The following is a 1,092,301-nucleotide window of genomic DNA, read 5'->3' on the forward strand; positions in this document are numbered from 1 at the left end:
GAGAACGAGAGAACGAGAGAGAAGACAAAATTTTAGTTGCAAGATGACATACTTCAATTGCCGTTTTCGGTTAATTTCGGTTCATATAGCAAAAAGAATACCGCCACCAGAGAATCCGCCATCTCAACCAGAACTTTCAACTACAGCCTGTAATGAGTGTAGACCTTATCCAGTTTTCAAATTGAATAGATGGGGTGGTAGTTCGGTTTCTTGGCCTTGTAAAAATCTTCCCTGTCTTTGATTTTGTTTGTCATCATTCCAGCCAGAAATGAAAAAAAATGAGAATTCCTCAGTTTACAGCAAGGGGAATTGGGGACAAGACATTAAGGATGATATTCCTGGAAGCTCATGTATCTCGATTGATTCATTCAATAGACAGAGGACACTTTTCTATGAAGGCTTTTCAACATGTTTTCTCACAAAGGGGATTTTCCTTTTGCAATCTATATGACCACTGGCAATTTCAATCTTGGCCATTCCCGCCAGCGTTTGCATTTTCGAGACACGAGACGGGACGAGACATTTCACGAGGCGTCCCGTCTCGTCTCGTCTCGTTTTCGAGACGGGACAAGCAGTCTGTCTCGTCTCGTGTCTCGTCTAAAAGGGTTACGTCTCGTCTCGTGTCTCGTCTCGTTTACGAGACGAGACGAGACGGGACACGAGAAATGTCTCGTCTCGTGGCAACACTAAATGTCAGAACTTAATTAAAGTCAGAAAGTGTGATGTTATCATCATTAGATCGATAATTTTGTGCTGCTTGCATTCATATCTATAATCAGTGGTGTCACTCAAATCATTTAACAAGCGGCTGTGTTGCCAGACCAGTCAGTTGGAAAAGCAGGAGATTCGAAGATAAAAAACAGGAGAAAGCAGTAGACACATAGTAAATCCGGGGGGAGGGGGCAATAACATTTGCCATTATTAAGAGGGCAGTAGTCAAAACAAGCAATCCAGAATTCATTCCCGATGAACTACGTTGAGCAAATGAAAGTGAAAAGTCCCGATTTATATTAATATTATTTGATACAAACATGTGTGAAGTAGAGACCTGCACGGGCCGAATATTTCGGCCCGAGCCCAATCCAGCCCGAACGTACCTAGGCCCGGCCCAGCCCAGCCCGAGCCCGATAAGTTTTGGAGATTTTCGGCCCGAGCCCAGCCCGGCCCGATAAGTTTTCCAAAATTCTTGGCCCAAGCCCGGCCCGGGCCCGTTAAATTTTAAAAGTTTTTGGCCCGACCCCGGCCCGATAAATTAAAAAAAAAATAGCTCGAGCCCCAATCTTCCTCAAAATTTAGTACTAAATTTGACCGAACCCTCAGAAACATTTTCTAAACTTTGGTTCACAACCTGACGCTTGCCTCCCGAATGGTACCATTGCCTCCTAGAACTTTGCCTGTCATCGAGAGAACAAAAACTCCATTCCCTGTAACATAAATTTAACCTTATTGATTTTTAGCATAAAGTGAAGATGGCAATATTGTTTAGCGACAGGCAAAACATTCCCACCCCTTCTTTTTATATTTTGAGTTCAGTGAAGGTCAAGGTCAGAGCTCAATTTACCGCATAATGCCTGCAATCCTCTAGGGTGGAAGTGGAGCCGCTAAGCAACACAAAATGTAAATAGCTATTGCATTCTTTGTAACATTTTTCACGGACACACTTCTTCAACGTTTGACTTTATTCCAATTATCGTTTAACGAAAGTTAATAATTATTAAAGAATTGCAATTGATCGGCCCCAGCCCGGCCCGACCTCAACAGAAATCAGTGTCGGCCAGCCCAAGCCCAGCCCGGCCCAAAGAAATAACAGCGTCGGCCCGCCCAAGAAGTAAAACGTAGTGAAAGAGCAAAGTGGAGTGGGAAAATGTCTTTTCATGCACGTAGCGATAACGTAGCTATATTGTACAGGCACACCTGACCGTGGCGTAAGACGATAACTTGCTGACGTTTGCGGAGAAACGATCTAAGCCACTCTTCCAGCCCAAGTCCCAATTTAAACAACACTTACTTGTAAATCTTACAGAAAGTCGTAAAAACGCTAACCATAATGCATATAGAGAATGACGTACAGTTGTATTCTTTGGATTCATATTATATAGAGTAAAGCTCTATAACTATATGCTCTACAGAGCTTTGTGTATTATAACAGTGAAATTTCGTCTTTTTATGTGAGGACACATTGAAAATTCAATATTAATAATATTTCTTCAACTTCTCGAAATAAGGAAAAAGCAGGAGATTGTTCACTTTTCATTTTCTTTCGCAGTAGATCAGTAGAACGTAGAAAAAGCAAGAGATTGTTCACTTTTCATTTTCTTTCGCAGTAGATCAGTAGAACGTAGAAAAAGCAGGAGATCTCCTGCAAAAACAGTAGATCTAGCAACACTGACAAGAGGTTCTATGATTAGCATAGAAAATTGGCTTACTAGTAATATTATGTCATTATATTACAGTAGAGCGTCGATTATCCGAACGTCGGTCAACCGAACGACCGCTTAACCGAACTGTGTACTCGCTCGCACCTGTTACTCTCCCATCCTACCATCCATCATCCCCCTCACTCCCAAACCAAGTTTCCCACAGTAGTCGCCGCACTGAGCCACCGCTGGCGGAACATTGCTTCTAATGGGGCCTTCATAAGGCGCTGCTGACCGGCCAAGCCGCCAGTCGCTGTATTTCAACAATCAGCACACTTCTGTCGGTTTGGCACTGGCTGTAGAAGTACAGTACAGTACAGTACAGTACAGTTCGATTATCCGAACAAACCAGTTTTCCGAACACCCAAGTCCCCCAATTACTTCGGATAATCGACGCTCTACTGTATTACGTATTTGTATATTATTATTATTACACCAAAACGAGAAAAACATCAGAGGCGTGATTTCAAATCGGTTTGTGAGGGCACGGGGCTCAGTGGTAGAGTGCTTACCTCTGGTACGTGAGGTCCCTGGTTTGATGCCCGGACAAGTAAATGTGTGTTGAACAACATAGCTCCGGTGGGTTTTCTCAGAGTACTACCTTTTCCTCCCACAATCTCATTCCACCAAAACTTCCATCATCATTTACTTGCCTTAATCATCCGTTTCCCTTACCATAAAATGGATAATCCTGAGACGTTAAGGCCGTGTTTAACGTTTTCAGCAGAGATCATCAATCCCTATATAATAATATGGTGAACTTCCTTCCAAAGTATTATGAAAACTATTTGTCTTATGCAGTTCAAATAGTGCTCTCAAACGGGTCGGGTTGACCCGACCCGACCCGTGACCCGACCCGACCCGAGTCGGGTCGGGTCAACTCGGGTCGGGTTACGGGTCGGGTCGGGTCAGGTCAGCTCGGGTCGGGTTGTCGGGTCGGGTCAGTCTGGTCAGCTCGGGTCGGGTTATCGGGTCGGGTCACTCGGGTCGGGTTGTCGGGTCGGGTCAGTCGGGTCAGCTCGGGTCGGGTTATCGGGTCGGGTCACTCGGGTCGGGTTGTCGGGTCGGGTCAGTCGGGTCAGCTCGGGTCGGGTTATCGGGTCGGGTTATTCGGGTCGGGTTGTCGGGTCGGGTCAGTCGGGTCAGGTCGGGTCGGGTTGTCGGGTCGGGTTATTCGGGTCGGGTTGTCGGGTCGGGTCAATCGGGTCAGGTCGGGTCGGGTTGTCGGGTCGGGTTATTCGGGTCGGGTTGTCGGGTCGGGTCAATCGGGTCAACTCGGGTCGGGTTATCGGGTCGGGTCACTCGGGTCGGGTTATCGGGTCGGGTCAGTCGGGTCGGGTTGTCGGGTCAGTCGGGTCGGGTTGTCGGGTCGGGTCAGTCGGGTCAGTTCACTTTGGTCAACTAAGTTTAGGTTGAGCTTAAACTCGGCTGGAGTCGAAAACTGCTGTTTTACACTACCTGCGTAATTAAAAATAGCAATTTTCAATTGATTTTATAGAAGCCATAAATGTATTTTGAACACTTGCAGCTAGTGTTTTTATGGTAAATGCTTATTTTTGTAGTTGTATGTACTTTAATTTTTAAATGTGGAAGATTGATTTTACCAATCGACTGTAATATTAATATCTACGCCAATATGGAGTCTGGATTTAGAACAAAACTAGAAGTTGTTTAAGCAAGGTCAAAAGAAAGATTGGATATGGACGACCAAGCCCAAGCAGGGCCGCGGTAGCTCAGTGGTAGAGAATTCATCTCTGGTGCATGGTGTCCATGGTTCGATCCCAGCTTGTGTTAAGTAGGCTTTGTGGTGGAGAAACGCCGTGTAGTGGGTTTTCTCGGGGTTCTCCTGTTTCCTCCCACTTTCTTCATTCCACCATTTCATTCATTTCTCATGGTCACCATATCCCTTAGCCTCGAAGCAGAATCGAGGGACCTTAAACTCAGGGGTGTAGCTAAGGGGGGGCCATCGGGTCCAGGCCCCCCAAATGGTTTCCTGCCCCCCCCCCAAATGACCAGCTTTAAAAACATCATAGTAAAATTATCTCGCTTCCTTCATTTAAAAGTAACAAAGTTATTGACAATTAATAATATACGGTAAAATAGTATGGAGAAATATTGTTTTTCCATACCGATCGAAAAATAGGATACATTTTTGTGACAGCAGATTACACAATTTACTGCGATTTATATTTGACAGTTTAAAGACAAACATTTTAACAAGATATTATAAATACAGCCATAAAACAAAGGTACTAAACTGATTTGTAAGTCCATTATATTTTTATATGCTTTAACAAGTATTTTAAAAGACAGAGAATGGAAAATTTGGTGAGAAACAATGTTTTTATTCAGTTTGGATTTCATTCGCTCTCTTTTATTTCTACTCAGTGTAATAAAATAATTGTTTTTTTTAGTCACGAATAATAAATAAATATTTTTGTCAGGAAACTATAAAGAAATTAAGTGAAATTTAAAGAAAATCAATCTTGTGTACATAGGTTCTGTATACAAGGTCTTAAATTTAAATAAAAAGGTAACCAAGAAAAGTTTTGTTGCTTTTTCACCCACCACCTTCGAACATCGATACGTCACCTAACCTGGAAGATCAAAAATAGTCCCCATCAACATCGACGACCTTCTGAAAACGTTCCTGAAGGCCATGGAATTCATCGCGGTAGAAGTTGGTGGGCCGTGAAACGAAGAAGGTATCAGGTGCATTTTGGACTTTTACTAGGGATTTGAATTGGCGGCCTCTAAGGTGATTGTCCAAAGAATGGAACAGGTAATAATCGGACGGTGCAATACCCGGGGAATATAGTGGTTGCAATATTGTTTCCCATCCAAGGCGGAGAATGGTGTCCTGAGTCATCCTAGCCACGTGGGACTTAGCGTTGTCCCGTAAACAAGGACCCATTTGCAATTCAGAAGTGATGGCTCCAGAGTTTTGAGTTTTTGTTGAGCACAGCTCAACTGCTGACACTACACAGTTGCATTGATACTCTGACCAGCTGGTAGCAGTTTCCGATGCACGATGCACCAAACACACAGAAGGACCTTCTTCTGGTACAGTGCTGGTTTCGGCTGTTTTGAAATCGGTTCATGGGACGCTAACCAATGATGACGGCGCCGTGGAGCTTCGTATAGGACCCACTTTTTATCACATGTCAACGCCCTGTCCAGAAATGGCTCCGAAACAGTAAATAAACGTTTCGGACTGCCGCGTTGCCTTCTGGCCCGGAGTCAAAACATGTGAGACCCAACTTGTAGTGCTTCCCAACTTGATGGATGTGCTGCCGAATGGTTTCTTCACACACTGAATTGTAGTCCCAGTTCCTCTTTGTACGTGCATGTGTTGGTCTTCTGGCATGTGGTGTTTTCAGGTGTTTGGTCATCGTTCTTAAACTGGTTAAACCATCGCTGCACTGTCCGCGTCGTCACGACACCCTCAACAAAGGCCTGGCATATTTTCTGTCCCGCTACAGCGGCGTTTGACCTCCATTTGAACTCGTTCAGCATACATGCTCTTATGACGCTCTGTGGATGTCCCATGTTCCCTCTGTCTTTACGCAAGTTCACTGTGTATCTGAATTGCCACAACCAGGTAGTATGTTGGATATACCCACACCAACAACTGACGTTCGCCTTATCTCCACTCGCATTCAACTCACGGTGTGAGGTCCAATTGAACACAGACCTCCACGAAAAGGGACAGAACTTTCTGGTTATTTTTATAGTTATGCACAAAAGTATAGCGTTTGGTCCCGGGCAGTAGTTCTTGATTAAGCATAATAAAAACTATCTTGAATATAGACCTAATTTATGGATAATAATAATAATAATAATAATAATAATAATAATAATAATAATAATAATAATAATAATAATAATAATAATAATAATAATAAATAAGATAAAATAGTGTTTTTAGTTTTCCAGAAGGAAACCAAAATTTTCCTTTCTTTTAGGCCTGAAAAACACTAGCAGCAACACATTTTTTGCTTTGTACATTGTAGCCGGCCCCTTCAAAAACGACGGGCCCTTCCTACACGAACCTGCTGGCTACACCCCTCTTAAAGTGAATATTTCATTTTATTTCACCAAGCCCAAGGACATCGATACAAGAACAAGATAAAGATTGGATATGCAAGACGAATTGCATAGTAATCTTGCTCTTGGCCTTGTTTTGGTGATCACCAAGTAGCGATGAGCGTATTTTCTAGCTTTCCGTATAGTATGAAATACCATAATCAAAATCACACTTGGTCTTCATTTGTACCGATGAGGTGAGCATTCTTGGCTCTTGTATAGCATGAAAGATCACCAAGACTACGAAATGCAAGACCAAGACTTGACTGCAAGACAAAGAATAAGACGCAGTATTGATGACCAAGACCTAGGGAGCGAATTGTTTGAATTTCATTTGTTGGGCTGAAAGTGATGAAATAAAATTAGTGCTTTATAATTAAATATCAACCTGTATTTTTAAATTCATATTATGTATCTTCTTACGTGCAACTATATATACTGTAAAATACGTTTTAATTACCGAGAAAGAAAAATCAAAGTGGTACGGGTCCCAAAATCATAAGAACCTATTTTGGAATGAAAGTTGAAGGGTTGGAAAAAACCACAGGTGTTCTCCTGTTTCCTCAACCCTTATCATTGTAGTTAAATGATTTCCTTTTGTCTCCGCCAATAGACTCTTGCTACTGCCTTCCGAGAAGACGACCTGCCGTCCCAGCAGGTGAGAACACTGACCTTGAAGAAAAATTTCGTCACATAGAACTAAAGAAAAAAATAAAATAAAAATAAATAAATAAAATAAAATAAAAATAAAAATAAATTTTACCCACGTCGGACATTGGTATCAGTTATAAAAAGAAATAACCAAACCTCAAAAGTGCCAAATATTCATTAAGATGCATATACAAATCCCCGCTTGATCTAGCTAGTGGTTAACGTGTAAGACTTCGGTACACGTGGTCCGGGTTCAATTCCCAATGGGAGTGCATTTTGGTGTTCACCCAGTGTTGTGACCATAGTGCTCTCAAATGGATCGGGTTGACCCGACCCGACCCGTGACCCGACCCGACCCGACTCGGATCGGGTCATCTCGGGTCGGGTTACGGGTCGGGTCGGGTCAGGTCAACTCGGGTCGGGTTGTCGGGTCGGGTCAGTCGGGTCAGCTCGGGTCGGGTTATCGGGTCGGGTCACTCGGGTCGGGTTATCGGGTCGGGTCAGTCGGGTCAGGTCGGGTCGGGTTGTCGGGTCGGGTTATTCGGGTCGGGTTGTCGGGTCGGGTCAATCGGGTCAGATCGGGTCGGGTTGTCGGGTCGGGTTATTCGGGTCGGGTTATCGGGTCGGGTCAATCGGGTCAACTCGGGTCGGGTTATCGGGTCGGGTCACTCGGGTCGGGTTATCGGGTCGGGTCAGTCGGGTCAGATCGGGTCGGGTTGTCGGGTCGGGTCAATCAGGTCGAATCACGGTTCGGGTCAGTCGGGTCGGGTCGGGTCATCGGGTCGGGTCAGTCAATTCGGGTCACGGGTCGGGTCGGGTCGGTCTTCAACCCGACCCGACCCGACCCGTTGAGAGCACTAAGTTCAAACTAGTGCTCTCAAACGGGTCAACTCGGGTCGGGTTGTCGGGTAGGGTCAGTCGGGTCAGCTCGGGTCGGGTTGTCGGGTCGGGTCAATCGGGTCAGCTCGGGTCGGGTTGGGTCAGTCGGGTCAGTTCACTTTGGTCAACTGAGTTTAGGTTCCGCTTAAACTCGGCTGGAGTCGAAAGCTGCTGTTTTTCACTAGCTGCCTAATTAAAAATAGCAATTTTCAATTAATTTTATAGAAGCCATAAATCTATTTTGAACACTTGCAGCTAGTGTTTTTATGGTAAACGCTTATTTTCGTACTTGTGTGTACTTTAATTTTTAAATGTGGAAGATTGATTTTACCAATTGACTGTTATATTAATATCTACGCCAATATGGAGTCTGGATTTAGAACAAAATTAGAAGTTGTTTAAGCAAGGCCAAAAGAAAGATTGGATATGGACACCAAGCCCAAGCAGGGCTGCGGTAGCTCAGTGGTAGAGAATTCATCTCCGGTGCATGGTTCGATCCCAGCTTGTGCTAAGTGGGCTTTGTGGTGGAGAAACGCCGTGTAGTAGGTTTTCTCGAGGTTCTCCTGTTTCCTCCCACTTTCTTCATTCCACCATTGCATTCATTTCTCATGGTCACCATATCCCTTAGCCTCGGTGCAGAATCGAGGGACCTTAAACTGAATATTTCATTTTATTGCACCAAGCCCAAGAACATCGATACAAGAATAAGATAAAGATTGGATATGCAAGACGAAGTGCATAGTAATCTTGCTCTTGGCCTTGTTTTGGTGATCACCAAGTAGCGATGAGCATATTTTCTTGTTTTACGTATAGTATGAAAGACCATAATCAAAATCTCACTTGGTCTTCATTTGTACCGATGAGGCGAGCATTCTTGGCTCTTGTATAGCATGAAAGACCACCAAGACTACGAAATACAGGACCAAGACTTGACTGCAAGACAAAGAATAAGACGCATTATTGATCAGGGTGCGATTTTTTGAATTTTATTTGTTGGGCTGAAAGTGATGAAATAAAATTAGTACTTTATAATTAATTATCATACTGTATTTTTAAATTTTAAATTCAAAATTCATATTATGTATTTTATGTACGTTTTAATTACCGAGAAAGAAAAATCAAAGTGGCGCGGGTCTCGGAATCATAAGAACCTATTTTGGAATGAAAGTTGAAGGGTTGGAAAACATCACAGGTGTTCTCCCGTTTCCTCAATCCTTATCATTATAGTTAAACGATTTCCTTTTGTCTCCGCCAAGGGACTCTTGCTACTGCCTTCTGAGAAGACCCCCTGCCGTCCGAGCAGGGAGAACAGTGACCTTGAATAAAAATTTCGTCACATAGAACTAAAGCAAGAAAACGATAAATTTCTCCCACGTCGGACACTGGTATCAGTTATAAAAAGAAATAACCAAACCTCAAAAGTGCCAAATATTCATTAAGATGCATATACAAATCCCCCGCTTGATCTAGCTAGTGGGTAACGTGTAAGACTTCGGTACACGTGTCCGGGTTTTTTTAATTCCCAATGGGGGTGCATTTTGGCGTTCACCCAGTGTGTTCACTATAGTGCTCTCAAACGGGTTGGGTTGACCCGACCCGACCCGACTCGACTCGGGTCGAGTTGTCGGGTCGGGTCAATCGGGTCAGCTCGGGTCGGGTCAATCGGATCAGCTCGGGTCGGGTTGTCGGGTCAGGCCAATCGGATCGGGTCGGGTCAGTCAATTTGGGTCACGGGTCGGGTCGGGTCGGTCTTGAACCCGACCCGACCCGACCCGACCCGTTGAGAGCACTAGTTCAAACTCTCTCCAGATGTTAACCTACCCCAATACTACATGTTAGCCTTTTTTATTTTTAAACTAGCTGTTATAGTTCATTAATATTACTTTTTACAAGGAAATGTGACAGCGCTGGAAAGCACATAAGCAGGGTTTCTTTTCCTGTTCGTGGATGTGCCGATACCAGATCCATTCACACCATTTTTCCTCATTGATCTTGAAAACGTTGCTAGGGGAGGGAAACAAGTTACGAAATAAGATAAGATTGTTCATCCAAAAATGCGGAGAATGTATATCTTCGAAGTTATATCATATTAGTTGACAACCTGATCATATGGTCGGAAGAAGAAAGAATTGTGGGAGGTAAAACTAGCTGCTGTCAGAAATGGGACAACCTTATCTACCTACACATCTTTTTACTTGTATTTTATAACAAGCCTTCTTGTCAAACAGGGTGCATTTTCCTTATTTCAACCATTTTTGATCCTAAATCTTGATCCTTGTGCGGTGAAAAAGAAGACTTGTCAGAGGAAAACTAAAAGCATTATCATCAACATTTTGCTTTCCAAAATAAGGAATGTAACTTTAAAAAATAAAACTTTAAAATAAATATCTGGGAAAATGAAAGAACAAATGGATGGTCTCATTCCAAAGTGAACCAACCCCCGAAAACAGCTTTTCGAGAAATCAAGGCTTAAAGTTTTAGTTGTTTCAAAAAATCTACATAACATTTGAAAATATAGCTTTATTTCTATCTTTTGTTACAAATATTGATCTTTTAACTACGACGAATATTAAGTGGGTAACAACAAAATAATAGTGCAAAATACAATAATATTAGTACAAATTGTAACTTAGTTCACTATGGTATAAAACTTTGGTATTTGGTTTGCCATTGATGCGAAGAGAGAACGCTGACAGTATTCTAGTTTGGGCGAGTTATATTTTCAAAAGTTTGTTGTAACTCGCAGAAAGTAGAATACTGTCAGCGTTCCCTCTGTACTAATTAGTGCTCTCAAACGGGTCGAATCGGATCAGGGAAACTCGGGTCACGGATCTGGTCTTTCTAACTCGGATCACGGGTTGGGTCAGAGTAACTCGGGTCACGGGTCGGGTTGGGTCAGATGTACTCGTGTTACGGGTCAGGTCAAGCTTTTAAGCTTCAAGTCGGGTCAAACAGGTACTCGGGTCATAGGTCGGGTTCAGCCTTGTTAGTTCATTTTTTAAAGTTAGTTCACTTTGACATCTGAACAGTTTAACTCGAATTCATAACACAGGATAAGAAACAAAATATTACTCTGTTGATCTAATTTGACCAATAAACAAAATATATCTACCTGTCTCAGACGTTCCCGCATTAGAATCTGGTTTATAGACATCTGAGGATCCACAACTTATGTCAGAATCGTCTTCGTCTGCATAATTAACGCGAACATTTCTCAGCGTTCGTTTTGAACTAACTCCCGGAGAAGCCATCTTGTTTGTGTAGATAGTTCGTTCCAGCGTTGCCAACCTCGGAGAACAAAATTATCGATTTTCGGCCTTAAAATTATCGTATATTACAAAAAATTATCGTATATTCGTCATAGGCGTGATAATTGTATAAACAAGTATAATACTACTAATAATAGCAATAATATATAATAAACTTACCTAGTAATCTTCCGTTTCGAACTCCACATCGGTGTCACTGTCCTTATCATCTTTTTTATCCTTATTTGTACCTCCATATATGTTGGATTTATTCATCGATGAGATCATCAATCCACTGGGTTCAAACTCGACGCAGTTTTGTACACATTGGGCAGCGAGCATTATATCACTAACTGTACTTGACTGCAGTTTGTTCCGTAATGGTGTTTTTATTAAGTTCATTTTTGAAAACACACGCTCACAATCAGCACTAGTATGTGGCAAAGCTAACATGTCCAATACAACCCTTCCCAATTCTAAAAATTCGTGATTTCCATGGGGATCTTTAGCATTTTTGATGAAAGCCCAAAATTTGTCTACTTCCTTAGAACGCAGATCTTCCGGAAACACCGCGTAAGGTAGTGCTCTCCACTGATCGTCTATTAATTGTACAACATTATTATTTTTCGGGGTAACTCTCTGTACCGCTCTCAAGAGTGGAACAAATGTTGGTGGTCTTGTTTCACTTTTTGATAATGCTACTTCAGGTGTTAGCCAATGTAAACTTTGCAAAACAGGATTACCAAAATCATATCGTTTTTTTATTTCACAGCAACAAACTTTAAGAAACTGCTGCACTCTATAGTAGAAATCTGTTATTTTGGATTTGTCTGCAATATTTTCATTTTGACTCATGAAATCCAAAACACCCACACCTAGGTACATTTGAGTGTACGGCAGAAATTGACTCGAGTCCGTAGGGTCTATAAGTGCAAGGTCAGTTCTGTTAACATAATTAGAAAACATGTAGCAGAGCAGTATTTCTTTGTATGTTCTGCACACTTTTTCATGCAGGGCGTAAATCACCAACTTTTCGCTTTGAAAGTAATGATTCAGCTGCACAAATTTTGGCAAAATCCATTCAAGAAATATGAAGTACAAACGCACAAAATTATCATTAAAAGAGTTAGCTAACTGCTCAGCGGCATACAGTCTTTCTTCTTCCCACTTTGAGGTAAAGAATAACCTCAATGCATTCCACTGTTCTAACAATCGTTTAACAACACTTAACAATGACAGCCACCTTGTCTGTGACGGTCGTAATATTTTGTGCGGTTCGATGTCACAGAACTCTTGGAACTCAACAAACTGCGCAATTCTTTTCGAACTATGTTTGAAGAACGTATGAGTGTCCCTTGCTAAATCTTCGCAGATTCTTGGCAATTGTTTACACGCCTCGCTTGCACACAGATGCAACGAATGACATATACATTTTTGTATAAAAATGCCAGGGAAGTCCTTATGTAGCCTACTTGAAACAGAATTATCTTTTCCCATCATTGTGTTGCATCCATCGGATGCGAAACCTATTACATTTTCAAATGGGATATTACTATTTATTAAAGCATTATATAGGAGCTCATACAGACGATTTGAAGTGGCACCTTCATGTGCAGCTTCCACATTTTTATCACAATAAATTTGTAATAGTTGCCAAAATTTTGTTTGTATTTTCGCGCTATTTTCATCGAAATATCTCACACAAACACACATATTTTTTGTAGTCGAAATATCTGTAGACTCATCGATTATTAAACTGAATTTTTGTTTCTGTAAGATATCATTTAATTCCTTCAAATGACATTTACTAATGACATTTTTGATCACACCCGTTGCCTTAGTTCTACCTAATTGAATCTTGCTAGCTATTTTAGAATCAGGGAACGCACTTTTAATTACATCCGTTAAATGATCTGCCGTGTTCATAGAGATATTATGTTCGGCTAAAAAACCACATAGCATTATTTCAGCTCGCTTACCTTCTATATCCAAGGTGTGAGAGGTAGACGTGGATGAGGAAAAATCTAGTTTCTTTTGGGCAAACCCTACACGTTTCACTGCACTTAAATGTTTTTTTCCTTTAGCATGGTTTTTCACTACAGTCAACTCAGCAGTAAACTCGGTTCTACAAACTTTACACCGGGCTTTATACACATTATCACTAACAGGCTCTAACCAGCCTTTGAACACAGAATCACTTAACCAGTCTTTCCGGAATTTTTGCTTTACATGTTTAAGTTTCAACTCACCCCGTGCCTTTAGTTTCTTTTGTGGAGTAGACGGCCCTTCAGGATCACTTTCCATAGCTTTTACGAGTTTACGCGATACTTAATTACGCAAAATAATTACGCGATACGTAATTTCACTTGCCACAGAACGATTCTAATTTCTTTGTGTTTCACATCCAAAAAAAGGCGCTAACATTCACGTGAGCGAATAATAGAGCCATCTATCATGAACAAACAATATTGCCATCTCCACGTAAATGTGATGGATGCAGGGTTACCAATTCTCAAATCGTTATTGATTTATTTTGGCGAGAATGACTTAAAAATGTGTGTTTTATAATTCTTTAATGCACACTTACAATTTATTTACACATTAAAAACTGCTAAAAAGTGTACGTTCTAAAATTATCGTATATTCACCTATTATCGCAAGGGCATTATCGTATATCGTATTAAGGCTTAAATTATCGTAGATCACGATAAATTATCGTATGGTTGGCAACCCTGGTTCGTTCTGTCGCCCTAAACCCAGTGTTGCTAACCTCATGCCAAACAAAAATCCTATCGTAAAAAAAAATATCATTTTACAAAATAGCTTGGTTCATTTTGGCATAAGAAAGACTACATAATTTACAACTTATTCCCATGTTTAACTCAAAAAATAGAAATTTGGAGTTAGTTCACTTTGGCGTGAGACCATCCAAATCATGGTATTTCATGTGTGTGCGTAACAGTAATATACAAAATAAATAAATAAATATTATAATATTTCTGAGGGTCTAGATCATTTGGATTTGGTATTGGTATTCCAAGAATAAGCAAGTGAAATGTTTTCCACTTGACTTTGACTGAAAACCTGATTTACAGAATTATATATTGAAAAAAAAAAAATCCTTAATCTGCCCATCCGAGGGCTTCGCCCCCTCACAGTCTTTATTAGGCCTACGGCCTCGCACATCTTGAACCCACAATTCTATCGTTTCTTTTCCTATTTCAACTATCTAAAAGATAATATTTTGTATCCCAGGAAAACGCCCATTTAAATAACATGGTAATGTCTTCATCCTTTCAATATGAGATTATAGGCTAAAAAGAAAAGGTCCATTTAAATAACATGGAGAATTTCTTCATCCTCCTTTAGACCCCTAAAAATATTAAAATTTGGCAATTTTCCTGTCTTTTAGTCCTTAATCGTGCCAAATTGCATCATTCTAATCATGCCGGAAGTGCCTAAACATTTTGGGGTGTAGAAGACGTCCCATATAAATAACATTGGAAAGATTTTTCAGTTCTCCATAAAACCACTCTACGGTTGTAAATTTTTATTTCCTGGTTATTCACTTAGGTAAAACCAATGAAAATGTACAAGCATACCGAATTTCAAATTTTTATGACAATTCTAAGTACGTAAAACATGAGATTATATGTCCAAAAAAAGACCCATTTAAATAACATGGGGAAATTTTTCATCCAATCTTTAGACTCCCTAAAAATTAAAAATATTCACTTTTGACAATTTTCTTGTCGTTAGTTCCGGAAAGCTCCTACAATCATGCCAAATTTAATTATTGTAGCCCTACAGGAAGTGCTCAATAATTTGTCATCTCATGTAGTTTTATATATAGTTAGGATATATATATATATATATATATATATATATATATATATATATATATATATATATATATATATATGTGTGTGTGTGTGTGTGTGTGTGTTTGAGTTTGTGTTTGTGTGTGTATTATATAGTATTTTGACTCAGTTTTCTTATTAACGTTACGTTACATCTTCTTAGTAACCTACAATTACGTCACTTTTGAACAAAGAGATGTTTGTTCTTGTTTCCCCTACGCAATTCATAACACTTCATAATTTTAGGGAAAAAATATCTGACTACGTATATCACTTCTACTCTCCTGATTCATTTAAAGAACCAATTACAGGTTGGTCGCAAACTGGAATTATTATTTTCGGCTGAGGAATCTTATCAAACTTTCAATCAAATTTGGCCGATACATGAACCTTGTTGAAAATTGGAATGATCACAAATCGCACAGAATCAATAAAAATATATTCGCAGAAAGCTATATTACTCCATATAGGCCTATCCACATTCGTGCATACTTCTATTTTGTAGTTGGCCATCCGTCGCAACAGAGTTAACAGTTGATCTGTTGATGATTTTCGGATGAAAAATCTCAACCAAAATTATCGCGGCCTACAATCTCGCCTGGCTAAAACCTGGATAACGTGTAACTCATGTAACTGAGATACGACACTGAAACGTTTGCTCTATCACCATGATATTGTTCTATATGAACAATGCAATGAACATAAGTATTTAATAATATTATGAAAGGTAATTTACATTTATGCACTAATAATTATAACAAATGTTTTGATTAGTGGTGCATTTAGGAGGCTATCGGGCTCAAGCTCACTCCCGAAATAATTTCATTAATATTTTTTTTCGCATTATACGTATAGCATAAATGCTTCTTATTGGTTCTCAAGCCTCCCCTTCCGAAACAGGATCCTAAATACAACACTGGTTTTGATAACATTTGAATCGATATTATAAGTAGAAATACTTTATAGAAAGTTCAAACCTGAATTATCATAGAAATAAAAACACGCAAGATGTTCGTAACTGTAGACGTATTGTCGAACGAACTTCCAAAGGATTGACCTCTTGAATAAAAATGTAAGAGATACTTTTAATTTGCATTTGAAACTAACATTTCTACAAGCGCTTTGGCAGTTTACACTGGAAAATATTTCACTATGACGTAAGAAAAACAAAAAAACTGGATATTCGTCGATATTCGTGATGTATTTAAATTTTAGCAATTCGAAACGTGTATATATATCCTATTCTGAACGTAGTGTTGTCCATGAGACCAGAAATTTCTAGACTCGTCTTGATTATAATCTCGAAAACGACACGAGAAGTACCTTTAGACGAGACGAGAAAACTTTACGTCTCGTCTCGTCTCGTCTCGTCTCATGGGGAACATTATCTGAACGAAATTAGAGTTCTTGCTTGTAGTGTTTACCTGGCAGATATTGGTGCATTTTTTTTGGGCGTGAATAATAGATTTTATGGCATATCAATCTGCAACCGTATCATCAATCTGTACGCTATTATTGGGGCATTAGCGAAGAACAGAACACTGTAGAATGCATTAGGTTATTATTTTAAAATGAAATGATATCTTTGTGTTTTACGTCCCACGTTTATGCCGGCTAGGCTAAATTAGACGGTGATGATAAGAATGAATGAAATGGCGGAATGAAGAAAGTGAGAGGAAACGAGAGAATCCCGTGAAAACCCACGAATATTATGTTTATCCACCACACAAAGCCCACTTGATGCGATATGGGATCGAACCGGGGACCCCACACACCAGAGATGAGAACTGAGCCACCGCGGTCCCTGTTATTCTTTCTGGCATAATATCTTATGTAAAAGAATTCTTGAAATTTCCATATTCTTAATCTGCACGAAAATGGATTTGATGAATAATATTTTTTCAACTTAGGTTTATTAAACTTTTAAACTATTCTATGCATAAGTATCGAAAGTCTAATAGAACGGCTATGTTCGTCTGTCTGTTAACATGTATCAGACCAAAAGCGGCAAGAGATATCGAGAAGGAATCGATTTAGTGTTCTAATAATAGGTTTCATCTCCTCTGTCAATCTTCAATATAAATCGGAAGTGATAGAGATCGACCACTTACGGGCCATAAATCAAGAACTATAATAGCTAGCGACAAGTGGTTTTAGCGAATTGATTCAATATCTCTAGAAAATATACCATCTCTATTCCTATCTCTCTATTGAAACCCGGAACTGGTAGAAATTTGCTACTATTTCCGGTTTCAATATTGATTTTCAAAGAGCATAAACGATATATCGAAAAACAGTTCTCGGCCGTTTTCTTCTTACACATATATTAACTATTTTGCAGTTCGCTATACATCACAACAGGGTAAATCCTCTTTGATATCTATATAAACTGTAGCGCCGCGGGAACTCGTAAGGGGTTCGAGTTCAAGCGAAACCACCGGTAGGACTTTTCTGATAACGTTCTGATCTTAATAAAGCTACTCCTATCCTTGCGAGAAGACAAAAGCTCGTCACATAGTCGCTTCCTCAATTTCACCAAATATTACGAGGTTCCTGGGACAGTGTCAAAGTAATAAACACGATTAATACCAATAAATAATGGTTCTCTGGATCACACCGATATCAGTGGTCTGGACAGGGAGCGGTGTGATTTATGATATTAAGCCTGAGACGACGGCCTCAGCACGAGAAGGGGTCGTTCAACCCAAGGGTGGCACAATAACTCATTAACCCGGCAGAGGTTATATTACCATATCACAGAAAGATACTTAGTATTTAACTGTCCGTCGTGATGTTTACTTAAACACATTAATAGTTAATGAAATACATAATCATATCTATAATTAAGGTCTGGCCACACAAGTGACTAATAGAATCACTTCCAGGTGTGTACATCAAACAGAGAGAGGGAGGCGCAATAACTCATTAACCCGGCAGAGGTTATATTACAATGTTACAGAAAGATACTTAGTATTGAACTGTCCGCCGTGATGTCTACTTAGACACATTAATAGTTAATAAAATACATAATAATCTCTATAATTTAGGTATGGCCACACAAGTGACTAATAGAAACACTTCTAGGTTTGTACATCAAAAGAGTGAGGGAGGTCAAACACATCCCGATATCAATGATGACATCACGAGGGGCGGACTAAACAATAAAGCAGAAATGCGCCTCGTTAGTATTGACAGGCTTCAAGCAAATGGGCAGTTACAGCAAATAGATTAGTAGAACGACCAAACGATTGGAACCAATGATCATTTTAATTCAATTAAGTAATTTACTAGGGCTTAAGAATATTCATTTATGTACTAAGTGTTAAGCTGATTGAGGAAGCGACTCCCCTTTGGTTAAATGAATTACTACATTACAATTAACATATTGAAAAGCCGCAAGGATGGGAAGTCGGTTCGCTGAGATGAACAAACGAATAAGGAACACATGATTTACACTAAGAGGTACTTTCCTACCAAAGCCCTCTTGCACTATGCACTGGCGACACACAACACTACTGCAAATCAAATTACACAATTTAATCACAGATGACGTAATTAACTCCTTCACTACAGTAATCTCTTGGAGTTGGCAAACTAGTAGCGGTAGTTGATAGCCCGAGCGGATTGGCTGAAAAGATGTTACTCTTACCTGTGGATGGATTCAGAGAGGAGGTCGGCATCTGGCATCTCTGTCGAGACAGGATCTTGACTTACCAGGCCCAATGGTAGTCCCTTAAAAGGGGAAACGGGAGTCCCCAGAACTGACAGAAGTATAATCGAAACTACTTGTAGATTCACTCTTACGACGATCCACCATAAGGCAACTTACCACTTAATCGCAGTGTGTGTTCTTAGCGGAAGCGTCTCTCTGTCGCGAAGAGAGGTTGGGAGTTTGTTGGTCTGTTGTAGTAAGAATAATAAGAAAGAGCTTCTAGTGTGTTGCGATAGATTTATTATCAGAGAGTTCAGTTTACTTACAGACCATAATATCAAACATTTAGAAGGATCACGTTAAAGTTCATTAAGTAAGATTAATTCTTAGGTTCCTACAGATACATGATTTAATTGGATATCGGTGTGGCGTCCAGGAAACAATTCCACGAAATTAGGGCGAAGTAATTAATTTAGTCTACTGAAGAATTCAAGTATTGAGTAAGGGTACGATGGCTCCCGGGGAGAGCTAGTAAAGAAACAGTACTTACTCACAAGACACAATATCAATTCCAAAAAAAAAAAAGGTTGGCGTGGAAACGGTCATCACGCCGGATACTAGACACAGCACTGTTTGGCGTTTTATAACTTCACTAGACATGAATTTCACTATACGGCACTAGGTAAAATATACTACATTACCACTTAGAGATTTTTAACGTCACTCTGCAAGGGGTGCAGAGGACGACGGTTCCCCCCCACGAGGGGAAGAGGAAGCACGGACTATGTGCTCTTCGACTGTTTGGTGGTAATTGAACACTCGAAAGATCATCCTCGAGGTTTTATGTGTCAAGCTAGGATGTCTCAATGTTACGACAGATTGTGCAATCGTTTAGAAAGAATTCTTTAGAATCTGGTTGGATGTAAATGATGTAAGGGTTCGGAACACTTGGTGAATCATCAGTCTGATATTAATGTTACCAAACCCTCTTAGAGTCTTAGTTCTGATATGACTCCGTATTCTATATTTAACGCTGATTTTTACCTTATTGATTATTTCAAGGTAGTGTTGCCAACCCTGCATATAGTTTAATAGTAGTTAACAGTGTTTCCAACTCACAAAAATTTTTTTTTCTATTCCAATCCAAATATGACTCTCTAACGAAATTTTGTTAACTTTACTCCAACAATAAGTACAAAATTTCTTTCCCAAGGGGCGTCGAATGTCGTGGCTAAAATTTCGACCAAACTTTTTGCAAACACCCTGTACTCCACGACAAAGTTCTCCCTTGTATAACCTACGAGAACTTGTGTAAATCAATTGCTATGTGAGTATCACCCAGATCTATTCTCAAACTTCTTCACTTACTAATTTAGAGGAACAACTTTATTTCTTAAAAACTCTTGTAAGCCGATAGGTAATCAGAGATGTCTGTCGCATTCTGCTCCAGACACCCTTCCCAACCAACTACGAGACGATAAGATTATTCTTTTTTTTGTTTCTCTCTCTTTTCCCCTTTTGAAATAACTTCTCTGTTTTCCGGTGAATCATCAGTCTGATATTAATGTTACCAAACCCTCTTAGAGTCTTAGTTCTGATATGACTCCGTATTCTATATTTAACGCTGACTTCATACTCTCGTAGCTGCTAGAATGACCTTTGAACCGAGCACTTGTACGAGGTTTGTGTCACCCTTTTCTTGTATAATGTTGTGTAATTTTAACTGGTTTTAGTTGGAACCCATGTTTGTATTTTTTTTCTTTTTTTGTGAAGGTGTGTGCGTTCTGGAAACTCTATCAGATATCAGAAATGTCGCGCGCCTATCATAAGTAGTATGAGATCACCTCTAGCCAATCAGAATTCACCAAGTGTTCCGAACCATTACATCATTTACATCCAACCAGATTCTAAAGAATTCTTTCTAAACGATTGCACAATCTGTCGTAACATTGAGACATCCTAGCTTGACACATAAAACCTCGAGGATGATCTTTCGAGTGTTCAATTACCACCAAACAGTCGAAGAGCACATAGTCCGTGCTTCCTCTTCCCCTCGTGGGGGGGAACCGTCGTCCTCTGCACCCCTTGCAGAGTGACGTTAAAAATCTCTAAGTGGTAATGTAGTATATTTTACCTAGTGCCGTATAGTGAAATTCATGTCTAGTGAAGTTATAAAACGCCAAACAGTGCTGTGTCTAGTATCCGGCGTGATGACCGTTTCCACGCCAACCTTTTTTTTTTTGGAATTGATATTGTGTCTTGTGAGTAAGTACTGTTTCTTTACTAGCTCTCCCCGGGAGCCATCGTACCCTTACTCAATACTTGAATTCTTCAGTAGACTAAATTAATTACTTCGCCCTAATTTCGTGGAATTGTTTCCTGGACGCCACACCGATATCCAATTAAATCATGTATCTGTAGGAACCTAAGAATTAATCTTACTTAATGAACTTTAACGTGATCCTTCTAAATGTTTGATATTATGGTCTGTAAGTAAACTGAACTCTCTGATAATAAATCTATCGCAACACACTAGAAGCTCTTTCTTATTATTCTTACTACAACAGACCAACAAACTCCCAACCTCTCTTCGCGACAGAGAGACGCTTCCGCTAAGAACACACACTGCGATTAAGTGGTAAGTTGCCTTATGGTGGATCGTCGTAAGAGTGAATCTACAAGTAGTTTCGATTATACTTCTGTCAGTTCTGGGGACTCCCGTTTCCCCTTTTAAGGGACTACCATTGGGCCTGGTAAGTCAAGATCCTGTCTCGACAGAGATGCCAGATGCCGACCTCCTCTCTGAATCCATCCACAGGTAAGAGTAACATCTTTTCAGCCAATCCGCTCGGGCTATCAACTACCGCTACTAGTTTGCCAATTCCAAGAGATTACTGTAGTGAAGGAGTTAATTACGTCATCTGTGATTAAATTGTGTAATTTGATTTGCAGTAGTGTTGTGTGTCGCCAGTGCATAGTGCAAGAGGGCTTTGGTAGGAAAGTACCTCTTAGTGTAAATCATGTGTTCCTTATTCGTTTGTTCATCTCAGCGAACCGACTTCCCATCCTTGCGGCTTTTCAATATGTTAATTGTAATGTAGTAATTCATTTAACCAAAGGGGAGTCGCTTCCTCAATCAGCTTAACACTTAGTACATAAATGAATATTCTTAAGCCCTAGTAAATTACTTAATTGAATTAAAATGATCATTGGTTCCAATCGTTTGGTCGTTCTACTAATCTATTTGCTGTAACTGCCCATTTGCTTGAAGCCTGTCAATACTAACGAGGCGCATTTCTGCTTTATTGTTTAGTCCGCCCCTCGTGATGTCATCATTGATATCGGGATGTGTTTGACCTCCCTCACTCTTTTGATGTACAAACCTAGAAGTGTTTCTATTAGTCACTTGTGTGGCCATACCTAAATTATAGAGATTATTATGTATTTTATTAACTATTAATGTGTCTAAGTAGACATCACGGCGGACAGTTCAATACTAAGTATCTTTCTGTAACATTGTAATATAACATCTGCCGGGTTAATGAGTTATTGCGCCTCCCTCTCTCTGTTTGATGTACACACCTGGAAGTGATTCTATTAGTCACTTGTGTGGCCAGACCTTAATTATAGATATGATTATGTATTTCATTAACTATTAATGTGTTTAAGTAAACATCACGACGGACAGTTAAATACTAAGTATCTTTCTGTGATATGGTAATATAACCTCTGCCGGGTTAATGAGTTATTGTGCCACCCTTGGGTTGAACGACCCCTTCTCGTGCTGAGGCCGTCGTCTCAGGCTTAATATCATAAATCACACCGCTCCCTGTCCAGACCACTGATATCGGTGTGATCCAGAGAACCATTATTTATTGGTATTAATCGTGTTTATTACTTTGACACTGTCCCAGGAACCTCGTAATATTTGGTGAAATTGAGGAAGCGACTATGTGACGAGCTTTTGTCTTCTCGCAAGGATAGGAGTAGCTTTATTAAGATCAGAACGTTATCAGAAAAGTCCTACCGGTGGTTTCGCTTGAACTCGAACCCCTTACGAGTTCCCGCGGCGCTACATAATTGGTGGCAGCGGTGGGATTCGATTATTAGCTCGTCATCTCATAATGTGTTAATTGTTATTGGTTTATATAATCCTATGTTCCTTTGTAAATGACAAAGCAAGAGTTATTTATATTATCACCTTCATTTGTGTTATATTGTTTGCTTAGGGTCACATTTATATTCTAAATGAGTAACGTATAATTTAATGTTTGAATTGTGTTAATTGAAATGACAGGTTTCCTATTAAGTTGCTTGAAAATTAAATCTAAAAGTAAACATTTTGTGTTAATGTGTTGCGTTGGGCAAACGCACCCTTCTACCCTGAAAGTTTAGCTATCAGTTTGCTTGTTCTAGAGAAGTCAAGGAGGGAAGGAAAAAGAAACAGTCCATATATCAAAAGAATAGTTCATTCCTTTTTCTTCAACACAGAGAGAAAACATCTGTTCTCTGTTGGTTTCCCCAGCTGGGCAAAACAAAAAAATATATATATATATATATTGTGAAAAGAAAAAGCGAGAAAAAGGAAATGTGTTGGTTAGCATTCCTCGGTTGTGTACTGCCTTAGTATTCTAAAAACTGTAGGGAAAAATATCAACACAATACCTTGAGAAGGTTTATGGCGCCAAATACGGAACAGATACTTTCTTCTTCACCTATCGAGATGAAAGCTATTCCGTTCTGTATTCAAAGCTTCTCAACGTATTTTGAGTTCGATTCTTGCAATGGATTTTCGCGAGGTTCATTTCAAGAATCATCAGTCGTAAGGCTGGTGTAGGAACTCCAAGTATTCAAATTCTGCTTGTATAATTAATGAACAAGTCAGTCAAAACAAACATCATCGAAATTTTGAAATTTATTTTGAAATTTTCATTCTGTGAGTCCTTATACTCACGCGTTGTTAGTTCTTTGATTGTGGGTAAATTCTTGACCTTTCCCCGACTGGCTTCTCAGCGTTAGTGGTAAATTAAATATTATGTTAGGTGCTAAAGAGATTCCTTACACGAACTATACGAACTAAAGCCTTAATATGTTTCGTTTCTCAGTAAAAGTTCATAATGAGATTCATTATTGTGATTTTGAAGTTTTCAAATTATTTTAAATTTTCTTGGAGGCCAATTTAATTTTATTGTTATGAATGGACGTGCTTTTTGTTAATTATGAGAGAATTAAGTATACCAAGATTGAAAGTTTAAAAGGGCAATAAATTCAGTCTAGTAATTTGTTTTAAGTAGAGACCATTCTTAATAAGTTGTTGTAATATTAAGCCTAACTCGTTATTTTATTATTTTAAGTCGTGTTTTAATAAAGACAACACTAATGTGGGACACCCCTGAATTATAATACCCTGTATTCAAAAACCGCGAGATCCCTTGTATTTTGATTGAATGATAAGAGCGTAAAGTATTAGGATATACGTTATTGCTTTTGAAGTCCATGGCATCAAAGTTTTGTAATTTGAATACAGCTCTTGTAAATTTTAATTGCCAGTGTAAGGCTGTTTTATTAAGGAAGAAATACGTGAACTTAATGTAGTAGAAAGATTAATCCTAACAATTCCGTTTGTGCTTAGCTATTGTTATTAATTAAGGAGACGTTTAAATAATTTATTAGTAGACATTATTAATCAATGAATCTTCTTATTCATTATGTTAGAAGTTGAATTATCTATAAATTTGTCACTTTCCGGTCACGATAAATTCGACCGTAGTCATTGTGTTAATAATTTCATTTGTTCAGGACGTAAAACCGTGCTCTGTAGTATTGTTATTAATTTTACCATTCCTTGCCGAGTGCTAATGCCTCGAGTTGTGTAATTATCTTGTAAATTTTAGCGAGCTATCTATTTTTGGAACGTGTCGTTGGGAGATACACTGTAGGAAAATATTGAGACAGTGAACATACCTCTCCCTTGTTCCAGTAGAAATTCATGGAGTCTAGAATAGGTTAGGATGTGTCAATTCCCTTTCCTAAAAAGAGTACCAATTCCATCAAACGTGATAATTAACTATAATTATCAGCCCCAAAGCGTAAATTGGTCGTTTCAGAGAATTGCCGCTTGTTTCTATCGCTTGTATTAGCTGAGAATCGCGCAATCTCTGATGTTTATACTCCGTTGAATCGATCTTATTGTACCAATTCCATCAAACGTGATAATTAACTATAATTATCAGCCCCAAAGCGTAAATTGGTCGTTTCAGAGAATTGCCACTTGTTTCTATCGCTTGTATTAGCTGAGAATCGCGCAATCTCTGATGTTGATCCTCTGTTATATCGACCTTATTGTATAATGGTGCGTCCGCGTAATTGTGAGGATGTTAAGCCGGATCTTTGAGAAGGTTTACCCCTTAAAGGTACGGGACCCTCCTAGTACATCTCAGGTCGCTATGGACCTCCTAGGTCCCGAAGCTGTTTATTATCGTTCTGTTTACTAACGAACGACCAGAGAATGTTTGGTTCTTTCGGAAGGAAGCCCAGTGTTTCGTTCGAAAGACACCCTATGGTGTTAAAGTTTTAATTATGTGCTTTTCGAGATGGTAATGATATGTATGGAAGCTAATGTTGTATTTAAATGGTCATAAATGTTCTTGCTCGCGAGTGCCTAATCTAATCAAAGGTGCGTTTGTGTAGACCTAATCCTTTTGAGCACTCTTGCTCCCTAATGAGACCCAGCACGAGTCCTTAAAAAAAATCTAAGGTTGTCCGAAGAGATAATTAAATTCGCTTGTCCGATGTATCAAGTATTGTTATTTTTTCTAGCTTCCGAGTAAATTAGTGATGTTATATTATCATGAGTAAAAGAAATGCTTTTGCAAGTCCAGGAATCGAGTTATTTTCTAGAGTAACATCCTTATCGGGCCTAAATGTCAGATACAGCCGCTCTGTTTAGTAAATAAGTGTATTATTGATCATTTTGTAATTGCATATAAACTCTTTCTTGTCTCCTATTTGAAATGATAAATCGTTCTTTTGTGCGTCTAGATATCCCAAAAGGTCTCTAAAATGTAAATACGCGGTTAAATTCCTCAAAGTTAAAGTTATGAATAAATGCGAAGTAGATGTAAGTCCCAGGGTCATATGAGTTAATACTAGAATATAGGCTAAAAGTAATCCTTATTATCCCTCTCTTGCCTCCTGCCGTCCGAGTGCCAACTTAATTTGTATCTAAGAGTCGACATCATGTCTCCTGTAAGGAATTCTCGTTGAATTGTATTAATTGTTCTTAAATGTATTTAAGTAAGTATAGTCTATTCCCGTTCGATTGTATTTCTATAAGGTTGTGGCACATTCTATTTTTATCATTTGGATATATTGATTATTATATTTACTAGGAATAGACATTTTAAGCTGTAATTCTAATAATATTCTAACGTGAATATACATTATAATAAATATGATAATGGCATTTGATATATTACGCGTTATAATGCATATGATAATTGTATTTTGATATCTACTATATGTTATAATTAATATGAATTTTTGGTGAATATCCAGGTTGAAATTAAGACCTACCAATTGAATGATATCAATATTTTACTGTAAAAGGTAGTTGTTATCATAGTAAGGCAACAAGATAATTGCCTGAAGTTATATTTAAATTCATTGTTAATTTCTAAACGTCAGTACTTCAGTTATATTGGTTCCTTTGTTAATAAAATGACGTAAAAGCGAAGTACCTCTGTGCGAATAGTACAATTAAATATATGTTAATTTAAAATTTTATATTGTAACTCTACCTCTCTTATCGATTAATTATTTGTGGTAGTTCATTCTATAAATTGAGATGATTTATTTGATTGATTTTGTTAAGCGTCTGTTCAACTGCGTGACAATAGTCACTAAACAATAATATTGAACTACGCATTAATTGGCATATTGTTAAATGAAAATGTTGAAAGTTTAGACAATAATTGACCTTGTATATTGGTCGTTCGCGTCATATTGTAATCCAGGTATTTTTAGACGTAACTGTAGGAATTGCTATTTAGTTTATGAACACCCTGTATTGAGGCGTGTTCCATATACATGCTATTTAGAAAGGGTTCATTTCGAAACATCCATACGCTGTTCCGTACTGAATTCAAATTGTTTAAAAGGATGAATGTTATAAAGTGTTTAACGAATATATATATGTTCTAGTTTATCCCTTTCGCGCTAAAAGAAATCCGCCTTCATTTTATTCGAAAGCTTGCAGGAAAACATAGAAATTCTTCTTTTGGCCGTTCTCTGTTTAAAGAAAAACCAGACCCTTACCAGACAGGGCTGTAGTATAATTTCTTTTTCTTCACACCACCCTGACCTCAGCGTGGAGTGTAGTAGTAAAAAAAAAGAGAAAACATCTGAGTGTCGATTCCCAACTATCCTCCGGTAGTGAATAACCTTCGACCTCAGGGAGTCCCAGTAACCCAATTTTGGTAAAGACTAGAAGAGCATAAAAACAAACTGGCTCCCTTTCTTATCGTATAATTAATGGTTTGTTTTGACAATTTTGGAGTCTGTGATAATGTGTAAATTTTAATTAAAGTATCCAAAAACAAAACACAGAGAATAAGAAAATTTACATATAATAATAATAAAAAAAATTAATGAATTAAATCCTTCATTAACTAATGTAGTTATATTCTGTATACGGTAGTCTTGCGATTCTGTGTAGTGTTTATAATCTCTAGAATTTTTAGGTAATTGATTCTTGTACTTTTTAATAATATAGAAGTCATTCAAATCTTTTGTTAAATTCAGTAATTCTATATATATATCTAGTGGAAATTTCGTTTAGGAAATGTGCAGTTCCTTGAATGTCTAGAGAGGTCAAGAATACAACTATCGTTAATGATTGTAGATTAGTAAAAAAAAAATGCGTGTAAACATTTATTATCTATATATACTCCATATGTAGTTATAATTGAATTGTATAGCATAATTGCATGTTCTTTGAGTTTAATATCTGATTATATTAATTTAGTATGGGTCATCCATTTTCGTTACATACATGTATATATATATCCTTTGTATAATGGAACTCGTATCATAATAATAATAATTATAAAAACTGTAAAAAAAATATTTTTACATGTGTACTGTACATAATTGAGGTCATTTGTGTCATCCCTCGCTGTAGTGTTTTAATAGGTATAATGTAGTTATATGAAATCATGTTGTATTGGCTTTGTTAATCTTTGTATATCCTTATAGACAAAGCTTAGTTTGTAAATATGTAGGAACAAATCGTACAACTAGGGAATTCCTTGTATTATACGTATATAACCAGTTGTAGAGCCATGTAGTAATTTCTCAAATTTGTGATTCACTCACAATCTAGATTTTATATCTAAAAATTGTCGTAGATAGTAAGTGTATATTATAACCGTACCCGATATTAATCTTGTAAAATTGCTATATTGGTACTATATGATTGAAGTCATTTTTAATATATATAGTTGTCATTTGAGGTAGTCACTAATGATAAATTTTATTGTATATGTGTTTTGTAATTGATGGGTCCAACTACATATATATATATACATATAGTTTAAATTTTAGTTGATATTGATAATATGTGTATCGTAGTGTGATATTACGAGTTTACTCTGACCTTTTATACATCTTTTACCTAGTATAAATTTGTATATATACTTTAGTTTAGACAAGTGTTTTAAAGTTATTCCTATCATCATATCTATCTATGTATTAGTTACGTAAGTGTTTTACTCGAAGTTGTAATCATGATCCTAATCTTATGTAACCTTGTATTTAGCAGTGTTGCAAACCCCTTTCAACAATTTCTTACTATTTTTACCTTATTGATTATTTCAAGGTAGTGTTGCCATTCGAAACTACTTTTTATAAGATAAACACTTCCCTCACTTGAAAGCAACATAGACAAACTTTATGAAACTTTCGTATGTCGTTAGCTCCAATAGGCTTCTACATGTAACTATTCGCGGAAATATTTATGTAGAATCAATGAAATCTTTAAGATCTATGAAGAGAGAGAGAAGACAGACTCTGCTCTTATCTGCTGTCAATCGGCATTCCATCGGTTTCTTTATCTCCGGGGACAACCCAAAGTTCGAGCACGTCACCTAGCGGGAAGCAGAGAATGAAAGAAACCTACCTGGTTAGCTTCCTATCTGCTGTTCTGCGTTGTTGCAAAATGTAGTGCCATATATTGGTATTAAACAGCTTTTAAATGGAAGAAAATTATTTAATTAGCGCGCTTTAATATTACCCTAGCAAGAAAAAGTAAAAGTGAACAATATTAATACTAACAAACATTTGGACGAATTTTGAAATGTATAAAATAAATAGTTTTCATAATATTTTGGAAAGAAATATTCCATGTTATTATATAGGGAAATCCCAACGCATTCCGAGTGTTGGACACAGCCTTAAACTGAAAGACTCAATGTAATTCAATTTTCATTTTAATATCGGTTTGCGTTAGCATAAAGTTAAATTTGAGTTTCTCATGGGAAAATAAACGTATTTTATAGAAACGAACTGCGTCTTCCTACAGTGGCGGATCTAGTGGAAGGGCACTGGAAACAACCGGCCACCCCAAAAGGTACCTTGTTTTCTTGGTTATGCGCTACACAGAGCCATATATTGCCCTTCTAACTAATACTAGTTTAAATTTGTTACCTAGAAATGAAACAAATGTTGACGTGGTTGAAAGATTATAAACTGACATTACGGCTATCATTTTGTACGCTATGCACGGTAGTTGATATAACATTCACGTGCTAGCTACTCAAAGTACACACATTACAATTGTAATAATATATCATATGTAAAAACTACGAAAAGTACAATAAAAAATTAGCCTATATTACTTGTTGAAAATTTATATAATTCTTTATGATATAAAATAGTCCGTTCTTTATAATCATCGCTCAAGAAGCAATCCACCGTCTTCTGCATCCGGTAATGTCCATACACGGCAGAATTATATATTAATTGATGAGAGATGTTGTAGAAAATTAAAACCTCGGTCTTAGCATGTCTAAATTCTTTCTCTAAAAGCTGGAAACGGGACAAAAAATACACTAGATTCTCAAAATAGTACTAAAGAGTTACTTTTTATTGTCGTAAGTACTAGATCCAGAAGTGGAAACAATTTTAACAACAAATTTCGGGGATTCAAGATGAAACGATGCAAACCTGTTGAATGACACCACTGTGTGTAACTGATTTACATTTTTTCCCTTTCTTTTGACAAACATTTCCTCGTTACATTCTCTGTTGGATTCTATTGTTCTTTAAAATTTACTGAATAGCTCAACAGTGGAAGTATACACTGTAAAAAAATGAGGTGTTGAAACAACACAAAATGACTACCACTTTAGCGTGTTACTTGTGTGTTAATTCAGCACCAAGCCTTTTTTTTTTTAATGCTAGCACGAGGCTAGCTACCTCTGACAGGGCTATACCCTATTTCAGGAGAAGATTTGATGGAAAAGTAGGATTACGGTAATGGTGACTGGTCTAAGTGAAGGTAATTTATTTATTTATTTATTTATTTATTTACTTTACTAACTTTATTATAGCATTGTGTAAGCCATTATGATCTTTGCGATCATAATCATTAGGATGTGAGGAGGAAAATTATACATAGATACAACTAAGACATATAAATTACATAGTACAAAATGATAAAACAAAAATATGAATGATAGATAACAAATATATATCGGTTGTTGCAAAATAAGTGTTACAACTCTTGGGGGGTAACTCCTGCCACTGAGACAAGAAAAAAGATTCTCTTGAACTTTCGGCTATCGGACATAGTTTCGGATCTACAAGGTGCCAAAAGCGTGGGAAAATGATTTTCGGACAACAATAGTTCAGAAATTGTCCAACGTAAAGAGGGCGGGTAAAAAATTCACTGAAGAAGTCATACCTTCTGTATTGAATTTTACATGTTTCATAATCCTCCCATGCACGCGCAAGGGATTCCCCAAATGAACGTAGGGAGTCCCGGATAATCTGCCAAATGAGAATTGGTCTAAATGGATATGAATTGATAGGGTTTCTACCAAGTAACAATAATTCGTTTGTATTAAGTCGATTTGTCTAATCGCCAGGTAGGGATGCTGGCCAACAGTGGCGTTGTGAGTATTAAGTGTAGCGAATTTGTACTCAAATGCTATACAAAAACATCTAGAGTTTCGGTAGAGCACAACAGATGAAGCAGGGTGATTCACATGTGTGGAAAAACTTAACGAAAAATGCCAAGAAATGCACTCATACTCAGTAAACGGGAGTTCAAGGCGTCGGAAATGTAAGGAATAGCGTCAAAAACATGGAAGTCATTGTCAATTCACCAACAATATTCCCTCAAATCGATGCAATATGATCTGCATGGTTGCATATCAATAGGGATGCAACAACTGAGGTTAAGTTGATATTACGCAAGGGGACTCACTAAGAAACTGAATAAACTAAATAAATGTCACTAGTGGGATCGCATGATCAATATTGAAATGTGACCAATGTGTGTGTTGATATCGACATAAAGCTAATGGATAAATTTCAACATGTCCCACTACTGCTGGGACACCGTCCCACGTATGAAAAATAGGAAAATAACTACTCGGGTCTTGAATCTGAGGCCGTGGGCTCCCAGTAGGATTGGAAACTGCGACCACGTGAGCGAAAGCGATCGCTCTTGCCCTGACGCTTCGAAGGAGTCTCACTTTCTCTGTATTCATTTCTTCGAGGAATACCCACTTTGTTTGGCAAGTGCTCTTGTACAGCCTCCCGATATACTTATGTGTTTCATTTTGTTACTCCTACTGCACACTTTAAACAATCAGAGCTTTAAGACTGTTTGTGGACTGTATTATTTTGAACACAAAGTTCGTTGCACAATATACTATTTATTATATTGTAAACACACAACTAAATACAATAGTTGCTATGCATAACCAACTACACACTATGCAGTCAAACACGCCACGTTGACACTTATAAAAAAAACTATCAATCATCCAGCGTTGCCTGATACAAAACAAAAGAATAATGAAATGCGGCCGAACATACCGCCCACCTTGAAATATCATTTCAACACTACATATTATTCTACACATTACTCTACAATACACATTCTACATATTATTCTTCATTAAATGGAAGAGGAGAAATTTTTACAATTGGTCGTTTGAAGACACCTTTGCTAGTTTTAATAGTAACAGTTCTAACAATATTATCTACACCAGGATGAACAGCAACTACTCTTGCTAAATTCCAATGTTGAGGAGATGTCTTATCTTCCTTCACTAATACTAAATCATTGACCTTGATATTAGCATGTTTACACCACCACTTTGGCCTTTGTTGCAGCCGAGACAAATATTCTCTTTCCCAACGGTTCCAAAAATGTTGGACCAATCTTTGAGTTAATTGCCAGCGTGACAAATGATTGATTTTTAATTCACACAATTTGGTTCAGGTATTGCTACTAGTGCATCGTGAATTAAGAAATGACCAGGAGTTAATACCTGATAGTCATTAGGATCAGAAGATAGAGCAGTTAATGGTCTAGAATTTAAACATGCTTCAATCTGACACAAAACTGTATACATTTCTTCAATTGTGAGTACAGTGTTACCAACTACACGTCTCAAGTGGTACTTGACAGACTTTACACCAGCTTCCCATATACCTCCAAAGTGAGGTTAGGATGGTGGATTAAAATGCCAATTTATAGATTGCATACTGAGGTAATTACATACAGACTCTTTTGAATCACCATTCGTTACAAGTTTCAGTAAAGATTTTAATTCTCTGTTTGCACCTATGAAATTTGAACCACAATCACTGTAAATATCAGTAGGTTTTCCCTTCTAGCTATAAAACGTTTCAAAGCTGCAATAAATGACTCTGTTGAAGCATCACTTACCAATTCTAAATGGATTGCTTTGACACTAAAACAAATGAAGAGTGCTACGTAACCTTTGAACAATTTTGAATTTCGACTTTTCATATCTTTTAACAATAGTGGACCAGCATAATCTAAACCGCAATGCAAAAATGGACAAGTTGGTGTTACTCTACCAACAGGAAGTTGACCCATTAACTGAGAGGCTGTTACACTTTTTACAATTTTCCTTACAAAGTCACGACCACCAATAATCCAAAACTTTTGTTGCAAAACAGATAAAAGTAACTGTGAACCTGCATGAAGATGCTTTATGTGTTCAGATTTTACAAGAAGTTCTGTAATTCTAGCATGTTTTGGAAGTAAGATGGGATATTTGAAATCATATGTTACACTAGCATTTTGCAAGCGACCTCCAACTCTCATGACATCATTTTCATCAAGAAATGGATTTAAACTCAATAGTTTGCTATTATAAGGCAGAGGTTTTTTCATACGTAAGTACTTTACCTCAAGTGGATATTCAGATTCTTGAGCTTGTTTTATCCAATGCATTAATGCATTTGACAACTCCTTTGTAGTTAATGGTCCACTACATTTTAACTCCTGTTTACTTTTACTATTCCTAATAAATCTTTTACACCAAGCAGTAACACGAACTAACCTAGATAATGATGAAAATTTATCTACTATTGTACAGTCAACCTTAATGTGCATGTTAACAGTTAAAGACGTTTGCTCACATTGAACAGAATCTAGATTTTTGCAATTAATATTTACGATAGGTAACTCTGATTCCATCAACCACTTTGGCCCATTCCACCATAGTGAATAAGACTCTAATTGTGACGGGTTCAAACCACGAGAACTACAATCAGCTGGGTTGTCTTTGCTCAATGTGTGCGCCCATTTAATAAAAATCGATTGCTGAATCTCAGATACTCGGTTAGCCACAAATGTTTTCCATTTACTCGGACATGAAGAAAGCCATGCTAACACAATAGTAGAATCTGTGTAACAGACAACCTGTTCAAACTTGATTAACATTGCCTTAATGACCGTATTGACTAATCTACATAACAATCTAATCTACTGCAGCACACATTTCTAACCTAGGTATTGATATTTGCTTTATAAGGGCAACTTTGGTCTTTGCAGCAATCAGGTATACTTGTACATTTCCAGATGTATCTATACAACGTACATATGCTACTGCAGCATACGCCTCTTCACTAGCATCTGAGAACCCAATTAGATCATATTTCACAATATTTTTAGAAGAAATGCACCTTTTGATCTTAATCTGTCTCAACAATGGCAATTCTTGACAATATACTTCCCACGAGCGAGCAATATCATACGGAAGTACGTCATCCCATTCAATTTTTAATTTCCATAATGATTGTAGCAACAATTTTGCAACAATGGATACTGGAGATAACCAACCAAGCGGATCATAGAATTTTGCAATATCAGATAGTAACATTCGTTTTGTCATTACTGACTTAAAAGTGGGAACAACAATAGAAAATGAAAATGAATCACTTGATGGATTCCACTGTATACCTAAAGCTTTTACATTCTCATCTTCATTTAAACAAATTAACGATTGAGTTTCTCTTAAGTGAGAAGGTATACTATTTAGCACATTCATGTCGTTAGTAGACCATTTTCTTAATTCGAAACCACCTTTGTGTAATAATGCTGTTAATTCTGAGTACAATACCATTGCCTCACTACTATCAGCTGCACCTGAAACTAAATTATCAACAAAGAAATCATTCATGACTAATTCTGCGGCTCTGGGATAACAATGACCTTCATCTACAGCTAACTGTTGCAAACACTTTACAGCCAGATATGGAGCCGAACTGGTTCCATAAGTAACAGTTAATCTAAAATCACTAATAAGTTGGTCAACTGTTTCTCTCCACACTATTCTCTGGTAATCAGAATCAGTTTGATCTACCTTAACTTGCCTGTACATTTTTGCTATATCAGCACATATTGCAATTGGATGAGTTCTGAACCTTAATATTAATGGGATAATATCATCTTGTAATTTTGGACCTACCATTAAGTTGTCATTGAGAGATACTCCACTGCTAGTTTTAGCACTACCATCAAATACAACCCGCAATTTAGTGGTAGAACTACTTTCATTTAAGACACAATGATGCGGCAAATAATAAGATTCAGGTACAAGCTTATCAAGTTTTACATCAGGAATTTTTTCCATGTGACCTAAGTCTAAGTACTCCTTCATGAAATCACAATATTGTTTACATAAATCAGGATCTTTCTGTAACTTACGTTCCATCTGGCATAATCGCTTTACTGCTGTGTCCCGTGATACACCTAGAGGCTCAACATTTTCTTTAAAAGGCCATTTTACAATATATTTGCCATCAACATCACGTTTGTAAGTTTCAGCAAAATACTGCTCACATATTTGCTCTTCAACGGATAAATGTTGAACAGTTGGCAACTCCTCTACTTCCCAGAATCTTTGCAATGTTTTATTGAGATCAGCAGAAACAAAATATGACTGAACACTTGATGTGTTATTCGTTAAGTTAATCTGACCACACAATACCCAACCTAACACCGTTTCAATGGCAGACGGAGCTCCATTCGTACCTACGTGTCTCCCACTGAGCAACAATAATGGGAAAACATCAGCACCTAACAACACATCAATAGGACCGCTTTTATTAAACTGTCGATCTGCTAAGTTTACTTGTTTCACAATTTCCCAATTACCTATATTTTGAATAGTTACTCTGGGTAAGTTACTTGTGATTCTTGGGACTACTATTGCTTTAGTATGAATATTATTATTACTGTACAATGACTGAAAACAGAAATCAACTATTGCATGAGAATTTAAAACGTTAGAACCAGTAACACCTGATATACTCATGTTTATTTTCTCTTTGTTTATGCGTAATTTCTGGACGCAACGTTCAGTTATAAACGACAATTCACTACCACAATCGATAAGAGCACGAAACTGTATCAACTTATTTGCATTATCTTTGATATTTATGACAGCGGTGGACAACAACACCTGATGAATTAGTTTTTGATTTATAGAATGAGAACAATTTACATGATCTACTTTATCCTTTCCTTCAAAATGCAATAAAGTATGATGCTTTTTGTTGCAAGAGTGGCAACCCTCTTCACATTACACTTATTTACGGAACAATTTAAGGTCAAACAATTGAAACAAAGCGAATTCTTTTTCACAAAACTATGCCTATCATTCACTGACATATTTATGAACTCTTGACACTTATATAGCTTGTGGTTATTTTTACACATGGTACACGACACAATTGGACTTGAATGATGCACTAACGTGTTGCCTTTTTTGTTTGTTTTTAAAGCAGACGTGTCTGCCGGTGACCTTGCACTCACTGCAGCTAACGCTTTGGCACGTTGTAATATTAACTCTTTCAGCTGGTCGAAAGTTGGTTGTTCGTTTTTCTTCAATGAAAGCTCCCATTGTTTTCTGGTGTTCTTATCTAGCTTCTCACCCACATGGTAAATTAAAATCACATCCCAATGTTCCACTGGAAGGCCCAAGGATTTAAGTTCACACACACACTGAACACTATTGTCAACCGATCTTCGTAGCTCACATGATGACTCATTCTTCATAGCTGGTTGAGTAATGAACTTGCTCAAAATAGGATTTGTTAGCTCTCTCACATCTTCATATCTTGATTTAAGTAACTCCCATGCTACTTTATAGTTATCATCAGATATAGAAATAGACTGCAACAATACAGCAGGCTCTCCTGATACAGCTGTCTTCAAATACTGCAACTTTTGAGCATTTCCTAACCGATTGTTATTATGAACAGTAGCAAGAAATAAGTCACGAAACGATAGCCAATCCTGCACTCGACCACAAAATGTAGGAAGTTCTAAGTCTGGCAACTTCACATCTCTGCACTGTTTATTAGATGTATTTACCTGCTCAGTATTAGGTGACTGCATATTGTACAAAATTTCTAAGGCAGAGTCCAACTTATTTTGCACTTCATTAAATTCTCCGTCATATGTTGCAAACTCACTTTCGCCACCCACAGAAATGAACTTTGTAATGAGTTCTGTGCAATCGCCATGTAATTGCGTAGCACGTTCAGTGTACAGCTTGATATTGAAGTTAGGCCTGTCTTTATTCTCGTTCACTTTATGTGTCAACCTTGTTATTTCACGTTTCAGGACAGTTTTCTTACCTATGAGCTCTTCCATTGTTATAATTCTGCTCCACTTTGACAATGCACTACAAAATGAAGATACTGCGCCACAAGTTCGCAAACCACGCACATGCACAACTGGAACAAAATCCGGTCGGTAAGGACCAATTTAATGTTTGTGGACTGTATTATTTTGAACACAAAGTTCGTTGCACAATATACTATTTATTATATCGTAAACACACAACTAAATACCGTCAAATGGGGTGAATAGAAACACATTTTTGGGTATATGAGTATATAGGTCTGGTGATGTTAAAGATTTCGGTATCAGATTATTCCAAACAAAAGGTCTTAATATGCTAATGAAGTTCAGTAAACAAAACATTAATTTATCAATTCCACTTTTCTTCACCTTGATTTTTCTTAATGTTTCTATTCATCCCATGGGTAGGGGTGAATAGAAACAATGACTTTATTTCCATTGTTGTTTCTTTTATACTATTGGAAAGGTTAAAAGAAACAGCGTATTTGTTGAAACGAACTATTTATTTAATACCTGCAAGATATAAGTTCAATAAGACCAGTATTATATAAGTTACAAACTTATAAAACAATACAATGCACAATATAGGTACAAACGACCATACAGTTTTGATGATATTTGAATAAGATTTAAACCACTGAAATCACCAGGGAAACTTATCATGAGTTGAGTTGATTTTGAGGTTATCGTCCCGTTCGGCAGCGAGGCTATATGAGACGTGGACCTACTGATTAACGTGGAATCAGAACCACATGAGCTTCCGCCGGGAATCGAACCCGGGTCTCCTACGCCAAAGGTGCGTACGCTAACCGCCTAGCCACGAAGGAGCCCGAAACTAATCATATATTTAAAGCGTGTTGACGAACTCCTAATAAAACCCAACAGTTTCGTAACAATACCCTCAGGTCCTTTTTTCCGTTTCTCAAGAATTTTCCACTCCTCAAGAAGTGTTTCTATTCACCCCACTAATTAAAAATCATTACAATAACCCAGTAAAGTTAAATTTTGATTAGAAATAATTTACAAAAGGAGAACTTTTACTATGAACGTCAGTAAATGAAACAACAAACTACAATATAGGCATATGTTCAAATGCAACAAATATGAAAATGTCATACTTACCAAGAAAGTTTCAGGAGCGCTAAAATACCGTGTAAGATTTCAGTAACACATTTATGCTACTGTCGTCTAGCTCAGTGTTCCCAACTCAGTAAAACATTTTGTCTCTGCCCTGAACACTTTAGCCGTATAAGACTATGTTAAGAAATTTCAGTTTTCTTGATTAATTTATCGTCCAGATAAATCCAAAACTAATCTGGGAGTTTTGTTTCTATTCACCCCCATGTTTCTATTCACCCCATTTGACGGTACAATAATTGCTATGCATAAGCAACTACATGCTATGCAGTCAAACACGCCACGTTGACACTTATAAAAAAGCTATCAATCATCCAGCGTTGCCAGATACAAAATAAAAGAATAATGAAATACGGCCGAACAAAGACGTTTCTTCCTATTTCTCATGTCATTTTATTTTACATGTGTATGGTGTTCCAGCAGTAGTGTTACATGTACCAAATTGGTTCATTTTCGTCTTTGTCTTGGCATTGCGCTGTGTGTAAGATACGGATTTCTGGATGTATTTTCCTATATTTCGAGTGCGTCATATGTCCCAGAATATGTGGGACATGATACAAGTTTGTTATTTTCAAGCTCTATCAGAATTTAAACTATGGATTAAGAAGTTTCTTTTTATACGTGTTAACTGTGAGAGAATGTCCCAAAACAAACAGGACATTGATACAGTCGTGTTCTAGTTTCGTTCTACCAAAAAGTGCACCAGATGTAATAGCAGAATGTACAACGTTATTTTATCAGTTTTTCGCACGTGGGACATGTTGACATATATCCATTTGTTACATGTTGATATGAACACACACATTAGCCTCATTTCAATATCGATCGTGCGATCCTACTATTGACATTCATAGTATACCCATACATTGATTTAGTTTTCCCAGTTTCTTAGTGAGTCCCCTTGCACAATTTCAACTTGACCTCATTTGCTGCATCCTTATTGGTATGCAACCTTGCAGATCATATTGCATAGGATTGATGTAATATTATTAATAAATTGACAATGGCTTTTATGTTCTTGATGCTATTCCTTACATTTCCGAAGCTTTCAAATCACGTTTACTGAGTATGGGTGCATTTCTGGGCATTTTTCGTTAATTGTTTCCACACATGTGAGTCAACCTCCTTCATCTGTTGTTTTCTACCAAAACTCCAGATGTCTTTCTAGAGCATTTGAGTACTAATTCGCTACACTTAATACTCAGAACGTCACTGTTGGTCAGCATCCATACCTGGCGATTATGCATAGTCAGTAAACGTGAGTTCAAAGCGTCGGAAATGTAAGGATTAGCGTCAAGAACATGAAAGACATTGCCATTTCAAAAATAATATGCCCTCAAACCGATGCAATATGATGTGCATGGCTGCATACCAATAGGGATGCAACAACTGAGGCCAAGGTGAAATTGTGCAAGGGGACTCACAAAGAAACTGGATAAACAAAATAAATGTAACTAGTGGGATCGCATGATCGATATTGAAATGTGGCCAATGTATGTGTTGATATCGACGTGTAGCTAATGAACAAATGTCAACATATCCCACTACTGCTGGGACACCGTCCCACGTGCGAAAAATAGGAAAATAACTACTCGGGTCTTGAATATGAGGTCGTGGGCCCCCAGTAAGATTGGAAACTGCACTCATAGTCAGTAAACGTGAGTTCTAAGCGTCGGAAATGTAAGGAATAGCATCAAGAACATGAAAGCCGTTGCCAATTCACAGGGTGTTTACTCAAATTCCAAAATTAAATTTCGTGACTTTTTCGTGACCTTTTCTTTACAAAACCATAAAATTTCATAACATTCTCAAGAGCGAATTTGGGTGCAAATTAGGCCAAAATTTCAAGCATGTGACAGAAGAATGCTTTGCTTGCGATTTAGTAGCGTCTAAAGCCGACCACAGACATTTTTCGTGGTGAATTTCGACGTTTTATAGTACAAAATGTTCCAGCCTGTGCTTATATTTGTACAAATAAAAAAATCGTGACCCAAAAGCTAAATTTCGTGAGTTTTTCTTGATTTTCATGACCGTTTTCTGATTTCGTGATTTTTCATGACTTTCGTGACTTTCGTGGCTTTTCCTATTTTTCGCACGTGGGACGGTGTCCCAGCAGTGGTGGGATATGTTGACATTTGTTCGTTAGCTAGACGTCGATATTAACACACATATTGGCCACATTTCAATATCGATCATGCGATCCCACTAGTTACATTTATTTAGTTTATCCAGTTTCTTTGTGAGTCCCCTTGAACAATTTTAGCTTGGCCTCAGTTGTTGCATCCTTATTGGTATCCAACCGTGCGAATCATATTCCGGGACTCCCTACGTTCCTTTGGAGAATCCCTTGCGCGTGCATGTTAGGATTGTGAAACATGCAAAATTCAATACAGCAGGTATGACTTCTTCAGCGAATTTTTTACCCACCCTCTTTACGTTAAATAGTTTCCGAACTATTGGCTTCCGAAAGTCATTTTCCCACGCTTTTGGCACCTTGTAGATCCGAAACTATGTCCAATAGCCGAAAGTTCAAGAGATTTTTTTTCTTGTCTCAGTGGCAGGAGTTACCTCCCAAGAGTTGTAACACTTATTTTGCAACACCCGATATATATATATATATATATATATATATATATATATATATATATATATATATATATATATATATATATATATATATATATATATGTATGTATGTATATATGTATATAATAGAAATATATTAAGATATCTGTATGGAGATTCAGATATAGATCATGGGTGACAAATGGACAGAGTGGCAGAGAAAAGAACGTGTCTAAGTTTTAAGTGATGTTATGATAAATATTTATATACGTAGGTAGTGATAAAAGAATGAGCGTGAAAGATGAGATGAGGTGCAAGCACAAGACAACACAAGGGAGATGTTAGGAAAACAAATGCAGTTATCTTATGCCTAGGGGCGACGCTAGGCTAATGAAGACAGGAGGAGCCCTGTTAGTTACAAGGGGATTTACTGTGCAATATGTGAAGGAAAAATATGAGGTAGATGAGCATGCAGACGATAATCTTCCAAAAGTGTGAGGTCTAGGTGATCAGGGGGAAGCGAGTAGCAATAAAGTGTAAAATGTAAATGTAACGGTGTGTAATAATATCGGGGTCGGGTGGGATGGAGTGCGAGATGATGCATAGTGGCAAGAAGAAGAGGATGTTGTTGAGTATAACGTGTGGTGATAAATCTTTGACGGAATGTCTCCAGGTGAAATTTGTGAATAAGAAATTTGATGAGTGAATACAGTTCATGAGTAGGACTAGATAGAAATATGCGAAAGGCAAGACGGAAGGCATGCCGTTCGAGAATATCAAGTTGCTTATAATAGGATAGTGGAGCGGAGATCCAAGTGGGAAAACCATACGTGAGGAATTGTCAGAGAAAAACTTTGTAAGTATTAAGGACTATACTGAGAGATAGGCCCCAAGTGGTGCCGGTGAGACGTTTCAATAAATTAAGTCTATTGCATACTTTGGTTGTCACTGATGAGATGTGGGGTCCAAGTCAGACGATGGTCAAAAACTATCCCAAGATACGTTATTGTTTTGGAAGGCCGGAGGGGAACCTGGTTAATGGTAAGGGGGAGTAAAGAAGGATTTCGATGGACTTTGGTGCGTTGGCACGGCGGGATAAAAACTATAGTTTGGGTTTTGGCAAACATTAATCGTCAAATTCCATTTGCGACACCAGGCAATGAAGCAGTTAATAGCTTCCTGAAGACAGATATTGATTTGTTGGATAGTTCGGCAGAGTGCCAGAAAAGCTGTGTCGTCGGCATATTGTAACAGGTGAAAATTGGGAGGTAATTCGGGAAAGTCTGTGACAAACAGAACATACAATAAAGGTGATAAGGCAGATCCTTGTGGTACACCGCACAGTAGAAAGATAGGATGAGATAGTGCACCATTGATAGCAACATAAGACAAACGACAGACAAGAAAATGATAGATGAGGCGGATGATTGTGATAGGAAGCTTGAGGTTAAGTAGTTTGTAGATAAGAGCCAAATGCCAAACCTTATCAAAGGCTTTTTCTAGATCAAAGAGAACCAGATATGACGGTTGAACGGAGTTATAATGATTGGTAATAAGTGTTGAAAGGCGGAGCAATTGATCATTTATGGAATACGAAGGTCGAAATCCAGCCTGATGAGAGGGAATAATGTTTCGATCTGTTAGGTATGGATGTAAGAGTTTAACGAGAATGCGTTAGAAAACCTTGCTGAATGTGGAGGTTAACTGCATCGGTCTGTAGGATGAAATTTCGGAGGGTAGTTTATTCGACTTTGGAAACATAAGGGTTTTTGATACCTTCCAATCTATCGGAAAAAATCCAGTGCGAAGTATGAAGGTGTATATCAGTGATAAAAGCATGGGTAGTGTAATGGGGCTTTCTTTAATATGTTGATAGGTGATACGATCGAATCCAGGAGCTGTGTTGCGTTTTCGTAGGACAACAGAAGTGATTTCTTCGACTGTAATCGGAGTAGTGAGAACATGTTCAGGAAGTCTATGAGTCACAGCATGTTGAAGGGATTTAGATTGAGTATTTACTGCATCAGCTGGATGAGGGTGGAAATTATGATCAGATGGAGATGGTGTAAAGATAGCTTGAAGATGATTGGCAAAAGCGTTTGCTTTATCCTGGTCGGAATGAATGGCTTTATTATCTAGTAGAAGGGGATAGGGTAAGGAGTTTTAGTGATTTTCGTTTTCCACAGAGAGCATTAAAGCGTTTCCATTTTAGCGTGAGATGTGATGTTTCAGCAAGATGATTACAAGTTTTGATCCATTGGCGTTGCTTGTAAGCTGTAATGTAGTTGCGAAGGGTTCTCTGTAGTTGATGAAGACGTAAGGTATCAGGGTTTAGAGTGTGCATGTATTCACGATAACACTGACGAGAACGACGTATCATAGCGAGGTAGTGAGGCAGTAGTTTGGGCCGATAAGGTATTGATTCAGTTTGTGGAATGTATAAAGCAGAAGCTTGGTGAATAGCATCGGTTATGGCGGTGACTTGTGTCGAAAGCTCATCAGGAGTGGTAGGTGAACGATAATGGTCGATGCTAGAGGATATGTAAGTGCGATAATTAGCCCAATCTGCTTTATCATAGATGGTGCTGTTTGTGAAGGGACGAGACTAGTATGATATGTGATTTTAATGAGACCGTGATCACTACCCATTAAATCTAAGACTGCCACAGTACAACGTGTAACTATTGTATTGGAGGTAATTGCATATCTGGTGTGATATTGAAAACTGGACGAGTGGGCGAAGGAAGGTCAAGAAGAATTCCTGAATATGATCTTGAAATTGGGTGCGTTCATGAGGAGAGCGACTATGAAAATTTATGTCGGCGAGGATAATACAATGTTTAAAGTTATTGGAGATATGAGAGAAAAAAATTAATGCTATTGGAGTGCCGGGTCTGACGTAGACTGTAGCGAAAGTAATAGCAATGGATTTAAAATACAATGTAGCTATGAAGTATTCTGGTAAAGCTATTGCAGGGCAGGTATGTTGTCTGAATGCTAGATTGTGGCGAAAGCCTATGGCAACTCCGCCGTTTGCTCTTAACGTTGGTGACAGGTTATCATGGCGAAGCAGATTGTAGTTGGGAAATCTGCATTGTTTGGACTTAGAAAAGTTTCGTTAAGAAGAAAAGCAGTGCAGTGAGGTGTTCTTTTTGGAGGAGTGCTTGGAAAAGAGTTTTGTTCTTGGTGATTGAACGAATATTTAGAAATAGAAAGCTGAAATCCATGACGACCAAGATACTAAACAGATGTTTCGAGTGGTGTAGTATGGAAATGAACGTAATTGTTTGAGTAAGTTGCATACAGAGCTCCATGAAAAGTGACTTTAGCGGCAAGAGTGAGTTGCTGAAGGCAGGGCAGTGCTGGGATACTAATGAGGGCTTGAACAAGTCTACTAAAAGGGCGCCCATACAAACGGGAATATATATATATATATATATATATATATATATATATATATATATATATATATATATATATATATATATATATATATATATATATATATACTTTGAAAGAAAGTATGGATATCTTTCTATATCAAAACCACCACCAAATTTGTTTTAGTATTAACGTAAATAGCTAATTTGTGGAAACCTTGAATCGAAATCCTCTTTACTAGAGAAAAACTTTTTAGTTTCTGTAATAACATTTCTGTCAAATAAAAAGAAGCTATATGTATCAACAACTTAATATAGCTCTATGGCCTATGGACACAGGAGGCTCAGTGCCGCATTTACAAAAGCTCTTCGCTGATTTCCGTCGTTAGCTTACTAGACTCAGTTTCTACTTTATATTTCAATCTCTGCGAGAACCATTTTAAAATTGTCCTCCCATCTGCGCCTCGGTCATACTAATTTTCGTTTTCCCATTTGGATTTCTAGTTAGAACTTCGAAAGCGTTTCTAATTTCTTCCATTCTGGCTACATAACCTGTCCATTTGAGCCTTCTAGATTTGATGACCCTAACAATGTTTTTGTAAACAATATAAAATTATGCAGTTCATCGTTATGGAGTTTCCGCCATTCCCCATTCCCGTTCCTCTTGGAGTTCGAATATTGGTTTAAGAAACTTTTTTCAAATACTATCAGTCTGCGATTTTTCCTCAGAGTCAGTGACAATGTTTCGCAACCATACAGCACAACAGACATGATTATCATTTTATATTTTAAGCTAGAAATTCCTCAACAGAATTCGCGACAACAAAAGATTGTTAACTGAATAATAACACGAAATCCCTGCTTTCAGTTACCAGTTTTTTGTGATTATGGTTTTGGTCTGTTAAGTAATGATTCTAGATATTTGAAAGTATCCATTTTGTCGCAAGAAAATATTATTTGGTATTTTAACACATCCATAAAATGCAGTATTACGATCTCGACAACCTTCCACTTATTTAGTTTTCTCTGCATTTACTTTTAAGCCCATATCTCTGCAATCGTTAAGTAAGATTTCTGCATTCCTTTCTATTAAATTTACATCATAAGCATACGCCATAACCTGGTAAATACAATTCAGCTCTAGGACCTGATTCCTGTCTTTGATTTTCCTTGTAGTGTTCTCCAGAACAAAGTTAAATAATAATGGCGACAACGCATCTCCTTGTTTCAGGCCATTCTCAACGTGAAAGCTCGTGAACAAGAATTTCTCTACTCGAACCTTACTTTGGGATTCATTTAAACATATCTTAATTAATCCACCTTTTTAGGTATTGCAAATTCTGTAAGCATGTTGTACAATGTTTCCCTCCTACCCTAGTCTAAAGTCAATAATTGATGTGGCAGGATATTGTATTCGCATTTCTTTTCAAGTATTCGTTGAATAGTAAATATCTGGTCGATAGTTGATCGATTTTACCTACATCCGCTCTGATAATCTCCAATAATTTCATCTGCGTATGGAATCAATCCTTCTAATAGAATGTGTAAGAAAATTTATTGGATTTTGACAGAAGAGAAATGAATCAATAATTATTAAATCAGTTTTGTTGCTTTTCTTCTAAACTGGAACGATGATTGATTCTTTTCACTCTTGTGGTAATTCCTCCTTATTCCAGATAAGGAGAATGAGTTTGTGTATCTTGCTCTACAATACCCCCCAGCTAAAATTAAGTCAACCAGAATTTCATCTACACCCGGAGATGTGTGTTTCTTGAATTTTTTAAATAGCGATTTCTATTTCTGTCTGGTTAGGTTCTGGAATATACGGTTGTGCTGTATGCATTTCACTTTGTCCACGCACGTTAGTTTTTGGCTATGTGTTAAGCAAATCGGTAAAGAAATCTTTCCATCTATTTGAGATGCTATTCTGATGAGTGAGAACTGTTCCTTTAGCTTTCTTTAATATATAAGCACGAAACTGATAGCCTTTCTTAAGTCCGTTGATGCATTAATACATTTCCGGAATGTTCTTTATTTTTTACTATCTTCAAGTTAATTTTAGCTTTCAAAAATCGCGTTTCTTTGTTCTAAAAGTTTTAGAAGTTTTCCGCCAGATGACAGCGAAATTTTATGTAGTTATTTCGTTCGGATTTTGTAGCCAACGCTGTTTCTTCTGTTTTCTCTTCTCTGCTACTTTAGTGCATTCCTGGTTGAACCATGCTTTGTTCCTACGTATTTCTGCGTGTACCAATATTTCTTTTGCTGAAATCTTAATGTTTTCTCTAATTTCAACCAAGTATGCTGAACACTAGTGCACTCCGAACCTTCTAAACCGAGAATCTATTCGACACTTCAATCTGGCTCTCCTCTCACCTGACTCTCCTCTAATTTCTTTAAATTAAACCGCTCCGTTTTCAGATATTAAATATTTCCTTTATTCAACGATAGTCACTTTCTTGTTATCATAATCAACTCCTCTGAACGACCGAACATCAGTTGTGCTAGACTGTTTTCTTCTATCTACTAAAACGTGATCGATTTGATTATGTGTTTTCCCGTCTGGTGAGGTCCAAGTATATTTATGAACGTCGCGATGTGGGAATTTTGTAATCATCACGATAAGGTTTCTGGATGTTGCAAAGTTCACGAGTCTAACGCCGTTGTCACAATCTTCCTTATGCATTTATTCCCTATAATCGGTTTAAAAATACTCTCTCGTCCTACCTTCGCATTGAAACCGCCTAACAGAATTTTCATATGGTATTGCGGGAGATGATCAAATACCCGTTCTATTTTTTCGTAAAAACTTTTTTTATTGTCATCCTTATTGTACGGGCATGTACGGTACATTTAAAACAATAATACTGTATTACACCACCGACCCTTAAGATAAGCAAAAGAAAATCTATCATTAACAAATTCAACTCATGCAATTGCTGATATTACGTATTCGTTTGTGAACGAAAAGCCCTGATCCTAGTTGGTAATTTTTAATTCATTCCCCGTAAAATAACGTAAAATTTCCCGACTTGACTCCTCCACTTGTTTCTCATCTAACTTCCTTATATCCCACTAGGCCCATCTTATATTTCTAAACTCATTCGTTACACATTTTAACGCGTTTAATTTTATTGGTAATGCCAGTGAATAAAACAAAGTTTTTCAGTAAACTTCTGCAGAAAAAAGTTTTTCAATAACGAAGAATACATTCGTTCCTACTACTACAACACAATGAGTGGAGAAAGACTACACAATTTAGGGGCGATAGCTATTGAAAGAGAGGAAAGTTATTTTTTATGTTACCCTCAGATAGTGGTAAGCAAGTTTGCATCACAAAAAGGAAGTTATTTACAATTTATGTTGCACTAGGCGTATCTTTCAAGTTCAGTTTCATTTCGTGCTTTTCAAGATAATTTGTAATAATGTGTATTTTTATAATCTACTGTATATGTATGCATTAAACTAGCCTATTTTTTTTGGTCCAAGTTTAAAGTAATTTTAAGGGTTTGATTCATAATTAATATTTACTTTTTATATTAATCATACAAGATTATTATTCAAATTATTCAATGGCTTATATGTATATACCCAAAAGTATCAATGAACATTTCCTATTGTCATTAATCAATCAAATGTGTATATATATTCATGAGCGAGGGAGCTGGTCTACCCAAAATTAAAATCCTAAAATCGCCCCTGATTGCGAATGAGTCATCGGTTTCTCCAGTTGAACCTGATTTCTTTAAGTATTTTCAGAAGTTTGCTCATGAATATATAGAAAACAGAAGCACAGAATATATACCAGTTTTTTCCATTGTGTCCCCTTATTTGCGACCTAATTACACCAACTTTTTAAATATTATCTTTAGGTATCTTTTCTCTAGTTAGTTTTGTTCCACTTTCTCACCTTATACAAACGAGATGAACACGAACAAGAAATATCGAACACAGTTTAAAATGCTCATATTTTTCAGTAGGGCTTGAACCAAGAATGGATTTCAGTTCTAACATGCAGCAGAACGCCACAAACAATTCGGCTATAGTCACTGGCTTATTATCTTAATTTACATAAATTTGAATCCTACATATACAAGTCAGGGAAATACTTCTTATTTGCATCTGATATGATAAAATTATGCTAACAATGAATACTAACAAAGCGAGTGGCTAAGGACCATTGAGGTATCATTCCTGCTTCCCCCAACACACACTCACATAGAGATCAAGATTTAATTAAACCAGTCTATCAACCGTTGCAAAGAAAGACTAGTATATTCTATGTGTCACCTATGAAGAGTGTTTTTCGGTACCATAACGCGAGATTGCAATTTCAGTACAATTCTCCGACTACCAACGTAGTTAAGTGATTGTGTGTTACAGATGTAACATGTCAATGTTGGAGACTTCAGCCATCTTTAATATACCGAGGCCTGCTGTTTTCAATGTTAAGGAAGGTGGAAACATGCTGGGATATCCACAAACCAAAACTGATCCAGTCAATGTTACATTTTCACCTCGAATAGCTGTCGAGTGTAGAAGAAATCGACAAACATCCGTCAGCACCGTTCTCGAGAATTCCAACTGCATATCACTTTTAGCACCGTGGTTGTTTGGTGTGAGGTGTTGAAACTTGGTTTCTGTAGCCGAGCAACTGCCCATAAGCTGCACACCATACCTACAAATGCTGAGTGTCTCTTAAAGTGCCGTATGAATCAACACCACTGAAATAATGAAAAGAGAAAAGATGTCGTTTGGAATTATGAACCATAATATACCGATGGAAGAGAGTGGGTTCGGAGGATTGGGGTAAAGACAATTACAGGCCTGTATAGTGTCTTTGGTGTTTGGAGCAAGAGTATTACAGTGTGGTCCTACGTATTTCTTGTGGAGTGCGCTTCTTCTTGCTGTAAATGGCAATGTTAGGGCAGAGGGTTACAAAGACATTCTAACCGTTAGTTTTCTACTTACACCGAGATCAGTTCGGGGTAGATCATTGTTAGTTGGTTTGTTGGAGTTTAACGTCCCTTTTTCGCATCGAGGCTATATAAGACGTGCATCTACAATTTAGGGTAGAATCCGAGCCATCCTTCTACTTTCAAGGATCTCCCACCGGAAAAAATGTCAGAATCTGCACGTTTCGAAAGCGACAGATTAACTTTCCACCTTACTTTTCAGAGACTCATGGAATTGTGTTTTATAACAATGTTAATGATTTATTTAATAGTTTATTTGATGGTTAATGGTTTAAACAACAAAATAACGGAGCCAGCCGAAATATAGTTAAGTTTGTTGGTCTTCTGATAGATAATTTATCCTGGTCTCAACGTATTACAAAATTATCTCATGAATTATCCTCTGTAATTTTCCTAATAAGATCTCTTGTTCCCATTTTAAGTAGAAAAGCAGTACTAACAGCTTACCATGCACTCTTCTACAGCAAAATCAGATATGGAATAGCCTTTTGGGGTTCGTCCACTGAATTTAAGAAAGTTTTTATACTCCAAAAGAAAGTGATAAAAATAATCACTAATACTTCATATTCTGCTTCTTGCTGAACGCTATTCAAAGACCTAAATATTCTTCCACTTCCTTCATTGTATATATACGAAATATTACTTTTGGTCAAGAAACAAGAACTGTACAAAAAGAACTCAGATAAACATGAATATAATACGAGAATGAAGTCACACCTCCAAGATCCTCTTTATAATACCACTTTGTTTTAGAAAACAATTGCATACAAAGGTGCACAACTCTTTAACTCATTGCCTAATCAAATTACGTCTCTTACCAAACTTGGAAGTTTCAAAAAGTCAGTACGCTAAATCACTGCTTTTACAGTGTGGAGGAATACTTGCGAACTGATCTAGGTTCTGCTAAGTCCTAAATGTAATTTTTGTGCATATTATATTTTTCTATTTTGTACAAAAAAAAAAAAAAAAAAAAATCTGTATCTTTTGTATAAAGAAACTCCAATATTTTATCATGTTTTTCTATCATCTAGGAAATATTGTAAAAGTAGTTTGTGTTTTTAGTATAATATGAATATTTATTTGTATAGTCACATCATTGAGATGATTTATACTATATGACAATCAGCCAATGTAAATGGTCATTGAACACAATAAAATTCAATTCAATTCCAGAAGTTTGGCTACGAACACAATCCAGCAGAATGGCAATTGTTCATTGATTCATGTAATTTAAGTTTAAAGGCAATATTACTGCATATTGGTAATGCTTATGCATCCATCCCAGTGGCGTATACTGAAGTGGCGAATCTGTGGAGACTTTAAAATTATTGGAATCAGGGTTCTTACAAATCTGAAAAACTGGGAAAAGTCAGGGAAAATGAAACGAAGAGCAAATGTCAGGGAAAAGACAGGGAGGAAAATTGGACATTTTTCTCAGAAAATGAAACTATTGTCCGTTTTACCTATTTGTTAAGATAAGCCAATAACTCAGTTATTATTTGTTGAAACAGGCAGTATAAATAAATTATTTTCGTTGAGTTTTAGGAGTTTGTAGTATGTAAACTTTTTAAGTAAAGTAGTTACTACTTCATTGTACAGTTGTACACAACATTATTTCTAATATTAAAAATGTAATTTATGAAGATACTTTGATTTGTTACACTTCACGTTACAAAAGGTGGTATTTCTTTCTGTTCGTAACATAATATTGTAGAAGTACTGTTAAGTAAATCAGGGTAATTTGCTACTACTCTATGCTTTTTCACACTGAAATAGACTGTAAACATTTTTTTAAGAATATATGATAAAATTTAAATGCCGATGTCCATTGAAGAAAACTGAGGCCACGATCTAAAAGTTAAAAGTTATCTGAAGGCCCCAAAGAATGTAGATATACGAGGGTGGGTTGATAAGTTCTCAGCCTCACCAAGGAAGCAAGGAGATAGGAAGCGAAGCTTGGTGTCTTTATTCAACATATTCCCCTTGTAATGTAGTGCACTTTTCACATCGCTGCTACAGTGCTTGCAGACCAGACAAATAGAAGTCGGATGAATGCTCTGCAAACCAGGCCTCTGTTTGAGAAATAACGTCATATTTACCATTGAAATGCGTTCCCTTTAAAAACATTTTCAATTTAGGAAAGAGATAAAAGTCTGATGGAGCCAAATCAGGCGAATAAGGTGGATGTTCATGTATTTGAAACCATAGGTCCTCCAATTTCTAGCCTTCACCCGTTCACGCTTCTGATCTGCATTCAAAAGTTTCAGAATCAATTTTGCCGCTACCTTCCTCATACCCAAGTCTTCATGGATAACTTTCCACACCTGTTTATCACTAATGCCCAATTTGTCCTCTATCTGTTTGAACGGGATTCGGCTATTATCGAGAATCATCCGAATGGCGTCAATCATCTCGGGAGAGGTCACTGAAATTGGTCTGCCACACTTTGGATCATCGTTCAGACCAAAGTGCTCACGTTTGAAGTTCGCTGTCCATTTCTTCACAGTGGGATACGATGGTGCTTGTCCCCCAACGTCGTGACAAGGTCGTTGTGGATCTCCTCCGGTGAGAGTCTCTTTAGGAAGAAGTATTTGATGAATGCACGGTGTTCAAATTTACTAATTTCGGGCTGACATCCTTACTTTGGACCTGAAAAAACAATTTAAAATTGATTTAGTCAAACCAAATTTTGCACAGTGGCTTCACAAATTATAAGCCTCATAAACGTATATAACTTTTATATCTAGCTTTGTTTGAACTTGGGTAGGCTGAGAACTTATCAACCTACCCTCGTAGGATTCGGGGAAAAATGTATTATGGAGTTTAAAGATGTCAAGGAAGTAGACAAGTGCAGTTTCTTCAGTGATTGTCAAAATTTTTTGATAGGCATTACTGAAAAAATACTCGAAAAAATGTTCTCTTAGATATCCTCTTACTCGTGCCGTTTCATGCCTTGATCCTGAGGTTATCGTGCATAAACCTAAAATTGCCTGGATAACGATGACGAAGTGCTTGGAAATACTCCATCAGTCGTCTTGTCTCGATGATGTTAAAGCAGAGCAAGTTCAGAAAAGGTTCAAATCTTTTCTTCAGCCTCAGTCTAAAAGTGTGTTGGCGTCTTCATATAATTCAGATGGAAGCAAAACAAATCTTGGTGTTTTATAAATCAGTTAAAAAAAAAAAAAAAAAAAAAAAAAAAAAACTTGTGGAGTTTTGTGAAAATGACATGGATTATTTCACATGGAAATGCATGTGTACAGCCTGTTTTTTCTATTAACTAAAGAGTATTGGTAGAAAATTTGCAAGAGGCTTCTTTAGTAGTCCAACGACGACTGGTAGATTATTATTTGGCCTACATAGTTGGAATCAGATGTCTCAATGCTTCAAATCCAGAACTCTTAACTTCCGTAAAAGGTGCGAGGACAAGATATAATTCGGCTTTGGAAGAAACGAGAAAATGAGAGATCTTATGCAATACTTAAACGGAGGAAAATAACTGAATTCAAAGAACTAGAAAACAAGACAGGTGAACTTACCCGTAAGAAAAATCAACGATTGGAATCAGAGAAAATTGAAAGTGAGATCAAAATTTTAAAGCAAACGATCTAAGTAACTGATGCAAGTAATCATAGCTATCATTGTTAAAAGTTTTTAAGTGATGTTCCTACTTACTTAATATCATTTAAGTTCTTTTTACCCTTTAATATGTTGTACAATGTATATAACATAATGAATTTATGTTCTATTGTAATAAGAATTAGGATCTATTGCAATAACTGAAAAAAAAAAAAAATGGTACAAGAAATGGAGGTTAGGAAATTGACATGGGCAGCTGTAGTATCCGGTCCCCATAACTTTCATTATGTTAAACTTTCAAATATTTTTGCGTTTGAGTTGAAAAAATTCACAATTTCATTCTCACAATCGCATATACATTTACACATTATTTTGAAAAGTTTACCTCATTGTCATTTTCTCATTTAATTGAATTCAAAGAAATATTGAAAGTTCCATTGAAGTATTGTTTTTTCATTTGTTTAATAAATTTTTAGAAGTGTGTCTTATTTTCTTCGAAATTAATAGAAGCAATTTGTTAACATTTTTAAAAATAATTCTTAAGATACAGCTGCTCATTGGGGAGAAGGATGGCCAATTTCTTCTTCTTCTTCTTCTTCTTCTTCTTATTATTATTATTATTATTATTATTATTATTATTATTATTATTATTATTTATTTATTTATTTATTTATTTATTTATTAATTATTTTTTTTAAAAAGTTTAACGTTAATGTGTAATATTGAAGGTGTCTTATAAATTTTCTTTACTAGCTCAAGTAGCAATTCTTTGGTTAGCTTATGCTGCTTTGCTTGTCTACTATTATTAGCATTTTGTATGCCTCTGTGTCCACTGTATAGTGTTGCAAACGGGAAGTAGCTGATCTTTCGCAGCACACAGGTTGAGAATCACTGGCCCAAGCCTTTATTTAGTTCTTACAGGGATTCATCATCAGTACACCATTATCTTATTAAATGTCGCGGGTCAGGGAAAATTATTGGACTTGCACTTGGAAATCAGGGAAAATGATATAAGTAATTTTGTAAGAATCCTGTGGAATGCTTCAGGCATACAACAACGGTACCATACCGAATTTTGTTGCTTTCTATGTGAATGAAACAGCCAAGATAGAGTTAACCATTATGTCCTTGAAATATGGCTATCGCGGAAGGAATGTGTTCCAAGAGTCAAGAACATACCACGTCAACAACCCGTGAACCCTGAAGATGTGTTTCTTCTTCCATTACACATCAAACTAGGTTTAATGAAAATCTTTTTCAAAGCATTAAGTCGAGATCGACCAGCTTTTAAGCATCTGAAGACAAAATTCCCAATCTTGTGACATAAAGATAAACGAAGACGTGTTTATTGCCCCACAAATAAGAGCTGTCATGCAGATAGTAAGTTTGAATGTACATTGTCGGACATAGGAAAGCAGCATGACAAGCATTCAAATTAGTATGTTTTAATTTCCTTGGTAATCATAAAGCACCAAGTTAAGAAGCTATGATTAGTAATATGGCACACTATGTCCAAAACATGGGATGCCACATGTTTCTGAAATTAAAATTTTTGGACTCGAATTTGAACTTCTTTCCACAAAGTTAAGGGTTGTTAGTGATGAACATGAGGAACGATTCCACTAGGACATTTCAACATTTGAAAACCTGTTCAGTGGACATTGAGAGACGATGTAACAGTAGTATGCGTGTTGAATATTATTGGTCTGTCATCAGAAAGATTTCTTCAGTTACATACAAGAAGTGTCTGATTTAGGTTTGATGGGGCCCTAAGCTATTGAAAGGGGCCCTTTATACGTCAATCCTTTTTTTTTCAGCGACAAAATGTCGTCGTTTTTAGGTTTGAATATATGCTATATGCTAATATTTGGATCCATTGAATATCTAAAGGGAAACAAGGGCTAATTACAAGCAGGGCTGGGAAACGGGGGCTCCATTATAAGCGGGGCTGGATAACAGGAACCTCATTACAAGTGCGGCTGAAAAATATAGCCCTATTACTTGCTTCATAAAAGTCTAGTACATAACAATACAAAACACCATTGTTATATGTGCTTTTTATATTATCTGCTTTTTATCTGGACATTACATTACTATCAGTTTTTCTCTTTAAATTTTCTGGGCCCCAAGCGAGTGGGCTTGGTTAGCTTATACGTAAATCTGGTACTGGATACAAGGGGAAAAGATCATATCCGCCATTTTTGTAGAAATTTGTGTAGACTTTTGTTTGTATACTAAAAGTGGCTCTCCTATGTCTGTAACAAAATATCATGTGACTACACAGAATAAATGGTACATGTTAGAAGAAAACGACTTCATACATCGATTTAGCACCTCTAATTTAATTAAAATTACTTGTTTTCAATTAAAGGACAGAACGTGATCTCAAATTTGTTGTACAGTGTAACAGCGACTTACTTATGAAAACTGGATACAATACTAAAAATGTTAATATAAGATCAGGACCACTTTTAGTTTACCCTAAGTCTATAAACGAATATTTCAAGAATTCGCCTATAATAAGAGTGTGTTTCACTTATAATAAACTTTCATATAAATATTATAATAACCTTTCATATAACTACAAAAATTTGGATTTCAGTCTCCCGCCTGACAAATACCTATTATTAGATAAGCAATCATCATGTAAAGATTGTAACTACTTGTTGTATGTTATGTATGCATTTATACGCATAGTTTTCAATCTTCATGTTTTTTTTTTTTTTCCTTTCTTAAAACTTTACTTTCGGTTCTTCTATATTTGAGAACTTTTTAAGTTCTTTTTTTTAACCTGATGGTATGTGGAAATCAATGTAAACCCTCTTTAAATGGAGTGATTTTTCTCTGTTGTGGGTAGAGTTAAGTAAATAAATAAATAAATTTTCTTGAAACTTCTGACGTTCTCTCGGCGTTCTTTTCCAACAGCGCCTGGAGCACACGCCTTGTGTGTTTTCTCTTTAGTTACGATTCTATCTTCTCTGATGGGATGGATCCATTCAGATCTTATAAACATGCCGTGCTTATGTCTGAATACAGGATAAGGAAACTCGTGACACTTTCAAAGATATCAAATAGAAAGGGAACGATTCAGGGAACAGTAGCTAATGATACAATGGCACAGTGAAATCTAACAGACTAAGTCTAAGCTTGTTTATTTTATATTTACGAACTAATAATTATGTTTGATTCGTTAATGAAAGTTAAGAGTCCTACCTGATTATTTTAAAAATTAATGAATATGACATTTCTTGAAATTCAGAAGTTTCATTGTGTTATGAATGACGAACACTTAAAAGATAACTTAGAGTCTGTCATAGGAATACTAAAATTAACCTTTTCACGGACAAATTGACCCATCACCACAATAAGAGGTAATTACAAAGAATTGCTACAGTTATAAATTATGTTCCTTAGTGACAAATCAATTGTAGTTTCTATTAGTGAATCAGCAAATGTGAAATGAATGGCTAAACACATATGGTGCTTCAAGATATAAATTAGCCATCCCTTATCTTTCGTTTCAGGCTCTAATTGACTACTCAAATACCAGATTTTCAACATCATCAGAACAAATATTTTTAATGTAAATTTACAATCTCTTGGTATTATTATAATAAAAATAACAAACTGTCATATCAAGATGTCCAGCAATACCAGAAACTGACACACATACACACACACACACACACTCCTCACAGTATCAAAAAATTAGAACAAAAGTTTATTCTTAGAGAGAATTCGGAACGTATGTAGGTACGCCACTGGTATTAGCTGGCCCAAGCATTATGACGTACGCGCGTACGTCACTGGTACGGAAGGAGTTAATGGACATCTCAATAATACGGACAACAATTATTCTCCACAATTCAAAATTAATCTTCAGTTGATCTCTTCAACTAATCCGGCAGCTACAAGCAAACTTCAATCAGAAATTGGTGTTGCAGGATTACACGGTAGACAAGTATTGTGAACTTTTCTCAAAGAAATTCATAAACCGTTATGATTGATTAGTTCTGTTTACACTTTCAGTATTTAAAAATAATGTTGCATGTTTTTATTGTGTTGTTTTTACTTTTAGTATAGTTAGGAAGTGAATTAAAAGATTTGGGGTATGACTAGTACCTATGAAGAAAATTATCACTCAAGCATTATGCGCATATTTTGCAAGATACGCCCATACAAACATATCCCCAGCAATGTTTTTGTTTCTTTACTAACTGGAATCCCCCCCCCCCCCCAGTACTTCGAATACTGGGCACAGTATTTCGATATTAACTCATATTTACATTTATAATTAACCTATTTACTATACACTGCATACAATTTTGAAATGTACATGAGCTGTGACTATTCTAAATTTGTGTTCTAGCTTTGTGTACTTGTACTACAATAAAGATATTTCAACTATGAAAATCATAGTTCGCTCCAGTAATTACTGATTCTGAAAAAAAAAGAGAAATTTGCTGTTAAATTGCTTTAAAATCTGAAAATGTTTTATATTGATAAGCAACATAGACATTATCGTATCAGAATATATACAAATAATATTGTAAATTTATTTATAAAACAATGTATATTTATAATTTAGAGTAACATATGTACAAATGTAAATTAAATTAATAATATAGATTGTGGTGTACTGAAATAGCAATATAATTTCGATGTGCTCAACGGAGAATATCTTACGTTAAAAAGAAAATAAATAGTGTGCTTAAAACTTTACAAACAGATCGTGGTAAGATAAAATGTCGTGGTAAGATTGCATACAGTAAGTAGCAGACTTTTATACTCATCTTTAAGTCATATTTTATACTTTTAAACAAATTTACTACAAACTTTGTGTTTTGTTACGATTTTTTAAAAATAATTTTAGTACAATATAACAAACGCCAGTACCAGAACTTTCTTGTAACAATTTAAATATTTAAGTATACCACTGAAATACAAGCAATCTCGTACCCATGTCCGTGCCACTTCAGTTACAGTATGTGCTGTAACTATTAAAAAAAAAAAAAAAAAAAAGAATTTGGTACAATTAATCTTTAATACATGCTGCTTGGACTTATATCTGCAGTCATACCGTTACCTCATGGTATAACAAATAGAAATGGAATCTTTGCAAATATGTTGAATAGCTAAATAACGTTGCCCGTATAATAATTTTTATCGTAATGCAACATGTGAAGGGAGCCTGTCTTATTACAATAACAATCCCAATATATTGCTCTATATTTCTGTGAGAGAGTTTGTTTGTGGATTATCTGTTAGATATGATAATTAACATGTTTTAAATTTTGAAGCAGTACGCTGGATATGTTCTCTTTAGACAAGCAACCGGACACATTTCTACATTTTCCTGTCATTAGCTAATAAATGCTATTATAATCTGAAATAACCTTTCTTTACGAAGTATAACATATATTTTAAGATATATGGGAATTGCGTACATATCCTACCTGCTGCTGAAATTGTTTTTGGCGCTATTATACAAATATTTGTAGTTTGATTGCTGATAGTTAAGTACCGATAGTGTAGCTGCATATAAGATAGGTAATGGATACAGGGGTGAATGACAGTCGTGGCATTAGTTGTTCAGGCGGATGTTAATAAATTCCTCTGTGTTGGTGTTGGTATCTGTAATTCCATGAATGCTCATAATTGCTCCATATTTTTACATATACTGATAATCACTTTTGTAGTTGACGTTTCCCGTACCTGTAATAGTAAAGAGCCACGGTCGCATCAGTTCTCAATTACATCTATATCTTTCACTGGGAACTTGAGTAGGATTACGTACGTTCAATAAGCTATGGAAAACTAGGAGACAACTCATTGGTGTTACGTCTATTTTACGATGGGCATTATTTGTATTAGTCCTATGGTTTCCTCTCGAGACTGCTGCAGCCAAAGTGAGCTGAGATGACATTGTACGTCGGAGTTAAGATGATATACTGGACCAAAAATAATCTTGTTCACTTCTCATCCTTGTCCCGAGTTTACAGAGTCGAGAGTAACCAAAGAGAGACACAGCGACAGTGTAACCTCTCTGTAACGGATGCCTCTCATTTACAATCATGTCCCATCAGTATCGTTATTGAGAAAAAACAGCTTCACTGTATTTTCTTTGGTAACAGTTTCCTTTGGCAGATCAAAAAAATTGCAAAAACTCAAGTGATAATTGTCTGCAGTGGTATAATTGAAGATGCGGTTTACTAGTTCATTAATAACAAAACCATTGGATCAAAATTTAGAAATTTTGGAAAAATAGAAGAAGAAACCATTTTCGACACTACTCTTAATTTTTCCATGCTATTTGCATTATTTAAGTGAATGCTTAAGGGATTTGGCAATGATATGAGGTATTCATCAGTCGTTGAAACTTTAAGCAAATCGAACAAATCGTCATGACCTACAAAAACGTGTTCAATAGAAGACAGTTCAATTTCTTCTTTTGCAGAGCTTTTATCATATTAAATTTTCGGAACTTCACAAATAAACGAGAAGGCATCTGCACTTGGTCTACATTTGAATTTTTCAAAGTGTGAAGTTGGATTTCTTGGGTCAGATGAAGCCAAGTTCGACCTATTATTTAAAAAAAATGACGAAGCTGCTCCAGGGATACGTCTTCTAACTAACCATAATGCTTGTCTTCTAGGCGCCGCTCTCACAAAGGAAGCGTTTACCAATGTCCTGTTAAGCAAAATATCGAAGTTAGAATATTTTTTGTCTCGTCTCGCCTCGATTTCTGTCCATGCAGCTTTCTTTCTTCTACGTGCCTCTTTATCGATCCCTCGTTTAAACTACTTCTTAAGATGCTTCCCATCTTGGAATGAGACTCCACTACTGGAAAAATATGATCTTATACTTAAAATGGGTCTGGAGTCAATTTTGAACTGCTCCTTGAGTGACGACTCTTGGATGCAAACATCCTTACCTGTTGGATTAGGAGGTCTTGGTATTCGACGAACCGTTGATATGGCAATTCCTACCTTTTTAGCGTCCTACCACGGATCTCTTCGTTTAATCGAGGCTCTCCTTCCACAAGGTTACCACCTGGACCCTGTAACTTATAGTTACAGTGATTAGAAAAAAAAAATATTTTCATACCCCCCCACTCTTTCCTTTTTACCGTATAGATTTTTTTTGTGCTTTCTTAAGCATCAGCGCTTTACCAAGAAAACAGAAATTTCAGTTAATAATTAATCGTAAAAGATTTGTAGCATCAAATTTTCTTTCTTTGGGACCATAATAGTACAGATTATTATTTACAGAATCCTTTATATTTATTGAATAAATATAGGTTAAATAATTACTAGCAAATGCTAGCGGATATTTTTTTCCTTCGTAACATCTGCCACAGGTGGATAGAAGAAATGTCATTGGTTAGATTTTAGCTGCCAGATTTCTAGAAGCTGAGAGGAAGAGATGTAGAAGCGTCTTTTCTTCATATACCGTGGTGGAATCAACAAACACTTTTTGGATATCAAAATTTTCGTTTTAAAAGGTTTCCGGCATTGAATTTGCGTCAGATGAGTGACTAGGTCTTCAAACTGTAAGTACACCAGATATGTTCGAATAATCAAAATTCACGGATAGACAGACATAGTGTTTTGCGATCGTAAAATTCAGACTTCGTTGAGTGAATAAGGACAGCCATATTTGGAAATTATTGAACATGTCTAAGCGTTGAACTATAAAATTCTTCTTATTTACCTTTACTCTCGCTCACGTTTGATTTATGTATAACTGAAAGCAAATAATTATAATTTTTTATGTGACTCAAGTTCAAAATGGTACGAAGTATTGTTTATGTGAAAATTGAACACGTAGCCATGCGGGGCTAAAGAGGGTGTTGAGTGCCAAACAGGGTGTAATGTAGCTGGCTAAGTTTTCATTTCCTCCTTAGGAACCTTCAGTTCCTAGGTGAGTTTTGTGTTGTTGTTTCCTTAACATCAGAACATTATGAAATAGTAGGACCTTACCTACACTCTCTCTCCCCATTTTTCTAAATTTTTTTTGTTATTTATTCAAACCAATTCAAAGAGGGTTTCGTCATATAATATTTTTTTTAACAATAGCAAGAATTTTAATCCCACCATCCATCAGAGATTCATAATTATTTGGATAATGATATTTTTATGTGTAGTGTATAAGTTTGTAGTGTATATTTATTATTGCTTTGGTTGGGATACACACTAGTGATTATAATGGACTCATAGTTTGTTTCTATATGATTAGCCCGTTAACATGGTCACTTCCGTATTGAAATTTTAGTGCCGGGTTATTCTCGTGTTAGTAACCACTCTGAATTCGTATTTCCATATATATATATTTAGTCTGGTTCGTACTGTGAGTTCTCATGCGTGTTTCTTCGCTGTGCGATGTTTCTTTGTCTCGTGGGGATGGTGATAGACTGCATCATGGATAATTTAGTGATGGCGAAGGGATGAGAACCACTGTAATTTAGTGAGGAAATCCAGGTGTTCGAAAATTTTGATAACGAGTCGTTGTGTGTATATTGAACATTCATTTTCCTTGGACAAAGTGGTATTCGAGAGTGCTTAACGTGTCATTCAAAATTTTATCTGTTATTACGTAAATTTTAACTTTCAATAGTTAACTATTGCAGTAATTAAATCGCTTCGTTGTGCTTGCATAGTTTAGGATCCGTTCGTAGTTGTAGATGTGGCGCTAGCAGCGTCGTATTCAAAGCTGATTGTTGATATACAGAGCAAATTAATAGATAGTAAATACAAGAATATTCAACAGAAGTTATTGATAGAAATAGCAGAATATTTTACCGAATAGTGTGCGTATCGGTTAGTTTTCGCAGTAAATCTGTAATGCTTTGTTTATTGGAAGGTAAGCCTGAAATTTAATTAACTATTTTCGAAGTAGTATGGTAAGAGGTGAAGAGCTGAAAGTAGTAGGAATGATACATAATATTAGTTTAGATAAATGGAACGGGAGTTTTCGTGGAGTATTTATATATATTTTTTTTTATTATATGTATACAATACCCCGGTGGTATTGTGTACATATGATAACCTTTATTACAATACAAATAGTGGCATATATATTTATAAAAGCATATTATAGTATAGGATTATCGAGCCTATGGGCTATTTTGTGAATTGGTTGGTGTTCCGTAGTATTGACTAGAACTTGAGAATATAGATATGTTGATTTGTGATTATGAATATTAAGAATATAATAGGAACCCAACATATAAAAATATAAGCCCAGTAATGAATATACATATGAGAGGCCACTAGATCAAGTGAATGAGTGTGTGAATGCGATCGGAGTCTCCCAGACCTATCGTTGAATATTATTATAATAATTTCGGAAAAGCTAATTCATAAGATTGGGTGGAGTGGAATTTAGTTGCAATTCGGTGTGTAAGTGAAGGGGAATAGTGTAATAATTTCGATTTGATATCTTGCGAAACTTCATAATACGTCCGCATATTATTTAGTAATGTTATTATACTATATTTTTAAAATATTTCCAATAACGAGGAAGATTCGGTAAGGAAAAAGTAATACAGGTTAACACATCCTATAGATTTTTTTTATTTCGGTATTTTCCAGTTTTTTTTTTGTTCCTAGTTTTTTAAATATAAGCATTAAGTACTTTCTTCCTACTTTGTTTTCATGTGAGAAGAAGTTTTCATCTTCTTGTATACTTCATGGCATTTGTCATGGTTCCTTCGGGGCAGAGCGATGTCGTGATGTGGGGGACATGTGTGTGAGCTCACAGTGGGACAGTTTAACATTATTTTACATCACCGATGGACTTGTACTATAACTATCCGATTTATTTTCCAAGCTTTCCTCCGGACATGTAATTTATCTCTTATTGAAGCCGGCTGACATTCTGACTGTTTTGACAATAATGCTAATCTAATGTCAAATGCCGGGATGAAGAATTGATAATGATGATGATTTAGAGAAAAAGAATATATTTACTTAGTTCATCTTTTGATCATATTATTTATTTACTTACATTTTTATTGAACGGGATTTTTTTTTTTTGACAATTTTCCTTTCTATTGTCTCCTTTGCTTTTAACCGACTTTTGGTGGTAACGAAGATTGTTTGTTATATAGAATTTTTTTCTGTAAATTCTAATTCTGAAGGTCGTCTAGCGGAGACGGAATAACTAGGGCGCAAGTACTAAGGGGGAATTTTCTAACGGTAGTCCTCCTTCGTATCTCTGCTTGGTCACAGACTTCTAGCGGGTTTCAGGATAGTATAATCGGTCTGTATTGTGAGGACCGTACGTTTTTGGGGTTTATGTTAAATTGTTTCGGTTTAAGTCAACAAATGGTTGCAAGTTTTATCATCTTCGACGACCTAAAATTGTTCGGTTTTTCATTTGACTTCGGTTCTTTTCCTTGTATCTCTGATCAACGATGACTCCAAGACGTCGATTATTCAAAATCTGAGAAGCTAGCGTTATTTGGAATGGGGAAAGGATAAATTTTAATGTTACTTGATATTTTATCGGCTTGGAGGCATTCGATGTTCGCTCTTTGATTTTTTTTTCTTTCTTATCTCTTTCCTCGAACTAGATTTTTTTTTTGCCATTTGTATATTCCTTGATATAAGTACTTTTTTTTTTTAATATTTATAATAGAGACATCTCTAACAGACATGTTACCAATATATATTTCATTTAAGGGGACTTATAATTGAAGTTCTGGGATTTTGGTTCCGAAATGGGTTCATGATCTTGGAAGTCGTTTCCATATTGCTGAGAAATTAGTCTCCATTGAATATACCTGTAATCCGATATTCATAGTGGTTCCACAGATTATATTTCTGCCAGTTATAGCAAAATAGTATCCTTAACATCAGCTAGGCCTAGCTAATCACCAATAAGGAGGAATATTAATCACCTGCGTACACAATTAACATAATATTTTTTTTAATTTTGTAAATATACCTGGATGAGTTAAAAGAAACTGTTATTGATTTAAAAAAAAAACCTTGAGTTGGAGATTTGTGGAAGTTTTTTTATTTTATGTATTATTTTTAATTTTTAATATTTATCGTCCATACGAGAATACTACTGTATAGATATACAAGCTTCTGTTATTACGAATTTAAAAGCTCTTGCTATAATATTTTTGTAACTAACTTAATATACCCTTTTACTAGACCGAGACTGTATAGCTGTAGGTAGATGTAATTACCAGAAATTTTGTTTTCATATCGTAATACCTATGTTTAAGACTTCTAGTTAATCAAATAAGGAACTTTTTTGTAAATTGCTTGTTCGCACCTCAATCTCAATTTTCTGCGCCGTCTCACTTAATCAGCGATGGGTATACTGACGACATTTTCTGGAATTATCTATGTTACAAAATTTTAACCTCTATTCGAAATCAATTGATGGAAAATTAAAATATTAACATTTATATTCGATGTTGCCATGTAAAGTCAATATTTTTGTATATGATTTCTCTGTATGGGCGAGAGTACCTTCAGGAACTATGAAAATTTTCGTAATCAGTGAGGAATTCGTAATAATCATTCCATCCCAAAAGAAAACTCCAACACCCAAATTGAAAGTTTAATGTACGTCAATTTAGTGCGTTCATCTTTATAGAACAGTGTTTCCCTAGTTATTCATTTGGAGTTGCCATAGTGCGAAATCACATCCAATTTATTCTAGAAGTGCAAATAGTGACAGGTTAACGCAGATATCCCAATATGCCGGAATCAAAATAAAGTTTGGAAATAAATTACTATATTAATTTGGATAGACAGGAATAATGTACTAAGAAGATATATAGATTATGAATCACCTTGAATTTAAGTATGCCCAAATTACAGTGAAACAAGTAGTGGCAAGGAATTAATAATTTACAGGAACCGTGATTTACCAAATTTTATTCATAAATACACCATCTTCTTTGCAAATAGTTGACCTAAAGATATATACATTGTTCTGCAATAACTTTGGAAGAATATGGAAAACTTCAACATATTTAATGCGATGGAACACTTCCCTGAGAATTAAAGTTCAGAAATTTTGTGCTATTTTTTTATGCAAGTTTACTCAATGTTATTTAAAAATTTCATAAAACTTTCTTTGTCTCGTAAAGCCATAAAAGATTTTTTTTTTTGTTTAACCACTAACTGTTTTGAAAATCATTTGATACTGCAAATTTTATGTGAAATACTGCTAAAACCATTTCCCTGTTTACTTCCGTTGTGGACGGAGGTATTTCCATTTTGGAAAATATTAATGTGTTTATTTCGGAGTTTAATAAATTTTTTATTTGAATATGTCAAATTATTAAATGTAAATAAAACTTCCAGCTGGAAAAATGTTTCTTTATTTTCTGTAATTTGTAGACCAATGCATCCTAGCAACTAATGGTAGTTTAGTAACATTTTAATTTATTTGTGTATTTATGTATTTTAGGTTGATGTGATGGTGTGGATTTACTCCGATTTGGTTATAAAGAATATTTCAATAGTGAATGAATATATACATATATATATATATGAGAGTAAAATCAATACCCTATTTAGGCATGCACTGAAAACAGTATCAATCGAAATTATGAAGTAATATATTATTACTCCTCTAAATATGATCTAGATATATACATATATTCAGTGCTGTATAGCACAGAAGAAGATGGAGTAATCGTTGAAACGGTGACTGGTAAAAAAAAAGGGAAATAGTGAAATAATTTAAATTGCAGAGTTACTTTTTTTAATGTTTTCTCTCAGGGTTATTCTTTTATGTGGACAGGTTAGATACTGTTTCTTTCTTCTCTTTTCTTTTTCTTCTTTTCTTCTTCTTTCTTTTCCTTTCTTTCTTTCCTAGTCTAACGGCCATACTCATGTCATCTCATTTTAAAGACATTTCAATTTCTTTGGAATGTTTTTATTTCTCTTTTCTTCGGTGAAGTGCCCGCCTTATTCAACACACGGTTAATATCTCCTATGGGGTTAGAGTTTTGGCGACCGTGACAGGACTTCTTTCCGTCTCGTTCGCTACTGAGTTACTAGAATTCCGGCGACCGTAACTTAAGATTTTGTTGTTATAGTGATGAAAATATCTACTGATTAATAGAAAATGTTGATCATAGTGGCTTGGTAACAGAAAACTTTGGGCGATCGAGTAAAAAAAAAAAATTTCATAAAGGAACAACCCAGAAAGAGAGAAGGCATTTCCTATATCATCGTGTATATAGAGAAAGATAAATTGCTTCATGAGTTTCCATTGAGATTGTATTCAAGTGCATTAAGTAAAAAGTAATAGGGGAAAGAAAAATAAGGAGAGAGTTGTAGAAATAGCAAGCTACATACACCTGAGGCACTCACATGGTAATTGTGATATATATATATAAGTGTTATTAATATTTGTTTGTTTGGTAAAATATTTTTTGTTCTTTTCTTCAAACGTAAATTCTAGGAAATGGCGTCAGTAAACGCATCTATAGCTAATGCAAATGGTAACGACACTAAGTGTGTCCAGTGCAATGACACTCGTGTTAGTCCGCATCGTAAAGTAGAGTGTACCAGTTGCAATTGCTGGTATCATTTCGAATGTGTTAATATTACAGATAATTCTGAGCGGGCCAAAGATTTAGAGGGAAATCCAGAATGGAAATGTCCACGATGTGACACTAAGTATCGAATTCGTTCGGAGGATTCGCAAACTATAAGATCATCCGAACAATTAGAGGAAATTGATCCTCAGAAAATAGTAGCCGAGTCCACTCGAGTAAATTTAGGAATAACAAATGGTGGTGAGGGCGGAGATAAGTCTCCTATTCGCGAAAACAATGGACTTGACGACAATAATGGAAATAAGCAGGAGCCAATGAGTAAAGAATTTAGGCTATTAATGGAGTTGATGACGGAAATGAATGCTAATATGATGGGAATGAAAACGGAAATGAATGCTAATATGATGGAAGTAAGAAATGATATGACGGAACTGGGAGATAGGATTGATAAAAAGGTAGAACACTTAACGGGACAAATCAATAATGTATCCACGCGGGTGGATGAGTTATCGGAGCGTATGCAGAAATTTGAAATTGGGGTGAATGAAAAAATTGATGATCAGATAGAGCAGATAGAGCAAAAGGTTATTCATATTAAGAATGTAACGGATAATAATTATAAAGTGTTAAATGAAAAGGTCATTGTATTAGAGGAGTCAACATGCACAGTCTCAAGCAAGGTAGCCAAGTGTGAACAAGTATTGTTTAGTCATAAAGAATCCATTGACAATTTAGAGGTGAAAATTCAATCTGTGAGTGAGGTTAACGATACTATTAGGCAGCAACTGGTTGAGTTACAAAACCAAAACAAGGAACCATATGTCCTAACTAGCGATAAAATACATTCTTCAAAAATAAAAGATTCTACTTACCGTGTTGAACCACTGGCCGGTATTTCAAAGAAACGACCGTATATGGAAACAATAAGGGTAGAGTCAGTTGAAGATACTATATCGTTTTCTATGCCGGTTTTAGATTCTGTAATTACTACTAGTTTTGTGAATACTTTTCCGAAACTGAACCCGGTTACAACTACTGTGTCAAGTATGGGTGTATCATCTTCAGCTCCACATAGCTATAATATTCCAAATAGTGAACTCAATTCCTCTTGGTTTGGGAATTTGACATCTCGGGTCGGAAGTGCCAATTTCGGAACTAATATTCCTAAATTTAGTGGTAACTTTCCTGTTGGGGAGCCGTGGACTGGTAGACCTATTGTAACTCTTTCTGCTGGATGTCCTATCATGTCACCTGTAGTAACAAATACAGTCGCATTACCGAATAATCAGTTAACCATGGAACCGTATATGTGTTCGAAAGTCAAAATAGATTTTGACAAATTTCCAAAGTTTGAAGGTAACACTTCGTCAGGAATTCCGAAGCATTTTCTGAGAAATCTTGAACATTGCTTGTCTATGTATCCCTTTTCTGATAAAGAACGTTTACACATAGTAGAGCAATCATTAACATCATATGCTTTTGCTTGGTTTCAAGCCAACAAGCACAAAATTAAAACATATAATGATTTTGTAGTATTATTCAAAGAAACATATTGCAGTGATCGTATAGAGCGGGCCCAAATACGCGCACTCCAGTTTATGCGCTATGATAAAAACAAATATTCATCTCTTCTTGATTTCTCGTGGAGAATAATCGAGTTATACTATAGCATTTCCGACAATCCGAATCAAGCTGAAGTTGTGGATCTAGTAACAAATTGTCTTCCACCTGAGGAAGCTAGAGCTATAGCTTCGCATTTGTGTCAAGATATCTCAGAATTGACTTCGCGAATAGCTGCATTAGGATCAGTTAAGCCGAGTTTTGACTCACGTCCTCCTCCTCGGAAGTATTTCGCTAGGCAGGCCAAGGTTTACAAACCAGTGACCACGCAAGTGAACACAAGTTGTCAGACGGACTTTTTGAGCTATAGGCAAGCAGGATATAGATATCCGAGAGAATTTAATTCTGGGAATTTCAATGGTGGGAGAAGATTATATAACAACTATCGATTTAGAGATAGCTATCAACCTTACAACTGACCTAATAGGGAATCGAGCCAGAATGATAATAATAATGATAATAGCAATAATGGCAATAACAGAAATTCTCGAGGTAGTGATAATAGGCGAGGAAACGGACGAAGAGGTCGTGGTAATGCCAACAATGTGAGTAATAGTAACAATAGAGACAGTAACCGGACCGAAACTAATAGAGAAGAAGGTAACCTTAGTATTAGGGTACCGAACTATACTGGCAACGAGACAGCTATAAAAACAACAAACTAGGATCGCAGCTGTCTTGTCAAATGGGGGAAGATGGCTGCGGAACAACAGAACACCCCATTAAAATTATTCTTTCTGATTCAAATACAACAAACGAAAGTGGAACATGTTTTAATCCAAAATCAGTAAGTAATGATCCTAAATTAGATCCGTTTTTGAAATTTAATATTAAATTCGTGGTTGAGGAAGAACCCAATGATCAGGATGGAGATCGTTATTTTTCTACTTCCCCAGTAGTACGAGGAACCATTGGTGGTTTAGAATTAGTAGCTACCATTGATAGTGGCTCAGAATTGTGTCTGATGGATTGGGAAGTGTGGAAACGATTAAAACAACGATTTCCATCTGCGAAATTAAAACCTTATACTGGTCTCACTTTAGGAGCTTTCGCGGGAAAAGAGAAATTTTCGGTCCAAGGGGTGCAAAATTTTTGTCTTAATATACAAGACCACATATTTGAAATTCCTATATTTATAATCAAGTATCTGAGAACGGACTTAATACTGGGCTGTCCCTTTTTATATAAGTTTTGTGGAGTAGTAGATATTGAAAGAAAACAACTTAAATTAAAAGATAGTTCGGGAAATGTAGTATTAGTCTCAACAGATCAACCAAATGTGATGTTCATTAAAATCCCTCCGGATGAGGTTGCGATCAGTATACCGGGGAGACCAGTGGATACCCAGCCTCTATTTGACACCAATGTTTTGTGTAAAGCTGCTAATGCAGTTGCTCCTCTTTCGAGTGAGGTAGTTCAAAGAGTTGATCACATCGAGTTGCTCTCGGATGATGATTGCAATGTCACTGAAGCGGATGTCGATGAATACATTGAAACTCGAAATGACTTACCTGAAAATATCAAACTTGGACTTCGTAAGCTGCTACTTACTTTTCGTACTTTATTTTCTGAAAATCCTCGCAAGGTTAACGCTCCTCCTTACAAATTACAGCTTAGAGATAATGAACCCGTGGTAGGTCCTTGTTATCCTGTACCGCAAGCTCTACAAGCGGATTTCGAGATCGAACTTAAAAGGTGGTTACGCCTTGGCATTGCCAAAGAACAGATGTCACCGTATCGTAATTCCGTTCATGTTGTGAGAAAAGTTTCTGGTGGCGTACGCCCAGTTTTGGATTTAAGAGCTATTAATAGTAAAATTATTACACCGCAAGTGCAAGTAGAACCTATTAATGACCTTTTAAGTAGAATTTCACAGTCCCATTGGTTCTCAACCTTTGATGCGTCTTCTGCTTACTACGGTATAAGTTTACACGAGGATTCTTACCCATGCACGAGTTTCGTATATAAAGGCCGTCAGTATGTACTGACTACGCTTCCTCAGGGACTTAAAGCTTCTCCGTCAATTTTTCAACATGTCATGAATCAGTTCTTTACCGAAGAGACTCGAGACTACATTCTTTTGTACTTGGATGATGTAATGGTGAAAAGTCCAACTCAAAACGATCATCTTAGTCATTTAGAAATAGCCTTCAATATTTTCAAAAAGGCAAACCTTTCATTGAATTTTAAGAAATGTAAATTCTTTTTACCCGAAGTTAAATTTTTAGGCCATGTAGTGAGCGGAGATAGCATAAAAGTTGATCCCCGTTTAAACGAAGCTATCAGATGTTTCCCTGTTCCGAAAACTCGTAAAATGTTACGAAGATATCTTGGACTAATAAATTGGCGGCGGAAATTCGCAAGCAATTTCTCTAGTTTGACAGAAAAGCTCTTTAACCTTCTTAAGAAAGATAGTAAATTTATCTTCGATGAAGAAACACTTCAAGCATTTTATAGAACGCGAGAGATATTAAGCAACCCTCCAGCGTTAGGTTTACCTGACTTTTCTCTACCATATCACATACAGTGTGATGCTTGCATGGGAAATTTAGCGGGTCTGTTAGCGCAATATCCTCTAGGAGAGAGTGAACCGCGTGTGCTAGGATACGCTAGCCGAAGAGTTAAAAGCCATGAGTTGTCATTATCAATTTTTCAACTCGAGTTATTGGCCGTATTGTTCCTTTGCAAACATTTCGAGCAATTTATTATTGGAAGGACCACTTACGTCCATACTGACAATGCTGCAGTCACACATGCATTCACGCTTAAGGGACTAGATCCTCGAACAACGAGAATACTACTGAAATTGCAAAAGTTTGATTTAATTTTTCAGCACTGTCCTGGCGATAAAAATTTCGTAGCCGATACGTTAAGTAGAAATCCGCCTGAGATATTGGCTGAACCAGAGATGCACTACGTAAATTTTCTTAATATGTCCGAGTATGCTAACATAGATTTTTCCAAGATCAAAGAACAGCAAGCCAACGATGAATTTTGTCAAAAATTGAAAGAAAAATATGATAATCAGGGCGAATCAGATAAAGTTACAGAGTACAATGATTTAATATACATGAACCCTGTTACAGTGATGAAGTGGCTCTTGGTAATACCACGTAACTGTATTGATGATGTAATTAAAATTATTCATTCAGTAGGACACTTTGGATTACAAAAATGTTTTAGATTATGTAGATCTCTTTTCTATTGGAAGAATCAAAAGACTAGTATTAAACAGTACATAAATAATTGTACTGACTGTGCTGAAACTAAGTTCGCGACTCGTGTAATAACAAAACAAGTTTGTCACCTTGAGGCGAATGCGGCGCATGAGAGACTGGGGATGGATATTATTGGTAAATTGCCATCAAGTCAAGGCTACTACTATATTCTGTCCATTATAGATATATTTTCTCGGTTTGTCAGCTTTTTTCCTTTAAGAAAGGCTCATACTAAAGAAATCATTACCGTTTTAGAAAGGAGGTATTTTCATCTAGTACCGTATCCACGTGAATTCATCTCCGATCGTGGAGTTCAATTTATGTCCAAAATGTGGAAGGACTATTGTGATAAGCATAGTATCACCCATAAACGTACTTCTAGTTATGCACCAAACTCGAATGGCATAACAGAGAGGAGCCATAAAGAGTTAAATAGACTGTTTCGGTTATGGTGTCACGATGATCAAGCAAATTGGATTCGGTATTTGACGAAAGTTCAGCATCTCCTAAATAATTCCTACTGTACCAGTATTCAATGTGCACCGGCAGAACGTTTCCTGAGCTATTCTGCAACGGAGACGTTTCGCAATTCTTTCCCGTGGCCAAAGAGTTTGGAGAAAATAGACAATAATAAGAGATACATAGTAGTGTCCGGCGGAGATAAGGAAGTTGATAGTAATCAGGAAACAGGTCTCATGCTACATGAAGGAACTTTGGTTATGTTAAAAACCCATCCATTATCATCTATTCTAAAACATGAAACAGCAAAATGGATGAAAGTATATACTGGTCCATTTTTAGTCCATAAGATTTTGAGAAATTGTGCTGTTTTACACACCTTGAAGGGTAATAGTGCTGGAACACATAATTTTCAAAATTTAAAAATATTTAATTGCACGCAGGAAAAGTTCGAACAATTACTTAAGGATTACCCAAAGTAATCATTATAGTGCGTTTCCCAACAAAAGTAGAATAAGTTTAGTGTGTATGTAATGTTATGTAAGATGTTTGATCATTTTTGTGGGTATATTAATAGGGTTATGATATTTATTGTGTAAGAAAAATTTTGCTGTTCGGTAAATCAACATCAAAATTTTTCTTCGGTCAGGCCCGAGAACTGTAACTTATAGTTACAGTGATTAGAAAAAAAATATTTTCATACCCCCCCACTCTTTCCTTTTTACCGTATAGATTTTTTTGTGCTTTCTTAAGCATCAGCGCTTTACCAAGAAAACAGAAATTTCAGTTAATAATTAATCGTAAAAGATTTGTAGCATCAAATTTTCTTTCTTTGGGACCATAATAGTACAGATTATTATTTACAGAATCCTTTATATTTATTGAATAAATATAGGTTAAATAATTACTAGCAAATGCTAGCGGATATTTTTTTCCTTCGTAACATCTGCCACAGGTGGATAGAAGAAATGTCATTGGTTAGATTTTAGCTGCCAGATTTCTAGAAGCTGAGAGGAAGAGATGTAGAAGCGTCTTTTCTTCATATACCGTGGTGGAATCAACAAACACATTTTGGATATCAAAATTTTCGTTTTAAAAGGTTTCCGGCATTGAATTTGCGTCAGATGAGTGACTAGGTCTTCAAACTGTAAGTACACCAGATATGTTCGAATAATCAAAATTCACGGATAGACAGACATAGTGTTTTGCGATCGTAAAATTCAGACTTCGTTGAGTGAATAAGGACAGCCATATTTGGAAATTATTGAACATGTCTAAGCGTTGAACTATAAAATTCTTCTTATTTACCTTTACTCTCGCTCACGTTTGATTTATGTATAACTGAAAGCAAATAATTATAATTTTTTATGTGACTCAAGTTCAAAATGGTACGAAGTATTGTTTATGTGAAAATTGAACACGTAGCCATGCGGGGCTAAAGAGGGTGTTGAGTGCCAAACAGGGTGTAATGTAGCTGGCTAAGTTTTCATTTCCTCCTTAGGAACCTTCAGTTCCTAGGTGAGTTTTGTGTTGTTGTTTCCTTAACATCAGAACATTATGAAATAGTAGGACCTTAACCTACACTCTCTCTCCCCATTTTTCTAAATTTTTTTTGTTATTTATTCAAACCAATTCAAAGAGGGTTTCGTCATATAATATTTTTTTAACAATAGCAAGAATTTTAATCCCACCATCCATCAGAGATTCATAATTATTTGGATAATGATATTTTTATGTGTAGTGTATAAGTTTGTAGTGTATATTTATTATTGCTTTGGTTGGGATACACACTAGTGATTATAATGGACTCATAGTTTGTTTCTATATGATTAGCCCGTTAACATGGTCACTTCCGTATTGAAATTTTAGTGCCGGGTTATTCTCGTGTTAGTAACCACTCTGAATTCGTATTTCCATATATATATATTTAGTCTGGTTCGTACTGTGAGTTCTCATGCGTGTTTCTTCGCTGTGCGATGTTTCTTTGTCTCGTGGGGATGGTGATAGACTGCATCATGGATAATTTAGTGATGGCGAAGGGATGTGAACCACTGTAATTTAGTGAGGAAATCCAGGTGTTCGAAAATTTTGATAACGAGTCGTTGTGTGTATATTGAACATTCATTTTCCTTGGACAAAGTGGTATTCGAGAGTGCTTAACGTGTCATTCAAAATTTTATCTGTTATTACGTAAATTTTAACTTTCAATAGTTAACTATTGCAGTAATTAAATCGCTTCGTTGTGCTTGCATAGTTTAGGATCCGTTCGTAGTTGTAGATGTGGCGCTAGCAGCGTCGTATTCAAAGCTGATTGTTGATATACAGAGCAAATTAATAGATAGTAAATACAAGAATATTCAACAGAAGTTATTGATAGAAATAGCAGAATATTTTACCGAATAGTGTGCGTATCGGTTAGTTTTCGCAGTAAATCTGTAATGCTTTGTTTATTGGAAGGTAAGCCTGAAATTTAATTAACTATTTTCGAAGTAGTATGGTAAGAGGTGAAGAGCTGAAAGTAGTAGGAATGATACATAATATTAGTTTAGATAAATGGAACGGGAGTTTTCGTGGAGTATTTATATATATATTTTTTTATTATATGTATACAATACCCCGGTGGTATTGTGTACATATGATAACCTTTATTACAATACAAATAGTGGCATATATATTTATAAAAGCATATTATAGTATAGGATTATCGAGCCTATGGGCTATTTTGTGAATTGGTTGGTGTTCCGTAGTATTGACTAGTACTTGAGAATATAGATATGTTGATTTGTGATTATGAATATTAAGAATATAATAGGAACCCAACATATAAAAATATAAGCCCAGTAATGAATATACATATGAGAGGCCACTAGATCAAGTGAATGAGTGTGTGAATGCGATCGGAGTCTCCCAGACCTATCGTTGAATATTATTATAATAATTTCGGAAAAGCTAATTCATAAGATTGGGTGGAGTGGAATTTAGTTGCAATTCGGTGTGTAAGTGAAGGGGAATAGTGTAATAATTTCGATTTGATATCTTGCGAAACTTCATAATACGTCCGCATATTATTTAGTAATGTTATTATACTATATTTTTAAAATATTTCCAATAACGAGGAAGATTCGGTAAGGAAAAAGTAATACAGGTTAACACATCCTATAGATTTTTTTTATTTCGGTATTTTCCAGTTTTTTTTGTTCCTAGTTTTTTAAATATAAGCATTAAGTACTTTCTTCCTACTTTGTTTTCATGTGAGAAGAAGTTTTCATCTTCTTGTATACTTCATGGCATTTCTCATGGTTCCTTCGGGGCAGAGCGATGTCGTGATGTGGGGGACATGTGTGTGAGCTCACAGTGGGACAGTTTAACATTATTTTACATCACCGATGGACTTGTACTATAACTATCCGATTTATTTTCCAAGCTTTCCTCCGGACATGTAATTTATCTCTTATTGAAGCCGGCTGACATTCTGACTGTTTTGACAATAATGCTAATCTAATGTCAAATGTCGGGATGAAGAATTGATAATGATGATGATTTAGAGAAAAAGAATATATTTACTTAGTTCATCTTTTGATCATATTATTTATTTACTTACATTTTTATTGAACGGGATTTTTTTTTTTTTTTTGACAATTTTCCTTTCTATTGTCTCCTTTGCTTTTAACCGACTTTTGGTGGTAACGAAGATTGTTTGTTATATAGAATTTTTTTCTGTAAATTCTAATTCTGAAGGTCGTCTAGCGGAGACGGAATAACTAGGGCTCAGGTACTAATGGGGAATTTTCTAACGGTAGTCCTCCTTCGTATCTCTGCTTGGTCACAGACTTCTAGCGGGTTTCAGGATAGTATAATCGGTCTGTATTGTGAGGACCGTACGTTTTTGGGGTTTATGTTAAATTGTTTCGGTTTAAGTCAACAAATGGTTGCAAGTTTTATCATCTTCGACGACCTAAAATTGTTCGGTTTTTCATTTGACTTCGGTTCTTTTCCTTGTATCTCTGATCAACGATGACTCCAAGACGTCGATTATTCAAAATCTGAGAAGCTAGCGTTATTTGGAATGGGGAAAGGATAAATTTTAATGTTACTTGATATTTTATCGGCTTGGAGGCATTCGATGTTCGCTCTTTGATTTTTTTTTCTTTCTTATCTCTTTCCTCGAACTAGATTTTTTTTTTGCCATTTGTATATTCCTTGATATAAGTACTTTTTTTTTTTAATATTTATAATAGAGACATCTCTAACAGACATGTTACCAATATATATTTCATTTAAGGGGACTTATAATTGAAGTTCTGGGATTTTGGTTCCGAAATGGGTTCATGATCTTGGAAGTCGTTTCCATATTGCTGAGAAATTAGTCTCCATTGAATATACCTGTAATCCGATATTCATAGTGGTTCCACAGATTATATTTCTGCCAGTTATAGCAAAATAGTATCCTTAACATCAGCTAGGCCTAGCTAATCACCAATAAGGAGGAATATTAATCACCTGCGTACACAATTAACATAATATTTTTTTTAATTTTGTAAATATACCTGGATGAGTTAAAAGAAACTGTTATTGATTTAAAAAAAAAACCTTGAGTTGGAGATTTGTGGAAGTTTTTTTATTTTATGTATTATTTTTAATTTTTAATATTTATCGTCCATACGAGAATACTACTGTATAGATATACAAGCTTCTGTTATTACGAATTTAAAAGCTCTTGCTATAATATTTTTGTAACTAACTTAATATACCCTTTTACTAGACCGAGACTGTATAGCTGTAGGTAGATGTAATTACCAGAAATTTTGTTTTCATATCGTAATACCTATGTTTAAGACTTCTAGTTAATCAAATAAGGAACTTTTTTGTAAATTGCTTGTTCGCACCTCAATCTCAATTTTCTGCGCCGTCTCACTTAATCAGCGATGGGTATACTGACGACATTTTCTGGAATTATCTATGTTACAAAATTTTAACCTCTATTCGAAATCAATTGATGGAAAATTAAAATATTAACATTTATATTCGATGTTGCCATGTAAAGTCAATATTTTTGTATATGATTTCTCTGTATGGGCGAGAGTACCTTCAGGAACTATGAAAATTTTCGTAATCAGTGAGGAATTCGTAATAATCATTCCATCCCAAAAGAAAACTCCAACACCCAAATTGAAAGTTTAATGTACGTCAATTTAGTGCGTTCATCTTTATAGAACAGTGTTTCCCTAGTTATTCATTTGGAGTTGCCATAGTGCGAAATCACATCCAATTTATTCTAGAAGTGCAAATAGTGACAGGTTAACGCAGATATCCCAATATGCCGGAATCAAAATAAAGTTTGGAAATAAATTACTGTATTAATTTGGATAGACAGGAATAATGTACTAAGAAGATATATAGATTATGAATCACCTTGAATTTAAGTATGCCCAAATTACAGTGAAACAAGTAGTGGCAAGAAATTAATAATTTACAGGAACCGTGATTTACCAAATTTTATTCATAAATACGCCATCTTCTTTGCAAATAGTTGACCTAAAGATATATACATTGTTCTGCAATAACTTTGGAAGAATATGGAAAACTTCAACATATTTAATGCGATGGAACACTTCCCTGAGAATTAAAGTTCAGAAATTTTGTGCTATTTTTTTATGCAAGTTTACTCAATGTTATTTAAAAATTTCATAAAACTTTCTTTGTCTCGTAAAGCCATAAAAGATTTTTTTTTTTTGTTTAACCACTAACTGTTTTGAAAATCATTTGATACTGCAAATTTTATGTGAAATACTGCTAAAACCATTTCCCTGTTTACTTCCGTTGTGGACGGAGGTATTTCCATTTTGGAAAATATTAATGTGTTTATTTCGGAGTTTAATAAATTTTTTATTTGAATATGTCAAATTATTAAATGTAAATAAAACTTCCAGCTGGAAAAATGTTTCTTTATTTTCTGTAATTTGTAGACCAATGCATCCTAGCAACTAATGGTAGTTTAGTAACATTTTAATTTATTTGTGTATTTATGTATTTTAGGTTGATGTGATGGTGTGGATTTACTCCGATTTGGTTATAAAGAATATTTCAATAGTGAATGAATATATACATATATATATATATGAGAGTAAAATCAATACCCAATTTAGGCATGCACTGAAAACAGTATCAATCGAAATTATGAAGTAATATATTATTACTCCTCTAAATATGATCTAGATATATACATATATTCAGTGCTGTATAGCACAGAAGAAGATGGAGTAATCGTTGAAACGGTGACTGGTAAAAAAAAAGGGAAATAGTGAAATAATTTAAATTGCAGAGTTACTTTTTTTAATGTTTTCTCTCAGGGTTATTCTTTTATGTGGACAGGTTAGATACTGTTTCTTTCTTCTCTTTTCTTTTTCTTCTTTTCTTCTTCTTTCTTTTCCTTTCTTTCTTTCCTAGTCTAACGGCCATACTCATGTCATCTCATTTTAAAGACATTTCAATTTCTTTGGAATGTTTTTATTTCTCTTTTCTTCGGTGAAGTGCCCGCCTTATTCAACACACGGTTAATATCTCCTATGGTTTCTTCTGAAATCGTTGCTATGGAGATGACATGAGAGATGGGGTTAGAACCCAGATGAAATAGTTCAAGAAGGCTCAAGTAAATGGATAAATATAACAGATACGGACCTTCCAGAAATCAACAAAAGAGGTTTTCAGGCATCTTGGTACACACCAATAGCAGCACATTTTCATGAACTTCTTCTACAATCCGTTACTGTTCCTGAGGATAAAGCTAGGCTTCTTGCTGCGTCATCCCCCAGTGCTGGGGCATGGTTAAATGCGTTACCTTCCCCCCAATTAGGTCTTCACATGTCTAATGAAAGCTTCCGAATCGCAGTAGCCTTAAGACTAGGTTCAGATGTTTGTGAGCCACATCGCTGTCCAGCTTGCGGGGATCAAGTTACCCAACGCGGCCTGCATGGCCTCTCATGCATGAAGAGCATAGGCAGGAACACCAGACATTCATCTGTTAATGACATCATTTTGCGAGCCCTCACAACGGTAGGAATTCCTTCCATTCTTGAACCGTCAGGCTGTTGTCGTTCTGACGGTAAACGACCTGACGGCATGACATTAATACCTTGGATGAGAGACAAATCACTAGTTTGGGATTTTACATGTTCGGACACATTTGCCCATTCAAGCCTCCCATTGACTGTTATGAATGCTGGAGAAGTTGCTAGACGTAGAGAGGCAGAAAAGGAAAGGAAATATAACAATCTCCTCGACAAATTTATTTTTGCTCGAATATCCATCGAGACCAGTGGGGCATGGGGTTCTAGAAGCCTTGATTTTATCAGAGAAGTAGGCAGACGCATGTCTATCGTTTCTGGAGATGTTCGTTCAGCGTCCTTCTTAGTACAACGTATATCCATTGTGGTCCAACGTGGCAACGTTTCGTCAGTTCTTGGTACGTTGCCGCCTGGAAGGGAACTGGAGGAGATATTTCTTCTCTAGTAGAGTAAAGCGGGGCAAAAGGCCGCACTTAATGTTCAGCATGCTATTGCTGCTGTACCAAAAACAATATTGAGATGATCCATAATTGTTATTTTTTTTCGAAAGTCATGTGAAATGAATCTTTTTATAAAGCATATATAAAAATGATAAATTAATATATTGTTGTGTTTTATGTGAAACTATTTATTCAGTTGCTGGTAATAGTTGATTAAATATTTTAAACAAAAAAAAAAATCGGAAATTATTTCTGGAATTACATGTGTTAAAATTTTCTTCAAAGTATCACCCTACGTTATGTACAAATGATATATGAATGCTAAAAGAAGAAAAGAGTTTCTGAAATTCTAAAATGATACAGCAGAACACGGTATATTTTCTCCGTAAGTATTCTTACGTATTATTATTACTGGTAATAATGTACTGCCAAAAGTTTGTATTCTTGAAACCATTTAGAATTCTAAGATCTTAAAGCACTTGTGAATAGATTTTGTTTTTTCATTATTATCAAAATGAAAAGCAAATCTAGCATGAAGTTGGGGGATTTAAATTTATACTGCTACTGGAAGCAGTTAAGAGTTCTTCTTATTAATCACATACCACTACATATTTATTTTTGTCAATATATTAGAACAAAACTGTCGGAAAGTCGGATCTAATGTATTCTCGAGTATTTTCAGCTTTCGTCGTTAAAATTACAGTTCAGAGCAGAAAGGGAGCACATCTTACAAAGTACACTTCACATTTCATTACAGAATGGTGAAAACGAGACCTTGTTGTTGGGGAAGGAACTAGCTAAAATGTAAAGATAAAATCCTTGTGTAGGGAAAGGACCTCTAGAATACTCTTTTAATTATATATTACCACACAGAAAAACATAGTTTTTAAGCCTATCAAGATAATGTGCGACGCTGCGTGATGACATTGTAACCAATTATGCATATATGCATATGTGCATGAATCAAATGTCCATCTTTATACTGAAAACATTATGTTCCAAAACAAACTTTGAAAGAGTACTCTTGCTGTTATAGGTGATTTGAAAACAGTTGACTTGTTAACCACTTCTACAGACATTATATACTTTTTTCAAACCGTTCGTAATGGCGAAAATACCGTTTCAAAAATTGCTTTTACAGTATAATGTGTTGAAAAAATTAGTAAAAATGTTAAGCATTGATTACTCTAGTCGAACTTCATTCTTATTGAGTTTCTATTATCAAAATTGACTTCAGCTAAACTTTTTTTTTTTTTTTCAACACAAAAGTATAGAAGACAAAACCTACAGTTTGACGTAAAATTTAGCGCTAAATGGGAATTAAATAATAAAAACAAGACACAGTATAAAGAATAGTTGTATACTTTATCCATTCTTAGAATATATGGTAAGATAAACTAAAATACAGAATCCGTGCTCTTGTGCAAATGAGCGCTACTTTAAGAACCATGTAACTCGATCTTATGTTTGTCCACATTACAAATTGAAGGGTCCTGTCGGTGGCTTAATCGTAGTCTATTTCATATACATGACAATGACGTATTAAAATATTAGCTATTTCCAATGTTGGAAGTGGAAAAAAAAGCATAGGCGATATGTTTTATTACGATTTTGACTCGACATACCGACTATCTAAATGCTGAAATGCAATGAAGGTATGTTGCATAAAAGATGCGTTTCTATTTACATAATGACTGAAAACGACTGGAGAGTTTCTCTTTAGTTACGGGGGGGGGCTGGGGCTTTGATCCATCACCAATCACTTTTTGGAAAATTTATAAAAATATCCCCTTATGTTGTATTATAGAGAATTATAGAAGAAAATGCTCAAAAACCGAGTTTTTATATTAACAATTTCCTGCGGGAAAAATCCCGGATCCCCCACTCGAATGAGAGGTATTTCAAACCCCTGTAAGATCCATCCCCACAGCAGACAACCCCTAAATCCGCCCATACTCAAAACACGACATTTATATGAATTATGATAAGAAGACACACCCATATACACATACATACGAAAGAAACAATTCAATGCGGCACATCAAAATATAAACTAGATGAACTTCTTTGAAAACGCCTCATTTTGAAAACAAAAGGTAAAAAAAAGATATAAATGTCGGTGTTGTCAACTTAGAAATTATTTCTACATAAGAAATAAAATTTTTTTACATGCAAAGCTATTCTTCAATTACTGTGTATAAAATGGATTTATTAAAGGTATTTAGCATCTACTTTTCCATGATGGTATGTTTTGATCACTGAAAAACCAGAGGTGATATAGGATACCGTCTCACTTCGACCACTAACTATTTCTTCGGACAGTGTAATGGAATTTAGCTGTTTACATGTTTATAGAATGCTTCAAAAAATATTTGACATAGAAAGTTGAGAAATTAATTATATTCTTGTTTTATTATCGTATTCAACTGCTCACTGCTCTCCAATAAAATATATATTTACAAAAAAATTTCATTATTTCATTCCAGTGTTTAATACATTCTATGCTGACAGAGTTGATAAATTAACTCTTCTTTTTTTCAACACGCATCTGTGCATACACTCTTGATTGTATCAAAATAAGTTAGTAAGCATTTACTAACGAACTATATTTAAAAAATTTTCAGTATTAATATTTTGAAAGCACAAAATGTTTTTGACAGAAATGTATTTTTATTCGTGCAATAATCCAGTGAACTACATTTTCTTGTACCTCGTAGGATACAGTGGTGTACGGCTCTATATCTAGCGAAAACTTTCTCAATGTAAATTCTTGTGTTGTGTTTACTCCAAGTGTGGTTACAGTGGGGCTAACCCGGAATGTTTAGAAATATCAATGCATAATACTCATTTCTTTAGGGGCTATATTTAAGACGGAATATGCAGAGTATATCATTAAAGTATGTGTATGAATTGAACATATAACATAAATATTTGCTTCTCATTACCATCACCAATTGACCAAAATCAAGAAATTTTAGTAAAGATTCAACCGAAAATTTTCAAAATAACTGCAGACTTTAATTAAAAGATATTTTATTTTTAATGGAAAATAAAGAGAACAAACACACATAAAAACTAGGAACTTTATTACTAAAAATGTACAAGGAACAAGATTTGTAATATTCAGTATATTATTTATAACATAATAACAATAGCAATTTGGATCTTGTAACCTTGTTTGGACTAGATTCCATTCTCCTACTGCACTGGAAGACTAAGTGGTACTGAGGACAGAGAAGTTATCATAGTTTGGTGTATATGTCATGAATCAACCAGGAGAAAGTCTCCTTCAATGATCCGTTAAGAAGATAATTATCTTAAAACTTAACCTCAATTATGCAAATGTCAGCAATTTTATCAATTTACTTGATACTTAACTGTATTATGAATATTATTCAACCGATATTATTTATAAAGATTTTGTAAATGTTACAAATAGATCCCATCATTTGAAACACTAGGGAAAACATTTGTATGATTCCTTATTCTTTATATATTTTTGACACTACTAATTAGTTGTTCATAAAATCTTTTCTTAAAAAGTATTTCTACGAGTTTTCAAAAGAGTGATGCTTAAAAATTTAGAAAAAGATATACTTTTAGCTTAAATGATACACTTAAGACTTTAGTCAAAATAAGAATAAAATTCCTTGTAGAAAAAGGAACATTTTTGAGCTGTAATTGTTCATAGTATTATTTAATAAAAAGCAAAACGAATAATATATTAATATCTATAAAACATTTTTATCTGAAAGTAATTTTTCGATAAAATTACCAGCACTTGTATTTCATTATTTGTACATTATTCACTCTTTTTCTATATTTCAATTTTCCATACATTTCTTTGAGTAAATTTCTTTATAACTGAGGAGTGATTTCTTATATTATCTATTCGTTTCCTTATTGAAAATTACTATTGAATAAGAAAACTTTCTGAAAAAATTCTAGTTTATTTCCTAACAGTATATTTTTATTATAAAAGAAAGGGGTTTCATTGTTAAGGTACATAAATGGAAATGTGCTTCATCTTAACATACTCCCTTATAATCTATGTAAGTTGCGTGATGTTTAAGATAAATTGCATGCTTTCAATGAATGAAGTTAGACAGAAACATGCCATATCACCATATACACGCTCCACTTCGAATATTCAAATGATTCAGAAAAAATGAATTTTAAAATTGAAAAAATCAGCTAAAAGTGAATGACTACTTTAGCATTGTGTTAGATAATACAAATAATTACTTTAAATGATGGTTTTTCAAGATATTAATTTATCATACTTTTACTCCAATCCTATATTTGCCTTAATCTATTATAATGAAGTAGAGAACAGAATGATTTCAGCAGAACCAAGTTGCGGGTTGTTTTAAAATGTGTCTAGCATTACAAATAACTGAAATGTACCTTGTTGAGTAATATGTTTAAAAAATTGACTTTTAACCCGATTACAAACACACAAAAAATAATAAAATAAATAAGTAAGAAATATAACACAGTACTCGTACTTGTCTTGCAAGTAAAAACTATTACATCAGATTTAGATCATAAACAATAGTTTCTACTCTAATATTAACAGCAAAAACTTACAAATAATGTCAATTGAGACGTGATAAGTCAGCATTACCAACTGTCTTTCGGATGTGGGATCGTTTTGGTTTCAGGGATCATTTTGGGATACTTCCTCCCTACAAGGATTAACTTACAAAGTGTGGTAGAAAATCTGAGTTATAATACATTTAATAAATAAATGTAGATGGGAAAAAAAGATTTGTACCTAGGCACATACACACCATCTTATATGAATCAAAGAATCGATTCATACGTGATGGAGAATATTAAATAAACTGACTCTGTGTAAGAATTATATGCATCACAGACTTCTTTCTTGTATAATGTGCACTATAAATGTAGAACGTTTCTTTTTTCGTGAAATTTGTTACACTGATGTTGTCATTTGTTCTATGACAGTTATATTTCTCACAGGCCTACGATACGATTGTTGCCAGTTTTGTTGTCGAGCAAACGCAGGACTGGGTAAAAGATGAGGCAAAACATCACTTCCCACTGGCACACCGTGATTGTAATATTGGCGTCGAGGATCGTCGTATTCTCGACGCGCAAGTCCCTCTGGTTCACTAAGACTAACAGTCATGTTCGGCCTAAGAGGTCTTTTTCCTGGAAATCCCGCCGCATCTGACACACAGTTCCCGAAATAGTCATAGTCTATCACGTAATTATCCCCTAAACCTTCCTCTGATATACACCCTAGAAGGTCGGCTGGGGGCTGTTGTTCTGGTGGTAAATCTAACGTTGTAGCGAAAGAGATGCTCTTGGGTAATCTTCCTCTTGTTGGGTTCGGCATAGTATCAACACCAAGTGGAGGATACCCACACATGTCCGCTGATAATTGGCTCTCCACTGTTGTGAAGGACACTGATTGATTTGGTCTGTCCAATGACTGCTTATACCACCTCACGAGAAACAACAAAAACGCACCAAGCATGATGAAAAAGAACGAGAAATAGTATCCGGCTTTTGGGTTGTTCTGGTTAATATAACCTGAAAAAAAATGAAAAAAAAATATTAAAATAAAAGAAAATAATAAACTAACATAAAAATCAATATATTTTACTTTATTTCTAGTCGATAACATTTTCCCAATTGCATCATATCAGATAATACTTACTGCATCTATTTCTTCATATCTATTTGATGATGGGATTATGAATTATAACAATATAATTTTCTTGATCAATGTTGTCTAGGCATGATCGATATCAAACAAGTAACAAATTCTTTAACATTACTATACTAGATTTATATTATATTTCGTAAAAGGTTATACTCATGTCTCCACACTTTTACATTTTTGTAATATTGAAAATAATAAGAAGTTCATAGCTCCACTACTATGGGACCTATCGTAGTCGGGTCAAGACATCACTGAGGAGCTGGTATGTAAACTATCCAAATATCCATCTTTCAGAACCTCCAGTATTTGCACAATCATTTTTAGAGAGGCTGTTTGGGAGTACTTGATTTTATATGCCCATCAAGAATTTACCCTTAAGCATAGCATTTTGTTAAGCTCGATGTAGTCTATCGACCGATTTATGTCCAATCTTTAGATTAATATTTTACCGTAGTAAATGAAAATTTACAATTTAAGAATTAATCATAATTTTCGGCTATATCTCATTAATCATGCTGCGTACTGTCGTCTTGCTAGTATCATAACGAAAAGCTGCATGAGAATGTACTTCAGTATCAGCCATACCTTAATAGGTGACTTGCTTCTCATTTAATATCACTTTTTAATTTTACAAAATAATTAGTTTTCCTCAAATTTATTTCGAGAACTACACAAGAACTTCTACACTGACGCATATTACTTCGTTCTACTCAGTGGGTCTATCAGTAGCTTTATGTCTCATGTTTGGTCTTTTTTTTTTTTTTTTTCGTGAACCGTTATTAATATTGTCAAACTGTAACGTTTCGATATGGTATGAGTGCCTTTGTCATAAATGTCCTTACTTCTGAAAACTTATGAATGTTTCAACTCTTATATATTATTAGGTGATACTTTCACTTCTCCTTTGTTCCACATTCTTCTTTATTTTTTTTTCTGCTCACCTGCTTATCTACCCATAAGCTCTTCTACAGGCGTCCTTATCAGAACATACGCTCACTTACTCTTTTTTCTTGACCTTATCTTTTGCTCTCATTTTTTTCTTGCTTGCTTTTCGGAGCATCCAAGAATTCTTTCATAATCCATGTTTATGCTTAATCCTTTATTGCTCACAGTGCAGACAAGCGCACCTGAAGACAAGAACACCTGCAGAATTGCATATGTCCAGATGAGTAAATTTTAAAAAGAGAAAGAAAAGAAAACGGAACAAAGAAAGACAATGTCTAGGTTTTCTGAAGGACGGAAAAGATGTTTTCGGTAATGAAGCATTACAATAATTATATATTCGTTGTACTGAGAGCCTTCACTCTGTAGAACTTAACAGAGATTTTTTTAAGTGTATAAAGTTCTACTACTAACAAAATGTTATCTAGAGAAATAGATAACGGAAGCTTCCATTTGGGACAGACCGAGATGTCCCACGGGCTTTACATTTTCTTGACTTTAGCACTTGCTTGATGTAATGTAGTGAGGACTACGCCCTAACTGCTTTCACCCCCGAGTTTCCCCAGGTATACTTTTATAAAGGCTAAATTACCCTTTTACAAACAGGGAGTCTTTAGAACCATAAATGCTCGTAGAAACTATAAGATTCCTTGATTTCTGCCATATTTATGGAAAAAAATGAGGTAGAGTTAACATCAGCGAATATTAAATGAAATATCCAGGATATTATTGTAATAAATCTTCCTTGTTTTAGATCCTTTTTGCAGTTTTCCTTAATGGTATGTAGATGATCGCTACATATACCTAATGATTCTTAATAATAAAATAATTTATTATTTTAAATAATCAAAATATCTTCAGCTGTTGACTACAGAGTTTTCAGTAGTTATTATTTAAAGAAAAATCTTGGAAAACTTAATAGTAGGAGCACCAAGTAGTTCTTTACACCACTTTCAGTTAGATGTTGTCCGCTTTCAGTTATGTTTTTTAATTTATCGCTCAGACTCTGACTTTTGTCTATTAATAGTTCGATGTATTTATGAGTACTTATATAATAATGTGTGAGATGGGAGTTTCAGCCCGATATTCTAGAAGCACCTAGCTCTTTACTTTTCTGACTGCATAACGTTAAGTAAAGTGAAAATTGATAAAATTACTGTTGATTACTGAGTTTTATTTGTGGTGAAGGCAAAAAGGAATAAAGTGAAATATAGCAGATTCGTTATTAAAAATTGGTAATTTGCATGAACGTTCCAAAACTACCACTTAGTCCTTCTCTGGAATGAAAATCTCCAGTGGTCCTAGTGTTACAGAATATTTTAACGAAACTCTTAATGAAAGTTAAAAATGATCAAAAATGATTAAGAATAACTAGTAGAAGATAATCGGTAAAGTTAATTTAATCCTTTCACTACGGAACTAAATTTTCGAGTGGTTCCTGAAAAAGGAGCAATTAAGCGGCCAAAAAATGATATTTCCGCGATATATGGTTTAAAGACACCAAAATATCAATTAGAAATACATAAATTGTAAGAACAACTGAACATGTCAAATTCAGTCATTGTATTTTCCAATAAATTATATATATATACAGTGGCGGATCCAGGATATGATCAAGGGAGTTGCTAAACCATAATTTGCCGTTTTATCCAGTGTAAAGCTGAATTGAAGCCCATTTTATCCAGTGTAAACCTAAGCGTCAAGGGGGGGGGGCTATAGCCCCTTTGTCCCCCTTGGATCCGCCCTTGTATATATATATATATATATATATATATATATATATATATATATATATATATATATATAGGGTATTAATGAACTATACCGACAAACTGTAAGAGGTGGTTCCTTTGCATCAAAATAAGAGAAAAAGTTCATATGGATCTGTGAGGAAAAGTCTGAGAGCTATCAAAAATCACGAAAAAGCCAAATTTCAAGAGGCCCAAAAGTAATGGTGAAAAATGAAACCACAGATTCCTGGCACCAAAATAATAATAAAAAAAGGTTTATATGACATAGTCCGGAAGTGGACAGGGGCGGAGCTAGACAAACATTTTGTAAGAAGGAACTGTATCATGAGAGACGCGCCAGCGGCCATAGTAGCAGGAAAGAGAGGAAAAGGGCGAAGGAGACATTTCCTTCCTAATAAGATCACTAGGCGAAATGGGAATTAGAAAAAAAACGGGAATTGGCATTTCACCTAAAATGGCGGATGTGATTTTTATGTGTGGTTGACAGCTGATAAATGTTAGGCAAAATGGGAATTAGACCAAATGACGAGTAAATCGCTAAAGACAAGTAATGACAATGATCAAATTGCACGTTACTGTAATAAATCATATAAATTTTAATGTAATTAGCAATTCATGTATTCTTCTACCAAGTAAAAACAGTGTTGCGATACATATTTGTGGAGCTCTTTTTTCTGAATTTAGCAATAGTCTTGAGGTCATATTTTTGGGAAGTTTATTGTAAAGCATAATTCCTGCGTATTTACATCCATTTTCATTCATGAATTTTCTCGGGGTAGTCCAGATTCCTCCTACATTCTCATTCCCACCAATTTTTCCATCATTAACATGCCTTAATCATCCGTCTCCCTTAGCCTCACGGGCATAATCATGGGACGTTAAACTGAAATATTTCATTTAATTTTTATCCTTTTTCATATAATGCAGTTCTATATTCTATAACAGAACAGTTTAGTTTGTTTCTTGTATTTTGATTATGCTGTTTTCCTACTCGTGTAAGGACAATCTCTAGATGTCTTTTTAGAAATATCAGTAAATTTAAGATACATAAAGAGGGTACTGGATATACGAAATTTTTTAAACATTGGTTTGCAGTGATCTTTTGGCTTAGCAGTTACCATTAATTCTTACTATTCGTCTCTGTATTGTAAATTTTAGCTTTGCAGGAATTTCCTCAAAATATAATATCCTATGTTAAACTAGACTGAAATAATCTAAAGTAAATTGTTTTTAACATGTTTTTAAGTCATTGCGAAATAAACTTTTGCTAAGCTTAGTTATATGTTCATCCCGGGAGAGATTTTCATTTCTCCAAAGTTCTAAGGACTTGATCGATTTCACGTAGTCTATTTGATTTTTTCTATTAAGATATTCACTGGATGCGTATGTTCATTACACAGGTGATAAAAAAGTTGATTGCTTGTGTCTTTTCAATGTTTAATTTAATCTTATTTTCTTGAATCCAGTGGGATAGTTTAGAAAGGTTGTCATTTGCACTACCCTCAACACCTTCATCACATAAACCTATTCTCCTCGTGTGAAAAACAGGCATTACAGCTAGTAAGAAAATATAGCCTAAAATTTTCATAAACCCTTAAATTTTGATTTCCATTTACCTAAATTATTATCTAAAGAAAAATCCATTATATGTACATTAGTCAATAGCCAATAGAGCTTAGCAAAATAACATGCTTGTAGTAGGAAAATTTCCATGCGTACCTTTATAGAAAATAATAATAATAATAATAATAATAATAATAATAATAATAATAATAATAATAATAATAATAATAATAATAATAATAATAATAATAATACAATAAGAAAAGCTTCTGGAGTGCTAAAGAATATGACGTTCTTGCCAAGACTAACTGAAAAATTTTATTTTGCTGGAAGAAATTTTTTGCTCAGTTATATACTCTTGTAGGTATCAAATTACACTGTTAACTGACAGATTGTGTCTATATTTGTTTCTCTTTCCCTAACGATGACATACACGGGCTTCTTTATATACACACACTACTTGTAAGTTTGTCTCAATGATCTATAAGAAACAGACATTCACCAGTTCGTACATTCACAAAAAGTCAGAACATTCTTCTCACGAAAGCCAACTTTTTTCTTTAATGAAAGCGTAAAGATTAAGAGCTTCAAACAATGTTGATATAAAAGTGAAACAACCTATATTTTCAACTTGGATAACGATGATATAATACCAACACATTAAACCAAAATGGTACAAAGTATCTCAAAGGTCTACCAAATCTTTATATATATATATATATATATATATATATATATATATATATATATATATATATATATATATATAAAACTCACAGAATAGACATGGGTCCCTACACTATTTCAAATGCTCGCACACTGACTAAAAAAATAATTATTCAATGATATAACTTCGAACTGAAACATCCAATCAACACAAAGAAAACTTAATTGGTTCTTCAACAAAGAAATAATATTTTTTAATAATATTTTTTTCAACAAAGAAACTTACACTGATATTTATGAAGTTAGATATGAATGTAGCAGTAAATACACATAAAAATGCAACATAAAAACTAGATATAAAGAGCAGATAAGAGGCTCCAAGAAAGAAAAATTCAGCCATGTTAGATTTATCTAAATAGTCATACATGTTTTGCATAAACCAGCGTCACAGATTGAAAGGGACACATTTGAATCGTTTTCATACACGATGGCTATTTTTTTTTTTTTTTTTAAGTAAGCTCCGATTGTCAATAGAAACAAAACTTGTAGAGATAGTGCCATACACTTTTGTTTATTTCCTCTGTACATATTAAGCTATTTTTCTGAATGCTTAGTATATTTCTTTAAACATTTATCATAGCGTTCGACGCGTTTTTGTATGCCCATCTCATAGAAATCACCCGCCTGTGACTCAAGCCAATCTTCAACCGTTCTTTTCACTGCAGCTATTGGCTATGTTTGTTTTTTCTTGTGAAATACGCACGTATACTGTCTCCCAGCATGTCTTGGGCATGAGGCGACACCAGTTGCAGTCGTACCATCAGTGTGTATGGTTCGGTGTGGGCAGTTGAAATGTTTTGTCAAATTCAATATCGCGCCACATGTGAAACAAGGTACGTGATTCGATTTTTGACAGCAAGGAACGTGTCAGCAGTGTAAATTCATCGCTATATCAGGTGTACGGCCCGAATGCAATGAGTGCAAGGTGCGATTGTTCAAGAACGGGCGGGACAATGTTCATGATGAGCCGCGATCAGACCGACCTTCTGTAATCACAGACAAGCTCGTACATGCAATTGATGCAAAAATCCATAAAAATTGGCGTTTCACGATTTCCACGTTCTCAGTGGAATTTCTACACATTTAGCACCGACCGCTGTACACAATCGTTTTTGAAACTGAAGTTCCATGGTAACTATGTGGAACAATAGCTTAATGTGAACAGAGAAAATAATCAAAACTGTATGGCACTATCTTTACTAGTTGTCTCTATTGGCAATCGGAACTTACTTCAAAATAGCCCACGTACATTAGAAATCCAGATGATCTTAAAATAGACAAACGAAACATAAACTACAACTGGGATATGATTATTAATAACCTTATTAAAAGAATAACTTTCCAAGTTTATTATGTCATAAGTTTATTATGGTATGGAATGGTTCTGATTTATATTATTTTATTTATTTACTAGCAGCGTTCACCCCGCTTCGCTGCGGTCACCCCGGAACGCAATAAACTTTGTTACTTAGATAATTTTTACTTTTTCGCTTTCAAGTGATATGATAAAAACCATAGAAGATTGCAGTAAATGTTAACATTATATCGCCTGTCATTTATGTTAACCCGCCCCGCTTCGCTGCGGTCACCCCAACCCGCCCCGCTTCGCTGCGGTCATCCCGGAACGCAATAAACTTTGTTACTTAGATAATTTTTACTTTTTCGCTTTCAAGTGATTTATAGCGCCTGTCAGTTATGTTAACCCGCCGAGTCACAGGGTCATGCGGGTTGCATATAAATACGTTTATTTTTATACCTATGATGAACTAATAACAAAGGATTTGTACGTATGGACACCTGAATGGTCAATTATCTCAAGACACTGGTAATTGAAAATTAAAGTGATATGATAAAAACCATCTAGGGTCCAAATCCTAACAACCCCCCAAAAATGAAAGAAATCGGTTCAGCCGTATTAGCGTGATGAGCGGACAAAGGATTTTGTGCGTTCTCTTTTATATATATAGATTTATTTATTTATTATATTTACTTACTTTATTTTTTTCTTTTTGGCTTACAATGCATATATACAAATAAAGTGGATGAATTTATATCTGTGACGAGATTATTTCAATCACGTAGGATTTGCAATCTAACAATAATCTAGTGAAAATCTTAATACTTTTGAAATTACTAACAGAAACCAACAGGATCTGGAAAACTTCCACACGCCGAGACACTGAATTTAAAAATTGCTATCGTTGGCAACCAACACATGTAAACACAACTATTACTATTATATGTATTTGTAGTCAACATTAGTGTTTAAATGCCTGTATAATAATACATAATTAAATTATAGGTGAGCTTTTCATTGCACTACTGCATCTGTCTACTGCAAACTATCGTATATAATATCAAATACCAGTATATCAATGTATTTAATGATAAGTGCTGATACATTGCTACAGACTTACTTCTTAACAACATATATTTATAATTTTACACTTTAATCTACAATATTATAATAAATACCTTAAAAGTACTAATGCAACCTAATTCTATTTTTATAAATAATACTTTATCTTGCAAATATGTGTTCTCGAGACATCAACCAGGTGAAGTGCTGGTTGTCCAACATTTCGAGAACAGATATTGCTTTCATTTTCAGGGTTAATATGAAGATACTAAGTAGAGGAACTTTGTATATATACTATCTGGAGCGGACAAGGTGGGCTCTGATTGGCCGATGGATTGTCCAATCAGTTTTCGGCCTGAACACTGGCTGTGATTAGTCGGTGGCTGGTACTTTCAGGCGGATTTTTCAGTCAGTTGTTGGCTGTGACTAATTGCTAGCTGATGCTTTTTGATAGGAAAATCCAGGTGTTACTGAGTTGATAGCCAACATCTCTGTTGAGATTGCTGCCTTCTTTCAAAATAGCTGTCGTTTGTTTTATTTTCCTGTCCCAATATCCTATTGAGGTTCGCTGCAAGGAACATTCAAACTATATAAGACGCCTCCAGCAGGCAAATCGGGTCTAGCAGAACACAGTATCTAGGAAAGCTATATTATCTCAGTTTTCGAAACCACCGTACTTTCCAGAAGCTCAGAATATTGAAACAGGAAAATAAAAGAAGCCAAAGCTATTTTGAAAGAAGGCACTAATTTCAACAGAAACGTTGGCTATTAACTTCAAGTTGATTTCACTAATCAGAAAGCATCAGCTAGCAACTAGTCACAGCCAACAACTACTTGGATAATCCACCTGAAAGCACCAGCCACCGACTAATCACAGACAGTCTTCAGGCCGACAACTGATCGGACAATTCATCAGCCAATCAGAGCCCACTTTGCCCACTCCAGATAGTATATATACAAAATTCCTCTGCCTGGTCTCTTCATACTGACCCTGAAGATGAGAACAACGTCTATTATCGAAATGTTGGACAACAAACACTTCACTTGGTTGATATCCCGAGAACATATATTTGCATCACGTCACTTGGAAAGCTTTAGCTCCTATTTCAATACTTTATTTATTTATTTATTTATTTTTTGAGCTCACACATGCATATGAAACGAGAGTTCTTTGTGGTGCAGTCTATTTGATAGTAAGGACACTACAATATACTTACCCCTTTACATGTTGGATATTTTTCATGTTTTTACTGGTTTTTTGTTACGCAACTATAAATTTGCACTTTTATTAACACTTTTCCATAATTAATGGAAGATTATGGCTTGTTTATTATACATTTTTTAAACTATACATTTTACATTTCATTATACATTTTTTAAAACTAATCAACTATATGTTTCACTTAAGTTGAGAATAAGGCACTGATTAACTAGATTTTTTTTAATCTACAGTGTGCACATCCACTGCTATAATCCAAAGAAAAGTATAGGGAATGTATTGGATGGAATCAGACGTTTTTAACACTGGAGAATTTATTACAATGTAACTGATTGGTTATTACAGCATTATGGATTCTTTTGTATTGCAACACTTTACACTAATATAACTGTATTTTGCTCTGGATCTAACTAGAAACAGCAGGGTCTTTTTTGATTATTATTATTTCTGTCTGTGACATCTATTATATTCTAATATCATGAGACTGTTATATTCTATTGTATCATCTTATATGGTAAAGAGCAAGACAAAAGAGTAATCATTCCTTTATTCATGGTTTTCTTCCCCATGGACGGGTTTTCCACAGCAATTACAACGATCATCGTACGTAAGGTTCGTAGTAGCATGGGATTAATTTGCCTTTATATTGTCTATCAGTTAGAACTTCTTCCACGTACTTTTCCTCTAGAAACTGCTTCTTCCAGAGCAACTCTCAATAGACAATTTCTTCTTAACCAATGATCTAACCATTTTTTTTCCTTTTAATTATCATATTTAGTATTCCACTTTTTTTTTTTTTTTTTTTTTTTTCACCGATTGTTTGCAGTACGGTTGTATTTCTAACTTTTTCCTTCCTCGTATCTTCCCCATGTTTCGCCAAACCCACATTTCAAAAACTTCAAGTCATTTTTATTCACTTTTATGCTAAGTCCAGGTTCCGCGCTCTGCTCAAGGCCACTCTCCATACGATACACTAAGCATTTCCTTAACTATTTGTTCAAAGGTCCACAGAAAACACGTTTATTTCTGATAAAAGCTTCTTTGACTACTGTTATTCTCACGTTGGTTTCCATACGCATTTTACATCACTACTTACCAGGCAACGTAAATACCTGAAGTCATTCCCTTTCTCTCTTTCCTCACCTCGAATATTTACATTAATCTGCCTTGATTTTCTCCCAATCATCAGTGCCTTTGTCTTCTTTGAGTTGATCATCATCCCGAACTGCTTACAGCTGATGTTTAATTCCTCAAGTGTAATGTTCAATGTCTCTTCATCTTCTGGTAACAAAGCTATATCATCTGTAAATATTATAAATTTGATTCTTTCTCCTATATATCTACACCTCCCTTACGCTGGAAACAGTTTCTCGAAAGTTCTAAATAAATATTGAACAATGTGGGCGACATACAGCATCTTGGGCAAAGACCTCTTCCAATTCCACATTCTTCTGTTATTTATTCTCCTATTTTTATTTTAACTCCTCATTTCAAGTACAGATTCCTTATGAATCCCTTCTTCGAATTGACACAAATTTTATTCAAGAAATTTCTGTAAATTTCGTCCAATGTACTTTTATCAAAACCTTTCTCTAAATCCACAAGTGCCACGAACGCTTCCGTTTTCTTTATATTTATTTTTTTTTATTTATCTCTTCCCAATTATCTACAGAAAAAAAAATTAACGACGCTCTTCTCTCAAAAAATCGTAAACAAAATTTGAGTGAGCGGCGTCACTTTTTTTTGTTCAAAATTATATAATATTATTAGGAGCAACATATAGTTTTTTCAGGGAACATTTGAAAGTGATGGCAACAGTGTCAAAAAAAATTAACCTGAAAAAACTTGCTTCTTTCCACAATTTTTTGATCATTTTACGACCCTCAATGTCAAAACTTTGAATCAAACTTAATATTTAGAAAGAGTACTTTGAAATGTTGCTTGTAGTTATATATATATATATATATATATATATATATAATATTTATTGGAAAATACTATGACTGTCGTCAATTCAAAATTCAAATTGATTTAAAAAAAACGCAATGCATATTGCAGTATCAGATATGTACATACCTACGTGTATACGTTATATATATATATATATATATATATATATATATATATACCGAACATCGTTTTGCAATTTTTCCCAAGTTTGCCTGTTATTTATAATTTTCTTTTACAAAAGATCAATTTGAATTCTATTTTATACAAAATTGCATTTGTGTTTTTCGAAATTTTGGATGCAATTGAATCTCTCAACTTTAAGAATGAAGCTTTAATGTACAAAAATAAAGTTTGAAAAATAAACAACAAAACACATTTAATTTAACAGAAAAACAGGAGAAAATAACATTTGGATTATAGATATATCAACGTGTTTTCATTTTACATACAGTATATATGTTTAAGTAAACTTATTTGCTATACATATTCATTTATTTTAACATACAAAGCAATAAGGTACACATAAATATTCTCTGATAAGAACAAATCTAAAACCAAACACAATATAATTTGTGACAATTCATTTAATCTTCGTCGCTGTCTTCGTTGATTGTAATATTTTCAACTTTAGATCCTATTTTAAATAAATTAATGACGAAAGAGAATGGAAAAGCGCGAACTGTGGCAAAGAAAAGTTCGAAGTTTTCACCTTGAGGGTCCTAAAATGGTCAAAAAACTGTGGAAAGACAATTTTTTTGATAATGTTGCCACCGCTTTCAGACCCTGAAAAAAATACATGTTGTACCTAAGGGTATTACAACATGTCGAACAAAAAATCAGCGTTCTCTCCAAAACCTTTTTCCACGATTTTTTGAAATTTTCGACAAGAACAAGAAAATACGCATCGATTTTTTTGGAAAAAGAAATGTTCACATTTACACCTATACAGTATCTATAATCCGTGAAACTTTCAAACTATTTGTACCACCCCTACCAGGATTTTAAAAAATATTAAATTTTGAGCAAATATGATACGATAATTCGGTAAGGTGGGGGTTGAAAATTTTTGGGGGTAGTTTTAGGTTAAAAGTAACATTTTGTGTCAATAACTATCCAATTTGGATCAAGGGCCAATTTCACTCTTACTTAGGAAAGACCCTTCGAATATATCTTTCTGCAGATTTTTTGTTATACATTTCATCCCTCCCTAACTATTGTTAAACCTAAGAAATGTAATAATAAACACTTTCTTTCTATAATGTGAATTTCATTTCTTGATTTAAATTGGTCAAGGAGAAATTGTCATTGGTGGTCATTTTGATAGAGAAAGGTCTGCCAAAATAACAAAACAAGTAAAAACAACATAACAAAGGGAACTTCCATATAAAATTGAAAGAGATGACTGTACAAATACATGAAAATACAGGACGTCAATAATCACTACCTAAACATTTCAAAGAGGCCAATGAAATAACTGACCCTTCTTGATTGTTCGATGGAATAATAGCTCTGTGTTGCTCACAATTTATTGCCTTCCAAAATACTAGCAAGGCACGGTGCTGGGACCAATAGTCTAAGTAAGAATTATCCAGTACAGCTATTCAGCTAAATTGTTACAAAAATACATAAGCAATAGGCATGCGCACTTCCAATGTGTTCCAGATAAACGTTATTACTGTTATTTGTTGAAGTTTAGCGTCTCTTCTTAGCATCAACACTATATGGGATGTGGTTCTACAGTTTAATGAGAAATCTGAACCACGTACTGCGTTCAATGCTCCCCACCGAGAATCGAACCCGGGACCACTAGCACCAAAAGTATACAGTCTGGCCACTAGACTAACAGGGATGGCAACAGTTATGATATCAAATCATAAATTTATTTCTTAGTGCCAGCAGATAACGTTAATAGGCACAGTCGATAAGTGCACTTCTATACTCATAGTTTTAAAACTATCGCTTGCAGACAACGTACCTTTTTTATTTGCTTATTTAGCTTAATAAAGTTTCAAATGTAAAGGTTAATGAGTCTCAAAAGCCCTGAAGTGAGTTTCAATATTTACTGACCATAGAAGTGTTGTCAGTGGATAATCCACCGTCTCTTATTTCTCGTTCCTCTTTCGGTTTTCATTTTCTGTCGTTTGAGCTACCGATACAAAACTAATAATGTAACCTGCTTTATTGAATTTAGTGAGATTAGAAACGGGAAATTTCTCAAATCGCAAATGTTATTTCCATAAGAAAATGTAGAATACATGAAATGACCCCCTATTCATTTTGTACTTGAGTATGGTGAGTAATAAAACAAAATCAATAAACGTAGTTTGTATTAACTTAAAAATTCCTACATAATTTCAGTACGGCAGTCAGTATATTCAATACATATTTCTACTCATGTAATTTATCTTTACACATAATTATCTAGTACTAATATTAACTACATGGTTAACGTGCCTGATCATAGGTTCGATTCCTTCTGGGATACGAAGGTTTCGATATTAATCTTGCATGGTATGGAAATCGGAGTCTAGAAATCAACAAATAACTGGCGATGAAAGCCGATATCATCACTTAACATTTGACCCTCCATAGCCATTTTTGGACTGTAAACCAAAAAGTTTAATTTTCTTTAATTACTTAATAATAATAATAATAATAATAATAATAATAATAATAATAATAATAATAATAATAATAATAATAATAATAATAATAATAATAATGTCTATTTGTGTGCCATGAACAGCCTAATGACAAAAGCACATAATTTTATCGCATAAAAATAAACACTTACTGTATATAATGTATCTACAGTATATAGACAATTGAAACAATGAAAATAATAAAAAAATAAAATTATGATACTATCGGATTAAACAATGATTCTTTGTCAAATTAATATCAAATATTTGTAGTCCCAAAGTAGATACGTTGTTAAAAAAAAAAAAAAACTAATAATGTTCGTCAAACTAAAATTTATGCTTGTGTACTAATTTAAAAAAAAAATCTCAAATAAGATTAAAAGAATTGCCCATTCTACTTAAAATTACAGATTTTGAAGTCAAGGGAACTAAAGCTGATCTATTTCTCATATTATATATTGGAACACTTATACCTATGTTCTATAGGTAGTACCCACTATTATATCTATTGTCTACTATTTTCTGAGTAAAATATTTTTCAATAAGCTTTCTGCTGTCACATAAATCTTGTAATCCCCAAAATTGATTCCAGTCTACAACTAGCAATGTTTATTCATTTTACGATATAGTCGCCTAATAAAATATTTTTGGACTGACAGTTTTGCTTCCTAATGATGTACATATGTTATTCCAAATAACTATACCAAACTCTTATCTTGATCTTGCAAGTATCTTATGTACTTATTCATATGAGCTGGCATTTTTAAACTCAGGTCACTGTTTGAAAATGAACCCTATTATTCTTCTAGGCCCTTAAATTATATCATTAATGTGATAACTAAATTTCAGATTTCTGTCAAATACATGCCTAAATATTTAATTTCTTTATCTTTATGCAATGTTACTCTATTAATAACACATTTCCTCGCATAGTATTGCGCTTTGTTAATATGAAATATATTTAGTTTTCTCACAGTTTATTTTAATAAGTTATTTTCACACTATATCTAAGTCTTTTTGTAGTAAATAATTATCATACTCACTCTTTACTATTCTACATAATTTAAATCATCTGCATATAACAAAATATTTGAATGTTTAATTTTTTTAGGCAGATCATTAATAATAATAATAATAATAATAATAATAATAATAATAATAATAATAATAATAATAATAATAATAATAATAATAATAATAATAATAATAATGATAATGTTAATAAGCTTACCAGTTATTGGTATTCCTAATAAAACAGGAATAGCCTTGGCCCCTTGAACAAATCCCCATGTTCGGGTAAAATGACGAGCTCTTACTCGTTCAAATGTATACATCTTTAGCGAATAAAGAAATCCTCCTAAAAATATTCCATATATCCACACGAACAACACGTAACCATGGTAACCTTCCACTGTGCTCAATGCCAGCATTGATACACCTGAAAACAAGATATTATAAGTTACTTTATATATATATATATATATATATATATATATATATATATACGGTATTTATTACAAAAAAAGTTCAATATTTATATTATTTTGGATTTCTACTTGTTAGTTTTTCATTTTTACATTTTTACAAATATTCTAAGCAAAAACAATAAGAAAACTAGCCTTTATATAAGAGACGGAAAACTCGATATATCATTATATTCTAGTTTTATTATTAAAAATAAAAGTTATCTGGATAATTTTGTTCTTCGGTTTTACACTCTAACCAAAGAAATAAAATAAACTAAAGAGAATTATTCTAATATTTAAAAGCTCAGCTTGCACACCTGATGGCTAATACATTATACTTTGCCTGACAACGTAAAGGTTAAATGGATTTGAGTATGGTCAGGTTGACACAATCAAATTATTATGTTTATGTATGTATGCATGTATAAATATATGTATGTATGTATTATCATTTCTTTTTTACAATTTACATTTTGTGAGCAAATTGCGATACAAATTTTGATTTGTAAATTTTGTATCTCATTGACTGTACTATAAAGGTAACGAAGAAAGTTCTGTCGCTTTTTCATCCATCACCATCGAATATCGATATGTCACATAAGATGTCCATGGAAGATCTAAAATAGTCCCCGTCAGCATCGACGACCTTCTACCAACGTTCTGGAAGGCCGTGGATTCTATCGCGGTAGAACTTGGTGGGTCGTGAAGCGAAGAAGGTATCAAGTAAATTTTGCACCTCTACTAGGGATTTGAACTGGCATCCTCTAAGGCGATTGCCCAAAGAATGGAACACGTGATAATCGGAGGATGGAATGTGCGGGGAGTATGGCGGATGCAATCGTGTTTCCCTTCCAAGGTGTAGAATGGTGTCCCGGGGTCATTCTAGCCACGTGGGGCTTAGCATTGTTCTGTAACAGGAGGATCCCTTTGCGATTCAGAAGTGCTGCATCCAGAGTTTTCAGTTGTTCTTGAACACGGCTCAACCGCTGATAGTACACAGTTGAACTGATGCTCTGATCAGTTGGTAGCAGTTCCTGGTGCACGATGCCGCGAGCAGTCCACCAAACACACAGGAGGACCTTCTTCTGGTGCAGTGCTCGTTTCGGCTGTTTTGAAACCGATTCATGCGATGCTAACCAATGATGACGGTGCAGTAGAGCTTTGTACAGGAGCCACTTCTCATCACATATCAACACTCTGTCCAGAAATGGCTTCTTCCTCAGACGAGATAGCAAGGAATAACAGGTGTCTGCTCGCGTTGTCCTCTGGCCCGGAGTCAAATCATGTGGGACCCATCGATCAACTTCTAGTGTTCCCAAGTTGATGGAGGTGCTGCCGAATGGTTTCTCCACTCACACTGAATTGTAGTTCCAGTTTCTCACATGTCTGGCCACTGTTCACCCCAATTGCTGCCTGGAGATCTTCATTTTGTACGTGTCTTGGTCTTCAGCACGTGGTGCGTCTTCGAGTGTTTCATCACCGTCCTTAAACTTGTTAAACCACCGCTGTACTGTCCGCGTAGTCACGACACCCTCACCAAAGGTCTGGCACATCTTTCGCCCCGCAGCAGCGGCGTTTGATCCCAGTTTGAACTCGTACAGTATACACGCCCTTATGACGCTCAGTGGAGGTCCCATGTTCACTCTGTCCTTATGCACGTTCACGGTGTAACTGAACTGCCACAACCAGACAGTATGTTGGATATACCCACACCAAGAATTGACCTTCTCCTTATCTTCATTCGCATTCAACTCACGGTGTGATTGCCAATGGAACACAGACACCCTCAAAAGCGACAGAACTTTCTTAGTTACCTTTATATAATGAGTAATTATAGAATAATTATATATATATACAGAGAGAGTGCCTTTGGTTGCGAAGTTTTTTGAGTTAGGCTCGTGGTGTCTCGCAAGGAGAAATCTTGCAAATACTGTATGTTGGTTTTTACAAGGGCGTAAATGGGCATCTGGTTACTAATAAAACTCCAACTGACCAAAGCAGTATATATATTTTAAGATTACATATTTGTGTTACAGTTTCGGCTATGTAACATAGCCTTCCTCAGACACATTATGAGAGAAATATCAAATTTTGACAGCTTATATACAATCTGGATGCAAGACACGCCCACTTTCTCTTAACAAAATGTAAACTTTGTAATTAAAAATTTACGTTTAATTAAAGGTTTACGTTTACAATTAAATTAAAAGTTTACGTTTACAGTAGTTAAAAATTTACTTTTTAGAGTCAATTAAAATGTTACGTTTTGTAAAGACAAAGTGGGCGTGTCTTGTATCCAGATTGTATATAAGCTGTCAAAATTGGATATTTCTCTCATAATGTGTCTGAGGAAGGCTATGTTACATAGCCGAAACTGTAACATAAATATATAATCTTAAAATATATATACTGCTTTGGTCAGTTGGAGTTTAATTAGTAATCTTGAATTTTCCAAAGCTACAATGAATAATTTACAAGGACATCTGGTATATCAGTCGGTATACCAATACTTTAAATGAAAAGCGAAAAGAAAAGAGACAGAAAGAGGAGTATATTTTTTTATATTTTTGGCGCTGAAGAATGTCGTTACTGTTTCAGTGATCTACTGTACGCACTTCTAGGTTTTACTAACCATATCCAAGCCCCATTCATGCTACACCATATATCGGCTTGGTCTAATATAGATTAAACTTGTTTTTCTGCTCTGCTGCCAATGCGACTTTTCTTCAGAGGATATTTTTTATTTTTTTTATTACGCACTCAGATAAAAGAATAGGATGACCCGAAACTGAGAAGGTCTGGAGGATGACTCACTAGCAACAAACCGACAAAGAAAAGGAAAGACAGAGCGGAAAACTGTTTTGTAATCCAAAGTCAAGGCATTTTTTTCTTGCAGCAACCGACCCTTCAAAGAAAAGTTTCTCGAAACAATAGGAATACTTTTTCAGATTGTTCCTTATTTTAACTTCCGTGGTAATAATGAAAGATACAAAGATGAATCGCAATTTGCAATACATTTTTCCATCTGTATCGCATTTCCATGTTTTTTGCATCGCAAACTGCGATGCGATACCGTTTTTTAAAAAAAAATGTTGGTATGTACGTGTGTGTGTTTGTGTTAGAGAAAGAGGGGAGGTAAAAGACAAAAAAGAAAATTCTTTAGTAGCTAACATTCTGTGATACAGAAATACACTAGAGATCTAAGAGTGCAATTTATGATATTAATATTATTTTGTGATATTATATTAATCTTCGCATAATTATTAAATTTCTTTGTCCAAGTGTGTACAATGTGTGTAAATACAGGGAAGAAAATAAACTTTTCTTTATGAAAGACATTTTTATTTATTTTTTATTTAGCATTTCATATCATTCCAGATCCTTAGGTCTCACCTCACTTGATTTTTACCTTTGGGAACATTTGAAGGCCATGGTGTATCAAGAAAGGATACAAAATATATATATCATGTAAAGAAAAGTATCACCAACACCTTTGCAAGCATAACTCCAGCTGTTCTTCAGCAGTAGAGAATAAGGACCAAAATGTGTTTTCAAAACAATGGTAATCATGTAGAGCATATTATATAAATAAAAATGGTTCACATAAAAATGTTATTTATCCTATGTATGGTAAGTTACGGGGTACCCTGTATATTCTAATAATATATACAAAGTAACATTATATAATATTCCGGGATATCTTTTAACACATTGGATACATGTGAGTTACGTTTAACTCGCGCTGTTCTAGGTCAAAAAGTTGTGAGTTAAAACTATAAACATCGTGGACTGAAATATACCTTTCTTCAGTTGGATGCGCTTCAGTTTCATTATGTAATATAAATGCACCCGCTTTCTATATGGCTTCCTGAGCAAGGGAAAGTACAATGAAAATTATGTATGTTTTAGTTAGAGTTTTTCGGGAATTGATGAATATAGCACACTTTCAAAATAAATCAAAGATAAGAATATGGGGGCTTCACTTTTTTTTTCAGCCTATGCGTACAATTCCACACTTATTTTAAGATCTGATTTCTAGTTAATATTAGAATTAATACTCCATATTTGAAATATAACTACACGAATATTTATACTTTTAAGTATGCATAATATTATGGTATATTACTAAGTGGACTACAAGAATCACCGATTTTCCCGTCATGTTTTTTGATCTTTTGTTACTCAAAACTTGAAGACAACCAAGTTAATCGATATGGTATGGAACTTTCTTCTTTTTCTTTTTTCTCATCTGCTTTTGATTTTTCGTTGCATTGAACTTCTAACAACAATAATTATTTGAGGTGGATGGTATAAATGGAACAATACGTTATTCATTGATGATTTCATAGAAGAGCTTGCGAGATCCCTTCTTAGGTAGAATATTTAGGGAATTAATTTCTTTTTAGCATCTTTAATTCTACACTTTGACAGAGACCCTCGATATATTGAGACATAATAATAAATAAATAGAAGGATCATTTTCTCTATCAGAGACAAAGGTCTGTGATACAAATATCTAAAATTATTATTTGTGACCTTGACATTCTTAGAAAGCTGAAACCAACTCACTAAATGACCAACAACGAAATCAATGATTTGCTATTAAATGATCAACAACGAAACTCAGCATCCATAATATATTCCAGAACATAAGTACTATATTAGAACAATGTAATACGTAATCCTTCAAAATTCTGTATTAGTTTTGTTAGATTTAAAACAATATTTCAATAACAATACTTGTTCACTGCATTACTGTTAGATTACGTCTCTATAGTATGTATCCTTTTGCATCAGTATAGACTACTTGTATATTTACAGTTCATATTTTTACTAATATTTAATTTTATTGTATGCTATTTTCTTTATATTTTACTTTGATATTCTCTTACATAATACTATTCTTTTCTATCTATTTCCTCTATTCCAGAAATGGTACAAGAATTAATACACTAAATTCATTTATCGCACATGTGCTGTTGATAGGTGTCTGTTAATGTGGTTCGTTGACAGTATTATATTTTTCCTTCAGTCTGACAGACGTTCATTAGTAGCAACGTGATATGAAGTATCAAATCAAAACATTCTCAAAATGTATTATACAGGTGAATCAATTAGGCAGCAGAAGTGACATTTCAATGGAAGCTTGGACTACATTATCCCAGGAAACTGTGAGTAGGAAGTCTGAAGCGCAGTTCTTGGTCATTTAAATATGAATAGAATGTCGTTATATCATTCTATAATTAATGCTAGTGTCTTGAAGAAGAGTGCCATTAACTGAGATGCTGTTACATTTTAGATGATACCTATAACTATTTTGTAAATTTGGGATCGTGCTAAGGTGCAGTACGATAAAAGGAAGCTATGTGCTGATATTAGGTACCAAAAGAAAGAAAAATGCAATCGCAAAAGCAAAAACTATTCAACTGAAATGTGTAAAATGAAATACACCCCTCTTCGCAAATGTAGAATTATTCGATCTTCGGCATATGCTATTGGAATGCCAGAAACAACACTATATTTCAAAGAGGGAAAAATGATCAAAAGAGTATCATCAACATTGAAACCTTATTTCCTGGATAAAAAAAAAACGTGCACGTTTACAGTCTATGGTAGAAAGATAAGCAGTACATGAAAACCAACCACTCAATGATACAATTGGCATTATGTATATCTTATTTTGAAATAAATAAGTTGCCGTGCTATTCATATTAACACTATAGGTTGCTTGTGTGCTATATTCTGAAATAAAATACATAATTTCTATAGCATATTTCGAAAAAACATAAATGATCTAATTATACCATATTTTGGAATGGAGGAAGTATATTTAATTATTTTTATGTTTGCTTTACTAATTTTTATATTTTAATTATTTTCATAAATTTTTGAATTTGCTTTTGCATTTTTAAATATTTTTACTTTATTAAATTCATAGATATCTTTTCTTCTTGTTTTTATATAAAAATGTTCATACTAGAAAATACACTCACGTATCTCCACAATCATCAATATTGTACACACTTTCATCCATGGGCGGCGATTAGGGGGGAGGGCAAAGGGGGCAGTTGCCACTCCACTTTTTTGAAATGACCCATTAATGTATATAGTTTCATTTGGAAATGTGAAGTTTTGTAAGTATTATTGGTTCATAGAATAAAAATGGTGCCATAAAATATTTGCTGTTCCGTGAGTACGTTTTGGTTGTCTTTCTGTGGAGTTAAGAAAGCTACAGGAATTGCGTTTTAATTGCCACGAAAAAATGGCCCAAAAGTTAACCTACTGGAGAGTCACAATTCGAGCGTACTTTCATTTCTTCTTACAAGGGCTCGATTTGTTACTCAGCCGCTTTGGAACTTGTTAAAAAAAAAAAAGAAAAGAAAAGAAAATTGTCTCAGTGCGAAGTTTGACTGTCATTTGTTAGTTCTTTTTTTTTTCTTTTTATACGCTGCTAAAGTCGTCTGCTGTGAATTTTACTGGGCGCAGCCATATTGGTTACAAACAACTTGTTGTTAAGGTGGTTGCTAAGGCAGTTTCAATGGCGTTGTATGTGGCAGCTGTGAGTCTTGTGAAAGACGAACTTAAAATTATGAATAAAAGGCTACATTTTCACGAATAGCAGTGAATATATTTACTTTATACGTATAGGAATGCTATATTTATCATAATATGAAACAAAATTACTTTACATTTTAATTCCTTCAATCCCCAATAACTTGCTGGACAACAAGTGAGTGAGAATCCCAAGCATGTGCATGAGCGCCCAGTAATAATAATTTTAGATTGAGTTTAATTAAAATTATTGAAAATTGTTATGCTATATACTTCTGTCATATTGTTTGTTTAGCTTCAGTGAAAATGTTTAATATGGGAGAAACTTGATTTTTATAAAATTAGTGATCAGATATTCGGAACAAAGGAGTACAGCGCTAGAATAACCAATGCATCTTAAAGCATACAATTACGAATACATAGTCTCAGAAACTTAGCATCTTCGTGGAAATAATTTCCTAATTTATTCTTCATACTTTTGTTAGCGGGTGCCCATTCTTTGCTTGGCACTGGTGAAGTTGAAATGCATCACCAGAAATAATTAAATAATTTAAAAGGTATAACTCTCTAACTATCCTATATAATGTCCTAATGTTATCTGAATTATTTTCTTTGCGTCTACCACAAACAACGTACAGATTTGTAACATGCCAGCATATACATGTATTAAAATTCATAAGGAGAACACGTACCAACTTACGCTGGGTGGTCACTTCACGTAACACTACATCTATGATGATTAAGGGCAGCTTGAAGCTCGAGCGAATGTAAGGATGCATCTATAGGGAGCAGGCGGATCAGTGAAGTTACGTAGGCGTGAAGGGAAGAGAGGCACGAAAAGCGTACAATAGCCAGGGTTAGTAATCACTACAAGTGGATTTGCATTTCAATTTCTTAGTAACCATGGTACATTTTTAACGCACAGATTATTTAATAAATAATTTTCTTGCACAGAAGTATTTTCGTAGATTAGACAAATTTTATACATAAATTTTCAAATAATGATCCCGTATTTTTCATGCGTACTTAGCGTAGATCGATTGGATGGAGCAATTATATTTTATGTCAAACGGAATGAGACAAATTAACAAGTCCGGCTTAAACTTTACCATATTGCCTGTACTATACTCTTACCAAAATTTATATTCGGTAAGGTACTGTCTGGTTAACTTTTGATTACTTAAATGCGGTTGTCTTATATATGTGTGTAATGCCGATTTACCAATTTTAAAATCATCCATTGCCTGCAAATCTCAATTGTATCAAAACAAAAGTTTCAAATTTTTACACATATATGTAATCACAGAGGTAAAATTGTTATCGAACTTACGCTGGTGACGATCAGAAAGAGCGGAGGCAGGCAGGCAAGTACTCACTCCATGCTGGGGCAGGCACTGTTCGAAGGTTATAGTATGACTTTAAACGTGTGATTCAATTATCAGTTTACTAAGAAACGATTTTAGTGTTCTGAGTATTAATATATATTAAACAGCGAATTTAGCCTAAAAATGTCACAAACATACAAACAAACAAAGATAGAGCAAGGAAGCTGTGGTAAAAATATATGTATTTTTATTTCTTTCCGGCAGAATATGCAAGGAGAGAGTGTTCTTCAAAAAGATTGAGATATATCTGTTCGCCCAATAAGTAATTAAACATTATATCGCTTTTGTACAATGTGGCTTTGTTTTCGTTTCTCTTTAATATGTTATATAGTACAATATTTCTAATCTCATTCTTGGAAAAAAAATTGCATATACCTCTTAAACTGTTATGGTTATATCCGAAAACGAAACAAATCATTTTCACAGGCGAGTACCATGTAAACTTCTTCATATAACCCGCTCAAAGCTGGTTTGTTTGTAACCAGCTAGCTGAACAGGAAGCGGAAATGACGTTTACTTCACCAGCGTATATGTATTGAGTGTGAAGGTGTCAACGAACCGCAATGTACTCTGGGTACGTGAACTGGCGGTAGTGCTAGAAAGGAGAAATCATCTTTGCTCTTTTTTGTGTGTTGTTAACTCTGAAGTAGTAGTAGAAAAGGAGTGTTATGTTCAACATCATGTATTAAGTAATCTTCAAATGCCTGCAAAATATATTTACATACAGTTCAGATATTAGTTTACTTTCAAATCCTGCATTTGCTTCGTATAGAAAAACGTGCTCTGCCATCAGGTTATGGGCCCAGTAAAAATGCAGGAAGTTCGATTGTCAAAATACTGAAAGTGTGAACTGTGGTAATTAAAAAAAAAATACCAGTACCGGTACGAAGTTTTTTCCTACGTGTCTTGTGACTAGATTGCTGTACGGGACAACGTGTTTCGTGGTGAACAGTAAGTGTCAAACAATTACACAAAGGCGGACTGAGTGGATTGAATTGTCGAAAATGGCGGGACCGGAAATTAAAATTGAAAAGTTGGTTGGGCAATCTAACTGGTGTCAATGGAAGTGGCAGATGAAAATGCATTTTCAACAATATGAACTGATGTCAATAGTTGATGGTTTAAGGATATGTCCAGAAGTATCTGCAGAACAAAAGGCAGAGGAACTGCAGGCGGTACAAGTATGGAAACGGGACAACGCGAAAGCAGCGGCGTTAATTGCTAGTGCACTGAGTACACAGGTGGCGGATTTAGTGTTAATTTACACAAACGCCAAGGACATATGGGACAAACTTGTGAGTGTGTATGAACAGTCAAACATACAAAGGTTAAGTATGCTAATGACAGAGTTTTTAAATTTAAAACGCGATCCAGAAATGGATATGGCTGCTCACGTATCAAAAGCGGAGAAATTGTTCGCGGACATGAACAGTGAATTACGACGAAGAGGATCGCACGACATACCGGTTGAACTCTTACATGGAAGAATACTTGATTCGGTTGGTTCCGAGTATCGGGAGTTTAATAATGTCTGGGAATCAATGAGTGATAATGAACGGACTACGGAAAACTTAACCGAAAAGTTGTGCACCATAGAAAAACGTTTACAAACCGTATCGTTATCAGAAAATACTGCATTTGTTGCTCAAAGATACGCGAAAGGAGAACGAAGCTAAAACCTTACCAGTCGTGTAAGGGAGAATGTGCATGAAAGTGCAAGGGAGAATGTGAATGAAAACAAAACGCGTAAGAAATGTTATTATTGTTCATCGTCATCCCATCTTCAGAAATTCTGTAAAAAGAAGAAGGCAGATAAGAAAAAACGAACTGAAAGTGCAACTTCCTCGGGGGCCTTTTCCAGAGGTGATCAGAGTGGAGCAGCGTTATCTGCGTCTAGTAGTGCAGTGCAAGAAGATACATGGGTTTGTGATTCAGGGGCTACAAATCATATGACTGCGAATAAACATTATTTTGCTTCGTATAAGAAGTTTGCTGTTCCAGTAAGTGTGATATTAGCAAACAAAGAAAAAGTGTTGGTGTACGGAACAGGTCAAGTAAACATTGAACGGTTCGTGAACGGTAAATTGATTCCAGGTTATCTACAAGATGTGTGGTACGTACCGGAAATAGAAAAGAATTTATTTTCTGTGCGCAGCACGTCAAAACATAATATTAGTGCATCGATAGACAGTCACAAAGTTACATTATGTCGCGATAACGAGGTCATTGCGACAGGTGAGTGGAAACAAAACACGTATATCATGCATATTCGAGTGGTTATTCCGAGTGAACCGGCTGAAGTGAACATTGCAACAACCAAAGAAACGTTACAGTTGTGCCACGAGCGTCTTGGGCATCAAGATAAAAGACATGTTAAAAACATTCTTTAGCAGGCAAAGATAGAAGTGAGTGATAAAGATACTCAAAGTTTCTGTGATGGTTGTGTGCTCGGAAAAGCACATAAGAAACCGTTGAGGGTAAGACATAACAGGCCACAAAGGGTGGGTGAATTAATAAATGCAGATGTAAATGGTCCAATGTCAACGGACAGTGTACAAGGGTTTAAGTATTACGTGTGCTTCACGGATGATTATAGTAAATATCGCAGAATATTTTTCATTAAACAAAAGAATGAAGTGGTGAGATGCCTGAAAATATTTCTAAATGAAGTATCGACGGCGGGGCATACTGTTAAACTGTTCCGAAGTGACGGTGGCAAGGAATTCGACTGTGAAGACGTAAAAGCTGTTCTAAGTGAGCGTGGAATAACACCAGTTTTGTCTGCACCGTATACGCCAGAGCAAAATGGAGTTGCAGAACGTGAAAATCGAACCATTGTTGAGCTGGCAAGGTCAATGCTTTCGGTAAGTGGTTTACCTAGGTTCTTATGGCCTCAAGCGTATGAAACGGCAGTGTATGTTTTAAATCACACAGGAAAGACTCCTCAAACAGGAAAGTCACCAAGTGAGCTGTGGAACGGCACCAAAGTGATGGTTTTTGATCATCTTAAAGTCTTTGGTACGCAATGCTACGTGCATATTCCAAAGAAGTTTCGCAGAAAGTTAGACAACAAAAGTATTCATGGGTATATGGTTGGATATCTGAATAAAAAAGATGGATACAAAGTATACATACCTTCAAAGAAACGTGTTGTGTTGTCACATGACGTGTACTTCAAGCCAGAAAATACTTGCACTAATTTCTTAGGAGTGCAGTGGTTCCAGATCAGGAGGAAGGTGCAGAAGTTTGTACCCAAAAGGAAGAATCGATCCCGGAGAATGGTCCGATTCTGAAGGAAGGGATACCGTGCACTGACTCCAACTCTGAAAGCGAGGCAGAAGACGCGGAAGATCAACCCACCAAACAACTAAGAAGAGAAGTAAAGAAACCGGCCTGGATGACTTCTGGTGAGTTCGTTATGGGTTCAACGTATATGGCAACAAGTGAAATAGGGGACCCAATATCACATAAAGAAGCCATGTAGTCAGCCAACAAGGAACAGTGGTCTCAGACTATGAAAGAAGAAATGGAGGCATTAAAGAAGAACCATACGTAGGACTTAGTGATGCTTCCAGATGGTGCTAAAGTGATAACAAACAAATGGGTATACAGAAGAAAACTGAACACTGACGGTTCTGTACAAAAGTACAAAGCGAGGATCGTAGCTAAAGGTTGCGCGCAAAAGGAAGGGATAGACTATGAAGAGACATTTAGCCCTGTAGCAAGGTATGATACAGTAAGAACTGTATTTGCAGTCGCAGCAACGGAAAGACTACATATAAAACAGTTTGATGTGAAAACTGCATTTTTGAATGGGGTACTTCATGAAGAAGTGTACATGAAGCAACCGGAAGGATTCGACGATAAAAGTGGTAGAATGTGCAAGTTGAATAAGAGCCTGTATGACCTGAAGCAGGCACCGAGATGTTGGAACGAAAGACTCGTAAAGTTTATGAAAGAACAAGGAATGAAAGTGAGTGCTGCTGATCCTTGTTTGTTCTTTCGACAACGAAATGAAAAAAAGCTAATTGTCTTGGTGTATGTTGATGATGGATTAGTTGTAGGAAGTGATTCTAATGAAATCGACCATTTCTTAAAGCAGTTGAGTAATACATTTGAAATTACTACTGATGAAGCTAATAGCTTCTTGGGTATGCAGATCCAGCGTAGTGAAAAGGGGATTTTTATAAGTCAGCGAGCATATATCGAAAACATTCTCAAAAGGTTTAACATGAGTGAAGCAAACTCAGTTGCAACACCATCCGATAGGAGTAGTGGCGGTAGTACAAAGCCGATAAAAGAGGGAACTCCATATCGTGAAGCTGTAGGATGCTTAATGTACTTGGCAATGACAACACGTCCTGACATTGCTTTCGCAGTTTCTCAAGCAGCTCGAGCCGTTGAACAGCCAACAGAAGAGGATTGGATCAAGATTAAGAGAATCTTCAAGTACTTGAAAGGTACATTCGACTATGGCCTAATGTATTCATCACACAACACCACGGGTTTAAAAACCTTCAGTGATGCTGATTATGCCGGAGACATCAAAACAAGATGGTCTACTAGTGGCGTAGTTACAGTGTTCGCAGGAAGTGCAGTAACGTGGTCAAGTCGCCTTCAGAAATCAGTGGCTTTGTCAACAACGGAAGCTGAATTCATTGCAGCGAGTGAAAGTGCGAAGGAACTAATGTGGCTAAAGCGATTGTTCAGTGTTTTGGGCGTGGAAATTTGTGAGAAACCTGTATTATTAGTAGATAACGCTAGTGCTGTGAAATTGACAAAAAACCCAGAATTTCACAAAAGGTCAAAGCACATCGAAGTAAGATACTACTTTGTACGGGAGTGCTATCAAAGTAACAAAATTGATGTAAAGCATATTGCGGGTCAAAATCAGGTAGCTGATATATTTACCAAAGCATTAGAAAAGGTAAGGTTTCAAAGTCTGGGTAAAAATATGGGAGTTTGCTCCAGTAATATGGCTGGAAGGTGTCAACGAACCGCAATGTACTCTGGGTACATGAACTGGCGGTAGTGCTAGAAAGGAGAAGTTGTCTCTGCTCTTTTTTGTGTGTTGTTAACTCTGAAGTAATCTTGTTTCGGAGATCTTGTAATGAGTGAATCACTGTTGAGCCTCAGAAGTTTAAATTTTGCACATGTATTTTCCTAAAATTCTAAACTGTGAATAAGGCAGAGTTGAGCGAAATTCGATCTTTTAAAGGTAAGAGAATTTAAAAGGTTTATCAGTATTAATGTTTCTTTTCAAACGGTGGAGTATGGGAACAAAATTTCCTACATGGGGTCTTTCCGATATCCAAAATACAAATATCAGATCAATTTCATGTGAATGAATTTTGGAAATTTCATCCTGAAATACATGCGACGAAAAGAATCTACACTCAAATATACGGAGATTTGTCTTATTTATTTGCAAAAGTTTCAGACAAAATCGTGATCCATTTTATACTGAAACTAAACCAAATAAAAACAATAATAAAATTTTTGAACATGTACAAAAATGTTACCTCACGAATGACTGCATCTTTTGAGTTTCAAACTCTTGTAAATATTAGTAGGATTTTAGATCAATGTGCGGATAAATAAGAAGTTTAGTTCCAACTGATATCTCCAATCGATTTGCCTGCTTTTTGTAGTCTTATCTAATATTCTCGCGTGTTTATTTTGAAGAAAATTAAATCATTCTAAATAGCCATATAGGCGCCTCTACTGGACAAACTTCTATTCCTGTGAAAAGTTATAAGGTAAGTATGTGCAATTTCGCATCATCCCTAATTTCACAATATATCATAAAATAAAATAATACAAACTAATGATAGGTTACGGAAGTACTTTTCATCACTGATAATTGGGAAGAAGTATTCCGCCATACAAAGGATAAGAAACAAGATGAAATAAGTAGTGTGATATTTGTGGCGTGTTAGGACCTGAAGCACACAGCTCTCCATTTCACCAGGAATTTATAGCATAGATTGTAGAAATTATTAAATCCATGTTCGTAAATATAGAAGAGAAATGACAAGGATTGTAAAAGTATACTTAAAATGTCCAATTCAAAGCAAGTAATAGGCTTAATTTCGGTAAGTTTTTCTTTTAGCCTCAGTAGAGGTAAAAACAAAGGCAAATAAGCTCTTTCGCAAGTAGCGTTGTAAAACATAACACGTACAATTGTTGATTCTTTTGTTGTGGAAATATAAACTCTATAAACGCTTGTGAATACTTAACATTAGTAGGACATTAACGCTTGTAAACACTATTAGGACATTACAGTTCTAGTACGTGAAGAATAAAATTTAGTCTGGGAAAGGAAGATAGTGATAATTGAACGTTTACTTTGTGAAAGTTCAAACAATTCTTGGTTTTACGCATAAATTTTACACGTAGATCTATATGAGGTCTATTTATAGTTATAACTATGACATTTGAGGGCTCTGAAGGTATTAGGGAACGATGGGGAAGATGGAGGTTTGCTTATTTTTAATTCGATATTTTTGTAGGTTAGGTGTTGTTTTCGTTAGAACTGCATAGTTTATTTTATTAACAGTGTAAAATTATCTTTTATGCTCTAACGTTCAATATATATTTCATGAAATTTATTTTTGAAAAGTTTTTTCTTGTGTAGATACAGTTTGTTTACACTATCTAATTTAATGACAAGATAAAGTTTATGTTCATTTAATGAAGTATATAAATGTATGATATAGAAAATGTCCGAATGTCCACGTATGTATAAATTCATCATTAAGTGAATTATATTGTAAAATTTTGCTTGTGCAAGTATAGGTAGAGCACATGTAGAGCAAATTACTGTCTGGGATTGTTTTCCTACTACCGGATTTTATTACAAAATTCCACTATAATTAAAAATAAATACAAATTCTCTAACGTTTGGGATTTAAATAGATGTCTCCTCGATCTGAAGGTTTCGGGAAGGAATCCTCACGAAGCAAGCTACGTGAGGAAGTGTAGGACACTCGCTAGTCTACTGCAAGCAGAGAGGGGTTATTCCCGACAAAGCTCCACTGCAAGCTAGGCCGGAGTTGTGATTAGGAATCTCCCTAGGCTCTGCTGCAAGCCAGGAAAGAAAGGAACCGATAGCTTCACTGCAAGCTAAAGGTTTTGGGTTTAGGTGTGGTACTACCTAGGCTCTACTGAAAACCAATAAAGGAAATTTGACCAGCCCAGATTGATGACTGTCTGGGTTATATAGATGCTCCAGGTGAGGCAGTGGCGACATGTGACCAGTGGCGTCACTGTTGTCTCCTTCGTCTACAGCTATAATAATCTACAGTAAAAATATACATGGTTGATGTTGTGGATAGAAGCACACATTGAATGTTTGCAAACACAGCCATACAGGATATTACATATATATATAAAAATACAACATATCTCGCAAAATCAATAACAAAAAGATAATGTAGAAAAATTAGGCCACCCTAATGCGAAATAAAGAAAGACAACTGGGAACAATTGTAGGCTGAACTTCAAGGCAAAATTATTAAATTTCTAAAGAAAGAAAATGACAACATATATGTATCTCTTATTTTAGAATGGATCTATAAAATAATCTTGTCTGTTATTATTTGTTAATTTTCTAATTGATAATATATATCAAAACATAAAATATGTTGCGAAATTGGGCATACTGATTTCCCAGAATGCTCAATTTCTAAATTTCTATTCCATTTTTCACTGTGCCACTCAAGTATCAATTTTAACCATGCCTTATATATATATGATTTCATTCTAATTTCATACTGATTGCTGGAAATTACAATAAAAAATATTGACTAAATATCTTAATGTTTTCCTTACGAACTAGGGATTATTCTACGTAAATGACTTGTTATTTTTCTATGAGCATTATTTGTATTTGGATCTGTGCAAAACGTGTCAAAAGAAATCATAAAACTTAAAAATACACAACATTTCTTCCTTGAAGAAATATTTCTTCGGTATTGTGATTTCTCATCACATACAGGGTGGGACCAAAAAAAAAAGTACCTTTAGTTTGTTCATGTTTATTTCACTATGACATGTTCTACGTATCTCATATGATTGCTGACAAACAAGGGAACACTGTTTAGGGATTATGTCCTCATTCATTGATTGAATGTTCTTATGAAAATCTTCCACAGTTCGTGAAATGAGCACAAAATAGTGTGGCCTTTGTGAGGACTTATCGAGCCTCTCCCAGCCCCCCAAAAAGCATGTTTTATTTGTTTAAGTGACTACTGAGGAGAACATATTTTATTTGTTTACGCGACCACTGAGGAAAACATAATACTCATCAGAAGATTATCAACTATCCATGGAGTTTGGATCCTAATAGAGATTTACTAAAACACCTTTACAGTAGTCTTAATGCACCTATATTTGATTAAGAATAAATACTATTTAAAAATTAACATTAATATAAGAATTGAAGCAAAATAAAAAGCATTTAGGCATTCAAGAAAATAATAACAAATAAATTATTCATATTATTTCATGTTTTCAGTTTCGGTTGCGCTTTTTTAGCCCCACCCTATACTATTTTGACTTCCATCTTGAGAAAAGGAATTAACTGATTATCATTCGATATTTATAAGGTACTTACTTATCACTCAGTCCTATTTAAGTATTAACTGTTTTTACTTCTTTGTCGTGAGAAACTACTCGTTCCGTGGATACGTTAACCGCACTTTACTTTCTCAGGAATAAATCATCTTAAGGAACTGTATGATAGTTAAATTAAGTAAACTAAAATTTATTTAAGATTTTTTTAAAAATATTTTTTAACTGTTAGAATCGATGTCTGCAAACGATTAATATGTATCGCTCCTCCTTTCAATAAATTACAGTTACCAAAGCACACGTTTGTCTTCACTTATACATCATAATTTTCTTTGTAATTCAGCAGTTGCAATACCTTTTTATTTTTTTCTTCTCTTTTACAGTAATACATAAAAATTAATTAGTACGCAAACTATCATTTAATAAAAATTTTGCTTTTCCACTAAAACTCAGCAGGTCTTTGAAACAGAAATGTAATACATATTTATACTGATTACTTACCAGAAATAAGTGAAAACATACCAACACTTTAAAAGTACACTATGAATACTTTCGCTAAATACTTTATCAAATGAAGGAGGAAGAACAGTAGTAAGAGAGAAAAAAAAATGAAAAATAGCTCTGAGTTGAGCATCGTAATTGATTCTACAGTTATGTTTATGTTCTTTCATTCTTCTTCCTTTATCCTTTCTTTCCTTTCTATTCGATGAAGTACTTAGCGAAAGATTTTATTGCGCACTTTTTAATGAGCGCAATACTAAAACGGTTTCACTATTTTCTGGTAATACTTCATTTTCCATGTTTACTTCGGAATTTCTTTGGTCTCGGAGATATGACAAAATTGGTAAAGTTTGCAGTATTGCTTTAAATTATGTTATGCCGACAATCTGTTGTAATTAAAACTACCAAAAACTATTGCTGTAGTGTTCTGGAAACAAATAAAATCAATAATTATTTTTAAAATTTCCCACAAATATGTCATTTTAAGCAGTATAGCAATCTCTGCCCATGTCTTTTGTGTGTGTGTGTGTTTTGGGAAGGATTGAAATAACAAATTGCTGTAAATGTATTGTGATATTTATGTCTATTAAAAACTATCTAAGTGATTTGATGTATACTCACCCAAATAGTTTTTTCGAAAGAAAATTTTTGAAAAAAAGACAATTTGGAATCCCTTGTAACCAACGGCGCCGACTTTCCAAAATTTATGTGGGTGCATATTAATGGTGGGACGTGTTAGCCTATATGTTTTCAGGGAGCTCTCCATATTTGATTATGAATACTGTCATAAAGGGCTGTGCTGTGATCAAGTAAAATATACCGGTACTATAAGGATAAGTTGGGGCCTCCCTAGCTCAGTCGGTAACATGGCTGGCTTAAATGCAAGAGAAATGGGTTTAAACCCAGGTCCAAACTGAAACTCTTGTGGGTGCGCACCCACAAGATTATTTATGTGGGTGCTGGGGCCCTGGAGCACTTACGTAGTCGGCGCGCATTTGTTTTCCTTAATTCAAAATACTTCATGTTATTTTCATATTATTAGATCTTAACGTAACCATGTTTTATACTAATGTACCTAAGAGTGTGCATTACCCCGACTCTCTTACATTATTGTTATTTACGGGCCTCTAAAATTTGGATGTTTGTGGTGCCGTATTAATGTGGTATTGTACGTTTTTGATTTGAGAAATTAGCTTTCACTTTCGCAGAAGACTTTCGATAAATACAGACAGGTTTGAAATATGTAACAATCTACGTAATGCTATTTGAAAAACTATAACTTAATGTTGAATTCGATATTATCGTATCTATAACAATATGATGGCGTTACAGAGTATGTCAAACGATTTACCCACGTTGAGTTTTGCATTGTAGAAAATTTCAGCACTTTTATATATTAATTGGAAAGTTACAAGAGCATTTCAAGATAAATGGTTCATCTTTTATCTTTATTGTTAAGTTACACATCTTCATGCATAAGCAACTGCGTGTTTACTATAAATAAATGCTCCTACCACGAATACGTGTTATTGTAAACATAACAGCAGCTAACGACGGATCGAAGCTAGCAGGAAGACACGAAGAAGTTTCGGAAGGAAAACGAAGACGGCCGATCTCCCCTCAAGGACCGCTCTTTCAAGAGGATGTTTATAAAAGATGATCTCAAGAAGACGGAGTCATCAGTGCCAGTACAGATCACTAACCTAGCTAAACTGTCTCCCGAGACTGTTATGGGTTACGGAGACTTTCTTTAGTTCCCTACTTCTGAAGCTGCGATGAGCAAGGGAATATTCCTTTAATCAACCTACCTCTGAGGCTACGATGAGCGAAAAGGGTAATCCTTAACTACACTATCTTCGGAGGCTGCGATGAGCAAAAGGAGATATCCTTTAATTACCGTCTGACGCCGCTCTGGGCTAAGACCTTCAAATCACAGGCTACCTTGTGTGCCGAAGGTCTTTTCCACACTGGAAATACATTTTATGGACTTGGAAATACTTACAAGAACTGTATATTTCTATATAAGACTTAATTTTGTTAATAAAAGATGTAGGGTTCAAATTCTGGACTTATCATTTAGACTCTACCGCACAAAATATGGGGCATTCACTACACAAGGGATTCAATTGCAATTTTGGTTAATTCGGACTTATTTCATATTTAAGATCTCTACCCGAATCTCCTTTCAGTACTTAAAAAAATATTCATGTCCAGATATTGTAAATAACTCATTTTATGATTCATTTTTCCATGTATTTAGACGGAGAGCACAAATAGGTCTCTTTTTCCCACTACTTTAATAGTTAGACTTAAATTCCTTGCGTTCTGACTGCCATTTAAATATCTGACGAAGCTTATACTAGACAAAGCAGTGGAACAGTTAATAATTAAAAAGAAATTCTATGTAAACTCTTAAACGTTTTGCTTATTGCTGCTTGCTTCTGAAAAGAAGGAAATAATTGAATTGTATGCAATCAATATCATACTCTCTAAGAATGTACACTCATGTCCAAAATTATTGTCGCATATCTATAAATATGTTGTTGTAGGAATATAATTTGATAACGAATTCGTCCAGTATTTCTTACAATGGTAGTATGTATACAATCGGCAAAGATATGTATGTGGCAAATTTCATGTCAAAAGAGCAGTAAATACGAACAATAAAACGAAAATAAAACTTTCTTGTCCACTTAGTAACATTTTGTTTTACTCATTCTAGTTTTGGTATTTATAAGTCATTTCCTATGAAATTTACCAGAAATATACATTTTCCGATTATATACAAAGTATCAGTATTAATAGTACTCTGCAAAATCATTATCAGATTATATTCTTACAAGAAGACAGTTATAGACATGCGACAATAATTTTGGACATGAGTGTACATGTAGTTCGGGTCTCACGTAAAATGTACCATGGAATCTTGATCCTGTAAAGGGATACCTATCTCTAAACAAACAATCAAAAAATACATCATACAACTAACACTAATGCCTATGTTCCATAGAACCTTGATTCTGTAAAGGAATATCAAACTCCGAACAAGCAAACAACCAATAACAACTAATTGTTTTCCATTAATCACGATGAGGAAGTTATCTTTTATATGATATAAAAAATGGAAATTATAAGGGGTAAAAAAAAAAAAAAAAAAAAAAAAAATAGCTCTAACGTAGAAATATGTAAAATCTTACCAACACCAACCATAGCTGCTTGGCAGAGGTATTGTCGGGAAATGAGACACTGGTCACTTGGCTTGACAACAACCAGGCCAAATCCGACTCCACCAAGCGCTGTAGCGAATCCCAGAAACGTCTGGAGTAGTACTAACGCACTGTCTTCAAGACCCTCTTTGTAACCTTGTAAAACCTACGAAGAAAAAGTCACGTTTATGTAGCACTAAAATATACACGTTAAAAATTCTTAAAGTAAGATGTAAGAACTATTGTTTTCTTTTATATAGCTTCTACAATACTATAACTTCGGTTTCTTTCTGTTTTCTCAATGTTCCGCATATGAACTTATATTAATATCTTTGGTTCGGTCAAAAAATATTCCCATACATCTACTATTGTTTCCTGGTACTTCACATATGTCCATTTGTGAATGGATGTGATTTTGGAAATCTTAATTTAAAAGAAGTATCGAAGTAGAAAAACTGATCTGTAGGTAACTGCTTAAAGAATTAAACTACGCAACTTTGATATACGTCAGTGTATATATACTGATAAAGTCCTCAAAATATGATTATAGCCAGATGTGATTAAAATAGCGATAGATGTTTTGAGGAAAATAAATCGTCGCTAATGATTGATGAAAGTCAATCGTCGGAACTCCCACTGAAAATTCCGGTAATGAAATAAATAAATAAATATTCCAACTATACCAAAGTTTAAGTTTTTTTTTGATCTATACAAACGTAACAACGTGATCAAAATCATGAAATAACTTTGTCTGATCGAAGTATGTTAAATGTTAGCAATTAATTCCTTTGTATAGTAACCTCTGGAATATAATTTTGGTAAACGTGCCTTATTAGACAAAATTATTATCAGAATTTTATATTATTAGTGAACGGTATTATAAGGTACAGTACGGTTATGTCTTGAAATGTGTTTGTGTGGATTTTTTTTTTTTTTTTTTTGCCTTTTCTGAGTGTATGTTGCTGTGATTGTTAGAAATCATGGACAGAGGTAAGATCTTAAGTGTAGAGATGTAGAGACACACGCTGGAATCATTGATCTTCATAATGCGGGCTTTTCTATTCGTCAAACAGATTCCAAACTGAAATTGGCTTCATTTACCGTTGGTGATTCCACCAAACATTTCGAACACGAAAGAACGTGGACAAAAATCGAGCTGGAAGACTTTGTATTACGTCACTTGCGGAAGATCGTACTATTGTAGTGTCTAGCAAAAGAAATTGGAAGCTTACTGTACCGGAGCTCTAATCAGAATTTAATCGTAGTCACCCTACAAAAATTTCAGTTATTACTGTGAACAACGTTTGAGAATAGCTGGACTCGGAGTACATAGTGGTGCTCTTGAGTGAAGTTACATCAGCTACAAGCTAAGGGAAGAAAATTTACCTTATCTCCTAATTGTTGTATTCAAGTATTAGAACAATACGCAATTTTTCCTCCTTAACTTGTAGCAATAAGTGTTTAACTTTTACTGATGAGACTTCCCTGAAGAGACGCCACTGAGTTTATTTTCATTATTGAACATAAACTAAAATATAAATATGATAAATTTCTTCTTTCAGTAAAATAACATCAAATTGTTTCCTTATGAGATTACAAACGAACACTACAATAGATAAAAAAAAGTAAAGTTAAACATTACCTGATATTGTTTAATGATTGTCTTATAATTTATTCAGTTACATAGAAACGTATATTTAAATATTATTTTCGTTAAACATAACTTAGTGACGCTTAGAACTAACAAGGTAAGAATGTTTCATTTTTTGTATAGTTATATTTATATTACAAAATATTTATATATTTTCCAGTTATGCTGGCAGCTGAATAAGACCACAAGCACAAATATACATTTGTTATAAGTGCTAATATTGTTATCACAAATTACAATATCATAAATATCGATTAACTTTATACAATGACATTTCAAAACATATCCTCAGTAGACTTTTTGAAACATCTTAAAAACTTTGGGGGGAGGCATGGAAAATTGACCTATTAACCTTCTCCTCCTACAACATGGTAGTGAAACCGATATTTTCTCCGAAATCCGGTGTTGCCAAGAAATTCAAGCTAGCTGACAATTCTCGATCAGAGAAGTGCGCATTCCTCTCTGTCACTTGAGAAAGATTTTGGCGAAAGAGAGAAAAAAAAAAGTAGCGTGGAAACTCTGAATGGTTTGTGTTGTTTTGTTATTTGACACTTTGAGTGGAAAAATCTTCCTTCTTCCTTTGGAGAGGAACAAAATTCGAACTGGACGGCAGCTCTCGGCAAAAGTAGGGGGTGAGCAAAAACTGATCTTCTCCGTCATATGAATATGGAATGGAATGTCTCAAATGTTTTGGCGAAGAAAAAAGTAGTCTGGAAACTCCGAGTGCTCGATGTTGCTTTGTTATTTGACACTTTCAGCCTGCTTTCAACATAATATTTCTTTTTCCATTGAGAAGGAATGATCTATATGTGCAGGAAAATTGGTCAGTGTTTGTTTATTTCCCCCTTCTCTATATAGAAAGAAAGAATTCACATGTGTAAGCCATTAATCACAGTGTAATGGGGACCAAAGCTATGGCAACGTCGTTGAACATAAGTTAAGTTACAATGTCATTAGTAAGAGGATATGATTGTTCGGACAGTTCCGATTACCACCCACTAAGGTTTTTAAGATCCTGCCAGTTCTATACCGGGAGACATTTATAGAACTCACCCACCAGCATTTCTTTAACATTGAATTAAGTACGAAAATTCAAAGGGTGACCCTTAGTTGGAGACTTGCTAACATCTTACAGTTATATCCCTAACAAGAATATAGCTTCATTCAGAAGAAGGTTTGTAACGAAAACTTTGTTTTGAAATAGACTTATATTGAACTATAGTGTAATAGTTATAAAGTATAATAAAACAGCATCTTTATATCAACGGAAAGAACAAAATACGCCTTCTCTTAATCATTTACCTAATAATAGTAATTTTCTTGCCAAAAGCTTCAATAGATATAAATTCTTATTAATTTAACGAAAAATCTGGAGTTAGGAACATGTCAGATGTCTGGGATAACAATGGTCAGGGGGTGACCGCAGCGTTAATCTGTTATTAGTAATATCTTAGAGCGAGCTCTGTACTACGTAAGGAGCAGTAGAACGACAGTGTGCAGTGTACTGAGCAGATAGTGATAGTGTAAAATGGGCGATCTTTCTGATTTCCACGGAAGGCAAACTGTTGGTGTTTGGCTATGGGATACGAGTATAACGAAAATGGCAGATGTATTGGATGCGTCATGAGGAACAGCATCAAGGTGATAACAGTCTACAAAACTCACAGCAAAACCACATCGAAGAAGAGGAATAGTGGTCGGAAGAAAAACCTCAGTAACAGATCCTGCCGAGCATTAAAGCGGATTGTCACTCAGAACCATATCGTCGGTGCAAGTGACACAGCAACTCTAGCAGCATCTCCCATAGTCTGTGTTTACAATCGCATCGCATGTGCGGTCAAGTTGCACGGACAAAACTGCTGATAAGGGACCATAATGCTTTAGCACGACTTCAATGTTGCCGTGGACATGCAACATGCATCATTGATGACTGAAAACGTGTAATACGGTTAGATGAGTCATCATTCACCTTATTCCAAACTACGCGCCGTATTTTTATGTTTGGCAGACAGCCCACAGAAAAATATGATCTGCAGTGTTTTCCTAGCCGTGAAACATGGTAGCGGCTCTTACTCTCGTCATTATGTCATCCTAAGGGCAATGACGCCAATTCCAGGATGATAATGAACCTATGCACACTGCTGGAAGCTTTGTGGCATGGTTTGATAAACATCGGAATGATGAAATTAAACAACTTCCCTGGCCTACCCAATCTCCGGTCCGTTTTGGAGAGATAAATCCGGCGCAGATTCTGCCTCCCTCATCTCTCACGAAACTGAGTGATGCACTGCACGCGGAATGGTGTAATTATTCTACTTGCTACCATTCACAGCCTCTATGGATTCATTTTACGTCACATCACAGTTGTTCTGATGGCGAAAGGTTGTCCACATTAATCTGATAAGTTGCATTTATTGCCAGATGATTCTATTAAATTCATGAATATCTGTACATTTTCAGTTAGCAAACGTCTCAACATTTTTGTGTTGGTCAGACAATTCATCGTATAGTCTTAGACAACTTAAATGGATGTATTTACTATTCCAAAAGTTAGTAATATGAGATGAATTATACTCAGTCATTAAATGAGAAGATGAAAACGGCAGACATATTCAAATATTGTACTTAAACACTTACCTTTAAGCGTGCTAGAATATGAATAAATCTACAAATGGTTTTTACGAACCATAGTCGTCTTCCTTCAATTTAAGGAATCAAGAAGGTGAACAATTTCGCCTATGTAGTGTATCATTTGATCACATTCTGATCTATCATCTGAACAATCTGACGGATTAAGCAGCTTTAGTTTGACGTTTACACTGAAGAAATCGACAGTGGTTTGACAATACCATTTATAACTTTCTACAAATTTTTAATATTTAACTATGTAAAATGAGTCCACTAGCATCTTTAAGCCTTTGTACTACAGTTCAGTTGAATAACAAATTGAAATGTGTTTCCCAAATATTTTGACGATATTACGTCACCATTATTATCATGTATGAATAATCACGAAAATTGCGTTAAAAGAAGTAAGGATTGTATAAAACATCAATGAAATGATTGTTTTATTTTATCTAAGTGTTCTAACCGTAGGGAAGCTATAGCTCATTTATCTAACGTGGCTAGGTAGGATAAATAAACTAATAGAACAGGGAAAGGTAGCCAGTTTCTGCCCTTAAGTTTCAAACGAGTATATGTATCTGGAAATTGCAGAGTAGCAGCACAGTATTTATTGTAATTGTTGTATGTAATTTGTACAATATTGTTTCAAACAAATGCTCTTTTACTTATACGAAGAACTTTTTCTATAATACATACATAAGATAGCAAAATTTTAGGATTCACAGCACATGATTATGTACTTAGTTTATTAGATAAATAACTGTTGTTACATTTACAGGACGTGTCACATAGTAGGGCTTTCATCACTATCTTCAAGATGTATATTTGCAAAATAGAACGGAAACAAGTTTGCTATTAGAAATAAGCTACAACGCTCGGCTTTGAAAGTAAAAAGTGTCAGTTTTTACTGAAATTGTACATTTCAAGTGCTCCAAGTTGATCGTTTTGTTTCATTCTTTTTTTTTTTTTTTTTTTTTTTTGTCCAACACTTGAAAAATAAATTCGAGAACCTATTTGCTCTTGGTTTCCTTCCAATTATTAATTCATGATCGTGAAAAAAGGCTTAGTTAATAAATCGAGGACGTTAAGAAGCTGTTAATGAAGTTGAAATTCTTCGGTTTTACGTCCCACAGTTATCCCATGTATAGACTAAAGGAGACAGGAATGACAATAATGACTGAAATTGTGGAATAAAGAAAATCGGAGGAAACGAGAGAAACGTTTTGTACGATTGTCAGATATGTGGCATATTCAGATGTTACTGTGGTCCGATGTTGGGGTCAATGGATATGTGAAGGCACCAACGGACGACGTGAAAGTTCACAGACCACAACACAGAAGGATCGTCGGATTATGAGTAAAGCATTATGTAACCCTGTGACGTCTGCACCTGCTATGTAGACACAAGTGGTGGACTTTCTACAACACCATGTGTCATCCCGCACAATGTCTCAACGACTAGTATCAGTTGGATTGCGGGTGCACCGTTCCCTGCGTAGACTGCCATTAACACTTTCGCATAAATGACAGCGTGTGAAGTGGTGTCGCATTCGGGAATCCTCATGAATAATAACGGATAAAATTCAGTGATGAGTCTCGATTCTGCATTACAACAGATGACCATCATGTGTGTGTGTGGCGGTGCCAGGAGGAGAGGTCACACCCAACCAATATTATGGAACGGGACACCGACGTTACTCCTGGCATCATGATATGTGAAGCTATCGCGTATGACTTTCGCTTATCCCTAGTAGCAATTCTCGAAACCTTGACGGCACAGCGATACCTGAGGAAGATTCTGCGTTTGCATATATTACCCCTTCTGCGAGATCACACTGATATAAATTTCAACAAGGTAACGCTCGGCCACATATGACACGTGTGTCTATGGACTGTCTACGCCATGTTGAGGTTTTCCCTGATCAGCAAAGTCACGTGAATTATCCCCAATTGAATACATTTGGACCAGCTTGGACGCCAACTCCGTGCCACTGCGAATCTACAAGATCTCGAGGCGCGGTTACAGCAGTTATGGACTGACTTACCGCAAGCAACGATATGACAACTCTACAACTCACTTCCAAGCCGCATCAACGCATATATCCACGCCCGAGAGGGTGCTACAACTTACTGAAATGCAAAACATATTACGCTCATAGAATCAAACTCGTTGTTGAATTGATCTGATATTGTAAAGGCCTTGCAGCCCTCCTTCTGGGTGACTTTTTTCTTGTGTGCATGTAAGTGTGTCAGTGAATGGGTATAGTAGTAAACTATTAAGTATTCAAGTTGGGTAACTATCGTCGTTGAGAATTACTACAGAAAAACATTCGAAAGATGAAACTGGGTACTTGCTAGAAGCATCTCATCTCATGAACTCACGCGCAGGTGTCCAATTTCAGGTAATAAAACGAACTTTACTCCAAACTTTACAGGTGTATCAAATTCAATTCTAATTCTATTTAAAAAAAGGTCTACTAATTAAAATACTAAAAAAACTTCAACAATGTTTATTTGAGATAGGTCATTAGTAACTAGTACCGGTATTGTCTAAATTATTTTACTCTCAGTGGATATTATATAATATAGGCAACGATTTTTCAGGCTATTTTGGGGAAATGGTAACTTCCAGTACTCTGTGGACATACATTATACGTCATATTATAATGAAATTTATATATATTTAACTAACTTCATAAATATTTGGAAAAGTGTTCCTGAGAGTAGCATTGTTACTAGAATTTTCTATTCTAATGAAATTCCTTTAGCTATAAAAATGCTTTTTTTTTTTTCTAGCTAATACAGTTACACAGTTGACAGAAGATAAAGAACTCCTGTGTATACACAGTCACAAGTTACATACAATCATAATTTTAAATGAATGAGTAAACTTGTACGTGAACAAAAATGCTATATCCTTCACGGTAAACAAGTTGTATATATCAATTATATGGAAAATTTTGAGCTAAAATTACAAGTGTAACACAAGAAATGAACAGTACTCATATCACTCATAAAACTTACTTTTTGCGTATTTTACACGCACACACAGGAAATAACCATAACCACATAGGAACTTACTAGATAAAATATTGGAGTATAAAGTCCAACAGCAGCAGTCGCTGATGACACAAGTAGAATTTGTACTGTGCGTATTCTTAATGGTGAAAAGTCGAAAAATGGAGGTTTTTCCACAGTCACATGACCTTTCTTCTCTTTAACTTTCTTCTTTTGGTTCTTGAGATGAAGAATTGCTCTCCGTTGAGGATGATACAATGACGCTGAGCGGTAGAAAATTCCCAAGAAAAAGGATATGAACACAACGCCTGTGACTGCCTGCAGTCCGAGGCGCCATCCGATGTTCCTGAAACAAAAAGTCATAATATAAATTGAAAATATTATATCTGAGTTAAAATATTAGCAAAATATAAGTAAAAAGCTTAATACTCCCCGCAGTCCAATGTATTCTTCTAAGTAGCGCTTTCGGAAATGACGATTTTCATCATCAGCTTAGTAGTTCGAAAAGTAAACATGTATAAAAAAAACAAACATGAATTGGTAAGAAACAAGTTAAAAAGGAATAAAAAATATGAAGTAAAAAACTTCTTGTCACATAGAGGTTAACACATGTTGTTCAAGACTTACTGATCATTGTTCTTGTTTACTGTTTTAATGTTTCTTTCCAACCGGCGGAAATAAGTGATGAAAACATCATTCCAAATTGTATTTATGTCTCCTCTATCTAAACTAAGTACAGACCTCTCTTTATGAATATCTGCTTTGTTTCAAGTTTCTTTTCCATGTTTAATTTTCGAACTACTAAGCTAATAATGGAAATTATCAGTTCAGAAAGCGCTACTGGTCTTGTTGATTTGTGACAAATTCTTTCTAAATAAAATCACAGTTTGATTTTGCCACTGTCAACTCTTCCCACTATATAAAATTAGAAAGAAAAGAGGGTGTATAAATGTATTATTCCCATAGAGGCTAAGAATTAACGGAAAGATAACACTACTTTCTGCTCCAAACCAAAAGAAAATTTAGTAGGATATATACTTAGTTAATTATATTAAATTTTATGCTTGGAGACATATAGATAAGTTTAGAAAATAAGTAAAGTGGGGAAGAAATGAAGACAGGATGAACTATCACCCTTCAATAGTCATATATATATATATATTTAAAATAGAAGGACCTTAGTCACTTTTATGAGGACGAGAAAGAGTGTTACGTTAAACCTAGTTCTACATAGTCTTGAAACAGACAAAGGGCGTACATACTAATCAATGAATCAGAATATTACATAAATGTCGTATTTGTATTCCCATTTATATAAATACACTTATTTCTTTGTTTAATAAAGCTATTATAAGTCACATAATCTTACGTATTTATATAATGTTAAAATTAACGTTATATAATGTTAAGTTACCTTAGTCTGCTCTGTGGACATTTTATACTGTTTCTATGTTTTTTTACGCCATCTTCTGGTTTTCTTATAATATTAAATTATTTTTAAATTAACTAAATTAAAATTTCAGATTAAAAAGAAATTTGAGTACTTATTTTGGTAAATAAGTAATATGAACAATGAAGTTTGTCAAGGTACGATATCAGAAATTTCGTAAATTTAAAACTTACAAAAATTCTTTTTAACATGATTACTATCACTTTTCTAGTATATTAGAAAAGAAACAAAGTTCTTTCAATAAACAACGAAAACAGGAAGCAACTCAAAGAATCATTTTATTTTATTTATTTATTTATTTGTATAGTTTCAGACACAGTATGTTAGCCATTTTATACTGAAATATGTAACAGTAATAATATCAAAGTAAATAACATTATCAAAAACGTTAACAAATATTTACAACTTAATTTTGCATAATACGGTTCAGATAATTCTTCCAGAAGTAAAGATATCTGCGTTTGTCTTTGTCTATATCTGTAAAGATACTGAAGTCTGTTGAATTCAGTAAAAAGCCTGTACATGAGCCTCCTATGGACTACTCAAGTCTGAGTTTCGAAAATATCTAGACAGAAATACTAATTCTGAAACATCTAGATTTGTGAAACTGATTTATCTAATACTGGTCTCTTTTATTGTATGATTGCTATAGACAAATGTTTTATAAAATCCGTAAATCTTTTGAATCTATAATGTGTTACTTATACTTCTTATCACTGTAGTTCTTATATTACGTTTCATCAGGGCAATGTGTGAGCTTTCACGTTCACACTTAATTGCATAAACTCCAGAATAAGAATTTTGATGGATAAAGTATGTTTGATCCTGAAGAAACCTTTTCTGGTCTATAGGTGGTTTCAAGCTTAATTTAAGATTTTAAGCTTAATCATTTTTATTCCAAATTTTTACTTATATATGATAGACATGAATAAAGTGGAAATAAAATACATTTTTGGTCATCGTTAATTTTCAACTGCTTAGAATCAGATGTAAATGCTTCTTAAGCTATTCATTGCAATTTTTTCAACGTACATACGTACATAATACATATTTATAACTATTCTATCAGGCCTTGTTTCCATTTTGTACTAATACACAATAACACTAATACACAATATGGCAGATTAATACATATTTATCTGCCATATTTTAATATTAGATGGACTAGAATAGAATAGAATACATTATTAACCATTAGACAACACAGCTGCAATAGGCTTCATCAAGAATAGTAAAATTACTAAATGAAAGTTAATAACTAGTTAAAACTATTACCAACTAACACTTAAATTAGCACTCTTAAGCAATGCAATTTGCAATTTATGCCTCACATATACATTAATGGCATTAACATATAGCAATAAGCAAAAGCTAATTACTAACATTATTATAGAGGTAAGCCGATTATTACATCTCTCAATTTCGGGTGAAGTTCCGCAGTAGTAATAACAGTAATAATAGTAGTAATAGATTAAGTAAGGATATGCTCAACTTCAACTAGATCAACTTCTTCATTTAAATCTTCTAAGGACATCAATCTTTATTTGCTTGTGTATAAATTGATCTAAACATTCGATTTTATTAAATTAGAATTGCTGAGTTCTTTTATATGTAGAACCATTATTCTGGATAGATCAATTTTAGTTAAACTTTCATTTTATTTACTTATTTATTTACTATGAAGAATCATCTAAATGATTGAACGGATTTTTGCTCTCTGACTTCCTCATTAATCTATTTTTGGAGAAAATTTTATTCAACTTTGAAAGAAGAAATTGTAATTGTTCTTCACGACTACAAATAATTAATGAGTCAACTACGTAACGAAATATTTTATGAACTTTAGTTAAGATTACAGCGGAAGTGTTGAAATCATTAAGCAGAAAAAAACAACTTCAAACGTGGAACATAAGAACATCATGATAAAATTGCCTCCTATATATATATTTCAACTTTCTTTAAAGTCTTTCTGATCTTAGTAATAACAACAGTATTCTTTACTAATTTTATTATGTTGACGAATTACAACAAAATGATTACATCTTTAGACTACTGTTTACATTTTTTTACAATTGTTTTCACTATAATCAAAATACTGGCTTTTAGCTTACTTTTATGTAAGTATACATTACAACTGTTTCTGTCATTTATTTGCCTAATGTTAACAAGATTAAAACATGTAAATTTACAGTTCATTACAACTGAAATCAGCAGAAACGATGCAATGCATAATTGGAATTGGAGCCGATACTACAAGTTTTCAGTTCCGATTCTAGTTCCGCGTTGCATTTTTATAGCTCGTTTTGGTTCTATTGCACTGTAATATGTGATATGGTTTATTTTGATATTACATATCGGTATGTTAGTGAAAGGATCATACACACACACACACACAAACGCAACTCTGCTATTATTATAATAGTGTTATTGTTATTACTATTACCAACTGTTTCCCCCAAGCGTTCGGCTCGTCTACAAATTGCCTGCATGCTAGTGACACATCGGGACGTCAGGTACTAGGTTGGGCAGCTAGTGACAACCATTAGCCTGGCTGTAAACTATTAGAATCGTGACTGATTGACCGAGGTGTGTTATTTGACTATAGAATTATTTGAAACACCTGTGCACTTAAATAGCCGTTTGAGGTTGAGGTATGACTTAGTTATATGGCTGGGAAGTTCCCACAAGATACGGATGTGTTGGAACTCTTGCGTTCATTCACGTTCTATACAGTCTTTCTACAAGATTGCAATTACGGGAAACGTGTATTGTACATGATTAAACTAACTAACTCTACAGCCTATGGAACCGGGAGGTTCAATGTCGCGTTCACAAAAGCTCTCCATTGACTTCTGTCCTTAGCCAACTGGATCCAGTTTCTACTTTGTATTTCTATTTCTGAGATCCATCTTAATATTGTCCTGCAATCTGCGTCTAAGTCTTCCTAATGGTCGTTTTCCGATTGGACTTCCAGCTAAAACTTTGAAAGCGTTCCTACTTTGTTCCATTCTAGATACATGATCTGCCCACCTGAGCCTCCTAGATTCGATGACCCTAACAATGTTTGGAAAACGGTATAAATTATGTAGTTCCTTGTTATGAAGTGTCCGTCATTCCCCATTTTCGTTTCTCTTGGGTCCGAATATTCGTCTCAGGTTTTTGTTCTCAAGTACTTTCAGTCAACGTTCCAGAGTAAGCGACCAAGTTTCGCAACCATACAGCACAACAGAAATGATTATCCTTTTATATATTTTAAGCTTCAAATTCCTCGACAGAATTCGCGACGACAAAAGATTTTGAATTAAATAATGACACGAATTCCCTGCTTTTAGTCGACATTTAATTTCTTCGTGAATATGGTTTTCGTCTGTTAATATTGACCCTAGATATTTGAAAGTATCCACTTTATCGAAAGTATTACCGGTATTTCATATTTTAATGCATCCATAATTTGCAGTATCATGATCTCGACGAACTTCCATGTATTTAGTTTTCTCTAGATTAACTTCTAAACCCATGTTCCTGCAAGCGCTTAATAAGATCTCTGCATTTCTTTCTAATGTTCTTCTATCATCCGCTATTAAATTTACATCATCAGCACACGCCATAAGCTGGTGAATACCATTCAGCTCCAGGCCCTGGTTGCTATCTTTGATTTTCCTTATAGCGTACTCCAGCACAAAGTTGAATAATAATGGCGACAACGCATCTCCTTGTTTCAGACCATTCTCGACGTGAAAGCTTGTAGATAAGAATTTCCCTACCCGGACTTCATTTTGGGATTCACTTAAACATATCTTAATAATCTAACTAGCTTTCTCGGGATTCCAAATTCTGTAAGAATGTTGTACAATGTTTTTTCCTAACCGAGTTATAGGCCTTTCTAAAATCAATAAATAACTGAAGTACGGTGGTATTGTATTCCCATTTCTTTTCGAGTATTTGTCGAATGGTAAATATCTGTTCGATAGTTGATCGATTTCGTCTAAATCCGGACTGATAATCTCCAATAATTTCATCTGCGTGTGAGGTCAATGTTGCTAATAAAATGTTTGAGAGGATTTTATTGAATGTTAATAGAAGAGAAGTGCCTCGATAGTTACTACAATCAGTTTCTTGCGAATTGGAACAATGATTGATTTTGTACATGACTCGAGAAGAAAAAATAACATTTGAAGTGGGTCTACTTTAGTATGTTCTTGTTGATTTTACTTGCAAGCTCTGTCCTTTATAATACTACACGTACAACTCCAAATTTGACACTCACCCTAAAGCTTCTTTATAAAATACGGAAAAAAGCGTAATTCCAATTCCTCCTCCTGCTTGGACCACAATTTCGACGAACTCTCTTCGTCGCTTGAAGTACTGTGCAAGCATCAAATTTGATGTCTCTCGAACCAGGCAAATCCCTACGCCCAATACCATTCCATAACTGAAAGATAAAGAATATAAAGAAATTACAAACCAAACTATTTCAAAATCTTTATTTAAAAAATGATTTGCGGCTTGTGATTGTTCAGTTAATTCTTAGAGACAATCTTCTAAAAGAAACATAAAATGATGTGATCTTTCTAAGTACTCACTTTAATAAATTTATATTGAAAATAAACAGTAATGTAGGACACAGTCTTGTTTCAAAGTCCTGGTTATCTTTCTCTCTTTATAAAACCTTGTACTTTTATCCAGCAGCTTTAACTGTTTACAATCTTTTATTTCAATCCAATGTACTTAATCGTCCTATGTCTACTGTCTACTAAAGATGCAAATAATTACAAATCCACTATAACTTTCGGTTTTAGTATTGATCTGCATGGAGCAAAAGGGATCAGAGAGAGAGAGAATCGTTTCTTTTAAAATTGATTTAGCGTTCTAAGAATATGCAACAAGTATTATATTCTCTCTTTACAGGGTGTCTACTGAAATTCCAAAATGAAATTTCGTGACTTTTTCGTGACCTTTTCTTTACTAAACCATAAAATTTCGTAATATTCTGAAGAGCGAATTTGGGTGCGAATTAGACCGAATTTTCATGCATACGATAGAAGCGTGCTTTGCTTGCAATTTGGTAGCGTCTAAAGGCGACCATAGGTATTGTTAGAGGTGAATTTTGACGTTCTATAGAACTAAATTTTCCAGTCTGTACTTTTATTTGTACAAATAAAAAAAATCGTGACCCAAAAGCTAAATTTCTTGACTTTCATGACCGTTTTCTGATTTCGTGACTTTTCGCGACTTTCGTGACCGATAGACATCATGTCTTAACCCTCTATTCAAACTGGCAGGCAATCAATTAAGAATCTCACGAATATATTTTAGCTACATTCTAATGTCTCTACTAAAACCAGGAGTGGTGAAAATCTACTACCACTTCCGATTTCAATATTGAGAAACTATCACACTATACAAAGAAAATCTTTCACAAGGTGTACACATGACGCTGTTACTTATTCAAACTGACGCCGATTGGCAGAGAGATGAAAGCAAACCCTTAACACCTCATAGCAGAGAAAGCATTAAGTTACTTCCAAATTGAAATTAAGATGAAAAAATCAAAGCTGTTAAATCCATAGCTAGTAACAGAAAGCACATTCAGGTATAAATGAATTTTAAAATTCTCTTATAACAAAATGTCATCATTCTTGTGTGACACGACATTTATTCTTGTTGTGTGTAACGACATTTATTCTTGGCTTTTCGATTCTTTCCTTTTCTTTTAGCTGTTGTTGCCTCACTGTCGCACCATTTCTTTCTAAACTAGTTTCCTGTTAGATATCAAATGTTTGTGTTAATCCAGTTCGCATTGTGATACGAAATTAATTTTATGAGAGTGTATGATAGGCACTCGAAGTGCAAGGAACAATATGGGCTAAGATTTCTGGTATATTTATTTTTATATATAAAATTATTTTACGAATCGTATACAACTAGAATGCTTCGCTTATAAAATAATTATCTTAAATTAACAAAATAAAAAGATAAACATAAAACAAGCAATGACAAACGATGTTTACAATAGTTTGCTCTTGTAAATTACCCAGTAGCGAACTGATCACTTGGAAAACAGACAATATTACTCCATTATTCCCTTCAGTGTTCTACATCATTAAACAAAATGTTTAATTGAAAACTTATATCAACGGCTGACCAGTAGGAAAACAAATGCGTTCATTACCTCTGATATGAACAAGGTTTTCCAAAAGTAGAAGAGGAAGGATTGATAACCAAGAATGAATTCTTAGAAATCAGTCATTCTTTCTCTGACAACCGAATTGATTACACACACACACACACACACACACACACACACACACACACACACACACACACACACACACACACACACACACACACACACACACACACACACACACACACACACACACACACACACACACACATACATACACACACACACATATATATATATATATATAAACAAACTGCTAGCGTTATAATGACGATATCGTCAAGAAAGCGTCACGAATCAGTCTTAAAAGGGTGCCTGAATAGAACGATGTGCAAGCATCTGTCATTTGATTATAGATCTGTGATAGATTTAAATGAAAATGTGTTATTTAATTAATTTCCGGAAATATTCCGCTTATTCGCTTAAGTGTCCCGGTTATTTAAGTGTCCCTGGACAACTTTTACTTTAAAATCTCCTTGTATTGATAACGATAAAACTGTGAAAGTAATGTACAAGGAATGAGTCTTCGATCTCTTTGTTGATATTACGAAGGCATTTGACATTGATATTTACGAACTTTTACTTGAAAAGTTCTTTTCTCATGGCGTGAGAGGAATCGCTAATAAGCAGATAGGATTTTACTTGAAGAGTAGATAACAAGTACTCCAAAGAAATTAATGGAAAATATCAGTTCCATTTCCTCCAAAGGTAAAATACTATCTAGTGTACCATAAGGATCAGAACTTGAGTCATTGTTTTTTTACACACGTTAATATCTGGTACACACTATTTCTTCTGTTAAATATATGTTATTTTATGATGATATTAATATTACTGTTACTTTATCATAAGATATTAAAAATAACCTAATCGCATTCAAACATTAATTGCAATTTAAACTGGAATAAACATATTTCTCATTTTAACAAAAAAAAAAGTTTGATCTTAATTTATTTATGTATTTATTGTCAACACAACAGACTATAGCCCAATTACATAATTACATATTCATAACAGAATTTCTAAATTTTTTATGCTACATATCATATATATATATATATATATATATATATATATATATATATATATATATATATATATATATATATATATAGATGGTGATCAGAAAAATGGAAACACCTGACGAAATTGCAACTTACCAGATTAATATGGTGTCGGGCCACCTTTCGCCTTCAGAGCAGCCTTGATGCGACGTGGGATGGAGGCATAGAGATCGTGAATGGTAGCAAGTGGAATTTTACACCCTTCCTCGTGCAGGGCATCGGCAAGTTCTGTGAGAGAGGATGGAGGTGGAAATCGTCGCCGGAGTCGTGTTTCCAAGACGGACCACAGATGTTCAATTATGTTGAGATCTGGGGATTGGGCGGGCCAAGGGAGGTGTTGAACTTCATCCCGATGTTCCTCAAACCACGCTGCAACAACGCCAGCTGTGTGAATGGGTGCATTATCATCCTGGAAGATGGCGTCATTGTCCGGGAACAATATCCGGACCATAGGATGCAAGTGGTCTCCTAAAATTGCGACATAATCGTTGGCAGTGATTCGTACGCTAAGTGTGACCACAGGACCCAATGAAAACCATGATATTGCGGCCCACAGCATCACCGAGCCGCCACCATGTTTCACAGTTGGGCGGAGACACTTCAGATCATAAGCTTCTTTGGGCGTTCTCCACACATAAACACGGCCCGTGGTTGGGAATAGGGTGAAGGATGACTCATCCGACCATATCACACGTTTCCAGTCCTCAACGGTCCAAGTTGCATGGTCGCGGCACAATTTGCGGCGTGCGAAAGCGTTATGGTCCCTGATGAGCGATTTGGCCCGTACAACACGACCCCATAAGTTCATGTCATGTAATTCGCGGCGGACTGTGATTGTCGAAACAGGGTGGGGGAGGTGCTGATTGAGTTCCTCCGTCACTTGCTCCGTAGTGGCACGACGGTTCTGCGTGACAATGCGCTTTAATACCCGGCGTGACCTATCACTCATGGTTTTCATCCGCCCACTGTTCCGCTTCCCCGATGTGGTTTTCCCGTGTGTTGTGTAGGCCGTCATCACATTCGACACTGTCCCACGTGACATACCTAACACAGTAGCCACTGCCGTCACACTCACTCCATATAACCGCGCACCAACAATTTGCCCTCTTTATAAATCTGAGAGGTCTCCCATTTTACACTACCTCCGTCTGCTGCAGCCACTGGACACTGCTGTTCCACTGAGCCTGACGTAGTATGGAGACCGACCTAACACACCACCACTATCGGTCCGGCGCTGCGGGCGCCACGACACCACTGCCAACCCATACATCTGACGTGTTGCCAACTACAGGTGTTTCCATTTTTCTGATCACCATCTGTATATATATATATATATATATATATCCAATTCATTGTTATTTACATAGATTCTATTATACAAAGCTGTTGTTCTCCAGATTGGTGATTTGATCAATATATTAATTTTTGATTTTTTTTACAGTAATAGAGGCCAGTGTGTTTAATGAAGGAACATGAAAATTCAATGAAGAAACTAAATCACGACAGTCTAAAATATTATGAGTTACTTTCTGAATGAATAATAAATCAATCATAAGACGTCTTTGTTCTAGTGTTGCAAGACGAAAGTTCTCAAGGATGGTTTTATAGTTGTCGTAAGTAGGATAAATGTAATTTTCTTTGTAGGTTAGAAATTTCGAAAATTTTGCCTGTATTCTTTCTAATTGTTACGTTTTTTCTTAAATTGAAACGGATTCCAAATAGAAGACGCATACTCTAACTCCGAATTTTTTTCCTTTTCTAATTACGAATCCTAATAGCTTGAATGCTTCACTTCGTAGACTCAGAGGCAGTGTTACAACACAAGCCTTATTTTCAGTTTACTATACAAACATCCCATCATTAATAAGTAACCATATTATTATCTAGGGATACACTAGTGAAATACATGAACTTTTCGTTTACAAAAGAATACCTTAATTAAATATGTTTGGATTGTCATCTTTCAAGCACAAATATTTCCTCTTCCTTGGCAATATATACAGGGTATTAATGAACAAAACCGACAAACTGTAAGAGGTAATTCCTTACATCAAAATAAGAGAAAAATGTTCATCTGGAGCTGTGGGGGAAAGTTCATAGTAGCAGAGCTAGGGCTGTCCAAAATCGTGACAAAGCCAAGTTTCAGAAGGCCCTATTTCGAGTTCGAGAAACTGTGCATGGTCGTCCTTAACAGCGTGACACATGCATACGTAGTCCAAAAATGCACATTTCATTAATGTTCAATATGTGTACAGAGTATTCCTTGCAGGGTAAAATTCCCAGACATGCCATCAAACGAATTTTGAGATATGCCCTGACTTTAGGATTGGTCCAAAGTAGGCAAAATAAAAGACTTGATAGCAGTGAACACGGAATCCTTTGGCGCGATGTCGGAAGTTATAAGGATCGTCAGCAGAACGGTCTCTCGTACTCGGGAAAACGCATGCTGCAATGTTTTCTTTCACGCTTATAAGCGAAGAAAACGTGAAATATACCATGACAAAATACATCGCATCACACGTTATTCTGAACACTAAAAAACATGGAGCTGCCTGCCTGTTCTTAACACCTCCAACTTCCCTACAAAGCATTGGATGTTCATTGTTGTCAAGGCTTACCTCCTACCTACTTAGACCCTCCTTTAAAACATGATATATCTGAAAACTCTATTGAGAGCATATCTGAGAACTACCCTGCAGGGAATACCTTGTACACTTATTGAAAATTGATAAAAATATGCACTTTGGGATTGTGTATGTGTCATTTAATTTACGCTGATAAGAACCACCATTCACAGTTTCTGGAATTCGAAATAGGGTCTGTTGAAGTTTAGCTTTTCGCGATTTTGGACAGCCCTAGCTCTGAAACTATGCATTTTTCGCCATAGGTCTATATGAACTTTCTCTTATTTTGATGTGAGGAACCACCTTTTACAGTTTGTCGGTATAGTTCATTAACACCATATATATATATATATATATATATATATATATATATATATATATATATATATATATATATATATATATAATTATTCTGGTTACTGTAAATAATAATCACCTATTTATTGAAAACAGTAATGTTCATAATATTCATAACATTAGACGTGTTAATAATTTACGCCATTGTTCAAAATTTCTCACTGTACAAGAGTTTTCAACACGTTACATGATTTTCTAAAGCAACATAAAACATATGGTTTAATAGCAACTCTATAACATTTTAGTAAATAAATGTATTACCCAGTAAATGACCTCCATAAAGACAATACGTAATTTTCTTAATCGTTTTATGAATGAATGTATGTATATACAGTTTATTAAAGTATGGCAATTATTAAGGTATTCGTAAACTTCTGTTCAAATCATGTAAATTTAACAACTTTATACCTACTCGGGAATAATTTCAATCGTATGCGAAACAGACCGATAAATCACAAAACAGATCGATAAATAAATAAATAAATATAATAAATAAATGTTCTCAGTGTAATAAATCCCTTCAACGCAATAAATAAATAAATAAATGCATACTCAAAAAAGAAATCAAAGCTTAATAATAAACTGTATTGTCATTGGAATATTGTTTTGGAGAAAGAAAGGAGCATAATACACTTCTATTCCTCAAATTTCCTTCCACGTAAGCGTGTTAAAATAGGATACAACAGAATACCTGCAAAAATATTATTTAAATGTGTTATAATTTGATTCGTCCGACAACATTACACTATCTGATTCTGATGATATTATAATCTGAAATTTGATGAAATTTATAACAACAAGAATAATAATAACTAGCCAAAGCTAAGCTTCTCAAGGAGTAGCATGGAATTTAGGAGACTCCAAGTTACAAATTTTGAAAAGTACAAAACAGAAAGGAAACAATGATACAAAATCTCAACTGATTATTTAAACAGTTGTTGATAACATATTATCATTAGTTAATTTTGTTAATTGTTAACGGTCAATGCTACTGAATATACTTCGTTATACACTAGTACAAGTATTTTAATTGGTGATCATAGATAAACACAGAGATGTCCATATTTATATAGTATATTGATATTGTTATTATTACTAGTAATCTATTTAACTATTTGCAACAATGTGTTAAGTTGTGTAGTAACACTTTGAGAATGGCAAAGAACAATTAATCTATTCTTTAGTATAAATTTGGCGTTAAAGTTATTTAATATTTGGTAAACTATTTGTATAACAAATTGTTATAGCTTGTTTTCTTCGTTTATATGACATTATTTTTTTAAAATTTTTATTTATTTATTTATTTTTTGTCTGGATAGCTCTGTAGTCAATGATGATGGAAAGATTTTGGATAATACAGAAATTTGAAAATGTTCTCACTACTCAAATTTTTCTGCCATGTGTATAGAAGAAAAAGATGTTTTGCTCTCAGATGTGCATGGATCTTATTCATGATCAAAGTACTACTGTAAGTAAGTAAGTAAGTAAGTAGAAAAAATTACAGTTATAGCTCAAGAACAATAGAATAGCTTTTGCAATAGAACATTATACTAAGGGCAGGCCCGCCAGTTTTTTAACTTTGATTCTAAATTAAATTTTGATTAGCCTGTACTTCAATGTTTACACGGAAGCTTATGGAATTAGATGTTAACTTCTCGCCTTGAAAGAAGACCCATAAAGCTTACAGGTTGATTTTGAGAGTTCTGAAATGAGTGTTCACTCATTCTTACATGAAGAAAGTTTAATATTATCTGGAGAGGAACTGATGTACGGTACTATAAATCCCTTGTTTGTAGTGCGTGAGTTTTTCGGGGTTCTCCCGTTTCCTCCCACTTTCTTCATTCCATCATTTCATTCATTTCTCATCACCATCATCTCCTTGAGCGTGGCCGGCATAAACGTTGGACGTAAAACTTACATATTACATTACATTATTACAAAATATAATTATTGCAATCGTTTTGAAAGATATAAATAACAAACGTCTCCATAATTAAGTTTTATGTCCTTTCTTTTGGCACTTCAATGGTTTCCTTGCAGCACATCGTTTCAAAATGGCTGCCTCATAGTTCATAGTAAATTTTTTGGGCATTCCTTCCCATTGAGGAAAACAGCTACTTTTAAACAGTTCAATGCTTTTGGGCTGCAATATATTGTATCCTTGTATTGTCTTTTATAAACTATATACGTTTTATACGAATTTTTAATTGTTAAATCATGTACGTTTTTTACGAATTGTTAGATTTTTTCTCGACAGTTCCCTTGAATTATAATGAAACACTGCGATGTAACGCCTGCGTAGTTGACATCCCTGATTTAGCACAACATATCATTACAAATTAATTTGAATTCTTACTATGGAGTGCAATGAAGTCAAGAAAACATGCATACACAGTGCAATTAGCTTAATGAGTAAAACTAATACGTTCAAGAAAATTTAAACTATTTGAATGGATGTGCCTACAATGGAGGAATTAGACCTGCTACTAAAGGGATCTCCAATCGAGGACTCTAACCGATCCAGGATCTAAACTAAAGACAATAGATAACTAATATAATGATGTGTAAAGAAATAATGAGGACTGACCTGAGGAAGACCTGATGAATCTGTTGAGCGAACGAGGTGAAGAGATAGGCAAGCGCCATGACGAGGCCACCGAAGACCGCGGTGAGTCGCGTTGACTTCCGACGACAGAATGCAACGACGATTGGAGCAGAGAGCAGCGAGACAGCGAAACACAGTACCCCAATCCACGCTGCAAGAAACGAACAACCTTTTGGTTACTAATAACGGCGGTTCACCATATGACTATACAACTTAAATTCTACGATACAAAGAAGCTACAAATGATCTAAAGAAGTATTAAAAAAGTATAAACTGGATAGGAAATGCTCTAAATTATACATAAAAGTAATAATTGAAGAAGAGGTGGTGATCTTTATGGAATCAAGTCAACAGAACATAGTAATACCATACAAATCTTAGTCATTCTTTCACTTTAAAAATAAATCACCTTTAATGTCTAGAAACAAGAAATTTATAGAAATCTCATTAACATTTCGATGTTATTATATACATATGTTTCCATTAAGGAAAGAAGGATGGGGTTCAATCTCAAGTAAGTTTCTATTTATTATATATTACATGGACAAAAGTTGATTTCGAACAGATAAAAGAACACGTATCGTAACAGTTTCTAGGATTTCCGTTAGAGTCACCACAGAAAGGTCTCGAATAAACCCTTAGTCATTCTCCCACCTGTTGAAGTAATAATTAACTGGCGTTGCCTACCCATATACGCAATCTAAATGCATTTCTAATAACTTAATTTATTGCCTGTTGCAAATCAGTAATACTTTGCAAATTTTGAAAACGAAATCCATTTAGCACATCTAAACACATTTTGACTTTGAAATGAAATACTTCCTAAATATCAGAAGAAAATAAATTATTTGATAACATATCAAAAAATAGTTAAAACAATTCTTTTAGAAAATATGATTTATCTACTTATGAAAACGAGTAAGATCACAGACAATCAGATCTCCGACATTGTTCAATTTTGAACAGATATTCTACCTAGGGTCTAACTGTGGCTAAGACGAATATTTGCGAAATTTGCTCCCTAAAGATGTAGGAAGAGAGTAAATCTTTTCCCGACATTTATTAGTTCTCCGAAATTGGTAAGCGTAGGTAGGTCTATTTAACTCTTAAGGAACGGAGAGTTTAGTTTCTCTGGAGTATGTTTAGCAGAAAGGGTCCAGAAGCACGTAAAAAACACAAAATTTACAGGAGAAATGGATGATACAAGTACTTAGACCTAACATAACGTAACCAAATCTAACCTAAACTAACCTAAACTAACCTAAGCTAACCTAAACTAACCAAATATTAGTAGAAATAAACGAAATTCTACGAGGGCCATCCGGAAAGTGGTACCCGTTTGCGCCGCATGAAGCGCTAACGACTCGGGGAGCCGCTGGAAAAGGTCAGACCGCGTCAGTGTCTTGTCTGCCTGCTCTGTGCGAGGTTGCGTGACACTAGCAGTACCTGTGTTGTGTCTGTGCTCGTTTATAATGATTAAACGAATTGAGAACCCCGCCAGTTGCGAAGTGAGGGCCGTGATTAAATTTCTTAATGCACGAAACGTTCAACCATGTGAAATTAATCGCCAATTAAACTAGGTGTATGGAGACAATGTGATGGACGAGTCGTCTGTTCGGCGCTGGTGTCGCAATTTCAACCTGGGGAGGGGGAGTACACACGACGAGGAGCTTTCAGGGAGACCATCTGTCATTACACGAACTGCTGAGGTCAGTAGACGAATGCGTGAGGAACGATCGGTGCGTCACAATTGATGAACTCTGTGAACATTTTCCTAATGTGTCTCGAACAATTGTTCATGAAATTGTCAAAGACCATCTGCATTATTAAAAAATCTGTGCAAGGTGGGTCCCTCGCATGCTCACAGATGAACAGCACAAAACCAAGCGTATGGCTGCAGCACTGACGTTTCTGGGACGTTATTCCGATGAAGGAGACTCTTTCCTGAATCGCATCATTACAGGGGAACATGGGTTTGTTATGCATCACCGGAGAGTAAACGACAGTCCATGGAGTGGCATCACGGTCATTCACCAACCAAACCAAAAAAAATTCAAGACAGTTTCGTCCACCAGGAAACTCATAGCAATTATATTCTGGGATCGACGAGGTGTACTGCTCATTGATTTTATGGCCCGTGGAGACACAATTAATGCTAATGCGTATTGTGAAACATTAAAGAAATTACGGCGGGCAATAGAAAATCGACGGCGAGATCTGTTGTCTACAGGCGTCATTCTCCTTCATGACAATGCCAGGCCCCATGCAGCTGCGAAAACACAACAACTTCTGCAGCAATTCAAGTGGGAAACCTTCGACCATCCACCGTATAGCCCGGACTTGGCCCCTTCGGATTTTCATCTCTTTACGAAGCTTAAAGACTTCCTGGCGGGAAAAAGATTTGACAGCGATGAAGAACTTAAACGAGGCGTAACTACGTATCTCAATACGCTGGCGGCGGAGGACTATGACGCTGGAATAAAAAAACTCGTCACACTGTATGACAAATACCTCAATTTGCTTGGTGATTATATGGAGAAGTAGTGTAAAGTATGCTCTTTCCAATAAAAATGTGTATATTTGTTGATAGGTACTATTGTGTCTTTTTTGCACAAACGGGTACCACTTTCCGGATGGCCCTCGTATCATTTTCTGGAAAATTATGCTGGACCTCTACACTAACATAATATGACCTAAACTAACTTGGGCTATCGTTTAGCTTTGGGGGGCCAGGTCTTTAACCGACTTTTTTTGCGATATTCTACTCACATTCGGTTAGGTTAGGTTAATAATATTTAATTCAGGCAGTATTGCCGAGCGAGCGTTAGCGAGTGAAGGCGGATTAGAGCCCCGCACGACATGTTGTTTTCTGTCTTCGTTAGTGCTTGCTTCACATTACTAAACAGTTACCCTTACTTAAACTAACCTAACCTGAACTAAACTAACCTAATGTGAATTAAAATAACCAAAATTGTAAATTTTTTTAGAAAAAAGAGCTGGATCCCTTCTGCTAAACATAGACCATTTTTCTTTTTACTATTATTATACATTTCTTTTCGAACCGCTGGATCTAAAATCACAAAATACAGCTTACAAAAATATTTTGAATTTCTAATACATAGAATGTATCAGCTATTGGCCTAATCGAGACAGGGACAAATATCCTTGCTGCTGACGTCTCCATTAAACGCCCTGTATTCTATCAACTATCAACAAAATATAGCACATTTTCTTGATCATAGAATGCGGATACTTTATCCTTCACTTGCATTAATTTAGTAGCTTGTGTCATAGAAGCAGCGGCGCAAATCTGTCTTCAACATGGGGGGGGGGGGGCGACAAGTAAGGCCGTTTCCTTTCTTTTTTCTTTCTTTCTTTTTTTGTTAAGCGATGCTCAAAATATTTGTAAAAATGAAATGAAATGAAATTTTGAGTTTTACGTCCCACGGTTATGCCGGTTAGGCTAAAGGAGACGGTGATAATGAGTAATAAATGAAATGGTGGAATGAAGAAAGTGGGAGGAAACGGGAGAACCCCGAGAAAACCCACGCACACGGTGTTTGTCCACCACAAAGTTCACTTGGCGGGAGCAGGGTTTGAACCCGAGACCCCTAGCACCAGAGGTGAACGCTCTACCACTGAACCACCGCGGCCCCCTCAAAATATTTGTGAAGTTGAAAAACAATCATATGGAGGATCAGGGAGCAGAGTTGTCTTCAACATTGAGAGGCGGGCAGATTTGAGCCTTATTCTGTGGGACATCAATTTCATCTCACTTTCCTTTGTGACAATCGAACACAAATAATCACATTTTTCCCCAAAAAACACATTTCAAATCGGATTATTGGGGGAGACAGTCCCCCTGTGCCAAGATTGGAGGGCACGTGTCCCCCTCACCCCCCCGGGATTTGCGCCAGTGCATACAACCAGTAGAGGCCCACAAAATATTGATAGCCATAGATAAGCCATTTATAAACAGATAAAGAGACGTGGCGAGAAGCTATCTAGCGAGAATGGATCATTATCACGAAAATTTTGATAAAACCCTTGACAGTGTTGCTAATCTGCCTTCTTTAACTGCGGTAAATGGAAATTCTTGTTTTTTCCTTTCAGCGGCGGAAGGAATTAGTAGTATTCCCGTTATCGTTATCTCATGCATGTCATGGCCTAACCCTATAACAACTGTTGTGAATTGATTAGTAGATAATTGTCACTGCAACACTGGTAGAAATTCACAAAACGTCTACACGACTATGACTCATGTGGGGAGACGAATATCTACATGTATGGAACCAAGTCCCCCGAGGATTGGAGAAACTATTTAATGTTCCCTAATTGTATGCATGAGAATATTTCTTTGGCGGATTTATGTAAAGGAATGATGGATGCGAATGACTTATGAGGAGTCATATAATCTGAAGCCTCGTGATATCCGGGATATCCCGACGTACGGTGGGCAAATTACGTCTGGCGCAGCGCGAGCTTTTCTGGAAGCTTTTGAGCAATTAACTGCGTTACTCAAATTGTCTGGTCGGGATAAGTTATTACTCCTCACTCAATTTCTGGTCAAATCTGTTGGAGCATGGATAAGTTCTATTTGCATTTCCAGTTCTATTTACACATAAGAGGATTTCGTCTACTACTTCTGACAACAATATATGTCACTCCTAATGGAAAGAATGCAAAAGAGACAACTGCTTCAGGAAAGATATGATAAAGCGAAATATGGTTCATTAGTCGAATTCGCATGGGATTTAGTAGACCGTTATCAAAGGATAGTCGAGAAGTATGACGAAGAAGAAGCGCTGGATATAGTATTGAACTGTCTCCCTCCAGACGAGGCTAGGCTGTTTGGGGTTGCTCCTTGTGGGACAATAAACGAATTGTTAGTCCGTTTAACTGATCTCCAAAGAGTACATGGTAATATTACAACGAGAAATGTACCGACAACGAGGAATGTTCCGAATATCCATAATGTAGAATGTTCAGCGATAAGTAGACAAATTACAGATTCGTCAGTGCAAGCGGAATGACCGTAATAATAGTTATCGTCGAAGGCGTTTTAATTACGGGAATAACACTAGTAAACGACAAAGACGTTTGTGTCAATGTAAATGTCCTGTGTACGGATAGGTTCAGAATCAGATGGGATTAACAGAGAACGGAAGTAGTGTGATTCCGGTGCCGCATGAAACTACCAGCCCTCATTCGGTAACATCGTCGAGAAACCGATATCGCAGCCACATTCCGGTGGGAAGATAGGCTATGATGGTTATGAGAAAACCTCTAAGACGTCAAATTTATGTTTGTCATATCCAGAACCTCACCTGATTGATACCGTATTATTGCAAAGGAGGAGGACTATTATCAAACTCTAGAAAATTTATTGGAGCAAAATGATAGTCATGATCATTCATATGTGGGACCATATCTATTTATAAAAATGCTTCGGAATTGTGCGGATTCGAAAAATCTTAAAGGACAACCTGTGGATTTGCAGGACTTTAGAAACTTGAAAAATTTAATTCCTCCGATGAATACAAAGCCGAATTAATATCGCAATATGAAGTCAATAATGCTAAATGTAAAGTTAATTGTTTAGCTTAAGTAGGCTGTGACACTAATGTGATTATCCATTTACATTTGCTTATGTTATTAAGTTAATAGTTTGATTTTCAAGAGTTATTGCTGACCTAAAAAATTAAATGTCTTAATTTTTGTTCTAATCGAGCCGGCAAGAAAAATAAACTCTCATCTCTATAAGTATCTCCGTCCCGGAGAAATAAGAAAAATGTTCAATTTAGTATCTTATGTCAGAGATTATTTATGCTAAGAAATATCATAAGATGGCCTTTTCTTTAATGTAAAATTTTAAATATTTGTACTATGCTATATTGTATCTATACGATTTATTAATTATTATAATTGAACGTGTGTAATCCACTGAATGTTCACAAAATACGTCTTATAAAATTTATACCGTCTATTAGAATGAGTTCATATGCACAATATGTTAAATCTGTATTGATTTCGATGGAATGTAAATTGGAAATCTAATTAACGTTAGGAAGAAAAAGTATAAAAAATATCGAATATATCGTCGAATATGTAATTAAAAAAAAAAAAACACATAGTTACGGATTGACGGACACTAAGTGATTTGTTGATAATACAACTACATTGTAAGTTAATTAGAAACCATTAAACATTTTCCTATAACAATTTTGAAGTTGTTGTGAAGGATTTTAAAGTATAATTTTGCAATGTGTACGATAACGGATATGTACGAATAAAACAAGTTCAGGGTCCCCCAATTGTTTCAGTCTCTCCATACAATATGCTGTTATCCATCCCTATATTATTTCTAATCTTCTGAATAATTTATTGATAAAATGCTCGATTGGTAGTCAAATCACCTTATGATGACCTTAAATTCCGTTATGATGACGATGGCTGATATATATTATAGTAATGTTTTGTTCAGAACTGAGTATGGGAAACGTTCTTGAAAAGTCAGCACCTATAGATAACCAGGTCAATTTATAATTATATAATCACGGTGATGCCATGGTAGAAAACCGCCTTGTGGATAAGGAGTTCGAGCGAAGTAAAATGCCGAACCTGTTCTATATAAATATCGGTGCGTTGAGTCCTGCATCGGTAACCACGCCTGTGGTTCTAAGGAGTAGTTGATGCCTGTGTTGTCAGTATTAAATTCTAGATGCTTTAATGTTGTGTGATACTTCTCATATGTTCTGGTATATATTTTATATATAGTCGTCGTCAGTTTTAGGTGAGGTTATTCATTTCTTCAAAGTATATATTTTCACTGAAATGAGGTTAATCACAATAGATTCTATATAAGCGCCAGAAGAAGGAAAGAGAGTACTAAACCAATGATCACCTTCTACATTCAGGAAACCACATCAGGAGGATCTGAAAAGGGACATCCTGAACCTTAAAATAAAATAGTCTACAGTTCCCTCATCGGTTGAAGAAGAGGAAAATGGCGATGTGTGTGTGGCTGTAACAGATACCAACCTGAAACTTTATAAAATCCCATCTTGAGAGGCAGGAATTCCCATTTTGCTCTTCAATTTGCCACGTTTCACTAATTACAAATATTTAAAAACGTATAAAAATATGAAATATAAACCTATGACACTAATTTCCTTAAATATATTGAGTGATTTATCCGTAAGCTTTGATTTCTTGCATTCAAGAAACAAGAATTTTCGTTAATTGAAAGAAAGAATTGAAAATGTTGATGAGAACACATACAATCTATTGTGAGAATTTAGTGTTGCCATCACATATTTATCTCTTCATCTACTCATTGTAATGATAATAGAAAAACTTTATTCTTTACTAGAAAATCTCCCGTCATTTCATGTGAAACGTTTCCGAAGTTGGTTGTTTCTCATTTGGTATTTTACTTTTTTTCCGTTAATCATCTTTTTTTTTTTTTTTTTTTTTTTTTTTTTTAATACCAGAGTACAATTTACGTTTGTTTAAGAATACAAAGTTACTGCGTAAAATTGCTTCTATACTAGCGTTCATCTTTTCGTAACAAAATTCAAAGATTTACACTGATTTCAAGCTTATTGAAGAGTAGGTTTAGTTGTTGCCAACTCAGAATTTTGGTGGAGTTGATGAAATAGCATATATATATATATATATATATATATATATATATATATATATATATATATATATATATATATATATATATATATATATATATATATATATATATATATATATATATATATGAAAAATCCGATATAAGCAGGGGTCGGAAATTCACTTTATTCGTTTTCGAGAATTTAACATAAAATCTCACACAATGGGATTTTTCCCATTGGTTGACATCACTGGTGGTATCTTCTTCAAAAACACTAAAATAATATAATAGAAACAATGAAATAACACACTCTCTTCAAATCAAAGTAGCTTTGTTCGTTTGATTAATCTTTAATTTTTTTTTAATGTCTTTTCAAACTTAATTTATCGTTTCCAGTACTGCGTTGGCTATACTTGTTCTAGCGTTGGCAACGTTGATTTCCTCATTTAAATTTGTATACTTAATGAAGACGTTACAAATATAAGAAAAGGAAATATTCATTTATCTTTTATTATGTTTACAAGCTAATGTAGTCTATATGCTGGTTTTATGCATATTTAAGATCATGAATATAACTATAATGAAGCATGCCCACTGAAATAATTTGCTTTTTTTTATTTTGCATTTATTTTTGTAGGGCACAAATCTGTATTTGAATTGGCTTACATTTATAATAGACAAAAGAGTCTTCTTCTTTCAGAAATGATAATTGAGCAAAATCTTAATGCTGCTGCTGGGCGGAAACTTACTGAGGAATAAATCTTTCTTTGGGAAGAAAAAAAAAAAAAAAAAAAAAACACGTCACTCAGTTTTTAGTTCTTTGTTAGGGTTTAGTTTTTAGCATTCTTCTGTTGCTGGCTACTTAAAATACAATATATTTGACAAATTGCTTCTTAGCTCTTCAATTGCTGTACAAGTGGCGCTGTGTTGATAAATGTGCCCAGTGGAAGAATACATCACGATTCGACCCCTGTTGGGGTGAGGGTTAATTAATCATGTCCATCACTCACTTCAGCTGCAAGCTTTTCTGTCGTCGCGTGAAGGGTCGCTAATAAAGTTATCGTCTACAAATTAGCTGCTTGCTACGAGAAGAAACATGATAAAATAGCTTTTTGCTGAAGCTGAAAAACAGATTATGGAATCTCTAATGGGAAATATATAGCTTCTATAACTTTACAAAAGATTTCCTTATAATTATATACACGGTGCAAAAAACAATGTTTCAATTGTTTCTGTGTAAGTTATTAGTAGACATATAACCAATAACAGTGTAGGCATTATATGTGGCATATGCTGAGAAATATTTCAGAGCTGGAATTGATTTCTACATAACATGTACAAATAATAATAATAATAATAATAATAATAATAATAATAATAATAATAATAATAATAATAATAATGATAATAAAAATTTGTGAAGCTCTCGATCTATCTAAAACAACGAAAAGCTAAGAACAGGCAGTCTTAAAATTACATTTTAGCTTAATGTTTCTGAACGTCATTGTTTAAAAACTATCAGTTACACTGAGAAAAAAATGTAGGTGGCGTACTTAGAAAGATAGGTTACATGCGTAATTCCTGTAGTTTTTGGACTTAACGTACAACAGATGTATAACTGAAAACGTATGTTTTATAATACTTTCAATATAAGTGTTCCATCTATACGTATTTTCCCTATGAAACAATATAGGTTGTCAGGGTCTCACATACAAATGGACGTATATAACATATATCTGACGAAGGTAACATACATATATGTATGTAATATAAGGAAGACTGTTAGATATCAGACATCTTGCAATGGCATGATGTGACAATTAAGAGGAGTGCGTATGTAGCATATAAATAGCGTATGCTCCATACTGATTTCTGTAGTAAGCAAGAGCATTCCGTATATTTATACAATATACCGCTGTTCGGAGAATGGATTTTTCTCAGTGTAGATCTTATAAAATTTTTACTCGCTTAATACAGTAAATCTACGTTTATGTACTTAAAGGATCTGTCGATCTTTATAAAATTTATACTTTGTCATTTTTTCTTCTATTCTAAGACTGTCCAAATTCCAATAATTATTCCCATATTCATAGTTATGGGAATAGTTCATTTTCATCTTAAAACATAGCAGTCGAATAAAACATTTTTTGCACATATTTTATCTTGTTACTGTTTACTTTAGACTTTCCTTTATGAAACAAGCGAAATGCATTAAAATACATTAAAAATATACCGTAATTTAATATTTAAATCTTTAATAAGAATAATAATTACAGACATAATTAATAAAATAAACACAGCAAACTATTCTAATTAATAAAGCTAATAACGCTTATTACCAAGATATGATTTATTTCCCAAACCAATTTCATTAACTTATTACTTACTTCAATAAAAAAAAACTATTAATATATATAGGACTAACATATAAAACTATATATATTTATTCTCACTTTCCTTTGTGGCACAAATCATCACATTTCTTCCTTTAAAAAATTCAGTCCCTCTCGGATTATTGGGGGACAGTCCCCTCAGTTCCAAGTTTGGGGGGACATGTCCCCTCATGGCCCTGGGATTTGCGCCAGTGAATGGGTTGTAGTATTGGATCTCTGAAGCTTAGACGCTCCCAACAAAAATTTCTGGGTGCGCGCCTGTTCTGAGATGATATGTCCACACAAGAAGACAATTTCTGCTTTCTTTTCCGTTTTTACTATGATACCTATCGACAGTCAGATCCATGGACAAACAAACATAGCCATTCTACCAGACTTCCAATAGCTAGAAGTATGTAGCATTGTTTGGAAGTCTAATGTAAAGAGACTCAGAAGACGGATTGAACGTGAGCGTGATTAATGAAATAATTTATTCAAAAGTTTTGTGAATTCATTACAGTAGCCAAGTAAGTTAAAGTAATATTTTACAAGAAGTTTGAAAGGATATGTTATGAATTTTAATATGCCTGTGATCTAATATTAATTAATTTGTGAATAATTAAGATCCATGAATAGGGAGAAAGCAAATAACTGCTCTTTCATAGCATTGAATAATACAATATCACATGGATTCATTATACAACTTGGTCTGCAACAGAAACTAGTTCATTTTTTTAAAAACTAGAAAACTATTTTTAAAAGAAGTACTGGGCTACTATAGTTATTTCAAGTGAATTTATTCACGTCGCCCACTTCACGGGAATTCCATTGATCACAAGCGAAGATTAGCAGAAACAGTGAATAACTTTCGACAAGATGTAATTTTGCTGAGAACAGTTCAACTCTTTAACTTATGATTGATTGCCAACCGAACTACTTTATTTATTTAAATAAACGTTCTTGGGAATTAGTGGACCCATGTATCATTAACTTGATGTATGTGTGTGTGCAACGATTAGATTATCTTGAGTAGGCAGCAGGACGGAGAGAAACACGATAGTATCTACCACACGAAGTATCGCGAGGATCTAATGTTGAATTTGTCCGTTGCATGAGAAAGACAGCTACTTTCTTTATGTAAAGGCAAAAGTTCTAGAATAAGACATGCATGCATTCATTATACAGTAATAAGCACGCACGCTGCTAGAAAGTTTAAACTAATTATATGGTGCATAAGGAACTTTTGTCTTTTATACATTATGATTTCAGACTGTGCTAAATATCTTAATAACGAATGTTAATTTGGTTGTTTCGTGAATGGAAATTATAGAATTACTAATATAGCCTATTGCATATACACGCAAAGATGAAAGTTATTTCAAAAGTTTCTGTTGTTTTGCTTGTCTGCCATTTCGTTTTTAACGATTAACTTGCATGAAAAGCTCCTGTGGCTCTATGCTTAGCGTACGCGTCTTTGGCGTGGGATACCTCGGTTTGATTCCCGTTTACAGTCTTCGAAATAGGGATGCACGCGAGACGCGAGAAGTCTCGTCTCGTCTCGTCTCGCGTCTCGTCTCGCATTGAGACGGGAGTGAAAATTTTATGGGAGAGGCGAACGAGACTAAACAATGCGAGACGAGACGCTAGACGAGACTCGGTTAAGTCTCGCAACATTTATGAATTACTCTTTAATTGTATATTTAGTGATTTTATTTTTATTGAGTTTTCTAAGTTGAGCGTTAATGTCTCCAGGAACAAAAATGTGGTTGGGGCAATAGACATTTTATGAGATTTATTATTATTCAAGGTTGATTTTCAGAATTAAAGCCTTCTTTAGTTTCTAAACATCATTAAAAGAGAAAAGCTTTGTAAATTGGAAATTTATTACAGCATCGATTTAGGACTTTATTTTGCGACACAAACACATACACGCGGGCGCGCACAAATACATGAACTTCTGTTTTTGGTCTGAAAAGCGAATAAGATTCCCTATTGCTGCGAAATGTGATATTACTACTAGCGATTAATGTTGGGGGATGGCGGGGAAAACCCCTCTCGTCAAAGTTTATTTCCGGCCCGGCTCGCAGAAATAACATGAAATTTTTACATGGAATAAGTATTTTCTTTCTATATATTTATCAAAAACATCCCCTCTAGTTCGGAAATTTAATTCAAACACTGGTTTCGTAGGATGGCCCTATATCTGTCAGTAATTTTATTTTCTAGATCTGGCAACACTATATAAGTGAAAGCGAAAGTTGATAAAATGCGATAATGCAACATTGCTACAAGCGCGAACGAACCGAAAGAATTGGGTCGTATTGTGTTGTGAGGAGTTCTTTTGTTGTCTACAAGCGCTTTAGGTGGTATAAAAACATCTTTATAATGGAAAATCACCCTTCAAGGAAACGACCAAAACGTGTAAATGTTGATAGTGGCTACGATATTTTAGAAGAGCCAAATATTGCTGGAGACCTCTAAGCTAAAAAACAATGTTGGATCCAGCAACAATTTATGCTGGTTTTGCTGTAAATTATGCTATTAATTTGATGAAAATTAATGGTCCAGCAATCAAATTCCAGCACAACTTTTCTTTTAATTTGGAGCGGAGGGGACACAAGTTCGGATACCATGTTGAACTCTAGGTTCCGTCTCCTTAGGATGTTATGAACATTCATCCCATGGAAAGCAATGGCAAACCACCATGAATACACCTTGGCAAGGGACTTTTAGGTCAAATACCTGCCTTCGGACAGAATATCACATCATCATTCATTAACAGCCATAGAATAACACATTGCAAAATTTTGACCCAGAATATATGCGAGACTGCGAGACCATGCGAGAAAGTCTCACTCGAGTCGCGAGATGAGACTGAAAATTTTATGCGAGACGCGAGACGAGACCAACATTTGAGGCTGCGAGACGAGACGAAACTTTTAAATTTCTCGTCTCGTCTCGTCTCGCTTGCATCCCTACTTCGAAATGACTTTTCCGTTGAAAGATCACATTAAGTCTACATAGTCTTCTCAGATACCTACTGACGAAAAACCAGGCTTTCACTGTTCAACAATTCCTTGCTTTCGTCCACTCACACTTCAAAATATTCATCCTTTTCATTGTCCTCACATCCTACAAAAGATCTGGCACTCAATACGTGCTATCTTCAATATGATCTTTCATATTACTTACAGTGGGCACAAAATATACTTTCATATTAGTCTTCTTGAAACCGAAGTCTAAATCCATTCTACTCTCCTTACATATTGTCATGGCGTTAACATTTACTTTTGTCAACATTAGGTCTATCACCCAGCATGACTCTTCGCACTCCTCTTACCAGGGGTAAAAGTGGATCTGAAAAGGTAGAGGGAAGCATGACGTCACGCCGTCCCTCGTGCCTATCTTCGCCCATTCGTCGGTCCAATGCCCAAACGGCGAATGTGCAAATTTTGCTATTTTCACCTAAGTGCAGTTTCATGTTATTTGGGCACACAGATTCCATTATCAATGTCCCATTTGTGAAAAATGAGTACGTTAGAAGTTATCGTCAATTCCTAAAACATGTACCGAAGTCTATATACTGATTTTTCGGGGTAAATTGAATATTAAAATGCTTATAGCTCAAAGTCAAATTTAGCATATTCCCGGTTTTGGCATTGGATTGACGCATTGTATTTTTTTTTTTTAATTGGGGGACGCCACAGATATTTTCTGGAAGTGGGGAGTGGGCGTCCCTCGCGTTTCCCCTCACTTTTACCCCTGCATCTTACAAGAGCACCGAACTTAAAATTTTCTTCTTAATAAGACTCACCCAAGACTTCGAAACTCCTGTAAAATATCTGGCTACGCAGTTATACGCAAGGACAACACTATGTCAGGTTGGCGTGCAAACGGCTGAGTTTCTATTATTTTTCCTTTTATATCTAGCCGTTAATAAAAACTTTCACAACTAAATTTTCCAGAATATCTATCATTACACCCTACTTCGAAAACCTCTATATCACGCTTGACCCGGTCATATTATTCCAATAGATTTCGTTTACAGTAGAACAGCTCAACAATAGTAAGAGTTCATCAGCTTTCTTACAAGTCATATCATCGGTACACTTCATCAACTAACAAGCACACTCGACCATCATCTCAAACTTCGCCTGATAGTGTTATAACATCTACCAATCTAATACCTTTCTACACTAGAAATATTAGAAAAAAATGAAATGAAATCTTTGAGTTTTACGTCCCACGATTATGCCGGTTGGGCTAAAGGAGACGGTGATGATGAATAATGAATGAAATGGTGGAATGAAGAAAGTGGGAGGAAACGGGAGAACCCCGAGAAAACCCACGGACACGGTGTTTGTCCACCACCCGGGATCTAATCCGGGACCCCAAGCACTAGAGGTGAACGCTCTACCACTGAGCCACCGCGGCCGTCCGTAGAAATATTAGATCCAATAGGAAGTTCATTTGCAGATAAAGATAAAGCTTATTATCAACCACCTTCAACAATAGTGTCTCCAACAGCAAATGTTTCACACATATATTGCCCAACTACCAACTATAACAAACCAGATTGGATCTGCTATCACGACCCGCTAGGGAGAGTAATACTCCCGGAAGTACTTTTTTCGCGCGCTACCCTAGCCAGCTGTTTTAAGTTTGTGATAAAATGTATATCATGGGGGTCAAGGAAGAACAAAACGAACCCTGCAGAGCTTCTAACCCGTTCTTACTACTACTATTACTTCTCCTCCTCTTACTACTACCATTACTATTACTACTACTACCATTTATCTGCACAAAACTAAGTAAATCACTTTTTTGAGTATTATTTTCATCTTATTTTAATGAATTATGTTTAAGTGAATCCCAAAGTAAAGTCCGGGTAGGAAAATTTTTGTCCACGAGCTTCCACGTCGAAAATGGCCTGAAACAAGGAGATGTGTTGTTGCCATTATTATTTAACTTCGTCCTGGAATACGCTATAAGGAAAATCAAAGATAGCAACCAGGGCCTAGAGTTGAACGGCATTCACCAGGTTATGGCATATGCTGATGATGTAAATTTAATAGGGGATGATAGGAGAACAGTAGAAATACATGCAGAGATCTTATTAAACGCTTGCAGGGACATGGGTTTAGAAGTAATTGCAGAGAAAACTAAATACATGGAAGTGCGTCGGGACCATAATACGGCAAATTATGGAGGCGTTAAAATATTAAATAATGCTTTTGATAAAGTGGATACTTTCAAATATTTAGGATCAATATTAACAGACGAAAATCATATTCACGAAGAAATTAAATGTCGACTAAAAGCAGGGAATTCGTGTTACTATTCGGTTGAAAATCTCTTGTCGTCGCGAATTCTGTCGAGGAATTTGAAGCTTAAAATATATAAAACGATAATCATGCCTGTTGTTCTGTATGGTTGTGAAACATGGTCGCTTACTCTGAGGGAAGAACCATAGACTGAAAGTATTTGAGAACAGGATCCTGAGAAGAATATTCGGACCCAAGAGGAACGAGAATGGGGAATGGCGGAAGCTTCATAACGAGGAACTACATAGTTTATACGGTTTACCCAACATTGTTAGGGTCGTCAAGTCTAGGAGGCTTAGGTGGGCAGGTCATGTAGCTAGAATGGAAGAAAGTAGAAACGCTTTCAAAGTCTTGACTGGTAGACCCATAGGAAAACGACCATTAGGAAGACCTAGGCGCAGATGGGAGGACAATATTAAGATGGATCTCGCAGAGATAGGAATACAAAGTAGAAACTGGATGCAATTAGCTAAGGATAGAAGTCAGTGGAGAGCTTTTGTGAACGCGGCACTGAACCTCCGGGTTCCATAGGCCATAGAGTTAGTTAGTTAGTTAGTTATTTTAATGAAAAAGTGCTATAAAAATTTAAAAAAATAAAGAAATTCCTTGGGGCGGGTTTGAACCCACGCTAAAAGCGATTTTAATTACTAGCCCGTAACACTAGCATGCTCGGCCAGGAGGACCAACAGCAGCAAACGTTTGGTTTCTGCTATATGTATGCTACATGACAAAAAAAAAAAACTGATAACGCCAACCAATCAGAACCAGGGACGTCATTTAGGGGGACAGGGAGGGGCAATTACCCCCACTGAGTTTGAGATTTATATAGATTTTATCAATATAATAGTAGTAAATCAGTGAAAAACGCGAATTTTTACTTATATCAAGGGATCTTGCTCCCCCCCCCCAAGCAAAATCTAAAATGACGCTCCTGATTAGAATCGTGGATTTAGTTCCTACTTCCGGGAGTATTACTCTGCTATCGCACTTATCTAATTGACAAACTTTAATCTGTGAATCTTCTAACCAATACGATAAATCAGGCCTCTAGTACCTACATTCCTACATCCAGTTTGAACTCTCGTAGCCTGAAAGTGCCTCTGCACTGCCTTCCTCTCATTCGTCGATCTCTAGGATGAATAGTTTTGTGAACCTACTAGATGATAACTATATTATTTATTGAGGTAAAACCAGGGATGAAAGTGGATCTGAAAAGGTAGGGGGACGGTAGATAGTGGCATGACGTCACGCCGTCCCCCTGTCTATTATTGCCCATTTATTTTTTTGGAACTGGGAGGGACGCCGTACAGATATTTTCTAGGTGGGGGACGGCGTCCCCCCACGTTTCCCCACACTTTTACCCCTAGGTAAAACTAATACGAAAGCATACCCTCATCTGGTGTTGTCTACGAGACGAGACGAGACGAGAAATAAAATTTTCTCGTCTCTTAAATTTTGCACAAGTTTCGTCTCGATTCTCGAAGAATTTTTGTTGGGAATGAGTCATTCTTAAAGCACTTGTCTCATTTTGTAAGTTTATGTACAAATTCTATGCAATGACTTAAAAGAATGATCTAGAATTTTTCCTTAAAATCCTTCCTCTTCACCAAACGTTTGATAAGACAACATTTAAATAATATTTATTATTGGAGTATATTGTGTTTCTTTACACAATTAATACATGTTCTTCTTCGTGTTTGTATAAGTACTTCATCAATATATATATATATATATATATATATATATATATATATATATATATATATATATATATATGTTGGGAATGAGTCTTGCATGGAATGAGGCTGTTAAGATATGAAATCGTTGTGTTACGCCGAAAGGGCACATTCTTATATTTTGACTATGTGTTGTTAGGAGATAGTCTGTGCGAGCAAGTTAAGATAAATTGTATGTTTAACAAGATAGTTTGGTAATTCGGATTTTATTATATTATTTTATGGATTGGAAGGGATATCTCAAAATTAGGTAATATGTAGGTGTATGTATGAATAAGTCGAATTAGGGCATTTATTCCGAAGTTGGGCGTCCGCTTTCGCCACGTTTTTTTCGCTGTCATCTCGTTTCCACATTTTCTGCAATTTTTTATTAGGTTTATTAATCCGTGCTCTTCACAAACTTTAAAAAGATTTTGCTCGTTATCAACGTATTGCTTCACAAATGTTCAAACTGTTATTTCATTGCCCTTGTACATTCGCCATGTTGATAACATAAATGCTCGTTACTTTCTCACAATGCAACTGTTTAGTTAGCTTGCGCCAAATAGTTCCCTCCGCTCGCGGTATAGTCCCATTTTATAACCGTTTATATATAACAAACAAACAGATTTTATCGAGACCCTTATATATTATCAAGCACACAAACGATCCAATTATCCATATCTTTCTTGTAAATTTTAAAAATTATGCTGGAAACGGACGCCCAACTTTGGAACTTAACCCCGAATTAGTATTGAAATGGTAAATGATTCTACGACATTTGGAGCAAACAGTAATAAAATATATATGGAACAAAATATGTGATTATGTTTGGCTTTATACAGTTTTATCAGGCCTAATAAAGAGTAAAGGTACGTACGTACTCCTGGAGATGTGGACCGACTCTAGCCGACATAACCGTGGGATGGAAAACTGAAATATTTCATTATTCTATTTTGGATTGTAGTAAATGGATATTAGAGGCACAGATGTAGAGTACACGGACTACGAATGCATACATACCCACTCACTTAAATTATATGTAGTCTATATATATTAACATCTTATTTAATAATATAGTTTTTGTATTATGATTCATAAGTTGGAGATTCATAAGTTATGATCTTGTGTTGTTCACAAGAATCGCGAAATTTCTCATCTCGTCCCTATTGTTGTCTGAAAAACAAGACAAATTTTGTCATGTTTCTTCTCATCTTGAATTTAAAAAGTTACTTCCTGTCGAGTGTGCAATAATAATTATGACTGACATTTCAATTCTTGTTTAAGTGTAGCACTGTCAAAAGATGAAAGGTATTATGCCATTACGATTTCTCTGTTTTGATATCGTCCATTAATTGTAGTCTCCTTCGCCCCCTCCTTCTCTTTCCTGCCACCATACCCTCTAGCACATCCCTCATGATACAATTCCTTCTTAGCTAATGTCCCAACGGGTTTCTCATTCTCTTCTCAATACTATTTAACATTGCTTCTTTCTCCCTCATTATTTCTGTCATTCATTTTTCGTTAGACTCAACTAATTTTCTCCATTCTTCTCCATATTCGCATTTCGACAGCCTTCAGTCTTTTTTCTCATATCTACAATACTCTACACGAAGCGTTTTGAGTCTTTTTTGCTTGAGGGTAAATTCTTAAGCGCACTTTTTGAAAAAAATAGGGAAAATACATTTTTAATGGCCTTAAAATTTATGTTTCTCGTTGCGAATGATAGTAATAAAAATAATAATTGGTAGTTTTTATATTCTGCTACCAACAAATTGGTTTAAGCACCAAATATATAAAAATACAATGTTAAGTAGCAGATTGAATCTATTTTTTTATCTATTTTTTCCTATTACTACCACTCAAACTTCTGATAGGCACCCATACACGGGCGCCAATTCTGGGAGCCGAGATTATGGCTCCCGTAATTTTCTTAGGTCTCCCAAGAGTTGGATATATTTACTTGATCTATGGTTGAGTATCTGGCAGCGAAACATACATAAATAAACGACCTCTTCGTAAAGTTATGCAGAAATCGGCGTTACTGCATGCATATAAACTTCTAAGAGAGACAGGCTTACTCCTAACAGTGACGGCACATCGATTGTTCTCTGTAAATGCTTCCAACCTGTCTTCAATAACAATCCTTTGATGTAAACCAAAGTCAGTCTTGTTGTCTGTTTGAATGCTATCTTCCATTTGCTTTTAGTGCTTTAAAGATAGTAATCATGGTTTCTATGTAGTAGAGATGCAAGGGCTCGAAAAAAAAAAACAGCTTTTTTTTTTTTTTAGAAAAAACTCGTTTTTTCTGCTTCGCTTTTTTGCTTGGGAAATTTTGGTCTTTTTTCAAAATTTTGATTTAAATTGATAAAACAGACTTTGTTTCGCTTCTCTACAGCACAAGAAATCATTTGATTAGTGGCTGATGTAGATAATAATAATATAGAACCTCTAAAATAAAATATGAATTTCGAAAAGATTTTTTTTTAATTCTTAACATATTTACATTATGAATTCCAAAGGATTGACCAATATATATATATTATAATTTTTAACTTCTTATACACAAAAATAAGTACTTTAAAAAAAAAGACAAATAACTAGCAAAATTGTATGTAGTATTTTTACTTCAAAATATCGCACTCTCTTTTTGAAGCAAAAAATAAAACATGAGAGAAATACATTTATATGATAATCTTATAAGCTGCACATCAAGAGCTTGGTTTCGGATGGTTCTGTACATTCTTGAAATTTTTAAGTTTTAATTTTCATATACATTGTATGAATATTTCGAACAAATTTTTCATTCATTGATCACATACGTAATAATATTACCACCTATCAGGTGCTTGGAATTTGCAAAATCGGTAAAATTCCGAATTCTATAATGCACTGACTGTTCCTTAAGCTTGTTCAGAATCGGGAAACTTTTCTGTTAATGGATCATATGCGTAATAGACTGTTCATCTGATCGTGCGGTTTCCTAGACTTACAACCACCATCACGGTTTACCCAGTCCTGAAGGTTTCTGAATTTTTAACGACAGGAATTCATCATATCATTACGGAACTTTTTTTTTTTTTTAAAAAAAAGAGAGAAAAACTGGAATACATTTAAGAAGAGTGGAAAGAATCAATCACTGTTCCAATTCACAAGAAAGGCGAAAAACCTTAATGTAATAATTATCGAGGCATTTCTCTTAACATTCTATTAACAAGATTGATTCCTTACGTAGATAAAATTATTGGAGATTATCAGTGCGAATTTAGACGAAATCGATCAACTATTGACCAAATATTTACTATTCGATAAATACTCGAAAAGAAATTGGAATATATTACCCAAAACATCAGCTGTTTATTGGTTTTAAAAAGGCTTACCACTCGGATAGGAGGGAAACATTGTACAACATTCTTACAGAGTTCGGAATACCGAAAAGGCTAGTTAGATTAATTAAAATGTGTTTAAATGAATCCCAAAGTAAAGTCCGAGTAGAAAAATTCTTGTCCATGAGCTTGCATGTCGCGAATGGCCTGAAACAAGGAGATGCGTTATTGCCATTATTGTTCAGTTTTGTTCCGGAGTACGCTATAAGGAAAATTAAAGATAGCAACCAGGCCCTAGAGCTGAATTGTATTCACCAGGTTACGGCGTATGCTAATGATGTAAATTTAATAGGGGATGATAGGAGAACAATAGAAAGAAATGCAGTGTCCTTATTAAACGCTTGCAGCGACATTAGTTTAGAAGTAAATGCAGAGAAAACTAAATACATGGAAGTTAACCGGGATCATAATATGGCAAATTATGGATGCGTTAAAATATCAAATAATACTTTCAACAAAGTGGATACTTTCAAATATCTGGGATCAATATCACCAGACCAAAATCATATCCACAAAGAAATTAAATGTCGATTAAAATCAGGAAATTCGTGTTATTATTCAGTTCAAAGTATTTTGTCGTCGCGAATTCTGTCGAGGAATTTAAAGCTTTTAAAATGAAATGAAATCTTTGAGTTTTACGCCCCACGATTATGCTGGTGAGGCTAAAGGAGATGGTGATGGAAAGTAGGAACGCTGTCAAAGTTTTAACTGGAAATCCAATCGGAAAACATCCATTAGGAAGACTTAGGCGCAGATGGGAGGACAATATTAAAATGGATCTCGCAGAAATAGGAATACAAAGTAAAAACTGGATCCAGTTGGCTAAGGATTGAAGCCAGTGGAGTGCTTTTGTGAAGGCGTCATTGAACCTTTGGATTCCATAGGCCATAGAGAGAGAGAATATATTTAAGTTAAGCACAACTGCACAACAACCATGAGTGAGTGGTTATCTTTTGTGCTTCTATCGGGAAGTCCGGGATTCAACCCCGCATTCGACCATTTTGACAAAAGTTTTTCTTAATTGTATCTGTGAATGTAGAGCTAATCCGTGTACTGTGAGTTCTGGCCGACTTCCTTTCTTATTGATTTTAAATCGGTATTACTAATTACCAGCAGTGACGGATTTGCGAAGGGGGTTAGGGTGGGGATGGTTTACGGGTGAAGCTTCTATCCCGAAATTACAGAATTTCTAAAACAAACGAAATATTTGTTATGTCTTTACTCATAAGCTTCAAGCTCTTCCCAAATAAAAACTAGGAATTTTTAGAAAAACTAAACATTAATAAGAAAAAACCTCCCAAAATACTTTCCTAATCCGCCACTGATTATCAGTATAAAATGGTCTTCAAGGTTATATCCGGAAGGTTATTGCTGAATATACAAACAAAACGAAATATTAGTTATGCTTGTACTCATAAACTCCCAAATAAAAATTAGGAAATTTTAGAAAAAACAAACATTAAGCAGAGAAACACCTCCCAAAATAATTTTCTGAATCCGCTACTGATTATTTGTACAAAATGGTATTCAAGTTTGTATCCGAAAGATTGTTGCTAAATCATTGCACAGCTACAGTATAACAAGAATGTGAAAGTACGCATTGACAGATACTGACAAACGTACGCTCTGACGGAAATATTGAAAAACAAAAGTTTAACTTAATGTGCTAGAAGCTAGAGTAGGCCTATTAATCTCTAGGAAATGAAACACGGATGACTAAAAAGAAATGATGTAGAAAAGGAAAAAAATGTCGATAACTCAGAAGTTAAAATAAAGTTAATTATCTTCGACAGTTGTCCTCTAATATTAGGTACTTTATGTTTACTTTAATTCATAAAACATGTGTTCCATCCATCATGATGGTGAATTTCAGAACGAAATATACCATTTAGGTCATGAAATCTTATTTAACTTTAGAGTATACTATAAGAAAGCTATTTAAATATAAAAATCATGAAAATGAAAAAAGCCAAAATTTCCAAAATTCTCGTTTTTTTCCAAAAAAGCCGGCTTTTTATGTGCAAATAAAACATCGATTCAAAAACATCGATTTGCATCTCTACTATGTAGTATCTATATTACATAAGGTTAGCAGAAAAAGACGTCAAGAAAATACCTAGGCATTGTACGAGGATGGATTGGAAAGTTCGTGGCTTGATATACAAAATTAGAAAATATTTGGATAAGTTATGTTTTGTTTTTCCACGTAATCCCCATCCACTGAGATACATTTACGGCACGTCTCCTGTAATGATTTTATACCACTTTTAAAAAAATGATTCATCGAGCCATGCAAAATATCCCACTACAGCACTTTTCATCTCTGCATCCGAAAAAATTCGCTGACCCACCAAAAACTTTTTCAGATTCCTAAACAAGTGAAAGTCCGAGGGGCCAAATCAGGCGAATAGGCGAGTTTCCACCCACAGTTCGAACCCATAGGAATGAATTTCTGCCATGGATGCAAGGGACATATGAATACACGCATTGTCCTGGTGATTTTCTCCATGTCAAATTTCTGTCATTTCCGCCGACGTAGCGTCTTATAAATTCCTTACCTGAAACAATAGAGAAATGAAATTTTATACAGTGACTATCAACAGATATAGCAACGCAGTTAATGTATACAAACATAAAATAATTGCTTCCTTCCTAGTCAGGCGACAAATTTTCCAATCCCTCTTCGTACTTCCTATGGTTCCTATATTACCTTTACAGGGCCATAACTCCTGAACCCATTGCTAACTGACCCTGGGAATCCATATGCATCAACAGGTTGACTGCCAAGGTGATTTGAGGGTACAGGTCCCAGGAGGCTATAAATTTCTTCTTACCTTTGGCTCGATTATGGATAGTTATATCACATTTTGACGCGATATTTTTTCTCCCGAAAATGTACCAATGGGAGCCGAGCACCATATGTGATGCTCATGGTCTTTCACAGTAATTTGTGACAATGAGGTTAGTAATTTGTGATATCAAACATGAGCATCATATATGGTGCTCATGGCCCCACAGAGAAATAAGGTGAGCACTACATATGATGTTCATGGCAGTCAACCTGTTAATTAGGACGACTCTTTCAGATATATGTCGCACTCTGCCATTGCAGATTCAAGGTATTTGTAAGAGTGATCTACATGTATGTACCATTTGCAAATTTTTCTATTTTCCGAGTTCCTAATTGTGACATGCTGGAATATATTGGTAATATTTTGTTTCAGGAATCCTTAATATTAATTAAATTCATAATGTAATTTAAATTAAAGAGGTACTCCCCAAGTAGTACATCTTTTGTTTATTATTTTGCTTGAAAGATCAGCAGCAAAAGTGATTAATTTTCTTCTCACGTCAAAAACCCACTGAATAAAATGAATGAATACAGACCCAGCGGGAGAATGAAAGGAGGGAAGACACCACCATAAAGCAAACGATATATCATTAAAATGGCGTCATCCAACAACATCTAAAACTTATGATGACAACGACTTCTAATACACAAGCATCTTATGAAAAATAAAATAATAACAAGAGCAGTTAAAAAGTAAGAAAAGAATTATTGCAATCAAATTTTCCCATATTTACTCTTAACTTTGTACCAACAATATGTCATTCACAAGCTCCTAGCTTGCTCTACACACATACCGTTTGTTTCTGTGGCTTTTTGCCATTCTATAGCAGATGCCTGCACTTGTATTTACAACTACATATGCATTATAAATTATGTTTTTGTGGCGAAGACATGCTGAATAACAAGATGGATAACACAATTAATCTTCACACCAGAACAACTTCAGCCAGCGACAGTGCATGGATGATGTGTGTGTGTTCGTAGCAAGTTGTAGCAAATGAGAAAGTAATCACATACGCAAATATTTACTCTGCTTTTGTGCTAGAAAATATTTCTTTCCTTACTTACATATTTTACTTGTCATATTGTTTATGAAAAAAAAAGCTTAGAACAAAGAAAAGATATATCTTTTGTACTTAAATAATTCATGAAAAACATAAGTAATCGAATTGTTCGAGTGCATGCTTTCAATGCGCGTGATTAAGGGTTCAAATCTCTGCACAGATATAGTTTCTTCTTGTTGTTGTTGTTCATGAGACAAGACGCCATATTTCTAGTCTCTTCTCGAATTTAAAGATGTAGTAGATACTCTCAAATTCTAGCATCAATGTTAATAGACCAAAACCATATTCACGAAGAAAATAAATGTCGACTGAAAGCAGGAAATCCGTGTTATTATTCAGTTCAAAATCTTTTGTCGAGAATTCTGACGAGCAATTTAAAACTTAAAACATATAAAACGATAATCATGCCTGTTGTGCTGTATGGTTGCGAAACATGGTCGCTTACTCTGAGAGAAGAACGTAGACTGAAAGTATTTGAGAATAAAATCCTGAGACGAATATTCGGATCCATGATGAAAGGGAATAGGGAATGGCGGAAACTTCATAACGAGGAAATTTACATACCGTCTACCAAACATTGTTAGGGTCGCCAAGTCTAGGAGGCTCAAGTAGTAGGTCATATAACCAGAAAGGAAGAAAGTAGGAATGCTTTCAAAGTTTTAACTGGAAATTCAATCGGAAAACAGCCATTAATAAGATCTAAACGCACACGGGAGGACAATATTAAGATAGATCTCGCGTAAATAAGAATACAAAGTAGAAACTGGATCCAGTGCGCTAAGGACAGAAGTCAATGGAGAGCTTCTGTGAGGGCAGATTGAACCTCCGAGTTTTTGTTTCGCATTATTCAGTCATGTTACGGTATTATTCAATCCGTTTTTCCTTTCTTTCTGTCTTTTTTTTTTTTTTTTTTTTGAAGTATAAAACGATAATTATATCTCTTGTGCTGTGTTGTTGGGAAGAATGCAATGGAAAGTATTTGAAAATAAAATCTTAAGACGAATATTCATTCGACCCAAGAGGGACATCATAGTTCTAGGGTTATTGGGCATTATACAGAGTCGTTTTGACGCGTGATTAGTGCCATACTAAAGAGTTCGACTAACACATGTTTTCTGCAGTAGTCAGGCCTTAAGTATGACGCTAATCATACGCCAAAACGACTCTGCATAAGACCTATTAAGTCTAGGAGGCTCAGGTGAGTAGGTCATGTAACCAGAGTAAAAGAAACTAGGAACTCTTTCAAAATTTTAACTGCAAACCCAATTGGTAAAAAAAGATCATTAGGAAGACCTAGATGTAGATGGTGGGCGAATATTAAGATGGAATTGGCAGAAATAGAAATACAAAGTGGAAACTGGATCTAGTTGGCCAAGGATAGAAAGTCAATAGAGAGCTTTAGTGAAAGCAGCATAGAGTTAGTTTAGTTTTTTCTTTTGTATTGTTTCCGAGAAACAAGACACTAAATTGTTGGCCTATGGATTAAAATTGAAATTAAAATAAATCATAATTCAGTGTTGTTATCACTAGTGGTTGCTTCTTCGCCTTCAGCTTTCTATACGCTATAGGCTAAAATTGTGGTAAATTGAAAGTCATAATTATTTATATTTAGCAAATTTATTTATCTATTTGTTTCTGAGTTTGCTCATGAACCAAGATGCGGTTACGCAATGCTTAGATCTTAATATGATTAGGACCCTATCTAATACTTCTAATATTTCTAATACTTCTTATGTAATATTGAACCTGTCTTATTTTGCTATCTATATTTTTAGGAAAAAAATGATATAACTAGATTATTTTTATAAGAAAAGAAAGAGTACAGATGAGGTGTTAAAACACATCTTTAGCCTACATCAATCACTTCTGTGTTAAATAAGTATAGTTCTGTTTAAGAAAGTCTACAAATGTTAGTCGAGTTACGAAATTTTGGAAAGATCAGAACCCAGTGGACTACCTGTGGCTGCGTCCTTGCCAGCGACTATGACTCAAAATAGTCTTTGGTTACTGATTCAATATGTCGTCTATAGAAGTTTCACTATCTTTCTCTTAACATGACTGATTTATTGTAAATATTATCTCTTCGTTAGAAATACATTGAGAAATTGTGGAAATGTGCTGCCATTTCTTGGCAATCAGGGTGCCTTTACAGTCACCTTAACACAAATGAGTTTCTTCTAACATTTTTAGCTGTGGAGGATCTATTAGTGTATATTATTCATCTTATCTACGTTAACATTTATAAGTACTATGGTGGTCAAAAAATGGTTTTCTTTGAGAATATAGTGGAGATATCGGGTCCTTGAGTTTTTACAAGATTCTCCCGTTTCCTTCCACATTATCATTTCACGAATTATTTCCATAATAGTACACTTTCATTAATCTTCCATGCCTTTTAGATTAAAAGGCATACGCGTGAAATGTTAAATATGAAAATGAAATATTTCACTTTTACGTCCCACTATTATGTCGGCCAGACTAAAGGTGACGGTGATAATGAGGAATGAATGCAATAGTGGACTGAGTAAAGTGGGAGGAAACGGAAGAACTAAGACAAAACCCATGAACACGATGTTTGTCCACCACAAAGCTCGTTTGAGGCGAGTTTACATTGAACTAGGGACCCCACGCACCAGAAGTGAACATTCTAGCACTGAGCCACCATATCTTGGAACGTTAATTTAAAGAACTAATTTCATTTTTTACAACATTATAAATATTTAGATCGACAGTCTTTGCTTGTTTGTTAGAGATTCATCTGGCATACACTTAACTAACCCATCACAACTGCCATTGATATTCAATATCAATTTATGAACAAAAGTCGCGTAACATTTACAGAGCGTTTATAATATTTTAGCGTTGCAGATCATGCGACATTTAGCACCACAAAGGTGTTATAATAATGCGAGTTTAATTTTTATGGATCAAGAGTGCTTGAATGATTTTCTATCGAAATAACTGTCATTAATATTAATCGACAGATTCGATGATAAACTACCGGCGTACTACATCTATGTTTTATTTTATTTTCCTGTGTTTCTGTGAGGGCTGCTAATTATAGGGTTTGACTGGAGTGACGTGATTTAGTGTTTCACTTTTGCTGGAGTTGTGCCCTGTGGCGGGTTTCACTTGCAATATTTTTCTCTCTTTCTATCTCTCTCTTTGTCAATCTCTATCTCTCTTTCACTTTTCTCTTTTGCTTCTCGGAGTTCAATCTCCTGTTAGCTATTGTGTTGCAATGTTTGCATGCATGCAGACAAATATCTACTCCAGTTGAGACAACTTGGAAAAACTTATGCATACTTTATGGTTAAGTTCTGTAATGTGGTAGTAATGTATATGTAGTTTCTTTTTCGTCTTTGAAAACGTCTCCTGTACAAGAACCATATTTGCTTCGACAATACAGGTTGAACCTACTTCCACCGTTGGTCTAAACTATTAGAGCTAAGTAATTAAGATTACACAAACATTAAGGTTCTGAAAAATCTCTACTGTATACTTTCTTTTCTTTTTTTAAAGTAAGACTACTTTCTGCATTGATCTGGAGTGATTTATTCAGTACCTGATCTAAAAGAGGGAACGTGATAACAGCTTCCTTACTATATTACTCTATACATAACAGTCCAGTGATGTCATATTCAGGAATATTTCTTCATTTTTTTTGTTTTAGTCAATTACGTTTTTGAAACTTGAAAGAATGTTCACCCAATATCTATTATACGGTATGTTTATGGACGCCCAATCAACGTCAGAGAAGGTTCATATTTAATAGCCTGGGGATGTCTTGCAGATGTCTATTGGACGTGACGTAAGAGAATCTTCATTACATACTACTGACGCGATACGCCTAAGGTCATGATTGATTGGTTGATTTAGAGTTTAATGTGACTTTACAGCACCAAGCTCTCATCGGAAATCGAACCTAGACCTCCTGCATAGAAGCGGCCTATATTAACCCCATACAGTGCTGGACAAAATTATGAAAACACCTGAAAAATTGCACATTGCCTTTATCAATATCGAGTAGGTCCAGTGGCGTATTTGGTGGGCTACCGGGCCTACCGGCGGTAGCCCTAGAATATTACAAAATAAAGTTATTATAATATAAACTAAATTATATTGATAATTTTATACTTCACTATCTTCTTTCAGCGATACGAGATGCTGAGAACTGTATGAATTTAGAAAGATTAACTTAATTTTTGCACCAGTCTGTCTCACTAACTTAAAGGTCTTCGATTGACTACGCAGCAGTAACCAGTCTAGCTACTACAGCAAGAATTATATCAGTGCATTCCCCTTCGCTCTACCTCCGCCCACAACGTACGAACGGGGTGCCAGGTAACAGCAGTTGCCTCTAGAGAAATCGGTTTCTTGGGTGTGAGCGAAGAGTAAAGGGAAATTATACGAGTAATGACAATGCATTTTGGGGGTCTCTGTGAATTGTCTCGGACATCTTGAGTCTCTTTCCGTATCGGTTTGCATCAACGCAACGAAACAATTTGTATTTTATACTATTTTGCGATAGTTGGCATAGCTGTTTTGAATACTTGTTTCATTGTTTGAATTTCGTCGCCAAGGCTCTTACAGACTGACGTTCCTTCGATAGCTAATCTCCTGTTTCAGTGTTCTTTATTGCTCTGTCAGCTTTGATTCATTCTGGTGACTAGGGTTACCACCTTTACAAAGCAAAATACAGGGATACTTCATGGAATAAATGAAGGTAGAAATGTACGATCGTTTTTCTGTAATACTAATAAGATATGTCTTGCTAGTGAAGAGAAAATTATATTTACCTACTTGATAAAAGGAAAGTATGTTGTAGCGTTTTCTCTTATTTTGAAGACTATATAATAACATGAAACTAAACTCCAATAATAATAATAATAATAATAATAATAATAATAATAATAATAATAATAATAATAATAATAATAATAATAATAATAATAATAATAATAATAATAATGTACAGGTGCTATAATGCTATAAAGGTAAGTGGTAGCCCAAGTATACGCCACTGAGTAGGACCACCTTTGGCACGCAGAACAGCCTGGAGTCGACGACGAATGGAGAAATACCGGTCGCATTTGCTTGTCAAAGGGATGTTGTACCATTCTTCCGCCATAGCAGCTGCGAGTTGTTGTAGAAACGACAGTGGTGGGTATCGGGCTCACACTTTGGTCTCCACATGGGCTTAAGGATATTGAGGTCTGGCGATTGTGGAGACCATGGCAAATGTTAGCTCATCTTCGTGCTAATCAAACCAGTCCTGGACAATGTGAGCTGTATGAACAGGGCCTCAGTTATCTTGAAACACGGCATTACCACAGATGAACAAAGTTTGCACCATGAGCTGGTCACCCCAAATGGTTACGTAGTTCTTGACAATGACATATCCATACAGGGTGATGATGGGTACAGCAGAATACTAGGATATGGCTGCCCAAGTGATCACTGAACCACCACCATGCTTAGCTCTTGGTAACAGACAGTCTGTATCGTACACTTGTGCTAGCGTTCTCTACACATAAACTTGGCCAGCACAAATGTACGTAAAGGAAGATTCATCCGACCAAATAACAGTCATCCACTGCTCCATTGTTTAGTGTTAAAGTCTGTTAATGTTTGCTGTTAATTGTGCTACAGTTTGCGCCTATCCTGTTGTACTAACCTCGATAGTCAACGGCGTGCGACATTTTTAATCAGGTGTAGCTGCCTCACATGCTGAGGGTTGGTGTTAGTTTCACCGTCCTTAAAGAGCGGTTCTACTATACTTAGTGCCCCTTACGTCAGCCCAACTTTGTTTAAAAGTAATGGATGGTCACAATGTTTTGGCCGGTTAGCGTATATTTTAATTTCAGACTCTATTATAAATTTTCTTCATAAAGAATTAAATATGTTTAATAAACACATAACAGAAGAATCCTTTTGGGGATAGAGCCCCCATCCTCCCGTGGTTGTATCACTGAGAATATAGCATTCCAAGACATTTTGTTTCAAGTTTAGTGTCTGGGCCAAGGCTATGGCTCAAGAAAGTACAGTTTAATATGCAATCTGTTTCGAACCACATTTAATTTTCCTGGAAACTGAACCAGACCTTCGGTACCAAAAGAATGAGCGTTAACTAATGAACCACAAAGGATTTCTAAAACTCCGAGGTGCAAAATATATACATGCTGTACATAAGCACTTAATGCCAAATTACAGAATTTATTTTTACATTGCACACTACGCAAGCTAGTCAAACGTCAGAAAAGAATCTCGAGTCTCAATAGAGTTTCGAGTACATTGGACTCAAATAGAAGGAATATGTTCGAAACTAAACATTGTTTCTTTAAATATGCTTAAGTTCTTCTTCTATTAGAGGTGAACAGTGGCGTATTTACGATTTTGTTTCAGGAGGGGGCTTTGCTAACTTTCGGGGGGGATTTGCCTGAAAATGTGAAAATTCTGCAAGATATTTCATACTTTACTATAGTAAGTAAGATTTCGGGGGGCTTAAGCCCGGAAGCCTTCCCTAAATACGCCACTGGAGGTGAACTTAGATGAATTCATATTGAAAATTACATTTTTTTTTTAATTCGACATTTAACAGTGAATCATGCCAAGATTCTATAAAATTTACTTCTGGTCTAATTCCAATAAGCTTTCTGACAGATGTAAGAAGGAAGCAATGGTACTGTGTGAGCACCAAACATACAGACTTCGATTAGCAGGCTATTTATGCCAAGGAAATACGGTGAACGAAAAAAAAGAATGAAACAGAAAGAATGAAAGAGAAAGATAGATGGAATAAATTGATAAAACTACGATAGCAAATTAAGTTTAGAAATTCACAATGGACTACTGAGAACAACAATTATTTATGATCTCAAAACTACGAGCTAGGACATGGCCAGTGGCGTATTTACGATTTTGTTTCAGGGGCTTTACTAACTTTGGTCCTGGAAATGTGAAAATTCTGCAAGATATTTCATTTACTTTATTATAGTAAATAAGATTTCGGGGGGATTAAGCCCGAAAACCCCCCTAAATACGCCACTGAACATGGCCAACTTTCTTCCAAAAATCAATTTCCGTCTTCCATTATTCAAATATTTCCAGTGGAAGTACCTAAAAAAACTGTAAACAAAAATAAGATTAAAACAAAATGAAAGATATCGAATAATTTGGACGAAAAAGTATATGCATTTTCGCATTAAAATCGAATAAACTGAAGAAAAGTTATCGTGTAAAAAGGTCTTGATATCACTTTATGTATATATTTATACTTCCATTTTGGGGTTGATATTACTCCTTATTATCCTTGTTATTCTTCAGAGATTGCAGCCTCAAGCAAAAGACTTTATTTCCTAAACGTCAAACGAGACACGCGGCAAGTTACGTTAAAATCGGATAAATGTTTTACGAAAGTTACTGTGGAAATAATATACAAATGGACACACATACACTAATTTAAGGTGAGCTCCAGTGTGGTTATATAGTTTCAGTTCGATTCCCGGCGGCTACTCACGTGGTTCGGATCCCACGTTAAGGTATAGAACATCTCATATAGCCTCGCTGCTCAAAGGAACACTGAATCTCAACTCAACCAACGAAACAAACTAATTTAAGATGATTTGAATAGTAGAAGCTCACTTCAATAAAATAAAAAATAAAATATGTTGGTCACCGGGAATCAAACTCGGATATCCTATACCAAATACGATAACTCTTGTTTTAGCTACGTAGAAGCTTAATTTCAGATTGTCGAAACATTGAAGGGGAAAAAAAAGAATACCGTAATTTTCTCCAACATATTAGATAGTTATTTTTCAGACTCTTTTTAAAAAGAATATTCGGCTGGAATGTTAGCAATTTCTAATTTTAATTCATTTGAATACCCCGCTTTATTCTCCGTTGTACTCTTGAATGGGAAATGTTTGTTACTAGACCATTGTTTCCTTCTGAACTTAACTAGTAATTTGCATGCCAGATACACCCCTGTTAGGCGTCAGAATAGTCATTAAGAGGACAATAGGTTGAGCAGTAAGCGTCATGGAAACCAGTACTTAATGAATAATCTGGTCCAAGTGTAGGTGTTGGAGGATAAAACAGCCGAGTAACAATATATCTAAGATACAATGCATTCTTTGTACAGTGCAGTGTTATTTAAAATTATTGTTTTTGCATTTCTTTTGTTGTGCCTTGTGTATGTATATTATTCAGACAGCCATGCAGGATTACTAGTGTTGTGTCTGCAATATTTTAAAAATATAACAAATTTTTTTAAAAATAAATTTTGCTATGGATTTATAAGTATGTAAACGTGTATGTAAATACTTGTCAATGTTCGTGGCTTTCTGTAGAATCTCAAAAAAAAAAAAAAAAAAAAAAAAAGACATATTGCAGTACACGCTGTCTTGTAAATCTGAAGGCAAAAGAAACCATTTTTAAGTTTTGTAAGGCATTCCTCAGGGTAAGTGATGTCATTAACATCGTTAATTGCAGATAAGCGTCTGTTTTTAGCACTCAAGTTATAGAAGGCGTAAGATCTACAATTTAAGGTGTAATTCAAACCACCGCAATGTGTTAAAATATTTTCCCAGTTAAAATATGTTCCCAGTTAAAATATTTTCTAACTGGGAATCGAAACCGGGACAATATGCATGAAAGGCTAACGCGCTAGTTACTAGACTACCAGGAAGAGCTGGTGTCGTTAAATGTATTGGAAAATACCCAAATAATTATATTTGTTGGAACCCAGTCAAAGAGATGTATTGCATCTAAAAAGAAAATAATCGACTGCATCAAGATAACGCACAACTTTGTGGGTAAATTTACCCGAAGGTTCAAGGAAAAGACAACTTTTGCAGACTAATGTTGTAGAGAATACCGAAGACGTTAATAGAAGCATAACTTGTAATGCTTTGACATCGGTCACTAAAACCTCCAGGAGAAGGAGTTATTTTTGTCAATGTTTAACCTGGAAGAATATTCCGTGACAGTTCCAGCAGGACGACGCTGCGCCGCATTACAGTAGAGGGAGGTCCTTATATTGCAATCTCCTGTTCATTAGGTTGGTCACGAAGAAAGGGTTGGTTTCTTACGTATATCTAATTGTGTAATTACGAAGAAAATATCAGTTTAACATATTACTCCTACAAGTTATGCAACATCATTAAACTTTCTCGTATGAATGGTTGCGTGTATTTAGGTGTCACCTCGACCTCAGTTCAATGACTATGAGAGACTAGCTGGAATGTTCGTCCTTCACACGAGAATAGCTATGTTTACGGAAAATATTTGAACTTTTTCTCTTTCGAATACATATAAGGGATGAATTTGGACTTCGCGAGTGTCACTATTCATCTCAGCAACTCCGAAAACTATTGGTTGTACGCTAATACACATCTTCTACGATTATTTTTACACGTGAATCCCTTTTCATCCCAAACCATTCACCCCCAATGGGAATAAATTTGGATTTAAACATCGTTGGGAGTGTCACTCCTCATTTCAGCCAGCCCACAATAAGGAGTGTTCATCGAATGTTTTCTTTGTAAGACAAGCTAACTTGGACATTTCAATTTTCTTTAAAAAATCCCAAACCTAAAATTTCTAGCTCTAGTCATTGTCAGATTGAAATTACTCTCAAGCGCAATAGCTACAGTAATTATCTTTCAGTGGCGGCTCTTGAGGGACGTCATATTTTACAGACATGACTTCACAAGAGTCACCATAGGCTATTTTTGGTTGTTAGTGATTAAGAAGAGAAGATAATATGTCAAACAGCCACATTAAAAAAATACGCATAGAACATTCTATCAACTTAAGTGCCATACCATTCGCATTCTTAGAAATGAGAGATCGCAGTGGCTCAGTGGTAGAGAGCTTACCTTTGTCGCGTGGGGTCCCTGGTTCGATTTCTGGCCAAGCAGAGGCGGATCCAGGACCGACTTCTGGGGGGGCGATGGGTTGTCATACTGCTACTTTTAAGAGCTCCAAACTTTGGGATGGATTTTATTTATATATAGAAAATTAGATAGTTTCCTCTTCTGGGGGGCGATCGCCCCCACTGGATCCGCCTCTGTGGCCAAGTAAGTTTGTGTGGAAACATCGTGTGCGTGGAATTTCTCGGAGTACTCCCGTTTCCTCCTACTTTATCATTTTACCAATTTTTTCATCATCATTCATTTGCCTTAATCCTCGTCTCCCTTGGCCTAAAAGGGCATAATCCTGGAACGTTAAATTGAAATATTTCGATTTTCATTCTTAGAAATGTTATGCTGATGTATGTTTTATAACATACATGATAATAAATACCCTGGACAACTTGAAATGTGTCAAATAACGCTTCTTGTAACTGCAAAATATTTTATGTAGGAGAAACATCTATATTTAACTGATTGATCTATTAGCGTAGGTAAGACATAAATATTGTTTGGTTTTTCAGATCAAGTGTGTCATAGGAGTCAGAGTGACTCCATATGGAGAATAAACTCCTATAAATATCGGGAAGAGCACTTAGGGGGCCAACGAAAAATATTAAAGCTTTCTTCATTACTGGAAAGTAAAGTGGAGGCCCTCACAAACAAAAAATTGTCTGGTGAATCATGAAATCTATGGGCGGGTTTGGCATGATTTGGTGGAAAGAGGCTAAGAAAAAAATTCAACATTCAAAAACGTTTAATAAACGTGAACGTCCAAAATCTTAATTTCCATAAATAAATATCGTTACAAATATGATTGTATCCACTTGATTTGATTCTCACGATATCATACGTAGCCAATATCTCAACAAAGTTTCTCTTAGTGTTCTAAACTTGATGTTAACAAACAAACTTTGATAAATCTTAGACATAGAAATCAATCTTCTAACATATTTATTTCTGTTATTTAAACGAGGCTGATGCAATCAGTTTTAGTTGCCTAATATGGTGTCAACCAGAAACTCGTGTGAATCTCAGCGTTTAAACTTAGCTTACCAATGGGCATCGTTTAACTGGCGAGACGCTGGCCATTCGTTGCCTTAGGATCATTAGTCACGCTGCCTATCGATAATATACAATAACCAGTATGCTTTCTACAGGGGGCGTGGTCTTAAAAACAGTTGATAAATTCGCAATGCTCATTCAGCTTACAGTGTGAACCTGTGTTAATTACTAGTGTTTAGTATGATAACTTGCGCGATTTGACTCAGATAAATTGCCTGCAAGGCCAACAAGCTTTAAGCTACAAAGGCATGATTCTTTTGGTTTTCAAGTTTCTTCCATTTTTGACCTTGCTAAAAATGGATGATACAGATGCTATTTAATTGCACGTTATGTGTCTACAACGGGACTCGGCAATGATGGACGAGTTAAGTGTGAGAAAGGAACTTCCATAACCGTAACAAATCACCGAAAGGGCAAGGAATTTTGAGAGGCTGCTGTTGCATTAACATATAGAAATATCTTGTGCATATCTTTGACTGTTAAATATCATATTTTACATTTCAATTCTATACCAAATCTCCTCAAATAGTTAATTTTTGGGACATTGTTTCTCCATTCTCTTTTGGGGGGACATAAGGGCTATATCACCGAGCGAAGTAGCTCAAGTGGTAGAGCCTTGGTTTCGCATTCGGGAGTTCGTGGGTTCGATTCCCGCTACCGACCATCCTGACTGGGATTTTCCAGGGTTTTCCTCAGTCCTTCCAGGCAAATGCCGGGATGGTACCTACTAAACAGGCCCTGGCCGATACCTTCCCAAATCCTTTCCATTGTTATTGTTGTTGTTGGATATCCAGTGTAAAATGGCCTCTTAGCTGTATCTGGTGATTGTTAAATAAATAAATAAATAAAATAAATAAATATATGGTATAGCGCTCATCTCTGCTACGAGGGGTCTCTAATTCAGACTCATGAAATGACGTATTGCAATGAAAAGCATTGTGTCCGTGGGTTTTTTCAAGGTTTCTCCGTTTCTCCTATATTCCCATACCACCGAATAATTTACAATCGTTCACTTTTATTAATTATTCGTATTCTTTAGTTTATAAAGTATATAACTTCGGTTGGTTGAACTTTGGCATCCTTTCTCAGCACCTAGGCTATATGAAACGTAGACCTAAATTTTAAGATGGTATCCAAATTACCGTAATAAGTTATATTTCAAGGTTTTTCCCACCAGCAATTGCACCTGGGACTGCGTGCATCAAAGGTGCACGTTAGCCAACAGACTAGTGGAAAGATTTGGCAGTCTTTTTGTAGATTTTAGAAGACTTAGTTGGAATTCTTTTTATATGACATTCCCTTACCAAAATCTATATGAAGCTTTTGAGCAAGAGCGTATCATCCATGGAAGCCGTACAGGCATACTGCTTTCCCTGAGTAGTCTTCCCCACTGATCTAATGGGTAGCACGCACATCTTTCGTACAGGTGTCCCATGTTCGATTCCCAGTAGGAGACCCTTGAAACATGAACACATTACAGTGGTTCGGATTCCACTTTAAACTGTAGGTCCACGTTTCATACAGCCTCGGTGCTGAGAAGATATGCTGAACTCCAATCCAACCAACTAACCTTGAGTAAACAGAATAATGTATCAAGAATAATTCATCAAAATATTTAATAGCATTTTGCTGAGACTTCCTAGTTCAATCGACCTTAAACAAAATTAATGCGTTCTGTAATGTGATTCTCACAAATATATATATAGGGCCGGATCCAGGATTCTCTGAGAGGGTGCACCAATAACTACCAGTACCTATGAATTAAATCTGAGTTTTTTTAATGCCTTTAGGCATCTGTCATGCGAATGAGGAATTCCTTTGGAATGAGGAATTCCGTGTTTGCTCTCGATGAATTCATTTCCTTCAACCTTCAGAAAGTTGACTTAAACTATTGATTTTGCAAAACTCACTGCTAGTTTCTCACTTTAGGTAATGTATATTTACAACGAAAGGGTGGTGAACGTGCACCTTTGCATCCCCTCCTAAATCCGGCCCTATATATACGTACTAATCTTGAATACGTTTGTTTCCAGGAAGGAATTGTGTAATATGATTCTAACAAAGAAAAACTATATATTGTTCTTGGATAGTTTCTTTTCGACATAAATGAGTAATTCTATTGTAAATGCATAGCCGATTTGTAACATATAAATAACATTGTTGGATAAGTTCTAGAGAAAAATCTTAATTTTCAATTTTGTTGCCTTGTTACGAATTATATTTACATGCGCAAAGATAAAATTTATGGCTACACAAACATCCCCTTCTTTACATTGGGGCTTACATAACATAGACTGTGTACATGTCTTGAATTCTTGAATTTGACCCGTTTTATCTTTCGCAAGAGTTTCTTCTCCCCTATAGACGCTCGAAATTAAACAGTGCAGATCAAGTTGAAAAACAATCTTAATAGAAAAATATAGATATTACATACGATTATCTTAATATTCGAGTTTGTTTTGCACGACGAACAGCAAACTTCTTTCAATAATATTTCTGAGAGTTTGAAATTAAAAAAGTTTTGAAGGGACTCAGTGTCAGCTGATCAATTTCAATAGAACATCAATATAACTTTTTTCTTTTTCAAAAATAGTGGAATTTCGGCTTCTTTCTAGAATGCTTATATTAGATTATATTGGTGTTTGTTTATATTCCAACTTAAATTTCACGCATTTTCATACTAAGTATCCGAAATTTTGTACAAATACGCAAACCCGACAATGCAATACAGTTCCACATATACAAGGTGTTTCAAAACAAGACCGACAAGGGAGTCTCATAGTTTGGGAGGTGATTCCTGATACCAAGATAAGACAAAATCTATAGACCAACTTAGGTCCACAAATGCTTCCTTTCGGAGTCATAGCTGCCGAAAACATGAAAAAATGAACTTTAAGAATGCATAGCTCCAAAACTATGAGACCTATCGTAATCGGGTCAACACTTCACTTAAAAACTAATATGTGCTCTATCCAAAATTACATGTTTCAGAATCCTAAGGCACTCACGCAACAATTTTTATAGAGAGAGTTTGGCTACGGGTATAAAATTTGAAGTACTGTCCAACTATTTCAACCTCTATAAAGATTGTTGTGGAAGTACGACAGGATTCTGAAACTTAGATATTTGGATAGGGCACATACTAGTTTCTAAGTGAAGTCTTGATCCGACTACGGTAGATCCCATAGTTTTGGAGCTATGGACCTTTAAAGTTTATTTTGTCATGTTTTCGGCAGCCTATCACTCCGAAAGGAAGCATTTGTGCACCCAAGGTGGTTTATACTTTTTGTCTTATCTTAGTGTCAGGAATCACCTCCCAATCGTTGTCGGTGTTGTTTTGAAACACCTTTTATATCTTTTATTTCGGTTAATCTATTTATAATACAGACATGTTTCAGTCTGTGATTAACGCTAGTTCTAATAGTTAACAATCGCCGCTCCGCTTCGTTCGCTTGCCTTTATTTGAACATGTGTAGTGAATATCCTGAACGTGAATGTGTTGAACAGTTCATTATTAAGACAAGGGTCGTATTACATGCAAATAAGGTTATAATTACTTATATCAAATTCGCAAGTATTTATTCCATGTCAAGCACAATATAATTTTAGTAACTAAGCAACGTAAACACAATACATAAAGTACAGAGACTTGTTACCGTCTTACCTTTAGAATACTGTAATATTTAACAAGCTTTAACGTCGATTACATGAAGCATACTGCCACTATCAAGTCTTAACAATATTTAGATTTGAGTTTTTAATATTTGTGTAACTACGTGTTAGTTTGACAAACTAAAAGAAAAGTTTATAAACAATGCAAACTTTTAATTGTGCACAATTTTATACCATATAGTAAACTGGGTCAAGGACTTGTGGAAAACAACTAGTATCACTAATTGCTATTCAACATGTGTTGGAAGGGCATGGTGGTGGTTCAGTGGTAGAGTGCTTACCTCTGGAGCGTGGAGTCCCTGGTTCGAGCCCCGGCCAAGTAAGTTTCTGGTGGACGTCATCGTGTCCGTGGGTTTTCTGAAATACGCCCGTTTCCTCCCACATTATCATTCCACCATTTCTTCCATCATTCACTTGCCTTAATCATCCGTCTCCCTTATCCTGAAGGACATAATCGTGGGACGTTAAGCTGAAAGTTTTCATTTTAACAATTGCTATTTGAACAATGAATTTACTCCTATTGTAAGTGAAACCGAAATATCAGAAAAACAATTTTGGTCGCATACATAGAATGGGTTACAATGCTACTTGTTGAAAACACTTCGCAGAACGTAACTTAGAGGATTCTATTAAATAAAGAAAAAAAAAGAAATGAAGTCTTTAAGCTTTACGTCCCACGATTATGCTGGTTAGGCTAAAGGAGACGGTGATGATGAGAGATGAGTGAAAATGGTGGAATGAAGAAAGTGGGAGGAAACGGGAGAACTCCGAGAAAACCCACGAGCACGGTGTTTGTCCACCACAAAGTCCACACGGCGCGAGCTGGGATCGAATCAATGACCCCAAACACCGGAGGTGAACGCTCTACCACTGATCCACCACGCCCTCACTATTGAATTGAGTAAATAATGATAATAATAAATGTTTTCACAAAATGGACTGAAAAGGAGATTTTTCTTTTGGTGGGGTAAAATGAGAATTTATATAACTAAAAACACTGGGCGCAACTTAATGCTTAAATGAGATTTTCTATTATCGACTACCATACGTCTCTAATTGTAGAAATGATAAGATTGTGTCAAGCATGAGGCCTGCTGAATATAATTTGGAATAGGCAATACTGGTTTTAATAATAATAATAATAATAATAATAAAAACAGAAACTGGTTTGTAGAAAAACCGAAAATCGAAAAATTAACATCTGCTTAAAAACCGAAACTGATTTTTTGATAGAAAATGAAACCTGTTTTAAAATCGAAACTGATTTTTTTTAAAAGAAAAGTGAACCTGTTTAAAAACCGAAACTGGCATTTTGATAGAAAACGGAATCTGTTTTAAAACCGAAATGGATTTTTTTGGGTAGAAAACCGAACCTGTTTCAAAATCGAAACTGAGTTTTTAAATAGAAAACTGGACCGGTCTTAAACTGATTTTTTATATATAGAAAACCAAACTTGTTTTAAAACCGAAACTGATTTTTTGGTAGAAACTGAATTGGTTTTAAAATCGAAACTGATTTTTTGATAGAAAACCGAACCTGTTGTAAAACCGAAACTGACATTTTGATAGAAAACGAAATCTTTTTAAAACCAAAATTGATTTTTTTATAGGAAACCAAACCTGTTTTAAAACTGAACTGATTTTTTTAAAATAGAAAACCGAACCTGGTTTAAAACAGAAACTGTTTTTATGATAGAAAATAGAACCTGTTTTAAAATCGAAACTGATTTTTTGATTGGAAACGGAACCTGCTTTAAGAGCAAAACTGAGTTTTTCATAGACAACGGAACCTGCTTTAAAACCAAAACTCATTTCTTTTTATAGAAAGTGGAACCTGTTTCAAAACTGAAACTGATTTCTTGATAGAAAACGGAAATGGTTTTCAGATAACCGAAACCAGTTAAAAACAGCTTTTTGAAACCAAAAATAGATTTTTATGCCCATTACTAATTATAGTGAACTGCCACTTCCCTAATATTCTTAAAAATTTTAGCCACTTAACTTAGGAAGAGCCCCCCAATGGTTTTAGTCTTAATCCCATTTCTTCATTTTATGCCCCTTTCTACCCCCAAAAGTCCTTTATTGCATTTTGAAAAAAGCATTCTTTTAATTTCTTTAAAATGATTAAAGAAATTATCTGAAACATGTTATTAACGGCTATATTATTGGCAAGAGAAATTAAACAACTATTGTATTTAATGCTGTACAACCATATTTTTTTCTGCATATACATCATGGACAATGAGACGCTGGGGAAATTTAGAGAAGCGAAATGTTCTCTGCACATGTACAAAACATGTCATAAGTAATGGATCTTTCTGACCAAGGTAAATCAAAAAGGCTAACTAATTGATGTATTGAACTTAAAGATATACATAAGTAATTATTAATCAATTTTCCAGAGAAGTAAATATTTAAAAAAAAAAAAACTTATTGCTTTTTCGCGAGCGAAGTAAATAAAAAAGACGCAAGTTATTGCTTTTTTTGCAGGCAAAGCAAATAAAAAAGACACAACTCATTGCTTTTTTTGCGAGTAAAGTAAATATAAAAGATATAACTTATTAATTTTTGCAAACAAAGCAAATATAAAAATCACAACTTATTGTTTTTTTTTTGTTTTTGTTTTTGCGAGTAAAGTAAATATAAAATACATAGCCTAATTAATTTAAATTTCTGAGCAGAGTAAGCGTAAAAAGGCATATTCATAAGCGAGCTTTCCGAAAAAATAATTATACAATTCTGTTGAGTTATTAGTGTTGTTTACATTTCAGTAGAAATAGATCTTACCACTGATAGATATGGACTTGATATAAACACAGTACAAAATATTGTGCATCTAATTGGAATGACTGGCGGAACTCATCCATCATATAAGCTCATATAAGCTTAACTACATATCTCAATATGTTTAACAATACCACATCGAATAGCTATTGATCCACAAGTGGGTGCGTGAAAATTAACTTTGAACGGACAAAGAGGTGATGAGGGAGAGAGCCATCATCTAGTTTGTTCAGGTAAACCTAGATTTTCTCCTTTAAAATGCCATTTTATCTAGTGAAAATTTAACACTTTCATTCCTCTGTAGTTCCGGAACGACAAGCTGTAAACTTACGTGAAATCCGGTAAGGAACTACATAGCCATTTAAAATTTAAAATACCAACCGAAACTAATTTTGTATGTTTTTATTTGAGAAAGTAATATTGGCAAATCTGATCTAAGAATGTTTTTCAGTCATTGTAGAAAGAGAACTAAGGACTGTGTATCATTATCATTCACATCACTCAAGCATTATTACTTTGCAAGAAATAGTTATTGTTTGCAATAATTATTTATGTATGTGTTGTACGGAAACTGACATCATCTAGAAGATTGGTACTTTTACTTTCATTTCTGAAAGCTTCAACTGTTTAAAATATAGACTTAGAAAGATATGATTTTTATAAAATAAACCCTTATTTTCTCCAGGACACCGGACTTTGTCAATTTAAATACTCCTAAGATCGAAAGTGTTAACACATACGGAAATGGGAACGATCTCCAAAATCTTGGTCTGGACATGGCCTTGCATTTAGCTACCTTGTAAATTTACTTAATTTGTCATTTTGTAATGGTAGTCATTTTATTATAGAAACTGTATTATGTATAAGCATGGAGAAAGTTTAAATTACTAAACAAAAAAATAAAAAAAAATATGAACTTTCATTCGCAAAGTGGATAAATTTATTTCCAAAATCATCACCATACATAAAAGTACGTGTTTTGAATCACTACAAGGATTTTAAAAGGCCAGCTGAGCTGTGAGTTGCGTAGCTAATTGCAGCCATGACTAATGGGATACTAGTGACAGGATGAAGTGTAGCTGTAACATCATGTTATGATAAATTTCGTTTGTTTGTGTATGTTTGCTGGGTTTTCATTTGTTCAAATAACAGTATATGTAAATTAATTTGCCTTGTCGACCATAGACTCTACTTGAGGAATACATAATGACATTTCTTACTAATATATGAAACCAGAAATATTCAGTTTTATTAAATAAACTTGTTGCTTTCAACTCATTAAGTACGAGATATTATTCCTTGTGATCTGAGGATTTGATATTGTCATTAGATGCTTCTTTTTTGTTTTTTTTTTAAAAAAACTTGATTTCTTTTTTCTCTTTCAAAAAAGCGAAGACAGGTGAAATACACCGAGAGACAAATCTTGCCTGCGTAATTTATAATACTAAATTGTTACAGTAATTTGTCATTGTTCAACACAAGTAACAAAACACTAAGAAGTCTTCTGTTATTTCTTTATTTCAGATGTTATCTTTCAGTTGTTACATATACGATTGTCCTATCACTGTCTGGTTAAAAGTTCGGAGCTAAATTTATTATGTAAAGATTTTATTAACTTTGAGAAAACTATTTTATTTTGTTAAGATATTATTATCTTCGAGAAAGCTTCTATTTTATTATGTAAGTGCTTTTATTAAATTTGAGAAAGCTTTCATTTTATTATGTAAATATTTTCATTAACTTTGAGAAAACTTCTATTTTATTATGTTATATAGTTTCAATAATTTTGAGAAAGCTTCTATTTTATTATATTATGTTATATATTTTCATTAACTTTGAGAAAGCTTCTATTTTATTACGTAAATATTTTCAATAACTTTTCAAAAACTTCTATTTTATTATGTAAGTACTTTTATTAATTTTGAGAAAGTTTCTATGTTATTATATATAAATTTTAATAACATTCAGATAATTTATATTTCATTATGAGAAGATTTTATTAATTTTGAGTTCCTAGTTCGCGCTAAATAAGCTTTTGTGTTGGACAAACATCATGTACGTGAATTTCCCCATTTCCTCCTACTTTCTTTATTACACAATTTCGTTTATTGTCATTGTCGTCCATCTCCCATTCTTTGAACTAAAAAATAAATAACTTCAAGAAAACTTTTGTTCTGTTATGTAAATATGTAATTAATTTTGAGAATACTTCTGTTTTATTATTTAAATATGTTATTAATTTTAAATCACATTCGATTTTATTATATAAAGATTTTATTAGCTTCGAGACAACTTTTATTTTATTATGTACAATCATATCCCAAATTATTGTCGTATATCTATAAATATGTTGTTGTAGGAATATAATTTGATAACGAATTCGCCCGGTATTTCCTACAATGTTAGTATGTATATAATCAGTAAAGAGATGTAGGTGGCAAATTTCATGTCAAAAGAGCAGTAAATAAGAACATTAAAACGAAAATAAAACTTTCGTGTCCATTTAGCAACATTTTGTTTTATTCATTCTAATTTTCGTATTAATAATTCTTTTCCTATGGAATTTACCACAAATATATATTTCCCGATTATACGCATAGTGTCAATATTAAAAGTACCCCGCAAAATCATTACCAAATTATATTCTTACAAGAAGACAGTTATAGATATGCGACAGATGAGTGTACATATTTTGTTAACTTTGAGATTACTCACGTAAAGATATTAATAACTTTGAGAAAATTTCTATTATATTATCCAAAAATTTTATTAATTTTGAGAGAATTTGTATTTTATTATGTAGAGATGTTATTAACTTTGGAGAAACTTCTGTTTTAATAATTTTAATTATATAGCTCTAAGAGAACTTGTTTTAATTTGTTTTATTAATTTGGAGACAGATTTAATCTTTTATGTGAAGTTTCTGTTAACTTTGAAGATGGTTCTATATTATTGTCATTTGAGTAGATTGACTTAAGTAAAGTAGTTTCTGAATATGTTTGATAGATATTTGTATTGCGGTAGAAAGGTTCTGAATTCAGCAAACATAGAAACACGATGTTAACGAATAAATGAAGATAATTTTAATGAAATAAGCAGAAGATAATTGGAAAATTTTCAATAATTTATTTAACGTCTACGTTATATACCGTAGTGTAAAGAGACGGATTTATAATGAAAGCAAATGATAATGAGAAATTGGTGGAATTAAGATGTGAGAGAAAACAGGAAAATCTGAGAAAAACAACGGACACGATGTCTATCACAAAAATCGAATCGTGGACCAAGATCGGAAATGGTAAGCAGTAGAACTCCCATTAACCGAGTTCCAGTCATCCTGGTCGATATTAGCATTAAAAAAAAAAGAAAAGAAAAAGAAAAAGAAACACATTTATAAAAACTTACTGAAATGTGAACTGTATTTATTCGTTCATAAAAATGTAATTTCCTAAAAATTCCTATTTAAATCAATGTTTGCCCATCCTCAATTATTTGCATTTCTGTATATCCATATTAAGTTCAGAACTGATAATTCGGATATTTATAGTTTTATTATACACTGAGTCAAACAGGAGCTCATATGTGAGAAAAGTAACAATGCCCTGTAATGAAGAGAAATTTTGTGTAAGTAAGTCATGAAGTTGCATTTTCCCCTATGAATGGTTTTCAGTTCTTATTTATAAAGTATAGTAGTATATATATATATATATATACACACGTGTATTTAGAATTCAATATGGTAAAGGGGAAACGAAAGATGTGTTGGGGGAAAATACCTTCACACGTTGTGCAGAATGATGAACCCAACCAGTTAGCCAGGGTTCAGTTCACGCATCGTTAATCATTTCTGTGAGGCCCACACTTCACTGGATTGTGTGTGTATTCTCAAGAGATAACGCCCAGGAGAAACAGCGAGAGACGGAGATATAAAATGTAATTAAAAAAGACTGTGGCTTTTCCCATTTGCACAAACCGTAGTAAAGTCATCAATAATAACCGATAACAAAATATATTGTAGGTACGTTATTTATTCCAGAAGCACAAACGAGGGCTTTTGTTTCCATGGCACAGTAGAAATGAAGAAAAGTACGTTGTGGGTTATTCAACAACAGTGCAACTTCGTTTAATCTGTTTTGTTCTCCGTTTTCTATTATCTTCAGCTTCAAGAATTATTTCTTATTTTATTTTATTTAACAAACTACTAAAACCAATGTCGCACTCAATTGGACTACTTTTCATTTTCAATTAGGACTATTGGTATGCATATCAGATAGTCTTGCACATACGAGGGGATACCCAAAATAAACCGAACTTATTTTTTAAACTTATTTATTCACATTTTAAGCACAAACTTTCAATCCCCTTCAAAGTACTCTCCATTTGCACTAATACTCCATTTTCAAAACATTGTTTAAATTCATCTTTTGTGATGCTTGACAGCGTCTCCGTCGTTTCTTTCTTTGTCTCAGTAACATCAGTAAAACGCTTTCCTTTTATGTCTCTTTTCATTTTAGGAAACAAACAAAAAAGTTTGGATCATTTCGGGACTCTTCTTTCAAAGTACAGCATGCTTCCACGCGATCTTGTTTTTGTTCAGCCGTCAGCAGTCATGGCACGAATTTGGCAGCAACCCTTTTCATTCCCAAAGCTTCTGTCAAAATTCACTGCACTGAACTCCAAGCCACTTCCGATAGCTCCATAGTTTCTTCAATTGTCCATCGTCGACCTTCGTTGTTGATTGCAAGAATTTTTCAACATTTTCATGTGTTCGGGCCGTGGAAGAACAACCAGAACAAGGTTTGTCATCAATTGACATTTCACCATCTTGAAACGGGAAAAGCACACAACTCAAAAACACTTGAATTTTCCCCTTAGCATCGTTCTTGTATGCCGTTTTTAACATTTCAAGAGTTTCTGTTTCATTTTGTTCCGAGCAAAAGGCAGAATTTCACTGCCGCATGCTATTCACGAAAATCACTTGAACAAATCTACACTTGAACAAAGGCGAAATGTGACAGATTTGATTTTTCTCCATAAAATAGTACAAAACGAATTTAATTGTACAGATCTCATATCAACATTAAATTTTCATGTCCCAACACTTAAAACTCGTGCTAATAACTCTGGTCTGTTTTATTGCAAAAAAGCAAGGACCAACGTATTATTGAAATCACCAATTTGGAGAATGTGTTCTACTTATAACAAAATATGTATCAAACACAAAGAAATTGACATCTGCAATATGAACTCTATGTTTAAGAAAACTATTGTAAATGTATTATGTAATACACCAACACTATAATTGGGCTTATGCCTGTTGTGTTGATGGCAAATAAATAAATAAAATAAATAAAATCAGCCATTGCAAAAACGACGATAACACAAAACAGTTGCCACTAGTGACTGTGCCGAAATTAGTCCTGACTTTCTTCAGTAACGGCACTTGGTTTACTGACTCAGGAATGCTCTCTCTATACGCTCCTAGCGGCAAAACGTCGTACTACAAAACCTCCGCCCACCAAAAAAAAAAAAAAAATAGTTCGGTTTCTTTTCGGTACCCCCACGTATATGTCACCAAAAATTAAGGTTGCAATCCCCGCTTGAGATCTAAGATTACCATCCGTTGTCACCGAGGTTTAAAGTGCCATCCACTGTCACCAAGAGTTAAGTTTGTTATCTGGTGTCACCTGAAGTTAAGGTTAATATTTACTGTTCCTAAGGGTTAAGGTAGAATCCACTGTCACCGAGAGTTGAGATGACACCGCTGTTACCGAGAGTTAAGGTGACACCGCTGTTACCGAGAGTTAAGGTTGCTATCTGGTGTTACGGAGAGTTAACGTCACAATCCCGGTCATTAAGAGCTAAGGTTGCAATCCACTGTCACCAAGACTTAAGTTTGTTATCTGGTGTCACCTGAAGTTAAGGTTAATATTCACTGTTTCTAAGGGTTAAGGTAGAATTCACTGTCACCGTGAGTTGAGATGACACCGCTGTTACCGAGAGTTAAGGTTGCTATCTGGTGTTACGGAGAGTTAACGTCACAATCCCGGTCATTAAGAATTAAGGTTAAAAACTCTTCTGTCACTGAGAGTTAAGACTGCATTATACTGTCACTAAGAGCTAAGGTTGCAATCCATTGTCACCAAGACTTAAGTTTGTTATCTGGTGTCACCTGAAGTTAAGGTTAATATTCACTGTTCCTAAGGGTTAAGGTAGAATCCACTGTCACCGAGAGTTGAGATGACACCGCTGTCACCAAGACTTAAAGTTACTATCCACTGTTAGCGAGAGTTAAGGTAGAATCCGCTGTCACAGAGAGTTAAAAAATATTCAATAATTTCGGCAACATTTTTTTCATGTGACGAAATTAAAATGTGTTTCATTAATTCATTTATTTTCTTTTATGAGAAAATAAGAATCGCACTCCTTTTTCTCCCTGTTATGGCCGTGTGCACCAATGTAGTTCAACTGTTGAACGAGGGTCATAACCAAGCTCAGTGAAAATGTTTGTTGCACCAACAACGTTCAACGTTAAGTCTCGGTCAAATGGTGGATAAACTTTGTTTTAGCTTGAACAGCCAAATTTGGGGGTTTAAACTTCGTTGATCCCCATCAGTCCGTTTACATTCAATAATGTCTTTGTATTTTTCCACTAATGAAATTACAATACATTTCTCGTGTTCGGAAACATTTTTTGCTCGTGGTTTCACTATTTTTCCATCACAATAACGATCACTGAAAGTAGACTACTCACAATTCTATGCACACAATTTTGAAGGTCGAAAAGACCGGCACGCGTATGCTTTCTTCATTTGTTCCTTTGTTAACGAAGGTTAGAGACAAAAGACAACAACCAATCAGAGTCGATTTTACAAATTGATCGAAGTTTACTTAAACGAGATGTACTGAACTTCGATTTTCAATGGTACAACAAAAATCCTGGAACCACTTGAAAGTTTAAAGTTGAACGCGTTTGAGTGAACGCTAGTTTAAACTTTGCTGGTGCACACGACTGTTACCGATCACCACGAGATCGGGCTCTGGTCGGATAACGAAAAAGTTGGTTAAAACGAAAATCACCATTCCATAGCCCCTAAATTGTGCACCAGCTCTACAATGGTTCAAAAGTGGCTTGCAGTATTATAATTCAATAAATTTTCCTTCCAAAATCATTAGTTTCTACCACAAGCTGCTCCTGTGACATTCATATGAATGAATATTGTAGCTACCACACAATTATTTACGGTATTGAAACAATGTCAAGACAAAAACATAGACTCGTGACGATTAGTTTCTTTATTGTTGTACAGTATATTGCTGTAGAGCATCAAGTGCAGCTAAGAACAGTTGGAATCATCATCATCATCATAGGTATTCTGTCATTATTAGCAGGTCACTTGCCGCAACTGAGAGGCTTCCATACTACATGGTATTTCGCTAACCTCTTCGTCTTTAATGTTTATGTTTTCATATCGTCCATTAATTCTAGCCACCTTCGCCCCCTCCCTCTCCTTCTCGTCACCATACTCTCTAGCATATCCCTCATGAATCATGATACAGTTCCCTCCTAGCCAATGTCCCAACCAGTTTTTTTCTTCTTCTTAATAATAATAATAATATTTAAAATTGTTTTTTTCTCCTCCACCACTTCTAATACCCTCTGATTCGTTTTCCGCTAACAACATTTCGAAAGCTTCAAGTCTTTTCTTCATCATTTTTGCGTAATATCCATGTTTCTGTCCCACGCAAACAATACTCCACATGAAGCATTTTATGAGTCTTTTTTTCAACTCTTTATTCAAGGTCCCACAAACAGATTTTTCTTCTTCCTAAAATCTTTTTTCGCCATTCCTATTCTTGTTTTTATTTCACGTTCACACTTCATGTCATCACTAATAATACTTCCCAGTATATATATCGATATATATCGACAGCTAGTCGACTGTTCTGTTTTCTCCTCCCTTATTTCTATATCTGACACCGGCTGCTTCTTTTCAATCACCATTGCTTTTGTCTTTCTTGCATTTTATTTTCATCCCATATTCTTCACAGCACTTCCTTAAGTTTTCTAATGTCGTATTGATTTTCTTTTCAGATTCCGCCACAAGTGCCGTATCATCTGCAAACCGTATATATTATATACATAATGGTTGGAAAATGGGCGATTAAGCCGACGGACGATTAAAGAGAAAGCGGTTAAGAGAGAGAGTCCACCATATTTCTTTTCAAGGCCTTTTGTATAATGTATACATTTGAATCTCCAACAATTATGCCGTCATAAATTGCGTATCCACATTTTTAGTCTATAAGGAAAGGATTTGTGAAGAGTAATTAGTTTCTTATAATAGAAGTTTGTCGTGGCTCATTTCCTTCGCTTTTGATATCCTTCATTGTATTTATATCTTATTTACTAACATTCAGAAAAAGAAAAAAAAAACTTACAGTGGACTTCATGAAGAGACTCATTAACATAAATGTACAAGTCTCATAGTTGCAAAAGTAATTACATCTTGATACAGTATAGAGGTTATAATACAAAATGTATTTTATCTTTCAATTTAGAGAATATATATATGTATAACAAGAATTTTAGGAAAACTAAAAATGGATCAAAAGATTGCGATCTTGGCCAATAATTAGTTTTTCGATCAGGGGCCACAAAAATTTGAAGGCTTCCAAATCGAGTTTCCCTATTTTCTACGGAATAAGCACACATAGTGAGTTAAGTGATAGTTTGGGTTTTGCTACACTATATGTAGTTCTTCAGATATAAGGCCTACAATTAATTTTTTGTTAAAATATATTTGATCTTTTGGGCCAATTGGATCAGCAGCCACAAAATTTTTGAACGGCCCCTAAATCGAGTTTTCGTATTTTCTACGGAATAAGCACATCATGGTGAGTTAACTGATAGTTTGGGTTTGGCTACAATGTATGTCGTTCTCCAGATATTAGGCTTATATATTGATTCTTTTGATCCAAAAAATGAAAGTGACTATGTTTGTGATTTCATATCTCTTGAACCACCCGACCGATTTCGGGCTCAACACAAATAAGGTTCGCGCCTAGGATGATTTTTATAATTTCACTTTGCCGGTGAATTTAGAGGAGGGGGAGATATTTAAAAATGATCGAAAATGACCGATATTAGCGCCGAATCCATACTTTTCGGGTTCGCTGAAATGAACAGTGACACTTCCCATACCGGTTAAATCCAAATTCAGCCCCGCAACTTGGGGAGGGTATATATATATATATATATATATATATATATATATATATATATATATATATATATATATATATATATATATATATATATATATAGCTATATATATATATATAATAATCGAAAATGACTGACAGTGTCGAATCCATAGTTTTGGGGCTCGCTGAGATGAAGTGACACTTCCGATGCCGTTTAAAACCAAGTTCAGCACTTTATATCCAAAATGAAACGTATTCTCCCTGTGCGAAGAACGGGTATTCTGCTAGTAAATGATAAGTCTAGTTTATTTATAATTATTATTTAGTTCCGTTGCCCTTTATTTTAAAATAATTCTCTGATGCGTCCTGACTTTTCACTTTCTTAAAGAAGATGGCAACCGCACCGAGGATTTCCAGCAGCTTCAGTGGAAAACAACAGTAAACATGCTATAAATCCAAAGGACCAAGTCATACATGACTGCAAATAATTTTCAATTAATATTCTATTCTTGATTTCTAAATAGAAATACACGACAAGCAATGACAAAAAAGATGCAAATATGTAATTGGTGTTTTTTTTACATTGACGTTATGCCATTGTTTTCGCAATACATTTTGCTGTCAACATGTAATAAGTTTCTTATTCTTATTATTTTTTTTTTATTTAAGAACATGAAACAACAACAAGTCATACGGTAATAATTATATCTGTAAAAAAGGGTTAGAGCTTAGACAATACGCAATTAACTGTACTGCGTATGGTATAAGTCTTGTTTCACACAAACCAATTTTGTACTCTCGCAGTTTGATAGTTCTTTTTGAAGATGATCACTTAGTACATGAAAATTAGAGGTTGAAAGCTCTTGTTGTTGTCTTTTAAGAGGTTCAGACTAAAACTTACTTAACTTCATTGTCAATATATATGCACAAATACTCATTTAAACAACTGATCGTTAATAGAATAAATTATATGAACAACTGAACATATAAGAATTACCATGGACTTTGTGGACATAGACAGCCAGAGAATGTTAACTAGTTTCTAGAATTGTTGTTTCTTACAGTGTAGATTACATTAAGAATCCTAAAGGTACAACTATTGGTGAAACAGGATACTCAAAATTGATGAAAATGTTGTTGATGACTTTAATTTTACTATGGGGGGCGCGGTGGCTCAGTGGTAGAGCGTTCACCTCTGGCGCTTGGGGTCCCGGGTTCGATCCCAGCCCCCGCCAAGTGAACTTTGTGGTGGACAAACACCGTGCTCGTGGGTTTTCTCGGGGTTCTCCCGTTTCCTCCCACTTTCTTCATTCCACCATTTCACTCATCTCTCATCATCACCGTCTCCTTTAGCCTAACCGGCATAACCGTGGGACGTAAAACTCAAATATTTCATTTCATTTTTTTTAAATTTTACTATTAGTGTCAAAGACGATTTCCAACATGAGTTAAATGAATATGGATTTGATAATGTTACTGGAGATAGACCCATTGTCTGTACACGAGATGATAAACAAGTTCGCGATGAAGGATGAATTTACTATAGGAACATTTGAACAATTCTTGAACGATCAAAAAGAGGGCAAAGTAGAACCTTATTTCAAATCGGAGGCAAATCTTGATAACAGTGGACCCGTGACTGTTGATGTGGCCACAAACTTTGATGAAGTGGTTATAAGCAACAATAAGGACACATTTTTTAAATTTTGTGCTCCGTGGTGTGATCATTGAAAAAAAAATGTACCTACGTACGAAAAACTGGCTGAGAAACTTCAAAAGGAAGTGGTTGTTGTAGAAATGTACCCTACAGCAAATGATGTTCCGGCTCCATACGACGTTAGAGGCAGTAGCGCCATTTCAGATTTGGCTTGGGGGAGCAAGACCCCTTGATATAAGTAAAAATTTCGCGTTTTTCACTGACTTACTACTATTCTATTGATAAAATCTATATAAATCTCAAACTCGGGGGGAGGGGGGCAAATGCCCCTCCCTGCCAACCTGGTTAGAGGATTCCCCACATTATACTGGGCACCAAGGGATGACAAGGAAGATCTTGTGAGATATGAGGGTGGTCGAGGTCTTCAAAATTTTATAAATTGCATTGCAAAACAGGTAACAAAAGAGCTTAAAGGTTTGGATAGAACTGCCACAGCAAAGTAAAGAAGAACTTCGAATAATTTAGCGATCAGGCTGGAAGGCCGTTTTAAATAAATTGTTTAAACGTTACTCAAACTGTAGTTTTGGTAGAGTATTCGGTATATTGTACGAAATTCGAAAAAAATATTGAAATTTTAACAGTGTTTGTCCTGTAAGTGACTTGCTAATAACGGAGAATATTTACACTAATTTAGGTACCTGATACTAGTTTCAAATATGAAATGAGAATACCGAATACTGATTGTTGAGTAATATCTTTTGATTAATAAAGTATAATTCCTGTCATTCTGTCAGCTTCTGTCTTTCACATTTCCATCGTATTTTCAATATGAAGACAATGTGCACCTTAAAGGGGACATTCCAATACACATGTAGTTTCATTGGTTTCAGAATTGTATGCGGAGAATAAAAAATTAAGACCATTATTAACTTACTAAAGTGGGGACTTAATAGTTCTTTGTTAGAATTCTATGGGGATTCATGTAAAAATCTTAGCAACTAAATGGGAAGGCTGATATAAGATGTTTTCTAAAGAACACAAGATGAAAAGTATTCTCTTTTTTTAACCTTCATTTCTCATATGATAGTAGCAATATAGAAAGAAGGATTTTCTCTCTCTCTCTCTCTCTCGCTCCATAGAAAGAAACATCATAAGAAAGGTTGATTTTAACATCGAATTCATCGTCTTTCCTCCATTACGAATACATATTCATTAGTTTTGTATAATTGAAGCAACAGAAGGTAAGCTTTAATCATTCTGCAGATAATGCATTAGTATATATTACCTATCTGGCGAGTCTTTACGGTTGTTTTGTGGAGTCGCTGTTGTGTGTTTATATCCTGTTATTTGTTGAAATAGTTGTCTGCGGGGGGGGGGGAGGTATCAGTGCTTTTCTGCATTAATTTACAGAGTGACCAGAACATGATACGAGCACTTGATATTCAATATGTGATTTTGTTGTGCAAATATTGTTAAAGTGATTGTTGTGAAGTGGAAAATAGAAACGGAAATCACAATACAAATAATATATTCCGATATTAGAAGGACTAAAACTTTGTAGAAAAGATAGAAAAAGTTGACATATAATTTAATAAAACAACAGAAATAGCTGCCTAGGAAATGTGAGTCCCAGTTGGAGTAACACTCCTTTAGCACTCCTAGGAGGAAGTGGAAGGGATAGACATATAAAAATGATCGAAATTGACTGATTTTAGTATCGAATATTATAGTTTTCGGGGTCGCTTAGATAAATAGAGAGAATCCAGGTACCATTTAAGTTCAAGTTCACCCCTCATTAGAACCTTGCGAAGGAAAGTGAAATGGTGACAGGTAAATAATAATAATAATAATAATAATAATAATAATAATAATAATAATAATAATAATAATAATAATAATAATAATAATAATAAAGTATCTAGGATGCCCGAGGTTACCATGAAATTCATCGGGGTCCATCATCGATTTCTGTTTTCGGGGTTGCTTAGTTGTTGGGTGCCGTTCCCGATGACATTTAAGCCCAAGGTTATGCAAGAAATAGGGATGGCCACATTTTTTCGAAAAATACTTTTTCGAAAAATGGCTTTTTCGAAAACGAAAAACGAAAAATGAAATTTTATTCGAAAAACGAAAATTTTTTCGAAAAACAAAAAACGAAAAACGAAAAACGAAAATTTTTTTGAAAAACGAAAAACGAAAAATTTTTCGAAAAAACGAAATACGAAAAATTTTTCGAAAAACGAAAAACGAAAAATTTTTCGAAAAGAAAAACGAAAAATTTTTCGAAAAAGCAAAAAACGAAAAAACGAAAAATGAAATTTCCGAAAATCGAAAAACAGATTTTTCGAAGAAGGCCATCCCTAGCAAATACATGTATATCAGTTGGCTCAGGAATTTACAGAGTCAACACCGAAGGCGTTGTGTTTCTTTATTTGTTCTACTCAGTTCTCTATTTTCTGACAGGTCAACGCTGAAGTGTTGCTCATACATCTGTGTATTGTGTACCACAACTCTGAAACGCATAGTTCTTTCAATTAAACTTGGTACAGGTATGATTCACAATGTGAGAAAAATTACTGTGGGGTAAGACATTCCTAGCTATATTAGGAATGAGGGTACATAGGAATGACGTAGAATAAGGTCGTCACAGATTATAGAAGGTAGAATAAATATTTTTCGAGGTCAGTGATATGAATACATACACTCCCGATGCCGTTAAGTCCATGTTTAGCTCCCAGAAGTGTGGGTATGACAGCCCTAGCACCTCAGGAATGAGCCGGAATGGGCTGATACGTAAAAGTAATCGAAAACTACCTAAATTAGTATCGAATTCATAGCTGTTAAAGTCGTTAGTATTAATACTGACATCCCCGCTGCTGTTTGAGGCTATGTTCAGTCCCTATCGGGATTGTATATAAGAAAGGGTGAAAAGTAAAATATTTAGATTGACCGAGAAGTATATAGAATCCATAGCTTTTGCGGTCGGGAAAATGGCTGAGTCGTCTCAAATAACTTTTGGAACGTAGTATCTACGTCAAGGTGGGATTTATCACGTCACTTGGATTAAAGTTTGCATTTTATGAGGATAGGATGTTTCAAAATTAATACCAAAATAGAGTATGTTATGGCTTATTATCATCACACTCTCATTGACATGCGTATCCTAAGGGGAAGGGAATTCAAATATTTCCCATATAAGTATTCTCTCCGTGCGAAGAACGGGTATTTAAGCTAATATCATCATAAATTACGACATGGAAGTGGCAATAACTCAATTTCGAAAAAAAAGTGAGATACGTCATTATGTTAGCCAGCTGATAAATTACTACGCTATTAATATAACAAAGATTATTTCGGTATGCAAACCAAACATGATAATTAAATATTATCCTTACTCACTTTATGATAGAGATTCTTGATACCACTGACGATATGATTCCGATCTCACTTTAAATAGTACGTATCCTCTTATATAACGGTGTTTAGAGGAAACATTAATCTCAAACCTAGCATCCAACTAACGGTGACTTTAGCAATGATGTAGTAAGGAGGCCATTGTCTCTGAAATGTCAATACCATTGCGCACAATATACTCTATATAATGATTTTACTATTATTGAAACGGCCATCTTCTTCGTAGTACTAGTTTTTCGTCAGTATAAATGTTTAGCTTTTACTGGTTGGTTGATTTCATTTTAGCATTTCTTTCAGCAACAAGGCTATATGATACGGGATCTGAATCCTGTGAGCTTCCGCCGGATTTGAAGTCGGGTTCCCCAACCGAAGGCGTTGTTTAACTTTAAAGGGCTGCTAAAAGCTATTTGAGCTATAACACTGATTTGTTGACGAAAAAGTAAAATTTGAACTCTCTAGCAGAGATAGGTATTTAATTTTAACTCATGATTAGTTGCACTATACAGGTATGAAGTTGAGGGGAGGATAATTTTTCTTTTAAGGATGAGAATGAATGAGAGTGGAGTCATGTTTGTATTGGAGGGTTGGGGTGAGTGTAGGTGAGGATATGAATATTATTTGATGATGACTAAAAATGAGGGCATCAGTATTCTTTGGTGGTGAGAAAAAAATGAGGGAGAAACATTGATTTGAGAATGAGTGCGAGTGAGAAAATTATTATTATTATTATTATTATTATTATTATTATTATTATTATTATTATTATTATTATTATTATTATTATTATTATTATTATTATTATTATTATAGTTTAAATCGAATCTCTCATTTTCAAATACCATAATTAAAAAAAAGACAGTTTATTTGTTTATAGTGTAGACACTTGGTTAGTTTAGTTTTAACACATTAACTGCCGCGTGACCTAACGGTAGATCACAACAGTTCTGTTCCCCAGACATCATGACTCACTGGTGGGTCATTTTGTCTTTCAAGTTTGTGGCCATATGTACGACCAATGGGTCTTCTCTTTTGCAGTTTTATATAGACTCTAGGGTCTAGTTATATATTTTTCGCATGAGAAACGAGTTTTTCTTAGCATTAAAAGATATGTTGTTTGTTGCAATTAATAATGGCTAGTTTTTATCCTGCAGAAATTATTTATTTATTTATTTATGTAAAGAAAACATACAGTATTAAGTAGCACACTGTATTTTTGTTTTTTTATCTTCTCCCAATGTTGACGCATATACTACGAACAATAACTCACATACTACTAGTAAGCAAGTAAGTACTGTAAGCTTGAGAAATCCCATTGTTTTGGGTGCAATCCTTATAAAAAGAAACAAAGAGAATTGCATGTTTCCAATATCTTTAAGTTTTACGTCCTACGGTTATGCCGGCTAGGTTAAAGAAGACGGTGATGATGAGAAATGATTAAATGATGGAATGAAGAAAGAGGGAGGAAACGGGAAAACATTGAGAACCCCCCCACACAGTGTTTGTCCACCAAAAAGTTCACTTGGCGTGATCTGGGATCGAAGCAAGGACCCCATGCACCAGTAGTGAACGCTCTACCATTGAGCCACCACGATCTTAGTATGGGTCACTGACAAATAAAATGAAATCTTTGAGCTTTAGGTCCCACGATTATGCCGGTTAGGCTAAAGGAGACGGTGATGATGAGAAATGAATGCAACGGTGGAATGAATATTGGAGGAAACGAGGGAACCCCGAAAAAGCCTACGCACACGGTGTTTGTACACCACAGATTCCACTTGCGTGGGCTGGGATAGAACCAGGGGCCCCACGCACCAGAAGTGAACGCTCTACCACTGAGCCACCGTGGTCCCCGCATTTTTCGAATACTTATTTTGAATCGTGACCATGTCCTGCAGTAATAATCAAACATTACAATATGTTTGAAAATGACTTTTAGACTCAGTTAGGACACTACACATTACCGACTTGCTTTGAACACTCCCGGATTACACATATTCACCCAATTTTAGATACTGTTTTTCCAAGTATGTCCCAAATGTGTTTGCAGGATATGACATAACTTTGTTTTCGAAGTGTTTGACGAGAAGCAGTGTTAAAAATATGTCATACTAGACACTGTTTTTAGGAATTAACGATTTTTGGACACGAGAAGCACACTTTTTAAACACTATTTGATTAATTTTCTTCTCATAAACAGTTTTAAAAGAGTTTAAATTATGTTTTATTTTTTTTACAGTGAAAACAAACATTGTACGTAGTTGTTTTTAATTTAATTATTTTGAAAAGAAAGCGTTGTATTTAAATTTTCTTCAAACATAATTACAAATGATTGAAAATAAATATGTGTTTTTAAAATGTCAAAACTTCAGGCTATTTAATTAAGGATAACTTGACAATATATATGTAAAAGGAAAAAAATGCCGAACAATCCATTCTAATATAATAAAAGCAAACGTTCATCGGATGATTTGAGAAACGAAGTTGTATATTTATTTATTATAAAGGACGGTGTAGCAAATATGACATTAGTTAAAAAACCATGAATTTAAAAGTAATTGATTCACATACATACATAAGCTGATATTAAAGAAGATGTACGTAAAATACATATGTCCACACAAAAGTTATTATATTTAAACTACTCCGTTAGTTTGTTTACAATGTAAGAGCAAGAATTTAGTAATTGGATTATTACGAGTATATATATTTATTTTACGATACAAGCTTACTTCTTACATGTCCAAGAGGGAAAAACATATCTCATATAAAAAACAGGAAGATAATTATCATGCAGTGAAAAGCTAATGCAAAGAGCACTTTGCTAAACAAATGTTTTGTCAAAAGTAAAGCATTTCTTTAAAGTTCGCATCCACTAAATCAACGTTAAGTAAAAATTGGAAAATTTTAGTGCGAATCTCATAGAACCAGTTCTTTTTAATATATGATTGATGACACAGGTTATCCATTTGTCATGACGGCCAAGAGAGAGTTCTTGTAATCTTCCCAATTTATGAGCCGACAGCGGCAAAAGCAGTTTTGAAGATGGTGCAGAAGTGTGTGGGCGCCCTTCTGCGAGCATGTAGCTGGTCCAGTCTATTACGTGAAGTTCAAAACAACATGCTAATTACAGGAAAAAAAAAAAAAAAAAACATCTCGGTTGCAGGAGCTGTTTTGCTGAGGTGCTTCCCAACAGCTTTTCTATCACTTGTTCCCAGCACGAAGGCTGGAAAATTAAGAGGGAAGTCTGTCAGAAACAGCACACACATAGGTTGATACCTTACCTGTCTAAACAACGGACACATTCACCCAGAATTGTTGCACTTGGAAAATGTTGGAAGTTACGAAGAAAACTTTCTTTTTATTGCAAAAGTGTTGGGGGGCTGTTATATTTTGTTCTTCTGCTTTGTTTAACTGCTTGAAAGTGTTTTAATTTTAACGATCTTCGTTACCTTCACCCTTACTTTTTTTTTTTTGAATTTTATTAAGTTACAGAAAATGAAGAAAACAAGAAAATTAGAAAGTGAGCCAGATAATATCTACAAAACACTACTAGAAAATTAGAAAGTGATCCAGATAGTAACTAAAAAACATTACCAAAAGATTAGACAATGAGACAGACAGTATCTATAAAACACTACTAGAAAATTAGAAAGTGGAGCAGGAGCAGGTAGTATCTACAAAACACTACCAGAAAATTATAAAAGAGCGAGATGCTATCTACAAAACACTACCAGAAAATCAGAAAGTGACCCAGGTAGTGTCTACAAAACACTACCAAAAAATAGAAAAGAACAAAATAATATCTACAAAACACTACAAGAAAATTAGAAGTGAACCAGATAGTATCTACAAAACACTACCAGAAAATTGTTGAAAAAAGCAAAATTTTTGTCTATAAAACAGTACCAGAAAATTAGAAAGTGATCCAGATAGTATCTACAAAACACTACAAGCAAATTAGAAAAGAGCAAGGTAGTATCCACAAAACACTACCAGAAAATCAGAAAGTGAACCATATAACAAGATAGTATCTACAAAACGCTACCAGAAAATTAGAAAAATGAAAAATAGTATTTACAAAACACTACCAGAAAATTAGCAAGTTAGCTAGATAGTGTCTATAAAACACCGCTAAATTATACAATATTGTTGGAGATGCCATTGAAGTATATAGTAAAATCAGATTTTTGGGTATAAAGAGCACATCAGAAACTGAAACGTATTGCCAATTTGAGACACACATTACTAATGTTATGGCACGAAAACAGTTGTGAGACATCGAACTGGACACCATTCAATACCACGAAAAACATTAAATATTGTTAAGTTTCCGAAACTAGTTTTGAAGCTCAATTCAGCTAAAGTTAAAAAAAAAAAAAAAAACCTGGGAAAATTAATTCTTTTTATATACATATCTCGTATGATCTCCAATCATTACAAACAAAATTTCATCATTAAAACGGTGTCCTACATAATTTACTATGCTTAATCACCTTAATAAATAATAAATATAATAAGAAATTCTCTCGACCTGGAGAAAACATCCGATAGAGTATGGTAAAATAGGTTAATCTGAATTTGTGTCATATAAAAAGCTTACATACATTAATGATAGCCTATCTTACTCAATTCTTCAATTTCAGAAAGTTTTCCAAATTTCAGCTTTATATCCGCTACTGTAGGTCGTATACGTAAGTGGCATATTAACTACGCCATTTGGCGATACTTTTGCCGATGATTATGCTCTTTTTAGCTTATGTTAAATTAATACACAAATAATCAACTCTGAGCCACAATATAAATCAGTTTTTATAATGCTTGGTGTAGTCGTTGGAACTTAATTTGAATAGTTCTAAATGTTGTCCACGAGGAGAAACAGGAAATAAGGTTTTCTCGTTTCGTCTAGTCTCGTAAATTTAGCAAAAGTCTCTTCTCTCCTCGAGCTTCGAATAATTCTTTCTCGTCTTGTCTCGATTCTCGAAAATCATTTTTAGTCTCGTCTTGACATTTTTGTTCCCTCGTTTTGTAAATTTATGTACAAAATTTATAGTCTGATTTTTTAAATAAAATATCTGGAATTTATCAGAATCCTGCCGCGTCATTAAAGGTCAACGAAAAGTGTGGCATAATAACATTTAAGCTACACTTATTATTGGAGTATATTGTGTATTGACTTGCATATATTTAAATGTTGAAAAATACTCTTCAATGTGTTCGTACAATCACATTACCAATTTATAGTTTTAATACTGTGAATCATTCAACACTAAAACGGTGTTTGAAATTTAAAACTTGGTTGAACTAGTGTTATTCACAAGATTCGAGAAATTTCTTGTCTCGTCTGGAATTTAAAACGCATTTCTCGTGTTATTTTCGAGACGAGAATTGAGAGAGGATGAGAAATTTGTCCTCTGATGAACAACAATATTCCTAAACACAAACCTGAGTCATTCAGCTACCAAAGACTCGAAGTCGTGTCCGACATAATAAATGATTTCTCAACGTAAAGTTCAGACATGCCGAAGCATTAATATAACATTTTAGAAGAAATATTTGACTAGAAAGTTAACTGAAAAAACATAACTATCGGAATATTAAATTCAAAATAATAAAGTACAACATATGGAGGCGTTTAGTCGAATTAGGAAATTAAACAAAGTTATAACTGCTCCTGCTCAAACGTCAAAAATGAAATACATATGGGACCACTAGGGGTTTAAAACAAGATACATACTCATAAACACATAACAATCTTTTTTTTTTCACACGATGCATTATAGCATGGCTAGTGCTGTATTGACTTTTGTAATGGACTATAATGGCGATTGTAGTCCTCTTCGCTGGCCTAGTGTTTACCGAAGGGACCTTTGGTGCGCGTAGTCCCGGGTTCAACTCCCAGTGGGACAACATTAAAATTTGAACCCATTATGGTACAGTACTACGAATTTCAACCTAAACTGTAGGTTCACGTCTCATATAGCCTATGTGCTGAAAAGAGACACTAAAATTTCAACAAACAGACAAAGAAATGGAGATATGAGTAAACCTCAAAAGAATATGAACACAGTATTGTATACAAATTGAGTATTTTAAATAAAGCTTAACGTAAAAAAAAAAAAAAACTGTGGGGAAGTGTGTAAATTCACCTACTCAGTCTTGAATAATTCTAACTTTATATAATAACGATGATTGAGAAGTCTCAAAGAAAATAAGTTCCATATTGCATTAAAACAGAATATGTGGTTTCGTTAAATTCATCAAACGGAAAATTATAATGGAAGTTACATTATTAAATCGGATTTAACCTTTCATTCTTGACAGAGTTCACCTTTAAACAGTATAGATGATGGGGAAGTCTCAAAGAAAATATACTGTATATTGTGTCAAATTCAAAATTGAATAATTTTGACAAAAGTTATCGTGAAAAATGATTTTCATATTGCATTATTTTAAAAAAAGAGAGTTCAAAGTTTGAATTAACGTGTTGCCTTTTAGCCGGTTATCCTTGAACGATTTCAAGTGCAAGTAATGTGAATGATTGGTAAGTTATAAAAGAAACAATTATACAGTATCAAAATCAAATAGGTTTTACGTATATTATACTGGAAAATTGTTTTGCTACCACATTATGTATGTATACATACGTATCTATCACATAAAGATAAAACATGGGATGGAGTTTAATCAGATCATTATTATTCCAATATTCTTGACGGATTTCAACCCAAAAATATATTTATTTCTTACGATTGAGAGAAAATACATGCCAAGGTTAATTAAAATCGGATAAATTTTACAAGTTATGGCGAAACAGACAGATTGATATACACAAGAACGCCGGTTGAGTTGAACAGTAAATACTTCCTTACGCTTTCTTCAATTAAACACGCATAATGGTTATTCCAAAATTCACGCAAGAAGTAGGCTAATTTTGGTAGAAAACAAGTTTATAATTAAAAATTGTAATTTTCTATTATTGATTCATAAAGTATACAATATATTGTTATGTATGGAGTAGCATTATCAGGTACATGGCCTCCACGGCTTTGCTGGGATTATATACACTCTTTTGTTGAGATTTTCCATGACCGTTTTGCATAAATGTGGCTGAATTTCGTTAATACAGTGCTCAATTTCCTCCTTCTAGCCGTGGGTAGTACTGAGCTTATTGGCATAAACCTTAGACTTTAAAAATCCCTAAAGAAAAAAGTCCAACGGCGTTAAATCGCATGATCTGTGCGGCCAATTCTGATCACTAAAACGGGAAATTCCATGACTTCGAAAATTGCGTACTGTAGCTGCCGAATTTTCATTATTTTTTTAAAAAAATATTGCCCAACAATGAAAACGTGTTCTTTTGTGTAGCGCTCCCCTGAACTGTCAGCTGTCATACTGCTTTTTTTCGTTGGCAACACTTTACCGCACAAATGGCGCTAAATTCAAGTTTTGCTTGAATTTTGGCACACCCTCTACTTCCAACAAGTTGTCATGGTAGCTCAGTGGCAGAGTGCTCATTTTAGAATTGAGTGAGTTCCAAGTTAGTTTTAAGATTATGTAAATTTATGGTGGACAACATTGTATCATGAGAGGTTTTTCTCGGGGTTTTTCCATTCTCTCTCACATTTTCATTCTAGTAATTCTTTCAGAATCATTCATTTCCATTGGTTATCCGTCTATTTTACACTTAAACTGCATAACCATTGAACATTGAAGATTTTATTTCATTTTCATGTTTATAAGTACTTCCAATTTAGGATCTCTTAAAGAGAAGAGAAGAGAAGAGTACTAGTAACAAAAAATCGAAACTCTTATTCTGAATGATGAAATAAACATGTCGCAATATTGTTATCAAAATGAGTTATAACAGATACTTCCATTATGATGTTCTCAAGACTCCATTTTTAGTATAAGGCCATTTTGTTTAATGTACTGCATTGACAACGATACGAACATATAATTTTCAACACGAATTTTCTTCCTCATACACTGCAAATGTCTTCTCACAAGAGCTTTTTATATCTCTCCTCTTTTAGAGAAGCAACTTCTGAGAAGAGTTTCTGCACAATATATTCTTTTATTCTTGAAATGTATGAACATTTTCACGACTGCTCGTAACAATCTCCGGTTCTATAGCACGATTGGTGTGTCATAAGCTATTGTATCTTACGAAGACACTGACTATTAGGAAATAATACGCGTATATATCACTAAATGTCGAGATCGTATGATCGATCATTGCCACAATATATGATTTTTTTTATTGGTTCCTGGTATAAAACCATGAACAACACAACTGTTAGGATATGGATGAAAAACGGACAAAACAGTCAAACAAATGGGCATTTCTTCCGCGTAGTTTCCTCAAAAGATGATTCGCTGGGCAAGACGACCGATAAACGGCAAATTCAAGCGAAAATGAACATTTCGTTTAATATGAAGAAAAAATAGGCCGTAAGAGAGACATTTTTTTTAAAAAAAAAAGAGAAGGAAAACTGTGGGAAGATTAACAGCCATTTAGCTTATCCCTATATAAGATATTACAAAATATATAGGATATGTAAAGAATATAAGCTAGATTAGGAATCAAGGGCGTCGTTTCGGGAGGAAAGCGGGCAATTATCCTTCCTGAGTTTAGGAAATAAATACGCTTTAATCAACTCTAAGTAATATACGAGTCACGTCCAGAAAGTAAGTTTCACATCATGGGATCAATTTATGTATTCCGATGTCATAAAAGTCAGTTGCCTGGGATTGAAATTTGTGTCCGAGTCTCTTTGTTTTGTAGTCACTGGTGTAGGAAATTCTCCGAATGTTTGCAGAGTATGTATGATAAGTAGAGCAACCCACATTATGCTTTATTTTTTATTTAATTATGCTTTATATTTTTCCAAATTATGCTTTATTATGCTTTATTAATTTCAATCATTGTTTTACATTGATCCTACATAAAGTACGATATTTACTATACATTAAATATTCTAAATATTTTGATCTATTTATTAATATTTTATGCAACCAGTTTCTTTCATATTTCATGAACTTTCTACTTAATGCACTGTAAAGAGATATGCTTTATTCGAGTCATATTTTTATCACCTACGTGCACCTTAGACGTGCATATATACAGAAAGGGAAAGTAAAAGATGCTACCATAAAAACACAGAAAGTGCTCAAGTTCAAGAGGTACACATAACAATATAATGTGAAGTTCTTGTGCACTTTTTGTACATTTCGAATCATCATTCATAACTGAGCATACTTAGAAGAAAACTATTGTATATTCATTATTGGCGGGAAGTTTTCTTCTTTTCATTTTTTTCTTTTCACCATTTCAAAGGATTACACCGAAAAGTTTACAGAGATAAAAATAAGCTTTTTATTGTTGCATTATTCTTATGTTCTCAATGATTTTGCATTGTAAATATTGGCTTTAAAAAAATATTAATAGAATATGTTAAACTTGCAATTAAACAGAATTTTCCAAGAATTGTGCTATATATTTTAAATTATGCTTTATGCTTTATTTTCTAAGATTATGCTTTATTATGCTTTTAAAATTACGGCAGTTTCTTCTGGACCCTTAGACAACCACAACCACATTCAAGGTACCAACCATATGTGTAAAATGCCATTATGCTTTTTATGCTTTTGGGTTGCCCTAATGATAAGGAACGAAATGGAAGGTCATCTCTCGTGACAGAGGATCTTGTGAATGGGGTGTGGCAGCGCATTCTGGAGGACCGTCACTTCACGATAACTGAACTCAGCAGCCAGATCTCGCAGATTTCCTAATCCCTGTTGTATGAAATTATCACGACACACCTGGATTTCAAGAAGTGGCAGCGCATTCTGGAGGACCGTCGCATCACGATAACTGAATCCAGCAGTCAATTCCCTCAGATTTTCTGATCCATGTTGCATGAAATTGTCACGACACACCTGGATTTCAAGAAATTGTATGCCAGTTGAGTGCCGAAACGACTGACACCCGACCACAAAACAAAGAGACTGAGACACTGGTTTCACTTCAAGGCGGCAGACTTTTACGACCTCGGAATACAAAAGTTGATCCCACGGTATAAGTGTTTGAACTCCGGTGGTGAATATATTGAAAAGTAGTTTGACAATAAATGAGCATAAATGTTTTAAGTTTTTTGTATTTTATTTGTGTTTATCGTCCTAGGGAAACTTACTTTCTGGACATGCCTCGTGCTAATAAAGAAACGTGACATTTTTATATGAGTGTAGCAGCAGCAGCATTTCAGACTTTGGGTGGTTCAGTGATAGAGCGTTTACCTCTCGTACGTGGGGTCTCTCGTTCGATCCTAGGCCAAGTAAGTTTGTGGTGTACAACATCGTGTGCGTGGGTTTTCTCGTTGTACTCCAATTTCCTCCCACTTTCTCATTCCACCAATTCTTCCATCATCATTCGCTTGCTTTATTCATCGTCTCCAAAGTCTAACAGGTATAATCATGGGACGTTAAACTAAAGAAATTCATTTTTTTACTAGAGGGAAGCAAGATTATCTACTCATACAAGAATTTTACGTTTTTTATTAGTACACAGTTGTTTAAAACATATGCATTTATAGAAACTCATAGAGTTGGGGCCGCGGGGGCTCAGTGATAGAGCGTTCACTTCTAGTGCATGGGTTCCTGGTTCAATCCCACTTCGTGCCAAGTGAACCTTGTGGTGGACAAACACCGTGTGCGTGCGTTTTCTTGGGGTTCTCCCGTTTCCTCCTACTTTATTCATTCCAGTATTTCATTTATTTCTAATCATCACCTTCTCCTTCAGCCTAGCTGATATAACAGTGGGACATAAAACTGCAAGATTTCATTTTTTCAAACTCATAGGGAGCAACTGCCCTCCCTGCTCTTCACAAATGACTCGCCTGTTCTTAAGACTCTTCCCGCAAGCAAAATTTGGAATGACGCAGTTAAGGATGTTATGAAACAATGAAATCTTCAATTTCACGTTTGGCGGTAATGTCCCGTAGGATAAAGAAGATAGTAAATCTATGTAAGGTATTTGGTTTGACGGTTAAAAAAAATTTAAAAAAAAATAAAAAAATAAAAAAAAAATAAAAAAATGCGGAGGTAAGACATATATAGTCTAGCAATAGATATATCTTACTGAGCTGAACAAAATCATGTAAGTTAGTGTAAATCTTCATGCGGAGTTTTCGAAAAAATCGCGCAAAAGAATTTCTTTTGTGAACCTAAAACTTGATGGTGCACGATAACCATGCCACATAATAAGATTAAGTTGATACTGAAGTCTAGCCTAATTAACGTTTTCAGTATTATGACATTAGGAATAATATAGTATACAGTATCGTTAATGAAATGTATTAAAAATTACGATTATCTATTAAACTATATTTTGGTTTTAATTATAACATTGTCGAAATAGAAGACATGTATCAGTCAATAGATAACATCGAGCTGAACAAAATTACATGCTTGAGATAAAAAAAATTCTGATGTGTAGTTTTCGAGAAACTCAAGGGAAAAAACGAATTTTTATGGCGTTAATAAAGTATGACGTTTTTCGACAATTTGCTGCACTTCATATTTTCAACGAAAGTTCGTTACTGAATTCTCTATGACTGTGTATCTGTCTGTCTGTTATTAGCGACTTTTTTTCAATTTTTAATCCTGCATTCTATAGAGAATCAAAAACTATCTAAGAAAGTGATTAACTTTTTCGCGCCATTCTTACCGGTTTTGAGATATTGGCCAAATAATTGCCGATTTCCAGAGATTTAAGTGCCATATCTTGGGAACCGTAAATCATAGAGAGATTATATTGGTGTTGATCAATACCTAATAGGATAGTAAATATTTTGGTAGGAAATATTAACCGGAGGCCACTGTCCAACTGGCCACTGGTTTGGCCAGTGGTCACCAATTAATTTCGGTACCAAAATGTTTACCATCCTTTTAGGTATTGATTAACACCAATATCATCGCTGTATGACTTACCGTTCTCGTGATATTGGCCAAAAAATGGCCGATTTCCAGATATTTAAGAAGCCAAATCTCGGGAACCATAAGTTATAGAGAGGTGATATTGGTGTTGATAAATACCTTAGTAACCAATGGCCACTGATCAACTGGCTACTGGTCAACTGGCCTACATTCCCCGGATGTTGGCCACAAAAAAAAAAAAAAAAAAAAAAAAAACTCGAATTTCGGGAGATTTAAGGAGCCATATCTTGAGAACTGTAAGTCATAGAGAAATTATATTTTGCGAGAAACAGAAGAAGGTGCTGATAAAAGGATTTACTTTTACATGTAGGAACAATTACAGCTATCTTCCCGTTCCATCTCTTCATTCTTTTTAAGTTTATTTATTTATTGTATATTGTATACGTATATGAAAAATATTCATTGTTAAGTAGCAAATTTGTATTTATAGTTGTCTGATTTCTCCTAACAGTGAACACATACTACTGTACACGATTATGGAAAACTTAGTGAAATGAAACAAAACAGAAGACTCTATAGAAAATTCACGGACCGCCACAGAATCACATATGCTTGGAGATTAAAATACTGATATTTTCCACTGGTAGAAATAAACATCTACCATACAACAGCGATGTTCAACCTGGCGAGCCAGGCTGTAGAGATCAATCGTCCTCGCAGTCAATAATTAAAACACAAACACATGTAAGCATGAGCTATATCGCAAGCCAGATCCTGAGTCAGTGCTGATGAAACACGTCCCTAAACTTAAGGGATATTAAGGCATTTTTGTTAACTGTAGGGACGGATTTCGTGAGTTGGCACGAAACGTACGAATTTATTAAAGACAAACTTAATCCATGCAAATAAAGTGCAATTAACCGTCATATTGATAATATTAGTCAACGTCACCATGCTTCACACTATCCTAATAATAATAATAATAATTTTGATCTGCATTGCTAACTTGTACTTTCTCAATTATGATTGAAACCAGAGCCGTCGCATGGGCTGTGAGCGCCCGGGGCGAGAATTCCCAGGCGCCCCCTCCCCACGGGGTGTTATGAAAAGCAACCAGAGTTTATTCCGTACTCCTAGATTTAAATATGGAATGTAAGATCATAAGATAAAAGAAGTTGGTATTATGTCATTTTTAAATTGTATGACTTTTGTAGTTAAAACATAAACGTTAATGAAAACAGGTTTTAAATTATTGAAATCGAGTGCTATTTTTGTATATTTTGGACTTGATACTCATCAACATAGTAATGACATAGAATATACAAATATTACATTTCAAAATTTAAAAAAAATCTCACAGAGGGCTGGAGAGAGTTTCAGTAGAATAATCCTAAAGATGTTTTACGTTACCGGTAATTTTCAAGTTCAATACTCTAATGGGAGTCCCTCAAGGATCTAATCTAGGTCCCCTATTGTTTCTTCTTGTTATTAATGATATCCCTCTGCGTATTAAAACTTCTCAAGTTGTTCTTTTTGCCGACAATCTCAAATTATACTTCAAAGTAAGTTCAGTTGATGACAGGATCCCCAGAGAGTTCAAATATGGTGTTATAAGAATAAATTAGTCCTGAATGTCCCCAAATGTAAATCTGTATCTTCCACGAGGAAAGGAAATCCAATTAACTTTACCTATGCAATAAGTATATTTGATAGCAAATTAACCTTTGCTCAACACGTTGACACAATAACGTGTAATGCATCTAGAAATCTAGGTTTAATTTATAGGATAGAACAGGATTTCTACAAAGAATGAACATTTATAGCGTTAAATATTTAGTAGGTAAGGTCAAAATTAGAATACTGTTGTACTGGTTGGACACCAAATGTCACTAGATACTCTGATGCAATAGAAAATATACAGTTTATTATTTTTTTTTTAAATGCTTGCATACAAGAAAACGGGTTTCTATCCAAAGTATGGCCCTATGAAAACTTAGTAACGAATTTGTTTTCAAACATTAGAAAAAATGAGATGAGTGTGTGATCTGTTGTTTCTACATTAAACGGTAAAATTGACTGTGCAGAATTAGTTTCAGAAGTGTTATTACGTGATCCAATAGGCAAAACTAGAGCAGCAAACACTGGGAAATTCTATTGTAGAAAAGCAAGAACTAACATATTACATACGTCTCCTCTGTGGAGAATGTGTGCTTCATATAACAAAATGGTTAGTTTTCAGGTAGTAGCTGTATTTAGTATGTCCGAAAACAAGTTCAAAACAATTGTCAGGCAATAACTTCTGCATAATTAACATTATATCTGTGTATGTATAATAATAGACCTATATGTATAGGTATAATAGTGTATGTTAGATAATTAGGGATGCGCACGAGACGAGTCGAGACAGGATTTTTCTGACAAAATTCGAGTCGAGACACGGTTCTTCCAATAGAGAAATATACATTTTTCGAGTCGAGACATCACTTTTACGCCACATTTTCGAGTCAAGACAGCCACAAATCTTGTCTCGTGCGCATCCCTAATTATGTACACGACAGTATAACGGGGCATTAAGCCTGTTGTGTTGTCCTTATGAAATAAATAAATAACTTTTACTTAGCCGTGACCTGATCATTATTAAAATATCTGAATTAACATTATTTGTTTTTAAATTTCACTTACCAACATAATCTGAATTCCTTGAATTTTGTTGGTTTGTCATTCTGGGGCCCCCCTGGTCGCCTCGCCCACGCGACGGTCCTGATTGAAACCGTAAGTGCTAGTAGATTTTACTACTTCTGGTTTTAGGAGAGAGATTAGAGTGGATATGGAATATATTTTGGGACGCTTAATTGATTGCAGAAAATTACTTTTCGCTATATATTACCGCTTTTATTCTACAGTCATCAATATTTAAACTGAAAGTGATTGATTTCTAACACTTTCGGTTTGAATAGAGGGTTAAGAGAAAACGGAACCTATTCTCAGAATGTTAATTATTTTTATTTTTATTTTTTTTTAAAGATAGCTTCTCGCTATCTATTACGTTTTCGCTTACCATAAACGAAAAATCGATTTCTAAAGTTTGAGCGTCTACATCCTTGCCAAAATTGATGGTAATTCAAGTAGTTCTTGAGATATTTTTCTCTCTCAAACAGACACATAGATATTTTTGCCTCCTGAATGGACACATAAGAGATACATTTTTGTCTCATAGATACATAAAGAGACATTTTTTGTCTCTAGAACAGACACATAGACAGGTATTTTTTGTCTCTGGAACAGACACATAGACAGGTATTTTTTGTCTCCCGGACAGACATATAGACTGACTTTTTGTCTGCCGGGCAGACACATAGACAGACATTTTTTTTAATCTCCCGAAGGGACATATAGACATACATTGTTTTTTTTTTGCCTAACGGACAGACACATGGATATCTTTTGTCTCTTGGACAGATACATAGACAGAAAGTTTTTCCTCCCGAACAGACATAGACATTTCTGTCTCCCGGACGGACACATAGACATGTTTTTGTTTCCTGGAGGGACACATATACACAATTTTTGTCCCCCAGACAGACACATAAACAGATATTTATAGGACGATAAATATCGCTATTCTGGTTCTTTTATAAATTAATCTAAATTTTGAGCCACATTAAAATAATACACACTTCATTCCGTCATTTACTTCCATTTATTATTTATATCTGTATATATGGTTTTCCCTGACGAAGCTGCTCTTTTTTATAATTCTATTTAATTATATTCTTATCTGGTTGTCCTGCCAACCACGTATTGACAATCTCATTATTTTAACATATGAATATCTTTTTTTATATTAGCATTATCGACAATATTTTAAAACATTTCTTTCTCTTCTTCTGCAGCCAGCCTAGTACATATTTCGAATAACTTATTGTCCAAAATTACAAGAAAATATACAAACGTACCGTTGTATTTCTGCCTTCCGGACGGACACATAGACATACATTTTTGTCTCCCGGACGGACATAGGGCTATAAACGGATATTTTTTGTCTCCCGGACGGACACATAGACATTTTTTGTCTCCGGAGGGACACACATACATACATTTTTTTATCTCCCAGACAGACACATAAACAGATATTTTTTGTCTGCCAGACGGACACAGACATTTTTGTCTCCCGAACGGACGACACACAGAGAGAGAAGGTAAGTATATAACAGACTTTAGAGTGGTAAACTCCTTAAAAATTCTGTTATAATTCTACCAAAATATGATAAAAATACTACACCACATATTTGAATGTTTTTACTTTTTTCGTTTTCACAATCTGAGCTAGCTTGAAATTAAAACAACATGCAGGCACATTCATTTTCATTGAGTACTAAAATCTCCAGCATGGAGAATTGCTTTCGTTTCACGTTTCCGTTTGACAAAACCTAAGCGTGGATATATATTTCACAGCTGGGTTTCTACAACCTTTGCACTTTCCCAAAAATAGCGGAAAATGTTTTATATGTTCCTATGATCCACGTGCTCAGGAATTCGAATGTTGAACTCATAAAATAGGCAGGTAAGCTTGCTATAACATAAATGGTTCTTCTCGCTGCAGCTGTATGCATCTACATATATAGAACAAATTCATACTGCAAATGAATGTGTTATGAGTAGGAATGTCTGAAGCACACATCGTTTGAATATAGAGAAAGAACGAAAGAAAGAAAGAGAAATAGCGAGAGAGAGAGAGAACAAGAAGGAAGGCACATTTTTGCAGCGCTCGTTCGTTTTTCATTTCGTTTCATGTTTAATTACTTTTTTTTTTTTTTTTGTTTTGTTTAACTCGGATCATTTTAAGCGTAAGATTTACTTTGCTGAACGTCGCTTTGCAAATTTTCCGTTCCTTCAATAATAGCATTGTAAAGACCTGCTACTCAGCCATGAAAGGTTCAGCATGTTAGTTCCTGCCAGTATATACTGGTGTGTATAAGACCCGACCACATTTTAAATTTATACTGTGAATTAAATTTTACGAGATTGATGGACGGGACTATGTAAATTCAGTTTTCAGTCTGTTTTCGAGAACATTATTCATAATTTCAGAATATGCTTTTGTTCAAATATATGATGTAATGTTGGGAGCACATGTCTTCTGCAGTATAGTTGCGTTATTTGTGATCGAGTTTTAATGATAGGTCTACTTTGCAATTCTATGCGCTAGAAATTCAAAAGACTATACTTGTAGAAAACACTAACTACATAAAATATTCCAATCACACACTTTCGTTAATTACTTCCAAAAGCTTAAGCAAAATCGTCCAAGTACTCTAAGATTTGTCTGGTTTCAGTGTGTACTTTGTGTACTAAAAATAAGTGTCTCCTTGAAGAGTTAATTATTTTTAAGCTGTTATTATAAATTCATTCACCTACTCTGAGGTCTATCAGAGCCCCGTGTGTATTTTGTGTACCAAGATATAAATGTGTGCTTGAAAGGTTAATTACTCTTAAGCTCTTATTATAAAATCGTTCAAGCACTCGGGATTTGTTATACCCCAGTGTTACTTTGAGTACCAAAAATAAGTAGGGGAAGGGCGGGCAAAGTGAAACATGCGGGCAAAGTGGAATTTGTCATTTACAGAAACATAACGCTATACATCAAGACAGAGATGGTAGCACTGAAGAGACGTAAGTGTCATGACGTAATGGAAAATTCCACGTGCTGCGTTGCGCATGAGTAATAGAGGGAAAACATGTGACATGAAAGACAAGTTTTCAGAAGGCCAGGAAGAAAAAAGTTGCAGTTCCTGAATATTCAACGGAATTATGTATTTTGCAATCAGTTGACTTCAGCATTATTCATAGTAGAAATAGATGTAATAGTTTTTTTTTTTTTTGAATTGATGAAAACCTTGATTTGTAGAAGTATAAAATGTGAATCGTGCTGACGCGGGCAAAGAGGAATAACAGACGGCGGACAAAGTGGAACTGTTTGAATAGACAAATATATGCAAAAGCTGTTTCCAATTTTTTAATTTTTACTTTCTTACAAATGTATTGTAAACACAGATTTACAAATCTGTAAGTTCATAATTTGTTCTCCGAAGGTAATAGTTGCGCAACTAATGTCTTAAGTAAATTCGCAACATTATCTCAACAAACAACAATTTTTCCCTACATATATGTACGTTTCAATTTTCCCGCTTATAGGCAGGCAAAGTGGACTTTTGCATATCGACATTAAATATCGTCTATCATCAACATGTTTAACTGTTTTATTTCCATTTTTTGTATAATATGGTAAAATGTTCAAGCTTTTCATACGTGTATAAAACATTCTATTATTGTGTTTTGTTCCGACAATACTACGCCATTTATAACTTGTGTGCCATTTTGCCCGCCCTTCTCCTATGTACTTGCAGAGTCAATTACTTTTAAAATCTTACTATAAAATCGTCCAAGGATCTGTCGTATCCCAATGTGTATTTTGTGTACCGAAAAGTAATTGTGTACTAGCAGGATTAGTTATAAATGGTAGAATCACAGGTTGGAATATACGTTTAGGTCATGACTAGGGCTCTAAGTAGGGATACCTTCGAGTCGAGTCGAGACACAGCTCTTCCAATAGAAAAATATATATTTTTCGAGTCGAGACATCACTTTTACAGCACATTTTCGAGTCGAGACAGTCTCAAATCTTGTCTCGTGCGCATCCCTAGCTCTAAGAGATTGTTCGGAGTAACCGAAAATCGGATTGTCACTTTTGATTTAAAATGAATCTGCTACGGCAATCGTAAATTGTCAGGACGCTGATTGGATTATTAAAGTCCTGGACTGTTCCCAAAACCCGCCGAACGTTTTGTTACTTGTATGGTGGTTGATGGTGTGAGTGATCCGTTATGTCTCTCTTCGTCCAAGTGAAACTATTACTATGGGTTATTACAGTGCGAAACTCGATTGAATGCACCGCAAATTTGTCCTCAAGTACGCAGCAATGGTCAACACACGCTTTGTCCTTGTGTTGCCCGAAAATACAGTCACATGTCGCTCAACGGACAGTACATTCTCTCCATGTGTTGCAGTATGAAACCCTTGCTCATCTACTGTATTCCCACAATATCTCTCCCACTGACTACTGCCTTTCTCATCTACTGTATTCCCACAATATCTCTCCCACTGACTACTGCCTTTCTCATCTACTGTATTCCCACAATATCTCTCCCACTGACTACTGCCTTCCTCATCTACTGTATTCCCCCAATATCTCTCCCACTGACTACTGCCTTCCTCATTTACTGTATTCCCCCAATATCTCTCCCACTGACTACTGCCTTCCTCATTTACTGTATTCCCCCAATATCTCTCCCACTGACTACTGCCTTCCTCATTTACTGTATTCCCCCAATATCTCTCCCACTGACTACTGCCTTTTTCAATTAGTTCTCGGAAGGGAAACTTCCCTGATGATATTTAGATATGGCATCCAGTCGTTGGCGGAGTGATGTCGACTATTTTGATGAACCAGGTCTGTTTTGATAAGATGATGTAGTTTTAATTTTTTTTAAGTTTTTTTTTAAAGTAGTGCACCTAGTGAGGACATTTCATTAATATCAATCTACTCTAATTCTTCTTTGGTTCACTTACAGTTTATAAATATTTATAAATTTCTTTTTTATAGACAGCTCTCAAGCTCTTGAGTACCTTTAAATCATTACACTCTACATTGTTATATTTTATTTCGTTCAATATTTATAAAGTTGTTATTACTCTTTCTTAATTTGAGTGAGTTTCTCCGAAGTCAATTGTAAACTCAGGATTGTTTCTCATGCCCCTCGTTTCCTTTTGAATTCATACAAACCCATCAATAGATTCTGCTTTATTTTTTCCATAAATGGATTGGAAAATCAAATGAAACAGTTTTGTCGTATATTGTGATATGTACTAAGAAAAATTTAACAAACAGTTTACATTGACGAACTTCCAATTCTCAGGGATACTTTTAATACCTTGCTACATGAACTTTTGATTTAACGCAGATTGTAATATTTCTGGAAACAAAAATGTTTATTACAAGGATAAAATTACAATATAAAACAATATTGTAATATAAGAAAGACCCTTAATCTTATCTCTGTGCTGCTCTGGGCAACAACAAATTTCTATCCTATCTTCATGCTGCATTGGAAAAGAGATATTACCTACCTTAGCACTGCGACGAGCAAGAGGTCCAACCTCATTAGAAAAGACTGTTACTTAGTAACACTACTTATTTTGTAGCATAGCGTACAAAAAAAAAAAAAGTATAGAAAAACCCGTATACCATCTCTACCATACGTTACAATATCCACTTAATTTGTAATGTGCGTATGGTTATTATAGCATTATAAAGCGAAGATATGAAACAACAATAGAAAAAAATAGTAGCAGTAGAAGAAGAAGAATGAGAATTACGAAAAAAAAGTTTTCAATGTGAAGGAAAAACATATTTTGTGGATATTTACGTAAATAAAGAGATACGGAAAAAGGACTACTAAATGTTTCGTATGCATCATTGTAGTATTGTTGAGGAAGAAGAAACGAGAATATTATAAACATAGCAACGAAAATCTAGAGAAAGCATTTGAAGCTTAAGTATGGAGAAGAAAGAAAAAAATAGGTACGTGGATGGAAAAGAAAGAAGAAAGTATTAGTTCCATTTGGGAAGAAATGTAGGATTAGAATGAGGAAAATATACTGATTAGGAATTAGAACATTATCTGAAAGGGAATTATCTAGTTGGTTGGTTTGGAGTTTAACGCCCGTTTCAGAACTGAGGCTATATAATCTGTGGACCTACAGTTTAAAGTGGGATCTGAACCACATGAGCGCCAACCGGGAAACAAACTCAGCTAAGCATATAGCCATGACGGAGTTCTTTATTAGGAACATAATATAAAGTATGATATTGAAGTTAGGCATCCATTTTCAACACCTACATGAAACGTGGTTTATAGTTGCTGGTGGAATTGGAACCACTTTGCGTTCAAAGCTTTCCTACTGGGGATTAAACTGGGACTACGTGAACGAACGGCAAGCGCGCTAGCCACTAGACCAATGAGAAGGACTAATAGAACTTATAGTGGAGGGAGATAAGAAAATAAGAGGAGAAGGGAGTTTGCCATTGATGGTTGATATTAAAGAAACCGATACATCGTTAAGAAGCGTTGATTTGTGGATTGAAAGACAGGGTTTAGAACGCAGTGAATAGGGTGAATGGATAGTGGTTACTGCATTGACATGACAACTTTTTAATTCATATTTCTTCGGCATTAATACTTCTTGACAGACATTTCCTTGATATCAAAACTTCATTGACAGATGTTTCCTTAACAGAAACACTGCTGTGACAGACGATTTACTGGTATGAAGACTCCTTAGGCAGCTTTTCTGATATGAGTGCTCCATTACTGACAGACTTTTCCGTAACGTAAACACATCTTCAAACACATCCTTTAATGTGGACAGAAATTGCTTCAACAATGATACTTCTTTGACAGAAATTTTCTCGGTAGTAACAGTCCACTGACGCACAATTATTTGTCATAAACATTTCCTTAGCATGAATATTCTTTTGAACAAACTATTTTTCATATGAACACTTCTCAGACATTAGGCATTTCTTTGACATGCATTTTCTTAACACTATTTTTACATACTTTTCTTGACATAAATACTTTTTTTTTTTTTACATTTATATGCATCCATTTTCCACACCACATATATATATATATATATATATATATATATTGATTGACTACTATATTGACATATATATTGATTGACTACTTCTTCTGGGGGACGGACAAAGTTATCGCAGAGTATCTAACGTGAGAACCATCTTAAGTAATGCGGCATCCCCCATTGTAAGGAAGATAATTTTAAAAAAAAGCTCTCTTGACTAACAAAACAACATTTCTTTCAGTCATTTGACAGCAATGATTTATACACTACTTCTCTTTGGAAAGGATGCAAGTTGAGCACATTTCAACTATTACTTAGTGTTACCTGGTTTTATTTTATTATTATCATTGAAGATTTTCTTTCCTAACTATGTCATTCCCAACACTGCAAAAATAAAGAAACTACTTTATGTCATACTAGATATTGTTTTTAGAGAATTAACGTTTTTGGGCACATGAAGCGCTTTTGGGCACATTATAAACACTATTTCGTCATATTTTCCTCTCAATATCTGTACTAAAAGTGTTTCAATACTGTTTTATTTTTTACAGTGAGAAGCAAACCAAAGATACAACTTTTCAGTTTTAATTTTTAAAGATCTTACTGATAAAAATTTTCAAATCTTCCCAGACTAAAAGGTATTGAATACTGCAGGTCTACATGTATTAAATCTAGCCTATTTGTTTTTAATTATTTATATGAATTTTTTTTTTTTACCTTTATTACTTATACGTCGTATATCTTTTACGGCCTCTTACCAAACAAGAACTCTGATTTCGCGAATACTCTTCGACAAGGTTACTTTATTAACATGTGTTTTACTGACATGGATACTTCATTATTAGACATTTGCTTTACATTGCACCTTAGTGACAATGTCACTTTTCTGCAAATCATTTCCTCGTCAAAATCACGTTATTGATAGACATTTTATTGTCGTGGATACTTGATCGACAAACATTTGATAATAATTTATTGCTTACTTTTGACAATCGTGAATTAGGCAAGAAATTAGTTATATGAGTTACAGAAGTTAGTTTGGTCGTACCAATAAAAGAACCTACTTTACTAAGGCACTAAAAACTTTTTTAAATCATTCAAGATATACTGAAAGTTGCTCAGATCTAGGGTTGCCAGATGTTCCGGTTTTCCGGGACAGTCCAGGGTTTCAATGAAAGAATTAGCTGTCCCATAAAAGGCTTTCGGGACGCCTGTTTGTCCCGGTTTTCCTTCTTCAGATTGAAATAAAAATCAACCTGCAAGAACTAGTACGTCTCACCTAAAAACTGAAGGTTTGGGGAAAATTTGTGTAGCCAATTAATTTTACTAAACAAACAACAGGGAGTTGAGTTTTACGCCCCACGGTTATGCCGGTTAGGCTAAAGGAGACGGTGATGATGAGTAATGAATGAAATGGTGGAATGAAGAAAGTGGGAGGAAACGGGAGAACTCCGAGAAAATCCACGCACACGGTGTTTGTCCACCACAAAGTTCACTTGGCAGGGGATGGGATTGAACCCGGGAACCCAACGCTCTACCACTGAGCCACCGCGGCCCCATACAAACAACAGGGAGTTTGAAATTACATCCATTTTTTCGTTCTATGTGTTGTTTAGCATCCAGAGGGAAAAAGAAAATGGATTTTAGAAAATATTCAAGAGGGAGCATATGATGTAGACTATATAATTTCTTGAATATCACTTTCAATCGAAAAGAACGTATTTTTCCTTGTGATGGGCTTTTCTAGTTATTTTCATTGAGATAATATAACGACCTAGAGGTGCCCTAATGCGAGATCTTTGATGGTATCGAACTCGTAGATGTCGAATCGATCCGTCATATTGTGTATGGAAAAAGAGACGTTTTCACGTAAAGCTCAATAATAATTCATTTTGGTGTTATTTGTTGATTATCTGTGTTCGGAAGAGAGATTTAGGGTGAATGAAATCAGCTTTCTTTGGAATTTCATAATATTTCAATTGTAAGTCATTTTCTTCCTTCGTTTAATTTTTAAATCGATAATAAAACGTGGTTGTGTACTTGTAATAATATTGGCTGAATAGGCATATGCATAGTATTTACACTATCGAATGACTCGAAGATGGATCCTTTATTATATATATTTATTCTTCGTTGCTATGACAACTAGAAAAGAAATTACATCTATATCTTTTCTTTTCTTTTTTTTCATAATTTCTTCTTCCTTTCTAGAGCAGCTTGTGCATAATTTAAAAGTACTTCTGCCCACAAATACAAATAAAGATGCCCTCCTGAAGTCAATCTGCAAGTAGTAATAGAGCTCCTCATTTAGTGCTTGCTCTGCTAAAAGAAATACAAAAGCTCTAGCTCAACCTAAAAATGTAAGAAATGTGTTAAAATTTGGTAAAACAGCCTGCTCGAGTAATGTCAATATAAATTTTCAATTTGATAAAACCGTCTGCTAAAGTACATGTCCATATTTTATAACAAACATAGACTACTTTAATTTTATTCTAGTTTTGTATCCATTCACGTACCAATGAACACAAAACCGATAATCGAATTGGATACACTAACACCATTTTGGTTATCTGATGCTAGTACATCGTATACAAATGGAGCTCTGATATGTGCGTTTTGTTTGTTTATATATATAAGCTGACTGAAACTTGCGGAATACGTCATCTTACGTATGGAAATTTCGAATCGAACACTACAATCGAGACCACGCTCGAATCAACAATGTGACATAGGGAAGGGCACCTCTAGATCTATATAATTTATTATCTCACTGGTTATTTTATACTTCAATCGACGGCGCAGAACTGCTTCATTTTTAGAACTTGAAACATCAATGGCGATACTGCTCTCAGTCACTGTATGTTAACTGCATTTATACTGTATATATTTCGTCCTGTCTGCCATCTTCTTAGGCACAATTAGGACCTGTTAAACCCAGATCGGAATTCGGAATAATAGTGCAGTCAAATTATCAAAAAGTAAGAAACAAATTAGTAACAAGCTGAAAATTGGTACAGATGTTGAGAATGATGTTCTAAACAACATACTAAAAGCCCCCTGAAATCCCAGGTGACCTTCGCCGCCATATTGGAAAATGGCCGCTGCAAGTGTTAAATGAACAATATCCAGATAAAAATACCAATATCTTCGCTATGGTTGAACATAAAGAGATAAACGTAGTGTCGGTTTATAGAACGTAGATAACACAATATTTTTTAAAGAGAAACAATTTTCCAGAAAACGCATACCGTACTTTTAGAAATATTTAGCTCTAAATTCTAAAATTCCGAAAACTCCCGTCAAACTCATTTAAAATTTTATTGAACTTAGGAAATAATTTTTAACAAGTTAATATTTGACAGATGTTGGTAAAGATTATTTAAATGGCATACTAAAATTCCACAACTTCTTCGTTCGCCATATGGAAAAATGTCCAAATGTCCGAAGTAATTGAAAGATAATATTTTTTTAAAGTGAAATACAAAATCGGGCTGGACCGGGCTAAATATTTGAGAAACTGTAAATGCAGTCGTTCCGAAGTCAATTGGGATCAATGGTGGTGTGAGGCAGGCACGTAGCCAGGATTTCGTGAAGGAAGGGGGGGGGTCCGTGATATGAAATACTGTGGTTCATCACACCAGGAGCTCGATCATTCTAAACCATTTTACTGGAACATATATTGGTTCGTTTAGCCAAGATTTCGTAACGGGGGAAAGGGGGAGGGTGACATGAAATTCTGAATGCCCAGAAGCGCGATCAATCTAAACTAGTTTACTATCAACATATATTAGTTTGTTAGGACGATAAAATGAAGATATGTTGGAAAGTATTTTAACAACAAACTATGAAGAAATATTGAGTAAAATAATAGAAAAACGTGTTGAAAAAGATTTTACAATATTTACGTCCTTACTCTGTTCATTCAAATATAACAATTATCCTTTCATTATGACTTCAACTATTATAAAAAGTGGATACTCAATAATGTCTTGCAAAATATTTTACAATATTTGCATTCCTTTCTCTGTTGAATCAAGTATTAACAGAACTTTCTTTCCACATAAATTTTTATTTTTATTATTGCGTCAACTACTGTCTGTTCCAAATGAAGGTTAAAGGAGCAGTAGAAAATTGTTTTTGAAATAACATGTTTGATATTGCTAGGATATGACAACGAAAAATTATGTTTAAAAAAATGTCCACGCTGTTACACAACGGTACTATACTTTTGGAAGCTTGAAATCTCCCTGACTAGTAGCAGAAATTCTGAGAATTCCGTAACTTTTTTAGAAATTCTGAGAATTTCTTAATTTTTCTAGAAATTTGAAATTCCTTGACTCTTCCAGGATATCTCGCTTACCTCTCCACCATGTATTGCAAGCAATAGAAATCTCCTCACAAGAAAGAATAATCAAAAGCCTCCTGAACTTTTTTTTTAATCTGTAACGCGATCCTTTTCCTCATTTCATTTTGTTTCTTTCTTCCTTAATTTTTTTCATTTCTGGTCTCGAAGGAGGGGGTGCGGACCCCCCCTTGGCTACGTGCCTGTGTGAGGGGAAAACATTATGACTTGTTTAAGGTTGTCGTCCGCCATCTTGATGACCACCATGTTGGAATTAACTTGTTTGTTTTAAATGGCAACATGATCGTGTGACATTATACAACATCCTCGTTCGAAGAGAAACTCAATGGTAAGGTTATTTTTCCAAAATCTGCAACAGGTTTGAAGTTGCGAATAGATTTAGGATATGTTATATGTGAAGTGCTGTGAAATGTGCTGTGCGAAGTTTCGAAAAAATAAAGTAAAAAACAAGTAAAGTAGGATAAAGTGAAAAACTAGTTTTGCAACATCTTACATTACGTATTCTTTAATAACCAGAAAAAGAGAGAGTTAACACACATGAGACAATTACAATGACATGACATGTTCAGCATGCCCACCGTTCTGTTCTATACATACCCTTAACCGTGAGACCCAGTGATTGTGCACTCTGCGAAGCATAGTTGGTTATACTTGTTCACAGGCCATAATGATCCTCCTTTTCAGGTAGCCAATGTCAATAATTTTACACTGGTAGACAATAGCTTTAAAGTGGCCCCAAAGATGGAAATCCAGTTAGATCGGTGACCTTATTGGCCACTCAACTGGTCCATGCTGACCTGTCTAGCAACTGGGAAAGTGTTTATTGACCCATCGATTACGTTATGACCATAATGCAGCGGTCCTTCATCTTGTTGCCAAAATTGATGAAATCACCTATCCTCGTCCAACAAAAGTGACATAAAGTGTTTTAAAACATATCTCAATATCTTGCAGCATCCCAGGTCCCATCAATGAAAACAGGTCCAATAGGTCCCATCAAGGAAAACAGGCCCAATAGGTGTTTCGCCTCATATTCCACCCACACCATTACCTTACCTGCTCTTTGCATCTTTGATGAATCTATCTAATTAATATTTCTATTAGTCCAGTACCGAACATTTTACCCAGAACCGAAAAACTCTAAGGTAAAGCTTTTTTTTTTAATTGCAACGGTTTTGAAGTTGTGAATTGATGTAGGATAGATTACGTTATCATTTAGACTTAAATTTTATTGTGTGTGGAACATCGTAAAGACGGGAACCGACTGTCTCTTTACTTTTTTCTTGTAGGAAGGACATAATGCTAACTCGATAGGAAAGAGTAGAAATTTTCCTTTTGGCTGGAGGACACTTCAGCAATACCAGTCGTCTTCAAAGCGCGATATCCTAATCGTGAGCCGGTGACTGACAGTGCTGTATGAAAACTAATCTGCGAATTCATGGCAAAGGGAAATGTTGATGATTTACCTCAACCAGGATGGCCAGGTAATGCAACTGATCCAGACACATCAGCAGCTGTGTTGGGTGTATTGGTGAAAAGTCCTACGAAGAGTGTGCGACGTCTATCAAGTGAATATAATGTTAGTGACAAAAGTGTTCAAAGAATATTAAAAGGGGAAAAGTGGTACCCTTAAAAATTACATTTGAAACAAAAACTATCAGAGGATGATTTTAATAGACCAATGGAGTTTTGTGAGTAGGCGTTAGTCCAGACAGCTCGTAATCCAGTTTTTCCTCATAACATTGTTTTTAGTGATGAAGTAATTTTCTATGTAACAGGTGAGATTATCAACCAAGATGTTCGGTACTGGGCTAATACAAATCTTAATTGAATAGATGCATCAAAGATGCAAGATACACATAAGTTAATGGTGTGGTGTGGAATATGGGTCGAAAAACTTATTGGACCTGTTTTCATTGATGGGACCTGGGATGCTGCACTACATTGAAGTATGCTTGAAAACACTGTTATGCCACTTTTGTTGAACGAAGAAGGGTGATTTCATCAATATTGGCAACAAGATGAAAGAAGACTCTCTTTTCCTGGTTATTAAAGAATACGTAATGTGAGATTTTACAAAACTTGTTTCTTTACTTTATCCTTCAATTCGAAACTTCGCACAGCACATTTCACAGCAGTTTACATATAACATATCCGAAATCTATTCACAACTTCAAACCTGTTGCAGATTTTGGAAAAATATCCTTACCATTGGGTTTCTCTTCGAACGAGGATGTTGTTTAATATGTCACACAATCATGTTGCCATTAAAAATAAACAAGTTGATTCCAAGATGGCGGACGACAACCTTAAACACTTCATAATGTTTCCCCCTCGCACCACCATAGATCCCAATTGATTTTGGATCGACTGCATTTACAATTTCTTAAATATTTATCCCGGTCCAGCCCCATTTTGTATTTCACTTAAAAATATTATTTCTTTCAATTACTTCGGACATTTGGACATTTTCCAATATGGCGAACGAAAAGGTTGTGGGATTTTAGTATGCCATTTAAATAATCCTTACCAACATCTGTCAAATTTTTACTTGTTGATAATTACTTCCTAAGTTTAATAAAATTTTAAATGAGTTTGACGGGAGTTTTCGGAATTTTAGAATTTAGAACTAAATATTTCTAAAAGTATGCGTTTTTTGAAAAAATGTTTCTGTTTTAAAAATATTGTGTTATCTATGTTGTATAAATAACACTAAGTTTATCTCTTTATGTTCAACCATAGCGAAGATATTGGTATTTTTATCTGGGTATTGCTCATTTGACACTTCCAGCGGCCATTTTTCAACATGGCGGCGAAGGTCACGTGGGATTTCAGGGGACTTTTAGAATGTTGTTTAGAACATCGTTCCTATCATCTGTACCAATTTTCAGCTTGTTGTCAATTTGTTCCTTTCTTCATTAAAATTTGAGCTTCATTTACTGCACTATAAGAGACGCAGGCAGCTCTTCTTATGTTAACTTTTTAGATTCTTTATAGATCTCTTATGGAGCTTCATTTGTGTTAACTATGTATAAAATGAACTGGAAAATTGTGAGTAGTAACCGGGAAAAGACAGATAATTAATTGACTCTGATCAAATGAGAAGGAAATGTGACCTTATATATAGTCAGATTAGTGTCCCGGTTTTTCGTTTACAAAATGTGGCAACCCTACTTGGATCATTCCAAAGACACTGAAACTTTCTTAACTAAGCTCAAAGATACTGAAACTTCCCGAATTCACTCAAATATATATTGGAAGTTATTTAGGTCATTTAAAAGATACTGAAACTTCATTAAGTTATTCAGGATCTACTAAAAGTTTCTTAACTGATTCAAAAAATACTGAAACTCTCCTAACTCATTCAAGAGATACTGAAACTTTCTTAACTTATCTAACACGAGATAAAAAGCTTCTTTAATCCATTCAAAGGTATATTGGAATTTGTTTAGCTCATTTAAAAGATATTGAAACTTTTTAAAGTCATTCAAGATATACTGAATCTTTCTTAAGTCATTACTGAGATACTGGAAGTTTCTTAACTCATTCAAGAGATACTGAAATTTCCTTAACTCATTCAAAATATACTGAAACACATTCAAGAGATATTATCGAAATCCATTTTATAAGTCTATGAGCTTTAATATCAAAATTCCTCTCAAAGATGGATGACAAACCAAACATATTTTATGATAGCAGGTATGGTGTAGTGTAAATGAACGTCAATAAAGTAGAAACATTGCACTTTTAAACGAATATATTATTCTTCAATATTGCTTTATGATGGAATATTATTAGGAAAAAAAGAGAAGATGAACGGAAATCCCCAAAGAGAGGACTTGATAACATTATTATTACTTTTTTTTTGTTTGTTTAATTTCACTTTTCCCTTCTTTATAACATGTTAACTTCAAAGAATGAAAACACACACTGAACAGGTTTTACTTGTTCCTTGCTGTTGAACTAATTATTAGAACACTGCATCGGTTGGAAAACATATACACACCGCATACATAGACATACACATACGAACATGGATATACACACATGTGCTTGGAGAGAAACAAGACATAACAAGCTCTCTAAGTACGTGTGCAAATTCTCTTTCCTAATTTCCCGGTTGGTCCACCACAAATGGTGATGTGGTGGTGGAGAGGCAAAGCAGGATAGCTGCAGAAAACAGAGTTGTACAGTCAGGGCTATTGAATGTAACGAGACAAGTGAAGCTCTCTTAGAAAGAATGGGCCTTTTCCTTGAGAAAAGAAGCAGCATTTCACCAACCAACATATTTGTTATCTTCTGGGCTGGCACTGGCGGTGCCTGGTGAGTAATGGCTCTTCTCGTCTACAGGCAGACCAGAGCAACTGGCAAAGAAAATAATGAGGTACGTTCGAAGAGCAAAAGAGAATTATAGAATAGAGCTTTTCCACAAGGTTCTCTCTCTCTCATCGCATCGTAGTCTTGGCATAGAGAGAAATTAAAAAAAAAAAAAAAAAAAAAAATGCACCGAAACGAAGAAGAAGATAGAAGAATTTTCCCGCCCTCTGCAAATTCTTCTCGTAGTAATAGTCACGTCAAAGATTGCTCCATTAATTTTCTGCTAATCATCTAATCTAGTAATTACTTGGAACTATTCTTAATCGATAACTAGATAAATCACGTTTCTCTTCCATTTTTTACCTTCTTTCTTAAAGGCATGTGTCTTCTTTAAACAGCCCTGCAGTTGAAAACTATTTATGATTGAGGACACTTCCCATGTGGTAATGCTCTATGTATAAATCTCTTAAGAACAAAGAAGAGAAAGAAAAAAAGAAAAAGAAGAAAAAATTGCCCAATTAAGAGCTTTGGAATTTTCAAGATAACAGGCAGATAGGAACTTCTATGAAATTGTTTAATTAATTAAGTGAAGGAAATTTTGTTCACACAATAGTGCAAATATAGTTTTCTTATTAACACGTTATCATTTTTTTCATATTACACAATTTTTTGCTTCTCTTAAATTACCTAACTAGTATATCAAAATCTGTAATTTGTCATAATCAGGGACGCCCGCAGGATTTTTCAAGGAGGAGAGACAAAAGATTGATTCTAAGGGGGATGGGACAAAAGACTGACGTACAAGCACAGCCGTTAATGCACGCACACTTTGATGCATACGTGGACCATATATAATATAAAATCACAGTTATTTTCGCACATATTCGTATTAACTACAGTAAATAAACTATAGTTTTTATGCTATGGTATGCAAGTAAGCAAAGTAATATGTCTTGACAAATGCTTCCACAAACTAAGCACCCTTCGAAAATCAAGAGGAGCGGCCTTAGTCATAAGTTTCTTTTCTTATATTAAGAGTCTGACATACTGAAAATAATACAAAATTTACCATTTTTCTTTTGCTTGTTTTTCATAAATGAAAGGAGATAATGAAATGCAACTTACCACAATCATAGATAATGTTATTCTACAACAGAAAATATGAACCAGAAGAATTTTCAGTGTAGTCATCCATAGAAATTACAGTGTTACCAGAATAATATTTTCTCCCAAAATCTAAATTAAGGCAGAGAATGGAGGAACGAACTCAACTCCATTTGATTATATATCATGTTGTCTTGGAATCCTGTGAACTACTTTTTAAATAATAGTTGTATTTAGTTTGTAACAAAGAAAATATTTTAAACCTACATTTATTAAAATTAGATAATAATGTTATTTAAAAAGTAGTTCACTGGATATCAAAATGACATGATACGTAATCAAATGCAGTTGAGTTCGTTCCTCTAGTCTCTGCTCCAACTTAGATTTTGGGAACATGTTATTCTGGCAACCCTGTAATTTCTATGGATGAGTACACTGAAAATTCTTCTGGTTCATATTTTCTGTTGTAGAATAATATTATCTATGATTGTGGTAAGTTGCATTTCATTATCACCTTTCATTTATGAAAAACAAGCAAAAGAAAAATGGTAAATTTTGTATTATTTTTAGAATGTCAAGTCTAAACTTTCGAACAATCAAAGATGCCAACTGTTGAAAAATATTGAGGGGAATCAAAAAGAACTGAATTAATTCTTGATATTCCTCTATTTTCCATCTTAGACATGGGTTTTGTGAAGAATAAAACTTATTTTATTTACCTGTTGAAGTATCAGAGAAGTAACAGGGATATTTCTTAAAGCACTGGTTCGCAATCTGAGAGGCATGCACCCTGGGGGATGTGAAGAGCTAATCTAGGAGACGCGATCTACTAACAGAAATAAACTACATTCATATCTACAAAAAAATAAATATTATAACAAACAAGCATTAAATCGAATACCGTACAAAAACAAAATAACTTTTGAGTAAGGCAGTGATTCCTTTAAGAACAAAGCTGGCAAAAAAAAAAAAAAAAAAAAAAACTACACTGCAATGGTACGCACAAGTTTTGTTAAAAATAAACATAAATCTGTAAGGTTATTATTATTACAGTTGGACCACGATAACTCGAATCCCGAATGTTTAAAAATGACTACATCGATAATCGAATTTTAAAGGTTTCATAATCATATTTAAAAACCTCGGCAACTAGAACTTTAGTATTTGAGAACCTCTACGAGTCGTAGTTTACTTCTATAACTCGTATTTTTCTCGATGTGATCTCGATAACTCAAAGCTATAGCTCTATCCTTTTATGTAATTATCTTTATTGCTAATGTTATGAAATTGTGTTTTACTCATGTCTAGCATGTTATTTTTGCTAGTCATCTTATTTAATTTAAGGAAATTTCGCAACTTCGAGTTATAGAGGTTGGATGGATACAACTTCTAGTTATGGAGGTTGGATGGATACAACTTCTAGTTATGGAGGTTGGATGGATACAACTTCTACTTATAGAGGTTGGATGGATACAACTTCTAGTTATAGAGGTTGGATGGATACAACTTCGAGTTATAGAGGTTATATAGTCACTTTTCATGAGGGACGCGGAATTTTTATTGTGGCCACCTAGATAATTTGAAACTTAATTACTCGAAATACTCGATAACTCGAATTTTTATGTATTCCTTTCAGCTTCGAGTTATCGAGGCCTCACTGTTATTATTGAAGATTTTAGAATTCAATGCTGAATCTGAAATTGAGGGAGGGGGGCTTTGTCAATTTGGATGACTTACGGAATATTATGGTTGGGATTTAAAGAATCGTTTGTAACTGTATGGTTGTCGTCTAATGAGATGTGTGACTTGATATTTCTTTCTTTCTTTCTTTTTGCGCGTTGTAATAATGAATAAACAAATGTTCAGAAAAATGCTATTAGGTGAAATGAAAATAGGAAAACAGATATACCCACTTATTTACTAACTAAGAGTGGATGCTGACTTAAAATTCGTTGTCAACTTTATGTTTTGAAAATCATACTCAACTATATCACTAGAAACATGAACGCTAATATATTATGTGGGACGCTGGTGTTCAGTGGTAGATTTCTCATATCTGGTACGAACTGTTTCTGGTTCGATCCCAGGACATACGAGTTCTATGACAGCATTTTTTAATGGGGAATCTCTAATGCCTTCTCACGTTATCACTCTACAGATTCTTCTACCATCATTCATTCCATAATCATATGCCTCCTTTAAAGTAAAGGGTATAGTCATGGACCATCCGTGCTGCTAAGATATTGTATATACATACTTTTAAACAGAAATAGCGTATGCAAGCCCTTTCCACTGATTTAGTGTTTAATGCGTGAGCCTTTAATGCACGGATCAGGTGGGAGAGCCTTAAAAAATATGAACGTGTTAGGGTGGTTTAGATTCCATCATAAGCTGTAGGTCGATGTGTAATATAGCCCCAGTGTTATAAGGAACGCTAAACTTCAACGCAACAATAACGGTATGCATGCTATGAGTGACTCAGAAATATTGACGTTAATGGCATAAAGCCTGCCACTGCTTTATCTTAGGGACCAACACTGCCTTAATACTGTGACATTCTTCTCCATTCTTTATCTTAAAGTCCATCATTGTTTTAATATTTTAACATTTTTTTTTCTATTTTTTTTTAAAAATCCTAGGAACCACCGGTGCTTTTATATTTTCATATTCCTCTCCTTTATCTTTCAAATCATTATTTTCTAAAGTCAAAATATTGTTATTTAGGCCAGAAAGAGTTGTTACAATTTAAAGATAAGATTTCGGAGATTTGTTCTAAAGAATCACCTTTAAAGAAAAGAAAGACACCTGGACTAAAGCTCTGTATATTATATTATAAAGAGAAATTCTGGATGTCTTCAGTCCCGTTAATTATTTTTTCTTTAATAAAACGCTAAATTTGGGGAAATTATTCATTATGGATAGGCTACAAACAAACAAACAGATGGTCGGACACAACGAATATATAGTATGTAAGCATTTCATGTTTCACCACTAAACATTACTTAGTAATCCCCCAGTACCATGCTGCAACAATGCAGCACATAAAAGCAGGCACGTAGCCAGGATTTTGTGAAGGGGGGGGTCCGTGACATGAAATACTATGGTCATCACACCGGGGGCTCGATCATTCTAAACTATTTTACTGGAACATATAGTGGTTCGTTTAGCCAGGATTTCGTAACGGGGAGGGGGGAGGGGCGTGACATAAAACTCTGAAGGCCCAATCAATCTAAACTACTTTACTATCAACATATATTGGTTTGTTAGGACAATAAAATGAGGATATGTTGGTAAGTATTTTAATGAAGAACTACGAAGAAATCTCGAGTAAAATAATAAAAAAAAGTATTGAAAATGATTTTACAATATTTACGTTCTTCCTCTGTTCAATCAAATATAACAATTTTCCTTTCATTACGACCTCAACTATTACAAAAAATACATATTCACTATTATAAAAAGTACACTCATGTCCAAAATGATTGTCTCATATCTATGACTGTCTTCTTGTAAGAATATAATTTGATAATGATTTTGCAGGGTACTTTTAATACTGATAGCATGTGTATAATCGGGAAATGTATAGACTCTATTTGTGGTAAATTTCATAGGAAAAGAATTATAAATACGAAAATTAGAATGAGTAAAACGAAATGTTGCTAAATGGACAAGAAAGTTTTATTTTTGTTTTATTGTTTTAATTTTGTTTTATTGTTCTTATTTACTGCTCCTTTGACAAAATTTGCCACTTACATGTCTTTGCCGATTATACACATACTAACATTATAAGAAATACCGGGCGAATTCGTTATCAAATTATACTCCTACAACAACATATTTATAGATATGCGACAATAATTTTGGACATGAGTGTACAAACTCAATAATGTCGTAAAATATTTTACAATATCTGCGTTCCTTTCTCTGTTGAATCAAATGCTAACAGAACTTTCTTATAACATAAGTTGTTGTTTTTATTATTCCTTTCCTACTGTCTGTTCCAAATGACAGGTTAAAGAAGTAGTAGAAAATTGTTTTTGAAATAAATGCATGATACTGCAAGGATGCGATGACGAAAAATTATGATCAAAAATGTCCACGCTATTACACAACCGGCATTATGCTTTCAGAAGCTTGAAATCTCCCTGACTAGTAGCATAAATTCTAAGAATTGCGTAACTTCCAGACATTTCAAATTCCCTGGCTTTTCCAGGATATCCCACTCACCTCGCCACCATGTATTGCAAGTAATACAAATCTCCTCATAAGAAAGAGTAACCAAGGATATTTCCCCCCTTATTTTAAATATGTCGTCAAATTGAGTGTTTTTCGAAGGACCTACAGTAATAATGTACTTGATTATTTATTTGAACAAAAAGTTTGTTTGGACCTTTGCCAAAAAAAAAAAAAAAAAAAGTTCCGAATTTGGAAGCTGTACAGCATTGCGGAAACAACGCTTTTCTACTAGAACTGTTCCCACTCCCCACAGTCGAACGATGATGGATCACATGAAAATGAGCTTGCACGTCAAGGGTTCCTAGTTAATAATCATAAACGGATTGACAGATGTTAATTTGTTATCTCTGCGTGAGAATGCTTGTTCATTGCTATCATTAGAGCTTCATGATTAAGACAGAATACGCTACTATTTCCATCAGAGATTGTTCCACTTGAATACAGTACATTTCGGCAAAAGTAAAAACCTGTGCATTAACCAGCAGATGGCACAATTGTCAAATTCCACAATATTATTGGCATTTAATAATAATAATAATAATAATAATAATAATAATAATAATAATAATAATAATAAACAAAAGTCTCAAATATGAGGTATAGCAATCAATACATCTTCTTGAGATAAAGAAAAAAGTATGCATAAGTGTAAAATCCGATGTGTAATTTTGAGAAATGGAAAAATATGAGTTAATTTGAACCAAGGACTTGTCTCCAAATTACTCTGCATTCTATTACTATCGTAATTTAGGCTTATAGCCTACTTTCTTCATAATCGCTCATCTTTCATATAAATTAATCAGGCCCATCACTTCGTTCTACAGGCCTGAGTTCCTCAAGGTTCTGTTTTGTCACACTATCATACAAACTATATGTTGCTGATATGCCAACACCATAAGCACCAATTTATGTACTTCAGTATGCTGATGATACGGCATATCTCACTTTATGCTCCTCAGTGGATCGAATAAACGAAGCATGACAGCCAACAATTGATAAACTCGTCAGGGCTCAGGTGTCATAGCTTAAGAACAAAGTGTTAGATATAGCTAGATATTATATATATATTGAATATTGTATATATGCATATGGAATTTCTCCCGGTTTTCAGTTTCTGATTTGTCATTTTGCATTTCTAGAAGACCTCATGAAATCTCCTTCTATTCTTCAAGACTAACTTTGCCTCTGTTCCACACTATCTTCGGTTCGATTCCAGGCTATGTGAGCTTCTGAAGGTCAGCATCATGTGCGTGTGTTTTCTCACAGTTTGCCATATTCTCATTCTACCGATTTTTCCATGATCATTCACTTTCAATAATCATGTCTCTTTTAGCCTAAAAGACACATTTATAGGATGTACACTGAGAAAAAACATCCGAACACCCTGTAAACTGGAACTTTTAGAGATTCAACGTTTTCAGAACAAAATAGACATTTTGGACCAAAAATTTACTCCGTCACTCAGTTCTGTATCATGAGGTCGCTCTAAGCGTCATCAACCCTTATTTCAATGTATGAGGGCAAGTGAGAGTCAGATGTTATACTATTTTTGGGGGGTAAGAGCGAAAGTAACAATAATCTTGAGGATGAGAGCGAATTAGGACGAAGGTGTCGGAATAATTTGAGAATGATAAACAAAATAATGAACAAATCATCATAGGTATTACTTTCAAGTATACGTATTACGTTTTGCGTAAAGATAAAGAATAAATAACTATATTGATGTCTTTCTGAGAGCACGTGCTGCCAGAAAATGGTATCATACCTTGTGAATTCGTTTTTAAGATTTTGACCAAAATCCAATTTGGAGCCTTTCAAGATGACCGACGAAGTCCTCATATGAGCTGCTATAAGAGGGGAGAGCACGACGACTCAGTGGTACAGTGCTCACCTCTGGTGCGAGATATCTTCGGTTCGATTCCAGGCTATGTGAGCTTCTGAAGGTCAGCATCATGTGCGTGTGTTTTCTCACAGTTGGCCATATTCTCATTCTACCGATTTTTCCATGATCATTCACTTTCAATAATCATGTCTCTTTTAGCCTAAAAGACACATTTATAGGATGTACACTGAGAAAAAATCGTATGTGGCATACATAAAAACGTAGGTTACATGTATAAATCCTGTAGTTTTTGGACTTAACGTACAGCAAACGTATAACTGAAAAAATGTATCTAAAAATACGTAATTTCCGTGTAAGTGTTCCGAATAAGTGTACTTCCTGTGCGAACGAAAAAACTGTGTACAGGCGGTCAGGATCTCACGTACAGATGTAACATATAGCTGACGTATGTAACATACGTATACGCATGTAATATCCAAAAGACTGTTAGATGTCAGACATCCTGCAACAGCATGAAATAACATCTAAAGGCAGAACATATGTAGCATATGGATAACGTATGCCCCGTACTGATTTCTGTAGTAAACATAAGGATACTGTATATTTGTACAATATACCGCTGTCCGGATAACGGATTTTTCTCAGTGTAAAACTGCTATATTTATTCCCTCTCGCTCATCGTATTCATAGGCTTTGATTTCACATTTTCTTCAAAGTTCCAATTTTATTTGAGTGTTTCCACACTTTTGAATCACCCTGTACAATTCAATATATGGAAAGCATGCACATATTAAAACATAATAATAATAAGCGGTTTCATGAAGATATTTAGAAAACAATGTAATCCCTTAATTTATTTCCTAACGCAGATAAAGGATGTCCTCTGTATTAAAGAGAAAATCAAAGGTCTTTCAACTCTAATCTCATCCTAGGACTTTCTGAACACTGGAAACGTTGCCAAGATGTTTCAACAACTTACAATAACAGTATCATCAACTACCTATATACGAAAAAAGAAAAAAAAAACTCACCTTCATACCTAGTCATGTAGGCACGTATTACAACAACATCGAACCATGTACTTAAACGTTCCGTAATACCAAAATTGCCTCTGTAAGAATTAGGTCCTCTGCTGTACACCAGCTTTAGGAGTTCTTAAGTGGAATATGTTGGCTCACAAAGCCAGAAGCAAAAAACCAGGAATAAAATCATATGTCTTTGTCATGTCATTATACATAATTGATGGTTTCTAAATTCAGACGTTATCCCGCAAAGAATATTGTGGGCTAACGTATAATTTGTAAGAAGATTCCATGACCGATACAGGATTAAATCTTCCTCGTATTCGGTGTTTGTTTTTGGGTACAAAACAACAAGATGATGAAAAACTAGCCTAAGCAAGTGACTGAAGAACTTGTGCTCAGATCAGGTGGTGCTGGTATCTGTTGTCTACATGGGCGGGGATGATCAGTAGCTCCTCCCCTTATCTTATACAGTACGCTCATACTTTTATATTATTTGCAGGATGCACAGGTAATTTATGTGGATCTCAGACACTTTGGAGAGCACACTATATAGAACTGATCTACAGATTAAGAAACATTGAACTCCATATGTACGACCGTGCAGATACAAGACAAATTAGTCTAGTGATTCGATTTGTATTGGAAGACTTCTGGGCATTAAATATGTTTAATTATAATATAAATCAATAGTATTATAATGAACTAGGTTCATTCTGATCCGTTCTTGCCTGTGAAAAAGCAGATACCAGATAAATATTCATGTATCCATAAAGGGGATGTTTTGCTAGAATTAAACTTGTTAGGTCTTCTGTTGGCTAAGGGTAGCCAGGATTGGAAATTGGCAAAAATAAAGTTGAAACTTTCGTCGGCCTAACGTAGTTTAAAGTGTACTTTGGCCAACTAACAATTTGCAACAATTTTTCCAAGAGTTTATGTTGGCCAACCAACAATTTGCCATTATTTACCCAATAATTTATGTTGGCCAACCAATAATTTGTCATAATTTATCCAATAGTTTATGTTGGCTAAGCAACAATTCGGCATCATTTATTCAACAGTTTATGTTGGGTAAGCAACAATTTACCATTATTTATCCAACAATTTATGTTGGCTAGCCAACAATTTACAATTATTTATCCAATAGTTTATGTTGGCTAACCAACAATTTACCATCATTTATATAACAGTTTATGTTGGCTAACGAACAATTTGGCATCATTTATCCAACAGTTTATGTTGGTCAACCAACAAATATTACGAATGTTGTAACAAACAGGCGTTAAGTAATATACTGTGTAAACACAAAACAAGTATTGAGTAAGAACTATGATTCCAAGAACAAAGCTGGCAATAATAATAATAATAATAATAATAATAATAATAATAATAATAATAATAATAATAATAATAATGGAGTACAATAGTATGTAAAATTTTCCTGGAAATTAATATAAATAGGTATTATTATTATTATTATTATTATTATTATTATTATTATTATTATTATTATTATTATTATTATTATTATTATTAAAGATTTTTGGAATACAACGATGCATCTGAAATCGCAAAAGGAATCAAAAACGAACCGAAAGGTGGGAGGAGAGCGTGAAGTATACAGGATTCACGAAGGGGACGCCAGGGAAACAAGTTTGGAAACTATTCCTTTAAATATATACCTAAATTTGTACGACAGCAATTTTATTATATTATTCATGCAAATTATACACTGTACATTAACGTAAGGAACCTACCGCAACAACTAATGTGGTAAGCTATGAGGAGATTTCCCATGCGATTTGGTCTGTTTAATAATGCAAAAGTTGGAAATGAGTTTCTCTTCAGGGCCCAAAGTAATTTTTAACTAACCTTGACCTACAGTCTTTCAGCAACGACATGTATTTGGAAGTAAATACGTTTGATTTAAGAGTAGCAAATCTGTCTTAAAACTTTACCCGTGAATACACCACACTAAAAAGAAAATGCTGCATTGCTTTCCTTCTGTGAAGCAAAGTGATATATTTTGGAGTGAAATACAGGACTATTCTAAATGATTCATCGTATTTTAATGAATTTCATTTTTTTTTTTTTTAAGTAAAGTGAAATATCCTGTAATGGAGACCTATTAACTACGGACATATGGACACAGATTGTCTTCTTTTCCCGCAGCGCACTAGTAAGCTTTTCATGACGGATAGGAATTTGTTCTCAATTGATGCGTATTGTGATGTATGGTAGAGACCAGGGCGCAAAATTTCCGGTCGTCAGGTCACCATTGGCGACTATAAATTTAGAGCTGGCGACCAGAGTTCAGTACAAATAGTTTCTGTCTAAACTCACAGGGCTGCGCAGTTTCTGTTTCGCACGAAAATAATTGTCATTGAGTGAGAGAAAACATAGAATGTGAAATCTTCACAACGGACACGAAGAGCGTTACGCAAACGTGAAGTCTTAAGGTAAGATATATTTTAATATGTACATGAATTATCCAATTCAAAATTGATTATCCTGAATCTAAATGTCTGGTTTTGAAACTTTATGCCCTGATATAATATCTTTCTTTTTCAAACCAAAGGATGTGAAAGGAAGGGGGGACTCTCATAATTAGTAAATGAGAGAAAATGGTGACTATCATTTTTGGATTGACGAGTGCGTCTGACTTTGAAATTTTGCGCCCTGGTAGAGACGGTACATGGGTTTTTCTTTTTCTCTCACCTTTTATTATCAAAAGTTCTATAAAGTTCTTTGTACACTGTGCTACAAATAAATAGGTATCTTGAAATGATAGGCCTGAGTTTGGACCTCCTGTCTGTAGAAGCACGGAGGTCTTTGAGGTTGATCTTTAGGAACCTCCTACACGGAGCAGCGAGGAGGAATGTTGGTGTCTCTTGTCCAGTGCAGCGCGGAGACGAAAGGAACCTCCTGCTCGTAATAGCGCGGAGGTGGGTTGATGTCTCCTACCCAGTGTAGCGCAAAGACGAGAGGAACCTCCTGCCCGTAGCACACAGATAGATATGTTTTGTATCCCAGACGGACACATAGACATTTATATTTTGTTTCTTAGACGGACACACATACAGATACTCCCAGACGGACACACACCTATATGTTTTGTCTCCCAGGCGGACACACAGTCAGATATGTTTCGTCTCCCAGATGGACACACAGACATACATATTTTAACACTTAGACGGACACACAGACAGATACTCCCAGATGGACACACACATATATGTTTTGTCTCCCAGACGGATACATACTCAGATATGTATTGTCTCTCAGACGGACACACAGACAATCCCAGACGGACACACAGATACATGTTTTGTCTCCCAGACGTACACATAGACAGATGTTTTGTCTTCTAGACGGACACACAGACAGATGTTTTGTCTCCCAGACAGCCACACAGACTGATATGTATTGTCTCTTAGACGGACACACAGACAAATATATTTTGTCCCACAGACATACGGGCAAATGAAGAGACTGGATAAACACGTACATTAGTTTCGGTTATTCGCTTAAACCTTTTAAAGAACTTTTATTCGGTTAAACTCTTTAAAGAATGGATGACTCAAAAGTAAACCTATCTGCCGAAAATTACTAGCAAGTAAGTAGATGTGAGAATAAACTTTCACATTCTTGAAGAAGACAAGAAATAAATACCTAACATTAAGAGGTAATAATGCACTACTTTGTCCTCAGTACAAAGGTAAAAAAAAAAAAAAAAAAAAAAAAAGATTTCTAAAATACTTACTTTTGTTTTCTCAAATTTAAGAAAGCATTTTCAAACAGTGATCGTAACTTGCCAAAGAAATTGAAAATATGAAATTATAAACTCACCGGCATCCATTGTTCGTTCTTCACCAAACTTTTTCACAGTTTCGAGGAAGAGAACGCCGTAGGAGAACTGTAACCCCGTAGTGAGTATATGGACGAGGAAGCCGCATCCACAAATGATCCACCCCCATCCACCCTCTGGGTAATAATGTTGCCGAATAGTGGAGGTCTTGACGTCGTGCCGCCTCAACGCGGGAACAGTTTTATGCAAGCTGTTCATCTCACGTTCGTTAATCACTCGGACGCCGTCCAACGAGTCTTCACCCAGCTCATCGTCAAAGTGAGCGTAGTACTTGTCCAACAGACGAGAATCTGTGAAAGGAACAAAGAAAATATACATAGTAATTCAAATAGGTCTTACATATCTTCTAATATAATATCCTACAGAATACGTCATAATGATATACACCCTTTTCGAAATATCAAGGAAAGAAGCAATATAGATCCTGTCAATATTTTAATTACCATCATTCATTAGCGTCGTTGGGTGTGGAGCTAATAGTACTCTGACTCTCCAATTAGCTGGGTCGAATGGAAAACGAATGAGAGGGTCTTAGAAATTGTGGAAGAGTAAAATTAATTTTAGATATTATTAAGAAGAGGAAGAGAAACTGGCTGGAATTTGGCTAAGAAGGAACTGTATCATGAAGGACGTGCTAGAGGGTATGGTGACAGGAAAGAGAGCGAGGGGGCGAAGGACACTACAAGTAATGGACGATATTAAAACAGAAAAATCGTACGTGGAGACGAAGAGGTTAGTGGAAGACCATGGAGCATGGAAGCTTCTCAGTTCCGGTAAGTGACCTGCCATTTTTGGCAGAACACCTGTGATGATGATGATGACAGCGTCGCAACACATTTATTGGGTTCTGGTACAGGACAGTATTGTTGGCCCTCAATCGGTGAGCTCGCTCCGATGCAGGATGGTATTTGCCTCTTTCCCTCCAAAATCAGGACTTATTTTAAAAGGTACCGTAACACTTTAAGCTTGATTCGCTTTGCCAGAAGCCATAGCAACGGGTACCCGTGAATTCATTTATATAGATCTCCGGTTGATTCAGAGCCTAGTCTTCCCACCTCAGTGCCCCTTGTTGGAGCAATGGTTGACCCTCTCCTTCTGGGGACCATAAAAGGGCAATACCATTAAAACAAAACAAAGTTAGCCCCGCTAGAACTTTCCAATTTCAACCAACATACGCCTACTATACATAAAGTTGTGATAAATCAATAATGATATATTGACGATCGGTTTTCCCATCGTTTTTGTGATTCTTTCGTTATTCTACATTCAAGGGCACAGCCTAAGGTGACTATTTGCAAGAATATTGTGTATTGCATAATGCGATCAGTTTTAGTCGTTTTAATATTTAATGAATAACAGGGCAATTTAAGTATTCAATAATAAGTAATATGAGCTACAAACAGGGAGTGTACGCCGATTGTTACGGCTCTGTATTATACATAGTAACGTTTCCCATTTATTTACCAATACACACACACATTGAGTGAGTCTTCAACTAGTGTTTGAAGATTATATCGCCCAGACATTTAGGCCTACTTCCGTGAGCGATACATTCTCGCAATAGCACCCTAAAGTTCAGCATTATTCAGCGAGTCATTTCTAGTGTTATTGCAGCGACCGCATTCCGAATTGCATTCTTCAATTTCTCGATCGTCTGTAGCCTCTGTAGAAAGACATCAGCATTCAGGAGTCACAAATGAAAAAAACACAACTCGACAGGTCTGGTGACCAAGCCGCTATGCAGCTATTAGGGAATCACCATTCTTGAAAATACTGTTACTTCTGTAAACCTAAACGCTAGATGTTCACAATTCCATACCATGTTCAAAATTAAAATGGCTTATCCTGTGCTATTCAATGAAAGACCACTCGAGCGTTGTCTAGCAATACAGCGCGAAATGTAGCCAATTAAAAAAAAATCACAGACCCTATAGAATAAAATAATGTACGAAGTGTGATGAAATATACGGCGAATAATTTTTATTAGAAACAAAGTAATAAGATTACATGGAATTTAAATTAACCTCTTTCAAAGTATCGTCCTTAGCTAGCAATGCAGTTGAATCTATGACTGGAAGCATTTCTGAAAGTCTTATTTTAGAAGGGTATACAACTGCTCTGTCGTGGTCGTCTCAATGTCAGGAATGGTGTCAAAACCTTTTCCCTTAAGCACGGTTTTGGACGAAATCGTTTGGAAGAGCCAGAAGTTGCATGGTACTATATCTGGAGAACACAGCGAATGTAGACACAAAGGAGTTTGGACCAAAAACTCGCGAATGAAAAGCAAGGTGTGGCACGGCGCATATTCGTGTTGAAGAAGGAAGCCATTTGCCCATTTAATCGGCGGTTAAAATGCTTTTCACGGATCCATACAAGATGTTTTGTTCTTCGGAAAGTTCTCGAATACTCAATCGCCTGCTTGAACAAATAATTTGTGCCACTTTTTAGCACGTTTTCATCTGTTTTTAACTTCGAAGGACGTCTCGATCATTGCTCATTTTCAACCAACTCCTTGCCACTTTTGAATCGCTCATACCACTTATAAACAGTCTTCAATACCACCGCTTCATCATCATACACTGATTTTGATATTTCGTGGGCTTCTTTTTTGGCACTTTTTTTAAAACTTAATGTTGGCACGCGACAGACATTCTTCTGCCTCTGTCTAAGAAGAACCAGCCCCAGGATTTGAGATATCCATGATCTGGGTCATTTTAGCAAGAATAATTTTCCGAACTGGGTGAATAGCTGGAAGTTAATGATTTAATCTCAAATTTGAATATATAAAATCATATATATAAGGATAAAATGGCCTTATATATGTTTTTAATATAGAGTATGTCTGTTTTTAAAACAGTTAAAAAAAGTTAACTTTTCACCGAAATGCACTAACTTTAGGCTTATGCGCAAACTTTATGTAATTAAAAAAAAACACTTGTACTATTAGTAAACAACTAAAGTAAAATAATTTCATTCTGTTAGAGGTCGGAAACTTAATCCTTGAAATTGAAATGTTAAGGTAATAAATAGTGCTTTCGACCGTTTGTATGAACTTTAGGCCCTTTGTACGAACAGAAGATAAAATATAGAAATATTTTCAACATTTTGTCCTTTACTAGCATGTGATTACGCAACTTTTTTCGCACTATTCGAACTCGATGTTCGAAAATTCACTTTTTTCGATCCACCCAAATATATACCCTTCGAATCAAATGGATAAACCACCTGTTTCAACGAACTTGATTCCTAACCTTTAACCTTCTATACCTTGGTCAAAAGTGATGGTGATCAATCAAGTAGCTTCAGAGACTTTTTGTCTCCCTGATGGACGGACGGACAAATGAAATAAATGTGTAAATGTGAGTTTTGATTGGTAAACCAAACGTCTTAAAAATAAACTTGTTTTATTCAAACCTTTGTTTTAATGTTTTTATGTAAATTATTGTAAAAAAATATTTTTATTATGAAACAAGTATTTTGTAACAGTTTCACCAACTAAACACTTTGACTTTATCGGACAGTATCGTTTGATAATTTCTGAAATGTCTCAAAATGTCTGTTTGACAGTGTTTGAATTGTGTGATGATGTCTGTTTGATAGTGTGTGACATGTATGATAATGCCTGTTTGATAGTGTGTGATATGTCTGATAATGTCAGTTTGATAATCTCTCATATGTCTGATAATGTGTGTTCGATAATATCTGATATGTCTGATAATGTGTGCTTGATAGTACCCGATATGTCTGGTACGTCTGATAATGTCTATTTGATATTGTCTGGTATATCTGATAATGCCTGTTTGATAGTGTCTGATAATGTCTGTTTGATATTTTTTGGTATGTCTGATAGTGTCTGGCATGTCTGATAATGTATGTTTGATACCGTCTGATATATCTGATAATGTCTGTTTGATAGTGTCTGGTATGTGTAATAATGTCTGTTGACAGTGTTTGAATTGTCTGATAACGTCTGTTTGATAGTGTCTGATAACGTCTATTTGCTAATCTCTGATATGTCTGATAATGTGTATTTGATAGTACCTGATATGTCTGGTACGTCTGATAATATCTGTTTGATATTGTCTGGTATGTCTGACAATGTCTAATTGATAGTGTCTGATAATGTCTGTTTGATAGTGTTTGGTATATCTGATAGCGTCTGATGAAGCCAAAGTGTTTAGTTGGCGAATCTGTTACACGATATTAGTTTTATAATAAAAATCTGTTTGCTTTGTTCAGCGATTAGTTTATTACCTAATCACAGTGATACCACGTAATAGATAATAACTAATATTATGATTATTACTACTGTAATGATATTATTATAACACTGAAATCAATCATCCACTGGAAGCAGAAAGCTAAGCTCAGTCAACATTTGTATATATTTAATACCTATTTGAATCGTTATTATGTGTAGATGAGAGATACAAATTTAATAATTGAAAAAAATATATTTATCGTCTTGCTGCGGGCCACAGGATGTCTGGCGGGTAGCCTGGGAGGAAGGCGATCAAATATTTTTCATTGAATATGCCCGCTTTTTAAAAATCAGACAATTGTTATTCGTTACATTACATTTGTTTATCAATCATAAATAACTATTTTGTTGTTTTCTTTTCTAAAATACGTATTGGATGTCACTGACTGATCATTTCAGTTAGTTTTTCTTACAAACTTATTTATTATGATTTTCTTTTAAAAATACATTTGTTCGACAAAATATACTAATTAATTAAATTATTAAAGCAGAAATTAGGAGAGAGTGGGCAGTGGCTCAGTGGGTGGTGCAGTGTGGTCTGGGGCTAACGATCAAGAGGCGCAGTTCACTGGAGTTTCGAATCTTTCTGAAGAGCATGGACATTTTGTATAAAAAGTTCAGTATTCGCCTCTGCTACGAAGTATCCCTGGTTCCATCTCAGGTCAAGTAAGTTTTTGATGGCCAATGTCATGTCTATGGGTTTTCACGAGGTTATCCCGTTTCCCCCCCACATTCTCATTCCACCAAATCTTTTATGATCACCGACTTCTATTAATCATCCATCTCCTTTACCCTAAAACGTGAGACAATAAAGTACAGATTTTGCCTCAATTTTTTTTCACAGCATAAATTGTTGTTCTTACATCTTGTTTATTATCCTTTTTGGAGTGAAGATCCTCTTTACTCAACCTAGGCGTCCGTTTGTCCAGATACTCCTCCGAGATGCCTGAACAGAACTTAACGAATTTGACATGGTGATTCGAGAACGCGCACTGAGTGTCTGTCATATGGAATCGCAAATGACGTATGGGGTTGCATATGGGCTCCCGATCAGGACATACCATTGAAGAATAATCACCGAAAAACTGGATGCCTATAGACTTAACTATTGGAAAAGTATTTGGCGTGCAAATTCTCTAAAAATAAAAAAAACTAATTGTCAGCATTAGAAATAGAAGCCGTTTTCGTTTTGTTTTACGAACACAAGTTTTCAAAGCGTAGCGACCGAAGCCCCTCGGTACTCGATCAGGTGTTCGTTTGTCGGGATAGTCCTCCCGAGATGCCTAAACCGTTCTTAAGAGGCCTCATCAAGGCGAAATTAAAATACCGCTAATTTTACAGTAATTATGTGATATCTTCAAATAGATAAAAGATAATTGAAATGTGGAACAAGGGCGCCCTAGACAATATTATTTTGCGTAAGGTACCATTATCACAAGTCACCTAGTGGCTTTCCGTTTTCAGCCGTTTAGAAACGCGAAAATAAATGCCGATTTTCAAAATGGCTCGAAATCGAAAGCAGATAAGTGAATCGTGATAACGGTATCTCATGTAAAATGATATTGTCTAGGGCGCTCTAGTTCCACATTTTGATTATCTTTTACCCATTTGAAGATATCACATAATTACTGTAAAATTAGCGGTATTTTAATTTCGCCGGGATGAGGCCTCTTAACAAAATTTGACATAGTGATTTGGAAGCGCGCGCTGTGTGTTGTAAGGTGTTGCATGTCCCAATCGGACATACCATTGAAGAATAAAACCGAAAAACGGAATGCCCATTGGCTTTACCTTGGAAAAGCATTTTGCGGGCGAATTCTCACCGTAAATAATGGAAAAATAGAATTTTCAGCGTTAGAAATAGGGCGAAAGCCTTTTCGTTTTGTTCTCCAAACACAATTTTTCAACTCTATTATACTTTTCGGTGATATGCCAAATTCCACTATTGTATGCTGTGTTCGTTCACGAAAACAGTTGATGCACTAGAAACCTACCTATCTTACGCCTCGTTCCAAATTTGGAATTATAGCATACTAGTTATCTTTTACATCTAACGCTAACGATGCTTATATTTGGTGCTCCAGAAGTCCTCATGAGCTATAACCTTGAAATTGTGTTTTGTATTTAATTGTTTTGAACTATGTTTTAAAAATAAAGTAAAAATTAGCTACAATAAGAGTTGTAACTATGGTGGCACGGAAAGATCTGGATTACATGTCGTATGTTATGGTTGTTTTAAACTTAATTGTTTACTATAAGTGTCACTAATGTTTCTGTATTTCCACACATGGTATCAAATCTTTTACTTCAATAAAACTTCAATAAATAAATAAATAAATAAAAATAAAAATAAAAACATTTTGTAAAAATGTTATTGTATTTGTGATGATACACTTTTGAATAATTGAGGTGTCATGATGGAGCTATTGTTCTAATTTTTTTTAATTATAAGAGGTACCTACTTTGTTGTCAAAACTTCATTATTAACTTATACGACAGCAACAATATACAGTACTTTATTACATTATTCTACCTGGGTATGGTAACAGAAATGGAATATGAAGTTAATACAGTATGTTTTAAGGTGGACAAAATAGCGAGCACTGAAGACATTGCAATTAAATAGGGGATTATAAATGTTAAATGGTACTGAAAGAGTTATTTAATGCAAATCACCATAATGGAACCAGTGCTAACACTGAAAAGAAAATAATGATGTAGAGTCCTTCAAATGGGAAAGCGGCGACACCTGTAATGGTATTCTAGCAGGGGCGAATCCAGGACGAACTCCTGGGGTGGAGGGATGGTGGTGAAAGAGACTTTTGCAGCACTGGTGTCTATGTCACTGGAAGGAGGAGAATCGTCCCCTCTGGATTCTCTTAGTGTTTCATACACTACATTATCTCCATTGGATTATTAGCTACTACTGTCGCCAATTGCTCTAAATATCAACTTGGTGCAATACATATAGACCTATTAGAAATCATGGCATGTGTATCATTACTAAACACGGCACTCCAATATTATAAAGTAAATATTCTTTAGTTTACATTTCGTTTGTGATCCTATTTGTAGATCGGAAATAATCTCTGTATATGCTGTAATTTAAAAAGAACAGGAGAGGATATATAAGCTCAAATAAACATTTGTTTGTAGGTACGGACATGCATTTAGATGTATATTTGTGACCTATTGTAGCATCAGCATGTTCCCCTGAAAGTTGCAATAATCAACCAGTGATTCGTGTTGTCTTTTCAAGGAAACATAGAAAAGGGGTCCGACTCCACGCTGTTTGCGGCGAATCCCCAAGTCTTTAGTTACGCCACCGTATTTTCCAGGACGCAAAATTTCCGGTCCCCAGGTCGCCACTGGTGACAAGAAATTTAGAGCTAGCGACCAGTGATCAATAGGAATGGTTTCTGCCTAAAGTTACAGGGCTACGCAGCTTCTAGAGAAGACACCGAATGTGAAGTTTGATGTCGAATCAGATACTGAAAAGATTTACAGTGAAAACTTCATTACGAAATTCTTAAATTTGCTTCCAATTGTCACATTTTGTGCAATTTTACCCGTGAGTACAGCTTCATGTGAGAGAGGCTTCAGCAATCTCAACAGTTAAGACTGCTTACAGGAATTCACTGAAGACTGACACGCTGGATGATTTGTTGACAGTTTCCATCAATGGCCCTTCACTTAAGGATTTTGATCCTCAGACTGCAATCGACAACTAGTACTTCAGTGCAGAGAGAGAGAGAGAGTGCTTCACAAACGTGAAGTCTTAAAGTAAGATATTTTCTAACATGTATATAAATTATCAATTCAAAATTGATTATCTTGAATCTAATTGTCTGGTTTTGAAATTTTATGCCCTGATGTAATATCTTTCTTTGTCAAACCTAAGGCCGTGGGGGAACTGTCATAGTTTGTACGTGAGAGATACTGACGATACCATTATTTTTTTTTTTATTGGCGATTCCGTTTGGCTTCGAAATTTTGAGCCCTGATCTCTCTATATCCGTAAATATACAACTATTAATATAAGAAAACATGTTTTATCTTTGGAAAAATATGTTTAGCTTGCTTCCGTCTTGGAAGCTTCAAAATATTCCTTCTAATTTCCTTTTGTTTTGCTTGTCTGTAACATTGAGTTTTATTTTCATTTTTATAAAAAAACGAAGTTTTCTTACTTTTTTGAATTAAAGAACAATATATCGGCGCAAAAATTAGTCTTAAACAATAAATCCGACTAAATATTAACTTTACCAATACAAGAGAAAAATAATTTAAATGAATGAGGAAAACATAAGTTATACAAGATTGTTTAGATAAAAATAATTCAATCTGAATGTAATTTAATATAAATGTTCCACTAACAACTACAATCATTTCACTTTGTTTTTATGTTCAAAATGAAATTTCTAACACAATTGTAACCTCATACATTCTCTAAAATCTGATAAGTTTCATCTTTGTAATTGCATGCGTGACTTAATTTTCCTGGTTTTATCTATTTCCGATGTAAGCCATCTTTGGTTAGTTCCCAAACTTCTGGAATTATCACGTAAGCCGAAGTTGCGTGTACTGAATGTATATATATACCCCCACCACTAAATGATCAGAGAAAGATATATTATTTCTTTGGAGCAGAATCAAATATGATTCCGAGAAAGCAAAATCGTGTTTTCATGTGAAAGAAAAGAAAAAAGCAATGGATGCTGAAAAAGAATATCAGTATCTGAAAATTCTCAGTTACCTCGCATATGAATTTAAATTAAATACCTCTTTTAGGATAAGCCAATAGACCTAAATCATTCTGAAAACAATTGCGTGTGCTACTCGTAAAAACTCTTATTTTGAAACATTTTCTTCCTTCATTGTGTTGAAAGATAAAATCATTGGTGTCTGGAACGAAACGGTTGATATTAAATATAGAAGTAAGAAGAGAGAAAATAGAACAGATGATTAGTTTTCAATATATCTAGGTAGCATTATTAGTGAGGGCATGATAATGCGAACGTGAAATAAAAGCAAGGATAGGAATAGGGATAGAAACCTTTAGGACCAAGAAAAGTCAAGTTTGTGGATTCTGGCAAAAAAAAAAAAAAGGACACTACGCAACAGTTATATAAAAAAAAAAGACTGAAAGCTTTCGAAGAATGGAAAAAACTAGCTAAGTCGAACGGATAATGAGTGAGGAAATGTTAGAAATAGTGGGGGAGAAAAGAACGATTTTAAGTGTAATTGAAAAAAGGACGAGAAACTGACTAAAACATTGGCTGAGAAAGAACTATATTATGAGAGACATCTAGAAAGATACAGAGGAAGGAAAAAAGAGGACGGTATGAAAGCAGAAAATTAATATGTCAAGACAAAGAAATTAGCCGAAATTTGTGGTGAATGGAAAATTCTCAGTTTGCGCCAAATGTCCTGCCAAGAATATCAGAATATCTAAGAAGATGATTCAGTTGTGAATACATTGAACCTAACGTGCATGAAAGCATTTTCGACTTTAAAATTATATTAAATTTGAAGGAAACCGCTAAAAAATACTATGAATATAATGTGTTTATTTGCAGAAGAAGAAGAAATAGAGAGAAAGGAGAAAAGAGTTACAATGAGGAACGTTATGAAAGCAAAGTAATGCTATATCAAGAGAAAGAAGTTAACTGAGAACTGTAGTGCATGCAAGCTAATCTATGCATGGAAACTGACGTCGACTCAATATGACACTCATGATCCTAAAGTTCCATAAAACACTTGCATCCTAACCCGATTTATAAAATTGACGTCAGAACTATTGGACCCGTATCCGTTTCGGAGAAAATGGGGTCCTTGAAACTATGCATCACGATGTACACTCATGTCCAAAATGATTGTCGCATATCTATAACTGTCTTCTTGTAAGAATATAACTTGATAATGATGTTGCAGGACACTTTTAATACTGATACTATGTGTATAATCGGAAAATGTATAATTGTGGTAAATTTCATAGGAAAAGAATTATAAATCCGAAAATTAGAATGAGTAAAACAAAATATTGCTGAATGGAAAAGAAAGTTTTGTTTCCATTGTATTGTTCTTATTTACTGCTCTTTTGACACGAAATTTGCCACATGTCTTTACCGACTATACACATACTAACATTATAAGAAATACCGGATGAATTCGTTATCAAATTATAATCATAGAACAACATATTTATAGACATGCGACAATAATTTTGGACATGAGTGTACACCGCTTTCCCACATTCACGATTCCATTTGCTTTTCCCATATTACTAGTTCTCATTAGCAGATAAAAATTGTGTCAACATATTAAACTAATCTCTAATATATGCCAGTAGTTGCTTCATTTTGCTAACCCACTGGTGAAGCGGTGAGAGCTATAGTTCGTTTCTTCAAACGAAGTGCCGTATATAAAGAATGTCACCTTCTACAGCAGGGGACGGATCCAGGATGGACTTCTGGGGAGGCGGTGGGTTGTAATACTGCTATTTAGAGCTACTTTTAAGAGCTCCAAACTCTGGGATGGATTTTATTTATCCTCTTCTGGACGGGGGAAGGGGGGGCGATCGTGCCATCAATAAGTCATCGTCCAAGGAATCTTTCGGAAAACCATCAATAACTAAATGACCAACTAGAATCTTCATTTCAAGCAATTGACTGGATGGTCAACTCCAAGTAGAGTCTTTGTTGTCATAGTTCCAAATGCTGTCCTTTAGGTTAGTGCTCGATTCCTTGTTCATAAGACCAGCTTCCTTGTTCTTATATTGCCTAACATCTCTTTCATATTAGCCATTATTGTGAAGAAAGAACAGACACACTGTGTATTAAGACGTATAACCCTGCAAATGTGGTCAAAAGAGGTTTGGAGGGAGTTACAGATGCTGTTGTAAAAATCAGTATGAAAACTTGAAAGAAATTTGCCGACCTTCACTGCTATTGAGTAAACGCACTATACTTGTTGGTGTTCAAGATTCATTTTCAATATCAGGGATACTACATCTATAAAATATAATCCTATAGCTTAACGGAGAACTCGAAGCAAATGCTTTCCCGCCGGGAGGTAATGTTACAAATCATTCCAATACTCTGAATGTTCTAAAATCATGGAGCAGATATCTCACTATTATGAAAAATAAATATTTTGATAGTTAGTACTAGCTTCTTTGAAATATTCTAAAAATAAGCTGGGCACCTTATTTTTGAGCTTATTCATTTCAAAGGATTGCACCAAAAAAGAGGAGGAAAGCTCAAGCCTGTAGCCAGCCCGAAAATGTAGAGGGGGCCCGATGCAACCATATCATAGTTCATTTGCCAGTCTATCGTGAAAATTTTAGGGGGGGGCAGCCAAAATTTGGGGGGGCTAGTCCCCCTGGATACGGGCCTGGGAAAGCTATTATTGTTGAGCAATATTTGAATATGACAAGGGGAAAAATAAAAATAAAAACTAATTAGCTTCTTGTGACTAAGAAGGTCAAGATATTCATAATTAGTAAACAAAAAATCCACCAGCCGGCAATTTATTTTTATGGGCCTCTTTTAAAAAGTCAATATATTTATTTATTTGTTTCTTTTTTTTTTTAAGATAATAGAAGGTGAACGAACGGTTGATTATATAGGGAACAATTACAGAGGTGACTTTATATTCAGCACCATGTTTGTATATCCATATTTCACGTGCTCTAAATCCCCTGATAGAATTGTTACGTGTACAAGTATCGATCATTGTGTGTTGACGTGAGGTATCTAAGCATATTTTCATTAATATACATATCTCTGTAGCATGCAAACTGTCGGTTGACTCATATAGTATACTGCCTAGAAAGAAAGCAATTTCACATGCAAAATGGTTACTGATCCTGGAATAAACTAATAGGAAATATGTACGTAGAAAGTTGAAATTAACATTATCCTACAAGACATTCAGTATTAGAAGGTGCTCAGTTTGTTTCGGCTCGAGTCGGTTTGGCTGGGTGAGCTGTTGGCTCGGCTCGATAGGGAATGAGCTGTAAGCTGAGCCGCTCGAGCCGTTGGGAACCCTAAATCCGGACGAAGCAGTTTTGAACATGTGTGTCCGGCGCCCTCTAACTTTTAACGATTTTTGGTTCGAGCCCGGATAGTTGCTCTTCCGGAACTCAAATCCAGAACCTCGTGAACGATGTCCTTGCCTCCTAGACTTCATGACTACCGAGGTCAGCAGTCAACTAGATTTTAGTATTCAGATACAAACCTCCTAACTTTCATGTTTATACACGGTGTTAAAATAATAATAATAATAATAATAATAATAATAATAATAATAATAATAATAATAATAATAATAATAAAAATAATAATAATAATAATAATAATAATAAGAAGAAGAAGAACAATAATAATAATGTTATAGTAGTAGTAGTTAGGCATGGGCGCGAGACCAAACGAGACGAGAACTGAAACAAGTCTCGTCTCGTCTCGCAAAATCAAAAGCTGTTCTCGTCTCGCGTCTCGTCTCGTCTCGCAGACCTAAGTTCTCGTCTCGCGTCTCGCAAAATTTTGGAAGTCTCGTCTCGCGGTCTCGCGCGAGACTTCTCGCGTTGGTCTCGCGGTCTCGCAAATCAATACTGGAATAATATAGTCTTCATTCGACCCTTTTAAAATAATGTATACTCAAAGTTTACATAGTTTTGTTTCATAGTTGCATTGTTACACAATGCTTATCCATTCATTCCGATTCACAATGCCTGATTTTACAGCCCACATTCTCGGTATTAAAAAATGCCAGTTTTCTGTAGTCTTTGTCTATGTAAAGTATGAATGAAATCGGCATGTTACATTTGAGTAATCTTACTTGCAAGATAAAACTTTCAAATAACTTGGTAAGAACGGTAACTCAAATAGTCGTATTTATAGTAAACATGCAGCGTTAGTAATATATATTTCACAACTTAAATGCACTTTCATCTCAATACAAACCGTCTTTCGCAAACTGAGGAATGGAATGAAATTCACGCAACGAACCAAGCTCATCTGAAATAATATTTCAAACTGTTTGCAATCTGAAACACTAGTTTTTTCCTCAAAATCAAAACAAAACCATAAAAAAGTAGTGGAGTACCGACAGCATTTTTCTCCCCAGTGACGACGCCAGCTTTAAGTTCTTAGGGGGGCAGATACATTTTCAGGGGGGCGGCTATTTGCCATGCCAAATATGACATATTTATTACGTTTGACTTATTTTACATTACATTGTGTAATTTCGTTGCTGTTTTTATATTAGACCGATATGATTATAACTTAAACTTATTTCAGGTAAAGTTTGTAACTAACAAATAAGTAACGTCTGCATATGAAATATTTTTCAATGAGACTTTTGAAATCCAAACATAAATTGAATTACTTTCGCGTATGCTAAGAGTAACACATTCGTCCAGTACTATATGCTACGCATCTCTCTCTCTCTCTCTCTCTATATATATATATATATATATATATATATATATATATATATATATAGGGAGAGAGAGAGAGAATTTACGAGGAGTTGCTGAAAATATCCTAGTCCAATCCAGAAGGAGTGTAGGTACTAGGTAGAAAAATGAAACCGCAGTTTAGAAAAACATATCTCTGTATGTACAAATACAAATTTGCATATTAATAATGAAATTCCTATTGTTTCTCAGGCTTCTGAAGTGATTATGTGTGCCCAAACAGATAATTTCACGAACATTCAGATCCTAACTGTTATACCATTTTTATTCCACCAAGGAAAGTCACCGAAGTAAATTAATTAGGAAATCAGTACCACCAAGGGTCTCTCCTCCGTTATATACAATGGTGAAGAAGTAAGTGGCTTAGTATGAACGTGGTGATTTCTCAACAAATTATGTTTTACATCCAGGATGATTAAAAGCAATGACTCTTCCCGAAATCATGGATGCAATATGTGACATTGTTCTTGAAAATTACAGCATTTCAGTCAGTGGTGGATATAGCCCGGGGCCGGAGGGCCTAGGCCACCCCAATTTTTGAGTGACAAAAATAATTTAAGCTATTGTTTATATACTTTTTAAAGTGTATAGTAAACTCACGATATACATATTATAGTCTGAGGTCTGGCTGCACCCCGCTTTCTCAGTTTTTACCTTCTCAGCAAAACTTGTGTCAGAGATTCAGGGCATTTCTTTGGAACTCGTCGGTAGCATAATTCAGAATGGCTTGGGTATGCTCAAGTTCTCGACATAATGGGTTCCCAAAATATTTGTCAGGAGAATAAAAGAGTGACGGCATTAAGAGAAATCTTCTTTCAATTTGACCGTAATGCTGATCAATTTCGCTCACGAATAGTAACCATAGATGAAATATGGTTGTACCACTATGATCCTGAATCGAAACAACAGTCAATGGAGTAGTAGCGCTCATTTCTCCAATGCCCCAAGAAGTTCAAGACACAGAAGTAGGTTGAGAAACTGTTTGCAACATTCTTCTGGGGTAAGTATGGAGTCGTACTCATAGACTACCTCCGCAACGGTCAAATAATTAATCCAGAATCTCTACATTACTTACAAAACTGAAAGAAAAATTCAAATTTCAACGCACTGGAAAATGAAAAGAAAGGAATTCTGTTTTTTTTTTTTTTTTTCAGGAGAATACATCTGTCCATCAAGCCCCTGCGAACACAACTGACATTGCATAATCTAGGATTTCAATGTCTAGATCATCATTATTATTCCGCAGATTTAGCTCCGTCTAACTATTACGTGTACTTATTTCCCAAACTTAAATAACACTTGAAAGAACGCAATTTTAGATCTGATAGGGATAGTGCTACGAACAGTGGTGTGAGGAAATCTTCAGATTTTTTAACTTTTCTGCAAAAACTAGAGCAGTGTACAAGGTAGTATATTGACTTTCGGGGAAAGTGTAGAAGAAGTAAAACTTCACCATTCCACGTGCACTCCTTCTGGGTTAGGCTACGAATTTTTCAGCAGCTCCTACTCAATATGGTAGACGTCACGTCAGTATTTTGAAACAAAATAAGTAAGGGAGCAATAGTGTAAGCCAATTACTAACTAAAGATCAGCACCCTGACAATACGTTTTATTGGGAATCAATTTAATTCCATAAATTTATTATTATCATTTGCAGGAAGGGAAAACACAACTCATTTTATCCCCTTCAAAAAATTAAGCCCTGGTAGTTGCAAACTAAGCTGTTATAAGCACATCCTCTGAATATTGAAAGCTGTGAATAATGTTTCAGAAAAGATAAGTATAGAACCTTTAAATAAAACAAAATATGAAACTGAAAACTTCAAACCTGGATAAATACAAACAAGTTACGTAACTGGTTTTACCTTTCTTTTATTTCCAATCGAAGTTGATCCAATGAGAAGAAAACAAGTCGACCAAATCTACTATTGCTCGCTAGGCACAATAATTAAAAATCATAAGAAGTATAACTAAAATTTACCTCAAAAGGCGCTAAATTAGAAAACAGAAATACTCAGCCGCTCAAAGAAGAAAGCTTGAGGACTTATCTACTACATAGTAAATGCATGGAAAGTACAGTAGACTACAATTTGACAATGAGATTGGTTATGATACTGATATAAAATACTACATGTAGAATGTTTAAAGATTGTAGGAATCTTGGGGGGGGCAGTCTAGGTAGCAGTCAGGGGGGCAGAAGTAGCTACTAGGGGGTGCTCGCCCCCTTGCCCCCCTCTGGCGTCGTCACTGTTTCTCTCCCCCCTTTTCTGACGAATAAAATCTAAGCAGATATCAGTTCTGGTTTTGGTGAGAGGATCCGTCTTGCAGCCATAAATCCATTTATCCTAAATTTATGTTTACGGAAAGAAACAACTGCTTTATTTGACTAAAAAATTTTCCTTCTTAGACAAGCCAATAGGCCCTTTTTCTGCCTTCATAAAACAAGTTACCGTAAGAAAACAATTTGGTGGGCAGGGGGAACAATATATATAATGCATTGAAAATAGGAAGAAGAAAGTCAGAGTGTCAGAGACAGACAGAAACAGAGAGAGAGAGAGAGAGAAGATATGGTATCCTCTGACCGAAGCCTCGAATTTCTGCACTGAAGGAAAAATCAAAGCGAGCCGTATATTTTTGAACTAGGATATTTTTACCGAGGGTGCAATAACAGAAGACCGGAAACCGCGGCCGCGAATATGCAATGTTACCTAAGTTCATTGTTTCGACAAAATTTTCCGAAAAGACAGCTTCCAAATATGTCCTCAATAAAGAAATAAAAAAAAAATGCATTGTACTGGTGTTTGCTATCCTGCTTTTATGATTTGTCAAGATGTTGTCTCATCATCAGGAGGAGGGTGGATACACAAGACAAAACGTGTCGTTTTTTCCCCTATTTTCCTCCCCCTCCTCAAGAACTTTATGACCTCTCACGACCCCAAAGAGAAAATAAAGAAAACAGTGTAGATAATGGAAGAATCTATTTTATTACATTTTGGGAAAGTAATGACAAAGAAAAACTAACACAATCTTTATTTCTTGAATCTTTTGTCATGAGGAAATCTCCTAAAATAACTAGATTTTGACTAACCTTGTTAACTTAAACCTATCATGAAATCAGTAATTGTGACAACCTGACCAAACCATTTCAAGAAACAAGAACAGCTAACTAAGCAACTATCAGTGTTGCCAAAAAGTCACAACACTTACTCCGTTAACTAGTGTAACGCCCCCATCCGTAGCCTAGCGGACAAGGTGGGAAAAACCAATCCAGCCTGGCCTCAGAAGGGGCTTTACACGAGCAAGCATCCGGATAGCTCAGGCTGTTGTTTCAATTCGGAAATCCAGAGGAGTGATAGTTCATAAATTAACAGTAAATATATATATATAAACAAATAACAACACAACCAATTCAGGAAATAAATGTTTATTACAAATAAATTACAATAATTAATCTGTCTTCTCGCTGCCAAGTCAAAATCTGGATTCAATAAATATTTTATTTCTCAGTTTGAGAAAAGAAAAAAATATTTAATATCATTCAAAGAATTGTTCGCTGAAATTTAAATCTTCAAAAATTGAATAATAAAGCAAATTCTCCAGTCAAGTCAGGAACCTCTAAAGTTTGACGCAAATATTCGAGGCCAGTCAAGGACCTCTCACACTTAACTGTAATATGAACATTCAAGGCCAGTCTAGGACCTCTCTCTCTCTCTAGTCTAGTACTAATATATTCCTTTCTTTAAAAATAAGAAATAAATTTGTACCTTTAATCGAGTGAAGATTTCCCTTTCTCTCAAACCGAAGAAAAAGTTTCATAAATTCTTATCATAAAAAGAAATTATTTTTATTAATTTGTCGCAATATAGTATGTAAACGGAAATTTCCCGATGAAAAACAACCGCAAACAACTTTACTATACTCAATTGAATGGGTTGCAACATCGAAACATCTGAAACACAAACTGGTCAAACATACTCCAAACAGTACGAACAAGTCAAACGAAGTTTTCTTTTTTAAAGAAAAAAGTATCAAATTTTACTATCAATTCTTCAGAATTCAAAAACAGCATTAATAAGCCTTTCGGATTTTACTCTTTGAATCAAAAACATGAATTTCAGACCTGTAATAAACATAGGATGAATAGCACATTTCATTGGTTTCGGGTACAAATCCCTCCACCTTTGTTCCCCTGGATTTGCCGAGCTTATTCACGATAATTATTCCACTGAAAACCTAACCAAAATGGAGCCAACAAGACAACCCACAGAATACACATAAAGACGTAGACAGACAATCTAATAGAAAAATTGAAAATTAACTCACCTCTGAAAATCCACGTTTTTACCTCAACTTTCTGTAGTTTCTCTGCCCTCAATCGTCTCGGACTCTCTTATCAAAACAAGAATATTCCACTGTAACGTGAGGTTATGCTCAGGACTCAATTTAAATGATCTCAATTCAATTAGAGACTCAATTGAGAAAATGGGACGTAGATCCACAATTTCCCACATTCACGAAATCGAGAAAAAAATATATACACAATTATAATTACGTGATTCTGAGTATTACTCATGCACCTTTCTGCAATTTGCTTGCTAATAGAAGCAGAGAGAACTAAACCAAGCCTCCCTTCCAACACTTTTATCGAATTTCCAAGCAACACTATTTTCACTAATTTTTCAAAAATACGCAAATACACTAAATATTGCAGAAAATGAAATATCACTATAATCATAATCCTCACTTGCAATGGATATTCTTATTTCCTTCTATAACACACTCTTCTACAAACGAAGACTTCAATACAAGAAACGTGAACCAACACGAAACGTCCATTTAGATTCATAATCCATTCGAACAGCTTAATCCCTCCAGATGTTACCCGTTCATACAACACAGCCCAAGTGAGCTAGCCGTGGCCAGCTACTTGCGGCCGCAAAGCCGTGACCATGCGCAGTCAACGACCAGCGCATAAGCCAAGACCTTGATATTTCTCGGTTACGAAAGGCAAAGGAAATCTTCTCACAAACGTTATTTTTACATTTAATTCTTTCTCTCTTAAATTTTTAAAAAATTCAAAGATGATTCTTTTATATAAACTTATGTCTCCTGCTGTAACACAATATTAAATACATTAATAGTAATTTTACCATTTTCCTTATCGAAGATTTTACATTTTTTATTTTTATAATTTCTTCTTTTTTTTTTTTTCCTGTGACTTGTAACGGGCACGTTACAAACTCGCCGCCCTGGAAAAGAAAAATTCTCAAACCAAGAATTTTTCGACGTCTTCTTCTTGGCAAGCTACGGAACACAAAAAGATTATAAGACACAAATTTTAAACAAACATATATAAATAACATACATAACAATCTACCAATAAAGTTTTTTATACACCCTACTCTATCTGATATCACGTCTTTATATTTAGCCTTTATAGAATCAATGAAAGAGATCACCTCTGGTTCATTGAATCTCCAAGAATCCCGATTATCATTTTGGATTTTCAACTGTGTGCATTCCGGATTTTTCACCTGCATGGTAGTCTGATCATGTAAATTATCGGATGTACGAGGCTCGTCCGAAATAAACTTTTTATTTCTGTGAATCAACTTGTGAAAGTTTTCAGCTTGATCTATATCAATATCTGAAACTTCAGAGCCGCTGCTACCATCTAAAGAATTCAGTTTATCTACTTTATTCACTGGACCACTGCTATGACTAAGCTCCACTTTCTTTTCAGCTAAGTTAGTATCCGGAGTTACCACTAAAGTTTTATCCTTTAATCCTTTCTTCCTACGATTCCTACGCTTGCTTTTCTTTCCACTAGCCTTCGCATCGGGTTTCACAACACTATCTTGATCCTTATCTGGCAACCTAGCATTGCTCGCCGAATGTTCACTCTGACCAAGTTCAACATTAAGAACTGCAGATGTTAAATCGACAACTAAAGGTTGACTAGAATTTTCTTTTGAACTACTATTTCCTAATTTGTCCATTAACCGAGAATTCGCAATGCACTGTCCCGAATTCTCCAAGTTAATTTCGGATATTTCATTCGCACCACTCTGATTTCCATGAAAACGATCAATCACTGAGACACAACTGCCCCTTGAAGATGAATTATTATACTGAGTCTCAACTGGATTAGTAACTTCGGACCTTTCAATCGCACCACCCAGTGTTTTCCCAAAATTCGTACGACTTTCATCCTTCCACATGGATTCAATGGAATCCTCGATTTTTCGAACGTCTCCAACTTCTGAATCAATCATAGATCTCAGATGATTCAGCTGGATAGCACTAGGCGCTGGAATTTCTAATAATTTGGATTCAAGGTCAAAATAATCCAAATCGCACTGAACACTCGCATCTTTTTTCCGAAAATTAAATCCATCTTCACAAATAAAAATCGATACCATAAAGTTCGAAACAGAAGAAACATCATGTTTAGTAGAGTGATGATCAGTTATCATTACATCCCTTTGGCCAGACTCATCACCAGATTTAAATCCGCTAAGATGTTTGTTATGTTGAATCACCTTCTTATAATTTAACCTAACCCGTTTCTTTCCACCGCGTAGAATCAAACAGTTTCTAGCATAATCGATAACTGAGTTTGTCGATCGTAAGAAAGGCGTTCCCAGAAGACACATGCAAGGCAACTGTTCCACTATCTTAAATGATATTCTCTCAAAATGACCGGAGAGATTCAAAGTCAATATTATCTCCCGGTTTGTTGAAAAATTTAACCCGGACGGAGCATTCACCACCTTTTCAGGAGTCAATCTAATAAATTTCTCCAATCCACAAAACCGCACTAAGTCCAGTCGAACGATGTTAAAACTTGAACCTCCATCCACACAAATGTCTGTTAAATAATTATGTATTTTACCAACCACAAATGAAGCGACGGTATTGTCCAATTCACTAGGAATTGTGTTAACTGAAGCATTAGGTGCTTTGAATTGATCAGACCGTTCATTCGGAATCTTGTTTTTTCCATGAACCTGAGATTCTACTTTCAAGCGATTCTTTACATTAGTAGGGTAAGAATTATTTAATTCTTTATTCAAAGAAAAATTTTTATCACCCACTGGAAATTCTCTATTTTTAAAACCTTGATCAGGATTTAACACTACTAAATTAGTCTTTTTCCGAGAAAAACCCATTTCCTTATTATATTCCAATTGATTTCGAAAGTTTAATTCATGCTTATCAGCAATATCCATTAACTCGGATCGGGTAGCTGGGATGTAATAATTCAGCATTTTATATCTATGGTTTGGATTCATTCCACATACTATGATATTTACCATGTCTGACTCACTATCCATAAAATTTAATACATTCATGGCAATTACTATAGATCTTACATACTGAGTAACTGATTCAGTGAGGCGTTGACGTCTATAAATTCTCTCAGAAATAAGTGAATGTAATGCAACAGGCGTAATAAAATTCTTAACAAGCCTAGATTTTAACTCATTCCAAGCTATTTGATGATTTAATGCTAACAAAATTTCTTTTAATAATGAACCTTCACATTTCCCGACAAGAACAGAAAGAATCATACTCAAAGAGTAGCTTGTATCCATTAGAGTTTCCTCAATTTTGGCTAATATTTCAAAAACTAGCAAACTATTACTGCCATCAGTTGTTTTAAATTCCTTAAATTTTAACTCTAGAAAATCAATAGTTCTTTTAAATGTATACTTCATCAGGAGATTATGCTCAACATTTGAAGATTCATTAGTACTATGCAAAGTTGGCAACCCTGTTAATACATTTTCACCCATCTGAGTTCTAGGTGGAGCACCATACTGCGGATGTAACGAAGTCTTGGGAGTGGAATTTCTAATTTGAGAAACCCTTCGGTAATAATCTCTAAGATTCAAGTACCTAGAAGGAACCTCATTCTTATCAGGACCTGAATTTCCAAAATTTATCGAATTCCTATCATTATTTGAACTAGAACTCATTAAAGGCTCATTAAAAGTAACTTGCCTCTGATCTCCAAACGATTCGTTCAAACTCCCAATATTAACAAATCTACTGAAATTATATTCATCCGCAGGTGACTGCGAACTACCTCCACATTCTAAATTATTAGCTCTCATAGATGGTTGTCTAATATGAAAACTCCCTTGAGTTGGCGGAGTCAGTGACATATTCAACTGTCCAAAATCAGATCTAGTATCTGTTTCAAAATTGCCGGTTCTATCTACCGTTATCAATTCGGAATATTGCTCCGGAATATCAATACTGACATACTCCATCGGATTACACATATGTATTATTATAGAACAATACAAGTATAAATAGAACATAAATAATATAATTATAATACATACAAAATATAATACTAACTACGAACACTACTGCGACCCACCTTTTTTTTTTTTTTTACCAAATGGAAATAATCCTAATAATACCTTGCTTCACCTTAATTCAATTTATCAAACATACTAGTAATTTATAAATGAACAATAAGTTACAATTAGCAATCGAATTTAATTCTGAAATGCAAAAGCAAATGCGAAATTCCAAAAATAATTATGAGTTTAATAAGTATATCAGTAATAACCAACGGACTTGAAATACTTACAACAACAAAATTAATAGCGGACATGAAATACTTACAATACAAACCCAAAAAATTTTTGAAAAGGACTTGCAATACAAACCCAAAAATTTTAGAAAAGGACGGACTACAAACCCAAAAATTTTAGAAAAGGACTTGGGCTGTGTTCAAATTTGTAACGCCCCCATCCGTAGCCTAGCGGACAAGGTGGGAAAAACCAATCCAGCCTGGCCTCAGAAGGGGCTTTACACGAGCAAGCATCCGGATAGCTCAGGCTGTTGTTTCAATTCGGAAATCCAGAGGAGTGATAGTTCATAAATTAACAGTAAATATATATATATAAACAAATAACAACACAACCAATTCAGGAAATAAATGTTTATTACAAATAAATTACAATAATTAATCTGTCTTCTCGCTGCCAAGTCAAAATCTGGATTCAATAAATATTTTATTTCTCAGTTTGAGAAAAGAAAAAAATATTTAATATCATTCAAAGAATTGTTCGCTGAAATTTAAATCTTCAAAAATTGAATAATAAAGCAAATTCTCCAGTCAAGTCAGGAACCTCTAAAGTTTGACGCAAATATTCGAGGCCAGTCAAGGACCTCTCACACTTAACTGTAATATGAACATTCAAGGCCAGTCTAGGACCTCTCTCTCTCTCTCTAGTCTAGTACTAATATATTCCTTTCTTTAAAAATAAGAAATAAATTTGTACCTTTAATCGAGTGAAGATTTCCCTTTCTCTCAAACCGAAGAAAAAGTTTCATAAATTCTTATCATAAAAAGAAATTATTTTTATTAATTTGTCGCAATATAGTATGTAAACGGAAATTTCCCGATGAAAAACAACCGCAAACAACTTTACTATACTCAATTGAATGGGTTGCAACATCGAAACATCTGAAACACAAACTGGTCAAACATACTCCAAACAGTACGAACAAGTCAAACGAAGTTTTCTTTTTTAAAGAAAAAAGTATCAAATTTTACTATCAATTCTTCAGAATTCAAAAACAGCATTAATAAGCCTTTCGGATTTTACTCTTTGAATCAAAAACATGAATTTCAGACCTGTAATAAACATAGGATGAATAGCACATTTCATAGGTTTCGGGTACAAATCCCTCCACCTTTGTTCCCCTGGATTTGCCGAGCTTATTCACGATAATTATTCCACTGAAAACCTAACCAAAATGGAGCCAACAAGACAACCCACAGAATACACATAAAGACGTAGACAGACAATCTAATAGAAAAATTGAAAATTAACTCACCTCTGAAAATCCACGTTTTTACCTCAACTTTCTGTAGTTTCTCTGCCCTCAATCGTCTCGGACTCTCTTATCAAAACAAGAATATTCCACTGTAACGTGAGGTTATGCTCAGGACTCAATTTAAATGATCTCAATTCAATTAGAGACTCAATTGAGAAAATGGGACGTAGATCCACAATTTCCCACATTCACGAAATCGAGAAAAAAATATATACACAATTATAATTACGTGATTCTGAGTATTACTCATGCACCTTTCTGCAATTTGCTTGCTAATAGAAGCAGAGAGAACTAAACCAAGCCTCCCTTCCAACACTTTTATCGAATTTCCAAGCAACACTATTTTCACTAATTTTTCAAAAATACGCAAATACACTAAATATTGCAGAAAATGAAATATCACTATAATCATAATCCTCACTTGCAATGGATATTCTTATTTCCTTCTATAACACACTCTTCTACAAACGAAGACTTCAATACAAGAAACGTGAACCAACACGAAACGTCCATTTAGATTCATAATCCATTCGAACAGCTTAATCCCTCCAGATGTTACCCGTTCATACAACACAGCCCAAGTGAGCTAGCCGTGGCCAGCTACTTGCGGCCGCAAAGCCGTGACCATGCGCAGTCAACGACCAGCGCATAAGCCAAGACCTTGATATTTCTCGGTTACGAAAGGCAAAGGAAATCTTCTCACAAACGTTATTTTTACATTTAATTCTTTCTCTCTTAAATTTTTAAAAAATTCAAAGATGATTCTTTTATATAAACTTATGTCTCCTGCTGTAACACAATATTAAATACATTAATAGTAATTTTACCATTTTCCTTATCGAAGATTTTACATTTTTTATTTTTATAATTTCTTCTTTTTTTTTTTCCTGTGACTTGTAACGGGCACGTTACACTAGATACTTTGAAACTACCAAAATAGCAGTAAAACATAAAAAAAAAAAAAAAAATCAATACAAATTTCATAATACAAAGGAAAATTGTATTTTTTTTTATTTCCACTAGTCGACATAATTTATAGTAAATGTTCAAATAAATGCTAGCCCAAAAGTTTAGAAATAAACTATTAGTTACTGACTTGCCTTCGTCTGCGATCGTCTCTACGATTTCAGATGATGATGTGTGGAAGGGATGTTTCGATGAGAACCATGCACTTCTAAGGTATCAATTTTGTAGAACATTAACATCTTTGGGGAGTTCATAATTATGACAGCATTGTTCCTTACTGCAAAGTACAGCACGAACGCACAATATTGATTTACCTTTTCTGGACCCATTCTGTTCGAGGGTTGGGGACGAGCAAGTTCAAAAAAATTTTCTTTAAATTTGGCTTCACTCGAAATAAAAATATTTTATATCCACTCGAGAACTCGGCTCAAAAAATCTCCAATTCGACTCGATATTTGCTCAAGTTTCGAGTAGTGTCGGGTCCAAACAAGTTTAATTCTATAGTATTAGTAGTTTTTATATTAACTAGTGATGCTCACGAGATGCGACAAGAGGAAAAATTAGTCTATCTTGAGACGTCGTTAATGTATTATCTCGAAACAAATGTGAACTGTTTCTTGAATATCACCAGTCCTGGTCACGAGGCGAGACAGATTTGTTTTGTCTCGCCTAGTCTCTATCTCTCGCCTCAAAAACAAGATTAAACAAAACAAAATACTTAAATTTAGCTGTTTGTTTAGGCAAATAGTAAACATATTCACTTTCGGTATGACCAGGCCTGAATTCAATTCATTTTTGGTGTTTATTTAGCGTGGTAATGGTACAGGAGGAGTTATATAAAGAATAAATACGCGAAATCAGTGGACAATTTACTGAAGATATTTTCATCGAAACAATTGTTGTTGTTCTCCTTTTGCGAAAGCTTCATCCTCAACCATATAATTGTCTACACGTTCAGCCGAATCTTTATCGAATTCATCGTCTGAACCGTCTGAATTCTTGACAGCTTGTCAGAATTTTTCTCGAAACTGTTTTCGTATTGAAAACATGGATGATAAGTTCCAAAGGCTTTTGGCAACAACAGATCCTTTCATTTCTTCTTTGGGCAAATCATTTCATAAGAAAATGAAGAATTTGTCATCTGAAGCTGTAAACCTTTTAATTATTTCCAACACGGAAGCTGACAAAAATTTAGACGACTCAAACGAAGGTGATGAAGGGAATAACTTCCATGGAGATTCGGCTGAACATGTAGACAATACCTATAGAGCTATTCCATGTGGAAACGACAAATTATGCCAAAATCTTCGTGCGGTCGCATTCGAGATTTGAGTGTTTGTCTGAACACTTATCAATATGTGATAGGAAGGAAAATGGAATGGTTTGTAATGCACGCCATTCATGTTGAAGATACGACCATAGTTGAATCTTAAGTTATGTTCATTTTCTTGGAGCTCTATCGAAAATGAATAAATAAATAAATAAATAAATTCAAAATTGCACTATAGGTATGTGGACAGTCTTTTTTTTTTTTTTTTTTTTTACCACGTAGTAGTGACGACGCAAATACACATTTTGGGTTACGAAATATTTGGATCTTTTTAGTCCAAGTCGATGAATTAAACCAAAATTATATTTTCGGAAGAAATATTGAAAAATTTGTTGTGTCAAAGGGAACGCAATTTTGAGAGAATAATAAGTATAATCTGTACTTTCTATAGAAAAAAAATCATCTTTTGTGTTTCTAATTCCTATTAGTGCTAATGGTATATAGTGCATAGAGAACGGATGCTGAGCTATGCCCCCTCTAACTTCTTATCGGAAATGACTAAAACACTCAAATTTGTGTTTCTGAGCCTCACTAAATTATCTGTTTTCATGTTGTCACTTTATATTGTTGTTGTTGCTCCAAAATTCAAAAAAAGAAGAAAGAAAGAAAGAAAGAAAGAGAGAAGGAAAGAAAGAAAAGAAAGCAATACATATCAATCTGTAAAACAGATGTGACCATTACAGCCTTTTGAAGCTCCAACGCTACATCAAGATTGTTGTGTTGTCTGCATTCCAGGGTCTGAAACCTCTACAAACAAAATCAAATTTTGCAAACAATTACAAACAATCGTGAACTGAGTCTACTAAAAGGAGTGAAAACAGAAAAACACGACTCTCGTTTGTGATTGCATTCCTTTCTACACCCGGACTTTGTTTACAAGAATGTTTTTGTGGAATTTTACAGCTGCTAAGAAACGTGAAGGCACGTAAACACATGCCGGGACAGAAGTAAGTTGAAATACAAATTGAAATTTTCACCACTTGTGGAGGAAGCATATTTCTTGCTGGAATCAAAATATTGTTAGTATTCCACTGTGCGTTTTTGTTCCACACGGTTTAGAACTTTATATATATTTCTGGTTATTATCATTCACATAACCAACCGTCTTGCTCGATTTTTCGCTTTCAGGTGGAATGACTCTATACGGTTGAGGACTAAGCTTTCGAAAAATAACGGGGAGAAGAACAATTGTTTAACTGAAAAATTAAAATGACTTCATTAAGTTATATTTTAATTAATAAATGACTGGTAGATTGACTCTGTCCTAGCTACTGAAGTAGACAAAGTATCTTTCCCTCTCGAATCTCAAACTTTTTCAGACGCAGTCCGCTATATGGATCCGCAATTTTGAATTTTTAAATTTTAATGTCAAATTAGTAAGTTTATAATCAACAAAGTCAAATGCACCAATGTACCAAGTCCAGTTCGCCAATTTTACTTTTTCCAAATTTGGCCCTCCATTTTTTTTAACTTGATGTCAAATTGATAATTAACAAAATCAAAAGCCTCATTATAGCACTTTTTGTCCATTTTTACTGATTTTGAATTATGACCACGTTTCAAGCATTTGATCCATAGTTTATCGATCTCTGTGCGTCGCCCTTTTGGACCGTCCCTCTCCTTGCTGTCGCTTTCCTTGTGCGTCGCCTTTTGACCCGTCGATCTCTTGGCTAACGCTCTCCTGGTCGTCGCTCTTTTGCCATCACTCTCTTTGCTGGGGTTCTACTGTCGGTACACCCATGTTTATTACAAAACTCGATCCTGACATTATTAACTATCTTCTTTTCAATATGTATGATGGTACTTGCAAAAGAATACCATATCAATATCACAAATGTAAACTATGCGAGACCGCGAGAAGTCTCGCGAGACTTCTCGCGCGAGACTTACTGAAGTCTCGTCTCGCGTTCTCGTCTCGCAAAAGATATCAGGTCTCGTCTCGCGTTCTCGTCTCGCAAAATATTATAAGTCTCGTCTCGCGTTCTCGTCTCGTTTGCGAGACGAGACGAGACGAGACTTCTCGCGTTCTCGCGTCTCGCGCCCATGCCTAGTAGTAGTATCATTGATAATAATTATATTGTCTATGTAGGATACCTGAAGGAAGTACTTGAAATTACACACAGCATTTGGCTCGTTTTGGCTCGACTCGACTCGAAACTCGAATCAAATTCGAGTCGAGTTCGAGGAAATTACTGTTTTGAGTCGAGTCGAGTTTCAATGAAAACTCGCTCGAACTTGCTCGTGCCCATCCCTAGTGGTGGATGGAAGCAACTTTGTAGTTTTTCTGCCTGAATGCAGAAATACTTGTAATATTGTAAGTAGACTAAAATTGAGACCCGGAGAGAAGGCTCAGGATAGTATGAATGCTGGCTATTAAATTCAATTTTGAATGCTTGATTCATGTCCAGAGTAGTGGACGAGTATCGAACTAAAGGTATGAGAAGTGAAATGAACAGAGTCAGTTCTCTCCCTCGTTCTTCCTGTTTGAATAAATTGAGCACGAGTTTCTCTGAATGGAGAGATATAGAAGCTGTTTTGTTTTGATGGTATTTAACGCGGCTCTGGAGTAAAGGTCAGAATATCTCGAATGGGAGCTAATTACTTATAAATAAGAATTTCTTTAAACTTGTTTTAGCTAAAATATTAATTTTTATGACAAAGGAGGTGGGCGGATAAGGGCCATTTTTCGCCCATCAGACAACGGAAAAATGAAGTGTCCGATTCCGACAAGTTTGCAATGTATTTGTATACTAGAAGATCTGTTGCATATGTAAAAATAGTAGATACGTGATAAAGAAAATAGTAAGTCATAGAAATGAGAGCCCAAAAAGAGTTCGTTTCTGCGTTTTGCGACCTTTTGGTAATGTTTGCTGTCTTTGATGGAGGCTTATAGGAAGAAGGAGTCGATGAACCAAAATAAATCTGACTCGTCATAATATAACGCTGTGTAACCTTTGATATGAGTACTAACTGATTTTGGTTCAGTGTGTCCTTCTACCTATTAGAGAACAAAATGTATTGCGCGAGAGTATAGAGTGATGAATACCGTTTATACGCTGTAATGTACGAGTTCAACTGGAGACTCCAGCTCTGATGTTAGTTACCGATTGTGACTGAAAATACATGCTCAGCATGTCAATAAAATATATAAAAAATGTATTGTTTGCGCGAATATGTGTGTAGGGCAGCAAAAATAGAGACAGCACGTTATGGAGTATTGAGAAGGCGTGTCATTTCTGAAAGAGGTATGAGTAAAAGTGCAAGCAGGAAAACCAGTCGCAGAATGGCATGAAATTCTGTAATAGATATATATATCGAAGAATCATACATACAACGCGTCAATGAAGTACCGATGGGAAGTCATTGATATGTTATATTGCAATACTGAGGGAAAGATTAAAAACAACGACCAACAATAGCTACCTGATGTATCCGATCCTTACATTGACGAGCACTTAAGTGACAAAGGTATGTACTCTCTGTACATACATCATGACGATGCTTCTGTTCTCCGAGTTCAGTGGTACTGTCAATGTAAAGTAGGCGCACGGGTCGTCGGAGTTGTGGGCATGTTGCTTCCGTACTATGGTTTCTAGCTTACTGGCGCCACAATTCCACCGCAGTTAAGAAACCAAGTCTAGAATATACTCATACACTACAAGATGCCGCAGCTGCACGATGGTCCACTGGCGATTCGGATGACGACAGCAAGCACGATGTCTAATCTGCAAACTAGCTACAAGTGTCTCCAGCTATTTGATTATTATCTATGCTTGATTATTTCCGATGTAATATATTGATCTCATAGTCGTAGTAGACTTCATTCTTCTTATTCTTGCCGTTAGCGTTCTATTTACTATTGCTTTCTCGGATTCCAACTCATGACATTAGTGTTTACGTTCCTTCATTAACACACGACTTACGTCTTTATTTATTTATTTTTTTTTACCTCTCACTTATAGCGCTTTCCGTCAAAATATATTTGTTTTCTTATTTTTATGAGGTATACTATTGGAAACCATGCATTTCACATCTCGGGCCTGATGGGCGAAAAATGGCCCTTATCAGCCCACCTCCTTTCTCATAATGAAGGAAGTTTTATAATGTTGATGGGCCAGGATAAGCCTTGAATCAAGGCATAACGTTTAAAGTTAATATGTTGATAGTAGACAAGGGCGGAATTAGAACGTTGCTGAATCACATTTTAAAATATTATGGTAACACACTCAATTTACCTTAATCGTGACCTTAAAAAAATTTGGGTTGAAGTTGAGAAATTTAAGCATAAAAACAGAAACATTTTAGAGGGAAGCCAAACTTACTATAACATTTATTAATTAGTATAAGAATTTTAGACAATAAAAGGATTACTATGCAGTGTTAATTCTGGAATTTTCTTTCCTGTAAAATTCAAGTTAATTGGTTTAATTTATTATTCCCTAGACTGAATCATTTCCATATACAGTGAAACCTCTGAATAACGGACACTAATGAGACATGAATTTTTGTCCGCTATTGAGAAGTGTCCGTTACAGAGAGGTTACAGAAATGTAATTTTTCACAATGGTAATTGTATGCAGTAATATACAGTAACTGCATTATGTATGAGCGTAGATACGTAAAATTCAATATGAAAATATTCTAGTTAGTAGGCATTTAAATTACTGGGAGGGATGAAGGAGAAATTCATTTCTGTTAAATAATATTATTACTATGGAATGTGTTAGTATATTCGTTCTTTGGATGAAAAGGCAAGTTATTGGAAGTGCATATGTTTATTGACCCAGTCCCAATCACAAAGAATATCTTCTTAGTGAAAGTGAAAAGAAAGCCGGGAAAACCCCAAACCCAGACTTGTTCCAGTGTCATAAGTAAAAGAAAAATGTTACTTTTCCAAAAAAGAAAGAGAGGAAACATTGCTCGTTGAAAATGTTATCGTAAAACAAACATTATTTTGTTATTTAAGAAATTGTCGGGAAAGATGCAAGGCCCAGATGAAAAACGGCTAAATTTGTTAGGGAAGGGAAGATCTTTCGCGTAGAATTCTTGGCCTTACGACTGACCTGCATGAGTGTTATTACTTATTGAAGGTTTTCTAGGATTTCCATCAGAAAGCAGTTTATTGCGGGCATAAACAAAGAAGAATTTCAAGTTCAGCTTGAAGCTGTTCTGTTTGATGGTTCACCAGGTCTAGACTCATGATAGATACACTTGTGGGGAAAATATTTTTCTGTCTACTGTAATATATTACGGAACCGAGAATAATTCCTGTCCGTTATGAAGAGGTTATTGAAAGTTTGCGGGAAAAAAGGACTGTCCGCGTCCGTATCTGAGATTGTCCGTTAAAGGGAGGATTTTGTTCCATAAGAGAACATATAAATTTGCCGGGACAAAAAACTCTGTCCGTATTATAGAGGTGTCCGTTATTGAGAGGTGTCCGTTAAGGGAGGTTTCACTGTATTTAACATAATTGAAAATGACATGTCTGCATTTAGTCGATATATTAATATTTTCATTATCTTTATATTGCGTTCCCACCTCAAACACTCAAAAATTACCTCAAACACTAAATATCCCTCGTCCAGTGAGCGTAGGCGAAACGGGAATGCCCGTTTTACGTATAGATAAGATGAGATTGAGATAATGATACAAATTGCTGGTAGGTCTGTAGGTCAAATGGAAAGACACTCCCGCTTCACCCCACGTTACATATTTTTCGTTTCGAGATTGCTTCTACGACACAGCCTATTAACGGCACCCATCACTACATGTAATTATGTAGAAATCCTTCCGGAATAACTCTATGACAGCAGCTTTGTTCTATTCTCGAACAATAGACAAATATTACTTAAGCGAATACGACTCCGAAGTTATAAGAGCCGTTAACACTGATACGTGTCCACTTATCTACCAACAAATAAAGATGTTTGCTGCCTACTGTGTTTACCAGAGTCCAGAGACATCTCGATCACACACATTAATTAACTGCTGGCTTTAATCAGTGAGTCGACTTGCAAAATACAAACAATTGCTATTTTGCCAACTCGCATTAGGCTTACTTAGCATTTCTCGCTTTGGCACACTACACGCTTTACCCCAGTGAATCATATAGATACATATATAGATTTAACGTAGCATTAACGAGAAAAAAAAACACATCATGGCGTGAGATTCAGTAAAAAGAGAAAACTTTAATGAAAAACAAACCGAGGAAAGGGGAAGACTGTGAAAATATAACATAAAATATATTGAATTGAAATACAATTTCTAGTTTTATTCCTCCCACCATTACACTCTTTTGGCTAAAGAAGACGTATGACAAATGAAAGTGAGTAATTTTGAAATAAGTGGTGAAGTGGAAAATGTGACAGGAAACGGGTGAAATCCGAGAAAATGCATGGAGACGATGTTGTCCACCACAAACTCGCATGGCCTCAGATCGAACCAGAGATCCTTCGCACTATAGGTGAGCGCTTCACCACTGAGCCATCGTACACCCAATATAAACTCTCTCTCTCTCTCTCTCTCTCTCTCTCTATATATATATATATATATATATATATATATATATATATATATATATATATATATATATATATATATTTTTTTTTTTTTTTAAAGTAATTTCACTGACTCGCTTACTGATGAATTTCCCAACCTATTTAATTATGTAGCACAGAATCCAGAAATTTTGTGCAAATATTGTAACGACAGAAATTAATTGGTGAAAGGGAAAAGAAATTTAATTAACTATAATTTCAACATTTTGTAAATTACTCGTATTTTAAATGGAAAATAAAATTCAACTCCCAGACTGGTGCTGTAGTCATTCACATATCTTCAAAACAATTAAGGAAATCATGTAGTAACTTAAAAACTAAGTGCAGATAGAATATTCCTCTTACGCAGATCTTATTTCTTATTAGGGAGAATGTTCTATCTGCACATAGTTTTTAAGTTACTACATGATTTCCTTTGTTTAAAAAATATGTGAATGACTACAGTACCAGTTTGGGAGTTGAATTTTATTTTCCACTTAAAATACGACTAATTTACAAAATGTTGAAACCATAGTTAATAAAATATTTTTTCCCTTTCATCAATTAATTTCTGTCATATTACAATATTATTCTTGCACCCTGAGCAAATAAGGCTGGGTTTAGCAACCTTCCCAAATCCTTTCCATTATTATTATTATTGTTGTTGTTGTTAGATATCCAGTATAAAATGGCCTCTGAGCTGTATCTGGTGATTGTTAAATAAATAAATAAATAAATAAATAAATAAATAAATAAATAAATAAGATACCTAAAGGGAAAGGAGAGGCCTGAAAGTTTCTTCTGCCCTTCTCCAGGTTTCTGAAACTATAAGGAGTAGAACCTTGAAATTCTATGGAAATATTCTCCATGTGTCTCAGGCTGATGATAAGATGAAGTTTTATGGAATTTTGGTCCTAAGAAAGAAACATGGGGATGAGCGTTTAGGGGATTTGAACATCGAATTCAAATCAGGGAGTATTTTGAAACAAACAAAAACGTGTATAGGGCTATCTTTCAAATATTTCTTATACGAAGCTTATTCTTCTCGTGCAAAGAATGAGCATTCTGCTAGTATCTCGTATTATAGATTATACTCGTATTATAGACTATACAATAAACCAAAACTGAACAAAATCAGACAGCGAAAATGGCTTTAAAAATGTGATTGACTGAAGGTAGTGAGATAAGCGTATCAAGCAAAGTGAACACAAGTAACTACAATAGGGTCTCGGTGAATTTTGGTGATATGTAGAAAAAATTAGTGAATGAAGTTTGAAATAGGGAGTGTGTGTGTGTGTGCTGATATAACAGTGCAGAAAACTTAACATCAGTGAAACTTAACAAGCATTGAGAAAAATAATTTCAAATTTGTAGGAAAATTCTTGGATAACATGATTTCTGGTGAGAACTCCCTGCCAAGATTGAAGTTGGGCGTTCTCGAAAGGTGGTGTAAATCGTGCTAACGGTCGAACACGTGAAACATCTGAGTTTAGAATGATGATGCATATCAACAAGTAATTGTTGTTTTCACCAGAAATCATGTTATCCAAAAACTCCCCGCAAATTGGAAATTTTCTCAGTGCATTTTTTAAAAAGCGAACACTCATTTTCTTGCAGTTATATTTACCTTCAGATCCCATCAGTAATTGTTTAAAAACGTTGATTAGAAAATAATCTTATCTTGGATTTTCAGGCCTTAAAAATTAAGCTCTATAAATTGCTTGGCAAAAACTAGCAAAGTTGATTGAGAAACTTCTCGGTGTCAAGTAGCATCCTTCTAATGAGCTCCCAGCAAGTATGATGGTTTCTCTTCACGGCTTCCAATTGCTAGTCTCAATTTATAAATGATTTATGGTCACACATTGGGAAAAGTTGCTTCGGAATTAACAACCTGTAATTACATCATATCACATAACACTCTCATTTCTGTTGCCTTGACTATGAGATTAATATCAAATGTTAATAACTTAAGTTGCAATCAAAATTCACGTGCTCCAATTAATAGTTATTTCACACATAATTACGCGTCATTAAGAACATGAATCCAGTACCTCACATACAAGATATGTTCAGTAATTTATAAGAAAAAAATGACAATTGTGTTGCCGTAATTTCACTGTAAAATTACAATGAAGAGTAACATGAGGTGGAAATTTGGCATGTGATAGAAAGTAAGACAGAGGAAAGAAAAATATTACAATAAATGAACGATATTACTAAGGCAATTCTTACGTGAAAATAAGAGAGTAGTGTCGGGCTATAGAGCACAGAAGCTGCTAATTTGTAACACGTGACTTGCCAGTGATACGGAATATTTATTATGATCATGTGTTAGAGATAAGAACTACTTTCGAAACAAAACATTTGTCATTTATACAGTGAGATAAAAACTATTTCCGTTATAAGTATTTATAAAGTACATCCTGTGTTGTAGATTACGACTACAATGGTGAGTCACTGCAATATTCTGGTACACTTACAGTGGTGCTATTCAGCCGGTTTGTACCGGTTCGCTAGAACCAGTTGTTAAAACATTTCTAGTTCGCAGAACCGTTTGTTATAACCAGACATAAACACACACACACACACGCATGACTTAGTCAAGTGTGAAAGAGAGAAGCCAAACAAATTTGTGAAAACGGATACTGGAATCTGTGCGTGTAATGAATGTTATACGTATCTAATGCCTATTACGTGTGCTATCTACCCGTTTTTGAATGATTCCGATTGTCTTCGTTAGTTCTCGAGATATGTGCTTTCAAAGCAATATACGAAATAAAGTGATCTTTTCATAGATATCTCGATCGATTGCTTGTCATGACCCATATTATCATTCCTCAAAATATGGGACTTTCCTGGTGCAACACCTTATATATATACGTATGCTATATATATATATATATATATATATATATATAAAAATAGGTTGTTAAAAAATTAGAATACCACCACTGGGTACCCAACATACTTTATTTATTATAATACAATGAGAGTAGGTTAACATTCAAAGATTGCCTCTCGTTTAGATTGTTTGCAGCCACTTTTCTGCCAGTCCCTTGATTCCATGTCAATACTATGCCTTGTCTTTAGAGGCAAAGGAATCGGTCATTGCTGTCTTTACCTCCTGCTGGTTGGTGAAATATCGCGATTTCAGGAAGCGCACCATAGACTGAAATAGGTGGCAATCCGAAAGAGCAAGGGCAGGACTATATGCCGGGTGTGTCACCAGTTAGATGCTATCAACTTCCTGAACTTTTTGTTGCATTTTTCGAGCCGAGTGCGGTTTTGTGTTATCCTGCTGCAGTAGAGTGCGCTCGACGTTCATCAATGTAGGACACTTCGGGTATAGTGCAGCATACATTTACTCCAACTGTTCCGAAACTTTGATGTTCATGGGAGAAATCATCGTGAAGAATTCATCATGAAATCGAAGAACTTTCTGTTCATTGTATTAACAATATTATTATTAACAATACGATTTCTGCTTCTTACAATGGCTCAATTGACAACAGGAAAAAAAAAAAAAAAACATCCGCAATTAAAGAAGTGAAATACAACTGTCTCAATTGAATTGGATTGGGTTGGAATGGCATAAAATTTACTGCAATATTTTTGTTTTTAGGATGAAATATCATCGTTAAGTCAGATAATTAATACATGATAAAAAAAATCACGTATTACTGAATTGATTTATATTAAGATTTTAACTTACCATTGATTATTTTCACTAAAATGTAAGGAAAATATTCTTAATTAACATGCTCTATTAAAAATATAGTAGAAAGTTATTTTTATTGATATTTACACATAATTAGACGAACACTTTGCTGTTTTGTTTACGGTGGACACAGAATTTAAATTAATTTAGAATCAGAATCAAAGGATGGAACTTTGTTTTTGAACAAGTAGTAATATCGTGTGTTGGAGATGATAATTCTCATAACAATCATTCGTAATAGACATCTTATGTTGGAGATAAAAAAAAAAAAACTACTTCCATTACAATCATTAGTCATAGACATCTTGTATTGGGGATAAGGGCTATTTACGTAACAATCATTCATAATGGATATCTCGTATTGCAAGTACTGACTATTTCCGTAGTGATTATTCGTGATGAATATGATGAATATAAGGCCTATTTCTGTAACAGTCATTCGGAAAGGATATTTTATATGTTCGAGATAACGATTATTTCCGTAACAATAGTTCATAATGAATACTATGTGTTCGAGATAATGATTATTTCTGTAACAATAATTCGTAGTGGACATTTTGTGTTGAAAATAAGGGTTGCTTCGGTAACAATCGTTCGTTAAGGGCATTTTATGTCAGAGAACATGGCAATTTCCGTAATAATCATTCGCAATAGATATCTTGTGTTGGATGATGCTTGGGGTCCTGGGTTCGATCCCAGCCCCCGTCAAGTGAACTTTGTGGTGGACAAACACCGTGTGCGTGGGTTTTCTCAAGGTTCTCCCGTTTCCTCCCACTTTCTTCATTCCACCATTTCATTCATCACTCATCATCACCGTCTCCTTTAGCCTAACCAGCATAAGCGTGGGACGTAAAACTCAAGGATTTCATTTCATTTCATTTCTTGTGTTGGACATGAGGCATATTTTCGTAATAACCATTCGTAATCGACATCTTTAGTTGAAGATGAGAAATACTTCCGTAACTACCATTCGGTAAGATATTGTGAATTGAGACTGTGTTCAGTTCTCAAATTAATGTAAAGAACCTGGGTCAAAATTGATTAAATATTCACATTGAAGGTAAAGAATATAAAATATAAAGCAAAATCTTGTCTGTAGAAGTGTGGAAAAAACTCACAAGAAAATATAAGTGAAGCAAATAAACAGAGAAGGAGAGTGCAACGTTCAATAACAAAAGTAAAGTTAAATTTGGGAGAAGATTAGTATTATTTTTAGCATTTTTTTAAAAAGGGAATTGCGATTAGTTGGAACAAGATCTTACTGGTTTAGTAGATACAGCGCGGAGGAAAACCTCAAAAGAAATGTGTTATTAATGTAATTGTAGATACACCAAAATTGGAACAGCGGTTCTGCTACTAGTAAATTACGCAGATATAATTTATGGTTTCTTTACAAACTAGTACATTCAATTGTGCCGGCTGATCTTTGGTTTCGCTCATTCTTCATCCTCCTCGAAAACGAACCACGGTGTGGAAAGCACTTGCACAATGATAGTTGTTGGCCCATTGAGAAGTCGACGAGTGTTTGTGAATGTTAATGTGCGCGCGCGTATGTGGGAAAAGAGCAGAGAAACTAATCTGGCCAAAGGCAGACTGGCACTCACATATATATACACACATATACTAGCTCTAATATTCTGAGGCCACCCTTGTACAGATCTCCCATAGCACAGTGAAGCGCATCTTGCATTCGAAATTGTAAATTAACTGCAAAGGAACTGCTTGTCTATGGGAAAGAAACACAGTAGATTGCAAATTACCACACATGCATGCATCCTATCCTTTCGATTCGTATACCGTCATCTTCCAATGCATCATACCACTTAAGTCATTGTGGTGTGTGTGTCTAAGTTACACGTGTTTAGAATATTTTCTTTGAAGTCTTTTAAAGTTCTACGGTACATATTGTCAAAACAGTTATTTAAAAGATTACATCTATGGATGTCTTTTGTAGAATTGCAAATTGTATGCAATGAAAAATTAAAAGAGCAACTGAAGTCTTCTGTCCCGCTTCCAGTACTGCATACGCATTTAGATTGGAAGACCTATATATTTTTAAGCATTGAAACTGATCTAAAGAAATATTGATGCAAACAAATCGAAGGGAGCAGAAGGAGTAATTATTATTGTAATGTCTACTTGGTAGAGTCAATAATAATCCGGGATTAGCCCGTCACCAATTTTATAATAAAAATAATTCTCTATGGAATAATTACAAAATTTCTTTGTAGTATACAAAATAAGTGTTTCATTATTAGTCCTTAGCACAAGTAAAGTGGCTTCGGTTGATGAAGGTTGGAATTACGTATGTACGGACAACCCTTTTGCCCAATGCACCCTCCAGAGGTTTATAAAGGAATCTCCACAATTATGGAAGACGTTTATAAGGATCCTCCTTCGCCCAATGCAGCTCTCGGAGGTGGGTTGTGATTAGATATCTCTTTCGCCCAAAGCAAGGAAAACTTCTTTGTCCAATGCGATCTCAGGAGTGGGTATTGTAGGTTAAATGATTAATTGTCAACTGATAATTTGTTCTTCTTCTGGTTCCCTTTTATGGATGGTTTCTGGGTGAGTCAATCATCTTTGAGTTTCCATGTGTCGACTTCGTGTGTTCCTCCTGTTACTTCCGTGTATCGTCTGCTTGTGTTGATATTTATAGACAATAGCACGTGTTTTTACAGTTGTAACATGTGCTCGAAGAAATAATAAACACTAAAAGGTGAGGATCCTTACATTATTTAGTTTCCATCTATTTGTCTGAATGCTCTATCCGAAGGCAGGTTGTAGCCCAGTTACTTTAAAGTAGCTAGGTAGAGTTATTAAGTCAATTAACTAATATAGGGTGGCCAGTTTCCTTCCCCTGCGGATCAAAAATACGGTAAACTGTTAATCACTAGCTGTAGTAGAGGAACAGGTTGAAAATTAGGATTTAAAGTAATATATGTGCAATAACTGTGTAGTAATGTCTTCATTATACGGGTACTCACTTGTACACGTCAGTAAATATTCCTCCGATATAAAGTATTCTGACTCCCAACAGTGTCAAGGAACCAGAACCTTCATAGAAGGTATCTAACTTCTTGTAATCTAAAATTGTCTTTGGTCTGAAATTAGTTGGAATTACTTTGCAGGTGGTACTTAATCATTAATAGGAAACCACATTAAAGAAGATGTAAGAAAATCAATGAAATTGTTCATAAATTGTAATTGCCCTACACGTAGAAGTATACATACAAATTTTTCTTCAGCGCTTAAAAAAAATCTAAGCTGTAATGGAAGTAATTTATGACAGCTGATTAAAAAAAATGCCGCAAAAGTAGCTCAAATGTGGGTATACTTTAATCTGTAAAGATAGGTGATTATTTTAACTTTCGACCTACGTTAAGGGAGAATAGAGTGTATAGTAGAGACCTGTATGGGCCGGGCTTGGGCGGGCTGACTCTGTTATTTCTTTGGGCCGGGTTGGGCTTGGGCGGGCCGACACTGATTTCCCTTCAGGTCGGGCCGGGCTGGGGCCGATTAATTGCAATTCTTTAATAACTATTGACTTTCGTTAAACGATAATTAGAATAAAGGCAAACATTGAAGAAGTGTGCCCGTGAAAAATGTTACAAAATGAAACTTTTAAAATTTATCGGGCCCGGGCCGGGCTTGGGCCAAGAATTTTAGAAAACTTTTCGGGCTCGGGCTGGGCCGGGCCTAGGTACATTCGGACTGGATTGGGAGGTCTCTAGTGTATAGTCATCGTGAAAAACAAATCGAATTCAACGGATTTACGCATTTCATGACCCATACGTACCGAGAAAGTAATTTGTCGATGTCTGTTCGTTCTGACGTACAGTTGCCTATACCCCATAAAGTTCGACGAATCTAAAGCAAATTTTAAACTCAAAGTCTGTAGAGCTTCCTCAGAGGATCGAATTTTCTTCATACCTTCAAAAGTAAAGATAGTATACTGAAATATTAGAATAAAAGGAAGTATGACTTTCTTGAGAACAGCTCTAATATATAACCCCCTCCTCATGAATCAATATTTCATTAACTACCCTATAATATAGTATAAGTTGTTTCTCTAGGAAAAAAATTCACAATGAGTAGTTTACTCTTGGGGTGAGATCTTAAGGAACAACTGCCTCACAAACGGCAGTAGCGATATTGTTCATCTCGTATAAAAATGAAAGGGACTATGTTTGTGACTTAATAACTCTTGAACCACCCAACCGATCTCGATCAAATTTTCAACATAGATGAGGTTTGGGTCTTTGATAGTTTTTATCATTTCACTTTGACAGTATATCGTGGGGGAGGGGAAAGATATATAAAAATTATCGAAAATGACCGATATTAGTGCCGAATCCATAGTTTTCGGGGTTGCTGAGATGAACACTTCCGATGGCATTTAAATCCAAATTCAGCCTCGAAACTTGGGGGAGGGGGAGATATATAAAAATGATCGAAAATGACGGATATCAGAGAGCGCTTGAGTAATAGCCTAGTAAAAAGTGATTGACTAACTGAACAATTACTAATTTTTCTTATTTTAACCCAACAAAGAGGGTAATTGACGCTAGTATTTCATAAATAAATGTTTTATTAACAATTGTGTAATCCTGTAATAGGGTTAGTTTTTCTGTCAATTTTCTGAAAAAACGGTTGAGTTGATTTGTTCTAATTCCATAAACAAACATTTAATGAACTCTCTTATATTATGGCATGAACTCATTTTGGATCAAAAAGTCCATAAGGGTCAGTTTCCTTTTTGGCGGTGAAATTTTTCGGACATTTTTCTCAAAATGACTTAGACAATTTTGTACACGAACATTCCATTCACAAAGCTACAATATGGCATAGACTCTAAGTAATTTTTCATTTAAAAATTTACAAGGGGAGTTTACCATTGGGGTGAGAATTTTTTCGGGCGATTTCACTCAAAAACGACACAGGGGATTTTGTTCAAATTTCATAAGTAAATATTTCATTAACAACCCTATAATATGGCCTAATTCATTAGTAATTACCAAGACCCCAAGGGTTAGTGTTCTTTGGCAAATTTCTGAAAAAAATAAAAACGGTTGAGTTGATTTGTTCTAATTCCATAAACAAACATTTAATGAACTCTCTTATATTATGGCATAAACTCATTTTGGATCAAAAAGTCCATAAGGGTCAGTTTCCTTTTTGGCGGTGAAATTTTTCGGACATTTTTCTCAAAATGACTTAGACAATTTTGTACACGAACAAAGCTACAATATGGCATAGACTCTAAGTAATTTTTCATTTAAAAATTTACAAGGGGAGTTTACCATTGGGGTGAGAATTTTTTCGGGCGATTTCACTCAAAAACGACACAGGGGATTTTGTTCAAATTTCATAAGTAAATATTTCATTAACAACCCTATAATATGGCCTAATTCATTAGTAATTACCAAGACCCCAAGGGTTAGTGTTCTTTGGCAAATTTCTGAAAAAAATAAAAACGGTTGAGTTGATTTGTTCTAATTCCATAAACAAACATTTAATGAACTCTCTTATATTATGGCATAAACTCATTTTGGATCAAAAAGTCCATAAGGGTCAGTTTCCTTTTTGGCGGTGAAATTTTTCGGACATTTTTCTCAAAATGACTTAGACAATTTTGTACACGAACATTCCATTCACAAAGCTACAATATGGCATAGACTCTAAGTAATTTTTCATTTAAAAATTTACAAGGGGAGTTTACCATTGGGGTGAGAATTTTTTCGGGCGATTTCACTCAAAAACGACACAGGGGATTTTGTTCAAATTTCATAAGTAAATATTTCATTAACAACCCTATAATATGGCCTAATTCATTAGTGATTACCAAGAACCCAAGGGTTAGTGTTCTTTGGCAAATTTCTGAAAAAAATAAAAACGGTAGAGTTGATTTGTTCTAATTCCATAAACAAACATTTAATGAACTCTCTTATATTATGGCATAAACTCATTTTGGATCAAAAAGTCCATAAGGGTCAGTTTCCTTTTTGGCGGTGAAATTTTTCGGACATTTTTCTCAAAATGACTTAGACAATTTTGTACACGAACATTCCATTCACAAAGCTACAATATGGCATAGACTCTAAGTAATTTTTCATTTAAAAATTTACAAGGGGAGTTTACCATTGGGGTGAGAATTTTTTCGGGCGATTTCACTCAAAAACGACACAGGGGATTTTGTTCAAATTTCATAAGTAAATATTTCATTAACAACCCTATAATATGGCCTAATTCATTAGTAATTACCAAGACCCCAAGGGTTAGTGTTCTTTGGCAAATTTCTGAAAAAAATAAAAACGGTTGAGTTGATTTGTTCTAATTCCATAAACAAACATTTAATGAACTCTCTTATATTATGGCATAAACTCATTTTGGATCAAAAAGTCCATAAGGGTCAGTTTCCTTTTTGGCGGTGAAATTTTTCGGACATTTTTCTCAAAATGACTTAGACAATTTTGTACACGAACATTCCATTCACAAAGCTACAATATGGCATAGACTCTAAGTAATTTTTCATTTAAAAATTTACAAGGGGAGTTTACCATTGGGGTGAGAATTTTTTCGGGCGATTTCTCTCAAAAACGACTCAGGGGATTTTGTTCAAATTTCATAAGTAAATATTTCATTAACAACCCTATAATATGGCCTAGTTCAGTAGTAATTACCAAGACCCCAAGGGTTAGTGTTCTTTGGCAATTTTCTGAAAAATGGTTGAGTTGATTTGTTCTTATTTCATAAATAAACAATTAATGAATACTCCTAAAACACAGCATAAATCATTTTGGATGAAAAAGTTCACAGAGGGTAACTTCCTTTTGGTAGTGAAATTTTTCGGACATTTCTCCTCTAAAACGACTTAGTCAATTTTGTACATTAGCAGAACACGCGTTCTTCGCACGGGGAGAACTCGTTTCATTTTGGATATAAAGGGCTGAATTTGGATTTAAACGACATCGGAAGTGTCACTGTTCGTATCAGCGACCCCGAAAACTATGAATTCGACACTAATATCGACCATTTTCGATAATTTTTATATATACCCCTCCCCTTCCCTAAGCCGCACCGTCAAAGTGAAGTGACAAAAGTCATTCTAGATGCGAACCTCATCTATGTTGAAAATTTGATTGAAATCGGTCGTGTGGTTCTAGAGTTATTAAATTTGTAATCTAATTCATTAGTAATGAAAATCTCTAGTAATGAAAAAGGGTTAGTTTGCTCTTGAGGGTGAGTTTTTTCTGGCAATTTTTAGTAACCAACTTGCAAGCTGTTGAGTTCATTTTGTTCTTATTTCATAAATGAAAAAATGAAATGACATCTTTGTGGTTTACGTCCCACGGTTATGCCGGTTAGGCTAAATGAGACGGTGATGATGAGTAATGAATGAAATGGTGGAATGAAGAAAGTGGGAGGAAACGGGAGAACCCCGAGGAAACCCACGCACACGGTGTTTGTCCACCACAAGGTTCACTTGGCGGGAGCTGGGATTGAACCCGGGACCTCAAGCACCAGAGGTGAACGCTCTACCACTGAGCCACCGCGCCCCCCCCTTATTTCTTCAATGAGTACAGTATTTCATTAACAACCCTATAATATGGTATAATTAACTCAATTTGCATAAAGAAGTGCACAAGGAGCAGTTTAATCTTGGAGGTTACTTTTTCTCGGACAATTTTCTCAAAACCTGTTCAATATTGATATTGTTCATATCTCATAAATAAATATTTCTCTCCAAACTTTAAATATGGCATGAATATTTTTTAATGAAAAGGTTCACAAGTTATAGTTTTGCTCTTAGGGGTTTTCTTCGATACAAAACTTGCCGTAAATGCCTACTAAAATTTTGTTCGTATTTCGTAAATAAATGTTTCCATAATAACTGCAACATAATATGATGCCAATAAATTTAAAAGGTGAGAACGAGAAAGTTTAGTGTGGTGGTCCGTACTTTTATTTTCTAACTTATTTTGCACATAACAGTTAATGGCTAGATAGAGTTAACTAAATGTACTTTATCTCCTGGCGTATAACTATGCCTGGAAGCTAAGACACTGACGAAACCATAACTTGCTTTAATGAAATAGTCTACTGATTCCAAACATTTGTAATGTACCATTACAGTTGAAAGTAATGGCAACTTTTTTTTTTTTTACGCACCCTGTACCTAGTAATTTTTTTTTAAATTCAATTTCGGTTTAGTTACACAATTTATTTACTCTCTCTACTTCGAATTAAATATAATGAACCCAAAGGTTTCGTTAGTAACCATATTCCCACTGTATAATATATTTATTTATATTTTGATTAAGTGTAAAACCCATTTTCGGATATATAACTTGAATAGTTACAAGGTTTACCATTCTGACGTCATACCGAAACATAGTTCCGTTATTGGATATAAATTTCCTTAATTTCAGACCAATGTAGATTTTGGCCAGGTACCTAATCTTTCCCTCACCCCCTCTCACTAGTCCATAGTCGCTTTCAGATCCGGTTATATCTGGATTTGCCAAATTTCTATTTGCTTTGTAATTTCCGCGGCTAAAGTTTTCGTTCTGATTGGAGGAATTCTCCTACCTCTGGCTTTTTCGGCGCAATGTTATCAGAACAATCGAAGACACCTTACAAGGAGCAGCTTGTGAATTTTGTGCTACATATTTTTCGGGAAGAATTCCAATTTCCAAGGACAACTAAAGTAACATATAATGTAATTCAATAGTTAAAGATTTACAACGGAATAGGAGCCCGAAAAATCCACAAATTTTGGTAAAGAAGCTGCAATTCAGTGAAATAACAAATTCCAGTTCTGTTTACTAGGAAGCCATGTTTGCTGCCTATCGAGAATAGACAACAGTGAAATAGTGACTTCACTTTTTTTTTATTTCAAACTCAAGTAGGGATTAGGGAAATTACGACCTGTTAGTGCATGTTGTTCGTGTATTAAGTAGAAGTGACTTTTTATTATTTATTCAGTAATCGCATGTACGTAGGTTTGATGGTTGTAAAGTGAATAATCATAATGGCAGCTTAAGTTAGCTTAAAAGGGCTCCTATCCCCTTTTCCAAATTGAACCGGTTCTAGCGGGGGAATGGGTTAGTTATTGTTCGTTTTAGGGCCTTTTCCCCTTTCAGGGGAAGGGTCCCTCCACAAACCTCGTTAAGGTGCCCCCAGGGCATCAATTTTTGGCAATCATTATGTAAACAATTGGGCAGGTCAATTAGACCTAGTGTTACCTTTCTCATTTTTGACCCCCTTTAAATTAAATAGAGCCGACTGTATGTATATATCGACGAGGGAGTAATGTATTTTAAATCTAATGTGTTAGGTTATTTTCGTCAACATGCATGTAACTAAATGGTGCATGTTTAGTTTAGTTAGTTGTCTTTATGTATAGTACTAACAGTGGTGTATGTAGTTAGTAGTTTTGTGTGAGTGTGTGAATTTTCGATTTGGACAGTGTATAAATATGCTTTAATTTAGTACCATTTTTCTAACATAAATAAACCAGAGTAAATATTAAATTTCTGATTAATGAGTACAAGTATACATTTCAGTACACGGTAAATTATGCCTCCACTACAGCGCCATAGCGTCAGTTTTCGGTAGTCAATTGTTTGTTGACAGTACGACATCGCATGACTTAGTGATTTAGATTGTTTGATTTTGGACAGTTATTCTCAAATTACTTCCCGTGGACATGGTTTTCGGTTCGGATGAGTATACCTTCGTATAAAATAGCATGAGATCTTACTGTACTGAAAATTTCAGCTTGCTAGGTCCAGTAGTTAATGAATAATCCGCTGAAATAAAGAACACCTATTTTCTTAATAGAAGTAAAGCCCATATGCTGTTACTGTTTGTTTAAAAATGTAGTATTAAATTCTCTTTTCCCGTGGCTGTAGAAAATTCCATTGTTGCTTCAGTTTTATCAACAAATCAGAAATAGATTAATCATTGACAATTTAACTTTCCGTAAATACATGTATGATATTTTTTTTTTTAACCTGCAAGGTAAATACAATTTGGGTGCTTCGAAATAAAGAGTACGTGGTTCGATGAATGTGATCGTGTGGTGGTTTGAGCGTGATAGATTGTGATAGTTATATATATATATATATATATTTATTACTGCGTAATGTAAATATGTGTATGGCCTGCGTGTAAAATGTATGAAATAGGGTGTTTATAAAATATTACTTCGTGCGAAAATTAGTAGATAATGAATGAATGTAATGATATGTTAATAATATGATATATAATACGAATGAGATGATGACCCCTATATTTAAATGGATAGGCCTAGTGAATTTTATATAGTGAAAATATGAATATGTTTACGAAGAAAGAAAGAAAAAAAAATCTCTCGCGTTTTGACTTCCACACCAGTGCATTCATCCAACCGAGTTTGCTACTTGGATAGTAAATTATAGTTGGGAATTGTGTGTTACTTTGCATTTATGTACCTCCTAACAACAGCCCCAGATCTTAAGCCTTTCAATAGATAGAGTAGCATCATGTGGGAATTACTTCTAAAGGATGATAGAAATGATAATTAAGAAAACCAACTGCTATATCCTGTGATCATCGAAAAGTACAGGTTTCGGTCATTTGTACCTTTAGCATTCATTGCCTCTCCGAGATTTTTTTTTGTTGCTTACCTTATTTATTTATTGTGCAGTGTTCATATAACTCAGTTCGGACTATCCGATTAAATTAACTGCTACTAAATTAATATTTATGTTATAGCGTACCCGGATGTCGACCCCTAGTCCCCTTAAGTATTTTCGTTTCTTTTCTTAGTTTAATTAGATGAGGGAAATTAACGACATCCCAGACTGTGGCATGTCTGCGCTGGGTAGCCATCGGTGATGTTTTGGTTATTGAAATCACCGATCCAAAATTCAGTTTATTTAAATTTTTTTTATTTTGGCAAATTCTCATTAGGGATATCTTAGCTATTACTCTAATTTCATTACTATTCTGGAATCTTCTAGTTTCCAAGTGGTCGGATGATTTTTTTTTCTTTTGAAATTCTAAATTAAGACTCTACTCCAACCTTCCGGACGATTTCCGGGACCCTGTTGGTTTGGGCCGGATACGGTTACTAGATAATAATTTTACAAGCAATAACTTGTGAAGTTATTATTTACAAGACACAGACTTGCTCCTTGGCAGCAGGGCGCTCCTTGGGTCTACGTATTTGAGTAGACCACCCTTTTGGCATTTTAATAATATTTTGGCTAAGGATTTGTTGAGAGTGAAATTCGACTTCTGTCTTTGTAGCGTTAGTTATTTCTCACTTAAGTCTTTGGCGCCCCTATTCTTCGTCTTCTTTCTTTTCTATCTCTCTCTCTGTCTTCATTACTTAGAGATTTTTTTTTTAATTTTTCAACCTTCCCCCCCCCCCGGTTTCTGAAACTCATAGAACATACAATATTCATTTCACTTATTTCGATCGTATGTACTAACTGAGACATCGAGGGATGCAATTCGTGGAGGTATTGCAGCACAACTCAGGACCATTTTCGCGATATTCAATCCACCACGGGAGAAATTGACGGGAAGGTACACTATGCTTTTAGATTCCTAGAAACCTTTGTTATTCATTGATCATACAACTTATATCAATTGATTACTGATTTCTGGTTTTTATTTCTATTGATTGGTCATATAGTGTGTATGTATTAATAGTTTGGGCCCACTAGTTTCGAATAACATTAATTTTGTTTTTTGTATATACATATATATATGTACTTACATAGTTTTAAAAGTTACGTGCCTGCTCTATTTGTTGCATTTTCCACCTCTTATATCAACTCATTAAATAACACCGGCTATTTTTTTGTATATATACGCGGATCTTTAGTAAATTGAAAATGATTATTGATTATCGGGTTTATTCATATGAAATACAATGTTGCAACCTTATGAAGGAAAAAAGTGAATGTTGATAGTCAGGGTTTTTGTTTTGTCTTTGAGCCAAATAAATATAAATATTTATAAAATATGAATACTTGTCGAATATGAACGGTGATGTAGAATTTAAACGTCGATGAAATATTAAGATAGATATTAAAGTGAAATGTATTGTATTGATTAATATGAATATGAATATATGATTAATATGAATTAATATATATATATACGAGTATGTATGTAATGGGCTCGATATTTACCCTGGTCTTGTTAGGTTGCCATAGATTTTTGACACCCGGTATTAACTAACTATTTGTGATATATAGTATTCCCGCGTAAATTGTCATAAATTACTTTTGTTGAGTTGTTATTAATTTTTGTAACTATTAAAGTGGAATATAATGTTAACTACTGCATGTGAATAAAACAAGTAGCGGGTCGTAAGATAAATAAGAATAACCCTAATCCTTACCCAAATTTACTTTGCGAGTGAAATTAGCAACCTACGAAACAGTGCGCCCCTCCAACGACTTTTTTTTTCCATCAGTAAACATGAAACAAATCCTTCCCCTACGATCGGAAACCAAACTATTCAATATTTAGAATCTTTTGACTACAAGATCTATACTAGGAAAAAAATTAGTGATCTTAAATTCAACGAACTGAAATCTGTTTAATAAGTTAATGTGAATACTGGAATATGGAAATATGTTCCCAATATCTGTGACTGGATTTGATAATTTTTCTTTAATATTAACAAACTTTGAAATTTTAGATCAAGTGCGTCGAGTGACAAAATGAAAAATATAAACATATATGTGATATGAAGCAATTAGTTGTCTATAGTTAAAACAAAACCAATTGAATACTCTCATGGACATAAACCACAGTGCCTAAAGAGAGTTAAAAGAAAAAAAAAAGGAGCTATTATCGACGTAAAAACAAAGACTCATAAAACTGTCGATATGTCTCCTATTGAGACAAAGACTCAATAAAATATTACTAAAGTTTTTTTTTCTGAATGATTAACCAATTATTTTTTCTCTTTTGCCTGCAACGATATGTATTCATTGCACTTAATTTTAAATATATCTTGACTCTTGAAGTTTTTTTTTCTTCTTTTTTTCTTGTTTCGTCTTTGGTTTAATTCTTTTTCATGTAATTCAACTTTTAATATATATATATAAAAGGAAAATGTGTTATTTGATCTTGTTGCAAGTAGCGAATTTCTGTGCATGTTTATGAAACATTTTTTTTTATGTATTAAATTTTTTGTTCTGTTATGTCAAACTAAATCTTCTTCTATTGAAATGTAATATATGTCTATAGCATTGTAGTTAGGTTAGTTTAATTCAACCAAATACAACCCGAAGTATACATTGTCCTGTATGAATGTGTGTGTGAGTGAAACATAGGTTTAGTATTAAGTGCACCAATTATCTTGTCATACATGTGTAATTTATTATAATTATTGGTAGTTATCAATTGAACTCATTGAATGTTAATACTAACTTAAGTTGGCTCTATGAAGGAAGTAAAAAGTACCGAAGTAGCCTGAACAAATGATCATCATGAGAGAACTGTGAAAGTCAAAATCTTCGACACATATGTGATACTCCGATTTATATTTTTTTTTCTTTCTGTGGTCGTTTCTAACATGCCATCAACTTCGTCGTTCATTTTTCAAATATTGAATATTAGTCTAAAACTTCTGGAAATATTGAATAAACGGTAAAATTAAACTTTCTCATCTATCTCCGAGCTAGATTGGGATAATTCGGTAGTTGGGGTCAAATGGATCTAGATCGGGGATGTATGGGTTAACATGTGTCTACCTTTGATCACCCTAATACCAGACATTCACCCAATAGCTATTGGAAATGATCACAATTAGATAATTATTCACTTTCCTTTACCATATTCCTCAAAACATCTAGTAACAGCTTCCCCTTTATCACCTTCTTACTTTACATCTTTCCTCTTCTATCTTCTTTTTCTTTTCTTCATCTTCTTCTCCTTCTTCTAATTTCTTTTTTAATAAAACTGAAAGGGGGGTCGTGACTGGGAATTCTATATGTAATAAACACGGTCATGTATTTATTTGATTTTATTTTCTTTAGAAGTCCGATAAAAGGTTTTCTCTTTTCGATCGAACCTAGTATGTTCGAAATTAAGAAATTAAGAAATAGAAATTATATCCCAATATAATTAGGCATAAGCTGATAGCTTCATGAACATCCCCACCAGGGGTGAAGGGTTCCCACTCACGACTTATTCTGTGCATCACATTTGTTGCAGCTTCCTTTTTCCTCAATCAGTTTTAGATTGACGAGCGGTGACAGGATTCGTTGTTATGGCAACAGTGGTTTCTATGGCAACGGCCCCCCTTTTTCCAGTTTTAGAATGGCGACACGTGACAAGATTGTTGCCATGGTAACCATGTTTACTGTGGTAACGGATCTGAAAATGCTTATTGAATAATACCAGTTATCATGCCAATTAGTTTGAATTGGTGAACCGCGACAAGAATGTTTGTCATGGCAACGTTTGTTCCCATGGCAACGGATCTCCGTTTAAATGGCGACCGATAGATTTGAAATTTTTTTTAAGAATGTCAAAGAGTGAGGTTGAAGGCATGTTGAATTGATTACAACATTGAAATTAATACGAGAAATTTTATAGTCAAGTGAAACAAGTAGAGTCGTTGGCTACTTTGTCATTTTTGTTTCCTTTTCTAAGGGGGAAAAGAGAAGGAGTGTCAAAATTTTTCTAAAATAGAACTAAACGCTAGAAGGGTTTCAAGGAAGGAAAGAGAATGGGAGTCCTTTAATTTATGAATAATACTTGTTTGGATAGCGAATAAGTATCTTATAGTATATGTGTATTTTTGATATATATATCTTGTCTTTTGTAAAGTGTAAAGTGTCTCAAAGCTATGGCAACAAAAAAGGTTGTTGTATCACAGGACGAGTGTGATGTCACGTGCACTCAATGCACATTAAACGAAAAAGAGAAAAGATCTCGCGCCCCGCGGAGACTTATAAGATGTACCGGTTGTGGACTAAAATGGATCCACTTTGCTTGTTCCAATTTAGATGATACTGCGGAAAATGCAGAAAAGGTGCAAACCGGCGAAATAGAAAAATATTGTGAGGAGTGTGAAAGGGACCGAGGCCAAATATCTCCAGCGGAGATATCTGACCTCGACGATGAGGAAAAGAGTGGAAATCAAAGTGATTCTCGGGATCAGACGGCAAACCCGAAGGAAGGAATGTCATCTGGAGGGTCTGACACGTCTGCATTAATTCGCCAGATGATGGAGATGATGAACGAAAGATTCACTATGATGGAACAAAATAATACAGAAATGAGGCGTGAGAATGCAGAAATGAGACGTGAAATAAATGAGAAGTTTGATACCTCGAAACGAGAGACCGACGCTCGATTCGAGGTATTAAACAATAAATTTGACCAGATTTGTTTAGACTTTGCTTCTTCGATGAGCAAATTGAAAGAGCAAACGTCTACGGAACTAGAGCAGGTTAGATACCGGGCCCAACAGTCTACCGAGCAGCTCAGAGACGAAACAAATAAAAAATTAAACGAAATAGATGTAAGGTTTGAGAGTACGAACAAAAGATTTGGTGACATCGAACAAAAAGTTGAACAGCAGCAGGCTGAAATAAGTAGATTGAATGTTGTAATATCCGACCTATCAATAGAAACTAAACTAGAGTCGGTTGATCAAAGAATTAGTCGAATTCAAACCGAAGTAGACAGTATTAAGGGGAATATTACTAAATTGCAAATCGCCAAGTCTGATATCTCCTATCCTTTTCCTGATGGCGATTCTCCAGGGAAAATTTTCCCAGAAACAAGTAATGTCCTCCCGGGTAAGAGTCAAGTGTTGCCTGATGCACGGGACACAACCATGTATTGTCCCCCGCATCAGCCAACCTCGAAATCATGGTTGAGTAATTTCGATGTACCGATGCAGTCGAGTGTTGTGACTACAACAGTCACTAGCGTAAATGCTCACTCTACTTTTGGAATGGTACAATCTTACAGCGTGCTGCCAGGAGGGGAAAGGAGATGTGCCGGACCGTCAGTTACTGCAGTGGTGGGTCCTAAATTCGAACCTTACATGGTCAATACTAATTATAAAACCTCTCTTGGTCATATGGGAGCGTTCAGTTCAGTGACCACTCCGTCGGTGGCAAATCCGGTGACAACCCCAACCGCTCAGGATAATGCGTTGATTCCACTAGATTCTTTTCCTGCCCCGTATAGTATGAGCTCTAAAGTTTCCCTCCGGGATATTGAACGTTTTCCCACTTTCGATGGGAACATTACTAACGGGTTACCTAGAGTTTTTCTGCGAAGATTGCAGCAATATCTAGACATGTACAAACTTACTGATGGAGAACGCCTACAAATAGTTGAAAAATGTTTGATCGCCGCTTCGGGCGCATGGTTTGCCTCGGTTAAATACCAAATCCGGACGTTCGGTGATTTTTTGATTCTTTTCAAAGAAGAATATTGTAATGAGCACATCGAACGACTCCAAAAAAGAAACTTACAATCACTCCGGTATGATCGCTCCAAGTATGGATCCCTCTTGGACTATGCTTGGAAAATTATCGAACTATATTATCAGATAGCTGAACATCCCTCTCAGGCCGAACTGGTAGATATTATAGTTAACGCTCTTCCACCCGATGAGTCCCGGGCCATAGCGTCCCACTTGTGCCAAACGGTGCGAGAAGTCACCTCACGTTTAGCTGCTTTGTGCGGTAAGGAAGTTGGTGGTCCACCAAAACGATACTTCGCCCGACAGGCAAAGATTCTAAAACCGACGAAGACGAAGGTAACGGCAAGTTGCCAGACAGATTTCCTGAGTTATACCCAAGCTGGATCTCGTTATCCTAGTGGGTATGGCTCAGAAAACAACAATAATGGCCGGCGACTATTTAGGAATCGGCCCATGTTCAACAATCGCCGGAGTTATCGTCCCTATGACCGTACCAACATGGCATCGAACCCGGATAGGGGCGATAACACCAGGAGGAATTTTAACAGGACGTACGGAAGAAGGGAGAACGGTAATAGTCAGGGCAATAATAATAACAATAATAGTAACAATAATGTAAATCGACCCCAGAATTCAATCCATTCGCAAGTGCGTGGTAACGGTGAGCCTAGAACAATATTAAATGGCAGTGATAGACGGGAAACTGCGGCCTAATGTCATCTGATATGCTAGTCGGCGAGTGAAGCCTTACGAGTTGTATCCGTCGATTTCTCAGTTATACCTTCTGTCCGTTCTATTGCTATGTGAACACTACTGAAAAAAAAAAAAAAAAAGAAAGTATCGGAACTCACAATTTTCGAAATTTAAAGATTTTCAATTGTACAGAAGATAAACGTAGTGAATTACTTGCGCAATACCCCAAGTAGATATAATACACTGTCCTAGAGTGACTGGTAACGTTTGAATGGGATGAATGAGTGTGTTAATTTAACAAGCATCATTAGTTAGTATTCCCAATTAGCAAAATTTTGTTATTCTAACAAAATTTTGTTAATGGGCCGGGGAAAACTGTAATGTACCATTACAGTTGAAAGTAATGGCAACTTTTTTTTTTACGCACCCTGTACCTAGTAATTTTTTTTAAAATTCAATTTCGGTTTAGTTACACAATTTATTTACTCTCTCTACTTCGAATTAAATATAATGAACCCAAAGGTTTCGTTAGTAACCATATTCCCACTGTATAATATATTTATTTATATTTTGATTAAGTGTAAAACCCATTTTCGGATATATAACTTGAATAGTTACAAGGTTTACCATTCTGACGTCATACCGAAACATAGTTCCGTTATTGGATATAAATTTCCTTAATTTCAGACCAATGTAGATTTTGGCCAGGTACCTAATCTTTCCCTCACCCCCTCTCACTAGTCCATAGTCGCTTTCAGATCCGGTTATATCTGGATTTGCCAAATTTCTATTTGCTTTGTAATTTCCGCGGCTAAAGTTTTCGTTCTGATTGGAGGAATTCTCCTACCTCTGGCTTTTTCGGCGCAATGTTATCAGAACAATCGAAGACACCTTACAAGGAGCAGCTTGTGAATTTTGTGCTACATATTTTTCGGGAAGAATTCCAATTTCCAAGGACAACTAAGGTAACATATAATGTAATTCAATAGTTAAAGATTTACAACGGAATAGGAGCCCGAAAAATCCACAAATTTTGGTAAAGAAGCTGCAATTCAGTGAAATAACAAATTCCAGTTCTGTTTACTAGGAAGCCATGTTTGCTGCCTATCGAGAATAGACAACAGTGAAATAGTGACTTCACTTTTTTTTTTTTATTTCAAACTCAAGTAGGGATTAGGGAAATTACGACCTGTTAGTGCATGTTGTTCGTGTATTAAGTAGAAGTGACTTTTTATTATTTATTCAGTAATCGCATGTACGTAGGTTTGATGGTTGTAAAGTGAATAATCATAATGGCAGCTTAAGTTAGCTTAAAAGGGCTCCTATCCCCTTTTCCAAATTGAACCGGTTCTAGCGGGGGAATGGGTTAGTTATTGTTCGTTTTAGGGCCTTTTCCCCTTTCAGGGGAAGGGTCCCTCCACAAACCTCGTTAAGGTGCCCCCAGGGCATCAATTTTTGGCAATCATTATGTAAACAATTGGGCAGGTCAATTAGACCTAGTGTTACCTTTCTCATTTTTGACCCCCTTTAAATTAAATAGAGCCGACTGTATGTATATATCGACGAGGGAGTAATGTATTTTAAATCTAATGTGTTAGGTTATTTTCGTCAACATGCATGTAACTAAATGGTGCATGTTTAGTTTAGTTAGTTGTCTTTATGTATAGTACTAACAGTGGTGTATGTAGTTAGTAGTTTTGTGTGAGTGTGTGAATTTTCGATTTGGACAGTGTATAAATATGCTTTAATTTAGTACCATTTTTCTAACATAAATAAACCAGAGTAAATATTAAATTTCTGATTAATGAGTACAAGTATACATTTCAGTACACGGTAAATTATGCCTCCACTACAGCGCCATAGCGTCAGTTTTCGGTAGTCAATTGTTTGTTGACAGTACGACATCGCATGACTTAGTGATTTAGATTGTTTGATTTTGGACAGTTATTCTCAAATTACTTCCCGTGGACATGGTTTTCGGTTCGGATGAGTATACCTTCGTATAAAATAGCATGAGATCTTACTGTACTGAAAATTTCAGCTTGCTAGGTCCAGTAGTTAATGAATAATCCGCTGAAATAAAGAACACCTATTTTCTTAATAGAAGTAAAGCCCATATGCTGTTACTGTTTGTTTAAAAATGTAGTATTAAATTCTCTTTTCCCGTGGCTGTAGAAAATTCCATTGTTGCTTCAGTTTTATCAACAAATCAGAAATAGATTAATCATTGACAATTTAACTTTCCGTAAATACATGTATGATATTTTTTTTTTAACCTGCAAGGTAAATACAATTTGGGTGCTTCGAAATAAAGAGTACGTGGTTCGATGAATGTGATCGTGTGGTGGTTTGAGCGTGATAGATTGTGATAGTTATATATATATATATATATTTATTACTGCGTAATGTAAATATGTGTATGGCCTGCGTGTAAAATGTATGAAATAGGGTGTTTATAAAATATTACTTCGTGCGAAAATTAGTAGATAATGAATGAATGTAATGATATGTTAATAATATGATATATAATACGAATGAGATGATGACCCCTATATTTAAATGGATAGGCCTAGTGAATTTTATATAGTGAAAATATGAATATGTTTACGAAGAAAGAAAGAAAAAAAATCTCTCGCGTTTTGACTTCCACACCAGTGCATTCATCCAACCGAGTTTGCTACTTGGATAGTAAATTATAGTTGGGAATTGTGTGTTACTTTGCATTTATGTACCTCCTAACAACAGCCCCAGATCTTAAGCCTTTCAATAGATAGAGTAGCATCATGTGGGAATTACTTCTAAAGGATGATAGAAATGATAATTAAGAAAACCAACTGCTATATCCTGTGATCATCGAAAAGTACAGGTTTCGGTCATTTGTACCTTTAGCATTCATTGCCTCTCCGAGATTTTTTTTTGTTGCTTACCTTATTTATTTATTGTGCAGTGTTCATATAACTCAGTTCGGACTATCCGATTAAATTAACTGCTACTAAATTAATATTTATGTTATAGCGTACCCGGATGTCGACCCCTAGTCCCCTTAAGTATTTTCGTTTCTTTTCTTAGTTTAATTAGATGAGGGAAATTAACGACATCCCAGACTGTGGCATGTCTGCGCTGGGTAGGCATCGGTGATGTTTTGGTTATTGAAATCACCGATCCAAAATTCAGTTTATTTAAATTTTTTTTATTTTGGCAAATTCTCATTAGGGATATCTTAGCTATTACTCTAATTTCATTACTATTCTGGAATCTTCTAGTTTCCAAGTGGTCGGATGATTTTTTTTTTCTTTTGAAATTCTAAATTAAGACTCTACTCCAACCTTCCGGACGATTTCCGGGACCCTGTTGGTTTGGGCCGGATACGGTTACTAGATAATAATTTTACAAGCAATAACTTGTGAAGTTATTTACAAGACACAGACTTGCTCCTTGGCAGCAGGGCGCTCCTTGGGTCTACGTATTTGAGTAGACCACCCTTTTGGCATTTTAATAATATTTTGGCTAAGGATTTGTTGAGAGTGAAATTCGACTTCTGTCTTTGTAGCGTTAGTTATTTCTCACTTAAGTCTTTGGCGCCCCTATTCTTCGTCTTCTTTCTTTTCTATCTCTCTCTCTGTCTTCATTACTTAGAGATTTTTTTTTAATTTTTCAACCTTCCCCCCCCCCCGGTTTCTGAAACTCATAGAACATACAATATTCATTTCACTTATTTCGATCGTATGTACTAACTGAGACATCGAGGGATGCAATTCGTGGAGGTATTGCAGCACAACTCAGGACCATTTTCGCGATATTCAATCCACCACGGGAGAAATTGACGGGAAGGTACACTATGCTTTTAGATTCCTAGAAACCTTTGTTATTCATTGATCATACAACTTATATCAATTGATTACTGATTTCTGGTTTTTATTTCTATTGATTGGTCATATAGTGTGTATGTATTAATAGTTTGGGCCCACTAGTTTCGAATAACATTAATTTTGTTTTTTGTATATACATATATATATGTACTTACATAGTTTTAAAAGTTACGTGCCTGCTCTATTTGTTGCATTTTCCACCTCTTATATCAACTCATTAAATAACACCGGCTATTTTTTTGTATATATACGCGGATCTTTAGTAAATTGAAAATGATTATTGATTATCGGGTTTATTCATATGAAATACAATGTTGCAACCTTATGAAGGAAAAAAGTGAATGTTGATAGTCAGGGTTTTTGTTTTGTCTTTGAGCCAAATAAATATAAATATTTATAAAATATGAATACTTGTCGAATATGAACGGTGATGTAGAATTTAAACGTCGATGAAATATTAAGATAGATATTAAAGTGAAATGTATTGTATTGATTAATATGAATATGAATATATGATTAATATGAATTAATATATATATATACGAGTATGTATGTAATGGGCTCGATATTTACCCTGGTCTTGTTAGGTTGCCATAGATTTTTGACACCCGGTATTAACTAACTATTTGTGATATATAGTATTCCCGCGTAAATTGTCATAAATTACTTTTGTTGAGTTGTTATTAATTTTTGTAACTATTAAAGTGGAATATAATGTTAACTACTGCATGTGAATAAAACAAGTAGCGGGTCGTAAGATAAATAAGAATAACCCTAATCCTTACCCAAATTTACTTTGCGAGTGAAATTAGCAACCTACGAAACAGTGCGCCCCTCCAACGACTTTTTTTTTCCATCAGTAAACATGAAACAAATCCTTCCCCTACGATCGGAAACCAAACTATTCAATATTTAGAATCTTTTGACTACAAGATCTATACTAGGAAAAAAATTAGTGATCTTAAATTCAACGAACTGAAATCTGTTTAATAAGTTAATGTGAATACTGGAATATGGAAATATGTTCCCAATATCTGTGACTGGATTTGATAATTTTTCTTTAATATTAACAAACTTTGAAATTTTAGATCAAGTGCGTCGAGTGACAAAAATGAAAAATATAAACATATATGTGATATGAAGCAATTAGTTGTCTATAGTTAAAACAAAACCAATTGAATACTCTCATGGACATAAACCACAGTGCCTAAAGAGAGTTAAAAGAAAAAAAAAGGAGCTATTATCGACGTAAAAACAAAGACTCATAAAACTGTCGATATGTCTCCTATTGAGACAAAGACTCAATAAAATATTACTAAAGTTTTTTTTTCTGAATGATTAACCAATTATTTTTTCTCTTTTGCCTGCAACGATATGTATTCATTGCACTTAATTTTAAATATATCTTGACTCTTGAAGTTTTTTTTTCTTCTTTTTTTCTTGTTTCGTCTTTGGTTTAATTCTTTTTCATGTAATTCAACTTTTAATATATATATATAAAAGGAAAATGTGTTATTTGATCTTGTTGCAAGTAGCGAATTTCTGTGCATGTTTATGAAACATTTTTTTTTTATGTATTAAATTTTTTGTTCTGTTATGTCAAACTAAATCTTCTTCTATTGAAATGTAATAAATGTCTATAGCATTGTAGTTAGGTTAGTTTAATTCAACCAAATACAACCCGAAGTATACATTGTCCTGTATGAATGTGTGTGTGAGTGAAACATAGGTTTAGTATTAAGTGCACCAATTATCTTGTCATACATGTGTAATTTATTATAATTATTGGTAGTTATCAATTGAACTCATTGAATGTTAATACTAACTTAAGTTGGCTCTATGAAGGAAGTAAAAAGTACCGAAGTAGCCTGAACAAATGATCATCATGAGAGAACTGTGAAAGTCAAAATCTTCGACACATATGTGATACTCCGATTTATATTTTTTTTTTCTTTCTGTGGTCGTTTCTAACATGCCATCAACTTCGTCGTTCATTTTTCAAATATTGAATATTAGTCTAAAACTTCTGGAAATATTGAATAAACGGTAAAATTAAACTTTCTCATCTATCTCCGAGCTAGATTGGGATAATTCGGTAGTTGGGGTCAAATGGATCTAGATCGGGGATGTATGGGTTAACATGTGTCTACCTTTGATCACCCTAATACCAGACATTCACCCAATAGCTATTGGAAATGATCACAATTAGATAATTATTCACTTTCCTTTACCATATTCCTCAAAACATCTAGTAACAGCTTCCCCTTTATCACCTTCTTACTTTACATCTTTCCTCTTCTATCTTCTTTTTCTTTTCTTCATCTTCTTCTCCTTCTTCTAATTTCTTTTTTAATAAAACTGAAAGGGGGGTCGTGACTGGGAATTCTATATGTAATAAACACGGTCATGTATTTATTTGATTTTATTTTCTTTAGAAGTCCGATAAAAGGTTTTCTCTTTTCGATCGAACCTAGTATGTTCGAAATTAAGAAATTAAGAAATAGAAATTATATCCCAATATAATTAGGCATAAGCTGATAGCTTCATGAACATCCCCACCAGGGGTGAAGGGTTCCCACTCACGACTTATTCTGTGCATCACATTTGTTGCAGCTTCCTTTTTCCTCAATCAGTTTTAGATTGACGAGCGGTGACAGGATTCGTTGTTATGGCAACAGTGGTTTCTATGGCAACGGCCCCCCTTTTTCCAGTTTTACATTCTATATCGAGGTTCAACCAGTAGAAGCGGTTAGTAATCATAATGATCTTACAATGACTCATTTATCATTTTTTTTGTGTCACAACTGAAAGGCTGGAAGGAACTTTTACAATTCCATTGTGTAGGCAGGTGCTTATTAATGAAACTTCTATAAGTAATAATTGTAGTTTATATCCTGAAGAAATAAACAATTATTTTGATTACACTCTTACAGAGAGAGAAAAAATATTAATTATAGATTACATTCTTGTATAGCTTATTACAGTATCTATATATTTCTGTACCAACTTGTAAGTTAGGTTTATATTCCCATTGCCTAAGTTTTCAATGTATCAGACATTTTCAGTTTTTAATTTTACCAAATGAAGGGCATTGTGGTTCTGAAAACAACACCTATACTTTGAATCTTATATATTATATTTCCTCTTGAATACTTAAGCAGAGACTTCCATTTTTAGGCTACCAAACTATTCTGTGAATAAGTATGAAAGGTTGTACAGAATGAGTTTATCCGTAGCAAAGTAAGAAAACAGTAAGGGATACCAAGAAACTATTTTTGGTATGGATTCAGCTCCAAAAGAATCAATCTTTTTCTCTACCCTTATCAAGGGTTGACTACGAGACAAGAGTTGAAGTTGTCTCGTCTCGAAAAGCTGTCGAGAAAGTGAAGTCTCGTCTCGGAAAGTATGCCTGTTTCTATTGGAAGAGCTCTGTCTCCACTCAAGTGTACTAGGGTTGCATACGAGACAAGAGGTGATACAGTTCCGTCTCAAAAAGGTGTCGTGAAAATATATTTCGTCTCGGAAAGTGTATTTTTTTCTATTGAAATAGCTCTGTTTCCTCTCAAGTGTACTCAGGGTTGTGTACAAACTTGGAAAATGTATCTGATTCTATTGGAAGAGCTGTCTACACTCATATGTACTTGGGTTGATTACAACACAAGAGTTAACGCAGTGCCATGTCGAAAAGGTGTCGTGAAAGTGATGTCTCGTCTCGGAAAATGTATCTGTTTCTATTAAAATAGCTCTGGTTCCATGTAAATGTACTAGGGTTACATACGAGACAAAAGTTGAAGTTGCCTCGTGTCGGAAAGGTGTCGTGAAGGTGATGTGGTATGGGTCAACACTTATAGGTGTGTTTCAACAATAATGACAGTTACATAGAACAAATATTGTAACCCCTTATAGTGAGAAACTTTTGACCCACCCTATATAATATAAAGTAATATATGATAGCAATCTTGAAGAAAACGTGTTGCTTAGCCCTGTAATTAAAATTGTAGATCATCTGTCTCCAGGCTGTAGACTGTAGGGTCGACAGATTTGTCACCCTAATAGAATTATCGGGAAACTGCATCTGGACCACGAGAAGTAATTAGGCAGCGTTATCTAGCAATTGGAATCTTTGGAAAGACCTTTGTTTGCCCATTTACCAGGTGAAATACGTACTTAAGGAGCCGTATTTGATTCTCATGCCATACTACGAATGGCTCTACACAGAGTTTGCAAGATAACTTTTCTCCCTTGTTATACAAAACACAACGTTATCTGATACATCCTGTCTCCACGAGTTACAAATGGTTAAAATTCTGAAAAACACAGCACAACTCATTCACTGTTCATGTAACTCGCACTGTAACTTCCCACCAAACTACGATTGTATTGTTTGATTGGTTAAATGTCAAACGACATGGATACAATCACAACAATCATTAGTCTATTAGTTAGCATTGCAGACTATTTGCTAGACCAATCAAGAGCTTCGGAGAGATTACGATAGTTTTTTTTTCGACTTTAGTAAATGAAATCTTCGTAATGTCACATACATTCAGTTCTGCTCGGACGTTGTTCTACTGTAGTTAGGAACGTCAGAAGAGGAGGTTAGGAATATATTGTAATCACAAAAAGTTTTGACGGCCCAATTTTATCACTTGTATGATATTCAGTAACGTTCTAGATTTACTCATATCTACTTATTTACCTATTTTTAAAGTATACATTACTTGTTCACGAATTAGTCTATATATTTTGAACCAAACACACTACCCACTAATGTATTTGCTCATTTTCTTTTCACACATAACGCTACCTTCTACCTATTTGTTTGTCTATTTCTAAAACAAGTATTACCCACTCATCTCTATGTTGAATTATTTTTGAACCAATCATTACCTATTCATCTTCTTTTTCATCTAATTTTCAACCAAATGTTAACCATTCATCGCTTTGTGTATTTTTGAACCAAACTTTACCCACTAAAGTACCTTTTCCTACTTTTCAACTAAATATTATCTCTTCACGTATTTGCTCATCTATTTTTGAGCAAACCACTACCAGTTCACCAATTTATTCGTCTATTTTTGAGCCAAACATTAGCTATTCATACGTTTGTTCGTCTGTTTTTAAACCAATACTACCTAATTACCTGTTTGTGTATTTTTGAACCAAATGTTACCGATTCACTTTTCAACTATTTTTAAACAAAGCATTGGTTTTTCACGTATTTGTCTATTTTCGAGGTCTTTACCTGTTTGTTCGCATGGCCCCACGTAGCGTAGTCGCTAACGCTCTTGTCTTTGATGCGAGCGGTCCCGGGTTCGATTCCCGGTGGGGACACTCTGTGGAAAAAGAGTTAAAGCTTTTTCAGGCCAGCTATCTGAGTGAGGTTTTCCTGAGTTTTACCCATTCACAAAAGGCAAATGCCAGGATGCTACCTAATATATAGGTCTCAGGCTGCTTTCTGCCTTCACCAATTCCTTCTTCCATCCCTTTCCTCGGATAGTGTGATTGCTGAGAGACGTCATCTCTCATCGTAACAGACTAAATCTTAACCTATTTGTTCGTAATTTTGAAATTGGAAAAACAAAAAGACTTTAGAACAGAATCGTTGCCAAAAACGCTTAGTCTAGTAGTCCAGTCAGCACAAGTTGTTCAAGTGACAGCACATATTTTCAGCGGGGTCGAGCACTTTACATACATACTGTAAAAACCAAGAGTCTCATTTCAGAATATGCTAACATTAACAACTCGCAATACATACATACATACGTATTATTATTATTATTATTATTATTATTATTATTATTATTATTATTATTATTATTATTATTATTATTTCAGAATGCTATCTTATTAAAGGATAGAACTTGACAGTGCGTGAAGTTAGGTAGAGATTACAGTAAACTAATCATAAAGAAACAAAAATAGTTTACAAAAGTTCATTTGTTTGACTTTGGTTTAAAATAGGAAAAAGTGATTAGAAAAGAAACGGAAAGGAAAAACAGAAAATCTTGAAGAAAAGAAGATTAAACTCAGACATTGTTGTGCATTAGCGTACTCATAAATTCGCAACTGTGTTTGTTCCGTTAGGCAAACGAGAGCAACAAACCGGATGATTTATTTGTTTTTTTTTTTTTAATATTTTAACGTGCTGACATAAACATTGTTTATGTGTTGTAAGTGTTAAACAATTTTAATATATCTAACAGACGAACCTTCTTTTCCATGGGGAGGAGGGATGGTTCTCCATTCACCTTCTATTTCTCGGTAGCTACACTCCTGCCTTAGCCTGTGTTTCTGCCTGCAAATTAGCGAACGAATTTTAAATCTATATGTACGGTACTTATTCTCATACACAGTGGCGTATTTACGATTTTGTTTCGGGGAGGGCTTCGCTAACTTTCGGGGGGGGGGCTTTGCCTGAAAATGTGAAAATTCTGCAAGATATTTCATATACTTTACTATAGTAAGTAAGATTTCGGGGGGGGGGCTTAAGCCCGGAAGCCCCCCCCCCCTTAAATACGCCACTGCTCATACATTATTCCAGTGGTGCTATTCAGGCGGTTCGCACAGGTTCGCTCGAACTGGTTGTTAAAACTGCCTCTTCACCTCTAGATTCAGAACTCACGAAAGAAAATCAATTCACTAGGCTATACTATTTTCTAAAATTAATATTCAAAATATTAACTTAAGCCATATGCTATGTGACGTAATCCTTATTACTATTACTAGTATCATTGAAATTGGGAATTAGGAATTAAATTTCAGCGCTTTCAGCATATAAGGTAATGTTAGCCCGTCACATATGAGGGATGACGTCACTCGAAATCACACTATCCGAGGAAAGAGAAGGAAGAAAGCGGCCTATATGTTAGCTACCATCCCGGCATTTGGCTGGTGTGAAATGAGAAAAACTCAGGAAAACCTCACTCAGAATGGCTGGCCTGAAAAAGGTTTTTACACTTTTCTACCGAGTGCCCCCACCGGGAATCGAATCCGGGACAGTTCGCACCAAAGCCGAAAGCGTCAGCGACCACGCCACTCGGGGCCACACTAGTATCATTGGGATTAATAACAATTATATCATATAGTAATAATAATAATAATAATAATAATAACACTAAATCAACTTGCTATATTGATGATAGAACCGATTGTTAAATTATTTGAATGACATCACTGATTAGTGTATTGAGTAGTAGCATGTATATTATGTCTTGATCTCATATGTAATGCTTGTTAACATCGGCTTTCTTTTATTAGTTTTATGCCTAAGTATTTAAAACCAATTCACATTCTCTTCGATTATTATTATTATTATTATTATTATTATTGACGTATATATATATAGTCTATATATATATATATATATATATATATATATATATATATATATATATATATATATATATATATATATATATATATATATATATATATATATTTCCTCTTATATTTCTGATTTGCTGCATTTGTTATTTTCCGTGCGAAGAAGGAGCCATACTACCGTAATATGAAATATTTTTACTATACTATTTTCTTTAGCGTGATGAATATGCAAATTTATGGGGAGAAGAAACAAGTTTTGTGGCATGTAAATGAAGAGGGGAGTCTCTGAGAAAGCACCTTATAGAAGAAGGAGAGCAACCAGGCTACCAAAATAAAAATAAAAAAAATAAAAGTGTTTTTCCTCTTATCTTGAATGCCGTAATTCGCCAGCCATTTTGTGAAAAATATCCCCGCCCTGATTACAATAAACCCACTTACAGCTGATTACACTTTAACTGCAGCCCATAGCAATAGCAAAATGCAAAACGCCTTATGATCTTCCGAAGCCAAAGTGCTATTAGCGTGTCAATGGCGCGCGTGCACGAGAACTTCTAATGGGCATTGCTTGGTCGACAGTTTATGAGGCGGCAAGGGTTATGCGAAGGGGAGGGGAGGTAAGAGAGAAAGTTTACCAGAGTTGCGATGCCAAACCAATGGAGCGATAACTACAGTGAACTATATAAATGATCTCAGAAATGAAAATAAGAAGCGAGAAGCATCGTCTATCTTTTCATTTACGATTTGTTGTACATCATTACATTTGTTCTCTTTTTCTTTCTTTTTTCATGAGACAAAATGATGTCAATTGTAAGATACAGGGTGTTCTTAAAATTTCCTACTGAATTTAAAATGAAATTAAACGAAATCTTGAAGTTTTGCGTCCCATGGTTATGTCGTTTAGGCTAAAGGAGACGATGATGATGAGAAACGAAGGAAATGGTGGAATGAAGGAAGTGGGAGGAAACGGGAGAATCTCAAGAAAACACATGCACATGGTGTTTGTTCACCACAAAACTCAGTTGGCGTGAGCTGGCATCGAACCAAGGACTCCATGTAACACAGATGAACTCTCTACCACTGACCTACCGCGGCCCCACTTGTTGAATTTGAAATCGTAATAAACAACGTTGAATCAAAAGCTGAAATAGCTTGTCAAGTGGACGTGAAAACTCAAAATTTTGGATTTCGGATAATTTCATTTCTGATAGACATTTCTAAGGCGAACAATTATGAAGTTAAGACGAAGAGGCTAATGGAGCATCAAAGCAGGGTTGAAAAAAATACAGTTTTTTTTTTACAAAAAAGAACAAAACACGTGTTTAAAACATGAAAAAGATGTTCAAAATGTTTTAAACATGTTTTAAAACACGAACAAAAAAACATGTTGTAAACATTTTGAACAGTTTAAAACATATTTCAAAATCGTGTAATAACTTATTTGTTAAGACTTTTTCTCTTTACTTGCAACCAGTATTACAGATTCATCCTGTATATACTGATTAGAGCAACATTGATAACAGAAATAAAAATGGCTTTTATATAGTTTTTTAAAATGAATTTTTATTGGCCACTTGCTGATCAAGATGATTCTCGAAAAAGATTACATGTTTTCATAGTGCACTGGTGATAATGCACCTTAATATATCAAATTTAGCTTTTGTAGCACCAGCGGTTTTGGAAATGACTTTTGAGTGTTACTGATAACGCACCTTTTCTCTCTTTTTTTAATCTAACTTAATTTGTGTAACACCAGTCGTTTGTAAAATGACTTCGAATGATCATTGGATTTAATATGACAATTTTTACGGTATTTGGCTCAAATGATTGTATTGTTATTGGAATTGTACACACATGTACTGTACATACTCAATTGATCATCTGGAGGTGGGTGAAATTTTAGTTGCAAAAATTTGATTGCTATTTCGGAATACTAATGGTAATAAAATTATTTTAAAATAATAAATTTTCAAAAGTGATGTTTCAAGCACATTTCATGATGTGCTAACTTTAGAATATTTTCTGCAAGCCTGTGTATTGGTTGTTGTTTAAATCAATAATTGTATTGAAGAGAAACAATATTTGGGACATTCAGAGCACAATGGATCCAAGTCTATTTTCAATAATGTTCAATTTTGCTCAGCAAATGAACGCTATTTCAAAACATAATATCTTAGCAGTCAAGAGTACGAAATAAATGAAACTAAAACCACGAGAAAGGGCGTGGGCTAGTTTCATATGACAGCCGCTAGACTGGGACGTCAGTGGGGGCAGGAGCGCAGCCGCGCCCACTCCCACTCTGAATTTCAGATTTTGGGGGCAGTAAGGCAGATTTAGAAACTTTTTGATAAGCAAAGTCCAACAGAACAAGTTTGAAGTCTTTGTTCACCGAATGACAAAAAGGGCTGAATTTGATAATTGTACCAAATATGGCAACACTGTACGGGAAGAAAATAGCCTTCTGAACGGAATCACTTTATGGTAATTTTCTATCTCTGGCAGATTTATTTTTTTACAAAAATAAACATATGTTTAAAACAAGCCTTAAAAATAACGTGTTTAAAACAAAATGTTTAAAACGTATATAAAATTTGTTTTAAACAAAACAACCCTGCATGAAAGTAAATTAAACTTCACAATTTCAACCAATGTTCTACCAGTGATAAGAAGTCTTCTTACAAATATATAAAATATCTATTATTTGAGTCAAACTAAGTATATTATTACCATTCCTGTATAGCTGGCATGGGTATGTCCATATAGCTCTGGTGGAATCTGATTTTCTTTATAACTATACTGTTCAGATTTTCACTACGAATATAACTAGTATTACTCTCGAGATGAATCGTCTCATGAAAAGTTATCAATTCAAATTCGAGACGAGAAGAGAAATTTCATAAGTGTCGTAGGCAACATAAGTTTACCAAAGTTTTAGATCTCAAACACTGTTTTAATGTCACGTGGTTCATACTATAAAATCTATAAGTGATTATACAGACAAAATAAAGAGGGTTTATCAATACTTAAAAATGTGCAACTTATTATACAACACACTCTAATAATAAATATGGTTTACATGTTAGTATATAATACCCTTCGTGGATCTCTCGTAATGCGAAAAGATTCTGACAACTTCTAGATGAATCAAGAAAAACAAAATCAGGGCACAAATTTTGTACATAAATTTATAACTAAGAAGAGGAAAACTTTTCAACAATCGAAACGAGACGCTCGAGAATCACAACCAGATGAGATTTAGCTAAACAAAATTTACGAGACGGGGAGGAGAAAATCTTATAACCTGTCTCATCTCTCTCATCCCGTAAGCAACCGTAATCGTAATGAACTTTTGCCTAGTATGATACTATTCTGTCAAGGATTAATTTTAACTAGCGTAACAGGAGATTGATATACACTTAGTAATGCTTGATATTAAGTTAGCCATTAATATTAAAAACTATCTATCACTACGTTTATAAATACTACATATTACTTATGTTATCATCATCATCGAAAGTATTCTGCCATACTGGCACGTGAAGTGCGTAAACTGAGAATCTTCAATGCATCACGGACATCAGTTAACTTCGACTTGACGCTACAATTTTTGTTATATCTAATTCCGTTTCATCAATTGAAGCCTTTTTCGCTCCTTTTTGGTTTTTCTTACACCGAATACTCAGTTGCGTCTATTATGATACAGTTCCTTCTCAGTCAATGTCCCAATTAGCTTCTCTTCCTTCTTCTAATTAAGTCTAAAACTGTTCTTTTCTCCCCTACTATTCGTAACATTTGCACATTTATTTTCCATCCAACCAAGTTGATTTCGCCCCTTCGTAGTTTTTCTTCCACCGAATATTCACGTCCATTACTATACAGTTCCTCCTCAATCAATGTCGCAACCATCTTCTCTTCTTTCTTCTAACTATATCTAAGACTGTTCTTTTCTAAAATTACATTTAAAACTGTTCTTTCTCTTCTACTATCTTTAACACTTTCTCATTAGTTTCCCGTTCAATCTAGTTGATTTCCAACATTCTTCTCCACAACAACGCTTCGAAAATATCCGTCTCTTTTGTGTAATGTTTTTGTTCGTGCCCTAGAAAATATAACACTATAAATGACGTATTTTATGAGTCTTTTTCTTAATTGTTTATTGAAAGCTCAACAAAATAGATCTTTCTTTACCTAAGTGCTTCTTTCATTGATCCTATTATTGTGTTGTGCTGCTCTCCTCCCTGGTCCGGTAGGCGGTTTGGTGTACTTGATCGTATGTTTCATTGCCAGTGGGAACAATTTGAATATTTAAACGCACTACGATAGTTGGGATTTCACCTTAAATTGTGGGCTCACATCTGATATAGCCTCGATGCTTAAAAGGGACTCTAAAGTTTAACAAACAACTGCCACAACATAGACTTTTTTCATTTTAAATGCTTCTAGAGCTGTAGCTGTTTTGCAGCGTGCAATGTGGTCTAATCTTTTCTCACATCTTGGAGCTAACACTAAGAGTCACTGTTCAAAAGGTGGAAGTTGTGGGCTGACTAGAAAACGAAATGAAATCTTTCAGTTTAACGTCCCACGTTTATGTTCTTTAGGGTAAGGAAGATGATGATTAAGGCAAGTGAATGATGATGGAAGGATTGGTGGAATGAGAAACTGGGAGGAAACCGGACTACCACGAGAATACCCACGGACACGATGTTGTCCATTACAAACTTACTTACCCGGGAATCGAACCAGGAAACCCACACACTAGAGGTAAACATTCTACCACTAAGTCACAGTACTTCCCATGGAGTTGACTAGATCGAAAGCAAGCTGCGATAAACCCATTTCGCATGAAATGCAGTAAAATTTTGAGCACAAAAACTGTAGATAAATGGACTTAAAATTTCAAATAGAGTTTTGCAATTTTAAGAGACATAATGGCCGTATTTGTTCTTTTGTTGTTCAGTTAAAGTCTAATGTTGTTCATGGGGGAAACAAAAGAACATAATATGACGAGTATTGGGTAATGACGCTCAATTTGAGCGGAATTTTGTTGCTACTTTATTACTAAGGCGGCACACTATTAAATATTTTTCAAAAGCTAATAATTTTTATTTTGCCGGGTTTTCGTAAGTGAAAAGAGATAATGAAATGTAACTTACCACAATAATAGATAATGTTATACTACAACCGAAAATACGAATCGGAAGAATTTTCAGTATTGCCATCCATAGAAATTACAGTATGACCAGAATTTGAATTACCCAAAAAATCTAGGTTAAGGCAGCATCTAGAAAAATAAACTCAACGGTAATTGATGACTTATCATGTTGTCTATGTTCTTTGTTAACTACTTTTTAAATAATATTTGTATTTATTTTGTAATAACTTATTTATTTTGTAATAACTTACATAAGTTATTACAAAATAAATACAAATATTATTTAAAAAGTAGTTAACAAGGAACATAGAATCTCGATAAGCCATCAATTACCGTTGAGTTTATTCTTCTATTTGCTGCCTTAACCCAGATTTTTTGGGTAATTCAAATTCTGGTCACATTGTAATTTCTATGGATTGCAACACTGAAAATTTTTCCGATTCGTATTTTCGGTTGTAGTATAACATTATCTATTATTGTGGCAAGTTACATTTCATTATCTCTTTTCACTTACGAAAAACCGGCAAAATAAAAATGTTTAGCTTTTGAAAAATATTTAGTAGTTTACTCCCTTAAGATATTATGTTTGAAATACGAAAAATATGTTATCGCACAACAGAAACTCTTGAAGCTGACTGTAAAGCAGGAATTGGTTAGAAAGATAAGAACATTGGATAAGATGTAGGAATTGCTTATGCTGGAAACATGAAAAGTACAAAGATGCTTCTCATAATAAGCGTCCAACGTTTGGATCTATGACTAAACTTTTGTTTATTTTTACCTTATGCAAGATTATTAATAAATATGACTGCGAAAAATATGGTTCATGTATGGTACAAAAAGTGGTATTGATTTACTATTACGAAGATTGTTGAGTGTCGTTACCTTACCGGTAGGGCAATTGCACTCAAACGTAGGCCTATATTGTTACTTTTTTCACATTTGTAGGAATAATTAACAACGACAGTGGATAAAGCAATATGCAAAGAAATACTCTCTCTAATGTGCTTTTTCTTTTCATTTCGCTCCATAAAATTTTTGAGATTTTGGCAATTTCTCTAAAGTGGTCGCCATTCCCCTATATCATTCCCATCCACATATTGGCAACGCACTATGAAGCATCGCTGTAATATTACAAAGGATCGGTGCTAAATATCAATCAGAAGATGTTAAATAATGTTTGTTGTTCTTGATCGTTTGTTTGATACCAACCGTAGGTTTATAACCATATTCTTACAACCTGACAAGTGTAGTTAACAACAATTAAACAGCTGCCAGTAATTAATTGTAATTTTATTCAAAACAATTACACTAATATTTGATAGTGGTTCATTATAGATTGATAAATTTTATTGAACATTAGACACTCGTCCGCAACTGACCACTTTAGAGTAAAGTACAGGCCCGTAGCCAGAACGGTAAGACAAGGAAGGGGAGGAGAAAACATTTTCGGGAATTAATTTGAATTAATTTTATATTTATTTATACATACCCATAAAGATCTGAACGTTTCAGAAGGGCTGAACGACATCACAGGAGGAGCTCGGCCACCCTCTACTTACGGGTCTGCTGAAGTATGAGATTAACTTTTATCTTACCTTATTAACGGGGGGGAGGGGATATTTTACAGTGATAATTAAAATGCACCTAGACCTGAATAGCTCCTCTTTAAGTGTGATAAAACTTGTTATTAAAATACAGGCTAACACATGCGCAACGAAGTCTACTTCTAAAAAGTGTTTCGTTTATATATATACACACACAGTATTCTATATAGAATTGTTATTCATGTTATGATTGCCTTGATACGTGATGAGATGAAGTAATACCTAGTTTCGAAGCCCGTGTTTAGATTCTGTTTTGAAAACAGCATGTCACTGATGTGACAGCATGACTAACAGAATAACCAACAACTATACCAATCCTAACAGTGTAATTGACCTGACAAGACATGGCAGCATCTTAGCATTTAAAAGACGAGACAAGAAAACAAGTGATGTGATTGGATGATAACAACATGGCGTTGGCAAAACAATCTTGACGGCTCAGCAAACGTCAGAAGAACATCCTGATTAAAACAATCAACATGTATATCAGCGGCTTCTCTTTTATGCTACGCTATATACATTGCCATAGAATATTTGTTATGATGCAGGTAATTGGTTAATTCTTAAAAGCGATTATGAATTTTAGAAAATCTGTCACTCATAATTTTGTTTTCTGATAATATCCATTTATCTTTCATCTTTTTTTTTTTTAATGTAAACATTACTCTTGTCTGTGGTACAAAATATGCCGGTGCTAAAAATATCCATTACATGTATTATTGTCTATGCAAATTATATTTACTCTGAAAGAAGTGTATAAGATTTGATGTTTCAACATCTTATCGTACTTGTATATCGTTCACTCCCAGAGAAAAAAAGGTTAAATGTTCGCACATATTTTCACAATGATTAGTCTATAGTGATGTAGCGGTTTCTTCATATGCTTTTTCAAAGAGAAACGAAACATCATTAGGATAACAAATTCAATATTACAAAACGTTAGGTAAAATGATGAGTAAAGTAAGCTGTGAAGGAAATCAAAATATTAAAAGAATAAAAAATGAAACATCACAAAATGTTAGAAAAAATAATAAATTAAGCTTTAGTAGGAAGTAAAATATTACTGAAACCGTAAGTTTAATATTACAAGATGTTAGATAAAATGTATAAGTAGATTACGCTTTAAAAAGAAAGCGATTATCAGCAGAATAAAAAAATGAATATCTCAAGATGTTAGATAAATATATATAAGTAAATTAAGCTTTAAAAAGAAAGCGATTATCAGCAGAATAAAAAAAATCAATATCTCAAGATGTTAGATAAAATACGTAAGTAAATTAAGCTTTAAAAAGAAAGCGATTATCAGCAGAAGAAAAATTCAGTATCTCAAGATGTTAGATAAAATGTATAAGTAGATTAAGCTTTAAAAAGAAAACGATTATCAGCAGAATAAAAAGTTCAATATCTCAAAATGTTAGATAAAATACATACGTAAATTAAGCTTTAAAAAGAAAGCGATTATCAGCAGGATAAAAAATTCAATATCTCAAGATGTTAGATAAAATGTATAAGTAGATTAAGCTTTAAAAAGAAAGCGATTATCAGCAGAAGAAAAATTCAGTATCTCAAGATGTTAGATAAAATGTATAAGTAGATTAAGCTTTAAAAAGAAAACGATTATCAGCAGAATAAAAAGTTCAATATCTCAAAATGTTAGATAAAATACATACGTAAATTAAGCTTTAAAAAGAAAGCGATTATCAGCAGGATAAAAAATTCAGTATCTCAAGATGTTAGATAAAATGTATAAGTAGATTAAGCTTTGAAAAGAAAGCGATTATCAGCAGAATAAAAAAAATCAATATTTCAAGATGTTAGGTAAAATGTATAACTAAGTTAAGGTTTAGGATAAAGCGAAATATGGGCAGAATAATAAATCCAATATCGTAAAATGTTAGATAAAACGTGGAAGGTAAATCAAGTTTTAAGGTGAACGAAATATTATCAGAATCAAATTCAATATTACAAGATATTGGATAAAATGTGTAAGTAAATCAAACTTTAAAAGACGCGAAATATTAGCGGAACCATAATTTCAAAATTACGAAATATTACATAAAATTTCAAGGTAAATCAAACTTTATGGAGGCGCGAAACATCAATCAAATCATATATTCAATATACCGAGATGTTAAGTAAAAGGTATAAGTAAATCAAACTTTAATGGGGAGCGAAAATTAAGCAGAATTTCAAATTCAGTATCACGACATGTTAGCTTGCATAAGTCGACTTTTGTCGACGGAAGGAAAATTACCCTAACCAGCGAATGTCGACTATAGTTAATGTTTTAAAAATTTGTTTGTCCGTATCTTTGGCTTGTCAAGAGTAGTTGCCGAAAGTATTCCGTGCGATTTTTGCGTTCTGTTGTTTTCGATAAACACTAGAACGCAAAAATTCGCATGCAGCCTCTTTGGCGACTACTCTCCACAAGCCCAAGATACGGACAAACAAATTTTTAAAACATTGACTATAGTCGACATTTGCTGGTTAGGGAAATTCTCTTTCCGTCGACAAAAGTCGATTTACACAGTGAAAGGTTAAGAAGCTAAATATAAGCATAACCATATATTCAGTATAAGATGTTAGATAAAACGTATAATTAAACTAAATTTTATTTTTAAAATATTCTACTATCCTTTGTAAATAAATGAATCTCTAAATGAAAGGTACGAGCCACCTCACTAATCTTTCTCGCTCCCATTTTTGAAATTGAACCATGTCATGCAGTATTTATTTTAAAAAAATATTTACAAAGTATGAACAAAATCACAATAAGCATTTTCGGAAAATTTGGTTCGAAGAAAATTCATCTCCAAAAGCAAAATTATATCTTGTGGAATTTTTCATTGCAAACAATCTCTGCCATATTTTAGGATTATAATAGAATATTTATTTGTGGAATATAAAGAAAATCGCCTTAGTCGTTTTTCATAAATCATCCGGAAAGAACTCGACCCTGGGAGTAAACTAGTTCTACTGAATTTTTGCTCTGCGAAATAACTTCCACTATATTATAAATCTGTTATTGACATATTAATTTATGAAAGATGAAGAAAATCGTTTGGGCCGTTATGGAGAAAACTTGAATTTGGAGGATATGGACTGGAGGATAGGAATAAGAAAGGCGAGAATGTTCTAGAAGTAGCGGAAGCATATCTTGCTATTCTGAGTACCTTCTACAAGAAGAAAGAATACCTTATTACATATAAGAGTGGTAGCTCAAGGCCTCAGTCGACTTTATGTTATACAGGAGACAAAATCTGTGTCATAAAAAGGACTGCAAGCATGGGCGTTAGTTATGGGGGCATGGGGGCATTGCCCTCGAATTTTTTGATAAAAAATAAAAATGCCACCTATAAGAAAACCACGTACCAAGACCTCCGAGACCGACCAAAAGGTCTACCCCCATTGTCCCCAACAGACAATTCCTAGCTCCGCCTATGACTGCAAGGTAATAACAAGTGAGAGTCTAACGGAGAAACATCGCCTTGTAGTAGCGGTAGCCGATGTCTGCATCAAGGAAGGAAAAAAAACTACAAAATGTTCCTGTTCAAACCAAGTGGTTGAAACTAAATGAAACAAGTCCTATAAAGATTCGAACTGAAATTACTACATCGTAATTACTGCAAATGAAGGAAGAAGAGATGCGTGGAAGAAGAGTGGACCAGAGTGTCAGTAGCACTCAGGAAAACAGCTAGAAAAAATGTTGTGTGAGAAACAAAAAGAAGAGGCTTCATTGATAAGGAAACATGGTGATGCTATAAAGTTCAAACAGCTGCGGAAAAGAAAAAAAGGAATGATATATAAAATGGTAGAACTCTGGTAATCAACAAGACCTGAAGGATTTCCAAGAAGTGAGAACGCCAAGAGGGCAGTTAGTGTAGCAAAAGACCAAGCAAAGGACTTAGCATTAATAAAACAAAGACAAAACATTTACATTGACCTTTCAAGAAAAATGTAATAGAGAATACAAGAATACGATTTGAAGAAGAAGAGCGGTAATGACGAGGGAATTCAAGTATTTGGGATCAACATTACAGGAAATGCAGGAATAAAAGAAGATGTAAACAGCAGAATTAGCAGCGGTTAGAGAAAATGGAGAGAAACGGCAAGAGTATTGTGTGACCATAGGGTAGCAATATGCCTTAAAGAAAAAGTATACAAAACAGACCTGCCTTATTATATGGAACAGAATATTGGACGACGAAGAAGAAAGAGGAACAGAAGTTGAATAGGTGATACGGTGGAAGTGAGGAGTGATGCGGAAGAACAAAATTACTAAGAATGAAGTGATCCGAGAACACTAAAGGTAAGACCAGTAGTAGGAAAGCTACAAGAAAGTAGACTGAGATAGTTTGGGCATGTAAGAAGATCTTCGGAATACGTAAGTGGGTGCTATAGAGCTAAATGCGAAATGAGTGGGAGGACGGCCAAACAGGAAAGAAGGAGATTGTGTGAAGAACGATACGATACAGTGTGGTTATAGTGGATATGACACAAGATAGAAACAGGTGGAGGACAGCGATCCGACCGAAAAGCCTACCCTAGCTAACTGGGAAAAAAAGCTTAAAAGAAGAAAGTAAACTGTCTTTATTTTTGGGAGTAGGAAAAATCGAAAAAATAAAATACTACGTAAAAATAAACGGAGAGTTTTAGAGAAATCTTAAATTTAAAATTTAGTTTGGAGAAACTGAACAGCGTGGTAACAAAGAAGTGTATCTACATTGAGACGAACAGGTGAACTTCACCATAATTTCTTCTCTCCTATATTCGCTCGACAGTAAAAATTCAACTAACTCCTTTGAAGATTGGGTCCTTCTGCGGTGAAGCATTAAGATTATAAAATTATCCTGCTTTATTTTTAAACATATTCACTGTAATAAAGTGATCATGAGTTCAATTTTAACATCATAAAAGTCATGTTTGTTACTGAAATAAAAAAAAAAAAAAAACATACTGCTAACATCATTTTACGTTATCATGTTAAATTATTGTATTACTATTGTTATTATTATTATTATTATTATTATTATTATTATTGTTATTATTATTATTATTATTATTATTATTATTATTATTATTATTATTATTATTATTATTATTATTATTATTATTATTATTATTATTATTATTTTATGGTTACTTTCCAAAAAAAGGTAATTGAGCTATATATATTAAGAAATGGTCATTTTCTGTGGTGATCTTCGGTATCTACGTTATCAAGTTAAATTATTGTGTTACTATTGTTAATATTATTATTTTTATGGAAATAGTAACTGTTATGCTATTATCTCAACATGTTCATTATATCACCTGATATTTGGAATATGTATATTTCAATTGTGATGTTTTATGGTTACTTTCCGAAAAAAGGTAATCGATTTGTGTCGATTTTCGGTGTCTACGTTATCATGTATACCTTATCGTCACTTCTGTATCTACGTTATCATGTTAAATTATTGTATTACTATTGTTAATATTATTATTATGGAAATGGTAACTATTATGATATTATGTCAACATATTCATTACATCACCTGATATTTGGAATATGTATGTTTCAGTTCTAATATTTTATGGTTACTTTCCAAAAAAAGGTAATTCAGCCATATATATTAAGAAATGGCCATTTTCTGTGGCGATTTTCGGTGTCTACGTTATCGTCATTTCTGTATCTACGTTATCATGTTAAATTATTGTATTGCTATTCTTAGCATTATTACTATGAAAATAGTAACTTATGATATCTCAACATGTTCATTATATCATCTGATATATGGAATATGTATGTTTCAATTTTAATGTGTTATGGTAATTTTATAATTATCCACAAATGGTAAGTCAGCTCTACTTTAAAAAAATGACCATTTTCTGTGATGATTTTCGATATGGTGAAGTGGAAATCTTAAGGGAAATGATAAATTGACAATGTATACTCAACTTAATGGAAAGTTTCACTTTTATCATTTTGAATTATTAGTAGATTAGCTGTAAAAGAATTCGTTACGTAAAAAAGTATGAACCGTTCATTTTATTACATCTAATTATATACTATGTTAGAACAAATATTTCCACAAGAAGAAACAGGCAAATCTATTAGCGTTCAGAAGAATACTCTTTCATATTATTTAAATGACTACACAATTTGTAAATAATACGGTATCTACGTAAGTGCAAGGAGAACAAAAGTATTATATACATAATATATCAGTCGGAAGCTTATATTATTGGACGTATAGTCACGGCGAGGCAAGAACTTTATTTGAGTCTAATGGAGATAACTACTTGTTCCAGCCCACTGGACAGGACAAAAACGGCTTCATTTGTTTGATGTCCCTCCGCTCTTACTCCCCTCTCCCCCTCACGACGGAAAAAAAATTCTACCAACTTTTATATACCTACAAAAGCACTTGGAATACAAATCGTATTTTAATCTTGTGTCGCTACATTAAGAACGAACACACACCACGAAAACCCCACGTGAGTGACTCTGCAATTTGTCTCTTTTTTTATTATTTTCTCGCTCTATTATTCTTCATCCGTCTCTCTGCCTCTCTCCCTCTTCCGCACCTTTCTAGATGTCTTCAACATTCAGCGTCCCTGTCTGTCTGTCTGTCGGCGGCAAGACTTCTACACCAACAAATTTAACAATTCACATGCTGATTCTCTTCTTTCCCATTGAATCTTTCTTCTTCTTTTGCTTACTTTGCATATGAAAAGTTTCAGTTGAATATTTTCTTGTCCAAAAACTTTGTCAGTATATCACTTTTCTTTCAACCACAATGCACATGACACGCCAGATTCACTTTCACTACTTTCATATATTATATCAATATTTCTTTCATCAAACTTGATTTTTATATATAACTTTTCACTTCATTTTATGAAATGTAAAAAGTTTTATCATACAGTATTTTATCATTAGTAATAAGTTTGACAAACCAAACCGATATTGTAAATTACTTTTTTTTTTCCACACGAATCGAAGAGAAATTCTTTTACTAGGAATGTCAAAAGTGAAACCAACTACTATACTCTAGACGAAAGATCTACGTGAATTTCGAATTTTCAGTTACTATAATGGGCCTATTATGATTCATTGTAGTTCTTCAAAAATTCTCTTAAAAAAAAAAAAAAGAACTTCACTCCGTTCAATTTGTCGATAGAAGAATGAATTTCTTCTATTCGCAGACCCTATAAAGAATGTAGGTATATTGCCATCTATTTCCAAGAACCCTTATTGCTTATGATTGTTACAAAGGATTATTATAGTAAAATTCATATATTTGATAAAATTGATATATATAAATGAAAGTCACTATGTAACTTAGTACACTTCTTGAATCACCCGAACGATCTCGATCAAATTTTCAACATAGATGAGGTTCGGGCCTGGGAGTGTTCTTTTATCATTTCAATTTGATGGTACAACGTAGCGGAGAGGGAGGGGGAAATATATAAAAATAAATAAAACTTAATAACTCTTGAACAACGAGATCGATCTCCATCCAATTTTCAACACAGATGAAGTTCGCGCCCTGGAATGGTTTTTATCATTTCATTTTGACGGTGAACTTAGGGGATAACCAGAGACACTTCCGATGCCATTTGAATCACAATTCAACCCCGCAACTTTGGGGAGATATTTAAAAATGATCGAAAATGACCGATATTGGTGTTGAATTCATAGCTTTGAGGGTTGTCGATGAACAATGACACTTTCGATGCCGTTTAAATCCAAATTCAGCCCCGAAACTTGAGAGAGGTGGAGGAGGGATATATATAAATTATCGAAAATGACACATATTACTGCCGAATCCATAGTTTTCTGGGTCGCTGAGATGAACAGTGACACTTTCGATGCCATTTAAATCTAAATTCAGCCTACAATTATAATATTTATTTTTTTATTTATATAGGTTACTTATTATTTTCTGCTTTTTCATTAACATATTACTAATTTATCTTATTTTAATCCAGCGAAGCGGGTAATTGTCGCTCGTAACTAGTAAGAAACATCCGATCGTGGCACTAGTAAAAAAGTGACCGCACTTGAATAAATTTGTAATTGCACACTTTTTACACTAATTTGAAGACGCAGAATCCAAAGAAACGATTTTTAAACTTATCCGTCCATGAGCCTTTGAAATATCACTTATGTCGTGTGACCTCATGGACAGATACGTTTTAAAAATAGTTCCATTACCTTTAGCACCTTCAAATAAGTATAAAATGTCTAATTCGAAACGTATCTAAGCATGGCAACTTTTCCTAATTGACATATGTGGTATTTCAAAAACTCCATCTTTGAAATAATTGTTCTCTCGACGTCATGAACGGATAAGTTTAAAAATAGTTCCTTTTGGATTCAAAGTCTTCTAATTACTGTAAAAAGTTCAATTAGAAATTTATCCAAGTGTCGACACTTTTTACTAATACCATGATCGGATATCTTTTCATAATTTTTTTTTTAAATACAGTTACCTATAATTTAAATTAAGATTACTTAAATATGGGTATACACGCTGAAATGGAAAAGTATTGTAAGAGGCATGCGAATAAACAAAGTAGAATGTCACTGATGTAGCATAAATTTCATCCTAACAAAATTATATTTCTTCACGGAGTAGTTACTACAGGAACAGAAGATTTTCGTTCACGTTCCTTTAAAAAGGAGTGAACTTTCTAGCAGAAAAAAAGGAAACGTGGTCCATTATTTCGTTCCTTTAATGAAAAATGCAAGGAAAACGTTCCTTCTGAACATTGCTCTGTCGTCGGTTTCATTAATAACAGTTTAAAATTAATGTATTGTTAATAAACAGTGCGGACAAAAGATTACGGTACCTATTTCTTTTCTCTCTTTCTCTCTCTCTCTCTCTCTCTCTCTCTCTCTCTCTCTTTCTGTCTCTTTTTTGTAGACGATGAGTGAATGGAGGGACGTATATTAAGTATTAATAATGTATGTTATCATGATACAAATCAATTTTCGGCGTCAGTTTGGGATGAGACCACACCTGATAAGTTTTACGTCCCACGCTTATTCCGGCTAGGCTAAAGAAGACAGTGATTATGAGTAATGAATGAAATGGTGGAAGGAAAAAGTGGAAGCTCCAACACACAATTACACAAAAATTATGTTTCATACGTAGCCTCTACTCACAACTACACAAAAAATTCTATCTCGTCTCGTTCCATGGGTAGCCTCTACACACAACTACATAAAAATTCTATCACGACTCCTTTCATGGGTAGCCTCTATACACAACTACACAAAAATTGTATCTCGTTTCGTTTCATGGGTAGCCTCTATACTCAACTACACAAAAATTCTATCTCGTCTCGTTTCATCGATATACACATATACTCGATGCCCTCGATATATCGAAATAATACAAAGATTTCATGGAATTCCTACATGTAATTTGAGCCTGAAAGACATATTATAGACTCACGATGCTAAAAAGATACTCAACTTGCTACAACCTCAACAAATAAACATTTGAACACATAATATTAAAAAAGACACACGACAAAAAATATAATTAGATTTTAGCGATTACACGCAACGCAAAACATTTTTTCTAAAAATTTCACAACTTTTATTTTGCGTGTTGATAAACTTAATAAAAAAAAGAAAACCGTTGAGTCAACAAGTCATATACATGAATAAATAATAATAATAATAAAGTAAATATTAACCAGGAGACAGACAGAATACTATATGATTAAGAAAAGCCCAAGTTACTGTAATTGAAAGTTTTCCATAGGTTGGAAACAAGTTTTGTCTTGGAGCACCAACAGCAATTACTCTTCATATTCGTGATCTATGTCTCTGACTACATAGCAGGTGGAACCACCTTTTGCAATCTGCGCACAACATGTGATTTCCACACCAGCTGCTTGCTTGGTCTACATTTTCTTCTTCTACAAATGGGTGACTACAAAAAAAAAAAAAAAAAAAAAAAAAAAAAGAGAGAGAGAGAGAGAGATAAAGACCCCCGAAAGGAATAATTCCGCAATTGCCAACTAGAAAGAAGAAAACCTACATTTAAATCTACTGTATTCACGTATGCTGAGAATAATTTGGTGTCGTATACACTTAAGAATATTTTTGTTTTCTCATATTATTCTTTTTATTTACTCAGCTACGTGTGTTTAGGATTTTGAACATTAGCTTCGAAGTGCAATAAATTGTAGACCTTTGAGCATTTGTTGGTACCTTTTATTCACATTTACTCTGTCAGTGCATTCGAGGAAGGCCAACTTAAAGCTCTTCACTGTCCTCACTTCTGGATTTTTATAAAAATATAATTAGTGAATATCTTAAAGACAATGAAGAAAATAAAATATGTGCCGATATTAATATTCACCAAATATTATCATTATTATATCGAAGTTCTTTCCAATATCTTCAGTACGTAACCAACTAACTAACTCTATGGCCTATGGAGCCCTGAGGTTCAATGCCGCATTCACAAATGCTCTCCAATGACTTCTATAATTATGATGTTATGAGCTGCTCACCCAGAGTATTAGTCTATAAAAAAAAATTGGGTACAACTTTTTTTTTAAATACAATTTTGTAAATGCTATCTGGCCAACTCTAAAAAAAATGTTTCCATCATCGTCTTATAAATACTAGATTAAAATTTTAAAAAGTGAACACAGAGATTTAAATTGTTAATTCCTTTCGTAGTATTAGGATCATACAAGTAGGGATGCGCACGAGACGAGACGAGACAGGATTTTCCTGACAAAATTCGAGTCGAGACACGGCTCTTCCAATAGAGAAATATACATTTTTCGAGTCGAGACATCACTTTTACAGAAAATTTTCGAGACGCGACAGCCACAAATTTGTCTCGTGCGCATCCCTACATGCAAGTGAGATGTCGCTTACTACAAAGAATAACTTTTGAATGAAAGCATTTTTTTTGCAATAGATACGAGTAACTGGAGCGGTTGCCTCGACCGAGTCCATTAATGGAGTCAATCCATTATCTTGAGGGGTAATGGTGACTTCAACGATGACTATCCATATCCCATGTTCTCCTTATTGAAATAAAAATAATCGAAGTTACATATCGCGTCGTCAGATGGCAGCAAACATCCTCCGCCGGTGACATCTACCGTCGAAATTGAAACTTCTAGTGTGTATGATTTTTTTTCACTGACTACTTGAGTTTATTAATAAATGAAGATATATAAAAGGAGGAGGTATTTACTCCTGATAAGATTATCAACTTCTACAGCGTATTTTAATAGCTTTTAAAATAAGGGTAAAAGTGTGACTCCATTTGGGCCTGACTTATGTGCTCCATGGACAGGGCTTCCAGACGTCTTGGTTTAATCAAAGAGCCAAACGGGTTTTTACATATATTCCCGCCTTCCCCTCCCCTACAGTATGCCGTGAAAGTAAAATGAAGAAAACATTCCATGTTCGAATCTTACCTATGTTGAAAGTTTGATCGAGATCGGTCGGGTGGTTTAAGAGTTATTAAGTTTTATTCATTTTCATATATTTACCCTCCTCCTCTCCCCTCCCTTAAGTTCTACCATCCAAATGAAAAATAATAAAAAAAAAAACTTCCCAGGTTCGAACTTCATCTACGTTGAAAATTTGATTGAGATCGATTGGGTGGTTCACGAGTTATTAACTCAAGAACATGGTCACTTTTATTTTTATATTTATTGATTTTTGTATATCTTCCCCTCCTCCCCATCACCTACGTTGTTCCGTTAAAGTGAAATGGTAAAATCCATCCCAGGCACGAACGTCATCTACGTTAAAAATTTGATCGAAATTGGTTGTTTGGTTGAAGAGTTATTAAGTTTTATTTATTTTTTTTTTAAATAATTTCCCCTCTCCCCTTCTTCTAAGTTCTACCGTCAAAGTGAATAGCAGAAACACTCCCAGGCCAGAACTGCATCTACGTCAAAAATTTGATCGAGATCAGTCGGCTGGTTGAAGAGATTAAGAGTCACAAGCATAGTCACTTTCAATTTGGATCTGAAGTTTTTGTTCACAGACACCGCTATTAATATATACAGTAGATGTTCCTGCCTCGCGGGCTAGAATACTCGACTCTCAAAGGCTTCTTTGAACCATTCCTATCCCTACTTTTATTTCAGCTCGCACTTCATATTCTACCTAATAAAAACTCTTCGGTTTTTTAGAGGCCACGGTGACTCAGTGATAGAGCGTTCACTTCTGCTGCATGAAGTCCTCGATTCGATCCCAGCTCAAGCCAAGTGAGCTTTGTGGTAGCCAAATACCATGTGCGTTGGTTTTCTCGTGGTTTTCCCGTTTCCTCTCACTTTTCATTCCACCATTTCATTCATTTCTCATCACCACCGTCTTCTTTAGCCTAGTCGGCATAACCGTGGGACGTAAAATTTAAAGATTTCCTATAGTCTAGAAGAGACCTTTAAAAATGCATGTCGGGAGAACGATATGAAACCCTGAGCGGGACTCGAACCTGTAATAGACAAGCCGTACAATGGTTAGCCTACTGCTTGAAGTAGCTGAACTATACCATAAGACTGATAAAAGTAGTACTCTGAATCACAACAAAAGGTATAAAAATTTATAATCTAATTTAGAGAACTGAAAGTGGAGAATGTTAAGAAGTACCATAAAATTGATGAAAAAGCTTCTTTTAAGAGTCCATAAAAGTAAAATTCTCTCGCTCTTCATTGTGTGTGTAAGTGTGTGTGTTAGAACATATATGTATAAGAGAAACCCTTAAAGAGAATTATCTGGGTGTCTGCTTTAAGAATTAATATTCATGAAGTGATCACAAATTGTTGTGTACCAAAGTTTTCCTCACTTAAAAGTAGAGTGCTGCTCTTATTTATGCGGAGAACAGAGCCAGCCACGTAGAGTCATGAATTCCGTTCTTGTATCAAACATATCAATTAGGTGCATTTGGTCCCTGGCCTCTGGCGCGCTAACAATTAATTCACAGTTCAAGACCTGTTTTATCACCGGCCCTCAAACAGGGATAATATATATCAATGCGTGGAAAGGGATAGCGTAGAGTGAAAGATGAATTATTAATGATGAGAGAGGGATTCTCTTTACAGAATCGAGTCAGCGAAATATGGTTTAATTAATGAGCAAAAGTTCTTCAATCGTAAACACCCTTTTCAATTCCTGGAATATTTTCAAAATATTTTTTCGAAAGTTCCCAGTATTCAATTATTTAAAAGTATAGGGTAAGTCTAAATGAAATAGATATTTTCAAAGATTCACATAAACAGTTTTAATAACGGCTGAAATACTTACTTACAAGGAAGAAGATGAAATTAAATTTCTAGTTTTATTAGGTGATTAGGAATTCGGGGCTTCGGTAGCTATGATCATCTTCGCCTGTCACGTATGAGAAATGATGTTCCTCGCCGAAAGCACTGTCCGGAGAATTGGAGAGGAAGAAAAAATGGGGAAGGAGGCGGGCTGGAACCATTAAGATAGGTACCACCTCGGCATTTGTCTAGTGTAAATGATGAAAACATAGGAAAACTTCACTCAGCAGGCTGGCCTGAAATCGGTGTTATAATTTGGCGGCTAAGTCTCGTCACCGGGAATCTAACCCAGAACCACTCGCACGAAGGACGAGAACGTTAGCGACTATTCGACGAGGGGCCACTTCTAGTTTTATGTCTCACTTTTATGCTTGTTAGGCTAAAGGAGGCGGATAATTAATGAAAATGAATTACTAAAAATAATTGATTGGAATGAGAATGTGGGAGGAAGCGAGAGATCTTGCGGACACGATGTTGTTCACTACAAACTCGCATGGGTGGGGATCGAACCAGGCTCTCCTCGCACCAGAGGTCGCTCTACCACTGAGGGGCCGTACCTCTATGGTTTGAATAGTATGCTCCATGGTTAAGTTACATATATTCCATGTGTGACCCATCTGTAAGAAAAAAGAAGCCAATACAATACAGTACTCACAAATATAACTTACTGTTTTCCCAACAGCGTTGGTCTCCCAGAACTTTCCTCTTGCACAAACACTTAGACTTTTCAAGTTTCTTTCCTTCCCATCAACATACTCATTCCACCAATTCTTTCACAACCGTTCACTTCTATTAATTCATCCATCTCCTTTAGCCTCAAGAGCATAACACCAAGGGACTAAACTACAAATTTCATTTAATTTCGTGTACTTTACTCATGGTGTTACAAAATGTCGTTTACGAGGGTAACTTCAACTTTCGCCTATTCAAGATTCGCCTAATAACCTCAGGCAATGGAATTTACAGATGTTAACTCAAGACAAAGTGCAGGCGAATCTTGAATTCAAGATTCGCCTTTCAAAATTTGCCTAATGCGAAATTATGTTGGTAGGACTGATAAGAAATGACACAAGAATTTATAGTTTATATATATTAATTAAGTGCAAACTTTTTAGTCCAGTATGTAGGGGTCTGTACTCGGAAATAATTAGTAACTAATAAAACTTGCAGGGCAGCTTCTTTCCATCAAGTATAGGCATATCCTGGAAGTGCCCAGATATCCGCTTTAAGCTTCACCAAATATGGCTGCCATACCTAATTTGGCCGCCTCCATCTATAGAAGAATGATACTTTCCTTGATTTCTTACCTTACATTCAATTCTACGGTCTTTAAACTTATAACAAAAGATTTTGAAAATAAAATTTCCTTTCGTTTGAGATATAATACATCTCTGTAGGTTAGGTAGACATGAAGTTACAAATGATAGAGTAGGCTTATGTCTGTTTCTTTCAAGAGTAGTTTTCTGATTTTTTAAAACTCTTTCATAAAGAAGGCAGATTTCATCAACCAGTCAAAATGTATAAATACATGAAATTACAGGGGGAAGCATGGGTGATATGATACTGTTTTCATATTAATTTTCAGGAAGTGACACGACTTTGTCTCTGTTCCAGAAAGGGAAGTAGAAATTACTTGGGAAATAGTTAATTGCAATAAGTTGTAAGTATATTCAACAAATGTACTTCGAATCTGAAATAACATTTTCAACTACACTTTGTGCATCGCATGATGGAAACACACTGACTTTGTATTGTGTCTATATTTCCTATACAGAAGATTTATTTCACACCAGTCACTCATTCCTCAGTTTTCACCTATAAGAGCAAGTTCGAGCAGATGACACGTATTGAAGGTGTACCATCAGGAGAAAACTTGGCTAGAGCAAGATATTCCAGCAATTGATTGGAGATCGGAGGAGTAAATGAAGAATACTATTCAATTACTTGTTTGGACACACCAGCACCAAACTTTTTTCTGAAGCTTGTGTATTGCAAATGTAATACTCTCATGTACTTAATCCAACTATTATGTTAGTAATGTTCGAGATTGCACATGTCGGCGTTTTATTCAGACATGTTGGCCTTATCTTAGTATTGAACTACCCTCGAATTATACATTACTTTTATGAATCTTTCGAAGTTCTTTCTTTCTTTTTCTTTCTAGTTTTTCAGTGTAATAGGTAACTTTCCTGTTTTGAAAGAAGCAGAGTTTATTACATGAAATCTAAATTACTAAAATAGAAACGTTCTGCTTAAAACTCGCCGTTTCAACGACTTTTTCCATTTGAAGCAGCAGTGGGTCTGATCCAACTCAACTGTATTGCTTATGTCCCAGCAGTGCACCTTACCAGAGATTGGTTAATTTATGTGTCTTTTATGTACTATAGATACTTTTATAGTTTATAAAAAACTGAATTTTGCTTGAAAACGTTTTCTCTTCGGCTATTTGATAAATAAGTTTACAGAAATTTTCGCATAATACCCCATTATTTTCAAATGTACCATATTTAGTATATATAAATTCTAATTATGGCATGGCATTATGGCATTTTCTTTAAGTTTTTTTAATTATATAAATATTATATATATATAAAACAAGCAAATAAAGGAAATACGCTTGAAATAAACGAAACACAGATACAAGATTAAGCGATACAAGCCTACACTATCATTTGTAACTTTATATCTGTATACCGAATTTTACTTGCAAAATATTTTCTTATAAGTTCCAAGACCGTAGAAATGAACCTAAGGTGAGTCAAGGAAAACATGATTGTTTTTTTAGACAGTGGCGGCCAAATTGGAAATTGCAGCCATATTGGATGAAGCTCAAGAAGGATGTTCGGGGACTTCCAGAATACTACTATACTTGATGAAATTATCCTGCAAGTTTCATAAAGCTACTATTTTTTGCTGGGTTTGTCAAAAGTTTTCCCTATATACCAACGTATGCGAGCTAGACCAAGTTTAAAAAAAAATCAACTTTCGCCTAATAAGAAAATTAACTTACTCTCATCACTTTGATTGACATTTGTATAGCTTGCAGGTATTAGGCGAATCTTGAATAGGGGAAACTTGAAGCCCCATTTACGAGATGTGAAAATTACTTTTTATATTGTTGTTCTAAAAAGAGCAACGTTAATAAGTATTGTGACTTAACCAGAAACAGAAACTTGAAAGGTAATGAATTGTTAGGAACCATCACTCACAGAAGTTAAAATTATGAAGTGAGTTCCACAAGTCTCAACTCTTGCACCAATGTTTTTCCGTTGATTTGGAGATTAGCATTCCCCTATAGTAGGGAGGTAATACAGCTTAACATGCAATCCGCTCGACGTAAGCTCTCACCGGTAATTGAATCAGACTGTGATAACCACGTTGCCACACAGAAGCTAGATTATCCGTTGACATATGAAACAATATCAGATCTAGAGAGAACCTCTTGAATTACAAGCATGAAAGAGCTTATGTAAAATGTAAAATGAAAGAAGAATATAAATTCAAATCTTAAATAAAACCTATTCGGTGTGGGAGTGAGAAACAAGTTTATGCCGTGAGTAGTAATTTAAATAAGACTAATGAAGAAACAAGAGAAAGCCTACTAATTAAGCTTATTTTACATTTGTATCAATACATAACGTGTTAACTTAGAAAATTACTTAAGTGGAAAATTACTTAGAAAGACAAGTTCAAGAATTCATGTCAATAGAATACCCTATGTGCTTAAGTAAAGTTGAGGTCGATAACAAGTATCCAAACACGTCCAACTAAAATTAAGATTAATATTCTCTGAACTTTCATCACACACATTTTGTGTTAGTAGGCTTGCATCAGGAAGTTGGAGTTCCTTCCACATTGAAGGATGAATGTTCTCACTTTTGTTGCAGAGAACCCGAGTCCAATCCAGGCCCGTATCCAGGGGGGTCTAGAGGGGCCGGGTCCCCCCTAAATTTTCGCTGCCCCCTAAAAGTTTCACGGTAGGCTTGCAAATGAACTATAATACGATGATAAACTATAATATGGTTGGATCGGCCCCCCTAACTTCAGCCGCCGCCCCTACATTTTTAGGCTGGCTACCGGCCTCGTCCGATCCCCCGAGGGTCATATGATCCAGATTCTACATAGAACTGTGTGTCCGTGCCATATTTATAGCCTGGAGACTGAAACGAAACGTTAAACTAACGCAAATTTCCGGATTGCGGAAAATATTCGTCCTTCACTGATTTTAGCAAATATTTATTGTAAGTACATGCCCCATTCACAAGGGTAAAAGTAATGGCAACATTGTTATAATTTGTACCTGATTTTACGCACAGAAGAACATCTATTACATACCTCCAATATAATCACCTCTCATCTCTATCACCTTTTTACCACACGTGTAGAAGGCATCGTAAACCGTCAACACGTCAATCTTTGTCTATGTTCCGCAGGGATCGCGATGTGGCACAGATGCTATCGTAGTACTTCCCGCAAAGTGGTCCCTTCATTTTAGCAAAAAGGTCGTCACGAAGTCTCTGAAAGCATTCTTGTGCACTGTACCCACGTGCCACTCCAATCTTGATCCACACTCGTTGTTTGTACTCGAAACATTGTTATGGTCCTCCCACGCTTTCCTCCTCTACTTTATGGGACTTCCGCTTTTGATTGAATAACACAGAGTCGTTACCACTCGGCACACCTCATCACATTACATTCCCTTATCAGCTATGGAACTCTTGTAATGCTGAGACACAGCCCTCTTACGTGAGAACAGTGTTACGACTACTTTTTGCCCAACCTATGTATTAAAAGTTTAACAGTTTAACATTTAACTTTAAATTAATGTATTACAGATTTTCTCATGTATTTCCCCTAAGTAAATGTTCTAAAAAGCAATTGGTGATTTTCAAGGGGGGGGGGGATTTGACTAAGTCCAAATCCAAACTTTCAGGACCTGTAACTTGTAAACCAAATGTCTGCAGTAGGGCGGTGAATAATATTTTGTAAATTGTTAGCCTACGTCCTACTTACACAATTTATGTAAGTATTTTGTTAATTTTTGAACATTCTCGTTTGTTAAAAAGGAAACCAATATGAGGCATTTTCCCACACATTCAACCACTTTCCTTAACACAATAAACTCAGTTCATAAGATACCGACTTCTCGGCCAACATGTGTGTGGGTAAGTGATTCATGTCTATTTCTCAAAACGGCTTCACCACTTGGAGCATGAGACCAAACATAGAAAGTGTCGCATTGTCTCCAACAGCGATTAGGCCGAATTCGGCATAACATTCAACCTGAACCACCGTTAATACAGTATTTTATGAAGTTTCATAGTGCGCGCGCGTGAGGAGATTTCCTGTGTTCACTTACACCCACAAATGATTATTTTTCAGTGACCACCAAGCGTTAAGCAACTGCAACTTTCCTTCAGAGAGTAATTCACGATGTCTATAAAACAGAGAAGATAAAGTGAGATGAACGACGAATAGATAAAGAATATCAACCCCAGGAGTTTTACCAAATAACATGCGGCATTCCTTCACCTCTTGGTAATAATTTTTCTACTCAACATATAAACATAAATTATATTAGACTATCTCAAAAGAGTATCTACAAAGCGGAGAGCCATTGAAACGTTGGTATACTTGCACAAGAAAGCAAGAGTTTAAAAAAAAATCTAGAGGTCGCTTCAGCATGACCTCCAGAAAGGTCTCTCTCACAACAAAATTTAAGACTAGCTGCGTATGTGTCTCCAAGTACCATGTCGTCAGAACTAGCAGCAATTATATTGATGTCAAAAGGGACCGGTTTATCCTTTAAAAAAGAAATGAAAAAGAAAGAAAATAAACATATGGAGGGACAAGGGACTCTCCCATTGAAAACATATGACGATGGTATTTCTTAATGAGCCTGTATTGTTTCCAAATCCTGTATCATTTACACGCCCAGACACACACACACACATTCTCCACAGAGCATAATTGTTTCTTACGTCATATATAAAAAGGTCTTTTGAGCGTAAATTACGATGTGTGAGGTTTGGCCGTGTAATACAGCTATTCTTGCACGTAGCACACACATTCATTTTAAAATCTCATTTTCCTTCCCTTAACGGTATGACAGTCGAATGCAATTCACCTAAAGAAAAAGCACATAATCATTCCTTAAAATATCATATCTTATACGCAACATGCATATTGCATAGTCGTTTTAGTCATAGATTTGAATCTATGTAATGTGAAGTGCATAACTTACATAGAAATACAGTAGAAGATAGAGAAAGGACACATGTTCAAGGAAGTGTGGTTAGCTCAGCTACAAAAGTAATATTCGAAGAGAAGAAATACACATTATTTTTAACTTGAGAGGGTATAAAATAAAATTTGAATGAAATGAGAAAATATTATTTATATAATTAGAATCTCAATGTTTCGAATTTGGCGCTTTTTTCTTTATTACATCATATATATGTCGATAAAAAAACTTTGGAATTTATAACTAGCCTTCTATGTATATTTTATATACTGTGATTTCAGTATACGTTGTTTATTATGTTAGTTACCGTTTGATCTAAAGAAAATATTTTCGGAATGATATATATAAGCAAATCTTTTATTTAAGAAGCTATACTTTGTGTTTATAAATTCATACATGCAACCAGGGATCCAACCAAGTTATTACTTTTTCTGATATGCAGATATTTAAAATTGAATCAATAGTTTATATTAGCTCGACACCACTAATTTTACACTATCAATAACAGATAATATAAAAATAATTTTAAAGGTAAGAAATGATGTAAACAAAAAGTGTACCCCAAGGTTCAATATTGTCACCACTGTTTTTGGATTTACGTCAATAAGTTTAATGAAATATACTTTGATGAAGTATTAAATAATAACTTGTTCTAAATTTTTGGCAAGTCACAAACTCACTCTCAGGGTTTAATTACATCGATTAATTTGATGCTTCTTAAATAATTTATCTTACTAATTGAATATCTTACAGTCATCAAGTATACAGCTAAAACCTGAATCAGTGGGTTATATTTTATCATATATTTCAATCTTCAATAAGAGAGCAAAAAGTCACACCTGTGATCATCCAACCGAGAAATGTCGTTGGAAGTAATCAGATAAGAAATTTTGCAGGTGTCCATTCAGCTGTGGACCCAGCACTTCTCGTTATCTTTCGACCAGAAATTTTCTCCTAAGATCACTAAACACTATCCAAGGAAGTAATTCTTTGTCACACGTTAAAAATAACTGGAAATCACTAACTATTTCATTTTAAAAATACTGATTCCATTTCACAGGTGGTCAAGTATATGAAGGCACAATTATATATTAATCTCCAAAAATTTTCAAAATTCACTACTATTCCAGTTCAACTTGTCTAGTGCATGTATCAAATAAATAGGCCTATTCCTTCTTTGATTTTCTTATTGCTGATCATTGGAAATAGTTTATACAAATATACAAATACGAGTATATGGCCGTTCAAGTTAGGCCTTAACGTTCTGTTTCTTGGTCTGATTGAAAGTTTAACGTCTCTTTTCAGAACCGAGGATGTATGAGAGACGGGACCTAAGTGGGGTACGAACCACTACTCAGGTTTGCATTTCCGTGGTTAGCACTTTAGGCTTCCAAACTATACTATGCACAAATATCAGAAGTCTTACAGGCAGTCCGTTCAACGTTGATCGGCATATAACAAAAAGGATAATATATAGCGACAAGCTGTTTTTCTAGAATTGATTCAGGTTCTCAAGAAAATATATCATTTCTGCTCCTAATATTCTACTAAAACCGAAAATGGTTGAAATTTAGCATTACTTCCGGTTTCAATATTGATTTCCATAGAGTAGAAACGGCAAGATATATATCGAAAAGCGTTTTTCTGAAATCGATTAAGTATCCCAAGAATACGTGCCATCTACTCCGTTAACTTTCTATTCAAACCAGAATGGTTAAAATCAACAATTTATGATTTCAACATTGACAGCCATAGAATAAAAACGGTAATAAACAGAGACGAACGGTGTTTGGAAAACGATTCAGTGTTTCAAGGAATCATATCATTTGCACTCGCAGCACTCTAAAAAAAATAAAAAAAAATAAAAAAAACCGGAAGTGATTAAAATTTTCTAGTTCATCCGGTCTTAGATTTGATCACCATAGATCAGAAATGGTAAAATATTCTAATACAGAGCAGTCATTTAGGAGGGCAGGGAATCAATTCTTCCCCCTTTAGTTTGAGAAACACGTGTTTTTTTTTTAAAATAAATTATACACTAATATATTAACAAAATCGTCAAACTCTTGTCGGTGAACAATCTTGCCTCCCTCACAAAATCTGAAATGACGCTACTGTTCTCATATGAATTCAATGTTCCAAAAATAAGTTGTCTCTATTGAAATCGGAAGTAGTGGAAATCTAATACGTGTATTTCCGATTTCAGCGTTGATCATCATACTGAAAATCATTAATAGAAAGCAAGAAGGTTTTTTTCTTTTTTAATGTATGGATTGAGTATCGCCAGAATAGCTTTTATCCCTGACTTTATTCCTCTATTACCGTGTGCATGGGTTTTCTCGGGGCTCTCCCGCTTTATCACACTTTTTTCATTCCACCATTTCATTCATTTCTCATCATTACCGTCTCCTTTAGCCTAGCCTGCATGATCGCGGGACGTAAAACTAAAAGATTTCATTTCATTTTACTCCTCTATTGCAATCTGAAATGGTAGATATTTACTACTACTTCACGTTTTAATACTGATTACCAAAGAGCGAAAACGTTAATAGAAGGTGAGCAACCATTTTTATTTGGATTCAGCATCCGAAGAAAAGATTTTATTTCAGTTTTATTGTTCTACTGAAACCAGAATTAGTAAAAATATAGTAGAACTTTCGGTGTCAATATTGATTCGTATATTGTAATAATTGTAAGACATAGCAAGGAACTATTTTATATATTCAATGTCAAATGAACAAGTCTTATCTCTCACTATGCCTAAATTACAACCGGAAAAATGCACATCTGTCTCAATATTCCATTCTTATAGTTTACAAGTTTAGCGTAGCTATGAAATGCTATGAAATGAAACTCCTTTGTCCAGAATTACATCCGGTTGAATTGGTGGGTACATAGATCATCATACAATGCCAAATTTCTCGTGATGGGGAACAAATGCATAAACAGTGAGTGGTATGGCAAAAGGCATGATGGAAGGAAACACGAAAGTTAAAGAAGTATAAAATTAATAGTATAACTGTTAGATCAAAACGAAGTTCCTTAACGGTCATTAGGCCAGTCAATAAGGAATAATTTAGGGTCGAATAAGGAAAAAAATTGTGGAAAGCTGGAACAATTTTTTTTTCTTTATACAATTGTCCGTAACAACATACTAATTTTGCACCACTCTACTACCCCGAATTTGGACGCCATCTTGGGAAAATGGCGCCAAAAATTAGTTCTTTGTAAATATCTCGCATGGAAAGTATTTTAGAGCAAAACGTTATTACAAAAAATAATCTACATTAAATTCTCTACAAGAAATGTTTTATTTTTTTTCTCTAGGATGCACCAGTTAGATGTTATAGGCGTGGCAAATTACGCATTCTTCTTTCAGCATCACTCTGTAGCAGAACCTTAACAAACATTTTTTGATACTATTTTGTTTTAGTGATTTTTTTTTATATAAAATATAAATTAGTATATTTTTCATTCATTGCAGGTGTGACTAAAGATAAGTAATCAGGTCTATTAGATCAACTATGTTCAAGATATCAGCTGAAAAATATCAAATCAAGAACTTCTCGTACCAGAGATGACCGCTCTACCAATAAACCACTATGCTTCAAGAATTTATCTCGGACTCATATTATTAGAAGGCAAGTTTCGTTATGTAAAATACGAGATAATTCTTCATATGTAAAGATTTCCATTGGCATTTGCTCTTCCTCAATATCTGCATAACTATCGCATTTTTTTTTTCAAGTAATAAAATCATCATGTTTATGCTCAGTCTGACAATGTCTAAAAATAAAATATTACAAAAATGAAATCAAGTAAAGCTTACGGTAATCGATTTTTCATTCCAGACATTTTCTGAAACTCTACAGCCTGAAGAAATCATTTTATGAAAGTTGCAAACGTCCTGAAGGAAGCTAATACCACAGCTATTGTAAAACAAAACCTCAAAATATAACTTACAATAGAAAAAAAATGTATTGGACATTTTTTCATGTACAACCAAAACTATGCCATTTATTCGTCATATATTTTTTTCTATAGTTTAAAACTCATCATTTTAACGAAGGTACGAATATATCCAAGGATTTTTTTTTTAAAATCAACTTGAATGAAAACACAAATTTGAATATGAAACTTTAAGTATGATCGCAACCGCAGTTAAAATTGTGCATAATTGTGTTTATAAAGATACATTTTACGGTGCTGTTAAGAGAAGTCTTGTATACTCGGTGATGCAACGAAATTAAAGTAATGTGCAGTCAAGTAGAAGGAAAATTACTATTAAAGCAGTACCTATAAGAAGAGAAGAAGGGGTGGGGATATCTGAAAATAGGAAGCTCTTCCTATTGATGCTGTTAAAATGAGATTGCCTGACACCCCTAAGGTTTATGATCCTATTATTATTATTATTTTTTTTTTATTTAGTACTTGGAAATTTGTAAGCGGAATTTCAGAACAGTAGATAATCTTTCATAGAATCTAGCACGTCCGTAACGACCTTCTGCCTCAGGAAAATAAAGGCTTTGTACATCTAAGGAGTAAGAATGCTTGATAGGGTTATGAAATTGCCTACGCTATCAACACTTATTACAGTAACGTTGTCAGGAAAGCAAAGTAAATTAAATACAAGGCTTATAAAGAATAAATAGGCAATGAAGGAAAAAATAACTATGGGCGGAAGTTGAGTAAGATGTAATAATTTCTGAAGAATCCACAAGTTGTACAGTGAAAGCAATAAGTGGGAGATTATAATTCTTAATAAAGAAGTATGTAATTCTCACTGAAAATGCTAATCACACATTGAGACTTACTAAAACATCCCGTATAGAGTAAGAATAGTTCAGCATATACATTATAGCTACAAAGTTATATTTTTTGATAAATCTAATCTTTTTAACGCCTTAGAACTACTATGTTAATGAATTACAGTTTTGCTAAGTACGTGTGCAAGAAGTGTATGAACCTGAGAGATCGTCAGTGAACGCAGGCTGCCTAGTATCACGGTGGCTTACGGCGCCGAAAGCACAGGAGCGGGTGCTGTTCGAAGCCGCTGAGACGTAAGACGTAAGGCTATGTGATAATATATAAAACACACAATATTGTGCGTTTTATATATTATCACATAGCCTTACTCAGTGTGTTGTGCTTAGTTTGACAATATAGAAACAAGGTCTGACAGTTATAAGATATTTTTACGTAAGAGCATATTAGATGTTCTACTAAATATACAGTACTTCTCTTGTGGAAGCTTATACTGTACTCAGGCTTAAGATCCTGATATATTAAAAAATAATACAAATTTTTCAATTTTTCTTTCGCTTGTTTTTCATAAGTGAAAGGAGATAATGAAATGCAAATTACCATAATCATAGATAATGTTATTTTACAACAGAAAATATGAACCTGAAGAATTTTCAGTGTTGCCAGAATAACATTTCACCCAGTATCTAAGTGTAAATTAACAATAGTTGCATTTAGTTTGTAATAAACAAAATAGTTTTAACTTACAGTTATTAAAATTAAATAATAATGTTATGTAAAAAGTAGTTAACAGGATACCAGAACAACATGATAAGTAATCAAATGCAATTGAGTTCGTTCCTCTAATCGCTGCCTTAACTTAAATTTTCGGGGAAATGTTATTCTGGCAACACTAAAAATTCTTCAGGTTTATATTTTCTGTTGTAGAATAATATTATCTGTGATTGTGGTTAACTTTAATTTTATTATCTCCTTTCACTTATGAAAAACAAGCAAAAGAAAAATGGTGAATTTTGTATCATTTTGTAACGATCTGAAAACCGATCGTTTAAAATCTTATTTGTTTTGGTTCACATTATGATTATTGATTGTTTTATTCTATTCTAAATACTTGTTCATTTAATTTTAAGCTTATTGTTACTAGTTTTAATACATTACTATTAATTTACAAAACAAATTTTATTAAAACGAGTCTATGAATTATAGCTTTCTGGGATACTAAATTAATCACTAGGCGGAAAGTGCTTTAAATTCTGTATGCATGCATATTTTTTTAATCTTTTCCTTAATATTGATGGATTGATGAAATATACAAAAATAAACAGTGAAAGTTGATAAACGTAAAACCGAATTAATTTGACGTTTAAAGCAATTTTAAGTGTTATTTAATCGAACTGCCATAAAATATCGAAAATTATATTCTTTTGTGCAGTAAATAAGTATAAACGGTAAGACGTGTTTGTGGAATATCGTTGAGATGTACCATAATATGAATTGCTAAGAGCCTAGCCCCGCCTACTTTCGTATACCAGATGATTCCCAATGTTAAATTATTAAGTTAGATTTTGCATGAAATAACTATTTTATTAAATAATATGGAGTTTCCTGAATCTAGAAGGCTAATATTACAGCTTATGTTCAAACTACGAGATGGATGTTTTTAAATACGTATTCTTAGCCATTGTTATACAAAGCTCCGCAGTCATGTACCAATACGTCGCTGTCTTCAAGTAATGAATGAATTAAAATATTAGAAACGAATAATGTATATGTCGAATTCTTGATAGTAAATGAAATAATCAAGGTACTTGCTGTAGAAAGTAAAATGGTACTAAGATAACTGATGTATCCTATAATCCGGATTAGAGATGCAAGGGCTCGGAAAAAAACCGGCTTTTTTGGAAAAAAACTCGGTTTTTTCTGCTTTGCTTTTTTGCTTGGGAAATTTTGGGCTTTTTTCAAAATTCTGCTTTAAATCGATAAAGCAGACTTTGTTTCGCTTCTCTATAACACAGAAAGTCATTTAATTAGTGGTTGATGCCGATAATAATATAAAACCTCGAAAGTAAACCATGAATTTCGAAAAGATATTTTAAACAATTTTATTTCAACATTTTTACATTATGAATTCCAAAGGATTAACCAATGTATATAATAAACACATTTTAACCTCCTATATACAAAAGTAAGCAGAGTTGGCAAGAACCTTGGTTGTTTCTGAAAATGCCAAAAACCCGTTTTGGGGGGGCAGTTTAAACCAGGCTTTTTTGGGGTTTAAACCAGATTTTTTGATTTAGATATTTTGCTTTATGTATTTGTATTACATATTCACAGAAATAAGTTTGTTCCGCCTTGGTGTTATTATTCAACAACGGGGTTATGCTGGAAGAGGTCCCATAAGCTTAAAGAAGTCCGGTCAGTAAATTTCTTAAATTGAGAAACTCCCGCCCTAGCCATCGGGAAAATCCCCTCATTCTTTTAAATGTAAAACAATAACGGGAAAATCCTGTAAAATTTAATTTGCATGTAAAATTTAAAGGTCAACGTATTATAATCAGTACGCTAAAACTGAGTGACACACAATCATAGTCAACGTCTTGCGAATAAAATCAGAAAAATAAACACACTGCTGAACAAGACTGCACTTATTTAATATAAAAACACATTTACACCTGACGTTTCGATCTTCTATCCAAGATCCTCATCAGACGTGAGTGTACGTCTGATGAGGATCTTGGATAGAAGATCGAAACGTCACGTGTAAATGTGTTTTTATATTAAATAAGTGCAGTCTTGTTCAGCAGTGTGTTTATTTTTCTAAAACTGAGGTATTAAATTACAAATTTAGTATGTAGGTATCATTGAAAGTCCAATCCAAGCTAATGTTGGAAGCTAAGTAGGCAATCGATAAATTTTACCAATTTTAATCAATATATTTAAGCAACCTTCGCTTCTTTATAAAACAACAGGCATGCAGAAATATATAATTTGGTTTCGTTTTGTATGTTTAGGCTTAACATCCTTACGTAATACCGAGGTTATCAAGGAGAAGACTTTCGCTTTAAGTGACATCCGAAAGAGTACTTGGTTTACACATGAAAGAAGGGTTGTGGTTCGACCGAGAATTGAACATGGGATACCTTGATTAAAAGGTGAAAAGGAAATAAGACTAATGCAGATGGTTTGACATGTGAAACGTCACTATGAAGTTCACACGATTCGTATTTTTGTTCTTTTAATTTTTTTAGTTTAAACCAGTTATTTAAAAAAAAAACAATTTTTTAAGTTTAAACCAGTTATTTTTTTTAAAAAAAAAAAACAGCTGGTGTAAACGAGCCAACCCTAAGAGTAAAAACTTCTTTCAAAAAATACACAAATAACTAGCAAAATTGTACGTAGTATTTTTACTTCAAAATATTCCATACCCTCTTTTTGAAACAAAATAAAATTAAAATAAAACATAAGAGAAATACTTAGATTTGTATGATACAATTAAAGGCTGCACATGGTTCTGTATATTCTTGAAATTCTACAGTCAAGTTTTTTATAACCACCATCAAGGGCGCCCATCAGGGGGGTTAAGGGGGCGCTTGATCCCCTCTAGAGGAAAATGTACTTCAGAATATTGAAAATCCAATAGGATTTTTACATTAGTTACAGCAAAATTTGAAACTATTTTTGAAACGTCGCTTATACTTCCCCTCCTTGGAAACCACATGGGCGCCCTTGACCACCATCACGGTTTACCCAGTCCTCAAGTTTTCTGAATTTTTAACAAGAGGGATTCAACATATCATTACGGAACAAAAAAAAAAAAAAAAAAAAAAAAAAAAAAAAAAAAGACTACGGAATATATTTAAGTTAAGCTAAATACAACTGCACAACAAACGTGACTGAGTGGTTGGCTTTTGCGCTTCTATCGGGAAGTCCGGGATTCAACCCAGCATTCGACCATTCTGACAAAGCCTTCCTTCATTCCATCTGAGAATGTAGAAATAGTGCGTGTACTGGCCGACTAGGAGTGTAGGAGTTGGCCGACTTCCTTTCTTATTGTTTTTAAGTCGTTATTATTACTAATTACCACCAGTGACGGTTTTGCGAAGGTTAGAGGATCGGTCTTTCGGACTGAAGCCTGTTCTCCAAAGTTGCGGAATGTCTAAAACGAACGAAATATCTATTAGTTATGCCTTTACTCATAAACTTTAAGCTCCCGTCAAATAAAAATTACGAATATTTAGAAAAACTAAACATTAGTAGTAAGAAAACCCCTCCCAAAACACTTTTTTAAATTCGCCACTGATTCTCAGTATAAAATGATCTTCAAGGTTGTATCCGGAAGATTATTGCTAAACATATAAACGAAACGAAATATTAGTTATGCCTGTACTCATAAACTTCAAGCACCTCCCAAATAAAATTAAGACTTTTTAGAAAACGAAACAATCAGAGAAACCCCTCCCAAAGTACTTTTCTAAATCCGCTATTGATTATTTGTATAAATTGGTATTCAAGGTTGTATCTGGAAAATTATTGCTAAATCATTGCACAACTACAGTATAACAGAAATGTGGAAATACGGTTTGACGGACATATTGAAAAACGTATGCTTTGACGGATATATAGAAAAACGTAAGTTTAACTTTCGTGCTAGAAGCTGGAGTACTAAGCTCTTAGAAATGAAACACGGATGACAAACTAAAATGATCTAGAGAAGGAAAAAAATGTCGATAACTCAAAAGTTAAAATAAAGTTAAATAACCTGTAAAATTGCCCTCAAATACTACATTCTTCATGTTAGCTTTAATTCGTAAAATATGTGCTCCATCCATCTTGATGGTGAATTACAGAGCTAAATATGGCATTCAGGTCGTGGAAATCTTATCTAACTATAGAATATACTATAAGAAAGCTATTTGGATAGAAAAAATCATGAAAATGAAAAAAGCCAAAATTTCCAAAATTCTCGGTTTTTTCCAAAAAAGCCGGCTTTTTATGTGAAAAAAACCATCGATTCAAAAAAGCCGGCTTTTTTGCATCTCTAATCCGGATCGTTTGAAAGCAGACAGCTGTAATATAGCTCTTCTATACTGGTATTTGAAATAAACATTAACTTTTGGAACTGAGATTTGGAGTCTGTATGACTATTGTAATGTTTGTTAAATGCTGTGAATCTGCTTCCCCACATGATATCCGAACCTGCTCGACTGGTGATAATTGGAATGAAAGTCCGAAATACAATTTATAAAAGTTAAGGTTTTTCTTAGGGCAACGAATGGTTGTTACTATAGAAAGAAAATGGGTAGTACTAGTGAGTGTTTTAGAAATATTTGACACCATAATTTTTAGTGTGTCAGGCTCGTAAGAGATCTTAATAGATTTTACCAGTAAATTTTCCATTTTTGTGCTAGGCTATTCTCAATCCGAACCGAAGTTTTATACAGAAAGTTACATAGACTTGGCACAAGTTATTAGATTTTTTTTAAAAAAAAAATCATAATTTCACACGTTAATGAAATATAATGATGAGCAAGCAGTTTTTGTCAATTCTTAAGAATACCATTTACATGAAAATAAAAGAACAAAGAATGAAATTGCTTGTTGTTTCCAAATAACTCCCATTAACAAATTCGGCTGCGACAATCGCTCTAGCTGCCTATTAGAAGAAACAGAATTCATAAATCCCCTGTCGTTCAAGAGTTATTACAATCTTTATAAGATTTACGAGCATAATCTTAATAATAAACCGTGGGGTAAGAAGTTGTCTTATTTCTCAACTCTAGCTTATCCAAACTTATCATTGATACCCTTTAAAAAAAATAATGAAAAATCCGCATCATCAGACTACAAAATGATTTACTCAAATGAAAGTTACCTTTGCAAGTTACACTGCACACAAGGGATCAGCTCAGGGAAAGTCAGGGGGCAAAATATTCCGATGCAATTAATTTCCTCCGGGATATTAAGTTCTTTTTTTCTTTCTTTTTATTTTAGAATTTTACCACTCCCATCTGTTTCATTATTTGTTCCCGGAGGAAATATACGACAGGAAATTGGGAAATTATTTCCACCATTATTACGATAGCTAAAACACCTATGGTGGGCAGGAGTGGTGCACAGGTATATGCTCCCTTCTCCCTCGTGATTCAAATTACTTCTGTGTCACATATTTCGTTCAGTGTTTTGGAACTTTAATGATCAGAGTTCCCACGAACATACACAGCATCCAAATTTGTTTGATCGTTTATATGGTCAAGACAATATAACACAAATTTAAACTTAAGTTTCGCATTTAGTTTAATTGCACGGGATGTCCCAAAATATAGGACATTATTTCATGGGTTGGTTTCTCAGATATAGATTTGAGGGCTAATTTTCATTTCAGAAATCACTGGCAGTGTACTTTTCTGTTCACTAGCCCACTGGAGGGAATTATGAAACAATAACTGGAATCAACACAGACAGTATGACACGAACTACCACGAGTTATCTCTCTTGGTTTACCAGTCAACGCGTCTGCCACACCTGATATAGACAAATAAAAAAGGTCGTTAATACATAGTTCAAAGAGAATTGGTTTCCGCATTACAAAGGAGTGCTTAATGAGACGTATGCTTAGAGAATGTATTTAAATACGAATTCTCTGCCTGAATTCAAGTCAAAGGCAAACGCTATACCACTGAGCCACTAGGGATGCGCACGAGACGAGTCGAGACAGGATTTTCCTGACAAAATTCGAGTCGAGACACGGCTCTTCCAATAGAGAAATATACATTTTTCGAGTCGAGACATCACTTTTATGGCACATTTTCGAGTCGAGACAGCCACAAATCTTGTCTCGTGCGTATCCCTATGAGCCACCATGATCCTTTGTAACAAAGGTAATAAGATAGTAATAACGCATATAACGTAACCATGACTGCCATATAAGCCCCCATAAGAGAAGCACTGCATAAACTGTATATACTCCAACATAAAATATGCACCTGTCTAAAGTATTTTAGCGCTTAGTGACTTCAAATAGTGCTTCTCCCGTACCTTGGGCGTCCTCACTCTGTACAACTCGGCCTGTCTTTGCCACATATAGTGTGGTTCTACGCTTTTCTTGGGTTAACAAATATCGTGTAAGCGTACCTTAGTTGAATAGCAATTCGCTAATAGAATAAGTCTTGTTGAGGTAATAAACTAATTTCACAACAAATTACTATTTTGTAGCTATAATATGTGCGATTAGCTATTCTCAATAGGCACTCGTATTCGTGTTCATTTCTTTATACCAAACAGGTACTTATCGACCTTGCGACCTGTGAGTAATTAAATAGAGTGCAACAAATCACATTAAAAGTAATTGCATTCCAATATTTCAGCAACTCGTGACTTAAGGGTGGAACTCTGGAAGTATTCTGAAACATTGTTCAAGAAATCTGCCCGAAAAGAAAAGAAAACAAATCGAAGCACCTTATCTAGTCTACCTTATTTCCGCCGGTTTAACTTCAAGAGTCGTACAAGACTAAAGAAAAAAAAAAATGTGTGTAAAATTTAATAATTAATTTGCTCTGCAGGTACAGAAAAATACATTACCGTGTTTTCATTAAAAGGGCCTGGCTTGGCTTGGCGAAACAGGCTTATCGATTACACAAGAAAACAATTTATTAAGAGTAAATTAAATTCTGTATCGGCCCTCCAGAATATCTGCATTCTTTGCTTTCATAAGGGAAGAAATGTTTTCTAGACTATGCTATTTCCTTAATTATTTCTCGAGCCATGAAATGGTGGATCTTATTAAAAGTAAATGTAATTAATTTTGATATTGGTCTCATTAGAATTAAGGCAGAGACAGAAACCGGAGAGAACGTACGCTAATACTTAACCTGAAATACTAGCTTTTGTACAGGAACGTTTTTAATGATTTTTCCCAACGTTGCTTTAACAAGACTTACAACCTGCTGTAGTTTCATATACAAGCACACAAGTGATGTTAGCTAACGTGTTCTGCAACGTATTCACACAACAAAACACTTTTTAAAAAACACTTAATAAGGTGTTGTAGACTAAATTTACATAATTTGCATAAATTAGGTTATTTTCTAATTCGTTTAAGAGTTTGAGAAAGCTGTTAGAAACGCTATTTTATTATAATATAGGATGGCAGTTTAAAAACATCTGTATTTCTCCATCCTTGTAATCTGAAGCAACAACTTACTTGACAACTCTATATTAAGAACATCAGAGTTTATGTTTTGAGGCAGAAATAAATACAAAATATTGATGTTTAAAAAAAGGAACTAAAACAAATTATGAGTTTAGGTTGTAAAAGTTTAAAGTAAATACTATGTATGCAATTTATTTTTATGTTGACAATTCTCCTAGAAAAATCTGATAAAACATCATAATGGAACTAGTTTTACTCTTTGACAAGTTGTTTAACAAACAAGCAGCCATATTTAGCAAGACAATCTGAATAATTTCTGTTGACAGAAAATGTTCTAAATCTGAACTATAGTGGTGTGTTGCTCATTTAAATTGCGCTATTGCTTATCGGAAGATCGTTGTTTGTTTCAAAGCTTACAAGTATAAAAAATTAAGTTAACAAGATTTTTCTCATCTTGATTAAAGACATGTCTCAGCGTGTATATGAAGTACGAACTGGTAAGTCACTCTTACTCCTATTCTAGGGGTATCACGGGTAACTTTAGTGCATGAAATAACGGGATCGATTCCCTATTTGATAGTGTGGAGAGAGGTTTTGTGGATCGAATAAAAAGTTTAAAAAAGAAACTCATAAACTGTTTCGTATGAATTATTGTGCTTTATGGAGCAGAGGTATGATTACTACGCAAAAGTAATGAGAAAAGACTGGTGTCTTTCGGAATGCAGGTGTGGAGAAGAATGAAGAAATTTCTCTTCGAGATAAGATTGAATGGCAGACAGTGAACAAGAAAACCAAGTCAAAACCAGCCTTTTACCTTCAAAAGATATGAAAGGTTAGAGATGAAGTTTCACTTCAGTACTTCATTAAATTATAATTTCATCTCTTTACTATGAATTATTGGATGTGTACGTAGTGTGGCTTATGTGGCGTACGTAAAAATGTTAGTTACATGCGTATATTCTGTAGTTTTTGGACTTAAGAGTCTTCATTCCGGCGAAATTAAAATACCGCTAATTTTACAGTAATTATGTGATATCTTCAAATAGATAAAAAAAATAATCGAAATATGGAACAAGAGCACCCTAGACAATATTATTTTACATGAGAAATCGTTATCACGACTCACTTATCTGCTTTCGATTTCGAGCCATTTTGAAAATCGGCATTTATTTTCGCGTTTCTAAACAGCTGAAAACGGAAAGCCACTAGGTGACTTGTGATAACGGTACCTCACGCAAAATAATATTGTTTAGGGCGCTCTTGTTCCATATTTCAATTATCTTTTATTTATTTGAAGATATCACATAATTACTCTAAAAATAGTGGTATTTTAATTTCTACGGGATGAAGACTCTTAACGTAGTACTACATGTAACATCCTGCAGTAAATGTGTAACTGAAAACGTATGTTTTATAATACTTTCCGTATAAGTGTTAAATGTATATGCGCTTTCTGTATGAAAGCAAGAACTCTATATAGGTGGTAAGGATTTCACATACAGATGGCCGTATATGACATGTAGCTGACGTATGTAACGTACCTGACGTATGTGCTCTTTCATATACGTGTATAGCCAATATACGGAAGACTGTTAGAAGTCAGACTTCCTGCAGTGGCATGATGTAACATCTAAAAGGGAAAAAAAGTCGTACGTATTAATCATATGGATAACATATATTCCGTACAAATGTCCGTAGTGAACATATGGATTCCGTATATTTGTACATACAACGCTGTCTGGATAACGGATTTTTCTCAGTGTGAGGTGTGAGGGGTATAGCACGTAAAAAAATTCTCGATGGCTAACTCTCTTCAGATTGCTGCACTGGTTTTGATGAGTTTGGCACATGACCCCAGCCTAACTTAAGTTTTAATACGTTTTCGGCAAGGGCTGGAGAATGCGTGAGGGGCTGACGTACAAAAATATTTTCTGATATTAGTGTCCATCCATTGTTTTTGAGATTGCTGTGATTATTAGTAACACGTCCGAAGCAGTTGAAGTCAAAGTTCAGCCCCATCTGTATGGGCTGTGCTGGGAATAGGTGACATTTGAACAATAATTGAAAACGATTGATACTAGTGTCTAATCCATGAAATAAATAGTTACACTGCCGATGCCGTTAAGTCCAAATTCATCTGCAATACGTATCATAAGAGGAAGACAGGGTTCAAATGCTTTACATAAACCTATTCTCAGTGACGGATCTAGCCCGGGGCCGGAGGGGCTTAGTCCCCCAATTGTTTAAAGTGACAAAGTAATTTAACCTGATATACCTATCATAGGCTGGGTTCTGGCTGCCACCCAGATCCGCTGCTGCCTATTCTCCCCGCTCAAAGAAAGGCATTTCAGTTAGTTTTATAACTATGACAAATACAAACGAAAGAATATTCATAATTTAATTAAAATTACAAGCTGAAAAATGCATATTATTTGTATCACTATTATTTTATTGTATTACTATGTATTTTGGTGCGGTGAAAGTAGGTACCGGTAGGATATTTTGAAGAGGAGCGTAGCTTCCATGGACACTATGGAAGTGCCTCTTTCACTCAGTAAACATAACTTAATAATGAATTTATATAAATAATGCAACAATAACAGCTTCCTCTAACTACCACACCTCGCCCTGCTTGGAAACTGATAGTTAAATAGATAGGTGAAGAACTTATATATAGTCAGGGGTTCAGTATTGCGTCCCTATGTGGACTAGGTGAAAAGTTTTATTACAAATCTAGTAAGATGCATATCCTCAAGAATTCTTTCACTATAAACTTGGTTTTATAGTTCACGTTTTCAGGTTTAGAAATCGCTTATTTATGCGATTCGTCTCCATTGGAATCAGCGCATATTTTCTTTAAATCATGCAGGCTAACTTGTCACTGAGTTCTATATTCTTATGCACTCGAAGTTTCTACAGATACCTACAACATACCCTGATGTGAGCACGAAAGAAAGATCATTATCACATCTGAATCGTGTGTCACGTTACAAGCACCACTTATAAGTTGAAAGTTTATTATTTTTATTATTACTATTATTATAGGTTCCCATTTAGTAGGAGTAAACGAATCAAGAAGCGCAGACACACCGTCGACATATAATTAGTACTGCTGAATCGATTGAGTGTCTTGTTAGTGTCACGTAATGGAACAAAATCACAGTTCCTTAAGCACCTAACATAATATTTGACTTTCAATATACCGTACTATATAATGGCATTTTTCTAAGAGTATATAATTAAGTATAGTTCTAGAAATAACAAGACAGAAGTCTCTATGTACGTATCACTTATATTACAAATAATGACGAATGGACATGGATAAGCCGCCATCACTCTTGCTTTGCAGTTATGAGGTCCTCACTTTCAATTATATGGCAGAGCATTCTGACTTTTTTCTTTTCTTTTCTTTTTCTTTCTTTCTTTCTTTTATTTTTTTATTTTCTTTTTACAGAGGAAGCATTGAGTTTTGGTAAAGTGGTTCTTTCTTCGCAATCGAGAGGTCCCAATTTTGTACCCGTTGGCTCGCCATTTTGACAGAGTTTTGTGAGAATTCTTCCTGAGTTCCATGTAGTATTGCCCATTACACGAGACGAGATGAGAATTTTCGTTACTAGAAGAGACAGAGCTTTTCGAAATAAACATACATACATACATACATATACAGGATACCAACAAACTGAAAGAGGTGATTCCTCGCATCAAAATAAGAGAAAAAGTACATATGAACCTATGGGGGAAAGTGCATAGTTTCAGAGCTAGGGCTGTTCAAAATAGCGAAAAAGTTAAATTTCAACAGGCCCTATTTCGAATTCGAGAAATTATGGATGGTGGTAGTTATCAGCGTAAAGGGAGTCACGCATACGCAATCTAAATATACATATTTCAAGAATGTCAAATAAGTGTACAGAGTATTTCCAGTAGGATGTAATTCCTAGACATGACGTTAACCAAATTTTCAGATGTGCTCTAACTTTATGCTTGGTCCAAAGTAGGCAAAAGCTTTGACAGCAATGAACACGAAATCCTTTGGCGGGATGTGGGAAGTATTAAGGACCATCAGCAGGACGGTCTTTCGTATTCGGGAAAAAGCATACTGCGATGTTCTCTTTCACGCTTATAAGTGCAAAAAACGTGAAATATACCGTGACGAATTACATTGTAGCACACGTTATTCCGAACACACACACAAAAATTCAAACTTTTATTTCTAAGAAAAGATCTCGGTGCACAGATGAGAAACAGTTTCTCAGATTTAAGAAAGAATTTTTAACAGTGTGGTCTGTACGCTGCCTAGATCTGAGATCCTATGATTCTTTTCCTCTTCCTTGGGAAAAGGTACTCCTCTGCATGTTTCAACGAACAACTAATGACATCTCAAATATTACCGAAATATGTAAAAAAAAAAAAAAAAAAAAAAAAACAAATCAGTCTATATTAATATATTGAATTGTATATTGAAACGTCATGAACTTGTGATACTATTGCTTATTTTTAAAACATAAATTTGTAAAGAAAAACGAATTACTTTTAAAATAAGAAATCACTCTTCATACCTCCCATATGTAGACCCTATACGTAAAAATAAAGAAGTGTATGAATTTTATTTATTTATTTATTTTTTTTTTTAAGAAAAGTGATTATGCGGAGTAGTTTGCTTGTTAATTTAGACTATATGCTTCATCAGCGCCGCAACTTAGATATTTTTACGGGGCAAGCATTAATATTTAGATCCCCTAGGTAAAGTTGTTTTGGGCCCTGCCGCAATATTCGAAAATAGGCCCCTTCTTTCCACCTTTCTCTTACTCTTTGTGAGCCTCCCGGAGCCTGTGGGCCCTCCGCACGCCCCTGGGTCCGTTCCATACATGACAAATTAATTAAGGGGATAATATTAACAAATCTCAAAGCCATACAAATAAATATTATTTCTAGGGAGCCTATTAGTATACATTTTTTTTTACTGAAATGGGCCCACACTCGTTTTGTGTTTTATTTACCTTTTGTGTGCTGTTTTGTTTATGTAATGTAGTGAACCTGTTTGATGCTTCATTTTTAATTTCATTTTCATATCGTATATGGAGTAAGAAAATTTTGTCTGAAAGTGGGTCCGTCTCGAACGGTGGGGAGATTCCCTGGGGAGAAGTTGCCCCTCCTGCCCCCACAAGTTACGGCCCTGTGCTTCATAGAGTTCATTTCAAAAGAACAATAGATAACGCTCAAACATACACAAAGCACGGAATATTGTGTTGAACGCAAACTAATTTCCAGTATAAAAGAACATAAAAAAATTGAAAGAAGTAAATAAATGATACTGTGTTATGCAGGTGGTCCAGGAATTGTGTATGTAGAGGACGCATCGTACCGTTGAAGACACACCTGAATAAATATCATGATTTCAACATCAATTTTAACTGGAAGGGAGGTAAATAGAGATATGTAAATATTAATTTAATGTACACATATAGCATGCGATTTGGAAACAAGCGAACAAGCTAACAAGTAGCACGTGGCTCTCTGTTAGGAATAAATGTGTAATACATTTTTTAAAAAAATCAAGAGATTACAAATGGACATCAAGTTAAGACATAGATCCTAGTTTGAGTTAAGGCATATCAATGAAAATGAAACTAAATTACTTTTTAGCTCCGCAGTAACTAGTTTCTCCTCTATTTTCTAAAATCTACGCATGAAAATTTAGCCCCAAACATGTTATTTTGCTTAATTCGATGAGATCTGAAAATGGAAATAAAATGAAATCTTTAAGTCCTACGGTTATGCTGCCTAGGCTAAAGGAGACGGTAATGATGAGAGATAAATTAAATGGTGGAATGAAGAAAGTGGGAGGAAACGGGAGAACTCCGAGAAAACCCATGCACACGGTGTTTGTCCACCACAAAGTTCACTTGGCGCGAGCTGGGATCGAACCAAAGACCCCATGCACCAGAGCCGATGTGATCTGTTGATAAATGTCCAGTATATATATTATCTTTGCATTATACCAGGTATATGAAAAGTCCGGGACTATAACCAAACTCCGTTTAAGAGTGAAGATTTAAAAAAATATATATTGGAAGTAGGCAATTTGTCAATCTAAATTTGTGGAACTTTTTCCAATTGTATCACCCGTTTGGGCTCCATGACGTCACATCAGTCGATCAGTCAGCTGTTTCAACAGAGCGTACGGGCACGCAAAAACGACACTGGGAACGTGTACACATTATTAGGTGAGGGAACCTAAAACACTAACAATCTATTTCCCAATAATGCTGTATTGCCTTTGGCGTGGGAGACCCGGATTCGATTCCCGGTGGGAGCTTATGTAGTTCGGATTTCAAGTAAATCAGTAGGTCTCGTCTCATTTAGCCTCGCTGCTGAAAGGAACGTCAAAATGAACCCAACTCAGCTCAAAGAAAAATGCTGTATTGTTATCAGGTGATAGGACCTAAAACACCTAGAATTTATTTCCCAATAATGCTCTGTTGATATTAGTGAGAAAACCTAAAATACCTAGAATCCATTTTCCAATAATACTGTATTGTTATTAGCTGATAGAACCCAAAACACCTACAATCCTTTCCCAATAATGCTCTATTGTTATTAGGTGGTAGAACCTAAAATACCTTGAATCTATTCGCAAATAATGCTGTAAGGGCCCAAGGAAACACTGTGCTGAACTGGCAGCGTTGCTTTCTCATTTAACATAGAGGACCTTATCAGTGTGGAGCCCAAATGGCTGGTGTGATTAGAAAACAATTACCAGTTTATATACCTATTTCCAATAACTTGTCTCTCTTTTCATTCTTGAGTTGGCCAATGGCCCCGCCTTTTGATACACATGGTATTATACTTACGTAATAATAGCAGATCTTCTACTGTTATATTAGTTAAAAAAAAAAAAAAGTGATGTAAAACTTTTCAGCTTCGTAACAAACCCTTCATCAGACAGTTCTCCCTACTCTATTAAGAAGAGAAAACTGTCAGAGTAAGGCTTCTTTACGGAGTTGGAAAGCTACGTATAGCGTGTTTATATATAGGGTGATCCAAAATTCTGATCTTGAAGAGATATTGAAATTTAGAATTCGTATGAACAAGCAGATTGTAGATATATTATAGGATCTGTTTCAAGTGGAAATGTTGTAATAAATGAGAAATTTATTTTTCTTTTCAGATAATAACGTTGGAATAAATGAAAAACTGAACTTTTTTCACAATGTTATGCAATATACAACCAATTTCCCATACTGCGAGGCTGATGGGGGCATCCATTTGGCCACTTATTGTCGTAATGCTTTTCATATCTACAGAATAGCTACAATATAGTTATATTCTACTTATTCAACTAAGTGAATCAGGGTATCCATCTACCTAAAGGACTTGGGTGCAACATATCTAAATTTACCATTCCCCCCCAAATTTATGATTCTGTTCCCAAATTTACCCTTCTGCCTTTTTAAATATATTTTTCTTTCCGAGATTTATCATTCCCCAATTTCATTGTACCATTTTCAACGTTGTACCATTATGTCCTCCGAAATTATCTCATGGGCTCAACCTGATCCCTAAAACTCGCCTCTGAGCATTTTTGATGTGTTTTCTTAATCTGCAATATTTTAATATTCCCTATGAGACCGGACTTTTGAGACACCCTCTCTATATAAAACGTTGTACGTATATTAAAGTTTTAAGTCAGAGATACTCACAAGTAAACCTTACGTTTGGGTGAATCGAGTTGCTGACTGAGACACATATGAGAAAGTAGTACTAAATGTAGTCAGTATTTCAGTGAAGTTGTAGCTGCGAAGCTCCAGGTGTTTAGGAGATACAGCTACCAGAACATCATATGGAAGTACAGAATAGTCTTCATACAGTTGGTTGTAAAAGCTCTGTAAGACCTCTTATAACGACAAAAGGTGAATAACAAATATATGGGTACATATTAGGACTAGGGAGAAGTCATATAGTAAGGGTATACCTGACGGCGGCCATCTTGAAATCCGCCATTTTGAATTAAGGTTAAGTTTTTAAAATAGGAATAAGGTCATGTGATACATGGTTTAAGGCGCAAATTTAATCAGAAGAACAATGATGACGTTAATTTTGATTTACGCGCAATTGGTAAAAAGTTACAAGGAAATTAAATATTGTTGGAGCATATGTATTAGTCCTTTACCCCACCTTGTAAATTTTGTGTTAATGATAATAATTAAATAAAAAGCAGGTGGATAAATATTAGGTCTATGGTAAGAGTTGCCTTGATGGCGTCCATGTTCAAATCCGCCATTTTGAAACAGACAAAAGTTTTAAACAAAACGCATAACAGTGACACCTTATTAATAGCAAATTTTACCATAAATCCAACGGTATAACCATTTTTGCTTTATCATTAAGCAGCATTTGTTATCGCATAAACAAGTTGCTAATTTAAGGAAAAATGATCAAAGTGGAATTGAGTCATAATTGAACTTGGGTCTTTCTTCCAGAAAAGTCCTCAATTAGTACAATCAACATGTACGTAGTTCAGAAAAGAGTGCATGACTTGCACAAATGCTCTGCTCACAGTGAGCACACCTGACAAGGCAATCGATTTGAAAATGGCCTCCATCAAGGTAACTCTTACCATAGACCTAATATTTATCCACCTGCTTTTTATTTAATTATTATCATTAACTCAAAATTTACAAGGTGAGGTAAAAGACTAATACATGTGCTGCAACAATATTTAATTTCCCTGTAACTTTTTACCAATTGCGCGTAAATCAAAATTAACGTCATCATTTCTTCTGATTAAATTTGCGCCTTAAATCATGTATCACATGACCCTATTCCTATTTTAAAAACTTAACCTTAATTCAAAATGGCGGATTTCAAGATGGCCACCGTCAGGTATACCCTTACTATATGACTTCTCCCTAGTCCTAATATGTACCCACATATTGGTTATTCACCTTTTGTCGTTACAAGAGGTCTTACAGAGCTTTTACCTCCAACTGTATGAAGACTATTGTGTACTTCCATGTGATGTTCTGGTAGCTGTATATCCTAAACCCCTCGAGCTTCGCAGCTGCAACTTCACTGAAATACTGACTACATTTAGCACTACTTTCTCATATGTGTCTCAGTCAGCAACTCGATTCACCCAAACGTAAGGTTTACTTGTCAGAAATTAATTGTAGCTTTGCAGGAATTGGAAGACTTGTTAAAGATAAATAATATTTCCTTTCTGAATATTAACCATAATGGTTGCTCTCGTCCTAAATTTTACAAAATCCTCATTTGACAATCAGGGTGATAATATTATGAGCTGTGCTACTGTGTTTCTCTTTTATTTATCTGATGACTCTGTTGTCGGTGGCAGCATAAAAGCAAAACGATAAAAGCAAATTCATTCATTTAATGTTTTTTTTTTTTTGTAAACAATCTGTGTTTAATCCAGCGTGTAATAAATTACTGCTACACAAACCTCAACCGAACTTTTGGTGAATTCACAGGCTCCAGTTGACTGCCTGCTGCTCTAATACGCACCAAACACAGACAGATTTAAAATCAACACACACACACACACACACACACACACACACACACACACACACACACACACACACACACACACACACACACACACACACACACACACACACACGTACACACACACACACACACACACACACACACACACACGCAGCCACCTCTTCTTTTCCTCCCATCCAACATTCAAAGACAAATAAAGCCAACACCCGCACTCTATATTTCATAATACACACACCGAGCTTTGAAACAAAAATAAAATGTAAACATTGTTAATTGCTAATAGACTGGTTAGGACATAGTTGTGCATTACGTGTAAAATATACTATTACCTATGAAATTCAGTTAGCAATATCTTTTAGTGACTTATTTCTCAATCCTCCAAATTTGCTAGTTCACAAACCACAAACACGGCTTAGGGCCACGGTAGCTCAGTGGTTGAGCGCTCATCTTTGATGCGTCGGGTCCAGGAGCGTCATTTCAGATTTACCTTGGGGGGGGGCAAGACCCCTTTATATAAGTCAAATTTCGCGTTTTTCACTGGTTTACTACTACTCTATTGATATAATCTATATACATCTCAAACTCAGGGGGGGCAAATGCCCCTCCCTGCCCCCCTAAATGACGCCCCTGGTCAGGTCCTTGGTTAGATCCCTGCTCCTGTCAAGTACGCTCTGTGGTGAACAAACACGTGGGTTTTCTCCATGTTCTCTAACATTCTTCTTACTTTCACCATTCCATCATTATCATCAATCTCATCATCGACCGTCTTCCTTAGCCTTGGTGAACGATCATGGGACGTTAAACAAAATATTGTCTCTAAATCAATAGCTTTTATACTTTCTGTTTCTGTAAATTTTTACTAATATTTCCAACTAGTACTGTATTTTCACAATCTATTGACCATTAAGAAATTACCTAGCTTGTACTCTCCCAGTGCTCCCGCCATTGTTGGAAACATTTCTGGAACGCAGAGTTTGGAATGGTGAGCAACCGTGGTGTCGCATTCCGCATGATGTCTTCTCTTGACTTAAATCGGGTCCCTTTTAGTGGCATTTTCAGCTTGAGAAATAACTAAAAGTCAGACAGAGCCATGTCGGGTGAGTAGGGAGCCTGACGACACACACAGGAAAGTTGTATTTGTCGATGAAAGCCTGAATCAAATTTCACGGACACTCTTCTAATGCCAAAATTCTAATTCAAAATTCAATATACCGATCCGATTGAATGTTTTCCGCTTGGGCATCGCCAAACGTTTAGTAAAATTTGATACAATGTCGTTGCTCAAGTTTTTCTGTCATTTTACAAAAGAAAAAGAACAATAAAATAAATAAATAAATAAATAAATAAAAATAAATAAATCTGACGACCGCTCACTACACGTCTTCACTCATTGGCTGACTGCCAGCGACTGATACTTTCTGCGGGCGGGAAAGAATTGACGACTGCTCATGAGTGTCTCCGTTACATCTACACTGAAAAAAGTTTCCCGTGCTTTATTGGTTTACGCGGGTAAAAAATAGGTCGAGTTGGTTTTGAATTTAACGTCCCTTTCAGCAGCGAGGCTATATGAGACAGGATCTACTTATGAGACAGGAGCTCCCACGCCAAAAGCACGGACGCTAACCGCTTAGCCACGAAGGAGCTCAGTGGAAAAATAAGGTTCGATACTTTTGGAACATACTTTGTATATGTTTATATCCTAGTAGAAAATGAATGGCCTTGGTGGCTAAGTGGTAGAGTGCTTACCTCTTATGCAAAGAGTTTCTAATCCGATTCCAGGTCATGTGAATTTGTAGTAGACAACATCATATCCGTGGTTTTTTTCCCGAGGATCTCCCGTTTTCTCCTACATGATAATTCCACCGATTACTTCATAATCATTAACTTTCAATAATAATTCGCCTCTTTTAGGCTAAAGGTGATTGCTCTGCAACATTAAATTAACGATTTCATTTTTTTTTTCACTTATAGAAAATGAGAGAGTGATCATGCAGAAGGCATGGGTCCACAGAAATTAAATTTCATATACACACACTCAATAATCTGTACAGTCTCCTACACCTATGGACGAAATGTATAGAGGGCGTCAGAAGACTTCAGTTGTGACTTCTTTGGAGGAAGAATAGAGTGAAAGGACGGGGACACAGCCTAGTGGTTAGAGCGTTGAATTCACGTCCACATGGTCCAAGGTTCGATTCCCAGCCGGTGCTTCCCAATTTTCGGCGTCCACCCAACGTCGTGAAGCAAAACTGGGGAGTCATGTGAATAAAAGATGTGATGGCCACTAGGTCTAGAAAGAGCCTAATATGCCTGTTAGAGACAGGGTTCGTCGCTAGGCTGGGCGTAGTTCAGCCTGTCGCTAACAGATGGCGTTGTAACGATTCAGGACCACAAAAAGGGCTGTTACGCCAAGTGGTTTGGGTTTGGTATACAGTGAAAAGAAAAACGAAATTGAACGAAACAGGTATACAGTGAAAAGAAAAACGAAATTGAACGAAACAGGTATACAGTGAAAAGAAAAACGAAATTGAACGAAACAGGTATACAGTGAAAAGAAAAACGAAATTGAACGAAACAGGTATACAGTGAAAAGAAAAACGAAATTGAACGAAACAGGTATACAGTGAAAAGAAAAACGAAATTGAACGAAACAGGTATACAGTGAAAAGAAAAACGAAATTGAACGAAACAGGTAGACCCTATAGGACTGCATTGAGAAAAAAAATCGTAAGGGGCGTACGTAAAGACGTATGTTACATTTGTAAATCCTGTAGTTTTTGGACTTAACGTACAGCAAACAATAACTGAAAACGCGTGTTTTATAATAGTTTTTGTATAAGTATTCCATTTCTACGTACTTTCCGTATGAAACAATATAGACGGTCAGGATCTCATACAAATGGAAGTACCGTATATAACATACGGTACCTGACGAATGATACAAACGTATGTATATGTAATGTACGGAAGACTGTTAAGAGTCTTCATCCCGGCGAAATTAAAATACCGCTAATTTTACATTAATTATGTGATATCTTCAAATAGATAAAATATAATCGAAATGTGGAACAAGAGCCCCCTAGACAATATAATTTTACATGAAAAACCGTTATCACGACTCACTTATCTGCTTTCCATTTCGAGCCATTTTGAAAATCGGCATTTATTTTCGCGTTTCTAAACAGCTGAAAACATAAGGCCACTAGGTGACTTGTGATAACGGTACCTCACGCAAAATAATACTGTCTAAGGCGCTCTTGTTCCATATTTCGATTATCTTTTATCTATTTGAAGATATCACATAATTAATGTAAAATTAGCGGTATTTTAATTTCGCCGGGATGAAGATTCTTAAAGGTCAGACATCCTGCAATGGCATGACGTAACATCTAAGGGGAAGTGCTTATGTAGCATGTGGATAACGTACGCCCCGTACTGATTTCTATAGTAAGCAAGAGGATTCCGTATATTTGTACAATATACCACTGTTCGGATAACGGATTTCCTTCAGTATGCAGATATACATACTGTGACAATACAAATGAATGTGCTCATCAAATGTATCTCGGAAACGAGCAAGTACCACTTCAACTTGTGAATGGGAAATTGTTCTCTGTAAATTGTGACCAAGTTTCTGAATATGGAAAAATCTTTAAAACTCATCTTCTCCAAAATGTTCAGTCGCCTATCCCACTGATTCCAGTAATAAGAGGGGAGATTTGATTTCTATTTCCGTCAACAAGAATTCTTCCTACTTCCTTAGAGAAGTACGGTGCCCTTTTGGAAATAGAGTTGGGATCAAAGCAACCAATAGCAAATACCGCAAATACCTTTTCCGAGAAATCTTTCTTTCCCACAACGCAAAATCTTCCTTTTACTCCAATGACCTCTGTCAATGATGAAGAAGAAAAGATTCGAAAAGAAAAAGAGAATCTCATGAAAGGATCATGGTTAGTCAGTCTTTTTCCTTATAACGCCATCTGGCCTATTTACACTTCGGTTAAAATAAAACAGGCAGATGGCAGCACTGCAGCATGAATTTGTAATGGATATGCCGAATTCACGATCGCATATGAATTAACACTGCCTTAATCAGCTACAATTAAGTGTGACCGATCACACGTCCCGATTAATCGGAATTGTCCCCGCTTTGATAACACAAAATATTGTCCCGACTGGTTATTAAACATTTAATTTCTATAATTTATTGTACTTGAGCACAATGATTAATTTAAACTCATCAGTAAACAATTTTTCATTTTGAAATATACAATCCAACGCCTAGAGAAATATACAATGCTAATATAGAGATAATTTTCAGAGTTACGTCTTCGCAGCAGATAGTTGAGAGGTGCGGGTTCACTACTAGAATTGTGCTTAGCAAACTTTTTTTTTTTCAGTTTTGGGAAGTATAGTTATATGACTATCATAGTTACATAGTAAACCTGGTTTATTGAATGTAATATGAACTCTAAAACAAGTTTGATTGGAGTAATTAACACAAGCAGAGATATATGTAGAATATGGATCGTGGAGGGGGGTCTGGACTCCCGAAATCCAGGCATTTCTGAAAATTTAGTATGATTTTGGGGAGATCTTATCAAAGTATAAAACAGCTTTCCCAAGGGAGGAAAAAGTATTAAAATTTCCATGTTGCCCACCAACCTATGGTTGAAGTGAGAAAGAAGATGATCTTCATATTGAATTTGTACCTCCACCAACAAAAGCTTCGGATCCCTCATGAAATAAATTCCTGCATACGTGTCTGAACACAAGTAAATTCCTCCAAGAATTAATGAGCTAACGACAGTATTTTTGGTACAGACTCTATTGTCAATTTTACTGTACTATAATTATACCTGTTTGTTACGTAGCACTGCTTTATTATGTTTTAACTACACAATAAAGATTGTTTACATTTTCATTTTGTATTATTGTTTTACGGTAAAAATCACTACTTTTTTTCTAATATAAGCTTTCCGTAACTTTCGTCTAGTGTATGTGTATATCCTACTGAGATATATCCTCTATCCTAACCGTTGAAATTATGGTCACCCTAGTAGCAATATGAGCTACGACAAAACATTTACTATCATAATTCAAAGCACTACTAAGACAAGATATGACATCATTTTGCTTTTCACTAAGACATATTGTCACATTAAATTACTTAACGATTAACCAAAATCTTTATCATGTAGCCACATGTCACTAAATACAATATCTTTGTAGTCATTCTAATATTGTTGCCTTTGCTTAGAATTATTGAACCATTAAGAACTATTGACAATAACTAATATCACACTATTCCATACAAGACCTCAGAGAAAGAAACCAGTCATGAAATAATTATCTTTCGGAACAGCATGAAACATTACTGCGTTCTTGCTTAACTCGATGTAATAGCATAGACGAGTGCCAGATCAAAACAGTTATACGCTAATCGACACACTGCTTGTGAGATAAATTGTGTGCAATTGAACATAGGATAAGTACATTACCTCTGCATGTATATTGTCCTATTAATAAAAAGCATCGATTAGTCTTATAAGAATTACAGGGGGCGGTGGATGTTCTAACCTAAAGTACTGTGTGCAATAATTCTAAACTGAAATCTTGCCTTAACCTCTTTAAGCTTCGCTCTACTTTCTTCGTTCCCTTTTTAAACCTGAATTATTTTTTGGAAATGAAGATTTTTTTTTTTATTTCAATGGATTATACTGTATATTGAATAAGGAAGTAAGAAAATCCATCTTTTTTTTTCTCAAAATTATATATTATCAGGGCGTTATAACTACAACGTATGAGACAACTTGGAATCATTCGGCACTATATATACGCTTTGAAAGCCAAGGAAGTTTGTGATTCCAAATGAAATCACACGATCAGGAAGCGTTAAAAATAATTTAGCAAACTTTCTTTTTGGTAGCGTGCGAACACATGAAAATATTGTATAGTTAGACGACTTACTACATTAAAAACCTACAATTAAATCTTAGTAATAAGTTATAAACAACATTTTTTATTTTAAATCGACTATTTAAAATTCAGTCCAAGTGCGAAAAGATTGAACTGAAATTAAATATTACTGTGTAACGTTCCACGATTATATCCTTTAGATTATACTAGAGAGACAGATGATTAAGAAAAGTGTATAATGATGGAAGAATTGGTGGAATGAGAAAGTGGGAGGAAACGAGAGTACTCCGAGAAAACCCACGAATACGATGTTGTCCACCACAAACTTATTTGGCCGGGGATCGAACTAGAAACTCCACGACCCAGAGGTAAACACTCTACTACTGAGCACCGTGCCTCTCAGCGAAAAGATTTGTGGGAAATATTTCAAATCAATGTTTCTTTCTTACAGTAATGTACGTATTAGTTACTGTGATTCAATGCTATCAAACAATTAGTGCATCTGCCTTTGGGTCCACCTTTGGTATATGTATAGTCCCGGGTTTCATCCACGCTGTGAGTACAGATATTACTGCGTTGGCTTAACATTCTGACGTGAGGCAACTGGGAAGCAATTTGAGTTAAAAGGTATCAATATTTGATCAAGAAAGCCTCAAGAAATGGGTGTTGAAAGAGTGGAAGTCGACACGCTGATCACACATCACTCAGCTGTACCATTTGGCTGGCCAAAGCCTATCGAAACCTGTAAGACAAACCTGTACTACCTATAAGCTTAAATATACTGCCTAATATTGATCTTAATTAATTATTAATTTAGTCTATTATTATATTAATTATTAATATAAAAAATGTTATTAGGCCTATATACAGGGTGACCCAAAAGTAGGTATACATTCCTGCATTGATCAAGTATAACATTCTATTTAATGGATTTATTTGCTTCTGCTGTTCCGGGCTTAGGTTATAAGTAAAAAGACGTTAAGAACAAATAATAATGAAAGTAGGTCTACCTGTTTGATAACAATAAGAAATTATACAAAATAAAGTGAACTGATCAGCACGGGACTGTATACCTACTTTTGGGCCACCCTAAAGTTCAGTAATCTCCAAGTAGTCGGATCCAGTTCGCAAGTATGTTTCATCCAGGTTGCGAAGAAAAATGTATGATACAGTATTATCTTATATTCTTAGCACTTCAATATCAGAAATAAAAGAAATAAAAGAGGAATTTTAAACTCTTGTAAAAAAAACAACAAATCTCAGTGTTCGCATTAAAAACAATGCTTGTTGTTCTAGTGCAGGGTTTGTCAAGCTTGGGGTCGTGACCCCTACCGAGGGTCGCGAGGAGGATTCATGGGGACCGCGAAGATAAGCAGAAGATATAAATATAATTAGAATCTAATACCGAAAAATATTTTTAAATTTTATTTTGAATTTTGATCTGATATACACTTTTTTTTAAAAAAATTTTATAGATACTGCTAAGAACAACAAAAAATAGGTCTACTAAACATTTTCAGCAGGCGCAGAGTTGTTTAGAAATCAATTTAAATCAAAGAGGTACAACATGAAACTAATGAGAACTGCATATTGAAATATCAGAAAAATACAAATGCAACAAAACTTGCATATTGAAATACAATTAAAATTGAAAGCTAATGGAACGCCTGAGCATGGTGTGATTTCACTAGTGCGGCAATGTCCGGTTCAATCTTCGTGACGCACATTGTCAAGTCATTTAAAATACCTAATAACTTTTTTTAACAACCGTCCAAGTTTTTTAAAAAATTAGAAATCACTTTATTTTTTTATCATATGACAGAAAATTAAGAGAGTTATGGAGTTTTAAAATTTTCAAATAACCTCCGTTTTGAAACAGTATGACGGTTCGGAATCGATAATATGAATGAACTGACCAAATTTGTTTTTTAATCCATTCGCTTTTAGGAAAGTTACTGTATCCACTATATACTTTCTATATAAGAAATGGATTCTGCTATTATAGAAATAGATGGATATCGTGAGATCTCTGAAATAGGTATATTAAAAATCCCACACAAGCTTATTACAAACCAAAAATGTGACAAGAGGATGTGATAAAATGGGGGTCATGAAAGGAATTAGGTTGAGAACCACAAGTCTAGTGAATTTTGAACATGTTTGTTGAAATATTTGAGTAATATGTTCTTTAAATTGCAATCGTTCTATGTTTATTTAAATTTTTAAGTTGACTGCCCAAGTATGGTTAGTATTTTGTCCTGGTCATGAGTGTATTAAAAATTAGCCATCGTTGGAATAGCTAGTTATAATTAATCGTCTATATGAAACATTTTCAGCGAAATTTCACCACTTGAATGCACTCAATATCCGCAGAAATTAAATCAATATTAAATGCTGGAATTCCGACGAATTCAATTTTATACTTCCTTTTCATGTATTTATTTATTTATATTACTTTTATCTAGATAACGATTAAATTATTGCGTATTTTTTATGTATCAGTGTACGAAATCAGATGTAAACTGTATTGTTTATATTTCTTAAACAAACGTTTTTCAGATTATTTCTTTAATGACTACTGTGATGAATTTCTTACCAGTTATACTGTACAATGGCGTGAGCATGGTATGAGGTTAGTCTATGGTGATAACTTATGTTTTCCTCATTTGCGTTGTTTTTGACTTTATTATGCATTTAAATTGACTTTAAAATATTAACTTTCTTGGCAACTGAAACAGTGGGTGGGAACACTGCTGGTCCTGTCTCTTACTTCACCGGGCTATGTTATTCTCATAACAAAGCAATAAAGTGAATAACACCTATTTAGAGATTTGGTGACTTGAATCCATCAAGACTTGTTTCTATGCTTGCAACTTTCTGCAATCGGAATTGTCACGCAGAAATACAAACATTACTATTTCCTATAAACGCTATAAAATTCAGTGAAATAAGTTAGGTTTACCTACAAGAAAAGAGTTAAGCCTATCCAAATTATCTCTATTTCAAATACTCGCATGTTGTGCTTTTACCCTTCTTTAAATTATTTATTTATTGCACTCTTTCAAAAGAAACCTTTTAGTTTAACGTCCCACTATTGTTTGGCTAAAGAAGACGATGATTAAGGCAAGTGAATGATGATGGAAGAATTGGTGGAATGAGAATATAGAAGGAAACGAGGGTACCCAAGAAAACTCACGTACACGATGTTGTCCACCACAAACTTACTTGGCCGGGGAATCGAACAAAGGACCCCACATACCAGAGGTAAGCGCTCTACCACTGCGTGTCGCCACGTTTGGCCTAATCCTCGTTTTGCCTAACCAATTATCTGACACTTTTATGACAGATAAATGATAAGATTTGTGTCCGCCATTTTAGGCGAAAAAGGATCCTCGTTTGACCTAATCCTCGTTATGCCTAAAATGGCGGCCAATAAGAAAAATCGTGGAAATTCAACTAGAGGGAAATTATATAACAGAAAATCCCCTAGTATATAAAGAATTAAGAAATGCAAAATATATAGATTAATATTATATTAACTATTTTCGAGGAGTTAGGATTACCAAAACTCCTTTATGTATTTACTAGGACCATGAATATATACGAATATATATGAGTAGGTGAATAGCAAAACCCGTTAAATTCACATTTTAATATTTGTGACAAATCGAGAAAAACTGTTTAAACACGTCATAATTGTAAAATAACATTAGAAACTAGAGAACATTAAAAAATTAAGAATAATGTGAGTGTTGGTCTGTCGAAAGCTGTATAATCACACAAGTCTGTGAATTGCGTTATTGAAGAAAATAGTATGGATTTAACAGGTTTTGCGTATGTAAATGGATATAACAGCTTTTGCATCTGGACGAACGGCCATTTTTGTTGAGGCTCAAGATACAAAACCTATCAAAAAGAAAGGGAGACAGAGTCAGAAATCAGTATTATGCCTACTAAAATATTGGGAGGGGGGATGTATTATCAACTATAGGTCTACATTGCACAAGATTGGCACAAATGAATATGGATACATAAATGCTACATTAATTTATGGATCCAAATGTGCAAAAAATTGAGTTATGTAACCTCTCCATCATCATCTACTAAATGGAAATCCATATCGCCGTCGTCCTCTGGTGCATCACCATTTTCTCGGTTTTCTATTTCTCAAAAACCTTTTTGTAAAACGTAAGCTTTGAGCTGTTTTCAATCGTCAAACCCTTCGTACATTTCTAAACTGAATGACTATATTTTGGAAGAGTTTGAAACCTTGTATGGACTAACATAGTGTGAATATTAATTTGCCAATTATCCCAATATATGAATTTGAAATATAGCAAAACAAAATGTGCAAATGTTGAGTTTGAGCAAAACAGTAGCAGAAAGAGAATCAGAAATGGTAAATAAGTGGCAAAATATTTTAACATGTACCAGAAGCATGTTATAATTTTGAATGATAATTGACACGAGACATTTTAAGAAAGAGGTTTTGCTGAAGCTGAAGAGACCGTTTAGAGAAGAACCTAATCCAACAATGTTCTGTTCAAAGTAAAGAGTTACCCTGAAATACAAAACAAACGACTTTTAACCATAGATAGTTCACTCACCTTGTCTTTTTGGCTACATTTTGTTTCCAGTTTTTCATGTGTCTTGTACGTTTTCTAGACAATTTTGGTGTTGTCTGATAAAATTATGATCATCGCTGCTTAGAGTATCGTTTTCTTTCGATTTTGCGTGCATTTGTCTAGTAATTATTAAAGGAAAGAAAATAAGCACAGAAAAGTTTCACAAACAGTTAGGTTAAGAGTATAGTGTCTCCATTTTCAGTCCAGGGTGCGCGGTGGCTCAGTAGTAGAGCGTTCACCTCCGGTGCTTGGGGTCCCTGGTTCGATTCCAGCTTGCGCCATGTGGGCTTTGTGGTGGACACCGTGCTCGTGGGTTTTCTCGGAGTTCTCCCGTTTCCTCCCACTTTCTTCATTCCACCATTTCATTCATTTCTCATCATCACCGTCTCCATTAGTCTAACCGGCATAACCATGGGACGTAAAACTAAAGATTTCATTTTCTTTCTTTTTTTTTCAATTTTCAGTCCAAAAATAAAAAAAAATAAAGAAAGCACACACTTCAAATTCTGCCAAATAAAATTTCGAATGATTTACGAAGAGTTGCAATAAATATTCTGATTACTAAACTAATCCTATACAGTAAGAAACCTCAAATTGTTTGAAATATGGAATTAACCGGGTTTGATTCTGCTTTTCTCATTAGGTTATTTGCAGGTTTGGGATTTAACACTTTATAAAACTGAATATGGAAGAGGGATTTAACTGGTTTTCCATCTGTGTTTCTCAGTTCTTCACATAGTAGGGAATATTTTTTTTCGAAAAATTTCCCTCCAGTTTTATCTCCACGATTTTTTAATAGTCCACTATTTTAGGCAAAACAAGGATTAGGCAAAACGAGTATCCTTATTTCGCCTAAAATGGCAGACATAAACCTTATCTTTTATCTGTCATAAAAGTGTCAGATAATTGGTTAGGCGAAACGAGGATTAGGCCAAACGATGCAAGATCCTACCACTGAACCAATGTGCCCCTCATGTTTTGTAAGCTCACTTCTCTCATTATTAATAAGAATTTTTTTTATTTTTATTATTAGTTTAAAAGTAAATTTTGAATAACAATGGCTAGGTATTAGAACAGCCTTGGTTTAATATCCAGCTATGTCGTATTTCAAAATGAGTTTTGTCTCTTAAATAAGAGGAGTTATATGTTAATTAATAAAAATTAAGTATGCTAATATGTAAATGATATTCGTAAATGAAAATGGGTATATATATATATATCTGTTAGCTAACATTTTATTATATCATGATTAATGAAACATCAAGAGTCTCTTAAATTATGCACAAAGGGAATATACATTTCTAATAGTTAAGTGCTTATTAGCACTATGACAGAAATATGTATCTGAGCTTTCTCTATATTATGAAGTTACATATTAATGAAATTAGAAGAATTTTTTTTTTTTTTTTAACAGAGAACAGATTCATTATAGCTTTATGAATTTAGCAACTTGAACATTCTATCATTATACAACAAAATTTATATGATTTTAAAATACATTGTATCATTTATATATACAAGAGACATTTGGCAGTATAGCGGTACAGGCCCGTAGCCAGCCCAAAAATATAGGGGGGGGGCAGCTGAAGTTAGGGGGAGCCGATCCAACCATGTTATAGTTCATCACCATATTATAGTTCACTTGCAAGTCTACCGTGAAAATTTTAGGGGCCAGCAGAAATTTAGGGGGAGGCGGCCCCCCTAGACCCTCCTGGATACGGGCCTGTAGTGGTATATCTTATTTATGGAAATTGAAATGCATGATAAATTACAAAGAGTGTTTGAATTCAATTATATTTAAAATGTAATTAGAAATGTAAATTTGGCTATTATATCTTCATAGTTTAGATGATAAAATGCCAGTTATTACTGTAGAAGGCTGGTAATTTTCATGAGTTAAAAGACCCACCTAGATGAATACAATACACAATATCGCCTTACATTGCACTTACGTCATAGTTCACTAATTGAATGAAAATTTAAACAGCACAAAAGACTTGGATGTAGTACTGTATTGGTTGTCTTAGGCCAGTGGTTCTCAATCGATCGGTCGCGACACACTGGTGTGTCACTCAGTCCCCTAAGGTGTGACGTGAAATTTTAGAATTTAAAATCATGAAGAATTTAATAATAATTACGGTAGTTAAAATTGAGAGAGACTGCACCAGTCAACGCCTCCAGTAGTAGCAATAATACTCAATACTATATATACTTATTATAATAGTCAGCCATTATATAATATTAATAGGTTTCAATATTGTAATAGATATTATTATTATTATTATTATTATTATTATTATTATTATTATTATTAATAATAATAATAATAATAATAATAATAATAATAATAATAATAATAATAATAATAATAATAATAATAATATCAAACAAGTGTGTCGCGATGTCCTAGACGCTCAGTAACGTGTGTCGTCAATCAACAACCACAAAAAAATAAATAAAAATAAAAAATAAATAAAAATAAATAAATAAATAAATAAATAAATAAATAAATAAAAATAAAAAGGTTGAGAACCACTGGTCGAGATGTATGTTCAACAGCTATCAATAGCTCAAGGAAAATGATGATTTCGACCGGACAGTGGCCATAAGACATAAGTATAGCAGCCAATTATGAGTCTACACTAGATATAATTAATAATACAATAGTTCTACAATATTATTAGTGTTTAATAAAAAAAATGTCCAAAAAAGATGAGTCGTAAGCCTATAATAATTGATGGATCTTATTAAGCTGAACATGAAATGAGTGAGTGTAAACCTTAATACATAATTTTTGATAAAATTGAGAAAAAAATAATTTGTTTTGTAAACCTGAAAGATAATTCTCTATATAATAACCACGTAACTTCTTAAGATGAAACTGATACTGAAGTATAAATTAGTCAAGTTCTTTATTTTAACAATAGTAGGACGACAGTTAACAGTATGGTTAATGAGATTACAGCCCAAAATCATGATGAACTGTAAAATTTTAATTTTTATTATAGTACTCGCGCCAATTACCCGCTTCACTGGGTTAAAATAAGAAAATTTAGTTATACAGTAGAACATCGATAATCCGAACGTCAAAAATCCTAACGCGGTCCCTAAAATCTTTTTATATTTTGTCTTAGCGCTAGCGATAAACAAACAATAGGGTTGTCCGTCGGCGTTGTGTGAAGTCAGTGTTTTTATAAATGCTCATTCATAACTAATTGTTTGTCACACATATTTTTTATTTTCCCTTAGGCCTATACAAGTTAAGTTTTAAGTGTGAGTTAGAAGAACAGCGTAATTTAGTGTACCAGCAGGTTCTTCAGAAACATTCAATGTAAGTAGCCTTACATACGGTATTGTAATTACTATATGTACTGTATAACTACTGTATCGATAAAAGAGCATACCGTACGGTATATTTAAGCCTAAATGGCATTTTCTTGGTCATTTTCGAAAATCCGAACTGTTTGAAAATCCGAACCACCTGTGGTTCCAATTAGTTCGGATTTTCGACTTCCTACTGTATGTTTCGTTAGTCAGTCACTTTTTACCATTACCGAAGAGCTCTCTGATACCGGTCATTTTTGATCATATATATGTATCACTCCCCCTCTCGCTGGTTTCGGGGCTGAATTTGGGTTTAAACGGCACATTTTCGATCATTTTTAAATATATCTCCCCCTATAAGATCTTCAGGCAGCAATTGAGACGAACAGTGGCCAGACATGTGAGAAACTGGAAAAAATGAAATGAAATGAAATCTTTGAGTTTTGCGTTCCATGGTTATGCCGGTTAGGCTAAAGGAGACAGTGATGGTGATAAATGAATGAAATGGTGGAATGAAGAACGTGGGAGGAAACGGGAAAACCCCGAAAAACCCACGAAGACGGTGTTTGTCCACTTCAAAGTCCACACGGCGCGAACTTGGATCGAACCGAGGATCCCAAGCACCGGAAGTGAACGTTCTACCACTGAGCCACCGCGCCCCCATGTCAGGAACTGGGACTACAATTCAGTGCGAGTTAAGAAACTATTCGGCAGGACCTCCATCAACTTGGGAAACACTACAAGTTGGGTCTATGGGCCCCACATGATTTGACACCGGGCTAGAAGGCAACGCGAACATATACCTCTGTTTCTTTGCTGTCTCGTCTGAGGAAGGAGCCATTTTTGGATAGGATGTTTACATGTGATGAGAAGTGGATCCTGTACGAAGCTCCACTGCTCCGTCATCATTAGTTAGCATCCTATGACCCGGTTCCAAAACAGCCGAAACCAGTACTGCATCAGAAGAAAGTTCTGTTGTGTGTTTGGTGGACTTCTCCCGGCATCGTGCATCGGGAACTGCTACCAGCTGGTCAAAGCATCAATGCAACTGTATACTGTCACCAGTTGAGTCGTGTTCAAGAAAAAATCAGAACTCTGGAGCCAGCACTTCTGAATCGCAAAGGGATCCTCCTGTTATAGGACAACGCTAAGCCCCACGTGGCTAGGATGACCCGGGACACCATTCTACACCTTGGATGGAAAACACTATTGCATCCGCCATACTCCCCAAACATTGCACCATCCGATTATCACCTGTTCCATTCTAGGATGACCCGGGACACCATTCTACACCTTGGATGGGAAGCACTATTGCGTCCGCCATACTCCCCAAACATTGCACTATTCTATTATCACCTGTTCCATTCTAGGATGACCCGGGACACCATTCTACACCTTGGATGGGAAACACTATTGCATCCGCCATACTCCCCAGACATTGCACAATCCGATTATCACCTGTTCATTCCTTGGACAATCACCTTAGATGACACCAGTTCAAATCCCTAATAGAGGTGCAAAATGCACTTGATACCTTCTTCGCTTCACGGCCCACGAAGTTCTAACGCAATGGAATCTATGGCTTTCCAGAACGTTGGAAGAAGGTCGTTGATGGTCATGGGGACTATTTTTGACCTTCTAGGTACGTCTTAGGTGACATATCGATGTTCAAAAGTGGTGGGTGAAAAAGTAATAGAACTTTCTTGGTTACCTTTATACACACACACACACACACACACACACACACACATATATATATATATATATATATATATATATATATATATATATATATATATATATATATATATAAATTTAAGCTCAACATAATGGAAAAGGGATCTCCCGAATATAACAGCAATTAAAGGCAACATAAGTGATTTTTTTTAAATAAAGGATCAGTGCCTGTTTTATGACTATATACTGGGTCTTGTACTTTGGGCACTGAAAAATATCAATTATCCATTGTTTTGGACGGATCAACATCGTCTAATGATGGAAAATTAATATTAAAGTTTAAGATAAAGTTCAAGGTAACTTTGAACTTTATAAGGAATTTATTATAATTTCTTTTGAATCCATTCAAATACATAAAAATAGATACTACTGGAAGGTAAAATTTGAAAACACCAACGACTAAAACAGGCAGTCGGCATACTCATATTTCCAGTCACCATGGCGATCTGACGCCCGATATTTTTGAGCACGATTTATATATATATGTACTGCAAAAATATGTGTTGGACATTTTGTAGAAACTATTTTTGGTTATTGTTTAACAGATTCAAAAATGTTCTGAAGTGTTCTATGAACAAAATAAGTGTAAAATACCTTCTAACAGTGGTTAATAGGAACTGCCCGAAGAGTGTTCAAAATGTACTTGAACACTTGATGTGTCCAATGAACATACAGGCACAGAAACTACTTTTTAACAGTGTTAAATCAGTTTACACATTACCACTTACACATTTACAAGTCATTTATGGCCATATACTCATTTTACACATCAGTACTAAGTATGAAACAGAAGTGCTATACTATATATGTGCAGATTTTGTCAACACATAAATGGAAATGGAATTATTACATTCAAAAGAATGCTAACTATTTAGGAATAGGTACAATAAAAAGTCCTAATATATAATAATCTATATATATAAAAGAGAACGTACAAATCCTTTGTCCGCTCATCACGCTAATACGGCTGAACCAATTTCTTTTATTTTTGGGGGGTTATTAGGATTTGGACCCTAGATGGTTTTTATCATATCACTTTAATTTTCAATTACCAGTGTCTTGAGATAATTGACCATTCAGGTGTCCATTACGTACAAATCCTTTGTTAGTTCATCATAGGTATAAAAATAAACGTATTTATATGCAACCCGCATGACCGTGTCACTCGGCGGGTTAACATACATGACAGGCGTTATAATGGTTTTTATCATATCACTTGAAAGCGAAAAAGTAAAAATTATCTAAGTAACAAAGTTTATTGCGTTCGGGGGTGACCGCAGCGAAGCGGGGCGGGTTAACATAAATGACAGGCGATATAATGTTAACATTTACTGCAATCTTCTATGGTTTTTATCATATCACTTGAAAGCGAAAAAGTAAAAATTATCTAAGTAACAAAGTTTATTGCGTTCCGGGGTGACCGCAGCGAAGCGGGGTGAACGCTGCTAGTACGTAATATACACACGAAGTATAAATACATAAATAAATAAACGTGAAGACATACAATCTAAATGATTCTAGATTTCCTCGTGTTGTTTTTCGAACTAATTCGGATTTTATATGTGAAGAGGCATATTTGAAACCACGAGAGAAGTTGGAGTTCCGCCTCCCAAATGATATTCTACCCTACTAGAACGGGTTCGTCTCTTATAAGACAGTTAAACTTGTTTAATATTTACAACAAACGAAGAATGTTTGCAATAGAAAATGAAAGAAAAAGATTTAAAAGTTTAAACCATGTCAACACCTTAAAATGATCAAAATGAGTGGCATTTAATCATTCACTTTGTTTTCTCATCTGCTCAACTAGATGTATATGATTCCGAATTTATTATTATATTTTTGATTAACATAATCTTATTTCTATTTCGAGTTTTTCTCTTCTCTTATAACTTTTATATCCATATAAACAGAAAATCAAACAAATTGACTTTCATAAACATTTCTTTACAACCTGTGATTCTAATTCCACGCAGTATCGAGATTCGTGCTTCAATAAAGTATCACATTGAAAATAATAATAATAATAATAATAATAATAATAATAATAATAATAATAATAATAATAATAATAATAATAATAATAATAATAATAATAATAATAATAGAGATCGGGTTCGATTCCCGGCGGGAGTTCATATGGTACGGATCACACATAAGTTGTAGGATCGCACCTCATGTGATCTGACTACTGAACTCAACGCGACGTTAAACTCAAAACTTAACTCAGCCATAATATAATAATACTATGTATGTGTGTAGATATGGCGAATTGGTAATGCTTTCGTATATTGAAAGATGACTTAGTATAATACCTGTCACCTCCTGTAAAAGTCTTGCCATAGAACAAGTTACTGGGTACACCGTTATAGATAAAGTAAGTAACTAGCTAGTTTACTGATGTATTAATTACTTTTTCTTCCATTTTTTTCTCAAGTAAAATATTTTGCAGTACTAAAGTGGGGGTAGAGCGTGAAGCATATAGATGCCCATTTGTACAGGTAACATTCGAGGATATTTTACGTATCACATTGTTTCATTACTATTAAACATGAAACATTGGAAATGTTGATAAAAGGTTGTAATATTTTTAAGAATAATGTAACTGAAACATAATTTTTACATTGCGTGTATACAGAACAACTTCACAATGAGAGAAACCTTCAAAACTCTATTTATAAAACCTGCAATTAAACTAGTGAAAGAATTTGTAAAAAAATTTCACATTTTATTCGTATCTTCTTGTATTTATTTATTTATTGTAGTAATTTGATGAGAAAAGTAAAAAAAAAAAAAAATACGCTTTAAAAAATACAATTTGCTCGACAGTTCCGAACTCATTTTCATCATATTATGTAAATAAAATTACAAAATTCTAATAATATCTATCATTTTTTAACACTATTAAATCTAATAAGAGTTAATGGGAAGTTATGACTGTCCTCACTTCTTAATCTAGAGGTTGGGAAGCGGGCTTGTAGCACACGAAGTCCTGGGTTCGATTCCCAGTACAACAACAACGAACCCATGACAGTGGTTTAGATCCCACTTTGAAAGCATCCCATATAGTCATACTGCTGGCAAAGGACGTAGATATCAAGCAATCAATGAAAATAACTTAAAATGTTATTTTTATTCAGTATATACTACAGACCTTCAAAGGGAAAGGGGTTTGATTCCTATTTCTCACTGGATATACAGCTTTGACATTGAAGGACGGAAGAGTTCAAGTTGTCGAAATGTGCCCTAAAAGGGCAAAAAAACACTTCTTTAAATCAAATTACGATGACATATGTTTTAGTGATTAAATCCACATATTGTATAACATAATCTAAAAAATATTGCTTATTTTACTAAAATATTTATGTTATAACAGAAAAATTAAACAAAATTTAAAATTGTTTCCTAATTTTTGTATTTTTTTAGAAAAAAGTAAAAAAGTTGATGGGGCTTTGTCTGAAATTTTTGATATTAACCAGCAAATAAAATTTTCAAAATAAATTCATATTACTTTTATATTTTTTTCTTAATCACTACAAAGTAAACAAGTGTTGTTACTCCTGAACGCGGTGTCGTGTCCTGTTGTGCACAAACAAGAACGAAGTAAAAAAAAAAAAAGAGACTAATTAGAGAGGGAGTGGGGGGACAAGTAGCAACATGTACTTACAAGTACGTGCTCGAATCGCGGCTCCATGTGATTTTTTTACGGCCGGCAGGAGTGCAAGGCGTACCAACACTTTTACTCCAGACCACACTGTGACTGACTCGGCTCTCAGTCGACCGACCTGCCTGCTAGGCAGTCCTGGTGGTAGGCGTGGCTTTCTATCTGACGTCAAATTATCCAGGTGATGGATTGGGGAAGACTTGCGCTTCATCGCAAGCCGGAGAAACCAAAAGAGTTAACGTACGATACGAAAATGAACGGAACCGAAAAACTCTCCGAAAGAAAAAGAAAAAGGACCGCAAGCCACATCCGTCCCGAGTGTGTTCACCTGCAATAATTGGTTTCGAAGCCCCAGAATCACCATCTCTTGAGAACTGAAACTTTGGATTGGAATCGAATTCGCTCATCATCTAATCCACTCTCTTCTTGAATCTGTGATGCGAAAAAAGACGAGAGAGAGAGATAAATTTCTCATAAGCAAAGTAAGTATGAGAAATCAACAGGATTTTTTTTTATATGTTCAAGAAATGTTAATTTATACTCTAATGACATGGATGTATGGATGTTATCTATTTTTTAAAAAAAAATATTACAAATAGTACAGGGTTTCTACTGGTCACGGAAGTCAGGAGAGGCTAAGGGAAAATGGTGCAGGTCAGAGAAGCTCAGGAAAAAAGACAGAAAGTCAGGGAAATTTTGTAAAATATATTTTCTTCTAATATAATAATTGGAGTATTGGTTAAGTAATATCTACATATATCTATATATTAAAATGTAGCTTTATATGTGTGGAATCGACAATGACATCTCGAAAACAAAAAGTGCTAGAAACGAGCTATTTCCGCTAGTCGATTCCAACTTTTGTGCAGATTGTCCAGTTCTAATTGAATATTAAAAAAAATGACCGTTATTTCTTTATTACATTTTTAGAGGTACACCGGAAGTGTTGGAATTTAAAAAAAGTAAAACATCGTATCCTATGAGTTAACACATCACATTTGTATACAAGGGTTGTATATCTCTCAGGTGTTTGTTGCATGGGCAAATAGTAATGGAAAACGAAGGATAACCATTTCTCCAGGCTAAGATGAATCTTTATTATTTGCAGTGTTTCAGTAGCGTAGCTAGAATTTTTTAGGAGGGGGGGGCAATGAAGGGCCCAAGAAAATTTTGAGGTGGCCATCTTCAATGAATGAAATATTTTATTTACATAAGCACACACACACACACACACACACACACATCATATATATATATATATATATATATGTGTGTGTGTGTGTTTTCATCTTTGTTGTTCATGATTTTACTCTTTTACGGTGAAAATGTAAGAATTTACAATTTCAAACAACTAGGATACATTATAAGTAGTTATTTAAACGCTGCCTTTAAAATATGTGTGGCTGGTTGATTTAAGTGGAAACAGAGAAATACACTTTTATCGGTCAAGAAAATAACTTATTGGTTCATGCCTCTACTTAAAAGAGGATCTTTCTATTCTTGTGGGCAGCAGCAAACTTAGCAACAACTTCTTCAAGATCTAACGATTTAGCAATTTTCTTCTCAATATGAAGTAATCCTGAGTTGTTTTTTTTTCACCCTATCATCAGTCATTGAATTGCCTATATGTCTTTAACGTTTTCAAAGATGAGAATGGCCTTTCACATGTAGCATTAGAAACTGATATAGTGACAGAGATGATATCTAGCTTGTAGGTTCCTAAGAATGTGTTTTTGTAGACGCAAAGATCAACGAAATTTATCAAGAAATCAACTTTGATTTTCTCAAGTCTTTATACAACTTAATTGTGTTTGGGAGGATTTTGAGTTCACATTTGAATATTTCCAGATCACTTCCATAATGCTGAGCCATATGCTCCACAATGTTGTAATTTAGAAAGTTTTCACCTTTTGGATGTAGAATGGTGATTGATCTAATGATTTTGCTAGATGATCAAAAGCGTTTTTCCGTCTCAGTGGATGCTACGCATTTGTCCTACGTCGTCAGAATCGACGGAAATTAATTATTTAGTGTACGAAAACTTCTTTCGTCCAACACGAGTGTAATTATTACTGCAGTGCATGCTATTTGTAAGTAAGCATCTCTTATTTTAGTATGACTTTCAACATCGAAACGAATGAGAATGCCGACTGATTTTGCCTTTTTTCTGGTTCTTTGTCGATAACAAAGAAGATAACCAGATAAGGGACAGAGGTTAAAAGAAACGTTCAGATGGTGAGGTCAATGCATGCACCTTACAAATTTCAACGAATTAGATCTTGCTGTACTACAAACAAAAACGAGCCTGGAGATTTTTTCTCGGAACGCAGACTATTACAACACACTGCATTCTGCAGTTGGTAACTCTGTTGTCGAGAGATGTTTCGGTAGTAGTTTCATTTGTGGCTACTATCAACTCACCGTTTGTCGACCTATAGCAGTATCACCCTGTATGGTGGGGCCACTAGTGGGGCCAAGATTTTGAGCAAGGGGGCCTGGCCACCCAAGCCCTTCCTTGGCTCCGTCACTGGAGTGTTTCGCCCAATGAATACCACTGGATGCAAGAAGAGAGAAAACACTGATCATACATAAATTAGAAATTCTAACCAGAAGTAAGCTCAATCTTGCAAACGATGCGAAATATTGAAAAAAATAACCGAAAAAAATCTCCCCTTTGTAGTATCCCTTGCCGATTTTTATCAAGATATCTTTCAGTTGCGTCTGTAAAGGAACATATCAAATGTTGTGAAGATTGACAAGGAGATTCATCCTAATATGTGAATGATGCGGTGTAGAGAGCGCAGGTTCAGCTAGCCTATATATTAAAATGCTAGGTTTATATGTTTGTCTCCAACCCTTTCGACAATGAGATCTCGAAAAGCACAAGTGCTAGAAATGTACCGTTTTCAGTGGTCGATTACAAATTTAGTGTAGCTTGTTCAATTCTAATTGAATATTTAAAAAACATGGCCGTTATTTCTTTATTACAGTTTTTAAGCGTCATATCCTGCGAGTTATACATTCCAACACGGCAGCATTGTATATACGGGTTGTATATCGCTCAGGCGTTTTAATGGGAAAATTACAATGAAAAAATGAAGGATAACCATTTGTCCAATCTAACAAATAACTTTTTATTGTTTGGAGTGTTTTGCCCAATGAACACCATATATATCACTGACATTATAACTAATTGTGTGTGTAATGTATTTGCTTATTACATACTGCATGCAAGAAGAAGGAAATCACTGGTAATACATGAATTAGAATCTTCAACCGGAAGTAGGCTCAAATCTTGCAAACGGTGCGAGATATTGAGAAAATAATCGAAAAAAATCTCCCTTTTATGACACCCCTTGCCGATTTTTTTTATCAAGGCATCTTTCAGTTGCGTCTGTAAAGGGACACATACAAATGTTCTGAGGATTGACAAGGAGATTCATACTTATATGTGAATGATGCGCTGTGTAGAAAGCGCAGGTTCAGCTAGTGTATGTATTAAAATGTTAGGTTTATATGTTTGTCTCCAATCCTTTCGACAATGAGATCTCGACAACCACAAGTGCTAAAAACATGCCGTTTTCATTGATCGATCCCAAATTTTGTGTACATTGTCTAGTTCTCATTCAAAATTTTCAAAATCCGTGTCATATTTTTCTATTCAACATTTTAGGGGCCGTTTTGAACCCATAAGATTAACATTGTTGAAGGCCGAAACTACGGTGCTAGGCAACCAGTAGACAAGTTACGTATGGCGGGTTGACGGACATTGCAGGCGCTTTGCTTAAATCTGAATGGCAAAACCTATTGCATGCTGGCAACTTCAAAGGCTTCAAGAGACACAATGAGCCGTACTCCGACAGTTAAGGATTCACTTTTTAACACAAAAATCCACTTGATATCGTGTTAATTCTACAAATTTGCTACAAACTCATTCCAACATAGCATTTCACTTCCTTCGTGAGTCTCTATCCTTTACTTGTGTGAGTAAGCAGACATGCACAATGGGAAGAAGATTTATGGTCATAACAGAACGATGCGCTGAGTAGACAGCGCGGGTTCAGCTAGTATCTTTATTGAAACGGGATATGGAGTGGATATATATAAGTGTTTCTTTGTCATTTTATTAATAAATCTATAAGTTTCATATACTGAGGGTGTTTCATTGTCAAATGATTGGTAGTGTAATAATTGCGATATAGAACAATTAACATTAAAACGTATTTTATACAGATTTATAGAAAGTCTGGAGTATAGTTCATTGCCAGATGTTCATAGGGAATCTAATAATTGCAATATTGGATAAGTAACAGATCTTTATTGAAACTGGATGCGGATATTTTAAAAGAGACTTGTCATTATATTAAACGAATGTATAAGAAGTATCCTACCTTCAGAGTAATTGATTGTCAGATGTTTGTGGATAGATATTAATGATCACAGTATGGGACACTCTCAGATTTTTATGGCAGGTAAGTGGAATGTACGTATGAGAAATTGATTACTATTTGTCTCTACAGAATAACTGTTTTCATACATAAATATTCACCGTTATATAATTCCTTATTTATATGTCAACATTATCCGACACCTGTCAACATCATCAGGGAATTTCCTGCCAAAGGTAAGGGAAAGTCAGGGAAATAGATGTCTCCAGATCAGTAGGAATCCTGTACAATCATGTCCAAAATGATTGTCGCATATCTATAACTGTCTTATTGTGGGAATATAATTTGATAATTATTTTGCAGAGTACTTTTAATACTATTAGTATGTGTATAATCAGGAAATGTATATTTGTGGTAAATTTCATAGGAAAAGAATTATAAATACGAAAATTAGAATGAGTAAAACAAAATGTTGCTAAATGGACAAGAAAGGTTTTCTTTTCGTTGTATTGTTCTTATTCAGTGATCTTTCGACATGAAACTTACCACATACATGGCTTACCCAATTATACACATACTAACAATATAAGAAATACCGGACAAAATCGTTATCAGATTATATTCTTATAACAACATATTTATAGACATGCGACAATAATTTAGGACATGACTGTACATAAATGAGTTAGGAATAGACAAACAATAAAAGATACAATCAGCTAGTTAATAGTTTATTTTGCTACAAATAAAGTGCTAAATAATAAATAAATAATTTCTTCCAACCAAATTAAAGCTGTCAATTATAATTATTTCCATAGCATTACTCTCAATATTACTTATATCTGTAACTTAATAAGATTACATTTTGACAGTAGTTAATTATATTTGAAGAGAAATTTTATAGTGTATATTTCAACGTACGAGTTCATGTACTAGCAAGCACAATATCCGTCTATGCATTACATTCAGCTATTAGCATAAAGATCTAATGTTATTGACATGAGATAATGCATTTAGTTTCGATTAGCGCACAAGTGTTAAATGGAAATGCTAATATTGTACGCAACGCTGACTTATTAGTGACAAATGTTAATAGACTTTAGTTTTATTACCAAAAATATTATTGATTGTTATATTATTGCACTGCACACTGTGTTAGACGGTTAGGGAAATCTTGCTTCATTCACAATTTCAAAGAGCCTTTAGACTTAATTTATTCTTTTATTATTACATATTATACGAGTACAACAAAATATAACAATTTATTACATAGTATGATAAACAGTTCACCTCCCTTATTTTCTCGATAGCGTGTGTGCCATTGTGTATGAGACTCCGAGTTTAATTTCTGGTAGGAGAGCTATGAACTTACCTCAGTGACTCAGGTTTCTCTTTAAGCTGTATATCTCGTCCTTTACAGATAATCTTGCTTCTGACAAATGCCAAAGACCACACTAATTTGTCAACATTAATAATTGTATCTACTTACAATTCATCACTTTCAATAACACCACCTTCACATACAATTTCGTTGATATTTTTTTTTTCAAAAATTTGACATTTTCCTTTAATTCACAATAATACAAACAAATCCACTACGGTCTACATACCACATTACTGGAGACTGATCATATAGAATTGATAACAAAAAAACCATGTTCACCTCAACATTTTATTACATCTGGAAATAAAGCTTCTCCATGGTATTCACTTACTCCAAACGCAAGACTGCAGTTTACTTTTTCTACGCTTCTATTCTACGCTTCTACCGTATCATAATTGTCAAGTCTGGTAAGAGGTTTACTAAATGATAGATCTAGTTGTTTCATAACATTGGCCTAGAAATAGTGTTTCATTGAGATGGCGGAAGAAAGGAAATGTTAGATTTAAAACGTTTAAGAAATGGAGAAACGAGCTGGATTTACATATCAATTGGCTATGAGTAGCAGAATGAGCTTTGAATGGTATTCAATAATTGTGTCTGTCATAAAAACGAATTTTTACTTACATGAGATCTTCCATAATTTTAGCTAACTAACTTGGGAACTAATGTAAGAGCCCCTGTATACATAAAGGTGCCAAAGCTAGCAACTGAGAGGATAAAGCTTGAGGAATTAGCTTCCAAATTCAATTTGCTGGTCCATGTCACACGAGGCGAGCATATTGAGGCCGAGAATGGAGTCTATGATATTTCCAACAAGAGAAGAATGAGCTTGACAGAATTCCAGGACGTTTAGAAAATGCATGATGGCAACGCTGAGGTCATCAAGATCAAGAAAGAACTTTCATAAATTCTTAAATTTCATTCTACTCGGCGCCTCCATCATATAATGTAATGGTAGAGACGTACACGGTAGAGACGTCACCTTTTTATTACAAAAGAAGAAATTGAACCTCCTGTCCGAAGCAACGCGGAGGATGGGCTGGTGTCTCCTGCCCAGTGCAGCGGGAAGACGAGAGAAGCCTTCTGCCTGAAGCAGGCTGAGATAGATTAGGAACCTTTTGCCCCAGCAACGCAGACGAGAGGAGCCTTCTGCCTGAAGCAGGCTAAGATAGATTAGGAACCTCTTGCCCCAGCAACGCAGACGAGAGGAGCCTTCTGCCTGAAGCAGGCTAAGATAGATTAGGAACCTCTTGCCCCAGCAACGCAGACGAGAGGAGCCTTCTGCCTGAAGCAGCGCAAAGATAGATTAGGAACCTCTTGCCCGAGCAGCACAATGATGAGAGGATCCTTCTGTCTGAAACAATGCGGCGATAGATTAGGAATCTCTTGCCCGAGCAGCGCAGGGGTAAAGTTTGGGATTTTGTTCTGCCCACAGCAGCGCGAAGAGAAAGGTAGGACTGATCAGCTAGAACTGATGGTTTCTTGGTCTCAATGTGCTCTTTTATAGCCGTCCTCTGGAAAGAGAGCCTGTGGAGGTCTGTCGTAGTCTTTCGTGGTACTTCGTGTCCTTCTTCGTACTTCTTCGTAGGTGGTTTCTGTCAGCTGCTTGATAATTCTCGTGGAGAAGCACGTGTTTTGGTTTTAAAAATATGAGGAAATATTAAAAAGTTGTTAAACATTTTAATGTATATTAATTTCACTGACGATAAAAACAAGTGAAAAAAGTGACTGTGCCTTAGATACGAGCGGTTCGGAGTTCGATTCCCGTGAGAATGCACGAAAATGTAATTTCACACAATTCATTTTCATTAATTTTAATTTTAAATACCTACCTAAATAAGTATATATAAAAATATTGTAATGTCCCACGTGGTGTTGTATACAAACAACTTCATGCTTATGTTTACAAACACCATCACATGGTTTTACAAGAGGATTCTACACACCAGATGGATCCACTATCACCTGCAGACGACGGACTTCTGGCTCCTCCCACGAAGCAGACGACGCAAACGGAGGAGCAGCGCCACCGCCGCCCAAGGACCCCTATAAATTTGGTGGCTGACAACGGACCTGTACCAGTTCTCGGGTGCCCCTACTACTGTTTGCAATGGGACATTAGGAGTAACCTAACCCCAGGCCTCTAGTCTGCAACGGGACTCTTGGCTTATCCTTCCTTCTTGCTTAGCCTGTTACGGAGCTCTGTCGGGAATCCTAACCTCAGCCGTTTAGAGTGCTACGGGGTTCTGTGGTCATCTAACCAACCTTCTGCTTGCCAAGGAGCATTGGGATCCCTAACACCACTCTGTTTGCGCCTGCTACGGGGCTGTATGGAAATACGGTCTGTGACCTTGCAGTCAAGGACTATCTATATCTAATCTTGCAAACTTGGAGAAATTATCTTTATAGTATTTTTTGTAAAATACTGTTTATAGTATTTATTTATAGTGGAATTTTATAACAAAAGGCGGTAGTGGGAGTCGATTTCAGACGCTCTTTTTATTAACGCTCTGCCTACAACCTATATGGGACAGAATTTTAAAATATAAAGTCCATAAACAAATTTAAATTTGCATAGTAATTTGAAAGTTCTGTAAAGTTCCAAGGTAAAAAAAATATTACATTATTTTACTTTTTTACGGGGACATGAAAAAATACAAATACAAAACAAATATTGTACACAACCAAACAAATACCTCGTATGATCTATTTTATAAAATTCAAAGTTACTATGTTTGTGACTTACTAACTCTTGAACCATCCGACCGATCTCGATTAAATTTTCAACATAGATGAGGTTTGGGACTGGGATGTTTTTTATCATTTCACTTTGACAGTAGAGTTAGAGGAGGAGGAGATATATATATAAAAATAAATAACACTTAACTCTTGAACCACACGACCTATCTCGATTAAATTTTCTGCATATTATGAGGTTCGAACCTGGGATGATTCTTGCCATTTCACTTTGACAGTGCAATTTAGGGGAGGGGGAGATATTTAAAACTGATCAAAAATGACCGTTAATAGAGTCGAATCCATAGTTTTCGGGGTAACTGAGACGAACAGTGACACTTACGTTGCAGTTTGAATCCAAATTTAGCCCTTTATGCCCAAAATAAAACGTATTCTCCCTGTGTTCTACTAGTACATAATAGAAATTATATATTTTTAAAAATAGTACTAACTTTGCCATTCTACAGATTGTCTTAAGAGGTATCTAGTTGTGAGTATGTCCGTGTGAAACAAATACGATAAAGAAATTAATATACGTACGTTCTTCGCTCTTTTAGCTTTTGCTCTGATACTGTCAACAGACGGAGAAATAGAATAGTTTGGAAGTTCAAAACTAAAAGAAAAGCAACTTTAACGCTGGAGAAATGTATACATTACTAGTTAGAAATACAAATTTATTGGAAGCCCACATAGTCCTATTATGTGTTTTATACCTAATAATTTATTTTTCTCCCTTTCACTTCACTGATTCCCTTTCACTTTATTTGTTCAAGTTCATTTTGTATTTCCATGAAAACAAAGAACTTCTTTTGTCTACTGTAATGGGTCTAAGAGCATTATGGTTTATACGAGGTATTGTGCTGCAGGTAAGGTAAGCGGATTGCGTAAGAAGAAGACAATGTTTCAAACAATTGTATAATCTCTTTCCCCACAAACACACAAAAGGAGGATTTATTTATTGCATTTTAATTACAATATAGCTTGTAAAGTAGTTAAAAAAGATGTATTTTAAATAAAATCAATACTATGAGTAATAATAGAAAACAGAAGGAAATGTTAATTTGTTCTTCACAAAGCACTCGGTTCATTCAAACATTTCGTATCATTTATTCATAAGTTACAAGATTACTATGATCTATTCATATAATTCACGTTTAAAGTTGCTACATCTTTATGCCTTCAAAAATAAACTCTGATCGCGCTTATAATTCTTTGTTGGTTTTGTGACCTATAGTTACGCCATTCAGGCTAAAGAAGACGAAAATTAATGCAAGTGGACGATTATGAAAGAATTGGTGAAGTTAGAATAAAGGTGAAAACTGGGAATAAAGAAGAACCGATTGACATGATATTGCTCACCCATAAACTCACATGACTTAGGACATCTTGTTTTGAGATTAGACGAGAGATTTTTCGTCTCGTAAACAACACTATACGTAACTAGGAATCCCGTTTCTTTCGATAGTATTTAATAAATTCTACGTAGCTTAGGAAAGGGCGACAAAAAACAGGATTTTAAAAACATAAATATACATGTTAGAAAACTACCAAGAGTATAATATTCTGCCATCACTGGTAGGTCTGTTTGTGCTAACTGAGACATTTCCAATCTGTACCGCTTGATATATGAAACATTTGGTTAAAATACTTGCTCCCTTATAAAAGTTTGTTCTCAAACCTTAACAGGTATATTCATCCCATACCTCTTAGGAGAGGGTATCAAAAAGTTCGTTCAATCACCTAGAAAATGACGAACTACGAACTCTCTCAGACATGCATTTCATAGTTGGGTCCTAGCATGTTAACCATGCAAATTCTGGAAATGAAATTAAATCTTTGAGTTTTATGTCTCACGGTTATGCCGGTTAGGCTAAAGGAGACGGTGATTGTGAGAAATGAGTGAAATGGTGGGATGAAGAAAGTAGGAGGAAAGGGAGAACCCCGAGAAAACCCACGAGCACGGTGTTTGCCTACCACAAAGTCCACACGGTGCGAGCTGGGATCGAACCAGGGATCCCAAGCACCGGAGGTGAACGCTCTACCACTGAGCCATCGCGCCCCCTATGCAAATTCTGGACTCGTTAGAACAACTCTTCTTCTTCTTTTTTTAGGTTGCAATAATTGCACTGAAATTGCAATGATTGACAAGCTTGAGGCAGGGAGTGTCGTTAAGTTCCTCAATCTTCAGTAGAATTCAGCAAAGTAGATTACAAAGAGACGAAAGAAATCTATGGGGATAAAAGCTCATTCTATGAGATGGTATCCAAGTAAAAACTGCAATTTTGAACGGGACATATGATCACCGCGGACTCTTCTTGATCTGGAATACCATTTTTCACTTACGATACCGTCTTGACGGAGGAAGTTGAGAAAATCATAGTGAAAGACAGGAGGATAACCATTGAGAACGTTATGTGTGCAATAGGTATGAGTCATGGATGCCTGGAATATCACTCACAATCAACTGCGTCTTCAGAAAGTGTCAGCACGGTGATTGCAACGACTGCTCACTTCTTTCCAGAAGACAAATCGCGAGGACGCTGCAAAAGAAATGTTGCATCACTGTAAGGTGGATGAAGATGACTTTTTCTTCAAACTTGTGACAATATGTTTGTCTTTATGATCAAGAAACAGAAAATAAGCAAACAATGGAAACCCCACCCCTGAAAAGGCACAAGTGCAGATCTGCCGCCAAGGTGATTCTTTCCATTTTCTGAGATTACGAAGGGGTCATCATGACAGAGTACCTGCGAAAGGGGCAAACTATTATAATTACTTATTATTCCCATATACTTCGAGAGGAATTGTTACGAGAGGAACTGAAGAAGAAAATTCGTGGATTGATCACAAATGATGTGCTGCTGTTGGTAAACGATGCACCAACTCATTTCACCCATGCATCCATGGTGAAGGCAGTGGAATTAGAACATGAAATATTGCCTCACCCCCATACTCACCAGACCTAGCACCAAATGACTTTATTCTCTTCCTAGAAATGAAGTATCCACTCCGAGGACGCCATTTTGACAGTGGGAATGATGTCATTTCTGAGTTTGAACTGTGGTTCCAAAGCAAACTCAACATTTTTCTAAAACGGGCTTGCAGAAAGTGAAGAAAAGCTGGCAAAAATGTATTGCTTGCTTAAGCACGGTGAGTACGTAAAAAATGACTAATACCATCATGGTGTCAGAATTCTCCGGAGTACATTTTTTCTAGGTGATTGCACAAACGTTTTGGTATTCTTTCGTATATACACTTGCCATGATCATCTCAGATGATCATTAAATATTTTAAACGTACTTAATGGTTCTGCTCTATAATACTTCCCCATACCTGTAAGGTCGTAACTTAAAAGTGTTCTAGCATGAGTTTCACACTCTTTATACAATCTTTTAGTTTCTTATTTTGCTAGTTTGAACGAATTTTCTCCCTAACCCTTAAAATGTCATTGATGCACTTTGGGTAATGACTTTTCTTCCTTCTTTTGTGGATCCATGACACTTAATCTGGTCATTCACCAGGGTAGAAAGTTATTATTTATTGTATTTACTTATTTGGCAACAGTGTTCAGCACAAACATTTTTTTTAAAGCGAAGTTAGTAAAAGGTTGAACAGATAATAAATCAACAGCATCATCAACAACACTGTAGTTGGATAGATTCATAAGCAATGAAAAGATAAAAGCGTAGTATATATATAAAGGTTTGGGATTTTGATTAAAACTATTGATAAGAAAGAAGCCTCATCTTGTCGTTTCATTTTGTTGCTTTAGTCGTTGTAATAAAAGCGAGTAACAATGGTAGCAATACTTGTAAGTGAAGTATTGGGAAGGAGGAGGGAAAATAAAGTTAGTATTAAATCTTAAGGCCCCTCCCAAAGAATCTTACAATCAGCGGCTGGATTAAATTGAGAAAGCTACTTCAGAAAAGGAATAATAGAAACAGAATAAATGGAGATTGAGAAACCAAATGTGTGATTTGTTTTATTTTATTTTGAGATCCATTTCATTCTATCGACTATTATCATTAAATTCAGTTGAACTTCTTTAGTGTATCTTTGTGTACAAGTTTTATGTTTAAGAGTTGGGATTATTTTGTAATTACTACAATGATTCTACGTAAATCTAAGATTGTATTTAAATTCTATTATTGTCGCTAGTAAAAGTATAAAAGGTACTCTAAACCTTCTCGCACCAACACGAACTAATCATGGAATGCTACAGTTATTATTGAAACATTTTCTTGTGAAATACAAATAAAATTATCTGACGTTCTCAGAAAACTTGAAGAAACTCAATGTAAGAGTAAATTAACCTTTGTGATATTTTCGTAAAAAATAATTTAAGCATCATTATAGAGTTATTAGTGAAATATATAATAAGTCCAGTAGAGACAGGGGCGGATCCAGGACCGACTTCTGGGGGGGGGGGGCTTGTCATACTGCTACTTTTAAGGGCTCCAAACTTTGGGGGCCCCCCCTGGATCCGTCCCTGGGTAGAGATGGACCACTTTTTTCTGGCTCCAATAACTCGAATAATTGTGCATGTAGAGAATATTGTGCAGAGACTATTCGCAAACTCCGTGGAATGTTTGGTCAATATAATACATTCACCACGTTTGTCATATGTTTTCACTATGACAACACACTGTTCCGTCGTGAAGCGCCCTCTTCCTACCCGTACAGAAAACAGAAGACGACGATGTGCTATTCGGCGTTCTGTAACTACTAACCACAAAGATAACACATGAAAATCGTGTAACGTTCAGTGCTGCCAACTTACTAGAACAGAAATGGTGGGCAATTCAAAAGTTGTGCTCTTTATGGGACATCCTTTAGGCAGGCCCGTATTTATATATTGTACGCCCCGGTGCTCTAAATAATTTGCCGCCACTCGCACAAAATATGCCCCCTTCCCCCCCACAAACGACCAATATTAGAGTTGAATTCATAGTTATTTCGAGTTGCTGAGATGAATAGTGACAATTTTAATCTATTCAATTTCAAGGTCATACTCCACTCACCAAGGAGGGGAGAGATTTTCAAAGTAATCGAAAAGGACATATATTAGTGTTGAATTCATAGTTTCCGAGGTCACTGAGTTTAACGGTACCAGTTTTCATGAGATAGGGTAGGGGCGGATGAGCTTTTTAAAAATAATCGGATATGCTAGATAATTAGTAACTACTGTGATTAGAACGAATTAAACTCATTAACATATTTTCTTGCGCTTGCGCGGGACTCTGTGGGTAACTTTTAAATATTACTTTATTGTGAATCTTAAAAAGAATTTCAAAATTATGCAGCCCTGTGCTCGGGCATATGAATAGCACTTACCTAAATACGGACTTGCCTTTAAGAATAGCTTATTTATGGGTCGTCGGCATTGAAATATTTACATTTCAAAATACCTTTAAACACTTCTTTCTACGATTTAACCCACCAGTGAAACCATTTTATATTATACACACATACAGTCATTACAGTATAATCTTACGTATATGTACTGTATATTACATATACAATACGAGATATATCTTAACACCTTTAAAGAAGACCATTTCTAAAACGAAGAAATGCAATGCTAAAAATATATATATAAACGAGAGTATAAGAGAACTCATTACACTAATACACCCATTTTACTTAAGTAATTGGCAACAATTTCAAAAGCCATTTAGAGAAAAAGAAATAATGCAGACGTTAGCAATGAAATGTAAGAAAAGGAAGATGAAAAGGCTGTAATAATCTTTTGTTCTGTTACCAAGATGTACTTTGTAATGACACTTAATTACCAGTTTGTTGATGGATCCACTCCAATTCTATTTCAAAATTGCGATGGAACTGACATTTAAAATGATGAGATTGTTAGCTCAGTTTTATGAGCTACACAGACTTAAATATTATATATATATATATATATATATATATATATATATATATATATATATATATATATATATATATATATATATATATATATATATATATATATAAACCAATTGGTACGAAGTGTTTATCTCGCATTAACGTTGAAATTACAACCTCAAATTACATGCTTAATCCATCTCACTTTTGTGGCTACAGATTTAGTTGCATTTCGATACACAAAATTAAGTTTTATAGCATGTATTCGGGATAAACAAGTAAAACAAAAGTAATCTCAGCAATCCATTATAGGTGGTATAATGAACTAAAGGAACTGTCATATAAATTGGGAAACTCTTTTGGAAAGACAAAGCAATACTGTAAATTTGAAAGTGTTGCCAGGCTCTCAAATTTAAGGATCTCTATGTAATCCTCATTTAAAAAAAAAAAATTAAGTTCACATGCGTCAATGCAGTAATAAACTTATAAGTTCTACCTTCATTTTATTATTGTTTCTTCCCTCTTAACGAAGAAAGTACAAATATTTTTTTTTAACAAAAGGAAAACGTCTCGTTTCTGAGTAAGGCTAATTCCTAATTACTAACAGTCGTCGCTTCCCTACGTGCTTGTCCTGCTTGTCCGCATGACGCTAATTGATGGTAATAGCGTGCAGTAAATTTGCAGATTTGTAACTATAGTGACGATTTAATTGCAATGGTGGTAGCGTGAAGTCAATTTACAGATTTGTAACTATTGAAATATTTAAGTTTTACATCCCACGATTATGCCGGGTAGGCTAAAGGAGACAGCAATGATGAGAAATGAATGAAATGGTGGAAAGAGGAAAGTGTTAGGAAACGGGAGAACCGCGAAAAAAACACGCACACGGTGTTTGTCCACTATAAAGTTCACTTGACGGTAGCTGAGATCGACTTAATTTTCGCATGTACCAGAGGTGAATGGTCTACCACTGAACCACCACTGCCCTCATTTATAACTATTGTATTATTATTAGTTGTAGAGTACAGTCAATTTGCAGATTTATAACTATTCTGACATTTTAAGTGCAATAGTTGTAGAGTACAGTCAGTTTACAGATTTGTAACTATTGTGCCGATTTAATTGCAATGGTGATAGCGTGCAGTCAAGTTGCAGATTTATAACTATTGTGACGATTTAATTGCAATAGTCATAGGTGTGTAGTTAAAATTTGAACATTTATAACTCTTGTGATGATTTAATTTCTATGGTCGTAAGTGTGTAGTCAAATTGCAGATTTATAACTATTATGACGACTTAGTTGCAATGGTTGTTGCGTGCAGTCAATATCTGCAGATTTACAACTATTGTTCGATTATTTAATTGCAATGGTCGTAGCCTGTGGTCAAAATTTTGAGATTTATAACTATTGAGACTATTTAATTGCAGTGGTGGTAGCGTCTAGTCAATTGGCAGATTTATAACTATTGTGACGATTTAAAAATGAAAATTATATATATATATATATATATATATATATATATATATATATATATATATATATATATATATATATATATATATATATATGTGTGTGTGTGTGTGTGTGTGTGTGTGTGTTCTAGCGTAACTGTGGAATGCCTGGGTCATTCTTAACTAGGTACACATATTAGTTACAGTCTGAAAAATAGTACTGTTGAGGTAAGAACCCGTTGTACACCTAGGTGAGGTGAGAAGGGTTGGCATATAAAAATGATCGAAAATGACCGACATTAGTGCCAAATTCATAGCTTTTGAGATCACTAAGATGAATCGTGACACTCCCCGATGCCGTTTAAGTCTAATTTTAGTAACCTATAAGGGGATGAAATGGTGACATATAAATAATCGAAAAGGACCAATATTATTGTCGAGTCAATCGTTTTTAGGGTCGCTAAGGTAATTGGTAGTAGTTTCGATGTCGTTTGAGTTCAAGCTCAGCCCCCAGTGGGGGTGAGACCGCTCTATCATTCTTAGAGATGGTGGGAAGGAGAGACATATAAAATGGTCGAAAACAACTAATATTAGTATCGAATTCATAGTTTTCTGGGTCTCTTGGCAAAGAGAGACACTCCAGCAGGGTGAAATACCTCCACACTGCCATTTAGAACTCTGGAACTCACTGAATGAGGAATTCTCACAAAAATAGGTTGGGAGAGGTGGTATAATTCCCTGGCCACCCTAGTCACTTAACATTACTTCTCTAAATTTATTCGTGTGGAGTATGTTAAGGACGCGGTTTATGCAACAAAAATGATAACTGTGTAACAGCTACGTGAGAGAAATTGAGTTTTGCTTAGACATTTTCATGCCACTTGTGGGGTAGACAAAACTTCAAACCTATTTGTATTCATAGTTATATAAATCTTTTTAATGCATTAAATACGTGTGATATTAGACCCCCTATAGTCAGTTCAAATAAGAACGGTCAATTTGGACACCTTACTTTTCATTAAGTAATACTAAGGCTATGTAATATTTTAACCGATTCATATCGAGTATTCAAATTTTGTTAGGTTTTTCTATTAAATCCTAATAATAAAAGGGAAAGTCTCAGTTTGTGCATGATACTAATTTATAATAGTAAATAGTCACGCTAATAGATGTCGCTGCCTTCGCTATCGCTTGTCTGACACGCTAATAAATATCGCTATCTTCGCTATCACTTGCCTGGCACGCTAATAGATGTCGCTAACTTCAATATCGCTTGATTGACATGGAAATAGATGTCGCTATCTTCGCTATCGCGTCCCTGACACGCTAATAAATGTCGCTATTTTCGTTATCATTTGACTGACACGCTAATATATATATCGCTAACTTCGCTATCGCTATGGTAATAGATGTTATTACCTAGGCTATCGCTTACCTGAAACCCTAATAGATGTCTTTAACTTCGCTATCGCGTACCTGACATGGTAAGAGATGTCCTTATCTTCGTTATCGCTTGCCTGACACACTAATAAATGTCGCTATCTTCACTATCACTTGCCTGGCACGCTAATAGATGTCGCTAACTTCAATATCGCTTGATTGACATGGAAATAGATGTCGCTATCTTCGCTATCGCGTCCCTGACACGCTAATAAATGTCGCTATTTTCGTTATCATTTGACTGACACGCTAATATATATATCGCTAACTTCGCTATCGCTTGACTGACATGGTAATAGATGTCACTACCTAAGCTATTGCTTACCTGACACGCTAATAGATGTCGCTATTTCCGCTATTGGTTGACTGACACGCTAATGGATGTCGCTATCTAAGCTACTGCTTGCTTGTATAACGAAGCCCTTGTATAATTGCACATTGTATGGAATTTGGAGTGGAAAAAATGTCAAATATAAATAACTAGAACCTTTAATTAAACATAATTTGAACCTACTGCATTATAACTTGTTCGAAGGTTCGGGCGGCCCAAGTAGTAAAAATAACACGAGAATGGGATCCCCGACTTCTATCGAATTTACCGTTACTTTAAAATGACCCTAGATGGAGGCATAGAGTTTACATAGTTCATAAATGTGGATCTAAATTAAAGTTAAAAAAAAAAAAATAGAAATTGATGATACCAATAGAACCCATACGCAAAGTACGCCAAGAGAGACGATACAGTTGGAAATAACTATTTTCATCTCGTGCTTGCAGCATTTCTTCAGTAGTTTTTTTTCCATATGATGGAATGTGTTAGCGTGATCTCGTAATTACTTATCAATTTGCAAGAGTTTTCAGTCGATCGCAGAAGCAGCAAATATCAGCATTCGTCGCGTCTCTACTCCCCCCTGTCCTCCTTATATCTCCTCCCCCTTTCATAAGAGAGAGACTCGCAAGGTATTAAACCTTCGGTCAGATATTTCGTTAGTAATCTGCCTTCAGGTGCTTTTGCATGGCTTATCATGAATCCATAGCGAGGTGTGCAGTTTTGAGATTACAGTTTCACGTGAGACGAGAAATCATCGCGAAATATTAGATTCTAAAGAGGGAACGGATACTGAAACTGATTTTTGAAAACGAAGCTTACTATGTTCGAGGCGCATTAATGAATAGAACGCTGAGCTACGTGTTTCAAGAACTAAAGCAGAGATATTCACATAGCGACGGAGACACGTAAAAGCAAGCGACAATGTAATTTTCCTTAATGAAAACACATAAATGAACCATATTCATTTAAGATAATTAGGCGTATCTCTTAGGTACGTAAATAAACTATCTTTCTCTTATTTAACGACCAGAACACACCAACTTCGAAACTAGTCACTTGCATACATATCATAGTTTGAATCTAGTAATTAACTTTTCATGTCTACTTGGAGCAATTACTAAAGTTTTGGTTATTTCCGGTGTGTGATTCGAGAATCGTCCTGCAATTAAAACAAAAAGCACTGGCAGAATCTTATAGTAAGGATAACCGGGAAATCAGCAAATATTTTTTTATCTGATATAAAATTTGTTCTTAAAATGTATTCCAAGGCGTGTCAATTGGTTTCAGTGACCAAAGTAGAGAAAAATCACTGAGAAATAAGAATATCTGAAGTAAAAATTTTAGAGTTTAACGTCTCAGGTTAGCCACCAAAGCTAAGAAAGACGGTGATGATGATAATGATATATGAAATAATGGAATGAAGAAAGTCAAGGGCGACGATTTCTCTGCAACTTTGGAGAGGAGGGGCATTCAGATGTGTGTTTGGTTGCAGACAAGGGTCTACCAAGGTACATTCGCGAAGTGTCCCCTCGGGATTCATGTAAAACTGATTTAAATGCAAAGTTCTCCATGGCTCAATATGTATTATACTAATTTTAGCGACCCATATGGGTAATTTGCATATTTATGAGCCTCCATATACCCGGAATTCATTCATACACTACTATAACGCTCGGTCACAAAATTACTTTTAGTTTCTTTAGATGTAGCTGAACATGAATGTGGGCATATGCAAAACAAATTGGATCAAGTACTGCTTCTCTGACACGTGTTATCCATACCGGACGCCATCTTGGATCCGCCATATTGGATTCAACTTTCGACTTTTCAAATGAGAATAGGTACATGTGATACATCAAGTTCATATAAAATTTTCTCGGAAATTCATTGGTGTAGTGAGTTTTACGGTAGCTTGATGTATCACATGTACCAGTTCCATAATTATGTACCACCTTTCACTAACGTGTATGTGCACTTGAATAAGCAGGGCCAGCCTTAGGAGTTGCGAGGCCCAATTGGGAATAATTTTGAGACTCCACATTCCCAGTCAACTTTACCAAGTTCTACAGAAATTTATATATGGTATTATATAGATTGTATCTAATATAAATAAAATAAAGAGTTTGTTTGTATGTGTGTCTGTCTCTTTGTGTGTCTGTGCGCAGCCTGGGGACCACTGACAACATTTATAGATCACCTCTGAGATGAAGTTACATTATCGATTTTTTATTGACTCAGAGTGAAAGAGTGACGACGCTAACTTTAAGTTCGTGGAGAGGGAGTGAAGTGAAGGAGCAGAGACTTTGGGAAGCAGCTATTTTCTTATATAAAGAAAATATAGTTCTGTTACTTGGCCTACATTACAATAGGAGTGGGGGCAGCCGGGAGATGATATTACCAGATAGATAGATAGGCCCGTCCCCTTTTCCCTCTAACATTGTTCTGGAGAGACCTCTAATAGGAGGAATCGTATGTTGGAGCCCAGGCTATATGAAGAGCTGATTCGTATCTATAGGCTTTTGCGAGATTCTACATTTTCGTCTCGCTATTCTGTATATTCCAAGATTTTTTCATAATAATCTATTTGGAATTGAAGACAATTTTGGATATACTAATATTCTCTTTTAAGTAATAGTATGCTTAATAGTAATACAAATTTTTAATTTAATTTTGAGTCTTAAGTTTCGTGTTTTTGTCTTTTAGCTATAAAAAGAACGATGACGTATAAATGTTGATAACGAAATAACTGCTGAAAGATCAGTAAATAAGATCCATGCCCTGACTGGGATTACAACCCAGGAGACAGGTTTCATAACCACCAGGCTGATGCCCTAGACCCCTCAACCAACTATATTAACTATTATTATTATCAGTAGTACTAATAGTAGTATTTAAAATTAACATTTCATATCTATTTCTATATCTTTCTTTTCCTTTTATCTATCTATACCTATAATCAACATTGTCCCATCATCATGTGAGAAAGGCTGAACCGTTTGAAATGAAGTTTTGAACATAATTAGTATTTCACTTGAGTCGGGCATTTGTCATGTTACTTTCATTAAAATGTGTATACCGAGGGAGAGAAGTGGTGTTTGAATTTATGTCAGAAATAGAGTATCTTTGCAGTTACGGAGCTGAAATTCACTATACAAACTTCTTATTAAAAACTAGCAGCGTTCACCCCGCTTCGCTGCGGTCACCCCGGAACGCAATAAACTTTGTTACTTAGATAATTTTTACTTTTTCGCTTTCAAATTGCAGTAAATGTTAACATTATAGCGCCTGTCATTTATGTTAACCCGCCGAGTGACCCGCTTCGCTGCGGTCACCCCGGAACGCAATAAACTTTGTTACTTAGATAATTTTTACTTTTTCGCTTTCAAATTGCAGTAAATGTTAACATTAAAACGCCTGTCATTTATGTTAACCCGCCGAGTGACACGGTCATGCGGGTTGCATATAAATACGTTTATTTTTACCTATGATGAACTAATAACAAAGGATTTGTACGTATGGACACTTGAATGGTCAATTATCTCAAGACACTGGTAATTAAAAATTAAAGTGATATGATAAAAACCATCTAGGGTCCAAATCCTAATAACCCCCCCCAAAATAAAAGAAATTGGTTCAGCCGTATTAGCGTGATGAGGGAACAAAGGTTTTGTACGTTCTCTTTTATAATATAGATAATTGGACATGTGTCCCATCATTTTCGAAAAATTCCGGTTATAAAGGGGGAAAGGAAGCATATTATATAATATTTTGATTTCCTATTTTGTAATATAAAATGGTAAAAGGAAGAAACAGATGAACCGTTTAAAATAAATGTTTGCAAATGACATAATCAGAAGTTGGGTTAACCTGAAATTATGTTATTACACATAGATTGAAATGAATATCCAAAGGGAAAAGGGGGTTTAAATGTTCCACGAAGAATAAGGACTACCATATGAAATGAATTTTTGAACATGCATAGCACTTGGAAATTCACCGGGATCGTAATATTTCAAATTATGGATGCGTCAAAATATCAAATAATACTTTCGACAAAGTGGATACTTTCAAATATCTACAGTAGGATCAGTATTAACAGACCAAAATCATATCGACGAAAAAATTGGATAAATTTGAAGCTTAAACTATATAAAACGATAATTATGCCTGTTGTGCTTTATGGTTGTGAAGCATGGTCGCTTGATCTGAAGAAAGAGCGCAAACTGAGAATAAAATACTGACATGTGAGACGAATATCCGGACTCTAAAGAAACAAGAATGGGGAATGATGGAAACTTCACAACCAGGAAATGCATAATTTAAAACATTTACCAAACATTGTTAAGGTCATCAAGTCTAGGAGGCTCAGGTGGGGAGGTCATGTAGCCAGAATAGAAGAAAGAAAGGAATATTTTGAAAGTTTTGACTGGAAATCAAATTGGAAAACGTCAATTAGGTAGACCTAGGCGCAGATGGGAGTTCAATATTAAGATGGATCTTGCAGAAATAGGAATACAAAGTAGAAACTGAATCCAGTTGACTAAAGAAAGAAGTCAGTGGAGAGGTTTTGTGAACCTGGCATTGAACATCCGTGTTCCATAGGCCATAGAGTTGGTTAGTTAGCTTAGCAGTTGGGTTGACCTAAGTTTTTTTTTTTTTTTTTAAGTTTTCGGTATAAGCATTCGGCAGCTTATAGTTGCACTTCTGATATATATATATATATATATATCGGATGTTGCAAAATAAGTGTTACAACTCTTGGGAGGTGACTCCTGCCAATGGGACAAGAAAAAAAGTTCTCTGGAACTTTCGGCTATCGGACATAGTTTTGGATCTACAAGGTGCCGAAAGCGTGAGAAAATGACTTTCGGACGCCAATAGTTCGGAAACTATCCCACGTAAAGAGAGCGGGTAAAAAAATTACTGAAGAAGTCATACCTGCTGTAATGAATTTTGCATGTTTCACAATCCTACCATGCACGCGCAAGGGATTCCCCAAAGGAACGCAGGGAGTCCCGGATAATCTGCCAAATGAAAAGTGGTCTAAATGGATATGAATTGATAGGGTTTCTATCAGGTAACAAAAATTCGTTTATATTAAGTCGATATCTGGAACAAATACAAAATGGCGGACACCTTCATGCCCGTTGTGTATGGTTGCATAATCGCCAGGTACGGATGCTGGCCAACAGTGGCTTTCTGAGTGTTAAGTGCACGAATTTGCATTCAAATGCTCCAGAAAGACATTTGGAGTGTCGGTAGAGAACAACAGATGAAGCAGAGTGATTCACATGTGTGGAAACACGTAACGGATAATTCTCAGAAATGCACTCATATTAAGTAAACGTTAGTTCAAAGCGTCGGAAATGTAAGGAATAACATGAAGAACATGAAAGCCATTGCCGATTCACCAATAATATTCCATCAATCCGATCCAGTATGATGTGCACTGTTGCATACCAATAAGGATGCAACAACTGAGGCCAAGTTGAAATTGTCCAAGGGGAATCACAAAGAAAGTGGGTAAACTAAATGAATGTCACTAGTGGGATCGCATGATCGATATTGAAATGTGGCCAATCTGTGTCTTGATATCAACATGTAGCTAATGGACAAATGTGAACATGTCCCACTAATGCTGGGATACCGTTCCAAGTGCGAAAACTAGGAAAATAATGTTGTACATTCTGCTATTACATCTGGTGCACTTTTTGGTAGAACGTAAGTAGAATAAGATTATATCAATGTCCCTCTTTGTTTGGAACATTGTCCCACAGTCGACACATATGAAAATAAATCTCTTAATCCATGGTTAAAATTCTGATAGAGCGTGAAAATAACAAACTTGTATTATGTCCCACGTCTTGACATATGACGTACTCAAAATATAGGAAAATACCTCCAGAAATTCGTATCTTACACTCAGTGCACATGCCAAGACAAAGACGAAAATGAACCAATTTGTCACATGTAATACTACTGCTGGAATACATACATATGGAAAAAAAAACGACATGAGAAATAGGAAGAAACGTCTTAAAGCTCTGATTGTTTACAACTGTGCACTAGGTGTAACAAAATGAAATACACAAACATGTCGGGAGGCTGTACAAGAGCGCTTGCCAAACAAGGTGGGTACTCCTCAAAAGACATGAATACAAAGAAAGTGAGGCTCCCTCGAAGCCTCAGGGCTAGAGCGCTTACTCTCGCTCGCGTGGTCGTAGTTTCCAATCCTACTGGGAGCCCAGGGCTGAAGATTCATGAACCGAGTAGTTATATTCCTATTTTTCATACGTGGGACGGTGTCCCAGCAGTAGTGGGACATGTTCACATTTGTCCATTAGCTACATGTTGATATCAACACACACATTGATCACATTTCAATATCGATCATGCGATCCCACTAGTGACATTCATTTAGTTTACCCACTTTCTTTGTGATTCCCCTTGGACAATTTCAACTTGGCCTCAGTTGTTGCATCCTTATTGGTATGCAACAGTGCACATCATACTGGATCGGATTGATGGAATATTATTGGTGAATCGGCAATGGCTTTCATGTTCTTCATGCTATTCCTTACATTTCCGACGCTTTGAACTAACGTTTACTCAATATGAGTGCATTTCTGAGAATTATCCGTTACGTGTTTCCACACATGTGAATCACTCTGCTTCATCTGTTGTTCTCTACCGACACTCCAAATGTCTTTCTGGAGCATTTGAATGCAAATTCGTTGGCCAGCATCCGTACCTGGCGATTATGCAATCACACACAACGGGCATGAAGGTGTCCGCCATTTTGTATTTGTTCCAGATATCGACTTAATACAAACGAATTTTTATTGCCTGATAGAAACCCTATCAATTCATATCCATTTAGACCACTTTTCATTTGGCAGATTATCCGGGACTCCCTGCGTTCCTTTGGGGAATCCCTTGCGCGTGCATGGTAGGATTGTGAAACATGCAAAATTCATTACAGCAGGTATGACTTCTTCAGTAAATTTTTTACCCGCCCTCTTTACGTGGGATAGTTTTCGAACTATTGGCGTCCGAAAGTAATTTTCTCACGCTTTCGGTACCTTGTAGATCCGAAACTATGTCCGATAGGCGAAAGTTCCAGAGAGGCAGGAGTCACCTCCCAAGAGTTGTAATACTTATTTTGCAACACCCGATATATATATATATATATATATATATATATATATATATATATATATATATATATATATATATATATATATATATATATATATATATAATATGTATGTATGTGTGTGTGTGTGTGTGTGTGAATGTGTTTGTGGTACTTTATTTCTCGGTAACTACTGGCCGAATCTCTACCTAATTTGGTGGGGTTCTAAGGAATAAAGACCAAAATATTTGGTGATCCAGTTCGATCACGGACAGGCACGGCTCTTTTCAGCTCGGTTTGTATGTGGTATTTTATTTCTTTGCAACTACTGACCCAATCTGAACGAAATTTGGTGAACAAGCAGCCCATTGTCCAAGGGATAAATCTCGCTATAATTAGTGGCTGACCTAGGCCAGGTACAGGATTTGTTAATCTTTAGAGACTGTGTTCCACAACATCTTTGCATACCGGAAGGTTCTGAGTTCAGTTCACCTCAGCTTGTTTTCATTTCACTTTGATTCAAATATCCATCCTAAGGAGGGACGTGGATAGTATTGTAAGGATATGTATACCTACACGCACTGCAAGCCACGTATGTTCATTACAAACTCGTGTTTCTACAATCATAAACAAACAATGGTAGACGACGGAAGGAGACTATATCTTCAAGAAGAAACGAAGAGGATTCGGAACACTACGAGGAAAGCCGACTGCCCCTTCATGAGTACTCCCTCCAAGAAGATAGCTATAAAAGAAGACTACGAGACAACGAAAGTATCAGTTCAATGCTGATCGCTCGCCTACCAAACTCTTCTCCTGGGGCCGCCATGAGCTACGGGGTATTCCTTTAAAATCTATCTCTTGAGGCTGCTATGAACGAAGGAGATTCCTTCTAACTCCTACTCCCGAGGTTGCTATGAGCTAAGGAGTAATACCGATCCCCGTCTGAGGCCGCTGTTTACTAGGACAGTTATCCTCTTCCAGGGCCACATTGTGGCCGAGGAACATCAAACTTATTGCACAGTGAACACATTTTTAGAGAAGACTTACAAGAGCTTAGGATTTTTTTTAATAAGACAATTCTTTTGTATAATAAAAGATGAAGGATTGAAACTCCGTATACATTATTTAAGACTCTTCCTATCCGAACATTGCAGTATACATTTAAAAAGAAAATCCATAAAGTATTCTCCCTGTGTGATGAACAGACATTTCATTTAGTTATATAATATTGAAGTACTAAAAACTAAAATATTAATTGGATCATATGATGTATTCAGATCTTTAAAAAAAACCATGGAGTAAGCATTGGTCATTTGCTAGATGATAATTTGAATCTCTGCCAATGGATGTTCATAACTGGTAATCTTTGTGAAAAAGGTTCAATTTTCCACCTGAGAGGACATCATAATTTATGTAGGATACTATAAATCAGATGCTGGCTGGCCTTTTTATTTGTTTTTGAGTGTATGTTTGTTTGCATTTCAGTTTATAAATTGCTTCTCTAAAGACATATTTGGACACATTTAGAATTACAAATACATATAATGGTACATGTGTGATGACAACTTACATTTATACAGAATAACAAACGGAATTGAACAGCAGTGTTTCTTTTTTTTCTGAATAAAAAAAGACGAATTTTTATTTTTCCTTTTGGAAGCGTCCACGTTATTTATTACCCAGCATTCCAGCCGTCACATTGACTGTACGCTCTCTCTTGCAGTGCCATCTGTGTAAGTAATGTCACGATCTGCAGGATATGACAACTCACGTGAACCAAGAATAAATTGACCAATGTCACATTAAACCTCTGAATTCGCAACAGCTGGAGAACAACGCTTTTTCTTTATTATTGCTATTATTGCATAGTTTGGTTACGATAATGTAACGTATTGGCCTACTGGGCGCGTGCGTAATATGAGTAATACTATTGCAATTTATAAAGAGCTAATACAAGATACTTGTCAAAATATAAAAGAAATACAGGATGTTCCCAAGTGAAGTATTCACTTCCAGGCTTCTTGCAAAATGGAACTACGACATAGAAGAAAGAACCTAATAACCGTATGAAGACCGTATGAAGACTGTGAAACCACTGGCCACCACAGTTGGCCAATCTTCTGAATTATATCATGTAAAATTCAGGGAGAACTTTTTTCTTCCGTATTTCAATCGTTGGATTGGCGTTAATACATGTTCATTTGCCATAGGCCTACATGTATGTCCTATTATTTGTCTCGTGATGATGCGTCTGTCGTTTTGGTTGACTTCCTTAATCATTAGATGAGTTTTCATCGATTGTAATGGTTGACGGTCTACCAGATCAGGTCTGGTTTAAGATACTATAATTACCACGCCCAAACCTCTGAAGCCATCGGCACATATTACTTCGATTCATCGTGTTCTCCACATAGACTGGCAATGGATATTGTTGAGTTATTTCCAGATTTGTAAAGTGATCCGATCTTTACACACTGAAGTAGTAAGGTGTCACGTTGGTCATCGATGGAGGCTTACCAGCAACAACAGGAAATAAAAGTTGGTTATAGGTTATGTCGTAAAGGACCAATGCTTCTTCCTACAAAATTTCATTTCTCCAATCTTGCCTGGGAGATCAGGGTTCAATTCCCAGCGGAAGCTCATGCGATCTGGATCCCATGTTAAGCTGTAGATCCATGTCTCATATAGCCTCGCTGCAGAAAAGGAACCCTAAACTGAAAATCAAATCAAATCATATCTAGTGCTTGCCATTACCGAAATACAGTGGATTCTACGTTACTTTTTGATCGATCTTAGTAAATGATGCCAGACGTTGATGGAACAGTCAATTTTCTTAACGAAATGCTAAAGTGTAATGAACTATTTGTTAGTTTTAACGCTTGCTAGAAAATCTGCAAGTCAGTTTTGCCACGTAGAAAAGAAAATATGGGAATTTGGACCTGGCTCTTTCGTAATAACAAAATTGTGTTATTGGGCAGGAAATCTCTCGACTACCACAAAAGGAAGTTAACTTTTTTTTATCCTTTTTAAGTTGGATTAAATCATAATCAAGAAGTCGGGCTTAGAAAAATATTTAATGCATGGTGTATATAATATCGAAGGTACCTTTAATTAATTCAAGTTTGCAGCAAAATTTAAATGAACGAACTGTATCATCATAACTAAAGATAATCACGGAAAACAAGAATACAATTTCCTTCTAATTATTGTCTTTCATATTCTAATTGAATTATGTGAAACAATTAGTAATTTACAACAAACAACAGCAAACACCATCGTATACGCTGGAATCCCCAACAGAAATCTGCATGAAAAGCGTCGTGACAATCTTAACCGCACGAAGTAGCAGCAGTGACAATCTAATTAGCTATTTCTATTTAATTATGAATAACGAGACGGGATTTTTTTTTTTTTAAAAGATATTACTCATACTGGTACGTGCTTGTCTTGAGGCAAGAAAAAATATAATTCTGAAAATTATTTCATTTCAAAATTACTGTAGAGAAACGTGCTTTATATGCTGCGAAAAATAAATTGAATTCAAACTAAATGTGTACTTTCTGTAACACACACGTATATATATATATATATATATATATATATATATATATATATATATATATATATAATGAAGGTCACCTCGTACCCCTTCCCCTTAAACCACTCTACCGATATCGATCAAATTTTCAATATATATGAGTTTTTGGTCTGGGATGGTTTTTATCATTTCACTTTGATGGTACAATGTAGAGGGGGAGCTATAAAAATAATAAATCATAATTACTCTTGAACAACGCGACCGATCTCGATCAAATTTGCCACATAGATAAGTTTTGGGCCTGTGGATGTTTTTTTATCATTTCACTTTGACGGTGCAACTTATAGACGAATCATTTAGCTCAAAATTCTGTGATTAATTAAAAACGAAACCTTGTAAGCATGGGACTTTGAGATTAGATGCTTTCGGTTGTAGTGAACAACATACTAAAAGTCCCCAAAAATCACAGTTGTGCTACGGCCACCATATTAAAAAGTGGCCGCCGTAATAAATCCATTTTTTTTTAAAGTTGTGATCAATAAAGAAAATACCTTATAGGCATGGAGCTATGTGAATAGATGCATTATGTGGTAGTGAAGAACATACTGAAATCCTCCCAAAAGTGTAAGTGTGCTATGGCCGCCATACTGAAATCTGGATGTTGTAATACGAAATAATTAGAAGATGTTACGAATTCTTTATATACATCCATTTAGTTATAATTAATGAAATACAGAAACCCTTTTGTACTACCTCTGACATATTGCAATATGACAGCCATCTCATTTGTTTGGATCCTCAAGAGTACTGATATATTTTTCTTCTCATCAGCATCAGTGAAAATTAAATTTTACACAAATATGTTATATATATTATTGTGTACCACAATGTGTAATCAAACAAAATATTTAATTGAATTTTAAAATGTGTATAAAATAAGCAATGTATGAAGTGGAGGCAGTTTGAATATTCTTTAGGATTCATAATCCAATGAAAAATTTAGAGTGCCTTGACTTCTACAATGCAAATGACCGGCTATGACTTCTAGAACTAGGAAGACGCAGAAAGAATGTGTATGAATGTTGACATGACGGAAAAATCATATAAATACTACCGGATTCTCTTCCGGGTATTGGAAGTCCTATTTTGACGTCGAAACTCTGCGAGTCAGGTTATTCATCATTAGTTTTTCTACTCCGTCATTCTATCCATCAGAGGTTCTGCGTATCACCGTTATCAAAAGTAAGTGATTATGCATTGTCTTCTCTAGATGCATAGAATATATATTTCGGCAATCTTTGTGTTTCTGTGCAAATGGCATTTGAAAATATATACCTTACAAAATTTTCATTAGAAATAAAATAAATGAAAAGCAGATGTTTTTACGGTTAAAACAAATGCAATCAAATTGTCATTCACCACTTTAGTCTATGTCTTCCTCGTCATCAGAAAATAGATCACTTGTATTAACCTTATTCATACAGGAAAGTCCTTGATAGTTTTTACACATAGCAGAACAAAACAAACCCGAGTTCCTACAGTAACATTTGTTATACCATGTAGATCGACATGCACATGAAATAAGCTTTATCAACTCTGGAGGTGCTGGACTCCTTGTCATCGGCACTGGAGACAAGGCATTTCCCAACTGTACCCATCCCCAGTCGGTTTGGTTCAATTTATTTTCTTTCCATAGTTGGATCTGAAGATACACACGATACGAATGTTGGGCAGCTGTGTCACTTGTAGGAGGTAGTGATGAAAGGTCAAACGTCATGTTGAAAGGTTGTTTGGATATCATGTTATTGTATATACATACCTGCAGTACCGTAGATCGTCCAATGTTTGTTGTTGTCCACCACCATACAAGTGTAGCAAAAATATTTCTCCGGCTTTGGATATCTACTCTCGTGTTGCCAATGGGTTATTAAATACTAATATATTCTCCCTTAGTCTGGTACTTTTCTATATGAGGTGTAATGCCCTCCGCCGGGGTATATGTTTACAACGCCGGAATATATGATCTTTCTGGCAGGAAATAAACATATAGGGAAAAAACTGAGTACGTACCAGCACCTAGAGAAAATTTGTACGGGGCACATGTATAAAAATAAAGAGTAGGTATGCACCATGTAAAGTGTTTCCAGCTTTAGAACAAAGTAGGCGTAAACAAAGCGAAATGAATTACTCCGTGGCTCACACGTGCTTCGGCAACGAGAGACGTGAACAGCAAGATCGTCTGCTTACTTACTGTAGTCGCGTAATTTCCAAAGTGTAAGGCTACAGTTAGTTGGTAAATAATTAACGGACTGACACTGACTACTGCTATGTTGGAAATATGCATTTTCTTAAATCCTTATATAAACGAGATTGTCTCTATTCTTGTTGTCCTCTTTTGGTTTTATAACACGAGACGAAAATGGATTATTGTCACACATCGTCGCCATGAAACTCTGCATTCTACAATAATTTTAAATGAGTGGGGAAGGCGCGTGAACGCATACGCATGCGCAGTAAATATTAGATGTCCAGATACAGGTGAGGTTGAAATAAAGTTACATCTGTTGTTAAATATTATATATATTGCGTTTGTTATCACAAAATGTAGAATAAATTCAAATATTTTTATTTGATGAAATTATTATTTTAGTAGGGATTATATTGCGGTAGGATACTAGTGCACTGAGACCAACAACCAATCACTGGCCATCGACAGACTGGTAGTCAGGTGGGTTTGTTTACATGTACTTTTTTCCAAGCTAGTGATATCACGTGTGCCTTTGGTGCACGTGGTCCCGCCTTCGATTTCCGGTGGAAGAGCACAAAAAATAATTTCACATGATTCACTTTCGTTAATGCCCTGTCTCCTTTAGCCTAAAGGGAATAACCGTAGGACTTTAATCTAAATTTAATTTCATTTTCATTTTCGAACCCAATACAGAAAATTTTCATCGCAGTTTTGCTCTGGTAGAAATTGAAAGCCCCTGTAGCCGAAATCTATGAGTTTTCCTTGTAAATGCGCTCGCTTTTTTTCTCAGTGTATACCCATCATGTATACGCTCATTCTTTAGGAAATTTAAGGCGAGTGTACGGTGGATTATATATTAAAAAGGTGGGTATACACTATACACTCTCGTATACTTTTTATAACATCCCTGATTACAACTACTAAAAGCTGTTGCTATAATGTAATGGAAGCGTAGGAAAGCAACAATGATTTTAAAATGTTCCCACGAGTGCGTCATTTTAAACAGCATAACAATTTTTACTTATGTTTTTCAAATTTTCGGAACAGCTGCAGATATCAAATTGCTGTAAAACGGCATTATGATCGTTATGTGTTTTTGAAAAGCATCTACGTGATTTGATGTGATAGTTTATCGAAGTACTTTTTCGAAATAAAGTCGTTCGAGGAAAATCAAATCTTTAATTCCTTGTAACTTTGGTCTTATTCACTCGGACAGTGTTGTTGAGGTGTTCATCAGAACATGTTACTGGGCGGTAGGCGCGGGATTCATTTTTGAATGTTGTGTCACCGACACGGAAATTTCACAAACCAACGGCGTAACGTACGTTAATTCATCATTCCTGCACTGTTTACTTTTTCCGCTGTTAGGTGTGCAGAAGGTCGCAGTTTGAGCTCGTAAACAAAAATTACCCTCCATTTGTACGTTCTGCATAGGGATGCGCACGAGTCGAGACATGTCTCGAATCTCGACTCGACTCGACTCGAATTCGAGTCGAGATTCGAGTCGAGACACACTTTGTAAAATTCGAGACGAGTCGAGACAAACGTGTTTCTCGACTCGAATTTTCGAGTCGAGACACGAGTCGAGTCGAGACAGCTCATAAAAATCTCGACTCGACTCGAATGTCTCGAAAATTTTTCTAAAACTTTTAATATTATTATGAAGAAATTATTCACTCAGGAACAGCCTTGAAACCAATTCCAGCATTTATTACTTTAGAAAGGTACAAAACGTATAAAATTAATAGTTAATCTTCCGAGATCAAGATCTAATTTTCAGCTCAATTCAGTTAATTAAAACTAGTAATTAATGTCGTGATATTTGATTCTACTTCAAATGTAATAATAATAATAATAATAATAATAATAATAATAATAATAATAATAATAATAATAATAATAATAATAATAATAATAAGAATTGATTATCTAGTTTTTATAAAACTATTATCCGTAGCCTATATCTAGTCTGTATAAGAACATTGCAATAAAGTGAACATCATAAATTGTCTGAATGAGCAATTGGCAGTCTCTAGTAATTTAGCATAGTTATAAATATTGTGTTTTTATTTCCATAAACGATATAGGGCTACATAACTTCTGGACAGGGCCAGATTTAAGGGGGTGCAAATTGTATATTTGTATTGCACATTACTATGAACCTCTACTATGAATCTACAATTTTAAGTTTCATGACGTGTTACTTTTCTGTACATTTCTAATGTTGAAAAAAGTATTTGTTATTGTTATGACCATTATTGCTTCTTTATCGTTACAGACTATTTCGTAACTTGAAAATTTAAAATATCATTCAATCCTTTCGATAAATTATTTACATTTGTGTTTTAAAAGTAAAATAGATTTATTTGTTCGTTCGTTATTTAATGATCTTCATTCTTAGTAAAAGGTTGGATACAGTTTTCGAAAGAGTAAGCGTATTTTTAATAACCTGAGTCCAACATTTCATTGCAGTTGTTTTCTCCTTTTAAATTAGAATGAAAAATAAGCATAGTGATTTACCATGAGGAAAACCCAGTGATCGAGCTTTCTTCTCTGTGCGAAGGAGATCAGTAATCAAAGAAAAAAATACCAGTGTGTTTTATATTTACAAATAATAATATCTATAAGTGTGCCGCGAGAATCCATGTTACACCCATAGTGTGCTGCAAGTTGAAAAAGGTTGGGAAACGCTGGTTTAGAGGAAAGAATAATTGGTACACTCCCTCCTCCCTGCTCTCTCTCTGCCTAGTATATTTTCTTTATTTTATTGTCTCCGAAACACCATTTCAGACAAATGCTTTTCGGTAGAAAAGTTAGAAACAAACCATCCCGCTCTTGGACAAAGTGGGCAACATGCGGTAGTCAGGTCAATGAACCTGCTTTGGAAATTTTCGTGCAATTTAGGTTACTGAGAGGGTGTAGTTTCTTCAACTAAGCCGCCTTCTACTATGGCTCGTGCCATAAATAAGTCATCGTCTGATCATATGGGAAACACCGCTAGTTGTCCTTGCCTGACATCTGTTTCATATTCATATAGCAAATGTTTTTTTTTATAGACGGTGTTGTATCTATCCAGAGAAATATCATCCGTCCCTGTTCCCATTTGAAATGTTGCGGTTGACCCCCTTGAGCCTTATGATGGGAGCTCTGGGGGACTTGCTTCTTACAAAGTTCTCTTGGCCCTCGACATGAGTACATTCCTGTGCAATTGGATTTGCATCTCTTTTCGCTTCGCAGCAATTTGAGATCACATTGTTCGATGCCATGTTAAGACAGCACATATTTGTGGCGTCCATTTTGAAAAACATGCTTCATATAGCAAATGTTTCCTATATATGTTGTTGCACATTCCATGATCAATCGAGAGAGGTAACACTCGGTCCCTGTTTCCTTTTGAAAATTTGAAGTTGGCTCCTGGGGCCCTATGTTGGGGATCCTGGGGGCACTTGCTTCTCACAGACTTTTATCACCCCCTGACATTGGTACATTCCTGGACAACTGGATCCGTCACATTTTTGTTCGTTTCGCAAATCTTTCAGGTCACAAAGTTTGATGGGACACCCTGCATATTCCCACATACGACCCAACCATGACATAATGTTCACTGCTTCTATTATCGGTTGTTGGCTCAACCCAACCATTTCATGTTCCCCGACTTGACATTGCCTCAATCACTCTAACATTGATGCATTCCGAGTGTTGCCGAAATTTTCTTTTTCTGAAGCGAGTGGCCTAACTATATTAGACTTGTCTGGATGCCCATGGCCAGTCTTGCCAACTTTGGAACTCGTTTTTCTTTTCGACTCTAGGTACGTCGGTTTCATGCATATTCGGTGCTTCTTGTTTTGTTCATTCTAATATGTACAGCCCCTGATCAAATGTGGCGCATTATGGCCAACTCCGTTTTTTCCGTATTTTTCGTACTTCTGTTTTTTTTCTATTTTCTTTTGTTAGATTGTACCACTGATTAGACACGCCATATCTTATGTTCTACATGACAGGTTGACACTGAATATTGCACTCACTTCATATAGTGCTCTTTGCAAAACATGTACTTTTCATTGCAGTTGGCAACACTGTTAACCCCACTGGTGGCCTTCATTTGTTCCCTATTGTGGCAAGTCTCTTTCTATACATCACTTGTCAGCATTGTATTTTGCCGTGTCCCCTTTTTTTTTTTTTTTTTTTTTTTTTTGTGGAATTTGCACTTTTCCCCCTTGTCCAGCCTTGCTGTTTCCCGAACTTCCACCCCTTATATTTCCTGAGCCTATTGCTATGGGCAGCTAATTTTTTGGGAATGCTCATCTCTGTTACAGCTCTTTCAATTGGCATAGGCCACACCTTTCACTGCAGCTATCATTTTCGGAAGGTTCCCTTGTGAGATCCGAACGAGACAATTGTGTTCGCATTGGATATGTTATAACTAGACGAATCCCGAAGTTATACGTGTCACCGGGCGGGATATCGTGAGTTACAACATATTCAACGAACTTAAAAAGTTCGTTACTGAATTCTCTATGTCTGTGTGTCTATCTGTCCGTCTGTCTGTTATTTGCAATTTTTTCAATTTTGTACACTGCATTAGATAGAGCAGAGCTGTCCAAATGGCGGCCCGCGGGCCGCATGCGGCCCGCCAGACCATTTTCTGCGGCCCACAAAGCTCTCACGACATACGATTGTTATTACTGATTACATTTATGTTCATTCTTTTAATGTTTCCACTCTTCTTTCGAAATAAGGCATCCATTTAGTGCTTCTGTACAACAAAAAGACCCGGACATCCAAGGCAACACTGGAGTCGGTAATGTAGCTATAGGCTAAAAGGAACGATTACTTCAATTAACCAAATCAAACCAACCATACCAATTCACCATGAAAATTGTGAAGAATCTCTTCGGAAGCTGCCTTGGAGATTCTTCTCTTTTACATCTGCGGCCTCGCAATAACAGGATTGGATGTAGATATCCCAGCCCTTGTAAACTCTCCTAGTTACCATCATTTATCCCATTGAATGTAATATTTCAAATACATTTTTATGTTTTTCTTTTGTAGTATAATAATAATAATAATAATAATAATAATAATAATAATAATAATAATAATAATAATAATAATAATAATAATAATAATAATAATTATTATTATTATTATTATTATTATTATTATTATTATTATTATTATTATTATTATTATTATTAGCTGCGGCCCTCCACCTTGCTAGCAAAGACGGTTATGGCCCTCAGGCTCATTATAATTGGACACCACTGAGATAGAGCATCAAAAACTATTAGACAAAATGATTAAATTTTTCGCGTCAATCTAACCGTTCGCAAGATAGTGGCCAAAAAATGACCGATTTACAGAAATTTAAGCAGCCATATCTCGGGAACCGTAAGTCATAGAGAGATCATATTGGTGTTGATCAATATCTAAAAGGATGGTAAACATTTTGGTACCAAATAGTAACCGGTAGTCACTGTCCAACTGGCCAGTGGTTTGGCCAATGGCCAGCTGGCCAGTGGCCACCAATTAATATCAGGACAAAAATGTTTAGCATTCTATTAGGGATTGATTACCACCAATATCATATCTCTATGGCAGGGGTGCCCACAAGGGGGGGGCTATGACGCAAACTGCGTCATTGAAATATTTGGGGGGGTTAAAAATCTATATAAATATGTTTGATGGGGGGTAAAATTAATCGAAAAGAAGACTTTTTCATGGAAGAACACCTACGGATAGACAATTGGGGGGGTGCGTCATGGACATAAGGGGGGGCACCACTGTCTATGGCTTACCGTTCCCGTGATATTGGCCAAAAACATGGCCAATTTCTAGATATTTAAAAAGCCATAGCTAGGAAATTACCTGCTAGAATAGTTTGAACCGAGTCATTTGTTCGGAAACGATTGGGTAAATGGAAAACTCGGTGAACATGTATCCCATCATTTTCAAGGCCACACTTTTTTGGGGTAAAAAGTTTGCCTCAGGGTTCCCCGCAGGGCCCCAGACAGGATCCAACTAAAAAGTTTCAAATGGCAAGGGGGGTTAAGTAGCACATCGTTTGAAATCTGTTGTAAAATGAAGGAAAATGGAGCAAGTCTCGACTCTCTACGACAACCCTGTGCAAAATGGCGGCGGGTCAAAATGAAAACAAAAACTTAATTGAAAAGTCCACGGCCACCCGTATAAATCGAAAATGGTGAGACAAATGTAAAAACAAGAAAGGACGTGTGGCATTACGAGATCGAGCTGAAGAGAATTTCACAGTAAATATCAAGCTCAAGCTCGAATTAGTGAGAAACTTGACTAGTGTGATCCTCATTGAGATTAGCGAACGCGAGCTCCATTGAGGATAGAGAACATGAGCCCGAGTGAGTCACGGTTGCAAAATTACCAATTTTACTTCTTTCTTTCTTTCTTTCTTTTCTTTTCTTTTTTTTCTTTTTTCCTACTCCAATGCGTAAGGTTTATGAACAGCAGAAGTGCTTGCTAGAAAGACCTTAATTAGCATTGCTTGAATTATCCATAGACTAGGAACTGCTTAGATATCTAATGCAACTTACGTTCGCATTTTAACAATTCAGGTTGTAATTAAAACCTTGAATACTGAGCAGATGAGCACGCAGAATGTTTTGTTGGGGTGTATTTCTAATACGCAATTAATTCTTCGTAAACAAATACAACTCTATAGTATCTGAAGCGGCTTGAGTTGGATTGAATGAAAACGTGAACATGTATTTGAACTGCGCAATGTATTGTTAATTATCATGAACTGGAACAATTAGAAAAAAAGTGGAAGCGCGACTGATGAGCACCAAACATCAAAATTTCACAAGGCATGGTCAAAGCTCACACCTCAAAGACCAGAAAAAAAGATTGCCCCATCAACTAACCGTTGTCTTGTCCAAGTCAGTTGCTTCTTTTCATTGTGAAATTTCCTGCATGTTAATCAGAATGTTGAAAATTTCCTACATTTTAAATTTATTTAGTATGTACTGATCAGTCAGAACATTATGACTACCAACCTACTATCGATATAATTTCCGTCCAGGCGATATCTGTGTCACCTGCCGACGAATGCCTGCTAGTCAGTCACGCGTACGGTGCATGTAGTATCAGTGAGAGTGCTGGCCGTGTGTAGAATGGGGAAGGCGCGCGATCTGAGTTTGACCGAGGGCAGGTTGTAATGACCCGCATACTCGGCAGGAGAATTTCGGAAACTGCAGGACTTGTCGGATGTTCGAGGAGTGCTGTGGTGAGTGTCTTCAACAAGTCGCGAAACCAAGGGAAAACGACGTCCAAACGTCGAGGGGTTGGGCGCCCCCACCTCATTACAGATGTCGGACGTCATAGGCTGGGCAGACTGGTAAAACAAGACAGACAGCGAACTGTGGCAGAACTAACATCATACTTTATTACTGGGCAAAGTCCAAGTGCTTTTGAACACACAGTGCACCGAACACCCCTAACGATGGTCCTCCGAAGCCCATGTCCCATCTATGTGCGAATGTTAACACCACGACATCGGCAACTGCGACTGAAATGAACACATGACCATCGTCATTAAACCTTGGCACAGTGACAGAGCGTTGCATTGTCTGATGAATCCCGATACCTTCTTCATCATGACGATGGAAGGGTGCGAATTCGTCGTGTTTCAAGAGAACAGTTCTTTGACACCTGTACTGTGGGACGGAGACAAGCTGGCGGTGGCTTAATTATGCTCCGGAAAACATTCACGTGAGCAACTATGTGTCTAGTGAAGCTCGAGCAAGGCACCATGACGGCCAAGGCGTATCACACACTGCTTGCAGACGACGACCATGTTTCCCAACGGTAGTGGCATTTTTCGGAAAGATAATGCACCATATCACAAGGCCAGGATTGTGATGGAGTGGTTCGAGGAACACAGGGACAAGTTCCAAGTGATGTACTGGCCGCCCAACTCGCCTGATCTGAACCTAATCGAACACAAATGGGATGTGATTGAACATGACTTCAGAGCGCATCGCCCCTCTTCCCGGAATTTACGGGAATTAGATGACCTGTGTGCAAGGGCGCCGATCCTGGGGGGCCGAGCACCCCCAAAGCTCATGTGAGCCCCCGCATTGTATTTATGAATATACAATATTTGGCATAATTTGAATACAATTCGTTTTAAAATCCTCATATATATGCCTTCTGCATCTGAATGCCCCCCACATTTACAGAAAAATCGGTGCCCTTGCCTATGTGTACCAATCAACTCTCTCCAGTGACCTTTCAAGGATCATTGCGTCCATGCCAAGACGCGTCGCCATTGTTATCCGTGCCAAAGTTGGACACACTGACAATAAGGTAGGTAGTCATAATATTTTGGCTAATGTGTGCGTATATTTTAACTCGTATATTTTGTCTCGACTCGAATTTCGAGACGTCTCGACTCGAATTCGAGTCGAGTCGAGACAGCGACTGTCGAGTCGAGACACGAGTCGAGACAGAAACATATTTTCGAGTCGAGACACGAGTCGAGACAACATTTTCTCGAGACGAGTCGAGACAGGCTTAAATCTCGACTCGACTCGACTCGAATGCATCCCTAGTTCTGCATGGTTCACTTTAGTACGACCGTGTTCAACAAATCACTGCCTCCGAATTACATGAGTAGAAACGAAATGCCATAGAATAGAAACAGCATAGGACAGAAATAGAGCCGAAATATGTTTCTGAGGTGAAATTTTGGCCGTATGCTGTTTCGGTCCTATGTCTCATTCTTCTGCCTCCTGACTAATTCGACGCCCTAGCCTGTTTTCTAAACATGCACAAAGTTTCTGATGTCGTAAGCTTATCTCAGTTCATCTATTGATTCTCTTACAGAGAATGGTTTCCCACCACACCGTAACATCGAACATTTCATTCACATTAACTGATATTTTCTTGTTATTTGAAAATCCCCTTTGTTATTTACTTTTTTTTTTTTTTACCTTTCTGACGATCTCTATTATAATTGTAAACTTTGTATAAGTTTTATATTATTACTATCAGAATACTCATTTTTCATACGGGGAGAATGTTTCATTTTGAACACAAAGGGGTGAATTTGGATTTAAACGACATCGGAAGTATCACTGTTCATCCGAGTGACCCCGAGAACTAGGATTCGACACTAATATCAGTCATTTTCGATCATTTTCATATACCTCTGCCCTCTCCCTCCCACAAATTACACCGTCAAAGTGAAATGATAAAAACCATCCTAGGCTCGAACCTCATCTATGTTGAGAATTTAACCGAGATCGATCGGGTGGTTCAAGAGGTATGATGTCACAAACATAGTAATTTTCATTTTTTATGAACATTGATTATTTGATTTAATTTTATATTTTATTGAATTTTTATTCGCTTTACTCTTTTTCAAAAATCTTATTTTATTTTTTTGTTTATGTGAACAGTTCTTTTGGCCTTTTCATAGCGGGAACAAATCGCCTCGTCACTTGTGTTCCCATTAAATCCCAAATCAACCAACAAGAAAAGTGTCAAAAAAAAAGCTTTGCGAATAAAAAAAAAATCATCGAAAAGTAAATAATAATAATAATAATAATAATAATAATAATAATAATAATAATAATAATAATAATAATAATAATAATAATAATAACTTGTTGACAGACAATAATTCAACCTTCAGCAAAAGTTCACGACCTTTCCTTACGTCACATTATTTTCCATAATTCTTCGATTAAAAAAAAATTCTGGAAGGCGTGGAACGGAAACAAATTTTCTACGTCTTGAATCTATCTAATCTCTAATCTTGCAATGACCAAGCTGACATTATTCCACCCTTAAAAATAGTGAGCGAAGGATAATATTTATGACGCATTCACATGAAAAAAAGATCTTTATCAATGACGTCAAAGTAATGGTGCATTGACTATATTATCATAGAATTATAGGCTTAACGAAATGCTTGCGAATAGACTATATAAGACAAGAAATTCTGGTTTTGCTTTGTCGTCCATATTTATGCTACGAATTTGTACTTGTACTTTTCTTTCAACAACATGCATACACCTGATGAAAACACTTGTCAGATTTAAGATAAAATCTTTCGTTTTCTAAGATAAAAGAAGCAAAGAATATGAGCTTTTAAGAAGGCGATGAACGTCCCGGCAATGTTGAAAGGACATTTTTCTCTGAGCTTAAACAGAAAGTTGCTGTATTATGTTAATGTTATATTGTAGAATTCTGTCTTTTGACATTATAAACGTTGTATTATTGTCACTTCTTTGTAAATAAGTATTTGCTAGCTATACTTTGCATCAACTAAAAAGTGGTTAGATAAAAAAATATACAATCTAACATTGGCTTTCCCTTGTATTCGTGATCCTAACTATGCTTTGCAGAAGATCCTTACATCTTCACGTAATCATAGCTAATAGATTATCTATCATTCTAGTGTGGATAAAAGATTTAAGATAAGTAGGAGTAAAAATTAAAGAAATAAAGTATGATAGTTAAAAATAAATGGACTGATAAGTAAAATAAAAACAACTAAGAAGTACAAGGTGTCACACAAACATCCCTAATAATTAATTTTATTAAATTACAAGTTTGAATACATACCCTTAATGAAAGTGGCCTAAAGTAATTTCTCGGCTACATACCTGAAAACAAAGTAGTAATTGAAAATAAGACCTTGTAATGACAACTTTTGACAAATAGAAATATTAAAACCCAGAAAATTATTAATATATGTTATTTATATATAACTTATAGTTATCATAAACATATAGTTACACGCTATTTTAGATTAACCATGTCGGTCCCGGCGTCCCTGACAGGGGACATAAAATATGACGATATTATTATTTTTTTTACAACTTTAAAATCAGACTGGCAACATTCAAAACTGTTTACAGGGCATGATCCATTTATGATCATCCTCCGTAAACAGTTTTCAAGGTTGCTAGTCTGATTTTCAAGTTGTAAAAAAAGAATAATATCGTCATAGTTTATGTCCCCTGTCAGGGACGCCGGGACCGACATGGTTAAAGATTACTACATTTAGTTTCTCGATGAAGTAAGAATTTTAGAGCTGCATTCTCGGCTCAGCGCTGTGAGGTCATTGACGAATACTTCAATCAAGAGATTGCGAACTCCCAGTCTGAAATACTAAAATCAGCAAATCAGATAGAGAGACGATGTGTTAAACTAGTAGCACTTACTAGAGTTCGCGACGTGCTTTTCGATTGACCTCAAAGCAAATAAATTATCAAAGGACTAGGCCGACGGTCGGAAAAGTTCCAAATCTTGAAGACGAAAAGTAAAGCGAACCAGGATTCCCATTCGGTATTTGTAAGTAAAATAATCCAAAGATCTGATTGAAGCGGTACACTGGTTTTCTATTCCCTCGACTTTTATTATAAAAAATGTTTTATACAAGTTTATACATACAGTACTACAAATAAGTAGATGTGTTTAGTAATAATTCTTTCTCTATGGGTCTGAATCTCCTGCCCAGAGCAGCGTGGAGACGAAAAGGAACCTCTTTTCCGTAGCAGCGTAGAGGTAGGTTGGTGTCTTCTGCTCAGTGCAGCGCCAAGACGAAAAGGAACCTCTTACTCAGAACAGCGCAGAGGGGTTAGAATCTCCTGCCCAGTGCAGCGCGGAGATTAAAAGCAACCTCTTGCTCGTAGCAGCGCAGAAGTGTTATAGTGTCTCCTTCCCAATGCAATTCGGAGACGGAAAGGAATCTTTTGCCCAGAGCAGCGCAGAGATGGGTTAGTAATCTGCCCAAAGCAACGCGGAGATTGGTAAAGTTAGGGAATCTCTCCCGCTCAGAGCAGCTAGGAGACAAAAGTAGGAATTGATCAGCTGAAACTGATATCTTCTCCCTCTTGACATGCTCTTTTATAGACGTATTTTGGAGACGGAGCCTATGGATGGGGTTGTAAAGGTCTCTTCGTGACTCTCCGTGTTCTGCTCGTATTTCTTCGGAGACAGCATCCTTCAGATGTTTGTGATTCTTATGGAGAAGCACATGGTGTTTATAAATATAAGGGATTATTGCAGTATGTAGAAATAATAATGTGATTGTATTGTTCAGTATTACTTTATTACAATTTTAAGTGCGCCAAATTGTTAACATAACTTTAATGAAAATACAGTTTAAACAATTAACATAACTTTAATGAAAATACACTTTAAACGATTAGTTTTCAATAATATTGTTACACGAAATATGAGGAGAATAGGTTTGAATTTTATTGCTCTTTATTTTCTAAATCCACATCTGATGCTAATCTCAGCACATTCTAAACACCATTGTGTTTTCTGTTTAATTTTACAAACAAGTTTTCACAATTGTCTAAAGAAAACTTTTTAGAAATAAAACGTTGACTCGTCAAGTCTTCGCAAATATAGATTTTTTTTCCTATTTATAACTCTAAGTTTGTATGCAATTTACATAAAATTACTCAAGCAGACAGACGAAAAAAAATCATTTTTCAAAATTCACTTTAAAATTTTAAGATCTGTAGTATTACAAGAAATGAATAAAACTGAAGCAAATATTACTTACATTACACAGACTTCAGTATTATTATTAAAAAAAAAAAAAAAAAAAAAACGGTTCCCCTTAATAATAGCCTTCGACTTTGTTTAAATCGCATTAACTTAAAATGATCAATACACTAGTGGGTATTCAATGAAACTTCCTTTATTTCTCCATTCCATTCCATCCTGCTTGACCTCCATGAGGAAAATGTTTCAGACAAAGAAGCCATAACGAAGTTCTTCGTGTAATGTTTTTACATCACATTTCAGCTTCGGTCTTTTATATTCGAAGAAACTTTCTAGACTATTATTTGTTCTTCATACCCAAATCATCCTTTAAAAAATAAAATAAAAAAAAAATAAGAAAAGCCATGGAAATGAGGACAAGCATGGAGACTGCAGTTTTCGGTGTTCAACAATAGGAGACTTCAATTATTGATTCTCTGCATTGAGTGCCTCTTCTTTATAAGTTCTTTTCTTCTGTCTTTTTTTTTTCTAAAGCGGTCTTCTTTTAAAACCATAATCCTAACTAATAGGTACCCTTGTTTATAGGAACTGAAAAATTGTTCCCGAAGTCATCCTATTTTACGAAAGCCCTCTTCAAAACAATAGCCACAAAGAGAGAGAGAACGAGAGAGAGAGAAAGAGAAAGAGAGAGAGAGAAACATACTAAAAAGATTCTCAATCTCTCCCCACACATCCCTCGTACTACTGTGTTGGTGTTATTTCTATTGCTCTGTAGGTATCAGACGGAGCCAATATGTCTGTTTCATAATCCAAACTAGAAATGCAAGCGTCCACAATATTGCTACTAACGGAAAAGCAATTTGTTAAGATTTCAAAAAACCGCAATGCATGTTGCAGTAGTATCAGATATGTACATACCTACGTGTATACGCTATATATATATATATATATATATATATATATATATATATATATATAATAAAATGTTATTTTTTCTTTTTTTTTCAGTGGGAAAGCTTGAAAATATTTGGGGTCATGTACGTAATAAATTATATCATTTGTGTCAGGTGCAAGCAAAATTAATTTCTTTCGGGGGTTAAAAAAAGAAGGAGAAAAAGAGAAAGGTAGAATTTCAATTCTGTTGAAGTAGACAAACGATAAAAACAATGTAACCTACACTAAATTAAAATTAAAAATTGCTGAATTTAGCCCTCGAGTTTAAAGAAGACAAATGGTATATGCAAATGTATGAAGTTAGAATGAAGAAAACAATTTTGAGAAAGCTAGAGGTATCGAAAAGAAAAGGAAAGAAAAATGCGCACACGATGTTATTAACTACAAACCTAGGACCCCTAGATAGAGTTGCGCACGAGACGAGACACATATCTTCCAATAGAAACAGATATATTTCTCGAGACGAGATATTAGCTTCCATTTCATATTTCCGAGACAAGACAGCTTCAACTTTTGTTTCGTGTTCATCCGTAATCATAGAAAAACACTCTACTTGCGGATTTCTGTATAAACTAATAATAATAATAATAATAATAATAATAATAATAATAATAATAATAATAATAATAATAATAATAATAATAATAATAATAATAATAATAATAAGCAGCGGCGTATTTAAGGAGGGCTTCCGAGCTTAAGCCCCTCTCCAAATGTTACTTACTATAGTAAAGTAAATGAAATATCTTGTAGAATTTTCACATTTTCAGACAAAGCCCCCTCCCGAAATTTAGCAAAGTCTCCCCGAAATTTAGCAAAGCCCCCACTGATAATAATAATAAATGGAAAATACGTCAATGTCATGTAGCATAATCGTCGCAACTCATACGCGTTGCCCAAAACCTTTTTGATTTCTTTTAGTTTAACACCTTATGTTTGTGTCTCTTACGCTAAGGGAGGCAGATGATTAAGGCAAGTAAATAATAATGGAAGAATTGGTGGAGGATAATGTTGGAGGAAATTGGAGTATCCAGAGTGAACCTACGAGCACGATCTTGTTCACCACAAACTTACTTGGCCGGGGATCGAAGCAGCGCACCCACGCAAGAGAGGTAAGATGTCTACCAAGAAGCCAGCGTGTCTCCTATACAAATAAAAGAGTTTTACGAGGGCAATCCCAAAAGTAAGGTTTCCAAAACGCTGGGATCACAAGGACACTGTTCGTGCGACTGTTGGCAATACTGTTGTTCCCCTACTGAGATACTGAGATCTGTGTGCACCTCGCTGTGATCTTGGATTGGCACCCGTTTGTAATGGAGGTTCCGTTTGACGCTATCGCTAAATGCGCAATTTGCTCAGTTATTCAATTTTGAACGTAGAAAGTGTTAAAACGTTTAAAATTCATCGCAAATTGACGGAAACGTCTGGCGAGTAGTGCATGGATGTCAAAAATGTTCGCAAGTGGTGTAGGGAGTTTGCAGCTGGTAGTACTGACATTTATGGCGGAAAAAGCAGCAGGTGGCCGACAATTTCTGACGAGACAGTCGCGAAGATTAAGCGAAACAGTGACTATACTTCGCATCACCCGAATTGGCGTATGGCGTGAGCCAAATAAGCTCGCAGTGCGCTGTTATCAAACCTTCAGTGACGAAGCTAATCGTCCACAAATACGAACAAAATCAACTATGAATGATCAGATTAACCTCTGAATGTTTAGTAACAGCGCACTGCAAGCTTATTGGCTGATATTGTACGAAAATTCGGGTGGCGCGGATTTTTTTTTTTTAATAGTACCTGTTTCCTAAGTTGAAAACATTTGGCCAAAATACGCTTCAGCAACGATGACGAGGTGAAGACGAAGTTCAACGTTTCCACAAACACATGGCAGCGAGCAGCGGCGCAAATCTATCTTCAACATTGGGGGGGGGGGGGGTTAGATCGTTCTCATAAACTTTTTTTATGCAATGTTCAAAATATTTATGAAGTTGAAAAACAATGCTGTGGAGGATCAGGGTAGCTGAGTTGTCTTCAACATTGGGAAATCTTCAACATTGGTTTATTCAAGTGGGTAGGGGGAGAATTGAGACATATTACGGTAGATGAAGCTGATTTTTGAGGTGAACCTGTTGTATATTATACACAAGGGACATCAATTTCATCTCACTTTCCTTTGTGGTAGTCGGACGTAAATCATTACATTTCTCCCAACCCGAAAAAAGACATTTTAAATCGGATTATTAGGGTGGGACAGTCCCCCCAGTTCCAAAATTGGGGGACATGTCCCCTTCATCCCCCCGGGATTTGCGCCAGTGGCAGCGAGTTGGTATGGCATAGGGATAATAAAAACTGCCACAGCACCTAAAAAAAATGCATCGAGCGAAATGACGATTACGCAGAAAAATAAAAAGTACGGGCCACCGCAGTAAATTTTCTGACTCCAATTTCTTAAGCTAAACGATGTTGTACTGCAGTTATTAGTGATTTTTTTCTTGTGAAATACGAACAAAATTATAATGTGTTTTTGGTAAAATGCGCCCAAAGAAAACTCACCCCACAAAATTAAATTATCTCTTGTAGATTTTTTCATAAGAAAATTACTTATGCCAAATCTTAGGGTTATTAATGGAATATTATACATCATGTATACAAAATAACAAAATCACAGAAGTCGTATTTCACAAAATTGTCAAAAAGCCACCTGAAAATAAATCATCCCTTGTGGACATTCTCATGGAAATTACTTATATGCAGCATTACAGGAATATTAAAGAAACATTTATTTATGAAATGTGAACAAAATTGCCTAAGTCGTTTTGAGGAAGTAGTCTGAAAAGGAACTTACCCCAAGAGTAAACTATCCCTTCTCTATTTTCCCAGAGAAATGACTCATACAACTGTATTGGGTTGTAATTGAAAAATTGATTAATGAAATATAAACAAAATCATTAGAGCCGTTTTTGAGAAAATAGCATTTTTTTAATTCTTTTGTTTTCACCCTTCTTTATTTCTACCACTAGGAAGTAAATTAAACTCCTCTGGAGAAACACATGAAAAGCTTAAGTTTAATATTTGGTCTCGATTTGTCGAACGATGTGGCCATTAAGCGAATGTGCATTAGGATGAACATATGAACAGATGTCAAAAAATCACTTTTTCGGAATGAAACGTGTAAATTCGTTGAAATCTCGAATTTTAAATTTTCACGATTACCATATTTTCTTCTCTCCTTTCGTCGTTCGAAAGTAATAAATAAAGGGTGTATCTGGTTGCAATGATGTGAACAGACTTTGGGGGAAATTGCTGAAACTCAGCTCAAATATAGAAGAGAATATGTATATTCTATATTTCAAAAGCAAATTGTCCAAAATTGATGGAACATAGTAAGGAAAAGCGCGAAACTTTAACATTAATGTCAATGGAAAATCAATTAAAAAACATTGTTCCACTTCTCTCAAAAACCAAAAGAGAGAAATGGCTGAAAGTCAGCTTCAATATAGAAGAAACTATTTAGATTCTATATTCTAAAAGCAAATGGTCCTAAAATGGATGAAACATAGTCATAAAGCACAAAACATTAACATTAATATCAATGGAAAACAGTGAGAAATAAATAATTCTTCCACTTATTTGAAAAACCAAAAGAGGGAAATGGCTGAAATTCAGCTCAAGTGCAGAAGAGAGTATGTAGATTCTATATCCCGAAAGCATTGGACCTACATTGGATGGAACATAGCAAAAAATTACGAAACGCGAATATTAAACTCAATGGAAAATCAATGGAAAAAATTAAGTAATTCACATATCAAACACTATAATAAGTAGATGGGTAATTGAAAGTTTAGTGCAGACATAATGAAGAGCTTAAAAACGATGTATAGCACGTAAAGTAAATATGGATAGAACATTATCAGAAGTCAAGTTGTTTGAGTAAAATCAATAATAATGATAAGTTATATGCATCTTCTGTGAAGTACCTAGGGCGCCCCACTCGGAGGTTACGTGTTTCAAATATTTCACATATGAATTTGGAATTTCCAGGCTCGATTTAGCACTTAACGTGACTTTTGACTTGATCACATGGCACAGTCTGGTCCTTATGGCAAACTGGATAGGTTCTCTACAAGTTTTAAAATTATGTAAACCTTATTGAAAATAGAGATTTGTTTGCATTTTTTAAAAAAGAAGACCTTTTGAGATTATTCTTATAATTTAAGTGATATTTCCTTTATATACCGCATAATTAAACATCATTTTGTTAAGTAGAAGTCATTTATATAGACGCAAAAAAGAAAATATTAAAATAGCATCACTAAAATCCTCGTTTATTTCAAAGAAAAGAGATAGATGTAAAAGAATAGCTCCAAGCTTAAATTAACTTAAGAAAACATGGAAACTGAGTCCTAATTTCAATATCACTAGTGTTTTCTCTTTTAATCTTTTATCCTATTTCTTGGTAGGATAAATCATAAAAGAGTGAAAACTTAAAACGGAGTCTTTACTTAAATTTTCAGCAGTCTAAGTCTTAAGATTATGACACGGCAAGTCAACTCAGTGTCATTTCTTGTCATGGAACATCAGTGGAAACTTCACAGAAACTTCTGAAAGCTGTTAACGACTATTATAAACAGCAAGAAGACAACCACAATAAAACAAGAACGTACAGTGAGTTTTCCCTTTTCTTTCGTATGTTTAAGTTTTATAACTTTACAGAACTTTTGAAATTAACACAATGGACGTCTAAATACGAAATTTAAATCATCGTCGACGAACGTTTTAAATACTTAATTAGTAATGTTTTGTAGTTCCTAATTAAATATTCTCAGAATTAATTACATGGAAGAGTAGACGAAGAGAAGAAAAGAACGCTTCCCCCGGGAAAATCATTGGAAGAAATTTTCCTTCTGTAATCACACTACTCTCACCAAACTCACGCAATTCCTGCTAGATAATCATATGTAAAATGCATTGGTACTACATTTTTCTATGAAATTAGGATTATGGTATTTTACAAACAATAACAATGGGGATACCAAATCATTTTATAATCCCTCGATATGTATCAGTAGCAGTTTAAACTTTATTCCTGGAACACAAGGGTGCCGATTTCTCTGTAAATTTGGGGGACCACTCAGATGCAGAAAGCATATATGAGGATTTTAAGACAAATTGTATTCAAATTATGCCAAATATTGTATATTCATTAATGTAATGCGGGGGCCCACTTGAGCTGTGGGGGCCCGGGCCCCCTGGACCCTCAGGATCAGTGCCCTTGCTGGGACAAAATAATAAATTAGTGTTTTTAAAAATGATTGTAAATGAATAAGAAGCAACTGTAATGTGAAAGAATTTGTAAATTTCTAATCCATAAAAATATATTTAATAATGTAGTTGAAAAAAACAATAAAATCATATAGTTTAAATATTTTTTTAAAAAAATTAAAAATTTCACAAGTTAAAAAAAAAGAAATTCAAACGTATTCGAATTTTTAAAAAGACTTTCCAAAACTGAACCAAATAAATGTGCGTGTGCAATATACGGAAACTAAATCCTCATTTTATAGTGCTACCAAATGAAGACATTAGTGTACGCATCTTCGATACTTGGGAACAGTGTTTCTTCCAGACATGTTTTTCGGGACACTGCCCCTTCCCAACCGGAGCTATGAGAGTGTCTCCCCGAAAAAGACCAAAATAATACGTCTATAATATAGTAATACGTAGAATAGTACCGGTACCTTGTGAGAATAGTATTGCCCCTCCGAAAATTAAAGGTACCCTTCGGAACATTTTTTTCTGAAACACTGTTGAGGACACGTGTTCGATTCACGGCAGAAGTTCGGATTCCATGTTGAGCTGGACATTTCTTTAACATGGGGTAATTTTAAGGAAAGATGTCCTTAAATAATTATTTCTTTTTAAAATAAAACACGGAAAGTAATCATTCTGTTACTCCTGAGCCTGACTGATGTCAACCTAGAACAAGAATCCCTTCTGAAGCCGTAAAGAAACCCACACCATGTTTAATAATAATAAAAGAAAATGAAATGAAATCTTTGAGTTTTACGTCCTATGGGTATGCCGGCTAGGCTAAAAGAGACGGTGATGATGAAATGGTGAAATGAAGAAAGTGGGAGAAAACGGGATAACACCGAGGAAACCCACACACACGGTGTTTGACCATGTTTAATGAGTATCTGAGGTCAAATAGAGGAGTGAATTGACACGCTTGTTTCTGACTAATTTTAATCTCTAGCAATGGCGGTATTTCCCAAATATCAAAGAAATCACACATTATATTTCATGAAAATCGTAGTCGTATTTTTAATGAGTTACCATTAAATATATATTCAGAAGATTTCAGTAATTGAAACTTGGATAATCTATATATATAAAAGAGAACGCACAAAATCCTTTGTCCGCTCATCACGCTAATACGGCTGAACCGATTTCTTTCATTTTTGGGGGGTTGTTAGGATTTGGACCCTAGATGGTTTTTATCATATCACTTTAATTTTCAATTACCAGTGTCTTGAGATAATTGACCATTCAGGTGTCCATTACGTACAAATCCTTTGTTAGTTCATCATAGGTATAAAAATAAACGTATTTATATGCAACCCGCATGACCGTGTCACTCGGCGGGTTAACATAAATGACAGGCGTTATAATGGTTTTTATCATATCACTTGAAAGCGAAAAAGTAAAAATTATCTAAGTAACAAAGTTTATTGCGTTCGGGGGTGACCGCAGCGAAGCGGGGCGGGTTAACATAAATGACAGGCGATATAATGTTAACATTTACTGCAATCTTCTATGGTTTTTATCATATCACTTGAAAGCGAAAAAGTAAAAATTATCTAAGTAACAAAGTTTATTGCGTTCCGGGGTGACCGCAGCGAAGCGGGGTGAACGCTGCTAGTTCTAAATATTGGATAATTCCATGTAATACAGTATTTTTCTTTTAAGTGATGGAAAAATTGCAAAAAGAAGAACGCAGTTTCAAGTTTTTTTTGGTGCAAAATACAGAGACAGCCGTAACTAAAAGTGACGCAAAAACACAATTCATCTAATGATGATATAATAGTTGTAGGCGACATAGACGATGAAGTAAAGAATAGTGTATGTCAAAACTTATCTGAAGTTTCCGAAATGGTTGAAAATTTAAAGAGATGAATGTCAACCAAATGTTATGAATGACGTATTTTAAGCAATAAGTGAAAAGGAAGATTTTGTTGACCGTGTAAAAAAAATCAAAACAAAGGAAGATCACAATCTTTAAATGGAAGCAAGATAATTAAAGTTGATATTAGTGTATATAGTTTTGTGTGGTTGTTCAGTTTACGTGGTACTATACCTAAGAGTGTATTCCCTTATATGTGTGTGGCTTAATTTATGTGAAACTAAATGTCGTTTCTTCGTTTGCGGCATTGTATTAGGCAATATGTTGCTTTAGTTTAAGTCCACTGCATATTGTAATATCGTGCATGGCAGTTTTTACAAACAGCCGACATGTGCTTCCGTTTCCAAACTTCAACCATGAACGTTTTAGTACGGAGTACTGTAGCTGCAGACGACAAGAGTCAACAGAGACACCACTGGTCATGTGACAACGAAGTAACAGCAGCGACAACGTCTCGCCTGAAGCACCTATATTACGACAGGATTTCAACGACAGGCATCAGCCTTGATTCGTCAATCTCCTTTCTTCGCTTGCGGTGAAGCCTTGGAAGTACCTCACCTAAACCCAAAGCCTCTTGCTTGCAGTGGAGCTATTGGCTTCCTTTTCTTCCTGGCTTGCAGTGGCGCCTTGCAGGGACCTTTACCTCTCTCTGCTTGTAGTGGAGCATTGGGAGATTCCTGATCACAACACTAGTCTAGCTTCCCAGCAGTGGAACTTCGTCGGACTCTAATCCCTCTCTGCTTGCAGTGGAGCATTGAGTGTTCTACCCTTCCTCACGTAGCTCGCTTATTGACGATTCTTTCCCGACGCCGCCAGGTCGAACGGACACCTGTCTTAAACTCAAACATTAGAGAATTTGTATCTATTTTGTATTATGGTGGAATTTTGTAATAAAATCTGGTAGTGGGAGAAAACGATTCCGGATTGTAACTTGCTCTACCTTGGTCTATCTACACCCGCACAAGCAGCACTTTACAACATAAAGAACTTATTTTCAAAAGGGAACTTTTTTGTTGTTGCAAAGTTCTCTTTTTAACGGTTTTCATAATATTTGAGGCGAACCCATTCGGATTATGCGAGCAGGAACACGTTTTATTGAAATCAGTAAAGCTAGTTGTTTCTACCACATTCACCTCATTCATTCATTTTGGTATTTTTCATTCAAAGGAAAGCGTAACAAAGCGGTTGTCGTATGTGGGTTAAACGATTTTTTTTTTTCAAAACGGCACATATCCAGAAGTGCTTTTAAGTCAAACTTTATTTCCTTCTACTGTAAAATTAAATATGGAATGTTCGCTTTGGAAAATAAGGTTCACACACACACACACACACACACACGCACACACACACACACACACACACACACACATATATATATATATATATATATATATATATATATATATATATATATATATATATATATATATATATATATATATATATATATATACAGGGTGTTAATGAACTATACCGACAAACTAACAGGTGGTTCCTCACATCAAAATAAGACAAAAAGTTCATATGGACCTATAGCGAAAAGTGCATAGTTTCAGAGCTAGGGCTGTCCAAGGATATATCGCATTTCAAGGGTACACATTTTATCATCTCTTTCAATCTTCAATAAGAAAGCAAAAGTCTTCCTTGTGCTCATCCAACCGAGGAATGTCGTTGGAAGCAATCAGATAAGAAATTTTGCAGATGTCCACTCAGCCGTGGACCCAATACTTCTTGTTATCTTTCGATCAGCGTTTTTCTTCTAAGATCACTGTAAACATTCTCCAAGGAAGTGATTCCTTGTCACGCATTAAAAATAACAGGAAATCACTAACTAGTTCATTTTTAAAATACTGATTCTATTTCACAGGTAGTGAGGTACATAAAGACACAATTATATAGGTATATGAATCTCCAAACTTCACTGCTATTCCAGTTAAAGTTGTCTAGTGTATGTTTCAAATAAATATTCTTGCTTTGAATTTCTTATTGCTGATCATTGGGAATAGTTTATAAAAGTGTAGACATATATGGACGTTCAAGTTAGGGCTTTACGTTGATTGACATAGAACAAAAAACGATAATACGTAGCTAGAAACTGTATTTTTAGAATTGAATCAAATTATCAATAAAATATATCATCTCTACTCTTAACATTCTTCTAAAACCGAACATTTTTGAAATTTACTAGTACCTCTGGTTTCATTATTGATTTCCATTAAGCAAAAACGGCGAGAGATACCGAGAAATGTTTCCCTGGAATCGATTAAACGTCCCAACAATACATGCTATCTATTCCGTTAACCTTCTATTGAAACCGGGAGTGTTAAAATCAACAATTTCAAATTTTAACGTTGATAGCCGTACCATAAAAACGGTAATATATAGGGACGAACGGTTTTTGGAAATCGGTTCAGCGTTTCAAGGAATCATATCATTTGCGCTCGTAGCACTCTACAAAACCGGAAGAGTTTAATTTTTCTTACTTCTTCCGGTTTAAAATTTGATCACCGTAGATCAGAAACTGTAAAATATAGCGAGTAATGACTTTCTAATACAGGGCCGCCATTTGGGAGGACAGGGAAGCAATTGTTCCTACTTTGCTAGTTTGAGAAATACATTTTTTAAAATGTAGCCTATACTAATATATAACAAAAAACGCCAAGCTCTTGTCGGAGCATAATCTTGCCTCTCTGACAGAATCTGAAATGCCGCCACTGTTCTCATATGGATTCAATGTCCCAAGAAAGGAACGTATTTATTTCTCTATCCTCAAAGTTTTACATTAGTTATACTTATCTATATGACAAGCTGTTGTGGGCCCTGTAATAAGACAAAAATATTTACTTTCACAAATTAATGCACGTTAATCACATCTCAGGTGCGTTTTAATCTAAATATACAATATGTATTGCACTTTCTAGAAATCAGTTTTCCTTAGTTTATTGCCAATTAGACTAGTGCATAAATTTTGAGTTCCTTTTTCAAATCGAAGTATTGCTTTTTTTTTTTCAATGCCAACTTCCGTCTGCTCTTGTATTGTAGTTCCGAAAACTTGGGTCCTCTTTGATACTTCGTATTGCAATTCACATGCTTATGTCCAATCAAGTGCGAAAAGTCTTTGTTTTACGCTTCGCAGAATTTATTCGTACGTGATAGACAACATTCATTCTATGCTGGCAGATATAATGCCATTACCGTTCGGTTCCTCAATTAGTTACTGAGTTCGACAAAAGACCTCCTCACATAAGTCAAAATAATCTATCAACTCTGTCTGCTGTTCCTCATTCTTCAGTATGCTCTGCAATACGTTCTACATTACATATATACAGTATCTCAGGCCACTTTCAACTTGGTTCACTGCTAGAAATGCTAAGCACAAATCATTCCACTACGTGTACGCACTGATTTATCTTCCTTGTAAACAGCTCGTGAATCTAATGCTTGAATCTTCCTCCACACAGACTGCGACAAAAGGTAGAAACAGCCTTTCACATTTACACTCGGTCCGAAACTTTTTTTTAAAGCATTTATTATCGCCATTTCGAAGCCCATCCAATAGTCAAAGAGTCAAGTATTATACTTAGAGAAACATATTTTTGATACTATGTATCTCTTATCTCTCTGAATAGTATAAATTTTAGCAATATTGAGTAGGGATGGCCAAAAATTTTCGGATCCGGATATCCCAGACCCAATGAGATCCGGATCCGAATCTTGTCAGATCCGGACCTAGAACCGGACCTCGGATCCAAATCTCAGATCCGGATCTCGGATCTGGATCCGAATTTCGAATCTCAGATCTTGATTCGTATCCAAACCTACATCTGAAATTGTAATGATAAAATTGAATATCTAAAATTCGTTAAAACTTTTTTTCGGATTCACTAATATAGTAGGTTGCTGTGCTTTTAAATGTTTCCATAACACGTCTGTGCTACCTTTGTTCTTTATTTTATTTTAACCTTGCAATGTTCTTTACATGTTGCATTTTTTTCTGATGAAGTCTAGTAAAATGTTTCCAAGTTTGATTTCTTCCCATTTTAGAGTATAGTGAACTGTCTGAAAACTGATGTAAATGGTAACAAATTCTTCTGTTTAGCTCCTCTTCAAAACTTAATGTTAGCTTCAGATTGAAAATGTTTATTTTATTCTTAGAAAATAAACTTTACTGTTTTCTCATATACGAATGAAATATCTTTTAGATAAGGCCCTTCTAATCGCAGGAATACTAGACAAAACAAACTCTTTATTAATTGTAGTTTCTGACTCACTAGAGTCCAACAAATGTAATAATGAATATCTTTCACTTCGAAGGTACAACAAAAAATAAGACTGGTTGGCGTGGAACAACAGTAAATTTTTAAACATACACACGAGATTTTCAGGAAAGCGATATGGTTATGTAGTATTATTAGTATTAAAAAAAGTGTTCGTTGTGTGACTTTATCACGTACTTTATGGCTTGCCCTTCTGAGGTTGGGAGTTTGTTGAAGGAGTAAATATAAAAGAGATTTCTGTTATTTTTCTTCACCCTCAGGTTTCTTTTATCATACATGGCAGGACGTAACCAAAACATATTCATGCATCGTATCATTGAAGCGTTTTGTGTTTTGTTCAGGTGATCTCAGGTTCAATTCTCGGTGGGAACACACATGAGACAATTAGAAGCTAAAACAATATAAAAATAGTATTTAAAAGTCAGGAAATTGATATTAAAACTTGAGCTATCTGTTGGGACTGTAAGGCCGTAGTTAAATTAACCCACACGTTTCGTAAAGATATATTATGTCGTTATTGTTTATTTACTATAAGCTACCAGATACATCCTCAGAGGCCACTTTACACTGTAGTAATCAACAGATGAAAACAACATTGGAAAAGGAATGAAAGGAAGGTTTCCAGAGCCTTAGATCAAGGTACTAACCTAGCATTTGCCCAGTATTTTGAAACGGAAAATTTTCCGATTCATAAAAACATACTCCACTTATTCCTACATCGTTGTTTAGCCGTGATGTGAGGTGGGAAATTTTCTTCTATATTTTTCCGGAAAATTTTCCGTTCTTAGCAAATATCAGTGATCAAGTAACAATTCCTCAGTATTCATAAAATTGATTGAATTTATGTATAGAAATGTTAAAAATGGAAAGATCATTTAAAGAATCTGAAAATTTTCATGGCTCACACACTTTTCAGTACTATATAGGAACAAGTGAAACAATGTTTCATAAATCGAAATATTTTGTGTCTTGTATGAAAAAATTGAAGAAATTTTTAGAGTCGGAAAATTTTCATCATTTTGAAGCAAAAAGTAAAACAACTTTTTGTGAATCGGAAAGTTTTATTGCTCTGTAGAAGCAAATTTAAGGAATTTTCATGAATCGGAAAATTTTCATCACGATGTAGAAACAAGTGAAAACACTTTTCATAATCCGAACAGTTTTGGATATTATATATAGTGATGTTAGGAGGAAAATTTTCCACTATATTTAACTGCACATTGAGACATACAATTCCTGTAGAGGAAACTTAGACAGCAACAAATTATAATTTTCCAATTAGATTTCGGGAACCAGAAAATTTTCTAATATTTCAAGTTGGGAAGTAAAAATTTACATAGTGTTTCTCTTTCTCTCTCTCTCTCTCTCTCTCTCTCTCTCTCTCTCTTATATCTACTTATTTCTAAATGTTGCAGAGTGTAAATGTATAAAAGTAGTAAAGCTATGAGAAAACCGTCTTATGCGTATTAAACTGACGAAATCTAATATTGTAAGATCAAAGGTGGATTCTGAGGGAAGAACGCATTGAAGTTTTTGAAACATTCTTGAAATGAAGAATCGTTAGATTTTCATTTCATGAAACTTTTTAAGACAATATTTATTACCAATAAATTCTACGGCTAAACAACGATGTAGGAATAAGTGGAGGATGTTTTTATGAATCGGAAAATATTCATGACTTTTAATAAATTGAAATTTTAATTAATAGAATGGGATATTTGCACTCTACGAACTCATGTTCTCTGCTCTTTGCATACACACACACACACACACACACAGAGAGAGAGAGAGAGAGAGAGAGAGAGAGAGAGAGAGGAGTTGAATTGAGTTGGTTTTGAAAAAATGAAATGAAATCTTTAAATTTTACGTCCCACGGTTATGCCGGTTAGGCTAAAAGAGACGGTGATGATGAGAGAGGAGTGAAATGAAGAAAGTGGGAGGAAACGGAAGAACCCCGAGAAAACCCACGAGCACGGTGTTTGGGCCAGGCACCAGAGGTGAACGCTCTACCACTGAGCCACCGCGCCCCCAGAATTGGTTTTGAGTTTAACGTCCCTTTCACCAGCGAGACTAGATAAGACGGGACCAAGGGACCAACTGATTAACGTGAAATCCGAACTACATGAGCTCCCGCTGGGAATCGAAGCCAGGTCTATATATATAATATCCAAAATTCTCTGGCTTATGAAAAGTTTTTTCCACTTGTTTCTACATCGTGATGAAAATTTTCCGATTCATGAAAATTCCTTACATTTGTTTCTACAGAGCAATAAAACTTTCCGATTCACAAAAAGTTGTTTTACTTTTTGCTTCAAAATGATGAAAATTTTCCGACTCATAAAAAGTTCTTCAAGTTTTCCATATAAGACAGAAAATATTTCGATTCATGAAAAATTGTTTAACTTGTTCCTACATACTACTGAAAATTGTGTGAGCCATGCAAATTTTCAGATTCTTTAAACGATCTTTCGCTTTTTTACATTTCTGTACATGAATTCAACCAATTTTATGATCGCTGAGGAATTGTTACTTGATTACTGATATTTTTTTTAGAACGGAAAATTTTCCGGAAAAATATAGCTGAAAATTTTCCACCTCACATCACTACATATATTGTTACAGATGGCTGTGGGTGCTGTTGTTCACTCTGAGAAATGAATCTTCTTAATAAATCTCTGTTAGAAATTCCATCAGACTAAATATGCTTTGCTGAGTGAGCGTCAGTGAAATGGACATACACCATTTCGCCGTATAAAATGAAATAAAAATCATAGTGTAAACTGGTAGTTAAGTCAGCAGGCGACAAGAAAATTGGTCAAACGAGAAGACACCATTAGAGACACATGATCCTAGGTTTTAACCCCTATGGTCTCACTGGCCTCACTAACTGCCTCCAATAAATAATTAGATATATTAGTACAACATGTGGCTATCTTTGATCTCTTGCGTATTATTACATCCAAGAGTTTCTTTCCTTTTACTTTTTTAATTCAAAGCTTTAAACATACTAAATTTTAGTGTTTAATTCGTGAAAGGAAGGTTGGGATACATTCGCTTGTTTTTTAGCCTACTTCTGGTACTTGAATCACATTCAAATATTGTAATTTTTGTCATCTAGCATCTCCTTTTCTAAATTTCATAAATCGTAAAGTATTCTAGTAATCTGTTCCATTGGCGTCTCTGGCATGTAAAATTTGGGGGGGGGACATCAAAGGAAATGATCTAACTGCTAGTATCTCAGTGGAATTTTAGATTGTGTCACTTCAAAATATTGGGGGGACGCGTCCCCCCCGTCCCCCCGCCAGAAACGCCCATGATCTGTTCTATGTTTCCATTTGAACAATCTATTTATATTCTTATTCTCTAACTCGGTTTTTTTTATAGGTATTGCATTTATTTAAATCTGGTCTCACGACTTACATTTAGATAATGAAAATTCAAAGTATATACGTATATTCAAACGGATGTAAATGCTCCCCTAAGCCATCTCTTGGAAGCGAGAAACAGTAGTAAGAAAAATCTACCATATACTCATATAACATGATTTTTGATTTACTAATTGATTGTAGAGTTAATGGGCACATAATTATTGATGCGTTTGTTCCCCGTTACGAGGAATTTGATTTTGTATGATTATTTATGTTCGCACCAATTCCTCCGTATATAATTATAGAACCGTGTTAACCGGGGAAATACAAACTTGAGTAGTGGTTCAGATCCATTTATGTCCCGTCTCGCATATCAAAAAAAGGAATATGTATGTATCATATATATTAGACAATTTAAATCGAAATAGCAACTTGAGCTTTTGTTGCTTACGAGTTTAAAACTCATATAAACGAATTTTATATAAATCTCAATGCATAGATTTTTTGTTTTAAATGTCTAATTTATAATTCAATTTTTGAGATTTATATATAATTGTGTCTTCATATACCTCCCTACCTGTGAAATGAAATCAGTATTTTAAACATGAACTAGTTAGTGATTTCCTGTTATTTTTAATGCGTGACAATGAATCACTTCCTTGAAGAAAAAAGCTGATCGAAAGATAACGAGAGGTGTTGAGTCCACGGCTGAGTGGACACCTGCAAAATTTCTTATCTGATTACTTCCAAAGACATTGCTCGGTTGGATGAGTAAGGGAAGACTTTTTGCTCTCTTATTGAAGATTGAAATAGATGATAAAATGTGTACCCTTGAAATACGTTATACCCCTGTCCAAATTCGCGAAAAAGCCAAATTTCAAGAGCACCTGTTTCAAGTTCGAGAAACTGTAGATGGTGGTCATTATCAGCGTAAAGGAAGTCACGCATACGCAATCCAAAAATGTTCATTAATGTTCAATGGGTGTACAGATTATTCCCTGCAGGATAAATGCCATCAACCACGTCTGTGAAGTTGTCCTGCCCAACTTACGAATTTTTCTTTTTCTTATCTACATCGTTAGTTTACGTTAGTTTTGCTAAAATTATCGTTAGTTTCGAAAAATTAAAATTTTTATTCATAAAATAAATGGGCAGGCCAACTTCACGGTTCCCCACCCACAAACGAATTCCAAAAGTGTTTTTATATCATATCGTTAGTTTCCGTTAGTTTTGCTAAAACTATAGTTAGTTTCGCAAAAATAATGATTTTATTCTAGAAATAAAATTTCCCGGCAACTGTGAATTAGCCCGCCCGTATTGAATTCTCATAAAATTCCAACTCATATCGCTAGTTTACGTTAGTTTTGCTAAAATTAACATTTGTTTTGCAAAATTAACGATTTTATTCGAGAAATAAAGGTTCCCGCCAAATGCAAAGTTAGCCCACCCATAAAGAATTATCATAAATTTCCATCTCACATCGTTAGTTTATCGTAAGTTTACATTAGTTTTAGTAAAACTATCATTAATTATGCAAAATAACGATTTTATTCGAGAAATAATTGGGCAGGCCAACTTCACGTTCCCCACCCACAAATGAATTTCAAAAGTTTTTCTCATCGCATCATTAGTTTATCGTTAGTTTACGCTAGTTTTGCTAAAACTATCGTTAGTTTTGCAAAAATTACGATTTTATTCTAGAAATAAAGTTTCCCTTCAACTGTGAATTAGCCCGCCCATATTGGATTCTCATAAAATTGCAAGTCGTGTCGTAAGTTTATCGTTAGTTTACTTAGTTTTGCAAAAATAACGATTTTATTCGAGAAATAAAGGTTCCCACCAAATGTAAATTAACCCGCCTGTAAAGAATCTTCATAAACTTCCACTTCATAATATTAGTATATTTTAGTTTACGTTAGTTTCGCAAAAATAACGATTTTATTCAAAAAATAAACGTTCACGGTTCCCCACCCACAAATAAATTTCAAAATTCTTTCACATCGCATGATTAGTTTATCGTTAGTTTATGTTAGTTTTGCTAAAACTATCGTTAGTTTCGCAAAAATAACGATTTAATTCGACAAACATTGTTCTCGACAGTGGCGTAGCGAGGATTTCGTTTCGGGGGATCCGGGGCCCTTCCCAGAAACTTTCTGGCAATTTGTAAACTGGGAACGCAATTTTAGGCTTGGGGGAATCCAGGGGTTATACCGCGGAAATTTTTTTGCAATCTGTAGACTGGAAATGCAATTTTAGGTTTTATTTTTACAACTTTTAAATATTTCTGGGGGTCCAGAACCCCCAAATTTCTTTCATATCACATAGTTAGTTTACGTTAGCTTTGCTAAAACTGTCGTTAGTTTCGCAAAAATAAAGATTTTATTCGAAAATTAATTTTTCCCGTCAAGTGTGAAATTAGCCCAAACATAAAGTTTTCCCATAAATTTTCACATCATATTATTTGTTTATCGTTAATTTACACTTGTTTTGCTAAACCTATCGCTAGTTTCGCAAAAAATAAGAATTTTATTTGAGAAATAATGATTCACGTCATATCTGAAGTTAACCCGCAAATTCATTTTCAGAGAAGTGCACTACAAAGAGAGAGTTTTGCCTAGTCTTAGAAACTTATGTATTTCTATTCACACTACTAACTTCAATTACGCAGACGGGCCAAAATATATTTACTAGAGGGCCGCAAGTGGTCCGCGGGCTGTATGTTGTGCAGGCCTGGTGTAAAGGTACTACTTTTCTATGTAACGAAGTGTTGTAAATAGGGTAATCAAAGAATAATTTTAGAAGAATTTGCTTTTTATCAAGCCTGTCAGAAGCTAATTTGACGTTTTATCCTGTAATTATAATTTTCATAATAAGTCTAATTTGACAGTTGAATTGTCCTAAGCATTTCTCCCCCAATTTTAGTTTAAAAAGACTAATGTTACATTTTGGCTACAATATAGTTTATAAACAAGTGAAATTACATAAACTATGTAAGTTGGAATGAAAAATAAATGCCAGAAATCTTTTTCTTTGTTGTTGTTGCGAGGGGTGATCAGAAAGTAAGGTTATAAAATCCTACTGTGAAATGTGTATATATTATTTCATACAACCAATACAGCCAACAGATAGTACCTACATTAGGTTACTTTTTAACATAGAAATTTTTAAAAGTTGTAAAAATAAAACAAAATTGCATTTCCAGTCTACATATTGCCAAAAAAGTTTCCGCGGTAGAATTCCTGGATCCCCAAATTTGTAAGGGTCCTTAAAATATAGCCTAAAATTGCGTTCCCAGTTTAAAAATATCCGGGTCAGACCCTGCTCCCGCCAAGTGAACTTTCTGGTGGACAAACACCGTGTGCGTGGGTTTCCTTGGGGTTCTCCCGTTTCCACCCACTTTAATCATTCCACCATTTCATTCATTTCTCATAATCACCGTCTCCTTTAGCCTAGCCAGTATAAACGTGGGACGTAGAACTCAAAAATTGCATTTCCAGTTTACAAATTGCCAAAAAGTTTCTGGGAAGGGCCCTGGATCCCCCGAAACGAGATCCTGGCTAAGCCAATGTCGAAAACTTTGTTTGTCGAATTAAATCGTTATTTTTGCGAAACTAACGATAGTTTTAGCAAAACTAACCATAAACTAATGATGTGAAAGAATTTTGAAATTTGTTTGTGGGTGGTGAACAGTGAACATTTATTTTTTGAATAAAATCGTTATTTTTTGCGAAACTAACGATAGTTTTGGCGAAACTAACGTAAACTAAAAATATACTAATATTATGAGGTGGAAGTTTATGAAGATTCTTTAGGAGCAGCTTAACTTTACATTTGGCGGGAACCTTTATTTCTCGAATAAAATTGTTATTTTTGCAAAAATAACATAAACCAACGATAAACTAACGATATGAGTTGGAATTTTACGAGAATTCAATATGGGCGGGCTAATTCACAGTTGGAGGGAAACTTTATTTCTAGAATAAAATCGTTATTTTTGCGAAGCTAACGATAGTTTTAGCAAAACTAACGTAAACTAACGATGTGATATGAAAAACATTTGAAATTCGTTTGTGGATGTGGAACCGTGAAGTTCGCCTGCCAATTTATTTTATGAATAAAAATTTTATTTTTTCGAAACTAACAATAATTTTAGCAAAACTAACGTAAACTAACGATAAACTAACGATGTAGATAAGAAAAAGAAAAATTCGTTAGTTGGGCGAGACAACTTCACAGACGTCTATCCACCGAATTTTGAGATATGCTCTGATTTTATGATTGGTCCAAAGTAGGCAAACGATAAGCCTTGATAGTAGTGAACACGGAAGCCTTTCGCGCGATGTCGGAAGTGTTAAGGATGGTCAGCAGCACGGTCTCTTGTACTCGGGAAAACGCATAGTGCGATGTTTTCTTTCATCTTATAAGTGAAGAAAAAGTGAATTATACCGTGACGAAATACATATCCTAACACTTCTGCCTTCCGTCCGAAGCATTGGATATCCATTGTTGTTAAGGTTTACCTCCTGCCTACTTTCGACCCTTCTTGAAATCAATGTATATCTGAAAACTCTATTGAAAACATATCTCAGAATTACACCCTGTATGGAATACCCTCTACACCCCTTGACAATTGATGAAATATGCACTTTTAGATTGTGTATGTGTTTCTTCCTTTACGCTGATAGGAACCACCATCCACAGTTACTGGAATTCGAAACAGGGCCTATTGAAATTTGGCTTTTTCGCGATTTTGGACAGCCCTAGCTCTGAAACTATGCACTTTTCGCCATAAGTCCATATGAACTTCTTCTCTTATTTTGATGTGAGGAACACCTCTTACAGTTTGTCGGTATAGTCTATTAACACCCTATATATATATATATATATATATATATATATATATATATATATATATATATATATATATACTTATCGCAGTTTTGTTTGCTTGATTTTAGGTGCTTACAATGAACTCGGACCTTCGTGGACTTCGAATGAAAAAAGATTCCGTTATATATACACAGTCTGGTCAAAAGTTCTAGGTCTATTTCAAGGTTAGTGGACCATAAAAATGAATAGTTCAGCAAAATTATGTCAAATACGGGCCAAACCTAGACATTTAGAATAAAAAGATGGGACCTTCTGGAATTTGTTCGGGATCTCTTCCTCATTAACCTCCAGTAAATCCGAAAAAATCCAGTTGCGTGTTATCCGCCATTTTGAATAAATAATTTGCCATCTTGGATTTCTCACATGTACTTAGTTTATGCCACATAACTTCTAAACTAATTCTTTATTACACTTCTAATATTATAGGCAATGTAACAAGGTATTATCACTTTCTCCGAGTAACCATTTTCCCATAATTTTAGGATAAATTAAAAAAATGGGATCTGTATTAGGAGACATATTCTTTTCATTGCCTTATACAATTTAACAGAGTAGAAATATGAAAAAGGGGTTCGAATGAAAGTTGTTGGAAATTTCATAAGCTTTAAAACGATGTATATGTTGTCACTATGTACATGTCACTCTGTCACTATGTCAGAGATGGGAAATGAAGCTTCAAATGTCATCGGACTGCGCACAATTTCTGTAGAAACATATGAATGAATCATTTAACATGAAGAAAAAATATTTAGTGATTTGAGACGGCTTTTCATTGCAATCGCCAATAAGTATCAACAAGTTTGGAAATCCGGCTAGTTTAATAAATAGTTCGTAAACAGTGGCGTCACCAGGGGGAGCGCAAGAATCCTGAAAGTACTTTCACACTATTTTTCTGTATGTAGGCCTATGTGTCCATTGAAATTAGTGTTCGAGTTAAACGTTTCAAAAAGAACATGAAATCTATTGAAATATGTTTTACTTATGTTGTTATCGTGAAATAAATCCAATTGCGGGTTTTCCGCCTTTTTGAATAAATAGCCCTAGTCCAGTGCAATTACAAGAAAAATCGACTAAACTTAAAGATTTTTTTTTCAAAAAAATGATTAAACCTGTTAGAATGTTATATGTGTTGATATTATAGTAGGATAGTCACAAAACTCTAGTTGTTGGTTTTCCATAATTTTTGCGGCCAATTACACTAGCCAACAAAATGTTACTTTTTTTCTGTAACTGTTATGAGAACAGCTAATCTTTATGTTTTCGAGTGTGCTGATAACGAAAATGCAAGATTAGCTCTCGTTTTGACGTTATGATAATTTTACGTTATTGCGTATATAAGCTTATCCGTGTATTTACCTTGTTATTATCTTTCGGAGGAAGGTCACTGAAGGCGCAACCACTTTGCTTGGCGTTTGTAGTTTTCTGCTGGTGATTCCCTGATTAGTGTCCAACAATAATTCGCCAACATAGATGCATTCCACTTTCCCTAGTATTTCATTTTCATGTCCGAAATTTTCTGGTGGAAGCGTTCCTCATGCTCGTCGCTTTACAACACCACAGTTGTCAGGAAAGAAGTCCAAGTGGGAATCTAAGAAATGTAACTTTAAGGACATGTTACACCCCAGTCTATCGTAGCAGTGCAGAAGATTTGCCACAAGATCCTTATAGTTTTCTGTCCTCTTATTTCCTAAAAAAGTTTGTTGGTACTTGAACAAATGCATCCCAAGTTAACTTTTCATCACCTGTCAGGATGGTGTTGAAATATCCATCTTTGTACAGTTTACGTATCTGGGGAGCCACAAAAATCCCCTCTTGTATTTTCGCTTCCATAAGACGTGGAAATTTCTTACGCAAATAGAGAAATGCTTCCCTAGTTTTGTCCATGGACTTAACAAAGTTTTTCATTAGGCCCAGTTTTACATGAAGAGCAGGGAGAATTATGTTCTTCGATTCGATAAGTGCCTCGTGCATAACATTGTAAGGTCCTGGTTCAAATGATTGACGCTTAGGCCAATCTTTCTTTTTATAATGAAGTGCTTTGGCGCGAATATCGCAGAGGCACAAGAAGCAACAGTATTTGGTGTAGCCCTGTGCCAGCCCAAGTGATATGCCTATGACTTTCAGATCCCCGGAAATCTGCAATTTAAACTTGTCATAGTTCAATCGCAATAACAGTTATTTTATGTAATATGTTTCTTTCATGTACGGTGCATACCCAATCGGAATCGATGGTAGCACTTCCTATCATGCAGGAGGACACATTTGAGACTTATTTTGGAGGAGTCGATGAGCAACCTCCACTCATCACTTTTATAGTCAATGCCCATAGCTGCCATTAGTCCCTCTACATCACTACAAATACCAAGTTCTTTTCACTTTCGAAAAATGGAAGGAATGACATATGGCGGTTACGGAATGCAGTCATATTTACCGTCTTATCAAGGCAATTCCACTGTTGTAGTCTTGACGCCAACAGTTCAGCTTTATCTTTCGGCAATTCCAGATCTCTCATTAGGTCATTAAGTTCACACTCTGTTATTTTGTGATTGTCTGTACACTCATCGTTATACACAAAATCAGGATCTTTCAAAGAACTGGGTTTTGAAGGTAATGGTGGAGCACTAGTTTGACTACCGCCCTCGTCACTATTCCAATCAGGTGGAACAGGAACAGGCAGTCCATCTCCGTGAGGCACTGGTCGCATGGCCGACGTTATGTTAGGATATATAAAGGAAGACTTTTCTTCTTGGAAATACCATGTGTTAGCGGAGTTGTCATACAAAAGTAACAATCATCCACATGGTTCTAGGTTCGATGGTTCTTTCCAGATCATGGGTATAGCAAAGCCTATGGAAGAGCTAGAGCTTTTACGGTTTAACCACAAATGAAGACTCGAGACACAAGATATTCAACATACATGAGGAGCCCAAGGCTTGACCTGGTCCCCGATTTCACATTCAAAGTACAGATTGTACGCCTTCCTAATATATGGCGTTATTGGCCTCCTTTGCGATTTCAATGTAGTCTGTCCGCAAATGCAACAAAAATAGTCAGCACTCTTTACGCATTTGCGAGGCATATTGAATCACAGGAATTACAATGACCACACACACTAACTACACTTCAATAACACGTTTTTCCAACACAAGAACACAATACAGCTTGTAACAGACAGAGACTACGTTAACATGCTCCACTCCTCTCTTCTCTTCTCCTTTCCCTCCTGGTAGTTGCTACGAGCCCGGGCTAAAAATAGCGACAAAATACACACAGCTATTGTTGCCTGCAGGAAACTTAATCACTTTGTCTACAATCAGCGAGATTTGAAGCCTATATGGGAAGGGATTGACAATGAATGCTAATAAAATATAATAAATATAATTAAATACACCCCCCTTTAACTTGGAAACGAGTGATAATTCTAGTTTTTCATTGTCGTTTTCATTATCAGCGTAGTCGATATAGTTAACAAACATCCATTTCATTCCGGTTACATTTTCACTGTTGCCTAGTGTTATATGAGCAATATGTGAAGTTTACTACAAAACACTATGGTAAATAATGTGTTGTATTTGATGGTTATGATGGTGAACCTAGCGTAAAGTATACAAAACACTGGACATGAACAAAGAAACCATGAATACGCGTAATCGTTGAGGCTAACATCCATGTTGTTCGTTTATCTAAACAGGAATTTCTTTCTAACACAAAAAACAAATCCGAATTGATATCACTTCTGACGAAAAATCTCCAGAAATCTGGTTGTACCGTACATCAATCACCCGGAGATGCATGCACATTAGTTGTGTTAATCGCAACAAATCTTGCAAAATCTGGCTCGTCAGTAATAGTGGGAGAATATTCAGATATTTTGGTTCTGATAGTAGCACTCGCAACAGCTCAGACTTACATCTTTATTCCTGGCTCGAAGCCACAACATTAGATATACAGCAGTGCCAAACTTCAGAGAGCATTGGGATTTATGGTGAACTGCATTTTATTTCTGCATGCCTACACTGGTTGTGATACAACTTCTGCTCCATACGATAAAGGGAAGTCAACAACTCAACATCATCTGTTGATGATGTGGCAGCTGCTTGAGAAAAATTGTTCTTAGCGTTATATAGATGTGCAGAGAAAGAAACTCTATATTGTACAAGATTCTGCATGTACAAAAAGATTGTATCCAAACAACGCATTAGCGACACTTTCAACTTAGCAGTACTATCTCCAACAACAGCTCCTGCAAATCAGCATAGTCTCCATGTGTTCTATCAAGTTCAGCCGTGGAAAAATCAAGAGATGACTCCAACTGAATGGGGTTTGAGAATTTGTGGTGATTGCCTTCTTTCTCTAACAACATTTGAACAACTTGCTCCAGAAGATTTGTTAAAGCTTATAGCATGCGACTGCCAGGCGAACTGCGGAAACAGTTGTGGGTGCAAAAGAAGAGATATAGATTGAACATCATTTTGTGGACAGAGTTGTGGAAGCGGATGTGGTAATAGCACTAGTGATGAAGGAAGTGATGATGAAGCTATCACAAAAACTAACTTCTTTGAGAAGGAAGTTAACGAAAACTGTGGACATTCAACTGCAAAACGCCATCGAGAGAAGTGAGTCTCAAAGTACAATGATATATTTAGAACTTTTGTTTAAATTCATTTATCATCGCAAGACATTTTACGGAGTCATATGCACTGATCAGCAGTTGAATTAGAGACAGCAGGACAATTGCAGAAACCGCCCTGAAGATACTTCACCAGTGCATGTGAATGAAATGCATCGCGAGGGTACTGCTTCCGTGTACTTCCTCTCTCGGTATCCGTGTCAGAATAGTGTGTGATGGGCAAGACGAAGGACATGAGTGCACTTGACCGCGGTCAAATCATAGGGGACAGACGACTGGGTGGCTCGATTTTGGAAGTGGCTGCGGCACTCGGATATTGAAAGGCATCTGTCTCAAGGGTATATCATGAGCACCTGGCTTCCAATAAAACCGCACCCACACGGGTAAACTGCCGCGGTCAAGGGCGTATCGACGAAAGGGGTAGACGCCGAGTGGCCCGCATTGTCACAGCAGATAGACGGACCAAAGTGCGTCAAATCGCGGAGAGGTTCAATGCAAGACTACAATGCCGTGTCAGCAGCCACACAATTCGCAACCACCTGCGCGAAATAGGATACAGAAGCCATCGACTCACGCGAGTATCCCTTCTAACAGCACAACACAGGAAACAGCGTTTAGCATGAACAAAGGAACACTGCCTCTAGATCGTGTAAATGTGGGAAAAGGTTACCTGGACAGTTTCACATTGATATATGCCGACGAACCGATAAGGGTGCGTCGCCAATTGCAAGAGGAAATGGATTCATCGTGTCAGCAGGGAAATGTGCTGGCCGGTAGTGGTGGTATTCTCATCTGGGGCATGTTTACGTGGACTCAAATTGATCCCCTAACACGTGTAACACAGTCCCTCACAGATAAGCGCTACCGCGATTTTCTGGACGACCATGTCAGGTCATTTGCTCGGTTGCTACATCCAGGTGGTGAGCTCATCTTACGGATGGACAATGCGCCAGTCGACCGCTCTAGGATGGCAGCAAACTGGTTTGATGAGCATTCCTCTGACCTGACAACATGGTCATCGGACCTCAATCCGATCCAACATATGTGGGACGCCATGGAACGACGCCTTCGGCTGTGGACACTCTTTTAACTAATCTGCAAGCTCTGTGGGAAACTTTGCAGCTGATATGGATTGAAATTCCACAACAACACTTCAGGCGCCTTGTGGAGTCCATGCTGTGGCGGGTAGCCTCTGTTATCAAAGTGAAAGGTGGTGTTTCACGCTATTAGGTAGGTATCTATAATTCACCTGGTGATCAGTCTATATTGTCTTCCTTTTTATACTACAATACTTTTAAGTTTAGCAGTGCGCAGAAGAATCTAAGTACAATTATAAAAGGTAGTACGTAGAGTGAAATAATGAAAATCATGAAACAGGATATGATGGTATTTACTGTAAATCGGATACAAAATGCATCTCAAATAATTCCGATAAGTATATTTTCATTCATTTTTAATAATTAATCTCTTGTTTAAATAACCATTTTTATTTTTTCCTAAATTTATATTTTCAAGCGGTAATAGATTAAACTTTAAGGTACATTGAATTTTGTAACGCCAACGCTTATTATATAACCTATTACTTATTATATACGCTTATTATATAGTGATCAGAAGTGTAATGAAGAAAGAATGACTTTTACGTTTATTGGCGTTGGACTCATAAGGCAAAAACTACGTGCTGGGGAAAATTTCAAGATGTCGTACTGCTTATTTAAAATGGCGGGAAACCAGCAACTAGCGTTCTGGAACTGTTTTAGTATAATATCAATACATATAACATATATATATAACAGGTTTAATCATTTTCAAAAAATCTTTTAAGTTTGATCGATTTTTGTCGTAATTGCACTGGGCTAGGGCTATTTATTCAAAAAGGCGGAAAACCCGCAATTGGATTTATTTCACGATAACAACATAAGTAAAACATATTTCAATAGATTTCATGTTCGTTTTGAAACGTTTATCTCAAACACTGATTTCTATGAACACATAGGTCTACATGCAGAAAAATAGTGCGAAAGTCTACTTGCGCACCCCTAGCGACGCTACTGTTTACGAACTATTTATTAAACTAGCAGGACTTCCAAACTTGTTGATACTTACCGGAAATCGCAATGAAAAGTCGTCTCAAATCACTAAATATTTTTTCTTCATGTTATATGGTTCATTCATATGTTTCTACAAAAATTGTGCGCAGTCCGATGACATTTGAAGCTTCAATTCCCATCTCTGACATTGTATATAGTGACAATATATACATCATTTTAAAGCTTATGAAATTTCCAACAACTTTTATTCGAACCCTTTTTTCATATTTCTACTCTGTTAAGCTGTATGAGGCAATGAAAAGAATATGTCGCCTAATACAGATCCCAATTTCTTAATTTATCCTAAAATTATGGAAAAAGGGTTACTCGGAGAAAAGTGATAATAACTTATTACATTTTCTATAATATTAGAAGTGTAATAAAGAAAGAATGATCCTTCTACGTTAATTAGTTTTGAAGTTATGTGGCATAAACTAAGTACATGTGAGAAATCCAAGATGGCAAACTATTTATTCAAAATGGCGGAAAACCCGCAACTGGATTTTTTGGTATTTTCTGGAGGCTAATGATGAATAGATCACGAACAAATTCCAGAAGGTCCATCTTTTTATTCTAAATGTCTACCTCAAACCTTAGTTTGACTGCACTAGAAACGTAGTATGGAAAGAAAGAAATGTGTAATGTAATTGTATATATACAAGGCTAAAAGAGAAATCAATGGGTACAGCAGATATTCAAAATTTCATCTCTGTGTCTGGACACGTCCTTCTAAACGACGCGATCAATCGTCAATGGAACCATGCACCACATTCATGTCTATATCAGCTACTGCTTTCACTGTAGCAGACTTCATGCGGTCCATAGCCATGAGAGGTAGATCTCCAAATAGGACTAGATCTTGTAGTCAGGAGGATTTAAGTTTGGACTGAAGAGGCCCATTCTTCGATGGTGATAAAGTCACCTTTGTTGCGACGAAACTATTCTTGCGTCGTCTTCGCCTTGTTAACTGGTGCTGAGTCTTGTTGAAACACTCAAAGCTTTTTTTGCACATAGTGCTGCCAAATGGTTTCACCACCATGTCGAAAATGTCCTATTGGTACACGTTGGTCCCCGTATTTACACCTTTTAGACAAAAGCGGACTTCAGTGGTAGGGTGATGGCCTCGCTGAACTCGCAAGAAACTTGTTCACATGCTCCGGTACTGGTTGTAGTATACACAATATCATTCTATGAAATGTTCTTCAACTGTGAATATTTTCTCACATATGAACAAACTTTGCGGATGCTTGTTATCCGCGTATTGCTGCAGGAGCACCTTTAATTTGTCACGTCACATTCTCATCAAGCGCTGATTTAACTGCTAGTCTTCCTTCTGCGAGGCCTTCATTGATTACCCTCTTCAATGGTGATCGCGACATGTTCATATTTGGATGCAGGGCCTTGAGCTTCTGCTTACAGACCGGATTTGGAACGTTCTTGCCTTCCCTGACTTAACAGCAGGTGTCCTTACGAAGCGAGATCTACTAGCGCGAAGCTTATCTTTGACAGACGATGTTTCATTATATCGCTGTGCGATAAACGAATTTCTCTGTAATGTTTAGTTTCTACCAGGTAGAGTAACTTCAAGACGGTTGTCGGAATGTGTCCGCATTTATGTAGAGTCAAAACTGCAACAGGATGGGAAAGGGTGTTTTTTCTTAACTTGAGACAGATGTGCAACTTCTAAACTATATGTAAAACTATGAAATATCAATATGGTAAAATCGTCTAACACACTATGCAATACGAAAGTATGGAAAGTGTTGCCAATCTAACATTTTTTGGGCATTACTCGAGCAGACGGTTCTACCAAATTTTCACACATTTACTGCATTTTCAGGTTTCTTCTTGCAGAGCATGCACTAAATGAGGAGCTAATGAATAAACCACGAAAACCAACTTGTTGTAGGTGGCCACTAAGAGCACGAGTGCTATCTAAGCGAGTCAGGTCAGGAGCGCTGCGGTAGGGCCCGAGCGGAGCGTGGGGGAGCAGGCGTGTCAGCGACGGGGTCATACGCATAAACGAGGGTAGTGGAAAAATACATAAAATTCTTACCTTCAAAATGGCTTCACTGCTTTCCCGGGTACAAATGGCCAGCTGCGAGGAGAAATTCGTGGACAACTGTCGACTTCGGTGTAGATTGCTTGAACAAATATTTGGATAAGTAACCTTCGAAATGATCTTTTTTTTTCCTAACGGTGGGATTGAGTAACGGACATCCCTTCATTTTGATTCTATACACTGTGTATGCACTGGAATTTGGTTCTGTCCTATCAATAGTACGTTCTTCTGATGAGGCTCACCATTTGCTACTGTTGATACAAATTCCACAGAATGATTGGCTCGTAGATGTATGAATCCTTCGTCATTAAGGCAATAGTATGCTTTCCAACAATCAGAAACTATTGTCATACCAGGGTTTAGTTTTTGCTTTATCACAAATAGTAATGATTCCTTCGTTGGACTCTCTAAAGGAACCAAGAAGAATTTAGGTTTATCGTCTCTCTGCACAGCACCAAACACTTGCTGTCGTTCCACACGCCTACTTCTTTTAAATTTCCTTCTCCCAAACCTTGCTTCGTCTATCTCCACTACTTTTCCATGCCCACCAATTACCTTACAATTTTGAAATGCCCAGTCCACACACACTTCCCTACAATACGAGCTTCAGTCATTAACAGTTGATGAGGTTATATCCAGTTCATTTTCAACTATTTCATATGTTGGATATGGCAAAATGCACCAATGTATTACAAATGCCAATATTTTCTCTACAGTTAATTTCTATCCTTAAAAAAAAGTACCTTTCACAGCTGATACACGTGTGATACACTGTCTTCCTTTCTTACCTTTACGACAGAAAAAAGTGTATGTATTTCCTCTCTTCTGAATTTTTACTTCTTTTACACATTTTGCACAGTTTATTTTACGTTTCAACATGCTACAACGCTGCAAAAACTATAGCGTTACATTTATCGCAAACGACCATTGCTAACACGAACACAACATTCCTATCCACCTTCGCTTTCTTGCATTCTTCCGCCTTCCGCTTCAGTAAATACTTACACTTAGAATACGTTCAGTATCATTCAAAATATATTTCAATATGATATCCACTGACTGGAATTACTTATATTCATACTCCTCTTCTTTTACGAAAAGTGTTTGAGATCGTATTTTACCTACAAATTTTGTTTTTGGTAGAATCATCTGCTCGAGTGAACCTTTTTTTCTTTCAAATAGCATTAAGTCTTATTACTAGATATTTGAAATCCACACCTTAAACGAAAACTTGGAATACCACATTTATTATTAGTGTTGCTAACTAAGGCCTCTGCAGGTGCGCAAACATCAAAATTTTAGAAGAAACAGTAAGGCTTCTTTTACATTATCCGGCGATTTGCCGGATCAGTTTCCGGCAGTTTGCCGGATGAGAAGTGCATCCTTTCATATTATCCGGCACTTTGCCGTGGATGAAAAATATGTGAGCAGGGTTGCTGTGCAACTGAAGAAACAAAACCTTGTGACTCTTGTCGTGTTGTGGTAGTTGTAATGGACAGATACAAAAAGTGTCTTCTACTTACCTTGTTAAGACAGACAGAAAAAAAGTTAGACACACATATGGGTCCATGCTTTTTTTATATATATATATAGAAATGGTATCTTGAAGATTTTTCTATACTGTTTCCACAATTGATAGACTTGAGCAAAATGGCGGCCAAGTTCTGAATATTTAAAATACGATTCCGATATTCACCTGTTGTGACTGGGAAAACCAGGATAAAGTCGATATGATCTTGAAGTTTTGCTGGCGTCTACTATTAATCCAATGTTCTCGGGATTGCTGCCAGAGTGAGTGTTGCTGTGCTGAGCTTTCGTTACCATACAGCGGCAACATCTTCAGAGCTATGTGTTGGAGTGTGCTGGTCGTACAATTTATATTGTTGTCTTTAAGAATCGCTGTGTTTCTATTGGTTGTTTTTGTTGGCCAATGGCGTGCTCTGATTTTGCTGGTGGAAACTGCTCTCTGATTGGCTGATGGTTCTTTTCGTACTGAGAAGCTGAATCCAGATGTCAGGTACATGATAACCTTCGTCTCTGTTGATGGATGGCTTGTATGTACGGATGAATAGAGATTCATATATTTTCCTGTCCCAGAACTGTTTGCTTTTCTTTAGTACTTCAATTTGGTCCCACATGGCCGTATGATTGTATTGTATGCAGTGTTCGGCTATTGCAGATTTTTCAGGTTGTTTAAGTCTGGTGTGTCGCTGGTGTTCTTTCATTCTGTCTTCAATGTTCCTACCCGTTTCACCTATGTAAGTGGCGTTACATTCATAGGTGATCCTATAGATGCCTGGTGTCTTTAATCCCAATGAGTCTTTTGCAGTTGGTAGTAAACTCCTGATCTTCGGTGGAGGGCAGTCTACAGTCTTGATGTTGAATTTCTTCAATAGTCTTGCTAGTTGGTTGGAGGTTTTTCCCATATATGGAATAACTGCAATATTTTCCTTGTCTGCCGTGTTGTCCTCTTTTGTGGTGCAACTTCTGCTACTGTATTTTCTCATGGCTGTCTTGATCTGTTTCGACAAATAGACATTGAATTTGAATACCGTTTCCAGGTGAGACAGTTCTGTGTTTATATTATCTGGATCTGATATTTGGTATGCTCTGTGTATTAGAGTATTTAACACCCCCATCTTCTGTGCAGGATGATGAAAACTGGTCGCATCGAGGTAGAGATCAGTGTGCGTGGGCACAGCAACACTCACTCTGGCAGCAATCCAGAGAACATTGGATTAACAGGATAAAGTCCTTTCAAAATAGTCGGTGATTGAGATCTATTCCAGAATCCAGGATCTAGAAGGTAAAAACTAAGGGGGGGGTACCAGATCCCAGACTATGAGAAATATATAATGAGTATACTGTAAAGTTTCAAAAATATATTAATAATAGCTTAAATTATTTCGTCACCCTAAAAACTGGGGGGGCTAGGCCCCGGCCCTTGGGCTAGATCTGCCACTGCCAGAATCCCAAGTCAACACAACCACTGAGCCCAAGGCTGATCTGTAGACATTATTATTATTATTATTATTATTATTATTATTATTATTATTATTATTATTATTATTATTATTATTATTATTATTATTATTATTATTATTGTTGTTGTTGTTGTTTCGGGTTTACTTTTTTGTTTTAAGAATTTCGACTATTGACTCAAGTCTCTTTAAAGTACTGCTATAGTCCCTGTATTCAAAGGACTATTCAAGAAATTATAACCATAGAAGTGTTAAAGATAATTATAAAATATATAAAGTACGATATATTTATCAAATATCACATCAATGAATTCTCTCTTGCTTTGCGAAAGTACATAGAGGTATTATTACTAAATATATAATATTGCTGAAATATCTGAGAGTGTATATTTCAATTTTGGGGCACTACAAAATTATAGAATTACAAGCTCATTTGCCCAGTGCTACCCGGACATTTATTTCATAATCTTCCATTACATAGAAAAATATAATTTATATTGATTTGGTCTCTTTAATCAACGACCTATGTATTCGACACTTCGGTAGTATCGGTCGTTTTCGATTATTTTTACATCTTTTTGTATATATCGTATGTAAAAAGTTTAGTTAAAATTCTCCAGGTGTACTGGGCTAGAACATAACCACATACACAAACACGCTCAACACACACACACACACACACACACATATATATATATATATATATATATATATATATATATATATATATATATATATATGTATATATGTATATATGTATATATATATATATATATATGTATATATGTATATATATATATATATATATATATATATATATATATATATATATATATATATATATATATATATATATATATATAGCTGCAGCGCCGGTTTCTAGCAGGGAGATCCGGCTGTTTTTGCTCGCCGAATAAATGTCCGGCGACCGCCGCACATATGTGAAAAGCTCAATTGCTTGCAATGTGTTTTTACCTTCTCCGGCAATTCGCCGGCAACGGATCCGGCAAATCGCCGGATAACGTGAAAGGGCGGTAACAAGGTAATTGGGTCACCTGGTATCTTAAGTATCTTAGTGTTGGATACTAAAACGATAACTATTTGTTACTTATATTACCTGCTTCGTGAAATCAAATAATTGCGAGATTCCTTCTTGAAAAAAACTTTTATTAGACATTAGTTCTGTTTAATTTTATGTGTGTATATTCACAGACCTTATAACAACGATGTGTGTTTATATATACAGGGTGTTACAAAACAACACCGACAACGTTTGAGAGGTGATTTCTGACACCAAGATAAGATGAAAAGTATAGACCAACCTGGGTGCACAAATGCTTCCTTTCCGAGTTATAGGCTGCCGAAAACATGAAAAAATGAATTTTAAAGGTCCATAGCTATTACCGGTACTTCAGATTATATGCCCGTAGCCAAACTGCCTCTATAAAAATTGTTACGGAATTATCGCAGGATTTTGAAACATGTATTTTTGGATAGCGCATATAGGCCTATTAGTTCCTAAGTGAAGTCTTGACCCGATTACGGTAGGTCACATAGTTTTGGAGCTTTGAAGTTCATTTTTTCATGTTTTCGACAGCCTATAACTCCAAAAGGAAGCAGTTGTGCATCCAGGTTGGTCTATACATTTTGTCTTATCTTGGTGTCAGGAATCACCTCCCAAATATTTGTCGGTGTTGTTTTGAAACACCCTGTAAATATGTAATTATGATTTCTTCTTTTACTATTATATTCGTGCTAGTGCTGATTTTAAGCACTTCTAACCCGTTACCGTTGTAATACTAAGTTCATGATATGACCTATTTCGAACGAATAGAAACAACGTTATGAGAGGTCGGATATTTGGCTTTTTTTTTTCGAAAGAATTTATTTCGAGAAAATGCTTAGATAAATATGATATTTAAGTAATTATATGACTTCCAATTAATTACCAATTCATTTTGTCATTTACAATAAAAAAATGAAATGAAATCTTTCAGTTTAACGTCCCACGACACTTTAGGCTAAGTGGTGATTAAAGCAAGTGAAGGATGATGGAAGAATTGGTGGAACGAGAAAGTGGGAGGAGATGGGAATTCCCGAGAAAACCCATGGACACGATGTTGTCCACCACTTGGCTGCGGCTCGAACCAGGAACCCCATACATCAGAGGTAAGCTCTCTACCAGTGAGCCATAGTGCTTCATATACAGCAATTCGATATTTTAACCTGTTCCGGAGATATGATAACGTTGGGTAAAGTTTGTAACTGGTGTTTGTCCTCTCTCGTCTCGAATTCCACAAAGTTTGTCTCGTTTTGTGCTCTATATTCTTGCCCAATTTCAACCCCAAGTAATAACCTTTTTTTTCTTTTTTTTTTTTTTTTTTGCTAAATCTCAAAATTCTCATCAAATTTGGTTAAAAATTATTACTAATTACCAGGCGTGCACCCAGAAATTTTTGTTAGGAGGAGTCAAAAATATGTGAGAGGAGAGGGTCCAATAATATAGAGCACCACGTCTACGTAGTATTGAATGGATATTAGACCCTATTCTTCACCCGAAGAGATGGTAAGTAATTGTAAAATACTTCCACCTATATTTTCAGAAAAAAATGATAGAACTAGATCATTTTTATAAAAGAAAGAGTACAGATGAACTATATGTACTCTATATCAATGATTTCCTTCCTAAGCATTTACTGAGAAAACATACAAATGCATGTTGAGTTCAGTGCCGTGCCGTGGAAAATCAGCGCCCGGGGCGAGAGTATACGACGGCGCCCCCATACATATATTCCAAGTAATTTTTCCTATCTTTTTCCCTTTTTCTCCAGATTTTTCGCCCCCTTATTTCGGCACCCGGGGCCGTCGCCCCTTACGGCACGGCCCTGGTTGAGTTACAATGTTGTAGGAGAGGTCCGGACCCGGTGGACCACCGTCGGTGCGCTCCTGGTTATTACTACAGACGTACATTGTACCAAATGACAGGAAGTTGTTTTTAAAAAATGCTACAGAAACTATATTTATTTTATGTAATGGAATCTACAGCGCGAATTTCGTATAATAGTTTACGATCATTATAACGTATTGGAGACCAAGAACTCCTTCGCTACATTTGGTTCCGAGCCAAACATCCAACAAGCTTCCAGAAATATCGTGAGAACAAAATTTTCATTGCAACATTCCTGTTTATGGCTGTAATTATTCTTAGAACAAGAATGCTCAGATGCTCGCAAAACGTTTAAATTGTAATTAGAACATACGTAGTAATGGTTAAAAGTTGTAGTGTTGGAAATTGTCCGAGTAATGCAATTTAATCATAAGGAGCAAGTTTTAGTGTTTTTTTTCTTGTTTAAAATGTACAAAGTAACTTCACGACACTTCGTTTTATTTTAAACCAATGTCTGCGCCTGTTCACTGCTCTTTTTTATGACACAAAAACAAAGAGATACTGGGATATGAAACATTCCAGTAACTCACTTAAATAAAATTATGGTAACAATGTACGTAACACGTTTCTACTATTTGCGGGAAGGTAAGAAATTTCAGAGTAAGTAGTGACTACGGTTTCATATTTACACTCTTTTTCTAACTTTCCTTTATTACATTGTCCGTACAGGTTTTGTCTTTTATGCCACATAAAAATATAAGCAACAATTTAAGTTTTAACGAATTATTAAGTATAGTCAACGAAAAGAAAAATAGAATAAATAAGTTGTGTACTTTCGAAGTTGGGCACAGTAGTGAGGGCAGTGCCCTAAACGACATGCAAAAAGTCACCGAGTGTGGAGGGTCGGCAAGCAGAGGACCAGGTATAAAGGTAGTGTTTGAGGTTTATCTTATAATTATTACACACACAATTAAATTACAAAATTAAATTATACAAAAATTAAATTAAATTACCCAAAATTAAATTACATTAATTTTCCTATGAAAATAGTCCTATAGATTTTTTCATAGGATGAATAATTTAGAAAAAAGGGATAAATAATATATATTTTGAAAAAATCTTGTAGCTGAAAATCTTGTCGAAGTATTCAGCAAACCTTCATAAGAAAAAAAGAACGCATACCTATACCACAATGTACAAAGGCAATTCACAACTTCGTGCACAATTACACTAACATGCGGGTCGCTTTAGTACGAGCTACTTGAGCATCGCATTTTACACCTTGCTTAGTTTTCCTAATGCTTCTTGCGTATGCAGACGTACCTTGTGTGTCTAGTGTTAGTGTGTTATACTAACATTAGCAGCTACACAATGGCTGAAAAATGTTGAAATGTGATTAGAATGTTTTACGTAATAAGTGTGATAAAGTGGTTAATGAAGGCAAATATTGCAAAACAGGATGGGAAGTAAGAAGTTTTATAAGGAAGGAAAAGGGTTTTCTTCTTGTTCCACCATTGTATTTCTGATTAACTTCTAGCCCGAAGTCATCTATTGCATTATTCTATTCCCATTTACTTTTGTGCTGGTTAATGATAAAGCAAAAATGGTTATACCGTTGGATTTATGGTAAAATTTGCTATTAATAAGGTGTCACTGTTATGCGTTTTGTTTAAAACTTTTGTCTGATTGAAAATGGCGGATTTGAAAATGGCCGCCATCAAGGCAACTCTTACCATAGACCTAATATTTATCCACCTGCTTTTTATTTAATTATTATCATTAACACAAAATTTACAAGGTGGGGTAAAGGACTAATACATATTCTGCAACAATATTTAATTTCCCTGTAACTTTTTACCAATTGTGCGTAGATCAAAATTAATGCCACCATTCTTCTTCTGATTAAATTTGCGCCTTAAATCATGTATCACATGACCCTATTCCTATTTTAAAAACTTAAACTTAATTTAAAATGGCGGATTTCAAGATGGCCGCCGTCAGATATACCCTTACTATATGACTTCCCCCTAGTCCTAATGTGTACCCATATATTTGTTATTCACCTTTTGTCGTTACAAGAGGTCTTACAGGGCTTTTACCTCCAACTGTATGCAGACTATTCTGTACTTCCATGTGATGTTCTGGTAGCTGTATCTCCTAAACCCCTGGAGCTTCGCACCTACAACTTCACTGAAATACTGACCACATTTAGTACTACTTTCTCATATGTGTCTCAGTCAGCAACTCGATTCACCCAAACGTGAGGTTTACTTGTCAGGTATCGAAAAGTAGTTACCTGTTCTATTTTCTTCCCAACTACTTCTATATTTGACACCGATCCCTTCGTTCCAATCACTATGGCTTTATATACTGTACATCTAGTCCTACCTATTTAAATATTAGAAGTATGTACACCTCATTTTGATATTGGCTTTAGGTTATTGTTGCTACAAACACGAACTCTCTCTCTCAAAAAAGAAAAAAAAACTTTTTGCCAGTCTTCGCGTTTGGACCTCTTAACTCACGGCCCCCCAACACTGTTCAGATTGTCTATAAATCCCACCGAATTGCATTTCCTTTGTGCTTACTTCCGTACGTTAGTACGAAAATGAAAATTTTCCTCACGAAATTTGAGGAACTATCTGACACACATACATTTGTGTACACACAAACACAAAGAAAATACACGCATTTCTTTATCTTGTGAATAAAATGTTCGGTGCATACGGCATGCATTGTTTCCTGGTACAAACTTAGAAAAACGCTGGGAGTAGCGTAATAGATTGAGACGATATTCGCTTTTGCATAAAAGGTACGGAGCAAATGTATTTCATATAGTTAGACAATGTTTACGCGATTTTAGCAGTCTACAATTTCTAGAACATGACAGGTTTCTGCCGAGGTGATGTGCATGAAAGGAATCATATACTTTTCTTTGGTTAGGTGTCGCGGAAAAAGGCCTTATAATGACAATGGACATTTTACCTAAAACACCCAGTGAAACATAGGCCTATCTATTATATAAAAATTCCATAGAAGCTATATGGTTAGTGTGAGGCTAGGTTCTGATTACCAGTGCAAACTCATGTGGTTTGGATTCCACGTAACGCTGTAGGTCTGCATGTCATATAGGCTTGCTGCTGAAAGGGACGATAAACAAACCAAACCAGTATCTGTCGGATTATGGAATTATCAATGCGTGTAGTAGCTGTTCGTATCACTTTTTAGAAATATTTTGAGAGAATTCGTGTATGATTTTTATCAAAATTCCATGCAAAAGTAGCAGCAAACAATCCTACAATTCATTAGTCATATGATACATATATACCTATATACATAAAAGACAAAATTTTCAGAATAGTCAGCTTAAACCATGTAGCTGAGTAAAACGAACTTATACTCAAATATACGGACAACAATTATGGGACTGATTATTAGATTTTTCATTGATTTTATTACTCCCCATAATTCTACCAGAAAGCTACTAAATTCTGCCGCTGAACACTTCTCAAGTTTCACTTCAACATTTTTCAGGAAGCGAAAGTCACACTTAAGTTATATATAGAAAGATTCTTCGCCCGTGCGTAAGAAAAGAAAAATGTTTGTTGTGTTTGGAGTTTGTCAGACTACATTTTATCTGTCAATTTATTTTCCAGGAACAGCTGAGGATAAAAACATTCCTGCTTTCTAAAAAACACGTGGTTATGCTACAGCTCATAGCACGTGAATATCAAATTAAAAAAGGAAAAAAAATGTCGAAAAATATTTAGGTGCTGCTGATGTGAATATTATACATACGTTTAGCACGCATTGGTAACACGAAATGACGTCGTTTATTGCCAACAAATTTCACGATTTCATGACTGTGCATGACGTGTGTAACAAGCCGATGAAAAATAGATCACTTTGTTGATCCACTTTCAGTTTTTAATTTAGCCGTTTTACGTATATTCCAGTATGTATATCACTTCATCAACCGCGAAAGAGATATGTCAACAAATGCTTAAAGCAACGTAGGTCCTTCTGCACGACCGACATGAAAAATTAGTTCTTTATTATCCCCCCCCTCGCTTACTTGTAATCACCATGTGCGTGTGTATGTTGCCCAAGTTTTAGCCCATTTGCCTACCACAGCAACGGGGAGCTACTAGGCTAGCCGAGCAAGAGAAGGACGAATTATCCGTTTTTCCGTTAGTTTAAAGAGCATCAATATGAAAGCTTAAAATTAGGAAGTTTAAGCGAATGAATAGATTAGATTAGTGGTTCTCAAACTTTTTAAACTGACGACACAGTTTACTGACCGTCCGAAACATCGCCACACACATGCTTGATATTTTTATTATAAATAATAATAATAATAATAATAATAATAATAATAATAATAATAATAATAATAATAATAATAATAATAATAATAATAATAATAATAATAATGAAACTTGTTAGTTTTTATAACGACTCAATATAACACTGAGAATTATTGGACTGGAAGTGTTAATTCGTACAGTCTGTCTCGATTTTAACTAATTACACTAGTTAACAAGGGTTTTGTTACATAAAAGGAAATACCTGTTCTTAAAGGAACTTTTTGCGCTGAATTCGAATATGCACTCGGTTTTTCTCCATCACGTACGATTTTCCCGTAACAGAGGGATTTTCGGGAAAATCCCTCAAAAATTTCCCTTTTCGTTTATTTTACACCCCAAGATCTTGTCCCCTTGCATATACTAACATAGAAATTATACCTAAGTATACTTTGATTCATATTTAACAAACCCTCCAAGTTTCGTAATAATCGTTTTATTCTTTCTAGAGAAATAAATATGTTTGTATGTATACTGTGTGTACTGTTTATTGCACCTTATAGTAATGCTTTCAGATCTCTTAAGTTGAGGTAAAACGTTTTGTTTATTACCACAAACACATATATAAAATATAATACAATATAATTTAGAAGTGTGACAATTTACAATAAACAATAATACAAATGTACCAAAAGGACATGAAAAGACAATCAAAACTATCACAATATATGAAACTTCCATTGGGTTACAAAAACGTACACTACTTCCTTCTTTTGTAAGAAATGTTGCATTCTCTAACAAGACCCCAACAATAGTCCCCCATCATTGAAGGATCCCATCGTCCCTGGTACCTTTTCTCCATTGCCATTATATCTTGGTGGAATCTTTCCCCCTGTTCGTCGCTGAGAGCACCTAGGTTAGCAGGAAAGAAGCTGAGGTGGGAGTGCAAAAAGTGGATTTTTAAAGACATCCTACAACCCAACTCTTTGTATTTCTGTATCATGTCCTGTACGATTTCTGTGTAACTCTCAGCTTTGTTATTGCCCAGAAAGTTGCGCACAACACACTTAAATGCTGTCCAGGCAGCTAGCTCAGCACTGTTTAACTTGCTGTCAAAGCTATCATCAAGCATTAATTTCCTAATTTGGGGACCAATAAACACTCCCGCTGAAATCTTAGCATCACTCAGGTTAGGGAACTTATCTCGCAAATACTTGAAACCTTCACCAGATGTGTCCATGGCTTTGACAAAGTTTTTCATAAGTCTTAACTTGATATGAAGTGGCGGTAGTAATATCTTATTAGGATCTACCAAAGGAGCGTATTTGACGTTGCATTCTCCAGGTACGTAATTCACTCTAGGTTCCCATTCCTTCACTTCATAATGTTTGTCATCAGCTCGGCTATCCCATAAACATAAAAAACATTGGTACTTCGTGTAACCGCACTGCAGTCCTAATAAAATAGCAACTACCTTGAGATTACAACATATTTGCCAACAATGGTCCTTGTAATTTATAAGATTTATTTAGCAAAGTTGACATGGTGTCATAGGATTCCTTAATCTTCACTGAGTGCGCAAGTGGTATAGAAGGTTTTTTTATTTCCATTATGTAAAAGGACAGCTTTAAGGCTGACCTTTGACGCGTCGATAAATAACCTCCATTCTTCTGGAACGTAAGGAATTCCTAGCTCCGCCATCAACCCATTTATATCCGTACATACGAACACATTATCTTGCATTGAGAAATAGCTTGAAAATTGAACATGCCTTTTCCTGTACACTGATATGTTCGTTTCTGCATCCAATAAGTTCCACTGCTGGAGCCTTGATCCCAGAAGTTCCGCCTCTTGTTTTGTCAGGTGCAAATCACGGACTAGGTCATTAAGTTCACATTGCCGGATGAAATGTGGCTCGCGAACACAGTCAGGGATGAACGTTGGATCCTTGGATGTACATGTTGATGTCGATGGTTCATCAAGGTCATGATCATCATCAGAGTCTTTTGGCCATATCTCTTCCCAGTTGGTAGGGGGCTCGGGAAGTGGAAGTTCATCCCCGTGCGGAATAGGTCTAATTGCGGATTTAACGTTGGGATAACTTATTGTGTATTTGCTTTTTTTAGAATGTCCCTTAACTACTGTGAGACAAAAATAACAATCATCCAGATGGTTGGTGGGTTCTCTCCACACCATTGGTACAGCAAATTTCATGAACCTCCGTTTCCCTTTGGCCCATGCAAGTAAAGTGACGTAGCACGACGCACAAATTATGTTGGGTGCCCAAGTTTTGTCCTGATCTCCCACACGACATCCGAAATATATATAATATGCTAGTTTCACCGATGGCGTAATGGATCTACACTGTCCTTTAACTACAAACTGGCCACACACATAACAAAAACTATTTGGTGAGTTAACACACGAACGCCGTCCTCTTGACGCCATTGCACTGATCACAAACTAAACTTCTGGTCTTAGTTGGGTATAATGCCGTTAAGATCAAACATGAAAGCACTCTTAGCAGCAAAGACAACTTTGAAAGTGAAGTAGTGTTAAACCACACGTCAATATAAAAATGTACAAAACTCCCTCACCAGGTGTCAAGAACACAAGAAAGGAAGAAATGCGCGGGGGGAGGGGGGAAACGATACCGTAGTGGAAAATTCAGACTGCATTAGTTCATTGTTGTCAATAATGAGTCTGTATTCCATTCTTTCTTTCTTTTGCATTCTGTTACATTTGATAACAAATATTGATAACCATTTCATGAACAAAACAAAAAAAACTTGGAGAATTGTATATATATGTATTAAGATATACATATACTGTACGTTTAAAAAAATATACGTTAGAAGTACATTCTATTTTTATACACGTTTCTAATTTACAGAGAGGAATACAAGTGTGTTGCTGACTATTGTAAATATTCATTTTTATGTCTGTGTTTGTAGTAATAAAGCAAATCGTTTTTACCCCAACTCAGGAGATCTGAAAGCATTACTATCAGGTGCAATAAACAGTGCACACAGTATACATACAAATATATTTATTTCTCTAGAAAGAACAAAGCGATTTTTACGAAACTTTTAGGGTTTATTAAATATAAATCAAGGTATACTTAGGTATAATTTCTATGTTACTATATGTAAGGGGACAGGAGCTAGGGGAATAAAATATCTGAAAAGGGGAAATTTTTGAGGGAATTTCCCGAAAATCCCTCTGTTACGGGAAAACTGTACGTGATGGAGAGAAACCGAGTGCATATTCGAATTCAGCGCAAAAAGTTCCTTTAAGATCAGGTGATTTTTCTCATGTAACAAACAAAAAGTTTAAATTTGTTAACTAGTGTTATTATTAAATTCTTTACGATTTTCAAATTTTAAAATTTCGCGACACATCTTTGAGGACTGCGCGACACACAAGTGTATCGCGACACATCGGTTGAGAACCATTGGATTAGAACATTCCTGAATAGGATTCGTAGCATAGGAATGAATATCCCTTCAAACTTTTTTCTTCATTTTGCTTAGCGACATTATCATCCACAGAAATGTTGTTATCCGATTAAACCAAAGGTATACAGTTCTTGATCACTATTCCGCACCTACCCGTCAAAAAAGCATATTTGTGTTCCGATTTTCTGTTCTTATATAACCTACAGTTTTTATATAACCTAATTATTTGATATTTCAGTATATTGTAGATTCTGTCAAGAAAATACCGGGAATTGATTAATAAAACACAAAATATGCATTGTTCACCCAAATTTATTGTATCGCCTTCAAAGTAGGCCCCTTCCGAAATAATACACTTATGCCAACGAATAATCCAGTCGTAAACAAGACTTTTGAAACGCATTTTCCGGAATCGACTTCAATTCTGTTTGATCCCTTCTATCGACTGAAAACGGGTCCCTCGAAGTGGTAATTTGAGTTTTGAAAAAAGAAAAAGGTCGACCAGAGCCAGATCAAGGGAATACGGTGGTTCTTCGAGAAGATTTGTTGAGTTTTTTGGCCAGAAATTCGTTCATAATGATAGCCTTGTGAGATGGTGCGGCAGCACTAGTCGAGCGGCAACACATCTCATGTCCAAACAATCGTTTAAAATCGTACGAATTGATTCGTGAGCCACAAAAATTTCAGCGGCTATCTCTCTCAGACTTAAACGACGATTTTCAGTCACTATTTTCTTTACTTTAGCGATGTTAAGTTCAGTTGATGACGTTGATAGTCGACCAGAGCGAGGCAAATCTTCCACCACCTCTCGACCGCTTTTGAATGCACTGTAACATTCATACGCACATGTTTTAGATAAAGTCGATTCGCCGTAAGCATTATGTAACATTTTCAGTGCTTCGGCACACGTAATTCCATTTGCAATGCAAAATTTCAGACAGATTCTTTGTTCGATAGTTTAATCTATTGTAAAAATCGCCCACACACATTTGCGATGAACTGACAAATGGAGCACTGTAAACAAACTAACTGATAGATGGCGCTCAAACTCCGCGTGAGCATGGACGGCAGTTGAGCTAACGTAGCCACAAGAAGAATTTCGACTTTTCATTGGGCTTTGTAAATGTAAAATTCCTCGTACTTTCTTGACAGAATGTATGAAGAACAAATAGAGAACATCCAGCAGTTTCACCCAATGATAACACTAAAAATAAGTTTTCCACATTATGTTGTAGACATTTTTTCATGCAAGAGAAATAGCATTTGTTTGAAGTAATATTGTAGCAATTCCACCCAACAATGTCAATGAATATTGTATTCTTTCAAAATAGAACATTTAAAGACTTTTTAATGATGTGTATTTCACATAGCTATTTCTTTTTTTACTATCTGATACATCGTACGTTATTCAAAAATGCACAAAACTGACAGGTAGCTGCATGTTGTATTTCTATAAAACCCTGAACAAAATAACTTTGAGTCCTAAAGTTCCCAAAATGTTCCTTTAAACTATCACCCATGTTTCTGAATGCCAATCAGAATAAACAAGCCATGAAGTCTTGTAAAACATTTTCTAGCAATCGATTTGGAAACGAAACCAACCAGAAAAAAAATCTCTTTACTCTGATAAAATTATTCAAGACCACTAGAAGACAATTAGAGAGTTTTTGAATAATGAATTTACGTATAAGTAAGAAACAATATTAGACCGTACCATAGAAACGTTATAGAAACATATTCTATCGCCACAGGATATTGAAGAAATCAGCGCAGCTAATTATTACTGCATATCTTTCAAGGCATGAAATCTTATAATCAGAGTATGCCAACGAGGAAAATTAAACTCAGTTTTCGTGCATTTTCTGCGTTGTAAGCGTCAAATTGGAATCAGGCTACATTAATCATATCCAATCATTTGTATCGCATTTATGTTCACGGTTTAATTGCAAGTAACATGTGGGTCGTTGTTATGAATATGAGTATCACTGTTAGGATTATATGTGTTACTAAATTTTTAGCGGAACGTATGTTTTTAACATCGACAGAGCAAGAGTTAAATTTACTTCCTTATTTAGGGTTGTCAACTGTCCGGTATTTTATCGGGCAGTTCGGTTTATGACCTCCTTGTCCGGTGTCTGGTACAACCTCAAAACCAGAAGTCAAATGCCCGGTAATTTTTTCCTCTTATTAGTCCTTTTCTCTGTTCTATTCATATTATTTTGGAGTGACGAAAGGAATCGTTTGTTGATGAACAGGGTTAGAGCAAAGCTTATAATTCGCTTTGGTATCGACCTCTTGTGCGTGGAATTTGCTGAAGAGTTGAAGGCAGGAAAATTTACTGGACTTATCAAAACTGCTAAAGATCAACAAAAGTACATTTTCAAGATCGCAGCTAGCACTGTTTCGTCTTCAACGACATCTTCCAAATAAATAACACCCAAATCCAGTAAAACTATGTAGGCGTTATGAGACATTACCAGCCTCAGCAAAGCTGGTAACACTTATTTTTGAAGTATATTTTGTGTATCCCATAATTATATTGTCAATTATATTTGCTTTTCTGTTTTAAATACGGTGCACTATTAATGGTAGACTACAAAAATTACATGTCTCGACTCAACCAAAACTGGAATAAGTAAGTTTAGTAATTGCTTCAAAAGTAACTAAAGTTATTTCATTTGAACTCTGAAAATAGCTCAATTTTAGGTTGTTCATAATTTTGACGAGCAATGATGACACAATCTTAAGAGGCTTCACCCCGGCGAAATTAAAATACCGCAAATTTTACAGTAATTATGTGATATCTTCAAATTGATAAAAGATAATTGAAATGTGGAACAAGAGCGCCCTAAACAATATTACTTGGCGTGAAGTACCGTTATCACAAATCACCTAGTGGCTTTCCGTTTTCAGCCGTTTAGAAACGCGAAAATAAATGCCAATTTTCAAAATGGCTTGAAATCGAAACCAGGTAAGTGAGTCGTGATAACGGTATCTCATGTAAAATGATATTGTCTAGGGCGCTCTTGTTTCACATTTCGATTATCTTTTATCTATTTGAAGATATCACATAATTACTATAAAATTAGCGGTATTTTAATTTCGCCGGGATGAGGCCTCTTAAGAGCAAACGTACTCCAAGAAGGTGTCCGGTATTTCCATTTTCAAAAGTTGGCAATTCTATTCTCATTATTTAACCATTGCAACTTCTTTGTATATTGTACATAATTTCCACGAATATATCTGTAGTTAAATAAATCCATTTTATGGCATTTCATTTGTGTTTTATGTATTCTATCTTAAGTTACGTTTTAAATGCACTAAGCTCCTGTCGACGAAAGAACAAACTTCGACCAATATCAAAAGTGTCCTACTTTGAAGAATGTGTGAACTACTCTTACGTTTTAACGAAATGGATTCATGATTCAATCTACATTGATGCTATATAGGAAGTGAGAAAATGCCCAAAGTCTAACAATGACCAAAAGTCTATTGACCAAGAATTTATATGACTAAGGGGGCCGCGGTGGCTCAGTGGTAGCCGGTGGGTGTAGCCGAGCGGTCTGAGGCGTTAGGCTGATGATCGTTAGGTGAAGCCCATTGGGGGTTCGAGTCCCTCTGTAGTAGCAAGGGTGGAGTTTTAACTGTCCTTGATGTTTCTGTGTTCGTGTCCCTGTCGTGTCTAGTAGTCCTGAAAAGTGGTTATAGTAGGAATTAAGTCAGGAAGTTTTTTTTTTTAAAAAAAAAAAGTGGTAGAGCGTTCACCTCTGGTGCTAGGGGTCTCGGGTTCAAACCCTGCTCCCGCCAAGTGAACTTTGTGGTGGACAAACACCGTGTGCGTGGGTTTTCTTGGGGTTCTCCCGTTTCCTCCCACTTTCTTCATTCCACCATTTCATTCATTATCACCGTCTCCTTTAGCCTAACCGACATAAGCGTGGGACGTAAAACTCAAAGATTTCATTTCATTTTTTCCTGCTGTTTACTTGTGTGAATAAGAAGACATGCACAGTGGGAAGGAGATTCATGGTCATAACAGAAGGATGCGCTGAGTACGCAGCGCAGGTTCAGCTAGTAAGTTATTAGGCAATGGAAATAATAATAATAATACGTAATAACACATTGACAAGGGATAAAGGTTTGAAATTAAGTAATATTTTGAAAGTTTTATTATAATAGTAATAAAGGAAGGGAATGAAGTAATAGTAATAAAGAAAACAATTATAACTTATTATGAATTTGAATGAAATAGTAAATTGTAGCAATACTTAATTGATTCATTTTGAGATGTAAACTTATAAAGAAGTAATAATTAAAATTATACTACAATATTTGTACAATAATTCCTCAAATTCATAGAACTGTGATGATGAACGCAGGCAGTGCGTTTGAAACTTTGCCCCAAGGTTTGGATGAGGTCACATTCTGAGGACTTGTCTCAGGCATCGCCCTTGGAACTTCTAATATGCAAAATATATTATCCAATTAAAAATTACGCCTCGTAAATTTTGTAGAAATCTTGTCTCGTCTCAATTCCGGAAGAATTCTTTCTTATCTCGTCTCGATTTTCAAAAAATCTTACCTCGTTTCGTCTCGCTTTGTAAATTTATGTACAAAATGTACGCACTCTTTTTTCCCAACTAATTTAATCTAGAAATGATCTGAAGCCTTCCACGTAACAGGAGGTCAACAAATGGTGTGATATAATAACTTTTAAACTATATTTATTATTGGTATATATTGTGTAGTGACTTGCGTATCTTTAAACATTCATAAACATTCTTTATTGTGTTCGTACATACAACAATTTTATCAATTTATATATATATTTTCTAGTATGTCATGTAACACTAGAACAATGCTTAAGACTTGGGTAAACTAGTATTTTTCACAAGACTCATAAAATTTTCTATTTTTGTAGGTAACACTAGTTGTGCTACAGAGTATTAGGTCTTTTTGACATACCTGAAAACTGGTGCACTGTTTGACATATACTCCTAACTTTAGGTCTCGCGTCCCAGAACCTGGGTGGAGGTGCACATATCTCTTGCACCAACAGTAGCCCTCTCGTTGTCGACTGGATAGTGCACTTCCTTTCTTTGTGCGTGGTCCCTGGTTTGGTTCCTAATCGCGTATTGGCATCACATACAAACCCGAAAATCGGTTCGGATCTCATTTTAAATAGTCATTAAATTAAATTCAATCTAATCCAGTGGTTCTCAATCTAATTCCTATCACGACCCCCATTTTATCACATCCTTTTGCCAGCGACCCCCTTATAATTTCTGGTTTGAAATAAGCTTGTGTGGGATTTTTAATATACCCATTGTAGAGATCTCACGATATCCATCTACGTATTTCTATAATAATAGAATCCATTTCTTGTATATATAGTGGATGCAGTAACTTCGTTAAAAGCGGATGGATTAAAATCAAATTTGGTCAGTTCATTCATATTACAAATACCAAATCCGATCCGTCATACTGTTTCCAAATGGAGGCCGTTTGAAAATTTTAAAACTTCAGAACTCTCTTAATTTTGGGTCATATGATAAAAAAATAATGTGATTTGTAATTTTGGTCTTTAAAAACTTGGACAGTTGTTAAATAAGTTATTGAGTATTTTAAATGAGTTTGTAATATGCCTCATGAACATTGAACCGGAAATTGCCGAGCTAGTGAAATCACATTATACTCACAAGGAAGGGTCACGCAATGGCTCCGCTGAGATCCGAACGAGACAATTGTGTTTGCATTTGATATGTCATAACTAAATGAATCCCAAAGTTATACGTGCCATCGGGAGGAATATCGTGAGTTACAACATGTTTTAAAATGTAAGAACTACAAAAAAAAAAAAAAAAAAAAAAAAATACCTGGCAGAATAGTTTGAACCGAGTCATTTGTTCGGAAACGGTTGGGTAAGTGGAAAACTCGGCCAACACGTATCACATCATTTTCAACGACAAACTTTTGGGGGTAAAAAAAAAAAAAAAAAAAAAAAAAAAAAAAAAAAAAAAAAAAAACCTTTGTTCCAGAGTCCCCCGCAGGATCCCAGACTGGGTCCAACTCAAAATTTTCAAATGGCAAAGGGAGTTAAGTGGCACATCGTTTGAAAGCTGTTGTAAATTGAAAGAAAATGCAACAAGTTTCGACTCTCTACGACAACCCTGTGCAAAATGGCGGAGGGTCAAAGTGTAAACAAAAACTTAATTGAAAGGTCCATGGTCACCCCTATGAATCGGAAACGGTGAAACAAATGTGAAAACAGGAAAGGAAGTTTGGCATTATTTTCAAAGTACAACGATTTAAGTGAAAATGTCTTGTCCCAGGGTCCCCATATAGTCCCAGGTGGGGTCCAACTAAAAAGTTTCAAATGGCAAGAGAGGTAGAACATCGTTTGAAAGCTTTTCTTAACTGAAAGAAAATGGAGCACGTCTCGACTTTCTACGACAATCCTGTCCAAAATCGCGGTGGGTCAAAATGTAAACAAAAGCTTAATTGAAAATCTATGGCCACCTTGAATCCAAAATGGTCACTTAAAACATATATCGAAAGGATAAACATACCAAACTGCTGAAGCTAGGAAAACAAATTCGGCATTAATGTTGATTAGTAAGTGACTAAAATATGCAAAATGTTCAAAAACGCGACATTTGAGTTCAAAATACCGCACTATGTATCGAACGCATATCCAGCTCACGCCACTGATGTTGAAGAAGCGAACGTTTATGGTTAATAGTAGATATCCACAAAATATCAAAGAGTATAGTCTGTAATCCAATATGGCTGCCAGCGTGAAAAATGAGTTTGTATATAAACATGTTATTTCTTGGAATACTGTGACCAAACCAACAAAGTTTGACGCAGCTCGATGTACTGAAATGACTTACGCATGTTTGGTACTACTCGCCAATCTTGCAAATGATTTGTTTTTGTGTGTTTGTGTGTGTGTGTGTGTGTTTTGTATTGCTTGAAGTATTGCGATCAAACCAACGAATGACATACAAATGTAACCATCACAAATACGTTACAATAGAGCTCTCAACCTACTCGTGCAGCAAGTTCTTTCTGTATGAACTACGTATGACTAAATTAGAAAAATACCCGAAATATTCAACTTTTGTTTAGTAGTATGAGTAGGAAGTCAGAGTTGTCTGTTCATCGCATATTCGTTATATTCAAGTAAATAATGTGGAGAGAATCGTGACGAACGCGCATTAAGAACAAAACATGTGTTGTTATCGAATGAAATAGTAGTTGAAGTGAATCGAAATTCAGTTGTTCTTTAGTCTTCCTATTATTATTTCTAGATACATAATAGAGAAAAATAGAAATTTAGATTTATACTGTTATGAATGACATAGGTTTTAAGTGGCCATTTTGGATTCAAGGTGGCCATAGTTTTTGAATGAAGCTTTTGTTAACTTTTGATCCGCCGCAATTTTGGACAAGGTTGTCGTAGAAAGTTAAGACTTGCTCAATCTACTTTCATTTAACAAGATCTTGCAAACGATAAGCTTCATAACCTCTCTTGCCATTTGAAACTTTTTAGTTGGACCCCACCTGGGACAAGATGATTTAACTTAAATTGTTGTACTTTGAAAATAATGCCACAATCCCTTTCCTATTTTCATATTTGTCTCACCGTCTCCGATTTATAGGAGTGACCATGGATTTTTCAATTAAATTTTTGTTTACATTTTGACCCTCCTCCATTTTGCAGAGGATTGCCGTAGAGAGTCGAGACTTGCTTCATTTTCTTTCATTATACAACAACTTTCAAACGATGTGCTACTTAACTTCCCTTGCCATTTAAAAATTTTGAGTTGGACCCAGTCTGGGACCCTGCGAGGACCCTGGGGAAACTTTTTTATCCGAAAAAGTGTGTCCTTGAAAATGATGGGATACGTATTGTCCGGGTTTTCCATTTACCCAACCGTTTCCGAACAAATGACTCGGTTCAAACTATTCTGCCAGCTTTCTAGCTTTTATATTGCAAAATATGTTGTAAATCACGACATCCCGCCCGCTGGCACGTATAACTTTGGGATTCGTCTAGTTATAACATATCAAATTCAAACACAATTGTCTCGTTCGAATCTCAGCGGAGCCACTGCGTGACCCTTCCTTATCAGATATCTCATTAACTTTCAATTTTAATTGTAGTTCAATATGCAGGTTTTGTTGCATTTGTAATTTTCTGGTATTTCAATATGCAGTTCTCATTAGTTTCATATCATACCTCTTTCATTTAAATTGATTTTTAAACAACTCCACCCTTTTTGAAAATGTTCAGTAGACCTATTTTTTCTTCTTCTTAACCGTATGTATAAAAATATAAATATGCCTATCAGAACAAGATTCAAAATAATATTTAAAATATTTTCCGGTATTAGATTATAATTATAGTTATCTCTTCCGCTTATCTTCGCGACCCCCATGAAAGCCTCTCACGACTCCTTAGGGGTCGCGACCACCAGGTTGAGAAACTCTGATCTAATCCAACAAACATCTTGCGAACATAGAGAAGGTAAGCCTAGAAATACTTTAGTGGGTCAAAACGTACTACATACCAATTCAGACGCTATCATAAACGTCATCTTCACGAAACGGAAAGCTTCAAAGAAGATCAGCAATAGATCGCACACGAGCTGATGTGTGAGAACTGAATTTCCTAATAAAGCCAAAGTCAAACTAAGCCAATGGAACCTTAAAACAATGCCAAGAAAAAATAAAACAAACAAAAAAAAAATCCAAATTCAATGTCCCTCTCTTTGGCTCTATAGGACAATTGTAAAGACACTAAATTAAAAATTCAAGTTGATTTTCATGTTCAATCGAGGATTATTCGTAAAAAAATCGTAATGTAGGGTATCAAGTCATTAGGGACGGTTATTATTCCCTCTCATTTCCTACGTGTTCATCCGAATAAAAATGAAATGAAATCTTACAACCGGCTAGACAAAAGGAGACGGTGATGATGAGAAATGAGTCCAATGGTGGAATGAATAATGTGGGAGAAAACGGAAGAACTCCGAGAAAACCAACGCACACGTTGTTTGTCCACCACAAAGTTCACTTGGCACGAACATGTTCACCCGAAAAGTACAACTAGACATTCTTTTATGTCTTTTAAATTTTTTAGAAAATAAGCTTTCACGTGTACTAGTAGATATCTATAAATACTTTCAAAGCAGATTTGATGAATTAAATCTTGCAGAAAGAATAATGAAACTTGGTAGAACTAAGGAATAGTCTTGGAAATACGATCCACAAGTCAGGTCGAGGAATCCGACCCCAGATCTTGCATTTACGAAGCTCGAATCGCTTTGTTGGATGGTTGCTCGATTTCGAGTTTACCACTACTTTCAACATTGCGACTATATGGGACGTGGTCCTATACCTTAATATGGGTTCCGAATCACACAAGCTTTCACTGGGAATCGAACACAGCTCTCATGCGCCAAAGGTGTATACACTGATAAAATCGTTAACTTTTACTTTTTTTTTTTTTTTTTAGTTTAACGTCCCTTTCAGCAGCGGAGAACTCGCTTTGTAATCGTTCATATTCGTTAGACATATTTCATGTACACTTTAATCTTCTTTGATGAAAACAAAAGAGAAATTAGAAAAATATAATAACTTAAAGATAAAAAAAGAGATCTTGAAATGCACGACCAAACCTTCATAAATCAGGAAACTGAGTGCACACTACGTTCTAGTTTTCAACAAGTTTCGCTTCCAGAAATGTTTCCTCTCTTTAAGCATAGAGTTCTCATTTATACTGAAAACTTTCTTACCAGAGAGGCACTTGAGATTTTGAACGCACACGAAAAGTGGATTCCACTTGAGTGAGTCTTGTACAAAGGATAGGTTATTGTGAGATATACAGTATATATACAACTGAAGGATAGAAATTGGACGAGGAAATACGTCAACACTCTTCACACTGTCAAAATACGGATGCTTGGCAAAATATTTGGCAACAAAGAACTTAAATGGGATTCTATGATTCAGTCACTTTACAGATTTCTGAATCCTAAGAATCATTATTAGGGCCCGTAAGTTGAGGAAAAATCCTCTTTTTTAGAAGTGACCGAAGACGAAGCTTAACATAATATATGTTCATTTTGGGTCATTGTAGGCCAGAAAATGGTGAATTTTATTTGTCCTTTTCTGCCTTTTTCGGCGATTTGTTTTGTTTATTGGTCTCTTTTTAAAGCTTTTTATAGGTCTTAACGTCTTTCTTTGCACTTCATATTTCGATAATAAATTTACTGGCTATTAACTCGAATCACCACCACCTCTTAAACATCTTTTCTTTAGTAAAGAAAATTTATATATAGGACATTCTTCAACGACTGGACTGATAAGACCAGATCTGCAAAATCACTAGTAAAATAAGAAGGCGTAACAATGTCCTCCAGCCGGAGTATGAGAGTGGGGAAGTTTTCGTATTTTAGTTTGAACTTCAGTTTGTGCAAGAAAGACAGACTGTTGACATGTCTAAAATTAATCCTAAGAAACTTCCTTTTTGCGCCAGTTTGTGTCTAAATTTGGAGCAGAAGTTTTTTCTAGGGATGAATATATACTTTTCTGCAAATATTGTGAAGTAAAAGTGAGTGCAGAAAAAACGATTCCATGTCCAATAGCACGTTGGATGTAAAAGCAGCTTCCCGGCCCGCGGAGAAAAAGGAGAAACAGATTCTGTAAGGACAAACTACTAGTGGATATTCTAAGTCATCTCCGTTTTACAAAGATCTTTGCAGTGTATGAGTTGGAGCAAATAACCCGTTGGCAAAGATAAACAATGAAACTTTCAAAATGCTTGTGGAGCAGTATACAAATCAGAAGATTCCTGACTAGTCGACCCTCCGAAAGGAGTATGTGCACGGCTGTACCGTTTCTTTCAACTGTATTTTGTATACTACCAGAAGCTTCTATTTTTTGTGCATTATATTCATTAAGTATGTAATTCTAATTACATTGGATCTTATTTTTATGTCCGTTTTTCCAGTTTTTTGTTCGTTTTCCAGATATTTTTAGGTCCTTTTATAGATCCTTTTTGGGCAATTTTTAGGTCTTCAACTTCCGAGCCCTAATCATTATCGTAGAAACTCACTTTTATTCAACCCATTCAAGCCAAAATTCTTGCTATCTGTAGGAATCGTATTTATGATTCATCTTCATATTACTTTCATAATTTCTTCTCAGTTTACCGGAAGGTTTCCTTCCTCAAAGAATTTCCAACTATACATCACATTTGTATTCCCATTGGATCACAGTGTTCCGGCATTTTAGATAATTGATGTCCACACTCGTGACTCCTTAAGTAGATTGCGAGCCAGGGCTGAGGACAAGCGAGCCAGAATCACAATGAGGTTAGCGAGCCCCATTGGTGATACTAATAGTTTTGGTCTTCATAAATATTTAAATACTGGAATACCGGGTTCATTCTGGAACCTTTGCCTCATAATGGTAGCAGTGAGCACATGCAATATCGGCATGCATCATGATACAGAAACGGAGGTAGCAGTTTCCTTTGGGTATGTGTTTCGGTATTACTGAAACATGTCAGTGCATGATAAACTAACTCGGCTACTTGGAAGTCTTTGAACATTGGAAAAGACTAAAATGAATGAATGAATAAAATTAAATTCTTCCCCAAGATGAGAAAAAGGAGGTCTAGCCGAATTACGATCTACTTTACCCAAATCAATTTTAATAGTTTTAGTGGAAAAAGTGTAACAGAAGGCGGAATCGAGAACAGACTTATGGAATATACTTTTGTGGAATTAGTTACTTGGTTCTGAAAAAAAACTCTCATTTGTGAGGTCCAAAATCAATCCTCGCTTATAGTGGGTTACCATATTTGATGGAGTGACCCTAGGAAAAATGGTTTTAGATGTAGATGCAGAGCTTCACTTGCAAAGAGGTGGAGTTTATATATATACTAACTATTATTATTATTATTATTATTACTAGTAATAATAATAATAATAATAATAATAATAATAATAATAATAATAATAATAATAATAATAATAATAATAATAATAATAATACATTTCAAATATGCTACATTTTTGAGACCTGAGCCTTGATTTACGTGAAGTTAAAATCAAAGCTTATATCACGGACGGCAAATGATGGCTTAACACCCAAAACAAACTCTTGGTCCCCCAAGGGGGGGTTAGTCTGTGTTTAATAATTACAGCAAATTAATAATGTTTATAATAGAATGTGAAAAAAACACTTTTTAAAAAATTAAACTACGTCAACATGTTAAAATAATTAAAAGAACCTAATTAATCATCCACTTTGTATTCTTATTTGTTTAACTGGGCAAACCCAGACCTAAAGGAAAAAAAAATTCTGCTCAAATCTCATAAGCAGTGGGAAATTTTAATATTATAGAAATTTACCCTCCTTCCCTCTTAGAAATGTAAGTTTCAAGACGCTAAAACATAGTTGAAATACCGAGTTTCATGCATCCATCTTAAGCAAATCCTTCTTTACTTTATAAATATTTTCTGAATAAGTAATGGGGAATTCGAACAATAAAGAAAGTGCACGCTTTGTTCTTTCCCTTTTATGTGTTGAATTTTCAAGTTTGTTTCTTTTATAGTGGAAAGTTTATAAATATGTCAAGTTTCATTTTAATAGCTTCAGAGATTTGCGAGATACGCTACTCTTTCTTTTTTTTTTAAAAAAAAAAAAAAATCTTACTCCACCCTTTTTACGATTCAACGACTCTACTTGTAGTAGTATACCTAGAAAGTCACTTATCTTAACTCTTTTATATAAGAGTACAGAAGATGAAGACAGTCAAACAAATGGACTTTCATGAACAGTTTCTGATTTCTTATTCGTACATTTCCCACAAGCTGTAGTTTTAAATTCACGCACTGTCCAAGTTTCAAAAAGGTAACAAACTGAAATAATAATAATAATAATAATAATAATAATAATAATAATAATAATAATAATAATAATAATAATATATCTATTTATATACGTGTGTAATTTGTATATATTTATTGTCTTATTGAAGCCTTCGTAATTTGGAAATATACATTTGGTTTACTTTCAATATGAAAAAGCTTGCTTCCCTGGAAAAGTTTGCAGGCTACATCCCTAAATGACTATGTATTGGTTTCTTTAAACGTATTGTGTTGAGTATTACATTAGTAATATAGCGTCATTTGTTGATTTTTCTTGCTTATACATATCAACTCTATCAAAACACACTGCCAAATCACTGTCTGCGTTCTTAATGTATATAGTCGGTATTTAATGTTCACTTGTGAAATATCTAGTGGACTTTTGCCCTAATTAAGCAAACTTTGGTGGGCTTTTGTCCTACCTTTGGAAAGTTAGTGGGCTTTTGTCTTACTCTTAATAAAATACACTCCACGGAGTATATAGGCCTATATATTGCAATTCTGAATGCTTGCTTGGTTTCAGAAAAGTCTGGTAAAATATGCTGTTCAAACATTTTTATTAAATTCTTTTTTAGAATTTGTTATGGGATTCTCGTATCTCCATTTGAAAAAAAAAAAAACGAATTTCTTAACCGATTATATAATTGATTCTTAGAATGAAGTAGATTATATAATGTAATTCATGTATAACTGCAGAATAGATAATAATAATTTTAGTAGTACAAATATAGCTGTTACTGTTGGAATTAGCTACGTTCGTAATATTATTCCCAACTAATTACTGCATCGTCGCAGTTGCGTGTGTTGGTGGCGAATTTCAGAACTACGAGTAAAGCAGGTGAATGAAAAAGGCACTAGTTCTAAACGGCACAAGCCCTAAATGGCATAAAACCTAAACGGCACAAGACCTAAAAATCATTTCGCAGCACAAGACCTAAACGGCACAAGTCCTGAACGGCACTAGTCCTAAAGGGCTCAAGATCTAAAATTTAGGAATAGTGCCTATATTTTAAGGACTTATGCCGTTTAGGTTTTGTGTCGTTTAGGACTTATAAATATTACCCGTTGACTGCTGTGTTGAGCAGGAGGCTTCCTGTTGAGATGGTGTATTAATAGAAGAGAACAGGTGAGGGTCACCTGGGAGCTTTGCTTGTTAAAGTCATAAGTTAAATTAAAATTTTCCATGCAAATAGGTAGTAGTTTTTTTTGTGGATTTCATCTGGAAGCAATTCCATGTGAGGACCACACGGACAAGGCATTAGATCCATCTTACAACAATGAGCACACTTCTACATGTCAGGATGTTGAGCGACTATAGTAGCTATTTCTTGAAGAAAGTGCTTATTAGTTTGCGGGAGGTTCAGTTGTTTGGCACACAGCTCCTGATATATTTGTTCCGTTTCTTTATTCATCATGGAAAAGTAAGTAACACACACGTCCGAAAAGCGCGGGAAAAAACTTATAGCGAACAGCATGGATTATGCAACTGTGACGACTCAGCTCTTATTATGGAGACCGTCGCCGACTTATGTAGAATATATATGCAATATGTAGTTTACTTTGACGGTGACTGGAGAACGAGCAGTGTCTGTTAACGTGGGAAACGACGACGACGACGACAAGAATAACTTTACTCTGCCCAGGCAGAGACGGGTCTCTAACAATAGTTGCTATTTTACCCTATGCGTTGAATTGTGTTTTTGGCAAGAGATGACGAAACAAGTCTTTGGCACGTCTGGTCCTGGTTAATGTATTCTTGTGTGACCCCGATGTAGTGTGTTGCCGACGATGGTAGCTCTTCATGGTAGATGGTCCTGTACCTGTGGCCCTGTACATGGCTGCGGGAAGCTTCTACAGTATATTTTCTTCCTCCCAGGTGAACACCACTTTGGATGAGTTTGCTGATTGTGTTAGGATCTTTGGAGAAGAGCCGGATGAGGGGGAGCGGACCTTGGTCTGACTGGATGCGGATGATGTTGGTGAAGGAGACTTTTTGTGATTGCAGGTCAGCTCGGATTTCATTGAGTCTTGATTGGGTGTTGACACCTTTAATGACACAGGTGTACGTCGGCTGGTTGCGAATATTGGTGGTGCCAGTCCTAGCAGATGGTGGTCTTGGTGTCTTCTTCTGAACTTCCTTATCTTCTTTCTTGTCTGGTTGTGTAGGCTTTTCTTTTGGTGGTTGTGCTTTTCCATTGGTAGGGCTGGGTTCCATCTGGGTGAGGTTTACATTCTTCTGTTCCGTGTTAACTGGGTTTTCTGAGTAGAAGGCGTCCGGACCGAATGCATGACAATCCCATGCAGAGAAAAGTTCATGACTTTCTTCGAATGAGCTAAAAGTTATCTTCACACTATTTGGGTACTGCATCTTGGTGAGCATAAAAGGCACAATGTGCTTCATCTTTGTGTTAAGAAGATCAGCGAACTTCTGGAGAACAACTGGCTCTTCCATGTTATGTATGTATATAACATTGTACCCATTGTCATCTGAAGGAAAATCTTCTGGATGTGTCGATGACATAACTGATTCTTCGGAAGGGGTTGGAGAGACAGCCCTTTCCTGCTGTGAACGTTTCTTGCATGCAGTTTTTCTCTTGGGCATGTTGACGCGTCTTGCTGCGAGCAGCTCCTCAATTCGAATGAATGGAATGAACGTGGGAAAGGCTGCAGGTTGTTAGAAAATGTTATCTTGAAGAGAGACATGTTGTGACTGGTAGTTGGTTTAGCCAATGCGATGTCATGTTACCAAGTAAATGGCCCTCATAAAGGTTTGGTCCTGTATAGATGATAAAACTGATCAATTAATTCTGGTCAGCAGTCATAATTTCTTCCACCAATTCACAGATGAGAAGTTTTGTGATTGTGTCGCCCATTGATTTTAATTGTGGTAGTCTACGTTTAACAGCTTGAAGTATCTGGATGATGTGTAGATCTCTGAAGACAACCAGAAGTTCATGGAAAGTGGATCTAGAGTTTTCAGGTTGAACTCCATTAACTGGAGTTGATTGTAGTGTCTTGAGTGGAGAACTGGTCTTCCTTGTATATGTGGTTCGAGAAGTGAGTTGGCTGGCAGACTGGCTCGATGCGGCTGAAGAGTATGATGGTAATGGCGGAAAGACTTCTTCATGTAGTATTTCTTGTTGCTTACTGCGTATGCTTGTGAATAACGGAGCATCCCTGGAAATTCGCAGGATATCCCCCACCACAGTTTGGACATTTCACGGATGCGTCTTGAGTTTTGCCTGTGCATTCGTAAGAGACATAACTGCCGAAGCACTTGACGCATCTGAGTAGAGTGTGATAAGAAGATTGCGTGTGTCCCAATCTTTGGCATCTATAACACTGAACATATGATCTTCCACGATATAGTCCTATCTTGATTCTGTAAAATTCCAAGAATTTTAATGCAGTGATGTCTTTTACGGCGAGAGTCAAGCTCTTATTATGACAATAATGAGCGGGAACCTAATGAGGTTAGGAGTGCGAACCTCATTGAAGATAGCAAGCCCGAGCTCGAGTAAATGCGATTCTTAGATGATATGAATCTCACTAATATTAATCAGCACGAGTCCCATTGAGAAATAGTGAAACTGTGCTTGCGCGAGCCCGAGTTAACCATAATTGCAATATCGCCAATCGTCTTAAACATCTCGATCGTATCTGTATGATATTTGTAAGCTTATTTGCACGTTTTCCAATCATGCCATATTAATATGCTCTTGACTGATATATATAATCTTCGGGCATTTTCTCCTTCGTTAAACGTCAATAGTGTTATAGAATTTAGTGTAGTACAAGGAATTATTTAATGAATGATGCAATGAAAGACTTTTCAGGAGATTCGAGTCACTATGCAATTTAACTTAGGCCTATGGCATCGATTATGACAAGTGCAGCTATATATATATATATATATATATATATATATATATTAATGATCAGTTATATGCAAAGGATCAACCTCAGTTAGGGACGTATGAAGAGGGTGAACCCTGGAGGTCTGAACACCAGAAATACAGATTTTTTGTGTGGATTTAGTCGCTGATTTTAAGTATTTTTACAAATTTTAGTACACTTAATTCTCGTATTGAATTTGGACTTTCCCCAAAAGCTTTGAAACCCCTCTCGAGATATATTCCTAAATATGTGTGTGGTCTTAGCTAGGAAAATATTCAAGTTGATAGCAAGTGAAATGTTTGAAACAGTTACATAAAGATACTTGATGTTATAATCAATTTAACTTATTACAAAACAATTATTAATAACAATAGTAAGTAAAAATAAATTTGTATTTGAAAACACCTAAAAATAAAATAAATGTTGATTGTTAATGTTGTTACGAAAGAGAGAGAAAATGACAGTCACCTACGTTGCCAGTAAAATTCCTAATTCCGTCATTGTATGTTGATTTGTATCCAAATATTCATCTTTATGTTCATACAAAATATAAATTGAAAATTCCTTTATCCCTACTTAGTTTGACAGAAACTTCTTTCTTCTTTTTATTTTCTCGCTCCGCCTCTCTCTCTTCCCTTTAGTATTAAAAATAGAGAGAAAATGAAATCGTATCTACCTAATATTTTTCTGAACTGCTCTGATATTACATTGATGTCATACGTCACAATATAAGATCGGAACCAATAAGTTCGGATTTTGGAGAATATATTTTTTTCTCTCTCTTCTTTGGTTAGCTCAAAACTTTCATAATTCTCAACCGTACTGCAGTGAGTTCAGGAGTTTCAGAAGACAAACAAAGTAGGATATATAGGTTGTCATTTGAACTCATATTTCGCTTCCGAAGCACTTTATTACGTTCTTCATAATGATTTTCTTCTATAAGCATTTGCTTTTTGAAGTGGGTTTAAGTCAATATGTGAAAAACTTGCTAGTTACTGCAGATATAGGTGAAGTCTCTCGAAAGAATGGAAATGGATTAAAGGATTGAAAGAAAATAAACATGTAATGGTTGAAAGAAACCAGCGAATAGGGTGACGCTTCGTGGCAGGAATAATCGGTGTTGCCACTTATTTACCCTATCATTTCTCTTTGCTAAATTCCCTTCGCTCTCTTCGCTTCTAGACTGAAATTCTTACAGTTGTTTTCCCCTACTATATTTCCTTATGTTTGTTCCATGTATTTCCCGTATACATGCAGGAACACGGTAGCTCAGCGGTATAGCACTTACAGCTCACAGATGACGAGAAGAACCCTAGCAGAAATGGTGTGACGTAGGTATGGGCTCGCCCACTTTTCGGACGGGGGTTTCAAAGGACACCACGGAATAGCACATAGCACACATATAACTTTACCTAGAGTAGCAGACGACATCTAAGTATAGACCACACCTCAAAAACCGAAAATGGACTTGACCATGTCGTTGATCTTTCCCCGCTTCCCCTGTTTTAGGGTTCTTCTCGTCATCTGTGAGCTGTACTTCTGGTACGTGGGATCCCTGGTTCGATCCACAGCAAAGTTTGTGGTGGACAACATCATGTCCGTGAGTTTTCTCGGTGTACTGCCGTTTCCTTTCACATTCTTATCCCACCGATTCTCCCATCATCATTCACTTGCGTTAATCATCGTTTCCCTTAGCGTAAAGGGCATAAACGGGGGACGTTAAACTAAAACATTTCATTTCATTTTTCATTTCCCCCTGTACCTCATCTAACTGCATATTAATGTCTTTTAACGTGTTTGGCTTGCCAAAACTTATTTATATATTTACTTATCTGTCTGTTCGTCCGTCCGGAAGACAAGAGTCTCAAGAAGTTTTAATGGATCAGCACCAATTTTAGCCAAGATGTAGAAGGTAAAAAATTAGGATCCGAGTTCACTGATCGAAGTAATATTCAAACTGGATGTGGTAGAAGTTAACCTTTGTGGTTTTAACGTTGATCATTATAGAGCAAATAGATAGATAATAAGAAGCCATTTCTTGTAATCGGTTAAGCGTGCAAAGAATAAATTTGATCTTCATCATAAACTCTCTTAAAATCGAAAGTGATAGAAATCCAGTATAAGTTCCGGTTTCATTACTAGTCTACAAAGAGCAGAAACGATAAGAGATTCATAGTTTCCCATACGGTAGCCATATTTTGAGTTCACACCGTTAAGACAATGAGATTACCGTACAGACCGTACGGACCGTACAGAAAATTATGAAGACTGTACAGACCAGACAGACAACGGCATTGCTGTACAATTCCCATCTCTAGATCCACATCTTATAGCTCTGGTGTGGAAAAAGAGGTATGGTGTTATGGAATCGATTTAGCGTTTAAGTATAGGCACCACCTTCTTTGTTAGCTTTTTTATTCAAACAGGAAGTGTCAAACATCAATAACCCAAACTCAGGTAAGTCCAAACCTCAACTTCGATGGCAAATAGCTCGAAGATCAAAGATCTGCACAGGGGCGTCATTTCAGACGTCGCTCGAGGGCGAGCAAGAGCATCATCGACATACGACTTTTACATTTTGTACTAGGATACTAGCAGACAACCAATTAAAGTATATGTATTCCTCAAACTCTTGGGGGGAGGGCAATTGTCCCCTGCTGCCCCCCAAATGACACGCCTGGATCTCCACCACATGATATGCGTAGAAACCTCATGAAAGTCTACCATCATGCCAAATTTGGTCAAGGTCGGATGAGTTCCATCAATTGCGTCTCAGTTAAATTTTTTGATTTCTTGATTGAGTTCAAACCAAATTCGGTGGTCAAATACTTGTAAACTAAGTATATGTAGGAAGATCTGTAATATTTATTGCTACTTGAGTTGGTCAACATCCAATGGGTTTTATTGAGCATGATTTAATGAAATTTATTTCATTTCACTATACAAAACTTCGTTAAGATCGGATTAGTATTATCGATAGCGTATCACATATAAGAACATTTCACTAAGTCAAACACAAAATGTTATGACCACTAAGTCACGAACCAAAAACCTACACCAAAATATTTCGTATGTCTACTAAGCTCGTGAAGCTCTATCATATCCCAATTTTGATCAATATCGAGTGCGTTCCATTGATTTTATACGATATATTCTGTCCTTCTGATATTGATTTTTTAAAAGTAAAACTCACAAGAAGAACTAATTACAAAAGTATGCTTTTAGCTTCTTCGCTGAGAGAATTATTCTTTTAAGATTCTGGCTTTAAGAAAAGAAAATCAATGTACAGAGCATATGTTGTTTTACTTGGATATTTTTGTAGATGTTGAATCTTTTTGTAAATCAAGACCGATTTTCCTATCTGCCACCTATGCAAATGATGGATATAATGAACCATGTTACCAAAACACAGCAGAATATTTTCAAATGTTCTTTCTTGCTGATTTAAGTTAGCTTTTGTTCTATTATTCCTTGTATTTTCGCTCCAAGGAAAGTCACCACAGCAGTGCATGTCGTGGGACACTTCAGTCGATAGTGGATCAAAAGAATAAAAAGGATCTAAAATAGACAATTGGTCATCTAAGTTTGTTTCTACTAGGCAGTTATAATTTTACCCACACTTCAATCTCTCTTTCATTTTAAGTATTACCCTAGGCTTAAAAAAGTATATCGTGTATAAAATTTGCGCTTTCAAAATTATCATAGTTTCCCATACGGTAGCCATATCTTGAGTGCACATCGTTCAGACAACCGAAATTACCGTACAAACCGTACGGACCGTACAGAAAATTATTAAGATCATACAGACTAGACAGACAACAGGATTGCTGTACAATTCCCATCTCTAGATCCACATCTCATAGCTCTGGTGTGGAAGAAGAGGTATTGAATACAAACAAACGAAGAAACAAATAAGACTCGTTTCTAGTGCATTATAATTTTGTCAACTTCATTAAGATTTATATGCTTTCTCAATGTCCTTTGCAGTTATCAAAGAATGAGTGGGGAATGATAAGGAGACATGTATGGTTAAGTAGAAAATCGAGGCTTCGACTTTCATAACAGCTTGCAAATAAATACCTTAATTTACTGTACTATAGACTACGTACCTCTGGAATCTTCTAGAAGTGTCTAATGAGAAATTCTCTATTATGTAACGGTAAGGAGAGAGCTGACGATGTAAAACAGACCACTCTGAAAGGAAGTGATAAATTTTCTTTCGTTTCCCAAAGAAGACACGAGGGCGATCATGGGAATGTAAACAGTAAGAAATGATGAAACCACTCTCCGATGTAACAGAATCTAGAAGAAGATGGGAAAAGACCAAAAAAAGAATTTAAAAGAAATGAACAGTGAAGAATAATTTTATAACTAAAAAAAGGAAGAGAATAAAGAAAAAGAAGAAGAGAGAAGTAAAATGGGAAGAGTAAATAGAAGAAATGGCAACTTAATTTGCTCAGTGAAATGAAAATAAGTAGGAAGTGTTACGGAGTTAATTGGAATAGTAGTATTTGAAATTAGAAATTAATGGAAATGACTGTAACAGTTAAAGAGAACGAACAATAAGAACATTGAAAGAACAAATATCTCATTTACATATCAGTATTTCTAATGAATATTATCCTAATTACGTTTTTCGGGAAATTGTTTCAAAGGAGACTGGGTTTCCAATGTATGTGTTTTTTTCTCACTGGGTCGAAAATTCCACCCAAACCAAGCAGTTTTCGAGAGGAGTACGTAGTATAACTTTTGCAAGTGTGTGTGTTTTCTCGTTGGGCTGAAAAAAACTAAACCGCTGCCGAAGTTTAGCGTTTCAATGGTCAGGAAACAATGTAAGATCAAGGGTTGAAATAGGATATTGTCTTTAATCAAGAGTGTGATAGGCAAGTAATAAGCATTCTTTGGCCCCAGCGTTCAGTTCTCTAGAAAAGAGGTGACGAAAACAACTGTGCACAAAAGCAACCATTAGTATGTAAGAGAAACTTCGCAGAATGGGGTCGTGCAAGAAAATCCCATGTCTGAAAGACAGATAGCGAATAGTTTTGATGTAATTTAGGGAACTATCAACTACACCTTACCTTAACGACCGAATCTTGTGGAAAAGTCATTAAGGTTAATGATCATTATCTTAACGATATCTATAGACGGGGATGCAAGTGTAACGTACGGAAGCTGTACGATCTGCATCCGATAAATCAAAGATGGCAGTACGTCACTACATTGGATGAGACGTGAGTGTACCTTTTGGATTGCCACAAAACAAGAGTAATCACGTAAAGAGACTAAGTAGCGAACTACCTCACAAAGTGTATCCAAGCAAGATGAAATGCTTTCTCAAAAAAGGTTTGTGGTGGTTGTCCGCTACTATCGCCGGAGTAAACTGAAGATTCTCAGAATGAAGAATAACTGCCAATTAAGCTCGCAATATTGCCAGAAATAGAGCTTGACGCTAATCTAGGAGCAGAAGCTGCCAGAAATTAACGAAAATGAGATCAACCTGGTCCGCATCTACCAAGATATCATCACGCATTCAAGATAGTGCTTCCCATTCTATTGGAGCATTAAGAAACATGCTACTGGAACACATGACAACTCTTTCAATGAGATACTTGTGAACTCTCCAGACACAAGTTCAATAAACAGTTGTAGATTTGAGATATTTAAAAGAACTTTGGGGGTAGAGGCGTGTCAAATACTGTATATGGGCTAGAGGCGTGTCATGTATGAGTGGACTCTGCAAAGCTGTAAAAGAAAAGTGGAATAAGATCATTTAATTTTCCAACAGAGCCTTCTGCGATGGAAACTACGTTGCCGAACCATCGTTCAGACCAGATGAGACATATCGGGCACTATCGGATCTGGTGTAATGAATTTTCCTATTTGTTAACTATAATTTGGACACATATACATGGAACAGCCAAGGATAGGAAAAGTACCAGAATTCTTTTATAAGCTTTCGCAAACGAAACAATCGATAATTTATTTGATTCCCGTTGCGAGTTATTGCTATCATTTACTTACATTTCCACTAGTCTAGTGGCGCGCACATTTGGTACACATGGTTCGATTTCCAGTGGGAGAGTATTAAATGCATTACGGTGGTTAGAATTCTACGTTAAACAGTAGGTCCATGTTTCATATAGCCTCGGTGCTACAAGGGACGCTAAATCGCAAAGTAACATATCAATTGAATCGGTAAGTAGAAAAAGGAGAACATTTCAAAAGTAAAGGATTACATTCCACGATAACAATTTCTCTATAACTAAATATCCAATCCGATTACGTTTTTGCAATTTTGGGAAATGAAAGGTCTTTACATACGCTACATTTCTCCCATACAGATATTTTTACGTAAGCAATGGTATTTCTGGTAAACAGTTTTACTTTTCGTTTTTCAAAAGTAACGTGTTGGGGAATATTCTCCTTTTTCTACTCATCGATTCAATTGATTGATTGATTGATTCGTTGAGTTTAACATCCCTTTCAGCAGCGAGGCTATGTGAGACGGGACCTACTGATTAACGTGGAATCCGAATCACATGAGCTCCCGCCGCGAATCGAACCTGGGTCTCCTACGTCAAAGGTGCGTACGCTAACCGCTTAGCCACAAAGGGGCTCGGTAACATATCAAGTAACATATAAAACTATTAGTAAACGTCCCTCATATGTGACTGCGGGCAATATTTTGAGTTTCTTCTCCTGTGTGTGTGTGTTCTTTTTAATAAAATATAAAATAACTCAACTTAAACTTTCTCACGAAATTCGAACAATTCGCATGAAGAGTTTAGTGAACTAACTACAAATATTGTATGTTTATTTTAATTAAAATAAAATACATGAAATGAAATTTTTAAGTTTTACGTCCCACGCATATGCCGGCAAGGCTAAAGGAGACGGTGATGATGAAAAGTGAATCAAATGGTAGAACGAAGAAAGTGGAAGGAAACGGGAGACCCACGAGAAAACCCATGCACACGGTGTTTTTCCACCACAAAGCTCACTTGGCGCGAGCTGGGATCGAACCAAGGACCCCATACACCAGAGGTGAATGCTCTACCACTGAGCCACCGTGGCCTCTTAAATAAAAGGTTTAAGTATCAAATTTTATGTTTGTAATCGTAAGGAATTCCGATATACTGATATCTTCTTATAATAATTTCAATACTCATTTCACTCCTTTCACGTCGATTTCCCAACCCGTATTTCTTCTCTTGTAAGTGAAATATCAAAATACTCTGAAACACGTGTTTAAATTATTTTAAGTAAATTATAAATAGTCTAAATTGGTCTAGCGCTAGCCCGTCACGTCTGCATTATATGTGCCCTCATTTTGATTGCTGGGTGTTATTCCCCACTCAAAAGAGAGTTAATTTCTTTCGGTCGCGTGATCTGGTTCAGGGTCGTTTCGTCGCCATATTGGATTCAACATGGAGGATCATGATCTTCTTTAAACGCTCATAGTAGGCCATATTAACACACCCCACAACAAGACTTAGGGGACAAAACTTCGCATTTGAGATGGGCTAGCGTCTGCAGTACAGATATATTGCTAGAAGGTAAAAACGGCGGAAAACCTATTTTTGTAACAACAATTAAAATCATACATACTATTAGTTTTCCTTTAATATATAGCCTAGTTTTAAACTAAATACAGCATGTTGTATACCATCTTAAAGCTTATTAAATTATTCTTATTTTTTGTGTCTTATTAAAATGTTGACTTATTAGCCATTTTCGAGAAAATTACGAAAATAAAATAACATTTTATCTTCAATTCTACGTAACGACATCTTGTATTTCAACATCTTGTATTTTCAGTGTAATTTTAAATATCTTTTCTTATATTTCTGGGCAATGTATGATTTTAAAATATGCACTAACCAGTTTGAAGAAGAAAAAATACGATAAAGGAAAGAGAATAAAATTGATTCTAATATGATGATGATTTGAGATGAGTTTTTGTCTTTACTTTGTCATAGCAACGTTTTGTAAATAAACGATATAATTCAGAAACCATCATAAAAAGGGATGTACGCATAATCATAAAGATGTGTATTTATTTCAATAAGTGTGTGCCACAATAAAAAAAATCAGCAAAGTTAAACGCAGCATAAATTGTTTTATGTGATTTTAGTAATTTAATCTAGCTATAATTATGACTGAGGACCTGTGTATAACGAGTTACGTTATACACATCTCTCTAGACTTGAATCTGTTCTCACTTTCTTTATTGCAATAGTACGTTTTCGTGTTCCCGCACTTCAAGTATTACCTAAGGAGGAAATTTTGCGAAATCTTAATATCCAGACGCCGGAAGTACACAGAAATAACTCTGATTTGAAGTTTCTTCATAAGATAGTTAATGGAAACCTAAGATCAGAAACCCTAATTCAACAACTATCCTTACGTGCCCTTCCCGCAAAACCCGGAATACCCACCTATTCGATCTTGCACGCCCTAGGTTGACAGTTATACAGAGGTCTCTTTTTCACCGAGTGTCGAACTATTATAATAATCTATCTAATGAAGTGGACATTTTTTCGAGCTACCTGGTGTTTGAAAGAGCAATAAAACGCGTGCTGGCCAAATAATATTACTTGTGCACTCTTTGTTGATATTAATCATGTTACTGTTGTTGTTATTTATTTTTATTGTTTTTATCCTATATCTTTTTTTCTTTCTTTTTTTCCTGCTTGTTAACATTTCCCTGTGTAAAATGGTACAATTATGCTGTATCTGGGTATTTGTTTAATAAATAAATAAATAATAAATAAATAATGAACCGTTTAATTCAATACTTTTTGGTTATAAAACCGAAAAATCTTTCAGACATTCAGACAACACATGTTTAGGATGCTAGACACGTTCGTGAAGACACAATTTTGTTCTTCGTAAAAAAATCTGGAACAGAAGGTGTTAACTGGAAGTCACATCAGATACACAACAGATCTTATCAAGGGCTACTTCAGAGAAACATAGAGGACAGAAGTTCCTATATTTCTTGTGCACGATAATATATATATATATATATATATATATATATATATATATATATATATATATATATATATATATATATATATATATATATATATATATATATATGCACATATATCTTCTAAATTTTTCACTTGAAAAGGCAGCGGCAGATACTGGATTGAAGTTGAAGACAAGCTGATCGATTCAGGGCACGTCCCTCACATCCTATGGGGATTGTGGCTTGGTCGAGGATCTTTCTCCCTGTAAGCCCACATCAACTTATCTCTCCGCTACTAGTCATCTGAACGTCTGCACAAATTCACTACGATCGTCATTTCTGGAAGGATGTATAATGTGCTTCCGTTGCAGACAGCTTTAGCCTTTTCTTTTTACTTCTCCTCTCCCCCTTTCCATTTGCGAATACATTTTTTTTTCTGTATAGGGATATTGTATAATGTTTCTTTCATGAAGTTTCAAAATATTCTACGGAACATCCAGGTTGAGCTACTAAGCAGTATTTCCAACCTGGATTACACAGGATGTTTGATTTATGTGCTTTGGAAGGTATATAAAGTATGGTAATATTAAACAAATTCTTTCGCAAACTTTTACACACGGAAAATGAAGAAATAAGAGATTCCTCATGTTGAGTAATTTCCCACTTTCTTCATTCAACCATTTCACTCATTACTCATCATTACTCATCATCATCATTCAGGGCAGTTTCTATATCCTACTTTTCTGTAAGAAAGAATGAGTGTAGTATCTTTTCTTAATATGTACTCATACCAGGGCCGGATTAAGGGAGGGCTTTATATCTAGGCCTCCAGGTAAACGGGGGCCTCCATTTTGATCAAAAATCTCAACTGGCTGTCTAATAAGAATCACACAAAATACAGTCATCATCATAAGATAAAATATGACCAAAAATTTGAAACAAATTTCTTCGCTTGTTACATCCATCGTCTTAATGAACTAGCATAAATCAGTGTTTAAAAAAGATCGAATATAGCGCATGAGAATCGTAAGTAATTTCTGTGGTACTCATTTTTTTATTTATTTAATTTATATAAAAGGGCAACTTTGTGTATTTTTTTTTTTATGCATTTGGAAAGTTCAGTTAGATATAATATCATCTAATGCGTGACACACGGAGAAAAATGCATAGTCCAGTCGGCATGTAAATGCTGTTTTTTTTTTTTTTTTTTTTTTTTTTTTTTTTTTTACCAGGTTACGCGCGTCAGGACATTAAGTAATGTTGTTTCATCCGTAGTACAGTCTACACCACCGTCCAGCGAAAATTTTGTATTGTGGGACCACCATTTCAAATCTAGAATTAACGCCATGCCCATTCCGACGGTGGTAACTTACGTATATAATGTTGTTACCACCAACCTACGACTGTCCCCTCTTGGTTCTTTCTAAATCTGTGACTCCCTACCTTACAAGAGTAATAAGACGTCATATCATTCTGTGAGAAGGAAAGAGAAGAAAGAGAGACACGACGCCGAACTCCAGACTTGGCATGGTGTTCCCACCTGCTGTACATTTATACATGAAATTACATTAAGGAGTGAACCCGCGTAAATGCGATGAATCCACACGGAAATCCTAGTCCTTTTTTTCTCAGTGCATAGTTGATGTAGAGCGACGTGTATCCCCTTAACTTTTCTGCTATAATTTCACAGAAATGTATGAGGCAAAATTAGCAGGGGACCATTTTTTCTAACCCCACGCCTCTAGATGGGTTAATCTAGCCCTGACTCATACTATGGATTTTTTTTTTTTTTAAATAGAGACACATGAATGATGTATTCTTAAATATCATATAACGTTTGCCTTTGCATTAGTGATCAGACCTGATACGGATTATGAAACGAGTTCCTTTGCGACCTATGGCTCACAGATGCCGAAAGAGTTAAACACTGAGTCACCTGAGGGGTCACAGTGGTTCAATGGTAGAGTGCTTACCTCTGGTGTGTGGGGTCCCTGGTTCGATCCCAGGACAAGTAAGTTTATAGTCGTCATCGTGTCCGTGGATTTTCTCGAGGTACTCATGTTTCTTCCTACTGTCTCATCTCATTCCACCAACTCTTCCATTATCATTTACTTGCTTTAATCATAGCCTCCATTAGCCTAAAGGGCATAATCCTGGGACGATAAACTGAAAAAGTTCATTTCATTTACGTGATACACTTGGTCTGATGACCTTTTGAACCCGTGTAACCGGAGACAATGTACAATTCTCATGTATTATGACGCTGTTAATATAATACAATCAATCATACTGCTCTCATTTCTCGATAATCTGCCATTTTTTGCCTCTTGTGCATACGCGCTTGTGTGTATCAAAGTGTTATACTGAAAGATAACTGCAAGGTCTATCAAAGTGTAAGCAAGTCAAAATCAGAGAAAAGAAAAGCCACATAGTTTTTTTTTTCTCATGAGGAATGCCAAAGCTTAAGCAAGAAAACCTGTAAAACTTGTCATGTAGAATATGTGAAATGTCGCTGAGTTCAAACATTGTATTGTTAGACTGTGTTCAAAACTAGAACATTACTTTAGTATAGGAAGATGAGTAAACATCATATAAAGAATGGATCACGTCAAAGCTCGAACTATTGTAGTAGGCATCATTAGTCTACTATAAAATTCTGTGCTATGCTATAGATCTGATATTATATCGCCTACTTCTAGGCAACTGAATCATCGAATCTGTCTGGGTTACCAGGTCACCCACGACTCAAGTGACGCTGGTGATTTGAACCATCAGTGTATATTACTGAAACATTCGCCTTTGTAATCTTTGGGTCGAGGGCACAAAAGTCGCATACAACTAAGAGCGCCGATTTCCCTGTAACTTTGGAAGGGCCCATTCAGATGTTTATTTGGTTGCAGACAAGGATCTGAGAAGGCATATATGAGGGTTTAACACAAATTCAAATTATGCCAAATATCGTATATTCATAAAAAAAAAAATACATAGAACAATCCACATATAACAATAAAAAATACATATGATATAAAAATAATATTTTTGAAATACATGTGAGCCTTCATGAGTATTGGGAATCCCGGGCCCCCGGCCCCCAGGTTCGGAGCCCTTGCATACAACGTAATCCATTACCTCTTAATATTGATTCACATAGTACAAATATGTCCGAGCAGCAGCGTAAAAAGTTTACGAGTAATATTTGATTCAAGGCTTAACTGGAAACAGTACTTTCAAAATATTGAAGGAAAAATAACCAACGGATGAAGTATTTCGAAACGTTTAGTTGGAACCACTTAGGAACTAGAATCAGATATCTTTATTTAGTCTCATAAAATGTTCCTTCGAACGGGTCTGAGACGACTAGAACTTGAATTAATGCTATTTATGATGTATACAGTAGACTCTAAATTTCATACCTTACGACTGGCATACCGCATTAAAGTTCCTACATCAGTTCATTTACATGAACGCACATTGATTTTCATTTATTACTGAAGCAGCACACTTACTAAGCCCTGCTTAGGTTAATGGCTGGAAGTTGGTAATTGGAAATATAAAGATAAAAAATTCGTTAACCCAACGTTGTTTAGAGCGTATGTTGGCCAGTGAGCAATGTGCCGTCATTCATTTAACGGTTTCAAGCTCACAATCTAAATTTTTCTTGGGGTTTCGTTGGCAAATGTCCGGCAAAGAGATCAATTGAAAAATTGGGATAACATTGGCAGCTGGCTAGGCTACCGGTTGAATCTTTTGGCTCCATTGCCTATTAGTGTTGTTCACGAGACGAAAAATAATATAATCCCTAATAAGAGAACTATGTAACTTATCTTTTCTGTGTTCACACGCGTTTATATACTATGGTAAAGATAACTTGTAGTTATCTCTCAATGCAATGCTCTGACACACACACAGACACACACAAGAAGCTAAAAAAAAATTATTGAGAAGACAAAGAAAGGGTGAAAGAGAATCGTGTTTGTTAAAAGTTTTATTTTTTACTATTAAGCTTGATGTCTGTGTTGCTAGGAAAAGACCTAGAGAAAAAAGCTCAGGATGGATTGTCACTAGATTCTAAACCGGAATTTCGTGATTACTGAAACGAGAAATGAAAAGAAGGGAAATGGGAAAAAAATAACGCTCGACGATTATGGCCTCCAGATAAAGAAGGTGGATGATTAATGAAATTGGGGACTCCGTAGTAGAGCGCTTACCCTTGGTACATAGGGTTCCTTGTTCGATCCTTGGTCAAGCAAGTTTGTGGTAGACAATATCGTGTCTGTGTTTTTTTCCGGAGTACTTCCGTTTCCTCCCACTTCCTCATTCTAAAAATTCTTTCATCACCAATCACTTCCCTTAATCATGATCTCCTTAGCCTAAAGGACATAATTTTGAACGTTAAACTGAAATATTTAATTGTTAATGAAATTGAATTATTTTGAAGTTGGTGGAGTCAGAATGTTGAAGATTATGGGAAAATCCTGAGAAAACCTAGGAATACGACTTTGTTCACAACAAGCTAAAATGATCTTGTATTAAAACCCATAGATCATTTACACCAGAGGTGAGGGTTATCCAGTGGTGCCAACCCCCCTCATTTCCATGACGCACCCCCCTCAATTGTCTATCCGTAGGTGTTCTTCTATGAAAAAAAAAATTTCGATTAATTTTTACATCCCCTCAAACATATTTATATAGATTTTTAACCCACCCAAAATATTTCAATGACGCAGTTTGCGTCATAGCCCCCCTTTGTGGGCACCCCTGGGTTATCCCATAAAGCCATCCTGGTGCCTCCTATTAAAGCGATAGTATTAAATGTTCACATATACCGGTCTTGTTTGCTTTAGGCAAATTCCATACTTCTTATTTAGATAGCTCCAAATCCGTTCTCTTGACTCTAACAAATGTCGAAAAGTATTAAGTTTAAATAGCAGGAATTGAACCTAGGATCACTTGTAATAATGAGTATTTGCTGTGAGGTAGCTCACATATGTTCTCATTTAATTAAAGTTATTAAATGCATAGCTCTCAAGAAACAAACAACCCGGTACATGTCATTTACAATAAGACATTGATACCTTTTCAATTTTGTTATTTCATCAGAAAAAAGGCTTTCATAGTCAAACTGCTTTTCCTGCACTTGTGATGCCTCACGTAATCAAAGCGCCGTCTTCTGTTAAAACTCAAGTAAAAGAGAAAAATAAAAGAATAAAACGACGAGAACTGAATACGTGTACCACATCATTTAATAGTCTCTCTTCGTGACACACAGTTCGTTTAATAGCGATGCATATCTTGGAAGAATTTCCCAAAAGGTGTCTGGGTCGTTTTTCCGTGCGATTTCCTGGATAAGTAGCGCCGTGTAGCGGATTTCCGCTGAACTACAATGTCTCAATGAGACTCTTTTTCTTGATTTCTTTGCTCACTTTTTTTCTCCTCTCCGCTCTTCCTTCTCCTTTTTACGTCGAAGCAATTTTCTTCTCTAGAAGACACGAAAATCAAATTTATGAAACAAGCTTCCCAAATGATTGGAATCCATTTTCCGTTTTGTATAAGCTTGGAATAAATTTTAATTTTTGGTTCGTTTGGAGCAGAAAAATTAATTTGATTTTTTCTTTCCAATATCGCTTTTAGGGCCTATTTTTTTCCTCCCAAAAACTAGCGTTTCTTCTGGTTTTGAATTTCGGTGCTCTCTTCTTAGATTCTGCGTATATAACCTATATATAAAATTGGAAAGAAGCACAGATAATTTAAATGAAGCTCCCCGCTTAAACCATTTCAATGACTTTTGAATCTAAAAAAATATCTCATAGCAAGAATCAAGTGTACTCATACTAATTAAGTAAAACCAAATTAAATGTTTAAAGCAAACCGCCACTATGCTTTGTAAGTACAACGGGATGAATAATTAAATAACTCTAGTGAATAATTATGAATTGATTTACTAAACTTATGAGAAGGTACGGGAGATATTCGTGAAAATACCTGAAATGCGACGTTGTCTACTATAAATTCTCAGGATCGAACTGGGAGTCTTTCGAATAAGAGGTAAATATGCTGTCAGTAAGCCACCGCCAGAGATAGCGTGAGTCAATCAAAAGTTTACCCCCTGACCCACTATCCATAGTGACCCACTCTGTCCCACTACCCATTGTGACTCACCTTGATTCAGTGACCCAGACCTACCAAGATCCACTACCCACCGTGATCCACTCCGACTCACCATCCACCGTGGGGCCGCGGTGGCTCAGTGGTAGAGCGTTCACCTCTGGTGCTTGGGGTCCCGGGTTCGTTCCCAGCCCCCGCCAAGTGAACTTTGTGGTGGACAAACACCGTGTGCGTGGGTTTTCTCGGTTTTTTCGTTTCCTCCTACTTTCTTCATTCCACCATTTCATTCATTACTCATCAACATCGTCTCCTTTAGCCTAACCGGCATAACCGTGAGACGTAAAACTCAAATATTTCATTTCATTTCATTTCACCATCCACCGTGGCCAACTCTGACCTACCACCCACCATGACCACTAATTTTATTAAGATATGTTCACGAGGAACACAGATATACGTATATACACAGGGTGCCTTCATAAACCACGCTGATAAATAGAAGGATAGAAAGGACACGGTGGCCCAGTAGTAGAAGGCTCACCTTCGGTGCGAGGGATCCCTGGGTCGATGTCAGAGCATGTGAGTTTTGAGTTAGACAACATCGTATCCATGGGTTTTCTCATGATTCTCCCGTTTCCTCCCACATTCTCATTCCACCATTTCTTTCATAGTCGTTCACTTCCATTAATGATCTGTCTCCTGTAGTTTAGTGCAATAGCATCTGACGTATTTCATTTTCTCATGTTTCAAACTGAAGAGGCCATAACTCTCAAGCTATTATTGTTAAAACTCGAATAATTCAATATCCGAACATTCCAGTAATGGATTTACTATTCGTATTAAGTTTATCAATCGAATAACGGAGCATTACTCTAATAATGGTTCAGATGTTGAAAATGAATATTCGTATATTCAAATAAAAAACAATAATTCAAATAAATAATTATACCAATAACGGATATCATACCAATAACCACACATAACGAAATTTAACACATGATTAGCGTTTATAACAAAAAAAAGGAAAATGATTATATATCGATCTATCGATAGATCTTGTTCGGTTCGACAAATTGCTATGTGTGAATGTAAAATCTGATACGTAGTTTTCGAGAAAGTGGAGATAAAAACTGTTGCTGTACGACAACCGTGCTACTTACCACTATCACTATCACTATATCACTAACTTTTCTAGATAGATATGAAATAACGTCAGCAAAAGACAATATCCTAGTCGAGCTTCCCTTTCAATTGAACTTTCTTCTGCCATTTATTTCCATATTGCATCTCTTGTGCACTTACATCTCCTAAACCTGAAATGTTCTTTCTCAACTTCTTCATTTGTTTATCCATAGAATTTTCTGCTCAGTATTTGAAGCATAGTTTCTGCTGCATGTGATATGAGACTAATAGTTCTCTGACTTTAATTTCTTAGCTAACGATGTCATGATCGCCTTCAAGAAATCTTTTCCTGCCAATATCTTGTGTTATATTGTTCGTACATATCAATCGCAGTCTTCCACTGGGTAATTTTCCTTCAGTCATTCCCGCCATGTCGAATAACTTGTTTCGCCCTATGTCTCATAATGTATCCAATCCTCCTAATTCTTGTTCTTCGTCTTTTCTTCTGCCATTTGCAAATGTTTCCATTTTATTCCTTATCCACCCTTTTAATTTTTAATATTATCTAGCTTCCATACTTCTTTTCTTCTTTACCTACAGTCCATGCCTCACATCCATACAACTCTATACTACATTACACATGTTTTCATAAATTTTTATTCAGTTTTAGTCGGCATTTCCGATTAGAAGCTGTACTGGTAGTTTTCCAATTAAGGAAAGAAATGAAAGGAAAGAAAAGAAAATGAAACTTTTAAAATATCCCTTAGCTCAGATAAGCTTCCATAATTAAAAAAAAAAAAAAACAACAACAACATAAAATTCGGTCTATAACTAGCGGTATAGACTAACTTCACTAATCTCCATGCAAGTGCGAAATACTGTTTTCTTTTCTTTCGTTTATTTGAGATAGAAACTATCAGCCTGTTTTTTTTTTTTTTCATATTGCCAAGGGATTCGCAGATTTTGTGTACGTCCACCATATATATAAGAGACTGCAATACGAATATTTGGCTTCGCTTCACGCTTACGTGACCCCATCTGGTTTAAGTATATATATATATATATATATATATATATATATATATATATATATATATATATATATATATATATATATATATATATATATATATATATATATATATATATATCGCTCTCTGCAATTTCGTACTCTGTCCAGGAAGCAAAGAATTTAGCAATGATACATGACTCTGGCTTTAATTAAGGAATTTTTTTCTGACTTTCCTGGTCTGATTTGGAGTTTATCGACCTTCTTAAGCATAGAAACTAGAATATACTTTAATATCAACCGTATTCAATATGTTACGCTTTATTCAGTGGTTCATCATAGTTTTTACTGAAAAATCTTAAAACTGTATACAGAGTGCAATTACATTTCTTTTTCTTCTTATCATTTTTATATTTAATATCTGAAAATTTTCATCAAAATAAAATTAGTCCTCGTAATTATAAATACAAAAATACAACTGTTCACTTGGAAAGCACGGTGGCTCAGTGGTACATCGCTCACTTCTGGTGCCTGGGGTCCCTGGAAGGGATACAGAAGACAGCTCATCGTATAGCCTAGTTAGAAGGTAAATACATAAAGCCATAACCAATATACGTACCATCTATCTTGCAGTTTCTTACAAAGAGAATATAATGTTAAAATTTTTTATTTATGATGGAAAATATACTCTTCTAGTCTACCGAGGCTCAAAAATACTTACTGAAATTGAGTCTGTAATTGGTTTTCAACTATGACTATGGACATTTTGAATACATTTTTAAAAATTCAGGTGGTTTTACAGGAAAAGGCACAGTAAAGTTTCCAGATCTTTTGCAAGAAAAGATATTTCAGGTGAAATCTCAATACTTTAGAACAAGATTTAGCAAATGCTATTTCGAGCTGTTCCGCTGTACTTTAGAACAGGGCATACAGTATTTGGCAAATCCTATTTTGAGCAGTTTGAAGTTAACATGCCTCTACCAATTCAATGCGTATACCAAAGAAAATAACTTTTAAAAATACAGTTTATTATATCTTCTAGATTAATCATAAAACAACTTGATAAATTATTAAATACTATTAGTTTTACATCTAGTGATTGTAGACATTGTCCTAAGATACTGCTCATAGACATAACAAATGAAGCTCGTTTCCGCAACCACAATTTGTGCGCATCTCTTTCTGAATCGCATTTAAGTAAAAAGAAATTTCGCTCCAGTTACTCAATTGTAGTGTGTCTGTTTTTATACAGAGAAATTACTGCAAATTTTAAGGTGAAAATGTAGCATCCCCGATTGCCAGATATTTGACCGGAAAAATTCCGTATTTTTAAAGAGTGTACACCAGTACGATTATTGTCATTTCTCCTTTGCATTTACATACATATTATAAGATACTCTAAAATATTTGCTATAAAAACCTGTCGAAATGAGGAGCTGCACTTCATGTCCTGACACATAGAAAAATAATAACAGTACCGTATTTGTTGCATTTCATCCAGTTTTGTAGAATAGGAATCCCCCAAATGATAGAGAAGGGAAATATCCCTTTATATAACGGAATACCTCTCCTCAATTACACTAGTTAACAAATTTAAACTTTTTGTTTGTTACATGAGAAAAATCACCTGATCTTAAAGGAACTTTTTGCGCTGAATTCGAATATGCACTCGGTTTCTCTCCATCACGTACAGTTTTCCCTAACAGAGGGATTTTCGGGAAATTCCCTAAAAAATTTCCCTTTTTCAGATATTCTATTCCCCTAGCTCCTGTCCCCTTACATATAGTAACATAGAAATTATACCTAAGTATACCTTGATTTATATTTAATAAACCCTAAAAGTTTCGTAAAAATCGCTTTGTTCTTTCTAGAGAAATAAATATATTTGTATGTATACTGTGTGCACTGTTTATTGCACCTGATAGTAATGCTTTCAGATCTCCTGAGTTGGGGTAAAAACGATTTGCTTTATTACTACAAACACAGACATAAAAATGAATATTTACAATAGTCAACAACACACTTGTATTGCTCTCTGTAAATCAGAAACGTGTATAAAAATAGAATGTACTTCCAACGTATATTTTTTTTAAACGTACAGTATATGTATATCTTAATACATATATATACAATTCTCCAAGTTTTTTCGTTTTGTCCTGACCTAGTCCGTGATTTGCACCTGACAAAACAAGAGGCGGAACTTCTGGGATCAAGGCTCCAGCAGTGGAACTTATTGGATGCAGAAACGAACATATCAGTGTACAGGAAAAGGCATGTTCAATTTTCAAGCTATTTCTCAATGCAAGATAATGTGTTCGTATGTACGGATATAAATGGGTTGATGGCGGAGCTAGGAATTCCTTACGTTCCAGAAGAATGGAGGTTATTTATCGACGCGTCAAAGGTCAGCCTTAAAGCTGTCCTTTCACATAATGGAAATAAAAAACCTTCTATACCACTTGCGCACTCAGTGAAGGTTAAGGAATCCTATGACACCATGTCAACTTTGCTAAATCTTATAAATTACAAGGACCATTGTTGGCAAATATGTTGTGATCTCAAGGTAGTTGGTATTTTATTAGGACTGCAGTGCGGTTACACGAAGTACCAATGTTTTTTATGTTTATGGGATAGCCGAGCTGATGACAAACATTATGAAGTGAAGGAATGGGAACCTAGAGTGAATTACGTACCTGGAGAATGCAACGTCAAATACGCTCCTTTGGTAGATCCTACCACTTCATATCAAGTTAGGACTTATGAAAAACTTTGTCAAAGCCATGGACACATCTGGTGAATGTTTCAAGTATTTGCGAGATAAGTTCCCTAACCTGAGTGATGCTAAGATTTCAGCGGGAGTGTTTATTGGTCCCCAAATTAGGAAATTAATGCTTGATGATAGCTTTGACAGCAAGTTAAACAGTGCTGAGCTAGCTGCCTGGACAGCATTTAAGTGTGTTGTGCGCAACTTTCTGGGCAATAACAAAGCTGAGAGTTACACAGAAATCGTACAGGACATGATACAGAAATACAAAGAGTTGGGTTGTAGGATGTCTTTAAAAATCCACTTTTTGCACTCCCACCTCAGCTTCTTTCCTGCTAACCTAGGTGCTCTCAGCGACGAACAGGGGAAAAGATTCCACCAAGATATAATGGCAATGGAGAGAAGGTACCAGGGACGATGGGATCCTTCAATGATGGGGGACTATTGTTGGGGTCTTGTTAGAGAATGCAACATTTCTTACAAAAGAAGGAAGTAGTGTACGTTTTTGTCACCCAATGGATGTTTCATATACTGTGATAGTTTTGATTGTCTTTTCATGACCTTTTGGTACATTTGTATTATTGTTTATTGTAAATTGTCACACTTGTAAATTATATTGTATTATATTTTATATATGTGTTTGTGGTAATAAAGCAAAACGTTTTACCTCAACTTAAGAGATCTGAAAGCATTACTATAAGGTGCAATAAACAGTACACACAGTATACATACAAACATATTTATTTCTCTAGAAAGAATAAAGCGATTATTACGAAACTTGGAGGGTTTGTTAAATATGAATCAAAGTATACTTAGGTATAATTTCTATGTTAGTATATGCAAGGGGACAAGATCTTGGGGTGTAAAATAAACGAAAAGGGAAATTTTTGAGGGATTTTCCCGAAAATCCCTCTGTTACGGGAAAATCGTACGTGATGGAGAAAAACCAAGTGCATATTTGAATTCAGCGCAAAAAGTTCCTTTAAGAACAGGTATTTCCTTTTATGTAACAAAACCTTTGTTAACTAGTGTTATCAGCGATAGAAAGTACTTCCGCAAGTATTCACTAGTTTGTATTATTTCATTTTATACAGTACTGCGAAATCAAGGAAAATATAAAATTGGGTATACTTGTCCCACAATTAATAACCTTAGTATGACTGAAGGAAATTAATCGGGATTGATCAGTGATTGAATCCAGGATCTTCTGTTTTTCGACTCCAAAACCGCAACCGTGCTCCTTTGATTTCTCAATAAACTGTATGTAAATCAGAGTATAGGTTCGAGTCCCACATTAATCAGAATATCAAGTCTCATGCACTATTGGTGTTGAAATGGGACGTTAAATTCCTATCTATGGACAATCAATAATTAAAAAAAAAAGACTGACTTTTAACATTACAAGCGTCACAAGAGAATACTCTTGACTGTAATAACACTATGCATTAGATGCAATTGAATATCTAGAGAGAATCATATTAGTGTGCGAGTGTATTTGTGAACATGCTGTAACGAACCTTCCCCCAGCCAAAGTACACATGCAAGGCTTGCTATTATATTCCTAAACAAACAGCACCGAGGATTGATGGATAATTGCGTGAAGCAATAATTAAATGTATAATTGGCTGCTATAGAAATGCGATTGCTTTCCTGCACCGGTGTAGATAATTAACAATTACTGAGTTGTTTTTACAGCATTGATGTTTGTGTTTAATTGCATTTGTGGCACGATTAGCATTTAATACTACAGCACTTACCGGTACCACAGGTATGATTATTTTTAAAAAATCCTTTATTTGTAAACTTGAAAACAGAGAACTAACTTTTTGTATTGTTTAAACATTGTACAATTTGTAGCTGATATTAATCCTGATTTTCTAAATGACTTCATAGTATTAACCCTTAACATACCAAGTGGGTCCTCTTGGGACCCCAGAGGGTGATATTTGGTGATACTGCTGCAACTATAAGAACCAACTTATTCTCGATTTTTACATGTGCCCTGCATCCTTTTGAGATATCTGCTACATAATTAGATCAATGATACGTTCAGGGGAGGCGGCACAGTGGGGCGAAAACGCAAAAAGCTGGCCAAAAGTGAAAAAACGAAAGTTAGTAATATAGGAATTTTTTATGTAGTTGGCTAGAGTGATGTTAGAAGGGCACAAATCCATAAATAGAATAGGGTTTTTACTTTATTCCGACTACCTGAGCCACTCTTAAGTAGACCCTTCAGCAGGTCCAATGTGTAGATAACAATAGAAGAATTGTGACGCGTCCGTTGAAACGGTTGTAACTTTCGAACGCGTTCATAGTTTTTAAATCTGTAAAGTTTTCCTATATCGTACTGGTAAGTAGAATAAGTGTATGAAGTGAAAAATTAATAATAATGATGTAATAATTTATAATTTGAATCGCAAGTCAGGCAAAATTTTCACATTGTTTATATATTTTATTAACTTAAAGCGTTGAAAACATTATGTGCACCCTTGTGCACCACATTCATATTTTGTAGAATGGTAGTCTGAATATTAATTAATGTTGTCGACAAAAACGTAGCTGCCAAAACGTGACAATTACGAAGCGTGTTGATGTTAATTATTGTTCATTTAATGTTACAGTGACAAGCCGTTGCAGTTATCATAACGGAATCAAATACCAATAATTTGTGTCGGTAATAATACATTTCTAATAAATAAGAACTAAGTAACAAGTAATTGTTCATCAAAATATGTGAAAAAAGTGAATGTTGTTAAAGATACATTGTGAAAATTACGAAGTATGTTGACATTCTTTTTATTCCACCATTTTGCATCCGCCATTTATTTTTTTTAACTTTAGTTGCAGAATCGTAATCAGCAACCTCAATAACCCCTTTATCGCCACTTTTGAGAACATTTCTAAGACTTTTTCGACTTTTGCAAATTTTATTCCGCCATTTTGGATCCGCCATTTTGTTTTTTTCAACTTTAGTTGCAGAATCGTAATCAGCAACCTCAATAACCTCTTAATACTAAATTTCATTCAATTTGAATATAGTTATCATATTTTGGCCAGCTTTTTGCGTTTTCGCCTTTGTGTGAGGCGGTGGCTCAGTGGTAGACCGTTCATCTCCGGTGCTTGGGGTCCCTGATTCGATCTCAGCTCGTGCTGTGTGGACTTGTGGTGGACAAACACCGTGCTCGTGGGTTTTCTCGGGGTTCTCCCGCTTCCTCCCACTTTCTTCATTCCACCATTTCACTCATCTCTCATCCTCACCGTCTCCTTTAGCCTAACCGGCATAACCGTGGGACGTAAAACCTAAAGATTTCATTTTCAATGATACGTTCGTTAAAAAAGTGCAAAAAAAGTTGAGAAATTAAAATAATACTTTGGCTCCCTAGAAGAGTCCAGCTTGGTAATCAATGTTGATGATTTAGACTTGGTACGTTAAGGGTTAAATAGGGCAAAAACGCAATTTAAACTGGAAAAATAATATATTGCTCTCAAACAGTGGCGGGATCTAGCCCGGGGCCTTAGGGCCTAGACCCCAGTTTTCCAGTTACAAAAATAATTTAAGCTATTATTTATACATTTTTGGAAGTTCACAGTAATCTCGTGATATACCTACCACAGTCTGGATTCTGGCTTTCCCCCAGTTTTCACCTTCTAGATCCGCCTGTGCTCTCAAAGCACACTTTTGGCCCCCTAGAATACCGTTAGACTACAGGTAAGATTCTTTTAAATTTTCAGAAGTAAAGGGTTACGAATTCTAGTAAAATATCCTAGTTACCCCAATTCTTGTTACTATCGTGCAAGGTTGGGTCCAATTACAGCCATTTAGGGGGTCGCGGTAGCTCAGTAGTAAAGCGCTCACCTTTGGTTCGATCCCAGCTCGCGCCAAGTGAACTTTGTGGTGGACAAATACCGTGTGCGTGGGTTTTCTCGGGGATCTGCCATTTCCTCCCAGTTTATTCAGTTCACCATTGCATTCATTTCTCATCATCACCGTTTCCTTTAGCCTAACCGTGGGACGTAAAACTCAAAGATGTCATTTTCATTTTACAGCCATAAGCTAATTGGATAATGTGAAATGTGAAGGGTTATCAGTTTACTCATTTTTACTAGGTACCACCCGTTTTTTTAGACTTCTTTCTTTCCCTATTTAACTATCGATAAAACAATAAAAATGACCTGCTTTTCTGACTACAGCAAAAACTCCTGTTTTACTTCAGTTCCAAGAAATAGAAGGAAAATATCAAGGATGTTATAAAATAGAGGATCTGCCCATACGTATGTTCATCCTATGAACTCGGTGAAGCCGAAAAACAACTCAGCATCGTCTGAGCTGGTACGTCTGATTGGCTACTCTCGTTTCCGCCATGTTTGTTGGCTCGAAACATTGCGATCTTAGTGGCGCGGAGCGAGCAGAGTAGGTGTGGCGGAACTGTGACGTATGGCTTCACGATTTTGTTGTATGGGCAAATCCTCTGTTTTATAACATCCTTGGAAAATATAGACAAATTGTTACACTCTTTGGTTATTATGTACCGTTCATTTAATTTGAATCCCTTTGCGTTTCTGGTTCACCTCCTTCCTTCCAGATCTTGTTAAGTGTAACGATAAGGTCAGTGCATTTTTCAACATATGACATAATCCTTTACACTCTTATGTCGGATGTAATCCAACTATGTAAATTTATCCAACAACTTCTGTCTCCCGATACTGCAATTTACGTACTGTCTTTTGCACTTCAATGTATTTTATCGCGACAGACTTGTTTCCAACTTTTATATAGTTCTTTGTTTCATCAATAGCTAGCAAGAGTATCAAGAACGTAGTCGTAATATTGGCAGAATTTAACCCTTTCCTTTTACGACTGTTTTCACGATGGCAGAAAGAAAAATATTGGTTAGATAGCAGATCATTTTAGCTATAAGTAATTCGTGGAAACGATTTGAATGGGAAAGGTGATCCGGAAGTTAACGGAAATGGTTTGAAAAATAAAACAAGCAATAAGATAAATACAGATGAACAAAGTGAACCAGAAGAGAACATAAGAAATGGTGATAGAAAAGATGTACCGTCAGTAAGATGAGACTAGAAGAGGCATCTAGCGAGTGATTCTGAGATCCACAAATTTCCTTTTAGTATCTGAGAGCTTGGTTTAAAAATAAATGTAAAGAAAGGTTAAAAATAGTTAAAGAGGAGTGTATTTTTATAGTTCCATTTTTATGAATATATTGTTCGCACTTGGAATATTTCATAATTAAAATTTCCGAAAAAAAATCATAGTTGAAGATTATTTCTGTGGCATAAATATGAAGTGCAAAGGGTTAATCAGAAATTATAGAGATTAGTGTTGCACCTAAACGATTGTAATGCATGACCAGTTGTTCTGTGGCATAAATATGAAGTGCAAAGGGTTAATCAGAAATTATAGAGATTAGTGTTGCACCTAAACGATTGTAATGCATGACCAGTTGTTCTGTGGCATAAATATGAAGTGCAAAGGGTTAATCTGAAATTATAGAGATTAATGTTGCACCTAAACGATTGTAATGCATGACCAGTTGTTCTCCTAAGAACTGTGTTAAACTGTTAAAAGTAGTTCAGTATTTCTTTCCCATACTTGAAAAGAACGCAGCTGTTGAAAACGTATTTTCTATTGCTAAATATTCAGTAGAGAAACGGGAGAGGTAACTTGAATGATAATATTGCAAGATTGATATCTATATGTTTGTAGAACTTCACAAAGACATAAATAGTACAGATTACTGTAGCCGTAACGTACCAAAGATAGATTTCCTGAAGAAAGCTGGAAGTTCACTAAAGCGAAAAATGTGAAAACCATGTAAAAAAAAAAAAAAAAAAAAAAGTTCGAAATTTCCCCTTTCTTAAATTCGGAATATAGTTAATAGAAATATGCAATGAAAGTAATTTTCATTTAATTTATACTACTACCGGAGCAATCTGTTCACCTTTCTTTTATGACAGAGGTGTTAGAAAACGACACCTTCGAGTAGTTCTACTTAGTTGTTGCAGTTGACCATCTTCAATACATAAACTCTGAGAATTTCAATTATCTTTTGCTTGTTATAGCGTTGTTGACAGCGTTCTAAAGCGGAAAAGTGTTGTTTACTATATGTAATAAAAACAACATCGTATATTAGCAAAACAGTACTTTTTTTGCGAGGATTATATATTTAGAAAGCAAAGGAAAAGTTGGGAAGTATTATGGAAACTTTTCTCCGTCTCATCGAATAATTCGAAAGTGATCAACAGAGTTTCGTTGTGGGCGTACGAGTGGGAAGGATGCTGAGCGTTTGTGGCGTCCAAAGGAGATCATGTCTATGGAATAGGTGAATAAATAAATCATGATATAATGTTGAAAAACCGCCGAGTGAAGATATGAGAGATACCTAAGAAGGTAAACATCTCAGACAAACGTGTTTTTAATATTCTTCATGAATATTTGGATATGAGGAAGCTCTCGGCAAATTGCTCAAAGTTGACTGTAAGCGGAATCACATGAACATTTGGAGACAGTATTTTGGCATGCGGAAAAGCAACGAAAGTGAGTTTTTGGTGCGTTGCGTCACTCTGGATTAAACTCATGTCAGATACGTTGCTAGCAATGAGAAAAACAATTAATTGTTAAAAAATATATATAAAATAAGATTTCAGAAGGTAAACGTACTCCTAAAATGGCAAAAACCGTTCTATCGGCTGACAAAATCATAGCAACGATTTTTTCGGGGAAGGGGGGATTCCCATGGCTTCGTTTTCATGGATTACCTGACAAACATTAAAACTATTACAGGCAAATACTATGTCTCCTTAATAGATCATTTTCACAAAGGATTGATGACAAATCGATTCCATTTAGTGAAGAAAAAAATCTTCATCAGGACAATGTTCCTGCTAACATTTCTGCAATTGTTATAGCAAAAGCAGTCAAATTTTATAATATGAAATGCCATCTAAAATATTCTTCAGATTTAGCCTCCTGAGTTTTTTTTTTTTCTTTCTTCTTCAGAGATCTGAAGATTTGCTTCACAAGAAGGAAATAACTTTTGATGAAATTGTGCGCTTGACAAAACGGCCTATTTTGCAGCATTTGACACATCATATATTTTGAAGGGCGTAAAAATGTTGAAAAACATTACACAAAATGTATCGAGCTGAAAGAGGCTATGTCGATAAATGAATTGATTTTCAATACGAAACAATTCTTTCATGTCAAAGTCACGGAATTATCAAAACCCTTGTATATTAGTTTATCATCCAATCGTTCACTTGCATATTTTCTACCTTTACGAATAAGAACAACTTTTATACTCATTCTTGGGATAGAAAGGTGCTTAAGTAACCCATTTTTGAAACGTTGGGTTCAAATTAGAAAACTAGATAGATATTTATCGTTATCTATTAACGATTTTTCTCCATGGAAATCTAATATTCATTTGGATTGAAACCCGTATCCTAAGCTGAGAAGCGAGGGTTCGAATTGTTTACCAATAAGATAGTAGAGAAATTAAGTTGGACATTAGAGAGATTAGAGTATAATAGAGAGATTAGAGTATAATAAAGAAATTAGATATATTAGAGGATTATAGTAGAGAGATTAGAGAGACCTGAAGTTAGAGAGATTAATTTGGACATTTAAACCTCTCATTAAAAATAACGCGTGTTTCAGCATTTTTGAAATTCCGCTTCTAAAAGGGAAAAATAGAGCAATATCTATAATATTCTAATATCTTATTTTGTATTTATAAAAGATATTGGATAATGATTTGGACGAATTGGTTTAAACTCATCAGTTTGGTGTGTGAGAAAAGAACTTGGTTCGGATTTGACTTTTGATGTGAAAAGTTATTTCGAGACAATTGCAAAATTAGGTGAGGGTTTACAAGGATATAAATTTCATATAAATCTTTCAAATATCTTTAGCCTACACGTCATGCTAACGCTAATAGTAAATAGTCACGCCAATAGGTGCCTGTTCCTGCACTATGACTTGCCTGCCTGACACTAATAGATGTTTATATCTACCCTATCACTTGCCTGCCTTACGGTAATAAAGTATACATGCGCTATCACTTGCCTGCCTGACACTAATAGATGTCCATCCTTGCATTATCACTTCATGCCTGACGCTAATAAATACCTATATCTGCGCTATCACTTGCCTGCCTGACTCTAATAGATGCCTATATCTGCACTATCACTTGAATATCTGACGCTAATAGATGCCTATACCTGCACTATCACTTGCCTCCCTGACAGTAATAGATGAAGCTACCGCTCTGTGTGTCTACAGGAAATTTACCGATAAAAAAATCCGTGTTTTTCATTAAAAGGAAAAAAAACTTATTTTCCCGTGCGAGAAGTGAGCACTCTTTAACGGAAATATATATCTAAATCTATCCGTTGCCCTCATATTTGTCGACAGACGGACTTATCAAAAGCTCCTTCGTATATACAATTAGGAATATATATTACTGTATCATCCAACCGTCCATGTAGTACAATATTTTCTGCTTTTACAAATAAGAACTACTTTTCTACATATTCTTTGGATAAAGAAGTTGGTTAACCCTTCCCCTATATTTCCTCACTTCGTATACTCAGAAATACAATAAATATTTGTTATATATTAATTTCTCGAAGTATTAATCAAAGTTAATTTATTTTATATTTTTCTATAGCACAGCTCTTTCTACCACCACACATATTACAATGAGTAAGCAATAGCGTAAGCGATAGTAACATATGAAAATGAAGCTATGAGATTTTAACGTAAGCTAAAGTACGTACTTTGCAGTACATAAAGTTTCGCAAGTAGTTCACTTTTCTCTCTTTCTCGCCCACTGCGCAATACAGTATAGGTGAAAGCTGCCTGCAATGCATTCACACAGCAGTTACAGCTGGACCACAAACTTGGCATCAGTTCCAGGCAGCGCAGTGAAGTCTACACCAGATGCTAAGAACTCTTCTTTTTTTTTTCCTCAAGCAAAGATGTAATACAATTATTAATAATAATAATAATAATAATAATAATAATAATAATAATAATAATAATAATAATAATAATAATAATAATAATAATAATAATAATAATGCGTTATATTACGTTTATTGAAAGAACAATTGTCGAAAGTTGAGACTTATCTTAATCGAAAGTTTCATCGAGTTTATAAAACGAGATGCTTGAAGGCAGGCTCGCACAGACGCGGGAAGGGGGGGGGATCCACCGGGTCTGGACATCCCCAAATCTTGTTACTTGACATTCATTTTAAATGTTCTTAATAAAATTGTATTTTTTTTAAGAAGATAAATAGTTGATATAGCCTACAGTAAATATTTGACCTTACACTTCATCTGTACAATTTCTTATAAAAAAAATTTTGTTCTATCATTTTCTTCTGAGAATATAGGTCGAAATACTTAACAGTTACTTATTCTCTTTTCATGTGCAGAATACTACCAGTTTAATATACATAGACGTAGTGTCTTGGAGTACTGCACTCCACAACCTCTCCCCTCCCCCCCCCCAAAATGGACCCCACTTTTATATAGTTAGTACTCTGTTATTTGGAGACCCGTTTCTTTAGGTGTCTCCTTACCTTAAGATCTGATGAGCTGCATCTGCTCATTGAAGCTATTCAAATTCTTAAACAGTGGGAGCGCGGTGGCTTAGTTGCTTATGGCAATAGCCGAGTGATCTCGGGCGTTCGGCTTCGGATCATGAGGCGCAATTCACTGGGAGTTCGAATTCCTCTGAAGACCAAGGTCGGAATTTTAACTGTCCTGGATATGTGTGTTCGTGTTCCTGTCGAATATGGCAGAGGTCGAAGAGGCCTTGTATACGAGAAAACTCGGGTTGCTCAGAAAACTGAGGTTTGATCGGTTGATCTTTTTTTTTTTTAAAAAAAAAAAAAAGTGGTAGAGCGTTCACCTCCGGTGCTTGGGGTCCTTGGTTCGATCCCAGTTCGCGCCGTGTGGACTTTGTGGTAAACAAACACTGTGCTCGTGGGTTTTTTCGGGGATCTCCCGTTTCCTCCCACTTTCTTCATTCTACCATTTTATTCGTTTCTCATCATCATCACCGTCACCTTTAGCCTAACCGGTATAACCGTGGGACGTAAACCTAAAAAAATTCAAATTCTTGAACATGTGGGAAGGCACAGAACTCAGTAGTAGATTCTTTACCTCGAGTGCAAGGCATTAGGCTATGTGAGTTTGCGGTGGACAACATCATGCCAATGGGTTTTCTTGCGATAGTCCTAGTTCCTCCCACATCATTGTTCCACAAATTATTATTTTTTTAAAATCATTCATTATCAATAATCAACAGTCTCCTTTAATCTAAAAGACATAACTGTGAGACGTAAAACTAAAAGATTTTATTCCTTGAACATGTGCATCCCACAACTTTTTGTTGGGAAGTGTCCAAAATTTGGGGAGGGGGTCCAATATTATAATACACTATGCTTATATAGTATCAAAAGGGTGCTATTCGACAGCCGAAAAAATAATATTTAACTACTGACACTTATATTCTCACCCGAAATTATAGATTATCACAAAAGAAATAGTACAAATGATGAATAAGATCAAATCTTTAGTCTATATCAAGTATGTATCTGCTAAACAACTACAGTTTTATTAAGAATGTGTACAAATGTACGTTGAATTACGAAGTTTCGGGAGGAGACCCCTTCTCCCACATGGGTGCAGCCCTGGTTAACATCAAGTAGTAATGTAAGAGCAGACAGAATAAAGTAACAATCTGATGAGCATACCACTCGACAAAAAAAAAGCAAAAGCATTGGCGCAACCATCACAAGAGTGATCCAGCCATGCTGTTTCCTCTAGTTTGTCTGCTACTATTTATGACAGTGGCAGCCGTAAATCGTGTTGGTAGTGCAGTAGTCGCGCGGCGAAAGCTTCCAACAAGTCCTCGTAATCAATCTCTCCGCAAAAGTGCCGCACAAGAGCACGGAACAGATTCTGCAAATGAAATACACTTTTCTCTCCCGCCAGACTATTAATTCACACTAATTTATGGAGCAACGACACCCGTTTGTTCAGTCAGATAAGAATAAATAACTGTATAACCAACATTGATCATTAACTAAGTTGCCGCTAGAGTCTGCATGTCCAAGTTTGGAATGCTATTCCCAGCGTTTGTCATCTTTATCTTTTAACTGCCTTAGAAACATGGTAGTAGCTTGTGTAAATCATGGTCTCAAGTTAATCGTACTAAGTGAGTTATTTTAAAATAGATCCACGGGACATTTTATGTGCTAAGTATTTACAAGGAAAATAAAACAAACTATTATACGCTTTGTAGGTATTCTTTGAGGTGGCTGCAAACCAGCACTATTCATGGACAGATAGCAGCAGGATTTTTTTCCAGTTTATTAAGGAATTCTGTCCGTGTGTCCGTCTGTCTGGGAGGCAAAAAAAAAAACCTCTAGAATTACTTGATGGATCACAATGATTTGGGCAGAATGTAGGTCAAAAGTCAAGAATTTAAAAGAGGAAATCTTTGAGTTTAACGTCCTACGTATATGTCCTTTATGGAAGATGATGATTAAAGTAAGTGAATGACGATGTAAGAATTGGTGGAATGAGAAGCTGGGAGGAAACGAAAGTACCCCGAGAAAACCTACGGGCACGATATTGTCCACCACAAACGTACTTGGCCGGAATTCGAACCAGGGACCCCACGCACCAAAGTTAAGCGCTCTTCCACCAGTCAGAAATTGAAAAATCTTTGAAATCTTTAAGTTTTACGTCCCACGATTATGCCGGTTAGGCTAAAGAAGACGGTGATAATGAGAAATGAGTGAAATGGTGGAATGAAGAAAGTGGGAGGAAACGGGAGAACCCCGAGAAAACCCACGAGCACGGCGTTTGTCCACCACAAAGTCCACGCGGCGCGAGCTGGGATCGAACCAGGGACCCCAAGCACCGGAGGTGAACGCTCGACCACTGAGCCACCGCGCCCCCCAGTCAGAAATTGAGTTCGTTGATGGAGATAATAGTGTAGTGGTAGGAATCAACTATTTCTGGTTTTAACGTGGGTCACTATAAAGTGTAAATGATAATAGATAGCGGGAACTGGTTTTTCTGCAATAGTTTTACCGTCCCAAGAATACATTTCATACTTAACTCTATAAAAGAACCGGAAGTGGTAGAAATCAAATACAACTTCCGGTTTCAATATTGGAAAAATGAAATGAAATCTTTCAGCTTGATGTCCCACGATTATGCCCGTTAGGCTAAGGGAGACGGATGATTTAAGCAAGTGAATGATGATGATGAAAAATTGGTGGAATGAGAAAGTGGGAAGAAACGTGAAGACACAAAGAAAACGCACGGACATGATGTTGTCCGCCACAAACTTACTTAGTCGGGATCGAACCAAGGACTCCACTCACCAGAGGTAAGGCCTCTACTCCTGAGCTACGTCTGCTTAAACACCCCTGTCACCTTTTCCAAATTTCATCAAAATTGTCTCAAACGTTTGTGCATCGTTTGCTCAAGCAAAACTCCCGTTTGTGCACAAATCAATTTTAAGGTACTCAAAATTTAATTTGAGAGTGCTGTCTAAACGGTAGCTCTCTCCACTAATGTCGATTGATACGAAAATGGTCTCAATCGTTAGTGCATTTTTTGTGTACATTTGTCCAATAAAAATCTTGTTTGCGTACAAAAAAAGAAGTGTGAGGAGTTGGTGTATCTCTTCTAAGTGCCACTTTCCGATTGGAAGTTTCGGTTAGGTTTTTCGCTCTTGGGTCTAATTTAGAAGGACTGGAACCATTGGAGTTATGATTAATAATAATAATAATAATAATAATAATAATAATAATAATAATAATAATAATAATAATAATAATAATAATAATAATAATAATAATAATAATAATTTGAATTTATTGATAGTAGTGATCACAGCCTAAGCCATGAATGGTCATAAATATACAAAGAATAATTATACAATGAAGGATTATATCAAAGTAAGTACAAAATTAAACAAAATAAACGAGTTAAAAAATGGTACATCCAAATATTTCGATTAGATACAAAATTATATGTTATACACGAATTGATACAAGCTTAAATTACAAAATAAAATTTCAACATAACCTCCATTCAAGTATCTATTAAATTAAGAACTGTGATGTAATGTATATCAAGATAAAATATAATGAACAATAATAAAATTAAACAATGTTCTCGATTGCCGGCATTTGCAGAAATAATAGAATGTACATATTTTCTTTTTCCAATATATATTCATGTATCATTCAGTGTTGTATTATATGTTATTTCGGAATTTTTATTTGGTAAATAAAATCTTTGAATTTTGAAAAAAAAAATTCCAAAGAATATATATAACAAAGAACATGAGTAGATAAAAATAAACGTACATCAAACAAATGACAATTGGAATTTAATAGACAATATACCAAACGAAACAATGGCAAGTTTATATATTTACTTGCTAACACATTCTAAATATTGTTTCTTAAGTAAAGCAAATTTTACATTGAATATGTCTTTCAGAGATTTTTTGTAATAATAATAATAATAATAATAATAATAATAATAATAATAATAATAATAATAATAATAATAATAATAATAATAATAATAATAATAATAATAATAATAATAAACTTATCTAGTTACATATGTACAGAGAGACAAGGATCATACTCCGTAAAATTTGTCATAACGAAACAAATCTTCCAGAATTTAATCTCCATGAAGCTCGATAAAATAACAATTTTTCAATTTTTGTTTTCCTATTTGAAAAAGAAATATCGTTTCGATGGTCCCCTTCAAATTGAGTGACATATTATTGCTCATTATTCTCCAGTTAGTTTTTACACTAATGTCGGAAGGGTGGGCATGGTGACTCAGTGATGTGTGAAGTACCTGGTTAAATGTTCTGCCAAGTAAATTTGTCATAAACAACATAATGTCCATAGGTTTCCTCAGGGTGCTTCTGTTTCCTCCCACATTCTTATTCTACCAAACCTTTCATTATCATTCACTTGCCTTAATCATCCGTCTCTCTTAGCCTAAAGGAGAATAATGCTCGTAGGACGTTAAACTGAAAGATTTTATTTCATTTTCATACACTAATGCCCTCTACGTAGGGATGGCCAAAATTTTTCCAGAATCCTGATTTCGGAAAATTTATTCTCTGGAATTGGAAATTTCACTTCCTGGAGTTGGGAAAAATTCCGGAATTCAGAAAAATTCCAGATTTCGGGAAATTCCGCGATGCCGGAAAAATTCCGGAATTAAAAAATAATCTAGAATTCAGAAAAATCCGGAGTTTAGAAAATTCCGGAATTCAGAAAAAAATCCGAAGTTGGAATTTTTTAAATTCCAGATTTTTTTCCGAAATCCAGAATCTTTTCAATTCCGGAATATTTCCGATTTTACTTTCCGGATACCGGAAAGTAAAAGTTTCAGAATTGGCCATCCCTACTTCTACATTTATCCGACAGTTCTAACAGATAGCTGAAGCCTGCATATTACAGTACCATCCAAATAACTGTTACGTATTCTTTGGTTTATCACTATTAACGAGTGTCTATATTAGTATGTTTTTTCTTGTTAGGATACGATAAACCACAATAGACTTGATAATGTTAATCAACAGTACATAGTATATAATTACATAAATTAATAAAATTTTTTCCAACAAAATAAAAACTATCGATTAGTAATGGCAACACACTTTTCACTTTACAAAAAGTTAAAAATTTTCAATTTCCCGAAAACTACTAATAAGAATTTACCATCAACAATGTTATTTTATTCTTCTCGATCTGATTTCTTGGTTGATACGTCTTAAATTTTGAAAATATTAATGATAATTTAGGGCTATTTCTCGGTAACCATACTGTGTACTGTCAACTTGCAAGTATCATTATAATGAGCTTCTAGAGGGTACATAGTATGTGACATAGTTCTTGAATATGTTTTTAAGTTTACAAAGAACTTTACCTTTTTCTTCCGTTTTTTTTCAGAAACAAAACAAAAGGTTTTACACCCATGTTCAGTCTTACACCCAGTTTCATTTTGTTCAGCTCAAACAGATCTATCAATTAGTACAGGGTGATCCGGAAGTGGGCGTATCCCCCTTTAGTTTAAACAGTATAGTGTTAGTTATGGTACAATCTCTATACACAGTTACCTTGAAGTCTTAATAGTCTTAACCCTGGAATACACAGACAAAAAAAGCTTACGTGAATACACAGGTGGGATGCCAGCGCACCCCATATAATTAAATGCTACTAAAATTATAATACACGAACTTAAATATATTTATTTTATTTTATTTGTTTCAAGAATACACAATAGGAGTTTCTATGTATTTTTGAACAGACACAGCTATTCCTTACTGCACGAAATGCAGATTTCCTTTCTGTGCTCAGCACAGACAACGTCTTTGCATCTGAAACAAAAAGATTTAGATTTTCTGTCCTTATTCCTAGGGCACGTTTGACATCGTGCTTGCTTTGGAAGACTAGATATTGAATCAGTTACAGGTGACAGTTCTTCTTGAATTCCAAGGATATTTCTGATACCAGTAGACAAATCAGTGGGATGATTCGTCTTGAGGCGCTCCATCATGTAGGGTCTAGCTAACTGCAACCCCAGTTCTTTTAGAGACTCCAATCGGATGGTTGAAATTCCATTTATTACCGTTTCTTCCTAATATAGAGGCTCTCCTTTTAGCTGGATCATTTTCGATGTTACCCTCAGTGTCACTCGTATCACTTCCACTAATTTCATCATCGACGTCCGATTATACTTCAATATTGTCATCGGACTCACTAAAATTACCTTCAGGATCATAATCATCTTCTAATTTCTTCAGTACAAAGTCTGTAAACTTGCTTGAACCTGCACACACTTTCGTCATCATGCAATTAAACAAATATGCACGCAAAGTATCTAAAACGAATTTCGTCAAAAATTGAATTTCACATACGTAAACACACAGCTGGGGTGCTGGAGAACCCCACCCCTTGAATATATTCTCTTCTAAAGCGAGACAATTTGCTTCACACTCACGACCGTGAATGTCATGCTCCAAAAGGAGAATACACGGAAGCACGAACCAATATGCCTGAGAACAGAGCCACAAATGGCGATGAGTATAACGTCTGGGGTGCTCCAGCAACCCCTTGTGTATTCCAGGGTTAAGAATCATAAACATCGGTATGATTACCATCCATGTCGTAACACAGCTGACTTCTGTGCCAAGTTCTCGCAGATGTTCTGCGGAGATACTTCGGAGTTACGAGGATGAATGCGTGTTCCAAAGCGTCTCGTAATTCCTGCGTTGTGAGATATCGAGTGTTTCTTACTTGTTGCTTTATGAAACCCCAGAGAGTATTGATTTGTGTCGGGACTTCTTGGAGGCCAGGCAAAGGGAGCTGGTGAAGATGCACAACCTCTTCCAATCCAGCTGCCAGGAAAAGTCTGATTCAGGTAATTGCGCACGTAAATCGCGAAGTGCGCTGGTTACGACATGGATGGTGATCATACCGATGTTTATGACTCTTAAGACTTCAGTATAACTGTGTACAGACATTCTACCATAACTAACACTATACTGTTGAAACTAAAGGGAGGTGTGCCCACTTCCGGACCACTCTGTACATATCTCATCATCTTTTTCCAAAGTGAAATGCTAATAACAAACCTAGAGCTCCTTCGTGGCTAAGCGATTAACGTACGCGCCTTTGGCATGGGAGACCCGGGTTATATTCCCGGTGGGAACTCATGTGGTTCAGATTCCACGTTCAATCAGTAGGTTCCGTCTCATATAGCCTCCCTACTGAAAGGATCGTAAAACTCACAATCGAATCAACTCAACTAATAACGGACCTATTGTAGGATTACACACATTTTTGTAAACGAATAAAAACAGTTTAAGTAAAGGTCTGAGCAACATAAAAACTAGTGTTGCTAGACTGAACTGTAGTTATTTATGGGAACAACGGTGACTCAGTGGCACTGTGCTAACCTCTGTTAGTGCGGTCCCTGGTTCGATCTCCGGTGAAACATCTTGTGAATAAAATTCTGTCCGTGGGTTTTCTCGGTGTACTCCCGTTTTCTCTCACATTTTCATTCCACCAATTATTCTATCATCATTGACTTGCCTTAATCACCGTCTTTCTTAGCCTAAAGAGCATAAACGTGGGGCGTTAAACTGAAAGATTGCATTTCATTTTGTGGTTATTTATTTATTATTTAGCCTGTCTTTAAACCATTAAACGGACAGTAAACCTTAGTTTAATAGGTACTTGATACTTTCCTTCGACCCAACCAAATGTCACAATGACCACTACTTTATGGTATAAAGATTTAAAACAGAATAATACTTTATTACATTAAAACATGAAATATGTTATTCGCTTTGATGTACATTCATTGAAAGGACCATTAAATTATCTTTCATCTTTCGCTTGTTCTTCTGTTAATAATAACGTTTTCTGTCATGGTCCCATGGGATCTGCTTGTTTCAACAATTCACTAACGTAAGAACTCGGATTTTTATAATTAGACTACAGTACATATGTTTGATCAAAGAATTTTGCCAGAAATATGTATTTTTCATCTCTCTTTTTTTTTTAAAAACGATGTAATTAGTTTAATGATGTATTCAAAACTTTTTGCAAATGATGTGAAATTGTACTTTTTTTTTTTTTTTTAAAAAAAAAAAAGACTTCTATACTATGTCGTATATACATAAACATGGAATGAATATATTCGTCCGTCTGTCAGTCGACATATATCAGAGTAGAAACGATAGGAGAGAGAGCAAGAAACATTTTTCAAAGTGGATTTAGTGTTGATAACCCCTAATTAGAGTACAAACGTAATAGAAGAGACGGATTCAACATTACAAGAATAAGTTTCACTTCTGCTTTTATATCCACTGAAATCAAAAGAGTTACAATTAATCATTACTGGTTTCAATATTGATTTCCATACGTCAAAAATGGTAAAAAAAAAAGAGAGAGAGAGAGATAACAAGACATTGATAACAGAGATTCAGCATCCTAAGAGTAGATTTCATCTCTGCTCGCTGATATATTGAAATGGAAAGTTGTAGATTCAATCATTTCCACTTTCATCCCAGACAACCAAGATGGTAAGATATAGCGAGACATTAATAAAAGTGGATTCAGTATCCTAGGAGTAGATTCCATCTATGCCCCTCGCTCTATTGAATCCGGAAGCGGTAGATCCAATCATTTCCAGTTTCAATATTTATCCCTATAGAACAAAAATGGTAAGAAATAGCAAGACATTAATGAAAATGGATTCAGCATCCTAGGAGTAGATTTCATCTCTGCTCCTTGCTCTATTGAATTCAAAAGTGGTAGATTCAATTATTTACAGTTTCAACGTTGATTTCTATCGAGCAAAATGGTAAGAGATAGCAAGACATTAACAAAAGTGGATTCAGCATCCTAGGAGTAGATTTCATCTCTGCTCGTTGCGCTATTGAATCCAGAAGTAGTAGATTCAATCATTTCCAGTTTCAATATTGATCCCAGACAACCAAGATGGTAAGACATAGCGAGACATTAATAAAAGTGGATTCAGTATCCTAGGAGTAGATTTCATCTCTGCTCGTTGATATATTGAAATGGAAAGTTGTAGATTCAATCATTTCCAGTTTCAATATTGATCCCAGACAACCAAGATGGTAAGACATAGCGAGACATTAATAAAAGTGGATTCAGTATCCTAGGAGTAGATTCTATCTATGCCCCTCGCTCTATTGAATCCGGAAGCGAAAGATTCAATCATTTCCAGTTTCAATATTTATCTCTATAGAGCGAAAATGGTAAGAAATAGCAAGACATTAACAAAAATGAATTCAGCATCCTAGGAGTAGATTTCATCTCGGCCCCTTGTAGCGCTCCATACAGCCGTTAATCAAACAGTCAGAATTTAACTTCCAAAAAAGATGAAAAAAAATCCCGTCGTGAAAATCCGGTATTGCAGGGCGCCATTAGTAAAGATGCCTTGAAGATCATACAATTACAGTCAGTAAATAGTCTTATTCTAATTCACTAATTCTAAATTCCAGAAAACGATTCTCAATATTTTAAAATTAAAAAGCTGATAAATCCTATTAGAATACAATTTATTTAACAATTTTATTTCAACGATAATTTCTCAAATACAAAAGCGATACTATGACGTTAACAACAACAATTATTAATGCAAACTGTATTAGTAAAATGACTAACAGTTCTAATAATCAAGGTTAAATAAATCCAGCAATTAGCTTTAGCTTACTTCAAAGTTTCATCAGAGTTATTATACACCAATCGTCTTTATCAAGGTAAATCAAGATTTTACTTGATTAAGATACTCAATACTTAATTTAGTTTAATACCTTCAAATAGAGTACTGATCTTTCGGCTCTCAGCACGCAACCAATATTCTTTCCGGTCAAAATCCCGTAAATCACACAATTAACAATTCTCCCGAGCAAAGTTTAATTATCCTAAAAATTAATTTGTTGGTCGAATCCGTTTACACAGAATCTGATGGTCCTACTCGAGATGGCTTCGATTTTGGCTTCGACTCGAGATGGAACAGATCTCTGCTCATTGCTCTATTGAAGCCGGAAGTAGTAGATTCAATCATTTCTGATCTCAATATTGGTCCCCCTTACAGTGAAAAGTGTAAGAGACAGTGAGACCTTAAAAAAATGAATTCAATGTCCTAAGAATAGATTCCATCTCTGCCCTTGCTGCTCTATTGAAGCCGGTAGGAGTGATAGATTTAAACATGTTCAGTTTAACACCACGTATAATGATGTGAAATAACAATAGATATTTTCGATATGGAATCAGGGAAGTGTGGTGGTTAGTGGTACAGCTCTTAGCTCTGGTGTGTGGGGTCCCTGGTTCGAGCCCGACTAAGTAAGTTTGTGGTGGACAATATTGTGTCTATGGGTTTTCTCAGCATACTTCCGTTTCCTTCCACATTCTCATTCCATCAATTCTTCTATCATCATTCACTTGTCTTAATCATTGGTCTCCCTTAGTTAAATGGGTATAATCGTGAGACATTAAGCTGAAATATTTCTTTTCATTTTCAATATGGAATCAGGATCCGGAAAACAGATTCCATTTTTGCTCTTATTTTCTATTGAAACCCAAAGCGATACATATATCACTTCGAAACAGGATACATGTAGTTTGGAAGCCTACTGTAACTTCATAATGTGAAATGAAACTCTCTTGCTTTGTAAATGGTATATTCATAAGTGCATTGGATGTTCATTTTCCAATTTATACTTGTTTCACGTACCGGTACCAATTCTTCTTACATAGATAATCTACAGCTACCGGTCCCTATATAGTCCACAAAAAAGTACGGTACTACAAAATTCTTCTGCTCCGAATCAACGTTACCAAAATTGAAATGCGACTTTAGACGTTACAGAATACTCCTGACCTCCAATGCCCCTTTCCTGCCCTCAGGTAGGATCGAGTATGTCAGGAAACGATAAACGTTAGACAACAAATTATAAAAAAATATCAAGAATGCAAAAGAAACTAAACTAGTAGTGCCGCTGCGCAAAGTTGGTTCTTCGTTTAATACGAGAGAAAATTCTAAAGTCACTTGAGATGTTAAAGTTTGGCACAATAAATCAATTGTGATGATTGGTTAAAAAAGATAAAAGAGGTAAAGCTCATGGACGCCCATAGAATTTCTCGTAGGACAGGCAAAGTTTGTAGTAACATATATAAAAATATATAGAAAATTGATTCTAGTAAAGGATAAAGTATACCACAATAATGGAACAGGTAGTATAGTGGGATTAGAGTTATAGTGTATTGCCTGTCACATGGAGACCATTACCCAAATGATCCATGACATTTCATTCAGATGTGACATATAGTAAAATAAAAGAGATTGAATAAAAATAATAAGAAGAATGCATAATGTAATTAATTAATATTCAGAATAAAATAAATAATTACACATAGCTATAAGTCAAATGCACAAATATATTACGGTACTAAAGAAAGAAGCATACAATAACTACAAAAACATGTAAATTGCTAATAGATAATTTTGACTTGTTATACTATACCATACATTAGTTATAATTTCTTTCTGAGTTTATACTTAATGTCCTGACGACAGCTACTCAGAGACTTCATGTCGAAGCTCTGAAGGGAACGAAGTGAATCCGAAATGGTGGATTCCGAATGAATGATTCCAAAAGAATGTATATTTGGTTTATAAAATCTGTCTTTTTATACTCGTAAATGTCCTTGTTTGTCACAACTAGTTGGCACTATATTTTTGAATCTTAAAATGTCCAAATTATAGTTTTCTGATAAATATTATTGTTATGTATAAAATATAAAGGTTAATTTTGTTTTTCTGTTCAGTTTTGGAAAATCCGTGTATTTGTCCACCAGAACATCACCAGATATTTTGTTTTTAACTTTTCCTGCAAACAATTGTGAGATCACCGATGCACCTATCGAGGTCAGCTAGGTGTTACGCTATAGCTTGTTATGGGAAAGTTTATTTTCCAGTTCACACAACCTTGGCCTCAGGTTATTCTTATTTTTGGATGCTTTGACTATTCGCACTGAAAAATATTATTTTAATTGTCCATTTTGTTCTATGTTAATAAAAAAAAACTTTATGCACTATTAAGTGATAATTCACTTATTATATTATATGACAATCCCCCTCTGGGAATTAACGAGCGGCTACTGAAAATGTCCGCATCAATAATTAAAAAAAACTTTATGCACTGAGAGTTGGTGCGTCGAATCTTGGCGAAGCACTGACGGGAAGATGTGGTCCGTGGTGCAGCAGTGGATCAGCGTCTGTCCACACCTGATGAAGGTCATCCAAAAAATACATGTGGTCGGGGTGTCAGGCCGCTGCTGGAACCATCTGGAGCTTCTGCTTTAGGATGAGCTGGTTCATGGCAGGAATCCATACTGTCTCAGTCCACCTTGTGGCTGGCTCCGAAAAGAAGGGTCGGGAATGCTGGAAGCTGCTGGAACCATTGTCTCTGGAACGTCTGGAACTGAAAAGGAAACTCTTGGAGGTGCCATGCAGCCGGGAACAGGAACAGGTTCTCGCTGCATCGTGACGAGACGGAAACTGGAGATAGCATCGTGTAGGTGAAGGCTGGCTCAGGAACATCTCGAACTCAGTCGTGGAGATGCTGGAAATGGCCATCCGCAGGAAGATGGTGCCGCTTCTGGTAGGCTGGAGAATGAACTGGCATCTGGAAGTGACATCTGTGGGATCTCGAAGCAGGTACATTTTGAAAAGAAAAGGATTGCATTAGTTTTAGATTTATGTGTTTTGAAAAAAAAAAAATAGTGTTTCTTCTCGTTTTTGTCGTCGGACTGGAATTAGTTTGAGATATGTATTGAAAATAAAACTATTTTGGACTGCAAAGTATGGTAAAGCAAACAATAGCCAAAAAAAAGTGTATTTCATGTTGGTAAAAACCTTTCTTTCTGCAAACATTAGGTAATAGAAAGAGAATGCATAGCAAGTGTGTTTGTTTATTTATGGTTAATGACCCAGAAAAGAAACGATGGCACACCAACCGTTATGAGATGGAATGTCTTGATAAGAATCGCAGCGGAAAAAGTTTAGGTTTCGGAAAATCGAAAGTGTCCTGTGTTGTTGTGTATGACAGATCGGTCAGAATTGTGTGCGTGAATATTGTTAGTTATGATTCTTACGTATTCTAATGTGGTGTCTGCAAGTTTCGTTCAAAAAGTCTTGTGCGTAAATCGTGTTAGTGATGTAACGTATTTTGATCTATGTAATAGATGGAATGTGATGCTTCAGGTAGGTCCTAGAATATTGAAATTTGCTTATATTCTGTCTTGGTTATTTGAGCATTAATTGAGTGTTAGCCTACCCTCCCTCGAGGTAGACTAAAAAAGCGGCGAAATATTCCTGCGCCCTCAATTCAGGAATATCTTGCCTTGCGCTATGGTACAAGAATGATTAGGTGAACAGAATATCGAACGTTAGCCTTCCGCCCTCAAAAAAGACCAACATTGGCGGTGAAATATTCCTGCGGCCTCAATTTCAGGAATATCTTACCGTGGGTTATTGTAAAAATATTATCCCACTGACAAAAGAGGAAATGCAAATACAATCGTCTGTGACGTCGAACTCCCCAGAAACGACGCATATAGAATGTATGTTTCAACTCGAATTTTGTCAAGCGGAAAAATGAAGTACTGTACGTGGTTTGGAACTGATTATTCTAGGAAAATACCTATTGGGAAATAAATAGGATGAAGTTGAAAATGACTTAATGACCGAATTTGTCTGGAATACGGGAAACAAATGTTGAGAGTATGAAAGATGAATTCGGCTATTGCAGAACGAAAACGAGAGACGTAGGCAGAAGTTTGAGGTAAAAAAAAAAAAAAAATGAAGTTGAATAGGATTAGCAGGTTGTGTACAAACGCCATATGAAACAAACACAAAGCTAGATTCAAATCAAAATTATGACCGAAAAATTTAAGAAATTCAATGTTGTACAAAATATATCTATTAGCTTTTCACATTATTGCCTATCTACTAAGAAAGAGTCATCTTAATCTAACCCCAAAAGAATAAAGATTAAGACAGCACAGAAGGGTTCAAAATTTAATTATTTTTTTGAAAACGAAATAGTTGCTTGTTCCACATTTCCTTGGAGCAAGATGGCATCGGTGAGGGTTAGGTAGCAAAATTCGGCGCCCTCAACCCGCCGAACAAAAATAATTAAATTCTGAACTAAGACCAACACCAAGAGCCTAAGGGGTATATGACATAATATTAATGTAGGTTAGCATTAAAGAATATCACAAGATAATTGTAATAATAAAAGTACTAAGTAACTGACAGCAACCTTCAAAGTGTTGAAAATTAATAAAACGTAAATTTAGTGATAAACCAACATAAAATTATTTAGCCATAAATAAAAATGTGCAAGTAAATAACTAAATAATCAGAATAATTTAGTGAAAAAAAATTAGCATCATGACCTCAAGGAAATTTGAAATAAAATACTGAAATGTTAATGCATTGGTGAAAAAAAAAAATATTACCTTAAATATCATATTAACTATAAGTCTCGTAACGGAGACCAACTCCCAATAACTAAGAACTATATGTGTATAGACCTTTAGTACTGAATATTTCTTTAAGCATTTATCAACATAAACAGAACCCCATAGAACAAAATCATGTCTGAGTTGACATCCGGGTATAAGGTATGCTGGACGAGTTTATTTTGATGACTCTTGTCATCAGACTCGTAAAGGTACAGCTACATCTGAAATATCCTATACACTTAGCCGGAAATGCTCCTTTGAATCAAACATAATAACTTGTGTACACTTACTGGGAGATAAAGTATATCGTTCGAGTTTGTATTACTGATACCATCAGACTCGAAAATGTACATTAATACCTGAATTATCTCATGCTCCCTGTCGGAGATATTTTATGTAACATATAATGCATGCATAAGGGCGGAAAACAGACTCGCCACTATGAACCTTAATGGGTTTTATACAACAAAAAATGTTTAAAACAATGGTACAGAATGGGGATGCTTAGAGAAATAGTAACACAAAAAGAAAGACAGAGGAAACACACGATACCAGCTCGTGTCACCTCACAATACAAAATGGGCTGATGTGGCCAAAATCAGAACCCAAACAGACAAATAAACAAGACAGGACACAGTACTAAAGGTTATACTAGCATTAACAATTAAATCTGGTGCATTAAATTCTCTAGGAATAAAGCTTGGCAAAACAAGCGCAACAGAAAATATGCACACACATAAAAAATTAAAACCACTGTATAATGAAATTTCAATAAAATATACTGATTTAAAGCAAATAGTTGTCAAAGGCAAATTTTCAATTACCAAAAATTAAAATAATAATAATTTCTAAATTAACAAAATATACATAGCCTTGACTAATGAGGTCATAAGTGAGAAAAAAGTATTGTGTTATGCATGAATAACGGAATGCTTAATGCTAACCTATGATAGTATATACCTTATCTGTCATTAAATGTATCTGAATGATAAAAGGATGTCATGTATCACTTCTATGTTCGCCGGGAAAGCCATAACACATATAAAAAAAAAAATGAAATTGATTCCTGTAAAGGGTAAAGTATACCACAATAATGGAACAGGTAGTATAGTGGGATTAGAGTTATAGTGTATTGCCTGTCACATGGAGACCATTACCCAAATGATCCATGACATTTCATTCAGATGTGACAGATAGTAAAATAAAAGAGATTGAATAAAAATAATAAGAAGAATGCATAATGTAATTAATTAATATTCAGAATAAAATAAATAATTACACATAGCTATAAGTCAAATGCACAAATATATTACGGTACTAAAGAAAGAAGCATACAATAACTACAAAAACATGTAAATTGCTAATAGATAATTTTGACTTGTTATACTATACCATACATTAGTTATAATTTCTTTCTGAGTTTATACTTAATGTCCTGACGACAGCTACTCAGAGACTTCATGTCGAAGCTCTGAAGGGAACGAAGTGAATCCGAAATGGTGGATTCCGAATGAATGATTCCAAAAGAATGTATATTTGGTTTATAAAATCTGTCTTTTTATACTCGTAAATGTCCTTGTTTGTCACAACTAGTTGGCACTATATTTTTGAATCTTAAAATGTCCAAATTATAGTTTTCTGATAAATATTATTGTTATGTATAAAATATAAAGGTTAATTTTGTTTTTCTGTTCAGTTTTGGAAAATCCGTGTATTTGTCCACCAGAACATCACCAGATATTTTGTTTTTAACTTTTCCTGCAAACAATTGTGAGATCACCGATGCACCTATCGAGGTCAGCTAGGTGTTACGCTATAGCTTGTTATGGGAAAGTTTATTTTCCAGTTCACACAACCTTGGCCTCAGGTTATTCTTATTTTTGGATGCTTTGACTATTCGCACTGAAAAATATTATTTTAATTGTCCATTTTGTTCTATGTTAATAAAAAAAAACTTTATGCACTATTAAGTGATAATTCACTTATTATATTATATGACAGTAGTCCTTTTCACATATGAACAACCTGTGGAGGAAAAGGGCGCAGATTCAGAGCTGGGACTCCAAAAGCGTGGCAAAAATACATACTAACACGTTATATTCCGAACACCAGAAACCGTGATATGGCGGCTTATATCAGCCTAAAGGAAGTGATACATAATGTCATCCAAAAATACTTATTTCAGTAAAGTGCATTGCGGTGCGCAATGGACTCTCTACAGCTTTTAATTTATAGACATGCTCTCAATGAATTCCCAGATAAGCTCGGACTTAAAGGTAGGTTCGAAGTAGGCAAAACGTAATCCTTGACAGCAATAAACACGGAATGTATCGGTAGGAGATTAAAATTGTGAGGAATCATCAGCTCCACGGTTCCTCTTGTGAAAAATGAAATTGAATCTTTAAGTGTTATGTCTCAGGGTTATGCCGGATGCAGCTAAAGGAGACGGTGATGATGAGAAATGAATGAAATGGTGAAATGAAGAAAGTAGGAGGAAACGGGAGAGCTCCGAGAAAACCCACGCACACGGTATATGTCCATCACAAAGCTCATTTGGTATGAGTTGAGATCAAACCATGGACCCCATGGACCAGAAATGAACGCTCTACCACTGAGCCACCGCGGCCCCATCATGTTCGGAATAACGTGTGATGTGATGTATTTTTAATACTTTTGGACAGCCCTAGTTCTGAAACTATCCACTTCTCACAATATCCTACATGAAATTTGTTTTTAACTTTATTTTATTATGATGTCCTGACATTTTGGCATGTAAGGTTTAGCTCCGGATAACAGAAGGAAAAGAATGCGCAAAGTAGTCGCTCAGGAGCTAATTGGTATAGTACTGTCCCCGTATTTACGGTATAGTTTTCACCAAAAGGATAAATGCTTTTGTACTTTGGTATTTACCTGGTATCATATAACAGTTATTTTTACAACAGAAGTTGGAAACATAAAGAAATAAAGCAAATATTGGAGAATTAAAACTTTAAAATATTGTTAGTCCACGGAAACTTAATTCTCATCATTGATTCTCTTGATCTCGAGGAAGGGACACGGTCACTTCATTCCTCAATAGGGCACGAGCATGGAAGCTTCAAAATAAATGGAATGTGTTGAAAATATACGTTTTTTTTATCTTAAACATTTTTGACAGACACGAATACTTTCCAGATTTTTGGAAAATCCATGTCTGGAATATTCATGGATTTCATCTCGATGCCAGTGTTATTAATTTATTTGGAGTGCATGGATGTTTTCGAGACTTGGTAATGTCATCAGTCCCTTGCTAGGAGGCGTTAAAAGTAGTCGCAAGAGACCCCGCTGGATCTTCCAGGTGTTAGTTGGTATGTGCAGTCTATATGAACAGACCTGCAATTAGAGGGGGCCAGGGGGCATGGCTCCCCCAAATTTTTCATGGCCCCCCCCAGACCTCAATACAAAATGCTATTATTAATACAAAAATCACAATTTAGATATTTGTAAGATAATTTTTAATGATATGCCCCCTATCTTATTCATGGCCCCCCAAAATTTTTGTGTCTGGTTGTGGGCCTGTACATGAATGTAAGGTAAACTCAAGTTAGTCAATGAAATAATCAAGCTTCCGCCTTAGTGTGCTGGGTACGGATCTGAATGCCAGTGATTGGAATTTCATCGTCTGCTTGTTTCCTTTAAAATTTAAAGTGGATACTAGTTTTGGCTTAACCGCTGTCAATGGAGAATATCTCTCTCAAAAGTGTATTAAAAATATGTTTTCAGAATGTAAAAATTCACATAACCATGTATTAACATCTTCGCAAGAACGGTAAGTCAAAGCAGCTTATCTTCTTCATGGATTCCGCGCAACTGACGCTAATTATCCGCTGACGTGTGACAGCTCTTAGCAAGGGCTTAGTAGCAAAGTATGCTGCCAAAGTCTCAGCAACGCTACTTAAGAAAACTACTGATTTAAGCCCTTAAAATGTACTTAAAACCAATTTTATTCCAATTTAATGAATGGTTTTCCCACACAATCCATAAAAATTACAGTCAAATCTGATGAAAGAAAGAATATGGATTGTGAAGGACAGATGGCAAGAATCTGCCAAACCTTTCACGGCTTGAATGTTTGTCCAAAGCGTTGAGAGTTCACACACTTCTGTCTTTTTTTTCCCTTCCTCACATTGATTTGTGTTTCACATCTTCTTGACGACTTGCAGAAAGCTTCCTGATCCATTTGAGCCTTTTTCTAAACCCATTAAATTATTCTGGATAAACATTTATCTCGGAGAATCTGTTTTCGTATCCAAAAACCGTACCACCACAAGCTTTAAGCTTCTTTTCTGCGAAAAAAAAAAAGTATTAAGGAGGACAGACAGAAGAAATTCGCAAACAACGAAAGGAAAAGAAAAACTTTTTGGGATCCGAAATTCTTTCAGTTACAGAATGGAAGCTGTCTCGTCCTGGATTTTTTTTTTCTTCTGTGTTTCGACTTTTTTCTCCTTTTCTTCAATCCGCTCGCTCCATCTGCTGGAAAACGTCTCAAGTGTTCACCGATCCACTTAGATGATGTTTCTGGCGTAAACATGTCATTTTGCCACGGCGCCACTTCGCCCACAAGACAAAAACCACAGAGTCAACCGCCAAAGTCTTTTGTTCGTTTTCTTATTCTTCTCCTTCTTCTTTGGAGGTGGAATTACACATAGACGAGTTAAAGAACTCAAAAAGACAACAGAGAAATAGTCATAAAAAAACAACTAAACTTGATCTTTTGTTACGTTTTGTAATATTCTACATACAAAATATCATAGTTACATACGCAGAAGGTTTTTACTTCGGTATTTATCAAGAAAAAATGACCAATTAAGTAAACTCATGGGTAAGGTGATCAGAATTTTAACCTTTAAAAACGGGATTCATATCAATCACACAGGGGGAGTAAAATTCCTAGATTACACTTGGGCGCCAGCAGTGTTTTCAACTTACAAAATACACAAGTAAAGGTGGTAACACAGCATTTTTTAACAAATATCCAACATTTTCCAGTTCCAAACACGATCTAAAAGTTCTCAGTAAGTTTTAGTACTAAAAATATTTCTATACACAGTCATTTTAACAAAAGAGAAAGTTTATTCTGATTATCTATATTTTGAGAAACAATTACGGGATACTTTGTTCATATTTGCTCAAAAAACGGGACGTTTAGGTATAAGAAAACGTCCCGTTTGGGTATAAGAAAAAGTTGGACGACAGCTGAAAAAGAGGGGCTGTCCCCAGTGTTGTAGTCCTAAAATTTTCAGACGGTATACGCTAGTTTGTGATTACTGTTTTATACTCTAAAAGCATTTCATAGTGTTTTCTTGATGGCACTTCTTACTCAAATCACACCATTAATAACATAAATGGGTGTAGGTATGGAGAAGAAATAGACTCGCTCCGAGAGGGAACAGAAAAAAATCACGCCCGATATGCCAGAAGTAGGAAAATTGTGCCCAAATTTAATTCTATAAAATTGATATTCATACCTTAGTTTAAAAATATCAAATAAGTTTGGTTCTCTTCAAAAGAGAACAAGGTTTTAAGCAATTGAAATATCACAGTCATCGACCTTCAAAACGCTTGGATATCCTCTCAGAACAGAAACGAGCCATTTTGCGTCGATCTATCCAGCTGATCTATACAACTAACAATTTTGTGTTTTAATTCCTTCCTGTATAATAACATCCAAATAACAGTAGCTAATAACAACAGTAACAATGAAAACCTTCGATAAAATATAAGACGTGACACTAACCTTGATAAAGTCTTCTCCGGAAGCTACTTGCCAGTGGCCACCGGTTACTATTTGGTACCAAAATGATTACTATCCTCTTAGGTGTTGATCAACGCCAATATCATCTCTTTATGACTTACGGTTTCCAAGATATGGCTTCTTAAATTTCCTGAAATCGGAACTTTTTTGGCCAATATTTGGGGAACGGAGGCCAGTTGGCAATTTGGCCGCCAGTTACTATTTGGTACCAAAAATGGTCTCCATTCTCTTATGTATTGATCAACGGCAATATAATCTCTCTGCGACCTACGGTTCCCAAGATATGGCTCCTTAAATCTTCCGAAACCGGCACTTTTTTGGCCAATATCTCGGGAAAGGCAAGTGTGACGCAAAAAGTTCTATCACTTTCTCAGATAGTTTTTGATCCTCTATCGAATAGAGGGTTCAAAATTGAAAAATTCGCTAATAGCACACACACACACACACACACACACACACACACACACACACACACACACACACACACACACACACACACACACATATTCAGTAATGAACTTTCTGAGTTCGTTGAAAAGGTGATACAGTCTCTTTATCATTGGAGTCATGGCCCGATTAAATAAATATAAGTGAAACGAAAGTTGAAAAAAATATACACTTTGAAGCAGAAGGTACATTCTAATTACTAGGATTAAGAAGAGGGCAGGGTATACAGCATGTATCACCGTGTACCCTCGACTACAACCCTGATTGTCCCAACTAAAATGGGTCGTCTGGTAACCTTATTATGGGCCGCAAAAAAAGCATGAATTAGTTAACAAGTTACTATTTACTACGCTTAAGAGTCTTCATCCCGGCGAAATTAAAATACCGCTAATTTTACAGTAATTATGTGATATCTTCAAATAGATAAAAGATAATTGAAATATGGAACAAGAGCGCCCTAGACAATATTATTTTGCGTGAGGTTCCGTTATCACAAGTCACTTAGTGGCTTTCCGTTTTCAGCTGTTTAGAAACGCGAAAATAAATGCCGATTTTCAAAATGGCTCGAAATCGAAAGCAAATAAGGGAATCGTGATAACGGTTTCTCACGTAAAATAATATTGCCTAGGGCGCTCTTGTACCACATTTCAATTATCTTTTATCTATTTGAAGATATCACACAATTACTGTAAAATTAGCGGTATTTTAATTTCGCCGGAATGAAGACTCTTAAGATAACTTTACACATAGTTTTTTCCCGCATTAATAATGTAAATGAAAGACAACTTTGTTGCTCAGTTACGATAGAATGTCTGATTCTAACCAACTCATAGGTGAAACTAATCTTCTTTATGTCGAGAAAGGAGGCAAGAAAGAAGATATTATATATATGAAATAGGGAGATTTCTCTTTCTTTGTTTATTCAGAAAGTATCCAATGTGAGGATTCATTTAAATTGGAGGTGTGAAATTCGTCATATCAGTTCTTAATTAAAAGTGAGAGAATACGTTTGTTTTTAACTTTTTCCAAAATTCAGCCTCGTAAAAACGAAAAGAAGTGCAATTTCTATAATATTTACATTTCTGGCTCTTTGGTCAGGAAATGACTCAGTGTGAGTGAGAATTAGCTTAATTTGGGTGGGAGAAATTCGGCATATAAACTTTTACTTAGATATGAGCGAATACATATTTCAGAACTTCCAAAAACTCCACTCCTAAAAGGGAAAAGGAGTACATTTCTTCAATATTCAATTTCCTTATTTTGTAGTCATTACACCGTATTCTTCCCGTGTATAAAATAGGAATTTCTGCTGGTATATACAAAATACTTTTATCTTCAACGGAGACAAATATCAGCAACACAACCGCCTGTGATTTCACCTCCAGATATTCATATAATCATTACAGCTTTCTACTTGGGAACCTGATCACGTAGTCCCATCAACATTTTAAGTAGCAGGTAGTGTAGAACGCAACATAGGTAAGTGGATACAAATATTCAACCTTTCTTACTTTCTTCTTTTTTTGAAACTTTCTTTGCTCTTTTTAGTGTACAATGTAATAAAAAAAATATGATAACATTGTGAACAATTACACTGTCAAAGGATTTCCTCTAGTCTTTGAGATTAATAGTCTTTCAATGTGTGAAGCCTGACATATGAGATCGAATGACGAAGATGAATACCCTTCAATAACGGCCTTTAGAAGTCACTCATGCCATAACAAAAGTTGCTGGAAGGAAGGATTTCGGTCGGCTCTTCGCCAAAAACTCACTTGCTTTCTTTTTTTTATTTTCCTAGCTTTTGGCCCAAGGAAAACCATCAATAAAACTCGAACTTTTCTCTAGATATTTGCATGAACTTAACAGCATCTGAAATTCATACAAGGTACTTACAAATTCGTTACAATACACCAGAGACGTTGTATTAAAGTATTGTATTGCAGGCGTATTTTTTGAAACAGCATCTGACTCACTATGTTGTAATGTTAGTGTTTGTATGAGTTGTTTATTTTCTTATCTCTATCAAATATATTTATTAGAGCTACAAAGGAGACGAGATGAGACATATTTTATGACGAAATTCGAGATTAGACATTACTTTTACGACACATTTTTGAGACGTAACAGCCTGAACCCTTGTCTTGCGCGCACCTGCAACATTTATTATTCATATAACACACTGTAAGTGAGATTTGACGAACAATGTATTGTGATAAATGATAACGGGATATTCCTACTCGAGAGGAGCCGATGCAGAAAGCCTCCACTTTTTTCTTTTTCTTTTCTTTTTCTTTTTCTTTTCTTTTCTTTTCTTTTTTTTTTGTTTCGGCATGTACAGAAAGAGATGCCGTTGGCACCACGCTCCTGATGTCTAGATCTTCATGTTTCTTAGATATCCATTTTGCAGAGGCTGAGTAAATCCTTAAATCACTTTGGAACATGGATGACATGTGCCCACCACATTGGGTCCCATCTCATTGCTTCTCGAAAAGAGATGGCCCACTTCGTTACCTGTGTTGACGAATGTGGCTTTTCTTGATTAAGAGCTCCCATTTCATTACTCGTGAAATTCACTAACGTTATTTACTTTATTTAGGAGCTATTTTTTTTTTTTAAAAAAAAGGATAAGTAATTTAATTTAACATGTTAACTGCTACAGCAAAATCTGGTAAAATGAACTGTAGGGCCATTTTTTTTTTATCGGAGGAAAATATATATCTAAATGATCAAACAATTTGTGGGGAAAATATTTCAGAAGGCGGAAATCAAGGATTCCGAACATCTTTGTGAGACCGTAAAAACATATTACACCATTTAAACCTATGTGCTTGTGCAGCACCGGTGATTCACATGGCTTCAAACAATACAGAGCCTGGGCTTGTGATTGATATATGATGCAGAGGACTCCGCGAAGTAAGGCAGCTGTAAATCATCGGTGATGCACATGGCAGTCAACGTGTTAATGCTAGTCAAGCACCTTAATCTATCTTTTTTTCGATTATCTTCTCAGGTTCACTGATAGGAAAATGAGGTAGTTCAGTTTAGTGAAAGCATGAGACGGAAAAGATAGTTGATCTACAAAGTTTACAAGTTCATTCTGAACAATAACAGAATAGACGGTTCGGGCTATTGACAGTGTGTACATAAATATCAAGTCAGACTCATACAGGGACAGCGTCACTATGAATGTGATTAATTTGATTATTCATATGCAGCCACATTCTTGGTTCGCGATGCTGCTGCAATAGAAGTCGACATGTGTAAAACCAATTCCAAGAAAGGCGCTAGAGAATTTTCACGAGTTTCTAAGATATTTGAGAAGAAATTTGGTAAAGAAAAAGAAATAAAGGTTAGTATTTTATTGCCAAAATGCCGTCCAATATGTATAGAGGTCGTGCCAAATCCGTAGGAGTACTGTTGTCAGTGAAATCGGTAAGCAAAATCAGGTTTCCGGAAAATGTATTGGAGACATCAGACGGACAAAAGTTCTTACAATTAGTTAAATATTCTCTTGCTAGATTTATTGGGTTTGGTAGCAATTTGGGCATTTTAGACTTGTGTGAAAGCCATCTTGTAATCTGTGGCGGAACATTCAAAACAAATCCGAAATATTTTGATCAATTATACACATTACATGCTGACGTTGAGAGCTTGTTTACACAAATTCTTTATTGCCTAATGGCCAACAGAGGAAAAGAAAGTTATGTGGAACTTTTTCACTTACGAAATCGATTCTGGCTGCATGGTGACCAAAGGTTATGATGATAGATTTCCAAACTGTTATGATAACGGCTGTTCGAAGAACATTTTCCACGTGCTAATTTAAGGTTTAAGTCCCATTTTAATCAGTGTTAATGAAGAAAAATGCAGGTCTCGGAATGGTAAAACTATACAGAGATAATGAAAAGGTATGGCAATATATAAGGACGATGGTAGCTTTAGTTTTTTTTTTTTTTTTTTTTGCCTTCAACGGATCGACGTTGGATAGTTAAGAATAATGGAAACCTCACTGGGTATAGAATTAGTGCAGAAGTGTAATGATTAGTTCATACAGCAGTGTTTGAAAATGACACTGTTAAAAGTATTTGGACTTGTTTTCGGCGGAAGCACAGGACCACAAGTGTGACAGAAAGATGGCACAATAGATTAGTAGGGAAGTTGCAAAATATCATCCACATATTGTCGCCACTGGTTTGAGGGAAGATGTTCTACGTTGTGGCCATTTATGGAATTACGGTCAGAACATGAATGACAAGTAGAAAAAGCAAAGAAGTGTATAGATCTTGATAGAGGAATAGCTGCCGTCATAAGTAAATTTGAATAACACAGAGACACAGGTCGAGTTGTCCGATACCTTGGGTGTCCGGTTAAACTTCAATCAGTGCTCTTTTCTTCAATGACGATTTGCTTCATGGCAACGGACAAGGCTCCTATAATAGCCGTCAATTGCTTTTCTTGGATGAAATGTATAAGTATTGCAAACTTCCAGGTGTATTGCACGTTATTGCTCCGTAGGATTTCCAACTGCTTATTTGGTTTGAGATTTTTTTTTCTGCCGGGCAACAAAATGGGAGCTCATAACCAAGGAAAACTGCATTCGTAATTACGAGCGATGAAGTGGGCTAAATCTCACTCCCTTTTTTAGAAGTGATGTAATGGAAGGGCATTATGTGGATAAAACTAGAAAGAAATTCGATAGCAATCAGGGATAGAATCCGAACCATCCAATTAATAAGGAGACGTCTTACCGACTATACCACTGCAACTATGTGTTCTAATACTCATGATTTTTTTCGAACTAAAATACTTTTGACGGGAAAAAGGTGAAGCTGAGGAAATAGTTGGGTACTCTAGTTGAAGAGGAAAACAAAGGATTGAACAGGGGTTTCGAACGTTTAACCAGGAAACAGAGGTGTCAAGCTATGACAATTTGGGGAATGTTTAGAGTAGACAACTCAAAGGTACGATAGAGCTATATGTAAAAAATAGAACTATTTTATGCGTGTGTCTAGGTTGTTGAGTATGGAACGGAATTTACTTTAGATTTTTATAAAGACAGAAATATCTAGTAGAAGACAATAAAGGAAGAGACAGGGAAGGATTAAAAACACAGCCTGATTTTTGTCGCCGGACTCTATTTTGTTTCACGGTCTTTTAAGTGCCACAAAGAATATCGCCTAAACTATGTCACTGAAATCAATCAGTCAGCCAATATGGGTCTTTTTGGTCGAGAAGTCGACACTCTCGGCTCTCTTTTGCTTGGGCTGTATGTGCTGCGGTCTCTTTAACCATACAAGGAAGTGCATTTTTTTTTAATTCAGTGGGTATGGTGGACTTCCTTTATACACTAACAGCTGGTTCTCTTTCACTAATCAAAGTTAGAAAAAATAGCGTTCTCGAAGTCGGGCTATCTATCAGAAGACTAAGAGGTTCTAACTTTAGAATGACGTTAGCCACTGGCAGCTTCGACAATTACGGTTCTTGTACAATTTTTCCTTTCAATGGTTAAAATTCTACCTCAAAGAAGCGGTTGTTGTTATTTATTAGGAGTTTAAAGCCCCTTTTCAGCAGCAAGGCTATATGTATTGTGAATTTATACAGTTTAACGTGAGATCCGAATTACAATATAGAATTTACTGGGAATCAAATCTTGATCTCCTGAATCGGTTTCAGGAGACCTATAACCAACTATACAGATATAAGATAACAGGAACCATCATCTTCAACGATTCTTATAGTCAGATTTGCTTCTCCATTGATTTAGTTTTTTTTAAAAAAATCAAAGTGCAACAAGAAATAATTTTTCATTGCAAATAGGAACTACGGTGGCCTAGTGGTAGAGTATTCACTTCCAACTCGTGCCAAGTGTGCTTTGCGGTGGACAAACATCATTTGTGTGGATTTCCTTCCATTTCTTTATTTCCGTCATTTAATCCAGTTTCATCATCACCATCTTCTTTAGCCTACAAGGCATAATAGTGGGACTTGAAATTGCGAGAACATCTTGTCTTTGCAACTATTAGACTTATAGAACTATTTGTCTCATATAGCATGCAGGAAAAATTTTGCTTCAAATATTGAACAGAAGGTTCTGTGGAAGAACGAATAAAAAGATTGATAAGAAACAGTTCGAGTTCAGGGGAGGTAAGGACACAAGAGATGCAATTGAATTATTAGGGTGATCGATGAAAGGTTTTTAGAAAAAGGGAAAGACGTGTGTGTAGTATTTATTGATCTAGAAAAGGTTTGGGACTTCGTGAATTGGGAATTGTTGTTGGGAGTTCTAAAAGAAGATCGGGTTGCAATGGAAAGATCGAAGATTCATATATAAGAAATTTATATAAAGAAGAAAGAAGGAACTTATATATGAACCAACAAGTAAGTGTTAGAATAGGAGAGGAAAAAACAGAGGAGAGTGCAGTTGGAAGGGGAGTTGACAGGGATGTTGTCTCTCGCCTACGTTATTTAATATCTATCGGGAAGGGATAATAAAAATAAGCCTACATAACCAAGAATGCATTTTGGTAGGAGATAGAATGATGAGATATATACGGTTTGCAGATGATACGGAACTTATGGCGGAATCTGAAAAGAAAATCAATAAGATGTTAGAAAACTTGAAGGGCTGTGAAGAATAAGGGAAGAAAATAAATGTTAGAAAGACAAACGTCATGGTGATTGGAACGAAGTGGTCGGTGTCAAATATAGAAATAAGAGGGAAGAATAGGGAACAGACGACCTGTTTTCAATACTTAGATAATATTGTTAGTGATGATATGAAATTCGAATTTGAAAAAAAAAGGCAAGGATAACAATTGCGAAAGAGGCCTTTAGGAGGAAGAAAAGTCTGTTTTGTGGGACCTTAAATAAAGAGTTGAGAAAAAGACTCATAAAATGCTTCGTGCGGAGTGTTGTACTGTGTGTGGCGGAAACGTGAACATTACGTAAAGGTGATGAAAATCGACTGGAAGCCTTCGAAATGTGGGTGTGGAGAAGAATGGAAAGAATTAGTTGGGCCGAGCGGGAAACGAATGAGAGAGTGTTAGAAATGGTGGGTGAGAAAATAACACTTTTAGATATTATTAGGAAGAGGAAGAGAAACTGGTTGGGACATTGCCTAAGAAGAGATTGTATCATGAGGGACGTCCTAGAGGGTATGATGGCGGGAAAGAGAAGGAGGGGGCGAAGGAGGCTACAATTAATGAACGATATTAAAACAGAAAAATCGTACGTGAAGACGAAGAGATTAGCGGAAGACCATGGAATATGGAAGCTTCTCAGTTGTAGCAAGTGACCTGCCAATAATGGCATACCTATTATTATTATTATTATTATTATTATTATTATTATTATTATTATTATTATTATTATTATTATTATTATTATTATTATTATATTATATTATAATTAATAATAATAATAATAATAATCTACTACCTTTCTTTTCCTATAGTTGATTCTGCAATTAAGATAATACAACAGACAGTACTTGTGATTCCTATGCTCAATCTGACAGTGGCTATCGTGAATGGTTTCCAAACTGGTACAGCATTATTTGCCAACATAACGTAAGTGTTATGGAACTTAATCTTTCATTGCTGAAGTTTGGGATGCATAATCACATTACCAGAGCCTTAATATTATGCATCTCATCATATCGTCTCATGGGAACCAGAGGAACGTAACTCCAAAAATGTTGTTTTCGGTTTCTTCATGTTTGGACATAATTTTGAAAGCCCCACTTGGTGTAAATTGAACGTAACGCCATCTGTTCTTGTCGATCATCTGTTGTAATATAGCTCAATAACCATCTTATTAAAAACACATCTTTCTAATACAGTAATATTTTTGTCCTCTCGCCTGTAGACCTACGAAAATGGAATTAGGCTCCTCTGGTTCTCATGTGACGATATGTATTTTATGGGTTGCCTTCATTTTATCTATCAGGGAAGAAAAACTACCATAAAACAAGAAACACACACAATAATTGCGCTTACCTTCATCGCTATCGTTATTATTTCGTAAAACATTTTACTGTGGGTTTCAGATATTCTAATATGCCTTCAGATTGCAAAATTAAAGCTATGGATGGCCGTTTTGTTTATGCTGTTAGCTTAGCATGGTAAAAAAAAAAAAAAAAAAAAAAAAAAAAAAAAAAACTAGGCGGATTTTTTGTACCCCTTTATTTAAACCGGATATTACGATTTTCGGTTTTAACATTGATCGTCATAATAAGAGAACGGTCATAGAAAGCAGAGATTTTTTTCATAATAATTTAGTACTGCAAGAATCGGTTCCCTCTCTGACTGTACTCCTCTGTTGCAACCAGATGTTACATATCCATTAACCCTTGTTTCTGTATGGAAATTGCATAGTTTGAAAGTCTACCATAGTTTGAAAATTGGAAACGAAACTCACTTGTAGTGTACCCAATGATGTTCTTTCGAACTTTAAGCCTTGTACAATCCGCTCCTATTTCCTACCTGTGACTATGGTGAAATTCCCAATTCTCTATTAAATATTACTGAAATTCTTTGTATTTATAAATAAAATACTTCTTTGAATTGTATGTTCACAATTTCATAAATGCCCTTCTAATGTAACATACGTAATTACGTATCTAATATTGCATTTCAGATTTGCACTCTTCTTTTTTTCCTTTTGTCTCTGTAAATAGTTGCTGAGTAAACACGACTGCACTTTCAAGTGAAGCTAATCTTTCATCCAGAAACAGTGGCTTTTTTTTTTCTGTATACAAACATCAGGTAAAAAGTTTTTTCCTCTTAAAGTTCAGATTTATCTTTTGACATACACTGTTTACTCTGTTGAACATTTTATTTGATGGCCCAATATGCTTTTATTAAAGTGGAATTCTAGATCTTGACTTGAATGATATGATACTACAGATAAAAGAAACGAAAAAAGCTAGATACTCCACTTTTTGTAGCTACTATAGTTATAATGTCTGTTACCGAATGGTTCTGACTAAGTACTTCATAAGTAATAATATGGAAAGAGCAATATGAAATCTCACCGATTCCTTTCTCCAGCCCTTGTAACATATAATTAATATTTTTTCTGACCAGGGTATGCTCCAGAGTTAAAATAAAGTATTTTGTAACAGTTTCCATAATGTAACGTTATCTTCCTCAGACGTTGTTTATATTAATGTAGGCAATAGGGACATCATATATTCAATTATTCGTATTCAATTATTGATATAGAATTATTATTATTGTCCTTCTCGTTGGTTATTATATAATTTTAAATTTATATTATGTAACAATACGACATATATATTCACTATTATTGTTATTTTTCTCTTTCTTCTTCTTATTCCCAAATATCAATTAAATTCTCTAATATCCGTGAATTTTTATTTCACCGTTACGTTATGGAAACTGTTAGGAAATACTTTACTTTTAATAAAGAAGTGCATACTCTGGTCAAAAAAAATATATATTTAAATAATAATTCCAGAGTCAACTTGGAGGAACTTACTTGTAACCAGTGGCGTATTTAGGGGGGAGACTTCCGGGCTTGAGCCCCCCGAAATCTTACTATAGTAAAGTATATGAAATATCTTGCTGAAATTTCACATTTTCAGGCAAAGCCCCCCCGAAAGTTAGCAAAGCCCTCCCCGAAACAAAATCGTAAATACGCCACTGCTTGTAACATAATTAGTTGTTTCCTCCAAGACTTCGACTGGCTGAACACTGTAGGTTAAAATAGTATTCTGTCTTACTTTCAAATAATTAAATTAAAACAATGCAGTTTTAAAGTTGGAATTAGATATGCAAATTGTCTACACGCTAGAGCCATCTATTGGCCCCAGGCAGGCAAACAGCGCAGGTAGAGACATCTATTAGGGAAACTGTGAACTATTAGAAATTTGTGTTACACAGAGACTGAGATGTTTTTATAGTAAAATAAGAATTGTCAATAATGCATTATAAACTTCCTGCTGCCCAAGAAGGACTATGATATTTCACATGTCTCTTAGTTGAATAATGTGTTGGCAGTATTATAAGCTCTCTTGCTATTAACTTTGACTGTACACCAAATTTTACTAAACCTTCATTTAAAAATAAGTTAATTGAAATCTTTGAGTATTACGTCCCACGATATGCCGTGTAGGATAAAGAAAACGGTGATGATAACTGGTGGAATGAAGAAAGTGGGAGAAAACGGGAAATCCGAAGAAACCCAACGCACATAGCGTTTATCAACAACAAAGCCCACTTGTACCGACTGGAATTGAACCAGGGACTCCATACATCAGAGATAATCGCTCTACCACGAACCACTGTGCCCCCAATCTAACTATATTGGGCAAAGACCGAAAATTCAGTCATCAGGGAAACAAATAAAAGCAGACTACCATAGACCAGAAATATCCAAATGCGTGAGGACAGCTCGACAAGCTCAATCAAACTTAAGCTCAATAAATTAGAGTGAGTCAGAGCCCGGATCGGAGCGAGTGCGAGGCAAAATGAAGGTTGCGAGCCCAAGTTCAATGCGATTCATAAGCGTTAGATCGAGCTAGCGCAACTCACATTAAGGATAGTGAGCCCGAGCTCAAGTGAGTACGAGTATGAGTCAGCGTGAGCCTCACTGACAATGCGATTAAACAGTGCGAATCCCATTGAGAATAGTAAGCCCAAGTCCGAGAGAAACCGAGTTGCAACATACCCAATCAGGAATTTATTTCGGGAGGGATCTGAAGCATTAGGGGGATCCAAAGTCAGTTTGAGGATAAATGTGTTACCATAAAATTTGTAAAATCATCCCTAAAATCACACAAAATTTACAAAAAAAAGTCGGAATTTCGGAGGGTCTTGATTTTCTGGACCCAGCAGGTATGTATGTCTCTGTGAGGCATAGATATACCTCTAGCGGATGTTTTTACAACCGTGGTTTCTAATCTCATCAAGGACATAGATATTATTTCTTTAGCGAAGAATTAGGAAAAAATAACGAAACTTCAGCAAAATTTAATAAAAGAGAAATGGTTAACACGTATGTGCTTTCGAACTCTATTCCAGGCTGGTACACAATTTTCGGTGCTGAACTTGCATTGCGAACCAACTTGGAATAATTGAATTGAGATATAGCCCCACAGAGAATCGAATTCTATTCCTTGCGTGCCAAAGTGAAGTGCACTAGTCTTACGACTGCAACGAAACGCTTTTACAAAAAGTTGTTTCGGATACATGTGAATAAGTTCGATACTCGATTGCCATCTGAAGATTTGAATGCATGCGTATAATCAATCTATGATTTCTTTTACCCTAATTCGAAGTGAAGTTCCTGCAACAGTGGCATGTCTCCAAAGCTGAATTATTATTGAGAAGAATGTATTGAGACCCATTAAAAAAGGATTGTGAAATAATATCTGGAGAATGGTTTAACCGTAGGAAAGTCTGTGTTAGTGTTGTTAATGTAGTAGCTGTAATTCCAAACCTAAAACTTTGAAGAAACACTCACTCACGAAACACACCAGCAACTACACATTCATACTAGACACCTCAGCATACTAGACATAAGAATGAAATTTTTCCTTCACAAATGTTGGATGCTTTTAAGGAGAATCCCTCTCATACAGGGAGGATCCATGAATTTCAACAGAGGAATCATCAACGTTTGAAGTTAGTAGTTTCGTGTAAAGGTAGCGTAAAGCAATTTTGTATCTTCGGACTCTACACAGTAAGAGATTTGCTACTTATCAATACGTGGTTTCACCATGTGAAGTTATTCTTGTTCGCCTAATTTCAATCCAGTAACCAGTGAAAGCGCATGTAATGGTCGAACTGATAGAACATACATTAGAGATGGGTAACATATACTTTAAAGTAAAATCTCCCCATGCAGTTTACCTGGGTCAAGTATCAACATTGTCATCTTATCTGAATGCAGACATGCACGGGCAATCCGAGAAAATGGAGGACAACCAACGATCACGTAATCAATTGGACCGCTTGGATACCAAGTGACCTTACTTCAAAATTGAAATTGTCCAGGAGTGAAATTTGAAGTTCAATATCTCATGAACAATTCGTATTTTTGATACGTTGGTAACGAAAACAATAACTAGTAGTTAACTGTTTTATAATTTACTGTTTACAAAAATCTTTAAAAAGGTGTCCATCTCTAGAAGAGAATAAAAGGACTAGTCCATATTTTAATATTTTTGTAGTTAGGTCACTTGTCACCCAAGCGGTCTAATTGGTGTAAAGGATGGCATCTCACCAGAACGTAGAATGAGTATGTGGTGGATAAAACACGGTCCAGGTTTTGAATGACGCTTAAACGAATACATACATCCACACGATGCAACATAAAAATGCAATTATATGCATTACTTTTGATTCAGTGGTGAGCACTGTAAGTAGGCGATGGAGACCAAAAATTCTGAGTTGTTCTTGTTACCAACAGAGGCACAATAAACATAAATTTCTTGTTTTTGAACTACGTGTGAGGAACATGTTAAGATCAGTGTACTCCTCTAGCAACGCTCGGAACTTCTGTTGAAATTGTCAAGCAACATCACACTTGTTGTGATAGCAATCGAAGATAGAATTTTAATGGAGTCAGCAGAAATAATTATGTTTAAAGCAAATATTCAATGTCAGGAAAATGGTAAACATTGAGACACTCATAGACCTCAACGTACCGTTGTCAAAAGTTTAAGGTTGTAATTTTATTGTTAGTAAAGGTTTTCTAGAGATAAACTTGGCAAGAAAGCAAATGAGTATACTATACGTTATAATTTTGCAGAAACAACGATCTCGGAGATCTGGTGATGAGTAAGTGGATAAGCAAGTTCATTCTTTTACGTATAAATTGGCCTATAGACAGTGTATGGTCTATCTTTTTAACGGTCTGAGTTTAAGAAGAATATTTGAACAAAGTTATAAGTTCGCAGAATCAACGGTTTCTGGTATCTGGTGATGAATGAGTAAGTAAATGCGTCTATTCTTTTGTAGATATGAAAATCTATGGCTATTTGTATTTCTGGTGTGCGTATATATTGTTTGTATCATACTTGGAGAGAACGATCCATTGAAGTTTTACTGTATTTTCTATGAATACATTGCTCTGTCCTGATCATACCACCCTGTCTGGATTCCGCATTCTTTAGTGTACTGTAGGGTTCAATGATAGAAAACTGCTGAATTGAACCTAGGAAGTGATTTCTGAATAAAATCCAGACTACAGTAAGGCTAAGGATGATTCTCGTGAGAAAATCTGTCCGTCGTCTTGGTGATCCTAAGTGAAAGACGTTCTGCAAAAGGAGAAGTAGTGGGGCCCGGTATGGACAGGAAAAGAGGTATGTACACAAAGTCTCTCTGAGTATGATATGACTTTCATCTTAGGCCAATAGACTTATTTGTCAATAGGAAGGGAATAAATTCGTATGTAAAAAGTATAAACTTGCATCTGTTCATTTAATTCAATCAAATGTAAGTTCATTAGTGCATCCCCAATTTCTTACTACTCTCGCATAAGACTTGCTACGATCCCAAATAAGCAATATATATAAAACCTTGTGGTAAAGCAGGCATTTAGAGCGTTGCTCCAGTTACTTAAAATGTCTTTTTCCATATTTTCACCAGCGTGCGCGCATACGTATGTGTGGTGTGGATATCGACTCGACCTGAGGTTATCACTTTTTTGATTTATGAGATATAAAGTCAAAGAGCTATCCTGATAATACAAAGTTGTGGTATGCATTTGTCTGGATTATTGAATTAGGCACAGTCGATAGAATCTCCACTCCACACCAAGATAAATGGCTTCATTAAAATTCTCGGCCGCACAACATCGATTCTTTAGTTTCATTTTTATTTTAGTTAGTTTTTTTCCTACAGAAAATGTGAAGGTAAAATCGTTCGTAACAAATGTAGATTTTTGCTTTCGACAATAGAAATAATTGGAATACCTGCCGTTAAATATTGTGCTAATTTTTATTTGTCATTTTATCTACAACGTAAGGAAAACACAAAGGAGGCAATAAGAGAAAATTAAACTGCGAACATTAATTTACGAAACGGTCTTTCACAGATAAGTAATATTTCATCACATTCTTTAAAAAGCTTACTTTAAAAATACTTAGCCAATTGAAATATTAAAAGGTTTACGCATTTCAAGAAGAACTACGTTATACAGGGTGTTTCAAAACAACACCGACAACGTTTGGGAGGTGATTCCTGACACCAAGATAAGACAAAAAGTACAGACCAACCTGGGTGCACAATGCTTCCTTTCGGAGTTATAGACTGCCGAAAACATGGAAAAAATGAACTTTAAGGGTCCATAACTCCAATACTATGGGACCTAGCCTAGTCAGGTCAAGACTTCACTTAGGAACTAATATGTTCTCTATCCAAATATCCATGTTTCAGAATCCTACGGTACTCCTGCAACAGTTTTTACAGAGGTAGTTGGTGAGTACTTCAAATTATAGGCCCTTAGACAAACTCCCTCTATAAAAATTGTTGCGTGAGTACCTTAGGATTCTGAAACACGTATTTTTGGATAGGGCACATACTAGTTCCTAAGTGAAGGCTTCACCCGACTAGGGTAGGTCCCATAGTATTGGAGCTATGGACCCTTAAAGTTCATTTTTTATGTTTTCGACAGCCTATAATTCCGAAAGGAAGCATTGGTGCACCCAGGTTGGTCTATACCTTTTGCCTTATCTTGGTGTCAGGAATCACCTCAGAAACTTTGTCAGTGTTGTTTTGAAACACCCTGTATACTGGCATACATATAGAAATAACATACTTGAAATGTTCGAACTTCACTTTTTTAGTTATAATTTATGTTGTTATTGATGTCATAAAAACATCAAATTAAGTGCCACATATTCTTGGTAAATCTTTTAAAAAGTTTAAAAATATCACTCAAATGTGAGAAGCGTACGTCTTAACTATCTTTATTGTTATTAGTATCACAAAAGAAGTAAATTGAATGCTACATATTGATACTAAAATTTTAAAAGTTTTAAAATAGCACTGAAAATGCGAGGAGCGTACGTGTTAGCTATCTTAATTAATTGTTATTAGTGTCACAAAAACATTAAAGTGAATGCTACATATTATTACTAACTTTTTTTTTAAAAAAAAAAGGTTAAAAATAACAGTGAAAATATAGTACGGTAATTCTTCAGTGTCATTAGTATTAACCTAATGGCTAAGCAGTCAGAATACGCGTCTTTGGCGTGGGAAATCTTGGTTCGATTCCCGGTAGGAACTTGCGTGGTTCGGATCCCACTTTAAGCTATAGGTCCACGTCTCCTATAGCCTCGCTGCTGACAGGGACGCTAAACTCAGGTGAAATCAAGTCAATTAGTATAATATATAACCACTAAAAAAACCTGTCCAAACACGAGACATATATTAACTAAATTGAAAAAGTGATATGGGTTAGTGTGAAAACCCCATGCGTAGTTTTCGAGAAGAATCTAGAAAAATCGATGTACAAGAACCACAGTCTACTACCTATTAAAATGAAACCGATACTGAACTATACATCTAATCAAATTTTTCATTATGACAATGGGGTTCTGGTTCGATCCCAGCTCGCATCAAGTGGACTTTGTGGTGGACAAACACTGTATGCGTGCGTTTTCTTGAGGTTCTCTCATATTTTCCTACTTTCTTCATTTCACCATTTCATTTTTTTTCATCAAGACCGTCTCCTTTAGCCTAGCCGGCATATTCGTGGGACGTAAAACTCAAAGGTTTCATTGCATTTTCTTCATTATGGCAATAGCAAAATGACAATGCATAGTACGTATCTTTAATGAGTCACAGCCGAAAAGTATAATTAACTATTACAATAGACTTTAATTCCCATTTAACTAAAATAACGTCCAAAGTTGATACGTATATCAACCGATATATGGCATATTAAAAAAAAATACTAAATTGAGGTTAAATTACTATACATAGTTTTGCCGCAGAAATCGTGGAAAAAACAATTAACGCTAAAAAAGGATATCATTGCCAATATTAGTAGAAAGTTTTAATTCTGTTGTATTATTTATTTATTTATTTATATGTACAATATATGTAGACATATTCAGGGTCGGATCCAGTATTTTCTAAGGGGGTACACCAATAACTCCTAAAATAACCAACCACACTGAAACTCTTCAGAGTGCAATGTGACAATATTTTTTATTCTTGACAATCTGATATACAGAACGTGGGGAGTATTTTAAGGAGGGTAGCAAGTGATATACACGGGAAAAAATGTTTTTCTCTCTTCCTGGCTTCTGGTTTCTTCGCTGCTTTACAAATGTTATATTATTTCGCTTGACGAATCCTTGTCTTTCAACCTTCAGAAAATCGACTTCAAATATTGCTTTTGAAGAAAGCTCTGGTTTCTCTTAAGCCCCAAACGGGAAAATAATGGCAGAAAATTTCGGAAACTGTTGCTATTTTCACTGCAAGCTTCTCATTTTAGATACTGTATACAACGAAGAGGGGTGCACATGCACTAGTGCACTCTTCTAAATCTGGGCCTGGACATATTGTATCCAGTGTCGTATGCAAGGGAGATTTCGGAGTACTCCTCTTTGAGCAAGATATGATGGGAAAATAAACTTATACTATGTATATATACAAAGCTGACATTTGTCCTAAAACATAATGAAAATGAGAGCTTGAACCCATCCACTCTTTGAGGACGAAATGTTTCATAGTGTACGCTACTGATCAGATTTCTTATTGCTTCTGTTCTTCTAACATCTACATAGATACTGCTAACAATTACGCCAATACCACTTATATTATTCTATAAAATTTTAGGAATTACATTAAAAGCAGAAAACATTTCTAAAGTGTTGATGTTTTATTATATCAAAAGGTTAAAAGTGCTGTGGATGAATCACGGAGAGAAGATGCGGTAGAGTGATGCCATCTGGACACGAGGTCAATATTGATGCGGGTACTTTTAGGTGAGCTGCAACGTTCAGAGACACTTCAGCAGTCCGTTGGCAGAAGATGCCTTGGACTCACGGCTTCTATACACATAATCAATAATGGCTTTCATTCCCATGTTCTTACTTTTTTTTTTTTTTTTTTTTTTGTACAGGCAGACATATTCCGTTCTTTAGCCATTCTGAAGGCTTAGAAAGCAAAAGTGAATGAAAAATATACCTTTAAGGGTACCTCACAATTCTCCGTTCTTCTAAAAACTTTTTTTTTTTTTTTGCCTATCCTTAGCTTCGTGAATAAAAAGGGTATAGAAGAGCAACGAATAAGAAAGTTTTTGACGAAAGAAAGTTTGAAAGGAAGTCAGGAAAACGAATAAATGAACTTTTCATATGCTCTTTTAAAATAAACTTTTTTCTTTTTGAAAGATCTTTTTTAACCTTAAAGAACTTTAGTTAGCTCGTCAAAGGAACCGGATTAATAACGTACACAAAATCATTTAAAGAAACACAATGATTTCCTTATCAGGCTCGTAGCCAGCCCAAAAATGTAGGGGGGGGGGTGTTGGTTGAAGTTGAGGGGGCAATCCAACCATATTATAGTTCATTTGCGAGCCTACCGTGAAAATTTTAGGGAGGCAGCAAAAATTTAGGGGAGTCCCGCCCCCTAGACCCCCTGATACGGGCCTGTTCCTTCTTAACGTTGTTCAATACTTATACAATCTTTTCTTTTTAGTCCAATAATTTATATTGGGAGGGGGCACGAAGGCTCGGTGGTACAGCGCTTATTTCCGGTCCCTAGTTCGATCTCCGACCAAGTAAGCTTTTTATGGACAATATCCCTTCCGTTGGTTTTCTCGGGATATTGGATGCTGCCGTTTCCTTCCATGTTCTGATTCTATTAATTCTTCCATTATCATTCGTCTCCCTTATCCTAAAAGGGATCATCGTGGGACGTTAAACTGAAAGTTTTAAATTTCATTTCAATTTATATAGGGCAAGATGGAACAATGGTGTTCAAGAGGTCCCTGGTTCGATCCCAAGCCATGGTGGATAACATCATAAACATAAGTTTCCTTCCATTTCTTTCCATTTTCTCATTCCACCAATTTCTTCATATTAACTCAGTTTCATTATTTATTCATCTCATTTTACCTGAAGGGCATAAATGTGGGATATAAAAAAGAGAAATTTTATTTCATTTGTTAAATAAATGATAAATTATTTTTCTACTTTCTTTGAAAAAAATCTTCTGCTAGCCTGAATATATGACTACTACCAAATGTTACTTGCCATTGGGGGATCACATTTCAACTTTAAAAAGAACTTATATTAAATGTTACTACACATTCACATCTAAACGGCGTGCCAAACATCTTCGCATTTGAAGGCGGCGCTCCAAGTTCCCTTTAAATGCTGCTAGCAAATGAGAGGCCAGCGGTATTGCCACGTTTATTTTGTACACATCCACGTATATCCTCTGTCACCTGATCGCGCTGTAGTTCGTCTGCTTAGCCATAACCATACCCCTTAGCACTTGGCAACATCGCGTCAGAGCTTGCGTTTCATTCGTTTAGCTGAAATGCCAAGACGTTTGTCACAGGCTTTAGGATACAGCAAAATATAGAAAAAAGGTTGTTGGGAGGGTCCATAACAAACTTACCCAGAAATGTTTGTTGGGAGGGTCCAAACTGCAAGCCACTACGTTTATGTAGTATTGAACGGGTATTATTCTGCACCCGAAAAGACAATAAGTAATTTGTAAAGCACTTCTTCCTATATTTTCAGAAAATAATGATAGAACTAAATCGTTTATATGAGAAAGAAAACAGATGAAGTGTAAGATTAAATCTTCATACTACATCAATCATTTCCCTCTTAAATAAATAAAGTATAGTGTTATTGAGAACGTGTACAAATGTATGTTGAGTCAGAAAGTTTTAGGGAAGGGTCCGGACCTGGTGCCTTCCTTCCGGAAGTGCACCCCTGGGCTGCTACTCTCCTTGTCAAATGAAAAAACAGGGAAACAATTAGGTACACAAGTACACACACAACTAAAACTGTCATTTTTTGCTCTGATTCTGACCATAAATGGAAACTGCACACCTAATCTAAGATAAATTTACGTTGTAACAAATTGAAACCTGATATTATGTAGACATACTGTACTATGTAAAATTACACAATCTGTATACGAGTATGTACAGTTATTTTTCAGTGCCCTAGTCACCGACATTTCTTCCAAAGTCCTGTGTCTATAATTAGAATTAAATCAAATAATTCACAATCTTCTTTGGCTAAATTGGATGAAATCCCTCTTTGAAGGTAAAGCATTAATATTTCCTACGTACTATTGTGAATATGATGTAGCCTTTGAAAGAATTGGCTAGGTAGGGTTTCTGTAGTTAGCAGTGTTGAGTACCCACGCGACATCTTTTATTTCATAGCCCATTGATTTTTATGAGGAATTATATTATTATTATTATTATTATTATTATTATTATTATTATTATTATTATTATTATTATTATTATTATTATTATTATTATTATTATTATTATTATTACCTCTGGTGCATGGGGTTCCGGGTTCAAATCCTGCTCCCGCCAAGTGAACTTTGTGGTAAACAAACATCGTGTGCGTGGATTTTCTCGGGGTTCTCCCGTTTCCTCCCACTTTCTTCATTCCAACATTTCATTCATCTCTCATCACCGTCTCCTTTAACCTAACCGGCATAACCGTGGGACGTAAAACTCAACAATTTCATTTCATATTATTATTTTGCTGTTTGCTTCGAAATGAACGGGATTTTAACGATGTAAATTTATTGATTTCTGCTTCAGGTCAAGTTAAATGTATCTTGATTTTTCAAAATTAATTTGGAATATATGATATAACTTTTTTTTACTACTTAATTTAAAATTTGATTATTAAGTATTAAATGGGCCTTTCCTAGTAAGATAGTGAAATCGGCCCTTGGTCCAACTTGGGTTCTTATTGACCTAAAATGTTAGCTTCCACCTGAAACCATCCCCCCAAAAAGTTTCGACCTCCTATCCCCACCCTTTACTTAATTATCGTATCATAGATGCTCAAAATTTAAACTATATATATATATTTATTTATTTCTGGTGCGGTTGGTCCAAAAAATGAAAGTTTCACAGATTATAGATACTATGTAGGTGTAAATGTGAACATTTTTTCAAAAAATCGATGCGTACTTTCTTGCTGTTTTTGTGTACTCAAAAGTTTTAAAAAATATTTAAAAAATGAGGGGAACATGCCGCTGATTTTCTGTTCAAAATGTTGTAATATCCTTAGGAACAACATATTTTTTTCAGGGTCTGAAAGTGATGGCAACATTGTCAAAAAATTAAAACTGAAAAAAAAATGTGTTTTTCGTAATTTTTCTTTTTAGCATTTTAGGACCTTCAAGGTCAAAACTTTGAACATTCCTTTGCCAGAGTTAACAATGTTTTTTTTTTCTCCTTTTCGTCACTAATTTATTTAAAACATTCTCTAAAGTTGAAAATATTACAATCAACGAGAAGACAGCGACGAAGATTGAATGAACTATCAAAAATTATATGGTGTTTGGTTTTCGATTTGTTCTCATTGTCAGAGAATATTTATGTGTACCTTATTGCTTTATATGTTAAACTAAATGAATATGTATAGTAAATAAGTTTGTTCACACATATATATGTAAAATGAAAACACATTGATATAGCTATAATCCTAATATTGTTTTCTCTTGTTTTTCTCTTAAAGTAAATGTGCTTTTGTCTTTGTGTTTCAACTCATAAGCTATATTTTTGTACATTAAAGCTTTAATTTCATGATTCTTGAAGTTATAAGTTTCAATTACATCCTAAATTGCGAATTGGAAAAACAAATACAACTGTGTATAAAATTGATTTCAAATTGATCTTTTGTAAAAGAAACATTATAATAAATAACAGACAAACTTGAGGAAAAATTGCAAAATGAGGTTCGGTACCTTAATGATCCAGGGAGTGTTTCAAAGTACTCTTATTAAACGTTAAGTTGGATTCAAAGTTTTGACATTGAAAGCCCTAAAATAGTAAAAAAAAAAAAAAAAAAAAAAAAAAAAAAACTTTTTTAGTTGTTTTTTTGACAAGGTTATCACTTGGAGCATTCATTTCATTACCAGCATCCAATTTTCATTATTTCATTTAGCTCAAAAGGCAGAAACATACACAGCTCCCCCCCAAAAAAATGTATTTAAAAACTCAGTTTTAACACAGGTCAGTAATCCCAAAATAATTATCACTTTAGCGTGTTATTTCAATATACGGTTAACACAGGTAGGGACGGATTTACGGGGTGGTTCAAAGGTGCAAGTGCACCTCCCTTCGCTGTAAATATACACTATCTAAAATGAAAAGCTAGCAGTGAAAATAGCAACACTTTCCGAACCTTCCTACCATCATGTTTCACTTGGATCTTAATACAAAACAGAGCTTTACAAAAGCAATAGTTTAAGTCGATTTTCTAAAGGTTGAAGGAAAAGGATTCACCCAGCAAAACTATATAGCATTTGCCAAGTACGGAAGGAAACAGAAGCCAGGAGGAGAGAACTTTTTTTTTCCTTGCATATCACTTGCGACCCTATTTAAAATACTTTCTTCCGTTCTATGCATCAGCGTTGTCAGGGATAAAGAATATTATCACATATCACTTTGAAGAGTTTCAATGTGATTGGTTATTTTGGTAGTTATTGGTGCACACCCCCTCAGACAATCCTGGATCCGGCCCTGAACACAGACCTGATGTTAGTTATTTATCACAGAGATGATGTAAAAATAACACTGAGGCAGTGTTACAAAACTGTGATCAAACGTAGAAACGTGGAAATAAGAACAGCTCCACAGTGATGTCTCTACATATATCACATGTTAGTAACAAGGTAAACGCAAGCCATTTAAATATCAATATTAATAGCTGTAACGGTCAGCATGCAACGTCTTTAATGGTAAGAACATTGATTTAGCGAATATATTTTAACCAGCACAAAATCCTGTATATCAAATAGATATAACTATACAGTATTTTTAAACTTTCAGACTACCTTCCAAGAATATCATAAATACAGTATCTAGTAACCGATATTGAAAATTTGTATTAGATTGTTTCGCTATTAGTACAGCTTTATGAGATATATTTGACATTTATACCAAGTAACGAACAATGTCAAAGCTTTACACGATATATTTGACATTTTTACCAAGTAATGAACAATATATTATATTTCTTGTAATCTTTCAGGAAAATAGTTTTGTAAACTTATGAATTTTCTGACAACTTTTACATGAGTAGAAGTACTGCCGTCTGTTGTTCGTACGTTCACTATACTTCTTTTTGTGACCAAATACATTTTGCTCCTTGTAATATATCCTACATTTCATTATCCCTCATAATAGTCATGTCCATTTAATAAGAAAGGATATGTTTTGTAAAAGTTCTTTAATGCAGACACGTTCACTTTACGTTTTTTTGCTTCTATTACTCCGATGAACGTCGCTAGCTGCTAGTTTTATTTTTCCTGTTATACTCCTCTACAAGTTTTTTCTCGTTTCTCTCGAAATCACTAAAATGTAACGGTTCCTTCATGTTCTGCCTAATGATCCTCTAGCACTTTATATCATAATATTTACCTAATATCATCTTTAGGCAAAACAGGAATTCATGTTCTGTCTAATTCCTGTTCTGCCTATTCCTGTCCTCCCTGATTCTCGCAAAAGGGATATTTAAATTTAAGGGAAAATTATTAATGCCTATTTTTTCCTTGATTTTCAAATATCATTCCAAAAACTAAGTTTGAGCGCACGAGTGTGGGACATAAATTGAACGCCCGGTTTTGTTAGTTAGATTGGACTCATGAGTGGAACGAAATGTTTTATATGATTAAACAGCTCTAAAACTCATTTTTAGTATATCAAATCTAGTGGAAATGTCTAGATCTAGCATAACAAATCTAATGGAAGTATTACGCAAACCGCTAATAATTATACAGGACAAGTCAAAATGATGGACCCGATTTCAGAAAGTTATCCTGTGAAATTTGAAAACACATGTTATTGTGAGCCACACGTTTCGAAAGGCTAACTTGCAAAGTTTAGTTTCCACCCGATGTTTCCACTCTCTACCGCTAGTACTCAGTAGCTAGCAGTTAAAGAAAATGGCGTTGAATGAAAGGCAGAGATCTTTCTGTGTGCTTCATTATCATGTAAACAAATCTGTGATTAGTGTACACATGACTCCATGTGATTTCTTCATGTGGAGTTTTGTAAAGGATCATGTTTACATACTACCACTTCCAACAATATTGAATGATCTGCATCACAGCATCTAGCATGTTGCTAATATTGACTGCAACATGCTAGAAAAAGTTTGGCAGGAGATAGATTATCGGCTTGATGTGTGTTGTGTTATGCGAGGTGCTTACATAGAACATTTGTGAATACCTATGTTCCAAGAAAACTTTGATAGTATTTCTTTCTTAGCACGTTTCATAATAAGATATTTATTAGATTTCACATAATACTTTTCTGAAATCGAATCCATCATTTTGACTTCCCCTGTATACAGTATTATTAATATAACATTATATTATAATCTACACACAATAAAATTGTAGTTAGATTCCCTATATGACCATAGTAGTCCACACTATTCATTGGGACAGCAGACCTTCGTATGTAAAACATGGTATCAAATTTTGCAACAAAAATCTCACCCGCCTCCATGAAACGCGAGCTTAGCTCCTAAAGCCATAACTAGAAAACCTTCAGAAGCGGTAACTCCGAAACGACTTGCTTAAGAGGCCTCATCCCGGCGAAATTAAAATGCCGCTAATTTTACAGTAATTATGTGATATCTTCAAATAGATAAAAGATAATCGAAATCTGGAACAAGAGCGCCCTAGACAATACTATTTTACATAAGAAACCATTATCACGACTCACTTATCTGCTTTCGATTTCGAGCCATTTTCAAAATCGGAATTTATTTTCGCGTTTCTAAACAGCTGAAAACGGAAAGCCACTAGGTGACTTGTGATAACGGTACCTCACGCAAAATAATATTGTCTAGGGCGCTCTTGTTCCATATTTTAATTATCTTTTATCTATTTGAAGATATCACATAATTACTGTAAAATTAGCGGTATTTTAATTTCGCCGGGATGAAGACTCTTAAGGGCTAAAATAACCGCACAACCGTATTTCTGGTAGACTCCCTTTGCATTTGAAATTTCAAATGCCAATCAAAGATGTCTGCCATGATGCTTCATAGCACCATCTGATGTGTCAGACCACTTCCAAGTTTCATAATTCTCCCTCAACTCGTTCTCAATACACAAGGATGGTGAAGACTTTTGTTTTGCTACGTATATTGCTATATTATGTGAAATCTCTATAGTAGATAGATTTTAAAATCTACCTAGAAAGTTTATTATAACCAAGAAAGTACTTACGAGAGTCACTGGCAAGAGGATGTAATAAAAGGGGGTAATGATATGAAATAAGTTGAGAATTACTAATCTACATTGAAATATTCTGTACCGAACACAGTGCAGTTTTAACGAGAATAAAATAAACGAAAAGATCGGTTGCAAGAGCAAAAAATTGTTAATAAATAAGTTATTAACACGATTTTGAATTGTTTAAAATCATGTGTTAACTAACTAATTAACTCTATGGCCTATGGAACCCGGAGGTTCAAGTTTTCCACTGACTTCTATCCTTAGCTAACTGCATCCAGTTTCTACTTTATATTCCAATCTCTGCGAGATCCATCTTAATATTGTCCTCCCATCTGCGCCTACGTCTTCATAATGGTCGTTTTCGGATTGGTCTTCCAGTCAAGACTTTGAAAGCGTTTCTACTTTCTTCCATTCTAGCTATAATCCGCATCTCAGGAGGTTGCAAGTCTACGGAATTCGATCTTCGCGACCCTTCCAGCCGAGTTTCTCCACCCACTCCCGGCTGTGAAGATTTTTTTCAGGGTGGCCAGTCTTATATATACAAACACATGACTAACTCTATTTCTTGAAATGGAAGGGTCTTGGAGAAAACGAAGCAAACGAAGGGCAGATAGTGTTACGTGTGTGCATTGTCCATTCTCAACATGGCACTTGACACAATCTGTTTCACATTTATCACATCGCTACTGGTTCACATTTGTAAAGAATACTCTCATTTCACGATAATTTAGAACTCGTTTTAAGTCCTCCCAGTGAACTTTTTTAAGTGTGTATCCATTCGTGCTTCAAGATAAAGGATTATCTTCTCACTTATTGACAATTCATCCATAGAAAGTATCCTACAATATAGAAAACACTAAGAATACTAACTGCAACTTTTTCGTTTCATTTGACCGAGATCCCGCCTCTATGTTTTGATACCAAATGCCCAAACTCTTCCTGTTTTCCTTTTTCATATCAGACAAATACTGGGACCGACACTTAGAAAAGCTTGAACCACTTTCTCCTCATTTTATGTCATAAAATGTAAGCAGGTATTTAGACTTGAGATAAAAGTATACGTGCAAGATGCCAACAAAGGAAACAATGTAAAGTCTAGTCTAGTGGCATTTTGATGTCCAACAATCGCAAGTTTTCTCACCGTTCTACATATGAACTTATACATAAGAATATTAATTAATAATATTGTCCTCAGCTAAATCTATTATCCATAAAAGCATTATGACGCAATTGAAATAGATAAATGCAAAACATTTTCTAAGACACTCGCCCCCCCCCCCCCAAAAAAAATATGTCTTGATCCCGGTCGTGTGGTAAGAAAGTTCTTTAGAGAACTCTTTTTATTGCACTTATTAGACATAGCTGTCCTCAGATCGTTGCACAGGTTTTGCTCTATCGTAAGTTCCTCTTAGTTATTTTACACTTATCCAAGGGGGTCTAGGAGGGCCGGTCCCCTAAAATGTTCACGGTAGGTTTGCAAATGAACTATAATATGGTTGGATCCGGCCTCCGTAATTTCTACCGCCCCCCCCCCAAAAAATATGTCTTGATCCCGGTCGTGTGGTAAGAAAGTTCTTTAGAGAACTCTTTTTATTGCACTTATTAGACATAGCTGTCCTCAGATCGTTGCACAGGTTTTGCTCTATCGTAAGTTCCTCTTAGTTATTTTACACTTATCCAAGGGGGTCTAGGAGGGCCGGTCCCCTAAAATGTTCACGGTAGGTTTGCAAATGAACTATAATATGGTTGGATCCGGCCTCCGTAATTTCTACCGCCCCCCCCGCCCCTACATTTTTGGTCTGGCTACCGGCCTGGCCTTTCCCTTTAGTTATGATTTAGTCTAGAGTTGAAGAACTCTTTGGTTTTATGTGAGCCGCAAACTGAAACAACATAACCTAAGAAAATGAACTCGAAAAAGTTTTCTAATTACTTTTCGTTAATCGTCAACAGCACCACTCCACAATCGAAAAAAGTAGTGCATATTATGTTTAAGATAAAGAGGCATATATTTAAGATATGATGGCTGAAATTAAAGAAAGATTTTTTTATTGCTGCGGGTGGGGTGGTTATAATGTATGTAATTGCTTGCATTGTATTCCATTCTTAATCCTTCTTTGTTCATCCTTTAAAAAGTGAGCATTTTTAAAAAGTACTCTTAATTTGTCATTTATTTCTTATATCCGAATGTTAGTAAATATATAGTTTGTACGTTAAAGGGCATATATTTAGAGTATGAACAGAACTATCATTTGATTGTTACCTTTCTGTTTCTGCTCGAGTTTTTTAATTTCTGTTGTTCACTAATCTTTCAGAATGTCTCATTCCATTTATTACTAAATTCTACTGCTTGTTTGTATGCCTGATAAGTATTTCTACTAATATGTATATAATTTTAATCAGTGTGAGATTTGTTCAGATTCCGAGTCAAATCTGATCAAGTGCCCCTAAATTTGCCCTTATTAGCCAAGCATAACTGTAACTGAAATGGATAATTTTGGATCAAATCGCTCATGTTGGTAAGTTGTTGGATAGTTGTTTCATAACCGTAATTACAAGTATCTCGATACGATACTAAAAAGGAAAGGAAGTTATATTTTGAGTGACCATTGACAATTAGTTATTGAAATTTTGTTAACAAAACTAAAACTATTTTTTAAAAAAAATGTTTGGAAAAACTTCCTTTAAAAACTGTAGGCAGCTGTTACACCGACAAGATAAACATTTGTTGACAATTTCCTGTTTTGACCAATCAAAAGCAAACATTTGCATTCATGTTTCAACTACATACTATATGTATCCCAGTAACTACCCTTCAGTTTTGTATAAATTATCCCGATTTACATTTCAATCATTAATGTTCGTAAGTGCTGTAAAAAAGTTTTGGGAACTGTAAGAATAGCAGCTAATTCCTTTAGGTAATAAACCATGATGATATTCTTCTTCAGGAAGAAAGCTACGAAATTAACAAACGGGTAATCACCAAGAAGGACAGTAATCACAGATTCTGTCAAATTTTTAAGTTTAAAACTACTTTAAACCAAAATATGAGATAATAATAATAATAATAATAATAATAATAATAATAATAATAATAATAATAATAATAATAATAATAATAATAATAATAATAATAATAATAATAATAAAGTTGTTCGAGTCGATAATGAATGCTAGCTGCAAGAAGTATAAATTCAATGGTGATGCGTGGTAAATTGATTTATAATTTTATTTTCTGACTATGGAAGTATCGAGACTGAAAAAAGTGTCAAATAATTTGTATTTATTTTTTCAAACAATCTCTCCAGACTCTCCCTGTAGTCTAATAAATTAAACTAGCGAAATGAAATGAAATTTTGAGTTTTACGTCCCACGGTTATGCCGGTTAGGCTAAAGGAGACGGTGATAATGAGTAATGAATGAAATGGTGGAATGAAGAAAGTGGGAGGAAACGGGAGAACCCCGAGAAAACCCACTCACACGGTGTTTAAACTAGCGAAATGAGTAGCATATTTAATCTCAAATACAATATATTCATTGATGTTTTTCAAACGCTTTTTTTTTCCTTCATTTTAAAGACTAACAGGAAAACGGAATTTCTCTGCTCTTTAACTGCTGGCTAGCCATGTGTCAGGTGTCACTGAAGCTTGATTTACAGCATCTCCTCCCTCCAAATGATCAGAAGGGAACATTTCTTTGGATTTCTACACAAACATGGCATTCACCATATACCTGGCAACTCTGAAAAAAAGTTTGCTTTTAGAGAATAATAAACTATCGTACAACTTTTCAGAGGGCAGCAACTATACCCTCTGCTCCCCGCTTCCTCACCCCGCACTTGTATTCTCCTCTGAAGGGGACATTACATGACCCGCCCACCTAAGCCTCCTAGACTTGACGACCCTAACAATGTTGGGTAAACCGTATAAATTATGTAGTTCCTCGTTATGAAGTTTCCGCCATTCCTTATTCCCGTTCCTCTTGGGTCCGAATATTCGTCTCAGGATCTTGTTCTCATATTTTTCAGTCTATGTTCCTCTCTCAGACTAAGCGACCATGTTTCGCAGCCATACAGAACAACAGGCATGGTTATCGTTTTGTATATTTTAAGCTTCAGATTCGTCGACAGAATTCACGATGACAAGAGATTTTGAACCGAATAGTAACACGAATTCCCTGCTTTTAGTCGACATTTAATTTCTTTGTGAATATGATTTTCGTCTGTTAATATTGACCCTAAATATTTGAAAGTATCCACTTCATCAAAAGTATTATTTAATATTTTAACGCATCCATAATTTGCCGTATTACGGTCCCGACGCACTTCAATGTATTTAGTTTTCTCTGCATTTAATTCTAAAGCCATATCCCTGCAAGCGTTTAATAGGATCTCTGCATTTATTTCTACTGTTCTCCTATCATCCCCTATTAAATTTACATCATCAACATATGCTCTAAGCTGGTGAATACCGTTCAACTGTAGGCCCTGGTTGCTATCTTTGATTTTCCTTATAGCGTATTCGAGAACAAAGTTGAATAATAATGGCGACAACGCATCTCCTTGTTTCAGGCCATTTTCAACATGAAACCTCGTGGACAAAAATTTTCCTACTCGGACTTTGGGACTCATTTAAACATATCTTAATTAATCTAATTAGCTTTCTCGGTATTCCAAGTTCTGTAAAAACGTTGTATAATGTTTCTCTCCAAACTGAGTCGTACGCCTTTCTAAGATCAATAAATAGTTGATGTACCGGGGTATTGTATTCCCACTTTTTCTCTAGTATTTGCGAATGGGAAATATTTGGTCGATAGTTGATCGATTTCGTCTAAATCCGCACTGATAATCTCCAATGATTTCATCTGCGTATGGGGTCAATCTTGCTAATAGAATATTTGAAAGGATTTTATAGGAAGTTGACAGAAGAGAAATGCCTCGATAATTATTACTGTCAGTTTTGTCGCCTTTCTTGTGAATTGGAACAATGATTGATTCTTTCCACTCTTGTGGCAATTCTTCCTTGTTCCAGATAAGGAGAATGAGTTTGTGTATCTTGTTCCACAATGTTTCGCCTCCAGCTAAAATTAACCTAGCCGGAATTTTGTGTTTCTTTAATTTCTTTATAGTGGTTTCTACTTGTATTCGGTTGTGTTCTGGAATATATGGTTCTGTGGTGTGTATGTCCTTTTCTCCACGCACATTAGCTTTTGGTTGCGTGTTCAGCAAATCGTCAAAGAAATCTTTCCATCTGTTTAAGATGTTATTCGTATTAGTGAGAACTGTTCCGTCAGCTTTCTTTAATATCTAAGCACGAGGTTGATAGCCTTTCTTAAATTCGGTGATCCCCTTATACATGTCCCGAATATTTTTATTTTTACTATTATCTTCAAGTTCCTTAATTTTAGCTTTCAAAAAAATCGCGTTTCTTTGTTCTAAAAGTTTTGGAAGTTTTCCGCTTGATATCTGCGAAATTTTGTGTAATTATTTCATTCTGATTTTGTAGCCAGCGTAATTTTGCCTGTGGCGGCGATAAATGGCCACGCAGCTGACGTTCCCATAATTTCTCCAATCAATCAATAATACCGATGTTTCCTATTTTTTTGTAATTTTGTAGAAAATAACGTTCTTCGTCAAAATTAAGTACGTCTCACAAAAAACATTTTACTACTAAAAATATATGAAAATGCATATGTAGACGTTATTTACAATAGAACCAAGGAAAAAGAGACTGTCGAACATTGGTGTTGACTACATATACCATATGCAGAAATCAAGAAAATAGAACATTCTTTATGTTGTTTATTTCCGATATCTCGAATTTTCTATATCTCGAAATGTTTTGAATTTCCGAAAGCACTTCGAGATATTGAGGTTTGACTGTATTTGAAAACACATCACAACTCCTGAATGGAGTCAATATTCACCTAGAGTATTTGCTAAAGGACATTGATTGAGCCTTTTTTTCTTTTTTTCTCTTATTGAAACGCCATCACGTATACTTTGTGAGCAGAAACCTTAGTCAAGCTCTCTAACGGCGTGAGTGTGAGTGCGAGATCACACATGGATTCCTCTCACGTGCTGCATAGGAAGAGCCTTTCAGTGTTGTTTCTTCTCTTCTTTTCTTCCTTCTCACTGCTTGCTACAGTGCAAGTGTTGCACAAAGCCCATCTGTATGGGTCACCAGCCATATGTGCAGCATCGTTACTCAGGAATTTTATTCTGACATTTTTGACAATGGAATCCGATAAAAGCACAATCTTCGCTGAGTGGCGTTCTTTGTTGCAATATTAAACTCTGTACAGTTGCCAAACAACAGAAAGAAACTTATACATTGAAATAAACTTATCATGTGTTGAAGAAACGCAATATAATTTTAATGTATATACAATACATACAATTTAAATGCAAAATGGTATAAGCGCGCGTGAAATCATTTTGAATTAGGATATATTGAACTCCAGTCGTAAAAGTCAGAAATAATAAAGCGATGCCCTAATCATGTATTAGGCACTTGAACATGCGCAATCTGCTGATTCAGCGTTACCAACAGATCATGAATCTCACTAAAATTGCATTTCATAAAAATTGAAACTCACCAGAATATCATTGAAACCCACCAGAGACCACTAGATGAAGATTAAAATCCACCAGAATACCACTAGATGAAGATTAAAATCCACCACAATATCACTAGACGAAGAATAAAATCTACCAGAATACCACTAGACGAAGAATAAAATCCACCAGAATACCACTATAGACGAAGAATAAAATCCACCAGAATACCAGTAGACGAAGAAAAATCCACCAGAATACCACTAGATGAAGATAAAATCCACCAGAATACCACTAGACGAAGAATAAAATTCACCAAAATACCACTAAACGGAAAATAAAATCCATCAGAATATCAGTAGTTGATGAATAAAATCCACCAGAATACCACCAGACGAAGAATAAAACCCACCACAATTAAAATAGGTAAAAATAAAATTCACCACAATCCCATTTGATAGCTCGTGTTGGAAGATGCACTTGCAATCTGCACCAAACGCACAGCATAATTTTCTTAGGCGTCAATGTAGCCTTTACCAAAGACTATGGAGTTTCTTCTCGCTTTTCTACCTTTTTTTCGCACATTTTTGTCTCAGTTTATGCACTTTCTATCACTCGTGATCAACCGTTTTAGAAATGGCTAAATTTCATCATGTTTCAGTAAGGATTCGCATGATCGAGTAAATGTTTTTTGAGTCGATCAAGTTTGAGTCAGATCATGTGGGACAAAACTGTCGAGCTTCTTTCTTTTCTTTTTTCTTCTTCTTTTTTAGTTAGCTTTTGGTAAATGTTTTACACTGTTTGCTGGTGGATTTTAGTTCATTGGTAATGTCAGGACTGCTTACGTGCCGATCTTGCGCGGCTTTTTCCAGAATATCATCCACTTTTACTGTGATTTGTCACCCACAGCAAGGAACAAATTAGGTATCGGAACTTACAGAATTAAAGCGACTGAATCATCTTTAGTTGTTGCTTTTGGTAACGTATCTTGCCCATAAACAGCAGGAATTTCTTCACAGATCTACGTAGACATTTACGTTTTTATCGAAATGAAGTTATAAAATGTAGCGTAGCTTTTTAAAAAAAAGAAATTTTACTCCTCTTCACGGCGTAAAACATTGCGTGTCATTGTGAGAATTCACCACTGTTGGCACATCCACTAACTTCAAATGTTAGTTGTCAAATGACATTGGGCCTGATCCGCTGCGAGTCATATACCCTGAGCTGTAGGATACTAACGCCATCTCGTGGGTAAAAGTTTTAATACTTTTTAGATTACCTGATATTTTAAATAATTTTGTAAAATGTGCTTCATATCTGAAAACATTAGGAAAGAATTTTCAAAACGAAAAAGATAATATTGATTCAATCTTCTGTGAAACGCGATTTATCAATATAACCATTTTTTTAAAAAAAGTTTCAGCTTTATCACGAGCTAGAATTTTGATAAATTTTCCCTTTCTATATCACATTAAATAGTTTTTTCATTTAGGAAAAGAAAACACGAAATAGATCAATTTGCAAGATTTAGAAAAAAAGTTGTGATGTTTTAAACACATCGTGTTTTCTCAAACATTAATTCAACCATATTTTAATGTCAAAAGTTTATTGTAAGAGTTTGTAAAACTTTTGTAAAACTTAAATTATCTGAAGTGCAGAAACTCATTGCCGATGAACAAGGCAACTACACGACGATAAAATTGGAAGCAAGGATTAAGCAATGAGAAAGGGGGGAAAAATCGGCTGTGAGAGCCATCACCTGGTGAGGAATTAGGGAAATGAGTGACAATACTGGGTAACGTCAGCGTTTTCTCTACATCTCTCTCTTTCTCTCTACAGATTACATGAAAGACCCCTAACAACATTATAAACGATCACACAAGGTTCGAAGATCAATTCACGGACTACCGGATTGATTTTTTTTTCGCTAAATATCTCATTATATGCTCCAAATTTAATGACAGTGTTTTAATAGGCTTGAATAGGAATCGCTGTTTTTCTGATAGTTTGCTTTCATGTTATATCATGTCGTTTTAGCATCAGCTAGATGTCGAGACATTTAAAAACTTTCGGGGATAATTAAACATGTTCAAACAAATGCAATCATAACCATAAATATGTTGCTATCATTGGTAACCAATCACCATAAATTAAGAACTTTTCATCCGTTGCAGCCGTCCGCTAATCTATTTAGTTTAAAATAAGATTTATTGGCTTTTCATCATGTCATCAATCATATTGGATTTTTGCAAGTCATGATACTATCAAATATATGCACACGTGCCGCGGGGGCTCAGTGGTAGAAAGTTTACCTCTGGTGAATGGGGTCCTTGGTTCGATCCCAACGCCCCAAGTGAGCTTTACGGTGAACAAACACCGTGTGTGGGTTTCACTTGGGATTCTCCCGTTTCCTTCTACTTTCTTCATTCCACCATTTCATTTATTTCTCATCATCACTGTCTCCTTTAGCCTAACCGGCATAATCGTGGGACATAAACCTTAAAGATTTCGTTTCAAATACTGTATATGCATACCTACACATCACTGTATTTTTTAAATACCATAAATTGAATATCAACTCTCAGTTGTTTACTTGGAATTGGAGTTTAGCATTCCTTTCAGCATCGAGGCTAAATGAGACGAGGACCTTAATGTGTCATACAATCAACATGAACTCCTGCCAGAAGTCGAACCCGGGTCTCTCGCAGCAAAGACGCGTATGCTAATCATATCGTAACGAGGAACTTCCGTCCTTTTTATTACGCGTATGAACATTACGTATATGAATTTTACGCCTGTGAACACTATTCAGCATATTTATCCCACGGTCCCCGCAGGGTCCCAGATGGGATTCTACTCAAAATTTTCAAATGGCAACTGGGGTCAAGTAGCATATCGTTTGAAAGCTGTTGTTAAATGAAAGCAGATGGAACAAGTCTGGACGATCTACGATAACACTGTGCAAATATCACTTACAATAACACTGTGCACTTTTGTCAATCGGAAAAAATTCTAGGATATCAGTTTCAGATTATATTCAAACCATTTCTGATGCGATATTGGGTGAAAATAGAAAACCTTACAAATAAAAATGTACATTACTTGCACAGTACATGCATCCAGAACAATAATATTACAGTTTATTAATAAACATAATTGTACTTTCGATTGGTGTATAAACCATCTTCCACTTCGATATATAATCTCGGCCTCCTTTAGTTTTTCTGATCTTGTAGTTTTTCCTTTCCTGTTTTCTTTCTTTCTTTCTTTACACATTACTGGGCCCAAAGAGTAGAATTTCACAGGAGGGGAATATCTTTTGTTTAAGTTAAGTACAATAATTAAAGTGTAAACAAACTAAAGCCTGACTACAGAAAGAAGAACTAAAACGCAAGATGTTTGCACAGTGTTATCATGGAACGTCCAGACTTGTTTCATTTAACAACAGCTTTCAAACGATATGCTACTTGACCCCCTTGCCGTGCAAAAGTTGAGTAGGACCCCGTCTGGGACCCTGCGGGGATCGTGGGACAAATATTTTCACTTTAAATCATTGTACTTTAGAAAATGATGAAACACGTGTTTTCCTGTTTTGACATCTCTCTCTCCGTTTCAGATGTCTGTGGGTTTCTATTGACTTTACAATGACGTTTTTGCTGACATTTTGACCGACCACCATTTTGCACATTATACTTTTATAGAGTCGAGACTTGTTCCGTCTTCTTTCATTTCCCAACAGCTTTCAAACGATATGACCCGTTTACCATCTGAAATTTTTGAGTTGGACCACGCCTGGGACCCTGCGGGTGACCTTGGGACAACAAATTTTGTTTTGATATGTTGTACTTTTCAAATGATCAAACACGTGGTTTCCTATTTTGGCATCTGTCCCACCGTTTGTGATTTCTAGGGGTAGCACCGGACTTTCTGGACACCCTGTATATTCATACAACTCGCACTGTATATGCATTTGGAAAAAAAATTACAGTTTTTTAATTGGTGTCCTTAGTGTTTTCTATTTTTGTATAAACCATCTTCCACTTCGATATATAATCTCCCCCTCTTCCCTAGTTAGATGATATATGGATGTTCGAAGGTGGTGAGTAAAAGAGAGACAGAACTTTCTTGGTTACCTTTATATCAATACCACTAATTAATGGTATGAATACCATTCATCAATTATATGAATATCATCCACCAATTGTATGAATACCATTCATGAATTTATAGATACAATTCATTCATTCTTTTTTCTCCTTCCCGCTTCTCTTCTTGCTTTTCGCCATACCTCATATCACGTATCAGAGAACATACAAAAAATATTTTTCTAAATAATGCCTTAATATTATGTCTTTTCTTCCGTTCAAACGTTTACAAAATTATTACTATTATGGGCGCATTAAAACACTGCATAAGAAGCATTTGATGAGTTCTTGTCACAAATTTTAATTACAGAAAATTGCGTTTCACTTTCGTAAAAGTTTATATTGCCGTTCCTATATTTGCTTTTATTTTATGTTTATGTTGGCTTGGCGTGGGAGATCCGGGTTCGATTCCCGGCGGGAGCTCATGTGGTTCGGATTCCACGTTAATCAGTAGGTCCACGTCTCAAAGCCTCGCTGCTGAACGGGACGCTAAACACAAAATCAATTCAATTCAATTCAATTTATGTTGGCTTGTTTGGAATTTAACATTCCTTATAACACCGATGTTATGAGAGACGTAAATGTATACAATGAACATGTGATGCAAACGACATTAAATTCCATTGGTAATTGAACCCGGGACTCCGGCGTCAGAAACGCGTACACTATTCACATAGTCGCTCGCTAGGGAGATTTACTACCTTGGTTGGTTAGTTGAGTTGGAGTTTCACGTCCCTTTCAGCACCGAGGCTGTATAAGACATGGGACGTGAACGTGGGATTTGAAATACATGAGCACCCGCAAGGAATCGAACCCGGGTCTCCTATGCCGAAGATGGGTACACTGCTAAATTACCATGAGGAAACTCTCTCTTTTCTGTTCTCATTTTAAATCTTTTCAGTGATATGTGATAATACTATTTGGGACACCTCTAAAAAATCAAGCGAACAACTTTACAAAATACTTCCTTCGTTCGCAAGAGTGTCTGCCATTAGCTCCTAGCGTTTGTGAAACTGTGACCAGCATTAAGTATGGAAAGAAGTCACCTTAAGCCACCAGATTTTGTACAGAGCTAAATCCTCACTAGATCTAATAGCATATACATTTAATAGCATTTTTTTTTATTTTTCAGCACATTTCTGATAATTTCTTTTAAAAAGCTTCCTTGTATGCAACCAACAATACATATTTGTTATGCGGGATACATAACAGGAGAGCATTTTTTTCCTTTCATTAATTTATTTTACTTATTTTTTTCTACTTTAAGATATTTTTTTTAAACCTTATGCCCTCTCGTGCGAAGGGCGAGCATTTTAGCTAGTTAGAAGTAAGTTAAATAGTTACCAGACTTTACCTCTCCTGTCCACTGCAGAGATTGCTAAACGTGTGGTATAAAAGTGACCACTCGACAACCAATATTTCGTGGCTCTAATCAAACCCGCATACGATTAAGTATTACTTTTGTTCGTTACCTATAAATTATAATAGCAAAACTGTACTCACATATGTTTGAATGAAGCTTAACTGCAGTTAAAGAGAGTAAATTATGAGCACTTGTAATTCATTAGTTCCCTTTGTATAAAACCATGTAACCCACAATCCCCACTAAAGAGAGGCTTTATTTTACAAACGTTAAGATTTTATTTAACTCCGAGCGACAAATAAGAGAAGTAATTGAAAATTTGGCTGCTGACCAACAACCGTGTGTGATTTAGTGCAACTGCGGCCAACTTACCAGAGTCTCAGGTGTTTCTATTTCGAATTGAAAAGTTCTCATTTATTACGATCCTTTGCTGCAAGCAGAAAATGTAAACTGACAGAGGTGTGTGTGAATGTGTGTGGTTCCAAGTGGTAATACCAGAGCGTTGAGAACTTTGCTTTAACTGTGAATTTCGGTTCGGCTTGTCAGTCATAAATTTTAACTCATTCCATTGGCAAAAAAATCGCTAGGGAATTTTATGCCGTTGTGTTCTTTCTTAGATTTTCATCCGAGCTCTTCTTAAGATCTCACCTGCTACTCATTTATTCAATTGTTCATTTCGATAGCTAGAAACATACACACACACAAAATAAAACACTAACAGTTTGCTATTGAAACAAATTATATGAAGTATCTTAGCGATGGATATAATTTTCTTTTATATAAATCAATACTTCTGGACAACATGAAATAGCCTTTTTCAAATTATTAAAGCACTACCAATTCTCACTTACTTGATTACTTTATTTCTATAATGTAAAAAAATCGACAACATTAAGGTGGTCAATGACCAGTTCGTATTTACAATGACCATTAATGGCTGAGGATGTCAGAACAATGCTGTAAGTATATAAGAAGGCATTGCTTCTGTAGGGACATCACAGAGATACCAATATTTTTCTTCTGTCCAAAGGTTTCTGTCACTTTTACTGTCCTCGCCTTTATTGTATCTGTGCACCTATATAAATACGATTATAAATGGAACGATTGTATTACAGCCGCTAGTAATGTAAGGAGTAAAAGTTGGCGCAGGGTAAAGAAATTAAGAGCAAAATAATGAAGTAGGGTTCAGATTATACTTCATCTTAGGAATATATATGTATTCCAGAAAACTGCTTACTGTATAAAGTATTCCAAATTACTGCTTACATTTCTCATGGCTTTCGCTTTCCAGTCTAATCAGGTCATAATTTCAAAACGAGTTAAAACGAGCTGAACGAGCGAGCCATTTGTCAAACTCGACTCGACTCGAAACTCGACATCAAAAACAGTGACTCGGCTTGGAACTCGACTCGAAACCCGAATAAAATTCGAGTCGAGTCGAGTTTTAGCTCGAACGACGGGAGCTTAAATAAGAGTGCAGTTATCCCCCTTCCTCCACAAATTACGGCATTGGGCAAGTTCAGGGTCCAAGACTTTGTGGTCACTGGTGCTGGAGGAGTTCTATATAAATTGGACACTTGAAGGAAAACACTGGTTTGTGATGGCTTGCCCCTTAGGGGATTCGCAATCTCTCTATCCGATGGTATTTATTGAAGCATCCTGATTGATTCTCACCTTAAAAGTTATCTTAAGTGATTTTGCAGTAGAAACATCTCAGTACGTGTTCATGTAAAACTGCTTATAAAAGGAATTTATCTACTAGACATGTAGCTATAATTTAGCCAAGATTAAAATATTTTAATTATTAGTTTCGAAAAAATATAATCGACCTAAACACATTGTCTGCCGTAAAAATTACGTAATTGAAGCATAATAAAAATTCAATATGTACTATTTTTTTTTTCGGTTTTATAATGTTATTGATACTTCTAACCCGATGTTATTCTCCGTTCTTTATATCTAAGCTGAAAGTCAAATAAAAGAATGGATTAAATTTGAAAGAGAAAAGTGTAGAAGTATTGCAAGAGCTATGCCAGATATATTATATCCTTGGAAGAAAAGAAACGAGCAGAACTAACTTTCAATTTATATCTCACATGTCACATTTGTTTTCTTTCGGAGATATTGTTTTCGGGAACTTCGTCCAACTCCGAAAATAATTTCTCTTAAATCTTTACTTTGATTTTCAGAATGGAGATGATTATTGAAGTTTTACCGTTACAATATGAAGTTTCAAACAGGATACGTACAATATCAACTCATATTAACAATATTCACTTACGGTTTGTACCCATGTATTGAACATAAATTCTAAATGAATAACTATATACATAGATCCAGAAAGCATTTTGAGAGGTTGAACTTAATTGTATGCAAAGTCTATATAAAAACATTCAACGCTCATTATTTCTTGTATGTCTTCATATGTATAGTTAACATGTATTGGTGTGATAATATATATTTTCATATATGCTTGTAAAATACAGCATGTGGGCGAATTAATGATAAAACATTAAATGTCTTTCAACCCTTCAATCTGTCTCTGGGACAGGGAGAGACCGTCTCCTTAATATTTTATGGAAGAGATGAAATAGATCGATACTAATCTATATGGAAGAAGTAAAGACTGGGAGAACAAACGAAGTTCTATATGTTGTTAAGTATTAGGTTAGTGTGATTGAAATGGGATCTTCTTGGGATCTACTAGCATTCTAGTCGTCTTCGTTCCCCTAATTTTAACATGCCAGAGACACTATACCGCTCTTGTCTTAGTTCAACATTTGAATTAAGTCTAGATCCATGCTCAGAATCAATTTCATCCATTAGACCTACGCCCACAGTAGATCTTTGATTTTTGCAATTTTAGAGAGAAACAGGGAACGACAATGTATAAACTTCAATTTCTTGGAACGGAGTAAACGACAACAAAACAGAGAAGACGACAGTATAAACACAGTATAAACATCAATTTTAGAGAGAAACATAGTAAACGACAGTATAAACATCAATTTTAGGGAAACAGCGTAAACTACAGTATAAAAATCAATGCCTTGAAATAGAGTAAACGACAGTGTAAGCATGAATTTTAGGGAAAGAGAGTAAACGACAGTACAAAGATCAATTCCTTGGAACAAGGTAAATGATAGTAAACAGAATAAAAGAAAGTATAAACACTAGTTTTAGGGAAATAGAGCAAACGCCAGTATAAATATCAATTTTAGAGAGGAGCAGAGTAAAGGACAGTAAACAGAGTAAATGACAGTATAAACATCGATTATAGGAAAACAGAGTAAATGACAGCACAATTACAAATTTTAGAGGGAAACAGAGTAAAAGACAGTATAAACATCACCTGCTTGAAAACAACACTAGAAAGTTCTTCCAGGAAGAAAGAGGAAATTTACTTTAAGTAATGCAAACGTGAGGAAAGACGGCTTATTGGATGTAACAAGTTGTTCTGCATACTCCATAAATGGTGTTATTAATACCGTATTCTTGCATATATTACTACCGTTTTCTCCATTTTGTACAGGATTGTCTATGTCCTGAAAAGACTGTAATGAGAGTAGAACAAATAATTCGTGCACCAACCGCAGGTCAAACCCAGGTTGCCCAGTTGGATTTCACCGCCTTGACCAACTATGTCACCGCAGCTATTATTTATGGTTTAACACATATTCAATATAAATTCTAAATGATTAAATGCATGCTTAGATCCAGCAAGCCTTCTAAGAGGTTGAACTTGAACGTTTGTAATGTATATGTGAAAGTAGTATTCAATACTCATTATTACCTGTATGTCTTTATATGCATAACATTGTATTGGTGCAACAGATCTGTTCATATATCCTTGTAAAAAACAACAATGTGGGTGAACTAATGATAAAATAATGAATGTTTTTCAAAGCTTTAATCTGCTCTTGTCTTTCAGAATGTGATTTCCATATATCAAAGTGTCAGGCATTGATAACATACATAAATATTACCGTCCTGGAACACACTTGGAAGAAAGGAAGCCAGTTTGGAACTTGTCATTGCGGTCTGGAACATAAAATGTCTTTCATAGCTTTTATCTTTAGGTAGAGGACAAAACCTAAGTGTCATCACTAGGTCTCATTTGTAACTGTCAAGCCTCTATCAGTTGAACACAGAAAATCATTTACCATCCAACTGAATGAAAATATTTAAGTTTGTGAATGGTTCTCAGTTACAAGCATTTAAGTACTTCCATCGTCAACAGCTTCTGGTGCTGTTCTAAGCATTAACTTGTAATTTTAGATACGAGAGCCGGCTTTTATATTATGTATGTTCTAATGAGACACGGAATGAATCTTAATGAGGAATCATGTAAATTGATAACACAGTGCACACTTTATTGACATTCGCACAAATTGTTAAGCATGTAAAAAAACATGAAATCAGTTTGTTTCAACAGTGGAAAACTCGTGCTCCTATTTAGATAGTCACTAACAAATTCCATAAACAATGTTTATTTTTATTTGTCAGCTTGTTTTAAGTTTAATGGTTCGTTTGAGGACATATGTTGTATGACACGTGGATTTACTGGTAGATTCCGTTCATTTGGAGTTTAATGACCCTTCTGAGCACAAAGGCTATTATGAGACATATGTCTATAGCTTAATGTGGAAATTTAGCGCTATGAGCCTTCATCAAGAACCGAAACAGGGTCTCCCGGTGTCTTCCTGTTCTGTCTAATTCCTGTTCTGCCTAACGACCTCCAGCACTTTGTAACAATTTTTATCTAATCTTATCTGTAGGCAGAACAGGAATTCCTATTCTGCCTAATCTTCGTAAAAAGGGATATTTAATTTTAAGGGAACTTCTGTGAAATTAAATTAGCAATCATAGACCACCATTAATTTGCTAGAGCATATCTACGCGATATCTGTTGGCGTTTACAACTACATCAATATCTACAACTTCACCGAGATCTTATTCTTCTGGTTGCGAGCATGCAACTATCTGAACAGTAACATACAGGTAGTTAAAGACATGTAACGTGGATTTATTCTCTCATAAGTCATGACATGGAAAATTCTTAAAAATAATAGTAGGAAAATTTGTATTTTAAAATAGAAGGTGACTTTTGATATTAACGTAATTCAGTCAACATTTCCTCATACAGAAGTTCAAATATTAAGAATAATGGTAACATAAATATATATAAATTGGAATAATATGACCTAATAGATTAGGTTGCATATTATACAAGTAATTACGGACAACCTTCTTTCACTGTGTGGTTAATTTACCGATTTCTATCCTTCGCCTGAATAATAGTTATTACTATAGGCATAGTAAGGTGGTGTATATAATAACTCTTCAGTTTTGTGCAATTTAAGTGTTATAATATATAGTATCTTACCATCTAGAAAAATAAACTACTTCTCAATGGTAAAAGAATTATCCATCTGAAAGATGTATACAAATGCCTGTTTGTGATTGGTCAAAATTAGAAAATGAAAACAAATGCTTATCTCTGATTGTTGGGAAGCCTGTTCAAGATATTTAAATGGTCCTTATAAAAAAATATTTGTTTTTTTTTTTATTTGATGTAAATTTGTTTTCTTAACAGTTTTCCAATAATTATTTGTCAAGTTACTCAGAGTTGAAATATAGCATTCTTTCTTCTTTGTAACACATTGAGTGATGTCCCCATAGAACAACTTGCTGGTCACATCCTTGAATTACTACGTGTTGGTTTCTGCACAATTTATGTGTTGTACGGTACATTAGTAGTTTAACGATATATGTTTTTTTTATTATACATATCGATTCTATTACAACATACTCCAAATGAATCTATTGGACGCTTTAGTGTAGGTCGTTTCGGTGTTAAGACGTTTGACTGTAAGGGATCTTTTGGTGTAAAAAAAAAAAAAAAAGAGCATTAATTATATACTCGTAATGAAGAAAAAGGGAGAACTAGTTCACGTAGAAAAAATAAAGTAGAAATGTATTAGCTGTTGAATAAAGTACTTTGAATTTTTTGATCTTAAACTCAAAGTGCCGTAGTATAGTATAGTGCCATAGCGTAAACTGGTTAAAATATTTTTGAGGCAATTACAGAATGGTATTGGAGTGCGTTCATGATAGAATGAAATATGCTCATGATAATATGTTCAACTTATAATAGAATAACAATAATAACATGAACAATAAATAATACTCAAAATTTAGTTCAAATTTATTTCAAAGTATTCATCGTTAACAAATAAGTCTATTGTACAACGATCCTGAGAAATATATTTACGGACTGAATTACAGGAAGGAAAGTGTCCTGGGTGTGTCCCCCGAAATCCTAACTGTCGTGTACATTTAGTCTAATTTTAGGAGTGATATTACAAAAGTTAATATAATTTATCCTCACATTGAATTTGGGCCCTCCCAAAATAAATTCCTTCGCATGTGGCTACCTGATAGGAATTCTGTTTTAGAGAATCTGAACAACTCAGAATCACCAAATTTAGAATTCAAAATTGTATGCAACTTCCTTTAACAAAGTAATTATATCATTAAGTTTGCATTTGTACAAATGTTGCTCAGCCTCTTTGTAACGCTAGCATTTTTGTTTTGTTTTGTTTGTTTCTTCTGACTTCACGTCAGCCATTCGTTCTTTTGAATCGCACTTAGAAATTAATCTTTTAGAAGAGAATTTAAGAACTTCCATAATGAAAGGTCCGAAGCATCTACATTCGACTCGAATTCCCGTATCTTGAGTTTCGTCGTTTTTCCCTCCCAAACGTCAACAAAGTCTTGCTTCTTGCTTCTGATTTGACACTTCTACTAATACATGCTATACATAAGGATACTTGTATTAAGTTTCTACATACGTAGTAAAATTTCCAGCTTCTATTGGTATCAACATTAAGAACGCATTAACCATGAGCTTCTCGTTCATATTGTAAAATGATTTTTTAAAAGAATTATTTCATGTAGATTAGTAACATTTTATGGCAACATTTAATTTTTATTTTAAATATTTTATTTTTTCATGAACTTATTTTTTCCTAATGAATAACTTGCGGTACGTTTATTTCTTCTTATTGAAAAACTTTCGTTAAAAAGACTGGACGTTTTGGTGTAAAGATTGGAAATTCTACACCGAACCAGCCTCACACCTGAACGTTCTTTTGCGGAACGTCCTACACTGAAACATAGTACATCGAAACGTCCTACACCGAAACAGCCGTATCCCTCTCCAAATTATTGAGTATGATTGACATGACTACGTGATGGAAGACATATTTTTTTCAGAGTCTATTTCAGTATTAGAGGTCTATGTTTAATGTCTATTTTGATAATCGGCTTCCTTCTTTCGTTGTTATTTTTTCCGTTTACCATTTTTTCATTTACTGCTTACGCGCTTTCCTTAGTGTATGGTTTGCACAATTTGCCATGGAGAAAATCCTTGTTCAAGTGCGTCAGATGTGGCTGTTTATAGTTATGTCCAAACGTTCTTCAGATAGACATGCTATTTGCAACTATGTGGAACTGTTAGGTTTGTTTTAATTAATTCTAAATTACACAAGTTGAATGTGCTTTTTTGTAATAAGGACGGTATTTGACGAAATGCGTTTGTCTCGACCCACCATAATATGTACAGTGGCTTAAGTTTCGTGGAAAACCACTTGCCAAACTGTTCGTTGTAATATTAACTTTCAAGTGAAAGCGATTGTAAAGAGTCGTACACTATGATGCAGTACCTATAATGGGCTATAAATATTTTCCTTACGTTACTAACACCAAAGATAGTGAATTTAGTGAAAAGCCATTAGAGAATTCTATGTAATTTATAGAACAGTTCTAATTTAAAATGTGGAGGAATATCTGGCCTATTACAAGCAAGAATTCGTTGACATTTAGTTTTCTCACCGAAGTAGCTCTAAACGGCAACAAATACTTGCTTCTGATTGGGTGAAATTGATGTCAGCTTCTTCTTGGTTGTAGTTGTCCAACCATTTTTCCATATTGAAACCTAAGTTGCTTATTTGAAGAAAGAAGACATTACAAGCCTTAGATTCAATTGTCCTTACTAGCTGCCAAAAGCCACGTGAATTGAATTATTTATACTATATTATTTAATAGGAACTGTTTCACAAATATGATTGAGCATTACTTTTAAATGCCTTTCCACTAATAAAGTACATAAAAATTTAGTTTCAGTTTCAAATAGAATTTAACTTCTTGTTGGTATAGTCATATATAAGAAAAAGCTTTATTATGCTATAGTTTTCTACTTGATGGTCATAAAATGAATAAAATGAGAGAAATAAGCCATAAGAAAAAATCTTACCGAATATGAGTTTGTATACAATAATATAGTATCATCTGAAAGAAAGCAAAGTCTAGATTTTTGATCTTACACTCATAGCACGCTATAGGTACTGCACCATAGTGTTCGACACATTAGGATTGTTTTTGCTGCAAACTTATGTTACAATGAACAGTTTTGAGGGTGATATCCCACGACAGGTTTACGCTAATGATAGAACTTATGCATGGGTCCCCGAAGGGCGGGGCAATGTGGGACCCGGTGCCATCCTAGCTCACGAAAACAACTTAAATTTCTTAAGATTTTCATATTACAAGTAAAAACGCCAAACGTAATATAGCAACCAAGGAGATGAGTCCCCTAGAAAATTTTCTTCCGGCGCCCACGAGCTTATAGGAAGTGAATTTTTATGAGTATGACTGTATGGCTTGTCATTTTTCTTAAGGAATTACAGTATATATATATATATATATATATATATATATATATATATATATATATATATATATATATATATATATATATATATATATATATATATATATATATATATATCCATTTCAGAGAATTTAATTTAAAGAGTTTGGAATGGTATTTGAAAATCAAGGGAACATGGCACTAATAAATTTCTCTCAAATTTAAATATTCCTTTTGCGAGAATTACGCAGAACAGGAATTCCTGTTCTGCCTAAAGATGGGATTAGATAGAGAGTGTGTTATATAGTGCTAGAGGGTCATTAGGCAGAACTGGAAGGAACCGGGTCTCCCACGCCAAAAGTGTCTAAACCAACTGTATGTATATATATATATACTGAAGCAACGAACATACACAAGTTATTTCCTATTTCGTCAACTTATTGGGGTCAAACTAGTAACCTTTATAAGATTTTAATGTTAATATGTCCATCTGTTATTCCATAAGATAACTCTTGAATAAGAGATTCAAATTTTTTAAAATTCTGTTTTTCACAATGTTATCGTGAATTCTGTCGAGGAATTTGAAGTTTATAACATATAAAAGGATAATCATGTCTGTGATGTATAGTTGCGAAACATGGTGGCTTACTCTGAGGGAAGAACGTAGACTGAAAGTATTTGAGACTAACATGCTCAGCCGAATATTCGGACCCAAGAGGAACGGGAATGGGGAATGGCGGGAAGTTCATAGCAAGGGACTGCATAATTTAAATATACCGTATAACAAAAATTGTTAGGGTCATCAAATCTAGGAGGCTCAGTTGGGCAGGTCATATACCCAGAATGGAAGAAAGTGTAGAACTCAATAGAGAGCTTTTATGAACGCGGCGTTGAACCTCTGGGTTCCATAGGCCATAGAGTTAGTTAGTTTTTTTCTGCAATATTCTATTGGAGCGATTATAATTTAAGTTAACTCATTTACATCTTCATGGGTGACAGAGACTTTAATGGTGGCTATCCATATCCCATGTACTATTCAACTGTTTCATCTACCAACATATACTTCGTTTATAAACGTAAGTATCGCGTGACCTTCCTTACTGTTTTTATCAGAGTTTATTGAAGTACTGCAAGTGGGAGTTGTAATAAATAACGTTAGTTTGTCCGTTTACTCCTTACGATAACTATTGAAAAGAAGCGAATTTTTAGAATTTCGTTCTGCTAATAGATAGCCAGAGCGAATATCTCGGCCACGGAGTCAATCAATTAACCTCTTAACAGGTAACGGGGACTTAAGTTTGTCCGGTAGTGTACACTATAACTCTTGAACAAAAGCGAATTTTGGATTTTTTTTTTTTTTTTTTTGCTAAATAGATAGCTAGAGCGATTATTTCGGCTGAGTTCGTTAATGGGAACAATTCATAAACCTCTTAACGGGTACCGTTAGTGCACACGATAACTCTTGAACAAAACCGAATTTTTGCTTTTTTTTTGTAATAAATAGCTAGAACAATTGTCTCAGCTCACGACGAGTTTGTTAGCAAAGTTTATCCGTTAATATCTTCACGAGTAACGGTGACTTTAACGGTGGTTATCCATAACCTATTTTCTACTATTAAAATAACGGTACAAGAATTTACATATCTCGTCATTAGATGACAGCAAATATTCTTCAGCGATTGCCACCTAAAGGACAAAATTGAAACTTCTAGTGCGTGATCCTTTTCGTTGTCGACTAGAGCTTACTAAGAATCTAATTTTTGATATCTTTTTTCTAGTCATTTTTACTCTGTTTTCTCCCTTACCCGAACGACAGAGACACGAACAAGAAAGCATCGAGGACAGTTAAAAGAAAAAAAAAAACCTCTTATGCTCTTCAGTGGGAATCCTTGATACACTATTACTAGCAATCTGCATCCAAACGCTTCAGCATACCCGGATATGGCCTCAGGCATACACTTACGAGCAAGCTTGTGTCTGTTGTTTAACATGGAATCTGAATCACACCTATACCACTGAAGATGAAAGTTATGACTGAAAGCATTGTTAACCATTAGGTTACTAAAGAGCACCATTTTGTAATCAAATTTAACACATCCATCTATTACCAGCTGTTTTTCAAATTCGAACGTGAAAATAATGTAAAAAAAATCAACTTTGTAGGCAGCTAATCTGTTTACAAAAAGTATTAATTAACTTGTATATAGTTTGAGGTTCGTAAAGTTGCAGGCACAAAACATCATGATATTCTGACATATACCAAACTAATTTCGTCAAAATTTTTAAGATTCTGCTTAATATTATTCATAGGACTCCCACCGACATTTCTAAGATTTTGCTTAAGAGGAACCGGAATTAGATTCATTGTATTGATTAAAAGCTTCTACTGATTAGTAGCTTTGACTGATTAAGAGCTAGTATTCATTAAAAGAGCTTCTATTGATTAAGAGCTAGTATTGATTAACATATTTTGTTGATTAAGAGGTAGTATTAATTAAGAGATGTTATTGATTAAGAGCTGTTATTGATTTAGATGTTCTATTAACTAAGAGGTAGTATTGATTGAGATTCTATTGATTACAAGCTAGTATTTATCAATAGCTTGTATTGATTAAGAGCTTATATTAAGAGCTAGTTGATTAAAATGTTCTATCCATTAAAAGCTAGTATTGATTGAGGTGCTGTTGATCAAGAGCTAGTATCGATTAAGATGTTCTGTTGACTAAAAGCTAGTATTGGTTGAGGTTCTATTGATTGGGAGCTTGTGTTGATTAATAGCTTTCATTGATTAAGAACTTCTATTGATTAAGACCTAGTATTGACTGAGATTCTATTGATCAGAAGCTAGTATTAATTAAATAGCTTTCATTGACTGAAAGCTAGTGTTAAGAGCATATATTGATTAAGATGTTAAAATCTAGTATTGATTGACGTTGTATTGATTAAGAGCAAGTATTGGCCAATAGTATGTGTTGATTAAGAGCTAGGATTAAGAACTTATATTAGTTAAAATGGTATTGATTAAAATGTTCTATAGATTGAAAACAAGTATTGATTGAGATTCTATTGGTTACGAGCTTCTGTTGATTAAGAGCTAGTATTGATTGATATTCTATTGATTAAGATCTAGTATTGATTAGTAGCTTTTATTAACTAAGAGCTAGTATTGATTAACAACTTTTATTGATTAAGAGCTTCTATTGATCTGTTGAGTAAGAGCTAGTATTGATTGAGGTTCTATTGGGAAGGAGCTAGTATTGACTAATAGTTCCTGTTGATTAAGAGCTAGTATTGATTAATAGCTTCTATTGATTAAAAGCTAGTATTAAGAGTTTCTATTTAACATGAGCATAAACGCTTTTCATTGTGTACCTCGAGTCTATTTTTTTGTCAAAAATGGCACAATACTTCAATGTAAATAACAAATAGATTAATTCAGTGTATCGAAGGAAGCCTCATGGGCATATTCAAATTGTATTATGTTAATAATTGAAAATTCCATAAGGCAATTGATACTTGTACAATGTAAGTGCCTTTTGGATATAGTAACATTTCAAATTCTCTCAAACACTATATCTCTCGCATTCAAGCACAACGATTAATTATCATACAACCACTACGTTAACAAAAATTTTAGGAATGATATAAAAAAAAAGATCAAAAGATTGCGATCTTAACCAACAATTAGGTTTTGGTTTAGGGGCCACAAATTTTTGAACAGCTCCTAAATCGAGTTTTCGTATTTTCTACGGAATAAGCACATCATCCTGAGTTAAGTGATAGTTTGGGTTTGGCTACACTATATGTAGTTCTTCAGATATAAGGCCTATAAGAAAATTTTTGACTGAAACATAATGGATCTTTTAATCCAAAAATAGTTAGTTACATTAAGATTTCATTACAATTTATATTTTAAATTCTTACGAAATTCTATTAGTCTGAAATATTAAACAAATTTAAAACGAACCACTGAAAAAGGTCGATTCTTGTTAGGATTTTAGTATCTTATAATTCTCAGAAAATTACAGTATGTACTCTATGAAGCACATTGCATTTCATGGCCTTCTACCCTTCAAACAAGGTACGGCTAATTACTATGTATAACAAATATGAATATTCGATCGTCGTTCACACGATTGTACCAACTAAAAACTGCTTCATAACACGTAAGTTCTTACTTTAAGCTTCGAAAACTAGGGTAGTACTTAATTGCTTTCTATTGGGACAAATGAATAACATTTTCAAAGTCAGTAATACTATTTGCCGGCATTGAGATCAGTTTGTTTCTGTTCCCTACGGTTTACAGTCAGCTCTCAGTTGTGACAACTAGGATATAATTAAAGCTGCAATTAGATTAGCAATTGTTCGAGCCAGGAAACGCACTTAACTTGTGAATCGGTAATCAGAGATAGGGGATTTTCTCACTGATCAAATAGATACAAGATATAGCAATTAAATTGATCGAAACTGCAAATTTGTTGTCTTCTTATCCACTGTAATATACTTTAATAGTAATTGCTGATTAGAAACAAAATTACCGGTAAATTACACTACATGGTATTACAGGGAAAAAATGTTTGCGCGCGGAATAGAGGATTTCTCTCACATTTTGTAGACTTTTCTTTCCATTCCTCTACGTTTAATCCTAACTTCCCTAACTGGGAAAATCTTCCATTAAATAGCTTCTATATTCTGAAACGAATTAAGTGGGATAATAAAGTGAGAGAGAGACGTAGGCATTATCGTTAATTGGTTATTTTACCTTCATTTCTTGTAATATGATAGTACTGAAACACAGCACAAGCATTATTTCAGCTTGAGCCAGATAATTAAAAATGTAGATGGAGCCTTAACCAAACTAAAGATTGCACCACACTTATTTTTGTGTGGGAAAGTGTTCAATCGCATAAATGAATAAATTAAGACGCCTTTTATAATAAAGCGTTGGCAGTCTTTTACGGACACTTTCAAAGAACTATTTTGTTTATTTATTGCGTGCGATTTCTACGTTTGGTTTGTGTTGTAGTTAACTGATAAAGAAGGAAGACCAGTATCAGTAAATTTCCAATTTTGAGATTTTGTGTGTGTGTTGTGGACACATCAAAAGTCCAGGTACATTTTGAACAGTTTCTCTTAACCACTGTTAGCATGCATTCCAGATATTTTTTTTTATTTACAGATAGAACATTTCAGGAGGTTTTAAGACATGGTTAATAACCATCAAAAGTGGTTTCTAAAAAATGTCAATGTCATGTTGAAACACTGATCTATTGTTGCAGTGTGGAATCGTGAAGATCTGAATTTATTGAAGAAATAGGATTTGCGAAGGTATATGAGAGTTGAAACAGCAGTTTAACGTGGAATCCATACGATCGAGAATCGAACCCGGGTATTCCGCTTTAAAAGCATGAACGATAACCCATAGTAGCACATTTTAAAGACACTATTTAGACTAGTGATTGGTGATTGGGAATCGAAGACGATATATACGATGGCCACAAAGTAAGGTATACGTTGGTCATCCAACAGTTTATTCACTGTCATTTATCCAAATTTCAACATCGTATTCTACTGAATCGCAATCTTACTTGTTTTGTAAGGCCACGTTGGCAAACTAAGTTGATTGGCAAATGGCTCGACAAAATAACTAATCACAACTTAGGGCCAATACCGACAGTTCGATAGCCTTCGGTTTCTTACTGTTGGTCTTACTGTCTCTGCAGCTAGAACAATTTAGCCACAAGGAAGATACAATGAATAGGGTATTGTATTGTATATTGCAATATCCTCCCATATTTATAAATACCAACATGCGTTTCTCCATGAGGATCATCAAGCAGTCGACGAATGCCGTTTTCGAAGAAGTACGAGGAGGAGACGGAGAGTCACGAAGAGGACCCCTACAACCCCTCAACAGTCTCCGCCTTCAAATTCGGCTACAAAAGAGCATGCCAAGAGGCAGAGGATATTAGTTTCAGCTGATCACTCCTATCGTTCTCTTCGTGATCTCCGTGTCCTCGCCGTACTTCTTCGGAAACTGTATCTGTCGACTAGGGATGGCCACAAAGTTCCGGTTCCGGCGGAACCGGTTCCGCAAGGAACCGGTTCTTGAAGATTCGGTTTTCAGAACCGGTTCCGGACCTGGATCCGAAAACCCGGTTCCAGAACCGGATCTTAGGAACCGGTTCCAGACCTGGATCCGAAAACCCGGTTCCAGAACCGGATCTTAGGAACCGGTTCCAGATCTGGATCTGAAAACCCGGTTCCAGAACCGGATCTTAGGAACCGGTTCCAGACCTGGATCCGAAAGCCCCCAAAGACCCGTAAAGGAGGCATAAAGTTCACCTTCAAAAATAATGCAAAGAGGACCATGCGCTTGTGCCTTCCTCGCCCAGACCCGCTTGTGCCCCCAGAAAAAAATTTGGTCCACCAGTGGGTGTTTAGCCAAATGAGTTGGCCAGTTTGCCTGTTTAACCAATGAGTTTGCCAGTTACCCAGTTTATTTAGCCAAATGAGACAAGCTGCCGCCGCCTGGGCGCCTGCCTGTCGCTTCCACCATTTCATCTAGCATACTGTTCACAGCTTGCCAGCAGCTCGGGTTTAGCGTAGGGATGGTCACAAAGTTTCGGTTCCAGCGGAACCGGTTCTGCGAGGAACCGGTTCTGTTTCAGAACCGGTTCCAGATCTGGATCCGAAGAACCGGTTCTAGACCTGGATCCGAAAACCGGTTCCAGACATGGATCCGAAGAACCGGTTCCAGATCTGGATCCGAAAAACCGGTTCCAGACCTGGATCCGAAAAACCGGATCTTCTAGAACCGGATCCGTTCAGACCCGAAAACCAGTCCCACTAGGAACCGGTTCTGGCCATCCCTACTGTCGACTGCTTGATGATCCTCGTGGAGAAGCACATATTGCTATTTATAAATAAGAGGGGATATTGCAATATGATCATAAAAGAAAGATAGTTTCCTTTTTTAATGAGCAGTATGAATGAAAAATAATGAACTGAATGATTATGGTATTTTAATATTTTCCCTTTGTTTTGTATCTTTTCTTGTATAAAAACTCCCCATCCTCCACAAAATTTAGTAAAAGGACTAGTGACTGGTCCTGAAATTCATCTCCCTTAGAGGGAAGTTAGTGTGGTAATGAACGATCTATTATAGTGAAGTTTGATCTTGCATGATGGTCTATGCACTCGCCTAATGTACTAAACTGAAGACTGGATGTGGTTTGGAGCTTACGTTCACAATATGTCTCATCTACCATACAAAACCTTAGAAAATGAATTGTAATATTATAGGATCCTACTTATTCTAATTTTCTAATAAAGTGTCTTGTTGGCCATTTGGATCACCCATGCTAAGTTACTAACTCTATGGACTATGGGACTCAAAGATTCAATACCGCAATCGTACCGTTCTCCATTCACTACTGTTTTTAATCAACTGGATCCAGTTTCTCCTTTGTATTCTTATTTCTGCGAGATTCATCGTAATATTAATCCCCATTTGCGCCTGGGTCTTCCTAATACTCTATTCCCGATTGAATTCTCAGTTAAAATTTTGAAAGCATTCGAATTTTCTTCCATTCTGGTTCATGATGTACCCATCTATGAATTCTAGACTTAATGACCCTAAAAATGTTGGTAAACGGTATAAATTAAACAATTTCTCGTTATGAGGCATGTCATTCCACGTGCTTACCTCTCTTCGGTCCGAATATTGGGATCAAAATTTTGTAAGCAACCATATTTTGCAACCATACAGTACAACAGGCATAAATATCGTTTTATACAAAGTGTTTCAACACAACATTGACAACGCTTGGATTCCTGACATCAAGATAAAACGAAAAGTATAGACCAACCTGGGTGCACAAATGCTTTCTTTCGGAGTTATAGGCTGCTGAAAACATGAAAAAATGAAATTTAAAGGTCCACAGCGTCAAAACTATGAGACCTACCGTAGTCGGGTCAAGACTTTATTTAGGAACTAGTATGTACTCTATCCAAATATTCATGTTTCAGAATCCTGCGGTACTTCCACAACAATTTTTATAGAGATAGTTGGTGAGTACTTCAAATTATATGCACATAGCCAAACTCCCTCTATAAAAATTGTTGTGTGTGCACCTTAGGATTTTGAAACATGTATTTTTAGATAGGGCACTTACTAGTTCCTAAATAAAGTCTTGACCCGACTACGGTAGGTCCCATAGTTTTGGAACTATGGACTTTTAAACTTCATTTTTTTCATGTTTTCGGCAGCCTGTAACTCCAAAAAGAAGCATTTGTACACCCAGGTTGGTCTATACTTTTCGTCTTACCTTGGTGTCAGGAATCACCTCCAAAACGTTGTCGGTGTTGTTTTGAAACACCCTGTATAATTAGGTATATTTTGGGCTTCAAAGTCTTCGACAAAATTTGAGAAGTTAAAAGAGTTTGGACTGAATAATAATATGGATTTCCTGCTTTCAGTCGACTTATGCTATAGCACACAAAGAAGAATTAGGATTGGGAGTTATATTTCTAGACTTTCGGCATTTATGGCCATGTTAATCCGTGACGTATGAGAGATGACATCCCTCGGTGATCACACTATCGGAGGAAAGGGAAGGAAGGAAGCGGCCTTGGAACTGTATGTTAGGTAGCATCCAGATATTTGCCTGGTGTGAATGAGGAAAACCCAGGAAAACCTCACTCACGGTAGTTGGCCTGAAAAAGCTTTTACAATTTTTCGACCGAGTGTCCTAACCGGGAATCAAACTCGGGACCGCTCGCTTCAAAGCAGTACACAAAGAACCATAGAAAAGATTCCAATAACACAATGGCGTTATTTTAGCATGTTCACATAATATTATAATAAACAAGCTCCTTATAATAACATTTCTTTAAAAGTAAAAAGTGAAAAAAAAGTTTGAAAGTCCACTATGAACACATGGTGTTCTTCAAGAGCTGTGTTTGCCGAAAACTGGTCATGAAGTACCGAATCTCTCTTTGTGTTACTTCTTTTTTCGTTTTACGCTAGCAACTGTAACTTCAGTAACACTTAAATTTCATTTTAAGTGGACTGTATGTGACATAGACTAATATACAGTATGTTTAGAAAAACATAATAGTGCTTTGGATGTTTTTTCCCCTGTATGTGTTTCTTGCCTTGTATAGCGTTCCTCTCAGCTGCGTTATTACTTCAATAACTGTCACATTCTCTCTTGTTCTATTCTCATTTGCTCTTCTTCTATGTCTTTCTTGCCTTCAATTTTGTTGTTCCGTTGTTTTTTTTTTCCTTTTTTGACTCTTGAAAGGACAAAAACCGTTCGTTAAGATAGCATCTACCTTCTAATTGTCTCCAGAACTCTGGGTACACGTTCTTGCTAAAATGTTATTTTCAGTTTCCCTCACGTTGCAATATATTATGAAATTTTTTGGGGGGTTGCTTTTCTGCTTTCAGAGAACGAAAGATAGAGAACAAAAAAAAAAAAAAAAAAAAGCTGTGTTAGAAACTAAAGTTAACTTTTCACTTTTTTAAACAACGTATTTTCCACGAAACAATTTTTACTTTGCATCTAAACCTTTTAAGATAACTAGGAAACCTTTTTAGTTTAAAGTTAACTTGCTCTTTACATGTTAGAAGTTTTACGCATAAATATTCCAATTCAATTATAGAACTTGCTTGTTGTAAAGTTTGTCTTCAAACATTTTTTTTTTTTTTCGAAACATGAATACGTCAAACATACAAGGTCTTGTGGTCAACACTGCACTGAACATCTGACAAATACCATTACCGGTATATACTTAATTTGTTTTTACAGTTTTACGTTGGGCTCTTTCTCGTGGCGAAATCGTTAAGATCTTCGGTTTCTGTAAGGGAGAACTCCGGGAATTTTATGGCTCCGAGTAGAAGTTTATGACAATCGGATTTAAAGTCAAACTGCACATATAGTCTCATATAGAGTCGCAGTTACAGCAACATTTGTTAAACTATAAAAAAAATCTTTAAAACTATACAGGGTGAGTCAAAATAATATTTCCAATTTCAATTTTTTTCTTTTAATAACACGTATGTAAACAGAGATTACACACCCTGATTGATCAACTTTAAAAAAAATGTAGCATATTATAAATGTTCAATATGCAATCCACGAGTTACACGACACACATCTACTCTGATTTTCACGAAGCTTTGCACCCCTTGTAAACAATGCAGACTGCAGTGCAGAAATGTTGCCAACTAATTAAACAAAAAATGTTATATGCAAATTTGTGCTAAGAAATGAATAAACAAACTGAAGGGGGAAAAACAATGAGATTAAAAATAAAATGGCATGGGCTTGTGATAAGAGAATCAGGAACCATTTTCTCTCGTTTACAGTGGCGTACGCACTGCTCTCCTGAATCTTTGAGCTACTATATAAATGCAGACACGCATCAGGAGGAAGAAGAGCAAAAAGTTGAATTTCTTCTACCAGTGTAAATTACAACTAAAACTTACTATCCCCACTCCTAAAGTTTCCTCTAGCTGAGAATCTACCTAAAATGTTAGAATTCAGAGCGACTATTACATGATGACTGAGTGTTCCTACTAGCAGATCTATGGTTGGATGGATTGATTAAAGTTTAACGTCCCCTTCAACAACAAGGTTCTATAAGATCTGGACCTACAGCCGAACGAGTGATCCGAACAAACATGAATTTCCTCCGGAAATCGAACGCGGGTCTCGCGCCCGACGACGAGTACGCGGATCATATAGCCACAAAGAAGTTAATTATCAGATCTAGAAACATGTGCAGTTGTACTCATGACTTCTATTCAAAATTGAGCTCTTGGGAGGCCGCGGTGGCACAGTGATAGAGCTTTCACCTCTGGCACATGGAGTTCCTGATTTGATCCCAGTTCGCCCCAAGTGAACCTTGTGGTAGACAAACACCGTGTGCGTGGGTTTCCTCTGGGTCCTTCAGTTTCCTCCCACTTTCTTCATTCCAACATTTCATTCATGTTTTCATCATCACTGCCTCCTTTAGCCTAACCTGCATAATCGTGGGACGTAAAACTCGAAAAATTTCATTTCATTTCATTTCAAAATTGAGCTCCTTGTACGTTTCCATTATAGGCGAGCGAGTGTTTGGAACAAGCAATTGTTCATTCTGCAAGAACTTGAAAACTACTGAGTTTACTTATTTATTGAATAGAGAATTTATTATTTTATTTCCTTTGTTATATGTAATAAAATACCTATAAAATATATTTTGAATCCTCGTGACTTATCCTTTCATTTGATATCTAACAGGAAACTTACGCCATAAACTAATATCAGTCATGAGAGTAAGAAGACTCTAGCGACATCTTATTCAACAAATTCCAAGAAATTTTAGATTCTACATAGGAATAAAGACACATTGTTTAACATGCACATAGTACCTCCTTTTAATTTCACTGCAGCCAGAAAATAATAAGACTCAAAAGTTATGAACATTCCGATCCAATATTATAAAAAATTCTTAAATGTTGAAGATTCCTTTGTACATTATTTCATTTCTGGCACCGAATATTCGGTTTTTTTAAATGGTCATTTATTCTGATCGCATTTTAAAAGCGCGATATACAAATTATAACTGATAAAATTAGGCTCATATTACTTCGTAATGAATCACTAAAACAGGTTTTATCCTCTTTAATTTCTCTCTATCCCCATCACTCTCACTCTCTCTCTCTCTCTCTCTTTTCTTTAATGACTATTTCCTCCTCTCTAATAAAAGGTCAAACAAAAATCTGAAATACTATAAGGAACTTATTATCTTCAATAAGAACAGCGAGTTCTCTTGATTTCTCTTTTTCATTTTCTTAGCCCATTTTCATGAAATGACACAACTGTTTGACAACCATTCTTTGTGAAAAACTGAAAAATAACTATGAGTTAGCAACATTGAAAATGAGACTAATAACAGTTTATTCTTCCATGGGCAAACAGTACACAACAAATGCCATGTATTATGGTAATTAATGTATTGTTAAGGCACAGTAAGAACATTTAGGTTTCGACTCAAAGTATGTATTTATATGAGATCGAAATCTTGAACCAAAATCGAATTTGTAAGAGAAAACTGTTACAACAAATTTCAAAACACACGAAGTGCGCGCATATTTGCGGATCCCAAACGTTTCAGCATATCCTCTGATCTGATTGGTCGATACAGATGCGATATCACAAGATATGATCTACATATAGCACAAAGTAAACGAGAATTGTTGTCGGCTCTGGTAGTCGAGTGGTCTAGCGTAACATGCTGATAACGAAAATGTTTTTGGCGAGGGTTCGAATCCTGCCTACGGACAGTTTTTTTTACTACTTTTAAAAATGTTTATAACACTTCTTTCGTTAAAATAAGATTAAAAATAATATTCAAAAAGTGATTTAACGATCATTGTTTTAAAATTTTCATTAAACTTCTTTCATTAAAATAAGTTTGCCCTTGTACTATATAGATCCACAGCAAATGTAGTAGTAGTACGTTTGCCCTTGTACTCTATAGATCCACAGCTAATGTAGTAGTAGTAGGAACGGGTTAGAAGCCCCGCAGGGGTTGTTTGGATTATGTTCTCGACATCAAATTGGCAAGAATGCTGAAACGTTTGGGATCGGCAAAAATGCGAAGTGCGCGCCACAATTTAAAGATGTCGCCCAAGGAAGCCAGCAGGCTACCTGCTGCTCCGAGTTATTCTGTTAAACATAAACAAGGCAAACCTGTAAGTGCAGAAGAAAAGCAAATACTTGATCAAACGATATCAACGTTGTTCAATTCACTTGAAGAAAATTAAGACCTATAATAGCTAATTTTCATGTTCTCATAGAATATTTATTTACTTACTTTGTAGTACTGAAGTTAGTATTTGTACATTCGCATGCTATACAATGTAAGAAAGCACATCAATAAATTGGACTTAAGGGGTAAAAGTACCATCTGTTTTTCATGGATATGCATAATGATTTAGGTAATTGATGAAAAAGAAATAATCTCCTATAATGATAAATATGCTTGCTGTTACATACCAGAGCTATCTCCTTGTCGTTCAGTTGATAATTTGACATAACTCATTGTAATTTCATTTATAATTACAGTTTGGATAAAAATAACAATGTTCAGTTGCTCTTAAAGGAGGGGGGATTATATAGTATTGGGTATTTTGCCTTATATCACGGCAATGGTGTGAGAGTGAGACGAGTAATGCACACCGCAGCAGCAGAAATTCATACACGTGCTGCAGCAGAAATATTGCGGGAAACAGACGAAACAATTTCCTCTTCACCAATCAGCAAATAGTCGTGCGCGCAGTGATATAACATCAAGTAACGCGGTTTGTTTTTGAAAGTTGCAAAGGACTGTGAAAAACGCTTTAGTCTATAATAAAGTTCCTGCCAACCGCCCTAGCATGTCAGGATCGATGTTGACACAGCTAAAGTGATAGGATCACGTAATTCAACCACAGTTGTAGCAACTGGTGGCACAAATACACTAAATTTTCCACATAACTGTCGTTGAATTTGCACAACGAACTTAGCATGAAAATCAAGCACACAGAACGCTCTGTGGCCTGTAGAAGCCATATTGCTCACTTCGACTAAACTGCCACCTGGTAGCCGTCTACGTCTTCAGTGACGACAGAAGATCACACCTTCGTTCCTCATCATGAACATTTATATGGCAATCTTTAACCCATTTCAGTGCCATTCCATCGCTTATAACGTTCTCTCCATACACTTCACTAATCTGACGATGAATGTCAGTCAGTTTCACGCCTTTAGCACTAAGAAAAACGAATCACAGCGCGTATTTCGCAGTCAACGGCATTCTCAATCGGCGGAGGGATTTCAATTACTCACAAACAAACGTAAACATGGTCAAACGTTTGCGTAATGGTGTCTTTGGCTTGCTAATAAATGTATGTGTATACATAACATATACGTGAAGGATGCCGACCGAAGCGCTGCAGACGCCGAATTTCAAAATGGCACTTACTTAAAAAGAATACATCTCGTAATTATTTTGTTATTTAATAATTGCATTGTAAAATGTAAACATATTTTTAGCTATGTAGAATTATTTAATTAGAGAGTTCGCAATCTTCATCCCGTATTGAGAAGAACCGAGTTAGAATCTTAAGAATAAATGAAAAATCACTATTATGTTGTATAAAATGTGAACAATTTTAAACCTTGTTTTTCTTTTTAATAAAAAAATCTCTTTTCTAAAACAAAAAAGAATGGCAGACCTATTGTATATAGAAAACTATCTGAACAGTCGATTTAGTTATTTGAGTCCTAACACTTATCTCCGTTTTTATCTACTTTGAATGTATTTTCATTTCAACCTTATGTGCTGTCTCTTTAATTAATAACTAGCTGAACCTGCGCTCTCTACACAGCGCATCATTCACATATGAGTATGAATCTCCTTGTCATTCCGCACAACATCTGTACATGTCTCTTTACAGACACAAGTGAAAGACGTCTTGATAAAAATCGGCAAGGGGTACCATAAAGAGGAGATTTTTCTATTATTCTTTTACCAATATCTCGCACCGTTTGCAAGATTGAGCCTACTTCCGGTTGGAGTTTCTAATTCATGTATGATCAGTGTTTCCTTTATTCTTGCATGCAGTAAGTAGCAAGCAAATACATTACACACATAATTAATAATAATGTCAGTAATATATGGTGTTCATTGAGCAAAACACTCCAAACAATAAAGATTAATCTTAGCCTGGAGAAATGGCTATCTTCGTGTTTCATTATTACTAGGCCGTGTTGGAATGTGTAACTTATATGATATGATGCTTTACTTTTTTAAAATTTCAACACTTCCAGTGTACCCCTAAAAATCCGATAAAGAAATAACGGCCATGTTATTTAAATATTCAATTAGAACTGGACAATCTACACAAATTTTGGAATCGACCAGCGAAAACAGCACGTTTCTAGCACTTGTGGTTCTCGAGATCTCATTGTCGAAATGATTGGAGACAAACATATAAACCTTGCATTTTAATATATAAACTAGCTGAACTTGCTCTCTCTACACAGCGCATCATTTGCATATGAGCATAAATCTCCTTCTCATTCCTCACAACATCTGTACATGCCCCTTTACAGACACAAGTGAAAGACGTCTTGATTTTTAAAAAAAATCGGCAAGGGGTCATAAAGGGGAGATTTTTTCGATTATTTTTTCTCAATATCTCGCACCGTTTGCAAGATTTGAGCCTACTTCCGGTTGAAGTTTCTAATTCATGAATGACCAGTGTTTTCTTTCTTCTGGAATGCAGTATGTAATAAGCAAATACATTACATACACAATTAATTATAATGACAGTCATATATGGTGTTCATTGGGGAAAACACTCCAAAAATATTCATCTTACACTGGAGAAATGATTATCGTTCCTTTTTCATTATTATTTGGCCATGAAACAAACGCCTGAGACATATGCAACCCCTATATACAACAGTGTGGTGTTGGAATGTACAATGCGTAGGATATAATGTTTAGTTTTTTTTAAATTTCAACGCTTCCAGTAAACCTTAAAAAATGTAATAAAGAAATAATGGTCACGTTTTTATTAGAACTGGACAATCTACACAAAATTTCCAATCGATCAGTGAAAACGTCATCTTTCTAGAGCCTGTAGTTTCCAAGATCTCATTGTCGAAAGGATTGGTCACAAACATATAAACGTCCATAACATATAGTTTAAAAGAACTCAGAAGACGGAAGCACAGTTCGTTTGCATTGATTTTCCAGAAGACTTATTAAGATACAAAGGCTTTCAACAATAATTTTAAATCATTAATTTTATGAAAAAAGATCTAGTTAACTGACTTATTTAAAGTACACCTACACAAAATGTTCGTCTCGGTTAAACGTGAAATCACACATAACCGGAAATGAAAGATTTGAATGCCAAGGTTATAGGTTGGAGCTCAGTCGCTCTTCAGAGCTATTGTAGCATTGTAGATGAAATCTTAAGTTTTACGTCCCACGTTATGCTGGCTAGGCTAAAGGAGATATTATATAGACATTTTTCTAGATAACGTTTCGCGCAATGTCATTCAACAACTAAACTTCTCCATTTTAAAGAAAATAATAAAAATAAGGCAAGAAATATGCATTACTAATAGGATGAAATGTAGTGTTAAGGAAATTTTCCTGGAAAATTTGCCACATTATTGTTTCTAACCTAACATAAACGAAGCAAATATTTGCATAGTTTACCTTGAGTTTCGTTCATTGATAAAAGCTTGGCTATTGTAAACTTAACAAAACCCCAATTCTGCAAAATTATTCATGGTTATAAGACTCATAAAAGAAGACATCGCTTTAATTAAACGTAGACTTGAGGAAAAGTAACCTTATACAATCAGCATTCAATTAATATTTGAATTTTACATTACTACTATTATCTATAGACAATCATAAAACAATTAAATGTACTGTGGGCTTGTAAAATAGCATAGAAGAAGACAAAATGATAATGACAATGTTTCTAGTGTGTGTAAACTTTATAATTGTGTATAAACTTTATAATTGTGTAAACTTTATAATTGTATATATGTATGTGATGCATACTATACTTACTCTCAACTAAGTTTTGCATCTCAATAGACTAAAAGAAGATAATTCAGTTCAGAAGCTATTGAAATTAGTGTAAAGATATTTGGTCTAACAGTTTCTTTTGAGACACCCATTATGTTAAGAGCATGTCCTTTCCTTTAATGGCGATAAATCATTAATGAAAATGAATATTAGTGAAATGAACATGTGGAAGGAAGCGGAAGAATTTTGAGAAAACCCACAAATATGATGTTCACCACAAACTTTCATGACCTAGGATCGAATAAAGAATTTTTCACAATATAGGTAAGTGCTCTACCGCTGAGCCACCACGTCCTCTTTTGAATTAATAAATAAACCCATGAATGATACACATAAGTTAACCTTGACACATTTCTAGCAGGGGCTCTCCTCTCACCTCCGAATGCTACTGGTAGGTGTATTTAGAAATACGTTAAACAAGGAACCACAGGCATAACAAATGAAATAATCCGTGAATCATACGTATATAACAGAGTGGATTTCAAATTTTAAATCAGACATGCACATTCACCTGTGTCCAATACAGAAATTACTAAATCGTGCCAAAGAAAGTAATAGTAGGCTGCATTGAAGTAATAATGAATGTGTTATAATGCTGTTATTTCAGAAATATGCAGCTGCGTCATCAAAACAGGATTTTGACACAAAGAAGACAAAATGGAAGAAAGATTTCAATTTCGCAAGACAGACATTTCTTGGTAGTTTCTCCTCAGACAAATTCATAGTGTGTCGAAGTCTGATGACAGGGTATGAACGATGAAATCCCTAGACTTAAATGTAGTCTATAATTTAAAGTGTTGCATACATGCAATACATTGTTATTTTCTCTTCTTGCTTCAGATTTGAGCGTGACGTTCTGACTATTTTTTAAAGCAGCAACATGTACTGTCTTCCCTAATCATTTTATAATTTTAGTGTTTAAAAATCTATTTGTTGGGAAGTCATTTGCACGTAAAATACAATATGATATTTTTTTATGTAAAGAAATGTGTAATATATTATTCAATTGTCCGAAAATAATGCATTTGTACTGTTAAATGACGAGAATAGAGATCAAAAAATGGTGATCGTTTGTTTCTTTTGAAAAAGGCATCGCATCGCAGTTTGCTTCCACTAAGTACTAGATACCATTTAATGGAGAGCTAGCCTTAGAGAAAAGTCATGTGCACTAAAGCTAGAGAGCTAGCCTTAGAGATAGATCATGTGTACTTACTGAAGAGCTAGTCTTAGAGACAGATCATGTGCACTATTTTACTGGAGAGCTAGCCTTAGAGAGAGATCAGTGCAGTATTACTGGAGAGCTAGCCTTAGAGATCAGTGCACTATTACTGGAGAGCTAGCCTTAGAGATATATCATGTGCACTATTACTAAAGAGCTAGCCTTAGAGAGATCATGTGCACTATTACTGGAGAGATAGCCTGAGAGAGAGATCATGCACACTATTACTGGAGAGAAAGCCTGACAGAGAGGGAGAGAGAGAGATCAGTGCACTAGAAAATATATTACTGACAAGGTAGCCTTACAGAGATTTTATACAATATTACTGAAGAGATAGCCTTAGAGAGAGACCATGTGCACTTGAGCATTTTACAACATATGAAAATAAACTGGCTCAATGGAATTTCGAAATGCAAAATTTCAGCTTATTTTTCGGTAGCGGAAACACAGAGCACGACTTTCTCCCTTTTCTAAACTTTAATGTTTCAGGCTCTGGTATAAGGAGTTCGCAAATGACACATCTGCTAGTTATCTCATAGCATTGATTCTAAAACATATCTTGTTGTTGAAATGGCGAAAGAAAAATAGTATTTGGTTTATGTATTTATTTAAATCGAGAAATAAACTTGATCCAGGCATCATTGGTTACAGAGCTAGAAAATTTGAACTAATGTGAAATTAAGTTATTGCATTTTTGCCATGAAAAAAAACTTCGTGGGCCACGTAATGTCAATTTTCTGTTTCTTGTCGCTATTTCTGGATTCAGCACTTAATAAAAAGATTCATATACATTGAAAATCAGATAATATCTCAGACAATCTGTAGAATATTAAAGTTAGTACTTAACAATATATAGTTATTACTTTTCCTTTGTCTTGTTATTACTTTTTGCATAAAATAGAACCATAAAAAAATAATTTCCATTTCCATTGCTGACGAAAATGCCATACAAGTGATATAAATTTCAGTTTCAATTGAGAACTGAAGTTTCCCTGGTGTCATGACGTATACAGTTGGCTTTTGGTTTATGGTGAGATTTTGGTTTTCGCATAGCAACCTGCGAAGCAAATTTAAGTTTGAATACACTTATTCTCAGACAATCATCCAGGTGAATTTTTCGTCGTCCAGCGTTTTGAGAACAATGTTGTATCATGTTCTCGAAATTTTGTATCATGTTTAAGGGTAGACAAGGCTTCTTATAGCCTTAACCTCGACATGTAAAACAAGTCAAAATAAATAAATAAGGTAGCTAAAGATTGTAGTACAGGGACGTAATGAAGGCTATACGGCGTATTTTTATAGTTAAGCGCATACTCTCTTTAAAATTATGAATCTAATGGAGGTATAAGAGTAAGTGTAGACTATATTCTCGAAAACTACAAAAAAATAAAATAAAATAAGAAATAAAAAAATGCTAGCAATAATACATTACTAATTATAAACTACATTCATTATAATGTTTTTCAGTCAGATTATAATGAATCACTAAGAATTACTACCACATTAGTGGTTATTAATTGAAGAGAGTAAAACTACTAGTAATAAACTTTAGAGTGTTTTGTTCCGTAATAATTTCAGAGCTCTTTGAGTATTTTTTATTTATTTATCTTCTTTTTAAAATCAAAACTTGGTTCGTGTTAGTAAATACTAAGAGGAACTACGTTTTTTACTTCGAAATTTTTTTTCGATCAATCGTATTGATGAGAAACAATGGCCAAAAAACTGTCTTCATCTTAACATTAGATGTATAGTCTTAATCTTCTTCAAAAAATAAAATAAAACAATAGCTTACAACTTTTTAAAATGTCATGTCCTCACAACTATACGAAAGATGATTTAGTATTATATTTTGAACAACGAACTTTAACAATGGCAGGAGGTTTACTGATAGCTGGTGGTCCTTGTTTTCCTTTATTGATAAGGATACCAAGCTTAATGGTGGCAGTTAAATTTTCTCGGACTATTTTCTAAGAAGCAGTTGAAGAGATTTTTTATCTATATTTCGTAAATACTATAAACATTTCATTAATAATCCTACAATATCTTCACGTAATATCTTTTGGGAAAATTCAGAATATTTTATTGGTGAGGTTTAGCTTTACATATTTCCTTAAAATGGTTCATGCGACTTTGTTCAAATGGGAGCATAAAATTTTAGTGCAGTGGTTAATGGCTTTTTAAAAGATTTTTTTTACAATTCTTAAATAGCTAATACAATGCTAGTAGCTGTAGGAACGATCATTTCACCTTCCTTTTTTTCTTACATAGTAGAGACCCTTTAAGTACTGTGAAATTGCAAGACGCAAAATAAGCATAAGAATGCCCTCCATACTTGATTTTCAGGGATTAACCAGTCGATCACAGGCTAGAAAATAGCACAATTCATTTTTCTCACAAAATTTCAAGAAGTAGTTTAGAAGTGTGGTGGAGTTCTATTCTGACATATTTTTTTTTCGAAAACATCTGAAAAATCTCTTGTTATTTTATGAACAAATACTTCATTATTAATAGTACAACCGAGAGAGAGAGAGAGGGAGTTTTAATAATGGGGTGTGTTTTCTCCAGTAGTAGTTTTCCGAAAACTCGCATTGTAGTTTTATTCATGTTGCCTTATATAAATATTTGAGAAAGAACTCTACCTAACGACATGATCTAATCTTTTTTATTAACACTTTGAGTGCTGGGCTCTGAAGTGCAGACTTTCCCAAGAATACTGTTTTTTTTTTTTTTTTTGCAACCTTTTAAAAAATTATATTTCAAAATCTAGAAAAGCTAAAATAATACAACATACACCGTTAGAGCTTGCTCTTTATTCTTATATATATATTATTCTGTATTCTAACCACAAAACCATTACGAATCACAAATAAAATTACAGGTAGTGCAAGAAAAATGAATGCGAATATGAAAATTATTATCTTAAGGGTACTTATCTGTCATATCTGTTATTTCTGTTGCTACATAGTCTGAATCATTCTCACAATCGTCCAATAACTCTCCTTCTAACAAATCACTACTATTGTAGCTCAATTCAGCTTCTAACCTGCAGCCTATTGGATCATTCGACAGGCTCTTTCTCGCCATTTTGACATTCAAACAATAAGCACATGGTTTTTGAACTCTGGCGGTAACAAGGTGTTAATTAGGATCTTCACGCTATCTATTGACGAAATTCCGAACTACAAAGTCCAAGGGATATTTCAAAACTGCTAACTCCGTATAACAAAAGGAAAATAAAAATGAAATACATTTTGAATCACATCACGTATAAATACGGAATCCGCAGTCTACAAAAGATCAGCTACTCCGTAAAAATACGGAATTAGCACTCAAAGTGTTAAAAAAGAAGTTGAAGTGCAGATATTTAGTACGGTGATCCATTCTTCCTGTTCTCTTACAATTCGAACTCTTAACAACCAATAAAGACTGATAGGTAGACGATCACTTGACGTCATTTTTTAAAGAGTATACAGTATTTAAGCACTGTAAAATTGTAATATGTAAAACAAGCCTAAGCCTGACACTTAGTTTTCAGGAAGTTTCCCGTCATTTTGAGGCTTACACGCTGTAATGTCATTTCAGGTTTTTCCAACGAGGGAGAGGATAGTCCATTGTCATGAATTTCACGTTTTTAATCAGTACATTAACATAGAATTTGTTAAAAAGGATGTGTTTCGAAACTCAGGGGGAAATCGCCTCTTGGCCCTCCACTAATGATCCCGCTGCTTACACAACAACAAAAGAAATACCAAAAATAATTGTATGTTAGTGACTAATTTGTTTAGTAACAACCACAAACAGTAATGATAACATAACTCTCCAAGCTAATTGAGTATGTCGCTGATGAGGAAATGTACTATGCAACATCCCTGTACTATGTAACATCCGTGCTTTAAAGAGTTATTAACTCTAATTCTATGAAAATTTTGAAATGCATTTTTGTTTAGCTACATATTCCCCACCCCTCCTGCATCTTACTCCTATTCTGCATTTTACTCACTAAGATGTAAGTCAGACCTTCGCGATATCCGAATTTGAATATCGAAAATCGACATCTATAAAATATCTAAACTTGATCGATATAATGAAATAACGAAAAGTATCGCAATATCAAAAAATATTGAAAATATTGAAGTAATGTATTTTTATATCGATCTTTTTATATTTGAATCATCGATACATCGAAATATAGCATGCTCTTTAAGTTGTCGATACAATAACAGAATTAAGAAACGAATAAATATTGTCAAGTTATAATTTTACATACCTTGATAGATATAGTTTATTTCCTTATTTACGGTTATCTAAGGCTTTGTATTATATTCCTCGGTTGTTGAGTTCTACAATGTATACAGCCCTTTGGGATACCTTTAGTACTTTATTTATGTCTATTTAGTGTTCCGTCATCAGTGTTCCGTCACGTACAGACCCTTCCCTAGTAAGACAGTGAGTCGAAGATCTAAGACAAGATCTAAGATCACATCATATTTATAGACAGGCAAAACTGTACATACAGGATAGCGCAAAAGTCGGTTTACTCTCAAAAATGACATCAGTATTATAGTATACCGTAATCACGTTTTGTATTAAGTGTCATCTCATTTAAGCGATAGAATTCATCATATTGTCATGTGAGCTCGGGAACAATGCGCTCGTTATTCTTTTGTCAGGACTTAAAAAACAGATTTGTTGCTTTCAAGGAAGTGTTCTATTCTATGGCGTGTTGAAAACTGCAATAACACATAAATATACAACACAACATCGTGTAAAAATGGTTCAGTCGTGGTGGAAATATGATAAAGACATAACCGAAGTGCAATAAGGACTTCTTGTCAAGTTTCCTGATACACCTTAACCAACATGACAATAGTTGTGAAAACTGAACAAGAAATTTGAAACAATGGTAAATATTGTAGATGCACCAAAGTCTGGACGGCTAAAAATTGTTTATACTGAAGGAAATAGACAATTAGAAGCATTTATACAGTTTCCCGTAAGTCAACAAGACAGTATAGTAGAAAGGCTACAAACAAACCATTGGAGTGTCACATGTTACATTACTTTTGCGATTAAGGTTGGTTTAAAGGGACAAGTTTTTCCGATAGATGGCACTACAGTCTTCGTATCTCTCCCATGTATTTTTTATCTTTCACGAAAATTCACGATTTCGCTTACAAATTTCAACTTACAGACTTCAAATTTTTAGAAAAGAATTTCATAATCTATCGAAGGCAATAATCCGTGCCGCTTTTTTTTATTATTTAGAATTTACCTCGTTGTTGAAATGGCTTGATTGTTCACCAAATCTTTAACAATGAAACTGTTTCAACAATGAAGAAAATTGTAAATAAAAAATCGGCACAGATTGTTCCCTTTAATAGGTTATGCAGTTCCTTCTCTAAAAATTTGAAGTCTCTAGGTTGAAATTTATAAAAGAAATTGTAAATTCTCGTGAAAGGTAAAAAAATACATGGGAGAGATAGGAAGATTGTAGTGACATCTATCGGCAAAACTTGTTCCTTTACACTAATCTAAAACTTATACTTTGTGTATGGGTAAACTGATTTCTGTGTAACCCTGCTTCTTTCTTGGTTGCACCTACCTTTGTTGGATGTGCTGGTGTAGCTGTTGATTGTAGTAGCACTGTGTGCACTGTGACTGCTGTTGTGACGCTGCAATTTTTCATACCTGTTACATCGGCAGTGTGGACAGGAGTCAGTTTCCGAGACAGAAGCTGCACTATTCGTTGCACGAATTCTTTGGTGTCGATTACTCCTTCGCATGTGCATCAATTCAGCCCACCGCCTCCCTGCAGCTGCAGCAGCGACAGGTGGCGGCGGAGGGGGTGAGGGGGACATTGAAGGTGAAAATAAGGGTGAAGCAGGGGCGATTTCATCACTAGAAAAACTGTCCACATCACCGGCCACTGTTTTGCTTCTCATCATGGCAAACAGCACACTCGAGCACTTAATGTAAACGATTCCTTAAATTATTTTGACATTGGTAGTGACAACATGCTACACGTTAATACACTAATAATTATTCCACTTTCACTGATTACAATAAATTTGTATATACATTTTTTTCTTTCTTTTTATGACACAAAACACCTAAATTGTCGGAAGTTAACCAGCACCTCAAACTATAACTTAACGAAGATGTTTGACGTTAGACGTTGCACATGTGAATTATAACGTAATACGTTAAATAAAGCGTGTGAAATTATTTAAATCATTGCCACTCTAACAAAGTACTTCCGTATTGTCTTCAAACATCTGCAAAAGAAAAAGATAAAATCACATATTAGAATAGTAGTTTATGAAATTTGATTTGTATGAAATTTGATATTTAATATGAATAGACAAATATAGTTTCAAGTACGTTACTTGTTGTTCAACTAAAGTTTCAAGTCCTAGAAATAGCATATTAGATTATAATTAAAGCAATAATAATAATAATAATAATAATAATAATAATAATAATAATAATAATAATAATAATAATAATAATAATAATAAAGTAAGAAAACGATAAAAAGAGAAAAACTAACATAAAACACAATTCAGATAAAATACAAGCATATATAAAATTCCTTGTCAACGCTGTAAAAAGTGTCAAGTTCTCTATCTATATAAAACAAGCAAAGGAAAGCTAAAAACAGCAGTCTTAAAATTACATTTTGTTTAATATTGCTAAAGTTATTGGTTGAAACCAATCAGTCAGATCTCAAAAATATTTTTGCGTAATACAGTAAGTCTACATTTATATACTTAAAGAATCTGTCAATCCTTTTTAAATTTCAGGTTTCAATACAGAGGAACTAAAATCGTGCCGTTCCTTATGCTATGATTTGGTACTTTAAAACCTATGGTTCGTAAACAGTATTCATTGATATATTCATTATCTAGTATTTTTTGCATGCATATGTCTTTTCTTCTATCCGCAATACTCTCCAAACTCCCAATATTCATAACTATGTGAATAGAGGCCATTTCCATTTTTAAAACATAGAAGTCGAATAAAACATTTTTGCACAGATTGTTTGCCTAAGTTATAGAAACGTTGTTCCATATTACAATCCAAATTTCAGTTTTAGTCTTAAAAATAATTTACATTCATGCTCAAAAATTAAGGATAATTGCAGATTGTGGTACTACACAACGTGGCACTACACAAAACTGGTGCTAATAGCATAGGCACATAGTGAACACAACGTACGAACAAACGAAACATATCGGTACCACGGTATTGGTGATATCCACGGTATTCACGGTATCCACGGTATTAATTTTTAATTTATTTTTAGTTTAACTTCCGTTGCAGCAGCGAGGCTATATGAGACGTGGACCTACTAATTAACGTGGAATCCGAACCACGTGGGCTCCCGCCGGGAATCGAACCCGGGTCCTATCCACGGTATTGGTGATAAGTTGAGAAACACATGTGCTACACAACGCCACTGTTTCCTGCGAATGTACCCCGACATCAATATGGGATATGATCACCATGCACATATACACAGGCCGCACAACGGGTTGGCATACTCTGGATCAGGTGGTCGAGCAGCTGCTGGGGTATATCCTCCCATTCTTGCACCAGTGCCTGTCGGAGTTCCTAAAGTGTCCTAGGGGTTTGAAGCGTGCAGCGATACGTTGACCGAGAGCATCCCAGACATGCTCGATGGGGTTTAGGTCTGGAGAACAGGCAGACTACTCCATTCGCCTGATATCTTCTGTTTCACGGTACTCCTCCACGATGGCAGCTCGGTCGGCCCGTGCGTTATCATCCATCAGGAGGAAGGTGGGACCCACTGCACCCCTGAAAAGGCGAACATACTGATGCAAAATGACGTCTCGATACACCTGACCTGTTACAGTTCCTCTGTCAAAGACATGCAGGTGTGTACGTGAACCAATCATAATCCCACCCCACACCATCAAACCACTACCTCCATACAGGTCCCTTTCAAGGACATTATGGGGTTGGTATCTGGTTCCTGGTTCACGCCAGATGATAACCCGGCGAAAATCACTGTTCACACTATACCTGGACTCATCCGTGAACATAACCTGGGACCACTGTCCATTGACCATGTACTGTGTTCTTGACACCAGGCTTTACGGGCTCTCCTGTGAACAGGGGTCAGTGGAATGCACCTTGCAGGTCTCCGGGCGAATAAACCATGTCTGTTCAGTCGTCTGTAGACTGTGTGTCGGGAGACAACTGTTCCTGTGGCTGTGGCAAGGTCCCGAGCAAAGCTACCTGCTGTACTCCGTGGCTGTCTGCGGGCACTGATGGTGAGATATCGGTCTTCTTATGGTGTTGTACACTGTGGACGTCCCGTACTGTAGCACCTGGACACGTTTCCTATCTGTTGGAATCGTTGCCATAATCTTGAGATCACACTTTGTGGTACACGGAGGGCCCGTGTTACGACCTGCTGTGTTTGACCAGCCTCCAGTTGCCCTATTATTCTACCCCTCATAATGTCATCAATATGTGTTCTTTGAGCCATTTTCAACACACAGTCACCATTAGCACGCCTGACAACATTTGCACACTTACACGCTGTACCGTACTCGGACATGCACCAACACACCTCTGCGTATTTGTACTGCTGCCAGCGCTACCGTGCAACGACCGCACCGCATGCACCGCACCGAATGGTCAAATGCACCGCATGGTCATACCCCGAGGTGATTTCCAACCGAAAACCGACCACCAGAGCGTTGTTTCACCACGTATTCGCATTATCCTTAATTTATGAGCACGAGTGTATATCAATATATCTACGTAGATATGATTTATCTCTTTGAAATATAGGTAACTGTTTAAAAATAAAACCTACTAACTGGCACCTTGTACTCTAGAATTTATGTGAGAGGAGGAACAAAACTTTAACTGAGTGTCAAATGTAACAACCAGATCTTTAATAATGTGTAATTTCTCTATTTGTGCACCATTGACTTCGTATTTGCTGACATAATGTTAAGTTTTATTTGTGCATGTCATAAATTTTGTTTTCTTACCATTAATTTTTAGAATAGGACGAGCAAACGCGAGGGTCTGGGTGCGGAGTCCTCAGCTAGCCGAAGACTAGTCTATTCTATATGACACAACTTTGTGAACATATTAATTTCCGTAACTGTGATTGGATTTAAATGATACTTTACTGATACATTAAATGCATTAATACTGCGGTCCAGTTCGACGATGTTTGTCGTGGGAGCAAGGGCAAGATAATTCCTCTTACCATATAGACGTGGCAATAATCATGGAACTAGAAAGATGACACAAACGCCACTCGCAAGCTCTTGCACAATTGAACACGAACAAAAGCGGGCCTAATTGTTGCACCATGCATAGTTTTTGAGATCTAGTATGAAACATAATCCAAACATTTAATTTTTTCCTGGCTACGACCATTGTCACGTCAGTGCATTCTTATCATTTTTACCATGTCCTCGCTTTTTTAACCATGTAATATCAAAGATGATTTTTTTGCAACAGTTTATTCACATACAGAATTGCTTTGTGGCAAAAGCAGCAATTTTTTTTAGCACTTTGCCCTCCTGAGATATTAGGGCCCAAAAGTGGCATCAAAATCACAAACTTCAACTTTCGGACCCCTATAAATCTATGGTGACAGTAGCATCATAGCTGTGGATATTTCTGCAGACTCTTTACATGCAATTGTATTCATCACAAAACTTATGAACCCCCCACTTTATGCCATTAAAAAATACAGCCCATTTAAAAGGGTAATTTTCTGTAGTTTTTCTGGTGATTTCAGGTATTGGTTTGCAACCCTGCATATTTATTTAGACGCAAAAGATTATATTCTCCGTATACCTCAGTCTCTCCTGTAAACATTCGTTTTTGTTTGGTGTTCGTTTGATTCGTACGTCCTGAGCAACTGTAATTTTCGTAAACGCTTGCAAATGCAAAAATTGGTACTCCACCGACAATAAAGATGACCGCCATTCAGGAACACTAGTACATACGAAAACATAAATGATGTTATTGATCTTATCATATACATGGTTTGTCACACTCAAATTTTTATAATTTTCGAAGATGGTCGAGCAACCATTTTTACTATTTTTGGACCACTTGAGATGAATTGACCCAATAATAAACAATAATAAAATTAAGCAAAGATTTCATAAGAATAAATATAACAAGAAATATTATTATATAAAAAATATATACATCAAACGAAAGGCAATTGGAATTTCATAGACAATATACTAGACAGGACAACAGAAAATTTATACATTTACTTGACAATACATTCTAAATATTGCTTTTTAAGTGAAGCAAATTTGTATTAAATAGGTCAATTCTTAGAGATTTTATGTTTATATTTTCTATACTATTAAATAGTGGAGTACCAATTCATTCTGCATTACACAAGATAGATCGATAGTCTCTAGGATTGTGAGAAGGAACACTAAAATAAACAGATGCTCAATTAGGTTCATTCTGGCATGTGTTACATCATAAATGAACCTGATTTGCCTCAAATTTCTTCTAACATCAAGAGAGACCAAATCAAGCCTAGGAAGAATCTCCCCATTAGTCATCTCGTTCAGTTTAAATTTAAATCTAAGCCAGGCCAAAAAAGAGATTTGAATTGACTGAAGAACTTGAGCAATACTAGCAAGATTACGGTTCCATATTAAAGTTGCATATCCCAAATGAGATCGAATATAGGCACAGTATAAGAGTTTATAGGTTACGATATCTCTAAAATCTTAATCAACCCATTTAATAAACCCAAGATTTCTACTGGCTTTAGACACCATAGTAGAAATATGTTGATCAAATAATTTCTTACTGTCCATCATAACACCTAAATTCTCATTAGTTGAAACAACTTGTATTGTATGATGGTTAATTAAATATGAGAAAAAGGATACTCTCGTTTTTCTATTCATGTTCAAAGGTAGTGCATTCTGAATGGACCATAGATAAACTGAATTAATATTAGCTTGTAATTACAAGTGATCCTGACAGTTTACTATTTTAGAAAAAAATCTTCAAATCATCGACATACAATAGAAAGGGACACTTCAAAGATTTACAAATATCATTTATATATATTATAAATAAAAGAGGACCCAGATTGGATCCTTGAGGAACACTCGAAAAAATAATGTACACAGATGATTTGCAATCCATATATCTGATCACAAATCTACGACTAAACAAATAGGAAGCAAACCATAGTATCAAAGATTTAGGAATTTCAAAAGAGTCAAGTTTCTTAAGAAGAATATAATGAGATATCTTGTCAAAGGCTTTAGCAAAATCAAAATGGACTGTATCGATTTGACCATGATTATGAACAACAGGAGAAACCAATGTCAAAAACTTATTCAGGTTTAATTCCGCAGATTTGCCTTTCATAAATTCATACTGTTCAGGAATAATTCAACGTTGAACGGAACTACAAAGATAGTTATAAATAAGTTGATCAAAAATTTTAGGTGCAGAGATCAAGAACAAGAACAGAAATATGTCTATAGTCACTTACAATCCTTCCATCAGTTTTAGGAATTGGAATTACAATAACATTTTTCAATACATTTAGATAGAAATGAAATGCTAAACTCCAATTAAACAATGACGTCAATATTGGAGCAATTATTTCAGACATACCTTTAATTACGAAAATCGGAATTTGATTAAGACCTACAGAAGTTTTAGCATTCAGATTTTTAATAGCATCAAGTACCTGTTTAGTGTTAAAAGATATTGGATCACTAAAAAGTTGATTGGCCATAGAGGTATCAATACTATCATTTACATTAACTTCATCTTAGTGATAAACAGCTTCAAATTGCTTGGCCATAGCCTCAGATAACAATCGAGGATCAGAGACTAATTCCTCGTTAACTAATACTGCTTATGGCCCTTTTTAGCATTAATTTTGTTTTTCGTGTCTGATTATTTTTTAAGCTTTTCTCAATTTTACTATAATATTTAGTTTTATCAATAAGAAGTTGCTTCTTAAAATTAGAACAATATTTGGAAAATACATTATAATCCTAAGCAGATTGGGTTCTTTTATACTTCTTATAAGCATTATTCTTTTCATTAAGTAAATAAATTGAATTATGAGAATATCATATCGGATATTTAGAAATTGATTTAGTTGTTAATGGGACGTTATTCCTACAACAGCAATAATAATAATAATAATAATAATAATAATAATAATAATAATAATAATAATAATAATAATAATAATAATAATAATAATAATAATAATAATGTGGTTATGCTTTTAGCTTCTGGTTTCTTTATAAAAATTTATTTGGGGTGCGTTGCGAAAAATCGTATTACCTTAAACAAATGCTTTACCATGCTTTTGATAGTAAAGTTTTACGATATGAATTAAAACATAATAATTCTAGGCGCTAATAAAAGATACAACCTTCATGTGCAATTAGTTTAATGTTTTGGTTGTTTTTTGTTATATGGCGCCAGTGAAATGTTCATGTAGTGAGACATGCGTGGAGGTTGACAGATTTCAATTAAGCACATATTTGCTTATTTTAAATTGATGTAAATGTTTTATAACGTGGTAACTTAGATTACAATTTTAGCACAAATATTTTATCTTAGTACAATCCTACAGAGATGACTGCTGTTTAATATAAACTGTTACTTTTTTGAACTTTTACAGATATTGACAACGATGTTTGGAGTTTGAAGTTAAGATATAATTGTCAACGAACTTAAAAAGTTCGTTACTGAATTTTCTGTCTGTATGTTATTTGCGATTTTTTCAATTTAAACCCTGCATTCGATAGATCATCAAAAACTATTTGCGAAAGTGATTAAATTTTTCGCGTCACTATTACTGTTCCCAAGATATTGGCCAGAAAATGACCGATTTCCAGAGATTTAAGGAGCTATATCTCGGGAACCGTAATTCATAGGGAGATCATATTGGTGTTGATCAATATCTAAAAGGATGATAAATATTTTGGTACCAAATAATAACCGGTGGCCACTGTCCAACTGGTCACTGGCCAAACCAGTGGCTACCAAATAAAATCGGTATCAAAATGTTTACCATTCTCTTAGGTATTGACCAACACCAATACCATCTCTCTATGACTTACCGTTCTCGTGATATTGGTCAAAAAATTGCCGATTTCCATATATTTATTAAGGAGCCATATCTCGGGAACCATAAGTTATAGAGAGATCATATTGATGTTGATCAATACCTAAGAGGATGGTGAACCTTGGTGCCAAATAGTAACCGGTGGCCACTGATCAACTGGCTATTGGCCAACTGGCCACCGTTCCTCCGATATTGGTCAAGAAAGTTCGAATTTCTGGAGATGTAAGGAGCCATATCTCGGGAACTGTAAGTCATAGAGAGATGATATTTTGCGAATTTTTGCGAGAAAGAGAAGAAGGTGCAGATAAAAACATCTACTTTTACATCTAGGAACAATGACAGTTATCCTTCTCATTCTCCATCTATCCATTTTTTTAAAGTTTGTTCCGGCAATGCTCTTGGAGCGTTCTCAACTGGGTTTAGTTTCAGAACGACATTAAGACAATGAATGATTTAGAAATCTAGTTATATATTATGCCATTTTGGAAGCATTTTAAGGTTTTACACTTAGTACTTTTGTTGAGGTTGTTATCTAAAGTGCCCTGTGGTTATGACGTAGAGCTAAGCGCTCAAAAGACTGACCCAGAAATCTGGGTTTGTTTTAAAAGATGGAAATTTGTTAATGTAAGATTTACATAATGAGGAAGTTCATTATGTAAGGTAAAGCTGTTTCTAGCACGTAAAGCTAATTTACAGATGAGATTGTATGACAATTTTTAACATTCTACTACAATGGATGTTTTAACATGAAATTAAGTGTAGTATTTCTTCTTCATTTATCTTTTTATTGACAGACTATATTAAATTTGAAATAAAAGTATAACAAAAATAAGAGTTTGCAATTGGTAGGTTACAATAATAATAATAATAATAATAATAATAATAATAATAATAATAATAATAATAATAATAATAATAATAATAATAATAATAATAATAATAATGCTTAATTTTTCAGCTTAGGACTTCAGAGCTTAAGCCTTTATGCTTAAGCTAATAACAGTAACAGTATGCCGAGACCAAACAACTGAATAACGTTAGAATACATTCCATTTCTATTTGCAGTATATCAAATTATAATTACACAATCGAAGACTTTGAAGTGGATTTGTCTATATTACAATTATTGGCAGAAGAGAGAGAAGAACTAGGAAAGATAAGCGAAGGGGTTCAGAAACAGTTGGTATCAAAGCAAAAGATACTGAACATTTATGTTCAGTATTTCTAGCGACCACAAATTGGATGTTTGCAACCAGACTAATTGAAGTTGGACACGTACACTACAACTGAAGTTCATAATTAAAACAGTGGCTAAAAGTACGTTCGAAATTGCACTAATAGCTTTGTGGTTGCATTGCTCTCATCTATTACTAGAGTGACATCAGTCAACAGGAATTAATGCTATATAACTCTTCTCATGTAGTTTCGAGTGTTCTAATTAAATAGACATTTTAGTAATTAATTAGCACTTCATATACGTAAAATAAGTTTCTGTGTTCAGAAGTGGCAATAACATTGCAATACAGTTCCATGTGTGTAATCAATCAATAAGGTATGTTATCTAATGCTAATGTTGAAAAGTTACACTAGAAGCAAAACCAAGTATTTGTGGTCTGTCAGTTTCGTTGTTGGCCACATCGTAATTTAGCTGTCTAAAAAATAAGTTTTTAACTTATTTAAAACAGAACTTAAACTTGATGAAATTTGAGACTTATGTACTTCGTGTGTCAATTTATTACAACTTACTCACGGAAAAAGTATTGCCAACTTACACTAAAAAATAATAAAATGTAGTTGTGTGGTGGGTCTATTTCAATTCTGCGTAATAATTTTCTACACACATTAGTGCACCTCCGATTATTTGATATTTGAATAGAACATTACCAAACGGATATATTCATCATCAACAAATGTGGAAACAACGATTTTTCAAATAAAAACCATGCTGCAGATAAAAGTAGTTTATGAGTAAGTATTTCTCTACAGCCAGTTTCAACAAAGTAATAAAGCGGAGATAGAACCTAGTTTTGGATTACTGAATTCGCAATAAAGCTGTCTTTCGTTGATTCAGCACTTGTATTTTATGAGGATCAAATTTGAAACCAAAAGCGGTAGGCCTTCATCAGAAAAATGACAGATCCACTTACATGTAACACTTCCCAAGTGCAACACACCGATTTTGATAAAAATTGGCAGATAGATACTACACATGAAATAAACGAATACGTGCTTTTAATTTTCTGCGGAAAAATGGTTTTAGGGGGCAAAAGCGCCCACTCAAAATTTAGAAAGTTGGCGTCCGAAAGGCAAGAAGAAATGAACCTAAATGTATGAAATTATGCACAGATATTGTAGACGTAAAATGTGGGAATACGTGTCTCGTATTTCCCTAATAAAAAAGAAGTTGGGTGGGGCACGGACCACTCTAACCCTTTGATCACGAAATATCGAAAGTGCGAATAAGTACATCATAAGTGCCTAAAGGATATGGAGAATTACAACGAAACTTTGTGTAGGGACAATACACAAAAGATAAGCGAAGACGTGTTTTTAGTTTGTGTGGAAAAACAATGTTGGGGCCAAGGCCCCTCCGAAAAAGTAAATATTACCGTCGTAGCGATGGAAGGAGTGGACCAAAGCAAATCAAATTGTGTGTAAATATTTTATATGTAAAATAAGGCAATTTGTGTTTCCCAAGTGTCCCCAACCGATTTGCTTCAAACTTGGCACATCAACAGTAAACAGAAAATAAATCGACACGCGTTTTTGCTTATGCGGAAAAAACATTGTAAGGGTTTTAAAGACGCCACCGAAATACTATAAAATAAGCTATAGGTAGGAAACAGCTAGTGTGAAAATAAAATAGTGAACTTTTACCAATAGATAGCTAACCTAAAAATAGGAATCAATACAGTGAATTTCGAGTGTGTATTGCTTCTACCCTCAAAAGTTCAAGTTCAAAGACTGAACATTGTACCTTCTAGCTACTTGTCTTCTCTTTCCATGAAGATAATAGGAAAAAGAAGAAACTGTATCTTTAGCCATCTTATTCGGCACTCCGATTGGATCACCGTGCTGATAGAGGGAAAGGCAGAATGAAAACCAGAAAGAGGAAGACCAAGGATAGAATATCTAGATGTAGTTACGAGGAAGAGGCCTTATAAAAGTATAAAAGAGCTTTCCCAAGGGTTAGAAAAGTTTTCAATTTCCATGTTGCCCACCACCTTACCACTGTGGTTGAGGTGAACGACAAGAAGGAGAAGCTACTTGCGAAACACATATTGCCTTATGTTACACATACAATATCTATGCACAATTTCATTTGCTTCGGTCCACTCCTTCCTGCGCTTCTGCGGTAATATTTACTTTCTTTTTTCGAGGGAGCCTTGGCATCCATAAAGTTTACCAGCAGAAACTAAAAAACACATTTTTACATATTTTTGTGTATTGTCTTTTAACACATTTCTAAGTGAAGTCTTGACCCGACCAAGGTAGGTCCCATAGTTTTTGAGCTAATATGAATCTTTAAAATTCATTTTTTCATGATTTCGGCAGCCTATAACACGTAAACGATGGGGTTTTCGCTCTATGTTTATAGGAACTTTTTTTGTTTGTTTTACTCTCAGGAATCACTTCTCTGCTTTTGTACAGCGGGGGACACTTCTAAGTGGTACAGCCACATGGAGATTTACGGCTAAGGTGTACCATTTAGAAGTGTCCCCCGCTGTACAACGAATTTAACGCCATACTATATATATATATATATATCGACAGAGATTTGACGAAGAAAATAGTTTTATAATATTCCCTATATATGCATATCGTAGATTCAGAGACTAAAACATCTGTTAAAAATATATAGAGCCTTAAAGACATATATTTTTTAAAGATCATTTCGGTAGTAAATTTTCTGTGGTCGTTTGGCACATCAACCATCGACTGATGTAATGACTCTTGTGATGTGTATACAAAAACCATACATGATGAGTATTACGGGTATGTTAAACACTCGATCTTTGACACATACCAGAAAAAAAAAACATCACAAGGCATAATATCCGGGGAACGTGGAAGCCAATAAAGAAGTTATTGATGACGGCCACGATCAGCACGATCTATTCATTTGTATATTGAACTTATTTATTGGCTCTTTAGCATGTCCTGTTGAAAGATTAAATCTGAGATCGTTATCCCAGCTGTGGAAGAAGTCATACCCAACATGTTCAGGTTCGGATTCACCGTGATTATTTCAGTATCGAAAAATAAAGGCAATACGATATCACGTGGCTTATAGCGTAAAGCAAATCATTTTGAAGGAATCGCACATATCCTCCTCATAGATAAGTGAGTATTGCTGCTCCCAGATTCCATATTTTTAAAATATTAATGAAGAAATAAAGGGTGCATGCAATTACATTGAACTATTTTTCTTATTATACAGAATACATACAATTACATGAATTTTACAAATACTTTTCCCGATTAGGAATACTTGTGACTCGGACACAGTACATAAAAATTATTTCAATGGTAAGACAAAAAGTTGTATTCTACATTACTGTTTTCACGTCATAGGCATCTAATGTGATCCTCTTTCACGTTTGACATATACAGTAGTACCTTGGAGTACGAACTTGGTAGTTCCAAAACCTAGTTCTAGTTTTACATCATTTAAGTTCCAAGATTTTTTGAATAATAAAAACTGAATTAATCCGTTCCTTTGTCCCAAGAAATCAAATTTTCAAACTAATTTTAATGCAACGTAGTAAATACACTGGATTTTAAGGTAGACCCTCTAAAGTATTAACATGTACAATAATAGCCACTTTAATAAAAATGAACGTCCTAGGAGCCATAGTGAACACTAAGTAAATATTATATGTATAATGAAAAAAATAACGCAAAATAGGTACAAAAGCGTAACACTAGCACCGAAGAATTCCAAGATCTGCTTTTACTACAGCTTTCGAAAACAACTGAACAACAAAGCATAGGAGTGGTCCAAGAACAGGGGAAACGTACGCACAAGCAAACAGGAAAAACATGTTAAGTTAATTCACATATAGTGTGCAAATTTTGTTCCGGAATAGGGACGCTGTTTCGGAATTCGAACATCCGTCTAAAGGTTAATTCATACATAGTATTCCGCCCGTAACGGGTCCATAAAGTTCCTTTTTGGACTTCGACATTGAAAATTCAGTGGTTTGTCTTTTCTAATTCACACATGATGTGTCGTGCCAATACCATTCCCTTGTTATGCTCCGTCCGTGCCGCTACTGTTTTCTACACCATTTCCATTGGCTCTGGTCAACTTCCGTGTGCTTGCGTGTGCTTCCGTGACGCTTCTTGTTCTCCGAAGAAAGACGAATGATCGCGGCCGACAAGCCACGACCGAGGTTGTTTCTCCTCAAGGCTGCTTGTCGGGACACGGCAGGGGAACGGTACACTATGTGTAAATCAATCTTTAGGCGGGCATTCGAATTTCAAAACAGCATTCCTATACTGGGGCAAAATTTACACGAATTTTCGTTCTTATTGCAAGTTGCTCGAGTTTTGGGACATTTAAATTGCAGAAGGAATACATACTTTATATCAAACGGTAAGTCAATGACATATATAGTCCCAGTGATGACATAATGTACACGATAACTTAGTATAATCGCCGTGTTATCATTCAGTTCAGAACTTTTTGCCTTTGTAATTCTGTGGAGGAATTTTGAACCATAAAATATGTATATAAAACGATAATCATGCCTGTTGACCTCTTTGGTTACGAAACATGTTCGCTTACTCTGAAAGAAGAGCATAAATTGAAAGTATTTGAGAATAAAATACTGAAACGAAATCGGACCCAAGAAGAACGTGAATGGAGAATGGCGGAAACTTCATAACGAGGAACTGCATAATTTAAACCGTTTACCAAACCTTGTTAGATTCATTAAATCTACGAGGCTTAGGTGAGCAGGTCATGTAGCTACAATGGAAGAAAGTAGGAACATTTTCAATTCGGTTCAATTCGGAAACCGCCATTAGGAAGATCTAGGAGCAGATGTGAGGACAATATTAAGATGGATCTCGCGGAAATAGGAATACAAAGTAGGAACTGGATCAAATTGGCTAAGGATAGAAGTCAATGGAGAGCTTTTGCAAACGAGGCAATGAACCTCTGCATTTCATAGGCCGTAGAGTTAGTTGTTAGAGAGACAGATACTATAATCGCGGTTCCCATTGAAAACAACTAGACAATTAATACTAAAAAAATCAGATTGTGCACGCATATGTACCGAATTCAAATTTAAAGTGTATGTCTACATTTCAAAGAATAGTAATGCTATTGTAATCAAACAATTTAACGACAAACAAAATCTTATTGATCATTAAAATTTAAACAAAAAATTAATTATTATGTTAATCTCACACACATTACTTAATTTGTTTATTTGAAATCTTATTTGATGTTACCTTGTTCTGACCTTTCAGTAGATGTTTGTTTCTTGAAAATCCCGTACAAAGATAACTCGGCAGGAAGTTAATTGAGTCGTTCGTTGAATGGAACTGTGGGGATGGGGGATTTAGTAGAGAAAAGGAGATCAGATGAACGAACTTCTTCTTAACGAAGAAAACCCATTCTGTTTGTGTCCCTATGGAAGCTTACTGTGAGTGTGTAGGTGTAGGCGGGTAGGCAGACACAAAAATTGTCTCTCTTTTCTGCTGAGAAGAAATCACGTACCGAGGAGGTTTCCAAAAGTTAAAAACATTAGGAACAAAGCTCGAAAGGACTATAGAACTAATATATATATGAAGAGAAAGAAGAGAGGGAGAAAGATAATCATCCTTCTTCACTGTAGTTACAGAGATACACAAAACGAAACAGTAATGAATTTATAGATATAAATAAGGGAACTCAGAATCAAAAATAGAATTTTCGATATTTGCAGCAGATTGTCTGTCAGAATATCATTATTAATGGCCTCTCTCCTTCCCCCAAAATTGTACACACACGAAGAAAAAGAAAAAAAAACTATATCGAGTGTTAGTGCTAAACATAATTATACAAGGTGATAGGTAACTCCACCGAAAAACTTTGGGAGGCGATTCCTTATATGAAATGAAAGAAAAAGTTCTAATAAACATGCGCTGAAAAACATCTTTCAGAGGTACGATCCATTGAAAATTCGAAAACTCACTTTTCAAAACTCCCTAACTTAGAAAATATAGGACCTATCCCAAGCGGTTTAAGGAATTACACAGAAATTAGTAAGTGCTCTATCTAAATATCCATGTTTTACCATCCTCCGTTATCGATGAAAGTAACTAAAAAGGAAGTTGAAGTACAGAGATACTCCTTTAAGTACTAGTGGTGCGTTCGTTTTCCTGGTACCGGTGAATTCTGAAACATGGGTACTTAGATAGAGCGTATACCAGTTTCTGTGTAATTCCTTAAACCGCTTGGGATAGGCCCTATAATTTCTAAGCCAGGGCGTTTTGAAGCGTGACATTTAGAATTTTCGGTAGTTCATAACTCTGTAAGGAGACGTTTTTCGATCCGTGTTTATTAGAACTTTTTTCTTTCATCTTGTATAAGGAACTGCTCCCCAAAGTTTTTCGGTGGAGTTACCTACCACCCTGTATATAACAAGTTTCATACATATTACAATAAAGCACAATACAAGTTTGCACTGCACCTGTACAGCTACCGAAGACTATTGTTGCCACGAGATGAAAAAGTCTCGTCTCGTCTCAGTGTATTTTCAAATTTGAGACGAGGCGAAAAAGATGACGATTCTCGTCTCGTTTTTGAGGCGAGAAATTAATCAAGTACCGTGGCCAATATTAGTTCATCCAAGTATTACAGGGTGGAGCAGACGAAACACATGTTTTTTAAAACCGCTAGTACTCGGCGACGAGTAGGAATATTGATTTCGAGCGACCGTCGACACACAGCTCAGACAATGCAGTTTTAGTCGCTTTGGTGCGTTGAGCATCGTGTATTCGAGCTCAAGCAGTTCTTTAGAAACAATGATTCTGTGGTCATGGTTCAACGCCTTTTCCGTCGAATGTTTAATGTTGAACGTCGAGGTAGAGTCTCAGATCGAAACACTATACTCTCCGATGGGTTGCAGCGTTCAGAATTACTGGATCTGTAATGTAAAAGAAACCACCTGGTCTTCCTCGTTCAGTTTGAACTCCGGAAAAGACGTAGACAAAGTTAAAAGTGCAGTCTTTGCTAGTTAGAAATGATCTGCTACGCGAAAGGCTGTATCGCTGGGTATGTCACGTCGTTCGCTTCATCTTACGTGATGATCTTAAATTTCACATATACATAATAATGATTGTCCAGCAGCTAAGTGAAACAGATTTTATGCAACGCAGAGAATTTCTTGGCATAATGGACGCTATTTTTACAGAATATGCAGATGTCCCAGTATTCATGAGTGATTAAGCACATTTTCTTGTGGATGGTTATGTTAATGTGCAAAACTGCTGTACGCTCCAATGCTCCATAGCGACTGAAACTGCATTGTCTGAGCTGTCTGCCAACGGTCGCTCAAAATTAATACCTCTACTGTCGCCGAGTATTAGCGGTTTAAAAAAAACAAGCGTTTCCTCTGTTCCACCCACACTGGTTTAGTGCCATATGATTCATAGTAAAAAAAGAACTATAAATTGATAAAGTGATAGTACGAACACAATAAAGAATATTTATCAAAGTTTTAAGATACGCAAGTCATTATAATATATTTAAGTAATAATACATATGTTTTATATATTTTATATCACATTCATGGGCTTCTCGAAAAGTGGAAGGATTGTGATAACTTTCAGATGAAATTAAGAACAAAATCAGAACAGAAATTGTATACATAAATTTACGATACGAGACATGAAAAGGAGTTCCGGGAATCGAAAGATGAGAAAAAGGGCATTTGACAAATAATAATAATAATAATAATAATAATAATAATAATAATAATAATAATAATAATAATAATAATAATAATAATAATAATAATAATAATAATAAAACGAGACGAGACGAAAAAACCGTTTCATTGGCAACACTATTGAAGATACTAAAAGTAGTTTCCGTTTGCGGTCAGACATATGTCTGAACGGAGAACTGTTACTTGAGTAATGTCGATCAATGTGTTCGCGGTTAAATTGGAGACAAATTAATTGATGATCATAGACATGGCTACATTACTTCCATTTTACTGGGCTGAATAAGCGTCTACGAACATCAATTAATTAGTTTAATTCGTACGAATTACTAACAGTTCGTACCATCAAATTCCATAGGGATTCGTTCTTTATTCAAACTCTATTATTAATTTTACACTTGTCTTTACCTTTCGTTTCCACTAGTTAATTTTAATCTTACATTTATAATTTTATAATTGTTACAAATAAGGTTGTATTCTAAAGTTGTCTACATATGAACCTACAAATTGATTTATTTTTAAAAAAACATACAAACGAATTTGTTAATGTACGTATTCTACATTAATACACAAATCTAAATTGTTGTTTTCCCTTTAAAAGAAATAACCCATAGTAATGTTTTGGATAATTGTTCATAGTAATAATAATGATTTATCCTAATCCTTACAACCCATGTGCGGCTGGCCGCTAGTCCCCTATTGACTGCATTGTATTTGCGTGTACGTATGTGTACATGTAGACCTATGTATGTTCTTGTTTAACTTTGGAGCGCCTGGAACAATTTCAACGAAACTTGATACACTTATGACTTATAATCTGAGGAAACATATCGTGGGGATAACGCACCCCTATCAAAGATAGGGGCGGGTTAGAAAGGATGACATAAAAAAATGATTAAAAATGACCGATATTAGTTTTCGAGCTTGCTGAGATGAATAGTGACACATCAGATGCCATTTAAGTCCAAGTTTAGAATACATCGGCGTGGGGAGTAAGAAGGTGTGAAATATAATATGTCCAAAATGATCAAGATTAGTGTTGAATCCATCGTTTTCGGGGTCACTAAGCTGATTGCTGACAACCCCAATGATATTCAAGTCCTGTGACCATGTGATCCATCGTTACCAAATATTCCATGTGTTGGGGGACAAGGGAGTAATTTCTAATACGTTTCATTTTGTATTTCATAAAATAATGGTCAAAACAAGAACACATTTCAACCGTTCGATATGAGTTATTCAACATAGTTAACACTTGGGTTTACCGAAGTTTTAATCACTTTACTTAATGCGTATTCTAAGTGAGAGAGTTTCAAATTTTTCGCAAATAATAATTTCATAAACATATATTTCCCCGTGTTTATAAGAACGGACATTTCAGATAATATTTAAATATTTGCTGACTGATTTAATCCCTGAAGAATAGTTATTGGTGATGGTGAGAATACTAAGTTTTACTGGAGATTCAATATTTTGAAGAGAAAGATTTTTACTGAAAAGGTAGGGTGGATGTTTGAAAACTGCTACACTCACATTTCTTCAAAATGTATATTTGTTTCCCGTGACAACGTAAATTAAAGATTAAGTGTATTTGAGCTCCAAGCTTCTCTCTCCTATTTCATTTGTAGAACTAATTTAGCCTCTGAAACACAAAAATATATGAGATCTCCCTATGCCTCGCTACGTCTCATTACAGAAATTCATCAAACAATGCCGCAATGACATAACACAATACAATCCTCCCTTCCGAAAAACTTCCTAGTTCAAAATTCTCCTATTACGTAGGCAAAGCGTTCTGCGTTTCACCAGAGACTTGGAAAACTTAAAGTTCACAGCTCAGTGCTGTGTGTGTATCCTCTTAATTCAATGTTACTAGGGTTACCAAAGGCTGTGGGATAGCAGCGTCAAGGGCGGATTTAATTACGTTTCAGAGAATCGTTAAGCAAGGCGTTGCAGCTCTCTTTCGGTCAAATGTTAGATACCTAAATTCATTTCTGTCGCGAAACATATGGTGGATACAATTACCCATTACAAACAGAAGTTAACTGATAATAAATATTCATAATTTTCTCTTATTTTAATGGATACTGAATGTATTATACAATTCATTGAAATGAATGTACAATTATAATTGATGTATGGTGTATAATTGATGTACAACAATTCAATCCATTAATGTTATTGTAAGTGAAGTAAAAAATGTTGTTTTATGTTAGATTTTAACTTCACTTTAGAATACGCAATCAGGAAAATTAACAAGTGAATTTATTTTCGCATTTTGAAAAAGCATAGTAGTCTCTCAAACGGTACAAATCAAATGTTAAAATCGAAAATGTTTGCTACTTCCTGTTTCAAAAAAGATATAAGAGTAAGAATAGATTAGGATGATCACTTTTAGCAAATAATAATAATAATAATAATAATAATAATAATAATAATAATAATAATAATAATAATAATAATAATAATAATAATAATAATATAATAATAATAATAATAATAATAATAATAATAATAATAATAATATATATTTATTTATTTTAGTGCCATGAACAGCCAGATAGCAAAAATACAGCACTTAGTCATAGAACTAAGGGTTATAACACAGATCTTATATTCCTTTTAATATTAACAATACATTTGTTTCGACGACAGGAGGTCATTGTCTATCTTATAATATTTATATACATAATTTTATTATTTGTATCTTGTCTGGATAAACATAATTACTTCATTATTCATTAAAATAGTCGTCAATTTTCTTAAAATTGTCCTTAAAATAAGGATGCCGTCAAACATACAGATATACTATATAAAGCATACATACCTATTAAAATCTATTAGTCAGTTCAATAAATACAATTATCTCGATAATATATTAAAAGAACTTGTCAGTTTTCTTAAAACTATAGAATTTTTATTCTTGGGAATCATTTCCGATGCTTTTCTAAGGTTATATGTTGGTACCCTTATACCTATATTATGTAGGCAGTATTCACTACTATATCTATTATCTAAAATTTTCTGAATAAAGTTTTTCTCTATCATTTTTCTTCTTACATGTAATTCTTGCAACCCCCAGTATTCGTTCCAGTAATCATAACTATGAGAGTAGTAATCTTTTTTCTTATTTCTACACAATAGTCTAATGAAACATTTTTGAACCGATTCAATTTTGCTACATAATGTTGTGGATATATTATTCCATATAATTGCACCAAATTCTAATCTGGGTCTTACAAGTACCTTAAATAGATAGACATATGTGTTGCATTTTTAAACTCAGGCCACTGTCTAAATACAAACCCTATAGTCTTTCGTGTTCTATGTACTATGTCATTAATATGATAATTGAATTTCATATTCATGTCAAATATTATGCCTAAATCTTTAATCTTTTCAACTTTCTGCAGCGATATTCCATTTATGACATATTTGCTAACATAGTATTGCGTCTTGTTGGTAAATGAAATAAACTTAGTTTTATCACAGTTTATTTTCAGTAGATTATTTTTACACCATATACTAATACTATCCAAGTCTTTTTGGAGTAAGTAGTTATCGTATTCGCTATTCACAGTTCTAAATAACTTCAAATCGTCCGCATATAATAATATATTTGAGAATTTAACCTTTTCCGTCAGGTCATTAATAAATAATGAAAAAAGAAGTGGTCCTAAAGGAGATCCCTGAGGTATACCATTCTTTATGCAGCCATTACTGGAAGTTATATGACCAATTTTCACTCTATATTCTCTGTTTGATAAATAACTTTGGAACCATCGAATATACTGAGAAGATAGACCAACATTGGATGATTTACGAACTAGAAGTCCATGTTCTATAGAGTCGAAAGCCTTTGACATATCAATATATATAGTGTCAACCTGTAGTCTGTTTTTAAGAGCTAAGTACGTAAAATCTATAATAATAATAATAATAATAATAATAATAATAATAATAATAATAATAATAATAATAATAATAATAATAATAATAATAACAACAACAATAATAATAATAATAATAGGACACTCGGAAAACTCGTATAATTTGATAATCCATTTCGGTAGAGTCTACAATGAAGAATACAAAGGAAGTCTGGAACCAGAAGTATCGAATCTACTCGTAATCTTCGATTAACGACCCACGGAAGATTATCGAATATCGATACATTGAGTATACTACTCACTTATCTGTTCGAAAAATATGAAACTATTTTACAAATTTCGAAGTCTTCCCAAATGAAAACTATGGGGTTTATAAACATATACTATGTAATTAGAGCCAAAGATAGGACGCTTCTTATATATATATATATATATATATATATATATAGGGGTGCCCACAAGGGGGGGCTATGACGCAGACTGCGTCATTGAAATATTGGGGGGGGGGGTAAAAATCGATATAAATATGTTTGAGGGTGTGTAAAAATTAATCGAAAAGATTTTTTTTCATAGAAGAACACCTACGGATAGACAATTGAGGGGGGGTGCGTCATGGACATGAGGGGGGGTGGGCACCACTGATATATATATATATATATATATATATATATATATATATATATATATATATATATATATATATATATATATATATATATATATATATATATATATATATATATATATATATGGGTGGACAAAAAATCTGAAACGTTTGCAAAAGTGTGAAAATCATACCTAGTACGGTGTGGGGCCTCCTTTTGCGTCCAAAACAACTTGGATCCGACATGGAATGGACGTATACAGCTCCTGAATCGTGGTATGTGGAATTTTGTACCATTGTTCCTCCAAAACATGCTCCAATGAGAGCGAATACACCTTTCTAACTCATGCCACAATGGCTCAATGAGGTTCAGATCTGGTGATTGTGGGACCCAGGGAGGTGTGATAGCTCATTTCATGCTCCTCAAACCATGATTTCACCATTTTTGCAGTGTGACAAATCATCTTGGTAGATGCCATCACCATTAGGGAACAATATTTGGGCCATGGGTAGAATTTGGTCCCCCAAATGGCCTCATACGCCTTAGCATTCATCATTCCATACAGGGCTATGATGGGACCTCCAGAAAACCACGATATCACTGCCCATACTGTAACAGAACCACCCCCATGCTTTACAGTTGGGAGCAGACAGTCTGTATCATAGGCATGCGACGGTGTTCTCTATACGTAAACACGACCGGTTGTTGGAAACAACGTGAAGGTCGATTCATCGGATCACATTACATGTTTCCACTGCTCATGAGCACACGCCTTGTGGTCTTTGCACCACTGGATACGCCTCTTCGCATTTACTGCTGTGACTAGGGGTTTGGCGATAGCTGCCCTGCCATGAATTTTCATTTTATGAAGTTCCCGTCGCACTGTTTTCGATGAAACCGGGTTCTATAGGCCGAAATTGAGTTCAGACGTAATTTTCATTGCAGTGGTCTTCATTTTAGCTGCTACAATCCGTTTTAATGCCCTCCGGTCCCTATCTGACAGGATTGTCTTTCGGCCACTGCTGTGCTTTGCAGATGTCGTTTGCCCATGAATTGTGTGTGCCCTCGTGACATTGGACACAGTGCATTTCGATACCCCCACAATGTTCGCCACTGTTGCCATTGAAGCTCCAGCCAGACGGGCACCAACGATCATGCCTCTTTGGAAGTCTGTTAGGTCGCCAATTTTACACTACGACACTCACAGGTGAACTGGTTACTGCTGACGGAAGAGGAAGGTCTACATAACACATTGAAAACAAAAAACGATCGCCAACCACAACATGTGTTGTACAGTGGAGGGCCAAACTTACGTGCCCTGTATGAAGTGTTTTTAGATTTTTTGTCAAACCCCTATATATATCAATTCTCGATAAGATCAATTCTTGTAACGCTGAATCCACATAACAATCTCTTCTCGCTATCCCTCACCGCTTCTCCTCTGTGTATTTCTACTACTTTCGTTATAAGTAGAGCAGGGATGCAAATAACCACTCGTTCGGGGCGAGCGGTTCATCGGTGCGGGTGAATATTTAACATAATGCCGAAGTAAGTAAATGATTTCCATTGTGGGATGTGGACTAGTAGCTGTTTTCTTCGGCTAGCAAAATTTTGTTGCTTATTTCCATCCCTGCAGTAGAGAATAAGGGCGGACATTGTAACGCTGAATCCTCATAACAATTTCCTCTCGCTATTTCTTATCATACTTTCTCTGGGGTGATTAATATTGAAACTAGACTATTTCTACCACTTTCGTTATCAGTAGAGAATAAGGGCGGAGATAAGATCAATTCCGATAACGCTGAATCCACATAACAACCTCTTCTCGTTATCCCTTACCGTTTCTCCTTTATGGTGATTAATATTGAAACCGGAAATAACTGTATATTTCTACTATTTTTCCTGTCAGTAGACAATAAGGATGGAGATACGGTTAATTTTTTGTAATGCCGAATTACATAACACCTTCTCGGTATCCCTTGCTGTTTCTCCTCTATGGTGATTAGTATTGCAACCAGAAATGTTAAGAGTCTTAAATTATCAGTTTGGAACATAAAGGGGAATCAGAGCATTATGGAGCCTATTTTTTTCGGACACTACTTGTTTGTTAGAAAAGAGACGACGATTAATGCATGTGGGCTCCTACTGAGTCACAATAGAGCACGTAATGCCGTATATTGTCCGTCGTATATACTTTTTAAAAATATGGTATTTTGGCTTCTTAAACGTTAATGTATCACCATGGTATAAAGAACTACAAAATATGTAAAACTTGTTTTTCTTTCAAATTTCTGACATTGCACTGCCCTCCTGTGACTTTACCTTTCAAAGAACATTAATATGATGCCTACGCACTGATATTATGCACCACATCAAATTTTCTTTTCTTATTTCAATTTTAAGAATTATAATTACAGATATATGTGAAGAGTCTCTCTTAAATCTCAAATCAACTGTCTTAAATCTCAAATCAAGTTTTATGCTTTGGACAGAAGTACCTCTGACACATGACAAGACAGATCTCATGCCAGATTAATAAATTCACATAAAAGGCTCACAAAAATCTGGTTATTATAGAAACTTTCGAGTGGTAGGGCTAGCGGTGTTTTAGCCATACTTTGAAATTTTGATAAAAATTGGCCATCATACTCGCAATACCTAGAGCACAATCTGGGAGGTAAATTTACATTGGAGTCAGTAACATAACAACAATGGACAATAAAGTGAAAGCAATATACCAAAGCATATAAATATGGCCGGCCTTTCCTTTCGTCATTCACTATATACCAAAAATTCTAATCTCATGTGGAATGAGGCCCCTGATTTGTGCCTCAAAACTTTGGTCCGAGGCAAAATATACTTTTGTTAACACTCTGCAAACGAACTGCAGTAGGTGAGTTTTTCTCACGCTCCGAGAACAAAGAGAGTACGATGGTGTATACAGTAAGAAAATATAGTTCGAAATAAGCAATGACCATCCGTACATATTTGTGTTCTGTATAGTGAAACTTTATCGGATTAGTGGAAAACAATTATAAAACTGAACCATGTATGTATTATGTAGTGTTAACAATTTTCCTTTATAATATAACATGAATAAGCATTTTCAATACTGGCGTAGGAAAAGAGACGCTAGTGACTTGCCCGTTAAAGCGTGTTTGTGTGACAGCCGCCATGATGTACAACGGACGGAGTTGCTTGTAATGTAAAGAATATCGAATTTAAAATGCATTACTAGTTATCAATCTGTTATAACGTACGCCTAAATATTGTGTTAAAAAAACTATGACGTTACGTTACGACTAAAATTTTAAAGAGATCGTGCCTAAATGAGTGAAAAGGACGTTAAAACTTGGTTAGGTGAAACTTCGCAGAGAAACGCTAGACCACGCCGTCATACATGTCTAGAAATTGAAGAATGAGACATTTCATAATATTATAAATCGAAACATGCCTCTTCACCACAGTCTACATTGGAAGCAATCTCTGAGCTTAGACAAGAAGCAGCAGGATTCAACATGATAACCCCCCCTCCATTCCTCATTTATTTGTAAAAGCGTCTGCAGTGTTAAGGTCTAAAGTGAAGTGTAATAATTAAAATAATAGTGCCTGTCTACGTTAATTATTATCAATATATATATATACATATTATCAGCCAGCTCGTCGATGAAGAGCTACAACAATTATTATCGTCCTTTTTAATTATCACAATTATACGAACGTGGGCTATTGAAAGTTTAATAGAAGGTAGTGTTGACAAAATTTCGATTCACGTTACATTTTCCGCAAGAAAATCTTTTGTTAATATATCTCGCATAACCGCATACACAGTAAGTATTATATTGTGCTGTTAAAGCAACCATATCATTTGAAATATACAAGAAAATAAACACATTTCATTTCCTTGTGCATCCCGATATTTGATTGATGGTAGATATAATATTTAATTAATATGAGCTTAGTTGGGTTAACAACATGAATGTGTGTGTCAGAATGAAGTTTAGGTAATTATCCTTTATACTGACACTCGCATGAATTGTTTTCTGAGATCACGTAATCGGAGCATTAATCATCAAGTGGTACTGTGGTTCAGATCCCGGAGTTAACATGCAGTGGGTGCGGATATACCCTGAGCAGGCAAGTTACGGTAAGTGAACGAAGTGTCTGTCTAACATGGTTGGTAATGAGGGTCAATATGAGACTTTGTGGGAAACAGTCCACACTAACCACCGCCATACTATAAATTTAAAGCCCGAACAGCTGGAACGAACCCAGGACCGTTATAAAACTGAGAATAATCATAGAGAGACGTCAGTCAGTATTGCCGGTCACCGCATTCGAACTTGGGCACTCGGCACTACCATATGCTCTCAGAGCTTTAGTAAGTGTATAATGGAACTTAACCTTACCTACTGATCGAGTGGCTAGAGCGTCTATATTTGAGGTATGGGTTCGATTCCCGGTGGGATAGTACCTGATACTTTACGGTGGTCTCGATCCCGCCTTAAATTGTCAATTTACCTCTCATATAGCGTCCGTGCTGAAAAGGGACCGTAAACTTCAATGAACAACAGCAGTATTAAAAATTAATCTTAATCAGTATTGCTCACAGTATCTAATTGAAACTTTCAGATCGATTCTTTACATCTACACTACCGATTTGAAATTCTGAACTGAAAAATGTACAGATAATGCATTACTTCTCAGAATAGTATGTGTTGAAATGGGATAAAATAGTATCTTTTTACATTATAGAGGAAAATAGAAGTTTTAGTTTGAAGACTGGATAGTTTTCTCTCTCCGGAAAAAAACCATTCTTTAAAAGCCGCATTAGAGAAAGCATTTGTCGTTACGTTTAACCAACCAAATCTGTAGGAGAACCGTTTGGTTTACGGTGTTGGAATTCCATAGCGTGGGGCTCACGTAGCCTTCACAAAAGAATGTATCGTTTCTACAATTTTCTGCCTGAAGAGCTTGTCAAAGTTAAACCTTAATGCTGCTGGTACATTCTCCGATGGCAAACCAAATGTAAGCGTCAGCTGCAGAGATACGTACATCCAACAAAGAGGAAAGAGAGAGACGAGAGAAATAGTATGGAATAGACTGGAGAGGAGAAAAGTTTTACTGAAGACATGTATATAGACTGAGGGGACAAAGGGGTGAAGGGGAGTATAAGCGATACAGTGAAAGATGAACAACCTGTTGTATAGACATATTCTTTCTCCAGGGATGAGACAAGAATTATTACACAATGTTCAATATTAGAAAAGAATGAAAGAAAGTAACTTACCTTTCTCCGTAAAATTGTAAACTGTTATTAGAATTTAACTAAAAAAAAAAAATATTCGAAAATGAGACATCATAGTCAATAGACCTGATTCAGCTAACAAAATGATATGCGTAAATGTAATTCCTCATACGTAGTTTGAAATGTTAAAAAGTTTGTCGTTCGTTGTTAATTTGATACAGTTTTATTCTGTTGGAATTTAAAGTACACCCGCCAAAATATTATGTTCGCCCGCTACCTTTTAGACGAAGAGGTTATGCTGATGTAAGAGGCATGGGACATAGCAAAGCTGCTCGCCAAATGGTGACAAGGATCTCTGTCTGTCAGCGCTTGCGTAGAATAAGGAATGTTGGGGATATACCCGAGTTTGATACAATACTAGAATGAAGAATGTCGGGGATATATCCGAGTTTGATTGGATACTAGAATGAAGAATATCGGAGATATATCCGAGTTTGATAGGATACTAGAATGAGGAATGTCGGGGATATATCCGAGTTTGATAGGATACTAGAATGGGGAATGTCGGGGATATATCCGAGTTAGATAGGAAGGAGCCAGCCTGAGATGGCCACAGACGGCTACAAAGGAGCATCTTGTAAACAAAGTGACTTATCGAATATTCGCGAGCTGGCATGGTTAGTGTCTTCCAAAGGCGTGAAAAGGACAATGAAATCAAGAAATGGGGCGCCATACCTTTTTAAAAATGTCGGACGTTTGTTCACTGTCGTGGTTGGTACGACAAGATAGGGCGCAGACGAATACAATTAACAGACAATTTTAATAGACTAATAGTGGACAAAGCACGAGTCTATCTGAGCACATAGTTCACTGTACACGTTTAGATATGGGCTTCCGCACCTGACGTCCCACACGTGTACGAATGTTAACAATACTTTATCGTCGATTATAACTGGAATGGGCACGTGCTCATCGTCATTGAACTGCTGCGCAATGGCATAATTCTGATGGCCCAATGAATCACAATACCCATTCATCACATCGATGGGCGGGTCAGAATTCGTTGTTTCCCAGGGGAACAAATTCACCAGACGTGTACAGTAGTATAACAACAGGCCGGTGGTAGCTCCATCGTGATTTAAGGTACATTCATGGACATGGGAGGGGACCATGACGGTTTCTAACTGTCGATAGTTAATACCTGATCATGTATATCCATTCATGTGGGTCATATCTCAAGCTGCGAATGGTATATTTCAGCAGGACAACGCTCTTTGTCAGAAGGCTAACGTTGTTCTGCAATGGTTCGAGAAATACAGTGATGAATTTTAATTACTGAAATGATCCCCAAACCAGAAGCATCATTTGGGAAGGACAGGGAAGGAATTCCCCTTCCTTGAGTTTGAGAATAACATGGTTTTTGATAAATTGTATACTGATAGACTAATGAGAAATGTGAAACTCTTATATTGATGAGAGATTTCCTCCCTGACAAAATCAGAAATGACGCTACCGCCCAAAATAAAACCAATCCAATTGAACATCTTTGACATTTCATTGAACGTCAGATACGAAGTCATCGACCCCCTCCACCGAATTTATCGGAATTGACTTGTGAGTGTTGATGAGGTGTGCTACATTCAGCCAACTACTAAGGTCTCATTGCTTTCATGTCCAAGCTGTCCTGGAAATATCAGATATAGTAGATGGTCATAATATTTTGGCTGGTCAGTATAATTTCTACACTGTACATGAAAATGTAAATACTTAAGTAGTGGATTATGTCTATTGTTCTTTGATTTTTCCGGACAGTGATGCACATACTAACTTGTAAAGGTTTACAACTGCTAGGCAGAATTCTGAATGCGAAAGGTTGATTCAACATAACATACTTATCGTTTTTTTTTTTTTTTTTTTTTTTTTTAAGAAAAGTCAACCCATGTATTGCTTTGCTTCGACTTAAAAGGCCTTAAAGAACTATGAGTCGTTTTAAACGCTGTATTAAGGCTTCCGTATTTAGAAACACGTTAGTGAAGATAACAACGATTTATATCATAAAAGGTCAGTCAAGACTTTTCTGCAGGGTTGTCCAAACACAACAGGAGAACAGGAGAAATTAACAGGATAAAATTTCACATCATACAAACCAAACTTCTTCACGTGGCGAACACGTGGCTCAACTACTTGTTATTCACACAATCGTTTTTCTCAATCAATATTTTTGTTCTATTCAAAATGTATTCAGCTATATTTTTCACTTCTTTTCTTAGCTATATCATTTTACTTTGTTTAAAATAGCCACTCTTTAGGTCTCTTCCGGCTATTGGGACATTCTTAGTGTGCAATAGCCAGAGTTTATTCTTAATCAGAGTTAAGTGAAAGGGATTCCACGTTTCATGCTGTAAGTAATTTGAGTGATTTAGGCCCCACGGTTCAACTAGATGATAGTCTACCACATCTACAATATTTGGTATTTTGGACTGTAGTGATCTTCGCTTTGATTACTGAGGCAGTGGCGTATTTAGGGGAGTGGCTTCCGGGCTTAAGCCCTCCCCGAAATCTTACTTACAAGTAAACCTTACGTTTGGGTGAATCGAGTTGCTGACTGAGACACATATGAGAAAGTAGTATTAAATGTGGTCAGTATTTCAGTGAAATTATAGGTGCGAAGCTCCAGGGGTTTAGGAGATACAACTACCAGAACATCACATGTACAGAATAGTCTTCATACAGTTGGAGGTAAAAGCTCTGTAAGACCTGTTGTAACGACAAAAGGTGAATAACAAATATACGGGTACATATTAGGACTAGGGGGAAGTCATATAGTAAGGATATACCTGACGGCGGCCATCTTTAAATCCGCCATTTTGAATTAAGGTTAAGTTTTTAAAATAGGAATAGGGTCATGTGATACATGATTTAAGGCGCAAATTTAATCAGAAGAACAATGGTGACGTTAATTTTGATTTACGCGCAATTGGTAAAAAGTTACAGGGAAATTAAATATTGTTGCAGCATATGTATTAGTCCTTTACCCATTTTGTGTTAATAATTAAATAAAAAGCAGGTGGATAAATATTAGGTCTATGGTAAGAGTTTCCTTGATGGCGGCCATGTTCAAATCCGCCATTTTGAATCAGACAAAAGTTTTAAACAAAACGCATAACAGTGACACCTTATTAATAGCAAATTTTACCATAACTCCAACGGTATAACCATTTTTGCTTTATCATTAACCAGCACAAAACTAAATGGATCGCTCCTTACGACTACTGCTTTGACGGAATTGTTAACGACAAATGTGTCAAGCGTAACTCGATTGACTGTGCCAGGTGTGCTCACTGTGAGCAGAGCATTTGTGCAAGTCATGCACTCTTTTCTGAACTACATATTGATTGTACTAATTGAGAACTTTTCTGGAAGAAAGACCCAAGTTCAATTATGACTCAATTCCACTTTGGTCAGTTTTCCTTAAATTAGCAACTTGTTTATGCGATAACAAACGCTGGTTAATGATAAAGCAAAAATGTTTATACCGTTGGATTTATGGTAAATTTTGCTATTAATTGCGGATTTCAAGATGGTCGCTGTCCGGTATACCCTTACTATATGACTTCCTCCTAGTCCTAATATGTATTCACATATTTCTTATTCATCTTTTGTCGTTAAAAGAGGTCTTACAGAGCTTTTACCTCCAACTGTATGAAGACTTTTCTGTACTTCCATGTGATGTTCTGGTAGCTGTATCTCCTAAACCCCTGGAGCTTCGCACCTACAACTTCACTGAAATACTGACCACATTTAGTACTACTTTCTCATATGTGTCTCAGTCAGCAACTCGATTCATCCAAACGTAAGGTTTACTTGTTAGTATAGTAAAGTAAATGAAATATCTTGCAGAATTTTCACATTTCCAGGTAAAACCTCCCCCCCCCCGAAAGTTAGCAAAGCCCCTCCCGAAACAAAATCATAAATACGCCACTGTACTGAAGTTTGCACAATATTTCGTGATCATGGTTTGAAATACTTTTAGTTTACGACCACATTTTCATTAAATATACACTGCTTCATAAATTCACAGTACTTTCCAACACATGTATTGTATTCAATTTCATTTCATCAAACACACGACTTTATCTGTGTAACACGTATGGAACATGAGAACAATACTATGACTTATAGGTATCCTGCCTGATAAACTCAATTCTTTAAATAGCTACATAATAGAATATTGTGTACTTACATTGCAGACAATGTTAATAAATAGCCTATTAATTTGTAAACACGAGTCCTTGACTTGTGAATATCTCACCAGAGAAAATATTGAGAACTTTACACCGTATAGTGTACTAACGTGTAAGAAAAATGAATTCTGTTACCATGACAACAACAATAATTATTTTGTTATATTTTCTTTTAACAATATTAAGGTTTGTATTTCAAGGTTCATATGAATTGAATGCTCCTTTTTGCTTTTTAAATTAATTACAGGGTCGTGGTGACTCGGTAGTAGAGGGTTCATGTCTGGTGCGTGGGGTACCTGATTCGATACCAAATATTGTGGACATTTGGTTTTCTACAAATTGTGTTCATTCTACCATTTCATTAATTTTCCCAATCAAAGCCCTCTTTAGCCTATATGACAACCGTGAGACGTAAAACTAAACTTACTAAATTACTGTAGTTGTTCACCATCCTTTGGGTTGCTGCACACTCTAGGTTCAGATAATGCTAATTTAAAACATTAATAGGTTACATTTAACTCGTTTTTTAGTTAAATGTAACCAATTTAACTACCTCAAAGTCATTACCTTATTTCCGGGGGGTACGGTGACTCACTGGTAGAGCGCTTGCCTCTGGCGCGTGGGATTCTTTGTTCGATCCCCTACCAAGTAAGTTTATAGTGGACAGTCTTACTCCGATTTCTCTTCTTTTCTTTTCAGATTGTAAGTCAGTGTGCACCAAGTTCAGTTCCAAGCGTTCTACAGTTATGCTGAAACATACATACATATACACATAGTATATACAGAGATTTAACGAAGTAGGCTATACTAACAAACTTTGCTTATTTAGGAAATGGTTCTTCGGATCAAAATAAGAAAAAAAGTGAATGTGCGCACGGGAGGAAAGAGCATAATTACGAAGGTATGACCGTCCAAAGAGTGAAAACATAAAAAGCAAAACCCGTTATTCAGAACGCCTGAAGATGTTATTTCATCTTTATAAGCCCCTTTATCTCTATGGAAAGAAAAGAAACTGATTTCTAAATACTAAATTAAATCTTAAATTCATGGTCGAAGGGCATTATGTTCTATTCGATTCGGTTTGAGTTATGAGTTCCTGCCGAGAATCAAACAAGGTGTCCCACTCCAAAAACGCGTATGCTGACTATATAGCCAAGGAGGAGCTCTCATCATTTGCGAATTCTTATTAGAAAGTACGGGATTGAATTAAATGTCTCGTTTTGTGTCACAGAACACATTAATTCAGCCGAAGTAGAACATCCAAACCACCACATGATAAGACTAGCCAATCAGCAAGCGAGGAGACCTATTTCCACCACATGAAAACCTTTGGTGAAAGTAAATTTTAATGACTACTACCCACCCTGTTTACAATATCAGATTTCCTCGAAGTAAATGCCTGACATTTCAAGCATGGGTGTCATTTAGGGGGGGCAGGAGGGAGCAATTGCCCCCCCACCAAGAGTTTGAGAAATGCATATACTTTAATAGATTGCCTACTAATATACTAGTACAAAACCTGAAAGTCTTATGTCGGTGATGATCTTGCCCCCCCCCCCCCAAGCGAAGTCTGAAATGACGCCCCTGATTTCAAGGTCAACGTTTTCCTTGAAGTGGTAGTTTTGTCGCGGATTGAATATCTGAAAAGTTTTAATTAGTCCATGACAGGTTGTCATTTATATAAGTGGTACGTTTTGTCGTGGAATAAATATCAGAAATGTTTTAATTAATCCATGACAGGATGTCATTTATGACAGGTCGTCACAAGTGGTACGCTTTGTCGCGAAAATTCAAGTGGTACGTTTTGTCGGGACATCCTTTTTAATAATATTAGTTAGTAGGAAAATGGAGAATGGGGGCCTCTGAGGAGCAAATGTTCGAGTAGGGAACCTAGCTTCCCAGATCCCTGTTTAGCTTCGCCACTGCATTGGGCTAGGTAAATAATCAGATAAAATCAGATAAAAGTAATCAGATAAAATCAGGAAAACAAATTCATGGCGTTATGCGACATGAATACCCAGTATTGATCAACAGAAAAAGGGTTTTGCTACAGGTCGATAACGTCTCGTGCCACTTATCAGGAGTAGGTACCCAGAAACTCTGGGATTTTGAATTGATATTACACCCTGCATACAGTTCAGATCTTTCCCTTGGGAGACAGAGTGGACGAGTTTTGTCCTTCAAATAGCCGAATGGTATCATCTTAATACTCAGTATTGTGATTTTTCGTGGAACATTGGTAGAAAACCATACAACACAACGGATTTTACGTTGCAGAATAAGACAAGTCTTCATGTTTTTCACATAGTATAAATATTTTAATTTTATAATTCTCTGTCGCATGTTGAAAGTATCGAAGCGTTACACCCAACTATTCGTTTCTAGTTTAGACAAAACTGAATGCAAGATTGAATTTGTTATACAGTAGGCTATATTGATGAATTTTATAAAGATATATGTTTAAAAATATATTGTTTTATCTCTTTAAGCGCATTACGTTTACAATATACTCTAATCGTCAAGAAACCAGATTTTTACATCGTATATTAACACAAAAATATAGATCCGTTTTCATTTATATAAAATATCAGTGTTTTATTGACGGAAATTCACTGCTTTTTCCTCATCCTAGTTCATAAATTTAAAATAAGCTTCCTATAACCACAACATAAAAGAAAGATTAATTCTGAAAAATTATCCACTTCGCTCAGATAGAATGCATGCTATATACATATAGCGAACGTCCACAAAACACTCCCTCTCATTTACTTTTTTACTCACGTTCTACGACAGGAAACACATATATTTGGATTGTTTTCATCTGTGATCTCTTGATTGATATAGAAACCACAACGTTGCAGTATAAAAGAATTAAACCGGTTACTATATGTAAATTGAAGGGAGTACACTATAGGTTTTTCTCCCATGGTAAATACGTACTACGTGTATTGTTAACTCTATCTCTGCTGACGTTATGTTGAAAATATAATAACAAACCACAAAAAAGTAATTATTTTAGTTTAAAATTCTGCATCATAGAGTCCTTGTAATGGAAAATGTTTAGTGAAGCCTTTTTTACTTTTAACTATAAAACCAACTCGGCCTTTGTATATACAGGGTACACCTTTGTAACTTTTGAACTAATATACAAAAATAATGATAAAATTTTCATACCATGCAAATATCGACAGAAGGACATGGTTTGATATACTCTGCAATATTACTAGATTAACATTGGTACCTTCTAACCACCACTCATACAATGTGATGTCGTTGGCATAAACTTACATGACTCTAAAATGCACTTGCAGATGAGAGCCAAAAATGCAATTACTCCTGATAAGTAGCGAGTTCATATTTCGGAGGTGATCAGGAAGCATTAGACACATTGGATATATATTGAGCAGAAAGCATCTCCTAGGAAAGATTGTTCACGACTCACGAAAGACTCACGATATTGTAACAAACTTCGTTACGAAGTTTAAGACAGTTCAGGTTGACGATATATTGCTATTTGCAAGGAAATATCAAATGGCCATCCATACCACAGCTCTCGAAATCACATCCTTCGATTTTTACATCTGATATCACTTTAAATCGCTTGTTTTTATGTGCCATGGGATATGTGTCTTGGGATTTGTAGGAATTCATTGATCTCTGACAATTCTTGAAGATCGCCACACTAGTACATTGTACGGTATTTCGGTTTCGAGCTGCTATTCGCTATGTATGGAGACATTTATACACTTCGTATGCATAGACTGGGTCGACGGTGTCCCTTCGTCTACTATAGTGAACGTTAACTTCTGAAAGGAATTCGAGTGTAAGCAGAAACAAAATATGGAAGTGCTCTTTATTATTCACGGGTGAACGTCTGCCTAAACTCCCTGGTATGTGTCCTCCCAAAAAGCAACATTGCTCTGATTTCAAACCCTTGATTACAAGTATTTTTCTTGTATAAATTATTTACTTTTGTACAGTACAAATTTTTACGTTTTAACTAGTTGGTTTAAGTGTCTATTTTTCGTTCCCTGGAAATTTTAATGAGACATATTACATAATGACTCCATATTAACGAAGACACAACCTCACCATTATTTTATGGATATGTTGAACGTATACTGTACTGTAATAGGAATAGACTGTGTTTTAACATCACCCACTAGGATTGGTTATGAGACGAGAGATGAAGTTGTCTCAAAAAGATGCCGTGAAAGCGATGTCTCGTCTCGGAAAGTATAACAGTTCTTATTGAAAGGGTTCAGTCTCGTCTTGTGTATCATCACGGAAACTCTGTCTCGTGGGAAACGCAATTCTCAACAACGAACATTACGAAGTATTTACTTATTTGTCAACTTATTAACTACTGTATTTTAATACAAACAGAAGGCTAATTTAGTATAGCAAAAATGACAATGGAAATACCAGGGAATTTGTAGAATAGCCTTGACCAGGATAGTTTTTATTTGGTTGGTATTGTGGCGGGCCGGCGGTATGCGTTTGCGTAGACCGGCACCCACACAAGAGAGTTTTGTAATTTACCAAAATACTTCTATTTAGTCAACCAAAGTTTCTGCAAAACACCAACTATAACTCGAGCGGTAAAGTTATACTGGAAACAGGAACTCAGCTAACAAAACAGTCTGAAGAATCTTAGTATTACACGGTAGCGTTGGCCGTGGCCAAGACTTATCTTCTAATGGAAACAATGGAATCGTTATCCTGATTAAGGTTTGATAACCAAACAATCCTTTGGGATATCTCTTGAAACAAAACTCGAAAAATATGTTCCTTGCAGTAAGCCTGCAGTTTATTGGCTCTAAACAAATTACAAGAACCAGAGCCGGGGCGGTAGTGTAAGTACTGTGTCTATTTATATAAAAGAGTTTTAACTTACGTGGCGACGTTCCAATAGGTAGTAAATATAACTCACTAAAATCACTGATAAACAAACAAACTTGACTGTAGCACTTTTCACAAATAAAACAAAACTGCACTAGACTGGGAGGGCACGAATCAGTCCTAGTGGGTAGGTAGGTAAGAGGTATACTATTTGATCTACCGGTCTGCGAACAGACATCAAATAGGGTAGGCTACCAAAGGTTAGGAACAGGTTACCGTTTGATCTACCGGTCTGCGAACAGACATCAAACAGGGTAGGTGTAAAGGTTACCGTCTGAACAAAGTTGGTTACCAGAAGGAATTAAGGTTACCGTTTGATCTACCGGTCTGCGAACAGACATCAAACAAGGAAGGTGTAAGGGTTTACCGTTTGATCTACCGGTCTGCGAACAGACATCAAACAGGGAGTAACTATTTGATCTACCGGTGCGTTTTAGGCCAGCTAAGCAATGAACTTAGAGTCTGTCAAAACACACATCAAATAGGGGTGCGACAGAACTTTAGCCGTCAACTTCCTAAGCTTGCCAGCAGTTTCTGGAGCGAGTCCGGGCTGAAGCGAAACTTGCGGAAGTAGATTGCCAAGTTCGGAAGGAGGTAACTTTAGCCGTCAGTTTCCTAAGCAGACCAGTAATTATGGGAGAACCCTGGCTGAGCCATCTTGCTTTCAGAAACAGATTGCCAAGTTACTGTGAGGATTAGGTAGGGTAGTACTTTGACCGTCAGTTTCCTAAGCCGACCAGCAATTATGGGAGAACCCTGGCTGAGCCATCGAGCTTTCGGAAACAGATTGCCAAGTACTGGGTAAACCAAGGTAGTGAGGTAGGTAACCAAGAGATTGAGTAGGCAGGCCTCCGTAGAGGCAGAGAGGTTGGAAGGCAGAAGGATGGACAACTAGAGACTTCTTCGTGATAAGTTCCTGAACTGAAACGTGCCTAACGAATTGCGTACTCCTCGTAGTCTGCACGTCTCTGAGGGGTTCAGGAGAGGGACGTTGTCCGACGAGAGAGGCCAAAACACGCGTTTTTAAGGGCCTCGGTCGGAGGTGCAAGCGGCACCAATTTACGGTCTGTGTGCAAAATAGTAACGTGAGCAAACGTTGCACTAGGACCGTAAGGTCAGAGGTTGAGCATGCGTGGAGATCTAAAAAGTACCTAGGGCGGAGCCCGAAGGGGACCCGTATCCTGAAAAGAAAGATTATTGGCTTTGCACACGGTTCGGGTGCACAAGGAGCTCGGAAGAGTTCCACTCTGAGGGGCGGAGACGCTAGCTATTGGAACGAGCCATGCCATTAACATCTAGATTGGCTAGAACAAGGTGCCTTGGGCGGAGCCAGGCAAAAGATAAGATTGTGTGTGTGCGCATGCGTGTGCATGTGATGTGTAGTCCTTGAATTTATGTGTGTGAGCCCCTTTCTCTGGAAGAATGAGGTTACATCGAGATATTACAGAGAATTGTACAAATAGTATCTTATACTATAAACATATATTAAAACATAAAAGATTTCAAGTAATAAACTTGAAAGGTTTTATACATAATGAACTCAAGACCCTTCGACAGTTTATCTTACTTGTTTTAGACCAAAGACATACATATATATTTAATGCTTCGAAGAACGAAAAAGAATCTTCCTTTTAGAAGCAAAAATGACATTTAAAAAGATACACGATCTATATAGGTTTCCTTAACAGTATTCTACCACTAATAATAATAATAATAATAATAATAATAATCTAACTTGTTAAAAGACTACATAAATATAGAAAAAGAACCAAGCTTCTGTATCGAACCAGAAGGGGAGAATGTTTATCTTAACTGCTGTTGACCTACAGGTCAGACAGGGGGAACTTGTGAAGGCAGACAGAATGTCTGGTTTCCAGCTAGGGAAAAAAAGAACACTCAACACGAATTTGTATTTTAAAGAAGTAAATGAATACGAATTCTGTTGCAGGTTTTTAAAAATGAAAAAAAAAGAATATTAATTCGCAAAAAGAAATGGCGAATTTGCGGTCCCACTACAGTCCTTCCTCCTAGGGAAAGAAAAATTTTAACTGGAAGGCAAAATTTAAATTTTAACTGTAAGGCAAAAATTTTTCGTACTAACTACAATCAAAATTTGAAAAAAAAATTCCAAAATTAAATTTTAACGATAGTTCCTAGACCTAGTAACTCTCTGATTGAGATGAGGTGAATCATCATCTTGTGATTCCTCGTTAAAAGTTATTTCACCAGAAGCAGCTCGATAAGTAGCATTAAGAGCTGGACTATTTGATTGTACACCTGCAATGATTGTTGGCTTAAAACATATGGTTCTGATACAGTCTGAATTACACCATTTATTTCTATGTCTGCAACAATTAAACTTAAAACTACAATACACACAAAGAAATATCAAAATAGTAAACATGATTATATAAGTCACTATAGAATAAGAAAATACATGATTACTTTGTCTTATCTGCCATTCTTGTTCATTAATTAATTTTTCAACATCCTCAACACGATGGCTGGCATATTGTAAATCTGTAACTTTGTGTATGATATGATTTAACGGCAAAGTAAATTCCATATTCTTAATATTGATCTTTGAGTTTGAGAATATACAACAATCAATGCTATCATTTAGTAGTGGAAGCAAATCTTTACTTGTACTGTTACTTACATATATTTCCTGAGAACTGATTAAGGAATTTGGACCATAAGCTTTACAGTTTTTATCTAAAGTTAATTTTCCAGTTTTATGAATCAAAACAGTTTTCGACACATCATTTCCACAAACTATTGTTAATTTTTCTGGGAATGGCGAAGCAAATAGCCATTCATTATTATCTAATGAAATCCATAAAATATTTCTTAATTCTACTATACGTTTGTTACAATCTGCTGGAATTGATTTAACAAAATCAATAAGTTTTACTTCACAGTCTTCATTGCTGTGTGTAGGTTTTAGCGGAAATGTTTGTTTACAAACCCTTGAAAATGAAGTTAATTCTTTACAAGTATTAAACATATGTTCATCGATTTTACCATAGTATTGCTTCGATACTTCAATAATCAAATACGGATTTTGAGGCTGTATAAAGAAATACTTATTGTCTTTAAGCTCAGTTGGAAATGGAATTTCATAAATGTCTGACTACAAGTATTGACTACGTTTAATAGACAATACAGTGTCATGAATAGTTTCCAAAAGACTATTTGATAATAATTAACATATGAAATGACATCTGATTTAATTATCGTAAATAATTAAATAAGAGTCATTGATAATTAACATCTGAAATACCAAAATTAGAATTTTTAGATTTCAAACAACCAAATTAAATTTATGAAGTTAATTAAATATTCCTCTTTGGTTTTTCACCATGTATGTATTTTTTTGTTTTGCTCCACCTTGTGGAGTTTTCGGGTGTTTACACTTAATTAAAGTTCTAGATGAGAATACCCAGAACAGATAACCAAAAGTTTTTATATATATATATAATCAAGCAAGCAGACAAGGTGAGAGGATGTCTCATGATGGCTGCGAACAAAAATGGAAACTACACTACCTACTAATAAGATAACTTTAACCTATTAGCATGAACTACAAATGTTTTTCTTCGATTAGCAATAGTACAATTAACACCTTTAACTTTAACTACTTTGTATGGACCGATCCACTGTGAACCCAATTTCTTGGATCGTCCTCTTCTAACAGATTCATCTTTAAGTAACACTTGATCGCCTACTTTAAACAATTGTTCTTTATGAGAGGCGGTCTTATCATATTGTTCTTTGTTTTTAACCTTAGCTTGTTTCAATTTTGATCTAGCTAACTCGTAACTGTTCTGAAGCTTCTGCTTTAGGGTTTTGATGTAATCATCATACGCGTAATTAATGTCGGTAGTTTGTTTCTGTAATATACCAGGGATGTTAGCCATCCGGCCAAACATCAACTCGTGTGGAGTATAATTAGTTACTGAATGCGGAGTTGTATTGTAAGCAAAAGCAGCGTATGGCAACCAGACGTCCCAGTCCAGTTGATTTTCAGACACATAATGCCTCAGATACTCAGCAAGAGATCTATGAACTCTTTCAACGAAGTTAGTCTGAGGGTGGAATGAACTAGTATGTAGTTTCCTAATCTGGAACATGCGACACATTTTCTTAAAGGTATCGCTCATAAAATTAGTACCTTGATCGGTTAAAATGGTTTGAGGTATACCGAAAACACAAACAAATTTAGTCACAAAGGCTTGAGCTACGGTTTCTGCATCTTGTTGCTGTAGGGGAATGGTCACTAGATATTTCGATAATTCATCTTGGCATGTTAAGATGTATTTGTTTCCGAGAGAACTCTCAGGAAACGGCCCTACAAGATCTAAAGCACATTTCTCAAATACTACTTCAGGAGTGGTGGTCAAAACCATGGGAAGTTTGACATTAGGTTGGGTGAGTTTGTTCTTTTGACACGACTCACATTTCTTTATGTATTCTTCGACATCGGTGTTTAGTCTTTTCCAAGATTTCGGATCGATATTGTTCATTTCTAAGTACGCTTTGATTTTAGCTATAGTTCGATGAATACCTTGGTGTCCACCGGTAGGAAGGTTGTGAAACTCTTTCAGAATCCTACTCTTTGTTTCTTCGTCAAGGGTAGAAGGTTGACCTTCTGGATCGGGATCTAAATATGCAATACGACTCAATGCATCAGCATTGGTATTACGGACACCTGCTTTATAAACAATCTTATAATTATATTCTTCTAGCTTAATTCTCCATCTTAAAAGTCTACTACTAGGATCTTTTACACTAAACACCCAAAGTAAAGGTTTATGATCAGTCACAAAGGTGGTTTCCTTTCCAAAGATGTAGGGGCGGAATAGTTTGGCAGCCCAAACTATGGCAAGTAATTCACGTTCGGTTGTGGAGTAATTTCTTTCAGCATTATTAAGTGTACGACTAGCGTAAGCGATTGGTTTGTCTTGGCCAATTTGGCCCTGAGACAGGATAGCTCCAATTGCGACTTCTGAGGCGTCACAGGTAATAATAAAAGGACGGCTCATGTCAGGATATTGAAGGAGAGGTGGTGTTGTCAATTTTTCCTTCAAAGTTTGGAACGCTAGTTCTTGTTTGGTTTCCCACTTGAATGGAACATCTTTCTTTAACAAAAGAGTGAGAGGTTTGGCTATATTGCTATAGCCTTCAATAAATCTACGGTAATAAGAACTTAATCCTAAAAATCCACGCAATTGCTTGACATTTTTCGGATGCGGAAAATGTAACACTTTCTCAATTAAGCGAGGGTCTGGCTTCAGACCTTGATCTGTTATTTGATGTCCTAAATATGTTACTTCTTTTCTAAGAAATTCACACTTATCAGGCTGAAGTTTGAGGTTGTAGGTTCGAAACCTATCAAATACAAGTTTCAATCTTGACATATGGTCCTTTAAGTCTCTACTATAAATACAACAATCGTCTAAATACGAAAAACACTTTAATCCTTGCAATCCGGATAGAACAATATTCATCATTCTCTGAAATGTTGCGGGGGCACCGCATAATCCAAAGCTCATGCGATTATACTCGTAATGACCATATGGTGTACTGAAGGCGGTCTTACTACGGTCTTCAGGTTTAATTCTAATCTGTTGGTACGAACTGGCTAAATCCAAGGTCGTAAAGTATTTCGATTGCCCTAACTGATCTAGTATTTCTGTAATATTCGGCAAAGGAAAGCTATCTCCAATAGTAATCTGATTAAGCCTACGAAAATCTAAACATATACGTATCTTAGGTTTGCCTGATGCATCCATCTTTTTCGGCACTATTAATATCGGAAAATTCCAAGGACTCTTGCTTGGAGAAATTATACCTTCATCTAACATCTTATCAATTTGATTTTGTACTTCTGCCTTATGTACCTCGGGAATACGGTACGGTTTCTGAGTCACGACTGTACCTCGTTTGTCGGGATGAATGGGGATGCTATGTTCAATCACATCAGTATAGGAGAGTTTGTCTCCCTCTAAATAAAATAAATCATGATATTCTTCACAATGCGACAGTATTAACGCTTTCTCTTCTGAATTCAAATGGTCTAATCGCAAGTTCTGCCTAAGTAAGTCTAAACGCGATTTTAATCCTTTAGTTTGACTTGCATTGTCAGATTTGCTCAATGCATAAACACTATGAGATTTTGTCATATCAAGAAGTGGTTCAAAATCTAAAGAGATTGGAGGAATTTGTACGTCTACCTCATCTTCAGTCAAATTCAAAATGCTAGTAACACATTTGTTATCGGATGCTTTAACTATAGCGTCTGGCAGGAATACACCGTCTGCCAAAGTACGTTTGGACAAAAATCCTATCCCATTATTTTCAGTCTTAACTTCAATTAGCTTTTCGGTACGTGCTGGGATCTTTACTTTAGTTCCTACATCAATTTTCAGTTCAGCTTGTCCGTCATACGAAATTACACAATGATGTTCAAGAAGAAAATCTCTGCCTATTATACCAGCTACATTAGGAGGTAATAAATCACTACGCATTACATGAAAAGTATGAGTCACTCTATTCTTGCCTATTTCTAATCTAAGATCTAATGTACCTAAAGTATGGGCATGAAAATTATTGAATCCATGCACTGGAGTGGAGTCACATCTATGTATCTTTCTCAACATTGACTCACGTAAATGGCTATACTTAATAAGCGATAGATCTGAGCCTGAATCTAATAACATTTCGTAATTCTTATTTAAATCCATCATTCGTACTTTAATTTTACCCTTTTCATCGATTATACTCTTAGTGGAACATTCGCATAATTGGGCGTAACGTCCAATTGTATCAGACTTAACAGAATTTCGATCAGGTTTCTGAGGTGGGGACACCTTCGTACAATTATTACTCGTTTGTTCAGTGGAACAAAGGAAAATCTTCTTAACATTATCATTCTGATTTCTATTACTATCAAAACGTTTCTCTAATTTAACTTTTGAGGAGTTGTGTTTCGATAAACAACATAAAGACTTATTCTTGCTACAAGATTTTGGCTTGGTGCTGTGGTCAGCACGGCATTTCTCTTTCAATTCACAATCATGCGTGTCAACGACGGGATGACGACGCGGTGAGACATTATTCGGTTTTGGTCGCGGAGAAGGTTTGCGCGGTGTACGGCGCTGAGGACACACATACACTGGGCGACGCGGCGAAGGACTACGCGCTGGGCGTTGCTGAGTGCGACGCGGAGAATGACTATGCGATCGGCGACGCTGAGTGCGACGCGGAGAATGAGCACACGCTGTGCGATGACACTGAGAACGGCGCGGAGAAAGATCTCGCGCTGGGCGACGCTGAATGCGACGCGGGGAACGGCTTCGCGTTTTGCGGCAACGAGAACTACGCGGAGAAGGACTGCGCGTTTGCCGGTGATGAGAACAACGCGGGGAACGACTTCGCGTTCGGCGATGCGGAGAACTACGGTTCTGCCGGGTACAAACATGGATACGCTTCTTCGCACAAGTGTGGTTACGCTTTGCACGACAATGATAGGAGTGTGTACAACGTAAAGCACAACAAGAATTGGAATCCTCAAATTTGTCACTATTTTCACTACAATGTTTATCATGCGGTTCTTCATGCGAGTCTACTGAATGATCGCAATCTTCTAAACAATGAACCTTTTTCTTAAAATTTCTCCTATCCTTACGGGAATGAGAAAAGTTATGAGAATCTCTAGATTTACTTTCAGAATGCTTTTTCTGGGGAAATTTCCTATTTCCTTTCTTCTCTGACTTATGGTTATGATTTGAAGAATTTGCCCTATCTTCATTCTTAGAATCTAATGGCTTTCGTCTCTGAGACAATATGTGCGATTCTTCAACTAGAGCGAAATCTACTAATTGAGCGAAACTATCATCTTCTGTACTTTTACCACGAATTACTGTTTGAATGCGGGGATCGCTAATTCCCTGGACAAAAGATGCTTTTGTCAAATGATCAATAAGTGAATGAGCACCAGCTCTTTCAGTTTCACGACATATTTTCGAAGCAGCAGCTTTCAGATCAGCTCGAATTGTATCTAACTTGCTAGCCCATGAGCTAATACCCTCATTTTTGCCTTGCCTGGCAGAAAACAATAAACAAGCATAATAATCAATAGATCTATGTGTAGCATAATTCTCTTCTAAAATTGTCTTAACTGCTTCCCAAGTATCTACGTTCAATCTAACTAAAATACGATTTCTAGGTTCTCCTAAAATTTTTGACTTAATAAACTTCAATAATACAGGTTTATCACGGGGATTGACTAACCCTTGAGCAATTTCACAACTATCAATAAATTGCCTCAACTTAGAACGATCTCCTGTAAATGGTTCTGCAATAACCTGAATTGCCTGAGAAACTTTAACATATTCTGGCTGTACGTTACTTCCGTCAGCTTCTGCCATGATTAAAAATTCAAATTACGTTTCAACGTAGAAACAACAAATTAAAGAAATGAATGAACCTCTTAGATTTGCGAAAACTCGAAGGTTTGAGCAATAATGGTTTCTGAGAGGAATTTCTCACTTAACCTAACTAAATCTAAATTCACGATGAGTTTATTCACCTGTATGCGGCTTTAAATGCCTAATTTCAACACTAAAATGCACTGCACTTATTTAAACACTAATGAACTGAAATCACTAATGTGCGTTTGGCGTCACGATACAGTGAGCAGGATGTTTTGCTGATTGATGGCCAGTCAAACAACAAAAGCGTCCTTTTCCCTTTTTCGCTTCCGCCAAGGAGGATGGAATGAAAGTTAAACAGATGGAAAAACTTTCAGCACACAATAAATATCACACATGCAAAATGCACATGCACAAAACACAGTTCACTTAAATAACTTAAACTGGTATCAAAGTTTACGATGTCACGATTATTCCTGATATCCTAAGGCTGTGCAAAAAGTTCACGATATCCTAGGTTGTTCAAGATATCCTAGATTGTTCAAGATATCCTAGGTTGTTCAAGATATCCCACAAAGCTGACACCAAATTTTGTGGCGGGCCGGCGGTATGCGTTTGCGTAGACCGGCACCCACACAAGAGAGTTTTGTAATTTACCAAAATACTTCTATTTAGTCAACCAAAGTTTCTGCAAAACACCAACTATAACTCGAGCGGTAAAGTTATACTGGAAACAGGAACTCAGCTAACAAAACAGTCTGAAGAATCTTAGTATTACACGGTAGCGTTGGCCGTGGCCAAGACTTATCTTCTAATGGAAACAATGGAATCGTTATCCTGATTAAGGTTTGATAACCAAACAATCCTTTGGGATATCTCTTGAAACAAAACTCGAAAAATATGTTCCTTGCAGTAAGCCTGCAGTTTATTGGCTCTAAACAAATTACAAGAACCAGAGCCGGGGCGGTAGTGTAAGTACTGTGTCTATTTATATAAAAGAGTTTTAACTTACGTGGCGACGTTCCAATAGGTAGTAAATATAACTCACTAAAATCACTGATAAACAAACAAACTTGACTGTAGCACTTTTCACAAATAAAACAAAACTGCACTAGACTGGGAGGGCACGAATCAGTCCTAGTGGGTAGGTAGGTAAGAGGTATACTATTTGATCTACCGGTCTGCGAACAGACATCAAATAGGGTAGGCTACCAAAGGTTAGGAACAGGTTACCGTTTGATCTACCGGTCTGCGAACAGACATCAAACAGGGTAGGTGTAAAGGTTACCGTCTGAACAAAGTTGGTTACCAGAAGGAATTAAGGTTACCGTTTGATCTACCGGTCTGCGAACAGACATCAAACAAGGAAGGTGTAAGGGTTTACCGTTTGATCTACCGGTCTGCGAACAGACATCAAACAGGGAGTAACTATTTGATCTACCGGTGCGTTTTAGGCCAGCTAAGCAATGAACTTAGAGTCTGTCAAAACACACATCAAATAGGGGTGCGACAGAACTTTAGCCGTCAACTTCCTAAGCTTGCCAGCAGTTTCTGGAGCGAGTCCGGGCTGAAGCGAAACTTGCGGAAGTAGATTGCCAAGTTCGGAAGGAGGTAACTTTAGCCGTCAGTTTCCTAAGCAGACCAGTAATTATGGGAGAACCCTGGCTGAGCCATCTTGCTTTCAGAAACAGATTGCCAAGTTACTGTGAGGATTAGGTAGGGTAGTACTTTGACCGTCAGTTTCCTAAGCCGACCAGCAATTATGGGAGAACCCTGGCTGAGCCATCGAGCTTTCGGAAACAGATTGCCAAGTACTGGGTAAACCAAGGTAGTGAGGTAGGTAACCAAGAGATTGAGTAGGCAGGCCTCCGTAGAGGCAGAGAGGTTGGAAGGCAGAAGGATGGACAACTAGAGACTTCTTCGTGATAAGTTCCTGAACTGAAACGTGCCTAACGAATTGCGTACTCCTCGTAGTCTGCACGTCTCTGAGGGGTTCAGGAGAGGGACGTTGTCCGACGAGAGAGGCCAAAACACGCGTTTTTAAGGGCCTCGGTCGGAGGTGCAAGCGGCACCAATTTACGGTCTGTGTGCAAAATAGTAACGTGAGCAAACGTTGCACTAGGACCGTAAGGTCAGAGGTTGAGCATGCGTGGAGATCTAAAAAGTACCTAGGGCGGAGCCCGAAGGGGACCCGTATCCTGAAAAGAAAGATTATTGGCTTTGCACACGGTTCGGGTGCACAAGGAGCTCGGAAGAGTTCCACTCTGAGGGGCGGAGACGCTAGCTATTGGAACGAGCCATGCCATTAACATCTAGATTGGCTAGAACAAGGTGCCTTGGGCGGAGCCAGGCAAAAGATAAGATTGTGTGTGTGCGCATGCGTGTGCATGTGATGTGTAGTCCTTGAATTTATGTGTGTGAGCCCCTTTCTCTGGAAGAATGAGGTTACATCGAGATATTACAGAGAATTGTACAAATAGTATCTTATACTATAAACATATATTAAAACATAAAAGATTTCAAGTAATAAACTTGAAAGGTTTTATACATAATGAACTCAAGACCCTTCGACAGTTTATCTTACTTGTTTTAGACCAAAGACATACATATATATTTAATGCTTCGAAGAACGAAAAAGAATCTTCCTTTTAGAAGCAAAAATGACATTTAAAAAGATACACGATCTATATAGGTTTCCTTAACAGTATTCTACCACTAATAATAATAATAATAATAATAATAATAATCTAACTTGTTAAAAGACTACATAAATATAGAAAAAGAACCAAGCTTCTGTATCGAACCAGAAGGGGAGAATGTTTATCTTAACTGCTGTTGACCTACAGGTCAGACAGGGGGAACTTGTGAAGGCAGACAGAATGTCTGGTTTCCAGCTAGGGAAAAAAAGAACACTCAACACGAATTTGTATTTTAAAGAAGTAAATGAATACGAATTCTGTTGCAGGTTTTTAAAAATGAAAAAAAAAAAGAATATTAATTCGCAAAAAGAAATGGCGAATTTGCGGTCCCACTACAGTATTTTTGAAGTTTAGCGTTCCGTCTCAGTATCTAACCTATGTGAAACGTAAACCTACTGTTTAAGGTGGAATTCAAACCACCGTAATATGCGTTCAAATTTCAAGGATCACCCAGCAGGAATCGAAACCGGGACCGCCTACACCAGAAGCGCGCGCACTTGCAATTTTTTCTTTAACTGATTTACCGAACATGCCGCAGTAACTTAAGTACCTAATTACTATATTTTGCTTTTTAACTCGTTTTTACTTCATTTAACTCGTTTACTTAGTAACTAGTAACGACAAGGACACGAACACACAAACACCGAGGACGATTAAAGTTCGAAAGGCTCTCCCATCGGAAATCGAATCCGGAACCCTTGTACACCAAAGGTGCACGTGCTAGCCACTAGAAAAGAAATGAAATGAAATCCTTCAGTTTAACGTCCCACGTTTACACCTTGTTAGGCTAAGGGATACGATGTTTAAAGCAAGTGAATGATGATGGAAGAATTGACGGGAATGAAAAAGTAGGAGGAAACAGGTGTACCCCGAGAAAACCCACGAGCACGATATTGTCAATCACATTGTCCATCACAAACTTACCGGGGATCGAACCAGGGACCCCATGCACCAAAGATAAGCGCTCTACCACTTTTTCTTTTTTTTTTTTAAAAAAAAAAAAACTTCCTGACTTATTTTTCTATTACCACCACTTTTCAGAAACATCCAGAACACGAACACAGAAACATCCAGAACAATTAAAATTCCACCCTTGCTACTACAGAGGGACTTGAACCTCAATGAGCTTCACCTTACGATCATCAGCCTAACGCCTCAGACCGTTCGGCCACTGAGGCACTGTGTCCCTGCTAGCCACTAGAGCAGCGGGGAGGGCTATCTAGACCAGCTATAAACATTGACCAGGATATTTATATTTCGGTATTGATCTGGACGATTTAAGAAAACTTGTGAGGACGATTTAAGAAAACTTGTGAAAAAGTAATCTGTGTATTTGACTGTAGATTCAAACAAAGTGTATCTCAATCCATTCTATGTTCAATGTAAAAAACGTTCAGTTCTTTTATGTATATACATATAGAATCGTAAGTTTAACTGTTTAAGGACAATGCGGCAGCACTTCTGAGAAAGACAAGAGTTTCTTTCTTCTTATTCCATTCTTGTCTTAAGACTAACTTCTTTTTGTGACTGAAGACGTTATTTATATCCAAAGGGGAATGCAAAGACATAGTTCAGTGTTTCATTATTTTCTTCTCCGGATGGTTTAGACAGAATGCTGTGGAGGCTGAAGGATGTTGCAATAGAGAGCAGTGAAAGAAAAAAAATAAAAAGAATCTATATTCCACACACACACACAAGACAAGCCGCAGGAGCAGTAGTTGCCAAGACAACCAAACACCGGCTCCCAATTAACGAAGCTACAGGGCGTCAGAAATAAGATCAGGAAAGTAACCAACCACCACCTCCGGTAGTCGCAACAGCAAGACCTGTAACCTTTACTTTAAAAAAGAAAAGAAGGAAAGAAGTAGTTTTAATTGCAAAAAAGACGAGGTCGAAGTTCGTTAAAAGCATTTTCCTTTGATTACTGAGAAATCATCGTGGTTTTGAAACTCTAAGAGACGTATCTCGGTCAACTCTCTGTGTGGTATGTAAAGTTCTTGATTTCATTAAAGTGTGTAAATGAAAACTTAATAGTCACAGTATGTATCAGACTGTAAAACCATTTTATAATCTCGGAAAAGTTTTATAATTCTTCCAGTAATTTTTTTTCTGTGCTTGACAATTCGTAAAGGTCTCCCATACAGCTTTTCTTTCAGAAAATGTTGTCTGGGAAAGGTGAGAGAAGAAATGTGAGAGGGGCTGTACTGGAAAACAATGCTATAGAACGCACTATATACGAGAAGAATAACTTGTAAACACAGGTTAATTCAACTTGGCTTCTGAAGGATAGAAGTGGAGAATAGTTGGTCAACTCTGGGTGGAAGAAACCCCTCGTATAATACGAAGATCAAGTCAATTCGGATTTTCTTCTTCTTCTTCTTCTTTTTTGTTAAAAGAATATAGAACAAATTTCAAATGATGGAAATTGCATTTGTTTTTGCACATAACCCATACAGTTATACAAGTAAATAAAAATGATGGACCCGATTTCAGAACTTTATTCAGAAATTTATTTCAAAGTTTAGTTTTCACACAGTGTTTTCACTTTCTACCGTTAACAGTTAGTAGTGAGCATGGAATGAACTCCTGATATTGACCGAAACATGCTATAAAGGGTTTATTAGGAGATAGACTATTGGCTTGATGTCTGCTGTGTTACTCGAAGTGCTCACATATAGTTCTTGTGAAGTGTTTAAGTAAGGCTTTAGTATAGAAAGATTTGTCAGTAAGTCAGAATTATTGTAGGACAGTATGCTTTACTTCATCGTTACTGTGGAAACGTTTCGTCATATGTGATGGTACCATCTAGTAAGAATACTAGCTTTCCAGGTGATGGTGGCCGAGTTCAGTACAGACTTGAACTCTTCTGTACCGTTCAGAAGCGGAAGCTGTTTTGGAACCCAGCATGTACTCACTTCTCGGAACAGGAAATGCTCATGAATTATTGTGTATATAGTTCCTAACGAAAGATTACACTACACACCTTTGCAATTTCACGATGGGCTATGCGATGATTGTGTCATAGAGTCCACTGAATGTTCCCAGAAGTAACTGCTGTGGGCTGGGATCTCCCACGACTGTGATTATTAGTGACAGGTGTATTGCCATCTTTTAAAGCGCTTGCATCATTCAAAAGTCTTTGACGTGACTGGGTGTCTCATCGCTATATTGTAACTGCAGTCTTCAGTGAATTTAAGCTAATTTTATGCATTCTTTCACTAAAACTTTCATCACCACACGCTGTTCCATGTACGTATAAGTTCACATTGTTGTCCATTCTGCCTGGTGCGAAAAATGAGTGGCGTTATCAGCAACATGACATAATCGATAACGGCCTGACAAACATCTAAGTGGCATTTGAAGGCAGCGCTCCAAATTCCCTTTAAATGCTGCTAGCAAATGAGATGCCAGCGGTATTGCCACGTTTATTTTGTATACATCCACGTCTATCCCTTGTCACCTGCTTGCGCTGTAGTTACACCCCTTTACCACTTTGCAACGTCGCGCAAGAGCTTGCGTTTTATTCGTTTAGCTGAAATGCCAAGATGTTTGTCACAGACTTTAGTTCCTACTGGATGTACTACCTCTACCCTGGGATTCAATTTTAGATCTGTAACAAAATTTCAGGTTTAACTTGAATACTCCTCATGTGTCTGGGAGAAACACTGCTTCCGTGAATCAGAGTGGTTAGCGCATGTTGTTTTGGTCTACACCAGAGTTGGCGTGGGTCAATGAAAACTTGACCCACGACCCACTGACCCACCACCCACCGTGACCCACGACCCACTGACCCACCACCCACCGTGACCCACGACCCATTGACCCACCACCCACCACGACCCACGTGACCCACTCTGACCCACCACCCACCGTGACCCACCACCCACCATGAACCACTCTCATCCACTTTGACCTACTCTGACTCACCAAAATCCATCGTCATCAACTCTGAACACGATCCACGGCCTCTTCTGTACTGACTAAAGAGTTTACACTTGTAATAAAACAAGACTGTGAAATTGTCACTAATCGGAGTTTGAATTTCTAATCAATCGCTCAAGCACCACTCTGTTACAATAACGGTGGATCTGACCTTTACGATATAAAATGGTAAAGTTTTTGTCAGTGAGGAAATTGAAACAGTTCGAAGTGGGGGGAAATTAGTGTGTGCCTAAAATATACTTGTACTAAGAGACTATTCTTGCCAGTGTTAATTTCTGAACGCATTCCACAAGAAACTTCTATTCGCAGGAAATTACCCCTGTACAATATGGAAAAGGTTATGGTTTCTCAGTTCACAGTATTTTTCTCACAAAAAACGAAAAATCAGTTGTTCATAGGGTATAAAGGTGCTCGGATACCCTATGTGAGAGCATCTCCATAAAGTGTGCTCATAATTGTAATTTGTGTAATCACTAAAACACCACGTTAAATTTAAGTTACAAATACGCATAATTGCAATTATTGTGAACATTTATTCAAAGTAGTTTACCTAAAGCATAGAAGAGACTTACTAAAAATAGGTACAAAGTTGAATAACACAAATAAGCCATTACTAATACAAGTATACATTTTCTATAACTCGTCATTTTCCACCTTAAAACAAATCTGAAATCGGGTTTATTTCCTGTTGGTAACTTTTTCGTGGTAAATCATCCGCAGCGGAATGATGTCCATCCTTCAGCCAAGAAATAACTAGCTCGTCTACTTTGAGCTTGTCTAGCAGTGGGCCATTAACATTGATGAACAACAAGTTAGACAATGTTAGTTGAGTCTACCTGTTAGACTTAAGTCTGATGACGATTTTTCTTGGTCAGTTTTGAAATACTCAGCAAGAAGTATCATCTCTCTATCACCATACAACATCTTTTCCATATCGACCATGTCAGTTGGCAATGTCGACCCACGTAGAACAGAAACTTCATCTACCATGCCTTTGATAGGAAATCTTGTGAATAAATTATCAATTAAAACCTGATAAACTGATGATTTCTTATTTGTTTATAAATTTAATTTTTGTAATTACATATGAAGGTTTGATACCATTACCAAGTTCCCTCCCCCGTCTAGAAAGCGAAAGCGAACGAGGTTTCTGGAAAGTATTCAGAGGTGAATGGGAATTTCCCTCCTTCTTCAACTTCAATTACCACACTGCGGTTTGCCATGTGACAAATTACGATGAATTTCAATTAAATTATCATTGTATAATTATTTCCTTGTTGAATTATCAATACATTTCAGTGGAAAAAAGGATGAAATTTCAAAGTTCCAAATCAAAGTAAGCACACCAACGTAAAGGAAAAAAAAGTGTAAAATTTTCCATACAATTATGCGTGCAATTGAAACTTCAAATTTCCGTGTAATTAAGCTTACAGTACAAATTTTATGCCTATTTTTCTCACAACTTTATGGGTTGATTGCCCTGTGCTGTGAGCGCTCCATATAATAAACATAAGCTTCAGCAATTATTATAGCAGAAAGCAATGGATATATGGAGCCAAGCACTGCATTTTTTGTTTCTGATTTTTTTTCTTAAATAACATCGATCGTTTTCGATCATTTTTACAAACCAACTCACTACCAATTTTCCATATATAGAAAGTGCCCCCCCCCCCCACACACACATAAAGAAGAATTTTAAAAAATGCTAGGACACATTCTGTTTATTTTCAATAAAGAGTTAATACACTGAATTTCAGTTCCGTAAGTTTAACGGCTTGCGAGATACTCATTTTTTTCCGCAAAAATTCGGATCCTTAGTACCTCCTTAGGATATTATGCATTATAATGAAAGCAATATAACATCCCAATTTGGATTAAGGCCTAACTATATACCAAAAGTAATTTCATTTGACTTTGCAATTTGACCGTGATGATCTGGCACACATAGTTACATTCAATTTTTTATAAATAATTTATATATTACAGTGATTCAAAAATGTATTTTTTCCAGTAGTTAACTCTAAAAACCCACAGGACTCGAAAGGCAAGTTGTAGTGTAAGTCCTATTGCTATTATTACTATTAAAAACATCAATATCCGAAAGTGCCTGAAGTTCTGTTTTCACTTGGTTAGATATACTCACCTCAGGTAAGTAGACAGAAACAAGTGGAAAAGAAAGGGAAAGGTCTTGAAAGTAAAACGGTGACAAATTTACCAGTCTTCAGAAGATACTCTCTACAATGCAGTGAGCAGAGAGAGTCGATAGATCATACTGAGTCGGTGGGTTGCAGTGGGTGGTGGGTCACAGTGGGTCATGGTGGGTGGTGGGTCGCAGTGGTCATGGTGGGTGGTGGGTCGCAGTGGGTCACGGTGGGTGGTGGGTCACAGTGTGTCATGGTGGGTGGTGGGTCGCAGTGGGTCACGGTGGGTGGTGGGTCACAGTGGGTCACATGATGTTGACCCACGACCCACTGATCCACTCAGAAAACTTGACCCACTTGATCCACTAACCCACCGACCCACTGACCCACTCCATCTCTGGTCTACACAATTTGCATGGATTTTATTTTCATCTCTTCCGAGCACATAAATCGTAGATAGATTATAAGACAAAATTAAGACACAGTTGGGATTCCACATGAGTCTTTTCCACTTAAGCCTAACACTATTTTAGTTGGAAGCACTAATGAAAAAAGAACGCCAGCAATATTACAATTTGCACATGTCTTCTAGGGCACTACTCGAAGATACGTTGTGGTCCATTTACCCTAATATTATTTAGGTGAGTCGACTAAGAAAATTGATGAGGGTAAAAAGTGGTTTATTTCCCTTGTGGTTTAAAAATTATATGGAAAACCCGATATTAACCCTTTAGAGACGGACTTGGCATATAAATACATTAAATCTTCATTGAAGACGGATATAATATATAAACACCACATTTGAACGGTTAGAACGAGTGCGGTTTACAAGCTTCATTTGCATTTAATTTGTCAAATAAGGCATTCAGTCAATCATAGGCTTGGATAGCTTTTAGGTTGTCCAATTTTTTACGTTTCTAAAGACTGATAGCCGAGGTGTGGCATATAAACACACTTCCTTTCTTTCTCTCTTTTCTCGTCTCTGAGCGTCCGTTTTTGGGCTGTCTCTAAAGAAGGATTGATAAAAGAGACAGAGGGGGCTCTTTAGAAATGGGTGTGGCATATAAACACATGTCCTTTCTTTCTTTCTTTCTTTTACGTCTCTGAAGAAATATTAATTTAAAATAGTCTGATTTAAACGAAATACTGATTTAAAAGAACTTCAGTAAAATAATAGATAAAGAATTAGAATTAGGAGTAAAACGTATAGAAGAATTGTCCGAATTCGGCATCATTATCCAAGAAGACACTTTGTATACGTCAAATTATCTTCTCCACTATAAAGCACTCTGACTTTCTATATACTATCAAGAAACAAAAACCTTCAAATTGGAAATAATTCACTTGAGGTAGTCTAATTTTTGTACCCATGAGTTTTGAACTTTGTCAAAGTTGATTTTGTAGTAATCATTAATATTCTTTGTCAAAATAATTAGATTAATTACATAATACATTTCAAAATATACTGTTAACATATATAAAAGAATAGAAGTAACTTAATAATCATCGACCAAATAGAAGCGTAAAAATCTGGATATAATGCTGCTTTTGTCATAGAAGTATAGGATAATATATATATATATATATATATATATATATATATATCTTGAAACACGTTTCCCAAAGTGGACAAAGCGGGGTTAAATTTTCAATATTTCCGTCAATAATTACATATCTCACGAATCCCTGAAATCAGAGTGAAACTCAATATATATATAGACTATTCAATAAAAATAAGGAAATACAGTACATAGTACAGCGTTCTCGTAACTTCTGCTCCTGAAGAGAGGAAAGGGTCCATTTGTATAATAGTCAAATTTTCCTTTTCTTATTCAGAAAGTATCCGATGTAAGGAACCGCTTAAGTTAAATCTATGAAATTCAGTAGAGTCTATATAAACTCTTAAATTAAATTAAGGGTATACAGGTTTTACCGTTTTCATAAAACCTCGCTCCTAAGGGGGAAAGGGGGCATCGTTTCTATGATATTAAAATTTGCCTTCCCTTATTTCGAAAGTACCCAATACGAGGATTCGTTTAAATTGGAGGTGTTAAATTCGATATATGAACTCTTAATTATAAGTAATAAAATACATGATTTAGCGTTTTTCGGAAATTATGCTCCTAATACGAAAAGGGGGAAAAAATCTATAATACTCATATTTTTATTCATTATTCAGAAAATATCCATTATCAGATTTCACCTAAGTTTGAGGTGTAAAATACAATACATAATATCTTCATTAAGAATGATCGAAAACGTGTTTCAGCGTTGTTTTAAAATTTTGTTGCTGAAGGGGGAAAAAGACATTTACTATAACATTCAAATTTCCGGTTTTATGTTTACTACAGCTTATAATTTCCGTACAAAGAATGGATACGTTTTGTTAGTATACACTTTCAAATCTTACAAAGAATTTATCATCCAGTACTTATAAAAGGAAAGACAAAAGCCATGATGATTGGAACGAAGGGGTCTGTGTCAAATATAAAAGTAGGAGGGGAGAAAATAGAACAAGTGAATAGTTTTCGATACCTGGGTAGTATTCTTAGTAATGACATGAAGTGCGAACGTGAAATAAAAGCAAGCATAGGAATGGCGAAAGAAGCCTTTAGGAGGAAGAAAAGTCTGTTTTGTGGGACCTTGAATAAAGAGTTGAGAAAAAGACTCATAAAATGCTTCGTGTGGAATGTTGTACTGTATGGGGCGAAAACGTGGACATTACGTAAAGGTGACGAAAATCGACTGGAAGCCTTCGAAATGTGGGTGTGGAGAAGAATGGAAAGAATTAGTTGGGTCGAGCGGAAAACGAATGAGAAAGTGTTAGAAATGGTGGGTGGGAAAAGAACACTTTTAGATAGTATTAGGAAGAGGAAGAGAAACTGGTTGGGACATTGCCTAAGAAGAGATTGTATCATGAGGGACGTCCTAGAAGGTATGGTGGCGGGAAAGAGAGGGAGGGGGCGAAGGAGACTACAATTAATGGATGATATTAAAACAGAAAGATCATACGCGAAGACGAAGAGGTTAGCGGAGGACCGTGGAGCATGGAAGGTTCTCAGCTGTGGAAAGTGACCTGCCAATAAAGGCAGAATACCTATGATGATGATGATGATGACTTATAAAAGATGACTTATAATAATAATAATAATAATAATAATAATAATGTTTTGGGAATAGTAAGCTCAAAAGTCCATTTTTTCATGTTTTCGGAAACCTGTCGCTCCTAACTACTAATTGTCGAACAGGGATTTATAGGGATTTTTGTCATGTTTTTACCCGTAGAATCACTTCCCGAAGTTCATTTCTCCATTGTTGGTGAATACTATGTATAAACATTTTATACTATTGGTACAGGAGACGGGGTTCAATTCCAGGTTGGACTTAGGTGATTCAGATCTCACGTTAAAACTGATTCCATGTCTCATGTAGCCTAGGACCTGAAGGGAATTATTTTGGTTTGATTTTAAGTTTAGCATCCCTTTCATCAGCGAGGCTATATGGGACGTGGACCTAAAGTTTAACGCGGGATCCGAACCATATGGGCTCCCAGCTAGGAGTCGAACTCGGGTCTCCCGCGCCATAGGCGCGTACCGTAACTGCTTGGCCAGGAAAGAAGTCAAAGTTAAATTCGAAATCACTTACTCATTCGCTTCTGTTCTGTCAGGTAATCTAAAAAGTATTGAATCTTTTGAGTACGAGATTACATTTGTGTTCCACACTCAGAATAGTCGCAGCGGATCAGACTAACGTCATTTGAAGCTAGTAGATATGAAAAAAGTATTGAGATTCTTAAATTTAGACGTAAAGTATTGCGTTGTGATAGTGGCGTATTTACGATTTTGTTTCGGGTGGCTTTCCTAGCTTTCGTGGGGCGGGTTTTGCCTCGGAATGTGAAAATTCTGCAAGATATTTAATTTACTTTACTGCAGTAAGTAAGATTTCGGGGGGTGCTTAAGCCTGGAAGCCCCTCTTAAATACGCCACTGCGTTGTGAAAATGAATGAACATGAACTTTCCGCAAAACTGCGCTATATTTTACAATTTTATTTCTATAAATGCACAAATGCTGCGAATGCTTCTAAAAAAACATGTTCTCTTTATTGGCAAGAACAACAGCCAAAAGATGATTCAATCGGTTTCGTTCTGGAAATTTCGATGTCTAAGATGCTTCTCGCAGTGAGCGACAAACCAAATCAAAAGTGGATGAGACTCTGCCAAAAGCTGAGCAGGAGTAAGATGGACATATTCACGACATCGCCAATGATCTGAACATACATAACCAAACAATGTTAAATTATTTGGAGAAAGATGTCTACAACAAGCAGCTCGACGTTTAAGTGCCACATGATCTGACTTAAAGACACTCGATTGAATTTATTTCTACGAATCTCTACTGAAACGTAACGAATTTGGGCTATTTCTGAAGCCTGGGAAAAAAACATCGTGGTTAAAGAGTAGAAGTTCCACCGTCCATGGCAAAGCCAGACTGATACCCAGGTAGTTATGCTTTATATTTGGTAAAATTGGAAGGAATCGTGCATCAGGAGCTGCTTCCGCCAGGCAGAATGATGGACCTGTACTGTCGAGAAATAGAGCGAGTACATCTAGCAATTCAATGGAAAAGTTCAGAACTGGTCAACGGAAAGAGTGCTGAATACCACGTTGACAACGTCAGACAGCATACATTTTTAAAAAACCGGTCAGAAATTGAGAGAACTTGAATTAGAGGTTTTAATTCATTCATCATATAGCCCGAATCTTTTACCATAAAGATATCATTTCTTATAGTTTTTACGGAACTCCCTGAATAAGAGGATCGCTACGAAAGTTTTGAGATACACATTGTTGTGGAACAGTATTTGAATTCCAACAATTGCGTTCGGTAGTGGTATCCAGAGCGAAGAAGCGAAGCAAGTTTCAACTCGACTCGCTTATCCGGGTGGCCGTATCGCCTTCACTTGTTTGCTGATGTAAGCAGTATTCGGCTGTCTAGAATGGAGCTCGAAAGGGAACATTTTCGGGCAATGATCCTTTACGATTTCAAAAGTGGTTTGAACGAGACACAAAGCCTTGAACGTTTGCAGGGGGCATTTGGGGACCTTCCTTCTTCCTATGCTACAATTTTTCGGTGGTTTGGTGAATTCAGGAGAGGCCGGATATCGCTTAAAGATGAAGAGAGAGCTGGACAGCCGGTAACAGCTGTGTCAGATGAAAACATTGCCGCTGTGGAACAAATGATTCGAGAAAATCCTCGAACAACTTTCAAGGACATTGAATCTACAGTGAACATTGGATCACCAGCAGTAACAAAAATTCTTCATGATCATCTTCGGCTCAGGAAGGTTTCATCTCGTTGGGCGAATCACACTTTGACTGAACAGCAGAAGCGCATGCGTGTGGAATGGTGTGAAGAAATGCTTCCAAGATTTGATGAAGGCAATTCTCGACGGATCTCTGACATTGTTACTGGTGGTGAGACTTGAATCTATCAATTTGACCCTGAAAATAAACGGCCAGTCTACAGTTTGGATCTTTCCAGACGAAAATCCACCCACGAAAGTGAAGCGACCGCGAAATGTGGGGAAGAAGATGGTCGCAACTTTCTTCTCCAAATCTGGCCATGTTGGAACTGTTCTACTTGAAGAACAAAGGACTGTTACTGCTCAGTGGTACCCACTGTTTGCCAAACAAAAGTGTACCAGAAGCTTCGGGAACGGCGTCCAAGAACTGGATTGCGTGGGATAATGCTTCATCATGACAACGCGTCCGCACATATGGCCAACATCACAATTTAGTTTTTAGAATCTACGGAGTCAAACTTATGACTCATCCGCCGTATAGCCCTGACCTAGCCACATGTGATTTTTTTCTGTTCTCCAGGATCAAAGATCGCATGCGTGGGAAAGATTTTGCAGCCCTGAAGAAGCCGTAGTGGCTTACGTGAATGAACTTTCAACACTTGAAGAAAAAGACTGGCAACACTGCTTCCAAAAGTGGTTTTTCGAGGATGAAAAAGTGTGTACAGTGTAATGATGAATACTTTGAGAAAATGTAAGTGTTAAATTGATTTTAAGTAAGTTATTTCACATCTCAAAACTTTCGTAGTGACCCTCGTAGTGTTAAGTTAATTTCAAGAGTAGTGTTGCCACGAGACGAGACGAGACGAGACTTCAGGCTGTCTCGTCTCGTCTCGTGCAAAGCATGTCTCGTCTCGTGTCCCGTCTCGAAAAAATGTGTTCGTCCCGTCTCGTGTCTCGTCTCGAGAGGTTCTGTCCCGTCTCGTCTCGTCTCGTCTCGTTTGTCTCGTTTTGTCTCGTCTTGTCTCGTAAAAAATATAGCAGCATACCATGGGAACGAAACTTAAATGTAGCAGGCTGCACCATGCTAATCAAGATCCAACTAAGTTACAAGTATTAACCAGAACACAAAGACAAGAAATGTCACGGTAACTACACCGTGAAGCCTTCACCTCTGGTGTATGTGGTAGTCGGTTCGATCTCGGTTAGTGCCATGTGAGCTTTGTGGTGGACAAACAACGAATGTGTGTGGGGGCCGCGGTAGCTCAGTGGTAGAGCGTTCATCTCTGGCGCTTGGGGTCTCGGGTTCGATCCCAGCCCCTGCCAAGTGAACTTTGTGGTGGACAAACACCGTGTGCGTGGGTTTTCTCGGGGTTCTCCCGTTTCATCCCACTTTCTTCATTCCACCATTTCATTCATTACTCATCATCACCGTCTCCTTTAGCCTAACCGGCATTACCATGGGACCTAAAACTCAAATATTTCATTTCATTTCATTTCATTTTTCGAATGTGTGTGTTTTCTCAAAGTTGTCTAGTATCCTACCACTTTCTTCATTCCACTAATTTTCCCATCATCATCCATTCAGGGTGAGCCAAAGTTGCCTAAAGGTCTTAAAAATAAATTCAAATAAGCTCACAAGGCAAGGACAAATAATTTACAAGATAATATATCTCTGCTGTTAGTTGTCTGAGGCTTCTCGACCCTGGCTTTTTTTTTTTTTTTTTTTTTTTTACATTCTGAAACATTGAAATTTGTTTCACCAGTTTCAATACACGAATATACAGTAAATTGCTCATAGGTACGTTGAAGATGAAGACACTAATGTCAAATAATGTTTACACGACAAGCAAAGTTCGATGTAAAGGTGTCACCATCCACGACACTATCGTATACTATCAGCCCACTTGCTTTATAGTGTCTGTAAAGATACACACACACACACACACACACATATATATATATATATATATATATATATATATATATATATATATATATATATATATATATATAGATAGATAGATAGATAGATAGATAGATAGATAGATAGATAGAGAGAGAGAGAGAGAGAGGGAGAGATGGAAAGATATATAGATAAATAGAGAGATAGAGAGATAGATATGTGTGTACACGTTGATTTCATATATTCCAGCCTTTAGGTTTCCATACCAATCCAAAAACTACTTTTCATTTTAGCATATTTAGATTTGTTGCAATTATTTTTTTTAAAAAAAAGCTCGGAACCAAATAATTTTATTGAGTAATGGAAAGTATTTGATTGAAATTTTATATGTTACTGCACAGTAAGCTCTACTTAAAGTGCCATAGTAATGGGAGCTGAACGACACATCGGACCAAAGAATACTTGGGGCCAGTCTTCACCTCCATGGTACAAATCTGTTCCCATAACCGCGGGGTGTGTGCCACTATATGGTGGTTGCCCCGTTTGTGTAACAAACTCATGACAGTACACCTAGATTAGCTAGTGGTCTAAAGAAAGTTGATTTTTGGGTGGCCATTTTGGATTAAAGTTTCTTATATTGTCGTGATCTATTCGCAATCATACAACGTCGAGATGTTGACACATTGGGTACGGAGATTCGAACTTGTAACCGCAGATGATTGTATAATTTATCAATGAGGCATGTTGTGTTAATGCACGAATGATATCTTAATCAATCCATCTTAGTTTTTTCTTGCCATTCATTAGCATATTTACTTGGCCCTGTATAAAACTTTTTCATAATATATCCACCACCAGTTATTAACCACTTTATTGAAACGATCACAATATTATATTTTAGAACTGGCCTTTGAAATTAATTCTTTATTATATTTGCTTTCCAATTCTTTTAACTTCGTTTGGAAACATATTTATTTGGCTTTGTACATACTGTTAGACTTCAGTTTTTCGTTCTCTTTGCCAGGGACGGCGCCAGAAACGTTTGATGGGGTGGGCAGAAAGAGGCGGATCTAGTTTCTGGGTGGGCGGACAATGAAAATAAGAACTGGGCAATGTAGATATATATATATATATATTTTTTGGACAATAATTAAGTTTCAATTTTTATACTCTTTAGTTAGCTAAGGCTCAGACCGAAATAGGGGAGGAACAAGGATGTGGAAAACAGCTGTCTTGCCCTTGTAGAAGGTATAATTCCGGCATACGCCTGGTGGGACTGAAGAAATGCAGGACTTAGGATGGACTGCGTGAATTAATATAGAAGAACTGCCAGGGGTATTATAGGACAGATGATTCAGAATCTGACGTCAAAATTACAAAACTCAAAATGGCGGATCCAATATAGTGATTACAATTACAAAATGTATTCTGGTTTGAAATTCTCTGTACTTAGCCAATCGAAATTATAGTTGGTAAGGGTTACTACGAGAAGGTTGCAGATCGATTTGAAATCCCTCTCTATTGATTTGAAACCCCTTTATCTTAACATAATGCTTGATTAAAATGAATCTCTCCACCTCTCCCTATTCGAGGTGCTTATGTATAGTGAGTCCCCTTGCCTCTCAGTATGTTAGAACTTCACATTGCCTCAATTGTTATAATTATTAATTTATTGAGAAAGCGCTTCACAGTAATATTTCGCAAAAAAATAAATAAATAAATAAATAAATAAATATCATAAACATTGGAAAACGCTTGACAGTAATGACATTTCGTAAAAAAAAAAAAAAAAACGCATAACGATGCATAAACATTGTTTACACCAAGCTCACCTTATTACAGAAATAACTGTGACAAATCGCAAAACACAACAAATCTTCTTTCAAATAACTGTTTTTGTATCACGCATATCTAATAAGATTTGCAAATCTGGGAGAAGAAAACTGATTATGAATCAGCGATTTGGATCTAAATTATATTATTACGGAGATGTAAATTTATGTTATAGTTGTTGTAGAGGACAGTAGCAGTAAAATATATCAAGAAGTTTTTCCACGACCTAAACACGAACGCATCAAGAAGCTGAATCCTATCAGTTGTTAGTGTCGAATGGTTTCTATTTTGAGGTACTCTTTTGTTCGTAAAATAGGTTGAAAAGTTGATTAATTTTGACCACTCCACGAATCTAATAACAAAATAAAAAAAAAAGTTTTACGTCCCGAGATTATGCCGACTAGGTTAAAGGAGACGGTGATGATGAGAAATTAATGAAATGGTGGAATGAAGAAAGTGGGAGGAAACGGGAGAACCCAGAGGTAATCCACGCACAAAGTGTTTGTCAACTACAAGGTTCACATGGCGCGGGATGGGATCGAACCCAAATTTCATGCACCAGAGTTGAACTCTCTACTACTGAGCTACCGCGGCCCCCAATAACAAAATGGATTTTGCATTAGACGCTGGGAGAAAGACCCCTTGAAACCATGATCTCACAAGACCTGATCTTAATTTTCTCGAATTTGATGCTTTCACAAGGACATTTTCAGATTAAAAGAGGTTGGTTTGGGCTATAGGGCCAAATGTTCTATTCTTTTCCTGGAAAATAATTACCAACGGTGATAACAGAACACAATTTTCAGAAGTTAAAAGCTGTATGGTGTAGCTGTGAGTCAGATTTATTGACTGTGAAGCACTTTCTACTGTGTGTGGCTGTAAACGCAATAGTGAGAGATGCAGAGACTCACTTTAATCAAACATCCTATTAAAATGAGTACAGAAGGGGGTTTCAAATTGGTCTGCTACCTCCTCGCAGTAATCTCTGCTAATTATTCTTAGCTAACTACAGAGAATTTCAAACCAGAAGACATTTTGTAATTGTAATTATAATTGTGTTGGATCCGCCATTTTGAATTTTGAAATTTTAGCGTCAGATTCTGAATCAGCTATCAAACCCGCCCCCCCCCCCCCCTCTCGCAGTATGTTTTCTTCTAAATTAAATGGTTGTTTTCGGTCTGTACTTAGAGACCACCCCTAAGGTTCAAAGGGTGGTTTCTACCCTTAAATCTTCATCATTGCTGAAACCCCCCCCCCAAAAAAAAACGTATCGATTACTTTTCGATGTTTTACAAGTATGCAAAGTTTCATTCAAATCGGTGAGGGACACTTCCGTAAGTGTCCTTGTGGGAAACGAAAGTAATTTTGCATTGCTTTTCTTCCTCATAACGTTTCAAAACTTTCGGGGGAAGTTTCAGTTCCACCTCTGCACTATCGACATCACATCCATTATGTGCAAGTGGTTCAATTTTCTGAAATGAGAGGAAGTGTTCACTTTTAGGATGAAGATTGCTTATCCCACTTATAATCATTGTTCATTGCAGAGTTAAACAGGGTTCTAGAACCTATTACATTACAATCGATACTATCACCTATTGCTTTTGAAGTACAGGTACACCTTTATTATTCTACTTCTGTTGGGGTGGGCGAGACCATCCATCGGGTGGGCGGTTGCCCACCCCCGCCCACCCTTAATGCCGTCCCTGCTCTTTGCGCAAAAAGGAGAGCTCTTCCTTTGGTTTATGCCCCTCACTCTCCACAAAGCAAACGAAAAATAACATAAACAAAGAGTTTTTTTTTTTATTTCAGTCACAATAGTTATTTCATCTGGCTGCACCCCAATGTCTGATTTGTTTTTTCTTTAAACACCTAACTTCCGTACATTTAATTCTTTCATTATTTACATCAACACGGTTCCGTATAGTAAAGGTAAGTTTAGTGAAGGCACGTCTTGTTTAAACTTTTTCTTGGGTAGAATATTTAGAAGCTCACATTTTAAATTATGTCCATAAGCTTCGGGAATAAAATGATCGGAATAGACGCTGGCGTTTTCAACTTTAAAGATATCTTTCCGACAGCATTTCTTTCGCCAAACTTTCCGCAAAGGAACCGAGGGAAATACATGATAAATAACTTTGGAACCCGTAGTATTTCTACTATAATTGCGACAAATACTTAGTGTAGAATTCGACATGCTTATAGGCTAACACGAGCACTACAGTAATTAATGTTTTCTTAATACAGGAAAGCAAAAATCACTCACTTTCCTGCAAAAATCAAAGAAACAAACAAGGGTGAATGACAAGAACCTTGGGCGAAAGCTGTTTCTGCTCCCGCCGTGACGTCACAATTTTACTGCATCTTCGGTTTTCAAAGAAGGGTAGTTATGCCGCGACCTTAAAAGAGGAAAGAAACAGTAGGGTCGGCGAACCTTGGAAGCAGAGGGCAATTTCGCACACTGGTCAGATCAAACATTTCCGCGTAACAAAACGAAGGTCCCCCTGTAAAACCTCTTCATTTAAAGTGTTACTGTTAGTATCATAAATTTGCTGAAAGCAAACAATTTGAAGGGTTCGTCGATAATATCTGCTTCTTTTTGTCCTGCGCCCGCCTTCCAAACGAAGAGGTGAATTTTACAACATGACTGCTGTATAATAAGCGAGCGATTGGTAAAATGGTAAAAGTGTATTTTTATGTGTATGTGTGTGTGTGTGTGTGTGTGAGAGAGAGAGAGAGAGAGAGAGAGAGAACGAGAGAGAAGACAAAATTTTATTTGCAAGATTCCAATTGCCGTTTTCGGTTAATTTCGGTTCATATAGCAAAAAGAATACCGCCACCAGAGAATCCGCCATCTCAACCAGAACTTTCAACTACAGCCTGTAATGAGTGTAGACCTTATCCAGTTTTCAAATTGAATAGATGGGGTGGTAGTTCGGTTTCTTGACCTTGTAAAAATCTTCCCTGTCTTTGATTTTGTTTGTCATCATTCCAGCCAGAAATGAAAAAAAAATGAGAATTCCTCAGTTTACAGCAAGGGGAATTGGGGACAAGACATTAAGGATGATATTCCTGGAAGCTCATGTATCTCGATTGATTCATTCAATAGACAGAGGACACTTTTCTATGAAGGCTTTTCAACATGTTTTCTCACAAAGGGGATTTTCCTTTTGCAATCTATATGACCACTGGCAATTTCAATCTTGGCCATTCCCGCCAGCGTTTGCATTTTCGAGACACGAGACGGGACGAGACATTTCACAAGGCGTCCCGTCTCGTCTCGTGTCTCGTCTCGTTTTCGAGACGGGACAAGCAGTCTGTCTCGTCTCGTGTCTCGTCTAAAAGGGTTCCGTCTCGTCTCGTGTCTCGTCTCGTTAACGAGATGAGACGAGACGGGACACGAGAAATGTCTCGTCTCGTGGCAACACTATTCAAGAGAGGCCTGTGAAAACTACACGTCACAATTTCTTGAGCAAAACCCACAGAATTTCTATAAGTTCGGAATTGTGATATTGCCGGCAAAATAACAGAAGGTCATTAAATAAATGGTTTCATAATGTTCTTTTCAAATCACAATAAGGGTATTCACAATTTTGACCTCCAAAATCTCAATACTTTTTAGACAACCTGTTATTGATCTGGACTTGTACTTCGGCTGACATTCTATAGAGTGCCTCACAAAAACGTTTAAAGTTATTTGTATGAAAATTATTTTATTTTATTATTTATTTATTATTTTTATTTTAATGTTTTAAGAATCGAAGTTGAGGTACTATATGAGAATCAAATGCAATGTTTTTTTTTTTTTTTTTTTTTTTTTTTTTACAGAAGCATATCACGCATGAAAAAAAAATATGAGTCTCTGACCCAACAAATTGGAAGTACGCGATAAGTGGATACAAATTTAGTTTTCGGATGAAGTGAGTTTTTCAGTCTTCATATACCTTTGAACCGGCAAAATGATCGCATTGCACGTGCTGTTCAGGTTAAAACAAACATTTCAGAGAACCCATGCGAAGCATTTTGAACATTTGAATTGATTTTGATTTGATTTTGTTTCGAGTTTAGCTTCCTTTTCAGCAGCGAGGTTGTATGAGACGTGGCGTGGGCATACAGCTTAAACTGAGGACAGAACCACATGAGCTACCGCTGGGAACCGAACCTGGCTCTCCCACGCCAAAAGATGAGTACCCTAAACGCTTAGAACAATTGAAATGTATATAGCAAAGTGTAACTCAGGTACAGTCATATTAAATGCGCTGAAACAAATTTCCTGGTTTCTGGTGGAACGTGTTTTGCAATCCAGATTGAGGTTTGTAGGGAACAAAAGAGAATAACTTTTTCATAGCTATTTAGGCAAGTTGATATTGTAAGTTTTTTGTTCTGATTATTGTCGGTAGACATGGACGAACAGACAGAGCTGGTCTATAAGACACCCAGAGCCGGATTAAGGGAGGGGCTTAGTGGGGCAGTAGCCCTGGGCCTGCAGGTTGAAAGGACCTCCATTCTCATCAAAATCTCAACTCGCTGTCTAAAAAGAATCATACAAGATGCAATTTATCATCATGAGATAACATATGACCAAAAATATGAAACATATTCCCTTAATTTTCTTGCTGAACTTTCACAGAAATGTTTTAGTCGAAGTTAGCAGGGGCCCCATTTTTTTTATAGCCCCGGGCCTCCACATGGGTTAATCCGGTCCTGAAGACACCCAGTACTTCTGTACAGTATAGCATTTGCAAGTGTAGAAAGAATCCATAAATTTATTTAAACCACAATATAGTTGTATCGTTTATAGTATTCAACAACATTTGGCGCATAATAACAATGATTGTTATTGGTCCTAGAAGTGCATTCAATGGACAAAACGTTCACTTGTCCTTTATCAGCTTGCTCTGTTACAACACTCGTAAAGTTGCTCTCCATATCCATCAGTATACGAGATAATAATGGATATTAATGGTGTGTTTGCGTATTTCTTTTTTTCTTTTTTTAAGGTTCAAATATGAAATTTTCTTTTTTATGAGTTGTATCATGGTTTAAGACTTTATGAGAGGGAGACATTTGAGTAAATCTTTTGTCAGGAGATTGCCTGTCATACACTAAAAGAAGATAAAACGTTCTTTTTTTTTCTTTCTTTTCTGAAAACTGGTTTCGTATTTCCTTTGCCTCAGCTGCATATTGATTACGACCTGTGAGGTCACATTGTTGGTCAAGGCTTGTGACCAATTACAAGGATTTATGGACCTTCAGCAACATTCCGGAAGTTGATAAAAGGGTTTCTCTTAGGGTTATTTTAAACAAGTGTCAACGAGATGTTTTCGTTACATGTAGGGAGTATTCTTAACACAAACACACACACCAAATAGAACGTGTAAACAAACGAATTTGAGACAAACGCTACGAGTCGTATGGTGTTGACTTGTGTGATAAGTTAATCACTGTAATGTAAAATTTTTTGGAGTGGAAGGTGTCTCAGTGGTAGAGCGTTCACTTCTGGTGCATTGGGTCCTAAGTTCGATCCCAGCTCGCGCCAAGTGCACTGAGATAAATCCGTTCTCTGGACAGCGGTATATTGTACAAATATACCGAATCCTCTTGCCTTACTACAGAAATCAATCAGTATGGAGCATACCTTATTCATATGTTATATACGCACTGCCCTTAGATGTTACATCATGCCGTTGCAGGATGTCTCACATTAACAGTTTTCCGTATATCACATGCATATACTTATGTTACCTTCGTCAGCTATATGTTATATACGTCCATTTGTATGTGAGATCCTGACCACCTGTATTGTGTCATACGAAAAGTACGTATAGATGGAATACTTACACGGAAAGTATTATAAAACATCCGTTTTCAGTTATACGTCTGCTGTACGTTAAATCCAAAAACTACAGGAATTAGGCATGTAACCTACCTTTTTAAGTACGTCACCTACATTTTTTTCTCAGTGTGAGCTTTGTGATGGACATACACCGTGTGTGTGGGGGGGGGGGAGTCTAGGGTTCTTCTGTTTCATTCCACTTTCTTCATTCCACCATTTCATTCACTTCTCATAATCACCATCTCGTTTAGCCTAACCGGCATAACTGTGGGACGTAAAACTTAAAGATTCCATCTTTTGTAATGTAAAATTTTGTAAATATTCATTCACACGCCGCCGCCGGGGAATCTATTACCAGTAGTAAAATTAATAAATTATTAACAAAAAATAATACATAATAATATAATCCATCTCTTCTGGAGGCGTGATAGTGGTGGGGAATGACGTACACTGTGATGATTGGGCTTACATGATCTGTGCACCTACTAACAGCAGTGAACTTTAGCCCCGCTCCAAATTCGAAGCACATTTTGATAGTCCTCTCCTTCAGGACTCGGTGGTGAATAACGACATCAAACGACATAAATTAAAAGTAATAATGATTATAAATATCAATACATAGGGTAATTGCTAGCCTTGTTGGTTCGCAATCAGCAGATCCCAGGTTCGACTCTAGTGCAGAGGCACACCCACGTAGGGATTCACCAGGTCCGGGTACCCCCTCCCCAAAAACTTCATAAATCGAAATAAATTTGAACACTTTCTTAATAATACTACACTTCTTTAACAGAGAATTGATTAATGTAGAAACATAAAGATTTTATCTTACACTTTATCTATAGGGCTATTTTTTCTTAAAGAAATAATCTATATCGTTCTTAATTTTTTGAGAATGTAAATGGCAGTATTTATCATTACTTATAGTCTTTTTATACGTAGCATAACACCGCTCAATACTATTTTGACGTAGTGTCTTGTAATATTAGATCCCTCCAAACTCCAACAAACATTTTTGGATTCGGGCCTGATCTCTGTGGTCACCCACCTTGACAGAAACGGCCCAGACTAATAACTTACCACCATACAATGTTGTTTTCTACAATATACTCAAACTTGAAACTGGTGGATTAAACTTGACCTGATCTAGTAATTGACTAGTCGATCTTTCAAGGAGTATTTAGAAGATGAGTGAGACGAAAGAAAGTACTAGATGCAGTTCTTCAGCTGCAGTTCTAGCCAACGATGGTGATGTTATATATGCCAAAGAAAGACGTTATGCACGATGCAGAGAATGGGCTAAAAGTGCCTAGTAGCTGTAATTGTGCTTATTTGTCGTAAGATCTGATGGCCGGATTGCTTAATGGTATTCCAGAATTTCCTGCTTCTGCTGTTCCATAAGTACTGAGATGTAGGGAAGTTCGGTGTCTTTGTGATGTTGATCAATTCGAGTGTTGCAACTGTGTCCAATGATAAGACGTGCTGCGTGGTTTTGGAGATTTTAAGCTTCCTCATGTAGGACTTGGGTACGTGTTTCCAGGCAGGATGAGCATGTAGTAAGATTGGACGCACCATTTGTTTAAATACAAATGCAGCGTGATCTTGAGTTGGAATCCGGATGACCGAAGTAGGCAGATCATCGCTTTTGAAGACATTGTTTGACTTTGGAGACTGTATGATGCAAATGTTGAGAGAAAGTCAGTTTCCGATATTTTGTGTTAAAGATACGTAACTTTATACATATTATTTTAAAGGTGGTTGTACAGTGTGTCCTTAAAGTTGCGCAACCCAAAGTTTGATTGCATATATCTTTTGAATCAAGAACGATAAAGACCTGAGACTTGAAACAAATGTAAGCGTGTAGGTAGATATTTTTAAGATCATGATTAATGTTGGAATTTGTCACTTTTTGTGTAGTAACAAAGGAAAGTATCGAAAGTGTAAAATAAAAAATGTACAAAATGAAGAAAATCAATACTGAGCTACAGAAAACTGATTTTCTGCGCGTAAATCTCTGTGTGTATGTGCAGTATGCATCAACATTTATCCATTTATCCATGTGACAAATTTGATGTACTGTTGCCATGTAAAAAGGCTCTTTAATGCTAGTCCATAAAATACATATCTATATATATTTTTTTTTACATAAACGCGGCCCCTACAAACACTGTTGTCGTAAAATTACTGCAACAGGTGTGTTTTAGATTGATTAATGATAAACAATGAGAACTTCCACATAATTGATAACTTGAGTTTTTTTTGCAAAAATTGCGATAAAAATTACTCACCTACAGCTGGCAACCCTGGAATCTTCGTGGAAAGAGAAGGGCACTTTACAGCAAATGCTCGAAGTGGCTGTTATATTCTTGTAGACACAAATTTACATGCTTCACCATTTTTCTCGAATTTTTTTTTTTTTAAAAAAAAGAGTGTTCCTGGTGATTGAATTTCTGTTTCAAAGTTCGTCTTCGGTTCCTCAATGGCCCTGGGGTTATTCTTGTACACCACATTTTTCAGGTAACTCCATAAGAAAAAGTCAGATGATGTTAAGTTCGGAGAACGGGAGGACCACAAATTTTGGAAATGGTGTGGTCACTAAAAATTCCTCTCACATTTGCTGTAAAGCGCCCTTCTCTTTCTACGAGGATTCCAGGGTTGCCAGCTGTAGATGAGTATAGCATTTTTAAAAAATAAAAACTCAGCTTAACAATTATGTACAAATTCTAATTGTTTATCATTAATTAACCTAAAACACACTTTTTGCAGTAATTTTACGACAACAGTGTTTGCAGGGGCCACGTTTCTGTCAAAAACACCCATTTTACGGACCTGCATTAAATAGCCTTTTTACATGGCAACACTACATCAACTTTGTCACATTTTCGCACCAATGAAAAATGTTAATACATACTGCATATATACACAGAGATTCACCCACAGGCAATCAATTTTCTGCAACTCAATATTGATTTTCTTTATTTTGTACATTTTTTATTTTACATTTTTGGGATTTTCTTTCATTACTACAGAAAAACATTAAAATTCCAATATCGGTCATGATCTCGAAAAACCTACCTAAAACACGCTTACATCTATTTCAAGTCTCAGGTCTTTATCGCTCTTGGTTCAAAAGATATACGCAATCAAACTTTGTGTTGCGTAACTTTACGGTCACACTGTACTTTTTACCTGTCTCTGCCAATAGCAACTGTATGACTTTATAATATGAAACTGGTACACAAAATAATAATAGTACAACAAACATATGAATGTTTCGCAGGGCGCTTTATGTAAAGGGCACATTGTACTTTTCACGGGTTCTTTACCAACAGTAAGTGTATGTATTTATTGTACAGAACTGAGGTATGTAGAAGAATACACGTAAATAAAACTGTTTATACTTGATCTGGTTTTGCAGGAGACGCCTTATGTAAAGGAACACTGTACTTTTCACTGGTTCGTTACCAATAGGATTTTTTTTTTACCGATAGGATACCGTTACCGATAGGATACCAACAACTGTAGGATTTTTTTTTTTTTAATCTTGTACCTTTATTTATAGTGTGATGTTTCGGACAGCACATCGGGACATGTCCTGGTGGGCCAATCCATGCCTGGATTTATACTCACCCCCATAATTTTGTTCAGTTCACTGAAATCTAGTATATTGATTCATGTTTCTCAACTTCAGACTTTTTTTTTTTTATTATACAATAATAATATTGTAGGATATATGTTCTAGATTTCATTTTTAAGTGAGAAACCTAACTCTTTACTTATAACATAGTACCGGAAAACACAATGTTCATAGTTGGTATTTCAGATAGTCTTATTAAAACTACTATAGCTCTGTTACCGAATCAACCTACCATGAAGGAGTTAGTTACAGAAAGCTCAATGCGAACTTCGTTTCTTTCTTTCTTTTTAATGCTACAACAAATAAGAATAAAGCATCCTGCGAAATAAAGTCACGGAGAGAGCAGATTCTCGAACCTGACACTTTCTGCACCATCAACCATAATGTTACCTTTCAGAACTAAATAGGAGTCACCGGCCTTCTCCGTTTTGCATTAAGGAACCATATCCCGGGAAACTCCATCTAGATGTAACGTTGCGTAGCTGAAATATAGGCGACAGTCAGTTACCTTTGGGAGCTATAACTCGGAATTCAAAGCCAGCAGTTCATGTTAGAAAAAAAAACTGCCAATTACATGTGACTTAGCACGTTAGACGTCACACGCACATGAATATATACGCAGGCTTTTCCGTAACAAATGCTGAGCAATGTTATTGCATGTTAGGAACAAGTTTTGGAAGATAGTTTTGCTTAAAGAGAATATAAATTTTAAGATAGTTTATTAGCTTGTTTTCTACATACTTTCAAACAAGCTTAACAAATAAGTTAAAAAGAATTATATCTATAATAGTTTCTTTCGAAAATATTTTAAAGGCTTTTTCATGAGTGCTTCCTGCAACTTCTTTCTTATTTTTATATAAGTAAATAAATAATTTAAAAAAACAATGTTGGGAACTTAGTCAATTAATACTTAAACAACATATTAAACTAGCTAATAATATCTGTTTTCAATACATTTCTTATGGAGCAGAAATTTCAATGTCCGGCAATTGTGACGCAAAATATCTGATCAAGAAGAGAACACATAGAAACATCATCATCAACATCATCATCATCATCATCATCATCATAGGTATTCTGCCATTATTTGCAGGTCACTTGCCGCAACTGAGAAATTTCCATGCTCCACGTCTTCCGCTAACCTCTTCATCTTCACATATGATTTTTCTGTTTTGATATCGTCCATTACTTGTAGTCTCCTTTGCCCCCTCCCTCTCTTTCCTGCCACCATACCCTCTATCACGTTCCTCATGATACAGTTCCTTCTTAGTCAATATTCCAACTAGTTTCTCTATCCTCTTCTCAATAATATCTAACCTTGTTCCTTTCTCTCCATCATTTCTAACACCTTCTCATTCGTTTTCCGCTTAACCCAACTAATTTTCATCATTTTTGCGTAATGTCCATGTTTCTATCCCACGCCATGTTTCAAGTATACACTGAAAAAAATTTCTGTAATTAAATTGCCAAATATAAATGCAAAATCATTTACCCTTCATTTTGTTAAATGACATACATTTCCTTAGATTAAATTACAAAATTTTCTGTTTTCTTTTTACAAATTTACAGTAAATTTATAAGAAAATATGAAATTTTTATTGATAAAAATGTAATTTTACACCATTTCATATTAGTTATTTTACTTTTACTTTATAGGTGTAAATTGATTTACATAGACGCTTGGCAAACAGATTGCCGACCTTTTTTAAAATTTACCTACGAATTTTTTTTACAGTGTATAATAGTCCACATGAACCATTTTGAGTCTTCTTCTTAATTCATTATTCAAGGTCCATTTATTAAGAAGTTTTGCATATTTACTCTATCTATGTGTGTGTGTGTGTGTGTGTGTGTGTGTTTTGTGTCCTCCTTCCGGGACACAAAAAAATCTGAATAACTTGTTGGATCATCATCACTTTTGGCCAGGATATAGAGAGTGAAATTTTAGAATCGAGTTCTTTGATGCAGGTGATATGCATCTCAAAAGTAGTAGAAATCAATGACTTCCGATTTTAATGTTGATTGCTATAGAGTAAAAATGATAACAAATAACGGGAAGAGGTTTTCTGTAAGCGTGCCACGAGGTACTTAATCTCCATTCTAATGTCTCTACAAAAACCGGAAGTTGCAGAGATCCACTACCGTTTCCTGTTTCAGTATTAATTGAGAGAATATCACGCCCTACAAACCAAACTAGTAGGTGCACTAGAAACTAGATCAATGAGGCGGAGTCGTGAGGATTTTTAGGGACAAAGTATTATTCAACATATATGATCCAAGAAGGCGTAATCAAACGGTTGAACGGAGAAAATTGTACAACTCCTAACTTTACAATGTATACTCGTCACTGAATATCATACGTATAGAAAAATCAGGACGTCTATAATGAGAGCAACACGTTTTTAAAATAAGAAAAAAAAGTAGAGAGTGTAGGCTTTTAATCGGGAAGCCGATGACAGAAGGACCTTCTTTGAATTCTTAAAAAAAAATCTTCGCGAGACATCTACAACGATTAGGACAGACTGGTTTTGTATAGGTTAAGCTGCAATGATTAATTCTTTTATTTCTTTCCTACCTTACTTACCATAGCCGTGGTGCGTAGTGGATAAGGCACCTCCTTACGAGCCGGGCATCCAGGGATCGTACCCGAGTGGGAAGTGAATCTATTTCTAGTTATAATCTTTTTCCAACTTTGCTCAAGAGTTGGACAACACTTAGTCTCTGTAAAATGGGCACCTGGAGCAACCTGGATGGTAGAAGCGATCGAAGTTTGAGTAAGTGTAAAGACTTGCTTTTATACTGCTCGTGGACCTGATTGGCCTATCTCAAATGAGAGGTGTACCTTTTAATTTACTTTCGTTACGTTATTAATTACACTCCAAAGATGAGAGAACTGCTTTCAGATAATACATTTAAAATCATCCTGTCGGGGAAAGGAATATTTGTTCCACTCCCAAACGGATGGCCTTCACATATCCTTAGCTTCAGTAGTGCACGTAGTATCTCAGCCGTAATCTGAGGTAACCAGGCCTGGGATTTTTAGCCTGATTTCAGGTGTTAGCAATACATAGGTTGAACTCTGCCATGTTCTGCACATACAACGGGATTCAGTATTTGTTGATAGGTATCGGTGAGTGAGCAAGATATCTTGGTAGATTCCTACTCGGTAACGGAGTTTCCTCCACCAGGAGGTATAAGTGAGAGATATGGCTTGGCCTGTAGCACAATAGGCGTATCGCATTATTGATCTTCGGAAAGGTGTTAGCCACCGCCCTGGAAGTAGCGAATAACGTGCTTTGAGCCATGACAGTAAGCTCAATGTGGATTGTTTTTACCAGCGATTGACTGGCAGGACGATTTGTCCTCCGCGTATTAAGCGTATCCTAATCACCTATTATATTTTCGAATAGATGGCGGTGGAATTCTAATCATATAAGGTACCCACCGTTTGGTCCAAGGATGTTATAAATAGAGGATCTGCCCATATGTATCTTCATCCTATTAAATTGGTGAAGCCAAAAAGCAACCGAGCATCGGCACGCCTGATTGGTTACTCTCGTTTCTACCATCGTCTGATTGGCTACTTTCGTTTTCGCCATTATTGTTGGCTCAAAACATTGCGATCCTATTGGTCGGAGTGGGCAGAGTAGGGGTGGCGAAGCTGTGACGTATGACTTCAAGATCTTGTTGTAAGGGCAGATCCTCTATTTTATAAGATCCTTGGTTTGGTCAATCCAGACGATGTAGTGTGAGTCGTTTGAAAAAAAAAAAAAGTGTCACAATAGTGTAGACAAATTATTTCTGGTTCTGAGTAGGTTAATTAACCTAATGTTGGCAGACTTCCTTTATCTTTGACTCTTTCTTTTTACTTCGAAAGGAATACATAGCCTCTTCATTAAATTTATTGGATGTTCTCTGTGCAATAACACTAACACACACGATTAATTGAAATGCATGTTCTTCCTTAGATAATACATATATAAAGAAAATGATAAATTTAGGTTTTTTTTTCTTTCTTCACATGGCATCAACAGAATATTGCATGTTTTAATAAGCCGCGTATGATTGTATTTAATAAGAGTTTTTATTATTATTATTTTTTTTAATCTTTACAAATGAGACAAATCAAATCCTAAGTGGTTATTGTTGTCTGCAAACGAATTAAAGAAAATTCACTTGAGGGTAAATTTCTTGTCATTATGGAACAACAACTCTCAAGAAAATTAATGTGTTCTTTCAGTCGCTAATTTCTGTTTTACAAGAGAACAAAAGAGATGTACTCTTTCCTTAATGAGTGTTCATTCATTCATTCATATATATATATATATATATATATATATATATATATATATATATATATATATATATATATATATATATATATATATATATATATATATATATATATATATATATATATATATATATGTGTGTGTGTGTGTGTGTGTGTGTGTGTGTAACGGAAGTTGAAGGCTTTAGTGAGGTCTTTGGAACACAATATATGTAAAGGAGCACTATTTCTTGCTACGATTTCCAGAGCTCTTTCTTGACGGTTCATTCCCGTTGTGCCTACTTCCCGTTCTGCCTACAGACCCTCCAGCACTTTAAAGAAAATATTTTTAATTATCTTATCTCTAGGCAGAACGGTAATTCCCGTTGTGCCTACTTCCCGTTGTGCCTACTCTTTCGAGACGGGGAATTATGTGCAGGGAGGAATTTTTGTAGGGAATATTTCTTTAGTATTTCTAAAAGCTTCTGTAAAAACAACCACCACCTCTACAAGTTTCATCATACATGGAAAATTGGTTGACTCAGTTGCAAGAATGTTAGACATTGTATGTGAAACAAACATTAAAAAAAAAAAAAAAAAAAAAAAAGATCTAATATCAAGCAATTTCAGAACAAAATTTTATTTGGGTTTCCAGTAGTTTACCTCCAGCATGCTAAGACTTGCAGTACTAAAAAATGCCACAGTTCACATCCCCAAGACATGTCTGGCCAACTATTAAACAAACAACGCCGAAGGTGATGCCGAAAAAGTAATTTTAATGTAGGAGACTAAGACCCTTTCTTAAGGGCCCCCTTATGCATCCTGTTGCATTAGCCCTATTTGTTTAATATATGGCCATCAAACATGTCTTAAGGATGTGAACTGTGGCACATTTTACGTACTATGAGTCGTAGCACGTTGGAGATGAAATACTGGAAAACCGAATAAATTTTTTTTGTGAAATGACTTGATATTAGACCGAAGAAACTTCGTTTTATGTTCGTTTTCGTTTCAGTTTCAATGTCAAACTGTTTTTTTTTTTTTTTTCAACTGAATCAATTTTCCATTTTCCTGTAGGAATTAAAAAGAAATAATATTCATATTTACTAAAGTAGATGCAAACAACCCTGCTAATAACAGAACTATATCCCAGCAATTTTTCCCAGAAGAAAAAGTAGAATAACATCTAAAATTTATGATGAAACTTGAAGAAATAGTTATTCTTCTTACATAATTTCTTAGAATTACGAAACAGATTATTGCGAATGCAAGACAAAACCCATGGAAAATTTCTGATAAAACTGACAAAATTCAAGGAACAGAATCATAGTTGCAGTTTAATAAAGAGATTTTTTTTTTTTTCAGCGGCCATGCATCTAAAATGTTATATATAATTCTTCACTTTATTGAAATAACATTTTCTAAATACTGAAAACCCAACGAAACACATAAGACTGTTATAGTATTCAGATGCGTAGCTAGAGGGGAACGAGCGGGGCTGTTGCCCTGAGCGCTAATAGTAGGGGTCGCCGAACAAGCAAGAAGAAAGAAAAAATATGGGAAGTCAGTAAACGACGCGTCGCCCTGAAAACGTATTGGCGTCCGATTAAATCAATATTGTTAGTTTGCAAAGAAATAGATATGATAAAAATTTTCTTGCTTGCTCCGCTCGCAACATAAACGTTTCAATAAGAATCACAACAAGCTTTTACTTATTACGTTAAAAAGTTATTATATATGATTTGTTAGTGTCAGTGTGATAAGCAAGGTGCCTAGTAATGACTTATAGTCTACACAGGAGTGTTTTCAAAATCAGAAACGGTCAAAGTATGAAATACGTGTTCGGCGTTTTGTTGGTGATGAGTTTGCTTAGATAATCACGCTTCTCTACCCAATCGGATTACTCACGACGGTGAGAATGAAAACTCTGAGAAATTCGCAAAGAAGGCTCCTTCTGAATTTCCATTACATTTCACAGAATATTTTTACCGTAAAATAATCGAAATTAAAATGCTATTTGTGTGGTCACATACAGAATAAAATCACAGATATTTACGATTATTAGGAAGGCTGGAACCACGTGTAATAGGCTTGATGGCTTACATAGATGTGGTTGCATACTGTTTACATTTTGAACAACGATTATGAGATCTTTATTTAAATTACATTGGGTATATTGACGATATGTGGTATTTAGTATTTACATTGACAGTATAAATGAAATGAAATGAAATTTTTAAGTTTTACGTCCTACGGTAATGCTGGCTAGGCTAAAGGAGACGGTGATGATGAGAAATGAATGAAATAGTGGAAAGTAGGAGAAAACGGTAGAACACCGAGAAAACCAACGCACACGGTGTTTGTCCACCACAAAGCTCACCTGGCTCGAGCTGGGATCGAACCATGGACCCCATGCACCAGAGGTGAACGCTCTACCCCTGAGCCATTGCGGTCCCATTTTTTTCTTTTTTTACAATATAAGTACGACATATTGCGTGTAATACAGAATCATGTATAGAGGACAAAGCACCTGATCATATATAGAGGTGATGCCGGAAAAAGATCTGTGATGTAGAAGACAAAGGCTTTTTTTAGAAAAAGAAAAGAGACCGAATTATGCATCTTCTTGCATTGTTTGTTTAATATATGGCCAAATATATTTTGAGGATGTGAACTGTAGCACCTATTACGTACTGCGAGCCTTAGAATGTTGGAGATGAACTACTGGAAAACTGAATAAAATTTTGTTGTGAAATGACTTGATATTAGACCGAAATAAGTTTATTTTCTTGTAACTGAATCAATTAATTTTCCATTTCTCTGTAAGTATTAAAAAAACACATCTCTACTAAAGTAGACGTGAATAACGCTGCTAATAACAAAACTGTACCTAGTCATTTTTTCTGAGAAGAGCAAGTAAGATAACATTTAAAATATATGATGAAATTTAAAGGAATAGTTATTCTTCTTACAGAATCTATTAGAATTACTAAAGAAAAAATCCCTAGAAAAGATCCCTCCCTGCACAGAATTCCCCGTCTCGAAAGAGTAGGCAGAACGGGAAGTAGGCACAACGGGAATTACCGTTCTGCCTACAGATAAGATCATTAAAAATATTTTCTACAAAGTGCTGGAGGGCCTGTAGGCATAACGGGAAGTAGGCACAACGGGAAGACACCTTCTTGACAAACTGACGCTAGACAAGTAAAAAGCGTAAAACAACGTTTTCTTTAATGTTGTTTGTAGAAAGAGTAAATCTGAAAACAAAATTGAAAATAGACTTTGAGATCAACCGCATTTAAATATGATACTTAGTTTATTTCCTTCTTATTACTGGAATAAGCAATCTCACGATTGGTTTGACGCAAATTTCTGCTTTTCTATCCTGACCCAGGTTTTTTTATTTCTACACCTTTTCTTCCCTACACCTTGTATCATATTACAATGGATTATTTCCTTATTATTATTATTATTATTATTATTATTATTATTATTATTATTATTATTATTATTATTGTGAGAATCAACAATCTCACCATTGGTTTGACGCAAATTTCCGTTCTTCTCTATCCTAAATCAAACTTTTTATTTCAATACCTTTTCTTCCTTAAATCTTGTATCATACTACAGTAGACCTTCGGGTTACGAACCCCTTGGTTTGGAATAAAGTGGTTTAGGAAAAAGTATTGTGAACAATTTTACACAAAATATTTTTGCTAAATTTTGTTTAGATTGGTAAAACTCTTTTTTTTTTAAATAAAATAAGTTTGAATCTGGCAACTACTGAGATGATGTATCGAACTGGTCATACTGATGAGCAGATTTCATAATTTACCATTTACTATTTTCATTCAAATTTGTTCCTCATTTTAAAATGGATAAGAAAAACGTAACTCGCAGTTCAGAAGGACAGTGGGTATATTGTATGGTTTATTAAGTGATGTAGATGAGTCAAAAGTAGAATTAGATGATGAAGAAGAAATTAGCAAGTTTAGACACATATAATAATAATAATAATAATAATAATAATAATAATAATAATAATAATAATAATAATAATAATAATAATAATAATAATAATAATAATAATAATAATAATAATAATAATATAAATGAATAAATAAGTAAAACTGAGAAAAAATATTCAACTACTGAAATCCTACTTTTAGTACATTCCTACTTGTAATACTTGTAGTCTTTACAGTCAATGATATAACCAGAATTTGTCTTCAAGATCACAGATTGAGTCAATCTTATTTCTTCAATCAATTAATCAATCAATCTAAATATCTATCTAGAACAATTTACATGAAATTATTTAGGTATTACTACCATTACGGAGGTTCGGAAGTGCCTAACTACGCCACTGTTTATAAAGATTCTTATTAGATAATTGTAACAAATGAATATAAATGCACCTTGAAAATTATAGATCAATTATTATAGATACAACGAAGCCTTTTGTAGCATATTTCTTGTAAGTGTTTACAATAAAGTAGAACAATGTCCAAGGGCTCCGATTTCTATGTAACTTTTGGGGTTGGGGCATTCAGATGCGTGTTTGGTTGCAAACAAGGGTCTAAGAAGGTATATATGAGGATTTTTAAGACAAATTGAATTCAAATTAATTGCCAATTGAAAGCCAAATATTGTATATTCATAAAAAAAATACATATAACAATATACATATAAAAGTCATTATGAAGGCAGGCCCTGCAATTACAGAATAAATAAGTAAATGAATATGTTTGTATATGAATATGTTTTATGTTTGTATAACGTTAAATGAAGTTCACTAAAGAATATTATGTTCTAGTAAGAATAAACTTTCTGCTGCAACTAAAATGTAAACTAAGGGAAGAACATGGGAGACCCACATGAGCATTGGGGAGGGGGGAGTTCCCCAAGATCAGTGCCCTTGACAATACCTATTTGTTAATTGAGATCGTGGGACGAATATTCCCATATCCATATTTTATGGGAAATACAGAAACTATTCAAATCTTTTTTTTTTTTTTTTTTTTTTTTATCTAATTCTCTAAGTTCATTTTTTGGGGATTTCATATCCAGATCATCATGATCACGACATTTTTGTTTCTAAATCGTCCGGGAAAGGGGTTAAGCAGCTCATACTTCATAAAGAATCTTTAAATAAAAGAATCACGTACACTAAATGGTTCATAGCTCATAAGGAACCCTTAAAGAAACTAGGCGACAGAACTAAAGAGAAACCTGAAAGTCGGAATTGTCGCCTGGCTACAAGACAGGGCATTTCTTTCTGCAATTGAAGATTTTAATCGAGGTAGAAAATCAATGGTAGAACTCCTCTTGTTTCGTAAAGTCGGAAGCAGTGTTCAATTTTATGTGTGTCCGAGTTCACTTAAGCTGATTGGGGAAGTCAGAGAACAAAATACCACATTGTGGAAACCTGGAGCATCTTGAATGGAATTCCGTTGCCATTTATTAGACTTAGAAGAACAGTTCTCTTTTGCTTTCGTAGCAGACAAAACACTTTTCTTCTATTTCTAGTCTCTCCTGTAGGCTCGAAAGAGAATTGTATTGAAAGAGGAGTAAAAACGTCCGGAAAAAGATTTGTTCTCAGCTCTGCAATTAAAGTGCTGCTCTATTCAATAAAGTTCTTTCCAATGTTTTCAATGGTTTCTATGCTTTAAGCACTTCTCGATAAAGCTATTTCACCAGTGTCTTCCGTATCAGTGGTAAAAGCGTGATTCTTGGGTACAATGTGTTTAAGTTTTGTGGCTATGGTTGAACTAATATTAGTTCTGCGTTATCTCCGCAGTAGCCCACAAGGCAAAATTTAACTTCAATTCCTTTTGAGGTGGATTGTGAGGTATTGGCATAGGAAGAAAATATTGTTTTTCTTCTTATACTTCCGAACTATGCTATGTATAAGTATAGGAAGGCTTATGGAACGGCTATGTCCGTCCATCCGTCTGTCGACAGGTACGAGGGGCGTCCGGTAAGTTATACACCTAGACATGAAGGAATGCAGGTAGGTTCACCTGGTCATCACTGTTTTTTGATGTAGTTCATGTGGAGGTCTATGCATCGTCGCCGCTTTGTGGACAGCGAAGAAATCCCAGAGAAAAAATAGTCTTTGTCATGGTGTGCAAATCATTGGGAAATAGTCTGTTCGAACTCGTTGTCCCCGCTGGTGCTTGCTCTCAGGATTCCAGTTGTGGATCTCCTCTCACTAGCTGAGCCAGGAATGTCCTGGTTCTTCTCAAAGAAAATCCATCCATTGTTCGCGGCGACACAAGAACATTCATTACGCGGTGTAACACAAATACTCTGCTCTCGGCCACTGTATTGCTTCGACTTACCTCAAATTGCGCAGTGGAGTTGCTTGCAGTGGCCTTGGCTTGCGTGTCTGGGCGTCATTATACTTCGCCCCTCCTCTTCTTGTTTAGGTAGATAACTTATTGACGCCCCTGAGCAAAAACATTAGGCGATAACAATGCGCGTTCATTCGGAATCTTGGCGTCCCAAGAATAGATTCCACCTCCTTCTTTAACATTCTATTCAAACTGAAAATAGTAGAAATCAGCCATTTTCGATTTCAACGTCGCTCATAATAGAGCGGAAACAGTAATAAATAGTAAAGAAACCTGTTTCTTGAATTTGATCTAACGTCCTAAGAATTGACTCCGTGTCCGCCCTTATTCGTGTCCGACTCTCTCTCTCTCTCTCTACTACCAAAACCGGAAGCGGCAGAAATCCACAATTACTTCCGGTTTTAATATTAATCTTCATAGAGTAAAACTAGTAAGAGATAGCAATAAATAACACTGGTTCAATACTACATAGATGTAGTGTGGACACATCTCAAACAGAACCTTGAACCCCCCCCCTTTCCCCCCGGGAACAAAAATTTCTAGGTGCATGCCTGCTAATTATTATCTATTCAACTTGTCTTTGGACAAAATTTGAATATTCGTCTATTGAATTAATTTCGTTTATTATTTTTAAAATTGTCGTTCTTCTTCAAAATACATTGGAAAGATACATAAAACATGCTTCATCTATTGGTGATACTTGAGCTCTTACACTTAAAACTTAGGTAAAGGAAAATAAACGAATGTGAAAGCGTAACTTCTATACCTACGCAGAATTTTATTTTCGTCCTTCATTTAATCCTGAACAATCAAGAACATTATATGTCGTACGAATTCAATTGAACTCGTCCGACCGGTGGAATGACGGCGCGAGAGGGAAAGACAAGAAAGTGAACTTATATCCGGTTGATACGATATTGTATTGGTCGATTGATTTGGAGTTTAGCATCTCTTTCACAACCGACGTTATATGAGACGTGGACCTACAGGTTAATATGGGAACCGAAACACATGAGCATCCACTGGGAATCGAAGTGGGGTCTTCAGCGCGATACGCGGATATACTAACCATTTAACTACGAGGGGCCTCAGTAAGGGTGACTAGATCTATAGTTTAAAGTGGGATATGGTCAACTCTATGACGTCCAAAGCTTTTACCCGGCAATCACACTCGGGGTTTGCGTACAAGACAAGAGTTTGGACTATGTTGTCCGGAAAACGTACGCAACTGGTGTCTCGACTAGGAAAGTTTATTTGTTTCAATTGGAAAAGTGATCCACGAGCTTTCAGGTCGAGAATGGAGTGAAACGAGTTGTGGTGTCGCCATTATTATTCAAGTTTGTTCTGGAGTACACTATAAGGAAAATCAAAGCTATAAAGAATAGCAACCAGGGCCAAGAGTTGAATAATATTCACCAAATTATGGCATATGTTCATAATGTAAATATAGTAGGAGATGATAAGAGAATAACAGAAAGGAATGCAGAGGTCTTATTAAACCCTTGCAGGGGTATGGGTTTGGAAGTAAATACAGAGAAAACTAAATACATAGAAGTTTGAATTATAGTAATACTGCAAATTATGGATGCATCGAAATATCAAATAATATTTTCGATAAAGTACATGTATTCTATGTGATCGTAAACACGGATTAGTGAAATAGCAGCTCCCTACGAGAACGTTAAGCCGTGCCGACTTGACAAAGTCATGAAATGACGTTTCCACATTATAATATAATTTAGAATGTCCAACCGTGATAACAAAGAAACTAAAAGAGACAGAGAAACGAAATGCTCTGAACGCAGCATTAAGCCTCCGGTTTCCATATGCCATAGAGTTAGTTATTGGAAAAGTGGTTTCGTGTCCCGTCATAAAAAAAAAAGGTCTCCTTCCGTTTTGTAGAGAACCTAGGAAGAAACAAATTTGGAGTATTGTTATGTATATTAAAGATAAGTCATTTTCCTCTAACTGAGATGGTTGAATAGGTTTTCTCTTACTTGTATTAAACGACCCTCAGCATTTTTTTTCTCGGCGAAAGTAACAAAGAAAGACAGAAAGAAAGAAAATATACTCAGTATGGAACAGAGTAAGAAAAAGAAACGTTATAATGAAGGTATCTATTACTTGAAGGTGTTACACACATTTGTCTTATGATTATCCACAATGTGATGGTCGTTCTTTCAGCATGCCTTTCGTGGATTACCATTTACGGGAGTGATAAATGGATAGCTATTACTACCATCCATACAAACAGATGAGAGGCTCTTTCGGCCTTATAATACGCATCTTGGGAGAAAGAACTTCTTTCCCAAGTTTTCTCACCGAAAATGATGATTGAGGGGAAGTTGAAAAAGAAATCTCCTTTTTTCTTTTAACTCCCAAGGGTGGAAATATAGTCAGTCCATCCTTAAGGACAGATGATGATAAAAAAAACTTTCTTACGACTGAAAGTAATTAAGATCAGTTTATTACCAGGAGGAGAAAGGGAACCAAGAGCCGGATACAAGGAAATGATTGGAATTCCGATTTGTGCGGGTGGGGGAGAGAACAGTTGAGAAATGTAGAGTGGAAAAGGAAATCAAAGATGAAAGAGTTGGAAAATGAAATGAAATGAAGTGAGTTGAGAAAGAGAGAGAGAAAGAGAGAGAGAAAGAGAAAAAGGATGGAACCAGATCATCATTGCAGTTTTTCCTCATTAAGAATTTTTATTCGTTTCTTTCTTTGGTAAGATTTGAATCTTGGGAAACTGACATTCTTTCTCAAGACTTTAAAGGATATTTTGTAGTTCTCAAATTGTCTTCATTACATAAAAATATTATTTTGCAATACTAACATATAAGTAATGTAAGTGTATATATACAGTGAATTCCACGAGCACGAATAATACTACGGCCCGTCTCCTGAAGAAACCAAAGCAGACAGAAGCATGAAACCTTTTGTAGCCTTCAAGGGACATAAAATACAACATTATGTTGATATGAAGAACCCCTCATGAGGTGCGCTCAAGGGGGTTACGGGGTAACTACAAAATTTTAAATAACAACCCCCACCGTGTGGTATCACGTTTGAAAGATAATCATGTGTAGAGACCAATTTTGGAAACTACATGTCGCTATCATGTCTCTATCCATCATGGCGCCCATCCTTAAGTACGGTCGAAGCACTCGTAGTTACCCCTCGTAACCCCCTTAGGCTCCACTCATGGGGGATTTTTCTTATCAGTATAATGTTGTCTTTTGTGTCCCCTTCAAGGTCACAAAAGGTTTCGTGCTTCCATCTGCCTTGGTTTCTTCAGGAGACGGGACTTAGTGTTATTCGTGGAACGTACTGTATATATATATATATATATATATATATATATATATATAGAGAGAGAGAGAGAGAGAGAGAGAGAATAAAACTAATCAACAATTGAGGTTATTGTGTTGTCAGTGTTGCCAACCTATACAAAGTGTTATGTTTTCAAATAGCATTAGACGTCTACACATTATCATCTATGATTATGTTCATTGGCATCAAATAAACACTGCAATGGCGGCTCGGATTTGAGTCCTGCTGCTACTTATCCCCAAAACGGTGTTCTGGTGTGTTTCTCACTGACAGGATTATCCCTGGTACATGCATTCTGGCCTTTATACGAAGTGGGCAACATAACGTTACTTTGTGACTTTTAACATTTAATTACTTTGTGGATTCATACGCAAGTTATTCTCATGTTTGTTCATTTATAACGACACAATACACTCTCATGCAAGAGTTCTGATCTATGAACCTTTTTTTTTTTTTTTTTTTTTTTTTTTATTGTGCGCCGTTAATTGATTTCACACTTGGATGCCTTGTCTTTCGAAAACGAAGTGGAATCTGCCTCATGTTCAGAAACGTTTTGATGTCAACAATCATATGCTAAAGTGTGGATGTCTAGTGCTATTTGAAAATATAACACTTGGTACCAGGTTGGCAATACTGACAACCAAATAACTTTAAATGTTGATTAGTTTAATTCTTTAAGTTAATGAAAATGTATTTGCGCAGGCATTTCCACTTGATTGTATGAACATTTCCATTCACTTTCCCAGGGAAGGACTCGACATTTGAACACCCTGTATCTCGGAAACGAAGCCGTATCGGACCCATGTTTATAGGAACATTTTTACTTATTTCGATGTGCGCAATCACCTTGCCACTTTTGGCCATGCATTTATGTTACACCCTGATATATATATAAAAATCCTCTCATACGAAGAAACAAAAAAGCATAGTAAACATGGGTCCGGAAACGCGTTGTGTCGGAGATATAAGGCGCCGAAACCGTGGGAAATGAATCTTCAAATGCGTATATTTCAGAAACTATTCAACGTAGAGGGTGCGGTTTGAAAACTCACCAGCGAAGTCATACCTGCTCTTGTTAAACATGCGTTTCATCTTGCAATGTGGGGCCGCGGTGGCTCAGTGGTAGAGCGTTCACCTCTGGTGCTTGGGGTCCCGGGTTCGATCCCAGCCCTGCCAAGTGAACTTTGTGGTGGACAAACACCGTGTGCGTGGGTTTTCTCGGGGTTCTCCCGTTTCCTCCCACTTTCTTCATTCCACCATTTCATTCATCACTCATTATCACCGTCTCCTTTAGCCTAACCGGCATAACCGTGGGACGTAAAACTCAAAGATTTCATTTCATTTCATCTTGCAATGCCTGCGGAAGGGATTCCCCAAAGGAGCATAGGGATTGCCGGATAATCTGCCGAGTGAAGATGGCTCGAAAGGGGTATGGATGGACGACTTCCTCACTTGTTAACAGTGCTTGCTTGTACCAAGACGATAACTCAAACGGATACAAAATGGTGGACACTTGTATACCTGCTGTGTGTGGTTGCATAACCGCCACATACGGATGGTACCCAATAATGAAGTTCGGAATATGAAGTACTGTGAATATGCAGTCAAAGGTTCGTAGTGAGGTACATGTGGTGTTGCTACAGCATAGCGCACGAAGCAGAGTGATTGAGAGCTGTTGAAACTAGATGCAAACCCGCAATCAAAATGTACATAAACTATCGTGGACAAATGTATGTTAACATAAGGCAGCATTGTGGCATTAACATACGTAAGAAGCAGCTGACAAATGACCTCCTGGGAACAGTGATAATGTGATTCGCATATTAGTGGCATAGTTGGTGGCATGCAATGCTGTAAAGCATAACCTCCAGGCACACAAATAAAATACACAAAGCACAAAGACAGAAGAAGACGAGTCAATACAGGAAATGGTGTTTGTACTTCACTTGTACCTTACAACGTCACGAAATCTACTAAAAATGTGAACCATTGACTTCAATGTACAAGAGATAGCGTCGAAGCACTTCGTCTCGCACACGAGGAAAAACGTCGTGGTTAACACGAATTCTTGCGGAAGTCTCGACAATGCGGCCCACAAGGTTCAATTCATTCTTCACTCGTGTCTGGTAGACCAACTCCTTCATGTGTCCGCATAATAAAAGTCCATAGGTGTCATATCCGGTGACCTAGGAGGCCATGCTACAGGACCACCATTCCCGATCCATCGATTCCCAAACATATCAGAAAGTACATTTTGAACACGCCGCGGCCGATGGGGCGGAGCTCCGTCATACTGGAACCACATTTGTCGCCGTACTGCAAGGGGGACATTTTCTAGCAGTTCCGGGAGTACCTCTGAAAGAAATACACTGTAAGTATGCATGCTCAGTCGTGGAGGTAATACATAAGGTCCTACTAAGACATTATCCACTATACCGGCCCACACATTAACTGTGAATCGTTCTTGATGACCTCGGCGAAACATTGCATGCAGATTGTTTGCTGCCCACACATGCCTATTATGAGCATTGTAACATCCGTCACGAGTAAAACTACTCTCATCCGTGAACAAAACACGCAGCGCGAGCTGCGGATTCTCCATACACTGCCGCAGGTGTCATCGGGCAAATCGCACACGTTTGGGATAGTCTGTAGGACGCAAAACTTGTACTCTCTGAGGATGATATGGATAGAGATGTTCTTCATGTAGGACGTTCCACACTTGCTGGTGCTGAACATGCAACACATGTCCAACGGCCCGCGTGCTTGTTGAGGGATTTTGTTCAAATTGGTCCAACACATTCTCTTCGAATGCTGGTATTCTCACTGTTCGTGGTCTTCCTGCATAGGCCGGTGACTATGTAAGGAACCTGATTCTCGCAGCTGCCGATCAATTGACGTAAATGTAGTGTGATGGGGCACCGGCGTTCTGGAAAACATTCTCTATACAGTGTTTGTGCCTCCTTTACATTTCCCAAAGCTACATCATATGCCAGATACATATAACTTAATTCTGCCCAAGTAAACTCCATTTCCCACTACGGTGTTTTATAAAGCACAGACAGTAAGCACAGTCGCTTCCAGAATACACGTCAGTCTTCGGTAGACTAGCTTCTTTAGGTGCTCGTCTGTCATATGGCTTAGAGTCGAATCCCACTAACAGCATGACTCTGTTAGTCAATGTTTATTTTATCTCTTCTATCGTATTTTTGTTCCTATAAACAGTTTTGGACGTAAGAGAAACGCTATGTACTGTCATTTCAAGGACAATGTCTTTTTGTAGAATATTCTGAACTCAGTTAAAATTATCGTGTGAAACTGAAATACCTCTTACATGTTTTAATATTTAAAGAAGACCAGAAACCAATTTCCTTACACACAGTAAAATGACAATCAATGTTGTTTTTGCTTTTAAAGATCGACAATACCCTCCAGAGTTCGACTGCGTGTGCATTTGAATGCAGCCTAAATCTGTTTACATTATGAGAGTTAATTACATCCAACGACTAAAGTTCAGACACAAATGCAGGCGATCTTGCGGCCAGAGCGTTTATAGAGGTAGCATCTTGGCATTCGACTTGTGAAACTGAAGAAAGCCACTCAGAATGGTTCAACAAAGAGTGGCGAATCTAGACTGGGGTCGGGGGGGACTTGGTCCCCCAATTTTGCTGCGTTACTAGAAAATCACTAATGTCATAAATACCAAAAAGGCAGTCCAAATTACGTATTTTACATAGCAAAATACTGACACCCCTTCCCCCACCAGTTTTTACTTTCAAGATCGGCTACTGAACACAAGGATCGTACCCGGTTCTCTCTACACTTAATCTACTCTGGTGTGCTAAATTGGAATAGGCGTATAGATTTGAGGCTCCAGCAGTTGCATTGTAAGCAAAAATAAACATGAGAAGAGTATGACGTTATGATTATTATTTTGTAATAACGTCCCCGCCTTATAGACCTAACAAAATGGACACGAAGACAATCTTGATGTAACTTTAAATGGAGGAATAAAGACAAGGTATAAAATATGATGGTGTTCTGTTTACATATTTTGGAATCCGTTAACACGAGCAGCTTGGGTACGCGAAGAGAAAACGAAACCGTAGCAGGACTTACATTTAATTTAACGAGCTAAACCAATTCATTTAGATATCACATTCGCGCACTACAGTATCATTCAATTGTACGTTTATAACAACTGTTTATTGTTTGATTGTTAAGATGTTCAACATCCCTTTTCAGCAGCGGTGCTATATGGAGACGGGACCTAAAGTTTCAAATGCGATGCGATCCATCTCTTGGTTGTTGAGTCCAAAGCTTGAACTCTTAGTGGGGATTGACCCCGCAACACGGCGCGTCAACGTGCAACCTTGCTTTCTGTTGCTTCTTTGCTTATCCACGTAACGGTGCAACAACTGAAAGGAACAAGTACCATTGAAATCAGGTAGACGGTTGCAGACTTATTAAGGTAATGCATATGATTTCAAATCACAAATCTCTTATACATTTAATCAGATCATTCATGTAATGTACTTAACATTGGGTCTCGTTCATTAGTGACATTCACTCAGTTCACTAGACATAACGATATTTGTAGCCATTGCTAAACATTACGCATATCTGGAAATGTGCTGACTGTATTCGCTATCGTGCTATTTGGGGTTTTCCTTTGCATTAAATGTTTTCACAATTTCAATCACTCTGCTTCGTGTGTTATGCTGTAGCAACACCGCACGTGCCTCACTACGAACCTTCGACTGCATTTTCACAGTACTTCATATTCCGAACTTCATTATTGGGCACCATCCGTATGTAACGGTTATGCAACCACATACAGCAGGTATACAAGTGTCCACCATTTTGTATCCGTTTGAGTTATCGTCTTGGTACAAGGAAGTACTGTTAACAGGTGAGGAAGTCGTCCATTCATACTCCTTTCGAGCTATCTTCACTCGGCAGATTATCCGGCAATCCCTATGCTCCTTTGGGGAATCCCTTCCGCAGGCATTGCAAGATTATGAAACATGCTTGTTTAACAAGAGCAGGTATGACTTCGCTGGTGAGTTTTCAAACCGCACCGTTTACGTTGAATAGTTTCTGAAATATACGTGTTTGAAGATTCATTTCCCACGGTTTCGGTGCCTTATATTTCCGAAACAACGCGTTTTCGGACCCATGTTTACTAAGCGTTTTTGTTTCTTCGTATGAGAGGATTTACCTCCCGACGTTTGTCGGTGGAATTTTTTTACGCCCGTCTTAGGTCGTGTGAACTGTGCCGAGAAGATCATGTTCATTTGTTTTCTTCAGGTTCCAACATTTCCTTGCAATTGTCATTGCATCAATTGCTTTCATAACTATCCGTCTTCTTTAGGTTGTGTAAAATCATGGAATCGTGGAGAACGCACTGTACCATATGTTTCCTTTTACAACTTTATATGCTTAAAAAGATTTAATGTATTACTCAGTTTATAAAAATAAATACTTTTGTGATTATTCTGATTTTTTTGTAATAAACCAATTAACTTTAATGCAAATAGACCTCCGACAATGCGTTTTGCAATTTTCTTGGTAAGACAATGTATTCATGTATGAGTATAAGAATGGCCCAAAAGTAAGTATACAGTCCCGTACTGATCGGTCATGACATTTTATATCATTTACTTCTTGTTATCCATACAAGTATTGACTTAGTTTCTTCCTTATCTTTTGTTAATTTATTTTCACTTATACCTTAAGCTCGGAAAAAGTCGAAGGAAATAAATCCATTATATTAATAAGTTAAAATGTCATACTTGATCGATTCTGATCTGCATACCTACTTTTGAACCACCCTGTATTAATGATTAGTCTGTCTTAACAATCTAATCCTTCAACAAGTACAAAACATTAAACTCCGCAGTTCAAGGAACATGTTTAAATTATTATGATTATTGTTACTTATTAAAATGAGTAAGGAATAATTTGGCTAGTGTTAGTAGTTTAATTAAATTTAACGTAATATATCCGGAATCTTATTTGCACTATAAATCAAACACATGTATACACTATTATATAACCTGAATTCTTTATTCCTCTTCCATTTAACTGTATCCTTGTTATTATATCTTTAAACCATAATTTCCTTGAATCTTTCTCAATTCATATACTTATAATGTTCCTAATCCTTGTCCTTATGACATATATTTATAATATTTTAATACATCTTGTTTATCTTAATCAACATAACAACCACAGACTATAAATCTTACGCTACACAGTATGTATAGTCTACACTGACACTTCCTACCAACACTCTCCTCCCTTTACATTTTTGTTTTTATATTAAAACCAACGACCGTTCTTTTTAGGAACTCTTGGTCTGATTTCAATCATTTCTCTTAAATGTATCTTCTGAATGCCACTTTTCCAAAAGCTTCATAAACCTAGGCATTAATAAGATCCTGGTCTTCATTGTTTTAACACTGGCAACGTTTGAAATTATACCTTCACTGGCAACCTTGCTGGAAACTTTACCGTCACTGGCAACTCTGGGTACTACATTGGCAACTATGCTTTTATTATCCTCCTTATGTACGCTTTTGCAGCTAGAGTTGTAATCCCGAATTGACTTGTTGAATCTAACCTTCCTTCTATCAATCTCAGCTTCAACATTTTTGCTGTTCTGCTTACCTTCCCATGGTTTTTTCACCCACTTCTTCTCTGCTTCTTCCATCTGACCACTTGTAACGTTTACTGATGACTGATGGTGATTTGTAGATTTCTGTCTTAAACAATCTTTGGCTTATAGAATTGTAGCTAGATTGCTGTCTTGATCTACTGTTGAAATTTGTGGCTGTGACTGAATTAGATGACACTTTGCTTGCGGACCTTTTGCAAGTTCTATGGTTTTGTTTTTATGCTTCCACTCAAAGTTGGGATTCAACCACTTCGCCAAACATGCCCTCGCATAATGTCCTATGAACAGGCATCTAGAACATCGCTTGGATTTTGCTGGGCATTCCTTGTTGTTGTGGATTCGTTTACATCTTGTACAGTCATTATATTTGTGTTCTGTCGAAGTATTTTCCTCTTTGTACTGTATCTGTAGTTTTAAAAATGATATTTCTTCTTTTAATAGCCTTATTTCCTTATCTCGTTGTTGTAATTCCTTTACAATGCATCTTTTAATTTTAGTGTCCACCATATTCTCTATCTGTTCCCACCACATCGAGAGCCTAGAATTCGTTGATATCGACTGCGCCATCTGTTACTTTATAAAATGAGTAAGGAATAATTTGGCTAGTGTTAGTAGTTTAATTAAATTTAACGTAATCTATCCGGAATCTTATTTGCACTATAAATCTAACACGTGTATACACTATTATATAACCTGAATTCTTTATTCCTCTTCCATTTAACTGTATCCTTGTTATTATATCTTTAAACAATAATCTCCTTGAATCTTTCTCAATTCATTGAGCTGAGCGAAGCGAAGCTCTTATACTCGGGTTAGCCGTTTGGTTGTCCGCGAACTCCTCCTAGACCGTTTGGCCGATCTCAACCAAACTTAGCACGCTGATAGAGTATGTCGTGCTGAGTGACAACATACGTCGAAATCAAAAATCCGATGTACCATCGAGGAATAATGACCGAAAAACGCTTCCTCCTAGACCGTTTGGCCGATCTCAAGAAAACTTAGCACGCTGATTGAGTATGTCGTGCTGAGTGACAACATAGGTCGAAATCAAAAATCCGATGTACCATCGAGGAATAATCACCGAAAAACGCTTGCATAGACTTAACATGGGGAAAAAGTGTTCACGCGATTTTTTTGTCAATAATTAAAAATGGCATTTATTATTGCATAATGGCCAGGAATGATTACGTAGTTTAAGCTCGCTCAGCTCATTTCATTGCAATCGGGTACATCCATTGCATTCCTAGTATACTTATCTGAACGGGACGTAAAACTCAAAATCAACTCAACTCAACCTAGTATACTTATAATGTTCCTAATCCTTGTCCTTATGACATATATTCATAATCTTTCAATACATCTTATTTATCTTAATCAACATAACAACCACAGACTATAAATCTTACGCTACATAGTATGTATAGTCTACACTGACACTTCCTACCAACAATTATTATTTAAAAAAAAAAAAATAGGAGTTTAGTTAATCGAAACTCCTTGATATACCGGGATATTACAAATGATTGACCCGATTTCATAAATTCAATATAGCTTTATTATTGGACATATTATCACAAAACTTTGCAGATATATTGAAAAACTCAAAACGGATTTTTGTATTTCACGTTCGCTTTTGAATTCTGCCAAGAGAGCGCAGCAGTGAACATTTATTCAAGATGGCGACAGGCGCAAAGAAAGCTTATGTTATGCTCGAATTTCATCCATATGTCTGTCCTAACAGTCCAAAGAAGTTCAACAAAGATCCACAAGTCTATTGACATACAAAAATATCAAAATATCAATGACAATGAAAGTTTGTACTGGAGAAGAACGTGTCCGTGGGTTTTCTTGAAGTTTTCCACTTTCTTCCACATTTTCATTCCACCAATTCTTTCATAATAATTCACGCTAATCAATTATCCGTTTCTTTTAGCCCAAGGGCATAACATGAGACGTTAAAGATCTAATTTCATCACATAGTAAATCCGATATCAGTATTTTAAGACTTGAATCTTTTATGAAACAAGTTGCAACGGAGCGTACAAATGAGGCTTCAATTTCTGGAACTAAATATCGTCGTGAGAGAGAGAGAGAGAGAGAGAGAGGAGGTGAGAATAATTTCCACGCTGTATTCCCAGCTAGGATATGTAGATTAATACTGCGTGTAATGCAGAATTTCACTTATGAGTATGATCCTAAATCCGTACACACAACATTGACGTTAGCTCATGTTATTAATAAGTAAAAAAATATTTTAACAGGATTTGTATGTAGCTTGGTGGCAGTTCAGTTTTGTGGTAGTTAATGCGCCTTTTGGTGGTGATCATTTGTCAAACAAATGAAATATGACCGGCAGATCATCTCTAACACTGGACGTGATGTGGCCATGTCATTCGTCAAACCAAATGAGAGCAATTCATGAACGCGCAATGAATATTTCGTGTGTGTTCGCTCTCATATTGGCACAAGTACTTTATTTCCTCTAAAAAAAAAAAAAAAAATCATTGGGTCACCGGCAGATGCAGTAGGGTCGATGGAGAGGGAATATCGCCTTCTGGACGATTAATGTAGGCTTGAGATACAGAGTTTTACATCAAACCATAATAAAGTAGTGCCATATTTTATACGTATATAGGCCTATGAAAAGGTAGTTGGAGACAGGCATTTGCCCTCACCGCCCTTCCCGTGAATCCGCAAGTGATATGGATTGAAAGTATTCTAAGTGGAAAGTTCGAAATATTTAACTACAGAAAGCTACCTGTTATTCGATCACTATGAAACCAGGCTCCGGTCGGATTACGAAAAGATCGATTAAAACGAAGCCGGATAAAGTGCGATAACTTTTTTTTTTTTTTTTTTTTGACTATGAGGCGATACTGTAACAGTGGACTGCAACCTGTTTTGCCGAAATGCTTCTAAAGCTTCGGCCGGCCATGCTCACTTTGTGTTTGTCAATTGTTATTCATATGTTTTTGCGCATATTATATATTATTTGTTGCATTAAAGTTTGCGTAAGTTCGTTACGTAGGGTGTGAATCTGGACTCGGTGGGTGGAATTTTTTGTTTATAGTTGAGATTATAGAAGTGACATATTGGTCTTTCGGACCTATTCATAGAAAGTTTCTTTTTAAAATATATATATGTATATTTATTTACGTATTTAGTTTTGTAGGTATATTAGAGAGAGAGAGAGAGATAGATAGATGGACAGATAAATAAATAAATAAATAAATAGAGAGAGAGAGAGAGAGAGAGAGAGAGAGAGAACATTGGCGAGGTAGTCGTGGACTCAAAGCGGGCGATCGCTCGCGGGGCGGACCGCCATTTCTTCGTTTGGGGCCGCCAGCTATCCGCAGCCGTCTTGCTAATGGAGTAGCCTGTTGAACCTTACACAAAACAGTTCCAAACCGAACTCTAAATTATAATTTAAGGTGAAATTTATATGGTGAAATATCTCAAGCCCTAAACATAAAAATCTTGAAAATTTTTAAAACTAGTACCGTATTCTTCTTTCTTGGTTTCTTTTTTTCTTTTTCTTTTTTTCTTTTTTTAAAAAGAGTAACTTGCTAAAATGTGGAGAAGGAACTAGTAATCACTCAGATACTTATATTACGGTAAATTAACTGGATGAATTTTCTGGAAACAAATACAAACGCTATTTGCAGGAAAAATATTTTAATTTACTAAAGAGGTATTTAATTAAATAAACGAGCGAAAATGAAATTTTTCCTTAAACGCGAAGACATTCCATTTCATGTCTCTTTCACATAGCAGGCAGAAGATTCTTTTTATTTTATTTGCTTTTTTTTTTTTTTAAATAGCCGTATTCACTAAAATAATTAATGGCATTCCGTTTGAATATTTATATAGCATCCTTTTCAAATAATGATATAACATTTCGTAGAAATAAATCTTCTTATATGTATTGGAATAGTACGAGTATACGAGTACGGTGAATGTCATAGCAATAAAGACTGATTTATACGGAAGAGAGATTTAATTTATTGAGTGTAAAAACAAAAAGGTAAACATGATACGAAAATGAATTAAATGGAATCTTTCAGTTTAACGTCCCACGATTCCTCTCTTTAGGCTAAGGGAGACGGATGATTAAGGCAAGTGAATAATGATGGAAGAATTGGTGAAAGTAGGAAATAGGAGTACCACGAGAAACCCCATGGACATAGTGTTGTTTACCACAAACTCACTTGGTCGGGGATCGAACCAGTGACCCGATGCACCAGAGATAAACGCTCTACCACTGAGCAACCATGGCCACGCTATACTAGAAATTTAGATTATATGAGTAGTTGTTAATGTCGCCTCAATAAGTTGCATTGTTCTTCTCCAGCATTAATTTTTAGACTTCCAAACTATGCTATGCATAAGTATCGGAAGTCTTATACAATGACTTTGTTTGTCCATTCGTCTATAGGTATGAGAGCATAAACGGCAAAAGATGTCGAGATGCAGTTTTCTGCAATCGATTTAGCTTGCCAAGAATAGATCCCGCATTCTCCAGTAACCCTCTATTGAAACTGGAAGTGGTTGAAATTAACCATTTCCTATTTCAAAATTTATCGCAATAGAACAAAAATGGTAACATGTAGCGACAAGCGGTATTTTGCAATCGATTCAGAGTCTCAAAAGTACATAATACCAGCACAGCCCATAACACTCTAACAAAACCGGAAGTGTTTGAAATTTATTACTGTTACTACTTTCGGTTTCAATACTGTTAAAATTACTTTGATAAGGTAGTAAGTAGAGCAATTTAGTACATGGGATTTCGTTTTCTCCCACAATCTTTTTATTATAAAATTCCTGTTATATACAATATAACACACAAAATCACTAAAAGTATAGCTCGAAGGTCAATACAATATTCTATACGTATTTTGAGTAAACAGGGGTCTGAAGATCCAGGCAGCCAAGAGAAGGATACCTCAAAGCTCCAGGTAAGCTAAATGGCAGTGGTTTAGGAATTCGCAGTGCACCAAGCAAGCAAAAACAGGTTGAAGTCTCGCAGAGCTTCAGGCAAGCCAAGTAGGTAAGGAAACTATAGAGCTCCAGGCAAAGCTAATTGGTTACGATTAGGATCTCTCAGAGTTCGAGGGAAGCTAAGAGAGGTGTTGAGTTCCTAGAGAGCTCCAGAGAAGCTAAGTGGGCAGGAATGGCCATCCGAAACTGGCGTCGATGGAGACCTTACCTGGTGTTTTATACCTTCTTCTGGACAGAGATGGTGGTAGTGCTCCTCTTCTGTCACAAGACCTGATGATGAAGAAAATATCTGTCGTCTGCTTGCTTGTAGTAATTGCACTAAGAAATCATGTGATTTTGTGTACAAACAAGCACGTGTTGATTTATACAAAAATGGGCCACGTGTAGGATATTACAATACGATTTCCGTAAAGCAAAAATCCTAAGAGATATCGAGATGCAGTTTTCTTGCAATCGGTTCAGTTTCTTATGAGCAGGTTCTTATATTCTCTCTTAACCATCTATTCAATCCCGAATTGGTTCAAATTAACGATTTCTGGCTTTAACCTTTATCGCCATAAAATAAATACAGTAAGGCATAGTGAGTAATGGTTTTGGCATGGATTCGTCGTCCGAGGAACAGGTTCTGTCTTGGATCTTATTAATCTCGTGCTACTAGTACTAAATAGTTATAGATGTACTACTTCAGTTTGAGTATTGAATTCCTATAGTTTAGAAGTCTACGGTGGTTTCACATTGTGAAACAAAACTTACTTGTTAGGTTTAGAAATTACTTAGTTTTTCTCAATTTTCTGAGAAAACTACACAGCGTAGTTATATTATTTTCTTCAGCTTCATAAGATCTAAAATTGGTATGCTTCATATTTAGATAGTTTCTTTAAACTCTAATAATATTGTAGAAATATTCATCATGAATTGTTTTATCTAAAAAAATAAAAAATTAAATTTTCAATCACAACGACGCCAACGGCTACTCATATATATATATATATATATATATATATATATATATATATATATATATATATATATATATATATATATATTTACATAATCCCTGTTATACAGCATATTATTTGTTATTTTGAATTCTTATTATCTTCACAATATGCAAACCCAGTCTCATCACGTATTCATTGGAAACCAATATATTTACATCGTATCAGACGGTGATAGTATTACTGTCAACCAGAAATAAACTGTTTTACATATCAAACACTTTGGGAAAAGGTTTGTTTTAAATCCTTGATCACACACAAATCATCATCGAACTTCAAATCTTTATTTCAGTTGCTTCGTCATTGGGGTTTCTTGTAATACACAAATTTAAATTTCATTTCTTTTTTCTCTTTCTTTTTTCTTTGTGAGATCAAAATAATAAAGGAGTTTTTTTAATGCGGAAGATAAAATGGAACTCGATATTCGGTAAGTGGTTGATTTCTGCGACTTCCGGTTTGCACAGTAAATTATCAGGGAAGATGGTAATATTCTTAGAAGGCTATATCGATTTGAAAAATAATAACTTCTCTCTATCTCTTAGTGATCAACGTTAAAACCGGAAATGGTAGATTTCTATGATTGTTTATGCTCTATATTGACCAAATTTCTATGATCGTTTATATTCTACATTGATCAACGTTAAAACTGAAAATGATAGATTCTATGATCGTTTACTCTCAATATAAATCAATGTTAAAACCGGAAATGGTAGATTTCTATGATCGCTTATTCTCTGTATTGATCAACGTTAAAACAAAATAGTAGATTTCTATGATCGAGTATGCTCTATATTGGTGAACGTTAAAACCGAAAATGGTAGATTTCTATGATCGTTTATACTCTATATTGATCAACGTTAAAACCGCAAATGGTAGATTTCTATTATCGTTTATGCTCTATCTTAATCAACATTAAAACCGGAAAGGTAGATTTCTATGATCGTTTATGCTCTATATTGATCAACGTTAAAACCGGAAATAGTAGATTTTTATGATTGTTAATTCTCTTTATTGATCAATGTTAAAACCGGAAATAGTAGCTTTGTATGATCGTGTATGCTCTATAATGATAAAAAATGTTAGATTTCTATGATCGTTTATACTCTATATTGATCAACGTTAAAACCGGAAATGGTAGATTTTTATGATCGTGTATGCTCCATGTTGAACAACGCTAAAACCTTAAATGACAAATTGTATGATCGTTTGTGCTCCATATTGATATGAACGTTGAAAAATCGGAAATGTAGATTTTTATGATCGTTTATGCTCTATATTGATCAACTTTAAAACCGAAAGTGGTAGATTTCTAGGATCGTTTATGGTCTATATTGGTCAACGTTAAAACCGGAAAGGTAGATTTTCATGATCGTGTATGCTCTATATTAACGTTAAAACTGGAAATGTTATCATTTCCGGTTTGAATGTCACCTTCATCAACAAACCCGATCCCTAATTTTTGATTCTTTAAATCTTGGCCGAAATTGATCTAGGTCCATTAATTAATTCTTTAGGTTTTTCTCTCCTGAATGGACGGATATAATTAAAAAGAGAAAGAGAGATAGGTTAAGATATTACTTAAGAAGTTATTTAATCATAGGCAAAGAAAATTTATAGACGAGGATCTCCGAAAGAACTAAGGATTTCTTCGATTGAGTCGGAAGGAGTTGGTTTTATCATCGGTTTTTGTACGTTATGTAATTAGCTGTGATAGTAATCAGCATGTTTTCATCTGCTTCCCTTGTTGTAAATAGCAGATTCTAAACGAAAAATCAGATAAAAAAATTAAACTTACTACACAGATCTCTGCTATTCATTTGCATTTCTGCAGGGGTGCCCACAAGGGGGGGCTATGACGCAAACTGCGTCATTGAAATATTTGGGGGGGTTAAAAATCTATATAAATATGTTTGAGGGGGTGTAAAAATTAATCGAAAAGATTTTTTTTCATGGAAGAACACCTATGGATAGACAATTGCGGGGGGGTGCGTCATGGACATAAGGGGTGGGTGGGCACCCATTGTATTTATTCAATAATTTAAACAAAAGTAACTAATGTACATTTATATCATTTGAGTTTCTTGGATTATTGTATATTAAGTTTCATATTCAATTTCCTGCTTTTCTTTTTATTGTTTTTGCACAGCGCGACTCAGTGTTGGTAGGAGTCCTTAAGAAAATTTCCCTCAACTAGCACAAAATTTTTCCTTTTCTTATCAATTTTTTCCTGTTGTGTTGAAATGTTCAATTCCTATGATTGTAGTGATAAGATTAATTTAGCTGTATTAAAGAGAGTGCCAACCACATTTGTTTTATTCATTTACTAATTTTTGTCTTTTTCTTCATTTTTTTTTTTTTTTTACAAAAAAGAAATACACAAATACAGCCAGTCAAGAATGGATGCGAACACCCTTGGCTACTTTGAACACAGGCACACATACAAATTATTGCCATTGTATTGATTTATTCTTGAAGAACAAAGAAAAATTTAAGCATTTATATTGGTCAATCAGTCAGCTAGAGAATTTCCCTGGATTTCCAAGTTTTATCGGAAAATTCCCCTTTTCCCTTTTTGCAAAATTTTCCTCCAACTACGAACACTGGCGCGACTTCTTCATCAGACTGCGGTTGCAGTCAAAATTTCCACGCAGCTGATGTCACATTGAGAGGTAGTTTCTGAGTCGGAAGCAAGAAAGAGGTGCTACTGTATCCATCATGTAAGTGACCACGCGAGATATCAATTTTCTTTTAAAGTTTATTGTCTGTGTGTCAGACTAGGAATTAATAACAGGTATAGTGGAAGATAAAGCGAGGAGAAAAAAAAACTATTGTGGTTCATTAAAGATATATTACAGGTTTTTTACTGGTCAGGCAAGTCAGGGAAAACTCTGGGAAAATGGTGCAGGTCAGGGAAGCTCAGGGGAAAAGTCTGGAAATTAGAGAATGTCAATGAAATGTTATAAAATATGTTTTCTAACATTAAATGTACAACAATTTTAATTTAGCCAACCATTATAATAGATATTTGGTTTTTATTGCTATTATTTGTCTTCTACATACAATATTAATGATCAGAGTATGGGACGTTGCTCAGATTTTTATTGGATGTAAGTGAAATGCACGTTACTCTCTATCTCTATAGAATAAATGTTCTCATATATAAACATTCACCGTTATTTAATTCCTTATTTATATGCCAACGTCATCCGACACCTATCATGAAAGTCAGGGAATTTCTAGCCAAAGGACAGGAAAAATCAGTGAGAAGTTAGGGAAATAGATTTCTCTAGATCAGTAGGAACGCTGTATTAAGAAGGCTATAATATAAGAAGAAAGTGAAGATATTAGCAGAAGACCAACTCATTAAGTTTTTCAATTTGCGGCAAGTAATCTCTTAGTAAGGGAAGTAATATTTCCGATGATAATGAGATGTTAAAATCGTTGTACATTCTATATTTATAGAATAATAATAGTAAAAACTTCCCTGTCTCTTTCTTCTGAACGCGAATTCTTTAATAAATAGTTCTTGCTACGGAGAATTGAATATCTTCCATCTTCAGCAACAGCTTTAGGAGAGAAAGCAGTAAAAGCTCTATCAAAAGGTGGATAACCCAATATTTCAGTGTTCTTCTTAAGAGAACGATACAACATCCAAAGAAAAAGTTTCTCCGTCTTTAACGTTAAGAGAGCTAAACGGTTACTCTTCCCTCTCGTCTCTACTTGTTGCACTTTAGTAAAGAAAATTAGGCTCGATCTATCAAAGTTTCCTTCCTTTTACTTTTCTCGTTTGTATCATCCCTCTTTCGTGTTCCTTTATCATCTATCTTTTTCTTTAACTTCGTTTTATCGTCCCGTGGAGGACTAGTTTCTTTACTGTTATAAAGCATGTCCTATTTTAAGCAACTTTCTTGTTATTACTTAAAAAAAAAAAAAAAAAAAAGAATGCTTAATCTGCCAACGTTCTTAATTTTTATATTCGGCTGCAAAAAGGAAAGAAGATGCTTTCAAAATTTCTATTCATTAGAAATTTTACTTTTGGAAAGGACAGAAAACGGTATATATATTGCTTACACAAGTTCTGACAAATTTAATCTACCTGAAAAGCTAATAAGCTTGGATTCAGAAGGAATTTTATTGATTATTTTGCAAATTTCTTCTTTGAGTAACGTTATTTTTGTGTACATCTGTATCTGCACTTCTAAAAGCAAAGCTTTTATTTAAAAGGCATTGAAGCCCGGTAAAGCAATAAGGCTTTATGACATTTCTAAGAGCATCGGTGCAGGGGCGGATCCAGGACCGACTTCTGGGGGGGGCGGTGGGTTGACATACTGCTACTTTTTTTAAGGGCACAAAACTTTGGAATGGGTTTTATTTATATATATAAAATAAGAAAGTTTTCCTCTTCTGGGGGGGGGGCGATCGCCCCGATCGCCCCCCCTGGATCCGCCCCTGCATCGGTGTATCTTTTAGCCCTTTCGACGAGTATACTCGTACAACGGCATGAGCTATATACCTTAATTAATTCTTCTTTCTTTCATTTTTAGTTTTTGTAGTGGACAAACACCGTGTGCATGGAATTTCTCGGGATTCTCTCTTTTTCACACAATTCGCTCATTCCACCATTGGTTCATTATCATTACCAACGTCTCCCTTCACCTCGGAGCATAATACTGGGACGTTAAACTAAAAAAAAACAGCTTTACGTCTCACTATTACGTCTCGCAGGCTAAAGGAGGCGGGTAATTAATGAAAGCGAATTACTGTGAAACAATTTGTGAAATGATAGTGTGGGTGGAAAAGGGATTAATTAAAACTCTACAGAATTCAAATGAATATTAATGTCTTTTAAATCTCGACTGTTAATATGGTAGCTGAAGGCACGCAAACTAAGCAAACATTTTTGCCTTCTATTTCGCAACAGTGGATCCTATCATTCAATTTTTTTTTGGGATTGTGTGTTTAGTTATGTATATCGGAACGAAGGGAACATTTCAACATATTTTAACATACAATGTTATTTTACCGATTAAAAATACTCATAACTCATTCTAAACTGTATTCAGATACGTGAAAGTGGTATCAATGTAAAGGGAAACTCAAAAGCGTTAATTTACATCAAATGTAATATATAAAATTGAAAGTTATTATGTTTGTGACTTCATAACTGTTGAAGCACCCGGCCAATCTCGATCAAATTTTTAACATAGATGAGATTCGGACCTGAGAAGTTTTCTATCATTTCACTTTGACGGTAGAACTTAGGGGAGGAAGAGATAGAAATAAAAAAAGGAGAAAGTGACTATCCTTGCGACTTAATAGCTCTTGAACCACGCGACTGATCTCGATCAAATTGCCACATAGATAAGGTTCGGGGATGGGATAGTTTTTTTTATCATTTCACTGATGGTGCAACTTTAAGGAGGGTAGAGAGAGAAATTTAAAAATGATCGAAAATGACCAGTATTAGTGTCGAATCCATAGTTTTCGGGGTCGCTAAGACGCGCGAGAGATGTCGTTTCAATCTAAATTCAGCCGCCATTGCCCTCTATATCCAAAATGAAACTATTTTTCCCGTGCAAATAACGGACAATCTGCTAGTACAGTATATATGACACTAAAGAAAGAAGACGAGAGTTTCTTACATCTACAAGGAACGAGAATACTACCAACCTCGAAATTTCAATAACTTGGATCGTACCTCGATCAGGATGGAAGATTATATTTACAAATCCAACATGGAATACAGTCTGGTTGGCTGAACTGCAGAAGAATGAGCGGGATGCAGAGTGACAAGAAAGTAAGTTGAGTGTTAAAAAGTCGTATATATATATATAAAACGAAAATAAGACCACCAATTATATACAGAAGTAAAACCTTTGTAATCACAGGGCCCAGGGAAAGAAGATGGAAGTGATGAAGCTGAGAATGTAAAATTGGATGTGTGATATCACTAGGAAGGACAGAACAAGAAACTATTGTACAAGAGGCACTATTAAGGTGATATCCTTTAGTAAAAATTTCAAGAATGGAGGCTGAGATGGATGAAATATGTAGAAGAAAGGACGACTACGTGGGAAAGAGAAAGTGATCGACGATGAGATGGAAGGGTAAGATACAAGATAATTTGAGGGAGAGGGGTTGGAAAACAGAGGATGCTCAGGATAGAAGTAAAGGGAAAGGATTACAAACTTAAGCGCTGAACCAATATGTTAATATGGGAAGTGGTGGAGACAAAGACGAAGAAGCATCAGAGGTGTTTAACGTGAGTCCATTTTGACACTAGATCAGGGATGAAAGTGGATCTGAAAGGGTAGGGAGATGCATAACGTCACGCCGTTCACGGGGCCTATCGAAGTGGGGGACGCCATAGATATTTTTGGAAGTGAGGAATGACGTATCCCCGTGTTCCCCTTACTTTTACACCAGCAATAGGCTTAAATCGAGCCTGCAATCTTGCTCTTGCCACATACCTTGTGGCATGGTAGACGGTGCTTCGATTGACTATGGCATCTGATATGCTTATTGACAAATAACTGGTAGACACGGCTTGTTAGTATACTTTCAGTCCAATACTACTACTACTACTACTACTACTACTACTACTAATACTACTACTACTACTACTACTACTACTACTACTACTAATAATAATAATAATAATAATAATAATAATAATAATGTAAAGGAAACTTGGAGGTCAAGGAAAATATCACTACCAGTTAAATCAGTGTTTTAATATTTGACTCTTGAGATCAATTCTGACACGTCTGTGAAGTTGTCCCGCCCACCTAACGAATTTTTCATTTTTTTATCTACATCGTTAGTTTATCGTTAGTTTACGTTAGTTTTGCTAAAATTATCGTTAGTTTTGCAAAAATAACGATTTTATTCGAGAAATAAATGGGCAGGCCAACTTCACGGTTCCCCGCCCACAAACGAAATTCAAAAGTTTTTCATATCACATCGTTAGTTTATCGTTAGTTTACGTTAGTTTTGCTAAAACTATCGTTAGTTTCGCAAAAATAACGATTTTATTCGAGAAATAAAGTTTCCCGCCAACTGTGAATTAGCCCGCCCATATTGAATTCTCATAAAATTCCAAGTCACATCGTTAGTTTATCGTTAGTTTACGTTAGTTTTGCTAAAACTATCGTTAGTTTCGCAAAAATAACGATTTTATTCAAGAAATAAAGTTTCCCGCCAAATGTGAATTAGCCCGCCCATATTGAATTCTCATAAAATTCCAAGTCACATCGTTAGTTTATCGTTAGTTTACGTTAGTTTTACTAAAACTATCGTTAGTTTCGCAAAAATAACGATTTTATTCGAGAAATAAATGGGCAGGCCAACTTCACGGTTCCCCGCCCACAAACGAATTTCAAAAGTTTTTCATATCACATCGTTAGTTTATCGTTAGTTTACGTTAGTTTTGCTAAAACTATCGTTAGTTTCGCAAAAATAACGATTTTATTCGAGAAATAAAGTTTCCCGCCAACTGTGATTTAGCCCGCCCATATTGAATTCTCATAAAATTCCAAGTCACATCGTTAGTTTATCGTTAGTTTACGTTAGTTTTGCTAAAACTATCGTTAGTTTCGCAAAAATAACGATTTTATTCAAGAAATAAAGTTTCCCGCCAAATGTGAATTAGCCCGCCCATATTGAATTCTCATAAAATTCTAACTCACATCGTTGGTTTACGTTAGTTTTACTAAAACTATCGTTAGTTTCGCAAAAATAACGATTTTATTCGACAAATAAATGGGCAGGCCAACTTCACGGTTCCCCGCCCACAAACGAATTTCAAAAGTTTTTCATATCACATCGTTAGCTTATCGTTAGTTTACGTTAGTTTTGCTAAAACTATCGTTAGTTTCGCAAAAATAACGATTTTATTCGAGAAATAAAGTTTCCCGCCAACTGTGAATTAGCCCGCCCATATTGAATTCCCATAAAATTCCAAGTCACATCGTTAGTTTATCGTTAGTTTACGTTAGTTTTAGTAAAACTATCGTTAGTTTCGCAAAAATAACGATTTTATTCGAGAAATAAATGGGCAGGCCAACTTCACGGTTTCCCGTCCACAAACGAATTTCAAAAGTTTTTCATATCACATCGTTAGTTTACGTTAGTTTTACTAAAACTATCGTTAGTTTTGCAAAAATAACGATTTTATTTGAGAAATACATGGGCAGACCAACTTCACGGTTCCCTACCCGCAAATGAATTTCAAAACTTTTTTCTATCACATCGTTAGTTTATCGTTAGTTTACGTTAGTTTTACTAGAACTATCGTTAGTTTCGCAAAAATAATGATTTTATTCGAGAAATAAACTTTCCCTCCAACTGTGAATTAGCTCGCCCATATTGAATTCTCATAAAATTCCAACTCATATCGTTAGCTTACGTTAGTTTTACTAAAACTATCGTTGGTTTCTCAAAAATAACGATTTTATTCAAGAAATAAAGTTTACCGCCAACTGTGAATTAGCCAATCCATATTGAATTCCCTTAAACTTCCTACTCATATCGTTAGTTTAACGTTAGTTTACATTAGTTTTGCTAAAATTAACGTTTGTGTTCGAAAAATAACGATTTTATTCGACAAATAAAAGTTCCCGCCAAATGTAAACCCTAACAGCACATTTGCATAACAGGCATACGTAAGAAGTATATAAGGCACATACTGGACACATTCTCATGTACTGTACCTGAGGGAACATGATAGGCGTATGCCTGCTATGTAATTGTTTACATTTGGCGGGACCTTTTGTTTCTCGATTAAATCGTTATTTTTGCGAAACTAACGATAGTTTTAACAAAACTAACGTAAACTAACGATAAACTAACGATGTGATTTGAAAAACTTTTGAATTTCGTTTGTGGGCGGGGAACCGTGAAGTTGGCCTGCCCATTTATTTGTCGAATAAAATCGTTATTTTTGCGAAACTAACGATAGTTTTAGTAAAACTAACGTAAACCAACGATGTGAGTTAGAATTTTATGAGAATTCAATATGGGCGGGCTAATTCACATTTGGCGGGAAACTTTATTTCTTGAATAAAATCGTTATTTTTGCGAAACTAACGATAGTTTTAGCAAAACTAACGTAAACTAACGATAAACTAACGATGTGACTTGGAATTTTATGAGAATTCAATAAGGGCGGGCTAATTCACAGTTAGCGGGAAACTTTATTTCTCGAATAAAATCGTTATTTTTGCGAAACTAACGATAGTTTTAGCAAAACTAACGTAAACTAACGATAAACTAACGATGTGACTTGGAATTTTATGAGAATTCAATATGGGCGGGCTAATTCACAGTTGGCGGGAAACTTTATTTCTCGAATAAAATCGTTATTTTTTGCGAAACTAACGATAGTTTTAGCAAAACTAACGTAAACTAACGATAAACTAACGATGTGATATGAAAAACTTTTGAATTTCGTTTGTGGGCGGGGAACCGTGAAGTTGGCCTGCCCATTTATTTCTCGAATAAAATCGTTATTTTTGCAAAACTAACGATAATTTTAGCAAAACTAACGTAAACTAACGATAAACTAACGATGTAGATAAAAAAATGAAAAATTCGTTAGGTGGGCGGGACAACTTCACAGACGTAATTCTGACTTTTTTGTGAAAATAGGAGGTATCTCGTCCCATTGGGAGTTGAAACTTGCGATGCTTTGTTTTTGAAATAATTATTCTTTAATATTAGAAATATTAGAAAAGGCATTTGATAAAATCTGTAATGTAAGTTTAACATTTATACAAAACTCCATATTATATCTCGTTTTATGTGTTAGGCTTAGTTGTTAGGTAAACAGACCTTTTTAGTTAGACATCAGTGAGGTAAAACACACTTTATTGTCTGTTTTAAATTTTTTATACTAGATAATTTTCAACTTGATTTAGAATAATCTAATTGATTTACAAATTCATAACAGATTGCTAATGTTAAAAAATAGATGGTACTCCGGGTTCATAGCTTTTTTCCTTTATTATGGTGTATCCCAAGGATCTGTCTTGTTACCATTGCTGTACATCCTTTACACAACAGATGTTTACCTTACCTAATAATACACACTTTTTTCTCTTTGCTTATGATAACGTTGTTTTAGCATTTGAGAAACTCATTGGACATAAACTTTAAAAAAATACACTACTGGCCAATTTGCAATATGGTGCGATCGTTGGTGACTATGAATGCCAAGGAAACATAATCATTGTCTTTCTTTTAAAATGACATACAAGTAAAGTTCATCGTAATTCCTCTTTATTAAAAGTTATGTTGAAGGAACTAAGATACACTTTGATAAAACAGCAAAATGTTTACTTTTGACATAACTAATAAGGAAACTAAACTTTGATATCTACTATATAATTAACGTAAAAGCGCATCACTATCGCCTTTGTTTGTCTCTTTCAACTTCATTTAAGCTCAGTTTTTGTGCTTAATTAAGGGTGAATAAGGTTGAAACTTCCCTTCAATAAAAAAAAAAAAAAAAAAAAAATACGTACGAATTATAAAGAAAACCATACTTTAAACTCTTATTCAAGAATATGGGTAACAACAAAAGTATTCTGCACTTCTAGAGGGAGTCGCTGAATATGTACGACACCAACGTAGTCAAAACTTTACAGTTCATGCGTAAAGTAGAGCTATTGATATTTCAAAAGAGAGATTAGATAAAAAATAAATAAATAAATAATAAATGTATAGTGCCCAGCGGCAGGTTTACGATTTTGTGATTTTCTCGCAGATTATGCATATGGTGAAACAGAGATCTTAAAACGAAGACAACGTAAAATTCTATTTGAACAATTTTCACACATTTTCGCAAGTTGATTTTCAATTAGAATTGAAATCTAAATATCATTTAATGCCCATGTAAGTAAGCAGTTATTTACAGCAATCTTGTTCATGTGTTACAGTGATCTAAGAAGCCCTTATCCAACTCAGGACTGCTTCAACAAACTTATCAGTACTAAAAATCATTTCTTCTTCTTCTTTCTGAAAACGGACAACTTTTGATAGGGTATTTATTTCAATTTTACACCAGATTCGTTTTATAGTAGACAGGAGCCAGACGTACCACGTCTACCACGATTGACAACAGGAACCAGACCTATAATACCAGGTAATTGTCAGCGACCAAATTTAAGTTCATGAAAAGCTATGTTGATTCACCAGCATAATAAATATTCTCAATAATTTAACATAAATTTTAAATTAATTTCAGATTAAAAATGAAGGAATATTTACTATGGATAATCCAGGGATGACGTCCTTCGGACACCATTTGTTTCTTAAGAGTTCTATAGAAATGTGCTAAATGAGGATCATTGGTTATGTATTTTACTGTCCTATAAAAATTATAATAAATTTTGATAAACACAATAAAGAGGGTCACGCGAAACGGACATTTATTAATATATATGGGATATGGATAACTACCGTTATCAATGAAAGTGTTAACGGAATGACTCCATGACTCCATAATTGCTCTACTTATCTGCTGAAAGGAAAACGAGTTGAAAAATTAGCTTTCGTTTTATATATCGTGTAGAGTAACGGGCGGGCATTAAAGTCGCCGTTATTCGTTACCATGATAACGGATTGACTCTATTAACGAACTCAGCCAAGATAATTGGTCTAGCTAGGTCCATCTATTAAAAAAACAGGTTTCAAAAATTTGCTTTCGGTCAAAAGTTATCACATGGAGTAACTAAGGGATGTAAGTCAGCGTTATCTGAGATGTTAACGAATTGATTTCATAAACGAATTCGATCAAGATAATCACTCTAACTATCTAATGTTAGAAAAAGAACAGTATTAGATCTTCGCTTTCATTGAAGAGTTATCGCGCGTATTAACGGATGGAGTATTAGAACTTCGCTTTCATTGAAGAGTTATCGCGTATAATAACTTATGGAGTATTAGAACTTCGCTTTCATTGAAGAGTTATCGCGTATAATAACTTATGGAGTATTAGAACTTCGCTTTCACTGAAGAGTTATCGCGTATAATAACTTATGGAGTATTAGAACTTCGCTTTCATTGAAGAGTTATCGCGTATAATAACTTATGGAGTATTAGAACTTCGCTTTCATTGAAGAGTTATCGCGTATAATAACTTATGGAGTATTAGAACTTCGCTTTCATTGAAGAGTTATCGCGTATAATAACTTATGGAGTATTAGAACTTCGCTTTCACTGAAGAGTTATCGCGTATAATAACTTATGGAGTATTAGAACTTCGCTTTCATTGAAGAGTTATCGCGTATAATAACTTATGGAGTATTAGAACTTCGCTTTCATTGAAGAGTTATCGCGTATAATAACTTATGGAGTATTAGAACTTCGCTTTCATTGAAGAGTTATCGCGTATAATAACTTATGGAGTATTAGAACTTCGCTTTCACTGAAGAGTTATCGCGTATAATAACTTATGGAGTATTAGAACTTCGCTTTCATTGAAGAGTTATCGCGTATAATAACTTATGGAGTATTAGAACTTCGCTTTCATTGAAGAGTTATCGCGTATAATAACTTATGGAGTATTAGAACTTCGCTTTCATTGAAGAGTTATCGCGTATAATAACTTATGGAGTATTAGAACTTCGCTTTCATTGAAGAGTTATCGCGTATAATAACTTATGGAGTATTAGAACTTCGCTTTCACTGAAGAGTTATCGCGTATAATAACTTATGGAGTATTAGAACTTCGCTTTCATTGAAGAGTTATCGCGTATAATAACGGATGGAGTATTAGAACTTCGCTTTCACTGAAGAGTTATCGCGTATAATAACGGATGGAGTATTAGAACTTCGCTTTCATTGAAGAGTTATCGCGTATAATAACTTATGGAGTATTAGAACTTCGCTTTCATTGAAGAGTTATCGCGTATAATAACTTATGGAGTATTAGAACTTCGCTTTCACTGAAGAGTTATCGCGTATAATAACTTATGGAGTATTAGAACTTCGCTTTCATTGAAGAGTTATCGCGTATAATAACTCATGGAGTATTAGACCTTCGCTTTCATTGAAGAGTTATCGCGTGTAATAACGGATGGAGTATTAGAACTTCGCTTTCACTGAAGAGTTATCGCGTATAATAACTTATGGAGTATTAGAACTTCGCTTTCACTGAAGAGTTATCGCGTATAGTAACGGATGGAGTATTAGAACTTCGCTTTCACTGAAGAGTTATCGCGTATAAAAACTTATGGAGTATTAGAACTTCGCTTTCATTGAAGAGTTATCGCGTATAATAACTTATGGAGTATTAGAACTTCGCTTTCACTGAAGAGTTATCGCGTATAATAACGGATGGAGTATTAGAACTTCGCTTTCATTGAAGAGTTATCGCGTATAATAACTTATGGAGTATTAGAACTTCGCTTTCATTGAAGAGTTATCGCGTATAATAACTTATGGAGTATTAGAACTTCGCTTTCACTGAAGAGTTATCGCGTATAATAACTCATGGAGTATTAGACCTTCGCTTTCATTGAAGAGTTATCGCGTGTAATAACGGATGGAGTATTAGAACTTCGCTTTCACTGAAGAGTTATCGCGTATAATAACTTATGGAGTATTAGACCTTCGCTTTCACTGAAGAGTTATCGCGTATAGTAACGGATGGAGTATTAGAACTTCGCTTTCACTGAAGAGTTATCGCGTATAATAACTTATGGAGTATTAGAACTTCGCTTTCACTGAAGAATTATCGCGTATAATAACTTATGGAGTATTAGAACTTCGCTTTCACTGAAGAGTTATCGCGTGTAATAACGGATGGAGTATTAGACCTTCGCTTTCATTGAAGAGTTATCGCGTATAATAACTTATGGAGTATTAGAACTTCGCTTTCACTGAAGAGTTATCGCGTGTAATAATGGATGGAGTATTAGAACTTCGCTTTCATTGAAGAGTTATCGCGTATAATAACGGATGGAGTATTAGAACTTCGCTTTCACTGAAGAGTTATCGCGTATAATAACTTATGGAGTATTAGAACTTCGCTTTCATTGAAGAGTTATCGCGTATAATAACGGATGGAGTATTAGAACTTCGCTTTCATTGAAGAGTTATCGCGTGTAATAACGGATGAAGTATTAGAACTTCGCTTTCATTGAAGAGTTATCGCGTATAATAACTTATGGAGTATTAGAACTTCGCTTTCATTGAAGAGTTATCGCGTGTAATAACGGATGGAGTATTAGAACTTCGCTTTCATTGAAGAGTTATCGCGTATAATAACTTATGGAGTATTAGAACTTCGCTTTCATTGAAGAGTTATCGCGTATAATAACGGATGGAGTATTAGAACTTCGCTTTCATTGAAGAGTTATCGCGTATAATAACTTATGGAGTATTAGAACTTCGCTTTCACTGAAGAGTTATCGCGTGTAATAATGGATGGAGTATTAGAACTTCGCTTTCATTGAAGAGTTATCGCGTATAATAACGGATGGAGTATTAGAACTTCGCTTTCATTGAAGAGTTATCGCGTATAATAACTTGTGGAGTATTAGAACTTCGCTTTCATTGAAGAGTTATCGCGTATAATAACGGATGGAGTATTAGAACTTCGCTTTCATTGAAGAGTTATCGCGTATAATAACTTATGGAGTATTAGAACTTCGCTTTCATTGAAGAGTTATCGCGTATAATAACGGATGGAGTATTAGAACTTCGCTTTCATTGAAGAGTTATCGCGTATAATAACTTATGGAGTATTAGAACTTCGCTTTCACTGAAGAGTTATCGCGTGTAATAATGGATGGAGTATTAGAACTTCGCTTTCATTGAAGAGTTATCGCGTATAATAACGGATGGAGTATTAGAACTTCGCTTTCATTGAAGAATTATCGCGTATAATAACTTATGGAGTATTAGAACTTCGCTTTCACTGAAGAGTTATCGCGTGTAATAACGGATGGAGTATTAGACCTTCGCTTTCATTGAAGAGTTATCGCGTATAATAACTTATGGAGTATTAGAACTTCGCTTTCACTGAAGAGTTATCGCGTGTAATAATGGATGGAGTATTAGAACTTCGCTTTCATTGAAGAGTTATCGCGTATAATAACGGATGGAGTATTAGAACTTCGCTTTCATTGAAGAGTTATCGCGTATAATAACTTGTGGAGTATTAGAACTTCGCTTTCATTGAAGAGTTATCGCGTATAATAACGGATGGAGTATTAGAACTTCGCTTTCATTGAAGAGTTATCGCGTGTAATAACTGATGGAGTATTAGATCTTCGCTTTCATTGAAGAGTTATCGCGTATAATAACTTATGGAGTATTAGAACTTCGCTTTCATTGAAGAGTTATCGCGTATAATAACTTATGGAGTATTAGAACTTCGCTTTCACTGAAGAGTTATCGCGTGTAATAATGGATGGAGTATTAGAACTTCGCTTTCATTGAAGAGTTATCGCGTATAATAACGGATGGAGTATTAGAACTTCGCTTTCATTGAAGAGTTATCGCGTATAATAACTTATGGAGTATTAGAACTTCGCTTTCATTGAAGAGTTATCGCGTATAATAACTTATGGAGTATTAGAACTTCGCTTTCACTGAAGAGTTATCGCGTGTAATAATGGATGGAGTATTAGAACTTCGCTTTCATTGAAGAGTTATCGCGTATAATAACGGATGGAGTATTAGAACTTCGCTTTCATTGAAGAGTTATCGCGTATAATAACTTATGGAGTATTAGAACTTCGCTTTCACTGAAGAGTTATCGCGTGTAAAAATGGATGGAGTATTAGAACTTCGCTTTCATTGAAGAGTTATCGCGTATAATAACGGATGGAGTATTAGAACTTCGCTTTCATTGAAGAATTATCGCGTATAATAACTTATGGAGTATTAGAACTTCGCTTTCACTGAAGAGTTATCGCGTGTAATAATGGATGGAGTATTAGAACTTCGCTTTCATTGAAGAGTTATCGCGTATAATAACGGATGGAGTATTAGAACTTCGCTTTCATTGATGAGTTATCGCGTATAATAACTTATGGAGTATTAGAACTTCGCTCTCATTGAAGAGTTATCGCGTATAATAACGGATGGAGTATTAGAACTTCGCTTTCATTGAAGAATTATCGCGTATAATAACTTATGGAGTATTAGAACTTCGCTTTCACTGAAGAGTTATCGCGTGTAATAATGGATGGAGTATTAGAACTTCGCTTTCATTGAAGAGTTATCGCGTATAATAACGGATGGAGTATTAGAACTTCGCTTTCATTGAAGAATTATCGCGTATAATAACTTATGGAGTATTAGAACTTCGCTTTCACTGAAGAGTTATCGCGTGTAATAACGGATGGAGTATTAGAACTTCGCTTTCATTGAAGAGTTATCGCGTATAATAACTTATGGAGTATTAGAACTTCGCTTTCACTGAAGAGTTATCGCGTGTAATAATGGATGGAGTATTAGAACTTCGCTTTCATTGAAGAGTTATCGCGTATAATAACGGATGGAGTATTAGAACTTCGCTTTCATTGAAGAATTATCGCGTATAATAACTTATGGAGTATTAGAACTTCGCTTTCACTGAAGAGTTATCGCGTGTAATAACGGATGGAGTATTAGAACTTCGCTTTCATTGAAGAGTTATCGCCTATAATAACGGATGGAGTATTAGAACTTCGCTTTCATTGAAGAGTTATCGCGTATAATAACTTGTGGAGTATTAGAACTTCGCTTTCATTGAGGAGTTATCGCGTATAATAACGGATGGAGTATTAGAACTTCGCTTTCATTGAAGAGTTATCGCGTATAATAACTTATGGAGTATTAGAACTTCGCTTTCATTGAAGAGTTATCGCGTATAATAACGGATGGAGTATTAGAACTTCGCTTTCATTGAAGAGTTATCGCGTATAATAACTTATGGAGTATTAGAACTTCGCTTTCACTGAAGAGTTATCGCGTGTAATAATGGATGGAGTATTAGAACTTCGCTTTCATTGAAGAGTTATCGCGTATAATAACGGATGGAGTATTAGAACTTCGCTTTCATTGAAGAGTTATCGCGTATAATAACTTATGGAGTATTAGAAGTTCGCTTTCATTGAAGAGTTATCGCGTATAATAACTTATGGAGTATTAGAACTTCGCTTTCACTGAAGAGTTATCGCGTATAATAACTCATGGAGTATTAGACCTTCGCTTTCATTGAAGAGTTATCGCTTGTAATAACGGATGGAGTATTAGAACTTCGCTTTCACTGAAGAGTTATCGCGTATAATAACTTATGGAGTATTAGACCTTCGCTTTCACTGAAGAGTTATCGCGTATAGTAACGGATGGAGTATTAGAACTTCGCTTTCACTGAAGAGTTATCGCGTATAATAACTTATGGAGTATTAGAACTTCGCTTTCACTGAAGAATTATCGCGTATAATAACTTATGGAGTATTAGAACTTCGCTTTCACTGAAGAGTTATCGCGTGTAATAACGGATGGAGTATTAGAACTTCGCTTTCATTGAAGAGTTATCGCGTATAATAACTTATGGAGTATTAGAACTTCGCTTTCACTGAAGAGTTATCGCGTGTAATAATGGATGGAGTATTAGAACTTCGCTTTCATTGAAGAGTTATCGCGTATAATAACGGATGGAGTATTAGAACTTCGCTTTCACTGAAGAGTTATCGCGTATAATAACTTATGGAGTATTAGAACTTGGCTTTCATTGAAGAGTTATCGCGTATAATAACGGATGGAGTATTAGAACTTCGCTTTCATTGAAGAGTTATCGCGTGTAATAACGGATGAAGTATTAGAACTTCGCTTTCATTGAAGAGTTATCGCGTATAATAACTTATGGAGTATTAGAACTTCGCTTTCATTGAAGAGTTATCGCGTGTAATAACGGATGGAGTATTAGAACTTGGCTTTCATTGAAGAGTTATCGCGTATAATAACGGATGGAGTATTAGAACTTCGCTTTCATTGAAGAGTTATCGCGTATAATAACGGATGGAGTATTAGAACTTCGCTTTCATTGAAGAGTTATCGCGTATAATAACTTATGGAGTATTAGAACTTCGCTTTCACTGAAGAGTTATCGCGTATAATAATTGATGGAGTATTAGAACTTCGCTTTCATTGAAGAGTTATCGCGTATAATAACGGATGGAGTATTAGAACTTCGCTTTCATTGAAGAGTTATCGCGTATAATAACTTGTGGAGTATTAGAACTTCGCTTTCATTGAAGAGTTATCGCGTATAATAACGGATGGAGTATTAGAACTTCCCTTTCATTGAAGAGTTATCGCGTATAATAACTTATGGAGTATTAGAACTTCGCTTTCATTGAAGAGTTATCGCGTATAATAACGGATGGAGTATTAGAACTTCGCTTTCATTGAAGAGTTATCGCGTATAATAACTTATGGAGTATTAGAACTTCGCTTTCACTGAAGAGTTATCGCGTATAATAACTTATGGAGTATTAGAACTTCGCTTTCATTGAAGAGTTATCGCGTATAATAACGGATGGAGTATTAGAACTTCGCTTTCATTGAAGAATTATCGCGTATAATAACTTATGGAGTATTAGAACTTCGCTTTCACTGAAGAGTTATCGCGTGTAATAACGGATGGAGTATTAGACCTTCGCTTTCATTGAAGAGTTATCGCGTATAATAACTTATGGAGTATTAGAACTTCGCTTTCACTGAAGAGTTATCGCGTGTAATAATGGATGGAGTATTAGAACTTCGCTTTCATTGAAGAGTTATCGCGTATAATAACGGATGGAGTATTAGAACTTCGCTTTCATTGAAGAGTTATCGCGTATAATAACTTGTGGAGTATTAGAACTTCGCTTTCATTGAAGAGTTATCGCGTATAATAACGGATGGAGTATTAGAACTTCGCTTTCATTGAAGAGTTATCGCGTGTAATAACTGATGGAGTATTAGATCTTCGCTTTCATTGAAGAGTTATCGCGTATAATAACTTATGGAGTATTAGAACTTCGCTTTCATTGAAGAGTTATCGCGTATAATAACTTATGGAGTATTAGAACTTCGCTTTCACTGAAGAGTTATCGCGTGTAATAATGGATGGAGTATTAGAACTTCGCTTTCATTGAAGAGTTATCGCGTATAATAACGGATGGAGTATTAGAACTTCGCTTTCATTGAAGAGTTATCGCGTATAATAACTTATGGAGTATTAGAACTTCGCTTTCATTGAAGAGTTATCGCGTGTAATAACGGATGGAGTATTAGAACTTGGCTTTCATTGAAGAGTTATCGCGTATAATAACTTATGGAGTATTAGAACTTCGCTTTCATTGAAGAGTTATCGCGTATAATAACGGATGGAGTATTAGAACTTCGCTTTCATTGAAGAGTTATCGCGTATAATAACTTATGGAGTATTAGAACTTCGCTTTCACTGAAGAGTTATCGCGTGTAATAATGGATGGAGTATTAGAACTTCGCTTTCATTGAAGAGTTATCGCGTATAATAACGGATGGAGTATTAGAACTTCGCTTTCATTGAAGAGTTATCGCGTATAATAACTTGTGGAGTATTAGAACTTCGCTTTCATTGAAGAGTTATCGCGTATAATAACGGATGGAGTATTAGAACTTCGCTTTCATTGAAGAGTTATCGCGTATAATAACTTATGGAGTATTAGAACTTCGCTTTCATTGAAGAGTTATCGCGTATAATAACGGATGGAGTATTAGAACTTCGCTTTCATTGAAGAGTTATCGCGTATAATAACTTATGGAGTATTAGAACTTCGCTTTCACTGAAGAGTTATCGCGTGTAATAATGGATGGAGTATTAGAACTTCGCTTTCATTGAAGAGTTATCGCGTATAATAACGGATGGAGTATTAGAACTTCGCTTTCATTGAAGAATTATCGCGTATAATAACTTATGGAGTATTAGAACTTCGCTTTCACTGAAGAGTTATCGCGTGTAATAACGGATGGAGTATTAGACCTTCGCTTTCATTGAAGAGTTATCGCGTATAATAACTTATGGAGTATTAGAACTTCGCTTTCACTGAAGAGTTATCGCGTGTAATAATGGATGGAGTATTAGAACTTCGCTTTCATTGAAGAGTTATCGCGTATAATAACGGATGGAGTATTAGAACTTCGCTTTCATTGAAGAGTTATCGCGTATAATAACTTGTGGAGTATTAGAACTTCGCTTTCATTGAAGAGTTATCGCGTATAATAACGGATGGAGTATTAGAACTTCGCTTTCATTGAAGAGTTATCGCGTGTAATAACTGATGGAGTATTAGATCTTCGCTTTCATTGAAGAGTTATCGCGTATAATAACTTATGGAGTATTAGAACTTCGCTTTCATTGAAGAGTTATCGCGTATAATAACTTATGGAGTATTAGAACTTCGCTTTCACTGAAGAGTTATCGCGTGTAATAATGGATGGAGTATTAGAACTTCGCTTTCATTGAAGAGTTATCGCGTATAATAACGGATGGAGTATTAGAACTTCGCTTTCATTGAAGAGTTATCGCGTATAATAACTTGTGGAGTATTAGAACTTCGCTTTCATTGAAGAGTTATCGCGTATAATAACGGATGGAGTATTAGAACTTCGCTTTCATTGAAGAGTTATCGCGTATAATAACTTATGGAGTATTAGAACTTCGCTTTCATTGAAGAGTTATCGCGTATAATAACGGATGGAGTATTAGAACTTCGCTTTCATTGAAGAGTTATCGCGTATAATAACTTATGGAGTATTAGAACTTCGCTTTCACTGAAGAGTTATCGCGTGTAATAATGGATGGAGTATTAGAACTTCGCTTTCATTGAAGAGTTATCGCGTATAATAACGGATGGAGTATTAGAACTTCGCTTTCATTGAAGAATTATCGCGTATAATAACTTATGGGGTATTAGAACTTCGCTTTCACTGAAGAGTTATCGCGTGTAATAACGGATGGAGTATTAGAACTTCGCTTTCATTGAAGAGTTATTGCATGTAATAACGGATGGACATAAGTCATCGTTGCTCGAGATTGACTCCATCAACAAACTCGGCCGAAATAACTGCTCTAGTTATCTATCGCAAAAGCATAATTCAGACATGCGTTTTTCTTCAGGAATTATTGTGGAGCGACAGAAAAACATTAAAGTCGCCGTTACTGGTTAATATGATAACGAATTGAGTTCCATTAACGAGTTAGGTCGAGTTAATTGCTCTAGCTATCTACTACAGAATACGGAATTCACAAATTTATTTTCTTTCAAGAGCTGCCGTATAGAGTAACGGACGGATATGAAAGTCACCGCTACCTATGTTAATGGATTGACTCCATTCACGAATTCGGCCGAGATAATTGTTCTTGTTCTATTTATTTGTTCTATTCGAAAAATTGCTTTCGTTTGATATGTCGTGTAGAGTAACGGGCGGATATTAAACTAACCGTTATTCGTTAAGAAAACTTCATTAACGAACTCAACCGAGGTAATCCCTTTAGCTATTTATTGCAAAAAAAAAAAAACTGCCTAAAAGTGACATGGTCAATTAAACTTTTTTAAATAGTTAAATAATACCAGTGTGAGTATTGTATTGTCAACTTTATTAAATTCAAGTGTCTCTCAAATTACCTCACAATGTGATGTACCTACAGCGAGAATCGAACTCGGGATCGTACGCAAGAATACATAAATTTGCGATGATTGTATGTAAATATGAACAATATCCAAAAATGAATTCTGTTCTAATTGGTAATCATAATTCCACTACATTATACATAACTATATATTTTTGGGGGAGTATCATTTCAACAATTTTAAGAGCAAAAATCTGATAAATAACGTAAACCTAGCTTCATTTCATAGGTTTATAAGGTGCATTAAAATATACAGTAGTGTTTCATTTCATCTGTGAGCCCATTATTTGTAATAAAAAGCCTCATTTGATGTCTGCAGGGTTTTTGCCAAGAAGTAAGCAAACAAGAAGATCGTAATTTATTTTTCTTTTCTTTCTCTCTCAAGTTGTGAGATCGTTGCAGAGGAGCTTAGAAAACTTCCTCAAAGTTTGACGAAGAAAAGGAGAAAAAAAAGTTGATGTTGTGTATGTCAGAAAGTGTCTGTACAAAGTGCTGCAGTCCTGAATTATTGAATAACTCCCCCCTTCTTCCCCCACTTTCACTACCGTTTCATCGTTCTTTACACTCTAGTCCCCTCCCCTTGCCCACTGCGTGAGGTCTCGTAGCATTTTGGCCCCGGTCTTAATCTGCCAATGTTTTAGATGCGCGTATTATTGTGGGCAATGCGCCAGATGAAACAAAATTTCTCTCTCTTCCTCGATCTACACTTCATATAATAACACGTGATTATGTTCCATAGAAAGATGAACATTGTTGACAAGTTAGCAAGCGTATCAACATCGTAACTTTGAGAAATATATATACTGTATATATATATACACCATCATCGTATTAGTAGTTGTCATAACGTATGCGCAAATTATTAGTTATGCAATATTTTTCTTCGTTAATTTTGTTCATGTAAGTAATTACATCGAATGACAAATGAAGTATGAAAAGGAAAATGATGCAGTACAATAACGCGCAAGGTGTAATCAATCAAGCATTGCAGGAGAGAAATTAGCTATTCCTACAATACGTTCTCCTCATTGCTTAATTAGTTATAAGTTAATTACATAGTATCATAATTTCTTGATAGTTCATACACATCTGCTTAAGATATACTAAGAGGCAGCGTTTAGGACATTTGAGAGAGGCGCTTCGAGTTCCCTTTAAAACGCTGTTAGCAAGTGAAAGGTCTCCAGTGTTGTTACGTCTTCGTACAAATGCAAGAGATATATCCGTCAGCCCCTCGCGCTGTAGGATATCTACTTAGCAACATCCCTTTACCACATGGCAACGTCGCCTCCCAGCATTCGTTTCACTCACCTAGCCCAGACGCCAGCGACTGTGTCCCATACTATAGTTTAGCTGAGGGTGGTTTCCCAAGAAAACGCGACAAATTGAAATGATGATTTCCATTAAGGTTACTGTGTTAAGGCGGAGCAGGATCGGGTAACACTAAAATGATTGTGGATCCCAAACACTTGTTGGTTATATATATACATATAGATTCTAGTATTACTTCCTTCCGTTTTTCTTTTTCGAAAAATATGACGTTAGTGAAAAAAAGTTTTGACCATAATACGAAACTATTCTCGTGTCGGAAATAAGCCGAGAATCTTGCTCAAAATTCGAGACGAGGCTATAAACATGATAATTCTCGTCTCATTTTTGAGACGAGAGTCTAGACGACATGTGAAATTTCACGACTATCGTAAGCAATACTAATTTACTGAAGCCATATATTTCAAACTCTCTTTTACTGTTACATAATTCATAGGTTAAAAGCTATAAATTGATAAACTGATTGTACGAACACAATGTACAAGCATTTATCAATATTTAAGGATACAGAAGTCATTATACAATATACTCCAATAGTAAATATTATTTAAATGTTGTTATATTACTATCTTCGTGGACCTCTTCTTACGTGGAAGAATTCTAATAAACTCTAGACGAGATGAAGGAAAACATCAGAACATAAATTTTGATCATAAAAGTACAAAATGAGACGAGTAAATATTATTTGTCGTCTCGTCTCGTCTCGTGGTTACACTACTGTGGAATATTACACTGTATAAGATGAAACATGTATTATTACAAAAGAGCTCATGAAAAATAACTGTCAGCATTGGTAATGTTAATATGAGGAATATTAACTGGATGGAACAACAAACGAACGAAGATACGTTTGCCAACTTAGGCAGAGAAGACGAGTGCTTAGGACAGATAGAAAGAAATAATAAATTGGTTAGGATTTGAAAAGAAAGTTCTTTCTTAAGATCGCGATAGAAAACATAGTAAAAGATACTGCAGAAGTAGAAGGGAAGGAAAAGTGAATAATTATGAAAGATCAAGTGATATGAGAATGTGGAAGGAAATGATTGAACCCCGAGAAAACTCATGAGTACGATGCTTTCACTACAAACTCACATGACACGAGATCGAACCATAAACTTCACCCACCAGCGTGATAGATTCTACCATTGTGCTACTTGCATTCCCCCTCCCCCCCAAAAAAGAAAATTGGAATTGATAAATATTATAAAGCTCGATTTTTATGACAAACAAACAGATTAGCATAGCCCCAAAAAGAAAAATATATGTAGTAGCAGGGTGTGATTCCTTTTGTATATACAACTAATTTTCAAAGTTACTTTTTGTGCAAAAATCGTGAAAAATCTGCCATTTGCGAGAATTTCTGAAGGTTATCTCTCAAGTATTAGATAGTTAGCTTCACTGAAAGATACAATTGATTTCAGTTAAAAATATCTTAGGCCTATATTAATCTCTGAAATCCAAAGAATTCTAAGAGACTAACACTGCTTTTTGTTACTTACCGCTTATGATGAAACACACTGATATTCTTAATTTAAGCATAATGCAAGGAGTTGCATGAAGAAACTAAGAAGTGTGTCGCAAGCACGGGAAATATGGCAGATGGCACGTATTGCTTGTGAAGCACATTGAACCAGCCACGGCAAACGTCAACCTAGTCCTTATGGGAAGAGATTGAACACTAATGCTTGGGGTCGAAATGCATGCATTTGTAGTAATTAACGAGTTTAAGTGGCAATGGACGGCGGTATATGACACAAAGACGTCATTTGGACGCGTTTACTAAGGGTCGGATTATTGGGTGCTTGAAAGAAGATGGTACACAGACTGCAGTAGCACGAATCATCAATATGCTGCAAAGTGTTGTGTCTGGTCCTGGAAGCAGTTTATCGACATAGGATACGCCAATGATAACAGATGGCAATCACGACCTATTCAGTGCTCCGTGACTAAAACAACAAAGATAATAGACGAAAATTGTGTAATGTTCAGTCCTGCCAACTTACTAGAACAAAAATTGTGCTGCTTTCTACGCCATTTCCTGGTCAACTTCGTGTCGCTTCGTATGCTCTGAAGAAAGCCGAAAGATCCACGACTGGGCTGGTTTCTCTTCAAGGTGGCTTGTTGGGGCACGGCATGGGAACGGCACAGGCACGTCACATCATGTGTGAATTAAACATGTCAACCCAGTGAATTTTCAGTGTCAAAGTCTGTAAAGGAGCTTTGTGGACCAGGGTGAGGTTAAATTTACATTGAAGTTACACTACCCGATTGTGACGTAATGTCACGTGGTATTAGTCCGCTTCGTATACACAACTACATTGATAAAAATAAGTGATTTACTTACGCTACGAAACATAGCTGAGCGAGCATCAGTGAGCGAAGGGGTTAAAAGTTCCGCAGGGCTCGTTTTATGCCACCTTTATCATAATTATCTCTTTCTGACCTGAATTATGTTTTGGAAATGAAGATTTTTTTTTATTTCAATGGATTATATGTTTAAGTCTAAGGAAGTAAGAAAATCATTTTTTTTTTTTTTCAAAATTATACAGTATATTGCCAGGGCGCTATAACCACAACATATGAGACAACTTGGAATCATTCGGCACGATATATGCGCTATGAAAGCCAGGGAAACTTGTGATTCCAAATGGAATCACACGGTCAGAAAGGATTAACAGCAAAACACCCTTCTCTTCCAAGCCGACACGCCGCAATAGTAATACCACGTGACATTACATTACGTCACGATCGGGTGATGCAACTTCAATGTAAATTTAACCTCACTTTTGTGGACCACAGCACGGACGGGCCATAGGAATGGCACACTATTCAGTGAATGGCAGGATATTCAGTGAATTAACCTTAAAAATAAGTACCACTTTCTCTTTTAACTCTCTATTCAAACCGAAAATGGCTGAAAGAGCCACTTCCGGTTATCACATTGATCGCTATAGAAAAAAAAAATATAATAGAGAACCAGGATTAGTTTTCTATAATCAATTGAGTGTCCTAAGAACAGCCTATATTCCGTCTCCATTCTAATATTTCTACTAAAACCGAAAGTTGAAGAAATCTATTACCATTTCCAATATCACACCATGCAAACCAAACTCCTTCATGCGAGAAATATATGGCACTGTTACGTGTTTAGTTCTGTCTGGTTGAGATAAAGGCACTTCCCAGAATAGATGTCACTGAAATATTCTGCAATTGCTCAACAAGGAAATAGATATACTCTTCATTATATACCAGCATGAATAGAAACGGGCTTAATTGGTATTTGACTCAGACGAATAATCTGATTCCCCAATCAATTACACTAATTTAATTCTCGCTGAATAAATATACATTCATTATCTGCAATCATGTAATCCAAAATTAAAACTCTAACAACAATACAACAAATATGTACGAATGAATCACACGATTACATCATAGGCCCGCATTCTGTTAACACAGCATTTCGTTTTTCAATATCGTGATATTGCTAGTTGCGGTAAACAGTTTTTCTTTTTTTTAACTTTTTCGATTCTTTTGTGTGCTTCATTAGATAAACCAATCCATTAATGTTATTTTTTTAAATTATTAATTTGGTTATTTGGAAAACTTAAAATCTTTTGGAACATCAACGGGTTGCTATGGTTACGAAGTAGAAAGGGCAGGTCATTGAAATTATATTAACGCCCGCTCCCAGTCATTAGCGTTCCCATATATCTTTCGCCGCATTCTACCTAAATAATTGATTCAATAATCTTTCGCTCACTCACAGCGCTTTGACCTATTAGGAAGAGAGTCTTTCTGAAACGATATTTGTCCAGGAAATTCTTTGGTAATGTTCCAACGCAACAAGCGAACATAATCATTGCCAAAGATTTTCATAGAGGTTCAGCAACACACAGAGAAAGACGCACTACAGAAACATCTTTGAATTAAGCCCATTTTTTAAAAATTTTTTAGTTTTTCGTTTCTCTTTCATCTTTATATCCAATTACTTCTTTTTTCTGTTTTCTCTGTTGTTTTTTATTTCTTTCTTTCTCTTTTTCTCCTTCACTTTTATTTCTGCTGTTTCACTTGAAGACGATGTCAGATTAGATATTTGGACAAACTTCAGTGAAATCGTTTAGGCAACATTCCAAATGGATTGCCTTCTCGTTTGCAAAATGATTGATGATGTAGTTCATTCTTGACTGTTTTAAACTTGCTCTATCTTTCTGGGAGTATTGACTGAGAAACGTTACTACAAAAGAGTGAAGCAAATGCGGGTGAGTTTTCAGCTTTATTGTTTCGCTATCGGGAGGCTCTGGGTTCGAACCTCGAGATCGATAATCTTGAATAGGTTTCTTCTCAATTTTCCACTATCTCAACAAGCGAATACATTTACTTAATGTAAGATCTTAGTTGACTTCCTTGTAAATTAAAAATGGACATTAAGTTCATCAGTTTATTCCAAATTTTTGTTTCAAATCGAAATTAAAACTTCTTCTACGTTTAAATATAGAGAATCATTTAAAACTGAAAAAATGTTATAGACAAAGTAGTCAAGATTGCTACACTTTGTATATTGTAGTAACAGTAGACATAGACAAAAGAAAATTATAGAAATCAGGAAGATTTTAATGTTGTACTTTAGCAGTATAAGATATAGAGACAGCAGTCACATTAGAGGTGTCTTGAAAAAGTCATAACTGTTTGATTCTGCATATTTTATCAGTAAGAGATATAGACAGAGTGAAAGAAGAAATATCAGGGTGAAGTCAAGATTACGACACACTTTTTGTTGTAGTTACAGGAGATATGAACAGAGTAGTAACATTAGAGAAGTCAAGATGAAGTCAAGATTGTTACACGGATGTCGGGCATAAGGTCACCGGCAGAAAGATCTCCGGACATAAGGTCACCTCCAGTCTTATATTAGGCGTGCAAACTAAAGCTCACCGGGGTCACCGGCAGTGGACATAGGGTCACTTGAATATGAAACACTATTTTATTTATAATTAAAGTTTATACACAATTAATTACAAACAGTATTTTGTATACAGCGTTATATATTTATACAATATACTACTTTTTATGATTATGGAATTAAATGCTTCCTTTTCTCTTTTGCGATTGGGTACATGTATTGAATTTAGGTCCTGTATTGAAAAGTATACGGCGAGATGTATTAAATCGACAAGCAAAAATAACATTTGATTGCAGAAGCCCTGCCTATACACAGTGTCAGATATTGAAAGGATGGAATTTCCAAGTTTGGAAACAGTAAAGCGAAACATTAGAAAACAACAATGTAAACTTATTCGTAAAGAACTCCAAATAACAGCTGATTTATTCCTAGGCAAGTTTTAAAAATATCTATAATTCGTTGTCTATTACATTTAATATTAAATTTTTCAGTTCAGTAGTTGCATTCAATATTCTTGATATTAATCGTAGTTTTCATTGTTTCAAATGTTACATGGATTATAAAGACGTATTAGACGTTTATTTAAAGACGTAAATAGCTGTTATTTATATTCAAAATGTGTAATTATCTCCGTATGTTATACTGGGACTTACATTAACTTCCATTCTTTCAGATGGCAAATGGACTACGAAAGGAGGGTCTCACCCCTGTGACTTTCTGTTATAGGATAATAGTCCACAAACAGAGAATATAATTTTACTCGTCAGCACAGATGAGGGACTGAACCATTTAGAGATGGCCCAGGTTTGATATGCTGATGGTAATTTTTCATTACGGCCGGATCTTTTCAAACAGGCATAGTATACGTAATTAGAGCACCTATTGGAGATACTGCTGTTACTTGTGTTTTTTTTTTTGGGGGGGGGGGAGTAGGGCCATTTATGAAGAGATGCTACAGGGATTGATAACCAAGGCGAGAGAAAAATCCATATTTTTGAATCATCGGGAGGTAATGACAGATTTTGAAGTTGCGTTTCTGCAGGCAGTGAAAATAGCTTTTTTTTTTTTTTTTTTTTTTGACAATATTATTGTGTAAGAATGCTACTTTAACTTAACTCAGTGCACACAGTGAGAAAAATTCAAGCACTGGACTTCCAAGGTTGTGTATACAAAGAAAGTGAAGAGATAAAACAATATTGTAGAATGTTAGATGCTCTTGCTTTTCTATTACTCCATTCAGTAGATAAAGGATTGTGCTATTTAAAGCAAATTTTCCCAGAAATCTGGCAACATTTGTTGTTTTATTTTGATAGTACGTTCTTTAGGGTATCTTAAATCGTGTTACATCTCATACCTTACACGGGACTTGTTTTTAGATTCAAGTGATCCTAAGGAAATGTGGAACGTACATAAAGCTACGCTGAACGGGGCCGAAAGGACAAATAATTTAAGTGAAGGCTGGAATCTAGGATTTTCCGATCTCATTAACGGAAGTCAACGATCCTTCTGGAAGGCTCTGGGTAATATTAGGAAGGATGAAATTGTATCCAAAACAATCATTCTGCAGCATCAGTTAGGAACTTTTTCTGCAAAACGTCAGAAGAGAGAACATAGAGCACTAGGTCAAAAGTTATTGTTTCTATGTAGAGAAATCAAAGGTGGTAAAAGGGATGTTCAGAGTTTTTTTTTTTTTTTTTTTTTTTGAGAGCTATTGTTTATAGAATAAGGTTTTAATATCTGGAGTTGCAAAATTGTGCTTTTTAACGTATGTTCAATATAAACTGTGTATTATGTATTATATTTACTAACCAATGCATAGAAATTATGTATTGTGTACTACTTCGACAAAGTTACGCTACAATTGTGTATTTTAAATTATGTTTAATAGCAAATATGTATTACGTATTACTTCGACAAAGCTGCTGCAATTATACATTTTAACCTATGTTTAATAGAAATAATGTATTATGGAGTGTGTACTCTCTATCACTGAACAGTAAAAAGGGAAAGAAAACACTAGTGCTGGTTTTAAACATAAATTAAACATAACTTTCTTACAAGGCTGTCTGTATTCTTTATTATAAATTAACGAAATGTTTATGTTTAAGATGGACACAAGGCCTTTTTTTAAAAATATCTATAGTGCTGGTTTGTATGACATGATGAGATTTAACACCATTATAGATCATTTTAGTTGGCTCAGCCCCCCTGTAGCAACGTCACTGATTATTATTAGGTTGTTACAACATAATTGTTATAACATAACATAACATAACTAACTAACTCTATCGCCTATGGAACCCGGAGGTTCAATGCCGCGTTCACAAAAGCTCTCCACTGACTTCTATCCTTAGCTAACTGCATCCAGTTTCTACTTTGTATTCCAATCTCTGCGAGATCCATCTTAATATTGTCTTCCCATCTGCGCTTAGGTCTTCCTAATGGTCGTTTTCCGATTGGTCTTCCAGTCAAGACTTTGAAAGCATTTCTACTTTCTTCCATTCTAGCTACATGACCCGCCCACCTAAGCCTCCTAGACTTGACGACCCTAACAATGTTGGGTAAACCGTAGAAATTATGTAGTTCCTCATAATTTATAACATAGTTATTGTTATAACATAGTTTGTTATAATTGTATTACTTATGGTAAGCTTATGTCCGGTAAGCTTTTTGCCGGTGAGTTTAGGTCCAATGAGCTTATGTCCGCGACCCTGTTACAGTGTGTGTTGTAGCAGTAGGAGATATGGAGATTGCAGGTACACTAGAAGAGTCCAGGTGAACTCAAGATTGCTCACTTTTCGTGTTGCCGCTGTAATAGATAGAGTGAAGTCATGATTTTTCTACTGTGTGTTATAGCAGTGTTAGATATAGACAGAATGATTTTTAGAGAACTCTAGGTGAAGTCAAGATTATTTTACACTCTGTGTGTTGTATCAGTAAGAGATATGGATACATCATTGACACTAGTCAGAATATTGTCAAGATTTTTTCTCTTTGTGTTGGAGCAGAAGGAGATGTAGACAAAGTGAAAATAGAGAACTCACGGTGAAGTCAAGATAATACACTCTGCATTGTAACAGTATTAGATACAGGTCGGTATCTAGCCCAAGAATGTAACAGGGGGTGGGGCGGTAGAAGTTAGGGGAACCCGATCCAACCATATTATAGTTCATTTTCAAGCCCATTCTGAAAATTTTGGGGGCTGATAAAATTTAGAGGGACCCGGCCGCCTAGACCCCCTGCATACGGGCTTGATTAGATATAGACAAAGCAATGATATTAGAGGAGACAAGGGGAAATCGAGATTGTTACACATTGTATGTTGTAGCAATAGCAGATATACAGTAGATAGAGATTACAAGAACGAGGGTAAAGTCAAGATTATTGCACTTTGTATATTATAGTAGTAATAGTTAGGCCTATATTATATACAAATGTTCTGTTAACATTGAAGTCTATAATTTTACTTCCTGAATATTATTAATTATAGAATAAATGTAAGTTATGATCAATATTTTCTCCATTCTTTACTTGCGGTGCAAGAAATGAGAATTTGATTCTCAGTGGTAGATCATAAAGTTTGAATTCCACTTTGAAAAAAGGTTGGTTCTAGATTTCAATCAATGAATGAAGTGCTATTTAGTAAACACATACAATCTATAATTAGAGAACTTTCTAAAACTCTTCTCTTAAGACAATTAAAATGAGTTTTAACAAATTGAGTGAACGTAGTATGAGGTTTTACTTTATGAGTCTGGCATTGCGTTTGGAAATTGCATATAAATTGGTTATAGTTCCTCGTTAAGACTTCGCCATTATGAGTTCCCTTGTTCTTTGCATACTAATAGCAAGAAAAGAGCATCAGTTTATCTCCCTCGCTTTTGTGTTCGTGTCACTTACTTCGGCGGGCGCAAATTCCCACAACAAAAGGCTGAGAACAAAGAACTCCGCGGGGCGAGAAAGAAATTTCGGAATGAAATCATGGCAGCTATCACTAATTACTCCGGAAATATCTGACCACCTGTGCAACCTAGAAGACGAAGGAGGTCCCTAAATTGCTAATTAACAAGGTTGCGAGGGTTAATGTTCTCTCACTATATTGTTCTTGGATACTAAAGGGAATGCTGCTCTCGATGACAGATGCAATTATGAAGCTATGAATGGCATGACGTAGGCGAGAATTATTTCTCTCAATGTAAGCAAGTTTCTCGCTGGTGACAGGTATATAAAGACCCATCAGCGTTTCTAACGCCGGAGCATTTAAAATTTTCATTATAGCAAGTTTACTCATTGTATTCATGGATGCTGCTCGCACAGATCTGCAATAGCATAAATTCTAAATGAAATACTTAGTTATTCAGCGCTTGAGAGTGCTTACTTAGTATCAACCGGAAGATGTTTCTCCTCTTAAGTTTACGTACAGCAATTTGTGAACTGATGCAGCGTGTATTGTGCATTATAAAACCAGTTACTGCTCACAGTAGATTGTTAGAACGTTAAGACAGGTGTACGTATTTCGTTGTAACTACATGACCATGTTCTTGTTTATACAATTATGTAAAACTCGAAAACTGATAGACGAATTCATATCTGCCTAACTAAAAACAGTAACGGCTAGACAAATTTCATTGAAACCTTCGTTAATATTTTAATGAAATACTGAAGATGGCTATAGTAATAAGTATACGTGGATTATTCGCATATATCTGCATCAATATAGCCTTTAGTGATCATTCTTCTAAACGCTATTAGTTATTGACATTTTACAATGTACAGAGTGTCCCACATAAAACCAGTTCCAGATTCAAGTAACTGTTTAACAGCAGCATTAAACTAACTGACAATTAATAGATAATAGTAACGTTAAACAGTTACCTTACCTGTTTATAAGAGACGCTGGAAGTGGTGTCCATGGGCACCTAGGTATCGCTGACCTTGTTTGATGACGTTACCAGCAATACGCAGGTGTGATGTTGTTAATTTCTCTAGTAAAGTTCTGTTTAGGATCTTCTATTGTGTGAGGATTGTCAGCATATTCTTTGCTTTTCAGTGTGCTCCATAAATAAAAATCACACGATGTTACGTCCGGGACACGTTGGGGGCCAAAGGCCTCTACTGACAAGTTTGTCTTCAGGAAACACATTGCTGATGTGGGTTATACTTTGGTTGTATGTGTGGGCGGTTGCTCCATCTTGTTGGAATAATGCATACAATTTCTTTGCATCTGTTAATTGGGCATAGAAAGAGTCAAAGATTTCTAGATATCTGGCACTGTTTAAGGTGTCATTGAAAAAGATATGGCCAATAATGAGCATACCAGACAACGCATATCAAACACCTATCTTCTCCGGGTAGAGAGGTTCTTCATGCAAAATATGTGGATTGTCCTGTGAGTTCTGGAAGTTTACATAACCTGACACGTGAAACCAAGCCTCATCTGACATGAAGTAAAGCAAGGGGTCCAAGTAGCCGTTATCAATTGATGTTAACAGCTAGTTACAATAAATAACTCATTTTTCCTGATCCTGACGTTTCAACTCTTGTACCACACTCACACGATGGATTTTTATTTTAGTCTTACATATTTTAGTACACGATGACATGATGTGTGAGATACACCAACCTGCTGCGATAACCTCCTAACTGACTTGCGGGGGCTTCTCGTAATGACCGTACGGATTCTGTCTATACTTTCAGGGATTTTCACTGTTGGTTGCTTATTCCTCTGCACATTCTGAACGGATCTTACAGCCCTCCATTTCTTGTACAGGTCTTGAATAGAGCTGGTCATTGGGAGTTTCCTGCCAGGATACTTCGCTTGAAACATTTCTTTATATTCCTTGATGGAGCCTGTCTTTATGTAAAATTTCACAATATCAATTCGCTGTTCTAATCCCCCTTTCTGTCATAAATGTTCCTTGCTACTACAAGCACTGATTCAACACAACACATTGCAACAACTCACCAACACGAGCTTGTCACAACAATTGACGCACGAACATATTGCTACACTCAACTTTCCGATAAAATGCAGTGTAGCCAACTTTCGAGACAGTGTTGTCACTCCACAAGCAATTTAACTAGAGATGATGAACCGGTACGTGAGGCGTACCGGTTTTATGTGGGACATTCTGTATAACTGCCATTTTGAAGTAAGTACGAAGAGTAAAATTATTTCTTTGAATTTGCTTTCAAAACTCTATGATAAAAATGAAGGCGAGATGTAATTTTATATGAGTTTGTTTAAGGTGGTTTATTATAGTTTCTTACTTTATCTTGTTTCACTTTTGTGTTCTGAATAAAGATACTCATACCATATGAGTACTGAAGTTTAGAAATACAGAAAATTAAAAATATATATTTAAAAAATGCTTTCATTTTTTAAAAAATAACAAACGAAACTCTTTTTACTAAAACGTAAAATATAAATTTGTTTTCTAGAATATTACTTTGAAAGAATTCTATTTATGTATGGTTAAAAAGAAAAACATGGAGAGCGCTCTTATAAAGAATTAACTTATAAATTCTTCAATGCTCATATTAATTAAATTATTGTATATGAGAACGCTCCTTATGCTTATGTCTTTAGTCGTGCAAAGTAGATGTTTTAAAAGTAATATTCTTGAAAGCAGATTTTAAAAACTTTTTAGCACAATTTGTTTCATTTTATTTATTTTTAAAAAATAAGGCGTTTTAAAAAATCTTTTATACTTGTTTCTTTTCAAATGTAATGAGAAAAATCATGAAAATCTGAAATTTTGCTTGGGGTTGTGACCGTTAGCTCTTGCGTATAAAAAATCCCCCTTTAATCAAGAGTACAGCTGGTTGCATACTAAAAAGGCTTATTTCGATCTTTAAGATCAAATAAAAAATAATTTTGTTTTGTCCTATGCTAGCTTTTAATTAGCGTGTATAAGACAGTTGCGCCTTCTGTATGATACAAGAGATCAACTTCAAAAATATATAAACATATAAAAGTAACAATGCAAAATTTTGTAATCATTACAAAATCAAAATATCATGAATTATTGAAATCCACTATAATTTCAGTTTACAAATTTGACGTACACTCATGTCCAAAATTACTGTCGCATGTCTATAAATATGTTGTTGTAGGAGTATAATTTGATAGCGAATTCGCCCGGTATTCCTTGCAATGTTAGTATGTGTATAATCGGCAAAGACATGCATGTGGCAAATTTCATGTCAAAAGAGCAGTAAACAAGAACAATAAAACGAAAACCAAATTTTCTTGTCCATTTAGTAATATTTTGTTTTACTTATTCTAATTTTCGTATTTCATTGATAATCATGCCTGTTGTTCTGTATGGTTGCGAAACATGGTCGCTTACACTGAGGGAAGAACATAGACTGAAAGTATTTGAGAACACGATCCTGAGACGAATATTCGGACCCAAGAGGAACGGGAATGGGAAATGGCGGAAACTTCATAACGAGGAACTACATAATTTGTACGGTTTGCCCAACATTGTTAGGGTCGTCAAGTCTAGGAGGCTTAGGTGGGCGGGTCGCGTAGCTAGAATGGAAGAAAGTAGAAACGCTTTCAAAGTCTTGACTGGAAGACCAATCGGAAAACGACCATTAGGGAGACCTAGGCGCAGATGGGAGGACAATATTAAGATGGATCTCGCAGAGATTGGAATACAAAGTAGAAACTGGATGTAGTTAGCTAAGGATAGAAGTTAGTGGGGAGCTTTTGTGAATGCGGCGTTGAACCTCCTTATTCTATAAGCCATACAGTTAGTTAGTTAGTTAATTTTCGTATTTATAGAATATAATTCTTTTCCTATGAAATTTACTACAAATATAGATTTCCGTATTATACACATAGTATCAGTATTAAAAGTACGCTGCAAAATCGTTATCAAGTTATATCCTTACAAGAAGACAGTTATAGATATGCGACAATCATTTTGGATATGAGTGTACATAGAGCAAAAACGATAATAGACAGCGAGAAGCGGTGTTTCTCTTGATTCGATTTAGCGTTCTAAAATACATACCTTTCCTCTGTTAACCCTCTATTCAGACCGGAAGTGGGAGAAAACAACCACTTCAGGTTATAACGTTGATCGTTATATAGTAGCAATAATAACATGCAGCAAGAAACTGTTTTCTGTAATGAATGAAGCGTCTCAACAATATGTTCTCGTTCCACCGTAATATATCTGCTAAAACCGGAAGTGGCACAAATCTACTATTACTTCTGTTTCAATATTAATTGAAAAAATATCACGACATACAAGCCAAACTCCTTCAGGTGGCATACGCATGATACCTTTGCTTGTAATATAACAGAGTGGATATTAAATTGTTTCGAAAAAGCAAAATAATAATAATAATCAGTGGCGTATTTACGATTTTGTTTCGGGAGGGGCTTTGCTAACTTTCAAGGGGGCTTTGCCTGGAAATGTGAAAATTCTGCAAGATATTTCATTTACTTTATTATACTAAGTAAGATTTCGGGGGGGGGGGGCTTAAGCCCGGAAGCCACCCCCTAAATACGCCACTGATAATAATAATAATAATAATAATAATAATAATGCTTGAAGAAGAAATCAGTCAAAAACATTATTAACCCTAGAACACTAAGGGGGACCTGTGAGGCTCACACCCCTTGGTGTTTAATGTAACCTAAAAAATACCTTGGTGTTCCTAGAGTTAACCAGTTTAGAATGCGCCCAGAACATTGTCAGAACGAACTTAAAAAGAACTGTTTATTGTCTATGGCAAATTGTATTTATACAGGGTGTTTCAAAACAACACCGACAACGTTTGGGAGGTGATTCCTGACACCAAGATAAGAACAAAAGTATAGACCAACTTGGGTGCACAACAGGGCCTAAAATTGAGTGGAGTACTTCACACTTTGTGGAACTGTAGGGAAGGAGTGTGGAACTATAATTCTTAATGTGTGGAGTAGTATTAATGTGAGTGCCTTACTTTTCTCGGATTATGCATTTAAACGCGTTTAGTGTATCAAACCATGTCTTACTGATTCAATACATTCATTATGCAATGGATTACTCAATTCCATATAACTGCCAGTATATGACATTAAGCCAGAAGTTTGAGAGTGATGAAATTTTTCTTTTGGACATAATAACAAACAAAAATAGAACTGTAGCACAATTGGAGAGTATGAAAGTGAAACCTCTGTTAGGCGGGTGGGAAGAAACGCTTTTAAACGAACTTGTGCAAGAGAATGTCAACGGAGAAATACAGTACTCATTACATGGTATTCAACTTCATCGTAACACACGTCGCAATAAATCCCATAACAAATATGTCAGTGAGAAAAGAGATTTTACTGTAGTACGCTACGAAGTCCTGGATTCCATAATTAACTTTGTTAGTCAGCGTTTGCTGCATGAAGACAGTATTGTTGCTTTGGAGCCTTTGCGTGATTTGCTTGAGGATGTAACTGATGATGCCCTAAGAGAATGCCACAAAGTTATTTGTCCTGATACAGATTGCAGTTCGCAATGCAATATAGAGAGGCATCATCGTGCAGTATGTTGAAAGGTCTGGGCGCTAAAAGCCTTCTCATTAAAATCTGTGGAAATCAGACATTTCATGATCTGTCAACAAGTCTAGCCCGAGTTGTTGCTTCGAAACCATCTTCTTTCGATGTTGAAAGACTTATAAGTGACTACAACATATTGAAAACAGATAACAGACTCTCTTTGGCTCCCACTACTGTGAAAAATTACCTTCACGTTAATATAAATATGGGTCCGTTGGAAGATTTTAGCCCAACCCCTGCTGTTATAAAATGGCTGGCCAGAAAGGAAAGGCGTTTTGAAGTTGGTAGGAAGTCAAAGGAACAGCCCTGGTATAACGGTGTATTTGCCTCGGCAGAAAACAGACAGAAAGCATGATGATCACGGAAAAATGACAGTGAAATTCTTATGTAAGAAAAAGTGACTTTTTTCTTCCAGTGTGACTATTTTTCTTACCGGTTTGTTTCCTGTATTTTATGGTTTCATACAATACAATTAAATATGTATCCTAATGTGCCTTTAATTTTGTTTGCCCTGGATGCCAATAATAATAATAATAATAATAATAATAATAATAATAATAATAATAATAATAATAATAATAATAATAATAATAATAATAATAATAATAATAATAATAATATTTTTGGGAGTCGCAGGTAAACATGATGTACTGGACAGAACACTGATATGTCAAAACAAATGCTGACTAAACTAGTTTTTCTATACTATATAAAATTTTTACCAGAGTGGAGCTGTGATTTCGTTGAACTTTAGGCCCTGGTGCACAAATGCTTCCTTCCGGAGTTATAGGCTGCCGCAAACATGAAAAAATGAACTTTAAAGGTCCATAGCTCCAAAACTATGGAACCTACCGTGGTCGGATCAAGACTTTACTTAAGAACTAGTATGTTCCCTATCAAAAAAATTTATAGGTGTTGGTGAGTACTTCAAATTATTTGCCAGTAGCCAAACTCCCTCTATAAAAATTGTTGCAGAAGTACCACAGGATTCTGAAACATGGATATTTGGATAGGGCAGATATTAGTTCCTCAGTGAAGTCTTGATCCGACTACGGTAGGTCTCATAGTATTGGATCTACGGACATTTAAAGTTCAGTTTTTCCATGTTGTCGGCAGCCTGTAACTCCGAAAGGAAGCATTTGTGCACCTAGGTTTGTCTATACTTTTTGTCTTATCTTGGTATCAGGAATTACCTCCCAAACTTTGTCGGTGTTGTTTTGAAACACCCTGTACATATGGTTCCGAAATCTGGCTCCTTAAATCTTCTGAAATTCGAACTTTTTTTGGCCAATATCTTGGGATCACTATGATTGACGCGAAATATTCCATCACTTTTTCAGTTAGTTTTTAATACTGTATCGAATGGAGGGCTCAAAGTTGAAAAATTTTCAAATAATACACACACATACGCACAGATACACACACACATACACACACACACACACACAGAGAGAGAGAGAGAGAGAGAGAGAGAGAGCAGAGAGAGAGAGAGAGAGAGAGAGAGACATAGATAACTTAGTAACACAAACTTTTTAAGTTCGTTGAAAATCCAGTTCATTTCAAAGAAAACAGGAAAATTACTCCCAATATAAAACTGAAGAGTTGGTAGTAGAGACCTGCACGGGCAGGCTTGGGCAGGCCGACTCTGTTATTTCTTTGGGCTGGGCCTAGATTGGGCGGGCCGACACTGATTTCTCTTCAGGTCGGGCCGGGCTGGAGCCGATTAATTGCAATTTTTTTAATAATTATTGACTTTCGTTAAACGATAATTGGAATAAAGCCAACCGTGAAAATTGTTACAAAGAATGCAATATCTATTTACAGTTTGTGTTGCTTAGCGGCTCCACTTTCACTATAGAGGATTGCAGGCATTGCGCGGTAAATTGAGCTCTGACGTTGACCTTCACTGAACCCAAAATATGACAAGAAGGGGTGGAAAAGTTTTGCTTGTCGCTAAACAATATTGCCATCTTCACTTTATGCTAAAAATCAATTAAGTTAGATTTTTGTTACAGGAAATGGAGGTTTTGTTCTCTCGATGACAGGCAAAGTTCGAGGAGACAATGGTACCATTCGGGAAGCAAGCGTCAGGTTGTGAACCAGAGTTTAGAAAATGTTTCTGAGGGTTAGGTCAAGTTTAATATTAAATTTTGAGAAAGGTTAGGGCTCGAGCTAAATTATTTTTTTTTAAAATATCGGGCCGGGGTCGGGCCAAAAACTTTTAAAATTTATCGGACCCGGGCCGGGCTTGGGCCAATAATTTTTTTAAAAAATAAACTTATCGGGCCGATCCGGGCTCGGGCCGAAAATCGCCCAGAACATTGTCAGAACGAACTTAAAAAGAACTGTTTATTGTCTATGGCAAATTGTATTTATACAGGGTGTTTCAAAACAACACCGACAACGTTTGGGAGGTGATTCCTGACACCAAGATAAGAACAAAAGTATAGACCAACTTGGGTGCACAACAGGGCCTAAAATTGAGTGGAGTACTTCACACTTTGTGGAACTGTAGGGAAGGAGTGTGGAACTATAATTCTTAATGTGTGGAGTAGTATTAATGTGAGTGCCTTACTTTTCTCGGATTATGCATTTAAACGCGTTTAGTGTATCAAACCATGTCTTACTGATTCAATACATTCATTATGCAATGGATTACTCAATTCCATATAACTGCCAGTATATGACATTAAGCCAGAAGTTTGAGAGTGATGAAATTTTTCTTTTGGACATAATAACAAACAAAAATAGAACTGTAGCACAATTGGAGAGTATGAAAGTGAAACCTCTGTTAGGCGGGTGGGAAGAAACGCTTTTAAACGAACTTGTGCAAGAGAATGTCAACGGAGAAATACAGTACTCATTACATGGTATTCAACTTCATCGTAACACACGTCGCAATAAATCCCATAACAAATATGTCAGTGAGAAAAGAGATTTTACTGTAGTACGCTACGAAGTCCTGGATTCCATAATTAACTTTGTTAGTCAGCGTTTGCTGCATGAAGACAGTATTGTTGCTTTGGAGCCTTTGCGTGATTTGCTTGAGGATGTAACTGATGATGCCCTAAGAGAATGCCACAAAGTTATTTGTCCTGATACAGATTGCAGTTCGCAATGCAATATAGAGAGGCATCATCGTGCAGTATGTTGAAAGGTCTGGGCGCTAAAAGCCTTCTCATTAAAATCTGTGGAAATCAGACATTTCATGATCTGTCAACAAGTCTAGCCCGAGTTGTTGCTTCGAAACCATCTTCTTTCGATGTTGAAAGACTTATAAGTGACTACAACATATTGAAAACAGATAACAGACTCTCTTTGGCTCCCACTACTGTGAAAAATTACCTTCACGTTAATATAAATATGGGTCCGTTGGAAGATTTTAGCCCAACCCCTGCTGTTATAAAATGGCTGGCCAGAAAGGAAAGGCGTTTTGAAGTTGGTAGGAAGTCAAAGGAACAGCCCTGGTATAACGGTGTATTTGCCTCGGCAGAAAACAGACAGAAAGCATGATGATCACGGAAAAATGACAGTGAAATTCTTATGTAAGAAAAAGTGACTTTTTTCTTCCAGTGTGACTATTTTTCTTACCGGTTTGTTTCCTGTATTTTATGGTTTCATACAATACAATTAAATATGTATCCTAATGTGCCTTTAATTTTGTTTGCCCTGGATGCCAATAATAATAATAATAATAATAATAATAATAATAATAATAATAATAATAATAATAATAATAATAATAATAATAATAATAATAATAATAATATTTTTGGGAGTCGCAGGTAAACATGATGTACTGGACAGAACACTGATATGTCAAAACAAATGCTGACTAAACTAGTTTTTCTATACTATATAAAATTTTTACCAGAGTGGAGCTGTGATTTCGTTGAACTTTAGGCCCTGGTGCACAAATGCTTCCTTCCGGAGTTATAGGCTGCCGCAAACATGAAAAAATGAACTTTAAAGGTCCATAGCTCCAAAACTATGGAACCTACCGTGGTCGGATCAAGACTTTACTTAAGAACTAGTATGTTCCCTATCAAAAAAATTTATAGGTGTTGGTGAGTACTTCAAATTATTTGCCAGTAGCCAAACTCCCTCTATAAAAATTGTTGCAGAAGTACCACAGGATTCTGAAACATGGATATTTGGATAGGGCAGATATTAGTTCCTCAGTGAAGTCTTGATCCGACTACGGTAGGTCTCATAGTATTGGATCTACGGACATTTAAAGTTCAGTTTTTCCATGTTGTCGGCAGCCTGTAACTCCGAAAGGAAGCATTTGTGCACCTAGGTTTGTCTATACTTTTTGTCTTATCTTGGTATCAGGAATTACCTCCCAAACTTTGTCGGTGTTGTTTTGAAACACCCTGTACATATGGTTCCGAAATCTGGCTCCTTAAATCTTCTGAAATTCGAACTTTTTTTGGCCAATATCTTGGGATCACTATGATTGACGCGAAATATTCCATCACTTTTTCAGTTAGTTTTTAATACTGTATCGAATGGAGGGCTCAAAGTTGAAAAATTTTCAAATAATACACACACATACGCACAGATACACACACACATACACACACACACACACACAGAGAGAGAGAGAGAGAGAGAGAGAGAGAGAGAGAGAGAGAGAGAGAGAGAGAGACATAGATAACTTAGTAACACAAACTTTTTAAGTTCGTTGAAAATCCAGTTCATTTCAAAGAAAACAGGAAAATTACTCCCAATATAAAACTGAAGAGTTGGTAGTAGAGACCTGCACGGGCAGGCTTGGGCAGGCCGACTCTGTTATTTCTTTGGGCTGGGCCTAGATTGGGCGGGCCGACACTGATTTCTCTTCAGGTCGGGCCGGGCTGGAGCCGATTAATTGCAATTTTTTTAATAATTATTGACTTTCGTTAAACGATAATTGGAATAAAGCCAACCGTGAAAATTGTTACAAAGAATGCAATATCTATTTACAGTTTGTGTTGCTTAGCGGCTCCACTTTCACTATAGAGGATTGCAGGCATTGCGCGGTAAATTGAGCTCTGACGTTGACCTTCACTGAACCCAAAATATGACAAGAAGGGGTGGAAAAGTTTTGCTTGTCGCTAAACAATATTGCCATCTTCACTTTATGCTAAAAATCAATTAAGTTAGATTTTTGTTACAGGAAATGGAGGTTTTGTTCTCTCGATGACAGGCAAAGTTCGAGGAGACAATGGTACCATTCGGGAAGCAAGCGTCAGGTTGTGAACCAGAGTTTAGAAAATGTTTCTGAGGGTTAGGTCAAGTTTAATATTAAATTTTGAGAAAGGTTAGGGCTCGAGCTAAATTATTTTTTTTTAAAATATCGGGCCGGGGTCGGGCCAAAAACTTTTAAAATTTATCGGACCCGGGCCGGGCTTGGGCCAATAATTTTTTTAAAAAATAAACTTATCGGGCCGATCCGGGCTCGGGCCGAAAATCTCCAAAACTTTTCGGGCCCGGGCTGGGGCGGGCCTATGTACATTCGGGCTGGATTGGGCTCGGGGCCGAAAAATTCGGCCCATGCAGGTCTCTACTCGGTAGTGACACTTGGTCGAAAAGATGTAATAGTTTTTTTTCCACTTCAGCCATTGTGAGTGATGCTTTTTTCTGGGTTTTTCTCACTCATACCAGGCAAATGTCGGGATAACTAATATATGGGTCCCAGGCCACTTTCTTCCTTTGTTGGATAACGTGCTCCCCGGGGGTGAGATTTTTCATCTCGGTAATGCACAGAAATGTGTACAAAGAAATTAGGAAAAGGAGAAAGGGAAGACACTGAACAACGTTAAACAATAACCATTACAAGTAATAACAACAGTAAGCGAGACAGCTGAGTAGGGCTTACATCTGTGCCGGAAAATAGGAAAATTTCAATTACTGCAGTGAAGAAGAAAAGTTTTTGTAGTATTTACTTATATTTAATACCTACATTAATTTTTTAAAAAAGTTAAAATATTGAATTTTCTTCAAATGCACATATACCAGTGAAACAAACTCACATGATATAGTAGATTGTTAATGTGATCCAAAGTTTTGTCATTAGCAAGAAGATTTTTTTCTTTTTTCACACTTACCAGATCCAGATTTGAAAACAGCAGCTAGAGGTTTACGACACAACTGTGCAACTGCCAACCCGCTAGAAACTTTTAATTTATAGTTTACAAGTTCAAACACACGATATAACGATCTCCGAAATTAACGATCAAACTTAGGGATTGTAAGTGTAGTATGGACATGCAATATAAAGGTAATTTATATTGGCAATGTAGAAACATTAATACAAAAATATGCTCGTGTATAGCGAAGAAATAGTGAATTGCTGTAGGTTGGTATATTAATTAAAAGATCTTGTAGATGCGTTGAGACTATAACGAATGAATATTCAAAGAAGAAAAATGCACCCATAGTAATTATATAGTCATTTTCCCTTCCTTTCCTGTTCGTCATATTTACAATACTTTTTATTAGCTTACCTTTCCGTTTGTTAGAGTAAAGTCTCGGAACTTAATGCTGTCGCCCAGGGGTGAACGTGGATCTGAAAAGGTAGAAGTACGTATTACGTCACGCCGTTCCCCGTGCCTATCTTTGCCCATTGTAATATCTTTAGGAAGTGGAGGGACGCCATAGATTTTTTTTTTTGAAACTGGGAGATCGACGTCCCTGCTTTTCCCCTCACTTTTACCCCTGCTTTTATTGCCAAGTAAGTTTACAGTGAACTAACTGAAACACCCCTTGTTAGAGTAAAACCTTGTAACTTAATGCTCTCGCTGCCAAGTAAGTTTACAGTGAGCTAACGGAAACATTCCTCCTTCGCACAGGGAGAATAAGTTTATAAAAAAAAGTATTTGAATTCTTCTTTCCTTAGGATACGCATTTCATTGAAAGTATAATGAGAAAAATCCATAATGTCATCCTTGTCCCCACCCCTTTTCACCCCCATGCCGATGCACCTCAACTTGTACTTAAACAGCATCGGGGATGTCATTATTCATCTCAGTGGCGTCGAAAACTTTGGATTGGATGCTAATATTAATTGTTTTCGATCTTTTTCTTATGTCATCCCTGTTTACTCTCATGTCGAAACTTATCAATGTACTATTATAAGATCTTTGGAAGGCCCAAGGTTGATAATCATGCCAAGTATGATTTTAATTGGTTCAGTAGATGGTTATTGCATGATAAGGTAACACTAATTCACATTCGCTTTAAAATAAAGTGTTACCGTGAAGTTGATATCAGTGGCACAACACCAATTTTTAGTAGCAATAATTTCATTTTCCAAGCAGCCATGGATCACGCTTATACCTAGGTATATTTCATGGAGAAGCCATTTCTACTAGAATCTGCTTCAACTTTATTGAATAACTCCTGAATTCTGCGAGCTGGAAGGGTAAATTGCGTGTACTATACGGGGTATACGAAGAAGAAAAAGTAACCAGTGGTAATCGTGTATTCCTACCCATCATATCTGTACCCCGTATACCCCGTGTAGTACACACAATTCACTCTTGTGGCCCGCAGAATTTAGGAGTGATTCACTAAAGTTGAAAGTAGATTCTAGTAGGAATGACCTCTGCCTACAAGCTTCGTTGCGGCTATGTGGGTGGCGTACGCACCTTTGGTGCGGAAGACTTGAGTGCGATTCCTCGTGTAGATCATGTGGTTCGGATCCCATGTTATACTTTAGATTCACGTCTTCTAAAGTCTCGCTGCTGAACGGGATGCTACACTTAAACCAACTCAATGGGAGAACACGTGACTCACAAAAACGGATTCGGCGTGGCCCCCGCAGTGGAATTAGAGCTCTGAAATTTTGTACGGATACGCTTACATAAACCCAATGACAATACAATATAAATAATTTTCGCTGTACTTTATTTGTTCATTATAAAATAGATATAATCGATCGCTTATCGCTTATACAACCCAAACCCTCACAAAAGCGTAATAGTTGCAGATGAATAAATGTTTTCTTGACTTCATATCAACAAGGTTGATCATTCATATTTTTATATCCATTGGAGAGATTTTCAGTGAACTGTTGTAAGGTCTTGTAAAACGTTACGAGAATATAAAATATATATAAGCTCAAAAATTAAAGTCAAGGTGGTATTTTCAAGTTAAAGATGTTATGAGTATAAAGTTGATTAGAGGATATTGAATAAAGAATAAAAAGTAAAAGTAGTAATACCTGTAATAAAAAAAGCTTTTAAAAACAATGCTGTTATAAAATGTACTTAAAAGGGAAAATGATATATGCACTTAAAAGATAAGTTTTTGAGAATAAAATGAATAAACGTCGACTAGAAGCATTGAGCACTCTTCCTAAAGTCGAGAACTGAAGATTTTATGGGTAAAATACCAAATCTCGCCCAATGTTTTCAGTTTTAGTTCCATTTCTTCTTTTACCCTACAAAAAATCTCATTTTTTAAGTGTATTCTATTGTTTTTCTTTTTTATAATTTATTTTATTACTTCCCTTTTTTAGTGTATTGTAATACGCTTTTCTTTGTAATTCGTATTAATATTTTCTCCACTTACTATGGAAGGTCGCGGGGAATCACTCTGACTTTATATCAGGGGTGAAAGTGGGTCTGAAAAGGTAGGGGACGGTATGACGTTACGCCGTCCCTCTGCCTATCTTTGTCCATTGTAATTTGTTAGGAACTGGGGGGATGCTGTACATATTTTTTGGAGGTGGACGGACAACGTCCTCCCCCGTTCCCCCTTACTTTTATCGATACTATGCTCAGTCAACTACTTTTGACATATAAAGCAATTAGGCACTCGGAGAAATCCTCGATCGCAAGTGTGTTTGAATTATGAGCTTTTAAAGTTCAAAATTGAAAAAAAAATTGCAAAAACTTTGAAGTTACTTTTTTCTCGAAATTGAAGCTTCATTTTTGGTATGAGTGTTGGGTACCCAGCACCTTGGTGAGGTCAAAACGTACAGATTTTGCAAGTTACGAGCACTTATTGGGAGGAGTGAAGTGTAAGGGTGTCTTTCTTACAACTTGCAATTTGCAAATTGCCTCCCATTTGGTATATCAGGTAGTTAGACTGATAAAATGTATTTGCCATCCTATTCGACTGTATTTTCGTTCAAATGTCATTTTTTGGCCACCTATTGAACAATGACATTTGTCTCCGAAACACTTTGCCGCGGAGCTAACGTAAACGGGACTTCAAACCTAGCCAGCCTCTGCTTATGCATCATGGAAGACAATGGTTTAATATCTCATCACGACCATTGTTTTTCAACATTTTTCAACGGGTTTCAATGCCGATGGTTGGAAAATAGTGGCTAAGGGAATATTTTACGATATTCGGCTAGCGACGGTGAATACAGATATCAGTTTTCTCGAGAATAAAAGCCACCTTGTACCGTCTTCCGCAATGCGTAAGCATAGGCCGACAGGATTCGGAGTGCTGCTCAGGTTGCTCTGGCATCGCGCGAGCTGTTTGAATCGGCAGTTCCGCGCGATTGACTACAAATGAAATACCGGTGGTATAAATTGATATTCGTATTCATGGTCAGTGCCAGCCTATGGTGGATAATTTATTTGGTTTAACTTCATTTTAACAGTAAACTGATTTTTGTTTTCCACATATGACACTATACTGTAGTGCGCCCCAGTACAAAATTTTTGCAAAATAAAACATTGGTGTCAGAGTGTTTTGAGAAAATATTGGTCTTACTCCTACTTACAGAAGGGGAAAATATCACAATATAGGTTATCACAAGATTAGTTATGAATATCACGACGTTCTTCATTGAATTTCCCACGCTTGGCAAAACGTTACGGAGACGAATGTCATTGTCCAATTTAAAAATAGGCAGACAGGAAAGTGCTATTTGAAAAACAATACAGTCAAATAAGGGTAGAAAACACATTTTGTTAGCCTAACTACCCGGTATGCCAAATGGGAGGCAATTTGTAACACGCCATTAGCTTCAACTCTCCCCAATAAGTGCCTTAATCTTGCAAAATGCATACGTTTTGTCCTCATGACTGTGTTGGGCACCCAAGAAAACCCCCTGATACCAAAATTGAAGTGCCTATCTCAAGAAATGGTTACTTCAAATTTCCTTCAAATTCTGTTCAATTTTGAATTTTAATGGCCATAACTCAAACAAGCTTACGATCGAGGATTTCTCCGGTTGCCTAATTGTTTCATATGTCAAAAAGAGTTGACTGAGCATAGTATCGATATGAAGTCAGTGACTCCCCGCGACCTTCCCTAGTTAATGTTTTTATTATTTTCTCCTTTTAGTGCATCTTTTTCATTTTTATTATTTCCTTTGTTTCATTACACTTTATTACTTGCTCTTTTGAGTGGATTTTATAAAGGCACTGTTTATAGTTCTTTTACGGTTATTATTTAGTTTAAACTGCCTAATTTAAGATGTTGACTCAAATTTACATGACAGAGAAAGTAATTGTTAACAATTGTTCGAATGGAACGCAAGGACATGCAAAAATTATTCAGAAAACACGCACATTGTTATGGAAGCGAACCTAGGACACCTCGAATCCGTTTTCGAACAACACTGTATTGTTGGTATGATAAGAGTTCAAGTCAATAGCTTGCTGAACTGACAACGTTGCTTTTTTATTGAACATTGGAAACTTTCCGAATGTGGATCCCAAACGGCTGACGCAATTGGAAAAATTAAATCAATTTAGAATGAACTTCCAACAACTTTTCTTTCTTTCCATGGCCCGGACTTTTGACACACCTTGTATATTGTCAATTTACCTCCAGTATCTTAAGTTGTCTGACACAGTTGCATATTTCGGAAAGTGGTGCGCAGGTATCTTCACCTCCTAGCAAGGGATATAGCCTTATTCAAATAACATTACTAAAGTGGCCTAGCTCCTTCATTAAACTCACGAATAGCTTTGTTATGAAAAAAATATGAAACGCCTACCTATCACTTATCTCGTAATACACGAAGAATATTATAAAGACGTTATGATTAACTTTCATACTGTCAGAAATTTTATGCTATAGCATCTTTCCATCTACCGGGTAGGTATTTGAGAACATCAATTACAGATGACACAGTGTTCTGTACGTCATAGTTACAAATCCTTTCGTTTACAGATAAACATGAAGAAAATAGGCTAACTCAGAAAATGAGGCCATTTTGTCACCATCTTCTTGGCTGTAGGCATTCCGATTCAGAGATCGATGCACTCCTGAATGTCGCCCAGTCATTCAAAACGTAGAGAGAACTACAGACTGCTAGAAGTGATGTGGCCACCATTTCCCGCAGGAAACGACATTGTCGGTGATCGGACATTGTCAGGACGCCGGCATTCATTTATTTGTCTTATCTGCTATCGATGAAAACCCTGAGGAGTCCATGCAGGCACACGACAGACGGCTGCACGGTGACAAGGCCAAAATCCGACATGTCGTTCATGAGAATTTCGTTACAAATCGCATGCGATGCGAAGAGGACAGTTCTTGTCCGAGAGAACCAGGACGAACAGACTGACCGGACTCAAGTACTTCCTGAACAAGCTGAAGCATTTGGCAGACCCCGAAATGCTCTGTTTTTCTCCGCTGAGAAAAACTTTGTCCAAAACCAGAATGTGAACCGCAAAAATGATCGGTGATTATATAAAAGTTCCGACTGTCACGCACACCAAATTTTAAGTCTCAGTAATAGTTCTGAGGGTAATAAGCAGTGAAAGTGACGTGATGCCTCCACATTTCTTTCATCACGTTGGCAGATTCAACACCGTTGCTTGCACTGAGGTGTTTCTGAAGCCCTGAATTAATACTGTAGCGCATGCTAAAGTGAGAGTGGGGTGCCTATCTTTTTAGCAGGATTACGCTCCACCCCACACAACTTATACCAGTCAAGAACAGCTGACTGACATTTTGATGACAATGTCACTCCCAACAAGTAGCCCCCAGAACATCAGATGCTACCCTAATGAATTATTACGGCGTGGTTGAGTAGGACTCCAATAAGTATAGACACAACACTGTTGCGGCTCTGAGGGTCGCTGTTGTGGATACAGCGGAAAACATTCTCAAGATTCGTGTCATTATTGCCTGCAGGTGGTTTCTACAGCATGTAGAGATTGTTATCGCTGCTAATGGGAGTTTCATTGAATAATGTTGTCCATTGTGGATATGATTGCCTGTACAGCATGTTAAAAGATAATAAATACTTTCCAGAATCTGTTCCTTACTGTCTGGAGACGTGATTTTGTTTTCAAATATCTGTCTCACCCTGTATCTGCCGTAATCGTTAGTATAACAGGCGTTTATTAATGCAGAACATGGTATATTAGCATCTTTATACAATGTGACTAAAATATATTTTTATAATGATATGCTAAATGTATATACAAATAGTGATTGACTCTAAGATATTTCAACAGCGTATAACAGCTGTTGTTTCCTTCTTTCTTTCCGATTTATTGGATATCAATCTGTGCCGTGTTGGAACCGCCGTGTCTCGTGTCTTTTTCTTTTCATCCTCAAGAGAACCTTTTAGAAAACTTTTAGTGTGTTTATGTGAGACGTTTGAGAAAATACTACAATAAATATGGTTAAACTATTGTTCACAACTTCTGAGTACCGAAAAGACGAGAAGATGTTGCAATCAAAGTTCTTGAATTAAAAGTTTCAAAAACAAAAAAACTTTTCTTTTTGTCTCTAATGGATATTGGCTCTCTCACTGCATCTGTTTGGACATCTCGAAAGTAAGAATAGTTATTTGTCCATTAATGGTTGTTTGGAGTAGCGGCTCTTGATGGAAGTTATATCAGTAGAAATTTATCGATATAAGCTTAAGAGAAGCAATGTTACTAATGTTGTATACAGAAGTTAGTATATCGTATAAGGTAAACTTGCTTTCCTTAGGTTGAAGCGTTAAAATTTAATTTTGTACCGATGTGACTTGCTTCAAGAACCGGCACTGATTGTTTAGATAACCGGAATGACAGGTCGGTCGTACTCGGGTATATTATTCCAGATGAGTTGGTTGGTTTGAAATTGTTGTTTTTAAAAAAAAAAAATAAGCAAAAGCTTTAACTTTTTAGATTTTTTTTTTTCAAAAAATAACAGTACTTTCAAGAGAGACAAATTTCGGCCATTGGCCTTCGTCTGACAGAAACAAACGTTCCTTTTGTACTAGCAATCTGGTAATCAATTGAATAATCAACCACTTGCATCCTCACCTACATAGTCTCCGTTGTTTTACTTTTGATGTTCGTACAGCGGAACACGGTAGCTCAGTGGTAGAACGCTTATCTCTAGTTCGATCCTGGCTAAGTAAGTTTGTGGTGCACAACATCGTGTCTGTTGATTTTCTCGGGATTCTTCCGTTTCCTCCCACAATCTCATTCCACCAATTCTTTCATCATCATTTATTTCCCTTAAGAGTCTTCTTCCCGGCGAAATTAAAATACCGCTAATTTTTCAATAATTATGTGATATCTTCAAATAGATAAAAGATAATTGAAATATGGAACAAGAGCGCCCTAGACAATATTATTTTGCGTGAGGTACTGTTATCATAAATCACCTAGTGGCTTTCCGTTTTCAGCTGTTTAGAAACGCGAAAATAAATGCCGATTTTCAAAATGGCTCGAAATCGAAAGCAGATAAGTGAGTCGTGATAACGGTTTCTCATGTAAAATAATATTGTCTAGGGCGCTCTTGTTCCATATTTCGATTATCTTTTATCTATTTGAAAATATCACATAATTACTGTAAAATTAGCGGTATTTTAATTTCGCCGGGATGAAGACTCTTAATCACCCCTCTCCTTTAGCCTAAAGGGCATAACGTAGGGCGTTAGTCGAGTTGCCAGATTCTATTTATAGCTAACATTTTAAATGAGATTGCCAGTGCTTTGCCATAAAGATTACGGACTATTAACACTAAAATTTTAGTGCATCGTACACATGCATATCAAATGATTATTATTTTTAGAGTTTTACATTGGGTAAATATTATATTAAATAGAATTTAAAACGTAAAGTAAGATAAATACATAAACGAAACATGTAATTAGCAAGTCTTTAGCAATATAAAGCTCTTTAATTACACGTATTATTTTTTAACTACCTGATTCTGACCACAGAGCTATTCTTACTTATTTTCAATATAAGACGTTTTATTAAAACACTGCAGTATCTTTAAAATCAAAGAGAGTTTATAAGAAAATATTAACCTCGTAAAATTCTACTTTACGATTCATTGAAGTCCTCTCTAAAGTGGGATTTTTAGTACCGCCAGAAAGGAAAGCTAATTAAACCAAAGATACCAAGAAGCAGCCACTGCAAGATTAGAGAGAGTTAATGTTGACGGTTACGAAATTAAACCAGAGAATGTTTTCCAGTGAAACCACTTGTCTTAAACTGGTAATAAGAAGAGCCGGAAGTACACACAGGATGTAAGTTACACAATAATTAACTTAATAAAAATAACCACAACAACAAATTCGCTTAAGTGTCCTCAAAATTGCGAGAACCTTTTTTTTTTTTCATTACTATTTCCAAATATTTTCCTTTATTTTCTCACAATCTTCTCACCATAATGGTTATTAGTAAATGATAATACTCCGTAAACACATAGAAAATTTTTTGTTGTTTGTTTATTGTACATTTGAAAGAAAATATTGTTTGTAATCACTTAACCTTTCTAATACTTTTTAATTATTATTTTGATGAAAAATAACCAAAAGCTGTAGTTACTCCACGAGTCGCCGAGTTGGATGCATCTCCATCGACTCTGGTTTCGAGAAATTCTGGAGATTCTTCCTGTGTTCTCACTCAGCGGAAACTTTGTCCCTGCTGTACTCTGTATAGAAAGTCTGGCACCTCTGGTGCATGGAGTCCTTGGTTCGATCCCAGCTCCGCCTAAGTGATTTTTGTGCTGCACAAAACCATATGCGTGGATTTTCAAGGTGTTTCCCCGTTTCTTCCCACTTTCTTCATTCCACTATTTCATTCATTTCACATCATCACCGTCTTTTTAGCCTGGTCGGCATAACCGTAGGACGTGAACTTACGAGTAAAGATTTCATTCATTTTATAGAAAGCCCAGATGTTCTTCCTTTTTATACTATAGTGCAAAATGAACAATTTGTAAGTCTCAACTTATTTTCGCAGAGTTTGAAGTTTTTTCCCCTTTTTAACTCGGCAATTCATTTTTAGATCTTATCGAAAGCTTTCTGCTGTAGTGTGTACTGTTGTGTTCATTCCTACACAAATACATCATTTCATACTTTTCCGTTGTGTACATATATGATTGTTCGTTGTAGAAACACTATCAAAATAAACTGCCAAATTAAATAACTTTTCATAAACGAATTTATTCCAAGTTTTGCTCGAATTTTAAATGGGGGATACTTGGCTCAGTGATAGAGGGCCACATCAATTGCAAAAGGTCGCTGCGTCGATCCCAGATTCAGTGAATATAATGGACAACGTTATGTCCACTGGGTTCTGGCTACACTACCTCCGTTATGTGCCAAATTAAAAAGTGTGTGAGATTTTATCTTCACACAGCATATCGGTCCATTAGACCTGTCCCATATGAGCTAGACTTTTATTTTTTACATGTCAACTGAAAAGTATTACGTGGTCAATTAAGGGAAGAGAATGAAATGAAATCTTTGAGTTTTACGTCCCATAGTTATGCCGGCTAGGCTAAAGGAGAAGGTGATGGTGAGGAATGAATGAAATGGTGGAATGAAGAAAGTAGGAGGAAACGAGAAAACCCCGAGAAAACTCACGCACACGGTGTTTGTTCACCACACAACTCACTTGGCGCGAGCTGGGCTCGAACCAAGGACCCCGTGCACCAGAGGTAAGCAACTAAGTAAAGAGTTTACAGAATATTTATAGAGATTTCAGATAGCTTCTCATAATAAAGCGGAGCAGTTCTTATACTATGTGTTCCGCCGCTCTGGAAAGGAGAATACAAACTCCAGGAGTGACATCAATAGATTGTAAATTATACCCGTTGGTTGATTGATAGGTTTGAAATTTAACGTCCCTTTCTGTACCGAGCCTATATGAGACTTGGGTTTTCAGTGCAAGGTGGAATTCGAACTGCCATAGTGTGTTCAGTTTTTAAGGTTCTCCCATCGGAAATCGAACCCAGGACTTCGTCCACCAAAAGCATGCGCGCTAGATACTGTACCAACGTCGAGACCTATTAACAATAAATATATTTATTACAGTGGCACGAACAGGTTACAGCAAAAATACAGCACTTGGTATTGTATCAGAAAATGTACAGAAGTATGAAAATAAAAGACGAAGTGAAATATCCACACAAATAAAAAGAAAAAATGAGTCAAATAAGTAGAATAAGTTCCTTGTTGCGATGTTGAAACATTTACAGCTGTGTGTACAAATGAAGTTTAAACGAGCTTTCACTCAAACGCGTTCAACATTAAACTTTCAAGTTTAAACGTGGTTCCAGGACTTTTGTTGCACCATTGAAAGTCGAAGCTCAGTACATCTCGTTTAAGTAAACTTCGGTCAATTTGTAAAATGGACTCTGACTGGTTGTCGTCTTTTGTCTGTAATCTTCGTTTAACAAAGTAACAAATGAAGAAAGCATACCGCGTGCCGATCTTTACGACTTTCAAAATTGTGTGCATATACTTGTGAGTAGTCTAATTTCAGTGATCGTAATTGTGATGGAAAAATAATGAAACCACGATTAAATTTTTTTTCCGAACACTAATTTCATTAGTGGGAAAATACAAAGACATCATTGAATGGAAACAGACTGACTTGGATCAACGAAGTTTAAACTCCCAAATTCGGCCGTTCAAACTAAAACCAAGTTTATCCATCGTTTGACCGAAACTTAACCTTAAACGTTGTTGGTCATATTTTCACCGAGCTTGGTTATGACCCTCGTTCAACATGTGAACTTCGTTGGGGCACACGACCATTAGACTGATTAAAAATGGAACAGAAAAGCATATAATTATAGGTCATGTTAAAATTACATTTCTCAGAATAAAAGTATATTCTTCACATTAGAAAGTTCACTCAAATCTCGTAATATTATACAGTCTTATTTCATGTAATTAGCATAAAATTTATCTATTAAAAGAGTTTGTGAAGGAAACAAAGACCTTTCACACTATGATTTTTTGCTTTGAAGATAATGTTACACTAAACAGTATTCACTAAAATATATATTATTCAGTACTTATTGTATGAAAACTTTATCAAAAGCTTTGCTTTTGTTAGCCAGGCTATTTAATTTCTAGTACTTGTTCCAATACTCACATATAATAGAGTAATATTTCATTTTCATTTTAAAGCACAATAATCTAATAAAGCACCTTTCACGGCTATTCCATATTACAGATCCAAGTTTTAATTTAAGTCTTATGGGTAATTTGTATAAGTACAGATACGTTCTATCATTTTGAAATACATACCACTATTTAAAAGTAAATATATATTGTTCTTCTTGTTCCCTCTATAATAGGATTTACATGTTGACAAAATTTTAATTAATTGTCTGTCGAATGTGATTCACCGATCTTCCAGATCTAATAATAATAACAATAATAGTAATAACAACTTAGTGTTGTTTTACAGCGTGAAACTACAGTATATTTTCCAACTATGTGAATTCAATATTCAAATTTGAAATAGCACTCCAGTGGCATATTTACGATTTTGTTTCGGGGTGGGGGCTTTGCTCCAAAATATTCCATTTATTTTAAAATATTAAATAAAATTTTGGGAGGGGGCTTAAACCCGGAAGCCCTTCCTTAAATACGCCACTGAGTACATCTTTAAGTCTTGGTTGCAATGTAGGAATAGAACCGAAGATGGAACTTGTTCCTTGAACGCGGAATCCATATCAAAAAGCCATTACTCGCTATCTCATACTGCTTTTTGGCCTGTGGAGAGTAATACCTAGGTATTGAAACCGTAAATGCTAAATGATATCTATCACTTCCAGTTGAGGAAGAGGAATAAAATCACAGGCGAAACACACTCTTGCGGTACTGAATTCATATCAGAAATGCTTGTCACTACCTATTTCCGTTTTATCAACTATGGAATCATTGTTGAAACCAAAATTTTTTACAACTTCCGGTTTAAAGAGATACATAAAATTCGAGACAAAACTCATTCTTAGGACGCAGAATTTGCGTCAAGAAAACCGCTTTTGGACGTTACTTACACCTTTTGTTCAAGAAAACTGCTTTTGGACGTTACTTACACCTTTTGTTCAAGAAAACCGCTTTTAGACGTTACTTATAGATTTTGTTCAAGAAAACCGCTTTTGGACGTTACTTATAGCTTTTGTTCTATGAAAATAAGTATACCTACTGAAACAGGAAGTACTAGTAAAGTACAACCACTTTCGATTTTGGTAGACTTGCGGTGATATAAGACTATGAATCAATTAAAAAAAAAACTGATTGTTGCTATCTATTACAATTTTTTATTTATTGCGACAAACGCTGAAAACGGAAAGGGTTGCTTTCTACCACTTCCTGATTGAATATAGGGTTAACAGAGGATATGTAATTTATTCTTGAAGCATCGAACCGATTGCTAAAAAAAAAGAAAGAAAAAAAAACAGCTTCTCTTATCTATTACCATTTATGTTCTATGGACATCAACATTGAAACCGGAAAAAGATTTGATCACCCCTGGTTTGAATAGAGGGTTACCCGAGGAGATGAAACCTATTCTTGGGTTGCTGAATTGATTGCTAGAAACCGCTTCTACATATTCTTTTCTTTACAATTTTTCCTTTATGGAAATCAATAGTAAATTTGAATCACTTTGGTTTTGGTAGAGTGTTGTGTGGATAGTCGCGATATGCCGTCTTTAGACGCTGAGTCGTTTGTAAAAGAAAGTTTGTCGATATCTGTTACATCCGGACCGGTGCAAAGTTTTGGAAGTTCAAGATTTTAAGTTTTGTTTTTAGCAGAATCTGCCGAATGAATAAAAACTCTGCCAACTCTAGTCTCACCTGACATAATTTCTAAATACAGTGATTAATTGTTCAGTCAATTAAATTAATGAGTTTCAGCATTTAAATATACATACAGAAGGTCCTTAAGTCACAACACAGATCTGTCCCTACACAATATAATTTTAGTATTTATAGAATGCTATAAAATTAAATATTATCATTTCACAACGTAACGTTTTAAATAGGAATTACAAAATGCTATAATCTAAAAATACTTAAAGTTCTTCAGATTCTCAAGGATTCATTTCTTAAAGTTTTATAGTGCTCTTTCCGAACACCTTGTAGACTGTATGTAAAGATTGAAGCATATATATTTTAACATGAGTTACCATTTGGACATTTATTCCGACCAATCAAGATTAAACGAACTGACAGCTCATGTTTCAGTGTAAAAACAACAACAAATATAGAGCCCTTGTAATACTAGCATGCTCTTAATTCAACAGGAAGAAGTTTACAGAGGTTTAATATAGCAACAGGCAAAGAAGCCATCGTGCAGTTCCTAGAATCGTTTTACAGTGTTTAACTACCGAAGTTTTTGTTTGAAGTTAGGCATCCTGCCTGTTATGAAGTTTGCCTTTTCTCCTGACAGGGCTTTATGAGGTGTCTTGTGCGTCATCTTATTTCGAAATAAAGCTGCCAATCTAAGTTTAACAATGCTCCCGTTGGCGAAAGAATGCCTCATCATTTAAGCCATCCACCCACAACATTAGTTAACAACGGGTTAAGGGAGGGGGTGGAGGTAAAAAATAAAGGAACAGCGCGTGCAGAAATTCTCGAGGATATTTTTTTTTCCAGAGCTATTGTAATCATTGTAATACAGAAAGATAACTATAGATAGATTACTTTTTTAATCTTATTTTATTATTTCTTTTTTTTTCTAAAGTTTTCTACCAAAGTAACAAGCAACCAGTGTTGCCAGACTTGACGGAATTGCCATACCCATATGCAGGGATTTGTTTATTGACGGAAAACGGGGAATTTCCTCTTTTTAACTTTCATAAGGAGGCACAGGGGCTCAGTGGTAGAGCGCTTACCTCTGGTGCGTGGGGTCCCTGGTTCGGTTTCCGGCCAAGTAAGTTTGTGGCGGACAACATAGTGTTCGTTGGTTTTCACGGAGTACTCTCATTTCCTCTCACATTCTCATTCCACCGTTTCTTCCTCATCATTTACTTAACTTTATTCATTCATCTCTCATAGCCTAAACGGCATAATCATGGGAGGTTAAACTGAAGGATTTAACTTCCATCTAGTATCAATGATTCTCAAATTTTACATCGACTTTCTCCTTTAAATTTGTGATTTTATGCCTTATTCTTATGCCTGATCAGCCTTTTCTGTGATTGAAAAATGAAATCTTTCTGTTTAATGTCCCACGTTTATGCCCTTAGGGTAAGGGACACTGACGATTAAGGTTGTGAAAGATAATAGAATTAGTGAAATGATAATGTAGGAGGAAATGGGAGTTCCCCGAAAAACCCACGGACACGATGTTGTCTATCACAAACTTCTTGGGAGGTGATCAAACTAGGGATGGCCACAGTTTCGATTCCGGCAGAACTGGTTCCGCGAGGTTTTTAGAACCGGTTCCAGATCTGGATCCGAAAACCAGGTTCCAGAACCGAATCTTGTGAACCAGTTCCAGACCTGGATCCGGAAAACCAGTTCCAGAACCGAATCTTCTAGAACCGGATCCGTTCAGAGACGAAAGCCGGTTCCGCCAGGAACATGTTCTGGCCATCCCTAGATCGAACCAGAACCTTATGCACTAAAGGTAAGCACTCTACCCTAGAGCAACCGTGACCTCCGTAAAGCGACTGAAGAAAGCGGTTTCATATAGGAACTACCTACTTTTAAGATAACAAGAAGTAATTGCAGAAGGTTGTTCCACGTATGTTTGACCAAATACGGTTCTTTCACATTATGCATAGAATGAACTCAGCCGACTTTTAGTCAGGCGTGTCTGTCGCTGTAATGTGTGAACTGTGAGAGAATGTCAGCCAAAACTGTCATTTTTGAGAGTGTTATGTTGTAGCCTTCTACAACGCAAGTTTAACATTTCGATGATCAGGAAGCAGTCTAAGTGTTGTTGAATCGTTTGACTTCAATCAAGAACGTGATTGACAAGTATATGAATTCCGTGGCCCCAGCGTTCAATTCTCCAACAAAAGGGACGAGAACACTGCTGTGTACACAAGTCACCACATACATGCCGGCACAACTTCGCACAGTGGCCATGTAAGATAAACCCCGACTCAAAGACAGAATGCGAATTGTCCAAATGTGTCTTTCGGAAGTATCCTACCTTTCCGCACCTTGCACGAACTACTGAACCTTGAAAAAATATGTTGAGGGTTCTCCATCTCCTTACCGATCCTCACCGATAGAACGCAAATGGCATGCTTGGAACCTGCACAAACGGCATTTGGCAAACCAAAGATAGAAGCGGGCGTCGCAACATTGGATGAGGCATGAGTGTACTTTTCCGACTACGACAAACCAAAAGCCATTATATGCAGAGACAAAAGCGCGAAGTGCTTTACAATGTTGGTCCGAGCACTCAAACAGGCTTTCGGGAAAGGATTCCTAGTAGTTGCCGGCTACTATCCCCGAGGCAAACTCAAGATTAGCAGAGTGAAGAAGAACTTAAAAATCAACGCACAATACTACCAGTCCGACCTACGAGCAATCGCATCCATCAGGGCAAAGTTTCTTCACATACCTGAAAATCCTCCCTCGTATTCTACCAGGATATGAAGGAGGCTACTGGAATTCAGATCAAATCTTTCAGAGATACTTGTGAAGTTCCAGACACAACTCAAATGCATTTTGAGTTTGAACTGCTTAAAAGAGCTTTAGACAAGATGCTTGTGGAAACAGTAAGTGGACACTGGAAAGTTTTAAAATATGAATGGAACAAGATTCTCCTAGTAGTTCTCCAATGAAGCCTTCTGGAATTGAATGTACATTACCAGGTTATCGTTTGAGAATATACTCTATGTAAAAACATATTAACAACTCTATTACTATTTAGTGCATGGTTTTACGTTTTTTTTTGGGGGGGGGGTCAAGCTATTTATGACTTATGTTATATCTGCATATGCTGCAAATATAGTTTTTTTAAAGTATTTTTGAGTGTTACTACGAATATTTGACTATAACAGTGTGGCAACACTGCAATCAAAAATAACATAAAAAGAGTACTGTTTGACAGCTCAACCACTGCCAGCAACGAGATTCACGAAAAGACTTGAGGGGACCTTTCTTCAATAGTGAAAAGAGATTGACTTTAACATGAGGAAGAATAATAGCAATCTCCAAGGGCTAAAGAAGGCTTTGTCATGTGAATATATTAACGACAGGAGGTGTTATAATAACCTTTATTACGATAAATTAATTTTGATATTGCTACTAACAACATTGTCCTTTAATTCAGGGTACAGTTGCAAGTTTCGAGAGTGAGTCGGGCACTTTTTTTCTCTTAAATACTTAAAAAAACATTTACCCCCTACAGTGAACAATTGAGGTAAAATAAGTTTATTATACAAGATTTATCAATACCATATGGTGAACTGTGCTATTAAACTATTATTTCTAATATTGGATTCAAATACATAGTGTTCGAAAACATCACCAAATACAATATATATACACAATAACAGCTACTCAAATACATCATTTTGGATTTATAGCGCACCGAAAATTGGCCAGAACGATATACAAATGGTCCAACTTGAGAAGAAAATTTTGGATGAATATCGGGTAAAAGAACATAACAGTTATTTTGCACCAAGGTTACATTAGTGTGGTAGTGAATATGGAGTGTGTGTGTCAAGCTTTAGTTCCATATATTTCATTTACACTTTCTTATCTATAATTTTTAGTCTCTTATCTATAATGTTCAGTTTCTTATATATAATTTTCAGTTTCTTATCTATAATATATAGTTTATTATCTATAATATACAATTTCTTATCTATAATATATAGTTTATTATCTATAATATACAATTTCTTATCTATGATTTTCAGTTCCTTATCCATAATTTTCAGTTCCTATCTATAATATACAATTTCTTATCTATGATTTTCAGTTCCTTATCTATAATTTTCAGTTCCTTATCTATAATTTTCAATTTTTTATCTATAACGTTCAGTTTCTTATCTATATATTTTTTGAAGCTTCTTATCTATAATATACAGTTTCTTACCTATAATTTTCAGTTCCTTATCTATAATATATAATTTCTTATCTATGATTTTCAGTTCCTTATCTATAATTTTCAGTTTCTTATCTATAATTTTCAATTCCTTATCTATAATGTTCAGTTTCTTATATGAAGCTTCTTATCTATAATATACAATTTCTTACCTATATATTTTTGAAGCTTGTTATCTATAATATACAGTTTCTTATCTATATATTTTTAAGATTCTTATCTATAATTTTCAGTTTCTTATCTGTAATTTCTCCTTTCTAGCAGACTCCTTGAATCTCTTTCTATGCTTGGAGGCTAACACTAACCATAACGTTGTCTCTATTCCACATTCACTGGTACATTAATGGAATCTAAACTCGAAACATACACTATATTCTATCACCCAACCTTCATTCAACATTTCTTCTCGAGTTATGATGAGTGGTATCATTCAAATCATTTGGCAACCTGTTCTACCATATGTTCAGCATAGTAAGTTGATTTAGTATTAATATTATTACTATATGATTACATTATTATTATTATATTTTTCACATGACGTAATGTTTGTGTTTATTATTTCTGCATCAGTACATTCAATTTTTCTAATTACTACATACTAAAATATAAATCTACTGACAAAATCAAAATAACAGAATATTAATTATTGTCCGGAACTAATTATTGTGTGATCGAGAATAAATATAATAATTATTGTTGATGTGCGGAAGGAAGGGGTCCCTGAACTTACATCTTCTCAATTACGCACAAGGGGCCGCGGTGGCTCAGTTGTAGATTGTTCACCTCTGGTGTTTGGGATCCCTGGTTCGATCCCAGCTCGTGCCAAATGAACTTTGTGGTGGACAAACACCGTGTGCGTGTCTTTCCTCGGGGTTCTCCCGTTTCCTTCCACTTTCTTCATTTTACCATTTCATTCATTTCTCATCATCACCGTCTCCTTTAGCCTAGTCGTCATAACCATGGGACGTAAAACTCAAATATTTCATTTTTCAATTATGCACAATGTAAAGCTTTTAATGCAATCTTGACATTGAAATTTACTCATACATAAACATAAAATTTTACATATTTGTTCACTTATATAGCTATATAGAAAATATATTAAGTGCTATCTAAATTCGATAGTACAGTGAAGGACACATCTCGGTTTTTTTTTTTTTTTTTTTAGCGCGAGTTAAACGAAAGACCAAAAAATTCTGGAAAATCGGAGATAACCTGTAAAAACGAGTAATCTGGTAATTGTTTTTAACCTCGGCTTTGTTCAAAATCCGTAAAACCAGAAACTTTTAAAAGCATATCATCAACTAATGTAAACTATTATGTCAAGAGCTGCTACAAGATAATAGGGTGTATGGTCGCTGAGTGGTAGAGGGGCCCACTTCTGGTGTGAAGGATTGTTGTTCGATTGCAAGCCATGCGAGTTCGTGGTGGACAAATCATGCCTATGGTTTATCTCGGAGTTCCCCACCGTTTTCTTACACGTTTTCATTCCACCAATTCTGTCATAGAAGTTTCCTTTCATTAATCATTTGTCTCCTTCAGCTTAAAGGGCATAATCGTAGGACGTAAAACTAAAAAAATCATTTAAAATTAAAGTTAGCAATTATGTAGTAGCAACAATGTAATTTGACTCTATTGAGGTATTCTTTGTCAGAAATACTGTAAATGATATATCTACAATGACCCAAGAATATAATTTTGTTATAGTGAATAATACACAAAAGCAATTATTCCAGTGAAGAAGGGAAAATTAAATCGTGTGATAATTATCGAAATAGAACTAGTTTTAATTACGGGGGTAATGAGCTTTAAGTTCTACCTAACAGTGAAATGAAGCAACATTACGTTCGGTTGAAAGTTTCGCCAGTATTTCCATGGCAACAAATGAAGTGAAATTTCAGTTAGTAGTAGTTGTGGTGATGGTGCCTATAAGTTGAGAGAAGGGTTGGCCAACACTATTCCAATTCGCTGTTCAACCTGATAAATGACGAAGCTTCCTGCGGTTTATGCGTTCCACTGCTCCAGGCACAAGTTTTGTGGTTGTCCAATTTGCAACCCCGAAGGTTCGGTTTTATTACTCTCTTCGACATTTTTTTTCCTTTTCTCTACCGTAATTTACTATACATTCGTTTCAGAACAAACTAGGTAACATTGAACCTTTGAAAAAAAAAATATTTTTATTCTTTGTAAGGACATTTTCGTAATCAGAGAACAAATTTTAGAGCTCGCAGTAGATGATTTTTTTAAATTTAAAAAAGTAGCTGTCTATATGTATGTCCGCAGGGTCGATTCCCGGTAGCACACTAATTTCCATTGCACTGCTTCCAGGGTTGTACCCACTGGAGGATCCACAGGGTCCGGAAGCATCAGAATTTCGCAACTTTCAAAAATAATATACTTGTGTTTGTTTGGCTGTATCAGGGACACACTCACAGGGCTCTACCCGCTTTGCAACACCCTTCAATATTTCGACTTTGGTTCCAAAAGTGTTTCTTGGAGTTCCAGGGCGGCAGTTGTTCTCCTTAAGTTTGAGGTTTACATACATTTTAATCAATACGATAAGGATATATACACAAATGAAAAACGTAAAAATTCGCTTACACCTGGTAGACTTATTTCTCCAAGCAAAATCTAAAATGACGCTACTGTTTCGACCTCCCACAAAAAATTCTGACTGTGCACCAAAGTACTTTCCCATCTTTCTTCAGGATACACTTTTATATAGGAGGGCTGTTTAGAACGTAACAGACGTTTAGAAATAAAAAAAGCAACAGAATGAACAAACCCAATTGTAATTTATATATTTGAAACAGTGGCGGCGGTTGGACGTTAAAAGTGCGGGGGGGGGGGGGGGCAAGACATGATCTGCCTATATCAATGTTAGATTTCCTGGTTGTTTGTAACATTGTTTCATGAAAGGTTGTATAACTAATAGGGCACTATCTTTTTCAACTTAAAATGCCGTATATCGTATTTGTATTTTATTAAGTAAATTTATAAGAGCAATACAGCTAGTTACTAGTCCTACGAAAATGTAAAAAGAGATTTGAGTTCTTGCTCATGAACATCTTAAAATTATGTCTTTAAAATTGTGTGATCAGATTATTTAATAAATTTGCAAAACAAATAAATAGAAGGGATAAATACGGTAATATTAATTATAGTAATGAATAATGATGCTTCTTTTGCAGAAGTTATACTGAAACTGGGAATTAATGAGGAACTTATACTTTTAATTCCACACATGCCATTAAATGAATGTTTTTATTCGTAGAAAATGAAATACAGTAAGTACTACAAGCATATGCTATGACATTTTAAGGAAATATGCAATTGCAATATTAATCGCTTTGAATTGCAATTAAAACGCAATTCCTGTAGCTTTCTTAACTCCACGGGAAGACAAATAACCAATACGTACTCACGCAATGGCAAATACCATATGGCACCATTTTTCTATGAAACAGTAATACATACAAAACGTTTACCAGGGTGTCCACATTCTGGAAAATAAGTAAAAGTCAAGGAAGTAAAAATGTATCAGATGAAGTCATGGAAATGGCAGATTGATCAGGGTAAGTCAGGGAAAAATCGATTTAGGTCCATTGTTCAACTACTGAATTTATGAAATAGGGTTGATTGCTTTACTGTTACTGGATGCAAAATGTGGTGTTTTCAATCATGATATTGGGGGAGTCCGTGTTCTCTGATATAGTTGTCGAATCTAATTTTCTGCGAAAAACACATTTAACTGCTGGCATATTTGCTCAAAAGGGTAGACGCTGTTCTAGAAGAATTGCATGGTGCCAAGAGAATATCTGGACAAGTGGCTGAAAACGCGAAGAAATAGGATCTCCAGCTCACAGTGAAAGCTCAGACTGAAGAATTTAAGGAACACTCGAATGAATTCATAGCCAATGATAGAGATGGTATTGGACTTGATGAGTTTTTTTTTTTTTTTTTTTTTTTTTTTTTTTTACTTAGTCTTAGGAAATGGGAAGAACTTCGTTGACTTATGGTCAGTTATGAAATTGTGTCTTAACTTCTTTCACGGAAACGCATTTTTTGAAAGTAGTTTCACAATAAATAAAATTCTCATTGTTGACAATTTACAAGAAGAATCTCTGGTGGTTCAAGGGATCATATGTGATTCTGTGACGAGAACAGGTGGATCATCAGGATTAATAATTACAAGAGGTATGATACATTCAGTGAGAAGTTCAATGAGACAATATCAGGTATATTTGGAAAAGAAAAGAGATAAATGCTGGAGACGAGAAGAGGAGAGAGAAACGGAAGATTCAGCAACAACTAAAGGAGCTGGAGGAAGAAGAGAAGAAAATCAAACTGCGGACACAACAAGAACGATATTCAGATCAATGAAAAGAATACTATGTGAGAAAGGATGAAAACAAATTTCTAAATGGGTTGCATTTAACAACTGCACCCGCAAAAATAGGGGTTACATAATGTGTGTGTGTGCTTTTTTTTTTAATAATCAGTAAAATCATGTATGAACTGTTTATTATTATAGGTAATATAAAAAAAATGAAATGAAATCTTTGAGTTTTACGTCCCACGGTTATGCCGGTTAGGCTAAAGAAGACGGTGGTGATGAGTGATGAATGAAATGGTGGTACGAAGAAAGTGGGAGGAAACGGGAGAACCCCGAGAAAACTCACGCACATGGTGTTTGTCCACCACAAGATTCACTTGGTGGGGGCTGGGATCGAACCCGGGACCCCAAGCACCAAAGGTGAACGCTCTACCACTGAGCCACCGCGGCCCCCGGTAATATTATAATGCTGTGTAATTGGTATTATAATGTGTAAGCATATAATGTGTAATTTTTTTTCATATCTTAAGTACTCTGTATACTGCACACTTTCGTTTGTAACTTTACATTTTGTGTAATATGTAGGCCTAATCCACATATTTGTAAATTTATATTCCTTTGGAAAGAAAATTGATAAAAGAAAGAAACAGAAGCGGAAGAGAACAAGGCCAACTATGGGGAGTCTGGAGGCTGGGGTTTCTTTCTTTTTTCTATATTTTTAAGTTATTCAGGGGTCAGGGAAATCTGGAAGTTTCGTCATGGAAAGTCAAGTAAAAGTCAGAGATCTTTTCTCCAAATTGTGTGGACACCCTGTTTACATTTCCAAATGGAATTATATAAATTAGGGCGTCACATCAAAAAAGTGGGGGCAACTGCCCCTCTTGCCCCCCCCTAATCGCCGCCCATGATTTGAAAGGTACACTCTTAAGCAATTTTCTAACATAATCGTCATGCAAATTAAGACACTTATCATACCGTGACAATTTTTTTCAATATCGTCGAGGTAGAAACCTGCCGCCTGCAATTTCAACCACTGGCATACACCGGCATGCAGTTCGGCGCCAGTATTAAAGTGTTGTGTAGCAAGCCATGTCTTCATCGCTGGGAAGAGGAGATAGTCGTTTGGCGCCAAATCTGGGCTGTATGGTGGATGATCGAACACCTCCCATCCAAAACCATCCAAGAGCTCGGCCATTGGAATGTCCATTTTTAAAATCAATGCATCATTGCCTCATTTGACCTTCACTCATTATTCCATTTTTGTACACTTCACACAGTTGGCGATGAATTTGAACTGACTTGCGTTTATTATTATTATTATTATTATTATTATTATTATTATTATTATTATTATTTTGGTCAACAAAAACCTAATCACAGAACGCATCTCACAAGAGGAGGGATTTTCTATTGCAGCGCACATTGTAACACGTCAGAAAGCACAGTAAGAGTGTTACAATCCTCACACTACCACAGTTGGCTGTATACTGCGTGTGAAAATATTCTGACACCAAGATGGCGACTAACGCGGCTTGATAGGCCGAACGCGACTTGAACTCTGCCGCGGTAAGCCAAAACGTCTGGTACCTTCTGCACAGTCCTCGTATATAAGAAAACAGCCGTTTTTCTGACGTTCGAGTCTTGTTTCTCTTCAACTCGGTGTAACAAAACGGAAAAAAAGTAGTACAGTTACACTCTGTTTACTGTGTATATTCATTTTAATTCTTCTACATTTCTTCGTACGCATATTTCTACTTCTTACTTCCAGATGTTGCATGTCCTCAACACTAATACATCTGTGGTCGTTACATGTGATACATTACATCTATAGTTGCACACAGGGGTAAAAGTGAGGGGGAACGCGGGGGCGCCGTCCCCCACCTCCAAAAAAATATGAACGGCGTCCCCTCCATTTTTAAAAAAATACAATGCTCAAAGATAGGCAGGGAGACGGCGTGACGTCATACCCCTACCTACCGTCCTCCTATCTTTTCAGATCCACGTTTACCAATGACTGCACCTATTCTTGTATGTTTTAGTAGGAGTAAAATGATATTTCGTCTCTCGTGTATGAGCACTAACAAAATATGCTGTCTGTCTTGCAATAACAATGTTTTGTACGTAAGTGTAAAGACAACTGTAAACGCTAATTCACAAATACTCACAGAATTAAGTTAAATGTTAAATATTAAGTGGATAGACGAGAGAACTAACTTGAATAGGGACTTCACCTTTCCAAAGCAATATGTAAGGATATTTCATGAAGCTAATGGGGGGAGGGGAAAAGCGAATAACAAGCATAATAGTGTAAATCTTTTTAGTCGAGATCGAATCATATTAATATACTTCATAAAGGAAACTGAAACAATGTAAATCATATAGAAGCTATGTAATACATGTAGGTTATGTAATAAAAAATATGATCAACTTGAAAATTATATGGCCTATGGACAGCAATGTTAGGCAACTGTCTGCCGCCGTTGTGAGGCCTCCTGTTATTTTGAAGCCTCTGTATAATAGTGTGGAAACGAAATTCTATTATAAGAATAGTCACCAACTTCATCAACAAACATGAAAGTCGAGACGCGGGACACTTTCTTCGAAATCAGGATTGTTCCTACAAAATTAGGACGGGTGATAACACTAGTTAATACTGTAAAACTAACAACAATATGGTTGTATAACTTGAAACATAACATGAGAGTACTATGATTCTATCGTTTCAAAGATTATAGCATCGTATAATTTGTATTGAATTCTTTAAGAAAGTCTGAGGTAACAGTTTGCTAAATTTTATAGTATTCTATTGACTTATAAAACATAATAGTAAGTAACATAAATAATAAATAAACAAATGGTACTTTTAGCTTACTTATTCTATAGTTATCTCCAGTAATGAAATGAAATGTTTAGTTTAATTCCCATGACTATTCAATTTGAGCTAAATAAGGCGAGTTATTAATTAAATTGAATTATTATCATTATTATGAAAAAAATGGTGGAAAAAGAATTTGAAAGGAAACAGGAGAATTCTGGAGAAATCAATGAAGTCGTCTTCATCCACCGTAATCTTACATGGTCTGGGATCGAACTATGGACTCTTAACACCAGAGAAGAATGTTCTACCATTGTATCACTGTATCCTTTTAACCTCTATGAAGGGTATATCTGCTTGTAAGTGAGAATGGTCCAAACTGAACTCCCTGATTACAGTCTAGAAAATATATGGCCAAGCAACAGGATTTTTATTTGTGTAGCGCAACCCAAAAGCATAAAAAGTATTAAAAGCATAACAGCAATTTACACATATGGTTGGTACCTTGAACACGGTTGTGGTTGTCTAAGGGGCCAGAAGAAACTAATTTTAAAAGCATAATAAAACATAATTTTAGAAAATAAAGCTTAATTTAAAATATATAGCACAATTCTGGGGAAATTCTGTTTAACCGTAAGTTTAACACACTGTATTAATAATTTTTAAAACCAATATTCACAATGCAAAATCATTGAGAACACAACAATGCAACAATGAAAAGCTTATTTTTATTTCTGTAAACTTTTCGATGTAATCCTTTGATGTGGAGAAAAGAAAAAAGGAAAAGAGAAAGAAAACTTTCCGCCAACAATGAATAGTACACAAGAACTCCACACTACATTGTTATGTGTACCTCTTGAACTTAAGCACTTTCTGTACTTTGTGGTGGCATTTTTACTTTCCCTTTCTGTATATATGCACCTCTAAGACGCACAGAAGTGATAGAAAAAACTGGCTCAAGTAAAGCATATCTCTTTACCGTGCATTAAGTAGAAAGTTAATTAAATATGAAAGAAACTGGTTGCATAAAATACTCATAAATAGATCAAGATATTTAGAATATTTAATGTATAGTAAATATTATATATTATACACGATTAATGTAAAACAATGATTGAAATTAACAATAAAGCAAAATAAAGCATAATTTGTAAATAATAAAGCATAATTTAACAAAAGAAGCATAAAGTGGGTTGCTCTATTTATGTGGTTTGTGGTCATCACATTGATTCCCTTTGTTATTATTATTTTTAGGTTTCTCAACTGAAATTAGATACTTCTTCCCTTTCCAAAGCAGGAGAACAGGGTTCGATTTTCGATGGGAGCTCATGTGGTTCGGATTCTACCTTAAGCTGTAGGTCTACATCTCATATAGGCTCAGCGCTGAATGGCTCAACCAACCAATCAACGGAAATTTAATCCCACTGCATGAATCAAAGGCACGTATGCTAACAACTCGATTACATGGAAATATTTAGAATGGCGCAGCAAGTTCAACAAAACCAATGTAGATGCCAGAACGGAGGACAGTAGAGGAACAGATCTTCCTTCGGTTATGGTACTTGTGACAGAAAACTGGTGTTTATATTGATAGAAAAATATGCCAAGCATCCGTGACGGATCTAGAAGGTAAAAACGGAGGGCAGCCAGAACCCATAATATGATTGGTATATATATATAGGGTTGTCATAAATTTTTGATCCAAAATACGGACAAGCCTTAAAATGACGACCCATCAAAGGTACGGTGCCCAAACACAGAATAAGTTTGAAATTTCTTACCTAAAAATCGCCTTTTTAGGTTATCAGACAATTGTTTACTGTAATACTTAAAACAATATTGGAAACTAACATATTTCTTTTTTTATTAACACAAATATAATAAATCATGTAATTAATTTACATATGAGCCCTATTAAATCTAACCAAAAAAGACACACTTTTTAAAAACATAATCTACTTTGTTAATAGTCACTAAAATATAAGTTATATGATGAAAACAGTACTTTTCGACCAAGATTCTAGCGACTCCCGACTCGGAAATTTTCCGACAGCTCCAAAACTGTCAAATACGGACATTTTTCCTATGTCATGCTTTTCACGATATGGACACAGACACAGGCCCAAAAATACAAACAATCTTTACAAAATACGAACATATGGCAACCCTATATAGTATATATAATAATGACTTTACAATATTGTTATGGGTCCTACAGAAATAATTTCCAACTTAATTATCTCTCGATGGATATTATGGCTAGATGGGACGTTGACATTGTGGATTTGAAGTATTGTTTTACATTGCATAACGAAAACTACAACTGAAACTATATGTGATGTAAAAAAAAAAAAAAAAAAATCCAATAAGGAATAAAAGGTAACGCTTAGAATAAACTTTCCAAAATATACAAGTAATAGCTTCAATTATTCTTGTCACTCAAAAAACTGGGGAACTAGATCCCCCACTGCCTACCACAACTGCAAAAACCATACATCATTCAGTTGAAGCCACACAATCAGGTTGCATATTACTTTACTGAAATAACATTCAACACATTTTAACCAAAGCAAAGCGTGTAAACTTAATGTCTTTCACCATCTTTTGAAAAATTGTCTGTGAGTCTGGTGTTTTGAATTCAAAACGAGCCATTATGAAACTATTAAGTAATGTAATATATTATTTGTAAAACTGCAACGACTTTTCCCTGCAGACTCGTACAAGAAATTTTAATAATAATATATTCTGTACTATGCTTACCATAATTACTTCTTGAAGCATTGTCTAATATGAGATTTTCATAATTTAAACGCAGATGACAAATAAACCAGTTGTCCTTCACTGATAACATCTGGAAATAAAAGAAAATGATATTATCAGTTTATAAATAATTGAATAATTATTAAATATACACAAATAATTGAATAATAATACCGTCATAATGGACAGAAAATCCGACAATACATACAGGTATAAGTATCTATTCCATAGGATAGCTGAGGAGGGTCAGGGTCTTCCCTCATGTCAAACGAAAGCACACTACACATATACAATAGGCGCATACACAGGGTTTTTTCGTAAAGTAATAAGACTGGGTCATAAAAATAATTTATTGGTCCGATTGCTAGGTATATTGTTAAAATTCTTTAAAATAGTCTACTCCGGCGTTGATACACTGCCGCAAAGGCGATTCCTACGCTCCAAACGCTCCCTGGAAGTCAGCTGCCGTAATCTCTTTAAGAGACTCTGTAACAGCCCGTTGCATGGCGGGGACATTGACGAAACGGTGACTTTTCAGGTTTCTCTAGAGCTTTGGGAACAGAAAGAAAAGTCTGGTGGGCTCACATCGAGACTGTACGGTGGCTGCGACAAGGTTGCAACCCCTATCAGGGTCACAACGAAGGCTGTGTGCGCTAAAACTTTTTCGTGGTGGAGCTTTCAGCGATCGGCAATCTGCGGTCGTTTCGGTTTGACGGCTCTGTGCAGGCGCGCAAGGACTTCTTTCTAGCAAACGGCGTTGATGGTTTGTCCCGAAGCAATAACAACTCAAAAACAGCTTTTGCGCCTTGTGTGATCCTCACTGCATCAGAGCTCAGACGCGACTGCCTCCCGATACGTTGCTTAGCTTAGACTCCCCAATACAAAACCATGTCGGGGAGCGCGCTGCTGGCGACTAGAACACCGCGGCTAGTCTCACTACTTTACGGACAAATCCTGTAGTATCTAATACTGTAGAAATATATGGAGGATATAATGCTTTTGTCTCATTGCATTTATCATCCCTATAGATGCATATTTATTCTTAGTGAAACGAATTATCTACCAATTTATGAAACAACTAAGTAGAAATACTTGTTAATATAAGAGTCAAGGAAGAGAAACATTTGTACTCAAGAATAGTGTCTTAATATACACCATATGAAGAAGTTTGGTTTCGTTTTGGATAAAGCAAACTTCTTAACAAGCTAAATTTTATCAAGTCTAGCATTTAACCTCAAATTAAATGAACTATATTTCAAGATGAATGAATATGTTAAAATATAAAATATTTAAATCATTACATTTATCAAGTAGAAAGAAATTTAGTTTCAACTTAGCGTTGTATTTCACGCCTGAATGTTATGCTAACCCGCTAAACCTCAACAGCACTGAGGGTAGTCTATCACGCAAGGATGATAATCATAATTACTCCCATAAGAACGCATGGAAAATCGGTTTTTGATTGTCCATATCTTGGCACCAACTGGATGGATCACGTCCATCAACGAACTCAACTTACAAGCTTTCTAACTTACAAGCTTCTACGTCCTATCGAAAATTGATGGTAATCCATCACGTAGTTTTTGAGATTTTGTGTTTCCCGGAGGAACGGATACACGGACAGACAGAGTAAATATACAGGGTGTTTTGAAACAATACCGACAACGTTTGGTAGGTAATTGCTGACACCAAAATAAGACAAAAAACGTAGACCATCCTGGGTGCATAAATGCTTCCTTTCGGAGTTATAGGCTGCCAAAAACATGAAAAAAATGACCTTTTATGGTTCATAGTTCCAAAACTATGGGACCTACCGTAGTCGGGCCAAGACTTCACTTACTTTGTATATGACCTATCCAAATATCCAAAATTCAGAATCCTGCGGTACTTCCGCAATAATTTTTTTTAATAGAGATAGTTGGTGAGTATTTCAAATTATATGCCTGTAGCCAAACTCCCTCTATGAAAATTGTTGCATGAGTAGTTAGCATTCTAAAACATGTATATTGGGTAATGCTCGTATTAGTCCCTAAGTGAAGGCTTGACCCGAATACGGTAGGTCCCATAGTTTTGGAGCTATGGACCTTTAAAGTTCTTTTTTTTATGTTTTCGGCAGCTATAACTTCGAAAGGAAGCATTTGTGCATCGAGATTAGTCTATACTTTTTTGTTTCATTTTGGTGTCAGGAATCATCTCCCGAATGTTGTCGGTGTTGTTTTGAAACACTGTATAAAGAAGTGTTTGGTAAATTGGTGTACACTAGAAGCAAGTTAAAAACATCTAGAAATAAATCTATAAATTAAAATATATCGTCTTTCCGCACTGGTTACTGTTTGGTTTAGCACAAAGAAAGAGCTTTAAAAGGTTCCTGCCAAATTTGTATGGGCTCTGGATGGATGTTGCAATTTTATAAACTACCATACTGACTTCGTAAAATAGCCATGCCTGTATAAATGATAATTAATTATTACGATTTATAGCGCGCATTATTAACTAACTTAAACTAACTAACTCTATGGCATATGGAACCCGGAGGTTCAGTGCCGCGTTCACGAAAGCTCTCCACTGACTTCTATCCTTAGCCAATTGGATCCAGTTTCTACTTTGTATTCCTATCTCAGCGAGATCCATCTTAATATTGTCCTCCGAGACTATATTGTCCCCCGAAATCATAACGCGCATTATTATGTTTTAAAAAATAGTTCATAATGTTTTATAGTATACAGACAAAATTTCGCGGCCAAAACCTCGCCTAGCCAAAATTTTGTCTGGCCAAAACTTTGCAGTCGAAAATCTCGCGTGGGCAAAACTTGGCGGACCAAAATCTCGCTGAACCAAAACTAGCAGTTTTAAATCTCATACGAAAAAAAAAAAACTTCATCATTACAATATAGTTATATAAGAATATCTGAAGTCAAAATAATAATAATAAAACCAGAAAATACATAATGTAGACACTAGAAGCTTAAAAGTTTAACGGTTGAAAATGAGTGGACATATAGTAGTCGAATAAACTCAAATTAAGAGAAATCTTATTCATCGAATCTATTTTAGTTAAATTATTTGATAAGTCAATTGCGAAACTGAATGCTAACAATCTATTTTATCATGAATCTCTTCAGTTAAGAAGATTAAACTGTGCATATACACACCTTGTTAACAATAAGTGAAAATGTACCCTAATGTTTTCAAAAATTCTGATTTTAAGGGGGAAGGGAGCAATTACTTACATTTAAATCGTCGTTATATCAATACTTGAAAACAACCATTTGAAATGAGTTTTTTTTATTTACTCGTACTGTAATCGGATTTATTATTAAAATGCAGAAAGACGAAATTTTCTGTTCTAAATACATGTGAATTGAGAATAGTTCCTGTCCGTATGAAGATGGAAAATAGAATGTTAGCGACGGAGGGAAGAGACCAAGCTATTTTAAGTGTATATACATACAACGATCTTTTGAACACAGCAAAGAAATCACAATGATGAATATTTGTCCTGTTAGATTTTGGATGGCGAAGTTTTGTTCTAGGTGAGATTTGGTCCCGCAAATTTCTGTCCAGGCGAGATCTTGACCCGAGAAGTTTTACTTTGGAAGTTTATATTTCGCTTCAGTTGATGCTAGTAAGTTTGAAGAAATTGTGTTTTGCGTTCTATTTTTGACTATGTCCTGCTTTTGAATGGTTTCATTTTATTATTTTTTGTGTAAAAAAAACTGTTTATCTACGTGACGTAAGTTGCTAGTAAATTTGCGAGTAATTTACATGAAAAAATTGTAACAAGTAAATTATCTTGCCAATCCTGACTGTAAGTTGCTCTGGCTCAGTCATTTTGAACTGGCTGGTGTATGACAGAACCAGGCTTTTGTGATTGAGGAAAGGAAAGCGATAAGGAATGAAGTAAATGAGGGAAAGTAAATGAGGGATATAACGGAATGGCATAGAACAAGTGTGGCAGTGTACGAGTTGTCTCGGATCCACGAATTGCGTATCTGCAAATGTTCAACATGAGACGATATATATATATATATATATATATATATATATATATATATATATATATGAGACGAGACGAGACGAGACGAGATATTTCTTGTCTAGTAAGCAGCACTAGTTCACCCAAGTGTTAAATATCAAGCACTGTGTAAGTGTTGCATGACTAAGTATTAATATATACGAACTCTTTACAATTGTTCGTATATATATAAAAGAGTATAAGGGTAACCAAGAAAGTTCTATCGCTTTTTCTGGAGGCTTGTGTTCAATTGGCCCTCACACAGTGAGAGTTGAATATGAATAGAAAAATGGAATGAAATCTTTCAGTTTTACGTCCCACGTTTAGGCCGGTTAGGCTAAAGGAGACGGTGATGATGAGAGATGAAAGAAATTGTGGAATAAGAAAAGTGGGAGGAAACAGGAAAACCCCGAGAAAACCCATGAGCACGGTGTTTGTCCACCACAAAGTCCAAACGGCGCGAGCTGGGATCGAACCAAGGACCCCAAGCACCGGAGGTGAACGCTCTACCACTGAGCCACCGCGCTCAATATACCGCTGTCCGGATAACGGATTTTTCTCAGTGTACCCTTAAGCTTGAATACTCATGTATATCATTTTGCTTATCTTACTTAGATTTATCAATTGGTATATGTCTCATTTTTTAATGTTTTTGTTTTTCGTTAAACGATGATAAAATTGTAGAATTAGCATTTCAGTAATAAACTATTTCGAAATAACAATTCATTTCTCGTCGTTGAAACATATCACAAACAATATATGCATAACGTACCACAATGAAAGGACACAAATGCTGCATTAATTACATAGATTAATCTCTCTCTCTCTCTCTCTCTCTCTCTCTCTCTCTCTCTCTCTATATATATATATATATATATATATATATATATATATATATATATATATATATATATATAATGAAAAGCAATTTCGCTAATCATGTAACTAAGCTAATAACTTATCGCCAGGTAGCATAAATCCATCCGTTTCCGATTCGATTGTATAGGATTAAGCTTAATGTGATAGGTTTTCAATAAAGGAAGGATTACTTTGTTCGGTTTTTGGACATATTTTTTAAAATTTTTTTCAAAGAAAATAAATTTGGTGGGAACTGAAACTATACAATTAAGTTCAGTTGTTTAATTTCAACATACAGAGAAAGACTTCTTTTTAAAAAAATTAATATGGTCGGACAACATTACTGTATTAGGAGATAGCATAAATATTCTTTTTCTAAATTTATATTTACAAGTCGTATCGCCACTGTTAGATCATGTGTGACACTATTAGGAGTATATGCCTCACTGTTAGGATCATGTGTGTCACTGTTAGGAGCATGTGTATCACTGTTAGGACCATCGTGTCACTGTTAGGAGTGTGTATCCCTGTTAGCAGTGTATGTGTCACTGGTAGGAGTATGTGTGTCTATTAGGAACATGTATGTCACTGTTAGTTATATGTGTGTCACTATGAGAATATTTGCGTTACTGTTAGGAGCATGTGCGTCACTGTTAGGAACATGTATGTCACTGTTAGTCATATATATGTGTCACTATGAGGACATGTGTGTCACTGTTAGGAACATGTGTGTCATTATTAGGAGAATTCAAACAACAATAAATACAATCTGACACTTAGCACTGTAACTTTTTCATGCACAGTACTTAAACATTCTATTCTAGCATAATAAAAGCTATCAATTTAGATCAGTTTGATAACGAACGAGATACTTTTTAAAGGCATATTTTTCTCTATCTTCTAGAAAACTATCCATGATAGTTTACTTTGAAGCGTGCCATTTTGTTCATCTCGATGTGGTCTTTGGGCAATACCATGGTAAAGCCAAAATTAATGAGTAGACTATACTTTTGAGGTACATTTAATTAAACATACTGTCATCTCACTGATGTTACAACGAAAAACTTGATTGATACATACTTAGGCTTCAGTTTTCGTAGTAGCTTGGTTTTTGCACAAACTAGATTTTTATGTTTACAAAATAGTTCCTTTTTTTATCGACTTCCCCGAAAACTACTCATAATGATTTGTACTCACTCATACACTAGGTAATTTGTTCAAGTCAATGAAACATATCGACTGGTATACCTATCAAGTTTGGACATTTTGTTTTGTTAAACGTAAATAAATATTTTAATACTAACTAAATTTCTAAATTCCTTTTATTAATAGATATGTCTACACTGACTTTATATCGAATATACTATAAGGAGGAGTCATAAGTCTTTCAATATTTCTACGAACCAAACAGTAGGCGTATTTATACGCCTTGATCGACCGTAAGTACAAAATCAGATTGGCCAAGAAGAAGCTGCGTTGCAAGCGGACTATTCAAAAAAGGAGACTGCTACTCCGTCAGTATCTTCAGTCAGTTTTTAAAGGCAATGACCGTAAGTGTTTATCAACGATTGATACGTGAACTGTTACTGTTACTGAACTGTGTGAGTTCAAGCTCCGACATAACGCTGTGGCAAATCCAAAACATTTATCATGCGAAAGAGAAAGACGTAGTGTATCAAAGCACAGTAACTCGGTGGATCTAGAATTTTTGTGCAGATTGTAAAAATGTCAAAGAAGAGGGTGATTTTCAAAGTAGCTCTTGGATAGTTAATTCCATAATTTTTAATTACAATTATCTTAATTTCATGCTAGCAAAGAAGGAATAATATTATTCTCTGTATTTTACGCATAACTGTGAGCATTATATTAGCTATTTAAAAACTGTGAAGAAAACCAAATTTTAAAAAAAGTTTCTAGAAGTTTCCTTCAAATACCGTGCACAGGTGTTCGACTAATCAAAAATAAGGGTTTATTTACATCTTCCAGTGTTGGCTAATCACAAACAAACATGTGTTTGTATCTTTCAGGTCTGTCATTTACCATGTATCTTAGTGATTATCATTTCACTTTTCTAAAAATATATTCCGATATATACGTATTCACCATAGTTACTGTTCTTGACTACTGTGAGAAAGATTAGCAAAATCATAGCATGCAATTTTGCTATTTTCAAAATTCCGCTGTGTAATAAATTATTGTTTCATTCTGTAGTTTCAGTTCAAACCGTAATACCAGGTTCTCGTTAATAGTACGTAGTACAGGATTTAAACAAAATAAAGAATTATGTATTGGAAATAGTAACTACCCATTTTCCTGTGATTGGTTTTGTACCCTTGAACAAGATTAGTTCTTTTAGGGAAAAGTCCACGACAACATTTTCTTTCAGGAGAACCTACGAAATTCACGAACGGGCGATCACCACGACGGATAAAAACTATGGAAGCCTGTTCATGTCTGAAGGATGACGTCCTTCGGTAATCACACTACTCTGGAAAGTTGGGGAAAAAAGTGGCCTGAGATCTTCATATTAGGTACTATTCAGGCATTTGTCTGATATGAATGAGGAAAATCCAAGATAAAGCTTCACTCAAGATGGCAGACCTTAAGAGGCTTTTGTGCCTTTTCGACCGAGTCTCTCCAGAAGATACGTTTCTTTCTTTTTTTTTTTTTTTTTTTTTGGCAACTCAAATAATTTATTCGGTATACAAAAAAAATTAGTGTTAGCAGAATTTAATTATGCTGTAACAAATAAATAAATCTATATGTACAGAAATGAGTGTAACTATGTTTGTTCTCCAACTTTTTCGAAACCGCTAGACCGATTTTGATAATCATAATTGAGATGCCATATGTTATTGTAAAGTTTTTTTTTCTTTTCTGTCTGCATATAAATTATACAGAACCAAAGAACTTTAGTTGAAGAGGAAGGAAACAAGCAGAGGAGAAGTGTGTAAGTCAGGAACATGGACTGTTGCCTCATTTTGAATATTTGCATAGAAGAGAAAAACGAAATATATATTTTTCATACATATAAATAACGAGGAAGGAAGAATGGAACTGCAAACTGTGCTGCATAGTAATATCGGCTGATGACATAGTGTTAGTAGCAGGAAATGGTGATCCGTAGTTGCTCGCATGCGTGAAAGAACTATCAACTAAAGAAAACATTCAAACTGAGAACGAGAAAGAAAAGACAAGTTATGAAACGTACACAGAAAAGAAGAACACGGGAAGTCAAATGTATGCTTATACGTAAAATATCCTAATAGAATGTGTACAAACGCTGGGAACGACGGTTATCTCGAGCAAAAAAAGCTTTAACAGACAGACACGAATAACTGAAATGAGTCAAACATTGCATAGGAACAGAGGGCTTCTAGAAACATTTCAACAGATGTAAACGAACATTTCATCTGGCGGCGGTCCACTTGTTACTGCCTTTCGGGCGTCAAATTTCAAAATTTTGGACGAAGGCTTTAGCCCCCTAAAACCGTTTTTCCGCAGAAAATAATAAAAAAAAAAAAAAAACGTATTCGTTTATTTATTGCGTATTGGTTATACACAAGGTTTGGTTGCAATTCTTCATGCATCTGACATATTATTAGCACTTTTGATATTTCGTGATCAAAGCTTTGGAGGGATTCGTGCCCCACCTAACCGTTTTTTCCACGAAAATTTGAAACCCGTATTCCGTCATATGTCTACAATATGTGTGCACAATTTCGTTCACTTCGGTTCACTTGTTATTGCCTTTCGGGCGTCAAATTCCAAAATTTTGGACGAAGGCTTTAGCCCTCTAAAACCGTTTTTCCGCAAAAAATAAAAAGAAAAACGTATTCGTTTATTTATTGCGTATTTTTTATACACAAGGTTTCGTTGCAATTCTTCATGTCCTTTACACACATTTGACATACTGTTACTAGCACTTTTGATATTTCATGATCAAAGGTTTGGAGAGGTCCGTGCCCCACCCAACCTTTTTTTTTTTTTTTTTTTTTTTTTTTAGGAAAATACTAAACCCGTATTCTCTCATTTTATGTGTACAATATCTGTGCACAATTTCATTCACTTCGGCCTACTTGTTTTTTGCTTTTCGGGCGTCAACTTTCAAAATTTTGGGTGGGGGCTTTTGCCCCCTAAAACCGTTTTTCCGCAGAAAATAAAAGCACGTATTCGTTTATTCTATATGTAGTATATAACTACCAAATTTTGTCAAAATCGAAGTGTTACACTTAGGAAGTGTTACTTGCTAGTAAGATATTTTTTTCTGAAATCATACACTAACCAGTTTACTTTTTCCTTTTTATAATTCCCCATTATCATTCTTCTATTTCCAACCCAATATTTTAGTTCATATTCCCATACTTCCTCATTTTTTTTTTGTTTCTTCATTCCACTCGGCTAATTTTCTATATTCTGCTCCATTTTCACATTTCTAACGCTTTCAGCTGCTTTCCCATCGTAACCACTTCGTAACGTCCACGATTTTTATTTTTCATATACAGGACGAGACTCCACATAAAACATTATATTTTAATGAATGTTTTCGATGAAGAGATGTAATCATAAACGTCCATATCAAGGGAAGGTAAAAGGGAGAAATATCCCCTCCCGTTAACACAACAAAACATTTTACTTAAAAAAAAAAAGAAAAGAAATGGAAGATAAATACATGAATACTGTATGACTAAGTTCAAGTTCAATATACTATACAAGTTCATTACTTCTACTTCATTGTTCCTACTTATATGTACACTCATGTCCAAAATTATTGTCGCATATCTATAATTATCTTCTTGTAAGAATATAATTTGATAATGATTTTGCAGGTTACTTTCAATACTGATACTATGTGTATAATCGGGAAATGTATATTTGTGGTAAATTTCATAGAAAAAGAATTATAAATACGAAAATTAGATTGAGTAAAACAAAATGTTGCTAAAATGGACAAGAAAATTTTATTTTCATTTTATTGTTCTCATTTACTGCTCTTTGGACATGAAATTTTACACATACATGTCTTTGTCGATTATACAATACTAACATCAGAAGAAATTCCGGGCGAATTCGTTATCAAATTATATTCCTAGAACAACATATTTATATTCATGCGACAATAATTTTGGACATGAGTATACCTTGGTAAAAAAAAATGCCTTAATTTGGATCTATCTCTGTGTATGAAGAACAACACGAAAATTGTGAAACAAATTACATTGCACGTTTTATCTATCTATCTATCTATCTATCTATCTATCTATCTATCTATCTATCTATCTATCTATCTATCTATCTATCTATCTATCTATATATATCTATATATCTATCTATCTATCTATATATATATATATATATATATATATATATATATATATATATATATATATATATATATATATATATATATATATATATATATATATCTTTTCATTTGAATTTTATGAATCATTGCATATTTGTATATTATACCAAGAAGTTTTATTGTACACCAGTTAGCAACTTTTGAATGCAATAATTCCATATATATGAAGGCATTTATTCATCTGTACGTATAAAGTCTGTAAAATACAAAAGTTACTTCTACGCCGTAGTGTAGAGATGGTGAGATGAATAAAATAATGTAAGAAAAGAAATGGAAAGAAATGAAGACGATATAACTTAAGATCACAGTTGTTTTCCAAACGTCCTTTAAATAGCATAACATTTGTTTAACAAAAATTTCAATAAGATTTTGAAGGTTTGTTAAGTTAAATATAGAATGCACAAGGTAGTCAATTCCAATTCCAAAGTTGTGCAAAAAAGAGACAAACTTTGTACATTAAACCTAAGTATGAAAAAGAACACTGCTCATTACATTATAGCAGTTACGTATTTACAATATCTGGATCAGGTCTTTAAAGCTCTAAAAGAACCTTCAGATAGAAGTCTTAAAGATGAGATATGTCCGTATCGAGCTAAAGTGGACTTGAATTCCTTGTGCACTGAATGCGCCATATGTGGTTTCATTCTGATAAGCGATAACAGGTCATTCATCCTCCTCATCATCATATGTATTCTGCCATTATTTGCAGATCACTTGCCGTAACTAAGAAGCTTCCATGCTTCGCAGTCTTCCGCTGACATTTTTGTCTTCACGTACTATTTTTCTGTTTTGATATCATCCATCAATTGTAGCCTCCTTCGCTTTCTCCCTCTCTTTCCTGCCACAATACCCTCTAGCACATCCATCATGATACAGTTTCTTCTTAGCCAATGTCAAAATCAGTTTCTCTTCCTCTACTCAATAATATATAAAATTGTTCTTTCCTCCGTTGCCATTTCTAACACCCTCTCATTCGTTTTCCGCTCTACTCAGCTAATATTCCTCAATCTTCTCTATATCCACATTTCAAAATTTTCAAGTCGTTTTTCATCATTTACCTATTGGTGAAAGTTAATTAAACATTAGTCAAGGTGCCAAATCATTACAATCGATATATATATATATATATATATATATATATATATATATATATATATATATATATGTGTGTGTGTGTGTGTGTATGTGAATAGGGGGATGTAAAACAAATCTTCTCATTGAAGAATTTCGGCATAGAGAGTTCATATTTGAACATTTATAGTTACAAAACTAGGTGGAATTACGAATATTTGTAACAGATCACCAATTCATCTGTTAATTACATAAAATATGTTTTAATTGTTTGATTTTATTTGATTCTAGTTAGTGTCTCTTTCAGGAGCACTGCTATACGAGACGTGGAATTAGAGCGTAACGTGGAATCCGAACCACGTAATAAATTTGCAAACTCCTTACACTAATGTTAGTTTATTCACCCCCTAATAGTTTATTACTGAGGAGAATTTTATTCTAAAATATTAAATGAGAAATTCTCTCATCCGTCCCCCCAAGATTTTGCACTCTGTAGAGATGCGAAATTTACAGTAAGTTCCCCCCCCTCGTCATAAAGACACAAAGAGGCAAGTGTGTATAGAAAAATGTATCGACAGTGTTCCTTCTATACTTTCTTTCTGTCTGTTTATGCGCCTGAGAAAGCGATAAGAGACAAGCATCATGGAATTCTGAGATTCCGCTCTCGTCTGAAATGACACGAAGGATATGTTGTAGAGAGTTCCATCCAGGAGCTAGGGCTTTACACGTAAGCTCTGGGAATTACATGCTTTGTTGACTTGGAAACCAGCTCGCCGGTGCAATCACAACACTAGCAGTCATTTACAGGACAAGCACGTGTCTCACAAGATGGAACTCATTTCTTTTTTCTTCATTTTCCTCTTCTTTCAGCGTTTAGAGTTTTTGCTGCCCAGATTACATAATGATGCGTTGGCTAAATTCTGGAATTCGCCGTTTTTTCTTCTTCTACTATTAGTGTTATCTTGTTCTTCTTATTCTGTTTACAGTTCTAACACATGCTAAAGATTTAGTTTAATCTTTCACTAAGACAGCAAACACGTGTAAACAATACCGATCAAGAATCTAAAACATTTAACCTTCAAGCATACATATAAAAAACGAAGTCAATTTTGAAAGGAAGGAATAGTAAATATTGATCTATGATTAAACCGTGGAAACTTTTCAGATATAAAACATATTAGAATTAAAGAGATTATTTCTTTTATCATCGTTTTACTAAATTTTAACTTCATTGTGTTTACATTTGGAAACAGTAACTGGCTGACTTCTTTTTAAATTACAGCTGTTCCAATTAATCAAAATGCTGTAGTGTGGCACAGTATATCTTTCTTAAAAAGCAAGACGCCTGAGTCTCAGTGATGACAGCCTGAAACACTATAAAATCCCATCCCGAGAGGCAAGAACTTCCATATTGTATAATAATAATAATAATAATAATAATAATAATAATAATAATAATAATAATAATAATAATAATAATAATAATGAAAAGCATAGATCCGAAAATCCTTCATTTGGTAAATAGAAATGGCTGGAAATCGGATAATTAATATAGGTCTATATCCTAACTATATATAAAACTACATGAGCTGACATAAATTATTGAGCACTTCCTGTAGGGCTACAATAATTAAATTTGGCATGATTGTAGCTTTCCGGAACTAACCCACAGGAAAATTGTCAAAACTGAATATTTTTAATTTTTAGGGGGTCTAAAGAGGAGATGAAAAATTTCCCCATGTTATTTAAATGGACCTTTTTTTGAACTTATAATCTCATGTTTTAGGTACTTAGAATTGGAATAAAAACTTCAAATTCGGTATGCTGGTACGTTTTCGTTAGCTTTGCCTAAGTGAATCATCAGAAATGAAAATTTCTAACCGTAAAGTGGTTTCATGGGGGAAGTGAAAAATCTTTCCAATGTTATTTATATGGGACGTCTTCTATACCCCAAAATGTTTAGGCACTTCCGGCAAGATTAGAATGATGAAATTTGGCATGATTGTAGCCTTCCAGGACTAACCGACAGAAAAATTGCCAAAAGTAAAAAATTCCAACTTTAGAGTGGTTTTATAGGGAACTGAAAAATCTTTCCCATGTTATTTATATAGGACACCTTTTAGACCCTCAAATTATTGACCACTTCCTGCAGGGCTACAATGATTAAATTTGACATGATTATAGCTTTTCGGGACAAACACACAGAAAAATTGCCAAAAGTGAATATTTTTAATTTTTAGGGGGTCTAAAGAAGGGGTGAAAAATTTCCCCATGTTATTTAAATGAGACTTTTTCTGGACCTATAACCTCATGTTTTAGGTACTTAAAATTGGAATAAAAACTTCAAATTCGGTATGCTGGTACGTTTTCGTTAGCTTTGCTTAAGTGAATCATCAGAAATGAAAATTTCTAACCGTAAAGTGGTTTCATGGGGAACTGAAAAATGTTTCCAATGTTATTTATATGGGACGTCTTCTATACCCCAAAATGTTTAGACACTTCCGGCAAGATTAGAATGATGAAATTTGGCATGATTGTAGCCTTCCAGGACTAACCGACAAAAAAATTGCCAAAAGTAAAAAATTCCAACTTTAGAGTGGTTTTGTAGGGAACTGAAAAATCTTTCCCATGTTATTTATATGGGACACCTTTTACACCCTCAAATTATTGACCACTTCCTGCAGGGCTACAATGATTAAATTTGACATGATTATAGCTTTTCGGGAAAACCCACAGGAAAATTGCCAAATGTGAATATTTTTAAATTTAAGGGGGTCTAAAGAGGGGATGAAAAATTTCCCCATGTTATTTAAATGGACCTTTTTTCGAACTTATAATCTCATGTTTTAGGTACTTAGAATTGGAATAGAAACTTGAAATTCGGTATGGTTACACATTTTCGTTAGCACTACCTAAGTAAATCAGTACAAGTAAAAAATTCTGACCTTAGAGTGGTTTTATAGGGAACTGAAAAATCTTTCCCATGTTATTTATATGGGGCACCTTTTACACCCTCAAATTATTGACCACTTTCTGCAGGGCTACAATGACTAAATTTGACATGATTATAGCTTTTCGGGACAAACCCACAGGAAAATTGCCAAAAGTGAATTTTTAATTTTTAGGGGGTCTATAGAGGGGATGAAGAATTTCCCCATGTTATTTAAATGAGACTTTTTCTGGACATATAATCTCATGTTTTAGGTACTTAGAATTGGAATAAAAACTTCAAATTCGGTATGCTGGTACGTTTTCGTTAGCTTTACCTAAGTGAATCATCACGAATAAAAATTTCTAAACGTAAAGTGGTTTTATGGGGAACTGAAAAATGTTTCCAATGTTATTTATATGGGACGTCTTCTATACCCCAAAATGTTTAGGCACTTCCGGCAAGATTAGAATGATGAAATTTGGCATGATTGTAGCCTTCCAGGACTAACCGACAGAAAAATTGCCAAAAGTAAAAAATTCCAACTTTAGAGTGGTTTTATAGGGAACTGAAAAATCTTTCCCATGTTATTTATATAGGACACCTTTTAGACCCTCAAATTATTGACCACTTCCTGCAGGGCTACAATGATTAAATTTGACATGATTATAGCTTTTCGGGACAAACACACAGGAAAATTGCCAAAAGTGAATATTTTTAATTTTTAGGGGGTCCAAAGAAGGGGTGAAGAATTTCCCCATGTTATTTAAATGAGACTTTTTCTGGACCTATAATCTCATGTTTTAGGTACTTAGAATTGGAATAAAAACTTCAAATTCGGTATGCTGGTACGTTTTCGTTAGCTTTGCTTAAGTGAATCATCAGAAATGAAAATTTCTAACCGTAAAGTGGTTTCATGGGGAACTGAAAAATGTTTCCAATGTTATTTATATGGGACGTCTTCTGAGTGACGTATTCGCTCACGGCCAACTGTACGTCGCACTTGGACGTGTCCGATCAAGAGATTCTGTTGTATTACTGGTTCGGTCTGAAAGAATAATTGAAGGAACCGCTTTTGTAAAGAATGTTGTATACCCACAACTTCTACGATAGTTCCTTTTAGTGAGTGATAGCTATGGAATTACCCAGGGAACAACACCATTGGACTTTCATTTCGGAGTATGATACATGTCTGCTGCAAAAATTCCTTTTCACTTATACTTGATGGTAACATAAGAGTCTACGCAAAAGAAATCCCTTTAAGCTTCTTTATGGAGAATGTTTGGTGCCTGTCCAAATACAAGTCATATTGAACTTCATTTTGACACTATGATACGAACCTTCCCAGACATAAATACCACTTACGTTTGAAGTTTTTTAGTATACGAAAGACATGACGAAGCAAAAGCTTTCATTCAAAGGAGTATGTGTGTAGCAGGATACCCAAGGGGTGGTGTGGAAATACTACAAAGTCACAAGAAAAAGAATCGACCTTTGTCTTACAAATATGCAAGAGTTATGGTCGAACGAAAATTCCAGATTTCTTTTTTGAAAATTATAAATAAGAAAAAAAAAACCCTCTGAAAATGAGAATCCAACATCACCATTCATTATATAATAAGTCGATAAATTGTGGTTGACAAAACAAAGGTTACTATAAAAAATAAACTGTGAGTTATTAAGCAGAGTATTAAGGAGCAAAGGATGATAAATATGAGATCTGGGGATGTTGGGCCGATTTAAGGAAACATTAAGAATAAATGCACGAACATATGACATGCGAGGCCGTAGTCCGAGCAAATACGGGGGTCTGGGGGCGAAGCCCCCAGCTGGCCAAAGGCTAGTCTGTTTAATATAAAAGGAACAAAACATAATAGACAACTAGTTAGCTCCCATGGGTACGTTGCACGTTACAGAAAGATCAGGATTATAGAGGTCATTTCGAAGAAGGTAGTAACATAAAGAGGCAGACAACAATCTGTTCCTGGTAATCCTATGCATTCATCACAGGGATGATACAGCACTGTAACGTAAAATATAGGAATAGTCTATAGTTGTTTTAAAACAGTCGAGAACTCCAGTATATGGCGTAAAATAAGATAAATTTGAAGCGATAAACAATTGTGTATTTTTAGTCTCTGATCAATAGTCAAAATAAGTTTTCTTTCTTTCTTTTTTTTTTAAAAAAAGGTACATTGCCAACCTTGTGCGGTGTACAAAAGCTTCCATGTAATGCTTCTTCGCGAGTGGCGGATACCGAGAGTTGCCCGAAACGGTTGCGCAAGAGCAGACAGTGGCAGCAACTGTAGTGGCTTCGTATGAAAGTTCCAATTTAAAGCAATGTTTCACAAACAGTGGCACCACTCGGTGCCACAACTCACACTGTCAATGGCTGTGTATGAAAGAGGGTTAAGTGAAAAGATAAAGCTAGGAAAATAAATGAAAAGGCAGAAGAAGGTTACCAAAATTCCATATATTTTTAAAAAGATTACCAAAACTTCTTTGTATAGTTATCCTTTTTGTTCATTTGCTTGTCCGTCCGTCCGAGAAACAACAACAACAACAAAATCTCAAGAACTTAATGAATCATCATCAATTTTGGCCAGAATGTAAAGGCCAAAAGTTAGGAATTCGTTGACGGAGGTGGTTTTTAAGTGGTAAAAATCAACTATTTTCGGTTTTAATATTGATCACTATTGAGTTTTTGTTTCTTTATGGAAATTCTGCGAAGAACATTCACACTGAGATGTCAGAAGCATTGAAGATCAGCAGGTGTCCTTCCTGCAGCATCATCGAAACCTTGATAGCTCGTTCCAAAACTAGTCATTTTACCGTTGAAGTTGAAATCTGTAGTGCATGATCTCCAATTTCTACTGACCCGACAACATGTGATGTTGTGCGTGAACTGATCCTTGAGGACAAGCTAATACCAGCCAAAGATTGATCCAGAACTGATTGAGTTTGAGGCGTATTGAGTTCATTATCAGCAGTATACTAGAGATACACAAGTTTTCCGTAAAGTAAATGCAGACATGGGTGAACAGTTGTCAGAAGAAGAAAGAAGTTGAAGCATCCAAAGCTGTTTTGACATGTTTTTAGACTAGTACTCGAAATTATTTGGCCCGATTAGTGACTGAGGATGAAAATTGGTCTCAAATCTGTGATTTTGAAGTGGTCTCGCATAGCGTAGTTGCTAACGCTTTCGCCTTCACTGCGAGTGGTCGCAGGTTCGATCCCCGGTGGGGGCACTCGGTCAAAAAAGTGCAGAAAGCTTTTAGGCCAGCCACTCTGAATGATGTTTTCCTGGTTTTCCTCATTCACATCATGCAAATGCCAGGATGATATCTGACTTATAGGTCCCTGTCCGCTTCCCCTCTTCCCTTTCCTTGGATAGTGTGCTCGCCAACGGATGTCACCCCTAACACGTGACTGGCTAAAAGGCCATAGATGACGAAACCCAGAAATCTAAATCCTCTATTATTTTAAGGCCATGGATTAGTCAATGGAAAGCCAGAAATAGTCAATTAAGATCGTGATTTCAATTTTCTAGAACAAAGATAGTATTCTACCTATCTGGAGCTTTAGTATCACCAACGCTAATTACGATAACATATTGGATTAATTATATGAAGTTAACTAAAACAAAACATCTCGGAAAGTTATCTAAAGGGATTCTTATTTTGCAGGACAATTGTGCAACTTACAAGTCTCTTAATTGTGGTTGCCAAATCGGATTCCTGGGATTCCAATCGGTCCGCCATGTCCTCTATCCTCCTAATTATTCTCTGTTTCCAAACTTCAAGGAACATCTTTTGGAGGACTCTCCTGACGTCTATTATACTGCGGAAACTTGGTTTTAGACCCAACTAAACTAATTTTATTCGCAAAGTTAAAAAAGCTGTACCAAGTGCATCAGTCTCAGAGAAGAATATGTTGACTAACTACAATTTCATCGATCTAGCATTACTCTTTGTGAGCAAGCTCATGAACTTTTCAACACCCTCTCGCAATTATGGACTACTGCAAGCAGAAATATTAGCAAAATAGGAAGTCATATTTTGTTTTCTTTTTATTCATATTTGAAAATAATTTAGGGTTACCATATTTTAAAATTACAAAAGCGGGGGATATCTAAACTGCAAGTACTGATGTGAATTTGTGTATTACATGGGATCCTTCAAACCATTTTTTTTACTGATTTCTTTGCTAAGTGGCACCTCCAATGTACTTTTCTAACGAAACTAAAGTAAAGCAAATTTAGTTTTTGCCTTTAATGTTTTATTAAGTTCAAGAAATGTGAGTCTCAACTTGCATTTCGCGTATTAAGTAAGTATTACAGTAAGGTACCTGTAATTGAAAGGATATCTGTAAGCAAGTTATATAAAAAACAAAACGATATATGGAAGATATCGTTCATACGGTTTTCTCTCTAAGAAACATAAAATAATTTTAAGAACAGTAAAACATATTTAGGAGTCTTGGTCCTCCTCTTATAAAATTTCTAATCATTTCTAGAGATTGCTACATGAAATCATACTAACATACAAAATTACCATAGTTTCTCAATATATGAAATACAGCATAAATATTTTAAAAGAAAAAATATTAATAATGAATCTAATCTAAACAAAATGCTAAGGATACCGTAAATTTATGAAGTCATGAATAATTCACGTATGTTTGTCACAACATCCACAAAGGAATATTCATTTGTACATCTGAAACTCAGGGGGGGAAATGCCCCTCCCTGCCCCCCTAAATGACGCCAATGAGCTCACAGCCTGGCCTGAGCACGAGTCCAAATTTAACTCAGTCGCGATTGAGATTGGCACAGAGATGTAGCGGTTTACGTTAAATATAACAACACTTTATCAACAAAGTCGTCTTAAATTTTTCTCCAATCCTAAAAAACAGGCGAATTTTCGTGATTAAGAGATGATTAAGTGGGGGACGAATATACGACTTGAAACTCGGGTGGTATCCGCTAAAATCGGATAATATGGCAACCTAGTGGAGATTATATTAAAATACTGCTAAGAACAAACGACTAAGAAGTGGCGATTTTGAATTCAGATTTGATTAAAAATATAAGCATTGCTACACTAATTTTCTCCCTAGCTAATCAGCACGTGAAAATAACCATTATTGGTTCATTATTAGGTCTGAATGATCATAAATGAAACCACTAAAAAACATTGATTTGTTGCTAAGTTTCTTTCACGCATATACTTTTCGTAAAATAGTTCATAACTAGAAGTAAATTCTGTTTGTAATACAATCATATCAATCACAGTACGTAGCTAAGAGACAATAATAACACAGAAATTCCGTGACAATGGTGCATTGCAAGCATGCGCAATGATAGAGTTTCTCACGGCGCAAGTTTAACTGTGTAGACTTGTGTTATACTTTTAAGTTTTAGAAGATGGCGACTCCTGGCTCCATGAGGTGTGTCATGAAACGATACATAGAGAAGAACTCTGCGTACAAATAAAAAACCTCTATAGTGAATACTTTGTATTGATCATATTTCAATTGGTTGCTCAAAAAATGTTAAGAATAAAAGAAAATTACTGCTTCACAAAGCACTTCTGGTTTTGTGCTGCATGTTTTCAATAAACCTCAGGATTGTCGAAATATACATGTATTATTTATATCTTCTTATATAGGTGTAGGTGTGAGGTATAGTTATTCAATAATGTTTTTAGAGTAGCGGAAAAGTATAAAGAGTTTAGTTTATCACCATTTACAAGTAAGAGGGAAGGAACAGAGAGTAAATTGATAACACTAGTTTCGTGACATGCGTGGTGGAAAAGCAAAACAGCAGAAAAAACGAACATTTGTCATGCAACTCACGTGTGAAAGAAACCTCTGGTTGCAACCAAGACGGAACGTTAGGTTGGATAATTTTTCAAATTAGATGCATTTTCATGATCATTATGTTCTTATTAACCTTTTAAATAATGGGTAAATTAATGATGGAGAAAGGTTAATGATGTAAGGAGAATGTTAAATTCACATACATATTTCTGTTCCACTGGTATTTCAACATGAAATAGTATGGCATTTTCAATTTAACATATTTTGTAATAAAAGCATTACTTCTTTTTCCTCTTCTTTTACTCAAATATTGTTAATACTTATTTTAATTTCTTTACCTTTTATAATGTAAGTTCTACTATCGGCGCAAATCTGTCTCCAACATTGGGGGACGGGTAAGACCGTTCTCATTTTTTTAAAAGCGATGTTCAAGATATTTATGAAGTTGAAAGGCAATGCTGTGGAGTATCAGGGGGAGCAGAGTTGTCTTCAACATTGAGAGGCGGGCAGATTTAAAGCTTATTCTGGAAGGGAGTAGATAAGACACATATTACAGTGGTGAACCTGCTGTATATTATATATCAGGTGATGTAGATGAAGTTAGTAGTACATATCCTATGCTGATATGTACAAATCAGTGCCGTGAACACATTCTGAAATCTGAATATATGGATATTTATAATTGGTATGTTTCTACTTAGCCCCCCCCCCCCAAAATCAAATCGGATTATTTGGGGGGACAATCCCCACAGTTTCAAGATTGGGAACGTGTTCCCCCTCATCCCCCGGGATTTGCGCCAGTGAGTTCTACTGCTTCTTCTTTTATCGGCTCTCCAACCCAAAAATTCTTAATGTTTAACTCATGTTGTAACGAAAATACTACTTCGTCCTTTTTTTTCTAGGGGCACAGTGGCTCAGTTGTAGAGCGCTTACTTCTGATGCGTGGGGCCTCTGGTTTGATCTCCGACCAAGTAAGTTTGTGGAGGACAACATCGTGTCCGTGTATTTTCTCGTAGTACTCCCGTTTCCTCCCAATTTCTCATTCCACCAATTCTTCCATCATTATTCACTTGCTTCAATCATCGTCTCCCTTAGCGTAAAAAGAACAATCATGAGACGTTAAACTGAAAGATTTTCTTCCTTTCTTTCTTTCTTTTTCTTTTTTTTACCCTCCCATCCAAAGATCTTTAATATTTGTTGTAACCTATCTTGTTCTCTGCTTTCCTACCTAAATTTTGATGGATAATATGAAGGATTGTCCATCTTTTTCCAGTCTGATAAATTGTAGGGATGGCCACAAAGTTCCGGTTCCGGCGGAACCGGTTCCGCAAAGAACCGGTTCTCGGAGATCCGGTTTTCAGAACCGGTTCGAGACCTGGATCCGAAAACCCGGTTCCAGAACCGGATCTTAAGAACCGGTTCCAGATCTGGATCTGAAAACCCGGTTCCAGAACCGGATCTTAGGAACCGGTTCCAGATCTGGATCTGAAAATCCGGTTCCAGAACCGGATCTTAGGAACCGGTTCAGACCTGGATCTGAAAGCCCCCAAAGACCCGTAAAGGAAGCACAATGTTCACCTTCAAAAATAATGCAAAGAGGACCATGCACTTGTGCCTTTCCCGCCAGACCCGCTTGTGCCCCCAGAAAAAAAATTTGGTCCACCAGTGGGTGTTTAGCGAAATGAGTTGGTCAGTTTGCCTGTTTAGCCAATGAGTTTGCCAGTTACCCACTTTATTTAGCCAAATGAGACAAGCTCCCGCCGCCTGGCGCCTTCCTGTCGCTTCCACCATTTCATCTAGCATTCTGTTCACAGCTTGCCAGCAGCTCGCGTTTAGCGTAGGGATGGTAACAAAGTTTCGGTTCCAGCGGAACCGGTTCCGCGAGGAACCGGTTCTATTTTCAGAACCGGTTCCAGACTTGGATCCGAAGAACCGGTTCCAGACCTGGATCCGAAGAACCGGTTCTAGACCTGGATCCGAAGAACCGGTTCTAGATCTGGATCCGAAGAACCGGTTCCAGGTCTGGATCCGAAAAACCGGTTCCGGAACCGGATCTTCAAGAACCGGATCCGTTCAGACCCGAAAACCGGTTCCACCAGGAACCGGTTCTGGCCATCTCTAATAAATTGATGTAAATCCCCTTTCCTCTTATTTTATCGTCCAGACACGTGATTCTTGGTCTTTCAACTGTGGTGTTCCCCTCAACTTTCCTTTCAGTAATTCGTTACTTCCTATTAAGGGATAGATTAATTTGCTAATTATTCTTACTTTCCACTCTTCTACCGTCGCCAAAATGCATGAATGTTCGTTTGTTTCTTGTGGTATGTCTTTGTTATTTCTTTCTGTCCATTATATGAACAGCATTTTCTTCTTCAAGGCAATACGTTAAATGCCTCTGATTTTCTTTGTTTCTCGAACTTTCCATGTTTCTGATTCATACAAAAATACACTGTACAGTCAGAAACAATATCAAATATAAGTTGAAGGTATAACAAATGGTAGCTCCAACCTACTGTTAATATTGTTTCTGACTGTACAAGCTTTTAAGAAATATTTTCACTACTGCTTGCGATATCTACTTGGATATTGTAACCTATCATACAGTTCCACATATCTTTTGAACAGGACTGAGTATCTTTTATTACATTTTATTTTCCAATACATTATTTTCTTTTACATGAGCAAGAAGAAAAATAAACTACGGAACAGTAACTTTTCTCTTATGTTTTAAACAAAGAACTCTTCTTTTGAGCAAAGTGAACATTGTGTCGAAAATTGATTAACTCACGAGAAACCAGAATTAATTTACTTCGTATTGAGTTAAACAGACTTAGGTTTTTCTACATTGCGACGCTATTTCTTGATTTCATCCAGATGGTAAGGTGACCTGCCTCCGAATATTATTGTTACCAATTACTATTTTTTTGTGTTAAATAATATGAACATTTAGTAGTTTATCAATACTTTTCAACCATTTGAGTTGGAAACATTGATATAAACTGTGTGGGAAACAATTACGAACTTTGATCTCAAGAAATAGAGGTGTGTTTGGTGAAAAAAAAAAAAAAATTAAAAATGATTAAGAATATCAGAATTATATGCATTATTTTAGTTTTATTGGTCATATGCAAGTATATGAGTTCCTAGCTATTCGCAAGAAACTATCTAGAAAACTACTGGTAAACAGCAATTTTTCTATTTTGGAACTGCGGTAAACCCAAACTAAGAAATCAGAACTACCTAATGTGTGTTTTAACTTCATAGCCATCATCTCACATACTCGCCACTCTCATTTGTTATGCACTAAATATAAGTTTAACTATTTTTACGACAGCAATCTGCCGACTGCTTTTTCATATATTATGATATATTTGGAGTACATGACTGCCCTGAAATACAAGGGTAGTCCCAAAAGTACCTGAGTTATCAAAGAAACCAAACAAACAAAAAATCGAAACTATCATGATTTTTCAACATAGTATCCTTTTAGCTCGAAATACTTTTTTCCAGTGATGTTCAAGAGCTTCGATACCCTGTCTATAGTTGTGAACTGTCAATTCCTCAAAATACCATTAACGGCAGTCTCCACCTCTTCATTATCAGGAAATATTTTACCACCGAGACACTTTTCATGTATGGAAAGAGAAAATAATCCGAAGGAACTATCTCTGACGAATATAGGGTCAACTTCAACACATTGATATTCGCCATTGTGATAACGGATGTGTGAACTGGTGCATTGTCTTGGTGACACAACACTTCCTTTTCGCCAAATGCACCCGTTTCTCTTGATTTCATCACTCAAACCCTGCAATAAGTTTGCATAATATTTACCATTGATTATTTTACCTTTTTGAACATAATGAAATTTATTCAACGTGTATTTCAGGAAAGTCAATCCATGAGCTTGCCAGCAGATCCAACTGTCTTCGCCTTCTTCGGAGCTTATTCTTTCCTTGTAGTCCATTGTTTTGACTTTTACTTCGTCGCGTATGTGAAGTGATGGACAAGTTATGAAAACTCGACTGTATTGCTGTGAAACAGCGTCAAAACAGTCGATTGAAACATTCTCACAACGCTGTTTTTATTCCATTGTAAGCAAACGTGGCACTCATCTCACGTATAGCTTTCTCATGTGCAACTTTTCAGTCAATATCGATGTACAGCACTTCTTGAAATGTCTAACATGTCTGCTAGTTCTCGCACTTTCAGTTGGAAATCATTTAGTACTATTTTCGGTATTTTCTTAATCATAGTTGGGGTGGTCACCTGATTTGGTCGACCACTGCGATGTTCTTCTTTGCAGTTCGTACAGCCTCATTTAAACTCTACCACTCAATATTTTACTGTTGTAAATGAAGGAGTAGACTTTCACAGCGTAAAATCTAGCTCAGCTTTGATATTGATTGGACTGAGACTTTTCAAATAATGGGTTCTGTATCCCATAACCATGACCCATTTTTTTATGTTAAACATACAAACTCACTGAGAACATTCAATATGATTGCCAAATAAATATTAAATAACGCAGCGTCTTCGAACTTCAGACTTAAGCATTATACTTTCGACTTTCTATCATAGTAATGTTTTTTTCAAACACCAACCGCCAGCTGTACGTCAGGTCTGGTACTTCTGGAACTACTCGGGTATATTTGTTGCGGTGCGTTTATTTTATTGCAATCGAGATAATTTTTACCGGCATTAAGTGAATCTTAAGTTTTTGAGCCAGTTTTATTTAACGTCATATCGCCGAGCGTAGTGAATTGTCTGTACTCGACCCAGGACCGAGATGTGTGCGAAAAGTTAAAGCATACTGTTGAAACAATTGAGACGCACCAAGAAATAACGTACATTATACTTATTGTATTATTCACTAAGTTTCAGACCTCTTTTTGGATTATCTTGGAGATATATTCTGCCACCAGTGAATTACCATATGTTCTCCTTTTCTTCACTAAATTGTGAAAACACTATTATTAGTGCAAGTAAGCTATTAGTAGGAAAATGATATACAAAGGATCGTAATAATGTGAAATTTCTCTAGTGTTTATTTTCGAGTTGTGTTCAATAGTGAACATACTTGTGACGAGCAATGATAAATGATTTCTTTTTTGAGAAGGTAATCTAATAACGAGCTCCTTCGTGGCTACACGGTTAGTGTACGTGCCTTTGGCGTGGGAGACCCGGGCTCGATTCCCGGCGGGAGCTCATGTGATTGGGATTCCACGTTAATCAGTAGGTCCCGTCTCATATGGTCTCGCTGCTGAAAGGGAAGTTAAACTCATAATCAATTCAACTCAACCTAATAACTATCAACATATTCAGGTGACTTTCCTTTTTTTCAATCAATGCCATATTTCCTTTTACAACATATCATATACGTACAACGTAAAAAATATTTGATTCACACGGGAGAATTAACGTTCAGTCTCTCGATTTCAGACGAATTATAGGTTTTGTCTCATATTAATAAGTTAGATTTTAAATATCAACTCCGAGCAAGACGAACCACTCACACAGGTTTCTGAAAGAAGGCGAGAATCTTGACCGTAGTTTGGCAGTTCTCCAGGGATTAAAACCAGAAACTGTTAAATATTAAATGACACCTAAAGCAGGAACTGTGAGCAAGAAACTGTTACAATGTTAGTAGTTTTTTCAATGTAAGTAGTTTTTTCTTTCTACCCTGTTTTGCTTCTGTCATCCTGTTTCAACGTATTTTAAGTTCTACCTGCCGAGTATATAGTGCTACCACATACCGTACTATTCCGCTTTTCTGTTTCTTCACTTAATATTTTCGCATCTTTTGTATTTTTAAAGATCCTTTTAATTTTTCTTTATCTACACGTTATTAAAATCCTCGTTTTTAGGATTAGAAATTTTGATTTCACGCTATTTACACCACATCATATCGATATTTGGCGTAAAAGCAAGATGGCATCACAGATATTAATTGAATTGGTCACGATAACGAAATCGTCTATTTATTCCTGTTCTCGTTAAGTGCATGCTAGCGCACGTGATCTACGCCTCGCGTTCTTTCTATTAGGCCTACCCTCTGTTTAGGGGTTGAATATCTTTAGAAATGACAGATAATGGAAACAGTTCATGTGTGGAAAAGAGATAAGTTTATAGCAGTTTAAATCAGAGATTACATTATTTAACCAATATTCCACTTAACATCTCAGTTTGCAGAAATTATGGAACGCAACTAGGACACGACAGCAAATACTTCTAGTTAGTACTTGGATGACTGGCAGTATGGGTTTTGGTTAATATTTGGATTGGATAGTAATGCAGGTTCTGATCAACTTGGGTAGATTGGCATTGCGAGTTTTGGTCAATATTTGGATGGCCCAGCAGTTCGGATTCTCTTCAGTACTTGAGTGATCAATCACCAACCATCGTGACAATGAATGGAAAAAGCTACTTGAAAGAAAGAAGCAGCATGTTCTAGTCAAGGAAACCAGTACAGTGGCGATGTGACCTCACATTCATCAACTTGAAATCGTCAACTGATATTCTTAAGCCATTTGATACTTCGTGAAAGAAATTTTACCAAGCTTTCCTAGTTTCTAACTGAACAATTTTAAACAGAACTTTTGACTACCGTTTGTTACCAAGGTGAAGGACTAGGAAAGTATATAAAAATCAAATATAGCTTAAAAATTGTTCCTCAATGGAATGTAGTTTAACATAGGCCTACGGTAAGAACTACATACCGTATTATTGTATGACTATCAAAAATTGAGAAACGCTGCATATTGATTTAAAAAAAAAATCTGAAAGGATTATGCAAATGTTTATAAGATTATAAGATTCTGAAGGGAAAGTTTCGTGCTATAATAAAATCTATACATATGTGCCATCCCCCCACCTAAGAACCTGCAATGAGAAAGAATTAAAAATAACTCAAAATGAGATTGTTTTTGTAGATGAAAAGCTTATAACAGTTATTTTTAAAAAGAAGATATATAGCTTTCTTAATTTTCTTTATTGCTTCCTCTCAGCATCGTTTCTAGAGTTATATATTTTCTTTATTTTAAAAGTTTATTATTTAACCTCTATTCTCTCTCTCTGTATATATATATATATATATATATATATATATATATATATATATATATATATATATATATATATACGTATAAACTATGTGCTTAACTGTGTGTAAATTGAGAATAGCTCCCGTATGTGTTGCGTAACGCAAGAAAGGGTTCTGTGGCCATCTCTAAATATTAACTGTTCTGATGTGCCAGAAAGTGCGAAAGAAAAGAAAAACAAGGAGAGAAATAAAGACAAGAAAAAAAATCTTGAAGATACACGTGTGTTTAATTCTAAATGCTTACGAGGTCAGAAATATACGGTTCTGATGAAAAGTAATACGCCCGCGAAAACATTTCATCACACGAATGGCGAGAATTATTAACTTGCGGAAGACATTAAAGAAAAGACTTAAATCATAAAAAAAGAGAAAGAAATGCTCTGAAAATGTTCTCTAGCATGCTGACAGACATCAAGAAACAAGCTGGCAAAAGGCATCTCTTTTTTATAAACAGTTCCAGAACTCTACGAATGAAGACGTGAGGTTCCTTTCCTCTGTTATCTCTTTCTCTCTTCTTTTAGCAAATGTTCTTTTATAAAAAGCTCCCATTCTTACTTTTCTTCTGCATTCTGTTGGCCTTAATTTTAAATTGAATTATCTCTTACGAAATACGACTCTTATCTACGAATCGTCTTACATTAAGATATGTGGAAACAGGGAGTAAGATAAACATCCATAATGTTTTTTGGGAAGTCTGTAATGAAACTAAATACATTCTTTCTATGGAAATACATTTGAGCTTCCAAAAATCAAGACACTAAACGCCAAAAAAATTGGAAAATTATATATATATATATATATATATATATATATATATATATATATATATATATATATATATATATATATATATATATATATATATATATATATATATATATATACACTTATATCTATATGTATCTATATCTATCTATTTATCTATCTATCTATCTCTCTCTCTATATATATATAGTATAGAGAGAGAGAGAGACGGGAGGACTCACGGAGGGTCACCGGGTTCGAACCCTGAAAATTTCCAAGTCAATAACATTTGAAGACTTCCTTAATAAAACAATTTTTGTTTAGCAGAGAAATGATTGATGTAACATGAAGATTAGCTCTTACATTTCATCTGTGCTATTTCTCTTCCCACCCAATTCCACCTAAAATTGAGAATTTACTGTACGTAATACAGTAATGTGGCTCAGTGCCATTTGAAAAAGTATATATTTCGTTCGCAACACTGTTCATCTGGTGATGCTATAGAGTATGTGAAACATTATTCTAATGTCGATGTCCTGTGCATCGCCCAAATTTCAGCGTAATTTAAAAGTTACATAAACGTTTCAAGAGAAGTGGTTCATCGTGTAATGGATCGTATTGGTGTCAACAATTTTATCATGTTTAATGAATGGTAGATTGAAGGGTTAAGTTATCATTAGTTGATTTTTTAATTGTCTAGAAGGATATCTTGTATATCTGAACAATCCTATTATTTAATAGTAACCATTATCTCAAGCTAAATATGTCAATTTTATTTGTTATAGGAACATCTTGATATTAGTCTTGTTCTATAAAGCCTGGTCATCACTTTTCTTATTGAAAAGTCTTGCATTCTTATCCACTGATGAAATTATTTTTACAGAGATACGAATGTTCTGTATTAGTTAATCGAGATTTCTTTCAAAGAATGGTAATAGTATATAATGTACGAGGGAAATTCGAAAAAATCCGCCATTTGGTTATCAACGACATACACTCGCAGATACAGAACTTTTATTATACACATTAGAAAAGTACAACATTACATTACTGTTCAACATACTCACCATTCAAATCGAGACATTTGCCATAACATTTTACAAGGTTTGAAATTTCTTCTGCATAAATAAATAAATAAATAAATAAATAAAAATAAATAAAAAATCTCCCGTCTGGGAAAGAAACTACCCGCTAACAGTATTGTGAAGCGCATTGTCATGGTGGAAGGAGTGCGATGCAAGCCAATGTTTTATGTGCCTGAAGTGGTGCAGCCGATTTCATTGCCTGCACGAGTTCACTGCTAAGTACAGATGGGCGCCCTCTTCTTGCCGCATCGTGTATATCAGTTCGTCTATCTTTAGACCTACGACACCATTCACGTACGACACCTTGAATCATCACGTTTAGACCGTAAGAATCACACAGTTCGCGATGAATCGCTGCTGTCGAAAGTTTTTCACACTCAGAAATCGTATCACCGTACGCATTTCACATGGATAGTGAAAATAAGGGTCGAACAAAGGACCCTACGCATCACAGATGAGCACACTATAACTAATTCACTGTCCTCCCTTCTCCAGTTGGTGGTTTGTATTCGAGTTGGGGATAAAACGTTTGTATAAATCTACAAAATGCAAAATCTCAATATTTGCAAATTGTATTATTTTCGGGATACTATAACAACTGAGGAGCTTATTTTCAAAAAACAAAATCTCTATCTTCATATTTTTGCAAAATTTACCTCCAATCGTTTCTGAATTTTTGGGATGAATTGATCTTCAATTGTTAATTTTATAGCAGAAGTAAATGAACAAGGTGGAGTTGATCCTATCTATCTATATAAATAAAAATGAAAGGGACTATGTTTGTGACTTAATAAGTATTGAACCATCTGACCGATCTCGATCAAATTTTCAACAAAGATGAGGTTCGAATCTGGGATGTTTTTTCATTTCACTTTGACGGTACAACATAGAGAAGCGGGAGGAGGTCTATATATGTAAATGATCGAAAATGACCGATATTTGTGTCGAATCCATAGTATTCAGGATCGCTGAGATGAATAATGACACTTCCGATGCCCTTTAAATCAAAATTCAGCCCCGCAACTTGCGGAGGAAAATTTAAAAATGGTCAAAAATGATCTATATTAGTATCTAATTTTAGGGTCGCTGAGATGAACAGTGACACTTCCAATGCAGTTTAAATCCAAATTCATCCCCGGAACTTGAGAGAGGGGAGAGATATACAAAAATGAAGGAAAATGACCGACATTAATGTCGAATCCATAGTGTTTAGTGTGGCTGAGATGAACCGTGATACTTCTTATGCCATTTAAACCCAAAAATGAAGTCTTCGAGTTTTACGTTCCACGGATATGCCGGCTATTCTAAAGGAGACGATGACGACGAGAAATGAATGAAATGATGGAATGGAAAAAAGTGGGAGGAAACGGGAGAACTCCGAATCAAAACCCACGCACACGGTGTTCTTTGCTTAAATCCAAATTCAGCATACAATAGTAAATTACAATTATTATTTATATACGTACAATACTTATTATTTTCTTATTTGTCATTAGATTTTCTTTGTTTCTACCGATATAATTTTTCTATTGATTTAAATTCTTATTTTAGCCCAGTTAAGCGGGTAATGACGCTAATAGATTATAAAAGCGTTAAGTGTTAATTAAAAAAAAAAAAAACATTAGAGATGGAAATGTTTAGTTTTGAAAATAAGCTATTCTATTTATTATGTATGGTTGCGAGAATATGATCTTTAAAATAGATGTACACTCATGTCTAAAATTATTGCCGCATATCTATAACTGTCCTCTTGTAAGAATATAATATGATTATGATTTTGCAGGTTACTTTTAATACTGATACTACGTGTATAATCGAGAAATATATATTTGTGGTAAATTTCATAGGAAAACAATTATAAATATGAAAATTAGAATGAATAAAACAAAATGTTGTTAAATAGAGAAGACAGTTTTATTTTCGTTTTATTGTTCTTATTTACTACTCTTTTGACATGAAATTTGCCATATACATGTCTTTGCCGATTATACACATACTAACATTATAGGAAATACCGCGTGAATTCGTTATCAAATTATATTCCTATAACAACATATTTATAAACATGCGACAATAATATTCGACATGAGTGTATCTTAGCATTGGTTTGAACAGAAATACGCAATGGTGTTCTCATCAGAACTTTGAAAGATAAAACTTCTTAGTTGCACGAAGTAAATACAGGGTGTCCGAGAAGTCCTTCCCTGATTACAGAAATTGATAACTCAGGCTAGAAATAAGATAGAAATATGAAACTGGTGTTGAATTGTTTACAAACTATAAAAGTTTTTGTCTGTGTTAGGTTTGTTCTGTTTTACCAAGTCTCATTTTTTTTGTTTTAGGTTTGTAGTACGTAAGTAAGAAGCCCAAGAAGCCATGCCAACCAACCAGGAGAAGGCACAGTGTGTTTTGTGGTACCATGAGACACGATCACCAACCACGGTGCAGAGACAGTTCCAGACAACATTTGGGAGGACTCCACCTGATGTCAAGAGCATTAAAGCCTGGTATGAGAAGTTCAAGAACACAGGGTCGGTTGCTGACCTTCCGAGGTCTGGTCGACCAAGAACCTCAGCAGACACGGTGGAGGCTGTGCGGCAGTCGCCTAGATGTGCTAAGTGCTACCAAGGGTGCTCATGTGGAAGTGTACTGATGTGACCAAAACTTTTATAGTTTGTAAACAATTCAACACTAGTTTCATATTTCTATCTTATTTCTAGCCTGAGTTATCACTTTCTGTAATCAGGGAAGGACTTCTCGGACACCCTGTAAATCAGATGAACAAAAATAATCATTTCTTTTTCCTTAAGAGGGGGTTTCACACGAAAACACCTTAATTGATTACTTGTGAAGTTTGTCTTCTAATCCGGTCGTCTTGAAGGTAATTCTCACAGGAGATATTACTTATCTTTTGTCATGACATGGCTAGGTGACGGATTGTGTCGAGCTTGTAGAAATAAAAGAAAAAGAGATAAATATTTAGCTAATATAATCTGACACAATATGGAAGAAAGGCAAGGAAATAGGAATAAAAACCAGTAAAACGGACAAATGAAACAGAAACATTTACAAATATCATATTTTTCTTCTAGGAAAGCAACACAAACTGACACACACACTGGATTCTTCTGTTAAATGACATGAAATGAAATTTTTCAGTTTAACGTCCCACGTTTACTTCCTTTAGGCTAAGGGAGACACTGAGAAAAAAGTGTATGTGGCGTACGTAAAATCGTATGTTACATTTGTAAATCCTGTAGTTTTTGGACTTAACGTACAGCAAACATATAACTGAAAACGCATGTTTTATAATACTTTCTGTATAAGTGGTCCATCTATATGTACTTTCCGTATGAAACAATATAGGCGGTCAGGATCTCACATACAAATGGACGTATATAACATATAGCTGACGAAGGTAACATATTGTAATGATTTTTGTAACGAACACTGGCAAGGTTTATAGGTGAGATTGTGGATAACCCCCTCAGCTCACGGCAGCCTCCAGTTGTAGTTGGGATCTTTAGTCCAGTGCGACATAAGGTTTAGGAAAGGTGTACTCCTACTCCAATGTGACCTCAGAGCAGGTGATGGTTAGTTGATCAGTTGGTCGACTGATACCAGGTCCTTCTGTGGTCCCTCTTTTATTTGTCCTCTTCGGGTCCCTTCGGCTTCCCTCGGTGTCTTCAGTGTTGATTTCTCGTCTACTTCGGGTTCCTTCGGCTTCCCTCGGTGTCTTCCGTGTTGATTTCTCGTCTACTTCATTGTTCGTAATCGCTAACATGTGTTGTATTAACATGTGCTTCTGTTATGATGTGGGGATCCTTACAATATATATGTATATAATATAAGGAAGACTGTTATATATCAGACATCCTACAACGGTATGAGCAGTGACTATGTAGCATATGGATAACGTATGCTCCGTACTGATTTCTGTAGTAAGCAAGAGGATTCTGTATATTTGTACAATATACCGCTGTCCAGAGAACGGATTTTTCTCAGTGTGATTAAAGCAAGTGAATGTTGATGGAAGAGTTGGCGGAATGAGAATGTGGAAGGAAACGGGAATACCTCGAGAAAACCCATGAACACAATGTTTACTCACAGACTGCAAAATTTACATGGGTCAGGATCGAATCAGGGCACCAAACACCAGAGGTAAACACTCTATCACTGAGCCGCCATGGCCCCCAAATTCTTCTATTGAGAAACTGAACTTAAACAGGAATATAGTCTCCCCAAAGCAAATGTTTATTGATAAAAGCCATAATATATTGCCGAAATTGCAATTTTATGCCACGGTCAGTCAGTTAGACTGTGATATTTGTTCAGTGCGCACGTGAAAGCTTTACTTCGTGTAATACAGTGATTTGAGTGTTGTGAAACCATAAACGTCACATTGTTTTGTTTTATATGTTTTTGGGGGCACGCTGGCTCAATGGTGGAGAGCTTACCTCTGACGCGTGGGGTCCTGGTTCTATCCCCGGGCAAGTGAGTTTGTGGTAGACAGCATCATGTCAGCACGTTTTTTCCGAGGTACTCCGGTTTTCTCCCACCTTCTCATTTCACTTATTCTGCCATTATCATTCACTTGCTTTAATCGTTGTGTTCTTTAGCTTAAAGAGTATAATCATGAGACGTTAAACAGAAAGATTTCATTTCATTTTTTATGTTTTCATTAAGTCGATTTTATAAATGGCTAGTGCAAAGGGCCATTACCGCGTAAAGACACGCTGTACTGTAAAAGTAGTATTTTCGGGGCACTGTGTGAATTGAAAGACTTGCAATTGCCAACTTATGCTGACATCATGCGCTACTACTACTGATTGCGACAGGATATATACACGTGTATGAAAATCGCCATATCTATCTTCAAGGAGTAGATGATCTTGTTAAGATTCTCGGCGGAAAGGTTTCTGAAATCTGGCTAAAGGCTATACCTGTAGTTTCCAAACGGACTATTAACAGTAGGTCTACAAAAAAGAGGCTCTAATGGACTACTACAACAAATGTCGATTAGTGAAGAAATCATTTAAGCATACAGACGTAAAACTCGCGAAGAATTTGTGGAAAATGCGGGAATCCCTCCCTTCGATATTGCAGCTTGTAAGTGTTGAAACGTCCAAAAACAGGACGTGTAGATTGAAAAGACAACTTCTCACACTACAACGTTTCTTTACACGACAATAGCCCTCTGGACTAGCCACTCGTAAAATCGTCTTAATAACAACACATAAAACAAAGTAATGACACCACGAGAAAATATTTTCATTTGAAAATATGTTGCAGTCAAACGGACTAAGTGCAGGAAAAAAAAAACTTGAAAAATTTTCTCGAAAAACACAGCTCCAACCCGTTTCTGGACTGTAAACAAAATGTGCTACGCGATGTTACCCGAAAAATATAAAACTTCCACGCATCGAACCGAAAAAAAAAAAAAAAAGTAGTTGCAAGGCACATGAACAGGCAAATGAAGAAACTGTCGGGAGATCGAAACAAAACTCTCAGCTTTTGCCTACTTAAACGCGATAAAAAAAAATCAGCTAATTTAGGTGCCACATATTCACCTAAAAAATACAATAATACTTATTCAGATCTTATTTAGGCATTTGCATCACGAAACATGAATATACATGCCCATAGAGCTAAACAAAAATTATATAAAATAATATATTGTTAAAATTTTTAAAAAACGAACACTTTAGCGAACTTCAATGCATTTTCAGCAAATTAAGGAGTTAATCTAAAAGAAATCAATTGTGTGTGTATATTGGATTTAGGGTCACCAATGGAATCTTTTATACAGCACCTGTAATCGAAAATCGAAGAAAAAAGTTCTTTGCAGTCCATGCTAGTATCGTCATTGAATTCAGTGTAGTATACAACCAACAATGTGAGTAGGAACTGCTGGTTGCATACGGAACAGGGGACTTTCAGTGCTTGCGGGGAAAAAATCAGAGAACATTGTTTCTAACTTGAAATAATCATTATAACCTTCTGTTGCATTATATCATGATACTTATTCTATGACAGATGTTCTAATAACTGTGACATGAACCATGCTTATCATTCTTGTGACATGAATATTGGTATACTATAGTGAATATTATTCTTTACTTCTGCTACAGAAACTCTAAATATGGATTTGATTTTAGATTTTGATTTCATTCGTAAATACGAGGACGGTAGGGAAAGTTAAAACAGAGATCTTCTTCATAAGTGGGTTTTCGTATTCATTATTTAATACCTCTATGATATGACGAAGCAAGGATAAGACAAATTATTCATTGGACATCACCTATCACCCGCGATAAACAGACTATCGTTTAATTATTTTGGTAGCTCGTGTCAAAATACATCAAATGTAATCGAAGTTCTCGCCAAGAGTAAATTACGTAATGTAATTCTATTTCTCCAGGTGGTCACTGAGTTCTCCGAAAGTCTAACATCACACAGTTCAGGAATCATATCCAATCCCTTTCATGAACCACACGATTTACGCAATCATCAAAGTTGTCTTCTGTTTCAGGTTTCCATTCTTCATTACTCTCGTAAATCATGTCGGTCTTTAAACTGTTTGTAGCACTTGAGCACACAACAATCACTTAATCTTCCGGTTATAATCCCTAATCATTCAACGATCAGTGGGACTGTATGTCCTTCCACCAGCAGAAATCAAATTACATCATTTGATGCAGCGTTAGCGGGCGCTTTGATTGCACTCAATGCAGTTTCACTCTTGCTACTCCACAACAATTAAACTCTGGAGACGAGTATAGGAGATATTTTTTGGTATGGCGAATGTGCGATCTCCAATCAACAGATTTGGGAGATGTGCAATCTCCAATGAACAAATTTGGGGGATATGCAATCTCCAATGAACAAATTTGTCTCATCCACATTTTCTCATCTTAAGTTCTTCTCCTCTCGTGGCTTAACGAAGATTGAAAGCAAAAAAGCCCTCCTACCTTCAAAATGGCTAGCAACTGCAGAATCATCTCGGTAGCAAATGCCAATGCTGCCAATGGTAAACGTACCCACGCTTGGATAAATTTCTAATCGCATTTTTAACACTAACTTATGACGCAGAATCCAATTTACTTGCTGTATATTTAAATATATCTGTACATAGAATACCGAGAAAAATGAGCTCAAAGTTGGGATATTTATACACTAGACTCTCGCTAATCTCGCAATTTTTTGCAAAGAGATGTGCTGGATTAGCTAAAGTGATGGATTATTGAGAGTGTCTAAAATTAAATTTAAGACATATAGTACTATACTTTATTAAATATAAGATTATATCCAATATCGCAGAAAAATAGAGAAACTTAATACTTGAGGTGGCACATAAATTATCACTCGCTATGGAACAAGTCCCAAATGTTCTGTTGAAGCAACGAAGATGCTCGACGGCGGCACGTATTTTCATGCAACCGCTTTCCAAGCAACAATAAACGGAAGTCACTACAGTGTAGTACATATTTTTCCGCAGTTACAGTATAAACAAATAGAAGCGTTGATAGAGTGTCGTAACGTTATGTGGCAGACGTTAGATGTGGGACCGGATTACTGAGAGGACGGACCAGTGAGGGGCAGATTAACTAAAGTCTTGTGTATTTATTTATAACCATTTGATGTAATTTTATTCGTGACCCCATGAATAGATATGTTTTAACGTTTTCGATCCTAAGTACGGGCAGAATTCTGAGTAGCTTAATGCCAGAACATTCATTGGTAAAATGTACAAATTCCATCCAATAATACAATAATTGCTGTATGCAAGTTAAACTAGAACGTTTAAAGATTTATTTACCATATGTCTTACATGCCCACATTTTCTCAAGTACCTAATACATATCTTTCAGAAAACCAATAATCTGAGAGGAAACTGGGATTTCCTATATAGGCCTAGGGGCAAAAGTGATAAAATAAACTCTATTGGATTCAGCGTCGTCAAAATTAGAATAAAGAGTGCAATTAGAAATTTATCGAAGCGTAGGCAGTTTTGCCACTAGCATAAGCGGCGGATTCAAAAATGCCAATTTGAGCTAATTTCTTTCCTAATCCTTTCGACGAATATGTTAGTTCAATTGGGGTCAATGTTCTCAAGTTAATATGAAAAAGCAGAGTTAGAAATTTATCCAAGCTTAAACACTTTGATCAATGGCGTGAGTCATAGTTCTTTTTCCTTATATACGGTTGAAAACAAGTAATACTTGTCAAGCTTCTATTATTACAGTTGACATTTCAATTTACAGCTAGACAAATTAACTCTCTTTCATAGGCATTTATTTGGAACTGTCAGTCAGTATCTGTTTCAGCGTAAATAAAGACTGACAGTAAGGTTACAGTGCTTTGAAACTTTACGCTGCGACAATAATGTCACCAGAAAATATGTTCTGATATTAACTCAAAGGTGGGAAGTTGAAGCACAAAGTTTTGCCTTGTTATTAGTTTTAGTGACAAAGCGTCTAAACTAATGAACGCATCGTTTTAAATTACACAGTTCTCTCAACATTTTTTCTTTCTTTAATGAATGACTAGTTTCAAGAATAAACAACCGAAGAGAATGTTATGTTACCGAGGAACGTGTACTTTAATTAAACTATTAAATGTTCCGTAAACTATTTTCAATGTTTAATAGGAAAAACTATAGAAATTATAGTCATTAAAAAACAAATTTAACTTGTCTTAATTTAACTTTAGCAAATAAACGAGTATTTGTTTCTCGTTTACGAGCCATTCATTAAAGGAAGAAAAGTTAATGGAATGAAAATATCCAAGGGAACAACAATTGTGACATGTTTTTACTGGCATATGTATATATATGACGTATGCGCCTTTACCACTCTACGTGTAATGAAGGTATACTAGGTATATTACAAAGTTTCTTATGGTATATATATATATAAGGTTCACACATAATTTTGTTTCAAGTAAATAAATGTTGTAAAGAGGCTGATGGTGAAGAGTGTAGGACAAAATCCAAGAGGACAAAATAAAAGCTAAATTGTGGTAAGACGGACAAAATCCAAGCGGATAAAATCCAAGTAACAGTATCATGTGCGTAGCTGTGGTATGTGCTTGTGAACACCCTAATTAAATTGTGTGTTTGTTTCTTTCTTCAATTGTCAATTGCATTCTAAAGTTTTATCTCTAATTCTTGAATTTATTGGAATAACATTTCATTTACTTTTAAAGAACTGAAAATCCAATAAAATATGAAAGATTGTCACAGTAAGAGTGCAGATGAGCTTTAATTACTCATAAAATACTCTGGCTACTGCTAGGACATGCCCAGGTGGATCCAAATTAAGGGTGATCAGAAATATTTTGACTGAAAAGAGTATATTCACATAAATAACCAGAAAATGAAAGCACTGACTTGTTAAATCAGAGATAACAAATAGCAGCAAAGCAGCCCAGTCTTAAAAAGAGTACACTTACCTAATTGTATTCTATTCATTGAGAATTAAATTAGAAACAAAATTAAAAAGATATAATTTAGATTTAAAAAATTTACTTCTCTACCCTCAAAGTACTTACATCAGTTACACTTTTGAAAATAACCAATAATATATACATTTTCATTTAGTTTGTCTAGACACATTTTCATCATTTCGATTTTCTAGATAACACTTTTATATTATTAAATTCAGACACATTATTACATTATTAAAAATTCACACTCCAATAGCATTCAAACATAATAAATGGTGGATGGCAATAAGTAAAAAAAAAAAAAAAAAAACACTCAGCATTCTACCATTACCATATTCACATTTTGATCTTGATAGATACATCTATATTTCACTTATTTAGAGTATAAGCGAAACACGAGAATACAAAAAAAAAAAAAAAAAAAAAAGCATTCTACAACTACCGTACTATTTCCATTTTGATCATTTCTGACGAAAATTTCATCAGTATATCAGAATTATTTGTTTCAAAATACTGTGTATAATAAAATTGAGATGAAATACACACTTTTACAATGTATTTGTACATACATAATAATTTTACATACTTTCATATGGATGTGATAAGTAACTAAAACTCATCTGCACTCTTACTGTGACAATCTTACATGTTCTATTGGATTTTCAGTTCTTTAAAAGTAAATGAGATGTTATTTCAATAAATTGAAGAATTACAGATAAAACTTTAGAATGCATGACAATTGAAGAAAGAAACAAACACACAATTTAATTAGGGTGTTCACAGGCACATACCACAACTACGCACATGATACTGTTACTTGGATTCTATCCGCTTGGATTTTGTCCGCCTTGCCAGAATTTAGCTTGGATTTTGTCCGCTTGGATTTTGTCCGCGCCCCGATGGTGAATGCGGTTAATGGATAATGAAATAGTGTGATATAGCATGGACAGTGGCGGATCTAGAAGGTGAAAACTAGTGAGTAGGCATCCAGAACCCATCCCTATCAGGATCCTGCCGCCTACAGTCGGACAATTTGTCCATGCCGACCAGATGCCGTGGTCGGATTGCCGGCACCGGATACCAACGTCTTTCCGCGAGATTTTCGACCGCGACGAATAGTTGCCTTGCCGAGCAGTCGGCAAACAGCCGGAAATGAGCATTAAATGCGCCGGCGCCGCCGTCGAAAAGAGGCCGGCACAAGGAGTCGGCAGAAGGTCGGAAAGAGGCCTTTTCAACTGTTTTGCCGAGTCTGACGGTCGGCAATAGTCGGCAAAGAGTCGACAAAGGGTATTATATTTTACAATTTTCGACCGCTTGCCGCCTCGGCAAAAGGTCGGCAACTTTGAACAAGTAGATCGTCGTGCCGCCGCGGACGTGTGCCGGCTGCCTCCGGCGGCCCGCTACCGTCGACGGCGGCAATCCCTCTTTCCGACCGCGACTTCCTGATGGAGATACTATGATAGGTACCATAAGCTGGGTATACTTTGCCCCTTTAAAGGCAACTATGGCCCAAAGGAAGAAAAGATTTGATTTATTTCTACATGGTTATTAAGGTTTCTATCATTAAGAGAAGTTGTAGATCGAAGTATTACAACTTTGAAAACACATTAATATTGGCGCTAGGGATTTGTTCCCCGAACGTGGGAAGCAAAATGCTAGCAATTGTTAGCAAGTAAGCATTTATCATATTTCAAGTTCAACAACTTTTGCTCACTGCATTAAAGTGACATATCCTGAATGCACAAGTAAGCAGGATATAAAAACATGTTCATTAGCGAATATTAATAAGCTAACGCCTTAAATGTTTGTTCAATTACACACAACTATTAAGCGTTTAATTGCGTGGGGTAACATTGATCCAATTTTTGGGGCAACATTTCTCATTAATGAGAATTTCAAACTCTTATTTCTAAGAAAAGATCTCCTCGGTGCACAGATATGAAACCGTTTCTCAGATTTAAGAAAGTATTTTTAACAGTGTAGCAAGTTGATGGAATATATATTGACTTTGAGAAGATCTTTGACAGAGTAAATCATAAAATGCTGTTAAACAAAAGTAAATCATTATACTTTTTGTTCAGCCCTAAGCCAATTCTTTTCATCATATCAATTGGAACGTAACCTTACGATTGTCTATAAATAATTTAAATCAGGCGAGTATTTTGTGTTATCAGGAGTTCCGCAGGGTTTTAACCTAGACCATTCACTATTTCTATTATTTATCCACGATCTTCCGGATCACATATACAATAGTGAAAAATTATTGTTCACTGATGATCTCAAAATATATGGCAAGATAAGATCCGTATGTGATTGTATTGATTTACAACACGACTTAGAGAGTATTGAAAACTAGTGTTCAATCAATAAAACTGGAGTAAACATAAACAAATGTAACGTGTTATTGTTTAGCTGAAACAAAAATATCTTTAAATATGATTATATCACGTTAATTAATACTTCTAGAGGCAGATCTATAATTAAAGATCTAGTTATTATATTTAATCCGAAATTAGCGTTCAATAATCATATCGAAAATTTTATTCACGATGCTTTTAAATTATTAGAATTCATAACTAGAAGTGGAAATAACTTCAATATTATTGCAACACACATGAAAATGTATTACTCATATATACGCTTCAAGTTGGTTATGCTGTTGTAATTTGGAACTCCTCGTAACGGAACTATCACGAACAAATTGGAAAAGTTCAATCAACATTTCTTAGGTTTTTGGTATACAAAGTAACTTAATTTATCCTTGATTATTTTTAAATTTACTCATTAGAACAAAAGTGTAATATTGCCGATTTGGTATTCCTTTAAAAAATAGTTCAAAATGAATTCGATTGCTCAAACTTTATATGAGCATTAAACTTCCATATTCCTTCAGTTAGAACTAGAACTAATATTACAGGTCTCTTTTATTACAAAAAGGCTAGGACTATAATGCTGAAGTAATCATTCTGGAGAACAGGCCCGTATCCAGGGGGGTCTAGGGGGCCGCCCCCCTAAATTTTGGCTGCCCCGCCTAAATTTTTACGGTAGGCTGGCAAGTGAACTATAATATGGTGATTAACTATAACATGGTTGGATTGGGCCCCCGTAACTTCAGCCCCCCCCTACATTTTGGGGCTGGCTACAGGCCTGCTGGAGAATATGTTTTGTCTACAACAAAATATGTGGAAAACATGATAAAATTGATATACTGTGTATATACAATGTTCTTTAAGGCACTAGAAAAATTTGTAAAAGTGTATTGTAATATTTCAACACTGTTATGAGGCACCTGCCTGTTGCCTTGTTAATAAATAAATCAATATACACCATTAAAAACAAAACAAGTCACTCTACTATATCTTTTGATTTCAACAAAGGCATATATGACATAATAATGATCGCATTCACCGTCGTTCTAGTGACTCTTCTGATATTCTACATTCAAGAGCCCAACCTAAGCTGCCTATCTTCAAGATATTGAGCATTGCATAATGGAAACAGTTTTAATAGTTTTAATACTTAAATAAGTTTCACTTTTTAAATATTACTTTTATTCTAAAAATGGGGAGAGGGAGACCAACACAAATTTGTGACTAGTCTGAAGTTTTATAACATATAAATCTTACATAAACAAAACAAATAACCAGGTAATTTAAGTACTTGGTATGTAATATGAGCTTCAAACACTGAGAGCGGGGTCCATTCGTTTGTAGGCGCCAGTGCGTCGCCGATTGTTACTATTCTGTTGGCAAGATAGCACCTTAGACCTCTCCATTGAACTAGTGGCTAGGGTATGCCTTTAATGCACTGGGTCCCGGGTTCGAGTTCAAGTGGTAGAGTATTGAAAGCATCACGATGGTTCGGATCTTATCTTAAACTTTTGGTTCACATCTCGTATGCCTCGATGCTGAAAATGAAAAGTGATGATAAACATTAATAAACAAATAAAATAAATAGCAGCGCACTGAGAACAATCCGTTACCTAGACAGCTGTATACCCCTTTCGGGATCCTGGGTTTTGGGGGTATTTTTTAGACTTTCAGTCAAGCAGCTACCGCATCGTCACTATTTATCCTAGGATCAGGCACGTAGCCAGGATTTCGTGAAGGGGGGGGGTGTCCGTGACATGAAATACTGTGGTCATCCCAAATGGGGCTCGATCATTCTAAACTATTTTACTGGAACATATATTGGTTCGTTTAGCCAGGATTTCGGAAGGGGGGGGGGAACAGAGTGACATGAAATTCTAAAGGCACAGGAGCTCGATCAATCTAAACTACTTTACTATCAACATATATTGGGTTATTAGACAATAAAATGAGGATGTGTTGGCAAGTATTTTAATAACAAACTATGAAGAAATTTCGAGCAAAATAATAAAAAAAGTATTGAAAAAGATTTTACAATATTTACGTCCTTCTCCTGTTTATTCAAATATAACAATTTTCCTTTCGTTATGACCTCAATTATTATAAAAAGTACATAATCAATACTAACTTGTAAACTATCTTCTAATATAAAGAAAATAAAGAATTTGTTTGTGTGTTTGTCTGTCTGTGTGCGGCCTGGGGACCAGACGAGTGGACCGAGGGTTACAAAATTTTGGTCAGGAAACTTTGGCCCAGGCCCCAGATCAAGACAAAGCGTTTTTTTTTAAATTTCTAAACAGAGGGTCGCAGGGAGACGTTTACCGGAACCGGCTTGGGAACCAGACAAATTGACCGAGAGTTACCAAATTTTAGTCACGAATACCTTGGTCCAGGCTCCAGACCAGAGTTAAACGTTTTTGTCGAAATTCGAACCAGGGGGGTCTCAGGGGGGCGTTTACCGGGATATGTAAAAGTAGTAGAAAATGACCGATATTTTTTTTTTTTTATTATTTAACAATCACCAGATACAGCTCAGGGGCCATTTTACACCGGATATCCAACAACATTAACAATGGAAAGAATTTGGGAAGGTATCGGCCAAGGCCTGTTTAGTAGGTACCATACCGGCATTTGCCTGGTAGGACTGAGGGAAACCCTGGAAAATCTGTCAGGATGGTCGGCAGCGGGAAGCCACGACCTCTCGAATGCGAAGTCAACGCTCTACCACTTGAGCTATTACTGTCGAATTCATATTTTCGCGGTCGTTGAAATCAATGGTGAAACTCGGATCGCATTAACTTCCAAATTCACGCTATTCGGCTCCGGACCGGGGGTCACCGGAGGGGGGTGAGATACCAAGACATATAAAAGTTATCCAAAATGACCGATATTCGTGTCAAATCCATAGTTTTCGCGGTCGCTGAAATCAATGGTGACATTTCCATTAGCGATGACTTGCAAATTTAGTTACAATTGTATGCGGGCTGGGAGTGGATACCGAGACATGTAAAAATAGCCCAAAATGACCGATATTAGTATCAAATCAATAGTTTTCGCCGTCGCTGAGATCCAGGTGATACTTCCACAGGCGTTGACTTTCAAATACAGTCCCTGTGGCGAAGCATGTGTATGTTCAACTAGTTTTACAATATATACGTTCCTTTCTCTGTCGAATCAAATGCTAACAGAACTTTCTTTCAACATAAATTTTTGTTTTTATTATTCCGTCAACTATTGTCGGTTCCAAATGACAGGTTAAAGGAGCAATAAAAAATTGTCCTTGAAATAACATGTTTGATACTGCAAGGATGCGATGACGAAAAATTATGATTTAAAATGTCCACGCTGTTACACAACGGCACTATGCTTTCGAAAGCTTGAAATCTACCTGACTAATAGCAGAAATTCTGAGAATTCCATAACTTTTCCTGAAATTTCAAATTCCCTGACTCTTCCAGAATATCTCGCTTACCTCACCACCATATTGCAAGTAATACAAATCTCCTCATAAGAAAGAGTAAGCAAAACCTTCCTGTAGTTTTCTTTTTCATTTTTAACGCTGATCCTTCTTTTCGTCATTTTTATTTTGTTTTATCCTTCCTTAATTTTTTCATTTCTGGTCTCGAAGGGGGGGGGGGTCCGGACCCCCCCTTGGCTACGTGCCTGCTAGGATCATGGTTCATACCTCATTCTCTTCAGAATTAGGAGCTGGCTTTCAAATGGTATCACTTGCATGCTCATACCATATACCAGGAGCGGGAGAAATGATGTCAAAGGGAAAATTTCGGAGGGAATTTTTTCACACTTTGGGCCCCTCTGGAACAGCCCTGTATGAACGTAGATATCTAAAAAATCTAATAAATAGTACTTGGTATACTGAATGTTTATGCACAATTTCAATCTTCTAGGTACAAAAGTAAGGCTGCCATAAAATATATATACCGACAATGTACCATATTCCCGTATACAGAGGGATATTTTGTAAAAATTCCCTGAGACATCTCTAATTACCCTTGGGTCATGTTTCGCCCATCATTCTCTTCAGAATAAAACTGCCTTTCAGACGGTATGACTCACGTGTCTCCCATCATGTATCTAAGGCGGGAAAATCTTGAAGAAAGGGATTTTTTGGGTAAAAATATCCCTTTTTTCAACACTTTGCCCCTCTGGATCCCCTCCTGTTTTAACTCAGAAATCTGGAAAAATATATGGTAAGTACTAGTCGGTGGACTGAATGTTTGTGCAAAATTTCAATCTTCTACGTGCAAAAATAAGCCCGCCAAAATATAATGAACATAGGCTTAATAAATGAAAATATATATTTTAGAATTATGACATCACCTCCTATGTCTCGACGCAGGAAAAATGTGAAACCATACGTAAGGTCTTCTACAATGCCTCTGGACTTGAAAAACAAAACAAACAAACAAACAAACAAACAAAAAAACGGACGAAAAAGCTCAAATAGGAGAGTTATAACGCAATGTACCATGAAACACCCGTAGGGTACAAATTGTACCATAGGATCCCCAAAGGGATACTGTACAAATATACAGAATAGGGTGGAGCGAAAAATTTTTTTTTCGAAATGCGAATTTGGATAGGGGGCAAAAGTTGCATCATATCATAATACTTTACCATAGAAAATTTCAGTTCTCTGAAATAATTTTTAGCCGGGGCGCAAAGGGCCTTAAGTTTGAGATTTTGTAAATCAATTCCCATTTACTACGTAACTATTTGGCAGATCTTCACTGGAAGCAGACTGTAAGTTTTAGTGTAAATAGAGTGCAAAAGATGCATCCTGTATCAGTACATAACAACAAGAAATTTTAATTCAGTAAAATTATTTTCAGCCGGGGCGCAGTGGCCCTGAAATTTGGGAATAATTAGACAAAAAGTGATCAACTATAAGCAATTTGCTAGTTTGCCATAAAGAAGCTTTTTTTTTTTCTATTTAGTAACAGTCTTTTTCTGGTATAATGAACTTGTTAGCAGTATTAAGTCACTAGTATAATAGTTAGTGATGGGTTTATTATCTACCACTGTATTACAGCCTAACATCTGGTGTTTTTGTTTTGTGCTATTTATAAAGAAGAAATATAAAGAAGAAATATGGCAAAATCAACCAGGTAGAATATGTCAAGATCATAAGAGATGTTTCGTAGTGCCAAAGGTCGCGACTGGAGAACGCTTCTAACTTATGAAGACGTTATGGCATGTTATTTATTTATGCGTCAGCAGCTGAAAGGGGCGAAAGTAAAGGACCAGCAGAGAATTTGGTTTCCACGAAGGTAGCAGAAAAGGTGGAAGACATTTGGTAACGTGTTTCAATTCCTGTTTCGCTCGGCCGTGTATCAATAGTGAACAACAGTTGCCACAGGAAACTGATTCTTTTTTTAAATTGACAGTAAGAGGGAACATGAAAGAAGAAATAAATTACAAGAATTGAAGAAGCAGGGCAATTTGATATAACAGCTTGCAAGTGTTTAGATTTCACGGTGTGTCGTTGTACAGAACACTCAAAATTCCTGAATCGGAGTGTTTTTTTCAGACCGGTGGTATTGATGTTACTTGGACAAAGAAAAGAGAAGAAAGGAAAGCCAAAAAGCAACTTGCGGTCAAACTTTCAACCAAAACAGTACCAGTTACATTATTGAATCTTTACACTCCTCGTCATCTTTGGAAACAAGAAACGAAGGCAATAAAGAACACGCTAAAGCTGGAGGAGATCCTTATTTTAGTTCGAAGTATCCTTTAAAGACAAGAAAGCAATCACAGATTACATGCACGGAAATGAGAAAATTCCTCTCAACATTAGCAAAAGTGAAGGAGAAAACCGGCATGACTGGAAGAAAAATTGCAGCTGTTGCTACTGAAGTTTTGGAAGATTTTAATATTGTGAGTCCAGAGCAGCTGCAAAACATAATTGATAGAAGTAAAATACAAAGAGAGGTTGCGAAAAATCGTAAAAGTGTAAGAACTAAAGTGACTGTTAATAAAGAGAAACCTCGTACCATCTATTTTGATAGGAAGAAAGACCAAACATTCATAATGTCCGGCTCCGGAAGTCATAGAGATATGAAGAGGAAAGATCATTATTGTGCCCTTGAAGAACCGGGTAATAAATTTCTCAGCCATGCTTCTTTGACCGTTTCAGCATTAGCAAAGAATACTGCTAGTTCCATCTGCTGGGAATTACTAGAAAATAATGTGGACCTATGAGATATGGTAGCTATCGACTGCGATTGTACTAATACTAATGTTGGGTCAAAAGGATGATGATTAGAGTGCTCGAAAACCATTTAGAGAGGCCCTTGCAGTAATGCATACGTTTATTGCACATCATTGAACTACTACTCCCATCATTTACTGAAAGAGAACGATGATGTAACTACTGGTACTTTGTCTGGTCCTATTGGTAGATCATTGGTGAATGAGACGAATCCAGTGTGCAGCTTCGGAAAGCTTTATTCAGAATTCCCTACATACCTAAACGTGCGTCATCTCAGTTATGATCAAAGATATTTGTATGAAATATGTCAATCTGTCATAAGAGTAGGCTGTGATAAAAAAAAGTAGCAGATAAGAAACCTAGGAAACTTGCGCATACTCGCTGGTTAACAATGGCTTGCAGACTTTTGCATCTATATATATCTATATACGCCAAATTCTTGAGAGCAGCTCTAAACTCTCGTAAAATTCGTAGTAAAAGTATATGCACCAGTGTGGTTCAGCATAAAACTGAAACCTCTTGCCAAATACGGAGCTAAACATTTGTTCTTGACCATAAGACTTGCGGGATGTTTGCAAGAACCATACAAGACTTTTGTCAACAGAGTAATTTCCAGAAATGCATTCCATGCGAATTCTGAAAATATTGCTATGATCGGTGACTACAGATCAGCTACGCGACTCCTTGCTGCCGATAAAGTCCTCAAATCCAGAAAACAATGTAAACGTTGTGAAACTCGTTCCTTCCAAGTGCCAGTGTTAAAATTCGAGGCTAGTAATTATACAGAAATGATAAATTAAAGTGGGTGTAACAACAGAACCGCCAATACTGAATCATATCACAGACGATAAATTGCAAGAAATTTGTTTTTGAGAAAGTACAAGTGTTGATATCCCTGAGTTTACATGTTATACGCAAGCAGTGGAAGATTAGTGATAATACTTAGTGAAGGTTCTTCGTCAGTATGTTTGCCACGAGAGATTTCTTTATTCGTTTCAAATTTGACTTAAGAAAATACATGACTACTTTCCAGATAAAGTAGCAGTATTTTGCTTGAAGACGCGAATGAAATTTATGAAACATTCAACCTAATAATGGTGGGTAAGTGGAATGGAACTCGATGGTAGCCACCTCCATGTGGTGACTTCTGGGTTGATGTAGCCTGTAAGAGAATATGAACTTCGATAGCTTTAGAAATCCACGTGGACACGACAACGAATCTTAACACCTTCAAATTACAGTCTCCTTCAAGCGAAGAGCTGCCTAATAATAACACCAATGAGTAATAAACTTGTATTAATTATCAAAACCTACCAAACTTCTACCAATTGCGCTCCTGCTAAAGAATATTTTAGAGAATTGAAATTTCCGGTAGTAAAGTACTACAATATGATGCAACTTTTGCCCTATACCCGAATACGAATTTAAAAAATAAATAAATTTTGGGCTCTTTTCACTCATTTATAAAATCTATCAAACTTAAGGCCCACTGCGCCCCGGCTAAAAATTATTTTAGAAGATTGAAATTTTGCATGGTAAAGTACTACGATATGATGCAACTTTTGCCCCCTATCCAAAATCGAATTTCGAAAAAAAATTTTTTTGGCCTCTTTTCACTCCACCCTAATACAGAATCCATAAGTTTACTACGGAAATTTATACGGAGCATAAGTTATCCAAATGCTACAAACGTACTGACTTTTTCCCGCTTCGATATTACATCATGCACCTGCAGGATGTCTGCCATCTACCAGGTTTCCTTATATTACATACATATATGCATATTACATACAACAGCAATATGTTATATACGTTCATCTGTATTTGAGATCCTATACAATTTTTTTCATACGGAAAGTACGTAGAGAAGAAACACTTATAAGGAAAGTATTATAAAACATACGTTTTCAGTTATACGTTTGCTGCAGGATATTATCTAAAGTCCAAAAATTACAGGATTTACGCATGTAACCTACGTTTTTACGTACGCCACATACGTCTTTTTTCTATACCTTTATAAACAGAACAACAAAGATAGTGTATTTTTCTACCAACCAACGACCTACTTAATATTTCCACCAACAATCGCCACTGGCTCTTCCACGAAGAAGAAGATCGTTTACCAATTAAATTGCTTGACGTTACGTAAAACGGAACCTAATGTCTAAAGTGGTATCCGAGTCATTACTCAAGTTTGTATCCTAGTGAAGTATCCCCACCGGGTTTAAAGTTCGGAACCAAGGGTGCCGCAGATCCAGGGGGGCAGAGGAGGCCCGGGACCCCCAAAGCTCATGTGGACCCCTTATTGTATTTGTGAATATACAATATTTGGCATAATATGAGTGTAATTTGTCTTGAAATATTCAAATATATATACCTTCTGCATCTGAATGCCCCCCAAATTTACAGAGAAATCTTCAGCCTTGTCCGGAACCACATGCACAGAAAATACTTAAGTAAGTATTAGGCCACAATGGGGCACTACTCTTCTTGTACAGACAGTTACAAAAGGTTTTCCGTTTGGTAAAATTTATTTTGGGAAATAGCGGTGGTATGACTGAAACGTGCAACGGTGCTTTGACTGGAACGCATAGAAAATTACATTATTTTTAATTTACTGAAAACTGTAGTCAAATTGTCCTTTCATTCTCAAGTTATTTACGGAACTAATTACATCGGACGGAAAGACCTTTTGTCGTTGAGTGTACGTGCAATTGTGTCTATTTTCACGAGCAGTACGCACATTTGATGCTCCAGTTGAAAAGAGCTGCGTGATCCTTGTGGACAAGAAAGAAGTACAATTTCACCGTTGCTGGCTTATCTTAAATGTGTTTACTGTTTCGGCTGAGATTTATCTGCTTAAGATGATGGCTCTACACAAGTAAAATCGTGACAAGAATTTTTCCAGATATTATGTTATTCCTTTCTCTCTCTCGTGCGCGCGTACACAAACACAAAGATATATATATATATATCAACAAAACCACATGGACAAGGGCGTTGGCAAAAGTTGTTGAGATACATAAATATTTCTCAGCACGTATTGCAAATTGTTTCATCACTCTCGGATTCTTCTTCAACTCCTTGGGGACAGCAAAAAAGCTCTTTTTGGTTGTGGCTTCCGCAACAGAAAAGACATTAGTCAGCTGTGACTTAGAGAGAAACTCACTATATAATTCACTCATGAAAAATAGGAGAAACAAAGAAATTAAAAAGAAATCAATATATTCCATGTATTTTGGTGAGAAAGAAAGCGTTTTCTAAAACTGCTTCCACAATGGTGAGGCCACAAGTGACGCACAAGACAAGATGAAACAGAATCTTCGCGTCAAGACGGAGCTTTTTTAATTGAAACAGATATGCTTTTCGAGAGGACATATCATTTTCATGATATCTTTTCGAAATGAGATATGCTGAGGCTGGCAATATATGAAAACTGTCTCTCAATATTAGTAAACTAGCCTTCGGGTAGCAGGGTGCTCTGCCCCCAGACCCCCTCGTTTGTTCGGCCTACGGCTTCGCATCTCTTATGTATCAGCCGTTGCATGAACAGTGGATTTCGTGCACTTACTCTTAATATTCCCTGAATTTGGCCAGCTGGGGGATTCGCCCCCAGACTCCTGCGTTTGCTCGGCCTACGGCCTCGCGTCTCTTAAATGCACACACAATTTCAAGTTTATTTTCCTATTTCAACTATATAGAAGGTAAGATTTTATATACCAAGGAAACGCTTCTTTAAACAGGGTTGGATTAAAGGGAGGCGATCGTCCCCCCCCCCGAAGAGCCCTCCAAAATATTAAAATTACACACGCACTGCCGCTTGTAACTTACCGTTACACGAACGAAAGTTTGGGATCGTTCTTGAGTTATTTCAAAAGAGGGTTAATTTTTTAAATTCTATTTAAAAATAGTATCTGTCCAGCATGCCGCATTTACGCTAACGATAACCCGAAGGACGATTTTACTCCAGGCCAGAACATAGGGAAAACTATTCATGGTTGCTTCTTTCCCATAAGGATATGGATCTTTCTTCCTTTTTATTTTTCTTTCTTTCTTTTCTTTTCTTTTCTTTCTTTCTTTTTCTTTTTTTTTTTGGTAAATATTGCTCACTTTTTGCAAAGATTTTGGTTGGGGGCTATCCAAGGAACATGCCTCTCCAAACTCTTGTGACTAAACCTTTGAAGAAATTAGCTACTGTCCACGGTATTTTAGAAACTCACAACAAGGCATAATATCACATTAACGCTGTTGAGGCCGGAAAAGCGTTTCTGGAAAACTACTGGGAACCAGTGAAATCAGTCGAAAATCAAATTAACTCGTTAAGAAGACAAGTCATCCAAAATTGCAACAAACTGAAATTAATGTTGTAGGATGTGATATTCTTTTTAAGGCCACAAGACGATGTTTGTGCGGATAATTGGACCTCAGATGGTGACGGTGCTGAGGGCAATATTCGAGAATTGCTCAAATTTCGAATGGCTTGTGGTGACGATGCCTTAAAGAAACACTGCAAGAAAGCACCGAAAAGGACCATTTTAGCCAATAAAACCACACAAAATGCCCTAATTAAAAGTTGTGAATGAAACATCACGTCTGTAATATTGTCAATCGAGTGCGGGAGGGTCAGTTTTATTCTATTATGTTTGATGAGACTATGGACGTTTCGCACACATGTCCACTGTCTTTGATTCTAAGGTACGAACACATGGGTTAAATAAGAGAAGACTGCTTCGGTTTCATTGATCCTCCACCAGTAGAGCTGAAACGTGAGGACATTGATTCGAGCTCGGAATCCGAAGACGTAGAACCGCCCGAACTCTCACTGACTGGAGGAAAAATTGCAGAAATTGTTCTATCTTTGCTATGAGACTTCTCACTCGACCCGAAAAACTGCGTTGGTATTGGTACAGATGGTTGTGCCGTCATGACCTCTCAAAGTCGCTGGGCAGTGCAGGAGATCCAGAAGGAGGTTTTAAACGCGCTGCAGCGTTTATATTGCAGTCACAGCCTCAACTTATCCATCTTCAGGTCGTCGTCAGTACAGTGCCTGGGAACAATGAAAGAGATCATTGCGCTTTTCACCGCATCGTCGAAACGTAATACTGTCCTTAAGCTTTCGGTTAGTGGCCAGTTGGAGACATTGTGTGAAACGAGATGGGTTGAACGTAACGACACGGTAAAATTTCAAGAAATTAGTGAGGCTCTACAGTGTGTTCAAGTGATCCGAGTTAGATACAGCAGCCGAAGCACGGGCACTTTCTTTTGCCACGCACGACAGCGAGTTTATCGTAACTATTATGTGTCTTCAGGATATTCTCACGATAACTCTCCCCTCAATCGACTTTTGAAAAAGACAGATTTAGACATGAACTCAGCGTCAGATGCTATTCAGGACACTATCGCAGCATTAAACAAGAAGCGTTCAAACAACAAAGAAGAAATCAAGGCAATTTTCGAAGCAATATCCAAAATGGCTGCCAGTGTCGACGTGCAGATTCGAACTCTTCATCTCACCCAAAGACAAACGCATTGTACGAACTTCAGGGCAGATGACACGACATCTTACTACTGAAGAACTGTCTACATTCCGTTGATAGAGTCGGTTGTAGAAGACCTCAAAACGCGTCTTGCGCCGGAAGTTTTCAATGTATACGGACTCAACATTCCATTGCCAACACGCGCAACTGACAGAACTCTGAGCCACACTTCCGTGTTCTATCAGAAAGATTTTACAAAACTATCGGAACTGAAGAAAAATTGCTGTTTTCCCTCCTTAGTTCTGAATTTGCAATCTGCACTTGTAAATGAAAGAGAATTAAAGAAGAAGGTGGAACTCTATCACGGACTGCGTTGGAGGCCTTGGCCACCAGCAACGAAGATCTTCACGTGACTATTCGAAAACTGCTGCGCACACGTGTAACCTTGCATTCGAGCATGGCCAGTGCAGAACGATCTTAATCCACATTGCGCCGGTTGAAAACGTGGTTGCGAACTCGTTCTGGCGAAAAGCGGCTAAATGGACTAGCACTTTTGAATGTCATAGGGACATTGTAGATCGCGACAATATTATATCGACAGGTAAGCCTTGGGTGGTATTCGCCGAAAAGCGCGTTTTGCGTTGTAACTTGTCGTAAGTTCTTTAGTCCTTTTGTTTAATTCATTTTACTAAAATACACAAACGTTATGAGTGTTCTAAGAAATGTTCAACCTGATATTTTTTCTAGCGAAATATTTAGTAAAGCATAGCCACTATCAGGCCTGTAGACAGAATATCTTTTCGGGGGAGGGGGGCATTGTGGTGAAAATTTCGTAGCAATTATATCTTTCACTCACTTTCCTGAATCCGTTTTACCTTTTTTGGGGGGAGGGTTAATTTCGGGGAAAATATCCCACTTCACAACAAAGAGCCCCCCCAAGACGTTTGGTTTAATCCGCCAATGTCTTTAAATAACATGGGAATTTGTTCATACCTCCTTTAGATATCTTAAAAACTGAAAATATTCACTTTTGGCAATCTTTCTGTGGGTTACTTCTGGAAGACTACAATCATGCCAAATTTCATCATTCAAATCCTGCCGGAAGTGCCTAAACATTCTGGGGTGTAGAAGATGCCCCATATAAACAACATGGGAAAGATTTTTCAATTCCCCATAAAGCACTCTACAGTTTTTATTTTTGGTGACTTACTTAGTTAATGCTAACGAAAACGTACAAGCGCACCGAATTTAGAGTTTTTATTCCAATTCGAAGTAGCTACCTAAAATATAAGATTATAGGTCCAAAAAAAATTCGTTTAAATAACGTGGGGAATTGTTTCAATGCCAATTTGGTACAGGCTGCTTGAAACGAAACGAAAGCTTTACAAAATATCAATATCAGCTGTAATGTTACAGTCTTACACGCAAAATCTTTAAACTTTATTTCTCGTAATGTATTTTGCGTGTAATGTATTTTGCGTTAAAACTGCACTCTACTATATTAATATTTGACGTCTCTATTACATGAATTTTCGACATATTTCCGATTCACAAGATATGTCCGCTTTACTTCTGATGTCAATGCAGCAATCATGCCCATTCCATGAAATGTTTCTTTACCGTCAACTGTCATAGCATTGTTATGATCTACATTGTTTCAACCAACCAGGAAGAATCAAATAATTCGTTGCCTTTTTTTTTTTTTTTTTTTTTGTAATTTTTGAAGTTATTGACGGCTATACTAAAAAAAGTCACTTTCGTTTGCCAGGTTTTGGTACACTTTTCTTCTGTTAATCACTGCACCTGGTAGAGACAAAAACCGTTTACATACCGTTTGTTGGAACCCTACTAGTGACAGAAACAAAAAATGTTTTCCCTCAGTAAATGTCAGGCCTAAGGGGGCATATGTTTGTTTTGAAGACAAACAATTGCCAACACATATGTTCAATTACGACAGACACGTGCCTGTTTTCACGATAACCAATTGGCAACTTCGATATCGTATTTCGAGAAAACTTTGATTTCCGCTCAGTGTTGCGAACCTGAAGCAGCATAAAATCACATGAGAATATCAAAATTTCCGTTTCCGGTCTAAATGTTCTACAACACAAATAACTTTTTATCATTAATGTGAATGCTATCCTCGCGGTTGCACAATAACTATGTCCTAGATAAGGATCTAGACCAAAGGCGGATCTAGAAAGTAAACACTGGGGGAGGCAACTAGAACCTAGACTATGATGGGTGAATCATGAGTTCAATATAAACTTTCAAAAATATATAAGTAATAGTTCCAATTATTTTTGTCACTCAAAAAAGTGGGGGGTCTAAGTCCTCTGGCCCCAGGCTCTTTCCGCCTCTGGTCTAGACAGTCATTTAACAGTAAATGAAAACCTGGTATTACAGCATGCAAATAGGAAAATGCCATCTGGAACGCAAGAGCTTAATATTACTGTGCATATAGCTTGTCGTGCTATCATAGTGGATAGAGTAGAAAGAATATGAGCATACGAGTATCAAATTAAGACAAGCAAACTAAAGTATTAAAACTGTCCACGCTACATATAAATAACGAAAGGGAAAATGTTTCTGTGATTTTGTACAAAGGTTACATAAATATATTCCATGTTTCCATGCTCAAATGAGTATTAATTTAACTCTTCTATAGGCATATAGGAATATATATTACTTCTATAGGCGTTCTTTTTGAAGGTAAATATGTCCCATATAACTTTACAATTGAATTTGAAATGACTATCGATTTCTTTCTTTTTTTTTCATTTATTATTTTCACAAATAACGGTGACACAAAGGATTCTATTACACAGAGTCCAAACTGTTTTAACGACGACCAAAGCATTAAACCAATTGTGGTCCTTTGATGTCACTAGAGGACAAAGAAGAGATAATTATCTCTCTTGAAATCATAACATACACCATTCAATATTTTTGTCAACGAATGAAATGCTATAAATTAAAATGCTGTATATTTTTACGTTAAGTACACAACATGAGTCTCCGTCGTGTCAGTTCTTTATAGGTTCGGCCATATTTAAAACAATTTACTTTCACAGTCAAACTATGGCGAATTCATTTTTAACTTGGTAGGAAAAAGTTTCCGTGTAACGTGAGATCTGGTTACCATGACATGGCGCGTCCTCAGGTTGCGGAGCGAGAAGAAAGTCTCTAGATATAGAGGTTGATATGAATATATTGAATAAATAGTCAGGGACAGACGATAAGAGGTGGTCCTCCTGCTTGGAGTTTTGGCATGAGGCTAACAAACTCATCGTGAGGAAAAAGGCACTTGTTCAGAAACATTCACAGAAGCCTCAGAGCAAGATTCATAACCTAGCACGACCTCAGCAAAGCAAAATGTGATTTGGAATATATGTCTTTACAGGGCACGCGCGTTAAAATCTGTAACGAATGCGTTAGAGAAACAGGGTAAAGATTGGACCTAGTAGGAGTTCAGGATTGATGCTACTGACAGACGATCCATGAAATTGAAAATTGCCAAGAAAATCAAGAGTATTGGTTAAGAATCTTAAGACCGTATGTCAATAGCTGTTTTCGTCCTTGAGGTACAGAGTATTACAGGCAGAAAATAGGGCTAGAAATTCTAAGGACATTCGGGTACTTTGTTGTACAGCACAAATTATCGTTGCCTTGGAATAGAATCAAGGATCTTTTGTATCAGAGGCGAGTGCTCTATCACTGAGCCACGTACTTCTAACTTAAGTTTACCTAAAATTACTAGGGTAATTATGACTAAGAGTATAAGGTGGGAAGATTATGTAACCCGAATGGAAGAAAATAGGAACGCTATCAAACTTTGAACTCGAAACTTAATCAGACAAAGATAATTAGGAAGACCCAGCGACAGATGTGAAGACAATATTAAGATTGATCTCGCAGAAATAAGGAATACAAAGTAGGAACAGGATTGAATATGCTAAGAACAGAAGCCAATGGAAAACTTTCGTGATGCGACATGGTACTTCTAGGTTCCGTAGGCTATAGAATTAGTTATTACATTTGGAAAAATTAATTTTTCACTGAAAGGCATCAATATTTTGCTCACTTCTTCTTCTGGCTTTTGTTAAGGTATCGGTTGATTCTCCCTTATTCGTTAATTATTTTACAGACACATACAGATTTTTCCTACCCAACAGAGTGTAGTGGCACACCTATTCAGATTATACCACAACTTCCAAAACGAGTAAAATAACCCTTGTAACTTCTACGTAATTCTCTGTGGTAGAAACTCTCCGAAAACATTTATGTTACGAAACTCCATATTAACTTAGTGAGCCAACGAGAGTAACAGTTTATGAAAAAGAAAGAAAGCAAAACGGGAGAGTAATAAATGCACTAAAATTTACAAAAACTATAATCTAAAAAGTAATTTTCAGCCTTTTATAACTCGAGTAAAAGAAAAAGAGGAGATACGAAAAATATAAAATATTCATTCACCTCACGTCGCGAGACGAGTACAAAGCAATAACTGCAGTTTACGACTTGTTTAAAATGTACTATGTTTGCATATGTTAGCTTTTTGTTTATTACACAACCATATGGATGCAGTCTGGCACTTTCCACTATATCCTGTCTCATTAGGACCATCTAATGTTGTTTTACAATGTTGAAGATACTTATCTTGTGTTTTTAAAAAAATAGAAATAAAGGCTAGAATACGACAATTATTTTTAATTTTATTAATGCAATTAGCGCTACGTTAGTGTATTTAATAGCGTGTTATTTTAAAGACGGGTTATCTTTTTGCAATTTTTTTGCTAATCGCTATTAACTGAACTTTCAGATTGTGAAAAGAGAAACACTCTCCTTTTGCGATGCCTAGACATGTGACGTTTTAGGTTTGATGGAATGGGAAGCTTACATGCTGTAACTTATAAATCCTTGAAGTATCTGTTCAAACTTATATAGGAAAAGATATTTGTACAGGGTGAGTTATAAACTCATTGACAAAAAAATAATTTAAAAGGAATTATTTACGAAGAACAAAACCTTTAAAATTGTTGCAAGTTTTATCATAACATTAAGTTGAATTACGTGAAGTAAGGAAGTCTCTCTCATCATTTGTAATGCATAAATTATAACTTTTAGGCATAGAAAAACACATTATATCACTAATGTTGTTGCATGATAATTTATCATGGAGTGGATCAGTGGGTCATGGGTTGAGAGGACGTGATCTATTGCGACCTACTACTCATCATGATCCTTTACATTCGTCTACTTTATCTTGATTTGAGACTTTCTCATTTCATCATATTTTCCATTGAAAAATATCTGTAATTCAAGAAGGAAATAATTATATATGATAATTAAATTGAAATTCGTCGTAATATGGCCTATGGCAAACACTTTATCTGCATATCGTAAAGGTCAAATCCACCGGTATTGTAACACAGTGGTATTTGAGAGATTGGCCGTAGAGATTCAAGCTGCGATTAGTGATAATTTCACAACCTTGTTTTATTACAAGTGTAAGCTCTTTAATCAGTCGAGAGGAAGGTGTGGATCATGGGTCACAGTTGATGACGATGGATTTTGGTGGGTGGTGGAACAGAGTGGGTCACGGTGGGTCATGATGGGTCGTGAGTCAAAGTGATTCATTAAGAAATAAATAAAATGGATTTATCTGGCAATCCAATATACTGTAGTTTTATGGCAATTTCATATAAATGATAAGTTTTTTACTGATTAAACATGTATTTATTAAAATTAAATCTAAACACATTATACTAAGTTTGCACTAATATTATTTCATGCATTCAGTAGGTATTCCGTAAAAATAAATAAAATAAATAAAGTTTCTTATGTCTGTTCCACCTTTCGATTTTCTGTTGTTTAAACAAAATGGAATCTATTTGCGCAACCATTAAAATAACCAATAAGCTTGTTCGATTGGAAAGTCCCATCCATCGCTTGGCTGAGCAAGCAACAGGTCCCAGAGGTAGTTGCAGTGGGTAAATGTTGTCGGTTCTGCAACTGATTATCCGCCACAATGTCAACTAGCAAAAAGCAAACCTTGATCAAGATCCATCTAAATTGACTGGAAATCCATACTGAACGAAATTCTGTATCTCAATCTGTGTTTACTCTTTTACTCATGTCTACTCTTTTGCAATGCGTCTCTCATTCTTTTAGTTTATTTCTTTCTCATTCTTTTAGCTTATTTCCCGTCTTTATACAGGGTGTTTCAAAACAACACCGACAACCCTTGGGAAGTGATTCCTGACATCAAGATAAGAAAAAAAGTATAGACCAACTTAGGTGCACAAATTCTTCCTTTCAGAGTTATAGTCTGCCAAAAACATGAAAAAATGAACTTTAAAGATCCATAGCTCCGAAACTATGAAACCGACCGTAGTCTGATCAAGACCTCACTTAGAAACTAGTATATGCCCTATCCAAATATCCAAGTTTTAGAATCCTGATGTACTTCCGCAACAATTTTTATAGAGGTAGTTGATGAGTGCTTCAGATTATATGCCGTTACTACAAACTCCCTCTATAAAAATTGTTACGTGAGTACCTTAGAATTCTGTAACATGTAGTTTTGGATAACGCACATATCAGTTCCTATATAAAGTCTTGGCCCGGCTACAGAAGGTTCAATAGTTTTGGAGCTATGGACCTTTAAAATTCGTTTTTTTTCATGTTTTTGTCAGCCTGTAACTCCGAAAGGAAGCATTTGTGCATTCAGGTTGGTCTATACTTTTTGTCTTATCTTGGTGTCAGGAATCACCTCCAAACGTTGTCGCTGTTGTTTTGAAACATCCTGTATGTGAATACGTATATAGCGCTTCTTTGTAGTCAAGTAACTATGCTTGTAGTGCCGGGTTCGGTCTTTGGTAAGATACAGACTCAAGCAATGACTCGAATTTAAATTTGAATTACAAGTCCCGTCATACATTGGTTCGGTAATGCAAAGGGATGTTAAACTCTCAGCACTTAATCATTTTATCAATCGTGTATTAAAATAACGAAACGTAATTTTTAATGTAACGTCCAATGTTTATGTTCTTTAGGCTGAGAAAGATTAAAAATGATTAATGAAAGTAATCGATTATGAACGAATTTGTGGAATGAGATTGTGCGCAACCTACGAACACATTATCTACATAAATTCACTTGGTTTTGGATCAATTGATCGACCTAAAGATCACTTGCAATAAAAATTAGAGCTACACCATTGAACCATTAAATACGGAGTTATTATTTGCTGAGCAAAACAATATATCTTTAAGTCAAAAACTAAATACTTGTTTTCGTCACTGTCTTTCAGACACTATGTGATACAGGAGTAATGTACAATCTCCTAATGTCTGATGAAACCAGAGTTAGTTGGCGAAACTGTCGCAAGTATTTAGTTTTTGATGTAAAAATATATTGTTTTGCTCAGCAAATAATAACTGTATTTAATTACATACAAAGCAAGGCTTCTGTTTATTGAACCATATATACAATGTGACAATTAAAAAACAAGACTGATTTTTTTTATATACAAAATTAATTTTAACAGAGAAGTGTTTCAGAGTGGTGAATCTTGCGTTTGACCTTGGAAATATGTTTAAATGCATCTAGATTGGCCGGTTACAAGTGGAACGGTTGGCCCGGCTAAGTATAGTCTTGTATTGTGGTCTCGTTGTCGTTTCAAGAATGGAATCAAACATGAATATGAAGTTTCGGGGTCGGGGCGATGAAAAATTCTCAATTTTCTCTCTCACCGAGGTTTTGCAGCACTAATGTGTGTGGTACTAGGGAGCGAGGAACCCTTCACTTTCCTTGGATTCACATATGGCGACAGAGCACTTCAATGTTTCCTATATACGAGAAGCACTCTGCAATCAAAAAATGAAATATAAGTAGATGTACCTAGGTATAATATTTAAATATAGACTATAATAGTCTTAAAAGTTTGTCACACTTTAACACGCATAAGATGAATTATTTTAGACAATGAACAAAACTTGAAAATAAATTTAAGAAATCTTAGTAACAAAACGATAAGAATAAATTACAAACAGCATAGGTAATTGAACAGCAAATCAAGCTTTTCCAGGATAGAACTTTAATTAAACACTATTTAATAATTCAATTAACTAAAAATGATCTAAGACATTAGTTATGTTACACTGACAAGTAGATAACGATTTTTGTTATTACATATTTCATCAAGTACTTTTTTTTTTTTTTTTTGCTGAAAATAATACGCCTCAGGTCAAATACGCGTTTGCAGTCAAGAATTTATATAAAGTACTGTGTGATTGCAATCAATACTCAAACATTTTAATTTTGACGTAATTTTAATAAATACAGCCTTGAGCAAAATTGATGAAATTTTGCACTATGGTTGAAGATAAACTTAAGTGCGTACATGTACAATTTAAAGAAAATATACTCGATTTATGTACAGTGAAAAAAACGTATGTGGTGTACCTAAAAACGTAGGTTACATGTATAAATCGATTAAGCTAAATGGAAAAGAATTGAAACTAAGATAATGTCCGAACACATACGTTTGTTTTCGTCATCATATCATATCATATAATTTTCATAAAGCATTTCCAAAATCAAAATCTGCTTCGAATAAGACCTAACATACGTGATGAACGAAAGATAAAGCACTGAAAGGAGACAAAGGATATTTAAAAAACAAAAAAAGTATATATATTAATCCTCGAAAATAGGAAACCTGTATACGGAATGGATTTAACGTACAGCAAACGTACAAAGTATATTTTATATGCATTTTCCGCACAAGTGTTCCGAATAAGCGTACTTTCCGTACGAACGAAAGAACTGTGTATAGGTGGTCAGGATGTCACATACAGATAGACGGATGTAACATATAGCTGACATATGTAGCATATGCATACATATGTAATATACGGAAGACTGTTAAGATATCAGATTCCTGCAAAGGCATGATGTAACATCTAAGGGCAGTGCGTATGTAATATATGGATAATGTATTACCATACTGATTTCTGTAGTAAACATAAAGATTCCGTATATTTGTACAATATAACGCTGTCCGGATAACGGATTTTTCTCAGTGTGCATGAGAAACTTGTAGGGAAAACGGGACCGAAACAGGAAGCCATAACAGAGAAGGTTAGTTGTAAAGATTACGTAATGATAATACTAGTAAAAATGTTAATCTTCAAGATTTGTGAACACGACCACAAGTATAGCGATTAACTAATTATCCTTAAATCTCAAAACAATTTTCCAATTCGAATTAGAGACAAAACAGGGACAAAGTACAAGAAACTAAAGACATTAAGGAAGAAAGGGAAAAGCCCTTTGAAGAAGAAGAGTAAAATTAAAATGATGATTTTCTAACGATTCTTCTTCTATTGTGTGAATTCTTATTTAGAGTTAAAATGTAAAGTTTTAAAGATTTTTCCTTTACGAAACACAAATGTTCCTCGGCAACTAAGTAAAGTTGAAAATCTGTTTTCTTTTCCTTCTCTCACTGCCCCCCCACTCCCCCGCGGTTGTGAATTGTAAGAGTTCAGAACAAAATACTTAATGACGTATAAGAAGGATAAGGAAGGAAGAAAGAAATACTTTTTTTTTTGTCTGAAACACATAAATACACATAAAGTAATTTCAGAAGAGAATGGATTCTTCTTAAGAAAAAAGAGAGAAGAACTTTTAACTAGAAGCTAAAATGAATAATACATCAATTTTCACCCCCTTTCTTTCTATTTCTGGATTTCAATTGATGTTAACGTTTCCGAATTAATGAGATTGAGTCTAACCATTTACATCAGTACAAAGACAAGAAATAAGTCTCTGCTACGTCATTTCTTCCTAATAAAATTACGTAAAAAGGTTTCCCATTTTCGAGGATTAATATATATACTTTTTTGTTTTATTTTTTAAAAAATATCCTTTGTCTTCTTTCAGTGCTTTACCTTTCGTTCATCTATTATGTTAGATCTTATTCTAAGCAGATTACGATTTTGGAAATTCCCTACGAAAATTATATGATTCCGTATTCAGGAATGACGAAAAGAAACGTTTGTGTCCGGACATTTTCTTAGTTTCAACTCTCTTCCATTTAGCTTAATCGATCGATTCAACAGTAGCAGGTCCTGGTTTTAAAATATGATACGATTTCCATTGGTGAATAATATCTACAAGTGCAAATCATTATCAGGAGTTCCACACGGCTCCAACCTAGGCCCTATACTGTTTCTACTATTTTTCAACAGATCGCATACCCAACAGTGAAAATTTATTGTTCGCTAAAGATCTCAAAATATACTCCAAGACAAACTCTGTGCATGTCTGTCTTCATTAACAACACAGTTTAGAGATTATTGCAAACTATGTGTTCAGTCAATAACCTTGGAGTAAACATAAACAAATGTAACGTATTATCGTTCAGCAAAAAAAAAAGAAAAAAAAAGAAAAAAAAATACACTTAAATATGATTATAAGCTTAGTAACACTTCTATAAGTAGACCTAATACAGTTAAAGATCTAGGTATTACATTTGACTCGAAATTAACGTTCATTAAACATATCGAAAATGTTATTCATACTTTTAAATTATTAGGATTCATAATTAAAAGTGGTAATGACTTCAGTAATATTGAAAGACTTTTGAAAGTGTATCACTCATATGTATACCTAGACTCCAAGTTTGAATAATTTGTTGTAATTTGGAACCCCTCGCAGCAAAAGTATTGTCAACAAGTTGAAAAAGTCCAATCAACATTTCTTAGGTATTTGATATACAAAGTAACTAGAATTTATCCGTCATTCGAAAACCATAGTTCACTGGTTGACAATTTTAATATTTACTCATTAGATCAAAGGCGCAATATTGCCGATTTGGTATTCTTCCAAAAAATAGTTCAAAATGAATTCGATTGCTCAAACTTTATATGAGTATTAAACTTCCATGTTCCTTCAGTTAGAACTAGAACTAATAATACAGGCCTCTTTTACTGCAAAAAGTCTAGGATCAACATACTGCTGGTCACCATTCTGAAGAATATGTTCTGTCTACTACAAATTATGATAAAAACGTGATAAAACTGATATATGCACAATGTTCTGTAACACATTAAAAAAGCTGTTGTAAAAATATATTGTAATATTTCAAGTAGACATCTACCTGTTGTGTCTGATAAATAAATAAATAAATAAATAATATTTTAAATCTACTATCCGCTACTGATAAATAAGTAAGAAATATTACTAATATTGAAGAGGAAAATAGCAAGACTAATAGAATGTCTTACCATAATCATTTCCTTTCTTCCTTCCTTCATTCATTAACCACAGTTGTCGTTCAAAGATTAAAGTCGTTGCACTTCAGCCAGGACGACAATTTCACTATTAATATTCTAAAGTGGAAAAATTGTATTAAATTATTTGCACTAAATAAGTTTAGTCACGGCACAAGTTGCAACTAAACTAGATCGGCCATAAACCCGAATCCGCCTGCACTAAATAATATGTTGTTACGAAGTAAATCCATGGAAGATAATAAAACTCTTGGCGCCAGGCACGTCCACACATCATAAATATTGAGTACGAAAGAAAATGAATCTAAAACAACACTTGTTTTAAATAAAATGATTGTAGAAAATGGGAGTTCGAGATAGTCCACGAAACCCTGGATCCATCTTTTCTCGAACGATCGTTTCCTTATGTACAGATAATAATTCCAAGATTACCATAGATATCCTACAATATTGCAAAACTCAACAATAGAATATGTTGGATATTAATATGCGTCTATCCTGTAACAATTACTATAGGAAACAATGTCTGTAAGTTTCACTTAGAGATGGTTGTATTTTCTTAAAAGTCAATAAATAAAAATACACAAGCGTAAATCATTTTATCTCGCAGAACTTCGTAAATCAGTCCTTTTCAATTATCATCATTAATTCTTTTCAATAAACAGCCTCACGGCAACTTAAAAAGATGCTTGTATTTCAGTGAAAATAATCTATATAAAGTTAAGTGAGATACAATCAGGATCTTTTAATCAATACTTCAGATCTGTCGATTATCATCCAGTAGAGGATCATCAATCCACCTGGAAGAAGGACAGAACAAATCAACGATATGTGGGTTTCTCAAAAGTGTGCAAAATGCATAAGGCTCCTTCAGAACCACTAACCACCAACTCGTGAACCTTGAACTAAGATATATAAGTAAGAGCAAACAGCAGTAAGTACTATCTTTACGTACAAATATTGTATCTAAAATAGGCCATAGGCCTGTCTTTACTAGGCTAATAGATCTAAACAATACATCATTTGACTTTTACCTAGGACTAGGAAAGCACTCATTTCATTCACAAGTCACTTTTCAAAGCCAAAGTTTTATTCTGTCTAAAACGTATTATTTTATTCCTAATTTCTTTATGTTGCAACATTTTTCAGCTAATAGTAAGATGGAACCCTCTAGGTTTCTCAGAACGTACTGCGATATGCCCGCCATTTTGCCCATGATTTGAGTTAGTGATTTTTCAAGCGCGTACCTATAAATTTTTGCTGGAAAGTGTCTGAAGTTCTGAGGGAGGTAGGGGAGTCCAATATTACAAGATCCTGGTGTTATTCAAAACTTGAGAAAACGATAAGTCATTTTCGACTGCTTCCACATACAGTATATTCTCAGGAAAAAGAGATAGAACTTACTTGTTTTCATAAGAAACAGTACAAATGTAGTGTAAGATCAAATTTTTAGGCTAGGCTAATCATTTCACTGCTAGTTTCATTAAGAAAGTGTACAAATGCCTGCCTTGTTACTCAGATTGGACGGGATCCGGATAGGGTGGACTCTCTGCGAGGAACAGGACCGATCTTAGGAAGTGCGGGAACTAATTGGGAACACTGGTGATACTGTATTTGTAAAATCACCTCTAAACTTGGACTAAATTTACAGAAAAGTTGGGGTTTCCAAGGAGAACCCTCAGAAGTCACCCTCTGCATGATACAGGAAGTGGAAAGCATTTTGAATCAGCACAGCACGTGTAATTACAACCAGAGGCTAAACAAACGAAGAATTATGAAGAAAGAAAAAATATTTGTACTTAATGAACAGTTACAATTATTAAGAATATGACACAATTTTCAGTGTTTGTATTTATCTGAAATACTCACTAGGTTTATAGATTCTATTCTATCTACCAGATCTATCGGGTCAAACAGTCCAAACTGGTTGAGCGTTACAAAATGGTTCAACCCATTCAAATGGGTCAAATGCTGCAAAACAGGTTTAACAGTACAAACGTTTCTAACGGGTCATATGGTTATCTGGTCAACCTGGTTCACACAGGTAAAAATGCAATATCGATCCAACAGGCGCTCCAGAATCAACTCAGTTTTCCGAGCAATACTTGATAGTTAGTTCTCGCCCGTAGATTTGAAGATGTAAATTTAATAGGAGATGACAGGAGAACAATAGAAAGAAACGCAGAGGTCTTATTAAATGCTTGCAGGAACATGGTTTAGAAATAAATGCAGGGAAAACTGAACACATGGAAGTTCGTCGGGATCGTAATATGGCAAATTATACTGTAGATGCGTTAAAATATCCAATAATACCTTTGATAAAGTGGATACTTTCAAATATCTAGGATCAATATTAACAGACAAAAATCATATTCAAGAAGAAATTAAATGTCGATTAAAAGCAGGGAATTCGTGTTATTATTCAGTTCAAAATCTCTTGTCATCGCGAATTCTGTCGAGTAATTTTAAGCTTATAATATATATAAAACGATAATCATGCCTATTTTTCTGTGCGAAACATGGTCGCTTAATCTAAAGGAAGAACGTAGAATGGAAGTATTTGAGAACAAGAGCCTGAGACGACTATTCGGACCCAAGAGGAATGGGAATGGGGAATGGCAGAAACTTCATAACGAGAAACTATATAATTTATACGGTTTACCAAACATAGAGTTATCAATTCTAGAAGGCTCAGGTGGGCAGGTCATGTAGCCAGGATGGAAGAAAGTAGGAACGCTTTCAAAGTCTTAACAGGAAGACCAATCCAAAAACGGCCATTAGGAAGACCTAGGCGCAGATGGAAGGGACAATATTAAGATGGATCTCGCAGAAGTAGAAATACAAAGTAGAAACTGGATCCGACTGGCTAAGGATAGAAGTCAATAAAGAGCTTTTGTGAACGTGGCATTGAACTTTCGGATTCCATAGGCCATAGAGTTAGTTTTGAAGAAAATTGAGGAAAACGAATTTTTATAGTGCTAAATATAGCTATGCCAGTAATAAAGATGATTGATTGTATTGATTGTATTGGAAGAAATTGTTAATTTATTTATGTGGTGTATTTACAGAAAAACAGAAAAAAAATAGATAGGGTTGGGAAATATGAGGAAATGTACAAGGAGGTGAAATCAATGGAAATTCTGAGGAAACAAGGGGTATTACGATGGCAGTAGAAAATAAGAAAATAGAGCAGGTGACTAGTTTTTCATATCTGGTGACTAGTAACAGTGATTATATGAAGTGTGAAATTGAAACAAAAGGAAGGATAGGAATGGCGAAAAAATCCTTTAGGAGAAAGAAAATACTATTTTGTGGGATCTTGAATGAGGAATTGAAAAAAAAAAGGCTCATAAAAATCTTCGTTTGGAGTATTGTGCTCTACGGGTCAGAAACATGGACATTACGCAAAAATGAAGAGATACGACCGGAAGCTTTCGAAATATGGGTGTGGAGAACAGTGGAAAACGAATGATAGGATGTTAGAAATGGTGGAGTAGAAAATAACAATTTCAGATATTATTAAGAAGAGGAAGACAAACTGGTTGGGATGTTGGGTAAGAAGGAACTGTATCATGAAGGACGTACTGAAAGGTATGATGGCTGTAATTAATAGACAATATCAAAACAGAGAAATCGTACTTGAAGACGAAGAGATTAGCGGAAGACCGTGGAGCATGGAATATTCTCAGTTGCACAAAGTGACCTGCCAATAATTTCAGAATACATATGATAATGATGAAGTAATATACTCTTAAGTAGGAAATTATATATCTATTGTCATTTATCTTCTCTTAATGGTGACACTAGGGACGTACCAAAAGAGTGGAGAAAAATGACACAAAAGTTGGGATATTTAAATTACTATTTATGCTAATGGTAAACGTGCTTACGCTGAATTCAATAGGACTTTTTCTAACCATATTCGTTCATGGCTGACAAGAAAATTCCCTCAAAGTGGGGACATTTATATTTATTTATATTTCAACTTTGATGTCATTTTCCTCATGATCCCATGGACAGTTATGTTTAACTGTAGCCGTATTTGATTCCAAGTCCTCAAATTAGTATAAAAACCACCATTAGAAATCTATTTAAGCGTAAACACTTTCACCATTAGTATGATTGGTAGTTCCTTTGACGAACTACCGTTTCTGAATTTTGTCTCAGAATTCCAGATATTATTGGTCATATTTCAGCTATCTGCTCTCTCTCTGTATATATATATATATATATATATATATATATATATATATATATATATAGGTAGAACTGCGAGTAGAGAAAGAATGAGAATCAAATTTCAATATAAAAACGATGACATCTTGCAATGGCATCTAACATTGATATGTGGAATAAAACGAGGGAAAGAAACGCTTTAGAAAAACCTCTCAATACTTGCTCTCTTTGGATGACAGTTCTTCTTTCTTTGGCGTCTGGGCGGAAGACGTCTTTTGATCTTGTGCGGAGGAGATCTTTCAACTGTGGAACATCTTGCACTTGTCCTACTGCCGGAAATTGAATTTCTTGTTCGACTGTTTGAATTTTTCTTTCCCCTCTTCTGATTCTCTTCTACTCTTTCTTCTCCAAATGGAAAACCTTTGCCACCAATAGATACAGAAGTAACAGGATGAGAACGTAACACAATTATGGTAGTGAAGGGGACCACAAGACCTTTTGGATCGAATGTCCTTTCAGTCTTACAAAAAAAGAAAAAAAAGAGAGAGAAAAGCACCAGTACTATGTTGTTCCAATAAGAAATATTAAGGAAAACTTCAATTGTTTATTTTAAAAATAACGAAGTCAACAGTTGTACAGTACTTCTATAAGAAGAACAAGAAAAATATGAAATTATCTTTGGTAACGAAATCTGTTGATCTATTTCTTGAAAAGCATATATGTATAGCGAAGTGTAGTGTTGTATGAATGTGAGGAATAGACTATAAGAGAAGAAGGAAAAAGTATAGTGGAAACTTTTAAAATGTGATGCAATAGTAGAATGTTGAAAATTAGAGTGATAGATGTATCAAATGAGAAAGTAATGGAAATATACTAAAAGAAAAAAAGGACTAGATGAGGAATACTATATTTATTTGGTTAGGTTATATGGTTACATTGTTTCATTTAACCAAATACGTGGTCATTTATACTCAATATTTATGGTTAGGTTTATGGTTATGGTAATGTTTATACTATTTGGTTAGAAAATATGGATTATCAATTTTGTCATGCCAACAAAAATCTTAGTTGATTTGGTTTTCTTGACCAAAAGGTTTAGGGACAATGGACACGTATACCTAATTGATTTCTGGGGTTCATGGGAGAGAAATATGACGTAAACAGATTGCTTCAGAAATGGGTATGGGTTGAACATTAATAAATCTATAATCTTCATCTGTACTTAACCCTTCAGGCTGTTGTCTTCGCATTCAGAAGGTCCCGGGTTCAAATCCTGTAGCCGTCCATTCTGATGGGTTTCTTCTCAGGGTTTTCTCGGATATGTTAGGCAAATGTCAGGATGGTACATGTAAAATTACGGTCGGCCAATACCTTCTACTTTCTAGATTAATCTATCCGTGCAAATAAACCTTCATACTTATTAACAGTAAATCAATGAGCAATACCAGCCCAGTCATTCATGCTTTGGTGCAAACATAGAAAGAACAAGCAGACGTACCGATAAAGCGTAGAAAATAACGATAATATCGTTTCAGACAAAATATCTTGTTAAGTCACGGGTACTAAACCAATGTACTTTGGTTCTAGAACACATAAAAGCAAGCGATGGCGGCACTTGTCGAAAAATAAAAATGTATACGCTCACAGCACTACTTTCGTGAAATAAATATAATACGTTGTCTGTTACATAGTATAAATATCAGATATACTCCGTAAAACTTTGTTCAAAGCAAAACATTGAAACTAACACATTTTTACTGTCAGTTACTAAATAATTGCGTTGTAATTGGAAGGAGATACCTTCAGGATTTTCTCATGCAAAGAGCCGCCCCAATTTACCTTCTCACGCATTGGACATCACACAGCGTCTACGTACTTATCTATCCACGTTAACTAGCGATCACCATTTCCTTAATTTACACCGCCAATTTCAGTGTATGGCGGAACATTGTACTATTGCGAGGAAACTCTCTTGTGACAAATTGCTTGATAAGAGAAATTTAACTTTGTTCTGATATCTTTTTAGGTGTCTTATCTTTCAAAACCATGAACCACAGTAACAATGGTTGAAGAGACCGCGCTAGTTATAGACTACAACAAGGCCAATACCTTTTTCAAACATTTTGAGGACGTTTTCACTCGTTATTCATCTCCAATCTATACTTATCCATCCTATCGTCACATACATGATCTGCTATTGGTGATCTGTCATACCCACAGTCTCAACTTGTATTTACCAACCAAATTTGTCAACATGATTCATTCCTTATTCCCATCACACAGGACAATATTTTGGATGTCATCAAACATCGTCAGAATACAACTCCAGGTACCGACAATATTTCTTATCATTAACTTCTCCACGATCCGCCTTTCTAGCAGTGCTTGCAGTACTTTGGTCTACGATTTTAACAAACGGCTACTTTTCCACACAGTGGAAACTAGCAAAAATAGTAGTATTCCTAAACCTAAGAAAGATCCGTCATCAGTAGCATCTTACCGACGAATGAATCTCACCAACAATTTTAGTAAAAGATTCGAATGAATTCAAGTAGCGCGACTATATTCATATTTTGCAGTAAATGTATTACCTCCTACACAAGGTGGTTTCTGTCCTGCATTTGGCACCAACGATCAATTACTGAAACATTCATCTCTACAGATCAACCACTTTAACAAATGATTTCTATCTGTTCTCATTTTATTTGACATCGAACTAATTTTTAACACTGTTTGGCACGCTGGTCTCATTTACAAGCTTTCATCTCTTTTATCGCTCACGTATGCCCGAGTTATCGCCAATTTCCTTCACCTTGAATTGCTTATATCCAGATTAATGGAGCCTAATCATCAACCTTTCTTCTACGTGCAGATGTTTCGCAAGGCTCTGTTCTCTCTCCCATTCTATATTTCTCTGATATGCTGCAACTAAAATCTTCAGTTCATCCACTTCAGTTTGTCGACGACATGACTTATCTTGCACTTGGATCCTCCGTTGGTCAAATCAATCTCATACTTCAACCTGACTTACACATGCTCATAAGATGGTGTCTTAAGTTGAAACTTACATTAAATCCCACGAAGACTCAGATGACTTGGCCCGTAAAAGCACAAGTTATGTCCCACATGAACTCCTGAACGCCTCAATATTCCCCGTATGGATTCACGTCTTACGTCACGAGGAGATATTTTAAAATATCTCTATGTTACGTTCGACAAAGACCTTACATGGAATGCTCATCTTCGGACCTTGAAACCTAGCATCCGTTGTCGTATAAACTTTCTTCGAAATCTTAAAGGCACTACGTGTGGACTGTACAGCAAACTGCTTCTTTATGCGTACAAAGTCTTCGTCAGATCAGTCATAATTCACCGACATTTAGTCTGGATCTCAGTGACTCCAAAATTCTATGATCCTCTACAAGTACTAGAAAAATATGCACTCGGGCTTGCATATTCTGTACCACAACAAACGCCTACATGGGAGGTTAATCGTCATAATAGCATGGCTATAATTCTTCCTCATCATCGGTACCTCCACTCTCACTACATATTCAACAAGATCACCTACGCTTATCATCTTATTGATGATCTTTTAGGCCAGTCTCCTGCTACACCACGATATGCTTATCCGCCAATAGATCATTTGTGAACAGGATCAACCTCCAGAATCCTAATCACAATATTTATTTAAATCTTCACAGTCATTTTCCATGATTCCATTTTTTCGTCTATCTGGAATCCTGTGTCTCACGTTCATATATGTATACACTTTATACATATCTGTGCTTGTGAACGCGAAGTGAATACTCATTTAAAATTCCGTCCAACTAACAATAATTCAATATCGCCAGAGAACCGTTTTCTCTTTCAACATCCAAAATAATGATGCATTGGCAACAAAGAAGGCATAACCTTCTATGACCCGTCCATCCATGATAAGAATGAAAGTCTTTGTAAAACAAACTTAAGATTATGTCTACAGATTCTTCTTGGGACCTCGGGCATTATCAAGAGCCTATTGTCTTAGTCAACCCTTCTTTTGCTACAGGAGTTAAACGAAAGGGTGACAGCAACCCTAGTACCACTGTCAAACAAGTTCCGTTAGATCTGTTTATGGCCAACCCTTTACGGACAATCACGGGTTACATCCATCAAATAAAATCTATCAGGTGTTCCAATACAGCAAGTGAGTTAGGTCTTGCCATGAATCTAGAGAACTTTCCAGAACTGAAAGAGAATAATTTTTAAGGAAATTTGCTTAACGACCTTGAAAATACGAAATTCTGTTTGTGTTTGTCCAGGAGATAAAATGTTCGTCTGGAAAACAAAACTATGTCTTTTCGTTCGACCGGAAGACAAAATTCTCAAGAACTACTTTATATATCATCATTAATTTTGGTCACGATGTAAAGGGCCAAAAATTAAGAACTGAGTTCGATGATGAAGGTAATCCATCCACCAGAAATCAATAATTTCCGGTTTTAACATTAATCACCATAGGGCAGAAACGGCGATAGATAGCGCGAAGCAGATTCCTGCAATGATTAACCGTCTCAAGAATACACTTCATTTCCATCCTTAACTCTTTAGTAAAACCGAAAGTGAAACAAGTTCACTACAACTTCCAGTTTCAATATCGATCTACACAAAGCCATGAAATGAAATGAAGTCTTTAAGTTTTACGTCCCATGGCTATGCTGGCTAGGCTAAAGCAGACGATGATGATGAGAAATTAATGAAATAGAGGAATGAGGAAAATGAGAGGAAACGGGAGAACTGAGAAAACTCACATACATGGTGTTTGTCTACCACTAAGTTCACTTGAAGCTGATCTACATAAAGAGTAAAAATGATAAGAGATAGCAAGAAGCTGTTTCTTCAGAATTGATTTAGCATTTTACTTCCGGTTTCAGAGTTCTCTTTTTCTGTAGAATACCTATAAGTGGTAATAGCCAGAAGCTGTTTGCAGGAGTCAATTAAGCATCCCCAAAACATATTTAATCTCCGCTGTATTTTCTCTACTAAAACCGGAACTGGTACTACCACTTCCGGTTTCAATATTAATTGAGAAAGTATAATGCCATACAAACCAAACTCCTCCACGTTGTGAACACACAAACTTTTTTTTTTTTTTTTTTTAAGTATAGCAGTATGGGAAGAAACATGCTACTATTCATATAGGAGCCTTCTCGCGGGAAAGCTACCTAAAGATAGAATCACTATTCTTCATTGCATATAATACACTCATAATTACTTTGCCAAATTCTCTGCTTAATATACGTTAACAAGAATTCGACCTCTTCAGGTTCACAAAATAGAGTAGTCTGTTATTGCTAGCTCAACAAGTTCCATCTAAAGAATTACTCTGATTGGAAAACCAAGTTTCTAATTGAAAATACGACTCGAATTTGTTCTCGTCTTTTTTTTTTTTTTTAAAAAAAACTTTTTTCAGGAAAGAGAGAGAGAGAGGAAAAAAAGTAACACAAATTACTTTGCCTCACCTTTTGTTCGTTTCATTCATCGAACGAGGTTGAAAATTATAGATGGAAATGTGAGTCACAAGAGACGACGCTAACAAGAGAATTAAGCTGGATTCTCGATTTGTTGAGCCACGGGAGGCGTTGCGTGTCTATGTTTGAAGAGAAGGGTGTGGAGGACCATATTGGAATGCAATGCACAGGTCACTTAACATGCAAGTTCCTGTTACTGATTAATCAAACCATTGGATCCAATTTGCAAGCGAAGAGATTTTTTTTTTGTGACCGATTTTTGCTACCACTCACATGGTTCAATATGATGAAAAATACACAGAGAAAAATCCGTTATCCGGACAGCGGTATATTGTACAAATATACGATATCCTCTTGCTTACTATAGAAATCAGTACGGAGCATACGTTATCCGTATGCTACATAGGCACTGCCCTTAGATGTTACATCATGCCGTTGCAGGATGTCTGACATTTAACAGTTTTCCGTATATCACATTCATATACTTACGTTACCTTCGTCAGCTATATGTTATATACGTGAATACGTCCATTTGTATGTGAGTTCCTGACCGCCTACATTGTTTCATACAGAAAGTACATATAGATGGAACATTTATACAGAAAGTATTATAAAACATGCGTTTCCAGTTATACGTCTGCTGTACGTTGTCCAAAAACTACAGGAATTACGCAACCTATCTTTTTAAGCCCACCACCTACAATTTTTTTCTCAGTGTATAAAAGAAAAATGTTTTTTAAAAAGTGAAAGCAATATAAGCACCAAATAGATTTATTGTAGCAAATTTTATTGTAAGATACTTATATTCAGATTGTTTTTCTTAGCAAGAATACTTAGAATTGTTTTTCTGATAGTGTTTAGTATTGCTTTACGGTAATATTTAGAATTGCTTTTATGGAAATATTTAAACTGTTTTTACGGTTATATTTAGAATTGTTTTACGGTAATATTTAGAATTTTAATCGTAATATTTGAAATTGTTTACGATAATATTTAGAATTGCTTTTGCGGTAATATTTAAATTATTTTTACGGTAATATTTAAAATGAATTTTACAGTAATATTTAGAATTGATTTTCTGGTAATATTTAGAATTATTTTTCCGGCAATATTTAGATTTTCAAGTAATACGGTATATGATTTTATCACTTTGTACACAACGAAAAAGAGATAAATTACACCAGTTAAAAGTAAAGGCTACTCACTGTAGATGATAAGTCAGTGGAAAACGAAAGGTTGGTTGGAGGTAATGTTCTACACTTTGAAGACTTTGGCACATGCAGGAGGTGATTTCCTCACGCACGCTGCAGTCTCTTTACTTCTCCAGGTTGCTGGAGAATGGCTGAACCCCTGATCGCATTACAATGAGGGTAGAACGAGAAAAAAAATCTCCTCCATGGGATTGAATCCGGGGCACCAGTTAGTAGGTAGATGATTTTAACAACTATGTCCAAGCCGTACGCCAAGTGCCAATAAATTAAATATGAGTATTTGAAAGTGACTTGAATTGCAACAAAAGCAAAATAAATTTCTGATTACCACAGGGAATGGTTTTATAAAATAAATCCAGCAAATAAAACATTACTGATGTATAAACACACTCATGCAACAAAACGATTAGCTTGCATACCTCTAGTATGAGTGTTCTTACACTCAACCCCTAATGGAGTATAGAATTCTTCATAAACAAGAACAATATGGTAGTTGTGAAAGCTACTACACTTAAGAGATTATACTTTTATTTCTTCTTGAGTTTACTGTCCCTTTCAGCAGTCAGACTATATGAAATGTAAACCTAGAGTTTAACATGGAATTCAAACCACACGAGCTCGTGCCGGGAATCGAATTCGGGTCTCCCGCTCAAAGTCATGTATGCTTGGCCACAAATAAGCTCAAGAGATTATATTTAATTTTCCAAATGTATTAGGGAAGGTTACGCACTTGTCTTGGCAAGTGACATGTATGGGTAAAACAAGGCTGAGGAAACATCATTGATATGAGTAATTGATTTACCGTAAGTTAGCAACAAACTTACAACCTTCCAATGACAACCTTGATAAAGATTACAGTTTTAAGGGAAAATTATTACAATACCCTGGCTAGTAAACTTATAAAAATTAAAACACACATACAAAGTAACGATTCATTTCCTGTAAGAGTTGCTCCAAAATTTGATAATTTTTTTGACCAGAGCTTTAGTACTTTCTCGTATCCCCATTTAAGCAGTAGAATTCATTAATTATAGTACCGATGATGACAAGTTCAATCAAAGAAAACGATTGGCTTTCCTTTCATTACGTCAATTTGCTTTGCATAGAAAAATTGAGAATATACATATTTAACCACTAAACTTTTCAATGAAATGGTAGTATAAGGCTAATTTTAGACGGAAGCATTTATCGTAGCATTTCTCATAGCAAAAATTGTATAACCGATATCCTACCGTGTAAAGTGGCAAATGCTATAGCATTTCCCATGCCATGGCATATCCAATGGCATTTCTTGTCGATAGAATCTGCTCTATTTCGTAGCATTTCCCCCAGCATTTCTGGTCCGATTGCAGCACTGTGGTGTGTTAAAAGAAAGACAAAGATTTTGTACCAAATATCCATGTTCTTTATTTTGTGAGGGAAATTGAATTGTAGTGAAGAAAAATGAGTTGAGTAGGGATGCTATTATTATGCTGATTGAAAAGTATGAGGAGCATCTTTGTTCGTACAAAGTTATTAGTCTTTTGTATCATAATAAGCATAACAAGCCCTTTGTATCATATGCGACAGAGGGCTTTCGAGAAAATAGCGACTGAAATCTGTTTTTAGTTTCGGAACCATAATTGCGCTCTTCTGCAGTAATTTGTATACTATGTCACGAGAAGATGCTTATAAAAATGCTACCGTGTAAAAGAAACCATACACTTTTGATTCCATAGAATATTGTACGAGATTTTTGGCAGCACATTTGCTAGTACGATAAATGCTTTCATCTAAAACTAGCCTAAGTTTGCTATAGGCTTTTTCTGATATGCGAGACTTATACCTCGCAGCATTAGGAGAGTGCTGCATACGAGTTAGAAGAAACTTCACAAATGCAATGTTTAGAAAGGAAACAGGAAAAATACTTCAATGTGATATTTGGTTCTTGCATGCAATATCAACTAATGTACCGTATGTTTTTTTCTGACACTCGATACCAAGTAACATGTAATATAATAGTATACATAAGCATTTAATGATGAAAAAAGAGAACAACAGACAATTCTTCTTTTATTCTTTCCTTTGTCATTGATTTTCATATTCTATCATCCGTTGCTTCACTCATCATTCTTCTCCATTCTTCCATTGAATGTCAATCAATTCTTGGTGGTTGTGATGGCTCAGTGGTAGCGAGCTTACCTCTAGTGGGTGGGGTCTCAAGTTCGATCCCCAGCCAAGTGAGTTTGTGATGGACAACATCATGTCCGTGGATTTTCTCAGGGTAATCTCGTTTCCTCCCACTCTCTCATTCCATCAATTCTTCAATCATATATCTGCTTTAATCATTGTAGCCCTTAGCCTAAATAACATAAGCGTGAGACGTTAAACTGAACTATTTTATTTTTCATTTCATTTCAATCGCTTTTTAAAGGTATCATGAAAATATTTCATAATGCGGTCAAATACTTTTTCTAAATCAATAAACATATGTGTTTTATCTTTTTCTATATACTTTTCATCGTTTACACTAACTAACTAGTGTTACTAGTCCATTTTTGCTCTCTTTAAACGAAATGAAAAATGAAATCTTTCCTTTTATCGTTCCACAAATATGACTTTTAGGCTAAAAGAGACGGATGATTAAGGCAAGTGAATGATAATCGAAGAATTAATGGAATGATAATGTGGGAGGACCCATGCAACAGAGATAAGTGCCCTACTACTGAGCCACCGTGCCCCTCCTCCTTCTTCATCCAAGCTTGTCTCCTTTAAGTTTCTCTCATACGCTTTGGGATATCATCCCCTATTCAGTATTCAAAGTAGAAGTTGGTTGCATTTGATATTAATCTAACCGCTCTATATACTCATCACGTCTGTTTTATTTTATATTCTACACTATGTGAACTATTACAGTCTATGAAACAATCATTAAGCCGTTCTTCTGTTTTACATACTTCGTTACGAAATATATTCTTTTTTGTTTCTTTATCTGAGCTTCTAATTAACTCAAACAGGTATACTAATTACCTATATTAGTTGTTTTCCTGTTCCTTATGTTCCGCATGTTATGTTCCTAATTACCTATAACTTAGAAGTTCATTCCAGTATTGTAAACCCTTTATTACCATCAATTACTTTATGTAATGTTCAATATCTAGACTGCAGGAGTAGCCACTACATCCATGTAGTTTATCACTAGATTTCTATTCTATTTAAGAAAAATAATTTTGCTCACTTAACTACTTTTTTTTTTATTCAATACTCATTCTAGCTTCTTTGCAGTTTAAAAGTAATATCGAATTAAAGCAAGCATTTACTATTAATAATATGCATTAAAGTTTCGGGAATGTACAATTTATTCACCAGACAAATTATTTGAGGGTCATTCCATGTCAAATCACCTAGAGCACTGTGCTTCAATATCTCAGATTCTCTTCAAAATTTTTTCATACAGAAATATCAATGAAATTATGCTAAATTAATTTTTTCCGATTTTTTGGATGAGAAATGGACCGGGGAGAAATTTTTGAAAAATGTGAATTTTGCTTCAATTTCACTTTTTGGCAGTCAGCCTCATGGAACTAAATTATCATAACTTCCTTATTTTTGAAGTTGTTGAGCTCATCTAGGTGTCAAATGAAAGCCTAATTTTTTGCTCTTTGAGTAGATCTTAAGTAACCTTGCAAAAGGTTACACTGTCAAACATTAATGGGCATACAAAGCAAATTTTAGGGTTTTTACAAATTGTGCCATTGTTCAAAAGTTACAGCTATGAAACTTTTGAAACTTTTTTGTACATTTATCTTAACACGTACATGGTATGGTTAAAAGATAAAGAGGGTGATTTTTGTATTTTTGTAATTATTATTTTTTTTAATATTTTACTGTACGGAAATATACAGTTTTGTTTTGTTACAAATTGTGGCATTGCTCGTAAGTTACAACTATGAAACTTTTGAAACATTTTTAATAGAATCGTTTTAGCACATACATAATATGGTTTTGGTATTTTTGTAATTATTATTTTTGTATGTCATAGTGCAATTTATGAATCGCTCTGGACCTTCTATATTCTACTGGCCAGAAAATGAAGACTATTGTTGGATACCTTTTGAAAATATCATCTGGAAGTTTCTGTTCCATCTCTTACAAGCCAATCAGTCCGGACTTACACAACTGAAACCAAAATTAAAAGAGGACATCTTATCATAAATGAGCAGAGAAATATAGGACACAACATTTTGTATGTAAATCTATGTAATTCTAAGAAGTGTTACTGGTATGTATGTTTATTGTTTTCATTTATGTACATTAGTCTATTATTTCTTATTTCTGTTGATAGGGTTTGTAATAATCACTCAATCCCTTACATTGCTAGGCCCATATTTTCCATTCACAAAAAAGCAAGATTATTACAAAAAAGGTATCCCTTTTTGTTATTTAATCATACCTAGTAAATGCAAACTAATCCCATAAAAAGTTACAAAAGTTTGATAGTTGTAAGCGATGGTACAATTGGGAAAAAAGTTGAAAGTCATAGTTAAAGTGCAAAAATGTAATATTATGGTAATACCAAAACTACACATTACACCAGTTCTATTTTTAAGCATACCTAATATTTACTAACATGATTACTTGAAGAAGTTTTAAAGTTTGACCGTTGTCACTTCAGAGTAGGTATGGCCAAAATTTTCCGAAATCGGAAATTTCACTTTACGGAATTTTTCCTAATTCCAGATTTTTCCGAAATCGGAATTTTTCCGAATTTCGAAATTTTTGGATTTTACTTTCCGAAATCCGGAAAGTAAAAATTACGGAATTGGCCATCACTACTTCAGAGGAAAGGGATAATCTGTTAGCAACAGTAAATCTGTATATTTTTGTACATTTAAAACACAAATAATAATAATAATTGCAAAAATACCAAAAGCACCCTTTTAAATTTTTAACCACATCATGTATGTGATAAAAATGGTTCTATAAAAAGAAGCTTCAAAAGTGTCATAGTTGTAACTGATGAGGAATGATATAATTTGTAATAAAACTTAAAACTGTATATTTCCATACACGTGAAATAAACAAAAATACCAAAAGCAACTTTTCAATTTTTACCAATTCATGTATGTGCTAGGATTATTACAAACATATTATTAATGTAACATATTATTAATGGTAAGTGTTTGATCAGATTTTAATTCCCGAAAATGTAAGACATATTATTAATAATAAGTGTTTGATCAGATTTTAATTCCCGAGAATTTAACACAAATTATTAATAATAAGTATTTGTTTTTATCAGATTTTAATTCTCGAAACTCTAACACATATTAATAAGTGTTATCTTTGATTAGATATTAATTCCAAAAAATGTAACACATATTAATAAGTATTAGCTTTGATTAAATTTTAATTCCGTAAATGTAACACATATTATTAATAATAAGTGTTAGCTTTGATCAGATTTTACTTTTCTAAGTTATAACATTTTAATCTTGTTTTTTAATATCATGCCTTTCTTATTCCTTTTCTTTAATGAGTTATCATAGAGTTAACGTCTCAATATAATTTTTCATATTTTCTTACTCTTTCTAAATACTCTACTTATAATTCACTTTTTAATATGCTTCTTTAATTTTGTGGGTTTCACTTCCTAATATATTATTTAACTCCCATTTTTTATTGCCTAATCATTACATTGGGATTATACACTTTTTTTTAACCAATTGTCTTCAGAGTTAGTAATAAAATTCATAGTATCCATTGTAGTTTCGTATTCTTATACATACAGTGTATATCAGACCACCCGTCCCAGGCATTTTTCTCGGCTAGTGATACACGTAGACACTTCAAACAAAAAACTGAATGACCAAATTGTACGCTACGTCAGTGGATGTGAAAACCTCACCATTTGAGTCTTCACATACGATTTGGACAATCAATTTTATGTTTGAAGTGTTTATGTCCATTACGAGCCGAGAAAAATGCCTGGGACGAATGGTCTGATTCACCCCATAGATATATATGCATATGCATATATATATATATATATATAGTTTGACTGTTTTCATTTAAAAGTACTATCTTGAGTTACATAATTTAAAAAAAATCTATATAAAAATCATCGAAGGGAAAAATCATACATTTATTGTTACTTACTCATATCCAGAAACAGTACTAGGGTCGTTAACACATTTACGTAACTTACCTGAAAGAAAGAAAAGAATTTAAGATTTTTTACTTTTAAAGCAAAAAGAAAAACAATACAAATTGAATTTAAACTATTATGATCATATGTACTCTGGTCTCACCAGGGATGTCGTAACCTAAGAAATAAGAACAAAAATATCCGATGTTTACAGAAGTTTAAATAAGTAACAACAATATTTTAAAATGATATTAATATGAACATTATGATTACTTTCTCCTGTTGAATGGATTGATATGTGAGTTAATGGAAAATTTTGTAACCAGCGAGGAGAGTTGTAACAACAAACCCACTAGAGGACATTTTGTTGTCATTCAATGGCTCTGTCGCAGGACAAAATACACATATAACGCCTACTCAGGAACTTTGTTACCGCTCAGCTGGGCGGTAAAATCTGTAAGATTACTAAACTTATCACTAGTGCCTCTGTTCGTACCATTTTCTATGTGACTATATCTGTCAGGGCGTTGCCAGTTGAAATCAATTGTTTTCCTCTTGTATGGTAAAAAGCAATTCTGCTGCTTGTTGGTATGTGTAAGCAACGTTAGTAAGTAAAGAAAAAATAAACCACTCAACAACTCACTTTAAAAATATCCATTATGTAACAGCATAATATTACTAATTGATTAAGACATCATGTTTTTCCAAAGAAGTAAGTCTACACATAGTATTGTGGTTTCTGGTTAGACTAACAATAAATTATTCTGTGTAAGCAATGACCGATAATAACCGTGTACTATTCACGCCATACTACACTGTAGATCACTTGTCGTAAATTGAGGATCTTTCCCATAGTACTAGGTCATCAATTATCCTCTTTAATACTGTTGAACAACTGAGGTATTTCGTTCTTTTTCTTCTCCCTAATTTTCCTTTCATCATCCCGATTATCATATAATTTTAACCCAGATTCAGACACAATCTGCCAAGGTCAATTTATTTTGGAATCACTAACAACCAACCACAGCGTAATTGCAATGTTAAAAGAAGAAAAGTGAAAACAAATCGCTATATTAGAGGTAATTTCTGGCCTGATGGAACTGGAAAAACTCTTTGAGAATTGTCGACCACCGAATTTAAACCCACGAATTTTCAATACTAGCTTCTTGATAACCTATACACTCGGTTTCATATTTACTTCATTCGTTTCTCTTATTATCCGACAAACTTTCTCTATTCTGTTTTATAACCACATTTGTAAAACACCCACTCGTTTTCTAGTGCTTTCTCGAAATGTGTATACTTTTGTTTCATTCAGCAAATCCTCAACATAATATAACAGTTTCACTTCATGGTTATTCTGCAGAATAATTCCTCGCGCGAATAAATTTGTACATTTCTGTACGCGCGGACTAATTCCGAGCTAAATAAGCTGAATTCATTTAAGTAAATCATTTCTCCATCTCTTTCCATATTTAATTTATCGGTATCTAATATTGAAGTTGTAAGTTTCTAAACCTACAACTTCCGGTTTCAACAATTTCTTGACATCATTTACCACTTTCGTAATATGGATATCCAATATTAAAACCAGAAGTGACAAAAATTTACCACTTCCGGTTTCAACCACCAGATTAATACATTTAAAACATTTCCCTCTATCTCGTACGTTCTATGTTCTATAAGGGTCCAATATTGAAATTTAAAAGGATAACAAAATAATACTTCTGGTTTCAATAGAGAGGGAAAATGGTCATATTCTAGGGACATTTAACTAACATTAAAAACCTTTTTTCGTTCTTGGTATCTCCTACCATTTTTGCTCTGATACCTGTCGATATATAGACGCACGGATAGGTAGAACCGTTGTATAAGTCTTCCTATATATATGTATATAGGAAGACTACACATATATATATACACTACCAAAGAATACTTATAAGCTGCTGAAAATCTGAGACACCGTGTTCTAAAAGACCCTGACTTGAAGATTATGGGATCTCTCGCAAGCAGTTTTAGAAATTACACAGGAATTAAACGGTGTGACAAACTTCTTGGCATTTGAAGGCGGCGCTCCAAGTTCCCTTTAAATGCTGCTAGCAAATGAGAGGACTGCTGTATTGCCACGTTTATTTTGTACACATCCACGTCTATCCCCTGCCACCTGACCGCGCGGTAGTTCTTCTGCTTAGCCAAGCCACAGGCACACCTCTTTCTCACTCGGCAACGTTGCTTCAGAGCTTGCGTTTTATTCGTTTAGCTGAAATGCCAAAATGTTTGTCATAGGTTTTAGTATGAGCTCTATTTAAATATCCATGCTTCATAATCACTGGCGAAAATCCCGGCGGGATGAGGGGGACATGTCCCCTCCAATTTTGGAACTGGGGGATTGTTCCCCCAATAATCCGATTGAAATCTGCTTTTTGGTGAGAAATGTGATGATTTGTGTGTGATTACCACAAAGAAAAGTGATATAAAATTGATGTCTCCCCAGAATAAGCCTCAAATCTGCCCGCTTCTCAATGTTGAAGACAACTCTGATCCTCCACAGCATTGTTTTTCAACTTCATAAATATTTTGATCATCACTTAACAAAAAAAAAAAAGTATTACTTGTCCCCCCAATGTTGAAGTCAGATTTGCGCCGCTGTTCATAATCCCCTAGTACCGTCATACTGAATTGGATAAAGAACATTTGAATACGGAGATGTAACTTTAAGTATTAATTGAGTACTCGTTCCTTAGGTATGAAAGGATTGTAAAATATTTAAATAGAGCATAGAATCTTCTGCTCAAAATTAGAAACAGATTGACAGTTCAAAACCAAGTGGAAACTGGAATTCCAAACGGAAGCTACATCACTGAATTACTAAGGGGCCAATCATAAACGACATGGTGGTAGTTTCAACTGGAGGATATCTATAAAAAGCGATATCACTACAATATTATCGCCTTGTGACTCATGTTCAGAAGTGTTTATCAACTGAAGTGGAGAGAATACGACAGATGCCTCAGCAGAATACTCACGGCGTGGCAATAGGGCAACACGTGCTCCTCCAAATGTCAATTTGTTTCTTATTTTAATCAAAGTACAGGGTGTCCAATGTACAATGCAACCCGGAGTGTAGTAGAACTTTTGAATACTAGAATTTTTGAACCTGAAGTGATACACGAATAATGGTTATACCAAAATGAAACCTTGTTCATGCATATATTTTTTAAGTAGGAAGCAACGATTGAAGAACATTGAAATTTTATCATGATAATTTCAAAGTTTGTTTTTCATTGTTTTCAGGAATTGCATAATGTAGACAGATCCTTAACACATATTTTGATGCACTGAAACATCAGCAAGGTTGCCAATTCAGAGTGTTAATTTATGAAAACTACGATTTCCCTAGTTCCCTCTTACAGAGGCCTCATCCGATTAGTTATCGGTGGAAATGAAAAATTCTTTTTTCTGTTCCATAGTTTCCAAGCTATTCCAACTAAACAAACTGAAAATTAACGACAGATCATCCATACGTATGAGTTATGAGTCAATTTACATGTTTTGCAAACAAAAAAAAAAAAAAAAAGATTTACACCTTTGGTTACATGTCATTACTGTGTGGTTTCTAGTCCTTCAATCGTTGCTTCCTAGTTTAAAAATATATGCATGAACAAGGCTTCATTTTGGTATACCCATTATTTGTGTATCACTTCAGGTTCAAAAGTTCTACTATCCCAAACTCCGGGTTGCATTGTATATTGGACACCCTGTATAAGTGTTTATCAACTGATAGCGGACACCTCAGCGGAATACCCACGCCGTGGCAACAAGCCAACACGTGCTCCTCCAAATGACAATTCGTTTCTTATTTTAATCAAAGTATAGTTCCTGTGCAATACCTTGAACCTCTTGCAAGATTCCAGTAATTTTCAAACTAGGACATCTTAAACCATGATGTTTCGCATTTTCGATGTTTGTAGCTCTGTAAGAAAGCGTTTGATGACTCATATGTATTAAAATATGTTATTTCATTTAATATAAGGAATCAACTCCTACATTTATGACACGGAGTTTATTGACAACCTGTAAAACTCAAAACTTTCAAAAAGCCCGCTAATACCACCAGTCTTGCACTTTTTCGACTTAGATGATCAAAAGAAGTATCCACTGAAAGTTAAACAATTCTTGGTGTAACTGAGTACAAGTAATAGATCTTGCATTATTTTTTCTACGACAAAAGGGTCTATGTAAGTATAAACATATTATTATATTTAACAATTCGCAATGATGACTTTTTTTTTTTTAAGTTTAGTGCAAAAATAGAATTTCATCGGACATTTTTGACCTGAATCCCACGTACTGAAGAAAAGTACCCATGCCAAGAAATCCATTTCTCTCCTTGTTTGTCAGTTCATATGGAAATAGATCCGTTGACTTTTTTTTTCTGACTGGTTCTCAGCGAATGCATCAGAAAGCTTTCTTACACAAAAGAAATTCATCAGAAACCATCAACTACATAAGACAGCTGTTCCTTTTTGCTCTCTTTGTTATGTGATGAAACGTGAATGCCAAAGCGTCCAATGAATAAGTGTAAGGGATTTATCTTCGTAACAAGGAAGATGTAATCCAGAAAATGTCTGCAATATACTACAGACTCCTCTTTCGAGACTGTCAATTGTTATTCAAATGTAAACGGAATTTCAGGTGTGGGATGTCACTCACTTTGCAGTATACTAATACATACTAGAGTATGCACAGTCTTGAATTTTTAAAAAAATGCCAGTCACTTATCTTTAAAAAGCAATGTATTCTGTTGAAACTAAATAGAAGAAATATGATTCTTATGTCGATAGTTGAGACTTTTACTTCGTGCCAAGTATTACAGCTACTCGCTTACAGTTAGGAGGAGACATGGCATCTCTAATAAGAGACAGATAGCTAAGTTTTCTAAACACAACTATACGTACACTCATGTCCAAAATTATTGTCGCATATCAATAACTGTCTTCTTGTAAGAACATAATTTGATAATAATTCTGCAGGGTACTTTTAATACTGACACTATGTGTATAATCGGGAAATATATATTTGTGGTAAAATTTCATAGGAAAAGAATTATAAATACGAAAATTATAATGAGTAAATTAAAATATTGCTAAATGGACAAGAAAATTTTATATTCGTTTCATTGCTCTTATTTACTGCTCTTTTGACATGAAATTTTCCACATACACGTCTTTGCCGATTATACACATATTAGCATTATAAGATATACCAGGCGAATTTGTTATCAAATTATATTTCTAGAACAACATATTTATAGACATGCGACAATAATTTTGGACATGAGTGTACATATTTAATTGAAATTGGAAATTATCACTTTAAGACTTTATGTAAATATTTAGGATTTTTTGTATTGGTTTATGCCAATACACATAATAAAACATGCACTAAAATGTATCTTTTTGCGCGAGGGTGGACCAAAAGCTTTCATTTATGTGTTCCTTTTTTCCTTCTTTTTTTTGCGGCACGTGACTCGCGATGACCAATTTACAAGTGCTTTCTTGCTTTTCTTGTAGCAAGTGAGTCACAGTGACGAATTTATAAGCGTTTTCTTTCTTTTCTTGCCACAGGTGAGTCATGGTGACTAATTTACATGTGTTTTCTTTCTTTTCTTGTTGCAGATGAGTCACGGTGTCTAATTTACAAGCGCTTTCTTTCTTTTCTTGTTGCAAGTGAGTTACAGTGACGGATTTACAAGTGTTTTCTTTGTTTTCTTGTCTCAGGTGAGTCATCCTGACTAATTTGCAAGTGTTTTCTTTCTTTTTTTTTTGTAGATAAGTCACGGTGACAAATCTATGAGTTTCTTTCTTTTCCTGTCGCAGGTGGGCCACAGTGACGAATTCACAAGTGTTATATTTCTTTTCTTGTTGCAGATGAGTTATAGTGACTACTTTATGAGTATTTGCTTTCTTTTCTTGTTGCAGGTGAGTCACAGTGACGAATTTACAAGTATTTTCTTTATTTTCTTGTCACAGGTGAGTCACAATGACGAATTTAGAAGTGTTTTCTTTCTTTTCTTGTCGCAGGTGAGTCATGGTGACCAATTTACGATTGTTTTCTTTCTTTTCTTATTGCAGATGAGTCAGATAACTAATTTACAAATGTTTTCTTCCATTTCTTCTTGCAGGTGAACCACGGTAAGTAATTTACGATTGTTTCCTCTCTCTTCTTGTTGTAGGTGAATAATTGTAAGTAATTTACAAGTGTTTTCATTTTCCTTTCGTGTTACAAGTGAATCGCGGTGACTAATTTACAAGTGTTTTCTTCTTTTCGTGTTACAGATGACGCATGGTGACTATTTTCACGTGTTTCCTTTCTTTTCTTGTTGCCAAAGTACTCAGCGTAAACAGTCAGATACTAACAACCTGTATGAGCATATTGTTTCGAAATATAGTTTTTTTTTTTTTAATTGGTGACAAGCATACTGCGTGATAGGAGTCAACCTCTAAAGAAGTTGGGCAATAGTGGCAATCACATAGAACAAGTATCGTAATTTATTATGGTGTGGGAGTTTTGGCTGAACAACAGGGTACTACTGTACAAGTATCGAAATTCCCTCCATGTTTTCCAGATTCAATGAGAATCTAGAATACTAAAATGAATCCCATCATTAGATGCAAAAACACACCAAATTTTTGTAGAGCATGAAACATACTGCGATAGACCCCAGTCATTTAATCTACTTCATGTATGTACAATTTGCAGCATCTACTTATCATTTTATTTTCAGTTTAACGCCCCGTGAAAATGCACCAAGGCTAAGGCAGACGGTGATAATGAGATGGGTGATTATGGTGGATTAATGCAAGTGGAAAGAAAAGGGAGATCCCAGTGAAAACCTAAGCACATAGTATTCTTCCATCTCAAAACCCACTAGATGGAAGCTGGGATCAAATCTCGGACCCCAGGCATCAGAGGTGAGAACTCTATGTCTGAAGTTCGTGGTAGTGATGCAGCCATGATCATTTGTAGAAGCTTTGGTACACTTTGTGTCGTAAGAATTTACACACCAAATGTTTGATGTAACGACACAAGAAGAAAACTACAAGGATAAGTTCAGAATACTTAGATGGTCAAGATGGAAAGCATTTTATTAACCCGTGCATGTCATAATTGCTATACTGTTCTAGTGCTTATAGTCAAAAAGGGTATAACTACATGCTAATGAACTGTGGTATTACCGTAATAACCTTCTGTGAGTTTTTAGGATTAATTTTACGGGTATTTTTGCTGTTTATTATTATTATTATTATTATTATTATTATTATTATTATTATTATTATTATTATTATTATTATTATTATTGAGTCCGAAAATAACAACGGAAATTATTATATATACCTTAGTATTCAATAGTCTGAATTATTTAAATACGGTAAAATAGTACCTGGGTAGCAAAGTGAAAATGAAGACCACTTCTATTCGGGACAGTTAGGGTTTCCACAACTTCTGCACTTCAGGAATTATGTAGTCAGCACCATATTTCTATTGCCTTTAACCCCCCTGACCCTTATTTCAGAAAGGTTGAGTGGACCTCTGAGTCGAATTGGAAAGAGGAATGAACGAATAAAAAATTCCCGTTCGTACCAAGAATCGAGCCTGAGCTACCCAGTTGTTCATGGTTTAGCTACACCAATGCGAATTCAACTCAATAATAGGTAAACATAAACTCTAGTACAGACAGTAAAGAAGATCTGCAGAAAGTACTGTGCGACCAAGCGCTGGCTCCCTTTCCTCGAGGTCGCTAGTGTGCTTTGTTTATATCGTAGAACAGGTACGTTTACAGAGTTGCCAACGGCTTAAAGCGCTAGGAAACTAAATGTGCTAGAGACAAAACCAGAAAGTAATCGAGAGGGAGAGGCAGTATCAATAGTAGATAATACATGTTGTTAGTCCTCGGTATCTTATCTTTCTTAAACAATCGGCATACGAACGACAGAAAGAATCATTATTGCAGAAATAATAACATGTGCTTTCTTCTAATATTAAACAAAATGGCATGATCATTTGAAAATAATTTATTTATTACTGATTATTAGTATTATTATTATTATTTTATTATTATTATTATTATTATTATTATTATTATTATTAGTAGTAGTAGTAGTAGTAGTAGTAGTAGTAGTAGTAGTAGTAGTAGTAGTAGTAGTAGTAGTAGTAGTAGTAGTAGTAGTATTGAGAACAAGATCCTGAGACGAATATTCGGACCCAAGAGGAATGGGAATGGGGAATAGCGGAAACTTCATAACGAGGTACTACATAATTTATACGGTTTACCCAACATGGTTAGGGTCGTCAAGTCTAGGAGGCTTAGATGGGCAGGTCATGTAGCTAGAATGGAAGAAAGTAGAAACGCTTTCAAAGTCTTGACTGGAAGGCCAATCGGAAAACTACCATTAAGAAGATCTAGACGCAGATGGGAGGACAATATTAAGATGGATCTCGCAGAGAGTGGAATACAAAGCAGAAACTGGATGCAGTTAGCTAAGAATAGAAGTCAGTGGAGAACTTTTGTGAACGCGGCATTGAGCCTCCAGGTTCCATAGGCCATAGAGTTAGTTAGTTTAGTTATTATTATTATTATTATTATTATTATTATTATTATTATTATTATTATTATTATTATTATTATTAAAACCTCATAGTTTTAGGTGATTTTAACGTAGGTGGAATAGATTGGGCTACTGGAACTATAACCACATATAACTACTACACTATGAAAAAAGCTGACAAAGTAATTGAACTAAGTAATATACTTAATCTAAAACAATTGAATAGGTCGTATGATCCTAATAGGAAAGATAAAGTTCTAGACCTGTTGCTAACCAACATGGATAATAGTTCCATTGTGTATGATGTCCCACCTTTAATAAAAATTGACCGCTTCCATCCACCTTTTGTTTTTGAATGGGAAATAATTAAAAGTAATAATAACAATCAAGACAATATCTCTAATCAAACAAAAGTTTTTGATTTTAAGAATGCTGACTTCTTAGGTGTATATCAGGGTATCAAGGCAGTTAATGAATTGAATATAGATACAATTGATATTAATACTATGACCAACAGTTTTTATGATAGGATATATAATGTTCTAGATACTTGTGTACCTAAGAAAGTAGTCATTAATAAACCTAAGTTTAAAGACCCCTGGATGAATAGGGAACTGAAAACTTTAATAAATAAGAAAACTAAATGTTTCGTCAAAGCAAGACAAACCAATGACAGTATGTGGTACCAAAGGTATTCTGCATTACGTAAAATTGTAAAAAAGAAATATCTAGAAGCGAGAAAGGCCTATTATCTTAGTAATGTCAGCATTGTTAGTGACAATAAGGTATTCTGGAAAGTATTTATAAACTCAGATGACAAAAAATTACCTAATGAAATGAAATATAATGATACAGTCGCTACTGCACAGACTGATGTTGTGGAGCTGCTTAAAGACATGTTCAGTGAAAATTTTAATTTGGGACTAAGTCATGTAAATGGCCATAACATGTATTCTACATTACCTATTTGTAGCGGAGATATAATTAATATACCTAATATTTCTGAATCGGATGTCCTTAGTGCAATTAAACAGATCAATGGAAGTACCTCTCCTGGTCCAGATAACATACCGCACTATATAATAAAAGCATGTGGTACTGAGTTGTCATCCATTCTAGCAAATATATTCAATGAATCACTCAGATGTGGAGAGTTTCCATCGACATGGAAACAAGTATATATTGTACCTGTACATAAAACAGAAGATAAAAATAATATGAAAAATTATAGGCCAATCACATTAGTTAATGCATTTAGTAAGATATTTGAAATAATAATACACAACCATATATACTTTAATGTAAAAAATAAACTGACTGAATTTCAGCATGGGTTTTATAAAGGCAGATCAATTGTTACGAATCTTGTACACTTTACAGATTTTACGTACTTAGCTCTTAAAAATAGACTACAGGTTGACACTATATATATTGATATGTCAAAGGCTTTTGACTCTATAGAACATGGACTTCTAGTTCGTAAATTATCCAATGTTGGTCTATCTTCTCAGTATATTCGATGGTTCCAAAGTTATTTATCAAACAGAACATATAGAGTGAAAATTGGTCATGTAACTTCCAGTATTGGCTGTATAAAGAATGGTATACCTCTGGGATCTCCTTTAGGACCACTTCTTTTTTCATTATTTATTAATGACCTGACGGAAAAGGTTAAATTCTCAAATATATTATTATATGCTGATGATTTGAAGTTATTTAGAATAGTGAATAGCGAATACGATAACTACTTACTCCAAAAAGACTTGGATAGTATTAGTATATGGTGTAAAAATAATCTACTGAAAATAAACTGTAATAAAACTAAGTTTATTTCATATACCAATAAGACGCAATACTATGTTAGCAAATATGTCATAGATGGAATATCCCTGCAGAAAGTTGAAAAGATTAAAGATCTAGGCATAATATTTGACATGAATATGAAATTCAATTATCATATTAATGACATAGTAAATAAAACACGAAAGAATATAGGGTTTGTTTTTAGACAGTGGCCTGAGTTTAAAAATGCAAATACATATGTCTACCTATTTAAGGTACTTGTAAGACCCAGATTAGAATTTGGTGCAATTATATGGAATAATATATCCACAACATTATGTAGCAAAATTGAATCGGTTCAAAAATATTTCATTAGGCTATTGTGTAGAAATAAGAAAAAAGATTACTACTCTCATAGTTATGATTACTGAAACAAATACTGGGGGTTGCAAGAATTACATGTAAGAAGAAAAATGATAGAGAAAAACTTTATTCAGAAAATTTTAGATAATAGATATAGTAGTGAATACTGCCTACATAATATAGGTATAAGGGTACCAACATATAATCTTAGAAGAGCATCGGAAGTGGTTCCCATGAATAAAAATTCTATAATCTTAAGAAAACTGACAAGTTCTTTTAATATATTATCGGGATAATTGTATTTATTGAACATACGTATAGATTTTAATAGGTATATATATTTTTATAGTATATTTGTATGTTTGACGGTATCCTTGTTTTAAGGACAATTTTAAGATAATTGACTAACTATTTTAATGAAGAATGAAATAATTATGTTTGTCCAGACAGATAAAAATTCTATAATCTTAAGAAAAGTGAGAAGTTCTTTTAATATATTATCGGGATAATTGTATTTATTGAACAGACGTATAGATTTTAATAGGTATGCATATTTTTATAGTATATTTGTATGTTTGACGGTATCCTTGTTTTAAGGACAATTTTAAGATAATTGACTAGCTATTTTAATGAAGAATGAAGTAATTATGTTTGTCCAGACAAGACACAAGTCATAAAATTATGTGTACATTATAGGATAAACAATGACCTCTTATCGTCGAAACAAATGTATTATTAATATTAAAAGGAATATAAGATGTGTGTTATAACCCTTAGTTCTATGACTAAGTGCTGTATTTTTGCTATCTGGCTGTTCATGGCACTAAAAATAAATATATTATTATTATTATTATTATTATTATTATTATTATTATTATTATTATTATTATTATTATTATTATTAGCTATTTGAAAAAAACGGAGGCGTTACAAACTTTTTTTGCCCAGGGATCCACGATTATTTCTCGCCAAGGTCATCATAAGAATTATTACGGCGCTAGCTGTATGTTGCCATACTAAGTTGAAATCAATTTTTTTATAATAAGCAGCGTTCGAAAAATGCTTCTGTCCAATGCAAGTGTAATATTAAAGTGCAGTGTATCATTTCTGTAAACCTCTCAGATTTTAATATGATTTGACTGCCGACTGATTTTATTTTTTCTTTCTGGTTCTTTACCGGAAACGAAGCAGATACCTGGGGTAGATAAGACATGAAACGGAGGTGAGAAAAGGAATGTTCAGGTGGTGGGGTTAATACATGCACCCCGCAGACTTCGGTGAACTAGAAACACCTGACAACTCCTTGTCATACTTTTCATGGAAATATTCGAAATTCCAGTACGATCAATCAGTCTGCACAATTGTTATACTAGTGATAGAGTATGAAACTATACGAGTGAAACGTACTATACTTACGAAACTAAACGGAATGGGTCGTGTGATCTTAGTGAACTCTGCGTAGATATCTCATTCTTATTAGTGTCCGTAATTAGTATCGAATTATGTTTTGTTTACTTGGAATGTGTACTTAGTAGAATAAATAAAAGTTAGCATTTAGCATTCTGGTTTCAAAATAGATGAAATCTCGGGTTCAAATCCTCCGCGAACTACGGATTATAAATCACTACTACTACTACTACTACTGGTGATAAGTCCAATTGTCCATCAATTACTAGTTATCCGACTATATTTATCAAATTCCCTCTAAACACAGTATTAAATAATGTTGCACAACATTATTAAATTAATAATGTACTTAATAATGTGTCAAAGTTCTCGTACATTTCACATAACATTCGACCAAACAAAAATGCGTGGATGGTATTTTACTTGGGACGCAGATAATTGAAATATATTCTGTAGTTGATAACCCTGCTGGCAAGGGATGTTTTGATGTTAGTTCCATTTTTCGCCACGACCATTTTTGGCGCTCACCGCTCTGTTGACCTATAAAGGATAATGGAGTTTTCGCAGTACGAAAAGCTATATATCCTTTTATCATAGGCAACCAAAAATACTTTGCTGCTACAGCATTTTAGGTAAGTAGAAATGGTAAAAAGGTAATGCTAAGCAAAAGGTAAGAGAATGTCATCGATTTTAAACGAACGATACAATATACTAACGCCACCGTTAGCCATGAAGAGATGTTAACCAGTTGATTCTATGGACAAACACGTCTGAGAGCTCCTCCGTGGCTAAGCGGTTAGCGTACGCGCCTTTGGCGTGGGAGACCCGGGTTCGATTCCCGGCGGGAGCTCATGTGGTTCGGATTCCATGTTAATCAGTAGGTCCACGTCTCATGAGAAAGGAACGCTAAACTAAAATCAACTCAACTCAAACACGTCTGAGATAATCGTTCTAGCTATGTATTACAGTAGAATATCTAAAACTCAGCCTAATGTGCACGGAAGGGTGGACGAGTTTTTGAAAATGGCGGGTCATCGGGAATGGGGTTAAAAAGATAAGTACAAGTGTTTCCTCAGAAAATACAGTACTGTACTTATATGTATTGGTTGCTTGAGAATACGGTATAACAGATATCAAACTGCCCAAATACCCTTAAAAAGGAAAAGCGCGTACTTTATGAAGGCATAGAGCCTTTATTATACACGAATAAAGACTACAGTAACTTATCTGATATGACAGACCTCAGCAGTCTCGCACTGAGAAGTATAGATCCTCGCAGGAGCCTCACTTGGAGGACCCCATCTTCCTTTTCCATGTAACATGTAGAAGTCTCACAAAGTATTTTAAGTTTGAGTCTTGTAAAACCTTTGCGATGGGGGTGAACTTTCTTCGTAAAGCTGTCAGCTTCATTTACGAGTGGTAATGGGGTCCCAGAGTTGGGACCTGTTCTATTTCTCTATGGAATTACAATAACTTGCTAAATGATTAACAGAGGGTCCCAACATGACTTTATAAAGGTCGGTCTCATTTCGACATTCATGTGGTCCCAATACATATTTAGACAATATGATGCTAGGGCTCCGTTCTTCATATTGTTGAAATATTTTCTTATTAGGCCCCAAACAGGATTGTATAATAGAGGTCTTTTTTAAGAATACCGAACTATTATAATCATTTAACAATCGATATGGACACTTTTTCGAGCTACCTGGGTTTGAAAGAGCAATTAAATGATTCGAAATAATATTACTTTTGCACTGTTTGTTGACACTCTTTTCTTTTCTTTTTTTGGTCTTTTTTCCTGTATGTTAACATTTCCCTGTGTAAAATGCAAAGTTATCCTTATCTGGGAATTTGTTCAGTAAATGAAGAAATATTTAGAGAGGGCCCCGGCAATAATTCCTGTCCTCCATCCCTGGCCAGTCCGGGCCTGGACCTCAGAAAAATACCTTATGAAGGCATAAAACGTTTTTTCCTTTCGCCCTGCCAGAATGTGACCGAGTTATCCGGACTGCCGATTTATTGAGTGCCGAATTTTAGAGACTCTATGGTACAAGAAACAGAATTCAAAAATTTGCTTTCTTTCAAGAGTTATTGTATGAAATAACGGACGGTTGCACGGAGGGACTTACTAACTTTACAATCTTAAATTGTCCACTTACCGTGATCCAAATATGAACAAGATAAAAGATTATATTATACCTGAATACAAATTATCTTTAGAACTTAAGCTCATCCCATAAAACATTCAGCGATGATCTAAATCCTTGAACACTAATATGGGAAGCACACAATAACCTTATCGGATATTAGTTTCGGTAAAGATTTTTACGTCTATTGATTTTGAACGAGGTACTTTAAAACGAACGCACTAAAATTTAGTGTTCTGTCAAAGAATACAAAATCTCTACATGGAAAAATAAGTAAAAAGTCTTGACAAACTGACTGACTGATCAACGCCCAGGGATCGTTGAAACCAGAAATCTGAAATTTTGACAATGTATATAATTTGTGACATAATGTATCACTAAGAAAAGACTTTCTGGATATTTGACGAGACATATATGGGAAGAAATATGGCTGGCAATTATTATAGTAAAATGTCCATATCTCTGAATTTCTGAAGGGTAGAAGCACGAAATTTGGTATAGGAACTTAACATTTAAAATATAATTAGACACGTCTTTCACCGTTTATTGATATCTACCCTAGAATTGAAAAGAAAAGGGTAGAGTTACAATTGTTATAACAGGATGATTGTATCTCGAAATCCTTTCTGATTAGAGATCGGTATTTGAAGTTTCAAAATAATGAAAGACGTCTTTCAGCTTTTGTTGATATTTCAGGTAGTTCTACTGGTCAGGGAAATCAGGAAAGTGAGGGAAGTCTGGGAAAACTCAGGGAAAAAGACTGATAATCAAGGAAAGTCAGGGAAAGTTTATAAAATATATTTTTTCCAATTTCAGCTTAGCCAACCGTTAATGATCACAGTATGGAACGTTGCTCAGATTTTTATGAGTGGTAAGTGGAATGTACGTGTGAGCTATTGATTATTATTTGTCTCTATGCAATATTCACCGTTATTTATTCCTTATGAATATGTCAATGCCATCCGACACCTGTCATGAAAGTCAGGGAATTTCCTGCCAAAGGTCAGAGAGAAGTCAGGGAAATACATTTCTCCAGATCAGTAGGAACACTGTATTTCCCGTACAAGAGAAGAAAAGAGGTGGAAAGAAAAAAGTGTGAGGGTGCCAGTTATTAAAAGCAGGTATCACGATATGGCTTAAAATTAGAGGCATGTAATTTGGTATTGTTTCAGCTTTTTTTTTTTTTTTTTTTTTTTGCATTTCCTTTAGAAGGGACGAAGAAATGTGAGAATAGAAAAGGATGGAAGTTACAATTATTGTAATCTCAAAATCCCTTAAGATTAGATAAATGAAAATTGGCACTTACACTTTTTATTTAAAAGAAGTAAAGACGTGTTTCAGCATTTTTGATGTTTATTTTACGGCTAGAAGGGAAGAAAAAAGGCGGGTAGATAGATTGCGATTCGAGTTTTTATAATTAAATTCTTATATCTCGAAATCCCGTAAGATTAGAAACTTGTTAGGGATATGAAACTTGGTATATAAACTTCTTATTCGAAACAAGTGAGCATATGCCACAGCGTTTCTGGAAATTTCGTTTTTAACCAGAGAAGGGAACAATTTTTATTATTTTCACAATATACAAAAATGTCTTCGAGGTTGTAGTCTAATCGTCAGGGGAAAACGGATGACCATACAAAATAAATTTCTGAACACAGTTGTTACTTGTACCGACATGGAATTTTATCATTTCACTTTGATTATAAGGGGAAAGGGGTTTAAAATTTTTACAAAGAATAATGCCATAAATGTATTCTTGCCCTGAGAAGATTGGAAGCAAAGGCTGAAATATGAGGTACGAGGCCGTAGACCAAACAAACACAATTGTCTGGAGGCGAAGCCTCTAGCTAATCGAGAGCTAGTCTTGAATAAACTTTCTGTGTTCAAAGCACTATATGTTGAAAACTGCATTTAATTTCAAAGTAAAGATGGTTCTATGTCCATTTGGGTAGATATATTGTATCCTTCGCAGGTAAAAAGTCTCCATATCAACTAACTTAGTGGTTTTAACATTACGTATTACTTTGATTGATTGATTTTGGTATAATTGGCACGTAATCAGCTATTAATAGGTATCTTTGATGTATAATTCAGAGGGTGATGATGTAGAGTATATTTACTGAATGATTATCCTGTTACACTAAGAAACTACCGATAGATACACTTCCTTTAATACAACAAAAGGACAACACAAAGTAACCTTGTAATCTTCTGACAGTATACATTTTATTCTATTTCATTTCAATTCTGTAGTTCTTCTACAGACTTCTTCTATTCACAACATAAGCGAATACTCCTGCTATAACTTCGCTTATAATTATAAAATTATATCACTACTATTACTCCTACATTGCGATTATCCCATCTCTTAGTTGATTTCACAGAACACAAGTCAACTCCAATGGCAGGGCATGTGCGTATTTCATCCTTTAGAGTTTGTATCAACAATTAATTTCCCGGTGGGAGCACTCGGTCGAAAAGGTGTAAGCTTTTTCAGATCAATCATCCTGAGTGATGCTTTTCCTGGGTTTTCTCATTCACCAGGTAAATGCTGCGATAGTACCTGGCGTAAAGGTATAAGCCCGCTTCCCGCCTTGCTTCCTTCCCTGGATAGTGCGCTCACCGAGATACGTCTTTATACATGAAGTACGGGCCCTCTGCTCAGAAATATGTATAAATAAATCAATAAATATACAACTGCTTTCTACATTCAACATGAGCAAGACCATTACTACTATCCTATCACGGCAAAAAGTCACTGTTCTAAATTACTGCTCATGCAAAAATCTCCATACTAAAACTAAAAATTAAAGGTATCGATAAATGAGAAAAGACAGAAATAAAAGAAGTAGCGGAGTCACGTGTACGCCATGTAAAGGAGATTTTTAGTGTGACATTTTCTCTATCAATACTCAAACCGGAAGTGTTAATAGATTTGTACCACTTCCAGTTTCAGTAGACAGACTAAAGTGCAAATGGAATATATTCTTGGAACACTTAATTGATTACAGAAAGCCGCCGCTCGTTATCTAGTAACGTTCTCATTCTATTGCGATCAACATTAAAACTGCAAATGAGTGGTTTCTATCAATTTTGGTTTCAATATCATCTCCATCAGCGAACTCAGTTTCTAACCGTTTGTCTCTCTATATCCTGGTCAAAATGAATCCCGATCCACTAAGTAGTTCCCGGGATTTTTTGTCTCCCCGACGGACAGACCGAATGAGTTTTGCTACTCTGCCTCAAAAATCGGAAAAATGCAATAAAAAATACAAATGTGGAAAAAGAACTATATCTAAATGGTACTAAAATAGATAAACGAAATAGTAAAATAAGTTTTACTGCTAAAAAATCACTGAGAATGTTGACATATTTGATAGCGCGAACATAACGAAAATTCGGTTAACAAAAACAAACACATCCCGAGTTATGAGTCAAGTCATTTAGGCAATCCTAAACGTTGTCTGCAGTATGAATATTCCCAATGTGTCATGTAATCATCGGGACGATTCCACTTGGAGATTCATTTTGATGGACAATGTTCAAGAGAGATTGAAAGTTAATTCGATGCAATATAATAATTCGAATTCTTTGCAAAGGCTGAGAACGTTCGGTAACCGGAAATGCTGGATCTAAAAACTGGAGGCAGCCAGCCAGAACGCAGACTATGACGGGTATATTATGAGTTTACGCAAATCATTTATATTTGAAATCCGTTTACGCAATTTGTTAACAGGAACTAGGAATATCTAATGTTTCAAATATGTTCCAATAACGAATAAAAAGCAACGCTTACTATAAACTTTGGATATATATATATATATATATATATATATATATATATATATATATATATATATATATATATATATATATATATATATATATATATATATAATACTTCAATTATTTTTCTCACTCAAAAAAGGGGGGCCTACGCCTTCCGGGCTAGATTTCAACTAGGAACAGTAATGGTTCTTTAGCACAGACTGCCAATGGTATATTCTAGGACGAAATAGACCAAACAGATAAAGGTGTATGTTACAACTGCACCAGAAGCACATCATATCTGCGATTAACACTGAGTGACAACATCGGCTAACTACCCAAAAGAAGCTTAGCCAAGATTACCGGCACGGTTCTGCAATCCAGCTCTCTTGAAGGTGGTGAATAGCCCATACAGTGAAGGATGATTCGCATCATGATCTGTGCATCTGTCTCACCGTACGGGATTCAAACCCCGGTCGTGGTTCAAGTGCCTACATTATTAGTAATCATGTTAGAAGCATCATTTCAAATTTTACTTGGGAGGGGTAAGCGCAAGATTCTCAATCGACATAAGAGCTTCACGTTTTTGGTAATAGGTTAGTAAATAACTTGATTTAAAAATATGTTACTCAAACTGAGGGGGGGAGGCAGTTGTCTCCTTTGCTCTTCCCAAATGACGCCCTCCCCTGAAACAATCGTGTTATTCTTAACCTCGGTATTCCATAAGGACGTAAAATATATAACACACAACAGAAGCTTTGCTGATTGTAGCTTGGGTTTGTTCCGTTGGTTCTATCTACGCACTTACCAGTGAGAGGAAATCAGTTGGACAAAATCTTTAGAAATCGGACCTAGAGTAATAACAGCGCACTGCATGATGCCTATGTTATAGTGTTAGATTACTGTGTATAATGATAGTTCACCATATCACGATAATATTTGTTCAACTAGATTCATCATTACAATAACTAGCAACTCTTAGCAATAATAGTACAGAGAAAAATGTATTGTCTAAAACAATATTACGCATAATATTGTCCACAATAGGGCATGTTGTTAAATTCATCCTGTTATATGTCCTCAATTTCTCATTATACGACCTTTCAACATAAATTAAAAAGAAACAATTTAGAGTCATATTCTCTGCTGTGATTGAATAAACTCTCGAAGTTGTGAATTTATATGAGCAGAATCATATTACTACTTAATCCAGTTTATGGTTTTAAAGGTGCATGTGTAAAATACTTGAGGAAACAAATCACATTGCCATAAAAAATGTACTCTAATTTTATTTCAATAAGGTGGTCATTTACTATCAAAAGATAAAGACAGCCCACATGTCACGATTCCGGCTGTCAGCTGTCAAACCTTCTAACTGCGAAGTGTACAGGTGTCTACGAGGCAGTGGTTTATTACTTAAAACCATAATAAACAATTGTATTACTTCTAGGATCCCCAGGTGGAGATTCACTAAAGTAGAGCCTAGATTACATTTATGCTTCACCAGGCGCGCACCTAGAAATTTTTGTTGGGAGAGGTCCAACCATTAGTGGGGGGGGGGAAGCCACTACATCTGTGTAGCATTGAACGGGTATTATTCTGCACTGGAAAGACGATAAGTAATTATAAAATATTTCCACTATATTTTCAGAAAAAAAATGATAGAACCAGAAGGGAAAGAGTGTAGATGAATAGTTGAATTGATGTAGCAAATTTTCATGCTACATCAATTATTTCAATGAAAAACAAGTGCAATTGTATTTAGTTAGGAAGTTTGTTGCAGGAAGTACGGACCCGGTGGAACCCCCCTTGTGATTGCAACCCTGTACTTCATCTTCGTGAAATGTATTTTGTTCAGATGGTGAGACAGGAACAACACCTTAAATTATCTTCATTTCTTTTTGGAAATAGAGCCCATTTCACGCTTCAAAATTTAAATTCTGTGGTCAGTATTTCACGTAACTTAAAGCCTTAAGAAATGTAAGGCCTATATTATTTTGGAAGGTCCTAATAGCAGATATTTACTAAAATTGACACATTAACGTTCCAATTAAGAGAATTTTTCAGAGAGTAGCAGATGTAATGAACATATTCTGGGCTTTATTTAGACTATAGCTATATTCATGTTCGTATTGTATCATACAAAATAACAGTTTTATATTGAAGTGAGAACCTCTAACGGCGGAGAACTTAAATGGGGGAGACGTACTTGCCCCCTGTCCCCTCATAAGATGCGACACTGCTCCGACAGAAGAGTTGATGCTGTCTTGTGTATCTAAAAGATGTCGTAAAAGTTATGCATTGCTTTGGAAAGAGTGTTTCTATTGGAAGAGCTATGTCTCGTCTCGAAGTCTCTGTCTCGTCTCGTGGGTTGTGCTAGCGAAATGAGAACGTTAAACATTTACCTTTTTTTTTTTTTTTTTTTGTTTGCAACACAACGAAGGAAACTTGTTTCTGAAAAGAAATACGAGAGATCGCAGACAGTATTTGGAATGACAAAGTTTATAACAACTCTTTTATTTTTCCTCTCTCTCTCTTTCTCTCTCTCTTTCTCTCTCTCTTTCTCTCTCTCTTTCCGATAAAGCCACAAACGCTGATTTCGATAGTTTTCAAACTTTGAAAACTGATTACAGATAATGTCATATGACGAAATATGAAATCTAATTGGAGAAGTTGGATAGATAGTTCACAGTAGAAAAAAACAAAACAACAGAAAGCATTTTTTTAATACTTAGATCAAGGAGACAGGAAATAGCACAATACTTTGTTTCAAATAATAATAATAATAATAATAATAATAATAATAATAATAATAATAATAATAATAATAATAATAATAATAATAATAATAATAATAATAATAATAAAAATTTCATTGCTGTTTTGAAACACTAATATAAGTAGAGGTTAACGTTTGTGTATTTAAAATATAATTATAAATTCTTTATTCAATCCAAGGCGTGTTGTAGTACAAATGAAGACTAAGAAATATGATACTAGATCATAGCTTTCGTATCACGTAGATTACATTCAATCACGTAGTTTTCAAAAGCGGAGATCATAAAGTCACATATAGGAATATAATGTGTCAAAACATTAAGAAAATATAAAAATAAAATCCTCTAATTTAATAGATATTTACATACGTATGTGCCTTATCCTACATATTCACTCTATTTCAGTGAGGCAAATTTCACTAAAAATAATCAATCAAAATATCAGCAATTTAGAAGTCTATTATCGTTTCTTTAAATTAATGCTGCTGTGTACATTGTTGTGGTCCTAAAATTTTTACACGGTGTATGATGATATGTGAACATCTACGACTGGCATAAAAGATATGTATACGGCAATAGAGAAGGCATTAAAATATAATGTAAAAGCATGCATTATCATTAAAATATAAAGGTTGTGATACTGTTTCATACACTAAAAATATTTTATTTTTTGATGATACTATTTAGATAAATCACTCTATTTATAGCATAAATTGGGTCTATCTATGCAGAAGAAAACAAGCCACTGCGAGAAGGGGCAGAGAAAATTGCATCTGAAGTACCAGAAGGAATTAACCTTTTCCGACTGAATTATATTTTTTACTACAATTTAATATGATAGTAAATTATAGTAAATTGAGGGTACATTAGACCAGGGTGCAAAATTTTAAAGTCAGACACACTCGCCAATCCAAAAACAATGGTTGCCAGAGGTCCATTCCCTCTCAAACGGCCTTTGGTTTGACAAAAAAAGAGATTACATAGGGGCATAAAATTTCAAAACCAGATAATTAGATTGCGGAGGTCGGGAAAGGAGGGGCGAATTAAAACGTTGTGAAGACTTCATATTCTGTGTTTTCTCTCGCTCAGTGACAATTATTTTCGTGCGAAACAGAAACTGCGTAACCCTGTGAGTTCAGGCAGAAATCATTCCTACTGAACACTGGTCGCCAGCTCTAAATTTCTAGTCGCCAATGGCGACCGGAAATTTTACGCCCTGCATTAAACTATATAAAAAATAAAATTTTGCTTATATTGTTGCTCACCAATGCTGAGAGGAAAGGGGACTCAGGAATTCCGTCAGGTGGATAGGCTTCGACATTATAACGCGCACAGGAGAAATAATGTATGAACAAAGAAAATGGGACTTAAAAAGGTTTAGGAAAATTGTGATGATATTTACTTAGAGTGAGACAGAGTTCAGGTAATCTTTCTTTTTTTTATTTCTCTTCCTTCCTCTCTCTGTCTCTTGTGGCTTTATGGTTAGCGTTTGCGTCTTCAGCACGAGAGACACGGGTTCGATTCCTTGCGGAAGCTCATGTACTGTGGATTCCACGCTAAGCTGTAGGTCCACGTCTCGTTATCCTCGATGCTGAAATAGGCACTAAACTCTAATCTTATCTACATAATATCTTTTGTGATCGCAAACAATGAATAAACATGGATTTTTCCGCATGATCAATATACTTGAACAGTGACTAAGAATAGGATAAAAAGAGAGAGAAATATAGTCAATTCATCACTGGAGTCATGATGCGAATAAATAAATAAGTAAACTAATATAAATAAAATAAAACTACTATATGCCTTGAAGCAGAAAGTATATTGTAATGGTTAAGAATTAACACAGGATACACGATGTGTACCGCCTTATACCTTCGACTACAGCTCTGATTGCATAACCCTCATGATAATTAATAAGATAATATGTTATGATGATTCAGGTATGTTTTTCAACAAAATATTTAGTGGCGGAAATACATTCATCCATAAAGCAAGGTGATCAAATATAGATTAACGTTTAACCTTAAATAAATTAATTTTTAACGTGTTTGTTCCACGTATGTTTTCTTAATTCTTGTTTTAAAAAGTAATCAGTGACTTATTTTTCGGCACACACTCACAAAAGATTTCCTAACCAAATACTTTGTCCCAAGTAAATATGATCTACCTTAACATTGTAAAGTTCTGCCTATGCAATTATAAGGTGGAGCAATTATACACGAGAAATCGTTTTCTTCCACTACCAGTTTAGTTACAAAATTTCGTTCTATACAATATGATAATTAACCTTAAATAAATTAATTTTTAACGTGTTTGTTCCACGTATGTTTTCTTAATTCTTGTTTTAAAAAGTAATCAGTGACTTATTTTTCGGCACACACACAAAAGATTTCCTAACCAAATACTTTGTCCCAAGTAAATATGATCTATCTTAACATTGTAAAGTTCTGCCTATGCAATTATAAGGTGGAGCAATTATACACGAGAAATCGTTTTCTTCCACTACCAGTTTGGTTACAAAATTTCGTTCTAAACAATATGATACAACGTAAGTACAAGTTCTCTAATGTTTAGGTTGAAATAGCGTCCCAAAGAACCTGATGGCCTCTGTAAGGGCTCCTCACAAAGCAATCTAAGTGAGGAGGAGTAGGACCCGACAGAGCTCCACTGCAAGCTAAGCGGTAGGAATAACCACGAAGCTCCACTGCAAGATGGGTGATTCTGTGATAAGAAATCTCTCAATGATCCACTGCAAGGAGAGAGAGAGAGAGAGGAAAGGAGCCCTTAGAGCTCCACTGCAAGCTAAGCGGTAGGAATAACCACGAAGCTCCACTGCAAGATGGGTGGTTCTGTGATAAGAAATCTCTCAATGATCCACTGCAAGGAGAGAGAGAGAGAGAGAGAGGAAAGGAGCCCTTAGAGCTCCACTGCAAGCTAAGCGGTAGGAATAACCACGAAGCTCCACTGCAAGATTGGTGGTTCTGATAAGAAATCTCTCAATGATCCACTGCAAGGAGAGAGAGAGAGAGAGAGGAAAGGAGCCCTTAGAGCTCCACTGCAAGCTAAGCGGTAGGAATAGCCACGAAGCTCCACTGCAAGATGGGTGGTTCTGTGATTAGAAATCTCTCAATGATCCACTGCAAGGAGAGAGAGAGAGAGAGAGAGAGAGGAAAGGAGCCTTTAGAGCTCCACTGCAAGCTAAGCGGTAGGAATAACCACGAAGCCCCACTGCAAGATGGGTGGTTCTGTGATAAGAAATCTCTCAATGATCCACTGCAAGGAGAGGGAGAGAGAGAGAGAGAAAGGAAAGGAGCCCTTAGAGCTCCACTGCAAGCTAAGCGGTAGGAATAACCACGAAGCTCCACTGCAAGATGGGTGGTTCTGTGATAAGAAATCTCTCAATGATCCACTGCAAGGGGAGAGAGAGAGAGAGAGAGAGGAAAGGAGCCCTTAGAGCTCCACTGCAAGCTAAGCGGTAGGAATAACCACGAAGCTCCACTGCAAGATGGGTGGTTCTGTGATAAGAAATCTCTCAATGATCCACTGCAAGGAGAGAGAGAAAGAGAGGAAAGGAGCCCTTAGAGCTCCACTGCAAGCTAAGCGGTAGGAATAACCACGAAGCTCCACTGCAAGATGGGTGGTTCTGTGATAAGAAATCTCTCAAAGATCCACTGCAAGGAGAGAGAGAGAGAGAGAGGAAAGGAGCGCTTAGAGCTTCACTGCAAGCTAAAGTGCTTGGGTTAGGTAAGGTTCTTCCAGAGCTCCACTCGTATCTAAGAAGGGGATTTGAGCAGCCAGAGACTGATACCAGTTGCTGTGATCTTCCTAGTTTTATAACTGCTCCTGTGTGGTGATGACGTAGTGTTCCTTCTTCATCACGTGATGAGCGGTAATGCTACTGTTCCTATCGTCTGCTTCTGTTGTAGTTCGTAGTAGGAATGCACGTGGTTATTATTTTTTTAATATATAAATATAAGCACGTGTTGATTGTTTGTAAACAGATCCATGTGCGGAATATCACAATATCAAATTCCCAGTTGAAGCTGATATGATTCCGATTCTACATTAAAGTTTCGTTAAACGGGATCCTAAAACTCCAAACCAATTAACCAATGCATAACAAATTTCTTTAAGAACGAAAGAGTTCCGTAGATTGCAACCAATGTAGTCCGCTTGGATGCTATGTTATCTGACTCCAAAATTGAAATGTTTTAGCTGTGAAATCTGAAGCACACTAACTCAAACAGTTCGTATTTCTGCGTTGTTGCCAACCGAGAGCATAAATAACTAGTTTATTGTTTTATAATTTACTGTTTATAAAGACCTTTAAGAAAAGGTAAGAAAGTGAATGAAAGTATTACTCGTTTATTTATTTAGTTGGACCAATTGACATTCAAGTGGTCCATATAGGTATATCGTTCTTATGATTGACTTTTTAGAAAATAAAAATAAAATGAAGGATGAAACATGCTGAGTTTGTTTGTGTTTCGAGGGAAGTCTACAAATTTGACTTCGAGCTCGTATAAAATTATCACAATTATGACACTTGAAATTTTTGAAAAGACGGTAATCACACAAGATGTTCGCTCGATTTCAAAGATTTAATAACTAACTAATTCTATGTCCTATGGAACCCGGAGGTTCAATGCCGCGTTTACAAAAGCTCTCCATTCTATTTTTAGCCAAATCAATCCAGTTTCTACTTTGTATTCCCATATCTGCGAGATTCATCTTAATATTGTCCTCCCATCTGAACCTGAGTCATCCTAATGGTCGTTTTGCGATTGGGTATCCAGTTAAAACTACTTTCTTTCATTCTGGCTACATGACCTGCCCACCTGAGTCTCCTAGATTTGATGACCCTCACAATGTTTGGTAAACTGTATAAATTATGTACAGTAGTTCCCGTTATGAAGTTTCCGCCATTCTCCATTCCCCTTTCTCTTGGGTCCGAATATTCGTCTCAAGATCTTGTTCTTAAATACTTTCAGTCTATGTTCTTCCCTCAAAATAAGCGACCATGTTTCGCAACCATACAGAACAACAGACTTGATTATCGTTTTATATGTGAATATGGTTTTGGTCTGCTAATCCTATATATTTGAAAGTATCTACTATATTGAAAGTATTATTTGATATATTAACGCATTCATAATTTGCCATATTACGATCCAAACGATCAAAGATTTAATATTTTTAGAAAATGAAGGGAATAAATTTTAAATAGCCCTTCACATAACCAATATTGTAATATGGCAAATTAAGTTATGGTAAGTTTGAAGTTGTGCATCGCCCCATTTAGTCGTGAACTTGAGTTCTGAAGGCCCTCTTCACTAAGAAACTTGGCTGATCACAGCATTTTCTATGAACACAATTCCTTCGGAAATAAAATGGTGCAAAACTTGTTGTTTTCTTTAAAAAAAAAAAAAAAAAAAAATGGAAGACTTCCAAACTATGAGGGTTCATTACTAATACCAAAAGTAGAATATGTATCACAGTTTGAACAGAATTATAAAGTTGAAGATGGAACCTCTTTTTGGGATATCAAAAATAGTATCTCGAGAATTAGTTCGGCTTCTACTGAGTCGAAGTATTATATTTAACAATGTAATTTAGTAATAGAGAGAAATCCAGAAAGTTTATACCTTCACCATGATAGAGATGAGCTAGTGATTTGTGACTAGGTCCACAGATGCATCTTTATTAACATATTCGACTCTTATTGCCCTACTTTCTCGCATCTATGGATCAGTCTGTTAATACCATTTGCATTAAAATCTGCTGATTGAAGGCAAATCAAGTTTCTACCGTCTTAATGATCTTCACATCACTCGAGAAACACGCACCCTGCAACATTCCTTCATATTTATGAAGATGAAGTAATCAGATGGAGTTATATCGGGTGAATACGGTGGTGGGGCGAACGTTCGTAGCCACATTGATGCGCAAAAGCGAATGTTTCAGCTGTTCAGTGTGCCAGTGCTTTATACGCGAGCAGAACACACCTTTCGAGAGCAAATTCCGTCTCTCTGTTTTGGTAGCATCCCGTAACTCTTATAGCAGGTTCCTATAACATGCTTCTGTCATTGTAACCTCCTTTCTGTAAATAACCAGTCAAGACCCACCATTAAGATCCCAAAACACGAACTACTAAACCTTGTTGAATAAATAGTATACTTTAGCCTTTTGGGGATAAGTGATGAGGCATGTTTACATGCTTTACTTATTTCTGTAGTTTAAAGATCAAATAGATACACCTAACATTCATTCATAGTCACTAATCTGTTTCCAAATGCATATTTGTCATTGTGGTACAGACCCAATGTGCCTTGTTCACATTGGCGGCACGGTGACTCAATGATAGAGCGCTTACCTCTGGTGCGGGGGGTTGCTGGTTTGGTCCCAGGACAAACAAGTTTGTGGTGGATAACATCTGTCCGTGGGTTTTCTCGCGATACTTCTCTTTCCCCTACATTCTCAATCCACCAATTTTGCCATTATCATTCACTTGATCTTGATCATCCGTCTCCATTAGCCTAATGGGCATACACGCGGGACGTTAAACTGTACGATTTCATTTTCTTTCCATTTCATGTCTTGTGAACATTGCACATTTTGGTGTTTTTGAAAAGATCTGAACAATCGGGAAACCCATCCTGCAGCCACTTTTCTCATATGGAGAATGTCATGTAATATAGTGTAAATGGACTCCTACTAATCTTTACCTTCCTAATTAAACAATTAAAAGTCAAATATCTATCTTCAAGTGCAAGCTGCTCAAATTTTGCCACTGTTCTTGGGTTTATAGCCGTTGAGGGATAACCTCTTGTCATTCTGTTGACATGTGTGATCATATTTGAATTATCTTTTCCAATGTTTCATTTTGTTATAATATGGCCATTCCCCATCATACAGAGATCCCGCATCTTCATGTATCATTTGTGCCAATTTTTCTCGAAGATAAAGGCACTTAATCTCACCTCTATATTAGATTTTGTCGAACATGTTGCCGTCGCTTATTTTTCTGACTGTAACATCAATTTAACATGACTTGTAAAGACAAATTAACACAGATATTACTGAGATGTCAATTTATCATTATGTAAAATTTTTACATTATTAGCATATCTCTATCATGTAGTTAGTAAGAACTTTCTGGCTTTTCCTCGTATGTAACTTTAGTCGGCTTGAAAGAGTAAACCGATGAGTCACCAACATTTATACGCACTCAAAGCATGCTTTTTCATAAAGAATTATAGTGATACAAAGATTTTTACAAGTTTATTTGCTCTGGAATTCGAATTCCTCAGTTAAAGACTAACAAACTTCATGTTTATATATTTAATACTTTAAAAAATCTGCATTTCTTAGTTTTTCTTGCTACTTTGACATATCTTGTAATACGAATTAAATTGAATAATTTTTCTGGCAGCTTTGCCGAACGAAGGACGTAGCCTTTCATTGGTTGGGTTTGAATGATGCTCAACAAATAAAATCAAATTAAATGATGACATGGGTGTATTCGCGTCAGTTCTTTGCCTCCCCTTGCAAAAAAAATCCTGCAGGAGTTCCTGATGTAGTAATTAGTTCGGCTCATAATTACGGCCTCAGTAACCGTACAAATTCCAATATTCCACTAAACAAGATTTTCCTTTGTAGCATTTTAGAATTCTTTGAAGAGAAAATTGATGTATTCATAGAATCTACACAGTGTAGCTATAGAGTCTATGTATAAATGGAGAGAAGGTTTTGTGTATTTCTGCGATGTTACGAAATTGGAAGCATTAGAAATTTCATTCATAGAAGTTGCATAGTGTATATTCCACCATATAGGATACCTGAAATTAATTTTAACTTTCTGTGAAATAGTAAGAATACTTTCCACGAAAACTGATTAATATAACTTCTCATGCGCTTAAGATTAAGAGACACCCTCATTTATCGGAATATATTTTTCTTCTCGGGACATAAAAATGATCCAGTGCATTTTTATAAACTTGTTCTCTTTTGTGGGGGATATGGACAAATACTTCGACTTCGAGATTCGTAATACTACGTATATACACAGGATAGGTGGAAAGTAACTCCCTATTTTCAACGAACTTAAAAAGTTCGTTACTGAATTCTCTATGTCTGTCCGTCTGTCTGTTATTTGCGATTTTTTTTCAATTTTGAACCCTGCCTTCGATAGAGCATCAAAAACTACCAGAAAAAGTGATTAAAATTTTCCCGTCACTCTTACCGTTCCCGAGATATTGGCGAAAAAATGGCCGACTTAAAGAGATTTAAGGAGTCATATCTCGGGAACTGTAAGTCATAGAGAGATCACATTGGTGTTGATCAATATCTAAAAGGATAATAAATATTTTGGTACCAAATAGAAACCGGCGGCCACTGTCCAACTGGCCACTGGTTTGGGCAATAGCCAGATGGCCAGCAGCCGCCAATTAATATCAATACCAAAATGTTTACGATTCTCTTAGGTATTGATTAACACCAATATAATCTCTCTATGACTTACTATTCCCGTGATATTGGCCAAAAATGGCCTATTTGTAGATATTGAAGGAGCCATAGTTCGGAAACCATAAATTGTAGAGAGATATTGATGTTGATCAACACCTAAGAGGATGGTAAATGTTTTGGTATCAAATAGTAAAAGGTGGCCTTTGTCCAACTGGCCACTGGTTTGGCCAATGGCCACCAATTATTATCGGTACCAACATGTTTACCATCCTCTTAGGTATTGATTAATACCAACATCATCTCTCTATGATTTACCGTTCCCGTGATATTGGCCAGTAAATGATCAATTTCTAGATATTTAACGAGAAATAGCTCGGGAATCATAAGTTGAACAAAGATGATATTGGTGTTAATCAATGCCTAAGAGAATGTGAACATTTTGGTACCAAATAGTAACCAGTGGCTACTGATTAACTGTCTACTGGCCAACTGGCTACCGTTCCCCAGATATTGGCCAAAAAGTTCGAATTTCTAGATATTTAAGCAGCCACATCTCGAGAACTGTAAGTCATAGAGAGATGATATTTTGGTAATTTTTGCGAGAAAGAGAAGAAGGTGCAGATAAAAACATTTACTTTTACATCTAGGAACAATGACAGTTATCCTTCCCATTCTCCATCTCTCCATTCTTTTTAAGTTTGTTCCGGCAATGCTCTTGAAACCTTCTCACTGGTTGAATTATGAATTTCTATTGAAGTTATGCAGAGATAGCAATGAAAAGTTATCTTGTTTTACAGACTAAAAGTATGCCATTTTTATATTTTTTCCAGATCTTGTGAAGCTTTTGTTGTTTCTTTGAAGCCACAGAGATGCTATAATTCAGGTCCAATAGCGGTAGAGAGGTCAATATGAAAGGCACGCTGTTCTGGATGTAAAAACAATTAAAAATTGCCACAGAAAATTAATGACTACCGGAAAGTGTCGTGGACATTTAAGAGATCAGATAGGTTCTCGACTTCGATACGAGAGGGAATGGTGGCCACAGTGAGGGAGATGTTCGAGCGAAGCCCTAGGCTGCAAGAGTGAGTAGCTCGATGAACGCTTCACAGGACGCTGAATAGGTCACCGGAGTCCCACAGAATGGCCAGTGCGAAGTCCAGATCTCACCCCATGCAATTTCTTTTTCTGAGATTGGGCTAAGGAAAAAATTTATCGCAGCAAACCATAAACTCTTGGCAAACTTGAGAATAAGATCCGTGAGGTCACAAGTTGTATAACTGCTGAAATCTTGAGGAAGGTCGTAGCAAACGTACCTGTTGGTTTGAGAGTGTTTAGAAAATACTCAAGCACATATTGAGTTGTAACTTTTGGAGAAATAATGGCATGTAATAAACTACATAAGTGCAAAAAAAATGAGTCTATACCTACAATATTTTAGGAGAGAAAAACATTAAAAAATGAGTTACTTTCCGGCCATCCTGTAGTTGTAAACCGTAGGAAAGAAATGCGAAAGAAAAGAACTTAAGGTTAGTTTAAAGAGACAAGTTTTGCCGATAGATGTCACTACACTCTTCGTATCTCCCTCATATATTTTTTACCTTTCACAAATATTCACGATTTCTCTTGCAAATTTCAACCTAGAGATTTCAAATTCTTAGAGAAGGAACTTGATAACCTATCGAAGACAAGAATCTGTGCCGATTTTCTATTTAGAATTTTCTTCACTGTTGAAATGGTTTAATTGTTGTAAGGGATATACAAACCTTTAACAATTTAACCCTTTCAACAATGAAGAAAATTCTAAATAAGAAATCGACACGGATTGTTTACTTTCATATTTTATGAATTTCCTTCTCCAAAAATTTGAAGTCTCTAGGTTAAAATTTGTAAGAGAAATTGTAAATTTTCGTGAAACGTAAAAAAATACATGAGAGATACGAATACTGTAGTGACATCTATTGGCAGAACTTGTCCCTTTACACCAACCTTAATGTTTCTGTAGTCGGTATTGTAAAAGTTTACAGTAGTTGTATACATTGTATTTTCTCGCTCTCATTGGCGGCTTTGGAGAAAATTATTTTTACAAACTGTAGGAAGAAAACTTTAAAACTTCTGAAAGCTGTATGCAAGAATTAACACATTAGAAAAGCTTTCCACTCTTAGTTTGAGTAACGAAATTTATTTAATTTTTAGCTATGTGATTTTTCCAAAGAGCCGCCAATGGTTGCTATACCATTAAAATATTTGCCAATTAAAATAAATCTTTGTGTAAAGTCTAAAAATGTCTTCATTTTTAAAGTCTATCATATTGTAACCTTGATTGTGTTTCACATTTGTGTTGTAGGAAGCAAATCAACGATGAATTTGTTTTTACGTCCTCTGAAAATGAATATAGCTAAATCCTGTAACAGTTTTAATAGGAAAATTCAGAAAATCAGAAAAAAAATGAATAACAGCCTAGAAGATCTTACAGCCAGCCAAGTGCAACAGTCGGTCCACGGGCCAGTCCCGCCCCACTGAACCTTTTTCATCTGGGGGGAACACGGTGGCTCAGTGGTAGAGCGTTCACCTCCGGTGCTTGGGGTCCCTGGTTCGATCCCAGCTCGCGCCGTGTAGACTTTGTGGTGGACAAACACTGTGCTCGTGGGTTTTTTCGGGGTTCTCCCGTTTCCTCCCACTTTCTTTGTTCCACCATTTCACTCATCTCTCATCATCACCGTCTCTTTTAGCCTAACCGGCATAATCGTGGGACGTAAAACTGAAAGATTTCATTTCCTTTTTTTTTTCATCTTGCCTGCCTTACCTGTTATTGAAAATGAATTAATTTGTACTATCTTAAACCACGGGTTGTCAATCTTTTCCAAAGGTGTGCCATTGAAGCATATTAATTTTTCATACCACCATAAGCTGTATATACCATTAAAAGCTGGTCGTGTACCGTCAGTGATACGCGTACCACAGGCTGAGAAACTCTATCTTAAACTGTTTTGGTTCTTTTTTCCTGGATAACTGATGTCCACTTTTAAAATATTCTCCGTTGGGAACATCCAGCGTACCACCGACCATTGAGAAACCTGTTCAAGATTTCCACTATAATAATAAATAAATAGTTTTTCTTTTTACTTATTTTCTCTTCTTTAGTAAGTAGGCCTATTTTTTTTTTTTTCGTTACCGTTATAACAGTTTTTGTGTTTCTGTGATGTTAGTATATTACGAACGAGTTCCTCCATTGAATATAGCTAATTAAATCTAGTGAAATGTTATACATTGACTCGTACGACCCTCGTTGCAAGCAAGTTCTCTGTGATTGTCTCACCCCTGTACCATCTTATACATGCCTGTCTTAACACATTAGGAAACACGAATACCAAGCTATTTACATAAATAAGCTTGAAAACGATATACAAAGCTTAATATTCCTAAATTGTTTGTAACAATCCTTTTTACTAGTTCCTGGAACAGTATAGTATACCAATAAGTCCAACATACAACAACAGTATATAGATACCTGTACTCTATACATAGTGTATAGATGTGTGTGTAATTGAATGGGGTATTGGCAGCACGGACGTAAACCAAGAAAGGACTATGATTCCTCGTGTTATGAGTCTGTTGTGGATGCTTTGAATGACGAGAACTGATGAATATGATGAAACGATGACGTGTTTCGCATAGAACATGACTAGTTCATTTATCACTGGTGAAATACCTCCACGACTCCCGGTGAGCCACAAAGGGACGCGAAGTGTACATCCTGCTCGACCCTTACTTCCTCTATTTGGTCATGTGATTCACACACACATGCGTACGCTAAAAGTTAGTCTCTGGGAAAGGATTTTTTTTTTTGGCAGGGAAAAGGCCTTCAAATCTTTTTCATACAACCAACCAGTGTTGCCAGGTAAAGGGTTAGAACCCAAGGCATAGAGATGTTTGATGTGGAGAGGAGATTGGCAACATTTTTGCCGAACGTCTCATATGAAGGAATCTTCTCGTTAAAGCAGCACTTGAAGTACGCAATTGAGCGAAAGCCTCTGGAAATCGAAATTTTCTTTATTCTAACTTTCAGTTATGAAACTTTTTCCTTTTTTCTTTTCCTCTTTTCTTTAAAGGAGAATTTCGCTGGTCGCCTATGGTTTTTGAGACATTCATGATGAAAAAGCTTTACCACCAAAGACCGTTGGCCTTTCGCTAATACCTTCTTCAATAGATAATAAGAATTACTTATTTTAGTGTCAAAATAATAAACAACCACAAAATAAGCAACAGTATATATATATATATATATATATATATATATATATATATATATATATATATACAACAATGTATCTCTCTCTCTCTCCCTTTCTCTCTCTCTCTCTCTCTCTCTCTCTCTCTCTCTCTCTATATATATATATATATATATATATATATATATATATATATATATATATATATGTATATAAAATTATGTATATTCTACCATTATATATATATATATATATATATATATAGAGAGAGAGAGAGAGAGAGAGAGAGAGGGAGGGAGGGAGAAAGTCACATAGTTCTCTATATTATGATTTGTCCAGTAATTTATTGGACAAAATTATCAGGTAGTTACGTGATAGTAGTTATGTTTAGAGCATGGTTCATTATAGGTGTATGCCATTATTTGAATATTTCTTCCCTTATTTCAATTTGAATTTATTTAGACGAGGAATAAGAAAAATATACGTGGAATATTTACAAATTAACTACATTGGATTTCCAGTGTATGATATTAATACAATCAAATTTTATAATTGTATTAGATACACCTATGTGATAATTCATTTAATCACAATTAGTTTAACTTCATGTTACAGCAGCACCATAGTTAACAAAACATAACTACTTATTTCCTAATACCTTTTTCTGTTGTTGATACTATATATATAATAGTAACGTACGTCTTGTCTTTTTTCCCTTCTTTTTAAGGAGGCTGGTATACAAAAATTCCTTTATATACGATGTCCATTCGTCCGTTAGGGTGACAAAAGAAATATCGAAAAGTACTCGACCGATCACCACTAAATTTGGTCAGAATGGAGAAAGCCAGAAGTTAGGAATTGAGTTCAGTTTTAGACCAGATACTCAAACTGGAAGTGATAGTAATGAACCATTTCCGGTTTTAACGTTGATCGCTGTAGAGTGAAACAGGGCAATAGACAGAGAGATTCGGTTTTCTGCAATCGATTAAGCATCCCAAATATACGTTATGTTTGCATCCTTAACTCTCTACTAAGACCAGAAGTGGTTGATATCGACTACAACTACCAGTTTCGATATTGATTTACATAGAACGAGGACAATAACAGATAGCGAAAAGAGGTTTCTTAAAATCGATTTAGCATTCTAAAAATCTTCTCTCTTCAGTTTCTATTGAGACGAGAAGTAGCAGAAATCTACCAAATCGATCGCTATAAAATTAAAAGCGGTAAGAGATATACTTTCTGTTTCCTGCAATCAAATAATCGTCCCAAGAATGCACTTAATTCCCATCCTTAAGTCACTACTAAAACCGGAAGTGGTAGAAATCAACTACGACTTCTGTTTCCAATATTGCCTTACCTAGAGCAAAAACGATAAGAATCCGGTTGTGTCATTATAGAATGAAAACGATATGAGATAGCAAGAAGTATTTTCCTCCAATCAATTAAGTGTCCCAGGTATATACTCCATGTCAGGGGCCCACCCAAAATTTTTTGTTAAGAGGGATCCAAGCTTTGGTGGGTCCAAAAATACAAGCCACTACATCTATGTAGCATTGAACGGGTATTGTTCTGCACCCGAAAAGACGATAAGTAATTGCAAAATACTTCCATCTACATTTTCAGATAAAAATGATACAACTAGACTGTTTTTATAAGAGAAAGAGTACAGATGAAGTATAAATTTTCATATTACATCAATTATTTCCCTGTTAAACAAGTAAACTTTTATTGTGAAAGTGATGAATGTATGTTGAGTTTGGAAGTTTGGAAGGGGTCCGGACCCGTTGGACCCCCCTTCGTGGGTGCACCCCTCTTACACTTCCATTCTGATATCTCTTAAAACCAGGATCGGTATAAATATATTGCCACTTCTGATTTCAGTAATAATTTAGAAAATATCACACTATAGAAAACCAAACTCTAGAGCAGTGGTTCTCAGAATTGCTGTTACCGCGACCCACATTAAAAAGTACTTTGTGGCTCACCTACTTTTGTTCAAATAGATATTGTCATTCTACGAAATGGTGGTATTTCAAACCAATTAAATTTTGTAAATCTAATTTCTAATGTTTTCCATATAAAGGTAACACAGAGCTAACACTATTCTCAATGCAATGCCCTACTACCTGATAACAGATTTTGACTCACCCATTCTCTTTCCATCCCAACCCAGCATCTGTACTGACTGTACAACAGGGCAGGGCTCTGAGTAACCACTTATTCTTCACCTCATTAATAAACGCTTTCAATATTTGTTTTCTGAATGGACTTATGATACTTTACAATATTCTTTCTGCATCAAAATAAAATTTTCACAATTGAAAGGAAAAACTTCTCGCGACCCACCAATGGGTCGCGACTCACACTTTGAGAAACACTGCTCTAGAACGTTAACGTCTGGTGCGTGTGGTCCTCGTTCGATTCCAGCTCGCGCTAAGTGAACTTTGTGGAGGACAAACACCATGTACATGGATTTCCTTGGGGGTTCTCCCGTTTCCTCATACTTTCTTTATTCCATCATTTTATTCTTTTCTCATCATCGCAGTCTCCTTTAACCTACACGGTATAACCGTGTGACGTTAAACTTAAAGATGGAACATTTCATTTCCCAAAAAAGAAACTTCTTTACGTGGTCTACACGTGACACTACTACTTATTTGACACTATTTACAAAATTGAATAGGTAGGACTAACAAGGAAAGGATTCCATATGAAATTTTTCTAGCATGTAAACTTGCATTTCGAAAATTTGGTCTTCTCAAATCACTGAGTACGGATCTGGTGCCAAATCGCGTAAAAGGGTCAGATTATGAAGTAAAACCGTGCTTGAAATGTGACAGAAGTGTAATTTGGAGGTGTTCAAGACAATGCCCATAATGTGCAAAGGGTCTAAGACTGTTTAAATGTAGTTTCTACCAGAATACACATTAAACAAATTAGAAGTTGAGGTACAGGTTGGACACTTTTGGGGCCAGTTTCTATTATGCACGGTTAAGGTGCGTTTCTGGAAACTTCAGGAGAATTTTCTGTCATGTTTAAGAAAGTTATACAGTGAATGAAATTAGCTTCCAAAATGTGTCTAAAGTATGTTGAAACACTGATTTATTTTTTGCAGTTTGAGGGTAGGGATATTTTTCGAGACTGCGGGATATTTAATATTCGCTGAACGTTTTTTTTTTTCTTTCGTCTGAGAGAACCTGGCATCACTGCAACTAGTATTGAATAATACGTACACATATACCCATTAGCACAGAGGATTCCTTTAAGTTTTTTTTTCTTTCTTTTTCAAACTTTGTCTACATCAAAATGCACCTCGCAACACAATTCTTTACGAAACATATTTAGGATCAAACGCGCGCATACACACACTTACACACATCTCTCTCTTTCACTGGTTACATTGTGGCGGTGTGTAACATCATTCACCGCGCGACGAACCGAATCAAAAGAGTCCATCTGCATTACAAGTATCATATCCACCAACGGACGCAGTGACGATTTGAAAACCCAGTAGTGAAGCAGGCAGGCAATGCATTGCATAGGAATGCTTCTGTATGTATAGAAATATGAGATACATAAAAGACGAATAGGAAGCTCCGTGTTTCATATAACAGAGATGAAAAGGGGCGCAAGAAAATTTCATCATGCATTGAAGAATGAAAAAAAAAAAAAAAACGCTTGAAAAGGACTCTAGGGATGAGAGCAATATTGATCGACCATTAAACATAGAATACAAAGTACACCAACTGAAACACATATGCTCATAACACTTGAAATTAAATCAATTGACGGTTTTTAATGAATCAAAGCGATTAATTGAAAAGATATGCTTACGTGTGTCTCCTGCCGAAACATCTTAAAATGAACTATCATAACAACTATATAGGTTATGAGAGTGAAAAAGAGTACAGTTTAATCTAAGACTCTCATCTCTCTTTTTTATTTTTCTTTATTTATTTTACGATATTAATAGCGTATAGTGATAAAAATTATGTTCAAAACTGAGATACGTCATCTCCCTTGGGCTGAACAAAATGACATACTTGAGGTTAAATTTTCATCAATATTTTACGAGAAAATGCACAGAAACGAATTTCTTTATGCGCTAAGAAAAAAGAACGTCTTTGGTATCCAACAATAACACACTAAAGAGAACGCCAATTATTAACTTTTGTACAGTGGGTAGGGATTTGAACGAAATCGTACGTATATTCTCACGTTGAGGGCCCTGGTGACCTTCCCTAATTATCACAGAGTAATGATTGATACCTCACTAGAAAGCTTATGGAACAGTGGTTCTAACAAGGTAACACTTGTGCAATTCCGCTGTGTTCGTAGAAGAAGAAGAAGAAGAAATGAGTTGAGTTGATTTTGAGTTTAACGTCCCGTTCAGCATCGAGGCTATATGAGACGTGGGCCTACTGATTAACGTGGAATCCGAACCACATGAGCTCCCGCCGGGAATCGAACCCGGGTAAGAAGAAGAAACAAAAATTTGAAAGAAATTTTAAAAAATAGAATTTGGGGGTCTTGGCAACCCTTACAGTCACTCTACGCTACAAAATGAAGTGAATTTTATTATATATATATGTATATACAGGGTGTTAATGAACTACACCGACAAACTGTAAGAGGTGATCCCTCACATCAAAATAGGAGAAAAAGTCCATATGGACCTATGGCGAAAAGTGCATAATTTTAGAGCTAGGGCTGTCCAAAATCGCGAAAAAGCTAAATTTCGATAGGTCCTATTTCGAATTCCAGAAACTGTGGATGGTGGTTCTTATGAGCGTAAAGGAGGCCACGAATATACAATCCAAAAGTGCATATTTCATCAATTGTCAATAGATGTAGAGTGTATTCCCTACAGGGTGTAATTCTCAGATATGTTTTCAATAGATTTTTCAGATATATCCTGATTTCAAGAAGGCCCAAAGTAGGCAGAAGGTAAACCTTGACAACAATGGACATCCAATGCTTTGGAAGGAAAGCAGAAGTGTTAGAAACTAGCAGCTCCATGTTTCTTTGTGTTCGGAATAACGTGTGATGATGTGTATTTAATCACGGTGTAGTTCACGTTTTCTTTACTTATAAACGTGAAAGAAAACATCGCACCATGCGTTTTCCCGAATACGGGAGACCGCGCTGCTGACGATCTTTAACACTTCTGACATCACGCCAAAGGATTCCGTGTACACTGCTATCAGGGCTTATCGTTTGCCTGCTTTGGACGAATCATAAAGTCAGAGCATATCTCAAAATTCGGTTGATGGCATGTCTGGGAATTTCACCCTGCAGGGAATACTCTGCACATCCATTGAACATTAATGAGATATGCATTTTTGGATTGCGTATGCATGACTTCCTTTACGCTGATAAGGACCATCATCCACAGTCTCTCGAATTCGAAACAGGGCCTCTTGAAATTTGGCTTTTTCTTTGCGATTTTGGGCACTTCTAGCTCTGAAACTATACATTTTTCGCCATAGGTTCATATGAACTTTTTCTCTTATTTTGATGTGAGGAATCAACTCTTAAAGTTTGTCGGTATAGTTCATTAACACCCTATATATATATATATATATATATATATATATATATATATATATATATATATATATATATATATATATATATATATATATATATATTATATATATATATATATATATATTGTATAATAGATAACTAGAACGATTATCTCAGCCATTGTTAATTTAGTAGTCATTACCAATTTCGGGTAACGGTGACTTTAGCTGTGGATATCCATATCATATGTTTAACCGACTTTAAAAAAGTGTTTCTCAGTTTGACCTGTATACATACAGATGGTGATCAGAAAAATGGATACACCTGTACTTGGTAACACGTCAGATGTATGGGTTGGCAGTGGTGTCGTGGCGCCCGCAGCGCCGGACCGCTGGTGGTGGTGTGTTAGGTCGGTCTCCATACTACGTCAGGCGCAGTGGAACAGCAGTGTCCAGTGGCTGCAGCAGACGGAGGCAGTGTAAAATGGGAGACCTCTCAGATTTTCAAAGAGGGCAAATTGTTGGTGCGCGGTTATGTGAAGTGAGTGTGACGAAAGTGGCTACTGTGTTAGGTGTGTCGCGTGGGACAGTGTCGAAGGTGATGACGGCCTACACAACACACGGGAAAACCACATCGGGGAAGCGGAACAGTGGGCGGAAGAAAATCATGAGTGACAGGTCACGCCGGGTATTAAAGCGCATTGTCACGCAGAACCGTCGTGCCACTACGGAGCAAGTGACGGATGAACTCAACCAGCACCTCCCCACCCTGTTTCGACAATCACAGTCCGCCGCGAATTACATGACATGAACTTACGGGCTCGTGTTGCACGGGCCAAACCGCTCATCAGGAACCATAATGCTTTCGCACGCCGCAAATGGTGCCGCGACCATGCAACTTGGACCGTTGAGGACTGGAAACGTGTGATATGGTCGGATGATTCATCCTTCACCCTATTCTCAACCACGGGCCGTGTTTATGTGTGGAGAACGCCCAAAGAAGCTTATGATCTGCTGTGTCTCCGCCCAACTGTGAAACATGGCGGCGGCTCGGTGATGCTGTGGGCCGCCATATCATGGTTTTCATTGGGTCCTGTGGTCACACTTAGCGGACGAATCACTGCCAACGATTACGTCGCAATTTTAGGAGACCACTTGCATCCTATGGTCCGGTTGTTGTTCTCGGACAATGACGCCATCTTCCAGGATGATAATGCACCCATTCACACAGCTGGCGTTGTTGCAGCGTGGTTTGAGGAACATCGGGATGAAGTTCAACACCTCCTGTGGCCCGCCCAATCCCCAGATTTCAACATAATTGAACGTCTGTGGTCCTTCTTGGAAACACGACTCCGGCGACGATTTCCACTTCCAACCTCTCTCACAGAACTGGCCGATGCCCTGCACGACGAATGGTGTAAAATTCCACTTGCTACCATTCACGACCTCTATGCCTCCATCCCACGTCGCATCAAGGCTGTTCTGAAGGCGAAAGTTGGCCCGACACCATATTAATCTGGTAAGTTGCAATTTCGTTCAGGTGTTTCCATTTTTCTGATCATCATCTGTATATGTATGTTCGCAGGTGTGTTCGCGATTATATCGAGATTTGTTGGTCATATTGCGATGTGGTTTTCATCTAATCTAATAAGCTATCCGAAGGAAGGTTCTTACGTATAAAGTATTCGAAAATAAAAGAGCACAATTCCAAATGTTTCTAGGTCAAAAAATAAGTTTTTCAGGAGACGATTTTTTGTGTATGTTTCCATCATTCTATTTCTGTGAAGGAAAAGTAATCTACATAAAGGAAAATTGTAATTGCCTACTTTTCGTAACATAACAGTGAAATTATCATCTATAGCAAGAATTTTATAAGTGATTTTAGGCATGAGTCAGAAAATTAGCTTCAGAGAATACTGTTGACTAAGGACATTTTGGAAAACAATGCTGTTTCCTTTTTATCTACAATTAGTTTCATTTATGGTGTTTTGGCATCTCTGTACAATATACGGGGATGTGAAATGGAACTTAATAGAACCAGTAACTCAAAATTGACAAAAATTGACTTATGTTCTTTTCAAATCCACACTTTCATTATTGTTAATAATTAATTATTTTTTCATCAAGTAAGTCGTGCAACGTCTGATGAAAAATATCCTAAGATGTGCGGCAACCCGCCGATCAACAAAGTAAAGTGGGTTGCATACAATCAAAGGCTTTAAGACACTTTTTGTAGCCAGCTTTCTGCAAATGGATGTTAAAGTTACTGGCGACATCACAACTGCTTATATGCTGGTCTTGCTCGATTCTTTGCGGAATATCATCCACTTGTTCTTTGACTAGAGGCCCACTCTCAGAAGAATCTTTAATAACGAAATTTACAGAACAAAAGTGTATAAATTATAATTTGTCTGTTACTTTTGATGATGTATCTTGTCCAAATCTCTTCAGGGCTTGTGCAACATTTACTAAAATAAAATTGGAAAATGTAGCGCGGTTTTGCGATAAGTTCACTCATCTTTGTGGGGCAATATCTTACGTCTGATTTTAAAAATCCTACAATTTTTGACCATCTGCTAGCTTCAACTGTCAGTTATCAAACGGCGTTGTGTTTGGCCCGCACCAACTCATATAACGCGAGATTGGGACACCAACACCATCTCGTGCGCGAAAGGTTTAATACTTTGTACACTACGTAAATTTTTTATGTTTTTTTCACTAATGTAACGAGCAATTTGCAAAGAAATTTCTTAGCTATTGTAAAACATATTTCAATAATTTCGATAATTAATTCTTACGTATTTGTTCAAGGATCTAACGATGTCAAACATCAATATTTCATTAACAAACTCTATACTGTGATATAGCAATTTCTCTTGGAAAAATATACTCATAGCTTATTCATTGGGGTGAATTCCTTCTGGATGATTTTCTCAAACATAAGACAATCGATTTTGTTCTTATCTCATAAATACATGTTTTATTAATAGTCTGAGAATATAGTGTAATTAATTTGTCCTTCAAAATATACAAGGGGCAGTTTACTCATAGAAGAAATTGTTATTTTAGTAAATTTCTTAAGAAAGAACTCAGGCGATTTTGATCACATATAATAATTAAATGTTTCATTAATAACCCTACAATATGGGATAAGTCGTTTCTCATGAAATCGTTTACAAGACGTAGTTCATTCCTGGAGTGATTTTTTAAAAAAAAAAAAAAAAAAAAAAAAAAAAACAATTTCCTCGCATACTACTCATGCGGTATGTTGTTACTTATTCCTCTATCCATGTTTCTTATACTGTAAGAAAACATAAAGTGATGTTAGAAACAGTCGTGGTTATCTTTTCCTTTCTTTCTTTTCTTTCCGCAGTGTACCTTCGTGTACACTATCAAGTTTGCAATAGATATCATAACACAGCACAAATCTAGACATATATGTAAATAAGCAAATGATAATGGAATGGAATAGAGGGTTAACAAAAAAACGAAATATCATTTCTCGAGTGACCATCAGCATAATTATTACACAAGCGAAGTAGCTCAAGTGGTAGAGCTTTGGCTTCGCATTCGGGAGGTCGGGGTGGGTTCGAGTCCCGCTGCCGACCATCCTGACTGAGGTTTTCCAGGGTTTCCCTCAGTCCTACCAGGCATATGCCGGGATGGTACCTACTAAACAGGCCCTGGCCAATACCTTCCCAAATCCTTTCCATTGTTGTTGTTGTTGTTGTTGTTGTTAGATATCTGGTGTAAAATGGCATCTGAGCTGTATCTGGTGATTTTTAAATAAATAAATAAATAAAACAAAATATGTTAAAGTAAAATAATATGGATTTGTGATCCTGACCCTTTATGTAGTAATGTTCTAAGTCATACTTTTACCATTAAATATTCCCAAGTGATATTACTTTTAGGATTCAACAAATAAATGTATGATTATTTCGTCTATAACAGCAATATTTCACTATCAGAACAGCGAAAGTAGTACTATTCCACTAGAGTTGGCAACGCTGAACCAGAAACGAAAATACATGTTAGATAGTGTAGTTGTCATTTGCCCGGAATTTGCACCGCGCAAAAGCTGACTATCCGAACACAGAAAAAGAAATTTGCCAATTCCTGGTAAAGAGGATGATCTTATAAGGAGGGTAATTTACCAAGGATTTAAAGGTAAGGAATCTCAAATTACAGTGTCTACAGTGTCTATCTATAATAGGATTATAGTGTCAATCATGTTTTCTGTTAATGTGTTTTCAATAATTTATTATTAAAGAAGAGAGAATTAGTGTATTGAAGGTTGGTATCACTCAAGTGGTGGTAGCCGAATGAGGCCATAATCTTCATTATTGTGCCTCTAGTTACACTTCAACTTCTCTGTTGCACTATTTACAACAGTATTGTTCAGTCGGTTCGTACCGGTTAACCCAAACCGGTTGATACATTTTAACCCGAACCGGTATTAAAGTGTATCTTCAGTTCTAGATCTAGTACTTACCCAAGAAAATGGATTTTATAGTGCTATTTCTGAAAAGCAATACACAAAATATTGATATAAAGATCCTATATGGCTTAATCCTAGACACTATTACTTGTATTGTTGAATAAATAATAATAATAATAATAATAATAATAATAATAATAATAATAATAATAATAATAATAATAATAATAATAAAGTCAACTTACTACACTGATCATAGAACCGGTTGTTAAATACTTATCATAGAATCGGTTGTTAAATACTAATCATAGAACCGGTTGTTAAATATTAATCATAGAACCGGTTGTTATATACTAATCATAGAACTGGTTGTCAAATACTAATAATAAAGCCGGTTGTTAAATACTAATCATAGAAGCGTTGTTATATACTAATCATAGAACCAAATGTCAAGTTATTCGAATGATACCAATTATTTACCATATCGTTAAGATTATTTTCTGAAATCAGTTTGCAAGTATAAACACGCATTTTACTTCTGTAAATTCTTAAATTGAACTGTACGATTATTTACAGATTCACAAAGAAAGAGGGAATTCCTTCAATGACACTTAGAAGGTGGTACCCTTGCGAAGCTCTCAAACTTACGGAATGCGTATATACTATAACAACGCTGTCATAACTATAACAATATCCAAAGTGATGAAAAAGATACAGACTAGCTATTCTATGACTTAAGAAGACGAAAAAGTTTGAACTATAATTTTGTATAGTTGAGCGAGTTGTGAATGAATTATATACTGAATACGAGGAAAGAACTGTAGAAAGGTTGCAGTACATGCCTCTTCTCCTACGAGTTTCACATTTTAGTCTTTTAGCGTTGAATATTTTGAGTTAATGTTAGTGTTGCGGCGCTATGTTTTATATGATAAACCTCGAATCGCAACGGATATAATAATGAATTTGGCTGAGTCATCTTATACTCCAACTATATATACTTCAACCGTCACTTATTATATGCAAACTGCCATCGAAATTTCTTTGACGTGAAGTGTCAGTAATACACTGGCAGACACTAAATAATTTATGCGTTATGTTCCTTTCTTAATTCCACATCTTACGAACTTCAACCTTTCGCTTCCCACTCAATTCCATCAACTCGCAGCCAACAAAGTGTGTAAGTGATTTTGATAAAGTGAACATTTATTCAAGTTCCTTCCGCCTGGACAATAGACCTCTTCTAAATTACTATTTTCAACGAAGCAGGAAAGAAAATGCAATTTGTTAAAACTTCTTGAATGAATTGAAGGCAATTTCTAGAACAAATCACACGTCAGCAACTCGAAACCGGCAGCAGTCTTAATGTTATAAGAAGCCCAGTAAGTATTTTAGCTTTCAGCACTTGAGAAAGATTTCTTGAATATAGATTTCTTAAACGTTTTTACGAGTTATCCTCTTTGAATAATTTGGCTCTTTTATACTGCAGTTATTTTAAAGAGAAACATTAATCGACATGTGTAGGTTAATGCCTGTGTAATAGAACTGTAATGATACAATTCATTTGGACGTGGTGTCTATCACTGATACAAATTCTTAACTTATCAATAGAGCAACCCACATTATGCTTTATTTTTCGTTTAATTATGCTTTATTTTTCCAAATTATGCTTTATTGTTAATTTCAATCATTGTTTTACATTAATCGTCTATAATGTATAATATTTACTGTACATTAAATATTCCAAATATCTTTATCTATTTCTTAATATTTTATGAAACCAGTTTCTTTCATATTACTCGAGTCAGTTTTTTTTATCACTTGTGTGCGCCTTAGAGGTGCATATATACAGAAAGGGAAAGTAAATGATGCCACCAAAAGGTACAGAAAGTGCTCAAGTTCAAGAGGTACACATAACAATATAGTGTGCAGTTCTTGTGCACTTTTTGTCCATTTCGAATCATTTTACATAACTGCGCAGTTACACTTAGAAGAAAACTATTGTTTATTCATTGTTGAAGGAAAGTTTTCTTCTTCTTTTCCTTGTTTCTTTTCTACACTTTAATGGATTACACAGAAAAATTTACAGAAATAAAAATAAGCTTATCATTGTTGCATTGATATGTTCTCAAAGATTTTGCATTGTAAATATTGGTTTTTAAAAATATTAATACAGTATGTTAAACTTGCAGTTAAACAGAATTTTCCAAGAATTGAGCTATATATTTTAAATCATGCTGTATTTTCTAAAATTATGCTTTATTGTGTTTTAAAAATTAGTTTCTTCTGGACTTTTAGACAACCACAACTATGTTCAAGGTATCAACCATACGTGTAAATTGCTATTATGCTTTTTATGCTTTTGGGTTGCCCAACTTATTAACATTCTAGCTTCGTTGACTTCCAGTTTTTCATGTATCATTTTGGACCACAGGTGGAAAGACGAAAAGAATTACTTTAGGAAACAACTAGCAGTGTTCACCACGTGAAAGAGTTTGGTTTGCATAGCATTTTCTTAATTAATATCAAAACCGGAAATGGTAATGGATTTCTACCGTTTTCGGTTTTAGTAGAGCAATTAGACTGGATATGAATGTATTCTTGAGGTCCTTAATTGATTGTAGAAAAGCGCTTCTCGCTATCTATTACCAACTTTACTCTATAATGATCAACAATAGGACAGTAAGTGGTTGATTCTGCCACTTTCGGTTTGAATAAAGAGTGAAGAGTAAAAATGGTACTCATTCTTAGATCGAAACTTTATATTTCACAAACCGCTCCTTGTTCTCTCTTATCGTTTTTGCTCTAAGTAGATCAATATTGAAAGCGGAAGTTGAAGTGGATTTTTAGGGTCGACGGACCTTGGATTTTTATTACTTCTGGTTGTACGTTAAACTTGAGACGTTTAATTGATTGCAGGTAACCGTTCCTTGCTATCTTTCAAAGATGGCGTGGGTCAATGAAAACTTGACCCACCACTTACCTTGACCCACTCATGAGATACTCAATTTTTCGAAAAAAAATCGGACCCTCACTCCCGCCTTAGGATATGAATTATAATGAAAGCAATATTATAACTCGGGCTCGGAAGTTGAAGACCTAAAAATTGTTTTTTTTTTTAAAAAAAAAAAGAAGGACCTATAAGAAGACCTAAAAATATCTTTAAAAAGGACCTAAAAGCAGGAAAAAAAGACGTAAAAATAAGACCCATTTTAATTAGAATTACATATTTAATGAATATAATGTTCAAGAAATACAAGCTTCTGGTATGTAAACGGTCTGTCCTTCTTCCATAAACTGAAGTACAAACTAAAATAAGAAAACTTCCCACCCTCACCCTCACCCTCCCCCCTTGCTGGAGGACTTTGTTACGCCTCCTTATCTGACTTGTGATTGTTGCAGATCTGGTCTTGTCAGTCCAGTCGTTGAAGAATGTCTTATCTTTTGAATTGTCTTTACTAAAGAAAAGATGTTTAAGAGGTGGTGGTGATTCGAGTTAATTGCCAGTAAATTTATTGTCGAAAGATGAAGTGAAAAAAAGACGTTATGACCTATGGAAAGCTTTAAAAAAAAGACCAATAAACTCAAAAATGCCCCCTCCCCAAAAAAAGTCAAAAAGGACAAATAAAATCCACCATTTTCTGACCTACAATGACCCAAAATGAACATGTATTATCCTCAACTTCCGGGCCCTAATGATAGCATTCTTTGGAATTGGGACCTAACTATATACCAAGAGTCATTTCATTTGGCTTTGATATTTGGTCGTAATGATCATGCACACGGAGCTGCATTTTTTTTTATACTTAGGAATAATAATTCACATATTAAAATGATTCCCAATATATTTTTTCAGAAGTTAGCTTCTTTATTGCTATTATTACAATTAGAAATATCAATATCCATATGTGCCTGAAGTTCTTTTTTTACTTAGATATACTTATCTCAGGTAATAAATAGAAACAAATGAAAAAGGAAGAAAAATCGAGATCTTGAAAGTAAAACTTGCTGGTGGGTCGTACTGGGTCAGAGTGGGTCATGGTGGGGTGGATCGCAGTGGGTCACATCCTGTTGAAGCACGACCTACTGACCTACTCCATCTCTGCTATCTAGGCTAATATGCTATTATGCTGAACGTTAAAACTGGAAATTGACTTTTATCACCTGCAGGTTGAATGTAACTCTTATCAAATTGGATTCCTAATTCTTGATCTTCTACATCCGGCTCAAAGTTGATGGTGATGCATCAAGTAATTCTTGAGGTTTTTTTTTTCCTCCCGGACAAATGGACACAGAGGGAAAATATATAGATAAAAAGAAGAGTGAAAGTGAGGGCCGCCAACGGGATTTTTTCCAATGGGGAAAGATCTATTCCAGGGGAACAATATATTAATACACAAACGCAGTCGCTAATACACACACGTAATTTGTTGCACGCTTGCATACGATAATAGACACAGTATGTAAAAATACAATAACTTAACGCACATACCCTTATTAACTACAGCAAATATATATTTTTTTACTATAGTACTTATAGAGTGAATTCCCTTCGAAAATCCAGGGAGGGCAACTGCCCCTCGCTTCGGGCGGCCATGGTTAAAGAGTGCAAAAATAAATAAAGAAAAGAGTATCTTTTTAAAATAATACTTTATAATAATACGAGTACAGAAAACGAAATATTTAATTAAAAGAGAGAGACATCAGAATATACAATATAAATATTCATTTTCGCTCACTTGCATCCAGCAACGCCGAAATCAAAAATTCTTAATAAATACAACAAAACAGAATCAGCAGAACTGGCGATGTATTCTTTTTTTAAATTCCTACTGCCTTGGTGCAAAGCATAATAATATAGAAGGTACGCATCACTTTTGAAACTGCTGGATTTTTTTTCCACCTTGCTTATTCATTTGTTCAATAATAGTATATCGTGGATTAGGCAATTTTCCTTAGTGTTGTGGTTCCTGAAGTTGATGGTCTTTCTCTTGAAAGTCTATATGCATATCCTATGCTCATCAAATAACATAACTTGTACTGACATGTTAAGTGCTTCCATCTCAACGAAGGTAGTAATTCCATAAATGACTCATATGCAACGAACGGAGACCAAAGTTATGGTTCAGTAACAATACAACATCTAACATTCACGTACGAAGTGAGCAATTTGCTTCCAAGACCATTCGGATGTAAAATATGTATATAGATACATGTTAGAGCTTTTTTCTTTTTCGTCTCGTATATTCTCTTTCCTTATCCTACGTGGAAATTTATTTTCAATTTCGTTTCGTCATATTCGAGCCTTTTGAAGAAACTCCAAAACGTAATTTTAAGTCTTAAAATTCTCATTTTTGTAAATTGAAGTACAAGGGTTTCATTTTAGGAAATCAGTTGAATGGCCGTTAATGCATAGCTGGCTATAAATGATGTTGACAGAACAAAAGAATATCTATTTAATTTTGTAGAAATTTTCTGTCTGTTAATGGCAGTTAAATTAACCATGGTATTTCGAAATACGGATATGCAGAAGAGAAATATAGTTAGGGTAATGTAATATCTGTGTATGTTGACACCCGCATAATGTTACTTCTATAATTGAAAATAACAGTTGTCTGCCTAAAAGGAAGATACTTAAGAATATTTTATGAATATCTTTTGAAATGAATGTAAATATATGATTTTTTTTTTTTTTTTTTTTTTTACCTAAACACTACCTATATTAAAATCCAGTTGAGCTATAAATACATATGTCTCTTCATTACAAATTTTGCAAATAAATAAATGTTTCGGGAAGGTTTTACGTGATTCAAACGAAACAACATGAAATCTTTGATTTAAGACCTGTTGATTATACCTACTTTTACGGCAAACAAATTGAATCAGTGAGTGGAAAAAGGAGAATAGGCCAAAAATAAAAGAGAATATTCCGTGATAGTAATTTCTGTACAATCAAATATCCAATCTCCTTACGTTTTTGGTATTTTGTGAAATGAAAGATTTTAAATTACGCTACAAATGTCCTATATAAGTACAGCAGCTTTTTTTTTTTTTTTTTTTGTATAAGCAATGGTATTTCCAGTAAGAGGTTTTGAAACTCTTTCACTACCATTGAGACGTATGATCCCACTATGGGTTTTCAGAGAACTAGCGGTAATTAAACGCATATTATTGCTATGTATCAATGTCCCACTGGTAACCAGAAGTTGTAATGGTTTACAGAGGTCTTATAATTACAGATTGCAATTGTTGATGGCGTTGTTGTCAAGTTTGATGGTTAAACCTCTGCTGACTAGATATCTAGCTGTTTAGAAATCAATATGATAACTGTTTCACTTTTTATTTCATATATTTTTAGTGTTTTTTTCCATTTGAATTTTGTGAAACTATTTAATTTGCACATAAATCGTGTACTCGCGAGGGACATAACACGTTTTTAGTTAGATCTACTTTTTTTAATCTGAGACCAGTGGCGGATCCAGGATATGATCAAGGGAGGGGCTTAGCCATAGTTTGCCGTTTTATTCAGTGTAAAGCAGGATTGAAGCCCATTTTATCCAGTGTATACCTGAGCGTCAAGGGGGGAGGGCTATAGCCCCTATAGCCTCCCCTTAGATCCGCCACTGTCTGAGACAATTGTGTTCCACTGGTAATTTTGATCCAGTTATTTATCTCAACGATCGTATTTATCTCAGTGGTTGTGAAACCTATAGTTATTAGAAAGTGTTTTTTCGATCATGGAGAAAAAATTAGTTTTGAGCTGCTGAACGCCTAAGTGCTGAGTACAATTCAATGGTGAATGTTGGAGACAATCTGTCAACTGAAGGTGATACAAGAAGGTGTGCAGGATGTGCTAAGAGAAAGAAAGAAAGATCTTATGTACCATGTGCTAAATTGCTTTATGCAAAAACTGTTTCATACCGTATCACAAGTAGAAGGGTCGACAGTCACATGAGACACTCAAATATGTATGATAAACAGCTTGTCATTTGTAATAAGCTACCGAAATGTAAATATTTGTAATCATAAATAAAATACTAGTGTGTTTTTCTGACAATATACGTATATCTTGAAAATACAGGATGACCATTTATTTCACTACCACTGGTACATATAGGTCCCACGTGGAAATACCAGTGAGACACATATGTCACACCCTTCCCACGTTGCAAAACGGAACGGCAGGAAATATTTTATATTGTTACTTTTGACAGCAATATTAATTAGAATAACTATAAATTAATGCCTTTCACTCCGAAAAAAAATGGTAGTGAAAGGGTTAAAACCATTTTCCAGAAGTAAGGTGTTGTTGGAACATTCTTCCGTTTCCACTTACTGGTTAAATTGATGATAAATACATATGAAGTTAATTATTGTAAACAAAAATAGTAGTATTAGAAAGTTGAAATAAAGAACCCCTAGAAATTATACTGATTTGCTGTTGTTCTCCTCGTCCTGGGATCGAAAAACGGATCTCTTGAGCTAGAAACAATCATTCTATCAGTAGATAAGTATGCTGCCTATCAGATGATCGAATTATGACATAAAAAGGTGTATCAAGAAGTAAGGTGAATTTTCGATTTACTGAAAAACGTACGTAGATAAATACCCAGTGGCGAAGCGTACTATGAGGCTCTGAGGCCGGGCCTACCCTGTTTTCTACCGTATATTTTCTTTATCTTTGATTCCTTATAAAATAAAGTCAATACGTCAACATTTCGGTTTTTCGGTAACAAAATAGTAGGTTGGAAACACTTGGAGACCCTTCCGTCTCAGCCTCACCAACTTGCTAGACAGGTTTATGTGCTATGCTGCTCAAGGAGCGAAGCTATTATCGCTGGGGATTGCACGCATTCTTGGGAAGGTGCGAAGGCTCGCCTCTGGGAGTTTAGTTTTAGCGTTAAAAGTATCTTTCAATGCTAATATGTGATAAGATGATTTCCTTAACACAGAGTAAGAAGTTTCTGGTAGAATTATGTGTTTCTATTAGTGATAATTTGTTTAATTTAGGTGTATACTCTCAGGAGGTATTCAGAGAAGCTATTTTTTTCCTACATGGGGCCTGGTCCATAATAGCTTGTAAAATATAAGTCTGATACATTAAACACATGTATAAATTTACTAAACGCTACCGTACTTCTGTACAGGATACAATAATAATGTTTGGGTGTATAATGTTTGTGTGCATAATGTAATTTTAGTCGAGTTTTCCATTTCATAGAATCAGTGGGGTATTTGCGATTTTGCTTTGCTAATTTTATTCCTGGAAATGTGAAAATTCTGCAATATATATAAAACAATAAAATTTGCTATAAAATTTCAGTGCGTGCTTAAGCCCAGAAGCCACACTCTTAAATATACCACTGCATAGAATACAATATTAAATATCTTTTGTTGATTCAAATGGAGATACTTCTGAGCATTAATATTTCTAGTGAAGTCATTATCACGTGATGCACGAATTAAATGCAGTATTGTACTTACTTCAAAGTGGGAGATGCAAGTAACAAACGCTTATCCAAGAATTTTGACAACTAACAGTAAGAATGTACTTTCTTTTCATCTCCCTCCATTTTCAAATGTGTAGGAAATGAAACAGCAAGTAAGGAGGAAATTCTCTTCATCCCTCCTGCAAATTCCAGACACAAGAAAATATGAACTGCACGTCAAAGTATTTGTAGTGGAGCTAAATAGGAATATTAGTTTATGGGGCCTACCCTACTTATGGGATTACGCTTCGCCACTGTAAAATATATAAAACTGTAAACTGTTTAATACATTGTATCACACTAACATTCGACATAGGAACAATTGGGGTTCAAACAAGCACTCATGAATACAGGTCTCATTAACAAAATCACCTAATAACCTACATCTTAGTGTGGCATGATGAATCATAGTCACACATGATATGCCAAAATTGAACACAGTTGTCCTCTACTACATTATCGTTGTAATTACATTAACTGAAATAGTGTAGTGCTTGTCGCGGATACAATCCCGAGAAGAAGTCCTTAGAAGTGTGAAGATAAAATAAAAGCAAGGGTAGGAATGGCGAAAAAAGCGTTTACTAGGAAGAAAATACTATTTTATAGGAATGTGAATAGAGTTGAGAAAAAAAACCTTATGAAGTGCTTCGTATGGCGCATTGTACTGTATGGATCAGAAACACGGATATTACGCAAAAATGATGAAAAGCGATTGGAAGATTTCGAAATGTGGGTGTGGAGGAGAATGGACAAAAGTCGAGCGGAAAACGAATGAGAGGGTGTTAGAAAAGGTGGGGGAGAAAAGAACAATTTTAAATATTATGAGGAGAAAGATAAATTGATTGAGACATTGGCTAAGAAGGAACTGCATCATGAGGGGAGTGCTAGAGAGTATGGTGTTAGGAAAGAGAGGGGAGCGAAGGAGACTACAATTAATGAACGATATGAAAACAGAAAAATCGTGCCTGAAGACGAAGAGATTAGCGGAAGACCATGGAATATGGAAGCTTCTCAGCTGTGGTAGGTGACCTGCCAATAATGGAAGAATATATATGATGATGATGATGATGACTAAGAAAAGTATTGCACTGCATAGTTAAATGGATAAACTGTTGATTGATTGATTTAATAGAGGACGTGAACTACTGTTTAGTTGAATCCTAACCACTACTCAGATATACATTGGAGGCAAGCAATAGCGTACGCAGAAGTTCTTCAAGGGGGGAAGTTGAAGCTTCCAACTTTGCATAATATCAGGTGTTTGTATACATATCTAAATATAGTAAATACTTACTTCTACAGAAAATTTTGCTGAAGGAAAGGTGAAAATTTCGAAACGCCCCTTGTGTACGCCACTGGAAGAAAATAACCATCACTGAAAATCGAATCCTGAACCACAAGCACAGAAACCATACTCGTTAGCTATTGGACTATGAATGGGCACAAAAAATTGGCACAGTAATAAACGACAACTACGTTTAAAGCCTCTACGTATCAATTTCTTGAATCTTGAGAAAATGCAGAATAAACCAAAGTTTATCATTCCTACAGAAAATCTTAATCATAGAAAAAAGTATTCTTCATCATGTTTATATCCGTAGTATAAAACTCATGGCCAACGATTTTGTCAGTGAAATGTGTATTATAAATTATGCTTTCAACGATGGAAAACCAGTACTTTCTATAATTGAAAGATCACATATGGAACCCTTTACGAGGATAGCATGTATCCTTCTCCCCTGAATGTCATACGAATCCTTTCACATAAATCCTCTTTTATTAACTTTACGACTTGTTGTTGCTTTTAGCGTTGCATCTCGGAAGAATGGAGATGACTACTCAGGAATCTCTCTTACGATCTAAGTACATTTACTCTTAGCATGGCTGCACTTTTATGCAGTTCGTTGTTTGGGAGGAGATTTCTATGCAAAGTATCAGTACGTCTTTTAAGGTAAGTAACTTTGAAGGGGACTTATCCATTTAGAGAGAGATTAGGGATATAAAATGTTAGATTACTTAATAAAATCTTGGTTTCTTGGCTCACAGATTCAAGTACATAAATGAAATATTAAACTTGAAATCAGACGTCTCGAGTTCGGTGTTTGATTCTAGACATCTGAACAGTTGCATGTAAATTTTCTGTTTCCCCATGATATTCTGTTTTTTCGATTATATTCTAAAAGTATGTTCACGGTACACTTCCGCCTGAACTAATTTCGCTAAAAGATGCAATCCTTCTTGAAATATATGTTACACAAAGAGTTATTTAGAAACAGTATTCAAAAAGAAAGAACGAAAAAAGAAAATAAAAACAACATAATGAAAAATGAAAAGAAAAAGATTCACAGAAAGAAGAAAATAAAAAGAAACACGGAAAAAAGAAAAGAAAAGAAGGAAAAAATAGAAACGATGAAAAGAAATATCTGGGTTTACGTCCCACATTTATGAATTCTAGAAAACAGATGATTAAGGAAACTGAATGACTACGAAATAATTGGTAAATAATGAAAATGAAAATGAAATGAAATATTTCAGTTTAACATCCCACAATTGAGGAGTTTGATGTAATAAGGGCGTAAGCGAGTTTACGGCCTTTTTGCATCAAATGCATAAGTGGCTTTTACCACCCTGTGCTTGTTTAGTCTCCAGTCAAAATTTCAACTCAATATCGGAATAAAATACTGCATATTACATTGTTTTATGTAAGAAAAAAAACATTACTTAAATTTTCAAAATCGTTTTTCTCCAACTGCATGTTTCAGACTTACGCCCTTATTGCATCAAACTCCTCAATTATGGCCTTTAGGCTAAGAGGAACGGATGATTAAATGCTAGGGAATGATGACGGGAGAATTGGTAGAATGAAAAGTGGGAGGAAACTGGATTACTGCGAGAATCACACGGACTCAATGTTGTCCACCACAAACTTACTAGGCTGGGGATGGAACCAGTGACCCCACGCACCAGAGGTAAGTACTTTACCATTAAGCCACCGCGACCCGTTGGTGGAATGAGATTCTAGGAGGAAACAGGAGATCTCCGAGGAAATTCAGGGACACGATATTGTCTACCACAAATACACGTGGCAGAGAATCGAACCAGCGACCCTTCGCACTAACGGTGAGCGCTATAGTACTGATCCACCGTTTCTATCGGAAGAGAACTGACTGGTTTAGAATCTCGTGAAGAAAATGAAATCTCGTCTTGTTTTGTGCGCAGCCCTATGAGCAACCATACGAGTGTAAAAAGCAAGATGGTCATAAAGAAAACATGAAATTCGAGATTTCGAAACGTATTTACATATTTCATGGCCTCCATATAAAGAGCAAGTTATGTTTGAATGCTTACCAGTCCCCTTCTAATTCTCTTTTAAACCTTAAATTTTCTTACTATAGCCCCCAAAATAAGGATAGGTTTCTGGTGAACGAAAGTGAAAAGTTACAGTTGAGGAGTTTGATGCAATAAGGGCGTAAGTCTGAAATATGCATTTGGAGAAAAACAATCTTGAAAATTTAAGTATTTTTTTCTTACATAAAACAATGTAATATGCAGCATTTTATTCCGATATTGAGTTAAATTTTGACAGGAGGCTAAACAACCACAGGATGGTAAAAGCCACTTATGCGATTGATCCAAAAAAAGGCGTAACCTCGCTTACGCCCTTATTACATAAAACTCCTCAATTTCCTCAGTAACGACACAAACGTTTTTGTTTATTTTCATAAATCAGCATTGTTTTAACAATTTTATAATATGATATAAATAAATTTCTGGGAGACTTCCAGAATAGGTAGTTTACTGTCGGAAGTTCCTTCTTTTTTTTTAAAAAAAAAAAAATTCTCGAACATTTGTCTTTCTATAAGTGATCCAAGTGATTTGTTCATATTTCATAATTGAATGTTTCATTAAGAACTCTGGAATCTGACGTAAGTGATTTTTAATGAAAAAGTTCACAAACAGTAGTTTATTCGTGGATTTTCATCGAACATATATATATTTTTAAATGTACATTATAGACTATATTTTTGTATATTGCACAAATAAATGTTTCCGTAATAACTGAAGAATGATATGATTCAGTTTAGGATATGAAATGGAGAAAATTTAGTACGATAGGCGATATCTTTAATTTTTCTACGTGTTATTAAATAAAACTTTGTTCCGACGCGATATAGCATCATTCTGATGAAAAAAAAAAAAAAAACTTTCACATTACGACTGAAATTGAAATTTTGCTATCCGAGGGAGAGACGAGTAAAACTCTCCACTGTCATAAGTAATTTTACGTGTTGCATTGGTAAATAAAAATGAAATGAAATCTTTCAGTTTAACATCCGAGGATTATGCCTTTGAGGCTAATGGAGACGATGCTTAAGGCAAGTCAATGATGACAGAAAAAATGGTGGAATCAAAATGTGGGAAGAAGTGTAAGTACCTCGAGAAAACCCACGGACATGATTTTGTCCATCACAAACTTACTTAGCCGAAGATCGAACCGGGACCCCACGCACAGAAGGTAAGCGTTCTTTCATTGAACCGCCGATTTGCATTAGTATATCATTATACTATTCACTAAAATGCACTTACGCATTTCAAACTCGAGGGAGGGGTAATTGCCCCCTTTGACTCCACAAATGACACCCTTGTTATTCTCAGCACTCTCGTACATAGGTGCCCGAACTCATGACTTCGGAACTCACGCTCACTCGACCTCACCCTCACGAAATAAATGAGAAGTTGAGTGAGCGCGAGTTCCAAATCATGATGTGAGCGTGAGGTCAAAACGATGTTGTAAGCGAAATGTCGAGATGATTATGTGAGCGGGAAGTCGAGTAAGCGTGATGCTGGGTTGACGATGTGAGCGCGAGGTCGAAATAATGTTGTGAGAGTGAATTTGAGTAAGATTGGTCCAAAATGAGCACCTTTGCGACTAAATTACATTGAATACAAGAACATCCTGTGTCATCTAAAGGACCCACAATTTTATAATGCTATTTTTTTTACATACAAGAGTAGCTAAAAATAAGGTTTTCTGCTGTAAAGGATTACAGAAACATTTCTGCTCAGAAATACATATAAAAATCCGTTTACTTCGTTCTTGAAAGCAGGAAAATGTAAAAAAGAAAAAAAAATATTTTTAAAAACTTTGAAATAACGAACTAAGCTCAGGATGCTTATTAATTTGAAATGCCATCTCTTCTTTCCTTTTGAATCTAGAATCAATGCTTTACAGAGACTGAAGAAAAGAAGACGCATATTGGTTGGTTCTTCTTTTTTCTAATTTTGTTACAGAGTTTCCTGTTTCCTTTAGAAAAACTCTATTGAAAAGCTATACTAACAAGAATTTCCTGAAAGCATAATTTAATCGTTAAAGAAGTTTTTTTTTTCTTAAAACGAAATAAAAGTTCGCCACTATTTTACTGAAAAATATGGAAAGTAACAAATGGGACAAATTCGTAAATAATAATAATAATAATAATAATAATAATAATAATAATAATAATAATAATAATAATAATAATAATAATAATAATAATAATAATAATAATAATAATAATAACTCATCATGTGATTCTTCCTTACAAGACACCTTTAATTGCTATTGAAACAGTATTACATTTTATCTGCCCAAGACTGACCCTTAATTCCTATTTAAATAGTATATATTGTGTTTTAATTATGCCCAATGCATTGATTTAGAGATTTGTGCACAAAATAGGAATCAGAAGCTTGCACAACGTGATATTTCACGTATGAGGTGTGAATGGAATTTGGTTTAATCTCCTTCAAAGTACTGTCCTTGGCTAGCAATGCACTTAACCCAACGTTGAATCCATGACTGGGAGCATTTCTGGAATGCTTCTTTCGGAAGGGCTTTCAGCTACTCTATCGTGGCCCACTCAATGCCAAGAATGGTGTCTGGGAAAAGCTAGAAGTCACATGGTGCTATATCTAGAGGGCACAGCGAATGTGAAGGGACAGGAATATATTTCGGGGAAAAACTCGCGGATCAAAATCAACGTGTGGAACGGCGCGTTTTTGTGGTGAAGAAGGAAGCCATTTGCCCATTTAATCGTCGGTTAAAATGTTTTCCACGGACCCATACGAGATGTTTAGTTCTTCGAAAACTTCTCGAATAGTCATTCACTTGTTTAAACAAATCATTTTTGTGCCAGTTTTTGCACGTTTTCATCTGTTTTTCGATGTCGAAGGACGTCTCAATCATTGCTCACTTTCAGCCAACTTCTTTCCGCTTTTGAATCGCTCATAAAACTTGTAAACAGTCTTCAATGGTATCGCTTCACCACCATACACTGATTTTGATATTTCGTGAGCTTCTTTTCTACAGCTTAGAACAAAATGTTGGAACGCGACAGACACCCTTAACAGGTCCTCGCTCTTCTACCTTCAGAAGCCAACGAAAATGTCACAATTCGTTCAAATTCGACATTGACTGTACTAAAGGTTTAGGCTACTGGATCTACTAGTTGAAGTGGATACAACGTCGATAGATGGTACTGTGCAACTTACATTTACCATATTTTTTTTTATCACACCTTGTACAAAGTAAAAAATGGTTGTGTTAATTCAACTCAACTTTAACACAGGGCAGTGGTTCCAGCGTGACTATAGTATTCGCGCTGACTCGTGAAGCATGGCCTAGATCTACCGATTTCACCACCCAATAGAACGCGAGGGTGTGTTCCATTCGTCAACCCCCACCCATCAAATTTTGTCAGTGTCTTCTATCGCGCTACACGGAAAACATCTCCCGAGAGGACAGTGTTGTCGGATTGGCGCCAAGTTCCGTTTCGTTAATTGCTTTTTTTTTTATTGCGTTATATTTTCGTTCTTACTATTCGTGCTATTGTTGCCATTTTAGAATAATTTTTACACTGGTTAGTGTTGTGGGGTGTTATTATTGGTAATTTTTAAATGCCTTTTTAAATACTCATTTACAATCTCTTCAAAGTTTGGCAACGTTGTTGGTGAATTTCAGCTGTTTGACGTTTCCCCAATGTACGCTCGGGAAGCGGCTCCACGTATTGTACCGAAGTTTTCCGATGCATCGGAGCTCAAGCAAAATATTTCTATGATTGGTTTAAAGCCCAAGCTTCACGACTCGGCGCGAGTATTATACCACTATGCGGTGTTAGTTCAACACATACCCCGCAATGTTGGCGTTTAACACAGGGGATGTGTTACCTCTTTAACATACAACCGGTGTTGAGCCGTGCCGTAAGCGTTAATGAACACACAATTACTCCCCCAAAATATGTTAAATCGCCTATATGCGTAATGTGTTTACATTATGCTGAGTCTAAAAATACACTTTAAACAAGTAAAAAAAAAAAAAAAAATTACTCCAGTGGCGGGGAGGCAAGAACCACTAACCTTTCAATTACTAGCCGCGTGCTCTTCCGACTTGGCCACGGAGTCGATGAAGGAAACGTCGCTTGTAGAGGGATAAATTGTTGAGGTCTTTTGAATTTCGCTTATCAGAGTGCTCCTTTAAGCCGTGTATATTCGACGATAACCGTTCGGGATAAGATAAAATCTGCTCGCCATGTAGACCTAATTTTATAACAAAATGACGACTGTCTATTTACTTTATTTTATAGTTCTTCCATATTCACTTTCAAATGATCGGCGACAGTTGTCATCTAATAAAGTTGATGCGTGTGTTGCTTCTAGTACACAATCGCTTAGAAAAAGAAGCAATAAATGCATCAAATGTGGGAGATGAATTTAGAACACCTAAATGGCACATGCCTAGCACATCTTGTGCTGTTAGGGTTTCTTTAGAAACATTATGTAAAACAACTGAAAACACATCGCACGGTTTGCATTTTCAAATTTTGCGTATACCTGGATTTGTTTAAGTATTTCTTTCTACTATGTTTGTCTGTAGATTCAGTTCATAAGCTTTTATAATTAGATGCCCAACATATTTGGCAATCACGCAGAAAACAACACCGAAGATTCTACAATTGTGTTAACACACAGGCTGTGTATCATTTCAACTACCGGCATTTGACATACAACTCCAAATGGAGAGTAAGTTGTTCGAACCACTTGTTTCTGGTATATTTTAACACAATCGTGTTAACACATAGGCATATCGTTGAAATAACACAACGATTTTTTACAGTGTACTTATACAGAAGGATAGCCTACCACCGTGCCAAGTTTGATCTCGAAGGAATGAGTTCGGTGTACGGCAGATTGTTTCCGAAAGTGCTACTCAAAATTTTACCACTCATAACTGTGAAAACAAAAATCTACACACACTTTTATAGCAAGTCAAGTAGTATCATCATTCCAACTTTGATCACGATGTGATGATTTTGGTATACGACGTTTTGTTTTCGAGATTAGGATTGAAAAATAAAATAAAAATTTCTAAAAATAAATATGTATTCTCTATAACTTTTTATGCGACATTGATCATTTTTGGTTTGATTTGATTTGATTTAAATTGAAAATGAAAATGAAATGAAATTTTTGAGTTTTACGTCCCACGGTTATGCCGATTAGACTAAAGGAGACGGTGATTATGAGAAATGAATGAAATGGTGGAATGAAGAAAGTGGGAGGAAACGGGAGAACCCCGAGAAAACCCACGCACACGGTGTTTGTCCACCACAAAGTTCACTTGGCGGGAGCAGGGTTTGAAACCGGGACCCCATGCACCAGAGGTGAACGCTCTACCACTGAGCCACCGCGGCCCCTTTGATTTAAATTGAGTTTAACGTTCCTTTCGGCCGAGAAGTTATATGAGACGTGGACATACAACTGAGCGTGGGCTCTGAACCACACGATCTCCTATCGAGAATTGGACCCGGGTCTCAGACGCGAAAGGCAAGTAATTGATCATTTTTCAAAAACTAAATATTTCATTAACAACTCTAAGATATGGCGTAAGTCATTCTCTATTTAAAAAGGATTCAATAATAGATACTTTACACTGGGGGTGGGGACAGTTTTCTTCAGAGAAAGTTTTCCGGAAATGCCTAGTATAATTTTGTTCAATAACTGTATGATTTTGTTTAATTTTTATAACCATCATTTTGTTCAATTTTTATAATTGTATGATTTTGTTCAATTTTTATAACTGTATGATTTTGTTCAATTTTTATAAACTGTATAATTTTGATTAAGAAGTTGGGCGAGAAAGTTCAGTGGGGCGTCCATCCAGGGTTGAAAAAAAACATGATTTTTTAAAAAAAATCAAAAAGAACGTTTTTTATGTTTAAAACATGTTTTTTTGTTTAAAACGTTTTAAACGTTTAAAACAAAGTACTTTGTTTTAAACAAAAAAAACATGTTTAAAATGTTTATTTTGTTTAAAACAATAATCTAAATACGCATATATATTACATTTTTACACTCTTAGGTATTGCTTGCCATCTATATTCAACCGCTAGATCAAATTTCGGGAACTGCCCTAATCTCGATCCGCCCAAATGTTCAATTCCGGAGAAAGAAATCGGGATTTTCCCGATCTCCGTTCACGGAATATGTAGTTTAGTTTCTTTGTGTTACGTTCTACTGGTAGTCTGCATTCTTAATCTTTAAACGCCCATTGACGCAACTGCTGTGTCAGGGCTCTAAACTTCAATGGCTCAGTCTTAAACCTCAAATTAAGGCTGGAAGATGGTTTTGGTACCAATTTATTCCTGAAAGATGTAGCTTTGCTGGTGTGCATTTTGTGTATATGGGAAGAGGGTAAATATCGTGTTTTTTTTTCAACAGTTTTTTTTGGGGCCATTCCCCCTCTTAGGGGATAGATTCATAAAAAATGTTACGTGAAGCAATGAAGTAGGCCACTACATGGTAATAACGCGTATTTGTACATCTTGCTTATATGGGGGAGAAGGGAGGGGGCAAAGTTAGCCAATTTATGGAGTTTAAGTTTTTTGACGTAAAAATCATTTATTTTTACAACAAACATCAATAGCTCAGTCCTTAATTAAGCTAGAAAGATGATTTGGTACCAAAGTATTTTTGAGGGATGAAGCTTTCCGTCAGTTGCATTTTATGTATATAGGAGCTACGTTGTACGGCCGAGAAAGGGAGGATGAAGTTCGTTTTTTAATTTTTCATCAATTTTTTTCATCAGGTTTTGGCGGGTATTCCTCCCCCTTTGTAGTACATCCGTAAAAATTGGTATGTGAAACAATGAAATAGTCCCCTACATGATAGTAACCTGTATGTGTACTTGTTGTTTATAGAGGAAGAGGGGGTCAAATTTGGTTAATTTACATTCATTTTCGGGACGGTCCCATATAACACAAGATATGTTTCACTGAAGTGGTCTAGAAGCATAATTCTTGTTCGTATACATGATATGTGCAGCAAAAATGATTTGCATATGGACGTGATACTAGTGGGGGAGGGGAGAGAATGTCTAATTCAATGAATGTTTTCTGCGCATATATATATATATATATATATATATATATATATATATATATATATATATATATATATATATATATATATATATATATATATATATATATTTGAAAATATTTCCTACATAAAACGAATTCATTACGCAATGGCAGCAATGGCTACCATTTCTTACATTATGTGGTCTACATATTCATCATTTTGCCAGCGTAGGGTGCCTGCAAGGGTTGCCAGGGCCCCGCAAAGTCAATATTTTCATATTTTTAATGTTTTTTTTATGTCTGTTCTTTTTCTACGAATACGGCGGGAATTTCACGAATGTTACCTCATTGGAATTTGTGGTCTATAAGCTTTCCAATGGTGCATAACTCATGACTCTGTGATAATTAGGGAGGTCACCAGAGCCCCGAACGTGAGAGTCTACCTTGTTAAAATCCTTGGCGGGCGTCTAGAGTTAATTGTGTTGTTATGCCGTAGACATTAATCATTATTAGCTAACCATGTTGCAGATAGAGATGTATCTTGAAAACTGTTTAGTTAAAATATGTCATTTGCTCCTTGTCGGCTAGTCACTGCTCTTTTCTATCAGTTGTATTGTATTTGTCAGAGCATTTCTTCTAGCTTATGATGTGAGAACTCTTCATTATTATGGAAATGATAGTGATCAAAAAATACCCAAGTTTTGAATTTATGAATTTGGATCTTAAAATAGTGTAACAGGTCATTCAATAAGTCCGTAGGATAAGTAAGAAAAAAAGAAAATTTTGACAAAACTCGATTTCATTATTCAACATAGTTGCCTTCGAGGGCGATACAACGAGTATAGCGATTTTCCAACTTTTCGATATCAGTTTTATAGTACGATTTCTCTTTCTCGTCAAAATAGCCTCAGTTTCAGCGATGACTTCATCATTGGACTTAAATTTCTTTCCAGCAAGCATTCTCTTCAGATCTGAAAACAGGAAAAAGTCGCTGGGGGCTAAACCTGGAGAATATGGTGGTTGGGTAAGCAATTCGAAGCCCAATTCATTCAATTTTGCCATCGTTTTCATCGATCTGTGACATGGTAAATTGTCTTGGTGAAACAACAATTTTTTTTTTTTTTCTTCAAATGTGGCCGTTTCTTTGCGATTTCAGCCTTCAATCGATCCAAAAGTGCACAGTAATGGTTGCTGTTGATGGTGGTTCTTTTTTGGAGATAGTCGATGAATATTGTTCCGTTCGCATCCCAAAATAAAGACGCCATCACCTTACTGGCCGACTGTTGCGTCTTTGCTCGCTTTGGATTCGGTTCGTCGACTGCTATCCACTAAGCTGACTGTCTTTTGGATTCTGGTGTGTAATAGTGAAGCCATGTTTCATCCATTGTCACATATCGACGGTAGAATTCCCTTTTATTGAGGTTTAACACCGCCAAACACTCCTCTGAAGCATCGATTCGTTGTTGTTTTGGTCGAGTGTAAGCTCACGCGGCACCCACTTTGCACAGAGCTTTCGCATACCCGAATGTTCGTGTAAAATGGTAAAAACACTACCATCTGATATCTTTACAATGTCAGCTAGCTCACGCACCTTCAATTTGAGATCGTTCATAACCAATTTGTGGATTTTTTAAAATGTTTTCTGGAATAACAGCCTCATTTGGGCGTCCACTATGCTCTGCATCATTTGTGCTGGTATGACCACGTTTAAATTCAGCAATCCACTTCTCTACCGTTTGTCTCGATGGAGCAGAGTTCGGATAATGTTTATCAAGCCATTGTTTGGTTTCCACTGTAGTTTTTTTTTCATAAAAAAGCAATGCTTTATTACAACTCGAAATTCACTTTTGTCCATTGTTTTTGCACTAACACAAGTTGCTTCACACAAAAAGCTATAACTCACGAATCAATAGTCAGATTGCTGTCAAATGTATACACGTATCGTTTGAAGATTAGTACTAAATAAAAATCATATGGATAAAAGTCTAGTAACGCCATCTCTGTGTCATCCTATCATTCCTATGGACTTTTTGAATGGACTAGTGTGTTTAACCTCCGTTATTCTCGGAAATTAAGAAATGTTGAAATACTTCATTTGAATTTCTGTTGGTTTAGTTATACGCACATTGATGTGCAGAATTTCGTTCAGTAATTGCTGTTATAATAAGAATATAACTCTGCTTGTAATTTACTCCATGCACAAATCCTGCGGAGGATGGGTTGTTTGTTAGAAAATTAAATTAACTTACTCAATCTGATATTTTAGTTGTTTTAAACATGTTCAACCACCATCGAAAAAAAAACACGTTTAAAACATTTTGTTTAAAAAGTTTAAAACAAACTGAATAAAACAACAGCCCTCGTTTTAAACATGTTTTAAACACTTGTTTTAAACATTTTGTTTTAAACATATCAACCCTGCGTCCATCACGACTTATTTACTTTGTGCAGATGAAAGGAGCATACACACAAAAAAAGAGTTGTGTGTTTGTGCCTTTCTTTCTTCTATTTCGAAAGATAATCGTACATTAACATTAACTCAACTTGTGCGAGCATTCTATTCTGCGTTCCATCTTTCTTCTAATGTGCAATAAACAAAATTATTTGTATCCTTCCGATACTCAAAAATCTGATTGGCTAGTAACGGTTTACTGTAACACTTACAGAGCGAAGCTCAAATTACCTGAATGCATCTCCACAAGTGTGGAGGTTATACGCAGTAGAAAAGTGAGTGTGCTTTGAATAAAACAGTGGTTTTCGTTCGTAAAATTTTCTGAGCAACCAATAATTATAGCAATGGTTCTTTTCATTAATACGTAAAGAGTTCCCTTGTCCTCTCCGCTGGTCTAGTAGCAAGCGTGAGCACTTTTGGGGCACTGGATCATAGATTCCATTTACCGATTGGAATTGAAAACTTCATAAGAAAATATAAAAAGTAGGAGTGTCGCGTGTGCACAACATGAAAAAGTTTGGCTTGATGGCATAATATATTCTCAATTAATATTGAAACCGTATGTGGTAGTAGATATCTACCACTTCCGGTTTAGAAGAGAGATTATAGTGAAGACGGAATATATTCTTGGAATGTTTATTTGATTGTAGGAAACCATATCTCGCTCTCAATTACGTTTTTACTTTATAGTGATCAATGTTTAAACCGAAAGTGGTTGATATCGGAAGTTATATTGGACTTCTATCACCTTCGCTTTCAGTAGCGTGCCCAGGAATTTATTTCGGGGGGGGGGGGGGTTCAAACTAAATATGAAGCTATTTTACATTAAAATTGCTAAAATTGCCCCTAAAATTAGGCTAAATTTTTAAAAAGTCGAAATTTCGGGGGGGGTCCGGACCCTCGTGTCCCCCCCTTTCCGTACGTCCCTGTTCGCTTTTACTCGTGAGTTAAGGATAGAAATTAAATATATTTTCGGACGCTTAAGGGTCTTGACTACAGCGAAATTAAACTACCGCAAATTTTAGAGTTTTTCTGTAATATCTTCAAAACAAATAAAACTATTCGAAAAACAGAAACGTACTGAACTAGACAATACGATTTTGCATGTGATACCGTTATCACAACTCATTTACCTGCTTTCGATTTGCAACTATAGATAGATTTAACATTTTTTTGCGGGTTCTGTAAATAGCGGCATACCAAAAACAGATAGGTGAATTGTGATAAAGGTATCATATGCAAAATCGTATTATCTAGTTCACTACGTTTCTGCTTTTCGAATATTTTTATTTGTTTTGAAGATATTACAGAAAAACTCTAAAATTAGGGGTAGTTTAATTTCGCTGTAGTGAAGACCCTTAATCGATTTCAGGAAACTGTTTCTAACTGTCTATTAGATTTCTCGCTCTATACTGTTCAACGTTAAAACCGGAAATGTTTGATTTCTACCACTTCCGGTTAGAATACCATCTCATTAATTCTTAACTGATCCTCTATATCCTGGACAAAATTGATGGTGATTCATCATGTACTTCTTGAGATTTTTTTGTCTCCGAGATGGACGGACACAAGGAGACAGACAGGGTAAATTTAAAAAGTAATTTTGGAAAATCAAAGTTCTTAATAAATTGCTACTTTTAACATGTTTATGAAAAGCGTACTTGTCTGTTATAGTGAACTATTGTGCCACACTATCTAGAAAGCTTCATACACCCGACGTATATAATGAAAAGTGATTCTGGCCTATGTTAAATAGCTCTTAATCCATAGTACTTGTATTCACTCGTTACGATAATTCTGGGGCATTTATAAATTGCCTAAAATTACTATTCAATGGTTGGGTAATTTTAGTTATCAACGAACAAAAAGATGGGAAGCATGAATCCTTCTCACTGCACTGCAAAAAAATAAATCACTGTTTGGACATAATTTGGACATTTTTAGAAACGACTGTCATTGTTTAACACGCCCGAAAATGTCCTAAAGTGTTCTATCAGTAAATGAAAACGTCTAGAATGTATTCTAATACAGTGGCCGCCGTGGCTCAGTGGTAGAGCGTTCACCTCTGGTGCTTAGTGTCTCGGGTTCAAACCCTGCTCCCGCCAAGTGAACTTTGTGATGGACAAACAAAGTGGGTTTTCTCGGGGTTCTCCCGTTTCCTCCTACTTTCTTCATTCCACCATTTTCATTCATCTCTCATCATCATCGTCTCCTTTAGCCTAATCGGCATAACCGTGGGACGTAAAACTCAAAATTTCATTTCAATATATTCTAATACAGTAATACTTGATAAACTCTAACTGCAGTTCTGATATAACCAATGAGTATATGGGCAGACGACTTGTAAAAATATGAAAAGAAAAGGTAATGTGTAAAGAGTCCTAACTCTGTTCAAAAGTGTTTCTGAGCCCGTATACTGATTCGTGACATGAAAAGTGGAGGTAGAATTTGAACACTATGCAGCATTGTTAAGGTACATTGTAGACAATTGTTCATCACTGGTAGAACACTTTGGGACATTTTTGGGCACATTAAACAAATGACCAAAAGTGGTTTCTAAAAAAATGTCCAAATTACGTTCAAACACTCATTTATTTTCTGCAGTGTAATCTAGTGGCTTGCCTTGGGGGTGTACGTGGTCATGAATTCTATTTCCGGTTGAAGAACATTGATACAGTAAAACCTGTCTTTAACGGACCCTTTATTAAACGGAAAACTGTCTTAAACGGAAATATTTCACGGTCCCATGAATTTTGGAGAACAAAACGTGTAAAAGTCCCTTCATTAAGCGGAAACTGTGTTACGCGGACAATGGAAAGAAAAATAAACATTTAACGGAAAATTCTGAGTTCCGGACTACAGCGTTTAGACATTCTGTGAGACATATACATTACGCTGTCTGCGATAAAATGTTCGTTCTTTTGTTAAATATTTCTGGACAGTGACCTTTCCCAACCACTACTCATATTCACCCCCACAAATTGTCCTTAATCCCCGCAACTTAATCAAGAATCATACGGAATGTCGGAAAGAAGAAAACGAGATAGAGGAAGAAGAGTAATATGATACCGAGTTCGAAGAAGAGTGTAATACATATCAAGATGCTCTCAGAAGTTTAAAGGAACTGCAAAAATTTGCCTTACGGAAAAATAATTCTGATTCACTTAGTTTAATTTCTCAGGCTAAAGTGTATGCGGAAAGTCAAGCAGCAATGTACACAGAAAACCTTGCTTGGCTATTAGAAAAATAAAGAAAACGTGTGCATAGTATATTTTGTATTCATTTTAATTTTTTGTGTATTTATTCGTAGAAGAAAGAAGTACTGTAATAGAACAATGTACGTACAGCAATATATTTTCTCAGTATGCCCCTTTATAAGCATGTATTTTTAAAAAAAAGAAATAAAAGGTCTACCTCCACTAAGCGGAAACCTGACTTTAACGGAATTTTTTGCAAGTCCCGCTCGATTCCGCTAAAGACAGGTTTCACTGTATTTAAATGCATTACAGTGATTCAGATTCGATCTTAAACTATAAATCTATGTCTCTTTTAGCATTGGTACTTAAAAGAAACGTTAAAATTCATCAAACAAACAAGGAAACAAATATAAAATGCATCAAACAAGCTCTTCACCAAAGCAGAAGTATTTATTAGTTAAAACGCAGTTTCTGCTTCAATGGTGAGGATCATCTTTAATTTATGAAGCCATTATTAACCATGAGTTAAAGAAGGGAGCAGGGGTTGATAGAGAAGACCTAAATCGACAATCAAATCCACAAGGGTAATTGAAGTAGACAGGAAATTTAAAAACCCTCCAGCTGATAGTAACAACCTGGAAGAATTACTCCCTCGACGCTCATTTCACTGACATACACAACCGATCGATTTTGTCCAAACTATATACAGTGCAACTGGACGTGAGTATCTCCACTTTTATTGTGAAACAACAAGTTACGAGTTTCGCAATGGAGTTATGTTATTGCCTCACTCAAAATATACTATATTGCCATAAAGAAACATAAACTACAGTGCTTTATTTTGATAAACTGGTATTTAAAAAGCGACATGTTTGTCACTAGGGAAATAGGTAAGCTTTAGTTACATTTTTAAATGTGGTTCCACATATTTCATATTACTTTGAGGAAGATAAAAACTATTAAAATTTCGCAGCATTACCTTAGCAGTCAAGAGTTACTGTTGTTTACAAAGGCAACAATTATTGGCTTTAAAAAAATTAACATCCTAACTGAGGTTTAGTAATAATATCATAGATTTCTTTTGATACAAGGGGTTGACTGGTCCGAAGCAACTAGCTAATACGCGGTATGCCCTCCTCTTTATTATTTCTCCAAAAACTATTTAATAACGAAAATAAAACCAATTAAATAATAATTAATGAATTAACGAATAAAATAATTTCCCTGAAATATCCACATTAGTTCTTTTGGAATAATACACAACAGAATTTGCATATCTTCTGAGTCTCTTTTACTAAAATAACTTTTCAATGCGCGGGTAAGACTGCCAAATCTGAACTTACAACTACACTGCAAAAAATAAAGAAACTACTTTTAGACACAGTAGGACACTTTACATATTACCGACACTCTTTAAATACCTCCAGAGTACACATATTCACCCGTCTTAGATACTGTATTTTCCAAGTATGTCTCAGATGTATTTGCAAAATGTGTCATTACTTTGTTTTCGAATTGTTTGCCGAGAAGAAGTGCTTTAAATATCTCATAGTAGATACTGCTTTTTGAGAATTCGCGCTTTTGGATACGCGAAGCACACTTTATAAACACTATTTCATCAATTTCCTCCTCAACATCTGTCCTAAAACTGTTTAAATTGTGTTTTAATTTTTACAGTGTACAACGTATGCGTATTGTCGGAGTGTCACGACTGTCTTCTGTAAAAAAATGAAATGAAATCTTTGAGTTTTACCTCCCACGAACGACTGTCTTCTGTAACCAAATATCGAACTGAAACAGAACTTTGAAGTATCTTTATTTCAAAATTGTGTAAACCATACGTCTTAACAGACATAATGTAAGTTGTCTATAACAACGGACATCTATAAATGGAATAATGCACTTCTCTCCGATCAATTATAATGGACAATTTATGTACCATCGCACTTTTCATTGACCTCATTCATCCCTGTTCATTGAATACAGGGTGGCCCAAATGTAGGTATACTCCCCTGGATCGATCAAGTATAACATTCTAGTTTATGGGTTTATTTGCTTCGGATGTTCCGAGCTTAAGGTATAAGTAAAAGAATATTAAGAACAAATAATAAAAAAACTAAGTCTACCTGATGGATAACAATAAAAAAAAATATATAAAATGTAATGAGCTGATCAGTACTTTTGGGCCACCCATAATAAAATACAAAAGATTAACATTTTTAAAATTCTTTTGTAGAGCCCTCCTACTTAACATCTCACACGAAATCTTTCGACTACATCTTTTGTTTTTCGTATCTGCCATATTGATTTTTAAATGAAATTATATTCTGAAAATCACTCTTCAAATAAGACTAATCTAATAGGCATCTAATTCTTCAAATCCTACCATTCACTTAGGTTCTAGGTGGTGTTGGGATGGGATGGAGTTAGTGGGCAAAATGTCACATCCTTTAACAGCTATCTGTTGTTAGATACAGTCCATGGTTGAAGATAAAAAAGCTTGTAAGTAGTTATTCAAGTTTTGAGATGAGTTCATCAACATGATGGACAATTAAGAAAGAGTTGATTGATGCTGCACACTATTTAAACATCTTTAAGAATTCTCAACTGTACTATATACGAAGTCTAATTTTATACATCTATAAATTTTTAATGATTATAACGTTGGATTTTACCTCTTTCAATAAGTTAACACACATATACGTGATAAACCTTATCCACTTTTTCTTTACATTGTAGTTATGTGGTGCTCCGCTTTATAGTAAGTACAGCTCTCTTGTGCATATATGTATGATTTGATTAGCAGACTGGCCATTGGCGCCGTCGAGTCCATGTGGTTCGGATTCTACATTAAGCCGTAGGTCCACATCTCATACAGAACCCAACCACCTACGTATAATAAATACAACGTACACACAGCACATATGCATAGTATACAACAGAGTTGGCGTGGGTCAATGAAAACTTGACCCACGACCCACTGACCCACCACCCATCGTGACCCACTCTGACCAACCATGACCCACCACCCACCATGACTCAAAGTGAGCCACCATGACCCACCACCCACGGTGACCCACTGTGACCCACCGTGACCCACCACCCACCATGAACCACTCTCATCCACTATGACCTATTCTGACTAACCAAAATCCATCGTCATCAACTCTGAACACTATCCACGGCCCCTTCTGCACTGACTAAAGAGTTTACACTTGAAGAAATAAAACAAGACTGTGAAATTGTCACTAATCGAAGTTTGAATTTCTAGTCAATCGCTCAAGCACCACTCTGTTAGAATAACGATGGATCTGACCTTTATGATATAAAATGGTAAAGTGTTTGTCAGTGAGGAAATTGAAACAGTTCGAGATGGGGGGGAAATTAGTGTGTGCCTAAAATATACTTGTAATAAGAGGATATTCTTGCAAGTGTTAATTTCTGAACGCATTCCAAAAGGAACTTCTATTCGCAGGAAAATATCCCTGTGCAATATGGAAATGGTTATGGTTTCTCAGTTCACAGCATTTTTCTCACAAAAAACTTGAAAAATCAGTTTTTCATAGTTTATAAAGGTGCTCGGGTACCCTGTGTGAGAGCATCTCCATAAAGTATGCTGATAATTGTAATTTGTGTAATCACTAAAACACCACGTTAAATTTAAGTTACAAATATGCATAATAGGAATTATTATGAATATTTATTCAAAGTAGTTTACTTAAAGCATAGAAGAGACTTACTAAAAAATAGGTACAAAGTTGAATAACACAAATAAGCAATTACTAATACAACTATACATTTTCTATAACTCGTAATTTTCCACCTTAAAAACAAATCTGAAATCGGGTTTATTTCCTGTTGGTAACTTTTTCGTGGTAAATCATCCGCAGCGGAATGATGTCCATCCTTCAGCCAAGAAATAACTAGCTCGTGTACTTTGAGCTTGTCTAGCGGTGGGCCATTAACATTGATGAACAACAAGTTAGACAATGTTTGAGCACTTAGTCTATCTCTAATATCAGTCATCTGTAAATTCATAAGGGGGAAATCCCCTTCGCACTCTGTCGTGGAAATTGATAATATTTCTACCCGATTTCTGCAACTCATCATCGATAATCTGCTTGTTAGACTTATGTCTGATAACGATTTTTCTTAGTCAGTTTTGAAATACTCAGCAAGAAGTATAATCTCTCTATCACCATACAACATCTTTTCCATATCGATCATGTCAGTTGGCAATGTCGACTCATGAAGAACAGAAACTTCATCTACCACGCATTCGATAGGGAATCTTGTGAATAAATTATCAATTAAAGCCTGATAAACTGATGATTTCTTATTTGTTTATAAATTTAATTTTTGTAATTACACATGAAGGTTTGATGCGATTACCAAGTTCCCTCAACCGTCTAGAAAGCGAAAGGGAACGATGTTCCTGGAAAATGTTCAGAGGTGAATGGGAATTTCCCTCCTTCTTCCCCTTCAATTACCACACTGCTGTTTGGCATGGCCAAATTACGATGAATTTAAATTAAATTATCATAGTATAATTATTTCCTTGTTGAATTATCAATACTTTTCAGTGGAAAAAAAGATGAAATTTGAAAGTTCCAAATCAAGGTAAGTAGACCAACGTAAAGGGAAAAGAGTGTAAAATTTTCCAAATAATTATGCGTACAATCCAAACTTAAAATTTCCGTGTAATTAAGCTAACAGTACAAATTTTTTGCCTATTTTAGTCACACGTTTTTGGGTTGATTGCCCTGTGCTGTAAGCGCTCCATATAATACACGTAAGCTTCAGTAATTATTATAGTAGAAAGCAATGGATATATGAAGCCAAGCACTGTATTTTTTGTTTCTGATTTTTGTTTCTTAAATAACATCGATCGTTTTCGATCATTTTTACAAACCAACTCACTACCAGTTTTCCATATTTCCCCCTCCCCCACACACACATAAAGGAGAATTTAAAAAAAAATGCTAGGACACATTCTGTTTATTTTCAATAAAGAGTTAATACACTGAATTTCAGCTCCGTAATTTAACGGTTTGCGAGATACTCATTTTTTTTCGCAAAAATTCGGATCCTCTCTATCTCTTTAGGATATTATGCATTATAATAAAAGCAATATAACATCCCAGTTTGGATTAAGGCCTAACTATATACCGAAAGTAATTTCATTTGACTTTGCAATTTGACCGTGATGATCAGGCACACATAGTTACATTCAATTTTTTATATAATAACTAGCAGCGTTCACCCCGCTTCGCTGCGGTCACCCCGGAACGCAATAAACTTTGTTACTTAGATAATTTTTACTTTTTCGCTTTCAAGTGATATGATAAAAACCATAGAAGATTGCAGTAAATGTTAACATTATATCGCCTGTCATTTATGTTAACCCGCCCCGCTTCGCTGCGGTCACCCCGGAACGCAATAAACTTTGTTACTTAGATAATTTTTACTTTTTCGCTTTCAAATTGCAGTAAATGTTAAAATTATAGCGCCTGTCATTTATGTTAACCCGCCGAGTCACATGGTCATGCGGGTTGCATATAGATACGTTTATTTTTACCTATGATGAACTAATAACAAAGGATTTGTACGTATGGACACTTGAATGGTCAATTATCTCAAGACACTGGTAATTAAAAATTAAAGTGATATGATAAAAACCATCTAGGGTCCAAATCCTAACAACCCCCCAAAAATGAAAGAAATTGGTTCAGCCGTATTAGCGTGATGAGTTCACAAAGGATTTGTGCGTTCTCTTTTATATATATAGATTTATATATTACAGTGATTCAAAAATGTATTTTTTCCACTAGTTAGCTCCTCTAAAAACTCACACATCTCGAAAGCCAAGTAGTGGTAGAAGTCCTATTGCTATTATTACAATTAAAAATATCAATATCCAAAAGTCCTGAAGTTCTTTTTTTCACTTGGTTAGATATACGCACCTCAAGTAAGTAGACAGAAACAAGTGGAAAAGGAAGGGAAATGAAGGTCTTGAAAGTAAAACGAAGACAAATTTACCAGTCTTCAGAAGATACTGTTTACAATGCAATGAGCAGAGAGGGTCGGTAGATCATACTGAGTCGGTGGGTCACAGTGGGTCATGGTGGGTGGTGGGTCGCAGTGGGTCACGGTGGGTGGTGGGTCACAGTGGGTCACATGCTGTTGACCCACGACCCACTGACTCACTCAGAAAACTTGACCCACTTGACCCACCGACCCACTGACCCACTCCATCTCTGGTATACACATGAAAAATAAGAATAATGTTTTCAGCTGTGCTGTAGTTGTGTACCGTACCGTTTACACCACAGAGTTCATCACCACAGAGAAGAACGATACTAAACCTTATGACATCAGAATTAAGTTAGGGACCTATTGCTCAAAATAATAGTATGTTTAAAAAATCTCACAATATTCAGTTCGTAGCACTTTTAAGTATTACAAAATAAAATTCAGTGGTTAGCATCATTTTTCTTTTATGTTTTTTAATCAGATTATTCCAAATTCAAATCTGGTGTGCAGCCATTCTGATTGAGGCGTTTTTACATGTTTCCCATGGCTTGATGAGGCAATATCGCGATAGTACCTTTGACCGACCTCATACTACTTCGATTCCCATTCTTGTTGTTAGTAGAAATGACATTAAGCATTTAATTCAACGTCTCAGGATTCTGTGCATTATGCTGAAGGAGACTGACAATTAACGGAAGTGAAGATGATGACAGAATTGGTGAAATGAAAATGAGGGAGGAAACAGACAAAAACACTCACACAATGTTGTCGGCCATAAACTTACATGGCTGGGATCGAATTAGGAATTCCTCACAAAGCTGAGTAATCTACCACTAGGCTTACTGGTGGCGCACATGCAAAGATGATGGCTTAGTGTTCACGGACCTCCTACTCCAGTTGATGCCAAAGCGATCAAGAACGGCCATTTGAAACCCATGACACAATGTAGTTCGGCATGATTTCTTCCTTATTCGGGATAATGAATACAGATTGCTACTTAATTATTCTCCAAAAACATAGTCGGAAGTTACTATCTTCACTTGAGACAATATAACCACTTCATGGAAGAAATCGAACCTCCTAATTTTGCAAGCATTCACCATGTTCTGCAGAGACACAAGAGTCAGTTAGGGGAGTTTCCATACGACTACAGAAACTGGTGGACAACGCTGGTGCTTATGTGCAATTTTAAACTGTATGCGTATGTGAACTTGTAGTAAAGTTGTTCTATTTGACTGTACAATATACAACTAAACATTAAGACATTTCTTCCTGAGTTTATATAGCCAATTCTAGCCTTCTGTTTGTTTAGTGCATTTTTAAAGGATTTACATCAGGCAGTGGAAAAACGGTAAGCAAAAATATATTGCAAATAAATCTTTAAACATTCTATTTTAAGATTAATATTACGTTTATTGATATTGTCGGTAGTAATTACCATAACATTACCGAACAAGAGCCGGGCTTCGTTCGTTTGCATTAATAAGTTATGCAAGCGCTGGTCTTGCTTAGGATTGGAAGTGTTAAAATCAAACAATTAGTGTTAAAATTATTAAACATTTTGTAATAAAGAGTTATTTTTCTCTCACCCTGTAGAATTTATGAAAAAATACAAAACATCTTGTATTTAGACCCTAATATAATGGAATATTTTCAACAAATATTCTTGTTTTATTATCAGCGTTTAAAATAGTTCCGTTCGTGGGAAAAATTGATTCATTTTTGTGCTGAAATTCCCACCGTAATGAAGTATTACATAAAATGCTTTAGAAGTTGTGCAAAGTAACATAAAATCAATTTAAAACTTACTGTGATAACATGATTCCAGCAGAGTTACTTGCAATTCAAAGTTTCAATAAAGTGCGAGAAAGCAGACGACATAAACAGTTTACTTGGATAAATAACTTAGTATTTGAGAAAACTGCTTATTGATTGACGTTAATCTCCAAGGAAACAATTAACTTCCATACGAAAGCTTTAATAAATATTGTCGACTGAGTAACAATAATAACGTTTCCTGGTTTCGTTTCCATTTCACAGCCAGACCGAGGATGAAAATCAATACATTTATTCTTGAAACTAGCAGCTGTTATGTATTAGAATCAAAGGCATATCCTGTCAAATAACGACCAATTTCGCCATTTTAATGTTTGCTTTCATGGATATCTGCTTCAATACACAGAACCAGTATAAAAGATAGGGGGAAGCAAACTTGTTGAACTCAGTCCAATTCTGGGATTTATAGTTCTCAATTCGCTTAGATTCCAAAGACTTCTGTGAAAATTTAAGGTTAAAGTAATGTCATACGATTTCAAGCCTTTCCTTTGGTATTCTCATACGACACAATCAGATAAGCTATGTGCTAATAGGTATACCAGATGGTGTCTATCGTCCCAGCTTTGATTCCCGATGGGATCAGAATTCTCTGTGCTAAATCATTAACATAAGGCATTTAGAAGTTAATTGGATTAACGAATAGCAATCTTCCAGTTAGAAACGCCAGGGAAAATGCTGAGAACCGCACATCACTCTCCTGAAAATCCTCTTAACAATAGGATGAGCTCTTAGGACCCTGTTACGGACAGAAGAATGAAAACTTCCATGTCTTTAAAAAATAATACCTTCATGTTTACATTAAATCTAGCATATAAAGACGCTTAAAGAGAATGTACTTGAATAGGAGCTTAGTCTTCCTTTCAACTATGAGATAAAAACTTTTGTTTTTTAACATCGAAAGTTATGCTCCGAAGCTAAGGGAGACGGTATTAATAACCACGAACGAAATGATAGGCTAAAAATGGAAAGAAACAGGAGAATCCTGACAAAAGCCACGGTGTTTGTCAGCAACAAAATTCACTTAGTGAGAGCAGAAATTGAACCAGGGACCCCACAAAGCAGAGGTGAACGTTCTACCATTCAGTCACAGCGACACCATCAGGTTACGAGTATTACGAGATAACGTTCTGAGAGGTTATTATATAGAATGTAAACCTTCAATTCATGCAGAATCAGGAATCGAACCCTGGTCTCCTGCGCTAGAGGCGCATACGCTCACCATATATTTAAATTTAACGGTAGCCTATCTTACAGACGATCGGGTAAAATTTTGATACACGCCTACGTAAGTGTAACGATGTAGCTTTTCTAATACTTCGCAGCAGTTTTACACTTGTTGGTCTTATTCATGCCTTTGTGTTACTCAAATTTCATTATTATTCTAGGCAAAATACTTGACATACATTGGAGCTTCTTCGTAGATACACGTATATGGTTGCTGGTGGATATAGCGGGATGGTATTTTGAGGCATCTGGTTGTATATTGCAAGGTATCTAAGTCCCACTGAAGCGTGGTGTGTTTAACTATGTAATTCCATCCGACAGGAATATAAACCTAGAAACTTCGATGACAGTTAAACATGACACTTTTCAGTAAGACTTGGATTGGACGGAACCCACGATGGATTGTGCCTTGCAACATACAACCAGATGCCTCAGAACACAACCCAGCTAAGCTTTTCAACAACCAAATATCTATCAAGAGTCTTCAATGTATTTTTTTGTTTTTTGCCTGGAATATTGTTGAAATGTACATAACACAAAGATATGTGTAAGACGAACAAGTGTGAAAAATACTACGAAGTGTTAGAAAAGCACCATCAGTATACTTACGTAGGTGCGTATCAAAATATTACTCGCGTGTCTCTAAGATGAAGTACCCGTTCATTTGTACCCGATACCAAAGCTACAGATTTGTTTTGAAAAGTACTATAGAACTAAGTTCTGACAACATACGCGTAGGCAGTAAAAAATGGTTGTGTTAATTCAACTTAAACAGGGCAGTGGTTCCAGCATGACTACCACTATGGGATGTTAACACCGCGATGTTGGCGTGTAACACATGAGGTGTGTTACGTTTCCAACATAGCCGGTGTTGAGCGGTGTTAAATTCGGATCTGTGTTAGTATTTTCGGTGTTGATTCGACACCATGTCAAGGTCGGTAGTGTGGAGAAAAGTGTTGAGTGTTTCTTGTGGAGGTGTTGCACCAACACGAAGAAAGTAACACAATGTGTAGTGTGTTAATTATTTTGTGTTAATATTACACCATATAAAGTATCAATATAACACAGTCCCTGTGTTATTTCAACATCATTTTCTTATTATTTCAACACACAATCTGTGTTATAATTCAAGGTGAAAGCCGTATAAGTGACACCGTTTTGATTTTAATTCAACACTATCTGTGTTAAAATTCAAGGTTAGACCACCAGATTAACACCGTTTTTCGTGTTCGACTCCCCTTCTGTGTTACTACGACACATATTTCGGTGTCGAGGAAACGACTTGTGCGATTTTGATGTAACCATTTTTCTGTGTTGGAAAAGCTTGTGGTGTGTATGCTTACGATTACCGAAGATTCTAATTTTAAAATAAGAATAGTAAACTACAGAACACTTTATTTAGAAAATCTTCATAAGCTTTTTTGTCGTCCTCCCGAACATTTATTGTAAAGTACTTTCTGATGGTGCGAAATTCAACCTTCACCAACATCTTGTTGCAGAATGATAGGAAACTCTTACCTATATCCTTATAGTATGTTTCCCTCTTAATCGTGTTTCTACTTGTTTCCCACAATTTTTAAAACACAGTCCCCGATGTTGACTGGTGAGCTCTAGTGCAGAGTAGAAGTAACACAGTAATACGGTGTTGTTTCTCGCTGTTGACATATTTCTTCTGAAACATTATGTAAAACACTTGAGAACACATCGCGCGATTTGCACGTTGAAATTTTGCGAATACCTGCATTTGTACATTTCTTTCTACAGTGTTTGTCTGTAGCTTCAGTATATAAGCCTTTATAATTAGATGCCCAATACAAACGCCGAAGATTCTACACTTGTGTTAATTTAACATACAGTGTGTGTGTCATTTTTCGCACTACAGGCATTTGATACACAACTCCAAATGGAGAGTGAGTTGTTCTAACCACTTGTTTGTGTTATATTTTAACACAATCATGCTAACACATAGGCATATAGTTGAAATAACGATTTTTTACAGTGTATATACGTAACGAAATAAAACTACGGCATATTTGGCGTGAGGCGTGTATTAATGGATGGACTTAGAGAAATAAGTTATAGCACTCAAAGTAAGATATACCGGGCTTTATAAGACAAATGTTCGTGAATAAAAGCCTTGTTTTATAATAATAATAATAATAATAATAATAATAATAATAATAATAATAATAATAATAATAATAATAATAATAATAATAATAATAATTTTCAGCATCATTTGAAAGTTCGACTTAGTCAAGATCCATGGTCGTCATTCGTTGATACACAAAAATATTAACATTAAAAAGTTTAAGAAAAAAAAAAGCACGGACTTTCTGGCTTTTATTTGTTAAATAAAATCATGTCATGTTACAGATATTACTTAAACATATATTTATAATGTACGAACGAAATTGTGATACATATTTCTTAAAACTCACTTGCAACAGCAAACTGTTCCTTGTTGATTCTTTTTTCAAGAGAAGTATCACTTATGTCATATTCTAGGATTGTTAGTAAAACATGAACCACATCGCCTGAACAGTTTTCGAGAAAAATTATACGAAATGTAATTTAGTTCCAAAAATAAACTACACTCGTTGGACATTTTTACCGTGAGAATGACTCACGCCATATTGAAGGGATGCTAATGAAACACTTATTTCTGAAATATAAAACATCAATTGAATCGTTTTTAAGAAAATTATCCGACAAGAATTCTATTCTGGAGAATTAACTAGTCCATCTCGAATTTTACGAGGAAAATGATTTATAATGTATTGTAATGTTGTCAATGAGATATTGATTTATGAAATATAAACACAATTGTTAGAGCTGATTCAGAGAAAATCGAGTATTTAATTTTTTTTCTAACAGCGAGGGTAGGACGAAACCTTGACCACTCCACACTAGAAAACTCGTTCGGATACGTTCTTCTAGGCATGTGTATGTACACTCATGTCTAAAATGATTGTCGTGTATATCTATAACTGTCTTCTTGTAAGAATATAATTTGATAATGGTTTTCCAGGGCACTTTTAATACTGAAACTATGTGTATAATCGGGAAATGTATATTTGTGGTAAATTTCATAGGAAAAGAATTAAAAATACGAAAATTATAATGAGTAAAATAAAATGTTGCTAAATAGACGAGAAAATTTTATTTTCGTTTTATTGTTCTTATTTACTGCTCTTCGGACATGAAATTTGCCACATAGTTGTCTTCGCCGACTATACAGATACTAACATTATAAGAAATACCAGACGAATTCATTATCAAATTATATTCCTGGAAAAACATTTATAGACATGCGACAATAATTTTGGACATGAGTGTACATCAAGAACAATATACCGACAGGTACCCAATAAAAACTTTTTCGACATGTTAGGATCTTGAAACGTAAATCTGTTGAATTCTCGAATGCAATCCTTTTTCAACGAACTTAAAATGTTCGTTACTGGATTCTCTCTCTCTCTCTCTAAGTGTGTGTGTGTGTGTGTGTGTGTGTGTGTGTGTGTGTGCCTGTTATTTGCGATTTTTTTTTCAATTTTGAGCTCTCCATTCGATAGAGAATCAAAAACTGTCTGAGAATGTAATGGAATTTTTCGTATCACTCTTACCGTTCCAGAGATATTGCAAAACATTTTCTGATTTTGGGAGATTCAAGGAACCATATCTCGGAAGCTGTAAGTCATAGAGAGATGATATTTGGCGAATGTTTCAATTTTGAGCCCTCCATTTTAAGTATGTGTCTTCATTAAACAACATATCATAGAACGTTTTAACAGAACTTTTAAACAAAACATGTGGGAAAAAAATTTAGTACTCAAGGAAATTATAAATGGATAGATATATTGCAAGAATTGTTTAAAGAGTATAATAATAAAGTACATAGAATAATTGGTATAAAGCTTGTAAAAGTTACTAAAAAAAATAATTCTTTTTAAGTTCGTTCTGGCAATGCTCTTGGAGCATTCTCAACTTTTTTTTTTCACGATCACTGTACTTTATTCTCTCCTATACTCACTGTAAACAAATAAAGATGGAAAGAAAAGGTCTTCTTCCCATATTCAGCGCATGATAGAATAATCATAGAATACAGTGCTGGAATAATGGTGGAGGGAGAGAAACACAAAAAACTACAACCAAACAGAAAACAAATAAACGTCCATTCCACACCTACAGCATGGTAATGTAATGAGTGACACGATACAGATGGTGGAAACACAAACGTGAAAACAGTGCATTTATTGAGTATTCTCGGTGTAAAACTCGCCTTTGTGTCAGCTCCCTTTTGTGCTATCATATTCTCATGTTCTATTTCGAATGTTTTTTTTTTTTTTTTCCACATTCAATACAGCTTTTAATTTTATTGTGTCAGAGTGACAACACAAGGTTGACAATCAGTGCCGTGTCGAGCATTTTATGTGAGGGATGTGAGGGTAACGTTACTATTAAAGTTATTCCATAGAGAATCCTATACATTAACACGTACTTATGTCTATTTTGGGGAAGCAAGCTTAAAGTCTCTGAAATAAGAGTATGACAACAAATCTACAGTGAAATTTCAACTACATGAACTAAAGGGTTCTGAACACAATCCGTATCTGGATAATCTGGATTTACACGGTTAAGAATGAAAGCAGTGAGGAATTCCGACAATTTTGATTATTCCTACCATATTCTATCTGTTGACAAGATTCAACACTAGAGCCTTTCTATTTCAAGTGTGCCCTCGGAAAATAAGTGAAACATACTTCGGCCATACCCCGCCGCCATCTTACGGAGGAACCTTCCCTTTGGTTTGAGGAAAGAAGTGAATAACCTCGGCTGTATTGCCAATTTGTCATTCAGTCGTTTGATCTTGACAAATGAAGATCGTAGTCTACCTAGAATGGTTAACAATACAGTGTATAGCGAAGCTGGTGAAGTAATTCAATATGGCAATCCTGTCCGAATCCAACTATTGAATTATTCGGCCACAGCAACTTGCCCTCCTGTTTCAAAGGGGTACGGGGAAAGCACATCGAGAGTAGGGATCAGCAAGAGTCTTGATCTTAGCCTTGGTCTTGCAGGTATGGTCTTGGTCTTGGTCTTGGTCTTGGTCTTGGTTTTGCATGGGGATTCCTGGTCTTGGTCTTGGTCTTGGTCTTGGTCTTGCATGCAAGACTCTTCCAAAAACTGCAAGACCAAGACTCTTGCACTCATCACTACTTATCTTTCCACCGAAATCGGAAATGATAGAAGTACATTACAACTTGCGGATTCAATACATATTGCAAAAAAGGTAAGAACTAGCGAGAAGTCGGTTTTGGAATCTGGTTAGGCATCTAAGAATAGTTGTCATCCCTCGTTACCCTTCATTCTAAATGAAATCTTAGAGTTTAACGTCCCACGGTTACGCCGGTTAGGCCAAAGGAGACGTGATGATGAAATAATGAATGAAATAGTGGGAACAAAAGGAAGAACCCCGAGAAAACCCACGCACACGATGTTTGTCCACCACAAAGTCCACTTGGCGGGGCTGGGATCGAACCCGGGTCCCTACGCACCAGAGGTGAACGTTCTACCACTGATCCACCGCGTTGGGGGGGCAATTTCTCCCTCCTGTCCCCCTAAATGACGCCCCTGCTCTTAACTAGCAGGATTAATATTGGACTAAGAAAGTAAGAAGTTGGTCAAGTGGTATATATGGAGTATTGGATTGTTTTGTAGGGTTCAGAGACTTGGACACTCTGGACGTTAGAGAAGAAATATTTAGAGAGCTTCGAAATATGGAGGAAGATGGAGAAAATAAAATGGAGAGAGAGAGAGAGTAACAAACAAAGATGTTTTAAAGTGGATAAGAGAGAAGAGCACGCTTTTAGCCAGCATTCTTCTTAGCAAAGTCAATTGGATAGGACACACCTTGCGAAGAATCTGTCTTCTTCATACCGCCATAGAAGGAAAGATGGAAAGAAAACGAGGAAAAGGAATCAGAATACAACTAAAAGAGGAAGCCGAAGATCGAGAAATGTGGAAGAAACCTTTACAGGACCAAACCTTAAAAGAAGAAGAAAAAATCGTTAGTCCCAGGACCTGCCCAAAGGCAGAATACTTAATAATTCCTATAAGATTGGTAGTTTACCGTAGTTTTATAACTAAATAAAGGGGAGAATGTAACATCGTATTTAAGTACCACGTAAGAACTCAAGGGAGACAATATTTTCTATGATAACTAGACTAATGCATTTACACGTTAAAGCTACTACTTAATTTGTTGATGGAAAGTAACATCCAACAACATTTACCTCAACTCTACTTTAATGCAAGTTGCCCCAACAGTGTTAGAATGCATTTGGTTAAAAGCTTGCAGTGATGCTCTTAGAATCACGTGCTTATTGCTGATAAACATAAAGCGAAAGCTTAGTTGCGTATATGTCCTCTGGTAATAGACATATTTACTTCCAGTTCAGTTGAAAATCATCTTCAGTGTCTCCTCTGATTCTTTTTTTCTTTTTCAAAATAACTTGTTAGTTGGAAGTTTCATCAACATAATTTCAGTGATCAAAGTTATTAAGATGATAAGTTTGTTAAGACTTGAAAATCTCCCTCCTTCTGGTCCTTTAAATTGTTCCATGAGAGTAGATAAATATCACTGCACGACTGCCCGAACTCGGATCCTAATTTCACCCTTCACGAATTACCAGTGTTGCCAGATTTCTTGACTTTTATGCGTACCATAGTAGCATCTCTTTTGCTTCCTTCTGCAAACAAACTAGATAGATTTGTATCATGATCAGCAAAATTGTTAATGTTGTATGCGTTGCTAAATTCATGATCAAATGTTTTATTTCGAAGTTTGTAAATATATACCAGCAACATCGTATCGTAAATTTACATCGATATATATATATATAGGGTGTCGCAAAAGTTTAGGGGTACATAGCTTATTTCGGGAACTATAGAAGATGGGGAAAAATGACAAGAGAGGAATGTTACTTGAAAGTATGGACATTCAAACTAAAATGTAAGATTTTATTTAAAAGTCGTACAAACTATTTGGGCTCTACACTGGTAAAGCCCCAACGGTAGTTCTCGAGCTGTTACTGGACAATAATAAATGAAAGAATGCAAAGTTTGAGCATTTACCTCGCGCTTATTTCCCATTCAATTCTGTAGTATCCACTTGATGACCTATATATTCCAAAGGTCTTCTTCTTGCATGCTCAAAACATTGAAGTCTTCTCTCTTGCTGTTTTTCCACTAGTGGTTTCACCTTTACTGTTCCTTGGATCATATCATTCCTAATTTTGCCCTTCCACATCAGTCCACAGATCTTCAATTGACGCAAACCAATGGGATTTTACATTACTTTTCTCTTTACTTTATTATTACCTGCTGTTGAAGGGTATTCCTTTATTTACAACTCTGTGAGCACACAAGAGAAAGAGGGAGGGGAAAAAAGAGAAAATGGAAAAAATTACGTCAGTACTTTCTCTGTTCAAGTTTGTGTTATTTTTATCAATGAATATCAATACGAATATATATTTAGCGATTCAGCGATAATTAAAGGGAGAAAGAAGTAACAAAGGAAAGTGGGAATGAAATAAAATTTCTGGTTTAAAATTTTACAGTTATGTCATTTGGACTAAAGGATACGGATAATTAATTAAAGAGAATTGTTGTGAAATAAATAATGGGCTGAGAACGTAGGAGAACTCTAATGAAACCTACGGATATGATATTCTCCACCACAGATTCATTACCTTGGAACGAACCAGGGATTCATCCTACCAAAGATGAGCATTCTACCACTAAGCCACTGTGCCCCCGCCCCCATCCCGGTGAGGAAAAAGGGTATCGTAAGCTGGTGGTGTAAGCGTTCATTATGGATTCCAATCTAGGATTTGAGAATAAAATCATTCAATATCTCCCTCTCTCAAAAAGTGTTTCACTCTTTTGTACTGTACACGCGCTATTTTGTGTTAAATAACTGGTGATGTCTTTGCATTGACAATATATGAATAATTACAAAATAGATTTGAAATATTGGTTATGCGTTGAAACACACTTAGGCATTCCTACATTGAATTGATAATTTTTTGCTTTGCACGAAAAGTGAAACTTTTTTTTTCCTACATGAATAAAAATATTCGTTCTCCTTTGCTACATCAAAAATAATATGCAGAGAGAGAGGGGGGGAAAAGAATAGTTATTATGGCCACAAATTGGGACATTCACTTATGAATCCAAAGCATGTTTTGTTCTGATAAAAACAGCCAGAAGCAAATTATAAATGCGTTTTCATGTTTCATTATGGAACTAAAACATATATATCTGCAGGGGCTCTTCACTGCGTCATTATGAATTGTTTTCACAACATAATTGTCAAAGATACAGTTTTTTTTGTAAACTTAAAAATAAAATCATCAAAACAATCATGAATAAAGAGAATTTATTTAACGTCACATCAAAGGAGTTATTCCATAAAGTGTACATGCTTTTTATGAATTTGCAGTGAAAAAACAACGCAGTAAAGTCTTTCTGACTTGTATGTGGTACATTAGTTTCGTTTAGAGTCTAGGTTTAAATAAAGCTAATGAATGTGGTTTTTATTCAACATTATTGCAATTTTGTCAGTTTTAAAGGAGGTTGGTTTACCAAAACTGCTTTATATTTTACTATGTCTATCCGTTCTCATGTTTGTCCGCAAAAGATCTAAGAAACTACTTGATGAATGACAATTAAGTTTGTTTAGAATGCAGAGAGTCAAGAATCAAGTTTGTTGATTAGATGATTCATCCAGTTGATCTCAACAATCAAAATTCTCAATATATATATATATATATATATATATATATATATATATATATATATATATGTGTGTGTGTGTGTGTGTGTGTGTGTGTGAAAAATCTCCCTTGTAGTATGCAACCCAACTGTACCTAAATATCCTTTCGGTTTCATACTATTCGAACCAAACTCCTTTACGTGGTGTACACTGTGACAGGCTGCTTGTTGATATATTGTAGATAACAAAATATATGGACTATGACTACAGGATTTATAAATAATCGTGTCTAGACTTTACGTTACGTTATTTGCAAACTGTGCTAAGCATGATGTCGGAAATCTTACCTAGGTATATTACTACTATGTATGATACAAACGTCCGTCTGTCTATCTGTAGACAGATATCAAAGTACATATAGTAAGAGGTGGTCAGAAATGGTTCTCAATAACTGATTTTATCTGCGTCCTTACCTCTCTATCTCAACAAGCAATGTTAGAAGTAGATATACAAAAAGCTAGATTTTCTTAAGTGTGCTTTTTTAAAAATAAAAAGCGGGGTTTTTTGGAGAGAAAAAGTAAAAATTTCGCTTCTGGTGACTTTCTTTTACAGTATCACCTTTGTTTTGCTGTACTGAATTCTACAATTTTTTTAAAAAAGGTACTTTCACAACACTCACTATTTGTGAATCCTATTTTCAATCCAGTGTTGGCTATCTTGATTGGTTTTCAAATTGGATTTTCTTCAGTTACCAGCAAGTGTAAGCTATGCAATCAACAATCATTAGTGTCAATTTTCTTGCCTAACCACCTTATCAAGTGCCTGAAATTTATACATCTTGTCGGAAGAGTTTAACGGGACGCCTAAGGTATCTACTAGTGGTGGGTACAAAAACCAGTTTTTCGGTTTCCGGTTTTCAGGAAAACCGAAACCGGTTTTTGAGATTTTTTTTAAAAAAACGGGTTTTTACCGAAACTGTTTTTCGGTTTTCTTCAAAACCGGTTTTGGTTTCTTCCAAAGTTGGTTCTATTTCTGACCAGAATAGTGTTTCGTTTTTCTCCAGAAAGCGATTAGATTTCCACAGAAATAGTTCTATGGGTTTTCCAAGAGTTTTCACCGAAACCAGTTTCGGTGAAAACCGAACGGATTTCGAAGAAAACCGAACCTGTTTTGAAGAAAACAGAAATGTCGGTTTTTGGGATTTCGGTTTTCCTATAAACCGGTTTCCGGTTTTTATAAAAACCGGTTTTGCCCATCTCTACTATCTACCTGAGGTGTGTCCTCCATTTTCCCATCATAGTGCAATCAAATTACCAAAAAGTAAAGAACAAATTAGTAACAAGCTGAAAATTGGCACATATGTTGGGAATGATGTTCTAAACAACATACTAAAAATCCAATGAAATTCCAAGTGACCTCCGCCGCCATATTGGAAAATGGCTGCTGGAAGTGTCAAATAAACAATACTCAGATAAAATTGCAATATATTCGCTTTGGTTGAACATAGAGATAAACTTAGTGTCGTTTAATAGAAATAGCTAACATATTTTTTATAGAGAAACAATTGTTCATAAAACCCATACTTTTACAAATATTTAGCTCTAAATTCTAAAATTCCGAAAACTACCGTTAAACTGATTTAAAATTTTATTGAACTTAGGAAGTAATTATTAACTAGTTAAAATTTGACATAGATGTTGATAAATATTATTTAAATGACATACTAAAATCCTAGAACTTCGTTCGCCATATTGGAAAATGTCCAAATGACCGAAGCAATTAAAAGATAATATATATGTGAAATTCAAAATCTGGACCGGGCCAAATTGAAAAAAGAAACTGTAAATACCGGAGTCAATTGGGAACAATCATGATGCGAGAGAGAAAACATTATGACGTGTTTAAGGTTGTCGTCCGCCATCGTGAAATCAACTTATTTAAACAACATCCTTGTTCGAAGAGAAACCCAACGGTATGGTTATTTTTCCAAACCCTGCAACTGTTTTGAAGTTGTGAATAGATTTAGGATATGTTATGTGTTAAATGTGCTCTGCGAAGTTTCAAATTGGAGGATAAAGATAAAGTAAAAAACAAGCTTTGTAATATCTCATATTACGTATTCTTTAATAAAAAGAAAACGAGAGAGCTAAGGCACGTAAGATAGCCTACTTACAATTACATGACATGTTCAGCATGCACCCCGTTCTGTTCTATGCATATCCTTAACCGTACGACCCAGCGCTTGTGCACTCTCCGAAGCTTAGTTGGGTGATATTTGTTCACAGGCCGTAATGATTCTCATTTTCAGGTAGACAATGTCATTAATTTTACACTGGTAAACAATAGCTTTAAAGTGCCTCAAAGATAGAAATCCAACGAAGTTAGGTCGGGAACCTTGCTGGCTACTCAACTGGTCCATGCCGACCTATCCAGCAACCGGGAAAGTGTTCATTGAACCATCGATTAAATTACGACCATAATGCGGCGGTGCCCCATCTTGTTGCCAATATTGATGAAATCATCCTTCCTCGTTTAGCAAAAGTGGCATAATAGTGTTTTCAAGAATGATTCCATATTGTGCAGCTTCCAAGGTCCCATAAGTGAAAACAGGTCCAATAAGTTTCTAGCTCCATATTCCACACCACACCATTGCCTTATCTACAGCTTGCACCTTTAATGCATCTATCCAATTAAGGTTTATATTAGCCCAGTACCGAACATTTTGACTAGTATCGAGAAATCCTACGGTAAAGTTTCTTTTTAAATCTGCAATGGTTGTGAAGTTGTGAATGGATTTAGGATAGGTTCTGTTATCATTTAGACTTAAATTTTGTTGTGTGGAACATTATAAAGACGGGAACTGACTGTCTCTACTTTTTTCTTGTAGGTAGGAACAGGAAGCTAACTCGAGAGGAAAGAATCGAAATTATCCTTTTGTCTGTAGGACGCAGTTCTGAAATAATAACAGATATCTTCAAAGAGCGACATCCTAATCGGAAGCCGCTGACAGACAATGCTGTACGAAAAGTAACCCGCAAATTCAGGACAACAGGAAATGTTGATAATTTACCTCCATCATTACGACCACGAAATGCAACTGATCCAAAAACATCAGCAGCTGTATTGGGTGTATTGGCGAAAAATTCTACGATGAGTGTGTGACGTCTATCAAATAAACATAATGTTAGTGTAAAAGTGTTCAAAGAATATTAAAAAGGAAAAAGTGACACTTTTAAAAATTACAGTTGAAACAAAAACTGTCAGAGGATGATTCTGATAGACCAATGGTGTTTTGGGAGTAGGCGTTGACCCAGATAGCTCGTGACCCGGTGTTTCCTCATAACATTGTTTTTAGTGATGAGGAAAATTTCTATGTAACAGGTGAGATTAACAACCAAAATGTCCGGTACTGGGCTAATAAAAGTCTTAATTGGATAGATGCATCAAAGATGCAAGATGCATGTAAGGTAATGGTGTGGTGTGGAATATGGTGCGAGAAACTTATTGTACCTTTTTTCATTGATGGGACCTTGGATGCTGCACAATATGGAGTCATTCTTGAAAACACTGTTATGTTATGCCACTTTCGTCGAACGAGAAAGGGTGATTTCATCAATATTGGGAACAAAATGGGGCACCGTCGCATTATGGTCGTAATGTAATCGATGGCTCAATGAACACTTTCCCGGTTGCTGGATAGGTCGGCAGGGACCAGTTGAGTAGCCAGCAAGGTTCCCGACCAAACTCCGTTGGATTTCTATCTTTGAGGCACTTTAAAGCTATTGTTTAAAGCTTTTGAGCACTGGGGCTGCGGTGGCTCAGTGGTAGAGCGTTCACCTCTGGTGCTTGGGGTCCCGGGTTCGATCCCAACCCCTGCCAAATGAACTTTGTGGTGGACAAACATCGTGTGCGTGGGTTTTCTCAGGGTTCCCCCGTTTCCTCCCACTTTCTTCATTCCACCATTTCATCCATTACTCATCATCACCGTCTCCTTTAGCCTAGCCGGCATAACCGTAGGACGTAAAACTCAAATATTTCATTTTTTCATTTTTTTCCGTTGGATTTCTATCTTTGGGGGGGACTTTAAAGCTGTCTACCAGTGTAAAATTAATGACATTGGCTACCTGAAAATGAGAATCATTACGGTCTGTGAGCAAATATCACCCAACTATGCTTCGAAGAGTGCACAAGCACTGGGTCGTACGGTTAAGGATATGCATAGAACAGAACGATGTGCATGCTGAACATATTGTAAGAAAAGTAAATGAACTTAGTAAAAAAAGAAAAGTGATTCAACTTTAAATAAACGATGATGCTTTTTACTGTATTAAATTTTGAAATAAAATGTCCCAAAGTCCGAAATAAAAGGTTTCATTATGTGTCCAAATACAAATATCTTCACAATTGTGTCTTACGTGTGTTAGCTCTCTCTTTTCCTTTCTATTAATGTGAGATATTACAAAGCTTGTTTTTACTTTATCTTTATCCTCCAATTCGAAACTCCTCACTGCACGTTTCACAGCATTTTACACATAACATTTCACAAATCTATTCACAACTTTAAAACAGTTGCAGGGTTTGAAAAAATAACCATACCATTGGATTTCTCTTCGAACGACGATGTTTTTTAATATGTCACACGACCATGTTGCCTTTTAAAATAAGTTGATTTCAAGATGGCGGACAACAACCTTAAATACATCATAATGTTTCGCCCCTCCCACCAACACTGATCGCGATTAACTTCGGATCGACTATATTTACAGTTTTTTTTAATATTTAGCCCGGTCCAGATTTTGTATTTCACTTAACAAAATATTATCTTTCAATTACTTCGGACATTTTGACATTTTCCAATATGGCGAACGAAGAAGTTGTGAAATTTTAGTATGTCATTTAAATAATCTTTACCAACATCTATGTCAAATTTTAACTTCTTAATGATTACTTTCTAAATTTGATAAAATTTTAAATCAATTTGACGGTAATTTTCGGAATTTTAGAATTTAGAGCTAAATATTTGTAAAAGTGTGGGTTTTATGAAAAATTGTTTCTCTCTCTATATATAAAAAATATATTATCTATGTTTTATTTAACGACACTAAGTTTATCTCTATGTTCACCATAGCAAAGATATTGCAATTTTATCTGGGTATTGTTTATTTGACACTTTCAGCAGGCATTTTCCAATATGGCGGCGACGGTCACGTGGGATTTCAGAGGACTTTTAGTATGTTGTTTACAACATCATTCTCAACATCTGTAATAGTTTTCAGCTTGTTACTAATTTGTTCCTTTCTTCATTAAAATTTGAGCTTCATTTACTGCACCATCAGTAGACAAGCAACGGTACGTATGGCTACACACACCTTTGTATTCTTCTAATTTCTAACTTAATCTTTACGACAGAGAGTGGGGCACGTACCTAATATAGATTACATTTACGAAGCAAGTGAATGAATTGATAGAATGAGGAAGAAAGAGAAATGAGAAAATCCCGAAGAAAACAGAGACACGATAGCCTACAGAAATTCCAAAAATAATAACTTGTAAAAATCAATACAAATTATTTTAAAAAAAAGGATATACTAAAAAGAAACTCGATATTAAATATTTAAAAGAAGTAAAGTAGATTTCAATTAATGTTTTAAAATAACTAGATTTTGTACTAGCAACTAAAACATTAATTTACCAAGTAGACAACCTTCATAAAAGACTAGAATTAGATGGAAATGAACTAAATTGGAAACGCTGAGTGAAACATACCAAACAGGCTAACCCTGCTTTCTACAATACATTTCCGAAATAAAGTAAAAACATACCTACCCTAGGCCCCGTGCAAGGGTACATTTGCCGTCTCCCTTACTCCAGAAAGAATAAATCTTAAAAGTCACTCTTTTAAGTATGCTACTACATGAACAACGAAGGGGAGGGAAAAGGCACTCGTACTCAGAAAAGTAGAAACCAGCCGTGTGCAACAGCCGGTCCGCGGGCCATATGCAGCCCGCCTAACCCTGTCTTCCGACCCGCTAGTCAGTTATTGAAAACAATAATTATTATAATTTTTCTTTTTTACAAAACATCTTAAGAGTGAACTGGAAATTTTACATCGATCACACAGTGCGAAAATGGTAACGCCCTGAAGACAAGCATTGCAAGTTCAGATACTTGGGGAAAATTTTCCTTCGGTATAAGGTTTGCTAGATGTACCGACAAAGTTCTAAATACACTATTCTGCTCCTCTTTAGTGAGTAAATATTTTGGTTACCAGTATACAGTTGTTTTGTGTTATTGTAATGTAAATTACGATGAACGTGTTCCATCATTTAATACTATACTATGCAATTGTCGTAAAAATGATATATCTACAGTGAGGCCCGCGATGCCATTTAGTGCTCTGTGATTGGCCTTCCCATTGTTCCAAGTTACACACCCCTGGTATAATCACTACAAACACAATCTCGCCGTGTCTATTTTTTTCTTTAAATAATAATGTACCTAGGTATTATGTTAGTGAAAGATAAAGCAAACACATCTGCACATGAAAGATGGTACCGGTAATCCTTCTTATAGAATCAATATCGAGCTTCAATCTCAATATACCAGTTTGCAATTCCAGTGCTGCTAGCTCTTTCATCTTTATTTGACGATTTTCTGTTGAAATTTAAAAAAAAAATGTTTTTACCTTCAATGATGAAGAACTTGTTTGTGACAAAGACAAAACTAGTTTACATATCAAAACTGTGATAAGTAACTAAATGGAGCAGGTGTTTCCTAATGTTCGGGAATTGAGTTCTTGTATTTGACAAGAGTCAAGGAATTCATACTGGGGTTTGTTTGTTCATTTGTTTTAGCACTGGCGACCTGAACATGATATATGAATGCAGTATTCAAATAGGTCAGCTTAGTAAATTTAACAACCATCATCATGAAGTGTGTTTCCAACAGCAAATATTTATTTTAAATAATATAGTTATGACAGATTTTGCTGTCCCGTGCAAATATGCACGTGTTGCGCATATGGTACAGCTGACCCTGGTCAGAACTCATTTTATCTAATAACTTAATTTCAACGAAGTGGCACTTATCATTATGTTCGCCCGAGCTGCTCCTATGCATACAATGAATAACACACGTAAGAAAAGATGATTTAATTTATGTTTACGCACCTTGTGTCTATCCAAGATTATAGAAAGAAAATAATTTTAGTTTACATTCAAAATCATTTTATTTATGCTGCTATAACACTTCTAAATCATAAATAACCTCTGATTGCTACCTACGTAACACACCCACTGATAGAACGAGCGAACGAGATTTCTTGTATCTTTTGGCGCCGCTTAATCATCACGCTTCGCATGCGTCATTTGTCTCTTTGGGTCTTTTTGGCGCGACGGAACGCTTTGACACTGCTTTGAAAGCAACCGGAAAATTAAGTAGCAGCTCGACGGAACACAACGATAAAGGATGACTCGACGACGAGATAATGTTTAAGCTCTATAGTTGAGTAATTATTTACATTCCTCCAAGAGACAGAAAATGTTCACTCGTTGCCAAATGAGCACAAATAAATGATGCTGGATTTTTTTAAAGGAATTGAAACGACAGAGAAGAAAAAAAAAAAAAAAATACATTTTCTCATTATCCCCAAATCCTACAAGGCATGAATAATACTTGCAGCAGGCAAAAAAGCCAGAATGAAGAGTTAATGAAAAATCGTACGCGTAATTTTTATTACAAGATTCTGTAGCTAGTTTGTCAGAAAATCCCGGACGACACAATGCTTGTTAACTTTTCCTTTATGAGGTAAACATTGCATTAGAAACAGGATACAGACTTTACTATAAATGTTTCTATAACGACTGAGTTTCTCGATTGTGAAAGAAAAATAATTGATTTTAGTAAATCTTTATCTGCAAGCAGTACACTCACTGCTTCACTCCACTCACTGAATGTTACAAAGCTAACATTTAATAGATTTGTTACATTTATCCTGTCCTCCCTACAGCCGCCTATAAATTTCATGGGTCCTCAGATAAATTTCATGGTCCCCACAGAAAATAGCCAAGCAACAAATCAAAAGTTACTGTATCATGTTTCATCAATAATCCAAACTTTATTGTTACTAAAGGCTATTTAGAAAATTACCTAATTCATGTATTATTTTTAGAAATTTCATGACAAGTTGATCTCATGACAAGTTACGATTATTTTGTCGCGATCGGGAATTTCAAACCTTAAAAAGTCACAATTGAATGATGAAAATTAAAAGCTCGGGCTTTTTTTTATTTTATTACTACGCTTAACAATAGTTATTACAAATCATTTCGAAAAACAAAGCGTACAGTAAAGAAAATGTTCATAGGAGTTGGATGACGTAGGAAATAAAAGAATACAGTAAATTGAAACGAATATTACTGAAGGAAAAAATGTTTCACCTTATAGAAAAAGCGAAACAAACAATTTTATTAAATCCTATAAAGCATTAATTAGAAACAATGAACAGATACGCTTCATTAGTATTATTACTCATTCCAGGAATAAAACAAAGTCTCTCTAGCAAGCTGTCAGAGATCATATACACATAAAAGATAGAAAAGTAAGTAATATTAAAAATGTTAATTATTGATGATATAAACATAGATGAACCTACTCAATAGCCAACTGGATTCTGCTTCTACCTTGAGCCCCTATTTCTGAGAGATTCATCTTAATATTATCATCTTATCTGCCCCTAGGTCTTTCTAATGGTCGTTTTCCGATTGGATTTTCAGTTAAAGCTTTGAAAATGTTCCTACTTTCTTCCATTCTAATTACACGACCTGCCCACCTGAGCCTCCTAAACCGGACGATATGTTTGGTAAAGGTATAAATTATGCAGTTCTTCGTTATAAAGTTTCCATCATTCCTCATTCCCGTTTCTCTTGCGTCCGAACATTCGTCTCAGGATTTTGTTCTCAAATACTTTCAATTTGTGTTCTTCTTTCTTCAGAGTATGCGGTCATGTTTCCCAACCATACATCACAACAAACATGAGTATTGTTTTAAATATTTTAAGCTTCAAATTCCTCGATAGAATTCGCGAGGACAAAAAAATTTGAACAGAAAAATAACAGGAATTTTTTGCTTTCAGTCGACTTTAATATCTTCGTGAATATTGATCCTAGATACTTGAAAGTATCCAGTTTGTCGAAAGTATTATTTGGAATTTTAAGCATTAATTTACAGTATTACGATCCCGACGCACTTCCATGTATTTAGTTTTCTCTGCATTTACTTCTAAACGCATGTCCCTGCAAGCGTTTAATAAGATCTTTTCATTTCTTTTTGTTGTTCTCCTATCATCCCCTATCAGATTTATGTCATCACGATACGCCATAACCTGGTTAATATTATTCAATTCTAGGCCCTGGTTGGTATATCTTTGATTTTCCTTAGAGCGTACTGCAAAACATTATATTACTGAGATTCTATTAGGATACATTTTGAATCCTTTTCTTTGAAGAAAGAATATGAGGCGTTCAGTGCACAAGTGAATCAAGTCATATTTAAAAACTTGTGAGAAAAAGTTACATAAAGTTCGTACGGAACGTTTAGGTACATAGAAAAGTGTACACTGTTTTTGCAATATAAGAGTTATTTACAATATTTGGACAAAAACCTTTTATGCTCTAAAAGGAGCTTCAAATAGAGATTTAAAAAATGATATATGTCCAAAATGACCAAAAATCGACTTCATTCCATTGTACACTGGGCGTGCCATATAAAGGATATTAATCTCAGTTGCCAGACCATATTTTGTTACAACTTCCGCTAATCGTAAATTAATAACAGTAAATTTATGTACAACTCTATAAGATATTTTGGTGCGTGCTGTTCCGGGTTCGATTCCCGATGGGGGACACTCGGTGGAAAAAGTGTAAAACAGCTTTTTTAAAGCCAGCTATCTTCAGTTAGCTTTTTCGTGGGTTTCCCTCATTCACACCAGGCAAATGCCGGGATGACACCCAACACAATGGCCCCAGTCCATTTCCTTCCTTCCCTTTCATTATAGTGTGCTCGCCGAGGGACATCATCCCTCATATAGGTAACGGGGTAAATGGCCTTAAATGCCGACAGCCCAGAAATATAATTCCTAATCCTAATCTATAAGATATTTCGGAAAAATCTTTAAAACATCGAAATAGGTCAAGTGGTGGCAGCTGGCACCAGATACACACTAATTAATACATTCATTATTTTTTTCTTTTTTAAGCAACTCTAGTAATAAAAATACAAGATTAAGAGACATAGGTTTCTTTTTAAAATGAGAATGCTCGTGCATTTGTAGATGAAAAGCGACTTCTGCTAATAAAGTACTGAAGGACAGTTCTCGTTAGCACGTATTCACCAGGATATTGTGTGAAGTAACGTTAGCTTATTACCTATCACAGTTCATCAGCAGTTTAAACCACTTCGTTATAATAGTCTTGGAGCTACAATTGATTTTTTAGACTTGTGCGTGTGAAGTATAATGGTACGAGTATGTTCATTAATCATGCACTTAACATACTCAGCAATTTCTGTCTTCTGAGTGAAAGTTACGTTTTTTTCCTTTATAGGTCTAACAGCGCAAGTTCCTACAAGTGCTACATTCTCCAGCCATTGTAATGATATGTGGTAAGAGCGTCATGTTCCGATACTATTATTTCTGCTTTCCAGAATACAATTACAACTCTTAATTCAATTATCTTTTCAGTTGCCTCATGATGATAGGTCAACACCTAAAACCCTGTCTTTACCAAGAGTCAAAGATACAACTCTACTCGCCTACGGTATATGTTATATAGAGGCGAATATTAGCTTTTGATTATTATGTTTTCACAAAACTGGCTGCAAGTCACTCTTCTTCTCAACATTATACTGACTACTTTCACAGAAATTACAATGTTAATGTATTCAGACTCTCCATGAAGTTTTGATTCAATGTACTTAGAAAAATCCGTTATCCGGACAGCGGTATATAATGCAAGTATACTGTTTCCTTATGATTACAACGGAAATCTGTACGGAGCATACGCTATTCATATGCTACATACGTACTGCCCTTTCCTACTTAGTTATTACTTCATGCCACTGCAGGATGTCTGATATTTGACAGTCTTCCGTGTATTACATACGTATATGTATATTACATACGTCAGCTATATGACATATACGGCCATCTGTATGTGAGATCCTGACCGCTTGGCTCAAAGGCTGATCCTAATAACTATAGACCTATATCAATCCTCAGTAACTGTGCTAAACTGTTAGAAAAATGTTAATTTTCTTGAACAAAATAAAATATTTTTTTCAAATCAATATGGATTTCAGAAAAAAGGTAAAAGTACATCAGATGCGGTATACTATTTAACAGAGATTATTTGTAAAAATGTTGATAAAGCTAACAATAGTAATTGCAGTTTTGCTAAACCTAGCTAAAGCATTCTACAAAATATCACACAAATTCTCTTGAACAAAATAGAAAGATGTGGAATAAGGGGTATATAAGGGGTACCTTAGTTTATCAGTTATTTGAAAGATAGGAAACAGGCCGTCCAAATAGGTAATTTTCAAAGCAATTATTCGTGCGTAAAACAAGGAGTCCTACAAGGAACAATATTAGGTCCAATATTTTGTTTAATTTATATAAATGATTTGTATAATTTAAAAATGGACGGGCATATACAATCATTTGCTGGTGACACCTCACTTATATTTACTGGTAAAACTTGAACAGATGTATTCAAGAAAACAGAAACAGAAATGATGAAAGTTAAACAATGGCTTGATAATCATCAGTTAGTGTTAAATACTGAAAAAAAGGTATATAACGTTTCGCCAACTTTAACAGGGCAACCGGAAAACATGTCACTAAAATTGCATTATTGTCAAAATACTGAAAAATGTAATTGTAGTCCTCTTATTAGTGAAAATAAAGTAAAATACTTAGGTATTATTTATTGATAAGTATCTGAAATGGTCTCACATTATTCTATGGCCAAAATATTAAGAAAATTATTACATAAATTTGTTCAATTATGATATATTATAAGCATAAAAGTATTATGTAATGTAAACTATTATGGTCTTGTAAGTAGTATACTTACATATGACTTATACTAAAAATATAAATCGCTAAGCAAAGCAACGTTTATTTACAAAAGTTTAGCAAAGTTTACAAAAAGCAAAACAACGTTCATTATTATTATTTTGTAAATAAACGTTGTTTTGCTCAGCAAATTGTATTTTTAGTATAAGTTATTCAATACAGCAAAGCTAGCATGAATCAGTTACTTACATATGGTATATTAATGTGGGGTGCTGCTTACCCTACTCATTTAAAACCTTTGATGATTCAGCAAAATAATATTGTAAGAATAAGTATATATATAAAAAAAGGACTTGACAGTAGACTAGATAGACTCTATGACCAATTTTCAGTGTTACCACTTTTAAAATTATATTTGCAGAAGATATTAATTTATGTTAAAAAGAATAGAAACAAATGGGACGAAATAAAATATATATATACATAACCAGAAATGTGACAAACAAAAATTTAGAAATTAAAGCAACGAGTAAATCTATAACGCAATGTCAAACATATTACAGAGCTCCGAAGATCTATAATGAACTCCTACTCCGAATCAAATAGGAAAGTAATTTCAAAGTAATATAAACGGTTAATTTTACAGAGGTTAAAAGAATCAAAAATATTTTAAAAAAATATTGTTAACTAAGAGTAAGAATTATAAACTTTATATGTTACGGTAAAAAAAAATAATAAAAAAATAAAATACGAGAATCAGGCTCACACACAAGTATTTGCTTATGTGAGCCATTTTCTATCTTTTCTTTATTCTTTGCTTAATACAAAAATTTTCTCAATATAGAAATCAGTGCATTGAATTAATCTGACCGACACCGGAAGATAGACATGACTTCTGGAAGTCCGAAGTCCTGTTATCTCTGAATGCCGGGTACGTTAAGCTCTATTAATAAAGGGAATCTAGGAAGTCTGATTTTCTTTAGAGAAGTAATAGCACGTAAGACACAAGTAGGAAATTTGATTTGTCAATTTCTGTAGCAATTAACTTTGCTTTATTTTTTTATTTTATTACATTAATATTTTGTATATTTTTGTTTTATAACTTAGTATGTTTTAATTTTCTATGTATGTATGTATCCGTACATCACATAAGTTTTTTTTTCTGTGTGGCACGTAGTTCGGCGTGCTTCAGGAAGAGAACCAAAGTATATTGGGACATATCGGTTCTGTCTGCATACACCAACAGAGAACCGACATATATTATAAACAAAGTATCCAAAATTTAAACATGTATTTTAGTAATTTATTTTGTTTGGTGTAAAACAAAAAAGCAATAATCAAACTATTAGTTTAAAAATATAAAAGTAAATGTAACATAGACAACACACCACAGTTATAGAAAGTCTTTTTATTCAAAAAGAACAAAGTAAAGCATTTTATAAAAGAAGAAAAAACTAAACTAAGCTCTACGCTACAACTAAAAAGCGTCCTAATCCTAAAAAGGGATCGTGCTGGTTAAGTGCAAAGAATAAACACAAAAATTAAAAATAAAATCACATATCAATTAAAAATCATCAAAGCTAAACTATCAGTAATTATTACATTTATTTACAATATTAAATAGTCATAATCGTTAAATTTCTATGCAATTACAATTTAATAATTTTTTATAATTAAAATCATATCAAATCCTGATAACTAGTAGTGTAATGTCCCAAATACTAAAAAAAAATATATTAATCTCATTTCTTATAATACAAAAATTAATAAAATTCATCCTTAAGTTTTCTTAGTACACGGTGTTACAAATTTCAAATGAATTATGCTCTGTCCCCAACCATAAAAAAAAAAAAAAAAAAAAAATCTTAAATACTAAGTTTTCGAGAATGGATACGTACAAAATTTATGAGCAGCCAAGAAAACCTTATTCGAAAGTGTAAATGAAATATTTAATTTTAGCGTCCCGTAAGTATGTCCTTTAGGCTAAGCAAGAAGGAGGATTAAGGTAATTAAATCATGATGGAAGAATTGGTGGAATGAGAGTATGGGAGGAAGCGGGATTACTTCGAGAATCCCACGGGCACGATGTTGTCTAGGGGATGAACCAGGAACCCCACGCACAGTACTTTATTCGAGAGAGAAGGTGAGACGTCTTGTGGGCAATACTAAATATCGGTTTCAGAACCGATTTTTTTTTTTTTTTACAAAATAAGTTTCGGTTTCCGGAACTCAAATCGATTTTTATTAGAAAATCTCTTTCGATTCCGCACCTGGAATCATCTTCTGAAGAAAGTTGGTGCCTGTTCCGGAAGAGAAACCCAGTAAGAACCCATATACGCATAGCGATTCCATTGCAGTTAAAAACACTGTGCTCTTCAATTAAACGCTTCATCTTGACAAAGATGTCTATTTTAATATGATCTGTAACTCAACTGTATTATTTTTCAACTTTTTCTGAATCGAAACTACGTTAGTCTTAAGTATGGTAAACCTTGTATGAGGAATTTATGTGCCCGGCCTTTTATGGAAGAAAAAGAACACCAAGTAATAACTGGAAACTTTTATTCTTGTTGATTCATCGTTCCAATAGTAAGTTCCAAGACTGCTCCCCCTCCTCCTCCCCCAATTAGCATGCTTCTTTAACTGACTCAACGCTCCTTAATAAGTCCCATCTCCCAGCATTACTATTCTATTGAAACCGAAAGAGGTACACCTTTGTCATATGGACAATTTCGACATCTGACAAGTGAAGCACGTATTGTGAAAATCGTGGATATATGACACATGGGAAGTTTCGAAATCTAAAGTAAACACTGTGCAAATCCAGGATTTCTTTTCTACATATGGAGAGTTTCGAAATATGAAGTATGTATTGTATAAATCGGAATCTAAAGCATATGGGGAATTTTGAAATCTGAGACAAGTATTATGAAAATCCGGATCTATACCATGAAGAGCAGGCATATTAAACTAGCGGCCCTTGAATGATTTTTATTCGCTCCTCGTGTTCACTGGGAAGGTAAGAAAGGAAGATAAAAGATTACAAAATTCTAAAATTCTACAAAAGTTTACATATTTTTTTTTCCTTGTATGATTCCCAGAGATTCGCAAATTACCGTGTACTTAAGTTGAATTTGGTAGCAACTTTTCTCATTTATGAAAAGAAACAGATCTACAACGAGATTCCAGTTAACACAATTCATCTTACCTCTGTCCTACATATTGCTAGTTCGGTTCGAACTTTGAACACTGAGATATGACTGTGAAAATACGGGAAAAATCTGGTAGCTTTGCTATATGGAGAATTTCAATCTGGGGAATGTAGTATGAAATTCTGGAAACTTTGCCACATGAAGAAATTCGAAATCTGAAGCATGTACTGTGAAATCTAGGATTTTTGTTAGATGGAGAATTTCAAAACCTGAGGTGCGTATTGTGAAACTCCGTATCTATGGCATGTGGAAAATTTCGAAACCTGAGGTATGTATTGTGAAAATCTTTGAACTAGATATATGGAACGTTTTGAAATCTTAGATATGTGTTATAAAAGTCCGAAATATACGACATGGACAATTTTGGCAAATTACTTGCAGCAACTTGAGAAGCTTTCATGCACTACAGTCCTAATCTAAACTTTTTTCTTGTGCACAGTTTCTCATCTTCCCAACTTTTCCCTCTGCCAGTCCTCTGTCACGTCAATAAGAACAAAATTTTTGATCTGACAATACCCTAACAAGTTTTTTTTTTTTTTTAAAAAAAAAGAAATGAAATCTTTCAGTTTTACGTTCCACGGTTATGCCCCTAGGCTAAAGGAGAGGGTGATTATGAGAAATGAATGAAATGGTGGAATGAAAAGAAAGTGGGAGAAAACGGGAAAACGCAGTAAAACCCACGAACACGGTGTTTATCCACCACAAATCCCACTTGGCAAGAGTTAGGATTGAACCAGGGACCCCATGCACCAGGGTTGAACGCTCTACCACTGAGCCACCGCGCCCTCTAACAAGTTTATTTTCGCCTTTTAAGTTATTATTTTCCTTCTTTTATTACTATTTCTAATATTTTAATGTGTGCTTCCTGCCCAACTCAACAACTGTTCTCTATTCTTTCTACATTCACTTTCCAAATCCTTCGGTCATTTTTGCATATCTTATTCGTAATATTCATGCTTTGCTTTGCAAGGCACAATACTCTATGCACATAAGGATGTTTTAATACAGCACAGCGTAGACGGGTATTTTCCATCTAGAAAAGCTAGAAGTAAGAATGTTAGAATATTTGAGCGTACAAGTGAACTAAACGAAATTTCAGAGTTAGTATTTGCTAACGATCGATCCATTGTAACAATGTAACAAACTGTTCGTACAAATCTTTACAAAGGTGCATCTACAGATAATAAAAATGCCTTCTCTAGTGCTTTCATGACGGAACATGCCACGGATGTTCTACAATGTTCTACAAGAAATCTTAATACATTTTTGCAGATTTATTAAGAGATCTTGTAGAACATTTTTCAAATGTTATTTTCTTTTCTACATACGCATTATTATTATTATTATTATTATTATTATTATTTGGTGCGAAGACTTCCGGAGGGAATTATTATGACCAGTCTGTAGCGCTTGCATGCAATCGCACATTTGCTAATAAAGAGACAAACATGAAAATATGCATATTTTACACAGTATGAGTAAAGATCAATGCAATGATCTCATAGCCTTCGTTCTATTTTGCATTTATGTCTTCATTGCGAATCACGATTTAACAATCAGTATGCATCTTAAGTGCACGAGTCTAATGAAACACGAGACATGTCATTTGATTACAGTTTACACACAAAACCAGTTTTTCACATAAGATATAGGGCACAAAGAAATCTTCTCTCATTAATGATTTACTGTACATTGCATGTATAACCAGCTATTTCTTGCCTTTCTATCTGTTATGTGCAGCCCCTACAATGGATATCATAATCCTTTGAAAGATGTAGTATATCCATCAGATGAAAAACCACTCATATAAGTTACACTCAATTTGATTCATTAGAACAATAAGAAGCTCATTAATACTTTATATAGCTTTCCCCGTCGGTCTAGTGGCTAGCTTGTCCATATTTGGTGAACGGAGTTCCAGGTTCAATTCCCGGTGGGAGAGCATTTGAAAGCATTACAATGGTTTGGTTCACGTTTCATGTAGCCTTGGTACTTAAAAGAGATAATTAACTTTCACAAAAAAGTATAATGATTTGGACGTTAGTAGCATTATTCACTGAGAAAAATCAGTTATCCCTAAAGCGGTATATTATTTAAATATACGGATTCCTTATATTTACTACGGAAATCTGTACAAAGCATATGTTATCTATATACTACATATGTACTATCCTTTTTCCCACTTAGATGTTACACCATGCCGCTACAGGATATTACGTATAGTCGTAAATTAAGTCCAAAAACTTCAGGATTTATGCGTGTAACCTACGTTTCTACGTACGTACGTTTCTTCTCCTTTTGTGTATTCATCCTACCCTCATCACAGGATTGGGAGGCCCCTTGCCACAACTGAGAAGCTTACATGTACAGCTAACTTTCCTGTCTCCATGTACTATTTGTCTGTTTTGATATCGTTCATGAACTGTAACCGCCTTCTCCCCTTCCTCTCTTTCCTTCAACCATACCATCCAGCACGCACATCATGATACAGTTCATTTTAGCCAATGTCCCAAATAATTTATCAACTATCTATAATCATTCTTTTCTCCCCGAAAATTTCGGACATCTCTCATTCCTTTTACGTTCGACCCAACTAATTCTGTTCATTCTTCTCTACACCCACATTTGAAATTTTTCAGTCTTTCTCAATCGCTTTTGCTCCATGTGACACAGGACTCCATATGAAGAATTTTATGAGACTTTTTTTAAAAATATTTTTGCAAGAATTCACAAAATAGACTTTTCTTCCTGCTAAATGCTATTTTCGTCATTCATATCCTTGTTTTTATTTCCATGTTGTCACTCCATGTCGTCACTAGTGATAGTATCTAGGTGTAGAAAAGTAGTCACTTGTTCTATTTTCTCCCATTCTACTTCAATACTTGACAAACAACTGATTCCTTCCAATCACAATGGCTTATGTCTTTCTAACATTTATGTTCACAATATATTTTTCACAGTCCTTCCTCAAATTTTATAACATTTTATTAACATTTTATTAGATTCTGCAACAAGCGCCATATCGTCTGCAAACTTAATCATTCTATCTCCTACCGAAATACCGTCTTCGTTACGTATGGTCTTGATTTACTTTCTCTTCTAGATATATATTATACGACGGAGAGTAGCCAAAATATTTCCTGAAGATGAAGTTGCACGGAATAACTAGTGGAATGGCGAAGTGGGAGGAAACCGGAGTACTCCGAGAAAACTCACGGACACGATGTTGTCCACTACAAAATTATTTAGCCGGGAATCGAACCAACTCTATCACTGAGCCACCGTGCCACTCTTTCCAGTAGCGAAACTATATGAGATGGGCAACTACAGCTTAACGTGAAATCCGAACTACATGAGCTCTCCCGGGAATCAAACCCAGATCTTCCGCACCAAAGATACTACGCTATCCATATAGCCATGAGTGGGCTCGAATTTAAAATAGGCATCTCCTACACATAGAACTCAGAATTGGTAAAAGGAGCTCAGAATTAAATTTATATTCTCTTCTTAATGTTTCCAACAAGAATGTCAGATTAAATCAAAACAGCAGATTTGTTGTATACATAGTTTTCGAAAAAAAATAATAAAATAAAACAAGAAAACAAGTCCAACAAGATGTTAACAAGTCGAGTTGTTGATTTTTGCTCGCGTACTTTTAAGATCAAGTCCAACTGCTGTCTCCATTCACAGAAAATAAATGACGACTATATTTAAAAACGAAATACCTTTCTAAAAACGTTGAATTCTTCATAAAGATTGATATTCTGAAAAAAGAGAAGAAAAAAGCCAGCTGTCATGCCAAATATGAGTCCATCCATTAGAAATAGCACTATTGTAATTAACTGTCGACTTTAATTGGTCACTTTCCCATTATTCTTCAGTAATGATGACAATAGAGGAAAAAGATGAAAAAAAATAGTCCAGCTGTAATACCGTTCGATTCAATTCAGAAATGATGACTATAGAATTCTCTTTAGTAAATTTCCATTGGGAGATACGTAGTAATTGTTTCGGAACGCACATAATTCCCCATAATTAAGCACGGCATTTTATGGAGAGTCTTATGTATTGAATGTTCACTACAATCTCCTTCTTACTTTCCCTATTTTCTTCCTCTAATACCTTATATCTAAAATGGTGGCACGATATCTCAGTCTAAGAGCGCTATCCCTTGGTTCGAGAGGTCCCTAGTTCGATTCCAGTCCATGTGAAAGGTGATGGACAACATTGATTTCAAGGGTTTTCTAGTTTTTTTCTTTTCTTTCCGCATTCTCATTCCACCAGTTCTTTCATAATCTATCTCTTTCATTAATCACCCGTTCCCTTTAGCTTAAGGGGCATAGCTGTTACACTTTAAGAATTTTTCAATCTAAAAGTTTATCTTATAATATACACAGTGTATCTACTAAATTTTAATACTGGCATTATCAGAAAATAATGCGAAAGAGAATTTCCTCGATTGGCTGCTAATCTTCAATATTTGACCCTCCTTGTTATATGGCAATTGCACGGCTGTAGGCTATAGTTTCTGGATTCCTTTGTGGAAGTCCTCTTGTTCGATAGTGTTGCGTTCCTTCGTCACAGCCCTTTGGATGTCCGAAATTGAATCAAAATATTTTCCTTTCAACGTAGAAGAGTGATTCAACTCCAGTTATAATTTGCTTAAACCATTCTCGTCCATTTTCGGCCAGTTGGACCCACTCTTGACACGACACCTGGTCTTCATGTTACTCTGCTCTCAAACTGTGGGGATCAGACTTTGGACATATCTTCCTCTACTGCAGATCTTGTTCCATGATCTTCCGAATAGTATCCCCTTACCAATGCAAGTCCTCTGCAATCATACTGAGGGACTGACCAGGGGCGTACGCAGGGGGTCTTGGGGGTCCCCCCCGAAATCCCGACTTTTTTGGTAAATGTAGTCTACTTCTAGGGGTAATTTTAGAAATTTTCAGATAATTTAACCTCAAATTGTATTTGGACCCCCGAAACGTTTTAGACGCCTCCCGAAATAAATTCCTGCGTACGTCCCTGGACTGACAACGATTTTCAGCCAGCTTTTCCCGCACGTTTTCAGTATTTTTGCCAGTTCGAACGGTTACCGGGCGGCCAGGTTTAAGCTCGCCTGTGAAGACCTCCTGATCCTCACGAAAACAACGACACCACATAAAAATGTTCGCTAGAGAAAGAGCATCATTGTTATAAGCTGTTGGTCATGTCCACGGTATTCGTGGTTGATTTGCCAAGTTTTACACGAAACTTGATGGCTACTCTCTGTAAATACACCCCTAAAATATTCAAATTGATTCAAAAAATATCAAATAGAGAATTTTTATTTTATTTTAGTTGCCAATTTGAATTACGTCATGTAAGATTGCAAGTTAGTCTCTCATTTCGTCTCCTGACATTTTTTTTTTCATCCATTACAGCATGTGCAACAAACGAACACATCAAGTTTTATGGCGATATCCAAATGTGCAGAATTGTAGCACTTATTTGTGCTCAACTATCCCATTATATTGAGAGCTTCAAAGTAAACTGGACATCCATCATTTTATGATTCTTACAACTTATCTGCTCTTCTAACGTTGGTCATCATTAGGTCAAGGTCTTCCAGAGGTGCTGAAGACATCAATCATAGAGATGGATCAGAAAGCAGACAAGAGCTTCTCTGATAGAGAAAGAGAGAGAGGCCACCGATAAAAAAAATATAAGAAAGTCCAAAGCGTTCTTTTGTTCCTTTCGTGGAAAGATAACAACAATAGAAGACTCCAGGATATCATCTTCCACCAACGGAAACTGAAGAAACACAATCACTGTTTGAACATCTAAATGGCCTGATTTATAGAGAACCCGCTTATTTACTTGACACATTTTGCGTAACACACATTTCAAGATTTTTACATTTTTTAAAAATATCCTTATAAGTGACGTAAAACGGTCTGCGGAAGCTCCATTCCTCTTGTTACGTTTAGCTTTATTAAAAAGAAAACGAAACAAAATCTAAAAATAAATAAAATAAAATAATATAATTCAACAAAAGCGCTAAGAAGTACAAAATAATAAAAGGGCTACAGAGCAGGAAGTGCTTAAAAGATGAAAATACCAATTCATTACCATTATCAATAAAAAGAATTACCATTCAAAATAATTTTTATTAGGCATTAATTTGTTTAGCTTAACACAGACTTCTACATTTTTATAGTTATTATTATTATCAAGTATTCTACTCTTTAGTAAGTTCTGGGACTAATGAGGCTTTTATTTATTTATTTAGGTTTGAGTTGGAAATATTTTTTTGCGCGTTTCTGGATAGTTAATGGTAACGAATTATTTTCGGGAGGTGATTCGTAATATCAAAAGAAGACAAAAAGTCCTCTGGCATGTTGTCGAATTCTACGTCGTGTATGAGTAACAGGGGTGCCAACTTCAAACCGAAATTCCAATTGTGACAATTGGAAAGGAACATAAAGGTATGCACATACTTCAGGAGGTGATTCGTAACATCAAAAGAAGACAAAAAAGTCCTCTTGCATATAGTCGAATTCCGTGTCGTGTACGACTGACAGGATGCAAAGTTGGAATGGAAACTCCAATCGTGACGATTTGAACGGGTTTTAATTTTCACGATTCGATTTCAAGTTGGCACCCCTGTCACTTGTACACAACACGGAATTCGACAATATGCAAAAATACTTTTTATCTTCTTTTGATGTTACGAATGATCTCTCGGAGTTTGTGCATATCTTTCAGGTTCACCGTGTATAAATCGGGCTTTGTGTTACGGAATTCCACGTGAATATGCACACGGTATTAATACTTTAATTTAATCTGTTGAGAAGTTTCATGGTCTAACTCCAAAGATTTCTATTAGATTATGATAAAATTTATACTCTTTCAAACAAAAATGGATCATCAAAATTGGTGCACCTGAGTCAAAGTTATGCATGATCATATTCACATTTAGGGTTAGTCTCGCTCCTGAAAGGGAAATTAAACTCAAAACCAAATCAACTGACAGCCATTGAAGAGTTTCATAATCTAACACTAAAAACTATTGTCGCCAGGAACAAGGAAATACTACTCTTTCAAAATAAGTAAATAAATAAATAAATAGAAATTAAATTCGTTCCACCTATATCGAAGTTTTGTATGATCACATGCATGTTAAAGTCGGTTAATTATACTTTTTACACAATTGTTGAGGTGTTTCATGGTCTCGCTCTAAAGACTATCGGGGGCACGGTAGCTCAGTGGTAGAACGTATACCTCTGGTGTCTGGGGTCCTTGGTTCGATCCCCGACGACCAAGTAAGTTTGTGATGGATAATATCGTGTTCGTGGGTTATCTCGGAGGTGTTCTCGTCGACTTTTTCATTCGACCAAATTCTTTCTCCATCATCATCCACTTGTCTAAATCATTCGTCTTTCTTAACCGTCCTAAAAGACATAATCGTTGGACGTTAAACTGAAAGATTTCATTTCATTTCAGTTTCTAAAGTCTATCACCACATCCCAATGAAATTTACATGGTACCATTGGAAATGTATGCTCTTTCAAACCAAAAAGAATAATCATAATTTCTGGAACTATGTTGAAGTTATGAGTGAACATAGACACAACATATATATAAAGTGTATATATATACACTTTATTTCAATATCCTTAAATACTTAGAAAACTCCAAAAGCCCTGGAGAACAACAGTTGGAACAGTTGGAACATACGCCTGAGTGTTTTGGATTTCACTTTATACGCAAGCAAAAGTGAAATCGAATCTTTTGTTTCGTCCTGGAGATATGCTCTTTAGGCTAAAGGAGACAAATAATTACGAAATTATTAGTGGAATAAAAATGTAGATTTGGAGTACGAAATCGAAGGAACCCTGAGAAAACCTAAGGACACACAAATAGTGATGAGCGCAAGAGTCTTGGTCTTTCAGTTTTTGCAAGAGTCTTGCATGCAAGACCAAGACCAAGATCAAGATCAGGAATCCCGATGCAAGATCAAGACCAAGACTCTGGTGCAAGAGTCTTGCACAAGTACTGGCACTACTTGATTTTTTTTTATATAATGTAAAAAAGGAGATGGATTTCTTGGCTTTAGTAAAAATGCTGCTGGAGTGAATGTGTTCCCAGTAGTTTATGCATCCGTGTGAGACGATCTGCCCCTGTAGCTTGTAGCAACAGTACGTCGTTTTCTGAATTGGTTGTTCGCGTTTTCTGTAGATATTACTCGTTTTCAAGCCATACAGGTCTCATCTCCAAACACCGTGGCTACAGATGGTCCGTGTGCGTGGGTTTTCTCGATACTTCTTCGTTTCCTCCTACTTTCTTCATTCCACATTTCAGTCATTTCTCATCATCACTGTCTCCCTTAGATTTGGTGCACAATCGTGGGACGTTAAACTAGATACTTCATTTTATTTCAAAGCATATTAACGGTGTTCTTCTTCCAAAACTAAAGAGAAATGTAGTATTGAACATCGGTAATACCGTACACCGTAGGTGTCGACTACATGGATATAGCTTTGGCTCCGAGACTCAAGCATCCGTTGGAAATTTTCAATGTGTGCTCTCAAAACTAATACCGAAATAACATTTTCATGACATTGACAAAAACTTAGTGTATGTGACCGCAAGTTTGATTTCATGGGCGGATGCTTATACATCGAATATTTGTTTATTAATATAACTCAGCCTCCTTAGGTATACGGCACATCAAGGATTGAATGATATAACATTGTACTACAACAATAAATTTATATTATAAAATTGAAAGCGACTATTTTTGTGACTCCTAATCTCTTGAACGAGCCGACCGATCTCGATCAAATTTTCAACATAGATGAGGTTTGGGTCTGGGGCTGTTTTCATCATTTCACTTTGACGGTAAAACTTAGGGGACGGGAAAGGGGGAGTTATAATAAATAAAACTCTTGGACCAAAGGACTAATCTCGATCAAATTTTTAACATAGATGAGGTTCAAGTCTGGAATATTATCTGTCAGTTCACTTTGATGGAGCAATGTAGGGGAGGAGGAGGTGGGGAGATATACAAACATCAATATAAATAAAAATAAAAATGACTATGTTTGTGACTTAATAACTCTGGAACCGATCTCAATTAAATTTTTAACATGTATGAGGTTCGGTCCTGGAAAGTTTTTTAGAGTTTGTTTCACTTTGATGGTAGAGCCTAGGAGAGGAGGAAGGGAGGGGAATATATAAAATAAAACTTAATAACTTTTGAAACACCCGACCGATCTTAATCAATTTTTCAACATAGATGAAGTTCAGGCCTGGAGCGATTTCTATCATTTTACTTTGATGGTGCAACGTAGGGGAGGGGGAGGAGGGATATATATATACATATATATATATATATATATATATATATATATATATATATATATATATATATATATATATATATATATATATATATATATATATATATTATATTTTTACATATATATATATATATATATATATATATATATATATATATATATATATATATATATATATATATATATATATATATATATATATATATAGATATATGTAAAAAATTAAAAATATAAGTGCTGTCTTTGTGACTTCATCACTCTTAAACCACCCAATCGATCTCAATCAAATTTTCAACATAGATGAGGATCGGACCTGAGGTGGTTTCTGTCATATCACTTTGACGGTGCAGTTTAGGGGAGGGGGAATGAAAGATATTTAAAAATGATCGATAATGTCCGATGTTAAAATGGAGTCTACAGGGTTTTCATAAAGTCTGGACGGGTTTAATTTGCTTATAATTTTCATAAAAATACTCATAATGAAATCAAATAAAGTGCAAACGGTAGCGGAAGGATTAAATTTTTAGTTGGCAACACTGTTAGATAAGCGGCAACTCTGAACACGTTGAGTGAGGGAGAGGGAGGGCAAGGGTCAGTTTCTTACCAAATTCCATCCATTGTTGTTTTCATTGTTGTTTCAATGTTGACTGTTAAAAGTAAGTTGTAAGCTGTATTGGTGTGTGTGTCTTTTAAAGAAATAAATAAATGAAAAACTCTTCTGAAAAGACTATTTTTTTTACCGTATCAAAGATGGCGTCGGTGAAAAAGAAAGCGTAATGTGTTCTGTGGCACGCAGAGCTAAAATCACCAATTCTGGTGTGTCGAAAGTTCACCAAAGAATTCAAAAAGCCAAAGAATTCTGAGAGTGCAATCCGAAAGTGGCATGCTAAGTTCTTGGAGACAGGAAGCGTCCTGGACCGTCCTCGAAGTGGGAGGCCGCCAACATCGCCTGCAACAGTGAGCAGGGTAAGGGAAAGCATCATCAACAGCCCACAGAAGTGGACGTAAATGGCGCCCAGTTGGAGGTGTGGCGGTGAATGAACTGAGCTGGTGCAGATTACAGGTAAAAATTTAATCCTTCCGCTACCGTTTGCACTTTATTTGATTTCATTATGAGCATTTTTATGAAAATTATAAGCAAATTAAATCCGTCCAGACTTTATGAAAACCCTGTATAGTTTTAGGAGTCTCTGAGATAAACAGTGAAACTTCCGATGATATTTAAATCCAAGTTATATATATTTCTTTTAGTCAATATTTCTAAATATATCATCATCTTCATAATAGCTATTCTGCCATTATTGGCAGGTTACTTGCTGCAACTGAGAAGCTTCGACGTTCGGTGGTCCTCAGCTAGTCTCTTCGTCTTGACGTAGCAATTTTCTGTTTTAGTACCTTCCTTCAACTAGTCTCCTTCGCTCCCTCCCCCTCTTTCCTTCCACAATACCCTCCAGCACGTCCCTTATAATACAGTTCCTTCTCAGCCAATATCTAACCAGTTGCTCTTCCTCCTCTTAACAATATCTAAAATTATTTTTTCCCTACTGCTAATTTTTTAACATCTCATTCGTTGTCCGTTCAACACAGCTAATTTTCTCCTTTATTCTCCATGCCCAGGTGTCGAAAGCCTGCAATATTTTTATTATTGTTGCGTAATGTCAATGTTTCTGCCCCATAAAGTACATATTGGAATCAGTAAAACAAAATCTCAATATTTAATTGGAAGTTTGATTAATACAAGGATTAGCTAATCATGGTTGAAAAGAAAAATCTGACACCTTTAGAGTGTAAAAATAATTTTGCAATTCGTGGTATTTCAATGATCTGTGCCGTCTTGATTTTCTTTCATGCGTCTTAGGGTAGCGTCCCCAGTTTGGGAACCAGTAGAGTGTTGAATCTGTTAAACAATATAAACAGATTACGAAACGTTGTGATTTAGGCATATCTTACAAATAGTGAAACGTGGGCACCCATTAAAAAAGGAAATGTCATCACCTATGTTGTACACTATCATCATACTTACACAAAGTTAAATTATATCACATTTAGAAACATGAATTGTATTTCCGTTACTATTGGTGCATTGTAGAGTTTATTAGCCCTTATATCCATAGTAAAATTTACCTATGAAAAACTTGAGATTTCTTAAATGCAAGACTTGCAAGACTCTTGCATGCAAGACCAAGACAAAGACTGGATGTGCAAGACCAAGACCAAGAGCAAGACAATCCTGGTCTTGGTCTTGGTCATGTCTTTGCTCATCACTACACACAATATTGTCCATTACAAACTCACGTCGCATGAGATCGAAGCATCCTCGTACTAGAAGAAGTGAGTGCTCTACCATTATTAATTACTTGTTTTGTTTAACCAGATGTTATACGAATGAACCGCCTTGCTTGTTTAATGCAAGTGCTTTCAATGTGTGTACTTTGGGGTCCGATACCCGTGGGGACTAAATATCGGATAACAAATTTGTTTCATTCCATTTCAGTCCAATGTCGATTGATAAAGATGGACGAATTACATTCAATTACTCAAGATTTATTCATATCTTGAGAAAAAATCATATTACATTATTGGGTTATTAATGAAATAATGAAACACCAAAAATATATATGAGACCTAGACTTACAATTTTAAGTGGAATCCGAATCACTTTAATGTGTTCAAATATATATCAAGGATATCCCACTGGGTAACGGGTACGAAACCCTGTGCACAAAAGGTGCACATGTTAGGCACTATACAAGTTGGGAGAGCAGGTAAATATATATATATATATATATATATATATATATATATATATATATATATATATATATATATATATATATATATCAGGCCGCCACAAGTCCTGTAAAGTATTTCGGATATTACCCTGCAAGATATGACTTTTCTGTTACATTACGACTAAAGATTGCCGTAATGAACAGGGGTGTAACAAGAGGCTTGCAGGCCCCAGGCTAACTTTTGTGGTGACCATCTCTTATATTATTATTGATCATTTATTGTAAAACATCTTACATACATACATACATAAAGATGTTAGGATTACATGGTTCAAATTTCCATCACTACTTTCCTTCTTACCATCTTTTCCCTCTATACTCGGAACAGATATTGCACACTGCAGAACTGAGGGTAACATTAAGAAGTCGGTGTAATTCTCGATGTCAAAATGACTTGTTTCTTTATCGTTTCTAGTTTATCATCGAGCGCACCATGTAAATGCTAATGTTTATATGGAAGACAGGAGTCCGCTAATACAGTACACCTTCTACTATTATTTCATTTTTACATTGCTCATGCTTACGGCAAAAATCTTACGAGTTCGTTTTTATAGTAACTTAAGATTTAAGAATGCCATCTATATATTAAAATGCTAGGTTTATATGTTTGTGGTCAAGAAAAGTTTATATGTTTGTTGTCTAGCAAAGCTTATATGTTTGTATGCAATCCTTTCGAAGGCGAGTTCTCGGGAACCTTCGGCTCTAGAAAGATGTCATTTTCACTGCTCGATTGAATACACGTATTTTGTGAAGAATGTTGAGTTCTTATTTCATATTTAAAAAATGGCCGTTATTTCTTTTACATTTTTAGAAGTGCACTAGAAGTGTTGAAATTAAAAAAAGCATCATATCCTATGAGTTATATATTCCAACACCACACTATTGTATACGGGTTAGTATATCTTTCCGACGTTTGTGTTATGGCCAAATGATAATGAAAAACGAAGGATAACCATTTCTCCAGTCTAAGATGAATCTTTATTTCTTGGAGTGTTTTGTCTAATGAACACCATATATAATTGGAAACATAATTAATTGTGTGTGTAATTGATTATTATATACTGCATGCAAGAAGAAATAAAACATTGATCATACATGAATTAGAAACTCCAACCGGAAGTAGGCTCAAATCTTCCAAACGGTACGAAATATTTAAAAAAATAATCAAAAAAATCTCGCCTTTCTGATTATTATCAAGATTTTTTTTTTTACTTTGTAAAAGGACATGTATATGTGCTGTAAGGAATGACAAGGAGATCCATGCTCATATGTAAATGGTGCGCTGTGTAGAGAGCACAGGTTCAGCTAGTACGTTGATATAATTGAAGCTTTCCACCTAACAACATTGTATGCCATATTTTGGAATGTACTGAGACCCAGGAGAATCAAATGATGTACGGAACATGAGTAGTATACACTAAAAGGCTCGTTTCTCCCTTGGCCAGGTGATTGCACTAGTATGCTGGCAAATTGATCTGTAAGCGTAACAAAGGATCTGTGAGTGTAACCCAGAAACATTGTACGGATTTTCACCGTTTTCCTCAAACTCACTGAAATGTGCTATACAGTATTATTCGGTACGATGCTTCAATTACTAAAATGAATACCAAATGTCTAATCTCTTTAATGTTGGGGGGCGCGGTGCTTCAGTGGTAGAGCGTTCACCTCTGGTGGTTGGGGTCCCGGGTTCGATCCCAGCCCCCGCCAAGTGAACTTTGTGGTAGACAAGCACCGTGTGCGTGGGTTTTCTCGGGGTTCTTCCGTTTCCTCCCACTTTCTTCATTCCACCATTTCACTCATCTCTCATCATCACCGTCTGCTTTAGCCTAACCGGCATAATCGTGGGACGTAAAACTCAAAGATTTCATTTTTCATTTTCTCTTTAATGTTAAGATTATTTCCTTTAAAACACGTTAAAAAATAACTATAAAATGTGTCGGGTCACAGATAGAGCCCTTTCATCCTATGGTTTTCTGGATATTTACCAGTCCATCCATCCTGTAGTTGAGCATTTGATGGTAAAGCATCATTATATACGGTTGTTCAAATTGTAACATATACACTAAGAAAAATGCGTTATCCGGACAGCCATATATTATACAAATATATTGTATTTACGGCATAAATTTACTACGAAAATCTGTACGGAGCATACGTTATGCATATGCTGTATATGTACTACCCTTTTGATGCTTAGATGTTACATCATATCGCTGCAGGATGTCTGACATCTAACAGTCTTCCGTATATTACATACGTATATGTATGCTACATATGTCAGCTATATGTTATATACGTCCATCTGTATGTGAGATCCTAACAACCTATATAGAGTTGTTTCTTTTACACGGAAAATATGTTTGGAACACTTATACGGAAAGGACATAAAAATTTATGTTTTCAATTGTGAAAAATGTAATGAAAACTTTCAGTTTAACGTCCCATAATTATGTCCTGTAGGCTAAGGGAGACGATAATTAAAGCAAGTAAATGATTATGGAAGAATTGATGGAATAAGAAAGTGGGAGGAAACGGGACTATCTGAGAACACCCATGGACACAATGTTGTTCTCTACAAACTTACTTGGCCAGGGATCAAACCAGGGACCTCACACTCCTGAGGTAAGAGCTTTACCACGGAACCATAGTGCCTCCCTGTTTTCAGTTATACGTTTGCTGAAGGATATTACATATAGTCGTAGGTTAAGTCCAAAAACTACAGGATTTACGCATATAGCCTACGTTTTTACGTACGTTATATATGTTTTTTTTTTTTTTTGTCAGGATAATTATTCCTTAAGAATATCATTAATATACTGATATTAAATGAAATAGTTATACTCGTAACCATAATGTAGGAAATTAGCATAGGTGTCACTTTTAGGAGTGGGTGTCGTATAGTTAGAAAGCAATTAACAATAGATAAAATCTGATAGTCCACAATGTGTACACGCAAAGTACAGATTGTATGGTTAACAGACGCGTCTTCGGTACAGGAGATCCGAGTTGGGTTCCCGGCGGGAGCTCTTGTAGTTCGAATCCCACGTTAAGCTGTAGATACACATCTCATATAGCATCGCTGCTGAAAGGTGTGCTAAACTCGAACCCAATCCAAAATAATGTAGTTTTTCTCTTACACATATTGTATATACATAAGTATATAAGTTGGATAAAAAGTAATGATAATACTGTCGTCACGTCAAAGAGCTGTGTTCTAGCACCAGAATAATTCCACAGCTAGTAAGGGAATGTGAAGTGTGGCGAATGGTAATATAATAACCGTGTGTTGTTCAGTAAAAAGTACCAATGGCTTAAGGGAATGTGAGACCATGAAGTGTGGTGCATTGTAAAGATTGTCATGTCTGTTTTTAGGAACACTTATACAGAAAGTACGTATAAAACTTACGTTTTCAGTTGTGAAAAATGAAATGAAACCTTTTAGTTCAGCCCTATAGGCTGAGGGAGATTATGATTAAAGCAAGTGAATGATGATGGAATAATTGGTGGAATAAGAAAATGGGAGGACCAGTAATGCCAGTGGTGTAAACCCCCAACGCGTGAAAACACCGTAACAATATGTTTCAAGTACAAACAACGTGCGTGGATCAAGATTGAAGTGGCATGTGCGTGCAGTGCACAACAATGTTTTAAGGGAGTGCGTGATTACCTTTTTGCCAAAATGAAAGAACCACTTCGCATGAAGGGCTACGACTCAAGACAAACCATCATCCGTGCCATATGGCGGTCCATGCGGGACATCGAGAAGGATTGACACGCTGCCGATATACGACGCCTTCCATAGGTGTGGTAGAAGGTGATAGAGATGGGAGGCGATTACACTGAAGAAATGCAACAATCGTGTTCTGTGCATAAGGCCAAGTACGAATTATAACAATATTGCTTTACTTTATATCCAGCCCTTGTAAATAAACAATCCGTTTCAATATAACAAAAACCAACACTTATTACTGTCAAGTAACTACATGCTTTCGAACGGCATAAAAATTAATGTTTTCTTACTTTCTCAAAAACTATAACGCACTTATAAGAATCAGTAACGTTCCTCCCGAAGTTACGAAAATTTCCCCGATGTCAAACTTCCTTTCGTCCTCAGTGTGAATTTCTAGTATTTTTGTAGTATTACTTTTTACTCCCAGTGGATTAAAAATTTCCCCACGAGGGAAAAATCTCAAATCATCACTGGAACCACTGTTCTAATTTGTGCTGAAGATAAGCAATTGCAACCAGAGATCAAACTCGGGGTCTCACACACAGAAAAATATAAGAAGGTTCTTATCCAGGATTTTCTGACGACGGGTACATCAATAACTACCAAACTAACCAATCACATTGAAACTCTTCAAAGTGACATGTGAAAATATTATTTACCTCTGACAACATTGATGCATAGAACAGAGGAAAGTGTTTGAAAGAGGATCGCAAGTGTTATGTAGGAAAAATTGTTCTTTGCTCCTCCTGGCTTCTGATTTCTTATCTATTAGAAATATTGCATTGTTTTGTTTGGTGAATCCTTTTGTTTCAACCTGCAGAAAACCGACTTAAAATATTGCTTTTGCAATATTCCGGTTTATTTAAAACCTCAAACGGAAATATGCCGGCAGAAAGTTTCAGAAAGTGTTGCTATTTCACTGCTAGCTTCTCATTTTAGATAGTGTACACCAGTGCACCCCTCTTCCTAAATCCGGCTCTAGATGTACATTTATTTCAGTTTGATTGTAAAAGCACATACAAACCAAAATTATTTTTACAATGCGAGATGTTAAAATATTTCTGTCAACATATTCACGAAAGTCTACTTCCGGAATCGAACCTGATGTTTAATTAACCCCTTGCACTGAAATGACGAGTCTAGCTCGTCATGGCCTCCCGGTGCCAAATCGCACAATGACGAGCTACACTCGTCATAAAATTTAAACTATTGTAGCACCACCCATCAATAATACACTTTTATAACTTATACTTCAAGAAATTTAGTGCAACGGAAGGAATTAAATGATTTAATATTGGAGGTAGTCGCTTCGTTTATCATAAAATTCAGAAAATAAATCGTAGTGGAAGGGGTTAACATACGACAATGGCCATATTACATATTTCAGATCTTACATATTTCAGAAAATATTTTCCTAACTAAAGACGAAATAAAACGAACACTCTAACGTCAGATCGCAGTCAGAACCGTATCAATGTTTATGTTATGAATACTTCCATCTTTTTAGAAATGTTTTATATTAAAGACTTATTTCTTTTAAGAAAAAAACTTTTTTGACTACAGTATAAATGAAAAATTAGTGATTTTTGAAATGAAATGAAATGAAATCTTTGACTTTTACGTCCCACGTTTATGCCGGTTAGGTTGGAGGAGATGGTGATGATGAGTAATGAATAAAATGGTGGAATGAAGAAAGTGGGAAGAAGCGGGAGAACCTCGAGAAAACTCACTCACACAGTGTTTGTCCACCACAAAGTTCACTTGGCGGGGGCTGGGATCGAACCCGGGACCCCAAGCACCAGAATTAGTGATTTTTCTGTTAAACGATTTATAACTTGTTAATGGTAAAACAAGTTACCAACAGTGGGTGGTACTTAATAACACTCGATATTAGTTTAAAATTTCAGAATCATTCGATAATTTCGTTGCAAATTTACTAGGAAAGAAGTTAATAAATCTGTAGGTGTAATGTGCTCTATGGTTACGCCCAACTGGACAAAGGACTATTGATCCACAAATAAACTATGAATAAACCAAGAAATAATAATAATAATAATAATAATAATAATAATAATAATAATAATAATAATAATAATAATAATAATAATAATAATAATAATAATAGAGGAAATTTTTGCCCACATGGCTTGAGTTGAATGCATGTTCCTGTACAACATAGTTGAAGACTCTACTACCACTGCGTCACCAAAAGGAACTAAAGTAGAGCAAAATAATTATTTATTCTTTAAATGATTCCAGTTTAGAATTTGTTTTTAGCGCCAAGTCTATGTAAAACAGGATAGAATACTGAATGTGGGCTAAAGGAGACGGTGATTATGAGAAATGAATGAAATGGCAGAACGAAGAAAATGGGAGGAGACGGGACAACCCCGAAAAAAGACATGCACATGGTGTTTGTCCACCACAAAGTGCACTTGATGCGAGTTGGGATCGAATCATGGTCCCCAAGCATCAGAGGTATTTCACCACTGAGCCATCGCGGCCCTGAATGTGGAAATTGAACATATGATCTTAAATTGAATTGAATCCGAAACCACGTGCGTAGAAACAATATGATCTAGGCTCTCGTGAGCCCAGAGATGATTTCAGGAGGGGGAGTTCCTTCGGAGACACGCAATTGCCTCCGGGGCACTTCTCTGATCGACATCAACCTGGCCAGTATTCACGTACTAGTTTCACTTCCCGTTTCCCCCTTCTCCCAAGGGAAACTTTATGAAATCATCACTGCTGTAACCCTCGAACAAATATTAAAGACACCAATTATTGATAGTTAAATCCGACACATCAAGAAGAAGAGATATTGTAGTACAAAGAAAAACATTCCTTTCTAAAGTCATTCTCTTTGATTCACCAAAATTCAATTGTAATCTTCTAATATACACTTCGTCACTTCTGCCAGTTGTATTGAAATCTACTTCACTTATTAAAATTTAGATCCTTAACAAACGTTTTCATGTCAATCTCATTAATTCACCATTAAGTCACTAAGTTTTAAGAACAAAATTATGATCGCACACGTAAAATTATAACGATTTTATTTACCAATTTGTAATGTAGTGGCGAAACAACAACACAACAATGTTATTGTCATACTCCACCAAAAATTCCACCACACGTATGTGTTGCCAATCGAAACATAATTTTAAAACACCATGAGTACTTACCTCGTCCGGGAATCGATCTCGCACTCGTAACATGTAAGCACTATGCAAGACCGGCTGCACCACGCGGGGCCCGGCTCAACACTGCTGTTTCTCTTCCCGAGCTGTGTGGACTGGTGCCGCCAGCCAATCAAACGATTCTGCTGACGTGACGTCACGATTCTTCGCGAGAGGTGAGACATACATAGGAGCAGGTTATCTTGTCCCCCGTGTTGTATGATTACGAGCAGGGATGCAACATACACTCAAAGATTTTCTCTCTGCATTTCTAGCGTCATTAAGAGGTGATTTGAGAGAAAAAAAATAAATATGAAAAAATTAATAGTAATAAAAAGCACATGCACTTTTTGAAACACGGAAAAGATTTTCGTTTGCCTGTTGTGAATTCTGTTAACTAGGCAACCCACACGCGAATAGTTACATCATTCGCTTCATGGCTTGCAGATAATCGTGTTGGGACGATAAGCATGAATGACGTGGTGCTGTCGGAAGTCGAACACAGAACGCGCTGCAGCCGCATGATCTGGATTTAGATACTGGGAAATGCCTTTCGCAGGATACATACATATATAACAAACGAGTAGATGTATTTTTTTTTAATGCAAGCGTATGTGGTATCCCGCAAAGTAAGGAAAGCGTTAAAGGGGAAACTACATTATCCGAAACTGAATGCTGCTTTTTTTTTATTATTGTTGTTATATTAAATGTGGTTTCCCGCAAAATAAAGGAGGCGTTAAGGAAGAAACTACATTATTCGAAACTGGATGCCGCTTTTTATTTTTTTATATTATTAAATCGAATACAAAATTAACCTCAATTGATTAGTATCTTATCTACTCAATATACTGTATTATTTTTAATATTGCTGTGCTTATTTATTGGTGAATTTCTCGTTTAATATTGATGTAAATTCTATTGTATGACAGTATCGAAGAGGTACTGGTGCCGCCAGCCTCTCTTACGAAGGGTCATTTGTTAAATCCCAGATCAGGTGAACTAGTGGTTTACAGCAGTGGCATACGCAGAGTTCACTATACGGCTCAACCCTCTCTGCCCCTTAATATAGTCATATTGAAAATAAATTCCTCTTACATGCAATGTTTCATTTCCTGTAATCCCGGATACATGCTTTTTATAAATTATTGCCAAAAACAAATATTGTACAATCATGTCCATAAAAGCTCACTTACCAAAAGCTAAATCTTTACCCTTCCATAAGATTTTAGATAATTAGTTAGTCAGTATAACTACAAATATCCGAATTCCAATCACCCGAGTCTCTAACTAGCTAACTAACTCTGTGGCCTATGGAACCCGGAGATTCAATCCCGCGTTCACAAAAGCTCTCTTTTGACTTCTCTCCTTAGCCAACTAGATCCTGTTTCTACTTCGTATTCCTATTTCTGCGAGATATATATCTTAATACGAGATATTATCCTTCCACTTGCGTCTAGGTCTTCCTAATGGACGTTTTCCGATCGGATTTCCAGTAGAAGCATTAAAAGCTTTCCTACTTTCGTTTATTTTGGCTATATGACTTGTTCACCTGAGCCTCCTAGACTTCATGACTAGCAATGTTTGGTAAACGGTATAAACTATGCAATTCCTTGTTATGAAGTTTCTGCCATTTCCCATTCCCATTTCTCTTGGATCCAAATATACGTCTCAGGATTTTACTTCCAGTCTGCGTTCTTCCCTCAGAGTAAGAGACCATGTTTCGCAACTATACAACTATACAGGCATTCAAATTCGCGATTAAATTCGAGACAGAAGATTTTGAACTAAATAATAACAGGAAATTCCTGCTTTCAGTCCTTCCGGGTCTATATCACGAAATAAAGTTCCGAGAGAAAACAAATCTTCCTGAAACATGAACTTTTTTTTTTTTTAATATGACTTCCTTGAAATTCCTTTACAATCAGGCTTAAAATTAAAAGTTAATTTATTTTTTGTATTTATTAAAAATCGAAGTGCAATGAAGTGAAATTTCTAGTTTTACGTCCCATGATTACGTCCTGTAGGCTAAACAAGATGAATAATTAATGAATGTGAATGATTATGAAATAATAGTGGCATGAGAATGTAGAAGGACAAGGAAGAACTACAAGAAAACCTACGGACAAGATATTAGTCCTCAAAACCTCACGTGGCCGGGGATCGAACTACGGACTTCTTGCGACAGAGGCGAGTACTCAACCACTAACCACAATATACTCTCACATTTTAATTCTGTGTAATAAATGTGACCTTATTTTCAACATATTATTCCTAGTTTTTTTTATTAAACTAAAGGAATTTTAGAGATTTTTTGAAAATTTTATAACAAAACCTATTTTTTATGATTTCTTCGATTATACGGATTGTGCTCAGAAGTCAGTACCTCTGGATAACTAGAATTATCTTCCTCCGTCTTACCTGTAATTAATTTCTACCTCAAAAAAGTAGAATAAGTCTCCAATCTTCAGCAAATCACGAACAATGTTTTATTAAAAAAGAAAGACGAACACTTTTTGGACATTTTCACGAACATATTTTATTTAAATTCCTTGAAATGGATTGGGATGGAGGAAACTAAGCCAATTTTAACTCTAAACAACAGAAACGATCAGAAATCGTCAGAAAATATCGCTCAAAGATCGACGGAACGTTTACTAAATCACAAGGAAAAGGAAGTTAAAGTGAGTTTCATGTTTCGAAAACGCTATAGATTCTGATTTATCTGTTACTACTGATCTTCTTGTCTCTGTGCGATTTACTAACAAGGGAAGCAGAAATATTTGACATGACAGAACAATCAGTTGGGAACGGCCGCTGTAAGACGTCAATAATGCATATGGAATATGGGCAGTTTCTGTTTCTTATGCCGTAAGTAACATCAATGTATAAGGCTTCACCACTGCGTAATGGATTCGGTGTGGTTGGTTATTATTAACAATACCTTTATGTATTTTTCTATAACAAGAAAATTATCGATAAATATGTTTAAATGATATACAAATAAAATCTATATGACTCTCAATATTGATAAACACCCTGTATATTCTGGTCCATGCAGTCATGCGTCTGCTTAGACTGATAAAAAAAATGTATAGACTATCCCTTATTATGCTAAGCTTAAGGATTATGACTGACAAAAGTACGTCTTAAAACCCGAACATTTTGACCGTCTCTGATATGTCATAAACTTGTTACGTATTACAATTCTAAAGATGTAATTTCACTCAAGCTAACTACCATAAAAATCTCAAAAAAAGAGTTCAAAATTATTCTTAATGTATTTCCCAAACGTAATAGGATATTTTGTTTGAAAGTTGCAGATGAAAACAAGTGGAATACCGTAATAAAATTTATCTAAGTGCCACTATTGTGCGTATATAAAATGATTCGTTTGTTTAATATAACTTTGGAAGTTAGAGAATGTATCTTAAGTTCTTAGCGAGAAATGGGTATTAAATCCACCACTTGCGAGTCGAAGAAACGTTTCATTGACAAACATCTGTGTCTGCATCTATATTGCATAAATTTGCTGCCAACTCTTGCTGGAACTTTTGCGAGATTTTTCTTGTATTTTTTTTAATATAAAGTCATAATGAATGGATTACAAAGTTTAGTTAAAACTTTATATTTAATATTTTATGCGATTCTCTTGTTTCTCCAAGTTCTCAAACTTCTTTCTTTTTCTTTCTGTTCTTTTATCTGATATGCAAACGGGTGACGAAATGGTCCATATGCTCTCGTTGTTATATACAAGTAATGAGAAAGTCGGTTTTCTGGGTCGGGAATTGGAGCAGTGCTGCTTTAAATCTTGTCCCCCATGTAGCCATATAAAGGCTAATGAACCCTAGAGCTAATCTTATAAACTAATTGACTAGGCTTTCGAAATTATACCGTGTATACAGTGTGCATGTTGAATAATGGGATAAAGGGTACGGACTTCCCCCGACTAAATTCTTTGGTAAACTGCAGTCCGTTTCGATTTTTCTTTTCATGGTGAATTGTTATTGATACGTATATATTTATAGGAGACAAAACAATGTATCCTGGAGTAGACGTTTCTGAGAAAAGTCTATATTGTGACATAACTCACTCACTCTGTGGTCTATGAAACTCAGATGTTCAATGCCGCGTTTAGAAATGCTCTCCATCGAATTCCGTCCTCAGCTAATTGGGTTCGGTTTCTACTTTGTATTCCCATTTCTGCGAGATCCATCTTAATATTATCCTCCCATCTGCGTCTAGGTCTTCCTAATGGTCGTTTCCCGATTGGTCTTTCAGTTAAAACTTTGAAAACGTTCCTACTTTCTTCTATTCTGGGTACGTGACTTGCCCACCTGATCCTCCTAGATTTGATGACCCAGATAATGTTTGGTAAACGGTATAAATTATGTAGTTCCTCGTTATGAAGTTTGCACCATTCTCCATTCCTGTTCCTTTTGGATCTGAATATTTGTCTCAGGATTTAACTCTCAAATACTTTCAATCTGCATTCTTTCCCCAGCGTAAGCGACCATGTTTCGCAACCATACAGTATGACAGGCATGATTATCGTTTTAAATATTTTATGCTTCAAATTCTTCGACACAATTTGCCACGACAAAAGATTTTGTACCAAACAATAGCACGAAATTCCTGCTTTCAGTGGAATTTAATTTCTTCGTGGATATGCTTTTGATCTGTTAATATTGATCCTAGATATTTGAAAGAATCTACTTTGTCGAAAGTATTTGATATTTTCACGCATCCATAGTTTGCAGTATTGTGATCACGGAAAATTTCTATGTATTTAGTTTTTTCTCCATTTAATTCTAAAGCAATGCCACTGCAAGCGTTTAATAAGGCCTCTTCATTTCTTTATACTGCTCTCCTATCAACTTCCATCATATTTACATCATAGGGTATGCCCTAACCTAGTGAATACTATTCAGCTCTAGGCCATGGTTGCTATCTTTGATTTTCCTAATAGTGGACTCCAGAACAAAGTTGAATAATAGTGGCGACAACGCATCAAAAAATATGTGACATAACTTTTTACAAAAATAAGAATTTTTTGTTCTTCTTCAATCCTTGGAAATCTCTGTTTAAACTTTGGATTTCGTTTATGTAGAGTGAACCAGATGGTCAAAAAACAAAAGCTCGTCTTTATATATTTTTAAGGATTTTGTTTTCTCATTCTTCATTTCATTTTTCCGTGAAAACTCAATGACAAGGAAACTATCACTATGTATAGTACAAGTTAAGTTGGTTGGAGATATTGAGATGTGTTTTCTTTGCAATTGATTCTTCCTCCTAGGAGTAGGTTCCATTCTTCTAACCCTTCTCCATTTATTCAAAACGGAAGTTGTTCTAATTTAGCGACTTCCGGTTTCAGTTTTTATCGCCATAAAACATAAACAGCAAGACATAGCGAGTAATGGCTTTTTAATATGGAATCAGCATCCAAGAAGTATATTCTATCTTTGATCTTTGTAACCTATTGCAACAAGTACTTATAGATATACTACTTCAACTTTAAGTATTGAATTCCCATGGTTTGGAAGTCTACCATAGGTTCGCATTAAACGAAACCTACTTATTTAAAATAAGAATTTTGAGAGCTGCATTAATATTGTCTTGCATCGCGATTAATTACAAGATAATGGAGACAAATATCCTGGTTAGATTGATTTTTTGAAAAAAAAAAGTGTTCGAGCTCTTACCTTTGGTGCTAGGGGATTTTAGCTCTCTCCTGCCACGCGATTTTGCGGTGGACAATATCATGTCCGTGAGTTGACTCAATCACGTTCTCTCCCACATCCTCATACCGCCAATTAATTCATAATAATTCATGTTCATTAATTATCTACCTCCTTTTGTCGAAATGACATAATTTTAGGGCTAAAATTATTACATTTTTCCACTAAGAACCCAATTAATTGAGGTATATTCAGTGAATGAATTATTTTTTAAAAATAAAATAAATGATAAAAAGTGACTAAATGCTTGCCATTTTTGTATGCCTAGTCCTGACTTCGATATTCAGTAAGGGTACTAAATATCGTATAGAAGTTCGAACAATAATAGGAATCTTAATTTAGCCAATAAATTCCATATCATTGTACCTTTAGTGTTTGAAAAGGAGTTGAACTCCAATGCATCATGCTCTTCATGCTATGTTGAAATTTAGCGTCCTTTTTCAGTAGCAAGGCTATATGAGGTATGAACCTACAGTTTGGTAGAGTTTATACAAGCGTTTAAATTTTAATACTCCTCTAGTGGGAATTGAATCTGGGAAGCCGTATATCAAAAGTGCTTGCGCTAGTCACTCGACCAACGAAACAGTACCACACTAGTCTAGAGACTAGCACATACTTTTAGTCCACGGGGTTTCGTGTTCGATTCCTGGTGAGAAAAGTACACTGAGAAAAGAAAGACATAACCTCGGCCTTAGTTAGCTAAGCTTCAATTAAGGAACGAATAATCCAATTGTTAATACTTTAAATTTACAATGTCATATTAAGTCCGCTTAAAAGACCAAGATTTAAAACGGGTTGGAAATCTATAATAAATAAAACGCTCTACTACTGCATGATTATATACTCCTAAACATGCTTTGACGTTTAGTCTAACACTTTTCTAATAATATTTCTATTTATGAAGTCTATCTGGATACAACATTGACTTTTCTTTCATCAAGCTGACTTCGTATATCTGTAACCTAGATTATTTGTCTTCCTTTATCTTGATATTTGCCACTTCCGACCCAGTGAACTGCAAGGCGTTTCTTGGAGGCTGGGAACAGGTGGACTCCTCTGGAAGCTGTTATCTAGACTCTGAGAGAGATTGGGGAAGATCTGGGAGAATTCGTTTTTGGAATCGTTCCAGTTGTTGCACCCTCGTCTCATTGCCGCAGTGTGAAGAAGAGAATTCACTTGAAAAGAAGCTATTTTGTAGAACGAGTCGGGCTGACACTACGTAAATGAATTAACCGTCTTCAGTTCACAATGTATTCAGGATTTTCTACTATACATATGTTACGAGGGTGTTAATAATTAACATCTTAAGGCTTGATGACAAATTCATTTACACGCTGGGGAAAAGAAGTTTTGAATTTCTTAAGGCCGAAAAGGAGGAAAAGTTTACATTTAAAAGAAAGAAGAAAATAAACAGAGTGGAATAAATAACCAACAAAGGAAATGCTAATAAGGATTGTGGCTGTGTATGGAGACAGTGGCTCCAAACACTGCAAAGTGCTCCTACGTAGTGTAGTTGCTAATGCTCTAGTCTTAGATGCGAGCGGTTCCGGGTTCGATTTCTAGTGGGAAGTAAAAGCTTTTTCAGGGCAGCCACTCTGAGTGAGGTTTTCCTGGCTTTTCCTTATTCTCACCAAGCAAATGCCGAGATGGGACCTAACATACAGGTTCCTGGCCGCTTCCTTTCTTCCTTCCCTTCAATCGGATAGTGTGATTGCCGAGGAACGTTATCCCTCATACGTGACGAGCTAACATGCCCATAGATGCAGAGAGCCCAAAAATCTAAATCCTAATTCTAATTCGAAACACTATAAAATAATTGCTGTGTTAATTCAACACAATGGCTATGTGTTACCTTAGTTGGGATAAGTTTTGGCAGATGCCTGATGCTATTTCAACAACCGGATTTTGGAGTAAAGTGTTAAAATGGCAGCGGCTCAATAAACTACCTGACATGGTGTTTAAGGGTTGAAATGCAGCGAGAACAAGTGCAAGAACATTGAGAAAATTTAACAGAACTTCTGATAATGTAAATTTTGTTTAAAATGTACATGGTCACAAAACTGATTTCGTGAAAGATTACAGAAAATCTAATATGCTGTGCATTACTTCGTATAAATGCTAAATATACCGCGTAAATATTTACTCAAAATTAAAAAAAAAATTCAAATTCTTAATGTCAGCTGTTTAGATATTTATGATATCCGTGCGAGGCAATGTATGGTAAAAGTTACAGTACATTTGTGACTGTTTTGTACACCAGATTTTGAGATAGGTGTGATACTTTTGCTGAATCATTGTTCTTAGCAAATGAAAGATTTGGTTGTTCTCTAACGAATAATACAGTTATAAATATTTAGTACTTTAATAGCTCGCGTTACCATGCGCGCTGAGAACTTACTAGCAACACCGGGCATATATATTGAAAGAACATCGGGGCGCTGTTCTTATCTTCGCGTATATTCGTTCATTCACCTAATTCTTTAACACTGCTGTTGTGTTTTTCTCATACCGCTCAACTCCGGCTTTGTGCCAAACCGGTGACGCCTGGCTTGTTTTAACCGCAACACCGTACAGTTCGTGTTGAAATGAGACGCTTAAATGGCAGTGATAGTCTGGTCTGTATTAAAACTGAGAAGGGTTAACACTATTATTATTATTATTATTATTATTATTATTATTATTATTATTATTATTATTATTATTATTATTATTATTATTATTATTATTATTATTATTATTATTATTATTATTATTATTATTTGCTGTGCAAATTCTTGATTTCTATACTCATGGAAGTGGTGTGGTCAGCCCCATTCTACGGCTCCTTGACTTCCTTAGGTGTCATAAGTACCCAATTCAAAGAACCACATTGGAACTGAGTAGAATAATAGTGTCACCCTCATCAGGGATTGAATCATAAAGTTGGCAGGTAAAGACGCCTCACTGAACACGGTATCGGATTCTCCGTTCAGATACATACTTTTCAAATGGCTGAACCATTTTTAATATTTATCTAGTTTTGCCAACGAGACGAGAAATGAGTCTTTCTTGTCTCGTCTCGTTTAAATTTTCCGAAAGCTTGTCACGTTCCGTTTTGTAAATGTACCTACAAAATGTATGCTCTGCTTTTATTTTCTTAATACCATCTAGAAGCTATCAGAATATTTTTTTGCATCACGATAGGTACAGTACAGTAAGGGTGTGATACAACAATATTTATTTATTATTGGAGTATATTTGTGTAGTGAGTTGGATATCTTTAAACGTTGATAAATGTTTTTTTTATGGTGTTTGTACAGCCATTTTATCACCTTATAGCTTTTACACTATGAATCATGTAACACCAAAAAGTATTTGAGATCCGAGACTTGTTTGAACTAGTTTGTCCACGAGATTCATAAAATTTTTCATCTAATTTGAAATTCGAAAATTTCCTTCCCGTCTTATTTTCGAGACGATATTTTTTTTTTTTTTTTTGTCTCGTTGGCAACTCTACATTTACGTCATGTACACGTGGTGAAATGCACGCTCTGGTTTGGAGAAAATTTACGGAAGTGAAACGTTGTATCCGGCAGAACTGAAACGGCTATAATAACTTACGGTATTAACGCGGTATCGTTTAGGACAAAACGCGGCAATTATTGTTGAGATGTTTAGCTAAATAAAAGCTCTGATTGTTCATATATAAGAAATTAGTTTTTTTGTTTTTGAGTTTGCCCATCAGTTACCCTAAACTCTATATCGTATTCTTTTATGCATTCAATCAAGCACTTTGTTATACACAATAATCCTGCATTAGCAACATCTATTAACGTCAGTCAGGGAAGAGATAGTCACATATTGCGACATCTGCTAGAGCAGGGTTTCTCAACCTGCGGTTCGCGAGAGGCTTTCATTGCAGTCGATAAGATAAGCAGAAGAGATAAATATAACTAGAATTTAATACCAGAAAATATTTTTAAATATAATTTCGCATTTTGTTCTGATAAGCATAGTTTTATTTTTATACATACTGTTAAGAACACCAAAAAAATAGGTCTACTAAACATTTTAACAGGTGCAGAGTTGTTAAAAAAAATCAATTTAAATGAAAGAGATATGACATGAAACTAATGATAACTGCATATTGAAATACCAGAAAAATACAAATGTCTTTCTATTGAAATACAATTAAAATTGAAAGCTAATGAGATACCTGAGCATGGTGTGATTTCACTTTGTTTTAATGCTTACCATGGAAGAAAAAACACGTTCGCACAGGTACGATGTGGGAAATGGAATTATTACTTTTCTAACAGCAGATACCAGACCAGGATATTCTTCTCTCCTGTTCAGCCAGAATTTGTCCAAGTCTTCGTTACGGAAAACCAGTTGCAAGGACTTATCGCACGATAATTCAATTAGTTGGTAAAGAAATTGTGGGCTTAGAGCAGCTGCTTTGATATCCTCTTCCATGAAGGGGTATAATATCCATCTTGAACCAGCACTTTCATTGTACGGAATATATTACTATTACTATATACAAAAAATAGATTCTATTATTATAGAGAGAGATGGATAGCGTGAGATCTCTGCAATATACAGGGTGGCCTAAAAGTAGGTATACAAACCAACATCGATCAAGTATGACATTTTAATTTATTAAAATAATGAATTTATTTGCTTTGGTTTGTTTCGAGCTTAAGGTATAAGTGAAAATAAATTAAGAATAGATAAGGAAGAAATTAAATCAATACCTATACGGATAACAATAATTAAATGGTAAAATGAAATGAAATCTTTAAGTTTTACGTCCCACGGTTATGCCGGTTAGGCTAAAGAAAACAGCAATGATAAGAAATTAATGAAATGATGGAATGAAGAAACTGGAAGCAAACGAGAGAATCCCGAGAAAACCCATGATCACGGTGTTTGTCCACCACAAAGTCCACACAGTACGAGCTGGGAAAGAACCAGGGACCCCAAGTACCGGAGGTGAACGCTCTACCATTATGCCACCGCGCCCTCCTATATAATTAAATGGTATAAATGTCATGAGCCGATCGGTACAGGACTGTATACCTACTTTTGGCCCAGTCAGTATTAACAATTCCACACAAGCTTATTACAAACCAGAAATTATAAGGGGGTCGCTGGCAAGAGGATATGACAAAATGGGGGTCGTGGTAAGAATTAGGTTGCGAACCACTGTACTAGAGTGATTGTTTATTATTAGGAATTAGTGTGACACATGAAACGTTTATTATAGGTAATTCTCATTGTGTCCCTTTTCTTTCTACAACCAACATTACACATTTCTTAAGCAAGGTTGTATAACTTTTCAGGATATAAGCGCTACACGCCCTGAGATACAATATATGTATATATGATATTAGAAGTAGAATTGATTCAACGTTAATGGAGTTTCCTATTCAGAAACAAAATATAACAGATATTAACACACATGTTACTTTTACTTGCATTCTTAGTAAAGTGGGAGGAATGTTCCCTCGTTTGCCCTTTAGACAAATAGATTTCCTTCTTGTATAATGGCGAGATGAAGGCAGAATGTATAATATAGATGATGCAATAAGGTATGTAATATACCGTATTGCACCCAGACACTACATCCTTCTCTGGTACATTAATACTAGTCGAATCAACCTAATAGAACATAGCCCTAGAAATCGTGATGCTGTAAATTCTAATTGGACATGGTGCACTAACTCCATTAACATAGATAATCTGTAGTACAATGTTACTATTAATAACTGTATTAGATGAAACGATGGTGCCCGACCTCCAATTACAAAGTTATATGTATGTGTATCCAATGTAGTGGAGTTCCGTGTAAGTACTACGTTAAATCGAAGAATTTGTGGGATCTTTTTACACTAATTGCTCGAAAAGGGATTAAGGATATTTTCATCGCAAATGGCAGTAAATATGGGATTTTTCATCATCAACAACAAAATCTTTAGTTTTACGTCCCACGGCTATGACGGCTAGGCTAAAGGAGGCGCGATGATGAGAAATGAATGAAATGGTGGTTGAATGAAAGTAAAAGAAACCCGAGAAAACTCACTCACACATTGTTTGTCCACCACAAAGGCTCACTTGGTGCGAGGTGGGATCGAACCAAGGACCCCATGCACATCGACAAGAAAAAAATATCTGTGGGTGTAAAGTAGACCAACGACTCTTTAATACTCTTGAAATCAGTCTTAATTGTCTAATTTTATTACCAGAAATGCATGCTACTGCAGAAGTAACTTGTGATTTTCAAAAAAAAAAAAAAAAAAAAAACTCCAAGAAATGTAAAACTGTGCTCTGGTACTTGTTAAATACAAAGAAATACAAGTAACGAAAAGAAAAAAGCAAAATGCAAAATGATAAACAATTAACTTTGAAAACGTTCTCCATAGAACGACTAGAGAATAAAAATTCTTCTAGTATCCTTAACGTTTATTACAATATGATGATTACAAAGAACTGTAAATACTAAATCCTTACCACAAAAAATACTTGTTTTCGGCAAAATTTTTAAATGTCTGTTCTAATTACGAACAAGAATTTTAGAAATGATCCAAAAATAGATCAGAAGATTGGAATCTTGGCCAATAATTAGGTTTTGAATCAAGTGCCACAAAATTTTTGAACGACCCCTAAGTCGAGTTTTCGTAATTTTTACTTAGTAAGCACATCATACTGAGTTAAGTGATAGTTTGGGTTGGCTACACTATATGTAGTACCCTTGTGAACCTGGCCCCCCCAACTCTCGGTACAAACGATTTCCGCATATCAATAAAAAGTTCTTCGTTTGTACCGGTTTGTACAGCAAATATTTTTGTTTGTACTGTACTGCAGAATGAGAAATTAAGAAAACAAAGTGGGGGGCCAAGTTCATGCAGCCAACCACATTGTCCTAGGATCGATTTAATTGGCTCATTTGAAAGATTTTCATTTGTACCGGATTGTACCATAGTTTGTTTCGTTAGTACCGTTCTGGATTATGAAAAATTAAGAAAACAAAATTGGGGGCCCAGATCAAACAGGCCCCCAAATCACGAATTAATACACCGGGTACACATGATTTTTGTATGTCACATAAAAGTACTTGGTTAGTACAGGATTATACCACAAAGAGTTTTATTTTGGCCATAATAGATTATGAAAAATTAAGAAAACAAAATTGGGGCTGTGTGAACCTGCCCCCCCCCCACCACGTTGTACAAACGATTTAGTTGGCTCATTTGAAAGATTTTCGTTTGTACCGGATTGTACCGTAGTTTGTTTCGTTTGTACCGTTCTGGATTATGAAAAATTAACTAAACAAAATGGGGGCCCAGATCAAACAGGCCCCCAAATCACGAATTAATACATTGCGTACACATGACTTTTGTATATCATATAAAAGTACATGGTTAGTACAGGATTGTACCACAATGAGTTTTATTTTAGCCATAATAGATTATGAAAAATTAAGAAAACAAAATTGGGGCTGTGTGAACCTGGCCCCCCCACCACGTTGTACAAACTATTTAGTTGGCTCATTTGAAAGATTTTCGTTTGTACCGGATTGTACCGTAGTTTATTTCGTTTGTACCGTTCTGGATTATGAAAAATTAATGAAACAAAATGGGGGCCCAGATCAAACAGGCCCCCAAATCACGAATTAATACATTGCGTACACATGACTTTTGTATATCACATAAAAGTACTTGGTTAGTACAGGATTGTAACACAAAGAGTTTTATTTTAGCCATAATAGATTATGAAAAATTAAGAAAACAAAATTGGGGGGCTGTGTGAACCTGGCTCCCCACTACGTTGTACAAACGTTTTAGTTGGCTCATTTGAAAGATTTTCGTTTGTACCGGATTGTACCGTAGTTTATTTCGTTTGTACCGTTCTGGATTATGAAAAATTAACTAAACAAAATGGGGGCTCAGATCAAGCAGGCCCTCAAATCACGACTTATTATACCGGTACACATGAGTTTTGTACGTTATATGAAAGTACTTGGTTAGTAGCGGATTGTAAGACAATGAGTTTTAGTTTGATTTAGATTTAGGTTTGTGGGTTAAATTAGCCCGCACAATTTATTTTTCATTAAAATTCACATCAAAACGGTATCAAATATTTTTACCCGATATGTACAAATTTGTAACGCCTAAATTAAAGTTTGTACCCTCATCAATATCGAAAAAGATTTGATTTTTGATAACGGGTGGAGCAGAGCAACGCAACTCTTTATCTTTCTAATTCGAATCAAAATGGCACTATAAATTGGTACCCCATACTTACCAATTTGTACCAACAAATAGAAACTTCTACTTCCACCAAATAGAAACTTGTAATTCCACCAATTTCGAGAAATTTTAAGTATGATGGCGGGTCAAACTGGATTGCACAACTTATTTTTCTTTCAAATTCGAATCACAATGGTACCAGAAAATTGTACTCACTATGCACCCACTTATACCACGAAAATTAGAATTTGTACACACTACTTATTTCGACAAAATTGGGATGTAATGGAGGATCAGTATGACGTCAACTGGCTTACACACACATTTTTTTTTTTCAATTCGAATGAAAACGGTACTAAAACTTTGCAAACAATGCGTACCAATTTGTACCTTCAAAACTATGATTTGCACCCTCACCAATTTGGCGAGAATTGAATTTTTAATGGCGAGTCAAGTAGGGTTGCATACTTATCCTCCCCAATTCAAATCAAAACGGTACCAGAATTCTGTACCCAATGTGTACCAATTTGTAACACCAAAATTAGAATTTATATCCCAAGAAATTTCGTGGAGCGTGGCAGGTCACGTCAGACAGAATTTTGTTGGCAGGTCAAACTTGCCCACACAACTTATTTTTCTTTCCAATTTTAATCAAAATTGTTCAAAAATTTGTACCTGATATATACAACTTTTTCAACAAAAATTAGAGTTTCTAGCCCCACCAATTTCGAAGGACTTGAATTTTTGATGGCGGTTCAAATTGACCCACAAACACTTTCTCTCCAATTTGAATCAAAAATCTTACAAAAATTTGTACCCATTATGTATCAATTTGAACTACCAAAATAAGAATTTGTACCTTCACCAATTTCGAGAAATTTGAATTTTTGTTAGGAGGTCAAGCTGGCGAGTACAAAACGTTTTTTCTTCCCAATTCGAATCAAAACTGTACCAAAAACTTGTAGCCAATATGTAACAACTTGTATCACCAAAACTAGAATTTGTACAGCAACCAATTTCAAGAAATATGAATTTAATTGCAGGTCGAACTGGCCGGCCAACTTATTTTTGTTTCAAATTCGAATCAAAACTTCACCAAAAATTTGAACAAAATATGTACCAATTTGTACCGCCGCAATTAGAATTTGTACCCCCACTAATTTCGAGAAACTATAATTTTTGGTGTCGGGTGAAACTGGCCCGCATAACTTATTTTTCTTTGCAATTCGAATGAAAACGGTACCAATAATGTGTACTCGATATGTATCAATTTCTACCAATAAAATTAGGATTTGTACCCTCACCGATTTGGAGAAATTTGAATTTTCAATGCTGGAGCCAACTTAACGTCGAAACTTGGCTCGCGCAACACATTTGGTTTACGAATTCGGATTAAAATGTTACCAAAAGTTTGTGCCAAGTAAGTACCAGTTTGTACTCTCAAAATTAGAATTTCCAACCTTACCAATTTCTAGAAATTTAAATTTTCATTACAGTCTTCCTGGGCAGGGCAATCCTTTTTTTGTATTCAATCAAAATAGTATTCGATTCGAACGAGAACGTGCAACCAAATTTCCCCGCAATTCATAAAAGCGGAACGGAAAATTTGCTTATGATTTGCATGAGCAAAATCATGTACGAATAAAGATTAGAAATTATTATTCAACGAACGGCCAATTTATCACCAAGTCAACTCTTTCAGGCCAAAGGCTTATTCAGAATTCATATGAAAATTGTCCAATTTTTTTAGACAATTTCTAACATAAAAGTATTACATTGTACCTGCACCAATTCAATAAATCTGAAATGCTTACTCAAATATGTGTATCTATTTGATCTCAAGGTAAACCAAAAGAAATGCATTTTTTTTTTAAATTCGACATCACTACTTCGCAAATGAATTTGTTATTATTTCCATTAAACATTTTAACTCTGGAGTGCATTATTGATTGTAACTGAATTTGTAAAAATTTGTATAAGCAAAATTAGAACTTAGACTCTGTTTTCGAAACGGAGATATGAGTGGATACAGACGACTTCACAGAGCTGATCCTCTGAATGAGTTCTATAATAAAAATTAATATTGTCCATGTTCACAAATGGTTGGGGAAAAAATCACCCACTCATAAATATTTTGAAGTCCTCAACATATGTAGATGTTTGACCCTCCCTCCCCCAACCAAATTGTACAAATGCCAATGCTATCCATTTAATCTGCCACCTACCCAACAAGTTGTTTTGTGATAATGCTTTCCTTTATTCTTTCTAACATTTGGTACACCGTAGAAAAATATTAAAATAATTTTGTCTTCGGTCTTTATAGATGGCGCAAACTGATATCTATTTGGCACAAATTTTTGGTAACATTTTGAATCGAATTAATAAAAAAATGCGTTGGGCAAGCCAGGTTTCGACGTCAAGTTGGACCGAGCATTGAGAATTCAAATTTCTCAAAATTGGCAGTTGCACAAATTCTAATTTTTGTGGTACTAATTGGTACATATTAGGTACATATTTTCGATACCATTTCGATCCGAATTGGAAAGAAAATAAGTTGCGGGGGCCAGCTTGACGTTGAAACCAAAAATTCAAATTTCTCGAAATAACTGGGTATACAAATTTAATTTTGGTGGTAAAAATTGGTATATATTGGGTACAAATTTTTGGTTCGAATTAGTAAGAAAATGAAGTGCGTTCCAGCTTGACCCACCAACAACAATTCAAACATCTACAACCTGGTAATAGTAAAAATTCTTATTTTGCTGGTACTGGCATATATTGGGTACAAATTTTTGGTACCGTTTTCATTCGAATTGAAAAAAATATATGTTTTGTGGATCAGTTCGACCTGCCATCAAAAATTCAAATTTCTCGAAATTGATGGTGGTACAAATTCTAACTTTGATGCTATAAATTGATACATACTGGTACAAATTTTTGGTTACGCTTTGATTCGAATTGGAAAGAAAACAAACATGTGCGGGCCAGGTTGACCTGCCATGACAAATTCAAATTTCTCGAAAGTCATATGTATCCTGTGTTTTAAAACTTGATTAGAATGTTTGCTTGAATTGGGACCCCAGTTTGTTCCGAAATTTTTCATAATCTACGGCGGCAAAAACGAAACAAACTACGGTACAATTCGCTACAAACGAATATCTTTCAAATGAGCCAACTAAATCGTTTGTACAACGTGGTGGTGGTGGAGGGGGCAGGTTCACACAGCCCCAATTTTGTTTTCTTAATTTTTCATAATCTATTATGGATAAAGTAGAACTTAAAGTGGTAAAATCCTGTACTAACTAAGTACTGTCATATGACATACAAATATCATGTGTACCCGGTGTATTAAGTCGTGATTTGGGGGCCTGTTTGATCTGGGCCCCCATTTTGTTTCGTTAATTTTTCATAATCCAGAACGGTACAAACGAAACAAACTACGGTACAATCCGGTACAAACGAAAATCTTTCAAATGAGCCAACTAAATCGTTTGTACAACATGGTGGGGGGGCAGGTTCACACATCTCCCTATTTTGTTTTCTTAATTTTTCATAATCCAGAACGGTACAAACGAAATAAACTACGGTACAATCCGGTACAAACGAAAATCTTTCAAATGAGCCAACTAAATCGTTTGTACAACGTGCTGGGGGGGCCAGGTTCACACAGCCCCAATTTTGTTTTCTTAATTTTTCATAATCTATTATGGCCAAAATAAAACTCTTTGTGGTACAATCTTGTACTAACCAAGTACTTTTATGTGACATACAAAAATCATGTGTACCCGGTGTATTAAGTCGTGATTTGGGGGCCTGTTTGATCTGGGCCCCCATTTTGTTTTGTTAATTTTTCATAATCCAGAACGGTACAATCCGGTACAAACGAAGATCTTTCAAATGAGCCAACTAAATCGTTTGTACAACGTGGTGGTGGGGCCAGGTTCACATAGCCCCCCCAATTTTGTTTTCTTAATTTTTCATAATCTATTATGGCTAAAATAAAACTCTTTGTGGTATAATCCTGTACTAACCAAGTACTTTTATGTGACATACAAAAATCATGTGTACCCGGTGTATTAATTCGTGATTTGGGGGCCTGTTTGATCTGGGCCCCCATTTTGTTTCGTTAATTTTTCATAATCCAGAACGGTACAAACGAAACAAACTACGGTACAATCCGGTACAAACGAAAATCTTTCAAATGAGCCAATTAAATCGATCCTAGGACAATGTGGGGGGGGGCTGCGTGAACTTGGCCCCCCACTTTGTTTTCTTAATTCTCATACTGCAGTACAGTACAAACAAAAATATTTGCGGTACAAACCGGTACAAACGAAGAACTTTTTATTGATATGCGGAAATCGTTTGTACCGAGAGGTGGAGGGGCCAGGTTCACAAGGGTATATGTAATTCTCCAGACATAAGACCTACAAGAAAATTTTTGATTGAAATATATTGGATTTTTTGGATCAGGGGCCGCAAAATTTTTGAACGGCCCCTAAATCTAGTTTTCGTATTTTCTACGGAATAAGCACGTCATACTGACTTAAGTGAAAGTTTAGGTTTGGCTACACTATATGTAGTTCTCCACATATAAGACCTACAAGAAAATTTTTGCCTGTAATATATATGATGTTTTTAGTCCAAACATAGTCCAAACATAGTTATTCATTAACTACTTGATAAACATAGAAAGTCGAAATTTACGAGTAGTTTACTTATATGTTGAAGAAAATGTGTGATATACAATATTTTCATTTTTCATATGAGGCGCCTAGTATCAAAATCCGCCTCATCCATTTTGCTTAGTTTCGAGCAATCTCGCAAAACATGCAGTGAACCTCTATATACACGTGTACAAAGTCCCATATTTCAAGTAGTTTTTTTTTAAAGATCAAGCATATAACAAGCGATATACAACTCAATTTCGTTTTTTTTTTAAAAAAAAAAAGATTTAGCGGCTTTTGATACTACGCGCTTCATATGTTTTCTTTTTAATTTTAATTTTGTAGTTAGTATAACGTGGAAAAGCAAAATGGGAATATCTGGATGGGATATTTTAATGCTTCAGGTTGGTATCACTCACTGTGAGTGTATTTTACGAGTGTGAGCCTCAGCGTTAGAACAACACAAAGATGAATATATATACACAGTACGTTAGTTAACCGTCTATTTTTTTACATAGGCTATACGGCACATAAGTAAACAAACAATATTTGCTAATGGAATAAAAATTCCTGGTTAATATTGGCAAGGAACAATAACGCTAGTTTTTATTAGCGCTATAAAAACTAGTTTTTTCTCGATTACCTCAGGGGCGTCATTTCAGACTTCGCTTGGGGGGGGGGGGGCAAGAGCACTTCTGACATAAGATTTTCACGTTTTGTACTAGTATATTAGTAGACAATCGATTAAAGTATATGTATTCCTCAAACCTTAGGGGGGCAATTGCCTCCTCCTGTCCCCCCTAAATGACGCCCCTGGATTACCTACCCCAAAATCCACGTTTAGGAATTTAATCTCAAATACGCTATTTTGTTGCCATCTGTCGACTGAATTATGTATCAACATCAGCCGTGATTTTAGCACAAGATCTCATTTGCACAAGATCGAAATGACGTCAAGCTCCTACATCAATTGGAATGGATGTCACAGTCAGAACTGCACGTTAAAGTCCATGAGTTTTGTAGAAGAGATTACACTAACTCTCTACGAATGCGTAGTCGTGGAAGCTATTCTAAAGAAACTAACTTGCTAATAAGAAGCGGTTGCGCTCAGAAGGTGAACCGAAGTGTTGACTGCTTCTGAGCGCAACTTACTGCTTCTTTTTTAGTGAATCTCGTGTTGATCTTCAGCATCCAAATCTTGTAAACTTTCGGAAAGCTCAAACCATACCTTTTCGTGATCACATACTTGAAGTGTGTAAAAGAAGGAGAGAAAAAATGTGGACCCGAAGTTGCAGGGAGAGTCAATCAATGTGTAGATTTCATAACCGATGATGCTGTGTATCACAAAAGTTGTCATGGAAGATTCCTTGCGAAGCTACAACTACAAACTCAAACTGGGACCCGTAAAGTGCCACCGTCAACATGTACTAACCCTAAGCAAGAAAATAAGCTTCCAGGTCGTCAGAAAGATTCAGAAATAATGAGTGCCTTTGAAAATCTGTGTGATTAGGTGGAAAGTGATATTGAATAGCTAGATATAGAAGATAGATACTAGATACTAGGCTAGATACTAGATATATATGACTATAAGTGCTCTTCATGTAAAGACGTGTGAAATAGTGGGAAATACAAACGTTTATTCCCCTAAAAGACTGAAACAAAAGCTATTAGACCATCATAAAGAGCATATTCTAGTCAGTTCTGGTCAGGGAAAGCCAGACATAGTATGTTTGTGAGATATGACAACATTTATCATAAATGAATTGTGGCATACGAGAAAACAAGATAGCCACGAAGACGATACTATACGTATAATAATCACGACAGCAAAGATCATTAAGGCTGACATCCGGGAAATGAAATTTGACCTACCCATGTACCCAACTAATGGAGATATTAGAAAAACGGAAAAAGGCACTCAGTACGTACCCCAATCATTGTATACCTTTCTGAAGTGCTTCACGTCATCAAGTGAAAGAAGAGTCGATTGGCCAAGCCATAGTGTACGCAAGCAGACCATGTTCTGTAATAACGCCAATAATGTTTGGCTTGGGTATGGAGGTGGACCATGTTTTGGGGTCAAAGTGGCTTATCAATGAATTGAATAAGCTGAGATTCTCTGTTCCTTATTCTGAAGTTGTGAAATACAGGCAGTGTGTCTTGGCATTTATTGGAGGAGAGCGCTGTCAATGTGTTCTCTCCTTCAGATTTTGTGCAGTGGTCAACGGATAACGTACACCACAATATCCAAACACTTGATGGGAAAACACCTTTCATGGGATGGGTATAGTCGCAGCCTCAGTTACACACACTTCGCGTCAGCTCTTCGTATCTATCAGTGCTTGCTTCACTGGCCGCACCAGTGGCGCTCTCTACCACGAGCTGTGTGTAATTTTGTTGTGCAAGAGTCTGTTGAATTGGAAGCACTGTTGCAGAGATATATTTGGTGTTTCTGTTCCGAAATTGACACAATCGAAGGAACCGAAGAACGACAGAAGCGAAACGGATGCAAAAGAATGGAAAATTGTGAACTTTGGCAAAGGATTGTTTGAAGGGGCCCTCACCTTGAGGGCCCTAAAATGGTGGGAAAACTATGCGAAAAACACGTTTGTTTTCAGTTTTATTCCTTTTTGACAATGTTGCCATCACTTTTAGGCCCCCCAAAAATATATGCTGTACCTAAGGGTACAACAAATTTTTTAACCAAAAAATCAGCGACGTGTCAACCCCGAAAAAAAATTCTACAGTTTTTTGAAAGTTTCAACACACACACACACACACAAAGAATAAAGAAAATACGCATCGATGGTTTTGAAAAGAAAATGCACATTTACATCTATATAGTATCTAAATCTGTGAAACTTTCAAAGTTTTTCAAACACCCCACCAAAATTTTAAAAATATATCCAATTTTGATAATGTATGATAGGTAAGGGGAGGGGGTAGGGGCCAAAATTTTTTAAAAGATAGTTTTAGGTCAAGGGCAACCTTTTGGGTCAATAGCGACCCAATTCGGATCAAGGGCCGATTTCACTATCTTACTAGGAAATACTCTTTAAGGTTCCTGTTTAACATCGAAGCCATGTGAGACGTGGACTTGTAATTTAAGGTAGAATTCGATGCATTCATATTTCAATTCTCTCGCGCCGGAATCGAACTTGAATCCAAGAACCAAAGGCGAACGCTAGCTTCTAGACCGGCCGGGAGAGCATATAGAACTTTAGTTCAAAATTATACGATAGATGTTGGCCTGAACACTGCATTAATATTTTCGTAATCGGTATTATAAAAGTTTAGTTGCATAAATTATATTTCCTCTCTATGACATTAAGAGATTTATTGAAAGCTTTTGTGAAATCTAAAAAAATAACTCCTGTTTTATAAGGTCTCTTATATGCTAAACCAAATTAAGTGGTATTCGAACCATATGCTTTCCAAATCACAGTCTATCCACACAATGAACACACGTTTCCTTTAATCGCATAATCTGAACCCTTGCACGTCAGATGAAAATTGTTACTCTACAAGAATTTAAGTTGAAAAGTTCTCAAGAACGTAAAAGAATTAGGGAGAATTTCGTATAAGTGCAGCAGAGAAAGAATTCAACACTTCCTCAACGTCTCCAGAAAATTATTCGCTAAATTAACGCCGAGCATGCAGCGGGTAAGTTAAATAAGAAAAAGGAAGAAAGAAAGTTTAAAAAGCTGGAAACCATGAATTTTCAAATAATTGGGAAGTGGGCACAAAGTAATTCCAAGCGCAGCAGACAAATCTTCCTAATTTGATGAAAGCGTGCGAGTGAGCATTGTTTTAGCCCCAACAGCTAACAACGTAATGAAATTTAAACAACGGGCTGGAGACGAACAATGACGTCATTTTATATCTCCACTACCAAATACTCTTCCTTCTTTCTCCCATTCTTCTTTTACAATTTCGTTTTAAGACTTATAGTCGCTCAGAAACAGAATGCAGTTAAATTGTATAAACTTACTTCTAAGTAAAAGAATTTACAGAGAATTTAACTCACATTCTTATTTAAACTTCTTTATTGGATGTTTACTTATTTGTTTGTTTGTTGGAACTTAACTTTTCTTCTCAGCACCGAGATTACATGAGACGGGACCTACAGTTTATAGTGGGATTCAAACAAGGGTCATGGATAGATAAGCAAATACAGGGCATTTATTTAAGGTTAAGATTAGGAATTAGATTTCTGGGCTTTCGGCATCTATGTACATGTTAGCTAGTCACGTATAGAGATGTGGGTCGGGTAAATACCCAGTGGTAGGTAAATAAAAAATGGGTACTTACCCGGGTATTTACCCCTTTTGAATTTACCTACCCAAAAAATGGGTATTTTACGAAAGTTCAATATTATGATGTTTTAAGAATTGTTAACCGTACCGGTGACGTTTTCTGTATTTTGGGGTCTCTCGAGCGTGATGTTTCATTCATTCACTATAAATATACAAAATAATAACCAATTGTCCCCGTTCAGGTGCGGTGTGGGTTTGCAGGCAATTTTAACCATGGCGCACCAGCGGTACAATTTTGGACATTATATGTTATTCTAGGTTAAAGCGATATCTAAAACCTATTTTTTAAAATATTTTTTCTCGAAGAACTTCATAGGTAAAGAGATAAAAATATTGAGTCGAATGTTTGAAAGGGGAAATCGTAGCGGTGAGTTGTTACATTTTTCAGACGAAGCCCTCGTGTATACCTACACGTACATCAAAGTTTGATCAACGTTGATCAAGCCAATCTTGAGAAATAATTCACACCACATTTTACGTCATCGTTCACGAACAAATCAGATGGAGAATCAGAATCAGAGTTGAAACTTGAGGGATTAATATTTCCTCGGAGTATCTACATTATCACAGACTTGTCGTCTCAAGATTGACCTGGGGCTATTTTACTATAGGTCTACTTATCCGTCTATGCCCTTTCTTCACCAAGGTATGAACGGCTTTTAAACTTGGATTAGTTTTACACCAAGACTTTAAAAAAAAATCGTAGTATGACTTTAAGTCTTAGGTTGTCCAAACATAGAAATCGTACATAAACCCCCTGTGTTGAATGTTTGGGAGACAGCCCCAGTTTTAAATGTAAAGTCTGCAAAACGCCATCAATTTTCAAGAACCCTATCAAGTTATTGTATATTTTCATTTGAGAACAAATGTTTTGAGAGTCCTTCAATCCAACAGTTTTTCCTGAAACGTGAAATTTTGAAATTTTAAAACTCTCAGAAATGTTTCACAGAAAACAACTCAGACACCCGACACACAAATAAAAGATAAACGAAAGCTGGATCATGTATCTAAAGCATTACATATCAGAGGCTATAACTAGTTGAATAAAGACAACCAAAATTATCAAAATCTTTCCGAATCGAATATTATGGACTTCAAGTTAATCATGAAAAAAGTGTACCCTATGTCTACTAGTTTCGAACTTAAAAGGACATTTTAGAGTAGTTTTGTCATGAAAGGAGAAAATGAGTTCGATATATTTGATGTAGTCGCAATTACAGGTATTATGTGAAAATATGCTGAAGTAAAAAACATTACATCAATTTCCATCAAAGGTACAGGCTTTCCTTAACTTTTTATGGCTTCCTAGGATCAACGTTACTATTTAGGATTTTTGATAGAATCTTAATATTGACGTTTCTTAAAACAAATACCGACGTATAGAAGGGTAACGAAGTCTTACAGGAAGTGTTGAACGAAAGCCTTGCCAACGCGATCACATTAGTGGGTGTCCCCTGTCACTTCTTGGTCACTCTTTGTGGATTGAATTTTTTAAAGAAAATTCGTCCTTCGTATTCTCCTCATCAAGGTATCGCCTGGTTACAAGTTACTTGGATGCTCAGTACAGTGAAATGCAAGGGGAAGTTTAAATGAAGTTAGATGAATTCTCCAAATCTACATTTACAGTGTGACGGTTGGAGTAACTTGAGAAATGAATTTATCATTTATTTCGTCATTTCAAAGTCTGGACCTGTTTTTGTTGATTTCGCGTTGTCAAAAGATGCAAATTACTTGTCTGAAGAGATCGTGAATGTTGTGTAAACGATAAAACCCTGAAAAAATTTTAGTAATTATAGGAGACAAAGCGTATAACATGAGAGCAGCTTTTATATTAGTAAAACAGAAGTTTGTAATATAGTATCTTTGGGTTGTCTTGCTCATCTCCATTTGTTTTGTTCTGACATCCTCGGATGTCCATCGGTAAAGACATTACTGGGAAGTGTAACTGATGTTGTTAATACAAACATAGACATCATTTGCAAGCAGTATTTACACAAATATCAAAGGAGAAAAGGATTACAATTTCGTTAAAGTTGCTTGGAAAAACAAGATGAGGAAGCCATTTACACTGCCTCCAAAGTTTGCTTGTCAATAACACTAGGCTTCAGACGCTCGCTGTGAGTGAGGAATTGTCATTACCTTCAGAAATCAAGAGATTGAGAAAAATGGAGAAAGCAATTTCATCAAACGCGAACCTAAGGAAGAACTTAAATTTCGTGTCATTAATACCAGGAGCTGCTGTCAGACAGAATACTTAATAATAGGTATGGTTAGTTTGGTGACAACTGACTTCACTTTCTTTGGTCATCGCCATGTTCTGTCATAAATTTTATATTTTCATGTTGGTTTGATCCACTATCGAATTCTATACTGTGCAACTGATTGGACGCCTCAGGGGCACACTAAGGTAAGAATTTACGGGCTAGATGGACAATTATTTTCTGCCAAGGATAATAGAAGGAAATCTAGTGTAAGTAGAAAGAGAAAAATAATGAAAAGTAGCTAGGAAATCCGTACTGTGTTATTTAATAAATATCAAATTCATTCCTTAATTGCTAGAAAAAATGATTAATTTAGTGGTTATTTAGTGCTCCTGTTGCAGGTGATACAAATGACCATTATATTTTTCATTGACAACGATAAAATTCATTTATTGGTAATTGAAACATAAAATACCCACTAAAATACCCATTTTGGGTAAATACCCGGGTATTTACCCTGGGTATTTACCCGCTGAAATAAATACCCAGGTATTTTACATCCCTAGTCACGTATAAGGGATGACGACCCTCGGAGATCAAATTATCCGATGAAAGGGAAGGAAGGAAGTTGCCTGGGAATCGTATGTTAGTACCATCCTAGCATTTGCCTGGTTTAAATTAAGAAACTCCAGGAAAACTTCCCTCAGAGTGGATGGCCTGAAAAAGCTTTTACTTTTCGACCGTGTCCTCACCGGGAATCGAACCCGGGACCGTTCGCACTAACGACAAGTGCGTTGTTTATTTAAATATGCAGAGAGCATTGATGTTTTATCCACTTACAAAACCTCATCATTTTAAAAATATAATATTACTTACATTTTTCAGACTTCCAAACTATGCTATGCAAAACTGTTGGAAGTATTATAGTACAGCTTTCTTCGTCCGTCTGTCTGTCGACAAATATCAGAGTAAAATTCGTAAGTCATATCGAGATTCGGTTTCCCGCTATAGATTCAGCATTCCAAGGATAGGTTTTATCTCCTCCAATAACTCTTTATTCAAAGCGGAAGTGGTTAAAATTAGTCATTTCCCGTTTCACGTTTGTCGTAATAGAACAAAAACTGCAATGTATAAAGTGTGTGTGTGTATTTGTGTTTTTTTTTTCTTTTTTCTTTTTCTTTTCTTTTTTTTTTTTTTTTTTTTTTGCAAACAATTCAGCGTTTCAAGACAGTATATCATGACTATTTTCAATACTATACCAAAACTGGAAGTTAGTATTATTTCCGGTTTCAATACTGGTTTCAACGTTTATTGCCATGGAACGAAAACGGTAACAGGTAGCAAGAAACGTTTTTCAAAACGATTCAACATCTGGAGACAACATATCATTAGGCTACTATCCACAACACTCTACCGAAACCGTAAGTGGATCGAATTTACTAATACTTTTTCCGTAGAGTAAAAACGGTAGAGTAAAAACGGTACAGATTTCCGTAGAGTAAAAACGGTAAATGCCATCAAGATTCGATTTTTTTTTTTTTTTTTTTTTTTTTTTTGTAATCACTTTAGCGTTTCAAGACCAGGTTTTAAGATCTATTTCATTGAAGCTCCATTAGAACCAGAAGTAGTTAAAATTATTCATTTCAAGTCTCAACGTTTATCTCCATAGAACAAAAGCAATTAAGAGATACCCAACAATGACTTTTGGGATGGATTCAGCATCCCAGGTAAAGGCTCTATCTTTCATCTTATTTCTCTATTGCAACCAATACTTAAAAAAACACTAGTTAAGTTTGAGTATTGAATTGGCGTAGTTTGGTAGTCTCTGTGATACGATATTTACTTGTTGAATTCTGATTCAGCTATATAGCGTAGTTTTCTCTCAGCTATACATGTATAGCGTAGTTTTCTCATAGTTACGTTAGAAGAAGCTGTTGTTCTTAATACATTATTACGTTCAGTGATGATTTCAAGTGTGGCTCGAGGGGAAGGGGGAGATAATTTCCCTGGAGCTACGAAACTTTCTTCTGGGCATTTCTTCGATAGTGTTCAACCTGGGTTACACAATTATTTCACTCCCGTTCATTCCAAGTCTAGCCCAGGAAAAATCGTCTGAAATCATCACTAATTCTATTTATCAGGGAATGCGGTTCTTTTCTTTTACATCTTTCGTGGATCCTACTCCTTTGCTCTAATTTAAACAATCGCAAGTAATATTAGTCATATTAAATTTGAAACAATGCAACATAAAAATTTAACTAAACAACATGGTTGAGAGACTATGATCAGACATCCTATTACCCAGATAGCAAATGATGTAAATTAAACAAGGCATACACAAAAAAATATGTATCCAATTTGGCAGATCAAACTTCTAAACGTCCGTGTGGGGCCGTGTGGTAGTTCAGTGATAGAGCTCGCTTCTGATGTGTTGCTCCCTGGTTCGATCCCAGCTCACGCCAAGTAGGCTTTGAGGTGCACAAACACTGTGTGAGCAGATTTTTTGGGGGGCTTCTCCTCTTTCCACGCTCTTTCTTCATTTCAACATTTCATTCATTGTCATCATCGCTGTTTCCTTTAACCTACATGGCATAACCGTGAGATATAAAAATCAAATATTTCATTTCATTTATTTCATTTGTAAACGTTTCTCAAATTTGAGCCAAATCTACAAGCTGACTCCAATCGAGTTCTCTGTAAATTTTGAAGTGTCAAAGTTGATTCAAACTTACATGTCAAAAGTCAAACAAATTTGACATTTCAAACGATTCAGATTTCACAAGTCAAAGAACTAACGATCTTGCCGCTAGTAATTAGTGTTCACGCTTGAATAAATGTCTAATTGCTCTTGCTATACTACTTTGAGAAAAAAATATATATATAATCGGGTATGTTCTGAAAATGGTGCCCACGGAAAACAGAGTGCTATTCTACAGTGAAAATAAAGCAAAAATGCAATATAATATTATACCGTCCAGAACCTCCTTCAGACGCTATGGGGAATCAACAATTTCACTATGTTGCAACGTCGTAGATTAATTTGGAATCATTAGCATTGCTCTACGAATCCATCAAGCTGTTACATCGATTGTTATGCTAATAAGTCGTGCTTCTGTCGACTTTAACTGCCACCTGGAAAGAATTGATGTAACTATTAGATGGTACTCTATGGTGTTTTATCTTCAAAGTTGCTACATAGTGCAACTCGGATCTCCAAAGACCAGAAAGGTATAAAATTGTATATATTTTTCGATTTATTTTGACTTGTAGAATAGTGCTTTGTAGTCCGTGGGCACCTTTTTTAGAACAAACAATATACTAGGTCGTTCAACACATTAATTTCTCTAAGGTGTAAAAAAAACATTATTAAGACACATTTCTAAACTATACATACATGTGTAGGTAGGTCCTTCCTCACTTCTCCACATAATCCCAATTAACATTCAGGCATTTATCTCACCGTTGAGCCAATTTGCTCCAACCCTTTTCAAAACATCAGGGCTCTGCTTATTTAACATTATCCTTAATTTCGTTTCACTTCATCGCCAGCTTACAGAAGACAGGTCACTTGTATTGAACCTACGAATTCTTCTTCAGGGAAACGCAATTCGACATAAACAACATGGTGTCTTCTTGACGATAACGCCCACGGGCATTCAGCACGTAAAAAAGACATAAAATTGAAGAATTAGAGTGAGAACTGCTGCCCCATTCTTCTACAGCCTCAATTTAGCGCCGAGTTACTTCCATTTATTTCCGGTATTAAATTCTGCATTCTGAGTTGAACGTTTCGAAACAGATGAACAGGTGGAGCGGAATGAAAGGAGAGTGCTAAATAGGCAGAGCCCCGATTTTTTGCAAAGGATTTGGACAAATTCGTACAACGGTGAGACAAATGCCTGAATCTCAATGGAGATTAGGTGGAGAGGTCAGGAAGGACCCATATTATATATATATATATATATATATATATATATATATATATATATATATATATATATATATATATATAGTAGTTTACAAATCTATCTTTAAAAATAAATATTTTACCGCTTAGGGATATTTATATATTGAACGACCCACGTAAGGAGTCACAAAAAATATGACCTAAAAATTGGGATTGGTTCTTTGAATTCCTGTGTACAATGGTAATAGCGTCTATATTTACCAAGGAGGGTCACGAAGTGACTTCGCTAAGTTATACGTGCCACGGGATGGAATATCATGAGTTACAATATATTTTGTAATGTAAAAGCTAAAAAGCTGGCAGAGTAGTTTGAACCGAGTCATTTGTTCGGAAACGGTTGGGTAAATTGAAAGCTCGACCAGGGTCCCAGACGGGGTCCAACTCAAAATTTTCAAATGGCAAGAGGGGCTAAGTAGCACATTTGAAAGCTGTTGTAAAATGAAAGAAAATGGAGCAAGTCTCGACTTTCTACGACAACCCTGTGAAAAATGGCGGAGGGTCAAAATGTAAACAAAAATTTAATTGAAAAGCCCATGGTCACCCCTGTAAATCGGAAACGATGTGAATTATGAAAATAGGAAAGGAAGTGTAACATTATTTTCAAAGTACAGTGATTTAAGTTAAAACGTCTTGTCCCAGGGCTCTCACAGGGTCCCAGATGGGGTCCAAGTAAAAAGTTTCAAATGGCATGAGTAGCACATCGTTTAAAAGCTGTTGTTAAATTAAAGAAGATGGAACAACTCTCGACCTTGTACGGCAACCCTGTGCAAAATGGCGGTGGTTCAAAATGTAAACAAAAGCTTAATTGAAAAATCTATGGTCACCTTGAATCCAAGATGGCCGCTTAAAGCCTATGTCATTCATACCAGTACAAATCTTAATCTCTGTTTTTCTCTATTGTTTAGAAAAAATAGGAAGACTAAAGAACAATTTAATTTCGATTCGCTTCAACTATTACTTCATTCCGTAACAACACATACATGTTTTGTTCCTAGTGCATGTTCGTCACGGTTTTCTCGATATCGTTTACGTGAATATAACGAATATACGATAACACAAAACTCTAACTTCCTACTTATTCTGCTAAACAAAAGTTGAATACCTTCTGGATATTTTTTTAATTTTGTAGTACGTAGTTCATACATAAAAGACTTACTGCACCAGTCAGTTTGGGAACTCTATTGTAACGTATTCGTGATGGTTATATTTTTATGCCATTCGTTGGTTTGATCGCAATATTTCAAGCAATACCAAATATACACAAAACATTCATTTATAAGATTGGCGAGCAGTACCGAACCAAGTGTGTCATTTCAGTACATCAAGCTGCGTCAAACTTTGTTGGTTTGGTCACAATATTCCAAGAAATAGCATATTTATATACAAACCCATTTTTCATGCTGCCAGCCATATTGGATTACAGATGATACACTTTAATATTTTGTGGATATCTACTATTAACCATAAATGTAAATACCACATTTCGCTTCTCCGACACCGGTGGTTTGAGAAGTACATGCGTTCGATGCACAGTGCAGCATTTTGAACTCAAGATGTCGCATTTTTGAACATTTCGCATCTTTTCGTCTCCTACTAATCAATTAATGCCAAATTTGGTTTTCTTAGCTTCAGTAGTTTGGTATGCCTATACTTTTGATATACTTTCTAAGTTGCCATCTTGAATTCAAGGTGACCATAGATTTTCAATTAAGCTTTTGTTTACATTTTGACCGACCGCCATTTTGCACAGGGTTGTCGTAGAAAGTCAAGACTTACTCCATCTTCTTTCATTTAACAAGCGCTTTCAAAAGAGGTGCTACTTAACTCCTCTTGCCATTTGAAACTTTTAAGTTGGACCTCACCTGGGACCCTGGGACAAGACGTTTTAACTTAAATCGTTGTACTTTGAAAATAATGCCACACTTCCTTTCCCGTTTTCACATGTGTCTCATCGTTTCCGATTTATAGCGGTAGGCATGGACTTTTCAATTAAGTTTTTGTTTACATTTTGACCCTCCGCCATTTTGCACAGGTTTGTCGTAGAGAATCGAGAATTGCTCCATTTTCTTTAATTTTACAACAACTTTCAAACAATGTGCTACTTAATTCCGCTTAAAATTTGAAAAAATTTTGAAAAAATGAAAAATGAAATCTTCGAGTTTTACGTCCCATGGTTATGCCGGTTAGGCTAAAGGAGACGGTGATGATGAGTGATGAATGAAATGGTGATGAAGAAAGTGGGAGGAAACGGGAGAACCCCGAGAAAACGGTGTTTGTCCACCACAAAGTTCACTTGTGGGGCTGGGATCGAACCCGTGACACCAAGCACCAGAGGTGAACGCTCTACCACTGAGCCACCGCGCCCCCGTGAAAATTTTGAGTTGGACCCCGTCTGGGATCCTGTTGCGGGTCCCGGGGCAAAGTTTTTTTTACCCTAAAAAGTTTGTCCTTAAAAATGATGGGATATTGGCCGAGTTTTCCATTTAGCCAACCGTTTCCGAACAAACGACTCGGTTCAAACTATTCTGCCAGATAATTTTTTGTAGCTTTTACATTACAAAATATGTTGTTACTCACGTTATTCCGCCCGGTGGCACGTATAATTTTGGGATTCATCTAGCTGTAACATATCAAGTGTAAACACAGTTGTGTCGTTCAGATCTCAGCGTAGCCACAGCGTGACCCTCCCTTGTTAGATACATTTGTAATACTTTTTATACTAATTTGAGAACACTGATCCCAGTGGAAGTATTTTTCAATATACGTGTGCATACAGTTCCTACAAAAGTAATTTCAAATAACTTATAAATATACCAACTTTCATTGGACTACTTCCATTGGATTCAGTACTTTCAAATTAGTACAAAAAATGTAATTAAAAATGTATCCAAGCGTGGACACTTTTATATTATTATAATTGGTACCTCAGCCCCCAACTTTGAAGTAATTCTTCTTGTGACACTATGCATCAATATGTTTAAAAGTGATTTTATTGTGCGTTGGTCAAAAAAAAAAAAAAAAAAAAAAAACTTCAGCCATAATAGTGACGGAGTCCACAAATGTGGTGACCACACATCCCTAACTGAAAATAGCACCTGGTCTGTTTAAGCTCTTTGAGATTACCTGTTAAGTTAAACTTTTAAAAGTAAACTAATGTAGGCGAAATATTAGCGCAATGCATCTTTTGTCCTTGATCCCAGGTTCGATTCTCAGAGAAAGTAATTCAAATTTCGAGGTTGACCTAGCATTGTGAGTTAATTAAGAAACTATTTGTATTAAGAGATATCGAACTCCGATCTAAAAAGGAACAAATAACAGTAGTTGAAGTGCTTACTACACATCGCTCAACTAAAAATCCTGCGGACAAACATAAAACTTTGTGGGTTGCAACATCACAGAATGTACTTTGGTTTTACTATCACTGTTGTGCATTGGACGAATGTTTTTTTTTTTTTTCTTTTTCAGTTCAAATTTTCATTGACGTATTTGAAATTCATCAATTTTACTACGTTTAACGGAAATCAATGATTTCTTTTATGAAACTTTCAAGGATCATGCTTTTTAATAGAGGAAAATGATTTTAATTCTTTTCCTCATTTTTCACTGATTTCAACCCCAAGGAAAATATTTACTATATTCCGCCCAAAATCAAATATTTATTTATGACAGTTATCGCGGAACATATTGTATTTTTTAATTACGAAACTCGGTCGGAATGGATGTAACAGCTTTATCAGGATAGCCATCCTGAATGAGTTTTTCCTGGGATTTTCTCATTCACACCAGACAAATGCCGGAATGGTACCTAATATAATGTTCCCAGGCCGCTTCCTTCCTTTTCCATTCCTCTCTTTTTCTCCAATTCCCCGGCCAGTGTGATCGCTGAGGGGCATCATTCCTCATATCGCCCCCGGAAAGCAGAAAGCTGCTAAGCGCCATTCTCCTTGACTTCCAACTAAGTGCATATCCTGACTTCCCATTTCATGTCTAATGTTGGCAGAAAGGAGATAAGTGGCAGGAGACAATACGAAAGGTCTGTAGTGAAAACTGAATTCTATAGAAAAACGAAAGAATCGGAATTAATTAGTATTTCATTCATTTTTATGCTCTCCTGAGAAATTTGCAATTTGGCGCTTAGCATCTTTCTGCTTTCCGGTAGCATCTTTCTGTCTGACGGGTTAACATGGCCATAGATGCCGAAAGCCCAGAAATCTAATCCCCAATCCTAATCCTTAAATTATGGAGATACAGATCCACCCATTTATTCTTCAATGATATTAGCTCCATGCAGTGGGGTTCGTGGGAAGCCTCAAAGATATATTGTCCATATTACTTCAAAAATCAAATGCATTTCTTACGAAAATTATCATGCAATATATATATATATATATATATATATATATATATATATATATATTGTGGGCTGTTCTTGATAAACGCAAACCACAGAAAGTGGAATAATCGGAAATCCTCAAAGAAAATATAGTATATTGCATCAAAACTTAATAATTTTACTGAAAGCTATCAATGAAAATTATTTTCTTATATATAAAAAAGTAAACTTCTAAATTTAACGAACTTACGTTCTTTTACCTACTTATCCATGACCGATTTCAACCGCTACTGATAGGGATGATCAAGATCCCCTAAGGAAAAAGTGCATGATATTGCATCAAAATCGAATAACTTTTACGTAGATTATGTTGCAAAATTGTTTCATTTGGGTATGTGCAAATTTGCAACATAGGATAAATTTAATTCCTGTTCACTCTTATTCTTGACAGATTCTAATCCACGCAACAAGATTATGTCGAAAGTTTAGAGGTAGGTACATATTGAGTTTAATTTAAATCGGATAAATTTTACGAGAATTATCGTGAAACAGGCAGATGGAAGGACAGACAAAAAGATCGGTTGAGTCGAAAAGCAAAATGGTTGACTTATTATGGTTACTTCAATAAGATGAAAAATGAGAAGTAAGTTTTTAGTAAACTAAATACAGAATTGTTTAGATTAAAAAGGGCTTTATTGTGAATGGTTTCGTAAATATTGAAGTGAACCTTCGATTAAGCATAATTTAGCTATTGATGGATGATTACTAATATTCCATTGTATACTAAACCGTATTTCCATTATGAACAGCACATGGGTACAGGCTTTTGAACAGCCATAACACAAAATAAAATGGTGAGAAAGAAACGGAGTCAAGTTAAATTTATGGCAAAAGACATATATTCCATTAGCTTTGCAAACAGCTATTATGGGTCATCAAGCCAACATCAAATGCAGTCAGCAAAATGCTTTTCGGCTTGCGTATACGGTCTGCTATATATTTCTCTTGTTTTCGTTTTGGATTCGAGGAGGAGAAGAGAAAGAGAGAGAGGGAGAGAGGAAAGAAAAATCGAAAATAAATCAAGATAACGAAGAACCAGAGATAATGTAAACCCAAGTCATGTCAACGAACTCACTTTCTCAACAATGAACATCTGACAGAAGAAATTCTTTTGCCAGAAACTCGGCTCCAACTTCTGCACACTTGAGTGACAGTGTAGGAAGGCGTGCCTTGACCTCATGACAGAGGTTGATGTTGCATATATCACACTCAATTTCAGATCTTCTTTCCTGTCCTTATTTCGAAATAGAAATCTGAATTAACAGGTTATACATTTGCTCTTGAAAATATGATATGCACTATATCTGGACACTTATGTGAGCATGGGCGTTCATCCATATGGTTGATTCCAATGGCAGTAGAGGGGTTGGTTTTATGCTGACATAAGTATTATATATATATATATATATATATATATATATATATATATATATATATATATATATATATATATATATTCATGGTAGCATGGTAGCATAGTTGTTAAGGCTACTTGTCTACTTGTCAACAGTTTTCGTAGGATTCCTTAAGAAAATTTCCTTCTACTGCCTCAAAATTTTCCCTTCTTTAAATCAAATTTTCCCAAGTTTGTTGAGTGTCCGATTAATATGACGCAAGTTATATGGTAAGATTCACTTACCTACATTCAGCGCCGTAACTTAATTTTTTTCTGGAGGGACATTATTTAATATTTGGGCCTCCTAGAAAAAGTTGTTTCGGGCCCTCCCACAAAATTCGAAAATAGGCCCCTTCTTTCCACCTATCCCTTACTCTTTGCAGGTTCCCCGGAGCCAGTGGACCCTCCCGCACGCTCGTGGGCCCATTCTATACATGATAAATTAATTAACGGGTCAATATTGATAAATCTCAAAGCCATACGAATAAACATTATTTCTAGGACCCCTAATAGTAGAAATTTTTAAAGTCAAATGGGCTCACAATTCAATTTTGTTTTATTTACCTTTTGTATGCTATTTTGTTTATGTAATTTAATGATCGTGTTTGATGCTTCATTTAAAATTTCATGTTCGTATCGTACATGGAGTAAGAAAATTTTGTCTTAAAGTGGGCCCCCACGAACGGCGGGAAGCTTCATTGAGGGGCAGTTGCCCCCTTCCCCACACATGTTACGATCCTGGCTACATTAAAGGAAGTGTCAACCACATTTATTTTGTTACTTGCTCTTCACTTCTATTTTTCTTTTTCCTTCACTTTTTTAAAAAACAAAATATACATCGATCTAAGAATGGAAAGTTCAAATTATGCTACTTTCAACACACACACATACCATTGGAATTGTATTAGTTTATTTCTGAAGAACAAAGAAAATTTTAAGCACTTGAATTGGTCAATCAGTCAGCTTAAGAATTTCTCTGGATTTTTAAGTTTTATCTAAAAAAAAAAAAAAAAAAATCCCTTTTCCCCTTTTTGCTAAATTTACCTACGATATTTCCCTAGATTCGGGAAATTTTCCTCAAATAAGAACACTGCTTGTCAACTGGTCGCCACGGTTGCTCATTCTACCCTCTATCCAATGAGGCTTTGAAATTAACCTTGGGCAATCTGCGTATCGTATCTATATCGCTACTCTACTACATCAAGGGGACTTACTGATATAGTGGTCACCATTGGTGTGAGGCATCTTTGGTTCGAACTCCAGCCCAGATCCCTGGATTTGAGTGTAGGATGGACAATATTGTGTCCGTGAGTTTTCTTGAGATTTTTCTATTTCCTCTCGTTTCTCAATCTATCAGTCTTTACATAACCATCTACTTTCATGAATCATCCAACTCCTTTGCCCTAAATATGTCACTGTAAAAGTACATAAATCTACAAGTTTCATTTTAGTTTCATTATTATATCATCTCCATAAGAACTGAAGTCAAGAAAGTATGGCGGCCTTATTTTCACACACAGCTTTTGGAGCTTCATACAGGATGTTACTAAACTATACCGACAAACTTTAAGATATGTGACTTCTAATATCAAAATATGAACAAAAATTCATCTAGGCATTTGTGGAAGAGTGCATAGTTTCGGAGTCAACATGAATCAAATTGCTTACGGGTAATCACGCAATGAGAATATGTGAATAAATATATTTGGTCAAGTAAATGGTGTTATAATACTCAATGCAAGTTAAATACATTTTAAAATACCGCCATGTTGTTAAAAGATAAATAATAGTCTATAAGTTTTTGTGTTTAAGATTTTCCTTCCTTTTTTCTGTTTTCTTCAAGATGTTATGCCATTCTTTTGGTAATGTACATTTTTTAAAATATTTTAATTAGTCTAAGTTGTTTTTTAAAATTGCTACGTCAAGACAGAATTTATAAATTAGTCAAAACAGCTGATTAATGATAATTTCTTCGTTCCTCATATAAACTAAAAACTTTCCATATGATTAATAACAACGTACATGTCACAACTGAAAGTTTATAGACACACATTACCGTATTTTTCCTACTGAACATGCTGAACATGATTGGTTAATTCTCTTACGTACACTATATATATATATCGGGTGTTGCAAAATAACTGTTACAACTCTTGGGAGGTGATTCCTGCCACTGAGATAAGAAAAAAAGTTCTCTTGAACTTTCGGCTATCGGACATAGTTTCGGATCTACAAGGTGCCGAAAGCGTGGGAAAATGACTTTCGGACACCAATAGTTCGGAAACTATCCAACGTAAAGAGGGAGGGTAAAAAATTCACTGAAGAAGTCATACCTGCTGTATTGAATTTTGCATGTTTCACAATTCTACCATGCACGCGCAAGGGATTCCCCAAAGGAATGTAGGGAGTCCCATAATCTGCCAAATGAAAATTGGTCTAAATGAATATGAGTTGATAGAGTTTCTACTAGGTAACAATAATTCGTTTGTGTTAAATCGATATCTGGGACAAAGCAGACGGGAAAGCTAGTGTTTACAAAATCCAATGACGACATAGAAAACATAAACATCAATGCCGAAGTTGATGGTTTTGGAGACACACTACTCGCAGATCCGTAACTATTCTTGCACTGCCAATAGTTATTTTCTTCCATTCCCCTACTTTCGTCATTTCTTCCTATTTTCTAAGTCTTTCATCATTGTTCCTTTCCCATTTCTAAAAGAGCACTCAAATGTCATTCAATGGCCAGTTGGAAATGACTGCTGTATAGCAATTAAATGCTATTTCTAATTTTCAAAATGTTTTTTTTTTCTAAATATGATATTTTTATTGCTGATTCTAAATATGAGATTTATTCTCAGCAACCGATCGATATGAAGCAATAAAGGTTCCACACTTCTAACTTTAGTTACAACTCTGGTCTAAAGTCATTATTGGAAAGGTATTATTCATGTAAACTGACTGTCTGATCACTTTTAAATCTTTGTTTAAATTTTTTCAAACGTTTTAAAAAGTTTTGATTATCTAGAATTTTAATTTGAAAAACTTTCAGCCTTTGTATTCTAGTTACATAATCCAAGGTCGTTAGTACAAATTTATTCTTGGTGCAACCTTTACCTTGTATTTTTTTTACTTAGTTACAAATTTTTATGTAGTGAAAAAATTAAACCAAATTTTCAAATTAAAGTTTCTGAATACCTTCCTTTTTAATTTTTCAACAAGTGTAAACAATTTTCATATTAAAGCATTTAATCAAAAAAGTTTACAAACATTTCAAGGAGAGCGAAAATTTTCTAACTTGATAATTTTTAAACAAAGATGTTCAAATGAAATTTAATTCAGTATTTAAAGATTCGATTTTTTAAAATTTAAAATTAAAATTAGAAAGGGATAAAAAAAATTACAAAAAATTTAACGGTTCAAAAAATTTTCAACTAAAATATTTAATCAAAAAATTTCAAGAACTTTCCATGAGTGCAGATCTTGAAAATTTTGAACAAATATAACACAAAAAGTTTAAAACAGTGATAAAAATATTAAAAATCTAAAACTTTTGAATATGCTCTCATCAGCTAATCAAATTGAAACAAGAATAGCTTTTCACTAATTACCTTAGACTATTAGTCATGATTAAAGTTCAGTGTGAAATTGTTATTGTTTTATATTAATCAGATTTTATAATTACATATTTTATTTCAAGTCTTAAATTTTTCTACCATGTCCTTAAACTGACTCGTTGCTACAAATCTGAGGTTCAAATCCTTTCAAACTAATATTTTGAAACACTGACGAAATATTTAAAATTTAGGAAATTTATGAACTTTTAAAAATTAAAACAATAATTAAAATGATCAATCAAATTGTGCCAGAAATAGCTTTTCACTAATGGCTTTAGACTATAAGTTGTAACTACAATACTAAGACTCAAATGTAACTAAAAATTTATAGAACTTTTCACTTTCAAAAGAATTATACAAAGATTTGAAAGTGATAATCTAATCACATTATACCAAGAATAACTTTAAATTAATAACCTTAGAATATGAGTCGTAACAACAATATTATGGTTGAAATTTTTTTAAAATAAAATGTTAGAAAATCAGATAGTGATTGAAAGAATTTCTCAAACTATAAATTTGAACAAAACTTTTCAAAATCTTTTCAAAAAATACAAAAATTTGAAAGTTATCAGCCAATTAGATTATATGGAGAACAACATTTGCAATTAAAGTTCAGTGTGCAAAATAGTTATTGTTGATGACCTTAGACTATAAGTCGTAACTATAATTCTAAGGTTCAAAGTGTAAAATTATTAATTTACACATTAATAGGTTGAAATAACTACCTGTCAGGTTTCTACCCAAAATTTGTAGATGGAGGTAAGCATCAACCGATCAGATTTCACCAAAGATAGTTTTCCACAAATGACCTTACATTATGTCCTATATACTCATTCACATATAATATAATTAAGTATCTCATCTTAGATACGGCCAAAATCCTCAAAATGTAAATTTTGGTAATATTTTTCCATCCAAGGGAACAATGTGAATCTCTGAAATTTACAAAAGTATATACTCAAGTCGTAGAGAACAATAATCAATTTTTATTTCCTAACAATTTCGAAATTTGGGAGATGGGTCAATGTATTCTTTCCAAAATTAAGAAGAATGTCTCAAGGTACCCATGTCTAATGAATAGAAGTGAGATATTGTATTCTAGTGATATGTTACAATAAAACCAGATCTTATAGAATGAATTAGGTAACAAAGCACCTAAATTTGGTTTTTGACAACATTTTATCCGTAGAAGGAAACAACATGAAGCACCCAAATCTGCAGGAATATATACCTTAATTCTAGAGATAATTTTCAATCACTTTTTAGCTCTGACTATTTCCAAAATTTAAGTGCCCCTCCCCTATTTAAAGGAATGTATCATGATAATTACATCATGTTCAAGAAAAGAAAAATGTACTAATCCATATGGTCATATCTTGCAATAAAACCTTATCTTCGTGAACTTTGGGACACTATATTAAAAATTCCCCTCGTGCTAATTCAAATTTCCCCCCAAAATATAAAGTATTACTTACATATAGTTTTTGGCATTTTTAATTATACAAGGATAGAAGTTACACCACCCACATTTACAGAGTTGTATATTCGAGTCCTAGACAACATTTATAATTTTTTTTGACAATCTCTAAATTTAATGGAAGGGCCAACACCCATCTCAAAATTTAAAAGAAGTACATTAATATATCTATGTCTTATAAAAGAGAATATACCCCTATACTCCACCATATCCCTATAACCATATAACGTGATAAATCCTTATCAAAGACGATAAAGTAGGTCAATAACCGACGACGTGGTAAGCACATGACAATTTGAATAGTTTGGTGATTTTTTAGCCACAGAAGGAGCTAAGGAGGAAAAGTTGTAAAGTTATATATTATTGTTGAAAAGAACGTTTACCTAATTTAGTTTTGATAATTCTTGAATTTAAGAGATGGGTGAACAGAATCCTCCCAAATTTTGAGAAGAGACCATCAATGTATGCAAGTCATATGAAGTGAAATGTAACCTTATACTCAACCACCTAATCATATAACGTGATAACACCTCTTCAAAGTGGATAAATTAGGTCGAAAAAGTCCGAAATTTACATTTTCGGAAAATTTTCACCCATAAAAAAATGAGATGAAGCACCCAAACTTGTCGGTATACACAACCAAATTCTATACTACCATACCATATTTTAGTTTTGGTTATTTACAAAATTTACGGGGGATGATTCTCTCCACCTCTTCTAAAAATTAAGAGGTGGGCCAAGATAGCCCTGCCAAAATTTAAAGGCTATTGTTCCTGACATCATACCACGTGATCAGGTAACATGACGTCTCGCTGCCAATTACAACCGATTAAAATGAAACAGGGCCAATACTGTTGGAGGTTCTAGCGTTAAGCTCAACCGACATTTGTATATCTGTTCACCTGACCTATCTTTCCATAATATCTTTCGTAAAACTTATTCACTTATTCCATTTAAGTGGAACTTTGTATGTCCCTTCCTCTTTGTACGTGCGTCTAACCTTAGAAAATAAATCAATTGTGTGAGGTTGAAATCCGTTAAAATGTAAGAAAATTGGCACATATAACAAAATATGAGATAACAAATCAATTTTCCAGTATAATCGACCGTTAAAATATTGGATTTTTGATACAATATTGTATATATATATATTTTTTAGAGCTTTCCAATCTTCCACTATACTTGCAGTTGAAAATTGTCGAGGATGGTACAATTTCGAAAGTTTCTTATATAAATAACATGATAGACAAATGGAAGTTGCAAGGTTTATTTTCTTTTGAAGATATCTCGGAATGCTCCTTGCTGTACTTAGTGAAGAGCACGAAAACACCTCGGTCACGGCGGTTAACAAACAATTCAAAGCTAGGATGATTTTTTCCCAATATTGAAAAGTCAGACTGTTAACAATATCGAGGTACAGTTTTGTTCAAGAAATATTGGCCATCAACTGTACTTCAAAAAACCATATTCTTACAACTGTACGTGAGAAATTCCAAGACTTTTACATTGATATCAATTGACCCAACTGACCACAGAAAAGCAATATTTGTTTAATTCAAATGTAGATAAGAGTGCTGAAGTTATTATAGAAAAGTGGGTGGCCAGAATTGTTTTGAACAAGACTATACAATCGCAAGGAATCTGTTGCAACTTCATCCTTTCGCTACCTCATTCAAGTGCAAAGCCTCACAATGTTGTGAACACACTCATCATATTTTGTTACAAAAAATAAAAAGTATGGTACAAATATGCCTACCATTCTATTAGCTAAAGTATCGTTTCTAAGAGAAAAGAATATTTAAAAATATACATAATTCTTATCTCTGTTCCTTTTTCTTCCATTTCTTTCTGAAGCTGGAAACCTTTTCTAAGAAAACTAACAGGGAAAGCAACGTAAGGCGGAAGCGGATTTCTGAATTTTTTCTCTTGCTCGCCCCTTAGCTCTTTTCCTCATTGAAGATTGTGGGACATGATTTTGCAGAATATGGCAGCAGTAGTAAGGAAAGAAAACAAGGAAAAGAATATGTTTCGAGGCATAGAAACAAAGATGGAAAAGGACGAAAAGATAAGAAGATGAAAACCTCCAAAAAAGATGGAGATTACAGAATAGAACCAACCACAGCCATAGAGCATGATGTCAAGGGAATTGTGTGTGACTTGCCGACATCTACTTTTTGTAGTCAGCCTTTAGGGACAAAGAAGAATCCCATTTTCCTTCTTTACGTTTACAATATTTTACACCAAAATAATAGCTTACTTCACTTGCAACTCTGGAGTCTTACTTTCGACCCCATTTTTTCTTTCTTGTTTTTGTTTATCTAGCACAAAACCACGAAAAACTTTATTTTGTGCCAGAACGAAAGAACTACTACAGATGTCAACTTCGGATTAAGATATCTGCTGGTCTATGGGACAACGTCTTGCAATAGTAGAAATTTCCTTCATAAGTAATTTTTAAGTTGCAGAATCAGAATTTAAAAATACTAACCAGTTTTGGGGAAAGGTCATAACACTATGAGATGAAAATGAGAAGGCTTATCCTGCTTTTCAATCAAGGAACAATGTTAACTGCTGTATATAAACGTTAAATAATAACGTAGAAGATGAGAAGTTTTCTATATCTAGTTAGTGTTACATAATGTTGAAATGGGAAATGTGAGGGAAATAGAGGTGAGAAAAGTTTGGACACAACCCCTTTAATTTACTGTCCTCCGGCAAAAAATACCCATTCTTGCGCCAAGTTCATCATTATTCCAATCGAAGTCACCATTCTGTCCCCTAAAAATATCCTTCTGACTCCCTAATTTAATTTCATAAGCGCAATCTGCACCCTAGAACCCGCCGTGGACACCCCTGAAGACTAACAAAAACTGAATAGGAGTGACATAAAGGAACTTATATATAAAAGGAAAGCACATTTTCCCGGTAATATAATAATTCTCCAAAATGTCTCTTCAAATGTTGTAGAAAAGAATGAAAATGGATATGTTTAAGTAGTGTCGACAATCAAAAAAGAATATCTATGGCAGGACCAGAGATGGAGTGGGTCAGTGGGTCGCGGGTCAAAAGGAGGTGACCCACTTCGACTCACTGTGACCCACTCTGACCTACCACGACCCACTCTGGCCTACCGACCTACGACGACCCACCGACCCACTCTGCTCAGTGAATTGTAGACAGCATCTTCTGAACGCTGGTGAATTTGTCTACGCTTTACGTTTCTATTTGTCTGAGATGAGTATGTCTAAGTGAAGAACAAACTTGAAGCACTTTTTTGCATTGATATTTGTAATTATAATAATAGTAATAGACCTTACTACTTGGCTTTCGATACACAGTCGAATGTTACTTGCTTTCCCCCTTTACGTTGGCTACTTTACCTTAATTTGAGACTTTCAAATTTCATCCTTTTCAGATCCACTTTTACTCCTGCTTATATGTATGATCAGAAACTGAAGTTAATCCTTTAACAAGGACGTACTTTAGACATTGGCACCTAGAAAACTTACAAAAGTCATTAAAAAGAAGGGACAAGGCAAAAAAATATTTAAGATATCTATCTACATTCATGATGAAAATGCATACCCACACGCGAATTTAGCGGAAACGGATATGACCTGCGAATAATTTTTCGTCTGGCATACAGCCCAGATCTTGTTTCATTTGTTCTCCATCTGTTCATTCCTTTGAAAAAGAGTAGATATTCAAAAATATGGATTTTGGTGACGGTAATAAGGTGAAAGTACACGGAATGAAGCATCTAGAGGAATGTACACCAACATTGTGAATAATGGGATTTCAGACTTGAGTTCAAAAATAGTGAAAGTGCATCGCGAAACAGGTACTATGCAGAGTAGTATAATTTTCTTCAAGAAGTTTTACTTTATCATCATGCGAAATGTAAATAATTTATGTTGATTAATAACAAAACTACAAGGACTTGTTACTTCACTTTGGATAAAGCCCTTGTATAACATATCATCATGCTACTAGCTACATATAAAATTACATACTATAAAATGTGTTACTTCGAGCTAGTGCTCTCAACGGGTCGGGTCGGGTCGGGTTGAAGACCGACCCGACCCGACCCGATGACCCTACCCGACCCGACTGACCCGAACCGTGATCCGATCTGATTGACCTGACCCGATAACCCGACCCGAGCTGACCCGGTTGACCCGACCCGACAACCCGACCCGAGCTGACCCGATTGACCCGACCCGACAACCCGACCCGAGCTGACCCGACTGACCCGACCCGACAACCCGACCCGAGTAGCCTGACCCGACAACCCGACCCGAACTGACCCGACTGACCCGACCCGACAACCCGACCCGAGTTGACCCGACCCGACCCGAACTGACCCGATCCGAGTCGGGTCGGGTCAACCCGACCCGTTTGAGAGCACTATGGTCACGACACTGAGTGAACGCCAAAATGCACTCACATTGGGAAACTAGTTTTAAAAGCATAATTTTAGAAAATAAAGCATAAAGCATAATTTAAAATATATAGCACAATTCTTGGAAAATTCTCTTAAACTGAAAGTTTAACATACTGTGTTAATATTTTTAAAGCCAATATTTACAATGCAAAATCATTGAGAACATAACAATGCAACAATGAAAAGCTTATTTTCATTTCTGTAAACTTTCCGGTGTAATCCTTTGGTGTGGAGAAAAGAAAGTAAAAGAAGAAATTTTTCCGCCAACAATGAATAGTATGCAAGAACTCCATACTATATTGTTACAGTGACGACGCCAGCTTTATGTTCTTAGGGGGGAAAAGGAGGGGCAGATACATTTTCTGGGGGCGGCTATTTGCCATACCAAAAATGACATATTTATTACGTTTGACTTTTTTTCATTACATTGTGTATTTCGTTGCTGTTTTTATGTTAGATCTATATGATTATAAATTAAACTTATTTCAAATAAAATTTGTAACTAACAAATAAGTAACGCCTGCACATGAAATATTTTTCAATGAAACTTTTGAAGCCTAAATATAAATTGAATTACTTTCGCGTATGCTACAAGTAACACATTCGTCTATATGCTACGTATCTCTCGCTCTCTCCCTCTCTCTCTCAATATATATATATATATATATATATATATATATATATACAGTGACTCAAAAAAGTATTCATACACCCAAAAATTTTGTCGTGGGAGAGTTATATGAGAGAGCAGAAAATTAAAAGTTATATTGAAACAAAGAGACGAAAGAGTACTAACAGTTGCATGAGTTGAAAATATGCCAAGACTATAAGGAGACGAATACAATGCGAATCACTTAATTATGATAGTCAAAAAAGTATTCATACAGAGGGACTGTTATCCTGTTCTGTGCCTTGAACACTTGTACTGTTCAACTCGAGCAATCGTACTGTACCTACATTGTACGTTACCTGCAGCTCATTGCATGTGTGTTAGTCTACTTTTGTTGTAAGTGCTAGTAGTCAAAATGGGGAGCAAGAAAAGTGAACTTTCCTTGACACAACGTGATGGGGGTTGTTTCTCTTTATAAAGAAGGTAGGAGTTATCGTGAAGTTGCAAAAACTCTCTCAATTAGTTTTGGTACTGCAGTTCCATCATAAAGAAGTATAAAGAAACCGGAACAACAGATAATAGACGAAAATCAGTACGCCCAAAAGTGCTTAAACGCCGCGACCAACGGAAAGTAATCAATTTAGCACGCAAATCACCCTTCAGAAGTGCTGTGTCTTTGGCTGAAGAAATCGCGTCAATATCTATTTGCAGTGTGAATCCTCAAACTATACGAAATTTACTATATAGTGCCAATTTTCATGCTAGGACAGCCAAAATTAAAAACATACATCTCAGAAGTAAACCGACAAAAGCGCCTAAAATTTGCCAATGAATACCATACTAAACCTAACGAATTTTGGGATACTGTTGTATTTTCCGATGAATTGAAATTTAATATATTCGGATCAGATGGCAAAAAATGGGTATGGCGAGAGCCAAACAATGAATTGCAATCGCAACCTCTCTATCCCTACTGTAAAACACGGAGGAGGAAGTGTGATAGTTTGGGGATGCATGACGTCTTCTGGAGTGGGAAACTTAGTTTTTATTGTAGGGGTCATGGATGCTAATAAGTATATTAGTATGTTGCGCCTTAACTTACCAAACAGTGTGCAGAAGTTGGGTCTTGACAGAGTCTTTGTTTTCCAACAGGACAATGACCCTAAGCACACCGCTTTGAAAATTAGGGAATTGTCACTGTACAACGCTTCATAACGGCTTCTGACTCCTCCACAAAGCCCAGATGTCAATTCTATCGAACACTTGTGGAATTATCTCGACACCACCACCCGTATAGTACAGAAACGCCGTCCTTCGAGCAAGGAAGAACTACAAAAGATATTTTTGGACGAGTGGTCTAAGATTTCCCCAGAAATGACCAAGACGCTTGTTCGGTCCATGCCAAGGCGTCTCGAGGCAATGATTTGTTTTAAAGGTATGCATACAGAGTATTAAGAACTTGATTTTCTAGTACAGATAGTTAGAACTCGTCGAGATTTGTGGTTCGTGTTGCTGTATGAGTACTTTTTTGAGTTGAGAAAGTACATTTATTTATTTTTGTCATCTAAATATTTCTTCTTTTGACATTTTTTGTACAAACAAACATAATAAATTATGTACATTTTCAGATGATTGTAACATTGTTTTTATTTAACCTTTATATATAATCCTACGTCAAAAACTTTGTGTGTATGAATACTTTTTTGAGTCACTGTATATATATATATATATATATATATATATATATATATATATATATATATATATATATATATATATATATATATATATATATATATGTAGAGAGAGAGAGACGGAGAGAGAATTTACTAGGAGCTGCTGAAAATGTCGTAGTCCAATCCAGAAGGAGTGTAGGTATACTAGGTAGAAAAATGAAACCGTAGTTTAGAAAAAACATCTCTGTATGTACAAATATAAATTTTCATATTAATAATGAAATTCTTATTGTTTCTCAGGCCTCTGAAGTGATTATGTGTGCCCAAACAGATAATTTCACGAACATCCAGATCCTTACTGTTATAACATTTTTGTTCCACCAAGGAAAGTCACCGAAGTAAATTAATTAGGAAACCAGTGAAACACCACGGGACTCTCCTCCGTTATATATAGTGGTGAAGAAGTAAGTGGCTTAGTATAAACGTAGCAATTTCTCAACAAATTATGCTTTACATCCAGGATGATTAAAAGCAATGACTCTTCCTGGAATCATGGATGCAATTTGTGACATTATTCTTGAAAATTGATGCATTTCAGCCAGTGGTGGATATAGCCCGGGGCCGGAGGGCCTAGGCCACCCCAGTTTTTGTGTGACAAAAGTAATTTAAGCTATTTATATTTCTTATAGTCTGAGGTCTGCACCCCGCTTTCTCAGTTTTTACCTTCTCAGCAAAACTTGTGTCAGGGATTCTGGGCATTTCTTTGGAACTCGTCGGTAGCATAATTCAGAATGGCTTGGGTATGCGCAAGTTCTCTGCATAATGGGTTCCCAAAATATATGTCAGGGAGAATAAAAGGGTAACGGCATTAAGAGAAGTATTCTTCCAATTTGACCGTAATGCTGATCAATTTCGCTGACGAATAGTAACCATAGATGAAATATGATTGTACCACTATGATCCTGAATCGGAACAACAGTCAATGGAGTAGTAGCACTCATTTCTCCATCGCCCCCAGAAGTTCAAGACACAGAAGTAGGTTGAGAAATTGTTTGGAACATTCTTCTGGTGTAAGTATGGAGTGGTAGACTACCTCCTCAATGGTCAGATATTTAATCCAGAATCTCTACATTACTTACAAAACTGAAAGAAAAATTCAAAGTTCAACGCTGCGGAAAATGAAAAGAAAGGAATTCTGTTCCTTCAGGAGAATACACCTGTCCATCAAGCCCCTGCGAACATAACTGACATTGCATAATCTAGGATTTCAATGTCTAAATCATCATTCTTATTTCGCAGATTTAGCTCCGTCTAACTATTACGTGTACTTATTTCCCAAACTTAAATAACACTTGAAAGACGCCATTTTAGATCTGATAGGGGTAGTGCTACGAACAGTGGTGCGAGGAAATCTAGATTTTTTTAACTTTTCTGCAAAAGCTGGAGCACTGTACAAGGTAGTATATTGACTCTCGGGGGAAGAGAAGAAGAAGTAAAACTTCACCAATCCACGTGCACTCCTTCTGGGTTGGGCTACGAATTTTTCAGCAGTTCCTAGTCAATATGGTAGACGTCACGTCAGTACTTTGAAACAAAATAAGTAAAGGAGCACTAGTATAAACCAATTACTAACTAAAGATCAGCACTCTGACAATACATTTTATTGGGAATCAATTTCATTCCATAATTTTATTATTATCATTTGCAGGAAGGGAAAACACAACTCTTTTTATCTCCTTCAAAAAATTAAGCCCTGGTAGTTGCAAACTAAGCTGTTATAAGCACATTCTCTGAATATTGGAAGCCGAGAATAATGTTTCAGAAAAAAGAAGTTTTAAATAAAACAAAATATGAAACTGAAAACTTCAAACCTGGACAAATACAAACAAGTTACGTAACTGGTTTTACCTTTCTTTTGTTTCCAATCCAAGTTGATCCAATGAGAAGAAAACAAGTCGACCAAATCTACTATTGTTCGCTAGGCACAATTATTAAAAATCATAAGAAAGAAGTATAACTAAAATTTACCTCAAAAGGGGCTAAATTAGAAAACAGAAATATGCGTGCATACCCAGACGCTCAAAGAAGAAAGCTTGAGGATTAATCTGCCACATAGTAAATTCATGGAAAGTAGACTACAATTTGTCAATGAGATTGGTTATGATACTGATATATAATACTAGATGAAGAATGTTTAAAGATTGTACGAGTCTGGGGGGGGGGCAGTCTAGGTGGCAGTCAGGGGGGCAGAAGTAGCTACTAGGGGGGCGCTCGCCCCCCTTGGCCCCCTCTGGCGTCATCACTGTATTGTTATGTTTACTTTTTGAACTTAAGCACTTTCTGTACTTTTTGGTGGCATCTTTTACTTTCCCTTTCTGTATATATGTACGTGTAAGGCGCACACAAATGATAGAAAAAATTTATTCGAGCAAAGCACATCTCTTTACAATGAATTAAGTAGAAAGTTCATTAAATATGAGAGAAACTAGTTGCAAAAAAATATCAATAAATAGATCAAGATATTTAGAATATTTGATGTATAATAAATATACATTATACACGATTATTGTAAAATAATCATTGAAATTAACAATAAAGCATAATTTAAAAAAAGCATAATTAAACAAGAAATAAAGCATAATGTGGGTTGCTCTAACAATTAAGTTGTATGAAGACGAGAAGAAAACGAAAGCTGATTCCTTAACGAATTTCGTTGATCTTCTTTGTGTCTACAAAAACGCATTCCTAGAAACCTACAAACTAGGTATCATCTCTGTGATTATATCAGTTTCTAGTGCTACATGTGAAAGGTCATTCTCTTCTTTGAAATGATTAAAGACTTGTATACGCAAGTCAATGACTCATGATAGGTTGAAAAACTTAGTGTTACTTTATATTGAGAAGAAAATTGCTAAATCGTTAGATCTTTAACAAGTTGTGGATATGTTTGCTGCTGCCCACACGAATAGAAAGATCCTCTTCAAGTAGAGGCATGAACCTGTAAGTTATTTTCTTTATCTGTAAAAGTGTATTTGCTTCCACTTAAGTCAACCAGCTACACATATTTTAAACGCCATGATTAAATAACTATTTACTTATATTAGAAATCAATTGCATTAATGAATCCTAGTTGTTTGAGGTACTAAATTCTTATATTTTCACTGTTTTCCAAAGAGTAAAATCATGAACAATAAAGATGGAAACATTCACCTTGAATACACACACACACACACACACACACACACATATATATATATATATATATATATATATATATATATTGGAGATGTCCCCCTCAAAATCCTCTTGGGCCCTTCATTGCACCCCCTGAAAAAAACTCTAGCTACGCTACTGGACACCATGCACCAGAGATGAATTCTCTACCACTGAGCCACCGCGGCCCTGCTTGGGCTTGGTCGTCCATACACAATCTCTCTTTTGGCGTTGCTTAAACAACTTCTAGTTTTGTTCTAAATCCAGACTCCATATTGGCGTAGATATTAATATTACAGTCGATTGGTAAAATCAATCTTCCATATTTAAAAAGTAAAGTACACACAAGTAGAAAAATAAGCATTTATCATAAAAACACTCGCTGCAAGTGTTCAAAATAGATTTATGGTTTCTATAAAATCAATTGAAAATTGCTATTTTTAATTAGGCAGCTAGTGAAAAACAGCAGCTTTCGACTCCAGCCGAGTTTAAACTCAACCTAAACTCAGTTGACCAAAGTGAACTGACCCGACTGACCCGACCCGACAACCCGACCCGATAACCCGACTGACCCGACCCGACAACCCGACCCGATAACCCGACTGACCCGACCCGACAACCCGACCCGATAACCCGACCCGAGTGACCCGACCCGATAACCCGACCCGACAACCCGACCCGAGCTGACCCGATTGACCCGACCCGACAACCCGACCCGAATAACCTGACCCGACAACCCGACCCGAGTTGACCCGATTGACCCGACCCGACAACCCGACCCGAATAACCCGACCCGACAACCCGACCCGATTTGCCTGACCCGACAACCCGACCCGAGCTGACCCGACTGACCCGACCCGATAACCCGACCCGAGTTGACCTGACCCGACCCAACCCGTAACCCGACCCGAGCTGACCCGTTTGAGAGCACTACTTCGAGCACATATTGAACGAACAAAACTCACTCCCACCAATATACTGGTTTTCTTATATTATTCTTCAGATTAGTAGCTAGTAAGTTAATTTAAAATATAATATTCAAGAAATACTCACCTGTAGATAGGAAAACTGATGTCTTGGGCTCTCCTAGAAGAAAAGATTAGCATAAATTACAATAAGAGAGGGGAAAACCAATGAACGATATGATATTGATACTTAAGATATTAGATCTACAGAAGTAAAATAGATTTTAAATTAGATTTTACAGAGGCATATAAATAAGTATTTCCCCGAATTATGGTAGTTGCTAGATGCATGATGCTCGTATTACAACAAATACATTTTAAGATTATTACAAATAACTGTGTCACATGTACAGCTCACAGATGACGAGAAGAACCCTAGCAGAAGTAGTGTGACGTAGGTATGGGCTCGCCCACTTTTCGATCGGGTGTTTCAAATGACTCCACGGAATAGCACACATATAACTTTGCCCGTAGTAGCAGACGACATCTAAGTATACACCACACCTCAAAAACCGAAAATGGACTTGTCCATGTCGTTGACCTTTCCCCGTTTCCCCTGTTTTAGGGTTCTTCTCGTCATCTGTGAGCTGTACACTACGCAAAGGAGCTTAGTTTGTACGGCGTGATATTTTCTCAATTATTACCGAAGCCGGAAATGGAAGTTCATTTATACCACTTCCTGTTTTATTAGAGAGATTAGAGTGGAAGTGAAATATATTCTTGGGACGCTGATAGAAAACCGCTTCTCGCTACTCGTTACCGTTTTCACTTAATAACGATGAACGTCAAAGTAGGAATGGTTGAATCTACTCTTTCCGGTTTAAATAGGGGGATAAACGAGAAGACGATATTTATTCTTAGAATGTCAAATCCATTCCATAAAACCGCCCATTGGCGCTCCTTCGTGGCTAAGCGGTTACCATACGCCCCTTTATCGTGAGAGACCCACGTTTGATTCTTGGTGAGAACTTCATTCTACAGAGAATGTAGTATAATTCTTGATATCAGAATAAATAGTAGTGCGTTTATATTTTCTATATTATGCTCTCTTTATACGTCAGATCATAGGTTCGGTTTTGTTTGTACAGAGAGTATTATTATACAACCTTTCCTCTCATACATATTCCGTCTATCAAAACAATACAAAACACACATTTCTTATACCCTATAGTATTTTTCGAGTATACGGGAACACTGCAGAGGGAGCCAAAGTTAATGGGAGGGATTTTTGGAGGGAATTTCCAGACATTCTCCCAATTTTCCCTGCTCACGTACTTTATGGGCTCCAATACATAGCACCTCTGGAAAGCTTGTTTTATGCTGAACAGAATGAACTATAAGCCATGACTTTCCAATGAATAGTGTTGATGCAATCTGTGATCTACGGTTTTCTTTATACTAACAGGGTTAATGGGCCTCGGACTTACTCCGTTGTCCATAATACATAATTTTTTGAGCATGAACATATCTTGGTTATAATTATCGAATGGACTAGGTTTCATTCCGATGTCCGGACGACTGTTCATGCCCGTTCCTTGTGAGATGGCGAAAGAAAGGTTTGGTTTAGAACAGAAACAGAAAACCGCAATGTGTTCGGTTACACATTGTAGCATTTGGCTAAATTATGGGTTACTAAAGTCCGGGGAGGAAGATTTCTGGCCACGAGCTTTCACGTCGAAAATGGCCTGAAGCAAGGAGATGCGTTGTCACCATTATTATTTAACTTCGTTCTGGAATACGCTATAAGGAAAATCAAAGATAGCAACCAGGGCCTACAGTCGAACGGTATTCATCAGGTTATGGCATATGCTGATGATGTAAATTTAATAGGAGATGATAGGAGAACAATAGAAAGAAATGCAGAAATCTTATTAAACGCTTGCAGGGACATGGGTTTAGAAGTAAATGCAGAGAAAACTAAATACATGGAAGTGCGCCGGGACCGGAATACAGCAAATTATGGATGCGTTAAAATATTAAATAATACTTTTGATAAAGTGGATAGTTTCAAATATCTAGGATCAATATTAACAGACGAAAATCATATTCACGGAGAAATTAAATGTCGACTAAAAGCAAGGAATTCGTGTTACTATTCGGTTCAAAATCTCTTGTCGTCGCGAATTCTGTCGAGGAATTTGAAGCTTAAAATATATAAAACGATAATCATGCCTGTTGTTCTGTATGGCTGCGAAACATGGTCACTTACTCTGAGGGAAGAACATAGAGTGAAAGTATTTTAAAACAAGATCCTGAGACGAATATTCGGACCCAAGAGGAACGGGAATGAGGAATGGCGGAAACTTCATAACGAGGAACTACATAATTTATATGGTTCACCCAACATTGTTAGGGTCGTCAAGTCTAGGAGGCTTAGGTGGGTGGGTCATGTAGCTAGAATGGAAGAAAGTAGAAACGCTTTCAAAGTCTTGACTGGAAGACCAATCGGAAAACGACCATTAGGAAGACATAGTAGCAGATGAGAGGACAATATTAAGATGGATCTCGCAGAGATTGGAATACAAAGTAGAAACTGGATGCAGTTAGCTAAGGATAGAAGTCAGTGGAGAGATTTTGTGAACGCGGCATTGAACCTCCGGGTTCCATAGGCCATAGAGTTAGTTAGTTAGTTAGTTATGGGTTACTAAAAGATCATCTGTAAAAAGAAGCGAAATATTTTAGTTTAAAGTCCCATGATCATACCCCTTTAGGCTAAGGGGAACAATTATTAAGGCAAGTGAACGGTGATGGAAGAATTGGTGGAATGATAACATAGGAGGAAACGGAAGTACCCCCGAGAAAAAACGCGGACACGATGTTGTGCACCACAAGCTTACTTGGTTAAGTCAAACTGCAGGGTTCCAAAGCACCAAAGGCAAGAGCTCTACCACTGAGTCACTATGCACGTCATTACAGATTCAGTACTTCATAAAAAGCAAAGGGAACCAAACATATTCAAAATGAGATCCCGTCTTAGATTATTTGTAAAGTTACTACTATTTTTAAACTTAGCTGCTATTATTATTATTATTATTATTATTATTATTATTATTATTATTATTATTATTATTAGCTTTCTATCATCCGTGCTTTTGATGTACGAAAAATGATGTACGTTACATACTAAATAAAACACAAAAATAATAATAATTTCATTTCCTGCTGAATATGAGATTAAAATCTTATTAAGTGCTATCCAAATTTAAAATTGTTTTGCAATTTGTTATGCAAAAAAATCTTAAAAAATAATAGTAATAAAAATGAGAAAAAAATAAAAAAAATCCCTGATCTACCGAGAATTCTTATCTCTTACAAAATAGTGTTTTATTTAAAATGCAATTTAACTTAAATATATACAAAACGTAATTAACTTCGTAGCACACGTTTAAGAAATATGTAATTATTGGCACGCTTACGTAACGCGTCAATTATCCATAGTAATTATTCCGCTTGAGCAAATAAAAATATTTTCTCTTGTTATGCTTTATTTAAAACATTTCTCTATAATATTTTGTGTATATAAACACTTTATTACATCCGAATGTTATGTTTATTCTCCCAATTTTATTTTATGAATTTTGCATTTAAAAGTGTTGTATAACGTTTCTTTCTTCATAGTTGTGATCTTTACGAAATGAATATATTTACGTGTATTTTATCTATGTAACAGAATATTTCGTTTTAGCTTTGTGTCTTGGTCTACTGATGTTAACTGCCATATAAATTTCCCAACACTGACGCTTTGTAGCGTGAAAATTATCCTGAAATTACCACCAAATTAGCTCTGTGCCTTATCTTCTAATTTATTTTATTTTATTGACAATTTCTTTTTTCTATGCTCTTACATTTTCTTTCCAGGAAACAATTAATACTATTTTTTTTAGTGCTAAATTATGCTATTCTTCACTTTTACAACAAAATTTTGGATCTGTCACAGGAGCGCCCCAACATGGGTACAAGTAAAGTTTTTTTTTATTTCGTTCCGGGCTCCTCTCCAAAACTTCGTAACTTAATATAATTATATTTGTGCACTTTCTCAATAAAACTTCACTTGTTTAATAGGGACATTATTGATGTAGCATGAAAATTTGATTTTACCCTTCATCTCTATTCTTTCTCTTATAAAGATAATCTAGTTTTATCATTTTCCCCCGAAAATATAGGTGGAAGTATTCGGCTGCAGAATAATACCCGTTCAATGCTATAAAGGTAACCAAGAAAGTTCTGTAGCTTGTGGAGGTCTTTGTTCAATTGGCCCTTACATCATCCGAATGGAGATAAGGCGAAGGTCAGTTGTTGGTGTGGGTATATCCAACGTACTACCTGGTTGTGGCAGTTCAGTTACACCGTGAACTTGTGTAATGACATAGTGAACATGGGACAACCACAGAGCGTATGTTGTACGAGTCATAAGGGCGTATATGTTGTACCAGTTCAAACTGGGATCAAATACCGGAAGATATACCAGGCCTTTGCTGAGGGTGTCGTAACTACGTGGAAAGTGCAGTGGTGGTTTAAGCAAGTTTAAGGACAGTGACGAAACACTCGAAGACGCACCACGTGCCGGAAGACCAATGTATATACAAAATGAAGATATTCAGGAAGCAATTGAGGTGAACTGGGGCATATGAGGAACTGGGACTACAATTCAGTGTGAGTGGAGAAACCATTCGGCAGCACCTCCATCAACTTGGGAACCACTACAAGTTGGATCGATGGGTTCCACATGATTTGATTCCGGGCCGGAAGGCAACGCGAGCAGACACTTGTGTTTCTTTGCTGTTTCATCTGAGGAACAAACCATTTCTGGACAAGGTGTTGACATGTGATGAGAAGTGTGTCCTGTACGAAGCTTCACAGCGCCGTCATCATTGGTTAGCAGAACGTTGGCAGAATTTTGTGGATGGTGATGGAGACTATTTTTTCATCTTCCAGTACGTCTTAGGTGATTTATCGAAGATTGTGGGTGAAAAAGCGACAGAGATTTAAATTTATACGTAGACGTAGTAGCCTGTAGAATTGTACACTCCCCTAAAGTTTGGACCCCTCGCAACAAAAATTTTCGACTACGGACCTGGTTTGTCGTTCCTTTGATCGACACACAAACACACACACACTACATTTTCTTTAACTTTTACCCTCTATTCGCACGCAGTCACTGAGTGACGCAACTGCTTGTGAAGCAATTGCTTTAAATTCTACTATTCGTACGAGGCAACTGCAGTTGTAGTCACTAAAACTGTTGCCGTCACCGACCGCTCTCACGCAACTGTCTCGAGCAACTCTCAGTGTCCGTCACTCAAGGAAAAGCATTGCTTTAAATTGTAGCTTTCGCACGGGGCACTGCAGTGACCGTCACCGCACAAGGTTGCCAGCGTATGGTGATGCCAATGTATGTTAAAAAAAAGAAAAAGAAAGAAAAAAAAGAAAAGAAAAGAAATGGTGATCAGACAAAACATGCACATTAGACCTTTCCGTCCTGCACTAGTCGCGGGTTTTCCACTCCTCCCCGATGGGAGAAATTTTTAACACAATAGAAAATAATATTAATGAAAACACTTATTTTATGCATACCTTTATTTCGTTTTTTTCTATAAATTTTAATGAATTTTCATTTTGCATATGCTTTGAAGAAAAACTTGAATTGGTGCAAATTCACGATCTGTTTTTGTTGTTTTAAATAAAGTTACAGAAAATGATGAGTTTGAGTTTTACAATATGCATTGGAGCAATAATGAAAGAAATTCGATTTGAATTTTCGGCCGTAATAGTTTGAATATTCAAACACTAAGAATTTCATTAAAATAATTAAAATAATCGGATTATTGAAATTTTTCTAGATTGATATTGTCACAAAGTATTGAGGAAAGAACATGCACAGGAGGGATGCGAGGGAAGTGAAGTACACCATACTCACCGGTCTCTTCGTAATGTTAAAATTACATTTAGCTTCGACGACCAATGATTGAAGCCAATAAACTTGCTAAATCAATTACTATTTGAAGAGTGCTTAGTTTGACTTCTATATTATTATTATTATTATTATTATTATTATTATTATTATTATTATTATTATTATTATTATTATTATTATTATTATTATTATTATTATTATTATACTTTCGCATTTTTCTTTGTCTTGCTTATTAAATTTTCTTGCGCCCCTAGACTCGGGCCTAGTGGTAAATCCAACCCTGCTTAGTCGTCTATTATGTTTTGTTCTTTGGGTATTAGTCATTTATATTAATGATAGGATTTTTCAGCCACCCCTAATGCCAAATGGATCAGTTCTGGGTCTACGTTTATTACTATTACTATTATTATCACGTAGCGGAACTAATAATATTATACTGTTAGTACGTACGTCCGTTACTCCCACGATAACTCCCACGTGTTTGAACCTCATTTTCAATCTTTTTTTCGGGTTATCCACGATTTTCCCTATCCGCGGCGCCCTTGCCACCCTATTCCGCGAATAACCGGGCATTTACTGTATTTTATGGAACCATGTTATCGAAGTTTATGCAGTCCCACACTGTACACTAATGAGAAAGTAGTTCATAAGGCTCAAGCTTGCCTATCCCCTCTTATAATTTATATTTGCGAAGTGTCCGCTCGGGATTCGTGTAAAATTTATTCAAATGCAAAGTTTTCGGCAGCTGAATGTGTATTGTACTAATTTTAGCGGCTCATCCCGGTAATTTGCATATTTACGGGTCTTCTATATCTGGAATTTTATCATACACTACTATAACGCTCGTACCCAAAATTGCTTTTAGTCTCTTTAAATGTAAGTGGACATGAATGTGGGAACATGTAAAACAAATTGGATCTAAGTACTGCTTCTCTGACACAGTACCATCATCTTGGATTCAACTTTCGGTTTTTCAAATGGTAATCGATACAAGTGATATATCAAATCCATGTACACACCAAGAATTTCTCGAAAATTCTCAACGATGAACTGTAGTCGTTTTTTTTTTTAATTACTATTTGTTCATTAATGTTTTCAAACGAGAATGTTATATAATTCAATATAATTTTATTTTTCAATCTCTTGTTCAGCTCACGATAAAATATACGTCCTATCAATTAGCATATGGCTCATATTTGGACAACTCTTTCCTGTTAAACGCTAGTAGTATTATAGATTTTTTAAATTTAGTTTGGAGCGATGATAGAAAAAAGAAAAGTGTTCTGTGATAGTGAAAAGGAGAATAAAATCCGAGAATTCAATGGATTTACACAAATGAAAGTGTCAGAAATGATGAGGAAGAAGAGAACAGTTGTAGATATTACTGAGAAAAGGAAAAGAAGCTGGTTAAGAAGGAACTGTATCATGAGAGAGGGTATGTTGTTTAGGAATAAGAGAGGGAGCAGACGACAGAGGTTACAATTAATGGATGATATCAAAATAGAAAACAATGTACGTGAAGATGAAAAGGTTAGCGGAAGACCGTGGAGCATGGAAGGTTCTCAGTTGCGGTAAGTGACCTGCAAATAATGGCAGAATACCTATGATGATGATTATGATTATGATGATGATGATAACATAAAAAAAAGAGCTTTTTCGATGCCTGTCCGTCGTTTGCCCTAATGTATGCCTTACTTAGAGGCTATACCGTCCAATGTATTGCACCAAATTTTAAATATAAGTTTTTAAATACGATTTTCCATAAGAATTTGTTGAATTCTGTTTCTACCCCCTTTAAAATAAAGATGAAAATTAAAAGAAAATGTTTTCTCGAAACGACTAACATTTTTCATTTATAATTCTTAAACAATGTTTCGGTAATAACCTGACAAATGAAATAATTCATTTGTCCTTTAAAAAATTCCACAAGTCGTAGTTTACTCTGGAGGGCGAGCTGTCTTCGGAGCATTTTCTCGAAAACGATTAAAGCTATTTTGTCTCTATTTCATTATTAACCTGACAATACTGCATAGCTCATCTGTTCTGAAAAATTTAGTAGGGGTACTCGTTGGGGTGTTTCTTTTCGAACAATTTTCTCAAAAGCGACTCAGGCGATTTTGTTCATCTCTCTCTCTCTCTCTCTCTCTCTATATATATATATATATATATATATATATATATATATATATATATATATATAAAATTGAAAATCACTATATTTGTAACTCTAAATCTCCTGAACCGACCGACCGATCTCGATCAAATTTGTAACATGGATGAGGTTCGAGGCTGGGCAGGTTTTAGGCTATTCACATTGATGATAGAGATGAGGGTTGGGGGAGGGGGTATAAAAATAAATAAAATTTAATAGCTCCTGAACCACCCGATCGATCTTCATCAAATTTTCAACTAGATGAGGTGCAGGTCTGGGATAGTTTTTGATTTAAATTTGACGGAGCAATGAGGAGAAGGAGGGGTAGATATATAAAAATAAAGTTATATAAGACTGAAAGTGACTTTTTGTAACTTAAAAGCTCTTGAACTATCCCACCGATCACTATCAAATTTTCAAGATTCGAGAGGTTCGGGTTTGGAAACATTTTTGTAATTTCACTTTAACGGTAGATCCTAGGGGAGGGGAAGGGGAAGAGGACGTATAAATAAAAAAAAAAACTAATAAAATCCAATAACTTTTGAACCACCCAACCAATCTCGATCAAATTTTCAACATATATGAGGGTCGGGCAAATTTTCAACATATATTTTTATCGTTTCACTTTGACAAGCCAACGTAGGAGACGGAGAGGGAGGAGATCCATGTAAAAAAAATTAAAATTATATTGACTGCCTTTCTGACTTCATCACTCTTGAACCACCCGACCGATCTCAATCAAATTTTCAAAATACATTAGTTTAGGGGCAGGGATTACTTTACGATGCAACGTAGGGGAGGAGGAGGGGGAGAGAAATTTAAAAATGATCAAAAATGGAAGATATTAGTGTTGAATCCATAGCTTTCGGTGTCGATGAGAGAAACAGTGACACTTCTGATGCCGTGTGTCGCAGCATGGAGGAGGGGGAGGGGAGCTATACAGGATGGCCCATTTTAATCTTTCCACGGAAATATCTCGAAAACGGTTGAACATAAATGAACTGAACAAAAACTCAAATAGGAAATACCATGGGACAAATCGCATGGTGATGTCGCGGTGCCCCCCAGGGCCGCTCTTCAATTTTAAATGGAAGCATGGGGCGAGATTGATAGATCTTTAAAAACTAAAAAGAGATGTGGCAAAAGATTTTTCATACATGTCACCGTATTCAAAATGGCCGTCAAGATATGTTATCTGTATCAGATAAATGTCCAGTACCACTAATATGAAAACGGTTGAACATAAATGAACCAAACAAAAACTCAAATAGGAAAGCCATGGGGAAAATCGAATGATGCTGTTGCGGTGTCCCCAGGGCCGCCTTTCATGGGGGCCCAGGCCCAACTTAGAAATTTTAAACGAAAATATGGGTCGAGTGACACCTCGTTTGCTAGATCTTCATACACTAAACATAATTCTGGCGAAAGATTGTTCATATGGGTCACCGTTTCCACAATGACCGCTAAGACATGGTCAAATAAAACGTCCAGTACCACTAATATGAAAACGGTTGAAGATAATAACGTATGAGTATAATAAAACTCCTATAGGAAATCATAGAGGGTATTTATCGTTCCACGGCTCAAAAATGTTCAACAGAGGAGAAGATGAATAAAGTAAAAGTGCCATAATAAAAAGGAGGAAATCTAATTCCTAGAAAATCATCGTTCCAACGTCCTCTGTAAATGGGAGAAGAGAGATGGGAATTAATAACACTAATTTTTAAGTGTGGAAGACCGATTCAAACGCCTCTCCGTTGAATTATATTTATTAATGTAGACAATTTCAGTTCAACCATCTCCGGAAAACTATTTCAGTGGTTCTTAGAGATCTCCAAGCGTTCCACTATGTACCTCCTCGAAATGCAAAAATAAATCAACTTCGTGTTAAATATTGTTCCACCTTCACATAGTGAATATAAGTATAAAGGAAGACGAAACGAAAATGAAATGAAAACTTTGAGTTTAACGTCCCACATTTATGCCTGTTAGACTAAGGGAGACGAAGATTAAAGCAAGTGAATGATGATGGAAGAATTGGTGGAATGAGAAAGTAGAAGGAAACGGAAGTACCCCGAGAAAACCCATGAGCACGATGTTGTGCACGACAAACTTATTGCCCAGGGATCGAACCCCGGACGCCATGCACCAGAAGTAAGTGCTCTATCACTGATATATAGAAAGACGAATACACACGTATGTGTGGAATCACGAAATACAATGAGAGCTCCTTCGTGGCTAAGCGGTTAGTGTACGCGCTTTTGGCGTGAGAGACCCGGGTTCAATTCCCAGCTGGAGCTCATGTGGTTCGGAATCCACGTTAATCAGCAGGTAAATGTCTCATATAGCCTCGATGCTGAGCGGGACGTTAAACTCAAAATCAACTCAACTCAACGAAATATAATGATGAAGTAGGAAATATATATCTAGACAAGTGAGGCACGCACCCAGAAATGTTTGCTGGGAGGGATCCAACGTATTTGGTTGGTCCAATGCGTTCATGAAATATTGCATCTGTCTTATTGTGCACCCAAAAAGGCTATACGTAATTGTTAATTACTCTCACCTGTATCTCTGTTAAACAAGTATATATTTATGTTAAGAAAGTGTACAAATGTTACTCGAGTTACGAAATATTTTTGAGAGATTCGAGCCCGATGGACCCCTGTGAATACGTAACTGAGACAAGCACTCGTGTCAGAAACAAGGGTTCGATTCCTGGCCATGCGATCATATGATTCTGATCCCATATTAAGCTGTAGGTGCACGTCTCATATAGCATCGCTCCTGAAAGCGACGCCAAATTGACAATCAAGTCAAAGCAGGCAGGTACGCAGGGGTCCAAAGCTTTTCACGGGGTCCAAATTCAATATGAAGATAAATTATACTAAAAATTTTAAAATCACCCCTAAAATTAGGCCAAATCTATAGAAAAGTCGTGGTTCCGGGAGGGGGTCTGGACCTCAGGACCTACCCTCTTCGTACGTCTTTGTACATATATTTCAAGTCACTTTTAACAGAGGGAGAAAATAATATAGTATTTCGAGGTCTCCACGATTTATTGTTTTTCCTTTCTTTGATAACAAGAGTTCCCACATTCTCAGCAGTATTCGGAATATCGTTTTATATCGCATTTCCTAACAACATTGATCTAATTTTCGGTAACAATATTCCCAATTTCTGATGTAATTATCTAGACTTATGTGCGTTAATTAAACATTGAGTAACGACAGTGTAAGATAATGATTGCACAGACTTGTAAAAATGGAAATTAACTTTTCCTCTATAACGAACAACAAACAGTAATTCTTGATTTCACGATTAGTGTACGTTTACTTTCTAATTTTTTTGCAATAATATGACTTATCACTTTGTAAGACTATGTTTCGCTGTTGAAGACATTGCATGCACCCATGCGCAGAAAATTTTGTGTGCATATGTGTAGTTCATGACTTTTTCGCATTAATCTTATTTTTTCTTCCGGTTATAGTTGCGAGATTAGTAAATGGAGCTGATAGAAAGCATTCTCTGTATAAAAATATTCCCAAGAAATATTAGAAAATAGCAAAAATATAAGGAAACATAAAATTAAGCTCGATTGAGTGTATCCTGGCAATCATGCTTTCGAAGTATTTTTCAAGCAACAGATGGAAAGAAACATTTAGAAACAGGATCTGAAGAAAGAAATGCAACTGAAACAGAATCTTCCATTTCTTGGTTTTTCGAATTAGTGACTTACGTATTGTTTATCAAATATATTTAGTATTCTGTACTTGAAAATTCGTTCACAAATATAGGAAAATTCCTTTTCTCTAGACGAAGCGACGCATTAGGCAAGAATATTTACAATGTACAGTGCGAACGCAAGCATTTCCACGAAACCAGGTTGAGTTAGTAAAGCGACTACAAAATGAAGAAAGAGAGTCAACCGTACATAATTTATACGGTTTCCCAAACATCGTATATGTCACCAAGTCTAGGAGGCTCAGGTGGGCAGGTCAAGTAGCTAGAATGGAAGAAAGTAAGAACGCTTTTAAAGTCTTAACTGGAAGATCAATCGGAAAACGACTATTAGGAAAGACGGCACAGATAGGAGGACAATATCAAGATGGATCTCGCGGAAATAGGAATACAAAGTAGAAACTGGATCCATACGGCTAAAGACAGAAGTCAATGGAGAGCTCTTATGAACGCGGCATTGAATCTGCTGGTTCCATAAACCATAGAGTTAGTTAGTTAGTTTTGCAATAAAATTGTAAAATTTGTATAAAGCATTTATATTAATATAAATTGAAACCATAAGACGATAAAGTGAACTCAATGTTCTTTAAAAGCAAAATAATAATAATAATAATAATAATAATAATAATAATAATAATAATAATAATAATAATAATAATAATAATAATAATAATAATAATAATAAAACCATTAAACATTGCTACCTAGAATCTTAAAAGAGCTGAATGACAGAATTTTTAAAAATAAAAGTTATTGAGCCTTATGCAGAGTCTTTTGACGCGTGATTAGTGTCATCCTGAAGAGTTCGACTATCATATGTTTCCTGCAGTAGTCAGGCCTTTAGTATGACGCTCATCATACGTCAAAACGACTCTGCATAAGGCCTACTAAAACTCGTTTCTGACTTACAGACACAAGTAATTTCAAATCGGCAGATTTCGTGCTCAGTTTAATACTCGAAAGCAAAGGGAGCAATATCTATTAGTATGGCTAGCTATTATGAGAATTAGCATGCCATAAAGGCTGAGACTTTTGTATTTATCATTAAGAGAGAGAGGACATCTGCAATTACGTAAGTAATGTTTTAATGAAACTCATAATCTAGTGAAGTATAACCAAGCAGAAGCGTACAATTGTCATAGATATTTCTTATAAAATGAAAACTGTCTATGGCAGTCATTTCAATTGGATGATGCTCTGTAAAATTACATTTTGTTGCTCATGGTTTTAGTAAATCATACACATACAGCAAAGAGAAGACTGTAATATCTTTCCTTGATAGATGGCAGTGGCAAAAAAGGCTTTCTGAGAGTGATGGCTAAAAAATCGAGCCGAAGAGATGTGGGACAGTGATGCTAGTTTGAGGGAAATTTTCCGCGTCGTAGGGAGATTTAGCAAAGACTTTTTAAGGAGGGAAAAAGGGAGATTTTACGATATGAGATAAAATGTAGGGAAATTTTAGCTTTTCAAAAAATGTTATGTTACTAAGCACTGCGACAGTGTGACGAAATACGGAGGCACATTTTTCACACACAAAGTGACAAACTTTTTTAATTTTTTTTTTTTTTCACAGGCATCACGCGGCCTGGATTGAGGATGCCATTATACAATATAACTTATCAGAAGATCAAAAGCGCAAATAATACATGTTGTGGAGATATGAGCACAGTATAATAATCTTTAAATAAGCAATAATGCTCTCTTTAAACAATATATATATATATATACAGGGTGTTTCAGATAAAACGTCCAGTGCTTATAAATCCGAAACGGCTGAGAATAAAAAGATGAAACAAAAACTGAGATAGGAAAATGTCATAGGGCGCATCACATGGTGTGGTTGTGGTGACCCTCAGGGCCCTCCTTCAAGGGGGCCCAGGGGCCAACTTCAAATTTTCAAATAGGAACATGTATTGATTCATGCCCCATTCAATAGTACTTAAAAAACAAAACAACTTTTGTAGGAAACAATTTTCGATTTGGGCCACCGTTTTTAAATTACCGCAAAAAGTGGGTCCTATATCAGATAAAACGTCCAGTGCTTATAAATCCGAAATGGCTGAGAATAAAAAGATGAAACAAAAACTGAGATATTAAAATGTCATAGGGCACATCACGTGGTGTTGTTGTGGAGACCCCCAGGGCCCTCCTTCAAGAGGGCCCAGGGGCCAACTTCAAATTTTCAAATGGGAACACGTATTGAATCATACTTCATTCAATGGTACTTGAAAAACGAAACAACTTTTGTAGGAAACAATTTTCGATTTGGGCCACCGTTTTCAAAATGGCCGCAAAAAGAGAGTTCTGTATAGTTTTCGGGGTCGCTGAGAAGAACAATGACACTTCCGATGCAGTTTAAATCCAAATTCGGCCCTTTATGTCCGAAATAAAAGTATTCTGCCCATGCGAAGAACGGGTATTCTGCTAGTATATATATGACTTATGTCAAATTAGGTTTTATCACGTCAATTTGTTAAATACATGTAATAAGAGGAGAATGGAGGAGGGAAGAATAAACGAAAAATTGAGACCTGTCATATTAAGAAGAAAAACTCGGTAGGTAAACGTGTCCCTGTACTTCTTGGAACTGTTTATTTATTCGAAATCAACTTTGAAACCGGAAATGGTTGACTTCTACCACTTCCAGTTGGAATAGAGGGCTAACGGTAGAGATGGAACCTATTCTTGGGACACTGGATCGATTGCAAAATACCGCTTCTCGATATCTCTTAAAGTTTTTGCTCTGATACCCGTCAATAGACGGCCAGACGGACAAAGTTGTTCTGCAAGACTTCTGACACTTACGCGTAGTATAATTTATAAGTCTAGAATAACTGTATATCACATAAATATAAAGGTAACCAAGAAAGTATTGTCGCTTTTTCACCCACCATCTTCGAACAACGAAATGTCACTTAAGACGTACCTGAAAGATCAAGCATAGTCCCCATCAGCATCTATGATCTTCTGCCAACGCTCTGGAAGGCCATGGATTACATCGCAGTAGAACTTGGTGGGAAGTGAAGTGAAGAAGTTATCAAGTGCATTTTACACATCTACTAGGGATTTGAACTGGCGTCCTTTAAGATGATTGTCCAATGAATAGAACAGGTGATAATAAAACGGTGCAATGTCCGGAGAGTATGGTGGATGCAATAGTGTTTCCCATCCAAAGCGTAGAATGGTGTCCCGGACATTCTAGCCATGTGAGGCTTAGTATTGTGCTGTAACAGGAGAATCCCTTTGCGATTCAGAAGTGCTGGCTCCAGAGTTTTGATTTTTTTTTCTTGAACATAACTCAACTGATGACAGTACATAGTTGCATTGATGCTCTGACCAGCTGTTACCAATTCCCGATGCACGATGTTGCGAGCAACCCACGAAATATACAGAAGGACCTTCTTCTGGTGCAGTGCTGGTTTCGGCTGTTTTGGAACCGATTCATAGGATACTAACCAATGATGGCGGCGCCGAGGAGCTTCGTACAAGACTCACTTCTTATCATATACCCTCACCCTCTTCAGAAATGGCTCCTTCCTCAGACGAGACAGCAAAGAAACACAGGTATCTGTTCGCTTGCCTTCTGGCCCAAAGTCAAATCATGTGGGACCCATCGACCCAACTTGTAGTACTTTCTAAGATGATGGAGGTGCTGCCGAATGGTTTCTGTACTCACACTGAATTGTAGTCCCAGTCCCTCACATGTTTGGACACTATTCGCCTCAATTGCTGCCTGAAGACCTTCATTTTGTACATGTGTTGGTCTTCCGAATCGTAGTGTGTCTTCGAGTGTTTCGTCACCGTCCTTAAAGTGTTAAACCACAGTCGCACTATCCGCTTAGTCACGAACAGAGATGGTCATCCTCCCTCATTTTGCCCTCATAAGGGCCGCCCTCACCCTCACCTCACCCTCATTTTAGTAGTTGAGGGTGAGGGCCATGGAGGGTGAGGGCGATAAAGTAATTGAGGGTGAGTGTGAGGGCATCAATGGAGGGTGAGTATGAAGGAATGTGAGTGTGAGGGCATCAATGGAGGGTAAGTGTGAGGGGGTGAGTGTGAGGGCGTCAATGGAGGGTGAGTGTGAGGGAGGTGAGGGTGAGGGCGTCAATTGAGAGCGAGGGTAAGGGTTCATAAAATTAATTATCTTGCAATTCTTCATTTCTGGAAAATATGTTAGAAAATGTAATGTAGTTTTTTCTTAGAATTAATCGTCGTTCACAAAAAATCGTCATATCAATATTCCATCAGTTTCATACGCTTTCCATGCGCGAAGACAAGATGTTTCTCATAGCTTTATTCCTTTTCTATATTTATATATTTTCACTTTATAGAAATAATAATTACGAAATATATAAAAATATCTACTGCAAATTTTTGGCTACCGAAAATTTCAAAGTTTAACGAAAGTAACCCATTAAAATACTAGAAGTTCGCAGGAAATAATGTTTTTTTTTTTTTCATATATTCGTTTAGAAGAGAAACTAATAAACATACTTTCCCAGCTGGCGTAGTACAGCTTTTGCAGTGAGGCATTGTTGCCAAGTCCAGGCTGTGTTTATCGCATACGTGTGGACGCACGGTGATCCGAACACAGTTGCGGGCGAGAGGCTGCAAGAGATTGAGGGATTCTCCCAAGTGGAAGCTAGCTGAAGTACACAAGTGTGCATATTTTGAACCTCATTATCATTTTTTTTCTTCATCTTCATCCTATACTCGTGGGTCTTGCTTCAGATCGGTTATCTTCATCGCTTCATGGATACTGGACAACCTCCTCCACCACCTCTGAAGATGATCGAGAAGCGGAGAAATCGTGATAAGACGTCCACCGGCCCAAGTCCCGAGCGTTCTCGTTCTCCAATCCACGGGCACAACCTAGCACCATCAACTAGTTCACCACCATCGAAGAAGAAACATACCGACGCAAATAGCATATCAAGCTCCGACGCTGATTCCGAACGGCTTATCATCGACGACGATTTTCCTTCTCTGCAGCCTATCTACAGCTTCCTACTGCAAAACTATGATCCAAAGTACAGGAATTCAAAGCTCTTGCTCCAGCAACTTCTGAAGTATCGTCCACGCTCCGAGATTTCACAGATAGTGGAAACACGAAATGGATTCATCATCAAATCAAAACTGGCTAACTTCGCAAAAACCATCAGAGACAAGCACAGTTTTGAAATCTTCGGGAAAACTGCAACCTTAACTTCTCTTACCAACAGCCGTTACAAACAACCACCGCCACCACGTCAGCCACCCACCATGTCCGTCGTGGTACGAGGAGTCGACCCGTCCATCACCGATGACGAAATAGAGGCTGAACTCCGAGAAGAAGGCTACACCTTTAAAAAATGCATCCGGATTCGCCACAATCAGGGACCTACCTACATGGTTCGAATTCTGACCAACTCCCAGGATACTATCAACGACCTTCTGGATAATGGTGTTTTCATTTTCAAGAAGAAGCATAGAGTTGAACCATCCCACTCACTATGACCACTTCCTCTCAGATGTGAACGCTGTCAGGAATACAACGTGCATCCTACTCACCGCTGCACCAATCACCTCAAATGTGGATATTGTACTGGACCTCATCCTACGAAAAGCTGTCCGAATTTGCAACAAGCTCCAACTTGCAACACCTGTCATGAACGCACACATCCGACGTACAGCTACAAGTGTAAATCTCGACCTGCTCCAGAAGAAGACAAGCCAGAACTTGTGGTACCGCTGCGAACTCATGATGCTCAAAATCAAACATCGAGACATCATCAGAGCCCGATCATTCTGTTTCCATTCATCAATTATTAGCCTTTGTCACCCTCACTCTTCAAAACGTTAATCCTTTTGCACGCCCATTAATGTTACAACACGTACAGCACGCAGCTCGCAACATCTTTCACCTCGATTTTCACGCAACCTACAATGGCCCGTACGTACACTTTCATGCATCTCCACTTGCAACAACTGTTTAACTTCGTCTTGCTCATGGCTTTAACTATGGCACTTGTATTTCTATTTCTTAACATCCGCTCACTCTTAACTCATAAACTCATCTTTGAACAACTCCTACACGAGGAACAGGTTAACACATTCCTTCTTAATGAAACCCTTCTCACTCCGAAACTCCGTTGCAAACTTCCTGGCTACCAACTAATTCGACACGATAACAACCTTCCTGCAAGACGAGCCAATGGCGGCGTAGCAATAGGATTTTCCTCTCACATACCGTACCGTATCCATTCTCCATCTCTTGCCAACATTCCTGAACATTTAATCATAACTCTTTATTACAAATCCTTATGTGTCACAGTCGCAACTATCTATGTTCGACCAGGTCATCAAATTCCTCTCGCATTCTTTCAATATATTTCTAATCATTTCCGACATTATCTGATCTTAGCTGATATTAACATACATAGCCGCTCAGCCAGAGATAAGACAGCTTTTCAAAATTTCATTACTACTTCTACTACAGGCATCATCCATCCACTTCCAAAACAAACTCGTCCCGAATCTAACACTACTCCTGACATAGCTATCACATCTTCATCACTTTCCCACCGCATCATCATCGACATCCTCGATCCTCTCGGTAGTGACCATGTGCCCATTAAACTCAATCTAAAAATTTCCTCTCCTCCTATCTCAGACTCGCCGCCTCCACGCCTAATCCCTCGCTATGATAAAGCGGACTGGTCCAACTACCGAACCTACTTAACCAATGCCCTTTCCGCAATCACTCCCCCTTCTGCTGAAGATGAATTATACTCCACTCTAGCCTCTATCACCACTCATATACAACTTGCATCCGAGCAGTTCATCCCTCATACCACATATTCACCTCATCGTCCTAAACTCCCTCCTCACTACCTTCCTCTGATTAAACGTTCCCGTCAGTTTTATAAGGAATACATTCGCACTGGCAACCGTGAAGCTCTTCAGCATCATAGAGCCCTGCATCGCACAGTATGTAATTACCTTCGAGCATACAAATTACGACAGTGGATTAAAACCTGCAATACCCTTTCTACCACATCGCACCCTTCGCAATATTGGAAACGTTTCAACGCCTTAGCTGGTAAATTTACTAAAACCTCATATCCTATTCTAAGTCTCGATCAGGCATTACACACAGACCGCGAAAAGGCTAACGCTTTTGCTTCCTACTTACAGGAGATCTTCACACCTCTACCATCCGCCCGGCATTTTCATCATCATCCTGTAGACCATTTCAACTTCAATTCACCACATCTTCAACCCAACGAGACACACAACCTACCCACTCATAAAGCACTCACTGCCCCCATCACTGTCACAGAAATCACTCATGTCATCAATCATAAACGCAATACCGCTCCTGGAATTGACAACATTTCCTATCGACATGTTAAAGAAAGTCCACCACTTCTGCTCACTCTTCTCGCCCTCATTTACACCTTTATCCTCCGCACCGGCTTTGTACCCGCTCACTGGAAAACATCCAAAGTTCTCATGTTTCTTAAACCCAATAAACCTCCTGATAACGTTTCATCCTACCGGCCGATACAACTCACTCCAGTCTTTACAAAAATCCTCGAGAAAATCCTTGTCAAACGCCTTCATGTTCATCTTTCTCATTACCATCTCTTACCACACCATCAAGCAGGCTTTCGCCCAAAGTTCAGCATCAACGATCAGCTTCTGCGTCTCCTCAACTATATCCATAATCAGTATAACACCGCTAAGCCATCTTGTCTGGTACTCTTTGATTTAGAGAAGGCATTTGATAAAGTGTGGCATCAGGGTCTGCTTTCCAAACTGCTCAACTTTCGCCTTCCCATCGCATATATCCGTTTTATTTATAATTTCTTGTTCGGCCGCCTTGCTTATGATTACATAAACCAACAGTCCTCTTATCCCATCTTTCTGCACTCAGGTGTACCTCAAGGCTCCTCACTATCACCATTATTATATCTACTTTATGTAGCCGACATGCCTCCCCTCCTTCAACATGTTCACATCTTTCAATACGCTGATGATACAGCATTTCTGGCAACTGGCAGCACTATACACCAAATCAACAAAGCCTTACAACCAGCAATAGACGCGTTTGTTCTCTGGTGCGATAAATGGCGACTAAAGATCAATGCCGCTAAAACACAAACTATAGTCTTTCTTCCTCCTAAGAAACGCTCCAAAATTCACCGTAATCCAAACTTACTTCAGATCACAGTTCACGACACCCGTCTTACCATCTCTAACACCGTTATATACTTAGGACTCATCTTAGATAGGCACCTCACATGGAAAGCTCATCTCCAGGACGTCACCAAGAAGGCATACAATAGACTCAATCTCTTAAAATGTCTTACTGGCACCACTTGGGGTCTCTCTGCCGAGTTACTGTTAAACACTTATAAAGTCTTTCTTCGGCCGGTGCTTACCTATGGACATCCTGCTTGGGTCTCGGCACCCCTCTCATATTATCGAAACCTTAAAGTCCTCGAACGTCACGCACTGAGAATTGCCTACAGAATCAAACTTCCCAGTCCTACTGCAGAGCTCTATGATCGCATGACTTTTCCCCACATTTGGTTCCATTTAGAAAACTCCGCCTCCGATACTTCCAGCAACGTCTCTCTTCTCATCATCCACTCCTCGTAGATACCATCAATGCTCACACCAATTTTGATATCGCTCACCCCATCACTCATTCCCCCCTCTCCCTTCTCTTCACGATGTATCATTATTCCTTACCACCAAATCATCCAGATCTTCCACTCACCAGAACATTTCTTCTCGATCACCCTCCATCGTATATCATACCCTCATCTTCTGCACAGTAACTCCTCTGTCACTAACAGGGCTTCCCACCGTCCATCATTAATGCTTGGAACAGCCCCCAAGCGAGAAGAATAATCGGCATCTGTCCATTAACACTATCCTATGTGTTGTGTCGTCTAACTGCACGTCATCTCATCACTATCTCACTCATCCCCTCATTGTCATGCAACCTATCTACAGTACTTTCACTAATGTATATAATTCATTGTACAATTTCCTCTCCTCTACATATGATTACGATCGTAAAGATCGTAATGTCCTAATATATATATATATATATATATATATATATATATATATATATATATATATATATATATATATATTTAGAAATAAAGTTATATAACATTATTGAATATCCCTTAGCCCATCTCCCATTCCTTTCCACCTGTCCCTTTACTTTACTTCCCTTTCCCCATGGAGGGCGTAACCCTCGAGCGGGTGGCTAGCCCCGGCTAGCTAAAAAAAAAAAACTAATAAATATTCATATATTCATTCATTCTGAAATTGTAACTAAGAAAAAGCTTTATTTCCTCTTCTAAGTAAGAGAAAAATATATATAAGAAAAGTACAAATCTGCAAGCTGCAATAGATAACTTCATATTTAATTATCAAATAAAAAGATATTTCCTGCTTTTGGCTATATACGTAGTTTTAGACTTCCAAACTAAGCTATGCATATGAAAGGGAAGTCTTATAGAACGGCTGTGTCCGTCTGTGTGTCTCTGTCAACAGGTATCACATCAAAATCGGTAAGAGCTATTGACAAGCGGTTTTCGGGAATCGATCCAGCATCCCAATAATAGGTTGCATCTCCTTCAACAATCTCCTACTTAACAGGTACCCTCAAATCACCTTGGCAGTTAATCTGTTAAACCGGAAGTGGTAGAAATCGGAAATTTCCGGTTTCAAATTAAAGACCACGAGTAAAAATCGGTAATAGCGATCGGCAAACGGTTTTCGGAAATAGGTGGATATGAAAGGAACCACCTTAACTCCTGCATTTCTACTAAAAACGGAAGTGGTAGGATCCACTACTACTTCAGGTTTCAATATTTATTTTCATAAACTTAAAAGGGTAAGAGTTAGCGACAAATGGTTTTCGGGAATCAATTCTGCATTGCCAGAGTAGGTTCCATCTCTTTCAGCAATCTTACTTAAACGGGACCATATCGGGTTTCAACAAACATATTTATAACTCATAAACGAATATAAAACATAGCTAGCGATAAAGAGTTTTCAGAAATCGATTTAAGGTCTTAAGGGGCAAACCACCTGTACTCCTGTATTTCCACTAAAATCGGAAGTGGTATAAATTCACTACTACTTCTGATTTTCCTAGACCTAAAACGGTAAGTGCTATCGACAAGCGGTTTTCGGGAATCGATTCAGCATCCCAACAATAGGTTCCATCTCTTTCACCAATCTTCGAGTTAAACCAGAAGCTATGTTGAACCACTTCTGGTTTCAACAATATTGGCCATAACTCAAAAACGGTAAGAGCTATTGAGAAACGGTTTTCGGGGAAACGATTCGTCGTTCCAATAATAGGTCCCATCTCCTTCGGCAACTTAATATTTAAACCGTAAGTGGTAGAAATAAACTAATTCCGGTTTCTACTATTTCCAGTTTTACTATTGAATTTGTATAGTTTGGAAGTTTACCGTAGATTCATACTGTAGAACGATACTCGCTTGTTCTATCATATAATTCTTGTGTTATCAAATACTAGGTTTATTGCCAGGTACTCAATAATATTTATATATTTTCCCATTATAGGACCTAGAAAGTTGGAAGATTATAATTTGCTGTAATGTCATATTTCTATTCATTGATTCAATCAATATCATGGCTTAATATGGAGTTAATACTTGATAGTGAATATTTGTTTAGAATGGAAAATTTTCAGAAATGGGAAGTTTTAAGCGGAAAATTTTCCACTTCACATCACTAGTTGCAGGGGTGGTTTAAGTAGGGCAATTGTTAATATGTACATTTAATGGACGAAACAATGTAAAGGGGATTCTTTCTTCTAGGGTAGAAAATGTTTTATTTGTAGCTGTACTTTATTTGAAGGAGCGCCAAGTGAACTTTGTAGTGGACAAACACCGTATGCGGTGGTTTTCTCGGGGTTCTTCCGTTCCCTCCCACTTTCTTCATTCCACCATTTGATTCATTTCTCATCATCATCGTCTCTCTCAGCCTCGGAGCATATCGTGGGACGTTAAACTGAATATTTCATTTCATTTTATTTGAAGGAGAACATTTCTAACCAGCGATTATCTGAAGCAGAGATCCTTGGGTTATCCGAGTTCGTCTCCGTGCCGGACATAAGTTCCGTGATAGGAAGAAAAGCTCAATTAAATATAAAACATAATTTTATTTATAATGATTTTCATATACAATTATAGTCCTAAATTTACACAGTTCAACTTTGTTATTATTATTAAATTAAATATTTCCCTTTGTCTTTCGTGACTGGTGGCTTGTTGGCAGTGGCGTCACTAGGTCTAATTTGGTGTGTTCAAGCCTCCCCAATTTCTTACAAGTCCACCTAAATTTCATTATGTTACATACTTTTAGAAAAGAGGATACTAAGAAGATCTACCGAAATTACAGTATTGACGAATTTGCACTCAAATGCAACAGAAGGTGCACACACACCTTAAAATTCAGCATCTTCACAGAGTAATTGATCGTTGATTATTAATATTCAGTTCCTATAGGAATAGCCCCCTTAAAATATGAACTATTTCACAGGGCAAATTTTAAATAGGTGACTTTTAAGGTTTGATTACTTTATAAGGTAATTAATATTTTCTTTACTTTACTGTATTCTAATATTATTTCGTGCAAATAGGGATGCGCACGAGACAAGATTAGAAGTTGTCTCGCCTCGAAAATATATTGTGTAAAGTGATGCCTCGAAAAATGTATCTTTTTCTGTTGGAAGAACCCTGTATCGTCTCGAATCTTGTCGAGTTATTTTGAGAAACAATAGCTTTAATTTAATAAAGAATAAAACAAACATGACTATGTTGCTAAAAATGTGCAAGACTGAAATAGTAACCACAATTCTTTTGCCCCAAATGCTCGCAAATTGTGTTATGTTCTTGATAAACCTAAAATACCGAAACAATGGATTTTTGGAGTGTTGGGTACCTTGGCCCCAAAATGGTTTTCCAGTCCCCTTTTAAAAAAAATCCTAGTTACGATAATAACCCCTGCCAACTATTGTTGTTCTTGATTAAGTGCAGAGCATTTCAAACCAGAAGACTTTTTGTAATTGTAATCATCATATTGGATCCGTCATTTTGAATTTTGTAATTTTGACGTCAGATTCTGCATCAGCTGTTCTAAAAGCCTCCTGGAAGTATCTTTTCTTACATTAAATGATTGTTTTCTGTCTATGCTTGGAGACCACCCCTACCGTTCAAAGGGTGGTTTCTATCAGAGATGGTCATCCTCCCTCATTTTGCCCTCATGAGGGCCGTTCTCACCCTCACCTCACCCTCATTTTAGTAGTTGAGGGTGAGGGCGTTGGAGGGTGAGGGCGATAAAGTAATTTAGGGTCAGTGTGAGGGCGTCAATGGAGGGTGAGTGTGAGGGAGGGTGAGGGGAGGGCGTCAATTGAGGGTGAGTGTGAGGGAGGGTGAGGAGAGGGCGTCAATGGAGGGTGAGTGTGAGGAAGGGTGAGTGTGAGGGCGTCAATGGAGGGTGAGTGTGAGGGAGGGTGAGGAGAGGGCGTCAAAGGAGGGTGAGGGTGAGGGATGTCAATTGAGGGTGAGGGTGAGGGAGGGTAAGGACAAATGACCATCTCTGGTCACGACACCCTCACCAAAGGCCTGGCATATCTTCCGCCCCGCTGCGGCGGCGTTTGACCCCAGTTTGGACTCGTACAGCATATACGCCCTTAAACGCTCTGTGGAGGTCCCATGTTCACTCTGTCCTTACACAAGTTCAAGGTGTAACTGAATTTCCACAATTAGGTAGTATGTTGGATATACCCACACCAACAACTGACCTTCGCCTTATCTTTATTCACATTCAACTCACGGTGTGAGGGCCAATTGAACACAGACCTCCACAAAAAGCGACAGAACTTTCTTGATTATCTTTATAGTTTAAGCAGTTTAATAGTTAAATAGAAATGCATAAATAGTTTTACCTTAACCATTACATCAAGTAATGACATATGACGAGGGTTTAAATTCAGAACTTCGCTATTTCTTACCTAATCTATTTAGAAGAAAATATTAACTATTCTGTATATTAAACGTTCAGAATATTAAACATTATTTAATATTCAAATAATGTTAAATTGTATAGAAAAGTACTGTACGATTGTGATGTATTAAATTCCAAGGTCTCGTTTTCGAGACAAGGACGATAAATTTTTCGTCTCTTGGGAAACATTTTATGACGTAATTCGGACACAGAATCATGAGAAAACCCTCGTGAGATGTCCAATGAATTTATTACCAACAACCTGTCTACCACATTCCGTAACTTCTGTTATTTATCGAGTGGAAATATTATCGCAGTGTATCTCCAAAGAATTTTGTAAAACTAAAATAATTAAAAAGCTATATGAATATGCAGACATGATACGGAATGCAAAGTCAAAAATAAATGTGAGCAAATTAGAAAATAAGTCAGAAAATATTTGGCGCGTTCGGTGCACAACTGGGGGAATTTAATCCAGTTTGGTTATTTTCGATATATTTCAGCTTTAAAATCTATAGATATTGTAAAGAAAAGAAAACCTCTTAAAATATAAAACAAAGACAGTATTAACTTTCGCATGTATATGAAGCGTACAGAATAAACTTGAGGTCTTTATCTCAGAACTTCGATAACTGACTTGACCAGATGTTCACTTCTAGGTTAGTTTCGACATATTTCAGCTTTGAAATCTGTATCTAAATCTTCTTTTAGAATTTAAAAGATACATGTCCAGATATTGTCAACAACTCTTAGAATGTAGAAAAAGACAGTGTTAACTTTCCTATGTATTTTAAGCGTACAGTATAAACTTTATATCTTTTTCTCAGAACTTCGATAACTGACTTGACCAGAAGCTCACTTTTAGGTTAGTCTCGACATATTTCAGCTTTGAAATCTGTATCTAAATCTTCTTTTAGAACTTAAAAGATACATGTCCAGATATTGTCAACAACTCTTAGAATGTAGAAAAAGACAGTGTTAACTTTCCTATGTATTTTAAGCGTACAGTATAAACTTTATATCTTTTTCTCAGAACTTCGATAACTGACTTGACCAGAAGCTCACTTTTAGGTTAGTTTCGACATATTTCAGCTTTGAAATCTGTATCTAAATCTTCTTTTAGAACTTAAAAGATACATGTCCAGATATTGTCAACAACTCTTAGAATGTAGAAAAAGACAGTGTTAACTTTCTTATGTATTTTAAGCGTACAGTATAAACTTTATATCTTTTTCTCAGAACTTCGATAATTGACTTGACCAGAAGTTCACTTCTAGGTTAGTTTCGACATATTTCAGCTTTGAAATCTGTATCTAAATCTTCTTTTAGAACTTAAAAGATACATGTCCAGATATTGTCAACAACTCTTAGAATGTAGAAAAAGACAGTGTTAACTTTCCTATGTATTTTAAGCGTACAGTATAAACCTTATATCTTTTTCTCAGAACTTCGACAACTGACGTAACCAGAAGTCCCCTTTTAGGTTATTTTTGACATATTTCAGCTTTAAAATCTTTATCTGAAGCTCCTTTCGGAACTTAAAAGTATCATGTCCAGATATTGTAAATAACTCTTACAATGTAAAGAAAATCAGTGTTAACTTTCACATCTATTTTAAGCGTACAGTGTAACTTCGTATCTTTTTCTCACAATTTCGGTAACAGGACTTCATTTCCTTGTGCTCTGAACGTGTTTTCGATAACTGACGCACAAGGAAAAAAAATATTGAATGACATACAGACAACATCTATAAACTTGAACTTCAGTTCACTAAAGCAGTGGCTAACCGTGTAGAAAGTATTAATTTTCTACAAGCTGTGTTGTAATCAGATTGTTTTTTTTTTTATCAAGACTTATTTTAATGAATTTAAAATTCATGTTGCAGTACAAAATATGACCTGACCCAAAAAAACATAACTTTCTTTTATCACGACAGACTCCGGAAACTCAACAACAAAGACATCAGACTTCATGTTAGAACTGATTAATGAAAGCTAAGACTGAACTGAATGTCAATGTTAATTATACCCTGCAACAAAATTTAAAGCGGAAATATGTATTATAATAATACATGGAATTCCTTGTATGCATGGTAAGCACTTGAATACTGTTTAAGTTTCTTAAGTACTCGTACAACCTTTTGTCTCTTGCAATAAATAAATAAACATGTGTTTTTTAAAATACATTTCGCATTGTTTTGTACCTAATTATCATTATTAATGAACTTTCTATGTTCAATGAAATTAAAGAACAGGCCATTAAGCCAGACGCACACCCAGAAAATTTCTTGGGAGGGGTCCAATACTTAAAGCCACTACATCAATGAAGTATTGAACAGGTGTAATTCTGCACACTGAAAGTCGGTAAGTAATAATTGTAAAGTACTTTCATCTATATTTTCATTTCAAAAATGATAGAAGTAGATCGTTTTTATAAGAGAAAGAATACAGATGAAGTGTAAGATCAAATTTTCATGCTACATCAATCACTTTCCTATTAAACAAATATAGTTTTATTGAGAAAGTGTACAAAAGCATGTTGAGCTACGAAGCCTCCGAATCCAGTGAAGCCCCCGTTGATGCGCCCATGCTATTGGTAAACAGTGCCCACACTTGGATAAATTTCTAATTGGGCTTTTCGTGCCAATTTAAGAATGTGACTTTAATAAAACATTTTTAAATATATCCGATCATGTAAAATGACTTCAAATTTGGGAAATTCGAGGTACTGCTCATGCCAAGAGTAAAAATCATCATGCTTTGATAGCTTTCTAATTGTACTTTCTATGCTAATTTGAGAATCGTAAACAAAACGGAACTATTGTTCAAATATATTTATCCAAGAAATATTATTTCAGAGTTGGGATATTTCCGAAGTTTGATATCACTTTACTAGTCACCCCATGGATACTCATATGTAAGTTAAGCTCTATTGGATTAAGTGGTCTCAAATTAATATTAAAAATACTATTATAAGTATATCCCCGCGAGAATGCTTTTACGATTGGCGTAAGCATTACTTTAAAGATCCCACATTTGAGATCATTTTCTTGTAATGAAATGAAACTATTTTTTAAAAAAAGTTTACTAATAATTATGCCTTTTAGGCTAAAGAAGACGGATGATTGAAGATTACCGAATTATTTTTTTGTGTTGTCCCCCGGAAATCGAAGTCGGGCCCACATGTATCAAAGGCACACGTGCTAGTCACTTTTCTTGTAGGTCTCGAACTAATTTTAATAGCCAATTACTATTTATTGCCGGCCACGTTAGACCACTTTCTTTCTTGTTTATTGATAGTTTAATAGTATATTATGTGTACATTAACAAAACTACAAAGTATACAACATAGTTGCAGATCAAGAAACCACCCCAAATTGTGAGGGGGAAACAAAAACTTCAAACTTCAAAGAACTTATAGTAAGAAGAAACATTTTGACATTTGATATACTCTCCGTATGCAAACAATTTCTATCGATATTCTGAACACTCTTCAAGCGTGACGACATAATAGCTACACAGCATAAGTACACAAGCAGAGCAACGAATTATGCTTTAGTCTCGGCACGTAGCAAGAATCAGGAAGTCGTGAGAGTGTATCTGGAAATACTTGAGTCCCACAGTAGTATATATATATATATATATATATATATATATATATATATATATATATATATATATATATATATATATATATATATATATATTAGCACGTCCTGTAATAAATTTCATACTGGTAAAACATTGGAACATGTTGTAAAACGATGTTGACAATGATCTTCCTGTCCACAAGAGGGGCATACGCTGTGTGCAAGTAACATATGTACGTACTTTACGAGCAGGTGTGACAAGAAGATTATGTACGACTCTATACCATTTAATGCGTACATATTGGGTATGACAGGACTATGTACATTTTTCCAAATTTATGTCCAGCCAGAAGTGGAACATTAGACTAGCGGAAAGTGCTCTCATTTGCTCGTTATCTCATGAACAGATAATACTTAAAGACAGTTCCATAAGGTTTAACCTATGCGGAAATTAATGTGAAAAGTGCACTTAGAACCACGTATATCCAAGTATGGGAAAATTTATCATTGGCATAAGCAGTACTTCAAAGACTCCAACTTCGAGATCATTTTACTCGCACGTATATTGTAAAGTTCTGCTTATGCATTTATAGGAAGAGCATAGGTAGAGTTAAATTATATACGGGAATGTTTTACCCACTACCGAATTCTGTTATAAAAATCTTTTTATTATAAATGGTGTACGTAATACAAAATTACTCCAATATAAATAGTTCACTAATGCTGAGTAAAGAGAGGTATCCCAAGGCCTGTGTAGTCTAGGGAAAGATATCCACAGAGCTCCGAGCAAGCTAGGTAGAGTGGATTTAGGATCTCCAATGCTTCAAGCAAGCAGAGAGGGGTTTGAATTCCACAAAGCTCTACGTAAGCTAGGTAGCTGAAGTTAGTGGTTCCACAGAGTTCCGAGCAAACTAAGTAGACAAGAAAGGAGACCTAGAACTCCAAGCAAGCTAAAGGAGTGGAGGTGACCAGTCAAAGACTGATAGCAGTTGCTGCGGTTCTCCTGGTTTTACAGTTGATCAAGTGTGGTGGTGCGTTGGTGTTCCTTCGTCGTGGCATGACCAATTGTGTCGCTGATGAGCTGTCGCTCGTAATTCGTAGTAGGACACACATGGTTGATGTTTATAAATGAGAGCATGCGTTGATTGTTACTAAACAAAACTAACCGCAGGATACTACAATATGTTTGAAAATGGTTTCAAGGGATTCAGCTGAAATTTATCCAAGGGTGGTCACCTTTCACTACTGGCATGAAAGTTTGTTCTTTCTAGTATTATGTCCCACTTCTGCGCTCTTTATGTTATAGGAGGCGGATGATTAATGAAAGTGATTGAATATGAAAGAACTGGAGAAAATGAGAATGTGAGATAATGTTAGAACTCCTGGAAAATTTACAGACACGATGATGTCCACCACAAATTCACATGGCCTAAGATCAAAACCAGAGACCTGTAACACCAGAGGTGAACATTTTATTATGGCCCTTACATCTTGAGTTCAAGATAATGAATTTGCGTTTCTAATCATTCATTAATATTTTCTGAGAGTGGGATTGAATTCCGCTATAAAATATCGGGTTTAAATTTTGAAATACTGTATAGAGTTCAGGTCAAACAGTATTATATTGCCATAGGAGATAAGAAAGAATAAAAAATTGAAAGAAAACCAACCATCAGAAGTGAAAGGAAGATTGTCTGTAAAATTGACTGGAACAAGAATGGAAATTGTTTTTAATATTGATTCTTATACTTGCAGCGTCCACATATTACGGCGAAACAATTTTTAATCTCTAAAGGTAACTAACCTACTACTCATACTCGTTTAAACACAATTGCTTGCTTTACTGTTTCCATACAGAGCTTTACATTATTATTATTATTATTATTATTATTATTATTACTATTATTATTATTATTATTATTATTATTATTATTATTATTATTATTATTATTATTATTATTATTATTACTATTATTATTATTATTATTATTATTATTATTATTATTATTATTATTATTATTATTATTATTATTAAGTACAAGAAATGTCTTCGGCTTGTCTGTGTCGCAAGTAAAGAAATTAATAAAATAAATAACCACCTTCAGCTTTAGCGACATCTTCAGTCAGTTCCAAGGCAAGTTGACAAGCACGTTCTTCACTACAGTGCTCTTGGGCTTAAATTACCATTGGGAAAATCACTATTCAGCTGAGCGAACATGAAACGATGTATTCTACACTAATCTCAATCATTTGGACATTTTATTTTTCACCCTTACTCAACTCCATCTGCGTGGTGATGGGTCTGATTTTATTTGAAGTATTACTGTTCATCTCAGCGACCACGGAAACTATGAATTCAATATCAATATCGCTAGTTTTCGATTATTTTTACATAACAGCCGTTCCGTCTCTTAAAGGTGTCTTACCCCACAGTACTTTTTTTTTTTTTCAGATTTTAAGTCATATGCATATGCCAACTTGTTTTTTGGGAGTAGTTTGCATTCCAAGTTTCATTTTCCTAACGTAAGAAATTCTCGAGATTTTATTCACATACATTTTAAACCATCTCTTCCCCTTTGCAGTCTCTTTCTCCTCCATAGGACATGAAAAAAGTTCTATATAGCTATGATCTCTTCCATACTATAGCCTCTTCGACAAAATTTCTTTGAAGTATGCTAAATCAACTGTCGGGACTTGTATATCGGACACACTAACAAACAAAAATGTTTATTTATATGATTCTACCTTTTGGAAGGTCGAATAAGCTAGAGCGAGAATAATGTGAAAATGTTGTATTGTCATCGGATTTATGTGTAACTGCACAAAATAACAGAGCTCTAGTGTGGAAGCATGCAAAATTAAATTCCAAAATTGAACTCTTAACACACAAAGGAACAGAAAAGTAACCTAATACAAGGGTCTGAAAGTAACCTAAAACAGTGAAGTAACCTCCAATGTAATCCCCTCCCATCTCTATCTCTTTTGCCGCACATGTGGAAGGAGTCCTATATCGCCAGAGTATCAATCTCTATGTAGGGTATATGTCCCGCATGGACCAATATATATGACACAGATGATGGCTTCTGTTGTGTCGTAGTTCTTCCCGCGAAGTGGTTTCTTCATTTTGGTGAAAAGGTCGTCATGAAATCCCTGAAAACATTGTTTTGCACTGCTAACATTTGCCATTCATTCTTGATCCAGGTACGTTATTCGTCTTTCTGGAATGTATTGTTATGGCGCTTTTACTTTCTTCCTCTATTTTATGACACTTCAGTGGTGGATCTAGAAGATAAAAACTGGGGGCAACCAGAACCCAGACAATGATAGGTATATCATGAATTTACTATAAACTTTCAAAAATATGTAAATAATAATAGCTTCACATACTTTTGTCACGCAAAAAATTGGGTGCCTAGGCCCCCTGCCTCGGGCTAGATCCGTCTCTGGCACTATGCTTTTGACTGAACAGCACAGTTGCTACCACTCACCACTTTTTTGAATCACATTCCATTATCACCTACGGAAATCTTGTAATGCTGAAACACGGTCTTCTGATGTGAGTTGTAACTCACTACTTTTGTTAAAAGACAACCATGCTTATATATAATATAAGCATTGAAGTAAAAGAAACATATGATAGTAACAAATAAATTACGATTATAAAGGAAATGATTTCAGAATTGAGTTAAAAGGTAGAAGTTTGTAAACAGGGGCGGAACCAGGATATGATCAAGGGAGGGGGCTAAACCATAATTTGCCGCTTTATCCAGTGTAAAGCAGGATTGAAGCCTATTTTATCCAGTGCATACCTGAGCGTCAAGGGGGCCTATAGCCCCTATAGCCCCCCTTAGATCCGCCACTGTTTGTAAGTAACTATAAATATGGTAATATCTATTTCAAGAGTTAATAGTTCAAGAATGCAAGTGGTGCTAAATATGACAAAATGCAAGACTTTCAGTTTGTGTGATGCAGTTGTACAGCACTAGACCTTTTAGGTGATCCAAGAACTTCCAGAACACGTCCAGTACCAAAATTATAGCAATACTTCCTTTGTGTTAAAACCGAAAAGAAAAAGTCTTTAAGAGCTCTATTTCCTGTAGATATTTCTACCTTAGCCAACCTAAAGGGAAAACCATGTCCCGTGAGGTCGAAATGGCTACTAAGAAAAATGAAACTCTTATATTCTTATTTTCTTTGATAATCCAAGAAGCGAAACCAAGAAAATGGTGCCAAGCTGCTTAGATAGACTGCTGAGCTACATAAAGAACAGCCGCTCTCTGTCTTCCAGAAAGTTTAAAAGTGAATTCGGACGGAAACTGTAGGGCACAGTTGATAAATATTGTGTGCATCGTTCCCTGTGTTATCTCCACGTGTGCGTTTTAACGGGTTCTACTTCGCGTTAAATCAATAAAATAGAGGCCGCTTTCAGTAACAACCAGTGTAAGGAACTCCTGGATGGAAAGTCTCTTACTTCCTCAAAAAAGAATTTGTAGCAAGAAAATGAAAGCTGTATTTCTTTTTATCTTTCTTATTCTTAACAACATACAGAAGATGAAACCAATGGTCTTAAAGTGTCGTATGTAAGGTTAGGTTTCTTCTCCATCCAAGTCCATTTAACAATTCTTATACGTGGAGGTTGTGATGATTTCATATTTTCCTCGAGGGTGATTTCAATACACGAAGTGTGAAAAATAGTACTATGAGTGTACTGGTAATCCAAATTGATCATGAATAAAAATTTAACTCCGGGGTAGGATGACATTTTGAAGCTTTGGGTAAGAATATTCCCTGGGCAACGGCCTGAAATCATCACTGTGTGAAAGGGGACACGGTGAGTCAGCGGTAGATATTTGGTTCTCAATTAGATTCCTGGTCATGCGAGATTGTGGTGAACAGCATCATGTTTATGAGTTTTCTCTAGGTTCTCTCCTCTATTTCCTAACATTCTCATTCCACCAATAAAGGTACTTGCGCAAATAAGGCCCACCTAAGTACAAATGCTTTATTACTTAAATACATATGATGTAGTAGATAAAGAAAAGGAAAAGTCAATGTTTTATTTATGTTTTATTTGTTTGTTTTTATCTATCTTGTGGTATATTTACTTTAACTCAAACATTGATCTAAATGTATGAAAAACGTATTGAAAGAGAAATATACAAAATGGCCTTATTTTTTACGCGCACGCTAGGTAAATAAGGCCCACTATTTGAAAAGTAAAATTTTACAACCTGAGAGACCACTGGAACTCAATTAACACCAAACATTTTTGCAGCACTTCAAATACTAATAATAAAACGATATTTCGTAACAATATGAATATGAAATATTAAGGATATAGGTAATCTCCCTTGTGTTATGCAGTTGTTAGTTAAGCCGTTCCAACTTACTTAAATTTAAAGAATAAGCTTGTACACAAATTTCACACTAACTTTAAACAATGTTTACACTTGATAACACTTGTAGCAAATGAATTCTTCATCATTGGTGTCGACCAAGGACGCCGATCCTGGGGGGCCGGCCCCCTCCCCCATTAAAGCTCATGTGGGCCCCCTATTGTATTTATGACTATACAATATTTGGCATAATTTCAATGCAATTTGTCTTAAAATCCTAATATATATACCTTCTGCATCTGAATGCGCCCCCCCCCAAATTTACGGAGAAATCGGTGCCCTTGGTGTCGACCAAGACAATGCATTCGACGTATACCCATACACCGCTCCGTTTACAGTTTCGCATGTCACCGATCCATTCTTTGTCTTAATGAACGATACCACGATAGCTCGAACGCTCTCAACCGCACGAAAATGTGCTTAGAATATACCACCAAAAAGTGTTGTGAGCCATTCATATGCATTAAAAACTGATATTTACATTATGAAAGACAGCTACGTAGAATCCGAATCTGCGAACCCCCATAATCAACAACTGGGCCCGAACACGATAGAAATCGCCCTACTACAGAAGCTACACTGAAAAAGAAAGAATAACAAACTAACACACATTAGAGTTGCCAGTTTCTAACCATTCTTATGCGTGGAGGTTGTGGTGATTACATATTTTCCTCGAGGGTGTTTTCAATACACAAAGGATGAGTGTACTGGTAATCCAAATTGATCATGAGTAAAAATTTAACTCCGGGGTAGGATGACATTTTGAATTTGACAATGCATACATATTTTGTAGGGTAATGAGGGCCAGTAGATTTTTGATTGTCTTTATTTACCGACCACGTACTCGTCATTTTATAAATCATTATCTACAAACATGTTTCGAACTAAAACAAAGTAACTACTATCTCAAGTACTAAACACTATGATCGTCACAAATATACAAGATCTTTCGGGTTAGCTTTATTGTACACAGAGAAAATGAACTTATTTTGTCTTCCTACATTATATCAACACATGGAAACTGGTATCTCGATGCTTCAACACTGCCAGTGTTCCGTCTAACAATGCACCAAATGACGAACTCTCTCAAGCAGGCATTGTATCAGTAATCGCTACTTCTGATGTTGTCAGATTTCTTCTACAGTGATTCTAACCTATGAAATTTTGCACTGGGCCTTATTTCCCTCCAGGCCTTATTTACCGCAACTACCATATATCATAATGTTTCACTTCTATTAATTATCTGTTTCCTTTAGCCTAAAACGTAAAACTAGGAATTTCATTTTATTTTCAGTTCTTATACTATGACTTATTTAAACCAGAAAATGCAATTTTCTAATGGTTACAATAGATAACAAAATTCAGTGGAGGTTCTCTTTCCTGGTAAAACTTAGCGTTAGATGGTTGTTGAAGCAGACTTGTGTTTGATTTCCGGTCATGTATTTACCATCCAATGTACATGTAGTTGAAAGTCCGCATCTTACCTATCTTCAATAGAGTATCAAAGACACTACAATCAATATTGTATTTTCTGTCCGCAAGGTTCTGGGATCGATCTCCAGTAAAAATATTTGCGCCAGAAACACACGTGAGAAATGGCTCAAATCCCTCTTTATGTTTGTTCTGATTCTTATAGCCTTGGAGCTGAAAAGCAAAGCTAAACTCCAATTAATCAATCCGAAACGTTTAAACAAGGACTTACTGACCAGTAATATTAGAATACAATTGCATATTGGTTTGATTTCTTGGGCTACCACTCACCTTCATAACACCTGTCCAACACTAACTACTACTACTACTACTACACTAATAATAATAATAATAATAATAATAATAATAATAATAATAATAATAATAATAATAATAATAATAATAATAATGCATAAAAATACGTAGTAGTTTTCAAAGAATAGTGCTACAAATCAATTGCTTACCTATTTATATGTGAATTCTAGGCATCTTCTTTGGTACGAAAATATAATACCTTGATCACTTCATCGTTGAAGTTATAGGTATAGTTTGAATGCTTCCGAAGTTTCTGAAGAGATGTCTCTTAATCGACATTAGCGCTGAACCAGATAAACGTTCCTGTGTCCGAATTGATCGAAGTAGCTCTATCGCGACTTTAAAATATCCCGACTTTCATGTTCATTGATGAAGTTGGTAACTATTATTATTATTATTATTATTATTATTATTATTATTATTATTATTATTATTATTATTATTATTATTATTATTATTATATTATTCGAGTTTTATTTTCACGTTGTTATACAGTCTTCAAAATAAGAGAAAATCCTACAATACACTTTCCTTTTATTGAGTAGATACACGTAAATATGATTTGCTCTTCTGTAGAAAGATTTATGTTATCCTATTAGTAAATACAGAAAAAGCGATCGTATATTTCTGCATGGGGTGTTCCTACATTTTGCTTTGGATAGGTGGTAACCCTGCTTAGAATAAATGGAAGTTGTGCGAGTGATAAAGAACGCTGAAATAAGCGATTACGCAACGAAGAACTTTCAGTCTGTAAGAGCTTTCACAACGTATCGCAAATAATGAAACAAGTATTTATAACAGCCACCCCGACTATCGCAAAATATTGTAAAAAGAATGCGCCGCGTTGACGCAAACCATTACGAAACAATTCCCAGATGTGCGAGACAATTCCCAGAGCTTTCCAGAATGCACTGTCATTACTGGTATAATTTCCCTGTACCCTTCACTTACGCCCAGGAAACCGTTTTTTCTAGAGCAACTGATGTTACCTGGCAGCTTGTTCGTACGTTGTAGGTGGAGGTGGAGCGAGAGGAATGCGCTGATAATTACGATTCTTGCTGGAATAACTAGAGAAGAGATTTCTGTTGCGTTGCCATGTCAATTTATTAACGAAACTAGACAGATTACTTGCAAAGAAGCTAGTGCATGTTTCTGAATACATAAAGTTCTCAGAAACTTGAAAAGAAGATACTAAAGTATACAATTATCATTATAAATTAGTATATTATAATGTATAAATTAGTATAGTACAATGTGCGCCTACATTTAGCTTAAAGGAAAACGTATACTGTCTAGGAATTGCAGTATAAAACCATTCTTCACCCGCCATTTGTTCTGGCGTTTCACTTATCGACCATCACTTCTTCCGGCATCTTGTTCACTTGTTCACAGTGTAGAACTTCCCCGATGGATAGGTGCTGTGTCTCGCGGTTGAGGACTTCTCATCACAGATTCAAGTTTTCTGTGATCTTGGAACCCAATCATTGACTGAGATATGACAAAAAAGGTATGGGTATGGCCGAAGACTACTGTCACTAACCAGTTATTGTAGTGTTACCGTAAAAAAGTAGAGCAATACTTAAAAAAAATAAAAGCCGGTTTGAACAAAAACCCTTGTTTGTGTCCACTGCTACGTAGAATGTATAACGAATGAAAAGAATCTTCCAACAAGCTAAAGGACTGTTAAAATAAGATAGATCATATATGAGGCGCATTCAGAAAGTAACTTTCCCACGCGTTTCATAGCTACGAAACAGTGCGTTGTACGAAGCGACTGCATGAACGTGAGAGAGTAAGGTCCTAGTATGGCGCATACATCAGCGGAACTTAACTAGTGCTCTCAGCAGCGTCGTAGCAGTAGTTGAAGAGGACGATCCTTTTCCAGCTCCCACCGCGTGTAAAGTGCGAGCAGTGATAAAGATTTTGAATTGACAGAACATAGAGCCGATTAAGATCCATCATCAGCTGTATCGCTGCAAAAATGTCAATGCTAACCCTATGCGCTTGCTTTGAGTTCTGGAGTCAGTTGCTTCGGCACCCACCTGGCACACAATTTCTTGAACATCAGTCGCTCCGTGACAATGATGTGCAATAATAAGCGGGAAATCTGCGGGAACTGACCGCTGAACTCCGTTATTGTGAAGCAACTGTTCGGCATAATGCGTTCCCAAACAAGATTCACAAGGTCATCTGTGATCACGGTTGGCCTCCCACTATGCCTCCTCCACGGTTGGCCTCCCTCCTTATCATGCACATTTTGGCGTCCAGCTGCAAATTGTGTACATCAGCAGCGCACCATCTGCTTGCTCATGACGTTAGGCCCATAGACCTAGCATAGCTGATGATGGATTTCAATCGGCGCTATGCCCTGACATTCAAAAACTTTATCACTGCTCGCACTCCACTTCACACGCGACAAGAGCTGGAATACAAACATCCACATTCTACCATTGCCACGACGCTACTGAGACCACTAGGGAAGTTCCGCTGGTGCATGATCCATGTTACGACCTTACTCTCTCCCGTGCATGCAATCGCTTCGTGCAACATATGGTTTTTTAGCTATGGGACGTGTGGGAAATTTACTTTTTGGATGAGTCTCTTACACACCGAATGAACTTCAAGATCTACCCAGTTATTGGCAATTTACATGGAACTATTAAAACTCAACAACTTTATACGTATAATAACAATAAGAAAAACAGCGGAAGGAAATTGGGCATACTATATTCAAAATTACCACCCTGCTAATTACATCATAAAATTAACAAGAAATTCGAAAATCATCAGCTAGGGTTTAAACTGTTTGTAAAGCAATAACGTCAACCATTAACACACATTCAGTTTGTTGTGTCATATTATTGTTATAAACTATGTCGTAATAACAACAGAAAAAAACATCAGTTTAATAGTATTATGCTGACGAAGTTGATCCAACGAAATATCCAAGTGAAAATTCAAAAACAATGTATACTCAAGACGACCATTCCGGTATTCGCGTCGTGAAATTAATGAAAAATATGGAAATGCTTCAGTGAAGGTTTGGACCAGGAACCTCCTGCTTGTAAAGAAAACCAACATACACATTCATTTACTTGAATTATATTAGCGTTATGAACAATGGCGTAACAATATCCTAAGAAACGACGTAGTAATAATTGGCTCAAAAAATTGACCTAACGAAATTTGCATTTGGAAATTCGACAATAGCGCATACTTAAGATTGTTTTCTAAACAACACAAGGGAAGTGGGGCCGTCCAAGGCCCAAATATAATGAATAAACATCTTTTCAGAAATGATTAACAGCGGTAGCTCTTAGAAAGTAAAAACTGGGGAGGCCAACCAGAACCCAGATTATGATAGGTATATCATGAGTTTACTATGAATTTTCAAAAAATATATAAATAATAGTTCAAATTAGTTTTGCCACTCCGAAATTGTGGGGCATGGGCTCCCCGGCCCCTTGCTAGATCCGCCTCTAATAATTAACTGAAAGCAACTTGACGAGACGAGATAGAATTTTCACGACATGATGGAGCTCTTTCAAAGGAAAACTTACAGTCTACGAGACAAAACTTCACTTACACAGTACTATTTATACATAGAGACGAGACCACCTGAACGCTTGTCTCGCAGACAATCCTAAAGAGAAGAGTTTATAAAACTTCATGAGTTAAGGTTGACAAAAGGAACATTCTAACTGTCAATTGAGGGCCTTTCACAAATAATCAAGATGAGACTTAAAATTAAGTCGCTCACTATGAAAATATTTACTGAAGTGCTTTTTTTAAAAAATATATATTTATTATATGCACATACTTTTTTCTTTAATATAGTACCTTTCTGAGAAAAGTTTGTATCTTGTAAACCCTTTATCCTTATTGATCGCGCTAACTCTGAATTTCTGACAACCTTTTACTAACATAACGTAAAGTCGGCAAAAAATGGAAGTGTATGTGCTGGTTGCTCTGGTCCACTAGAGAGCCACGCCAAGCTAACCAAAGCCAAGCACTTAACTCAGAAAGGAGAAAAAGAAATACCTCGGAAGCTTCCGAGAAAAAACAACTCTCTGTAGCTCATAACAGCTTCTGGAGAATCTCATAACACGCGTCATTTTACCATTACAGAAAGACCTTCCCTTTTTTCCACTTTCTTTTCCCATTCATACACATTGTTTGTTGTTGTTTGTAAACGTGGATTGCATGAGAGTCCTGAATAAGAGCATTCAACCGAACGTTCCGGATCTAACGTAAGATCGAGAGACATGATGGTTGTTGCTATCTTTGCACAAACGAATGCTCTTTTCCTTGTACAGCAGCAGAGAATGGTTTCCCGTATAGTTCTCCTATTTCTCCTTTCTAGCCTATAGTTTCCTAGTTCTCCATGTGTTTCAGCAAACTTAACCTTTGTAGCCCATTACGACTGGATCTTTTTTTCTTACTTCTAAAGAATGATCAAAGTCAAAGCAAGCTAAATCAGTGAAACTGGCTTATGTTAGTAGCGTTGGATTCACAGAGCAGCGGAAGAGTTGCCAGTAGGGAGTTTTAGTGATGGGCAGTGGGAATATTCCCGGTGGGAAGGAAAATAAAAAATGGGAATATTCCCGGTGGGAAGGAAAATAAAAAATGGGAATATTCCCGGTGGGAAGGAAAATAAAAATGGGAATATTCCCGGGATTTTCCCTGGCATGTAAATTCCCGGGAAGGAATTTATTTCCATTTCTTTACTTTATCTTCCAAATTATAAGATCCATGTGACTGCTTTATTTTCATTTATTATGATTTACTTCTAGTTTTAAATAATTTGGAAGTTAAAAAACTAAATTCGTTGCCTGTACTTTATATAACCAATAATATGATTTTTTAAGTTGCATTTCCATTTGCACTAAAAGGTAGCAAAGTACTAATTTAGAAATGATGAAAAGGAACAAGTTTTTAAAGTAATGTAGAAATTATGTAGAAATAGAGATGAAATACTATTAATACACCCCGAACCACTGTTGGTAATAGAAGTCGGTGTGTCTCCTGTCTCTGACTCGAATTTCTGAAGAAGTACTCAGACTTCTCTTACATGTGAATTAACGCATGAAATTTCGAGAAATAGGTAGAAAGAAAGGTCGTGTGTGGCAGTGTTACGTGCAAAATTATAAAGATAAGTCAGTGTCTTGGAAATATTGTGAACATAAATATGTATGTGCAAATGTTGATAGATTGTGAGACATGTGTCTTCTGGCAGTTACCCAACCTAATTTCTTTATAACCTTTAAAAATTTAATATGTTTATAATATCAGTAGTAGGGTCAAGCTTAGAAAATTCACTTACATATAAATTTAAACTGTTTAGTGGTTTAAAAGTATGTGGACTTACTATACCATTTTTTCACACATATTTCCTTGCATAGAACATATTGTAAGTAAATATACATTTATGCGTACTCTCTAAATACGTATGGGGGCGCGGTGGCTCAGTGGTAGAGCGTTCACCTCTGGTGCTTGGGGTCCCGGGTTCGATCCCAGTCCCCGCCAAGTGAACTTTGTGGTGGACAAACACCGTGCTCGTGGGTTTTCTCGGGGTTCTCCCGTTTCCTCCCACTTTGTTCATTCCACCATTTCACTCATCTTTCATCATCACCGTCTCCTTTAGCCTAACCGGCATAACCGTGGGACGTAAAACTCAAAGATTTCATTTCATTTCTCTAAATACGTATAATAAAGTATTAATAAAATAACATAATACCGTTCAGAATATACATTTTAAAGACTTCTTTGGGGACAACAGTAATACTATACTTGATATAAAACGAAATTTAACTTTGAAATCATAATATAGTAATAGAATGCAATTTTCTTTGTAATTGTATATACATAAATTCCCGGAAAATTCCAATTTTTGGGAATTTTCCGGGAAATTTACCCATCACTAGGGCGTTTATGCCGTGGTGGTATGGGCGAGCGGTCTAAGGCTGACGAATGTAAGACAAAACTCATCGAGGATTCAAAACGACATCTTTAATTTAACGTCTCACAGTTAGCCCTTTAGGTTAAAGATTTCTGTCGTGGCTACATGGTTAGTTTACGGGTATTAACACGAACAAGACACTGGATCGATTGGCGATGGAAGCTAATGTAGTTCGGATAACACGTTACTAAGCCAATGTAGATCCATGTCTTACGTAGCCTCTGTGTTTACAGGGACACTAAGGTCTAATCCAACCAATCAACCCTTTAGCCTAAAGGAGACGGAATGATTAATGAAAGTAAAATATTATGACATAATTGGTGGAATAAGAATGTGGGCAAAACGGGAAAAATCCGAGAAAACCCATAGACACTATGATGTTATTGGTTGCCGGTTTAATAACCGGCATTTTTTCTTGGTGAGGAGAGAGTACTTTTTTCAAGTCCAAAAGCACTTTTTATAATATTCATTTATTACACTGAGAAAAAATGTAGGTGGCGTACTTAAAAAAAATAGGTTACATGCGTAATTCCTGTAGTTTTTGGACTTCCTACGTACAGCAGACGTATAACTGAAAACGCATGTTTTATAATACTTTCTGTATAAGTGTTCCATCTATACGTACTTTCCGTATGAAACAATGTAGGCGGTCAGGATCTCACATACAAATGGACATATATAACATATAGCTGACGAAGGTAACATAAGTATATGCATGTGATATACGGAAAACTGTTAGATGTCAGACCTCCTGCAACGGCATGATGCAACATCTAAGAGCAGTGCCTATGTAGCATACGGATAACATATGATTCGTACTGATTTCTATAGTAAGCAAGAGGATACCGTATATTTGTATATACAATATACCGCTGTCCGGAGAACGGATTTTTCTCTGTGCATGATGTAACATCTAAGGGCAGTGCCTATGTAGCATACGGATAACGTATGATTCGTACTGATTTCTGTAGTAAGCAAGAGGGTATTGTATATTTGTACAATATACTGCTGTCCTAAGAACGGATTTTTCTCAGTGTATGCTGGGAAAACTGAACTTTAATTTTCTTATATACTGGAGAAATTAAGAAACATTGAAATTTAGTTTTCTTTCCTTATATCCAACAGTACGGTCTTTGTTCTTACAGATGCAAGTATCTTGATGACCATATTTGGAGCCAGATTATTAAGAACAATCTATTTCTTTCCCAAGCGACATACAAATGTGGTAATCACCAGTAGAAATGGGCACTCTCACTCACCCTCATTTTAATAGATGAGAATGAGGGTGAGTGTAAATGTGTGGAAGTCGGTTGAGGGTGAGTGAGAGCCAGAGTGAGGGCATCGACAATATTCGAGTGTGAGGGTTAGTGAGTGTGAGTGAGGGTGAGGGCATCAACAATATTTGAGTGTGAGGGTTTGTGAGTGTGAGTGAGGGTGAGGACTAGTGAGTGTGAATGAGGGAAAGAGAATCAACAATATTTGAATGTGAGACTGAGTGAATGTGAGTGTGAGTGAGGGTGAAGGCATCAACAATATTTGAGTGTGAGGGTGAGTGAGTGTGAATGTGAGGGAGTCGATTGAAGGTGAGTGTGAGTGAGGGTTAGGAAAAATAAACATCTCTGATCACTAGAGAAAATAAGTACTGAAATTGGTGGATGCAAAGGTGGGAAAAGAAATCGTTTTGGTGGAAATTTGGTGCAATGAAAATTATCTTAATTAGTGATTTTACCACATCCGCAAACACAATTTTAATATTTTTTTGTATCAAATTCTATATAAACGTATAGATATTCGGTCATTTGAAAACATGTTTTTAGTTGAATATCGAAAAATGTAAATGAATACACAATTTGGGCTTCGATTTGTTGGCATTTCAAGGTATGCAAAAGTGAAATAGAAATGAACTGAATTTTACTTTATATTCTCAATGTTGGAAAATGTCAGACTACCTTAGTTTGCCAAGAGTGCTTTATACTGCAAGAAGGAGCATATAATGTCTACAGAAACCAATGGAACATACTTCGTTTTCTAGGTAACCTCCAAGTTCGTCGAATTAGATGGCTCTCCAACTTCTAAGATTCAACGATTTTTTCTCTAACTACTTTGAAGTTTATGTTTTGCTGATCTCTGCAGACTAGGATTTGCAAAACCGGTTTTTATAAAAATCGGAAACCAATTTCTAGAAAATCTGAAATCTGAAAAAAAGACATTTCGGTTTTCTTCAAAACCAATTCGGTTTTTCACCAAAACCGGTTTGATTTCTCACCGAAACCGGTTTCGGTTTCTCTCTAAAACCGGTCCGGGTTTCACAAAAACTGGTTTGGTTTTCCACCGAAACCGATTTCAGGTTTCTCCAAAAAACGTTTCGGGTTTTCACCGAAACCGGTTTGGGGTTTCTCCAATACCAGCTTCCGTCTTCTTCTTCGATGAAAGCTTTTGGAAAACACATAAAACTACTTCTGTTTCCAGATTTCCAGAGAACAATGAAACACTATTCTGGTCAGAAACAGAACCAATTTTGAAAAAAAAAAAAAAAACGAAACCGATTTCGGTAAAAAGCCGTTTTTTTAAAGATTTCAAAAACCGGTTTCGGTTTTCCTAAAAGTCAAAAACCAAAAGACGTTTCTTGTGCCCACCACTACTGCAGGCTATCCTTTGCAGCTTAAGTATGAACTACTGTTCGTCCTAGGAAACGCATTGTCGCTCCATCTTTAACTTCGTTATGCAGTCGACAGGATTTTGTAACCATAAACTTCAAGCAGTTCCTTAATAATATCTTCTTCAGCAATAAGTTTCTGAGCAGTTTTCACAGACTATGCCTCTGAGATCAAGTTTTCTAAGAAAGTTCTGTATTATATCAAACTTTCCACCTTAGAATACATATTCCGGAATCTAAGAGAGATCTGGGAGCTTTTCAATTTCTCTGCCTCATACGTTCTTGAGCTTACCTTTCGATATTTTTTCTACTATGTTACGATATATTTTAAACAAAATTAGTGCATTGTTGTAGATAATTACTGAGAAAAACGAGAAAGAACTGAGACCTACGTCAGTACAACACATACGGATAACGAATGAAAATTTAAAATTTGTTGGGAATTTTCTGATTGGAATTTCGTAGAAATACATTTCGAGTTTGGAATCCCAAAAGTCATGTTCTAATTTGAAAACCTTATATCAGCAACCCTCAGCAAATTTTATGATTTGGTGGAACACCAAAAATCTGGGGTTTAGTAATCACTTACAAAGTAGCTATTTATTTTATTCATAAAGTGTGTTTATGAAAGAGAAAGTTAGATATCAATTAAAATAACAGTTGACAGTTGATACTTCGTTTCTTTGAACTATTTTCTTCATAATCGATACATAAACATTTACTGACAAAAATATAAGCATAGATACATATCTGGAAAACTGGAAACATACGGAACTGCATTGTCCGATCTATGAGTTTTATGTAAGAGTGATATTTGTGATCAAAAGTGTGGTTATAATGGAGCTCTTACGTGAAGCATTTTGAACCATGATTTAGTATGATTTCGCGTTGGCCTAAACGAGAAAGACTGTCACCAAAGTTTGAGGTCAGCGTCTTAGGATACTGCTCCATCATATACAACAGTGTTTACGTGGTAGAAAGGACTTTCAACGAGGTCGGAGGACTTTGCAAGAAGAAGCCCGTGAAAGAAGACCTCCGTGTTCAACAACGCCGGATTTAGTGGCTGCTGTGCAAGATTTGGACTCCAAAGATCCAAAGATGCGATGATAGAGGAGGCACCTGGCTTTGGATCCTCGTCAGTACACACAATTTTACACGAGCATCTCAAACTAAAAAAAAAGTAGTTTCTCGGTGGGTACCTTATCATTTGTCTGACTTCCAGAAAGCATAGAGGGTCGAAATTGCTCGTGAAACCCTGGATATGTTGAAACAAGGTAGACACCAGCTGATTTCTAAAATTGTGACAGGTGATAAAACCACATCCATTTTATGACTGCCCCGCTTGTTAGGAAAGTCGTGTATGGACCCATGAAGATGACCCGATGCCAACTACTGTAAGAGAGGAAGAAAAGACGAGCGAGGAAGAAAGTACTGTAAGCTGTGTTCTTCCGAAGCACTGTTTCGTTGCAGCTATTAGGTTACAAGAACAGAAGACAGTTACAGCAAACTCGTACACAACAGTCTAATTACCCTAAGTTCTTGGTTCCTTTTAAATCGGAGTTTTACTCTTCCACCACGACAATGCCTCCTTGCACACTGCAAACAGTGGAGTATTTCCAGACTCATCATGTTAAAACATTTCCGCATCAACCCGTATTCCCCTGATTTGGTTACGTGTGACTTCTGGCTCTTCTTTAACCTTAAAAAGCACTTACGGTGACTTTGTTTTCACACAGAAGACGAAATTAAAGAGTCTATCATGGAGTTTTACAACAGTATTCCAAGACAAGAGTGGCGCCGGCGATTTGACTTGTGGCAGGAGAGATTAAACAAGTGTATTGCTGCTGCAGAAAATTATTTTGAACACGTAAAAAGATTACTTCATAGGACGTACAGTTCTCTTGTATTGCAAAATTTTTGGAGTGACCCTCGTGTATTATATATATATATATATATATATATATCAAAAATACACTTTAAAGTTGATTTTAGAAGGAATTTCAAGGAAATTGTATTTTTATTAAGGAATAATTACAGTGTGCATTTCAATAAGTTTTGCTGAAATTTAATTCTTTATCTCTGATATAGATACAGTCTTTTAGTTATTTGGATGACTGGACTTCGTATAAATTGAGTTTTAATGTAAATTATTATAAACCATGATTTTACAACTGTTGAATTTAATTGAAACACCCTCATTAAGTATGATGCATATTATTCACAAGTAGATAAATCCACATAATGCTTTATCATCATTCTGCAAATTATGTTGTATTTCAAATAAATTTTAAAATTAAGAATGGAACGTAAATATTAATTTAAATACCATATTTTCTGTATGTCTGTTAATATTTTATACTTGAAAGTTTCTTCCATTCCAATCAACTTATCTCAAATGTTGTCTACCAATATCATAAGTTGAATAAGATTGTTTCACCAAAAATTGCAGAATACCCGTTCTTCGCATGGGGATAATAGTTTCATTTTAGACATAAAAGACACAAAAACTGTCACCAATCAACTTAGGGACCTCAAAAACTATGAATTCTTCACTAATATCGGTCATTTTCATTTATTTTTACACACCACTATCCCCCCTTAAAAGTACTACTGGGGCCTGAATTTGGATTTAAACGACATCAAAAGTGCCACTGTTTGTCTCAGCAACCCCGAAAAGTATGGATTCGACAATAATATCAGTCATTTTTGTACATCTACCTCCCCTCTCCCCTAAGTTGCACGGACATCGTGAAATGGTAAAAACCATCTCAGGCAAGGGCGCCGATTTCTCTGTAACTTCGGAAGGGGGGCAATCAGATGTGGGTTTGTATATTCATAGAAAAATACATACAACAATACATATAAAAGTACAAATTTATAAAAATACATGGGCCCAGATGAGCTTTAGGGGGGCCCGGACCCCCCAGGACCCGCGCCCTTGATCCCAGGTCTAAACCTCGTCTATGTTGAAAATTTGATCGAGATCTGTGGGGTGGTTCAAGAGTTATTAAGTCACAAACATAGTAACTTTCAATTATATATACAGGGTGATCCAATAAGAACGTACCAGGCCTATATTACAGCTAATACTGCACGTAAAGCCTTCAAACAAAAAATTGCATTACCAAATCATATGTGTAGAATGCAATAAAAATAGTAGCGAGATCAGTGGCGTCTCGTGAATACCTCCAACGGGGGGCAACTTCAAAATTTGAAATGGAAAGTGGTTGGCACTTCGTTCGAATCGTTCGAAAGGACATTAAATGTCATGCAACTTTTAGAGGACAAATTTTGTCATACCGTTTCCCATTTCGCCGCTAGAGGCGTTGTTGCAGACTTGTATCTGACTACCCGTAGCAGGCCTTTATCTCAGCTAATAATGCACATAGAGCCGTCAAACAAACAATTGAACAACCAAATCGTATGTGTAGAATGCAATAAGAATAGTAGTGACACCAGTGGCATATCGTGAATATCTCTAACGGGGGTCATCTGCAACATTTGACATGGAAACAGGGGTTGGTTGTGCCTCCATTGAAAGAAGCGCACAATGGGAGAAACGTTGAGAGGAAACACGTTGGCATATTTCGTCCTCTGTGGCAGCAACATGATCGCATTACTAGGTGAAAGTCAGATGATGCGAGGGTTTCTGCATGCGTAACCAACGTGAAGAATAAATACGGGTCTGAAACGAACGGGACGTACAATTGTACATACGAGGAATTACACCGTGTAAGTGGCGACAACAAAAGACCACGACGGGGGAGGGTACATACTATAACAGTAAGCAGAGGTACATTTGCTGTTGTTGAATGAAGCTCTAAATAGAGAACCAATGACATACGCAATATTTGAAGAGAGTGGTTTCCGTGTGGCTGCGACAGAAGCGCAGTAGTTGGGGAGAACTATGATGAGGGACAATGTACGATGCTATAACAAAACGGAAGAAGAAACTATTGGTTGCAACGAAGAAAGACGAACCGAATGTGCTGTTGCCAAAGCATGGAACAGAACATGGGGACAGAAACCTGAGGCGTTGCAATCAAGCCATTGGAGAAAGATGAGTAAAGAGCTAAAGAATCAGCTTACCTTCTGCGGAGTGTAGTCGACGCCCCTTGGCTTTCACAAATGTTCAAAGTGATGTCCCCGAACAGCAATACAGCGATGTATTCGCTGTACGTAATTGTGAGCAACAGCTTCCAACTCGGCCACGTTGATGGTCCGGAATGCGGTTGTAATGCGGTCTTGCATGTTGCGAATTGGGGTTGGTCGGTTGACATACACAAGATCCTTAATTCGACCCCAGAAAAAATAGTCCATACAAGTAAGGTCGGGCGACTGCGGAAGAAACTGTGGATTGAAACCTCTTCCGATCCAGCATTGGGGAAATAGAACATTTAGCTCTTCCCTACACGTGACAGCATTATGGGCTGGACTGCCATCTAATTGAAACCACAGCGTCTGACGTATATGAAGCGGTACGTTTTCCAATAGCGGCTGTAGATGGTGTCGCAAGAAATCACGAAACATTGCACCTGTTAAATGATCAGCAGAATACCATGGCCCAATGACCTGAGTCCCTACAATGCCACCAAACACATTAATGCGCCATCGGTGTTGCCGATTGACTTCTCTCATCCAGTGAGGGTTCTCCGCTGTCCAGTAATGTGCATTGTGGAGATTCACGTTGCCATCACTACAGAATGTCGCTTCATCAGTCCATAAAATGAAGTGAATGAAATTCGGATGTTCTCTCACGCGATTGACCACCCAGTTGCAGAACAGAAGCCGTAAATTACAGTCCGCATCACTTAGTTCTTGATGCAGAGAGAAGTGGTGCGGGTGAAAATGTCATTCCCACAGAATACGCAGGACTGATACCATGATCTCGTGCAATCTGCCGCGAAGATACATGAGGATTTACTGCAATAGCGGCAAGTACATCAATGGAAACGTCTTCATTTTCTACGACTCTTCTCCGGACACCATAGTGTCCACGCATGTTGCCTGTCTGCCGCAATCGTGCTGCTAATCTCCGTAACAGATTGTGGGAAATAGCTTGTCGCTGTGGATAGCGTTCAGCGTATAATAGAGATGCATCCCTATAACTTTACCGGCATTCCCCTAAAATCATGAGCATTTGGAATGCTCCAAATTCGTATACCGCATGAATGTTATTTACTACCGACACTTCCTACTACAATCACTCAAACATCAACACAATCAAAGAGGTTTCACTTGCTTGTGGAAGTTTCGTATTCCTCCCGTCACGAGCTTGTAATGCACAGGGGTAGTAGAACTCAATGCAGGAAACCTTGTCCAGTACACGGCCCACTTTAACTCACTGGTGAGGTTAATCACTCTCGGAGTATATACGCTTGTGTTACTTGTTTTGGCTACAGCATCGCTCTTTCTGCCCTCTGTCTGACATAGCAGCAATCGCCTGTTCGAGGCCGCATAGACTATGTCTTGAGCAAGGTAATGTACGTGTTAGCGACTGGATCTACAAGAGTACCACCACTCAATCACTGGCAACGATAAATGAGTGTGCTGTTCGAAACGACAAACAAGCCCACGACACATGCTCCCGGATTTGGGAGATATTTCATATTGTACGTACACACACAAGATACATCGCGCGTCCACGTCATTGTGGCTCTGGGCTACCCTTGGCTTAGGCCCCGAGTTAATCCTGCAAAGGCGTCGGCGGTTGTTTGCCAGGGCATGGTTTGCACGTATCCTCCCAGCATTCGCCTGTTGTGACTTGGAACACCCTCGCACCATCTGACTTTCACCTAGTAATGTGATCGTGTTGCTGTCAACGAGGACGAAATATGTCAAAGTGTTTCCTCTCGACGTTTCTCCCATTGTGCGCGCTTGTTTCAATGGAGGCACAACCAAGCCCTGTTTCCATGTCAAATGTTGCAATTGACCCCCGTTGGAGATGTTCACGAAACGCCACTGGTATCGATACTATTTTTATTGCATTCTACACATACGATTTGGGAATGCAATTTTTTGTTTGAAGGCTCTACGTGCAGTATTAGCTGTAATATAGGCCTGGTATGTTCTTATTGAATCACCCTATACATATATATAATTTATTTATTTATTCACAAAGTTTCATACAGCACTAGGCAGATTAGCTGAAAGTGTACAATATAAAGAAAAAAAGAGAACAAAATCAAAAAAAAAAAAAAAAAACAGGTAAAATACAGAAAGAAATCATCTCTTAATATACAAGCCTCTCATCAATTGAGTTTTAAAGTTTCTCTCAGATGTAAAAATGTTACATTTTCTTTTGACAGTATATTGTAATCGCGCGCTAGTCTATAAAATCAGGAGAGCATTACAATCGATAACCTAGGTGTCTTATAAGTCGGCAAATTGAGAGAACAAGTTCGCCTTTGAGGAACACGAAAGTTAATTTGCAAGAGTAAAAATTCAGAGTCAATTTTGCCATTGATGATCTTGTCAAGCAAATCAGCTCCTCGGCGTCGATTATCAGGAGAATATAAGTTCATTAAAGACGTTAGTTCTTGTTTCGAGTAATTATGTAACTCGGGAATTCTAAATCTAACAATGGCAAGAAAGAAGTTTAATACAGAGTCAATGCGAGATGGAGTAGTAGGTACTGCCATATCCCATACAGGTGAACAATATTTAATGATCGGAGAAATAAAAGCCCTATAAAACATTTTAAGGGCAGATAGATTTTGTATTTCCGGAAATTTATAGAGTAGACCAAGTAGCTTCATAGCTCTGAATGAGATTCAACTGGTATAATCCGCAAAAGAGAGTTTTTCATCAAAGACAACATCTAAATCTTTTTTGAGATTAGACGCGTTTGATAGGTGCATTGTTAACATTATACAGGGTGTTTCAGATAAAACGTCCAGTGCTTATAAATCCGAAATGGCTGAGAATAAAAAGATGAAACAAAAACTGAGATAGGAAAATGTCATAGGGCGCATCACATAATGTTGTTGTGGTGACCCCCAGGGCCCTCCTTCAAGGGGGCCCAGGGGCCAACTTCAAATTTTCAAATAGGAACATGTATTGAATCATACCTCATTCAATAGTACTTGAAAAACGAAACAACTTTTGTAGGAAACAATTTTCGATTTGGGCCACCGTTTTCAAAATGGCCGCAAAAAAGTGTCCTGTATCAGATAAAACGTCCAGTGCTTATAGGCCTAAATCAGAAACGGCTGAGAATAGAGAGATGAAACAAAAACTGAGATAGAAACGATGATAAAGCATATCAAGTGGTGTTGTTGTGGTGACCCTCAGAAAACTCCGTGAAGGGGGCCCAGGTGTCAACTTCAAACTGATACAGGACTTTTTGCTGCCATTTTGAAAACGGTGCCCCAAATCAAAAATTGTTTCCTACAAAAGTTGTTTCGTATTTCAAGGACTATTGAATGAGGTATGATTCAATACATGTTCCCATTTGAAAATTTGAAGTTGGCCCCTGGGCCCCCTTGAAGAAGGGCCCTGTGGGTCACCACGACAACACCATGTGATGCGCCCTATGACATTTTCCTCTCTCAGTTTTTGTTTCATCTTTTTATTCTCAGCCATTTCGGATTTATAAGCACTGGACGTTTTATCTGATATAAGACTCACTTTTTGCGGCCATTTAAAAACGGAGGCCCAAATCGAAAATTGTTTCCTACAAAAGTTATTTAGTTTTTCAAGTACTATTGAATGAGGTATGATTCAATACATGTTCCTATTTGGAAATTTGAAATTGGCCCCTGGGCCTCCTTGAAGGAGGGCCCTGGGGGTTACCACAACAACACCATGTGATGCGCCCTATGACATTTTCCTATCTCAGTTTTTGTTTCATCTTTTTATTCTCAGCCGTTTCGGATTTATAAGCACTGGACGTTTTATCTGAAACACCCTGTATATACATATATATGTCGAAGCACATTCTTTTTTAAGGAAATAGAGATTGTGGTACATTTATTGGCGTTTAGAGACAGATTCCAGACAGGCCTGTAGCCAGTCCAAAAATGTAGGAGGGGCCGGTAGACGTTAGGGGGGCTCGACCCAACCATATTATAGTTCATCACCATATTATAGTTCATTTGCAAACCTACCGTAAACATTTTTAGGAGGGGGCAGTGAAAATTTAGGGGGGGCGATTAATTACATATCTATGTCAGCTTGCAGTGAAGTAGCATAATCTACAGCAGTGGCGTATTTACGATTTTGTTTTGGGGGGACTTTGCTAACTTTCGGGGGGGGGGGCTTTGCCTGGAAATGTCTAAATTCTGCAAGATATTTCATTTAATTTACTATAGTAAGTAAGATTTCGGGGCGGGGCTTAAGCCCGGAAGCCACCCCCCTAAATACGTCACTGACCTACAGTGTTAACAATTCTGAAGAGTTTGCAGTCATCAGCGATAAGCGATATGTTTGATGAAGAGAACGAGAGGATGTTAGACAAGTCGTCCATAAAAACCAAAGTGTAGTCAATCCGTTACAATCTTCACGTGTGACGGCAACTTTGCGAATGCTAGAAATTACACATCACGCTGTTAGGGGGCAGAAAATCCAGTGACCCTTCTCCAGTGATTGACATCTATCACACGGAATTGAAATTTCACGTAATCATCTTTTTACTGTCTTTAGCAGAATGTATTTTAATTGTTATCCGGTTCCTCATAGACCACTGAATATATTTTTCTGTTCTCAGTTTTGAAACTTCAGTATGTAAGATTTAGAAAAAAATATACATTGTTGAAATACGTATTATTATTATTATTATTATTATTATTATTATTATTATTATTATTATTATTATTATTATTACAGTAGAGCGTCGATTATCCGAACGTCGGTCAACCGAACGACCGCTTAACCGAACTATGTACTCCCTCGCACCTGTTACTCTCCCACCCTACCCTCCATCATCCCCCTCACTCCCAAACAAAGTTTCCCACAGTAGTCGCCGCACTGAGCCACCGCTGGCGGAACATTGCTTCTAATGGGGCCTTCATAAGGCGCTGCTAACCGGCCAAGCCGCCAGTCGCTGTGTATCAACAATCAGCACACTTCTGTCGGTTTGGCACTGGCTGTAGAAGTACAGTACAGTACAGTACAGTACAGTTCGATTATCCGAACAAACCAGTTTTCCGAACACCCATGTCCCCCAATTACTTCGGATAATCGACGCTCTACTCTACTATTATTATCATTATTAAGTGGTCTTTCTTTGGCAGATCCTGGACTAATCAGCTTTTATTTACTTGATCGTTTTTAAATTTTACGTTTGGGCTTGGATATGTTTCTTCCACTTTTTTCTATCTTCAGTTTCGTCTTTTAACTCTCAATATTTTCTTCTATTTTTTCAAATCATCGATCAGCTGTGTTCTACTTTCTACTCCCTGCTTACCTTTCATCTTTCCTTCTATGGGCGTATGAAGACAATTTTGTCCCAAGATGTGCCCAATCCAATTACCCTTTTTACGAAAAATTCTGGGTAAAAGAGTTCTCTTCTCTCCTATCAGTTTTAAATCATCTTCGTTTGTTACCCTCTGCCCATTTTATCTCCTACATCTTCCTGGAACACTGCATTTCGAAGCTCTATAAATATTCCTTCTCTAACTTCCATAATGTCCAAGTTTCTGAACTTCTACAGTCTAATATTCCATACATTGGACTTGAAAAACTTCTTCCTTAGCCCAGTATTGAGCCTGCTAGTTAAGAGTGATCTTTTCGTGTTGAACACTTCTTTGGTTGTTAACTCTTGACCTGATCTCTTTGGTGTTATAGGCGTCTCTCGTCGAAATAATATTCAGATACTTGAATATATCGACATCCTTAAGTTCTCTTTGTTCTACTCTGACCCGTAAGGGCGCGTTCCCACGGAATATTCTCATGATTTTCGACTTTTCGATATCGATTCCATTCCATATAGTTTCCCATTGTCAACTATTTTGCCAATCATTTCTTGTGATCCTTCTTCGGTTCTTGCTATAATAACCGTATCACCCACATACTTGATCTTATTAAGGATCTGCCATCCAAACTTGGTAGAATGAAAATTTAAATAATATATGCTACAAAAATTAGACTCATAATTAAACAGCCAATTAATTTTCTAAGGGGTATGAATTACGTTTACTTATTATACATTATTCATTTTTAAATTGCTTTTTATTATTTATTTAGAATTATTTTTATTTTGTACTTTCAGATAATTAAAATTATATTCAGAGTAGCAACTTCTTATTTCTTCTGTATTTTTGGTGTGTTCTATTCGTGAGTATATCCACTTTAAATTTGAGTTGCTTTCAATGTCTTGAAGAAAAGCACTTGTAAGCCTGACAATAGTGTTATGGTGGTCTATTTCAGGACATGAAAACAAATTACTATTGTTACACATGACAAGCCACTCTCTTCCACTCATAAACCCTGAGGAATATATCCTCGAGTTTTCGGCAAGAGGTACGTACGTAGAGCAGAGTTACTGTGCGGAACACTTACTTTCCCATCTTTTGCCTTTACGTTTTCTTTCTTTCTTTCTTTCTTTCTTCACAGACGCTCTCCCGCTTTACTTCTGGGACGTTTCGAATGAGTTATGTTGTTTTGTGATTTGAAAAGAAAGAAGAAAATGTATTTGTTCTTTATATATATATATATATATATATATATATATATATATATATATATATATATATATATAGTGACCCAACGATCTCTCCTGTAACTTTCATGTCCTCTTCTGAATTACGCGGCACCCAATAATCTAGATTGACTGAGAAACTTTTTCATATTTTTTTCTTTTTTTTTCTGCGAAACTTCTTAGAATCTCTCAACAAAGTTACTACAAATGTCGTCCTGAGGAAACATGTACTCCCACAATACTAACTTAACGGTAAGGCATTTGCGTTGTAATCACATTTCTTGAAATATATTCAAGTACAAATCTTTTCCTGACGTTTTTACATCTCTCTTTAAGTACGTATTATATTATCTCCGCTGGTCTAGTGGCCATCGCGTTTGCCTTTGGTGACCCGGAGTCCCGGTTTCTACTTCTGGCGGGAGAGTCTTGAAATTTGAACTTAATACAGTGGTTTAGACTCCATCTTAAACTGTAATTCTACGTCTCATATAGCCTGGATGATGCAAGAGGCGCTAAACTCAAATTTAACCAACCAATCCCACTAATCAATCAATTAAAATTAGGGTAACAGGCTAACATGTCCTCGCCAAACGCCCCTTCCCAAAACGTCCCTCCATGAAAATCTGGGAAATCAAGTCTCATAACGTCCCTCCATACAGAATGCCCCTTTCGGTTAGTCAGGTGCAAGTGCCAAGGTCACTTCTAAAGGCGGATTTTCATGCCCGCGTTAGAACGGAAGCATCACATGTAGCGTATTCACCGTAAATTATTTTCGATTTCATACATCCGTGCGTGTATTGCGCCAAATTACTACTCCCTAGCTAATGCGCATGCGTAAAATAGAAAGTTTGTGACTTCCGCCATGTTAGTCAGTGAATACAATAGTGTACGCGCGCTACTTCCGTCAGAATTGAACAAATTTCTACTCTGACGCGAGTGTAGCGCGCCATCTCCGATGCGTGATTTCATTGGCTGTTTAGCACAATCGCTCGCAACTCACGGAGGTAAAGGACACATGAAAATCCGCCTTAAGGTTGCTACGCAACGGGAAAAACTATTGGTTTAACTTATGTATATATAGCATCTCTCAGTATTGGGTTTACACAGCATTTCGGGCAAGAAAAGCTACAAAAGGGTCTGTATGGGTCTCAGATAAAATATAAGCATGCGAACTATTATTTAATAACTATGTATATTATTATTAATATATATTTTTTGGGGGGGAGGGAGTTCTTCTCCCGAAATGTCTAACAGTTGGGAAGATTGTTGAATGGTCCTATGGATACGAAGAACCCAACAGCTTTACCGGATTGTGGAAAGAGAGTGATTCCGTAATTTGTGTTATTATTATTTTGCTATTTATTATTATAATTGTTCCCTATTTTGTTTGTTTGCATAGGTGAAACCAGGCACGTACCCAGGATTTCGTGAAGGGGGGGGGGGGTCCGTGACATAAAATACTATGGTCATCACACCAGCGGCTCGATCATTCTAAACTTTTTTACTGGAACATATATTGGTTCGTTTAGCAAGGATTTTGTAACGGGGGAGTGCGAGACATGAAATTCTGAAAGCCCAGGAGCTCGATCAATCTAAATTACTTTACTATCAATATATATTGGTTTGTTAGGACAATAAAATGAGGATATGTTGCTAAGTATTTAATAAGAAACTATGAAGAAATCTCGAGTAAAATAATAAAAAAGTATTGAAAAATTACAAACTATTTACGTCCTTCCTCTGTTTATTCAAATATAACAATTTTCCTTTCATTATGACCTCAACTATTATAAAAAGTACATATTCACTATTATACATACTCAATAATGTCTTGTAAAGTATTTTACAATATCTGTGCTCCTTTCTCTGTTGAATCAAATGTTAACAGAACTTTCTTTCCACATAAATTTTTGTTTTTATTATTCCGTCAACGTCTACCGTCAAAAGAGCAGTAGAAAATTGTTTTTGAAATAACATGTTTGATACTGCAAGGATGCGATGAAAAATTATGATTAAAAAAATGTCTACGCTGTTACACGTCGGCACTATGCTTTCGGAAGCTTGAAATCTCCCTGAATAGTAGCAGAAATTCTGACAATTCCGTAACTTTTCTAGAAATTGCAAATTCCCTTACTCTTCCAGGATATCTCGCTCACCTCGCCATCATGTATTGCAAGTAATACAAATCTCTTCATAAGAAAGAGTAACCAAAAGTTCCCTGTAGTTTATTAATAACGCTGATCCTTCTTTTTCTCATTTCATTTTGTTTAATTCTTCCCTAATTTTTTTCATTTCTGGTCTCAAAGGGGGAGGGTCCGGACTCCCCGCCCCCCCTTGGCTACGTGCCTGGTGAAACAATGGAAGTCATAGAGAGTAAGAAAGGACAACCTAAGCTTTTATACGGAGATTATATGTACAACCTAAACAGAATCCAGAAAAATGAATCCAAGTATTGGGTATGCGTTAAGATGTAATATAAAATCAATTCATGCAGTGGTAACTTAATAATCAATTTTGATAATATAGGGCCTTATGTACAGTCATTCTGACGCGTGATTAATGCCATAAAAAAAAGTTCGACTAACATATGTTTCCTGCAGTAGTCAGGCCTTTAGTATTACGCTAATCATACGTCAAAACGATAAAACGATAAAACGATTCACATAGAGTCTTCACATCCACACTTTTGCATTCCAAGTGTTCCTTTTGCGGATATTGAGGTTCAGAAAAGTAAATCCAAATGCAAAAAATGGGAAATGGAGGAGCTAACACCACCAACAAGGATTTTTGAGGGGAAATTTCTAAATGCCAAAGATATGGGCCTTGATTTTGTTGTCAGTGTGCCAGGTTTTAATAGGTACCGATCGAGCATGTTCACGGCAAGAAGAAAGGAGGTAGAGGCTTAGAGTTGCAATGTCAGCGCAGTCAGCAACGGATGTTCGATTCCCAGAAAACTTGCTCCGCTTAAATATAGATGACAGTTTCCTACTTTTTGATGACAATTCTTCTCAAAATAGGAAGACTATTGGTTTCGGGAGCAAATTGGGCAAGGAGAGTTTAATCAGTAGTGAAATTACAGTAGGTGATGGAACATTTGAAGTCCAAATAGAAACAAACACTTTTGTCAGGTATATAGGGGAGAGTTGCATAAGTTGGGATGGCTTATAAAATGTGACGTTGGCAATACTGCTCTAGTAAGCGTGTTGGATGAAACGCTTCGACTGTTAGTGTGTAGAGGTTGTACGAAGAAGTGACACGAGCTGTGAGGAGCTGCATGAAGAAACACATGCGTAACAATTGCAAGTATTATGACCAATGTGTTTTTAATTATTTGAGTGGTACATAAAATTCGCCTGTACTGCTATAAGTTAAGAGTTCTGAGCTAGTTTCTCTATTGTGACAACTATATAAATATGGGAATGTTGAAAACCACGAAGGCGTCATAGGTATTCTGTTTTGTAAAAGGTGATAAAGGTAGAATACAAGACGAGTTCGTAAGACGGGACAGTGGTTAAGAGCGTAAGATGTGACAGCGTCCTATTTTATAAACTGGTTCAAAGCATATATCACAATCGTAGAAAAGGTATAGAACGAAACATTTCACGTTTTAAGTTAGTAAATAGGTTAATATTCCGCGAAGAAGTTTCCAGTCTGTTTAACACAAGTTTATTTGCTGAGTAGACAATCAAAATCAGCTTTCACATAGTGTTAACACTGAAAAGAAACAGGCTCGAAACCAGCCACAGAGGTTTTGGGGGCCATGAATATGTTAGGGGGGGCAAGTGATTAAAAATTCTACAAATTGTTTTTTTTTTTTTTGTCTAAATAATAGCATTTTGTATTGAGGTCTGGAGGGGCCACGGAAAGTTTAGGGGGCCAGGCTCCTAGCCCACCTCCGGTTGCGGGCCCGAAAAGAAAGAAGCCGGGAAGAACTGGTTTTACGGATTTTGTGAAAGACACCTAGACATTAGTCTAAGATGGCCAGAATCGCCATCTCGCGCTCGTATTTATGGATTCACGGAAAAGAAAGAAAATGTTTGTGTATAATGACTATGGATTTATTGCCTGGACGAAGGGAAAGAAACAAGTGGATGATATTACTATTGCCGAGAGGGGTAGATATGTAACCGTTGTGGCAGTGTCAATGCGTGTGGCGGATATGATCCACCGGCATTTATTTTCGCAAGAAAAAGGGAGCAGCCAATATTATTAGACAAAGTGCCTGCAGATTCGATTCAGTTAGTAAGAATAGATGGATCACTGCAGAGTTGATTTTTGCATACATCAAGCATTTCGATACTCATGTTCAGTCATCGCAACAGAAACCTGTAGCGCTCACTGTAGACGGGAACACGTCTCACACTTCACATCTAGCCACATTAGATTTTGCCTCTAACATGGGAGGGTCACGAACTGGCTCCCCTGAGATCCGAACGAGACCATTGCGTTTGCACTTGATATGTTATTACTAGACGAATCCCAAAATTGTACGTGCCACCGGGCTTGATATCGTGAGTTAGAACATATTTTGTAATGTAAAAGTTACTAGCTGGTGGAATAGTTTGAACCGAGTAATTTCTTCGGAAACGGTTGGCTAGATTGAAAACTCGACGAACACATACCCCATCATTTTCAGGGGCACACTTTTTGGGGTAAAAAGTTTGCTCTAGTGTCCCGCAGGGTTCCAGACGGGATCCAACTCAAAAGTTTCAATTCCAGCTCCCACCAAGTGAACTTTCTGGTGGACAAACACCGTGTGCGTGGGTTTTCTCGGGGTTCTCCCGTTTCCTCCCATTTTCATCATTCCACCATTTCATTCATTAATCATCATCACCGTCTCCTTTAGCCTAACCGGCATAACCGTGGGACATAAAACTGAAAAATTTCATTCCATTTTTCATTTTCAAAAGTTTCAAAATTCAGGGGGGTTAAGTAGTACATCATTTGAAACCTGTTATTAAAGTGAAAGAAGAAGGAGCAAGTCTCGACTCTCTACGAAAACCGTGTGCAAAATGGCGGCGGGTCAAAATGTAAACAAAAAAATTAAATGAAAAGTCCATGGCCACCCCTATAAATCGGAAATGGCAAGACAAATGTGGAAACAAGACAGGAAAGTAGGTATGGCATTATTTTCAAAGTATCACGATTTAACGTAAAAAGAAGTTTTGCTCCAGAGCCCCAGATGGGGTCTAGCTCAAAGTTTTCAAATGGCAAGGGGAGTTAAGTAACACATCGTTTGAAAGCTGTTGTTAAATGAAAGAAGATGGAACAAGTCTCGACTCTCTACGATAACCCTGTGCAAAATGACAGAGGGTCAAATTGTAAACACAAACTTAATTGAATCCAAGATGGCCGCTTAAAACCTTTGTCGAAACTATTGGTACTCCAATCTGCTTAAGCTAGGAAAACCAAATTTGGCATGAATATTGATCAGTAGGATCGGTGACGAAAATATACCAAAAGTTCAAAAACTCGACATTTTGAGTTCAAAATGTCGCACTATGTATCATACGGATGTCCAACTCAAACCACTGGAGCTCAGGGCCGAATCTTGAATCCAGCGAACTGCCCGTTCGCAGGAGATGCCAGATGAAGGGGGCGCCAAACTGGAAATCTTTTCTGGTTTAAAGGTGAATACTTATTAGAAAAAATGTGATGAAAACTTTTCCAAATAGCTTCAAATAAGTATTGCACAGACTGAGATACAGATAAAATACATCAAAAGGAACAACTGAAATGAACTCGTACATATTGACGCCAATGCCAACTCACAGGTGATGCTAGTTTGAGAAAAAATTGCCGCGGCGCAGGGAGAGTTGGGAAAGATTTTTTGAATTGGGAAAAGGGAGATTTTACAAATATGAGCTTAAATGTAAGGAAATTTAGCTTTTCAATAGATGTTATTTTAAACATTACGGCAGTACGACCAAAGATGTCGGCATTCTTTGCAAAATCTTACCATATGTACAAAAAATAAATGTAATAGACTCTTCATTCCTCTCCCTACAATCTTACGTGACCTTGCTAGAGGATGTCATTGCCAAACACGAGTATACGTTGGAAATGGGAATGGGTCAATAAACAAAAGGAAGTCAACTGAACGTGTTGCTTATGGATTAGGTACCATTGTCACAGTAGAAAGAAATGGCTTCAAAGGTGCTCCGCCCTGTCATAAACAGTGTCCCCGCATAATACTTCAGCTCAATGACCAGAGTCTAGGGTTGAAAAAAAGTCAACGTAAATCGGAAATACACATTATCGAAGTTCAAGTATCTAGGCTTGTGTTGTCCATTTGTCCAGGAAGAGGGCGAGTACTAAGAAAAGACGGGCAGTACAAATTGAATTTTTGATCATTTCTAACGGAAATTAGGTCATTAGAGGTTGAGCTAGATTTTTGGGTAAAATACTTAAAGAAACTAATCAGAGGCTCAAACGTTAGGATCTATTACACTAAAATACAAGGATATGCATGTATCCTTGTCATGATAGTGATTTCAAGACTATTTCTTGATAGGGAATAATGTAGTGTTTTGTAATTGTTTTAATGAATTTCTGAGGATCTTGGACATGAACACCGGCCACATGAATGGCAATTGTTCATAGACTCCGTAAAACTGAGTTTGAAGGTGGTACCTTTGTTTAATAGCAATGGATTACCATCAACACATGTAGCCCGTGCAGCTGACATGAAAGAGACATATAAGAATATGTAATTACTCTCAGATAAACTCCAGTACAAAATGGTGTAATATCTATGGTGATTTGAAGATCATAGCTTCCAACTTGCATTAACTTGTAACTTGGATATACCAAATTCTGAATGGAACGCAGAGATAGAAAGCCTCAATACGTTAAAAAACAATGGTCTAAACGTGAAGCTCTTACTCCTGGGAGTAAAAATATATATCTCACACCCCACTGGCGCATCTCGAACGAGTATACTTACCATGGCTGCATACCAAATTGGGACTTACGAAGAATGTTGTGAAAACTCTGGATGAAAATCCTCCGCCATTTATGTATTTCAAATTTAAATTTCCCAACTGTATTAATGCAAAACTAAAGAAAGGAATATTTATTGCGTTACAAATTACATCATTATTGGACGATGACAAATTTACAAAACAGCTTAATCTCCCGGGAGATAAAGACTTCCTGGAAAGCCTTTGTAGATATCTGTGCTGGTTTTCTCGGAAAACATAAAGTATATAACTATCGTAAAATAATGAATGATCTTGTTACTTCTTATAAAGTTATGTGATGCAACATATCTTTAAAAATAAAATTCTTAGACGCTCACTTAGGTTTGTTTTAGAAAATATTGGCTCAGTAGGCGATGAACATGACGAAGATTTCACCGGCAGATTCCTACAATGGAAAAGAGACATCAAGGCAAAAGGAGTCTCAGGATGCTGGATGGCTACTGCTGGACATTGAAAAGAGACGTTCCAGAAGCTAAATATACCCGAAAATTATCGCTTACAACTTTTACACTTTATCTCCTTTTTTCTGTGGTGTTCAAAGGACACCTTCGGGGAATCGAATACCTATATTTGGCTATGGCATGTATGTCCCGTAGGTTGTTTAACTTAATAAAATTTTTCGCCCGTTGTTAAGGTTTGGCAAGAGGGGCAATTGCTCAATTGAAAATACACATTTTAGAGAATATTTTACCAAAATTCAATGACTCCTCCACTTCCCTATGAGATCGATGACAACAAACTACATACCACATGAAACCTTTATTCTTCCACAATAGTCTGACACCTGAATCACCCTTCTGCGTTAATAAGCAGCTGATGTATGTCGCTCCGAACACATAAATATTTCAAGAAAATACGGTTCATTGGTGGAAAAAAAAAAACCTCTCACAACAAAATCTTACATGATGGAAAAATTCTGATTACATTTTTGAATTCACAATGAAAAAGACTGTTAGACTTCGGTTTTTGTCTTTCTCTTTTCTTTTCAAAATTTGTTTTCATGTTGAAAATATATGTATTTTAAATTGTTTGTTTACATAATATAAATTCCCTTTTTTTAGGTCCCGTAACTCATACCTCTTTTGGTAATCATCAAGTTGTTATATGTTTGCATACCAAGAAACATCTTCTGAACTTTCAATGAAGTTACTTAATTAACAACGTAAGAAACAAGACAAGTTATTTGACTTTAAAACTTGTTAGCTAAATCAATCTCTTACTAATTTAAGTGCACCCAGAAAGCTTTAAGGTCTCTTTCTTGTTACATTTTGAGTTAAAATGAATTTCTTATTGCACTATTAGCTATATAAGATAATTGTTTGAAGAACCTGGCGTATATACAGTATTTTACGTATATTTCTAGGAAAGAAATTTGGAAGAATAAAAGAATACTATATACCAATGTGCAGAAATGTTGAACGATTTGCCCTCATGGCTGGTCTAGTAGCTAGCGCGTGCTTCTTTGGCGCACTAGGTACTAGTTTGGATACTCAGTGAGCGGTTTTGAAATTTGAACGCATTGTGGTAGTTCGGATAAAGTCCACGTCTTATATGGCCTCGGTGTGAAAAATGGAACGCTAAATTCTCATCAACTAAGATTCTTTTTAATTTCCTTGTATAGCTGATTTCAAAACATGATGTTGTTATTCTATATTGTTAGGTGAAGGAAGCTGCACTCTAACTCTTTGAAGCACGGTGGTATTTATATTTTACCACCTTTTAGATAACGTTTTAGCAGAGCTGTAGTCCTAAAATTTTCAGAGGGTATACGCTGTTTTGTGGTAAGCTATTATCATCATAAGAGACATTGAAGGCATCTTTTAATGAACAATGTATTAATTAATTCAATTAAAATATAAAGAATACATTACTGTTTATAGTCGAAAAGCATTTCATGCTATTTTTTGATTATATTCCTTACTTAAATCACACCATTAATAACATAAATGGGTTTAGGTATGGAGAAGAAACCAACTCACTGAGAGAAAGAACAGAAAAAAAATCGGGCCGAATTTTTTTATGACGTATATTTGAACACTAGTTAAGAATATAAGCGAAAAAAGTGATACAGTCAGTTTATGATTGGAGTCAGGGCTCGATTAAATAAATATAAACGAAAGAAAAGTAGAAAGTACTACACGCTTTGAAGCACAAGGTACTCTCTAATGACTAAGATTAAGCAGATGGTATACGGCGTGTACCGCCGTGTACCCTCGACTACAGCCCTGCGTTTTAGAAACACCGTACCGCAAAGAGTTAAAAGGACAACTATACAAATATTTAAGATAAGTTTAAGTTTTGTGTTTTACGCTCTTGTGCTATACTGATTGACACTGAGAGGGCCGCAGGGGATCAGCGCGTATGGGATTCCCGGTGGGAGAGCCTTTGGAATTTTAACTGTCCTCGATGTTTCTGTGTTCGTGTCCCTGTCGTTCTAGGTTACTGGTTAAACAAGTTAAACATGTAAAAAGCGAGTAAAATTAAGTAGAAACTAGTAATAAGTAGATAAGCAAGTTAGTGAGACATGTTCGGTGAATCAGTTAACTTTCTTAAAAAAAAGTAGTAGAGCGTTCAACTCTGGTGCATGGGGTCCTTGGTTCGATCCCAGCTCCCACCAAGCAAGTTTTGTGGTGGACAAACGCCGTGTGCGTTGGTTTTGCGGGGGTTCTCCCGTTTCCTTCCACTTGCTTCATTCCACCATTTTATTCATTACTCATCATTACCGTCTCCTTTAGCCTAGCCGACATAACCCTGGAACGTAAAACTGACAGATTTCATTTCATTTTACTGAGGTTATAGAAGACAGGGCATACTTGCTTAGAGATGCAAAAAAGCCGGCTTTTTTGAATCGATGGTTTTTTTCACATAAAAAGCCGGCTTTTTTGAAAAAAAAACGAGAATTTTGGAAATTTTGGCTTTTTTCAACTTCATGATTTTTCTATCTAAATAGCTTTCTTATAGTATATTCTATAGTTAGATAAAAATTCCATGACCTGAATGTGATATTTCGCTCTGAAATTCACCATCAAGATGGATGGAGCACATGTTTTACGAATTAAAGCTAACATGAAGAATGTAGTATTTGAGGGTAATTTTAGAGGCTATTTAACTTTATTTTAACTTTTGAGTTATCGACATCTTTTTTCTTCTCTAGTTTGTCATCCGTGTTTCATTTCTAAGAGCTTTTAGCACTCTAGCTTCTAGCGCAAAAGTTAAACTTGCCCGTTTTTCTATTTATTCGTCAAAGCGTACGTTTTTCAATATATCCGTCAAACCGTACTTCCACATTTCTGTTATACTGTAGCTGTGAAGTGATTTAGCAATAATTTTCCGGACACAACCTTGAATACCAATTTATACAAATAATCAGTAGCGGATTGGGAAAAGTACTTTAGGAGGGTTTTTTTCTGATTGTTTCGTTTCCTAAAAAGTCCTAATTTTATTTGGGAAGTGCTTGAAGTTTATGAGTACAGGCATAACTAATATTTCGTTTCGTTTATATGTTTAGCAATAATCTTCCGGATACAACTTTAAAAATCATTTTATACTGAGAATCAGTGGCGGATTTAGAAAAGTATTTTGGGAAGGGTTTCTTACTAATGTTTAGTTTTTTTAAACATTCGTAATTTTTATTTGACGGGAGCTTAAAGTTTATGAGTAAAGGCATAAATAATAGATATTTCGTTTGTTGCAGACATTCCGTAACTTTGGGGAACGGGCTTCAGTCCGAAAGACCGCCCCCCTAACCTTCGCAAAACCGTCACTGCTGGTAATTAGTAATAATAACGATTTAAAAACAATAAAAAAGGAAGTCGCCCAACTCACAGTACACGCACTATTTCTACATTCCCAGATGGAATGAAGAAAAGCTTTGTCAGAATGGTCGAATGCTGGTTGAATCCCGGACATCCCGATAGAAGCGCAAAAGCTAATCACTCAGTCATGTTTGTTGTGCAGTTGTATTTAGTTTAACTTAAATATATTCCGTAGTCTTTTTTTTTGGGGGGGGGGAGTTCCGTAATGATATGTTGAATCCCTCTTGTTAAAAATTCAGAAAACTTGAGAATTGGGTAAACTGTGATGGTAATTCTATAAAACTTAACTGTAGAATTTCAAGAATATACAGAACCAAAAGCTCTAGATGTGCAGCCTTTAAGTGTATCATATAAATCTAAGTATTTCTCTTATGTTTTATTTTAATTTTATTTTGTTTCAAAAAGAGGGTATGGAATATTTTGAAGTAAAAATACTACATACTATTTTGCTAGTTATTTGTGTATTCTTTAAAAAGAAGTGTTTACTTTTAGGGTTGGCTGATTTACACCAACTTTTTTTTTAATAACTGGTTTAAACCACAAAAATAAAAAGAATGAAAAATGCGAATCGTGTGAACTTCATGGTAACGTTTCCAGATATCAAACCACCTGCAATAGTTTTATTTCCCTTTCACCTTTGAATCAAGGTGTCCCATGTTCAATTCTCGGTCGAACCACAATCCTTCTTTAATGCGTAACCCAAGTAGCGGTTCGGATGTCAGTTTAAGCGAAAGTCTTCTCCTTGATAACCTCGGTATTTCGTAAGGATGTTAAGCCTAAATATACGAAACAAACCAAATTGTATATTTCTACATGCCTAAATGCGTGTTGTTTTATAAAGAAGCCAATATTGCTTAAATATATTGATAGAAATTGGCAAAATTTATCGATTGCCTACGTAGCTTCCAACATTAGCTTGGATTGGACTTTCAATGATATCTACGTACCGGTACTAAATTTGTAATTTAATACCTCAGTTTTAGCGTACTGATTATGGTACGTTGACCTTTAAATTTTACATGCAAAGCAATAACAGGATTTTCCCGTTATTGTCTTACATTTCAAGTAATGACGGGATTTTCCCAATGGCTAGGGCGGGAGATTCTCAACTTAAGAAATTTACTGACCGCACTTCTTTAAGCTTATGGGAGTTCTTCCGGCATAACCCCGCTGTTGCATAATAACATCAAGGCGAAACAAACTTAGGCTATTTCTGTGAATATGTAATATAAATACATAAAGCAAAAAATCTAAGTCAAAAAAGCCTGGTTTAAACCACAAAAGCCTGGTTTAAACATCCCCCAAAAAACGGGTTTTTGGCATATTCAAAAACAACCACGGTTCTTGCCAACTCTGCTTACTTTTGTATATAGGAGGTTAAAAAATTCTTATTATATACATTGGTTAATCCTGTGGAATTCATAATGTAAATATGTTGAAGAAAAATTGTTTGAAATATTTTTTCAAAATTCATAGTTTATTTTCAATGTTTTATATTATTATCAGCATCAACCACTAATTAAATGATTTTTTGTGTTATAGAGAAGCGATACAAAGTCTGTTTTATCAATTTAAAGCAGTATTTTGAAAAAAGCCCAAAATTTCCGAAGCAAAAAAGCAAAGCAGAAAAAACCGAGTTTTTCCCAAAAAAGCCGGTTTTTTCCGAGCCCTTGGCTCTCTATACTTGCTACAAAGTGATCCAAAAGTCTCAAACAGATGCTGTAAGTGGATGGTGTGTGCCAACCGAAGAAACGCCAAAATGGTCGTTGTAGGCAGATGTACAGTTTTTGATCACATTACCAAGTTGATCGTCATCTTGGGTGTTCACCATTTTCAACTGACACAGCGCAGTGCAATTCACACTACAATTCATAGAGATCAAACTATAGATTACACTAAGCTGAAAAAAGACATGCATAGAGGTAAATTATTCTGATTTTTTTTGTTGAGAAAAACATTAAAAATAACTATTGTGGCGTTAAGAAATATATTGTTAGTTGTCAATCCCATGCAGTTAGTAATATTCATTCTATTAGAATCGATTACTTATGTATTTGTGTTCTGTGTACTCTGCATTTGTGTACTGTGTACTGTGTATTTATGTACTTAGTACTATCTACTGTGTATTTGTGTAGTAAGTATTGTGTACTGTGCATTTGTGTATTTAGTACTATTTACTGTGTATTTGTGTACTAAGTACTGTGTACTGTGTATTTGTGTTCTGAGTACTGTGTATTTGTGTATTGAGTACTTTTTACTGTGTATTTGCGTACTGAGTACTATGTACTATGTATTTGTGTACTGTGTACTAATTCTTAACTGTGTACATGTGAAAAATATACATGTTAAGTAGCAGATCTGCAAATTTTCAACTTTTTTCTGTTGTTTTGAAATAAAATGGTGTACCCGAATCGATTTTTTTCTGCGGATTACGAAAATGACCTTCAAAGTTGTGTATCACGTCAGGTTTTTTCACAAATCATGAAAATGTCAAAATTGAAAAAAAAAAAACAAATTTTTTAACCTGTAGACGCCTGCCACGGAATTCATATCTTGACATTGTCATCCCTGGTGCCTCTTCTAATCGTTGCAGAGACATGATCGACCCCTTGTTGGAAAGGTAATAGAACAAATAATGCAACGAACTATGTTTGGTGCATCTGAGATCCCATTCGTAGAAGAAGAAGAAATTCGAAATATTTGTAAAAAAAATGTCATTTTTGAATTTCCGACCACGCTGGCAACACTGTTAGTTATTCTACGTTGGTAAAAAAAAATAATACGAGTTCCTTACATAGTCATATCAGCCTTATAGAGAAATGAAAGCCGTAGCTACAATAGGAAGCAAGGAAAAAATCAAAGTGCAACCACCGTTTATAAAATTTTTGGTTCGTAAACATTCACGTTGTTACCCCTGGCACCTCCTAATTGTCACAGAGACATGATCAACACCTTGCTGGAAAGGTAATAGAACAGGGAATCCAACGAGATATGTTTGGTACCCCTGAGCTCTCATTTGTAGAAGAAGAAGAAATTCGAAATATTTGTAAAAAAAAATGAATTTCCGGTCCGCTGACAACACTGTTAGTAATCCCACGCTAGTAGTAGATACAAACACAATGAAGAAGTGAAAGATAAGTCGTATCTGTTTGCAGGTAAAGAAAACTAAACAATGTTCCATCAGCATCTGTAGATTTCCCTCAGAAAATTTCCCTGGACTGACACAAAATTTTCCTTTTTCTTATCAATTTTTTCCTAGTTGAATATCCAATTTCTATGACAGAAGATAAGCGATAAGGAAGTTACGTGCTATATTAAAGGAAGTGTCAACCACATTTATTTTTTCTTCTATTTTTTGTTACTTTTACCTTCATTTTTTTTTACACAAATACACCCAACCAACAATGGATGTGTAAATTATCCTACTTTGAACAGAGTCCCCCCCCCCGAACACATCATTGCTTTGTATTATTGGTTTATTTGTGAAGAACAAACAACAATTTAAGCATTTATTGGTCAATCAATCAAAGAATTTCCCTAAATTTTCACGTTTTCTCGAAAAAGTCTTTTTCCCTTCTTGCTAAATTTATCTACCAAATTTTCCCAGATTAGAGAAATTTCACTCACTACGAACACTGCGTTCTATACGTAGTATATACAAGGAACTGATTATTGTTATTTACTTGCTGAAGTTTAGCATCCCTTTTCAGCACTGTGGCTATACGAGACATGGTTCTACAGTTTAAGTTGAAATCCGAACAAACCTATTTCTGGTGAACAATGACAAAATGTTGCCTTAAAGATCAGAAGTAGTGACAAGGAAACTGATGTCGTCCACAAATCTCAAAAAGCTGTCTGGCTGACGATATCTTTACTTTAGGGATTCTTTTTTTTTTTTAAGACAGCACTGAATTATTCTCTGAAATTACACCCACATACTATGGTCAGCCAGACAGCTTTTAGTTAAGTGATATTGATTGGCACATTGACTAACACCACCGTTTTTTCTGCTCCTGGATATTAAAAGCCTTTTAATTAAATAGCTCTCCGACTGGGTTATAATGCTGAATCAAGACCATAAACGCGTTCCCATCGATATTTAAACAGAGAACCACACGTTTGTAGGCTGTGTGTGCTGACCACGGATAATTTTATTGAACTCAGTATTTTAAAATTAAATAAATAGGCCTATAAACTCAATGAACAAAGAAATATCACAACCAAGATTTTCCTTCTTTCTTTATCAAAAAAAAAAAAAAAAAAAAAAAAACTAACAAGCATTTATACCCCTTGTTAGAAACCCTGAACAAAAATTTTTGGAATGATCCAAAAATGTATCAAAAGGTTGCGATCTTGGCCAATAATTAGTTTTTGGGTTAGAGGCTACAAAATTTTTGAACGGCCTCTAAACGAGTTTTCGTTTTTTTTTTTTTTTTTGATTAAGCACATAAAACTATGTTAAGTGATAGTTTGGGTTTGGTTACAATATATGTAGTTCTCCAGATAAGGGGTAAGAAATATATTAGATCTTTTGATGCATTTTTAGATCAGGGGCCACAAAATTTTTGAACGGCCCCTAAATCGATATTTCGTATTTTCTACGGAATAAGCACATCATAACGAGTTAAGTGATAGTTTGGGTTTGGGTATACTATATGTAATTCTCCAGATATAAGATCTACAACAAAATTTGGCTCTGAAATATATTACATCTTTTGATCCAAAAATGGAAGTTTACGACATCAAATTAAGTTAATTTCTTTTTCCCAATGATTGTTTTATTATTTGTGATCCTGTTTACTCGAGAGTTTTTCTTACGCATGTAGATAGCGTATGTATTTTCTGTTGTAAAATTACGGAACGGTAACAATTTCTTCATTATAAATGCGTTCTGTTAAATTAAGGAAAATAATATTTTATTTATTCAGTAAAAATCCATTATCAATCTACCAGAGTCGATTATCTATTAAAAAATCTAACTTCATCATATGTGTATGATAATTATCAGATCTAGCAACATTGATTTTCTTCTTTCTTATCTTTCCGGATATAATTTCTTAGCATGTACTCGACCACTTCATAAACACAATATTTTCCTTTATAGTATGGAACACATGACTGTTGGTAGCCCACAGAATTCCAGGCTTCTTGGTGTATATACACTTTTTCAAACTACTGTATATTAAAGAATGTTCTGCTGGCGTTAGAGGGTGGTCGTTTGACGGGTAGTGAGAATAGTCCCTAACCAATTCCTTTCCATAATGTATTTCATTCATTCAATCCGAACATTACTAGAAGTATTTTAGTGGTAGCTCTTAGTCACGTATCTGTGTGCCGGTAGTATCATGCATTTGCGTGATCAGTAGATCTGATAATGAAATTTTTCTCCTTTTCCACCAAGAAATTGTTTTCAGTTACCGCTTCTTCACTAACTCCTAGAACAAATGCTGCCCTGACTGGGAAATAAAATCATGAAGCGAATCAATGGTATAGTAATAAGCCCAATTATATTGTAGAGTGAATGTAAATTAGAAATAAAAACCCTGATTAAAAGAAGATTATAAAATAACATTGAACCGTGTTTACTACAAAGTATATTAGAACCTCTCCTTCATGTGTCTTCCTGCCATATTGAATCATCTTCATTCCACGGCTCAGTATCAACGAACAGATCAGTGTTCTGGTTCAAGTGCTTTGAATAAACATCATTATTCAACGATTTAACTATGAAAGTAATTAACTAAATACAATTTGACGAGACCTCTTCCAAAGTATCTGATTAAAATCCAGGGATGGAAGGCGCTTTTCTATTACTGTTTCGTTGGTATCAGGGCCGCAACTAAGGGAGAAGCAAAACATGTGCCCCGAGTGCGTGGCTGGGGGGACCACTAAAAGGGCAATATATATACCCAGCGTGCCCATAAGCATACTATTATACACAGGAGTAAAAGTAAGGGGAACGCGGGGGGACGCCGTCTTCCACCTCCAAAAATATTTACGGCGTCCCCCCAGTTTCTAAAAAATACAATTGGCAAACATAGGCCTGGGGACAGCGTGACGTCATGCCACTACCTACCTTCCCCTACCTTTTCAGATTAACTCTTACCTCTAATCATATTTTAATATGATATTACGTCACTTTGGATAATCGTATTTAAATGAAATTGGTCACATTTGAAAGAAAAACTTAATTATTTTTTTACTATATCTCATAGACATAGAATGTCGATCCCACAAGTGGCGATGCAGACATCAAGACGATATTCCCATTGACGCCACCCACGCTCCAACATATGTGATTAAATAGACTGGATGGCAGCATTGATACGAACTTGCACTTCTTGCACGATTTGAATAATGGGAGTAGGCCTACATAGACAAAATCCTTTACGTAACCCAGGGGTAAAAGTGGATCTGAAAAGATAGGGGGATACATGACGCCACGCCGTTCCCCGTGCCTATATTTGCCCATTGTATTTTTGTTTTAGAAAGTGGGGGGACGCCACATATATTTCCTGGAAGCGGGAGGACGACCTCTCACTTTTACCCCTGATGTAACCCCATAAAAGGAAGTCATAGGCCCGCAACTGAGGCGACCTCAGCGACCACTTGTAGAAGACATTATCATCATTCCCGACACGTACATTCCATAATTTGTCATAATTCCTTAAAACTTATTCTCTAATAACAACACAACACAACGAAAGGAAATAAATTTACGTTAGCACACGTTACGGCATAACAGCACAGAAATATAAAAGCTTCCCAAGTGATCTCCAGCAGAAACAGCAACTCCTTGCTAAATGTCCAACAATGAATCAATATCGACTAATCACAAAGTAAACATGAGTGAATTTACTTTTTCTGAGTTTGATCCCGTACATTATATTGTTGTCCATTGTTGGACACATTGTATATATGATCCAGGATATGATCAAGGGAGGGGCTAAATCGTATTTTGCCGCTTTATCAAGTATAAAGAAAGTAGGATTGATACCCATTTTATCCAGTGTATACCTCAGCGTCAAGGTTAGCTATAGCCCCTATAGCCCCTCCCTTGAATCCACGCCTGTATGTATATACACCCTACCGGTACTTAATATTTTAACCAACTGCAAAATAGGAGGGAAGTCCTTAATGTAACCGGTTTAGATATGTTGAGAATATGTTCCCACATAACTTGTATACATCGATTGAGATTTTCTCTTGTTTGTTTGTTTGTTTGTTTGAAAGAGCAACGTTTCCGCTCTTTTACAGTAATATTTGAAGCTAGATCATGAAATACCTTACCGGATGTTATGTTGAAGTCGGTTAAAAGTTTTCCTTTAAAAGAGTTTTATAATTATTCATCTAAAATTTCGCCATTTTAAACCGTTAATGAGCGGTTAGCATACGCTATTTTAGCGTAAGAAATTTGAGTTCGATTCCTGGCGAGATCCCACGTTAAACTGTCTCATATAGCCTCGCTGCTGAAAGAGACGCTAAATGAAAATCACAAATCAAACTAAATCAAATTAAACCGATAATGAAGTGAAAATAAAACGTACTGTCATTCATTAAAAATATATATTTCATCCTTCTCTTGTCTAGCTACAGACATTATTTAAAGACATCTTCGCTTCCCCTCCTCCTTCGTCCTTGCCTACCAGAGCATTGTTCCGTAGCACGCAAGACAAGCTTCAGCGACTTGCAAACATCCTTAAAAAGTTGTGAAGTAGATTAGAGCTAAGGAAGTGCTTGTTTGTTTATTTGTGTGTGTAATATTATTCTTTTGGAAACAAAACAAACAACAAAAAAAAGAACTCTCCTTTGCCAAAACAGGGTAGGGGTGGAGATGGGGGGGGGGGAGTTCAAGATTGGTCCAGGTGACACAAAACTTAGTTGCGGGACCGGTCAGTGTTACTCATATTATATGACCATGCAATAAAAGGAAGGATAGGAATGGCGAAAGAAGCATTTAGAAGGAAGGAAATACAATTTCGTGGGACCTTGAATAAAGATATGAGAAAAAGACTTATAAAAAGCATCGACTGGAGTATTGAGTTGAGTTTGAGTTTAACATCCCTTTCAGCAGCGAGGCAAGAGACGTGGGCCTACTGATTAACGTGGAATCCAAACCACATGAGCTCCCGCCGGGAATCGAACCCGGGTCTCCCACGCACCGCTTAGCCACGAGAGAGCCCAGCCTGGAGTATTGTACTATATAAAGTAGAAACGTGAACATTACGCATAAATGATGAAAAACAACTGAAAGCTTTCTAAATGTGGGTGTGGAGAAGAGTGGAGAGAATAACCTGAGCCGAGCGGAAAACAAAACAAAATGAAATGAAATATTTGTTTTACGTCCCACGATTATACCGGCTAGGCTAAAGGAGACGGTGTTGATTAGGAATGAATGAAATGGTGGAGTGAAGAAAGTGTGAGGAACCCCGATTAAACCCACGCATACGGTGTTTGTCCATCACAAAGTTCACTTGGCGGGAGCAGGGTTTGAACCCGGGACTTCATGCACCAGAGGTGAATGCTCTACTACTGAGCCACCGCGGCCCCAAGCGGAAAACGAATGAGAGGGTCTTACATATGATGAGGGAGAAAAGAACAATTTTAGATATTAATAAGAAGAATGAGAGAAACTGGTTAGAACATTGACTAAGATGGAACTGTATCATGAAAGACGTTCTAGAGGGTATAGTAGAAGGAAAGAAAGGGAGGGGGCGAAGGAGATTACAATTGATGGACGGTATCAAAACAGAAAATTCGTACGTGGAGATGAAGAGATTAGTGAAACACCGTGGAGTATGGAAGCTTCCCAGTTTGCAAGTGACACTTTTGGATCACTTGCTGGTTTTTATGTTTAAATAATGTTTTTTTTTTTTAATTTTATATATGTTTTATATCAGTATATTGGTATTGATTTATATATTTTAAGTTATTATTAGGTTAAGAAATCCAGATCTGGTCATTGGGTAATTAATTATTATTAGTATTGTTGTTATTAATTGTATGTAAATGTAATTGTTGTATTTACTATGTATATTTATATTATTTCTATTTTCAGCTATTATATAAAAATACCTCTAGTAAAAATAATAGTTAGATAGCAACTCTGTTTCAGGGAATAACAGTCAGTTTCAAAGCATTCAGAGAACGCTTCTTTTTGGTAGGAGGACACCCTCCTCCCCACCATTCGTTTTTTCTACATAGCTTTGATACGATAGCTTTCCTATATAAACGGAAGATTTTTACAGGGAAGAGGTCAGTTGACCGTCAGTCTTGGGGAAGACTTCGAACAGTCTCCAAAATGTAGTCTATAGAACGGACTCGGCTCTGTGAGCCGAGTGGGAACTTTTTTCTCCCCGTAAGAGAATATTAGCTCTTCAAGTAAATGAAGGGGGAGTATTACGGTGGTCTTGCTTAGACGCGTTAGGTTCTCCGAGTCTTAAATAAGGCAGAAGGCATGAGCTATATTAGGTTCTACCTTCTAGTAGGTTTTTATTTTTAAGGGACTTCTTTCTTGGACTAAAAGGAGGTCCTGTGAGAAGAAGGGATATAGAAATACAACTCTTATACTAATTCAAGAAACAGATTTTTTCTAGGGAATTAGGCCCTGTAGAATAGGGACAGGATTTGATCCTTGAAATGCTACATTCCATATTTAGGTGGATATGGCATTTAGATTAACAATTCCCATATACTAGAATTTTTGAGTACGTGTTCAAATCTGAAGCTGTGTACGGTTTTGGTCGGTTATAAGGTAATTTGTTCCTCTTGCAGGACACAATAGGTTTTTATTTATTTATTTATTTGCCATCAACACAACAGGCATAAGCCCAATTATAGTGTTGGTGTATTACATAATACATTTACAATAGTTTTCTTAAACATAGAGTTCATATTGCAGATGTCAATTTCTTTGTGTTTGATACATATTTTGTTGTAAGTAGAACACATTCTCCAAATTGGTGATTTCAATAATACGTTGGTCCTTGCTTTTTTGCAATAAAACAGACCAGAGTTATTAGCACGAGTTTTAAGTGTCGGGACATGAAAATTTAATGTTGATATGAGATCCGTACAATTAAATTCGTTTTGTACTATTTTATGGAGAAAAATCAAATCTGTCACATTTCGCCTTTGCTCAAGTGTAGGGATACAGAAGTTGTCTATTAATGTTAGATAATTTTCATAATATGGATAGATTCCAGTTGTCTTGTACATCAAGTATTTGATAAATTTAGATTGGACCTTTTCCACTTGGTGTCGGTATTGCTGTTGTGATGGGTTCCAAATCACAGCAGCATATTCCAGTTTTGATCGGACATAGGCATAATACATTTTTGTTAGTGTAGTACTATTGTTAAATTCCTTTCCAGTTCTAATTATGAACCCTAACATCTTGAGAGATTCGTTAACTATGTTCTCTACATGGTTATTAAATGTCAGTTTCGTATCAAATATAACTCCATGATCTTTGACTGAATTTAATCTATTTAGTAAGATCTGATTCATTGAGTAATCAAACTCTATTTGACTTTTGTTTCTGGTAAACGATAAAATGTTACATTTGTTTATGTTTACATTAAGTTTGTTAAGAGAACACCAATTAGCAATATTTTCCATGTCACGTTGTAAATCGAGACAGTCATGGATGGTCTTTACCCTACCGTATATTTTGAGGCCATCAGCAAAAAGCAATTTGTTACTTAATAATATATGATCAGGGAGATCGTTAATGAATAAAAGGAACAATAACGGACCTAGATTAGAGCCCTGGGGAATTCCAGAATATGCAATATAATCAGATGATTTATATTCCTTGTAGATAACAGTTTGTTTACGATTATTTAAATATGATGAAAAGAACTTGATCAAGGGAGAAGAGAAATTATATTCGCCTAGCTTATGTAATAATACCTTGTGATTGACTCTGTCAAATGCTTTTTCAAAATCTATATATATTACATCAACCTGACATCCTACATCTAACGAATTTGCTATAAAGTCTGTGATAAGTGCAAGGTTTGTTGTTGTTGATTTGTGTGGGATAAAGCCATGTTGATAAGGTGAGATTACGGGTTGGATGTGGTCAATTATCCGTCGGTAAAAAATTTGTTCAAATATCTTTGCAAAAGTAGGTAAAATTGATATAGGCCGGTAGTTATGTATTTCGTGTTTATCATTGGTTTTTGGTATTGGGCAAACTATAGATGATTTCCATTTATCCGGAAAAACGCATGTTTTTAAAGCGAGATTGAATGCAATCCTTAGCGGATATGTAAACGCATCTATACAACCCTTTATGATATATGGAGGTATTCCATCAGGGCCAACAGCAGTTCTGGGCTTTAATTTTTTGATTGCCATTACTACTTCAGATTGAGTGATTTCCTCAATGGTAAGTGACTCTAGTTTGTTACTTACATAAGTTAATAAATTGTTCGTAGGAATGTCAGTGAAACCTGTATCTGGCACATATACTGACGAGAAATACTGTGCAAAAGCATTGGCTATTTCATCATTATGATAAAGTTCGCGTCCCTCATAATTTAATTTCCCCCCAAGAAGATGCTTAGTCATATTTTTTATAAAATTCCACAATTCATTAGCATTGTTATTAATGTTATTTTCAGAATCTTGTACGAACGCTCTGTATGCCAGCTTAATTTCTTTCTTTATTTCCCTACGCAATTCATTGAATTTATTGAGATAATTTACTTCTTTAGTACATTTGTATTTTTTATGATACCTTGCTTTAGTTTTGATTTTTTTGATAATTTTATGTGTAAACCAGCACGGATAAGCTGTTCTTGAGTTGTTTTTAAGTGGCACGCACTTGTCAAATACATTATAAATAATATAATAGAGATTATCAACTAGGTCATTGGCGTTTTCATATTTCTTTAGGCAGTTCCAGTCAATAGATGAGAATTCAAGATACAACTCTAAGAAATTAGCTTTCCTAAAATTATATCCTGATATATTAGTTTTCTTTTTAATCTTCGCGCTCTCCTGCTGCAACACGTTTATTACTAAGGATGAATGGTGTACATCTTCTGGAATTAGTGGACAATATTCCCTACTGACTTCTATATTCGTTATGAACACTCTGAACACAGATTCCTGGGTTCGATCCCTCGAAGTGGACTCGTAAGAGGCTACTGATAGAGTTTTAGTTTTTTTTTTTTTTTTTTTTTTTGAATCACATCTCCTAATTCAGGGAGTATGGTT

The 1,092,301-nt window shown here is 35.6% G+C and overlaps 5 protein-coding genes and 1 long non-coding RNA gene across 7 annotated transcripts; 1 reads left to right on the forward strand and 5 right to left on the reverse strand.

Annotated features, from left to right (window-relative positions):
* Nucleotides 1–11,461: 11,461 nt before the first annotated feature.
* On the reverse strand, nt 11,462–13,585 carry LOC145661772 (zinc finger protein 862-like). Its single transcript, XM_081727107.1, has one exon. The coding sequence runs from the start codon at nt 13,583–13,585 to the stop codon at nt 11,462–11,464; it is 2,124 nt and encodes a 707-aa protein (XP_081583233.1).
* A 19,066-nt stretch (nt 13,586–32,651) lies between these two features.
* Nucleotides 32,652–33,782, reverse strand: LOC145661773 (uncharacterized). Its single transcript, XM_081727108.1, has one exon. The coding sequence runs from the start codon at nt 33,780–33,782 to the stop codon at nt 32,652–32,654; it is 1,131 nt and encodes a 376-aa protein (XP_081583234.1).
* Nucleotides 33,783–33,819: 37 nt separating this feature from the next.
* On the reverse strand, nt 33,820–35,658 carry LOC145661774 (uncharacterized). Its single transcript, XM_081727109.1, has one exon. The coding sequence runs from the start codon at nt 35,656–35,658 to the stop codon at nt 33,820–33,822; it is 1,839 nt and encodes a 612-aa protein (XP_081583235.1).
* Nucleotides 35,659–81,727: 46,069 nt separating this feature from the next.
* Nucleotides 81,728–963,561, reverse strand: LOC145662988 (monocarboxylate transporter 12-like). 2 transcript variants are annotated; one of them, XM_081729091.1, is made up of 10 exons: nt 963,487–963,561; nt 762,374–762,464; nt 594,061–594,733; nt 239,499–239,807; nt 141,056–141,224; nt 132,504–132,668; nt 126,850–127,132; nt 119,484–119,658; nt 99,040–99,246; nt 81,728–84,523 (listed from the first exon to the last, which is right to left on the reverse strand). In XM_081729091.1, exons 3-10 carry the CDS (start codon nt 594,401–594,403, stop codon nt 83,901–83,903), a joined length of 2,274 nt encoding a protein of 757 aa, XP_081585217.1. In that variant the 5' UTR covers nt 594,404–594,733; nt 762,374–762,464; nt 963,487–963,561; the 3' UTR covers nt 81,728–83,900. The 2 variants fall into 2 exon arrangements, with proteins under 2 accessions (XP_081585217.1, XP_081585218.1); XM_081729092.1 differs by lacking the exons at nt 762,374–762,464; nt 963,487–963,561 and adding an exon at nt 624,528–624,659.
* Nucleotides 822,345–826,584, reverse strand: LOC145662174 (uncharacterized). Its single transcript, XR_014127005.1, has 2 exons — nt 826,182–826,584; nt 822,345–822,758 (listed from the first exon to the last, which is right to left on the reverse strand). It is a non-coding gene; the product is annotated as an uncharacterized LOC145662174 (long non-coding RNA).
* LOC145661775 (uncharacterized) lies at nt 851,988–858,289 on the forward strand. The gene is made up of 2 exons (XM_081727111.1): nt 851,988–853,080; nt 858,222–858,289. The coding sequence occupies exons 1-2, from the start codon at nt 851,988–851,990 to the stop codon at nt 858,287–858,289; spliced, it is 1,161 nt and encodes a 386-aa protein (XP_081583237.1).
* Nucleotides 963,562–1,092,301: the final 128,740 nt, after the last annotated feature.

Source organism: Thermobia domestica, chromosome 10 (genome assembly GCF_964235325.1).
Source record: "Thermobia domestica chromosome 10, izTheDome1.hap1.1, whole genome shotgun sequence".
Taxonomy (NCBI): Eukaryota; Metazoa; Arthropoda; class Insecta; order Zygentoma; family Lepismatidae; genus Thermobia; species Thermobia domestica.

Bases quoted from the DNA above. Each gene is read 5' to 3' on its own strand.
- LOC145661772 (XM_081727107.1), bottom strand. From the start codon at position 13,585: ATGGAAAGTGATCCTGAAGGGCCGTCTACTCCACAAAAGAAACTAAAG.
- LOC145661773 (XM_081727108.1), bottom strand. From the start codon at position 33,782: ATGTTAATCAAGTTTGAACAGGTTGTCTGTTACACAGATTCTACTATT.
- LOC145661774 (XM_081727109.1), bottom strand. From the start codon at position 35,658: ATGAGTATATCAGGTGTTACTGGTTCTAACGTTTTAAATTCTCATGCA.
- LOC145662988 (XM_081729091.1), bottom strand. From the start codon at position 594,403: ATGATGAGAAGCAAAACAGTGGCCGGTGATGTGGACAGTTTTTCTAGT. The intron at 119,659-126,849 runs GTAAGTTCCTAT...TTTTCTTCGTAG, and splicing joins ATACTCCAATATTTTATCTA to GTTTTACAAGGTTACAAAGA. The intron at 84,524-99,039 runs GTAAGCTTATTA...ATTTTTTTTCAG, and splicing joins ATTAGGAATACCAATAACTG to GTTATATTAACCAGAACAAC.
- LOC145661775 (XM_081727111.1), top strand. From the start codon at position 851,988: ATGAAAAAAGCTGACAAAGTAATTGAACTAAGTAATATACTTAATCTA. The intron at 853,081-858,221 runs GTAAGATATTTG...TTGATATTTCAG, and splicing joins CACATTAGTTAATGCATTTA to GTAGTTCTACTGGTCAGGGA.